Here is a 1,022,713-nt window from a genome sequence, read left to right as displayed (position 1 = left end):
CTGTCTCTCTTCTCTGTTATAAGGACACCACTCCAATGGGATTAGGACCCACCCTACTCTAGCTGGACCTCATGTTAGCCTAACTGATGCCATGTTCAAAGACCCTATTTCCAAAAAAGGAGTCAGTCCCTGGGTGGCGCAAACAGTTAAGCACTCAAGTACTAGCTGAAAGACTGGCAGTTCGAACCCACACACAGGTACCTGAGAAGAAATGCCTAGCGATCTACTTCAGATAGTTCACAGCCTTGAAAACCCGATGGAGCAATTCTACCCTGCACACCTGCGGTCACTATGAGTCGGAAATGACTGGAGGGCAACTAACATTTCCAAACAAGGTCTCACCTTTGCAGGTATTGGAGATTAGGATTTTAGCATCTTTTGTGGGGACACAATTCACCCCATAACAGTACTTGACCAGATAGATGTTCTCTGCTCTCCTGGGAGCTAGGCTCATGAAACCCACATTCCAAATCAACATATACGGTAGATGTTTGCCTGGGATCCGACTCCAGACCCTGTGCCCTCCTGGCCTGTCAAGAAGGCACGGTTTCCCGGGATCCCTCCACACTCCACCCCTAGCAGCATGAGGCTGGGGTGGGGTGCAGGGGCTGTGCTTCTCCAGAACTGGAAGTCCCTCTTTTTCTCCACACTGGACCCCTTCTATCATCCTTCCTCCATGAACCCATTATGGATTGAACTGTGTCCCCCAAAAAGTTAATGCAGAAATCATAAGCCCGTACCTGTGAATGTGACCCTGTTTGGAAATGGGGTTTTTCTTTTGTTATATTAATGAGGTCATACCGGAGTAGGGTAAGTCCTAAACCTAATCCCTTCTGAGTTATAAAAACAGCAGAACAGACACAGAGACACACATGGGGGAACACAGACACCATGTGATCATCCATCTGAAAGCAGCCAAGGTCCAACACCCATTCATGAAAAAAACTCTCAGAAAAATAGGAATAGAAGGGAAATTCCTCCACATAATAAAGGGTGTTTATGCAAAGCCAACAGCCAACATCATCCTAAATGGAGAGAGTCTGAAAGCATTCCCCTTGAGAACAGAAACCAGAGAAGGATGCCCTTTATCATCACTCTTATTCAACATTGTGCTGGAGGTCCTAGCCAGAGCAATTAGGCTACAGAAAGAAATAAAGGGAATCCCAGTTGGTAAGGAAGAAGTAAAAGTATCCCTGTTCACAGATGATATGATCTTATACACAGAAAAACCCAAAGAATCCACAGGAAGACTACTGGAACTAATAGAAGATTTCAGCAAAATTTCAGGGTACAAGATAAACATACAAAAATCAGTTGGACTCCTCTACACCAACAAAGAGAACTTCAAAGAGCAAATCACTAAATCAATACAACTTACAATAGTCCCCAAGATAAAATACTTCGGAATAAATCTAACCAGAGACGTAAAAGACCTATGCAAAGAATACTATAAGACGCTATTGAATGAAACCAAAGGAGACCTACATAAGCGGAAAAACGTACCTTGCTCATGGATAGGAAGACTCAACATTGTGAAAAGGTCTGTTCTACCCAAAGCGATCTATAGATACAATGCAATCCTGATCCAAATTCCAATGGCATTTTATAATGAGATGGAGAAACAAATCACCAGCTTCATATGGAAAGAGGGCCCAGATAAGTAAAGCATGACCAAAGAAGAACAAAATGGCAGGCCTCACACTACCTGATTTTAGAACCTATTATACTGCCATGGTAGTCAAAATAGCCTGGTAAAAATGGTACAACAACAGATACATAGATTAATGGAACAGAATTAAGAATCCAGACCTAAATCTATCCTTCTGTGAGCAGCTGATATTTGACACAGGCCCAAAGTCTGTTAAATTGGGAGAAGACAGTCTCTTTAACAAATGGCACTGGCATAACTGGATATCCATCTGAAAAAAAATGAAACAAGACCCATACCTCACACCATGCTCAAAAATGAACTCTAAATGGATCAAAGACCTATATATAAAATTTAAAACAATAAAGATCATGGAAGGAAAAAAAAGAGACAATGCTAGGAGCCCTAATACACGGCATAAACAGTGTACAAAACATTACTAACAATGCAGAACTAGCTTCTCATTAAACAGTTAGTACACATATTGTTTTATGACACTGGTTAACAGCCCTACAATACTCTCCCTTCTTTACCTTGGGTTCCCTGTTACCAGCTTTCCTGTCCCCTTCTGCCTTCTAGTCCTTGTCCCTGAGCTGGTGTGCCCCTTTAGTCTCATTTCGTTCTATGGGCCTGTTTAATCTTTGGCTGAAGGGTGAATCTTGGGAGTGACTTTATTATTGAGCTAAAAGGGTGTTCGGGAGCCACCCTCTCAGGGTTTCTTCGGTCCAAACGACTGCTTCTTGATCTATGTACACGTTCCTCATGAACACAATTAAGTGTTCTGGAATTCCCATTCTGTGCAATGTTACCCATAATTTGTTATGATCCACACAGTCCAATTCCTTTGCATAGTCAGTTAAACACAGGTAAACACTTTCTGGTATTCTCTTTCATCCAGGACCCATCTGACATCGGCAATGATGTCCCTTGTTTCATGTACTCTTCTGAATCCGGCTTGAATTTCTGATAGTTGTACTGCTGCAACAGCTTTTGAATGGTCTTCAGGAAATTTTTACTTATGTGTAATATTAATGATATCGTTTGATAATTTTCACATTTGGCTGGATCACCTTTTTTTGAAATAGGCATAAATATGGATCTCTTCCAGTCAGTTGGCCAGATAGCTGTCATCCAAATTTTTTGACATAGAAGAGTGAGCACTTCCGGCACTACATCCATTAGTTGGAACATCTCAATTGGTATTCCATCAGTTCCTGGAGGCTTGTTTTTCACCAACATCTTCAGTGCAGCTTTGACTTCTTCATTCGGTATCATCAGTTCTTGATCATATGCGACCTCCTGAAATGACTAAACGTTGACCAATTCTTTTTGGTACACTGACTCTATGTATTCCTTCCAACTTTTTCTGGTGCTTCCTGTGTCGGTCATTATTGCAACCCAAGGCTTGAATTTTTTCTTCTGTTCTTTTAGCTTGAGAAATGCCAAGCATGTTCTTCCTTTTTGGTTTTGTAAATCCAGGACTTTGCATATGTTATTATAATACTTTGTCTTCTCGAGCTGCCCTTTGAAATCTTCAGTTCAGGTCTTTTATTTCATCATTTCTTCCTTTAGCTTTGGCTACTCTACTTTCAAGAGCAACTTTCAGAGTCTCTTCTGACATCCATTTTGGTCTTTTCTTTCTTTTTAATGACCTCTTGCTTTCTTCATGTATGATGTCCTTGATGTCATTCCACAACTCATCTGGTCTTCAGTCATTAGTGTTCAATGTGTCAAATCTATTCTTGAGATGGTCTCTAAATTCAGGTGAGATATGCTCAAGGCTGTACTTTGTCTCTCATGAACTTGGTTTAATTTTCTTTAACTTCAACTTGAACTTGCATATGAGCAATTGATGGTCTGTTCAGTAGCTGGCCACTGGCCTTGTTCTGATAGACGATACTGAACTTTTCCATCATATCTTTCCACATATGTAGTCAGTGTAATTCCTGTATATTCTATCCGGAGAGGTCCAAGAATAGAGTCACCATTTATGTTGTTGAAAAAAGGTATTTGCAATGAAGTTGTTGGTCTTGCAAAATTCTACCACGCGATCTCCAGCATCATTTCTATCACCAAGGCCATATTTCCCAACTACCGATCCTTCTTCATTTCCAACTTTCAAATTTCAATCACCAGTAATTATCAATGCATCCTGATTGCATGCTTGACCAATTTCAGACTGCAGAAGTTTGTAAAAATCTTCAGTTTCTTCATCTTTGGCTTTTGGTGGTTGGGGCGCAAATTTGAATAGTAGTAGTATTAACTGGTCTTCCCTGTAGGCATATGGATGTTATCCTATCACTGACAGCACTGTAGTTCAGCATAGATCTTGAAATGTTCTTTTTGATTATGAATGCAACCTATTCCTCTTCAAGTTGTCATTCCTGGCATAGTAACCATACGATTGTCTGATTCAAAATGGCCAATACCACCAGTCCATTTCAGTTCACTAATGCCTAGGATATTGATGTTTATGCATTCCATTTTATTTTTGATGATTCCTAATTTTCCTAGATTCATACTTCATACATTCCAGGTTATTATTAATGGATGTTTGCAGCTGTTCTCATTTTCAGTTGTATCACATCAGCAAGTGAATGTCCCGAAAACTTGACTTCATCCACGTCATTAAGGTCAACTCTACTTTGAGGAGGCAGCTCTTCCCCAGTCGTCTTCTGAGTGCCTTCCAACCTGAGAGGCTCATCTTCTGGCACTATATCAGACAGTGTTCCACTGCTATTCATAAGGTTTTCACTGGCTAATTTTTTTCGGTAGGCCGCCAGGAGCTTCTTTCTAGTTTATCTTAGTCTGGTTTTGTGAGGCTTCCGGAAACATGGGAGGGGGCTCACGGATCCCTACCTGTGTGTGGAAACCCTTGCTAGGGCAGTCAGGCTGGTGCTGGGGTGAAGCTGGGGTCTCTGTGTAGCCATTTAGTCCACAGCTAATAACAGGGACCAGAAACTGTTTCCACCCACAAGGACAGTCTCACTGCTGATAAGGCACTGCGTGACCCTTCACCAGAGTTATGCCTGCAGTCATCCCACAGTCAGAGTCTGCATGGGGAGGGCACACAGCCAAGGTGACACCTCATTGTACAGCTGAGGAGACCATGGTGGCTGCTGACGGAGTGGGCATCCTGCCTGCCCCACCTGTTCACAGCGAGCAGTCACCTGGTGCCGGGGAGAGGACTGACCTGGTCAGGTACCAGCTGCCCCTGAATGGGACCTTGGGCTTGGTGAGGGTGGGCATGGTCTACGTTCTGCTCAGAGCTCCAGCAGCCTTGGCTCCAGGGGACAGAGAACTGAAACCAGCGCCTCCCCAGAGTTCCAGCCTTTGTGACCTTTAAGGATGGAGGGTATGAGCTCCCCCAGCCAAGGTGTCCACCAGGTGGTGACTGTGAATTAACTAGCTTTTGCAAAGGGCTTTGCAGGAGGCTGAAGAGGCCCCCAGCCTTATCACAGGGAAACAGGGGAGTCAGGACAGTCAAAGAGCAAACAAACCAGCCTCCCAGAGCTGGCCCTGCACGACCAAAAGCCTGCCTGGGGGGGGGGCCTGTCTGCCTGTAGAACTGGCTGAAGCAGGGCACAGCACACAGCAGAGCCCAGGCAGGGAAACCTGTTTCTTAGAATGTAGGAGGTAACAGGTGGGTTCTATGGGCTTTGGCTCATCACCATCTGGGGCCTTTCTCCTGGATCTCCTGTGTTTTTTAAGAGGGTCGCACATAGCCAGGTACCTCCTATAGGCAGTCTCGTCTGGGGGGCCCGTGTGACCATCTGTGGCTGTGCAACTCCAAAGCCTACGCTCAGCCTGGAATTTCCAGACCTGATTCAGGGAGTAGGGGAGCACCATCACGACACCAGGACAGGGTACTGTCTTTCTCTTATTGGTTGCGGTCCAGTCAGCTCCGACTCATGGCAACCCCACGTACAACAGAACAAAATACAGCCCCATCCTGCCATCTTCTCCATTGTTGGTGTGCTGGAGTCCATTTGTGCAGCCACTGTGCATTTTGAGTGCCTTCCAACCGAGGGGTTCATCTTCCAGAACCCTATCAGACAATATTTTCATCGGCCGATTTTAAGAAGCAGATCATCAGGCCTCTTTTCCTAGTCTGTCTTAGTCTGGAAACGCCACTGAAACTTGTCCACCAGGGGTGACCCTGCTTGTATTTGAAATACCAATGGCATAGCTTCCAGCATCAGGGCAACATGTAAGCCACCACAGCACAACACACTAACAGATGGGGAGTGGGCCCTTCTCTTAAGTCTTGACAAAGATGAAACTTCCCAAAGAGAGGGTGAGGTGAGCCGTAAGATCTCCACCGTCCCCTTACATGCTCATACTGGGTGGCACTTCTGTGGCTCCTGTACCCCCCGCCGTACCGAGCACTCTATACCCCTTTTCTCTACGTGTCTCCCCTTTAATCGATGAGGAAATGGAGGGACAGAGAGCTTAAGTCATTTGCCCGAGACCACACAGCTACTAGGTGACCAGCCAGGCTTGGAAACCAGATTACCCCGTTTTATAGGCAGCCCTCGACTCTCCGGAGCGGAAGTTGCGCGCCGGGGGACTTGGGGCCTGCGGGCAGAGTCAGGATCGAGGCCCATCCACTCCTCCAGGTCCAGCTCAAAAAACAAACGGCGGGCGAACCAACGCGCGGACACGTGCGATGAAGCGCAGAACAGGGTTCCAGCGTGCGTCTCCATTTGCTAGCAGAGCGACCGTGTCTGGGAAAGGGGAGCTAAACGCTGGCGCTGAGGGTCCCCCAATTCTGTCCTGGGTCCGGCGCCTTGTGGCCGGGTGTGGGCGGGGGCCTTTGCCTAGCAGCCAATGGCAAAGAAGGGGCGGGGGCCAGTGACCAATGGTGGCTAGGGGGCGGGGCCGGTGCAAGGCGGGAGAATGGCGGTGCGGGGGCGGAGCTACCGGCCAGAAAACGTATATCGGGGCGGGGCCTGAGGGGGTGGGCCAATGGTAGGTCGGGGGCGGGGTCTCCGGAGGGAGAACGAATGCCGGTCCGGGGGCGGGGCTCCCGGCTGCTAGCCAATGGTAGCGTGGGGGCGGGGCCGTGCGGGGGCGGGCGGGGGCGCGGGAGGGGGCGGTGGCAGCGGCGACGAACAAAGAGGCGGCGGGCGCGGGCGGCCGAGCGGAGCCGAGCGGAGCCGAGCCGGGCCGAGCCGGGCCGAGCCGGGCCGGGCCGGGCTCAGGAGCGGGTGGGCAATGAGGGCGGGCTGGCCGGGGTCCGCGGGCCCTTGAGCCCTGCGAGCGCCGCGTGCCAAGCAGCGAGCTGCCGGGTCGCCATGGCCGGGGTCAGCTACGCGGCGCCCTGGTGGGTGAGCCTCCTGCACAGGCTACCCCACTTCGACCTGCAGTGGGAGGCCACCAGCAGCCGGTTCCGGCCCGAGGACACCGACTACCAGCAGGTGAGGCGGGCCTGGGTCACGGCCCCCCAGAGTCATGGCCTCCTCTCCGACGGCCACGGCCCCCTGTTCCCTGAGAATCACAACATCCCTCGTCCCTCAGGGTCCCGGCCCCCCTACTCGTGTGTCCGGGCCTCTATCCTCCTCAAGGGCCACGGCCCCCTCCTTCCCGAGGGTCACGGTCTCCCTCTTCGAGAGTCGCGGTCCTCTCTTCCTGGAGGGTCGTAGCCCCCCTCCTCGAGAGTTACAGCTCCCCTCCTCCGGGAGGGTCAGGGCCCCCCCTCCCCCGGCGAGGGCCACGGCTCCCTCTTCTAGGTTATAGTTTCCCTCCTCTGAAGATCACCGTCCCCCTCCCCAGCGGTCACTGTCCCCCTCCCCAGAGACAGGCCCCCTCCCTGAGGATCACAGCCCCCTCCTCATGGGCCACAGCCCTCCTCCTTCTGGAGGATCTAAAGTCTCCCACCATGAGGGTTCACGGCCCCCTCTGGCTCCAGCCCTTTCCCCTGGTTCCCTGAGGCGCCCTCATCTGGGTTATGCGGACCCCCTTCCTGTCATGTCCTCTCTCCTCCTGCTAGCTGTCAGTTCCACCTGGTCCCTCTGCATCCTGGACGCCCCCTCTCCCAGGGACCCCCGGGGCTCTGAGACCAGAGCTGCTGTCTGAGAGCACCCCTGACCGGGGAATCCCACTGGCGGGTTGTTGGTGGGTGAGTGGCCTGGGCAGATGCCAGCCCTCTTGGCCAGTAATGACCCACTGCTCCGTGGTTAGGCTGTGGGATTGGCATATGGGGTCGTGGTGACACTGCTCAGAGACCAGGCTGCCAGTATCCTGGGAAAGGAGGCCTGGCCTGGGGCTCAGGGTAAGTCTCAGGCTGGTGGGGGGCTGAGTCCCCCAAAGGGGCTGGCTCTTCCAGACTCTGCCCACCCTCCCGCCCTGGCAGAGTGAGGTAGCTGTGGGGGGTGCTGGCAACCCTCCTCTCCAGTGACCAGGCTCTCCCCAGTGGCCTCCAGGGCCTGGCTGCATGCCAGGCCCAGCGCCACCTCCATTACTGGGCCACTCTCACTGGCGTCCAGAGCAGCTGTCTGACTGTTGTCCTTTCCTTCCTGTCTGGGGATCTGACTCCAGAAGCTCCATGGCCCGAAGTGCCCCACATTGAGTGGGATGTGTTGGTGCTGGGCTTGGGCACCCAGAATTCTGTGGACTCTGCTCTCCGTGGTCCAGAAGTGAAGTTTGGGGCGCCTGGCGGGGCGAGGGGCTCTGCAGAGGTGTTTACCTGCTGCTCAGGTCCCCATGCCCACTCACCTGTTTCTAAGCTGATAAGAAAGGGGCTGAGGGATTAGCCCAGGCATGCCTGTGGGACTTGGGAGCTGGGATAAGATAGAGGACTATAAAACAGACTCTCACATTCTAGAAGCTCGGTACTGGGGAGTGGTTAGCATGGGGCGTCGTGCCCCCAACTCTGTGTACCCCACGAACTTCAAAGTGGGCTGTCATTGTTCTAGGAGGTGTGTGTTGGGGGGTGATTTACCTTTGCAAAGTTCACTACCCTGAGCACTTGGACATTTAGTGAATCCCAAAGCCCTGGGGCGGCCTGAAGGAACCTGGGGTGCCTGTGGCCGCCCAGAGCTTTCCCGCCGTGTTTGCTGCCCTCCCTCCGGCTTTCTGGGGTGCACACTCTGCAGGCCTGGCTAGGATTCCAGGACATGTGGTGGGGGAATGATGGGAGGGGTCTTGACCAGGCCCTCAGCCTGCGCTCCAACTGGGCCCTTTGCCGACGAGAGCACCTCGGTGTCCGCTGTGCTGTGGGAGGCTCTGACTCACCCGTCTCTCCTGCATTAGCCGCTGAATAATTCACAGCGTGGAAACAAGCCTGTCTCCATCCCAGCCACCTCCGCTCAGAGGAGCAGCAGCGTGCGGCTGTGGGAAACCAAGCCCAGTGTGTAGCCTGGCCCTGCCCACCCCTCGCTGGGCACCCTTCTCTAGGCCTGCATCTCTGCACCCCTCTATCTGGGGCTGCGGCTGCCTTTGCAGGAGCATGGGGGCCAATACTCCTGCTGGGTGTGGGAGAGCCTGTGTGGGTGGGGGCAGGGTAGCGCAGGCTGTGGCAGAGCCCTTCCCTACACCCCACCCCCCCACTGTGGTATAGCTACCGTCCCCCCATACAGTGATAGGTTGAGGCATACCTGACTCCTCACCCTTGCGACCGATGGCACACTTCTTGGGCTGGGACTCCATCTGTGTACTTTCCCACCTGGCCGCAGGGGTCTGGCAGCTTTCCCCCGATGTGGGCTGGGCCCGGCCTCCCAGGCCATCCAGGGGAGAGGTGGGGCTGCGGTTGGGCTGGGGCACGGGATGATCGCCTTTGTCCTTGGCTGTCTCCTGCCCCCACAGCCACTGTTGGGAACCCTGGTAAGGCCTCCTGGAAGACCCCTCGGACCAACAGTCCTGTGACAGGACCCTGTGTGAGGCCACACTAGCCCTGGGAAATGGGGACGATGGTAGCCGTTGTACAGATTAGCAAACTGAGGCTCTGAGAGAGAAGGGCATTGGCTCGGATCCCATAGTGAGTAGACAGTAGAGCAGAATCCTGCTTCAGGCCTCTTGCCTCTGCCCCACTAAGAGCCTGGGCCGGGAAAAGGGGGTCTTCCCACAGGAGGTGGGGGGGGCATGTTGCAGGGGATGGGCTGCAGGTCTTAGGAGCTGGCAGGAGCTGCTCTGAGGGCACCCAGCCTCTGTGTAAAGGAGGCTGCACGTAGGAAGGACTCCCCTCTGATGGTATTGGGAGGTGCGAATTGGAGAGGTTTCCTGGAGTGTGGACCCCTGGGAGCCTAGCCTGGACTTTCCCTGCTCCTGCCAGGCCCCTGAGGCCCAGAGCAAGGTTATGGTGGCTGGACACCCCTTACCCCAGCTGCCCTGTCTGGCCCCCTGTTGGGGCCAGAGCTCCCCTAGCCCCCATGGGGCCCACACTGGGGGTCTCGGAGCCTTTGCCCAAGTGCAGAGGGGGTCCTCCATCCTACAGGTTTGAGATTTCTTTAGGGCTGAAGTTTTCAGGTCACCATATTCCCAAAGCCTCTGATCCATCCTGGAGAGAAAAGCACCCCGCACTGCATCCAGCTCTTGGGGGGCCTCGTGGCATTTGCTGAATGGACAGACTCTGGGGGGGATGCTGGTGTGGTGGGCGCTGTGAGACTGACGGTGTCTGTGGGATGGGGAGAGGGGCTTCTGGGCTCTGCCCTGCCCCCCTATGCCTACCTGCCACGGGGGCCACTGGTCTGGACTGCTCCCCTCCTAGACCTTCAGCAGCCCAACCTGGGGTCCAGGGCGGGGGCTGAGCCATCCCCAGCATTCCCTGAGCCCCCCACCTGCCCCTGCTGGGGCCTCCAGGGTTTCACTCACCAGGCACCGTAATGTGTAGGTAGGGTGTAAACATCTGCTTTCCAGAGGAGGAGTTGTGGGGCCTGTGGAAGGAGGATCATAGTGGTCACACAGCAGCTGAGCTGGGACCTGCCGTGGCCTCAGCTGTCCTGGTGTGAGTCCTGCTTTTCCAATCGGCCTGGCTTGGCTGTGGATGGGGTCCCTGAAAGTTGGGCAGCAGAGCCTTCCCTGGGCTGCAGGGTTGGTGCCTAGGTGGGGAGCGCCGGGCTGGGTCCCAGCTCTGCTACCTCTTACCTGTATGACCATGAGCATGTCCCCCACCTATATGAGCTTCACTTGGGGGTGTCCGCACCCAACACCCACCAACCCTTCATGACCTACAACAACCCCTCCCCACCTCCTCACACCCCTAGTATCCTGAGCAGAGGTCACGTTCACATTCTTTTGCTCTTGGTCTCTTGCTCGGTCTCTTACTCTTGTCCACTGGAGGAGAGGTTGGAGAGTAGATGGTTACGGCCTGATGTGGTTGGGTTGTGGTGGGTGCAGCTGAGGAGGTTGGAGGCCAGGGAGGCTTCTTGAAGGAGGTGATGTTACCTGGTGTCAAATACTCAGAGGGTTGGGACCTTGCCACCTCTTTTCTGGCTCTCCCAGGTACCAGCTGGCATGTGACCCCCCACAGAAGAGGACTGGCATGTGGGGCTCATTTCCCATAAGACCCGAATGATAAGAGAGAGGTAGCTGTGCAGAGACCTTGGGGAAGGGTGTTCTAGGCAGAGTGAGCAGCTTGTGCAAAGGCCCCGAGGCAGAGAGAAGCCTGAGCCCCAGGGAGGCAGCCTCAGGCCAGAATAAGGGAGGAGTCCCTCCATGCTGAACTGTGCATGAGAATGTTGTGCCTCAGGAGGTGAGCTTCCTGTGTGTAAACCAAAAACCAAACCCATTGCCCTCAAGTCAGTTCCAACTCATAGCAACCCTATAGGATAGAGTAGAACTGACTCATAGCGTTTCCAGGGAGTGGCTGGCGGATTGGAACTGCTGACATTTTTGGTTGGCAGCCAAGCTTTTAACCACTGTGCCACCAGGGCTTCTCCCTATGCGTAGGGATATGCATACCCAGCCTGGATGGCCACTTGGAAGGGACTTGAACTCTGGATCGTGTGGTCTCCTAGCAGAGCCTGGAGCCTGACTGATAATGCCACAGCATGTGCTGTGGCTCAGGCCAGGCACTGGGTGGGGACGGGGGGAGGGGAACCCTTTTGTCCTCCCCACTAAGGGAAAGGAAGTGAGCTTTTAACAACAGCATGCCTTGCCTGCCTTCCCATTTCCAGAAGTAATACCCAATCATGGGTATTTGGAAAATGGGTACTTGAGGGGTGGTGTCGCCAAAACTAGAATCATGCTGTGTGCCTTTTTGGTCACCTGATTTTTAGGTGTCATGTGTTTTGAGCCATGTCTTTTTTTAATTGTGGTAAAATATATATAACAGAACGTTTGGCATTTCAACCATTTTTACATGTACAACTCAGTCACATTAATTACGTTCACCATGTTGTACAACCATCACCGCTGGCTATTTCCAATTTTTCCCTTAGGAGAAACTCAGCACCCCTTAAGCAACAGCTCCCCAGCGCTGCCTCCCATCTGGTCTTGGTAACCCCGATCTACTTTTGTTTCTGCATTTGCCTGTTCTGGTATTTCCTATTCAGTGGGGTCATACAGTACATGTCCTTTTGTGTCTGGCTTATCTCACTCAGCAGGATGTTTGCAAGGTTCATCCGTGTTGTAACCTGTATTCATTTCTCTTCGTGGCTGAGTAATACTCCACTGCGTGGATTGACCGCATGTTGTTTATCCATTCATCTGTTGATGGACAAGTGGATCGTGTCCATTTTTTGGTGGTTGTGAATAATGCTGCAATGAACGTTGGGTGTACATGTATCTGTTTGCGTCCCTGCTTCAAGTCTTTTGGGTATATACCCAAAAGGGGAAATCCTGGATCACATGGTAAATTGTTGCTTTGAATTGTGGTAAAAAATATATAACATGTATATGTGTGTATGTATGTATATGTATTGTTCTTGTTAGCTATTGTCGAGTCAGCCCCTGACTCGTGGTGACCCTGTGCACAATGAGATTGGATCATTGCGGTCCATAGGGTTTTCATTGACTGATTTTTGAAAGTAGATTGCCAGGCCTTTCTTTCTAAATATGTAAATTTAAAATACGTATAACAAAACATTTGCCACACTTTTTGAGGAACTGCCAAACTGTTTTCTACAGCACCTGTGTCATTTTTCATTCTCACCAGCAATGCGCGAGGGTTCCAGTTTCTCCACGTCCTCACCAACACTTGTCATTTTCTAATAATAGCCATCCTACTGGGGTTGAAGTGGTTCTCACTGTGCTTTTGACTTGCACGCTCCTAGTGACTAATGACCTTGAGCATCTTTTCATGTGTTTGTCGGCCATTTGTATATCCTCTGTGGAGAAGTGTCTCTTCAGGGCTTTTGCCCTTTTTTTTTTTTTTTTCAGTTGGGTTGTTTGTAGTTTTGGGTCCTTGGTTCTTGATTCTTGCCCAGAGTTCCAAGGTACCAGTCAGGACTCTGAGGTTGCAAGTGACAGAAAGGCTATATTGCTTTGCCCAGGAGACATGTGGGGAAGGGGGGTCAGCTGTCTTGGACTTGGCCGAGGGCTCTTAGGTTCTGGGACTCGGGGTGGGGTGTGCTGTAGCTCTGACCCCCAGCCCACAGCCACTCTGCCAAAGAGGCTGAGACTCTTTGTTTCATTCATTTATTTGGTGACAATATGCCTTTACAAAACATACACTACTTCAACAATTTCCACATGTACAGCTCAGTGATGTTGGTGACATTCTTCAAGTTGTGGCAAACTGTTTCACCATCATTAACACAAACCCACTGCCCCCCTAAGCTTCTCATCTATCCTTTCAAGTTGCTGTTATAAATTTGACCACACATAGATAGTTCTTTCAAAGAGTATAATACTTAATGCAGATGTTCTTTTCTAATTAGATTGAACAATTATTTGGCTCCTTGATGACTTCAGGGGATAGTTTCAGTTCAAGGCTTAAAGATTTCCTCAGGGCAATAGTTTAGGGGTTCGTCTGGCCTACATGGCTCCAGAAAGTCTGGATTCCATGAGAATTTGAAATTCTGTTCTGCATTTTTCCCCTTTTAATCAGGATTTTTCAATAAAATTTTTGATCCAAATCTTCAACAATGGTAGCCGGACACCATCCAGTTCTTCTGGTCTCATGGCAAAGGAGGCAGTTGTTCATGGAGGCAATTCCATGTCCTCCACCAATTCCTGACCCTCCCTCCTCTGGTACTCCCAGTGAAGGGAGACGATACTGTTTGTTTCCGACGCGTTTTCTGGGGGCTCCACACAGTGGCCCTGGGAGGTGGGTTATCACCCTTGTTTTACAGAAGGAGGAACTGAGGCCAGTGGCCCAGCCAGCCTCCATGGGCTTGGAGGAAGTGGCCAGGGGCTCCGGGCTGGTTCAGCAAGGCTTGGAAGGAGCAGGCCTAGCATTCCTCCCCTCACCCCTGCACCCAGTTCCCCTGTCTTTCCGCCACAAGCCGTTCTGCAGGGGCCTTAGCTGCAGAAGAGGAACTGAATTTGTGCCCAGGGTTGGAGGGCTGGCATAGGAAGTGCCTCATCAGCCACCAAGGACCAAGCATGTGGGGGCAGGACCCGAGGGTAGACCTCACCTCAGCAGTGCTACATGCCCACCCCCAGGTTAGCCTCAGGAGCCCTCCCCTCAGCCGGTGGCCACACAGGGCTCCTCTCAATTCTGAGGAGAGATAGGGAGAGATCCCTGACAGCTCAGGTGGGACACACTGGGCTCAGTGTCACCCAGAGCAGGGAACCCTGCAGGCAGGGGATGGGTCCAGCTTCCCAGAGGATGTCTGGAGCTGGGGTCCCAAGGAGGGGTGTCTGCTGGATGAGATGGCAGACCCAGCAGAGCTGGATCTGTCTATGGACGGGGCCTGCCTGGGTCAAGGTCAGGCCGCCCTCCAGTGTTGGGGCAGGACCAGCTGTGCTGGGCCGGCTGACCAAGAGGCTGCCTTTGTTTCTTCTCTGGAGTGAAAGGGTGCTGAGTGAGTGCTGGGCGTGTTCTCAGGGACAGGGCCACATGGGGCCAGGCCAGGTGGGATGAGGCCACATGCAGGGGGCAGCCAGGAGAGGTCCTGCCATGGGACCCCCATGGGCCTCTGTGTCCACCGCCCCTGCTGCACAGGGCCTGGGCTCCTTGTGTACTGGGTGGGCTTGTGCACGTGTCTACGCGCACACCTGCTATCAGAAGTCATGCACACACCTGCACATGTGTGTGCCACCCTCAGGCCCAGGGCTGGTGACCCACAGGAGGGGGGTTTGCCAGGGGCAGTATGCCAGGAGGTGAGGGGCTCTGTTTGGCCCTGCAAATAGGACTGTGGCCTGGTGTGTTGGCCGAGAGGTGTCTAGGAGGCCGGGTTGCCTAAAGCCTTGTGACTACTTCCTTCAGTTGCTGAGATGGGTGCCAGTGCCATGCCCATCCTGCCCAGCCCTGCTTGCTCTGGCTTTACATCCTCTGGGTGGGATCCTAGCCCTCACGTAAGGGGGCACACCAGAGTTCTGGGGTCCAGTCCAGCTCTGACCCAGAACCTGGGACTGGTCCGTGCCCCCAGCTGCATCTCTGTTGGTGGGGCCGAGCCCTGGGGCCTGAGCTCCCGCTGGGCCCTCTAATGGCTCCTGGCTGGACCCCCAGGTTGGCGGGGGGGCGGAGGGGCGGGGTGGAGGCACTTGCACTAAGCTTCAGGAAGAGCAGAGAAATGTTCTGGTGTTCATGCTGGGCCGTGCCCTGGAGTGGGGACCAAAATAGACGGCATCTCTGCAGCACGGGCGGCCCCTGCTCCCCTGCGATGGAGGGAGGGCTGGAACCCTGAGTGTCTCCCCATGCCCCTGAGCACAGCCCCCTGGCCTGAGAGTTCAGAGCTTCTTCTGGAGGCTTGGCCTGAGTCCTGTGTGCAGGGCCCCTTTCTGGGTGATTCCTGGAGCGCTGAGGCATGCCACGTGGGTGAGGGAGGGGGGTGCATGGGTGGGTGTGCGGCCCAGGCGCGGGGGCCTCAGCTGGGCCACCCTCAAGCTCTTGCACAGCAACCATGAGCTCACGTAATGGAATCCCTGAAACCCAAGCCCGACTCGTGGAGAATGTGTTTTTCATTTCTGGCCGGCATTCCCCGGAAGGGGGGCAGGCCCAGCTCAGCCCTGTACCCCTCAGCCTGGCCCAGGACAAGAAGGGCGCTTTCCGGAGCCTTCCCTAGAGCTGTGGGCCTAAGCTTGGCTGCCATCTCCTCTGTGTTTGTGACCCTGGCCTTCCGTTCAGCCTCAGTTTCTCTGTCTGGGCTGAGGAGCTATTGGGGGTCAGGGACCATAGTGACCCCTCTCCAGGAGGGTCTGCTCTCATTCTCTTCCCTCCTTCCCTTGCGGGGCCTGGGGACAGACAACCAGAGCACTGGCCTGGAAATGGGGTGGGAACAGGGTGTGGTGGGTGCCTCCTCCCCCACAGGGCACCCCCAGATGAGAGACTGTGACAGCAACTCACAGGGGAGCCCCCAGACCATATGCTGAGCCAATCCGTGACATCCCCAAGCAAGACCCCACCCCAGCCCCCCTTTCCTCACCCCCAGGCCTGGGCTCCAGCCAGGGCTAGTGTGTGCGGAGCTGGAGCCCCCTGCAGGCCTGAGGGGGCACCCTCACCACCCCGCAAACTCCCTCTTCTCCATCATCCCTTCCCCTGGGGGAGGGGAGACCTGGAGAGGGAGAGGCCTTTGGGACTTCTAGGGCTGGGCCAGGCTGTCCCTAGAGGTGAGTGAAGGGCCACCCCTCTTCCCGACGACACCCCTCTTCTGCCTCCTGCTGGGCCCACCCAGAGGCCTCAGTCCCTTCCCAGTAGGGTCCTCAGGTAGCTCTGGCCTTTCTCATGCTCCTGAGGGAGCGGTCCCCCACCCCTGTCAGAAGCCTAGTCAGTACCTGCACCCCTCTGTGATAGCTCCGAGGACAGCTTTCCCCAGGGCAGCCACAGGTGGGCCAGCCTGGTGTGAGTGGGGGCGGCTACAGGGGACCAGCACACCAGGCAGTTTGCAGCCCTTCCATGAGGCATACACATATGCACACGTGGGGTGAGAGCATGTCACCTGAGTGACCTGTCCATGTTCCTGGCATGTGCTCTGTGTGTGCCGACTGTGTGCTGCCAGGGCCGCGAGGACTCCCAGCCAGGGCTGCCTGTGCAGGTAGTGCAAGGGTGTGTGCCTCGGTCATGCGTGGCTTCCCTCCCTGGCAGCCTGTGCTGAGTGTGGGTCTGTGTGTGCTGACAATGCCCCACCCAGGCCAGCTAGAGAAGGGGAGCAGGCGTGATGGGCAGCACCTGCCGGAAGGTACAGGCCCCCCACCCACACGCCCATCCATGTCTTCTCTAAGCTTGACTCTCCCATCTGCACAGTGGAGCCGAGCTCCCCTACCCCTGGGGAACATCCTGGAGGAGGCAGCCTGTGCTGAGTTTGGGGCAGACAGTGGGAACTCCTTGAAGGGGGAGGAGGTGTTCCAGACACAGGAGCCGCATTGCTGCACCCACCCCCAGTGCCGTCCCTACCTCGGCTGGGGTGGGAGGAGAGCTGAGGGCCGGAGCTTGGTCAGGCTGGGCCCCCCGACAGGCCCAACAGCCATAGCACTGGGCCGGGTCTCATTTGGGGCAGGGATGAGGCTTCAGAGCCCCAAGTTCCATGGCTCCTTGGAGGAGGGGATACCGGGTCCAGGCTCCTGGGGGAATCTGGCCCAGGGGAGGGCAGGGGCCCCTCAGTAGATACAGCCCGTGGCCTTGGGGGCTGCCAGGGCAGTGGGCAGAAGGGGAGTGCAGGCTGAGATGACAGGAGGGAGACCCCAGTGCCCTGCACTGTGGCCGAGCACCTTGCCTCGCCTGACCGGGTGCTTACATCAGCACGGCCACAGATGGAAAATTCCATTTGGTCAGCACCAGATGCCGATCACACAGTTCCCATACGTCTTCTCAGTGGGCCCAGGGAACAGTGGCTGGGCCACCATGGGAATGCTGGGTGCCCCAGGAAGGTGTTCTCTGGGAATGTGGCCCCAGGAGAGGGGGCAGAGATAATGTGGACCAGGCCTTGCTCTCCTGGACTCCTGGCCTCAGGGCCAGAGTGGAGCCTGGCCGTCTGGGGTGGAGGATGTGCTGCCCAGTTTGCCTGACACTCCACGGCCTGGACTGGCACACACAGACGTGTAGGCGCACTTTCTCACGCACTGAAGCTGGGGCCCCGGCGGAGGGCCCCTTACCCTCTGAGCCTTAGTGACCTCATCTGCAGAATGGGCAAAGGTGTCACCTTCAACCTGTGGGAGCTGAGGGAGGCTGGCCTGGAGCCTGCAGTGTGCCCTCTGGGCCTGCTCCTTCTGCTGAGGGACCTTGAGTCTCTGGGAGCTTACCCAGAGGACAGGGAGCTGCCGAAAGGAAAGCTGCCCAGCCTCTCAGAGCCGCGGTGGACAGGGAGGAGACATGTGTTCGTTGAGCACAGCAGTCCTGGGGCCATTTTGTAGACTTCTGGCAAGGCTCAGGGAGGCGGAGTCTTACCTCACTGAGTGACCCTGAGGAGGAGGTACAGAAGGACCCAGGAACACAGTTGAGAGGCGTACCTCTGTCCTCAGTACCTCTGTCCTCAGTCGGGGCGGCTTCCTGGATGGAGCGGGGCTGAGGCAGATGGGAAGGGAGGCAGCTGGAGAAGGACCTTGTGTGCAGGGTGACTGGGGGCACCTGAGCTTCCATCTGGGGCTCGAGTGACTTCAGTCCTTGGGTATCCTCTTGTCTGAGCGCTAAGACAGGTCCTCACCCTCAGGGTTGTCCTCCCCGGGGAGGTGGGGTCCTGGGGTAGATGGTGGCCATGTGTGAGGCCACTCCTGGTGGACTGGTCACCTTCCGTCTCCCAGCCTCTGGCTCGTGCCTACTGCTTGCTGCTGCGGATTCCCCAGCCAGAGGTGCCATTCCGGCTGCTTCCTCCTCTGTGTGTGTGAGTGTGTGAGCAGGACTATGCACACACACACCTCCCTCCCACCCCTGGCTGAGCCAGGACTGCTCCCCTGCCTTTCCAGAGCAGCAGCGCTGCTTCCTTCCCCACCCCCTGGACCTGGCAGCTCTCTCAGTTGCACATGTTAGCTCATTGGAGCTTCATGGTGACCCTACTAAGAAAACCATGTTTCTATCTCCACGTTCTACACGGGGAAACTGAGGCACTGAGAGGGACAGTCAGCAGGTCAAGGCTTTGTTCTAGAACCAGACCCAGCAGCATTGGGCCCTGGGGACTGTGACTCCTCGGTGGGCGGGCAGCTCCTGTCAGGTGAGGTGGCGGGGGCAGGGCGCATAGGGTTCCTGCAGCAGACGGCTCTCAGGCCCCCGGGGTGAGGCCAGTACTGCAAACAGGGTTGGGGGCCATGGTCTAGGCGTCCCACTGCCCTTCTCTGGTGGGCCCTCACTTTTCTGTGGGACCCTTCTGTGACAACCCTGGGGGTGGGAGGATGGTAACCCCACTTTACAGAGAAGAAAATTGCCCAGAGAGCAGCAGAACCTGGCCAACCCCAAAATACAGCAAGGTCTCCTCCCCGAAAGTGTCCCCAAACGCCCAGGTGCACAGAGAGGAATTTTGTCTTTCAATAACCAAGGTAGTATGTGTTCACGGTCAAAACAAAAGCAGACAGGCCCAACCAAAGCTACAGAAGAAGACCCAGTAAAAGTATAAGTGCCCCTCCACCCTCCTGCTTCCCAGGAACAGCCAGCCAAGGCTTGTCCTGAAGCCTTCCAGAAGCGCCCTGCCCAAAGGCTGTGCGTTGATGGGGCTGTGCGTCTTGGTGTGATCCGGCCCCGGTACTGCCTGGGTCAACACTGTTAGATCTGGTTTTCCTGCCTTGGATGGGCACAGCCTGTCCTCTCTGGGGGCTGACCCTAACCACCAGCTAATTGCAGACGTGCCCGGGCTCCCCGTCCCACCCCTTCCACTTCCCCTTTTGTTTCATGCCTCTCCTCCCAGCATGCTCCGTATTTTCCTACCATATCATGTTCATTGCGGCACCATCCAGGCCCCTCCACCAGTCTGCCAGCCTCCAGAAGGTGGTGAGGGTGGCCTGGGTCCCGGCTCCACCCTGGTGCGCACCACAATACCTGGCAAGTTCCAAAGGCAAGGCTAGCAAGCCCAGTTGTGCCCCGCTGCCAGCCGTGGACACCCCCTCTGTCTCTGTTGGCCACAAGCACCCCCAGTTTGCTGACAAAGAATAGGTCCCCCCCTTCCATCTGCCACCCTCACTCCTCTGACACTAGTGCTCCAGGGGCCCCAAGCACTAGGATCTTGTCTGGCTAGTGATGCTTTTCTCCCTCTGCCTTGGATTCCTCATCTGGCAGATAGGAGTGGGTGGTCCTGGTACCACCAAAGCATAGACTGGCCTGCAGTTCCTCACTGTGTCCTGATGACAGTCTGGGTACTGGGTGGGACATCCCAGGCTGGGCCCCCCTGTTCTTTGTGGTGGGTGTGGAGCCAGAGGCCAGGCCTGGTGCCTGTCTGGGTTCTGGGGCCCCCCATCCTCCATTTCCCCATCCCTAAGAGGACAGTGATCCCAACCAGCACTGTTTGCCATGGGGATGAAGCCAGCCCTGCTCCCCACCCCGATGAATGTTCCTTTGGGGTCAGCACCCCACAGGAGGTAAAATGGGGTGGGCAGGGAGAGTGCTGGAGACCGAGGGGCCCTCTGGGCCTGAAGTTGGAATGCCAGCCCAGAGCAGGGAGGGAGGGCTTCCCAGCACAGGCCACAAGAGGGGTGCCCCCAGGGGGAGAGGAGGAGAATGGTGAGCCAGGGCCTGCAGAATTGGGGTGGGGGGTGTGGTAGGAAGCCCCTAGAGGCTGTAAGTGAGGGGTGCAGGATCTGAATGAGGGGTTTAAGGCCCCTGGCGCTGTGTTGGGCCAGGCTGCCCTTCATGGGGAGGGGCTGCCGCGGGGTCGGGGTGGCATACTCCCAGGTGGACACCTGGGCCCTGGCACTCTAAGGAAATGGAGATGTCTGTGGGCTTTTAGAATTCATTTCCAGGCAGCACAGGCCTGCTGCCCTCACAGAGAGAAAGAAGTTCCACTGTCCTCACAGAGAGAGAGGGGTTCCCTGCCCCATAGGTAGGATCCACGCTGCCTCTGACCAGCAGGGCCCTCCATTCACCCCTGTATGGTTGGCACCTCAGGTTCCTGGCCGGCTGAGCCTGTGAAGACAGGCATGGGGAGTCCATGGACGTTGCTTTTTTGGTTGACGACCTACTCTGTGCAAGGAAACCCTCGTGGCGTAGTGGTTAAGAGCTATGACTGGTAACCAAAAAGTCAGCAGTTCCAATCCACCAGGTGCTCCTTGGAAACCATATGGGGCAGTTCTCTGTCCTACAGGGTCGTTAAGAGTCAGAATTGACTCGATGGCAACGGGTTTGGTTTTTTTGGGTACTCTGTGCAAAGCGGAGCCAGGCTGGTGGGGGCAGGGCAGCACCAGGATAGGAGGTTGAGTCAGGCCCAGGTTCAGCCTCAGCCCCTGAGTCCTGCCAGAAGACACCCTATGGGGTCTGGTCTGACACCTCCCCCACCTGGATGACCTTGGACAGGCCCTTCCTCTGCCTGGGCCTTGGGGTTCCCCTCTGGGACTTGGGCACCCTGGGCCCTTGGGGGAGCCTGGGGCCTCTCCCTCTACCTGAGGAGCAGGGGCGTTAAGGGCCCCAGGTTGGGTCCCTCCTGCTGGGTGCACAGGGGGGTGGTGAGGCTGGACTGCTGGTGGTGGGTAGCGCTTGGGGGCTGAGGCAGCGTTGGAGTGGAGCCTTGGCCGTGCCAAGGGTTCCTGACACATTGCCCTGCAGGGGAGCAGAAGCCCAGCCTCCGATCAGCACCTCAGCCCCCACCACACCCGGAGTATCTGCTATGTCTCCGGACACTGGAAGTTTGACCCCCTGCCCACGCTGGCTAGGGGTGCAGGCCCTGGTCGGCACTGATGGTCTGGGCAGGAGAAGACTCCTTGTAGGGCAGGGAGCGCCCTCCTCCTGCTGCCTGGCAACTGTCTCCTGGGAGACGGCCTGCTGGGCTCCTGGCTGCCGATGGAGGCTGAGCCCCTGTCCCACGGGGAGGGGGGAGGTTGGGCAAAGGGGGTGTAGCTGGGCCTTCTGCCTCCAGGCTCAGAGCCAGGGATGGCCACAACTGCTGGGGCTCAGATGTGGGAAGGGGGTGTTCAGGGCCAGCAGGGGCCTCGATGGCCTTTGTGGTTGATGTCCCCCTGATGGGGCGCTGTGGGCATGTGAGCAGGTCTGTAGAGTGTCAGTGGCTCTACCCCATACTTGCCAGCAGGAGGGTCCTGAGGTTCCGGGGTGGGGGGGTGGCCCCCATGAGGGTAAGTCCAGGAGACAGGAAAGGACGGTTTTGGGTCGCAGAGTACTGAATTGAGGGGCGGGTCTTCCCCCTCCTGCCCTCCTCTGAAGCTGTGGGATGGGGTGGAAGCTCCTTGCACAGCAATCTGTAGGGTGCACTGCTGGGGCAGCAGATGCTGGAGCTGTTTCTGGCACCCTCCGTCCTGGAGCTGGGCCCAGGGCTGAGCCTGCAGGGGGTGCCCTGTGCGGGACTCTGACCTCACAGGAGAACGGGGGCCCTAACTTCCTTCCTTTCTGTTTTCCCGTGTCCCCAGGGCTGGGGGGACGAGCCTGACAGAGTGATGTTGCGTGGGTGTGGGTGCACAGCCTTCATGGTGGAATCCCAGAGACAGCCCCGGGAAGACTGGTGGGGGCCAGCCTCCCATTCCTCCGGTGCAGTGGGATTCCACCACGAGAGCCCCCCAGTCCTGAACACAGCCCTTCAGAGAGCACCAGGCAGGAGGGGCCAAGAATGGGGTGTCTTGCTGGGGAGGGAACAGCCCCCCCACCGCCAGACATGCATGCACGCCTGGCCACACCCCTGCAGCAGCTGCCCACTTTCACGAATCACAGGTGGGGCCTAGAGGGATTCAGCCCACAGCAGGCTCCCCATTTCTCAGCAGTCCCTAAACTCTCGGCACTTCAGATTGGCTCCTGTTGCCTGGCTTGGTCTGGGCCTGAGCCTACCAAGAGGTGTGGTGAGGACACAGGGCTGCCCATTGGGCTGGAGGGGCGGGGCCTCTGGCTGCTAGCCCCTCCCAGGGCTCTGCTGCCTCAGGGACTTCCCTGGGAAGCCCAGCCCACCTCTGGGGCAGCATTGCCCCCTTTTTGCAAACAAGAAACTGAAGCTCTGGGGGATCAAGGGGCATCCTTGGCCCTGTGACCCGTCAGTAAGGAGACTGGGGTCTGAATGCCCCCCTCTGGGTGATGATGGCCAACGCTCTTGGGGGTGCTGGGGCTATTTCCCTGCCCCCTCCCCGTTCTGTGAGGGGGGCTAGAGAGGGTCCCCCGTGCCTTGATATCAGGGTCCTGGTGTCGTACCGGGCTGAAGCTGGTGAACCTGGTTGCCAGGTCTGGGGCCAAGTACCGAGTGACCTCAGGCGAGTCACTTAGGTGTTGGGGGCCTCGGTTCCTGCTCTGGAGATCTGGGGTGGGAGCGTTTGCCGGGCAGTGTGGGAACTTTCTGGGACTGCAGTGGACAGGTGCCCCTGGGGGGGTGGACGCCCCTCGGAGGCCGAGCCACTGCCCCAACCCTGCTCCTCGCCCCACAGGCACTGCTGCTGCTGGGGGCAGCCGCGCTGGCCTGCCTCGCCCTGAACCTCCTCTTCCTGCTCTTCTACTCCTTCTGGCTCTGCTGCCGGCAGCGTAAGAGCGACGAACACCTGGATGCCGACTGCTGCTGCACGGCTTGGTGCGTCATCATTGCCACGCTCGTGTGCAGGTGAGTACGCGTGCGTGGGGCCGGGGCGGAGCCTCTCCCACGTGACTCCTGCGACCCTGCCAACTTGACCCACCATCAGCGGGTATGCCCCGGACTTCGACACACACCTCCAGGTCCCCATCACCCACCTCCCCACCCAAGAAACCCTGAGGCCCCAAGATCATTGAGTCTGGCCGGCGGGAGCAGGCAGTCCCCAAGTCTGGGTCACATAGCGAGTCAAGCTGGGGCAGCTAACCCTGTTCCTCCTTTAGCTAGTCGGTGGTCCCTTGGCTGGCCTGGCCTCCCCAGGGCTTCTACAAGGTTTCCTACCTCCAGGGCGGCCTTCAGGGGCCCCCAGGCGGACTGGCTAGGTGCAGGGCATGCACTAACCCTGGCCCGCCTATCCCAGTGCCGGCATCGCTGTGGGGTTCTATGGCAATGGGGAGACCAGTGATGGCATCCACCGGGCCACCTACTCGCTGCGCCATGCCAACCGCACAGTGGCCGGGGTCCAGGACCGTGTGAGTGGGGGCACCCTTCCTGTTCCTGCGTCTCTGAGTATGCCCAGGCGAGGGGTGGGTGGGGTCTGCTGGGTGGGGGAAGGGGTGTGTCCAGGGACAAGTGAGGGGATGGGAACACCTGCTGGGGGCAGGGCACATGTGCAAGGACAGGTGAGGGGGTGGGGGCACCTTCTGGGGACAGGAGCCGTGTGCAGGGACAGGCAAGGGGGTGGGGGCCCCTGATGGGGGCAGGGACAGATGAGGGGGTGGGGGCACCTGCTGGGGGGCAGGGGGCATATATAGGGACAGGTGAGGGGATGGAGGGACCTTCTGGGGAGGGCAGGGAGTATGTGCTGGGGCTGGTGAGGGGTGTGGCACCTGCCCCACCTGTCCCCTCACATGCCTACACCCTCACAGGTGTGGGACACGGAAGCGGCCCTGAACCGCACGGCAGAGCCCAACCTGCAGAGCCTGGAGCGGCAGCTCTCAGGGCGGCCGGAGCCCCTGCGGGCAGTGCAGCGGCTGCAGGGGCTGCTCGGGACCCTGCTGGGCTACACGGCTGCCATCCCCTTCTGGAGAAACCCAGCCGTGTCACTGGAGGGGCTAGCCGAGCTCATAGACCTCTACGACTGGTACAGGTGGGGTGGCCACCCTGCCCCCTACCCTGCCCGCCTCACTGTGCCCCCCCACTGCACCCCAGGTTACAGTAGCTTTTGTAGACTAGCTGATCCCCAGCACCTAGTACCTCAGAGCTTATGGGTTGGGAGGGCCCAGGGGGGCAGGGAGGTCCCATATTCAGACGTGTTCCAAGAACAAGCCCCACCCCCACATCCTAGAACTATGTTCTGATGTCCCTCCAGGCCCCAGCCTGTTTGCTCTGGCCTTGGCCCTGCCCCAGGCCTGGCCCTGCCCCAGCACCACCCCCTCTCCTTGACCCCGCCCACATCACCTGGGCCCCACCTATGTTCCCTGGGCTTTTCCCACACCCATGGTGTCCCAGCAGGTGGCTGGGGTACCTGGGCCTGCTCCTGCTGAACGTCATCATCTGTCTTCTGGTGCTGGTGGGGCTCATTCGAAGCTCCAAGGGCACCCTGATCGGGTGAGTCTGTGGGAGGTGAGATGTTCCCTTGAGTCGTGCTCTAGCCACAGGGTCTGCAGCAGGACTTAGGCCAGACTCTGGCTTGTAGTCTGCCCCAGGTGGGGCTTCCTGTGGACAAAGCCATGCTCTGAGACCCACCCCGTCCAAGTCCTTGGCAGACAGCCATGTGGCCTGGGTCTCAGGCACACAGGCCCAGCCAGGCCTTGTTTCCCGTGTCTGCTCCCCTCAGGCTACCGAGGGCATGGGGACAGAGGGCGATGCAGGGCAGCCGGTGTAGACCACATCTAGCCCTGACTCTGCCACCTCACAGTGGGCGGCCTTGGGCAGGCAGCCCGTTACTTCAGACCCCCGTTTCCTCTCCTGGAAGTTGCAGAGAGTGGCAGCTCGCCTGCTGGGGGGCCACATGGCGTGGGCGTTGCACCTCACTGCAGATTTTAACCCTCACGCCCTGGCCGTATCTGGGCCAGGTGCTGGGAGAGAAGGGTGGACAGGAGCGTGCCCTTGCCCTTGTGGCGCTCCCAGACGGCAGACAGGACGAGTACAAAGAGTGTGCATGGGGCAGGGAGGCTGTGGTCTCCGGGGAGGGGCAATGAGGGCATTGTAGGCGGGTGCTCTGCAGGGTCCCTGTCTTGCCCGGAGAGCTGCTGTAGGAGGGCGAGGGGAGAGTGGAGACAGGAGGAAGGTGTAGTCACAAAGCCTGCGGGGGAGTGTGTGGGAAGGGCCCCCAGGGGCAGGGAGAGTATGTGGGAGGGGGCACAGGGGCAGCAGGAAGCCTGCATGCCAGAGAGGCAGCACCTGGTCAGGCAGGTACTGGGCGGAGGGGCCAAGTGGGACAGGGCCTGGTCTGCCTGAGGACTGCTCTGTGGAGCAGACTCGGGTCTGAGTGAACGCGGGTCAACCAGCTGCCTGCTGAGAAGGGACTTGGGCAGTGGGGTTGGGAACATTAGGGTCTGTGTGGCTCTGAGCTCGCTGAGCCCCAGCTCCAGCCCCAGTAGGGAGGGTCATTGCCCTGAGCCCTGCCAAGGCAAGGCACCACATATGCCCTGGGCCCTGTCCTGGAGCCCACAATGGTACATCCCTGGCCTGGGGTGCTGACTGCTCTCTCTGCCCCAAGGGTCTGCCTGCTGGGGGTGCTGGCCCTCATCATCAGCTGGGCCGCCTTGGGCTTAGAGCTGGCTGTGTCTGTGGTGAGTGGCAGAGGGCCAGCCATGTGCTAGGCACCGGGGAGGGGTGGAAGGAATCCTATCCTCTTCCCTCCCATTTTCCCTTGGGACACAGTGGTCTCAAGAGGGTTGGGGACACCCAGCAAGTCACCGCCCCTCAGATTATCACTCCGCCTTCCTGAGCTGATAGCAGTCCCCCTGGGGTGTTAGGTTCTCCCTGAGAGCTGAGGGACAGGAGGATGGCTTCCCCTGGAGGCCTCTCTGGGTCAACCCATCTTCCACACCTGGGCCCCCAGGGTTCCAGTGACTTCTGCGTGGACCCCGATACCTTCGTGACCAAGATGGTGGAGGAACATTCGGTGCTCAGCGGGGGTGAGTGTGGGCTGGCAGGACTGGGAAACAGGCGGAGGAAGGCCGAGGCATCTTGCCCTCAGGCAGCCCTGGGAAGTGCAGGCAGCCCCAGCCTGGAAAGCCAGCGAGTGAGCTTGTCAATCTGGGCTTGTAGAGAGTCCAGAAGGTGTAACACAGGCCCGGGGTAAGTGTGCAGGACTCCGGGCTCATTGTGGGGAGCAGAGACCCAAGTGGATGCTGAGCGGGGCTGTTGTGAGAAGGTCCTCACTTACATTCTTGCACCCCCTTCTGATTCTGTGCTGTGGTGCAGAGGTGGGTCTGCAGGTGGGCACTGGGTTCCCCCTGAGAAAGGAGGCCCCTGGAACTCCCAGGCTGGATGTCCTGTTAAAAGGAAGGGCCCTGCAGCTCACAGAGCAGTGGGCAGGTGATTGAGGTGTATGAGGTAGTCAGGGTCTCCAGATTCTCTAAGAGAAGCTGGGTGGTGAGACTGGTAAGTAAATGCCTCCCCTTTTAAAGGCTGGTATCCAAATTTTAAAAATGTTTTAACATGGGGGTGAGAGACAGCACACCTGTGCCCAGGGCTCCCAGGCAGAGGCCTCAGGGCTGTGACCTTGTCTCCTTGGGGCAACACTCAGGCTAAGTGTTGTGTTCTTCCCAAGGAACCTGGTGAGGAGGGGGTGGGTGCGTTGGCCGAGGAGGGTTCTGACCCCACCCCACCCCCTGCTGCCTGCTGTCCCAGAGCCAGAGAGTGCAGGCTTGGCCCCCAGGAGTGGGTCACAGGTACCTCAGAGACAGCTCGGTGGAAGTGGGGCTGGCCAGGCCTTCCGTTCCCTCATGCACTCAGGCAAATGTATGCACACACACATGTGTGCACACTCACACGCAGACCACCCCGCCGGCAGCCACGCGCTCAGTTCCCTCACCTCTCTCCGCAGACATCGCACAGTACTACCTGACCTGCTCACCCCGTGCTGCCAACCCCTTTCAGCAGGTGAGGTTCGGGGGCTGTTCCTGCCCTATCCCAGTGCTCGTCCCTTGCCCCAGAGAGGGCCAGGGTCCTGGGGAGGAGGGCACAGAGCCTGAAGCACCTTAACATGTGTAGGAGGCAGAGCTGGCGCTGCCTTCCCAGCCAGCCAGCCGCAGCCTACTGTGCCCGCGCTCACGCCTCAGCCCCCAGGAGCCATGGCAGGGGCAGCTGGGCAGAACTGTGTCGACGTCAGCTGCCCACTTAGGGTGGCCTGCTGATGGTCCCCACATCCCTGGGGTTCTTCATCCTTGGGTTGTTGCCCTTGGCCAATCTGTCCAGTAGGTTGCCGGGGGCAGGGGAGGGGAGTCCCTGAGGCCAGTTTTGTGGAATAACCGTTTGGACTGGTGTGTTGGTGGTAGAATCAAAAGTCACCAGGCAGGACCAGCTGGGGACACCATTTTGCCCACTGCCTGTCATTACTCCATCATTGCATCACTCTTGGGGTCCCAAAGAGTGTTATCTGCTTTAGAGATATCGTAGATTCAGGAGAGGGTGTGGCAGCCTGGTGCAGTGAGTGAGGGGTCCTGTAGGCTGGCTGCCAGGTGCCATAGGGCAGTGTTCCCAGGGCCACCTCTGCTCCTGGGATGGCCAGCCCATCCTGGCAGCCTCGTTGCCGATACCACCTGGACACCCTGTGGACTGGCTGGAGCCCCTGGGCTGCCATCCTTGCCTTCCTTTGTCTGCTGAGTCCCAAGGAGGGGATCAGGTGGCCCGCGCCCTGGCCCCACCTCATTACTGGCTCTGTGTGAGCAGAAGCTGTCAGGCAGCCACAAGGCACTGGTGGAGATGCAGGACACCGTGGCTGAGCTCTTGAAGACAGTCCCGCGGGAGTCCCCGGCCACCAAGGTGAGGCACTGTGGGTGGGGGCTGGCGGAGCCCCTCACAGGGTTCAGGGCCCCTCCTCTGCTCACAGAGGAATGCAGGTCACAGAGCAGAGCTGATTTAGCAGGACTGTTCCCTTTTTCTTCCAGCCCTTTCCGCCTACAGGCCTCTTTTCTCCTCCCCTTCCCCTCGCTTCCTTTTCCATGGAGACTTTTGGTAGGTTTTTAAAAAGAATTTCGTTTTTTATATTTTTTAAAGTAACGAAAAGCTGTGTATAAAAAAACAGGGTAAATGGCAACAGATCGAGGAACAAAATCCCCACCTGGCTCAGAGGTTCCCGCCGGCGCTGCGCCCCCTGGAGGCGTTCTGGGAAGGCGCAGGCATCCTTGCTTTTTCCCTGTGGGGCGGGGCCTGAGCACGCACTTCCCGAGATGTATTTCTTGTTTCTGGTACAGTGAGGGCATCCTGTTGGTTTTCTGCAATTAAGCCGGTGTCCTGAAATTCAGGAAAAGAGGGCTGGGTCTGATGGGGGCGAGAAGAGCTGATTTCAAGGAACCGCTGTCCACACTTAGGGGTTCCTTGTAGTCAATTTTCCACGCATAAGGTATAAACAGGCGTCTGTGTATGCGCACACACACAAACACACAGAGACACAGACACACAGCGACACAGACACACATGGACATACACAGAGACACAGGCACACACACGGACACACACGGAGACAAATGCACAATTAAGTGTGCAAACACACAAATAGACTGACAGAGACACCTATACACACAGACACAGGCATACACACAGACTCAAACATGTAGACACAGACATACACAGAGGTACAGAGGCACACAAACACACACGGACACACATAGGTAGACACACACAGAGGCACATACACACAGATGCATACACATGAACACATACAGACACACAAATCTACACACGGGTGTGTACACACAGACAAATACAGAAGAGAAACACGCAGACACAGTCACAGGCACACATAGACTCACAGAGATACCTATACACACACGTACAGACACAGACACGCAAACATACACTCACAGAGACACAGATACACACACACAGACTCAGACATCTGTATGCACATAGACACACAGACGCGCACGTGCAGGTGTGCACACGTACACACACACGTACACTTGTGCTGCAGCACTGGGCTCACTCACAGTCTTCATATGCAGTTTTTCTCGAAGGAGTCGTGAGGGTCTTCCCTCATCTTGAAATGCTCCCTAAAGTGTGATTTCTGAGAGAAAGCCTGGTCCCCATCACTGGACACGTGGGCTGTGAGCTGTTGCTCCCACAACCAGTGGAGGGTACCTGTCTTCCCAGGGCCCATGCAGAGGTCAGGGATCAGTCTTAATGGCAGGCTGCAGGGTGGAAGAGACCTGGGGGCTCCCAGGAGGGGTGTGGCTGCTTCAGGCCCCTCCCGGGTAGTGCTGACCTTGCGTGGTGCCTGCCACCAGGACCCCCTGCTACGCGTCCAGGAGGTGCTGAACGGCACGGAGGTGAACCTGCAGCACCTCACGGCCCTGGTGGACTGCCGCAGCCTACACCTGGTGAGCCAGCCCTCAGAGTGGACGCTATGCTAGGGGAGTGCTGGGGGCCAAGGGAGCAGCTGGGAGGGGGTGAGCCACTCGGAGGAAGGGGTCCACCACGGCTCATGTTCCTATCCCATCTCGCTGCCCCATCCCCATCGGCACAGGACTACGTGCAGGCCCTGACCGGCTTCTGCTACGACGGCGTCGAGGGTCTCATCTACCTGGCCCTCTTTTCCTTCGTCACGGCGCTCATGTTCAGCTCTATCGTCTGCAGCATCCCGCACACCTGGCAGCCCAAGAGGTGAGGCCCAGGCCACACAGATGTGCCCTCCTAGACACCCCACATCCAGGTGGAGACGAGGGGTAGGGGCACCCTCACCTGTTTATGCTCTAGGCCTCTGTGGCAGCTTGGAACCAGGCAGGCCAAGAGGAGCAACCCCATTTTGCAGATGAAGGACTGAGGCCAGAGGAGCTCCCGCCCAGGGAACACGAGGCCCAGAGCAGGCAGGGAGAGGGCCAGGGTCTCCGCCCCCAGGCTGGCCCTGTGCCCATGTCCCGAGGGCTGGGTCCCGGCCCTTCCATGGTTCTGACCAGCTGGACTCAGGATGTCTTTCTCATCCACCCCTCCCAGCCCGGCGTCCCCTCTCATCCACCCCTCCCAGCCTGGCATCACCTACCCCAGGGTGCAAGTGTGCAGAGCTGTAGGGACTCAGCCTCTGTGGCGGGTGGTCCATGGGGTTAAGGCCTTCAGCTGAGTGACCAGGAGCTACCTTGTCTACCTTGTCCACCTTGAAGTTGGGGGCCTGGCAGCCCCTGCTTCAATGTCCCCAGCAAGAACTAGATTGAGTGGTGTATAGAGATGCCAGGAGCTCTGAGTAGCTCAGAAAATTGGGCCACAGTAGTTGGGATCAACCCCCTCCTCATGGCTCTGACCTCCAGCGTCTCCTGTGGGGAGGTAGAAGGTTCTGGCGAGGCCCCTTCCCAGCGCATCCTGCAAGCCCAGCCACTTTCCCTCCCACGTGGGCTATGGCTGCTTCTTGGTGGCCTAACTGGGGTGACAAGTAGCCCAGCTCAGACTTCTTCCCTTTGTCTAGATTCCTACTCTGTTGTGATGGCGGCAGTGATGCTCCTGATGGTGGTGGTGGTGGTGGTGGTGGAGGTGGTGTTGATGGTGCAGAGAATGGTGATGGTAGAGGTGATGGTGATGGTGGTTGTGGTGGTGGAGGTGGAGGTGGTGATGGTGGTGGTGACACTGTTGATGGTGGTAACAGAGGTCGTAGTGGAGGTGAGGATGGTAGAAGTGATGGCGATGGTGGTGATGGTGGCAGTGGTGACGGTGTTGGTGATGGAGGTAGTAGTGATGGTGGTGATGGTTGTGATGAGGGTGCTCATGTTGGCAGTAGTGATGAGTGGCGGCGATGGTGGCAATAGTGATGGTGACGGCAATAAAGGTGGCAGCTATACGGTAGTCTTAAGAGCACAGCCCTGGAACCAGATGGCCTGCATTCAAATCCTGGCTCCACCCTCACTGTGTGATGTGGGCAAGTCGTTTAACCCCTCTGGGCCTCAGTTTCCCAAACTCTTAAATGGGGTTGTAAGAATAGACCCCTCCCAGGGTCGAGTGAGCACCAAGGAGCACCTCAGTGTAAGGACTCAGACCCGACGGTGGCTGGTAGTCCTGGCGGGATGGAGAAGTGGGGTTGATGAGCCATGCTTGGCCGAACTGTGCCCTCACCACCGGGCATCTGGGATCAGGTGGCCAGAGGTGAGCCTCGGGTGCTGAGGGGCCTGGCTGCCCTGGCCCCCCAATGGAGCCCTGAGCCAGAGCGAGGGCAGGAAGCCAGAGGGCATCAGAGCGAGGAACCCAGGCTGGTGGTTCCCCGGGTGCAGACAGGTGGACCTGCAGAGCCAGGACAGGGAGCTCAAGCCCTAGATGAGACACTGTGCAGGTCCTGCACTCAGGTGATCCCTGGGGCCTGAGACATCTGGGCCTCATCTCCCATTGCAGAGAAGGGAGCTGAAGCATGGAGAGACGAGGGGACCAGCCCACTCTCCCCCCATGATGCATGGCAGAGCTGGGTTGGGACTCAGATGTGCTTGCCCTTGAGCCAATGCCCAGGGCCCCTAGGGGCTGGCTGCCTCATGCCTGACCTGCCCAGGGGCTGAGCCCATGCCGGTTCCCTCCTGCAGAGGCCCTGACGAGGATGGGGAGGAGGAGGTGGCCCCGGGGCCACGGCAGGCTCCCGACAGCCTGTACCGTGTGCACATGCCCAGCCTGTACAGCTGCGGGAGCAGCTACGGCAGTGAGACCAGCATCCCAGCCACGGCCCACACCGTCAGCAACGCGCCGGTCACCGAGTACATGTGAGAGGTGCCGGGCGGGCAGCGGCACGCGGTGTGCTTGGGGCACCATGAGGGCCCAACAGACACCAGGGCCTTGCTTAGAGGTCCAGCTCCAGCCCTGGGCCAGCAGGAGAACAGGGGCTCAGAAATGGCAAGAGCGAGGCTGGTTGGGGGCACAGGGCGGGGGAGGGACAGTTGGAGGTGAAGGGGTGCCCCGGGGGCTGTGGGTGTGCCTGGGCAGCCCAGGGGAGCTGAGAGGCTGGTGGGGGCTGGGCTGGGGGCTGAAAGCCTGGCAGTGAATGCCTTCTGCTCCCAGGTGAGCCTCTTAGATAGGGGGTCTTGAGGGGGCACAAGATCAGACTGGGGCTCCATGTCTAGGGCACCAGGAAGCTGTGGCCAAGGGCCCCAGGGCCTGGGCACGTGGCATGTGGGGAGGTGGAGAGGCAGGAGGAGCTGGGCAGAAGTGGGCAGCTTTGAGCCTTTGTCACGGTCCCAGGATTCTTGGGGCACCGTGGACCCTGTTCATGAGCAGCACACAGAGCAGAGCAGTGGTGAAGAGGCACATTAAGGAAGCCCTGTGGTACACCCACCCCTGCTGACATCAGTATTGGGGATGGGGGTACCTGTCACAGTGCTGGGCCAAGCCGGGACCGTTGAGGCCAGCCAGGGTCACTCAGCCCTCCCTTTCTCCTACTCCTCAGGAGCCAGAATGCCAACTTCCAGAACCCTCGCTGTGAGAACACCCCCCTCATCGGACGCGAGTCCCCGCCGCCCTCAGTAAGTCTCAGGGCAGGGAGGGTGGGGTAAGGGTGCCCCAGCCTTGGAGTGGGGGCCACACCATGTCTCTTCCCACGTCGAGCGGCAGAGGCTTGGTGGCCCACGTGAGCCTCTGTCCCCAGGGCTCTTGGGGGGCCTGGGCTGGGCTCACCTGCTCTTCCCAGCTGCTCAGGGTTTGCAATGGGCCAGCTGCCCTGAAGTCAGGGGCCTGTGTCTCCTCAAGACTTGCTCTTATAGCTCAACTCGGGTGGTGCTACTGGCTGGGACAGGGTTCAGGGGTCTCTAGGACAGTCCCTGACATCTCTTTTGCCATGCCTCGTTACTGACCAGCGTGGCCCCCTTGAGTTCCTGAGGTGGCCGTGCTTTCCTCATCTTTCCTGGCTTGGTTCCTTCCATGATGCCTGCTCAGGGCCTGGCTCCCGGCTGCTCTGCCTGGGCCTGGCACCTGTCTGCCCTCTGAGAGGGAGACACAAGTGAAACACACACGGGGCACAGGGTGCTGGCTGGGGTGCCAAAGAAGAGGAGTTTGCCGAGAGGCTGGGGGCTGGTGGCCCCCCACCAGGCCAGAGGTCAAAGGCCATCCTGCTTCAGACCCACCAGGGCCACTGGCAGTCGCCTTGCTGTGGGTCCTTCTCACCCTGGTCACCACCCAGACCCCAAGGCCGGCCCCACCCTGCGTTCCGGCGTTGAGGCGCCCCCTCTCTCTCTCTCTCCCTACCTCCCCACCCTGGGCCCTCCTAGCGCTACCTGGCTGCCCTGGACTCTGGCAGCCACGCGGGCTGGCAATTTAAGCCCACGGACAGTGCCCGAACGCTGTGGTAACCGTGCCGCCCTCAGCGACAGGTACCGACGCCCCTGGGCCCGTCTGCCCTGCACAGCCTGCTGCTGGGCCTCGTGCTGCAGCGCCCTCCTCACCCTGGCTATGAGGGGCCGTACTGGCCTCGTACCCTGCCCAGGGGGGCCCAGTGGGCTATGCTCAGGCCCTCAGCGGTGTGGCTTGTGCACCCAGCCCACAAGGCCCCCAGGTTTGACCCTGGGCTTGGAGATTCCCAGACAGGCCAGAGCCCCCTCCCACAGACCCTGGCCCCACAGCCCAGCCTCTGGACTGTTTGCCACAAACTACAGGTGACCCCAGTGCCCCCAACAGTGTGTGCGCAATCCATGCTGTCACTCCCAGCAAGGAAGCCACCCACCCAGATCCCTGTGGATGCCTGTACGCCCACACCTGGGCTCGGGACGGAAAGAGCGCAGGTGCAGCTAGGGACCTGGGGTCTACCAGACAGTGGGCCTGGCCTCCCAGGCACAGCTTTTGCATGCCAACTCGTGCAGACAAGTGTGTGTGGACAGGTGAGTGCAAACAGATGCATGCAGACAGGTGTGTGGACAGGTGCATGCTGACCAATGCATGTGAACAGGTGTGTGCAGACAGATGCATTTGGACAGGTATATGGACAAGGTGTGCTGGCAAGTGTGTGTGGACAGATGCCTGCAGACAGGTGTATAGATTGGTGCGTGTGGACAGGTGTGTGGACCTGGACACAGGCTTCTCCCAGCTGTCCCCCACAGTGGGTGCCCAGACTGCGGCTGCATGGCCGCCTGCCTGTCCCTCCCCCTACATGGATGACCTGGTCTCCCTGCAGCCTGCCACAGTCCTGCCCCCTTTGCGGCTGCCCTCGGGCTGTTTGCAACCTTCTTCCCCTACAGGGTTCCTGGAGGGTTCTCAGTGACCAAGCATTCTCCCTCTGCATCTGGGGGCTGGGAAACTTGCTTGGGTCCCTGGGGGAGCTGCTGGGTTGAGAGCATGTCCCTGGGGCCCACTAGGGATAGGCAAGCTTCAAGCCTGAGTTCTGGGGTCCATCTGCAGGGCTCACATCAGCTGGTGACCTGGCCAGAGTCCTGGTCTTTGGCACCCTCCAGATGGGCATGTGAGGCCCTCAGCACATGTCTGTCCTGTGTGTTTCCCTCAAATGCACACACTCATGCTCGCATGCACCCGCAGCACACACGTGCACACACGCTTACAAATTCATGTGCTCACATGCGCACACCTGCTCATACTCGCATGCACTCATGTGCACACATTCAAACGCACCAGCTCACACCCACACCCAACCAGATACTCGCATGCACACACACATAAACGTGGATGCACTAGCACACTCAGTGCACACACACTCGTGTGCATGTGCAGTAGGTTTGATGAGGGTGGCCCAGGGACCGGCGCTCTAGGGGGCGGGTGGCAGGCGAGGGCTCTCCACCTCCTGAACTGCCCGGTGCCCCAGGGAGGAGCTGGCTCACCACCTGTGTGGGCAGGCAACATCACCATGGCCCAAGGGGCCTACTGGGGCTTTTGGGGGGCCTTCTTCCAGGATGGTGACAGGCAGACAGGTGGGGTGCTTCATGGCCCAGGGGAGGGGTCCCTCAGGTGGGCTCCACACTCTGTAGGGATGAGCCGTGGGCATGCCAGGGCCCGAGGGGGTGTCTGGCCCTTCCTGGACACCAGCCTGGCCCCTGCTTTGCGTGACTTCCGTCAGCTCCTCTCATGGGCTCCCCAGCCCAGGCCTGGGCCGCTGCACTGCAGGCTGCCTGGGTGTAGGGCCTTTGGGGCACATCAGAGCTCCAGCCCTTAGGGGTGGCTGGCTCCACCAGCGCTGGAGGGAGGGGACTCATCAGGAGAGGAAACAGGGCACTCTTCCTGCCCTGAGCCTGGCAGAGTTTGGTCCCCGAGGTTGCACTGCCCTCCCCAGGCCAGCCCTCTCAGGGTCCAGGCCCTGGGCCAGCTGCTCTCGAGCCAAAGCCTCCATCTGTACTGCTGTATCCTGCCTCCCAGGGGACCAGGGACCACAGCAAGGAGACCACCGGCAGCACCCAGCTGTGCCCATGGGCCCTGCTGACCCCGCTGACCCTGCCCCCTCTCTCCCTCAGTACACCTCCAGCATGAGAGCTAAATACCTCGCCACGAGCCAGCCGCGCCCCGACTCCAGCAGCAGTGGGCACTAGACCGCGCCGTCAGCACCGCCCCCACGTGCCAACCCCCCTGTGCCAGCGCCATGCAGCCGCTCACCCTGAGGGCCGCCGCCGGACCCCCGCACGCCTTGTCAGCCCGGAGCCCCCGCCTTCCTTCCTACAGGGTGCAGAAGCCAGGCTGCCTGCAAGACTCAGCTGTACCACTCAGCCCCACACCTGGCATGTGTGACTATGCCACTGCCATCCACCCTGTCACCTGGCCTGACCCACCCCCATGCCCTCAGCAATGGCTAGGAGCTGACTCTGTGCTGGGCTCCATCCTTGGCACGCCTGCCCTTGCACCTGCCTGCATGACCGCCACACTTGCTCCCCTATGCCTGCTGGATCCCCAGATCTGTCCTGCCTCCAACCACACACCCCCTCTTGCAGCTTCTCCTGGCCCCCTGGAAGTCTCTGTAATTCTTTTGTAATCACAGGCTCCTATGGGCCTTCCCTGCTCTAGGCTTCTGCTCACCACTGCAGGGGCGACAGGCTGGCCGGCGAGACCACACCCGCTTCTCCACCCTCCCACACAAAGGAGACTCCCCCAGAGGAAACTCCCCCACACTGTCCCCAGCTGGCAGGTGGCAGTGGACATAGTGGTCACAGACGCTGATCTCCCTGTGCCCGGCTGTCCTGGGCGTCCCTGTCTCTCTCACTCCGGTGCCTGTGTGGACCACAGCCTCCCTGCTGGCTGCCAGAGCCCTCTCCAGGGTGGCCCCGCTTCCCCCTCTCCTTCAGCAGCCCCCCATGAACCCAGCCTGACTATGCTCGGACCCTATCCCTGCCTGTGCTGCTGGGGCAGCAGCCCGGTTGTTTTTGGTGCCAAATCCCCCACGCCCCCCTCCAACTTTTGTGGCCTCGTGGGCTTGTTCTTTGCACTAACCACGTTTGTCATTTCTAGGCGGGCTGCTATCTAGCTACAGGAAGTGGCTGCCCCGCCCCCCATCCTTGGTTCCATTTCCATCCAGGACCAACAGATGCGGTGTGTCCAGGGTCTCTCCTCAGGATGGCACTGAGCTGGCTGTGAATGTCCCCTCAGCCTGGCCGCCCGCTCCTCCTGCTGTTGTTAGGTGCCATCGAGTCGGTTCCAACTCATAACCACCCTGTGTACAACAGAATGAAACACTGCCCGGTCCTACACCATTCTCAAAACCGTTGCCGTTTGAGCCCATTGTTGCAGCCACTGTGTCAATCCATCTCATTGAGGGTCGTCTTCTTTCACTGACCGTGTACTTTACCAAGCATGATGTTCTTCTCCAGGCACTGGTCCCTCCTGAAAACATGTCCTGAGTACGTGAGGCAAAGTCTCACCATCTTCCTTTCTAAGGAGCATTTTTCCAAGACATTTGCTCATTCTTCTGGCAGCCCATGGTATATTCAGTACTCTTTGCCGACACCATAATTCAAAGCCATCAGTTCTTCCGTCTTCCTTATTCATTGTCCAGCTTCACTTGCGTATGAGGCAATTGAGAATACCACGGCTTGGGTCAGGCACACCTTAGTCCTCAAGGTGACATCTTTGCTTTTTAACACTTTAAAGAGGTCATTTGCAGTACTAACCACTAACCTCACTCCCAGCACAGCAGGTGCCAGCTGGCCAGCCGCTAGGCCAGGGGACCAGTGTCCTGGCTGGAGCAGAGGCCGGCGGGAGCTAGGGCAGAGACCTACTTCCTCATGGGCATGCTGGGAGGGCAGAGACCCACAGGCAGGCCCAGGTCCTCGGGGACAGTGGTCCTTGGGCTGCAGGACTGAGCTGGGCCTCTGCTGGCCTCAGTCTTCCTACCTGTGAAGTGGGAACAAGCTTCCCGACGGTGCTTTTGGCTTTAGTGTACGATGTTTGCAGGGCTTCCTATGTCGGGATCAGCTCTGGCCCTGGTGGCCCAAAACAGGGTGGGGGGACCAGTGCAGGCTGTGGTCTGTACACCAAAACTGGGCAGCCAGGTGCAGGTCTGGGCCCGCAGGGAGGTGGCAGGCAGCCTCACAGTTTACAGACATGGGCCTTCTAACCAGAGCAGCGGGTGCTGCCTGTTCCAGAAATGACAAGTCCTGGGGCCCCCGGTGGTGGTGGGATCCCTGTCCCTCCCTCTGCAGCTGAGCCTCCTCTTTGCTGTGACCCCCTTGCCTTGTGCTGGTATCTGGGACCAAAAGAGGGAATGGGGGGCCACATCTGTGCCCCCTCCACAAGGCAGCTTCTGCCCCAGGTGGGAGGGGCGTGGGTGGGCTCGGGGGTGCCTGAAGTGGGCCTGGGCCAGAGCCCTGCATCCGAGCCCCCCAGGTGTGGCCACACCCACACTGGTGGACTTTCTTCTGGGCCCCACGGGGCATGGAAGCCAGGCCACCACCACCTCCTAGGCCATCCTCCAGGCTCCACCCCGACCCCATCAGAGAGCCAGCCATGGAGACCTTCACCCGGCCCTGGCTGCCCACCAGCCGCAGGTTGGGGAGGCATGCAGGCTGGGGAGTCGTGGACACCCGGCCCCCTGCCCAGAAGCACAAGCAGCTGCCTCGACCAGACTGTACATACAGCGTGGGAGTTGTGCCCACAGCTCAGGCCCTGGGCTGCTTGGACCCCGGCTGCCTGCCGCGTGCCTGCGCACCCGGTTTGTGACTCATTGACTTCTTTTTCTCACCAAGGTTGGAGAAGGAAAAAGGGGAAATCAGAGTGTTCAACCTGAACTTCAGACACAGAGGGGAGCAGGTCGTTCTTTTTATTGTTTCTGGTGCCCCTGTCCTAACCACCCTGCCCTGGTGACCTCTCCACACCTGGGGACATTGGGTGGGACACCACCTGCATCACCCCCACTTAGCTCCCTGCACCAAGGATGACCACATAGGGACCAGATAAGTGGAAGGTGGCCACAAGGTCCCCTCCACCCAGGCCAAGCTGGGGCACAGGTGCTGATGGGGCTCCCTCAGCAGCACCCCACCCCCATGGCCCAGTGTGGCCAGGTTTGTAGTGAAGAGGCCTGCTGGCCATTTTCCTTTCCACCCCCCCCACCCCATTTCACTATGCAACTCTGATCCCAGGCCCTGTCGTCCCTCTCCAGACCCTCCTGGCCCCTGGCCCTGCCTCAGGAGGGGGTGGAGGGGGGCAGACCCCGGCCCGGCTGGGGAGGGTGAGGGCTAGAGGCCCCTGTGTGAACGTTTCTGTGTTTAACCATAATGATTGTGTACGTACCACTTCATATTTGTTATGTATTATATATATATGATTTTATTAAACTTCTGAGCCTCCTAGTTGGTTCCCCTTCCTGACCCTGCATCTCACCCCCAGTTTCACCATCATGAGCGGTAAACTGAGGCTTGAACCATCTTTGCATCCACCCTTCTAGCCTCCGTCAGCCGTGGCTGTGTGTTTCTGTCGCTGTGTTACTGGGTTGTTTTTTTTTTAACTGGGTTTGGGGTTTGATTTTTATTTCTTTGGGGGCTTTATTTTTCTTGGCAAATACTAAAACTCATCGATGTAATTTCTGTGGTTTCTATTCAGCTTGGGTTTAATGTTTTAAAATAAACAAATTTTGAAAAACAGGCCTCTTTTCCCAAGTCGTTGTGGCCTCTGCCCGAGAAGGGAGGTGGAGAGGCTGTTGGAGGTTTGTGGGGAGTCTGCCATTCTGGGGTCTGGACGAGATGGCCATGTGCCTAATGGCCACTCGTGCTCTGTGGCCTGTCAGCACCTGGCCTGTCAGCACGCCCTGGGGTGGCAGGTATGGTGGGGGTGTCCTGGGAGGGGCTGGGCAGGCAGGAAAGACCAGCCACTGGGGGCCTTTCAGCAGTGAGTGGTGGTTGTCTGATACTTCACAAGCACCATTTTGCAGCCTGGAAGGTAGGTTGAGGCCCTGAGTGCCCTGGGACCCTGTGAACAGGCACCTTTGGCCCCCAGGCCTGGGATGAGGCACCTGGCCAGGGCAGTGGCTGGAGGTGAGCAGGGACAGGTCTGCGCAGTGGTGGGTCCCTGTGATGGATGTCTCAGCCCCCACAGAGACCCCCTCCACCAAAGCAGGGTTCAAGGTGCCCTTGTGGGGTAGCTCCCTTTGGCACTGGCCTCCTGGCAAGTTGCGCAGCATCCACCTCCCAGGTGGGGGTGCAGAGTGGGCGGGGCTGGGCATGAGCAGGTTACAGGTGAGCCAAGAGAGTATGTTGGAGCAAGAGAGGGCAAGGGCAGTGAAGGAATGTGCAGGAGAGGGACCCTGGATTCAACCATTGTGGGGGGAGGAGGCATCTGGATAAGAGGTCCCTGGGGGTGGGACTTGGGTCAGGTTACTGGGTTTTGGATTAGCTGGACAGCTGGGGAGGAGACAGGAGGGCATGGATAAAGCTGAGTTGGGAGGGCGGTGTTGGCACATGAGAGGTTGAGTATGACCGTGGGGTGGGGACCTCTGGCGGAGACAAGGACAGGGTGGGGGGCTCATCCAGGGACACTGAAGTCTCCAGGAATGAATGCAGGGCTGTGCAGGAGAGGGGGGAGCCAGGGACCAATGTCTCCACCAATGGAAGGGCTGTGGGTACCGCAACCCTTGGGGCGGTGGGTAATTCAAAGCTGCAAGGGGGTTAGGAGGGAAGGAGGGAAGAGAATGGCCTGGAGGGGGCCAAAAGCAACCAAACCCATACTGTCAAGTTCATTCTGACTCATACAGAACCTACAGGACAGAGTAGAATTGCCCCATAGGGTTCCCAAGGCTGTAATCTTTACAGGAGACTGTCACATCTTTCTCCCAAAGAGTAGCTGGTGGGTTCCAACCAATGACCTCTCAGCAGCCAAGTGCTTAACCGCTTTCCCACCAGGGCTCCTTCTGGAAGGGGCAGTGGGAACATTTCAGGGCAAGGGGTGTGTGAGATGCGTCAGCAGGGGCTCCGTGCTCCTGGAGGTAGTTGGTTTCTGCTGGAACCACTTCAGGACCCCCAGGAGGGCCGTGAGCTTGAATGCCAGGCCCCACCCCAGCTTCCAATGTGGCAGGTCTGGGGAGCCGGGAGTCTGCACTCCCAACAAGTTCCCAGGTGGCTGGCTGCTGCTGGCCTGGGGACCAATAAGGACACTGCTGCGTAGAGCAGGGAGGAGGGCAGCTACTCAGAGACGAGGTGGGCAATGGACTGTAGGGGGATGCTGTGGGATAGGCCCATGGGGGAGGGAAGTAGAGGGTGGTGGCGGAAGCTACCTACCTTGGCCTTGACTCTTGACATTACACATAATGTATGAACCCAGGAATCTCTGAGTGGAGCAAACCATTGACATGCTTGCCTGCTAATCCAAAGCCCAGGAGTTAAAGTCCATTTAGAGGTGCCTCAGAAGAAAGGCCTGGCAATATACTTCCAAAAATCAACCATTGAAAACCCCGTGGAGCACAGTTCCACTCTGACACACGTGAGGTCACCAGAAGTTGGGTCAACTTGAGTGCAACTGGTGTTGGTGATGGCATGAATCCAATATGAGTAACAGTTTTAAATTTATGGTGTGAACTTTTAAGGGCTGCACCCCTAGATCCCGGGTAGGGTCTTAGGAAAGTGGGATTGGGAGTTGGGAGAGACACCACGGGATGTCGCCACCAGGTGGCACCCAAGGACTGTTGCAGGTCGACCGCAAAGGGGCTTATGTCTGGCTACTGGGCAGGGGCTGTGGGGGCAGCCCCCAAACTGGGTGTGGTAACACCATCTGGGCAGGCTCCATGGGTCAAGACAGAGCAACCCCAGGTCCGCGTGTGCCCCTAAAAAAAAAAGGATGTGTCAAATGCTTCTGTGTCCAACCTGGCTCAGAAAGTGGGGTTGGGGAGTGGGCGCTGCCAGGAACATCTGACAAGGCTGGGGCCAGGGTTGGCAGGTGGACCTGGGGTGACCTAACACCCTACCTCCCCTCCATTCCCAGGCCCAGAGGGGCAGGACTGGCTTTTGGCACCGAGGAGCCTCGTGGAAAAGCCCCAGTCTGTGCTGGTGGTTGGGTAGGAGCTGGGAGGGTTGTAGACAACTGCATTCCAGCCTTCCAGGCATCCTGATGGGCCCCATGTACACCTCTGTCTAGTCTGTGTTGAGGCCAGAATGCCCTCCTCCCCCTACTGCATCTTTACAAAGCTTCCTGCTCCAGTGGGAGGGGGGCTCCTCTTCCAGGAAGTCTGCTGTGATTGCCCCCAGGTGGAGGGCCATTTCCTGAGCCTGATCTGGCTCAGGAAACCCTGGTGGCATAGTGGTTAAGTGCTATGGCTGCTAACTGAAAGGTCAGAAGTTCAAAACCACCACGTGCTCCTTGGAAAGCCTGTGGGGCAGTTCTACTCTGTCCTATAGGGTCGCTGTAGGGTCACTATGAGTCAGAATTGACTCAACGGCAATGGCTTTGGTTTTTTTTGTTTGATCTGGCTCGGGCCTCTACTCTGGCCTGCTTCCAGGGGTCAGGGCTGGGGCCGGGGGGAGGCACTGCCACCCTCTCTGAGCACCCGGCAGCCTCAGTAGTTGGAATTTTATCTTTGAGAGCCCCACAGACTACCGGCAGTTGGGGTGGGGGTGTTTGGCTGGGCCAGCCGAGGTCCTGGCCAACAGGCTATGCCCAGCTGGCTGGACACAGCTGTCCCAGAATGTACCTTGGGGAGACACGAGGCTTCCTTTCCATGCAGAGGACCCCTTCCTCACTCCTTTGGGCAGAGGTAGGGAGCAGTCAGGCTATGGGCTCCCATCAGGCCCTTCTTCCCCTTCTGGGGACCAAGAAACCTCAGCTTCCAGTTTGGAAGAGGTAAGGGCCAAGCTCTGGTCTGCACTTCCCGGGGAAACCCTGGCTCAGAGCACACACTTTATCCCCGTTGCTCAGGTGGAAAGGTTGAGGCTTCCAAGGGCAAGGCCTCTCCAAGCCCCTGCCTGCCTCCCCTCTGCTCTTCTGGCCTTTTCAGGGGACAGCCTGGCCAAGCCTCGCCGGTCTGCACAGCCACACACAGGAAGTGGCCTTACCCACCACCCCCAGGTCCCCATGCCCTCTGACTCAGCGCGGGCAGGAAGTCCCTCTGCCCCTGCCTGCACTCGGGGGCTGCTCCCCTGCAACTTCCCCTACCCAGTTTCAGCTTCTCATCATCAGATGGGCCTGACATCTTGGTGACAGAATGGTAGCTGCCCCCACCAGGACTGGCAGACAGCTGAGCCCAGGGAGGCCTCTGAGCTTTGTGGTGCCCTCAAACAGGCCAGGCCCTGGAAGTCCCAGCCCCCCGCGTGCTTCAGACATGAAGCCTGACCTAGGAGTTTGGTTCCACCTGTGAAGGGCACCTAGTTGTACCAACTGTGCTGTGAAGGGGCTGGGTGGGAAGGGAGGAGAGGACCCCCCCCCCGCCACTGCCCCCTGGTCAATGCCCACCCCTTGGGCAGCTGCTTGAGCCTTCAGAAAGCCATGCTCTGCTGTCTCAGCCCTGTGCGAGGCCACAGTGGAGTCAGGCCCTGCCAGGGCAGCCCCCAGCCAGGGCAATGAGGAAATGGCCACCCCTAGCCCTTCCACCTGGGGCCCTTATTTGAGGGAGTGGTGTGTGTCATCTGTGTCTGATGGGGCAGGCCTGGCATTGTCTCCAGCAGGCCAAAGGATGGGACACACAGACATCACACTGATTAGTGGAGGAGTCTGCTTTCTGATGTGCTGACAACAGCAAGCTTGATGCAGCATGTGGGGGGGCGGGGGCATAAGGCAAAAGACTTACTCCCCTAAAATGGGGGATCCCGTGACTGGGAGCTGAGGGTTGCAGGCAGCAAGAGTCCAGGGCAGGGCTACCGTTACTGGACATTTTGATCAAAGATTCTGTAAGAGAATCCTGATCAAAAGGGGAAAATGTGGCACAGAACTTCAAATTCTCATGGAATCCAGACTTTCTGGAGCCACTGAGGCTGGATGAACCCCCAAAACTATTGCCCTGTGATAACCTTTAAACCTTAAACCAAAACTATCCCCTGAAGTCATCTCTAAACCATTCAGTAGTTTAGCTTAATGAGAAAAAAATGTCTGTCTGGAGCATTGTATTCTTTTCAAGAATTTATTATACGTGATCATATTGACCACAACTTGAAAGGTTAGATGAGAAGCTTAGGGGACACTGAGTTTGTGTTAATTACCATAATTTGGAAAAGTATATGAAGAAAGGTGGCACAACCTGAAGAATGTAACCAGTGCCACTGACTTGTAGAACACGTAGAAATGGCTGAAGTGGTGGTTTTGCCGCATATATCTTCACCGGAAGAAAAAATAGAGCCAAGGCAGAAGCAGTTCAGTGCTGGGGGCCCCAGGGATGTCTGGCGCTCAGTTTGAGGAAGAGCTTTCTGACTGAGCAAATAGCTCAAGAGGAAGTGAGGGCCGCCCCATGCTGCCAGGAAGGGGGTGCAGGAGGGGACTCCCCAGCTGGAGGCCGCAGCGGCCCTGCCCCCATTCCTGCCAGCCCTTCAAGGCTTTATTTGTGGAAGAAAAGGCACCAGAGAGCTGATTCTTTAGAACACAAGAGCTGCTTGAACGCTGCCCAGCCTCTGGGGACCTGTCACCGGGGCTCCGAGGTGGGGGCAGGCTGGTTGCTGGGTAGGCACAGGCCTAGCTAGGGCAGCAGCCACCTGGGGCTCTGCCTGTTCTCCCATCCTCACAGGGAGGTCAGGACCATCACGTCCTTTACAGAGGAAGGGATGGAGCCCTGAGGTCAGGCCTTATGTCGGCAGCAAGCGGTAGACTGGGACCCCCTCACTGCTCTGCCAGACCGGCCCTAGCCTCAGGCATCACCACTGCGAGCCTCAGTTTCCCCGTCTGCATGGGCTCACGATGAGGATTAAACCAGACACTGAGGCACTAGGCCAGGAAGATGGGGGTCACGTTCCTTGAAGCAGGGGGGCATTCACTGGACCCGCCAGCAGCCGTCCCTGGGTCAAGATGGCACAGTGTGGCCCAGCAGAGACCTGCAGATCCCAGCAGCCCCCAAATGGCCCTAAAAGAAACGAAGTGCCCACCCACCACCAATCCCCAAGGCCACTGCCCAGGGGATGCCCAGGGCTGGCTATTCCCTCTCAGGCAAAATAGCAAGGGACTGTTTTGATCCCAGGAGCCCCTGGGTGGTACAAATGGTCAACATACTCGGCTCTAACCAAAAGGCTGGCAGTTAACGTCCACCCAGAGGTGCCGCAGAAGAAAAGTCATTGAAAACCCTGTGGGGCACTGTTCTACTGTGACACACATGGGGTTGCCGCGAATTGGGGTCGAGGTGATGACGTATTTTTTTTCTAATTTTGGTCTCAAGTTTTCTTTCAAAATAGCTAGCTTGGAAGATTTCTTCCCACCCTCCCCAGTGTGGGTGCAGACAAGGCGTGTTTCCCCCTCATCCTGTGGGCCCTCGGCCCCAAGCCCCCCTGGAGCTCACAGGACCTGCGGCTCAGGCCCCACCTCCAGCCAAGACCAGGACCCTCAGGTTGCCGCAAAGAGCACTTTTATTCAAACCAAAAGACGTCACCGTAGCAACAATACTTCAATTCCCTGAGAACCTTTCCCTTCTCATTGGAGTTCCTAGCTATGTCTTTGTAAAAAGAAAAAAGAGAAGACAAAGCCCCCTCCCCACAGGCCAGGTGAGCTGGAGGGGGGCGGACAGAACAGTGTCGGGGGGTGGGCAGGGAGGGACAGGAACATTCCAGATACTGGAACATATAAATACACGGAGGGTGAGACACATCCATTTCGGCTTTAGAAACGAAGAGCACGATCCAAGATTTGGCTTCTGCTTTTTCCGATCCACAGAAAATAGAAAATAACACATACCCTCCCCCATTCCACCCCCAAAACGAAATTACCCTACTTTTTACCCACCGCTTTGCAAAAACACAACACAGTAAAAAAATACTGTCACAATATTTACAGACACACCCACTGTGGGCGACATTCTCTCTACTTGGGAGAGGAGATAAACTGCTCCCCGGGGGAGACAAAGGAGACCCCCCAGCCAGGTGGCCGCTGGGGGCCTCTCAGGCCTGGAACTTGGGCACGGCTGCCTTTCTAAGCCACAGTGCCCAGGCCAGAGCTGGGTGGAAGGAGGGCTGGGCCACTCATCCCAAAACCAGCTTCCTCGGACTGAGCATGGCTGGGCTGTCATGGGGGCTCCCGGTGGGAGCCAGGATCCCCGGGCACAGGCACCTCCAGCCCATGGCCCAGCGTCCAGCCAGAAGAGAGAGGCACCTGCAGGATGGCCTCTGATCCCACACTGCAGAACGATGAGAAAATAAACAACTGTCAAACTGCCCTCCAAGTAATTTCTGACACACAGAACCTCCTTCTGGTAGGGGGCCTGGAGCCAGCAGATATGCAGAAGGCGGAAGGCAGACACATGGGCGTGCCTGCTGGTTCGTCCACAGAGCAGAACTGCCCAGCAGACTGCTACGCAGACGGGCACACAACACACACACATGTGCAAGCACAGCCCACAGGAGCCTCGAATGCCGAGGCCAGGGCAGTGCAACAGGAGTCCCCGAGCCCTTTGGATACCAGGGGTGCCCGGGGACAGGGTCTCAGCAGTGGCTGCTAGAAGACAGAGGTGTGGGGACACCAGGGTGTGTCCGGATACAGGTGGCAGTGAATAGAGCGGAACCTGTGAAGACACAGAGGGGCTGGTCTGTGTGGGGTGTGGGTGCTGAGAGCCCACCTCCAGACCCACAGCACCAGGCGGGGAGCGGGTCCTAGCCCACCCTGAGCTGGGATCCTGGGGGTGCCTCTATAGAGACACCTCAACTCCCCTTCCACCAGCCCGTCCCTTCCTGAGCCTGTTTCCACACCTGGACGGATCCGCCTCCACCGAGAAGGCCCCCTTCAGGTGGATGGCATTCCGCTTGTTTTCAAACATGCCGTAGCTCAGCGTCACCTGAAGGGAGGTGGCAGAGAAGACGGGAGACCTTGGTCACATCGCCAGCAGGTGCTGAGTCTGCCAACGTCCCCGGCTCTGCTCAAGGCTGGCCAGGAGGCCTTGAGGAGCCAACAGCCCTGCCCTGCCCTTCCTTCTGCCCTTCCCACGTCTCCAAGTTACCCGAGGCCACGCCCACCTGCTCGGCAGCACTTGTGAAGAAAGTCCAAAGTGTGGACTGCGGCTGGGCTGGGACAGGTGCCACAGCAGGTTAGAGAACATTTCACAGATGCAGGAAGGACCCCACTACACCCAGGAGTGCAAGACAGGAAGGGCAGACAAGCCAATGCCAACAGGGTCCGTGAGGTGGCGGGGTCCGGGTGATGGGACAGCGGCAGACACAGTGGGCCTCTCCTGCCCCCCTGCCCACCTTATCCCTCTCTCAAAACTGCCCCTTCCCAGGTCTCCCTATCCACATCCCCTTCTGGGCATGTCTGAGTCCTGGCTGCCCCGGAGACAGGCCCACCTGCTCGTGGAGCTCAGATGCAGGCACCTGCTGCAGGTTCTCCAGGTGGGAGTGGAAGAGGCCACTTCGGGTGAGGGGCACGCCCAGTAGAGCCTCCACGATGTAGCCAATGGTGCAGTCATCCGGCAGTCGGATGCGCTCGGCTGTGCTCAGGAAGTGGCCCCCACTGCCGAGGGAGGGGCGACAGGTGAGCAGAGGCAAGACTGCACGCAGACAGTTCTTGAGAGGTCACAGCAGACAGATGGACAGAGGCTCAAGCTCCTCCTGAGCCACAGCCAGGTGCCCTCCTCTCCCAAGGCTAGCTCCATCGCCTGGCGACTCTCCAGGAGTTGGGGGTTCCTGGGTGCGGGGCGGGGTCCTGCCCGCTGTGCCTGGGATGCTGATGCCCCTGGTGCCTGCTCAGGGCAGGGCCAGGGGAGCTGCTTTAAGCACAGCTACCTCTGAGTACCCAGAGGATAGGTGAGCAGGAGGCAAGCACATGTAGTGGGGGAACCTGCTGCGGGAAGAGAAACAGAGCCAGCCCCACTGGAGGACCCTGGGACCCAGGGGGCACTCACCTGGCCCAAGGGCTCATCTTCAGGGCCAGCCCTCGACTGATGCAGAAGCCGGCCCCCCCAGTGGCAAACCAGAAGTGGACAGGACGCTGGTGGATGGGGGGCACATGCTGTGAGATGCTGCTGCTGTCCCACCCGCTGGCCCTCCCTAGGCTTCAGGGACACCATCAGCCCCCACCCCGCCCCCACCCAACTCTGGGGAAGGTTGGAGGGCCATGTGGTTGCAGGCCTCCAGAGACACGCCAGGAGGGGCGTGAGCAGGTGGCACTCACCACCTCGCCCTCGCCGACCCGCTCCGTGGCCTGAATGGGCCGGTCCAGGCTGGGCTTGCCCAGGTAGACATCCTGTTTGTGGGGGTAGCTGGCCAGCAGCCGCAGCAGGGCCCGCACGTTCACATAGTTGTCATCGTCCACGTGGCAGAACCACCTGTGGGTGAGGCAGGGTGTCGGGGGCGGATGGGGGGGTGGAAGCTGTGTGCCAGGGCGGGCGTGTGTGCATGTCCACAAGCATGTGTGCGTGTGTAAGTACGTTACAGCACTGTGTGCGTGCGAGTGTGCACACGTGTGAGCTTGTCAGTGTGTGCATGTGTGTATGTGTGGGTGTGTGTGCATGTGTGCCTGTGCACACATGTACATGTGTGTTGCAGAGCTCCCTCAGACCCCGGCACTCACTTCCTCCCTGACTCAATGAAGTGGTCATACTCCACGGCCATCTTGCAGGACAGCGCCTGGCGGCTGTGGGCAGCCGAGCAGTTGGTGTTGATCACATTGCCTGTGGGCCAGGAGAGGCGTGAGTGGGTCTGAGGGGAGGTCAGAGGGGGGCAGTCTGGCGGGGTCACACAGCAGGGGCCTGCCCCACCCCCAGGCGCAAAGCCTGGGGACCCCTAGCCCAGCCCCCTCCGCGGGGGCCACCCCGCCCCTGTCCATTCAGACAGCTTTTTCCCAGCACCCGCCACCTGTTGCCGCCTCAGAAGCTCAAAGGGACCCGGGACTGAAAGGGCCTTATTTGCATAAGAATTGGGGGGGGGAGTGGCAGGGCGGGGTACTGAGCAAACCCCTTGAGTAAACTGCCCTCCTGTCCTTCCAGCCTTGTGACCTCGGCTGGCCAAGAAGGGGAGGGGTGGGGGCCCTGCCAGGAGTGGGGTCCCCATCCCTCGCCACCCCCTCACCCACACTCACCTGTGTGTCTGGCCAGCACCTCATCCTCCTCGTCAGTGAAGATGAAGGTCTAGAAGGAGAAACACAGCCTTGGGTGGCAGCCCTGGGTCTCCCCTCTTCCCCCATGGCTGTTGTGGGTGTCCACTAACCCTGACCCTTCCCTGGCCTGTTTCCCCCATGTGCACAGCACAGCTCAAGTCCACACTGTGGAAGCCAGGCTGGGGGCTGTGTCAACCCATGTCCACTCACCCTCAGGAGAGCAGAGCCTCGCCTGCCTTCCCAGCCCCGTCCCTGACAGCTGGGCCCAAGGTCGCCCAGGCAGCTGCGCAGGCACGAGCCAGGTGGGACGCCCTCTCCTCCCTGCCAGGTAACACGCTCCCTGCTGCTCTGTGCACCTGGTGGGGCACACACCCTTACTGACACAGTGCCCAGCCTGGAGGCGGCGGGAGGGGGTGGGTGGGGGACAGGCAGAGGAGGTCCGGCTTTGGGAAGCCAAGTCTCAATCACTTGGGGACAAAGGCCTGTGCTGGATGGCTGCCAAGCCCAGGGCAGACAAAAGGCCGGGAGGGAGGATGAATCACCAGGCATCGGCTGGGCTTTGTCCGGGGCTGCACGAGGGCGCCGGGCGGCCTTAACATGGCCGAGTTAAGCAGGAGTGGCCGCACTACCCATTACCATACAGCTGGCCTGGTTAACTGGTCCTGCGGGCAGGGCCTTGGCTGCCAGCTCTGCCCTGTCCCCTCTGGGTGGTGTGGCCAGCCAGCAGGTCTCCCTCTCCAAGCCCAAGTAGCCTCTGCTGCTCTATGGGGATGCCAGTGGTCAGCAGGGTAGGGGACCTCTTGTGCCCCCAGCCACCAGCCCACACCCTCCTGCTACACAGCAAAGAACCTGGCTCGAAGGCAGGCCCTGCCCAAGGCCATGTCCCGGCTCTACCTGCTTCAGCGCCTGGCCACCCCTGCCAGAATCTCTCCTCAGAAGAGACCAGGGGACAGTGAGGCGGGGCCAGGAGCTGCTGGCGCCCGCCTGGGCCCGTCAGTACAAGGGCAGGAATGTTGCTTCCCCTGCCCAGCCCGCCCAGCGCGTGCTGCCCGGCACACCCTGGCATGGTTGAGCACGGGGAGCCAGGTGGGGGTGCTCTGAGCAAGGATGACAGCCACGTGCAGCCCCCTATGCCCACCAGGCCTCAGTTTCCTCCTGGGGAGAATCCTCACCTGGCAGCTCCAGCTCCTTGCCTGCCTGACCCCAGATGGGGATACGTGGCCGGGGGAGGCCACAGCTGTGGATCCCAGGCCCAGAGCCCGGGACGGTGGCGGGCTTCCTCTGCACCTTCTCCACACACGCCTCCCCCCACCAGCCCGGCAGACATCCCAAGGCGGCCACACGCACAGACTCGCAGGCAGCCCCCTGCCTGCGCCCCGACATCAGCCCAGGAATGCCGTGGGAGGTGTGAGGCCGGCCCAAGCAAACACACCGTGGCCCCCGCGGGATGAAAAGGAAAATGCTTTCTTAATGAGATCAAGCAAGGCCTGTTCTCCCGCGCTTTGGTCATGCCCTAAAAACCCAGCCCAGGGCTATGGAGATTAAAGTCACCTTTGTTCCTCATGGGGGAGGCTACCAGGAGACAGGCACCCAGTAGGGTGGGGCTAAGGGGTGTGGAGTAGGGGGCTGGGTCTCCTGTCTCGCCACAATACAGCAACCAGGAGAGGGGACGGAGCTGCCCAGCCAGAGCCTCACTAGCTGCCCCTGAGCCTCAGTCTCTTCCTCTGTAAAATGGGTACAACCAGCACTCCCACGTGCCAAGAGCAAATTCTCCTCTTTTTTCTTTGCAACAGCCCTGTGAAGTAGCCCCACTGCTATCCAAGTTGTACAAGGGGGAAACCGTGGCCCAGAGAGGCACAGGCACCAAGCGTAGGCCAGCCCAGCCCCCTGCCTTCCAGGGACAAAGACCCCTAGGCCCTCCCCGCCACTTCCCCAACTGGCTGGGGGAGGAAGAGCAGGGGGCAGCAGGGCGCAGGCTGGCCAAGGCGGGCGGGTGGGGGGACACCCACAGGAAGCGGCATTGTTCCTGGAGCTGCAATTCAAAGAAACACAGGATGCCAAGCTCTCCCTCACCATTGTGGTGGCCGAGGTGGCAGCGGCTGCAGCCTGGCTGCTCCTGGGAGGGGGTGGGGAGCAGCATGTGGGCCAAAGGCCCAGCTCCTCAGCCTGGACCCTGAGGCTGGCCACAGTGTGGCCCTGCCAACCCCCTCTCCTTGCTCAACTGCTGGAAGCCCCTTGCACAGCCCCCCAGGCCCACAATGCCCTTTCTGGGCATTTTTGACTCTGTCGAGTTCAAATGGTGCCTCCTCCAGGAAGCCCTCCTTGGCCACCCCCCCCATGGGTTAGATGCCAACCCTTTGCGCACACAGTCTCTCTGGGTTTCCCCCTATCTCTTCTATCAGACTAGGTCTGAGTTACCCTGGGGTTCCCGAATGGAGAATCCTCTACTAGGACAGTTCAAATGAACCCTCCCCATGATACAACTCAAGAAGGGTTCTTGTTTGTAGTGTACCCACAACCAGAGCCTGAGGACAGGTTCAATGTCTCCTAGGTGGGGTAAGCTGTAGAGAAAGAAATACTGGGTCCTCATGGCCCAAATGGAGTGATGGCCCCCTATCCTGACCTTGAGCACCTGTGGGCTCACCCCTAATTCTCCGGGCTTTGCCAGTCCTCTTTGATAACACCCTACTGGAACACCCATTTCAGAGAGGAAGGGACTGAGGGTCAGAGGCCCAAGGTCTTTCCCAAGATCACCCAGCTTGGCTGGAATTGGTACCTGAGACCCCCAGACCATATCCCCTTTGCTGGAGAAAGTCCCAGAAGTCCAAGATGAGAGGTGCACAGAGCTGGTGGCAGTCCAGAGGGGACTGAACGCTGTCCAAGGTCACCCAGTAGGAAGGCAGAGCACTGGGGGGCCTAGCTCAGGGATGGTGCCCCACAAGACCTGTCAGTCATGGATGTGGGGGGGGGCCCCGCAGGCCCCTCATCGCCAGGCAACCTGAGTGGCCAGCACGCCAGCGGCGGTTCCCATGGAGCGCGGCACTGCACACAAGAGGCCGGCCGGAGAAAGGGGCTTTGTTACCTTGCCCAAGGGGCCGGCGTGAGAGCCGCCCAGCTCTCAGAATTCTAACGGCCTGGGCCGCCAAACAAAACCCGCGCCCACTACCCCGCCCGCCAGCCTGCGGAGCCCCTGGGAAAGGGACGCTGCGTTCCCAGGAGCCTGCCATGGGGTTCCCAGGCCCCCTCAGACCAGAAAGGACCCTGCTTCCCAACCCTACTCTGCCCCCAAGCAGGGCTGCAGCAAACCTCCAGGGTCTGAACAGGCAGAGGGGGGTGGGGGTCTTCCCTGAGCCCTCCACCCCCCTCAAAGAGTTCCCCACACTCACCCCCAAATGGCCAGTGAGTCTGCAGGGCCTCTAGGCCCAGAGTGCTGCCCACTGCTTCCCTCCCAGGGCCACATTGGCCCCGTCCCGCCCATCCCAGTCCAACAGCCGGCTGCAGCCTCAGGGCTGATTTTCAAAGTGGGGTGTGTCCTTGTGATGTGTATAGGAAGTCCTGCTCAGTTGGGGCTTCACAAACACAAGGCTCCAGGCCTCGGGGGCTCCTGCACTATGGGGAGAGGGTCTCTCACAGACCCTGAAGCCCAGTGCCTTTTTTTCAGATGGACCCCCAGAATATTCCTACAGTCCCCCAGTCCCAGATGCACTTCAGCTATGCCTTGCCCCCCCAGAGCAAAAACTGGGAGGGAGAGGGGGCTGGCACTGTGCCCAGTGGTGCTGTACCCAGGGTTCCTTGTCCCCGCCTTACCCCTAAGGAAGGGCTTGAGTCTGGAGTGGAGACTGTGACCCAGAGCTTCAAAGATGCCAATGCTGGGGCCCGTGGGGGATTTACATGGGGGAGATTTGGAGACGATGACACCCTATTAATTTGCTTCACTGTTTGGGGGTCATGAAGCATCACAGGAGAACTGATTCCAAGCACTGGCGGTTGGTGTAGGAAGCCTACCCCATCCAGGGCTCTGTAGCTTGTATGGGGGGCATGATCTCACCAGGCCCGCTAGGCTGGAGTGGCTTGGAGTCACTGCCCCCTACCCCCCTCCAAAAAAAAACTGTTTCCAAGGAGCGGCTGGTGGATTCGAACTGCCGACCTCTTGGTTAGCAGCTGTAGCTCTCAACCACTGCGCCATCAGGGCTCCCTGACCCCCCACCCCCCGCCGCGTATTCCCAATGGCCGGACAGGGATGCAGCCTGACTCCCACACGGCACTGCCAACAGCTGGAGAAGCAGTGCGCCCCATCCCGTCCCGCTCGCCCGCGGCGCTCACCATCTCCTTGTGGCGCGAGATCCAGGTCTCAAGCAGCAGGTCGAGGCGCGCGCGGTGGAACTTTTTGGTGGTCTTCACGGCGATGAAGACGTCGCGGGGCTCGAGCGGCTCGGCCGGTGGCCGCGGGGAGCCGTCGGAGGGGCGGGGGGCGCCCCCCGGCGGCTGGCCCGCGTCTCTGCGCGCGCGGGCCAGCCGGCTAAAGTATTCTGACAGGCTGCGCACCTCGCGGGCCGGGGCCTCTCCCAACCCGGTCACTGCGGTCGCACCCGCGGGGCCCGCCAGGCTGCGCAGCGCGCGGCGGCCGCGCTCGGCAGGCGGCGGCGGGGGCGGCGGGTCGGCCGTGAGCACCAGGAGGCAGGCGAGCAGCGCGCCCGCCAGTGCCAGCAGCAGACGCCGGCCGCAGCGCTTGAGCATGGTGGGGCCAGGCCCGCGACTCCTGCGCCCTGCGTCCGCCGGCCGCGAGCTCAGTCCCGCGCGCTATTCGGCTAGGCTCGGCCCGCGCGGTGCGTTCTTATGCCTCTGCGCCCTAGCTCCGCCCCTGGGCGGACCCCGCCCCAGACCCCGCCCCGCCGCGCGCTCACTGGCCCCAGCGCACTGGGGCGGGGACGGTGCCAGTTGCCCCCCGAACACCGCAGCGCCCACGTGGGGCCGCGGCGGGGGGCTGGGAACGGCCTGGCGGCGCCGCGCCCTCCTCCTGCGCACGTGTGCCCCCGCCCAGCGCCCGCCGCCGCCCCGCCGGCCTCCGGAGCGTGGGCCTCGGGCCGGCTGTCCTTTGCCGGGGAACCGCTAGCCGCTGCTCCCCGGCGGCCGGCACGCGGAGGGTGCGCTCTGGGGCGGTGGTGGAGGTGCGGGGACAGGGGCGTCGGGCCAGACGCCTCGGAGGGGACGTCCTTGCACCCTCGCTGCTGCGTCCCTTCGCTGTGCGTCGGGCTTCAGAGGATGGCGCGGCGCCCAAGGGAACTGGAAGCTCGGGCTAGGGCGGCCGTTGAAAACATGGAGGAGGCGTTTAGCCACCTGAGCCACAGGTGGGGAAACTGAGGTTCTAGCGAGAAAACACCTGTACTCAACTCCACCCCCGGCCCCGGTGCTAATGTCCTCCAGTCTCGGCCCTACATCGGGGGCTTGGGGAGTGGGGTGCCCGGAGTCCGCTCCCCTGCCCGCCCCTTGCCCCGGAATCCGCCAGCTGCCCCGTGGTGTGGAGAAACAGGCCACTCCTCCCCGCCGCCAAATGAAAGGCCACCTTCTGTCCCGTTTGGTCCCTCTGCGCTCGGGCCAGATGTGGCCCAGCTGTGCGCCAGCCCCGCCTCCCCGGCACACGGCGGCTCTCTCCCCTGGCCCTTCCCACGGGCCTTTCCAACCCCTCACACGAGCGGGGGCGGGAGGAATGAATGCCTGCAGCCGGGGTGGGGGTGGGAGCGAGGGGCCCGGAAGTGGCCGTTACACCAATTTCTCCCCCACCCGCCCCGCAGGAGCCCTGTCCGAGACCCCTGCCCACCGCGTCTTTCGGAAACAAGCGCAGCGGGGGAGGCTGTTTGCATGGCTGCGTCTCCTTCCCCTGCGGCGTGACTCCCGCAGCCCCTCATAAGGAAGTGTCCATTCTGCGACCACCAAACTCATTTGTCCTCCTGGGTGCTATTTCTCTGTCCATTGCATTTGTCAGTCTGCCCGAAGGTATTTCCAGTTACTTCTATACCTTTTTTGTCCATCTCGCATCACCAGAATGCCAATTCCAGGCCAGCTGCCACCTGATTTAATAACCACCTAGAACAGGGCCTGGCACACAGTAAGTGCCCAGTAAAGATTTATTGACTAAATGGCTTTTCCTGGCCTTACTGACCCTCCCAGTACAGCTTGATCCACTAAGAAGGCTGTGGCCCATTTGCTCTTAGGGCCCCCATGTGCCCCACTCCTAGCTCCAGGAGTGTGATGGGGTGGGAGAGGGGAGGGGGGTTCCCAAGCCTCTTCCTGACTCCCCCCCCCAGGTAATTAGCAGGCACCACCTAAGGCAGGCAGATGCCAGAGCAGATGGTGTTGGCTGTGCCCAAGTGACAAGTCTCCCATGGCGTCACCTCCTGCCATAAACCTCTCCCCCACTATGAGAGCCCAGGCCTGGGGCCTCCAGGCTGCTGGAGAGGCCTGGGGGGTGGGCAGGAGAGAGAATCTCATGGCTGGGTGGGCCCCAGTCCGTTTCAGGTCTGAAGGGTCACCAAGTCCTGTCTGTCCCATAGCTGAGCTGTTTCTCAACTGAACCTCTGCCACCCCTATCATCTCTCCCCTGGGTCACTTTGGCAGCCCCATCCTGGTCTCCTTGCCTTCAGGCTTAACTGCCCTGTTTATGCTCCCCTCAGCAATCAGATCATAACCCCACAACCTGACCCCCTTCACACCGGCTGCCCACTGCCTTTGAGTTCAGGCTCTGGTTTCATGTCCCCAGTGCTTAGTGACCTGGTCCCAGCCCTGTTTCTTCTGTTCCCTCCAGTCCCCCATCGTTTGCCTAACAACCCACCCATGACCAAGCCCCTAAACCTTTGCACAGTTCTATCTCAGTCTTCTGGGGCACCAGTAACAAAGTCCCACAAATGGGGGCGCTTATAAGAACAGAGCTTTATGTGTCAAGCCCTGGAGGCTGGAAGTCTGAAATCAAGGCGTCGGCGGTGTTGGTTTCCTTCTGAGGGCTCTGAGGGTGACGCTGTTCTATCCGTCTGTCTTAGCTTCTGGCAACGGCCTGGGATCACTCCAGTCTCTGCCTGTATCTTCACGTGGCCATCTTCTGTCTGTCTCTGTGTCTCTTCTCTTTTATAAGGACACCACTCAGATGGGATAAAATTTTTTTTTTTCTACTCCAGTGTGACCTCATGTCAATTGATCACATCCTCAAAGACCCTATGGACAAAGAGGGTGGTGTTCATGAAACAGGGGGTTAGGACTTCAGTCGATCTCTTGGGGGCACACAGTTTACCCCGTAAGACCCTGTAACTGGAGTGCCAGTCACTGTCATAGATGATGAGGGTTGTGCATTCTGCAAGTGGCTGAAGAAAGCGGGGAGCACCAGCTCTGCCTCCTGCTCTAGGGCTCACACTGGCTGCTGTCCTGGGCAGTGGGAGCATCGTGCCCATTGTACAGAAAATAAACTGAGGCTCAGAAAGGAAGGGCTGCTGCCAAGGAGGACTGGCTCAGCCTGGCAGGACCATTGCCTTAGAGCTAGACGGGGACTTCCTGTGCTTCTCTGCTGCCTGGCTTTGGTGGGAACAGTGGGACAAGGCCTGGCAGCGTTCTCATGGGGACCGCAGGCTTTGGCAGGCGTGAGTCCATTTCTTTGCTGTCAGGAGAATGGAATTTCGTGGTGACTACTTGAGGTCTGCAGACTGGAGGGAGTGGCGGGCTTGCCGCCTCCACCCCCTTCCCCACGCTAGGCTCCAGTCTAAGGCATCCCCCTCCCCCAGGCCCAAAAGCTCCCTCCAGGAACCCAATGGGCCAAACAGCCTGGGTAAGGAGGCAGCCCCAGGATGGGAAATGGGGAGCCAGGAGAGGGATGGACAGGAGCTGGCCAGGGTTGCCAAGGAAGCCCTTCAGGGCCCTAGGGTCCTCAGGAAGGGGGAGCCCATGGAGACAGCGTGGGGGCTGCAGGGCCCTTGGAGCCAGGCTGCCTTCAAACCCTAGAGGGGTTCTTCTCAGCTTTAGGACCTCAGACCTGTGATTTCACTTTTGTATTTGTTCACCCAGAACCTGAGGGTAGATAACATCGCTGCCAATTTTAAGGGGCACAGCCTGGCTTGGGGAAAGGGCAGGCTCAGCAGGGCCCCTCTCAGGTGGCCCAAACTCCGGAATGGCTTGAGAGAACTGTTCATTGAGGGTGGGTGGAGAGCTGGCTGAGGGACAGGGGACTGGCATGACCAAAGAGACCACAGTGGGCAGGGATGCCCTTAGGCCCCGACCCGCCTCCCCATTGGGCTCAAAGGCCATGTGGTATCCCCATATGCTTAGGCTCCCTTTCCTTGTAGAGGCTCAACTGGGGCCCCCTGCCGGTGAAATCCTGGGGGCATTGAGGTGGAGGCTTCTAGGCCGCCCCTTGCCCATTCTTCATGGTCTGTTTCTTGGGGTAGCAGGCTGCCTGGCCTCCTTCAAGGTCCTGGGAAGATCCGTGGAGACATAATGGGTGACCCATTAACTCAGCATAAGGTCATCCGAGGCGGCTGTTCCTGTGGACCTCCTGCTCACTGTCCTGGAATGAGCCTCCTGTGGCCCTAGCCGCAGAGAGGTAAACTGGGGGTTGAGGGCCTTACTTCCCCATGTGACAAATGGACAGAAAGTGCCTGCCCTCCAAGGAAGGACCTGGCCTGGGGCGGCCTCCTCAGTGTCAGGGTGCCTGTGGGCTGCCTGAGGGTCAAGGTCCTGGTTGGGGTGCTTAGGGAGGACCCAGCCTGGGGGCTTTGGGGTTTGGGGTGAGGAGTTGGTGTGGCAGCGAGAGGTGACAGGGTGGGGGGTTGGCTTGTATGCGCCACAAAGCTGGCCTCTCCCAGTAGAACGGAGGGGACCTGGGCAAAGCTGATTCCAATTACTGCAGTGGGTGGGTGCTGCACACCTGTGAGAGAATAGGCAGCCTCCAACTGCTACTACGGCCCCCACCTGACCCCAGCCCTGCCTGCATGCCTGCCCAGAAACTCCTCACCCCCTGGCCCACGCCCTGTGTGTCTCAGGATTTGACTCTATGGTATGATAGGGACCTGGCTGGTGCCTTACATCCCCAATCACCCCTCTGGCTGGCTTGGGGCTGGTGCTCTGCAGGCACAAAGCCCTATTACCATTCCCACTGGGGGCCTTGCCTTTCCACACCTGGGGCCCAGTCTGGATAGTGTGACTGAGCTGTTAGGGTCCAGCTTATTCCACTCAGGTGGTGCCGATCTGTACAAGAGTAAACTTCAAGATCAATCCTAGTGTTGTCTCCCCCAGAAAGTCTTCCTCAACTCCCTGTGAGACTCCTCCCATTCTGGAACAGACCACACAAGGTTATAACTGCCTGTCCACCTGTCTGCTTTCCCAACCTGGGCGTTCCCTTAGCCTGGGAACTCCATGAGGGCAGGGCCACATCTTTAAGGCCTGGTATGAAAGAGGTGTTCAATAAACACTGGTTGAGCAGATGATAAAGGGATGGATAGATAGATAGGGGATGGATGGATAGATAGTGGATGGATGGATGGGTGGAGGATGGATGAGTAGATGAAAGGATGGAAGGTGAATGGATGAATGGGTGGATGGATGGATGAATGGATGGTGAATGGATGGATGGTGGGTGGATTGATGGTGGATAAATGAATGGGTGGGCAGTGGGTGGATGGGTGGGTGGGTGGATGGATGGGGGATGGATGGATGAATAGATGGTGAATGGATGGATGGGTGGGTGGATGGAAGGATGGATGGATGGTGAATGGATGGATGGATAAGTGGGTGGGTGGGTGGGTGGATGGATGGTGGTTGGATGAATGGATGGTGGGTGAATGGATGGTGGATAAATGAATGGGTGGGCAGTGGGTGGATGGATGGGTGGGTGGATGGATGGATGGTTGGATGGATGGATGGGTAGATTGGTGGAGGGGTGAAGGGATGATGGATGGTGGATGGGTAAATTTAAGGATGTATAGTGGATGGGTAAATGAGAGGGTGGATGGATGGAAGAATGGATGGGTGTGTGGATGGATGGTGGATAAATAGAAGGAGGAATGATGGATGAAAGGATGGACAAAGTGACAGAGAGATGGCATGTGGATGGCTGCGAAGGTGCCTGGAGGGTAGACACACTGTGTGTGGACAGTGCCTGGCATATATTAGATGCTTGGTAGATATTTGCCAGGAGGATAGATGGAAGGATGGACAAATAGGGGTGGATATGCAGACATGAAGAGGGCTCAAAGGAACATTCCCTGCCTCCTTCCCCTCAATACCCACTCTTTGGAGAACATGTGTCTCTGGGTAAGAAGGCCTGGCAGGGCTGCCTGCTGAAATCTGAGCAGGCACCAGGGGACAGGATGTGAGGGTGGCACAGGGTGGCAGGGGCTGAAGCCTGTGGAAGTCCTCAGTGACCATATGCTGTGTACCAGCCCCCTTTGAGAGCGTTTCAAACACCACCTTACATTACAAACTATCTCACTCAACTGTGGTCTTACAGATGGGACATAGGGCCCAGAGAGGAGAAGGGGCACCCTGTCCCTGATGCGGCAGCCAGGGGTGGGGATCTCTTGGCCTGGGGACCAGGGTTTGTCCATACCACAAGGGCAGCAGGCCTGAACCCAGCAGCTGCATCTTTTTCTGGTGACACAGCCCTGGGGCTGGCTGGCTGTGGAGCTGGAGGGGGCTAATTGGATTTACAACCCCCAGCAGCAGACCCTCGGCCACCAGGACCCACTTAATGATGAAGCTGCAGCAGCCAGACACCCACCAGGGAGAAACCAGAGCCAGCCTGTCCTGGCGGCCTTTGTCTGGCCAAGAATGGCCGGCTTGTGCAGCGACCACGGTAAGCAGGGGATGGGGTGTGCCAGGCCCTGGGCACGACCCCCGCCCCAGTCATGACCCCATGCACAGAGCAGTGGAGGAGGTGCTCGGCTGATGGAGGCAGTTGGGGGTGAGGGGCAGAACCTTGGCTCAAAGGGAACCTTGCCTGCTGTGTGATCCTGGACTTATCTCTGTACCTCTCTGTCCTCCCCTTGAGGAGGTGGGGGTGGATATGACAAAAGCCTCCCTGCCTGCCTGTCCTTCTCTGCCCTGGAAGTAGGGGGTGGGGACAGTTACGTGGAAAATTGTACCCACAAAGAGATAAGCCACCCCATAGGTCCAGAGAGCTAGTGTTGGCCACAGGCCTCCACCCACCTGCACCTGCCCATCTACCTATCCATTCTCCTACCCATGCAGCCGCGGCCCTGAGCACCTTCTCCATGCCAGGCCCTGGTTGGCACCATGGGCATTTAGAAGGTGATTGACACAGGCCCTGGCCCCAAAGAGCTCACAGTCTGGCGAGGAAGAGTCAACAAGCACCCACATGTCCCCAGTGGAGGCCGAGGGTGGTAGGAGCTGGAGGTTGGGTCTAGGGCCTGGGTGAGGGAGAACCCATTGGGTCCCAGGGCCTGGGGTAGGGGCTTCAGGAAGGCTTCTAGGATAAGATAGGTGGCATGGGGCTTGAAGGATTTGGGTGGGTGGAGGTGAGTTGTAAGGGTACCCAGGCAGGTGGAGCAGTAGATGAAAGGCAGGTAGGTCTGGGAGCTTGTGCGGTAGGGCCAGGGTGGGAAATAAGGCTGGAAAGGGGAGCAACACCTTCCAAGTCAGGCCAAGGCACTGGGGAGCCACAGCAGGCCTGAGAGCAGGAGGGATGTGGCTGAAGGGAGGAGAAGTGATTCTGAGGGTGTGTCAATCCTGCACCTCCCTGTCTGTCTGTCCCTCCGGGCCTGTGTCCTTTCAGCCAGGAAGGCAGGAAGCTCGGACTTTGATCTCCCTCTTCCTTTCCTTGGGAGGTGCTGCCAATATTCAAGCTGACTCTGGGGGCAGAGCCAGGGGGCTCAGAGGCCAGGCCCTGGGGGAGGGCACAGGGCAGGATCTCCGGCTGTATCAGAGGGCCTGGGCCTCTGAGGCCCCTGACCTTGCCTCCCCACTTGCCTTGGTACAGACCCTGCTTGCAGGTTCTCAGCCGGGGGCAATAAGGCCCCAGGCACGTTTGCCAATGTCTGGGGACATATTTGGTTGTCATAACTGGGGAGGGGGTTGCTAATGACATCTACTGGGTAAAGGCCAGGGATGCTGCTCAACACCCTGCAGTGCCCAGGATGGCGCCACCACCAAATGTCAGTGGTGTCCAGGTGATGCCTCCAGCTAGATGACTGGTATGGTGTCTCCCAGCTAGGAACCTCGATGAGGCTCTGTGGGCTGGGGTGTCGGGGTGGGGGGGTCTTCTGCCACACCTGTTGTCCTTGCAAGGTGAGCATGAGCTCGGCCTTGGGGTCCAAGAGCTTCTCCCCCCTGCCCCTGCCCCCGGGCCTTCCTGTAGAAGGTTAAGCAAGGGCAGAGGATGCAGTGGGCAGGGCCGGCTGGGACAGTGCACTCTTCAGTGTCGGAAGGATTATTCGGAGCTTCCTGTGGTGGCAGGGTGGGGTGAGCTAGCAGGGGGCTGGGGCCTGCTGCCAGGGCTGGGCTCCAGGCCTTGGTGAGGGCAGGGATGGCAGAGCTATGCCTCCTACCCTCCCACCTCCTCAGCCTCCAGGTAGTTCCAGCTTCAAGACAGGGACAAGGAAGAGTACAGGGACAAGGACAGGGATGTGGAGGTGGAGGGAGGGGCCTTGTTGAAAGCTGTTTGCTCAGCTGAGCTTTAATCTCCAAAACAGGAAGGAGGGTATTGACAGAGGTCTGGTGTGCCAGGTTCAGCTCCCCGGGCCTCCTCCTGCCCCAAGGCTGGGGGATCCATATATACCCTGCTCTCAAGGGCTGCCACCTCTGCCCCAGCCCCTAGGCTGCACCCCTTCATGCCCCAACCAGGCTGCACAGAGAGGGTACCTCAGCCCCTCTGCCAACCACAAGGAGTGTTGGGGCCAGAGGGCCTGGGCAGGAAGGTGAAGGTGGGGGGCTCCGGAGTCATGGGCTTAGCAGGGTGTGGCTCTGGGCCTCATTTTTCGAATGAGGAAGCTGAGGCCCTGAGAGGGAAGTACGTGGGCCCAGCTCACAGGGGGTGGACGGGAGGAGGAGCTGCCTGTACCGCCACCTCAGTTCTAAGCAGGCTTGGGTGTGACTGTCTTCCCCCTCCCTGGCACACCAGGCTGCAGTGACAGTGACCGTTTGCCCAGGGAGTGTAGCTGACACCATCCATCTGCCCACTGCCAGAGGAAGCCGGGGGAATGGCCACCCCAAGCACCTCGGGATCGTCCTGGACCCTGCTCCCCCTGACAGCAATGTCAGGTCCAGCGATGGCCCAGTGGTACTGTATCTCCCCCCCTTGCTGTTGACTCTGACTTGGTGGGACCCAGATTTGAGGCCTGCCCACCATCTGGGTCACTGTGGGCAGCTGGGCCCCTCTCCAGGCCTCGGTTTCTCTGGCTGCCCAGGGTGAAAAGCAGGTCCCATCTCTATGCCTATACCATACACGTTGTCGCTGGGTGCTGTCGGTTGATATCGACCCCACGTGATGGTAGAATGGCCTCATACGGTTTTCTAGGCTGAAATCTTTACGGAAGCAGATTGCCAGGCCTTTCTTCTGAGGATGGGTTTGAACTGCAAACCGGGGCTCCTTATTCCACACCTAAGATGCATTGATTCCTTGTTGTGAATCAGAATGGGACAAGGAGCCTGTGGTGGATGCTGAGAGCTGCCCCTGAATCCTAGAAGTGGGGCTCTGGCCCTTCCCCCAGCTCTCATCGCCCCCACCCCCAGCCCCTGCCTCCTCTGCCTGCCCCCCACACCTTGGGCTTAGCAGATGGGAAGTCCTCCCATGGCCCTACCGTTGCTGTCCCCTGTGCCTGGAATACAGGGACCTTGTCTCCACCTCCCCACACTCAGCTACCTCCTCTGGAAAGTCTACCAGGCTTGCTGCCTCTCCTGTCTATACCTCATTTATCCCTGGGTCCCCCACGGCCCCCGGCACACAGGCCGGGCCCCCAGGAGATGCTCAGTAGTGAGGCACTGAATGGGGTAAAGAGTTTTCCCTACTTGCCCTCCACTAGAATCAACAGAAGGAACCTTTAAGGGCCTCTGGGCCCTAGCCCCATCTCACAGATGGGAAGACTGACGCCTAGGGGAGCCATGCAGTAATGTCATGTAGCTCCAGCCACCCCCTGTGTGTCTCCCACACCCTGGGGAACCCTGCAGCCCTGGGAGGCCAGGGCTTGGGGGTTCCCCCCAGCAGGTCCTAAAGGAGGACAGGGTGTTGGTTCACTGCAGGACTAAATGGGGGCCTTCGGACGTAGGTAGGTAGTAGTGCCCTGGGTCGAGGCTCCCAGCAGGAGATCCTGGCCAGAGAACAGCTGAGCTGGAGGTGTGGATGGCCGGCCTGCTCCAGGAGGGTAGGGATGAGGCAGCCGGGGAGACCCCCAGGCCCAACCACCCCCCAGCCTGCAGAATGGGCATTTCAGGGCTCTCTAGGTGAGGGAGGGGGTCTGAGACATGGGCTCCAGGCTTCGCTCTGCCCCCCGCTTACATGGAGTCTTAGGTAGCTCTGTTTCTCTGGGATCTCTCTGCCTTTCCTACGGCTCTGAGGCCACCCCACCTCTGCAGGGCTGGGTACCATTGTGGCAGCTCCCCTCCAGGCTCTGGAGCATCCTCAGAGGCCAACCGCCCTCCTGTCTCATCCCTGCCTGCTGTTGCTGTCACTCTATTCTGGCGACCCAGTTTTCCTCCCTGTCTGTGCTGGTGGGGCAGGGGTCCTGGAGGATAGTGTCTCACTTTGGGGCGGGGGCAGCAGGGGATCGGGTGTCCCGAGCGGGACCAGCAGGGCGTCTACTGGCTGGGGGCAGGGGCCACGGCTTTCAGGTCTTCAATAGCCTGAGATTAGGTTCCATCCCCTGGGGCGCCCGTTGTGCGGTCATTGTGGTGGCTGTGGGAAGCGCCGCCCCCTGGGCAAGACAGGGATGCACCTCCCTGCCTGCTGTCCACCGCAGCCCTGGCCTGGGGCTGGGCCCAGAGTCCTCGGCCCTCTCCAGGGTGGGAGGACCCCCTGGCATGCATACATGCATGTGCACACACAGCCGCTCAGAGACTATGGGAAGCATGAAGTCAGAGACCCTGAACCCTGCAGACCCCTTGTCACTGACCCAGCGAGGATACTGCTGCTTAGGGCTACTACTTAGGAGAAGGATCTCCCTCTTCACTTGGAGTCACTGGGTGACACAAATAGTTAACTCAAATGTTGGCAGTTTCAACCCACCCAGAGGCGCCTTGGCAGACAGGCCTGGCAATCTGCTTCCAAAAGATCACAGCCTTAAAACCCTACGGAGCACAGTCCTACTCTGTACAAGTGAGGACACCGTGAGTCGGAGTCGACTCCATGGCAACTAACAACAACTTCGTGGCTTGTGGAGCTGAGTGTGGCCTGGATTCCAAGCATGTGCCTTTGATCAGTGTACAACCTGCACAACTGTGCTGGGCAACCCCGCACTGCCCCCAGCCACTCCCCACCACCCTCAAGGTTTTCTTCAGTCTCTTCTGCTCACCTCATACCCCTGCTCAGACTGCACGGTTTGTCCTCAGCTTTTGGCCAGCAGCTGACCAAATTGTTTGCCAGCCCCCTGGTAGTGACAGGAAGCCGGGGAGGGCAGGCTGACGATCTCAGCTCCCCGCTACACGGCTTGTGTTACTTCCCATGAACCGAGTGTGTGAATTCAGAGGGTGGGAAGGGGGTGAAGCACCCTCTCGACTACCCATCTCTATCTTGGTCACCCTCCTCGCTCCGTCCTGAAGACCTGCTCAGCTTGGTACCACAGACGGGGAACCATGTATGTCATTGCCTAGACTGGGGCACTTTTTGTTATTGTAGTAAAATATACACGACGTGAAGTTTGCTGTACATTTCAGTGGCACTAAGATATGCCTGACCGAAGCCATGGTGTATTCAATTGCCGCCTGTGCATATGAAAGCTGGACAGTGAATAAGGAAGACTGAAGAAGAATTGATGTCTTAGAATTATGGTGTTGGTGAAGAATATTGAATATACCATGGGCTGCCAGAAGAAAGAATAAATCTGTCTTGGAAGAAGTACAGCCAGAATGCTCCTTAGAAGCGAGGATGGTGAGCCTTTGTCTCACATACTTCCAACATGTTATCAGGAGGGCCCGGTCTTTGGAGAAGGACATCATGCTTGGTAAAGTTGAGGGTCAGTGAAAAAGAGGAAGACCTTCAACGAGATGAACTGACACAGTCGCTGCAACAATGGCTCAAACATAGCAGCGATTGTGAGGATGGTGTAGGACAGGACAACATTTTGTTTGGAGCCCTGGTGGTACAGTGGTTAACACACTTGGCTGTTAACCAAAAAAGATTCGTGGTTTGAACCCACTTCTTGGGAGAAAGGTGTGGCAGTCTACTCTGTAAAGATCCTCAGCCTTGGAAGCCCTGTGGGGCAGTTGTACTCTGTCCCATAGGGTTGCTATAAGTTGAAATTGACTTGCCAGCAGTGGGTTTGTTTTTTTTTTATGAGTTGGAATTGACTCAACAGCAAAGGATTTGGTTTTCATTTTTGGGTCCCAGGCATATCAGGTGTATGACTACCTAAAGCCATAAAGCCTCTCAGGTAGAGATACATGCGGGGGGGGGGGTCACACGTGTTCCCCGTACACCTGTGTGTGCACGCTCATGGGTGTGCAAGTGTGGGCTGTGGTCACAGGGCAGCACTCACATGCACATGTATACGTGTGCCTGTGTACAGATGTGTGCGAAGACATATGTGCACACGCTGCAGCCCCTCCTGCAGCCCGGAGCCAGCTCCTTCCCTCCGGCACAGCTGGAGATTCGGGAAAGAGGAGGCGGGTCTGCTGGCCACATCCTCGGTCCCCAGAGAGGCGACCGTGGGCCAAGGTGGGGCTGAGTGTGGCCAGGCCCCCGCTGCACGTTTCCTGCCCGGCCCGTGGCCTTGGACCAGGCTTGGCCCACACCAGGAACGTACTGTCCACCCACGTGGGGCTCCTGGAAGCTGAGTCAGCTTCCCCCTGAGTTTGGGCTTGGCCTCTGCACCTCTTTCTCCAGGAAGTCTTCCCTGACCCTGCTGTCGCCCCAGCTGCCTCCTTCCTCAGAGCAAGCTGAGTCTGGAGCCTCCCCTGTAAGCTGTGTGGCCTGAGCAAGGCAGCTCGGCATCCCCCAGCCCCTGCCTGGGCCAACTCGCTGTTGCCGAGACCCCAGGCCTCAGTGGACGTGTTTCCCAAGACCTCATTGCTCTGAGCAGGGGTCGGGGTCCCAGAGGCAGGCAGGCTTTGCTCAGGGACACACAGCCAGTCAGCCAAATGGGGTTGGCCCCAAGGTACCTGTCTCCTAGCTCCGGGCACCTGGGTTCGTGGCCCACCCGACATCCTCCCTGGACCCCTGACTCCTGCATGCCTTCTGACTGGGCTGCCCGCTCTCCCTTGGCCTGGCTTTGGGAGCGGAGGAGCCTCCAGGATGGGGGTGTCCTCCGAGGGGCAGACCTGGTGGCCTCTCCAGGCACAGGGTGAGGCTGGGGGCCTCAGGAGGTATTGGAGGGAGGTGGATGTTGGCAGGGAGCCAGGAATGTCAGGCTGGGAGTCCTCAGGGCCACCTTGACCAGGTCCAGCCTGAGCAGCTCCCCAGTGGCTCCAACAACCAAACCCTCTCTTCACGCAGCTGGAAACACTATGAGAGGCCTGGTGTGCTGGACGCTGGAGACAGAGGTGAGCAGGACAAGCCCAGGGTTGGAGCTCGCCATGTCCCAGAGGCGGGGGGTGGCCAGGGGGTGCTGCAAGCCACATACCTAACTAGGAATGGGGGCTTCACGGGGCATGAGAGAAGGGGCAGAGGTGAGCTTCATGAGGGAACTCACTTCGGCTGGTGTTTTGGGATGAAAAAAACCAAACCAAAGCAACCCATTGCTATCATGTTGATTCTGACTTATAACGACCCTAAAAAAAATATAGGACAGAGTAAAACTGCCCCATAGTGTTTCCAAGACTGTAATCTTCACAGGAGCAGACTGCCACATCTTTCTCTCAGGGAGCAGCTGGTGGGTTTGAACCAATGACCTTTTGGTTAGCAGCAAAACGCTTTATTCTGTGCCACTAGGGCTTCTTTGGGGGTGAATAGTGTCCCCCAAAAAGACACGTTCGAGCCCTAACCCCAGGAGCTGTGAACAGCACCTTGTTTGGAGATTGGGTCTTTGCAGACATTATCAGTTAGGTTGACATGAGGCCATACTGGATGAGGGTGGGTCCCAATTCCATCTGATCCTATAAGAGATGAGATGCAGAGAGACAGAACCTTTATAGGTTTCAGGAGTCAGGACTTGGATGTCTCTTTTTGGGGGAACCACTATTTAACCCCGTAAAGATGACAGTCTAGGAAATCCCATGGGGGCAGTCCTACTCTGTCACATAGGGTTTCTATGAGTTGGAATCAACTCGAAGGCACCCCACGATGACAAATTCAACCCCCTACACCTCCAAATGCCAGGAACCTGGGCAGCTGGATCTTCCCAGACTGCTAAGCCTCTGCCCCTCCTCAGGGAACCCCAGGGTTGCGGGGGCGTATCTTGGCACGGTGAGTCAGGAGCAGCAGAGAGCCCAGTCAGATGCTGGAGTGGGAGTGGCGACTCTGAGCCAGGTCCGTCCGCTCCAGGTCTGTCCCCCAGGAATGAAACTTGTGGTCCCTGCCCCCACACAAGGCACATGGCAGACAGGCACCCTGCCCATGGGCTGCTGGCTGGTTTGGGGGCCCTGGCCACCTGCCCAGTGCAAGAGACAGAGGGGCCATCAAATCCCCAAGCCCCAGGGCATCTCTAGCAGGAGGTTCCTCTCTCGGCCTCAGGTCTAGGCATGAGTGCTGGGCAAGTCGGCCACCAGGCCCTGGGCCAGCGAGTCCAGGCTCCAGGCTCACCCTGTGATTGCCCTGCCAGCCGGAAGGTGCCTTCCACCCATAATCACCACTGCCAGGGGCAGACCCTTTGAACCTCCAAAGGACATTTTACAAGATGAGCAAACCCCACCCTGGAGTGGTCAGGATACTGCCCAATATCACCCAGCCAGGAAGTGGTGCGCCAGGATTTGAAGTCTGGTCTACTGGCCTCGGCTGCTCTGGTCTCAGCTTCCCCACCTGTGAAATAGGCCCATGATCCTGCAGGTCTGCCTTTTTGCAGGGAGGCAAGATGGCGTCCCTGATCGCAGAAACAGAGGCCAGGAGGTGCCTGGCCTAGTCACCCTACCCAGCAGATTCGGGTCAGGGCAGGCCGGGGCCCCAGCTGGCCCACCACCTGCTGACCTGTTTCCACTGGGTCCTTGGGGGAGGTGGTGGGAACGGGCTGCATCTCTGTCTCCCAGCCCCCCTCCCCCGCAGCCGCCTCCTGGGAGGCCTGGTCAGCGGGCTCAGGTGTCCTGCATAGCCGGTTCCGCTGCCTCTTCCCATCCTCGCCTTTGGGGAGCCAGAGGGAGGGTCATCCCTGGGGGCTGAGGGTAGCCTGAGCCCAGCCGGCGAGGATATCGGTGGGCGGTGGGCGGGGTGGCCGTCTGGCTTCGGGGTGGGCTGGGCTGGCTCTGATGCCATCTCTCGCATCCCCTGAGGTGGCTGGGCCCACCAGGTGTGTCCATAGGGAACTCTTTTGCAGCCCCTTCTCATGACCCTGCGCCCGCCCCTGCGGCATCCACACCTGCTAGCTGTCTCTGAAGGGAGGGGTGCAGGGCCCACCTGAGGTCAGTGGCTCAGGTGAGGCAAGGGGGCGCTGCGGCCTGGTGCTGGGCTGGCCTCCTCTGAAGAGCGTTGGAAAAACTCCCCCAGATGACGCACCTGTCCTCTTTAGCCACCCAGTTCTTCCTGGGGGATCAGACCATGATCCCATTTTACAGAAACAGAGGCTTAGGCTGGTAAAGGGGAGATGTGGGCAGGGCCCCACAACCAGCTGTTGAAGCTGGCACCTGGGGTCTCCCTGCCTGCCACATCCCATTGACTGCGCCAGACCTTCGGGGCCTCACCACGGGTGAGGGAGATTGCCTGTCACAGTCATTTTACAGATGAGGAAACTGAGGCTGACAGTAGTTAAATGATCTGCTCAAGCTCACTCTGCTGGTTTGTTTGCGAATGCTGCCTGACCCCAAGCTATCCCTAGGATCTCTTTCAAATTGGACCATTGTGATCCATAGGGTTTTCACTGGCTAGTGTTTGGAAGTAGATTGCCAGGCCTTTCTTCCTAGTCTGTCTTAGTCTGGAAGCTTTGCTGAAACCTGTTCAGCATCATAGCACCACGCAAGCCTCTACTTTCAGATGGGTGGTGCATTGGCTTCGAACCCAGGTCTCCATTGTGGAAGGTAAGGATTCTACTGTTGACCTACCACTGCCCCTGGAGCCACCCTGCTGGGGTTTAAATCTCTCTTGGCTCTGTTATGACTAGCTGGGTGACCTTGGTGAGTCACTCGACCTCTCTGTGCCTCAGGGCCTTCCTCTGTAAAATGGGTTTAAGGAGAAGGCCGGCTTCCAAGGGTGTCGTGAGCAGTAAATGAGCAGCTCGTGCAAGAAGAAGCCATTGCTGTCGTCATTGTCATCACTGTTGCCTGCCCTCCCTGCCTCACTGTGACTTCAAGGCTTGGGGACGTCACGTGGTTTGCCAACTGCCCTGGTGGTGCAGTGGTTAAGCACTTGGCTGCTAACTGAAAGGTCGGTGATTTGAACCCCCCAGTCGCTCAGTGGAGAAAGACGTGGCAGTCAGTCTGCTTCTGTACAGATTATAGCCTCAGAAACCCTATGGGGCAGTTCTACTCTGTCCTATAGGGTTGTTATGAGTCAGAATTCAACTCCGCAATAATGATTTGGGTTTTGGTTTTGAGTTCCTGCGCACGGGTGAGTTGCTCATGGCGTTGGGCCCCCAGCTCTGATGCTCCAGCAAGACGCCCCTAACCCTGGGCCAAGGCTCTTGGGGAAGCTTCTCATGAGTCTGCACAGTTACCCCCTGGGATTACTCTTATGTGCATGTGGCAAATCAGGAAACTGAGGCTGGAGAGGGCAAACCCTGGGGACAAGGCGCCCCATTTCAGTGGGTGTGGAGGAGCGGCTGGGTGGGCTGGGCCCAGGGCTGGGGAGGAGGAGGGAAGCAGAGCTAGTGGGTAGGGCCTCTGGAGACCGTTGCAGACACAAAGCTGGGCCTGTGCCTGTGGGTGGGCCTGCCCTGACGAGCCGGCCGGCAGGGCTCCATCCATGGTGCCCACACTGCAACGGCTCTGGGTACGTGTGTGTGGTGCGTGTGTGTGGTATATGTGTGTGCGCATGCATGGCGTGTGTGTGCAGGTGTGCACATGTGTTTGTGCATGTGGGTTGGTTGCATGTGCACTTGTGTTCGTGTGTGGTATGCGTGTGCATATGTGTTTGTGCGCACATATGTACACACATGTGTTCCTGCGCTCTTCGATGCCAGGCGAAAACATCTGCCCTTTCTAGCTCCTGACAGCAGCTCCCTTCCCCGGTGTGGGCCTGAGGAATTCTGGCCCTGGGGAGGGCCCTGGACCCCTAGATCTGGGCTGGCACACAGCAGGCGCATGTGTGGGCGCCCGAAAGGACTGCCAGTCAGGGCCTGCCCACCTGTGGTGGCTTCAGGCTCTGGTCCTGGTAGGTGGGGTCTGGCAGGGAAGGTCCTGGTTCTGAATCTCCTACTGGGAGGGTCTGAATTCCTTCACGGGGCCCAAAGAGGTGTCTCCACGGACAAAACATGGCTGGGGACCCAGGAACCACACCCCAGGGCTGGGGTGGGCCTTCCAGGCTTTGCTAGGTGGCTGGCTGTACCCCCTGCTCCCCGGGGCTTCCTGTCTCCCTGTTTCCCCCTCCCAGGTCTCCTCCCAGTGACACATTTCCTCTGTGACCCCCTGCGGCCCCCACCTCCTAGATCCCTCCTTGTAATCTCCCCCATGAGTCCCCCCCAACCCTTCCTCTGTGGCCCCCACCTCTGGGACCTCCCCCATGACTCCCATCCTATGACCCCTCTTTGACCCCCTCTGTGAGCCCCCTCTGTGTGCCCCTATGACCCCAACCTCTGTGCCCCCATGCCCTCCTCTGCACCCCCCACCTCCATGACCCCCACCTCCAGCCCCCTGCATAACTCTTCCCCTGGGGTGGCAGTCTGGCCTTCCAGCCTGGGTCGCACCCATCAGCCTAGGGATCTTTGAGAGGAGTGGGGAGGCCCAGGGCAAAGGCGCAGCCAGTGGCTGGTTTAAGCTGTCCAGGTCCATGGACTTGGTCTCACCTAAGCTCTTTGGGGAACAGACCCTGCCTGTTCTTCCCCTAGCCCCTGACAAGCCCTTCACACTGGGTACATGCTGGGTCTCCTCAGTGACCACAGCCCCATAAGTTGGAGCCCCACCCTCAGCCCCTGTACAGATGAGGAAACTCAGGCTGCAGGGGTACCTCCTCAGAGGCTTCCAAGGCCTCCTCGCCCTGCTGGCCTCTCTAAGCACCCCTCCCCACTCCATGCCTGCCCACCTTCCTGTGGGGCAATGTCCAGCCAACCCCTTTCCTTTAGGGGGCTCGGCCACCTCCCAGTGGCCCCACTGTTGGGCTGCCCCAGCGGGATCAGCCACAGGGCGAGAATCTGGGCAGCCGTCTCCCTTGTCAGACCCCCTCACCACCCCCCACCCCCCACCCTGGGAGCTGAGAGCCCTGCAGTGGAGGGAGGGCTGCCTCATACCTGAGTCCACTGAAGCTCAGAAAGGTGTCACGTTGTGTGAGGGCCATTCAGCTCAGAGCAGTGAGGCAGGCAGCTGTCCCTTGCCAGATGGTCTGGGAGAAAGACCTCAGGTGTCGGGTCAGAAGCCAGGCTTGACCTCCTCCCAGAAGGATCCAGCTAAGCCATTTCCTGTTAAGACTCAGTTTTTCACCCGTAAAATGAAGCCATTTCCTGTCCTTCCTGCCACATGAAGTTACTGGGAGACTCCACAGATAGTAGGAGGCTGTGAGCAGGTGTCAGAAGGTATGAGGCTATGGTGAGAAGGTGGGGAAAGAGACAGGTCTGAGAGAGATGCCTGGGCCCTTGCAAATGGCCACTCCCCCACAGCCCAGTCAGGGATCCCAGAGCTGGGAGGGAGTGGTCATCAAGCCCAAGGTCCACCCGAGCTAAGTACCCTGCAGCCTGCGCCCAGAACTGAGTGCACACCCAGGCAAGGAGGCACTTTCTCCCAGTCTGAACTCAGCCTGCCTGAACAAGTGATGAGCTCCCCATCACCACGTGTGTGAAAGTTTAGCCAGGAGGGGAGGAAAAGTGGGGAACTAACCTTAGAACAGGAGGCCAGATTGACGGACCTTTTAGATGGATCACATAAAAAAAAAAAAAAACCATTGCCCAGTTGATTCCGACTCTTAGCGACCCTACAGGACAAAACAGACCTGCCCTAAAAGGTTTCTAAGGAGCAGCTGGTGGTTTCGAACTGCTGACCTTTTGGTTAGCAATGGAGCTCTTAACCACTTCATCACCAGTGTTCCACTACTGGCCTGGAATTCCAGGATTTCTATTTGCTGGAGTTGGGGAGGTGATCTCTAGGCGAGATTTTGGCCCAGGAGGCAGATGGGACAGTTAAGACCTCCAGTGTGGAATCACACCAGTCCGGAGGGGACCTCACCAGCTCTTCGATTGCTGTGTAGCCTTGGGCTAGAACTCACCCCCTCTGAGCTGAGAGAGCCCTATTTACTCCCTACTAGCTCTGATGGCAAGTAGCCCTGGTGGCACAGCTGTTAAGCGCTCTGCTGCAAGCAGAAAAGTAAGCGGTTCGAACCTACCAGCCACTTTGCAGGAGAAAGATGGGGCAGTCTGCTTCCATAAAGGATTATAGCCTTGGAAATCCTATGGGGCAGTTCTACTCTGTCCTATGAGGTCACTGTAAGTTGGAATCTACTCAATGGCAATGGGTTTGATTTGGTTTTGATAGCCCTGGTTGTGCAATGGTTAAGCACTTGGCTGCAAACTGAGAGGTCAACCCACTCAGCCATTCCGAGGAAGAAAGACCTGGTGATCTGCCTCTGTAAAGATTACAGCCTAGAAAACCCTATGGGACAGTTCTACTCTCTCATATAGGGTCGCTGTGAGTCGGAACCAACTTGATGGCACCCAACAACAACAACATTCATGCAGAGGGCCCAGCTCTACCATGGGCCAGGCCTGGACTTAGTGCTGGGGTCTCCACCGAGGGTTGGCATTTCCCAGGGAAGACAAGCAGTAATCAATGAGCACAAAGGTGTGTTAGAAGGAACATCGGTCCAGGGAAAGTTTGGTGCAGTGGTTACAGCACTTGGCTGCTAACCAGAAGGTCGGCAGTTCGAACCCACCAGCAGCTCCATGGAAGAAAGATGTGGCAGTCTGCTTCAGTGAACATTTTCAACCTTGGAAACCCTATGGAGCAGTTCTACTCTGTGCTATAGGGTCACTGTAAGTTATATTCAATGGGGACAAGAAGAGTCTCTTCAATAAATGGTGCTGGGAAAATTGGATTTCCACAAGCAGAAAAATGAAACAGGACCCGTGCCTTATACCATACACAAAAACAAATTCCATATGGATTAAGGACCTAAAAGTGCAAACTAAAACCATAAAATCATTAGGAGAAAAAGCAGGGGCAATGATGTCAGCTCTAGTTTTTAACAATGGGTTCATATAATAACAAAACCGCAGGCAACAAAATACAAAATAAATCAATGGGACCTCATAAAAATTTTAAAAAATCCTTTTGTTCATCTAAAGACTTTACCGAAAAAGTGAAAAGACAAGTTATCGACTGGGAGAATATCTTCAGAAACTATATATCCAACAAGAATCTAATAACCAAAATATATATAAAGCTTTGACAACTTAAAAACAAAAAGACCCAATCATAAGATGGCCCAGGGACTTGAATAGACATTTCACCAAAGAGGACATTCAAATGGCCACCAAACACATAAAAAGATGCTCAGAGTCATTAGCCATCAAAGATGCAAATCAAAACCACAATGAGATAGCATTTTACTCCCACTAGGAAACCCTGGTGGTGTAGTGGTTAAGCACTATGGCTGCTAACCATAAAGGTCAGCAGTTCAAATCCATCAGGCACTCCTTGGAAACTCTATGGGGAAGTTCTACTCTGTCCTATAGTGTCGCTATGAGTCGGAATTGACTCGATGGCAATGAGTTTGGTTTTGGTTTTAGAGTGGCTAGGAGCCCTGGTGGTGCAGTGGTTAAGAGCTTGGTTGCTAACCAAAAGGTCCGCTAGCTGTTCCTTGGAAACCCTGTGGGGCAGTTCTACTCTGTCCTATAGGGTCAGTATGAATCAGAATCGACTCGACGGCAATGGGTTTTTGTTTTTTTTTAGGATGGCTAAGATATCAAAGACCACAGTCTTCAGTATGGATTGCACCTCGACATAAAGAAAACAAAAATCCTCACAACTGGACCAATGAGCAACATCATGATAAACGGAGAAAAGATCGATGTTGTCAAGGATTTCATTTTACTTGGATCCACAATCAACAGCCATGGAAGAAGCAGTCAAGAAATCAAAAGACTCATTGCATTGGGTAAATCTGCTGCAAAGGACCTCTTTAAAGTGTTGAAGAGCAAAAATGTCACCTTGAAGACTAAGGTGTGCCTGACCCAAGCCATGGTATTTTCAGTCGCATCATATGCATGTGAAAGCTGGACAATGAATAAGGAAGACCAAAGAAGAATTGATGCCTTTGAATTGTGGTGTTGGCAAAGAATGTTTAATATACCATGGACTACCAGAAGAACAAACAAATCTGTCTTGGAAGGAGTACAACCAGAATGCTCCTTAGAGGCAAGGATGGCAAGACTGCGTCTTACATACTTTGGACATGTTGTCTGGAGGGATCAGTCTCTGGAGAAGGATATCGTGCTTGGCAAAGTACAGGGTCAGCGGAAAAGAGGAAGACCCTTGACGAGGTGGGTTGACACAGTGGCTATAACAATGGGGTCAAGTATAACAACAATTGTAAGTATGGCGCAGGACCGGGCAGTGTTTCGTTCTGTTGTACATAGGGTCGCTATGAGTTGGAAGCGACTCGATGGCACCTAACAACAACAAGATATTTAAAAAAAAAAAAAAAAAAAACAGAAAACAACAAATGTTGGCGAGGATGTGGGAAAATTGGAACCCTGTTGGGAATGCAAAATGGTCCAGCCCTTGTGGAAAACAGTGTGGTGGTTCCCCAGAAAAGTAAAAATAGAACTACCATATGACCCAGCAATTCCAATATACCCAAAAAACTTGAAAGCAAGAACTCAGAGACTTGCACACCAGTGTTCCTTGTAGCACCATTCACAGTACCCAAAAGGTGGAAAGGACCTAAATGCCCGTCAACAGGTGAATGGATAAACAAAATGTGGTACATACATACAATGGAATACTACTCAGCCAGTAGGAGAAATGAAGTCTTGGCACACGCTACAGTATGGATGGAACTGGAAGACCTTATGCTGAGTGAAATCGGCCAACCACAAAAGGACAAATATTTGTATAATCTCACTTATATAAAAAGACAAGAAAAGGGAAATGTATAGAGAGTAAGGTTTATTAATGATTACCAGGGCGGGGTGGAGGGGGGATGGGGGGATTAACGGTGATGGAAATATTGCATTGATTAAGGGTAGGGTTGCATAGCTGATTATTGTAATTACTGTCAATAAGTTGTACACCTGTAAAAAGTTGAGTGATATATTTATAACAGCAACAACAAAAAGAGTAGCTGCTGAGGCTGCTAATGTACAGCCAAAAACCTCATGGGATCTGGTTTCTTGGTCTGGAGCTTTAGGGTTATGGTTTCATGGGACATCCCAGTTAACTGGCCTAAGAACATGTTTAGTGCTTCTGTTCAACCTCCTAGTGTAGTGCCTGGAGTCTTAAAAGCCTGCAGGCAGCCATCCAAGGTGCGACAATTGGTCTCTACTCACCTGGAACAACTGAGGAAGAAGGAGAGTCAGCAGCAGAAGGAGGATACGGAATATGGGGCTGATCGCCTCAGTGAACAGCTGCTTTTTTGCCATGAGACCAGGAGAACTGGATGGTGCCTGACTACCACTATTGAACATTTTGATCAAAGATTCCATCGAAGGATTCTGATCACAAGGGGGAAAATTCAGAACAGAATTTCAAATTTTCAAGGACTCTGGGCTTTCTGGAGCCATGGAGCGTGGATGAACCCCCTAAAACTATTGCCCTGAGATAATCTTTAAACCTGAAACCAAAAGTATCCCCTGAAAAAAAAAAAAATTTTTTTTTTTTTCAACTGAACAATAGTTTAGCTTATCTAGCAAAAAGGGTCAGCCTTGAGCATTATGCTCTTTTAAGAACTATCTATAGGGGATCGAACTGACAACAGCAGCTAGAAAAATCAGACAGGAACCTTAGGGGTCTGTGAATTTATGTTAATGGCGGAGGAACAACTCGGAGGGTGAGAATGGTTGCACAACTTGAAGAATATAATCAGTGTCGCTAAAAGAGATGTGTAGAAACTGTTGAATTGGTATATGTTTTGCCACGTATATTCTCAACAACAACAAAATAAAATTACGTATATATATATATATATATATATATATATATATGAAAATCCTGGGGAGCACAGTTCTACTCTAACACTTGTGGGGTTGCCGTGAGCCAGAGCCCACTCAACGGCAACTGGGTTATTTTTTTATGGGGAACAGGGAGGGGCGGGGCCTCACTGGAGACTGGAAGGAGGTGATGGAGTGAGCACTGGGGACCCCTGGGGAAGAGGGGACAGTCATGCGGCCCAGAGGTGGACCGGCGTGGAGGCCTCTCCTGAGGTGGGAGGAGCGCAGGAGGAGGATAGGAGATGAGGCCACAGGGGATGGTATGGACAGCAGTGGGGGCACCACTCCATCCACAAGCAGGGCTCCCTTCCCACCCGCTGGAGTCCCCAGAGGGGATGCACTAGGGGCGTAGGGACAATGCGAAGACAAAGGGCCTGGGCCAGGGGGCTGCGAGGGCTGGATTTATGGCCTCTCAGAAAAAAACTTTTAGTTTTTTTCTGACCCCAGCAGAGAAGCCGGTCTTGTTGGGCATGGCCAAGTCACCAGCGACCAGCCTAGGGGTGGGTCAGCTGAGATGAAAGGCCCAAGAAGGGATTAGTTGCGGCCCAGAAGGCTGCATAGGGCACCATGGCAACTGTGAGGAGGCTGTGGAGCTCTGAGCTCCGGAGAATGGGGCCTGTGTTAACACCCGCCCAGCCTCCTGATGGGGCTGGGGGCTTGTTAACCAGCTTACCAGGAGGGCTGGCTGGCCATTGACATGGAAATCTAGCCCCACTGTCCATCAGTCCTGAAAGGGGCTGTCAGACCCCAGAAAGGAGCAGAGAGAGGAGCGGGATGGGGCAGGTGGGGCCAGGGCAGGTGTTCGTGTCTGGGGTCCACATCCTCAGGCCGTGTTTCCAGGGTCCCAGCAGGGACAGCAGGCTCTAGAGGAGCTGGAAGTTGCCCGCTAGCCACCCACTCAGCAGGCATCTGTGGGATCCCTGGGTAAGGGATGCTTGGGGGTCCTGGGTAAAGGGTGCTTGGGGGCCCTGGGTAAGGGATGCAGGGGGCCCTGGGTAAGGGATGCTTGGGGGTCCTGGGTAAAGGATGCTTGGGGGCCCTGGGTAAGGGGTGCTTGGGGTCCCTGGGTAAGGGATGCTGGGGGCCCTGGGTAAGAGATCCTGGGGGCCCTGGGTAATGGGTGCTTGGAGGCCCTGGGTAAGGGATGCTTGGGGGCCCCGGGTAAGGGGTGCTTGGGGGCTGTGGGTAAAGGGTGCTTGGGGGCCGTGGGTAAGGGATGCCTGGGGACCCTGGGTAATGGGTGCTTGGGTATCCAGGAACTGATGGGCCCTTGGTTCTAGGGGCCAACTCTGGCTGGAGGTCATGTTTTCCAAGTGGCCAAGATGGCCTGAGTCAGGCTTCAGGGCCATAGTGCAGGCAGGGGCGGGCGTGGGGAGGGAGGAAGATGGGCCTAGCAGCAGTCTCAGCTTGGGGAGGATCAGCCTGGATGGGGGTGGGCAACTGTGGGCAGTGTGCTTTCCCAGATCTCCCTGACCCCACAGCCCTCATCCCAGCTCTGACCCCAGTCCTGACTTCAACCCAGAGATCCAGGCCCTCAGAGCCCCCAGTTTCCAAAGTGGCCTCGCTGCCTGTCTCCTCATCAGGGCCATCTCTGGCTGGCCTCTTACTCCCCGACGGCCCCCTCAGCCTGGCTCCTTCTATAGGGCCCTGGCCTCCAGGCTCTGCCCCTCTGTCTCGGACCACACTGCAGCCATCCCAGCCTGGCCTGACACCCCAGGGCCCTGCCCACCGACCCCAGCTACCGGGAAGCTCCCTGGGACCTCTGCCTTCCCCAAACCCCTCCCCTCACTCCACCGGCATTCCCCTACCCCGCCCACTCTGCTGCTGGGATATCCTGACCCTCCAGCTCCAGGCGTGTTAGAAGATGCATGCGTGTGCCCTGGAAGTGCCAGTTCCTTCCCAGGGCAGGGTAGGAGCAGCTTAGCCCTGTCTGCGACATCCCACTGTTCCCGGAATTGGGGAAATATGGCCAGGACAGGGTGGGGGAGGGAGGACATACCCCCACCCTAGGCAGGAGGCCCAGCCCTCAGGATGTGCAGAAATGCAGCCGAGGTGGTGAGGAGGCTGAGCAGGTGCCTAAGCCCCTCTTGACACAGGATTATGGCCATCTGCTGCCCTCCCTGAATGGTCCCCCCTTCCCCGGGCAGGAACAGGGAGCCAGACAGGGCGGCTTGCCCCCGGCAGGGCCTCAGTGTCCCCATCTGGAACCTGGGGCTGTGGGTAGCATAGAGACACTCAAGGTGAGGGGTGAGAAGGCCGAGGCATTTGGGCCTCCACGGGGACACTCTATCCCTATCCACCCTACCTCAGGCTGATGGCCCACGTCTCCAGCCCCACACCCTTATCCTTACAGCTGGCAGGGTCAGGCTTAGCCCCTCTGGGAGGCAGTGAGGGTCCTCAGGGAGAAAGGAGCCAAGAGAGCTTGGGGTATGGTCTGATGGAGGCAGGGCCTTCCATACAGAAACTGAGGCAACTTCCTGCCCCTGCTGTCCCAACCAGGCCTCGTCCTGCTCAGCCCTGGGAGCTGTCCTCGTTCACAAGCTCACGCAGACATGCACATAGACCCATGAAAGGGCAAGGGGCTCCCAGGCCGAGCCATAACCCCTGGCGCCAGGCAGTCCCGAGAGTAGGGAGCCATGTCTACACTGCACCCTCTCCTTTTCCAGGGGTGTCTACATTGCCCTCTTCAGTCTTTTCCAGGGGCAGTGTGACTTGCTGGGCCCTGGGCTCTCAGCTTACCCGGGTCACCTGTTTTACTGTCCCTTGGGCCTGCCCATGCCTGGGTATCAGCACGAGTCACAGAGGTTCCCCCCATCCCCCATGTGGTCAGGAGGGTGCTAGAGGCCTCGGTCTTCCTTCTGGGCATTGGATATCCTCAGGGCGAGGCCCCAGCTGCATACAGCTGGAGAGGTGGGGGGGTCAGGAACATGAGAAGGCTGTGCCCCCATGGCTGCTGAAGTGCCCGTGAGAGCCCTGGGCTGGCAGCTGGGCCTTCCTCCATCCCCAGCCCCCCAGGCGGCCATCTGTCTGTCTCTCCCAGGGAGGGGAGGGGCTGTCCACATTCCTCTGCACCCAGCCCCTTTCCACATCTGGCCCTTCCCAAGCCCCACCCTTCCCCATCAGACCTTGGGACCCCCCTCCCCACTCGCTGCCTGCTGCAAGGGGTGGCTTAGGCTGCAGCCCCTCCCTGGCTGTGACTGGAGCCAGAGGAGGGGGACCCAGATAAAGCAGTCCTCAGAGAGTCAGCTGCCCCTCCCCCCCACAGCCTCTCAGGGGGCCTGTGGTGGCCCTGGTGCCGCCTGGGGACCCACAGCGGAACCTCGCTGGCTTGGGACTGAGGTGCTCTGCCCACTGCTGCCCACAGCTCCTTGGCCTGGACCGCCACTGTGTGCTCCACTCACGTGGGAGTCAGGGAGGCCCCCAAGACTGGGAAGGCAGGGGCCTGGGAGGAGGCATAGCCGGGCAGTGAAAGCAGGGTGTCCGGACTGGAGGCTGGGCCAGTGAGCGCCGTATTCTTTTTGGCCCCCTGGGTGACTTGAAGGACCTTCTGCCTGCAGGAAAGGAGGATATCAAGTACCTGGGGTAGGTGATGGAGACCACAGACCAGAGAGAAGGGAGAGTGGGATCCCAGAGGGAAGCACAGACACCCCAGGCTGAGGGCCAAGCTGCAGGGCTTGTTCTCATGGTCCTCAGAGCTGCTCTGAGCACCTGGATTAGGGGTATGAAAGCCAGGCCATAGCAGTGTGCATAGGAATTCACCAGACAGAGAAGGCGGTGTCCAGTTGTGAGACTCAGAGTCATTTCTAAACTCCTGTGTGGGCCTGGCACCCTTGGGGATTTCTTTCACTGGGCCAACATTTATTGAGCACCCGCTGTGTGCTAGGCCCCATGCTGGGCATGGGGACAGGGCAGGGGGGACAGTCCCCACATCCTCACAGAGGGAGCCCCCCTGCTGCATGCTGGGAAGGGGAGCCTAGGGGAGCCCGATGGGAGAGTGAAAGGGGACCTGACCTAGCCTGGGCCAAGGTTCTTGAAGGGAAAGCTTGCTGGGCAAGGGGGACAGCATGTGCCAAGTCCCTGTGGCAGAGGCACTGGCCCTCGTGGAACCAAGAGGGAGGTGCCCAGCCTGGAAGGTCCCGAAGGGCCACATGCCCTGTGAGTAGGGAGTGGCATGATGCAGTTTGCCAGGGGGGTTCTTTCCCAGCTGCACCCCCGCCCCAGCCATGACAACCCAGAGCTGGGAGCTGATGTACAATGAGCTGCTTAGGGGCTGGCTATGGGCAGGGACCATACGTGGAGGGTCCTGAGGGCGTGGGGGTCACGTTTGTGCAGGGAACAGGCCTGGGCACACAGTGGGACCCTGAGCACACGGTCACATGCAAAGACACCTGTTTAGAGACACAGAGACAAGGCTAGGAAGAAAGACACAGGCAAGGCCGCTGCCTCCTGATGAGACTACACTAGTCTCCCCCACCTCCTCTCAACACACAACAGCCGCCAGGCGGGTCCCCTTTCTCTCCTTGCCTCTTTCTCTGGCCCTTCAGCAAAGCAGTTGCTCGAGACTAATTGAATTTTCCGCCTGGGAAGGGCCTGGGGAGTTAAGGGCGGGCCTGTGGCTGGGAAGAAGCTTGTTAACAGGTCTGGCCCACCCCTGTCCACCACCACCCCCAGCTCTGTACCCTCTCACCACTGCTCCTCCCCTCTTGTGCGGGGGTGGTGTGACTGTTGGAACAATGGATGGACAGACGCTATGCAGTAGCCCCTGCCCTAGCCACACCGAGTGGATGGGAGGGGGCCTGGCCAGTGCTCCAGGCCACCTGCCCCCAGGCTTGCTATGAACCCCACGGCAGCTTCGGAGCCCTTCTGGACCTTGATTTCCCCTTTCCTGGGTGGCACAAACAGTTAAGTGCTCAACTACTAGCTGAAAGGTTGACAGTTTGAACCCACCCAAGGGTGCCTAGGAAGAAAGGCCTGGCAATCTACTTTGAAAAATCAGCCATTGAAAACCCTAAGGAGCTCAGTTCTACTCTGACACACACAGGGTTGCCATAAGTTGGAATAGACTCAACAGCAACTAACAACAACAAAGGGAATTGGGAATGGGAGCAGGGATATCCCAGAATAAGTCAGAGTTGCTTAAGGGCAGATATGGGTCAGACTTAGAGACTGGGGAGCTCAACCCCACTGCACAGACGGGAAAACTGAGGGTAAGGCAGGCCCCCAGAGCCAGACCTGGACTCTGGAGGCTGGGGGCTGGTGGGCTGAGCTGGGCTGAGCTCTATGGAGGAGGGCCAGGCAAGGGTCCACATGACCCAGTGTTTACCTCCAAACCCCTGCCCACAGGCCAGCTGCCAAATATTTACAGTGGGCATCAAATATTTACAATGTGCGGCTGCCGAGGCACCCACGTGTGCCCAGGCGTGTGTGGGCCTGATCGGCGGGGGTGAGGCTGAGTGCAGAGCTGCGTGCAGGGAGGAGGGGACTGCCAGCTGCACCTCCACTCACCAGCCTCTCTCCTTTTCTGGACCCCCACTCCCTTCTAAGCCCCCACCCAGGGGACCCCCCAAATGCCCAGAGGGGGCTCGGCCCTGCCCCATTCGCTAGCCCGGGGGTCCCCAGCCTCACAGGCACCTTGGTGGGAGGGGGCCGCTTTAGCATCAGAGAGCAGGATGGGGTGACCACACTCCCCCTTCCCCCAGAGCTGTAGGGAGTGCTGGGGAAGGGGCCTCAGACACAGGATGTCCGTGCCCCGGGTGTCCAGAGGATGGTCTCTGAGTGGGCGCAGGGTCCAGGGAGGACTGGGGGCAGATTTGGGGCTTGTCAGACCACAGAGCAGGGCTCACGTAGCGAGGGGTCCCCCTAAAACTGCCACCTGATTCCCAAGTGCCCTGTTCGAGAGGTCTCAGGAGCCAGTGCCTCCCAAGGTGGACAGGAGTACACATTCTGAGCTCAGGCCAGGCAGCAGGAACAATATCAGAAGGTTCAGGTCCTGGACCGGCCAGGTGGACTGACATGACAGCCAATAGGTGGGGCCACATGTACGCTTCTTAGAGCTCCCCACCCCCACCCCAGCATGGACATGTGGGACGTTCACTGGGAGAGGAGGGAAGTGGAGACCATGTGGGCTGCCTTGAAGACTTGTGCTGTGCCCATACCAAAGAGGAGGCCACCAAGGCTCAGAGGGTCACTGTCTGACCCACGGTCACACAGCCAACAGGGGCTAAAGCCGGGGCCAAGCCCCGGCCATGCTCTGTGTGGGTCTACCACGCCGGTGCTGAGCAGAGTTCTATAAGGCTGGAGGGTCCCTGGGAGCAGGGCACCTCAGGGTCCTAGGCCCGGGGCCAGATGGGGAGGCCCAGGGATCCTGGCATGGCCTTGGCACCGAGCAGTGTTGGAGGCAGGCTGGGGCCTGGGCGGGTGAGCTGGGTGGTGTGGCTGTCCTGAGTCTGCCCGCCTGCCGCCTGACTCCTGGCCGTCCTGAGTGCTGCCCGCTGGCCCGCTCCCTTCCTGCCCCCACCCCTTCCTCGGGCCCTGATAAGGGCGGCACACCCCTTCCTGCCGGCCCCTGTGGGCACGCGCCAGGAGCTGGCGAGTGGCCTTTCTGGCCTGTACCACTAACTGTCATGTGGGGGGGTATGGGGGACTTAGGTGGACAGTGGGTGTGGCCCCCAAGGAGGTGTCCCTGCGGTGGTCCCTGAGTGAGTCTGGGGCTCAGGGAGGATGGAGGGTGGGGTAGAACCTGGGGCTTTCAGGGTACATGGCATGACTCACATAGTGAGGTCTAGATGGTGTGGGGCAACTTCGTTTCCTCATGCCTGAGGTTGAGATGGGGCATAGCAGGTGGAGTGGGGGACAGGCACTCCCCAAGACCTGGCCTGAGAGGAAAAGAGGGCGTGAGGCAGGAGAGGCCAAGAGATAGAGACAGAGAGATGGAGAGAGACAGTGAGACAGAGATGAAGATACGGACAGTGCTGAGACAGATAGGGACAGAGATAGTGAGAGACAATGAGGGACAGGGACATGAGAGACAGAGAAAAGGAAGAGTGGGTGAGCCCAGGCTTCTATCAGAGGCCTGGAGCCCCATTCCTCATCCCAGCGGGGAGATAACGAGGATGAGAAACTGATAAACACAGATCGTCTAGGCAGTTCCGGGTGAAACCAGGGGCACAATTACTCCTCTGGGGGGCATTTTTTCCTCATCGAATCATCCTGGTCGCAGTCCAGAGCCCTATCCCAGAATCCTCAGATGACAAAAACTCCCCCCAAAACCCACCCCTGTAGCCTGCAAAGGGTCCATAGAAGGGCCTTTCCCACAACCTCTCCCTAGAATATGGGGTTTAGGAGAGGGGAGCTCAAGAGGGAGATACAGAAATGAAGGAATGAATAGGGGCCAGTGAGGGAGATCACTCATCTACCCACCCGTCCATCCATCCACCCACCCACCCATCCATCCATCCACCCACCCACCCATCCATCCATCCACCCACCCACCCATCCATCCACTCATCCATCCACTTATCCATCCATCCATCCTCATCCACCCACCCAGGCACCCACCCACACATCTGTCATCCATTCTTCCACCCACTCATCCATCGATGCATTCATTCATCCATTCGTCAGCAGCAACAGGGGCTGTGGCTTCTCTGGTTCAGGGCATAGTCCCAGTGCCATCATGGGGCCAGCGCGTGGTGGCCACAGAGAGGACTCACTGGATAGATGGAAGGACGGTCAGAGAGATGGACGGGTGGAAAGATGGCTCTTAGAGCACTTTCTTAGATTTACATTCAGATGAACCCTGATGCTATAGGCTGAATTCAGACGCCCCAAACTTCCCAGATAACCACAAACCCTAGTGCCTGTCAGACCATGCGGCCAACAACATGAGCACCAGAGCTTGCTGAGATGGACATAGAAATGGGAACACCCAGAAAATAGTCTATGGTGGGCCTGGTCCAGACCCAAGGGGAACTCAGGTGGCCTTTGTTTGGGGGGTGGTCAGAGTTTGAGGCCAGAAGCACAGAGAGGGAGGCCTTCAGCGCCCACCTCTTCCCTACTCCTTGTTATGGTTTGAGTTTACCTCTTCACCTGGGGAAATGTGGGCCTGGTCGGGTGGAGGAAGTTGGGCCACCTGGTTAGACCCAGCTCCATCTGAGCAAACACTACAGGCCCTGTGGGCAAACACTACAGACCCCAAGCCTGACATGGCACAGGCTTGCTCATGTTCACATACGCACATGCATGCACTAAGACACACACGCCCACATCCCTGCCCGCACTCCCACAAAGACTCCGCTTGGCGGACAGAGGAGAGCTCTCCCCCTGTTATGTCGCTACCCTGCTAGGAGACCTTGGCCAAGAGTCTCTGACCCTGCCTGGGTCTAAATCTCCGCATTTGTGGGCTGAGGAGCTTGGGCCCTTCAAGAGCCCACGCTGGCTGATTGGGTGGGTGGGGAGCGGTGGGGTTGCTGGGCGGGGAGACCGAGGCAGGGCGGGAGCTGGGCCCCTCCTGGCACTAGCTTATGTTTCTGACCACTGGCTTCCTCCCCCGCGCCCTCTGGGGAGGGACCGTCATTAACTTCTTCCTGTTCAGATCAGTAGAGTCTGTTTCCAAAAACATATTTCGAAGGATTATTTTGCAAAGGAAATGTTTTTGAAAGAATCTTGTGTCCCGTTCCAGCCCAGGGAAGTGGAGGCCACAGTCGGAGTGGGGACAGGGGTGGGGGTGGCCCCTGACAGCCAGGAGAGGTAGCCTGCTGGACTCTGGGTCAGAGCCCTTCTTTGGGCAAAGAGGCTATGAATAAACTTGTGGGAGCTGGAGCTAGGGAGGGACCAGGAAAGGGGGAAGGCTTCAGGGGTGAAGGGGAATGGGAAGATGGAGTAGGTAAAGAAGGGGAGCAGAGTCCCCATTTCCTCATGGCCCACCCCTCCTTTGCTAAATCAGTGGTTCCCTCTCTGACTTACACCTGGGATCCCTCAGCAGCACTTCACCTGGGAGCGCAGCTCCTCCTAGAAACACTTGTGCCTGCTTCCCACCTGCTGCGCACCTTCACCTCTCAGGCTCTGTCTGTCCCCAAAAGTGCTCTTGGTCCCTGGGTCCTGCCCATATGGCCCTCCCCTCAGCAGGCTTACTTGTGCCCATGGGGTAGGGATCTCCCAGTGACATTGGTGTCCACCTGGGTCCAGCCACCTCACTCACCAGCTTCTGTACCCCAATGTCCACCTGACCCCTGGGCATTTCAAAACTTCTCTGTCTCCAAACACCCGCTCACCCCCTTCTTCTAGTGCTCCTTCTTCCTCAGGGCATCCCAGCCCAGAAACAAACAAAAAACCAAACCAGTTGCGGCCAGTTGATTTCAGCTCATGGTGACTTTTTGGGAACAGATCACCAGGTCTTTCTTCCAAGGCCCAATTGGGTGGATTTGAACCACCAACCTTTCAGTTAGTAGCCAAGCACTCAATCATTTGCACTACCCAGGGACTCCAGAGAAGGCCCACAGTCCACCACTTGAGCTATGCACACAAGTGGTTTTTCTTTGCTTTTATTTTCTGCCTTGGTAAACACACTGCAAAACTTACGTTGTCACAAAAACAAACAGGGCCTGGATGGAGGGGGCACAACTGTGTTGAATTTTTTAAAAGCTTTTGGTAGTTTTCAGAAGGAAACATCATTTTTCTCCGTGGGATGTGGGGTGGGGGCACACCTATACCTCAGACCCACCCCTGGCACTGATCAACGTGGGGTCCAGATCGGCCCATGGGGCCTGGACCCCACCCTCAAGTTCCTAGGTCAGCCGGGGTGCCCTCTGTCCACCCGGTCCCTGCTGGTACCCATCTGCAAGGCTGCACTGCCTACCTCCCTGCCTGCCTGCTGGGTGGCCTAGGGCAGGGCACACCATTTCTGGGCCTGCATCTCCCCGTCTAAATTATTGCCTCTCCATCGGGGCCTAGCAGCTCCCAGCACGTGGGAGCACTCAGGAAATACTTGCTGAAAGAACAGATGGATGGTGGGACCTGGGGAGCAGGTCTGAAAGCAAAGATCCTTTAATCTTGAAGACCTGGTACCCCACTTCCCGGAGTCCCAGGCTCCTCTGGGCTGGGCCTTGTGGGTGGGAAGGCTGGGTTCCCAGATGTCCTCTCTGGTCTGAGCCCTCCACCTTTCTAGATGCCAGCCCTCTATAGCCCCCCATGGCCCCACAGTCGCTCACAGCCCCCCCATGGTCCCCATAGCCCTCATGGCATTCCATGGACAACTTCAGCCCCCTCATGGCCCTTCATGGCCCCCCTAAGGCCCTCCACAGCCTTCCACAAAGCCCCCACAGCTCTCTGTGGCCCTCATGGCCCCCCATGGCTTCCACTGCTTCCCACTACTCTCCACAGCCTTCTGTGCCCCCCTACAGTTCCCCAGCCCCCCACCCCCCTCCCCCGCCCACAGCCTTCCACCGCTCTCTGGCCCCCATGGGCTGGGGAGGTTCCACAAGCTTGGCCCAGGATGGCCACAGCTCGTCATGCTGATCAGAGGCCCCCTAAATGACTAATGTCTGAAGACATTTCCCAAGCCCCTGGGGACCCGGGGCAGGGGAGGAGCATGCTGTCAAGCCGGCCAACCAGCCGGTCAGTGTGGCTAAGTGTGTGAGGAGCCTGACCAGGCCATGTTCCTGGCTGCCACTCATGTGCTGTGGCTCCTTGGCCAAGTGGCCAGCCTCTTTGAGCCTCAGTTTCCCCTCTGGGAAAACAGACGAGCCCTCAGACTCTCTGAGGGATCTAGCCTGGTCAGATGGGACCCTGGGGCTCTGGTCACAATGGGGGCCTCATTCTGGCACTGATCGGTCATCCACTTCTGTGCGGTCCTCCATACCACCAGACCCCAACTCAGGGTTGCTGTCTCTTTCCGCTCCTCTGGGCAGTGCCTGGCCTGGGGGACCCAGAGGGAGGCTCCCTTCTAAGGGGGCTGGGGGCGTTCAGCTGGTGTGTACGCTTGTTGGGTTCTGTCTCTCTCTCCCTATCTCTCTGTCTCCGTCTACCTCTCTATCTGTCTGTGTCTGTCTCTCTCTGTCTTTGGGTCTCATCCTTTCTTTCTCTCTCTCATTGTTTCTGCCCCTCACTATCTCTGTCTCTTCCAGTCTCTGTCCCCCTTCTATTTCCCTTTCTTTCTCTCTCTCCCCCTCTGTCTCTGTCTCTTGCTGTCTCTCTTTCCCCCTCTATCTGTCCCTGTTTCTCCCTCTATCTCTGTGTCTCTGTCTCTCACTGTCTTTCTCCATCTGTCTCTGTGTCTCTGTCTCTCGGTGTCTCTTTATGCCTCTGCCCCTTTCTCTGACTCTGTTTCTCCTTGTGCCTCTCCCTCCCTCTCTGTCTCCATCCATGTCTTGGTTTTTCTGGCCACCCCTGGCTCCCCTCTCATGTCCCCCTTTTCCATCCCCCCCGCCCAGGGCTCGTGGCTCTGGGCTCCGCCGCTGCTCCACCCCTCCACAGATGTCCTGGAAGAGGCGTGAGGCTATTTTGAGAGCTGGTGGCTCCCCTGGGTCTTTCCCAACAGACTTGGCGGGACCGCTTGAAGCCAGGCGGGTTGCTGCAGTGGCTGGGCGGGTGGCAGGGAGTGTGGTGAGGGGACCTAGCACTGACCTCCCAGTGTCCAGGACAGGGGGGCCGGGGCTGGGGGTCTGAAACCCCCTCTGGGACCAGCAGATGCAGCCCTTTCACGTGGGCTGACTGTGGGCTAGGGCTGAGGATTGGACTCCAGATCTGGGAGGAGAGGTGCAGGGAGGGGCAGGCTCCGGCCAGCTCAGGCCCCCAGTCCCAGAGTCTGGGCATACAGGTCTACACCTTTGGTAAGACCCTGGAGCCCCTCACCTGGCATGGCCACCCCCAGCCTCCCCTGAACCTAAGGTCCCTGCCCTTGCTGCCCACCCTCCTTCCTTCACTTGGGCCACATGGACCTCTGCTGTCCCTTCAACACCCCAGACTCCTTCCACCTTCTGGCTTTTGTAACCACAGTGCCCTCTGCCTGGGCTTCCTATCTCTGAGAGCATCCTCCCTGCTCTTATTGAGAGCTCTGGCCCTCCCCCGCCACCCCGCCTCCCCAGCATCATCCCCCTCCTGAACCATCCAATAGAAATAGCAGACAGGAAGTAGAATTTTCCAGTGGCCATAAAAAATTAAGGTAAAATTAATTTTTCAATACATCCAAAATGTTATCATTTACATGTAATCACTATAAAATTATTGCTGCCATTGCTAGTGCCTGTTGAGTCGGCCCTGACTCATGGTGACCTCACGTATAACAGAATGAAACGTCGCCCAGTCCTGCGCGTCTTCACCATCACTGGTATATTCGAGTCCATTGTTTTGGCTATGATGTCAGTCCATCTCACAGAGGGTTTCCTTTGTTTTCGCTGGCCCTCTGCTTTACCAAACCTGATGTTCTTTTCCAGTGATTGGTCTTTCCTGATGACATGTCCAAAGTGAGCTGAGGTCTCACCAACCTGGCTTCTAAGGAGCATTCTGGTTGTATTTCTTCTAAGACTGATTTGTTTGTTCTCCTAGCAGTATGTACACAATATAAAAATGATTCATGAGGTATTTTACATTATTTTTTATTTTTTTGGTACTGAGTCTTAGAAATCGGTGTGTATCTGGCACATGGCAGATCTCAATATGTTAATTCATTTGGGGTCCTTAACAGCTACGTGCGGTTTGTGGCTATGGGATTGGGCAGCACATACCATTGTCTTGTTTCATGTATTTATTTATTTTTATGTATTGATTTCTTTTTTAAAATACTTTATTTCTTAGGTTTACAGAAAAATTGTGCAGAAAGTATAAACTCGTTGCCCTCAAGTTGATTCCGACTCATAGTGACCCTATAGGACAGAGTAGAACTGCCCCATAGGATTTCCGAGGCTGTAACCTTTACAGGAGCAGATCAACACATCTTTCTCCCACAGAGCAGCTGGGGGTTCGAACCCATGGACCTTTTGGTTAGCAGCCAAGTGGTTAACCATTACACCACCAGGGCTCCTTGCTGAAAGTATAAAACCAAACACTGAAGCCTATTGCCATCGAGTAGATTCAGACTTACAGTGGCCCTATAGGACATAGTAGAACTGCCCCATAGAGTTTGCAAGGAGTGGTTGGTGGATTCCAACCACCGACCTTTTGGTTAGCAGCCAAACGTTTAACCACGCCACTACGAAGGCTCTGCAGAAAGTGTAGAGTTCCCATATGCTCCTTCCCCTCCACACACAGATTCGCCTGTTATTAATATCTGGCATTCAGGTGGTACGTTTATTACAACTGATGAGCCAATATTGATACACTGTTGCAACTAAAGACCACAGTTCTTATTAGGGCTCACTCTTAGTGTTGCCCAGTCCTGCGGGCTCTGACCAATGTGTTGTGTGTCCACCATTACCAACCAGTGACCGTTGTCAGCTCTGACGCATGGTGACGGCAGGTGTGCAGAAAAGAACTGTGCGCCACTGGGTCTTTGAGGCTGTGATCTTTCGGAAGTAGACTGCCAGGCCTTTCTTCTGAGGCACCTCTGGGTGGGTTTGACTCTTCAGTCTGTAGGTTAGCAGTCAAGCACTGAACTGTTCTCACCACCCAGGAATTTCTGTCCACCATTACAGTCCTGCTTTATTTTCTTTGTGCTGCTTCCCACTATCTAGAAAGTTTTATGGATTGGTTGAGCTGTTTATCATTTGCCTCTCCCACTGCAGTACCAGTCACGTGGGTGCAGGGCCATCACTGCACGCTAGCGCCTACACAGCCACAAGGCTCCTGCCCCTGGAATACTTGCTCGTGAGAGCTTGAACCCATGGATGGTCTGTTCCCTCCCCTCCCCCACGCCCTGGGGACATCAGACGGGCTCTCTGAGGGTCACTTTGGGAAGGTCTGTAGAGACTGGAAGGAGCCGTGGTTGCACAGTGTTTAAGTGCTCTGCTGCTAACCGAAAGGTCGGTGGTTCAAGCCCACCAGCCGCTCCTTGGAAACTCTACGGGACGGTTCTACTCTGTCCTGTAGGGTCACTATGAGTCGGAGCTGACTCGACAGCAACGGGTTTAGTTTCGTTTTGGTAGAGGCTGCGGCCTGGCCGGGCCTAGTTGACCTGTGTCCTCTGTGACCCTTCCTGACTCTGGACCTGGGACTGGGGGAGGGGCTTCTGGGTCCATCTTCATCTCCTCCTCAGCTTGTCTAATTGTATTGCCAGCTCTTCCTTCCGCCAGCCAGGCGCTGCGGCAGTGTCTGTTTATAAACCTGGCACAGTCTGTGTCCCAGAGAATGCTGGGGACTGGTGCCCATCTGGAGAAACCTTTATGGTTCCCCTCCAGGCCAGATGTCAGCTGGGCTGTCTCTCCCACGCTGCCCTGCCCAGCCCAGCTGGCTCCCCATTGGCTATGTGGTACCTATAGCCCAGTGGCCAGTGGCCTTCCTGACTGGTCTGGGGTGCTGGGGCCTCCTCAAGGATGGCTGCCACCTTGGGTTCATTCATTGCTGGTATTGGATCAAGACCCAATGGGTTCCTACAGCCTCCATCTGGTTCCAAACTCTGTGTGTTCTGAACCCCACCCCTAGCCCTCCATTCTCCCCCATTCAGGGTGATGAGGGAGTTCTCTGTCTTAGCCCCCCACAATTAATGAGGGTTTTTGGGGTCTCCCAGGCACCCCTTTTTGACCAGCTTTCTACAGACTCTTCAAGGTTTGTTCACAGCAGGACCCACTGGGGAAACACCCACACTGTCCAACAGTGATCTCAGTGATCTCAGTTTCTTGATCCATAAAATGGGAATGAACGCCCTCACACAGCAGGGAAGAGAGCAGAATGAACGCACTTTGAGGCCTCCAAAGGGGAGGGTGTTGTCAATGAATGCTGAGCCCAGGCCCATAGCTCTGGGGCCCAGGGAGGTGGGGGCCCCAGATCTCAGCCTCAGCTCCACAGAGCAGTAAAGAATGCAGCTCCACCAGTGAATGGCTGTGAACCTGGGCCAGTTGTATCTCCCCTTTGGCTTCTGCTGCTGCATCTATAAAATGTGATGGTAAGATAAAATGACGAGAAGAGTGCCCTCTCCCAGGGTAGTGGTGAGAACTTTGGGGGCTAAGGACCCAGCACGGCATAAGTTCTTGGCCAATGTGGGTTCTGCCCTCTCTCTGGGGGCCCTATCTGGGCCGGAGCCTCCACTCGCTGCCAAGGCTGGACAGGGGCCTGGCGGGGTGGGGAGCACCTGGCTCCCCACCAGGTGTGCAGTGTGGGTGTCTCGGCACCAGCGCTGCCCTGAGTCTATCATTGTGCCACTCTTTCGGGCCATGGTTCACCTTGTTTTCTGTCCCCAGCCTTGGTGGGGCACACGGTCAGGGCCCATAATCCCATCTGTCTCCCTCAGACGGGAAAACTGAGGCCCAGAGGGGCACTGACTCTCTCGGGCCCCTTAGTCTGTCAGAAGCAGATGGGCTTTGACTGACGAAGGGGGCAGAGGGAAAGGCATGGAGGGAGAAGGGCAGCCCCAGGGAGGAGGCTCACCAAGAGGGAGGGGTCCCTGCAGGGGGAGTCTGGCTGAGAGGGAGGCTAGGATGGAGGGTCCCCACAGGGGAGGTTCGCTGAGAGGGAGGTCAGGCTGGCGGGGAGGTCCCCCAAGGGGGAGGCTCACCAAAAGGGAGGCCAGGCTGGCGGGGAATGCTCTTTGGGCCACCTGCCTGACTGCCCATGTCCAGGGAGGGAAGGGCGGCATCAAAGCTGGCAGCCCCGCCTGGCTCTGTCTGCCCTTTATCAGCCCCCAAAGCGCCCCTAAGCGTGTGAACCCTCTGCGTGAGGGTGATAAGGAAGCACAAGGCGTGGACAATGGCAGAGCTCCCCCTGGGCAGCAGGGGGAACAATTGGTCACAGGGGTTAATTACAGAGGGAGGGTCCTGGCAGGCTAGGCTGGGAGAGGCCAGACCCTGACCAGGCAGCAGAGGTAGCGGCAGGCAGATGCTTCTCCATCCCCATCCTGGCCCCTCTTAGGTCCCAGACACTTCCCTTCTTCAGGGCCTTTGCATGTGCTGTTTCTTCAGCGGGGAACACCCTTCCCTTCACCTGGCTGGCCCCTCGTGTCCTTCCAGGTTTGGCTCAAATGGCACCTCTTCCAGGAAGCCTTCCTTGACTCCCAGAGCAGGCCCCCCCCAAAAAACCAAACCCAGAGGCCCAGTACCCTCAAATATGATTGTCCCTCCCCACATATTCCCTCCAGAGCTTTTATCATTAATGTCTGGAATGCTGGGTTTGGTCATTTCATGTGAGCACAAGGATTGTGTCCGTCTATGTCTGTTCCCCACTCGACCCTGGTTTCTACCACAGGGCCTGCGCACAGTAGGAGCTCAATCTACTGCACACACGAATCACTGAATGGACAGCTGACACAGGACAGTGTCCCATCTGCAGAGGAATGGCCTGGCACCAAGCACATAGTAGGTGCTCAGCTGATGAGCAGTCAAGATGAGCTGGCTCCCTGCATTTGCCTTGCATCGCCCTCCCCTGGCTCGGGGCGTCTGTCTGCCCTGACTCAGGGGATGGCAGGTCAGCACCCTTTCTTGAGCACCTACTCTCTGGGCAGGTGGGCTGGAGAGCTACCCCTACCAGGTGCAGAGCTGCCACCTTCTTGCCTGCGGAGTGAAACTCTCTGGGTCTCAGGCAGCTCCTGGCACACAGTAGGGCCTCACTTTATGGCTTGGGGTTGAGAAGTTGAGACTCAGGACAGGCAAGTTTTGATGGAACAGGCGGTGGTTAGGGGGAGCTGTCAGGGGATTCAGAAGGGACAGGCAAGGGAGCACCAGACAGTGGTACTCTGCTGTTCTTTCCCTGGAGCCCCCGGGGCCCCACAGCCTGGGGTCTGCTCTCCAGCCATGGGTAGCTCCAGCCTTTAATAGGATTCATGTCCAAGGTCCTACAAAGGGCCTCAAAGTGGTTGTGAAGGCCAGAGCTCTAGTGTCTCTTCGTGCTGGCTCCCAGCAAGCCCCTGTGCCTCCCCTGGCCCTCAATATCCCCGTCTGTGTAAGGGCAGCACAATGCTTTCAAATTCCCTTACCTTCTCCCAGGAGTCCCTGGGTGGCACAAACAGTTAAGCGCTTGGCTACTAGCTGAAAGGTTGGCAGTTCGAACTAACCCAGAGGTCCCTCAGAAGAAAAGCCTGGCCATTTGCTTCCAAAAGGTCACAGCCTTGAAAACCCTATTGAAAAGTTCTACTTTGCACACGTGGGGTTGCCATGAGTTGGCGTCAACAAACAGCACCTTCTTCATGCTGGGCTCCTTTGCCCTCTGACGCAGAGCATAGGCTCACGCTGAGGCCTGACCCGGGAGGTGAGTGGGCAGGGCCCCGAGAGGATAGCTGGCCTTGAGCCCTCTGTATTGGGATCAGCTGTTCACTCCTCCCAGTGGAAGCTGTCCAGTATCCCCTTGACAGCGGGGGCCAAGGACTTCCGCACTGACCTCACCATCTGGGGGAGTGGTTGCAGATGTGGGCTGGGGGCACAGGCCAGCCGGGCCTGAGACCCAGGCAACCCTGGGTACTTCGTGCTGGCTGGGGGTCAGGGGGTGCAAGAGGATGATGGGGTTGGAAGGAGCCTGCTCTAGGACCCCTGCGACAGGAGTCGAGTCCTGGCTCTGCCACCCACTCATTCTGAGGTTCCAGGGGTGCTCCCTCCAGGTATGCAGGTAAACTCAGAAGAGGCCTCAAGCCTGTTTTTGTCCCAGGTAGGGCCGGGGATGCCCAGGCTTCTGAGAGCTGTGGAGACCTAGGCTGGGGGACCACAGGCCAGGCTCATCCCCTGCCAGCCTTGAGGGGAAGTTGGGGCACAGAGAGGCCAGAGCATGCAGACCAGGGGCTCCTCAGGCTGCCTCACCCCTGGGCCGTGGGCCCCCGGGCCCCCAGCACAGGGGCTGCCATTCAGCCGGGAGTATGGGCAGCCTGCTCCCTCTGCCCGAGGCCTCTTCATTAGCGCTGACAAAGCAAGGAGGGGGACAGAGCACTAGGGGACACTGGTACAGGCTCCTGTATCCAGGGCTGCCGGTAGAGAAGCTCGAGTAGCAGAGTTTGGCTTTGCTAGGCCCAGTGTACAGCTGGCAGGACTGAGGCCCAGAGAGGCCACCAGCTCAAGGTCATTGGCCAAAGGAAGACTGTCCTAGCTCCCAATTAGTGTTCCCACCTAACACTAGGACCTGTGGCTGCCCCTCTGGTAGGGGCAGGTATGAGGCTAGCAGGATTCAGACATGGGTGGGGCAGCATGGGGTACCAGCTGTCCTGCCCATCACTGCCCAGCACTGCCCCCTGCAGGCTGAAGCTACAGTGGCCGTGGTGGGCAGGAGCATACAGCAGAGGGGCTGTGGCCCAGGGTGGGAACAGTCAGGGCCACTGGTGTCTCTTCTCACCCTTAGCAGCCTCCCTCACAGCCAAAACTGACCAGGCACACCCCCAGGCACCAGCCAGGGGATGGTGGGGAGAGACCAGGCCAGGCTCAGGCCAGCAGTGCCAGGGGCCTGGGTGAAGAATGGGGACACTTTGGGGGACAGGGTACGTGGGGATCTGGAATCGCGGCTGGAGCACCCCTCGGGAGCGTCAGGAGGGCCCGGGGGTCTGGATAAATGCCAATCCGCCCTGAGACACCCCCACACCCATGCTATAGAGCTGCACACTTGCACATACAGTGCCACACACACTCCACACACACACCAGGGCAACATGCCCACTGACACACTCTCATCTAAACGCAGCTACACAAAGCCACGCTCACCACACACTCACTGCACTCGCTGCACACTCAACTGCACACTCACCCACACCCATGTACATTCACCTGCACACTCACACACATTCACCCGCACACTCACGCACATTCACCCACACACGTACACTCACTGTACACTCATACCCACCACCCACACGCATACACTCTGCACACACACTCGCACACTCACCCACCTACATACATGCTCACTGCACACTTGCACACTCACACACGTACACTCACTGCACGTACATATACTCCCCCACACTCCCCTGCACTCACCCACACACATATACACTCGCTGCACACTCACCCACCCACATGTACACTCACCTGCACACTAACACACACATGCTCACCCACACAATACACTCACCTGCACACTCACACAGTACACTCATTGCACACACACACACTCATCCATATGTACACTCACTGCACTTGCTTACCACAGCTCTGCATATTCACTACCCACACTCACCACACATTCACAACACGCTCCCTGGCACATTCACCTGGACTTGCTCATCACAACTCACCACACACTCTGCTCCGTGCTCCTCACCTGCTCCTGTCTGGCCAGCTCCATGGAGGGTCCAGTCGGGAGGCTCCCCTCAGCTACCCTGAGAGCCTGGTGAGACTCTGCTCCTCTCCCCTGTTCAGTGCCCCAAGGGCCCCAGCCTGGCTGCCCCCTCCCCGTCATGTAGCCTGAGAGGGGCGAGGTGCAAGGCGGGTGGGGGGCACCGGGTGTGGGAAAGGCCCTCCCCCACCTCCTGCCCAAGCCTGGAATGCGCTGACCGCAGCGGCCCAGGCCTAATCCCAACTCTGTTCCCCGCAGGGCCAGCAGAGGGGCATGAGTGGGGCAGCAGAGAGGGTGGGGGTGGGAAGGTGGGGGTTTTGGGGAACACGCTGGTGACTCTGGATGGTCCTGTGGCACCAGGCAGTCAAAACAGACCCCCAGATGGCCAGGGAAGGGTTGGTGGCACACCTCCCCCTCCCACCCTCACTTGAGCTTGGGCCCCTGGGAGCTAAGCTCAGGGGCCTAAAGGAGGAACCTAGTCTGGGCAGTTCATATCCTGACTACGCTTTTCCTGCAAGCATCGGGGAGAAGCTGCCCCTCCAGCTGTCTGAAGAATCTAAGAGGTGAAGTCAGGGTGGGGGGACAGGGTGGGTGACCTGTCCCTGGTGCTTGAAAGGAGGACTAGCTGGCAGGGAGAGTCCAGGGGATGAAGAGAAGAATGGGAGGGAGGAGGGGAAGGGTACAGTGAACTTGTCAACCCACCCCAGCCTGGGGGTGGGGCTCATGTGGGGCAGCGCCCTCCCCAGCCCCCACTGCCTATATCCTCGGCTTGCTCCACCTTCCCGCAGTAGCTGGGAAGATGGCACTGCAGGTGGGTGAGATCCCAGGGCCCAGGGTTGGGCCACACATTTGGGCCTCCATGGGGAAGGGGCAGAGCCAGGTGGGGGTCCCCCATCACCTGTGCCCCTCCCCATGGCTCTGGGGGGGCTAGTTCCACCTTCTCATCAGACCCCAGGCTGAGAGGGTATAGGGAAGGGGCCCTGAGTCAGCCTGCTAGGCAGGTTCCGTGCCCCTCACCCCATTATGAACAGAAGTCCTTAGAGGGACAGGGTTCTGGTGGAGACCACACCCAGGGCTGGGGCCTTCTAGAAAGAGGGTGACCGTAGGGGAGGGAAGCCATGGAGCCCTGGGCCTCCCCTCCTTTCTTGCAGTTCGAAGCCTTCTATTCGGGGGGGCTGGCCCCTGGCTGGAGCCTGCTGGTCCAGGGACAGTCCAACTCCAGAGAGGACAGGTAAGGGGCACTGCCCAACCCCCAGGCTCCCTCTGGGACCTCTAGGGGTGACTGGGCATAGGGCTGTGGGGCAGGTCAGCTGTGTGCTGCTCTCATGGCCCACAATGCCCCTATCCAGGTTTGAGATCAACTTCTTGTCGGAGTCAGGGGACATTGCCTTCCACGTGAAGCCCCGCTTCTCCAGCGCCACCTTGGTGGCCAATGCTTTCCAGGACGGCAGCTGGGGCCCAGAGGAGGTGTCCAGTGTCTTCCCGTTGGTGCTGGGGGAGCCCTTTGAGGTGACTGGGTGAGGGAGTGCAGAGGGGTGGGTGAGACTTGTGGGCGGAGGGGAGGCCCATGAGGGGATGGGAATGTGGAAAACAGGGAAGGCCTGTGGGGGGCAATATTGTGCCGGGAGGCAGGGGGGACGGGGAGACCCAAGGAGGGTGGGCAGGGCCCATGGGGATAGAGTGGGTGAGGCCCATTGAAGGAGAGGCCCAGGATTGGGGTACACTATGGAAGTACAAGAACATCCTCCCAGGCTTTGCAGGGAGGATGGATGCCCTAGGTGGCTGGGGGTCCCTGTCTTTCTGGCTCCAACAGATGCCGTGGTCCAGCAGGAGCTGGTGGCGGGGAGCTTACTGTGGGTGTTTTCTCTGCTGAGTCTGGGTGGCAGCCCTCAGTCTCCCCATTCGAACAGTGGGAGCCCCTTGCCCTGGCAGCCAGCGACCCCCTCTTTGAAGAGAGGAGGGAGATCTCCCCACCTGAGGCTCAGAGTTCTCATGGTGGGGGCTTGCACGGGGTGCCGTGTCCTGGGGATCCCTGAAGCTGGGCCCCCTGGAGTCATACAGACACCGCCCCCCTGCCCCCAGCTGGAGGTCCACGCAGACGCGGCACACTTCCACATCCACGCCCAGGGGCTGGAGGTGCTACACTTTGAGCATCGCCACAGGCCCCTGGCAGCGGTCACCAGGGTGCAGGTGCTGAGTGATCGTCGCCTGGCCCAGGTTGAGCTCACCAAGAGGGGCCTGAGCTGGGAGTGAGGCTCCTATATCCCCTGGCCCGCCCTCCCTGCCCCACACTGCCATTACCTGGGACCCTCACCAGCCTGGGGGGGCGGGACTCACAGCTATGGGATGGTCCCCTGGCCTCTGCTCTCCCAGCCAGCCTCCCTAGCCAGGAGTGGGGTACACTGTCCACCCTCTGGCCCTGAGTCTGCACCCAGTGGTGGAGCGGGGCTCAGGCGGCTGCCTTGGGTGCTTGCAGGGACAGTGGCAACCGAGAGGAGCCGCAGACCCAGGAACTGAGCCTTGGCCACCCTGTGTCCAGGGCCTGGGAGCCCCCTGGGGGAGCAGGGATGGGGGAGGGGTTTGTGGCCCTGTGGCCCCCATTCTGACAGTCAACACTGTCAATAAAGTCTGAGCAGAAGCTTGGCTGCTGTGAGTAGGGTTGGGGTAGGGTGGGCACTGGGATGGGGTCCCTAAGAGTGACAGCATGGGGATAGTCTGACCCCAACCTTGTCTCCAGGACACTGGGGGTCTAGGGTGGGATGGGGATGGACACAGGGCAGTGGGGGAGGGGAGAGGCTGCCCCCTACCTCTGACTCCTACCCTCAGCAGGACTGACAGACCCTGTCACCCAGGGGACGGGTGTCAGCCAGGGTGGCTTAATGTGAGGGTTCCAGGGCCCTGGGCCAGCCCTCCCCCAGGGGCCCTGGGTTCAAAGCCCCTTGTGGGCCAGTCCTTGTGGAGGCACGCACTGCACCCCCGAGACAGTCGCCCTGGGGGCCCGCAGAGCTTCCTCCTCTCCCTGCTTCCCGTTGGGGCGGCAGGAAGGGTCTTCCTGTTTCCCTCGTCCCACCTGGAGTGAGACGTGCCTCTGTCCCCGCTGCCTCCTGTGGGGGGAGGGGTAGGAGCTGAGGAGGCCTCAGGCCACATATGGGGAGTGGGTGTGGCTGAGAAGAAGCTCCCAGCCTGGTTTGAGGTCCCAGAGCTGCCCCTCAGTGGCGGTGGGACCTTCGACACAGTCCTTTCCCTCTTTAAGCCTCAGTTTTCCCATCTATAAAATGGGTGAAATGCCCAGACCTCACCAAGTTCCCTGAGACTGAATGAGATTGTGGCTGTGAGGGGCTTAGCCCCCACACGATGACTGAAGGGGGAGGCGAGATGGCTTCAGGGGCACCCACAGTTTTTCTGCTAGTTTTAACAAATAATTAATTTTAATATTATCAACAATACATCATCTTTATCACTATATGTACTTATCTATAATCTGTATCATGTGTCATATCTAACTTATCTATCATCTACCTATCATCTATTATGTTGTTGTTAGGTGCCATTGGGTCAACTGTGGCTCATAGCGACCCCATGTGACAGAGCAGAACTGTCCCCACAGGGTTTCCTAGGCTGTAATCTTTATAGAAGCAGATCTCCAGGTCTTTCTCCTGCAGAACACAGGGTAGGCTCGAACCACCAACCGTTCAGTTAGTAGCCAAGCACTTAACCATTGTACCACCAGGGCACCTATCATCTATTTACCTTTCTCTGTATCTACCATCTATCTATAATCTATCTACCTATCATCTATGTATCTATATAACTATTTATGTCACTATTCATCTATACATCTTATCCAAGTATCTATGTACCTATCTGGAAAACTTAGTGGCGTAGTGGTTAAGAGTTTGGCTGCTAACCAAAAGGCTGGCAGTTTGAATCCACCAGGCGCTCCTTGGAAACACTATGGGGCAGTTCTACTCTGTCCTATAGGGTCGCTATGAGATGGAATCAACTCCACGGCAATGGGTTTATCTATTTATGTACCTATCTATATATCTGTATCTATTTTTTTTTTTTTATGTATCTATCTATCTTAAATTGGTGATGTCATCACTTAGGATGAGGTTCAATAGGTACCTCACTTTCACAAGTGAGTCATTTAAAGAAAACCATCAGGCCAGTGACAGCACCAACAGGAGAGCACGAGGGTGAAGGCCGTGGACTTGGGAACCAGCTGCTTGGCCTTGAGTCCCAGATCTGTCCCTTTCTCCACGTGGGGCCTTGGGCAGGTGGTTATAAAATGGGGACCATCGGCAATGCTCACAGGGTATCACGGGGCTCAATTGAGTCACCCCAGGCGGAGGGCTTATAGCAGTGGCCATGATGCTTATAGTACTGGCCATGATGCTACTCACTGGGGAGTCCCAGGCAGTGCACAGCTCTGCCCAAACACCTTGCCCTCAAAGTTTCATAGATGGGGAAACTGAGGCTGGGGTGGTGGTGGAAAGCTACCCAAGCACCATGATCATGTCAGCAGCAGGCTGGGGCACAGAAAGGCAGGCCCAGCGGCCCCCCGCTCTCCTGCAGAGCTCCAGGAGGGGTCTGGGCAGACAGAGGGGAGACGTGGGGCTCCACCCCCAGGTGAGACAATGCCACCCAGACTCCAGCAGTGCAGCCTTCCTTCCTGTCTCCCTCACTTCCCCGCCCGAGTCCTTGGCCCAGCTGGCGCAGGAGCCTTCCCGCCCCCTCCTGTGGGAGGCCTGGCCTTTTGTGTAACTGGGAGGGGCTGGGGGCTGGCCAGGCAGATGAGGACTCCGCCAGGTCCCAGCCCGGGGAATTACTGGGGCAGCAGGGAAGAGGTTAACCAGTCAACACACACAGTGGGACACCTGGCTTGATCCTGATGCATAGGGCAGCCCATGGTGTGAGCCCATGTGACCTGGGCTGGCTGCTCACCCTCTCTGGGCCTCAGTTTCCCTGCAGGCAAAATGCTCCCCTCCTGGTAAAGCTCCAGGATAGCATTGCGAGGGGGTGGAGTGGAAAAGCACGAGAAAATTACAGGCTTTCCTTCCTTGTCACAGAGAGGGTGGGGTGGTGGAGCCTGGAGACAGACAAACTGGGGCTTCAAGAAGGAATTTTCCTGGCCTTTTTTACCTTAGGGTGGGGCCCTCACTGTCTCCTCAGAGCCCTCATAAGGTGTGGAATGCAACACCTATTTTACAGGAGCAGAAGCAGAGGCTCAGAGAGGCTAAGTGACCAGCCCAGAGCCACTCAGCAAGTGAGGGACTCTGGCCCAAAACTCCAGGTCTGACAGACCACACACACTCTCACACACACATTCTCAAATGTACAGGCATTCTCACACGTGCATACACACACGCGCCACACACATGCACACATCACACACACGTACATCATACACGCACACACCCCACACGTATACACACATTCATAAACTCTCACACATTCCTGGGATGGTTAGGCCCGTGGCCTTCCTGATCCTACAGATTGACCAAGGGTGCCAGGCTCTCTGGATGGTCAGGGGGAGGGCTTGCGTCCCCACAGGGCCAGAAGGGAAATGTGACTAAATGAGGCAGATAGGTGTGGAGCAATATGGACTGGTCAGATCCGCGGCTAACAGGAAGGCACCTAGCCCATCCTGCTCAGCTCTTCCCGACTCTGAACAGGGAAATCTGGGCCCGAGGTGGGCACATCTTTTTGATTAAAAAAACATATAATATCAGACAAGTATTTGACTGCATATATAAAAAACATATGCAGTCAAATATTTGTCTGATACCCCTGTTTTTAAACACTGGCAACTACTTTGAGACACAAACAAGGTATCAATCTGCAGGTAGCTGTTGGGGGGGTGGGGAATACTTTGACACCTCTGCTTTAAAACCAACTCTTGCCCCATTTTGGCCTCTGCTCTTCCGTCCCTCCCCGCCAGAAGGAGGTTACTCCCTGCCCAGGGTGAAGGAATGCCTCTCTCCTAGTCCAGCCCCTTCCTGAGGCCTCTGGGGCCCTGTGAGGAACAGACTGACCAGCAGAGGGCACTCCAGACATGGGTTTTCCTCAACTCCAACTCCAGGTTGCAAAGACCCACCTGCAGGGCTGGCACAGGGCAGGGTCTGTATTCCGGGGCCCAGGGGCTTTGTTCCCACAAAACAACTGCGTGGGTCTGGGCCCAGAGGCTGAGGCAGGGGAACCAGGGAGGGGAGCCAAGGCTGAGCGTGTGTAAGTATTGCCAGGCCCTACTTGTCTTGCTGAAGGCAGTGATCGTTCAGTGGTAGAATTCTCACCTTCCACGAGGGTGACCCGAGGTTGATTCCGGCCAATGCACCTTACGTGCAGCCGCCACCCCTCTGTCAGTGGAGGCTTGCTTGTTGCTATGATGCTGAACACGTTTCAGCAGAGCTGCCAGGCTAAGGTGGCCTCAGAAGAAAGGCCTGGTGATCGACCTCCCAAAATCATTCAGTGAAAACCCCATGGATCACAACAGTCTCATCTGCAGCTGATCGTGGGGATGGCGAAGGACCAGGAAGCATTTCATTCCGTTGTGGATGGCCTCACCATGAATCAGGGCCGCCTCGAAGGCAGCTAACAACACCTGTCTTGGAATAAATGCCACATAGACTCAAGCAAAGTGCAGCCTCCCTGACCCTCAGTGTTTTCTTCTGTAAAACAAGGTGGTAAGGATACAGTCCACGTGCACCCCACCTCCTTCCCCACTGAGGCAGTGAGAGGTCAGGCTGGAGCTGCTCCCTGCCCCTCCGCCCCCGCCCCGAGAGTGTCTCCAGCCAGCCCAGCACAGCCGAGAGCATCCCACCACCTGCCACAGCCATAAATTGGTGTGCCTCAGGGCCACCTGTTTCCTGTTTCTGGCTTAGTAACGGCTGCCTGTAAGGCTGCCTTTAGTGCAGGGTCCGCGAGGTCGCTCCTGCAGCTCAGTGGCCTCGAGCCCAACAGGGTCTCAGCATGGCCCGGGTGGGGCTGGGAGCCCATCTAGGGAAGAGGATCCCAAAGGGGGTTGACAGGAAGGCCCCTTTGTGATTCCTCTGTGCTCCCACGAGGTTTGGAAGGTGGGTGTGTGTCTTAGTTATCTAGCGCTGCTATAACAGAAATACCACAAATGTGTGGCTTGAACAAACAGAAATTTATTTTCTCACAGTTTAGGAGGCTATAAATCCAAATTCAGGGCACTGGCTCTAGGGGAAGGCTTTCCTTCTCTGTCAGCTCTGGTTCCTTGGTTTCTTGGTAATCTTCATGTGGTGTGGCTTCTATCTTCCCCCATCTCTGCTTGCTCACTTGCTTGTTTAATCTCTTTTATATCTCAAAAGAGATTGACTCATGACACACCCTACACTAATACCATCTTATTAACATAACAAAGACAACCCATTCCCAAATGGGATTATAACCACATGCATAGAGGTTAGGATTTATAACACATTTTGGGAGAACACAAATCAATCCATAACACTCCACTCTTTGGCCCCCAAAACTTCATGTCCTTGTCACATTCACCCTATCACATCATTCCAAGAGTCTTAAATCCACTCCAAGTCCAAAATCTCATTTTCTGAATCATCTAAATCAAATATGGGTAAGACTTTAGGCATATTGCATCCTGGGCAAAACTTATTTTCATCTGTGAACCTATGAAATCTAGACTGCAAGTTTTCTGTTTCCAAAGTACAATGGTGGAACAGGTACAAGGTAGACATTTCCTTTACAAATGGAAGAAACTGAGGTAAAGCAGGCATAATGAGCAAGCCCAAAACCCAGCAGAACAATTTACATCAGTTCTCAAGGCTTGAAAATAATCCTCTGTTCCTTGGGACCATCTAGACAAAGGCCCAGCCCTCCAGTCTCTGGGTAGAAGCTCCTTATCTCTGGGCTTCAGCTCCACCTTCCAGGCCCACTGGAATGGCAACTCTGCTTCCTTGGCTTTGGGCAGCCCCATTCTCCTAATCCATCTGAGTGGTGACCCCACTCCTATGGCCCTCACAGGCCCCAATCTTCTGCCCCTTGGGCATGGCAGCCCTGCCCCCTGAGCTTTGGGCAGTGGTCCCATCCCCCTGGCACTCGAGAATGGCAGCCCCGCACTCCAGAACAGAGTTGGTGAAGGTCTGACTCTTTGAAACCTATGAGGCCATGGCCCCACACTTTGAGATCTTGGAGACCATGGCCCTATCCTTTGAAACCAAGAAGGCTCTGCCTCTTTTTTAGTTGTTGGAGGGGCTAGATGCAATAATTTACCCTTCGCTTTAGAAAGAATATCTCAACATGCCCCACATCACTAGATGTCTAGAAATTTCACTGAGGTGGAAGGTGCCTGAATTGTTTGCAGATTAATTTCTCAACCTCTAGCATTTTTTAGTATACAAATGTTTTACCAGTAAGTCCAGAGTCTTTGATTCTTCTTCCTTACTAGGTCCAGTCATTATAATGTCATCAATGTAATGGGTCGGTGTGATGTCTTGTGAAAGGAAAAGAGAATTAAGGTCCCTGTGGACTAAATTATGACACAGGACTAGAGAGTTGATATACCCCTGAGGTAGGATATTGAAGGTGTATTGCTGGCCTTGCCAGCTGAAGGCAAACTGCTTCTGGTGGTCCTTCAAAACAGGAATCTCAAAAAAAGGCACTATCCAGATCAACAGCTGCATACCAGGTACCAGGAGACGTCTTAATTTGCTCAAGCAATGAAACCACATCTGGAACAGCAGCTGCAATTAGAATCACCACCTGGTTAAGTTTACAATAACCCACCGTCATTCTCCAAGATGCATTTGTTTTTTACACAGGCCAAATAGGCAAGTTGAATGAGGATGTGATGGGAATCACCACCCCTACATCCTTCATGTCCTTGATGGTGGCAGTAATCTCTGCAATCCCTCCAGGAATGCAGTATTGCTTTTAGTTTACTATTTTCCTAGGCAGGGTCAGTTCTCGTGGCTTCCACTTGGCTTTTCCTACCATAATAGCCCTTACTCTAGTTGTCAGGGATCCACTGAGGAGGTTTTGTCAGTTGTTGAGTATATCTACTCCAGTTATGCATTCTGGAACTGGGGAGATCACTACAGGATGGGCTCGGGGACCCACTGGACCACTGTGAGATGAACCTGAGCTAAGACTCTATTGTAACCTGACCTCCATACAGCCCCACTCTGACTGGTGGGCCATAGTGATGTTTTAGGTCTCCTGGAATTAGTGTCAGTTCAGAGGCAGCCTCCAGTACTTCCTGAAAAGTCTGATTATTTCTTTTTACCAATGAACAGTCACCGTCATAAAAGGCTGTAGATCCCTTTAGGGAAGGCTGAGAGTAAGATTAACAGTATAAATTTTGGCAGTGTAGTGGGATCCTTCTTCAAGGGGAGTTGGCCTCCCTACATTCAAAGGGTTATGAGTCCGTAAACTGGCCCAAACCTGGGAATTGATTGAAGGGCTGTGACTCTCTATTCTGGTGATTCAAGTTAGACCGCTATTCACCTGGCCTAGAATTCATACATGAGTACAGGTCAAGTAAATACTTAGGAGATTTCCCATCTATTTCACTCCTAGGGACACCATGATTAAGTACTCAACACTGTAAGTCCATAAGAGTCAGACTACCCCGATAACTGCTTTGACTCTGCTATCCATTATGGTAACCACACCCACCTTGTCTTTGTTGATCGAGTGTCATCACTTGGCCCCTACCACCAAGGGGTCCAATCAGCCCCATTGTAGTTAGGTGTCTTAATTCAGTTAAGGTAGTTCTCACTGTCAAATCTGACCTACATAAAATAGCAATCACAGCAGTCTTCAAGGCTGCTGGGGCTCCCTTCACAAATTTGTTCCTCACCATTGCAGTAAATGGTGTATCCTCTGGGCACTCCATGTGTGGGTCTGTGGGTCTAACCTGATAAATCCAATCTGACATGCCAATTTCCCTAAGCCTTTGGATACTTTCTCCTACCGTATATCAAGGCAGGTCTGGTAACTCAACTTGATTAAGTGTAGGCCACCGCATAATTCATGCTTCAGCGAACCAACAAAATAAACTATTAGATCCTTTCCTAACCTCTTGAGCTGAAACATTAAATGAAAAACTTGTGTTTAGCGGGCCCATATCAATAAACTCAGGTGGATCCAATTTTACGTTCCTTGCACCATTATCCCACACCCTTAATAGCCATTCCCACACACATTCCCCAGGTGTCTGTTTGTACATATTAGAAAAGTCAAGCAATTCTTTGGGAGTGTAGCGTACCTCTTCCTGGATCACACTTTGTGCTTCACCTTTTGGGGCTTACTGGGACTTAAGTCTAGTTATAGGTCTAGATGCCAAAATGGGTGGTGGGGATGTGTTGTGAGAACATTCAGCAATGTCTTGTAAGACATGTACATGCCTCAGGCAAAGCCCTAGGAAATGACTCAGGTGCATTCCTAGGCAATGACTCAGATGCTGCCCCGCACGATGGATATCTCAGACAAAGGCTCTTCAAACACAGCTGGATTAATCTCATCAGATGGTGGGAGGGGCTAATGATTTTCTTGGGGAGAGTGGCCTAACAGACAAAGATGGAGTAATCTCTTCAGATGGGAGTGAGAGGGCTGGTTCTGTTGACAAGAGTGATTCAATGGAATTTAGGTGCTAGCATTCCCAGCTTCCTGATTACCTATCCATATATCCCTATCCCAAGTTTCTGTATCCCATTTCTTTCCAATCAATGCCCTCACTTTAACTTCAGACACCATTAGAGACTGGGAATTCAGTTGGCGTTGTAATTCAGCCACTCTTACTGTAAGACTCTAAGTTTGGTTTTTGGCAATACCAGCTCTGTTACTACAAGAAATAAGGCTTTCTTTCAGGGCACAAGTGGCAACTTTGAGGTTGTTTCTGTGGCACTTAAAGCTGTGACTCTAAAGCTCTGAGCTCATATCTTTCTTTAACCACTTTGTCTAATGAAAGTAGGATCAACCAACAAGCTTCCTTATACTTCTCATTCTGACAAAACTGTAGAAAAGTGAAATATGCGCCCTCTCAGAGCCTTGCCTTTCACCAATTCTTGATCTATTGGTGGTAATATTTTGCATATTTTTATTTTCACTTCACACCATGGATTAGCAGTGCCCTCTTTACTACTGGAAGCATAGACATCATTGCCTTTAAGACTGGTCAGACTTGAGAACCAATTTAGAAAACTCATACTTACAATTCTGTTTATCTAGAATCACTCTCAGTACCAAATGTCTTAAGCTGGGTTCTCTAGAGAAGGAAAAAATACACACACACACACACACACACGCACACACACACACATATATAAACCGTTTACACATATAAAGTCATTTTATTGAGATAAACCTCTCTATCAAGGAAATGGCTCACAGGGTTGTAGAGGCTGGCAGGTCCCAAGTCTGTGGGTCAGGCCTCAGGCAGGAGGCTTCTCCTGACTTACAGAGATGCAGGGGCTGAAGAATTCAAGATCAGCAGGTCAGATGGTAAGCTGCTGGTTCATGGGCAACAGAGGCTGACGAACCCCAAAATTGGCAGGTAATATGGCAGGCTGTTGGAGCTCACGTCCCAAGAACTAAAGACCAGATGATGACAAGCCGGATGCAGGATCCAGAGCAAGCAAAAGCCAGTGAGCTTTGCCAGAATGTCCGTATATATTGGATACAGGCCACAACCCATGGAGACTCCTCTTACAACTGATTGGCTGATCACATTAGATCACATCATGGAGTGATTACATTATATCACGAAATGGAGGATAATGACATCATTACATAACTGCTAAACCACTGTGAATCATGGCAAATTGACACACAACCTTAACCATCACATGTGACTTAACCTCAACAAAGAGGGTGGGGAAGAGAGGAGCTGTCCTTAGAAACTGGGAAACTATTTTGTCTAGATGCTGTAAGGTTAAGGAGAAAATCAACTGCATACAAACACTGTGCTCTAATTGGAAAATGTGTTTCTCACAGGGATATGATTTAGCAATTCTGAAAGTACAACTACTAGGACTGAAGGAAATACACTGTAGATAATGGAAGCCAGGTTTCTCATGATCAGAGTTGTTAGGTGCCATGGAGTAGTTTTCAACTCATAACGGCTCCTTTGTGACAGAGTAGAACTGCCCCACAGGGTTTTCTGGGCTGTGATCTTGACAGAAGCAGATCTCCTGGTCTTTCTCCCTCAGAGTCGCTGGGATGGTTTGAACCACCAACCTTTTGGTTAGCAGCCAACTGCTTAACCATTTCTGCCACCAGACCTCTTTCATGGCGAGATAAGAAGTAAAAAATCAGCACAGACTGGAGGAGACTGAAAAGACTGGTGCAGTGTGGGGCCCTTGGTTGGATTCTGAAACCCAGAGTCCAAGGACCTCAATGGAAAACTGAGGAAATAGGAATAAAGCCTGTAGCCTGCTTAATAGCAGGCTTAGCTTCTTGGTTTTGATGAATGTACCATGATATAAACATACTAAGTAGCATGTTTATATCAGGAGAAGCTGGTTGGAGGGGAAAGAGGTGCTCAGTACTACGATTGCAACTCTCCCATAATTGTAAAACTACTGCAAAAAAAAAAAATTAAATATGATCATCACAGAGAGGCAGAGGCCACCTACTTGGTCCAACTTGCAGGCACACATCTTGATGGTCGCTGTGGATGGTGCCCACAGGTGCCAGACAGGGGCACTTGTTCTATGGGTGAAATCCCCCATCCAAGCCTCAGTGCCTTCATCTGGAAACTGACAACATCCCATCTCTATAAGCCCAGGGTGCTGTGGGGAGGCCCAGGAGGCCATTTCACATGTGCAGACTGGGGAGTGGGGCAGGGTGTGAATAATAGTGAGGTGCAGTCGTTGGTGTCAATTATGGGACCAGGACGCTTACCCCAGGTCCCCCTTCCCGCCGGGGTCCCGACTGGGTCATTTCTGCAGGGTGGCTTCGGGAGGGAACTGAGAGGTCATGCTCCCCCCAGGCTCCAACTCTGGGTGGGAGCTGTCTTTTCAGCACCAAGAGGCTAGGCCGCCGCTGGAGCAAAGGGGCCCAGGTATGCTTACACCCTCCCAGTCCTTGGTGCCATGGAGACCCCGGGCACCAGTAAATGAGCAGGTACTGGGGTCTCAGTGGACAGGCAACCAGGACACTAGGGGGGAATGGGGACCGGTGGGACAGGGGGTGGAGGAGGTACCCACGCAGAAGAGGCACTCCCTCAGAGCCGCAGGAGGACCCACTGGGACAAGGGTGCAGGTGGAGAGCCCGAAGGCTCCACATTGGCCTGGTGTAGGGAGCTGAAGCTGGTGGTCAGGACGGTGAGGGTGCTGGGAGGGTGGTCCTCAAATAGGGGTACTTGGAGGCTCATGGGCTCTGTTGTTTCCTTGGATCACCCCTCTTGGGTGAGACTCAAAAGTCTCCCTTTTCTGTGCCCTCCTAGCCCCATCCTAGTGACTGCCAGGCAGTTGGGGGGGGTGGTAAGGAAAGAGATTCTGTGCCCCTCCCCCTTGCATCCTTCCTGCTGGATGGACCCCAGGTCCCCACAGGTAGCCTTGCTGCCCCTGGGAACCCAGCACACTGTACCCCTCCCTCAGCTGACTAGGTACAGGTTGGGGGTAGCCCCCAACTTGGCATCAAGTCCCCAGTCCTGGGTCTGCCCACCACCACTGGTTCTTCTCCATCTGTATTAGGGCTGCAGCTGAGGCTGGGGAGTGAGGGCTGGATGCCTCCTTATGCCCTGTGCACCTCTCTGGTGCCTGCTCACACAGGAGACCTAGTAGGTCCTAGGTGTGGCTTGTCCCAGGTAGTGAGTCCTGCATCCCCGCTTCTCCCAAACTCATATATCACTGAATAAATGATTTATAGAATCGGCTCTAGTGTGAGGTTACTTGGTCCACCTCTCACTTCATAGGATAGAATGCAGTTTCCTCTGAAGGGACCACCAGGCACCTTGCATCTTACATGGAAGGTGGAGGGCTTTGGGAGATCCTGCCTTTATTGCCCAGTCATCCTCCCTCCATACCCACCAGTTGGGGCAGAGCCCAGAGCCCCAGAGTAGCCTTCCAATCTCCTGCTGGATCACCCCACTGTCAGAGCCTGGAGGCCCCACACACCCACTACCCAGCTGCCTTCTGTGAACATAGTACTATCTGGTAAACATGCCTGGGCAAGCACACTAGAGAGGCCATGGGGAGAAGAAGCAAGGCCCAACTCCCTCAGCTGGGCCCACACATGAGCTGACCCACCAACTGACCACAAACACAGGAGTCAGCCCATCCAACACAGGCAAGAGCAGACGAACTGCCCAACTGAGCCCAGCCCAAACTGCCAGCCCAAGGAATTATAACCAAATACATGGTTGTCATTTTAAGCCATTACATTGTGGGGCTGTTTGTTACAAAGCAGCAGCTAGCTGATACCGGGTCCTTCCCAAAATGAGATAGCTGGTAAGTGGCTGAGCCAGACATTCTGGTTCCTGAGCCCACACTCTTAACCACTGTGGACACATCCCTATAGGTATATAGGCCCTTATCCAAATATATCCACAGAAGCACGCATCCCCCTACCCATATGTAAGTATGTCACACTGTGGTGGCTTGTGTGTTGCCGTGATGCTGGAAGTTACGTCACCAGTATTTCAAATACCAGCAGGGCCACCCATGGTGGACAGGTTTCAGCGGAGCTTCCAGACCAAGACAGACGAGGAAGAAAGGCTTGGTGATCTACTTTTGAAAATCAGCCAATGAAAACCTTGTGGGGACCTAGTTCTAACAATGGATTATCACATATGATAACAAAAGCACAAGCAGCAGAAGACAAAAGAGATGAATGGAACCTTATAAAAATTAAACATTTTTTGTTCATCAAAGGGCATCATCAAAAAAATGAAAAGACAACCTACAGGTTGGAAGAATATTTTCAGGAGCCATGTATCCTATAAGGGTCTAATACCCAAGAAATATTTTTAAAAACTCCTACAATTTAACAACAAGAAGACAAGCAGCCCCATCAAAAAATGGACAGAGGACTTGAACAGGTATTTCACCAAAGAGGCTATTCAAATGGCCAACGAACACACGAAAAGGTGCTCAACATCATTAGCCATTACAGAGATGCAAAACGTAACAGGTACAGTGTCATTTGATCCTCACAAAAGCTCTATGAGGTTTCCCCCAGAGTTCATTTTTATGGATGAGGGGTCTTGGGCACAGAGAGGTGAAGACACCTGCCAAGGTCACACAGCATGTCTGTGGTGGAACTGGGATGTGAATGTAGGCAACTCATTTCAGAACCTTCTAGATACTGTAGGTCCCTGGGTGTCACAAAAGGTTTACGCTCGACTACTAACCTAAAGGTTGGCAGTTCAAACTCACCCAGCGGCACCATGGAAGACAGGCTTGGAGATCTGCTTCTATAAAGATCAGCTAAGAAAGCCCCATGGAGCAGTTCTACTCTGCAGCACATGGGGTTGCCATGGGTTGGAATCAACTCGGTGACAAGATGTTTTTTTGTTTTTTGTTTTACTTTCTAGAAACTCAAGAGGCTATGGTTGGAAAATATATATATTCAGTGCTATTTTTATTGTATTTCTCCTTACTTTTTACTTTTTTAATGAGGTCTTAGGCTTGTAAGCATTGGTTTTACACATCTGACTTGGGGGGGGACTCTGACCCCCATGGCTGCGGAAGGGTTGGCTACTTTGGGCCCTTGTAGGGGTCCTATGCTCATGCCCAGTCCCTGCTAACCGGGGGAGGGACGCCATCCAGACAGGCAGGAGTTGGGAGTGGGCACAGCCAGGGCCGGATGTCCAGGCTGTGAGGGACCCGGCGTGCTCTGGCCAACTGCCTGGAACATCCTGGAACTCAGAGAGAGAAGGAGGCAGCCCCTCCTGGGAGCACCAGGACTGTGTCTTACAGAGGGGACAGCTCAGAGACTGGGGCATGGGAGGAGGGTGGGGGTCCTTGTGGCCCTGCCAGGAAGATGCTGCCAATAGGCACAGTGACCCCAGCCATGCTTGATTTCAGGACCCCAGAAACAGCTCCACCGTCCTCCTGTCACCCTCAAACTCTCTCCGAGAGCTCCCGTCCTTGGTGGTATGCATTGCCCTCCCCAACGGCCAGCCATTCAGGGCCCGTTAGCATGGGACTGGCTCCAGCCCGGGGACAAAGCCGTAACCAGGGCTGCGGGTCTGGTGACCGAGGCAGGCAGTTGGCTCTGCCATGGCTTGGGGGGGCCTTCGCCATGGTTACCGACTGCCCACTCTCAGAGTCAGGCATTGTTTGGCTGTCAGAGTGTGGCGAGTGCCCAGGAGCCCCAGCTGGCACAGTCGCCTTGGCCTGGATGCACAGCGGGTATTTTCCCACGCTCTAGCCTCCCAGCAGCCCTGAGAAGGTAGATGGGATCTGCCCTCGGTAGGTGGAAAACTGAGGCCTGGGGAAGAAGCACCTGAGGGAGTTAGGGTCAGCCTGGGCACAGGGTCTGTTTTAGTTACTGAATGCATTGAATTGTGTCTCCTAAAAATATGTGTTGTTAATCCTAAACCCTGTACCTGTGGTTATAACCCCAACCCCCATACCTGTGGCTATAATCCCATTTGGGAAAAGGATTTTCTATGTTATGTCGATGAGGCCACATCAGTATAGTACATGTTTTAAACCAATCGCTTTTGAGATACAAAAGGACAAGATTAGGCACAGAAGCTAGCAAGCCCGAATGGGGGAAAGATAGGTGCTGTGGGGAGATCACCAAGGAACACCGAGAACAACCCTAGAGAAGCTGAGACAAGGATTTTCCTCCAGAGCTGACAGAAAAAGCCTTCCCCTAGAGCCCTCGCCCTGAATTCAGACTTCTGCCCTCCTAACTGTGAGAAAATAAATTCCTGTTCGTTAAAGCTATGCACTGGTGCTATTTCTGTTACAGCAGCCCTAGGAGACAAAGTCAATTACCCAGTAGAGTAGAACTGCCCCACAGGGTTTCCAAAGAGTGCCTGCTAGATTTGAACTGCTAACCTTTTGGTTAGCAGCTGAACTCTTAACCACTACACCACCAGGGTTTCTAGGGTAGCTTCTGATAGCTGCCGGTATTCCTTCATATGGTGTCTGTCTCCCCACCTCCACCCCCGTGTCTCTGTCTATTCTGGTCTTTTTATCGCTCAGAAGTGATTAGGTTTAGGATCCACCTGAGCTGGTATGGCCTCATTAACATAATAAAAGAAAAACTCCTGTTTCCAAACAGGGTCCTGCTTAACAGATAAAGGGCTGAGGACTTCTGCATTTCTATTTGGGGGACACAATTCAGTCCATAACACAGCATGAGTCGGGGGTTGCAGGAACCAGACTGCAGGGAGGGATTTGACCCCACTTTTTGATGTTTGACCCATGACTAGCTCGTGTAACAAGTCTGTGCACAGGTCAGGGGGTCTGTGATAGACAGGATCAGCCTGCCCCTGGATGCACAGCACAGGGCACGGCATGCCTGGGGATGGACGTGGGGAGGTCTCTCCTGATTGCTGCAATGTTCCCCATGAAGTAAGAAGTAAGGTCATCAGCTGGGAATGAGAAGGTGTTGGGGGTTTCAGGGAATACCATGAATAAGGCACAGAGGTGCACTCTCAGCTCACTGGGTACTTTTGCATAAATTATTTTAAAAAAGCTCCCTCCAGATAAGGTTGCAATAGTTAGTGTTATGGATCGAATTATGTCCTCCCAAAATGTGTGTCAATTTGGCTAGGCCATGATTCCCAATATTGAGTTGTCCACCATTCTGTGATCTGATGTGATTTATTCTATGTGTTGTAAATCCTCTATGATGTTAACGAGGCAGGATTAGAGGTAGTTACGTTAACAAGGCAGGATTCAATTTACAGGATTAGGTTGCATTTTGAGTCAATCTCTTTTGAGATATGAAAGAGAGAATGGAGCAGAGAGGAGAGGGACCTCATTACCACCAAGCAAGAAGAGCCAGGAGCAGAGCGTGTCCTTTGGACCAGGGTCCCTGCACTGAGAAGCTCCTAGACAAGGGCAAGATTGATGAGAAGGACTTTCCCCCAGACCCAACAGAGAGAGAAAGCCTTCCCCTAGAGCTGGCGTCATTAATTCAGACTTCTAACCTCCTAAACTGTGAGAGAATAAATTTCTGCTTGTGAAGAAAGCCTTCCACTTGTGGTATTTCTGTTATAGCAGCACTAGATACCTAAGACAGGTAGGAAAATAAAAACAAAAACAGGATGCCCGACTATATTTAAAGTCTATATGGTGCTGTTGTTAGTTGCTGTCGAGTTGGTTCTGATTCATGGCAGCCCCATGTGTACAGAGTAGCACTGTGCTCCATAGGGTTTTCACTGGTTGGTTTTTGGGAGCAGATTGCCAGGCCTTTCTTCCTAGTTCATCTTAGTCTGAAATCTGTTCAGCATCATAGCAGCACGCAAGCCTCCACTGACATATGGGTGGTGGCTGCACTTGTGGTGCACTGGCTGGGAATCTAACTCAGGTCTCCCACATGGAAGGCGAGGATTCTACCACTGAGCTACCATGCCCCCTGGGTCTTTGTTGTTGTTAGTTGGCTTCAAGTCAATCCCTGCTCACGGTGACCCCATGCGTGCAGAGTAGGACTGTACTCCATAGCGTTTTCAAGGCTGTGACCTTTAGGAAGCAGACCACCTGAGGTAGGACTCAAAATAGGTAGGTTCGAATCACCAACTTTTTGACTAGTAGTCAAGTACTTAACTGTTTGCACCACCTAGGGACTCCATAATTACAGATGAATGTCGCTAATTTAAAAAATTTTAACTCAATTTTTTAGAGCAGTTTAGTTTTACACAAAATTGCACAGAAGGTACAGAGATTTTCTTTAACTCCTCCCCCTCTGCACACTGTTTCTCTTATTATCAGCATCTTACCACAAGACTAATTCTTTAGTACAAGTATGTCCCATGGAATATTTGGGACATACTTACACTAAAAATTATTTGTTGCTTATCTGAAATTCAAATTTAATGGAGTGATCTGTATTTTAACTGGCAACCCTACTACCAGGCAAAAGAGCTGAAAAAGCCTACTTCTCTGAGCAAACAAATGACAAACAGTTGTCCTTCCATCAGGTGGATGCAGCCCTTCATGGCAAAAGTTTGGCCAGTGGAGTATCAGCTAGATTTCAGCTCTCTGTTATCTAGAAGGAGCCCTGATGGTACAATGGTTAAGCACGGCTGCTGACCAAAAGTTTGGCAGTTCAAACCTATCCAGGGGCTCCATGGGAGAAAGACTTGGAGATCTGCTCCTGTGAAGATTAACCAAACCAAATCAAACCCACGGCCATCGAGTCAATTCCAACTCATCATGACCCTATAGGACTGAGTAGAGCTGCCCCCATAATTTCCAAAGCTGTAAATCTTTATGGAAGCAGACAGCCCCATCTTTCTTCCATGGAGCGGGCAGTGAGGTTACACCACTAACCTTTCAGTTAGCAAGCAGTGAGGTTACACCATCAACCTTTCAGTTAGCAACCAAGTGCTTAACTTTCAAGGGGGGAAGAAAATCAAGTTCAAAGTTGCTGCAATGTATAACCTAGAATGTTCAGTTTTCAACCAAAAATTATAAGACTTACAAAGAAATTAGAAAGTATGACCATACTCAGAAAAAAAAGAGCGGTCAATAGAAATAGTCTGTAAGTGTCCTCAGATGTTGGACTTAGCAGATAAATGTCAAAGCAGCTACTGGCAGTCCTGGGTTATGAATGACATTTGTTCTTAAGTCTGTCTTTAAGTCGAATTTGTAGATAAGTTGGAATAGTTACATACAGTTCTTATATTTAGCGTCAGTCAAATGTCTGTCTTAGTATACAGTATATATTTTACCTTTCTATGCATATAAAGGAGTCTTGGTTGTGCAGTGGTCAGGAGCTATGGCTGCTAACCAAAAGGTTGGCAGTTCGACTCTACTAGCTGCTCCTTGGAAACTCTATGCGGCAGTTCTACTTGGTCCTATAGGGTCACTATGAGTCACAATCGACTCGACGGCAATGGGCTTTTTTTTTTTTAATGCATATAAAACACTTAAGCGCTTCTAAACCGTGCAGTGTTTTCATGAGCACCACAAAGTAGTGTGTGCATTCGTTATTACAATTGTGTTTAACTCAAATTTTTAATATGATAGGCATTATAGCAGTCCACTTTTAAGTATTAATTGTCCGTAAGTCAGATGTTAATAACCCAGGGACTGCCAAGAACTAAAGAAAACTATATTTAAAGAATTAAAGGTTAAGTATGGCAATAGATCTGTTGCTGTCGAGTTGATTCCAACTCATAGTGACCCTATAAGACAGAGTAGAAGTGCCCCCATAAAATTTCCAAGGAGTGGCTGGTGGATTTGAACTACTGAACTTTCGTTTAGCCTATGAGTCGGGATTGACCCAACAGCAACGGGTTTGGTTTTGTTTGGTTATGACAGCAGATACTTTCAATACCCATTACCATCGAGTTGATTCTGACTCATAGCGACACTATAGGACAGAGTAGCACTGCCCCATAGAGTTTTCAAGGAGTGCCTGGTGGATTCGAATTGCCGACCCTTTGGTTAGCAGCTGTAGCCCTAAACCACTATGCTACCAGGGTATAGATACTCTCAATAAGGAGACAGAAATTAAAAGAAAAGAACCAAGTGAACATTCTGGAACTGAAAAGCACAATAACTGAAACGAAAAAGTCCACAACTTCCCAGTATAGTTATATCCTCATTTTGGTTAGATAAATATTCAGGGTTTATGTTAGTATCATATAAATGCTATTCACAGCTGAGCCACATAGTACACTAAGAATGTGTCCTGTTTGTTTTTGTTTTTTTCATTAGCTTAGTTGAACCTACTTTTTGCTAATCAATTTCAAATTATTTCCAAATTGTTCAACTCTCCTCTCAGACATTCAGACCCATCTGATTGCCTTTATTTTCACCTTCCTACAGAGTCACTCCAGAAGCCACCTGGTCTGTCCTAGTTGGGGCTGGGAGCTCTCCACTGCTGCTGCATCACTGTCAGCCTGAAACCTCCCTTCATCACCATCTGAGGGGTTCCCTTCATCTCTGTATTGGATCTCTTCTTTCCTGTATTCCAGCTTTCCTCCTTCTTGTTTACTTCCTTGTTTTGTTGGAGCACATCCTCCAGGAGATGTCTGAGAAACGGTGCATGTAAAGTATATCACTTGAAATTTTGCTTACTTTCAAATCACTTTTTTCTTCCCTAGTACTTGATTGAAATCCAAAGCCCTTCTCACTACTGATCCTTAGATTGTGGCTTTTTTTTTCTTTTGCAGAATCTTCTCTTTCTTCTCAGGGTTCTGAAATTTCACAGTGATGTCTATGGGTCTATTCTCATTCATTGTGCCAGGCATTGGGTGGGTTATTTACCTTCATGTCCCTCCATTTGGATAAATTTCCTTGAAATATTTCATTAATGTTGTATTATTTTCTGTTCCTCTGCTCTTCCCCCTCCCTTCCCCCTCAATTTCCCTTATAGGTTGACAGTCTGAAGCTTTTTTGGATATTAGAAAGGAAATACAGTGCTTAAACCATATATTGGTAACACCTACATTGGAGTTTTGGGTAGCATTTATAACCAGACGCATTGCTATTTCTGGATCAAAGTGTATAAATGTTCACCAAGCAGGATTTAAAATATTAGAGATTGCCTCTCAATAGTTCAAGAAATGCTTTGCTGCCAGATGAGTAAATAAATAAATGAATAAAATAAACCTGGTTTTCAGAGCTTTCTGGATTTAGGAATTGTGGTTAAGAAACCGTGGCCCTCTGTTCAGACTGAACCACCTGGACTAGTCCTTAAATGTTCTTAACTTTTCTATCCTATTTTTCACCACTTTTAGGGGCTCTTCTTTCTGGGATGGAGCCCTCGTGGCGCAATGGTTAAGGGCTCGGCTTCTAACCAAAAGGTAGTTCAAATCCACCAGCCGCTCTTTGGAAATCCTATGGGGCAGTTCTACTCTGTCCTATAGAGTTGTTATGAGTCAGAATCAACTCGATGGCAACAGGTTACTTTCGGGATATTTCCTTTTACTGAGTTTTAAATTGCTGGCATTCTATTTTTAATTTCTAAGACCTCTTTTTTTAGTCTCTGAATGTTCCTTTTTAATAGTCTTCTGCTTCTTGTTATACTTGTAATCTGGTCTTTCACCACTCTACAGACATTAAAGATAGGTTTGGGGAGTCTTATCTTTCTGGAAAAGCCTCCATTTCCTCCAACGGCTTTTTCTTGGCTCTTGGTTTTCATCTTTATCTTCCAGGCTGGAGGTTGTCCTCAAGGGTCTGGGAATTCTCTCTTGCTGCTCATACTTAAGACTGGGGGCTCAAAGGCTGCCAGAAGCACGAATGCGTGGCTGGGGGTGACAGGCAGTGCTGCTGGGGCCATCAAGTTGGTGGACCTGTGCTTTTGTCAATATCATCTTTAGGTCTTTTCTGTTGGGCTGGTCAGATTTCCCAGAGAAGACTTCTATTTCTTGAGTAGAGTGGAAGTCTAGTCCTTTCTGTTTTCTATATAGTACTCCTGTCCTCAGTGGGGCCTGGGGCCTCCAGTCTGGGCACCCAGTATTTTACCATCTCAGAATAAAAGGCTCTTTGATCATTTGCCAAGAGGGGGAGGGGAAGCTGCCTGGCTGCACAGCATGGTGTGGGGGTCTAGGCTCTGATTGTCTCTTAGTCTCAGTCCTACCGTTCTGTTTTCAGCCGCAGCCCCACTCCCACATGTATTCATTCTCTCAAACCCTCTGAGGATTTTGGAGTGTAAGTCAGGTGGTCCTGGCTTCCCCAGTGGGGTCTGTTGTTGTTAGTTGCCATCGGGTCAGCTTCCACTCATGGTGACCTCGTGTACAACGAAATGAAATGTTGCCAGGTCCTGCGCTATCTTCATATTCATTGGTATGTTTGAGTCCACTGGGGTCTGTTGTTGCTGGGTGCCATCAAGTTGTTCTTGACTCACAGTGACCCCAAGTGACACAGTAGAACTGCGCCATGGGGTTTTCTTGCCTGTAATCTTCATGGGAGCAGATCGTCAGATCTTTTCTCCAATGAAGCTGCTGGGTAGGTTCAAACTTCCAGCCTTTTGGTTAGCAGCTGAGTGCTTTACCGTTTGCTCCACCAGGGCTCTACTGGGGTCTGGGATCTAGTTTTCTAGGGACAACTGTGTCACTTACTGTTTGCCCTCTGGTTGCTGTCATACTCTCTCCCCTTCTTGTACTTGCTGATTTATGCCTTTAAACATACTTTATTACCAGCATCTTCGTGGGTTTCAGGTGAGTGTTTGATCCACTATCTTTACTCAGAAGTCAAAATTCTTTTTTTTTCATTTAACTTTGGTGAAGTCAGTTTTGGTTGTTTGTAACCTTGACAGATCCAGACAAAATTCACATGTCTGTTTAGATAGATAGGTGATAAATAGGTAGATAGATAGATGCTATCTAGTGAACTCTGACTCAAGGCGACCTTACATAATACAGAACAAAACATTGCCTGGTCCTGTGTCATCCTCACAACTGCCAGTATGTTAGAGTCCATTATTGTGGCTATCATGCCAATCCTCTCACTGAGAGTCTCCCTCGCCTTTGCTGGCCTTCTATGTAACCAAACACCACGTCCTCCTCCAGAGATTGATCTCTCCTGATGACGTGTCCAAAACAAGCGAGTTGGACAACGTTTTGTTGTTATCCATAAGGTTTTCAGTGGCTAATTTTTGGAAGGAGATTGTCAGGCCTTTTTTCCTAGTCCATCTTAGTCTGGAAGCTCCACTGAAACCTGTCCACCATGGTGACCCTGCTGGTATTTAAAGTACCAGTGGCATAGCTTTCATCAACACAGCAACACGCAAGCCATCACAGTTCAACAGACTGACAGACGGGAGGCAGAACAGGTGTTTACGAACACCTACCCCTTACTCCCCGTGGGGTGTTGGGAATGGAGGTGGGCCAGTGTCTGGCTTCAAGGAACTCATGGTCTCACTCACCACTCACGAGGGAGCTTTGATTTGGGCATAAATAGGAATGTCATGAAGGGAATACAGGGACAGTTCAGATGAAGTCTTAGTTATCTAGTGCTGCTATAACAGAAATACAGCAGATGGGGGCTTTAACAAACAGAAATCTATTTTCTCACAGTTTAGGAGGCTGGAAGTCGGAATTCAGAGTACTGGCTCTAGAAGGCTTTCTCTGTCTGTTGGCTCTGGAGCGGGGTCTTTGTCTCTTAAGCTTCTGCTTCCTGATTCCTTGGAGTTCTCTATGTGTCTTGGCATCTATCTTACCCCATCTCTGCTTCTCTTGCTTCCTTGTTTAATCTAAGACCAAAACAAAAAAACAAACCCCTTGCTGTGGAATTGGAGCTGCTCCACAGGGTTTCCAAGGAGCAGCTCATGGATTCGAACTGCTGGCCTTTTGGTTAGCAGCCAAGCTCTTAGCCGTTATGCCACCAGGGCTCCTAATCTAAGACACATTCTACATTAATCCTGTCTCATTAACATAACAAAGACAACCCATTCTCAAATGGGATCATAACCACAGGCATAGAGGTTAGAATTTACAACATTGGAGAATATGATTCAATCCATAACAGATGGTAAGCAGGGGCAGGTCACAGCAGGGAAGGGCTGGCCTCTGAGCTGCCCCTGGAAGGTGAGCTGAATTTGGGTGTAAGAGAAAGGCAGTGAAGGCACTACTGGCCAGGGGAATGGCATGGACAAAGGCATGTAGGTGGGGAGTTCGGAGTGCAGAGGGGGTGGCCAGTGGCTTGGTTTGCTGGGTGAGTACTATGTATAAATGGGATAATTAGAGGTGGGACCAGCAAGGGTGTGACCCTCATCTGGGCAGACCTTCGATGTCAGGCTGAGGAGCCCTGGTGGTGCCATAGTTAAGCTCTTGGCTGCTAACCTAAAGGTTGGGGATTTGAACCCACCTAGTGGGGTTTTTTGGGTAGCAGCCCCATGGGATAAAGACTTGGCAATCTGCTCCCGTAAAGATTACAGCCTCATTGTGAGTCAAAAATCAACTTGAAGATACACAACAACAACAACAAGTTTGTAGGCACTTCGGAGCCTCTGAAAGCCTGAGCATGGAAACGTGTTCTCATCAGAGCTGTGTTGGACCAGGAAGAAGGTTCTGGATGCCAGAGTACAGTGCATAGGGCAGAGAGGGAGGGAAACCAAGGCAGGAGCCCCCCGTGAGGACAGCCCATCACCCAGGGGTTAGGAACTTTCTCCATGTGGGTCTGGGTGGTGGTTACACGGTATACGCGTATGTAAAAACGTACCGAGCTATGCACTGAAGACTTTGCACTGTATTGTGGGGAGGTGATACTGCAATTCCAAGGTAAATAATAATAATAATTTTTCAGTGGCCCAGGTAAGAAATAATTGGAGACCCGGGGTGGTGCAAATGGTTAAGCACTTGACTACTAGAGAGCAGGTTGGTGGTTCGAATCCATCCGGTGGCCCGCTGATCTGCTTCTGAAAGGTCACATCCATTGAAAACCCTATGCAGCACAGCTCTACTCTGCACACATGGGCTAGCAATGGGTAAGAGTCAGCCTGACAATAACTAACAACAACAAGAGATAATGAGAATTTAATCTCAGGAGGGAAGGGGGTGAGCAACTACTCGATGTTTAAATGTAGCAGGAATTTAAAGGAGGGGAGGAGCTGTCTGCGGAGGGCTGCCTGGAAGACTGGGCCTTATGCTACGTAGGGCTTGGGGAGGTGGAAAGAGGTGAGGGCAGACGCTTTGTCCAGGGGCAGGAGAGGAACCACAGCTGGGAGGAAGGCAAAGCCAGCAGGGTAGGAGCTTTCTGTGCGTAAAATCTGCTCACAATGCTGAAGCCTCAGGAAAGCGAGGCACAGAACATTCCAGAAATAAGACTTTCCTTGAGTGGAACCAATGAATCCACACTGGCGGCTGTGCTTCTGAAACACAGCATGACTCTGCCCTGAGGAAGCTGGGAGAGGTCTTTGTTCCCTGACAAAAGGATTCTTCCCTTTCCAAAGGGGGCTTCCACTAGCAAGCTCTGCAGGCAGGAAATGGGATTTCAGGATCAGGGGCCCAGGCAGGGCTGGCAACTCGTAGGAAGAGGCGCCAGCATCCCTCCTATTCCTCGTGGGAATGGACACTGCTACCCTAAATGGACGATTGTATGCTGGAGGGCCAGCCCCACCTGATAACCCAGGGTGGGCTGAGACTGGGTCCTGCCTGACTCATGCACATAAATGCAAATGTTTTTATCCAGGGTCACCCCCAGAAGAGAGGAGGCCCCCAAGACAGCCTCAGGGCCATCATGGTCCGGGGAAGACATCCATGGGCTTCAGGGTTGGGAGAGGCCAAGCCACTCATCTCATGGACTCTCCCACAAGGAGGTGCAGAGGGGAAGTGACCCTCCTGGGGCATCAGTAAGTAAGCGACAGAGCTGGAATTCAAACCCAGGTCTGTGTGAGTGTGCCCAGCCCAGTCAGCTCTGCTGGGGACAGGATGTCCCTGCAGTAAAGGGTCTGGTGCCCCAGCCAGCATGCTCTGGGCTCTGTGGGGTGCAGAGCAGCATCTGCTAGGAAAATAGGGGTGCGAGGGTCCCCCGCCATGCCATGGGGCCCCTCAGCTTACCCTAGCTCAGCCGTCCAGGGCTCTGACAACCCACTTGCTGTACCCACTGGCAGCCTCTCCAGACTTAGGTCAGTGGCCCAGGCGCCTCACAGCCAACAGAGGCTCTGCCGCTCACAGGAGCCAAGACGGTGGCATCGAGAGTGGAGACCTGAAGGGACTCATGCCAGTATGTGTACCCAATGTTCACTGCAGCACTACTCACAGTGGCCCAAAGGTGGACACGACCCAAGTGTTCAGCAACAGATGAATAGATAAACAAAATGTGGTCTACCGACACAATGAAATATTACTCAGCCTTAGAGAGAAATGAATGACCCCACTTACGTGAAATATTCAGAATTGGCAAATGCATAGAGACCAAAAATAGACTAGCGGTCACCGGGAGCTGGGAGGGAGAAGGGGCATTATGGCTTACAGGGCACTGAGTTCCTGTTTGGGGGCATGAAAAAGTTTTGGAAGTAGATAGTGGTGGTGGTTGTAAACACGGTGAATGTGATTAACGTCACTGAATTGCACTCTTAAAATGGTAAAATTTTGTTCTATATATTCTATCACAAGAAAAAATCAGTAAATCCATTAGCCTAGTGTAATACGGCACAACGGTTAAGCATTTGCTGTAGATGAAAGGTTGGTAGTTCCAACCCGTCCAGCAGCTCCGCAGGAGAAAGACCTGGTGCTCTGCTCCTGTAAAGGTTGTTGTTGTTGTTGTAAGATGCTATGGAATCACTTCCGACTCACAGTGACCCTGTGTACAACAGAACAAAGCACTGCCCACTCCAGCACCATCCTCACTATCGTTGCTGTGTCTGTGCCCATTGTTGCAGACACTGTGTCAATCCATGTCATTGAGAGTCTTCCTCCTTTTCGCTGACTCTCTACTTTACCAAGCATGACATCCTTCACCAGGGACTAGTCCCTCCTGATAACGTGTCCAAAGTCTGCGAGATGAAGTCCCACCATCCTCACTTCTAAGGAGCATTCTAGCTGTATATCTTCCAACACAGATTTGTTTTTCTTCTGGCAGTCCATGGTATATTCAATATTCTTCACCAACAGCATAATTCAAAGGCATCAATTCTTCTTTGGTCTTCTTTATTTATTATCCAGCTATCATATGCATATGAGGCTATTGAAAATGCCATGGCTTGGCTGAGGAGCACCTTAGTCCTCAAAGTGACATCTTTGCTTTTTAACACATCAAAGAGGTTTTAGCAGCAGATTTGCCCAATGCAGTACATCATTTGATTTCTGACTGCTGCTTCCATGGACATTGATTGTGGATCCAAGTAAAATGGAATCCCTGACAACTTCAATCTTTTCTCCGTTTATCATGATGTTCCTTATTGATCCAGTTGTGAGGATTTTTGTTTTCCTTGTGTTGAGGTGTAATCCACACTGAGAGCCACAGTCTTTGATTTTCATCAATAAGTGCTTCAAGTCTTCTTTGCTTTCAGCAAGCAAGGTTCTGTCATTTGTATAATGCAGGTTGTTAATGAGTCTTCTTCCAATCCTGCTACCGTGTTCTTCTTCACGTAGTCCAGCTTCTCTGATTATTTGCTCAGCACACAGATTGAGTAAGTATGGTGAAAGGGTACAACCCTGAAGCACACACCTTCGTTGATTTTAAATCACACCGTATCCCCTTTCTGTTCAAATGACTGCCTCTTGGTCTATGTACAGGTTCCTCATGAACACAATTAAACATTCTGGAATTCCCATTCTTTGCAATGTTATCCATAATTTGTTATGATCCATACAGTTGAATGTCTCTGCGTAGTCAATAAAAATCGGCTGTAAAGATTACAGCCAAGAAAACCCTGTGAGCTCAAGGTCTTCTTCGGTGGCTTGGAGCAGAGGAAGAACAGTGTGTGGAACAACAACAACCCCAGGTAGATGACACAGCTGGACTTTGGGGACATGCATCTCACCATGTGGGGGCACCTGAGGGTGCAGGTCTGGGATTTGGATTCTGGCTGGGACGATGACCTCCTTGGCACCTGTGACAGGTCTCCATGCTCTGATACACATGAAGTGTGTAGTCTGTCCCACAGTCAACTGAGATTCCACTATCACGCCAGTGCTCACCCCACCTTTCAGGGGATACCTGCCTGGAGTACACCCTGCAAGGGCTTCTGAGGGAGCCTCCTGGAAACTGGAGTAGGGCAGTGTGGTGAGGACAGCAGGCCTCTGGAGGATCAGTATGCCCATATGGAAGGGGTTCTCACAGAGGGAACCAGATCCCCATTAGCCAAAAACCAAACCAAACCCATTGCCATCTAGTTGGTTCCGACTCATAGCGACCCTATAAGACACAGCAGAACTGCCCCATGGGGTTTCCAAGGCTGAAATCTTTACGGAAGTAGACTGCCACATACATCTTTCTCCCTCCGAGTGGCTGGTGGGTTCAAACCACCGACCTTTCAGTCAGCAGCGAGTGCTTAACCACTGTGCTACCAGGGCTCCTTTTCTCCATTAGACAGAAAACTGAGGCTCGGGGATTTTTTTTTTTAATTGATGCGGCTGAATTGGCAGGCCAGGCCTGAGTCTCCCTGTCCAAACTGCCTTAGCTCTCTGGTATTCTGGAGCCCTGGAAGTGACCTGGGGCTTGGCCACACCCTGCAGTCCCTGCTACATAGACCCAGCTTAGGCCTGGAGCTGGGCAGAAGGCAGAAGGCCATTTCCATCAGGCTGTTCTGTGTTTGTCTTGTAAGACCCTTCTCTGGCAGCCCTTTCTGGTGTGACAAATTTTTCGCTTTATTTGATCTAACTCCTTCTGCCCCAGCTGCTGTGTTCTGTCTTCTGTGTCTACCACACTTCCCCTCGCAGACAAATCAGGAGCTGTCCTGACCTGTCTGGCTGTGAGCACAGACCTACAGAGGGCCAATAAGTAGAACGTGATGGTGGAAAAAGAAAAAAAAAAAAAGATGAAAAGAAAAGAAAACCCTATAGGGCAGTTCTACTCTGTAACACGCAGGGTCGCTGAGTTGGAATCCACTCAACAGCACATAATAGTTACTCTGGAGGAGAACATGGAAATAAAACATTTATTTTCTTAACCTTCTATTTCCAAAAGGAAAAGGGCTGGAATGCTTGCCTGGGAGTGAACTGCAGGGTCTAAATGTGATCTCGGGCCCACCACTCTGAGAGTACCCAGACCTCCCTCCCCAGCTAGCTGTCTGAGCTTGTATACTTCCTTCACCAAGCCGGGTCCAGCTTCCCTGTGGTGCGCATGCTCGCACGCACACCTGGGGAAAGATGCCTCCTTAGAAAGTGAAACCTGAAGTGTCCCAGAGTTAGGCCGGTGCGTCCAAAGCCTCCAGGCCGTGTTGCTGAGCCGAGGCTGCCCCCTGGTGTTGGCCTCAGCGAGACGCTACAGAGGGGACCAAACCAGAGATGCTGAGAGCCTAGTCTTCACCAAAGAGGTGCTCTCCTCAGTGCTCCTGCTTTTCACGCCCTCTTTGTGCACACTGCAGGGTCCCAGCCATCAGTGGGAGAGGAAGTGCAGCCCCTATCTCCGTCCCTGGGAGGGTAAGAGCGGGGATGCTCCAGGGACCACTCCCAGGGCTGCTGGGCAGACTAGAATCAAAGGGGCCAGGACATGCTTGGTGGGCAGAGGGCCTGAGAAGCCCCCTGCCCAGGGCAGAAGCACTAGGTAGGGGCCTGGATTGTATAATTCTGGGCAGATGACAGCCTCTCTGAGCCTGTTTCCCCATCTGTGCTGTCTAATAGGGTGGCTGGGCCACACTGACTAGCCAGCACCAGAGATGTGGCCAGTCCCAAATGTGATGTGCTGTGTGTATAAAATACACATCAGACTCCAAAGACTTGTTGTTGTTGTTAGGTGCCATCCAGTCAGTTCCGACTCATAGCGACCCTATGCACAACAGAACAAAACACTGCCCGGACCTGTACCATCCTTACAATCATTGTTATGCTTGAGCTCATTGTTGCAGCCACTGTGTCAATCCACCTCATTGAGGGTCTTCCTCTTTTCCACTGACCCTGTACTCTGCCAAGCATGATGTCCTTCTCCAGGGACTGATCCCTCCTGACAACATGTCCAAAGTATGTAAGATGCAGTCTCGCTGTCCTTGCTTCCAAGGAGCATTCTGGTTGTACTTCTTCCAAAACAGATTTGTTCGTTCTTTTGGCAGTCCATGGTATATTCAATATTCTTTGCCAACAACACAATTCAAAGGTGTCGATTCTTCTTTGGTCTTCCTTATTCATTGTCCAGCCTTCACGTGCATATGATGCGATTGAAAATACCATGGCTTGGGTCAGGCGCATCTTAGTCTTCAAGGTGAGGTCCTTTGCAGCAGATTTACCCAATGCAATGAGTCTTTTGATTTCTTGACTGCTGCTTCCATGGCTGTTGATTGTGGATTCAAGTAAAACGAAATCCTTGACAACGTCAATCTTTTCTCCATTTATCATGATGTTGCTCATTGGTCCAGTTGTGAGGATTTTTCTTTTCTTTATGTTGAGGTGCAACCCATACAGAAGGCTATGGTCTTTGATCTTCATTAGTAAGTGCTTCAAGTCCTTTTCACTTTCAGCAAGCAAGGTTGTGTCATCTGCATAACGCAGGTTGTTAGTGAGTCTTCCTCCAATCCTGATGCCCCGTTCTTCTTCATATAGTCCAGCTTCTCGGATTATTTGCTCAGTATACAGATTAAATAGGTATGGTAAAAAGGATACAACCCTGACGTACACCTTTCCTGACTTTAAACCAATCAGCATCCCCTTGTTCTGTCTGAACAACTGCCTCTTGATCTATGTAAAGGTTCCTCATGAGTACAATTAAGTGTTCTGGAATTCCCATTCTTCGCAATGTTATCCATAATTTGTTATGATCCACACAGTCAAATGCCTTTGCGTAGTCAATAAAACACAGATAAACATCCTTCTGGTATTCTCTGCTTTCGGCCAGGATCCATCTGACATCAGCAATGATATCCTGGTTCCATGTCCCATTCTGAAACCGGCCTAAATTTCTGGCAGTTCCCTGTCGATATACTGCTGCAGCCATTTTTGAATGATCTTCAGCAAAATTTTGCTTGCGTGTGATATTAATGATATTGTTCTATAATTTCCACATTCGTTTGGATCACCTTTCTTGGGAATAGTCTGTCAGTTTGTCATACTGTGGGGGCTCGCGTGTTGCTGTGATGCTGGAAGTGATGCCACCGGTATTCAGATACCAGCAGGGTCACCCACGGAGGACAGGTTTCAGCTGAGCTTCCAGTCTAAGACACACTAGGAAGAAGGACCCGGCAGTCTACTTCTGAAAAGCATTAGCCAGTGAAAACCTTACGAATAGCAGCGGAACATTGCCTGATATAGTGCTGGAAGATGAGCCCCCCAGGTTGGAAGGCACTCAAAAGATGACTGGGGAAGAGCTGCCTCCTCAAAGTAGAGCCGACCTTAATGACGTGGATGGAGTAAAGCTTTCGGGACCTTCATTTGCTGATGTGGCATGATTCAAAATGAAAGAAACAGCTGCAAACATCCATTAATAATCGGAACCTGGAATATACGAAGTATGAATCTAGGAAAATTGGAAATCGTCAAAAATGAAATGGAATGCATAAACATCGATATCCGAGGCATTAGTGAGCTGAAATGGACTGGTATCGGCCATTCTGAATCGGACAGTCCTATAGTCTACTATGCTGGGAATGACAACTTGAAGAGGAATGGTGTCGCATTCATGGTCAAAAAGAACATTTCAAGATCTATCCTAAAGTACAACGCTGTCAGTGACAGGATAATATCCATACGCCTACAAGGAAGACCAGTTAATACGACTATTATTCAAATTTACGCACCAACCACTAGGGCCAAAGATGAACAGAAGATTTTTATCGGCTGCTGCAGTCTGAAATTGATCGAACATGCAATCAAGATGCATTGATAATTACTGGTGATTGGAATGCGAAAGTTGGAAACCAAGAAGAAGGATCCAAAGACTTGGTACCAAAAAAAAAAAAAAAAGAACGTAAAATATCATACTGATAATGTTTATATGAATTACATGTTTACATGATAATATTTTCGATGTTGTTGTGTGTCGTCAAGTGGATTCCAACTCCTAGCAACCCCATGTGACAGAGTAGAACCGCCCCATAGGGTTTTCTAGGCCGTATCTTTACGGGAGCAGATTGCCAGGTCTTTTTCCCATGGAGCCATTAGTGGGTTCAAATTGCCAACCCTTTGGTTAGCAGCCGAGCACTTAACCATTGTGCCACCAGAGCTTCTTGAGTTAAATAAAATATATTATTAAAATTAATTTCATCTTTTTACTTTTGAATGTGGTTACCAGAAATTCTGACATTAGCATGTGGCTCCAAGGGTTTCTGGGGAGATTCAGCTAGACAGTGTTGAGTGACCAGTAACCCTTGATAAATAGCCGTTTCTGTCATGACTAATACAAAGTTAGTCCAAGGAGAGATCTCTTTGAAACCTTGTGTTTCATCTGAAAAATATCATAGTATTTTGCATTCTATTCCATAACTTAGCTATGCTTCTGTGTCTTTTGTGAAGAAAAAAAAGGTTTTTTTTTTTTTTTTTTTTAAAACTTGGATCATAGTCACCATTTTAAGGAAGAGATACCACCTTTGACCCTTCTGGTCAGCGTGCCTCCGTGCACCCTGGGCCCAGTGGCAGGGGCTGTGCTAAGGAGAGGGGGAGGGGCTGAGGCCCCACAGCCACAAGCCTTTCCTGAGTGAGGCACCCAGTGTTGTTAGCTTTTACTGCTCAGTGTGAGGACCCACCCTGTGTCCAGGCTGGCCCTGGTGGCCTGGCTCAAGCCCTGCCCCCGACCCTATACCCATGTAACAAAACAAGAGAAAGAACTACTTATGGCTGCTTTCCTTCCTCAGGAGGATCAGGGTAGGGGGAGCCACACACCTCGTGGAATCCCCCTAGAGGAGGCCGAGAGCAACAGCAAGTAAGTGCTGGAGCTGGAATTCGAACTCAGGCCTAGGTGAGTTCTAAAACTTTCCAACCTCAGGGGAGCAGACAAGTCCACAGGTGGTTCTAACAGAAGGCGGAGGAGGCCAAGGTTAGGAGAAGAACTGAGGCCAAGTTTGGCAGGGATTCAGGGAAAAACAAGGTCATAACTGGAAGGGGGGGAGGCCAGCGAAATCATGGTGACTTCCTGGAGGAAGCAGTGCCAAGGGAATCTTGAAGGTGATGGTGGAAGCCTGGAATTGAGAGAAGGCCGGCAGGCCGAAAATCTGTAACGATACAGTTGAACTGAACGGCACCGTCTATCACTGGCTCCGATTCGCATTTATAGAATCCATCCAACAAGAGTAGAATAACCTTCTTCTCAAGCTCACATGGAACATTCACCACGATCAGCCACATTCTGGACCATAGGACACTCCTTAACACATTTAAAAGGTTAAACTAGAAATCAATAACTGAAAGACAGCTAGAAAACTTCCAGATATTTGGAGATAAGACAACACACTTCTAAACAACACATGGGTCAAAGAAGTCTCAAGAGAAATTTTTAAAAAATGTTGAACTAAATGAAAATGAAAACACAACTTATCAGAACTTGTGGGCTGCGGCAGGAGAAGGCTGGGCGGCTCCCGGACCCCTTCTTCCCGTGTCCCCAGTAACACTGGCAGGATTGAGAGGGGCTGTCCACAGCCCCAGCTGTTGCTGAAGCTCTCAGGAGCGGGGGCTGGCTGTGGGGGGCAGGGGGAGTATGGCGGCGCGGGTGGGCAGAGCTGTTCCAGGCGGAGGAGGCTCGCCCTACGGGCTCCCCTCCCGGGAGGAGTGAAATCAACTGATCCTGCTCCATCAGCAGAGCCCGTTCCCTCCGCCACCCACTAGGCCTTTAGGCAGAGCTGCCACCTTCACCGTGCAGGTGGAGAACTGAGGCTCAGGGGTCTCAGTGCGCAAGACCTGGCCGAGCCAGAGCTAAAGGAGAAGCATGGGTTCCTGGTCCAGGCTCACTCCCTAGACCTGCGGATCCAGACAAATGGAGCACAACAGACCTGGGGTCAGGATCCTGGGGGCTGCAGGCACACAGGCTGGACTTGAGTTCTTAGGGTCCAGTGGCCGGGATAGAGCCCTCCCCACGGCCCCAGTGCCCGTGTCCCTGATCGCTGGCTCATGCAAGAGGACAGGGGCTGCCAACACTTTAGAGAGAGGCTTGGCACACTGTTGCACGGGAGCCGGGCTTAGCGTGGATTCCTCTCCCTCCGAAGAAGCTAGCTACCGAGCATTGTGAGGGGAGAGGGGAGTGCCGGCCAGGATAGGGGGAGCCTGAGAGGATGTCCACCTTTCCCTGGGCTCAGAGAAGGTGTGTAAGGGGAGGAGGTGCATCTCAGCCAGCGACAAGGATGAGATGGGAGTTTCTCATGATTCCGAGCAGACAAGCCTCTGGCTCCGGGGACAGGGCAAGGGTGAGGGGCACCCAGCTCTGGATGGAGACCTGGGCCTGGGGCCTCCACAATCATCCAGGGCTGCAGGTATAGAGAGACCAGGTATGTGAGGGCAGGGCAGAGATGGGCTGTGGTACAAGAATGGACAGTAGCCAGAGACACTGGGCGTGTGCAGCTGTGTGTATGTACGCATGGGCTGGGTGTTGGGGGATCCCGGGAGATGGGACCCAGTGCCTGGTGTGGCCTCAGCAGCCTATAGGTGGCCCAGGACTGGGAGGCTCCAGGTGAATGCTTTGACCAGCTCGAAGCCTGGACCCGATGGGGCTGCCTGGAGGAACTCAGTAAGCACGTGGCTCTGGGCCCTCATCCGAGAACAACTTAGGATTCCATCTGGCCCGGCCAAGTATCCAGGCCAGGGCCAGGTGCCGACAGAGCAGAAGTGATTCCAGCACAGAGAGAGAGGCTGGACATCACCGAGTCAGGGCTTGCTCATCAACTGCTGGGTACTTGGGCCGTTTCTAGTTCTCCATGAGGATAGCAGGGTGTAGGAGTGCAGGCTAGGGTACCTGTCACCTCTCTGAGTTGATGCTACAGAAATATCTTTGTGCTGGGCCTTTCTCTTTGTTGTTACATTTTTGAGGGCTTCCTTGATTGTGTGGGATTCACTGTGTTAGAAACGACAACCATAAGGTGCTTGGAACACCCAGCAATAGTGGGCACTTGCCTCTCTGGGTCTCAATTTTCCCCATCTGGAAGATGGACCCATAATCCATCATGTTCCCTCTACTTAAAGCTCGCAGGCCTATAGTAAGTTAAAACAGGGAGGGACCTTGGACACGGGGTCATCCTCTTGACAGATAAGGAAGCGGAACTCAGAGCAGAGACCGTGCCTAGCCCCCTTAAAGCCACTAGGGTGGGGTGAGATGTTTGGGGTAGGAGTTGGCCCAGTGGTTCATTTACACATTTTGAGCCAGGCTCCTGGACTATGTTGCTGCCCAGGGTGGAACGGATCTCTCCAGGGGTATTGGGGTTAACTGTCAGCCCCTCCCTGTCTGGGGATGTTTTTCCTATGTGGCTGGATTTTTCCTCTCTCCTCCCCTCGACTCCAGGCCTCTCTGTCCATCTGGCAGACACTCCCTGAGTGGCCCACATCCCTCCTGCCCACCCTGGGGCATGTGGCTGGCTGTCAGCGATCTGCCCTTTGATCCAACTTCCCACTTTCCCACTGCCATCAGCCTCCAAGGTTCAGCCAGACAATGGACCGTGGCTGCTGTCCTGCCAGCCACTGCATAGCTCACAGGCAGCCCTTCTGCAGGTGGGACCCGAACCTATAGACCTGGGCCTGCCTGGGCCAACATATGTCCTGGGCTGAGACTGACCAGGGCCGGGGCCCTTGGTCAAAAGCCCCATGGCAAGCGATGCTCATAAAAACCAGCTGTCATCAAGTTGACACTGACTCATGGAGAACCCAGGTGTGTCAGAGTAGAGCTGCACCCCATAGGTTTTCAGGGGCTAATTTTCCCGGTCTTTCTTCCAAGGTGCCTCTGGTTAGAGCGTTAATGGTTTGTACCACCAAAGGACTCAGTGCCTTTAAAATGTTTGTGAAAAGCAGGGGTTTGCGACCAGCACACCTAGGCTCTTTGGTAATAGTGCGACCACAGCAGGTCATTCCAGTCATCTGGGCCTCAATTTCCCCACCTGGAAAGTGGAACCAAAGACCCATATGATTCCTACCCACGGCTTTACAAGAGCCTTCCATAAAGCCCCGGTGTGCCCATTAATCTGCTTTTCCCCAAATGAGTCCTACCTCCTTGTGAAAGTCCCATTGTCTGGTCCCAAGTCTCCTTTCTCCTTTGAGTGTGACGCAAAGGGGACCCAGACAGTCCAGGCAGGCAGGCTGAGGTCAGGATGAGATGGGGCCCAAATGAATGAGGGAACGATAGCCTCCTCACAGAGACACAAGGACCCTTGTGCTGAGTGCCCTGCAGGGGACAGCTGGAGGAGAAATGACACAGGGAACTGGTTTCTGAAGACACAAACACATTCACGCTGAGCCAGACACAAGACAGACATGCCATGCCCCCTTCGGTTGCTTCCACCAAGGGCTGACCACATACACTTTCCGAGGGGATGATGGCCCCACTCACCCCAGTCCACCGCCAGGACACCCTGCCCCTGTCCCCAGCCCCCTTCCCAAACACCGCAGAAGCAGCTCTGTGCTCTGGGACACATTTCTGGAACATTTCAGAGCCAAGGTGTTTTTCAACCAAACCTTTTGCAAATCCAGACCGTTTCTAAAGCCAGCCTCCTTTGAAACCCAGCGCTTTCCAAGTCCACTTTGTGAATGTGTGCCCCCAAGTTCTGAAGCCAAAACATTCTGGAAACCTACTGGAAGCAAGATGCTTTGGAAGAAAACCAGTTGAAAAGGCAAAACATTTTCATCCAGATAGTTGCTAAGCCCCACATTTTTGTGAACTGCTTTGAAATGAGAGCGGTTTCATCAAAGCCTGAGTTTCCACTAGAATTTTCCTGGGAAGAAACTCAGATGTTTGGAATCGGCTCGCATAAGAACTTGCTTGTTCTACTGTAAGGAAACACATCAAGCTGTAAATAGGGTTGTGTCTAGTGTTTGGGAAGGGACTGCGGTTTTTTGCTGTACACATTCTCCCCCAAACTCTTTATCCAGCCCAGGAACCTCCCCCCATGCCTTCCGCCCCAATATTGCTGTCCTTTAGCTTAAAGACTAGGTGTGGAAAAACCCATTCCAAAAACACACATCAAAATCTGTCTTCACTAGGCCCACAGCTTTTCTGAGCCTCATCACTTCTTCCTGGTTTCTGAGTGGACTATGCCAGCCTCAGAATGGCTGAGGGAAAGGAGAGGCTCTTGGGGTACAAAGTTCAAGAGCACGGTGACCCCAGGAAAGGGGGTGAGGCGAGGAGATCAGCACTTGAAAGTCATACCTCACCACCTTTAGATTTTCATTAAGTTCTCATCTTCTGCTTCTTCATTCCTCTATTGCTTTTGTTAGCTGCTGTCGAGTCAGCTCTGACTCATGGTGACCATACGTACAGATCGAAAGGCTGCCTAGTCCTGCCCTGTCTTCACGATTGTTGGTATGTTTCAGTCCCTTGTTGCCACCACGTGCCAATCTAGCTCATGGAGGGCTTCTCTCGTTTTTGTTGGCCCTCTAATTCACCAACCATGATGTCATTCCCCCAACAGGCCCGTGAAGCACCACCATGTGTTGGGTCTGGTGCTAACTCGGTTACCAATTCCCTCCCATTATCAGCTCCTGGTTCTGGGCAAAGGCAGAGATGCAGAGTGAAGGACAGAGAAGGACAAACAGACACACATGTGGGGTCACTGAGAGTCCCCAGCAGGAGAGCTCAGTGGTATCTGGTTTGGGTTCTTGCCCACGTTGGGTTTGGAATGACACTATTTTCCACCTTGCTTGAGTGTCTGTGGGAAAGACAGGAAGACCTGCTCCTCTCCCCCCAGGGCCTTGTTCCTGTTAAGAGCAGAATGACCTTCCATTTTGGTGTGACACTGCTAAGGTGCCCGTGTGCTCTCCAGCCTAGTGCCAGCTGGCACCCACCCAAGCTGTCTCCCACACTAGCATCCACTCAGGAGTGGCTTCTCCCCAGTGAGGGCCAAAGGTGCTATTTCCTGATGGAGTAGAGGTACAGTCTGTGGATAAGGGGCAAGAGATGAGGCCTCTGAGTGGACACTCCAGAAACCACCCTGGTCTGGGATTGGCGGTTGGTGTCTCACTCAGAGCATGCCCACCAAGAGCAAGGACAACAGGGTGGCCAACACAATCACAGACCCAGCTAACATAAGAGCAGGAGCAGCGGCTCTAATTAATTGTTATAATCACATGAGGGTTTAGGGAAGCAGGCTCAATTATTTTGGGGCACCTACTACTCCGGGCTATGCCCTTTCACATGGCATCCTACATGAATACTTTTGGCATTTAAAATAGCTGACCACCTCACCCTTACTAGGACGAGTATTATCAGAAAAACAGAAACTAACAGGTGTTGGCGAGGATGCTGAGAAACCGGAACCTCCGGGCACCGCCGGTGGGAATGTAAAATGGTGCCGCTGCTGTGGAAAACAGTGTGGCAGTTCCTCAAGAAGTTAAACACACGGTTACCATATATATGACCTAGCAACTCCACTCCTGGATATATGCCCAAAGACTTGAAAGCAGGCACTCAGACGAGAAACTTGGACACCAGGGTTCACTGCAACACTATTCACAATAGCCAAGAGGTGAAAACAGCCCAAGGATCCATCAACAGATGAACGGATAAACAAAATGTGGTCTATTCATAATACACAATATTACTCAGCCGTAAAGAGAAATGCAGTCCTGATACATGCTACAACATGGCTGGACCTGGAGAACATTATGCTGAGGGAAATAAGTCAGGCACGAAAAGACAAATACTGTATGACTCCCCTTATATAACCTATCCAGGATAGGCAAGTGCATAGACACCAAAGTTTCCTAGTGGTTACCAGGGGCTGGAGGGAGGGAATGGAAGTTACTGTTGAAGGGGTGCTGAGTTGCCGTTTGGGGCGATAAATGCATTTGGAAATGGATGGTTGTACAACGTGGGAAATGTGATTCATGTCACTGCGTTTACACTTAAAAAGGGTTAAAAGGACCAACTTTTTGTTACATATATTTTACCATAACAAAATTAAAATAAAAAAAGCATTGAAACGAATACCAGTTGAAACTATCTGCACCACACCTACCCAATTCATCCAAGAAAATATAGTCACAAGGTCACCGATTTTTTTTTTTTTTTCTTGTGAGAAATCCATTCTCCTAAACAGGACGGCCAGCCATCTAATGATAAAATAAACTACAAACCACTTTTTAAATTATTATTATTAATTTATTTACTTTTAAAGTATTTTAAAGGTTCTGACTCCATATTTGCTCAAAGATGAACTCTAGTTGCAGGGGTAGAAGGCCCGAAGCTGAGTGCCACTGCCCACCTCCTACCCTGGAAGTGGCCTCTTGGGTCTTGCAGAGCTGGGTGCATGCTGGGAAGTGGCAGCTGTCCCGCCCTTAGCATCTGGAAGGTCTAGATGCTGACCCAGGCATCACTCACTGAACAGGGCCCCTTGCATGTTCTTCCCTCCTGCTCGGTCCTCCTGGAGGGCCTGTGGGGATTCCGTGACCAACACAGGCTGCCCTGACTCACAAGGTCAGGGCACTCACCCAACACGAGGGCACCATGCTTTCAACTTTTGAAACGTTAGAAGCAGAACACTGCCCCAGAAACCAAAGAGGGACCGCCCGATTTTCTGGAAGGGCTTGGAGAGGGGAAAAAATCGTGCCTAACCTGTTTTACCCAAGGATTTCAAAGTCTGTTTAGACACCTTGACTTATTACCCCTTGTTATGGATTGTCCAAAAATTTGTGTTGTAAATCCTACTAATCCTGTGGTTATAGTCCCATTAGAGAACAGGGTTTTCTTTGCTATGCTGATGAGGCCACACATAACTCTAGATAACTAAGAGACCTCTTGTGAGGTAGCGATGTCACTTGATTACTGAAATGAAAGCACAAGAAACATTGTTGGTGCCCCCATCCCAAGACAAGCCCAGAAGGCGGTACAGAATCTCAACATGATTTCCAGACTTTTATTCAAATGGCTTGTTGTAGCACTTACCTGAACGGTGATGTTCTCCTTTTGAGTTTTGGGTGTACAAAAACTTTTCTATGAGTATGAAGATTTATTGCCATACAAAAAGAGAAGGTACTTAGAAACACAAACGGTTGTTTCACAAACCATCTTACGGATTCTTTTGCTCTGGCCACCAGTAGCTAACCATGCCAGGCCAGCGCCATCTTCTTGTCTTTCTGAGGAACCTCTCTTCTTGCCAAAGTTCAACACGGTTTTGACTCAAGCCTGAGCTTATTCTAATTGTCCCCAGTCCCTGAAGTATCAGGAAAGCTTTGGATTCCCAGGTTCTAAGTGTGAATTCAAGTCAAACACAACCCCAAAGATCCAAGCTATAATTTTGAAGTTGACCTCTCCAAATACACATACACACCTACCCACAGTTCTATCCTTTTGCCAGCTCTTCAAGGCTCAATAATAAAAATATGTAACGTGCAAAAGGAAAAACAACAGGCTGTGCCCATTCATCACCATCAAAGTCAACCAAGAGAGCCTTGCTGGACAAGTGTGACGGCACCATTACAGGGAACAAATGCTCTCCAGATGGCAAATGGGCAGCCAAGTTGAACCACTTATCAGCCAGAGGAGCCACACTCTTGCTAGAACATGGTAAGTGGCATGCACAGGAAGCACCCAGGGACAAATATACAGACAAGTCCCAGCCAGGCATCATTTCGCATTATCTGGCACTAATTAATCAATGTGGGAATAAACAATTCGCAAGGGAAAAAATCCCACATTCCCTAACCAGTCTCTCTGCTGGTTTGAACTGGTATCCCACTAGGGGGTCTCTGCCCCTATCACTAGGTCTTAGTAAAGTAAGAAAACATTTATACCATCTCATAATGCTAATTAATTGTTTACACCAACATTGACAATCCACCACCCGTCTGTCGGTTTATTGTACTGTGGTGGCTTGTGTGTTGCTGTGATGTTGGGAGCTATGCCACCAGTACTTCAAATATCAGCAGGGTCACCCACAGTGGACAGGTTTCAGCAGAGCTTCCAGACAAAGGCAGGCTAGGAAGAAGGGTCGGATGATCTACTTATGAAAATTAGCCAGCGAAAACCCTCCGAATCACAAAAGAAATCTCCTGACTTGCTTGCTTCGGACATGTCATCAGGAGGGATCAACTGCTGGAGAGGGACACTGTGTTTGGTGAAGCAGGGGGACAGCAAGGGTGAAAGAGACTCTTGGTGGGATGGATTAGTACAGTGGTCACAACAATGGACTCAAACATACCAGTGATCGTGAGCACAATGCAGGACCGGGCAACATTTTGTTCCATTGTATGTGGGGTTGTCGTGAGTTGGAGCCAACTCGCCGCAGCTATCCATCTGTCTGCCTATCTGCATTAGCAATAATCTATGTGCTCAGAAGTTTATAGTTTCTCTCTTCATAGTGCATCTTTTCTAACCCTAATTTACCAAGTAGCAACATATTCAATAGTGTGGGTCAGGAGCCTTTGTGTGAAATACCCAAAATCCAACGGAGATTAATTTAAGCCCGTGAGAAGTTGTTGTTGTTGTTAGTTGTCGTCAAATTGATTCTGACTCATGGTGACCCCATGGGTGCAGAGTAGAATTTCGCTCATAGGGTTTTCAAGGCTGTGACCTTTCAGAAGCAGATCACTAGGCCTGTCTTCTGAGGTGCTACTGGGTGGGTTTGAACGTCAACCTTTTGGCTAGTAGTTAAGCGCTCAACCATTTGCTTCACCCTATCAGCCTGGCCAAGCCTGTTCCAAAGATTTCTGCAAAGGGGACCGGGTCTCCCAGGCCCAGACTGGGTTATGCACCTAGCCCTGTATCAATCGTGGTGGCCAATGGGCCAAAGCTCAGGCCCAGGTCTACCCTTCCAACTGGGGGAAGGGATGGCCCTGATCAGATCCCTGGGCTAAGATGAAGGGAGAAGAGAGGGCTCTTTGACCAGAAGACAAATGTGTGCAGGCAAAAAACAACAGATGTCTACTTTACATAGTTATTCCAGCTTTCCCCTTTGGAAAAAACATTTAAACACTTTTAGACTAATTATGTTGTCCAAGTTTTGGATTAGGTTTGAAGTGTGGGGTGGGTAGAGAGGGTATGTTGTTTATAAAAAGTGAGCTAAAATTGTCCCTGGATAGCATACGTGGGAGCAGCCTGGCCTGGTGAGCAGATCCCCTTGGTAAGGACCCGCATCGGTATTGGTGTGGTATTTGGGAGAATGTTGTTCTTCAGGGCGGGGCACTGCTCAGAACAAACGGTACCCAGCTCTCAGCCAAGAGTGACCTGCCGCTCCTCTGAGCTGCCATTCCATCCCAGCGGGAATAGGATATAGGGAATAGTAGTATTCCTACCAGACAACTACGCTTTCCTCCAAAGGGATGTAAGGAGAAGGCTCTGGTGTCTTTAGGGTATCTCCTTCTTACAGGCTGAATTGTGTCCCCCCAAAATGTGTGTGCTGAATCCTAATCTCTGTACCAGTGGATGTAATCCCATTCGGAAATAGGGTTTTCCTTGTTATGTTAATGAGGCCAGTATCAGTGCACGGTGTGTCTTCAACCAATCACTGTTGAGTTATAAAAGGAGATTAGGCATAGAAGCAAGCACAGATGGGGGAAGACACATGATCACATGAAGATCCTCAAGGGAGGGAGGAACAGAAGCTGAAAAGAGACAAGGACCTTCCCCCAGAGCCACAGAGAGCAAGCATTCCCCTAGAGCTGGTGCCGCGTTGGGACTTCTAGCCTCCTAAGGTAAGAACAGAGCCCTGGTGGAGTGGTGGCTAAGCATTCAGCTACTAACCAAAAGACTGGCAGTTCAAATCCACCAGCTGCTCCGTGGAAGCCCTATGGAGCAGTTCTACTCTGCCCTACAAGGACTCTACGAGTCAGAATCGACTCGACAGCAAAGAGTTTTAAGTGCAAGAAAATAAATTTCTGTTTATTAAAGCCACCCTCTTGTGGTATTTCTGTTACAGCAGCACTAGGAGACTAAGACACCCCCAAAGTGGCCACAAGTACTGTCACAGTGAAACCCTTAAATGCCAAACATAACAAACAGGGCTGGCCCAAATGGTCCAGAGCCGGGTTCCCACCACAAAGGAGCAACTGAAGCAGCTGAGGTCACAGGACATGTCCCTGGGTAGCTCGGAAGGGCCCTGTGGGAAGGCTCAGTCTGCTTGGAAGGACAGCACTTCAGGAAGTCCATGTCATCCACTTTGTTCAGATCTACACAGGGACAATGTCCCTCGTCACCCATCGCCTCATGGGGACAAGGGCTTGGTGATCCAGTCAGGGCCAGTCACTGCCTCATGCCCCACTCCGGCCGCCCACCCTCAGTCACATGTGGGCTCCATATGGGAGACCGTGGCACAGTGGCGAGTATAAGGCTTCCATCCCAGGGAGGTTTTGCCAGAGAGGGATACCAAATAGAATTCTCACTCCAATTCTCAGTCCCTCTGGGAGAAGGAAAGAGGAAGTAAAGCACTGCTTGAAAGGGAAGCATCTACAGGAAGAGGAATGACAAATTATTATTCTCTCAAATAGGTAAAACAGTTTCCCCAAGAATAACGGAAGTTGCCATCACAACAGGTGTGTTAGAAAGTGCCGGAAATCAGCACATGTGCTCCAAGCCAGATGACCTTAGGGCAGGTCCCAGCCCCCTCAGGGCCTCGGTGATGCTGTCCTCCTAGCTCGGTGGCTGGGATGAGCCTGAAGGGCACTCTCACTCATTCACAGTTACTACCTAGCCCCACAAGCAGGCACTGTTCTGGACACGGGACAGACGGAAAGAGACTCCGCGAGTTGCAACGTGCCAGTTGAATGGAAGGCATTGCAATCTAGGTTTAGGAGTATAGTGACCTCTCTGTAATAAGCCCACAGGAGCCACCCTCACGCCATAGATGGCTTTAATGGGGATGCTTCATGGGGCCCTCTGCCTGGCCTCCCTGCCCCCAGGGCCTCTCTGTCCCTTCACCTATGCATCAACCAGGCCCATTTCCTAAACACCCTCATTCCTCTGTCCAAGACATCAGGGCTCCCTACTGCCTGTTGTTGTTGGGTGCTGTAGAGTCGATTCTCACTCATGGTGACCCTATACGACAGAGTAGAGCTGCCCCATTGGATTTTCTAGGCTGTAATCTTTATGGGAGCAGGTTGCCAGGTCTTTCTTTCACAGAGTGGCTGGTGGTTTCCAACTGCTAACCCATCGGTTAGCAGCCAAGCACTTAACTGTTGCACCATCAGGGCTTCTCACTACTGCCTACTACATGAAATCTCGGTTCCTGTGCTTCACAGGCAAGGCTCCAGATGGGCTCCAGCTTCAAGTACCTCTCCCTTCTCTAAGACCCACTGAGACCCCATCTCCAAACCCGTGGGTCATACTCAAGAGCACAGGCTCTGGAATCAGATGGAGATTCAAGCCCTGGCCCTACTTACCTTAATCCCTGCTACTTAGTTTCCTCCACCAGAGAAAATGGTGCTGATGATATTATGTGTCTGTGAAAATAATCATATATACAAAATGCACTCAGCAATAGATGTTACTTTTTATCTACTGCTCTCCAAACATACTTTGCTTTTTGCTGATGTTACCTACTCTTGCGTCAAATGTCAGAATTTTACCCAACCTCAGGCATAACTCAAACACCTCCTGCAAGAAGCCTGCCACCGTCTCTTAGATCCCTGGACACTTGTCCCAAAGGCACTCATCCCCACTGGCCTGAACCGAAGGTTTCTCACCTGGTCTGACAACATAAAGGAACCCTGGTGGCACAATGGTTAAGCGTCAGGTGCTAACCGAATGGCTGGCAGTTGGAACCCACCCAGTGGCTCCTCAGGAAAAAGGATCTGGTGATATGCTCCTATAAACATCACAGCCTAGGAAATCCTATAGGGCAATCCTTCTCTGTCATATGGGGTTGCTGAGTTGGAATTGACTCAACGACATCTAATGACAAGGTTCTTGAAGGCAGAGCCACCTGCTCACCTGTGAAGCCCCAGCGGCGAGCATCATGCCCAGCACCAGGGTCCACAAACACCCTTGGAGTGAGCACGTATCATAGCAAATGTCCAAAGTGATGATGGCTATTCAGAAAATTATTTTAACACTGGACTTTTCAAGAGGGCCACCTTCACCTCAGATTCATCTTGAACCTGGGAAAAAGCAGGACCACCGCCCACTGAGAAGACATGCGGTTACGGTGCTCTAATTGCACACAGCCAGCTCTCCAGAACTGAGCAAAACATCAATTACCAAATACTACAGATTCAAAAAGGAAAAGTCAGACATCATGTGCAGACACCAAGAAATAATCACAGATGTCTCAACAATTACAGGCTAAAAGCTAGAACTTCAGAGGAATATGAAGTCAGGTATTTAAAAAGTGCCTCTTTCGGGGGAAGTTATTGCTTAATGGGTTGGGGTTTCTGTCTGGGGTGACGAAAACGTTTTAGAAATAGATGGTGATGGTTGCACAACATTGTGAAAGAAATTAATGCCACTGGATTATACACTTTAAAAAGGCTAAAACGGCAAATTTTATTTTGCACTCAGCTACTAGCCGAAAGGTTGGTGGTTCAAATCCACCCAGTGGCTCCGCAGGAGATAGACCTGGCAATCTGCTCCTGTAAAGATTTCCGTCTAGAAAACCCTATGGGGCAGTTCTACTCTGTCACATGCGGTCACTATGAGTTGGAATTGACTCGACGGGACCAAACAATAAGAACTACAATAAATTTTTTTTTTTTTTTTTTTTGCAAAAAAGCCTTCTTTTGCACATTCCTGAAGTAGCACAGACACGTTTACCAAATCAGGGCCCACCAAACCTAATGACTCAGGATGCCTTCATTACTATTGCCTGGCTGCCACTAGAGCTGAGCACACCTGAGGAATGGCTGAGTCTCGAAAAATAGCTGTACCTGGGCCTACCCCTTGTTGCTATCCAAGAAAATCTAGCTATAAACTTCTATACCACAGCATTCCTGTTCACCTTAAATGCTAACATACACAACTATTCATGAACTGAACACAGGTAGTACCCAACTTACGACGGATTCGAGTTACAACGAACTGCGCTGATGACCTTTTTTTTTTACATCTTATTGTTAGTAATACGTACTACATACAACGTTGCGCTGCATAATCTGCTGATGTTATCATTCTCAGATGTTGAAAGACAAAGATTGGATTTATAAAGTTACTGATAATAAAAGGCAATAATAATGAAAACCAAAAAAAAGAGGTATTCGAATTACATCAGAACCGACCTACGAGGGTGTAGTCACCAGAACGAACCCTGCTGTAAGTCAGGGACTACCTGTATAGCTTATCTTCATAAACTATAAATGAGAGGGAAGAGCTGGAGTTAAAAACCTTGCTTCTAGATGTGACCTCAAAGTTCACTTTATCTTTGACTTGACATCAAATATAAAACCCTCAAGATTGAAGGGCTTCACCTTTTCAAATATATCACTTAATCAGAGAAAGATTTATCTTCTGCTTCTTGTTGCTGTTGGGTGCTGTTAAGTCGATTCTGACTCATGGCGACCCCACGTGACAGAGTAAACTGCCCCATTGGGTTTCCTAGGTTGTAATCTTTACGGGAGCAGATCAACAGGTCTTTCTCCCTTGGAGTCAATGGGAGGGTTTGAACTGCCAAACTTTCAGTTAGCAGTAGAGTGCTTAACTGTTGCACCACCAGGACTCCTTATCTGCTACTTTAAAAAAAAAAAAGGCAAGGCCTGATTTCAAACTTAAGTTCCTCCCCTCTACTGAAGAAACTATGAAACCTTCTTTTCTTTAATCAAGGTTCTGAGGTCTCTGCATCAGCCATTCGATTGCTCAGTCTCTTTAAAATGTGAATTTGTTGTTCAGCCAGAATAACCACAAGGGCACAAGGGAAGATCAGATGTAACGTTTTACTCCATCCCTGTTTTCCACATGTCATATTAAATATCTGAAATATATTAATCTTAAAAAACAGTATTAACACAGAACTCAATGGATGCCGGCAGTGGAGTAAACAATGAGTCCAGACTGCAAAATTGTAGGTTCTTAAAAAAACGGGAGTGGGTGTGGTGGAGCCCAGATTTTCCAGCTGGCTCGCTGACGAGAGCACTCTGGAATTTCGCAGTGCGTCAGATCGGGAAGGAAGAGAAGCTGTAAAAACTATACATGGTAATACTGATCCCATCATCAGAGAGATGCTCATAATACAGCAGACCCTTCATTTAAAGTAATAAAAAAACCAAACCAGTTGCCGTGGAGTGGGTTCTGACTCATAGTGACCCCCTGTGTGCAGAGTAGAACTGCTCCGTAGGGTTTTCAATGGCTGTGACCTTTTGGAAGCAGATCACCTGGCGTTTCTTCCTAGGTGCCTCTGGGGGGGTTCAAACCGACAACCTTTTGGTTAGTAGCCGAGTGCTTAACCGACTGCTCCACCAGCGACTCCTGATACAAGCAAATGTTTTTTGTGTTTAGGAGCGTTCCCTAATGCTTTCAGTCTTGAAGTAGGTTTTCTGGCTTGGGGTAGCCGAAGAGAACAAAATCTGCTTCGTAGAGTTTGTACAGCTGCTGCCTCCAGGCCAGGGGGATTCTGGCAAACCAGTCCTCCTCCCAGCTGCTGGCCGTCCTGTTCCGGTAGCTCGGGGGGAAGTGGAGGAGCTGGTCCACCTTGAGGAGCCGCAGCAGCTGCGCAGCATCCTCGTCCAGCGTCTCCAGCTTGCCCACAAAGTCGTAGTCGATCTGGCAGGGGTGGCAGAGGCGGTACACCTGCCGCCAGTGCTCATTGAAGGGCGCCAGCCGCTCGGTGTGCGGGTCCAGAAGGTACTGGATGAAGTTGCTGAAGGACACCTTCAGGCCGGCGCTGAAGGCCTCGCTGACGGAGGTGGGCAGGCTGGTGAGGTTGGAGTACATCTTCAGCATGGGGACGGCGAACTTCCGGTAGAACTCCTCGTTCTCCAGCTCGAACTTGCTGCGGAAGGCGGAGATCAGGCGGACAAAGGGGTCCCGCACGAAGAGGAACTTGGTGTACTTCTTCAGCTTGATCTTCATGAGGTGGCGCGAGAACTTCCCATAGCGGCGCCAAAACTTGTTGAACGTCAGGTGAGTGCTGGAGTTGTGGACGTGCTCGCGGGGGATGTCCAGGGGCTCCCGGTAGGGCACGCCCCGGTCCAGCAGGCTCTCGCTCAGGACGATCATCACGCGCTTCCAGTTGGTGCAGGCCACCTTGGGCACGTAACAGTAGATGATCCCGTGACGGTCATCCACAATGAGGTGGTTCAGCTCGTAGTTGGGGATGTCGTCAAATGAGCGCTCCTTGGTGGGGAAGACGAAGCTCGAGTTGGCGCAGAAGTCCCTGAGCACGCGCCTCCTCTCAGCCTGCAGCCTGTCTTGGTCCGGGTTCTGCTTGGTGTTGTGGGGGGACCAGTCGTAGCCCCTCACGTTCTCCTCCATGTTGCTCAGGGCGGGCTTGGGGGAGGCTAGCAGGGGGCGCTGCTCAGTCTTCCTCCTGGAAAGGTCATTCTGCTTCAGGCCTGAGCTGAGCAGCTTGTCCAGAAACTCATCAACATCCGATGTGAAGTCCTTCCCCTCCTCTGGCCCAGGTGTGGGGTGTGGATCCGGGAGGTGCGGCCTGGAAAGTGAGGTGTGCAGGTAGAAGTGGGCGGTGCCCACGTTGTCCCAGTACACAATGATCACGAGGATCATGAAGACCGAGCCCAGGGCAAGCCAGAGCCGGAAGAGCCGTGCTTTCGCCATCCTGTGAGGACGAGCGGGCTCGGCCTTCCACCTGGACCCCTCACTTCCGGCTTGTGTACAGGTGGGGCATGGTGCTCTGAGGAACCTGGAAGGGGCAACAAGAAACGAAATAAGACTTCAGCCTCAGATTCTTGGGCAAGGCGGGGCCTGGCCGGGGTCTTGGGCCCTTCCTCCTGCACCACAGGTCACCTTGCTGCCCTCCTCCCCGCCTCCATCCTTCATTGTGGGGTTTTGTCAGATGCCTGATCAGCAGCTGGCCACAGGGCATGACCACAGCCTTTGCATAAAGTGACTAGTGCCATGTGGAAGGGCCCAAGGTGACTGTGGCTGAAGAGGGGAGACCCTGAGACCATCCCAACGAGAGATGCACAGGGGCTCACAGAGGGAAAGAGGATGGTGCAGAGAGAGGAGTGGCATGACACACGGTCACACGAGAGGGACAGGGAAACAAAGGCAGTAACAAGGTTAAAGTTTAGCATAAGTAAAAGTTTAGAAAAACGCTACAGATGCCCCCCCAAAATACACCTTCCGCTGTGTTCATGTAAACCAGGTGAATGTAAAAGGGGGCCCACTGTGTGTGGCCCAGGGAAGGCAGGGGGACACCCTGAGACTCTACTCTTTAAAAACTACTGTACCCGGTACTTAACACATTTTCATTAAGTGACTCTAAAAGTTTGTTAGGCTGAAGTCTAGATGCATTTTCTATCCATGTCTGTAGCTTTTCTTCTTAATTCATTTTTTTTTAACTGAGAAATTAGTAAGTGCTTGCAGGAGAAAGGGCAGCACACAGAAGCGTGGCGTGGGCTTCCACATGAAAGGTGCTGAAATGATAACTAGGCAGAGGGCAGGGCATACAGGCTGGCAGGGAACGGGAGCCCAGGTGAGTAAGGAGTCAGTGGCTGCTTACAGCCGGACACGTGAGAACCCTTCCAGGCTCGGCAGAGTGCTTTGGGGATCCGAGAAGAGCAGCAGCCCCAGGACTGAGGATGGTGGTGCTGCCTGATCCTCAACCCTGAGGGGGAGGGCGGCAGATGGGGGAGGAAGAGCTCACTGAGGGCCAACCTCGTGGGTACAGGGGCGGCCAGCATGCCCGGCCAGCTCAGGAGCCGGGGCAGGTGATCCTTGTGGGTGGACAAATGTGGTCCATGATGGTGGGCTTACAGACACTGTCAACATTAAAAAAATCAGAGGACGCCATCCTTGGCCCAGTCCCACTGGACAAATATCCCGAGTGCAAATTCCGTGCCAGGTACTTTGCTAAGTGCTAGGTCTTTGACCAGCTATTTACATCAAGAATGCTAATTAGGTTGTCAAAGAACCCCTGGCTGGGAATGCCAGGTCAAAGATTAGGTGACAGTTCGGTACCTGTGATGTCTTACCCGGCACAGGAGGCGCACCACACCGCCACACATCTGCATAGTTCCCAGAAACAAGGGTGGCTGCTGCTGTGGCCCCGAATGTGCTAATCCCACCCCCTGGTCAGGTTCATCTCTTTCTTTTCTATATTTTTGACCTGAACCACATTACAACCCCTTTCAGGGGGTAGGGGGCAGAGGGTAAAAGACCAATGAACAGATCTATGTTCAATCCGTGTGACCCAATGGCTTGAGGTTTCTGGAAAAGTCCAGTGATCTGCACCCCCATATTTGGCATGCATCCCTTTTTGTAGTATAGGTATGAGTGTGCATGTCTGAATCCAGTTATTAGGACTAGGTGGGGTCCCCTGGGAAGATCCTGCCTCTCACCTAGCCTCCTCCTCAAGGTTGGCACCTGGATTACAATAGACCAAGGTTCTCTTTCCCACATCTCCCTCCGAGGGGAGCAGCTGCAGGGGCTGGTCGGACTCGGGAGAGGTTATGTCGGGGCTTCAAATATCTGAAGGGCTGACACACAGAACAGGAAGTAAGCTTATCTGTGCAGGTTCAGAAGACAAAACTCAGGAACCAAGGTTAGCCCCATGGAAGAATAAATATGCTCATGATTCTAAGTGGCTGAAACCCGGACTGGGCTGTTTTTAAGGCACATCAAGATCTCTGTCACTGAGGCATCCAAGTGGGGACAGACTGACCACCTCTTTGGAATGTTCTAGAACAGAGTCTCATGTTGAGGACTCTTGGATTTTTCCCAACACAGCCTCTTAGACTTTTGCCAGTACAACGTTTCTCTGAGTCTATATTTCTCATATGCACTCAATTCTATTCTTTCGAAAGTTATTGTACGTGTTAATCAATTTTCATTAAATCAACCTAAATGTTTGTTGGGCTGAAATCTAGATGTATCCACTATTCATGTCTGCACCTTTTCTTTATTCTTAATTCATTTTTTTTTTTTTTTAACTGAGAAAGTAGTAAGTACTCATAGAAAAAAGGTCAGGAAACGAAAGGCTGTGCGGGCTTTCACATGAAACGTGCTGAAATGATAACCTGACAAAGGAAAACGATGTTCCCTGGTTATTGCTGCCTTCACCTCGTGTGTCCTGAGCCCCAGAGACCTCAACACACCACCAGGGAAACGTGACCTCGATCAGGAAGTGCAGAGAGACCTGCAGCTTGCTGGCTCCTCGTTTGGAGCCTCAGGAGGCAGGCAGGCGCGCACCCATCTCTCCTATCCTGCCGCCCTCTGCCGGTCCCGCACCATTGCTATACACAGTTTCTCTTCTTTATTCAACTCCATGTTATAAAAGCAATAACGTCACTGTAAAAATGATGAAAAACTATAAGGATTAAAGGTGAATTTTTCTGCTTCCCTCTCACACACCGCGACTGGGATCTGAGTTCATTCCCTTTGAGTGAGTTCACGGGCAAGTGCAGGAAAAGAACAAGCGACACTGTAATGGTTTTTCATATGCTTTCACGGTTAATAATCGCAGAGTTTTGAAGCCTATTTAAAAAATTAGATCAGAAGTACCCCATGTTTTAAAGCTTCAAGACCATTCCTTTTCAGGCATATTCAGTGATGAGACAGCTTCTTGACATGACAATGAAACCACACTCCCGCCCCCCAACCAAAAACAATAAAGCCTCGAGTAGCAAAGGAGAGAAGTAACGTAAAATGTCAAATGATGGAAGAGGTGACCTTCCAACTTAAGATCAAGACTAGCACACAGGGTGAAGACTAAGGGCACAGAGTCGTACCCAGGGACACAGGCGTGAGGCACAGCGAAGGTCCTGCCGCCATCCATGTACTTAGTAAACTAAGAAAGAGAGAATGAATTGCTGGACCTGACAATCCAAATACTTTCACTTATTTTTCAGCCAAGAAGTATTATACGCACATTAACAGATGCCAGTGACTACGACATTTTATAAAAACTTCAGCTCTCTTTTTATTGATAACTTAAGAAGACATCAAGGAGACCTGGTCACACATGGTTAAGTGATCGACTGCCGTCTTAAGCTGGGTTCTCTAGAGGAGAAAAACCAGGGAAGCGTTACACATATTATACATATACAGAGAGAGATTTATTTCGAGGAAATGGCTCACAGGTTGCAGAGGCTGGCAAGTTCCAAGTCCGTGGGCCAGGCATTAGGCTTCAGGCTGGAGGCCTCTCCTGACTCATGTAGCTGCAGGGGCTAATGAACCCAAGATCTACAGGTCAGACAGCAGCTGCTGGCTAATGGCTGTACAGGCTGACGAATCCAAGATTGGCAGATAAGATGGCAGGCTGCTGGACCCAGTCCTAAGAACTGGGGGTCAGATGCTGACGAGCCAGATGTAGGATCCAGAGCAGAGCAAAAGCCAGCGAGCTTTGCCAGCAAGTTCAAATATATTGGATGCAGGCCACACCCCCAAGGAAACTCCCTTTCAACTGACTGGCCACTCACAGCAGATCCCATCATGGAGGTGACTGCATTATATCAGATCTCATCATGGAGGTGATCATATCATTATAAAAAAAATATGATTGCCAAATTACATCACAACTGCCAAACCACTGAGAATCATGGCCCAGCCAAGTTGACACACAACCTCAACAATCACAGCTGCTACCTGAAAGGTCTGCATTTTGAGCGCCCCCAGCGGCTCTGCAGGAGGAAGACCTGGCAATCTGCTCCTGTGAAGATCACAGCCAAGAAAACCCCATGGGACAGTTTTACTCTGTCACATGGGGTCACTATGAATCGGAAATGACTTGACAACAACCAGCACCAACAAGACCTCAGTTCAACTGTAAGGAAAAGACACGGCTGAAAGATTTTTAAGATAGTAATATATTATTAACCAGTTGCCATCGAGTCAACTCCGATTCACGGTGACCCCGTGTGTGTCAAACTAGAACTGTGCCCAGAAGGTTTCAGTGGCTGGTTTTTTGGAAGGAGATCACCAGGTCTTTCTTCAGAGGCACCTCTGTGTGGACTCAAACCTCCAACCTTTTGGTTAGCAGCCAAGCATGTTAACCACCTGCAGCACCCAACCAAACCAAAACCAAACCCAGTGCCGTCGAGTCGATTCCAACTCATGGCAACCCTATAGGACAGAGTGGAACTGCCCCACAGAGTTTCCAAGGAGCGCCTGGCGGATTTGAACTGCCGACCCTTTGGTTAGCAGCCGTAGCACTTAACCACTACACCACCAGGGTTTTCGCAGCAACCAAGATCTCCATTATTTTTAATGGCAGCTGCCATTTAATGAGCTCTTCCTACTCGTCACGCACTAAGATGAGAATTTCACACGCACACACACACATAAAACTTCATTTACTCTACAGGACAGTCTCACAGAAGGCTGCATAATTCCTTTTTACAGATGTGGAAATTGAGGCTGAGAGAAGTAAAACAAGCATCTGAACCCAAGTCTGATTCCCAAAGTTCAAGCCCTATCATGGTCCCTCTCAACTTTCTTACTGTTAAAAGTATTATTTTTTACAAACAGCTTTATCGATGTAAACCTGACATACGATAAACTGCACATATTTAAAATGTACTATCTGTTAAGCTCTGACACACGTATGTACCCGTGAGGCCGTCACCACAATCAAGACAGTGAACACATCCCTCACGCCACAAGTTCCCTCGTGCCCCTCTGCAACTCCTCCCCCCCACAACTCCTCCCCCCAGCTCTCCCTCTCTCCACGCCAAGTAATCACTGATCTCTCTCCTGTTACTACAGAAATTTACTTGCATTTTCTAGTTTTATATAAATGGAACAGTACAGTACGCAATTTTTTTGGCTGCCTTCTTTCACTCAGCATAATCACTTTGGGATTCATCCATGAGGTCCTACATATGAATAGTTCACTTTGTTTTAAATTGCTAAGTGGTATTCCACATTCACACATGCATGCAAACACATGCACACGCATGCATGTACACAAGCACACACATGCATGCAAACACACACATGTACACGCATGCACATGTGCATGCACACATACACAAACACGCACACACGGGTGCACACACACGCACATGCACGTACGCGCACATGCACACACGTGTGCACACACGCCCTTGTATTTTCCCAGCCCTCCCCAGGGATTTAAGTCAAAGGTAACTCTGGTCAAGGGAGGGGCCTGGAGAGCTCACGCCTCCTTAAACATTCAGACCCTGACTCTGTGTCTTTGTCACAAACAGACAAGAAAATGATAATGCCACATTTCCTTGCTTTTCTGACCCAAGAGATATGGAGGCCCGTGTCTCTGTGACCAGAATACCCACCAGGGCACTGGTTGCAGCTGAACAAGTTCCCATTTAGACTTAAGTCAGACTGAAACTTCAGACTTGCCTGCAGTAGATGGCCCTATTCTGCAGGCTGAGAGTGGTGGAACTGACTCATTTGACATTTCGTGGTTAACAGTCCTAAGGATGGCTCTCAAGTTCCAAGGCGATGTGTCTCCATCTAACAAAAAGATGTTTAATTAAAGTCATTCTAATTTTTTCCTCATTTGGGTTACTGGCACTAAAACGTTGTTGGCCCCATATTTACTAATTTTCAGATGACAGCCAGCCAGTCATGGCACCTTCCGTGGCTGTATCCTCATCAGCATGGCAAATCTGTATCACATACTTTTTTAAAAACAGCAAGCAATTTATTAATTTCCTGTCTGTCTGTCTGTCATACTGTGGTGGTTCGAGTGTTGCTGTGATGCTGGAAGCTATGTCATCAATATTTCAAACACCAGCAGGTCACCCAGGGTGGACAGGTTTCAGTGGAGTTTCCAGACTAAGACAGACTAGGAAGAAAGGCCTGGCGATCTACTTCTGAAAATGACCGAATGAAAACCCTATGGACCACAACAGAACACTGTCCAACACACTGTTGAAATATGAGCCCCGAGGTTGAAAGGCACTCAGAATACACAGTGGCCGCAACAACGGACTCGAGCATACCAATAATCATGAATATGGCATAAAAAAAACCCACCCATTGCTGTTGAGTCGATTCTAACTCATAGCGACCCTGCAGGACACAGATTTGCCCCATAGGGTTCCCAAGACTATAACCTGTATGGAGCAGACTGCCACATCTTTCTCCCTTGGACAGGCTGTGGGTTTAAACTGCCAACCTTTCGATTAGCAGCCAAGCACTTAACCACTGAGCCACCAGGGCTCCTCAAGATGGTGTTCTGTTACGTGGGGTTTCCGTGAGTCAGAGCCAACCCCGCAGCAACTAACAACACCTATTAATTTGTAATTCAGACGTATAACTCACGTCACGCGCTGGAATACTCAGGTCAGTGTGCACAGTGCAACCTTTCCCCATGGCGGCTACGTGGAAAGCCAGATTATCATCTGGTAATTCAGGGAGCACGGACTCCAAACGAGAGAAGTGACACCAAGACCAAAACTCAGCTCCTCCCAGAGGATGTGAGTCGTCTCCCCCTCTAAGGGGCTGCTGAGCACCTACAGCTTTACCACCAGTCTGACTGGCAGGAATAGTCAATGCTTATATAGGGAGCATTACTAAATACCTTCCAACCACGGCATTAAAATTCTCCATAACACTTACATCAAATTAAGCCCATGGCTGGATTCCTGCTCGCCCCAGACACTCGTAAGGATTAGGGAAGCCTGGGATACACAGGGGAGCGGTGAGATCCAGGGAGAGGGCTGGTACTGAACATGTGGACTTCCTGCTACAACAGCCAATGAAGGTTTAGACATTTATACTCTGAGAACCATCGGTGGTGTGTTAGTTGTACCCCAAATGTGTTAAGGACACCCGGTAATAGGCGTGTGTGTGTGTGTGTGTACGTGTGTGTAACATTGTGTGTGACTGCACATGAACACGTGAAAATGCAGTTTGGATGTCTGGAAGAATGTTCACCAAAACCGTATTGGTCAATGTCCCTGGGAGTCGACGTGTGGGTGATTCTGACTCACTTCTTCATGGTTCACTGTATTTGACTTTGTTTTCATTGAACATTTGTTGTTTTTACTATCAGAAAAAAAGCAATTTTCATTTTTAAAAAGATACACAATAATAAATTTTAAAAAGGCTACAGAACTGTCACAGAAGGCTAAACGAAGAGCCTGCAGTTGAAGTCACAACCACTTTCATGCTCACGCACTTCAGCAAAAGGTCAGGAGGCTCATTTTACCTGCAATTTACTTATTAAACAAACATTAAAAAAAAAAATTACAATAGGGAGTGCATAAAAATAGGAGAGGTCCTTTCCTTCAAGAGGTCTGCCTCTTGGGCTGGGAGGCTGGGTACAAGAGCCATGTCAGGGTCTGGAGTTCATTCAGGAAACCAGTCTGGCCCGGCTTTGTCGCAGACCCCCAGGCCTTTCAGATCAAGGTAAGAGCACCTCCACAGCACTCTGAGGCAGCGCGACCCAGAGTCTGAGCAGCCACCATTCATTTTCAGCATCAAGATACAAGGGCAATACTTTGCGCCAACACCCCTGTTGTCATTTCTAACCTCAAACAAGCCACATAAACAGCAGTTGTAAAACAAGACACCTGAGTATATTAAATAGCCTTGTGAAAGTGGTCCTTTGAAAGGAAAGAACTGTGACTGCATTAAAAAAATGTACAGATCATAAGTTCACGGTTTCTTTAGAACTGTGAAGAGAAAGCAAAAGGAAGAGAGAAAAAGGCTACCAGACAGCATTTAAAAAAACCAGCTGCGGTCTCACCCCTTTGGGAGCAAGGGAGAATGAAGAAAACCAAAGACACAAGGGAAAGATTAGTCCAAGGAACTAATGGACCACAACTACCACAGCCTCCACCAGACTGAGGCCAGCATAACTAGGTGGTGCCCAGCTACCATCACTGACTGCTCTGACAGGAATCACAATAGAGGATCCTGGACAGAGCTGGAGAATAACGTAGGACAAAATTCTAACTCAAAAAGAAAGATCACACTTGCTGGCCTGACAGACACTGGAGAAACCCTGAAAGTATGACCCCCGGGCACCCTTTCAGCTCAGTAATGAGGTCATCCCTGAAGTTCACCCTTCAGCCAAAGACTGGACAGGTCCATAAAACAAAACGAGACTAAAGGGACACACCAGCCCAGGGGCAAGGACTAGAAGGCAGTAGGGGACAGGAAAGCTAGTAATAGGGAACCCGAGGTTGAGAAGGGAGAGTGTGGACATGTTGTGGGATTGTCAACCAATGTCATAAAACAATATGTGTACTAAGTGTTTAGCGAGAAAATAGTTTGTTCTATGAACTTTTACGTAAAGTACAAAGAAAAAAAAAAAACCCCAGCTGCTGTCAAGTTGACTCCAAATCACGGTGACCCATGTGCATCAGAGTAGAACTGTGCTCCGTAGGGGTTTTCCGTGGCCGATTATCCAGAAGTAGGTTGCCAGGCCTTTCTTCCGAGGCACTTCTGTTCTGCTAACCTTTTGGTTAGCAGGTGAGTGTGTTAAAAATTTGTACCACCCAGAGGCTCCCAGGTAGCACTGCCAACAAAGAATTTTATTTTTTTAAAGGAAGTTTAAACATCTGGAGATTTCTGACCCAATTACCTGCTACTGCACTGCCTTCAGGCATTTCAAGCCTGAAGCCCTATTTAACGCTTTCCTGTCTGGTGTGGACTAGAGAAACATGCTAGGGGAGAGACAGATGTGAAAAGCCAGGGTGACACCAGAAGTCATGACCCCGATTGCTTCCAACCCACCAGTGAACAACACTTACCTCATCAAGTCATTTTTCATTCAAAAAAGATGGGCATTATTTCGAAACATACATCCCCCACTATTTCAAAGAACAGTCAACAAAAAGCCCTCTGTAGTGTGAGGAAGCGCTGCACGAACAGGCCCCACCTCAGCCTTCCACATCCTGCCAGTACATTTAAGGGCAAAGAGCGTAGCCTCCAGCTGCCGGAAGACTCTACACCATTGCTAAAAGCAGATCTTTACAGGGGCTCTGGCCTTGACACTCGACCACCAGGAACCTTTCTGGGGGCCACTTTTCTACAAGAGCGATACCAAAGGCCCTTGTAAGTGCTACTGATTGATGTAAGAATTTAAAACATACAAACAACAACAAAACACTTGTCTTCAAGTTGACCCCGACTCATGGTGTCCCCACGTGTGGCAGAGTAGAACTGTACTCCATAAGGTTTTCGATAGCTGGTTTTCTGGACGGAGACAGTCAGGCCTTTCTTCCTAGGTGTTCCTGGGTGGACTCAGATCTCCAACCTTTAGGTTAGCGGCAGAGCTTGTTCACTGTTTGCACCACCCAGGGACTCCATAAAAGAATGAAAACCAAAAACCAAACCAAACCAACTGCCGTCGAGTCGATTCCGACTCACAGCGACCCTATAGGACAGAGTAGAACTGCCCCACAGAATTTCCAAGGAGCGCCTGGGGGATTTGAACTGCCGACCTCTTGGTTAGCAGCCACAGCACTTAACCACTATGCCAGCAGGGTTTCCAAAAGAGAATGAAGTTAGGCTTAAAACGAAAACACAGTGGTTAGGAAGACAGCGGTGTTTCTTAGCACAGGGGCAGAGTTGTTAAACATTTTTTCACATGCAACACAACATGGCAGGATATGATGCCGAGGGCTGACTTGGCAGCTCTGGGGAACCCAGTGCCCCATGGTGCTCATTCACGTGCGGTCCACTGGTCCAAATGGACCCTCACGCTCATAGCAGGCACAAGGAGGGTTAGGACGGGCTGTCAGTGACAGACAGACAGCTGGGTGCTGAGTTCCTTTCATAGTCAGTCACGTGCGATCCTGACATGTCCACCAGTCACCCTGTTCTGAGCAGACGGCCACACTGCCAGGTCCACAAAAAGACCACATTGAGACCTTTATGAGGGTGTTTTGCACACTTTTATAGAAGGACTTATGCCTATCATACAAAAAGATCAATAATACTTGCTTTGCCATTTGGATTAGGGTATGTGTGTTTTTGGTTTTTTTTATAGCATATTTTAGATATAGGGAGCCTGGGTGGCACAAGTGGTTTGCAACTAGCTGTTAACCAGAAGGTTAGCAGTTTGAATCCACCCAAAGGCTCCACGGAAGAAAGGCCTGGCAAACTGCTTCTGTAGAAATTATAGCCAGAATCAGACGAATTAACACAGTGGCTGCAACAATGTGCTCAAGAAGAGCTACGATTATTAGGCTGGCTCAAGACCAAGTGTTTCATTCTCTTGTACACAGGGTTGCTATGAGTTGGAACTGACTTGACGGCACCTAACAACAACAGACTGACCCCGCCACTCCCCTGAAGCTTCAAGTTCAACCCTAAACATTTTAGCATAGATGTCCCCTGCCCAAATGCTGCTCTGCCCAGGGCCATGGGCAGTTCTCAGGGCAGAAGCCAGTGAAGGACTTGGTTCTGCTGGTGGGCTGGCGATGTGGGAGGGCTCTTTTGGTTATGACATCCTAGCCAGTGAGGTTGTAGCATATGATCTACCCCTACCTTGCCAAGTGGTCTTAACCAAGGCCCTTGCCCTCTGCGACCACAGTTTCCTCTTCTGCACAGTGAGGCTCAGGCTAGGCGGTGTTCAAGGGCCCTTCCACTCGCTGTAACTCAACTTCTGTTCAGTCCTGATGTCAGCCTAGGCTGGCAGAGTTTACTTTCTAGAGAGGAAGAAAAATAATGCAAATTGTTTGTGATTCAAAAAAAAAAAAAAAATTACAGCCAAGAAAACCCTGTGGGGCAGCTCTGCTCTGTAACTCGGGAGTTGCCGTAAGTTGGGGGTCAACGAGACAACAGCTAACAACATTACAGATATAAGTGATCCAACCAGTGAGAACTGAACACTAAGTGTTAGGAACGCAAACAAATGCACTTGCAACAGTGGAAAGAAGGCCAAGAGCAGACTATTTCCGCCAGTTCTCTGATATGGGCATCCCAGAGGTGGGGGCTGAGCTTCATTTTCTCCACACAGGTATCTAGCTGCTCCGGCAACATTTGGTGAAAAGGCTTTCACATATGGACTCATGCCGGCACCTCTGTTTTTTTCAGCTATTGGGAGATTCTGCAAGATCCATAAAGGTAGATATTTAAAGGGACTCTGTTTAAAGACTAATCAGATTGACCATCAAAATATGATATAAAATCTTAGATTATCAATGACTATTCAAATGTAAAATTTTAAGGGCTCTATACTGAAAATCACAATATAGAGAGAAATTGAAGATCTAAATAAATGAAGAGCTATGGTAAGTCTATGGATTGACAACCTCAATATTAAGATGTCCATTCTCCCAAAGCTGGTCTCTAGATACACTGTAATCACAATCAAAACCCCAGCAGACTTTTCACAGGAATTGATAATCTCTTTTTTAAATTTATTAAAAAATGCAAAGGATTATAAATGGCCAAAACTTGAAGAAGAACAGAATTAGAGAACTGAAACTAGTTGATTTCAAGACTAACTATAATACTACGCATCGATAAAGAACAGTGACGAATCTGTGAAACATTTCATAACATGGAGGAACCTGGAAGGCATTATGCTAAGTGAAATTAGTCAGATGCAAAAGGACAAATATTGTATAAGACCACTATTAAAAGATTTTGAGAAATAGTATAAACTGAGAAGAACACATTCTTTTGTGGTTACGAGAGGGGGGAGGGAGGGAGGGTGGGAGACGGTTATTTACTGATTAGTTAGTAGATAAGAACTACTTTAGGTGAAGAGAAGGACAATACTCAATACAGGGAAGGTCAGGTCAACTGGACAGGACCAAAAGCAAAGAAGTTTCCGGAATAAACTGAATGCTTCGAAGGTCAGTGGAGCAAGGGCAGGGGTTTGGGGACTATGGCTTAAAGGGACTTCTAAATCAATTGGCAAAATAAATTCTATCAGGAAAATATTCTGCATCCCACTTTGAAGTGTGGCGTCTGGGGTCTTAAATGCTAACAAGTGGCCATCTAAGATGCATCAATTGGTCTCGACCCACCTGGATCAAAGGAGAATGAAGAACACCAGGGTTGCACGATAATTGTGAGCCCTGGAGACAGAAGGGGCCACATGAACTAGAAACTTCCATCATCCTGAGACCAGAAGAACTAGATGGTACCCGGCCACAGCTGATGACTGCCCTGACAGGGAGCACCCAACAGAGAACTCCTGAGGGAGCAGGAGAACAGTGGGATGCAGACCCCAAATTCTCATAAAAAGACCAGACTTAATGGTCTGAGACAAGAAGAATCCCGGCGGTCATGGTCCCCAAACCTTCTGTTGGCCCAGGACAGGAACCATTCCCGAAGACAACTCATCAGACATGGAAGGGACTGGACACTGGGTTGGAGAGAGATGCTGATGAAGGGTGAGCTACTTGTATCAGGTGGATACTTGAGACTGTGTTGGCTTCTCCTGTCTGGAGGGGAGATGGGAGGGTAAAGGGGCTTAGAAACTGGCAAAATGGTCACGAAAGGAGAGACTGGAAGGAGGGAGTGGGCTGACTCATTAGGGGGAGAGTAAATGGGAGTATGTAGTAAGGTGTATATAAGCTTATCTGTGACAGACTGACTTGATTTGTAAACTTTCACTTAAAGCACAATAAAAATTATTTAAAAAAAAAGAAGACTAACTCTAAAGCTATAAAATAACTCAACAGTATGTAAAAATAGTCATATAAATCAGTGGTCAATTTATTTTCAACAGTGGTGCCAAATTAATTCAATAAAGAATAGTCTAAAATAACATTTATTAAGCGGTAATTAATTCAAATAAAATACAGTCTGTTTAACAAACGGTGCTGAAAACAACTGGGTATCTGTAAGGAAAAGAATGAACCTCAATCCCTTCCTCACACCGTACATGAAAATTAACTCACAATGGATCGCTGACCTAAACATAAAAGCTGAAGCTATAAAACTTCTAGAAGAAAATCATCCTGACTCTGGACAAAGCAAAGACTTATTTGGATACCAAAAGCACTAACCATAACAGAAAATTTTGCTAAGTTGGACTTCATCAAAATTAAAACCTTAGGCTCTTCAAATGATACCATTAGGAAAATTAAAAGGCACACCACAGACTAGGAGAAAATAGTCTCAAAACATACATCTGACAAAGGTATTGCATCCAGAATACATACAGAACTCTTAAAATTAACAAGAAAACAAACAACCCAACTGAAAAATGGGCAAAAGACTGGAACAGACACTTAAAAAGCAAGTTATATGAATAGTCAAAAAACACACAGAAAAGAGCTCATCAACATTAACCTTCAGGAAGGTGCAAAATGAAACCACAAGATGCCACTTCCTATCACCAGAATGGCTCCAAGGCTGACAAGTGCTGATGCGAATGTAGAACTGGAACTGGTGAGAATACAAAATGGTAAGCCACTATGAAAAGCTGACAGTTTAATAAAGTTAAACATACACTTAGGATGTGACCCACAATTCTACTTTTAAGCAACTGCACCAGAGAAATGAAAACACATCTGTCCACACAAGGATTTGTACAAGAATATTCACTGCATACACCAATGTTTCCAGCAGCACTGCTTACAATCGCCCAAATGTGGAAACAACTGAAATGCCCACCAACAGATGAAGAGATAACCAAAGCGTGGTATATACACATGATGGAATACTCCGTAGCCGTAAAGAGAAATGAAGTCCTGAGGCACGCCACAATGGGGATGAACCTTGAAAACATTATGCTGAGCAAAATAACTTAGTTGCAAAAGGACAAATACTGTATGATTTTACTTATATGAAATAAGCAAAGATGGTTACCAGGGGTGGGAGGTTGGGGGGAAGGGGGAGTTTTTGTTTGGGAGGCACTGAGGTTATATTAATGGTGGTGGAATATTCTGGAAGAGGGTAGTGATAATGTGGCACAACATGAAAAATACAATGTTACTGGATTATAAACGTGGAAGTTGTTGTGTTGGCAAATGCTTTGATCTGTATATTTTCACAATAAAAAAGAAAAGAACGTTCATTGCAGCTTTACTCAAAATAGCTAAAAACTGAAAACAACCCAAATGACCATCAATAAGCGAATGGATAAATAAACCGTGGTGTACTCGTTCAATGGAAAACTACTCAGCAATGAAAAAGAATAAGCTACTGACTGACAAAGCAATACATGCAATGACATGGAGGAATCTCAGACTTTATGCTGAATAAAAGAAGCCAGACACCAACAACAAAAATAAAATATTTTTTAAAAAGCTAGACACAAAAAAGTGCGTGCTATGGAATTCCATTTATATGAAGTTTCAAAGAGGCAAGAAAAGTGACAGAATTCATAGACTGCAGAAGGGCACAAGGAAACTTTTGGGGTGATTGAAATATTCTATTATATTGATTGTGGGGGTGGTGGCACCGGTGTACACATTTGTCAACATTCATCAAACCATACACTTACAATGCTTATACTTTATTGCATGTAAATAAGTTTGATTTAAAGTTAAAAAAAATGAAGTTTAGTGGCCTTACTAAGTCAACCTCCAGAAGCCAAAACTTTTCAACATGAATGTGATTTCTAATACTCACTGATTTCCATGATATGTGACAGGAATGCTGGCACAGAAGCTCTACATAAACATTTAGGAGTAGTGTGGGAGAGGGAGAAAACTGCACCCAGTCCAGTCTGCTGAGAGGCCAGGGACAAGTCACTTTAGTTCTGAGTTTCAATTCTGCAGCTATAAAACGGGAACCATCTTGGCCTCTCTGCCAACCAGGGCTACTGAAAAGTATGAAAACAAAATGCCAGCTAAATGTTTTGTAAAACAGTGAAGTGCCTTATTTGGCAGTTTTTTTTTTTTTTTTTTTAATAAAGTTAAGCATACATGTAGGATATGACCTGCAATTCCACTTCTAAGTAACTGCCCAAGAGAGATGAAAACATGTCCACACAAAGATCTGAACAAGAATGTTCATTACACAGTTACTCAAAGTAACTAAAGACTGAAAGCCCAAATGGCCTTCATCAGGCCCTCAAATACTTGTATTATACAAATACCTGTTGCCATTGAGTCGGTTCTGACTCATAGCAACCCCATGTGTTACAGAGTAGAGCTGTTCCATAGGGTTTTTCTTGGTTATCATTCTGAAAGCAGTCTGCCAGGCCTTTCCTCTGTAGAGCTGGTGGGTGGGTTTGAACTGCCAAGCTTTAAGTTAGCAGCTCATCACAAACCACTTGTGCCACCTAGGGACCTTATATAAATAGGATGTGTTATTACTACTACTGCTTTCTACCAACAGCCAGTTATCAGCCATCAAAAAAGGCTGTGTATTTTCAATTGGTTTTATAATAACCACTAAAGTAGCTAACATGTTTTCAAAAGTGCTGTTCTAAGGACTCTGCATATTTTATTTAATCCTCATAATAACTGTGATGAAACTGAGGCAAAGGAGTCAGGCAACGTGCCCAAGTTTACATGCCTGGAGATTGCTTAGGGCTGGTATCTGAACACAGCCAACTCTAACTACTGTGCTATACTGGCCTCTACAGGATATATTTTATGCAGACTTGGGGGTTTGTCCTAGACATTCAGATTTCTATCGCCTTTATTTTTGGGAGAATTAGCTTCTTCATGTCTCAATAACCGAGCTCTTGAGCATTAATTCAAGTGACATGACCTTCATTATAAGCTCCAAGAATGTTTCAAGTTTTATTTACTTATGCTACTGGCAAAATGACCAGAAACTACCTGCTTCTTTCTCAGCTCTACAAACACTCTATACAACAAACCTTTGCTGTAGTGCCCATCGCTGCAGTCAGCAAAAATGTGAAAAGTTTCTGTGGCCTGTGTCAGCATCAGTTCTCTGAGCTCCCAGGAGAAGAGCCCTGCAATTTACACAGTGGCACTAGACTGAAATCCCATTGCAAGACGGATTTTCAAGAAGTACTAGCAAGACTACAGCTTGCTTATAAGAGTACTTCTTTTGTATTCCGTCAACCCTGTGGACTAACTCAGATGCCATATCCAAATAAAAATAAGTAATATATGGTCGCATTGAAGAGAACGGAAGTGATTTTGGTCCCGGGAGACTTGAATGAAAACGTAGACCAAAACTGGCCTTTGAAGTCCCCATGAGTCACAATTAACTTGACAACAACTAACAACAAACTTCCCACAGAGCTGGCCTCAGATGACAGCTCTCGGCCCACACTGCCCTCTTTTTTCCTGGGTCTCCCAGTTCCGGGTCAGCTCCTCTACAAAGCGACAGACTCTTAGTCCACGTACAATGCACACCAACCCAATGTTCCCAAATCCAAGTCCAAGTTCTTAGAAGGCAGCTTCCTGTCTAATACGTCTTCTACATTCCTCACAATACTCTAATTTGTTGCATGATGCCTGACTCTGGAATCCAAAAGATAACTCACTCCACAGAGTGAAGTCAACTCAAAGAAATGACTTCAGAGGAAAAGTATAATAATACATGTCACCATGATTATTTTAAGAGCTTGCTTAGGAATGAATGAGAATAATGCCACGTTGTGAAAAATGGGATTTTGTAAGCAATTGTCACTGAACAATTTGTGAAACAATTGTTAAATGGGAACCTAATTTGCTGTGTAAACTTTTAACTTAACACAATAAAATATTTTTTGAAAAAAAGAACCTGCTTAGGGCTTTACCTTCCAAATACATCCAGACTCGCACCTCCTCTCAGCACCTCTACCTCCACCACCGCTGCCCGGCACCAAGCCTCCATCAGCTCTCACCTGTATAAAGCAAGAGCCTTCGCAAGGTTTTCAATGGCTCATTTTTCAGAAGTAGATTGCCAGGCCTTTCTTCTCAAGGTTTAGAATAGTGCCTGGCACATAGTAAGTACTCAATGATTGTTATGCTAACAAAACACAAGCAAACGAGACTGATCCTGATTTGATCATTTTCGAAGCCGAGTGACTGGTAATGAGGGACTTATAATATGGATATGGTTATAGATATGGTTGAGATTCCTTTGTAAAAAGTTAAAAGGAAAAGAAAAAATGGCTTAAGAAAGCACCAAAGCTCTGACTACAGTTGGAAGGCAGGATACAGAGAACAATGACAAGGATGAAGAGGAAATAAGAGCAAGAAAATTCTTCCCGATAACAAAAGGGCGCTTGGTGAACCAGCTGGCCCTGCACAAACCTGAGGCAAGACTAAAAAACTGAACCAAACTCGTTGCTGTGGAATTGATTCTGACTCAGAGAGTCCCTACAGGACAGAGTAGAACTGCCCCGTAGAGTTTTCAAGGAGCGCCTGGTGGATTTAAACTGCCCATCTTTTGGTCAGCAGCCAGACTCTTAACCACTGCACCACCAGGGCTCCACTACTCCACCAGCACTCTACTGAGTAGGAATCTACTTGACAGCAACGGGTTTGGTTTTGGTCTTCTAAATAACATCAGTTATTTTTGTTCCATTTCTGGCATCGTCTGTTGACTTCTGCTAAGGCAAGTGATAATACAGCTCTCTTTCCACCCCCTGTCCCTTTCCACACCCCTACCCTTCTCATCCCCATACCTTCTCCATATAGGGGTATCATAATTTCAATTAGAGCAACACTCAATGTTTATATAAATTACTATCATTGTTAAAGGCTACTCACAGCTGAGCCCTGTTGTACCCCATAATTATTTTTCTTTTCCTGCACAACGTTTTATTTTCCCTGGAACTAATAACAGCCTTGTGTTTTCATTTGCTTTGTGTTCCATGGACTTATCACTAATCCAGCCCCAACTCTGCCAACTGTCTAAATCTCCTCTCCAGATGTTCCCACGTATCAGACGGCCTGTCAATTTCATCTTCCTGGAAAGCTCTCTTCGAAGAGCCTTCTGAAAGTGTCTGCTCTCTCTGCCTGGTGGTCATCCTGGCCTCCCCTTTGTCATCGTCAGTGGATTCTTTTCTCTTCTCTCCTGAACAAGATCCTGTTTCCTCTCCCCATCGTCTTTCTCATTCTTAATTTACCCTGCATTTTGGGAGAGTGTGACTGTCAAGTCACTTCTTTCAATTACATACCTGTTGCCGTTGAGTCGATTCCAACTCATAGCAACCCTATAGAAAACAGAAGAACTACATTACAGGGTTTCCAAGGAGGGGCTGGTGGATTCGACTGCCAACCTTTTGGTTAGCAGCCGAGCTCTTTGGAAGCATGTCTGAAAACATCTTTATTCTACCCTCCTTTGCTTCATAGGAGTCCCTGGGTGGTATGCAGTTAATGCACTCGACTGCTAACTGAAAGGTTGGAAGTTCAAGTCCACCCAAAGGAGCCCTGGAAGAAAGGCCTGGTGATCTACTTCAGAAAAACCAGCCACTGAAAACTCTACGGGACATAGTTCTACCCTTACATACATGGGGTCACCATGAGTTGCGGTCTACCAGGCAACTGGTTGCTCCTAAGGCTGAAGGTGCTATTGGGGGAAGAGAGATTGGTTACTGATAATACTGACAACATTTTCCTTCAGAATTCTAAAAGCAGTGCTCCACTGTCTCTGAGCTTCCAGTGCTGCTGGGAAATCCAAGGCCATTCTGCCTCTTGATCTGCAACGACCTGCTTGTGATCTGCTCTCACTTTTCCTCTAGAAGCTAACACAATCTCCTTTATCCCAGAGTTCTGACATCTCTCAGCAGTATGCTCGCGGATCTCTCTCCTCCCGAATTCTCATTATCCAAATCCCGGGACCAACAGCATCAAATGCACTTTTAGGTAGATCCTTAGTTTCCCAAACTCAAGAGTCACCATTTGAAACTCAGAAACCGATTTCAGCATACCTCACTATCCAGACTTGCTACCCAGACTCCTAAAATCCAAAGTGGGAACTGAATAGAAGAGGAAAGTGAAAACCATAATCCAACCCAGCTGTCGTCACGTTGATTCCTACTCATGGCGACCACATATGTGTCACAGTAGAACTGTGCTCCACAGGGTTTTCAGTGGCTGATTTTCCGCAAGTATATCACCAGGCCTTTCTTCCGAGGTGACTCTGGGTGGATTCGAACCTCCAACCTCTCGGTTGGCAGTGACATGTGTTTACCGTTTGTGCCACCCAGGAACTGAGGAGCATGAAGAATACTACAGGGTCACCAGGAGGTCCGATCCTTTACTCTTCTTCTTTTTTCTCTCATTTTTCATCTCCTCGCTCTTTTGTTCCATTTCCTAAGAGATTTCCTCAACTTTATCCTTCACCCATCAACTAAACTTTTTATTCCTGCTATGGTACTTCTGGTATCTGAAGAGTTCTCTTTTTAATTTCTTGAACGTTCCCTTTTTTTTTTTTAGAGCATCCTGTTCTTGTTTCAAGTATGCAAAATTTTCTCTCATCTCCAATATGCATTAATGATTATTTTTTAAGTCTTCTTCCTATATAGTCTCTGCTGCCTCCAAGTGTGTGTTCTAATCTCTGTTTTTCGTACCAGAAGCTTTCTTCAGGTGTCCTTGGCTATGTGTTTATCTTTAAGGATGGCGATTCAAAAACCTCTGAGGCCAGCTGTGGTTTGGTTCAAACGCAGCTTTGAACACTGGGAGGAGGTTGTTAATAATGAGCTTCATTAGTGAATGACTGAGCGGAGCCTTTTTATTGCGGACCCTCTGATGTCATTATTTTTAGGTCTTTTCTCTTGAGCTACTCAGATTCCTCAAAGACTCTTCTCGTCTTTTGCTTGGAGGCAAAAGCCGCAGGACAAAAGGGACATTCACTTCATTCCTCTGTCCCACACTCGGTTGTGCCTGGTGTTTCCTATTCCTCTCTGAAATATTTCTTAAGTTCTCTAAAACGTTACAGAAACCACCTTGGTTAACTGCAGGAAGTATTAAGTTATTTTCAGTTATTATTAGGTATACCCATTGTCAAGTGACTAGAGAACCACCAGCCCGATGCCTCACCACAGACTTAAGTAGGTGTGATAACCAACAGCTACTTTCTAAAGAGAATGCGAAAGGAACAATTTAAAAATCAAAATTCATGACTTAAGCTTTTAAGAAATAATGAAGTAGCTGCATTTGTTTCAATATTATCAATAACCAGTCTCTTTGGTGCCAATGGCACCTTCTGCCTTATGACCTTTCTACAAGAGAATGACCCACTAGCCTCAGTAACTGCGCAGTAATAACAATGACCTCAATGTCCAGTGTCAGCCAAACAAGACACCCCCTCTTCCGTCATTTATCCCTTTAACACTAGTGCTCCCCTGGACGCCTCCGGGTGGACCTGAATACACACACTCCTCGACAAGATCGCACCTCATCCAGGATGGCCCACAAACACCTCACATTCAACAAGTCTAAAAGTCAAATTCGTTTTTTGCTCTTCCCCTCTCCAAACCTGTATCAGCATCATCCTCAGTCACCCAAGCCAGAAGTCTCAGTTACCTTCCTTTCCCACTTCCCGTGCTGCAGATTCTCCAACATCTTTCAACTCCATCCTCCTCTCCACTCTCGGCCACTGTTCAAGATCTATACCTCCTACAACTCAACCTGACTCAGTCTCCATTCCCTGTACCCTAAACCAATCTCCACATTCTCGCTAGTGTTACCTTCCTGAAACTCGGCTCTAATCCCATTCTACCCCAAAACCTTGATAATTCACCACCAATGGGATAAAATCTCAAGCTCCCAGACAGATTCGAGGCCCTTTACAACCAGAAAACCCCAGTCCCCAAACCCTATCCCACAATGAATATACAGACTCACTGTCCCTCAAATCATAAATTTCCCCATCTCTGTATCCCGTGCTGCCTCCACCTGGACTGTTCTCCTCAAACTCCAATTCATCCTTCAAGGCCCAATTCAGGTGTCACCGCCACTGAGGAAAACTTCTCAAACTTCTAGTCACAAGCTTAGCTGCTTATCTCTGCTTTCTTCTCACTCTGTAAACACCTAGATCATAACACCAAATCACAATGTTTTATAGTCAGGCTGACTATAAGCTCTCCAGCACAGGGCCCATGGTACTACCAGGCTCTAGCCCAGCTCGTTATCTTGCATATGACTATTGTTTTTGTTAGCTGCCCGGTGCACAACAGAACAAAATGCTGCCAGGTCCTGTGCCATCCCCATGCTTGGCTGCAAACTGGACCTTTGTGATCCATAGGGTTTTCATGCGCTGGCTTTTGGAAGTAGATTGCCAGGCCTTCCTTCCTAGTCCATCTTATTCTGGAAGCTTCGCTGAAACCTGTTCAGCATCACCCAAGCCTCTACTAAAACATTGGTGCATGAGGTGCAGTGGCCCAGGTCTCCCACATGGAAGGTGAGAATTCTACTACTCAACCATCACTGACCCCTGCATATGGCTGAGGCTGCATATGCTTACTTAATGAAGTAGGCACATACTGAGTAATAGTGATGTTACTGCTGCTATTATTTTTCCCAGGCCTTACTTAACATGCTAACCAAAATTCCTACAGACGAAATATTTACGTACCTCCAGGCACACACTCTTTAAGATCACAGTTGTGCTACCTCCATGGAACAATCTCCTAATATCCCCATTTTCTCTGTTTTACCCAGACACCAACACTGACTCAAATTCCCAACACCAGATGCACACTGAGAAAGGCTAAGCTGTCTCCTGGTTTAAGGGCAGGTAAGATGGTGCAAATGGTTAATGCTCTTGACTGCTAACCAAAAGGCTGGTGGTTCAAGTCCACCCAGAGGCACCCAGAAGAAAGGCCTGGCAATCTACTTTCAAACAATCAGCCACTGCAAACCCTATGGAGCACAGTTCTACTCTGACACACATGGAGTCGCCATGAGCTGGAACGGACTTGATGGCAACTGCTGTTTTTTTTTAAGCACCAGCTGAGCTGTTTCCCAGCCATCCACGCCTAGAACCATACTTTAGGGAACAGTGCCCCTAAAGACTTGCTGCGTCTGCTACTCTTGCAGTTCACATTCTCATTCAGCCCAGGTCTTCTGAGTCTCTATGTGGCTGAATTATAAAATAAATAATTTAATAATCACGAAAACACTCTAGCTTGTTGTGCTCTGTGCCAGACAGAATCTCAGCCTGCGCCAACAGTTTGCCAGTGATGTTTTGGTGGCAATGAGCCCAAGGAGAAGATATAAGTCCTACTGTTAGTGACTAATACATGGCTTCCTTTTGCTGAAGAGACAGAACCGCTGCTTCTGAAGCAAAAGGTCACTGAAGCGATACTCTTCCACAACCTGCATGCATTCCCGGAGTCTGCAGGCACAGGTCTGTGGTCAGCCAGAGGCAGAAGCCAAGTTAGGCAACGGGAAAATGGCCCGCGGAATCAAGTAATTGCAGGGCTGGGTGGAAGAAACAGTATCTAGCCTGGAGACTGGGTCCTGCTCCTGCAGGGCAGGAAAAATGGGTCCCCCAACAAGAAGATGCAGATGAAAGGGCTACTTCCAACACTGCAGCATCTTTGCCGCTACTTAACAAGATTGATTTTTCTTCCAGACTCTCAAGTCGCCAAAGAGCAAAACTGATGACCGTGCAGAAACCAGCTCCTGGTTTCGGCTGAGCTGACTGCTTGGTCCACATGCAGAGGGAAGATCCGGGTGATAAATCCCCACGGCTGGAGCCAGCAGCCTCAGGGAGCGCGTGGATAGTCACTTCTAAACGTTATGACCTCGGGTCGCCCCGCCACGCGGGCTCAGAGAGGGTGGACGCTCAGCCAAGGTCACACAGCCCAGGGTTGTGACTCGAACCCAGGACTCGAACCCGGGACTGTGACCGGCAGGAAGAGGCTCCGAGCCCGCCAGAGGAGAGGGCTCCCGAGGAGGGGTCTCCAGAGGAGGGGTCCCGAGGAGAGATCCCCGAAGGAGGAGTCCCAGAGAAGGGATCCCGGGAGGAGGAGTCTCCGAGGAGGGACTCCCAAGGTCTCCCCGGAGAAGGGGTCCCAAAGGAGGACTCTCGAGGAGGGGACTCCCGCAGAAGGGGTCCCGAGAAGAGGTCCCCGGAGGTGGGGTCCCGGTGGAGTCCTCGGAGGTGGGGTCCCCAGGAGAGATCCCCGGAGGAGGGGTACCCGAAGGATGGGTTCCAGGAAGAGGAGCTCCCGAGGAGGGGTCCTAGAAGAGGGCTGGCCTCGCGCCCCGGGGGGAGCGCCCACGCTGCGGATCCCGACCGAACCCCTCAGCCCCGCCGCCCGGGCCCCTCGCCCACGCCCGAGTCCGGCGCAGCTTGAGGCGAGGGTCGCCTCAGAGCCGAATAAGAGAGGTCCACGCCGCCGCTCCCACCCTCCTCGCTCCAGCGCCCCTCACCTCACACCACCGCCGCCACTCCAGCTCCCGCCGCCGCCACACCGGGACCAGCCGCTCCTCCGCGGCAGCCCTGCGAGGCCCCGCCCCCGGCGCGGCGAACACCGCCCCCCCTGCCCTTCTCGCGAGAAGTCGAGGCCGCGGCGGGGCCACTGAGCCGACGGCACCGCCTCCGACGCGCCTGCGCCGACCTCTCCGCCCCGTCCCACCCCCCCGTGCCATGTGGCGCCGTATTTACGATCAGGAAGCGGCCCCGCCCCCCGGGCGCTGGAAGCCCGTCCCCCTTCCCCGGCAGCCAATCGTGTTTTGAGGGCTGCGCCGTGACTCCACCCCCGGCGGGTCCCCGCGGGCCTGGTAGACTCAGTCGCCGGTAACACTGAGCTCCGAGGATCTAGTGAGCCTGCGTGGATGGAGCACTTGTCTACCGTCCCGTTTACCGGCATTGGCTGATGTCCTCTTCACGTGTGGGGCCCTCACTTTTGGGGTGAGAAGGCAGAGTGCCGCCTGGCTCTGGCTGGCTGTGTCACCTGGGCGAGTGACTTCAGCTCTGGGAGGCTGTCCTCAACCCCTTGAAATAGGACAGTGACACTCCCTTCCAACCTAGAGGGTTCATCTTCCAGCATTATATAGGACAGGGGTCTGTTGTGATTCATGAGGTTTTCAATGGCTAATTTTCGGAAGTAGATCGCCAGGCCTTTCTTCCCAGTCTTTCTCAGTCCGGAAGCTCCACTGAAACCTCCCCACCATGGGTGATCCTGCTGGTATTTAAAATACCGGTGACATAGTTTCCAGTATCACAGCAATGCACAAGCCGCCACAGGACAGCGGACTGACAGATGGGTAGCGGTTAAGCACATGTCGTTTTCCGAGGAGTCAGTCCCCAACTCATGGTGAACCCATTCAGAATGCGGTGGAACCATTGCGATCTATAGGGTTTTTTGTGTCTTTTTAATAATATTTTATTGTGTTTTCTGTGAAGGTTTACACAGCAGTTTAGGCTCCCATTCAACAATTTCTACAAAAATTGTTCAGTGACATTGGTTATTCTTCACAATGCGGGAACTTTCTCAATATTTCCTTTCTGGTTTTTCTGTTTCCATTAATCTAGTTTCCCTGCCCCCTTACATTCTCATCTTTGTTTGAAAGTAATTGTTGACCATTTGGTCTCATACAGGTGATTTTTTTTAAAGGAACACAGTACTCACGGGTGATAGTCATTATTTTGTGAGACAATTTTGTTATTTAGCTATAAAGTGACCTCGGGTTAGTTTTGGTTCAAGGTTTAAAGAGTATCTCAGGGCAGTAGTCATGGGGGACGTCCTCCAATCTCAACCAGTCCAGTAAGTCTTTTTTCTTTTTTTAGGAATTTGAGGTTCTGTTCCACATTTTTTTCCCATTCTATCAGGGTCCATCTTGTTTTTTTTATCAGGGTCCATCTACTGTGGCCCTGATTAAAATGGTCAATATTGGTAGCTGGGCACTATCTAGTTCTTCTGGTCCATCCATAGGGTTTTCACTGACTGATTTTTTGGGAGTAGATTGCCACGTCTTTCTTTCTAGTCTGTCTTGGTCCGGAAGCTCTGTTAAAACCTGTTCAGCATCATAGCAATAGGAAACTTCCATTATCTCCTCATTTACAGATAAGGAAACAAAGGATTTCAGAGAAGTTAACCAACTTGCCAAAGACGTACAGCTGTGTAAGTCACAGAGCCAGAACTGGAACCCAAATCATAGACTCCAGCATCAGTGCTCTCTAGGCTGCAGCACAGTGACCTCCTGTGCTCAGAGGGTACCTGCTACAAGGTATCTGGCACAAATGGCACTCTGTCTTTCTTTTTCTGGGCCCTGAGCCCCTTTGATCTGGTGGGCCCAGCTGGCTGCCCTTCCTAACAGCAACTTGGCTGGTGGAGACCCACCCTCAGGGACCCAGGAGGCTGTGTAGGCTGCAGCCTCCCCAGCTGACCACAGCTTGCTCGCACTCTCTTTCTAGGACTTCGTTTCAGTTACTGCAACATCTCCCACCAGCTACAACTATTTCTAGTTTCACAACCAGGGTAGCGACAGAAGAAAGATAGAACTAACGGTGGCTTAGGCAAGCTATCAGACAGCAAATATCAGCCACTGATGGAGGCAGCTGGGCGATTTGGATTACCTCTGAGTCCTGGGTCATGTGGCCCTGGCATTGTGAGCGTCGATAGGATAAGAAAAAGAAAAAAGAGGTATGAGTATTGAAAAGACAACCGACTTTATTCGCAGGTGATGGAAGTTTCAAAGAATGGACAGACGAACCCTCCTGATAAATAATGAACTCAGGCACCTTGCCCCACCTTGAGTCTCACTGCAGTACTGTGATTCAAATGCCCTGCAGGGCAATGTGGGGTAACAGAAGCGTGGCAGGACCCCAGCCCCAGAGTCAGAGCTGGTCAAACCCTGGGGTTGTTACCAAGCAGCTATGTGAGTTGGGGCCTCTTTGATCTTTGGATTCCTCATTTGTATAGCACTTCAAATGATAAGCCTTACCTCCTATGGAGGAGTCCCTGGGTGGTGCAAAAGGTTAAGCACGTAACCAAAAGGTTGGAGGTTTGAGTCCACCCAGAGGCTCAGTGGAAGAAAGACCTGGGGATCTACTTCCAAAAAAAGTAAACAGAGTTTAATATAAATAAAAAGACTAAAGAAGGGAGTCACAAAAGGAGAAGTCATATGTTTAGATTTTAAATAGTGAACAACAAAAATAGACAAGGAAACAAAAAATGCACACAGTCTATCACAACACCCATTCCAATGTAGAAACAGTAAGATTTTACTTTGGTTTCAATATGATGTATGTTAGGACTCTAAAATATTTAAGCCTAAAATATAACTCCTAACCACTAAAGGCAGTAAGGTAATTGTGTTTGGCTGCTAAATGACAGGTTGGAGGTTTGAGTCCACCCAGAGGCACCTTGGAAGAAAGGCCTGGTGATCTACTTCCAGAAATCAGCCATTGATAATCCTGTAGAGTGCAGTTCTGATCTGACACACGTGGGGTCACCGTGAGTCGGAATCGACTCCATGGCAACTGGTTGCCTCTTATGGGTGTTAGGATATGAAGAGAGGGTACATGCAAACTGCAGGCACCTGCGGGGTCCTTGAGGGAGACCATGGAGGGGGAGGGTTGGTGATTCTCCAGCCTCATCTTGGGCCCCCTCGGACTTGCGCCCTAGGGCAAATGTCCCCCTCTAGGCATTTCTAAGACATTTCTTCAGAGAAGACATACAAACGGCCAACAAGCTCATGGAAAGATGTTCAATGTAATTAGTCATGAGGGAAATGCAAATGGAAGCCACAATGAGGTACCACTTCACTCCCACTAGGATGGCCACTGTGAGAAAAATGGAAAACGACAAGCGTTGATGAGGATGTGGAGAAAGTGGAACCCTCATGCATCATTGAATATAAAATGGTGCAACCACTGTGGAAAATAATTTGGCAGTTCCTCAAAAAGTTAAAGACAGATTTACCACATGACTCAGCAGTTCTACTCCTGGGTATATAACCAAAAGAATTAAAAGTAGGGACTCAAACAGATACTTGTTCACCAATGTTCATTGCAGCACTATTCACAATAGCCCAAAGCTGGAAACAACCCAAGTGTCCATCAACAGACGACGGATAAACGCAATGTGGTCCCTCCATACAATGGAATATTACTCAGCCACGAAGAGGAATGAAGTCCTAATACATGCTACAGCATGGATGGACTTTGAAAATATTATGCCGAGTCAGTCACAAGTGTATAATCCCACTTATATGAAATATCTAGAACAGGCAACTGTATAGAGACCAAAGTTTATTAGCGGTTACCCAGGGAAGGTGGGAGGGAGAAAAGGGGAGTTATTGCTTAAGGAGTACTGTTTCTGTTAAAAGTGATGAAAACACTTGGAAACAGTGGTGATACTTGCACAAGGTGATGCATATAATTAACATCACTGAATTGTACATGTAAAAATAGCTGAAAGGCAAGTGTTTTGTTATCTGCAGTCTACCACAAAAAAAATTTTTTAAAGACAAGGACCCAGCAGGGACAAGGTGGCTTCGATAAAGACACTAGTACTGTCTTTTGTGGCAGCAGGTTTGACAAGAGAGTGAGGTCAGGCCCTGTGTCTGCTGTACTATTTGCACATCTATGGACTCCCCTCATGTGCCCGGGGCCAAAGACCTGAGGCTGCTCAGCTGAGGGACCACACCCCTGTCCCTCCAGAGCCCTCCTGCAGGCAGATTCCCCAGAGATCCACCGAGCTGGTCACCGTTTCCAGCCACGGTCCTGCCAGGGCTCAGCCCCGGTGGCTGCCCCTCCTCTAGGGACAAACTGCCCAACACAGGAAGGTGGCTCCCTGCCACAACGGAGTGGCTCTGGCCCCCACGGCCTCCCACCAAGGGGCCCCTGAGAGCGAGGCTGGGGGAGGGCACTGGTTTGAAAACTACAGCAAGTGCAAAAACTGCAGCCCAATGAGGTAATGCCCCACCTCTCCACGGGATGGCGGTCATAGTTTTTCTTTTTTCTGTCTTGATGAATGAAAAAAATGACTGAAACTTGTATAATCCTAATGCGATTAGATACTTGACTTTTGAGTTCCCAGTTTTCAGGGCTGGTTCTGGGTACTCTGACAATTCTGTCTTGTTTCCAACAGTCAGCCACACGTTCCCTTGCATACTTGGTATGTTAGGTGGGGTATTACAACATGGTGGGTGTGGTCACAAGAATGGCAGAACATTCTCCTACCCTCATGCTGGCTCCAGGGGCCTGTTGTACATGGGAAGGGGATCAGTGTCCCTCTGTAGGCTGACCAAGATTTGGGGGCCACCTGCCTGCAGCTGCTCAGACATTCCCAACAGCATCTGCAGCTAAGCCTGTGCTGGTCGGTGGTGGCTGGTGTCCCACACCATGGGGCACATTCACCGAAGAGCAGAAACCACGGTGTGGAAGGATCCCGGAAGAGCATCCGCAGTCAGGAATAACCAGAAAAGGGCCTTTGGGAAGGGTTCTGGACACGCCACTGACGGGTCTTTCTTCTGAAGGTAGGCTGTTGAGGCAGCACTGGATGGGCAGGCTGCCCTGGGTTCCCCTGCCAGGCCCCATGCTCAAGTCCAGTGTCTGTGCTCTTAGGACCTGCCTTCAGGCTTCTCCGCCTGCCGGCCACCATCTTTATTTCAGTCTCCGTGGCCTCTTGGCACTGCTCCCCTGGTGCTTACGGGGATTGCTGGGGGGCAGTGGGCTGTGTCGCCGGCCCCCGCTGTCTGTCGATCCTGGAAGAGGTGGGGAGACTTTAGTCTGTGGTCAAGACAAGGTCAGGTGGAGCCTGAGCCCCAGCATGAGTCCCCTGGCTGGGTCCCCAACAGCATGGGCTGCTTTGCCCCTGGTCTGAGCTGCCTGGAGACACAGGTTGGGACCCACATCCCTGGCTCCAGGCCTCCTTTTCCCTCTTCTTGCCCTGCCGTGTCCAGTGCCACTTCACCTCCCAGCCCAGGGCCATGCTTCTGACCTGACTTGGCTGCTGGCTGCCCCAGGGACCCTCCCTCAGTCCATTGTGGCTTGACGTACCCATAGCTCCTGCCAGGCATGATTAAGATGGAGAACACTTGATGGAAAGTTCTCATCCCTCCCGTATACAGACACATTGTGCGTTGCTGTTACTCAGCTTGCTCTGGTTGGGGGCTGCAGGCCCAAGGTCGTGACTAGTAAATACCCTGGAGACCCTAAGACACCTAAGGAACCTTAGGGAGAGGGGCATGATAATGAATAGTTCTTAACCCTTTCTGAAACAATAACATGGATTAAAGGTACAACAATAGTCACTCCCACTAGGATGGCTATTATCAGAAAAATGGAAAATAGCAAGTGTTGGCAAAGATGTGGAAAAATTAAAAGACTCATGCATTGCTGGTGGGAATGGAAAATGGTGCCGCCACTGTGAAAGCCAGTCTGGTGGTTCACTCAAAAAGTTAAATGTAGAATGACCAAGTAACCCAGCAATTCCACGCCTAGGTAAATAACCAAAAGGACTGAAAGCAAGGACTCAAACAGATAAATGTTTACCAATGTTCATGGCAGCATTATTCACAAGAGCCAAAAGGTGGAGACAACCCAGGCGTCCATCAATAGCCATAAAGAGAAATGAAATTCTGACACATGCTACAACACTGAAAACATTATGTTGAGTGAACTAAGCCAGACACAAAAGGATAAATACTGTATGATTTATATGAAATATCTAGAAGTGGCAAATGCATAGAGACAGAAAATAGATTAGAGGTTACCAGGGGCTGAGGGTGGGGGGATAGGGAGGTGTACGCGTTCTGCTGCCATTCCCTGACTTCTCCCCAAAAGGTGAGGGAGTGCTTAGTGAGAAATGGACGGTGAGGTTACATGTGTACTGCTGTCACCCCTGCCCCCTGACTTCTCTCCACGGAGGTCATCTCAAGCGCCCAGGAAGCCAGCGGAGGCGGGGCTGCAGGCCCGTGCGGAGAGAGGAGGAGGTAGGCACTGACCTCGAATGTCCCGGGGCAGGAGGGGCACCCTGCTTGGGCCTGCACTGCTCTGCCACTTGGTGCTGGGGAAGGTGAAGCTGACCTCAGGCACGTGGAGCATGTTCTCATCTGAAAAGTGACAACAAAGACAAGAGAATATTATCATTATCTTTTAGAGACCACCTAGTGAATCCTAAAATAAAGTCAAATAAGGAATCACAAATATGATGTACCAAGTACCTACTGCATGCTAGGCTCTTTAGTAAGTTCTCTCATTTATACTCCCCACAGCCCTGCGAGCGGAATATAGTTTATGTGAACTCTGTGCTCTATCCTTTCCAGAACATTCTGCCTCCTTTTGGTTCCTTTTTCCCTCCCAGCAACTATGACCTTCCTTTCCTTCTTTCTTGTTTTCCTTCTTGCCACCAGCTGGCCATCACATGGCAACAAAGAGGATTTTCTAGGTTTCCTGAGTAAAATTTAATTCAGGTGTCACCATCAAACAGAAGAGGAAGAAAGAGACAGTGGGTGGGGAGAGAACTGAATCTTTTCCCCAGGTGCAGTTGGGTGACCACTTCCTCAGGTATCTGCTCAACTGTTCCCCGCTGAGGGGCCTCCCTGCCCACCCATGCTAAAATAACATCGTTCCTACATGCTCTCCACTTAGCTCTCTTTCTCTCTTCCCAACATGTTTCCAACTACCTGATATATTTCATGTTTATTTGTCTGTTGTCTGCCTCTCTCAATTAAATATCTGCTCCAAGGGAAGAAGGACTGTTTTGTATACTGCTGCCTCCCTGGGGCCACAGAGTGCTTGGCACTTAGTAGGTGCTGAGGACATGTCTACTGAATGAATCAGTGAGTGAATGAGGAGTCAAGAAGGCTGGGCCCTCATCTCAGGGCTACAGGTGACCCTTCACCATCACTGGTGGGAATGTAAAATGGTGCAACTGCTGTAGAAGTGGTTCCTTGAAAAGTTAAACATGGAAACAAAAGAAAAGAATCACATGATCATGTCAATCGATACAGAAAAGGCATTTCATAAGGTCCAACACCCATTCCTGACCAAAAAAAAAAAAAGCTCTTAATAAAATAGGAATAGAAAGGAAATTCCTCAATATAATAAAGGGGATCTGTACAAAACCAAGGAGCCCTGGTGGTGCAGTGGTTAAGAGCTTGGATGCTAACCAAAAGGTCAGCAGTTTGAACCCACCAGCGGCTCCTTGGAAACCCTATGGAGCAATGGGTATTTTTATACAAAACCAAAAGCTAGCGTCACTCTCAATAGAGAGGCTAAAAACATTTCCCCTGAGAATGGGAACAAGACAAGGATGCCCTTTATCACCACTCCTATTTAACATTGTGCAGGAAGTCCTAGCTAGAGCAGTAAGGCAAGAAAAAGAAATAAAGGGCATCTAAATTGATAAGGAAGAAGTAAAACTATCCCTATTCGCAGATAATATGATACTATAGAGAACCCTAAAGACTCCACAAGAAAACTACTGGAACTAATAGATTCAGCAGAGTAGTAGGATACAAGATCAACATATAAAAATCATTTGATTTCTACACACCAACAAAGAGAACTACCAAAAGGAAATCAGGAATGCAATACCATTTATAATAGCTCCTAAAAAAATAAAATACTTAGGAATAAACCTAACTGGGGATGTGAAAAACCTTTACAAAGCAAACTACGAAACACAACTGCAAGAAACCAAAAGAAACCTAAATAAATTCAACATTGTGAAAATGTCAATTCTACCCAAAGCAATCTACAAATACGATGCCATCCTGATCCAAATACCAATAGCATTCTTTAACCAGATGGAAGAAGTAATCATTAACTTCATAGGGAAAGGAAAGAGGTCCCGGGGGAAGTAAAGCATTAATGAAGAACAAAGTAGGAAGCCTCACACTACCTGACCTCAGGACCTACTATACAGCTATGGTAGTCAAAACAGCCTGGTCCTGGTACAATGACAGACACATTAACCAATGGAACAGAATCGAGAACCCAGATCTAAAGCTATCCACCTATGGTCACCTGATTTTTGACAAAGGCCCGAAGTCTATTAAACGGGGAAAAGACACTCTCTTTAACAAACGGTGCTGGCAAAGCTAGATGTCCATCTGTAAAAAAAGAAAAAAGAAACAGGACCCATACCTCACACCATACACAAAAACTAAACATAGAACCAAAAACTGTAAAGATCATGAAAAAATAAAAAAACAGGATCAACACTAGGGGCCCGAATATATAGCATGAATAGGATACAAACCATAACTAACAGTACGCAAACACCAGAAGGTAAGCTAGATAACTGGGATTTTCTAAAAATTAAACACTTATGCTCATCAAAAGACTTCACCAAAAGAGTAAAAGGAGAACCTACAGAATGGGAAAAAAAAATTGCCTATGACATATTCGACAAAGGTCTAATCTCTAAAATCTATAGGAAAATCAAATACCTGTACAACAAAAAGACAAATAATCCTTTTTAAGAAATGGGCAAAGGATATGAACAGGCACTTCACCAAAGACGACATTCAGGCAGCTAACAGACACATGAGGAAACGCTCGTGGTCATTAGCCATTAGAGTAATGCAAATCAAAACCACAGTGAGAACTATCTCACCCCGACATAAGTGGCACAAATCAAAAAAGCAGAAAATAACGAATGTTGGAAAGGTTGTGGGGAGATTAGAACTCTTAAGCAGCGTTGGAGGGAGTATAAAATGGTACAACCATTTTGGAAAACAATATGGCATTTCCTTAAAAAGCTAGAAATAGAAATACCATCGTGACGCTATAGGACAGAGTAGAACTGCCCCATAGGCTTTCCAAGGTGCAGCTGGTGGATTCAAACTGCCGACCTTTTGATTACTAGCGAAGCTCTTTAGCCACTACATCACCAGGGCCTGAGAAATACCCTGTCCTCATAAAATCCTGTACACCAGTAAGGGAAGAAAGACAAACAAAAGTGAAAGACCGATGCTCTTCACCTTAGAAGTGGGCAAGTGCCATGGTCACCATCTGAAAGAGCATGGTCAAGGAGGACCTCACCAAGGGGTTGGTAGAGTCTGGGTCTGAAGGAGCCATGTATCACCAGATAGTCTTCTTGTAAGAGAAGTGGGATTTTCACATTTTCTATGTGCTCTGATTCTCTACGCTATTTAACAGTGAGGTGCTGGCCACTCAGACTCTGCAGATGAGCAGATTTGGTCTGTGAGGTGCCGGTTGATAGCCTCTGCTTTAGGGATGAAAATTCTAAGCTGCTATGGATGCTAGGTAGCTTGTAATCAGGGGGAAGGAGTTCTTTGTTCAAAGGAATTTGACCGCTGTGTAGATAGAACGTTTGAACGTCTTCACTCTCCTTTATTATTAGGGAAAACATCTCCCACTGGGCCCCAGGAGGGAACAGAGATCAAATGTGTAGGGGATGTGCACGTGGACTTGGGAGGCAGGCTGACCTGGGCCGCCAATGTACAGGTATATGTATGACCCTGGGCCAGTTCCTTTCACCCTCTGCTCCTTGTTTGCCCATTCTGTAAAATGGACACCTATTGGAGAGTACAGTGCAGTGAATTACTTAATATGGCCCTTTTAGCCATGCATGGTCTTGTAACTCTTATACAGTGATTGGGTGGGACTACGCAAATAAAGTGCTTGTGGCCCACCAAGCGGATTGGACAGCTCGCTAACAATGTGAATAAGGTGCGTGGAACTCTTGTGGGGGCGGGACCATGCAAATAAGGCATATGGAACCCTAACGAGGGGATTTGACAGTTTTGCCATCCTGCTACACTTAAAAGAGAGCTAATCCTAGAGCGGAGGGGAGAACTCACTACCGTCAAGAAAGAACAGCCAGGAGTGGTGTGCATACTTTGGACCTGGGGTCCCTGTGCTGAGAACCTCCTAGACCCAGGATGGGGAGAGAGAGAGAGACAGCTATAACACTGGAGACAGCTCAAGACAGCGAGAAGCATGACAGAGAAATGGTAGCAGCAGAACCAGGAGACTGGCATCAGACATTGCAGTGGGCTTCTCAGCCAATGGAGCAAGGTGGCTACCATGGACATGCCAACCCAAGGAGTCAGAGAGCTAAGTGCCTTCAGGCAGGAGGCTTGCTGGTAGAGTGGAGTGCCTTCAGGCACTTACTGGCAAAGCTAAAAGCTTTGTAAAACTTGCCTGCATAGGGCAAAGGTCAGGCCTAGGGCCTAGGCCTGTCCTGAGGGGGCCGAGAGGAGCCTGTCCTGTGGGGACGGAGAAGGGCCTGAGGGCCTGTCCTCAAGGAGTCGAGAGGGGCCTGTCCTTAGGGGGCCAAGAAGAGCCCTGCATGGCCAACAGGAGCTGAGAGAGGTGAAGAAGGGAGGAGACTAGGCCTACATGCTTCCTGGTCCTAATCCCAGATTGTAGCCTGATCACGAATTGTAACCTATTACTTCCCTAATAAACCCTATAATCCTGAGTATTGTCTGTGAGTTCTGTGTGGCCACTGCAGTGAATTATTGAACCTAGCAGAGAAGTAGAGAGTGCCATAGGAGGGACAGCTGGTGTCAGAATTGGTAAAAAGGGAGGAGAGAGGAGGTATGTCTAAGCTCCACCTCATAGCAATCAGCTTTGGGAAGTCAGATGAAGAAATCAAATGCTGCTGCCACATCGTTTTTATAGAGAAGGCTGCTGTGGATGTTAAGTGAGGAGACTCCTTCACTCCTTCCTGGAACCTGCTGGCCTGGGTGAATCCTGGCCTCCCTGCCCACCCACTCAGGGTACCTAGGGCGATGGCTCATGACTGCACACCCAAATGTGATACGCATCAGGGGATGGAGGCCGGACCAGCAAGGCCATCGGTCTAAGGCGTGAAGGAACAATCAGATTGGAACTGATCTGCCTCTCAGCCCAGGAAGCTGTCCCCGGGGAGCCCAGACCTCTGCAAACATTGTAAGTTCACGATCCTCTGGCTCCTGGGGAAGGTCTGGTTTCAGCACAGAACTATATAGCACCAGGCCAGAGAAAGGGGATACTGGTCTACCCCAGCTACCTGGAGGCCTTAATCTTACACCTGCCAAGTACAGGTGTTCTTTCTCCAAGCAGAGAAAGCCAGGCACAGCGAGAGGAACACCGCCCTAGGGGCTGGGGCTTCCAACCCGGCCATCCCCTTGACTCACAGTGTGGCCCTGGATATGTCGCTTCCATAATGTGGCCCAATTTACTCATGTGAACCCTAAAATGGTTGGACTACAGCTCTCGAAGGACCATCTGGTTCTAATATGCTTTGAATTTTAGACCACAGAAACCCACAGTTGTAGAGTTAAGAACCTCTACCCACCACAGGGAGGTCCCTGGGTGGCGCAAACAGTTAAGCACTCAATTGCACCAAAAAGTTGGCCATTGGAACCCACACCATGGCACCACAGAAGAAAGGCCTGGCGACCTACTTCCATAAAGTTTACAGCCAAGAACACCCCATGGAGCTCGGTTCTACTCTGTAACATGTGGGGTCACCATGAGTCAAAGTTGACTAGATGGCAACGGGTTTTCACCCTTTGGGATTTTACCACCCCTGAGATCCTCTGTAAACACTGTCGAGAGAAGGGGCCCAGCCTCTGCTCGGAGAACCCCCAAAGGACAGCTCAGCGCCTCCCTGTAGTAGGAGCATAGCCTAGTGCCAACAAAGAAGGGGGCCCCTAACCTTGCCAACTGAGAGGGTCGGTTATAATCTACTAATTTTAATTGGAAATAAGCTTATTTCTTTAAAACATGGACTGGGCATGAGATGATATTAAGGAATCACTCTTAATTTTTCTGGGTATTACATGTAAAACTGTGTGATCCGTTAGAGATCACTCTTGAAATATTTATGGGTAAAATGACAAGCACTGGGATTTTCTTTAACATCTCCAGGAAAGCAACTAACACAAACGGATGAAAAGGTGTAGGGATAGAGGAAACAGGTTTAGCAGAGCACCAATTATTGTTGGAGCTGGGAGATGGATCCATTGCAGGTTACTATACTGTTCTCTCTACTTCTGTACGTGCTTAAGATTTTCACAGTGAAGTGTTGGGGAGAGAAAACTTCATGTTAATCATATACACAGACACATTCTACCAGGCTTGTTTCTAGAGGAGATGTAAACATAACTCGCCCTCAGGGTCTGGGGCTGGGGTTGGGAAGTGGGGAATCACAGGAGGCTGTAACCTTCTGTTGTTAGTAGCACTGAGACGGCTCCAACTCATGGCGACCCTATGCACAACAAAACAAAACACTGCCTGGTCCTGTGTCATCCTCACGGTCATCTTTGGTGTGCTCAGGTAAGTACATTGTTGCAGCCACTGTGTATTTTGAGTGCTATTTTTTTTTTTTTTCCAACCTAGGAGGCTCTTCTTCCGGCACGTATTGGACAATGTTCTGTTGTGACCCATAGGGTTCCCACTGGCTAATTTTTGGAAGTAGATCACCAGTCTGCAACTGAAAGCTCCGCTGAAACCACTGTGGGTGACCCTGCTGGTATTTGAAATACCAGTGTCATAGCTCCCAGCATCGTAGCAACCTGTAAGCCACCACATTACGACACACTGACAGACAAGTGGTAGTTAACATTTTAGTTAAGCAGTAATAACAAATGCATCAATTTCAAACTTGTGGGGGCCACCCCATGCCAACCCACCATCCACATTCCTTCATGGGATCTCATGAGCTTCACACCCTCACCCCAGGTAGGTGCTAATGTGAACACCTCTTCCAAGTGAGAGACCTGGGACTTGGCCAGTTACATAACCTGCCTGCCTGCTAAGGAGGTAACCTGCCTGCCTGCTAAGGAGAGAGGTACTGAGCCGAACCCAGCAGCGCTTCAAAGCTCCCACTGTACTTTAAAGCTCCCATCCCTGTCACTCTGGACCGTCTGTGCCTTTCTTTTTCCTTTTTTAATGAGGATGTCATCAGGAAAAGAAATAATGATTCTAAAAACTTTTGAAAGCAGGAAAGCCCATAAAGGTAAAAAGCATTTTAAGTGCTTATTGTGGGCCTACTTTGTTCCAAGCAATTACAGTAGCCATGCTGAGAAAAAACAGATAAATCTGAATTTTGGAGTCAAGATCAAAGATTTTGGAAAAGTCTTTAAAACCATGTCTATGAAGTTAGTTTGTGCCAAGATGCCCACCAACCATCAAAGCAGAGCATGGGTATATATACTGCTTCTCCTGCCCTTGAAGTATTTATCAAGAACCCTAAAGATGTTTTTTTTTTTAAAGATGTACTAAGGAGCCCTGGTGGTACAACAGCTAAGCGCTCTGCCGCTATCCCGAAGGATCCGAGGGAGAAAGACCTAGCGATCTGCTCCCGTAAAGGCTACAGCCCAGGAAACCCTATGGCACAGTCCTACTCTGTTACACGGGGTTGCTCTGAGTTGGAGGTGACTCAACAGCACCCAACAACAACAACAAAGATGTGCTTGCCCTCTGACCCACTAAGAACGTACTCTCATAAAATAAGAAATGAAAAGAAATATGGAAGGGTGGTTAAGGGCTAATTATCCGCAGCCAGACCACATGGCTCCAGATCTCAATGCTGCTACCCCCAGCTGTGTTACCTTGGGTAAGTGCCTTAACCTCTCTGGGTCTCTGTTTACAAATGAATTGACACTCTTCAAGTGCGTAGCACAGTGCCCAGCACATAGTAAGTGCTCAATAAATGCTCATGACTATTATGTAATCAAGGAGCCCGGGTGGTACAGTGGTTAAGCACTCAGCTGCTAACTGAAAGGTTGGTAGTTCGAATCCATCGGTGTCTCTGCAAGAGAAAGGCCTGGCAATCTGCTTCTGTAAAGATTAAACCAAATCTGCTGGTGGGAATGTAAAATGGTACAACCACTCTGGGAAATGATTTGGCGCTTCCTTAAAAAGCTAGAAATAGAAGTACCATACAAGCCAGGAACCCCACTCTTTGGAATATAAAAAAAAAAAGAAAAAAAAAATTTTTTTTTGTTTTGAGAAATAAGAGCCATCACATGAATAGACATATGCACACCCATGTTCAGTGCAGCACTGTTCACAATAGCAAAAAGATGGAAACAACTGAGGTGTCCCTCAACAGAAGAATGGATAAACAAACTATGGTACATGCACACAAGGGAATACTACACAATGATAAAGAACAATGATGGATCCATGAAACAACTCACAACATGGATGAATCTGGAGGGCATTATGCTGAGTGAAATTAATCAGTCACAAAAAAGCAAATATTATATGAGACCACTATTATAAAAACTCAAGAAAAGGTTTAAACAGAAGAAAACATTCTTTGACGGTTACAAGGGTGTGGAGGGAGGGGGAGAGGGAAGGGAATTCATTAATGAGATAGTAGACAAGGATCATCTTTGGTGAAGGGAAGGACAACATATAATACAGGGGAAGTCAGCACAATGGGACCGAAGCCAAGCTAAGAAGTTTTCTGAACACATCCAACCACTTTGAGGGACAGAGTAGCTGGGATTGGGGCCTGGAGACCATAGTTTCGGGGGTCATCTAGATCAAGGCACAAGGGTAAGTGGTACAGACCGAAAAAAAAGCAGCAGATCGTATTTGCACAATTGTAATTATTATTTTAAACTGTACTGGGATGTTGGAGTCCCTGGGTGGCTCGAACCGTTTGTGCTTGACAACTAACTGAAAGGTTGGTGGTTCGAACCCACCCAGAGGCGCCTCATTAGAGAGGCCTGGAAATCTGCTTCTGAAAGGTCACAGCCTTGAAAACCCCATGGAGTGCAGCTCTACTCTGCACACAGGAGGGGGTCACCAGGAGCCAAAATCGACTTGAAGACAACTAGTTTTTTTTTTTTTTTGCTTTTTTTTATTGGGATGTCAGGCAGGCCAGAAGGAAAACTGCAAATAACTCTTTTTATGAAGCCTGTAGCCTTCCTTGGCTCATTCACTGCCCTAGGAAAACCTGAAACTCATTCACGCCCAGGGGCAGACAACTGATAACAGCCCAAACTACCACACGTTCCAAGGATTTATAAGCAGAACGAGGAGCAGAGTCTTAAGATACAGAAAAAAAAAAAAAAAAAAAAACCCTTGAGGTCAGCTTTTAGCTAACGACTGGCCCATAAAGTAAAGAATATCACTCGTGAGTACTGAGCTCCTTTAAAAAACCATCTATATGAGACCAAATGGTCAACAATGACTCTAAAGCAAAAATGAGAAGGTAAAGGGGCAGGGAAACTAGAGTACTGGAAAGGGTACAACATTGTGAAAAATACAACCAATATCGCTGAATAATCTGTGTAGAAATTATTAAATGAGAACCTAATTGGCTATGTAAGCTTTCCCCTTAAACACAATATTATTTTTTTTAATAATTTTTACTGAGCTTTAAGTGAACATTTACAAATCAAGTCAGTCTGTCACATATAAGCTTATATACACCTTACTCCATACTCCCACTTACTCTCCCTCTAATGAGTCAGCTCTTCCAGTCTCTCCTTTCGTGACAATTTTGCCAGTTTCTAACCCTCTCTACCCTCCTATCTCCCCTCCAGACAGGAGATGCCAACACAGTCTCAAGTGTCCACCTGATACAAGTAGCTCACTCTTCATCAGCATCTCTCTCCAACCCAACACAATATTATCTTTAAAAAAGGAAAGAAAGAAAGAAACCAATGTGCTATTTTCTTTTCTCAAATCCTGTACCTGCATGGAGACCGAGGCTGGATTTTATCTTGGAGGCCGCAGGAACAGCTGGGAAAAAGCTCTTTCCTGACTTGGACGGCTGAGGGAGCAGTGCAGGGGGCAGCTGGCTCTCGGCCAAATGCTCCATGGAGGAGGGCTGAAGCTTCTCTGTCACCTGCAGAGAAAAATCACACAGCAGGACAGGGCGTGAGGTGCAGGTGGTGAAGGGAAGATGTGTCAAGGTCATTTTTAAGCTAAGTCATGTATTGATTAAATGCCTACTATATGCCAGGTGGAAAACCTGGTGGCGTAATGGTTAAGTGCTACGGCTGCTAACCTAAAGGCTGGCAGTTCAAATCCACCAGGTGCCCCTTGGAAACTCTACGGGGCAGTTCTACCCTGTCTATAGGGTCCCTATGAGTCGGAATTGACTCGACAGCAATGGGTTTTTGGATATGCCAGGTACTGTTGTAGGCTCATGGGACCCCACAGTGGCAAAACAGGTAGAATCACTCTAACCTCCTCCAACCGTCCGTGAATGAATGGATGCTCTCCTGGCTGTTTGTCTCTCTTCCCACCTTCTTCCTTACACTACCCCCTACAGAGAGAGTTCTCATCAACACTCGCCCTCTGACCCCTGCTACTGTCCTACCTTCTGCTTGACCTAACAAGCCAGCAGACTAACTTTAGTCCTGACTCAGTGCACATCCCCTGTGTGTCAGCTGGGGCACAGGGAGCCAGGCAGCCAAGGCAGAAAGAAGGGCTGTCAGACCCCTGACTATTAGCCAGCTTGTCCAGGGAGGAGCCCCCCACTTACTCTCTCTCTGGTTTATTGAACGGAAGGTAGGGTGGAAAAGGTGACCCAGGGAGTGAAAACCACTCCTCCCCGGCACCAGTGGCACCACCCTCTAGGCAAATGATTTCACACCATTGTGATCAGCTTGGCATTCTGCTGCATGCTATCTGATCTTTGTTCAATCCTAGTTCATTGATACCTTCCCAGGGAACCCCACTTCCACATATGTAGAACCTTTAACGATCACAGGGATCCCCCAAAGAAGTAATTCAAAAGTAAAAATACTGTTCATGTAGGGATGCTCATAGATCATTACGTAGTAATGAAAAACTAAACACAGCCAAAATGGCCATTTAAAGGGGATCAGGAACCTGTTAATTCCATAATAAACCCCATAACCATGAAATAAATAAAGTGGATCAGGAAACCACCAAGTGGCAGCTATATGGAACTGTGTCTCGTGGTCCTTGCTCCCCGGATACTAACTGAGGGACTCTGTGTGCCCGGCCTGGGGATGGTGAGAAGGAAAAGCACACAATCCTAGTGTTTTGTACCTAATAACTCACCTCTCACACATTATTGACTGGTATTTTAGGGCCAAGTTCTGAGCCCTTTTTAAAGTTAAAATACAAAGATTATAGAGGCACATGAACATAACTTATGAAATAATGTTAAGAAAAAACTTGACAAAACTGTTATCTCCACTGAGACTATAATGGCATGAAATACGCATGCATATGGCTTAAGACTGTCCCTGGGTAGTGTAAACGGTGAACCTGCTCAGCTGCTAACCCCAAGTCTGAAAGGTTGGAGGCTGGAGTCCACTCTGAGGCTCCTCAGAAGAAGGGCCTGGTGATCTACTTCCAAAAAGTTTGCCATTAAAAACCCCGTGGAGCACAGTTCTGCTGTGATACACACGGGGTTGCCATGAAATAGAACTGACTCAATGGCAACTGGTTGGTGGCTTAAGATGGGAACCCACAAACCAAACCAAACCCACTGCCATCGAGTCGATTCCAACTCATAGAGACCCTATAGGGCAGAGTAGAACTGCCCCATAGAGTTTCCAAGGAGTGCCTGGCAGATTCAAACTGCTGACCTTTTGGTTAGCAGCTGTAGCTCTTAACCACTACGCCACCAGGGTTTCCTAAGATGGGAAAGGAGCTTGCAAAATGGTCCTTGTTAGGGTACAGGGCTATGTGGGGCACTGAGTTTTCTGTTTATATCTCTTTTATGTCTAGGGCTCCGCTGTGGCCCCCGTAAACCCAGTTGCCGTCAAGTTGACTTTGACTTATGGTGACCCCATATGTGTCAGAGTAGAACCATGCTCCGTAGGGTTTTTGATGGATGATTTTTTGGAAGTAGATTGCCAGGTCTTTCTTCTGAGGTGCCTCTGGGTGGATTTGAGCCTCCAACTTTTGGTTAGCTGCTGAGCACATGAACCATTAAAATGTGCTGATGCCTGACTGCCCCTGCCTACCACCCTCTCCCTCCACATATCCCACACACCCTCCCAGCCATTTGTTCCAACTAGGCCCCCGGGATGGCCACACACCAGTTGCATGCCCCAGGTGAGGGAGGGTGACCGCTTCTCCCAGGCCTTCCTCTCCACGGAGTGGTCCCTGCATGGGCCTGCATGGGGCTGCCGCCTGTCTTCTGCTGGGCTGGGGTTTGGGGTGATGCTGGGCTTCTGATCCCTGGAGTCCAGGGCTCTCTCCTCTGGGAGGTGGCGGGGGGAGCGGCTGCAGCTGCCCTCACGGTCCTGGGCCTTGGAGCGCCGGGTGGCTGCAATGAGGGCGATGCTCTTGGTGCTCACAGCCATCTCCTTCAGGGCCTGGGCACTCAGGGCCGGGCCCCCGGCCTCCGCCGCTGTCCGCGGAGTGCTCAGGTCCAGGCTGACCGGTGAGCGCAGCTTAGAGACCAGGTCCTTCACGCTCAAGGAGCTCGGCTTCTGTAGGAGATCAGTGGGATGGCCACACAGCACCGGCTGTTACTATCCTGGGGGTTGGGGTCCCCAAGGAACGGTCCTGAGACAGTGACTCAAGTCAAGCATTCACATGGGAGGGAGGGCTGATATGGTAGGAGCCAAGGACAGGGGCGAGAAGAGGTCAGTTCCCACACCTGGTGACCAGCGTTTAATCTCAGGGGAATGCTCTGGGAGGCCGGGGAGAACGCAGGCCTCAGAATCCTCCTGCCAATGAGATGCAGGGTCTGGGGCACTGATACACCTATTCCTGCAAGCACTGATTGAGGGTTCTCCCAAACCCAAACCAAAAAAAATCAAACCCAGTGCTGTTGAGTAGACTTCGACTCGTGGCACGCCCCCATGTGTGTCAGAGTGGAACTGTACTCCACAGGGTTTTCAATGGCTGACTTTTCAGAAGTAGATTGCCAGTCCTTTCTTCTAAGGAGCCTCTGAGTGGACTCAAACCTCTATCCTTTCTGTTAGCAGTCAAGTGCATTAACCATTTGCACCACCAGGGACACTGAGGTGCACGTGGAAAAAAAAAAAACAAAACAAACCCACTGCCGTCAAGTCGATTCCGACTCATAGCGACCCTATAGGACAGAGTAGAACTGCCCCATAGAGTTTCCAAGGAGCGCCTGGTGGATTTGAACTGCCAACCTCTTGGTTAGCAGCCATAGCACTTAACCACTACACCACCATGTGATCATCTCCAAATGACACATGAGCCACTCCGTAAAGCCACCATGCACTAGCTGTGTGAACCACACGTTTCTTGTGTCATTTTCTGAACCTGTCACTCGAGGGTAAGGATTGCCCCTGCCCCATAGCAGGGTTGGGGGTAAGGTCTGAAACACTAACTCTGTGTCAGGCTCAGTAAGTGGTCACTACTACTTTTATGGCTGCTTAAGGAGGGCCCTCCTTCCAGAAGCTTCCCTCCCACTTTCTCCTGATCCATTGCAGCTCTGATGGTGACACCAACTGATGACCCTGTTGGGGAAGGGAAGGCGGCCCCAAGTCCAGGTCCCAGGTTAGGGGCGCACACACCTACCTCGTGAACTGGAGGGGTCAGCAGGATGCGGAGGGACAATGGAGGGAGAAGAGAGTCCTGCTTCCGCAGCTTCTTAGAGGGCATGGCTTTTGACGATTTGTAACTATCACTGTGAGTGGAATGCAGAGGCATCAGCAGGTGAAGGCAGGTGCCAGGGGCCCTAATTCCATACTTACAGCAAGGGGCAAACCAAGACCTGAAGCTCTAGCCACAGCCCTGGGTCTCATGGGCTGTGGGTTCACCCAGCTAGGTTAGGGTAAGCGGCCTCTCACACTCTTCTGTGGTTTGAAGCCAATCTGGGCACGTCCACTCATTCTATCATTCCTTCAACAAATACATGTGGATTACCTGCCATGTGCAGACCCAGGCCTGGAGCTGGGTGTGCACTGGCTTACAGCAGACACACTCCTGCCCTCATCATACTACATGGCGAGATGGTGAGGCAGACATCATGTAAGCAACCAAACACACAGACAACTGCAACCCATGATGCCTGCAGTGAAGAAAGGGGATGGTGTGCAGCACCAGTCACAATTGCTAAAAGGAAAACAACCCAAGCATTCCTCTACAGACAAATGGACTAACACAGTGTGGTCTATCCAACACAGTGGACTATAACTCAGCTGTGACAGGAAATGAAGTCCTGATCTGTAGTACAACATGGATGCACCTTGAAGACATGATGTTGAGTGAAATAAGCCAGACACAAAAGGACAAATATTGTATGATCCCGTTTACATGAAATATCCAGGCAAATGCATAGAGATAAACATTTATTACTGGTTACCAGGGGCAGGGGTTGGCGGGGGGGCACTCAAGGCATCAGGGGACACCAAGCCTCTATTAAAGGTGATTGTTGAAATGGCTGGAAACCCTGGTGGTATAGTGGTTAAGTGCTACGGCTGCCAACCAAAAGGACAGCAGTTCAAATCCACCAGGTGCTCCTTGGAAACTCTATGGAGCAGTTCTACTCTGTCCTATAGGGTCGCTATGAGTCAGAATCGACTCGACAGCAATGGGTTTTATGGGTTGAAATGGCAAATGTTTTGTTACATACATACGTACTACAACAAAGCAATAAAAAGAGAAGAAAATGGGATAGTGATGAGCATGAAGGAGGCTTCCTTAGGCAGGGTACTCGGGACATTCCTCTTGAGACCCATGGCAAAGGCTGGAGGAAGAGCACTCCCAACGACGGGGAACCAGCATGTGCAAAGGCCCTGGGGCAGAAATTACTCGGCATACTCGAGTCGCACAAGATGAGAATGGGAGGAAGCCACGGGGGGATTGCCTTGTTTGGAAGACTTTGGCCACTGGAAGAGGAAGGGATCTCTGATAACCCTTCAGCTCTAACTTTCCAGGGTTTTACGATTTACTGTAAGAACGACACAGTGTTTCTAGAGCCTTCCATCAAATCAGGTCACCAGTAACCATGTAAGAACAAAGCATCAGACGTCAAACCCAGACTCTGCCGTGGCCCTGCCAAGTGGCCTTGGGTTCATCACCTCTGCTTTTTCATGTACAAATTGAGTGGTAATATAACCTGTCTCACGGATAGATCATGGGACTGTAGGTGTTGAAGAGCTGTGTCAACTGGGAGGTCCCCTGAAATGCCAATGGCACAGGCAGTACAGCATGGTGGCCAGCGTGGACGCTGAGACACACTTGATCAAGGGGAGATGGGCCACTTTGCTTTTACACAAACACACCAGGCACTTGAGTGCGCGCGCGTGCACACGTTATGGGAACGGCCCCTCGCTCTGCCTGGAGCCTGTGTTTTCAGTAGCCCTAAGGGTTACAGATTAGACCTGGGCATTACAGACAAATGCACTCCTAGGTCTTACCTGCACCCTGTTCTGAACATACCAGCTGCAAAAGGCATTTTGAGCAAAGCTAAAGAAATCTGGCTATTGAAAAAATAATAGATGATATTGAAGAGATATTAATTTTGTTGGAAATGATAATAATGACAATTGTGGTTATGGAGGAAAATACTCCGTTTTAGAACTCCACACTGAAGTGTTTAGGGGTGAAATGTCATGATGTTTGTGTTTTGTTGTTGTTAGGTGCTATCGAGTCAGTTCCGACTCATAGATGACCTTATGTACAACAGAATGAAACACTGCCCGGTCCTGTGCCATCCTCACAGTCGTTGTTATGCTTAAGTACATTGTTGAAGTCACTGTGTCAATCCATGTCATTGAGGGTCTTCCTCTTTTTCGTTGACCCTCTACTTTTCCAAGCATGATGTCCTCCTCAAGGGAGTGATTCCTCCTGATAACATGTCCAAAGTATGTAAGATGCAGTCTTGCCATTCTTGCTTCTAAGGAGCATTCTGGTTGTACTTCTTCCAAGACAGATTTGTTCATTCTTTTGGCAGTCCACGGTATATTCAATAGTCTTTTCCAACACCACAATTCTTCTTTGGTCTTCCTTATTCATCATCCAACTTTCGCATGCGTAGGAGGCGATTGAAAACACCTTGGCTTGAGTCAGGTGCTCCTTAGTCTTCAAGGTGATATCTTTGCTTTTCAACGCTTTAAAGAAGTCTTTTGCAGCAGATTTGCCCAATGCAATGTGTATTTTGATTTCCTGACTGCTGCTTCCATGGCTGTTGATTGTGGATCCAAGTAAAATTAAATCCTTGACAACTTCAATCTTTTCCCTGTTTATCATGATATGGCTTATTGGTCCAGTTGTAAGGATTTTTGTTTTCTTTATGTTGAGGTGCAACCCATACGGAATGCTGTGGTCTTTGATCTTCATTAGTAAGTGCTTCAAGTCCTTTTCACTTTCAGCAAGGAAGGTTGTGTCATCTGCATAACGCAGGTTGTTAATGAGTCTTCCTCCAATCCTAATGCCCTGTTCTTCTTCATATAGTCCAGTTTCTCGGATTATTTGCTCAGCATACAGATTAAATAGGTATGGTGAAAGGATACAACCCTGACGTACACCTTTCCTGACTTTAAACCAATCAGCATCCCCTTGTTCTGTCTGAACAACTGTCTCTTGATTTATGTACAGGTTCCTCATGAGCACAATTAAGTGTTCTGGAATTCCTATACTTCATAACGTTATCCATAATTTGTTACGATCCACAAAGCCAAACGGATTAGCATAAGCAATAAAAAATAGGTAAACATCTTTCTGGTATTCTCTGCTTTCAGCCAGGATCCATCTGACATCAGCAGTTGATATCCCTGGTTTCATGTCCTCTTCTGAATCCAGCTTGAATTTCTCGCAGTTTCGTTGATACACTGCTACAGCCGCTTTTGAATGATCTTCAGCAAAATTTTGCTTGCGTGTGATACTAATGATATTGTTCAATAATCTCCACATTCAGGGGGAACACTTTTCTTGGGAATAGGCATAAATATAGATCTCTTCCAGTCAGTTGGCCAGGTAGCTGTCTTCCATATTTCTTGGCATAGATGAGTGAGTACTTCCAGCACTGCATCCGTTTGTTGAAGCATCTCAGTTGGTATCCCGTCAGCTCCTGGAGCCTTGTTTTTCACCAATGCCTTCAGAGCAGCCTGGACTTTTTCCTTCAATAACATTGGTTCCTGCTCATAAGGTACCTTGTGAAATGGTTGAACATCGACCAATTCTTTTTGGTATAGTGACTCTGTATATTCTTTCCATCTTTTGATGCTTTCTGAGTCATTTAATATCTTCCCCATAGAATTCTTCAATATTACAACTCAAGGTTTGAATTTTTTCTTCACTTCTTTCAGCTTAAGAAATGCAGAGCATGTTCTTCCCTTTTGGTTTTCCATCTCGAGTCTTTGCACATGTCATTATAATAGTTACTTTGTCTTCTCGAGCCACCCTTTGAAATCTTCTCTTTTACTTCATTTCTTCCTTTCTCTTTAGCTACTCAACGTTTAAGAGCAACTTTGATAGTCTCTTCTGACATCTACTTTGGTCTTTTGCTTCTTTCCTATCTTTTTAATGACCTCTTGCTTTCTTCACGTATGATGTCCTTGATGTCATTCCACAACTCGTCTGGTCTTTGGTCATTAGTGTTCAACATATCAAATCTATTCTTGAGATGGTCTCTAAATTCAGGTGGGATATACTCAAGATTGTACTTCGGATCTCATCGACTTGTTCTAATTTTCTTCAGTTTCAACTTGAACTTGCATATGAGCAATTGATGGTCTGTTCCACAGTCGGCCCCTGGCCTTTTTCTGACTGATGATATTGAGTTTTCCGTCATCTCTTCCCACAGATGTAGTTGATTTGATTCCTGTGTATTTCACCTGGCGAGGTCCAAGTGTTTGGTCACTGTTTATGTTTGTGAAAAAAGGTATTTGCAATGAAGTCATTGGTCTTACAAAATTCTATCATGCGATCTCCAGCATAATTTCTATCACCAAGGCCATGTTTTCCACTACAGATCCTTCTTTGTTTCCAACTTTCGCATTCCAATCTCCAGTAATTATCAATGCAGAAGTTGGTAAAAATCTTCAATTTCTTTATCTTTGGTCTTAGTGGTTGGTGTGTAAATGTGAATAACAGTCACATTAGATGGTCTTTCTTGCAGGCTTATGGATATTATCCTGTCACTGACAGCGTTGTACTTCAGGATAGATCTTGAAATGTTCTTTTTGATGATGAATGCAACACCATTCCTCTTCAAGTTGTCCTTCCCAGCATAGTAGACCATATGATTGTCTGATTCAAAATGGCCAATACCAGTTCATTTCAGCTAATTAATGCCTAGGATATCAATGCCTATATGTTCCATTTCATTTTTGACGATTCATACTTCATACGTTCCACATTCCGATTATTAAATGGATGTTTGCAGCTGTTTCTTCTCATTTTGAATCATGCCACATCAGCAAATGAAGGTCCCAAAAGCTTGACCCCATCCACGTCATTAAGGTTGACTCTACTTTGAGGAGGCAGCTCTTCCCTATTTGTATTTTGAGTGCCTTCTAACCTGAGGGTCTCATCTTCCGGCACTATATCAAACAACGTTCCGCTGCTATTCATAAGGTTTTCACTGGCTAAATCTTTTCAGAAGTAGACTGCCCGGTCCTTCTTCTTATTCTTAGTCTGGAAGCTCAGCTGAAACCTGTCCACCGTGGGTGACCCTGGTGGTATTTGAATACCAGTAGCATAGCTTCCAGCATCACAGCAACATGTGAGCCCCCACAGTCCAACAAACTGACAGACACGTGGGGGGTTTGTGTTTTACTTTACTTTAAATATGTAAGCAAAAAATCTCTGACATAAACTGGTGAAATGTTAATGATCAAATCTAGGTGATGACTATATGGGTGTGTTCAATTTACTAGTCTAATTTTTGGTTCAAAAATACCAAAGTAAAAAGAAGAAAAAGGACAGGAGGAAGCATTGAAGGTGGAGTAAGTGGCTAATGCTAAACTAAAAATTTTTTTTAAAGTATATGTAAAATGTAAATGGTATTTCTGGCATCAAACTTCCCAACCACTGAGTAGTGTCTGGCATCTTAAAAGCTTCCAAGTGGCCATCTAAGATACTCTACTGGTCTCACCCCATCCGGAGCAAGAGGGAATGAAGAAAACCAAAGACACAAGGGAAAGATTAGTTCAAAGGACTAATGGACCACAACTACCAAAGCCTCCACCAGACTGAGTCCAGCACAACTAGGTGCTGCCCAGCTACCACCACTGAGTGCTCTGATAGGGATCACAATAGAGGGTCCCAGACAGAGCTGGAGAAAAATGTAGAACAAAATTCTAATTTACAATAAAAAAAAAAAGGCCAGACTTACTGGTCTGACAGAGACTGGAGAAACCCCTAGAGTCTGGCCCCCAGGCACCCTTATAGCTCAGTAATGAAGTCGCTCTTGAGGTTCACACTTCAGCCAAAGATTAGACAGGCCCATAAAACAAAATGAGGCTAAATGGGCACACGAGCCTAGGGGCAAGGATGAGAAGGCAGGAGGGGACAGGGAAGCTGGTAACGGGGAACCCAAGGTCAAGAAGGGGAGGGTGTTGACATGTTGTAGGGCTGGCAACCAATGTCACAAAACAGTATGTATATTAATTGTTTAATGAGAAACTAATTTGGTCTGTAAACCTTCATCTAAAATACAATTAAAAAAAAAAAACACAAAAAACTTACCAACCACATAACTGCTCCACATATTGAACATCTGATAGGACGTATTTCCACCACTCATCCGTCAGTTTGTCATACTGTGGTGGCTTGCACGTTGCGACAATGCTGGAAGCTATGCTGCAGTATTTCAAATACCAGCAGGGTCACCCATGGTGGACAGGTCTCAGCGGAGCTTCCAGACTGAGACAGACTAGGAATAAAGGCCTGGCAATCTACTTCTGAAAAATAGCCAATGCAAACCCTATGGATCACAACAGACCATTATCTGATACATTGCTGGGAGATAAGCCCCCAAGGACGGTAGGCACTCAAAACACACAGTGGCCATAATAGTGGACTTAAGCCAACAATAGCGAGGAAGATGTAGGACCAGGCAACAATTTGTTCTGTTGCATATGGAGTTGCTGTGAGTCAGAGCTGACTTGACAGCAACTAACAACAACAAGGACATATTGAAGATTCTTAAAACAATCCTGCAAGAACGGGGTTTTTAGACCCATTTCACAGATGAGGAAATGGAGGAGGCTCTGAGATGTGCCCAGGGTCACATGGTGGCTGTGGCCTGGAACTTGCATCTGCTGGCCTCTAGTTCCTTATCCCAGTCCCTGCTGACTCCAGGAAAACTGTACCGAGAAAGAGAAAGGAGACTTGGAGATGCCTGAGGTAAGGAGCGGAGGAAAGCTTGTTACCTGTCTGTCTCTAACAGCATTGGCGGCAGCTCAAACTGGGCGCCCCACGGGAGGTCCTTCCTGTCGTCCAGCTGGTCTCGGCTGGAATCCTCTGGCGGGGGAGATACATTCAGCACAGAGCCATCCTGGGAGCAGACAGCGGAGCTGCGTGAGGCTAGCAAGGACACATGCAGGCTGTGTCATCAAACAGGGCATCCCCAAGGAGGCACGGGAAGGCTCCTGTCCTTCCCGCCACCCCGCCAGGAACACCAAAGGAAACCACTGCAGCAGGGAGGCCTGCACGTGAGCTCATTAACTCACTTCCCTCAGAGACAGAAAGGCTGTGCTGCGAACTGTAATCCCAATAGACCATTAAAGTGTAACCTCGGCCCTTGCACGAGGAGACACCTGTTTGCCCAGGAAGTCCTGGTCAGAGTGCCCTCAAAAGCCTGCAGGTTGGTCACAACAAGACCAGAGCCACTGGACCCTTAGGCATTCCTTCAAACCAATCATCTTTAAATGCTCGTTGAAAAAGTTGTGCTCTTAGAACTTCAAAAAGGAAATCAGGAAAACACTACGATTTATAATAGCCCCTAATAAGATAAAATATTTGGGAATAAATCTAACCAGGGACGTAAAAGACCGATACAAAGAAAACTATAAAACACTGCTGCAGGAAACCAAAATAGACTTACGTAAATAGAAAAACATACCATACTCATGGAGAGGAATACTCTACATTGTGAAAATATCAATTCTACCCACAGTGATCTACAGATATAATGCAATCCCAATCCAAATACCAACAGCATTCTTTAACATAGAGACGGAAAAACTAATCACCAATTTTATATGGAAAGGAAAGAGGCCCCAGATAAGCAAAGCATTATTGAAGAAAAAGAGCAAAGTAGGAGGCCTCACACTACCTAATCTCAGAACCTACTATACAGCCGTGGTAGTTAAAACATCCTGGCACTGGTACAATAACAGACACATTGACCAATAGAACAGAATTGAGAACCCAGATGTAAATCCATCCACCTATGGACAGCTGATCTTTGACAAAGGACCAACGTCCACTAAATGAGGAAAAGACAGTCCCCCTAACAAATGGTGCTGACAAAACTGGATGCCCATCTGTAAAAAAATGAAACAAGACCCATACCTCACACCATACACAAAAACTAACTCAAAATGGATCAAAGACCTAAATATAAAACCTAAAACAATAAAGAACATGTAAGAAAAAATGGGGACAATGCTAGGGGCCCTAACACATGGCATAAATACCATACAAACCATAACTAACAGTGCACAAACACCAGAAGATAATTGAGATAACTGGGAGCTCCTAAAAATTAAAGACTTGTGCTCATCAAAGACTTCACCACAAGAGTAAAAAGAGAATCTACAGTCTGGGAAAAAAAATTTGGCTATGACATATCCAACAAAGGTCTCATCTTGAAAATCTATAGGAAAATCCAACACCTCTACAACAAAAAGACAAATAATTCAAGTAAAAAATGGGCAATACCATCTCACCCCAACAAGGCTGACATTAATCCAAAAAACACAAATAAGAAACATTGGAGAAGTTGTGGAGAGACTGAAACACTTACACACTGCTGGTGGTACAACCACTTCGGAAATCGATTCGGCGCTTCCTTAAAAAGCTAGAAATATAACTAACATACTATCCAGCAATTCCACTCCTTGGAATATATCCTAGAGAAATAAGAGCCTTCACATGAACAGATATATGCACACCTATGTTCATTGCAGCACTGTTTTCAATGGCAAAAAGTTGGAAGCGACCAAGGTGCCCATCAATGGATGAATGGATAAATAAATTACAGTATATTCACATAATGCAATACTATGCAATGATTAAGAACAATGATGAATCTGTGAAACCTAACATGGAGGAATCTGAAGGCATTATGCTGAGTGAAATTAATTAGTCAGCTGCCAAAGAACAAATATTGTATAAGACCACTATCATAAACACTCAAGAAAAAGTTTAAACACAGAAGAAAATATTCCCTGATGGTTACGAGGATGGGGAGGGAGAGAGAGGGACATTCACTAATTAGACGGTAGACAAGAACTATTTTAGGTGAAGGGAAAGACACCAGACAATACAGAAGGGGTCAGAGCAACTGGACTTAAAAAAAAAGCAAAGACATTTCCTGAATACAGCCAAATGCTTCAAAGTCCAGGGTAGCAGGGACGGGGGTCTGGGGACCATGGTTTCAGGGGACACCTAGGTCAATTGGCATAACAAAATGTATTAAGAAAACATTTTGCATTCCACTTTGGTGAGTGGCATCTGGGGTCTTAAACACTAGAAAGTGGCCATCTAAGATGCATCAATTGGTCTCAACCCACATGGAGCAACGGAGAATGATGAACACCAAAGACATAAGGTAAAGATGAGCCCAAGAGACAAAAGGGCCACATAAACCAGAGATTATATTAGCCTGAGACTGAAAGAACTAGATGTGCCTGGCTACCGCCAATGACTGCCCTGCTCCCTGATGGAGCAGGAGAATGGTGGGATGCAGACCTCAAATTCTCTTAAAAAGACCAGACTTAATGGTCTGACTGAGACTAGAGGGACCCCAGAGGTCATGGTCCCCAGACCTGTTAGCCCAAAACTGGAACCATTTCCAAAGCCAACTCTTCAGACAGGGATTGGACTGGACTATGGGATAGAAAATGATCCCGGGGAAGAATGAGCTTCTTGGATTAAATAGACACATGAGACTATGTGGGCATCTCCTGTCTGGAGGGGAGATGAGAGGGCAGAGTGGGTCAGAAGCTGGCCGGACGGACATGAAAAGAGAGAGTGGAGGGAAGGAGTGTGCTGTCTCATTAGGGGGAGAGCAATTAGGAGTATATAGCAAGGTGTTTATAAATTTTTGTATGAGAGAGTCCGACTTGATTTGTAAACTTTCACTTAAAGCACAATAAAAATTAAAAAAAAAAAAAAAAAAAGCTGCGCTCTTTAGAGGGCCAGAGGATGGAGAGGATGGTGCCAACCCCCAACGGCCCCAGCAGGTCCCCTCTGCCCCAAACTGCACATCCCACCCTGCAAGCCTCAGACCTCCTCACACTGAGGTTCCACTAAAGCTTATCTCTTAGGGCCTTGCTGCCAACTCCAGTGGCTAATCCAAGTGTGACCTCCAGCCCCCCGGTTATCCCTGAGAGGGGTTCTGGTGATTACAGTGTTCTCCGCCTCCTCACAATGTTGGTCAGATTCTCCTGCCCCTCAAACTGCGCCCCATGGGAAACTGCCCGGCTGGCCTGATCATGACCCAGCTTAGCTGGAGGTCAAGTACACGGAGCCGTGAACCTTCTTTTGAGCACTGACAAAGTGTCAGACATTTGATCCTCACAACACCCCTATGAGGTTGGAATTATTTCCAGCCCAATCTTAAAAAGAAAAACTCCTTGCCTTCCAGTCAACTCTAACTCCTGGGGAGCCCATGTGTACCAGAGCAGGACTGTGCTCCACAGGGTTTTCAAGGGCTGATTCTTAGGAAGTAGATCACCAGGCCTTTCTTCTGAGGTGCCTCTGGGTGGACTCAAACCCCCAACCTTTCAGTCGTGGCTGAGAGCATTCATCATTTGTACCACCCAGGGGTTCCATCCCAATCTTACAGGGAGGAAATGGAGACTTGGGAAACAGAGGTGAGGGATGGATTCCTCAGAAGCAACGGCATCTGAGACAAGAATGAAGCAATTTATTTGGGGCTTGGTCCTAGGAAACACTGTAGGAGGGTGGGGATGTGAGACAGGGAAGGGTAGGAAGCCAATGAAGGGTACATTAGTGAATAGGTTACCACTGTGTGCAACGAGGGCTTAAACCCACAGGGGAATCCTGGGCGACAATGTGGGGCACACACCTCAACACCTCACAGCCCAGAGATGAGGGGGGTGAGGGCTGACCTACCCAGCTCTGTCAGTCATGGGTTGAGGGCTTCCAGGGAGGGTTAACTCTCCAGCATTTCTGTCCTGTCCCAGGAGGACCAAGTGGGGTCTGGCAGCTGGAAGCCACGTACGGTGTTCACAGAAATGGTGAGTGCAGAGGGAACAGGTGGGGATGTTGTTGTTGTTAGTTCCTATGACATCGATTCTGACTCATGATGATGCCCAGCGTGACAGAGTAGAACTGCTCTGTACGGTTTTTTTGGCTGTAATCTTTATAGAAGCACACTGCCAGGTCTTTTCTTCCGTGGTACCATTGGGCGGGCTCAAACCTCCAACCTTGAGGTTAGTAGCTGCTACTAACCTAAAGCAGGGATCTCTGGGGATATAGCAGTTACCATAATGCCCTAAGGAGCCCTGGTGGCACAGTAGTTAAATGCTTGGCTGCTAACCGAAAGGTCAGTGGTTCAAACCTACCAGACACTCCATGGGAGAAAGATATGGCAGTCTACTTCCATAAAGATTACAGCCTTGGAAACCCTATGGGGCAGTTCTACTCTGTCCTATAGGGTTCCTATGAGTCAGAATCGATTCCACGACAATGGGACAGTGACACAGCTGATAAGGGGATGCACAGAAGGGAGTTCAGTGCTTCAGGAAGAAGGCTGGCCGGCAGGGGACAGAGGCCCGGAGGAGAGAGAGAAAGCTGGGCACCACCATCTCGGGGCACAGGGTTGTAGGTGTGGCAAGCACTGGTAGTTTCCCACAGTGAGCCCTTAGGTTTCTGAAGTAGTACATTGAGGCCTGCAGGGAGCAAGTTTATGTGAGCCTACTAGAGGGGTTATGTTTGGGGAGGGGAATCAGGGTAAGCTGGGTTTGTTAAGTCTGAGACACATAGTTTCTAAGCAAGGCCAAAAAAACTCATTGTTTACAATGAAAAAGTATGTTTGAATTCAATTTAATTAGAAGCCAATCATGAAAAAATTTGGGCCTCTGGGCACCAAGAAATCTTGGCACACCTATTGGATTGACGAAATCTGAAAACAATGGAAAGAGAGAAGGTAGTGGGGACACAGGCATATTGCGATCAATAGTTGTATAAAGAGGAGCCCTAGTGGTGCAATGGTTAAGCGCTCAGCTGCTAACCAAAAGGCGGGCAGTTCGAACCCACCAGCGGCTCTGTGGGAGATCTGCTCCCATGAAGTTCACAGCCTAGGATACCCTATGGGGCATTTCTACTCTGTCACGTGGGGTCGCTATTAGTCGGAATCCACTTGACAGAACCCAACAACAACAATAACAGGTGTATAAAGTGGTACTGCCCCTATGGAGAGACATTTGGCAACACTGATGAGAATTCTAAAGACACACAGCCCTTGACCCAGAACTTCCACCCGTGGACATTTATGCTAAAGGTACATGAGCATGTAGGCGAGATGACACCTACTGTTATGGTTTGTGTACCCCAAAATTACGTGTTGCAATCCTAACCCATGTTCCTGTAACTGTGACCCTGTTTGGCAATAGAGGTTTTCTTTCACATATTTATAAGGACATATGAAGTATGGTGGGTTCTAAACCTAATCCCATCTATGAGTTATAAGAAGACCAGAATAGACAGAGACACACATGAGGGAAGAAGCCATGCGAGGAACCAACTACAAGCCAAGGAATGACCAGGAACACTGCGGCTACTGACAAGGAAGGACCCTCCCCTAGAGCTGATGGACTGATTTGGACTTCCAGCCTCCAGAACTATGGTATTTCTGTTACAGCAGCCACAGGACGCTGAGACATGGTATGTTCCCAAGTTCCCTCTTTCCATCCCCCATAGCCCAGTACACATTGTAGCCACTGCAGGCCAGGGCCCAGAGAAGGACTGAGTGGCGCTGAGGCCAGGGTGGTGAGAGCTAGGGTTGGCGGTGGGACTCACGCGGAGGGCGCTGGCCATCAGCGAGTGTAGCAGCAGCAGGCGGTTGAGCGTGCCCTCGTCCAGCTCTTGTGAGTATAGGCGGTACTGCTTGTCCAGGGGGTCTGGCACTGGGAGTCCGCCATCTTTGGGAGTGGGAAAAGCAGAGGTTAGAAGGGGCTGGGTGGGATGCACCACCCCCACAAAAGCAAAATCAGGCAAAACGTCCATCACTGGACACTTGTTAAAAAGACAGTAGAAAATCCCAAAGAGTCCAAAAGAAAACTTCTAGAGCTAGTAGAGGAATTTAGCAAAGTTGTAGGGTACATGGTCCACAAACAAAAAATAGTTGGGCTTCTATACACCAGCAATGAGAAATCTGAAAGGAAAATGGGAAGCAATTTCATTTACAACAGTATCTAAGAGAATAAAATCCCCAGGAATAAATCTAAGCACAATGAAAACTATAAAACACTGCTGAAAGAGATTAAGGAAAACTTAAATAAATGGAAAGATAGTCCATGTTCATGGATTGTAAGACTTAATATTGTTAAGATGTCAATACTACCCAAAGCAATCTATAGATTCAATGTACTCCCGATCAAAATTCCAACAGCCTTCTTTACAGAAATAAAAAAAAAACAATTCTTAACTTTGTATGGAATGGCAAGAGGCCCTGAATAGCTAAAACACTGAAAGAGAAGAATAAAGTAGGAGGACTCACACTTCCTGATTTTAAAACATACTAAATGGAGCCCTACTGGCAAGCGGTTAAGAGCTACGACTGCTAACTAAAAGGCTGGCGGTTCAAACCTAACCAGTGACTGCACAGGAGAAAGGCCTGGAGATCTGTTTCTGTAAAGACTGCAGCCTAGAAAACCCTACGAGGCAGTTCTGTTCTGTCACATGGGGTTATTATGGGTCAGAATCGACTGGATGGCACCCAACAACATTTTACTAAATTAAAAAAATATATATCTTAAGAAAAAGACCCCAGTGCCTGGGTGACATGTGGTGACTCACCCTGGATGAGCTGCCGCTGGTCCTGGATAATCTGCTCGCAGAGCAGCCGGTGCTGGTGGTAGCGTTGGATGACGAAGTCCTTCTGACACAGCAGGTTCTTCCGGTACAGGTTGTTGGCCTGCAGCTCCGTGTTCTCCACCTCTAGCTCGTGAGCACGGCACAGGAGCCTCAGCACCTCCCGCTGGTCCTCGTTGATGGCCTGCCTGGGCAGCAGCTTCTCCATCTCCGAGGCCTTCTTCTTGGCGTTCACCAGGCGCTGCTCCAGCCCCGCCTGACAAAGAGACCATGAGTTAGGGCAGACGTTTCCCCCAAGGAGATATGCCAACGGGCCACAAGCACGTGAAAAGATGCCACCAGGGAAATGCAAGTCCAAACCACAATAAGATGCCACTTCACCCCCACTGGGGTGGCTGTTATCATAAAGCAGGAAATAGTAAGTGTTGGTGAAGACGTGGAGAAACTGGAACCCTCATCCAATTCTGGTGGGATTGTAAGCTAGTACAGCCACTGTGGAAAACAGTTTGGTGGTTGCTCAAAAAGTTAGACATTGGATTACCATACAACCCAGCAATTCTGCTCCTGTGTATGTACCGAAAAGACCTGAAAGCAGGGACTCAAACAGATACCTGCACACCAATGTTCACTTCAGCATTATTCACAATTGCCAAAATGTAGAAATAGCCCAGGTGGCCATCAACAAATGAACGGGTAAACAAAATGTGGTCCGGTAACCAACTAGTTGCCATCAGAGTCGATTCTGACTCATGTCGCTCCCATGTGTGCAGACTAGAACTATACTCTGTAGGGTTTTCAAGGCTGTGATTTTTTGGAGCCTTTCTTCTGAGGCATCTCTGGGTGAACTCAAACCTCCAACCTCTTGGTTAGCAGCAAAGCATGTTAACCCCATGCATCACCCAGGGGCTCTGCAGGAATGGGGTGGGTAACAATTTCCAGTGCAGCCAAGGAGGACAGTCCCAGCCCTCTTCTTCATCTGGAATTGATAGGGTGGCACTCTGGGAGGAGATGGGTTCAGCTGACCTAACAGGACCCTACTGTCCTCCAAGATGCCGCTCCAATGTGGCCTTCTTGCTCAAGTCTGCCCCGACTCCCAGGCTGGATAGAAGCTTCCTCCTCTAGCTCCCTCGCATTGTGTTTCCTGTGCCACCATTATGGAATTGTAGTGGGATGTGTGTGTCTTTCCCCATTAGAGCGGAAGTCAAAGAGTGTCTTGTCATCGTTATGTCCCTGGGGCCTGGCCTTGAGCTTAACACTTGAAACATGTGTTTGCTTTCATTAACTAATGAATTAACTAATGGACTTGTCATCTGTATACTACATTGCATAGCAGCATCAAAATCTGGCTCTTGAAGGTCACGCTTTCTTGCATATGCACATGACTGGTCTGTGCAAAACATGTTTTCTCATTGTTAAAGGTTATAGGGCTTTTGAGGTGAAAACACGTCATCTGAATTGCTGAGGGCAGACACAATCACGTCCAAGAGGCTCTTGTTTGGCTACAGAGCTTTAGGTGAAATTAATGCCACCTGCTTATAACACCATGACATCATCAGACATGTTCTCCACCTCCTGAAAATATACCTGCAGACACTTAGCTAATGGGCTGAAATAGCACCCAGTTCCACTGCAGTTTCTTCCCTCTCCTTCTCCATCAAGGGCCAGCCCTGTCATTTCTCTGAAGTGAAACTATTAAGTAACTAGAGATTAGAGAAATATCTACTATGTAAATAGCCAGCTCTTCTTAGAAAGCAAAAATAAACATCCTCCACAGAAGAGACTTGAGTGCGGGCTTCCTTCTGGCTGTGCCCCTTGGGTAACTGCCAAGGCACTGTTGGAAGCTGAGGCCTGGCCATTCCGGAGGTTAGTGGCCAGCTGTCCATCACATAAGGTGAGGGAGGCATGGGGTCTCGGTGGACACCACAGTGCCACTCACGTCCATCTCCATGACCACTGGCTTCTCTGCCCCCATGGCCTTCTGCCCTGTACAATGCCTCTGCAGCCGTGGGTCCAGTCATGACTCTGATACCAGGCCGGTCCTGCTCTGGGGATGTGGGACAACTCACGTGATTGCTCTAAGCCTCAGTCATCTCATCTATAAAATGGCCATGATCAGTCTTACCCTGTGGGGCTGTTGCAGGAGTGGAAGAGGTCAGGGTCACAAAGGGTCAGGGACCAACAAGTGACGTGGCATCTTATCATAACTGAGGTTACCTTCAACGGGTGTCTGTCTCGTTGCCCCTACCTTGAGGACAGCTGTTTTCCGCTGCTCAGCTAGAAGCATGTTGATCTCTTCTCTGGCTAGGGCCACCTCGTGTGGCTCCGCAGACTCGCCCTCGTCACCCTCCGTGTCGGCCTCCGGTGGCTCCTCGTCCCCGTGGGGCCGTTCCCTGTGCATATGGTGGGTCTTCTCCCGCTCCCAGCTGCGGCCACAAGAGAGTGGTCAGAGGCCAGTGCGTCCAAAGCTGGATAAGCTGCACCTCGGGCCCCGCCAGCCCAGCTGGCCCTCCCTCAGGCATGGGCATGGAAGCGGGCAGCGCTGGGTCTACAGTTAGATCTCTTGAACATTAAAGAGAAGGTATGAACACCAATTGGAATGAAACACCAACGGCAGACATCTGTGGCAGGATCACTGAGTGGTTACGGGCAGGCGTCTGCAGCCAGCTTCAAAGCCCAGAACCGCCCCTTGCCGCCTGGGTGACGTTGGCTCTCCACCTACAGAAGCTGACCCCCTTGGAGCCTCAGTTTCCCCAGCTGTAAGCCTATGATCCCAGCAGTATGTGCACCGGGAGGTGTATGAGGATGGACTGTGACGCATGATCAAACCTCCGAACACGCCTGTTAGGGGCTACATGGTATCTAAACGCTAGTGAGGATCACGCAGAAGCCGCGCATGACCCAGGACTAGAAGGAAACAAGGACAAAGACAGCGTGCAGCTGAAAATGAATGCGATTGTGACAAACCCAAAGACAGCATTTGTTTTTATTTAGAACTCTTCAGATATCTTTGATATCATACTTCTTGTGTAATTAAAAAAGAGAGAGAGAGAGGAAGAAGGAGGAGGAGGAGAAACATGGGGAGAAGTGGGGGAGGGGGGGGAAAGGAGACTGGGGCTCCAATCCCTGCACTAAGTTTTAAGTTACTCGTAAGTGGAGTAAACCTATGTTCCAGCTTGCCCAAACAGTCCCAGGCGACATCGATCGTCCCAGCATGACTGTTAACAGCTCCCCTCTTCCGTCTCCAATGTGTCCCTGTTTGGGTGAGAAATGACATGCTCCCTCTACAAGGAAGCACGCACTGTAGGTGTGAATAGGAAGCATCATGGATTGAACTGTGTCCCCCAAAATATGTGTTGGAATCCTAACCCCCACCTGTGGATGTGATCCCATTTGGGAGTATGGTTTTCTCTGTTATGTTAATAAGGCCACATCAGTGTAGGGTGTGTCTTAAACCTAATCACTTTTGAGATACAAAAGGAGCAAATTAGGCACAGAATCATGCAAGCACAAATGGGGGGAAACAGATGTCACATGGACGTCACCAAGGGACCGAAAGAAGCCGACAAGAATGCTTAAGAAGCTGAGACAAGGATTTTTCCCAACTGAACAGAGAGCCTTCCTCTAAAGCCAGCACCCTGAGTTCGGACTTCTAGCTTCCTGAACTGTGAGAAAATAAATTTCTTTCCTACGTGGGTTGAGAGAGTGTCCTGGCTAAAGTCCCTTGGGGACCTACAGGCAGTAGGGGGTAGCTGGACAGCAGCAGTGAAAGGAGCTCCCACCAGTGGCCCCTGCTGGCCTCCCTTCCCCACCAGGATGGACAGCTCTGGGGCCCTGGTGGTGCCCCGTGGGCAGGCACACTCACTCCGCAATGGTCAGCAGGTGGCGGGAAGTGTCAATGTGCAGCTCGATGTTGGTATTCTCAAGCTCCACCAGGCTGTGCCGCATCTCCATCTGCTCTTTGAAGGCTCCGATGAGCTGGGCCCGGATCTTGTTCATCTGCAAGCGGCGCTCCTCCTCAGTGTCATTCGGGGGGATCGTGACTGTGGGCGGGAAGAGAGCCAACTGCACTAGGAGCAGTGCCGTCCAACTCAGCGCCGATCTTTGTACTGCCCACCAAGTGGGGTCTGGCCCATGGGAGACGGAGAGATGGGTGAATGGAAGGATGGAAGGAAGGATGGGTGGAAGGGTGGGTAGGTGGAAGGGTGGGTGGGAGGGAGGGAGGGTGCGTGGGTGGGTGGGTGGGTGGATAGGTGGATGGGTGGATGGGCAGATGGATGGATGGATGAACAGGTAAGCAGATGGCTAAATGGGTGGATGGATAAATGGATGAGTGGATGGATGGATGAACGAATGGATGGATGCCTGGATGGGTAGATGGGTGGTTGATGGATGGAACATAGTTCTACTCTGACATACAAGGGGTTGTCATGGGTTGGAAACAACTCTACAGCAACTAGTTTTATTTTTTAATATATTTTAAAATATATATTAATAATGTAACATAATATATACGTATAGTGTTATAAAATAATACATAATAATATACATAACATATATTTCACTTGGGTTTCTTCTAGGTGTTTTTAAGGGTACATTTTTAACTTACTGATTGATTTTATCATTTTGTGGTGAAACTATGACATGCTCTACAATCCAAAAAAGAGGCCTAAGTGAAACTGCTTTTGGGGGAACAAAAACCAAAAACAGTAGGCATGCAAGAATTTTTAAAAAAAGGTAGAAAGGAGAAAAGTGGAGGAAACAGTTCAATCCCTGTATTTTTCAGGTGAGGACACTAAAGGCCATGGGGTCAGGGGCTGCCTGGGGTCACACAGGGAGACAGTGCCCAAGTTGGAACTGAACCCAGATGTCATAACCAGGTAATTGTCTGGTGCAGATGTGCAGAGTGGGTCGCACAACAGGCCCTTGGGTGAGGAGAGGCAATGGGTCTGGGGATGGGCCACCTACACAAGGTCCTGGGTAAGGATGGCAGATGGCTGGGACAGGGGAGGTACAGGTGTAGTGAGGCAGTACCTTGCGCATCCCGGGTGTTGGGCTCACTCCTCTTCTCTTTCTCCTGCTTCTCAATTTTTGACTTGAGGTGCTCGATCTCCCTGCGCAGGTCTGAGATGACATCTGTGTACTGGGCGATGTGGTAGGAGACATTTAGCAGGTTGCGTTTGACCTGTGGGGCAGGTCATGGGGCCAAGGTCAGATCTAGTTGGTGCTGCCCATGAATAAAGCATTTTTTAAAAGCAACACATCATACAAGTAGCATGTGAACATGTTTAGTCATAAACAAAGACACATCAAGGGTTAACAGACCTCTTGATCATCTGATCTCCTCCCCCATCCCAGTTCCCCTCACACACAGGTAACCACGGCTATCATTTATATCTTTCAGGATCTTTCTCTGTGCAATTTTGTACATACAGTCAATTCTCATTATTTACATTTGTTTTGGCGAATTTATTTGTAACCCTCGAATCAATACTTGTGGAGCTTTTGTGGGCACTTGCAGACATGCACAGAGCGGTCGAAAATTAGTTGCCTGATGGTGCATGTTCCCAGCTGAGATCGAAAAACAAGGCAATATTCTGCCTTCTTATTTCAGCTCTCATACTGAAAACAAGTGTTCTTTTCTCAGTCTATTTAGTGCCACGGCTTTGCACTTTTTATTGGTAATTTCACTGTTTAAAATGACCCACGGGTAAGTACTAAAGTGTTGGCTAGACTGCCGAAGCACGAGAAGGCCATGAGGCACGTGAGATGAGCCTCCTTTAGGCATGAATTACAGTACTGCTGGCCTTGAGTTCAATGTTAATGAGTCAATAATATATATTAAATAATGTTTTTAAATAGAAATACACCTAAAACAATGTCATATATTGACCAGTTGACAAAAATGTTGTGACCAGAAGCTTGCAGGAGCTTAACCCTGTATTTCCCCTGGAGCAATGGTTCAGTATTCACTAATTCAGTGTTCTTGGTTACTTTATAGACATGTTGCTGTGATTAGCTGCCATTCAGTCAGCCCCCCAACTCATGGAAATCCCATGTAAAATGGGATTGGACTGTTGTGATCCATAGAGTTTTCACTGGCTCATTTTTTGGAAGTCAATTGCCAGGCCATTCTTCCTAGTCCATCTCTAGTCTGGAAGCTTGGCTGAAAATTTTCAGCATCTCAGCAACACATAAGTCTCTCCAGACAGAGGGGAGGTGGCTGCACGTGAGGTACATTGCCCAGAAATCGAACCTGGGTCTCCTAAATGGGAAGCGAGAATTCTGCCTCTGAACCACCAATGCCTCTTATAGAACATAAAGACCACAAGTAACGAGAATCGACTGTAGATATATAGCTAGAGAGATCTACGGCCGTTTTGTGGGTCTGGCTTTGGGTTTTTTATGTAAATGGTAGCAGAATATAGCTAGCATTCCTCAACTTGCTTTTCTCATCCCACAATGTGGGTTGGAGGCCATCTGCTGCACAAATGAGTCTACCTCATTCTCTTTAACAGCTATGGGATGTTCTAAATGAAAATGCAGGGCAGTTTGCTTACCCCATTTGCTTAACCTGATGGCGCAATGGTTAGGCACTCAGCTGCTAACCAAAAGGCTTGTGGTTCAAACCCACCAGTGGCTCTGTGGGAGAAAGGACCTGGCAATCTGCTTCTGTAAAGATTAATGCCTAGAAAACCCTATGGGGCACTTCTACTCTGTCGCATGGGGTCATTATGAGTCAAAATCAGCTCGATGGCACTCAACAACAACCCCCTTGGGCATTTCAGGGCTTTCTAGACACACCACCTGCTTGAACACAGGGGTGTACTCCTTTGGGGGAAGATTTGGGGGAGGGGGAGTGAGATTGCTGGGCCCCAGGGCACAGGCACCTTAAGTTCTACCAGATGCTGCTCAATTGCTCTCCAAGTTGGCACATCATGTGTGCTCCTTCAAACCAGAATGAACCAGTTCAAAGCCCTGGCTAAATCACGTTGAGTAGTCCCTGGGTGTTGTAGATGGTTAACCCACTTGGCTGCTAACCAAAAGGTTGGTGGTTTCAGTCCACCCAGAGGCACCTTGGAAGAAAGACCTGGTGATTCACTTCCAAAAATCCACCATTGAAAATCCTGTGGAGCACAGTTCTACCCTGATGCACAGAAGCGACTCGGCGCCAGCTGGTTTTTTAAATCACGTAAGAATTTACGACGACGCCTGACACATAGAACGCTATGTCCGTGTCCTAAACCCCAGAACCAGTGAAGGTGACTTCATTTGAACAAAGGGTCTTTGCAGACATAATTAAGGATCTCGAGGTGAGATCATCCTGGATTAGGGTGGGCCCTCAATTCAATGACAGAAGTCCTTATAAGAGAAAGAAAGAGGGAAAGGCCACATGAAGGGGGAGGCTGAGATTGGAGCAACGCAGCTACAAGCCAAGGAATGCTTGAAGAGACAAGGAGGCATCCTGCCCCTAGAGCCTTCAGAGGGAGCATGGCCCTGCTGACACCTTACTTTCAGACTTCTGGCCTCCAGAACTGTAAGGGAATCCACTGTTGGTTTAAGCCCCCCAGTTTGTGGTCCTTTGTCATGGCAGCTGCAGGACACTCACAAAGCTTTCAGCAGTAGAAAGAGCTGTGGGTATAAGGGTTTGCTGTTCTTCTCACCCTCCCCATTTCAGAGATGATGAGACTGGGGCACAGAGGGGTTGAGAAACTTGCCTGAGGTCGCCCAGCCAGGAAGTGGCAGAGCTGGGTGCATAGCCAGGAGTCCAGCTGCAGCCCCTGCCCCAATACAGCTGCCATGAGGGGCTTACCCTTGTCTTGATGTTCTTTGCTCTGTAGGCGTAGATCAGTGTGGTCCGCGATTCCTCGAAGTGAGTGCTGGCAGGGCTGATGTGTGCAATCATCACCGTCCGGCTGTTCCCTCCCAGGGCATCCTGCTCAGTGGAGGTAACATGTTGAGGTGATGGGAGCTGTGAGCCTCTCCCTGCTCAGTGGAACCAGCCCTCCCCACTGGTTACCTGGCCTGTCTGAACCAGCCCAACCAAACCCTGAAAAGGGCAGCGGATGTCAGGGACCAAGCAGTCAGTCCTCGGAAAGCGACCCTTGAAATGAAGTGGTCCCATCCCAGCATGCTTCCATTCTGATACAAGCAGGATTACGCCGAGAGGCTGAACTTAAGTCATTCACTTATTGGTTTGTTTATGTGTTTATGTATACCCCACCTTGCTACGGAATAAAGGGGACAGCGTTCATTTTGGTGTGGTCAATGATGGCATAGGCAGCCTTGGAAAGATAGTGAGCTCTCTGTCATCGGGGGTGTGCAAGCAGATTGAACCAGAGTCAGAAGAATGGGGAAAGGGAGCCAGGCAGTGACTAGGGATGGCTTCTATGGTATTCTGCTTTCAGGACTTCTCAGAAAGCCCCTTAGACCCTGGTGTGGCCTCCCTCCTGAAGGCAGAGGCAGCTGTTGTGGCCACCCCCTCCTACCCTTCCTGGGCCCCCAGAAGTACCTTCAGCAGGCGCGTGAGCTTGCTGTCCCGAAAATTCACATACTGTGCCCGGCTGCCGCCCTTCTCGCTGAGCGCATTGATGCAGTTGCCCAGCGCCAGCAGGGAGCGGTTGATATGTGCGCCCTCCTTCATCCTTTTGCCACGATTCTGAGTCTGAGCAGGGAGAGGCCAGTGTGAGCTGGCACCATCTATCTGGTGCTTCCTGACCCACCATCCCCCTCAGTCCAATTTCACAGAGAAGGAGACCGAGGCACAGACAGGTCTCAGTTATCTGAGTCCTTAGAGGCATGGGCTTTGGATGTGCTGACCATGCTAACTGTTAAGGACCGAATTGTGTCTCCCAAACATATTGTTGTAAATCCTAATCCTAACCTCTGTGTCTGTGATTATAATCCCATTTAGGAATGGGTTGTTTTAGTTATGTTAATGAGGCAGGATTAGTGTAGGGTGTGTCTTGTATCAATCTCTTTTGAGATATAAAAAAGATTAAGCAAGAGAAAGTAGCGATGTGGGAAGAGAGATGCCAAGCCACGTGAATATCGCCCAAGAACAGAAATTCAAAACAGACCAGGACCTTCCCCCAGAGCCAACAGGGAGAAAGTCTTCTCCTAGAGCCCTGGATTTGGACGTCTAGCCTCCTAAAATGTTTGCTAAGGCCCACCATTTGTGGTATCTGTTATAGCAGCATTAGATAACTAAGAATTTGGTACCAAAGAGTGGGGTATTGCTATAACAAAGACCTAAAATATAAACGTGGTTTTGGCTAGAAGAGTTTTAAGTTACCTAATAGTAAAGGTCTAGATTGCCTTGAAGGGGCTATTGGTAGAATTATGGACATCGAAGGCAATTCTGGTGAGGCTTTAAAAGAAAATGATAAACACGTGATTTGACAGTGGAGGAAGGCTGATACTTTTTATGCAGTGGCAAAGAATTTGTCTGAATTATGTTCAAATGTTTGGCGGAAGGTAGAACTTGTAAGCGATGAACTTGGATATCTGGCTGAGGAGATTTCTAAGCAAGATCTTAAGGGCCACGTGGTTTTTCCTTGCCGCTTATGGTAAAATACGAGAGGAAAGAGATGGGCTTAAAACTGAACTGTACAAAATGAGAACAAAATGTAAAGATTTGGGAAATTCTATCGTACAAATTAAGGACACGTGTCCCAGAATTTTCATGAAGGACATGGCTATACAATCTTTTGTTAAAAGAGATTAAGCTGTGACTGATGGATCTAACCAAGAACCATAGCAGAAAACCCATCAGTTTAGATTGAAGGGGCCAGAGAAAGAATGAAAGAACATAGTCTGCCTCTTGGAATTCTACAGGCAGGAAACAGACCAAAGGTGCTACATCTGTTGGCCTCCAAGAAAAGAAAAGGACTAGCCCTGGAGCAGCTTGGAGATCAGCAGCACTGTTGCAAGGAGCATGGAAAGCAGAGCTGCCTTGATCTTAAAGGGTGGGGACACAGCCTCTGGAGTCTCAAAGGTACAGCCATGGCCTCCTAGGTTTCCCAGTCAGATCTTCACCAAATCAGTTCTGGAGCTCTGGAGCTGCCATTCACTTTGGCCAAGAGGATGAGGCCACTGCCCAAAACTGAGGGGGCAGGACTGCCTTGCCCAAGGGGAAGAAAAATGGGACCTTCAGGGACTGAGGGGTGGTCACCGCTCAGATGGATTAGGAGAATGGGGCCAACCAAAACTGAGTGAGCAGTTGCCATCCCAGTGGGCTTGGAAGGTAGGTCATCCACCTAGAATCCAGAAAATGTGGCCAACACCCAGAGTCTGGAGGGCAGGGCTATTTATTGCCCAGATGGTCTCAGAGAACAGAGGATTACTTTCAAGACTTGAGAGCTAACGTAAATTGTTCTGCTGGGTTTTGGATTTACTTGGTGCCTGTTATCCCTTCTTTCCCTCCAATTTTCCCCATTTGTAATGGAAATGTCTACCTAGTGGCTGTTCTGCAACTGTACTTTGGAAACAGATAATTTGTAGTCTAGATTTTACAGGTTCACAGATGAAGAGGAATTTTGCCCCAGGATGGAATATGCCTAAAGTCTCAGCCATATTGGATTTAGATGATTCAGAAGATGAGATTTTGGACTTGGACTGGATTGAAGACCTTGGGGATGATGATGGAGTGAATGTGTTTTGCATGTGGCAAAGGCGTGAATTTCTGGGGGCCAAAGGGTGGAATGTTATGGATTGAATTGTGTCCCCCTAAAACATGTGTTGTAAACCCTAACCTCTATGCCAGTGGTTATAATCCCATTTGAAAATGGGTTTTCTTTGTTGTGTTAATGAGGCAGGATTACTGTAGGGTGTCTTGAGTCAATCTTTTGCAAGACATAAAAGGAGCAAATATAGGAGAAGATAGATGTCACATCACACAAAGATCACCAAGGAGCCAAGAAATAGGAGCTAGACAGACAAGGACTTTCCCCCAGAGCCGAGAGAGAGAGAAAGCCTTCCCTTAGAGCTGGTGCCCTGAATTTGGACTTCTGGCCTCTTAAACTGTGAGAAAATAAATTTGTTTGTTAAGCTACCCATTTGGGGTATTTCGGTTATAGTAGCACTTGATAACTAAGACACTAATGAAATTCTGGAAGCAATATGGGTGTGACAGGGAACTGGTGAAATAAACACAGAGCATTATATTCCGCAGTGGAGTACTATGCAGCCAGAAAAGGGGAGATACAGAGATGCTTACTGACGTTGAAAAGATCTCGTTGTTGTTGTTGGGTGCCGTCAAGTTGATTCCAACTCAGAGAGATCCAGTGTGACAGAACAGAACTCTCCCTAGGGTTTCCTAGGCTGTAATCTTTATAGGAGAAGATTGCCAGGTCTTTATGCCACAGAGCTGCCAGGTGGGTTCGAACCGCTGATCTTTCAGTTAGCAGCCAAGTGCTTAACTGGTGTGCCACTAGTCATCACTAGGACTTGTATTTTCTACTTCTTACTTATCTGTATTTTCCAAATCGTCTACACATTCTATTACTAAATTATCTATACTTTTTTTGAGATCAGAAAAAAAAGCACTAACATTTTCTTTTAAAGGGCATGGACATGGATTTGAGAAGGGACAAGTCTCCCAATATAAACCTCAGTTTCCGCATCTGTCAAAGAGATGATAATCCCACTTTGCAGAGCTACAATGAGGATTGCAGGGGGTAAAGCTCAGAGCTAGGCCCACGTAAGCGAGCAGTACATGTGAGCTATGATTTTTACTAATTAAGGACACGTGTCCCAGAATTTTCATGAAGGACATGGCTATACAATCTTTTGTTAAAGAGATTAAGCCTGTGACTGATGGATCAAACCAAGAACCATAGCAGAAAATCCATCAGTTTAGATTGAAGGGGCCAGAGAAAGAATGAAAGAACACAGCATCAGTGAGAACCCAAACCTCTAAGCACATAGCTCTCTGGGCCCTGAGTATCTGCTCACATGTCTGTCTGCCCCTGGAGGCTGTAAGTTACGAGGGCGGGCCTGGGGCTCACTCATTTTTGTGTCTCTAGTGTCCAGAATAAAGAACCCTGGTGGTGCAATGATTAAGTGCTCAGCTGCTAATTGAAAGGTTGGTTTGAACCCACCCAGCGGCTCCATGGGAGATAAGACCTGGCAACCTGCTCCTGTAAAGATTACAGCCAAGTAAACCCTATGGTCACATGGGGTTGCTATGAGTTGGAACTGACTGAACGGCACATGACAACAACAAGGACAAGTGCCCAGAATGGGCTCCGCCACACAGGAAGCCCCCCATCCCCGCATAAACCCTGGCTAAGTAGGGAGCTTCCTCAGCCAATGCTTGTGGAGAAATCATTCATTCAACATACAGCCAGTGCCTCTGCTGGGCCAAGCACTGTTCTGGGTGCTGAAGACATGTTCTAGGCAAGGACATCCAGAGTCCTGATCATGGTCTAGAGGGACAGTGGTAGCAAAGTGAGGCACTATCACAAAGGATAGCTTAGTTAGTGTTTGGTTCCCCCAACCTGAATCTTTAGCAAACAGCCAAGGGCTACAGACATCATGGGAAGCACCCAACATGGGAGACAGGGGCAAACAAACTTGCTAGGAGCCAGCCTGATAAAGCTGCACACTGTGTGATTCCAAGTCTGTGACACCCTGGAAAAGGCAAAACTATGCAAAGAGTGAAAAGGTCAGTGGTTGCCAAGGGCTTGGGGGATGAGGGAAGGAATGAACAGGAAAAGCACAGGGCATTTTTAGGGCAGTAAAGCCATTCTGTAGGATATTGTAATGGTAGATACATGACATGAATTTGTCAAAATCCATAGGACTGTACAACACAGATTGTGAACCCTCGTGTAAACTATGAACTTTAGTTAATAATAAAGTGTCAGTATCGGTTTATCCATTACAACAAGCGTACCACACAAATGTCTAAGATGTTAATAATACGAGAAACTGTGTAGGGGGAGGGGAGTATATGGGAACCCTCTGTGCTTTTGGCTCAATTTTTCTGTAAGCCTAAAACTGCTCTAAAAAATAAAGCAAAACAAAAAACCAACTGCCATCAAGTCAATTTCAACTCGTGGCAACCCCATGTGTTACAGAGCAGAACTGCTCCATAGGTTTTTTTAGCTGTGATCTTTACAAAAGGAGATCACCAGGTCTTTCTTCCATGGTGTTGCTGGGTGGGTTTGAACCGCCGACCTTTAGGTTAGTAGTTGAGCATAAACCATTTGCACCATCCAGGGCCTGCTCTAAAAAATTGTCTACTAAAGAAAGAGGGGTGGGGCACGTCAGAGAAAGACACCTGGGACGCCCGCTCTGAGCCAGCCAGGTCCACCATGAAAAGCCGCCCGATGTGCACAGCCTCCATCAGCTCTGTGCCACGGCTCCACTGGCGCACGGTGACCTGCAGCACAGCGTGGGAGCGAGACGAGGTCTGGTTGGTGGCCGTGGGCTCCTGGGTGCGCTGCCGATTGCCTTTGGTGAGCAGCTGCATGATCTGAGGACAGAGGCAGAGGTGGGCGGGTGGTCAGAGCACCAGGTGGCTGCACGCACCCCCCAGGAATAGAGGGCAGGGGACAGAGGGTGGGGTCCATTCTTCAGCAGGCCCCACAGCTGGGCTGCTCACAGCAGAACTGAGTCCGTTTCTGGATTACGGCATTCAGTGATTAACCATTCACTGAGTCGTCATCTAGCAGGAAGCAGCTTCCTGATACTCAGACTGCCCCTTGCCCTACTCAGACACACCAGACATCACCAATGGATCCCTCAATCCATTCTGCAGTGCCCAGAGCAGCCCTGGAGCCTTTGCCATGCAGAGCACTGGGGCCATCCTATCAATTCCCTGGACTTGGAGGGAGACTGCATCTGGACGCAGAGGGAAAGGGTATGTGATCTATTAGTGATGTCTGCCATGAGCCCAGGCTAGCAGTTCAGATATGGGTGCAGATAGCAGCTCTTCACAAGATAAGTCCAGCTGCTTAGAAACAGCTCTGGAGTTGTGTGTCGATTTCTGCTCTGTGGACTGGAACAAGAAGGATGTTGAAATGCTGGTGTCTGTGGCTGCTGGGGCTAAGCCATGTTTCCCTCCATGGCCCCATGATCCTCACCTCCTGGGCGTTAGAGGTGGAGACCTCTGTGATGCCTGCAATCTGGATGCTTCCGCGAGAATCTTCCCTTAGGTCCAGAAAACCCAAGGACGGGTTCAGAAGGTCCCGGATCCCTTCGTTATAAATCTGGGGTGGAACAGAAGAGCCGAGGACAGAGCAGCTTGGTGTAAAAAATAAGTACAGGGACTTACATCTCACTGGGTCTTTGAGGCTCCAAGGACATCTCAGATCCCCTGAAAGCGGAGCCTTGCCACAATGCCAGCTGGCCTTTGGGGTTAACACATAGTGCTGAGGATTTTACATGCACGGTTTCGTTTAGTCTAGTATGATCATGCCCATTTTGTAGATAAGCAAACAGAGACAGGTGGCAGGCTCACCTCAAGGTAGGACATGGACACGCTGTAGTCCATGTTGTTGCTGGTCTCCTCAATGGCCTGGAAGAGGTCCGTGAGGGTCTGCAGGTAGATGCCAGGCTCTGCGTCCATGCCCAGCATGGTATAGGTCTTCCCAGTGCCTGTGGGGCGATCAGGGAGGCCCCAGGGCGGGGTGATGCCCGAGGTGGGCTCAGACACCATGACTAGAAATGCTTGCCATTGGGAAACAAGTATTCCTCAAAAAATTAAACATGGAATTAACATATGACCCAGGAATCCCATCCCTGGGTATATATCTAAGACGCTTGAAGGCAGGAACTCAACAGATACTTACACACCACTATTCACAATAGCCAAAAGCTGGACACAACCCAAGTGTCCATCAACAGATGAATGGATAAACAAAATGTGGTCCATCCATGCAATGTATGTATACAGCCATAAAAAAGAATGAAGTTCTGATACACGCTACAAGGATGAACCTTAAAGACATGATGCTGACTGAAATAAACCAGACACAAAAGGACAAACACCGTATGATCCCACTTATATGAAAAATCTAGAACAAAGGGATGCACAGGGACAAAAGTGTATTGGAGATTACCAGAAGCTGGGGAGAGGGGGAATGGGAAGTTATTGCCGAAGGTGCAGTGAGTTTGTATGGGGTGATGAGTAACATCCGGAAATAGATAGTGGTGATGGTTGGACAACGTGGTGAATGTGATTAATGTCACTGAATGTACACTTAGCTAAAATGGCAAATTTTGTTATATATATTTTACCATAATTTCTTTCTTAAAGTAAGGCAAAGGTGGAGAACCAGGGGACATTTATACAGCAGTGAAACTATTCCGCATGACACTATAATGGACACATGACACTATGTATTTGTCAAAACTCATAGGACAAGAAGTGAACCCTCACAGGAACTACAGACTTGAGTTAATAATACTGGACAAATATTGGTTCAGCAATCCTAACAACTGTTCCACAGGAATGCAAAATGTTAACAACAGGAGAAACCATGTCCAGGGGACAGAGGGGGAATATGGGAACTCTTTGTCCAGCCTGTGCAATTCCTCTGTAAACCTAAAACTGCTCTAAAATATAAAGTCTATTAAGAAAAAATAAACAGGTACACTCAGGTAGCAGCTGTTCACACCTGCCATCTCTGTTGCCTAAACAGGCCCTGGATGCTCTGTTCACACCTCCCACCTTTATTATGCAAACAGTCTCCAGCTGCTCTGATGCTGTTGTTTCCATTTTGGCAACAAGGAAACTGCACAGTCCGATGACTACTCTGGGGGTGAAAACCCGGGCTTAGGGGGAAAAACTGGAAGAAAATGTGAAAATACAGACAGTATGACAGTAGGGCAGCTACGAGAGATTTTTGTTCTTTCTCCAAATTTCCTTTAAGACATGTTTGTGTTGTCTTTACAACAATTAACATATTAAATTTTAGGGGCACCCCTTTATGAGGGAGGCCTCACTTCTCCCCCTACCTGTCTGCCCTGTGGAGGCAAGGATCACATTGCTCTTTTCCTTGGTCAGAGCCTGGCTCATTGTAGGTGCTCGCTAATGCTAGCTGAGTGAATGAATGAATGAATGAAACAGATAAACAATGGACTTTGGACCAGTCACTTCTCAGGGCCTCAGTTTCCCCAACTGTATGATGATGGGGTTATGCTGGACCTGCTCAGCTCTGAAGCTCTGAGATGTTACTTTTCATGGACGGGAGAGCTGGCTGAGCTCAACTGTAACTGCAGAGAAGGAATTCCTGGATTCCCACGGCAACCAAGTACAGACTAGGATGGATCCCTGGTTCCTGCTCACCAGCTGTATGACCTTGGGAAGTCACTTTACCTCTCCCAGGTTCATTTTCTCATCTGTGAAAAGGAATCGTGCTATCTCCCCCTCAGGGCTGCTGAAAGGATGACAGGAGACAGTAGAGATGAGACCCACATGGACCAGCATGGCACCAGCAAACAGCAGGTGTGTGCATTAGAACAAGTCTGCTGCCACCCACCCACCGTCTGAGGTGGCCCATTTACTCCTGGGGATACTGCCCTTGGTGTACCTGAGGGGCCATAGGCAAACACTGTTGCGTTGTATCCAGAAATGACACCTTCCACCAAGTGCTGGGTGGTGGCACAATATACATCTTCCTGCAGACAGACAGACAGAGGGACAGACAGTCAGGTGCACAGCCCAACCTAAGTCAGGAGCGGGCTGGTGGGAGAGGACAAGGGTGTGGCATCTGCGAATGGCCTTTTCTCCCTAGACAGTGGCAGGGGACACAGGCAGTAGAGGGATGTCTAGAAACGGCTTGGACATTGGCTACTCTTGGGCTGCCATGTTGTGAGGAAGCGCAAGCCACACAGAGAGGCCCAGTCCTGTAGCTGTGTGGCCTTAGGCAGGCTGCCTCAGCCATGCTGAGCCTCGCTGTGTGCATCTGCGGAAAGGGAAGGGCAGTGCCGACCTCAAGGGGTGGTTGTGAGGGAGGATTGAGTAAGAATGTATGTGACAGCTCCCGCCACAAGGTCTGAGACACATTAGGTACTACACAGATGTGAGTCCTTTCCAGGGCTTCTTCAAGAATGAGAGGGATCAAGAAGGATGCAAAGGACCGGGAGGTAACAACAGGGTAGGGGGACGGAGCTAGGACTGGGGGCGGGGGGAGGGGTGAAAGTTTCAGGCCAGCAGAATTTGCTATAAGGCAGCAATATACAGTGATGAGAGTGTGTGAGAGTGAGCTCCCTGTCCAGAGAAGCAGGCAAGCCAAGAAAGGCTTAATCAACACGTTCAGGGCTGGGGAACGAGAATTCTCACTTCTACTGCATCTATGGGCCCTAGTGGTCACCTCATTTAACTATTCCAATATCCCTGGCTGGTTGTACAGCTCAGAGCGGGTAGAGGCAGCATTGGAGCCCAGGTGTGACCTTGGGCAAGCTGCTACTCTCCTTAAGTCTCAGTTTCCTCACCTATGAAATGGGAACCATATCATCACATATTTTATAGGGTTGCTGTGAGAATAATAAGACAATGCATGCTAAGTGCTTGAGCACAGCCCCTGGTATGTAGTAGCTGCTCAGTAAATACTCATGATCTTCTGGTTTCTATGCCATTAAGACGTGGCTACAATGGGGAAAAAAGAAGCCTTTGGAACTGCTATGGCTGAGCAAATCTATTCTGCTTTTTGACTATTGCTCAGCCCTGAATCCAGGAGAAACATCCTAGTGCCAACAGGGACCACAGTGTTCTAAGCAGGCCCGTTCAGCACATGCAGCCTCTGTCCTGAAATGCCATTCGGGTGAAATCGGCTGCCACAGTCCACTGGGTAGACATGAGGGAACTAGGGGGGCAGTGAAGGAAAAGGTGGAGTAGATGAAAGATGACTGCAGTCTTTTTGCTATTCTTCCCACTGGGATGTTGAGTTAAATCCGCTCCATTTGAACCTAGGCCAGCCTGAGTGACTTGCCTGACCAGTAAAGCACAGCAGAAGTGGAGCCAGGCCAGGTCTGGGCTGAGGCTGAAGAGTCTGGCACCATCCACCTTGCTCTCTTGGAGCTCTGAGCCGCCGTATGAGAAGGCTGACTTCCCTGAGGCTGCCATGTTGTGAGGAAGCCCAAGCCACCTGGAGAGGCCACAGGTAGGCCCGGCCCCAGCAGAACTCCAAGGCAAGGCCAGAATGAACTGGGAGCCAAGTGCATAGGCCAGTGCAGACTTCAGCTGACATTTGACTGCAATTGCCTGAGAAGCTGCCCAGCTGATCCTCATTAAGTGGTGTGGGCAATAAGAAAACATTGTTGTTCTAATTCACTAAGCTTTAGGGTGATTTGTTCTGCAGAAATAGGTAACTAGAAGAGGACTGCACACAACTGGGAGCCTGTGGCTTCTGGGGGTTGAAGGTTTGTTGGACAGTGCAAGGGGAGTCCCTGGCTCTTCACTTCACAGTGGGAGAGAACATCATTTGGGTACAGGGGTTGGCGTGAGCGTGGAGCCCTGCGTCCTTCACTGGGCTTTGCCCTGGGACTAAACATCCCCATATGCCATTGCTCTGGACTTCCCACTTCAGGAGGTGGAGCTTCAAACCCCACTCCACCCAACACCACTGTAAAGTGGAACAGCAAGACCTTATCTCCAGGATGACATTCTGGATAGTGTTTGCCCTTAGTCAAGGGTGTGATGACATGCGGGACTAGAAAGAACAGGAACAACACCGGGCCCAAATGCAGCCCTGGCCCTCACTGCACGACCTCTCCAAGCCTCAGGCTCTGCATCTGTGAAATGGGGTAGATAAGGTCTCCACCTCTCTTCCCTCCTCTCTCTCATGCAGGCTCATTCCCGTGTCAGGCCTCAGCTTAATTCCCCCAGGGAAGGCCTTCCCTCATCACCTGTGCCTTGCAATTCCCTGCAACAGCACCTATGATAATGTGCACTTCTGAGTTTGTTTCTCTGCTTGCCCCCTATCTGCCTCCCTTGCTCGAGAGTAAGCCCCTTGCTGGCAGGGACTGTGTTCCTCCCACATGATGGTCATGGCACCAGTTCGTTGAATGAATGCAGGAATTAAGGACAGCATGTGTAAAGCCCTAGCCAGCCCAGCTCCTGGTGGCCACTGCATCCACAGAAGATGCCTCCTGCTGCTACCCATTTGGATGATCTGAGGCTCAAGTTTGGGTCTTCTGCCCCACAACAACTTTGCGAGACATGAATACAAGATGGCCACCAGATCTCCCCAAAGGAGGTTGTAGGATTCGGTGAGGACACCCATGGCTGGCCTGGCTCAACAGAGGAACAGTAGGGTCAGGGAGGGGTGGGGAGTGGTACCTGGGATGCATGCTGGTCGAAAACCGTATCGAATATGAAGGTCTTCTCCCGGGACCGGTGGGTGCGCAATGTGTCCTCGGGGTCCTCACTGGGGTCCATGAGCACCACCATCTTGAGGTAAAGAGGAATAGGGATCAGCATAGGGGAAAGGCCTCACCCCTGCCCACTTCAACACCCCTACAAGGACCCCCCACCCCCCACACCTGGTACCTCCTTCAACAACCCCCAGAAACCGGAGCCTCTGTGCTCAAACTAGAGGGGAACTTGGTGGGATCCGTACCTACCCTCTCACTTCCTTTTGGGGCACCCCCAAGGGCACGACTGAAAGCACCCATGCCTTGCTCTATTCTGTATTCTGACACCACACACACTCCCCACACCCTCTCTCCAATAACTGCCACCAGCATCCCTGTTAATGACCAAGCACACTTGGGTGGTGTGGGCGCCTAAGCAACCACACAGCAGCGTCAGCAGCCCGGCCCCGCACCTTCCAGCTACAAGGCCTTTGACAAACTAGCAGAATGGGGATGGGAAGGGGCTTTGTAAATTGTAAAGTACTGAGCTGACAACTGTGCCGTATGCTCTCCTCATGTGATCAGACCTCGCCCCGTGCTCAGCGGGTCGAGCCAGCAAAGAGAGAAGGGGGAGCAGGGTGTCCACGTACACCTAGAAAACAAAAGGACCTGCCCCTGCTCAAAAAGTTAAACACAGAACTATCACATGACCCTGCAATCCCACTCCTATGTACAGTGAGACCTGTGAGAGCCGGAATTTGATGGGACCGCCTTGTTTTTCTGATCTTACAAGTTTTCCACATCGGACAGGGGCAGTCTTACCACTTTTCTATTGCTCTCTATTAGTGGAAAATATTTGAGTTTTCCTTCTCTGACAGGTTTCCGCCTTACTCAGGTTCCAGCTTTTGCAGGTTTTACTGTATATCCCCCAGTGAAGTGAGAGCAGGTACTCAAATAGATATGTGTACACCAATGTTCACACTGGCAATACTGAGAACAGCCAGAAGGCACAAACTAAGTGTCCAGCAACAGATGACGGACAAACACAACGTGGTCCATCCACACAATGGAATATTACTCAGCCATAAAGTGAAACGAAGTTCTTGACGTGAGTGAACCTTGAAAACACGATGCTGAGTGAAATAAGCCAGACACAAAAGAGCAAATACTATATGATTCCATGTAAACGAAATATCTACGGTAAGCAACCAGGGACTGAGGGAAGTGGGAGGAAGGGGAGCAATTGCTTAGGAGCACTGAGATTCTGTTAATAGAAGTGGAATAATCGGGAAAAACGCCGTGGTGTTGGTTGCACAACGATGAACGTGATCAGTGTCGCTGAATTGTTCATGTAGAAAATGCTGAACCGGCAAATGTTTTTATTTACTTTTACCACAATAAAAACAAAGGGCCCACCCCACTCTCCAGCCTGCTGTTTCTCCAAGCACCTCGGTAGCCCCCAGGGTGTCTCCTAGCTCTTGTAAAGATGTAATTATGAAGGAAAGTGTATTAGGGTCTCTGGGGATGGGGGAGTTCAAAGGAGCCCGTCCCAGGGGCAGTGGGAGGGGAGGAGCAGGGCAATTAGAGACCAGGCAGGCCGTGGCTGTTTACTCTGGTGAGGGTTGGTGGGGGAGTCAGGGCTCACCCTGCCCCTCCAGGCCTGCTGGGGTGCAGGGGGATCACAGGGTTTTAGGAGGGGCACCACTGAGGGGGTTAAGAACCCTGCTAGCCAGTCACTCCTGCAGACCCCTTCCATGGCTCACAGCTTTGTAAACAGGGTCCCAGGAGATGAGGTTGCCCTTGGGCCTGGGGGAGTTAGGGGCAGGGCTAGGACCAGGCCCCCGGGCCAGGCCTGGCTTCTGGCCAGCACTTTTTCCATGACATAAGCAAACACTTCTTTCCTTCATGCTTGCCCTCTCCTTCCCAAGATGGAGAGGATCAAAGGATGGGATGGTATTGGGCAGCTCCCTCCCACACAGTCCACACAGGGCGTGTGCTTGCAGGGTACCCAGGCTGCAAGAATGAAAACAATTTGGGTGGGTCTCCGGCCAGGGGCTTCCGGCCTAGCACTGGGGGAGTCCGCCTGGCAGTTAAGAGATCAGGCTCCAGAGCCCCTCAACCTGGCTTTCTTGCTCACCACTCCAGAGGCTTTGGACAAGCTCCCTCAACTCTCTGAGCCCCACTGTTCTCACGTGTAAAACAGGGGTGGTTGTAGAAGCCACCCACTAAGGTAGCTGGGAGGGGGTAATGAGATACAGAACTGAGTGCTTGGTGTCCACAAAATATCAGCTGATTTGATCTTTGACTAGAAAACATTTTCTAATGAAGAAAGTTATTGAAAAAAAAAATTAAGTAAAATCAGCAAAAGTTGACTAAGTCTGTAAATTAGATAATATTTTATCAAGTTCCTGGTTTTTAACTTTGGGGTGTAAACATATCCATAATGAAACATTACACCAGTTCAACAATTTCTATGTGTACAATTCAGTGACATTGGTTACGTTCTTCAAGTTGTACCACCTTTCTCAACAACCGTTTCCAAACTATTTCACCATCATTAACACAAACTCACAGCCCTCTAAGCTTCTCATCTATCCTTTCAAGTTGCTATTGTCAATTTGATCCCATATAGATAGTTCTTTAAAAGAGTACACTGTTTAAGGCGAGTTCAGGATTTTGATCATTGTATCGAGGTCATATGAGAGGATGTCCTTCTTTTTAAGAAGGACACAGGAAGATGTTGAGGTAAGTGGGCATCGTGGCCACACTGTTTCAACTGGTTCAGAAAGAGTAGTATGTGTATATGGGGAGACAGAGGATAAAGCAAATGCGGGGAATGTCAACAGTTGAAGAATCCGGGTGGAGGGGATACGGGAGCTTCCTGTACTATTCTTAGAACTTTTTGATGAGTCTGAACTGACTTCAAAATAACAAGTGAAAAAACGGGAGCTGTGCCTGCTGTTTGGATCACAGCGAGGCAACCTTGGGGGCCAGGCCCTGGGGGGGGCTCTAGAATGGTTCTGAGTCAGCCCCTGTGCACGTGTCCAGAAGGGAATACCAGATGCGGATGCAGACACTGCCAGGGGAAGGGAAGGAGCAGCAGTTAGAGAGGGTAGGAGGGGCGCCTGTACCCATTCGCACCCTGAGTCCTCACTTGGTTTTGAAGCACTCCTCTGCTAGAAACACTTCCCCTTCCCGGTGCTGCGACATTTGGTTTCAGGTCACTAGAACAATGTTCTGTTCTTGGATATCTAGTTTCCTGCCCTTGTTCATGGTTCAGTTCCCTCCAACCCAAGCCCTTCCCCCATGAAATCCAGAAGTGGCCTATTTCCCAAAGTCACAAGGTCCCCAAGCCAGGGAAAGTAGGGGAAACGCTCACTCTGAAGAAAAAGGCAGCCTGAACTTAAGGAACTACTAGGCAGCCTCTGCCACCAGCCTGTTGCTGTTCCAGGAGCTTCTCGAGCTGCTGGATGCCTGAAGACCAAAGTCCAAGTGGATCCCAAATGACCAGACCCCAGAACGAATGTCCACAGAGCTGCCTATGATGGGACCCAATGGTGATGACTGTTTTTGGGTGTGAGAGGTCACCTCCTAGCTGTGTGGCCAGGCAAATACCAGGAGACAAGACAAAAGAGGGACATTCTGATCCCCCACGTGGGGGCAGCTAAAGCCTCCTGTTATCAGATACTGTAAGAAGGCACCAGGTAGACCAAGAAGCTCCGGGGGAGGTCAGTCAGCCTGCAACGGGCAAAGTGCCGAGACTTTGGAGATGACTGATACTATTTTGAGATACCATCAATCCCACAAAGATATTATTATTTGCCTTGTAAGTCATGTTAAAAGGGTACTCCCTTCTTCTTGTAGCTCCAGTGATTTTTTTTTTTTTTATCAGTAACACATGCATATAGAGGTGACTAGGGGTTCAGTGGTAGAATTCTCACCTTCCACAAGGAAGACGAGACCCAGATTCGATTCTCGGTCGATGCTATCTCATCCGCAGCTACCACCCATAGCTTGTGTGTTGCTGTGATGCTGAACGGCTTTCAGCAGAATTTCCAAACTAAGACAGACCAGGAAGAAAGGCGATCTACTTTCAAAAGATCAGCCAGTGAAAACCCTATGGATTGTAACAGTCAGATCCCTTTGTGCGTGGGGTCGCCAGGAGTCAGAGGCCAACCCAGTGGCAGCCAACAACACACGCACATAGTGTAAACAGCCAAGACATCTGCAAAGCTTGCTAGGAAACAGCAGTCCCTGTCCCTCCCCCTGCCTTCCCTTCCTTCAACTCATTTAGCAGATTCTTTGGGTTTCATCGCCATGCCCCTAAAGAGCATGCACACGCTGTGTGCTGCATTTTCACTTGCCAGGTTTCTGCTCTCATCCCTGGCCGCCCAGGGTGGGCACAGCATGAGCTGAGTTAGGCCAACACTCTGCGTTTCCGTATTAAGCTTAGCTAAACTCAGAGGAAGAGGGAGAGTCGGGAATAGGAGTGGGAAATGGAATGCATGTCCAATCGCCTCCATGAACAACTGCCTCGTTTGCCATGAGACTTCCTAAAGCCAAGGGGGCTGGATGAATCCCTGAAACCACTGCCCAGAGATAATCTTTAAGACTGAAACCAAAAATATCTCCTGATGTCTTCTTAAAACCAAACAACGGGTTAGCATAACTAATAAAGAATGCCTGCCTTGAGCACTGAGTTCTTTTAAGAACTATCTGGGATCAAATTGACAACAGCAATTCAAAAGGTTAGACAGGAAGCTTAGGGGGCAAGGAGTTTATGTTATTGAAGGAGGAACAACTGGGAAAAGGAGGGTGAGAACGGTTGTACAAATGGAAAAGTGGAATTGATGCCTCCTGGATTCTTTGCCTGTAAATGTACTTATTCTTGGGAGACATGTTTCTTTTCTCAAGAAAGCTACCTCTCTAACGACAAATGGAAAACCCGATTCACTTGACATTTTGTGCTACTCAAACCTTGGCATTTATTTTAGCAAGTGAGAACATTAGAGACAAAACTCTCTCAACTGTACCGACAGCTCAGCTTCTCAACCTGTTTCTAAAATGCAGGAATCCTTGGCAATGTGTGGCATGCTGGGCTCCCTACCTGCTGGGCAGCAGGGCCACCTAGGCCCTTTTCAAAACTGCAGCTTTCTAGAGCCGGCCTACTTACGTCGCTCACCCTCCTCCAAACCCTCTCCTGCTTCAGGGCTGTGCACCAGCTCTTCCTTCAGCCTAGATCCCCGCCTGACTTCCTCCGTTTCCTTCATCTTATCAGAGGCCTTCCTGGACGCCCCCTTCTCTGCCTGCTTGTCACTTACATCGCTTAACTCCCTCTATCTGCCCACTGTCCCCCTATCCCATAGAGAGTGAGCTCAGTAGGTGCAGGCCTGGTCTGTCACACTCACTGCTTGGCCTGAGAGTTTGGATCAGTGTCCGGCACCTGAAAGCACTCAGCACTAATATTTGCTGAATGCATGAACAAATGAATGAATGGATAGAGTAATACAGGTACACACGTAGCAGGGCATGTCTCTGATACACAGAAAGTAATCTGTCAGGCCTGGGAATAATCCGGCAGTGTCAGAGGTGCTAGGATGGGATGCGCTCCCACTCCCTTGTGCCTCCCCCAGCCTTACCTGGTCCCCCACTTTGTGAGTGATGGTCGTGGCTCCTTCTTCCAGCTCTGCATCATTGAGAGGGCGGATTCGAAGGGCTACCTATGGGTGAGACAGCAAACAGTTACGTTCCAAAGGGCTCCACCAAGGAGCAACACCCAGCCAAGCTCTCCCTCCTCCTCCTGAGAGCTTCTCACTCTTGGTGAAGCAGGGAAGGGCACTGAGCTGGGCTTACTGTAATTCTCTGAGGACAACTCCAGGATTACGATTACCCTCATTGGACAGATGGGGTGACTGAGGCATGGAGAGGAGTAGTAACTTGCCAAGGCCATACAGCTGCCCTCTTACGGCTGTGGGACCCAACACCAGAAGTGCCGAGCGGAGCCCCAGCCCTCCCACAGGAAGTGAGCATCCACTCATGCCCCAGGTGTGGACTTCAGGGCTCAGCTCCCTATGCCTTATCTGCCTCTCCAGTTCTAAGTGGACCCTCTGGCCAGTGGCCTTGGGGTCGGATTGGCCCCAGGCTTCGAGTCCACCTTGACCACTCAGGAGCTGTAGGACCCGAGCAGGGCGGTATAGGCACTACCCCTCTCCTCCATCCTCTGTAGAAACAGGAGCTGATTCTCCTAGGGCCAGTCATTACTAGGAGGGTCTATCTCAAACCAGCCTGCTGGAGAGGTCAGGCAAGTCCCTGGCTTCACTTCCCCCAGCTGTCAAATGGGCTGAGGTTCTGAGTTCACCAATAGATGGGCCTGGCTGCCCCCTACCCCCAAATTCCTCAGTACTGAAAAGGTCTGGGTCAGATTGGGTAGGGGCTCCCCCAAAAAAGAAAAAGAGCAATTAAGCTGTGGAGTCGATTCCTACTCACGGTGACCCCGTGTGTGTCAGAGAACTGGGCTTCACAGGGTTTTAATGGCTGGTTTTTCGAAAGTAGATCACCAAGTCTTTCTTCCAAGGCCCTTCTGGGTAGACTTAACCCTCTTTTGGTTTGCGGCCAAACATGTTGTTTGCACCACCCAGGGATTTGACCAGTGGCAGGCGCAGTGGAGTTCCAAGGGTGAGGTGGTGGGAGTAGGAGAAGCAGGTCTTTGGCAAGGTCCCAATGAGGGGAAGTGGGGAGCATGGGGTCCCCTGGGTTAGGAGCAAAGGCCAGGCTATGTGGGACTGGGGGAGTGAGGAGCAGGGAGGCCACCTGCTGGTGGAGGGTACTCACCATGAGCTGCTGGTCCTTGGGCTCAGCTGCAGCGATCTCCCGCATGGCTGGGCTGCCCTGGGCTGGGGAAGGCCTGTGGCTGGTGTATGGATGCATCCTACTCTCCAGGCAGAGCTGGGCAACAGGGAGTGGCTATATCACACCCCGCCCAGGTGACATCAGCCCTCTCCTAGAGCCGGATTAGCCCACTCTACAGTGTATAAAGTGCTCGCAGCCTTGCTCTTCTCTCGGCCTACAGCGAGCACTGTGGACTGCGCTAGGCAGCCCCTCTGGTGGTGCACGCACACGGGGGACCCAGCACCGGGCATCGTTCCAGCCTTCGGTCGACTAGCTCATCTAGTCCCTCAGCAACCCGCCAGGTTTCCACGGTGCTCACCTGATCTCAGGTGAGCCTGCCTAAGGGGGAGGAGCGTGTCTATTCTCCTCTCCCACTGAGCCCAGGAGGGGGCCAAGCGGCAGCCATGCAAGAGAAGGCCCAAGTGTGGCACTGCCCACTGCCCTGAGCGGAGACTGCAATCCCCAAGGACAGCCGTCACCAACTAGGCTTAATGAAGTCAAGTCAGCATATCTAAATGCAGCTTCCAACACGTTAGGATGGACTTGAACCCCTTCCCTTCACATTGCAGTTTGTTCAGCAGCAGGGCCTGACTCGGATTAACAACCAGGGGAATTTGTAGTCCAAGTGCTGCTCTCAGCTTTTCCACTAGTCAGTCTCAAGGGAAAGCCTGGTACTGCGCCGTATAAACCAAAGCAGGCCACATCTCTGAAACCGTGATTCTAACCCAAGAGCAGGTCACATAGCACCTTCCCAGTCAAGGGTGTGAACCGCTCCTGCACTGACACACAGACTGGACCCAGGCAGTTTGCATCCGGGAAATCCAACTTAAAAGGACTCCAATCACATAGCTGAGATGAGGTAGAGGCCCGTCCTTCTTACCATGGAAGCTGAGCCTTGGCTAAGTGACTCTCAGGGGCACCAACAGCCGTCAGACCAGCTGTGATGGGTTTTGTGTTTCTAACCCTACATAATGGTAGTTTGGGAGTTCCTGGGTGGCACCAATGGTTGGTTGAGCGATCGACTAGTAGGGAAAAAGTTAGCGGTTCAAATTCACCCAAAAGCACCTCAGAAGACAGGCCTGGCAATCTGCTTCTAAAAGGTTAAGGAACAGTTCTACTCTGCACACGTGGGGTTGCCGTAAGTTAGCATCAACTCGACAGCACACAACATGGTGGTTTCCTTAAGGGCTGGGGCTGATTACGTTCATCTTTTCTCCCTTGGCGTCCAGGTCAATGTGGGTTCCAGGAAATCCTCGCCAGGTGAGTGAGGTGAGGAGGGTAGGAAAAGCATGCTTCCGACATCCACACCCCTTTCCCTTTAACAGATTCTAGGGCTTAGGCCCCTGACCTTCAAGGAACTTGCTGGAGAACCCAGGTTTACGAGCTGTAACTTAAGGGGACAAATACTCTTGCCTCCTAGAGACACAGGAGTAGCAGCCTGCACCACATGCTGGAGCCTCGTGCCCACCCGTCACCCCAAGCCCAGAGAACACCGCCATCTCACCAGTACTCTGTGTCCCTACTCAGGAGGTGGCAGAGACTCTCTCACAGAACTGCCCCACAGAGTTTTCAAGGAGCACCCGGTGGATCTGAACTGCTGACCTTCTGGTGTACAGCCATAGCACTTAACCACTACACTACCAAGGTTTCCCTACAAGAGGCCGGCCCCGAGAAATCCACTGCTGCAGCAGGGGGGAGTTCAGTAAAGCAAGTACAAATGTTTCAGAAAGTCTTTTATTTACAAATTATGTAAAACAATTACAGCCAGTAAGTTTAAAACAATGAGATGTTAGTTTTGAAAGCTGTGCTAAAAATCTGTTTAAAGGCCAGAACTACATGCCGCCACGAAACAACAGACCGTTGTTGGCGCACCAGAAGTTTAAAGATTAAGAGCACGAGGAAACCAGGATGCCCAAGAAAACGTGCACAGGAGGGGGCAGAGGAGGGACTCCTCAGCAGGCCTGTAACAATCATTTTCATAGGAATCACAGACGGCAAGATTTAAGGCTTGCGAGAAAGGAGAAGCACCAAGTGCCTTTCGCACACCTGGGGGACCCAGATCAACACGTGGTCTCCAACGGGGTCACATGGAACCCACAGACTAGTGACTCTCCCCCACTAGGCGACTCGGCCTCCTGGGCAGGCATCTTGCCTGTCTTCCGGCCTACAGAGCACAGCGCATTCTCCAACCTCAAAGCGCTGCTCAGGTCCGCCAATGCTGCTCAGCTGTGAAGTCAGAGTTTGCCCAGTAAGTGCTTCACTGCTTTATGAACTAAACTTCAGATTCCAGGAGAGAGAGGAAGAGGCGGAAGAGGCCACAGTGTCAGAAGGCACAGAGGGCTGGCGAGACACTGCCAATAAAAATCTGAATGACGTTACGTGGATCTGTTCACTCCCTTTACAGTGGGGGAAAAAGTATTCAAAGGGGACCACACATGTGCGGCTAAAATGCAACTCTCAATTAAAATTTTCAAACTTGTGTAACTTGAAAGAAAAACCTAAAACTTCTCATCAGATGAAATGACGAGCGTTTTTCACACAAGACACAGTAAGAAACGGTGGATTGTTTCTCGGGTTGATCAGCGCTCAAGTGCCGAGGGGAGCTGGCAGGTGAGATCCCGAACCAAGCGTGAGTGTGCGAGGGGCTGCGCAGGCCGCTACGATGGGGGGGACGGGGGGACAGAGGCATGGATTCAAGGCGAGGAGAGAGAGAGTGTTTTCACACAGGTTTGCTTTATTCCGCGTTCAGCCTGCTGTGAGAACCCGCACAATCTGAAGGGCGGGGGGTACAACGCACTGTAGTGCCTCCTGAGCACTCTAGGGCAAGGCCGGTGCACGGCGCTCCTGAGGGGTTTTCTCAGGACACCCCAGGCACCAGCCCGGGCACCAGGGATGACAGTGAGAGAGTCTGTGAACAGACACATCGTTCGCAGTGGTGACAAGCCTTGGAGTGCCACCAGCAGCGGTAGTGAAAAGCTACCTGCTGCAGCACTGCAGAAAGTCTAGGTAGCAAATACTGGTGGTACTGAATTTAAAAAAGAAAGCCGAAACAAGAAAATTTTTAAAGCGGTGCCTTGAAACCTCCCCCACTGTGGACACCAGGGGCTGAAGGCACAGAAGTGTGTCCAGATGGAAGAATCCAAGTGCGTTCTCAGTCAGACAGTGAGAGAAAGCACAGGTGAACTTCAGGAGTTGTGTAGGCTCTCTGCAAGAGGGTGAACTCGATTCCAGCACGAGTGGTGACGCTGCAACAAAGAACAGCTGTTTACTCTGCGTTCGTAACTCGACAGTGACAGGCAGGAGAGCGCGAGAGCTCCATCCTGTGAGGCACAGACACTCAACCACGGGCAATACCATCTGAGGATTCGCTTCAGCCTAACGCCAGAGCCATCGCCATGCCCCATCCGGTGACAAAAGGCAGCCTGTGGGGATCACAACCCCCTGAAGTCGCTGTGAGCCCCCCTGCAACCAGGCAGTGCCCCAACAGCCCCCATGTTACCTAGGGATGCAAAACCACCATCCCCACACACATGTTAGCTTTTCCAGGGGAACAGTCTCTAGGTCCTTTCTCCAGTACTGAGGACCCCGAATCCCAAGTTTCTGAGTTCTTGACCACAACTGACCAGATGCAGGTGGCTCTTAAAACAGACCAATGACTTACCAATGCTGTAGCCAGAGCTGGTCAGGCCCCTTTCCTTTCTGGAGAACATCATCACCCTCCCGAGGACTTCACTCCACCTGCCTGGCGTCTACCCTGGCGTGTCTCACTCCCAACCAAATGCTGTGTGGAACGACAGCCATGGCTTCAACATGGAGCCCGAGCCCAGAAGCTTTTGCATGAGGAGCTCTGCCAACGCTCCTGAATCTACACTGCATGTTCCCCTGAGCACATACCTCTGGGTTTTCATCATTACCTTAGACAAGATATTCTCTAGTGGAGGGGAACGGCAGAAGAGGAAAGTAAAAACGACCAACGGGACAGGAACCACTCCTGAGCAACAGAAGAGTGGTCTTACCACAGTGCTTTCAGATCACTCCTGGTTTCCAAGAGGAATAATTTCTTCAGTGACAAAAAACTCAATGGTCTCCTCCTCCCAGTCGTCAACATTGCTGTCTAATTCATCAGTGTCCACGCCTACAGAGAAAGACAGAGGTTGAGATGGGGCCGGAGAGGCTTAGTGACAACTGTGCTGATGCTGTTGTTGTTGCTGTGCCACCAAGTTGATCCTGACTCATAGCGACCCGATGTGACAGAGCAGAATTGCCCGATAGGGTTTCCTCGGCTACAATCTTTATGGGAGCAGATCACTAGGTCTTTCTCCCGTGGAGCTGCTGGGTGGATCTGAGCCACTAACCTTTCAGTTAGTAGCTGAGCACTTAACCACTGCACCACTAGGACTCTCTGTGCTGGTGCTGTGCGAAGTTAATTTTGACCTTCTAGAACACACATGAACACACACACACAGACAAACACATTCTATGGAAGCTGCCAAGAGTCTGATAAGGAAACAGCCAGATTCTGTGATACAGAATATGAACTTGAACATGTAGGTGATGGGAAACTTCTCAATTCTTTGATGATTCAAGAACCTCTAGACAACACCTGATGTTTACTAAAATCTTGGGAAATTTTAATACAGACGGAAAAGGAGAAAAACATCTCAACTTAAGTAGGCTATAAAAAATATATCTTCTGGCACTAAAGTCGTTCCTACTAGTTGCCACTCAGTCTATTCTGACTCACTGCGGCCCTGTGTGCAGAGCAGAACTGCGTTCCACAGGGTTTTCAGGGCTGTGACCTTTTGGAAGCAGGTCACCAGGCCTCTCTTCCGAGGTGCCTCTGGTTAGGTTCAAACCACCAACCTTTCGACTAAGTAGTCCAATGCTTAACTGTGTGCACCACCCAAGGACTCCACTACTGAAGTTACCTCCTCGCAATTCCAGACGTTCGTTTTTCTGCTCCATGTAGAGTTCTTGGGCCATCTTCCGGTATTTCCGGAAATCTTCCATCATGGTTCGCCTTCTCTCCACCAACTCCTACAAAGTGAGGGGAAATGTCACGAAACTAATACCGAATTACCAGCATCGTGTTTTTGCCTAATGAAAGTGAAAATATCTTGCCACAAGTGGCCTCCACCTACTCTGATGACGTAACAACTCTATTCAATAAAAAGACAATCTTAAGATGGTGGGATAAGAGGTTTGTTCTCATTTTTTCTTCCTTTAACACTGCGCCTCTCTGGTTCTAAGCACCCACCACCCCGTCAGGCTGCAGCGCATCAGCTCTGAGTCCCCTCTAGGGCACAGAACTCCTTAGCTGCTGGTCTGCCTCCAGCACACAGTAGAGCCGTGTGGCTCCGTGTCGGCTGCAGAACAAGCCCCCCTGCTTCCCCCGAGCGGACACACAGGCTCCTCCCTCGCATAGCCTCACACTGTCCTCCTCAGCATGGGACACGGCTGTGGTGGCCTCCAGCCCTCCCTCGGCTCTGGGAACAAGGCTTACCTTTGAGGCTTTGGATTGGCTCAAACGATCCTTCTGCTCAAAGATCTTGGAGTATTTCTTCAAATCCTTTTTAATTTGCTGAAACAAAGACAAGTCACTCAGGATTTAAACACTGAAAGCGAGAGCCACAGACACAATCTTCAAAGCTGCCGACATGAAATGATGGCCTCAGTGATTAAGAGAACTTGGCCCTGGAGCACTCAATACTGCATCTTTTCTGTGAGTCTGCATTTCATCCAGACAGACTTTTCCTGGGATTTACACACTCTTCTCAGCTTGTAATACCATCAGCTTATTTCACCAATTATGTAAATCCCACAGCTGTGTTTCTTCTCATTCCAACAGGATTTTAGCAGCAAAGCTTCCTGGGATGGTACTGATACAACCTTAAATAGCCTAGAAACGTACATTTACTACCCTAAAACTATTTCTTTCCCATTTAGTTCTTACTGCTCTGGCATCTCTTCATAGCGTCCACTGTAAGTTCCTCTCCTAAGTCCTCACTCATCATCACCATAACAATAACAATTTGTTTCTTCTTCTCAGTGCCACTGCTAGCTGACCTTGATCTGATCCTGGCTGAGGAGCGTGGGAGGCCGGGGTCGCCACAGCAACTGGCAGAAGCGATCTTTGCTGTTCTTCTGCAGAAGACGTCCCTGGAAGGTCCACAGCCAGTAAGCATTGTCCACCTAAGAGAGCAGTGACAAAACCGAGCTATTACACTCCAGCGAGCTCCAGGAAGACAGACTGCCTGGAATCTCTACTGTCAGGGGAACAAACAAAACGAAATACTTCATTCAGCAGATGTCTGAGTGCCAATAACCTGTCAATCTAGGCAGTGCCAGTTCAAACCCCTGCTGAAAATTTGCATTTCTAACACGTTCCCAGGCAAAGCGGTTAGGGACCAATTCTAAGAACCACTGCTCTGTGACAAGGACCTCGTGTAGAATTAACTATGTCACTACACATGTGGTTCAGCTGACACTTTTTTTCCCCAGCAAGACTTTCTCAATGAAGGAAGCATCTTAATTGACTTATTACAGACCAGCACTTTCAAGTGGTGAGTGCCTGACATGGAGACAGAAGGACTGAGGTATGGGATGGAAGCGTGTTTCCATTTAAAAGAGAGTAGTCAACACTTCAAAAGGGCTTAAAAAAAAAAGAGAAAACAAAAACCAGAGGATGAGAAGAGGGAGGTGGAACACATGAGAAGAGGGAGGTCTTTGGCAGCCTCTCCCTGCGAGGATGAGGAGCTGCCACCCTAGGCCAGGTACGGAAGCCCCCCTGCCTAACCCCTGCCTGCCTCTCATTGCTGACTGAAGGCACCGGTCTCCTACCTTGTGGCTCCACCAGGACACAGATGTAATGACATAGCGCCCCGTAGGGTCCCATTCGACATCAGAGGCCATGTAGTGCTCCGCTATGTTCATCACCGTGCAGTCAGACGTATCGACAAATGCTAAGGCACCATTCATACTGTGGAGGCAAACATGCTTATTTTACATGCATTGTTTCGCTTGGTGTTGGGCATTTAAGAGACGGACTGGTGAACCAGCCTCCATTGACTGGCCGTGTGGCCTTGGGCATCACCCCTCCCCTCGCCCCAGCTGCCTTTTTAACATGGAAATAGCAGCAGTGACAATCTCCTAGGGGCGCTGTGGAGATTTACTGAATGAAGATATGGAATGTGCACGCGATGAATACTATACATTCCGTTATCATCATTTTTACAGGAAATGTTATCTCACAGATACTGTAAGTGTCCACAATAAAGTAGGAGAAATATGCAGCTGAAAGACAGTGCTTTAACTCAGAGGCAGAATATGAGAAGTTTCTTCCGAGTCTCTTGGAATGTTAACTATGCAGGGAAGCAAAGGAAACAATAAATGCTTACATCCTCATTGTTGCACCAATCACACAGGTAAAGACAGTCTCACAGGTGTCAGATTAAATCTTTCTCCTGGCAGAAGTCATGGGCTTTCACACCAGGGGAAGTGGACTGCCAGGAAGGACACTTGTTTAAACCACAAAGGAATGACAGCGTGGAGACATGTCTTCCAGATCACACAATGAAAAGTATTTGGTTGGAAGAAATCACTTTAATTGCCCGGGCTTGGCCTCAATCTTGGGAGTTTGAGAGGCACACTACAGTGTGATCACATCCCATCTACTGACACTAGGATAATCCTGTCAACACAGGCAGACAGAACACCATGTCATGCGCAGAACGCAAAGGATGAGAAGCAGGGCCTGCTGCTGCTTGTCCAGTGGCAGCAGCAGGCAGAGAAAGCTATTTACAATGAGCAGGTCAAACGTCAAACAGCAGAAACCCACCTCCTCAGACCAGCCAACACAACAAACTGTCCTTGGGGACTCCAGAAGATAGTATTTGCCTGCTGTTTATCAAACATTTCTGAAAGGAAAAAAGCACCCATTAGAAGTCTTATATGAACGGCCCCACACTTTGGCAGCAGCGCATGTTACCCCTAGGGGCAGGTCTTTATGACCACGGACTGTCAGCCAGAACCCTATACATACCAGAACTACGTGCTGTCTATGAAGGAAGTCATAAAAACTCCACAATTCATATACATCTTAAGTTACAAAAAATAAAGTAAGGGGGAAGACAAGGGATATTTTGAAGTCTTAATACCGTTTAAAACACTTTATTTCACAAGATAAGTGGACCAAGAATTTCACTCACAATAAATATGCATGACCACAGGGACTCTAACTAAACCAGAGAGAAAAGGGTCCATAGCTTCATCAGACTCAGATTATGTAGCCCAACAAAGATTAAGACTCATTCTTCCAGTGGCTCACGTTTCCTGTGTTCGCACACAGAAAACCTACTACATTTGCCATCTTTCCAGATACTCTGACCCCTCACTTCCTGAAGGGGCCGGGCCGAGGAAGGGGGTGGAAGTGCAGGCAAGGATTGAACCCCAGCACATTCGTTTGCCATGTCAGATACAAGTGAACCATCTGGGCTGTCTTCTGTCTCAGCCTGCACTAGACTCAGACAAGGGTCAGGGCACAGCGCCCCGGGGGAGAGGAGGTGAGCTGTGACGAGGATCTTCACAGTAGAGCAAATGCAAACAGAGAAATCCACCAATCTCCCTCCACAGATATCGAGGGCTGCAGTTATCCTCATGCTGATTCTGAACCGTCGAGAAAAGGCCACATTATACAAAACACGCAGAAGGTAGGGGTACTTGCTGTTTTATTGCAGCAAGGTATGGTACAAGTCTTCTGACAGTTTGTAACTGCCTATATTTCCACCAACAACAATCGACAATACAATCAGTTCCATGATAGCCAATAAACAGACAGTTCTACCACAAAAACTGCTGGCTTCAGAGAAAGACTAAACGCTCTACATATGGAAAAGCTTTCTGAAGATATACCAGTTCCTTTCAAGTTCTCAGATTAAGTCCGTCATTCTGCAGGGCAAATCTTTAACAAAAACCTCTTATACAAAGCCCCAAGCCCAGCCTGCCACACCCACTGTATACAGGTGGTAAGAAGGTGGGCGGCCAGTATCCTAGGTCTCCCCAACTCCTGCAAGAGGCACCGTGGAGCTGTGGCAGCCCACTGAGCCTGAGCTCAGCATCCTGGCCTCTAAGAGAAGGATGTGTGGGGTCCTAAATGCCTGGCAGTGACCACACAAGTAAGGGAAATGCATACACACAGCAGCCATCTTTAGTTCAATGCCCCAATATGTACCGAAAGCCTCCACCTGCTCAGCACCGGGCTGACAGGACGGACACAGGATGAGAGAGTAAGAAGCAGGATGCCCTGAAAGAGCAGGCTGGGCATGGGGCCAAAAGCAAGCAGTTACAACATACAGCGTGGCACTGCCGGTACTGCCATGGGAAAGGTACAGGTGGGGCCAGGGCCTCTGGATGGCCTTACAACACGGCTGTGGGGTAGAACAGGCAACCACCCAGGGGAAGCAGAGTGAGGCTGGGGCTTCTGCTCCTATTCCCTACTGGAACCAGGGCGCCCGCACGCAGGACACACCTGTATGCAACAGCTCTGCAGTGTGCCTGGGGGCAGAGAAGACGAGGCTGACTATATCTAAGGGGATGACCCCCACACCTAGAGATAGCAGCTATATCCAAAAGAGGACACAAGACCATACTGTGAACAAAAGTGCAGAAGCCTGAAAGCACTCTTGTTAAAAGGCCCTGGCAGAGCCCACAGAGCAGCGAGAGCTCCCTGTGGCTGTGGCGTGCCCCACTCCATGCCCACCATGGTCCTGCACCTGTATGCTCAGACCTACATGGCCTTACTTCTGTGTGAATACAGGCTTCAACAGCTCTCCCCAGGCAAGTCAGACGCTCCCTGTGGAGCGGTGACTAAGACACATGGCCCTGCTGATTTGTTAGAAGAAAGGAGGCCCACCTGCTCTCAGGACAGGGCAGACTACTTACTGATGAGCTCGATCTTCCCGTTGCTCTTTACGTGGTAGAAAGAAACTGATATCCGGGGCGCCTCCCCATGGAGCACAGCAAACTTACTTCCATTTGGCTCCCAGGCAAAAGCTATGATGGGTTCTATAATCAACAACCACGTGAAAAAAATGGTTAGTGCCAACCTGAGTCACTGAAGAAAACATTCCTGATCACAGTTAAAATTCTCACCATGCGTCCAGAGAAATACACCCCAAATTCTTAAAATTCGTTGAAAGGACCACACAGCAAGCAATGGCAGGAAAAGGCACACATTGCCACATGGCGTGAAAGCAGCTTATTTGTGTGTGATGGATTCACCCGAAATTCTATCTTCCACAAACCCAGAACCCTTCCCATCTCCCACCAGTCACGCACACAGTGGGTCTATAGAGCCGAGCCCAATCTCATGGGTCACTTACAGACATGACCTTTCTCACGCTAAACGTCAGACTTACAACAGAACTCTATGACCTTATAAAGGTCTAAAAATGTCTTTCTACCCTGAGAGTGTGGCCAGGTTTTAAACCCTATTTCTCAACTCTGTACCTTCTCCTTCCCTCTCTCTCCTTGGCAAAAGAAACAAACGAAAACCACAGGCTAAATTTCCAATTTAGAGGGAAAGACACAGTACCAGTTCCCTTGATTCAAAACCAATGGCCTCAAGCACATGAAATGGGATTAGCTTTGGAAAATAAAATTTTTCCTTCCATTAAAGAGAAACAATAGATACTCCAAACAGCAAATAACCCTCACCATGAACAACCAAAAACAGACATACATCCTCAGTGGGGGAAAACCCTCCATTAAGCTCAGAACTTTTGTTCTGTATGCAAGATGAAAGCGCTTTGGCTGCCTGTGTATAAAAATCTATTCTTGGTCCATTCTCTGCTCGGAGTGTGAAAGACCTCTGGGGTGCTTGCTCCTAATTATATAAAAAAGCATGGGCCATCTTCACTCAGCAAAGGGAAAGTCAGAGATAGAAGCTGGAAAGGACAAAAGAAAAACCTAAACTTACAAAAACATCACAGCAGAAAGTAAAGAAAGGGTTCACAGTCTTGACCATTTTGTTCATGCAACAAATCTACACTGTTGAAAAGCCGTGTGTGAAAGAGCACAGTCGGCAGACCCAACCATAAAATGACCAAAATGAAACTTGCCTTTCATTTCTACCACATCGACAGGTACTTGTTTTTCCCTCATTCGGAAAATTTCAAAATTTGTGACAACACCCTGTAAAAAAAAAAAGAAAGAAAGAAGGGGTGACGTTCTACAAATTGAAGGCATGAGAAAAAGACTTCATCAAAGGACAACTTGAAAATTTAATGGAAGATTAAGTTTATACACCTGGTACACATTCAAGGCATATGAATAAGTGAAGTGATTAAAATTACACCCCTCATGATGAAACAAGCACTCTCAAATTGGCTGACTGAGGTATAAACTGGTATAACCTCCATGGAGAGCAATCTGGCCATCTATATACTGTTTGACACAAATTCTAATTCAAGGAAAACTGCCCTAAAGTTATACTGAAACACAAACAGGAACATGGACACTCATTTAAGCTTATCTGCAAAAGTTCTGAAGTGTCTAAATGTCCACCAATAGGGATTGATTGGACAAATTTCAATACAGTGTAATGTCCTACACCCAGGAAAAAAGAACAGGAAATTCTTTACATATATGAAACGATCTTCAAGATACACTCTTGTGTCAAAAAAGCAAGGTACAACAATATTCCTAATACATAAAAACTGGAAATCCCAGTGTCCATCAAATGGATACACAAAATGTGGTATATCCATACAACAGACTATTCTTTAGCCATAAAAAGGAAGAGAGTTCTGCCACGGGCTATGACATGTTGAGTGAAAGAAGCCAGACACAATGGGACAGATACTGTACACTCTAATACAGAATCTCTAGAACAGACAAATGCATAGAGAGGAAGGGTAGATCAGTGCTCGCAGGAGTTAGCAGACTGTGAGAAATGCGAAGTCACTGCAAAAGGTATAGTTTCCTTTGGGCGTGATGAAAACATTCTGGAATTAGATGGCTGTGATGGGTACACAACTCTGTGAAGCTACTAAAAGCCACTAAACTGTACATTTTAAAAGGGTTTAAAAAAAAATGGGGGGAGATACTCCCACTAGAAAGAAAGTCAGGCAATTTTTTTTTATAAGGTGAATATTAAATGATGCAAACAACAAAAAAAGCAGAGTACCGAAATGTACATAGCGTATGCTCCTCTCTTGTGTTTAAAAAGGAAATTACAAAGAAGAGAATATATTCACTTCAACTGTCAACTGGGAACGCAGCTGGGTGCCTGGAGAAGACAGCACCGGACTCCTCCGAGGACGCCACACTACGGGAATGTACTACTAGTCTGACGGTTTTCTTAAAAAACAAGTTACTCTTCTCAGGGAAATGTGACAAGAGCTCTAGCTAGGACACGCCAGCTATTTTGGTGTCAGATGTGTCTGAAAATTAACACACAAATTAGAATGAAAAAAATCCATTAACATCCTCTAAAAATGGTAGCTAGTTCAGAGCTGGGTATAAGGAATAACCCATCCCCACTGGCATGCACTCACCTGGGTACCCTTTGGAGTCCTATCTACTTTAACACACAAGTAATCTCCATTTTTTTGCCAATGTAGCTTGCAATCCACGACATTGAACAGATTCCTAACTCTGATCTCTTGTCTGGTGGGAAGCTGCATCAGGGTTACCCTGGCTGGAATATCCTTGTCTTCAGGCACCCAAAAAGCTATGATGTTACCACCAGGAGACCAAGAAAAGTCTCTGCAGAACAAAGAAAATAAAACGTTATGTAAGACTGCCTGATTGTAAAAACAAAAAGCAGAAGAGAACAAAAGAACTAATTTACAGTATAAACGCATAAAAGTTGGTACACTGGCCAGTAAGTAATGACAAAGACGACAGCAGCTAGCGCTTAGCTGAGCGCTTACTATGTGTCGGCACTATCCTAGCACCTGATGTGCAGAGGTGTATGTAATCCTCCTGACACCTCTGAAGTTTTCTGACGCTCATCTTGCTGGTGAGGGAACAGAGGGAGGTGTCACTTATCCCACCCACTGTTACACAGCAGATTAGTAAGAATTCAAACCCAGGCCCCATAACTGCACACTCTTGACTTCACATACTGCTGCTACCAAGACAAAATAAAATTTTAGGCTAATGGATCCAACTAGATGTTTTTTGCAGATTACTGAAGATGCCAAAGGGGAAAAACTCCAAATACAAAAGTGTAAGAGAATGACGGAAAAATTAGGGGATTCCCCTCTAGTACACAAATTCCTCTGTAGGACTGCTGTAGTAATGAGCAATTCGCATATGTGAAAATATTTCTGCAAGGCTAGAGTCTCTTTGTTTTGCATGTATTGAAAACCAATTTCTTGGTTTTCTTTTTTGTTACAAGCCAAGTTTCTTCCTTACTGTGTAAAAATAAAAGGACTAAGAACTGTGAATGCTACTGGATTGCCGGTACTTCCCTGCAAAGAGATGGACTAGTTTTAAGATAAATAAAAATGTGCCTAATCTTCTGACAGTGACACGAGCCATCTAACTCATCTCCTCACAGATCCCTGAGGTAACCTGCGGCCCACTCAGTCATGGAGTCTCTCCCTCTCTCTTCCTGAGAAGGCAGACCCCCCAGAGTCTCTAGTTCACAGATGGGAACCTGAAATGAAGCCAACCCAAAACGCATCCACCTCAAAGACTTGCTCATGGACTTGGGAAAAGGAGAGGTTGAAAGTGAGAGCCTTGGGAGGTGAAGGGGCTTACTAACCAGCACCCCGGTCCTGTGCCCCCTGTGCTTGGAACCACAGAATGTAAGCCTGTTCCCAACAGGCTCTACAAGAGCATCCACTTACTTTATCCCAGAGATTTTCAAACTCTTCTTGTCCAACAGACCCATAGACTGTCCAAAAGAACAAGGATTACAGTTGAGTCAAACCATGCCAATGTCTCAATACCCCATACAATTTTTCAAAAAAGGACACCGGGATTCTGGCGTGGGTCTGCCCAGAGAGCAAGATTGGACAGAGGGTGACAGGTGGACAATAAACAAGGCAGCGAAGTCCACACTTCTGACACCTGTTTCATCAACTCCTGCCCTCAGTGCCCTGCGGCAGGCCAAAGCTGGGGCTGGCATGATTAAAGAGCAGAATTCTGGACATGAGAAATAAAAAAGGCACAGGAAATATGCCTTTAGTATGTAGTTATCAAAGCTCCTCCCTCTTTTTACTGTACTGCGGATTAAGGGAAAGTACTACAAAATTACAAGCAACTGACAGGACAGTTCCTTTCTCAGATAATTAAAATCACTTACAGGTGTTTCATAGATGCTGAGGGTGTCGAGCGTCATTCTGGCAAAGAATTTGCCATCATGGCTCCACCTGAAAAGAAAAAAGGAGATGCCAGGCTGTTCCCAAGACAAAAAGAGAAGGCTGCAGAAAGATCATCTATAGGTACTACTGGTCTACTTACTTAAAAATAGGCCAGTGGGCTGAGCTTTCACAGTGAAAACCCCTCTTCTTGTGCCCGGTCAGGATGTCCCAGATGATGATGGCCTGCGGGTCTTCCTGAGTGTCCATCAGGGGGCTGAACGTCACCAAGTACCTGAGGGAGAAAGGGATGCGCTCTGTGTAACACTCTATACTGCTGCCCCATCTCTCCGAGGATCAGATGCCGTGGACATGGCAAGGATGTGCCCCATCTTACAGTCGAGGAACCCAGCTTGAGCAACTTGATAATGGTTACAGTGACTGGGAGCACTGCCAACACTACCAGACAAGCACTGGGCATGTGGACCTTGGCACTTCTCCCAAAACACCACTCTTCCTTGGCAACAGTCTCCTATCAGCACAGTCCCACCACAAGGTTGCACTGCAAGTGCAGAGCTGGACAACCTCTCACAGCACAGAGCACTGCAAGAGTCACCCTAAAATGTTTGTCTGCTAAAATCAAGACAAGAAGTAACTAAACAGACTCTGAACACAAGTCTGCTGGCATTCTCTAGAGGAAGGACAATGTAGAATTTTCAGACATTAGCCTCACCAGTGTCTAACTAAGATGAATGAGGTAAATAGAACAGCTTGGTTCAAAACCAAGTATGTATAAGACAGGAACTCTTGTGCCTGGGGCTTCTCCCAGGAGTCACCCAAATGCCCGCTGTTCTACAGCTATAGCACCTGTTCACTTAGTTGATTCAAAGTGAAAAAATCCCAAACTAGACTGCCCGTAATGACAATGGGAGTGTGGAAAGGCAGAAATAGACATAACGAAAAGAAAGCAGAAGCAACTCCAAACTATCTTCCAACAGTGCCTTCAATAAATCTTTTCCTAGTAACGCTCTTCTGATGTCCTGATTAGCTAGATTAAAAATTATGATGCAAGTCACCTCCCCCCATATTTGAGCTGTCAAGGGCTTCATCATACTTGGATCCACAATCAACACCCATGGAAGCAGCAGTCAAGAAATCAAACGACATAATGCATTCCACGAATCTACTGCAAAAGACCTCTTAAAAATCTTAAAGAGCGAGGGTGTCACTTTGAGGACTGAAGTGCACCTGACTCACGCCACAGTATTTTACATCGCCTCATGGGCACGCAAAAACTGGAAAACAAATTAGGAAGACCAAAGAAAAATTGATGCCTTTGAATTCTGGTGCTGGTGAAGAAAACTGAATATACCATGGACTGCCAAAAGAACCAAATCTGTCTTGGAAGAAGTACAGCCAGAACACTCCTTAGAAGCAAGGACAGCAGGGCTCTGTTTCACATACTTTTGACATATTATCAGGAGGAATCAGGCCCTGGAGAAGGACATCACGCTTGGTAATGTTGAGTACCAGCAAAAAAGAGGAAGACCCTCAACGAGAAAGACTGACACAGTGCCTGCAGCAATGGGCTCAAGCAGAAGGATCCTGAGGATGGTGCAGGGCCGGGCTGCGTTTCATTCTATTGTACACAGGGTTGCTTTGAGTCGGAACGGACTTGACGGCACCTAACAACCGTGACCTATTCTATGCACAGGCAGTCCCTGGGCTATAAATGTCCAATGTACAATCAGTAGTTAAGAATCAACCCCCCATGAGCCTACTACATAAAAAATTTGAGGTACGTACAGTGGTTCGTAATAACAAACAGGGGCTACTGCAGCATGCGTCGATATGTTATTATTCTTACTGCATTATTATGTTAAAGATATTCTAGTGCATCCGGAAGTGTTCACTGGTTTTTATGCATAGAAAGGTACACTATATACTAAGACTTTTAACTGACGTTAGATGTTACCTGTACCTAGAACCATACCTAACTGCTCGAGTACCTACAAATTCAACTTAAAGACAGTCTTAGGAACAGAACTCATGAGTAATCTGAGGACTGCCCGTATCTGGAAAGTACAGTTCAACACAGATTTTCCACACAGCAGTCTACATGACCCATGTACTCATTCATTCCAACATTTCAAGTGCTGACACTTTATAAAGCCCCAGGATGCAATAATGAGTAAAAGGTGGTCCAGGTCTGTTCTTGAGTGGGGAGACAGATGTGTCAACATATCGATGACACCCTGATGTGTCAGTGCGGTGACATACACAGTGTGCTATGAGAACACAAGAGCAACAACTAATTGCCTAAAGGAGCCCAAAAAGGCTTCACAGGAATGAATGACTACAGAAAGCTTCATAAACCTGTATGCTAGCTAAGGGATCAGGCTAAGAGTCTCTATCCGATCCAATTTTAATAGACTAATGCTACAGTGAGAATTATCTACTACTTTCTGCCAAACATATGCAAAGCAGCTGGGAATTAAGAGGTATCCTAAGAATATACTGCATTAAAACTACTTCATCAAAATTAAGAAAGATTCAAGAAATATATCTAATTGAAGGTTTACAGGAAATACAAGGATTAAAGGAACAAGTTAAATGACACCTCGAGGAAGTAATCAGACAAACTGGGGAGGTAAGACAGATTACAGAACACCGGGTCCTATCTTTTTAGCATGTTAGTATGAGCGTCAAGGAAGTATGCAGGGTCTGAGGAAAGAGGCTTAAGAGACCTACCAACCAGATGCAACACGCACACCTTGTCTGAATTCAGGTCTGAACAGACGAGCTGTAAAAGCTACTTAGGGGACAAATGGGGATTTTGAATATTTCCTGAGATTTCAGATGGTGTTAAGGAATTACTGTAACTACTGTAGGAGTGATAATGTAATTGTGACCATGTAAGGAAACATTCTTACTTTGTGCAGATGCCTACTTTCGTATGCACATCTGTAATTTACTTCAAAATATTCGGTAAATAGGTTTTGAAACAAACACAGTAAACTAAGAAATCATTAAATGTAGATAATTAGTATGAAGATGTTCATTACAGTAATCTTGTTAGTTTTCTGCTTTTTGAAAAATTTTATACTAAAAAGCTGGAAGGAAAAATAGGCACAGAACTCACTGAGTATCAGGAGTATCACGACACACAGCTCTCAATGAGCCCATAACGAAAGGACAGAACCATGAAATAAAATCCTGATGTATTACGGACAACAAGAAGACTTGGAAAAAGTTGAAGGGAGATTGAGCTAAAAACACAGGGAGGCTTCAGAGACAGGCCCTGAGTAGGGGGCCTCAAGAATCGGTAGATAGGGCGGTCCAAATGGTGAAGAGTGTGGGCAAAGGTGGCAAGGGAATGATGCAAGACCTTGGATCAATGCGTCCTTCGTTCCTTCTAGCTTGCTTCATGCTCAATCTCCTCCCATAAACCTCACGCGTGAGTACCTCAAAGGTGAGAAAAAAACCATTCATAGGAACAATTATCTCCAAAATACACCATCTTAGACTAGGTCCTGAACTGAAGAGGGAGAGATGCCATAAATAACGTCACTCAATCAGCTACCAAAACTGGAGTATGCTAGTTCGCTACATAAAAGTATGACAACAACGTTAAACTTCCTGCCATTGATAATGGCATTGTGGTTATGCTTAGAGGATTTCCTTTCTTAGGAAATACCCAAGCGGTGAGGACAAAAATTATGTACACATATTCGGAGGCAAGATAAAGCAACAGCAACGCCATGTTGACAACTGGAGTATCTCAGTCAACAGTATAAGGGTGTACTCTTCTTGCAGTTTATGTTAAGTTAAAATCATTGCAAAATACAAAGTTTTTAAAAAAATTATCTGTGGAAGTTGGCATTTTTCTAACAGCCTACCTTTCACAAGGTGAGAAATCAATCAGCTGAACCCCTTGATGACTGAATCTCTGGATCTGTTTGAATTTCTCTCCACCCCAGAGTGCAATGCCTCTTTGATGAAAGGTAGCCAGGTAGGTGCCCTTAGGAGACCAGCGAACATACGTCTCCGTCCATCTCTGTGGAAAGAGTGAGTGCCAGCATGAACACAACAACGAAAAGCCATACACAAAGACTCCTCTGCCTACAACGAGCTTATCCCTCATCGTCTTTTTACCATAAATTTTACCATTCAGTGTTTTTATTGTGCAATGCCAGTTTTTAAGGTTTTATTGTTGTAAGAAAATAAAGAATACAATGTTTGCCAATTCAACATTTTTCACGTGTACGATTCAGTGAAACCAATTACATCAATCACGTTGTGCAGCCATCACCAGTTACTATCCCTCATACTCTTAACTGAAAAACACGAACCTGTTTGCTTCTCAAGACTTACTTAAAGCTGAAAGAGGGGTACAAGCCGTTCTCAGGACATAATTGTGGTGTAGCAGTTAAGAGTGCAGCTGCTAACCAAAAGGTCAGCAGTTCCAATCTACCAAGTGCTCCTTGGAAACCATATGGGGCAGTTCTATTCTGTCCTATATGGTCATTATGAGTTGGAATCAACTTGCTGGCTATGGGTTTGGATTTTTTTTTTTTTTTGCTCTTCTCTGAGTTCCTGATGGAAAAGAAGCTCCACTTATTAAGAAAATACAGAAAGAGTGCGAATATGGCAGCAAATACATACTGCTCTTTCTTCGATCGAGACAGGATCCTTCACGTCATTCCAGAATATGGAAGTACGATCTCCACTCTCAAAAATCACACTATACTGATCTCTGCATTCTGCCTCTTCAAGCCAGTAACGCAGATTTCCCTAGAAAGAGAACCAAAGGTAAGGACTGTAAGATTTCGTTAACTTTGATAAAAGAAAACTTACTCATAGCTACTGCTCTTAGAAGACAAATTCAGTCAGCATCTTTGACTCCCAAGGAATGCTTAGCTCAGGCTAACATAGCAAATGTTTCTTGTAACTAGTTATACATTTTATACTACCTACCAGGTCCTTGAAAGGTTGTTTCTCTGGAATATCCCATTCGTCACTGATTGTCATGTACCTGGAAAAGGACAAGAAAACATTTACCAACATACAGTAACAGAACAATAACTGCTCAAGTGGTGGTTCTCAACCAGGCAGTACGACACTCCTTATTCCTCTTCCTGGAGGTGATGGAAAGCTCACGTTTTTGACTGATGTAACGGGTAGAGGGGGTGCTACTGGCCAGGAGTATGGGGGCCAGCGTTGTGCATCAGCCCTGCAGTGACCCGAGCCACAAAGGAATGAACTACCCAAAGGCCCATAGCAACGCACTGAGCTACATTAAACCATCATGAACATGCGGGTATCTGGATCCTCACGGACGAAGCCTGAACTCACTTGTCAAAATCAGTGAAGAGGTTGACCCTGAAAGTGTGCTGTTTGTCAAGCTTGTAGCCATCAGCATTCTTCACAGCGTCCAAGGCATGGGCAGGAGACGCATACTCCAGGAAAATGTACCTGAGGGAAGGGGGCAGTTTACAAACATGCAGACTTCGAAGTTAAGCAGGTTATGCTCTACACACAAAGCCTGTCCAGACAGGAACCCTCATATCAGTTTTAAATAAAGAACCTCTGACTCGCCCTATCACCATGTTTCCTGAAGCAAATTGAGTACAAATTGCTAGAAAAAGAGTTCCCTAAACAAGAATAAAAATCCTAACCAGAAGGTCAAGTCCCTAACTACATAGTCACAAATGACGGAAAGTTAATCAAAATTTTCATTATCCTGACTGTGGTAATGGTTTCACGGACGTGTAAGTTACGTCGCAAAGGGTGCCTTTACTTAGGCTGTATCTTGTGTCAGTAACCGCTCTGATGGCAGAAAATTTAAATATGAACCTCTGATTTCTCAACAATTTAGCAGACAACTTACAATACGGTAATTCAAGGACCATACTGCAATTTTCAGCTTGAACGTGCATATGAGCAATTCATGGGTCTGTTCCACAGTCGGTCCCTGGCCTTGTTCTGACTGATGATATTGAGCTTTTCCATCTCTTTCCACAGACGTAGCCAACTTGATTTCTGTGTGCTCCATCTGGCGAGGTCCATGTGTATAGTAGCCGTTTATGTTGGTGAAAGAAGGTATTTGCAATGACGAAGTCATTCGTCTTGCAAAATTCTATCATCCAATCTCCGGCATTGCTTCTATCACCAAGGCCGTATTTTGCAACTACTGATCCTTCTTGTTTCCAACTTTTGCATTCCAATCACTAGTAATTATCAACGCATCTTGCCTGCATGTTTGATCAATTTCAGACTACAGCAGCTAATAAAAATCTTCTATTTCTTCACCTTTGGCCCTAGTGGTTGGTGCGTAAATTTGAATAATAGTCATATTAACTGGTCTTCCTTGTAGATGTACGGATATTATCCTATCACTGACAGCGCTGTACTTCAGGATAGATCTTGAAACGTTCTTTTTGATGATGAATGCAACACCATTCCTCATCAAGTTGTCATTCCCAGCAGAGCAGACTACATGATTGTCCAATTCAAAGTGGCCAATACCAGTCCATTTCAGCTCACTAATGCACTGGATATCCATGTTTATGCATTCCATTTCATTTTTGACGATTTCCAATTTTCCTAGGTTCATACTTTGTACATTCCAGGTTCCGATTACTAATGGATGTTTGCAGCTGTTTCTTCTCATTTTGAGTCGCGCCACATCAGCAAATGAAGGTCCCGGAAGCTTTACTACACCCACGTCATTAAGATCGACTCTACTTTGAGGAGACAGCTCTTCCCCAGTCATCTTTTGAGTGCCTTCCAACCTAGGGGGGCTCATCTTCCAGCACTATATCAGACGATGTTCCGTTCCGCTGTTATTCATAAGGTTTTCACTGGCTAATGCTTTTCAGAAGTAGACTGCTGGGTCCTTCTTCCTAGTCTGGAAGCTCAGCTGAAACCTGTCCTCCATGGGCGACCCTGCTGGTATCTGAATACCGGTGGCATAGTTTCCAGCATCACAGCAACATGCAAGCTCCCACAGTACGACAAACTGACAGACACTGTGGAACAGACCATCAATTGCTCATATGCAAGTTCAAGCTGAAAGTGAAGAAAATCAGAGCAAGACCACGAGAGCCGCAATACGACCTTGAGTATATCCCACCTGAATTTAGAGACCATCTGAAGAATAGATTTGATGCATTGAACACTAGCGACTGAAGACCAGATGAGTTGTGGAATGACATCAAGGACATCATACATGAAGAGAGCGAGAGGTCACTGAAAAGACAGGAAAGAAAGAAAAGACCAAGATGGATGTCAGAGGAGACTCTGAAACTTGCTCTCGAACGTCAAGCAGCTAAAGCAAAAATAAGAATTGATGAAGTAAAAGAACCGAACAGAAGATTTCAAAGGGCATCTCGAGAAGACAAAGTATTATAATGACATGTGCAAAGAGCTGGAGATGGAAAACAAAAAGGAAGAACACACGCTCAGCGTTTCTGGAGCTGAAAGAACTGAAGAAAAAGTTCAAGCCTCGAGTTGCAATAGTGAAGGATTCCATGGGGAAAATATTAAACGACGCAGGAAACGTCAAAGAAAGGTGAAAGGAATAGAGTCATTATATATAAAAAAAAAATTAGTCAATGTTCAACCACTTCAAGAGGTGGCATATGATCAGGAACCGATGGTACTGAAGGAAGAAGCCCAAGCTGCTCTGAAGGCATCGGTGAAAAACAAGGCTCCAGGAATTGATGGAATATCAATTGAGATGTTTCAACAAACAGATGCAGCGCTGGAGGTGCTCACTTGTCTATGCCAAGAAATATGGAAGACAGCTTCCTGGCCAACTGACTGGAAGAGATCCATATATATATGCCTATTCCCAAGAAAGGTGATCCAACTGAAAGTGGAAATTACAAAACAATATCATTAATATCACATGCAAGCAAAATTTTGCTGAAGATCATTCAAAAACAGCTGCAGCAGTATATCAACAGGGAATTGCCAGAAATTCAGACCGGTTTCAGAACGGGACGTGGAACCAGGGATATCATTGCTGATGTCAGATGGATCCTGACTGAAAGCAGAGAATACAGAAGGATGTTTACCTGTGTTTTATTGACTATGCAAAGGCATTTGACTGTGTGGATCATAACAAATTATGGATAACATTGCGAAGAATGGGAATCCCAGAACATTTAATTGTGCTCATGAGGAACCTTTACATAGATCAAGAGGCAGTTGTTCAGACAGAAAAAGGGGATGCTGATTGGTTTAAAGTCAGGAAAGGTGTACGTCAGGGTTGTATCCTTTCACCATACCTATTTAATCTGTATGCTGAGCAAATAATCCGAGAAGCTGGACTATATGAAGAAGAACGGGGCATCAGGACTGGAGGAAGACTTACTAACAACCTGCTTTATGCAGATGACACAACCTTGCTTGCTGAAAGTGAAGAGGACTTGAAGCACTTACTAATGAAGATCAAAGACCACAGCCTTCAGTATGGATTGCACCTCAAAATAAAGAAAACAAAAATCCTCACAACTGGACCAATGAGCAACATCACGATAAATAGAGAAAAGACTGAAGTTGTCAAGGATTTCATTTTACTTGGATCCACAATCAACAGCCACGGAAGAAGCAGTCAAGAAATCAAAAGACGCATTGCATCGGGTAAATCTGCTGCAAAGGACCTCTTCAAAGTGTTGAAAAGCAAAGATGTCACCTTGAAGACTAAGGTGCACCTGACCCAAGCCATGGTATTTTCAATCGCATCATATTCATGTGAAAGCTAGAAAATGAATAAGGAAGACTGAAGAAGAATTGACCCCTCTGAATTGTGGTGTTGGCAAAGAATATTGAATATGCCACGGACTGCCAAAAGAACGAACAAATCTGTCTTGGAAGAAGTACAACCAGAATGCTCCTTGGAAGCAAGGATGGTGAGGCTGCGTCCTGCATACTTTGGACATGTTGTCAGGAGGGATCAGTCCCTGGAGAAGGACATCATGCTTGGCAGAGTACAGGGTCAGCGGAAAAGAGGAAGACCCTCAACGAGGTGGATTGACACAGTGGCTGCAACAATGAGCTCAAGCATAACAACGATTGTGGGGATGGCTCAGGACCGGGCAGTGTTTCATTAACTGTGGTGCATGGGGTTGCTATGAGCCAGAGCCAACTTGATGGCACCTAACAACTGCAATTTTCTTCTCCCTCTATCTCAGGACCTTGGGACTAAGTCACTGCTCCTTGAAGTTTCCAGCTAAGTGTGGCTGGAACAAATGAACAAGGCACAACTGCCATACTAAGGCACGTACAGTGAGCTTTCTGCTAACGTACGTGATAATCTCATGATGTGACAGATACATAGTGCAGTCTCATGACACGTCAGATACACACGTGTGATGGTCTCATATGTCAGATACACGTCTCGTAATCTCACGGTGTGTCAGATACACAGGTGTGCTAATCTCAAGTGTCAGATACACACGTGCGGTGGTCTCATGATGTGTCATATACACACCAAGAACCTCACTATGTGTCAGCTACCCAAGAGAAGCATAGGTGGCCCTTAACTGGTTGAGGAGCACTACTCACCCCTTTGTCTTTCCATCCTCTTCTGGGTAAAAATCATTTGTGATTTTCCCAAACTTGGAAAAGATCTTGTGGACGACGTTTTTTAGTTTCTCAAGACGGTCCGGGCCCACCTGAGGAACGTTGTCCACTACGATCACCGAATCGATTCCATCTGCCTCCTGTGGCCGATCTTTGAGAATATCTCCCAGTAGTTCTGTACAATGAAGGGACTGTCAAATAATTTTCTTAACCAAGACAAAAATGATTAACTTAGCATATTAAACAAATTTCCAAGAAACAAAAAATAAAAAACCAATCTAAATGTTTTCTCTGTGAACAAAGCTTCCTTCAAGACTTTACAGACATAGAAGAATTCAGAAGTTATGAACTCTTCACACTCCCCCTCTCCTGGCAAGTTATAAATACTATCATGACATGGCAACTGATTCCTGGCGATAATGGAAGATTTGGAAAGAACAACAACAGAACAGGCTTTTATTAATGCAAAATACAAACAGAGAGGAAAATCTTAAGACTATCCTATACTAGGTCTCTTAAAGATCACTAGGGTTCAAAAGGCTTCTAGCAACCTTTAGGCAAAAATCACACATGTCAACATTTTAAGAGTCCAAAAACCTACTTTTTGCAAGGTTTTGGTAAATAAGTATTTAACTCCTAAATACATTCATAAGGCATTTGTTTTAGTGAATGCAAATTACTAGAAATTACCCAGGAGAAAGGAAATCTCTTTAGTGAATTGAGACAAAAATAATTTGAGGGAAGAGAACGGTGTCAAAGACATACTCCATTCTCCCATCCTTCGCCCAGATTATTTTCATATTTTTCTAGGCAGGTGAACTAGATGGAATAAAAAAAAAAGAGGGTGAGAATACCACCTACGGTGATCTACCTCTAGTGTAAACAGCCCGTCATCAGGCACTTTCTTCCACAAACGATTAGTTATCCAGAATTCTTTATCGAATAGCACCTGTAAGATACACTAAAAACTGCCTTGTGTGAAGACAACATCAGGGCAAAGTCAAGTAATGAAAACAACTGCTGCTCTGAATGACACCAGGGCAACAACAGGTATTTAAACTAGGAAACTAGAGGATCTACGAGCTGCTGAGAGCAGGCTCGCCATAGTTTAATCACCAGTATTTCCTTCCTTAGTTGCACATGAAATAATGGTGCATCCTACAAATGGTGGTGCCTGAAATTTAACACATAGATTTATGGACGGTAAATCTGTAAATGCTTAGAACAGTGCCTGGGACACAGTAGGCAATATGCTAATTAGTATTTCCTTTACTACACTGAAAATATGTTCATGTTCGTGTCACCTGCTTTTAAAATTAAGATCACAGAACCCAAAACTTTATTCAAGAAGTATCCAAACTTCTTAAAATTATTTCATTTCCATAAGATGGTCGATTTGAATAAGAAAAAGACTAATGGACCACAACTACCACCACCTCCACCAGAATGAGTTCAGCAGAACTAGATGGTGCCTGGCTACCGCCAATGACTGCTCTGACAAGGATCACAATACAGGGTCCTAAACAAAGCTGGAGAAAAATGTAGAACAAAATTCTAACTCACATAAAATACCCAGACTTACTGGCCTGACAGAGACTGCAGAAGCCCCAAGTATGGTTCCCGGACACCCTTTTAGCTCAGTAATGAAGTCACTCCTGAGGGTCACCCTTCAGCGAAAGATTAGACAGACCCATAAAACAAAACGAGACTAAAGGGGCACGTTAGCCCTGGGGCAAGGATGAGAAGACAGGAGGGGAAAGGAAAGCTGGTAATAGGGAACCCAAGGTCAAGAACGGACAGTGTCAACATGTCGTGGGGTTGGTAAACAATGTCATAAAACAATATATGCACTTTTAATGAAAAGCTAGTTTGTTCTGTAAACCCTTACCTAGTAAGTACAAAAAAAAAAAAAAAGGTGTAAAAGTGGGAAATGAAACAGAAATGAGAGAACAAATCCCAAGAGACCAGGGAAGAGACTCTTCTGCTTTTTCCAGGTGGTGCCTGCCTTGCCCTGCTATCTGGGTAGTGCCAACAGAAATGCTCATGTGAGGCTAGTCTTGGGCTTTGACCCCCTTTCAACTGGTAAAGCTCCTGCACCAACAGAAACACCTGAGGGGCTGGTAGAGACAGGCACAGGAAGTTGAGCAGCAAATGAAATAAAGCAAATCCTATCTTTTTAATACAAATTCTGTACAATCAGTAAGCTTGCCTATAAAGCCAAAAACTCCATTGCCGGCTAGTTGATTCCGATTCATAGTGACCCTACAGGGCAGAGTAGAACTGACCCACAGGATTTCCAAGGCTGTAATCTTTACGCAAGCAGATAGCTACATCTTCCGCCCGCGGATCAGCTGGTGGGTTTGAACCAAGGACCTTTTGGTTAGCAGCTGAGCACTTAACCACTGTGCCACCAGGGCTCCTTAGAGCTGTACAATTACAAGGCACTGGGTTAGTAGGCAGAACAGAAAGACACCCTCTAAAGCGGCCATCAAAGTACACTCATTGGATGGGACCGTATCAGTAACTGCAGCTAAATGAGGGTGTGAGGCAGTGTTTAAACAACGGCTGAAGAATGATGGCTTGTTGCATGTGCATCTATTTGTTCCGGAACCCAATTATTACTCTAACTTTTTATTATACTCTTGAGAATTTCAACATGCTGAATGATAGATGTCAGAGAATATTCTTCCCCGCATTCCATCCTCAAGTTACTTAGAGAAAGTCTCTCTGCTTTCGCATGTGTTTGAAATTTTCCAAAATTAAAAAGGTCTTTTAAAATGAAAAAAAAAAAAAAAACAAAACTTTAATTTCAGGAGGCAAGCCTTGTTATAAACAATTTCTAATTAATCCCAACACCTTTGTGAGCAACACTGAAAATACTACATTAAGAAAAAAAAAAAAACTGCCACCTAGATTTCAAGGCTAAAATTGAGACCAAGCAAAAAAAAAAAAAAAGGGACAGAGGGAGATGAGAGCCACAGCAATGCCAGACTACCTCACCACAGAAGTCCTAGTCAATCCTTGGGTTACTTTTAAAGCCACTCACCATCTAATTAAATGGCCTTCGAAGCCTGACTGGGATTTACAAGGCTTAGAATAAAAAGTTCAGCTTTTATACAAACTGTGGACTCCTTTCCACAATCAAGAACCTGACCATACATAGTAAGGGGATAAATGAAGTAACTAGACAATGAAGAAACAGACTTCCTTGACCATTACCAGCACAAGCATCTGGTTACTCTCAGTTCACGGATTCCCAATCTGGCTCCCAGAAAAACATAAAAAGCAATTCTCAAAACTGAACAGCAAATATAAAACCAAACCAAACCCATTGGTGTCTAGTCAATTCCAGCTCATAGCAATCCTACAGGACACAGTAGAACTTCCCCACTGGGTTTCTAAAGAGTGGCTGGTGGAATTGAACTGCCGACCTTTCGGTTAGCTGCCTGAGCTTTTTTAAACCACTGCGCTGCCAGGGCTCCAGCAAACCTAAAGGAAAATAATATTTAGTGAGCTAAAAAAGAAGACATTTAGAGCTAAAACCTTGATCACACATTTGTTTAGCCAAACACCAAAAGCAGTTGAGCAATTAAACTGGAAGGAAGACTACAGCTTAAGATGCAATTGTGGAAGAGTGCTCATCTGTATCAAAGAACATCAAAGCAAGACAAGGGCAACCAGCTAGTCTGGGGGGCGTACGCTCCTCTCCTCTACACAGCTCTTTACAACTCGGTCCACTGGCAAAAGAACCAGCACACTGTCCTACTCTGACATTTTGCACCCTTCTCTGACCCCCTAAGGAACAGTTCTTATAAAACACCGGACAGACCTGACTACTAACCACGACCAAGTACACGTAAAGAACCTGACAGCTCACTTGGTTTTAGTTCCAGAGGAACAGGAGCCTTGCTGTGTCAGCCTGGGAAGCACTGCCCACGTCAGATTCACACCAGATCCTAAATACCAGCCAGAGAGGCACCTAGCCTGGCTGGCCTGCTCACGTTAGCATCCTCTGCCTCATACACTCCAATTCTAGAAATCTGTGAATTAGCTGGGCTCAGCTAACACTTTTAAAAAAGTTTCAACTGCGGAATAAGGTGGTGCTTTAAACATTATGTGCTCATCTGCTAACTGAAATGTTGGCGGTTCGAGTCCACCCAGCGGTACCTCAGAAGAAAAGCGTGGTGATCCACTTCCCCAAAATCAGCCACTGGAAACCCCATGGAGCACAGTTCTACACTGACACACAGGGGGGCACCATGAGTCGGTGTTGACTCCACACCAACTGGAACTAAAATGGTACTACCTAGATTTTAAATCAGAAAAACCGGTGTGGTAAAAAGAACACTGGTCTGTGCAGAAGAGTCTGAAGGACGTCCCATCAACACTGCCCACTGTGAATTCTCAGCAATCTACTCCACCTCAGGACACGTAACCTTTGGGTAAGGGGTTCGGACTTGATAAGCAGCTCCCATGCCTTCACTAGTTTGTCATGTCTTTCCTGCTTTTTGACGTAGAATGTCTTTTACCTTGTGAAAAAAAGCATAACAAAATAAATGGTGACAGTAGCCCTTTAAGAAAACACTTAAATGAAGAGTTGACAACTCTATGCCAGCGTCCTAAATTTTCCTCTTCCTTTCACTTGTTAGGAATCTATGTAATTCTGACTCAATCTATGTGATTGCCGGCACAATACCACACAAAAAAATCTACGTATGTTAATGTGCTAACATCTAGTTTTCTTGGTGTATGTATCAGTGGCTACTTCTACAGCCACTACTTTACCATAAACTAGTCAACACGTAGAGGGATCCATTGGTGAGCTTGGAGAGTTAAAACGGCAAAAAAAAAAAAAAAAGAGCAAACCAAAAACTAATGTAATCAGCTATCAACAACTCTCAGGCAGCAGAAATAAAGCCTGTAAACCTGATCAAGGTGGAAAGCAAGCTATAGCTGCTTGTTGTTGGGAGCCACTGAGCCCATTTCAACTCACAGCGACTCCATGTGACAGCAGAATTGCCCCATAGGGTTTTCTAGGCTGTAATTTTTTTTTTTAATTTTTATTGTGCTTTCAGTGAAATTTTACAAATCAAGTCAGTCTCTCATACAAAAATTGATATATACCTCGATACATACTCCTAGTCGTTCTCCCAATGAGACAACACACTCCTTCTCTTGACTATCTCCATATCCATTCAGCCAGCTTCTGTTCCCCTCTGCCTTCTCATCTCCCCTCCTGACAGGAGCTGCCCACACAGTCTCATGTGTCTACCTGATCCAAGAAGCTCACTCCTCACCAGTATCATTTTCTATCCCATAGTCCAGTCCGATCCGTAACTGAAGAGTTAGCTTTGGGAATGGTTCCTGTCTTGGGCCAACAGAAGGTCTGGTGAGCATGACCTCTGGGGTCCTTCTAGTCTCAGTCAAACCATTAAGTCTGGTCTTTTTACAAGAATTTGGGTTCTGCATCCCACTGCTCTGCTGCTCCTTCAGGGGTTCTCTGTTGTGTTCCCCGTCAGGGCAAGTCATTCGCTGTAGTGGGCACCATCTAGTTCTTCTAGTCTCAGGCTCATGTAGTCTCTGGTTTATGTGGCCCTTTCTGTCTCTTGGGGTCATAATTACCTTGTGTCTTTGGTGTCCTTCATTCTCTTTTGCTCCAGGTGGGTTGAGACCAATTGATGCATCTTAGATGGCCGCCTGCTAGCGTTTAAGACCCCAGATGCCACTCTCCAAAGTGGGGTGCAGAATGTTTTCTTAGTAGACTTTATGATGCCAATTGACCTAGATGTCCCCTGAAACCATGGTCCCCAAACCCCCGCCCCACTACGCTGGCCTTCGAAGCATTCAGTTTATTCAGGAAACTTCTTTGCTTTTGGTTTAGTCCAGGTGTGCTGACCTCTCCCGTATTGTGTGCTGTCTTTCCCTACACCTAAAATAGTTCCTGTCTCCTATCTAATTGGTGAATACCCCTCTCCCTCCCTCCTTCACCTGTAATCTTTGAGGTAGCAGATCACCAAGCCTTTTTCCTGCAGAGCAGCTGCTTTGGTTCAAATTTGAGAAATAACCTCCCAACACAAGAATGGTGGCTTGCCTGACACATTTAGGAAAAAAAGTAACCACAACGGGAATTTGGCAAGGTCTGCCTTGCACTACCCTGCGCAGGAAATCTCCAGTCAGAAAACCAGTGGAACAGGGACACACCAATCCAGCTCTGCCACAACCTGCACTTCCCAGTCCTGCGGGGAAATGTCCGCAGCCACCTCTACAAGTCAAAACCTGTGTCAGCCCTAGGACACCTGAACCAGCAACCCTGAGGTCTTGCCCTTGGACCATGGGAAGTCAGTCCAGGAGACCAATCCAGGAGAGTCCTACTTGGCTCTGCCCGCAATGGCTACACATCAGTGTGCACTGATATAGCCTCCTGTGGAGGTACAGTCTGACAGCCGCCCACCACCGCGATCCTGGATTTTTGGCTGTAATGCAAATAATAGGTTCCCTTCTTTAGGGACCCCTGTATCATTCTGACATATTCTTAACCCCAAAGAAAGCGATAGTAGGCTCTCTTAGAAAAATTCCACTACGCACTGGTGGCAACAGTTGGGAGACAGTGCCATCTCCCTCGCATTTCTACAGAGCCTGGAACTTGGGCACAGGCACATCACATGTCACCGAAACTTGTCATCTAAAGTCAATCTCCAACACTAGCGCCCTGACCCTTCTCGGTTAAAAACCCTCCTTTCTCTACGTCGGCCACAGGTCAGGGAAGGACAGCGGGCCGGGGACGCACCTTCCTCGCTCACGTCGTCCACGAAGTCCTCGGGGTCGCTGAAGGAGGGTTCGTCCGCGTCACCGTTCTCCAACGCGCGTGGCTCTGCCTCCGCCGAGTCCCCCTTGTCCTCACCCGCCTCTTTCGACGACTCCTGTGGCCGACTCTCGGCGGCCTCGGCTCGGGACTCCTCCCGAACCAGGGGCTGGGGCTCCTCCCCGGACGGCGGCAAGGGGGACTGGGACGAACCCGCCGGATAGCTGGGGACCGCGCCCGCTGACTCCGTCTCCTTCTCCGCGGCCGCCGGCTCTGCCTTCACTTTAAGCTCGGGCTCGGCCGCCACCACCGCCTCCTTCTTGGCCTCGCTCACCGAGTCCGCCGCCCCCGGAGCCCCTGGCCCCGCGGGCCGCGGCGGCTCCTCCTCCGGCGGCGGCTCGGCGGCGGGCTGCTGCGCCCCCGGCTCGGTCTGCTCCTCGGCCGCTCCGGGCGCCGCCACGTTCTCCGCGTCCTGCATGGGCCCAGGCGCAGCCTCCCTCACCTCAGGGTCCGCAGCCGCCGCGCTTCCGACTCTCCCAGGCCGCACCGCGCGTTCGCCGGCGCCTACTCTCTAACCATGTGCGATCGACCCGGGCAGGTCCGCACCACCGCGCCCACTGCGGGGGGGCGTCCACGCCTTGACCCCGCCTGACGTGCTGGGAACCACCCAAGCTCGGAAGTGTGCCTATCAACTGTCTGAATAACATTTTTACATCAAGTAACTATTCAATTCCAATCCACTAAGTTTTCTTCCTCATTAGGTAAACTCATTAGGAGCTATAACCACCCCCGTTTGTGGTAGCGGATTGGTTTCACCCAATATGGCAGCCAGCCCTTCCTGCTCCCATCAAGCGCTGCGGTGAAGGACGGAACTACTTGTGGCGCCGAAGGGAGGTCTCAGAAATGATCTTTCTATGCGGAATTGTGTGTAAATATAGTTTGACTCAAAAATTAATACTAGAGAAAGCCATAAGTTCAACCAACGATTTGGTGTGATAGCCTAGCTTTTAACCGGACAAACCATTTAGCTTATATTACGAAACTCCCCTTTACATACTGGTTTTTAGTTTCGCCTACTGACTGGGCAAAAGAGCCGACGATTCCAAAATGAAATAAAATATGGTGTTAACAAGAAGCAGCCAAAACTACCAGAAAGAATATTTCCCGGCCCAATACAAAAATTTGAGAGTTGCTTTACTCGCTTACGCCCAACTGCACTTGTAGCGGCCGTAACACTGCTCTTTACCCATTCTGGCTTTCACGATGGTTCGGTCCGCAAGAAACTATCGCTCTCCGACCCGGGAGCGGGTCACGTGGTTCAGGGGGGTGTGGCCAGAGAAGTCAAGAGACACGTGAGGCGGGAGGAAGACGCAGAAGGTCTGAGCAACGACGTGGAGACAGGAGGGACGGAGTTTGCGACAAGGGTGGCTCAGGTATTTTCTTTATCCACAGACTCGAGGCCAACCACTGATGTTTTCATCATACAAGAGTTGTGCAGTTGCGTAATACTGGGTTCGATTCCTCCTCCTGTCAACTGTAACCTTGGGAGAATCTCTGAGCCTCTGTGCCTCAGTTTCCTCACCTGCAAAGTGAGGGGTGAGTGGCTCTTGGAACCTTTTCGAGCTGTACTCCTGCAGAAGGTGAATGAGTTTCACTAAATACCAAAAGAATCTTCTAAATTTCTAGTTTCGTTTGCAGTTTTCTTAAATCATTGCCAACCGTTTTCTTCTAGAAAGTGCTAAAAGGTGATAAACCAGTGAACAAGGAGGTTGTAGTTTATAGTTTGGCACCTAGGTGTTTCTCAGACAGGAAAGACTTCTATGGTATGCTTCTATTGCAGAACTAGAAAAAAAGTCAGTTTTCATTAAGTTGATTCTGACTCCTGGCAACCCCATGTGGGTCATAGTAGAACTGGGCTCCATAAGGTTTGCAGTGATTGATATTTTGGAAGTAGATCGTCAGGCCTTTCTTCCGAGGCACCTCTGGGTGGACTTGAACCTCAAACCTTTCCTTTAGCAGCAGAGCGTGTTGATAAGTTTGCACCACCCAGGGACTCCTTATAGCAGAGTAGCAACTCATGACTCTTCCAGTGAGTGAATCTGTCATTTTCTTTTCTGCAGGGAAAGTTATGAACACTGTCATGATGCAATAAAAAGTATTTACTATCTCTTAGTATTCTAGAGGAGAGTCCTGGTGGTCTGGTGGTTAAGAGCTAGGCTGCTAACCAAAAGTTCAGGAGTTTGAACCCACCAACTGCTCCTTGGAAACCCAATGAGCAGGTCTTCTCTGTCCTACAGAGTCACTATGAATCAGAATCGACTCAATGGCAACAGGTAGGATTTGGGTAGTGTTCTAGAGGAGCCCTGGTGGCATAGTAGTTTAGCGCCACAGCTGCTAACCAAAAGGTCGGCAGTTTCAATCCACCAGCCACTCCTTGGAAACCCCATGGAGGCAGTTCTTCTCTGTCCTGTAGGGTCAGTATGAGTTAGAGTCGACTCATTGCCAATGGGAGAATTCTGGAAAGGAGCCCTGGCGGTGCAGTGTTTAAGTGCTTGGCTGCTAACTGAAAGGTTGGCGGTTTGAACCCACCAGCCGTCCAAGGAAGAAAGATGTGCCAGTCCACTTTCATCAAGATTATAGCCTTGCGTCTGGGGTCTTAAACACTAGCAAGTGGCCACCTAAGATGCGTGCATCAATTGGTCTCAACCCACCTGGATCAAAGGAGAATGAAGAACACCAAGGGCACAAGGTGATTACTAGCCCAAGAGACAGAAAGGGCCACGTAAACCATTGGCTACATCAGCCAGAGACCAGAAGAGCTAAATGGTGCCTGGCTACAACCGATGACTCCCCTGACAGGGAACACAACAGAGAACCCAAGGGAGCAGGAGAGCGGTGGGATGCAGACCCCAAATTCTCATAAAAAGACTAGACTTAATGGTCTGACTGAGACTAGAAGGACCCCGATGGTCATGGCCCCCAGACCTTCTGTTGGCCCAAGATAGGAACCATTCCCAAAGCCAACTCTTCAGACAGGGATTGGACTGGAGGGTTGGAGAGGGATGCTGGTAAGGAGTGAGCTTCTTGGATCAGGTGGACACTTGAGACTATTTTGGCATCTCCTCCCTGGAGGGGAGGTGAGAGGGTAGAGGGGGTTAGAAGCTGGCGAAACGGACACGAAAATAGGGAGTAGAGGGAGCAAGTGGGTTGTCTCATTAGGGGGAGAGCAATTGGGAGTATGTAGCAAGGTGTATATGGGTTTTTGTGTGAGAGACTGACTTGATTTGTAAACTTTCACTTAAAGTGCAAAAAAAAAATAAATAGCCTTGGGAGCCCTATGAGGCAGTTCTACTCTGTCCTATAGGGTTGCTATGAACTGGAATCGACTCGACGATGGCAGGTTTAGTGCACTAGAGAGAGCATCAAGACCATCAGCAGTTGCACCACCCTCAAAAGTGAAAAGCACTGCAATTGCTATTCAAATTATGTAAGCGCCTGCTCTGTGTTGGTTATGCAGTGGTGGGTAAAGTGTGCTGTGTTAGAAGTACAGCTCTGTAATGGGAGCAACATTCATTAATTAAAGCATCACAGAAGTGCAAAAATATACCTGTGATTTAAAAAAAATAATTGTCAAGGTGACTCCAACTCAGGGTGACGCTATGTGTGTCAGACTGATCTTTCAAAGTAGATCACCACACCTTTATTCAGAGGGGCCTTCAGGTGGCTGGACTCCAACCGCCAACCTTCTGGTTAGCAGCTGAGCTTGTTAACCGTTTGCACCCTTCAGGGACTCCACATCTGTGATAAATTCATGAAATTTTTGACACTCCTCCCTTCAAAAGGTAAAGCCTAATTCTGCTTTTAATGTGGATAGACAGTCACCAGCTTCTAATGAACAGAATGTGGCAAAAGTGATGCTAAGTGACTTCCAAGTCTAGGTCATAAAAACGACAAGCTTCTAGCTGGCTGGCTGGCTGGCTCTCGGATCACTGGCAATGAAGGAAGCCGGCCAGCATGTTCTGAGGGCACTCAAACAGTCTGTGGAGAAGCCCACATGTGGAGGAACTGAGGCAGCCAACCAACAGTCAACACCAAATTGCCAGGTGTGTGAAAGAGCTACCTTGGAAACAGATCCTGCAGTCCTGGTTAAGCCATTAGATGACTGCAACCTCATGAGAAATCTTGGGCCGGAAATACCCACCTAGGCCACCTGCAAATTTCTCACTTGCAGAAACCACAAGATTATAAATGTTTTTTATTTTAAACCCTAAATTTTGGGGTAATTTGTTGTACAGCAATGGGCAACTAATAAAGTGGATTTATATATGATAACTTGTGTAGTTCCTAAAACATACTGTTAAGTTTCATAAAGATTAGGTTGCATATTGATACATACAGCAGAATACCAATTAAGAAAAATGCACAAAGTTATGTTATAGATATTACATGGGTAATATAGATAAAAATGTAAAATATGTAGAAAAAGACCTGGAAGGATGCACACGAAACTGAAAGCAGTAATTGATGAAAGTAAGTGAAATTGGTGGTGTTTTTCACAGAAAAAGTTAATTATAGGATCTAGGTGGGGTGTTTGTGTGTTGACTATAAAATTAAACTTTTCTGTGTGGTTGAAAATTTTTATAATAAAATGTTGGTGGGGGGAGGATTCCAGTCAGTGTCAGAAGACCCCCCACTGAGGCAATTTGTGCCTTAAAAAGTATTTTTATACTGCAATTGATTGAAATATAAAATGTTGGAGTCTGTGAGTTCATAATGCTGGGGGGAAAAAACTCTTGTTCATCATGGTTGGATATTGTTGGAACATCTCATTCCAAAAGTAAATAAAAATGCAAGCAAAAAAATTTATCTTGCCTTTCTTATCTTGCCCTTACGTTTCAGGGTAACCAATAGTTGGTGAGGGAAAGTTTTTGTTCTATAAAAGAATTCTAACCAATTATTGTGGAAGGAGCAATAAGGTTGGAAAACCAGCATTTCGTAGTGCTAATGAAGTAAAGGATCTGAGCAATGGTCCTGAACGACTTTTGCATCTGTTATGTGTCAGACTGATGGGGAACGTAATAACGGGTGGTTCAGGATGACACCACCTGAATTTAAGGCTATAAATTTCCCTGTAAGTACAACTTTACTTGCATCCCCAAAACTATGATGTACAGTGTTGTAGGTTCAAAATATTTTCTGATACCCATTATGAGTTCTTCCCAGGCCAGTGGATTATTTGGCAGTATGTTCTTTACTTTCCAAATGTTTGGGGATTTTCTAGATATGTTTCCAAAATTGGTTTTGAGTTTAATTCTGTTGTGGCCAGAGAGCATACTTTTTATGATTTCAATCCTTTTTTGTTTTATGGCCCATGTTATGGATTGAATTATGCCCCCTAAAGGTACGTGATATAAATCCTAGCCCCGATTTTTTATGCCCTTAAATAAGGAGCCTTGGTGGCAGAGTGGTTAAAGCTCTCAGCTGCTAACTGAAACGTCAGTGGTTTGAACCCACCGGCTGGTACATGAGAGAAAGATGTCGCAGTTTGCTTTTGTAAAGATTACAGCCTTGGAAACCCTATGGGGCAGTTCTACTCTGTCCTACAGGGTCTCTCAAAATTGACTTGATGGTGATGGGTATACCCTTAGATGTAATCCCATTTAGCAGTAGGGTTTTCTTTGTTATGTTAGTGAGGCCATATCAGTGTAGAGTGTTGCTTAAGCCAATCACTTCTGAGATATAAAAGGAGTAGATTAGGCACCGAAGGAAAGAAGCACAAATGGGGAAAGATTGATACCATGTAGAGATCACCAAGGAACCAAGAAAAAAAGCTGAAAGAGATGAGGGTTTTCCCCCAGAGTGGACAGAGAAAGCCTTCCCCTAGAGCCAGTGCCTTGAATTCAGACTTCTAGCTTCCTGAACTGTGAGAATATAAATTTCTGTTTTTTAAACCTGCTAACTTGTATTTCTGTAACAGCAGCGTTAAGAAACTAAGACAGCACATGTGTATATTCAAGGTCAATATACAAAAAAATCAATCTATTTCTGCATACTAGCAGAAAAGCAATTGAGAAGTGAAAATTGTAAAACTTACAATAACATCACAAAAAATAAAATCTGGTTTCAACTCTGACATGTAAAGAGCTTGGAAGTTGTCACGACAAGAAAAAAGCTGAACAAACTGAAAATTAATGACTTTTCTTAAATCCTTCAGAAAATTGAAGTCATAGGACAAACCAAAACCCAAATCCATTGCCACTGAGTCAGTTCCAACTCATAGCGACTGTATAGGATACAGTAGAACTGCCCCATAGGATTTCCAAGGCTGTAATCTTTACAGAAGCGGACTGGCACATCTTTCTCCCACAGAGCAGCTGGTGGGCTCAAACTGACAGCCTTTTGGTTAGCAGCCTAACTCTTAACCACTGTACCACCGGGGCTCCTTCCTAGGGCAAACTACCACCACAAAATCTGGAGAGACAGAAATACAGAGAATCACAGCCATTATCAGCTTATCTGAAGCAGAAGTTACTGGAGCCAAAAACTGGTAGTAGCACTTAAATGGTAATTTTGATGAATAGCTAGAGGGAGAAAAAGATAAAAAATAAATATAACAAATAGTGAACATCTACAAGTACAGAATACTGGGGAAGCCAGCACAAGCCAGTACGAGGCAAGGTCCTGGAAGCTCCATAGACACATTCAAACTCCCTGAGGGACAGAACTGCTGGGCTGAGGGCTGTAGGGACCATTGTCTTGGGGAACATCTAGCTTAATTGGCATAACAGTTTATAAAGAAAATGTTCTACGTTCTACTTTGGTGAGTAGCACCTGGGGTCTTAAAAGTCTCTGAGCAGCCATCTAAATATCCCACTGGTCTCACCCCTTCGGGAGCAAGGGAGAATGAAGAAAACTAAAGATACAAGGGAAAGATTAGTCCAAAGGACTAATAGACCACATCTAACACGGCTTCCACCAGACTGAGTCCAGTACAACTAGATGATGCCCGGCTACCACCACTGACTGCTCTGACAGGGATCACAATAGAGGCTCCTGGACAGAGCTGGAGAAAAATGTAGAACAAAATTCTAATTCACAAAAAAAGATGAGGCTTACTGGTCTGACAGACTGGAGAAACCCCAAGAGTATGGCCACCAGACACCCTTTTAGTTCAGTAATGAAGCCACTCCTGCGGTTCACCCTTTAGCCAAAGATTAGATAGGCCCATAAAACAAAATGAGACCAAAGGGACACACTAGCCCAGGGGCAAGGACTAGAAGTCAGGAGGGAACAGGAAAGCTGGTAATAGGGAACTCAAGGTTGAGAAGGGAGAGTGTGGACATGTTGTGGGGTTGTTAACTAGCGTCAAAACAGTATGTGCACTAATTGTTTAATGAGAAACTAGTTTGCTCTGTAAACCTTCATCTAAAGTACGATAAAAATAAATAAAATATGGGGAAAAAAAGGAATTTAGGGCTTAAAAAAAAGCTACAAACGTGGAGTAGATATTAATCCAACTATACCAATAATCCTTTCTAATGTGAATGGTCTAAATACACCAATTAAAAGACAGAGACTATCAGAATGGATAAAAAGACCCAACTATATGACGGCACTGGGTATATGTTATCTACAAGAAACCACTTTAAAGACCCATGCTGTGGTTAAGTACTCGGCTGCTAACCATAAGGTCGGTGATTCCAACCAGCCAAGGGCTTCATAGGAGAAAAGACCTGGAAGCTACTCCTGTAAAGAATACAGCCTAGGAAACTGTATGGAGCAGTTCTTCTCTGTCATATAGGGTCTCTGTGGGTTGTAATCAACTCATCAGCCCACAACAGCAGATTAAAAGTAAAGGGATGGAGGGAGAAAGGTATACCATGCTAACACTAATCAAAAAAAAAGCTGTAAGTAGCTATGTTAATTTCAAACAAAGTAGACTTCACAGCAAGAAAACCTATCATGTATAAAAGAGGGGCATTACATGATAATAATGGGGTCAGTTCTCCAAGAAGACAATCATTAACGTGCATGCATCTAAAACAGAGTGACAAAATACGTGAGGTAAAAACCTACAGAACTGCAAGGAGAAGTAGACAAATCCACTAGGATGGTTAGAGACCTCAATACACTTCTACCGGTAGTGAACAGATCCAGCAAGCAGAAACTCAGGATATAGTTGGACTGAATGATACCATTAATCAACTGGATCTAACACATCCAACAACAACAAAATACATATTCTCCTCCAGCTCAGATGGAGCGTTCACCAAGATAGGCCACACGCTCAGCCATAAAACACCCCTTAATAAATTTAAAAGTGTAGGAACCAAGCAGAGTACGCTCTCAAGCCGCCATGAAGGAATCAATAACAGAAAGATAACTAGAAAATTCCAAAATATTTGGAGATTAAACATTTCTAAATAACACATGGGTCAAAGAAGAAGTCTCAAGAGAAATTAAAACTGTATTTTGAGCTAAATGAAAATAGAGATAAGTCACAGTCTTTAAATTGATGCACTTTCAATCAAAATCTTAGCAGGCTGTTTTTTGAATATCAACAAAACTGATTCTAAAGTTTATATGGAGAGGCGAAAGACCCAGAATAGCCAACATAATACTGAAGAAGAAGAAGAAAGTAGGAATACTGATAGTACTTGACTTCGAGACTTGTTACAAAGATAGAGTAATCCAGACAGCATTGTCTTAGCGAAAGAACAGACAAAATAGGTCAGTGGGAACAGAATAGCCAAAATTAAAAAAAAAAAGTCAATTCTGATTCATAGCGACCCTATAGGACAGAGTAGAACTGCCCCGTAGGGTTTCCAAGAATGTTATCTTTATAGAAGCAGGCCGCCACATTTTTCTCTCGTGGAGCTGGTAGATTTGAACTGCTGATCTTTTGGTTAGCAGCCGAAGTCTTAACCACTTTGCCACCAGGGCTCCAGCCCAATATAGACCCACACAAGTGGAGTAAATTGATCTTGGACCAAGGAGGAAAGGCAATTCAATGGAGAATGGATTCCAGTGAATGCTGTTGCAACAATTGGATATCCATATGCAAAAAAAAAAAAAAGAATCTAGCCATAGACCTTACAGTTTTCACAAAAATTAACCCAAAATGGATCATAGGTCTAAATGTTAAACATAAAACCATAAAACTTCTGGAAGATGACATAGGAGAAAATCTAGGTGACCTTGGGTTTGGTGATGAGTTTTTAGGCACAGTACCAAAAGCAGGATCCATGAAAAAGAAATTGATAAGCTGAACTTTATTAAAATTAATAACGTGTACTTTGCAAAAGACAATGTTAAGGATGAAAAGAAAAGCCACAGACTGGGAGAAAATATTTGCAAAACACCTAACTGATAAAGGACTTGTATCCAAAATATACAACCAAAACCAAACCCGTTGCCATCTAGTGGATTCTGACTCATAGCGACCCTACAGGACAGAGTAGAACTGCCGCATGGGGTTTTCAAGGAGCTCCTGGTGGATATGAACTGCTGACCCTTTGGTTAGCAGCCATAGCACTTAACCACTATGCCACCAGGGTTTCCAAAATATACAAAGTACTCTTAAAACTCAACCATTAAGAAAACAAACAACCCAATTAAAAAGCAGGCAAAAGACCTGAACAGACACCTCACCAAAGAAGATACACAGGTAGCAAATAAGCCTGTGTCATCAGAGAAATGCAAGTTAATACAACGAGATAACACTGCACATCTATTGTTGTTGTGTGCCATCGAGTCTATTCCAACTTGTAGAGGCCCTATACAACAGAGTAGGACTGCCCCACTGAATTGCCTAGGCTGTAATCTTTGTGGGAGCAGATCACTGCATCTTTTCTCCTGTGGAGCGGCTGATCCAATTTCAACAGCTGACCTTTCGCTTAGCAGCCAAGCCACAACTTCTTACGCAACTATTAGAATGGCTAAAATCCAAACAAACTGACAATAACAAATTCAAGGGTGCAGAAATTCTCATTCGTGGCCACTTTGGAAGACAACTTGGCAGTTTCTTAGAAAGCTAAACGTAATCTTACTATACCATCCAGCAATCACGTTCCTAGATATTTACCCAACCGAGTGGAAAACTTATGTCCATATGGGTGTGTATCCCAGCTTTGTTCACAATTGCCAAATAACTGAAAGCAATAAACCTGTCCTTCAGTAGGCAAATGGGTAAACAAACTGTGGTTGTTTGTTATTCAGCAATAAAAAGAAATGAGCCATCAAGCCATGAAAAGATACGGAGGAATCTTAAATGCGTTGCTAAGTGTTTTTTCCACTTCACGTATCAAGATCATTCCACATCAGAACATACAGAACTGCTGAATTCTTTTTGACCACGGTGTGGATTGTCAATAACTCAGAGACATGTTGGTGTTCTTTACATACAAATGAAATGCACTCGTTTGAGGGAGACAGTCAATAGGCTCTTGTCAATAAAGGTAAAAACAATATTTATTTGAGAGAAGGGAGAGAAAAAACTGCAACCCTGGAGTAGGAATCTCAGCTTACATATTTTGGATAAACTGCAGCCCTGGTGGTGCAGTAGTTAAGAGCTTGGCTGCTAACCCAAAGGTCGGCATTTCCAGCCCACCAGCCGCTCTGGTAGAAGAAAGACGTGGCAGTGTGCTTCCATAAGGATTACCGCCTTGGAAACCCTACGGGGCAGTTCTGCTCTGTCCTATTTGGACTCTGGGTTGAGATTAGGAAGTAGATCTCCAGGCCGTTCTTCCTAGTCCATCTGGCCCTAGGCCGTTCTTCCTAGTCCATCTGGCCCTAGCAGCTCTGCTGAAACCCATTCAGCATCATAGCAGAACGCAAGGTTCCACTGACAGGTGGTGGCTAAACTTGAGGTGTATTGGCTGGGAATTGAACCCGGGTCTCCCACGTGGAAGGTGAGAATTCTACAATTGAACCACCGCTGCCCTCTGATGAAGCCTAGTTCTTTGATTTGACCCATCACCAAGATGGGATGCTGCAGCTAACTTACAGAGTCCGTCAGGATCCAAACTGCTGCCGAGTTCCCAGGGAATTTAAATGAGTCCTGGCAGCAGAGAGCATGGGAATAAGGTCCTTTTCTCCCTGGCTCTTACTCAGGCTGAGAATTAGCATGGCCTGTTGCTGTGCTCCCAGAAGTAATATTTTAATTTTCATCAAAACTCTTCTTTTAAAAGAATTCATTTTAAGGCTGAATTTATAGTACCCATGAAATCATGAGTTTGATGGACTAGTTGTTACATGAACATAAATATGTAACTATTAAAATAACATGCTCTGCCTCACAGCACCTTTGGGAAGCCTGACCGGTGGTGAGTGAGGCCTCCTGAGTCTCAGAGACTCCGTCCTTTACTAGCTAGATGTTGTGAGTCAGCTCTGACTCATAGTGACCCTACCTACCCACCTGGTGCTGTTGATGCCGACTCATAGCCCCTATAGGACAGAGTAGGACTGTCCCATAAGGTTTCCAAGGCTGTAATCTTTACGGAAGCAGACTGCCACATGTTTCTCCCTTGGAGCAGCTGGTGGGTTCAAACTGCCAACCTTTTGGTGAGCACCCTATGTACAACAGGACCAAACACTGTCGGGTCCTGCACCATCCTCACAATAGTATATTTGAGCCCATTGTTGCAGATACTGTCAGCCCATCTCCTTGAGGGTCTTTTTCTTTTTTGATGACCTTCCAGTTTACCAAGCATGATGCCCTTCTCCAGGGATTTGTCCTGATAACAAGTCTCACTATCCTTGCTTTTAAAGAGCATTCTGGCTGGATAACCTTGGGCAAGTTACTTAACATCTCTAAGCCTGCTTCTCAACCTTATCTCAAAAAATGGAAATAATAATAGTACTTACCTGATAGGGTTGTGGGATGTTTCAATAAGATAATGTGGGTAAGTTTTGCCTTTATTTTCCTGCAGGCTTATGGTTAAAGGACTGACCAAGTTCTGAAAGATGGAATGGCACATGGTTTTCAAATGGAGGCTCAAAGCTGGCAAGTGCGCAGTTACTGAGCCTGAGGAGCGGTGGTGGAGACCCAGGATGGCCTTTGGGGATCCTGGGGTGGTAGGATCTCTAGTGGTTGCTGCCCTGGAGCCTCAGCAAAGTCTCCAGAACCACAATGGGCTGGAGGGGACTGACGTATGATATAAGGAGAGGCCCTTTCTCCTTACCTCACCTCCACATCCTGGAGCAGCCTGGGTAGGTTTGTCAGCACCTTGGCCCAACCTCAGTGACCTAAAGGACCTTCTCTAAACTTTGTAGATCACGAAAGTCTCCAAATGACTCCCTTCCTTAAAAAAATACGTGAAATTGAATTTCTTCTCAGCCAAATGAGTGGAGCCTTATCAGATTTATTGTGATTTAGAAAAATAAAGAAAAAAGACTTTTACCATCTAACTCAGGCTGGTTACACGTTTAAAGAAGGCACCCTGGTGGTGATACAGTCAAGGGCTTGGCTGCTAACCGAATGGTTAGTGGTTCAAACCTACTAGGTGGCTCCATGCGAGAAAGACCTGGTGATCTTCCATAAAGATTATAGCCTAGGAAGCCCTACGGGACAGCTCTGCTCTGTCACATGGGGTCACCATGAGTCAAAAATGAACTCGACGGCACCTAACAGCAACAACAGACAGTTAAAGTACATCACCTGGCACATAGAAAGTGCACAATAAATGTTAGCTCTTATTAGCTGTGACGTCCCGAGGTGGCACCAAAGGTTTCCACTCCCCTGTTAACCTAAAGGTTGGCACTTAGGACCCACCCGGTGGTGCCATGGAAGGAAGGCTTTGTGATCTACTACCGTAAAGATTACAGCCAAGAAAACCCTACAGAGCAGTTCTGCCCTGTAACACATGAGGTCTCCATGAGGTGAAATCAACGCAAAGGCAGCTAACAACAACAACAACAGTATTGGCTCCTGTTACCTGTTTTTGGATATAAGTAGCCATCTCAGCCTGAACTTAGACACGGTTGTGGGGCTTGTGAGAGCCACATCTTCCCACCATGGCCCTCAAAGACAGACCCCAGAGTCCTTCCCACAAGTCTTTTCCACAAAGGGCTTTCTAAAGGAGGAATGAAAAGTGCAAAGGCCCTGAGGCAGTGGGAGGAGAAATTTGGCAAGTGTGAGGAAGGAAAACAGGTCTCACTGTTGGAAAGCAGTGAGGGGAGAGCAGTAGAGCTGATGTCAGAGATGAGCAGGGACCAGAATAGGTGGGGCCTTGTAGATGAACCAGGGAGGAATCCCATTTTTCTGCAGTGTTTGAATTTTTTACAGTAAGCTTGAATTCTGTTTAAAATTAGCAAAAGCAAGTTAAAATATGGAAAATGAAATACAGTCAAAAGCAAAGCTTCCTCACACCGCTAAAGTTACTATGTGTTATCTAACTTCTGTCATGAGGCCTTAGAACTTTCTAGAAAATTCTGATGGATGAGCCATGAGGTCTGCCATGCCCACGTCATCTGGAGCGGCTCCTCCTATATCTGCTTTCTAAAGCAAGCCTTTCCCTAAGATTTATTTAAAGACATGAATCTGTGGCCAAATGTAGTTTGAAAATTACTGTCTGTCATTCTGAGGTTGCCTTACCCATTGCCTTTGATTTGATTCCTACTCATAGCAACCCCATAGGACAGAATAGAACTGCCTCATAGGCTTTCCTAGGCTGTGATCTTTATGGGAGCAGATCACCAGGTCTTTTCTCCCGTGGAGCTGCTGGTGGGTTAGAACCACCGACCTTTCAGTTAGCAGCCCAGCTCTTAACCACTGTGCCACCAGGGCTCCTGCTGAGATTGCCTTACCTCTGATCAAAGCAAGGCCCTAGTCCACCCCCGGCACTGAAAGCCCTCCTGTATTCTGCAGTCCTGGCAGACCTGGGGTGATTGCACAGTGTTGGGGCATCTGTGTTATGATCAGTTCTTGTGTCCTTCTCCCTAACTGCTCTTAGGAGTTTTTGCCACAAGGGAAGCAGTAAGGTACAGGAATGAGGAGTACAGCCTTTGGAGTTAGACCTTCTGAAGTCAAAGCTTGGTTTTCTCACTCACTAGCTATGGGACTAGACTCCTTGGATGGTGCGAATGGCAAACGCACTCACTGCTAACCGAAAGGTTGGAGGTTCGAGTCTACCCAGAGGTGGCTTGGAAGAAAGGCCTAGCAATCTGCTTCCAAAAATTCAGCCACTGAAAGCCTTATAGAGCACAGTTCTACTCTAACACACAAGGGGGCTCCATGAGTCGAAGTCAACTCAGTGACAACTGGATTAGTCGGCTGTAGGCTAGGGGCTGCTAGCGGGTCGAGCAAGGGGGCTAGGTAGGGACAGGGGACAGTCTTCCAGAGATAGGTACAACTGAGAGCTACTGGCGGCCACCTTAGCTGGGCCATGGATGAAGGGGATCTGGAGGGTCTGGGAGGGCCAGTATCGGCTTCTGTTTTTTCATCTCCTTCTTCGTCTGTACAGTGGAGGTCATTATGCTAACTACCTCATAAGGTCGTTGTGAGATATTCTATACAACTTGTTTGACACGTGTCATTTCCATAATAAGGAGCCCCGATGGTGCGACTGTTAAGTGCTCGACTGCTAACCAACAACTTAGTGGTTTGAACCTAACCAGCTGCTCTGTGGGAGAAGGACCTGGCAAGGTGCTTCCATAAAGATTACAGCCTAGGAAACCCTATGGGGAAGTTCTACTCTGTCACATGGGGTCGCTATGAGTTGGAATTAGAATTGACTTGATGGCACCTAACCACAAGTTTTAGTGATGTTAGCTCTGTGCTTTGTGTAGATACAATTTTCTTTCTTTTTTTTTTTTACTTAAGATTGTGTCACCAATGTTTTTCCCTATCACACAACAGCATCATGTAGTATTCATAGTTGTAATTAAAAAAAAAATCTTTGACTAAATGCCATGTGGTATCCTGGATTAGACCCTGCAACAGAAACAGAGCATTAGTGAAAAACAGATGAAACCCAAATAAAGCCTGGTGTTTAGGTGATGGTAATGTACCAATTTTTTTTTTTTTTTTTTAATGTACCAATGTTAGGAAGCCCTGGTGGTGTACTGGTTAAGTGCTACGGCTGCTAACCAAAGGGTCAGCAGTTCGAATCCACCAGGTGCTCCTTGGGATCTCTATGGGGCAGTTCTACTCTGTCCTATAGGGTCGCTAGGAGTTGGAATCGACTTGACAGCACTGGGTTGTTTTTTTTTTTTTTTTTTGGTTTAATGTACCAATGTTAATTTCTTAGCCCTGGTAAGTGTATCATAGTTACGTAAGATGTTAAGATCAGAGGGAGCTGGGTGAAGAGTATACCAGAATGCTCTGTACTACCTTTGCAAGTATTTTTAAAATCTGAAATTTTAAAAATTACTGGAAGCCATTATTTCTGATTTTGAACTTCACAGGGCCTTGGTCTTCTCATGGGTAAAGAGTGCAGGCTAAGCCAGTTGCTGTCAAGTTGACTCAGACGCATGGAGATCCCCCCCATGTATGTCAGAGTTGTTCTGGGCTTCATGGGGGCTTTTAATGGGTGATTTTTCAAAAGTAGATTACCAGGCCTTTCTTCTGAGGCACTCCAGGTGGACTCGAACCTCCAACCTTTTGGTCGGCAGCCAAGTGTGTTAACTGTTTACATCACCTAAGGGCTCCAAAGTGTGCAGGCTAAATTAGGTGATTTCTAGTGTAATCCCTTTCCCTTTGAATCATCTGGGTGGGAATGGTGGGGAGAATTAAAGTAGAGCGCAAAGAAGAAAGAACTCACCTATAGATGGCGCTCTTGGCCCAATTTTTTTCAGTTCATGAAGTAGGGTTGCTTGTGTTTTTTGTTTTTTCTTTTCTTTTTAAATTCCTAACATGTAGGAAGCTCAGGAAGCAAATTTCTTCTTGGATGACTTTCCCAGTAATTTCTTCAGGATTTTTTACATGAAAGGGCTGTCTCCAAGCCTGCAGCAACGGGTAAAGGAGTAAAGAAGAGAGATATGCTCAAAGGGTCAAATACGGCCCCAAGTCATCCCCAATTTTCCCTTCTCTTTTAACCCAACTGCCTTCTTAGTTTGTTCTCTCACATTCTGCTTTAAGCCAAAGACTAGCTTGCTTTTTTCTCCTCTGATGTTCACCTTCTTCAAATGCAGTGGGAGCATCAGACCACCCTTATTCGAATCCCAATTGCACCCCTTAAACATCCAGGGGACCTTGGGCAAGTTATTTATGTTCTCTGTGTCTCAGTTTCCTTAGCTGTAAAATGGGGCGATACTCTGAAGCTAGATTGTAGACTCCCGAAGGGCAGGGACCATTTCTGCTTTAGTCCTAGCTGTGTCCCTGTGGTAACTAGAACTTAGTTACCAGGTACTGTTATAAGTGTGAAGGAGCCCTGGTGATGCAGTGGTTAAGTGCTCGGCTGCTAAGCGAAGAGTCAGTGGCTCAAACCTACCAGCCGCTCCAAGGGAGAAAGATGTGACAGTCTGCTTCTGTAAAGATTTAAGCCTTAGAAAGAAACCCTATGGGACAGTTCTACTCTGTCCTTTAGGGTTGCTATGAATTGGAATTAACTCGGTGAAAGTGGGCTTTTTTGGTTTGGAAGGCTATTATGTCTCCAGTGGTGGTCATTGAGAACCAAGCAATTAGGCTTCAGAGACCATGCTCTTAACGATACACCAGTTAAGAGCCCTGGTGGCCCAACAGTTAAGTGCTCAGCTGCTAACCAAAAGGTGGGTGGTTCGAACCCATCAACTCCATGATCTGCTCCTATAAAGGTTACAGCCAAGAAAACCCTATGGATCGGTTCTACTCTGTTACTATGAGTTGAAATCAATGAGAGGGCTCCCAATAACAACAATGCACTCTCCTGCCTCTGTTTCAGAGACTTGTGTCTTCAGTGGCCCCTTGTGAAGAGGAGTGATAAAAATTGGAAAGTGGAGTCTGGAATGACATATCCCTTCTACAGAAGGGAAGAATTTGAGGATGAGTTGAAGACAAATATATTTCTATGGAGCTATGCCAAACACTGGCAAAGCTTACTGGGTTGGCCAATAGTATCAATAATTATCAAGATTGCTAAGATTCACTGAGCACCTACTGTGAGACAGGCCCTGCTGTAAATACTTCATAAACATGATCTGATTTATTATTTTTAGCGTCTTTCAGCATAAGAAAAGCCTAGAGTAGTGACACAATAGTTAAAACAATGGACTCAAACATACCCGTGACCCTGACAATGGCACAGGACCAGGCTCTGTTTTGTTCTGTTGCGTGTAGGGTTGCCATGAGTTGGAGCTGACTCAGCAGCACCTAAGACAATAATAGCAACACCAGTTCACCTACAGCCAGATTTTGAAATGTCAAGATTTTTTTCAGATTTACTTTCTAAGAAGAAGAAGAAGAAAAAAAAGATGTGAACTCCCTTTCATCTCTCCTCTAAATTCCATTTTCTCCCTGTCTTTAGGCTGGGTTCTCTAGAGAAGCAGAATCAGTGAAGTGTGTGTGTGTGTGTATGTATATATACAAAAAAAAACCAAACCCAGTGCCGTCGAGTCGATTCCGACTCATAGCGACCCTATAGGACAGAGTAGAACGGCCGCATAGTTTCCAAGGAGCGCCTGGCGGATATATGTAAAGGAAACCCTGGTGGCATAGTGGTTAAGTGCTATGGCTGCTAACCAAAGGGTCAGCAGTTTGAATCTGCCAGGCGCTCCTTGGATACTTTATGGGGCAGTTCTACTCTGTCCTATAGGGTTGCTATGAGTTGGAATCAACTCAATGGCACTGGGCTTGGTTTTTGGTTTTCATGTGTATACAAATCACAAGATCGGCAAGTAAACTGCTAGCTCAAGTCCGAAGAACAGAGGTCAGCTGATGACAAGCTGGTTGCAGGATCCAGTGACAAGCCTTACTGGAATATCCATGTGTATACTGGAGGCAGGCCACACCCCCAAGGAAACTCCCTTTCGGCTGATTGGCGGCTCATAGCAGATATCATCATGGAGTTGGTTACATCTCTGCATAACTGCCAAACTACATCGTAACTGCCAAACCATTGAGAATCACGGCCCAGCCAAGTTGACAGACAACCTTAACCATCACACTCTCTTCTTAGAGGAAGCTACTGTTTACCTATAAATAATGTATACATTGTTTGCTATGTTCTTTATTGAAATTTATACTGGTATAATTGCAGATTCACATGCAGCTGTAAGAAATAATATGTTTTGCCCAGTTTCCCCCAAAGATGCAAAACTATAGTATAATATCATGACTCAGGATACTAACGTTGACATAGTTCACCAGTCTTGTTCAGGTCTCCCCAGTTGTACTCATTTGTGTATGAGTTATATCTTTGTTGTAGTTGTTGGGTGCCATCAAGTCCATTTTCAACTCTTAGCGACCCCATGTGACAGAGCAGAACGGCCCCATAGGATTTCCTAGGCTGTAATCTCTATGCTAGCAGGAAGCCAGGTCTCTCTCCTGTGGAGCTGCTAGGTGGGTTTGAACAGCTAAACTTTTGGTTAGCAGCTGAGCATTTTACCCGTGCACAACCAGGGCTTTTTGTTGTGTCATTACATGTGCATAAATAGTATACTACACATATCCTTCTGCAGCCTCTTTTTTTCACCGAAAATTATGTTTTTAAGTTCATTCCATTTTGGGGCATGCTTTCTGGTTCATACATTGGATGAATATAGCACAGTTTATTATCTGTTCTGTACTGATAGAAAAGGAGGTCGTTTTACATTTTCAGTATTATAAATAGCACTACACCAAAGAGTCTGGTACTGGTCTCTGTGCACTGCCCTTCACAGCATACGGCTAGAAGTGGAATTTCTGGGTCATAGATATCTGCATCTCCCAGTTCATTAGACATTAACAAATTGTCCTTCAAAGTGTCTGTGCCCGTTTGCACACCCTTCTTCCTGCCGTGTGGGGAAGTTCCTGTCACTCCTCGTCTCCTGTGCATGGAAGGCTATCTCGTTGTTGTTTGCATTTGCATATCCCTGATGTAAGTAGATTTCTGATTCAAGCAGAAAATGCAATTATTGGAAGCACCTGTAATCTTCAGGCGGGTAGAAAACCAGGCTCAGAGCTGTGCAGCTGGGAATGTGCCAATCATGCTGCAGAGCTGGGTGGTGAAGGCAACACTGTTCCACTGCTGAGTACCAGATGTCACAGCTCACGGCCACAGCCCTGACCCCACCAACAGCAGGCCCTGAATGCTGATGTAAGCTCACAGCCCCTGTGTCCCGTGGACCTGGGGTGTAGCTGCCCCAGCTGCTGAGAATTATCACTGTAATGGTGGCCGTTCTGTGTCCCAACTCCAGCTTCCAACTTAAAGCCAGGGTGGGTGCATCTGGGAAATAGTAGGAAGAGGAGTCCTTGGGTGACACAAACAGTTAAGCACTCGACTACTTGCAGAATAGTTGGCAGTTCAAACCCACCCAGAGGCACCTCAGAAAACGTGCGTGGTGATCTGCTCCGGAAAGATCACAGTCTTGAAAACCCTATGGAACAATTCTATTCTGACCATGTGGAGTCACCACGAGTTGGAATCAACTCAACAGCGACTGAGAACAACAACATGGTGGAAAGAGGGGCAGTGGTGGCGGAGTGGTAGAATTCTCGCCTTCCGTTGTAGAAAACCTGCATTTGATTTCCAGCCAATGCACCCCACGCACAGTCGCCACCCATGTGTCGGTGGAGGCTTTGGTGTTGCCATGATGCTAAACAGGTTTCAGCAGAGCTTCCAGACTAAGACGGACTTGGAAGAAAGGCCTGGTGATCTACTTGTGAAAATCAGCCAGTGAAAACTCTGTGGAGCCCAACAGTCTGACCCACAACTGATCACAGCGATGATGCAGGACTGGGCAGCATTTTATTCTGTTGTTCATGGGGTCACCATGAGCTGGGGTTCAACTCTATGACAGCGAACAACAACAACATAGGGGGAAGAGACTCTTCCCTGTAAGGAGGGCAGTTCCTTAAACACAGAAAGATTCAGACGCTGAATGGCCAAAAAATGATGACAAATGTCTACTATACCTATACCAAACCCTAGTCTAGAAGAAGGGCAAAGGTATTGATTGATTTTAGACTTTGGAAATAAAGTATGCATGTAGTAATTCCTACAGCAACCTATAAAAGACTAGAAAGGGTGTTTTTAGAGTAGCTACTTTTTTTTTTTTTTTTTTTACCAGAAGAATAGAATAGAAACGGGGGAAGTAGAATAAAAACAACCAGTAATATCAGCTGCTGTGGAATTGATTGTGACTCATGGTGGCCCCATGTATCACAGAGGAATTGTGCTCTGTGGGGGTTTCAGTGGTGGTTTCTTTGGAATGAGATTGCCAGGCCTTTCTTTCAAGGTGCCTCCGGATGGACTCAAACCTCCAACCTTTTGGTTAGCAGCAAAGTGTGTTAACTGTGTGCACCACCCAGGGGCCTTGTAATAAAAATTAATCAATCCAAAAGAAGGCAAGAAAGAAGAGAAAAAGAAACCATTTCCCACTCTGTTGTCGTGGAAATATTTTCCTCTAAAAACTTTATAGTTTAGCTTTAAAAAAAAAATTTTTTTTATTGTGATTTGAGTGAAAGTTTACAGCTCACTTTAGTTTCTCGTACAAAAATTTATACACACATTGTTATGTGACCCTACTTGCTCTCTCTATAATGTGACAGCACACTCTTCCTTTCCACCCCGGATTTCCCTTGTCCATTCAACCAGCTCCTATCCCTTCCTGCCTTCTCATCTCACCTCCAGACAGGAGCTGCCTATTTAATCTTGTGTATCTACTTGAACAAAAAAAAAAAAAAGAAAGAAAGATTTTTTTTTTTTTATCTACTTTAACTAAGAAACACACTCTTCATGAGCATCATTTTATGTCTTATAGCCCAGTATAATCTTTGTCTGAAGAGTTGGCTTTGGGAATGGTTTTAGTTCTAGGTTAACAGAGAGTCTGGGAGCCATGTCTTCTGGGTTTCCTCTAGTCTCAGTCAGACCATCGAGTCTAGTCTTTTTTACTAGAATTTGTGTTCCGTACCCCTACTTTTCTCCTGCGCTGTCAGGAACTCTCTGTTGTGTTCCTGTCAGGGTGGTCATTGGTGGTAGCTGGGCACCATCTAGTTGTTGTGGTCTCAGGCTAATGGAGTCTGTGTTTTATGTGGTCCTTTCTGTCTCTTGGCTAATATTTTCCTTGTGTCTTTGGTGTTCTTCATTCTCTCTTGCTCCAGGTGGGTTGGAACCGATTGATGCATCTTAGATGGCTGCTTGCAAGCTTTTTTGTGCTTTAAGTGAAAGTTTACAGTTCAAGCTACTTTTTCATATTAAAATTTATACACACATTGTTATGTGACCATAGCTATTCTCCCCATAATGTGACAGCACACTCCTTTCCACCCCAGATTTCCCGTGTCCATTCAACCAGCCCCTTTCCCTTTTTGGCTTCTTATCTCTCCTCTGGACAGGAGCTGCCCATTTAGTCTCATGTATCTACTTGAGCTAAGAAGCACTCTTTTCACGAGTATCATTTTATGTTTTATAGTCTAATCTAATCTTTGTCTGAAAAGTTGGTTTCCGGAATGGTTTCAGTTCTGGGCTAACAGAGAGTGCCTCCATTCTCAGTCAGACCTTTAAGTCTGGTCTTTTTACTAGAATCTGAGTTCTGCACTCAACTTTTCTTCTGCTTTGTCAAAGACTATCGTGTTCCCTGTCAAGGCGGTCATTGGTGGTAGCTGGGCACCATCTAGTTCTTCTGATTTCAGGGTGATGCAGTCCCTGGTTTATGGGACCCTTTCTGTCTCTTGGGCTAATATTTTCATTGTGTTTTCGGTGTTCTTCATTCTCCTTTGCTCCAGATGGGTTGGGACCAATTGGTGTATCTTAGATGGCTGCTCGCTAGCTTTTAAGACCCTAAATGCCACTCGCCAAAATGGGATGTAGAACATTTTCTTAATAACCTTTGTTATGACAATTGACCTAGATGTCCCCTGAAACCATGGCCCCCAGACCTGCACCCCTGCTACTCTGTCCCTTGAAGTGTTTTGGTTGTATTCAGGACGCTTCTTAGCTTTTGGTTTAGTCCAGTTGTGCTGACTTCTCCTATATTGTGTGTTGTCCTTCCCTTCACCTAAGATAATTCTTGGCTTCTATTTTAAAAAAAAAGAAATCTAGTTAGTGAATACCCCTCTCCCTCCTTCCCCACCCTCGTAACCATCAAAGAGTGTTTTCTTCTGTGTTTAAACCTTTTTATGAGTTCTTATAAGAGTGGTCTCATATACTATTTGTCCTTTTGGACTAATTTCACTGTTGTTTAGGTTTTTACATAATTAGATATTTAATACAACTGAATTTTTTATTTTTGATGTGCAATATCGTTCTAATTTTTATTTTTCATTAGGATAGCCAATTGTATGAGTACTGTTATGGATTGAATTTTGTCCCCAAAATGATGTGTTGTAAATCCTGACCTCTATGCCTGTGGTTTTAATCCCATTTGGGGATGAGTTGTCTTTGTTATGTTAATGAGGCAGGATTATTGTAGGGTATATCTTGAGTCAATCTCTTTTGAGATATAAAAGAGATTAAACAATGGAGCAGAGGAGAGATGGGGAAAGAGAGATGTCAAGCCACATGAAGATCACCCAGGAGCAGAAGCTCAAAAGAGACAAGGACTTCCGTCTAGAGCTAAGAGACAGAAAGCCTTCCTCTTGAGCTGGCACCCTGAATTTGGACTTCTAGCTTCCTAGACTGTGAGAAAATAAATTTCTGTTTGTTAAAGCCACCTGCTTGTGGTATTTCTGTTATAGCAGCCCTAGATAACTGAGACAGAAATTTGGTACCAAGAGTGGGGTGCTGCTCTAATGGATACCCAAAATGTAGACGTGGTTTTGAAATTGGGTAATGGGTAGAGGCTTGAAGAGTTTTAAGGTACGTAACAGTAAAAGCCTAGATTGCTTTGAAGAGACTGTTGGTGGAATTATGGACATCAAAGGCAATTCTGGTGAGGGCTCAGAAGGAAATGAGGAGAACCACAAAGACAGTCTCTATTGTCTTAGAGAATATATGGCACCAGCAACAGAATGTTGCTAGAAATGTGGGCATTAAATATGCTTCTTGCGAGGCTTTAAAAGAAAATGACTAACAAGTGATTGGACAATGGAGGAAGGGTGATGCTTTTTAATGTAGTGGCAAAGAACTTGTCTGAATTATGTTCAAATATTTGATGGAAGGCAGAACTTGTAAGTGATGAACTTTGATATTTGGCTGAGGAGATTTCTAAGCAAGATCTCAAAGGGGCCATGTGGTTTCTCCTTGCCACTTACTGTAAAATGCAGGAGGAAAGAGATGGACTTAAAAATGAACTGTGCAAAATGAAAACAAAACTTAGAGATTTGGAAAATTCTGTTGCACAAACTAAGGACACACGTCCTAGAATTTTCACTAAGGACATGGCTACACAATCTTTGTTAAAGAGATCAACCTGTGACTGATAGACCTAACCAACTACCACAGTAGAAAATCTATTAGCTTAGCCTGAAGGGGAAGGGGACGGGACAAAAGGAAAGAAAGCTGTCTCTCTGCCTCTTGGAATTCTATAGGCAAGAGACAAACCAAAGGAGTTATACCTGTTGTCATCCAAGAGAAGAAAAGGACCATGCCTGGAGCAATTCAGAGATCAATAGAACTGTTAGAAGGAGCATGGGAAGCAGGGCTGCCTCAGTTTCAAAGGATGGGGCCACAGCCTAGGTTTCAAAGAGACAGATCTTCACCAACTCAGTTTCAGAGTGTGGGGCTGCCATTTATGAGTGTGAGGGGGATGAAGCCACCGCCCAAAGTGGAGGGGCAGGGCTGCCATGCTCAAGGGGCAGAGGATTGAGGCCTGCCTGGGCTGAGGGGGTGGGGTTGCCACTCAGATGTACTAGGAGAATGGGGCCTCCCAAAACCAAGGGAGCAGTGTTGCTGTCGGGGCACAGCCCCAGCAAGGAAAGACCCTCACTATGCGTCCTGGCAGATAATCTGAAGAACTGACACATAGCCCTTTCCAGATTCATGCGTTCAGGGAAACTTACTGACATGGGCAAGCAGCTGCTCTCCAGTGGCGGCTGGCTGGAGTATTTTTTGCAACCACCTAGCAAGGGACGCAAGCTTATATACCATTCCAGTTAGGACCAAGGCTTGTTATTTTTCTCTCACATCCTTGGGTAGTCCGTGTTCCCAGCGACTTCAGTCCAGACCCACATGTTTTCATTCTTGTTGCTAAGGCATTCCTCGGCCTTGGATGCTGGCCCAGTCATGCCACCCCTGGCCTTGTACCTTAGCCTGAGTCCATCCCGAATTCATCCCCAGCATGCTTCAGGGAAGAGTAAAGCTGATTCCATTAGGGAGGGGATGCATATAGCTGAATAGCTTTACCCTACAGTTGCCATCCCAGTGGGTCTGGAAGGTGGAGCTGAAGCCCAGGGCTCCGGGGCCTCCATCCAGAATCCAGAGAGCATGGCAAACGCCCCGAGTCTGGAGGTCTGGGCCCTTGCCCAGATGGTCCCAAAGAACAGAGGATTATTTTCAAGCCTTGAGAGCTAATGTAAATTGTTCTGCTCGGTTTTGGACTTGTTTGGTGCCTGCTATCCCTTCTTTCCCTCCAGTTTTCCCCATTTGTAGTGGAAATGTCTACCTAGTGCCTGTTCCACCACTGTACTCTGGAAACAGATAATCTGTAATCTCGATACCACAGGTTCACAGATGAAGAGGAATTTTGCCCCAGGATGGAATATGTCTCAAGTCTCACCTATATTGGATTTAGATGATTCAGAAGATGAGATTTTAGACTTGGAGTTGACTTAAGACTTTCAGAATGATGTGATGGGGTGAATGTGTTTTACATGTGGCAGGGACATGGATTTTGGAGAGCCAAAAGATAGAATGTTATGGATTGAATGATGTCCCCCCAAAAATATGTGTTGTAAGTGTAACCTCTGTGCCTGTGGTTTTAATCCCATTTGGGAATGGGTTACTTTTGTTATGTTAATGAGGCAGGATTAGTGTAGGATGTATTTTGAGTCAATCTCTTTTGAGGTATAAAAGAGATTAAACAAGTGAGCAGAGGAGAGACACCAAGCCACGTGAAGATCACCCAGCAGCAGAAGCTTAGAACAGACAAGGCCTGTCCTCCAGAGCCACAGAGACAGAAAAGCTTCCCCTGTAGCCGGCACCCTGAATGCAGACTTCTAGTCTCCTGAGCCGTGAGAAAATAAATTTCTGTTTGTTAAAGCTACCCACTTGTGGTATTTCTGTTATAGTAACACAAGATAAATAAAACAAGTACCATTGATTGCATAGTGTTTCCCAACTAAATTGAAATGTCATTTGTGTTATATACCAAGTGCTCAAAATATGGTCTGTTTCTGGACTGTCTATTCTGTGTTGCTTCTTTTTTCTAGAAAAGCTATTTGTTCTTATGTATTTATTTTAAATATTATAGCTTCATAATTCTTTATATCTGGTGGAGAAAATTCCCCCTTACCTTTCTTTTTCAAAATTGCTTTGGCTAGTCTTGGTTCTTTCCTTTTCCATATGAATTTAGAATTAGCTTGCCAAATTCCATGGAAAATCTTATTGAGATTTTGGTTGAAACTGCGTTAATGTTATACATGAATTTGGGGGACAATGGACATTTTAAATATGTTGCATCTTTTCATCTATGAACAAGTTCTAAGTCGTCATTTTTCTTAGGTCTTCTTTTATGTCTTTCAACGAAGTTTTCTCCATAAAGATATATATCTTATTTTGGATTCATTCCTAGGTATTCGAAAGTAATTATGAATGAGATTTTTATTAAATGATACTGCTGGTGTACATGAACACTATTGTTTTTTTTTTTTTTTTGAATCTAAGGTTTATTCTGAGCAGTTGTTCTGTATGCATATAGGGAGGCCATTTTGATTCCAGAAAAAGCAAATGGCTTGAAGAAGCTGGGTACAATGAGGCTTATAAAGAGAAAAGGAGAACACCCTGCTAACTCAAAACTGAAGCCACTCCAGAAGCCCACTTTTCAGACAAAGATTAGACAGACCTATAAAACAGACAATAACACGTGTGGGGAATGTGCGTCTTATTTAAGCAAGTCTATGAGACCAAATGATCAACACCTGTACATAAGCAAAGATGAGAAGGCAGGAAGGGACAGGAGAACTGGACGAATGGACTTGGGGAACCAGGGTGGAAAACGGGAGCATGCTGTCACATAGTGGGGATCGCAACCAAAATCACCAAGCGATATGAGTAGAAATTTTTGCATGAGAAACTAACTTGAGCTATAAAGTTCACCTAAAGCACAATAAAATTTCAAAGGAAAAGAAAAAGAGAGAAAGGGAGGGAGAAATATAGACGATCAACCATATTAATGTAATGTAATTGATTGAACCCTGCCTTTCCCCCTTGAATACTTGATTTTTGTATGTTGCTCTCGAATCTAGAAATTCTGCTGAATTTTTTTTTATTAGTTCTAGCAGTTAGTCTGTATTTTGCTGGACCAGTCATATCATCAGAAAACCAAAACCAAACCCAGTGCTATTGAGTCAATTCCAACTCATAATAACCCTATAGGACAGGTAGAACTGCCGCATGGAGTTTCCAAGGAGCGCCTGGCGGATTCAAACTGCCAACCCTTTGGTTAGCAGCCGTAGCTCTTAACCACTACACCACCAGGGTTTCCTATCATCAGAGCTGAGCAATAGTTGTATTATTCCTTCTTAGTCTTTAGGCTTCTATTTTTTATGTTTGTCTTCTTGCATTGGCTAGATCCTTCAATACAGAGTTTAATAATACTAGTCATAGCAGGCATACCAAAGATCATGAAGATGGCTCAGGACCAGGTAATGTTTCGTTCTGTTGGACATAAGGTCTCCACGAGTTGGCGCCGACTCTGTGGCAACTAATAAGAATAGCACAGCAGGCATCCTTTCCTTGTTTCCGACTTTAAAGGAAGTAATTTTAAAGTTGAAGCATTAAACACAATTTTTGTTCTAGGTTGTTTGTTTTTACAAGATATCCTTTATTAGGTTAAGGAACCAAAATACTAACCCACTGCTGCCAAGTCAGTTCCGACCCTATAGGACCGAGTAGAACTGCCCAGAGGGTTTCCTAGGCGGCAATCCTTACTGAAGCAGACTGCAGACTGCCGCATCTTTCTCCTGCGGAACAGCTGGTGGGTTCAAACCGCTGATCTCTTGGTTAGCAGCTGAGTGCTTAGCCGTTGCACCACCAAGCCTCCTTTAGGTTAAGGAAGCTCGCTTGTATTCCCAGTTGGCTAAGGGAGGTTTAGTTTGTTGTTTCATTTCATCCATAAGGGAGTTTGCTTTGTTGTTCTTTTTCTGACATCTAGAGGTAACCCCTTGGCTTGTTAATTTTTTGTCTTTCATGCTTTCTAATATGTGCATTCGAGAGTATACATTTCCCTCTAAGTATTGCTTTGTCTGCTTCCCTTGAGTTCTGAAAACACTTTTGTTGTCAATTCCAAATAATTTGTCATTTCAGGATGAATTGTCCTAAATTCCCAGATATATAGATTTTTGACTATCATTTTACTACTGACATTTCATTGCGGCGTGATTTACATCAGAAAATGCACATTTCTATTGCCCCACAATATTCCCTTATGCCTTTTCCCGTAGGCAACCACCGTTCTGATGTCTTTCACCATAAATTAATTTTTCTTTTTCTGGAACTTCATGTAACTGTGCCTATTCTAGAATTTTATATAAGTGGAAGTATATACTTAGGACTGGCTTCTTTTGCTCAACATGGTGTTTCTGAGATTCTTCCTTGTCGTTACGTGTATCAATAGTTTGATCTTTTTTATTGCTGAATAGTAAGTATTCCATTGTATGAATATCTGACGTTTGTGTCTCCATTTTGCCCTTACCGACATCTGGGTTGTTTCCAGTCTGTGGTTATTGGGAATGAAGTTGCTATGCACATACTTGTACAAGTGTTTTTGTGCAAATATGTTTTCATTTCTCTTAAAACCAAACCAAACTCATTGCTGTTGAGTCTATTCTGACCCATAGCCACCCTATAGGACAGAGTAGAACTGCCCCATACAGTTTCTAAGGAGCCCCTGGTGGATTCGAACTGCTGACCTTTTGGTTAGCAGCCGTACTTCTTAACCACTGTGCCAGCACGGTCATTTCTCTTGAGTATCAAATATGTAGGAATGGAATTGCTGGTTCATAAGGTAGGTGCATGTTCACCTTTATTTTAAAAAAAAAAAAAATTTTCTGTGGAGTCGATTGCATCTCAGTCTCTACGAGAGCAGATTGCCACACGTTTCTCCTGGGAAGTGGCTGATGGTTTCAAACTGCCGACCTTTCAGTTAGCAGCCAAATGCTTTAACTACTGTACCACCAGGGCTCCTTTGCCTTCATCAGGCACTGTCGAATATTTTCCGAGGTGATTTTATCATTTCACCTCATTACCAACAACGTGTGAGAGTTGTTCCCGTTGCCCCACATCCTTCCTTCATTTGGTTTCATTCGTCTTTTTAACTTTATGTAGCGGTATCTCACTGAGGTTTACATTTACATTTCCCTAATGACTATTTGGAAACCCTGGTGGCTAGTAGTGGTTAAGTGCTACAGCTGCTAACCAAAATATCAGCAGTTGGAATCCACCAGGCACTCCTTGGAAACTCTATGGGGCAGTTCTACTCTGTCATATAGGGCCACTATGGGTCGGAATCGACTTGATGGCAATGGATTTTTAATTTTTAGTGGTGTTGAATATATTTTTTCATGTGCTTATTGGTGATTCGCGTATCTCTCTGAAGTTTCTGTTCAAGTGTTTTGACCATTTTTACTGGGTTGTTTGTCTTAATCTTGAGTTTGAGAGTTCTTTTCTGAATATGAGTCATTTCTCAGATATAAGTATACTGCGTATTTTCTCATAGTCTGTGGCCTGTGTTTTCATTTTCTTATTGGGGTCTTTGGGAATGCAGAAGATTTAAAATTTCTATGAAGTTCAATTTATTAAAATTTTTTTTATGACTAGCGCTTTTTGTGTCCTCTCTAGGATAGCTCTGCCTATCCCAAGGTTGCAAAGGTTTTCTCCTAAAATCTTTACGGTTTTAACTTTTATGTTTAGATCTATGATTAGTTTTGAGTTAATTTTTGTGTAGGGTACGATGTAAGAGTTGAAGTTCTTTTCTTTTTCAAATGGGCATTCGGTTCTGTAAAAATGGCATGGCGGAGGTGTCTGATCTCCTGGTCTGACTTCACAAACGGGGAGGAGAATCATTATTAGCGTAAACAGTTCAAGCCTGATTGCTGTGAGGCGGAGGTCAGACATACCTCTACCCTCCAACCTTTTTACCAATTCTGACACCAATGGTCCCTCCCATGGTATTCTCTACTCCTCTGCTGGGCTCAATAATTCATAGCAGTGGCCACACAGAGCTCAGACAATACAGTTATGGGGTTTATTAGGGAGTAATAGGTTTTTTTTTTTTTTTTTTTTTTTAATAGGTTACGATTCAGGATCCGGAACAAATCAAGATATAGGTCTTTGGTCAGGACAGCCTCTTCTCAGCCATGCCTGCAGGCAGGCCTCCATCTGGCCTCTTGGCCCCTCAGCCTGGCCTTGGCCTTGCTCTGGCAAGTGTTACAAAGCTCTTGGAGTTCACCAGTAAGTGCTCAGAAGATTCCGTATGCCTTATTTGCATTGGCAGCAACCTGTCCGGTTCCCTTGGTGGGCCACAAGCACCTTGTTTGCACAGTCCCACCCAATCATTACGTGGGAGTCACAGAACAACGACTATGGCTAAAAATAGAGGGGCCATATTAAGTAACTCACTGCACTGCAAGTTTCAACACCATTTGTTAAAAAGATTATCTTTTCCCCCAATGAATTTCTTTGGCACCTTTATTGAAATTCAATTGAACGTATACCTGTTGCCGTTGAGTCAATTCTGACTCATAGTGACCCTGTAGGATAGAGTAGAACTGTCCCATGGGGTTTCCAAGGAACAGCTGGTGGATTTGAAATGCTGACTTTTTTGGTTAGCAACCAGGCTCTTATCCGGGCCCTTAACCAGGGCTCCGGTTATCCAGGCCCTTAACCAGGGCTCCAGAATTTAGCATATAGTATGGGTTTATTTCTGAGCTCTCTATTCTATTCTATTGCTCTATTTGTTCTTCCTTTTGGTAGTACCATGTTATCTTGATTACCGTAGCTTTACAGCAAGTCTTGAAATCATATAGTGAGAGAGCTGCAACTTTGTTCTTTTTCAAGATTGTTTTGGTTATCCTAGGTACTTTGCTTTTCCGTATCAATTTCTGTGAAAAGCATGTTGGAATTATGATCGGAACCGCATTGAGTCTATAGATCAATTTGGAGAGAGTTAACATCCTAACAATATATCAATATGACATGGTATGCCTGTCCTTTTACTTAGGTCTTTAATTTCTCTCAGCAATGTTTTGTAATTTTCATTCTAGAAGTTTTGCCCATCAGGTTTGCTATGAGTTGGAATCAACTCAGTGGTAATGGGTTTGGTTTGGTTTGGTTAAAATTATCTCTAAATACTTCCTTTTTTTTTTTTTTTGCTATTGTAAATGGTATTTTTTTATTGTGCTTTAATTTTTTTAATTGAAAGTTTACAATTCAAGTCGGTTTCTTGTACAAAAACTTATACACACATTGTTATGTGACCCTAGTTGCTCTCCCTACAATGTAACAGCACACTCCTGCTCTCTACCTTGTATTTCTTGTGTCCATTCAACCAGCTCCTGTCCCCCTCTGCCTTCTCATCTCACCTCTGGACGGAAGCTACCCACGTAGTCTCTTGTGTCTACTTGAGCTAAGAAGCACAGTCCTCACCAGTATCATTTTATGTCTTATAGTCGAGTCTAATCTTTAAAGAGTTGGCTTTGGGAATGGTTTTAGTTTTGGGCTACCAGAGAGTCCCAGGGGGCCATGACCTCTGGGGTCCCTCCTGTCTTAGCTGTTCTGAGGAGCTCCATTCCTCTCAGGTGTTATTTATTTTGTAGTCCTGTCTATTGTTTGGCTGAAAGGTGGTCTCTGGAAATGGCTTCAGTTCCATGTTAGAAGAGTGTTTTAGGGCCATAGCCTTGGGCGTTCCTCCAGTCTCTATCAGACCAGCAAGTCTGGTCTTTTTATGGGTTTGACTTTTGTTCTACATTTTTCTCCCCCGCTCTGTATGAGACCCTGTATTGTGATCCCAGTCAGAGTGGTCGGTAGTGGTAGCTGAGCACCATCTAGTTCTTCTGGTCTTGGGATCGTGTAGCCTGTGGTTCATGTGGGCCATTAGTCCTGTAGACTAATTGCTCCCTTCAGTCTTTGGTTTTCTCCATTTTCCTTTGTTCCACGGAAGCCTATTTTGCTTTTTCTCCTTCTTTTCCTTTAATCAAGGAGCCCTGGTGGCACAGTGGTTAAAGTGATCGACTGCTAACTGAAAGGACGGCGGTTCAAAACCACCAGGTGCTCCTCAGGAGAAAGATGTGACAGTCTGCTTTTGTAGGGATTTACAGCCTTGGAAGCCCCATGAGGTTGCTATGAGTCAGAATCAACTCAACGGCTGTGACTCACAGATATTAATTACCACAATATTGTAGTAAAACACCAGAAAATTTGACAATATCAGCAGCTATAAAAACACCAGCAGCCAGGAAAACAACAGCCCGAGCTTGTAGAGGGTATAGACAAAACCACGTGATTCGAAGTCATTGTAATTGGGTAGTAACGACAGCTCTGACTGGAGGGCATTACAAAGTTCAAAAAGTAAATTAGCATAGAGTTTTAGCCTTGTATATTGATACATGTAAGCTGGGCTTATGAAAAATGCTTTTGTTGTTATAACTAATCGCAGTGATACTTTTATAAAAAATAATAAATTTTATAAAAAATAATAATTTTTTTTCTTGTTTATTTCTTGTGCTTTAAGTGAAAGTTTACAAATCAAGTCAGTCTCTCATACAAGAACTTAATACACCGCTTGCTCTGTACTCCCAGCTGCTCTCCTCCTAATGCGACAGCACGCTCCTCCTCTCCACTCTGTATTCCCTGTGTCCATTCAACCAGCTCCTGTCCCCTCTTCCTTCTCATCTTGCCTCCAGACGGGAGCTGCCCACATAGTCGCATGTGTCTACTTAAGCTAAGAAGCTCCCTCCTCACCAGTATCATTTTACGTCTTATAGTCGAGTCTAATCTTTGTCTAAGAGTTGGCTTCAGGAATGGTTTTAGTTTTGGGCTGACAGAGAGCCTGGGGACCATGACCTTTGTGGTTCCTCCAGTCTCAGTCAGACCGTTAAGCCTGGTCTTTTTACTAGAATTTGAGGTCTGCATCCCACTTTTCTCCTGCTCCATTAGGGATTCTCTGTTGTGTTCCCTGTCAGGGCAGTCATTGGTGGTAGCTGGGCACCATCTAGTTCTTCTGGTCTTAGGCTGATGGGGTCTCTGGTTTATGTGGCCCTTTCTTTGTCTTGGGCTCATATTTTCCTTGTGTATTTGGTGTTCTTCATTCTCCTTTCCTCCAGGTGGTTTGAGACCAATTGATGCATCTTAGATGGCCGCTTGCTAGCTTTTAAGACCTCAGATGCCACTCACCAAAGTGGAATGCAGTACTTTTTCTTAATATACTTTGTTATGCCAATTGACCTAGATGTCCCCTGAAACCATGGTCCCCAGACCCCTGCCCTGCCACTCTGTCCCTCAAAGTGGTTGCACAAAAATTTTATAGACAGTCATTTTTTTTATTATTTCAATATAGTACTTTTTTTTTTAATAATTTTTATTGAGCTTTAAAGTGAACTTTCACAAATCAAGTCAGTCTGTCATGTATAAGCTTATATACACCTTACTCCATACTCCCACTTACTCTCCCCCTAATGAGTCAGCCCTTCCGATCTCTCCTTTCGTAACAATTTTGCCAGTTTCTAACCCTCTCTACCCTCCCATCTCCCCTCCAGACAGGAGATGCCAACACAGTCTCAAGTGTCCACCTGATACAAGTAGCTCACTCTTCATCAAAATCTCTCTCCAACCCATTGTCCAGTCCCTTCCATGTCTGATGAGTTGTCTTCGGGAATGGTTCCTGTCCTGGGCCAACAGAAGGTTTGGGGACCATGACCACCGGGATTCCTCTAGTCTCAGTCAGACCATTAAGTCTGGTCTTTTTATGAGAATTTGGAGTCTGCATCCCACTGATCTCCTGCTCCCTCAGGGGCTCTCTGTTGTGCTCCCTGTCAGGGCAGTCATCAGTTGTGGCCGGACACCATCTAGTTCTTCTGGTCTCAGGATGATGTAAGTCTCTGATTCATGTGGCCCTTTCTGTCTCTTGGGCTCATAGTTGTCGTGTAGCCTTGGTGTTCTTCATTCTCCTTTGATCCAGGTGGGTTGAGACCAATTGATGCATCTTAGATGGTCGCTTGTTAGCATTTAAGACCCCAGATGCCACATTTCAAAGTAGGATGCAGAATGTTTTCATAATAGTATTATTTTGCCAATTGACTTAGAAGTCCCCTTAAGCCATAGTCCCCAAACCCCCCGCCCTTGCTTTGCTGACCTTTGAAGCATTCAGTTTATCCCGGAAACTTCTTTGCTTTTAGTCCAGTCCATTTGAGCTGACCTTCTGTGTATTGAGTATTGTCCTTCCCTTCACATAAAGTAGTTCTTATCTACTAACTAATCAGTAAAAAACCCTCTCCCACCCTCCATCCCTCCCCACCTCGTAACCACAAAAGTATGTGTTCTTCTCAGTTTATACTATTTCTCAAGATCTTATAATAGTGGTCTTATACAATATTTGTCCTTTTGCCTCTGACTAATTTCACTCAGCATAATGCCTTCCAGGTTCCTCCATGTTATGAAATGTTTCACAGATTCGTCACTGTTCTTTATCGATGAGTAGTATTCCATTGTGTGAATATACCACAATTTATTTAACCATTCATCTGTTGATGGACACCTTGGTTGCTTCCAGCTTTTTGCTATTGTAAACAGTGCTGCAATAAACATGGGTGTGCATATATCTGTTTGTGTGAAGGCTCTTATTTCTCTAGGGTATATTCCGAGGAGTGGGATTTATGGTTTGTATGGTAGTTCTATTTCTAACTGTTTAAGATAACGCCAGATGGATTTCCAAAGTGGTTGTACCATTTTACATTCCCACCAGCAGTGTATAAGAGTTCCAATCTCTCCACAGCCTCTCCAACATTTATTATTTTGTGTTTTTTGGATTAATGCCAGCCTTGTTGGAGTGAGATGGAATCTCATTGTAGTTTTAATTTGCATTTCTCTAATGGCTAATGATCAAGAGCATTTTCTCATGTATCTGTTAGCTGCCTGAATATCTTCTTTAGTGAAGTGTGTGTTCATATCCTTTGCCCACTTCTTGATTGGCTTGTTTGTCTTTTTGTGGTTGAGTTTTAACAGAATCATATAGATTTTAGAGATCAGGCGCTGGTCTGAGATGTCATAGCTGAAAATTCTTTCCCAGTCTGTAGGTGGTCTTTTTACTCTTTTGGTGAAGTCTTTAGATGAGCATAGGTGTTTGATTTTTAGGAGCTCCCAGTTATCTGGTTTCTCTTTGTCATTTTTGGTAATGTTTTGTATTCTGTTTATGCCTTGTATTAGGGCTCCTCAGGTTGTCCCTATTTTTTCTTCCATGGTCTTTATCGTTTTAGTCTTTATGTTTAGGTCTTTGATCGACTTGGAGTTAGTTTTTGTGCATGGTGTGAGGTATGGGTCCTGTTTCATTTTTTTGCAAATGGATATCCAGTTATGCCAGCACCATTTGTTAAAAAGACTATCTTTTCCCCAATTAACTGACACTGGTCCTTTGTCAAATATCAGCTGCTCATATGTGGATGGATTTATATCTGGGTTCTCAATTCTGTTCCACTGGTCTATGTGTCTGTTGTTGTACCAGTACCAGGCTGTTTTGACTACTGTGGCTGTATAATCGGTTCTGAAATCAGGTAAAGTGAGGACTCCCACTTTCTTTTTCTTTTTCAGTAATGCTTTGCTTATCCGAGGCTTCTTTCCCTTCCATATGAAGTTGGTGATTTGTTTCTCTACCACCTTAAAAAATGACATTGGAATTTGGATTGGAAGTGCATTGTATGTATAGATGGCTTTTGGTAGAATAGACATTTTTACTATGTTAAGTCTTCCTATCCATGAGCAAGGTATGTTTTTCCACTTAAGTATGTCCTTTTGAATTTCTTGTAGTAGAGCTTTGTAGTTTTCTTTGTATAGGTCTTTTACATCCTTGGTAAGATTTATTCCTAAGTATTTTATCTTCTTGGGGGATACTGTGAATGGTATTGATTTGGTTATTTCCTCTTCGGTGTTCTTTTGTTGATGTAGAGGAATCCAAGTGATTTTTGTATGTTTATCTTATAACCTGAGACTCTGCCAAACTCTTCTATTAGTTTCAGTAGTTTTCTGGAGGATTCGTTGGGGTTTTCTGTATATAAGATCTAGACAGTCATTTTGATGTCACCTCCTGACAGTGTCACCCCATGTCACTGGGCTTGCATAGTTTCTGAAAGGGAAAGATAGCTCATAGTGTCACAGGAGGATTTGATTCCAGCAACTTCACTGTATTAGCTGAGATGATACTAGTTCAGTACAACAATAGCACAGTGCCTGGCACATATTAAGTGTTTAATAAATGTTTGGGGATATTAATATTATTAATGAAATTATTATAATTGTCTCAGATTTTAGAAACCCCCACTCAATATGATTTATAGAGCTACAGGCAGCTTTTGTACCAATCTTCCTGAAACAAGAGGTTGTGGGTAGACCAGAAGCTCCTGATTGAGAACGTCAAGAAGAAATTCCTAGTTTTGTTGCACAGGGGTTATGAGCATGATCTCTGGTGCCAGACAGTCTGGGTTTTAATCCCAACTGTTGACTACCTGTGCCATCATAGTGAGTGTAATTTTTCTGTCTTAGTTTTCCTTGTCTGCAGAATGGAGATGAGTCATACTACTACTTCATAGATTTATTGTGAGGACTAGGTGAGTTTCTATGTGGAAAGCTCTTAAAAGAGTACTAGTAGGTACATAGTAGGCATTCGGTAAATGTAGTGTGATTAGTATGTAAAGCTGTTCACCAAATATTCCTGGCTTTCTGTCTTCCAGGGACATGGTAGGATTTGCATTTCCTGTCGTCTTGTGCCTGGGTGGGACCATGTCATGAGCTCTGGCCAACGAGTTCTGAGCAGGTGTGTTGTATGTCCCTTCTGGCCAGAGCATTTCGTTGGCTATGTGGTATAAACTGTAAATTTTCAAGTTATGCCTAGACATCTTTGAGCCTCACAGAGCCCCAAAGTCCTAACTATGAGTTCTCCTGTTCTCACCAGATATGCCCCCCACCCAGTGGGAAAGGGACCCCATCTGACTGATTCTCCTAACAGCTGGACCAGCTGCACCCATCCATTCCTCAATGTAATGGACTTTAGTTCCCTGCCAGTTCACAGGATTATTCAGACAAGCCAATCACAACCTCCCATGGGAAGCAGAGGGCACTCTGCCCTCTTGATACTACAAAGCCTGCCTCCCAAGTATAACCCCTTTGTAGCCCTGCCTGATGTGCGGTGTCTTCCTCCTCCTGGCTGTGAGTACATGTGACTAATAAACTGCTGCCGATCTCATCTGCCCAGTGTTGGGTGTCATGTGTTCGGTCATCCGGTACTATTTAGAGTAGGGGAATCCCTCCCTTTGCCAACGGGGTGGCAAGGAGGTGGTCAGAGCACCATTCACAACCCTCCAGCCTGTGTTCCCTTTGTCACAATGGCAGAAATTCAAGATGGTGTCTGCTCTATTATCCTGGGTCCCTGAGTGACTACTATGAGCAGAACCCCTTTGATTTTTCATCAGGGACATGTAATCTGGGTGAGAAATAAACTTCTGTGATTTCAAGCTTCTGAAATTTGAGATTGTTACTGCAGCATGAAATAGCCTGTCCTGACTAATGTTGTTGTTGTTGTGTGCCATTGAGTTGATCCCAACTCAGAAACCCTACAGGACAGAGTAGAACTACCCTATAGGATTTCCTAGGCTGTAATCTTTATGGGAGCAGATTGCTGGGTCTTTCTCCTGCAGAGCTGCTGGGTGGGTTCAAATCACTGACCTTTTGGTCAGCGGCTGAGTGCTTAAATATTTTGTCACCAGGGCCCCTTATCCTGACTAGTACATAAAAAAAAAAAAATTATTTCTAGGATATGCTCCTGAAAGCATTTAAATAACTCTTTTTGAAAGCTACTTAGCAGAATTTGGAAATCCTTCCATTTTAGTAGAACAACTGATAACAGCCCTTTTCTGCATGTCCACCTGTGATGTTAAGTCCTGACTTCAGTGTTCTGCATTTCAAGTTCTGTCAGTTTGCCTATTTGGTTCCTATTTTCCCTAAATTGAAAGCAATAAATGACTCGGAAAAAAAAAAGATTAACACTCATAATATTATTGGATTCTTGCCACACTAGTCAAAATGTTTTAAAAATTAGAAATTCCGTTTTCTATTTACTGTTCCTTGAATGAAACAGGAATAGTATAGGAATTAGGCTATTGTAGGCTGGGTTCTCTAGAGAAGCAAAACCAGTAAAGTGTATAGATATATATAGAGAGAGGTTTACATCAAGGAAATGGCTCACACAGTTGTAGAGTCTGGAATGTCCTAAGTCTGTGGATCAGGATAGAGGCTTCCACAGGGGCTGGGCAACCCAAGACCCACAGATCAGAGAGCAGGGCTCCTGCTCTCCGGCTGGTGAAGATCAACGAATCCCAAGGTCTGCAGATAAGCTGGTAACTCAAGTCCCACTGGCTGGAGGTCAGATGAACAGGAGGCAGCCGCAGGATCCAGAGAGAGCAAAAAAGCCAGAATGTCTGCTCATATTTGGATGCAGGCCACACCTCCAGTGAAAATCCCTTTCAACTGATTGGCTACTCACAACAAATTCAATCATGGGGGTGATCATATATAAACACTGAGAACCATGGCCCAGCCAAGTTGACACACAATCTTAACCATCACATAGGCTACACTGAAGTCCCTGGGTAGTGCAAATGGTTAAGCACTTGGCTGTTAACTGAAAGGTTGGTGGTTTGTGTCCACCCAGAGGTGCCTCAGAAAAAGCCTGGTGATTTAATTCTGAAAAATGAGCTATGGAGAACCCTATGGAGCACAGTTCTACTATGACACATGTGGGTTGCCATGAGTCTGAATTGACTTGATGGCAACTGGTTTGGTTTATTGTTTTAGGCTTCTTTGGTAATGATCTAAGGAAATTATGTTGCTGTTGTTATATGCCATTGAGTCGAATCTCACTCATGGTGACCCTATAGGACCGAGTACAATTGTCCCATGGGGTTTCCTAGGCTGTAAGCTTTACAGGAGCAGATCACCAGGTCTCGTCTTCTGTGGAGTGGCTAGTGGGTTTTAACTGCTTACCTTTCGGTTAGCAGCCAAGCACTTAACCATTGTGCCACCAGGGTTCCTTAAAGGAATTATAGGCAACGACATATTTCAGTTCACATTTCTGATGACCTTTGTAACCATTAGAGATATCTGATAATGGAGCCCACAACTGGTAAAGGCTGAATTCTCCTCCTGGAAGCACTGAGAATTAGTCAGAGCCAATTACTCTTTCATCTTTCCTCCCATGACACTCGTCCCCTGACCCCCAACACTTGCTTCACTCTGTGTGGGGTGAGAATTCTGCTGTGTTCTACTTCTCTGTTCCACTCCATCTGGGGCTTTTGGATGGCCAGGACCTTGTCTGGCCATTCCTGTATCGCCTCCCTCACCCACCCGCATCAGCCACGAACAATTTGGTTGCTATGAGTCAGAACTGACACTGTGGCAGTGGTTTTTTTTTTTTTTTGGTAAACGCTCAGGAAATATTTACAGAAGTCAAACTTTTCAACTAGAGCAGTGGTTTTCAACCTGGGCTGCACATTAGAATCACTTGGGGAGCTTTTTAAAAAAACCCCACAAATGGGCCCTCCCCTAGACCAGTTAAATTAGGATCTGGAGGGTAGGGTGGGAATGGGAAGAGGTGAGCTCCAGGCATATGGTATATTTCATTTGTTTATTGAACATTTTATTGTGCTTTAAGTGAAAGTTTACAGAGCAAATTAGTTTCCCATTCAATAATTTACACACAAACTATTTCATGACATTGGTTGTAGTCCCTGCAATGTGTCAGCACTCTCCCCTTTTCCACCCGAGTCCCCTGTTTCCATTCATCTGGTTTTCCTGTCCCTGTCTTCGCATCTTTGCTTTTGGGCAGGTGTTGCCCGTTTGGTCTCGTAGACGTGATTGAACTAAGTAGCATGTTTTCCACATGGGTTATTGTTTGTTTTATAGGCCTGTCTAATAATTGGCTGAAAAGTGGGCTTTGGGAGTGGCTTCAGTTCTGAGTTAGCAGGTGTCCAGGGGCCATAGTCTCAGAGGTTCCTCCAGTCTCTGTCAGACCAGTAAGTCTGGTCTTTTTTTGTGAATTTGAATTTTGCTTTACATTTTTCTATCCAGGACCCTCTATGGAGATCCTTGTTGGAGTGGTCAGTGGTGGTAGCTGGGCACCGTCTAGTTCTCCTGGGCTGGGATACAGTGTATTTTAAAGCTCCCTAGATGATTAGCCAACATTGAGAACCACTTAGCAAGAGGCTGTGTGACCATGTCATGGGTGTTAAAATAATAAATTAAGATATTATTGAATAATGTCTAATTTTGCACTTTATAATTCTTTATATTTTTCAAAGTGCTGTGAGCTTTTAAAATTTTAATAAAGAACCTATAACTCAGTGGAGGATAGAGATATGTACCAAATAATAACAGGAAGTTAACAGAATGTGTGTGTGTGTGTGTTCAGGGAAAGTGCTGAGTTTGTCCTTTGATTGCAACAGCAGCTGAAAGGAAGCCCAGGGTGGCGGAAGGAAGCCTCATGGGGTTGGGGGAGATTTGTCACAGGATCCTGCTGTGTCCCTGGTGACTGGGGGAAGCTGTTTTCACTCCACCTGTGGAAAGGGGAGCATTCAGGGGCTGCCCCTGCTGACATGGAGGTCCTGGTGTGCTGGGAGAACAATGTTGCAAGTGTGGTGGTCTGTAAAGGAGACAGGTTCCAGAAGCCCTAGGAAGAGGAGCTGGCTATGTGAGGGAGACTGGGGGGCAGGGATCTTGGTCACTGTGGTCGTCTCTCGGTGCACTGGTAGGTGTCAGTGTTAGGATATCCAGATCCTTAATCTAGAAGCAGGGCCTTCCTGATGGTGCCCTGCCAGTCTCTCCAGCTTCCTCTCCTGCCACTCCCTAACCCCCTTCAGCTCTGGCCATACCACCATGCCATCTTGCATGCCAGCTGTTTGATGTCTCAGAGCCTTTGAGCCCTCTGGAACGCCCTCCCTCCTTCTCCTCCTCCTTCAAGCATCCAGTTCAGGCATGACCCCGCCTAAGGGTCCCTTCCTCTATCTCCAGCTGGCTGAGTGGCCCTCTCCTGGGGCTTCCCCACAACCTTGCTTCCCCATTTCCGACTGGTCAGGATACGGATTCCACTCTGGCTACGGTCCTCCTCCATATCAGGGGAGGCACCTAACGCATCTTCTGTCCTCAGCACCCAGTGCAGGCTTGCCTGACCAATAGGCGGCACCCATAGACTAGAATGATAGTGCATGAATGAGTGCATGGGTGGATGAATGAGTCAGTGAACGCAGGACAGAAGGAGCAGGTGGGTGGGTGGTAAGCGAGGGAATGCGTAAATGAGTGGGTGGATGAGTGAACGAATGAATGGGTGGATAAGACAGTGAATGAATGGATGGGTGTAGTAGCAAATGAGTGGGTGGGTGAATGAATAAATGAGTGGGTGGTACATGAATGAATGAGTGGTGAATGAATGAATGGATGGGTGGGTGGGAAAATGAGCGAATGAGTGGGTGGGTGAATGAGTGAATGATAAATGAATGGGTGGTGAATGAACTAATGAATGAGTGGGTGGGTGAGTGAACGAATGAATGAACGCGTGGGTGAGTGAGGGGTGAATGCGCTCGCGATCGCGAGACGGCGTGAGTGGGTGGGCGGTGAGCGGATGCATGTATGAGGGGTGTGAAGGTAAATGAGGAAGTGAGTAGGCGAATGAGGGCGTGAGAGAGGGTGTGAATGAATGAGTGCGAACTGAGTGAGCGGGAGGTAGAGGAAGGGGTGGTAGGTCAGCGGGAGCTAGCGGTGTCCCCCTTCCAGTGCGGCCGCGTGGCTGGGGCGTGGCCGGGGCTGGCCGGGCGCGGCCACGCGATCGGGCTGGCGGGGGCGTGGCCTTGCGGTGGGGCGGGGCTGGTGGGGCGTGGCCTCGCGGTAGGGCCGGCTGGGGCCGCTGGGGGCGCGGCCTTGAGGATGAGGCGTGGCCTTGCATTGGGGCCCAGGCTGGCGTGGCTTCGCCTCGCGGCGTGGCTGGGGACAGAGGGTTGTTGCCTCGAGTCCGGGGCGTGGCCTCAATTCTGGGGCGTGGCCTCGCCGTCGGGCCGGGGCTGGCGGGCGTGGCCAGGGCTGGCGGGCGTGGCCAGGGCTGGCAGGGGCTTGTCCGCGCGGCGGGCTGGCCAGCGGCGGGGAGGAAGTCACGTGGGCGCGCGGGCTCACATGACTGGCCGCACGATGGACCCGCTGCCTCCCGCGGCAGTCACGGCGGCAGCTGAGTTGGAGGCTGGCGAGGAGGAGGCGGGTCCCCTTGCTGCAGGTATAGCTCGGGAGGCGGGCGGGCAGGCGGTGCCTTGCGCGGGGAGACCTCCAGGGCCGGGGCCTAGGCTCCGGGGCGCTTCCTGCCTTCGGGGCGGGGAGCGCCCCACACGACTCCCGCCCAGCCCTCGTCGTACGACCGCGCTCGACCCACAAGACCCCTGCCCGGCCCCTCTCCCCCGGGAGACCACCTAACCATCTCAGCGCTGGCGTTCCCTCGGTGATCAGCGGGGAGCTTGGGTTCGGGTCCCGGGTCCCTCGCCGGGGACTGATTGCTAACCTGAGCCACCTGCTCAGGTTCAGTACTTCTAATTCTCTCTCTACTCGGGCGTCTCGCTGGGATTTCTCCAGCGCCTGGCTCAGGATGTCCTCAGGGACAGGCAGCTCTCTCCTCACTCTCCCTCCCAGACTTCCTGGGGGGCCCGCCCTAACTTCAGAGGCGGCCTCTAACCCGGGGAACCTTCTTCGGGGCTGATCCCCGTTCTTGCACTTCGCGACTTGTCTGGACTACCTCCCGTTTTCATATCTTTGGTTCCCTTCTTGAGACTTTGGCCTTGAACCAGTAACTTGACCTCTCAGGATCTCTGTTTTCGCATCTGGTAACCGAAAATATTGATGCATAGGTTGTATTGTTTCTTAAATGGCTCTGGGTTGATGTGTAAATGTATATTAAAAAGAATGCACTAACATTGTTTTTTTTAGAATGACCCTAATTCTAAAGGCTCGGTCCGTTGTCCTTATTGCTGGGGAATAGATACAGGTGACTTTTGGTGTGACTTAATTATTTTTCACGGGGGCGGGGGGGCTCGTTGGGGGACTCTACCTGGGAGAGTCTGGCAAATTGTCACTGAGGAGGATAAGTGCACAGTTTATTCAATAGAGAGATGGGGTGAAACTGGTGGGGTGAGGTCAGGGCTTTGTACTTGATTGGCTTAATTGATAGACCCTGTGTGTACTTGGGAAACCCTGGTGGACTAGTGGTTAAGTGCTATGGCTGTTAACCAAAAGGTCGGCAGTTTAGACCCACCAGGCACTCCTTGGAAACTATGGGGCAGTTCTACTCTGTCCTGTAGGGTTGCTATGAGTCGGAATTGACTTGATGGCAGTAGGTTTGGTTTTTGGGTTTTGGTGGGCCAGTTGGCCACACCCTGTGCCTGGGCCTCAGACTGGACCCCTTCCGCTGGCCAGACGTCTTGAGAATGGGAGGCTGTGATTGCTCCTTCTTCCTGAACTGTGAAACAGTTCAGAGTTGCTGGCTATGGCCCTTTGCAGGTATAGGGACGGCATTCAAATGTCTCCTGTAGGACTAGCCCAGTGGCTGCCTTTATGCTGCAAGCCCTGTCCTCAGCGCGCTGCCTCTGTGTGACGCTACCTCCCTTCCGTCACCTGGAATTCCCACAGGGGCCATGGTGGTTTTATTAGTGGTGCTAATGATACCTACTGACGCGTGGCACTTGACGATTGAGCACTGTACAATTTACAGTCTTCTACATAGGGTCGCTATAATCGGTATCGACTCGATGGCAACAGGTTTGGTTTGGTTTTTTTTGGTTATAGGTGGTGAGTCTCAAAGTGTGGTTCATAGGCTCTTGAGTTTAGCCTGTCATTTAACACCATTTAAAACTTTGTGACCATCCTGCCAGAGAATTAAAGTGGTATAACAGACCTTTTTTACACTTACATTGAGAAAACTAAAACCCAGAGGTTAGTGATTTGTCCGAAGTGGAGGCATGCCCCTGTTACCCAGAGAAAGGAGGATGACCTTGGCATGCGTCTAGACCTCTTTCTGAGAGTAAGCATAAATATGGAGTCCCTAGGTAGTGCAAACGATTAAACACTCAGCTAGTAACTGAAAAGATGGAGGTTTGAACCCACCCAGAGGCACCATGGAAGAAAGGTCTGGCGATCTGCTTCTGAAAGATCACAGCCATTGAAAACCTTATGGAGTGCAGTTCTACAGTGAAACACATGAGGTTGCGGTGGGTTGGAATTGACAGAAAGGCAACTTTTTTAATTTTTATTTTTAAAGCCTTACTGGCTGCTGTTGAGTCGATTCCGACTCACAGCGACCCTGTAGAACAGAGTAGAACTGCCCCATAGGGTTTCTTAGGCTGTAATCTTTATGGGCCTTGCCCTAGTGGTGCAATGGTTAAGTGCTTGGCTGCTAACCAAAAGGTTGGTGGTTTGAACCACCAGCTGCCCCACGGGACAAAGATGTGGCAGTCTGCTCCCGTAAAGATTTACAGCCTTGGAATCCCTATGGGGCAGTTCCACTTTGTCCTGTAGGGTCACTGTGAGTCGGAATCAACCTGAGGACAGTGGGTTTTGGTGAATCCTTATAGAAGCAGACTGCCTCATTTTCTCCCTTCGAGTGGCTGGTGAGTTTGAACCGTCAGCTCTGTGCCACCAGGACTCCTCCTTACTTCAACAACAGTGTATTAAAATAATCCTTTCCCCATAACCCTATCAACATAAATACCGTTATTTAACTCCCTTCAGACTTAAAAAATTAACAAAGTATTTCATGTTTGTTTTAACGTGTATTTCCTTAATTATCAGTGAGGTTTAGTTTCTTTTGTTATTTTCTCTTCACATGGCCTCTCGCATAGAGTTGTTTGTTCATATCTTCTGTCTGTGTTCTTATGGAGTTTTTTTTTTTTTTTTTAATTGCTTTCTGGAAGTTCTTTCTGTATTTTGGATACTGCCCCTTTGTGGATTGCATATTGAAATGATAGCTGTCAGGCTACCTGGCTGATGGGAATAGTGTGTTCCTGACTGCAGGAGAAGAGTATTTCGGTGCCAGTTTGGAGGTTATAAGGTTCAGTGATTGTGACTTAGATTAAGAATGGGAAGAAAAAAAAAAGAATAAAAAAAATGATGATCTAATCGGAAGGGTAGGTAATGTAATTGATTCTTTGGGATTATATAATACGTGGATGAAAATATATACAAATTACCACTGTGGATCATGCCTCTCGAGGAGCCCTGGTGGCACGGTGGTTAAAGCGGTTGGTCACTAACTGAAAGGTCAGCAGTTTGAACCCACGGGAGAAACATGTGGCAGCCTGCTTCCCTAAAGATTTACAGCCTTGAAAACCCTGTGGGATAGTTCTCTCCTATCCTGTATGGTTGCTATGAGTTAGAATGGACTCAGCAGCAGTGAGTGTTGGGGTTATACTTCTCAAAGGAGCCCTGGTGATGCAGTGGTTAAGTGCTTGGCTGCTAACTGGAAGGTCAGCGGTTCGAATCTGGCAGCTGCTTCTTGAGCGTAAGGTTGGCGTCTGCTTCTGTGAAGATTATAGCCTAGGAAACCTTATGGGTCAGTTTTACTCTGGCCTATAGGGTCAGTATGAGTCGGAATCTACTCGATGGCAGTGGGCTTGATTTTGTTTTTATCATACCTCTCATGGTGACCCTCCGTGTTACAAAATAGAACTGTGCTCCATAGGGTTTTCCTGACTGTAATCTTTACAGAAAGAGTCCCTGGGTGGTACAAACTGTTAAGCACTCAACTACTAGCTGAAAAGTTGGTGGTTCTAACAACGCAGAGGTGCCTTGGAAGAAAGGCCTGGCGATTGGCTTCCAAAAGATCACAGCCTGGAAAACCCTTAGGAGCACAGCTCTACTCTGACACACATGGGGTTGCCATGAGTCGGAACTGATGGCAACTGACGATAATAACAATCATCTTTGTGGAAGCAAATCACCAGGCTTTCTTCTGAGGCACTGCTGGATGGGTTCAAACCACCAACCTTTAGGTTAATAGTGGTGCGTATGAGTTGGAATCAATTTAGTGGCAGTGGGTTTGGTTTGATGTTGTCATACCTCTGTTTCATAGAATCCTATGGGCTTAAACAGTCTTTGAAACGAGAGAGAATCACACTGTGTTTCTGTCAGAGTGGCTCATGGCATTCTATACATTCCATTCAGCTAGGAATCTCTGAGCCATCTGTATGCTCAGAGCCTCCCGTGGCTCCCTGCTGTCTGTAGGGTCAGGCCTGCGGGCCCCTGCTCATCACCCACCTTCTCTCCTTGCCTGGGCTTTTGTCACGTGCCCTCTGCTCTAACCATCACCCCTGCCTCCTGGTTCCTTGCCCATGCTGTTTCCTTTCTTCTCTGTGTGTACGTTTGTCAGAATTCGCTGGGCTGTCATTTAAGGCATATGCATTTTACTGTGATTAAATTATACATCAAGATACTGCTAGCATTAAGGGGTAAAAAAAATCTTCCTGCCCATCCCTGTCCCCCTCATTACACACATTTGGATTATAAACTCCTGATGGGCAGGAGTAATTATTTTTTCTTTATACTCCAGTATCTAGAATAATACCTGCTATGCAGAAGGGGCCCCATTGTTTGGGTGGAATTAAATTTTTCTCGTAAGTTTATTTTTTTTAAGATAGTATCACATTATAGTTTGGTAATGGTGGTAGCTATGTGAATAAATTTTGAGTTATTGGTCTTTAAACTTTCTCTGTCTGTCTCTCACATATGGACACACACACTGACACTATTTGCAAGGTAAAATGAGTCCATTTGAAGAAAGAGGAACTAACCTAATTACTCTTACACAGAACACATTTTGCCAGAATTTGTGGTCAGCACGAAAGTGATGTGTTCTCTGTGGGGAATTCTGTTTTGGTGTTATTTTTTCCTTCCTAAGAAAACTGGAGCACAAAAGAGACGTTTTGCCTAACTTCATGGTTGGGGGCGGTGGGTAGGAGTTGGATGGTGGTTTTCTCGCAGGTTAAAAGAGCTTGGCCTGCATTACCTGCTGTGCCTATCAGAGGAGAGAAACAAGTCACTAGCAGCCCCAGGGCATGCAGGTGGGAGCATTTTGTTCCAAGGGTGGGTGGAGAGCACTACTCTTGACCAAGTTGCAGAGAGAAGGAACTTTACCCTCTGGAGAGCTGCAGTATTTTCACGCTGTGTTTTTATTATGTTGTTGTTAGGTGCTGTCTTGTGGATTTTCAACTGATAGCAACCTCATATGACAGTAGACTTGCCCTACAGTGTTCCCTAGGCTGTAATCTTTATGGGAGCAGATCTCCAGGCCTTTCTTGCACGGAGCTGCTGGTGAGTTTGAACCACCAACCTTTTGGTTAGCAGCCAAGTGCTCAACCATTGTGCCACCAGGGTACTTTGTTTTTATTAGAGAATTACTTAAAAAAAAAAAAAATTATAACTAGACCTCAGGGATAGAAGGTCTTGGAGAAAAGTGTTTTAGTGCAAAATGTCAGTATTAAAATATGTAGGTCCTCTTTTGGTGGATCAGGAGGGGCTGAGACGTGCATTCCGCTAAGTGGAGCCCCAGGAGAATCTGACACCAAACTTTGTGCTGTTTTCTTTTGACTGGGTTGTAGGAGAGTACGCTTTGTTGTTGTCGTTGCGGGTTGCCGTTGAGTCGATCCTGACTCATGGTGACCCCATGTGTGCAGAGTAGAAGTGCTCCATAGAGTTTTCGAGGCTGTGACCTTTCAGAAGGAGGTTGCCAGGTATTCCTGGGTGCGTTTGAACTGCCAGCCTTTTGACTAGTAGTTGATTGCTTAAGCCTTTGCGTCAGCCAGGGACCCCACATTTTGTTGTTTGTGTTCTATGTAGCAGGTAGTAAGCGTTTTGGTGGGGTTCTGTTGGAGTTTAAAAAAAAGCTAAGCACATTCAAAATGAAATTACATGGAGTTTGATTAATTCCAAAACCAAAAACCCCATTGCTGTTGAATTGATTCTGACTCATAGCAACCCTGGGGAGACTCAATTTGGATGGGAGAACTTGGGCGTGGTAATATATCTCTCTCAAATGGTACAATTACATTATTTTCCAAAAATCTCCCATCACCTGATTTGTGCTGTTAAAATGTTATCTGCTAGAGATCTCATGATGAATTGTAGTCAGAACCAGCAAAATTTTTAGTGTTGTGTATGAATTGGTGCTTTTAGAAAAATGTATTTATTATACAAATGATAAAACCAGAAGCACATTTTATAAAAAGTGAAATCACCCCTAATTCCATCACTTTAACACAACTGCATTGTAGTGCATTTCCTTTTTCCTGTACGTAGGCTTGTTTACCCAGTTAGCATTGTAGTCTATGTGCACGTTTATGGTCTGTTCTTTCACTTAACATTTTTCTACGTTGCTAAACAGTTTTGAGATTTTCTTATTTAATGCCTGTATCATAATGCCTCGAGAAGCGCAGTGTTTGTGCTTCTGGAGCGCTAATGTTATGCGTTTTGAGTTAGAGGTACTCTTGCTGTATGTTTTCCCAGAAACTGATCCTTTAAATTGAGTCAGTATTAAAAATTGCTTTAGTGCTTGTGCTTGGTACAAAAGATAAAGGTCTCTTCCTGCTAAACTTGTTCCCCACCCAGCAGCAACCACTGTTAACCAGTTTCGTACGCTGGATCAGGGTTCCATAAACTGAATTACTACGCCTTTAGAGCTAGAGAGCAGTCGATGACCTTAGAGATGTCCTGTTCAGTAATCTCTTTTTACAAACTTAAGAAGTGAGTTCCTTCACTCCACCAGGAGGATTGTCTTAAGTTACCCAGTCCTGCTGTAACAGCAATACCCTAAGTGGGTTGCTTTAAAAAACTTAAAATTTATTTCCTCACCATTCTGGAGGCAAAAAGTCCAAATCAGAGTCTCTGCCATGCCAATTCCTTCCTTGTCAGTTGCTCCAGGTATACCTTGGTTCCTTGACTTGCAAGCAATCCTTACGTGGCAACTGTCTTCCCCCATGTGTGTGTTTCTGTGTCTATTCTAATTTTTTTTTCTTTTAATAACTAAGAAGTGATTAGATTTAGAACCCACCCTACTTGGGTAAGACCTAATTAACACAACAAAGAAACTGTTTCCAAACAAGATCATATTTACAGGTATTGGGTCCAGGATTTTAATACATATTTTTTGGGGCACAATTTAGTCCGTCACAAGGATGTTGAATGAAGTCAGACAGAGAAAATATATACTATGTGACTCCAATTTACATAAACTTCCAAAACATGCAGAAGTAGACCATATTGTTTAGGGATGCTCACACAGGTGATAAACTAAAATGAAAAGGAAAATGGCATAAAAATTAGACGAGTGGTCCCCCTCTGGTAGGAGAAAGGGTTCTGATTTATAAGGGAAGCAGTACAAAAAGGGGGATTTCTGGAGTGCCGGCAGTCTTAATTCCTGACCTGGATGGTGATTACACATGTGTGTCACGTATCGCTTGGTTAAATTGCACATTGAACGTTGGGGATTTCTAGGCTTTCTATGTGTGAGTTACATATTTCACAATAAAAAATGTTGCTGGTTGCCATCGAGTTGGTTCCAACTCATAGCAATCCCATGTGTTACAGAGTTAAACTGCTTCATGGAGTTTTCTTGGCTGTAATCTTGACGAATAGAAGCCCTGGTGATGCAATGGTTAAGTGCTTGGCTGCTAACCGAAAGGTTGGTGGTTCACATCCACCTAGTGGCTCCACGGGAGAAAGATGGGGTTATCTGCTTCTGTAAAGGTTGCAACCTAGAAAACCCTACAGGGCAGTTCTACTCTGTCCTGTAGGGTCACTATGAGTCAGAATTGACTGGATGGCAGTGGGTTTTGGTTTGTATACCTGTGGTTATAATCTCATTTGGGAATGAGTTGCCTTTGTTTCATGAACAAGGCAGTGTTAGTGTAGGGTGTGTCTTGAGTCAATCTCTTGAGATATAAAAGGGGAAGGTTAAGCAAGGAGGAGAACAAGCAGAGATGGAAGATAGATGCCAGGCCACATAAAGATAGCTAAGGAACCAGGGAACAGGGGCCTTTCCCCAGAGCTGACAGAGAGAGAGAGCCTTCTCCTAGAGCCAGTGCTCTGAATACAGACTTCTAGCCTCCTAAACTGTGAGAAAAGAAATTTCCGTTCGTTAAAGCCACTCACTTGTATTTCTGCCACAGTAGCACTAGATAACTAAGATACAACTCTTGTGGGATTCCAGTCTAGGCTGGGGTGGTTCATTCTTCAAAAAACTGGCTTCTTACTGGTGGTGTTTTGTACCAAAGAGAGATTGAAAGTTGCATTTTCAGCTCTTTTGAGCCCAAGTGAGGTCTGTCTGTGCAGTTCTTTATCCTTGGAGAACACGTGAACGGCTAATCTTCCTTCTTGGGGAGATAGTCCAGGAGGGAGTCTTGCATGGACGTTTCTGCAAAAGTTTAAAGTTTAACTGTGTCATATCCAAGTGTGCATGTTGCATCCTCAGATGAGAGGAAGGAACCCTGTGGCTCAACGGTTAAGTGCTCAGCTGCCAACCGAAAGGTTAGCAGTTCGAACCCACCTGGCAGCTCTGTGCTGGTGATCTGCTCCTGTAGAGATGACAGCCTAGAAACCCCCATAGGGCACTTTTACCCTGTCACATGGGGTTGCCATGAGTCGACATTGACTCAACAGCACCTAACAACAGCACAACGACCACCCTCCTTGGTGGGATGTATTGATGTTAGCTTGTTCTCTGCAGAGTAGTAATAGTATGGGTTGTACTGAAAATGAGTCTTCCAGAGCACTTACTGTATACCGGATGCTCTGTTCACTGCCTTACGAGTAAAATAATTTAATCTTCACAGCGGTCCTCTGTGCTCCCCACTTTACAGGGGGAGGGAGCTGAAGCACACAGAGGCTCGGGAATGGCCCAGGGCCGGACAGCCTGTAGGTGCTGGAGCGGGGATTCTAACCCAGCCTGCTGGCTCCAGTCACTAAGGGGCTGGAGGAACTGGCTTCAGTTGGCTTAGGCTAGCGTTCTATATTCAGCACCTTCTGCACCTCTTTTGTTGTTGTTGTTGTTAGCTGTTGTTGAGTTGGCCCACCATGCCCGGCATCCCGTGCACGACTGGATTGGACTGTTGTGATCCATAAGGCTTTCGTTGGCTGATTTTCAGAAGTTGTCTCCGTCCGGAAGCTCCACTGGAACCTGTTCAGCGTCGCAGCAACATGCAAGCTTCCGCTGACAGGTGGGTGGTGGCTGTGCCTGAAGCGCATTGGCTGGGAATTGATCCTGGGCCTCCTGCGTGGAAGGCGAGAATTCTACCACTGAGCCACCACTTTCCCCGACCTCCCTTTAGGATCTGCTTGTGATCCTCTTAACCGGCTGTTCCTAGACACAGAATTCTTCTGCTTTCGATGGTCTTTCTTGAAGTAAGATTGCTGCGTATGACTTACTATAAATACTGCCGAAGACCGTCGCAAGGGAGCTTCCTTCTCATTTCAGAAAGGGAATTTATTTAAAAATCATTCAATAGGACATCATTTAAGAGCGTGCAAATTCAGAATGTATGTTGTATAAGTCAAGGACATTTTTGTGGGGCAATGGCGACTTGCAGTGTCCGAGTTTGGGTTTAGCTCTACAACGCGTCTACTGAAAATACTTAGTTCAATTGGGGGGCCTGGTTGGAGGATGGAGTTTGTTGCCAGTTGAATTTTATATCTCCATGGGTTGTCAGCTCTTATAAAACAAATTGCTTCCAAAATACTGTGAAGCCCAGGCTGAGTTCCCCTCCAGTAATTAAGATATTCTGGCCAAATCAAACCAAACCCATTGCTATCAAGATGATTCTGACTCATAGCGGCCCTATAGGACAGAGTGTTACTGCCCCATAGGATTTCCAGGAGTGACTAATGGATTCAAACTACTGACCCTTTTGGCTAGCAGCTGTAGCTCTTAACCACTGCACCACCAGGGCTCCCAGATACTCAGATAGCAAATATTTATTTATCTGTGGCAGGAGTCACAATTTAACAGAATCACTTTCTAGTTAAAGGAGGCCTGGTGGTGCAGTGGTTAAGCGCTCAGCTGCTAACTGAAAGGTTGGCAGTTCAAACCCACCCAGCTGCTCTGCAGGTTTTGTAAAGATTGTTGTTGTTAGGTCTCGTTGAGTTGGTTCTGACTCATAGCGACGCCATGCACAACAGAGTGAAACACTGCCTGGTCCTGCGCCATCCTCACAATTTTTGCTATGTTTGAGCCCATTGTTGCAGCCACTGTGTCAGTCTATCTCCCTGAGGGTCTTCTTCTTTTTTGCTGACCCTCTACTTTACCAAGCATGAGGTTCTTCTCCAGGGACTGGTCCCTCCTGATAACATGTCCAAAGTAAGCGATATGAAGTCTCACTATCCTCGCTTTAAGGAGCATTCTGGCTGTAGTTCTTCCAAGACAGATTTGTTTATTCTTCTGGTCCCAAAACCCATTGTTGTTAATTCAATTCTGACTCATAGTGACCCTATAGGAACTACCCCATAAAGTTTCCAAGGATTCGAACTGCCGGCCTTTTGGTTAGCAGCCATAGCACTTGACCACTATGCCACCACCAGGATTTCCGTTCTTCTGGCAAAAGCAAAAGCAAGCAGTCCATGGTATATTCAGTGTTCTTCACCAGCACCGTAATTAAGAGGCATTAATTCTTTGGTCTTCATTATTCATTGTCTAGCTTTCACATGCATAAGAGGTGATTGAAAATTCCATGTACATAGTCTTCAAGGTAACGTCTTTACCTTTTAACACTTTAAAGAGGTCTCTTGCAGCACGTTTGCCCAGTGCAATGTATCGTTTGATTTCTTGACTGCTGCTTCCATGGGTGTTGATTGTGGATCCAAGTAGAATGAAATCCTTGAGAACTTCAGCCTTTTCTCTGTTTTTCATAATGTTGCTTTTTGCTCCAGTTGTGAGGATTTTTGTTTTTCTCTGTGTTGAGGTATAATCCGTACTGAAAGCTGTAGTCTTTGATCTTCATCAGTAAGTGCTTCAAGTTCTTTTTGCTTTCAGCAAGCAAGGCTGTGTCATCTGTATAACATGGGTCGTTAATGTCTTCGTCCCATCCTCATGCTGCGTTCTTCTTCATAACTCTAGCTTCTCAGATTATTTGCTCAGTATACAGATTGAATATGCATGGTGAAAGGATACAACCCTGATGCACACCTTTCCTGACTTTAAACAATGAAGTATCCCCTTGTTCTGTTCGAATGGCTGCCTCTTGATCTGTGTATCGGTTCCTCATGAGCACAGTTAAAAAAAAAACCCAGTGCCGTCGAGTCGATTCCAACTCATAGCGACTCTACATGAGCACAGTTAAGTGTTCTGTAATTCCCATTCTTTGTAGTGTTATCCATAATTTGTTGTGATCCACACAGTCAAATGTCTTTGCATAGTCAATAAAACACAGGTAAACATCTCTCTGGTATTCTCTGCTTTTAGCCAAGATCCACCTGACATTAGCAGTGATATCCCTTGTTTTACACCCTTTTCTGAATCTGGTTTGAATTTCTGGCAGTTCTTATCTATGTACTGCTGTAACTGTTTTTGAATTACCTTCAGCATAATTTTACTTGCATGTAATTAATTAATCAATATTGTTTGATAATTTCCATATTCTGTTGGATCACTTTTGTTTGGAATGGGCACAAATATGGATCTCATCCAGCTGGTTGGCCAGGCAGCTGTCCTCCAGATTTCTTGGCATAGATGAGTGAGCGCTTCAAGTGTTATATCTGTTTGTGGAAACATCTCAGTTGGCATTCTGTCAATACCTAAAGCCTTGTTTTTTGCCAGTGCCTTGGACTTTTTCCTTCAGTACCATCAGTTCTTGATCATATGCTGCCTCCTGAAATGGTTGAACGTCGACCACATCTTTTTGGTACAGTGACTGTGTGTATTCCTTCCATCTTCTTTTGATGCGTCCTGTGTCGTTCAAGTTTTTGCTCATAGAATTCTTCAGTATTGCAACTTGAGGCTTGAATTTTTTTCTTCAGTTCTTTCAGCTTGAGAAATGCTGAGTGTGTTTTTCCCTTTTGGTTTTCTAACTCCAGGTCTTTTTTTTCCCTGCAGCCTAGGAAATCCTATCGGGCAGTTCTACTCTGTCACATGGGGTCACCATGAGTCTGAATCAACTGGGGCACCTAACAACAACATGGGTTAAGATAAAATGAGCCCTGGTGGTGCAGTGGTTAAACGCTTAGCTGCTAAATGAAAGGTTGGCGGTTCGAATTCACCCAGCGGCTCTGTGGGAAAAAGGCCTGGCACTCTGCTTCTGTAAAAGTTACAGTCTAGGAAACTCTCTGGGGACAGTTCTTCTCTGTCCTACAGGGTTTTTGTGAGTCGTAATCAACTCGCCAGCAATACTTTTTTTTTTTTTGATATCCTCGTTAAACCATCTTGGAGTATGTGGCTCTGCAGAGACTAAATTCCTGCACATTCAGCTGAGGGGAAAAACTGACTAAATATTTTCCTTCCTGTGACATTTTTCACTGTTCCTAATTTGCTCTAGTGGGTTTCCTGGACATTTCTTTTTCTGGTTGATTAATTGCACTCCTGTTTGTTTAGCCCTCAGGCAGCTGCAAGGCAGGGGCCTTGTCTTAGTTGTTGTGATTCCTGCCACAGATAAATAAATGTTTGCTTAAATGGATTTAATTGAATCCCATTTGGCTTGTAATGCAGGGTTGCTTCTTGACATTTTATTGAGAGGAACCATTTTGGCGGCTAACGTGTATTCTCCCTTTAGCCTTTATTATGACTGAGACAGACTTAGCCCTGTCAGATGTTTTGGAAGATTTTTAACTTTCCTGTCAGATCCTAGAAAACTTGAGTCACATTCAGACTGAACCAACTCTTCCAACTCTTCAAGAGGAGGGTTGGAAAAAAAGAAAAAAACAGATAGAATTTAAATAGAGACGACTATTGTATTTGGAACTTGGAACTCCTACTTTGTAAGGGATTCCAAGATTCCCAAATTTGCTAAAATAGTATTCCTTTTCAATTCTGGAAAGAGTCATTGGGCCTCCCCAAATACAAACATTTCGAAATGGAGAGACATGAGTTTGTTTTTTTTTTTTTTTGAGGAATAAGCGGAACCTGAATGGGGCCTTTCAGAAGCGAGTCTGCAGATTCTGGAGAAGTGGTGATTCTCTGATCACCTCCTTGCTGCTCTTCTCACTGGGATTTGAGTCAGAGGAAGTCAGCTGAGAAGGGACTGCGTTTAGCACTCGGCTTCAGTTTGGTGACGTCTTAAACAAACCAGTGATTTTTTTTTTTTCCCTTTGTGGTCTCTTGCATCTTCTTTGGAAAGGAGTAGCCATTTGAAAAGGTTCTGTTGGTGTGTGCGTGTGGGAAGGGGCAGTGGGTGTGATCATGGGCTCACAGAGGCCTCAGGGACACTCCTGGATCTGTTCGTGATTATCAGTGTAACTTGCAAGTTGCCTGGTTCTGATTGGAGCAGAGTGCCATCGTGCTGGATAAGAGCCCAGCACTTTGGAAGAGTTTATTCTGGGCAGCAGTGCACGTGGTCGGCTGTCTGAACTGAAAATGAACATCTGGTGCACCAAATAAATAAATAAAATAAACCAGCTGCTATCAAGTTGACTCCGACCCATGGTGGCCTCACGTGTGTCAGAGTGGAACTGTGCTCCACGGGGTTTTCATTGGCTGATTTTAGAAGTAGATCACCAGGCCTTTCTTCCTAGTCTGTCTTGGTCTGGACACTCCCCTGAAACCTGTTCAGCATCATAGCAACATGCAAGTCTCTACTGACAGACAGATGGTGGCTGTGGCTGGGTGCATTGGCCAGTAATTGCACCTGGGTTTCCCACGTGGAAGGTGAGAATTCTACCACGGAACCACCAATGCCCCATTAATAGTTATAAAGACAGTTGACATTGAGTCAGCTCCGACTCCTGGGGACCTGAAGTGTGTCAGAGTAGGACTGTGCTCCATAGAGCTTTCAGTGGCTCGTTTTTTGGAAGTAGATCACGAGGTCATTCTTCCATGACATCTCTGGGTGGACTTGAATTTCCAACCTTTTGGTTAGTCATTGAGTGCTTAACCATTTGCATCACCCAGGGACTCCTGTCCGATGTGCAGGTCCATGGAAAAGTAAAGCTGTGCACCAGGCACTATGCTAGATGCTTCTACATATCTTATTTTCAAATCCTTGCAGCCAAATGATAAAGTAGGTGCTGATATTTTAGTGATGAGAAAACTGAGTACTGTACAGACTCCATCAGCAAATGAATGGATAGACACAGTGTGGTCCATCCATGCAACAGAATATTATCCACCTAGAAAGAGGAATGAAGTTCTGATCCATGCTGCAACATGGATGAACCTTGAAAACATGATGCTGAGTGAAATAGGTCAGACACAGAAGGACAAATAGTGTATGATCCCACTTGCAGGAAATATCTAGAATAGGCAAATGCATAGAGACAGAAAGTAGATTAGTGGTTACCACAGGGCCGGGGGAGGGGGAAGGAGCCCTGGTGGCACAGTGGTTAAGGTCTCGGCTGCTAACCGAAAGGTCAGTGATTCGAACCCACCGCCTGCTCCGAGGGAGAAAGATGTGGCAGTCTGCATCCCTAAAGATTAAAACCTTGGAAACCCTATAGGGCAGTTCTACTCTGTCCTGTAGGATTACTGTGAGTCAGAATAGAATCTATGGCAGTGGGTTTGGTTTGGTTTTAGGGGAGGGAGAAATGGAGAGTTATTGCTTAAGGCATGCTGAGTTTCTGTTTGGGGGGATTAAAAAGTTTTGGGAATGCACTTTGAAGGGTGGTGTCTGGGGTTTTAAACGCTTAGCAAGCAGCCATCTAAGATGCATCAATTGGTCTCAATCCACCTGAATCAAAGGAGAATGAAGAACACCAAGGACACAAGGTAATTACGAGGCCAAGAGACAGAAAGGACCACATGAACCAGAGACTACATCATCCTGAGAGCAGAAGAACTAGATGGTGCCTGGCTACAACTGATGACTGCCCTGACAGGGAACACAACAGAGAACCCCTGAGGGAGCAGGAGAGCAGTGGGATGCAGACCCCAAATTCTCATAAAAAGACCAGACTTAATGGTCTGACTGAGACTAGAAGGACCCTGATGGTCATGCCCCCCAGACCTTCTGTTGGCCCAGGACAGGAACCATTCCCAAAGCCAACTCTTCAGACATGGATTGGACTGGACAGTGGGTTGGAGAGGGATGCTGGTGAGGAGTGAGCTTCTTGGATCAGGTGGACACTTGACACTATGTTGGCATCTCCTGTCTGGAGGGAAGATGAGAGGGTGAAGGGGGTTAGAAGCTGGCGAAATGGACACGAAAAGAGAGAGTGGAGGGAGAGAACGGGCTGTCTCATTAGGGGGAGAGTAATTGGGCGTATGTAGCAAGGTGTATATAAGTTTTTGTGTGAGAGACTGACTTGATTTGTAAACTTTCACTTAAAGCACAATAAAAATTATAAAAAAAAATTTTGGAAATGAATAGTGGTTATGGTTGCACTACATGGTGAATGTAGTTAATGCCACTGAATTGTACACTACAAATGCTTAAAATGGCAATTTTTTAAATTATGTTTTACGGCACAAAAAAACAAAATGTCTGATCTCTAAAATCTATGTGATACTGCAAAAACTCAACTACAAAAAGACAAATAACCCAATTAAAAAATGGGCAAAGGATATGAACAGGCGCTTCACTAAAGACATTCAAGTAGCTAACAGGTACATGAGGAAGTGCTCACGATCATTAGCCATTAGAGAAATGCAAATGAAAACTACAATGAGATTTCATCTCACTCCAACAAGGCTGGCATTAATCCAAAAAACACAAAACAATAAATGTTGGAGAGGCTATGGAGAGATTGAAACACTTATACACTGCTGGTGGGAATGTAAAATGGTACAACCACTTTGGAAATTGATTTGGCACTTCCTTAAAAAAACTAGAAATAGAACTACCGTACGATCCAGCAATCCCACTCCTTGGAATACATCCTAGAGAAATAAGAGCCTTTACACAAACAGATATATGCATAGCCATGTTCACTGCAGCACTGTTTATAATAGCAAAAAGATGGAAGCAACCAAGGTCCCCATCAATGGATGAATGGATAAATAAATTATGGTATGTTCACACCATGGGATAGTACACATCGATCAAGAAAAATGATGAATCAGTGAGACATTTCATAACAGGGAGGAATTTGGAAGGCATTATGCTGAGTGAAATTAGTTGCAAAAGGACAAATATTGTATGAGACCACTATTGTAAGAACTAGAGAAATAGTTTAAACAGAGAAGAAAATATTCTTTAATGGTTACAAGAGTGGGGAGGGAGGGAGGAAGGGAGAGGGGTTTTCATTAGATAGTAGGTAAGAACTCCTTTAGGTGAAGGGAAAGACAACACACAATACAGGTGAGGTCAGCACAGCTGGACTAAACCAAAAGCAGTTTTCTGAAAAAACTGAATGCTTCGAAGGCCAGTGTAGCAGGGGCGGGGGCTTGGGTTCCATGGTTTCAGGGAACATCTAAGCCAATTGGCATAATAAAATCTATTAAGAAAACATTCTGCATCCCACTTTGGAGAGTGGCATCTGGGGTCTTAAATGCTAGCAAGCAGTCATTTAAGATACATCAATTGGTCTCAACCCACCTGGAGCAAAGAAGAATGAAGAACACCAAAGACACAAGGTAATTATGAGCCCAGGAGACAGAAAGGGCCACATAAACCAGAGACTACATTAGCCTGAGACAGAAGAACTAGATGATGCCTGGCTACAACCGATGACTGCCTGGATAGGGAAAACAACAGAGAACCCCTGAGGGATCAGTGGAATGCAGACCCCAAATTCTCATAAAAAGACCAGACTTAATGGTCAGACTGAGACTAGAAGGTCCCTGGAGGTCATGGTCCCCAGACCTTCTGTTAGCCCAAGACAGGAACCATTCCCAAAGCCAACTCTTCAGACAGGGTTTGGACTGGATAGAAAATGATACTGGTGAGGAGTGAGCTTCTTGGACCAAGTAGACACATGAGACTATGTGGGCAGCTCCTGTCTGGAGGGGAGATGAGAGGGCAGAGGAGGACAGAAACTGGCCGAATAGATGCGAAAAGAGAGAGCGGAGGGAGAGCAACTAGGAGTATATATAGCAAGGTGTATATAAATTTTTGTGTGAGAGACTGATTTGATTTGTAAACTTTCACTTAAAGCACAATAAAAATTAGCAAACAAAAAGAGAAACATCTGAGTGCGGAGAGGCACAGACAATTGAGAATTTGTGTGGAGACCATGTGACCCCTGGCCTGGCACAGGGTGACTGCCACTGTCACCTCTTCAGTGTCTGTGGATGTTGAGTACAGCAGTGTGGGTACGGGAGGGAGCATGGGCCTCGGTGTCATTGAATGACCTAGGTGCATGTCTGGCTCTGTCCTTGTGGCGACAACTCATTGCTGGGGAATTAGTGCATCCTGTGAGATTCCCATTAAGAGCTCTGCTGCTTATCAAAAGGTTGGCAGTTCGAATACACCAGCAGATACCTGGAACCCTTATGGGGCAGTTGTCCTTTGTCCTGTGGGGTTGCTATGAGTTGGAATCGACTCGATGGCAATGGGTTCGGTTTTTGGTTTTGATGAGACTCCCTTGGGAGAGGACCCAGGAGGCCTGCGCCTGGTTTCCTCTGGACTTCGCCCCATGTGCCTTTTCCTTTGCTGGCTTTGCTTGGTGTTCTATTGCTGTGATATACCATAGCTGTGATTAGGACTACAAGCTGAGTTCTGTGAGTCCTCTGAGTGAATCGTCAAACCTGGGGGTGGTCTCGGTGACCCCGACACAAAAGTGGTATCTCATTTTGGTTTTAATTTGCGTTTCTGATAGCTAATGATTTTGGCCATTTGTACATCTTCTTTGGAGAAATGTTTATTCAAATCCTGTGTCCATTTTAACAGTTGGGTTATTTATTATTATTATTATTATTGATTGTCAGAGTTCTTTATTTCTTCTAGATTCAAGTCCCTTCTCAGATAAAAGATTTGCAAATATTTTCTTGCAGTCCATGGGTTGTCTTTTCACTTTCTTGATGGAGTTCTTTGAAGCGCAGAAGTTTCTAATTTCCATGAAGCCCAATTTTTCTGTTTTTGTTGTAGCTGTTGCTTGTGCTCTCGGTGGCACAGCTGAGAAGACTTTGCCCAAACCTAGGTCATGGTGATTTATTCCTATATTCTCTTCTCGGAGTTTTATGGTTTTACCTGTCTGTGTAGGTTTTTGATATATTTTGAGTTAATCTTTGTATATGGCGTGAGGAAGGGTCAACTTCATTCTTTGAATGTGGAGATACAGTTGTCCCATCATAAGACATTTACTTGTTTTAGTTTCCTAGAGCTGCTATAAAAGAAATACCACAAGTGGGTGGCTTTACCGAACAGAAGTGCATTTTCTCATGGTGTAGGAGGCTAGAAGTTCGAGTACAGGGTGCCGGCTCTAGGGGAAGACCCTCTCTCTCTCTGTTGGCTCTGGGGGAAAATCCTTGTCTCAGCTTCTCTAGCTGGCCATCCTTGGAGCTCCCGAGCTTGTAGACTGGTCGGCCTCCATTGTCTTCAGGTACTGTTGGTCTGCCCCTGTGTCTGTCTCCCTCTGTGCCTAATCTGTGCCTTTTGTGTCTCTTAAAGTGATCCGCTTAAAACACACCCTACATTGACCTGGCTGCAGTAACATAACAAAGAAAACCCTATGCCCAAATGGGATCACATCCTCTGGTATGTTGTTATTGTTGTTACATGCTGCCTTGAACTCAGACTCCTAGTGACCCCACATGACGGAGTAGAACTGCCTTGTAGGGTTTCCTTGGCTATAATCTTTATGGGAGCAGATTGCCAGGTCTTTCTCGCGTAGAACTGCTGGGTGGGTTTGAACTGTCAGCCTTTCTGTTGGTTAGCAGCTGCGTTTTTACCAGTGTGCCACCACAGCTCTTTATCTACAGGTATAAAAAACCAAAACCAAAACCCGTGCCATCGAGTCGATTCTGACTCATAGTGACCCTATATGATGGAGTAGAACTGCCCCGTAGAGTTTCCAAGGAGCACCTGGCAGATTTGAACTGCCGACCCTTTGGTTAGCAGCCGTAGCACTTAACCACTACGCCACCAGGGTTTCCCTCTACAGGTATAGGGGTTAGGATTTATAACACATATTTTTTGGGGACACAAAAACAACAGTTTTTTTAGTTTCACGTGCCACCCCTGTGCTAGACTGTAATGGGGAATCATAGCTCCTGAAAGGAGTATGTATTCTAGTTTGGGAGAAACCCATGACTGAGAGGTTGGGGGAAAGCTCAATAAAGGAGAGACAAGCCAATCATGGGCGTGTGAAGGCAGAATCAGTAGGCCCAGGATACACTTTGCTGTTGAAGTGGTGTTTGCACAGAGCTCTGATGGGTGGAGAGAATTCAGTTCAGAAATTCTCAGCTCATAAGCAGCAGAGGGCTCAGAGGGACCATCAGAGATGATTTACACCTTGATTCAAGGTAAAAACACTTAAGCCGTTGCCGGAAGATGAAAAATATGCTTTTTCTTCAAGTCCCCCGTCCATATGGCATTATAGCGTTTATCATTAGATTTTCTTCTTGTATTCTCTGTGGGAGATAGTGGATCTAGCTGAAAACTGGCAGAGAGGCTGTGGTGGAAGAGGGAAGGTATGGCCTAACGGGAAGATGTGGCTGCTCAGGGTACACCACACAGTCTCCACCAGCAGCCACCCTCTTTGTGTTAGTAGCTTCTGCTTCTTGTTGTAACTCAGTGACGCATGGCTCCTGTCCCTGGTGAGACCAAGTGAAGTGTGTTGGTGCCAGGAGGGCATACCACCTGATCTCATGCCTAGGAAATCATGTTAACTTGTGCAGCTTTCTTGCTCGTGTGAATGAGATTCCTTTCCTTCATTTGCCAGATGTCTGTTGTGCATCTACTGCGTGCTGGGTACTGTTGTTGGTAATTACTAATTGTGCATACCACCAGCAGCTTTGTGGGAGAAAAGACCTGGCAATTTGTTTCCATAAAAGATTACAGCCTAGGAAACCTATGGGGCAGTTCTACTCTGTCCTGTAGTGTCAGGGTTGCTGTGAGTTGGAATTGACTGGACAACATCCAACACAATAACAACAATTGTGAATAAGCCAGCTAGGTGTCACAAATGGTTGTGATTGACTACTAACTGAAAAGTTGGTGGTTTGAACCAACCCTGAGGCACTTGGGAAGAAAGGCCTGGCAGTCTGCTTCTGAAAGTTCATAGCCTTGAAAACCCTATGGAATAGTTCTGCTCTGCACATGGGGTCACCATGAGTCAGAACAGATTCCACGGCAACTAATAACAACAGTTGTGAATAAAGTAAACACAAATCCCTGTGCTCATGGGATTTTTGTTCTTGTAGTGGGCGATGAGCAATATGCAGTGGACACGTTAAGTCAATGATGTGTGTTAGCATGCTGAGGGGAGGATCTAGAGTGGGGGGGAGGTGACGTTGCAAGTGGCCGTGGTCACCGAGAAAAACACTGTTGAATTTGAGTGATGCCTGAGCCCAGATTTGAAGGAGATGAGGGAGTTGGTCTTGCAGATATCTGGAGAAAGAGTGTTCCAGGCTCAACTATTGCAACACCTTTAAGGTTGGAAGGTGCCTGTTGTGTTTAAGGAATAGTAAGGAAGCCAGTGGAAACCCTGGTGGTGTAGTAGTTAAGTGCTATGGCTGCTAACCAAGAGGTTGGCAATTCGAAACCGCCAGGCGCTCCTTGGAAACTCTATGGGGCCGTTCTACTCTGTCCTGTGGGGTCACTATGAATTGGAATCGACTCGATGGCAGTGGGTTTTTGGTAAGGAAGCCAGTGTGGCTCAAGCAAAAGATAGACTATGTGCTGATCAAAAATAAAGATAAATAATTTTGGGGGGATGGTGGTGGATTTGAGAAGACCTTGCATTAAGATCTACTCTCTCCTTGTGATCAAAATTCTGATCCTCAGTTGTTTTCGTTGTTGAGTGTTGAGTCAATTCCGACTCCTAGCAACCCCGTGTGACAGAGTAGGGTTTTCTAGGCTATCATCTTTACGGAAGCAGATCTCCAGGTCTTTCTCCCACAGCTGCTGGTGGGTTCCAACTGCCGACCTTTCAGTTAACAGCAGAGCACTTAACCATTGTGCCTCCAGGGCTCCTTGATCCTCAGTTAGGAAGTTATAATTTTAGTTTTTTCTTTTTTAATGCCACTAGGATACATTCACTGGATTACCGAGGTAGCTCACAGTAACTCTCTGAGAGTTTCTGAAGGAGACTTATTTATTGCTTTCTGTGAGAATACAGTTCATTTGGATACATAAAAGGTACTGAGGGAAGTGACCATTAGCAGGAAAAAAATGTGGAATTTCTCTAGGAATTGATGCCAAGAAAAGGATAAAAAAGTTCAGCAAAAATCTTGTTTATGAGAATATTCTTTAAAAAAAAAATTTAATTTGGTTGTTGAGAATATACGCATCAGAACATGCAGCAGTCCAACAGTTACTGCATGTACAATTCAGTGACATTGATTACATTGTTCAAGTTGTGCAGCCATTCTCACCCTCCTGTTCGGAGCTGTTCCTCCCCCATTAACATAAGCTCGCTGTCCCCTAAGCTTTCTGTCTAACCTTTCGAGTTGCTGTTTTCAGTTTGATCCCATAGAGATAGTTCTTTAAAAGAGCACAGTGCTCTGAGAGTATTCTTCATGTTATTTATAATAACAGGAAACCGTTAATAGGAGAATGGCTAAGTGATTTTTATTCCCATACCGTCAAATATTATACAGTCATTGCAGCTCTTAATAACGATTTGGGATTATGGAACAATGGTTATACTAGTAAAAGAAAAATCAAGATAAACACATGAATTAACTGATTGCAGCTGTGATAAGAGAGACCTAGACCTACCAGAATGGTGGCAAAAAGCAAAGCAAAACAAAACAGCAAACAATAAATGGACAGAAAATACCACATGTTGGCTGGTGTGTGAGGCAGCTTGAGCTCCTGTACACTTACTGCTGGGAGTATAAACTGGTTCAGTCACTTTGGAAAACTGGAAATATTTACTAGAGGTCAACATACGATTCAGCAATCTTACTCCTGGGTACGTGTTCAACAGAAATGCATACATATGTCTACCAAAAGACATGCGCTAGAATATTCATGTTATTGTTGTTGCAGGCCATGGAATCGACTTACAGCGACCCTATATGACAGAGTAGAACTGCCCCATAGGGTTTCCTGGACTTCCCAATACTTTATTTTTGTTGTTGTTAGGTGCCGTTGAGTCGGTTCTGACTCATAGCGACCCTATGCACGACATTATAAATAGTAGTTTTCCTGATTCCCTTTTTTATTATTGGTGTATAGGAATCCAACTGATTTTTGTATGTTTATCTTGTATCCTGCTACTCTGCTGAATCTATTAGTGCCAGTAGTTTTCTCAGGGAGTCTTTTGGATTTTCTAAGGATAGTGTCATATCATCTGCAAATAGGGACAGTTTAACTTCTTCATTACCAATTTGAGTGCCCTTTATTTCTGTTTCTTGCCTTATTCCTCTAGCTAGGACTTCCAACATAATGGTAAATAGGAGTGGTGATAAAGGTTCTGTTCCCAAAGGGAATGTTTTCAGCCTCTCTTCATTGAGAACAATATCGGCCATTGGTTTTGCATAGATGCCCTTTATTATGTTAAGAAATTTCCCTGCTATACCTATTTTATTGAGAGTTTTTATCAGGCATGGGTGTTGGACTTTGATTGAGATGATCATGTGATTCTTTTCTTTCCTTTTATTTATGTGGTGGGTTATGTTGATTGATTTTCTAACGTTGAACTACCCTTGCATACCTGGTATGAATCCTGCTTGGTCATGATGTATTATTTTTTTGATATGATGCTGAATTCTGTTGGTTAGAATTTTGTTGAGAATTTTTACATCTATATTCATGAGAGAGACGGGTCTGTAATTTTCTTTTTTGCAGCGTCTTTGCCTGTTTGGTATCAGGGTTGTGCTGGCTTCATAGAATGAATTTGGAAGTATCGCTTCCTTTTCTATGTTCTGAAATAGTTTGAGTAGTACTAGTGTAAGCTCTTCTTTGAATGTTTGGTAGAATTCTCCAGTGAAGCCATCTAGGCCAGGCCTTTTTTTGGTTGGACTGTAATCTTTATGGAAGCAGATCACCAGTTCTTTCTCCATCAGAGCCGTTGGGTGGGATCGAACTACCAACCTTTTGAGTTAAGTTGAGCGCTTAACTGTTGCACCAGCAGGACTCCTGGAATATTCATAGCAGCATTATATGATTGTAAAACACCGGAAACTACCCAAATGGCCAGCGACAGTGGAATGAATGAATGAATTGTGGTACATTCACACAGTGGGGTACTATCCAGCACTGAGAATCAAAAATCTACCACCACGTGCAGTGCCATGGATGAAGCTCACAAACATAGTGTCAAGGGAAAGAAGCAGAAACGAGAGAGAACACAGTGTCTCATTCCACTTGCTGCTGCTGTTGTTAGGCCGTCGAGTCAATTCCGACTCCTGGGACCCTATGTGACAGAATAGAACTGCCCCCTAAGGTTTCTTAAGCTGTAATCTTTATGGGAGCAGGTCTCCAGACCTTTGTCCCTTGGAGCCACTTACATAATATAAAAACATGCAAAAATAATCTGGGGTGTGACGGATAGGAACCCGGAGAGGGTGTTAGGGTGCTAGTTAAGTTCTTTCTCTTGATACCTGGTGATCTTTCCACTGATGCGTTCTGTTTGAAAATTATTGATCTGAGCAGTTATGGTGTATACACTGTTCTATACCTTTGTTCTATTTCAATAAAAAGTTAAAGCCATTGGGGAAAATAAGTTGTATCATTACAATATAATACAATATAATTATAATTTATTGTATGTAACTAAATATAATATTTACATGTACTTTATGGATATTTATATAGAAAAAGTGCAAAACATGCTTGGAAATGAAATCCATCAATTCTAGAATAATGGTTATTTTTTAATAGGAAGAGGAGAGGATGGTGTATAACATTTTATTTCTTTAATTTTTTATTTTCAGCAAACAGTATGGCAAAATGTTTTACTTCAGTGAAATCCTGGTGAATATGTAAATTCTGATATTTTTTATGCATTTGTGTATGTTTGAAGTATTTCCCAATTAAAACACATGTAAAGGACTCCGTTTAATTAAACTCCTTGGTTAAAAAAAAAAAAGGAACAATAAAAAGTTTACTGATGACTGATTCCTTTTTTTTTTATGCTACCTGCAGAAAGAAACAGGAAGCCTGCTGGCACAGTGGTTAAAGTGCTTAGCTGCTAACAGAAAGGTCAGTGGTTTGAACCCACCAGCCACTCCTCGGGGAAAAGATATGGCCGTCTGCTTCTGTAAAGATGGCAGCCTTGGAAACCCTATGGGGCATTTCTGCTCTGTCCCATAGGGTCAGTGAAAGTCGGATTAGGTTCGACAGGGAAGAGTTATAGATGGAAACATCTCCACTTTCAGAAGCTGGAGGTGTGTGCAGGGGAGCTCCCTGGCCACAGAGCTGCTGAATTCTCCTTTCTGATGCCGTGATTAGGATGAGGAACCTCCTGCTTCCATTTCCTGAGAACAGTTTGTTAGTTTCCGAATAACACTGTAGCTTAGAGAAGTTTTCAATCAAAGGTAGCAACTGCTTCATGAGATCGAAGAGGAATATTCTTTTTTTTTTTTTTGTGGTGAAAACACACACAAAACAACATATACCATTTCAGCAATTTCTACATGTATAATTCAGTGACATTGGTTGCATCCTTCAAGCTGTGCCACCTTTCTCGAGAACCTTTTCCAAATTATTTCACCATCATTAATACAAAGTCACTGCCCCGCTCAGCTTCTCATCTGCCCTTTTGAGTTGCTGTTGTCAGTTTGATCACGTGGAGGTAACTCTTTAAGAGTAATGCTCAAGGCAGACTTCCTTTTCTAATTAGGCTAAACTTTCAAAGATGGCTTCAGGGGATAGTTTCAGTTCAAGGCTTACAGATTTCCTCAGGGTAATAGTTTCAGGTGGTCAATGGCTCCGGAAAGTCTGGATTCCATGAGACTTGGAAAGCGCAGGAATATTCTTGCTGAAAATTCAGAGCATAAATTGGCTCCCTTTGTTTTATTTGGGTGGAAAGTTGTTGTCTGGAGTATCATTTTTCCTGACGGGTCCTTTCCCATCTGATTATAAAAGCCAGGCAGTAGCATTTATGAGCACGTGATTTTTTATTACATTTGGGGGCCTGGGTCTAGGCAAGGTCCTGTATTCTTTCCTTCTAGCCCAGTGGACTCCGTGGGTGGTACAAACGGTTAACTTGCTCAGCTGCTAACCAAAACATTGGCAGTATGAATCCACCCAGAAATGCCTCAGAAGAAAGGGCTGGTGATCTACTTCTGAAAAATTAACCATTGAAAGCCCTGTGGAGCATAGTCCGACTCGGACACACATGGGGTAGCCATGAGTCAGCGGCCACTGGTTTTTATGACAGCGGTTTTCAGACTGCATCAGCCTCACCTGGGAACTTGTCAGACATGCGGATTCTCAGACCTAACCCCAGAGCTGCTGACTGGGAAACTCTGGGTAGGGCCTAGCAAGCTGTGCTTTAACAAGCCCCCCAGGTGGGTCTGATGCAAGGTCAGAGTGAAGAACCACAGCCCTGTGACAGCTTGCTGTCTCTCACTGGGCTTTGTCATCCCCACATTCTGGCGACTTAGCTGCTGCTTGTGGTCCTGGGGCCCTGAACTCGGGCTTACTCAGAAGACGCGATCATGTCCCACTAAATGGAGATGATATGCACCTTACTCACTGGCTCTTGTGAAGACTAAACCACCCAAAAAACCTGTTGCTGTCGAGCCGGTTCCAGCTCATGGCCGCCCCATGTGACAGAGTAGAACTGCACTCCATGGGGTTTTCTTGGCTGTAATCCTTACAGAGGCAGGTCTTCAGACCTTTCTGTGCGGTGCCAGAGGGTGAGTTTGAACAGCAAACCTTTAGGGTGGTAAAAAAAAAAAAAAAGTAGACAAGTGCAAACCCGCAGTGCCACCCAGGGACCTTTTTGCCAAGGCTAAATGACGTGTAATGGCTCTCAAAGCATGTTTAAACTGTGAAAGGCACCCTCCAAATATGAGGAGAACCCCAGGGAGTTCTCAGCTGAGAGGAGTCGGAGACTCTGAGTGCCCGCGTAGCTTTTCCATGCGGGGCCAGCTGGGGTGGGCCTGGCCTCCAGGCTGCACCAGACGCTTGGCCTGTCTGCTAAGTGGGGACTGTAGCTGGGTCGACTGAGAGCCTGTGACTGCTGTTGCTGTATGGACTGTGCAGAGGGCCCCCTGGCCTTTGATTCCTGCCCAGGTCAGCATCTGCAAGAGATTTACTTAGACACAGCAAGGGCATCTAGTGCGGCGTGGGGTAGTGGGCAAATCCTGTTTGCTTCCCAAAGCTTTGGTCCCTGGTGAATGTGGGCCCCAGGATGTGAGCTGCCTACAGAACACATGGAGCTAGGTCTCTGTGGACTTGCATCTCAATGGCAGGACTGCTGTCTAAAGGTTCCATTGGGAGGGATTTTGTCTTTTTGCGTGTGTTTGTATATGACTGACTTCAACCCATTGTCCCGATTCCGACACATAGTGACCCTATAGGACAGAGTAAAACTGCCCTACTGGGTTTCCAAGGCTGCAGTCTTTATGGAAGCAGACTACTTCTTTCTCTCGTGGAGCAGCTGGTGGGTTCAAACTGCCAACCTCTCGGTTAGCAGCCAAGCACCTAACCACGGTAGCACCAGGGCTCCTTTGTTCAGGAAGCTAACAGGATCTTAACTATTGTTAGCCGGCTGCTTCCCTTTCTGTGTTGCCGAGAAGGTAAAGCCATGTGCCTAGAGTCACACGTGACTTCATGGCTGACTTAGGGGGAAATGACTTAGCCCCCCCTTCACTGTGCCCAGTTTCTGTACCATCTGCCCAGTCCCTTCTCACAGTCACCCCCGGATGCCAGGGGTACCTCTGCCTTCAGAATAGAGAGAGAGGAAGAGGAGCAGAGAGGGAGCGCTGATAAACCTCACTTGAAAGATACTGATTTGTGGGCCAGCCTGGGGAGACACTGGCCACCTAAAACACTTTTTATGGGGAATACAGCCTTTCAGTATGGAGTCTGGCTGGCCTGTGTCCAATCTGCTTTGTCTCTGTGGGGCCTGGGTTGGTATATACAGTGCATTTTCTAGGTACTGTGTCCTATGTTGTTGGGTGCCTTGAAGTTGATTCCGACTCATAGTGTAATGGATTGAATTGTGTTCCCCAAAAATATGTATCAGTTTGGCTGGGCCTTGATTCCTAGTATTGTGTGGTTGTCCTCCATTTTGTGATTGTAATTTTATGTTAAAAAGGGTTAGGGTGGGATTGTTACACCACCCTGGCTCAGGTCACCTCCCTGATCCAAGGTAAAGGGAGTTTCCCTGGGGTGTGGCCTGCACCACCTTTTATTTCTCAAGAGATGAAAGGAAAGCAGGCAGAGAGGGGGGACCTCATACCACCAAGAAAGCAGCACTGGGAGCAGAGTGTGTCCTTTGTACCCGGGGTCCCGGTGCCTGAGAAGCTTCTCAACCAGGGGAAGATTGAGGACAAGGACCTTCCTCTAGAGCCAACAGAGAGAGAGAGCCTTCCCTGGGAGCTGATGCCCTGAATTTGGACTTGTAACCTACTAACCCACTGCCGTCGAGTCGATTCCGACTCATAGTGACCCTATAGGACAGAGTAGAACTGCCCCATAGAGTTTCCTACTAGACTGTGAGAAAATAAATTTCTCTTTGTTAAAGCCATCCACTGGTGGTATTTCTGTTACGGTGGCACTAGATAACTACGGACACATAGCGACTCAATGTGTCAGAGTAGGACTGCCCCGTAGGGTTTTCTAGGCTGTAATCTTTACTACTGGAGCAGATTGCTGCATAGGTTTGAACTGCCAAGCTTTGAGTTAGCAGCTTAGCATTTAATTGTTGAGCCACCCATGGGTCTGCTTAAATTGGTCTAAGAGGGTGTCTGTTTGATTAGAGTGCTAAAGACCTGTCAGTGAATGTAACATTTACTCCCACAGAAAACCAAAGTCATCTTTGTACGTCTGCTCTTTCCACAATGTGATCGTCGCATGACAGGGTAGCCCGTCTGAAAGAATCTTTTTTTTTCTTTATTAAATTGTGTGTGTGTGAAAATGTGGCTGCCCTGATTTAGTAAGTTGATGTTTGGAACTGTGTGCTTTCTTAGGATCGAAACTTCTACAAAGGGATTATTCTTAAGGTGTTTGAGACCGCTGAAGAGTTAAAGTAGTGTCTTTGATTTAAAATGTGTTTTTTGAGTTTGGTCTTTTAAGTTCTCATGTGATTAAAGTTCAGATTCCTCACTAGCGTGTGATCATTTGGTAATCATTACCGAGTCTGCTTTCTTTCTCGAAAGATAATCTGTCTTATTTTTATAATCAGGAAAATTAGAAAACTTAATACATGCTTATTAGAGAAAAATTTATCTTATTTTAAAATTTCGATAGAGACCTCCTGGTTCTCCCCAGCTGCTTTTCCCCCAGTACCTTTTATTTTTCCTCTATTTCCTCATGACTGTCTTCTTTTATGTGAAATAGATCATTTCTCATGTACCATTTTAATTCCTTGTTTCTGTTTTATCTATCTCTATCTAACTATATGGAAACCCTGGTGGCGTAGTGATTAAGTGCTATGGCTGCTAACCAAAGAGTCGGCAGTTCGAATCCGCCAGGCGCTCCTTGGAAACCCCATGGGGCAGTTCTACTCTGTCCTATAGGGTCGCTATGAGTCGGAATCGACTCGATGGCGCTGGGTTTTTTTGGTATATAGTTACTTTTGCCAGTGCTCGCCCTTTCTTTCTACTTAAAAAAAAAATTTATTGTGATTGTTGAGAATATACACAGCAAAACGTACACCATTTCAGCTGTTTCTACATTTTCAGTTCAGTGACAGATTACATTCTTTGAGTTGTACAGCTGTTCTGTTGCTGCTGTTACTTTGATCCCAGGTAGATAGTTCTTTAAGAGCATAATGCTCAAGACAGACAGTTTTGACCAGGTTAGCTAAACAATTGTTTGGTATTAAGAACACTTCAAGAGATATTTTTCGTTTAAGTTGTAAAGGTGACCTCAGGGCAGTAGTTCCAGGGATTCATTCAGCCCCCGTGGCTCCAGAAAGTCTGGATTCCATGAGAATTTGACATTCTGTTCTGCATTTTTCCCCTTCTGTTCAGGATTCTTCTATAGAATCTTCGATCAAATTGAGTAGTGGTAGTCAGGCAACATCCGGTTCTTCTGGTCTCACGGCAAAGGAGGCAGTTGTTCGTGGGGGCATTTTAGCCACACAACTCATATCCTCCTCCTATTCCTGACTCTCTTTCTTCCTCTGTTGCTCCAAGTGACTGGAGACCAAGTGTTTTGCCTTGGGCGGCCACTTGAAAGTTTTTAAAACTGCAGGCACTATGCAACAAACTAAGAGATAGAACAGAAGCACTAAACTAATGTTATTAGGCCCATTAAGCCAGTGTGCTTTATTTCTTCATGTAGGTTTATGTTTCTTTCTGATGTCCTTTCATTTCCACCTGAAGGGTTCCCTAAGTACTTTTCGTAGGGCAGGTCTGTTAGCTAATTCAGTTTTTTGGTTTTCTGGGAATGTCTTAATTTCTCCTTCATTTTGAAAGAGAGTTTCGTTGGGTATAGGAATCTTGATTGTCTTTCAGCACTTTGAGTATGTCATCCCACTGCCTTTTGGCCTCCATGGTTTCTGATGAAAAGTCAACTGTTAATCTTATTGTGTCCCTCATGTGAAGAGTTGCTTCTCTCGCTGCCTTCAAGATTCTCTGTCTTTCGACAGTTCAGTTTGATTATGACGTGTCTAGGTATGAATCTCTGAGTTGATCCTACTTGGATTTTGTTGAGTTCTTGAATGTTTTTCATCAAGTTTGGCCATTATTTTTTCAAATACTCTTCTTTGCCTTTCTCGCTCTCCTTTCCTTTTGGGACTTCTATTATGAGTATGGAAACCCTGGTGGTGTAGTGGTTAAGTGCTACAGCTGCTAACCAAAAGGTTGGCAGTTCGAATCCACCAGGTGCTCCTTGGAAACTCTATCAGGAAGTTCTGCTCTGTCCTATAGGGTCACTATGAGTCTGAATTGACTTGACGGCACTGGGTTATTATGAGTATGCTGGTATGCTTGATAGTATCCCAAGGTCTCTGAGGCCCTGTTCATTTTCCTTCATTTTTATTTTTGGTCCTCAGACTGGATAATTTCAATGAACCTATCTTTAAGATTGCTGATTCTTTTTTCTGCCAGCTCAAATCTACTGTTGAGCCCCTCTAGTGAAATTTTTAATTTTAGTTACTGAAATTGTCAACTCTAGAATTCTTATTTGGTTCTCATAAAATAATTTCTATTTGTTTATTGATATTGATGAGACTTTGTTCTCATACTTTCCTTTAGTTCTTTAGACATGATCTCCTTTAGTTCTTGGAATATATTTAAAATAGTTGATTTAAATTCTTTGTCTAGTAAGAATAACATCTGGTCTTCCTCAAGGACAGTTTATAGTGAATTTTTTTTTTTTATCCAGTATATGGACCATACTTTCATGTTTCTTTGCATCTTTTCTATTTTTTTTGTTGTTGGTAATTGGACATTTTAGATAATATAATATGGCAACTTGGGAAATCAGACCTTCCTCCCCAGTCTCAGGGTTTGTTTTTCTTTTTGTTTGTTTACTGACTTAAAAAAAAAAAAATTTCCCCATTACCAGCTTTCCTGTCCCCCCTGGCCTTCTCATTCTTGCCTTGGGGCTGGTGTGCCCCTTTAGTTTTGTTTTGTTTTATAGGCCTGTCAAATCTTTGGCTGATGGGGGAACTTCAAGAGTGACTTAATGACTGTTCTGAACTAACTCCATAAAGTCTATATTTTTTGTCATATATGGCCGTTGAAATCTCTGCTTGGTTAGCTTAATGGTCAGCTAATGACAAGACAAATACTTGTTTAAATGCCTGGAGCCTGTAAGTCTCTCAGTTGTTGAATGAGGAGCTCTCTCTGAATGTTGGTGCATGCCTTTATTGTTCAGCCAGACAGTTTATAACTTTGCCTTTGCTGTCATTTCCTGCTAGTGCAAAACCTCAAGGTCCAGCCTGAGGTGAGAGCTTAGTGTCTTCTCAGGCCATTCTTGAGGTTGTGCACCGTCCTAGGTATGCACATAGCTTTACACATGCATGTGACATTCTAGATACCCAGAAATATGTTAGAGCTTTTTAAAGCGCTACGTGAAAGTCTCATTCCCCAGATTTTCCTTTTAAGCTTTTTAGTTAGCCTTTTGTTTGCCTCAACTATTTATCACTACCTCAGGAGGCTGCAGTTTTAAACAGTTGTTGCTGATTGTTTTTGACAAATAACTTGCCAAGGAAAAGGCTGTTTGCACTGAGCAAACTCTGGTTAATGTCAAATAAAGACAAGTCTTGTGAGTGGAGGTATTTTATTCTTTTAGAGGATATTTTAAATGAAATTGTTTTCTTAATTTCCTTTTCAGACTGCTCGTGGCAGAAACCCAGCTGATTTTGTGTGTTTATCCTGACCCTTGCCACTCTGCTGAATTCATTTATTAGCTCTGTTTACTTTCTTGTAGATTCTTTTTTTTTTTTTCTTTCGTATATAGGATCACGTCATCTGTGAATAGATAATTTTATTTCTTTGTTCCCAGATGGATACTTTTTTTCTTTTTTTTGACTCATTGCTCTAACTAGAACTTTCAGTACAATAGTGAACAGCAGTAGTGAAAGCAGGCATCCTTGTCTTGTTCCTGATCTTAGGGAAAAGCACCTAGTTGTTCTCCATTGAGTGTGATGTTAGCTGAGGGTTTTTTTTTTTTTAAGTTTCCTTTATCATGCTGAGGAATTTCCCTTATATTCCTAGTTTATAGAGTGTTTTTATCAAATGCCTCGTCCATATTGGTTGAGATGATCATGTAGTTCTTTTCCTTTGTATTATTAATGTGATGTATTACATTGATTTTTTAATGTTGAACCACCCTCGTATTCCTGGGGTAAATCCCACTTGGTCATGGTGTACAACCCTTTTACTATCTTGTTGGATTCAGCTGGGTAGTATTTCGTTGAGATTTTTGCATCTATATTCATAAATGGTATTGGTCTATAGGGTTCTTTTCTTGTGGTGTCTTCGTCTTGCTTTGATATCAGGGTAATGATGGTCTCAGAATCAATTAAGAAGTGTTGCTTCCTCTTTTATTTTTAAGGAAAAGTTTAAGAAGCGTTGGCATTAATTCATCATTAAATGTTTGGTGAATTCCCCAGCGAAGCCATATGGTCCAGGAATTTTTTGTTGTTGTTGAGGGGTTTTTGATTACTGATTCAAATCACTTGTTATGTTGAGATTTTTTATTTCTTCTTGAGTCAGTTTAGGTAGCTCATGTTTCTAGGAATTTGTCCATTTCATCAAAGTTATCTAATTTGTTGACATACAATCACTCATGGTATTTTCTTATGATCCTTTTTATTTTCTGTTGGATCGGTTGTAATTTCCCCACTTTTGTTTCTAATTTTACGTATTTGCATCTTCTCTCTCCTTTTGCAAGTCTAGCCAAAGATTTGTTTATTTTACACTCACTGCTCACTTATCAGTCTGGCCAGGCTCCAAAGACCGGGTCGTTATGTGAAAATGGAGGATGACCATATTACATGACAAAATGGAGGATGACTGCATCATTACATAACTGCCATATTTAATCATTATATAACCACCAAATTACATCATTACAAAACTGTCAAATTACCTCATTGTGTAACTGCTGGCCCTGGTGGCGCAGTGGTTAAGAGCTTGACTGCTAACCAAAAGACTGGAAGTTTGAATCCACCAGCTGTTCCTTGAAAACCCTATGGGACAGTTCTACTCTGTCCTGTAGGGTTGCAGTGAGTTGGAATCTACTCGATGGCAATGGATTTTTTTTTTCTTTATATAACTGTCAAACCACTGAGAATCATGGCCCAGCCAAGCTGACACATAACCATCACAGCCAGTGTTACTCTCACCTCACACCTCAGTGTTCGTTAACTGCCAGGCATACGTCATTAACGTGCAAAATAGTCGGGTAGTAGGTTTTTTACTATTGTCGTAAATGCAAAATTTTGGATAATGAGACAGTTGATAAGTGAGGAGTAGGTGTATTGATCTTTTCAAAGAACCAACTTGTAGTTTTGTTGATTGTCCCTATTTTTTTCTTTTTCTGTTTCATTTATTTTCACTCTGATCTTTGTTATTTCCTTCATTCTAGTAGTCTTGAACTTAGAGTGCTCTTCCTTTTCTGGTTCCTCAAGTTGTAAAATTAGGTTATTGATTTTGAGATCTTCTTTTTAAATGTAGGCATATGCATTTACCTCTGACCACTGCCTTTGCTGCATCCCATACGTTTTCGCATGTTGTATTTTCTTTTTCATTCAATTCTAATTATTTTCTGATTTTCTTTGATCTCTTCCTTAACCCATTGATTGTTTAATAGTATGTCATTTAATTTCCATATACTTTAACATTTATTGAGACTTAGTTTATGACCTAGCATCTGGCCTATCCTGGAGAATGATAATGTGTGTACTAGAGAGGAATGTGTATTGTGCTGTTGTTGGGTGGAGTATTCTGTATATGTCATCATGAACTCCCTCAGTTTTTGTTTATTTGCAAATATCTTAAATCCATCCTCATCCTTAAAAACAGTTTTGCCAGCTATAGAATTCCTGGTTGACAGTTCTTTTAGCACTTTAAATATGTCATCCCACTGCCTTCTGGCCTCCAAGGTTTCTAAGGAGAAAGTGGCACTTAAATCTTAGAGGATCCCATGTATGTGACAATGAAAAAATATTGTATTTTTGGTGAAAGTATACACAGCAAAACATGTTCGCAATTCAACAATTTATACATATAATATTCAGTGACATTGGTTACATTTTTTACATCGTGTCAATGTTCTCATTATTTCCATTCTTTCTCATCCATGTTTTAGAGTAACTGTTGTCCATTTGGAAACCCTGGTGGTGTAGTGGTTAAGAGCTACAGCTGCTAACCAAGAGGTTGGCAGTTTGAATCCACCAGGCGCTTCTTGGAAGCTCTATGGGGCAGTTCTACCCTGTCCTATAGGGTCACTATGAGTTGGAATCGACTCCACAGCTATGGGTTTGGTTTGGTTTGGTTTGGGTTGTTCATTTGGCCTCTGTATGCGACAGTTTACTTCTGTCTTGCTGCTTTCAGGATTCTCTCTTGATCTTTGGTTTCCGAGAGTTTGAGCTTATTGTGTTTATGTTGTGGATCTCTTTGTGTTTATCCTACTTGGAGTTCCTTGAGCTTCTTGGATTTGTAGATTTATGTCCTTCATCAAATTTGGAAAGTTTTCTGCCATTATTTCTTCAAATACACTTTCTGAGATTTTCATGATATTTATAGTAATTTCCTTGACGGTGTCTCACAATTCCATTAGGCTTTGCTCACTTTTCTTTATTCTCTTTTTTCCTTGTTTTTCCGACTCAGTAATTTTGATTGCCTTATCTTCTAGTTGCTGATTCTTTTCTCTGCTGGCACAAATCTGCTATTGATTACCTCCATTGAAGTTTTCATTTCAGTTATTATATTTTTCAGCTCCAGTGATTTTGTTTGCTTCTTTTCTATAGTGTCTATCTTTTAGTGAATATTCATGTTTTGTTTTCCTGATTTCCTTTCTTTGTCCATCATTTTCTCTAGTTCTTTGAGTATGTTTAATGTTGTTTTAAAGTCTTCTAGTCTGCTCATTATCTGGGCTTCCAAAGAGATGATTTCTTTCCTTTGTCTTGTTCTTTTGAATGGGCCATCATTTCCAGTTTCTTTATATGCCTTGTGTGATTTGCTTTTGAAACTGGGACATTGGAATATTACAGTGTCTTAGCTCTGAGCATACGTATAGCTTCCTCAACTCCCTATACGTAGTGTTTTTTTAGGAAAGTGTTACTTTCTGCAAGAATCTCTCCCTCTGGGTTCTCCTTCAGCTGTTAGGAGTTAACTGTCTGCTTTAGTTGCACCATTTAGTCCCGGAAGATTAAGGGCAGTCATAGTCTTCAGTCATTGCTGACCACTACCTCCCCTGCCCTGTGTGGCCAATTGAAGCTTCAGTCCTTTAGACAGACCCCAGACAGATCAGAACACACACACTGAACAGCCTGCCTTCAGTGTCTGCCATGCTCACTCCAGAGCCAGAGATCGCGGTCCTGCTCTGAGAATGCAGATTGTGGTCCACCACCACTGTAGCAGCAGCTATCGAGCTGGGAGAGGGAGGTGCAGAGACAGTATCATTTAAAAGTTGCCTTTTTATTGTTTCAACATGTGGTTAGTTGTTGTAACCCTCAGCTTGCTTTCCAGTGTTTTTACAGAGTTGTGTTTGCAGATTTCTAGTTGCTTTCCTTGGTCATCATGGGGGAGGTGGGCTGTCTGGGCCATAGACCTGCTTACACTGCTATTTCCTGGAAGTCAAAACTTTAATTGGGTTCTTATCTTTTTTGCTCTTTAATTGAGTTGTAGAAGTTCTTTGTATATTCTAGGTACAGGTCCCTCATCAGATACGTGAGTTGCAAGTATTTTCCCTGTGAAAGCTAGTTTCCCCCCCAGTATCTTTTTAGTGTTATTACTTTCTGTTTTTCTATGTGTTCTGTACTCTAGTTAAATACTCTTCCCCAGAGATGCTATGTTTTTCCCTCCTGAAAACAGAATGGAGATTCAGAAAACATTCAGCAAACACTCCTTAAGCCCTTACGATGTGGCAGGCACTTCTAGCAGCTGGAGTGCATTAGTGAACTGAAGAGCCTAATCCCTGCGCTCTTGGATTAGTGCATAAATCTTCACTTCCTTTCTCTGATTCTGAGAGTAGTATTAAATTTAGGGCATGATTCACATTCTCCCTAGAGTTTAGATGTTAACACATGTTAACCTTTCTGGATTGTGCCTGGCTGTGGTGGGTACTGAGTAGCTGTGTGCTGAATGGATAAATTACTGAGCTCAGCAGCCCTGTCTTATTCGTCACTGGATTCTCTGGAGTAGGCACTTAATAAGTGTTGTTGGTTTACTGACTGAAGATAGTTGTAATCCCCAAAGAGTCTGTGTTAACACAGTTCTGAGGCTGTTGGAGTATTTTCACATGGAGAGGAGCTGGGCTTCTGGGGTGACTAGGGAGAACAGAGTAGTGGTCTCCACACATTTGACTTTAAAAAATATTGGGGACTTGTCACATATGCACATAGACATGCAGTCACACACACACAAATAGTCATATATGTATACATATATGCACTCATACACAAATACACATGTATGCACATATACATACACAAACACACTCACATATACATATACACACGTACTCATGTACACACGCTGTCATATACACACATATATACATACTCATGTACACACGCTGTCATATACACACATATATACATACTCATGTACACACATACACTCACGTACACATACATACTCGCACATACACACTCATGTGCACACATGCTCACACAGCTCATACTCATGTGCACACAGCTCATACTCATGTGCACACACATATACTCACACACATACTTACATATACACATGCATGCACTCATATGCACACCACAAGCCCGTTGCCATCTGACTCGTAGAGGGCCAGCAAAAAAGAAGAAGGCACTCAACAAGATGAATTGACACAGTGGCTACAAGAATGGGCTCAAGCATAACAACGATTGTGAAGTTGGCGCAGAACTGGGCAGTGCTTCGTTCTGTTGTACATAGAGGTGCTATGCGCACACGTGTACTCACACATACTTCTGTAGACACACACACATTCACACATACATACACTCATACTTACAAACTTGCACATGCACATGATCAAGTACACACTTATGCACATACATACACAGTTATACCGAAAAAACCAAACCCAGTGCTGTCGAGTCGATTCTGACTCATAGTGACCCTGTAGGACAGAGTAGAACTGCCCCATAGAGTTTCCAAGGAGCGCCTGGCAGATTTGAACTGCCCACCCTTTCGTTAGCAGCCATAGCACTTAACCACTATGCCACCAGGGTTTCCACACACTTATAGGCACAGTCATATATACACTTATGCACACAACCACACACATATGTACATACACACTTATATATACACATACACACTTACGTGCATACGTACACACAGATAGACACAGACACATGCATACACGTGCATCTAATACATATTTTTTATGTGCCTGTGGTAGTATGTTATGTACGGTATACTAATGCCAGGAGACTATAAATTAAGGAAGAGATAAAAGACATAAACAGAATTTCTATTATTTTCTCCCTGAAATCCCCTGGACTGTTTTGACATGAGGCTCCACACTCCTAACTTGGAGAGCACTCCTTTAGGGCACATAGTATTTAATTTTTATGTGGCATTTTTGTGCAGCCTTTGGAGGTTCCCAAGTAAACTAAGGCCTTAGTTGCTTTCTTTAGCTCTGAGGTTAGTGAAGGATAGCTACATTTTAAACCCCAAAATGCTGAGTAATTTCACAGATGAAAATAATCTAGTTGTTCATATATGTTTCAGAGTGTAAATCAGAATCTTAGCCCAATGCATGAAAAATTACATTAAGAAGTAAATCATAAAAAGTAATACAGCCATATTGTAGACAATTTGGAAAATAGACAAAAGAAATCTCTACTTCATTGTACTTATTTGTAGCAAAGTTAATTGGAATATGACTTTTTTCCCCTTTGGGATATCTTGTCTTCATTTTTTTTTTTTTTAAACTGCAAACATTTCCTTTTCTTCTTTAGTAATCTCCTTGTACTAAAAACCAAACTGACATTTTAGCATGATTTTCTATTTTTTATTGTGATGAAAATATACACCAAAACATTGGTTGAGTCAACAATTTGATTTCCTTGTTTTTTGCAAGCTCTCTGGCATGAAATCCTTCTGAACTGTCTTTTGCTGATTTGTGAATGGGTACATAAAACATGTGGGTGATTCTTATTCATAAAGGAAGCTGCTGTTGGAGGGTTTAATTCTTTCCATGATTCGGAATCCCAGGTGTGAACAGGCATGTAGGTTTTTAAAAACTGAGAACGATTGTTATGGCAGTTAAAAGTTATATGTTGGTTGTAGGAACAGTGGGGCAATAGAGACAGTCGTATAGTCCTTCCTTTGCCTTTGGGAACCGTGGCGGCACAGTGGTTAAGTGCTAGGGCTGCTAACCAAAAGGTTGGTTGGCAGTTTGAATCTACCAGGTGCTCCTTGAAAACTCTGTGGGGCAGTTGTACTCTGTCCTATAGGGTTGCTATGAGTTGGATCAACTAGACAGCAACGCGTTTGGTTTTTCGGTCTTCCTTTCCCTTTAGCCCCTTCTCTCGACTGTAGAGAAGACACATTTTTGCATGTAATTTGCAAATGTTCACTTTTGTCCCTTCCCCAAACTGAAGATGAGATTTCCCTTGGTCGCGGAAATGTGGGTGTGTTTGCTGATGCCCGAGCGGGGGCCTAGCAGGGCAGCGATTCCTGTGGGCAGGAGTGGACGAGTGTGTGGAATGTGGCACGCGGGGGACGGACTGCCCACTTGGTGGGTCCGTGTGCTGAGCTCGCTTATCCTAACGGACAGCTGGTTCTGTCGGGCGTGTGCTCGCCTTCTCCCCTGCAGACATACCCACGCCCCCAGGGACCGAGCCGACGGACCCCGAGCCCACTCGGATGCAGATGCTACAAGGGAACTCGCTGCTGCTGTCGTACAGCCTGCAGGAGCTGCTGGCCCGTGACACCGTGCAGGTGGAGGTCATCCCCGAGAAGAAGGGTCTCTTCCTGAAACATGTGGAGTATGAGGTTTCCAGCCAGGTAACAGGCAGTGTGTGTGTATACGGGGAAGGGGTCGGGGGGCGAGGATCAAAGAGACAAGTCCCAGGGCAGAGGAGAGAGTCTGCGTGCTTGGCTGAAAGTGAGATCCAAAACTTGAAGGCAGAGAGTCGAGCTGTCCAACAGACTTTTCCCTAATGTGCTGTTACTGTGTCTTATTCTAGCTCAGCCTTGTCCCTGACTAGTCCAGCCTGCCTTCCCCATAACCATGGCTCTGGTTTTGGGACTCGTGTACAGCCTGTCTGCAGATCACAGACCCCACACACAAGGTGGCCTAGCAGGAGTTTTGCAGTATTGGAAATCCCTAGGATTAGCACGTGGACTCCAAATAGTTAATTACATTTTGGAGGCAGAATTGGCAGACGACCAACTACTCCCCTTTAATACTGCTGCCTCCCATGTCGTGGGAGTCCCTGGGTGGTGCACACAGTTAATGCACTTGGCTGCCAAACAAAAGGTTGGGGGTTCAAGTCCACCGAGAGGCACCTTGGAAGAAAGATCTGGTGATCTGCTTGCAAAGAATCAGCCACTGAAAACCCTACAGAACACAGTTCTCTTCTGACACACACGGGGCCACTGTGAGTTGGAGTTGACTCAAGGGCATCTGGTTCGACTAGAATGCGAATCTTGTGGCATCTGTGCCTTTTTCAGTGATAGGCCTCAAGGTGGAACCTGTAGGCAGTTTTATTTGAGTGAGATATCTGCTTGGTTTTAGTGCTGGCTCTGGCCTTAGACAGGTGGGTTTATTTCAGCAGTACCGATGCTGTGTTAGCATTATTTGAAAGTATACGTTGAGGACCTACCCTGAAATAAACAATACATTATTCTTATGTGCTGCCTTTTAAGGCTGCCCACCTTGTTGTTCTTGCTAGCTGCCATTGAGTCAATTTCGACTCATGGGGACCCCAGTGTGTTACAGAGTAGAACTGCTCCATAGGGTTTTCTTGGCCGTGATCTTTACAGAAGCAGATTGCCAGGCCACTCTTCCGTGGGACTGCTGGGTGGGTTCAAACCAAGTGCAAAATGTTTTGTGCCACCCAGGGACCTTCAGGTGCCCACCTTAAAAAAAAAAAAGCAGGTGAAAACTCCTGTAAGAGTCTTGTCTTTTTCAAAAGATCCACGATGTCAGATAGTTAAACATGAAAATAAGAGCAATACAAAGTTTAAAAGATGTATTACCAAACACTGAGGAGTTACAGGTGTTCTCCTTTTGGTGCGAGAATAGGCATTTGGTGATATTACTTAGTGGGGGAAGAGGAGGCGAGGGGAAGTAATGAGCCACAGTGGTTTCTGACGTCAGCCCCCTTCTCCCGGCAGCGCTTCCAGTCATCTGTGTACAGACGGTACAACGACTTCGTGGTCTTCCATGAGATGCTGTTACACAAGTTCCCGTATCGCATGGTGCCAGCCCTTCCCCCGAAGAGGATGCTGGGAGGTAAGGCCATTTGCTGCAGGCCCTGGCATTTGGGATGAACACCCTGCAGGGTGCTGAGATCTCGACTCAGTGGTAGATCCCATTGTAGACCAGGTGCCATCCTGGCTCACCGCCAGCCCTCCGCCTTTCTCCTGGACACAGTGAAGACAGGTGGGGTCTGCAGTGCTCTACCGCCCCGGTCCCTCCCGGGGTCAGCTGTGACCTAGAGCCCAGATCTGGTACGGGAAGGGAACTATCACCTGGCACCCTCCGTCCACCTTGACACCTGCTGTGTGAGGACATTCCCACTGTACAAGTGTGAGGAAAGTCACCCCACTTATGAGAGCTCCTGGGGGAGTCGCTGGGTGTCCTTTCTGTCCCCATGGCTGGCAGTTTGCCTGCTTTACAAAGTGATGCCACCTTAGTGTACTGCATGCAGGGAAGAGAACACAAATGTGAGGTGGGAAATCTAATCTGCTCTTCATCGCCTCACTGGAGAGGGCCTCGGGCTAGGTGAGAGGCTCAGAGATAAGCTGAGTCCCTTTTAGAATATTCTGTCTCTCTCAGTTTTCAAGCACACAGACTCCCATTGACTCTCTCTCCCACGACCTTTTTCTCAAATTCTGGATAAAACTGCATGCTTTGGTGAGTGCCCAAAGCTGACAAATGGATTGGCCGCCATTTTCCCAGCAATCCCAAAGTAACTGTGCCCTGGAATGGGGAGATAGCTTGAGATTTGAAATCATTTTCAGCATTCCAAATGCTCTTCAGATTGTATGTGAATCCTTTTGCCTCTTCTGTCACTGGTTCCTGATAAGTTCAAAATCTAGGGAATCTTAGAGTTTTCTCCTCGTACCAGGTGAGCACTGTGGGATACCGTTCATATCCCATGGAAGGGCAGACAATCCTAAGGGCAGCAGACCTCTGAACATGTGTGGGGGCAGATGAACGGTCACTTGGCTCAGGCACCAGAGTGTATTGAGGGTGGTCAGCATCTAGCACCTGGAGACAGTGCATGCATGCAAACACTTAATCGTGCTATTAGGAGCCCTGGTGGCACAACAGTTGAGCTCTCAGCTGCTAACCAAGAGGTTGTTGGTTTGAACCTACCCAGTGACTCCATGGGGAAAAAAGACCAGGTGATCTGCTCCTGTAAAGATTACAGCCTAGGGACCCCTATGGGGCAGTTCTAGTCTATCACATTGGGTCGCTAGGAGTTGGAATCAACTCGATGCACCTGACAACGGTCGAGCGGTTTAGCAGTTCTGAAAGTGCAGCCTGCCTTAGACAGGTGCCTGGAGGTCTTGAAGGAGGGGAGGGGGCCTCATCCAACTGTATTTTTCAGTGACTTATGAGTAGTATTTCATTAGGGGCCACTGAGCTTCTGTGAAGGGTGATGGAAAAATGTGGAAATGGATATGGTGATGCTTGAACGACTCGATAAACTTAATCAGTGTCACAGAATTGTACAAGTGAAGGATGTCAAAATGGCAAATGTTTTGTTGCATATGTATTTTCCGCAATAGAGATATTAAAAAAAAAAAGTGTTTGAAATATATATCCTTAATGAATCAACATATACTTTTTTTTTCCCTTGAAGTGAAATATTTAACCTGAATGTTGTTGTTGAGTGCTGTCAAGTCGGTTTCGACTCATAGCAACCCCATGTGACTGAGAAGAACTGCACCATAGGGTTTCCTAGGGATAATCTCTATAGGAGCAGATCACCAGGTCTTTCTCCCGTGGAGCGCTGGGTGACTTTTGGACTAACAGCTTTTTGGTTGGCAGCTGAGCATTTAACCACTGCCCCATCCGGGCACTCCTAATGTTGTTTTTGCTGTTAGGTGCCAAGCAGTTGATTTTGACTCGTGGAAACCCCATGTGACAGACTAGAACCTGTCCCATAGGGTTTTCTAGGCTGTAAGCTGTAGGGGAGCAGATTGCCAGGTCTTTCTTCTGCGGAGCCGCTGGGTGGGTTTGAACCACCAACTTTTTGGTTAGTAGCTAAGTGCTTAACCGTTGAGCCACCAGGGCTCCTTTAACCTGAATAAAAGCAACTCGTAGTTGGATCCATTACGAAGTGACTTACAGGTGATGTGAACGGGAAGACTGAGTTAATGTATGAGTGTAGGAGAACCCACTTGCTCATAGGGAGAAGGGCCGGAAAGGGGCCACAGAACATAGCTTTAAAATAGCATCAAAGCTGGGAATCAAACTCGGTCCCAAGACTGTTGGTTAAAACCAGTAGGAGCCGTGTTTTCCCAGGGAGTTCCTGGCCAGCCAGGTTTGTGGGGGCAAGATGTGGAATGGGGGCTCTGTAGCCTTCTCCTCTGCCCTCTCTTTGGATGGTCTGTCTTCTGGCAGTATCCCAACCCGAGTCCTTCCCTAGCTTGTGTGTGACGCTGTGAGCTCTGTCCCTGAAATGCTTCCCCGGCACCATCTCAGGGTGGAAGATGTCAGACCCCAAGCAGGGGCCTCTCTCCTGGCCTGTGTGTGGTGACCTGTTTTCTTAGTTACCTAGTGCTGCTATCACAGAAATACAAGTGGATGGCTTTAACAAACAGACATTTATTTTCTCACTGTTCAGGAGGCTAGAAGTCCAAAATCAGGGCACTGGCTCTAGGGGAAGTCTCTCTGTCAGCTCTGGGGGAAATTCATTAACTCTTCAGCTTTTGTTCCTTGGCTCCTTGGTGATCTTCTTGTGGCAGGGTGTTTATCTTCCCCCATCTCTGCTGGTTTGCTTGGTTGCTTGCTCAATCTGCTCTTTTATAGCTCAAAGGAGATTGATTTAAGACACACCCTACACTAATACTGCTCTAGTAACTCCCAGATGGGATTACAACCACAGGCCAGGATCCACAACACACATTTTTGGGGAACACAATTCAATCTGTAACATCCAGGCTCTTCCCTCAGCCGACAGAGAGTTCATTGAGGCCAGGAGGAGGGCGTTGAAGCGCTTCATCAACCTAGTGGCCCGGCATCCCCCCTTCTCTGAGGATGTGGTCCTGAAGCTGTTCCTGTCCTTCAGTGGTCCCGTGAGTATGACAAAAACCTGCGTCTCCTTCTGTGTGTGTGGTGGAGTCCGAGGTCCTTCCGGCTCTGATTTTCATTCTTAAATTTCCTTTCTACCTTCCTGCCTCGTTTCCCTTGTTTTGCTGCCCTGAAGGAATTTATTTTATATGTGACTGACGTACATAAGATCTATTTCCTTTCCAAATAGCAGGGGGCATATGATTTTTGAGACGTGACCTGGGGTTTGACTGTGCAGGGTTTTGCATATCCCTGTGGACATGGGTTGACAGTACAGTCACAGTGGGGATTTAGAGCTAGCATACACAGCACTGCATAGGTTGGGAGGGCCCTTTGTGGTGCAAATGGTTTGCGCTGAACTACTAACTGAAAGGTTGGCAGCTGAAACCCACCCAGTGGCACCGTGGGAGAAAGACCTGGTGACCTGCTCCCATAAAGCCAAGAAAACCCTATGGAGCAGTTCTGCTCTGTAACACATGGGGTTGCCATGGGTCAGAATTGACTTGACTGAAACTGGTTTGCTTTTTGTGTGGCTTAGAAGGTTTATGGAGGTTCTGGGCTCCAGATGCAAGTAAGTGTACTAAAAAAAAAAAAGGACATCGACAAACCGCCATAGAGATTAGTGTTCTGGAGAGTAATATCTTCATGTACGTTAAATTCAGTTAGAGCTCAACATGGCGACTTCCTTCTTCAATCTGCTGTCCCGTCACCTTAATGAGAGTCAGGCTGTTCTCCTGAGAAACTGAGGCTGAGCTCTTGTTCCTGGGTGAGGAGGGGGAGTCAGATGTTCATCTGTCAGAATCTGCCGGGCTCTATGTAGGGCCTGGGAGAGGGGGAGCTGGGGTTCTCTCCCTGTGAGTAGACCCTGGGCCCACTCACCGTAGGCTCTCAGGGGTTTGTAACCCCATCATGGGGGAGGGGGTGGAGGGACGGGGGTCCAGCAGCCAGTGCTTTGCCTGTGGAGTTGAGGTCCTGAGTTCTCCTCAGATATGGTGGGGACCCTTCCTGAGAGGCCACTTTGGGAACCTGGGATGGGACCCATGGCTTGCCGCCAACACCGCAGCACAAGCCACGCAGCATCAGCACCAGTCTTGCTTCCTGTTTTCTCCGTTTCCTGAGCGGCAGCAAGGCCTTTGACCTCTTTAAGATTAGCTGTCAATCTGTGACAGCCTGGGGGCAGGTTGGGGGGACATCTGTCCTTCAGGTCCCCTCCTGGACCCAGGTTGGATGTTCAGCAAATGCCTCTTACAGCCTCCCACCAAGGTCTTCCCTGGAGCAGAAGCCGGGGTCTTCTGAGCCCTGGGGGTGGACAGGCCCCTGCAGAACGGAGATCTTTATCGCCAGAAGAGGAATGTGGTTGGGCCTGTGAGTTGTGAGCCAGGAACAGATGGCAAGGAGCTAGGAGGGACGCACGCACGCAGGTGTGGCCCCCTTTGAGATACCATTATCTCTCTTGCTGAAGCAAGAGAATTTGGACTCTCTGAGGCATTTCTGAGATTCTAAAATTACTTCAGGCACAAACAGGTGCATGTTAGGTCATTTGCTTGTATTTCCAGGTGGCTCCTAAGGGACCTCATTTAGGCTGGGCTTTGCCAAGGCACCCCTTTTGAGGGCTCTGGTGCCAGCTTCTCCCAGAGCGCCTGCCCATTCTCTGCCCACCTGAGCTCCCAGTGTCGGGGACCCTTAGGCCCAGGATCTGCTCACAGGGTGAGAAAACCCCAGTTTCCCTCCCATGCCACACGTAGAGCCTGGCAGATTCTGATGGACAGGTGGACATCTGTGTGGAGCAGACAACTTGTCCCTGGTTTGCAGTGGGAGTCGCTGTGTTTCTGGGGAGCTGTCAGCTCCAGGGTTGAAGGTTTTGTAATGGTGACTATCATTTAAGTCAGGCTTTCTGCCCCAAGACCACTCTGAAATTTAAGGTCAATGATAAGAAATCGAAACAGAAACAGTTAAGAGATGATGGGATACATGTGTGAAAGCATGGCGTTCTCCTGATGGCATCCTGCTTGTTACGGACTGATTGGCTCACGTCTGCGTCTTGCTGATGGTGGAGCGTGAGGTGGTGGTGTCTCTCCCCTTGCAGGATGTGCAGAACAAGTTAAAGGAGTCAGCCCAGTGTGTCGGCGATGAGTTCCTGCACAGCAGACTGGCCACTCGAGCCAAGGTGTGTCTCTGAGGTTTGCGGTCACTTCTGCTCTTAGCCACAGCAACAGTAATTATACTAGTTTATATTTCTTGATCATTTATGTTACTTATTTTTTGTCGTTGTTGAGAATATACATGGGAGAACATGCACCAATTCAACGATTCCTACGTGTATAATTCATTGACATTGGTGACAGTCTTCGAGTTGTGCAACCATTCTCACCCTTTTCCAAATTGTTTCTCCCCCATTAACATAAACTTAGTGCCCCCCTGGGGTTCCTAGTTTTTCCAGTTGCTGTTGTCAATGTGATTCTGTGCAGATAATTTTTTCAAAGAGCACAATGCTGAAGGCATTCTTTACTAAATAAGCTAAATTATTTTTTGGTATAAAGCAGACTTCAGGGGATATTTTTGGTTTAAGGTTTAAAGTTATAGTTCATAATATTTATCTTGCCTACGCGGTATGCCAGGAATATGCTAAGACCCATTGCATATTTTTCTCATTTAACCCTCACGGCTGTTCTGAAATGTAGGTGATGTTAGGCCCATTTTATGCATGAGGAAGCGGGCTCAGAGAGGCTATCCCAAGTTTGTCCAGATCCCAAGCTTCTGAGTAGCGGGGCCAGGTGTGAGCTGGGCTTGGAGGACCGTAGCCCACCGTGCTCTTCCTGCCAGGGTGGGCTGCCTCCTGTGCTGCAGAACGGACGTGAGCTGGCATCACCGGCTTTTCAGACTTCAGGGGATTGATTTTTACGTCTATTTTTTAAATTATTTCATTTGGCCTGTCTTTTTTCAAAAAAGGATTAAGGTAGTTACTTAATAGTTTTGTTGTTTTTCTTTCCTTAAATTGCTTATCCACCCAGAAATAAAGAATTCTTTACCTCCGTTTTATTCCCTAACGCTTCCTATTCTGTAAAAAAAAAAAAAAAAAAAAATTTTTTTTTTTTAAAGCATCGACAATTAGAGTAAGTTAGTATTAAAGCTTATAAGAACGTCCCTAGGTGGCTCAAACGGTTTACACTCAACTGTTAACCCAAAGGTTGGCGGTTCAAACCCACCCAGTGGCATCACAGAAGGAAAGGACTGGTGATCGGCTTCTGTAGAGATTACAGCCAAGAAAACCCTATGGAGCAGTTCTACTCTGTTAAGTGGGGTCGCTGTGACTTGGAATCGACTCAGTGGCAACCAGTAACAACAAAGCTTGAAAAACATTTTTGGGAATAAGTGAGGAATACAGGAGGCCCCTCTCACATGGAGTGTCTTTGAGGAATTTACATTCATCATTTTGAGCTTGAAGAGTATTACCATTATTTGAGCTTTTTCTGACAGGCTCTACAGTTTGATGAGAGTCCCTGGGTGGTACAAACAATTACATGCTCTGCTGCTAACCTAAAGGTTGGAGGTTTGAGTCCACCCAGCGGTGCCTCGGAAGAAAGGCCTGGTGATCTCCTTCCAAAAAATTAGCCACTGAAAACCCCATGGAGCATACTCTGACACACATGGGGTTACTAGTACTGGCACCAGTTTGATCAAATTTTATGGAACACTATAGCCTTATTTTCGTGGAATCACTTAGTTTAGCATTTATGATGTATAAGTGATGGCAGACAAGAGGAGAAGCTCAGGGCAGACACTGGAGAGCAGGGAAGGGGGCTCACAGGGTGGTCTGAACACGCTCCAGCTCTGCCGTTCAGGCAGGGAGAGGTGGTCGCCGTTGGGGGGACTCACTGCTGTTTTCTGAGAGGCATTTCCAGTCTAGCAGCATTCAGTGTTATCTTTCCTTCTTATCCCGCCAGGACTTCCTCCCAGCCGACATCCAGGTCCAGTTTGCAGCAAGCCGGGAACTGATTCGAAACATCTACAACAGCTTCTATAAGCTCCGGGACCGGGCTGAGCGGATTGCTTCCAGGGCCATCGACAATGCTGCTGACCTCCTCATTTTTGGGAAGGAGTTAAGGCAGGTGGCCCTGCAGGTTCAGTGGGGCTTGGTTGATGGAGTGACATGGTAGCCTCAACAGGGGGCTCTGTCATATACAAAGATCACGGAGATGGCCCAGGACCAGGCGACATTTCATTCTGTCATACATAGGGTCACCAGGAGTCAGCACTGACTCACTGGCAGCAGACAACAACAACAACAACAGCAGGGGTTAGTTAGCTGGGGAAAGAATCTTTTCAGCTTTGGTTGTGGACTTGGAGCACAAAGTACATTTTACCGCTGTTGTCCGGTGCTGTCTTGTCAGTTTTCGACTCAGTGACCCCATGTGACAGAGTAGAACTGCCCTTCAGGGTTTTCTAGGCTGTAACCTTTACAGGAATAGGCTGCCTAGTCTTTTTCCTGTGGCTTCACTGGGTGGGTTCAAACTGCCAACCTTTTGGTTAGCAGCTGAGCATTTACCAGGGCTCCTTGCATTTTACTGTAAATGATATTATTCTGACCTATATCACTCCAAAAGGGGAAGAAAACGGGTCAGGCAAATTAATGATCACATGTAAAATAAAAAAAGTGGAGATTTTGGGGGTAATGAGGTGGAAAATGTTTAGGATTTGTTCGCCAGCCAGTTTCTTACACGGCATTTCTCTCTTTGTCAGGATTAGACTCTAAAAAGAGAAAGGGCATTGAGAAGGATGGTCTGTTAATGCTTGCTTTCCCTGAAGGGGAGGCAGGGCTCCCAGCCCAGGACTCTGCGTTTTTCAGCTGCCTCAAGAATTGCACTTCTCATGCTCAGCTGTGTACTCACATGTCCTGGGGTCTTTCTGAAACGAGGAGTTGACTCCGTAGGTTCGGGGCAGGGCCTGGGACCCTGCATTTCTCATAGACTCCCAGGTTTTCCCACAGACCATCCCTCAGGTGAAGGTCCCTGGGTAGCGCAGATGTTTGCACTTGATTACCGAGCCTAAGATTGGTGGTTTGAACCTACCCTGGCGCGCCACGGGAGAAAGGCCTGACAATCTGCTTCTGTAAAGATTGTTGTTTGTGGTGTGCTGTCAAGTTGATTCCGACTCTAGCAACCTCATGTGACACAGTAGAACTGCCCCATAGGGTTTCCAAGACTGTAATCTTTACGGGAGCAGTCCACGAGGTCTTTTTTCCACGGAGCTGCTGGGTGGGTTCTAACCGCCGACCTTTCATTGTGCTACCAGGGCTCCTGCCTGAAAAGATTACAGCCGTGAACGCCCTATGGAGCTTACTTCTACTCTAGCACCTGGGGTCACCATGGGTTGGAATTGACTCCACGGCAGTGGGTGCTCTTTCAGAAACGGGGGCTAGAAGGGAAGACGTGGAGGTGGCCTTAGGGTGGCGTGGTGTTTAGAGTGGACTGTTGGTGGCAGGGCTATGTTATGAGCTTCAAGGCCTTTTTTTGTTTTCCCTAGTGCTCTAGGGTCTGACACAACCCCACTCCCCTCCTGGGCCTCTCTGAGCAGCAGCACATGGGGGTCCCTGAAGCAGGCGCTGAAAGGCCTGTCTGTGGAATTTGCACTGCTGGCTGACAAGGCCGCACAACAGGTGAGTGAGCCCGCTTTTGGTGTAGCTGCCCGAGGAATGTTCTCTACCTGGGTGTTTGCAAGGGTACCCTCCTTCCATCCACCTCAGCGAGCAGCTGTTTCCCGGGTCGGGACAGCACATCCCCACCTGTTCCAGGTGACATCCTGAGAGGTGATTGCCAATGACAAAAACAAACTTCTTTCTGGCCTCCCGAGAGTGGAGTCTGCTGAGCTTAGGGGTTACAACTTGTCCTTGAAAACATGATCTCGGGATTTTCAGGCTCCTCCTGGGTTTTCCGCTCGCTGTCCTCCTCAGCTGTATTTGGCCGTGTGATCACTGACTCAGAGATAACGGGGTTCCCAGAGCCTGAGCGCCCCTTCCGTCCTTCACCCCAGATACCCAATTAACCTCAGGAAGTGCTGCTGCTGCTGTAGAGTGGGTGCTATTTTTAGGAACCGGCAGAGAATCTTGTCATCATTTGGGATTAATTTGAGGATACAGTGTTTATCACCACACTTAAAGGGTCAGCCAGGTGCTCCTATGTCCGGAAACTATTACATAACTGCCAGGGTGAGAGCTTGCTGCCTGATTCTTGGGGAAATGGCCTTTAAACTACAAGCAGGTAATTAAAAACATTAAAATTAGATTGCTTTTTAAGAGCTTGATGTCTGCCTGAAGCTCTGCGCCCCTCAGTGAATTGGTGTGGCCAGCTCACTGGGACCACAGGGACGCTGGCCAACCCTCCTTTTAGTGAAATGATGTGGCCAGTGTGTTGGGGGCCACAGGGATGCTGGCTGACCCACCCTTTTGTGAACTGATGCGGTCAGTTTGTAGGGGGCCACACGTCCCGACCACAGGGATGCTGGCCGATCCACCTGCCGGGGACTTGGGGCCTTTTCACACTGGAGATTGGGGCTCAGGTGCCCATGACGTTTTTTAGTGCTGAAAAGGGAATTTGATCATTTTCTGGCTTGGCAAGTCCTGGGTTTCCTTCCTCTTCTGCTCCTGTGGTGCATGTCTTCACTTTAGTATCCGGATTTAGGGAGTGTTGGTGTGACTCCTAACTGGCATTGGGTCCTCTCCATCCCCAGGACTGTGAGAGCCACATCTCCAAGGCAGGGAGGGAGGATGGAGGGTGCAGTGATGGGGCCTGAGAAGACTGGAAAGGTAGGTGCTTGGGGTGCTGTGACCTCCCTCAGGTGACTGGTCTCTGGCGATGCAGGTGAAACCTGGGGCTCTGTGGCTGGCCTGGGTGCTCCTGCAGCTTCCACGTAGAGTTACACAGTGTGACACCACTACAGCAACACGACCCTCTTGGCGTTAGAGGGAGTCAAGGACTATGTCCTGTACATCTTAAAGCTCTGATGAGTTTGACCCAGAAAAGCTTGCGGTAAATTTCCATTTCATGAAAGACCTGGGCAGACAGTTTGGACCAAGTGGAGATTATCACAGCCATAGAGAATGAATTCGGGCTTGAAATTTCTGATATGGATGTGAAAAAGTTAATGTGTCCATGAGAAATCATAGGTTACGTTGCAGAGAAGAAGGACATATATGAATAAAATATCTGGTCACCTCTCTTCTCTGAGAGAAGACTTCAGTTGACTCTGACGAATGTCTGGAAGTGAGAAGGCAGCCTGTATTGTTGCTGACTTTGACAGAGCAATTCTGCTGGGCTTGTATTTACGTCTTCCAAGTGTTTTGCCCTTTGAAAATAAATCTATAAAACTAAACAAATAAATAAGGGGACCAACTAGGTCATTTGTAAACATTTTAAAGAACTCATTGAAACCTTAGAGGGCTCTTGTCTCTGAAACGTAAAATAAGGCAGTTCAGGTTGCAGGGACCCTTGCCCCACTCAGTACCCTCTTCCCAGGTAGCGCCCCAGCAGGGGCCCAAGAAGCCCCCCGGCTCCTGCAGAGGAGAAAGTAAAAGTCTCCAGAAGAGATGATTTCAAAAATCTCTTCTGATTTAGATCTGGATTCTGTGTTTTCTGCTTGAAGAGGGAGAGAGGCCCCGGGCATCTGATGTGGTTGCAGTTTGTAGTTTGAGGTTCCTCCCAGTGCCGCGGCTCCGTTTCCTGAGTATTCCTCGCTGGACTTGGGAGTGTTCGAGCTGTAGGAAATCGGAGGGGAAGACGAGTGAGACTAGGAGTTGGGGCTGTTTTCCTCACGGCACCTTGATGATTGCCTTAGTTGAAGGCAGACACGTTGATGGCTTAGGGTCCTATGTGGCATCGAACCAGAAACTGGACTTGGTAGAAAAATCGCGTGAGAAAGAAGGAGCCCAAGGCTCTTCTTCTGTTAGGCCAAGGAGGGAGCCTCTCTTCTGCCCAGTAAGGTGGGGACATGGGTATCTGTGGCCCCCTGGTATCTTCCTTTCTGAGTTTTTAAAACCTGTCACACAGCTGTCGTTTTTCTGTGACTTCCTGGTGACACAGGTGGGTTGGCTGTGGCTGTAGTCTGGTGTGGCTGGGGGAGCCTCTGAGCCAGTTGGCCTGAGGCCTGGAGTCCAAGGGGCTTCGCAGGGCCATCTGAGAGTCTGGGCTCGTGTTGCCGTGAAACTTCCCAGTCTCTGCCTCCTCCTACCAGGGCTGCCACAGGCACTTACTTGGGCTGTCACTGCCACCCACCTTGGCCTTCCTGGCACCCACCTGGGTCATCACCAGCTTCTGTTTGGGCTGTCACTGGTGCTTACCTGGGTCATTACGACCACTTACCTGGGCCTCATCAGCACCCAGCTGGGCTGTCACTAGCACCCCCTGGGCCTCACTGGCACCCATCTGGGTTGTCACTGGATCTATCTGAGGTGTCACCGGCACCTACCTGGGTTGTCACTGGCACCCACCTGGGCTGTCACCGGCACCCACCTGCCGTGCAGTTCTGTGATGAACTTTCACGTTGGAACAGTCAGCACACTGGGTGAGAGGGGGCACAGCGTCCCTGAGGAGGTGCGTTGTGCTTGGGGCAGAGGTGCCCCACGGGTGTCTGGTGCCCACGGGGGACGTGGTGAGGCCAGAGGTGGTGACCACAGTGTAATGTGAGGATGTTCTGAGGAAACTGGTGTTGGTCCTGACTGTGACCACGAAAGGTGTGGTCAGCCTCCCGGGTCGGCATTTGTCTGTTCCCGGGAGCAGTGCATGGTGGAAGGGGTGGATCATGGCCCCGATCGCTGTCCTTGATGGGGTGTGGGGAGATTTGCACCTTCTACTCTTCTTCCATCACTCACTGTCTCCAGTGGAGCTGGTCTCTGGGTCAGTGGACACTTCCAGCAGTGACCTGATGTTCATAACTCGGGAGCGGTTCAAGCCTCGGTGCTGGTCCAGTGTGGATGGCATGGGTTGGTGCATCCCCCTCCTGCTGCTGCTCCAGGTGCACACCTGTGGGACAGGGTGGACCCTAGGCGGTGTCTGCCTGGCCAGGCTGCCTTGTGGGAGGTTGTTCCAAGCCTTGGTGCTGGTGTGGATGGCATGGGTTGGTGCGTCTCCCTCCTGCTGCTGCTCCAGGTGCACACCTGTGGGACAGGGTGGACCCCAGGCGGTGTCTGCCTGGCCAGGCTGCCTCGTGGGAGGTTGTTCCAAGGATGCCATGGGGGTTCCAATGGCAGTGCTTGTTTTTCTGCTATTCCAGGGGTCCCCCTTCCCCCGGGCTACCCCATGGGCATAGCCTCCTCTGACTCAGACGCCCATGGTAGGCTCATTGTGTGTCCATCAGTCCATCTTCATCCCTCTGTTGCCTGCACTGGTTCCCTGTCCTGCACCCAGTCTGCAGGGGGCCATAGGTAGTCCTTCCGTCTCCTTGTATCAGCATGAGCACTAATGTTTCCGTTCACTTCTTCAACTTGCATCTTTCATTTTGCTTGTTCCTCTGTGGCTGCAGGCTGTGTCCCCTTGTCCCCCTCCCTGCTGCTTTTCCTTTGACTGAAGTCACTTCAGTAACACGTCCCCGTTAGTTCCAGCGAGCTCCCTTCCATCTGTCACCTCTTTAATTAACACAGCTCCCAGCTCCAAATGGAAACTCCAGTTACATGTGGCACTGGGTACAGCTGCTGGGGGGTCTGAGGCCCCACAGATTCCTTGATGTGGGAGGGGCACAATGTGGTCTTAGAAAGCAGACACGGTGTTGAGCAACTGAAGCTGGAGTGGACAGCTGTCCTTGCTGAGACCAAGGCATGAGATGGCTGGGTTTTAGGCTGCTTTGCCTGCCTGTGGGGTCGCTATGAGTCAGAATCGACTCGACGGCACTGGGTTCTGGGTTTTTTTGCCTGCCTGGAGGAAACCCTGGTGGCGTAGTGGTTAAGAGCTACAGCTGCTAACCAAAATGTCAGCAGTTCAAATCCACCAGATGCTCCTTGGAAATCCTATGGGGCAGTTCTACCCTGTCTGATAGGGTCACTACGAGTTGGAATTGTGGCGACGGCGATGGGTTTGGTTTAGTTTTTGCCTGCCTGGAGGCGCTGTCTTGCCGGGCAGGTTCTTCTGCAGGGCTGGCTGGTGGTGGGAGGCTGTTAATGAGCCCTTGTTTGCAGGGTAAACAGGAGGAGAGCGATGTGGTGGAGAAGCTGAACCTCTTCCTGGATCTGCTCCAGTCCTATAAGGTGGGTCTGGCTGCTTCGTGTCTTGGGGCTGACCTTTGGGGAATGATCTCATATCTTTCAGGGGTGACTCCCGGGGGACAGAGAAGGAGGGAAGCCAGTGCTGCGAGGGAGACGGCTTGGGATGGGCTGTAGTCTCTCTGGTGTGGGGTCCCTGGGTGGGCCCTGAGAGTAGGGGTATGGCCCAGGTCAGGGTTGCTGATACCGTTGCTCCCTCCAAGCGTATGATGGATGGGGCAGGGAATAGTGGGGATGCCTCCTCCAGCGGGTGGGGTCCCAAGACACCATGCCTCAGCTCAGTGCAGGGAACCTCCTGAGGAGACAGATGGTGGGATGCTCAAGGAGGACTGGCCAGGCATCACGGGGCCTTCCAGAAGGTTCCTCGGTTGAGGGGGGTGACAGCAAGGGGGCATCCGAGGTCCCACCTCTGTGATTCTGTGGCTAGTATTGTCCACAGGATTTCTGGTTGGGGTCCCTGGAGGGTGTCCAGGTGGGTGCCCAGGTGAATTCCAGTGCATCTCCCTTGGAGCGGAATAGTCTTCCTTCTCCTGGCGGGACCCCAAATACCAAAACACCAAGCCAGCCGCTGTCAAGTCGATTCCAACTCCCGGTGACCCTGTGTGTGTCAGAGTAGAACTGCACTGCTCAGGCTTTTCAGCGGCTGCCTTTTCAGAAGTAGATCACCAGGCCTTTCTTCTGAGGCGCCTCTGGGTGGACGTGAACCTGCAGCCTTTCGGTTAGCAGCTGATCCCATTAGCCATTTGCATTATCCCGGGGCCCCAGAAGGACACTAGCTTTCTGGAAATTGGATAATGTCCAAGGTCTGAGGTCCAGAAACATCCTAGTCCTCCTAGTTATACTTTTTTTGTTTTATAAATGGAAAACTACTGTGTCCGTTGCTTATTTTTTTTCCCTTCTAAACTGAGCTTGTTTTCCGTGGTTTTTGGTTTGCCCCAGTGCGGATTTGTACCGTAAGGCACTGTGCGAATGAGCGTGTTAGATTAGGCCGATGTGCGTCTCGTTGGGCTGACGCGGGGCCTGAACACCCACGCTGCTCGCCGTTCAGGAGCGTTTTCCTGAGCATGAAGCGAGCAGGGGTGCGCACGTTGGTTTCTAAAGAAGAAAAGCTCTGAAAAGCCTTCTCATGCTGCTGGGGCGTTAATAGCATTTATTTTTAAGCCGTTTTCTGCGGGTGCGCATGTCACCCGCTCGATGCTGTTTCCCGCCTCCTCCTGCCTCTCTCCTTTCAGGGGGTTTTCCTGCCGAGGTGGGGGCAGGAGTCTAAAGGAGGCTCAGCGGGAGGAGGGCGGCTGTGGGCCGGGGCTGGCGGCTGAGCGCGCTCCTCCCCCAGGACCTGTGCGAGCGGCACGAGAAGGGCGTGCTGCACAAGCACCAGCGGGCGCTGCACAAGTACAGCCTCATGAAGCGGCAGATGGTGAGCGCCGCGCACAGCCGGGAGCCTGAGGCCGTGGAGCAGCTGGAGTCACGCATAGTGGAGGTGCTTCTGGGGGGCGGAGGGGGCGGCGGCCGGGGTCAGCCTGGGGCAGGGGGCCTACGCGGTTGGCTTCTGGAATACAGATTGCCGGGCAGCCAGTGACAAGGCTGGGCCTGAGAGCACATGTGGGTGTAAGTGGAGACAGAGATGCCCAAGTGACGCGTTTCCTGGCTCGTTTTAGTCCATTTCTCTGGTTCTCTCCCTGCTCAGGGCCTTCAGAGTGCTCGGCGCCTTCAAAATGCCCAGTTTTTAAGGGTTGGCGTGAGAGAAGGGGCTTGAGGCTGGGCCCTGGTGCTGGTCCTGCCCTTTGCCTGCTGGGCCAGGTACAGGGAGTTTCTTTTCTTTGCAGCAAGAAAACGCCATCCAGACAATGGAGCTGCGTAACCACTTCTCCCTGTACTGCCTGCACCAGGAGACGCAGTTGGTGCACGCCTACCTGCCACTCACCTCCCACATCCTCGGGGCCTTCGTGAACTCGCAGATCCAGGGCCACAAGGAGGCGAGTCTCCCTCTACTCCCACCCTCCTGGCCAGGGCCTTTCTCGCCCTTCCTCCCAGTTGAGCAGCCCTTGCTGCTGGCCCCGAAAGGTAGTTTAGAAAGCTAACAGAGTTGGAGTGAGCGTGGGACCTCACAGCGTGGCTCTCGCTCTGCCCTCAGGTCTCACGCGTAGCCAGCATTCTAGCTGTGAGGTTGTCCCTGTGATTCTTAGGGGGTGGGGGGCAGAGGGGGCTACAAAGAAACCATTTCTGATCTTCTGGAGGAGTTCAAGGAGCCAGAGGTAAAACATGGAATTTCTGGACCCCCAAGGTTGTGAGGAAGAGAGAGTGGGATGGGCTTTGACTTAGGGAATCCCACAGACCAGCTGTTTTCCTGAAAGCCCCTGGCCGGCTTCGTTCATTCAGATAAGAAGAAGCACTGTGAGTGGCCCTGAGACATTTTGAGCCACGATAATCCTGCCTGGCAGGCGTCCGGAGCCACATGGCTATCACGCCTTCTCTGGCTTTTGCTCTCTCTTCTCAAATGGCAACACTTGTGTCCCTGGCCAGATGTCTCAGAATGCATACCGCTGGCCTGGGCTGAAGAAATACTTGGGAAGTGACCCTTGCCTGGTTGCCCCGGACACCTCTGTGTTCTGAGATGCTGTCTTGGGTTCCCTGGTTTTTCACTTACTACAGAGGCCTCTTGGCCACGCAGGAAGCATAGCCATGTCCTAAGAGGAGACACGTCTGCTGGGGGCCAACTCCAGCCCCCTGAGACAGCTCAGACTGTGTCAGTCCCGTCTCTGCCTGCACCTTTGGGGCCATCAGGGCTGCTTCATGGTTTGGTCGAGGCCTTTGACCTCTGGGGCTCAGCCTTCCTCTCTGTGGAATGGCTGTTTGTCTGACCCTGCCACTGTCCATGGTTGGCGCAGGAATGCTCTGGGTAATGGATGAATGTGATGCCCACTTTCTGCTAGTTCTGTGGTTGGTGCCAGGAGCAGGAATGAATGACACCAAGCCTGCCAACAAGGACTGCCCAGACTAGTGGGAAACCCAGAGAGGGCAGGCGGCCAGTGAAAGAGAGGATTCCAACCTCTTTCAGTAGGAGGGCTGTAAGGTGCACGGGCGGGGGATGATGGGGGTGGGCATGGGCCAGTCTGGAGAATGGGCAAGCACTGCTGCCTGGAGGGCCAGGAGAGCCTTCTGTCAGCAGTGTGTGGCATGAACGCAGTTCCCATAGCTCACACAGAGCACAGGCCGCTGTGGAGGCTGGGCCACGGGGTAGATGTGAAGATCAACAAACCCATGGGGGGATAATCACAGCTGACCAGGTTGGTGGCCAGAGTGGACCTGGGTCAGGGTGGCTAGCACCCCCAGGGGTGTTAGCAGACGATGGGGGAACCAGGATGCAGAGCCTGTCTTTGGGGCTAGGATGCAGGGTCTGGACTTTAGCAGATGAGTGTGCATGTGTGTTTTGGGACATGAGGACCACAGGACCAGGTGAGAAACAGAGATGGCCTGGGTCTCAAAGCTCCCATACTCTGTTGAGGTTATGGTGCCCCTCCTACCTCAATAACTTCTTCACAGCACCCCTCAGCCTAAAGTAATGTCTAACCGTTTTGTTTGTTGAGTCGTCAGCTCTAGATAACAGTGGTAGTTGGTGTCAGGTCTGACAGATGTCACCGAGTTTCCCTGGAAAGTGTAAGGTGCCCCACAGTCCCTGTGAGCTCACCACGGTGCTGGAGTGCCTGCAGGCAGAGTTTGGGAACGGCAGGCCTGAGCCAAGGCAGCGGCAGTGAGCAGGAGGGGAAGTGACAGAGACAAGTGTTAGGAGGCAAGACTGCATAGGTGGTGAGCAGTCATGGGTGGAGAAATCTCAGGTGAAGGGTTTGGATACCTGCCAGTGACAGAGAACACATGATGTGTGATGATGGGCATGTGGTCACCTCTTTCATTCTAGAAGGCCTGTTGTCAAGCCCTCATGGTCCTCGTCTCATCACTTGGGTTCCGGTGACTTTGGGTTACCAGCCCGTTCCTGGGCCACCCTCAGCTTCCCTGTTGTCACGTGGACCCCAGTTCCACAGACATTGGCTTAGTGCCCCCACCACACAGCTTCCAGCATCCTCACGCCTATGGCCTGTGTGGTGCCGGCGGCCAGTTCACTCCTGTTGCTGCTCGTCTGGCGGATGTCGCCCTGGTGTTTGCGCTCCCGCACCATCTGGAAGGCGGGTACGCCAGGCTCACAGATAGCGGTGGGAATGGTCCAGTGGTGACGTCTCCTGACATCCATGCAGAGCTGGTCTGTGCCCTGGTGCTGGGTGTGGTAGCTGAGGATGCACTCCTGTCCCCTCTTGTTCCCATTGTGCTGTAGTGGGCTCATCTGTGAGGGGTCTGCCCTTAGTTAGGACAGGCGTGGGAGGACATATCAGCCCTTCTTCTGGAAGCTTGTGTCCTGGCTCATCTTCCTATGCTCCAGAGATAGTAAGTAGCCTGGGAAGGTGACACAGCCCAGTGGTGGCCGGGGTCCACCTGAGTGCCCTGCCCCTGAGCCCAGTGTGGCCTTGCACACAGAGCAGTGCGTGCTGACCCGTGTGGTTGCTCGCCTGTCTCACTGTGCCTCTCTCTCCTCCTCAGATGAGCAAGGTGTGGAACGACTTGAAGCCCAAGCTGCACTGCCTCTTTGCAGGACCAAGTGGCACCCTGACGCTGCCCCGATCCACCCAGGAGGACTGCCTGCTCCCTCGCTAGTGCCCACGGACTCCCCAGGCCCCACTAAAATGTGTTTCCAAACGGCGTGTCCCTGTTTAATTCCCAACACCTGGTGCCCTCGGTGTCTGGTCACCTGTGGACAGGTGGGGCGGCGTCTTGGCTGTGAGGACCCGCCTCCTGAGGCCTCTGGGCACAGCTGCAGAGCCTGGTCGGCCTCCTCCAACAGTCCCTGGAGGCCGTGCTCCCCACATCGTCCTTCAGCTCACTGCTTCAATGCTGAGAAGTGCCGGTGTTCCTGGAGTGGGGTTTCTGTCCTAACATCCCGGGCAGGGTGGAGGATAGTTTTCGCTGTGCACATGGCACCTGGGAGAGCTGAGGGGGTGCCTTGGATGCAGTGGGCTCATAGTTGGAGACGCCTCTGGGGTCCAATCTGCTGAGCAGGTGGGAGGAGGGCTGAGGTCCCATAGAGGATGGGGCGTACGCTGTGGCCAGGCCTGCACCTGGGGAAGGAGATGGCAGTGCTGACCCGGAACTCGTCAGTGAGCTGGTAGTTGATCAGACTGACTGGCACACCTGGCAGGCAGTGGTGCACTCGTCCTTGTGTGTGGGGGCATTGTGTTGAGAGTGTGCATGAGTGCAGGTGTGCACGAGTCTTCATGTGGAGGGTGCCTGTGAGTGCGTGAGTGTGCATGCATGTGTGCATAAGTGTGTACATTCATGTGTGAGTGTGCATGTGTGTCAGCAAGATGGAGAAAGTGAAGACACTCTTGCTGACTACCCTCAGGCCCTGGTGTGTCCAAGTCCCCACACGCACGTGTGCACGCACACACTCTGACCCCAATATATGCAGGATGAAGGGAGCCCAGCCTGTTTGTCTGTCCACCTGCCGGAGGCCGTCTGTGCCTTGTGCACCCCTCTCTACCCCTCTGGCAGCCGGCACTGGTGTCAGCTCCATCAGCACCAAGGCAGGTAGAGCTGAGGATGGGGTGCAGAGGGAGGTCCCTTTTGTGCCAGCCAGGCCTTCTTGCCTTATGTTGCTGTGCCCCACCTCTCTTTTAAACTGAGTTCCTGGTGCCCCTTCTTTGGGACAAGGAGGACAGTCCTCCCTGTCCCCTCCCCCCAACTTGCTTATGGAGGGGACTGGCTGTCCTCCAGGGCTACTGTCTCCTTGGACATAGAGCGGTTCTCCAGTGGCTCAGGCTGACTCTCCACCTCGGCAGTGTGTGTCACTGCTGTGTCTTCCTGCAAACGAGCAGAGCCTCTCTCCCCAGCTGGACAGCCTGGGCTCCTCGCTGGGCCCCACTGAGTAGTCCACGGCTCTTGTTGGCCAAGGAGAGCCTCCAGAGGGTTCTTGTTGGGCCACTGGACTCTCACAGGAGGCTCTCCAGTGACAACAGGATGTCCCAGCAGCTGCAGGGCCCTGCAGTTAGACGGGGGTTTCTGCTAACAGCACCTGTGGCTGTGAGTCCCGGAGTGCCCAGAGGGGTCCTTGAGGGTGTGCTCTTGTGTACTCCGCTCAGTCAGATGGCTGTGTAGGGCCCTCGGGCAGCGAGCTGGAGGCCTTGAGCATGGAAGACCCCCTTGCCTGGGAGGACAGAGTTCCCTGCCTGGACCTGACTGGTGTCCTCACCACGGGGTCCGAGCCCCCTTGAGGTGGCATCCGGCTGGGAAGTACCAGTTGGTCCCACTACACTGCGGGGCACGGAAACCACAGAGCACAGCACCTGCCGGGCAGGGGCTGTCAGCCTGTTCTGTCTGCTCGAAGCACTCTGAAGCCCCTGGTCCGTGGAGCTGCCACCATCCCTGCCTGAGGCCTTACCTTGTGCTTTGCTGGGTCCTTCGGTTCTATGTATGAAGCACTTTATCAGACCGCAGGAGTCAGTTACCACCCCAAGGAACTGGCGTTGTTTACTGTGGTCTACATTCCGAGATGTCTGCCAATAAACCTGTATGGACCGTTGTCATGTGTATCTGTGAAAGCCTGGTGAGCTTGTACGTGGCTTCGGTGACTGGGTAGCCTGCCCCTTTCTGGGGGTTGGCAACAGAATGGCCCCATTTCCTTGGGCTCTGGGGAGGACTGCTGGCTGGTGTGGCAGTAGACCTGGGTTTGACCCAGACCTTAACCACCCCTCCTCAGTTTCCTCAACTGTACAAAGAGGAAGTGTCACAAAAGGTGGAGGTGGGTAAGACAGGAACAAACGTGCCTTCTAGCTGCCCCCATGATGCCAGCTGGAACCCAGTGGTGCATGCACATGCCACACCTGGGACCTGGCTTACCTGCACCACCTGTCCACAACAGGCACATCTGTCCACAGCAGGCACCAGAGGCAGCTGGAAAGGTCTCCCGTCCTGCTCCTGCCCTGGGTAGTGCGGTCACAGCCCAGCACAGGCTACTCAGAGCACGGGCCTGCAGCTTCCTGGAGACAGGACTGGGCCGGCTCTGGTGCTGCCGAGTGAAGAACGCTTAATTCAAAAATCAAGATATTTATTTTCCTTTTCATCTGATTGTGTGCCAAACAAGGAAGAGGAGCCGGCCCAGCCCCCTGATCCCGTTGACTCCAACTCTCCAGACTAGGCAGCGAGCACCCCCCTAGAGCTGGTCTACCTCGCGCAGTGTGTGTGCCACGATGGTGTCCTGGCCCTGGAACCGGAAGTGTCCGAGGAACTTCTTCTTCTGGAGCAGGAGCGGGAACCAGTAGCTGTCGTCAGGCCACATGTCGTTGAAGGGGATCTGATCTAGCTGGAACCATTGTGGGCGCATTTCTGCAGAGAGATGTGAACCAGCCCTGTGTAAGAAGCATGACACGCCTTCCTGCCCAGTCCTCATGCCCGTGCTCCTCACTGTACAGAACAAGGTGGGTTCCCAGGCTGTTTGGATGGGGCGGCTGGCCCCATGGACCAGGCTCAGGTGAGCCCCACCAGGTGTGGGTTGCCAGCCCCCCCTCCCCCGGAGTTCTCTCCCCTGAGACGGGAGGGGGACACTTACCGTCGCTCTCTGTGGGTGTCCCCTGGACGTGGTCGGTGCAGAAGATGTGGACGTCCATCGGCTCGGGGCTGCCCACGAACTCGAAGGTGATCTGCCCCACCTTGTGTAGCGTGCCTGCAGTCAGGCCGCTCTCCTCCTGCAGCTCCCTAGGGGGTGGGACGGGTGGAAGGAAGCTGTCAGTTACAGCAAGGTGCCCAGCCTATGGCCACACAAAACCCTGGAAAGGCACTGGGGGACCACAGGGTGGAGGGTTTGTACCTGTGGTTCCAGGGGGCCACTCATTGATAATGGAATTCTCTGGGGAGCTTGTTAAAGCTTCTGATTTTGACTCTAAGGTTCTGGGAGGGGCTGGGAATCGCCCACCAGGAGATTGGAGGGTGTGGGTTCACAGCACACTCTTTACTTATGCATGACAGGCCAGGCTTGGCTAAGGGAAGCTGCTGGTCTGGGGTCTCCTGGGTTAGTGACGAGCTGGGACTGGGACTACCGCCTAGTCCCGCGATATTTGTGGAGTTCCCTGTTCCCAGGCCCTGTCTGAAAGCCTGTGTGTCTCATAAGGGCAGCCTCATACTTTCTCAGAGAGCAGTGTCAGCCACAGGTTTCTTTTTTTGAAGTTGTATCTTATTCTGGTTTTGTTGTTGCTGATAATACACTTGGCAGAAATACACCAATTCAACAACTTCTACATGTACAATTCAGTAACATTAATTACATTCTTCAAGTTGGGCAACTATCCTCATCCTCCTTTTCTGAACTGTTCCTCCCCCATTAACATAAACTCACTGCCCCCTAAGCTTCCTAGCCAACCTTTCCAGCTGCCCTTGTGAATTTGATCCCATATAGTTCTTTAAAAGAGCACAATGGTCCAGGCAGGCGTTCTTTACTAATGAAGCTAAACTGCTGTATAAGAAGTCAGTCACAGGTCTAGCGTCTTTCCAGGAGTTGTTTTAATTTTTGCTCCATGTCACGCACGTGTTGATCACACAAGTCGTGTGCTTTGGGCCTGCCTTGCTGCGGCCCCCCTTCTAGCCCTTTCTTCCGACACTTTCGCCACCAGATAAACCAGTTGTGCTTGGGGGTGGGGTGGTCAGAGGCTTTGTTGGGCCACCTGAGGAAACACTACTTGGCAGCCAAGCGCTTTTTAAACTATATGGGCTCCTGGTGGCGCAGTGGTTAAGCATTTGGCTGCTAACCAAAATGTCAGCAGTTCAAATCCACCAGCCGCTCCTTGGAAACTCTGGGGCAATTAAGCCAATCTAGGAAGACAAAATAAAAATTTTTAAATTTTTTTAGGAAGACAACACCCATGAGCTTATCACCCAGTCAGAAACCCTGTTAACATTTCAGTGTTTCTCCCTCTGGTCTTTCTCCTCTGATTGACTCCTTAAAAACTTCAAACACATTATACGGACTTTATAGCCATATCTTCCACTCAGGAGTTTCTGGGTGGCACAGATGGTTAAGTGCTTGGCTACTAACTGAAAGGTTGGTGGTACACATCGACCCATCAGCACCTCAGAAGAAAGGCCTGGCAGTCTACTCCTGAAAAATCAGCCACTGAAAACCCCATGGAACACAGGTCTGCTGTGATGCACATGGGCTTGTCGTCAACTTGGCAGCAACTTAAAAAAAAAAAATTTCCATTTAACAATAGATGGGTGCTGATACTCTACACCTCAAGGAACTGGGTTCCTTACTGATGGGTATCACATATTAACAAAATGTAAACTTGGTTATCATGGAAAACCCTGTGATGAGCATCTTTGTAGATAAACTTTGTACTGCAGACTTCCTCCCTCTGAATAAATCGCTTATCGTGCTCATTTCGGTTCTTGTCCAATCACTTGGCAAACACTTACTGGAAGACCTACTATGTGCCCGGTACTCTGTGGGGACTGTGAGGTCAAAAAGCCGCTGCGGCTATGAAACCAGAGTCTGTTTCTTCCTTTAGAGGGGTTTCTCACTTCCCCATTGCCCTGTGTTTATTTTTATTTCTGCTAAAATATTCTGATTGTCTGACCATTTATAGTTGTATGTAAAAAGAATTGTTTTAGCTTTGATCTCCAAGTTATGCTAGAGACACACAATGCAGGATTACTTTCCGTGTCTCTAATAAGGAGTCAGGGAAGCCACTTTGCTCATTAAAAAAAAAAATCATTAGGTGTAATGGTCTTATTTAAAGTGATGCTTAAACCCTGCCTTGACCTTGATCTGGGGAGGAAATGCTTCCACCTGTTGGTGATTCAAGGAGCCCTGTGGCACAACGGCTTAACACTCTGCCGCTAACTGAAAGGTTGGCGGTTTGAACCCACCAACGGCTCCGTGGGAAAAAGACGTGGGGATGTGCTCCCGTAAAGATTACAGCCTAGGAAACCCTATGGGCAATTTGATTCTGTCACACGGGGTTGCCATTATCAGAATCAACTTGACAGCACCTAACAACAACATTGCCAATTTGGAATGTATATATCCAAGTGATATTTGGGAAGCTGGAATTTACTGAGATGGTTAATTAAAATTAGATTCATGTAAAAAATTGGTGTGTGTATTTTTATTTGGAGGATGTAAATGGCTCCCCAATTAGATGCAACAGATGCTCTTGATGGGGGCCCTCAATGCCTCTCTGGCAGTGGCTGGTTGATCTCGTTTTTTAAAAAGCCACACACTGATGGAACTTTTGGACTAATTTTAAATCTTCCCCAAGTACATGGCAGTGTATGAAATATCATTTCCTCGGTGGCAGGCTGAAGCTCCATTTCAGGCAGGGCTAATTAGACAGACGGCGGTGACAGTGTTGCAGTTGCGCTAAGCGTCTGATTGTCATCGCTAGATGCTCAGTTCCACAGCCGGCAGACGGGCCCCAGGATGAGTCATAAATTCAACAGAGACACAGAGCAGCCAAGTGCTACTGGGGCTGGGGGAGGCGGGGAGGCCCGGCAGGTCTGCTCCCAGGCCTCCTGGGTGGCCGCCAGGTTCCTCCTCTGTGGAACACAGGAGGCTGTGCTGAAATGAGTTCCTTTGTGTGGTCTTTTGCTGTTTTTTTTTTTTTGAAAAACAGCTTCGGAGGTTTTCCCCCTAAGCCCTGAGGAGTTACCTTTGCCCTAGTTTTCTACCCTAGAGGATTTTTTACTTTTTGTCCAGGTTGATTGACACTTCCTGGGTAAGCACCAACAAGTTGATTTTGATACTTTTTTGTTTAGCCCTGGGCTGCAGTCTGCCCTGTGACTGATCTATTTTATGGACATTGCAGGGATTGGCAGGTTTACTATGCAAATTGAGTGACTTGTGGTCCACTGTGGGGATTGGTCAGCCTGTGGTCCTGCTGGGAGGGCCATGCCTTGAAATTTACAAGGAGTTGCTAAAACAGTAAAACCTGCAAAAACCAGAACCTGCTAAGGTGAAAACCTGTCAGAGAAGGAAAACTCAAATATTTTCCACTGATAGCAACAGAAAAGTGGTGAAGACTACAACCTGTCAAAGGTGGAAGAGCTGTGAGACCTGGAGAAACAAGGCGGTCCTATTGAGTTCCAAGTCTTGCAGGTTTCAGTATATAAGCAGCCAGCCCCATAGTGGTTTTTAGAGGCCAGAAGAGAGAATGGAGATGAAGCAAAAAACCTCCTAAAAGAACTTTTAACACAGGTCAAGGGCTTTTAAACTGAAGATGGCAACAGGCCTGGAAGGAGCCTTGGGGCACAGTTGGAGGTGATGGCGGAAAGCTGCTTCAAGGAAAGCAGTGAAAAGAGCTGAGAAAGCTGCTGCACTGGCTGTGAGCTGGGCCAGTTAGTGGAGAGGCTGACAGCAGTGAGGCTGAAGACACAGAGGCCCTGCACAGCTGAGAGCGTCCTGTCCTGAGGCGCCGAGAGGCCTGTGCGGCTGAGAGGGGGTGTGCATGGCGAAGAGAAGGGGCTGCCTGCTTGCACAGCCCAGAGAAGCTGAGACAACTGGCCTACACTAAGAAGGGAGGGATGTGTTCTCCGCTTTGGGAGATCCTTCCAGATCTTGCCTATGTGCTTCCTGCTCCTGAGTTGCAGCCTGTTACTTCCTAATAAACTACATAACTCAGTATGACCTGTAAGTTCTGTGTGGTTATTGCAAAGAATTACAGTGCTGGGGGGGAGGGGAGTGAAACTGCTGGTGTCAGAAACAGTGAAGAAGGTGGAGAGTGGAGGTATGGCTCACCTTCGAGACACACCACAGACCCTACTTGGCCTCATGACCCCCAGATCCCCAGGAGGAGGCAGAGGAGGAGTGGGTACCCCTCGTTCAGGCCCCCACCCCACCCTGTGACTGAGCCAGGAGGGGGTGTTCACCTGGCTCGTGACTCCTGATGCCAAGTGATCCCCAGGGCCCAAATGAAGCCGGCCCAGCCCTGCCCACTGGGATGTATTCCTGTGGCCCTTTCTTGGACATCAGAGGCCATACTGGCCTGGCAGGGGGCCCCGCAGCATCTCAGGTGTGCCGAGGTGGCTCTGGCTGCCCTCCCCAAGGACCACCAGAGCCCTGGGCCTCCAGTCTCACTCTGTCCTCACCAATGGATCCTGTCCCTCCTGTGTCAGAAATCCAGGGAGCCTAGAAGTTGGCAGCAGGCTCTCATGCCTACAATGGAGGGCACAGCAGTCATCAGTGGGTCCCTGCCCTCAGCTGCATCCTACATACCAACACTGGGCTGGGCACCAGTGACACTGGGTGAAAGAGAAGGGGAGTCCCTGGGAGAAGGGGAAGCAATGCAGAGGAGGGTAGACCATAGGGAGGAGAGGGGCTCTGGAGAGAAGGGGAGCCTGGAAGAGAAGGCTTCTCAATGTTAGCCCAGGCCTGTCTGGGAGTCTGCATGGTGCCTTGGGTGTACACAGCTGCCTCGGCCAGGCTGCTGGAGTGTCTGGCACTTGGCGCGTGGCTTCTGACCCCGAAGTGTGAGGTCTGTCCTGCTGTATGCAGGCCCCACAGAATGGTGAGGACAGTGCCCGTTGGCCCACTGCCCAGAGTGTGAAAACCAAGACAGAACAGACTGTCTCCGGGGCTCCACTGCCAAACAGGAACTCCAGGCCACCCGAGACGAGAAGCCCTTGAGCTCTGGTCTGCAATGCAGGCCTTTTAGCTGCCCAACCCTAGCTGCGTTCATGAAGTGCTGAAGAGTGCCCTGCAGGACGCCTCCAAAGTGCAAAGCATGATTAGCCTCTAAAAGGATAACTAAAACCTTTGTAATAAAGCTGTGAGGAAATGATCTAATTAAGCAAAAAGGTCTGAACAACAAGAAAAATCATCTGTTTTTTGTCCGTTCTATGATTTGCGATGAGATCAGGGACAAAGGAATGAGGCTGCAGGCGACGTGGCTGCTGGACAGTGAGCACCCTGGGGGCTGAGCGTCTCATCTATCTCAGAATTCCCAGTGCCCAGCACAGGTGTGGTACAGCTCTGCTAAATTTATTCATCCACTCATCCATCCATTTATCCACCTACCTATCCATCCATCCACCTACTCATCCATTTATCCACTTACCTACTCATCCATCCATCCACTCGCCCACCCATTCATTCATCTATCCACCCACCTACCCACCCATCAATGCATCTATTCACCAATCCATCCCTCCCTCTATCCATCCATACCTCCACTCTCCCATCAGTACACTCACTCACTCACCCATTCATCCATCTATCCACCCACCTGTTAATACTTAGGGCCCACCCTGTACCAGGCATTGGCTAAACATTGGACAAGAAAACACACATGGTTCTACATCATATATTCATGACAAAGGTGACACCGGAGTGCAGTGGGGAAAACAGTTTTTTCGTCATTGAATATTTATATGGAATCTTGATCCTTACCTCACATCATACACAAAACTCAATTCCAGATGGACTGTAGATCGAAATGTGAAAAGTAAAATAATCTGCTCTTAAGAAGAAAACTTAGGAGAATATCTCCATAAGCTTGGGATAGGCAAAGATTTCTTTAAAAAGATGTAAAAAATGCTAGCCATATAATAAAGAATGATAAATAGGATTACAGTAAAATGATAAACTTGTTTATGAAATATTAAGAGTAAAATGGCAAGCTACAGTGTAGAAGAAATTTGCAATACATGTATCTGACAGCTTGCATCTAAAAGGTATAAAAAACTACAAGTCAGTAAGAAAAAGCGCACACACACACACACACACAAACAAAAAAACACAGGCAAAAGACTTACGCAGCCACAGTACAGAAAGGACATCCGAATGGCCCCTAGCCATTGAGAAGTTGCTCAACTTCCTTAGTCATCAGGGAAACAAACACACATGTGAGGTATCACCACACATCTACCAGCATGGCGAAAAAAAAAATACCAAGTGCTACTGAGGATTCAAGGAGCTCTGGTGGCACAGTGTTTAAGTGCTTGGCTGCTAACTAAAAGGTTGGCAGTTCAAACCCACCAGCCACTCAGTGAGAGAAAGATGTAGCACTCTCCTTCCAGAAAGATTTACAGCTTTGGAAGCCTATAGGGCAGTCTCCTCTGTCCTACAGAGTTGCTGTGAGTTGGAATCGACTCCAGAGCAGCAGGTTTTTACAGATCGAGGGTTCACAGGAACCAGAATTCACACACCCTTGTGGGAGCTTAAATGAGTATGGCTACTAGAGAAGATGCTGGCCAGTATCCAAAGCAGAATGCCTACATTTCTCATCTTAGGTAAGTGGGCACACTAGAGAACACTCATGGGCACCAAGAGTCACGAGTAAGACTGTTCACAGCAGTCCTGCTTGAAGTAGCCGCACACTGGAAACTACACAAAGGCCCACCAAGAAAAGAGAGAAAGTGTTCACATAGCAGGGAGAATGAACAAACCACGGCTACAAGCTGCAATATGAATCTCGCAGTGTTGTAATGAAGCTGGCAGAAGAGAGCATCGCACGTGCCCCACGCATATGCTGTTTCAGGCCAAAGCCTGTGCACGGTGAGGGAGGGCAGGGTTGGTGCCGGATTCCTACTTGGTGACCCACGTGCTGGTTACAGAGGGGCACCCCTTCTCCAAGGTTCACGGATAAGGAGGGGCTCACTTTTCCACATGTGTTTTACTGTAGTAAACACTTGACTTAAAAAACACCTCTGTCCTGGCCTCGAGGAGTGCTCCTGAGGGAGGACAGAAGAGAGGGGTCATCAAATCATTTAGAAAAGGTGTGATTTAGAAATATTGGAATCATTATTCCATCCTTGGGCATTGAGAGGGCTCACAGGGACACATCAACTGGGCCCTGAGGTATAAAGACAATAGATAGGATCATCTTGGAAAATATCTTTTAGGGATGCTTTCACAGAAGCCAGAACACAAAAGACTTTCCACTCTTACCTTCAATTAGCATTTAATGAATGGAAAATTTGTTGGGCCAGCGAGGACCCTCCTGACTGTTGTTACTGCAACCTGTACCATTGATAGTTAAGAAGGCAGCTCAAAATGTAGGATCACAGTTTCTAGCCTATCTGTGAAAGGGTGAAGCTTTCAATGGTTTTGCCATCTTGTAGTGTTTATACTGATGACTCTGCAATGTTCTTGGACTTGGGCAGACATGGCTGTGGCGGCCTGCCTGTCTGTTTCCCCACTCTTGTTATTCTGTAACATTCCTTGGACTTGGGCAGACATGGCTGTGGCAACGTCCTTGTCCGTTTTCCCATTTGTGCTTATTTTGTGTATTTCCTTGGACTCGGGCAGACATGGCTCTGGCAGCATGCTTGCCCGCTTCCCACTTTTGCCTTTTTGAACATTTGCTGAATAAAACTTTTTTGCTTTTTAAACTTGGTGATGTTTTTTTTACCCTACAACAGGTGAGAGCCCAAAGAAGGAAACTAACAGGACATTTATCGAGAATAACGGGGGTGGGGGGCTTGGCACCTACTCAGATGCCAAGGCCGAGGAGGAGCTGGCAGACGAAGAGGCAGGAAGTGTTGTGGGAAGAGAGAGCTGTGTGTTTGTGGGTCTGGAGGTAGGAGACAGCTCAGTGTGGCTGAGGACAGAAAGAAATTTCTCCATGCGGCTGAAGTGTGGAGGGAGGGGGCAGGGACGGGAAGGTGCTAGGGAGGGACGAGGCCAGACCATGCAGGGGCTTGATGGGTTCATCAAACACAATTAAAGTGTCTTAAAGCTATTAAGACAGATAGCTCAGTGAAAAACATGAACACTTGAGCTTTAGTGTGTGTGTGACAGACTTGAAGAAGACTCAAGCTTTAGCGTGTGAGAGAGAGAGAGAGGGAGGGAGGGAGGGAGGGAGGCGGGGAGGGAGGGAGGCAGGGAGTCGGGGAGGGGGGGGAGGGAGGGAAGTTGGGAGAAATCAGAGACAAACAGAGAGGGAGAGGAATCAGACTCTGGAAAGGTCACTGCAGCCCGGGGACTGGATGCAGAGGGCAGGATGGCAGTAAGGGGACATTACGAGGCTGCGGCGCTGGCCCAGGTGTGGCATGGAGGGAAGAGACCACAGGGACTCAGGTCCTATTTGGGGTAGAAATTACAAGCTTCCTGCCCTGCACCTGTCTTTCCTCCCCCACCTCACACTGAGGGAAATCCACCCTAACACGTGATCCTTCCTATGCCTCACTCCAGAGAGGAGTCTGGTGTAGAGGGCAGGAGAGAAGGTTCCTTAGAGCCTCAGGCAGCTCCTAAAAAAATAAACCAGCTACCTGGGCATTTGAGTCAGCCAGGCTCTGAATGGGTGTGTCCCTGCTGCTCTATTTCTCCTTTCTTCTCTGAGGGCAGGGAGGTGCTGAAATGGCCCCCTCAAGGATCCTCTGGGCCATCCCCACTCCCGGTCTTGCCCTTCAGGCCCTTACTGACCTTCCGCCCAGCCTACCTGCCCCCACTCACCCTCAGCAATACCCAACTCCTGGGCACAAACCCCAGTTTCACCTTGTGGCACTAGTGAACCTACTTTCCTGCCTTCCACCTTTCCACCAGGCCCCCTTCCAACCAGGTCAGGGCCTTGGGGAGTTCCGCCTGGTGCAGGTGAGCTCCCCCCTCTCCCCGATGCCCCCAGACCACTGGCACAGACTCCTTTATGCACACCACTCCCTGGGCCTGTAGCCAGGTGAGATAGAGCCCAATGGCAAGGCTGTGACCGGCCTTGTGCCCAGTGCCTGACGTGACAACACTCTGCAGATGGGTGCTAGATAACCAGCGACCAAGTGGACAGTCTCTGTAAAGCAGATGGACATTCCAGTGGTTGGCATCTCCATAAAACAGACGTCGCAATGGCTGGCAGAGCTGACCCGGGGGCCGACCTGTTCCTATAGATTTTCCTCTGTCTCTTCTGCACACTCCCCATGTCTGGACATGGATTCCCACCGACTTGGACTTTTCCCAGCTGCACCCCCCAGCACAGGGCCAGTCATACCGACTGTCAACTTGTGAGATGAACGACCAAATATGTCAGCCTGGCAGCTCTGCTGGGCCCAGGACTCAGGGGGTAAGGCTCACGCCCAAACTTCATGCAGGGTTTTCCAAACTCAGGGCTGGGACCCAGCAGCGCATCCTGCCAGCGACCTGGAGGAGACTGGCGGGCAGATAAAAATGTTTAGGGTGGTAGGAGGGGGTGTGGGGAGATACTGCTTAAAGGACACTGAGTTTCTGTGAAGGACAATGAAAAAGTTTGAAATGGATAGTGGGGAGGCTGTACAACGTGCGGAATGTAATTCATGCCACTGAATCGTACGCGCAAAAACATGGAAATGGCAAATGTATTGCTATATATATATATTCCACCATTAGAAAAGCGTTTTACTTAAAAAAAAATCTTAATTTCAAAATCAGTATTTCCTACTTTATATTAAAATAGGAAATATTACTGTTTTATGTAGTAAGGGTATTTGTCATGGATTAAGTTTCGTCTCCAACAAGACGTGTTGGAAGCCTAACCCCTGTACCTGTGGATGCGATCCTGTTTGGAAACAGGGGTTTCTTTGTTACGTTAATTAGATCATATGTGAGGATAACTTCTAAGTTATAAGAGAACAGATTAGACAGAGACACACATGGGGGAAGACAGACGCCACGTGAAAATCATCTTCAAGTAAAGGAACCAAGGAACGCAGAAACGTCCAGAGCCACCGACATGGCTGAAACCCTGATTTGGACTTTTTGACTCCACAGCTATGAGAAAATAAATTTCTGTTCTTTAAAACTCTCATGTGTGGTATTTGTGTGACATAATTTATCTTATGTAACTTAGTTTTTAGTTATATATTTATATCTGAATGTGCACTTGATCATAAATCTTCCTGTGGATCGAGATATAAATGTTTTGACAACTAGTGGGCTCCAACCTCTCCAGAAACTTCATTAGTACCTGTCTGGGGACTTGTTCTTCTCTCCAGGGAAAGCTGTCTTAAGGCTGCCTTAATTTTTTCCAGAATGAAAATAACATTAATGGCAGCTAGTATTTGTGTAGTGCTCTGCAATGTTTATATACATGATCTTATTTTATCCCAAGAAACCTGTGAGGGGCAAGAGCGGCGCAGAGGCTACAGTCAGAGGTCAGCGTGATTCTGGGCTTCTCTGCTGTCCCGTGGGAAACTGGTCGTGTTGATGAATAACTACTGAGACTGTGTGCACCAAAGGATTAAGCAGAAATGACCATCATCAGCTCCACTGAGTGAATGAAGAAATGGAGGGGTTGATCAGCCCCTTGGCGAGCAGCTAAGACACCACGCAGCGGCGGCTAACACATGCTCAGCACTTGTCATGTGACACACACTGTTCTAAATCCTTTATGTGTATTTTCTCATTTAATCTTCATAAGCATCCTAAGACTCAGGTACTATTACTATAACCATTTTTGTTACTTTACAGGATATGATTTAATTCAATAAAGCCATCATTTTGAGAACTATGTCACAAATTTATGCACCAACCACTATGGCTGAAGATGAAGAAATTGAAGATTTTTACCAATTTCTGCAGTCTGAAATTGATTAAACATGCAATCAAGATACCTTGATAATTACCGACAATTGGAATGTGAAAGTTAGAAACGAAGGATTGGCAGTTGGAAAATATGGCCTTCGTGATAGAAACAACGCTAGAGATGGCGTAACAGAATTTTGCAAGACCAAATGATTTCTTCCTTGCAAATACCTTCTTTCAACAACGTAAACAGTGACTATACATGTGGACCTCGCCAGATGGAAAACCCGGGAATCAAATGGCCTACATCTGTGGAAAGACATGATGGAAAAGCTCAATATCACAGTTAGAACAAGGGCAGGGGCCAACCATGAAACAATCAATTGCTCATATGCAAGTTCAAAGTGAAGAAAATTAGAACAAGTCCACAAGAGCCAAAGTATGACCTTGGGTATATCCCACCAGAATTTAGAGACCATCTCAAGAATGGATTTGACACAGTGAACACTAATGATCAAAGACCAGACGAGATGTAGAATGACATTAAGGATACCATACATAAAGAAAGCAAGAGGTCATTAAAAAGACAGGGGGAAAAAAAAAAGACCAAATGGATGTCTGAACAGACTCTGAAAGTTGCTTTTAAATGAAGAGTAGCCAGAAGAAAAGGAAGAAATGATGAAGGAAAAGAGCTGAACAGAAGATTTCAAAGGGTGGCTGAAGAAGACAAAATAAAGTATTACTATGAAATGTGCAACCACCTGGAGATAGAAAATCAAAAGGGAAGAACACAGCATTTCTCAAGTTGAAAGAACTGAAGAAAAAATTCAAGCCTCAAGTTGCAATACTGAGGGATTCTACAGGTAAAATATTAAACGAAACGGGAAGCATCAAAAGATGGTAGGAACACAGAGTCACTATACCAAAAAGAATTGGCTGAGGTTCAACCATTTCGGGAGGCAGCATATGATCAGGAACCGATGGTACTGAAGGAAGAGGTCCAAGCTGCACTGAAGGCGCTGGTGAAAAACAAGGCTCCAGGAACTGATGGAATACCAACTGAAATGTTTTAACAAAGGGATGCAGCGCTGGAAGTGCTCATTCATCTATGCCAAGAAATATGGAAGACAGCTGCCTGGCCAACCAACTGGAAAAGATCCATATTTGTATCCATTCCAAAGAAAGGCAATTCAACAGAACGCAGAAATTATTGAACAATATCATTAATATCACAGGCAAGCAAAATTTTGCTGAAGATCATTCAAAAGTGTTTGCAGCAAACACTGACAGGGAACAGCCAGAAATTCAAGCCAGATTCAGGAGAGGGTGTGGAACAGGGGATATCATTGTTGATGTAAGACAGATCCTGGCTGAAAGCAGCGAATACCAGAAAGCTGTTTACCTGTGTTTTATTGACCATGCAAAAACATGGTGTGGATTACAATAAATTACAGATAACACTGCAAAGAATGGGAATCCCCCAACACTTAATTGTGCTAATGAGGAACCCGTACTCAGACCAAGAGGCAGTTGTTTGAACAGAACAAGGGGATACTGTGTGGTTTGAAGTCAAGAAAGGCATGCATCAGGGTTGTATCATTTTATTGTACTTATTCAATTTGTATGCTGAGCAAATAATCTGAGAAGCTAGATTAAATGAAGAAGAACGTAGCATCAGGATTGAAGGAAGACTCATTGACAACCTGCGGTACGCAGATGAAGAGGACTTGAGGCACTTACTGGTGAAGATCAAAGATCACAGCCTTCAGTATGGATTATACCTCAACATAAAGAAAACAAAAATCTGTGTAGCAAGGTGTATATGGGTTTTTGAGTGACAGACTAACTTGATTTGTAAATTTTCACTTAAAGCACAATAAAAATTATAAAAAAAAAATCCTCACAACTGGACCAATAAGCTATATCATGATAGATGGAGAAAATATTGAAGTTGTCAAGGACTTTATTTTACTTGGATTCACAATCAATGCCTACGGAAGCATCAGTCAAGAAATCTGTTGCAGAAGACCTCTTTAAAGTGTTAAAAGGCAAAGATGTCACTTTAAAAACTAAGGTGCGCCTGACCCAAGCCATGGTGTTTTCAATTGCCTAGTATGCATGCAAAAGCTGGAGGAATAAGGAAGACCAAAGAATTGATCCTTTGGATTATTGTGTTGGAGAAGAACACTGAATATACCGTGGACTACCGCAAGAACGAACAAATCTGTCTTGAAAGAAGTACAGCCAGAATGCTCATTAGAAGCAAGGATGGCATGATTTCTTCTCACACACTTTGGATATGTTATCAGGAGGGACCAGTCCCTCGAGTACATCATGCTTGGTAAAGTAGGTCATCGAAAAAGAGGAAGACCCCTAATGAGATGGACCGACACAGTGGCTGCAACAATGGGCTCAAGCATAACAATGATTGCGAGGATGGTGCAGGATCGGGAGTGTTTCGTTCTGTTGTACACACGGCTACTATGAATCAGGACCGACTGACGGCACCTAACAACAACCTAGTAATGCCTTGTGCCACTTACTAGTCTAGGGAAAGGGGAAGATCCATAGTATTATTCCCATTTTGCAGATGAGAAAACTGAGAAAGACTTAAGGGTGACAAGACATGCTCTGGGTCACAGAGCTCTATGTGGTGAAATCAGAGGTCTGGCTCTACAGCTTCAATTCTTACCCTGTGCGGAAACTGGGTCTTTGGTCTGACCTACCTACCGCTTACCTCTTGGCCCCCTCCTCAACGGTCTCTCCTTCTTCCACCTTGCCCCCGAAGCCATTCCACCGGCCGGCCCCAAAGCCTCGTTTCTTCATGCCCAGCAGGACTCGCTGGGGCTGCAGTACCAGCACCAGTGTATACAGCCTGGTGGCGCCCATGGTCCCCTTCAGTCTATGAGAAGGGCAAGATGGCTGTGTCAAGCCTTGATTGGGCGTGGATGGTGTGTGGATGGAAGAGGGTGGGCAGGCAGGAGGGAAATGCACTCTAGAAGACAAGAGGGAAGGCTGGTGGTAATTCCTAGCCTCTCCATGTTCCATGTGGTAGATGGCATGAGGAGTAAGTGGAGGTAGGAACAGGCCTATTGTTATTGGGTGCCATTGAGTCAATTCTGACTCATAGTGACCCCATGTGACAGGGCAAAACTGCCCCATAGGGTTTTCTTGGCGTAATCTTTATGGAAGCAGATTGCCAGGCCTTTCTTCTGCTGGGTAGGTTCAAACTGCCAAGCTTTCAGTTTGCAGCCCAGTGCTTAACAGCTGTGCCACCAGAGCTCCTTAGAAACAGGGCTAGCCCTCAGACGCCACAGCATAAGTGCCCAACCTCCAGCAGTCAGGGCCAGCTCCATCTTCCCTTTCCCATTCCTTACTCTCTTAGGTACAGTAGACACATGACCTTTCCTGAGAGGACTGTTCCTGCTCCTGAGTCCACCCCTGGAACCCAAAGCTGCATGCAGGAGGGCGGACCAGCCCGCATGCCTGCCTGGCACCAAAATAAGCCTACAGTGAATGCAACTGTTCTCCTGTCAGGTTGTGACCTTGGCCTTCTCACTACCCCAGGCTTCTTTGGGGTACTCAGATCTGGCTGTCTGCAGCAGCGGGCTCCAAATCCTGGAAAAAGCATGGCTTAGAACGGGGCATGTGTACTCTGCAAGACTGGGCCTCCCTCCTATGAAGGAGTTACCTTGCTCGGAACCACTGCTGCTCTGGGACCTGGTACCCAAGAGGGCACTGAAATCCCAAGGGCCCCCCACTGCATACTCCAGAAGAAGATGCTAAGGGTGATGACTGCCTGGGTCGCTGCTGGAGGCAAGACGCTGGAGAAATGCTGGAGGACCAGGACGAGTTTCCCATTGGTCCCTCCCTCTCCAAGCCTTCTTGGCCTGGGGTCTATGGAACTCAAGGCTCCTACTCTGTGATCACACCCAGATGGAACTCATTGGAAGCTATGGTTTCTGATAAAAGCACGGCGTAGTGTAGGTTTGACCCTCTGCTGAGAATCTGCAGCTCTAACACATTCCCAGGTGATGCTAATGCTGCTGAATAGGGACCAGTTCTGAGAATCACTAGTAGAGTATGGGTCTCAAAATTACCTATACCTAAGAATCACCTGGGGATTGTGTTAAACTGTGGGTCCAGGTTCAATGTATCTGGGGTGGAAGGGTGAATTCTCACCAGGGCTTGAACACGAACAAACCAGTTGGGAGCCCTGATGCAAATTCTCAGCAGAGTTGAACCTAAACAAACCGGGTGGAAGCTCTGGATAAAAGGGATCTTCATCTGGTTTCTGGTGGAGGTGGAAGGTCAGGGAGTCTCCCTGGTCTCAAGCTGTGCCTGTCATCAGGCCTGTGTCCTCTGTCCTGACACTGACCTGCTCATGCCCCAAACCCTGACTTCCTGAGCAAACTTTGATGAAGATGATTCTACTAACATCAACTAGCATTTATTACCTGCTGACTACATACACTGGCAGAATGGTTAAATGCACAGCTGCTAATCGAAAGCTTGGTGGTTCGAACCCACCCAGCGGCTCCGTGGAAGAAAATACCTGGAGATCTGCTCCCATAAAGGTTACAAACGAGGAAACTCTATGGCTCCATTTTACTCTGTAACATAAGGCCACTATGAGTTGGAATCGACCCCATGGCACCCACCAACAATGTATCAGGCAGACTCCCTGGGTGGTGCAAACAGTGAATGAACTTGGCTACTAACTTCAAGTCCAACGTAAGTATCCATGTAAGAAAGGCCTGGCGATCTACTCCAAAATATCAGCCATTGAAAACTGTGGAGCACAGTTCTACTCTGGCACACGTGGGGTCGCCATAAATAGGAGTCGACTCCATGGCAACTGGTTGGTTGGCTGGCATATACAAGCCAGCGTGCTAACTCTTTTACAAAAACTATCCCGTTATATGGACCCAACAAGTCTATGAATTAAGACCTGACTTCTCCAGCCTCAGAGGAGGAAACTTAAGCTCAAAGAGGCTAAGTAACTCACCGAAGATCAAAGCGCGGCGCCAGTAATCCCACGCGGGTTACGGCTTCTAGAATTAGGAGAGTCCCCTAATGTCAGGGGCAGGGTCAGCCCCACAGTCAGCCCTGTGGCCCCCGCCTGGAGTCACCTGAGAACTGTGGTCCCTTTCGAGGGAAGGATGAGACCACAGTCGTGCAACCGGGTTCGGTCTGCCCTACTACGCATAGAGTAGGTGCTCCATAACCCCCGCCCGCCTACCTTCCCCACCACCAGCTTTTGGCGGGCGTATAAAGGCGGTTCGCGCGCAGGAAGTGACGCAAAAATGTGACCGGGAACTTCCGACGGCTCAGGCGCAGCAGAGGGAGCCCAGTCGAGCACCTTGGCTGACTGGGTGGTAGAGGTATCCGATCGCTTCTGGGCTCAATCCGCATTTATGGAGCGCCTGCTGCACGCTTGTGCCCGCGTGCAGGGAGGAGGCAGCGGGTGAGAGTCGTCCGCCGCTTTCCACCCTCGGAACTTTGGTATCCCCGTCCTAGAAAGAGGGGGTACTCCCACTAATTATCTCCTAGGGTTGTCGTGAGAATTGCTGTTGTTGTTAGTTGCTGTGGCGTCCACTCTGACTCATGGCGAGCGTATGTGTGCAGAGAAGAGCTGCCCCCGTATATTTTCTTGCCTGTAATCTTTTATGGAGGCGAGTTGCCAGGCGTATCTTCCGCGGTGCCACTGGGTGGGGTCAAACTATCAATCTTTAGTAGTCCAGCGCAAACCCTTTGTGTCACCCAGTGATTTCGTATTGAAGGTTAAAGGGAAATAATACACGGTGGTGAACAACAGTGCTTGGGACACAGTAAGTGCACAATTAATGTTAGAGCAAAACATCTAGTCCTCAGTCCCCGGGAACTCATCGTCTAGGGCAAGAACTTTAAATCACAAAGCATGTGACTACTGTGTCACAGTTGTGTTAAGGGGAAGGGAGAGCGGTTGGGGACGGCATCACTGAGCAGGTAACTAAACAGAGGACTAATGAGATTGTGCAGTGGGAACAGGGAGAGCCTGTGAAGGACCCATGCCTGAGGGTCCGGGACTTCTGAGAAACAAGGCTTCTGTGGGGAGAGTTGGGGGTGGGGAGCAGAATGGGACTGCAGAGGCCAGCAGCCTCAAATGGAAGATTAGTGGGTTTGTGAGAAAAGCCTTGATTTTATCTACCTGTGAATTCCACTGTCCACCTCTTCTCCAGTGTTGGAATTTGTTCTGGTGCCCCGGGATCAGTCTATGCCCTCTTCCCTCAGGCCCAGTAAACCTGAAGACAGGTGTGTCTACGTGCTTTGGTGTTGAAGGAGTGCGGGGCCTTGGAACCATTTGCACATGGCTAATAAGCACTTGGCTGCTAACTGAAAGGGAGGTAGTCTGAACCCACCCAGTGGCTCAGTGGGAGAAAGGCTTGGCGATTTGTTCCCATAGATTACAGCCCAGGAAATCCTATGGGGCAGTTCTACTCTGTTAAATGGGGGCGCTATCAGTCAAAAATTGACTCCACAGCCGCCAACAACAACAGTGGGGGTAGTACTGATTAGTTAGTAGATAAGAACTATTTTAGGTGAAGGGAAGGACAATACTCAATACACGGAAGGTCAGCTCAAATGGACTGGACCAAAAGCAAAGAAGTTTCCGGGATAAACTGAATGCTTCAAAGGTCAGCGGAGCAAGAGTTGGGGTTTGGGGACTATGGCTTAAGGGGACTTCTAAGTCAATTGGCAAAATAATACTATTATGAAAACATTCTGCATCCCACTTTGAAATGTGGCGTCTGGGGTCTTAAATGCTAACAAGCGGCCATCTAAGATGCATCAATGGGTCTCAACCCACCTGGATCAAAGGAGGATGAACAAGAACACCTAGGTCACAGGACAACTATGAGCCCAAGAGACAGAAAGGGCCACGTGAACCAGAGTCTTACATCATCCTGAGACCAGAAGAACTAGATGGTGCCCGACCACAACTGATGACTGCCCTGACAGGGAGCATAACAGAGAACCCCTGAGGGAGCAGGAGATCAGTGGGATGCAGACCCCAAATTCTCATAAAAAGACCAGACTTAATGGCCTGACTGAGACTAGAGGAATCCTGGCGGTCATGGTCCCCAAACCTTCTGTTGGCCCAGGACAGGAACCATTCCCGAAGACAACTCATCGGATATGGAAGGGACTGGACAATGGGTTGGAGAGAGATGCTAATGAAGAGTGAGCTACTTGTATCAGGTGGACACTTGAGACTGTGTTGGCATCTCCTGTCTGGAGAGGAGATAGGAGGGTAGAGAGGGTTAGAAACTGGCAAAAATTGTCACAAAAGGATAGACTGGAAGGGCTGACTCATTAGGGGGAGAATAAGTGGGAGTATGGAATAAGGTGTATATAAGCTTATATGTGACAGACTTGATTTGTAAACATTCACTTAAAGCTCAATAAAAATTATTAAAAACAAAAAAAACAGTGGGAGTAGCGATAGCTTTCTGTCATCAGATGGACCTAGAACTTACTTTGTAGAGTTGGTCTGAGTGTTAAGTGAGGAGAGATGTGTCTAGCTCCTGGCACAGTGCCTGGCCATTATGGGCAGTCAATAACTGTTAAAGGCCTAACTTTTCCAAAGCCACTTGGAAATTGTCCTTCAGCTATTCACACAGGTTGAGTTCAATTTTATTAAAGAACTTGACAGGCCTGGCCCTGTGCTAGATGCTGAAGACATGTAACCAAGTAACTAAAAGCCAGGGCTGGTTTTCTCGGACTCTCAGAGCCCACTGAAAATTTATGCCAGCTGAGAAAAGACTGTTGGCCGCTTTAATTTTATCAGTAACGTTAATTGTTGTTGTTAGTTGCCGTGAGGTAGATTCCGACTCATGGCAACCGTTTGTGTGTCAGAGTAGAACTGCTCCATACCATTTTTGAGGCTGTGACATTTTGGAAGTAGATTGCCAGGCCTGTCTACTGAGGCACCTCTGGGTGGGTTTGAACTGCCAACCTTTTGGCTGGTAGTTGAATGCTTAACTGTGCCACTTAGCTGCCTGAGTTAACTAGTATTGGGAAAATTTTGGTTGCTATAAACAAGGTGACTTATTTAATCTCTTCAAAATTAAAACACTTCTAGGGAAAAAAAATTATTCTTGACCAGAATGTAGGATGCCTGCTTTTTGGCTGTAGCTTTGTCAAGCCCTGCCCCTCTTGGGTGTCAGGACCCCATCTCTACAAATGAGTGGGTTGAACAAATTGGGCCCCTCTGAGCTGGTGACCTGCTGATCTATGGAATGCCAACCTGCGTGGTTCTTTGTTTTCTCAACAGGTACTTGAAGCTGGTGTGCACATCCCTTCAGGGTCAGAGGTTCCACACTGCTGTGAGCCGCCCCAAGGGCCGGACAGGCGCCGAGCACCTTTGGCTGATGCGGCACTTGAAGGACCCGTTTGTGAAGGCGGCAAAGGTGGAGAGTTACCGGTGTCGGAGCGCCTTCAAGCTCCTGGAGGTAGATGAGAGGCACCGGATACTGCGGCCTGGCCTCCGGGTGCTGGACTGTGGGGCGGCGCCTGGGGCCTGGAGTCAGGTGGCTGTGCAGAGCGTCAATGCCGCAGGCACAGGTGGGCCTCTGAGGGCTGGGAGGCTGAGCAGGTGCCAGCAAGCCGCCCTCCCCCCTTCCTCACAGTGGGGCCAGTGAGCCACTTTCTGATAGCACATGCTTTGGAACTGGTAGCCTAGTAATGATAATGATAAAAACAGGGCACAAATGACAAGGTACAAAGGTGCAATGAAAACGAGCATCAACTCAAATCATGCCACCCAGATGTCATTGTTGCTGTCAAGTAGATTCCGTGGCCACCCTCTGTGTGCAGAGTAGAACTGTTCCGTAGGGTTTTCAAGGCTGTGACCTGGAAAGGAAGGTGACCAGACCTGTCTCCTGCATTGATTCAGGGTGGGTTCGAACCACCTACCTTTTAGCTGGTGGTCAAGCACTTAATTGTTTGCACCACCCAGGGACTCCACGCCTGGATATAACAACATTTTCATTTTTGTTTGCATCTTCCCAGAATTTGTTTTTACGTAAAAAAAGCCCAGTTGCCATCGAGTTGATTCAGACTCATGGCGACCCCATGTGTGTTAGAGTAGACCTGTGCTCCATATGGTTTTCAATGGCTCATTTTTCAAGAGTAGAATTGTGCTCCATACGGTTTTCAATGGCTGATTTTTCAAAAGTAGATCGCCAGGCTTTCCTTCTGAGGTGCTTCTGGGTGGACTAGAACCTCCAGCTTTTTGGTTAGCAGCTGAACATGTTAACCATTTTGTTACCCAGGGACTCCTTTGTATATATATCTACATATATATATATATAGAGCGGAAACCATCGTGGCGTAGTGGTTAAGTGCTATGGCTGCTAACCAAAGGGTCGGCAGTTCGAATCTGCCAGGTGCTCCTTGGAAACTCTATGGGGCAGTTCTACTCTGTCCTGTAGGGTTGCTATGAGTCGGAATTGACTTGATGGCACTGGGTTTGGTTTTTTGGTTTATATATACAGGCTTTATTATATCTTAAAAAATGATATTGTACTTGTTATTTGGAGCCTGGTCTTTTCACTTCACAACAAGTCATCTTTACATGGCAGGACAACTAAGTCAACCCCGGGGGTTTCTACCTCCTGTTCCTGAAATCCCCACAGAGGTCTCAAGGGGCTGCCTACCTCGAGGATCTCAGGGGGTTCATGACTAGGCTCTGGGTTCTCTACTGTGGTCATCCTGAGGGGTCAGCCTTTATCTGCTTTATGTTTTAGGGTTTTGACTGAGATGTTCTATGTAAAAAGGTTCCTCTGATTAAAAAACAGATAAAGCAACCATCCGTATCAGTTAGAAAATGGTGTCCTCACTGTAAACAGCTGCATAGTGTTCCACGTAGTGGTTGTGCTGTAGGCTTTCTGACCAGTGCCCTCGTTTGGGGCACCCAGACTGCTTTGCGGTGCATTGCTAGCATACATGCTTCTGCTCCTTAACATTCATATTTGCTGCTATAGAGTTTGAGGGCACCTGCAGGCCCTGGTGTTTAAACCGTGTGTAGCGGTTCACAAAGGTCTCTCCCACACACCTGGAACACCCTATGGGGTAGTTCTACTTTGCACACATGGGGTCACCATGAATCGGAATCTACTCGACAGCAACTAACAACAACACACATTAGAGCAGGACCTATGTGCCCATTTCCTAATGAGAAAGTTGAGGTTCAGAGTTCAGTGACTTGTGCGAGTACAAAGCTGGGGATGCTGGACCCTGGCTCATGCACCAGCCTCACAGATGACAGGTGTGTGGTGAACTCACTGACTCTGCTGCTGCCCTTGGGTGCCCATGCCTGTGGCTGGGAAGCCTCCCAGGGCTTTAGAACAGCCCCTGCCCCCTTTTTTGAGCTCAGTAAAAATTTGGCGAATAAATGAATGACTTTGTGTCAGAAACTTTAGTTCCTTTTCCCACCACTGAGCCTATCCGCAGACCTAACAACCAAAGTCAGTAGTTCCTGTTCCCATAGTTGTTCTTCAGAAGCAGGAAAATGGCCCTGTTTAAGATATAGGGAGAAGTGGCAGTAGCAAAGTATGTGGGTAATCTGACTTTGGTTTCTTTTCCTCCCAGGAGTTGCAAAAATGCAACCAAAGCCATTTGCCTTTAGTGGCAACTTCTAGGTTGCAGTAGATGGGATGTTAAGGGAAAGAAAGTTCCAGTGAGGAAAACGACATGGTAGGTGTCCCACTTTCTAGAGATGAAGCATAAGGGTGTTTACCTTTGAGAAATGAGGTACTCTTCAAAATACCTGGACTTCCAATCTTTAGATAGCACAGCTCTCTTATGGAGCAGAATGAACTAACAAACTGTGACTGTACCCTTAAAAAATGAGTTATCCACAGAGCCAGTGGCCCTGATCAGTGCCGGGTGTGACACAGAGATGGTGCAGGGTGGGGATTTGTGGAGGCTGAGGAGAGCTGTTGAGGAGGGCGGGGAGTCCCATGAAACAAGAGGATCTTTTTTATAACTGGCATTACTGAAATATGGGCTGGATGTTGATTTTTGTACCTTATTTTGTACCTGTCCATTTTCCTATCTGTTTGTTTCTAATAGTTTATACAGTGAAAGAAATTGGATTAAGTTGCAGAATGGATTTACTGATTTAGTGCAGAGATACTTTCTATTGCAGTGATTGGCTTTCTCTAGGAGCCCTGGTGGTGCAGTGGTTAAGTGCTTGACAGCTATTCGAAAGGTTGGTAGTTTGAACCCACCAGCTGCTCTGAGGGAGAAAGATGTGTCGGTCTGTTTCCATAAAGATTGCAGCCTTGGAAACCCTTTGGGGGCAGTTCTATTCTGTCCTATAGGGTCACTATGAGTTGGAATGGACTAGATGGCAATGGATTTTATGGGTATCACTTTCTATTTTAGTTTACCAAAAAGCTAAAAATCAGTGATAAGAAGCCTTTCACAGAGAGGCCTCGAGTTCTGAGATGATGGAAGAGTTGGAGTCAGAAGGCCTGGGTGGAGCCCTGGGCTGGCCTGTCACTCTGTGACTCTGGGAAGAATGCTTGTCCTCTCTGGGCCTCAGTTTCTCAGATGTGACACCCCGGCTGTTTCTTCACAGGGTATGTAGAAAATAGGAAAAGGCCTTCTGTCAGCAGGTGTGCACATTAGCGCCTTTCATTGGTCCTGTTGTATCTATGTGACCGTTTTACTGTATGTATTCTGGAAAGATTCAGGGTGTAAACAGTGCATTCACCGTTTCTTCCTTAGATCCCAGCTCTCCTGTCGGCTTTGTGCTTGGGGTAGACCTTCTTCACATATTCCCCCTGGAAGGAGCCACTTTTTTGTGCCCTGCTGATGTGACTGACCCGAGAACCTTCCAGAGAATCCGAGAACTGCTTCCTGGACACAGGGCAGATGTGATTCTGAGTGACATGGCCCCCAATGCCACAGGGATCCGGGACCTCGATCACAACAGGCTCATCAGCCTCTGCTGGTCCCTTCTGGACTTAGCACAACACATCTTGCACCCAGGGGGGACATTCCTGTGTAAAATCTGGACTGGAAGTCAAACTCATCGACTGCAGAAGAGACTGACACAAGAATTCCAGAGCATGAGGACCATAAAACCCAATGCCAGCAGGAAAGAGTCTTCAGAGGTGTACCTCTTGGCCACGCAGTACCGGAGAGGGAAAGGGTCTGTGGAGGAGTGAGAGTCCTGCCGGTCAGTTCCCTCATGGTGACTCTGACTCACAGTAACCCCACATATATCAGAGTAGAACTGTGCTCCATAGGATTTTCAGTGGCTGTTTTTTGGGAAGTAAATTGTCAGGCCTTTCCTCCGAGATACCTCTGGGTGGACTTGAACCTCCAGCCTTTCAGTTAGCAGCTGAGCATGTTCCCTGTTTGCACCACCCAGGCACTCCCTCATGGTGGTTAGGTTCTTTTAAACTGCCAGCGTAGCAAATTGCTGCTGGGAGAGTGAAGCAGTTGTCTGGGAGGTACAGCAGGATAAATGGAAAGCTTTTTTAACCAAAAAGAGATGGCAAAACTATATTCAATGGCCACAGTATATGACTAAAAACAGCGTCTTGGGTCATAATTTGTGAAGAGAAAATTATGAGCAAAAGATAGGTGAAGAGAGAAGAATGATAAGAGAGCGACTGAGGGAAAGATAAAAAAGAACAATTTACTGAGGCAGAGATACACACACCTCTATGTAGCTTCCCTGCCTTAAGGACTGAACAGCCTACAGGGAAGCAGGTTTCCACCCTTGCTCTAAAGATAACAATGCACAGGTTGTTATCTTGGCTACACAGTGTAATGTAGAAAAGTCTGAAATTTCAACCTGGGGATGAATTTCCGTCTCTCTGGTGGATAATCTGAAAATGCATCCATTCTTCAAGCAGAACGAGTTCCCAGAGCAATTAGGGAAGACATTTGGTATGTATTTATGCATGGGGTGGGTATGCCTTGGCTTCTGCTGGAAATCTATATTGGTGTAATCCTGCAGGCGCCAAAGACCATAAAGGTAATTGCCAAAGCAAGCAGTGATGTGGTGTGTTCATTTATTTTATTTTACTCTTCCAGGAACTTGATGCATATCTATAAGAGAATATACATGGATTATTTTAAGGGATTTCCATGCTTTAGTTTTTTAAAAACTGGTTTCTTAAAAGCCATTTCCTGGAGGTGTGCTCATCCCTCAAGTAGAAGTCATTGACTGTATTGAAGATTAAAACCCAGGGACCAGCAAGGAGAAGAATAGATACCCAGGAGTCCCCATCAGGGCCCTGGGGCCTGGTCCAGCTCTCCGAAGGAAGCGGCGGGCCAAGTTTTTAAAATTTGATTGCAATCAGTTAAGTCCAGAGGACCCAGTGTCCTACCTCCAGCACACCCTTCCCCCAACCTCTTTCTTTCTGGAGGCACACAAACTTGGAAGGCTTTTGTCTTCTGGAAAATCGATGCAGCCCATTGTGAACAGCACTTCAGAGAAAAGTCTGGGACAGGGCAGTGGAGGAAAAAAAAGAAAAAGGAGGAGAGGCTGAAAATTTACGAACAAGCCAGACAAACTGTCCTCCGGGAAGGGCTCTATGTTAATAAATACACAAAGTTGCTGTAATTCAGGGAGCGATGGGATAATGCTATGAGCCAGTACAGAATCGAGGGTCAGCGCCGGCGCTGAACAGGGGGTTGGCTGTTGGGGTTTGTCTTTTTCACCCCCTTATTACATGCTGCACTCTGGGAGAAGAGGAGGATTAGACAAGGTCCCTGCGCTCCAGGAGCCTACAGGGCACTGGGAAGATGGATAGCCTAGTAAGCATATCTAGTTTGTATTTCCCAGGCGGTCCAGAGAAAAGGAAAAGACCTATTAACTCAAATACTGATTCAAGTATCGTAGTAACAAAATATTTGCTAGAATCAACAGGGCAAAAAAGTTTGGCCCTAGGAGGCCACCGGTGGCGCTGCTACTCCACACATTACAGTACTAGGCGCTGTGCCTCCGCTGAAGCCCACCGTGCGGTGGGTGGGTGGGTGGCTGGGAGGCACTCCGATATTCCAGTGTCCCTTCTTCAGCTCTGAGCCCTCTCCGGGAGGGGTCTCGGAGCGGCGGGCGGCACCCGGTGCAGCCGCAGGAGGTCAGAAGCCGCCGAGCGCGGAGCCCCTGGCCGCCCGGGGCGCGTCCCGTCGCGTCTCGCGAGAACCGGCCGCACCTCTCGCGAGACGCGGGCCCGGCCGGAGGAGGGAGATCCGAGCGGCGGCGGCGGCGGCGGCGTGAGGCGGCTCAGGTGAGGGCTAAGCGTGGGGCGCGGTGCTGAGCCGGGCCGCCCCTCTCGGTCCCTGCCGCGCGATCGCCGCCCGGACCCCGCTCCCTGTGACCCCGGGTGCTCCTACTGCGGCCGCCTGTGGAGGTCCGAGCCGGCCCTCGTCCTCCCTTGCCCTGGGCCAGGACCCCCCTCTTTGAGGACTCGGTGCTCCCGGCCCTGCCCTCGTCTGTGGAGGTCCGACCTCGGTCCTGCCCCGCGGAGTCCAGCCAGGCCCTGCCCCTCCTCGCCCCGGGGTGCGGCTCCGCCCCCCTCTAGATCCCTCTCTCCCGCGGGGTCGGGCTTTTCCCTTTCCTTCTCCTCACCTTCCTTCCATCTAGCAGGGTCTCTGCCGTCCCCCGTCACCCCACGTTCTCTCGCCACTGACCCCTAGCATCCCCTGGCCGCTCCTCGTCCTTGTTTCGGCTTCAGACTTTGTGGTCAGTTCCTCACGGCCCCTGCTTGGCTGCTGGACCTAAGAGAGCCGCTGGGACTGAGCAGCTGGTCAGCAGAGCCAAGCGGGGGACCGTGAGGGCCAGAGGGAGGGCTTCCTGGCCGGTGTTGGGGATGCCAGTCCTTAGGAAGCTCGGGGCCTCAGGGATAGTCCAGTACAGAGGGATGCTCTTCCCTGAGGGCCGCTCTCAGGCGGTGACTGCACCTTCACCTCCAGTTCTCCATCTGAGGAAAGCATGGCAGTTGCATTGCTTCCGTTGTCAGAGATGGGTCACATCACTCCTAGCTGGTAGAAAAGTACCAATTCCGGTTGCTGTCAAGTCGACTCCAACTCATGGTGACCCCACGTGTGTCAGAGTAGAACTGTGCTCTGTAGGGTTTTCAGTGGCTGATTTTTTGGAAGCAGATCACCAGGCATTTCTTCTGACATGCCTCTGGGTGCACTTGAATCTCTGATCTTTACATTAGCAGCCTAGGGTGTTAACCATTCGCACCACCCAGGGACTGCAGCTAGTAGGGACTTGTGTCTCATATGTAGTATGCATTTGGAGAAAGCAGAAAAAGCCCGTGGCCAACTTGTTAGTTGCCGTGGAGTCCATTCAGTCTCGCTGATCCCACCTGTGCAGAGAACTGCTCTGTAGGGTTTTCTAGGCTATAACCTTTTGAAAGCAGATCGGCAGACCTGTCTTCTGAGGCACCTCTGGGTGGGTTCAAACCACCAACTTTTCAGCTAGTGGAGTGCTTAACCCTTTGCACCACACAGGGACTCCTGCCGACTTAGACTAGTGTAATGGGTGGTGACTTGCTATGTGAAGTAGTGTTGTGGGATGGTGAGGGTCCATGTAATTTCTGTAGGCTTCGATAGCTGTCCGTTTTGATGAGGGCAGTTGAGAGTGTGCTCTTGACTTCCAGCTCAAGGGTTCTGCTGGGAACAGTTCAGGCTCAGGGGTTAGGAGGCTGGAAGGTTCCAGTTTCTTGGACAAGGAGGATAGCGTTTTCTAGGTAGTTGATATAGCTGTTCTTTTCATTCTAGTGTATTCCATATGTCAGTTCTTTTAAGAGATGGCATTCCAAGAAGAGGAATATTAGCTGAGTTTTTCATCATGGCATGAAAAAGCATGGCTCTGGCCTAATCTTGTCAAATGGAAGGATTTGGGCTTCTCAGAGGTGCCCTGCTGCCTTCCGCCCTTTAGGCCTTTGTCTGTGAGGCCCACAGCGGTGGGAGTGCTCATTCAGTTTTCTCCAGCCATTTTGACTTCACAGTGTGACAGACAGGTGGGAGAGAGCAGCTACCTTTCACAGGGGTGGACTCAACGGCCTGAGAAGACAAGGACTCCACTTGTACAAGGCCCAGCTTCCTGTTAAATGGGGAATTCAGAGTTGGACCTAAGATTCTTCACTTTCTTTCTTTTTTGGGAGTTGAGGGCAGGAGGTGTTTTTCAATCTAACGCTTAAGGGGAATAAGAGAGGGAGCAGGCTGTTCTCCTAAGGGGGACACGGTGTTGGTTGTAGGCATTCCTCACCTTCTGCCAGGTGTGAGGCCGTGAGCACAGATTGCTGTTGTTTCTCCGCCCCACCACATACTGGCTCGTGGACACACATGGCCTTTGGAGCCAGACACATCTGGGCTCCAATCTCAGTTTATAACTTTTTGAAGCCTCGGTGTCATTATTTCCAGAATGTGTGTAAAAAGACCAAATTCATCAGCCTATGGTAAAGATCACGATGTCCTAAGTAAAATCAAGTTGTCTGTGATCTTCTTAACAGCTTTACAAAGTTGGTTTCATTATCTTAAGTTTATAGATGAGGAAACTGAGGCTCAAGAAGTCTGGGTGCTAAGTAAATGTCTGATACTTTCCTTTTTGGTACCCACGAAAATAGCACTAAGATTCGCTAATGTCGTTTTTAATATATAATGACAATTAGGGTTGCTGTGGTTGGTCACCATCGCTATGAGTTGGAATCGACTTGATGGCAACGGGTTTGGTTTTTTGTTTGTTTTGTAGTTGCTGTCATCTGTGTCGCCATTGTTCTTGTTCTGCTAGGAGGGGGTCTAGCACTCTAGCAGTCAGTTGGCTCAGTGGCTGAGGTTTGATGCTGTGTTGCCTTTTTGCATAGTCTTTTCATGTCTTCATTTCTTTTCTGGTAATGTTGGTCTCTCGACTCCCAGTTAACTTCCTAAGAACTTGGTTGTGGACAACGGAGCATTTTAAGGGCCTTAAGAGAGTTTTGGAGTCCCTGGGTAGTGCAGATAGAGGAAGGCTTCAAGTCCAGTGGTGCCTTGGAAGAAAGGCCTGGTGGTCTACATCCAAAAAACCAGGCATCGAAAACCCTATGGAACTCAGTTCTACTCTGACACACATGGGGTGGCTGTAAGTTGGAGTCAACTTTGGGTAACTAGTTTTTTTTTGTTTTTTGTTTTAAAGAGAACTTTAGGAGCCCTGGGAGTACAGTGGTTAAGAGCTTGGCTGCTAACCAAAAGGTCAGCACTTTTTATCCACCAACCACTGCATGGAAACCCTATGGGGCAGTTCTACTCTGTCCTATAGGGTTGCTATGAGTCAGAATCAACTTGATGGCAATGGCTTTGGTTTTGTTTTTTTTCGGGAAAGGAGGACTACCCAAAGGCACCCTCTAACTGTGGCAGATGACAGAGCTGATGGCTTCTGGAAGAACTTCCAGTAACCTCTCTTTTGTCTCCCTCCAGAAGGAAGGTAGCAATGGAAGACCTGGGGGAAAACACCACTGTTCTGTCCTCCCTGAGATCGTTGAACAACTTCATTTCTCAGCGAGTGGAGGGTGGGCCTGGACTGGATGTCTGCACCTCTGTGCCAGGCTCTCTGCAGATGCAGTACCAGCAGAGCATGCAGGTAAGGGGCCTGGGTGGCCTGGGCTTGGGGAGGGCTGCTCACGTCCCCGAGTGTTCAGGCAGGTCATTGTCTTCTTGAAACCGTGAGGCCCTCTGGCTGTCTTCTAGATCCCAACCTGGTTTTGGGGAGATAGCTAGATTTCCAACATGGGTGTTCCCAGTTTGAGGAGATGGCTGGATTTCCAACGTGGATGGTCCTGGTTTTGGGGAGATGGCCAGATCGCCAACCTGGGCATTCCTGGTTTGGTGATATGGCGGGGCCTCCAGAGTGGGCATTCCTAGTTTTAGGGAGATAGCCAGGTCTCCAGTGTGGGCATCCCTAGTTTTGGGGAGAAGGCCAGATTCTAGGATCTGGCCCTGAATGGGAGGAGGCTCTCTGTCCCCAGCTCAATCCTGCACACACACGAACTCACACCCAGTAGCCGTAGGACTAGAAAGCCACCTTATTTATGAAACTGAAGGAAAAAAACCACACTGCCTGGGAGCATGGCTGCTGAGGCCTCTAGCCAGCATGCTGACCCTCAGGAGGGCTGTGCTGTGACCCCAGGTCATTTGGTCAGCCTGGCAGGGGCACTAAGGCCATGAGCTGAGGTAGTGGGCATTTCATGGTCTCAGACCCTGGGGGAGCCGTTTGCTGGTCTTTCCGGTACTCTGCTATAGGGGACTTTTACAGTTTACCTCTGATTATATTCTGACTTCTCTTTATTCCACATTCTTGGGAATGTTAACTGCAGACATGGTTCAAAGGCATCCAAGGCCCCGAAGGACTTCAGGCCCCAGGGCTGTCGGGTCAGGGATAGCTGGGCCCAGACAGGAGGCAGATGTGGTGTCCTCAGTCCCAGCTGGACATGTCACTTCTGCCTACCTGCTGCCCTAAGCGCCACTGGCTCCTCTGCTGTTCCCTTCCCGTTTCCCTGCAGGCGCTGCTGGGGCCACCCTGCTGACATGGCCTGAGTCAGACTGGCTGGTAGCTTCCTGTTGCCCTCGGAGCCCCGATGAAGTCCATGGCAGCATTTTATAAAACAAATGGGGGTGTGTTTCACATTTAGAGTCCTGGGTGGCACATATGGTTAAGTACTTGACTACTGACCGAAAGGTTGGTGGTTCAAACCCATCCAGAGGCACCTCAAAAGAAGGGCCTGGCACTCTGCTTCTGCAAGGCCACAGCCATGGAAACCCTGTGGAGCAGTTCTACTCTGACACATGGGGTCGCCATGAGTCAGGGTTGACTCGATAACAACTGGTGTTGTGTTTTTTTTTGTTCGTTTGTTTTCAGTCACTGGTTAAGTTGATTGAATTGCTACATGTTTGTTAGTGTAAAGCTGCTTACTGTCCTTTCTTAGCAAGGGCTGCTCTTTATCCTGAGATTAGGCTTTTTCGATATATTTTTTTAATTTTAGGGTTAAAATGTTTTTCATAAACGACAGTGATAATAGATGGTAGTTGTTTTTGACCCTTGTTTACTGGCAAAATAGGAAGTTAGCAACGCTTGTCTAAAAAGGTGTTACAGTTCTATTGATGCAAATGCTTGGGGACTTTTGGTCCGTGTCAGGACTGGAGTATTGTAGAACCTGGACTGGACCTTGGAGGGCCCAGTCCTCAATCAGTTTGTGGCCCTGTTACGTGCTTGCGTCTCGGGATGCTTATTGCAGGGCACGCTGGTTTGTAGTCACGGCAGCCTGGAGGACTTGCGCAGGCCCGTTCTTGCCCTGCCCTGTCCCCAGACTGTAGCCACAGTTCTTCCTCTTGTCTGCTTACGCCTCCTGAGATGGCAGGTGAGAGGGGCTGAGGACTCCACGGGCCTGCCAGTCTGGAGGCAGGGCTTGGTCTGTCTTGCCAACCAGAGCCCTTTTTTTTGTTTTCTTTTTTTTAGGGCCCCTGTTTTAGCTTGAAGTTGTGTATAGTCTCATTTGTCACACATCGTTGTTATTTAAATGTAAGCATAATGCTTGAATTATGTTCTTTCCGATGAAATCAGTGTTCTGGGAAGATGTGCCCATGTATCATGTGCATTTGTGGTCCTGGTCCCTCTCCTGTGGCATCCATGGGAGGTGTAGTACCCTCCTCCTTGGAGCAGTGTGGATATAGATGCGGCTGTAACAGGCCTGCTTATCACAGCCAGGCTAGAAAGGCTGGTGGGGTCAATGAAGGACAGAATTAGGACTCCCTAAATATCAACAGGTGAGGATTGAAATAAGAGAAGATGTGATAGGGTTAAAGAAGGCATGGACTGGACCCGCAAAGAGCACAAGTGAGGGGAACGGCGAAGATGCCTTTCCTCTCACCTGGATTGCTCGTCTTTGGCCACTGTGGACATTTTGGGCTGGATGATTTTAGCTTGTACGACTTGCCTGTGCACCGTGGGAGGTTGAGCAGCATCCCTGGCTTCTACCCCTGGTGTGCCGGTAGCACCCTCTCCCCAGTCATGACAATCAAAAATGTCTCCAGACACTGCCAAATGTGCCCTAGAGGGACAGTAGACAGTATTGGCCCTGTTGAGAACCACTACTGTAGCCCAGGGCTTAAACTTCAATGTGAGTATGGAGCCCTGGTGGTGCAGTGGTTAAGTGTTCAGCTGCTAACCAAAAGGTTGGCAGTTTGAATCCACCAGCCGCTTCTTAGGAATGCTATGGGGCAGTTCTGCTGTGTCCTACAGGGTGGCTGTAAGTTGGAATCGACTCGACGGCAACAGGTTAGGTTTTTTCTTTGTATGAACTACCTGGGAATGTTTAGAAGGAAGATTCCGATTGAGTAGGTCTGGGTGTGGCTCAAGAGTCCGCGTTTCTAAGTGCCTGGACTGTGCCATGCTGCTGGACCAGCACAGCTCCAGCTGTTGAAGACGCAGCCCTTTACACCCAGGGATGCCCTGTTTACCCACACCTCTGCAGGAGGCAGAATTCTGAGCCGGTCCCCAGGTTCTAGGCCCGTGGTGCGCACACCTCCTGCAGCTTACCATGCTAATGGGGTGCTGCTGTGGGGGAATTTTGCAGGTACTAAGATCTCAAATCAATGGACCTTAAGGTCAGGAGGTGATCTGGGTGGGCCTGGCCTGACCCCATGGGCCCTCCAGTCTGGGTCTACAGGTTGGGCAGAGAGGTCTGAGAAATTCAAGGCAGGCAAGGGATTTGGCTTGAGTGAGGTTCTCAGTTGCTGGCTTTGGAGAGGGAGTGGAGACTTGGCAATGAGTGTAGGAGGGCTCTAGGACCAGCAGTGGCCCCGGCTGGCAGTCAGCAGGGTCACAGGATCTCAGTCTCGTAGCCATGGGAACTGGATTCTGCTACAACCCGGTGGTCTCGGAGGGGGACATGGAGTTCCAGTGGGCTGCAGCCCAGCCGAGACCTTGGTTTCAGCCTGCGAGGCCCTGTGGGTGGGCTTCTCACCTCAGAACTGTCAGCCAGCCTCGGGTGGTGTTCACGCTACTCCATGTGTGTAGTGTGTTACCTGGCATCAGAAAATAAATGTGCCCTCTCTCCCCAAACAGGCGTACACACACTCATCTTGAAACACGTCCTCCTCTGCCCATCCTTGTTAATGTCTCCTCTTTCCCGACTGGGGCCCTAGACATTTCTTTCCTGCACCTGAGGCACACTGCTGGCCTGCTGGGGAGGGTGCTCAGTGGTGTGGGTTGAGTTGAGCTGAGGCCATGGCTGATGCAGCTGGTGAAGTTCTCTCTCTTGTTTTCCTGGACCCACCCAGCTGGAGGAGCGAGCCGAGCAGATCCGCTCCCAGTCTCACCTCATCCAGGTGGAGCGGGAGAAGATGCAGATGGAGCTGAGCCACAAGCGGGCCCGTGTGGAGCTGGAGCGCGCGGCCACCACCAGTGCCCGGAACTACGAGGTGGGTGCAGGTGGTCCCCCTGGGCGGGGAGAGGTGGGAGCCTCGCCAGCTTGAAGCCTCGGTGTGTCAAGTCTGGGGCACTGGGCATTCTGTCTGAGGCTAGCAGTGAGGGGGGCAGGAACCAGAGTGCAGACCTGGCAGAGATCGTGGGCAGCAGGACCCGGGCTGTGTCCTGCTCAGCTGGTCAGAGGGCCTCGGAGGAGAGAGCCCTATCTCAGCAGTGGCTTTCTTTGCTCTGGGCTTGCCCAGGGCCAGCAGGGGATACGCGGCCTCCCTGTCACTTGGAGAGGGATGAGGTTTTCCCTAGCATGTGGTTGCCCTATTTCCCTGGCTTTGCTCAGCAGCACTTTGCTAGGGTTTCCGCTAAGTGCAGATTAGCTGTGGACGTGGTGCTGAGGTTCAAGCACTGGATGGCAGCCTCTGCCCTTCCTCCCTGCTTCTCCCTGAGGGTGGGTGTCTGGCCTGCTTTGGCCTCACCGTGGCTTATCTGCATTTTCTCTCTTAGCCTCTTAGGGCTGCTGTCACAGAAATACACAAGGGGTGGCTTTAAAAAGCAGAATTTATTTTTTCACAGTCTAGGAGGCTGGGAGCCTGAATTCAGGGTGTGGCTCCAGGGGAAGGCCCTTCCTTGTCTATTTCAGCTTCTAGTAGCTTCCAGCAATCCTTGGCATTCCTGGGCTCGTAGATGCCTGTCTGCTGCCTGCCTTCCTCTTCCCCCGTGTGTGTCTCTGAGCACCTCCTGGTGCCCAAGTGGTATAGGAGCTGAGTGATGGGTCATCATAGCAGGGGTCTGCAGGCCTTTTCATGGGGAAACTCGAGGGCTCTAGGCAACGGAGCTGAGTCCCGGGTCCCCTGGTGAGCCTGAGCCCCCCCTCAAAGGGACCTCTCTGTACCTCCCCAGAGACACAGCTGAGTGGGGCCCAGGCGTCATTCGGACCCAGCTTTCAAATTGTTCCCTGGAGTCCTGGGCATCGATAATGGTTTTTTAGGGGCTGCCATTTGGCAGTGGGTGGATAGGACAAGCGGTGGGGAACCAGCTCCTCTTACCTGGAATCCATCAGCTGTTGAGTCTCTGGGGGTCGAGGGCTGAGGGCTGAGGGCGTGCCCGAGCTACCCGTCTGCACTGGGAGCTGGATTGCGAGGAGAACCACCAACCAGGGCACTGTGCTAGCAAAGCACCTTGTCACGGCATCCCCGAGGGTCCCTTGTTTTGTGTCTCTGAGGATCGCGGCATCCCTGAGGGTCCCAGTGTCCCTGAGGCTCCCCTCTGCAGGACTTCCTGCTGCTCTGAGGCTGCACGTCCCTCTGACCGGGTCAGCCTCTGTGTCTGTGCTTTTATTGAGCCCTGCGTGGTTTGGGGTTGCAGGGCTATGAGTAGGTGGCATAAGTCCTTCTGAGTGAGGCCAGCTCTAGGAGTGACGAGAGGCTCTTGAAGAGGCTTCTCCAGGCCAACACACAGGCCGCCTGTCACAGGACTGACCGCGCTTGACCCTGGGACTCTATCTCCTGCTTTGTAGTTCCTGTGTTCCCAGGCGAGGGGTTTTTGGAGTCAGAGGTCTGTGCATGAGACCTAGTTCTGCCCCTTCTGCACCGGCCGAGCAGTCCTGCACAGCCAGATGGCTTTGAGTCCCCATGAGGTGTGTAACTTGGGGGAGGCCTGGGCCCTGGCATGGACAGCAGGAAGTTCCTGTCTGTGCCCCACCCTGCCTGGGCATCTGCTCATCGGGGCACTGACACGGGTTAGTGATGGCAGGCCCAATGAGGGCATCTGCTGGGGCTGCAGAAGCGCAGATGCTCTTTCCAGGGTCGACCCTGGGTTTTCAGCTTTCTGTGCTGGTCCCCTCCCTGCAAGAGACCACCCTGCAAGCAGATGTGCAATGCTTCTTGGGGTTGTCCGTGCCGAGTACCCGCCCAGAGCCCCCAGGCCTCTCAGTACGAGGGGCGGGCCCCTGCAGTAAGGGTACTGGCATGGACACAGGAGTACTGCTTCCCCCGCACCCTGAAGTACCCCAACTTCTGTCCTGGGTCTGCACTGGTTTGGCTAGTGGATCTGAGGCTGCCCTCTCCAGCCATGGTCCTTGCCCTGGGAAGGCTGGTGGCAGCCCCCTGCTCTGATGGGAGTGAGGATCCACCTTGGGGCACCTCTCACACTATGTCTTGTCCTCCTGACAGCGCGAGGTTGACCGCAACCAGGAGCTACTGACACGTATCCGGCAACTGCAAGAGCACGAGGCTGAGGCAGCGGAGAAGATGAAGGAGCAGCTGGAGCGCAACCGGGCATGCCGGCAGAACTTGGATGCTGCCAACAAGAAACTGCGGGAGAAGGAGGACAGCCTGGCCGAGGCCAGCGAGGTGAGGCTACCACCTTTCTGGGCGGCCGCTTCCCAGGCCTGAGCCATTGTCAGAGAAGATCGTTCACACCAAATTCCACCACTCTAGGTAGCCCTGTGACGTTTTCACTTCCTCAAGGTGCTTCCCACGTGCACACCAACACTGAGGCATCGTCGTCGTCGTAGTAACAATACTAACTGCCCGTTCTGTGGTTTTCAGTTAATAAGCTGAGCACTTTTTTGGTCTTTGTAATTCTGATTTTTAGCGGTTGGCTAATCCATCGTTATTTTCAAATAGTTTTTCATGTGCACACACATACCTGTTTGATCTCTCTCTCTCTCAGGTATCTTCACCTTTTTGCTTTTGCTGAATTATTTGAACAAATCCCTGGGTTTTGGGTTGTGGGGTCACTAGTTATAGCTACCTCTGTGGCGTTTGCTGTCAGTGGTTGTATTGTGCCGCTAGCCTCTGTGGAGTATTCTAGTTTCACGTTAGCGTTGCCTGCAGTGGACAGTGGTGTTTTTATAACACTTGTCTTTTCAGGAGATGTAAGTAGGTGCCTCTAGATTTGCATTGCTTTTGTTTTAGCAAAGTCTGTTAGCGCCTGCTGACATCAGAGTACCTTAGAAACAGCGCATACGCTAGCGGTAGTTCTCACCGTCTCTACCTACCGAAGGCTGTATGGATTCTAGAAGAAGAGCCCTATGCTGACGCTGGTGGAGCCTGGACTGTTCTGATCTTTCCTGTCCCGTTTCTGTGGTGTTCAGGATCGCAGGTGCTGGAGGGAGAAGCTGTCGGGAGGGCGTGGGGATGGCAGATCATTGGTATTCCGTCTCTGCTGGCTTCTCTCTGCTTGAGGGATCTCGGGAAGCAGCTCCAGGTTACTTTTGCCTCAGCAGCGCTGGAGAGCGTGTTAAGGTTGCTCCTACATCTGTCTTCTGAAGTGATGCTGGCAGGAGAGGAGTGGGGTGGGCTTCCAGAGGACTCCCACACGTGCCCCTTCTGAGTCTGACCGTGCTGCCTGTCCCCGGCCCTGTGGCCTTGGCTGTGGTGGGGGCAGATGTGGGTGACTTGCCCCGTGGTGGGGCCTTGTAGCTCAGTGGAGGCTGCTAAGTCTGCACTTAGTTCAGTGAAAAGCAGAGGAGAGTGAAACACTGGACACATGCGGTGAATGCTACCCAGCAAGGGGAAGGCCACAGCCAGGTGGGACGGAGCCCTGGATGTGGCTGCTTTTACCTTTCAGGTCTCAGTGTAAACGTCCCTTCCTGGGCGCTGGGTCTGAAGTTGTAGCCCCCCCCAACCGCGTTCTTTTTACCCACCACTCCACTCCCCACAGGCGCCCTCATTCACAGCATGCTCCCCTTTGACACGCTCTTGTCTGTGATCTGCTCATTGGTGATTGTTGGATGCCCCTACGTGTCCTTGTACTCAACAGAGCGCCGGTGCCCAGGGTGTGTCTGTTGAGCACAGTAAGACGGCTTGAAAGACAGATTCTCTTGTTAGATACAGTTTTAATGCCTCTGGTTTTTTCTGATTCCCTGTTGTAATGAGCAGACCATGCGTGTTCCCAGGTGGACAGCGGAGCCCCCCAGCATCACCCCCAGAAGACCTGGGGGACAGTAGGGAGGTATTTCGGTGGACTGTTGGTGGGTAAGCTTCTTGTGGGCAGGTGAACAAGTGCCATGGGCTCTTGTCTCCCCAGACTGGGATCACCGAGTGTCCCTTCCTGTGGCAACTTGGTCCCAGTCTGTCTCTTGCCCTCAGCTTGCTGACGATCCCTGGGGGTTGGCGTCAGGCTCCTTGAGGCTGACAAGGGAACGTTTGCATTTATTCCTCTCCATGGCGTCTGTCTGGGGACTGGCTTTTCACACCGGTCCAGCCAGCATGCACTCTTCCTGGGTGAGGGTTCTCAGGAGGAGCTGGTGAGGGTGGGTCAGAACCAGGGAAGGTGGTTCTGACATGCCGGTGGTGGTCCCGGGCCCTTGCTGTCTGGGGGATTCCTTGTCTCCAGGACAGCTTCCTGGTTCTTTGTGTCCTTTCTTGACCTCCCCGCCCGCTTCTGTGTAATGCCATGTTCTGGTAGTTTGCAGCCTAGCTGCTGGCCTAGGGCTCTTCAGTTCCCAGGGTGGCTTTCAGCTCCTCCCCTCTGGGTGGCTTTCAGAGTTTAATCCTGAGGACAGCCTCAGGCCCCACTTCCCAGTTCTAGAGCGTTCCCTGCTGCCATCTATAGTAACATTTTTAGCAAATAGCTGGGAGGGTGCCATGGTGGGGGGTGAGAAGGAGTTGTAGGCTGAGAGAGGGTGCAGGTATGAGACAGAACAGGCTCTGTGAAGGCTCTAGGCTCCTGGCTGTGTGTTCAGCCTTCCTGGCTGGTGGTCCCTTTGCCCCTGCAGCTCCTCCTCGGCAGGATGGCCTTTGCCAGGGCCTGGCTGTGCCCGAGACTCTCCCTAGCAGCTCTGGGAGCAGGAGGCTCTGGGCGAGGTGTTCTTCTGAGTGTGGGCTGAAGGAGGGGCCTGCAGGGCGGTCTGTCTTGTTGGCCTTATTCTGGGGATGGGAGGGGACAGGTGACAGGCGCAGTCTCTGCCTCCTGCTCTGAGTCCGGGAGAGCCTCCCTCCACTCAGATGTGCGAGGCCATGTAGGCTTGGCCTCTGAGCAGCTGACGAGGCACTCGCGTGCTGTGTCCCATCTTACTTTAGACCATTAGCACGTTGAAGGGCAGGATCTCAGAGCTGCAGTGGAGCACGATGAACCAGGAGATGCAGGTGAAGGGCCTGGAGTCTGAGAAGCAGGAGCTGAAGGAGCAGCTGGATGCACAGCACAGGTGAGTGTGGGGCCGGAGGACAAGCAAACCCTGGGCGGTGGGCCGCCATCTGGTGAGGGCTTCCATAGTGAGGGTTAGACTTGAGCTGGACCCCTGGAGGATGAGGGGGACCCTGGGTGGGCAGGCAGGCTGTGGTGGGAAAGGACCCTCCAGGCAGAGGGGGCACAGGAGTATGGGAGCGGGTGTGTCCGGGAGTTGTGGGCACGCTGGGAAGGGGCCTCCCAGGGGTGCTCTCTGATTTCTGTCCTGACAGGGTGAGTAGGCATGGGTGACGTTAGCGGATGTGGTCTTAGTGTTGTGGCCGCCCAGTGGAGTTAGGGAGGCTGGTTGGGCAGAGGGAGGCCCTGTATGTGTCTCCCACTGAGCAAGCACTGGGTCATGTGTACCCATGGGGATGAAGAAAGTGGTGTGGTTAGGCAGCTGGACAGGAATTTGCGGGTGATCCAGGCTGCCCCCCAGATGAGGAGACTGAGGTCACGGGGCTGGTGGGAGAGAGCACAGGGTCCTGGGGTGCTTCTATGGTGGGAAAGAGTGCATGTGTGTATGCGAGTGATTGTGAGTATACGTGTGTGTGTGTATGCATGTGAGGGTATGTGAGCCTATGTGTGTGTGTTTCTGTGCATATGTGCATGTTTGAATCTCTGTGTCTCTATATGTATACGTATGTCTTTCAGTATGTATGCGTTTGTATGTCTTGGTACGTGTACATGTGTGCGTGGCTGTGATTGTGAGTGTATGTGTGGGTACCTGTGTGTTTGTATGTCTGTGTATGTATTTCTGTGTGGGTCTTGTACGTATGTGACTGTGTGAGCGTGTACGTGTATATCTATGTGTGTATTTGTGTGTATATCCGTATCTGCGTGTCTGTAGCTGCGTGTGTATCTGTGTTTATGTCTGTGTGTGTGCATGTGTGTATGTGCATGTGTGTGAGCATACATATGTGTGTCTGTGTGTGTATCTATGTATGTGTATACATACACGTGTGCATGTACACGCTGGAAGGCCTCAAGGTGAGGGAACTTGTTGGCTTCACCTCACACCTGCTTCAGCACACAATGTTCTATTCTTTTGACAGAAAATGGCAGGAGGCGAATCAGAAGATCCAGGATCTGCAGGCCAGCCAGGAAGTGAGAGTGGATCATGAGCAGAAGATCAAGGTGAGGGCTCACTTCCATCCTGGGCGTGTCCTGTGCACATGCCCGCAGGGTCTCATCCTCCTGCACGGCGTGTGTCTGAGCTGGACGCGTGTCCTGTGCACATCCCCGTAGGGTCTCAGCCTCCTGCGCTACGTGTGTCTAAGCTGGGCGCATGTGCTGTGCACATCCCAGCAGAGTCTTGGCCTCTTGCACTGCCTGTGTCTGAGCTGGGCATGTGTCCTTTGCACATCCCTGAGAGTCTCAGCCTCCTGCACTGTGTGCGTCGGAGATGGGCATGTGTCCTGTGCACATCCCAGCAGGGTCTTGGCCTGCTGCTCTATGTGTGTTTGAGCTGGGTGCATGTCCTGTGCACATCCAAGCAGGGTCTTGGCCTGCTGCTCTATGTGTGTTTGAGCTGGGTGCATGTCCTGTGCACATCCCAGCAGGGTCTTGGCCTCCTGCACTGTGTGTTTGAGTTGGGCGTGTGCCCTGTGCACATCCCTTAGTCTCGGCCTCCTGCACTGCCTGTGTCTGAGCTGGGTGTGCACTGCACAGTGTCATCTGTGGGTGCTTGGCTGCCCGTGATAACTGTAGCCGCTTAACTGGACTCAGTGGTTTCCTCTGTGTGCTGGGCCCTGTGCCGGGGGTAGGGGTGCCATGGGGAAGGAGAGAGACCTGGGTCTGCTCCTGGAGCACAAGCTCTCATGGGGAAGACAAGCAGCTAACAAACATGTAGATAGAGAAGTACAAAGAGTGTGTGAAGACGGCAGGGCAGGCTCAGAGAGGGTGCATGCCAGCCCAGCATCACTGCCAGTGTGATGGAACCACCTCCAGACTGGTCAGTGCGTCTCCAGAGTCCAGGTTCTATCACTGCAGGGGTGCTGCTGGACGGCGACATGGGGTCCTGTTGACTTTAGAATGCGCTCCACGCACATCTGTTCCGTCTTGTCCCCCTATCTCCACCCTGTGCCATGGGCCTCAGGGCCACAGACCTCCCCTGCCCTGTCTGTGTACTTGCTGTTCTGTTTGGCTGGAGTGCTCACGGCACTGTCCCCTCCCCATCACTGAGCCTCCTACCCTCCTCCTGTGGCCCTGGTGCCCTGCTGTGCATCTGTGTGCCTGGATGGTCTCATGTCTCTTCTCTGAGACAGAGCCCCCACCCTCCTGCGGCCCTCCTGCCCTACTGTGTGTCTATGTGCCTGGATGGTCTCGTGGCCCTTCCCTACGACCAAGCCTTGACTGACAGAGCCACATCTGTCTCCTGCCTCCTCTGTCCCGACATGGCCCAGTGCCTGCCTACAAGGCCTCTGGAGATGCTTGGCGAGTGCCTGCCTGGCTTGGTCTTGGCCTTACCCCTAGCAACCTGTTTCCTCCGCCTGGTCAGTGACTTGTTGCTGATGGGTGCCAGCTATCTCCCATTAGGCACCAGAGGACAAGATATTATCCAGAAAACTCTCCTTGCTGCTGGGACAGACGTGGTGGTCACACATGTACACTAGAACAGCCCAGGCACAGGGTTAGAATGAAGCGTGGGCTGTTCACTGACGCATGGGTTCAGGGATCTGTGTGAGTGGCCGACAGAAGCCAGGCCCTGCCCTGGACGCCCTCCCTGAGGCAGGGCAGCCACATACACAGCTCTCAGCGAGGCACGGGAGGGCTCTGCTGGCTGTGTGTGCGAGCGTGCGCACAGGAGCTAGCCTGTTACAGTCAGGAAGGGCTTCCTAGAGGGGGGCTGTGGTGGGGGGCATGCACAGAGAAGCACGTGGAGGGTTCAGGATGAGTTGGGTCAGTCAGAGAAACGTTCTGGTGATGGGATCCTCCTCTCCTCTCTGGCTGTGACCAGGACTTGGAGCAGAAGCTATGCCTTCAGGAGCAGGATGCTGCTGTGGTGAAGAACATGAAGTCAGAGCTGGTGCGGCTCCCCAAAGTGGAGCGGGAGCTGAGGCAGCTGCGGGAGGAGAATGTTCGCCTGCGGTGAGGAGCCTGGGGGGCTGTCTGGGGAGGGTTTAGGGGTATGTGGGTGTGGAAGCTCTGGGCCGTGGGGTGTCCCCAGGGGTCAGGGAGGCTCTGGGGTGCAGGGGCCTCTGAGGGGTGGGGCATATCTGGGGTGCAGGGGCCTGTGAGGGGTAGGGGCTCTCCAGGGGGCAGGGCCTCTGAGCAGGGGCAGAGATCTCTAGGGCACAGGGGCCTCCAAGAGGCAGGGGGTCTCTCGGGAGAAAGGAGTCCCAGGGCCAAGGGCCCTGCCATGTCAGCACCTCCTGGCCTTGGGGAGTGGCGTCCTAGGCTGACAGCCTGAAATGCAGCCCTGTGGGCAGGGACCTGTCCTTGGGTCCAGGGAGCCCATCCTTCTTGGAGTCTGAGCTGCAGCCCTGTGGGTAGGGGGCCTGTCCGCCTCGGCCCAGGTGCTGGCTGTGCCCACTGCCTGCACCAATGGGCCCCAGGGTACATGGCTGTCTGAGTGACCTTGTTTTGTCCCCCACCTGCCAGGGAGGTGAGAGAGACCCACGGGCTGCTCCAGGAGGAGGTGGAAGGGCTGCAGAGGCGGCTGGGGCGGCAGGAGAAGCTGCAGGAGGAGCTGGTCGGCCTGGAGCTGGAGAAGGAGGTGAGGCCCTGGCAGGGAGCTGTCCTGCAGGGTGCCCCCTGCTTGGCCGTGCTCATGCTCTGGACGGTCCTGGGACGTTCCGATTGTATGGTCCAGCTGTTCACTTAATGTGTGGAAGCCAGTGTGGGGTGTGACAGGCAAAATAACACCCCAGAGACGCCCACTTCCCTGTTCCCAGAGCCTGTGAACATGTTGGGTTATGTGGCAAAGGGAATGAAGGTCACTGGTCCACTGATGATCCTGGATTATCAGATGGGCCCTCATCACAGGGCCGTTCCTGTTAGAGACGGAGCCAGGAGAGGGGTCAGGGTGAGACAACGGGAGCAACATTCACCTTGTCGTTCCTGGCTCTGAAGTGGAGGAAGGGCCACGAGCCAGGAATGTGGGCAGCTTCTAGCAGATAGTAAGGGCAAGGAAACGGGTTCTCCCCTAGATCCTCTGTGAAGGAATCAGCCCTGCCGGCAGCACCTGGATTTTAGCCCAGGGAGACCCATTTTGAGTTTCTGACCTCTAGAGCTGTAAGATAAGAAGCCATCGAGTTTGTGGTAATCTGTTAATGGCAGCGTAGGCAGGTGGTATAGGTGGGAGTTAGGGAATGGTGTGTTACTCCCTGAGAAGCAGCACCACCCACAGAAGCGAGTGGGAACCTGTGCTGGGCTGCTTCTCGCCATGTCTGCCACCTACAGTGGCCTTTGGTGGGAAAAGGATGTCAGCCCTGGGACTGTCTCCCAGGTCAGCTTGCTGGATGGGTAGGAAGACCGAGGCTCTGGAGGCCAGCGCTCTTGCCGAGCACACAGCCAGTGTGTGTTTCATCGTGGACCAGAACTAAGGCCTCGGCTGCTGGTGCCGGGGTCTTTTGTCCTACCGTGTGCCCTCCCATGGCGTAAACCATGTCTCTATCACCCAAAAGCTCTTGCAGACTCATGGGATGTAAAAACTCATCTGGCATCTGTAGTGTTTGTCAGCCTCCCCACCCACTGGGACCGCTCCCTGTGTGAGTGCCCTTGGATGGTGTGTATGATGCGTTGCGCTTCCCAGAGCTCTGGGAAGATCGAGGTATTGTGGGTCCTTTGCTTCTGTGCTCTGAGGGGCCTGGGCACCAAGGGAGCTCCCTGAGGCTGGCCTGAGGCCACTGTGGGACCCAGGGCAGAGTTCCTAGTTCCATTGTGGTTTATGTAGAAACAGCCTGAAAATACACCCTGGAGCCAAGCAGTGTTTCCTCTGGACATAGTTCTATTTGAACCTCTGCTCTCCAAACGAAACCAGAAACAAGCAAACTTTCGCTAAGGCCATCGCCATATGCTGGCTGACCACTCCCTTTCATCCAGCTATGTTGGGCCCATAAGGATGAGAGACCCCAGTCTGCCCTCAGAGGGGTCACAGTCCAGGAGAAGTAACACTGCCTTCCACCCTCTGCCCTTTTTCACTCGGCCAAGCTCTTCTCTAGCCTCCATTTCATTTGAGCCTCACGGTCACCATGTGAGTGGCCAGGGCAGGGGTTCTGGCCCAGGCTCTAGAAGTTGGAAGCACAAGCCAGGAAGCCTGGTAGACTGGCCTGGGGCCTGGCCACTGCTCTGACCTGCCACTCTCTTCTCTTTTCTGTGCTGGGCCCACAGTGGCCTTCCGTCTGGACCAATCTGTCATATTCCCTCCATCCTCAGTGGCAGGGCTGTGTCATGGTTAGTGTGGGGGTCTCGAGTGATGCTGCCTCGTTTCAGGCCTGGACGGTGCTTGCTGGCTGCGTGACCTTGGGCACGTGACTGGCCCTCTGTCTGTCTGGGCATCTGTACACAGAGGATGGTTACACGTCTGTGCATCGGGCGTGTGGGTTGAGTGGATTTGTAGACAGTGCCACCAGCTGTACATGCAAACATCCCAGTCATCAGCCCTGCGTGGGTCAGCTGCAGGCGAGTGCTCATGTCTGAGGGTGCGGGGTGGGGGGGGTGAAGGGAGGCCACACAGAGGCACTCACCCCTGCCCACAGATGGTTGTAGGCTAGAAGGGGAGTGAGACTCAACAGCATTTTGGGCTGTGGGTCAGTGGAGAGAGCAGGCATGTGAAATAGGAGCAGCCACCTGGGTGCTGTGTGCAGTGGAGGTGTCAGCTCCAGCTCCCCTTCTTCAGGGCTGATTTCCTCCTGCTCATGGGGCTCCTGGTCCTTGTCTACTGTGACCTTAGGGGGAAAGATGAGGAGTAGAATTTGGTTCTGGGACCGAGTCCCTTTGTCTCAGGTACCATCCCTATTCACCATGAGGAGCTCCTGGGAGGGAGAAGGAGCGGCAAGGCCTGTGGTCCGTGCCTGGCATCTGCACTCTGGGCACGGATTGGCAGGACCATCCCTGAGGCTCTTCGCTCCCCGCCCCACATTCCTTTAGCTTTCTGGGGTTCGTACTCTAATTCAAGGACCAGAAGTTGCATGGTAAGTTCAGCATCAGGAAATAACTTGACTGCTTTGAAGTAGACTCAGGGCATTTATGTATTTTTCCTCAAAGGGGAGGGCGGACTTGACTGACAGATCAGAGGCTTTAAAATTTCCTGTCCTATTTTAAAACATGCTGGCACAGTGATGCCAGGGAGACTTAGTGTCATCATTATCGTCACCTCTAGGTAAGAATAATTTGGTCTAGGCGATTGGTATGTGTATTAGTCAGGGTTTTACAGAGAAACAGCTGACAGCATATAGACACACACACACATTGACACTGATTGATTTTAAGGAGTTGGCTCACACATTGTGGGGCTGGCAAGTTCAAAATCTGTAGGCCAGCAAGCTGGAAACTCCAACAGGACATCTATGTTACAGTCTTGAGGCAGATTTTCTTCTTTTTTAGAAATCTCAGTTCTTGCTCTTAAGGCCTCCAACTGATTGGATGAGGCCCACCCATGAGGCAGTCTCCTTTGCTTAAAGTCACTTAATTGGATGGACCACATCTATAAAATACTGTCACGCCAATACTAGACTAGTGTTTGATGAGATACCTGGGCTCTGTAGCCTAGCCGAGTGGATGCGTCAAATTCACTACCACAGCGTACATGCAGTTGGGAGGTGGAGAGGGCGGATGATGGTGTGAGGTGGACAGGAAGGATGGGAGGGTCATAGAGCCCTTGGTAGGAGGTGACGGGGATGTGGCTTTACCTGCTCGGCCCTCTTTGTCTTTGCAGAGGCTGCTGGGGAAGCTGCAGAGCTGGGAGAGGCTGGACCAGACCACAGGCTTGCACATCAGGTAGGCGGAGGGCTGAGCTCCCATTGTCCCGCTCTCTATGAGTGGAACATCGGCCTTCACCTCTGGCAGACGTGGCCCTCCTCCCTGAGTTCGCGCCAGTGAAGTTCCTCTGTGGGCTGTTGGTGGGGAAGCTCTTGCTGCCTGCCGTTCAGGTTTAATGAGGTGCTTTCATGGAGAGGGGGTAATGGAACTAAGTGGCTCTCCCCGCTGAAGCCTTAATAGCGTCTTCATTTAGACTCAGAATACCTGCAGCCTCACAGAGCCAGGTACTCGATTACCCTGCATTGCTGGGCTTTGTTAGCGGATACTTTTCTGGATATACTGGGGAGGCAGCTGCTTTTTGGGGAAGTCATTCCTTTTAGGTGATTGTAATGAGCAGAGATGAACTGAGCTTAAAAAAAAAAAGAAAAGGCAGATTATTTCTGAATCAGGCCCCTGTAGCTGCCTCCTCAGCTAGTCAGGCTAACTGCTGGCAAGTGTGGAAGGCGAGCATGGAGTGGCAGGTAGATCAGAGCTGCAGGCAAGGAGGCCGAACACTGGGGATTTTGTCGCCTTATCTGTAGCCAGGTGCCAGGTGGGCATCATTCCAGATCCCCGTAGCCAGTCCCATCTGTCCCACTGCTCGTCTCCCTCCAGTGGTGCTGTGGTTGCTGCCCTCCTGGCCACCGTGGCCTGGCCGCTTGTCTGCCTTGTGGCCCTGGGTCCTGGGTTGGCCGAGGAGCCATCAGTCTGTATTAGTCGTTGGTGCCTGGGGCACGTGGCCTGCGGCGCTTAAAGACTCTCTTGTTTCCCATTGCTCGTGGGATCTGAGACCTGCAGACTCTTGCTGTCTTCCCTGCTGCTTTTTGAAGCTGGGCCAGGATGGGCCCTGTCTCACAGAGCCGCCCTGCTATTAACACTGCCTCGCCGCTGGCTCTGGAGCTGGCTCCCGCCACCTGCCACCTGCCACCCGCCACCTGGCGGCACTGGCTTCAGTCCTCGGTCACGTGGAACTGCCTCTTCATTTCCTGTGCCTTGGTGAGTCACAGAGGTGTGACATGCGAGGCTGCCGGCCCCTCTGGATCTCACTTGCGAGAGCCAGACTCCTGCTGGCCTCCCAGCGGGGCCTCACGCATGCACCTCCTCCTGTCTTCTGAGCTCATTAACTCACCGGAATACATCCCGCCTGGCCCCAGGGATGCCACAGTCCCATCAGAAAGCTCCGTGACTTCTTTCTAGTAAAGGCCATTAGAGCCCGCTCGTGCCCAGTTGGTACTGAGGCTCAGCCAGGCAAGCCCAGCTAGCTGCCCCACTGGCTGCATCTGCCAAAGGGGTGCAAAGGCCCAGTGGCCAGAGGTAAAGAGAGTGCAGCAGTTCCTCGGGCCCTGGTGGCTCCACTTCCAACCTTGAAGGCTCTGCCACAAGCATGGCTGGCTTCAGGAAGCTGGTGTTGCAGTCTAATGTTGCCAGCTGGGCTGAACATTGCCTCTGGCAAAGTCTTGGGTGGCCATGTGCTTTGTCTGCTGTGTGTTCGTCAGTCCTTACCTTAGTGGCCTAGCATGGGATTGGTGGGGGGGACTGATCCGGGGGTCTAACAGGGGGGACTGTCTGTACTCCCTCCCAACTTACGACTGGGCAGGAGAGAAGGGGCATTTGTGCATGGCGCCCTGGAGGTCGTCACTGAGGAGGCTGGGGGCTGTGACAGAGCCCCAGTCTGGTTCCATTTCCTGCCCTACTCCCAGCAAATGTCTCGTCTCTGAAAAGGGGAGTGTTCAGCTTTCCTCACACGCTGTTAGGAAGGTGAACATGACCTTGCACCCCAGAGGTGCTCTGTGTTGGCAGAGCAGTGCTGTTACTGACTATCCTGAGCAGCCATGGACTGGTTTCTAGAAAGACCCAGAGGGCCATCTTCACCCCTGGGCTGGGACCTCTTCATCCTCTTAGGTTTCCTTGTTTGGGGCTCCTGGGAAGGGCAGTTTCTCCTTCATGTGTTCTCTCTGCTGGGCATGGGCCTCTCAGGGACTCCTGTGGGTGTCTTTCGTCAGGGACTCTTAGCTCCTCTGCTCAGATTTTCTGGACCCCATGGTCCTCCTGGGGCCATTGCCCATCTTTCTCCAGTGGTGGTGCAGTTGCCACCTGTTGAAGGGCAGGCCTCACCTTCAGGTCACTTTTGTGCACGACTCAGGGTTGTGTTCATCAGAACAGTCCACGGACACGCGGGCCTGTGGCACTAAATATGGCCAGACCTCCACTCACCTGGCGAGCTTGGGAAAATGCAGATTCCTGGGCTGTACCCCAGGTCTGTCAAGTCAGCATTTCTAAGGTATGGACTCAACTATTGGGGTGGCCTTGAGTACTAGGATGAGGATTTGGCCTGCTTTTTTCTTTTGTTTGCTAGGTTTGGGGCAGTCATTTGAGATTTCTGAGCAGGGACGGTGACTTGGTGAAGCTCTTGCTTCATGGCACTGAGTATGGTGGTGGATGGGGAGAAGGGCTGCAGGAAGCTGTGAAGACTTGGCCCATCACTCTGGCCTGGGGTTTCTGCAGGTGGGGTATGAGCAGACCGGACACACAGGAGAAATGGGCACACTCAGTGGGGCACAGCTGACAAAGAAGAGTGTTTGCAGGTGATGCCATGTGAGAGCGGCTGTCTGGACCACTGGGGGTGGGTCTGCTCAGGATGGGCCTAGGGTAGACTCCTATGGCTACCATGGAGGTGCTTAGCGCTAGTGAGGCGGCAATGGGAGTTGTCTCAGACCTTATTAAACTGAGTGGTCCCACATCCCATCTTGTGGGTTCTTGGATATCCTGTTCCTTTCCTATGCCTCAGTTTCCTAGAGCTATATCTTTTCATCACTGGGGCGGTGGATCTCAGGGAATCTGATGAAAGTCATAGACTTTTGCCCCTTGAAAACTCACATTTGCATGTGCGTGTGCATACGTTCATGTGGGGACCACTCCCCTCTGACTGACCTCTGACCTCAGAAACCAGCATGAATTGTGAGAGTGAGTTTTGGCATGCGCCAAGTGGTTTTGAGCTCAAGTGCTTTTAGGCCCAGGTGGTGCTGTAATTTTGGGGCTGAGGCCTCTGATTTGGGGCTTGCCTTTTTTTTTTGGCCCAGGCTGGGCCTCTGTCCCACAGTCTTCTGTCTGAGGGCGGCCACCACTAGGTGGCACACATCCACTGGTGATTCTGGCCTCTAGGTCTCCTGGAGCTGCCTCTGGGGCTTTGTGGACACTCCCTCAGCAATTCCTGCCCCCTCGCCAAGGCACATCCTCACTGAAAGTAGCCTTCCGTTGAGCAGGGAGTGAGGGCTTTTCATTGATAGTGCCCACCTGCTTCTGGGCAGCCCATTGCCATTTTGACTATTCCATGTCTGCCCTATTCTTTACCAGTCTCTCCAGTGGTCCTTCAACCCTCAGGTCTGTGAGTGCTGGTGTTCAGACCTAATAGGACCTGTCTGGGCTCTCTGTAGGGGCTGTGGTTTCTCTCAGATCCTCAGGGGGGCCTGTGGCCAAGCCATGGTAAAGAGCTGTGACTGGTCTGACTCCTGCAGAGGCTGTCCAGGCTTCTTCACACAGCATGACGGGGTCAGCCCTCTCTGACTTGGGGTTTCCTATATCGGAGAAGCCCAGAGACAGGAGAGCTGGACGGGGCAGCTGGTGTGACCCTGAAGGAGCCTGTTTGAGGAGAGGCCGAGCTGCCTGGTAAGAGAGAGTGGGGGCTGGCATAGTGAGGTGGTGCCCATGCCCCCCCCCCCAGCACCATGATGTCGTGGAGGATGGAACCCTGCTCATTGCTGAACTGTGGGGATTGCTGCCCCTGAACCTCCCTAAGTCCTCTCCAGAAGCAGAGATTGTCAGGGCCTCCTGGAGACCAGGGAGAATTCCCCACACTCATACCAGACCCTGCAAGGGACCGTGTCCCTGGAAGTACCTTCTGTAACGTTTCATTGCCTTTGCAAGACCAGCTGGTCTGCTGGTACCTAGTCCCTTTCCAGCCTCATTCCCTCAAGGGCCCCTGTGCTCTGGGCAGTGGGTGGTGGGCAGGGTGCCCGTGAGTCCTACTGGGGAGCACAGGGGTGCTGTCGGGTGGCACACTTAGGTTTTGGGCCCCTGCTCTGGCCTTTGGAACCAGGCCCTGGACTCTTGTGCTGCTTTGTTTGCGGCACCTGGTCAGATCCAACCATCAAGACCTGATGCACACCTGGCCCTGCACCAGCTAGCAGAGGGTCCCTCCCTGCCCCCGCCCCAGGTAGAGCTTGGGTGGAAGGACAGGCACCCACAGTGAAGAGTGAGGGTCTGCCCCACCTTATGCCATATGTGGACTGCCATGTGGACAGTGAAGACATGGGAGAGGGGCCTAGCTGGGGTGGGCACTGCTGTCACACCAGGGTGTCAGAAGTGCCAGGTGGGTTGTGGACATGTCCCTGCTCTCTTGGACTAGGTTGTCAACCTTCAGTATTATCTATGGCTTGCCTGGCACACAGGTGAGACCATGGGGGTGGCAGGGATGCACTGTCTGGGGAGACGCTGCCTAAGCACAGACATGGGGGGGCCTGTATGCTGAGAGAGGGTAGGGGGTGCTTGGTGTGTGGATACCCTCGTCCTCCAGGGCTCTGAAGTGGACTGAGGATTGAGCCCCAGGAGGCAGTTTGTGAAGGTGCGTGTTGGACTGTGACGTGATGAAATCTATCTTTTAGGAACTTGGCCTGTCTGGAGGGATGATTTAAAGGTTCTGGAAGTAGAGGCCAGGAGCTACCCCCTGAGGCATCATGTCAATCCAGGTAGGAATGCCCAGGGGCACTGAGAAGAGGAATGGCTGAGAGAGGCCGATGGGAAAAGTGGAGCTAACGGAGCTCAACCCAGGAATGCAAGGATGGCTCATCTTTTGAAGCCAATTAAGATATTTCACCATCATAAGAGAATAAAGAAGAAAAAAACCCCATGTGATCTTCTCTGTAGATACAGAAAAGGGTTCGATAAAATTCAACATCCATTCATGATTAAAACTCACTGCAGACTAGGAATAGAGGTGGAATTCCTCAACCCGATAAAGGGCATCTACAAAAACCCTTCAGCGAACGCAAGGCTTAGGGTAAAAGACTGCTGCATTCCCTTTAAGGCTGGTGGAAAAGGCCAGACTGTCTGTTCCCGCCGCATGCGTTCAGCACTGTACTGAAGGTCCCAGCCAGTGCGGTAAGGTAAGAAAAAGAAATGAAAGAGATTCAGATAGGAAAGGAAGAAATACAACAGTCTCTGTTGTAGATGACGTAATTATCTACGTAGAAAATTCCAAGGGATCTATCAAAAGCTACTAGAACTAATAAGCGAGTTTAATAGAGTCAGGGCGATATATAAAAATAACTTGAATTGCTGTATACCATCAATGAATAACTGGAAATAGATACCATTTACAGTATCATAAAAAAAGAAATGAAATACCTAGGGGTAAATTTAACAAAATATGTACAAGATCTGCAAACTTTAATATGTTGCTGAGAGAAATTTAAGATGACCTAAATAATTGGAGAGATATACTGTACTTGTGGATCAGAAGATTCAGTATTAAGATATCATTTTGCTCAAACTGATCCAAGTATTCAGTGCAATCCCAGAGTCCAGCAGCCTTTTGTTGTAGAAACTGACAAACTGCCTCTAGCGTTTCTGTAGAAATGCAAAAGACCTGGAATAATAGCAATTTTGATAAAGAACCAAGTTGGAAGGCTTATACTGGCTGGTTTCAAGACACCCTATAAACTGCATTCATTATCAAGTGTGGTGTTGGCGTAAGGCTAGGTATCTAAATCAGTGAACAGGACAGATAGTCCAAAAAATACAGGGCCAGTTGATTTTCATCAAAGGTGTCAAGGTAATTCAGTGGGCAAACGTAGTCTTTAACAAATGGCATTGAAACACCTAGATGGCTCTGGAAAAACGTGAACCTCAGCACTCACCTTGCACCACACACAGAATTTAAATGGATCCTAGGCCGAGGGATGATAGCTAAAACTTCTGGAAGCTTGGGTTTGGCCATGATTTCTTATGATGCAAAAGCATGACCATAAAAGTAAAAGAAAATCCACAAATTAGACTTCATCGAAATTAAAAAACTTTGGCTCTTCGAAAAGCACGGTGAAGAAAATGGCAAGGAAAGCTGTAGATGAGGAGAAAATATCTGCAATATTTCTATCTGACTTAAGACTTGTATCCAGGATGTAGAAAATGTCTTACCAAGTCAGTGAGAAGAAGACAACCAAATTAAAATCATGGGCCGGAGGCTGAACACTTACAAAGGAAGGCATATGAAGGACGATGAACAAGGACATGAAAAGATGCTCAACGTCATTAATCACCAGAGAAATTCAAATTATGACCACCGTGAGATGCCACTACATACCTAATAAATGTTAGGTGCCATTGAGTTGATTCTGACTCAGAGTGACCCTATATGACAGACTAGAGCTGCCTCAGAGGGTTTCCAAGGCTATAATCTTTACGGAAGCAGATTGCCAGGTCTTTTCTCCCGCAGAACTGCTGGTGGGTTCAAACCGGCAGCCAGCCTTTGGGTTAGCAGCCAACCCCTTCATGACTGCCTCACCAGGGCTTCTTGAATATACCACAGACTGCCAGAGGAACTAACAAATCTATTCGTCTTGGGGAAAATATAGCCAGAATGCTCCTTAGAAGTAAGCATAGTGAGTCTTGGTCTCGCTTACTTGGGACACATCAGGAAAGATCAATCCCTGGAGAAGGATATCATGCTCGGATAGTAGATGGTCAGTGAAAAAGAGGAGGACGCTCAGTGAGATGGATCGGCACAGTGACTGCAATAGTGGGCTCAAACGTACCTACTATTGTGAGGATGGTGCAGGACGGGCAATATTTCATTCTTTTATACATAAGGCTGCTATGAATCAAAGCTGACTCAACGGCAGCTAACAACCTAATAAATGACCATACAGAGTGTTGGCAAATACGAGGAACTACTGGAACACTTATAAGTTGTTGGTGGGAGTGGAAAATGGTACAGCTACTCTGGGAGCAGTTTGGCAGTTTCTAATACTCTTACTGTACGACCCAGCCAATTCCACTCCTAGATGTTTACCCAAGATAAAGGAAAACAAATGACCGCAGCTTTGTTCATTACAGCCCCAAAATGGAAACAACTGAAGTGTTTATCAGAAGGTGGATGGAGAATATGGTATATCCATACACTGGAATTCTGTTCAGGTGTAAAGAGGAAGACGCAACTATTACATGCAAAAACACGAGTGAATCTCTTTTGCTAAGCAAAAGAAGGCAAACTCAAAAGATTGCATACTCTGATTCCATCTAATGGAAAGGTTAGAAAAGGCAAAACTAACCTGTAGTGACAAACGGCAGATCCGTGGTTGCTCAAGGCTAGGGTTGGGATGTGATGAACTGAGGGGGAAGGGTGCAAGGAAACCTTAGGGGTGCTGGTAATGTTCTATAGCTCTGTCAAGGTGGTGGATACACAGGTACATGCTTGTTTCAGAGTTCCCCAAACTATGTCCTTAAAACGGTACATCATAGTATATGAAAATTGTATCTTAATGATGTTGGTGTATAAAAAACAAACAGTCACATCTTGTGATTAGATGTCCCTGGGTGGTGCAAATGGTTTATGCCCAGCTGCTCACCTGAAGGTTGGTAGTGCGAACCTACCAGTGGCACTGCGGAAGAAAGGCCTGGTGATCACCTTCCATAAAAATTATTGTTGTTGTTGTTAGGTGGCTTGGAGTTTGTTCTGACTTATAGTGACACCAGGCACAACAGAAAGAAACACTGCCTGGGTCCTGCACCATCCTCACAATCATTGCTGTCTTTGAGCCCATTGTTGCAGCCCCCTGTGTCAGTCTGTCTTGTTGAGAGTCTTCCTCTTTTTCTCTGACCCTTTACTTTACCAAGCATGATGTCCTTCTCCAGGGACTGGTCCCTCCTGATGTTCTTAGGTGCTATTCAGTTGGTTCCAGCTCACAGAGACCCAGTGTACAACAGAATGAAATACTGCCTGGTCCTGCGCCACCCTCAGAATCTTTAAGTTTGAGCCCATTGTTGCAGCCACTGTGTCAGTCCAGCTTGTTAAGGGTCTTCCTCTTTTTCAGTGACCCTTTACATTACTAGGCATGATGTCCTTCTCCAGGGACTGGTCCCTCCTGATAACAGGTAAACATCTTTCTGGTATTCTCTGCTTTCAGCCAAGATCCCTCTGATACCAGTAATGATGTCTGTCATTCCACATCCTCTTCTGAATCCAGTTGTAATTTCTGGCAGTTCTCTGTTGATGTACTGCAAATGTTTCTGAATTATCTTCAGCGTAATGTTACTTCATGTGGTATTAATGATATCGTATGATGATTGCTGCATTCCGTTAGATTATCTTTCTTTGGACTGAGCATGAATATGGATCTCCTCCAGTTGTTTGGCCAGGTAGCTGTCTTCCAAATTTCTCAGCATAGACAAGTGAGTGCTTGCAGCATTGCATCTGTTTGTTGAAATGTTTCATCAATTTCTGGAGCCTTGTTTTCTATCAGAAACCCTGGTGGCATAGTGGTTAAGTGCTACGGCTGCTAACCAAAGGATCGGCAGTTTGAATCTGCGAGGCGCTTCTTGGAAACTACGGAGCAGTTCTGTGTCCTATAGGGTCGCCATGAGTCGGAATCGACTAGACAACACTGGATTTGTTTTTTTTTTTTTAATAACTTTTATTAAGCTTCAAGTGAACGTTTACAAATCCAATCAGTCTGTCACATATAAGTTTACATACATCTCACTCCCTACTCCCACTTGCTCTCCCCCTCTTGAGTCAGCCCTTTCAGTCTCTCCTTTCTTGACAATTTTGCCGGCTTCCCTCTCTCTCTATCCTCCCATCCCCTCTCCAGACAAGAGTTGCCAACACAATCTCAAGTGTCCACCTGATATAATTAGCTCACTCTTCATCAGCGTCTCTCTCCCACCCGCTGACCAGTCCCTTTCATTTCTGATGAGTTGTCTTCGGGGATGGTTCCTGTCCTGTGTCAACTGAAGGTCTGGGGAGCATGGCCGCCGGGATTCTTCCAGTCTCAGTCAGACCATTAAGTTTGGTCTTTTTATGAGAATTTGGGGTCTGCATCCCACTGATCTCCTGCTCCCTCAGGGGTCCTCTGCTGTGCTCCCTGTCAGGGCAGTCATCGATTGTGGCCGGGCACCAACTAGTTCTTCTGGTCTCAGGATGATGTAGGTCTCTGGTTCATGTGGCCCTTTCTGTCTCTTGGGCTCTTAGTTGTCGTGTGGCCTTGGTGTTCTTCATTTTCCTTTGCTCCAGGTGGGTTGAGACTAATTGCTGCATCTTAGATGGCCGCTTGTTAGCATTTAAGACCCCAGACGCCACATTTCAAAGTGGGATGCAGAATGATTTCATAATAGAATTATTTTGCCAGTTGACTTAGAAGTCCCCGCAAACCATGTTCCCCAGACCCCCGCACTTGCTCCGCTGACCTTTGAAGCTTTCATTTTATCCCGGAAACTTCTTTGCTTTTGGTCCAGTCCAATTGAGCTGACCTTCCATGTATTGAGTGTTGTCCTTCCCTTCACCTAAAGCAGTTCTTATCTACTGATTAATCAATAAAAAACCCTCTCCCACCCTCCCTCCCTCCCCGCCTTGTAACCACAAAAGTATGTGTTCTTCTCAGGTTTACTATTTCTCAAGATCTTATAATAGTGGTCTTATACAATATTTGTCCTTTTGCCTCTGACTAATTTCGCTCAGCATAATGCCTTCCAGGTTCCTCCATGTTATGAAATGTTTCACAGATTCGTCACTGTTCTTTATTGATGCGTAGTATTCCATTGTGTGAATATACCACAATTTATTTACCCATTCATCCGTTGATGGACACCTTGGTTGCTTCCAACTTTTTGCTATTGTAAACAGAGCTGCAATAAACATGGGTGTGCATGTATCTGTTTGTATGAAGGCTCTTGTATCTCTAGGGTATATTCCGAGGAGTGGGATTTCTGGGTTGTATGGTAGTTCTATTTCTAACTGTTTAAGATAAAGCCAGATAGATTTCCAAAGTGGTTGTACCATTTTACATTCCCACCAGCAGTGTATGAGAGTTCCAATCTCTCCGCAGCCTCTCCAACATTTATTATTTTTTGTTTTTTGGGTTAATGCCAGCCTTGCTGGTGTGAGATGGAATCTCATCGTAGTTTTAATTTGCATTTCTCTAATGGCTAATGATCGAGAGCATTTTCTCATGTATCTGTTGGCTGCCTGAATATCTTCTTTAGTGAAGTGTGTGTTCATATCCTTTGCCCACTTCTTGATTGGGTTGTTTGTCTTTTTGTGGTTGAGTTTTGACAGAATCATGTAGATTTTAGAGATCAGGCGCTGGTCGGAGATGTCATAGCTGAAAATTCTTTCCCAGTCTGTAGGTGGTCTTTTTACTCTTTTGGAGAAGTCTTTAGATGAGCATAGGTGTTTGATTTTTAGGAGCTCCCAGTTATCGGGTTTCTCTTCATCATTTTTGGTAATGTTTTGTATTCTGTTTATACCTTGTATTAGGGCTCCTCAGGTTGTCCCAATTTTTTCTTCCATGATCTTTATCGTTTTAGTCTTTATGTTTAGGTCTTTGATCCACTTGGAGTTAGTTTTTGTGCATGGTGTGAGGTATGGGTCCTGTTTCATTTTTTTGCAAATGGATATCCAGTTATGCCAGCACCATTTGTTAAAAAGGCTATCTTTTCCCCAGTTAATTGACACTGGTCCTTTGTGAAATATCAGCTGCTCATACGTGGATGGATCTATGTCTGGATTCTCAATTCTGTTCCATTGGTCTATGTGTCTGTTGTTGTACCAATACCAGGCTGTTTTGACTACTGTGGCTGTATAATAGGTTCTGAAGTCAGATAAGGTGAGGCCTCCCACTTTCTTCTTCTTTTTCAGTAGTGCTTGGCTTATCCGGGGCTTCTTTCCCTTCCATATGAAATTGGTGATTTGTTTCTCTATCCCCTTAAAATATGACATTGGAATTTGGATCAGAAGTGAGTTAAATGTATAGATGGCTTTTGGTAGAATAGACATTTTTACTATGTTAAGTCTTCCTATCCATGAGCAGGGTATGTTTTTCCACTTAAGTATGTCCTTTTGAATTTCTTGTAGTAGAGCTTTGTAGTTTTCTTTGTATAGGTCTTTTACATCCTTGGTAGGATTTATTCCTAAGTATCTTATCTTCTTGGGGGCTACTGTGAATGGTATTGATTTGGTGATTTCCTCTTCGATGTTCTTTTTGTTGATGTAGAGGAATCCAAGTGATTTTTGTATGTTTATTTTATAACCTGAGACTCGGCCAAACTCTTCTATTAGTTTCAGTAGTTTTCTGGAGGATTCCTTAGGGTTTTCTGTGTATATAATCATGTCATCTGCAAATAGTGATAACTTTACTTCTTCCTTGCCAATCCGGATACCTTTTATTTCTTTGTCTAGCCTAATTGCCCTGGCTAAGACTTCCAACACGATGTTGAATAAGAGCGGTGATAAAGGGCGTCCTTGTCTGGTTCCCGTTCTCAAGGGAAATGCTTTCAGGTTCTCTCCATTTAGAGTGATATTGGCTGTTGGCTTTGCGTAGATGCCCTTTATTATGTTGAGGAATTTTCCTTCAATTCCTATTTTGTTAAGAGTTTTTATCATGAATGGGTGTTGGACTTTGTCAAATACCTTTTCTGCATCAATTGATAAGATCATGTGGTTTTTGTCTTTTGTTTTATTTATGTGATGGATTACATTAATGGTTTTTCTGATATTAAACCAGCCTTGCATACCTGGTATAAATCCCACTTGATCAGGGTGAATTATTTTTTTGATGTGTTGTTGGATTCTATTGGCTAGAATTTTGTTGAGGATTTTTGCATCAATGTTCATGAGGGATATAGGTCTATAATTTTCTTTTTTTGTAATGTCTTTACCTGGTTTTGGTATCAGGGAGATGGTGGCTTCATAGAATGAGTTGGGTAGTATTCCGTCATTTTCTGTGCTTTGGAATACCTTTAGTAGTAGTGGTGTTAACTCTTCTCTGAAAGTTTGGTAGAACTCTGCAGGGCTTTTTTTTGTTGGGAGTTTTTTGATTACCGTTTCAATCTCTTTTTTTGTTATGGGTCTATTTAGTTGTTCTACTTCTGAATGTGTTAGTTTAGGTAGGTAGTGTTTTTCCAGGAATTCATCCATTTCTTCTAGGTTTTCAAATTTGTTAGAGTACAATTTTTCATAATAATCTGAAATGATTCTTTTAATTTCATTTGGTTCTGTTGTGATGTGGTCCTTCTCATTTCTTATTCGGGTTATTTGTTTCCTTTCCTGTATTTCTTTAGTCAGTCTAGCCAATGGTTTATCAATTTTGTTAATTTTTTCAAAGAACCAGCTTTTGGCTTTGTTAATTCTTTCAATTGTTTTTCTGTTCTTTAATTCATTTAGTTCAGCTCTAATTTTTATTATTTGTTTTCTTCTGGTGCCTGATGGATTCTTTTGTTGCTCACTTTCTATTTGTTCAAGTTGTAGGGACAGTTCTCTGCTTTTGGCTCTTTCTTCTTTTTGTATGTGTGCATTTATTGATATAAATTGGCCTCTGAGCACTGCTTTTGCTGTGTCCCAGAGGTTTTGATAGGAAGTATTTTCATTCTCGTTGCTTTCTAAGAATTTCCTTATTCCCTCCTTGATGTCTTCTATAACCCAGTCTTTTTTCAGGAGGGTATTGTTCATTTTCCAAGTATTTGATTTCTTTTCCCTAGTTTTTCTGTTATTGATCTCTAGTTTTATTGCCTTGTGGTCTGAGAAGATGCTTTGTAATATTTCGATGTTTTGGACTCTGCAAAGGTTTGTTTTATGACCTAATATGTGGTCTATTCTAGAGAATGTTCCATGTGCGCTAGAAAAAAAAGTATATTTTGCAGCAGTTGGGTGGAGAGTTCTGTATAAGTTAATGAGGTCAAGTTGGTTGATTGCTGTAATTAGATCTTCCGTGTCTCTGTTGAGCTTCTTACTGGATGTCCTGTCCTTCTCCGAAAGTGGTGTGTTGAAGTCTCCTACTATAATTGTGGAGGTATAGGATTTGTTTTTTTTTTTAGTTTTGTTTTTCACCAATACCTTTAGTGCAGCTTGAACTTCTTCCTTCAGAATCATCGGTTCCTGATCATTTGCTGCCTCCTGAAGTTGTTGCATGTTGACCATTTATTTTTGGTGCAGTGGCTGTGTGTATTCCTTCCATCTTCTTTTGATGCTTTGTACATCATTCAGTTTTTTGCTGATAGAATTCTTCAGTATTGCAACTTGAGGCTTGAATTTTTTCTTCAGTTCTTTCAGCTTTAGAAATGCCAAGTGTGTTCTTCCCTTTTTGTTTTCTAACTCTTGATCTTTGCACATTTCGTTATACTTATTTTGTCTCCATGAGTTGCCCTTTGAAATCTTCAGTTCCTTTACTTCATCATTTCTTCCTTTTGCTTTAGCTACTCTACATTCCATAGCAAGTTTCAGAGTCTCTTCTGATAACCATTTTGCTCTTTTCTTTCTTTCTTGTCTTTTTAATGACCTCTTTGCTTTCTTCAGGTATGATGTCCTTCCACAACTCTAGTCTTTGGTCGTTAGCATTCAGTGCATGAAATCTGTTCTTGAGATGGTCTCTAAATTCAAGTGGGATATACTCAAGGCTGTACTTTGGCTCTCGTGGACTTGTTTTAGTTTTCTTCAGCTTCAACTTGAATTGCCTATGAGCAATTGATGGTCTGTTCTGCAGTCAGCCCCCTGGCCTTGTTCTGATTGATGATAATTGAGCTTCTCCATTGTCTCTTTCCACAGAAGTAGTCCATTTGATTCCCGTGTATTCCATCTGGCGTGGCCCACTGGTAAAGCTGCTGTTTATATTGTTGAAAAAAGGTATTTGCAATGAATACGTCATTGGTCTTGCAAAATTCTATCATGCTATCTCCATCGTCGTTTCTATCACCAAGAACACATTTTCCAATCACCGATCCTTCTTGGTTCAAACTTTTGCATTCTGATCACTAGTAATTACCAATGCATCTTGTTTGCATGTTTGGTCAATTTCAGACTGTAGAAGTTGGTGAAAATCTTCAATTTCCTCATTTTTGTCATTAGGGGTTGGTACGTAAATTTGAAAAATATCTGTACTAACTTGTCTTGTTTGTAGGTGTGTGGCTATTATCCTATCACAGACCTTGTTGTACTTCAGATCTTGAAATGTTCTTTTTGACGATGAATACGATGCCATTCCTCTTTAATTTGTCATTTCTAGCATAGTAAACTGTATTATTGCCTGGATCAAAATGGTCAATACCAGTCCATTTCAGCTCAGTAATGCCTAGGACTTCCAATATTCCTTGATTTATACTTTATACATGCCATGTTCTGATTACTAATGGATGTTTCCCACTGTTTCTTCTCATTTTAAGTTGTGCCACATCAGCAAATGAAGGTCCCAAAGGCTGTACTCCATCCATGTCATTGAGGTCAACTCTACTTTGAGGACGGAGCTCCTCCACAGTTCAACTTGGAGCACCTTCCAGCCTGAGGGTCTCATCTTTTGACACCGTATCAATGTTCTGCTGCTAACCAGAAGGTTCTCCTTGGCCAGTTTTTTCAGAGGTAGATTGCCAGGTCCTTCTAAGCTAAAAAGATTACAGCCTAGAAAACACTATGGAGCAGTTGTACTCTGTAACGCATAGGGTCCCCGTAAGTAAGAATCAACTTGATGGCAGTAGGTTTGGTTTGGTGTTTTTTTTGTGATTACGTGATTAGATGTGAGAGGAATAAAAGGCCTTGGAGGTAATTTGGACTGAAATGGAGAGTGTATGGGTAGTGCTTTTGAAAGCCTCATTCTGGCAAGGAACCCTGCTGTGAGTTGGCCAGGCCGGTGGGCAGCCGGATCCTCCTGGATGTACCTTTGAAGTCCCACCCCAAGTTCTATCTTGCCTGGAGCTCTGGCCCGTGGGAATGCCTGTGCCGTGGGGCCTGGCACTGTGCGAGGCCACATGTGGCTGCGGAATCTCAGGTAATTTCATATCCTTAGTTAAGACAAAAAGAGTCCTGGTGGCACAATGGGTAAACACTTGGCTGGAGCCCTGGTAGCACAATGGGTAAACACTTGGCTGTCAACCAAAAGGTTGGCAGTTTGAACCCATCCTACGGCTGTGGTGAGAGAAAGACCTGGTGATCTTCTGTAAAGATTACAGCCTAGGAAGCCCTATGGGGCAGTTCTACTGTGTCACATGGGAACGCTAGGAGTAGAAATGGACTTGATGGCACCTAAAAACAACTAAGACAAAACAAACCCAAAAGTGTTAAGCATGGTAAGCTCAGTCCCTATAGTAGAGATTAAAATGAAAAGTGACAGTCATCTTCATTTCTCCCAGTGCACGCCACCCAGGGTGGCCTGAACACTGTGTTCCAGTCCTACCTGGGGGGGCCGTCCACAGAAAGTGGAACTGAGGCGTGCCCTGAGATGTGTCGCAGGGTGAGACTGTGCTTACTGCCTGATTTCGAGACAACAGCTGAGACATCTCTTGTGCTTCTTGCTAGAAATTTGGTGTGTACACGCAACTTCTTTATGTATCCCCCACCTTTTCTTTTAAGTGGAGCCCATTTCTCTAATATTCTGCACTCTGCTTTCATTTAGTTTCCGACGGTGGTCTTGCATCAGCACCTGCAGCTCCGTGGAAGCATGCGGAAGAGCTAGATGTTGCTCTGCGGGTGCAGAGAGCTCTGATTGACGGAAGCAGGTCCTGCTGGTGGATGTGTGGGTTGCTTCCGGTTTTTGGCAAATAAGCAGCACTGTGCTGGTTGGCTGAGTTCTTCGCGGTAGAATTTGTAGTTCAGGAGAGATGTGCATTTCAAATTGATGGCTCTTGCCAAATTGCCCTCCAAAAAGTGGTTCTGATTTACTGCATTCGCACATCAGTGTCTGTGTGCCATCAGTTCATTTGGGCAATTTACCTTCGAAGGTTTCAGCAGAGTCAGATCTAAGTTATGGGCCCAAAGACCGGGCCTGTCTGCGTGGGGGAAGCAGGACTCGAGGTGATCCAGCCTTTCTGAGGTTTTACCGAGGGACCTTATTAAATAGAAATGGAGTGAGTGACTCATATGACTCATAGGACTCGTGACAGAGTAGAACTGCCCCATAGGGCTTTCTAGGCTATAATCTTTACAGGAGCAGATTGCCAGGTCTTTTCCTCCAAGAGGCGCTTAACAGCTGACCTTTCGGTTAGCAGCAGCGCGCTTAACTTTTGTGCCCTCAGGGCTCCTTCCTGTTTTGTCAAGGAGAGGATTTGCTCATGGCAAGGATACCTCTGCCGCCTAGCCCTGTCTCTGGTCCCTCTTGGGCCTGTACCTGGCCTCTTGTTGAGGTCACCAGTGATGGACAGTGGTGGTGTGGGGGATTGGGCAGGCGGGCCTGCTGGCTCTCAGCCTGGCAGCTGTGCTCACCCAAAACTGCTGACCTGTCTCCAGAGTCCGAGCCTGAAACCCACAAGTGCTGACCTGGACAGTTTCCCAAACCCATCCGCAGGCTGGCCGGGTGACAGCTCTCGGGGACTGGGGAACCTGATGTGCGAGGCCAATTAGGAGGACAGCACGAGCAGCATCGCTTCCTACTGAGAAAGGACCTAATGACTGGCCAGACACTTTTATGGCCCTAGTGATCGTGGCTGTGATTGTAATTACCTGGGGCCCAGGGGATCGATATCAGAGCGCTGTCTGTGCTGGGAGGGGTGGCCAGTGCCCAGCGTCTTGTCGGCTTTAACTTGGCTGCTTGGCTTTCTTGGAGGCACAGGAGGAGGTGGAAAGTGCTTTTCCTCCAGTATCTGCGATCCTGGCCCTTCTGGTCTTATGTGCTCACACCTGCACGATGCTTTTTGGCTCATTCACTCATTCGTTTTATACGTGCTTGTGGAGCCCATAGCCTGGGGTAGAAGAGGGCGTTCAACACCATCTGAATCTGTCTTCAGGCTAGTAGCACCTGCGATGACGTGTTGTTCTCTAGATCCTGGAGTCACGGAGCAGAGAGCCAGCTGGTTTCTTAGCGCACTGGCAGCTTTAGGGGCATTGCCTTTTATCCTGTATTCAGCATCCACACCTTCTTCTGGCTGGGTCCTTGGGAGGCACTGGTGTCTTTACTACTCACTCTTTCAGTCTTCAGGTTTGTGGATTTGGAGCAGGACTTGTCTTTGGAGCCGCTGTGTAAGGCACATCCAGAAAACCAAACCCATTGCCATCAAGTTGACTCTGACTCATATCAACCCTATAGGACAGAGTAGACCTGCCCCTTAGGGTTTGCAGGGAGTGGCTGGTGGATTCGAACTGCCAACCTTTTGGTTAGCAACCTGAGCTCTTAACCACTGCGCCACCAGGGCTCTGCCTGGCACATAGTAGGCAAATAGTAAATGTCTGATGGACGAGAGCACAAGTGTGGTGGCTGGCAGCCTTTTTTTTGTGCTTTTGTTGTCTTACAGCTAGTGTGATTTATGGGCTGGCACCTCTCCTGCCTGCCTGGCTGCTGTGATGGGCCCCCTGCGTGGCTCAAGCTGCTGTACCCTGTGGGGATCAGAAAACAAGTGTAGCACAGAGCTGCCTGACAACTGTCACTGTTAGACACGGCCCTGCCTGGGGCCCAGGAAGCAGCCGTCGTTGCCTCCCTCTGAGCTTTCGAGAGTGGATTTTCAGAAGCATGGACAGGCTTGCCTGCTGGCAGATGTGGGCCTGTGTGGTGACGTGTGGCGGGCACAGCCTCCTTGACACTCCCCACCCCACCCCAGGCCCTGCTGTGGTGTCACGAGGGACAGGAGAGCGTGGGGCTTGTCAGACCGGGCAGGGTGTCCCCTTGTTCTGCTGCGGAACCTGTGAGGGGGTAGAGGTGGCTGCACTGTCCTGGGTGGGCTTGTCGGGCCAGGCTGGGCATCCCCCGGACCACCCTCTGTACTTAGGGCAGACTGTGTGGGAACTGGGTGAGCACTGCCTTCCTGAAGAAGCGATCACGCTGTCCCTGGCCCTGTGCTGCCTGGTGTGCCCTCCAAGGCGGAGCAGATGGTTGAGGTGCTCTGAGACTCCTGTTCTTGACTGGGCTTTTGCAGCACTTTTTTGGGGCTTGGCTTCAAGCTTTGTAGATATGGTTCTTCTCCCTTTGCACCTCCTTTTAAATTGATTAAAAACGTCTACAGCCAGCGAGTAAAAGGATTTAGACAAATTAGGCTGACAGATCCCAGGGAATTATTTAGTGAGCGGGGGGCATCCCCAGTGTCTGGGCTGACCCTGACTCAGCAGGTGTTCACGGAGGCCCTGCCAGGTCATGAGGACACGGAGACGTGGGATTCAGGGAGGAGCAGGTCTCACGTCCTGCTGTGGGCCCCTCATCCCGCCAAGGGGGAGTGTGTCCAGAGAGATGGCCCAAGGGTTCTGAAAACCAAGAGAGAGAAGGGGCCAGGGTCAAAGGGATTGTGTGCGTAGACTGGCTGGGGGGTGAGGCCTGAGGAAGTCATGCTCACAGTGCAGGGGTGGTTATCATATTTGATGCCGGTGCCGAGTGATAACTGTGATCGCAGGGGAGTTTGGCAGCTGGCATCTTACTTCAGTGCTGTGGGCAGTTCCCCGGGCAAGGCATGAAAGCAGGAGGCCCCTCTGGAGCAGCCTGCTGAGTGCCCTTCCTGCCTTGGAGATTTCTCCAACAACCATGATGGCCTTCCGAGGAACCATGTCCCAGGCAGGCTCCAGGGGATGGTGTAGAGGTTTTTTGAGGGTGTTCATCCCTTGCATGCAGCTTTGAGGCCCCGTGGAGGGCTTGTGCAGGGCTGGCCAGACTCCCATGAACCGCCCAGGGGTTGTGAGCCATGATGGCCCTGCGCAGGGCTGGCCTTCCTCACGGCTGGGACGCTGGTGCCAGAAGCTAGTGGCTTGCCTGTGTCTTGCTACTTGGCTGGTTCTCCGCACAAAACTGATCCATCTCAGTCCTTTATCTACATACCTACTCTTCACTTATTGACTCTTTATTTGATATTTCACGTTTACAACAATAGTAAAAAATCTACTGTCCAGCTATTTTGCGCATTCATGACAAATGTCTGGCGGTAATGAATGTCGAGGTGCGAGGTGGGAGTAATGCTGGCTAGGATGGTTAAGGTTATGTGTTAACTTCGCTGGGCTGTGATTCTTAGTGGTTTGGCAGTCGTGTGATGATGTGATTTGGTAGTTATATAATGATGTAATCATTCTCCATTTTCTAATCTGATGTGGTCATCCATTTTTGCATAATGCTGATTTTCCCATAGCGATCTGGTCTTTGGAACCTAACCATGTTGATAAATGAGTGGGTGTATATAATGGTTAAAATAGTTAACCAAAACCCAAAACTTAGCAGATGTGTCTAGAAGATGTTGAGGTTGCATTAAGACCTTTCCTGATTTTCAGACTTTGAGAATATCCCTTCTGGAATCAGTCAGCTCTAGCTTTCCGGGTGGCATCCTCTCCTGTGGTCATGTGGCTGTGCCTCCTCTATGGGCTGTCATTGCATAGCCAGGGGTAGTGCCTGGTGGGATGGGTGGGGTGGCCCTGAGTGGACTCACCCCCTCCCCTCTTCGAGAATTTGGGTGTGGCAGGCCTTCCGCCATCCTTGCTCTGGTGAGCGCCCACTGGGCCTCCCTGTGGCCTGTGCACCTCCTGGTGGCTGAGCTGCCTTCCTTGAGCCCCAAGAGGCCCTGTGTTCGTGCCAAGCCACATGGCCTGTGTCATTGACTCGTGTGGGCATGTGCCCCACCAGAGGAGCAGGTGGCCTCGAAAAGAGGTGACTCTGGGCCTGGTGGCAAGAGTTATGTATGAGGAGGGCCTCTGTGCACTGCTGTTGGCTTGTGGTCTGGGTGAGGCAGCCTAATGTCCACATCCTGGCAGCCTGCCCTCGGTGAACACTTGCCTCGCATGGAGACCATGGACTCAAGGTCTTGGTTGCTCTCCTGGCCCAGATGAAAGAACTTTACATGCTCTGTGCTCTGGCGATACTGGCGTGTCTGGCTGTTTGGATGGCTAGTCCTTGTTGATCTCAGCCTTGGTGCCGAGAGCTGGCTAACGCTTAGGAGTGATTTGCTTGCCTGGAGGGCGATGGCTATTGGCCCTCAGTCGGGGAGAGCTTGGCTGGCCTGCTGGAGCAAAGGAGGACTCCGGAAGAAGAGACCCAAGTGTCTGCCAGGAAGGTCCCTCTTCATGAGATTTGTTGGCTCCTGTGGGTTCTGCTTTGGCCCAGACCCACGGGAACCCTGGGTTGAGAGGGATGAGCTCACACGGCAGAAATCGGCAGGTGTTGCGGCAGGTTCCTTCCTTGTCCATTTCCCCCCTTCACTTGTATTGTCAGTGATGCCGCACAACACCCAGGACACACAGATGCCTGGTCAGTACGTCTCCCTCCTCACTTCCCTCTGTGGGGAAGCTGCCCAGGGGACACCTAGTTCCCCTCTGTTGTTTTTACCCGTTCTCATGAGAAAGGATTTCAGATGGCTTCATAACAGTCCAGAGGTGGCCTACGTGCATGCGTGCATGCAGACGTACACTCATCTGTGTGCTCGCATGTGGATGTATACACATCTAATTGTGCGCATGCAAATGTACACGTATCTACGTGTGTGTGTGGATGTACAAGCATCTACATGCGTGCGGATGTACGCACATCTATGTGCAGGCAGACGTACACACATTTATGTGTGCGGACATACACATATGGACGTGCACACGGACGTTCAAGCATCTACATGTGCGTAGACGTCCAGGCATCTACATGTGCTTGGACATAGGTAGGGAGTGAGTGGGGAGGGAAAGTCAGGTGGGGATGTTTGAGGTGAAGCCATGTTCAAGGTGAGCACCGATTGAGCCCAAGGTCTGCATCTGCTGCTCTAGGCGGCTGCTGCTGGTCTTGGGCTTTCTCAGCAGTTCGTGGAAGAGGGAAGCCCAGTTCTTCACGTCCTGGAAGATGAGAGCACACCAACTGCTTGGCAGCGTTGTTGTTGTTGGCACTGAGACCTGAGGAAAGTGCCTGCCTGGGTTCTCATGAGGAGGCCATTCTCTGGAACGCGGTGTGATCTGAGAGGGTCTAGAGGGGCCTAGCTGGAAGTACCCACCCATGAAAGGATGACATGACAGTTCACCTTAAGGGAATGATACGGATTACAGGGGTGGGAGGGAGGGGAAACGGAGAGTCATTATTTACGGAGCACTGAGTTTCTGTTGATGGTGATGGGAGATTGGCATTGATGAGGGTGATGGTTGCACAGCCAGTTAATGTAATGTAATTGATGCCACTAAGCTGTACTCCTCTAAAAAGTTGAAATGGCAAATGTGTGATATATGTTTCTACAACAACAATGAAAGAGCAGCTGCTGAGGCTGATTATGAACAACTAAACACCTCATGGGATTTTATTCCTTGGTTTGAAGGTTAAGAATCATGGTTTCATGGGACATCCCAATTAATTGGCCTAATAGAGTTTTTAGTGCTTCTGTCCTACCTGCTTGTTTGTTACATAGTGCCTGAGGTCTTAAAGGCTTGCAGGTGGCCGCATAAGACACAGCAATTGGTCTCTATTCACCTGGAGCAACAGAGGAAGAAGGAGACCCAGGAGTAGGAGGAGGAAATGGAATTCATGGTCAATTGCCTCCACGAACAACTGCCTCTTTGTCATGAGACCAGAATAACTGGATGGTGCTCGGCTACTATTTCTGAACATTTTGGCCAAAGATTCCATAGAAGAATCCTCATCAAAAGGGGGAACATGAGGAACAGAATTTCAAATTTTCATGGACTCCAGACTTTCTGGAGACGTGAAGGCTCAATGAATGAACCCCTGAAACTATTGCCTTGAGATAATCTTTAAACCTTAAACCAAAATTGTCCCCTGAAATCTTCTTAAAACCAATCAGCAGTTCAGCTTAATTAATAGTGTCTGCCTTGAGCATTGTGCTCTTTTTAAGAATTATCTATATGGGATCAAAATGACAATGGCAACTCAAAAGCTTAGGTAGAAAGCTTAGGGGGCAGTGAGTTTATTTTAATGATAGAGGAATAATTCAGAAAAGAGGGTGAAAACAGTTGCACAACTTGAAGATTATAGTCGTCGTCACTGAGTTGTACATGTAGAAATTGTTGAATTGGTGTATGTTTTGCTGTGTGTATTTTCAACAACAACAAAAAATAAATCATTAAAAAAAAAAAAAAACTATAAAGGCTTAGAGTATCTAAAGAGTGAACTGCCTGGCCATCAGACAGTCTGCTGAATACAGTGCTTCAGTCGACATGTGAATAAGTAAACACAGGAAGGAAGGATGGAAGAAAGAAAGCTGTTAAGAAAATTAAAAATTATTTTAGAACAGGCAAAACTAAGGCCAAAAAAAAAAAATTTTTTTTCAGAATAGTGTGGTTGCTTGGGGGTAGGCTGGGAGGCCCAGGGTGGGGCAAATGGTTGGTTACGTGCTCAACTACTTAACCAGAAGGTTGCAGTTTGAACCCACCCAGACATACCTCGGAAGAAAGGCCTGGTGATTTAATTCTGAAAGGTCACAGTCTTGAATACTCTATGGAGCAGTTCTACTCTGCAGACATGGGGTGGCCACGAGTCAGAATCAACTCCACAGGAGCTGGCTCAGTTTTCTGGTTTGGGGGTTGGTTGGGGGATGACACGGGCAGGGACAGGAGAAAACTCTCCCAGGAGGTAGAAATGTTCTATATCTGGATAGGAGCATCAGTTACACAGGCATCCATTGGTCAGTGTTTTATGGCTAAGATTGTAGGTAAAATTTACCAAAAAAAAAAAAAAGTAAAAAATAACAAGCAGGGGATGGGTAGTGGGTAGAAAAAGGTACGGGTAAAACAAGAATGGCAAAGTCCTGATAATTTTGAACCTGTGTAGGCTCAGGAGGTTCATGATACCATAATGTTTACTTGGTACATGTTTGAAAGTTTCTCTAAAATGATGTTAATAAAATTAAAGATAACGGCCAACAGCTTCTCCGTCCCATCATGTCTCTGTCTGAGGGTGCCGGGAAACCTGGTCCACACTTGGCTCTCTTACCTGTTGGTCCGCCCCGTGGGCTCCTCATGCAGAGCCTGACCGTTCCCTGGGTCTCTGGATCTCAGCTCAGGTGGCCCATAATAGGGCTACCACATGTCCTGTTGCACCAATGACCGGCCTTTACTTGGAGAGGCAGGTGTTCGAGGAATAGCGGCCCCTTCGGCAGCCTCAGCCCCACAGAGCCCTGGGATGACACCTGGGGTGCCTGGGAGGTATGCGAAGGAGCTTCTGGGCCTACCACTGAAGGTCTTTCAGGCCCTTGGATTGTTTCCACTTTTTGGTTGCTCTGACTGATGCTGCAGTGAACATTGGTGTACGTGTATCTGTTTGAGTTAAATATTTCACTTTTAATAAGTAATATATTTTGATGGTACAAATTCCAGGAAAAAAAATGTATAGTAAAAAGTTTCCCACTCCCTCAGGCCTGCCGGTTTCCCTCATCGTAGTGACCAATTTAAGTTGTCGTGTAACTTCACAGTTGTTGTTGTCAGTTGCCTTCAAGTCGATTCTGACTCATAGTGACCCCATGTGTGCAGATTAGAACGTGCTCCATAGGGCTTTCAAGGCTACGACCTTTTAGAAGCAGATTGCCAGGCCTTTCTTCCGAGGTGCATCTGGGTGTGTTCCAGCCACCAGCCTTTAGGCTAGTAGTCGAGCACTTAACCATTTGGTAGGCTTTTGTCCATTCCTTTGGGTGGGAACTGGCTATTTGTATTTCCCTGGGGGGAGTTCAAAGGAACTGGAGCCCACGGAACCTGCAGGTAGCTCAGGGATGGAGGGGGTCTGTGCCTTCAGTATGTCTGAGACTGCAGCTGCTATGGGACCTGGGGAGCCCGGTGGTGACCCAACCTGGCACTGGATCATGGGCTGCTCTGCTCCAGCCTCTGTCACATCTCAGGAGCCCAGTGTTTGTGCAGGAGGGGACTTTCAGGGCTTCCTGGGCCCTCTCACCAGGTGGGCAAATGTTCAATAAGTAGGCAGAGGAAGGTGCTTTCTGGCTTGTTTAGGTAGTCAGAAGTTTATAAATATTTTCAGAGTGCACTGGGGGGCGTTCCAGCTCCCCTCTGCCTGTGATGGGACCAGTCTGTAACATGGGCTGGGCGTGTGGCCGCCTTGGCCCAGCTGTGTGGCCATGGTCTGCCTGGAGTGCAGGTGCCTCCTCCCTTGTGAAGACTGAGAGGGCCCAGCTACCCAAGTGCAGGCATGTGTCGTGAGGGCTCAGTTCTATTGGCACATATTTTAAAGCCCCCAGTCTTTGGGCGTGGGAGAGTTTTAAACCTAAACGAGTGTGGAAGTTGGGGAAGCTTTTTCAGTTAAGTGGATATTTTCACAGGTGATCAGTAGGGGATGCAGACTGGGGTTATTAAAACTACCCTTCTTAGTAACCGGAGGGCTCTTGAAGCAGTAACTTAAAAAATAGCTCTCAGAAAAAGCCGAGCCGATTTTTATCATCTGGTCAGTGGTAGGTGTGGTGAGATGGCCTAGAGAGGAAATGACAGGGGTTTAGGGGTTGAGTCTGGGAGCATCTTGCATTAGGGGGCAGCTTCGGGCCACAGCAAACGTCACCTGTGGAGGTGGCCGGGCCCAGTGTGGGGCCTGCTACCTTTTGATTTTGGTTCTCTCCCTGTAACAATGGGGGTGGCATCTCCACCACACATTCTGTGCACAAGGGATTTGGCAAAGTGATTGACACTTGACAGGTGTTAGTACTGTTGCCTGGTGGGGAGGGGTTCCGGGAGCCAGGACACCTGGGTTTTAACACTTGGCCCTACTTCTGGCAGCCCCAGCATCTCCTCTCAGGCACAACTGCTTTCTCTGTGTGCATGTGTTCATCTGGATCCAACCCCTGCCCGTTCTGCACTTACCTTCAGTTTTCAGGAGAGGTCAGGGTGGGCTGGGGAGTGAGGAGCTGTGTCTGGAGGGGTACAACCTGAAACTCCTGGCCAGCTGTGGGGGTGAGTCTGTGATGTGTATGGAAATCTAGACTTTGGCAGTTAGGAGGGGTGGTGACAAGACTTTTGTGTCTTTAGCAGGTGCCTGGAATCAGTTAGTTTCTTGTGGTCATTTGAAAGCGCCGACCTCAGCTCTCACACACAGCTCTTGGGGCTCCTGAGGGGCAGTGTGTGTGTGTTTGCCCATGTACCTACAGGGCCCAATGAGAGCCCAGTGAGCATCCTCTACAGAGGCAGCCAGTACCACTGCCACTTACCTCGTGTGGCCCTATGAGAGGGAGGGTAGACCCGGTCCCTGTGACGGCACTGTTTTTCTGGGACCTTGGGGTCCTGCTCCCAACTGGAGGTTGGAGCCTCCTCCCTCCAGACTTTGCCACCACACACTTGGGGGCCTTTTGGGCCCTGCTCTCAGCCCACCTGGGGCTGAGCAGACCCAGCTGAAGCCTGGGGGATGCTAGGTTGAGCCGAGGGTGGCTGAGGGGCTACAGTTAGTGGAGGCTGGCTTCCTACTGGGCCCATATTTCATGTGTCTGGAATGAGCAGGGTGGTGATTAAAACATCCCTTTTTTCTAGAAACTCCACCGAGCACCACTATACACCCTTTAAAAACACAAAGACAAAATCACTCCTCTTCAGAATATTTCCTCAGGGGTCTGGGGAGTTGAGCAAGCCCTCTGAATGGCCAGGATGGTTAGAAAGGATTCTTTTTGTGATTGTTTCCATTTAGAACTTCTAGAAATGGAAAGTAGTGGAGGTTAGAGTGAGCTGCTAGTCTCTGAAGGGGCGTGGGAACTAAGACTTACCAAGTGTTCACAACCTTGTGTGGCAGGTGGCCAGGTGAACTCATCAACTGCATGCCTTAAGACCCAGCCCCGAAAGCTGGGAAGAGGTGAGGGGTTGAGGCGCAGGGGGCCTTCCTTGTGAGTATGTTTGACAGCAGGCTGGCCTTCTTCCCCTGCACTGTGCTGCCTCAGGCCGCCTTTCCTTTCTTCTTTGGCTCACTTAAGCACATCCTGAGCACTGAGGACCAGCCAGGCCAGGTGTTGGGGGCTGGGATGCAGCTGTCAGTTGGGGTCTTACTTTTGAGTAATCTCAAGTGTGTGGAGCAAATGTTTGTCAGTAACAACAGGGTGCATTAAGTGCCTTGATGGGGGCTTATACAGGTAGGCCAAACAGGCTCCAGGAAGAAGTACTGCTCCACCTGAGACTTGAAGAGTGGGAGGATGTCCAGGCCGAGGCACCGAAGCCAGAGAGACAGGGCACATGCAGGAAATGTGACGTGGTTCCAAGTGGTTCTTGAGAAACTGCATGTTGGGGTGGGGGTGGGGGTAGGAGGAAGCTGGAGAAGTCGGCAGAGATCAATCAGTCCTGAAAGTGTTTTGGGTCATGCTAAGGAATTTGGACTCTATCCTGCAGGTTCAGGGAACCACAGAGGGTTTTAAGTGGGAATAACATGCCCTGTGTGTGTGATGGGAAGGTCTTTCTCTCCATGGGCCTCTTTTTCCCTTGTAGTTCACTGACAGAGGGCCTGCTCTGTGGCTCGTCCTGCCTGGTACGATCTCCTGGGGTTGCCTGACTCACTGCAGATTCTGAAAACCCTGTAGCATGGGGTTGGGAGGTGGTAGACCTTGTTTCCAGATGAGGACCTCATCAGGCTAAGAGACGCCCTTCTCATGAGAAAAGGATCCGTAATGTTAGTTGAATTGTGGTGATATTTAAAGAGTTGAGGTAGGTTGTTCTCCTTGCCAGCAAGGAGCCCTGGCTCTAAGGCCTGGCCCCAGACCTGTGAAGACATCTCTTTCAAGGCCGGTTCTTTTCCGTCTGTCCTTCTGTTTCCTCTTCAGGTACCTGCCTCTTCCCTTCTAACCACAGCTGCCTGTTGATAGAACAGTGTTGTGATTTGGGGAAAAGTCATTCATATTCATCCTTTCAAAATTTGAGGACTTGCTGTTTTCCAGGTCTTGGACTGGCTGTACCCACACCGTGGTAGGACTGAGAAAACAAACAAAAAAACCCAAACCCATTGCCATTGAGTTGATTTCGACTCATAGTGACCCTATAGGACAGAGTAGAACTGCTCCGTAGGGTTTTCAAGGAGCAGCTGGTAGATTCAAACTGTTGAACTTTTGGTTAGCAGCCATAGCTCTTTAACCACGGTGCCACCAGGGCTCCCGGTGGGAGGACAGATGATCTTTAACAGTGAAAATAGAATGGGATGCCTCTCAGGCTGGGTGAGTTGGAAGATAATCATGGAGCATTTTGAAGGAGTATCTAACCAGTGCAGTCCTTGGGAAGAGCTAATAAATTAAAAAAAAAAAAAAAAATTAGCTAACAATTTATTAGCTCAGGTAATAATTGAGCTGAGGGATGGGTTGGAAAACAGGCATTTGTATAGGAATAATTCAGCTTGCTCCTGCCTATGAAAGAAAGGGAGTTGAATTCTAATTGTACAGAATACGAGTGATAATGGAGTCCTGAAGTGGTTGTCTTGGCTTCTATCTCCCTTTACCCTTGGACACTGGTTCTCAGTAAGCAACTCTTTTGCCTCCACTCCGAGTTGTCTGGAAGTACCCTTCCCATGATAAACTTTCCCTCAGGCCTTCTGTTTTTCCCTTGTAATAGTCCGAGTGCTCCTTATAACAGCTTCAGTGTGGGTTATTATAAGGACCCAGTTGTGCTGTTGCATGGCAGGTGGTGGGGGCAGCTGGCATGTTAGGTCTGGAAGGTAGACGAGGGGAGGATGTAAAGATGAATGCCTGCCTACATCTCTCCTCTGCCCTGTACATTTCTCCCATACGCTATAATGCTACTGGAGTGTCTTCCACCTTCTTGGCCTTGAATGACATTCTAAATGTTCCATCCGTCGCCTCAGCCTCAATGGGTCCTGGTATCAGGACAGGTTATGTTTCAATTAGTGTGAAGATTGATGATCAAGTAACCTATGAACATTTTTTGAAAATTGAAGATGTGGTTAATTTAGGGTATAAAGATACATGAAAGAGTACAGGCCTTTGGCAGAAAATGGAATGTGTGTATCTTTGCTTGATTCAGATGATGTTGATGGGAGAGAACGCCAGACGTCTTCTATAGTCTGGAAGTTGGTGGCTTGCTAGAAGCACCAGAGTGGGTGTGTTTAAGGACAGCCCCTGTTCTGCAGAGGGTCTGGACTTTGCTGACAGGGTTGTACCACTCGAGGTGGCTGTGGCTGTAGAGCTGCTCTGTGGCTTGCAAAATCGTTCATTCTTGGTGTCTCTTTCTACAGCTCTGTGGACTGAACTGTGCTGATGTTACCTCCAGTAACAGAGGAGGAACTGGAGGTGCTGAGCGGGGTTCCCTGGCCAAGGTTATGCAGTGAGTTCATGGCGCCCTAGGGCATGGCTGGCTCTGCCCTCAGTACCCTCTATCCATCTGGCTGGCCACATGGTGCCATGCAGCTGGATCTTGCCTCTTTGTGAACTGATCAGCCTAATGCTGGCACGTACAGGCTTCTCATGGGGAGCTGCCCATCCATTTAGCCTGTGCAGAACTCAGCACATAGGCGGGCATGGAGCCCATCAGCTGGTAGCATCTCTTTTAGGCCTGATGGCTCCCAGCTGACCTTTGGCAGGAAGGGCCTACCAGCCGGCTGGCAGGCTGACCTGCCTGCCTTTGCTTGGAGCTCCACACCTCCTGGCAGGTTCTGGGATCTGCTCTTCAGTGGGAGGAGGCTCTTGGCAAGGTAGTGTAAGAGCAGTAATTACTTGGGAGAGGAAGCATTTAACTTCTGAGGCGGCAACACAATACTATCTTGTTCGCAGAGGCGGCTGAGTTAGAAGATTAGCAATTAATTTTTTATTACGTGCAAACTACTCTTCAGTTTCATGGAACCAAACAGTCCTCCCACCGCCAAGGAGGGGCAGGCTCTACTTCATTTCATTTTCCAGAGCACTGCTGTTTGTCTGCTCTTGAACTGATAGGAGTTGTTTATGAGTCTGTGTGGAAGACATTAGACACCCAGTTCTCGGTTTCTATTTTTTCTTTCTGGTGTCTACTTTCTCTGTTTTGCTAGAGTTTACTGCAGTTAGGTCTCAGGAGTATTTTGCCTTTCATCAGGATTGTAATTACAAAAGGCAGGCATCACCCATCTTTTAGAATAGACAAGCTATATAGCATTGTTGGTTTTAGAGTAGGCTGCTTTAAATCAAAACTCAATTTTTATTGACTTTACAGTAAGATTAGACTTGCTTTTCTACTAAACTGAGTTGAGAAGATAGTCACTTATAACTGTCACTGGCATTCCTTTAGTACAGGCGTTTTTATTGTTTTCTAGAGCTTAGCTGCAGTGCCATAGATCTCTCACTAGGGGTCACTACTCAGTTAACTTGATTTTTGGGATACAAAGACTTTGGATAATAGCAAGTGTGCTTTCTCTTTTTTCATCCATTTGGTAGGTTAGCTTCCCTTTTTGAGTTTTAGTAATTAAATAGTGGGTACCTGTAAGGAGGTGGGATGGATTTAGAGTAAGGGTGAACAAACATTTTCTACCAAGGGCTAGATAGGAAATAGTTCAGGCTTCGAGTGCCATAAGGACTCTGTTGCAACTACTCAACTTTGCCTTTGTAGCACAAAATGGGATGACCAACCCATCTGCCTGAGACTGAGGAGTTTCCTGGGATGTGGGACATTTCATGCCAAAACTGGGAATGTGGGGGCAAACCAGGACCCTTGGTCATCCCGGTGCAAAAGACAATAGTAGGAGAATGGCTGTGCTCCAGGAAAACTTTATCTACAAAACAGGGGCGATTGGACTTGGCCTGAAGGCCATAGTTAGCCAACCCCTAATTTAGGGCGGGGAGTCCTTGGGTGGTGCAGAGGGTTGGCATGACCGACTGCTAGCTGAGTCTACCCAGAGGAACCTGGGAAGAAAGCCCTGACGATCTGCTTCCAAAAGAACACAGCTTTCATAGGTGTCTACTCTGACATCCACGGGGTCGTTATGACTGAGTCAACTCAGCGGCAGCTGGCTTGATTGGATTGATTTAGGGTATGGAAAAAAAAAAAAAAACTCTACCCCATTGCCATTGAGTCGATTCCGACTCATAGCAACTTTACAGGGCATAGTAGAACTGCTCCATAGGGTTTGCAAGGCCGAAATCTTTACAGAAGCATACTGCCACATCTTTCTCCTGCGGAGTAGCTGGTGGGTTTGAACCGCCCACCTTTTGGTTAGCAATCAAATGTTTAACCACTGTGCTACCAGGGCTCATTGATTTAGGTTTATAGGGCTGTCCATTTGGTTTAAGAAAAAGCTTGGAGCCTTGCTCTCACTCTTCCCTACAACTTCTCTTTTTATTTAGCTTTCTGCCATCACAGGATCGTGGGTGATTTCTCTTTCCTCTTTCCTGCTTTAGTAGAAACTGATAGCAGGATGTGATCTTGCTAGAGGACAGTCTTTGGCAGTGGACGCAGCACGGGGTTGGGAACACCTAAGAGTTCAGCACTTGTTCTGGCTGCTATCTTGACATTTTTCAGTGAGGGCTTCCTGAGGGGCCTGGAGTTATCTGGAGGAGGATATAAACGATCCCTTAGTTAAAAATTCTGAAGGATGCAGCCCTTACACATTTGCTCCCAGGGCTAAGAAATGCTTATTTCTCTCTTGCCTTCTTTCTGGTAGCTGAGGGTTCCTAGGAATGGGGCTGTTATCAGATCTGTTTCATTTAACAGATATTTATTGAGAGGTCATGACGCATCAGATGCTGAGCTGGAGGTACAACAGAGAACAAAGTAAGCATGATTCTTGCCTTTGAAGAGCCCGTAGTCTAGTGGGGACACTGATCCCAAACAAAGCATTACGGTGCAGGTGCTGAGGGGGTACAGGGGCTCGGGAGGCTGGGCAGGAAGAGCGCACCTCATCTCAGGGCCAGGAGAGTCCTTTGCGGGAGAGTGTTTCTCGACAAGATGGTGGACTATCCCAGCTGGTCTTGACTTGCTCTTGTCTTATCCCGTTCTTGCTTGGGTGGGTGAGGAAACTGGGTGTGGACCCACCGGTGGAGTGGTTTGCTTGAGCCCAGCTGCTGGTGGAAGAACCGAGAGGCCAAGCCTGTGGAGTTCTGGTCTCCACACACCTGTCTGCCATCATCCTAAGCTGTAGTCCTGGTTCCCTCATTGTTGCTAGGGCTCTCTAGGAGAGGGTAGAGCCTTGTCTCTTCTCACCCTCTCTCTTCACAGGTGACCTGAGCCTCTCTGGTTCTGAGAGTTGGGGTTAGAATTTCTGATCTTTCCGCTACTGTGAAAAGGCTACCATTCCCATCTCCGTGAGCGGCGAGCTTTGTACCTGTTTGTACAGCAAGGAGCTGCTTTTGTTTCCGTCAAAAACATGAACTGCTGTTTGGAGCGTTTCCATTTACTGACAACCCTTGCCAAATTAATTTTATTTAATTATCTCCAAGGGCTAAGCTTGAATACATTTTGTGTTAAATTCACAGTTTTCCCCTTTTCTAAATGAAATGGACTTAATATCCTTGTTAAAATCTGATTAAAACTAAAATTGAGTTTTTTGAAGTCTGATTATCCCACGAAATGGAATTTTTAAACCTAATTATGGGTGGATTTGCATGTACTTTTCAGCACCATTGAAAAGAAAGTTAAAATAAATTTATTAATGACATCCTTTCCTGGCGTTTCCTTGGGGCATGACGTTGGTTCAGGAGCACGTGGCAGCTGGGGAGAGAAGCCGGCCTGTGCTCACTCTCCCTTGGAAAGGTTTTTTTTTAAAAAAAAAACTTCATTCCTTGGAGAATCAGTTTCTAGTCTGAGCTGAGTTTCATTGCCATTCTCTTCTTTGCTAGTCTACCAATCCAGGTAATGGCTGGCTCTTCTGCGGGTGCACGTATATTCTTAACTATTTCCCTACGTTGAAAGCTCTTGTCTTTCAGAAGGAGGGTGGGGAAGAGGACACATGATTGCAGCCTCTTTTCCTATTATAAATAGGGATTTATAATTAATAAGCTTCCTCCGCCCTCATTCCGGATTGCCTCTGTACTATTAAAAAAGTAAAAAATAGACTCACCCCTCATAACCACCTGGAAATAAACACAGGGGTTTTCAGAGGTCCCTCCTTGCTCCAGGAAATACTGCTGTTGCAGGAAAGTCTCTTTCCTGTGTTGCAGTTGGGTTCGTGCTGCCTGTTCGGATTTTCTCATGGTGGGTGTAGAGCCCTGGTGGCGAGACGGTTAAGTGCTCGGCTGCTAACTGAAAGGTTGGTGGTTTGAACCCATCAGCTATTCTATCCCATGGGGTCGCTGTGAATTGGAATCGACTTGGCGGCATCTGACGACAATTTATCCTCAGTTTGCCCATCTGTGTGTGAATTGTGAAACCTCCCCATAGTTTCTTCCTCCTGGTTTATGTTCCAGGAACATTACAGATCACCTCTCCACTGCCCCTGAAGGCTCATCATGGGCCTTGTGCCAGAGTGGACCCAGGGTCAAGCAGTAATGTTACCACAGTCATGGTAAAAGGCAGGAGGAGGTAGTGGCGGCTGAGGGGACCTCACTACTCAGGCCCCATCTGAAGGGGCTGGCGCTGCTGAGTTCCTGCTGATGATTGCTCTGTGAGGATATATGACCAGCGTTGTGAGGTACTCTAGATCTTCAGGAGAAACTGAAGATATGAATTTTTATATGAAATTTCCTCATTTTAGAAACACTGCCTGGATCATCCATTTGCGGCTTGGCTGGATAGCTTGGGGACACCTGCGCTGTCCCCTACTGCCCTCCCACAGTCCCCACAGCCTAGTCTCACTCCTCTTTCTGTGCTTCACCTGTGTCCCCAAACTACCATCCGTGCCACTTTCTCTTTGGAGGATGCTTTTCTGTCTTACCTCTTTGTGTTTAAATTATACCAGGAGGTGCTGTTCTCATCATTTTGTGATTGAGAAGGAGGCCTGAGCCAGACCTGCAGGCAGGGTTCAGCTCACTTCTTTCCCACATTGGCCTTCATTGCTTGTGAGAGAGCTGTCTTCCATGTGTTCTGTGAAGGGTCCTGCGGGGCCACAGGGCTGGCTGGGGTCAGAGGTCCTCTGTGGGGGTGCCATGGAGCCTGATAAGCACTGTGATGGTCCATTTGGCATCTGTGTCCCACTTTACCTCTCAGGCCCCCCCCCCGCCACTGGCCACCCTGTAAGGAGGAGCTGAGACCGATGGGCTCACTGGTAGATATGTTCTGGCTCTGCGGAAGGTGCTGCCTCTGCGGAGCTTTGAGGCCTCACCTGTAGGGTGAAGCTAGTAGCATCTGCTTTCCTGGGTTCTGGGGGAGTTACCTATTGCTGTGTAACAAGTTACCCCCAAACATAGGGGCTTAAATGGCAACACTTATTTAAAGTCTCATAGTTTCTGTGGGTCATGGCTTGGTTGGTCCTCTGGCCCTGGGTCTCGCCTGAGAAAGACCTGCCTCCTAGCTCTCTCACACGGTGTTGGCAGGATTCTGCTCCTAGTAAGCTGTTGGACTGAGGCCTCAGTCCCACATGAGCTGTTGACTGGAGGCCTCCCTGGTTCCTTTTCACAAGGGCCCCTCCATAGAGCAACTCACAACATGGCAGCTGGCTTCATCAGAGTGCGTGTGTGGGAGGGTACGAGGGCGCCAGCAAAAGATGGAGTCACAGTCTTTGTAGCCTGAATTCCAGGAGGCAGGACTGTTGGGCAGCACATTAGATGCTGCCGTCCACAGGATATTCACTCAGTGGGCAAAATTAGAAACAAAAAGGGTTATTCACTGGGATAAAAAGAAGTTTTAGTTATAATGGCTCAGAAAAATTAAGCGGTTTATGAAAACTAATTTTACAAATCTTTTAATCTAAAATTCCGAATTACAGTGTTTAATGAGCCAACTCTGAAGTTGGGGAAATGAATCTTAGTGTGGCTTGGGATTCAGTTTTTGTGCTGTATTCCCCAAAGAAAGTCACGTTGTATGAGACAGCATATACAAAGTACCTACCACAAAGTAGACACTTAAGATGTAAGTATTCCTTCCTTCCCTGGCCCCTACTCCCACCCACGCTTTCCATCTTGCCTCCTTGAAATAATTGCTGCCGACAGCATGGTAGGGAGCCCTGGTGGTGCAACGGTTGAGTAGTCCACTGCTAACTCCAAAGGCTGGCTGTTCGAACCTTCCCAGCGACTCTGTGGGAGCAAGACCTGGTGATCTGTTCCCGTAAAGATGACAGCCTAGGAAACCCCATGGGGCAGTTCTCCTCTGTCACATGGGGTCACTAGGAGTCAGAGTAGACTCATTGATGAATGCTCCATGTACCCTTGAAAAGAATGTTTGTTCCATTGTTGTTTGATAGAGTGTTCCCTAAGTGTCAGTTAGGTCAGGTCGGTTGATAGCAACAATAGCAGCAACATGGCACGTCTCCTTCTAGGTAGGCCTGTACAGACAAAAATGCCTATATAGTAAGTCCCTGGGTTGCACAGTGTCCGACTTCTGGACAAGCAATACTTGCCCTTTAACGTTACGTAAATTTGTCCTCACTTTGAAAGGATCGAGCCTACCCCTACCTGCAACCAGGTCTTCATCACAGCCACCTTCACCGGCTGCACATGCAGCTTTTAAATCACTGAAAAGGCTTTGAGCCTTTTCTTGCACTAACGTGAGGCTAAATAAGAATCTTGTGCACCTGTTCCGACTTAGCTACAAACTCGACTTGAAGACACACTTAAGAATGGATCTCCTTTGTAATCCTGGGAACTGCCTGTAAAGGCATTATTACACAGGTATTGTGTTTTTCTTTTTTAATCAGGTTTATTGAGGTATGGTTTACATGTAGAAAAATTAACACTGAAAACATGTCCACTTCTATGAGGTTTGACAAGCGTAACTGTCATGTAACTACCCCCAAAGTCAAGGTGCAGGGCACCTGTGCAGCCATCCCCTCCCTCGGCTGCTGTCCTCTGGCACAGCTGAGCTGCTTCTGAGCACTACAGTTTCTTTCGGCTCCTCTGGAATTCCCTGTAAGGGGAATCATACAGCATGTGGTCTTTTTTGGGCTGGGCCATTCTCTTAGCATTGTATTTCCTCAAAAGCACTCATCCATGTTGTTGCATTTCTCCGTTGTTTGTTCCTTTTCGTATGGAATGGATACACCATAATTTGTTTGCCCAGTGTTTGGTTATTACAAATAAAGCTTCTGTGAACGTTTGCGTATAAGCCTTTGTACACATGTTTTCATGTCTCTTGGGTAAATACTTAGGAGTAGGATTGCTGGATGATATGGCAAGTATATTTTAACTTTATAAGGAACGGCTGGACTCTTTTCCAAAGTGGCTGTATGTACCATTTTGTCTCCTGACCACCCAAGTATGGGAACTCCTGTTTCTCCACATCTGGGCAAGATTTGGTCTTACGTCCTTTTAATTTTAGCCATTCTACATTTTTTGCAATGGGTTTACTGGGTATACCTCATTGTGGTCTGAATTTCCATTTCCCTAGTGACCGACTGATGGATAGTAAACATCTTCTCATATATGTACATGAGGGATATTGCTTTGTAGTTTTCTTTCCTTGTAGTATCTTTGTCTGCTTTTGGTATCAAGGTAATTTGGGTCTCATTGAGCCTCTTTTGGTTTTCATGTTATCCCCAAATGAGTTGGGAAATGTCCCCTTGTCTGTTTTCTTAAAGGTTTTTAATTCTTCCTTAAATGTTTGGTAGAATTCACCAGTGAAGCCACCTGGACCCACTGGGTTTTCTTTTAGGAAGATTTTTTACTATAAAATCAATTTCTTTAATAGACGTAGGGTTATTCTGATTATCGGTGTCTTTCTGAATGAGCTGTGGTAGTTCATACCTTTCAGGGAATTTGGCCATTTTATTTATATTATCAAATTTGTTGGCATAATATTTTTCATAACATTCTTTTGTTGTCCATGTATATCATAGGATCCATTGTGATGGCTCCTCTTTTATTCCTAATACTAGTAATTTGTGTCTCTTTTTTCTCAGACTGGCTAGAAGTTATCCATTTTATTGATCTCAAAGAACCAACTTTTGATTTTGTTATTTTTCTTATTGTCAGTCCATTTTCTATTTCATTGGTTTCTAAAAAAAAAAAAAAAGAGCAGTTGCTTGAGTTGATTCCAGCTCATGGTGACTCCAAGTGTTTCAGAGTAGAACCATCTCTTTGATTTCTATGTTGATATTCATTATTTCCTTTCATCTGCTTACTTAATTTTCTTTTTTCTCTGGGCTTTAAGGTAGAATCTTAGTTTCTTGATTTGAGATGTTTCTTCCTTTCAAGTATAAGCATGTAAGGCCTTAAGTTTGCTGCAGATTTTTATATGCTATGTCTTAAATTTCGTTCAGGTAAAAATATTTTCTAATTTCTGTTTTTTTTTTTTTTAACTTGGGTTATTTAGAAATGTGTTGTTTAATTTCAACATACTGGAGAATTTTGCCAATTTCTTTCTTTTTTTTTGTTACTTGTTTCTAGTTTAAGTTCATTGTTGTCAGAGAACATTCTTTGTATGATTCCAGTCCTCTTAAATTTAATGAGACTTGTTTGTTGCTCAGAACATGGTCTACTTTGATGAATGCTCCGTGTAACCTTGAAAAGAATGTTTATTCCTTTGTTGTTTGATAGTATGTTCCCTAAGTGTCAGTTAGGTCAGGTTGGTTGATAGTGTTGTTCCCACCATCTATATGCCTATTGATTTCTCTGCTTCTTCTATGAATTATTGAAACAGGGGTTTTGAAGTTTCCAACTTTAACTGTGGATCTATATATTTCTCCTTTCAATTCTGTTTAGTTCTTGCTTCATATACTTTGAAGCTCTGTTACTGGGTGCATGCACATTAAGGATTGTTATGTTTTTGTGATGTCTTGACCCTTTAATCATTATGAAACGTACCTCTGTATTTCTAGTGATATCGCTGAAGTCGATTGTGTTTGATATTAACGTAGACGCTCAGGCTTCCTTAGTGTTTGCCAAGTATGTCTTTTTCCATTGTTTTACCTTTAGCCTATCTGTCTTTTTATCGGAAACCCTGGTGACGTAGTGGTTAAGTTCTATGGCTGCTAACCAAAGGATTGGCAGTTTGAATCCGCCAGACGCTCCTTGGAAACTCTATGGGGCAGTTCTACTCTCTCCTATAGGGTCGCTATGAGTTGGAATCAGCTCGACTGCACTGGGTTTGGTTTGTCTGGGTTGGTCTCTTTATATTTAAATTTTTTTGTAGACAGCATGTAATTGGGTTTTGCTTTTCTAGCCAGCCTGAGAATTTGTGCCTTTTATTGGATTGTTCAGACAATTTACTTTTTTTCCCCTAGATTTTATTTTGTTGTTGTTGAGAATATACACAGCAAAACATACACCAATACAGTTTCTGCATGTACAACTTAGTGATACAAATTATATTTTTTGAGTTGTACAAGCATTCTCAGTCTCCTTTCCTAAGTTGTTCTTCTCTTTTTAACATACACTCACTGCCGCCTAAGGTTCCTGTCTAATCTATTCAGTTGCTCTTGTCAGTATGATCCCATATAGATTGTTCTTAAAAGGGCATTATTCTCAAGGCAGGCCATTTTTTACTAGTTAAGCTAAACTGTTTGGTTTTAAGATGACTTCAGGGAATATTTTTGATTTAAGGTTTAAAGATTATCTCAGGGCAATAGTTTCACAGGTTCATTCACCCTCCATGGCTTCAGAAAGTCTGGAGTCCATGAGAATTGGAAATTCTTTTCTGTATTCTCTCCCTTTTGAACAGGATTCTTCTATGGAATCTTTGATCAAAATGTTCAGTAATGATAGTCGGTCACCATCCAGTTCTAGTCTCATGGCAAAGGAGGCAGTTGTTCGTAGAGGCAGTTATCCACACATTCCATATCTTCCTCCTATTCCTGAGTCTCCTTTTTCCGCTGTTGTTCTGGGTAAGTAGCGACCAATGGTTGTGTCTTGGATGGCTGCTTGCAAGCTTTGAAGACCCCAGGGACTACGAAATGAAAGAGAAGGTAGAACAGAAGCGCTAAACACAGCATTAGGCAAATTAACCAGGATGTCCCATTAAACCAGGATCCTAAACCTCCAAACCAAGGAACCAAATCCCGTGATGCATTTGGTTGTACATAAGCAGCCTCAGTAGTTACTTTTTCTTTTTTGTCATTCTTGTAAACATACCTATCACACAGCTTTTCCCAGTTCAACTTGTTACAGTCATACAAGTTATTGAGACCAATTACAACAATCAGCTGTGAAACCTCACCCTTAACCAATGCGATATTTCCATCACCTTTAACCGTTCTATTCCCCCTCCCTCTTGCCCCTGGTGTCCACTAATAAACTTGGATCTCTGTATATTTGCCTTTTCTTGTCTTTTTATATGAGTGAGGTCGTACAATATTTGTTCTTTTATGATTGGCTTATTTTGTTTATCATACTGTCTTTAAGCTCCGTCCATACTATCACCTGTATCAACACTTTGTTTCTCTTACTGGCTGAGTAGTTTTCCACTGTATATATGTACCACATTTTGTTTATCCATTCATATGTTGATGGGCATTTAGGTTGTTTCTACATTTTGGCCACTGTGAATAGTACTGCAGTGAACATTGGTGTACAAGTCTCTTCTTGAGTCTCTGCTTTCAAGTCTTTTGGGCATATACCTAGAAGTGGAATCGTTGGGTCATGTGGTAGTTCTACTTTTAGTTTTTTGAGGAACTGCCACACAGTTTTCCACAACGGATGCACCATTTTGCATTCCCACCAGCCATGGATAAGGGTTCCAACTTCCCCACATCCTCACCATTTATTATTGTCTTTTTTTTTTTTTAATCTTAACCATCCTGTTGTTAGGTGCTTTCGAGTCAGTTCCGACTCATAGTGACCCTGTGTACAACAGAATGAAACACTGCCTACTTCTGGCCCATCCTCACAATTGTTATGCTTGAGCTCATTTTTACAGCCACTGTGTCAATTCATCTTGTCAAGGGTGTTCCTCTTTTTTGCTCACCCTTTTTTTCTACCTTACCGATTTGGTGTCCTTTGCTAGGGTCTGGTCCTTCCTAGTAACATGTCCAAAGTATGTGAGATGAAGTCTGTCCATTCTTGCTTCTAAGGAGCACTCTAGTTGTACTTCTTCCAAGACCGACTTATTTGTTCTTCTGGCAATCCATGGTATATTCAGTATTCATCACCAATACGACAATTCAAAGGCATCAATTCTTTGGTCTTATTAATTGTCCATGTTTTGAATGTATATGAGGCAATTGAAGATATCCTGGCTTGGGTCAGGCACAGCTTAGTCTTTTAAAGTGATATCTTCACTTTTTAAGACTTTAAAGAGGTCTTTTGCAACAGAGTTGCCCAATGTAGTACATTGTTTCATTTCTTGACTGCTGCTTCCCTGAGCATTCATGGTATATTCAATTAAAATGAAATCCTTAACAACTTCAGTATTTTCTCCATTTATCATAGCGTGGCTTATTGATCTAGTTGTGAGAATTTTTGTTTTCTTTGAGGTGTAATCCAAATGGAAGGCTGTAGTCTTTGATCTTTATCAGTAAGTACTTCAAGTCGTTTCACTTTCTGCAAACAAGGTTGTGTCATCTACATGTCTCCGGTTAGTGAGTCTTCCTCTAATCTCAATGCCATGTTTTTCTTCATGTAGTCTAACTCTCAGATTATTTGCTTAGCGTACAGATTGAATAAGTATGGTGAAAAGATACAACCCTGACACACACCTTTCCTGATTTTAAACCATGAAGTATCCCCTTGTTCTGTTCAAATGACTGCCTCTTGATCTATGTACAGGTTCCTTATGAGTGCCATTAAGTGTTCTGGAATTCCCATTCTTTGCAATATATCCATAATTTGTTATGATTCACACAAAGGCCTTTGCATAGTCAGTAAAACACAGGTAAACATCATTCTGGTATTCTCTGCTTTCAAACAAGACCCACCCGACATCAGCTGTGATATCCCTTGTTCCACGTCCTCTTCTGAATCTGGCTTGAATTCCTGGCAGTTCCCTGTTGATGTACTGCTGCGATGTTTTTGAATCATCTTCCTCAAAATTTTACTTGTATGTGGTATTAATGATATTGTTCGATAGTTTCTGCATTCTGTTGGATCACCTTTCTTTGGAATGGACACAAACATGAATCTCTTCCAGTCAGTTGGCCAGGTAGCTGTCTTCCAGATTTCTTGGCATAGACGAGTGAGCACTTCCGTGCTGCATCTGTGTGTTGAAACATCTCAGTTGTTATTCCGTCAATTCCTGGAGCCTTGTTTTTTGCCAGCGCCTTCGGTGCAGCTTGGCCTTTCTCCTTCAGCACCATTGGTTCTTGATTGTATGTTACCTGCTGAAGTGGTTGAATATTGACCAGTTCTCTTTGGTGCAGTGACTGCGTGTATTCCTTCCATCTTCTTTTGATGCTCCCTGCATCATTCAGTATTTTGCCCATGGAATCCTTCAAAATATGCAGCTCGAGCCTTGAATTTTTCCTTCTGTTCTTTCAGCTTGAGACATGCGGAGCATATTCTTCCCTTTTAGTTTCCTATCTCCAGTTGTTTGCACAGTTTATTATAATGTTTTACTTTGTCTTCTTGAGCTCCCCTTTGAAATCTGTTCAGCTCTTTTACTGCATCATTTTTTTTCCATTTGCTTTAGCTACTGTACATTCAAGAGCAAGTTTCAGAGTCTCTTCTGATATCCATTTTGGTCTTTTTTTTTTTCCTCTCTTTTTAATGACCTTTTGCTTTTTTTCATGCATGATGCCTTTGATGTCATCCCGCAACTCATCTAGTCTTTGGTCATTAGCATTCAGCGCATCAAATCTGTCCTTGAAATGGTCTCTCAATTCATGTGGGGTATACTCAAAGTCGTACTTTAGCTCCTGTGGACTTGTTTTAATTTTCTTCAGTTTCAGCTTGAACTTGTATATGAGCAATTGATAGTTTGTTCTTCAGTCAGACCCTGGCCTTGTTCTGACTGATGATATTGAGCTTTTCCATCGTCACTTTCCACAGATGTAGTAGATTTGATTCCTGTGTTTTCTATCCAGTGAAGTCCACGTGTGTAGTTGCCGTTTATATTGTTGAAAAAAGGTATTTGCAATGAATATGTTGTTGGTCTTGCAAAATTCTATCAGGCACTCTCCTGTGTCTTTTCTATCGCGAAGGCCTTATTTTCCAGCTACCTTCATTGTTTCCAAGTTTTGCATTCTAGTTGCCAGTAATTATCATTCCATCTTGATTGCATGTTTGATCAATTTCAAACTGTGGAAGTTGGTAAAAATCCTCAATTTCCTTATTTTTGGCATTAGTGGTTGGTGCATAAATTTGAATAATAAGCACATTAACTGGTCTTCCTTGTAGGCACATAGATATTATCACTGACAGCATTGTACTTCAGGATGTCTTTTTTTTTTTAATTTTAATTGTCTTTATGTGAAAGTTTACGAATCAAGTCAGTCTCCCATACGAAAACTTATATGCACCTTGCTACATACCCCCAATTGCTCTCCCCCTAATGAGACAGCCTGCTCCCTCCCTCCACTCTCTATTTTCATGTCTATTTTGCCAGGATGTATCTTGAAATGTTCTTTTTGACAATGACTGTGACACCATTCCTCGTCAGTTTGTCATTCCCAGCATAGTAGACCATATGATTGTTTGATTTAAAAAGGCCAGTATCAGTCCATGTCAGCTCAGTAATGTCTAGGGTATTGATCTTTATGTGTTCCATTTCATTTTTGACAATGTCCAATTTTCCTGGATTCATGCTTCGTACATTCCACATGCCAATTATTGGTGGATGTTTGTAGCTGTTTTGTCTCATTTTGAGTTGTTCCACATCAGCAAACGAAGGTCCCAAAAGCTTTACTCCACCCTTGTCATTAAGGTCGACTCTACTTTGAGGATGGAGCTCTTCCCCTGTCGTATTTTGAGTGCTTTCCAGCCTGAGGGCCTCATCTTCTGGCGCTATGTCAGACCATAGACAGTGTTCTGCTGCTATTTATAAGGTTTCCACTGGCCAGTTTTTTCAGCAGTAGAGCACCAGGTCCTTCTTCCTAGTCGGCCCTAATCTAGAAGCTCAGTAGAAACCTGCACACCATGGGTGACCCTGCTGGTATTGAAATACCAGTGGCATAGCTTCTAGCATCACAGCAACATGCAAGCTACCACAGTGTGACAAACTATTAGACGGGCCTAGTGGGAGTGAATGATCTCATTGTGATTTCGATTTTCATCTATCTGATGGCTAATGATGCTGAGCATGTTTTCATGTATTTGGTGGCCATTTGAATGTGTTCTTTGGTGAAGTATCTATTCAAGTCTTTTGCCCATTGTTACTGTTACTATCATTTTTTTTTTTGTTGTTAAGTTGTTGAAGTTTGGTATGTATTTTGGTTATTAGGTTCTTGTGTTTTAGAATACTTGTTTCTCCTCCCATCTTTTGTGCTGTTGTTGTCATACACCTTATTTCTGCGTATGTTCTAGTCCCCGCAATACATTGTTATTCCTTTTGCTCCAAACAGAGAATGATCTTTTAAGAAAAACAAGAATTGAGAAAAAAATGTTTTTTTGATTACTTCACACATGTGCCATTCCTAGTGCTCTTCATTCCTTTGTGTATACCCACATTTCCATCTGGTATCACTTTCTTTTTGCCTTTAGAACTCCCTTCGATATTTCTTGGAGTAAAAGTCTCATGGAAATAATTCTTATGTTTTTGTTTATCTGAAAAAGTTTTGATTTCACCTTCATATTTGAAGGATATTTTTGGCTGGGTTTTGTAATTTTGGGTTGGTGGTTTTTGACTTCCAGCACTGTAAAGGTGCCCTCTCATTGTCTTCTGGTTTTCATAGTTTCTGATGAGAAATCTTCTGTTACTCTTACATTTCTTCCTTTATATGTAATGTGCCTTTTTCTCTGGCTGAATTGAGGATGTTCTGTTTTTGCTGGTATTCAGTGATTTGATAGTTATATGACTTGGTGTGGGTTTTTTTTTTTTTTTTTTTCCATTTTTCTTCTAATTTGAGTTCACTGAGCTTCTTAGATTTGTGGGTTTATAGTTTTCATGAAATTTGGTAAAATTTAGCCATTATTCCTTATTTTTTTCCCCATCTCTCCTCCCTCTTCTTGTCTCCTGAGATACTAACTACATATAATTTTATGTACACATGTGTCAGAGTGCCTCATATTATCCCCCAGGTTACAGAAGCCATCTTTTCAGTCTTTTCTCACTCCACGTTTCTTGTCTGATAGTACGTATCTCTGTGTCTAAACATTCTGTGATCTCTCTTCTGCAGTGTCTCATCTGCTGTTAATTATGTCCCAGGTAGTTTTCATTAAAGATGTTGTGTTTTTTATTACTAATAGTTCCATTTTGATCTTTTGTGTATCTTTAGTTTCTCTCTTTATTTTGTTGATATTTTCCCTTTTATCTTTGAGTTTACTTACAATAGCTGTTTTTAAAAATCGAGATAAAATTGACCTACAACAACCTGTATGTATTTAAAGTGTTGAGTTTAGTAAGTTTTAACATATGGATACACCTGTGAAACCATCATCACGATCAAGATAGTGAGCATACCAGTCACCTGAAGAGTTTCCTCATGCTTCAGACTTCTGAACAGCAACTTTGGAATGTAGGAGGCAATGGAGCAGTGCCTTCAAGAGTGAAGGAAACTAATTTTCAAACAAGAATTCTATACCCAGTCAAACTAACAATCAAATGAGAGAGCCAAATAAAGATACTTTCAGATTTGCAAAATCCTAAAAAATTTATCTCCCTCATATCCTTTCTCAGAAAGCTAGAGGATGCACTTTTTTTTTTTAATTGTGCTTCAGGTGAAGGTTTATAGAGCAAATTAGTTTCTCATCAAACAAGTAATACATATATCGTTTTGAGACATTGGTTACCAGCCCTGCGATATGTCAACACTCTCCCCTCCTCGACCTTGCGTTCCCCATTTCCGTTTGTCCAGCTTACCTGTTCCCTCCTCCCTTCTTGTCATTGCCCCTGGGCTGGTGTGCCCATTTAGTCTCATATACATGGTTAAGCCACGTGTATTACTGTTTGTTTTATAGGCCTGTGTAATCTTTGGCTGAAGGATGAACCTCAGGAGTGACTTCAGTACTGAGTTAAAAGTGTGTCCGGGGGCCATACTCTTAGGGTTTCTTCAGTCTCTTTCAGCACAGTATGTCTGGTCTTTTTTTTGTGAATTTTAATTTTGTTCTACATTTCCTTCCAGCTCTGTCCAGGACCCTCTATTGTGATCCCTACCAGAGCAGTTGGTGGTGGTAGCCGGGTACCATCTAGTTGTGCTGGTCTCTGTCTGGTGAAGGTGTGGTAGTTGTGGTCCATTAGTCCTTTGGACTAATCTTTCCCTTGTGTCTTTGGTTTTCTTCATTCTTCCTTGCCCCAGAGAGGGTGGGACCAGTGGAGTATTTTAGATGGCCACTTACATAAGTTTTAAAGACCCCAGACACTATTCACCAAAGTAGAATGTAAAACATTTTCTTTATAAACTATGTTATGCCAGTTGAGCTAGATGTTCCCCAAGTAAAGGATGCATTTTATTAAAAAAAACAAAAGACAGATAGTAGTAGTTCATGAAATAGGACACTCTGCACCAGGAACCAGGGTCTTCACTGAGGACATATGGTCAGGGAAGGTTGAAAGCACCTGCTGTCTGTGCCCCTGAGTGCTATAACAGTGTGTGGCTGATGCCCACCTTCCCCTTATAAGGAGAAGAGGACAGAGTTCTTCTGACCACTGGGGCCTTCAAGGCCTGAGACACATCTTCATGGTCTCTTCCATCTCTTATTACCCTGACTGGTGTTTGGGGACTGTTTGTGGGAGAATGTGGGAAGAGATGCACCTGGAGCGGGAAAGGTAAGAGAAGCCTTCACGGTAGGGAAATAGGACCCTACTTTACCAGGTACTAGTTCGCATGGCGTAGTTCGCATGATTGTAACATCACCTGTCTTTCCTACTCAAGAACTGTTGTGAGGCCCACATGTGATCAGCGGTGCTTTGTGAATTGTGAGTACTGTCCTGTTAGATGTGAGTCTTGATGTTGGAATTTGGGGATCAGTGGTTTCGTTTCAGGCCCTAAAGTTTTCCTTGACCTTGCACCCTGCAAGTGTCTGGGGTGAGGAGAATGGTGGGCTACCTCCTGTTAAACCAAACCAGTCTCCTTTCTTCTCTTTTCCTGTATCTTGGAGTCCGACTTGCATTTGCAGGAGGAGGGCATTTGCAGAAAGAATTCTCATTTTGCTTTTAAAAAGCGTGGGTTATGGTTCAGAGCTCAGCTGCTAACCAAAACATCAGCAGTTCAAATCCACCAGCCACTCTTTGGAACCCCAATGGGGCAGTTCTACTCTGTTCTGTAGGGTTGCTATGAGTTGGAATTGACTTGATGGCAACAGGTTTAGTTTTGATTTGGTGCAGGGACCTGTGTGCCAGAAGTGTTGTTATTGTATCTGCCCTTCATAGCAGACCTTGTCTCCACAGGTAATTAGCTCGTTAGCGCATGCTACAGAACCGTTGTTCAGATTTGGCGCATTTATTACATCTTCCGTGGGCCTGGTCCTGTGCTGCCTGATCTCACCCTCCCTCCCAGCAGCCTGTTGGGAAGTGATGCACCCTTACTAGAGGCTCAGATGGGGACACAGCAGCTGAGCCTGAATTTGAGCAGGGACAACATCATCTTCCAACTCCATCTCTGGTACTATTTCTTTCTTTTTTTTTTTCAATGGCAAAGAGATGATGAAAATGTTTCTCTTCTGTAAATCACGAGGCACTTTTCCGGGTCATAAAGTTATAGTGGCTGTGCAGGGTGTGTGTGCGTGCACACCTGTGTGTGTGTGCATGTGTCTGCGTGAGTACACGCTCGTGTGCGTGCATGTCCAGACTTTGGCTCTGACACCACAGAATGGCTTTCTAGCTTGCTGGTTAGGAGGCTGTGTTTGCGTCCTAGTTCTACCTCGTTTAGCTGTGTGACCTGTGACTGTAGGCAGATTGCTTGGCTGTATTGGTCACCGGTGCTGTTATCTGTAAAGTAAGGATGATAGCAGTATGGTCTCATTGGCGTTCAGCATGGTGCTTAGGACTTCTTAGTAGCTGCTACTGCTGCTGTGACTGCTCTTCATTTGAAAATGGGGGTTCTCAGACTTTTCTCCCGGATTCTCTTTTCTATTCCATTCTTTGGTGGGAGCCGCCAGAAATGTAGAAGCAAGGACAATTGGGTCCTTTTGAGGCAGTATTAAGCTCTGCCTGGCTTGCCAAGTTACCTGTATTCTAACTGAGCTGCTCAGAATGTTGAAAGGAGGGATCTATTGTTTGATCCCTGCAATAACCAGGCCCACCCCAGTGCTTCTGCCTGTCAGGAGCCGGGAGCCGCTGTGTTTCCCCTGTCCCTGTCTCTGGCAGCGGTACCCTGTCTCCCTGCTGACTCCCTGCTTCCTTCCCCTCCCAGCCTGTGGCTTCATCCCTCACATTTCTCAGGTCACTGTATCCTCACCCTGAGCTCGTTGCCGTGACATCACCTATAAATGTGCTTACTTGGCAGTGGCCTTTTCACAAGCCATGCCTCCACTTCTACCCCTTTCAGGCCATTCTTCTCTGCAGCAGTCAGAGGGGTCTCTAATCTGAAGCTATGAACATGTAACTCTTGCTGCAGCTGCCTGTTGGTCCCTGAGGCTCTTGAAGTAAAGTCCTCCTTTTTTAAGGTAGCCTGCCAGATGCCCTCAGCCATGGCCTTCTTCCCTCCGGCTGGGTCTTCATCACCTCCTCTTGTGCTCTATACGCAGATACACTGAACCTTTTTTCCTTTGTGCTCCTGTCCCTTCCATGACTCTTGCACGTGTTCTCCCCCTCTCACTGCCTCCCCGGCATCAGTTATCTGTTGCTACATTGCTAGCCACTCCAGAACTTAGTGACTTCATACAGTGGTTTATTTTCACGATTTTGTGGGTTGGCTGGGGCTCATCTGGCAGTTGTGGTAGGGGCTGGAATGTCCAAGATGGCATCACTCACACGTGGCATCTTGATACTCCCTTGCCTCACGGTCTTTCCATGTGGCCTAATGAGCTCCTTTATATCATGCTGGGTCCCATGAGGATGCCCTGATGTGAAGTGCTGGTCATAATGGTGGCATTAGCCTTGGCCAAAGCCAGGTTCAGTGTGGGAGGGGCTTCCTGAGGGCATGAATCCCCAAGTTACCACTGCAGCTGTCTGCCACCTTCTCTTCCTCTCTTGTTGATAGTTGCCATTGAGTCAACTCTAACGCATGGTGACCCCTGCGTATAACAAAATGAAATGCTACCTGGTCCTGCACCATCTTCATGATCATTGGTGCGCTCGAGTGCATTCTTGTGGTCACTGTTATTTTGAATACCTTCCAGCACTGTACTGGCCAATGTTCCGTTGTGACCTGTAGGGTTTTCATTGGCTGATTTGCAGAAATAGATCACCAGGCTTCCCTTTCTCTTCCTAGTCTGTCTGTGTTAGTCTGGAAGCGCGACAGAAACCTGTCCACCATGGGTGACCCTGTTAACACAGCTTCCAGCATCATAGCAACATGCAAGCCACCGTAGTATGATACACTGACAGATGGGTGTTAGCTTTTAAAATTTCAAATGTAAATCCTTTGACTCAGTAATAGCAGCTCTAGGAATTTAACCTGCAGAAGACACTTACTTGTCATTTAGATTTTATCGGAGCCTCTCTTCTTTCATGAAGCCCTCCATGACCCCCTCCACCTTATGGTGTTAGGCACTTCTGTGAGTGCCCCATGGCCCTTTGTGCCTCCCCCATCACAGCGCTTTTACCACTTGCTCCTTGTCTGTCTTCTCGGCTGTTCTGCAGACTCGATGCAGGTGGGGCCACCATGGTCTTGGTCATTGCTGTACCACAGAGCCTGTGTCATTGTGCAAGGACCACAGGCATATAAGGCAGCCTCTTTGCTCACGTGGGCATCACTTTAAGCTTTTTCCTCTTTGCCTTGTTGGACTGGAGATTTTCTTTTTTTCATATAAATAACAATTTATGTACCTGAGTATTTTTTTTTCTTAGGAGAGTTGAGCAAAGGTGGCTGTAGGACTTTTTTCTTAATCTTATTTGACGAGTACTTTTTTTTTGAATAGCAGCAAAATACAGATAAATAAAAAGGAGAAAACTAATCTCATGTAATCTGGCCACTGAGAGGTCACTGCTTGTAAGAAATTCCTGCTTTCTAGATTTTTCAATGTCTCCATTCATGTATTTTTTAAAAATGGTATCGTATTATACATATGGATTTATAATCTGCTTTTTTACTGCCTGTATCTTGATTCTGTTTTCTTTAATATACTTACATAGCATCCTTCTTAATGGCCACACAATTGTCCATTGTACAGGTATTCAGTAATTTAACCATTCCCCTATTGCTGGGTATATAGATTGTTTCTAGCTTGCCCTGTAGTAAACAATACTAGGATAAATATTGATTCTGACTCATAATGACCCTATGGGACAGAGTAGAACTGCCCTACACGGTTTCCAAGGAGTGCCTGGTGGATTCGAACTGCTGACCTTTTGGTTAGCAGCTGTAATTCTTAACCACTACACCACCCTGGTTTCCAAGGATAAACATTTGGTAGTGGTGCTGTTATTTGCTGTCAAGTTGACTCTGACTCGTGGTGACTCCACATGCAGCAGAACGAAATATTGCTGGTCCTGTGTTATCCGAGTCACCAGCTGTTGTGCCAATCCTTCTCACCAAGGGTATCCTTCGCCCTCGCTGGCCCTCCACTTCACCAGACACGATGTCCCTATCCAGTGATTGATCCCTCATGATGACGTGTCCAAAACAAGCGAGGGAGGTGGAGCCAAGATGGCAGAATAGACAGATGCTTCTGGCGAGCCCTCTTTACAACAAAGACCCCCCAAAAAACAAGCAAAACGAGTATATTTGTGACAAGCTGGGAGCCCTGAGCATCAAAGCCAAGCTTAGACAACGAACTGAGGGGCAGGGAAAGTAAGAGGCTGTTCAGAAGTGGAGAGGAGTTACCGGACCTGAATCGCGGAGAGCCCTCAGGCACCATTCCCGGAGTGGCGGCGGCAGCGGTGGGCTGGTACTAGCTCCCAGCAAAAGTTAAGTACTTGCATACATTTTACCGCGCCCCCCGCCCCTGCAAGCCGGCCTCAGTGGCTGAATCCCTGGGCCTGAGATAGACCCTGATGAGCACCTAGAGCCATCCTCCCGGCCTTGGGAAAGGAAAAAATTTGCAACTGGGGGGAAAGGATAATTTGCTAGCTCCATTAACCAGGGGAGCTCAGGACAGAAGCAGCTCCTGTCCAGGCATAAACTATCTGTGGACCTTGAGCACCTTTCCCTTCTGCATGGACCTGTGCGGGCCTATTTTGGGAGAATAGGTCCTTGTTGGCAGACTCCATCCATTTCAGCTGTGCGGTGGAGAGGTGGGTATTTGACATTTGACACTGGTTTGTCTATTAAACAAGGTCCTCACGTACCCACATCAGGGACCTAAGGACTGGTAGCTCCACTCAGGTCAACCAGCCACCCACGACAGGGGTTCAAAGATAACTGGTACCTCCTAGTCCTTACAGCCAAAAACTTTGGGTGCCCATGGTCCCTCTGCAGAATCCACCCACCAGCACGCTCTAGGCAACAGAGATGTGTTTTCTTCAGAGACACTTGGGGGTCAGTTCTCAGCCCCCTGCCTTGTTCAGAGTGTGACCCCCCAGCTGCAATCAGATACCGGTATATACGCCAATCACCCCTGCCGCTCTAAGACTGTAGGACAGAGCCTGTACCACACACCTGGAAACCTGAGCTGAATTCATACCAGAAAACTGAATGGACTCCTAGACTGATATACATGATAACAGTTCTAGCCAGCTGGGGACAGGACACCAGAGCTCCAAAGGTGAAAATAATCAAGCTAGTTCATTCAAGCAACCCACAGGGATATAACAAAACAAAACAAAGCAAGCAGCTGCGACACAGTAAGCAAGCATAAACTAATACAATAACTTATAGATGGCTTGGAGACAACAGTCAATATCAAGTCACATAAAGAAATAGGCCATGATCACCTCAACAGGCTTTTAAAACAAAGAACCCAGAGATCTTCTAGATGAAAGTGCATTCCTGGAATTACCAACTGCAGAATATAAAAGTTTAATATACAGAACCCTTCAAGACGTCAAGAAGGAAATGAGGCAGTACACAGAACAAGCCAAGGAACACACAGATAAAGCAATTGAAGAAATTAGAAAGGTTATTCAGGAACATAATGAAAAGTTTAATAAGCTGGAAAAATCCATAGACAGACAGCAATCAGAAATTCAGAAGATTAACAGTAAAATTACAGGATTAGACAACACAATAGAAAGTCAGAGGAGCAGAATTGAGCAAGTAGAAGCTAGAATTTCTGAACTCGAAGATAAATCACTTGGCACTAATATATTTGAAGAAAAATCAGGTAAAAGAATTAAAAAAAATGAAGAAAACTTAAGAATCACGTGGGACTCTATGAAGAGAAATAACCTGTGAGTGATTAGAGTACCAGAACAGGGAGGGATAACGGAAAATACAGAGAAAATTGTTGAAGATTTGTTGGCAGAAAACTTCCCTGATGTTGTGAAAGATGAGAAGATATCTATCCAAGGTGCATATTGAACTCCACATAAGATAGATGTTAACAGAAAGTCACCAAGACATATTATAATCAAACTTGCTAAAACCAAAAATAAAGAGAGAATTATAAGAGCAGCGAGGGATAAACGAAAAGTCACCTACAAAGGAGAGCCAGTAAGAATAAGCTCGGACTACTCGGCAGAAACGATGCAGGCAAGAAGGCAATGAGATGACATATTTAAAAAATTGAAGGAAAAAATTGCCTGCCAAGAATCATATGTCCATCAAAACTGTCTCTTAAATATGAAGGTGAAATTAAGACATTTCCAGATAAACACAAGTTTAGGAAATTCATAAAAACCAAACCAAAACTACAAGAAATACTAAAAGGAGTTCTTTGGTTGGAAAATCAATAATATCAGGTATCCACCCAAGACTAGAACACTGGGCAGAGCAACCAGAAGTCAACCCAGACAGGGAAATCCCAAAGACACAAAGCAAGATTAAAAAAAAAAAAAAAGCCCAAAACAGGGTAACAGCGATGTTACTATATAAAAGAAGACAACATTAAAATAATAAAGAGGGACTAGGAAATGTAATCATACACCTTCCATATGGAGAGGAAGATACGGCGATACAAAGAAATGAAAGTTAGTTTTAAATTTAGAAAAATAGGGGTAAATAGTAAATAATAAGGTACCCACAAGGGAGACAAACTATCCTACTCATCAAAATAAAATACAAGGGAAAAATAGACTCAGCAGAAACAAAATTAACAACAAGAAATATGAGGAAAGGACACTATATAAAGGAAATCTACTCAGCACATAAAATCAAGTGGGAAAAAGAAACTGTCAACACAGAAAAAAAGACATCAAAATGATAGCACTAAATTCATACCTATCCATAATTACCCTGAATCTAAATGGACTAAAGGCACCAGTAAAGAGACGAAGAGTGGCAGAATGGATTAAAAACAAGATCCATCTATATGCTGCCTACAGGAGAAACACCTTAGACTTAGAGACACAAACAAACTAAAGCTCAAAGGATGGAAAAAAATATATCAAGCAAACAACAATCAAAAAAGAGCAGGAGTGGCAATATTAATTTCTGACAAAATAGACTTTAAAGTTAAATCCATCATAAAGGATAAGGAAGGACACTATATAATGATTAAAAGGACAATACACCAAGAAGACATAACCATATTAAATATTCATGCACTCAGTGACAGGGCTGCAAGACACATAAACTCTGTCAGCATTGAAAAGTGAGATAGACAGCTCCACAATAATAGTAGGAGACTTCAACACACCACTTTCGGTGAAGGACAGGACATCCAGAGAGAAGCTCAATAAAGACAAGGAAGATCTAAATGCCACAATCAACCAACTTGACCTCGTAGGCATATACAGAACACTCCACCCAACAGCAGCCAAGTATACTCTCTTTTCTAGTGCACATGGAACATTCTCTAGAATAGACCCCACATTAGGTCATAAAGCAAGCCTGAGCAGGATCCAAAAGCAAGTGAGTAAGGCAACATTCTGTTGTGATCAGTAGGGTTTTCATTGGCTGGCTTTTGGAAGTAGATCACCAGGGCTTCTTCCTAATCTGTCTTCGCGTGGAAGCTCCGCTGAAGCCTGTCCCCCACGGGTAACCGTGCTGATGTTTGAAATACCAGCGGCATTGCTTCCAGCGTCGAAGCAACACACAAGCCACCAGAGTATGACCCATTGACAGATTGGAGGGGGGTGTGGAAACATTTGGTGCACATCTCTTTTTTAAACACATCCTTAAGGTAAATCAGTAGATCAGACCATGTCTTTTGTCCTGCTTAAGCCCTCCAGTAGCTTGTTGTCACATGTAAAATGAAACCCAGTCCTTCCCATGGCCTCCATGGCCTGTGTATCCTGGCTCTGCATACACATCCCTCTTCCACCTGCCATCTCCCTTGGGCCTGTGGTCCTTGAGTCTCCTAAACTCACCTTGGATGTTCCTGCCAGGGCCTTTGTCACTGTACTTCTGCCCGGGACCTCATTGCACATCTTCATATAATCAGAGAGTCAGATTCCTAAGAGAGTTTGGCTTTCGGAAACAGAATCATACATCAGGATGGGGCCCCAGTTCCTGGTCCCTTCTCCTCATTGACAGATGCTTAGAAAAGTCAAGTAACCTGCCCAGGACCACACAGCAGCCCAAGACTCACTGGGGACCATAGACTAGGTCTCCAACCATACGATTATTGCTTCCCCAAAGTTCTGAGGCCTTCCCCCCAGCCCCCTGACTGCTCAGCAGGTTCAGAGACAGCTTTGCACTAATGATGGCTCCCTTCACAGAATTTTTGTTTCTGTTCAAGTCATTTGTTTGTACCTTGTCTTTGATTGTTTCCCTAGAAGCCAGGTTCCTTGATTTTGAATTCACTGTTCTGTTCTCTGCACTCGACTGCCGCTCCATGGAAAGGCATCCACGTAGGCAGGGCAGGTGCCTCAGGGAGAGAGGAGGAGAGTGCCAAACTTATTAGAGGAGGATTTTTCTAATTTGTGAAAGAAGTCTCGGTGGACAGTGAGTTGCCTCGGTGCGTTTCGGTTTGTTTTCCCTAAGAATGGCAGAGAATTCTCAAGTAGGAGGCTTAAAAGTCACGAGGACAGCACTGCTGTCGCTACAAACTGGGACATTGTAAAAGTGGCAAGTGGGCACCTCCACCTTTGTCACTAACTGCGTGGCAAGGGTCAGCATGAATTCCCAGCTGGAAGTAGACCCAGGCTTCACTCTCCCACATCTCCACTCCTTGTTGCCAGCCACTGCCGGGTCACTTCCTCTCTCTTATCCTAATCACCCAGAATTAGATCAGACCTCATCCCCGATTATCCTGACACAGGTGAAAACATCCCTGGCTACTTCAGGCCAGGTCATCTGGAAGCAGCTGTAGGCTCTGTTGTCTGCACAGCTCCCTGTACCTCAGACCAGCTAGCTGGTCTCCCTCTCTCCCCTTCCCTCACTTCTCTCTCCCTGGTCTCTTGGGATTGGGTTATACACTAAAAGGACTCTGTCCTTTTTCACTGACCACCTGTGCAGCCTATTTCTATTACCCATCCACCCAGAGCTGGGTCTCCACAAATCTGCTGCTAGCCCCTGCTGACTCATTGCCCCTGTGGGTTTGTTAATTTTCTACAGTGCTTCACAAAATTCAGAGATTGCCACCTATACTGATAAGGAGCCCTGGCGGCACAGTGGTTACAGAACTTGGCTGCTAACTGAAAGGTTGGTAATTTGAACTCAACAGTTGATCCGTGGGAGAAAAATGTGGCAGTATGCTTCCATAAAGATTGCAGCCTTGGAAACCGTGTGGGGCAGTTCTACTCTGTCCTGCAGGGTTGATATGAGTTGGAATCGATTCCATGACAGATTTTCTTTTTTTTTGTGGTTAACCTATTATCTTAGTTATCCAGTGCTTCTATAACAGAAATACCACAAGTGGGTGGCCTAAACAAACAAATTTACTTTCTCACAGTTTAGGAGGCTAGAAGTCCGAATTCAGAGTACTGGCTTGAGGTAAAGGCTTTTTCTCTGTGTCAGCTCTAGAGAAAGGTCCTTGTTTCTTTAGCTTCTGCTTTTTGGTTCCTTGGAGATCTCCATGTGTCTTGGTATCTATCTTCTCCTGTCTCTGCTCTGCTGGCTTGTTTAATCTCTTTTATATCTCAGAAGAGATTGACTCAAAATATACCCTACAGTAATCATGCCTCATTAACATAACAAAGACAACCCATTGCTAATTGGGATTATAACCATAGAGGTTAGGATTAACAGTACATATTTTGGGATTTTTTTTTGGGGGGGGGAGACATAATTCAATCCATAATACCTGTACTTACAGTCACCCATTTATTATAACTAGAAAGAATACAAGCATGGAGATGCACCAGACAAGGTCTGGGAGAGGTCTCTGCACGGGGCTCCATCATCCCCAGATCCAATAGTCCCTAAATAGAGAACTCCAAGTACTTGGGTCCCCTAGTCACTGGGACCCCAGTGAACAGGCATGATTTGGGCCGTAATGCATAATTATGATAATGCAATCAATGAATATACATCAGGGACCCCTTCCAGACTTTAGTTCCTAGGTGTGGCACCTGTGTAGCCCCTATTTGCCTGGCTATTTTGGCAAACAAACCATCTTGATTGCTTGAGTTGTTTTCAGAAATCAGAGTCAAAGGGTCAAACCTTTTCTTGGTCCTACACAAGTCCTGGCCCAGAAGAACCATCAGAACTGGCATCTGCACCTCTCACACTGTAGTAGATGCGGGGGTGAGACAGCATTTGACTTTCCAGATCAAGCCTGTGTTCAACTGAGCACCTCTTACCTAAAGCCTCACACACCCGTGTTTGCACACTTACTTTGCCTTGCATTTTATCTTACTGGGATGCAATTTGTCCACATAAGATGAAAAAAACCAGTTGCTGTGGAGTCGGTTCCAACTGATGGCGACTGCATGTGTGTTAGGGTAGCACTGTGTTCCGTAGGGTTTTAGTGGCTGGTCTTTTGGAAGCAGATCACCTTTCTTCTGAGGCATCTCTGAGTGAACTTGAACCTCCAGCCTTTTGGCTAGCAGCCAAGCACCATCGCCATTTTGCACTACCCAAGGACTCTGTAACTTGTCTGCAGTGGGATTTTTTTTTTATGCTCTGGCCTTGTGGGGGCTGCCAGTGGTACTCCCTGTCGGTGTCGCTGGGGCCTGGCGGGTGACTCTGGTGGAGGTCTCTGAACTCTCTGCCCAACACAGCTCCTGCCAGACAACGAGGGTCTGCCAGACCTGGGCCCTCCTGTGTTACCATTTTGGTCTCAGTTCCGGTCTGGGCACACCTCTCCTTAGAGGCTCAGGCCTGCATCTGGCCACACCCCCGGGACCCTGGCTTGTGTGTGCTGGCTGCACCCCATGCCCTCATTTACCACCCTTCCTGCACTCCTTGTAGAAGTTATGTTTGGGGCTGCCACCCAGCCTTCCCTTTGAATGTTTAAAGCGATCAGCTTTTCCAAGGCGTGAGTGAGCAGGGAGAGAGAATTATGGCCTTTGCTTGACAGGTTCTGAGAGCTTTTTTTAGCTCACACAGTTCAAAGAGTGCATCTCGTTAGAGGAATATTCCGGCACCCCTGGGGTGGCCGCACTGGTTTAATTGGAACCCAGGCTGCTTTGAAGTCCCTTTAATCCTCTCTGAGCTGGGAGAGAGAATGCAAAGGAAGCAACTGTAAATCTGAAATGACTTCATTTTATTTACATGTGTCTTGAGACTGGCATCATTCAGTCACTGAGCAGTTAAGCCAAGCTGCTTGCTTGTGGACAGCGGAGAGGGATCTGGACAGTGATCAGGCGGGAAGTCCCTGGCAGAAGAGCCTGTGGAGCAACTATGTGGGTGAAGGCTGCCCCAGGACTGGAGTGCCTGGATAGGCTGGGTGTGGGTGCACAGGGTGTGGACAGGATGGGGCGGGGTATGGATGGACAGGGTGTTTGGGGGGGACAGAGTATAGATAGGGTGGGATGGGGTGTAGACAGAGGGTATGGATGGGTTGCTAGAAGGGGGAGACAGGATGTAAAGGGACAGAGTATGTGGGGGGGACAGGGTATAAATGGGAGGCAGGCAGGATGTGGGCAGGGTGGAGTATAGGTGGGGTAGAGAGTGGGTGGGGTGGCATATAGGTGGGGCAGGGTGTGGGTGCACAGGGTGTGGGTAGGGTGGAGTATAGGTGGGGCAAGGTGTGGGTGGGGTGGGCGGGGTGGAATATGGGTGGGGCAGGGTGTGGGTGGGGCAGGGTGTGGGCAGGTGGAGTGTAGGTGGGGCAGGGTGTGGGTGTGGTAGTGTATAGGTGGGGTAGTGTGTGTGTGGAGTGGGGTGTGGGTGGGGCAGGCACCTCTGGTCAGCTGACCATGCAGGTGCTGTGCTCCTTGGTGCCACCTGTTCTTGTGGGCATTCTTTATATTTTTTATTGTGTTTTCAGTGAAGGTTCATACAGCAGTTTAGGTTTCCATTCAACAATTTCTACATAAGTTGTTCAGTGACACTGGTTACATTCTTCACAGTGCATGAACATTCTCAATATTTCTGTTCTGGTTTCCCAGCTCCTTTACATTCTCATCTTGCTTTAAAGTAATTGTTGGTCGTTTGGTCTTATATAAGTGATTTTTTAAAAGGAGCACAGTACTCATGGGAAATAAACATTATTTTGTGAGCCAATTTGTTATTTAGCTAAAAGGTGATCTTGGAGGATAGTTTCAGTTCAAGGTTTGAAGAATATCTCAGGGCAATAGTCTCAAGGACTCCTCTAGTCTCAACCGATCAAGTAAGTCTATTTTTTTTAGAAATTTGAGGTTTTGTTCCACATTTTTCTCCCATTCTATCAGGATCCATTAATTGTGACCCTGATCAGAATGGTTGTTATTGGTAGCTGGGCACCATTTAGTTCTTCTGGTCTCAGGGTGGATGGGGGCATTGTTTGTGTAGACTATTAGCCCTATAGACAAGTTTCTTCTTTGAGTCTTTGGTTTCTTTCTTTCTCTTTTGCTCCAGATGAATTGAGACCAACAGGTGTGTCTTAGATGGCCGCTTACAAGTTTCTAAGACCTCAGATGCTACTTACCAAACTAGGATATAGAAATAAACTTTATGAACTGTTACTATGCCAATTGACCAAGATGTCCCCTGAGACTATGGTCCTAATCCTTCAAACCTAGAAAACCAATCCTTTGAGGTGTTTGGAGTCATGAAGTCACTCCTTACATGACTTCAGCAAAACTCAATGCTGTTCATTTAAAGAATGTCCACAAGCCTGAAAATATGTTTAGCACATTAGCCAACAAAGAAATGCAAATCAAAACTGCAATGACATACCATTTCACTCACACTAGGGTGGTGAAGGGGAAAAAAAAAACCCAGGAAATAACTAGTGTTGGAGGGGATGTAGAGAAATTGGAACCCTCATCCATTGCTGATAGAAATGCAAAATGGTACAGCCATTGTAGAAAACACTATGGTGTGTCCTCAAAAATCTAGAGATAAAGCTGCCATATGACCCAGCAATTCCACTCCTAGGTATATAGCCTAGGGATCTAATAGAAGTGACAGGAACAGACACATGCACACCTATGTTCATTGCAATACTGTTCGCAATAGCACAAACATGGAAACAACCTAAGTGCCCATCAATGAATGAATGGATAAGTAAAATGTGGTACATATACACGGTGGAATACTACTCAGCAATAAAGAAAAATGAGTTCCTAAAACATCTTGGGGCACAGATGAACCTGGAAGACATTATGTTGAGCAGAATAAGCCTAAATTAGTCACAAAAAACCAAATATTGTATGTTCTCACTTTTATGAAATGACACGAACAAGTAGATATACAGCAGCTGACGTTCATTAGTGGTTACCAGGTATGGTGAGGGGAAAGGGGGACTCATTCTCTAGACAGTAGACACTTGTTATTTTTGGTGATGGGAAAGGTAACACTGAATGAGAGTGAAGTATACACAGCTTGACGAAAGTAAATGATGTCACTAAAAAAATTCACTAGAAGAAAGGACCTTTTGATAATTGCCATGGCATATATAAGTGCTACGGCTGCTAACCAAGAGGTTGGCAGTTCAAATCCACCAGGTGCTCCTTGGAAATTCTATCGGGCAGTTCTACTCTGTCATATAGGGTTGCTATGAGTCGGAATCGACTCGACGGCAATGGGTTTTGGTGGGATGGCATATATAATTTTGAAACAACAGCAACAATGAGCAAAAAATATATGTGCAGGTATAAATATATGTATGTATACATATAGCCTAATGCTGTTGAGTCGATTCCGACTCAGCGATCCCATAAGACAGGGTAGAACTGGCCCATAGGGTTTCCAAGGAGCGGCTGGTGGATTCGAACTGCCAGCCTTTTGGTTAGCAGCTGTAGCTCTTAACCATTGGCAGATTTTGGTGTCAGGGGAGGAGGAAGATAGGGCATTTGGATTTGAGCCTGCTGTGTCTGAGATGCCTCTTAGACAGCTACGAGGAGATGGTTCGCAGACAGACAAAGCTGGAGTCACAAATGTGTTGAGTGTGTACTGAAAGCTGTGCAGTTATTGCAACCACATGTCATGTCTTTAAGCACCATCATGGGTGAGAATGTGGGTAGAGAAGAGACAAGGTAGGAAGTCTGAGGCTGAGACATGGGATGCCCCGGTAATTTGAGGTCAGCTGGGGACTCAAGGGGAATCAGTCAGGATTTTGAGAAGGAACAACCATGGGGTCCCAGGAGATAAACGGAGAGGGCTTGGGGGAGGTGCCCCACTCAGGTCAGGTAAGCGGAGGACCAGGAGCAGGTGAGTGGACTGGGCAGCGTGGAGGTCAGGGTAACCCTGACCGGTGGTGTTGGTGGAGAGGTTGGGAGCCACATTCTGGCTGGAGAGGGTTTGGAGATGAATGGTGGAACGGATGTGGAGACGACTTTTTCTGAGCATTTCTGGTAAAGGTGATGAGAGAAATGAGGCAGGAGCTCAACGGGGCGGGGGTGGGGGGAGCGGAGGGTCAAGAGTGGTTGTTACAGACTGAATTGTGTCTACCCAAATATGTGCTGCAGTCCTAACCCCTATACCTGTGGTTGTGATCCCTATTGGAAATAGGGCTTTCTTTGTCATGCTAATGAAGCAATCTAGAGTGAGTCTTAAACCAATCACTTTTGAGATATAAAAAGAACAAATTAGGCACAGAAGCAAACAAATACTGAAGAAAGGGAAGGAAGATAACATGCCATGTGAGATCACCTAGGAATCAAGGAATGCTGGGCCTACAGGAACAAGACAGAGATCTTCCTCCAAAGCCCACAGAGAACGAACCTTCCCGTAAGAGCTGGTGCTCTAAATTCAGACTCCCAGCCTCCTGAACTGTGAGAAAATAAATTTTCTGTTCTCTAAAACCACCCATTTGTGGTATTTCTGTTACAGCAGCTCTAGGAGACTAAGACAGTGATAGAGGACTAGGTGTGGAGTGGGTGCAGCCCTGCCAGCCAACCTCTTGGAGACTGCCACGTGGAGAACAGGGAACTAGAAAGAACTGATCTATTTCTTGGGTGAAAGTAAAGTCCACTGACAGGCATTAACTTGATTGTGGAAGGCAGAGACTTTGAGAAGCATTATGCCCTGTGTGCCTCTCATGTCTTCCATTGGGCAGTCGGTGTGCCTGGTAGGGAGATGGATCTCTTTTCTCCGAGGATGACTGTTGATGTGGCTGAGGGTGGCACCGTGGTGAGCGCTGCTTGCCACTGTGGTGCCTGAACTTGTGGAAGGGGGTGGATAGAGGAAAGTCAGGGCAGCTTGTGCCTCAGGTTGCCATTCCTCGCTGCCTCCTTTCTGTGGTAAAGAGCAACTTGCTTCCTGTCCGTCCAGGGAACGGGCAACTCTGTAGGAGGTGTGGGGATGGCATTGTCTGCTTGCTGGCCAAGGTGTCATGGAATGACCCTGGGCTCAAATGCTGGATGGACCACGTGACCATTGTTATATTCCCGGAAGCTTGCCTCCTGCGGTCCCGGGACCCCGTCACTTGTCACTAGCTTTCCTTTTCTCCAGCTTAGGTGGGCTGGGTGTTACAAGTGCAGCTCCGAGGTGGCAGTGTGTCCCACCTGGCCCGGGTCCAGGCTGCTGAGCCACGTGGAATTCATCACTCTTCTGTAAGACAACGTAGCCTCCTCCACTTCTTCCACCTCCTCCTGCATCCTGGTAATGTGCGCTCCCACCCCCGCTCCAGAGAGCTGTATACACATTGTCACGAAAACCTGGTCTAACACGGCATCCGGGTGTGCACACAGCTCTGCAGCCCTGAAGGCCTCTTGTCCTTGAGATTTTTAGCACCAAGTGTTTTCTACTGCATGTTCTCTGTTCTTGTTCCTGCAACCTCTTTTCGGAAGCAAGCCTTGCAGAAAGGGCCCCTCTCCCAGGCTGCATCCTCCCTGCAGTTGGGCTCTTGGTGGCTGAGGCCCTGTCCTCAGCAGTTCTGGGCTGTGGCCATAGGCACCGGTGGCTTCTATTCTCAGAAAATCAGTACCTCGGATGAGTGCTGGCAGGTCCCATGTACTAATTAGTTCTGTGCTTGTTGCCATTCCATTCGTTTAAAAATTGGCATCCTGGGATCTCACGTCCCTCAGTCGCATTGACACTGGCCCTTGGGGCTTCAGTGGGCGCCATGGCATCTGCTATTAGGAGCCCCAGAATAGCTGCTCCTGGTCTGGGGCTGCTTTTACTGCAGAAAAAAGCCAATGGCCCTGCTCCCCACAAACCCTCCGCTGCTCTGCACGCAGCTGAGCTTGAGTCAAAATTCAGCTGCAGATCGAACAAAAAAGCCTTTTTTCCCTCTAAAATCCGTCAGTTCAAGTTGAAAGGCTTCGCAGCTGAAGCCGGAGTTGTGAGCAGCAGCAGCACAGCCTGGGCTGTGGTTGGAATTGTCATTTCTGTCATCTCCAGCCGGGGGACCAGCCCTCGGAGACCTCCCCCTCTTTAGTTGGTGAAGTGGAAGTTTTGGAATGGATTGATCTCCCTGTGTGTGTAGTCAGCGTTATTTTTAGGGTGGGATGATACTTGGCGTGCTCCTCCTGGTTACAGGCATCCCGCTAATCCCCAAGCACCTTGTTAAACATCCTGAGTAGCTTCAGTGCCCCGCAGGACAGGAGCTTCGAAGAACCAATACTCCCCCTGCCAGCTGGAGTTCAGGCCTTCAGGCCTCTGGTCTGATCTGAGATGTGGCGAAGGCCGACAGTTGTTTAGTAATCCGCCTCGACTGAGCAGCTCTGGACGATTTGTGGACACCCTGCCCTGCCCTGCCGCTTGGAGCCCATGACAGTGGATGGGGGGCACAGCTCGGGCTCTCTTGTCCGCAGGATTAGGTTTGGATTCCAGGCTTTTTTCTTTTTCTCTATCATTTGTTTTATTTATTTATTTATTGGTTGTTGAGAATATACACAGCAAAAATATATACTGTCATGGATTGAATTTTGTCCCCCCAAAAATATGTGTCAGCTTGGTTAGGCCATGATTATCAGTATTGTGTGGTTGTCCATCGTTTTGTGATTGTAATTTTATGCTAAAGAGGATTAGGGTGGGATTGTAACACCACCCTGACTCAGGTCACCTCCCTCATCCAATGTAAAGGGAGTTTCCCTGGGGTGGGGCCTGCATCACCTTTTATCTCTCGCGATAAAAGGAAAGGAAAGCAAGCAGAGAGTTGAGGACCTCATACCACCAAGAAAGCAGCACCAGGAGCAGAGCGCGTCCTTTGGGCCCAGGGTCCCTATGCCTGAGAAGCTCCTCGACCAGGGGAAGACTGAAGACAAGGACCTTGCTCCAGAGCCGACAGAGAAAGAAAGCCTTCCCCTGGAGCCAACACCCTGAATTTGAACTTGTAACCTACTAGACTGTGAGAAAAGAAATACCGTCCACTGTGGTATTTCTGTTATGGCAGCACTAAATGACTAAGGCATATACCAACCAATTCAGGTTTCTACACGTACAATTCAGTGACATTGATGACATTCTACAAGTTGTGCAATCATCCTCATCCTCCTTTTCTGAATTATTCCTCCACCATTAACATAACTTCACTGTTCCTTAAGTTCCCTATCTAATCTTTTGAGTTGCTGTTCTCAATTTGATCCCCTATAGATAGATCTTAAAAGAGCACAGTGTTCAAGGCAGACATTCTTTACTAGTAAAGCTGAACTATTGTTTGGTTTTAAGATGACTTCAGGGAATATTTTTGGTTTAAAGCTTAAAGATGATCTCAGGCAAGAGTTTCAGGGGTTCATTCAGCCTCCATGGCTCTAGAAAGTCTGGATTCCGTGAGAATTTGAACTTCTGCTTTGTATTTTCCTCCTTTTGAGCAGGATTCTTCTATAGAATCTTTGATCAAAATGTTCAGTAGTGATAGCCAGGCACCATTCAGCTCTTCTGGTCTCATGGCAAAGGAGGCAGTTGTTCATGGAGGCGATTAGCCACACATTTCATATCCTTCTCCTATTCCTGACTCTCCTTCTTCCTTTGTTGTTCCAGGCTAGTAGACACTAATTGTTGTACCTTGGATGGCTGCCTGAAAGCTTTAATGACCCCAGGCATTCATCCCCTCCTCTTCTTCTCCCTTTGAATGCCGCCCCCCCCACCCCTTCCCAGGCTCCCAGAGATGGTCCTGCCCTTGAGGTCCACCAGTGGCACCACATCTCTGCCCCAGCTTCCCTGCTGCTCCTGGTGGGGTTCCCACAAGCATTTTCCACATATCTAGCATGCTGTGAGAAGGAGCCCTGGTGGTACAACAGTTAAGTGCTTGGCTGCTAACCAAAAGATTGGCAGTTTGAACCCACTCATAGGCTCTGTGGGAGAAAAATTTGGTAACCTGCTCCCGCAAAGATGACAGCCTAGAAAACCCTATTGGGGAAGTTCTACCTTGTCATATAGGGTACCATGAGTTGGAATCGAGTCGACAGCACCCAGTAACAACGACAGCACGCTGTATGTTTTTCTTTACCTTTTCTTTTTGCTCAATACACGTAACACGTGAATTCTTGTTATGAGCTAGTCACATGATGCACGTGAAGCCGGAGATCCTTTGATCCCTGTCATCAGTGCTGCCCCATCCTGGGCGCACCATTCAGGTCAACTTGAGGTGACTCGTCCTAGATTTCTTACTACAAGTTAGGCACAGGTACGTTTTACAGACCTAGGAGTATGAGGTTGCATGTGTAGTTTCTGGTGTGTTAGTGGAGTCTCACTGTTTGCCTTTGAGGTGGTGCCTGTGAGGGAGGGGCCTTCCAGAGCCTGGGCCCGGGGGTTGTCCCTGCAGCCAGGGTGACCTCTGAATAAAAAAATGGCCCTTGTGGTGGTTTACTGATTTCACTACTAAAGTGGGGCTGGATTATCTCCCTCAAGGATTGTTCTGAACGTCTGAACGCGCTGTCTTTTTCTGCTCCCCTGAGGTCAGCGGGTCTTTGAGGTGTCAGGACAGCACTGTGTTGTGCCTGGCCTCAGGGCTTTGGGACATGCTCTTGGGAGTTCTTCTGCAGGCGAGTCGGCTGGTCATCTGGACAGCGACTGCAGGTGCCCTCCTCCCCCTCCCCGCTTCTGCTCTGAGTGGAGGATGAGCTGTCCAGGCGCAGGTCCTAGCAGCTCGTCGTCTGGCTTACTCTGCTGCATTTTTAGGAGAGGTTGAAACTTGCAGCCAAAGTCAAAGCTCCAGACTTTTCAGTGCATGAAGTCATTAGAGGGAAAGATTAACCACTTCCCTTTCTCCCTTTCAGGGAGTCCCTGGGTGGCACAAACAGTTTATGTGCCCGACTGCTAACCGAAAGGTTGGTGGTTCGAACCCACCCAGAGTTCCTCAGAAGAAAGGACTGGTGATCTGCTTCTGAAAGGTCATAGCCTCGAAAACCTGTGGCGCACAGCTCTACTCTGCACACAAGGGGCCACCATGAGTGAAAGCTGACTCGATAGCAGATGGTTTAGATTTTGGGATTCTGGTCCCTTCAGCAGCGCCTGGGGGCTGAGTGAAAGCAGGAGTGGGGCTGGGAGCAGTCGCATGTTCGTTTAAATCTCCTAGAGTCTGGGGTGAGGGACATGCCTGCCCCATAGCTTGAAGCTCTTCTTCTGATGCAGGTAGCCTCGTCTGAAGGGTGGGTTGGGGCTGGAGCTGTGGCTGCGGCCCAGGACTCGATATGAGTCAGTCGCTGTAGTCCGTGGGACCGGGTCAGCTTGACCCTAGTGCCCACCCCACCTTGGCCCCACACCCTTGAGGGGACAAATAGAGCTGACACACACTGTGATCCTGCTTCCCAGATGGTGGGTATGGTGTGGAGGGTCACCTGCTCTCTGGGGTGGGAGCAGGGGTCCAGTCTTCTGCTCCGTTTGTTCGAATCCAAGCTCGAGCCCTGGTGCTCAGGAGTGTGGGGATAGGTGAGAGCCAGGGCTGGACCGACCAGGGCCCACACACTGCTGGACACTCTGCCATGAGGCTCCTGCTTGAGACCATGGCACGTGTCTGTGAGTGCCCCCTCCTCGGGAGGACTTATTGCAAACCCCAGAGAAACTGCTGGTGCCTACTCTGCCCCACACTGGGGCTCAGCTGCCATTCGTGAGCTGGGTGGACTCGGACCAGCCATTTCACTTCTTTGGGCCTTAGTTTCCTTGTTTATGGAATGGAAACAATAAAAAACAACACTGCTCTGAGCATGAACTCAGACAGGTAACCTGGAGTCGTTTTGAACATTTGAAACGTAGTTTGCTCAGTGCTGTAAATTCTGTGGCAGGCTGGGGCTTGGGTACAGGTCTGGCTGAGGCCGGGGCTGTGGCCTTTTTGCTGTAGCATCTGTCCTGCCCTTCCCATGTGGTCCCAATAGTGAGCTCCCTTGGGGCCCACACCCTCATTTACCATGAACCCCAGCTCTCCATTTAAGTGCAGAACTAGGCCTACCTCCAGGGACTGGCTGGGCCTGACTGTGCCTTCTCTCTCCTCCAGGACCCCAGAGGACCTCTCCAGGTTTATTGTGGAATTGCAGCAGAGAGAGCTTACCCTGAAGGAGAAGAACAGCTCCATCACCAGCAGGTAGGCCTGGCAGCCCCAGCGAGACACTCTGGGAGGTGTGTGTGCTTTGAGACTTTGGATGGGAGTGGGAGCCCAGCTGGCTGTGCTGCACCAGCCGCCAGCCTTGTCTGGGAGCAAGTGTGAGCCAGGCAGGAGGTCAGGAGTGACTGTACTCTGCTGCCATGTGGCAGGGAACACACCTGAGGCCGCATCTTGCTGGGAGTCTCAGTGCATGTGGAGCTGCTCTCTGGGTTCCTGGGAGCTGGTTCCTGATGCCCGGTGTCTGTTTGAGAAAGGAAGAGCAGGGCTACTTCCATTTCTCCAGCTGACGTGTGGCCTCTGGCGACCTCCTCATGTGTGACAATCAGGACCCTGGTTGTGGCAGTGTGTGAATGTGTGTGAGTATGCCTGTGTGTGAGTGTATCTCCGTGTGTGTGTATCTGTATGTGTCTCTGTGTATCTGTGTGTGAGTGTATCAGTGTGTCTGTGTGTGTCTCCGTATGTGAGTATGTGTGCATGTAAGTGTGAGTGTGTGTGTATGTATGTTAGTATGTCTGTGTGTGTGCGTGTTATACTTGTGCACTCAAGGAAGGTTTGTAGGGGATATTAGAACCGCCAGGATTCCTTTGGCTGCAAATAGAAGATCTTACCCCGACAGATGTTAGCCATGAGGAGGTCCCTTTCCCTGCCTGCCAGGGAAACTGCATCTAGGTCCTGGCCCTCTCTGCCCCGTCTCCACTATTCTCAACATGTCTTTGGGCTGATACTCAGGTGAGGTCTCTCGGGGGGTCGGGTGGCTGCTCCAGGCTCTGGGCGTCACATCCAGGGGCAGAGAGAGACGTCTGTTTCTTGGACACTTTCTAGGACCTCCATGCCAGCAGGCCCCACCTTGTGCCTCAGTGGCCCAAGCTGGGTCTGCAGGAATGTGTGGAGCCATCTTCCAGCCACTGATTGTCAAGCAGCAGCCCTGTCCTCCTGAGGAGATGGCCTTTTAATAATTTACTAGTAGCAGAAGAAAGGTTTTCATATTTTGGGGCGGGGTTGATGTCGCTTTGAAAATTGGCTTCTAGAAGCATCCGGTTATGTTGAACATAATCACATCAGTTTAGTTTAAAAACCTCGTGGTGACGATTGCCTTTTGCTTTCAAAGCCCCTGTCAGATGAAATGGGCATTACGGGTGATTTGAAGTTAAAGCTCTCACGTTTTGCCAGGCGATCCTTTTCATTTGACTTTGAATTTGAAACAGAATGAACAATTAAGGGAGAGGAACTTTGTCCGTGTTTTTCTTCTGCCAAGCAGCTGGGTTCTTTCTGGAACTGCCTGCTCTGGCTAGTGGCTGGGTGTGCAGTGCCCATCAGGTCGTGGGTGTGACTGAGCCACCCCACCTCCTGGGAAGGGCTGCCTTGGGGGGTCGACTTCAACAACTGGGTCCTGCCTGCACTAGAAGTGGAGGAAACAGAGTTGTTCCGTGTCCTTGGGAGGCTGAGGGCATGAGAACTTAACGGGACTAACGTTTGGTGACTCTTTGTCCAGCCTGTAGGGGTACCTGTGTCCTGGTCTGTACAGCTGGACTTGCTTTTGTGGGTGCTGAGTGCTCTGAAGGTCCTCGAGTGTGTGGAGGGCTGTTCGGGGGGACACGACAGCTACATGCAGGGCGGGGGAGGCAGGGACAGACCCCAGGAGGCTAGGGCTGCTGTCAGTGGACTTAGAGGAAGACTGAATGAGCGCTAGACTGGAGGGCTTGGGCTGTGCTGGGAAGGACCTTCAGCTGCGGTGGCCCGGGCAGAGGTGTGAGTAGACGGTGGTCTCCCACACAAAGGAGTGCTGCGTCATCAAACAGATGGAGTCCCAGGCCCAGAGCTTGTCAGTGACCTGAGGCCTCAGCATGGGCAGTGGTCCCTCAGCGAGGGGCAGGGGCTGACATCCCCACCCTCTGTCCCTTCCATCTCCTCAGGGAGTTCTTGTGAGGAGTGACCTTGGTTGTTGTCCCAGATGTGATGAAGTTGGGGCAGTCAGGTAGAAGGATGAAAACCAAAGCCCATTGCTGTCGAGTCTGTTCCGACTCATAGCGACCCTATAGGACAGAGTAGAACTGCCCCATGGAGTTTCCAAGGAGTGCCTGGTGGATTTGAACTACCGACCTTTTGGTTAGCAGCCATAGCACTTAACCACTATGCCACCAGGGTTTCCAGAGGGGTGAGGACCTCACCTATTAGTGTGCTTGGGGCTGGTGGTTTGTAGGGGCCTGATGTGTCCCATCCTTCTGCTCCCAGCCCAGGGAGCATAAACCAGGAGAGTCTGACTACTGAGAAGGGCACAGAGAGGAGGTGGGTGGTGCTGGTGGAACACTCCAGCGTGGCCTGGTGTGCTGTCGGGAGTTGGAGTAGCGTGCTGGGCTGCTGTCCTCTCAGTGGCAGGACCACTCACTGCCGCCACCCCTGCTGCTGCTGCTGCTGCTGTTGAGTAGATTCCAACTTATGGTGACCTCATGTAGCAATAAAATTGCTCTGTAGGGTTTCCTAGGGTGTAGTCTTTCTGGGAGCTGATCTCCAGGTCTTTCTCCCGTGAAGCCACCAGGTGGGTTTGAATCACTAAACTTTCTGTAAGTAGTTGAGCACTTAACCATTGTGCCACCAGGGCTCTGCTAATCAGGGTATTCTTGGGTCGGGGGGTCGGAAAGCCTTGTAAGGGTGAAACAGCGGATTTCATGTCCACACATCTTGTCAAGGCAGTTTTGTCAGAAGTTCAGATGAAGTGGGAAGGAGGCGACTTGGCCCAGGTCAGAGTCAGATATAAGGCCAGCACCCGTGCAGGCAGTGGTGCAGATCTTGAAGGGTTTTCACAAGGCCTTTCTCATTAAGAAAAAAAAGAATTAAAACAAGCACCGTTTTCTCATCTCATTAAAAGGAAACGCGATCTTAGAAGAACGAGAGCGGTAAACTCACCACCAGAATCACATTAGGTCAGCCACGGGCTGTAGCATCCTCCAGACTTTTCATCATGTCTCTGTAAACCAAGGGGCCCATACTTCATATCACTCGTCACAAGAACTCCCTGAGGAGAGGGAGGGGACAGAGGGTGGGGGCATTACCCCCCACCCAGCACTGAGGGACCACTGCCCACGGGCAGGCCTTGCATCACAGACAAGCTCTGAGTCCTTGTTGACATAGCACTCCCATGGGGAGGAGACCACTGTCCACTCACACCTCTGCCTGGGCCACTGCAGCTGGTGGTCCTTCCCAGCACAGCCCCAGCCCTCCCGTCTAGCGCTGATTCAGTCTCCCTCTATGTCTGCCGACAGCAGCCCTGGCCTCCAGGGGTCTGTCCCTGCCTCCCCGACCCTGCACGTAGCTGTCATGTCCCTCCCCCCAGAGTACTACTCCCAGGATGCAGCCCTCCACATGCACAAGGACCTTCAGAGCACTCAGCACCCACAAAACCAAGTCCAGCTGTGCAGACCAGGCCACAGATACCCCCACAGGCTGGAGAAAGAGTCACCAAACATTAGTCCTGTTAACCTCATATGTCCTTATCTAATGTTTGAACCTAATAATTTATCGTGTACATCCGTCTCTGCTAGTAAATGTTTGTTCATGTCATTTTAGTAGCTTCGTAACACACCATTGTGTGGCTACCCTAAACTGTTAGCCCAGTGCCTGGGTATTTGCGTCTTTTTTCTAATACTTTGCTATTATTAACAACGCAGTAATAAACTTTTTGTAGCAAGACCTCTGAACTCTGTTTCCTTAGGATGAGCTCCTGAATTGCTGGGTCAAAGGTATGCATATTTTCAGGAATTTGGCCTTTAAAAGACCCAATGGTCCTCCACAAATGTATATCAACCAATTTATTAAAATGCTTCAAGGAGCAGAGAGACAGTGCCAGTCTTCAGGCATAGATTAAAAAAAAGTCAAAACCAGTTGCCATTGAGTTGACTCCGACTCGTGGCGACCCCATGTGTGTCAGAGTAGTTTCCAATGGTGGGTTTTTCAGAAGTAGATTACCAGGCCTTTCTTCCAAGGTGCCTCTGGGTGGATTTGAACCTCTAAGTTTTTGATTAGTAGCCTAGTGCGTTAACCATACGTACTACTGCCCAGGGACTCCTCACGCGTACACAGCTGGATATTATATAATTTTTGTTTGTTAATTTGATATGTAAAAGGTAGTACTTTCTGTAGTCTCTTTCTTGATGAATTCACCACTATTCATCCAATGCCTTAGGAAGCTATGAACTGCCAGCAGAACGAACAGTTCAGTCTTAGCAGAAATACAACTGGAAGTCTTCTTAGAAGCGGGGATGGCGAGATTTTGTCTTGCTTACTTTGGACACGTCATCAGGAAAGACCAGTCGCTAGAAAAGAGCGTCATATTTGGCAAAGTAGAGGGTCAGCGAAAATGAGGGAAACCCTCGAAGAGATGGATTGACAATGCGGCTGCCTAGTAGACTCAAATGTACCAATGATTATGAAGCTGGTACAGGACCGGGCAACGTTGTCTTCTGTCGTACATAAGGTCACTGTGAGTTAGAGTTGACGTGAAGGCACTGAACGACAACAGGAAGCTGTCACAGACCCCACGACTCCTTTTTGAAATCTCACATGCAGTGAGTCAGTAGGTCCCGTGGACTTTGTTTCCCCCGTATCCCTCCCATGTGCCTGTCTCCTTCTCTGTTTCTTACTGTTGCTGCCTTACTTTAGCTTTTCATCAGCCTTTCTCCAAAATTACCACGACTGCATTCCAGCTTACTTCAGGAACACTTGGAAGCCCTTCTCCCCCTGGTTTCTGAGTGAAAGCTGGCGGCTGGGCGAGATTCTCACCCAGGCTTCCTATGAACCACATAGAGGGAAACAGAGCCCCCTGCACTGAACTGCGCCATGTCTCAGGGCTTTCACCTGTCCAAAGTCACCAAGGATCGCAGACCTGGATGCTCCCGGGGTCATGGCCAGCTCAGAGTGCCTGCTGATCCTCCTGGTGCTCTGGAGGGGTCAGACCCACCCTGCACGCTGCTGCTCCGTCCATAGGTGCCGGGCCCCAGGCACTGTTTGGTGGGTATCTTAGGCTGGGTTCTCTAGAGAAGGAAAACCAGTAAAGTGTATAAATATATACAGAGATTTATGTCAAAGAACCAGCACATACGATTGTAGAGGCTGAACGTCCCAAGTCCCTGGTTCAGGATAGAGCTTCTCTGGATTCATGTAGCCACAAGAGTTGGTGAACCCAAGATCGGCAGGTCAGAAGGCAGGGCACTTGCTCACAGGCTGTGCATATCAATGAATCCTAAGATTGTCAGGCAAGACTGCAAGGCTTCACCTGATTCATGTAGCTGCAGGGGCTGGCGAACCCAAGATTGGCAGGTTGGAGGGCTCTGCTCACAGGCTGTGAAGATCAGCGAATCCCAAGATCAGCAGATAAGTTGATAGCTCAAGTCCCAAGAACCAGGTCAGACAAACAGGAGGCAGCTGCAGGATCCAGAGCAAGCAAAAAGCCAGAACATTAGCTTGTATTTGGATGCAGGCCACACCCCCCAAGGAGAATCCCTCTCAGCTGATTGGCCACTCACAGCAGATCCCATCATGAGAGTGACCACATACAAACACTGAGAATCATGGCCCAGCCAAGCTGACACACAAGCTTAACCATCACAGAGGGGTCGGTTCTTGTTTAGAGAAGGGCATGCCCACATCGTTCCTCAGGGCAGCTGTCCTCGTGGTAGGTGCTTTCCTGGCACCCCTGGCCTGTAGCTCCTCTGTTGCCTCCAAGGGTAAGTGAGGCTCTGCATAATAAGTCATAATTCTTAACGTGGCTGCCTTCCTGCTGCCTGTGCAAAGTGTTTAGGCCATCCTCCGAACCATCTTGGAATGTAATCAGGGCTCACCTCCTCTGTCATGCTGTGTCTGCATGAGTTATGGCACTTGTGAACATCCAGAGACCAACAAGGCCAGTGACAGGCACGGAAGATTCATGATGACCAGGGACCTGCTTTCTGTGCATCTGAACACGTTTCACGCTGGGCCTGGAACACCACAGGTGGGGGCCTGAGAAGCTGCCCTGGCTCTGAAGCCAGCTGCCTGCATTTGAGTCTCCCTCCACCCTGCGTAGCTCATTGTCCTTGGACAGTTTATTAGCCTTTCTCTGCCTGTCACAGTGGTGATGCTGTGACTCTCAGGGTGTTGTGAGAGTTAAATGAATCTTCTTTGTAGAGCATGCGGGCTGGTGCCTGGCGCACAGTGAGCAAGCTGTGGACTGCTTCTTAGAATTATCATCGTTGGCACCATCTTCATTGTTTTCTGAGGTGGCAAGGAAGTGTGCCTTCTGGGAGAGTCAAGGGCTAGGCAGTGGTGAGTTTTCCCCAGGCTCCAAAGGGGCAGAGAAGGTTCTTGTGCTTAAGGCCGTACTCTCAGTTGGTGGTGTGGTCCTTGGCACATGGTTGTTGTTAGCTACTGTGGGCTCGGCCTGACTCAGGGCAACCTCATGCACAGTGGAACAAAATGCGGCCTGGTCCTGCACCATGCCCACAATCAGTTGTGGATTGGACCGTTGTGATCCATAGGGCCTTCACTGGCTGATTTTTGGAAGTAGATTGCCAGGCTTTTCTTCCTAGTCCATCTTAGTCCAGAAGCTCCACTGAAACCTGCTCAGCATCCTGGCAACACTCAAGCCTCCACTGACAGACAAGTGGTAGCTGCTTATGATGTGCACTGGCCAGGAATTGAACCCAGGTCTCCAGCATGGAAGGTGAGAATTCTGTCATGGAACTACCACTGCCATCCCAGGAGAGTCTTTGTGGGGGGGGCCTATACTGTGGTGTTCACCTCCAGTCCGAGCCTGTTCTGCCTCGGTTCTCACCACGATGACTCCTATGCTGTCGGGGGGAGACCCTGCGGCCTCCACGGACACCCTTGACTTCCCTGGAGCAGGAGAGCAGAGCCATCCATGATGCCGCTTCCCACAGAATTCTCGGGTCTGGTTGTTTCCCAGCCCACCTTGTGGCATGCTGTCAGCTTCCTATCTGAGGTTTGAGTCGCCAGAGCGTGTGGTGACCATGCTCTTCCTTCCTGGACCTGGACGCAGCCCACCAGTCTCCACCTCAGGGTAGGCCGGGACTTTCCCGGAGTAGACTGAGGCCTACCCTGTCCCCTCAGCTCTGGTGTCCGTTACCTAAATGGGAGCTGGCAGGCAGTATCTGATGGCTGCATCATGCGTTTCTCAGCAGTGCGTCCTCCATGGTGCAGGCTTCCTGGAGCCATCTCGAACCGTTAGCCTTGAGCCCTGCCTCTGGCTGTGGTGGCGCCAGACGGGGAGGGGACTTCTTCTAGCCGAGCCCCCTCCATGCCTGCTGGCAGTGTCTCTGCTCATCGATCCCCTGGAGGCTTAGTTTGGGGGTCCTGCTTAGGGCTAAGGATGGAGCACCCCAAGAGCGTGTTTGTCCTCTTTCTGGGATGCAGGGATGAAATGGTGCCGGGGCCTGTCAGGTCCTCAGGTGTGTGGTGTGCTCCCATACGTCCCAGGCACTGGCGCAGAAGCTCCGGAAAGCCCCACTGGCTTGCACCTCAGCTTGTCCACCTGTGAGTGGGCACAGTGATATTTCTGTACCACTGACTGTGTCCTGGCTTCTTGCAAAATGCGCAAACTCTGACATACCTGGCCCCTACTTGCTGCTTCTGTGCGGATGCGAGGAGCCTGGCCTCGGCTGTGACCAGTGCCCTCTGTGGGATCCTGTGATGGTGGTGGGTGGGCTCTGTGTCCATGCTGCCCAGTGCAGCGACCACTGGCTTGTGTGGCTCCTGAGCACTTGCAGTGTGGCCAGCCTGACTGAGGAGCTGGGTTTCTAATTTAATTTAATGTTTGATTATCAACCTGAGGTCATTGGCTTCCATATCACACAGACCAGTGTCCACAGTTCAGCTCTGCAGTGGGCTGTCTTGAGCACATTCTTGACCACCTCCCTCCCTGCCACCCCATCTTTCCAGCTGGATTTGTCCCCCAACTCCCCCATGGGTGGGCATGCTGTGACCGCTTTCTCCTGGAGGGTGAGCGTTGGGGTCACCGTTTTCCCTCTCGCACCTGCCCCCCAGCCTGCTGTGTCCTCTGAGACTACGTATCAGATGGTGCTGTACCTGCCTGAACCCTCCTCATGGCGTCCGTTTTCCTTAGGGGCTCCAGGTTCCTTGTGCTCCTGCCCCATGGACTCTCTAGGCCCTTTGTCTCTGGCTTTGTGGGGCCATGCCAGCCTCCCCCGGGTATGAATGCCCGTGCCCAGCCAGCCTCCGCGCGGGTCTCCCAGAACCTCCTCCACGAGGCCCCGTGCCTCCTTCAGCCCCTGGCAGCCCTCGCTGACCCCTCTGTATTAGATTTCCACTAGAATGTGTATCATGTAATCAAGTTATCTTCATCGTGTGTGCATTGGTTTAACTTGTCTCCATTAGTGTGGGACGTAGTCCTGGCAGCAGCGTGGTTCATGGTGCGTAGTGGACATTCGGTAAATATTGAATGAACGAGTGCATGAATAGGTGACTGAGTGAGATGCCAGAGGTAAATGAGAGTACCCTCTTTCTGGTCACACAGGCTGTAAACCTGGGGCCTTCCTCGATGTTCCTGGTCACACCCCATACCCAGACATTCAGAAAGTGGTCCTGGCTCAGCCTTCAGAATGCATCCAGGGTCTGACCACTGCTTACCACCCCTGCCACCATCACCTTCATCCTCGCCTGGACCGTCAGACTGCCCTCTGGCTGGTCTCCCTGCACCCGCCTTCGTCGCCTCACCGCCTGCCTTGTGCTCAGTGTGAGATTGCACAGCAGTGAGATAGCCTCTTAGAACTCACATCAGACTCTGGGCTTTCCACCTCTCCCCAAGAAAGGCTGTGGTGCTAAGGATGCCCACAGGGCCTGCCGCTCCAGACCCCCACCCCACCCTGTACCTCTCACCTCACACCTGCCACTCTTCTGCTCACCTGCACGGCGAGAGGCCTCTTTTCTGTTCCAGAACATTCTGTATGACGCGTCCCCTCTCTTTCCTCAAGCCTCTGCTCAGATGCTACTTTATTAGAGAGGCCTTTCTTCCCCGCCTACAAAAACAGTCATCTCCTGTCTGGTATACCTTTCCTCCTAAGCTGCGTACATGCCCTTCACAGCTATTATCACCACCTGACACATTGGCTTGTTTATTTAATCTGTTTATTATGTTTCTCCCAATTAAAATGTGAACTCCATGGGGCACAGGCTTGAAGTAGGTGCCGTAGATATTTGCTGATGAATGAGTGACTTCCCACCCCCAGGTTCTCTGCCTGCTCTGGAGTGCAGGCCAGTGCGATGACTCTCAGGCTTCTGGTTCCCTCCGTCCAGCTGCTTGGTTGTGGGGCAGGCTGGGAGCCCTTAAATGGCACCATTGTGCGTGGATGTTCCAGGGTACTCATCTCTTCATCTTTCCTCCCTTCCTTTGAGGGTTTGCTTTCCTGATTGGCTGGGGCGGTGCAGTCGAGGTGGATGGTTGGCCCCTCTGTTGGCCTGGCCACTGCTTGTTCTAGCTCCATCTGTCCTTAGCCGTGCATCACCTACTGGGTTTCAGGCTGCAGCAGGTTCGTGGTTTGAAACCATCCGTGCAGTGTCCCACCAGAGAGTAGAGAGTAGACTTCTGTGTTTGCTTTACACCTAGGTGATGAGCTGTCTATTTCCCCTCAGACAACACCTGGGAGGCTGCCTTTGTTCCAGGTGCGTGACCACGCTACGATGGAGCAGCTCAGGGCCCTGCCCCAGTTTATACACAGCCTCCGTCTGAGCGTGATGGCGTGCGCAGAGCATCTTAGCTCATACACTAAATCTCCACGGGGAGTCTGCGGTGGGCTGGGACCATGCGGTGTAGGAGGCCAAGATGCGGTGACCGTCCTCAGGGAGGAATTCCGATAGATACGTGTGTGTATACTGACACAGACACGCAGGTAAACACATGCCTGGACATGCACACATGTACACATATACACACGTGCATCCACATACACATAGAAGTGGTGAGTGTCCCAGGAAGGAATTCAGATAGATGTGTGTGTGTGTGTAGACAGACAGACAGACACACATTCACACGTATATACACACGTCATACACACACATATGTGCACACACATACCGTATATGTATATGTACATATATAGACACGTATACACACTTGCATATATACGTACACACGTGCACACAAACACACACATACATAGCACACACATGCATAACATACATACACGCGTACATACACCTCATACTACATACACAAATCATATACACACACGTATACCGAGACGTTTGCTCAGTGGAGGGAGGATGTTCATTTTCTGGCTACAAAGTAAAAAAGTGGCTTCTGAGCTAGACCTTACAGTACATGGCCAAGATTTTGCAAAAACACACAGCAAAAAATGGCCTAAGTGATGCCCCGAGGTCTCCCCTCTGGACAACAGGCCTAGCACACCGCCCTCTGGGAGGGCAGTGAGGGCCACCCAGGCTCACTGCACCTGCATCCAGGGCCCCCACAGGTCAACAGGGTCAGCAGTGAGCCCGCTTGTCCCCTTCCTCACGGGGAGGAGTGAAGGGGCTGAGACAGGGCCCACAGGGTACTACCCGAGGCCACACTTGGGCCAAGCCTTTCTGGACGAGCTTTACCCGAGGGGTCAGGTGCTCAAGGGATCACGCTAGCCTAGTGGTTGGAGCTGTCGCTTACCCCTGCTGCCCAGACACGGTGCTGGTGTCGTCGCTGCACCCAGTGCCAGAACTCCAGCCCTCATTTGGTTTCACTTGTGCTGTGTGCTGCCTCTTCCTGTCCAGGACTCGTGGCAGGAGAGATCCCACAGCCCCTCTGCTGGCCACCAGGCAGCGTGGGGCGTGGCCCAGAAGGTGCTGGTTCCTGCTGCAGTGCCCAGATTGGACATGAGATGGTGCCTCAGCCTTTGGAGCCGTCTCCTTGCTCCATCCTTCCAGAACCACCTCCTGTGGCCTCCTCAGTCGGAGTACTGTTGCCAGGCCCATAAATTCCATGGCCAATTAGAGAGAGAGAGGGAAAGATGGGGAGACAGAGAATGAGAGAGGGCGAGAGGGAAACAGAAAATGAGAGAATGAGAGAGAGGAAAAATGAAGGAGAGAGAAAGGGAAAGAGAAGGAGGGGAGGGTAGGAAAACACAGGGGAGGTCCTTGAGGTGAGTGGAGATCTTTCAGGGGTGCTCTCCTGGAAGTTTTTGTTTTCCTACTTTCCTGAACAGCCGTTCTCAGTCCACTGTTGTTTCCTGCCCTGTGTTAAGGGACCCCAGGGACAGGGGCATTGACCCCGCTGGGTGAGGCTGGGCCCTGGACAGCAATGTGCCTCCCTGCCTTTGCCCGAAACTGCCAGAGCTGGTTTTCTTCCTCGGATGCAACAGTCTGACTTCTTTCCCTGACACAGGCCCCACCCTCACGAGAGTGGGTCCAGTCCTGGACAGAGGAGACCGGCTGGTCCCTGTCATCTGCACATACTGCTGGTGCCCTGCTGTGCCAGCCAAGCCTAGGAGCCAGTATTGGTGTTGCGATGGAGGTATAGGCACTTAGCATGCACCCTAGGGTGGGGCCTGGCCAAGGTATATGGGGTCAGTCATTTAGACTGAGGCCCTGACCCTGACTGTGCTCTGAGCATTTGGTATACTCTGTGAGTGTACCTCCCTCACAGGTGTGTTTAAGGATGGAATTGGAAGTGTATGTGGAAGTCCACTGCTGTGTTTGGTTGTTATTGGGGGCTGTCAAGTAGTTCTGACTCCTAGCGACCCCATGTGACGGGGTAGAACTGCTCCGTGGGGTTTTCTAGGCTGTAATCTTTACAGGAACAGATTGCCAGACCTTTCTTCCATGGTACTGCTGAGTGGGTTCAAACCACCAACCTTTAGGTTATCAGTTGAGTGCAAACGGTTTGCACCACCCAGGGACCTTACATTCAGTACCTGGGTATTTTTAATTTCCCAAAAGGTAACATTTGAGTGTGGTTTCTGTCCGTTGGGAAGTTTCTCGGTTGTGAATCTGCTGCATAACCTTTGAGTAGCCCCTCAGCCGAGCCACCCAGCTTCCTGAGTGTAAAGAACTGCCTTCTGATCTTTAGGTGTGTATTCCGCGTTGGTGGGTCTGGGGGCCCTGACACTGTCACTGCTGCTCCAGGATGTCACGCTCTGAGCAGCAAGATTGTCACTGCCCCAGAGGTCTCTGTCTGTGGTCTGTTGCATGGAGGTGGCGTGGTCACTCTGTCCTCTGTCAGTACTATGTATGAGGTCCCTGACGTGCTGTAACCACCTGGGACAGTGGCAGAAAGATTGGAGCAGATGGGGGCTTTCCAGGGGGAGTCCGTTAGCCTTGTGCCCTCAGGGCCCCTCTGGTGGCCACACCCCAAAGTGCTCTCTCTGAGCAGGTATAAGTGAGGCCCTGCAGCCCTGCCAGCCGCCAGCAGGGCTCTCAGCTCCCCTAGTCCTGAGGGCCCTGAGCCTCCCTGTGGGCATGTGGGAGGGAGCCCAGCCTGGCCCAGCCTGGGCTCAGAGGCGAGTCCTTCCCCTCTGATGTGTGTCTCTGAGGTGGCCTGCTAGGCCCCTCAAGGTGATGGCATCCCTCCTGGCACTTTCCCATTCTCACGCTATCCCTCCTGTCTTAGCTGAGCTTAGGAGGACCTGGAATCTCGCCTGGCTGCCCTTCACAGCACTCTTCCCGGCAGGGTGATGGCACAGCCATGGCACTGATGCTTGTGTAGGCTGGGGCTGCATGGGCCAAGAAGCTGGGCAGGAAGACTAGGAATGGCTGGAGCCTGGGCCCTGCACAGACACGGGATGCGGCTGCAGTCAGGGTGCTGCATGCGGGACGCTGCTCCAGGCCCTCGTCCCAAACAGGCCCATGCCAGCCATGGTTGAGATGGGAGATGCGGCCGGGCCTCGCCTGCCACTCCCACCGCCTGTGCTGCCTCTCCCTCGAGATGAGCCGCATTAATATTTCACACCCAGCCAGTTTTCTCACACGTTTTGCATTTCCATGTTTAAGATGGTATTTACATATTCATGGGCTTTTTAATAAGTTTTCATTGTTAGGGGAAGTAGAATAGCATGAAATGTGAGACTCCCCCTTCTATTCAAGCTCTGGAAACATCCTTCATCCCCAAACGAAATGAGTTTCTGAGCAGTCGGTTCTACTGTTGTTGCTGTGGCAGGATTGTTCCAGAAGTCAGTGGGTTCCAGTGGCTGAGGACCCTCCCCTGGGCCACCCTGGGTTCGGCGCGTCAGCTGGCTGGGGCTGCGGTGGGCAGTCTGCCGGCCAGACCTGGCGCTCCTCTGTGGGTTGGGGCTGCTGTTGCCCCCTTGCCCTTCTTCAGGAGGAGAAATAGAAGGTAGACGAGACTCCTCACTGTGGAAGTGGCTGCGCTTCACCAAAGTCCAGCTGCAGCTTCTGGTGTCGGGGTGGGTCTAAGCTGCTCCCAGGTGTACTGCGCCTTCCTCCCTCTTCCTCCTCCTCCTCCCCTCAGGTCCTCGATGTCTCTGCGTGTGCACCACTGCGCTGGCTGGGCCTGGCACTGTGCCAAGACCCCCACCCCTGTCAGATGGGGCATGTCCTGGCTGCTGTCCCTGGGTTTGGCTCTGCTGCTGTCGTCTCACAGTCTTGGGCTCTGGTCTGTTGCCAGGGGGTTTCCTCATCCTGGCGTAGGTACTTCAGGGACCAATGGTGGGGCCAGGCTAGAGATGTCCCAGTGCCACAGCTATGGCTGAGGGGAGTCAGATCCTTCTGGCTAAGGGCAAAGTGCTCTTTAATGGGGGTCGCTGTTATCAAGGAGTGGGCTCTGCGGTCCTGCTGACCCGGCTGCTACTGACTGAGGGACTGATTTGCTTCTATGGCTGACCTTAATTTCCTCAACTGTAACAAATGTTTAATCTCATCCATGTAGGGTTTCTTTGAACCTTGTATGTAACCAACCAGCTGCTGTTGAGTCAACTCTGACTGATGGCAACCCCATGTGTATCAGGGTAGAATTGTGTTCCACAGGGTTTTCATGGCTTATTTTTCAGAAGTAGATCACCAGGCCTTTCTTCCAAGGCATCCCTGGGGAAACTTGAACCTCCAACCTATCAGTTAGCAGCACAGTACTTTAGCCATTTGCACCACCCAGGGATTCTACCTTGTATGTAAACCAAAAAAATCCAAACCTACTGCTTTTGAATGGATTTCAACTCATAGTGACTCCATGTGACAGAGTAGAACTGCCCTATACGATTTTCTTGGCTGTCATCTTTACAGAAGCAGATTGCCAGGCCTTTCTTCCATGGCACCTCGGGTTGGGTTTGAAATACCAACCTTTTGGTTAGCAGTCAAGCACTTAACCATTGTGCCACCAGGCCTCCTTTACCTTGTATGTGTAGTAGGTGCTAAATAAATGTCATTTCAATCTCTGACTTGGTTGCTGGGAACCAGATTGCTTTCAGCAAAAGGAGGTGGGACCATGTGTTTCAGGGGCTTTAGTACTGGCGGTGGCCTGGGCAGGTCCTCGTTTGTATTCTTGCCCCTGACTGGAGTTGTCTTAACCAGCCGGAAATATGTTCACACTCCGAACTGCCACCTCTTCATGTGTTTTTCCCTCAATTTTGTCAGTAAAATCTTTTTTTTTTCCTCAGAGCTCTTCAGGGTCAAGTAATTCTCTCCCTGGCCACTTGGCACAGTGGCTGCCCACTTCATTAGGCATAAAGGGCTCCAGAATTTGGCTGTGCCTGTGGGGAACAGTTGTGCCTCATGTCGGCTGAAGCACCGGCAGCCAAGCAGGGCTGGAGAGGCCAGTTGAGGCCGAGATAGAAGTGGGCTGAATTATTAGATGTTCGTGTGAGAGAGAGGAGGCCTCACTCCGGGCCACTGTGTCCCCATTCCCTTTTTCTTCCATTTCGGAACCTGTGTTCAGCTTTCCTACATTCTCTCTCCCTCCACAATGGTGGCTTTCAAACCTAAAATTGAAATGGAGCTGTAGTGACCCCCCTCAGTCATGCTTGAATGCCTCAGGCAGCCATGTGTCTCAGGGGCCACAGTGCAGGGCAGGCAACAGCCCTGCGTCCTGTTAGCTGTGTGACCTTGGTCATGCGGCTTAGTGCCTCTGTCCCTGGGGTCCCGTTGGGTGGTGCCTTCTGCAGGGGGTCACCCTTGCCATCATCATTGTCGATACACGGAAATGAGGGGTGTCCCCCATGCTGCCCACATTGTGCTGACCATCCGGTGAATGCGGAGGCCCCTTGATGGGAGGCAGGGGTCTGAGGTCAGTGTGGAGAGCCCTACCCTAAGGGGGCTTATAATGTAGTGTTATGAATTGTCTAAGTTCCTGAGGTGTGAGAACCAGGATCAGCACAATGCTGGTTCCTGTGAGGCAGAGGTCAGGTATATCTCCACCTTCCCACTTCTCCAGTATTTCTGACACCAGCCACTCCCCCTACAGCACGCTCTACTTCTCAGTTGGGTTCAATAATTCATTGTAACGGCCATATAGAACTCAGGCCGCACTTATAGTTATGTGGTTTGTTAGGGAAGTAACAGGCTACAACTCAGGGTCAGGATCAACTTGGAAGTAACAGGAACAACTTGGGATCAGGGTCAGGAAGCACACAGGTGAGATCTGGAAGGTTCCCCAAAGTGGAGAGCACATCCCTCCCTTCTTTAGTGCAGGACAGCTTCTGACCATGGTAGCTCTCTCAGCTGTTCTCTGCCATCGGGCCTCTCCACCACTAAGTGGCCCAGCTTGCAACCAGTATAGCAGCTTTGGGACCACACTGCTTCCACCTGGCTTTGCTTCTCTGCCAGCCTAGATCTTAGCTGGCAGCTTTCTCAGTTTTAGCCTTTTTTACCAGGCCTGGGAGGGGTTTCCATGTCCCAAAGGACATGCTCCCTTCCGCAAGGCAAGAGGCCACATAAAGGAACTCATTGCCCCAGAGAGCTGTACTGGAGGTCATGCCTACTTCAGGCCACTGTCCAGCCTGTCTGCAGTGGCATGGGGGGCTGTGCCTCTAGAGGGTGGCCTGGAGACCTGGGTGTCACCACATACCAGCCCTTCCTCCACCTGGGGACGAGATGGTGTTGACCAGCTGTCACTGTGGCCCCAGTGCTGGGTAGGGCAAGAGATGACCTGAGCAGGTTGCAAAAGGAAATGAGAGGGAGGTACATAGAGTTGTGTGAGATCCTTGCATCTCGTTTGAGGTTCAGAAGAGTAATGTGTGCCTGCTACTCTGTGATGCTTCTGCTAGGGAATAGGGAATGCCTTACTGTCATGGATTGAATTGTGCCCCCCCCAAAATATCTTTTGACTTGGCTAGTTCATGATTGCCTTGTATGACTGTCTACCATTTTATCATGTTGTGATCTCCCTGTGTGTGGTAAATCCTATCACTATGATGTAGTGAGATGGATTAGTGGCAGTTGTATTGATGAGATCTACAAGATGAGATAGTGTCTTAAGCCAATCTCTTTTGAGATATAAAAGAAGCGAGCAGAGGGACACAGGGATCTCATACCACCAAGACAGCAGCACTAGGAGGAGAGCATGTCCTTTGGATCTGAGGTTCCTGCGCTGAGATGCTCCCAGACCAAGAGAAGAGTGACACATCACAACAACCTTCCTCCAGAGCTGACAGAGAGATAAAGCCTTCCCCTGGAGCCAGCACCCTGAACTCGAACTTCTAGCCCACTGGACTGTGATAGAATAAACTTCTCTGTGTTAAAGCCATCCACTTGTGGTATTACTGTTACAGCAGCACTAGATGCCTAAGACATCCACACAGCACCCCAAAGAGAGAAACGCTACCTGGAGAGAAGAGGGTACTGGCTCTGCCACCCTGTGGAAATGGACAGAAGCTTCTCTGCTGGCCCCCAAAAGGTGGTATTGGAATCTAGATTTCCTTAAACAGTGGGAAAAACGCAAAGAATTGTGTAATATCTGAATGTTGATTATTGTTTTAAGAAAAGATTGAAGGGGGCAGGGAAGGGAGCCCTTTACTTGGTGCCTTGAAATGTCTGTTTCTTTATTTGTTTTAAAGGAGTTAGCAGGAGGGCAGCCCAGCTTAGAGCACACCCACCTCTGTGGCAGGTGCCTGAGCAGATGGTCAGAGCGCTTCAGATGGCTGCCTGACAAGACTGGGAGTCGATCCTATGGTGGGGCCCTGACATAGTCCCATGTGTGTGGGGTCCTGGATGTGCTGGGGCCCTGGACATGTTGGGGTCCTAGATGTACTAGGGTGCTGGATGCAGAGCCCTGGGCACCGTGGAACCCCAGATGTGTTGGGGTTCTAGACATGGTAGGTTCCCGAATGCATTGAAACCCTGGATGTGTTGGTGCCGTGGGCACGGGGCCCTAGATGTATTGGGTCCCTGGATGTGTTGGGGCCCTTGGCGTGGTGGGGTGTCCTGGGCTCATTGGAGTTCTAGACATAGTGAGGTCCTGGATGCATCGGGGCTGGGATGAGTTGGGGCCCTGGGTAGGGGGGGTCTTGGTTTCCAAGCCCAGTCTCAGACTCAGCACTTTGGAGTCTGGAGCCTCCATCTGTGGAAGCTCAAATAGGTGTCACTTTGACACTACCTCCAAGCTCCCAGTCACTTTGTGGGAACTTTACCAGCCCTGAGTCCCAGAATACCCTGCTCAGCCGTGATGCCCAGCCAGCAGCAGCTTGTTCTGGAGAACAAGCCCAAGAAAACATACATATCGATCCTCCGTGGACAAGGGCAGGGAGCTGCTTTCCAGCCCGAGGTGCAATCAGGTACACTTTTCTGCATGGCCGGCAAAGCATGAAATGAGCCGCCCTCCCCCTCAGCCACTCAGAGCCTGTCAGAGGGGACACAGTTTCGGGTAGCTGCAGGTGCCTCTTTCTCTGAGGTCAGGCTGGGCCTGGCCATGGGGTCTGCTCAGTGTACTTGGCCAGGTCCGGCACCCTTGGGGTGCTGGTGTGGCTGTGTCAGATAGGTGGGGCACACTGGTCTGAGAGCGGGCATTTTATCACCCATTTAAGGGGCTTGTGCTGTGTCCAGTACTTCCGAGGGGTCCTCTAGGCCCTCCTCACAGCTGTACGAAGTGGAGCAGGGTCAGAGTGGCAATGGTGCCCAGAATGTGACATGTATTACCCCCCTGGCCTCGTGCTTGCCTGCCTGTCAGTGTACCTCCCTCTAACTGTAGTTACCTAAGGTCACGTGCCCCCCCCAGAGTCTAGATGTGACTTGGGGTGTCTGTCCCCATAACCTGGCCTCTCTGCTTGCGCTGCCTTTCTGGGCAGTGCTCTTCAAGGCTGGCTTGCCTAAGCTTGCTTCTTCGGGTCATGAGACCCCCATTCCTGACTGTTATTTTTTTCAGTACTGTATCAGAGGACCGTGGTTTGGCCGAGTCTGCAGGAGGTGTGGCACTGACTTGGCTGTGGCGGGCAGTGCTGATTAGGCCTGACCCATCCTGAGGGCCTATCTCTCCCTCACTGGACTTTGCTTCCAAGAGTTTGAAAGAAACGGGAAGTATGATCCCTGCCCATCCTGTGAATCACTTGTTGTCTATTGCTGTCAAGTCGAACCCTGACTCACTGGACTCCACATGTGCAGAGTAGAACTGCAGTCCGTGGGGTTTTCAAGCCTGTGACCTTTTAGAAGCAGATCACCAGGCGTTTCTTCTGAGGTGCCTCTGGGTGGACTTGAGCTTCCAGCCTTTTGGTGAGCAGCTGTGCGAGTTCACCATTTCTACCACCTAGGGACTCCAATTGGGAGGAAACCAAAATAACCAAACCCATTGCCGTCAAGTCGATTCCTACTCATGACAGCCCCATGTGACAGAGCAGCCCTGTGCTCCCTGGGGTTTTCAAGGCCGTGACCTTCCCAAAGCAGATTGCCAGGCTTGTTTGCCGAGGGGTTTACCAACCTTTAGTAGTTGAGTGCTAACCATTTGTGCCTCCCACCCAGTGACCCCGTAAATCAGTCAGAACGGGAGAGGGCTGAAATGTGTGGCCCCAGTCCTGGCTGCGCTTCCTAAATGCTGGGACCTCACTGGTGCACAGGCCTTGGGGGAGTTGTATGGGGACACCCTGAGGGTGCAGGTCTTTGGACCTCACCTGCAGAGGCTCAGATCCAGGGCTTTCTGCTGAGTCCATTCTACCTCTCTCAGTACACAGTCACTCACGTTCATCCTGAGTGCAGACAGAACTGTCCTTCCTCGTGAGTCTGCACCTTTCCTGGCAGTGTGGAGAAATGAAAGCGCTCTGTCCTGAGTGCCTGCTGGCCCCACTAGTGTGGGTAATCACTTCTCCCTGTTAAAGCCATCTTCCTGGCCCCTGACATCTGAGCTCCTTCCCCGTGTGATTTGAGGTGTGTGTGGCCCTCAGGCCTGTGTAGGGATAAGGGGGTTTGGGTGCGAGCGGCCCCATCTTGTGACCAGAGTGTCAGCAGCCTGGTGTTTGGTAGAGCGGCACTGTTGGGACAGCCACGATCCATGGTGAGGGCGACTGTCACGTTTTGTTGGGCTTCCCAGCCCCTGCTTCCCTGTCAGCTCCAACAGCCAGTGAAAGAGAGGTGCTGGGGGTGGGAAGCCGGAGGGCTTTCTGGAGATGAGCATGGTATCTGAGAGGGGACATCCCTGAGCCATTGGGCTGTGGGGTCCTCCACATCACACCTGAGGCCCCACCCCAGGCAGTCCTGCGTACTCAGACCCCGGTTTTGTGAGCACAGTTGTGGGGGGGATAGTGAGGAGAACTGGAGCCCCAGGGCCTTCAGTGGTGTGCCTGATGTCCCCTGGGACTGGGCTCAGCAGGGAAGGAGAAAAACGGCACTTTGAATTTTAAGTTGATTTGAATTCCTTTCAATTTAACAATCCTGAGCTGCTCCTTATCTGCACCTGGTAGAGAGCCCGGTTGTTTGGGCTCCACTTGTTGCTCTGCTAATTTTATTGTCTTTCCGTATTTTTTGCCATAAATGTAACAGGTTTTATTATGTTTAAGTCATTTTTAATATGGCCTTCCATAAAAAGCTAGAGAAACAACGGGCAGTATTCTTTCTTTGCCAGGCCAGGACACTGGCCCCTTCCATTGGGAAGCGTTTGGGCCCGGAGTGCCCTAGGAGGGTTTGGAATGCCACTCCCTGGTTTGTGTACTTGGTCTACCCCTGGGGATGTGTAGGGGCTGCTCCCTTTTCTGAAGCTTATTGTTCAGTGGGAAAGAGGAGACCCACCTCTACATTTTGGGACATCCCAGAGAGAAGCTGCATCTGTGTGGGGCTTGCAGTCTGGGCTCACGCCCCCTGCCTGGTGTGGAGAGAGCGGAGGGGCTATGGACAGGGCTGTGGGGACCTGGGCAGGGGAGGGTTTGGGGAGTTGGGCCTGATGATAGGGCTTCAAGGGAGGCTTTGTCGTGGTTTGGGTGAGGGGAGGACATTTGACGATGTGGTGTCCAATGGGACAGTTGCCGAGGGAAGGCCCCGGGGATCTCATGGTGGAGAGACCCTTTCCCGGAACTCCCCAGTTCTGCTCTGCCGCTCTCCAAAGAAGCCTCCGGGACTTCATGGGACTCTGAGGGAGGAGAGATGCTCTGAGGTGGCTGTGGTCCTGCTCTGTCAGGCATACGATGCTCGCCCATCCCCAGGGAAGCATCTTCCCCACCCGTAGCAGGGCTCTGGGGATCCCTCTGTGCCCGCCTGCCTGCCCCTCTGACTGGGCGCAGTGAGCACTGTCCTCTCCTTGTGTGCAGACAGGGCTGTCAGCTGGAGCCAGTCCTCCGACGCGCCCCCCACCGCAGGCCTGAGACTTGTCTCTTCTTTGTGCTCAGAAACATTTGTTTTCCAGCCTGCAAAGGGAGAAGGAGCCACAGCCCAGCTCTGTGTCTGTCTTGCTTGTCTTCCCTGGTGAAGGGGATGCCTCATGTGCTCAGACGGCCCTGCAGGGACAGAGCGGCCACGGTCTTATCTCCTCATGTGAGGGGAGCGCTTGGGGTCTCGGGCCCCAAGTTTTCACGAACAATTTGACTTTGAAGAGCAGATGTTTCCCTCAGATATGTTGCTCTTGGGAAGTGATGGGTTCACCATGCACGTGGGAGGGACATCGCCGAAGGGATGGTCACCACAGAGAGCCCCTCAAGCTGCTTTTGGCTCCCCGTGCTAACGCCCCGGGGACCAACCTTTCTTCTTCCACACCTGTTAGGCGCAGTCGGACATTGTGACAGGTGGATATCCCCTCAGGTATCTCATTTTGCTCTCTCTCCTCCTCACCCTGCCACCCAGCCGCTTGTCTCTGCCTGATCCATCAGTGCTGTCTGGCGGCATGGCCTCATTGGCCCACTTGGTGGTGAAGTGAGTGTCCGGATCCTGCCAGGCTGTCGTGGAGCCATGGTGGCTCCTGTCTCTGCTCTTTTCAGCTGTCGAGCGCTGTCCCCTGGCTCTGGGCCTGGGAGGGAGATCAGAGCACTGCCCGCTTACAGATCCGATTTCCCCCACGGCAGGGGCTTGTCAACGGTCTCCACCATGGGGCGGGGGGGGGCGGGGGCGGGCGGGGGCGGGCGGGGGTGGACATGCCGCCTCTGCTCTGGCCACTTGATCAGTGCCGTGGCCGTCTGCTCTCTCCTGTGGTCCAGACCCCTCAGATAAGTGCCGCCCTTCAGAGGTGTGGCTGGGAGAGCACATGTCTGCCCCTGGGAGGGAGGTGACTGCAGTGGGTCTGAGTGCAGGAACAAGGCTGGGCCATCCTTCTGTCCTGACAAGGGAGTGCCCTGTGCAGCTACATGGGCTCAAGGCAGGACTGGACCCTCTGCAGGCTGTCTAGGTCCATCTGCTGTAGGTACAGTGCCGAAACCAGTATGGCAGACAGGACAGGTCTCAGGCTTGTGGCCCAGGAGTGACATCTGTGCAGAAACAGGGGTGCTATGGGCCACGCCCACCCACATCCAGAGCTGTGTGGTGGTATGATTGCAGGCAGGCCACATCCTTCCCTGCTCAAGCTTACTGTGCTCTGTGGTGTCTGCTTGGCCCCTCACATGGCGTCTCCATGCAGGGCCTCTCGACGAAGTGACCCCCACGACAGGATTTGCAAGCAAGAAGCAGCCATTTCAAGTTATCCTTGTCATTTTCTGGAAACAGTCTTCGTAGCTTTGCTGTTTATGACTCTGTTCCTGATGTGGTCACTGACTTCATGGCCAGCTCGGTTTGATGTGCAGGCTTCTGGCTCTGGGTGCGGGCGGAACAGCTCAGGGTGTGGAAGTGAGTCTGGGATCCGAGGACTCCATGGGAGATGTGTGGATAGAGCAATTATTTGGCATCATGAAGCCCAAATGGGTCTGGAGCAAGGGGTCCTGGGTTTAGCAGCTTCTGAGCTCTGCACAGAGGACGAGCGGGCAGCTGCGGTCAGACCCTGTGCTGGAGTTCAGTTAGAACTAGTGTGAGCAACAAGGCTTTCTGCCTACTGAGACCCCTGTGCCTTGGGGTCCTGGATCTGTGGCGGGCAGTTGTTGCAGTACAATGCAAGGCTGCATGGCTGGATGCTCCCCAGTTCAGATGGTCCTGGCAGGTCTGCTCCTCTCTGTCCTTGGCTATGTGGCCTTTGATGCTGTTGGGAATGGGCCTTGCACCCTGCGGATGTGCCCATCCCCCAGGGGCCTTTTCTCTCACCCCCGGGTCTGTGAGGCCCACAGTGACCAGCCTCTTCTCTAGGCATCCCCAGCTTGGAGTGGCCTTTGTGGGCATGGTGGAGACAGGCGATGTCCCTGGGGGTCTTGAGCCTCTATGAATGGGTACAAGAGTGCCTTCCCCCATTCTCTGCCCTCCTTCCCATATTCCTCTCTTGGAGAACGGGGCAGCCACCCTCTCCCCACCTGAACCAGGCCCTCAGGGTCACTGCCGTTCTCTCTGTCCCCCAGCTTTGAGGTTCTGGCCCCTGGGCGTGCCTTGTCCAAGGCCACTTCTCTCAGCCTCTCTGCATTCTCCCTGGACACAGCCAGTGGGGCCCTTCTGAAAGGCATATCTGATTTTGTCATCCCTGCTTCCAGCCCTGTTGTTTCTCTATTGCTCTCAGGATGAAACCCCAAACCTTCAACAAGTGTCCAGACTACCTCATGCAAGGTACCCAGCCTTACCTCTTGCAGGCCTGCCTTCCCAGCCCAGGCTGGGCCCTGCACATTTGAGGTCTGAGCATAGACATCCTGCTCCCCACGTTCCATGCCCTCTGCTCTGTCTCCCAGGCTCCTGTGGCCTCTCTGTTGACCCCTCTTACAGCTCTGCCTGCCATCCACGTGTGTAGTCACCCCCCGACACTGCAGATACTTAGACGGTGGAGGGTTTGTGTTCCCACTTTGAACAAAGGGCTTGGGCCCCTCCTATCAGCACTGAAGAGGATTAGCAGGAACATATGACCTAGGCCTGTGGCACCACTCTAGGACACAAGGCACCACTGTCCACACAAGAGGGTCAGTGGGATGCCCCTTGGGGCGGAGGGCTCAGCTGTCCTCTCCAGACTCACACCATCTCCCCTTGGGGAGGCCCTTGGCTTGCCTTTCCACCTCGGAGACCATCACTCAGGTGGACAGCTTTATTATTACAGGTCCTTAGTATTAATTCACCATTCTTTGAAAAAAAAAAGAAAGGCCCTATTAAATGCACAGTAACACCATCTATCAGCTGGTTTGCCCAGCAGTGTGAAGCTAGGGCTATTTATTTTGAGGCCTGGGGTTTCTAATGAAGCCAGAGCCCAAGTGGGTAGTTTGGGAGCTTGCCAAGGCAGTGATCTGACATGGGGCCGACAATGGGCTTAGACAGCCTGAGCGGTGGTTCTTCACTTCTCTGTGGGAGCTGCTGATTCAATCTGCTTGTCCATCCTCAGACATCCTCCTGGGCCTCCTTTCAGCGTGTTTTCCAAGCAGAGTTGTATGGTGAATGTTGAACAGAAAACCTCAAAGAGCCCACACACGTGGTGTTTTTTGTCTCGTAGTGAAGATCTGCGCACATTTACTGGGGACCAGAAGCCCCGCTGTCAAGCCAGCAACTGCCCAGGGCTCAGCTGGTGGTAGACTGGGAGAGGGGTTTCTGCCCCGGGAGCTTGAGGCTGATAACTGGGCACCTGCATCTACTAATATGTGTCTCTGCTCACCTTTGAGTGTGTTGTGAGTGCCTTTGCCTACTCATGTGACAGTGACATTTGAAGCTGCCCATTTGGTGGCCTTTTTGAGGTCTAGTCTTTTTTTTTATTTCAATAATTTATTTTATCATGGCCGTTGAGAATATATATAGCAGAACATACACCAACTCAACAATTTCTACATCTACCATTCAGTAACACCGATTACATTTTTGAAGTTGTGCAGCTATTCTCACCTTCCTTTTCTGAATTGTTCCTCCCTCATTAACATAAACTCAGACTGTCCCCTAAGCTTCCAGTGTAACCTTTCGAGTTGCTCTTGTTGAGCTCATCCCATACAGATCTTTAAAAGAGCACAATGCTCAGGGCATTAATTGATATCATAGCTGATACCAGATGGATCTTGGCTGAAAGCAGAGAGTACCAAAAAGATGTTTACCTGTGTTTTATTGACTATACAAAGGCATTCAACTGTGTGGATCATAACAAATTATGGATAACATTGTGAAGAATGGGAATTCCAGAACACTTAATTGTGCTCATTTGGAACCTGTTCACAGACCAAGAGACAGGTGTTCGAACAAAACAGGGGAATACTGCATGGTTTAAAATCAGTAAAGGTGTGCGTCAGGGTTGTGTCCTTTCACCATACTTATTCAGTCTGTATCTTGAGCAAATAACCCAAGAAGCTGGACTGTATGAAGAAGAATGTGGCATCAGGATTCGAGGAAGACTCATTAACAACCTGCAATATGCAGATGACACAACCTTGCTTGCTGAAAGCGAAGAGGACTTGAGCACTTGAAGCACTTACTGATGAAGATGAAAAACTACAGCCTTCAATATGGATTACACGTCAACGTAAAGAAAACAAAAATCCTCACAACTGGACCAATAAGCCGCATCGTGTTAAATGGAGAAAATATTGAAGTTGTCAAGGATTTCATTTTACTTGTATCTGCGGTCAACACCTGTAGAAGTAGTAGTCAAGAAATCAAACTACATATTGCATTGGGCAAATCTGCTTCAAAAGACCTCTTTAAAGCATTATAAAGTGAAGATATCATTTTGAGTACTAAGACGTGCCTGACCCAAGCTATCGTATTTTCTGTCGCCTCATATGCATGTGAAAGCTGGACAATGAATAAGGCAGACTGAAGAAGAATTAATGCCTTTGAATTGCAGCGTTGAGGAAGAATATTGAATATACCGTGGACTTCCAGAAGAATGAACATATCTGTCCTGGAAGGAGTACAGCCAGAATGCTCCTTAGAAGCAAGGATGGTGAGACTTCATCTCATGTACTTTGGACATACTATCAGGAGGGACCAGCCCCTGGATAAAGATATCATGCTTGGTAAAAGAGGAAGCAAAAAAGAGGAAGACACTCAATGCGATGAATTGACACAGTGGCTGCAGCAATGGGGCTTGAACATAGCAACAATTGTGAGGATGGTGCAGGACCGGGCAGTGTTTTGTTCTGTTGTGCATAGGGTTGCTCAATGGCACCTAACAACAATAACATTGTTTGGTTTAAAGAAGACTTCAGAGGATATTTTTGGTTTAAAGTTCAAGGTTTAAAGATTTCCTCAGGGCAATAGTTTTAGGGATTCATCCAGCCTCTGTGGCTCCAGCATGTCTGAATCCCATGAGATTTTGAAATCCAACTCTGCATTTTCTCCCTTTGGTTTAGGATTCTTCTGTGGAATCTTTGATCAAAGGTTTCAGTCTTTTTACTGTTGGACCCATGAATGGGGGGCCTTTTCTAGGAGGGTTTCAGTCTATTGTGGCCCTTGAAGCCCTCCCGTACATCCACTGTTGGCTTTCGGCTCCCTCTCAGGTCCTTATCTCAGTGGTCCTAACAGTAGCTCTGGGTGGTGGGAGCAAGGGTGTTGTCCCCTCCTGGGGCAAGGAGTCTGGGTGCAGTGACCTCCTTGAGGCCACACAGCCAGTGAGTCAGGCCACATCCAGCGCTTTCTGCCCAAGTGGAGCTCCTTTCTGGGAGAAGCAGCCCAGGATGTCATTCCTCTACGCAAGTCTTCCCACTACCATCGCTGTCATCCATGGGCCGTGAATGTCAGGAGGCCCAGGTGGCCTGTGCACTCATTGGCAAAGTGCTCAGGAGCCGAGTGCGGCTCGCTGTGGAACAGGTGCTTTGAGCTGACCTCCCAGGTGGGCTGTATTCCCAAGGCTGTAAAGCTGGACAAATGCCAGGAGCCACTCTTGACATTGTCTCCTTATTTTAACCTAAGAGCTGCCTATAAGAGACCCCAGGAAACCCTTAGAAGCAAAGGGTGGCACCCAGCCCAGGCCTAACAGCTTTTAGAGGGCTCACGTCGCTCAGCCTGTGGATGGGGCTTCACCGTCGCGGGGCGGGAGGGTGGCAGATCCTCGTCCTGTCCTATATGGGAGTCTCAGTTAAGGTGCCGCACTTCAGCGGGATTGTGGCTGGATCAACTTAGCCTAGCAGGCCTCGGCTCACCTGGAAGGCCGGAGACTCACGTATGTTCAGAGGGCATTCTAAAGGCCATGTCAGAGACACTATCCTAATAATACCGGTGGCAGCTCATTGAACAGACAGATGTGAGGGAGTCATTGCCTGCCTCTCCGAAGTGTCACCCACCAGGTGGACACCTGGTGCCGGGGAGCATGGGAGGACTTGTCAGGGTTGGGCTGGGCTCACTGAGAGCTGGGGAGGTTTCCCTCTTGTCTTCCGCCTAGGCCTGTGTTCCATCGTGTGGGTAACTGGGGCAAGTCCTGAGCTTGTTTCTGCTGTGGTAGCTCTGTGGTCACATCTGCCCATTGGCTGTCTTACCCTCCCTCCTTCCCACTCCTCAAATCGGCTGTCTTGTGCATGGAGGGCATGGCGGTGGTTCTGAGGGTGGCTTTCCTGCCTCATCATTTCCTTCTCATCTCCAGTGGCCTCCAGCCCACGCTCCTGTCCCCCTGAGCCTGGTTGGCATCCCTTCCATCCCCGTCCTGCCCTGCTGTCTTCCTGGGCCCTGCTGCCCACCCACTTGTCTGAAGAGCAGGGTGGGGAAGCCTGGTGCTCTGCGCCTGTCCCTGGCAGGGCTCCTCCTGCTCGCAGGCCCAGTCACCCCCCCAGGGTGTCATCTGGGTGTCCTGTGAAGCTGTCCCATGAAATTTGGGCCTTATTGGCCCTGCCTTCTAGGTTGTTGTTGACCAGATGGGCCAGCACGTGTGAGGCGCCAGTACCCAGTGGGTGCCTGGCCCACAGCAGGCTCCATCTGCAGAGAGGAGCCTGGCCCGTGGCATGCTCCCTGCAGAGGGCCTGAGACTGGCTCCTCCTCCACCTCCTCACCATGCTCTCTCCCTGGTGGGGCGGGCGGAGGGGGCACTGTAGTAGCTGGGGTGGGAGTGGGCTCCCCCTGTTAGTGGACATTCCCTCTGCTCGGGTAGGGGTCTGGGTAAGCTGCAGGGCCGTGGGTGGGTCAGGGGTCACGGCCGTGGCCTACAGTGAGGACTGGCCTGTCTGCACAGGAGCCCCCAGTTCCAGAAGCTGGGGGGTGTTGGGTGTGGAGACATGGGCGCCAGCAGTGGGGATGAACCTTAGCACTTGTCTTGGCACAGCTAGAGTCAGGGATATGCATGGCCCTGTCCCCACCCTGGGCACTTACTCTGTGCCAGTGCCTACACCCTTAGAGCCCCGGCTCTCAGTGTGGAGCTGTCAGGTCCTCAGAGGCTTTGGCTCGCTTCTGCCTGCTGGCCCTCATGCAGGACCTCCCACACTCCTTTCAGAGTCCTCTCACGGTCACCTGCCTCACTTGCTTTCAGCGCTGTCACGCAGGTGTTGGTCCCCCTCCTCTTCCCTGGGCTTTGTGATTTGCGAGTTGTGCTTCATTGAGTAAGGGTTGTTGTGCACCCAGGCAGCCCCACGGCCCAGAGCTCTGGGCCTCCTCGATCAGAGGGGAGGAGACATACTGCTGGGCCTGCTCCACCTTCAAGTCATGCCCATGGCTCTGCTCCAGGAGAGCCTGGGGTTCCCAGCCCTGTTGCCCTGTGGAAGGCGCGTGAGGGACTGTGGCTGGCTGAGGGGCTGTGGTGCAGGCACCTTCTGCCTCCCGGCTGCTCCACACCTTAACTGAAGACAAGTTGGAAGAGGCTTCTAGGAAGCAAGATGAGCAGGTACAAAGAACAGGAAAGTGGCTGGTGGCCAGGCATTGGAGGGCACAAGTATAGCCCCAGAGGCCTGTGCTTGTCCCAGGACCCTGGCCCAGCTGGTGGAGGACTCGCCCAGGGTATGAGGGACCTGTGTTCGGGCTGCTCACAGTCTTTGCTTGGCCCCTGGGGGACGTTGCCTGTGTATTTAGGCCTGGAGTCCCTCCTTCAGATCTCTATTCTCAGACCTGGGGGCCAGGCTGCCCCGTACCCTCAGCCTTCTAACTTCTCCACCTCTGGGTCAGGCTGTAGCATTTGCCACTGTGTCCCAGGTTTCTTGAAGCAACTCAAAGCTCCTCCAGAGAGGCAAAGGTGCTGACTAATTGGCGGCCTTATTTATTTATTTCCAGGCTTGAATGGTAAACAGCTTTGATTCGGAGCTCTGCAGGAGCAGATTGGAGGCATTTGCCTGATTGATTCCTCACCTGCAGGGACGCACGACTGGAGCGAGTCTATCGATCGGGCTCCTCCTGCCAGGCCCACTCTGAAATAGGCTTAATTGCCTTGAGACCAGCTTCCCAGCGCCAGGTCCCCATAAGTCTTTGCTTGGCATTGTCGCTCAACTACGGCTGCTGCCCCTCCCCCTGGAGTTGAAGGCTCTTGCCTACTGGTGTCCTTGAAGGGAAAGAGGCTTTCCGCCTGGCTCCTGTGTCACGCCAGGACCACCAGGGTCCAAATGGAACTCTCCTGGTTGAGGGACAGAAGCCCAATTCGAGTCACCATAAGCAAGAGAGAGAGCTATCATTTCCACAAGGGGCAGGACTGGGGATCACACCCCACCCTCCATCTGCTCCCCCTGCCCAGCTCCCCTGCCGCCAGGCATCTCCTGCAGTGGCCAGCTGGCCTTGGGCAGCCCAGAAGCTCTCTTCCTCTCTCCAGGGTTTGTACATTGGGTTTGAGGAGTCCCCAGGCGTACTGAGCTCTAGCACTGCCCTTGACCTGTTTCAGTGGACAGTGTAGGCATCGAGGTGGCCCATGCTTGGCTCATGTACCCACCTTTGGATGGGGGAATTAGATCCTATGGTGGACAGTCCCCCAGACTCTGGGGCTGGTGAGTGGGCAGTGCCCCAGCAGAGCACTGCCGATACACGGGCAGGGAGTGCCCACCACACAGACCTTGTGGCAGCTTCTGCTTGCACCCCTCACTTCCATGGCCTGGGGGTCCTGAGTGAGTTTGATTCTCCTTGTCTGTGAGGATGGGATGTCGATGTCCCCCCCCCCCCGCCACCTGATTAGCTGACTGTTTCCCTCAATTGCTCTCCTGGTGCCACTCACTGATGCCTGGGTGCCCACCTCATCCTTCAAGAACTGGACTGAATACTTAATGGTCTGACTGAGACTAGAGGGACCACAGAAGACATGGCCCCTGGACTCTCTGTTAGCCCAGAACTGAAACCATTCCCGAAACCAACTGTTCAGACAAAGATTAGACTGGACTATATAAGACATGAAATGATGCTCGTGAAGAGAGTGCTTCTTAGCTCAAGTAGATACGTGGGACTAAAGGGGCAGCTCCTGTCCAGAGGTGAGATGACAAGGCAAAAAGGGATAAGAGCTGGTTGAGTGGACACGGGAAATCGAAGGTGGAAAGGAGGAGTGTGCTGTCACATTATAGGGAGAGCAATTAGGGTCACAGAACAATGTGTGTACAAATTTATGTATGAGAAACTAACTTGAACTGTAAACTTTCCCTGAAAGCACAATAAAAGAAAAAAAAAAAAGAAAATCTGGACTGAACCAGGACTTGGCAGTGGTTTCCTGCCACCCAGACTTCTGGCTGTGTATTCCAGTGCCACCCAACTGTAGTAGCTGGAGCCACTTCCCAGGCCTGTGGTCCCAGGACCCGGTGCTTAAAGCTTTTCAGATCAAACAGCTAGAAAATAGGATTTAAAATTAAAAAAAAAAAAAAAAAAATTATTGTATTTAAATAAATTTTTGTTTTTGAAAGAATGCACAGCAAAACATACACCAATTCAACTGTTTGTACATATACAATTCAGAGACATCGATTGCATTCTTCGAGTTATGTGACCATTCTGAGTCGTTCCTCTCCCACTAACATGAACTCAGTGCCCCCTAAGCTTACTATCTAATCTTTCATGTTGCCGTTGTCACTCTGATCCCATGTAGATAGTTCTTAGAAGAGCATAGTGTTCAAGGCAGATATTCTTCACTCTTCACTAGGTAAGCTAAACTGTTGTTTGCTTTTAAAAAGACTTTTTTAGGGGATAGTTTTGGTTTAAGGTTTAAAGATCAACCCAGGGCAAGAGTTTTGGGGGCTCATCTAGCCTCCATTGCTCTAGAAAATCTGGATTCCAGGAGAATTTGACATTCTGTTCTACATTTCCCCCTTTTGATCAGGACTCTTCTATAGAATCTTCAATCAAATACTCAGTAATGGCCGCTAGGCACCATCCAGTTCTTCTGGTCTCATGGCAAAGGAGGCAGTTTTCATGGAGGCAATTAGCCACACATTCCATATCCTCCACCTATTCCTGACTCTCCTGCTTCCAGGATTTAGAATATTTGGAGGTATAAAGTCCAGTGAGGTAATGCAACAAGGAAGGGACTACAGACAAATCCAGAGAGAGGCATGAGGAAGACTGACCTTGAGGGACAGCTCTGAGTGTTTACTTGTGTGCCTGGCGTATCACCCCATCTAGGCATTGGGTACTCACGGGGTCACCACCCTGTCCAGGCACAGAGCATCCCCGGCCCCAGCAGGTCCCTTTGGCTCCACCCATCTCTCATGTGCAGAGGTAACCACAGCACTGGTTTCTGTTGGGGTCACATTTTTGTGTTTGACGCTGTGTTTGGGGCCAGGGCTGGAAGAGGCATGAGTACCCTTTTACCAACTCTCTTGTGATGCTGGTGGAGAACTGAAGCCCAGCGAGGTTACGGAGTCTTTAAGAAGTCACACAGGAGATCCACGACCCTCTGAGGTTTCCCAGCTTCCATTCTGCCAGAGCCAGGGCTACTCAAGGCCAAGAAATGTGTGTTCCTCGTCCATTTCTCACTTATTAAAAAATAAAAAAGTGGGGATTCCACCTAGTCCACTGTGTTCTCTGAAGTATGACATAGGGCGGGTCTGCGCTGCCTCTGTCTGCCAGCTCTCACTCACTGGGGCCACCGTCCTGAGCCACCACCTGTGTCTACACCTCCTCATCTCTCAGTGCCTCTCCCTTCAGTTCCCCAGCCGTCCATCTGCCTCTTCCTTCCTGCCTCTCTGTCTGCATGCACCTACCCGCACGTCTGTGCCATTTGCCAAATGCCAGGCATTGTGCTGAACCTGGGAAACAGGGAGGTGGACTAGCAGCCGGGACCCCAACTTTATGGAGCTCACAGTCCCATGAGGGGGATGAGATAGGGAGTAGCCATGGTTTAAAAATCTCATCATGTGATGCTTCCCCCCCGGGGCTGTGCACTCCCTGCTGTCCACAGGATGCCCCGGCCTCTTGTGGAGTCCACAGGGTGTTCCTGGACCCTGGTGTGGAGGCTGGCATTGGTCGCCGTGTGGCTCTGGGTGCATGTTGCCCCTTGGGCGGCAGCTCTAGGACTCCCCAATCCTCAGCGTCATCCCAGCCTCTCCTTGTGGGGCACAGAGAGGCAGGAAGATAAATGGGTCGCTAACGCACTAACGAGCTTCCTGTGGGGAGCTGTGATTTGGTGCCAGCACTGTCATGGAGGCCCATGCAGGGGCCCATGCGTAGTGGCTCTGCCCAGAGGACGTGGTGGGTGGTGGGTCCACGCCTCCCCTGAGCCTACTGGGCCTTCATCGTTGCCAGCACATTCAGAAGCATGGCGCCCAGTGGGGAGGGGAACAGCCAGGTTCAGGAGCAGGTGTGCTTTCCACATGTCAGTCCATCAGGGTGTTTATCCCCCAAGCTGTACCCAGCACTGCTCTTAACATGGGACCAGAGGGAGCTAGTCAATTAGTGGGATACATTTATCACTGTGGCACCGGCACCGAGCTAGAAGGAACCTAGAGCTGTCAGGGCAATGTCAGCCTCCTGCTGCTGCACTATGCTCAGGACAGGAGGTGCTTTCTGCTCACTCAGCTCTGTAGGGTGAACCGCCCCGTGGGTGACTGTCCAAACATGCCCATGATGGGAAGTGCTCTTTGCTCTCTCAGCTCTGTGGGGTGAGGTGCCTTGTGGGTGACTCCCACATGTACCTGCGATAGGAGGTGTTCTCTGCCCGCTCACCTCTGGGGTGAACTGCCCCATGGGTGACTCCCCAACTGTGCCTGTGATGGAGGTATTCTGCTTCTTCCCTGAGCCTCCCATCAGTGGTTTCCACATCTGGCGCATAGTTGGTGGCCGCTGTCTCGGCTCTGCCTTGTGTTGGGGAGTGGAGTTGGGCTCTGTTGGAGTGGCAGGCTGTACTCTTGTGTGACCCCTGACGTTTCAAGGTGCATGCAGCTCAGACACAGATTCCCCCGAGTCTCCAGCCTTTTGCCCTGCAGACTGAGCTGAGGGCTGGGACTCCTCTGGCCTCTGTGTGTGGGCCTGAGCTTGGTGTGTTGTCCCCAAAAAGCCAGAGCTGAAGAGAGGCTGAGAGAATGCTAGACTGGGCTGGCCAGTGCCCAGTGGTGCTGAGGCCCAGAGTGGGGGCACCAGGCTGAGGCCCAGGGTGGGGGTCACAGGGCCCTTCTATGGCATTTTTGGAGCTTTGCCCAATTTAAGTGGGTGAGCCCTGTGCAGCTCCTCCACCTGCGTGCAGATGGGGGAGGAAGCCCTGACACCTGCACCCCGCGCCATGGCAGGGACTTTGGTCAAAAACAATAGGGTCAGAGACTGGAGTAGGGGCTCCATGGAGCTACACAGGGGTGTGCCGTTTCTGGCTCTAATGGCGGGGAGGGGGCACTTCTCGGGCCCGCTTTGATTTTCAAGTCAGGGGAGAGTGGGGAGGGAAAGGAGGGGGTTTGGTTGGAGAAATGTCAGTGAAATGTCTGTGAAAACAGCACTGAGCCAGGAGTCAGGTGGAATACTTGCTGCACAGCCCTGAACTTGTGTGGCTTTGACCTGACAGTGTCTTGGCCATCGGTGCAGGAGTTCCTAAAGCACACCCTTATGGCGACAAGGTTCCTGATGGTTGGCTACTAGAAGGATATGCAGGTGGCTGGACCACAGGGAGACAGGGTCTTGAGGAAGGGAGTTCCAGCACGGAGCCCTGGGAGGGGGCAGAGGAGAGAGATTGAGTGTGCAGTGGGGGTTCCTCTTTGTGCTAAAAATATGGTGCAAGCCATTGGGCCGCTGCGCACCAGAGGACATGCTTGCAGGAGCTTCACTTAACTTGCCCGCTTGGCATTGATTGTGGAGGGGAGTGCTCAACCGACAGTGCTGTATCTGGAAGAAGAGGGACGGCAGGAATGACTCTGTGTACCTTTTAGCACTATCCAGCACCGACCTGTCAAAGGAAGGGGGTGGTGGGGCAGGGCTTGGAGGAACCGTCTCCCGTCTCTGTGCTCCTATCCCAGCTCAGGCAGCTTGGGCTTGGGGTACCCATTACCACGGCAGTTTCAACAGTGCTGGCTGGGGAGGAAATAAAACCATAACGTATTGAGAAATGTGCTTCAGTCCCTAACCCTTGATTCAATCCAGCGCTGTCCTGCCCACATGCCTGAGCTTGGTGTGTTGTCCCCAAAAAGCCAGAGCTGAAGAGAGGCTGAGAGAATGCTAGACTGGGCTGGCCAGTGCCCAGGGGTGCTGAGGCCCAGAGTGGGGGCACCAGGCTGAGGACCAGGGTGGGGGTCACAGGGCCCTTCTGTGGCATTTTGCAGCTTTGCCCAATTTAAGTGGGTGAGCTCTGTGCACCTACTCCTGAACAGAGCATTAGTGCTTACCCAGAGGGTGCAGCTTTGGATTTCTTATGCTTGTAAAATGAATCCTTATGAGAGCTTGGCCCCACCTGTTGGTAGAGAACAGGGCTCAGCAGAGCTTTTCTGCAAAGGGCCACACAGTAAATACTTCAGTCTCCGCGGGGGGCACAGTCTCTGTCATACCTACTCACAGTTCCTCAAGGTCACTCGGTGCCTGCAACTGCAGGTCAGATATGCCTCACAGCCATAGGCCAAATCATATCAGTGCCCATTTTCATGAAGTCCATGAAGTTCATGAAGCCCATCTAGACTTCGCTGCGTGAAGGCAACACTCTAGTATTGGTAACGGTGGCAAATAGTAAGACATGCTTTCAGTTCTCAAAGCCACAACTTTCCAGAAAGACACCCTCAGATCTGCACATATTGCACTTTTTTTTATTAAAAAAAATTTTTTTTTATTGTGCTTTAGGTGAAAGTTTACAGAGCAGGTTAGTTTCCCATTTGATAGTTTGTTTATAAAGTGGTCCATGACATTGGATGCATTCCCTGCGACCTCTTTTCATTTCCGCCTTGGGTTTCTCATTTACTTTCTTCTGGATTTTCTACCCCTTCCTGCCTCCTTGGGCAGATGTTGTCCTTTTGATCTTGTATAATTGATAGCTCTAAGGAACGCATTCCTCTCTGGTGTTATTTTGTGGGCCTGTCCGTTGCTTGGCTGAAAGGTGATCTCCGGGAATGGCTTCAGTTCCAGGTCAGAAGGGTGTCTTAGGGCCATAAAAAAATAGCCATAGTCTCGGGGAATTTCTCCAGTCTCTTGTCAGACCAGTAAGCCTGGTCTTTTTTGTGAATTTGCTTTTTTGTTCCATGTTTTTCTCCTTCTCTGTTTTGGACCCTCTCTTGTGATCCTAGTCAGAGTGATCTGTAGTCCTTTGGACTTAGTTGCTCCCTTGAGTCTTTGGTTTTCTTCATTCTCCTTTGCTCTGGATGGGAAGAAACCAATAGTTACGTCTTCTATGGCCACTTGCACGCCTTTAAGACCCCCAATGCTACTCACCAAAGTAGGATGTAGAACATTGTCTTTATGAACTATGTTGTGCCAGTTGACGTAGAGGTCCCTCAAGTCCATGGTCCTTCTCCTTCAAGCCTTGGAACTTCGTCCCGTGAGGTGTTTAGTTATGTCTAAGAAGTTTTTATGATTGTGCCCCTTGTGTGCTCTATTGTCTATATTAATATACATGCAGCACGTACAATTACGTACGTAGAAATATCCACAGCCAAACCTATATGTGCAGGTGAGTGTGCTCCCTTACACCCTCCTACATCTTGTTAGCATACCTATCTACCTACGTAGGGTTGCTATGAGTTGGAGGGTCCCTAAGAGGTGGAATCAACTCTATGGCAGTGGATTTGGTTTTGGTGTATCTACCTATATATCCATTCGTAAATTGTTGTTTGTTAATACTGTCATTGCAGGATTATCTATGTCACAGTAATTTCCGTAATTGTCCTTTATTCTTGCATTCCTCTCAGTCTCTACCTTTGCCTTGGTCATGTTGTGCTGACCTGCCCCATATCGTGTATTGCCTTTCCTTTCACCAGTATTAAACATGTGTTTTCTATCTAGTTGGTAATTTTCCCTACCTCCCTCCCATCCCTGGTAGCCGTCAAAGAATTTTTTTCCCGTGTGTAAAACTTTCATGTTTTTTTATAAATAAAAATATTATATGACACCAAATAATAACATTATATGGTGTCATATAATATTTGTACTTTTGTCATTGCCTTATTTCACTAGGCATAATGTCTTCCAAATTCGTCTGTGTTGTGAGATGTTTCGGGGATTCTTCATTATTCTAATCGTTGCGTAGTATTCCATTGTGTGTATGTACCACAGTTTGTTTATCCATTCATCCAGTAATGGGCACTTAGGTTCTTTCCATCATTTTGCTATTGTGAATAATGCTGCGATAAACATGGATTTGCATATGTCTGTTTGTGTCATGGCTTTTATTTCTTTAGGGTATGTACCTGTGAGTGGGATTGCTGGATCACATGGTATTTCTGCTTTCTGGTTTTTCAAGGAAGCACCATATGGTTTTCCATAGTGGTTGTACCATTTTACATTCCCACCAGCAGTGTATAAAAGTTCCAAACTCCCCACAACCTCGCCCACATTTCTTTTTTTTTTTTTTTAAGTGTCGTTTTTGTCAGGGTGAGCTGATATCTCATTGTAGTTTTGATTTGCATCTCTCTAATGGCTAATGAAACCTGCCATCAGGGGGGCGAGTGGTCTCAGGTGCTGCATTCAAGTCGCAATCTTCTCTGGAGGCGTGGGTTCGAATCCCACTCCTGACAAGACAACCTTTTGGAAATCCTGGTGGCATAGTGGTTAAGAGCTAAGGCTGCTAACCAAAAGGTTGGCAGGTCAAGTCCACCAGGCGCTCCTTGGAAACCGTGTGAAGCAGTTCTACTCTGTCCTATAGGGTAGCTATGAGTCAGAATCGACTCGATGGCAATGGGTTTGGTTTTTTTTTTTTTGGTAATGGCTAATGATCACGAGTATTTCTTCATGTGTTTGTTAGATGCCTGAATGTCTTCTTTGGTGAAGTGTCTGTTCATATCCTTCGCCCATTTTTTAATTGGGTTGTTTGTCTTTTTGTTGTTGGGGTGTTGAAGTTTTCTAAAAATTTTAGAGATTAGACCCTTGTTGGCTATGTTGTAGCCAAAAAATATTCCCAGTCTGTAGGTTTTCTTTTTATTCTTTTGGAGAAGTCTTTTGATGAACAGTTTAAGTTTTAGGAGGCTCCATTTATCTGGGGCCCTGGTGGCACAGTGATGAAGTGCTATGGCTGCTAACCAAAAGGTCAGCAGTTCAAATCTACCAGCTGCTCCTTGGAAACCCCATGGGGCAGTTTTACTCTGTCGTGTAGGGTTGCTATCAGTTGAAATCGACTGGATGACAACAGGTTTGCTTTTTATTCCATTTGTCTATGTCATCTTCAGCTGTTTGTACATTTTTAATTACGTTTGGTACTCTATGCCATATATTAGGGCCTCTAGCATGTCCCTGTTTTTTCTTCCATAAGCTTTATAGTTTAGGATTTACATTTAGATCTTTGATCCATTTTCAGTTAATTTTAGTGTATAGTGTGAGATATGGGTCCTGTTTCATTTTTCTACAGATAGACATCCAGTTTTGCCAACATCATTTGTTAAAGAGACTATCTTTTCCCCGTTTAATGGACTTTGGCCCTTTGTTGAAGATCAGCTGTCCGTAGGGGGATGGGGTTTATGTCTGTGTTCTCAATTCTATTCCATTGGTCTGTGTGCCTGTCATTATACAAGTACCAGGCTATTTTGACTACCATGGCTGTATAGTGGGTTCTGAGATCAGGTGGTATGAGGCTTCCTACTTGGTTCTTCTTCTTCAATAATGTTTTATTTATATGGGGCCTCTTTCCTTTGTATGTAAAGCTGGTAATTAGTTTTTCCATCTCGTTAAAGAATGCTGTTGGAATTTGAATTGGGATTGCATTGTATCTATAGATCGCTTTGGGTGGCACTGACATTTTCATGATGTTAAGCCTTTCTATCTATGAGCATGGTATGTTTTTCCATTTACGTAGGTCGTATTTGGTTTCTTGCAGTATCATTTTGTAGTTTTCTTTGTATACGTCTTTTATGTCCCTGGTTAGAGTTAGTTATTCCTAAGTATTTTATCTTTTGGGGGCTATTATAAGTGGTGTTGTTTTCCTGATTTCATTTTCGAAGTTCTCTTTGTTGGTGTAGAGGAATCCAACTGATTTTTATATGTTGGTCTTGTATCCTGCTACTTTGCTGAATCTTTCTATTAGTTCCAGTAGCTTTCCTGTAGAATCTTTGGGATTTTCTGTGTATAAGAACATATGTGTGAATAGGGATAGTTTTACTTCTTCCTTAACAATTTGATTGCCATTTATTTCCTTTTCTTGCCTTATTGCTCTGGCGAGGACTGCCAGCTCAATGTTAAATAAGGGTGGTCATAAAGGGCATCCTTGCCTGATTCCTATTTTCAAGGGGAATGCTTTCAGTCTCTCTCCGTTGAGAGTAATCCATCAGAAATGGATGTTTGACTTTATCAAATGCCTTTTCCATGTCAGTTGAGACGGTCATGTGATTCTTTTATTTATATGGTAGACTATGTTGATGGATTTTGTAATGTTGAGCCATCTTTGCATGGTTGGTACTAATCTCACTTGGTCATGATGTATTATTCTTTTGATACGCTGCTGGATTCTCTTGGCTAGAATTTTGTTGAGAATCTTTGTGTCTGTATTCATGGGGGATGTGTTGGTCTGTAATCTTTTTTTGTGGTGTCTTTGCCTGGCTTTGTTATCAGGGTTATGCTGGCTTCATAGAATGAATTCAAGAGTTTTCCTTCCTTTTCTGTGCTCTGAAATCATTTGAGTCATGTTAGTGTGAGCTCTTCTCTGAATGTTTAGTAGAATTTTCCAGCAAAGCCATCTGGGCTAGGGTATTTTTTTGTTGTTGTTGGAAGTTTTTTAATTACCTTTTCACTCTCTTCTTTTGTTATGGGTCTATTCAGTTTTTCTACCTTAGTTGTGTTATTGTGGGTAGTAGTATGTTTCTAGAAATATGTCCGTTTCCTCGGGTTTTCAAATTTGTGGAAGTACAGTTTTTCATAGTATTTCGTTATGATCCTTTTTTGTTTCCATTGGTTGTATTGTAATGTCACCCATCTCAGTTTTTATTGGGGATATTTGCTTCTTTTCTTGCTTTTCTTCTGTCAGTTTGCCAATTGACAAAACAGAGGTGAGTGCACTGAACTTTTGCAGGGAGGGGAGTACTCCTGTCTGGCTCTGGATGTAGGTACAGAGTCACTTCTGCTTGGCTGCACCAGGGGATGGAGGCTTCGGCTGGGAATGCTGCTTGCTTTGTCTCAATATGACTGCACCGTGCATGTCTGGCTGGCAGGACGCTGAAGATCCGTAACTCTCTGTATCCGCTGTTTTTGTATAGTCTCTCTTTCCACTTGGTACTCAGTTTGATTCTTCGCCCTTGCCTTTGATACTCAGGGTTCCAAAGTTGTCATCTATATCCAATTCACCTGTTTTCTCAGGTCTTTATTATAAGGGACACATTATGAGGCATCTGGCTATGCCACCATCTTGGACTGCCTCCTACATATTGCACTCTTGATGAGAAAGATATCCACTGATTTTAGACCTGGGACAGGCAGTTTACAGCCTTCATAGAGCTGAAGGGCTGGAGCTGTGCCCTGGTGTGGACAGGTCATTAAGCAGCATGCAGAATAGCTTCACTGCCCTAAAAATGTCCTAGGCTCCACCTACGCATCTCACCCTCCTTCCCCTCGAGCCCTGGCAACCATTGATCTTTTCATTGCCTCTATGGTGTTGCCTTTTCCAGAATATTACACAGTTGGAATCATACGATATGTAGCATTTTCAGACTGGCTTCTTAACAGTATTTGTTTAAGATTCCTCCATGCTTTGCCGTATAAACAAAGAAAATATTGAAGTTGTCAAGGATTTCCTTTTACTTGGATTCACAATCAACGTCCATGGAAACAGCAGTCAAGAAATCAAATGATGTGTTGCATTGGACAAATCTGCTGCAAAAAACTTCTTTAAAGTATGAATAAGCAAAGGTGTCAGTTTGAGGACTAAGGTGCACCTGACCCAAACCATGGTATTTTCAGTTGCCTTCTGTGCGTGCAAAAGCTGGACTATGAATAAGGAAGGCCAAAGAAAAATTGATGCATTCAAATTATGGTGTTAAAAAGAATATTAAATATAACGTGGACTGCCAAAAGAATGAACAAATCTGTCTTGGAAAAAGTACAGCCAGAATGATCCTTAGAAGTGAGGATAGTGAGACTTTGTCTCACATACTTTGGACATGTTATCAGGAGGGACTAGTCCCTGGAGAAGGGCATCATGCTTGGTAAAGTAGAGGGTCAGCAAAAAGGAGGAAGGCCCTCAGTGAGATGAATTGACACAATGGCTGCAACAATGGGCTCAAACATAACAATGATTGTGAGGATGGCGCAGGACTGGGCAGTGTTTTGTGTTGTTGTACATAGGGTTGCTATGAGTTGGAACCTACTCGATGGCACCTGACAACAACACAACATGCCTTTGCCTAGCCTGATAGCTCATTTCTTTTTTATCACTGAGTAATATTGCATTGAATGGATGGACCATAGTTTATTCATTCATCTATTGAAAGACATCTTGGTTGCTTTCAAGTTTTGGCAGTTATCAAAACAGCTGCTATAAACATTCCTTTGCAGGTTTTTGTGTAGACGTATGTTTTCAACTCATTTAGGTAAATATCTATGAGCCTGATTGCTGGATTGTATGGTAAGACTACATTTTGCTTTGTAAGAAACTGCTGGACTGTCTTCCAAAGTGGCTGTACCATTTTGCATTCCCACCAGCAACGAATGAGAGTTCCTGTTGCTCCAAATCCTCATCAGCACTTGATGTTGTCAGCGTTTTGGATTTTAGTTTTTCCAGTAGGTGTGTGGAGCCCTGGTGGTATAGTAGTTAAGAGCCTGGCTAATTAACCAAAAGGTAGCCAGCTTGAATCCACCAGCTACTCCTTGGGAACCCTATGGGGCAGTTCTACTCTGTCCTGTAGGGTTGCTATGAGTCGGAATCGACTTGACGGCCAACAGGTTTGTTCTTTTTTTTTTGTAATAGATGGGTAGTGGCATGTCATTGTTTTAATTTGTAATTTCCTGATGACATATAGTAATGGGCGTCTTTTCATATGTTTATTTGCCATCTGTGTATCTTCTTTGGTGAGGTGTCTGTTCAGACCTTTAGCCCATTTTTTTTTTTTTTTTTTAATCTTTATTGTGCTTTGAGTGAAAGTTTACAAATCAGGTCGGTCTCTCATACAAAAATTTACATACGCCTTGCTGTACACTCCTAACAGCTCTCCCTCTAATGAGATAGTACAGTACTTCCCTCCACTCTCTCTCCTCATGTCCATTTGGGTAGCTTCTGGCCCCCTCTGCCCTCTCATCTCCCCTCTAGACAGGAGATGCCAACATAGTCTCATGTGTCCATTTGATCCAAGAAGCTTGTTCTTCACCAGTATCATTTTCTATCCCCTATTCCAGTCCAATATCTGTCTGAAGAGTTGGCTTTGGGAATGGTTCCTGTCCTGGGCTAACAGAAGCTCTGGGGTCCGTGGCTTCCGGGGTTCCTCCAGTCCCAGTCTGACCATTAAGTCTGGTCTTTTTACAAGAATTTGGGGTCTGCATCCCACTGCTCTCCTGCTCCCTCAGGGGTTCTCTGTTGAGTTCCCTGTTAGGGCAGTCATCGGTTGTGGCCGGGCACCATCTAGCTCTTCTGGTCTCAGGCTGATGTAGTCTCTGGTTTATGTGGCCTTTTCCGTCTCTTAGGCTCCTAAGTACCTTGTGTCCTTGGTGTTCTTCATTCTTCCTTGCTCCAGGTGGGTTGAGACCAATTGATGCATCTTAGATGATTTAGCCCATTTCTTAATTGTTTTCTTATTGTTGAGCTTTAGGAGTTCTTTGTATATTTTGGATACAAGTCCTTTATTGAATATGTTTTGCAGATGTTTTCTCACAGTCTGTGGTTTGTTTTTTGTTCTTTTAAAGAATAGAGCAAAAGTTTTTACTTTCAATGGCATCCAGCTTAACAATTTTTTTTTTCATGGAATGTGCCTATGGCCCTTAACTGGAATATGGGCTGATGTTTTATTATTAGATTGAGGTTTTGTATTTTTAGCAAGAATACCATGTATGTAATGTCAGGTCCCTTGCGGTGATGGGATACATGATGTCAATATGTTCTATTGATGGTGATGCTAACCTTGACCACTGTTTAAAGGTGGTGTCTTCTGGGTTTTTCCACTGTAAATTCGTTATTTTTTCTTTATAATTAATAAGTATCTCTTAATAAATAGATACTTTGAGACTCTGCAAATACTCAGTTTCTTCTCAAACTTTCATGTACAAATTTTGAGCTCTCATTGTGGATCTTGCCTGGTCCAGTTATTACTGTTCCAGTGGTGATTTGTATTTTTTCCATTGCTTCTAAAAACCCGGAAAAGAAAATTAATTGAAATTTTCTGATTAGGGAGAGTTGTTTTTTTCTCCCCATTCTTCTTTATCTACTCCATTATTTATAACCATATGGACTATGTGCGTTTATTTTATTCTGTGGGTGATAATGCAATGCTGTATTTATTTGGCTTGCTCAAACTGTGTCAGCTTTGGCCACTGGGGACTCTCTGGAGTTGGCTCTTGTGCCCTTTTGGTTTGCCCCATCTTTTTTTGAGCATTCCCTTACTTCCACAAAGTGCTGTGAACTCCTCTTGTATTTTCCTTGCTCCATTCTTGGAATAAACTACTTCTTCAAGGAGCCTGGGCTCCTTTCACTGGAGGTTGATATTTAAACACCAAGATCTGGGAGCTGGGTGGGCTCATTGCTGCTGGGGTGTCACCACTTCTAGACCCTCTCAGTGGACAGAGCTTGGAAGCATATGTTTGTGTACTAACCCGTGCATACACACGCATCTGTATTTATTTCTGTGTATATCTATCTGTACACTTGTTAAAATCCATGAGTTCATATTGATACTTATTTCTGATCCAACACCACTGGAATCATTTTAATCATCTACTTTTCCTTATTTGTAATCTTTTTCTTTGATATTGAGAAACCTGGATTATTACATACAATATTTTCTTATCTGTTCTATTCTAGTATCTACGTACAGAGTTTCTGACCCACTACTCTGTGAGAAACAAATGTACTGGCTGGAGCGCAGGATCTGTGTAGAGGTCTTTTTGTCTTTAGTCTTGCAGGATTCATTCACAACACTGTTTCCACGTGACTTAGGCTTGAATCTTCTCCCCCTCCCCGACCTTCAGTGTTGTCATGTGATTTATTTATCATGCAGCTAGATTCATCAGTTACAGTTTGTAGTTCATTTTGGGTTTCCCCCCATTCTAGCTGATTAAAAAAAAAATGCATACAATAATGTTCCCTCTTTGTGGTACACAGTACTATGTTTTAACAAATGCATTGAGATATATGTCCACCACCATGGTCACCATCCAGAGCAGTTCCTCCATCCCTTAACCCCTTCATGGTTAGCCCTCCTCCCCACCTGGCAACCATTGGAGTGTTTTCTGTCCCATGGTTTTTCTTTCTTCAGAATGTCACATGAATGGAATCGCACAAAATGTTGTCTTTCGCGTCTAGCTTCTTTCAGTCAGCCAGACGCATTCAAGATTCATCATCTTTGTTGTGTGAATCAAGCTCACTGCTTTGTATTGCTGAGTGGTTTGTTTCATTACTCACCAGGTGAAGGACATCTGGGTTGTTTCCGGTTTTTGGTGGAAATGAATAAAGCTGCTATAAACGTTGGACTGCAGGTTTTGCATGACAAAATGTTCGTTATTCTTGGGTAGATACCTGGTGGTGGGATTGCTGGGTGACATGCTTGATGTCCGTTAACTTTATAAGACTTTATAAGTCTTTATAAGTGTATGTGTATAAAACTTCATGTGTATTTAGCTTTATAAGAGACTGACAAACTGTGATCCATAGGGGACGTCCCACATAGCATTGCTACCAGCCGAGAGTGAGAGTTCCAGTTAGTCCACATCCTCACCAGCCCTTGGTCTTGTCAGTGGTGTTGATTTTGGCTATTCTAATAGATGTGTTAAGCAGCCCTGGGGGCGCAACAGTTAAGCGCTGGGCTGCTAACCAAAAGGTTGATGGTTCAGTCCCAGCCAGCAGCTCAGTGGAAGAAAGACTTGGTTATCTGCTTCTGTAAAGATTACAGCCTAGGAAACCCTTGGGGAGTCAACTCAATGACACCTAACAACAACAGGTATATGGGATGATGTTGGGTTTTAAGGGCACCTTCCTCTTTTGCCGCCCTGTGCCTCCCTCCCCGTCCTGTTGGCACACACTTCTTTCTTCAGCTTGCTGGGTTTCTCTGGTGACCATGGAGTTGTAGCCATCCTGGCTACATTAAGTAGAGCCTGATCCACCACGTGACTTCCTGTGGCTCATGGTCAAATTTCAGCCTATCGGGGTTTGTTTCCTACATCTTTTAATACAGTCAGAAAGGCCCCAGCTCACTTGTCTTCCTCACCCCTTTTTCTCATTCATTTTGCTTCTCTTATGACTTTAAGATCCTTTGGCGGTGCAAATGGTTTGCCCTTCGCTGCTAACCATAAGGTTGGCAGTTCGAACTCACCGAGCAGCACTGTGGAAGAAAGCCCTGGTGATCTGCTTCTGAAAAATCAGCCTTGAAAACCCTATGGAGCACAGTTCTACTCTGACACACGTGCGGTCACTGTGGGTTGGAGTAGACTCAATGGCAACTGTTTTTTCTTGCTCCTTGAAGAGTGCAAAAACTCATTACTCAACAGGAGTGCTCTGAAGATTTGTGGTTACCTGTTAGGGGTTGGTGTCTGAGACGTCTGGGGGTCGGGCTGCCACATAGCAGAAGGATCAGAGAAGTGAGTGTGACAGCTTTCCCTGCTGATGGGTGTGCTGCTCAGGGGCACATCCCTTCCTTACCTGAACCCCCAACCCATCTGTCACCTGACGACAGTCATGTCCACTTTGCAGTGTTGTCGGTAGAGCACACAGTTGGCGCTCAATGTTTATACTTCCTCCCTGTTCCTCTCTTGTGTTTTAACCGTCCTCTCCCCCAAGGGCTTAGCCTTCATACTTCCGATGGCCTTCATTCCAAGATTCTCCTCTGCCTTTATATTTTACTGTTCCCTGATTAGTTGTTCTTTCCTGTATACAGGACACAAGTGAACAGGGAGAGAGAAAAGAAACTCAAGGACTTAATGAGCTTTGTTTGGATAAAAAAAAAAAGGTTTGCTTGTTCCATGATTTCCTGGCTCTGCTGGGAAATTGTACACGCATGCGGCACCATCATCTAGAGGGCAGACCTGTTTCCTTGTGGAATGCAGAGTCCTTTTCTTGTGGGGATGGGTCCTGGATGTCTTCGTCGTGGCCAGCTGGTGTGGCGGCAGGTGGCAAGTCTCGATACAGAAGCAGTACTCACCGATCAGTAGAACAGGGAAGCCCATTGGTGGAGTCCTAAAACATCTTAATAGTGTGCAGCGATGGGCCCTTGAGCGAGATGAGTTTAATTTGGGACCGGAATTATCAACAGCATTCAGGATGGGAGGGTGCTGTCTGTGAGTCAGCGCAAGTCATCACTGTGCTGTGACTCCCTAGGTGGCAAGTGCTCTCTAGGCCGTATTCATAGAAGTAGAGCACCCACAGAGAGGAGGTCATAGTGTGCTGGCTGTGATTCATGAAGCCATGCTGACCTTCACTGGGGTGTGCCTCTCAGGAGGGATGCCAGGACGTTGGGTAAGCTCCCAGGTTGATGGTGGACATGGGTGCAGCCTCATGGGCGTCCTTAACGTACCCCCCCTGTGCTATGACACTGGGCAAAATGGCAAAGTTGGCGTGGCCGTTAATGCACAGCCTGGCAGTGCACTTATCTGGGGTGGGGTGGTGTCAGGCTTCTGTGTGAAGGTCACTGAGCAAAGGCCTTAGGGAGGTCAGCTTTGTCACAGGAGATCCTGTTTCCTCCTTCCCTGGATGGGCACCTCTGGGACTGGGGTGGTTGTGGCTGTCACTGCCCTGGCCTCCCAGGCTGCTTGGATTCATGGCCATGACGAGCTGTGATTGTTCATGGCCCTAACCTCAGAGCTGTGCAATGGAGGGTTATCACTGCCACCGGTGGGCCTTTTTAATGTGTTCAAAAAGTCCCCAAATGGATCCAAGGGACTAATTAATGTATCCTGTAAGATATGAATCTTAATTCCTAAATTACATATTTAGCAGTTGGTCCAAAATAGCACTTGTAATGGCAACATTCAATTAGTGAGTTTAAAAAATGTATATTATTGCAACGGTTTCCATGAGCTTTATTTAGAGGTTTCTAAATATAGCACCATAAAAACATAGAAGTGTTTAACACTGTTTAGACCCACGCAGTCACAGCGAGCCCTGTGCTAAACTTATGTGTCATCTGGGAGGCTGGTGGCAGGAAGCCCTCTGGTTTACTCCTGACAAGCAGGGCGAGGAGACACACAGGGGTAGCATTCAGCAGCACACTGAAGACCTAGAGCCCCCTGCCCTAGGCTCTGAATCCTGCTGCTCACGGGGTCTCCGTGGCCCCCATTCTGAGTGTCCCTGCTGAGGTCGACTGACATGAGGCTCAAGGTGGGACGTTTATGTTCCCACTGTTGCTTTGTTGGCAGTGAATTGACTCCGACTCACAGTGACCACACGTATGCAGAGTAGAACTCTCCGTAGAGTTTTCAAGGCTGTGACCTTTTGGAAGCAGATCGCCGAGCCTGTCTTCCAAGGCACCTCTGGGCGGGTTCAACTATCAACCATTCGGTTCGTTGTTAGTTGCCATCAAGTAGATTCTAACTCATGGCAACCCCTTGATTGCAGAGCAGAACTGCTCCGTGGGGTTTTCAAGGCTGTGACGTTTTGGAAGCAGACCACCAGGGATTTCTTCTAAGGTGCCTTTGGGTGGACTTGAGCCACCAACCTTTTGGTTAGCTGCCAGGCATGTTAACTGTTTGTACCACCGGGGACTTCGTTCCTGCCGTAGTGAGGCTGAATTCATAGTTCATCAATTCTACAAGCTCTTGAAGTCTTTTCTTCTGTGCTCGGTCCTGCCTGTGGGCCAGGTGGGGTGGAAATTACCCACACCCGGGGGGAGGGACCAGGCCTGGGGAAGCCTCGTGTCTGCCTGCCCTTGGGGGTGTCTGCATTTCTGGAGCAGAGCTGGGGACCCCTCCCAGGGAGTTCAGTTTGGGGGAGACTGAGGAGAGGTAGGAGTCAGGGGCCGGGGTGAGGCTCTGCAAGGGAGTCTAAGAGTGCGCAAAGGGGGCAGAGTGCAGAGGCACAGCTGCATTGGGTGGTGTCAGGTCCCCGGGGTCCGGGGTGAGGAGGCCGTCCAGGGAGCCGAAGCACAGCGACCTACTGGCCTGAGGCCTGCCCTCTGGGGGCCCACCTGTTGCTTGTGCTTGCAGCGTGGGCCACCTACCGCCTGGTGGCGCTGAGTCTTCCCAGGAGCACACAAGAGCCAGCACGGTGGGGAGGGGGAGGGAGGCCACTTACTGCTGTCCTCTGGCAGCTGTTCCTGCCCATCTTTACCTGGGAAGGAAATCTAGAGACTGAGCATTTATCCCGCTGCTGGGGCCTTTGTTGTTTCCAGTCTGAAAAGGATGAAAGTTTCCACCAACTCCAACAAGAGAAAAGCCAGAAACCCCCCCACCCTGCCACCCCTGGCCTCCTCTGAAAGCTGGCCTTCCTGGTAATCAAGTGTTTACAGAGGAGGGCTTTGTTCAGCCCTTTCTGGGCTCTGTATGCTTAAACAAAGAGCTTCTGAGACCTAAACACAGATGTGCATTGGAAAATGAAAAATCAAATTAAGCGGAACCAGCCTTTGAAAGTTAATGCCCGATAGCAAGTAAAACAAAGAGGGAAAAGCACTGTGTGGTACGTTTCACTTAAATCACTCTTTATTCTAAATAAAGTTTTAAACGAAGAAAGTGCCGCTTGAAAGCCGCTCATCTTCCCCCGTTTCCTCCAATGGAACATCTGTGCTCATTCTGACGAGGATGAATGACATGAATTAAGCCAAAGCCGTTCAAGTGCTCCTTTTACCATAATTGCACCTTGTTCAGCTCAGAGACACAATGCAGGGATGAAATGCCAATTAAGCCGCCATGGTAATGAGCGAAATCTGAACGGGAGTGGAGGACTCGGATCCCACCGGGGCGGCTTGATGGAGCCCCCCTCAAGTTTGCTCCATTTTAGTAGAAATACCATCACACATAATGAAAATCTCCAGCGCTGGCTTTTATGTTAAAATGATCCTTTTTGGGGATTTTGGTCAGCAAGTTTTAAAATAGGTATTTTTTGAGCACCTGGTTGTGGGCCTTGTCCTTCTGAGCAAAGTCTCCTGAAGAGGTGATGGGTACTCCCCGCTGATGGAGGTCTGATGGATGCTCCCTACTGGCTGAGGTCTGAGGGATGCCCCCATTGGCTGAGTCTGACAGGTGCCTCAGTCTGTCCCCAGCGATGCTACTGTTTATTCTGGGGTAGTTATCAAGCAGCCAGTATTCTCAGCAAACCTTGTTTTCAGCCCTTGTTTCTCCCCAACTCCCCTGCACCTCCCCCCCAGCCCCCTTCCCGGCCAGGTGACTTCCATGCCCGTCTGGGTTTGAGACCCATGGAAGGGAAGAGCGCTGTTGTAGTCCTGGCAGTATCACCACATTTGGAAAAACCGCTCAACATCTCTGTGCCTCAGTTTCCTAATCTGTCAGATGTCAAACAGCACCTTCTCTGGTGGTTTTGAATAGGAATAAAATGATACCCAGAATTTTGGTTTACTTTTTCAAGTTGCAATCTGGGGGCTCGTGAAAGCCTTTTCTTTAGTCAGGTCCTACATAAACTTTGTTTAAATTCATATTCAGCTTCTGTTTTGTGAAAGAGATGAAAGAGAATGAAAGATAAGCCACAGACTGGGAGAAAATATTTGCAAAACATATCTGATACAAGGCTTGTATCTGAGGTATACAAAGAACTCTTAAAATTCAACAATAAGAAAACAAACAACCCAATTACAAAACGGGCAGAAGATCTGAAAAAAAAATCCTCACCAAAGCAAAGAAACAGATGGCAAATAAGATGCTCAACATCATATGCCATCAGGGAATTGCAACTCAAAACAAGTATGAGATCCACTACGCACTGTTAGAACGGCCAAACTCCAAAACCCCGACAATTCCAAGTGCTGACAAGGACACGGAACAAGAGGAACTCTCATCCCTTGCTAGTGGGAATGCAGAATGGTGCAGCCATTGTGGAAGGCAGCCTGGCAGTTTCTCACAAGGCTAAACTCATACCAGTTCATTGTTTTTTCAGCCATTTAAAAAATGTTTGTCGAGTGCCTTCCTCTAGGCAGGTCCTATTCCATATACTATGGACCTGCCAGGGAGCAAGGTGAACAAGTCTTCTGCTCTTGGAACTTACACTCTAATGAGAGGGAATATCTGAGTCTCCTAGTGCTACCTTAGCAGAGAAGCCACAGACGGTGGCTTTAAAGAACCAAAATTTATTTTCTCACTGTTCTGCAGGCCAGATGTCCACATCAGGATCTCAGCTGTGTGGATTCCTTCCTTGTGGGTATTCAGCCCGTTGCTGGGCTCCTTGGCTTGCAGACAGTTGTCTCATAGGGTGTAGTGTCTGTTCTCTGTCCCTGGCCCCATGTTTGTATCTAATCTGCTCTTTTTATCACTCAGAAGTGATTAGGTTTAGAGCTCACCCTACATTGGTATGCCTTCATTAACATAATGAAGAAAATCCTGTTTCCAAACGGGATCTCATCCATAGGAATAAGGGCTAGGATTCCAACACATATTTTGGAGGGTGCACGATTCGATCCATAGCAGAGAGTAAAGAAGGAAAGAAAAAGTGATTTTACATTGTGGGCAGTGCTGTGAAAGAAAAGATTTGGGTCTTGTGAGAGGGTGGTAGGGAGGGGAAGAATATCTAACATGTGGCTAGAGAGAGGCCCCTGGGAGGAACAATGCTGAGGCACAGGCTTGGGGACAGATCCAGGGTAAGAGACCCACCATACCCTGGCCTTCCGAAGACTCAGCCGAGAAAACCTTACAGAGAGGAGCTCTACTCTGACACACGTGGGATTGCCACGAGTGGGAGTCAACTCAGCAGCAACTGGTTTTTTAAAGAGGGTTGGAGCTAAAGGGCCAGGGGGAAGAGGTTTGGTGGAAAGAGCTGTCCCTGTACTGTGTCGGCCCCTTCCTGGCCCCCCCAGGCCCTCTGGCAGTAGAGAGGTGACCTGGCAGAGCCAGATCACCACCAGCTGCCTTTCTGAGTTGGTTCAGATCTAAAGCTCTTGGAAAACCAATCACAGGAATCACTCCTTTCCTCCTGACGTCGATGCCTGGGGAAGGTGGGACCCTGGGTAGATAGGCCTTTAGCTGTGGCGGCATCTGCTGTGGGCTCGGGTCACAGGTTATGGCTACCCAGATCACAGAGGTCCTCATCATCTGTCTTGGTGTTGAGGAGTGAGTGGCACCTTCCCTGGACCCCAGGAAGGTTCCCAAGGATGCCCCGCCTGGGGTGGGGTTTTCATTCATGTAAAGTACCCAGGACTGGTGGGGAGCAGTGATCTTGCCCTCGAATTGTGACTCAGAGGAGCAGACTCCTGAGGCCAAGCCTGCCCAGCCACAAGCCCGAAGAGGGAGCTGGGTGATTTATGGACTCGTGCGAATCAGGCCCACCTGCACTGATGTAATTAAAGCAGGATTTGCAAGTGACAGCTGTCCTGGAAAAGGCATCAAGGGTGTCAAAATGAAGCATGTAAGCAGCTCTATTTGCAGGTTAAGGATTTAACGAGGAGTAAATTCATTTAAAGCAAAGAGCTGGCTTCAGGGGTACTTTCCATAGGACATATGTGGTTGCAGCGCTTCTTGCGACTGACATTTCATCTTTTCTCATTTGAGCTCCCAGTTCCATCCTGGCAGTGCCATATCCGGAGAGCCTGTTCCTGCTTTTCCCTCATGCTCCCTAAGGAGAAGAGGCCTAGACTTACTGTACTAGGCTGGCTTTGCAATTGAGAAAGTAGAAGAGAGCACCACCTTTGGAGGGCAAATCTGGAAATTGTATCTCGAATGAAGAATGTGTATCTTTGATGGTGGTGATGGTGATGATGGTAGTGATAATGGTGGTGACGGTGATGGTGGTGAAATGGTGATGGTGGTGTTGATGGCGATGGGGATGATGATGGTGGTGGTGATGGTGGTGGTGCTGATGATGGGGATGATGGTGGTGATGGGTGTGATGATGGTGGTGGTGATGGTCACGTAAGGATGATGATGATGGTGATAGTGGAGGTGGTGATGATGGCGGTGGTGATGATGGTGATGGGCGTGGCTACAGTGGTGGTGGTGGGTGCAGCAACAGGTCTGAGTATTTATTGAGAACCTACTTTGTGCTAACTCTGAGCCAGGGTGTTCTCTCACCTCAACCTTGTTTGGTGGATAGACTCTTACCTCCACATTATAGAAGAGGAATCAGAGGCTCTGGGAGGTGGAATGATTTGCCTGCTCCCACACCTGGCAGATTCAAGAGGTCTTTCTGGCTCTGGGGCCTATGTCCTTTGCAGTGTTCCACCTAGCTGGCTCTCACCTCCCTTCCTTTATCTATCTAGGAGGTGTTTACAGAGCATGCACCAGGCACTGTCCTGGCTTGGAGGCTACAGTGGCATTGACAACGGCCCTGACTTGTTTGCATAAAGCGTATAGCCTGGTGGATGAGCAGAACAGAAGCCATGGACTCTGGCAAGTTGGGAGAACTAAAGCGTTTTTCCTCTTCCTGTCTTCTGTGGCTGGTATTATCTTGCTGATGCGCTGCCTCCAGGTGAGGCTTTCTGAGGAGCAGAGCCTGTCCATCTCGTGCCGGATGCAGTGGACAGGAAGTTCCCCTGGTGCAGCTCCTCAGTGAAACAGGTGGCATTCAAGTTGGTGTATTTAAAATTCCCATCATTAGAAGGATAATTTTTCTAGTCTTCTCCAATTACAGAAGAGCGAGTTTCAGAGGGTAGGAAGAAGGGAGTTGGAAGCAAATTGGCAGCACCCCCCCTTCTTCTTGCTGATGGGGAAAGTGGTTAATTAGGTGATTTTTCTCTTCCTCTGACACGTGCAAATGAGACTCTGTTGATAACCGAGCTATTACATAAATGATAAAATTTTAGCATAGTGTCAACCTGTCAGGCGTGTCCAGGGGACGAAGGTGCGCTCCAGGCAGCAGCACTGTGGTCTCCTCCCCCTCAGAGCCCAGACAGGTGTGAGGCTGGAGCTGGCTCCGTCCAGAAATTACTATGGCTTTGCTGTGGGCAGCGAGCCATTGATTTCCCACCCTCCCAAGCCCTTAAGGACCAGATTAATTATTCAAAAATGATAATAAAAACAGAACGAGTTGCCAAGGAGAAATTATGATATACAGCCAGGACCTGAGGCGCAGGCAAACTTGGTTTTTCAGTTTCTGACTTTCTCACCTGCTGCTTGCAATGCTGTTTCTAAGGACTTTGGCTCGCAGCTATAGTTCATCACCATGGACAGCAACCACACCTTGGTACTGGGACCTTGGGCGTGTTACTCCAGGCCAGTGCACCTCAAGCACAGCCACCCCCAAGTGCCTGTTAGTGGAGACTTGCATGTTGTTATGATGAGTGAACAGGTTTCAGCGGAGCTTTCAGACTAAGATGACTAGGAAGAAAGGCTTGGCAATCTTCTTCCAAAACTCAGCCAGTGGAAAAAACCCTATAGATCACAATGGTCCAGTTTGCAACTGATCGTGGGGATAGTGCAGGACCAGGCAGTGTTTTGTTCCATCATACATGGGGTTGCCATGAGTTGGGGGGCCGACTCGATGGCAGGTCACAACAGCAACAAGTACCATCATGTACCATAGCCTTGAAAACCTAAGGAGCAGTTTTACTCTGCACACATAGGGTCACCATAAGTCAAGGCTGACCTGATGGCAGCTAACAACAACAAGTGCACTGGGGTCCTCATATCTGAGCCTTGAGGGCAAGACCATCAAGCAGGGGCTGGATAGGGTGTAAACCTGCAGGCAGGGCAGGTTGCTGATGGTGGTAGCCCCTGCATGCATTGGGCCGGGTACATCAGGTCTGGCTCCAACCCAGAGAGCAAGGTACATCCGCACCTCCAGTAGCCCTTGGTGTCGTAACTCCATCTGACACACATAAGCCCTTCAGGAAATCATGTTTCCTTCTCACACGCACCAGCTGTGGCATTCTTTTTGATCTCTTGTTCCTGTCCAAAGCTGGAATCCAAACGGTTGCCGCTTTGTCTCACAGGGCTCCAAGAGTAAACAAGAGTGCCAAGACAGTCAGGTAGCTTTGTCAACTCTGTGCAGAAAAAGCCTGTGCTCTTGAACCTGTCACTCCCTTCTTGTTTTCCCTGCCAGCCTTGACCCAAACCCATGGTAGGTTGTTTGCTCCAGCCCTCTGCCACTAAGACCTCAGCCAACCCCCTCACTCTATCAGCAGCTAATTATGGAGCACCTATGTCCCCAAGAGAGGGACGTGGCCACTCAGTGATAGAATTCTTGCCTTCCATACAGGAGACCTGGGTTTGATTTCTGGCCAATGCACCTCACATACAGTCACCACCCATCTGTCAGTAGAGGCTTGCATGTTGCTGTGATGCAGAACAGGTTTCAGCAGAGCTTCGGACTAAGACAGACTAGGAAGAAAGGTCTGGTGGTCTGCTTTTGGAAATCAGCCAGTGAAAACCCTGTGGATCATAACAGTCTGATCTGTAGCCGATCATGGGGATGGCACAGGACCAGGTAGCATTTTGTTCCATTGTGTATGGGGTTGCCATGAGTTAGGGCCAACTTGACGGTAGTGAGCAACATGTTCCGAAGCCTGCTTTAGGCATCGTATGGCTAAAGGTGAAGTGTAATAAGTGACCCCTCCTGCAGGAGCTCCAGCCAGCTGGGGAAAAAATGAGTGACAAGTTTAAGGAGTCACAGTTTGCCCAGGATACCTCAGGCACAGGGGCGCCACTGACCATTCCTAGCTGTATCTGTTGAACAGCATGGTTGGCTCCTTGGAGGTGATTCCCAGCATTGCTGCTGGCTCTGTTGGGGTGGTTATGCGTGCCAGGGGCTGTTCGCTGTGGAATCAGTAACTCATGCATGGGCACTGTGATCAGGAGGGCAAGGCTGAGTGGCTCCTGTATTGGGGGAGGGGGTACCTCTTCTCAACTGCGTCTGATGGGTTTTTGAAGAAAAGAGAGTGGATATACAGTTCAGGTTTCTGGTTTGGTATCTCCCAGCCTGACGTGCTCGCTTCTGCTCCCTCTCTTGCCTGGCCTTGGGTGGCAGCTTGTCGGCGCAGGGCAGATTGGTGGCTGCCTCCTTTGCAAATCTAAAATGAGATTTCACTTTTTTAAAATAAAAAGTAAAAAAAAAAAAGGCTTAAACATTTGCAGCTGGGAGATAGCATAGATTAGAAATGTTACTTATCTCTGTAGCACAAAAGAAGGCAAAAGAGAGAGGAATAAATTGCTGCCGAATACTGATGAAGCAGAGGCGGCCTGAGCCACCAGCAGAGGGAAGATTGCTCTTGTTTCCGAGCCGCGTGAGGGCTGGGACAGAATCCTGAGTGTTGGTTGGGTGCAGAGGAGCGTGGTACCAAGGGTGGGGCGGCGGGGGCGGACATCAGGGTGGAGTGAGAACAGGGCCTTGGCTGCTGTACTTGGAACTTCCCAAATTCCACTTCACTTGCTTCTAACAGGAGCCCTGGTAGCTGATAAGAGCTTGGCTGCTAACCAAAAGGTTAGCAATGGTTTTTTTTTTTTACTTGTAAGAGTGCCATTGTCAATGCTCACTTACGCGGCAGAGTTGAATTAACTTTTGTCTTTGAATAGCTCTCGGGGTATTACTCTCCTACCGAGAACTTTACCGGCTCCTTATTTCCTTACAGATGAGACTTTGGCAGACGCTCTCCCTTGCTAGCCCACTCACCACCAAAGCCATGGGTAGGAGGCCCTCCTCTGCCACCCCGGGCTGCCCACCATGCCCACTGATCTGTTACCTTTCTGCAGTCTCACCTTCTCAGTGTGTCCAGCTCCAGCAGAGCCTTCATGTCCATGCAGTGTCTCCTCTCTTCCACTGCTGGGCTCGAGGAGGGTCTGGTGTCTGGGCTGTCCTCCTGTGGCTCGTTGTTGAGCCTTTCTGAGGGTGCCCACGTTGACTGGTTTGCCTGAACGTCCTCTTGGCTTGTGACTATGAGGTCTTTCCCGTACTCACCACCGTTAGCTGAATCCAGGTTGAAGCTGCAGGTGGCTTCTGCCCTCCCACCCTCTGGACGGACGCTGTCCTGGAAAGTCTTCCATGTGTGTGACCTTGTGGAGTTGTTTTTGCCCTGCCACTCATCTCCCTGTCACCTGCACATTCCCAAAAAAACCCAAGGGGGGAGGTAGAACAAAGGGAGCATTGTCGGAATACCAAGAGGGCACCTGAAAAACTAAACTGCAAAGCCTTTGAAAAGCTGTGAAGGGGCAGACGTGGGCAATGGACAGGGCGAAACCCAAGCCCAGCTCAGTGTCACCGAGGGTTGTGTAGGAGCCTGAAGTAGTCAGGCACCAGGGAACTGACTCCGCAGTGCAAACATGCAGGAGGTTCTGAACTTTCACCCCGTTTTGCACGAAGGTACGCCCTTTCATTCTGGGAACTCTTGTGTGGGCTACCCAGGATAGCACTTCAGGATCCTGGTCTGGAATATTCCTTGCCCACGGCTGACCTGGAGGCCTGCTTGGCTTCCATTGGCGACGGCTATGGTGTTGTGCCCACTCAGCTGGTGGTGCACTTCTGCTCCCGTTTGTGGTCCCCAAGACAGCGTGACAGCTGAGACCCTGACTGATCTTCGTGCGATCCAATTAAACTGTTCCAAGGCCTTCGAGAGTACTCATTGCTGGCCACATCTCTGTCATCCTTCTAGATCCTTGCCATTGGAGTGCTCCTCCTCCCCTCTACACAGCCACCGCCCTGGGGGGCAACCACCTGCTTTCGTCTTTCTCAGCCTCTAACTCATGCTCTGAGCTGCTGGTGAGCGTGCACTGCTCGCTCAGATCGTTATGGTCTTGCGGTTCCCGGCGCTTGCCTGGGAGCTGTGCTGCTTGCCCTTCCTTGCCTGTTCCTCTCGGCGGTGACGGCCTCCCCGGTCCAGGATGGGAGAGCCGCCTCCATGGCTGACCATACCACTCCGCCCAAGCGTGTGTGTGCATGCCCACCTCTGCCTCCCAGGCAAGTCACTGGAGTCTATGAAAGATGATCCTCCTCCCCTATCAGGTGCCACTGCCATCTCCGTTGGCCTCCTCGCCTTCATACAGCACCATTTCACCACCCAGTAGCTGAGTCATCCTTGAGCTCCAGTCATTCCAGGTGCAGCCACTCTGTGCTTGTGATAGCAAGACAGTGGGGACCAGCTCTGGACCAGTTCTGTCAGCCCTGTGTCTCCTGTTATGTGACATTAAAGGAAGGGGTTATGTGCAAGAGGGAACGATGTGTGCTTTTCCTTTGTTAAAGAGACCTTTCCAAAGACGTTTATTTTACAGTACTTTTTGCTATTTATTTATTTATAATTAATTAATTAATTTATAATTAATTAATTTATTATTTATCCACATCTATCTATCTATCTATTTATTTATTTATATTTATTTATGCATGCTAACCAAAGGGCTGGCAGTTCAAATCCGCTAGGTGCTTCTTGGAAACTCTATGGGGCAGTTCTACTCTGTCCTGTGGGGTCGCTGTGAGTGGGTTTTTTGGGGTTTTGCTATTTATTGATCTTTTTTTTTTTTTGGTTAGAGGCAGTAACTTCTTTCCGCCTAAGTTTTTATTCAAGCGTAGCCTATATACGAAAATTGCACAAAGTATTAGTGAACACCACAGAGCTACCAGCCCCCAGGATCCTTTATCATGCCCCCTTTCTAGAAACTACTACCCTGGCTTCCAGCCTCAGAGATTAGCTTTGCCTGTTAGTTTTGTTTTATTAATTTACTTTCTTTTGTTGTTGTTGAGAATGTACACAGCAGAACACACATCAGTTCAACACTTTCTACACGTACAATTCAGTGACATCTATTACAGTCTTCCAGTTGTGCATCCATTCTCACCCTCCTCTTCTGAGTCGTTCCTACCCCATTAATGTAAACTCACAGCCCCTTAAGCTTCCTACCGGATCTTTCAAGTTGCTGCTGTTGATTTGATCCCATATAGTTCTTAAAAGAGCACAATGCTCAAGGCATACATTCTTTACTAATTAAAAAACGTACATTCTTTACTAATTAGGCTAAGCTATTTATTTTTTATCATTATATGAGGAGAGTTGTATGATTTCACTTGTAAAAAGTGGTATAGCGTGTGACTGGGCTCACTTTGTTTCTGCGATTCACCCACATAGTATGTAGTTACAGTTGACTTGTTGTCATTGCTGTATAACATACCATTTGGTGAATATACCGTAAGATTTTTAAACCATTTGACTGATGGACATTTGGGTAGTTTTCAGTTTGGAACTGTTTATAAATAGTGCTGAACATTCTTGTCCATGTCTTTTGGTGAATATATGTTGCATTTATGCTAAAGACCTAGGAGTGGAGTTGCTGGGCCATCGGCTATTCATTTGTTAAGCAGTTTTCCAAGCTGGTTGTACCAGTTTATATTCCTTGCGGCAGTGCAGAAGGGCTCTGGTTACTGTACACCTTCACTAACATTTGATATTTTCTGACTTGTTGTTTTAGCCATTATGATGAGCATGGGATAGTATCTCATTTGATTTTATTTTCTATTTTCAGGTGACTAATGCAGTTGAGCACGTTTTTATATGCTTATTGACCATTTAGCCATTTTCTTTTGTGATGTGCCTGTTCAGGTGTTTTGTCCATTTTTCTATTGGGTTGTTTGTTATTTTTCTTTTTATTTGTAGGAGTTCTTTATATATTCTGGATATATGTGTTGCAAATATCATCTTCCTGTCTGTGGCTAATCTTTTTACACCCTCATGGGCTGATGAACAGAAGTTCTTCATTTTAATGAAGTCTGAGTTATCAATTTTTACCGTTTAGGTTGACTCTTTTTGTGTTCTGTTTAAGAAATCTTTGGTTACATAGATCATAAAAATGTTCTCCTTTGTTTTCTTCAAAAAGCTTTATTGTCTTACCTTTTACATTTAGATCTATAGTCCATATGAAATTTATGATATAGCATGAGGTAGAGTTCAAGAAATGGTATGGTGTGAGGTAGAGCTCAAGAATAATATTTTTCGGATGGATAGTCAGTTGATCTAGGCCATTGTCTTAGTTATTTAGTGCTGCTGTAACAGAAATACCACAAGTGGATGGCTTAACAAATGCAAGTTTATTCTCTCACAGTCGGGGAGGCTAGAAGTCCGAATTCAGGGTGCCAGCTCCAGGGGAAGGCTTTCTCTCTCCGTTGGCTCTGGGGAAAGGTCCTTGTCATCAATCTTCCTCTGGTCTAGGAGCTTCTCAGCTCAGAGATCCCACATCCAAAGAACATGCCCCCCTCTTGTTTCTTTGTTCTTGGTGGCATGAAGTTCCCCTGTCTCTGCTCTCTTTTCTCTTTTATATCTCAAAAGAGATTGACTGAAGATACAACCTAATCTTGCAGATTGAGTTCTGCCTCAATTACATAACTACCTCTAATCCTGCCTCATCATAGAGGTAGGATTTATTACACACAGAAAAATCACATCAGATGACAAAATGGTAGACAGTCACACAATACTGGGAATCACGGCCTAGCCAAGTTGACATACATTTTTGGAGGACACAATTCAATCCATAATAGCCATTTACTGAAAAGATCACTTTTCTTCACTGAACTGACTATACCTGTGTAGTCTCTTTCTCTGCTCTGTTTCCTTAGTTGATTAGTTGATGCTTCAATTTCTAGTTCCTTCTGATGACCATAGACTGAGAAAAAAAGAGGTCAAAGACTGGGCCCTGGAGCCCCCAGCATCTAGAAGTTGAGGCATGAGGCAGGACAAGCAAAATAGTCTGAGATGGAGCGTGTGAAAAGGAAGAAAGAAGCCAGGATTGTGAGGTGTCCTGGGAGGCAAGGAATAAGGCAACTGCAAAGAGCAGGGAGTGACTGACTGCATGGAAACTCAGGGGGCCTGGTAGATGAGGATTTAGAATCGATCACTGAGTTTGGCAATGTGGTGTTAGCCTATTGGTGCCTGGCCATAAAGCCTCTGCTCCTGGTCTGGGTGAGAGTCCGATTAGAGTGGACCTGAGAGAGACAGTGCAGCATGTTTGTCTGTTTGCTGGAAAGGGAATCAGAGAACTGGGGGGACTCTAGAGGGGAGATGTGGAGTCCAGAGAGATTTCACTTTAGGAGGGAAGATATTACAGTACGTTTGTATGCTGATGGGGATGACCCAGAAGAGAGGGGGTACTGCATGGTCCCTGGGTGGCACAAATGGTTTGTGCTTGACTACTATCCTGACATTGGCGGTTCAAACCCACCCATGGTGCCTTGGAAGAAAGGCCTGGTGAACTGCTTCTTTGAAGATTACAGCCAAGGAACCCAATGGAACAGTTCTACTCTGTAACACATAGGGCCAGCATGGGTTGGAATCAACTTGACAGCAACGGATTTGGTTTTGGTTTGATTTTGTCCTTCATTAATGAGAGGAGATGGCTTCAAGTGGGCACCTCAGCTGGGAGGGTAGACAGGTACCCCCCAGCACCCGGGGGAGGGAGAGAATCTAGGCCCAGGCATGGCAGGTTCGTAGTGTGGGGTCGGCACTCACAGGAGGACGCCTTTGTGTCTCTTTTCTCGGTGAAACACAAAGCACCTTACCAGCAGAGAGGGAGGTTGGTGAGGAGACAACAGCATGAAGTAGCTGTCCAGGAGAGTCAGGGTGGGGTGGTCCGGGGGCCTTGTGGGGTTGCCAGGCAGCACCGAGGCCCCTCAGGTGTACTGTCATGATGTGAAGAGAAACTAGTCAGCATGGTGGATGTCCTGAGGAGCTCTGGGCAGAGCAGCTTCGTCAACTGACCATGGTGGCTTGAGGGAGGAACAGGAAATCAGGACGAATGCTGGGAGTCATTATTGTGACCGACACTGGGATTCTGAACTGGCTGAGGAGGGCAATGAGGGTGGAGGGTGGGAGGCAGTGGGGAGGCCGTGGGCTCCAGGGGCTGAAGAACTAGGTGTTGGCCAGAAGGGTAGGGAGTGATAGTTTCAGATTGGGGTCATAGTCAGGGTGCAGTTAATGGGACGACAAAGCCAGAGCCCATTGGGTGAGAGCTTCTGAGGAGGGTGGTGGGCAGGGGCATAAGAGAGGGGAGGACAGGGAGCTGGAGGTGAGCTATGAGGTGGATTGTCTGTGACTGTTGAGATCATCGAGGTAGATTTATGAGGTCGGCGTGCTGGAGGGAATGGCAGGGAACCAGATGCTCAAGTTTTCCAGGTATCAGGGCAAATCTTCCGAGTTCTCAGAATGAATCTAGAATTGAACTACTTCTTTCTACTTCTGTCACTATCATCCTGGAATAAGCCACTATTGGCACTATTCTTTATTATTTTCCTAGCCTTCTAGTTGGTGTCTCTGCTTATACCCTCGCGTGCTGCCCCTCCCACTCTGCAGTCTACACAGCAGTCAGAGCAATTCTTTACTAAATGATTTATGTCGTGCAGCCCTCTGCTGAGACCCTCAGGTTGTTTCCGGTGGTCACAAGGTCCCACGTGGCTTCCACCTTCCACCTCATCAGATGCTTCTCGTCTCATTGCCTACCAGTCATCCCCTTGCTCATTTCACCCCAGCCCCTCTGGCCTCCTTGCTGTTCTTACACACCTAGTCATGTGCCTACCTCAGGGCCTTTGCACTTGCCATTCTTCTTTCTGGAGCACTGTTCCTTCAGATAGCTTGGCAGCATACCCCCCAACTTTTCTTTATGTCTTTTCACAATATTGCCTTCTCAGTAACCCTTCCTTGGTCACTCTATGTAGAATTATAACCCTGTCTTCCAGATCATTCTGCATCCCTGATCTCAAGTGGCACTTACCCTTATTTAACATATTGTAGACTTTGATAATGCATCTTGTTTGTTATCTGACTCTCCCACTTGAATGGAAATACCATGAAGTGGGGTCTTTTTGCTTACAGCTGTCTCCTTAGCGCTGTGAGCATTGTCTGACATGTAGTGGGCATCCGGCTGGTATCTGTTGAGTGTGGGAGTAAACGTGTGGTTTGGTTCCAGATGGGAGCATCATAAATTCAGCATCTAGTTAGGGCACTGTGGAACTCTCCACCCAGCACGGACGCAGAATGTGTGAGCAAAACACAAACACAGCTTTGCTTGTGGACAGGAACTACAGACTCCAGCATACTTGCTCCAGTCCCAGCATTGCCGTTCATAGATTTGTGCTTTCTTTGAGCCCCACAGGTTCCAGAGAGTATCTTCTCACCTGAAGTGGCATTTACAGTTTGTGGTGTTGCCCATGGCTCCGTTTGTGCTGCTCATCTTTTTGGATTGCTCTAACATCCCTGAGAGTGGTTTCTGAATGTCCTCCCTGGTGACTTGACATTTTCATCCAGTGCCTTTCTATCTGATGGAGACTCTGCTGAGGTGTTCCCCTCCTCATCCCTGCTGTGACTTTGACCTTCATGGCTCTTGAGCTTGTCTTAGCAGCTCCGTTCTGTTTTCCTGCATTGCCGACAGACAGCACTTACTTGCTGCTCTGTGCACAGTGGGGCTAGTGCCACCTGTTATTTACGAGGGTGAGTGAAGTGAGTAAAGCTGAGGCGTTGTTCTTGGGGAGTTCATTTTCTCGTTACAGGTGTGCTGTGTCTGCTTTCTTCACTTGCCGGTGGTTTTGTTACCACACCTGTGAGGAAGGCGGAAGGGATGGGACAGGGATGTCAGCATTTTATATGAATGACTTTGTTTTTTGTCTGATTACAAAAGGAATACAGTTGCAAATACAACATTTGACAATGTAGGAGAAAAAAATAGAAAAGATGAAAAAAACGTTTCCACTTCTACCCAGTGAAACCCATTATAAATATGTTGGCTTAGATTCTTCCTAACATTTCTACCAGGTACCCTGTTTGGTGGGCCTTCTCATTTTGTTGAATCTTTTATGACCCTTCTCCACATTAAGTATTCTTTTAAAATATAATATTTTAAAAACATGCTACTCTAATGTGTAAATACATTATTTAGCTAAACTCTAATTCTTAGGTGTTTAAATTTTTTTTCACTATTATAAATAATGCTCCATTGATATACAAGTCCCCAAATTATTGCTTGCATCAGTGATTTTTGCATTAGGATAAATTCTTGGAAGTGGAGTTATTGTTCAAAAGTACGCTTTCATGTACATCATCTTGTTTAATACTTATTAAAGCCCTTTGATCTCTAGGGAGATGTGAGATGTGAGAAAATCCGTATGACCTTGGGTTTGGTGTTGAGTTTTTAGATACAACACCAAAAGCTTGAGTCATGAAGGAAAAAATTGTTCAATTTGTCTTCATTAAAATTAAGAGCTTTTGCTCTGTAATGATACTGTTAAGAGAATGAAAAATCAGGCTACATTCTTGGAGAAAATACTTGCAAATCATTTATCTGATAAGGGATTTGTATCCAGAATATATAAAGAACTCTTAAAATGCAGCAATGAGGAAATAAAAACACTAGTTAAAAAAGGGGAAAAAGATCTAAACAGATACCTCACCAGAGAAGATATGTGGGTGGCAAGTAAATACATGAAAGGATGTTTGCTCGGTGTCATTTGTTATTAGGTAAATGCAGATTACAACCCTAATAATATACATGTTAGAATGGCTAAAATCTAAAAAAAGAAAGAAAAAAAAAAGACAACAAAAAATGCTGACAAGGTTGTGGAGCAACAGGAACTCTAATTCTTTGCTGGTAGGAAGGCAAAATGGTGCAGCCAATCTGGAAGATGGTCTGGCAGCTTTTATAAAGTTAAACATAGATTTAACATATTAGCTATTGATTCTTATAACAGCATGGATGAACCTTGAATGCATTTTGCTAAGTGAAAGAAGCCAGACCCAAAAGGCTAACATACGTTTTCATTCATATGACATTCTGGAAAATATAAAACTATAGGGAAGGAAATAGATTGGTGGTTATCAGGAGCTGAGAGGGGGAAAAGAATGGTTGAACATTTTAGATAAAAGAAATTTTTTGTACAGTAGTTACAGGGATAAATGACTTCAATGCATTTGTCAAAACTCATAGAATCATAGAGTGTGAACTTTAATGTATGGAAGCAGAAAAACATCAACCAGGATGTCAGGACATCCTAGGATGGAAAGCAGACTGTGGCACATGAATCTAACTGCATTACAGATGCTGGAATGGGTGGGGGAAAAGGAGAGCTGACCTAAGGAACTTTGGAAAATAGTATCTTGACTGAAAACTGTGAGGATAAGACTAAAGGAATGGTATTATAGTTGGTAATGTTGTTTCTCACGAGGACATGGGTTAACCATTCTGAAACTGCTTACCATGTAGACTGGGGTTGAACAAATAAGTGAATGGATGGTGGATGGTGGGAACCAGATTTCTGATTGTCAGAGAGGAGAGTTACAGGTAAGCAAGGTCAGACTGAACCCTCTGGTACTGGATTAGAGTCAGAGATATCAATTTGAACTCATGTTTGGCTCAAAACAAATAGATACGGAAAGGATTATAGGTAGGTGTGTATACATGGGCTAGTATGCACACATAAGTTACCTAAGTATTTGCTGAGAGGGACTAGAAGCAATGAACATACCCAATAGCCATGAGCACACTCAGCAACCAGATGTTGGTTTCTAAATACCATTCTCCAAGGAAAGAAACTAGGTAAAATACAAGATGGTTCCCTAAAGTGATGCAATATGCAAAAAACTAAAGGATGGGGGCATGTCAAAGGGGCATAGGAGCCAACCTGAAAGAGCTCCCACTGCACAAAGATGGAACAATTTGAGCAATAAAATAAATAACGTAATACTGACTTATAAGCCAAAATATAAAATAGATACATGTGAATCCATACTGATAGAAGTAAATGATTGAATAAGTAACTAAATGGGGGTAAAGAACAAATGTTCCTTACAGAAGAATTACAAATAACATATTATTCTCTACTCCAGGAAGTTGAGCTTAATCCTCTACCTTCCTCCCGCGAAGGTGGGCTGGGTTTAGTGACTTTCAAAGAATAGAGGACAGAAAAGGAAGAATATCATATTACAGTGAAGACACTTGGCGAACACCACCAAGGACTGAAAGTTGATGTCACCAGTGATGTTGGGTAACCGCGTAATAAAGATTGACGCCACTGGTGATGTCAGGTAACCAAGTTGTGTTAGTTGTCTAGTGCTGCTATAACAGAAATACCACAAGTGGATGGCTTTAACAAACAAATTTATTTACTCACAGTTTAGGAGACTGGAAGTCGGAATTCAGGGTGCTGGCTCTAGGGAAAGGCTTTTTCTCTGTCACCTCTGGAGGAAGGTCCTTGTTTCTTCTGAGGTTCCGCTCCTAGGCGATATTGATGTGGCGTGGTATTTCTCTTCCCACATCTCTGCTAGTTCACTGGCTTGTTTAATCTTGAGTCAAAAGAGATTGACTCAAGATATACCCTGCACTAATCCTGTCAAATTAACATAACAAGGACAACCCATTCCCAAATGTGATTATAACACAGGCATGTTGTTGTTAGGTGCCATTGAGTCAGTTCTGACCCACAGTGACCCTATGTACAACAGAACAAGACAGTCCTGCACCGTCCTTACAGTCATTGTTATGCTTGAGCCCATTTTGCAGCCACTGTGTAGTTCTACTATGTCCTCTAGGGTCGCTATGAGTTGGAATCGACTTGACGGCATTGGGTTTTTTGGGTGTAAATCCATGTTGTTGAGGGTCTTCGTCTTTCTTGCTGACCCTCTACTTTACTAAGCATAATGTCTTTTTCCAGAGGCTGACCCCTCCTGACAACATGTCCAAAGTACGTGAGATGTAGTCTTGCCATTCTTGTTTCTAAGGATCATTCTGGTTATACTTCCTCCAAGACAGATTTGTTAGTTCTTTTAGCAGCCCATGCTATATTCAGTATTCTTTGCCAACACCACAATTCAAAGGTGTCAGTTTTTTGGTCTTCCTTATTCATTATCCAGCTTTTGCATGCATATGAGACGATTGAAAACAGCATGGCTTGGGTCAGGTGCCTCATCTCCCTCAGCTCAGGCCCTCCACCTGTCCCCCCGGGCTCAGGTGTAGCTGGGTCCATTCTCTCCTCCATCCCCTCCAATTTAGGTCCCCTATACAAAGGACTGATCCCTCCTTCATTGAGTTAATCATTGCAGAAGCTTAGTGTACAGTTTCTATATATTTGAAGAAGAGCAGCTGGTTTTAAATGGCTTTGTTGTTAGTTGCCATTGAGTAGTTAAGATGAAACGGTATGCCATCCTTGAATAGGAAAAAGATCCACAATCAGACTGTTTCCCACCACCCTTTCCTTCCCAGCTGCTCCCAAAGGTGGGGCCCAACTGATAGATAATAGAGATCATCTGGGTTCTCTTCACCTGCCCCTTTGGAATGGTCAGAGTCCCTGGGTGGTGCGAACAGTTAACACGGTTGGCTGTTAACTGAAAGACTGGAGGTTCAAGTTCACCCAGAGACCCCTCAAAAGAAAGGCCTGGTGATCTACTTCCGAAAAATCAGCCATTGAAAACTTTGTGGAGCATAGTTCTTCTCTGCTACACGTGGGGTCGCTGCGAGTTGGAGTCGCCTCAGTGGCCACTGGTTACTGGTTGGAATGGTCATCACCAAGCTAGACCAGAGTTCTTTGGGCAAGGTAGCTTTATGTGATTCTGAAAGAAAGCAAAACCTGGAAAAGTTTTGATTTTATGGCAGCTACACATATGCCTAGACTTGAACTTACGTTTTGAAATAGATGTTATGTCATTATTTTTTGACAAGGTGTTCTTGAAATGTGTTACTTTAGAAGGTGTGCTCTTCAGAGCTTAATCAAAAGAAGATTTCATATGGATTGGGTGAGCCGTGTGATCTGGGCTGGGAGTAGGTATGAACGGATTCGATTGCTTTTCCTGGCTCTGGTCAAACTGTGTCTGTGACCAGGCTGTCTGTCCCTGTGTCTGCTGCACCACCCTTCTCTCTATCTAGGTGTGATGTTCCCAGTGCCCTCTTCCTCCCTCTAGTTTCACAGGGAAGCCAGCACGATGAGGACCAGATATCTGGGATGAGTGCTCTCTCTGGCCAAAAGCCCCTTCCTTACCTGCAAGGTTTGAAGTAGGGCTGTGTGGACTCAATGCCAAGGCTTGTCAGTGGGAGGGAGGGCGAGACGGTGGAAACCAGCTTCATGTAGTTCATCTCCTGCTCCTGCCTGTAATGACAGCCCACCACTAGCCAGCCATTGCCCAAGTGCTGGCAGTGCCTTCTGTTGACAAGTCCCTGCACCTGGTTCTGGCACCTTTCGTAGTCGTACTGTAAATCCTTGTGAATCTTATGCTTTATGCCTTTGTGTATTTTATTTCATTAACAGTGAATGGTTTATGCTTTGGAGCAGTCAAGGAGGGTCACAGTAGAGGTTTAACGTGGTTATATTTCAGAGAAGGTGAACTCTATCACTTTATTTTCTTTATCAACTTGACATGTCCTTTGGAATGTGATAGAAAAGTATCTTTCCTCCCGTCTGTCCACCCATTCACCCATCCATCCATCTATCCAACCAGCCTTCCTTCCTTCCATCATTTATCCATCCATCCATCGATCCATCCTTTGACCTATCCATCCATCCATCGACCCACTCACCCATCCATCCATCGACCCATGCAGCCATCTATCCGTCATCCTTTCGTTGACTCATCCATCCATCGACTCTTATAGATCCATTCGTTGATCCATTCATTGATCCATCGATCCATCGATCCGCCCACCCGCCCGCCCTCCCTACCTCCCTACCTCCCTCCCTCCTTCCTTCCCTCCCTTCTTCCCTCCTTCCCTCCCTTCCTTCCTTCCCTCTCTCTCCCCTCCCCCTCCCTCTGTTCCCTCCCTCCCTTCCCCCCTCTACCTTCCTTCATCTATCCATCCATCCATTAGCCCCCATCATTCATCCATCCATCCATTGTCTCATCTGTCCATCCGCCCGTCCATCCATCTATCCATCCATCCATCTATCCATTCAGCACTCTTGCTGAGTGCTGAGAATGATTCAGTACTTCATATTGCATCATTCTTTACCTCACAAACCTAGCACGGGAAATGGGCAGATGGACATATTGCTGAAATTCCGTAATTGTCTTAGAAAGTGCCTGGGGTATGGAGGACTTGTTATCTTGGATGCTGAGGGACGGTCCCTCTGAGGAGGTTATATTTGAACTGAGGCCCAGGAGATGACAAGAAAACAGCAGTGCAGAGGCCTGTGGGAGCGAGGGCGGTGGGTCACAGGGGACCTGGGGTGGGAGTCAGCTTCGCATATTTGAGGGACAGAAAGTGGGAGAAGTGTCTGGAATACAGTGAACCGGGGAGCGGAGCGACGTGAGAGAGAAAGCCAGGAACCAGGTCGGGTCGGGGCATGGTGCGAGGTCGGATGGTGTTCCAGCAGTAATAGGTGCCGTCGCAGGTTTTAAGCAGGGGCAGGATAAGACATGATGTGTGTTCCAAGGTCCTTTGCTGCTGCAGAGTGCTCCCTCTCTCCACTCCCCTACCCCCAGTTTGTGGTTAGTTTTGTCCTTTCTTGCCCCTCTGGACTGTAGAGACTGGGGGAAGACTGTTTCCACCTGTGACCTGGCAGTAGTTTTGACAATGCTCAGCGGGTATTTGTTGAACACCTCTATATCCTAAGCAGCCGAGGCTGACAAGCCAGATTCAGTTAGAAGCTCTCCTGCTCCTGCCTCCTGCCTCCTGCCTCCTGCCCCCCAGCCCCTTGTCTGGAGCACGGATGGGCAGGGGGTGTGTGAGAACACATTCATTCCCTCTGGCCTGGAGTCTTGTGCCTGCTCAGGCTCATAGCCTTGGCTCACCCAGGGAGCACCCCTCTGTGAGCTGGGACAGCCACCTCCTTCCAATTCACCCAGTAAATGGAGGGGCTACAACTCAAACCCAGGCGGTCTGGCTCTGAGCCCATCATTTCAACCAAATACAACAAACCCCTCTACCTCCCGAAGCCTGAGACATGGAGTTAAGGGAAAAAACAGCAAAACTACAGGAAAGAAGAGTGTGGCAAGAGGAAAATGATTTGTTATACTTCTGAGTTCTGCTATGTGACGTAAAAATCAGCACAGCTGCCTGTTTCTCTCACCACACACCCACCGGTCTGCTGTTCCCCAGCCCTGTGACTAGGGCTCTAGTCTGAGTTTGAGAAGAGTAGGAAGGAGATGGGAGATCATGAGCTTTGAAATCTGCTTTCAAAGTTCAGTGAATGTCGTCCCTTTAAAATTCCATGCACAGCAGCTACCAGGTGTGGTCAGCCCCGAAGTTTCTAGAAAAATTCCCTCTGCTGCTGTTGTACTTAGCTCCCCTTCCCCCTGCTCCTGGCTGTGTACAGAGTTTTAAAGGAAAGAACTTCCACGGAACTGAAGTCAAATTTCAAGCGTGGCCACGTGGCTCCCAGCTCCTACCTGCTCTGCTCAGACTCACCCTGGTTTTGTTTTCTCTTCCGCAAAGCCTCATCCTCTAACTCGGCGTTTAGCTCTCAGAACTCCTGCCTGGCTTTCCTCCGCTGTGTGCACTGTCCCTGAGCTAACTTTCACTCTCCGTCTGAGCAGATAAGAGCAATTAAGAAAAGTCTGATCCATCACCAAGCGCGACATCTGCAGGGCGACTCACAGGCTGCGCGATCGGCGGTATGGATTTGTGCCTCGCTGTCCCCCGTTTGTCTTTGTCATGGTCCCCTCACTGATGGAGCGATTCGTCTGCAGTCACTAATGAAAGGGACTCTGTCAAGCGCTTCCCTTTAATTACTGTGTTACAAAGACTTCGCTAGTCTAGTCGCATGGCTGTGTCAGCGCCTCCCCCTGAGTCCTTACCACGTGCAGCGGTCTCCTCCTTCCCTTCCGTTTGGATCTTATGCATTGGAGCGGGGATCTGAACCTCCTTCCCGTTAGGTAGCCTGTCCTTACGCAGCTCTGCTGGGAAGGACTCATCTTTATGCTTTGACTTGCTAACATCCTGGTTACGGGCCTGCTGGAGGAGGCGTTGGGCTTGTCGTGGACACCCTCAAGGGCGGGGGTGTGATGACCCCCAAGAGCACTGGCTGAGGCTTCTCCCACAAACACCAGAAGGCCACCAACTACCACTGCTTATGATAATGCCCATTCCTTACCTTCTGGGCAAACACTATGCCAGTTGACTTTTTGGTTTTTTTGCTAGGCTGTTAGGTGAAAAATGGTTTCTTAGTATAGTTCTAAAAAAAATTTTTTTTAATAATACCTTGTCGTTGTTGTGTGCCATCAAGTCGATTTCAAGTCATAGTGACCTCATGTGACAGATTAGAACCGCCCCATAGGGTTTTCTTGACTGTAGTTTTTATAGGCACGGATCACCAGGTCTTTTCTCCCACAGAGCCGCTAGGAGGGTTTGAACTGCCGACCTTTCAGTTAGCAACCGCGCACTTAACCATTTGTGCCACCAGGACTTCTTAAAGGCACCTTATTGAGGCATAATTTATATACCGTAAACTTTACTGCACAACTTGGTGTAACACTGCTTATATCAAGTGATAGTACCTTACCAATACCTCAGAAATAATATTCCCTTCCTAGTCAATACCCACACCACCCAGAGGTAACCCCCAACTGGAACTTCTTTTATCAAAGATAACATTTTGCCTGTTTTTGAACTTAATACAAATGGAATCATACCCCTCATCCCCCCAAAAAGAGGAACAAAGTACTGATTTAAAAAAAAAAAAAAAAAAAAAAGAAGACACAAAAAAACCAAACCTGTTGCTGTTGAGTCCATTCTGGGGTTGGGTTTTTCTGGGGGAATTCAAACCACCAACCCTTCAGTTAGTAGCTGAACATTTAACTGTTTGCATTACCCACAGCAACATAAATGAATCTTAAAAATGTTGACCCACCCTGAGGGAGCAGGAGAACAGTGGGATGCAGACCTCAAATTCTCATAAAAAGACCAGACTTAATGGTCTGACTGAGACTAGAAGGACCCCACAGATCATGGTCTCCAGACCTTCTGTTAGCTCAAGACTGGAACCATTCCCGAAGCCAACTCTTCAGGAAGGGATTGGAGTGGACTATAAGACAAAATGATACTGGTGAGGAGTGAGCTTCTTGGCTCAAGTAGACACGTGAAACTATGCGGGCAGCTTCTGTCTGGAGGAGTAATGAGAAGGCAGATGGGGATAGGAGCTGGCTGAATGGACATGGGGAATACAGGGTGGAGAGGAGAAGTGTGCTGTCTCATTAGGGGGAGAGCAACTAGGAGTATATAGCAAGGTGTATATAAATTTTTATATGAGAGACTGACTTGATTTGTAAACTTTCACTTACAGCACACAAAAAAAAAAGAAAAAGAAGGCAGACCCAGAAGGTCCATCAGTGTTGTGGTATGAGCAGTTAGTTCTTTCGTTGCTGAGTACTGTTCTGTGATATGAGTATGCCACAGTGTGTTTATCTATTCTCCTATGCAGAGGTTTCAGAGTTGTTTCCACTTTTTGGCCAGTGTGAATAGAGCTGGTATGAACATTTTTATACAAGTCTACTTGTGGACATATGTGCTGATGTCTCCTGGGCACATATCTCAGAATGGAATTGCTGTATGTTTAAGTTTCTATTTAACTTTATTAGAAACCACCGGTTTTCCAAAGTGGTTGTATCATTTTATACTCTCCAGCAGTGTGTGAGAATTCCAGTTATTTCACACCCTCGCCAACATTTGGCACTGTCAGTCTTTTTAGCCTTTTGCGTAGGCGCATAGTGGTATCTCCTTATGGTTTTAGGGTACGTTTTCCTAATGACTAATGACACTGAACGCCTTTTCCTGTGCTTACTGACCGTGCAGATATAGCTTCTATCATGACGTGCTCTGAGTGTATTAATTATGGTTTTTCAGTCTGTCTTCTGTTCATAATCTTTGTCTATTTCTCTTTTTTTTTAAATCATTTTTTAGAGGAGCTTTTAATAGCCTAAGGAAATTAGCTCTTTGTCTGAAAACATGTTCCCCAGTTTGACATTTCCCTTCCATTTGGTTATTGAGTTTTCTTCCAGGCATCAGTTTTTAATTTTTAGAGCTGAATCCATCAGCCTTTTCTTTCAGTGCTTTGGTTTTGTTTCTGGTTTTTGCATGAATTTGGAAAAGATTTTCTCTTTCCTAGGTCATTAAAATTCCTCCTGTTTTCTTCCTTTATGGTTTTATGTTCTCCGACTAGAATCTTTGACCCACTGAGCACGTCTTTGAATATAAGCTATTAGGTAGGGATTTCACTTTATTTTATTCCAGATTCTTCCCAACATTGTTTTATGGGTAATCCATCTTTTCGCATCTGATTAGAAGTGTCAGTGTACTGATTCTTAGATGAATATGGGTCTACATTGTTGTTGTTGTTATGTGTTGATTCTGACTCAAAGGGATCCCATGTGACAGAATAGAACTGCCACATAGGGTTTTTTTGGCTGAAATCTTTATGGAAGCAGATTGCTAGGTCTTTTTCCAGTGGTGCTGCTGGGTGGATTCGAACTGCTAATCTCTTAGTTAGCAGCCGAGCTCTTAACCATTGAGCCACCAAGCCTCCTTGGGTCTACATTGTTTTTGTTGTTGTGTGCCATTGAGCCCATTCTGACTCATAGGCACCCACAGGACAGAGTAGGACTGCCCCATAGGGTTTCCTAGGTGGTAATCTTTATGAGAACAGATCAGGTTTACCTTAGGACTTGTTTACTTTTCTGTCCTTTTGTCTTACCTACTCATGTGGCAATACCATATTGCTTTATTTGTTGTAACTAGATAATATGTTTTAGATATCCAGGGGACTAGGTCCCTCTCTTTACACTTTTAAAAATATTTCCTGGCATCTTTCTTGTTTATTTTTACATGTGAGGTTCAGGTTCAATTTGTGTAGTTCCAAATAAATGGGATTTTGATTGGTATTGCATTAAATATATAGACTAATTGAGGAGGGAATTGGTATCTCATGATGCTGACTCTTGATTATTTTCACTCAGAATATGCTTTTTTGTTGGTTTGTTTTCTTTTGTGTTCCTGAGAATTTAAAAGGCATCCTCCTATAGATTGTGTGTTGCTGTCAGGTGCCATTGAGTCTGTTCCAACTGTTTTAGTTATCTAGTGTTGCTAGAACAGAAATAACACAAGTGGATGGCTTTAACAAAGAGAAATTTATTCTTTCACAGACTAGTAGGCTAGAAGTCTGAATTCTGGGTGCCAGCTCCAGGGAAGGACTTTCTCTGTCAGCTCTGGGGGAAGGTCCTTGTCATCAGTCTTCCCCTGGTTCAGGAGCTTCTCAGGTGCAGGGACCCCGGGTCCAAAGGATGTGCTCTGCTTCTGGCACTGCTTTTTTGGTGATATGAGGTCCCCATGTCTCTCTGCTTTCTTCTCTCTTTCATATCTCAAAAAAGATTGGCTTAAAACACAATCTAATCTTATAGATTGAGTCCTGCTTCATTAACGTGAGTGTCACTAATCCCATCTCATTAACATCACAGAGAGGATTTACAACACATAGGAAAATCACATCAGATGGTGCGGTGGCCAATCACCCAGTACTGGGAATCATGGCCTAACCAAATTGATACACATATTTTTGGGGGAACACAATTCAATCCATGACAGATTGTCACCACATTTGTCATGGATTGAATTGTATCCCCCACAAATATCTGTCAACTTGGCTAGGGCATGATTCTCAGTATTCTATGACTGTCTACCATTTTGTCATCTGATATGATCTCCCTGTGTGTGGTAAATCCTATCACTATGATGTAGTGAGATGGATTAGTGGCAGTTGTATTGATGAGATCTACAAGATGAGATAGTGTCTTAAGCCAATCTCTTTTGAGATATAAAAGAAAGAAGTGAGCAGGGAGACACGGAGACATCATACCACCAAGAAAGAAGCACTGGGAGCAGAGTGTGTCCTTTCAACCCGAGGTTCCTGCATGGAGAAGCTCCTAGTCCAGGGAAAGATTGATGAGAAGGACCTTCTCCCAGAGCTGTCAGAGAGAGAAAGCCTTCCCGTGGAGCTGGTACCCTGAATTCAGACTTATAGCCTACTGGACTATGAGAGTAAACTTCTCTTTGTTAAAGCCATCTACTTGTGGTATTTCTTTTATAGCAGCACTACATGACCAAGACAACATTCCACTCTTTGCTCCCCCCCACCAAATTCATGTCCTTGCCACATGTAAAACACATTCACTCCAGCATACTCACTGCCATCAAGTCGATTCAGACTCATAGCGACCCTATAGGACAGAGTAGAACAGCCCCATAGAGCTTCCAAGGAGTGCCTGGTGGATTTGAACCGCCGGCCTTTTGGTTAGCAGCTGTAGCACTTAACCACTACGCTACCAGGGGTTCCCACTCCAACATATTATAGCAAAAGTCTTAAATCAACTCCAAGTCCAAAATCCAAAAATTCTTCCTCATCTGTGAAACCTAGAATACAAGTTATCTGCTTCCAAAGTACAGTGGTGGAACAGGTAGAAGCTAGACATTTCCATTACAAATGGGAGAAAATGGAGGGAAAGAAGGGATAACAGGCACCAAGCGAGTCGGCAGAACATACTACGTTAGCCCTCAAGGCTTTGAAAATACTCCTCTGTTCTCTGAGACCACTGACACAATAGCCATGTCTTCCAGACTCTAGGTATTGGCACAGTCTCTGGATTCTGAGTGGAGGCCCCTCAGCCTTCGGCTTCAGCTCTGCCTTCCAGGCCCATTGGAATAGCAACTCTGCTGCCTTGGCTTTAGGCGCACCATTCTAGTCCATCTGAGTGGTGACTCCATCCTGTGTACAACAGAACGAAACACTGCCCAGTCCTGCACCATCCTTACAATCATTGCTGTATTTGAGCCCTTTATTGCAACCCACTGTGTCAGTCCATCTCATTGAGGGTCGTCTTCTTTTTTGCTTACCTTCTACTTTACCAAGCATGATGTCCTTCTCCAGAAACAGATCCCTCCAATAACATGTCCATAATACGTGAGTTGAAGTCTTGCCATCTGCCCTTCTAAGGAGCATTCTGGCTGTACTCCTTCCAAGACAGGTTTGTTCATTCTTCTGGCAGTCCCAAGATGTATTCAGTATTCTTTGTCAATGCCATAATTCAAAAGTATCAATTCTTCTTAGGTCTTCCTTATTCATTGTCCAGCTTTCGCATGCATATCAGGTGATTGAAAAGTACACCTCAATGTAAAGAATACAAAAATCCTCACAACTGGACCAATGAGCAATACCTTGATAAACAGAGAAGGTATTGAAGTTGTCAAGGATTTCATTTTGCTTGGATCCATAATCAACACCTGTGGAAGTATCAGTCAAGAAATCAAGCAACGTATCGCATGGGGCAAATCTGCCGCAAAAGACCTCTTTAAAGTGTTAAAAAGCAAAGGTGTCGCTTGAGAACTAAGGTGCACCTGACCCCAGCCATGATATTTTCAATAGATTGTGTGCCTTTCATTTTATATGTACTTTTCTCTTTTTTGCTGCTTTTATTGGAGTCTTTTCTTCTATTATATCTTCTAACATCTCACATTTAGTATAGCACTGTAATAGTTACACTTAAGCCATCAAACAGGAAAAGAACACCCTGTTTAAAATCATGGTTGTGGGCATGAGCTCTATAGTCAGACCGACCTGATTTCAAGTCTGAGTTCTGATACTTAGTGAGTCAACCTTTTTAGCCTTTCTAAGCCTCACTTTCCTTCTTTTTAAAATGGGGAAGTAGTAGTTCCTACCTCATAGGGCTGCTGTGAGGATTATATGAACTAATGCACGTAAAGTACTTAGCGTGGTGCCTGGTACATAGCGCCAGGGAGATGTCAGCTGCTGTGATGATGATGATGATAATGACCATCATTACCATTACCATCATCATCATCGGCATTGAGCCACTGAATACCCTACAGAGCACAGTTCTACTCTGACACACATGGGGTCTCTTTGAATCAGAGTTGACTAGATGGTAACTGCTTTGGTTTTTTTTTGGTTATGGGGGCTTACAGTGTATTTTTGTGTTTGACGATGTGTTTGCCACATGCATTTGCTCCCAGATGTGAGTGGTGTCCTCACCCTGTGTCTTGGCTCATGCCGTGTCAGTGCTTCTCAAGTGGTTGGATGGAAAGCCCGTTGTCCCAGCTTCTGGGTGCCTCTTCTGAAACGCACTCATGCAGTCCCAGTGGGCAGAGGGCAGGCCTTGGATCCAGTACCTTCTGTTCTCCATTCTGTCGTCTTCCCAGTGCCGAGGAGCCCTTGTACTCCCAGACATCCACAGAGCCTGGGTAGCTGGGTTGTGAGGGCTTCCCAGCTGTGTTAGCCAGCTTCGACCTGGTCTTCTGCTGGAGCTGGCAGGGCACGGAGTGCACACTGCCGTGTCCCTGGTATGTCTGATGGCTCAGGTGCCCCTTCCTATTTGTCTTGCCATTCACTCATTCATCCCTTCATTCATCCATTCAGAACACTTCTTCTGACCTCCTCCTTGGCCCCACTGGACCTCTGCCCTCTGCAGCACGTAGCACATGGTCTCATGCAGAGACCAAGGAGAGAGGCACATCCCTGTGCATGCCATGATGGAGGAGGTTCTGGTGCTTTGGGAATGCTTTGGGGCTGTCCCTAACCCCAGTGAGGGCATGATGGCTGGAGAGTCATTCTGGGGGTGCAGCGCCCAGAGGGACCTGATGGAAGGGTGAGCAAGGAAGGGCAGGCAAGGCCCAAGCAGATGCAGGAGGAGGAGAAGGGCTTCTGAGTGGAGAGGGCTTGAGACAGGTCAGGGTGGAAGGGGTGGTCCAGCAGAGGGGTGCCACTGCAGGAGGGAGACGTTGCCTGAAGCTGAACCCCACCCGGCTGGGCTGTGGGGAAGCACCCCTGGTGGCTGTGGCCCTCCCAGCTAACTGTTCACTGAGAAGGCCCAGCTCTGGCATCCCTGCCCCAGCAGCAGCCAGAGCTGCAAGGGGAGGGGCAGCTGTTCCAGCTCACAGGGACCTGAGCATTCTTCTTGCTCTGCCTTGGAGCATGAATCACCTCTGGGATCCTCTTTCTGTAAAACGCTTTCTAAGCACTTATCATTATTACCATTTAAATGTCACTTTCTTTTTTACTACTCTCCCTGGAATCTGGCTCAGCTAGAGCCCGGTTCGTTGCCTGTGTGGGTGGCATTGTATGTACAGCTCTAGGATGCTAATCTTACCGACAGATGGCTTCTCTGACTCCACTTCCTAGGAAGGATTTGTGTAAGGGAAGCACTTTTCTTTGTCACCAGCCTGTCCCCTCCTCCTCCTCGGGAGGGCTGCATGCCTTAGAAGTTGCTGAGAGGTGGGAATTGTTCCGTAGGGCTGTGGTGATGTCTCCACAGGGGAAAGGGTGACCTGGGGAAATCAGCCATAGCCTCTAACATGGCGCCTCCTCCTCAGCATGGTTAGACCCACAGGGCTGACCCTCTTAGGGAGGTACCCAGTATCCTCCCAGGGACACCAGAAGCCCCGCCCATCATGGTCTCATGGCCTCTACCCCTGTACCTATGAGTGTGTCTCTGAGGGCTTACACCCTTGTACCCATGAATGTGTCTCTGGGGACCTGTACCCCTGTACCCATGAATGTGTCTCTGAGGACCTGCACCCCTGTACCTGAGGATGGTTCCTCTGGGGGCCTGCACCCCTGTACCCGTGAATGTGTCTCGGGGGGGCACATACGCACATCTCACCCCTACGTATGCTTGCACTTCCGTGATCTTTTGTTTTCTGCCTCCCGCTTAAGTGGCTTTCCCTTCTATGTCAGATGTTTCCAGTAAATCAAAGCCTCCCCTTGGCATCAGCATGGTGTTTCCAGTGATGAGCCAATATGCAGATTAGGAATCAGTCCTGAATTTATCTCGAACGTGATCCTTGTTTCTGCCATGTCTACAGGTTTGGACTTGGGTTCACCTAATTTGAATATAGGGCTGCACTGGATACTTTATGTACCTTCTCTCTCTTAACTTACGTAAGAAGCTCATGAGATTGGGATTGCTCCCCTCGTTGTGTAGGTGAGATGATTTAGGCGTGGAGACATCTATAGAACACCCCTTTGAATGACAGCAGAATTCACGTTCTTCTCCAGTGCACAGGGATCATTCTCCAGGATAGACCATATGTCAGACCACAAAACAAGTCTCAATAAATTTAAAAAGATTGAAATCATACAGAGTATGTTCTCCTACCACGGTGAAGTGAAATTAGAAACCAACAGCAGAAGGAAACTTGGAAACTTCACAAATATGCGGAAATTAGACAACACACTCCTGAGTATCCAATCGGGCAAAGAAGAAATCCCAAGGGAAATTACAAAATACTTTGAGTTGAACAAAAATGAAAGCACAGCATACCAAAATTTATGGGATATAGTGAAGGTAGTGTTCTGGGAGAAATTTATAACTGTAAATGCCTACATGAAAAAAGATCTCAAATCAATGACTTAACCTTCCACCTTCAGAAGCTAGAAAAGAGAGCAAACTAAACAAAAAGCAAGCAAATGGAAGAAAATAATAAAGATTATAGTGGAGTTAAAGAAAATAGAGAATAGAAAAATAGAGCAAAACAACTAAACAAAAAAGTTGGTTCCTTTAAAGGAGCTGCAAAATGGACAGATCTTTAGCTGAGCTGACCAAAAAAATAAAATAAAATAGAAGGCTCAAATCACTAAAATCAGGAATGAAAGTGGGAATATTATTACTCACCTTATGGAAATAAAAAGGATTGTAAGAAAATACTATGAATAATTATATGACAACAAATTAGGTGACCTAGATGAAATGGACCAATTTCTAGAAACACATGAACTACCAAAACTGACTCAAAGGAAGTAGAAAATCTGAGTAGACGATAACAACTAAAGGGATTGAATCAGCCATTAAAATACTTCCAGCAAAGAAAAGCCCAGGATCAGATGGTTTCACTAGTAAATTCTACCAAACATTTAAAGAAGTAGCACTGATCCTTCTCCAACTCCTAAAACAAACAAAACAAAAACACAAAACATAAGAGGAAGGATCGCTTCCTAACTTGTTCTGTGAGGCCAACATTACCTTGATCCCAAAGTCAGGCAAAGGCAAAATATGAAAATAAAAGTACAGACCAGTGTCCCTTATGAATCCAAAACCAAACCCGTTGAGTTGATTCCAACTCACAGCGACCCTATATGACAAAATAGAACTTCCCCATAGGGATTCCAAGGCTGTGATGTTTACGGAAGCAGACTGCGGTATCTTTCTCCCTCGGAGCGACTGGGGGGTTCAAACTGCCAACCTCTGGGTTCGTAGCTGAGCACTTTAACCACTGTGGAACCAGGGCTCCTTATGAATTGTTGTTTTTAGGTGGCGTCTAGTCAGTTCCGACTCATAGCAACCCTATGTACAACCAGAACGAAACGCTGCTGGGTCCTGTGCCATCCTCACAGCTGTTGCTATGCTTGAGCACATTGTTGCAGCCACTGTGTCAATCCACCTCGTTGAGGGTCTTCAGTTTTTTTGTTTAACCTTTACTTTTCCAAGCATGATGTCCTTCTCCAGGGACTGGTCCCTCCTGATAACATGTCCAAAGCACTTGAGACAAAGTCTCGCCATTCCTGCTTCTAAGGAGCATTCTGGCTGTACTTCTTCCAAGACAAATTTGTTTGTTCTTCTAGTATTCCATGGTATAAAAAATGTTCTTCTAGTATTCCATGGTATAGTCAGCATTTATAGCCAATACCATAATTAAAAGGCACCAATTCTTCAGTGTTCCTCATTCATTGTCCAGCTTTTGCATGCATATGATTGATTGAAAATACCATGGTTTGGGTCAGGTGTACCTTGGTCCTTAAAATGACATCTTTGCTTTTTTAACACCTGAAAGAGGTCTTTTGCAGCAGATATGCCCGATGCAATACGTAGTTTGATTTTTTGACTGCTACTTCCGTGGGCATTGGTTGTGGATCCAAGTAAAATGAAATCCTTGACAACTCCAATATTTTCTCCATTTATCATGATGTGGCTTATTGGTCCAGTTGTGAGGATTTTTGTTTTATGTTGAGGTGTAATCCGTACTGAAGGATGTAGTCTTTGATCTTCATCAGTAAGTGCTTCAAGTCATCTTTGTTTTCAGCAAGCAAGGTTGTGTCACCTGTATATCGCAGGTTGTTAATGAGTCTTCCTTCAGTCTTGATGCCATGTTCTTCTTCATATAGTCCAGCTTCTCGGATTATTTGCTCGGCATACAGATTGAAGAAGTATGGTGAAAAGATACAACCCTGACACATACCTTTCCTGGTTTTTAACCACACGGTATCCCCTTGTTCTTTTTAAACAACTACCGTGGTCTGTGTCCAGGTTCCCCATGAGCACAATTAAGTGTTCGGGAATTCCCATTCTTTGCAGTGTTATCCATGATTTGTTATGATCCACACAGTTGAATGCCTTTGCATAATCAATAAGACACAGACAAACATCTTTCTGATATCTCTGCTTTTATTCTAGATCCATCTCACATCAGCAATGATGTCCCTCGCTCCACGTCCTCTTCTGAATGCAGCTTTGAATTTCTGGCAGTTCCCTGTTGATGTACTGTTGCAACGGTTTTTGAATTATCTTCAGCAAAACTTTACTTACCTGTGATACCAATGATATTGTGTGATAATTTCCATATTCTGGTGGATCACCTTTCTTTAGAATGGGAAAAAATATAAATGTCTTCCAGTCGGTTGGCCAGGTAGCAGTCTTCCAAATTTCTTGGCAAAGATGAGTGAGCGCTTCCAGTGTTGTATCCGTTTGTTGAAACATCTCAGTTGGCATTCTGTCATTCCCTGGAGCCGTGTTTTTTGTCAAAGCCTTCAGTGCAGCTTAGACTTCTTCCTTCAGTACCATTGGTTCTTAATCATTGCTATTTCCTAGGATGATTGAACACTGGCCAGTTCTTTTTGGTACGGTGGCTGTGTGTATTCCTTCTATCTTCTTTTGATGCTTCTTGTGTTGTTCAATGTTTTGCCCATAGAATCCTTCAGAATTGCAGCTCAAGGCTTGAATTTTTTTTCTTCAGTTCTTTCAGCTTGAGAAATGCCGAGCGTGTTTTTCGCTTTTCATTTTCTATCTCCAGATTTTTTCACATTTCATTATAATACTTTGTCTTCTCAAGCTGCCCTTTGAAATCTTCTGTTCGGCTCTTTTACGTCATCATTTCTTCCATTTGCTTTAGCTACTCTGCATTCAAGAGCAAGTTTCAGAGTCTCTTATGACATCCATTTTGGTCTTACTTTCCCATGTTTTTGATGATCTTTGCTTTCTTCATGTATGATGTCCTTAATGTCATCCTGCAACTTGTCTGGTTTTTGGTCATTAGTATTCAATGCATCAGATCTATTCTTGAGATGGTCGCTAAATTCAAGTGGGATATACTCGAGGCTGTACTGTGGCTCTTGTGAATGTGTTTTAATTTTCTTCAGCTTCAACTTGAACTTGCATATGAAGAATTTATAGTCCGTTCCACAGTCAGCCCCTGGCTTTGTTCTCACTGACATTGGGCTTCTCCATCATCGCTTTCCACATGAATACAGCCTTAAAATCTTCAGTAAATACTAGCAACTGAACCAGCAGCATATAGGAAGGATAACATACCATGATCAAGTGGGGTTTATCTCAGGAATACAAAAGTGGTTCAACGTATAAAAAGCAATCGATGTGATACACCTAATGGAATGAAGAAAAAACTCACGATTATATCGTAGATGCAGAAAAACCATTTGACAAAACCCAATACCCTTTCACGATAAAGATACTCAGCGAGCTAGGAATGGAAGAAAATTACCTGAACTTGATAGAGAGTGTCTATGAAAAACTTACAACATCATACTTAGTGTTGAAAAACTGACACCTTTCCCTGTGACATCAAGAATAATACAAGGGTGTCCATTTTTGTTGCTCCTATTTAACATTATACCTCAAGTTCTAGCCAGGGCAATGAGGCAAGAAAATAAGTAAATAAAAGACCGTCTAGATTGGAAAGGAGGAAGTAAAACTCCCTTATTCACAGATGACATGATGTCTTATATAGAATCTGCAGAAAAATATTAAAGCTTATAAACAACTTCATTAAAGTTGCAGGCTACAAGTTCAACACACACACATCGGTTGTATTTCTGTATGCTTCCAGTGAACAATCCAAAAATGAAATTAAGAAAGCAAACCCATTTACAAGGAGATGAAAAAGAATAAAATCACCAGGAATAAATTTAGCTAATCAGGCACATGATTTGTACATTGAAAACTACAAAATGTTGCTGAAAGAAATTAAAAAGAGCTAAGTACATGGACAGACATCCCATGCTCATAGATTGGACAGCTTAATGTTGTTAAGGAAACCCTGGTGGCATAGTGGTTAAGTGCTAACCAAAGAGTCAGCAGTTCGAATCGGCCAGGCGCTTCTTGGAAACTATGGGGCAGTTCTGCTCTGTCCTGTAGGGTCGCTATGAGTCAGAATCAACTCGATGGCACTGGGTAACTGGGTAACGTTGTTAAAAGGACAGTACTTCCCAAATTGATCTACATATTCAATGCAATCCCTTTTAAAATTCCAGCTGCCTTTTTTTTTTTTTGCAAAAGTGGACAAGCAGATCCTAAAATTAATATGGAAATGCAAGGGACCCCATATAGCTAAAACAATCTTAAAGAGAACAAAGTTGGAGGACTCACACTTCCCAATTTAAAATTTACTACTAAGCTACAGTAATAAAACCAGTGTGGTACTGGCGTAAGTGTAGACTTACTGATAAAAGGAATAGAGTTGACAATAAATCAGATAAACGCTTACGCATCTATGGTCAATTGAGCTTTTGGCAAGGGTGCCAGTGAGGGAAAGAGTGTAGCCTCTTCAACAAATGGTGCTGGAACAGCTGGATGGATGTCCACATGCGAGAGTGTGAACTTGTACCCCTGCCTTACAACATACACAAAAATTATCTCAAAGTGGACCAAAAACCTAAATGTAAGAGCAAAAACTATAAAATTGTTAGAATACACACAGGTGTGAAATTTTCTGACCTTGGTGATGACAAAACTGGATGTCCACCTGTGAAATTGTGAAACAGGACCCATACCTCACACCATACACAAAAACTGACTCAGAATGGGTCAAAGACCTAAATATAAAACCTAAAATGTTAAAGATCATGTAAGAAAAATTACGGACAACACTAGAAGCCCTAAGACATGGCATGAATTCAATACAGACCATAACTAACAATGCACAAATATCAGAAGATAAACTAGACAACTGGGAGCTCCGGAAAATTAAACACTTAGGCTCATCAAAAGACTTCATCAAAAGAGTAAATAGGGAAACTACAGACTGGGAAATGATTTTTAGCTATGACATATCCGACAAAGGTCTAATCTCTAAAATCTATAGAATACTTCAGCACCTCAGTAACAAAAAGACAAATAATCCAGTTAAAAAATGGGCAAAGGATATAAGCAGACACTTCACAAAGAAGACATTCAGGTGGGTAACAGACACATGAGGAAATGCTTGTGATCATTAGCCTTTAGAGAAATGCATATCAAAACTACATTGAGAACCATCTCACCCTGACATTACCGGCATAGATCAAAAACACAGAAGAGAACAAATTTTGGGGAGATTGTGGGGAGATTGGCACTCTTATGCACTTTTGGTGGGAATGTAAAATGGTGCAACCACTATGGAAAATGATATGGTGCCTCCTTAAAAACCTAGAAATATATAGAAATACCATATGATCCAGCAAACCTACTTCTAGGAATATATCCTAGAAAAATTAACCATCACACGAATAGACGTCTGCACACTCATGTTCATTGAAGCATTATTCACAATAGCAAAAAGGTGGAAATAACCTAAGTGCCCACCAGATAAATGGATAAAGAAATTATGGTACATAAACACAGTGGAATACTATACAATGATAAAGAACAGTGGTGAATCTGCAAAACATCTCACAACATGGATGAATCTGGAGGACATTATGCTGAGTGAAATAAATCAATGGCAAAAGAACAAATATTGTATTAGATCAGTATTGTAAAGAAACAAGAAAAGGTTTATACACAGAAAAAAAAATTTTGATGGTTACGAGGGAGGGGAGGGGTGGAGAGGGGCAATCACTAACTAGATAGTAGACAAGTGTTAACTTTGGCGAAAGGAAAGACAAGACGCAGTATAGGGAAAGTCAGCACAATTTGACCAGGGCATAACCATCAAGATTCCTAGACATGTCCAGTCACCTTGAGGGACCAAGTTACTGGGACTGAGGGTTGGGGGCCATGGTCTCGGGGGACATCTAGGTCAATTGGCATAACAGAAAGAAAATGTTCTACACCCTACTTTGGTGAGTAGTATCTGGGGTCTTAAAAGCTTGCAAGCAGCCAACTAAAATACATCTATTGGTCCCATTATGTTCAGAGCAAAGAAGAATGAAGAAAACCAAAGATGCAAGGAAATTATCAGTCCAAAGAATTAATGGACCACGCGAACCACAGCCTCCATCAGCCTGAGTCCAGGAGAAATAGAGGGTGTCCAGCTACCACCACCAACTGCTCTGACAGGGATCACAGTAGAGGGTCCACGACAGAGCAGGAGAAAAATGTAAAACAAAATTCAAATTTACACACATATGCAAAAGACCAGACTTACTGTTCTGACAGAGTCTGGGGGGATCCCCGAAACTATGGGCCCCCAACACTCTGCTAAATTAGAACTGAAGACACCCCTGAAGTTCACCTTTCAGCCAAGATAAAAAAAAAAAAAGAGATTAGACAGGGTTATAAAACAAACTATAACACACATGAGGAATGTGCTTCTTAGTCAATGAAATATACGAGACCTAATGGGCAACTCTTGCCCAAAAGCAAAGATGAGAAGGCAGGAAGGGATGGGAAAGCTGGATAGATGGTCATGGGGAACCGGGGTGTAAAGGGAAGGGGAGGGAGTGCTGACACATTGTGGGGATTGTAACCAATGTCACAAAACAATTTGTGAATGAAGTTTTTGATTCAGAAACTAATTTGCACTATAACCTTTCACCTAAAACACAATTTAAAAAAATGTGTGACTTGGATTAGGTAACAGTTTCCTAAATATGACACCAAAGTCAGAAGCAATAAAAGAGAAAATAGATGAAACAAACTTCTTCGAAATAAAAAACTTTGTGTATCAAAGAACACTATCAAGGGTGTGAAAAGACAACCCACAGAATGGGAGGAGCCTACGTGTGGCCCCGTTCTGCCCTTCCTGCCGGTCCTGCAGGTGAGCCTGGCCTGGAAGCCCACCCCCCCTGTATAAGCCCAGGGATGGGTATGCTCAATCTCAGTGCCAGTTCTGCCTTGAATCATCCTAGATGGGTCGTTTGCCTCAAAGGGGTCCCTTCGGAGAATAAGGTCTTTTAGTTACTTGTTCTTAGCGCTCAGATGTTGGGGGGTCATGTCTGAGATGAACCCAGAAAATTTATACACTGGAACGGGGCCTCATTCTGTGTGTTATGGCACCTTCTGCTCTGCCAGCCGCCATTGTAGGTTATGGCTTGAGTCTCATGTCTAATGGCTGGGTGAGGCCAGACCCGGGAGCACTGTTACGGAACGTGGTTCTCCGGCCATCCTTCAAGCCTCTGCTGGGAAGCATCCTTCTTGGAACGTACACTGTTTTGCCTCCTTCCTTGCTGTGGATGTTGAGGGTGGTTCTCGAGCAGCCTGGTGATGGCCACTTGGAAGCTCAGAGATGCTGCCATGACCTGGTGCTGTCGGGATCAAGCACTGTGATGGGAACATAGAGGTCAGTCTCCTGCTGGGCGAACTCTGGTCTCAGAGGAAATGAGTGACCCCGAGAAGGAGAAAGACACACTCTGTTGCCTCCGGGGACTGGCTCAGTGTAAGCAAAGCCATGACGTTGGGCAGACAGACGGCTCAGCCAAATGGGAGGTTCTCGTGACGAGTGAGGAAGATGGTCATTGCTTGTCCTGGAACCCATCTGTCTTTCCTCTGCGGAGCTCCTTGGGGGCAGGAATTATGTCCCCTTTCTCACTGTTGTGTCCTTTTGCCCAGGTCAGTGTCAGGCACCTGGGAGGCCCTTGGCCTGGGATCTGATAGATTGAGATGAAAGCAGGGTGTCCACAGCTCTGTAGGAGAGCTGCCAGTGATGAATAGGGGGATCTGGACTCAGAAGGTCCCTGGGTGGCACAGACACTTGGCCACTAACCAAAAGATTGATGGTTCAAATCTACCCAGTGGTGCTGTGAAAGAAAGGCCTGGCAAACTACTTCCTTAAGATTACAGCCAAGAAAACCTTAGACATCTCAGTTCTGCTGTATAACACATGGGGTCACCAAGAGTTGGAATTTACTCACTGGCAACAGGTTTTTTTTTTTTTTTGGTTTGGACTCAGGTGAGCATTAGTGGCCAGCTATGTGGCCCTCCACACACTGTCTGCTCTCCCCTGAGCCTCCTTGTCTATAGATGGGGCTGATTGCATCAAACACGGGATGGTGGGGAGTGTTAGTGGGGCTCCGTATGGTCAGTACATGGCGACTTTGTGGTCAGTACATGGTGGCTGTGGGCAGTACGTGGTAGCTGTGATGGGCAGTATGTGGTAACTGGGCAGTACATGGTGACTTTGTGGTCAGTACATGGTGGCTGTGGGCAGTACATGGTGGCTGTGGACAGTGTGTGGTAACATGGTGGGCAGTATGTGGTGAATTTTAGGGCAGTACGTGGTAGGTGTGATGAACAGTATGTGGTAACTGGGCAGTATGTGGTGACTTTCAGGGTAGTACGTGGTGGCTGTGGGCAGTACATGGTGGCTGTGGGCAGTATGTGGTGGCTGTGGGCAATACATGGTAGCTGTGGGCAGTATGTGGTGGCTGTGGGCAGTACGTGGTGGCTGTGGGCAGTACGTGGTGGCTGTGGGCAGTATGTGGTAACTGTGGGCAGTACATGGTAGCTGTGATGGTCAGTACCTGGTATGGGCAGTATGTGGCGGTGGATGCCGGTGGTCTCTTCTGTCCAAAAAGTGGCCTGTGTCTCCCTGGCCCTGGACAGCAGCCCTTGCTGGGTGTGCGTGAGCACACTCCTGTGGTCCTCCTCCCCAGGTCTCCTTGCCGGCCCCCTTGGACAGTCCAGGGTTGGCGCAGCACCTCCGTGTTACCTGGGGCCCGGCAACAGGAAGGGAAGGCAGCATGGAGGTGTGCGGTGGACTCAAGCATCTCTTTCCGGGAAAGTCATTAAACGGGAGGAGAATTGTGCATTGAGTGCCGGGGCCGTAGCATAGAAGCCTTGACAATGGCCCAGGAAATCAGCTTTCTCCGGCATTCCACTCACCGGGTTGTGTTTCCTGTCTCCTAATCTGCACAAAGCAGCTGGGCTAGCCGGTATCGTGCAGCGGCAGCCTCAGGCTTTCCGCCTGAGCTGGCTCACATGCCCCCACTGTCTGGGGGGGCTGTGATGGGGTGCACCAGGGATACAGCACCACAGTGTCTCCCACTCAGAGGGGCCGTGAGGAGGCGTCTGGGCCCAGGATTGCTATGTGGACACAGCCTTCTCCTCTCCCTTGCCGAGTCAGAGTTCCCCAGCCTCCTTCGTTTCAGACTTGGGGCTGTACAGCCTGGGACCTCCACCTCTGCTCCAGAGCCCCGCTCGCAGACAGGCTGCTTCTCTGTACCCCTAAAGAGCATAAAGCTCATCACCCCAGCAGGCCTTTGTTCTGCGCTGACTTTTGAGACCTGTGAATTCTTTGGACCAAAGCCTCCTGATGCAGGTTGAGCACTCTTGCCTCTCCATCACAGCCTCCCAGCCCCAATCCCCAACCAGTCGTCACGGTATCTGTTTGGATGTGCATACGAGATACCATTTTATCTGTTCACAATGAGGAGTGTCATCACTGTGTGGTGTCAGAATTCCTGACCTGCTTGTTCCCTGGAAGTTAGAGCCATGTGGAAAATGAGGTCTCAGCCAGAGGAGAGCCTGATCCCAGCCCCAGAGCTGGAGTAAGTTGACTTGGATTCCTACTCGCCCACCCCTGCCCCCACCATCCTCCTGGCTACAGGATCCTTTGGCTTCTGGTTCGTACCAGTGCGATAGTGACCAGCAGGCCCAACGCATGGTTGGGTTCCTCTCACCAAACAAACAAAAAAAACCCCAACTTATCCGTTAAGTCAGTTCTAGCTCACAGCGACCCCAAATGTGTCAGAGCAGAACTGTGCTCCATAAGGTTTTCAATGGCTGATCTTTTGGAAGTAGTTCATCAGGCCTTTCTTCCGTGGTGCCTCCGGAAGGGTTTGAACTGCCACCTTTTAGATTAATAGCTAAGCATATTAACCATTTATACCACCCAGGGACCAGCCCCCAGGTGACTCTGGACACATTATTGTTCTGATTGGGTTTGCCCTCTGTGGACGTCTTCTGTGTTTTTCCACTGCTGCACAGGTAACCTCTGATCTTGGCCTGCCTTTAGCATCCCTCTTTTTAACTCCCCCATCCCTTTGGCTGTACACCAGACACTTACCACCATGCAGGGCCAACTCTGTCTGGCGCCCCGTCTGCATCTGCCTGGGCCCGCTCCTTTAAAGCCTGCATGGCCCCTCTTCCACAGCTGGGCCTGTCACTTGGTGAGCAGTGGAGTTCCCTGGGCAGAGGTGTGCGTTCTCCCTTGTTAGTATCTGGGGTCCCCAGCAGCCAGCGCACGAGAAGGCCTAGCAACCCCTGGACAGTAGCTGGGTGGAGGCACCATCACAAGTACCCACCATGGGCCAGGGCCAAGGGAACTTCTGCACAGATGTTCCTCCCACGGAATCTTGGGGGGTGAGGGCTGTGTTCCGTGATTCACAGCCACACAGCCAGTGAGTGGGGTCTGGCTCGAGCCTGGCCTGCCACTCCCCATGCCCCAGCTTGCTGCTGGACAGTGCTGTCCCTTTATTTAGCCTGGGCCACCCTTCCTTATGCTGGCCCCACGCCAGGCCAGCTACCACCTAATCCATGTTGGGACCATTTCCCACCGGAGCCTATGCCCTCTCCTGAGGTGGTGCCTTTCCAAGAGCCCCGGCTACTCCCCCCAGCCCAGGCACCCCCACAGCCTTGATGAGCACTATCTTGCCTGTTAAAGGTTGTTGCTGTCTGAGTCCATCCTTAAAGTTCAGGAGAAAATAAACTGCTCAGAGCTGGCATTTTTCAAGTCAGGTGTCAGCTCTCCAAACCCACGCCCGGTGGGAGCAGAGAGGTGAATGAGGCGCCGTGTTGACACAGGGCGGTGAGCAGTTGTTCCCTCTGCCTTTAGCTCTCCCTGCAACATGAGAGGCCTAGGAACTAATAACTGAAAAAAACTCATCTTCTCCTTTCAGTTTGTTTCACCAGCCTGAGAGCTACTCTAGAGAGGTTTCTCTGTGAGCTGGGTGATGGCGTTTAGCGAGGGTGTCAGCCGTGGTTGAACAAGAGGTCATTGCACAGACACTGGCCCCTGCTCCCCAGGGACCCATGTAGCACATGCTGGCTGATGGGGCAGCCCGTCCTGGGGGACAGCAGAGCCCCCAGGGATCATGCCACGCTGCGGTTGACTTCCTGCATGCTGGACAAGGTGGCGGAATTGATGGGAGGGTACATGGGAGAGTGGGCTCAATGAGCCAGTTGTGCCTTGGCAGTGGAGGGCCACAAAGACCTGGTATGGACCTGGTGGTGCGTGTCTGTTGACTATGGGTGCCGGCATCTCAGCTCCAGGCTGCTAACTGGGTGGTTGGTGATGCGAGGAGAGAGGTGCTGTCTCCTCTTTAGCCGCTCCTTCGTTTTCACTTGGCATCTCAGAAGACACTGCACCCGACTCCTCATTCTTTGCAGCCTCTTCTCCATCGGTCCTGGCTCACCTGGGTGCCAGGTCAGCTCTGTGTTGCTGTGGCCTTGTCCACCTCCTGGGGCTCCTGCAGCCAACACCCTGCAGAGACCGAGCCGCTGTCACCAGGATCATCACCCTCCCATCTGTTTCACATACACACGTGCACACTCACATGCACTCCCACTCACACATGCCCACACACATGTACCTCACACACACACTTGCATAGTCGCATGCACACTCACATGCGCTCATACTCACGTTCACACATATGCACTTGCCCACGTGCTCTCAGTCAAGCTCACAGCTCACATGCACTCACACTTGCACACACGTGCACTTGCACACACAGTCACAGACACATGAATTTGCATGTTTGCACACATGCATACTCACATGTTCACGCAGTCACACATTCACACACACTTGTGCACACACACTCCTACACATTCACACACATGCCCCTGCATATGCACTTGCAGTTGTTCACACTCATGCACACACCTTTGCACACTCATATACTCACACACTCGCAGTCACATACACTCACACACATTTGCACACACTGCATTCACACACACTTGCACACATTTGTACACTACGCATTCATGTGATGCACACTCACACACACTTGCACACTCCCACAGTGCACCCACATGCACTCATGCACACAAGCACGCTCAGTCACTCACACATGTTCATATACACTCGCACACACATCCGCACAGTTGCACACATGAACATATACTCACATACTCGCACACAGATGCCCTCAGGCTCACACATGCTCACGCACTCATATACCCTCTCACACTTGTGTGCTCTTGCACACGCATTCACACACTCAGTCACAGCCTCTCACACCCTGACAGTCACTCCATTGGTCAGATGGCCACCTCTCTTGTCCCCAGACACCACTGGCCTCTGCACCTGGCTCCTGCTTATCTCACAAATCACCGCAAATCCCAAGTGCCCCACCCCATGTTATTCACTAGCCAGTTAACTCAGTGTGCGTCCAGCAGGCACTGGGGTCAGGCCCTCAGCGGTGAGGTGAGCATAAAAAGCAGGGGACTTCAGGGCTGCGCCGCACACTCAGGCATCTGCCAGAAGTCACGAAGGAGGCGGAACAGGTTCCACCATGTCCTTCACGCACCCTTTGGGGCTCTCAGCAAGGCCTGCCCGACTGCTGGGCCCCTGGGCTGGGTCGAGACCTGCAGCTTTGCCTTTTCTGCTGGCTCCTTCTGTAGCCAGAGCCGGGCTGCTGCTTGGTTCCTTGGGGGCTCCTGGGTTCCCCACCTGGCAGGCCTGGATGACCTGTGACCCCCAGAGAGCTGCCAGGTGAGGTGCTCCCCCTAGTTTGGGGTGGGGCCATCCTCTTGTGCGGTCTCTGGTCACCTGCATGATCCCCGAGGCAGCAGTGGCTTTCTTTCCAGCTCCAGGACTCCTGTCTGCCATTTGGGGGGCTCTCCCAGCAGGGTACCAAGCACAGGGACCACCCCAGTGCACCCGCTGTTCCCCTTCTCATCCTCCATGGGGCACCCATTCTCTGCTTCCTTAGGTGTCCACCAAGAGGGGTTCTCTGCTCTTTGTCCCCAGTCTCTTTCTTTTGCAGTTCCCTGTGTTTACTGCCCTTCTTTGTCACCTCGATTTAGCTGAGTGTCAAAGTCTCTTTCATGATTCCTGGTGTAAGATTGTCTCCTGCTTCTGGAAACTCCCACCTTGTCCCACTGGCCCCTAACTACCGTGTCCCCCAAGCCTGTTGTAAATTCTTGGTGCCAGACGCATCTTCCCAGAAGCCCCTCAGAACTTCCCTTTGCCTGGTGACCCCTGGCTCTGACCTGCCAGCGAGTTCCCCAGCACAGGCTGCACCCTCATAGCACCAGGCTCCTGCAGGCTCAGAACTAAGGCTGGTGCCTGGCCCCCTGCTGCCCATGTGAGCCTGAGGCCAGAGCAGAGCCAGGTGCATCCGAGCCACAGGCACAGGGAGGCCAACAGCTCCGTGCTGGTGACATGGAGTGAGTGCATGGAGCTGCTGGGGCTGTGGTGCCTGAGCGAGTGTGATCCCAGCAGCCACACAGACCCCAGAGGATGCCACGCCACCTACCCTGATGTGGGGACCCTGAGGAGGTGCCCTCAGCCCCCAGGGCACTGCCTGTGAAAGGCTACATGGTCTCTGTCACATGAATGCAGCCATAGATAACACCTCATGGGTGTGACTGTGTGCTAATAAAACTTTATTGACAAAAGCTGGTGGGGGCATTGCATGCAGACTGGATTACCTTAAGAGAGTGCTTTAATTGGAGGCCTGGGGCTGACAGTCTGGCTCTTTAGCTTGCTGCTGGCTGTGTGACTTATCAAAGTGAACAGTGGACACAGACCCCACCCCAGGGTGAAGTCAGATGGGATGTTGCCGTGATACTCAGCTTAATTCTCTGCCATCGCCCATCATAGAATCATCTGGTTCACCGTCCCCTATCTGCCATTCCCTGTGGGCAGGCCTCTGGGGGTCAGAGCCGAAGCATCGAGGTAGCTTATGCAGATGGGAGGACCTGGCTCATCTGACCTTGCTGCCCCGGGCGTCCCAGTCCAGGATACGCCCAGCGGGCCTCGTGGGGGCTCCTGCCCCCTGAGTCTGGAGGCAGCCCCCCAGTGTGATGCCAGGGTGTTAACCGAGCAGTCAAATTTTTTCATTGTGGCAGCCTGAATGGAAACTGCAGAGGGTAATTCTCCTTCTCTCCCTTCAAGGTTAGATGAGTGTTTACCGTGTGGCCTCTGTTTGTCTGGGAATGCAAATTGAATTTGGAGATTCACATTGATGAGTTGCTGGAATGGAGGGCTCATTAGGGACCGAGGCAGGGACACGGCCAGCGTTCCAGCTGCCTCCGAGTGGCAGTTATTTCATTTTTATTTTTTTCAGAGAAATGTGTAATGTCACTTGGAGGCGGTTAAGATTGGAATTAGATGATGTAAAGACAAGGGTGTGCATGCTAAGCCCAGGCACCCTGGGGCACTGAGGGTGCTGTTCTGCATCGGAGCGGCCCACAGGGGGCAGGCCTGGAAGGCCTTGCCAGAGAGAGTGGCTCCCTGCCCCGTCCTTGTGGTCTCTTCCCTCTCCCCACAAATTCCCCAGCCTTCCATTTGGTGGGTGGAGCTGGAGGTAAGGTCCCTATGAAGGAGGGCTCCTGGCAGGCAGTTGAGATCTGGGCTCCAGTCAGCTCAAGTCAGGAGTCTTCCGTTCAGTTGACGAGCAGAATATTCAGCCTCTGAAGTTTCCCCATTGAGATGTAGCTGCAGCCTCCACCTGGGAGCCTTTGTGAATTTGGGGTCTACGTAAGAGAGGGTGCCTCTGCTCACAACGTGGCCTGGCTTGGGCCTCAGGGATCACAACCAGACAGAATCCTTGGACTCTTCCTGACAGCACAGGGCTTTTTATGCCAGCGACAGGGACAGGGAACAGATCCCCTGTTTGCCTGGGCCTGATGTGGCTCCTATGCCTTCTGCCCTGTGGGGAGCCCGGCCCTTATACAGGAGACAGCGGGGGAGTTGAGCACACTGCCCTGGTTCAGCTTCAGTTTCCTGGGGCAAAGTGGCCTCCTGTGCATGCCCTGGTCCCTTGAGACCTGGATTTACTCACCTGTAAAGTGGAGCAGACTAAGTGCTAGTGGGCATTGAGCCATGTTCCTTAGACCCCCGAGAGCAAAGGGCTTTTGGGACTTTGCAAATGTTTCAGTAAAAATTGTATTATTACAGTCCTATTCTTTATTTTTTACACAAATGTAATTACTGAAACACAGTACGAACATATGGTTGGATTTACTGTATCAACCTTTTGGAAGCTACAAGTGGGGTAACTCACACATCTGGTTAATAATTTGGGGCAGTCTTCAGAACTCGACTTCTAGTTGACTTATGCGCACGTGTGAACATCCTGTCCGGGTGCTACTGTGTAGGAAAGTTGTGCTAAGCTCCGAGTTGGTCTTATTTTGAATTGGGGCCTGTTCGTGACTGTGCAGAGCTTTCTAGATAGATAGCTAGATAGCTGCCATTGAGTCGACTCGGACTCATGGTGACCTTATGTGCAACAGAACAAAACATTGCCTGGTCCTGTATTATCTCCACAGTCACCAGAATGTTCGAGCTCATTGTTGTGGTCACTGTGCCAATCCGTCTCACCGAGGGGCTTCTCACCCTTGCTGGCCCTCTGTGTCATCAGACACAATGCTTTCCTCCAGTAATTGGTCCCTGCTGCTGACGTGTTGTGATCCATGAGGTTCCCATTGGCTGATTTTTGGAAGTTAATCACCAGACCTTTCTTCCCAGCCTGTCTTTGTCTGAAAGCTCCACTGAAACCTGTCCGCCATGGGTGACGCTGCTGGTATTTGAAATATTAGTGACATAGCTTCCAGTATCATAACGACACGTAAGCCACCACAGTCTGACAAACTGACAGATGGGTGGTGGGTGTTTGTACCCTCTGTATTTACACGCCAAGTAAGACTCAGGGATGCTGGGTTGAGTTGAAGCCCTGAGACAATACCAGACCCTAAGCAAGTGCTCAGGAAAGGATGACCACCCTCCTCAGGTAATGGTATCGCCTGTCTGGGTCCTCCTCTGAGCTGATTGCTGGTGTGCTGTGTCAGAACCTGGCCTTTCTGGAGGTGAGCAAGGCCTCGGGGCCTTTTGCCCGTAGGCCTCCATCCTTCTGGGGGCATCTGTTTCTATCTGTCTGCACAGATGCCCTTTCTTTGGTTGGGTGCACGGCGTGGGGGCTGGGCGCTGGGAGGAGACAGACAGAGCACCTGGGCCTGCGTGGGGCAGCTAGGGAGGCAGGACTCTGCTCTGTCCTAAAGAAGGTCATTAAAATGTCTATTGCTGCCTCAGAACTGATTGTATCCTTTCATTGTTCCTTGGAAGTGGATATTCTTGTGGGCTAGGAGTTTTCTGATGAAGATTGCATTCAAGTTGACTGTGATGGCCCTGCACAGCACAAAGATGGGTTCTGAAAAGCTCAGCCTCGTTTCCCTCAGCAGATGCTAGCTCAAAGAGGCCCTGATCGATAAACACACCCGGCTCTCACTCTAAGAACTAAGAACTTTATTTTGAACTCCCAAAGGTTTGCGGAAATGCCAGTGACCTCGGAGTTCAACTCCAGCATGGGACTCGAGGTTTAATTTTTTATGAGTTTCTCTTCTTTACAAGAAAGGCTGAGGTTGAATGGAGAGAACATCCCTGACAGAGAAGAGCCAGGAGTATGGGTGCTGGTGGGGTGGATGGAGTGCTGGGATTCGGCTCCCCAAACACTTAGGAGCTGTGGCACGATGGCTTGAGGAGTCCGCAGGACAAGCTGTCCTTTCTGACTGAGGCTGGGCCCCCCCACCATCTGCATATGAGGATGGGGATGCACCATTCATTGGCAGGTGGTTTGAAAACCCAGTTTGGAGGCTGGATTCCTGGAATCATCAGAAGATTAGACCCCTGTGTAAGCTGACTGACCATTTGGGAAGTTTGTCCCCCTCTTCCTGCTGACTTTTAGACACTGCCCTTGGTGGTCTCTTCTCTCCAGCGTCACCAGGACGCTCCACTCTACGTTACCAGTTCTTTGTGTGTACCTACGTGCTGGTACTGTATTTCCCAATTTTAAAACAAAAAGTAAATGCCTCCTTTGACTCCATTTTCCCTCTAGCTGTCAGCCGTTTGCCTGCTTTCCTCTGTGTCTGGACAGGGTTGTGTGTACTCTGGTCCATCCCTCTCTCCTCTTGTTTTTCTGAGCTGACCCTTCTCTTGCTCTTCATCGTCCCGCGGCATCCTCATCCTCTCGCTTCTCTCTCTCCTGCCCTTCCCACCCTGGCATAGCTCCAGCCGCCATCTTCCCTGCTCTTCCGAGAGGAGCTCCAGCTGCGTCTGCTGGCCTACAGCTTGCTGTTGCCTGTTCCCAAGGTGCTGGCACCCCAAGATGTCCACACCACCCACTCTCCTTCAGTGTTCTCTGGGGTCCCCTAACAGAGGCACCCCTGGCTGTCCTATGTCCACTCTCCCCTCCCCACCATCTACATCGGGCCAGCCATTTTCCTTACTCCCCTCACGTTGTCAGCGAGTGTGTGACTGTGTACTTGCTCCTCGTCCATCTGCACCCATCACTGGGTGCTAAGCCCTTGTCTCTGTTCCAAGCTCCCTCTTGCCTGCTTGGCTTGTGGTACTGGGACCAGGTCTCTAAACTGTCGTGACCTCAGTCCCTTCTCTGTGCTCCACAGCCCAAGGGCCATCGTTGCGTCCAGAGCTGCCACCAACTCAGCACCTGACGTTTCTCTTCTTTCCCTTTCAGCCACCTAGCCTTGTCTCTGGTTAGTAGTGCTTTCTATCAGATTCTCTGCTCAGAGTAGGTGTGCTGAGCTTCCTGAGGGAGACACCCCCCCTCTAGTGAGGCCCTGTGTGGTCAGGCTCCTCCCCGTGAGTTTGACCCCTGCTGTCTCTTTAGTGCCTGGCAAAGTTTGCAGATGCTGAATGAATGAATGAACGAATATGTGAGTGCAAAGCTGAGTTGCTCATGGCTCTGAGCAAGGCTCTTTAGAGAGCGGTCAGTAGCATCATGCCCTATTGAATGCTGAAGTGTTTTTACCTCTGCTTCTGTGTTCAATTCTCAGTCACTTAGTGCCGCTGTAACAAATACCACAAGTGGGTGGCTTCAACAAACAGAAGTTTGTTTTCTCATAGTTTAGGAGGCTGGATGTCTAAATTCAGGGCACCATCTCCAGGGGAAGGCTTTCTCTGTTGGCTCTGGGGGAAAAGCCTTGTCTCAGCTTCTCTAGGGTCCTTCTCCGTGTTCCTTGGGAGTCTCCACATGGCACCTATCTTTCCCCATCTGTGCTGGCTGGCTTCTCTCTGTCTTTCTTATTTATTTTTTCTGTGTCTTTTTATATCTCAAACGCAGTTAGGCTTAGGACATGTCCTATGCTGATACGCCCTTATTAACATAACAAAGAAGGACCTATTCTCCAATAGGATTACATCCACATTTTGGGGGGACACAATTCAGTTCATAACAGTGTCACTGTGTGCTCATTAAATGTCCGGCCTTGGGTCAGGCCTTGGGAGCAGGGAGCTGACCCAGGGCCCTGACTCTGTTCTGAGCCTCCAGCCCCCCAGCAGTCCTGAGGGCCTGGGACGGCACTCGTCCGTGGCTGTCTGCCCAGTGCCGTCCCATATGGTCAGGGGCCTCCTGTCGGAGCACGTGGCCTCCTTGCCTTCCGCATCTCGCTGAGTTCTTCTCCTGGGAGACCGAAATTTCCCTTACAGCCTGGCAGGTGGCTGCTTCAGCCTGGGCTGGCCCAAGGCCTTAGGGCTCTGCCTTGCCTGCGCGTGTGCTGCTAATGCGGTGCTCTTGCGCCCTCCTGCAGTGGGTCTGGTTCTAAGGCACCTCAGAGCAGGCATGGAGGCTCAGGTGTGGCCCCTCAGTGCCAGCGCTCTCGCTTCACTGGAGCTGCCAGGTGTGGCTGGGTGCTAAGGACTCCCCCGTCTTAGTGAGTTGGTACTACTCAGATGAAAGCCGGCTCCCTCAGGGCCCGGTCCGGCTCTGCAGCACCAAGCCCCAACCCCCCAGCACCAGGAGTCTCTCTCGGCTCTTGGGACAGCCGTGCACTCCTTTGCGCATGCCTTGTGGAGAGGTCTCCAGCCACAAGTTTGACCCCATCTGGATGCGAGGGCTTTGTGTTCCCCAAACTGCAGGCTTGGGACATGCCCCCAACAGTCTGACACCCTGGTCAATGTCCGCGTAGTGCCCCACCACCTGAGGGATGACACTGGCCCCATCTGTGCCTGTGCTCGAAGGACTAATTAGGACTAACTAGCATAGAACAAGGGTCAGGTACTCTTGTAATTAGGTGTGAAGTGGGCTGAGGCCGAGGCCTGGGGCACGAAAGGGAGGGGTGACATTTAAAATGCAGAGTTGGCAGAGACATCAGGCAGCTTTCAGGGCAAAGAGACTTCCCTGAGACCTGCTCCAGTGCCCCTCGCCTCCAGTCAGCCCGAGCGGGGCAGCGGGGTTCCCTGGGCTGCAGGCAGTCCTCCAGGCCTCGCCTCTGCCGGCTCGGATTGTGGGCTGAGGTACCGCCAAGCCCCGCCGCACACCTGCGGACGTGAGTCAGATGGGAAGCCGTGGTGATTGGGCTCATTCAGAGCCCAGCTCCAGCCGCCTCCCACGACAATCTTCCCCATTGTGTGTGGTGTGTGGGCCGCCCCCTCCTCCATGCTCTGGGATCACCCTGGGTGTAGATTTGAAATCCAGAAACTCCTGAAAGGCGCTAAGTAGCTATTCAGAGTGAGGATGTGATGGGGCGCACGTGTGGCAGTGCTATTTCTGGTTCCAAGAGTGGTGAAGTGGGGTCCCGCACCCCAAAGGGCCTTGCTATGGGGGATGGGAGCCCAGGTGGGAAGGGGGTGCACCAGCCTCACAGTTCTGCCCTCTGCTCTGCATGCAGCAGTGCTATTTCAGGTTCCAGGGGTGGGTGACAGCGGGGTCCTGTGCCCAGAGGGGCTGTGCTTTGGGGGCTGTGTTGCGGGAGGAGGGGGTGCACTGGCCTCACGTCTTTGCCCTCTGTCCCTGCAGTGCCCGCGGGCTGGAGAAGGCACGACAGCAGCTTCAGGACGAGGTCCGCCAGGTGGGCAGCCAGTTGCTGGAGGAGCGCAAGCGGCGTGAGACAAGCGAGGCCCTGGCTCGGAGGCTGCAGAAGCGTGTGCTGCTGCTGACCAAGGTACGGGGCCCTGAGGGCAGACCCTTTCCCAGCCGCCCTGTGTCCACTCCTGCTGACCAAGGTACCAGGGCCCCACAGGTGGCCCCCTCCTGCTCTCCCTGGGCACCCCACGCTTGTCAAGGCCTCCCCCAAACCAGGATGCCTTTTAGCTCCAGTGTCCATTTCCTTGCTTACTTCATCTGTCCGTCAGTGTGACTCGGAGCTGTCCTTGAGTCCCAGTTTCTGGCCAGCTTGCCGTCTCTCTGGCCACAGGGCAAGATTGTGTGTTTCTCCAGGCCCCGTGTTTTCATCCTGGGTGGTCTTGAGGGCTTTCAGAAGCCACATGCAGTTCTCCACACCCTGGTGCCCCACTTGGAGATCCAAGCGCCCTTGTGCGGGGTCTGCTCCAGCACCCTGTGTCCACTGCAGGCATTTATAGGGCCTCGGGATCATGTGCGTGGGCCTGGAGGGCACAGTGGCGACGGCATGGGGTCAGCACTTTGTCCCTGCTGTGTTCCTGCATCCTCACACACGAGAGTCTGTGCACTGTGACCAGGGGCAAGAGTCCATCCCTTCCTTAGTGCTTGGCAGTTGCAGGTTAAGCCAAGGGGGCTGGGATGAAGATCGCCACTGCTTCCAGATGCGCCAGGCAATGTGTCCTTGTCCCCAGCTCCAGCCGAGCCACCTCTGCCGTCAGACACTCTTTAATTGCTTTGCCTGAGGAGTTCTGATGCCTGCCTCGATAGGCAGAGCCCGCTGCAGTGTGAAAGTGGTTTTTTGTAAGAGTCTTATTGAAAGCATTGCCTTGGATGCCGGAACTTCAGAAGACGAGGGAGGAAAAGGCCTGAGTCTGTCCTTAGATGCTTTCCAGGTGGCGATGTCCAGCTGAAACAACCTGCCCTTGAGCTGGAGTGAGCTGAGGGCTGTTCGCTGCCCCCAGACCTTGGGGGACTGTGGAACCCAGGAAATAGCAGGAGCCGTGTGTAGCTAATGCTGGTCTGTTACTGATCGCTTCTGATGAAAACCGGTGCTGCCGGGGCCTCCTGGTTGCAGAGCTCCTAGGATGCAAGCATATTTCCGTTACTAAAAGCCAGTGGTTTGTGGCCTCTCCAGCAAGTTCCTGACAGCCCCAGCTGTCCCTTACAAGAAGATCTCACCTTGGTCTTGGCCACCACTTAAAGCCCCAGATCTGGGGGCTTCCAGGGATGTCAGCTCACCTGGCTTCTTGGCTGACTTCTCTACACAGAGTCCCGGATGCTGACTCAGGAGCCCCGGCTTTATAGGTGGACCCCTAAGAGGAGAAATTCCAGAAATATCTAGAACTGGTTTTCTTAGCTACCTCTTGTCAAAGATGGCCCAGCCCTTTGGTGTGGCCATCAGCTGCTTATCTAGTAGATTACCCAGCACCCAGCTCCAGTTTTCGGGTAGGACTCTTTCCCATTGTCCCCAGATACTTACCGGGTGCTAGCTGGCGTCTCATCCCCACTCGGGCTGCTGATACACACAAACATTCAGCCCTGGGAGAATCTACAGCCTCGTGGGGGACCCGGGCCACCACAACAAGCCACCTTGCACCTGCACATCGAGGCAGGGACAGGTGGTGTTGAAGCCCACCTGAGGGTGCAGTCACAGTTTTGAGAGGATGTATGGAGAAACTTGCCTTCTGGGGACCAGCATAGGAGCAAAAAGACCATTTGTAAGATGCTGCCCATTCTAGCTCCCAAACATTCTGAAACAGGAGAGGCATAGATGAAATGACTTCAGCCAGTGAGGGCTCCTGTGGGCAGTAGTCAGGTGTGAATACATGTCCCTGTCCCTGTCCTCGAGGAGAGTCCAGCAGTGGGGCTGAGGAGGCACTGGAGCCTAGGCGTGAGTGTACCCTCCATGCCCAGGCACCGGAGGGGAGTGAGACCAAGTGTGGTTGGTAGTAGGTGTCTCGAACTGATGTTCTTGGAGATGAGAGGGAGGAGATGCTGTGGTCACCTGCAGTGGGAAGCACTGTGCCCCAGGTGAGGGGTGGTCTTTGACTTTCTGGGCCTTGCTTTACCCACCTGCAAACCAGACAGCTCAGGCTGGACGGCCTCTGGGGTCCCTGCAAGGGCTGACGCTCTGAATGTGTCTGCAGCTGTCACGCTCAGGTAGCTCTGGGCGTTAGCCTTCCTGGTTCTCACTTGGATGGTGCTCACAGGCACAGCAGTGAGCCCATAGACAGCATGCTCTGCTCCTGCACTCCATTCCCACGCTACGTCCTTCAAGCACTGCCCAAGGGAAGCACTGGGACCCACAAACAGGGAAGCAGCCCCAATGACCAAGGTGAGGCATACCCACCTGCTGTGAGGACTCAAGATGCTGCAGGGGCTGACTGGATGTGGCGAGTGGGGACCCCTCAGCATTCCAGGGGAAGAGCAGATCCGTCAGGGAGCCCAGAGTGAGGCAACAAGGGCAGGTGTGGCAGCATCCCAGGTGGGGCCTGTGGGCTGGCCGGGCAGCCATGTGCTCGCAGGTGTTGCTAATTCATGCAGGACGGTGGGCCCCTGGCCTGTCGGATGCTGCGTGGTAGTCCAGTGTGGGCGGAGCCCCCTCTGCTCCTGGCAAGAGCCGTGGTGGCACCGGCTGGTGAGGGTGTCTCGTGGTTTTAAGCAGTGACCTTTTTAAAAATAAACTTTATTTTTGAGAACAGTTTTAGGTTTATGGAAACATTGTAAAGATAATGCAGAGAGTTCCCATATGCCCTGCTCCAGGTTTCCTATTATTAGCATATTACACTCGTGTGGCACATCTGTTACACAATTAACGAGCCAGTGTTGATCTGTTGTTATTATCTAAAGTCCACGCTGTCTTCCGATTTCCTTAGCTTATGCCTAAGGCCATTTTTCTGCCCAGGACCCATCCAGGATCCTATATCACATTTTGTTGTCATGTTTCCTCGGGCTCTTCTGGGCTGGGACAGTTTCTCAGACTGTCTTTGGTTTTTATGATTCTAACAGTTTTGAAGAGTGTTGGTCAAGTGTTTTGTAGGCTGCCTGTCTATTGGGACTCATCTAATGTTTTTTTTTCTGAATAGACTGGGGTTATGGTTTTGGGGAGGAAGACCAGAAATGAAGTGCTGTTCTCATCACATATCAAGGGTACAAACTGTCAACGTGACCTCTCACTGTTGATGTTGTCCTTGACCATCTGACTGGGGTAGAGTTTGTTAGGTTTCTCCATGTAACCTTTCCATACTGTCCTCTTTGGAAGGCAGTCACTGCGTTCAGCCCACACTGAAGGAGTGGGAGTTATGCTCCACCTCCTGGAAGGCAGAGTGTCTACATGAATTATTTGGCATTCTTTTGCACAAGAGATTTGCCTCTTCTCCCCCATTTATGTATCTATTCAATTATTTATAGCAGATAGACTCATGGATATTATTTTATACTTTGCGTTTTAATTCAGTACTGCTTCATTTTGTTGCTCGACTTGTTCCAGCTTTGACTGCTGAAAGTTCCTTCAGCCATCTCCTGTGCCCTTTGACAGGAAGTCACGTGCAACCCTTGTGGGGTTTTGTTTTGTTTTGGTTAGTTTTTTGAGCACCTCCTTACTTCTAGTGAGATGCTCCAGGCGCATCTTGTATATTTTCAGCCCAGTCCTAGAATCAGCCATTCCTCCAAGGAGCTCTGGTTTCTTTTATTGGAAAAGAGCATTAGAAACCGAGCTCTGGATGCTGGGTGTGCTCATTGCTGATGGGGTGCCATTGCTTCTAGGCCCTCCCAGTGGACAGAGCAAAGAAATATTTGTGTGTATATATACATATCTATTTGGAAACCCTGGTGGCGTAGTGGTTAAGCGCTAAGGCTGCTAACCAAAGGGTCGGCAGCTCAAATCCACCAGGTGCTCCTTGGAAACTCTGTGGGGCGGTTCTACTCTGTCCTATAGGGTTGCTATGAGTCGGACTTGACTCGATGGCACTGGGTAATACATATCTATAAATATTTTTATTTGTAATTGTATCAATACTAACCAAAACGTGAGTTCACATTGATGTCTCTAACCTGGATCCATTGCCACGTGAATTATTCTAGCCTCATCCCTTGCTTATCTGTAAACTCCCACTCCAATAGCAAAAAATCTGCCTTCCACCATCTGCCATCCATTTACTGAATTGTTCAGTTCCAGAACGCATGTATAATAGCATCAGAATTGTTAATCCTGGACGGTGGCTTTAAAAAAACAAACAAACTTTATTTTGAATTAATTATAGATTCGCAGGAGGTTGCAAAGATAGTACAAAGGAGTCCCTTATGCCCTTCACCCAGTTTCCCCAGTGGTCACTTCTTCCATCATAGTACAATAGCAAAAGTAGGACTTTGACAATAGTCCAAGATGTATGTTCAGTTCTGTGTCGCTGTATAACTTGTGTAGATTCGTGTAACCACTACTACCTCAGAGTCACACCAACTCCGCTGTTCCCCACTATCCCTAACCTCTGGCAACCACCAATCTGTTCATTTCTATAAATACGTCATTTCGAGAATGTTATATAAATGGAATCATACAGTCTGTGACCTTTTGAGGTTGACTTTCTTCACTCAGCATAATACCCTTGGGATCCATTCAAGCTGTTCTGTGCATCAGTAGTTCATTGCTTTTTCTGGCAGAGTAGTATTCTGCAGTATGGATGTACCGCTGTTTGCCCAACCCTTTGCCAATTGAAGGATACTTTGGTTTATTCCAGTTTTTGGCTTTTACAAATACAGCTGCTCTGAATGGTTGTGTACCTGCAGTTTTTATCACTCAGGAGTGTGAATGTGGGTGGTGGTGGTGGGCAGTGACTTTTCAAGCTCATGTACCGGAGTCCTCCATCGGCGCCCCAAGAGTTTGGAAGAAGGCTCCTGGGAAAGCCAGGTGTGGTCTTTTCTTCCTGTCTCCCTGGGCCTTTGTCTCCAGGGTATGTTCTTCCTTGTTGATACTGGTTAGGTGAGTTGGAGGGTGTTCCTCTCAAGCCAGAATGTATCACCTGGGTGGGGAGTGGAAGGCTGGAGTCCCACGAGAGAGCGTGATTATTCCTTAGTGTTTGGGTGTATCAGTTTTCTGTTGTCGCACTCATGAATTACCACATACTTTGCCACTTACAAAAGCACAGATTTGTCATCTCATGGTCTTGTAGCTCAGGAGTCAGGGCGGGTCAGGGTTTCACAAGACCAAAATCACAGTGCCAGCCCAGCTAACACTAGGCTCTTACCTGGAGGCTCTGGGGGAGAATTGCTTCCAGATGCATTAAAAAGAAAAGCTAAACCTGTTGCTGTCTAGTTAATTCAGACTCATAGTGACCCTGTGTGACAGAGTAAAAGTGCCACATAGGGTTTTTTTTGGCTGTGATCTTTATAGCAGCAGAGAACCAGGCCTTTTTTCCGTGGTGCCACTGAATGGGTTCAAACTGCCAACTTTTAGGTTAGTTGCTGTTGCTGTTGGGTGCTGTTGTGTTGATTCTGATTCATGTCAACTCCATGTGCTACAGAGTAGAATTGCCCCATAGGATTTCCTAGGCTGTAATCTTTATGAGAGCAGGTTACCAGACCTTTCTCCACCAGAGCCTCTGGGTGGGTTTGAACCACCAATCCTTTGGTTAGCAGCTGAGTTCTTATCCATTGCACCACCAGGGCTCCTTTTCAGGTTAGTGGTTGAATTCAAACCATTTGCACCACCCAGGGACCTTCCAAGCGCTTTTGGGTGCTGAGTTCAGTTCCTGTGGCTGTTAAGACTAAAACCTAGCGAAAACCTATAAGGTCCCCATTTTCTTTCTGGCTGTGAGCTGGGGTCATCCTTGCTCCCAGAGGTCACCCACATTCCTTCTTACGTTACAAGGGCACTCCAGTGTCGGCAGGTCGAGATCTCTCAGGCTCCTCTCCACTTCTTTCTGCTGCATCTCTCTGGCTCTAGCAGGAGAAACCTCTTTGCCTTAAGGGCACATGTGATTGGATGGGGCCTACCAAGTAATCCAAGGATTCTAAGGTCCTTAATTACACTTTATAGGGTAACGTATTTATGGGATCCAGGGATTAGGGTGCAGTCGTTTTGAGTGGACATATCTGGCCTGCCACACCAGAGGCAGTGATTGGTGAGAGAGGGCATTGAGGCCACACTTTGAAAACTCAGACACCCACATGTGCCAGGCAGGCAACATAAAGGGGGCTGCATCTGTGGTGCACAGGCAACTGTTGACCATGTGCAACACGTGAGAGGCAGCCTCAGTGATGGTTGTCCTATAGAATCTTCTGATGTTTATATGAAGTTTCCCGTTTACAAATCACTGTGTGAGTCAGGCCAAGCACCCGTGGGGGCCTCATGTGGCTTGTAGCCCATCTGTTGATGATCCCGTTCTGTTTTTCCAGAATTATGTTGGCTGCAATGGGTTTTCAAGGAGCCCTGGTGGCAAAGTGGTTAAACGCTGGGCTGCTAACCAAAAGGTTGGTGGTTGGATCCCACCTAACAGCTCTCTGGGATAAAGGTGTAGTGGTCTGCTCCCATAAAGATTACAGCCTAGAAAACCGTATGGGGCAGTTCTCCTCTGTCGTATAGGGTTGCTATGTGTTGGAATTGACTCAACGGCCACACAATGACAACAACAGTGGGTGTCCAGACCCATCCACCTCAGTGCTAAAAAAGTCCCGTCACAATGATTTCTCATGGTAGATATGGGGTGATTCTCATCACCTGGGGGCCTGGGCTCTCTGTTGCCCCAATGAGCAACTCAGGCACCTGCTGACGTTTGTGGCCCAGCTGCTTTCGGCCGCTTTCTGGTGGATTCTCTGTCCTTGAGCTTCAGCACCCTAGTCCCCAGGCCGGAATGTTCCACTCTCCCTCCCCTGGCCCAGCAGGTCAGGTCCAGGACGTTGGTGTTCTCTGGCTAAATCAGGCCTTGTCTCTGCCGCCTCGTGGGCGTTGCTCTCAGCTGGAGAAAGTGGTCTTGATCGCAGGCACTGGCTGGTGATTCTACCAGTCCCTCAAAGGCATGTCTGTGATGGATCAATACCCATCGCCCCTCAGCCGGGCTGCTGGATCTGTCCTGCGAATGCCTGATGCAGTCGTTCATCTCACCTGCTCCGCAGAGCCAGCGTGGGCATTGACACGCAATGGTTTCGTGCCCAAGTGGCCATCAACACTGCCGCTGCCTACCTTCTGAATAACCTGCCTGGGCTTCTGAGCAGACCTCACACCAGCCGAGAAACTGCTCCTTCTCAGGGGACCCCCAGAAGGGTGGCTGGTGGGCTCAAGGCTGGTGGGAGGGACAGGCCCCTCCTCTGTCCCTGGGCAGGAGTCCTGTGGGCCGGGCCCAACTCTGCCTTCATTCCAAGGGCTCTATTTGCGTGCTTGACATTTAAATATACAGTGCTTGCAATGTGCAATTTTATTTTGAGACCTTTATTAAGCAGCTTCAGTCTAAGGGTTTAATTGTTACTGATAGCTAAGAGTATAATTACCTTGGTAAAATATCATGACTATTTTAAGCAATTGAAAATTGGCTTCTAGAACTGGGTGAACACAAACCATTTTCCTATTTGAAGTGAGCTATTTCCAGGGCGCCCCTAACAGCCCTCAGTATAGTTGCAGAATCTCGTTATTTATAGAGCCTGAGCAGTGAGAGCTAACTTTTGGCAAGAAATTGTTGTTTTGGTTTTCTTTTTTTTTTTTTATTTGAAAGACTTCCCCTCCCTCTCTTTTCTACAGACTCCTCCTCCCCCACCAAAAAAAAAAAAAAAAAAAAAATCCAGGGTGGAATGGCCATTAGAAGGAGGAGGACACAGTCATATGGTGAGCAGCATTGCCCCTGGGCATCTAGGCCAGTGTCCTACATGTGGCCAGTGCACAGCAAATGGGTTTGTGGTCGTGGTGACTTTCTGCCTGTGTTAAGTCCCAGAAATGGGGAAATCCAGAGTGGTATGTATTCCAATGTCCAAGGAGACCTGGATTCCAGGTTCTGGGTTAGTGTCCTGGGCCTATACAAGCTAGACGTGTTGTTGTTGAGTGCCGTTGCGTCAATTCCAACTCGTAGTGACCCCGTCCGACAGATTAGAACTACCCCGTAGGGTTTTCTAGGCTGTAGTCTTTACAGGAGCAGATCACCAGGTCTTTTCTCCTGTGGAGCCTCTGGGTGGGTTCGAACCTTCTGGCTAGCGGCTGAGCGCTTAACCATTGTGCCACCAGGGCTCCTTTGAGGCAACACGTCGTTACCTTTTTGTTGAGGACTGACTGCAGGCGGTCCCCTGTTGAGGGGATTGGAGTGGGCTTCTTCTCCCAGTCTTTGCCCCCAGCAGCCCTTCCTGAGTATAGAGAGAACGAGTGAGCATAGAGAGAATGAATGGGTGTGGAGAGTATAAAAGCAGCATCAGAGGAGATGGTCTAGATTTGAGTTCTGTTGCCCCTCACGCTCCAGGGTCCTTGGCAGATGGTGGCGTCTCTCTACCTTGGCTCTTCTCATGTGTAGGTTGGGGACACAGGAGTTAGTGTGACTAGCTCTTTTTTAAGATGGCCATGAGGATTCAATGACCTCATAATACCTGTGCTTGGTACACGGTAAGGGACTCAAGACAGTGTTTTCGTTTTTATTATTGTCATTATTGGGTACTGTCGAGTCGGTTCTGACTCCTAGCAACCCCATGTGACAGAGTAGAACTGCCCACAGATTTCCTAGGCTGTAATCTTTATGGGAGCACATGCCACCAGCACTCCTTAGCTAGGTGTGTTACCACGAGCAAATTAATCTATGGTACCTTCTCTGGAAATTGGGGATACTGATAAGATGAGTCCATCTCATGCATCTTTCTGGCTTGTTCTGAGAATTAGTTATGTGCACACTCGTAAGATACCCTTTGTAAACTAGAAGGCTCTTCAGAAATACTAGCGGTCACTGTTAGTTCCTGAGACCATTGCTGTGGGATGAGCACAGATGACCAACACTGCCGGGCTTCAGCTGGCCGGGAGCAGAGGGGCTTACAGAGGACAAGGTGGCTTGCAATCCTGTTGTTGCTCCCACGCTTGGAGATGACTGGTAGATGCAGGGAGACTGGGAACTTTATCTGCAGCGCACAGTCCAGATGGATATAAATCTGGAAAGAGCTGACACTGGTCAGCAGGCATGGCTGCAGAGCAGGGGTACACTGGTCAGCAAGCGTGGCTGGTGGCCTCTTCCACGGAAGAAATAATCATACCGCAAAGGCACACTTTGGGGAAACTGAGGCACGTGCAAGAGGGGTCTCAGAAGAGTTCCGAGCGCTTCCCGTCTCCAGTCCAGAAGAGGGAGTCCAGGGAGAAAGCTGCAGTCCACTTGGCTTCGCCGAGGTCCAGACGAAGTTCTAGGAGCCACATCTGGGGCCCTCCGAGCTGTGGAGGTGCTGAGTCTCTAGGCTCTTCTGCCATCGCGGAGCCTTCTTCGGGGACACTGTGGCAGGGGTGGTGGGGGCACATTCTTCATGTGCAAGCTCTTTTTTGACTCTGCCAGGACCTGCTTCCTTCTTGGGGGTCCCTTTAGATCCAAGACGTTGCCTGAAGTCTCCCATCCCTGTTCTGGCCCGGGCTCTGGGTGAGTTGTGGTGTTTTTGCTATTGATTTTGAACAAATATAGCCCTTTATGTTCCTCATTGTCACTTGGCATCGTTACTTAGATGACCTCTCAGGATGGAGTTCCACAGCACAGCTGCTTCCTGTAGGGTAGGCTGTTCAGCTAGTGGTCCAGCATCCCTGGTCTCAGCATCTGAGTCGAGTTAGTGACAGGGTGGCCTGGGCGGCTGGGGCTCCCAGGGCCCAGAACAGGGTGGGTTGTCCTGCTCCCGGCAGTGTCTGGTGCCCTCCTGCAGCAGCAGGTGGTCCAGGTCTTGCTTTCTGTGCCTGAGACATGGGGAGAATAGAGGGTCCCATCTCTGAGATCCCTCCAGGGCTGTGGTTCCTGGATTTCTGTGGAGAAGTATGTATAAGGAAGTCATGGTGAGGCGTAGGGAGCTGGTCCCTGCTCCCGGATGAGCAGGAGTGGCTTTCCATACCCTAGAATTGCTGTCCTGCACAGAAGGAGCTTTCTGAGAAGAACTTAGGTGGCTCCTAACAACTTTGTGCCCTGTCAAAGGCCAAGGTGGGATGCCAGTCCAGGTGGGGGCCCTGCTGAAGCCACAGTCACTCTGCACTTCCAGCTGGCTACTGGCACGGCACGCACTGGGTGGTGGGCCCATCACTGGGTTTTGCTCAGCAAGTTACTTGGGACAGGTTATTTTTCTCGCTCCTTGGTGAGGATTCAGTGGAGGCAATCTGTGCGGGGTTGAGGTCCATGCAGTGTGTGGGTGACGGGAAGTGCAGTCTATTACCCTGGGTGTTATAGTTGGCACTTTGCACTTGGAGCACACCCTAATGAGGCCCAGCTAGCTTCCCTGTGCTCCTGCAGCCCGACGTGGGCGCAGCTCCAAGTACCGGCTTGCATTGAAAAGCCCTGATTTACCCAAACAGTGTCTCCTTAAACCCTGGAGTCATGCACAGCCTGGGGCGGTGGGGATGGGATGAGATGGAGGGGTTCCTAAGCCTCACAACTTATCTCCTGTGCCTGAGGAAGATGGTGGTGACGCAACCCACGCTTCCTTTCCTTCCTGACTCACCTCCTGGTGAGAAACATTATATGTGCAAAGAGAGAATAGAACATACACAGAAAGCTTAAAGGATAAAACAAACTCCCGTATGCCCACCCCCTGACAGAAGCGATAGAAAATTATTTGTACTTAGAAGTTTCTTGATCTTGGCCTCTTGCTGCCTCCCCTGCTGAAGTAACTGCTGCCCTAAGTTCTGGGTAACTCATCCTTTGTTTCGCTTTTAAGTTTTCTCACATACAAGTATGTCTTTAAACATTTGTTCGGTTTTCCCCACTTTTACACTTTGTATAAATAGAATCATACTTCTGTGCATCCTTTTTTTTTTTTTTAAGGTGGCAGTTTTGAGATTCATCCATGTGATTACAGTTCCTTCATCTTTGCTGATTTGTGTGGTATTACAGTGAATGAGAAACTGCAGTTTATTTATCCACTCTTCTCCAAACGGGTATTGGGTTTTTCCAGTTTTCCCATCTCAAACAGTGCTGTGGAACATTCTCGAACACACCTCCATGTGCTTGGCCAGGTTCTGCATGAGCTCCACCACATCTTTGTTTTGAAGTTTGGCGTACATCATAAAAGGAGCCCAGGTGGCACAATGGTTCAGTGCTCTGCTGCTAACCAAAAGTTGGTGTTTCGAACCCACCCAGGGGCTCCACAGGAGAAAGACCTGGCTATCTGCTCCTGTGAAGATTACAGCCTAGGAGACTCTATGGGAACAGTTCTACTCTATCACATGGGGTTGCCATGAGACAGAATCGACTCAACAGCACATACCACCACCACCACCACCACATCAGAAAAGTGGCCAATGTGTAAGTATATAGCCAGGGACTTGCTACAGACTGAGCGTGTGTACACCCACTCCCTAGGTCAAAGCAAGTCACTCACAGCACCTCGGAGACCCTCCTGGTCTTTCCTAGTCACCAGCCCCAGCTCCCAAGGCAGCCGCTTCCCTGGCTTTCACTTCCACCCATTTTTGAGCTTCATGTACATAGAATCACGCAGTATGTTCTTCTGTGTCTGGCCTCTTTCACTCAACATGATGTGTGTGAGGTTCACCGATGTTGTGCATGGCTGAAATTTGTTCTCTAATTTTTCATCAGTGCTCTGTGAAGTGTTCCATTCGATGCATATATTACTTTTTTTCTAGACATTTAAATTTGGGTTGTTCCTAGGTTGTGGATATTTTGAATAACGCTGCTGTGAACATATATGTATACATACGTACACACACACACACACACACACACATATGTACGTATATGGAATACACAGAATGCCTGTACCAAAAAGAATTGGTTGACGTTCAGCCATTTCAGGAGGGAGCATATGATCAAGAACTGATGGTACTGAAGACATTGATGAAAAACAAGGCTCCAGAAACTGACGGAATATCAACTGAGATGTTTCAACAAACGGATGCAGCACTAGAAGTGCTCACTCATCTATGTGAACAAATTTGGAAGACTCCTACCTGGCCAACATACCAGAGATCCATATTTATGCCTATTCCAAAGAAAAGTGATCCAACAGAATGTGGAAATTATTGAACAATATTATTAATATCACGCAGAAGTAAAATTTTGCTGAAGATCATTCAAAAGCGGTTGCAGCAGTACATCGACAGGAAACTGCCAGAAATTCAAGCCAGATTCAGAAGAGGACATGGAATGAGGGCTATCATTGTTGATGTCCGATGGATTCTGGCTCAGAGCAGAGAATGTCAGAAAGATGTTTACCTGTGTTTTACTGACTCTGCAAAGGCATTCGACTGTGTGGATCGTAACAAATTATGGATAACATTGTGAAGAATGGGAATTCCAGAATACATAATTGTGCTTATGAAGAACCTGTACATAGACCAAGAGGCAGTTGTTCGAACAGAACAAGGGAGTACTGAATTGTTTAAAGTCAGGAAAGGTGTGCATCAGGGTTGTATTCTTTCACCATACTTATTCAGTCTGTATGCTGAGCAAATAATCCGAAAAGCCAGACTATATGAAGAAGAATGGGGCATTAGGATTGGAGAAAGGCTCATTAACAACCTACCATATACAGACGACACAGCCTTGCTTGCTGAAAGTGAAGAGGACTTGAAGCACTTACTGATAAAGATCAAAGACTACAGACTTGAGTATGGATTACACCTCAACATAAAGAAAACAAAAATCCCCACGACTGAACCAATAAGCAGCGTCATGGCAAATGGAGAAAATATTGAAGCTGGCGAAGATTTCATTTTACTTGGATTCATAATCAACGCCTATGGAAGCAGCACTCAAGAAATCAAGTGACACATTGCATTGGGCACATCTGCTACAAAAGACCCCTTAAAAGTGTTAAAAAGCAAAGATGTCACTTTAAGGACTAAGATGCACCTGACCCAAGCCATGGTATTTATTCGCCTCATGCAGGTGAAAGCTGGACAGTCAATATGAAAGACTAAAAAAGAATTGATGCCTTTGAATTATGGTGTTGGTGAAGAATATTGAGTGTCCCCTGGGCTGCCAGAAGAACGAACAAATCTGTCTTGGAAGAAGTACAGCCAGAATGCTCCTTAGAAGTAAGGATGGTGAGACTTCATCTCACATACTTTGGACATGTTATCAGGAGGGACCAGTCCCTGGAAAAGGACATCATGCTTGGTAAAGTGGAGGGTCGTCGAAGGAGAGAAAGACCCTCGATAAGATAGATTGACACAGTGACTATCAATAATGGGCTGAAGCATAACAACAATTGTGAAAATGGTGGACCGGACAGTGTTTCGTTCTGTTGTACAAAGGGTCACTATGAGTCAGAACTGACTCAACAGCACGTAACAACAACAACATACACACATGTACACGCACACCCACATACCCTTACGTTGATCATTTTGTTCTGTTTTTACCAGTACCCCCGTCTTCATTTACTGCAGCTTTATGATAACATTTTGATATCTGGCAGTAAAATCCTCCCAAATTTGTTGTTTTTCTCCCTTGGCTGTTCCTGGCCCTTTGCATTTCCTCATACATTTCAGAAATCAGCTTGTCGGTTTCCACAAAAAGCTCTATTGGAATGTGATTAGGATTGCTATGAATTTATGGATCAGCTTAGATAGAAATGATATCTTAATAATGTTTTATCTCCTATACCTTGTCAAAGAAAAAAACCACACCAGACAATGTGAAAAACAGGCAAGAGTGGCTTTATTCAGCAAATGCCATTGCAGTAGGGGAGAGACCAGAGCTGAGTCTGAGCCAAGCTCTGTTGAAGAAAGAGACGGCAGGGTCTTTAAGGGCTTGGGTGGTGGCGGAAAGCCCTGAGAGATGTCGGGGACGTGATAGATGGGCCGGGTGAGTGAATTGCTGAGTTTGCAATTAGGGATGTTTGGCTTGGAATGTTTTTCTTTAGTTTCAGTTATCACCTTCTCCTCTTTTTCTTCCTTTTTTTATTAGGTCACTTGGATCTCCTCCTAAGTGCTGGTGAGAGGGGGCTTAGGAGCCCAGGGTCAGAAAGAAGCCTGTCTGAGGTTTCGGTCTTGTAATTGAGGGGAAGATAAGGCCCTCTTGGTCATCGTGAACATTCTATGTGACTCCATTTACTTGGGTCTTCTTTAGTTCCACTCAGCCATGTTTTGTAGTTTTTAGGGTCAAAGTCTTGCATATCATTAGATTTTTTTCATAAGTTTTTTTTTTTTTTTTAATGTTATTTTAATGGTGTCACTTAGGAATTTTTTCTTCTGTTTATTAAGGCAGGAGAAAGACCTGGCAATCTGCTACTGTCAAGATTACAGTTTAGAAAACCTTATGGGGCAATTTTATTCTAACTCAGGGGGTCACTCGGAGTCGGAAATAGACTGGGTGGCACCTATCAACAATTTGCATGTTGCTGGTGTATGGAAATCCAGTTTCCTATATTGACCCCATTCTTAACAACCTTGGCTAGGTTCACTTATCCTAATGATAAGTGTCCTACATGCACAGTCATGCCAGCTGTGAGTAATGAGTTACTTCTTCTTTTTCAGTCCCTGCGCCTTTTCCTTCTTTGTATCCTTATGTCAAATACAAGGTTAGAAGTGGGTATCCTTGTCTCATTTCGATCTCATGGAAGCATTCAGGAATTCCTTGCTGAGTGTGGCGTGCTCCTCATGTTTTCCGTAGATACTCTCCATTGGATTAATGAAATGCTCTTCCTTGTGTTGGTTCCTAAGAGTTTTTATCCTGAATGTCTACCCCATACATTTTGATGTGAGATATTTTTGTTATCGGTCAGTTCAAAATATTTTCTGATATTCTCTCTGGATTTAGAAAGGCTGACTTTCAGGCAAGATTTAGCTTGCTCAGAGCACATAATATAGGCAGGTAGGAAACCAGAAAGGAATTAGAAGGAAAGACAGCAAACTGGTTCACTCACTTGCTCATTCCTGCTGTCTTTTCACAAATCTTTACCAGGCATGTGCTGTGAGCCAGGCACCGTCTGAGGTTCTGTTGAAAATGACAGTAAATGAATAAACAGACACTCTGAACTCATGGAGGTCTCTTTCTCATCAGGGAGATAGCAAACAGGTTGTTGTTGTTTTTGGGTTCTGCTGAGTTGATTCCGACTCATAGCAACCCCATGTGACAGAGTAGAACAGCCCCAGAGAGTTCCTAGGCCGTAATAATTACAGGAGCAGATCGCCAGGCCTTTTTCCCGTGGAACAGCAGGATGGGTTTGAATGGCCAACCTTTTGGTTAGCGGCTGAGTGCTTAACCATTGTACCACTAGGGCTCCATTTTGTTATGAATAGGTGTTGGATTTTATCAAATGCTCTTTCTGCATTGATCTGTATGATCCTGTCATATCAGATCTTTAGTGGTCCGAGGGGGCGAGGTCATGGCTGAGCCTGGTGTCAATGGGATGGGTGGGTCTGGGGTGCCCTTTGAAGGTAGAGCCCTGCGACTTCTGATGGATGAGCTGGCAGGAAGGGGCAGGGTTCAGAAGGCAAGGAGGCCTTAGGAGAGTTTGGCCTGAGTGCCTGGAAGGTGTACTTGCCATCCTCACCCCGTGTTGGGGTCATAAACCTCTCGGACTTCTGTTTTCATGCCACCTCTGAGCATGGCTGGGCATAGCCTCCCTTGTGCCATCTGGCATCCAGTGTGACCCTCTGCCCTGAGGTGACACCCCTGTTAGTGAGACGGTGGTACAGCAGCGTGATGCCTCTGAGCCGGTGTTGCTGGAGCTCCTCTGGGGTCTCCCCAGGGGTGGCTATGCAATGTGGCCCATGGATCCACTCTCCTCGGCCCCCTTCTGTGGCATGAGCTCTGTGGTGCCCCTCACCCACCTGAGTCCAACTGTCTGAGGACTCTGACATCCCACCCTCGTCCCCCAGTGGACAGCACATTACATCCCTTCTTGCAGAAGAACCGGCACATGTGGTCAGCTGTGTTTGATCAGCACCTCCACCCTCTCCCCACATCCTTTCTCCGAGTCTGAGTCTCTCCTAATCTTATTACAGGATTTCTCTTGCGTGCCTGCTCTCTGAATGCCCGGAATTCTTGGTCTTAGGTAGCACGGTAGAAAATACTTAATAATATCCACTGCCTGCTCTGTCTTCTGGAAAATAGCCAGCCTTTCATGCATTCTGGGTGCTTCTACACCTCTGCAGCTCCCCTTGACAGCCATGGCGGCAGGTTGAACCAGCCCCATGATCCCGCTTTCAGCTCAGCCGGTGGGGCACAGAGAGGCTAGTGGTGGGGAGGGGTTGGTCCCAGTTTTTGTCTTTATTTCCCATTGTGCTATGTGCCCCACCCCACCCAAGACCACCTGCTCATTTATCATGCACACAGTGTCTGCCTCCCAGCGTGGCAGGAGAGTGTTTCCTCCTGACCATCTGTTTACATCCGAGAACCTTCCTGCACGGCCCTCCCCAGCACCTGCCGTGCAGCCCAGGACCTCTTCTTCCCCAGCCTCCACGGCTTCCATTCGGCTGTGTTCATTTGTGTTCAAGGCCCATTTACTGGCCTTCTTATACGTTATTTATTGAGCGCTGGCTGTGTGCCACACAGTCTTTTCTGCATCACCCACTTGCTGTCCTTCTCTTCTGTCCACACCTTCTTGCGGAGCATAGTGCTCAGCGCAGGTACAGATGGAACAGCTAGCTTCCAGCCTGGTCATCAGACCTGGCTTTGGATACCCGCTCAGGGGCTCAGGAGCAGTCTCTGAACTCACAATTGTTCTCTTCTCTGCGTTGTTGGTTCTCCTCTGAGTTTGCACCTTCAAGCCCCCTATCAGGGGTCCCGAGCAGCAGCCCACGCAGCTGCCAAGGCCCAGAGCCACTTGTAGCCACCGTCTCAGCCCAGGTGCAGGCGTGGGTGCAGTAGTGTCTTCGTGCTTTCACATGCACCACCCACGGGTTTAGACTCTGATTCTATCTCCCCCTCCACTTTTGCCTGACACTGGTGAGGAGCAGGAGCACCGGGGGGGACAATGAGGCATCCCTAGCCCGTGACTCTAATTCCAGGTTTATTCTGCTGAGACAGCCAGCCCTCTTCCTTTCCCAGTGAAACGCAGACTCTCTCAGCTTTAACATTTAATTTTCAGGTGTTAATACAGCACCCTTTTGGGTTACCGTTCCAAGATGACATTTCTATTATATTCATTTAAGAAAAAAAAACTTTCGCTGTTTTGTTATGGGAAGATGCCATTTGCAAAGTTATAAGAAAGTCTGCCCTGTCGAGAATATTATTGCATTACGCCACTGAGGGGGCAGCGGGCCTGAGCCAGGGCGGGGAAAAATCCCAGAGAGAAAAGCAATTTTGGGAAATATAATGAAATCAAAGCAAAATGCCTTTTATCCCTCTCCAAGTTGGAGATGTTTATTAAGATAGGGCTCGTGGGCGTCTGGAAGAGGTGCAGCTGTGTAAAGGGACCGGGGGAGGCAGAGGGAGACAGAGAAGCCATGACCCTCTTGTTTGCCGCTCCTGATGCAGAACCCTCCCCCCGGGGTTCTCTAGCGCCTGTGAGACCCACCCTCCTTGCACGGCTCCCCTCTCTGCCCCTCTCTGCGTTCAGTCTGGGGCGAGTTTCTGCTGAATCCAGACAATCCCAACATTTATGCTTTGCTGCCTTGTGTTTGAAGAAGCCCTGGTGAAGCAGTAGCTAAGCGCTCAGCTGCTAACAAAAGGTCAGCAATTCAAACCCACCAGCTGCTCCACGGGAGAAGGATGTGGCAGTCTGCTTCTGTAAAGATTTACAGCCTTGGAAACCCTATGGGGCAGCTCTACTCTGTCACATGGGGTCCCTATGAGTTGGAATCACTTTGATGGCAATGGGAGCTTGTATTCGAGGAGCCCTAGTGGTGCAATGATTAAGCACTCAGCTGCGAACTAAGAGGTTGGTGGTTCTAACCCACCCAACATCTCTGAGGGAGAAAGACCGGACCGTCTGTTCCTGTAAAGATTATAGCCTTTTATTCCTATGGGGTAGTTCTACTCTGTCACACGACATCACCATGAGTCAGAATCAACCTGACGGCACCTAACAATAACAGCTTGTTTTCACTCAGAGAAGACCCAGGCCTGGCCCCCACTCCCTCCACTTGTGGGTGCTTTGGGCCCCGGGAGCCGCAGAGGTGTTCTGTGTGGGGCTGCGTGGAGAGTGTGCAGCGTTCTGACCCTGTGGGATCGGGAGGTTGGGGTGGGAGGAGGTGCCTCTCCCCGGGGCTCCAGCCCTAGTTGAGGTGCTTAAGCCCCAGCCGTGCCGGCTGCTGTGGACATGCTTGCCGTGCCCAGACCTCACCACCCAGCCCTTCCTCAAACTTCTCGAAGTATTTCTGCTGTTGGAGACCCCATAATGTCCCCTGGGCGGCCTTGCTGAGATGACAGCACCCCATTGGCCTCAGTGTTGGGGGCAGTACGTGAGTCAGATGCCCTCTGAGGCTCCACTTAACTCGGACCAGGTTCCTTTGCTGAGAATAATGTCTCGTTGCCCATGTGTGATAGGCCTCAATGTGGGCAGCTCTCAAATGACTGACTGGCTCGGCCGTGTGTCGCTTACAGGAGCTAACCAGCCCAGGCCAGTTATTCAGGACACAGGCTTGCTGGTGCCATTGCAATCCCCTCCCCTCCCTCTCCACCCTCTGGCCCTCTTCCTGTCTTCCTGTCAGTGAGGACAAGCTCTTTCTGCTTTGTTCACCAGCAGTTAGCACAGTCCCCTGCATGTAGCAGGTACCAGGTAAATATGTGCTGAACGTTAGACCCCCGCCCCTAACAGAGGAGGAGACTGAGGCCCAGAGAGCGTGATTTGTCCAGAGTCACAGAGCAAGTCGGGCGGCATTCCTGCCCTGTCCCTCACCCCAGTCCTGGGGCCAGGAGGTGTGAGGTCCTGGCGTCTGGCATCGCCTCAAGCCACTCCCCCTCTTTCCTACCTTTCCTCCTGGTGCTCCCGTGTGCAGACAGACGGAAGGACAGACGGTCAGAGGGATGGAAGGACAGGTAAATGGCTCCTGAAGTAAGCAGCCTGGTGCCGCCTCTCTGGCCCCATCGCAGTGGGGTTTGGGAACATCTGAAGGCGCTTGCAGCAAGGTGACAGATCCAGGTGTTTGTTTGATGCTGTGACTCAAAATTAGCAGCTTGGAAATGGTGCTAATTGTCTCCTCTTCCAACAATGTTGTCTTCTTTTCCAACAATGGAAGGTGAAAGAATCATGGCCCAAAGGCAGCAGTGCTCAGGAAGGGGAGCGGGCTGTGTGCAGCTGTGTGGGGATGAGGGTGGGGGCACTGTGCAGCACCAGCCACTGATGCTGCTCCCCCACTCCAGGGCCTCTGCCCTCCGGCACTGCCCCCCTTACAACAAGGCCTCTGCCCTCTGATGCTGCTCCCACACCCCAGGGTCTCTGCCCTCTGGCACTGCCTCCCTTACCCCAGGGTCTCTGCTGCCTGCCCCTCCCACTTCAAGGTCTCTGGAGTGGGGACTTTGGGTGACTTTGGGCAGGTCTCAGCTCTGGAGTCTGTTACCCCCTTCATGCACCCTTTGAGGCTGCCCCTGTCCTCTCCGTGTGTCCAGGAGCCCTCTGGTCTTCTGAGCCCCTACGCTGTCCCGTACGCTGTTCCTCCCGCACAGAGGGGACCCCTATCGGCCTGCAGGCCCCACTTTCTGGACTTCCTTCAGCTCTCTGCTGGTCGGAGTCCCCCTGACTGTCCTCACCTGAGGGACTCCCCTGCCCCGCCCCACCTGTCTCTTCCTCGGGCACATGTCCAGTGGCATAAGCACCTCGGGGTCATTAGTTGTTTCCACGTTTTCTCGGGCTCTTTGGACCGTGTACCACTCTGAGAAATTTGGGATATACATACCAATGTGCACATTTGTTTTAAAATTATGTACCTGACCTGTGACCAGCAACTGAACATGAAACAAGTAAATATTAGTATGTAATTTCTTATTTGAGAAAATATATGTATATATTTATATGTATATATCTAGAATCCCTGAATACTGCAAATGCCGAATGCACTTGGCTGCTACCAGGAAGGCTGAAGGTTAGAGTCCACCCAGAGGCAGTTCGGAAGAAAGACCTGGCAATTAAACTTCCGAACCATCAGCCACTGAAAACCCTGTGGAGCACAGTTCTACTCTGACACGCAGGGGCGCTATGAGTCAGGGTCGATTTGACAGCAGCTGGTGGTAACCTATCTAAATGGGCTTTCCAGTATTTTTCTGACTCCCCAGTGAGTGGCCTTGCCCCCCAGGACACGCTCTTGCTTGGAGACTGGGGTCACCTGTCCAGGTGCAGTGGGGATACCTGCCTTTTTCAGCAGGCCGATTAGGGCTTGCCGCTGGCTTCTCTACTCTCAGGTGCTGCCTGTGGGTGGTAAGGAGGATGGTGGGGCCTCAGGCAGCCTCTGGGGGGCTGCAGCAGGTAGTTCTTGCCCCTGAGTGTAGTCCCTGCCCTCTTATCCTCTGGTCCTTGCTTTTACTCCTCCTTCCTGAGGTGAGCCCATCTGGGATGGATCTTTCTGGAGTATGAGTCAGACCCTTGGTCCCTGCTCTGAAAGTGCTGATGGCTCGCAAGTGTGTTCATCCACCCTTGGCCCCAGTTCTTTTTTTTTTTTTTTTTTTTTTGGCCCCAGTTCTTAGGTGCCCATGTGCCAAAGTGTGAAATGTCATTTCCCAGACTGTCTCTGGGGGAACACCACTAGTCCTCTGGGATCCCGCAGCGATGTTGGTCAGTGAGAACCCTGTGCCATAGCTGCCCCCGCTCCCCCAGGCACAGTGCTGTCTGCATTCTGCAGGTTCTGGGAGGTCCTGGGGGTCCCACAGGGCTGGGACTAGGGGGACATGTGGGGTGAGTCCTGCCAGTGCAGGGGCAATCCTGTCTTTAGTTGAAACTTTCATATTTTATTCATCATCATTTTTTTTTTTGCCTTAATTTTCAGTATTTAATATATTGCATTAAAATATCACTTGTCTTGATTCCTGGGATGTTTGACACCTCCTTAGATTTTGGACCTTGTTCTGGCCCCAGTTAGCCCCTCAGTGACTTCCACAGCCGAGAGTGCCTTCACAGGGAAAGAGGTTGTAGATTCTCTAGGTCTGTATGCTCATCCTGGCCGCTCTGCCCAGGACACACGTCCCGGGTCTCCCCCATGCCCAAACAGCCTCGGGCAGGCTTGGGGCTTCATGTCCTGAGGGTTTGGGGGTCCTGGGAGCTGGGAGACTGGGCCTGCATGCGAACGTTTGTCCCCAATGCACCCTGGGCTTTCTTCAGCCAGGACTGTCCTCTTTTGAGCTTCCAAATCCCCTGTCATCTTTGGTAGAGAAGCCTGTTCTCTCTTTAACTCCATTTCGAAGAAATCCAAACCTTTGAGTAACCTTGATCCTGAAAGGAAAGGAAGCTGGCTGCAGGTGAAAATTGATGGCTGCTCAAAGGCAGGGCTCCCTGCCAGCAGCTGGTGCTAAAAATAGCTCTGTGCCTTGTTGTTGTTTGAGTTGTCTCCAGGCCACTCCTGGTGATTATTTCAGAAGGTGGGAGAGGCCACGGCCTCCTCTGGCCGCTGCGGCTCGGACTTGGCTGCCCTTGGCCTGGGGCAGCCTGGCCTGGCCTGGCCGCACAATGCTGTATCAGCGTTTCGGTGTCATTGAGCAGCTCTCCTCCTGCGGCCTCTGCCCCCAGTGACCTGTCCTCTGTGTCACTGCACACCAGGAATCCTGGGAAGGTCCTGATGCCTGTGGTCCAGAGAAGATGTGCCAATCTTGCGATCAGGAGGCTGTGCACTCTGGCCCAACTCCTTGAGTCAGTCTGTCTCTCTGCCCCTCCTTGGGGAGCAGGACTGAGTGGGCTGTTCTCTAGGCCCAGCATGTCATTGCTGTGGTCACTGTGGTTCAATTGGGGTGGCCTGTGTTCCTGGGGGGGACATTGATGCCCAGTGAGGTCAGGCTGCATGCTGGGGGAACCTAGCCACAGTGGGGGCAAGTGTGCCCAGGCCTCTGTTGTGCCTCAGCAGTTTTCATTCTCCTCTCCCAGGTGTGGACAGGCGTCCAAGGGGCAGGGCAGCAGGGAGTCCCTACCTGAGCAGCTCAGAAGGCCAGACCCTCAGCAGCCCTGTAGCTGTGCCCTGATACGGGAGCTGCACCCGGCCTCTGTCTGAGCGTGGCCTGGTTTTCCCAGTAGCATGGACAGTACCTCTTCTCTTCCAGCCTCCAGGCTCGATTGCAGGGCCCTCTTTCCCCAGGAGGGGGCGCCCGCGGCAGGCCAGATGGTTCCAGGTCCCTCTCCCTCCTTGGAAATTTTTTTTCCCTTTTTTTTAAGTTACTTCTTGAGTGACTCAGGAGGCCTCCGGATGGTGAGCTGCTTCCATGGGCTTGGAACCTTCCAGCAGAGTTGTCCACAGAGCCTCACAGAAATTGCAGGATGGGGTGTGCGCTCCTGCTGAGGAGAGCGGTCCCAGCCCCAGGCTGGGGGCATGGGAAAGGACACTCGTGGAGCCAGCTCTGCTTGGCTTTCTGTGCTGGGGAACGAGCCGGGGGCCAGGTGTCAGAGCCTGCGGTGGGCCCTGAGCTCACCTTCCTAGCTGTGCCCATGGCAGGTCCCTTTCTTCCCAGGACCTCTGTTTCCACCCAACTTACACACAGAACTAAGCCAAAGAGTCTGTGAGTGAACACTCCAGAAGTGTTTTCTAATTTGTAAAGTGATATCCAACTACATGTGCTAGTCCATCACCAACTCACTCAACACTTCAGCCAGTTCTGTTGTAATGAGACAGGTCTTCTGAAAATCAACCCAAAACTTCAACAGTGACGCAGTGAAAATAAGATGTTGTTAGTTGCAGTTGAGTCAATTCTGACTCATGGCGACCCCATGTGTGCAGAGTAGGATGAGCTCCAGAGGGTTTTGAAGGCTGTGACCTTTTGGAAGCAGATTGCCAGGCCTTTCTTCTGAGGCACCTCTGGTGGGTTCGAACCCCCAGCCTTTCAGCTAGTAGTCAAGCACTGAGCTGTTTGTGCTACCCAAGGACTCTAATATACCGGTTCTTAACTGGGCACGGCTTTGCCCCCCAGGGGATATCTGGCGCTGCCTTGCCTGGAGACATTTTTGGTTGTCACCACTGGAAGGGTGCTATAGTATCTTGAAAGCAGAGGCTGGGGAAGCTGCCAAACACCTCACAGGATGGCCCACCACAAAGAATCGTCGGCCTCAGATGCTCGCAGTGCTGAGAGTGAAGAACTCTGATCTCGTGCTTCTTGCAGTAAAATTGCACATAAGGGGATGTGACCTTTGTGTTGTGCAGAGATGGTTTCCTCATGCATCAATAGCATCAGAACACATTCATGTTTTAAAAACAAGAGTTACTACAGAACTGACTGACTTACTGACTTACTGATTTATTTACTATCAAGCTAGGCCTTGCACAACGTGATTGATATTTATTCTCTTTAATAAAATTTGTTTTCTAATAAATGTGTGTCAAACACCTGGCACCGTCCCCGGAACAAGGAGGTACTGGATAAATAGCAGTCATTACTCACATGCATCAAATTAACTTATGATTTTCATTAGCCTTTTATAATAATCCCATTTGAAAATCCTATGAGCTCAATCTACAGAAGCCCATTTTATGGGAAAGGAATCCACAGCTCAGTGAGGTGGAGGAACTGGCCCAGATGAATAGCTAGGAAATGAGATCACCAGATCCCAACTGAGGTGGACTTGACTCCAAACTGGGGCTCCTTCCTCCGCACTAAGCCACTGTCTACTTGTGTTCTCTGCTCTGCTTGTGTACTAGAAAGGGGCATTGTGTGTGCATACCTGTGTGTGAGTGTGCATGCGTGTGAACTTGTGCATGCATGTCTGTGCGTGCATGTGTGTGTATATGTGCAAGCATGCATGTGTATGGGCCTGCACGTGTGTACATGCATGTACACCTATATGTGCACACACGTTCTGGAAAGCCTGTTGTTTTATGCAGTTGGGCTACTTTTCCCAGGAGACGCTCGTGGAACATTAAGCCTGGTAGACGAGGAGCGGCCCTGGCCATTGTATTTGTTACTAAACAGCAATAAATCGGGATCTGTATTTACAGACCTGGAGTGAGCTCAGATCGGGAGGTATTAAATATCATCCATCATCAAATGGAAAACACTTACACGTGGGAGTGCAGTTTGGAATTAATAATCTTTTGGTTAACTTTGCCCATAAAGATTCCAACTGCCCCCAATAAAACCTCAAGGAGGAGGAGGAGAGGAAGTTCTCCCAGACTGGAGCCATCACCAACACCTTCTCTAGAGTGGGGTCTGTTGGCTTTGCTCCCACTCAGGTTTACGGCATGGCTTCGAAGCAGCTGCTGTAAATCCTGAGCTTAATTATGTGGCTAGGTGCCAGAGGAGGAGGCTTCTGTGGGTCCCTTTCTAGAATTCCTACTGCCCCCCCCCCACCCCCCACCCGCCAGGTCCTTTCCAGTGCTGTACAGTGTCTGGAGAGCTGGGACGAGCTGATAAATGACTTGTGCATGAGGAATCTGAAGAGAGGAGGCAGCAGAGTGGGCAGAAGGCTGTTTTCCCTGAAGGTTGATGCCCAGTGACCAGGGCCTGCAAGTCACAGTCTGGAGGTCTGGCTTCCTGCAGGTCCCTGGAGAATAGTATGGCCCTCATGACGATCAGTGTCTCCTCACCACTTCAGCAGTTTCTACATGTACAATTCATTGACATTGGTTACATTCTTCAAGCTGTGCCGCCTTTCTCAACAACCTTTTCCAAACTATTTCACCATCATTAACACAAACTCTCTGCCCCTCCAGGCTTTTCCTCTATCCTTTCAAGTTGCTGTTGTCAATTTGATCACATATAGTTCTGTAAAAGAGTATAATGCTTAAGGCAGACATTCTTTTCTAATTAGGCTAAATTATTATTTGGTTCAAAGATGACTTTAGGGGACATTTTCAGTTCAAGGTTTAAAGATTTCCTTAGTGTAATAGATTTGGGGGGTTATCCAGCCTGAATGGCTCCTGAAGGTCTAGATTCCATGAGAATTTTAAAATCTGTTCTGCAGTTTCCCCCTTTTGATCAGTATTCTTCTATGGAATTCTTGATTGTAATGTTCAGTATTGGCAGCAGGGCACCATACAGTTGTTCTGGTCTCATGGCAAAGGAGGCATTTGTTCATGGACGTGATTGGACACGTATTCCATTTTCTCCACCACAAAATCGAGAGGTCTTGATTGGCCCACTGTGCACCTGCGGAATGGGTGCACACGCCTGGGGTGCTATGAGGATAGCGTGGGTGAGTGCAGCAGTGCAGGGTACACTGTCGACACTAGGCTGGCTGGCACTGCGGGGAGTAGCTGTGTCCACAAGGAAGTGCTCCTTTGTCTCGGCTCGCAGTGAGGGAACGTTCACTTCCCATCTCCCTTGTGCTTTACAGACCTTGTGAGGGGGTGACGGTGGGATCTAGAAGGAGGTCCCATTCTTTCTGGCTGGGGCTCAGTGGAGGACCCCTTATGCAGCAGTCCACAGTGCCTGCTTCCCCCCTACCTGAGCGGTCCCTTTTGATGACACCAGAACATGGCACCCGCAGGTGTGTGAGGAGGGCTGGGTGTCACCCTGAGGGGCCTGCTTCCTTGCGGTGGGATGTCCCTGTGAGGCCCCACGCCGTGCAGGGTACACTGCCCCTGTGCAGGACTCTACTTCGAGAACAGTCTGAGGGGACCCTGCAGCACCCTACTTCACCCTTCCAAAGTTCTCTTAGGCTTTTTAGACAAGGACGTTTTGGGGAGGTATTAGGTTTTAGTGTGTTTAAAGCTGTCCTCTCCCCACAACCCTCAAACATCTGGCCTGGAGGTGGGGGGATCTGGAGAGGGGCCGATGCCATGAGCTTAGGCTGGGGGCCTGAGGAGGAGGAGGAAATATGCTATTTTGGGGGCCCAGAGATCTGACTTTGTGGAGCTGGTCCAGCAGTTTTATGCTTATTGAAAGACGAGCTTCCTGTCCCAAGTACCCTCCCTGTGAGACCAAACAAGTCATATACAGTAAGACCCCTGGTGGCCTGTGGTGTCGGTACCTTGTAGAGTGTGGCCCTTGGAGAGAAGGGCAAGGGAGGCAGCCAGCGAGGGCTGTGGTCTCAGTGTCTTGCATCCAAGTCTCGGAGCGCTTTGAAACCCTGGTTCTAGGACCGGGGCCTGGAGGTTTGCATGGGAGCCTTCCCGAGCCTCCCAGGAACAGCCAGCCTGGGATGCTGGGCCCTCAGACCTGCTGCCACCTCTCTGGCAGCCCTTGGCTGCATGGGATAGAGAGTCCTGTGTGGATAAAGAGGCTGCTGTGGGCACAGGGCAACACCTGCTTCCCCAGTGCTGGTGTCTGGCTTCCCTTGGGGCCCTGGAGAATGGTCTCCTCACGTCCCTAGAGACAGAACACAAGGCTCCAGGGCCAGGCCTATGGCTAGAGGACTTCCTGGCGTATCTCCCACCACACCTCTGCCCTGAGCAGCTCCTTAGGAGAGAGATTGGCCCCCATCCAGCCCCCTCCCTGCCCCCTAGGGAATCGGCCACATCTGCACTTGGCTCTGGGCCACAGATCCCAGTATGTGGCCGTGTCTTTCCAGGGTGTCCTTGGGGCTTGTGATGAGCTGCTACGAAGGGCTTTATCCACAGCTTTGTGAAAATTTCTAAATAAATTAGATCCCCAGGTTAGCCTTCACCGATGATTTTTATTAACCTCCAGTTAGAGAAATATTGCTAGTTATGGGAGCATGATTTATTCCTGCAGGAGCCAGCCTTGCTTAGCTGGCCGCAGCCCCAAGGAGAGCGGCACCACGTAAACGTAACATGCTGGGCCATTAGAAAACGAGACAGACACAGAGGAGGGGCTGTGGCAGCAGGAGGGCTCAAGCACCTGTCTATCCCAGTGACCCTTCCCCTTCTACATGAGGTGACAGGTGGGTACACGGGTGCGGGGCCCCACAGAGGGCCACCTGCAGCCTGGCTCCCTTGGCCTGATGGTGGGCAGATAGCGGCTGTCCTGAGAGGCCTGCCCCTCGCAGCACCAGTTAACTGAGATGAGATCCTGGACTGGGTGCCGTGTGGCTAGAGGATGTAGGGCAGGAGGCTGGCTGCACACCCTGTGCCTCCATGTGGCCATAGGCTTCTGGTGGCTGAGGTCCTTTGCCAGATCTCATCACCCTGGGCCCACAGTGTAGTAGTGGGCTTGCAGTCAGAGAGGCCTCGATTCAGGCTCTGACACTCCACCTGCTGCAAGCTTGACTTTGGGCAGTGACCCTCTCCCCTCTCGCAGCAGCTACCCCCCCACCCCGCCCATGCAGCACAGAGAGGCAGACACTCCTGTGGTTGGTAAAGGTGAACTTCCCAACATTGGGTCTTCTTTTGTGCTTCCGCTAGGGCTGAGCTTTTGTTAAGGAATATCAGAAACTAAAAAACAGCAAAGAATTACAGAATTTAGGCAGAGGTTATATCTTCATACCGTGTCTGCAGCATGCCCCGTCCGTGCGGGTGCAGCCCGAGCTGATGCCCATTTCTCCCCCGTGCCTCCTCATCCAGACCCAGGTGTGGTCACATCTAGGATAGAGTGTAGGGGGCATGCAGCGGCCCTCCTGCCCTTGGTGGCTGCCACTCCATCATTCCATCAACATAGAAGACTTCCATCCAGGTGGCCCAGTGCCTTTCTCATCTGCCTGCATCCAGTGAAGGTCCCTGGGTGGTGCAAGCAGTGAACTCGCTAGCCTGCTAACCGAAAGGTTGGGGGTTTGAGTACACCCAGAGGTGCCTCAGGAGAAAGGCCTGGCAATCTACTTCCAAGAAACCAACCATTAAAAACCCTAAGGGGCACAGTCCTACCCTGACACACACGGGGTCGCCATCAGTTGGGGTTCACTCGATGGCAACTGGTTTGTTTTGTTTTTTGCATTCAGTGAAGTTCAGCAGGTGTCTCTGTGGGGTGCAAATGGTTAAAGGTTCTGCTGCTGGTCAAAAAGCTGGTGGTTTGAACCACCCGGAGGTACCTCAGAAGACAGGCCTGGTGATCTGCTTCCGAAAGGTCACAGCCTTGATAACCCTATAGAGGAGTTCTACTCTGCACACACGGGGTCGCCATGAGTTGGAATTGACTCAGTGACAACTAACAACAACAGTAAAGTTGAACAGGAAAAGGGGGCAGCCCCTGAGTTCCACCCCCTCATCTCTGGGGAAACTGAGGCCCAGAGCCGAGGACGGAGCTGGCCACACCCTTGCTGGCTAGGGGATGCTCTGGGACTCAGACCTCTGGGCTCAGTGCCCAGTGCCACCCTCACCACGAAACACCATTCCCACACCTTCTGAAACCTTCTGAGCTATGATCCGACATATGCTCCACACCACCCTGGGCTCTAGCGCTTGCCTCTTAAAGCACCATTTCCAGTACTGGTGGGCGTTTCTTTCCATGTGCATCAAGTGCCCACCGTAGCCTCTCAGCCCCAACGAGGCCAGCCCTGACCCTTGCAGGGGCCCTGTGAGTCCCTTCCAGAGCCCATGCAGCTCTGCCTGGCCCACCAGCTGTCTGCTCTGTGAGCCCCGTGCAGTGCCTCTGGGTTCCTCCTCACGGGGCTGTTGGCAGAATTCTCTGAGCTACCCAGGCAAATCCTTAGAATGTGCTAGAGCAACAGCAGCTGTTTTATAAGCATTTGGTCTGGTTGTGATTGTTCTAAACCTAACCCCACTTCCTGCAGCTCTGCACCCTTCTCCCTCCCATACTGCCCCTAGCATCCCTTCCCCTCCTGAGCTCTCAGCCAGGTCCCCTTGCCTGTCTGTCCCCAGTGATCTTCTAGATGGGTGCCTGCCTCACTTCTCTGTCCTGCATGCTCTCAGATTTACACGCTGAGAGCCCAGTGGTACTGAAGTCCTCTCAGCTTGGGGCTTGCACTCATTCCATGCCGGCTACAGATGTAGCTGGGGGCCCTTCTGGGTACAGACGGCCGAGGCCAGGTCCTTCTTGGCCTGCCCGATCACCAGTTCTGTGTTAGGCAGAGCTGGCTGGGTCAAGTACTCCTCACCTCAGAGCTCCCTGGGTGGGGGCTGGCAGGGGCTGGGGTGGTCAGACCCCTTACCTTTGAGGGAGACCCAGAAGGTCGCTGGGCCCAGCTGAGGACTAGGTGTGGTGATGCATTGGTGATCAGTAAGTGGGAACCCAGCCAGGAGCACCCCAAATTCCAGATGACATCCTGCACAGAGTTTTGTGGGTGCAGTGCCCCACACTGGCCCTTTCTAGTCACTCTCTGGTGCCGGCCAGGACCCAACAGGCCAGGGAAGGGGGGGCAGCTGTCAGAACAGATTGCTGCCTGGATTTCCAGAGGATTAAAGTTAATTAAAGAGCGCTTTCTTGCTTTCATTTCCTTGTATCTGCCAGCTATTTACATGCTAATGCAGCCCTGCCATGGAGAAGGAGGAAGGTGTCAGCTCCAGGCATATCGCCAAACCCTAAAACGGGTAGGGGGAGCAGGAGCCCGATTTATGTATTTAGATTGTGTCCCTATGGATAGTGAAGGGTACGGGTAAAATACATTTGGAAGTCAGCCTCTTTTCCTTCATATTTCCTGAAGTGTCTGCATGGCTGACGTGTGTTCTCAGCCCGCACCTTACACTGTATAATTGGGTGCATCGCGCACGGTGAGATCTCCGCATAAGCAGTTTTGTAAATAAGAGAATGCAGAGTGGGACAGATTCTCCCAGTCCCAGCTATCTTTCCCAGAAGCCTGTCTCCTTGCTGAAGGTAACTTTCAGCTCCCTGGCATCAGCTGGGTACTGTATTGCCTGGCACTTGGTACACTGTTCAGAGGAAGAAGGGGCCTTGGTTTGCACCTTGGTGTGCTGGTGTGGAAATGGAGAATGTCGTGGGACTCGTTCAGTAGAGAAACAGTGAGTGAACGCGGAGGCTATCATGAGGTAGACTTCAGCTGCAGTGATCTGGGGGCCTGGTCTCTGGGTGCTAGTTGTCTGAGTGTCCTAGGGCCGCCATAACAAAATACCACAAGTGGGTAGTCTTTAAGAATAGGCATCTATACTCAAACAGTTCTGAAGGCAAAAAGCCCAAATCAGGGCCTCATTCGTGTTGATTCCTTCTCTGGGCCTGTCTCCTATTTCTGGTGTCTGCCGGTGATCCTCGGAGTTCCTCTGCTTGTAGAAGATAATCACGTGTCATCTGTCTTCTACTGACTTTGTGTGTGTGTACGTGTGTCTACATCTAGTCTGATCTTTTTATAACTCAGAAGTGATAAGGTTTAGGATCTACTCTGCACTGGTATGACCTCAACTGATTGGTAGATTGCATCACATTAGATTTTATTATGCAAGGTGATTACATTGTGTTACATTATGGAAGATGATTACATTGTATTACATTATGGAAGGTGATAGCATTATATTACGTTGTAAGATTATATTATTAGAAGGTGATCTGCTCTACACAAGGCTAACTGATCTAATCACATGTAACTGCTTCATGACAGCTGCTAGACTAGTGTTTGGCCAAACCACTGAGAACTACAGCCCTGCAAGGTAGACACATAAAATTAACCATGGCGGCCATCTTCCCCAATCCTCTCTTGGTGTGGAATCTCCTACCACAGCCTTGGCAAGCTGGTGTATCGTGAGATCAGATGTGGGTTGTGGGACAGGTCAGCATATGTGAGGGCTATCCCAGGATTCAAGAGGCATCCTGAGAACTCCACCTCTTTCTCCCCTCACCCACCTTCCCCTGGTGTCTGGCCGTACCCGGCTTCACCTTCCTTGGTACCACTTTATTCCTTGCCAGTTTGCAAGCAAAGTGGATCTCACTGGATTTCCCCCCTGTGTTTATTTGGCAGTTATATTTCTTCTGTTGCTGATCTGCTTGTTTTGCCTAGTTCTATATTAAGGTGGTAGTGATTTTTTGATGAAGATCAAAGACCGCAGTCTTTAGTATGGATTACAGCTCAACATAAAGAAAACAAAAATCCTCACAACTGGGCCAATAAGCAACATCATGCTAAACAGAGAGAAGACTGAGTTTGTCAAGGATTTTGTTTTACTTGGATCCACAATCAACACTAATGGAAGCAGCAGTCCAGAAATCAGAAGACACATTGCATTGGACAAGTCTGTTGCGAAAGACCTCTTTGAAATGTTGAAAAGCAAAGATGTCACCTTGAGGACTAAAGTGTGCCTGACCCAAGCCATGGTGTTTTCATTTGCCTCCTATGCGTGTGAAAGCTGGACAGTGAATAAGGAAGAAGGATTGATGCCTTTGAATTGTGTTGGTGAGGAATATTGAATATCCCATGGACTGCCAGAAGAATGGACAAATCTGCCTTGGAGGAAGTACAACCAGAATGCTTCTTAGAAGCAAGGATGGCGAGACTGTGTCTCACATACTTTGGACATGTTATCAGGAGGAATCAGTCCCTGAAAAAGGACATCATACCTGGTAAAGTAGAGGGTCAGTGGAAAGGAGGAAGGCCCTCAAGGAGATAGACTGAACATAGTGGCTGCAACAGTGGGCTCAAGCATAACAATGATTGTGAGGATGGTGCAGGACTGGGCAGTGTTTCGTTCTGTTGTACACAGGGTCCCTATGAGTCAGAAGTGACTCAACGGCACCTAACAACAACAACAACAACAACAGTGATTTTATTTGATTTGTAAAAGGTTTTTATATGTTTGTGGCATATGTCTCCAAGTTTATCTTTTACTGTTTCTTTTTTTTTTTTGAGGTTTTTGGGTGCGTAGAGGTGCTTTATCTTGTGCAGTACATGTGTTGTTCCCTTTATGATTCCTTTCATTGCTTTCATGCTTAAAGCTTTCACCACCTTGAGATCCATTGCATAGTCGTCCATTTTTCTTTCCACTCTGGTGTAGTGCAGTGATCCAGGCACTGGCTGTGGAGTCAGGTGGCTGAGTGTGAGCCCCAGCTCTGCCACTTACTCACGCTGGGCACTGGGTATGTTACTCAGCCATCCTGACTCCCAGTTTTCTTCTTCATAAAGCAAGACAATAATAGTACCTACCGCTGGGGTTGTTGCAAGTATTAAAGGAGTTAATGTATGTGAAGTACTCGAATACCGCTGCCACATAGTGGTTTTTCTATCATTGTTTTCTCTTCTTGGCATTTTTGTGCACCAAGCTCTTCCAGCTCAGCTGGGTCTCCTCTGATGTAGGTTTGCAGTGACGACTGGACCTTTTCCACAGTTGACCGGTACCTCTAGCCCTGTGGGAATGTCTTTCTGTCTTCCAATGATCAGTGGTGGCACACTTGTGACACGCCAGGGTGGTGTTTGTGCCACTTGGTCTGCTGCCCTGTTTCTGGTTCTAGGGCTTTTTGCTATCATCCAACATCCGACATAGCCAACAAAGTTTTCTCTGAGCCCGTGCACTTGGTCTCACGTTAATTTTCAGGAAAGCACAGAGTCTTGACGATCAGTCTGGATTTGGCCTCTGGGTGCCATCATGAGTCTTGTGGAGTGGTAGGTGGAAGAGAATTCTCATCACACCCCATAAATATTGCAACTGCGTGTTACAGTAACAATAATAGCAATGGTAACTGTAAATGTTTATAAGCACTCACGTGCCAGAGACAGAGAAATTTCCACATTCATTTCAAACTCATCTCAGACAGCGCCCTTTTAGGGAGAAGGGAATGAAGTTTACTGGGACTGAGTAATCGGCCTGAGAGGCTGGAGCAGGACGCAAAACAGGGTCTGATTGCCCCCTGCAGCAAGGACTGGCTGTGTGAAGGTACTGGAAAAGGAGAAAAACTAAAAATGAAGATTAAGGGTATTGCAAGGAACCCTGGTGGCACAGTGGCTGAGTGCTCGGCTGCTAACTGAAGGATCAGAGGTTCAAATTTACCCGGTGGCTCTGTGGTAAAAAAAAGACCTGGTGGTCTGCTTCTGGAAAGATTACAACCTAAAAGCCCTACGGGACAGTTCTACTCTGCCCCCTGGGGTTGCTATGTGTCAAAAATCAACTTGATGGCTCCTAATAACAACAACAAGGGTATCCCAGGTTTGGCAGATCAAGGATTTGCAAAGTTGGTACCTTAGGGACTGTACTTCATCTTCAGAAAAGATTTGTGTATCCTGTTCAGTATTGTGCATTTGTTGGGTTTTGAGTTAATAACAGTTTGTGATGTGCCGCTCTGCCTGCCCTCAGACTGGCTGACAGAAGCCCTGTGCGTGGGTTTGTGATGCTGCTTCCTCTGTTCAGCTGCTTTGTGGCTGGTGCTGGCTTTATGTGTCGCCGTTTCCCCTGGGTGGGTGCAGGGTTGGCACCAGTGCAGGCTGAAGAAGTTTGCTGAAGGACAAGTGATGTTGGGCAACTGGGCATGTGAGCTCTTTGGACCCATCTTTCTCTCCCATCCAGTCAGGGTCACATCACAGATGTGCCCTGTGACCCCCAAAAGGCTCCTATTCCTGTGGTTCCTGCCTGGAGCCCTCCCCGCCTTTCCCGGCAGCCTTTGACTCCCTGCCCCTTCCCCCCTCAACCCATTCTGATGACCTTCCTCTGAGAAACCCCCACCCTGTCTCATAACCTGTTCCTTTCTCCCTCACCAGTTCTTGCTCTCTTGGAAAGCAAGGTGTTATCTCCCTGTGACCTCTACTGCAGAGTGACCCAGTGCCTGGCTCAGGGTAGGGGTCAGGACACAAGAAAGTCATCAAAGTGGCATCACTCTCACCTTCTCAGTTGGCGGTGTGACGTGGCACTGGGCTTTCTCAGCCTCATTACAAAGCTCTGTTCCCCGTTCTGAATTCTCCATCCCAGCAAAACATTCCATGTTGAGGAAGAATCTTTTAAATCAGTAAGAGCACTTTGGGTCATGTCTGTATCCCCTGAGGCTCAGAGTTTGGGTCACTTTAGTGAATGTTCCAGGGCTTTGGGGGTCACTCTTGCCACGTGACCTTTGTGCTGTAGGCAGTCAGTAGGTATTCAAGCCAAAAGATCAAATTGCTGGGGCTCTGATCTCCTAAGCACGTTCCATCTGGGCGTCCTCCACACCTTTCAGTGTAGAGCCCAGCCCAGGTGCTACATCATCCACAAAACCAAACCCAGACCCATTGCTGTCGGGTTGGTTTTGACTCACAGTGACCCTATAGAAGAGAGTAGAACTGCCCCGCGGGGTTTCCAAGGCTGTAAATCTTTATGGAAGCAGACTGTCACATCTTTCTACCATGGAGCGACTGGTGGGTTCAAACCATCAACCTTTCGGTTAGTAACTGAGTGCTCATGTGCACCTGGGTTCAAATCTTTGCTCTGTCATCAGCATATGATGATCTCAGGTGAGCCTGGTTCCTTACATGCAAGATGGGGATAATCTTCGTACTTGCCCATGTAGTTGTTCTCAAGATTGAATAACTGTTTGACTCACGCATTCATTCTTTTTCCAGTTGAACAGATATTTTTGAGCACCTGTCATGTTCACGTACTGTTCAAGGGGCTGGGTGTACAGTAGTAAATGAAACTTGAGGCGGTACATCATAATCTCTTAGCACCATACCTCACTTACATTAAGTGTACAGTAGATGTTGCTGGGGGCAGTCGAGGCGATTCCGACTTGTGGCGACATTGTGTGACAGAGTAGAACTGCCACATAGGGTTTTCTAGGTCTTTCTCCTGTGAAGCTGTTGGGTGGGGTGGAACCACCACCCTTTCAGTTAGCAGTTGATTGCTTAACCATTGTGCCACCAGGACTCCTCCATAGATATCAACTACCTTCATTCTTACCTTTCAGTAAAGAAAGCTATTCAGATGTTGTAAGTATTCTACCATTTTTGAGCTCAGTAGATTGTTCTGTTAACGTTAGGTGTCGTCAGGTTGGTTCTGATTCACAGCGACCCTATGTACAACAGAATGAAACACTACCTGGTCCTGCGCCACCCTCGCAGTCTTTGCTATGCTTGAACCCATTGTTACAGCCGTTGTGTCAATCCCACTGTCTATCTAATTTTTTTTGCAAAGGGCTTATATGGCTTACACACAGGGTGTGTGGAGTGGGGTATGGGCCCCAGGTCTGACCTCACTGGGCACTCTGCCCTGACACCATACAGCTGTTCTCTGCTCTGCGTCCACCTCAAACCTGGCACGCTGGGTGAGAGAACCACGCTACCCAGAATGGGCCCTCCGTGTTTGTGGGGGTCACACCTCCTGCCCTGGCGAGATACTTGAGGGGGGCCAGTGGCCAGTAGTCCTGGCCTATTGTCAAGGTGGCCACGGTGCTGTCCCCACCAAGGACATCCCCCCAGGACACCCACGCTGTCAGGCACCAAGTGTGAGGAGCTGGTGTTGGGAAGCTTGATGCTGCTCGGGTGGATGCTGAGACGTCTTACACAGCTAAGAAAAATGAAATAGAATTGTAACAGAGCTACTTGCAATCCAAGTCAGATTGCTCAGGGAGATCTCAATGGATTCCCACTCCTTCCTACAATAGGTGCTAGAATTGCAAGAACATGGCTCACTGGTGAGCAATACAGAGTAGCCTCCCTCTCCTCCTCTAGTTACATGTGGGCGAAAGGGGGTGACAGGGCCGCTGTAGTGACTCAGACAGCTGGGCCTTGGGTGGGGGTGGGTGGGGAGGTGAGCAAGCTCTTTGCACCTGGTTGCCCGGTATGGGTGAGGGGCAAGTGACTGAGGAAGGCAAGAAGAGAACCATACCCTGTCCTCATGAGGGGCCACCACGTAGTATCACACTGCTTAAGGGACAGGGCTATGTGGATGCAGGTAAGTGAGAAAGTACAGAATATGCCTTTAAAGTCTGTGGGTCAGTTTTCTTTTCTTATGGGGCATCTCTGAATCTGGCAGCCCAGGGGTAATATGAGGAACTCATGCAGGTAACTCATGGGTAACTCATTCATGGATAGCTCAGATGGTAATTCATGGGTAACTCAGATGAGTAACTCAAGTATGGGTAGCTCAAATGGATAGCTCAGATAGGGCGATTCATATATATGGCTATACAGGTAACTCAGATAGGTAGCTCGCAGGTAACTCAGATATGGGCAACTCATACAGTTAACTCAGATGTGGGTAACTCAGGTGTGAGTAACTCAGATATGGGTAACTTATATGGGTAGCTCAGATATGGATAACTCATGGCTAGCTTAGGTTAGGGTAGCTCAGGCATGGACAGCTCAGATATGGAGAGCTCAGGGTAACTTCAGTCCCCAGCTCTCTTTTACTGGTTAAAGACAATTGTCCTGTAAGGAGGCTGATGGAAATGAAGGGAGTAAAAATAAAGAACAGGAAGAAGGTGTGTTGGGACACAGAGGGAGTGATGCGGTGAGAAGTCAGCCACGATGACAGAATGTGGATGTGGCGACCAGGGAGCAAGCTGCCGGGAGCAGAGACACTGTGTGACCCTCCACCCGGGCTGGTAGCCTGCTTGTTCCCTACGACCTGCAGGTGGCCATCTTCCAATCATGACAGCTGACACTTATTATAACAAACTCATGTGTAGGAGAGGTTAAACATGGCTCATTGCTCTCAATGTATTCTGGCCAGGGCAGTGTCTGGTCTGTTCTGGAAGCATTTCCATCAATCTCAGAGCAGTAGTATCCGCCACCTTGAAGAGGTCAGGCTGCCTTTCTCTGAAGCTGTGGCTTATCCAGAACAAACTGCGCGTGAAGACTGGACTAGATAAATATTTCTAATAGGATCTAATTAGTAGAAGCATGTGGTAAGTTCATTCTAAATTAGCCTTACCTATTTATGAAAGAAGCGAAGCAAGAAGCAGGTCTGGTAGCGCTTTGTTAGTGGTTTGTTCAACTTACTCCACGGATATTAGTAGAATTGCGTACCGCTAAAATCACCCTCTAATTCAGTCGTCATCCATTGAGCTGGCCTTTTTTCTCAATTAACTGGAGTTAATGAGTTTTGAATGCCCAGGAAACTTGTGTCACAAGAGACTTTGTTGGCAGTTTCGGGCTGAGGCCGCATCCCAGGGCCCTTTCCCCACTGCTTCCACATGTACCTTTGCTGAGTGTGGGGGGTGGAGGCTGTGTCTGGTGAGTCAGGGTTTCTGTGCTGTGTCCAGAGGCTTTGGGCCCTGTGTCGTCACCAGGAACACCTAGACACATGACTAGGACTCCCGGGCGAAGCCGCCAGGGAACAGTATGGACCAGTTGCCTGAGTTCTGGCTCCTTCTGGTGTGTCCCCAGGAGAATTCCAGGGCACCACACCTGCTGTTCAGAAGATCCCAGGCCCAAAGTCCTGGATTTTCTCAGGAGGAAGAACTAGGGACTTCAGCAAGAGATTCCAGCCTGTTTCAGATCTGGGAAGACCACTGATCTTTGGGGATGATCTCATCTCTTGGATTTTTATTTGTTCCTGTTCCATCTTTGCTTTTTTTCTACTTTCTCATTCCATTGTGGAGTCCCTGTGCAAACAGTGAAGGTGCTCAGCTGCTGACCGAAAGGTTGGAGGCTCGCGTCCACTCAGAAGTATCTCAGAAGAAAGGCCTGGCGATCTGCTTCTCAAAAAGCAACCACTAAAAACCCTATGGAGCACAGTTCTGTGACACACGTGGAGTCGCTGCGAGTCAGAGTTGACATGCTGGCAACTGGAAGAACAGAAAACATTTCATTGTAACTGCAAGTCCCAAATAAACCTTCTCGAATCACACTCTGCACATGTGCTCCCTTGCTGAGAAACACCCGGGGCTCCCCATTTTCCAAGTTACATAGTGTGGTATTCAGAACCCTCTGTGACTGGGTCCCAGCTGTCACCCCCAACCTGCTACCTCTCCTTCACCGAAGAGCTGATTCTGGTGACTCTACGTGCTGACAATAAATATTACGTGTAATCTGCCCTCTGGCTTCTGCGGCTGCTGGCTGGCATGATCCAACACCCTCCAGCCTCTCTCATTTGAGTCCTGCCTGGCCTTTCAGGCTGCTGGGCCCAGTGTGGGATCAGGGCTAGAATCTTAAGCCAGTCGTCAGTCTGGATGCTTTTTTCCAATAAGCGGTTTGAAAATGTGACTGTAGCCATAGCTATGCTCTGAAACTCCCAAATACCTTTGATAACTAATATTTTCTTTTTTAACTGTTGGAATACTATATACATACAGAAGAGTACATTATCATAAGGGTATAGCTCAGTGATTATAATAGACAGCCAATCTGTTTCATCTCCCCTAAGACCAAGAAACAGAACGTACCAGCCAGACCCCAACAACTTCCTTCGTGAATCCTCCCCTAAGCACTACCCTCTTCCACCTCTCCGAAAGTTACCGCCTTTCTGTTTTAGTTTTACCTGTTTTGAACTTTATATAAATGGAATTATGCGGTATGTAATCTTTTGTGTTTGTTGACTTTTACTCCAAATTATGTTGCTGTGTGTAGTTACCACTTCATTTCTATTTATGACTCGCCCACATCTGACTTTTTATTCTTTTACTGATGACACTTGAAATTTCCTTGGTTTTTTTTGGGGGGGGCGGTGATTGAGAATAATGCTGCCATGAGCATTCTTTACTTGTTTTTTGGTGAACTTATATATGAATTTTTGTCTGTGCATAGCTAGGTGTGTAACTTTTCGATCATTGTCGGCGTTGCTGTTCGCTGTCGCCGAGTTGGTTCTGCCTCACAGCGACCCCGTGCACAACAGGACAAATGCCGCCCGGTCCTGTGCCGTCCCCATGATCAGTTGCAGACTGGACTGTTGTGATCCATAGGGTTTTAGACGGCAGTGCGAACCCACCAGCCGCTCTGCAGGAGAAAGACGTGGCAGTCTGCATCTGATTTTTTCAGAAGTAGATCACCAGGCCTTTCTTCCTAGTCTGTCTTGGTCTGGGAGCTCTGCTGAAACCTGTTCAGCATTATAGCAACACACAAGACTCTACTGAGAAACAGGCAGTGGCTGGGTATGAGGTGCCTTGGCCGGGAATTGAACTCAGGTCTCCCAAATGGCGAGAATTGCACCACTGAACCACCACTGTCCCCATTTCCCAATCATGGCGTAGGGAATGTGTTCACCTTTACAGTTAATGTGAGACAGTTTTCTGATGAGGCTGTAAGGATTCCCCACCTACCGGCAGCTAGGGAGCGTTCTCATTGCCCAGAGACTTGCTTACACTTGGAATTGTTTGTCTTTCTACTTTTAGTGCTTTGAGACTGGGTGGTAGTATCCCATTGTGTTTCAGTTTACATTTCCTCGGCACTAATGAGGTCAAACACCTCTTCATGTTGATTTGCCATTTGGAGATCCACTTTGGTGAAACTCCTTTCCAATCCATTGCCCCTTTTTCTATTGTCTTCCCTTCTGATCCGAAGGGGTTCTTCATATATTCCGGATACTAGTCTTTTGCCGGGTGTTTGTATTGCAACTGTTTTCTCCCACCCCAAAGCTGTTTTTTACTCCCTTTAGCTTAAACCACTGCTGCTGAGTCAATTCCAACTCGTAGCTGTCCTATAGGATAGAGTAGAGCTGTCCCATAGGGTTTCCATGGCTGTAAATACTTCACGGATGCAGACTGCCACATCTTTCTCCTGCAGAGCGGCTGGTGGGTTCGCACTGCCAACCTTTCGATTAGCAGCTGAGCGCTTTAACCACTGCATCACCGGGGCTCCCTCTCTTTAGCGTACTTTTCTTAATTTTGAGAACTAATCTAATTTATGAGTTTCTAGAATTTCTTCACGGTTGTTACTTTTTTTGTCGTTTAAAAAACATCACAAACACCAAGGACATTGATTTGAGTTCAGCGGTGTCTCCTTTATTGTTTTGCTTTTCACATTTAAACCTACAGTAGGAAGCGTTATTGTACTGTGTTGGGCATCATTGCTTTCCCTACAGGGCAGCACTTGCCTCACCAGCATCTGTTGAAGAGACTGTCCTTCACACTGCCCTGCTGTGCTGCCGTGGGATGTTTCTGGACTCTGTTGTTTCGTTGGCCTCTTATCTTTCCTCTTTCTCTCTCCAGTTTGCCAAATCCACCCTGTCTTAATGACTATAACTTGTATAAGTTACAGGTAGCTGCTAGAGTGTAGCTGATAGCATGCTTTCTCCCGCTTGTCATCGGTCAAAATCGCCTTGGCTATTCCTGGCCCTTTGCAGTTCTGTTAGGGCTCAGCCTGTCAGTTTCCACCAGTAAGCCTCCTGGGATTCTTAAAAAATAATTTAGTTTATTTGTTGTTGTTGAAAATGTACATAGCAGAACATACGCAAACTCAACCATTTCTACATGTACGATTCAGTGACATTGATTACATTCTTCAAGTTGTGCACCCATTCTGGCCCTCCTTTTCTGAATTATTCCTCCATCATTAACAAAAACTCACTGCCTCCTAAATTTCCTTTCGAATTCTTCGAGTTGCTATTGTCAGTTCGATCCCATATAGTTTTTAAAAAGAGCACAATGCTCAAGGCAGACATTCTTTACAAATTAAGCTAACTCACTATTTGGTTTTAAGAAGACTTTGTGGAGTATTTTTGGTTTAAGATTTAAAGCTTTCCTCAGGGCAATAGTTTCGGTTGTTCATCCAGCCTTAGTGGCTCCAAAAGTTCTGAATTCCGTTAGAATTTGAATTTCTGTTCTAAAATTTTCCCCCTTTTGATCAACATTCATCTATAGAATCTTTGATCAAAACATTCAGCAAATGGTAGCTGGGCCTTACTGAGATTTTTATTGGGAGTGTATTGATCCATTTAGGGAGAAGCGAAATCTTTACAGTACTAAATATTCCAATCAATGAATGTGCTAAGTGCGTCTGTGTTTTTAGGCTCCTGTCTTTTCTCTCAATATTTTATAAAGTTTTCTGGATAGACATCTCGAAGGTATTTAATTGGGGAGGGGGAGGTGATGTTATAAACGGCATCTTTTCCAAAGTTTTATTTTCCAGCTATTTTTGCTGGTATGTAGAAATATAATTGAACTTTGGTTATTGATTTTGATCCACCCAGTGATAATAAATGTACCCACTCTAATAGTTTATTTTTAGGTTCTGTTGGATTTCCTATGTTCACAATTGTATCATCTATTAATAGTTTTTTTTCTAATATGTTTGCCTTTTATGTGTTTTCTTGCCTTTTTCTGCGGTTTAGAATTTCCAATCCCATTTTGGACAGAGGTGTCGATAGCAGGTATTTTTGTTTTCGTCTCAATCTCGGTAGGAAAACTTTCAACATTTCGCCTTTAAATATGATGCTAATTATAGTAAGGTAATAATATATATTTTTAATATTTATCAGATCAGAAAAGTTCTGTCCTATTTTTTGGTTTTTAATGGTTTTAATCACAAATAGATGTTGAATTTTAATCAGATGCTTTTTCTTCAAATATTGAGATGATCATGTGATTTTTCTTCCTTGTTCTGTTAATGTGAATTTAATTTGTTTTCAAATGTTAAATCAAACTTACATTTCAAGATGAACAAACTTGGCTTATGGTGTATTTTTGGTATGTAATGCTTTATTTGGTTTGTTAATAAGTTGCTTAGGGATTTTGCATCTGTATGTATGAAAGAGCTTGGCCATTAATTTTAATTTCTCTATCATGGCCTTGTCAGGTTTGGAGGTTGTGGTTTTGCTGGCCTTTTAAACAAGTTAGGAAGCTCTCGTTTTCTCTTCTTTGAAATAGTTGGTATAAGATTAGTAGTATTTCTCCTTTAAATGTTTGGTAGAATTCACCAGTGAAGGCATCTAGACCTTGGGTTTTCTTGTTGGGACGATTTCAAATTCAGGGACTGTTAAGATTTTCTTTTTTTTCATGGTTTACGTACGATAACTTTGTTGTTATTGTTTTTGTACGTTTGTTCTTTTAAAGACTGTCCATTTTATCTAAACTGTTAAATGTATTTGTATAACATTGTTCATGTTGTCGTTAGGTGCCGTCGAGTTGGTTCTGACTCATAGTGACCTATGAACAGCGAAACGAAACATCGCCTTGTCCTGTGCCATCCTCACAATCGTTGCTACGCTTGAGCCCATTGTTGCAGCCACTGTGTCAGCCCATCTCATGGAGGGTCTTCTTTTTTGCTGACCCTCTACTTTACGAAGCATGATGTCCTTCTCCAGGGACTGGTTCCCCCTGTTAACATGTCCAAAGTACGTGAGATGAAGTCTCTCCATCCTCCTACTAAGGAGCATGCTGGCTGTTCTTCTTCCAAGACAGGTTTGTTCATTCTTCTGGCAGTCCATGGTATATTCAGTATTCTTTGCCAACACCATAATTCAAAGGCATTAATTCTTCTTTGGTCTTTCTTATTCATTGTACAGCTTTCAGATGCATATGAGGCAATTGAATACTATGGCTTGGGTCAGGTGCGCCTTAGTCCTCAAGGTGACATTTTTGCCAGTTAACACTTTTAAAGAGGTCTTCTGTAGTAGATTTGCCCAATGCAATATGTCGTTTGATTTCTTGACTGCTGCTTCCACAGGCATTAACTATGGATCCAAGTAAAATGAAATCCTTGACAATTTCAGTCTTTTCTCCATTTATCATGATGTTGCTTACTGGCCTAGTCATGAGGACTTTGTTTTCCTTATGTTGGGGTGTAATCCATACTGAAGGTTGTAGTCTTTGATCTTCATCAGTAAGTGCTTCAAGTCCTCTTTGCTTTCCTGATGTTAAATTATGAAGTATCTCCTTGTTCTTTTTGAAAGACTGTTTCTTGGTCTATGTACAGGTTCCACATGAACACAATTAAGCGTTCTGAAATTCCCGTTCTTTGCAATGTTATCCATAATTTGTTATGATCCACACAGTCAAATGCCTTTGCATAGTTAATAAAATGCAGGTGAATATCTTTCTGATATTCTCTGCTTTCAGCCAAGATCCATCTGTCAGCAGCAGTGATACCCCTTATTCCACATCCTCTTCTGAATCCGGCTCAAATTTCTGGCAGTTCCCTGTGGATGTACTGTTGCAACTGGTATTTTTATTATCTTTATGATCATTAATTGTTTCTCATTGATCACTCGTGGTATTTATCCTGTTTTTCTTGATCTGTCTCATCAAGGGTTTATCAATTTTATTAGTCATTTGAGTGAAGCAACATTTTGCTTTATTAATTCTGTACTGTATGTTTTCTTTTCCAATAATTACTCTTTTTATACTTATTACCTCCTCCTTTCTTTGGGTTTACTTTGCTGTTCTTGTCTTAACTCCTTGAGTTGTAGGTAGGGAAAAAATTATTATTATTATTTTTTGTAAGTAGGTAGGTAGATGATAGATGGATGATAATTGGTTTTATCCTTCTACTCTAATGCATATTTAGGGCTATAAATTTAGATGCATTCTATAAATTTAGATATGTGTGCCTTCATTATTATTCAGTTCAAAGTACTTATTAATTCCCATTGTTATTTTTATTTTGAGCCATGGGCTTTTCAGAAATAAATTTCTTGATTTTCAAACATTTGATGGCTTTCTTTCTACCTCATTATTGATTTCTAGCTTTATTTCATTGAAATTTACTGAAAATTGCTTTATGACCCTGTGTAAAGTCAGTTTTTGTAAATGGCTCATACACGGTTTGAAATAATGTGTATCCTGCAGCTGTTGGAGGTAGTGTGCTCTATACACCAATATCCAACCAGCCAACCAACTCAGCTGACATCGAATCAACTCTGACACATGGCAACCCCGTGAGTGTCAGAGTAGAGCTGTGCTTCGTAGGGTTTTCAGTGGCTAACTTTTCAGAAGTAGATGGCCAGGCTTTCTTCTGCGGCACCTCTGGAGGGACTTGAACCTCCGGCTTTTGGGTTAGCACTCAAATGTGTTAACTGCACCACCCAGGGACTCCATATATCTAGATATGAATTATTAATCATATTGTTCAAATTTTGCATATCCTTACTGATGTTTATCTTTTTCTCTCAGTTCCTGAGAGAATTGTATGGGAATCTTCCCAATTGTGTATTTGTCTATTTCTCTTTTTTGTTTTGTCAATTATTGAAGCATATTTTTGGATGCTGTTTTATTAGGCATATATAAATTGAAAATTACTATCTTCACAGTGAGTTTAGCCTTTTATTATTATGAAATGTTCTTTTTCTATGGATTCTTTTGATGTTTAAATCTCCTTTGTGTGATATTAGTATAGCTATACCAGCTCTTTTGTACTTTTTACTTGTTCATCTCTCATTTTTAACCTTCCTTCATTACTTTATTATAGATGTGTCTTTTGTGTAAAGACAGAGTTAGGTTTTGTACATTTTTTCAGTCTAACAATTTTTGTTTTTTTAGCAGAAATGTTTAATTTACTTGCATTTATTTTAATTAATAATATATTTGCATTTAAAATCAAACATCTTACTATTTGCTGTTTGTATTCTTTTTACTTTCCTTTTATACCTTGGCTGTAAAATAAAGGCATTTTTTTCTTTTTTTCCATTTTCCCCCTTCTTCATATCTTGGTATTTATGTATTTTTTCCTGTAATTTTTAGCAGCTATTGTGATGATTATAACATACACATTTGCCTTGTGGGAGTTGTTAGTTGCTGTTGAGTTGATTCGCGCTCAGGCTGACTTTGTACACAACAGAACAAGACATTGCCTCGTCCTGTGCCACCTTCATGATCTTTGATATGTTTGAGTTTGTTGTTGCGGCTGTTGTGTCATTCTATCTTCTGGAGCATTTCCCTTGTTTTCTCTGATTTTATGATGTCCTTTTCTAGCAGTTAGTCTTTCCAGATTGTGTGTCCAAAGTAATCAAGACAGCGTCTCACTGTCCTCACTTCTAAGGAGCATTCTGACTGTACTTCTTCCGGGACAGATTTGTTCTTCTGGCAGTCCACGGTATAGTCGATATTCTTTGCTAACACTACAATTCAAATGGATCAGTTCTTCGATCTTCCTTGTTCATTGTCCAGCTTTCACATGCATATGAGGCGATAGAAGATACCATGGCTTGGGTCAGGTACACCTGAGCCCTCAAAGTGACATCTTTACTTTTTAACACTTTAAAAAGAGGTCTTTTGCAGAAAATTTGCCCAATACAATAAGTCTTTTAATTTCTCTACTGCTGTTTTCATGGGCATTGATTTTGATCCAAATCGAATGAAATCCTTGGCAACTTCAATTTCTTTGTCATTTATCATGATGTTGCTTATTGGACTAGTGGTGAGGATTTTTGTTTTCTTCACATTCATACTGAAGGCTGTAGGCTTAGACCTTCATCAGTAACTTTATTTTTGGCAAGCAAGGTTGTGTCATCTGCATATCACAAGTTGTTACTGAGTCTTCCTACAACCTTGATGCTGCATTCTTCTTCATATAGTCTAGTTTATCAGATTATTTGCCCAGCATACAGGTTGAACAAGTAAGGCAAAAGGATACCACCCTGCCTCACACCTTTTGTGATTTAAACCATGCAGTATCCCCTTGTTCTGTTCAAAAGACTGCCTCTTGATCCCAGTTAGAGGTTTCAAATGAGCACAATTAAATGTTCTAGAATTCCCATGCTTCGCAGTGTTATCCATAATTTGTTATAATCCACACAGTCAAATGTCTTCACATAGTCAATAAAACACAGGTAAACATCAATCTGGTATTCTCTGCTTCCCACCAAGATCCTTCTGACATCAGCAATGCCTGTAGATATACAGTAAAGGTTTGTATATTTATCTTGCATCCTGTGACATTGCCAAACTCGTGTTAGTTATAGTAGCTCGTTTTATAGATTCCACCAGAATTCTATATAGTCACTCCTGATGTCTGAGAATAAATACAGTTTTACTTATTTCATTGCCATAAAAAACAAAAAACCATTGCCATCTGTGATGGTTAAGGTTGTGCATCAGCTTATCTGGGCAGTGATTCTCAGTGGTTTGGCAGTTATGATGTAGTTTGGCAGTTATGTAATGATGTAATCATCCTCACCTGATGAAGTTAACCCAGCTGTAACTGAAGAGCCTGTGTCTGAAATATCGCCTGGGGCAGCATCTGTGTCATCACTTGGAGAGATGTTTGAGTCATTCCCAGGGGCATCACCTGAGGCAGATGCCTTACAAGACATTGCTGAATGTTCTCAAAATACATCCCCCCCACCACCAGTTTTTGCTTCCAGATCTATAGCTAGACTTAAGTCCCAGCAAGCCCCAAAAGGTGAATTACAAAGTGTGACCCAGTAGGAGGTATGATACTCTCCAAAAGAACTGCTTGACTTTTCTAATATGTACAGACAGAAACCTGGGGAATTTGTGTGTAAATGGCTCTAAACGGTGTGAGATAATCGTGCAAGGAACATGAAGTTGGATCAGTCTGAGTTTATTGATATGGGCTTACTAAGCACAGATTCTTCATTGAATGTTCCAGCTTAAGAGATTATGAAAGGATCTAATAGTTTATTTGGCTGTTTCACTGAAGCATGGATTACATAGTGACCTACACTAAATCAAGTTGAAGTACCAGATCTGTCTTGGTGCACTGTAGAAGAAGGTATCCAAAGGCTTAGGGAAATTGGCATGTTAGAGTAAATTTGTCAAGTTAGAACCACAGATCCACACACGGAGTGTCCAGAGGACAATATTTGACAACAATGATAAGGCACAAATTTGTGGAGGAAGCCCCAGCATCCTTGAAGACCGCTGTGATTGCTATTTTATGTAAGAAAAATTTGACAGTGGGAGCTGCCCTAACTGAATTAAGACACCTAACTACAATGGGGCTGATTGGACCATGTAGTGTTAGGGGCTAAGTGGCGGCACTCAATCTTGAAAGAAAAGGTGGGCGTGGTTACTGTAATGGACAGCGGAGTCAGAGCAGTACTCAGGATAGTCTGACTTGTATGGACTTATGGCAACTTAATCATGGTGCCCCAGGAGTGAAATGGATGGAAAATCTACTAAATATTTATTTGGTCTATGCAAGTAGAAGAATTCTAGGTCAAGTGAATGTTAGTCTAACTCAAATTGCCAAGAAAAATTCAGGCACCTTCCACCTCAGTGGAATTTCTAGGGTCCAGTGGTGTGGGGCATGTCAAGTTGTTCCTTCTAAAGAGAAGGATAAGCTATTGCATCTGGCCCTTTTCACAACTGAAAAGGAGGCACAATGCCTGGTGGTCCTCTTTGGATTTTGGAGGTAACATATCCCTCATTTGGGTTTGCTACTCTGACCTATTTGTCAAGAGACTCGAAAAGCTGCTCGTTTTGAGTAGGGCCCAGAACAACAGAAGGCTCTGCAACAGTTAAGGCTGCTCTGAGCCACTCTGCCACTTGGGCCATATTATCCAGCTGATCCAATGGTGCTTGTACTGTCAGGGGCAGATAGAGATGCTGTTTAGAGTCTTTGGCAGGCCACTATTGGTGAATCACAGCACAGAACCCTAGGATTTTGGAGCAAAGCCCAGCAATCCTCTGCAGATAACTACTCTTCTTTTGAGAAACAGTTTTGGCTTGTAATTGGGCCTTAGTAGAGACTGAACTCTTAATCATGGGACACCAAGTCATCATGTGGTCTGAGCTGCCCGCTATCAGCTGGGTGTTGTCTGACCCACAAAACCATAAAGTTGGACATCACAATAGCACTCCATCATTAAATGTGGTATATATGAAATCGGGCCAGAGCAGGACCTGAAGACGCAAGTAAGTTGCATGAGGAAGTGGCCCAAATGCCTGTTTGTGATCTCCATTCATGTCACAATATCTGCCTTCTCCCAGTCTGTGCCCATGACCTCATAGAGAGTACCTTATGACCATTTGACTGAGGAAGAGAAAACTTGTGCCTGTTTTACAGGTGGTTCTGCGTGATATGCAGTCACCATTCGAAAGTGGACAGCGGCAGCACTGCAGCCCCTTTCTGAGATCTCCCTGAAGGACAGTGGTGAAGGAAGATCTTCCCAATGGGCAGAACTTCAAGCAGCGCACCTAGTTGTTCACTTTGCACGGGAGGAGAAATGGCCAGATGTACAACTGTATACTAATTCATGGGTTGTGGCCAATGGTTTGGCTGGATGATCAGGGACTTGGAATGAATATGATTGGAAAATTGGTGACATGAGGTATGGGGAAGAGGTATGTGGATAGACCTGTCTGAACAGACCAAAGAAGTGAAGATATTTGTGTCTCATGTGAATACTCACCAAAAGGTGACCTTGGCAGAGGAGGATTTTAACAATCAAATGGATAGGATGACGTGTTCTGTGGAAAGGAGTCATCATCTTTCCCCAGTCACTCCTGTCATTGACCAATGGGCTCATGAACAAAGTGGCCATGGTGGCAGGGATGGAGGTTATGCATGGGTTCAGCAACATGGACTTCCACTCACTAAGGCTGACTCGGCTACAACTACTCTTGAACGTCCAGGCTGCCAGCAGCAGAGACCAACGTTGAGTCCCCAGTATGCCACCATTCCTCGAGGTGATCAGCGAGCAGCCTGGTGGCAGGTCAATTACATTGGACCGCTTCCATTATGGAAATGGCAGCATTTTGTTCTTACTAGAATAGACACTTATTCTGGATACATATTTGCCTTCCCTACATGTGATGCTTCTGCCAAAACTACCATCTGTGAGCTTACGGAATGCCTTATCCACATCATGGTGTCCCACACATTATTGCCTCAGATCAAGGAACACAATCAACAGTAAGTAAAGTGCGGCAGTGGGCCCCTGCTCATGGAATTCACTGGTCTTACTATGATGTTCCTCGTCATCCTGAAGCAGCTGGCTTGATAGAATGATTGGCCTTCTAAAGACACATTTACGGTGCCATCTAAGTGGCAATAACCTACAGAGTTGGGGCAGTGTTCTCCAGGAGACTGTATATGCTCTAAACCAATGTCCATTACATAGTGCTCTTTCTCCCATTGTCAGGATTCATGGATCCAGGAATCAAGGGGTAGAAATGGGAGGGGCACCACTCACTATTACCCTAATAATCCACTGGAAAAATTTTTGCTCCCTGTCTTCACAAACCTATGATCTGCAAGTCTAGAGGTCTTTGTTCTAAAGGGAAGTATGCTCCCACCAGGAGATACAACACTGATTCCATTGAACTGGAAGTTAAGAATGCCCCCCGGCCACTTTGGGCTCCTCATGCCTCTAGTTAAACAGGCAAAGAAGGGAGTTAATATATTGGCTGTTGTGACTGATCCTGATTACCAAGGGGAAATCAGATTGATATTACGTTATGGAGGTAAAGAAGATTATGTCTGGAATACAGGAGATCCTTTAGGATGTCTCTTAGTACTACTGTGCCCTGTGATTTAAAGTCAGTGGAAAACTACAGCAACCCAGTTCTGACATAACTGCTAATGGCCCAGACCCTTCAGGAATGAAGGTTTGGGTCACCCCACCAGGCAAAGAACCACGACTTGCTGAGGTGCTTGCTGAGGTTAAAGGGAATAAAGAATGAGTGGTGGAAGAAGGTAGCTCTAAATACCAATTATGACCACGTGGCCAGTTGTGGAAATGTGGACTATAATTGTCATATTTCTTATATGTGTACAGCAAGTATTTTTGTTTTCTTCACTTATAAAATATTAGATATAAATAGGGCTAGTGTGTTTTCGGTTGCACTCATGTTAGTTGTATCATATTATGGGCAAGTATGGCTTTATAATTACCTTTATTTCAGGATTATGTATGGTATAAGGAGATTTCTATAGGTGCAAAGTTGACAAGGGTCAGACTGTGAGGGTTAAGGTTGTGTGTCAACTTGCCTTGGCCATGATTCTCAGTGGTTTGGTGGTTGATCTAGTTTGGCAGTTATGTAATGATGCACTGACCTCTATGATGAGATCTGATATAATGTCATTACCTCAATGATGAGACCTGCAATGAGCAGCCAATCAGTTGAAAGGGAGTTTCCTTGAGGGTGTGACCTGCATCCAATATATATGGATTTTCTGACAAAGCTCTGGCTTTTGCTTGCTCTGGATTCTGCATCCAGCTCATCGTCATCTGACCTCTGGTCCTTGGGACTTGAGCCAGCAGCCTGCCATCTGATCTGACAATCTTGGGTTCATCAGTCCTTGCAGCTGCGTGAGTTAGGAGAAGCCTCCAGCCTGATGCCTGACCCACAGACTTGAGACTTCCCAGCCTTTACACCCATGTGAGCCATTTCCTTGGTATCAATCTTTGTGTATGTGTGTATGTATACATGCTTCACTAGTTTTGCTTCTCTGGAGAACCAAGCCCAAGGTACCATTGACTCCATTCTGACTCATAGTGACCCCGTGTTTTACACAGCAGAACTGAGCCCCGTAGGGTTTTCTTGGGTGTAATCTTTATGTAAGAAGATCTCCACACTTTTCTCCTGCAGTGCTGCTTGGTAGTTTCGAACCGCCAGCCTTTCATTTAGCAGCCGAGCACTTAATCATGTGTGCCAACAGGTACTTTCATTCTGATCTAGATGCCTTTTATTTCTTTGTCTTGTGTGATTGAAGTGGCTAGATCCTCCGGTGTAAGTGATGAAAGTGGACATCCCTGGCTGTTCCCCATCTTTACTCTTAAAGATCTTTCACCATTATGTATGATGTTAACTGTTGTTTATTCATAGATGTCCTTCATCAGGTTCTTCTGTTTCTGGTTTGTTTGGAACTTTTGTCAGGAGTTGTTGAATTTTGTCACATGCTGTTTCTGAATCCATTTATATGGCCACATGGTATTCTTCTTTGGTTTGTTAAGCCAGCCCTGCATTCCTTTGATGAACCCTACTTGACTATGATGTAGTATCCTTTTAATATATTGTTGGATTAGATTTGCTAAAGTTTTTGGTTATGATTTTTGCATATACGGTCATGGTGGATATTGATTGGTCTGTAGTTTCTATTTCCGGTCATGTCCTCTCTATGAGTATCTTTGTAATGCTAGCCACATAGAAAGAGTTAGGAAGTGTTCGCTCTTCTTCAATTTTTTAGAAGAGTGTGTGCAGTTTTGGCATTATTTCTTCCTTAAATATTTGGTAGAATTAACTACTGAAACCATATAGGTCTGAAGTTTTCATTTTGGGAAACTTGAAACTATATTTTCAATATCTTTAATATATATTGGGCTGTTCAGGATATCTCTTTCTTCTTGAGCTGGCATTGTTTATTATTGTCTTTCATTCAGTGAGTTTACCCATTTCATCTCAGCTGTTGAGTTTACTAGCCTGAAGTTGTTCATAATATTCTCTTATCCTTTTCATATCCGTAGGGTCTCTAGTGATGTCTCCTTCTCATTCTTAACATTGGTAATTGTGTCTTCTCTCTTCTGTTTTCATGGTCATTCAAGCTAAAGGCTTATCTATTTTACTGATCTTCTCAAAGAATCTGATTTTGACTCATTGATTTCCATTTTTCTGTTTTCTATTTTGTTGATTTCTGCTTTGACCATTATTTCTTTTTTGTATGCTTTGAGTTCATTTTGCTCTTCTTTTCCTAGTTTCTTAAGGTGGAAGTTAAGCTCATTGATTTAAGAATTTTCTTCTTTTCTGAGTACTTCTTCAGCAGTGTGCTACAAATTCTGATATGTTGCATTTTAATTGTATTCAGTTTTAAATACTTTCTAATTCACATGTTGATTTCTTCTTTGATTCATGGATTATTTAAAAGTATGTTATTTTGTTTTAGAACACTGGGATTTTCAATGGATCTTTCTGGTACTGATTTGCAATTTTACTCCATTACCGGAGAACAAGGAGCCCTGGTGGTGCAGTGGCTACGCACGCAGCTGTTAACCAAAAGGTTGATGGTTAGGACCCACCAGCCACTCTGTGGGAGAAAGATGTGGCAGTCTGCTTTCTTAAAGATTCCCATCTTAAAGATTACAGCCTTGGAAATCCCATGGGCCAGTTCCACCCTGTCCTGTATAGTCCCTGTGAATCGCAATTGACTTGATGGCGATAGGTTGTTTTTTTTTTTTTTGTACCCAGAGAATGTATTTTATATAAGCTGAACCCTTCTGAATTAACTGAGGCTTGTTTTAAGGCTCAGAAGATGGTCTATCTTGGTAAATATCAATCAGGTCAGATCCAATTACTTGTGTATTAGGAAACTTGAAATTACCCCTCAGATCACTGAATTACTTTTTGTTCTCTGTGGATTTAATTTTGGATAGTTTCTATTGCCATGTCTTCAAGTTCACTAATCTTTTGTTCTTCAATGTCTAAGCGGCCATTAATCCCATTCAGTGTACCTTTCATCTCGTACATCGTAATTTTCATTTTTAGAAATTCTTCTTGGGTTTCTTTTATATCTTTTATGGCTTCAACTTAGCTATTTTAACATATGGGGTGCAGTTATAATAACTTTTGGTGCCCATCTCTGTAAATTCTAACGTCTCTGTCAGTTTTTTCAGTTGGTTTCAATTGATTGATTATTCTTATTATTTTATTGGCTGTGTTTCCTACCTCTTTGTATCCCGGATAATTTTTGACTGGATGGATGGTAGACATTGTGAATTTTGCCCTGTGGGGTGTTGGAAATTTTTGTGTTCCTATAATTATTCTTGATGTCTGCTTTGGGATATAGTTACTTTTAGTCAGTTTGATCTTTCCTGGTCTCACCTCTCTGATTGGTTAGGCGTGTCTGCAGCGGTGCTAACGGTAGGGCTGATTATTCTCCATTACCAAAGTAAAAGTTGCCCTGCGTGGTGCACACAGTTAAGTACCCGACTACTAGCCAAACAGTTGGCAGTTTGAACCTACCCAGAGGTGCCTCGGAAGGCTGGCCTGATGATCTGCTTCCAAAAGGTCACAGCTTTGAAAACCCTCTGGAGCAAGTTCTGTTCTGCACACTCGGGGTTGCTATGAGTCGGAATCGACTTGATGGCAGTGGGCTTGGGTTTTTTGTTTTACCTTTTGAACAATTTCATTGCCTGTGATGCGTTGAGCAAATATGCTGCAAGAGACCTCTTTTAAGTGTTGCAGAAGCAAAGATGTTACCTTGAAGACTAAGGTGTGCCTGACCCAACCATGGTGTTTTCACTCACCTCATATGCATTTTTTTTCATATGCGTGTCAAAGCTGGACAATGAATAAAGAAGATTGAAGAAGAATTGATGCCTTTGAATTATGGTGTTGGCAAAGAATATTGAATATACCATGAACTGCCAAAAGACTGAACAAATCTGTCTTGGAAGAAGTACAACCAGAATGCTCCTTAGAAGCAAGGATGGCGAGACTTTGTTTCACATATTTTGGACGCGTTATCAAGAGGGATCAGTCCCTGGAGAAGGACATCATGCTTGGTAAAGTAGAGGGTCAGTGAAAAAGAGGAAGATCCTCGATGAGATGGATTGACACAGTGGCTGCAACAATGGGCTCAAGCATAACAATGACTGTGAGGATAGTGCAGGACTGGGCTATGTTTTGTTCTGTTTTATGCCGGGTCACTCCGAGTTGGAACCAACTCAATGGCACTTGACAACAACATGATGCTGTGGAGCCCCTGGGTGGTACAAACTGAAATGCACTTGGCTGCTAATCAAAAGATTGGAGGTTCATGTCCACCCAGAGTCACCTTGGAAGAAAGGCTTGCCTTTCTCCTCCTGAAAAACCAGCCATTGAAAACCCCAAGGAGCAGTTTTACTCTGCACACCCGGGGGTCGCTATGAGTTGGAATTGACTTTATAGCAACTAACAACAGCAACAACAGTGAAGTAAGACCTTCCTGTGCCCAGTGCCCATGAATTAAATGTTTTCCCATTCTGACTGGTGGGGATAGTTCCCAGCCACGTGTGAGTGCCACACACTGTTCTGTTTTCCCTCGTTCTTTGGGTGGTTCCTTCCCCAGCCTGGGTAGGTTCCTCACTAGTCCTGTGCACCAACTAGTCCTATGGTTGACCCTCAAGGGGCCTCTTCAGGTCTCTGGTGCCTCTCTGTTCCAACCTCTCTTCTCCGGTATGTGCTCTGAGATCCTACTGGGATAGTCACAGGTGATGTTTCAGCTGAGATCTAGGACGCAGAGCCAGAAGTTCTCTCAGTGAAGCAGACGGAGTGGCTACATCCTTGCTGTGGGCCAGGCCTGTGTCCCTGGCATTTGAGTGGAGAGGGAGCAGGCTGGGGGCAGAGGGTGGACAGACTTAGGTGAGAGAGAAAAAGCATCCAAACGCTGGCCCACAGCTGTGCCAGCTCTATAGGCTCCTGTGTCCATGTTTGTCTTTCTGTTTGGAGTTTCCTCCATCCTGGTAGCTGGTGGTCAAAGTACATATCAGGGAACATACAAAGGTGATGTCCTTGCCCAGTGCACGGATTGGATGGTTGGTGTCCCTGGGCATCTGCCTGTGTATGACCTTGTCCATGACCTTGAGCCAGATGCTTGTAGATGGGGCCTGGAGTCTACAGGACCAGACTGGGTTTCAGGAGGTGGCAGTGCGAGCCTTGAAGATTTCCTTGCAACAAGTTCATGAACAGAGCCGTTCTTGTGGTGGGTCTGCAGGGGTTCGTGGGGAGGACCACTCAGGCCACAGGGCCTGGTGGGTATACCTTGGGGCCTGGTGGGCTATTCACAGGGGCCTGGTGGGCTGTCCACAGGACCTGGGAGACTATCTGCGAGGGCCTGGTGGGCTTTCTGAGAGGGCCTGGAATGTGCCTGTGGGGCCTGGGGGATGAACCATGGGGCCTGGTAGGCTCTCCGTGGGTCCTGGTTGGCTCTTCCACCATGGTAGTATCCTTCTTTGGGCCGACTATCCCTGCTTGAGGCTCTGTAGACCCAGGGTCCCCTGTAGGCCAGCAATAGGGTCTACAGACAGACGGGTGAGGGGCGGGGGAGGTTTGCCCACAAAGAAAGAGCCAGCAAGCTCAAAGGTGTAGAGCAGAGAGTTTGCAGTTGCAAATGTCTGCTTCAGTCCATCTGTTAGCTTTTCTTTTGGTGACTCCATGTGATGAGGGAGGTAATTGGGAAAGGGCTTTGCAGCTATTCATGACCAGAAATTCCATTTTCTTAAGAAAGGAATCATAGTGTGATTAGAAGCTGAGTGGAGGTGACCATGGCTGGTGAGGCAGATTGTGGGGGTGGGTGGGGGGGGGGACACGGTGAGGATGTACCTGGTGCTAGGCAGCCGCCCACTGGGCAGCCAGGCAGCACGTCCTGAGACAGTGAGCGCTGGGCTAGAGTGGGTGGCTGGAGCATGAGTCCGGCTGGTGGCGGGCTGGAGTTGGGAGCCATGACCATGGGGTTGAAGGAGGGGTGCACCTCCATTCTGGAGGAGCCGGGCAGTTGCAGGAGCGCACAAAAGTGTGGGAACAGAGGACAACCTGCCAGGATGTCCCATCCACCCCAAGGCCTACAGCTTCCCAGGCCACCCCAGTGCTAGTCCGACTCCAGAAGGATGTGGCCCCCCGCTCCAGGCCCCTATCCTTGGGCCCTTGGTCTCTCCTCCATCAGCATCATGGGCGGGGCACGGTGCAGGCCATCCACAGGGTCCTGAGTAGGGATGCTCTGTGTGGGGAGTAGCTGCTTTTCAGGCAGGCTCTGCCATGTCTCTCCTGCCTCCTGCCTGCCTTCTCCCCACCATCTCTCCCTAGTGGAGCGCTGGTCATAGTAGAAGAAGAAATAATAATGGTAACCTTAAAGACGGTCATCGGAACGGTGAGGACGATAACTGACGGAAACTATTAAACACCTAGTGGAGCCGGCTCTGCACCTGAAGGCCTCCTGTGTGGCTCTGTGTTGAATTTCATGATGACCCAGGAGGCTCTGTTGCTGTCTCTGTCTTGCAGGTGAGGATTCAGGGGCCTAGCAAGCCTCGTTGTGTATCCCCAAAGCCACACCACTGGGTAGAGTGAAGCCAGGGTGTGGAGCTGGCCGGACATGTCCCAGCCTTCTGTGACAGCTTATGTGTGTGTGTGTGTATGTGTGTGTTGAGGGGTGAAGGACAACAGTTGAGAGGCTGCAGGGTTGGTGCAGAGCCCAGCCTGAGGCCTCCGCCTCGACTGCCCTCACCCATATCTGCTTGTGGGGGGAGCCCTGCCTCCCCAGCCATGGGCGGTGCTCTCACTGGGGGCCGTGAGCCTCTTGGGACTACGGTCCTCCTGCCACAGGCCCTGTGACCTTGATTCAGTGTCTCTGTCTCTCCTCTCTGCCTCTTTTCTCCTCTGCCCCTTCCCATCTAGGCCCAAGTCTGGGAGCTCTGGGCAGTCCCTAAGACGGACACCACAGCCACCAGGCAGTATTCCCTAGGTGCCCTCAGGAGAGCAGGCTCCTCCCACAGGGCTGGTGGCCCCACTCCTCGGGGCATCTCTGCAGGTGTGTGGGTAGCCCCCCTGCTGTTCGGCTGCTCAGTGTGGGGTGCCTGCCTGCCTGCATCCCCGGGGACCCATCAGCATATCTGGGGCTTCTATGTGAGAGCGCAGTGTTAATTCACATGCCCACTGTCCTTTCCACTGGTCTCCTGCCAGGCATCCTGGCTGCTCACTCCCCCTGCCACTGGGATGCCCTTCCCACTGTCATGAGCTGCCTGAGCTGCCCCAGGCCCAGCCTCCTGGTCTTCTCTGTGTGGAGCCCCTGGGGGCTCCTGCACACATGGGGGTCTCTGTCCACAGCATCTCTCCTGTCTGACAACGCCTCGTCCAGTACCAGGAGCCTGCAGGCTGGTTCTTGGACCTCCTCCCCCATGAGGCCTGTGTTTTACCTCTACCGACCCATGCCCTCTGCCCCAGTGCCAGCGTGTTTTGGGTGGCCCTAGCTGTTCGTTGGCCTTCTTGGCTTGTAGATGGGGCCTCACATGCTGTCCTCCCATGTGTGTGTGACCTGTTTACCTGTCTGTCCTTCTCTTTTGTGAGGCCACTCAGAAGGGATTAGGATTAGGACCCACTCTACTCCAGTGTGACTTTGTTAACTGATAACACCTGCAAAGAAAAACTGTATTTCCAAACAAGTTCACATTCACTGGTGCAGGGGTTAGGGCTTCAGCATATCTTTTGGGGGGACACATCTTAACCCTTAACAATTTCCTTAAGGCTTTTGTGAAGTAGGGCTGACAAGTTGTTGTTGTTGTTAGGTGCCGTCAGGTTGGTTCTGACACATAGTGACCCTGTGCACAAAGGAACAAAGCACTACCCGGTCCTGCACCATCCTCACAATCGTTGCTGTGTTTGAGCCCGTTGTTGCGGCCACCGTGTCAATCCATCTGATTAAGGGCCTTCCTCCTTTTTCGCTGACCCTCTACTTTACCAAGCATGATGTCTTTCTCCAGAAACCGGTCCCCCCGATAATACAGTTGTCCACCTTATCTACGGGGTATACCTTCCAAGACCCCCTGTGGATGCCTGAACCCTATATATACTATGTTTTGTACAGTAAGAGTTTAACAACAATAACTAATAATAAAACAGAACAATTATAACAATATACTGTAATAAAAGTTATGTGAATGTGGTCCCCAGGCAGGACAGAGTGGGCTGTCACAAGATTTTATCATGCTACTCATTTAACATTTCTAGACTGCGGTTGACCTCGGGTAACTAAAACCATGGAAAGTGAAACCGAGAAAAGGAGGGGTGCTGTATGTCCAAAGTACGTGAGGAGAAGTCTCGCCGCCCTTGCTTCTTAGGAGCATTCTGGTTGTACTTCTTCCAAGACAGATTTGTTCATTCTCCTGGTGGTCCATGTATATTCAGTATTCTTCGCCAACGCCATGATTTAAATGCATCAGTTCTTCTTGGATCTTCCTTATTTATTGTCTAGCTTTAGAGGACCAGTAGTACCTCTAAATCTGGGGTTTGGAATCGATGCTCAGAAGCTTGCCCTTTTTCATGTGGCTCGTATGTTCCTGGTGCTGGTCCTCACCCATGGTGTCTCGGAGGTCCCAGCGCCCATCTTACAGGGTGGAATGCTGAGGCTGGGCTCTGGTGGGGCCAGGAGCAGGACTCGGTAGTTGACATAGGGCCAGAAGCCACGCTTTGGCCCTTTCCGCCACATCTCTGGGTGAGCAGCCGGTCTGCAGGCCTGGTCACTGCAGATGCTGATCCAGGCTCCCCTTTCACTGTTGGCTTCGTTTGACCCCAAGTGCTTGGTTCCCCAGGCCCTGAACAGCTGTCTTCATAAGTGGTGCCCTCTATTAACGTCCTCGTGGAGCTGCTGTTAATCACGGGAGGAGCGCATCCTGCAGCTCACAAACAGGGCTGCCCAGGGGAGCACATGGTAGAAAACATCGGTGTGTTCTGTTCCTCTCTGAGCGACAGAGTCCTTGGGCTGCGACCAGCGCAGCCCTGCGCCTGTTTGCTCAGAAATCAATCGCCAGTGTTTGCTTGAGTGAAAACAGAGTGGACCTTCCTCAAGCAAATTTGTCATTAAAAAGTCATTATCACATCAGACCAGCACCATTCCTGCACTGTACGGCTAATGACAAAACAATTTCTCTAGAAGAGACAAAGAGCCAACTTTTCCATGTGGTAGTTCTCCGTTTCCAGCCGTTGCCCGAGGACATGTGATAGGGGAGAACCTGGTGCAGGGCGTCGTGCAGAGATTTACTGATCAATAAAGGAGCCGATTACAGCTCGTTTGTGTGGGAACGCCCCTGCCCCAGAGCAGTGCCGACGCTCTGGCAGTGATAACTCTGATAATCCTGGTAACCATCTCAGGACGATAAAAGTCAATGAGAAGATATAGGATTTCAATAAAATTATGACACTCGATAAACCTGCCTGCAAAAACAAATTTTCCACAGATATGTGGCCAGTTCCAGTTGGATTTGTAACTTTAATTTCTCACTTATTGGATTTTTTTGTCATCAACTAATTGTGCCATCCATGGTGAGGTGACAACTGTGTGTCCGAGGCCGTGAGGGAGGGCAGGAGGGCGTGAAGCTTGCACAGAGGGATCGGGGCTCCAGTGTTCCACGCCCCTCACCAGAATGCAGGGACATTCCTCCGCCCCTCTCAGGGGCCTGGGAAGGGGTGGCGTCACTGGGTGGTGCAAACAGTGAATGTGCTCTGCTACTAACCAAAAGGTTGGAGGTTCGAGTCTACTCAGAGGCACCTCAGAAGAAAGTCCCGGTAATCTGCTTCTGGAACCTCAGCCACTGAAAACCCTGCAGAGCCCAGTTCTGCTCTGACACACAGAGCGTCGCCATGAGTCGGAGTCCAGTCAACGGCAGCTGGTTTCAGGCAGGGGCTGGCGGGCAGCCTCGGTGCCTTGGAGTGGCTGGGGAGTGGGCTGGATCTTCCTGAGGGCTGGGCTGGTGGTGGTGGTGGCTGGCGGGCGGCCTCAGTGCCTTGGAGTGGCTGGGGAGTGGGCTTGACCTTCCTGAGGGCGGGGCCGGTGGTGGTGGTGGCTGGCGGGCGGCCTCAGTGCCTTGGAGTGGCTGGGGAGTGGGCTTGACCTTCCTGAGGGCGGGGGTGGTGGTGGTGGCTGGCGGGCGGCCTCTGTGCGTTGGAGTGGCTGGGGAGTGGGCTTGACCTTCCTGAGGGGGGGGCGGGTGGTGGTGGTAGCTGGCGGGCCGCCTGGGTGCCTTGGAGTGGCTGGGGAGTGGGCTTGACCTTCCTGAGGGCGGGGCTGGTGGTGGTGGTGGTAGGGAGCAGCTGGGGCCAGGAGTACGCTGGCTGGGCCTCCGCTCACAGAGCAAGGGTTCCTGGTGGTCACTCAGATGCCCCTGGGTGGGCACCCTGGTGTCTTATCCCCGGGCGGTGTAACAAAGCAGGTCCATGTCAGGTTAGGAGTCTGCCCTTCCTGCTGGTGCTGACATGGGCTGACCTAGAGCCACTGGAAGTGCTGCCCTCAGAGGGACAGGCTGGGGACGCAGGAGGCTGGACCAGCCCTCTCCCAGAACGTGTCTGCCCACAAGGATGCACCTTGGACAAGGAGAGATTTGTTCCTCTGTCATGTTATGAGCATCGGTAGTTCCCAGGCCCACACACCGAGCACTTTGTCTGTGGTGACTTTTGTCTCCACAGCTGCCCTGTGAGACACATGCTGGGGCTTCCCACTGCCCAGGCATGCCAGGCCCATCAGGCTGTTCAGAGCCAATCTCAGGTCCCGTAGCATCTAAGGCCCTTCCCCCACACCCTCTGTTGCTCTGGAGCTGGGCTTCACCAGCAGTTGGCCCTAGCACTGGTCCATGTTGGGCAGGGTCCTGAGTTCTTGAGGACCCTGGGGTCCCTCCACTGATGGCTGCCCCCAAAACCACAAGCCCAGCCCCCTGTGCCTGTCCCCGTCAAGTGCCCGAGCCTCTCCCCAGCCCCGTGGTACCACCCTGGCTATCTGCTGGCCCTGACCACTCCCTCTGCCCACAGGAGCGAGACGGCATGCGGGCCATCCTGGGTTCCTATGACAGTGAGCTGACCCCAGCGGAGTACTCACCGCAGCTGACACGCCGCATCCGCGAGGCTGAAGACATGGTGCAGAAGGTACACGCCCACAGCTCCGAGATCGAGGTGAGTGAGGACCTGCGGGGGACAGACAGCCCTGTTCCCCAGGCAGACTTTCAGCAAAGCTGAGCAGGGCTAGGCACCGCTGCCTCACCCTGGCAGGTGCGCTTGTTGTCGTGTGTGTGTGTGTGTGTGTGTGTGTGTGCATGCATGCTGGTTCTGCCAACTCTGCAATCACACTCACTGAGGGGTGGCTGGGTGGCGCAGCAAGGAGCAGCCCCCACTGGGTAAAAGTCTTACATGCTCTGAGGCCTCTGCTGTACCCAGCCTAGGGGCTGGAGGGCTGGCTCTAATGCCAGAACCGCCCACCTGGCTGTGTGAACTGACTGTGTCCCCCACCACCCTCCGTCACTGAGCTTCCATATCCTTGTCTGGGCCACAGGCTGCAAGCACTTGCCGCTTGGCCAGCTCAGAGGAAGAAAGGGCTCTTTCCTCCACCGCCCTGTGGCCCCTTTGCATTGTTTGTGGGCATACCCTGCCTCATGGGCAGGCAGAGCCTTCCTGGCTTGTTGCTGCCAGCAATCATGTGCAGCCACCACAGCCTACCACGTCACACCCAGCCCTCTGCTACACACTTAATCTGATCCTCATCGAGGCCCAAGAAGTGAGCGCCATCGTTATCCTCATTCTGCCAACGAGAACACTGCGCACAGAGGGGCCCAGGCCACTGAGCCAGCAGGTGACAATGCTGGGTCTGCAGTGAGCGCTTCACCCATGCCCCTCAGGGCTCTGAGTAACTACCGACTCGGTGCTGGCACAGCATGGCCCCTGGACCCTGAGGAGCCATTGTGCCAGGCCCCGACTGCTGAGGTGCCAGGTGTGGAGATGGCACAGTTTAGGACAGAGCAGCCTCTGCACTGAGGGCCTCAGTCGGGCAGGGGAGGCACATCAGCAAGTGTCATCGGTCAGGTGATTCCGCCTCCAACAGGTCTGAGCATGCTGCCCACTTGTCACCAACCAGCGTCCCTGAGCACCGGCCCGGTCCTGGGGTGGGAGTGCGTGGCAGCACAGCCGATGACTCGCCCCTCAGGGGCTGCTGTGTGGTCAAGGGAGCCATGTGTTAAAATGGACATTGTATGTTATGTAATTAAGAAACAGTCATACTAAAATGGACCGTGTACATTGTGTGGTATGAGAAACAGTTGTACTGGAAGACAAGTTGTCCTGGGGAGGAGCTGTACTTACTGGCCCTCCTGGGGGGTGGGCATGTTCAGGTCAAGGCTGCACCTGAAGCAGTGGTTACCAGACCACCTGTGGGTGGGGGAGAGGAAGTGGCTCCCTGGGACTGCATCTGGAGCAGTGGTTGGCAGATCGCTCGTGGGTGGAAGGGGGGAGCTCTGGGCACTGTGGGATGGTGTGTGGTAAGGGCCAAGACGGGGAAGACACAGGGGCTGACAGTGCCAGCCACACTGAAGAGTTTCAGGTGGCACTCTTGGGTACTTGGGTAGGAGACACTCCCATCCTGGGCCACAGCCCCTACTTCCCCATTTTTTAAGAACAAACCTGGAGAGACACCCATCAGGCCGTAGTCCCTTGGTATCACTCTAGCCTCGAAGTGCTGGGCTGCTGGCTGGGCTGTCTGCCTTGATGCCTACCTTGCCTTGCCTGCCTTCCCTCTGTCTCCATAGGAAAGGAGCCAGCAGCTGGCCTGGGTGCATAGGCCTGCTGAGGGCTGCTGCTGACCCTGTCCCGTGCAGACTCCCTTCCCGGTTAAAGGTGAACTCTGCCACATCCGTGAGATTATTACAGATAGAGGTGCGCTAATTGCTGTTTCACTACTGCCCATTTGGCACCATATGAAATATTAATGAAGAGAGATGTGTAGGGCAGGCTCCCTCCGACACCTGCCATCGTCCTCGGTATTTTTTATGCTGAGAGATGGCTCCTGTCTGGGTGCACCATATGCACTCCAGTCAGCTAATTGCAGGCCAACAGTTTTGGCACGTCACATGCCATATGTTCTGGGTGTTTGCATGCCAGGATGATCAGCATTGTCACCATGGCAGCCTCGGCAGTGCTGCACATCTGTCCCTGGACGGGACTCTCAGCCAGGGGCTGCCGTTCACCTGCCAGTGGGTTTAGTGCCAGGGGCCCCCACAGGCCCATTGTGTCACCTTGTTCCCAGTACTCCTTCGGGGACCACTTGGCCTAGTTTGCCTGGCTGTCCCAGCTTTCCTGATGGCCCTGTGTCCTCAGCCCCAGCCAAGGCAGGGATGTATGGAAGGATGTATGAATGCATGGATGGATGGAAGGGTAGATGGACAGTGAATGGAGATGGATGAATGGATGGATGATGGATGGATGGATGGTGGGTGGATAGATAGATGGACAGATGGGTGGGTAGATGAGTAGATGGACAGATGGGTAAATGAGTGGAAGGGTGGATGGGTGGATGGACAGATGGGTGGGGTGGATGGGTGGATGGATGAATGGAAGAGTGGGGCAATAGATGTGTAAGCGAATGGATGGATGGGCAGGTGGATGGGTGGGTGGGTGGGTGACTGAGTAGGTAGACTGGGGCGTGAATGGTTCTAAACACACTTGAGTCAGTTGGTCGATGGATGAGTAGGGGATGCATGGGTAGATGGCTTTTCTCCTTGTAACTCAGGCCACAATGACCAGTGTCTATGTTAGGATTAAGAGCCAACCCCAGGCCCCTGAAGTCCTGGGTCCCAGAGTCTGGAGGCTAGCCCAAGGCCCGGGCTTGGGTACTGTGTACACTGGCTCTGCTCCCGACCCCATGGCTGGAGCAGAGAGAGGCCCAGCATCCTGGCATGCCCCTCACCCCCCAAAGCCTCTGCAGCCTTGCCTCAGGCAGTGGCCTTGAGCCCTCTCCTGGGTCTGACCATCCTGGCTGCCTCCTTCTGCCCACAGCCAGGCCCTGCATGCAGTCTCTGCAGGGATCAGGGTCTTGCCTCAGTCAAGGGGGGCCCTGGAGAGTTCTGTTCCATCAAGGATGGATTGCACCTTTAACTGGCAGGATCCGCCTCCCCTTGACTCCTGCTGCTGTCTCTGAGTTGGGAGCCAGGGAGACCTGTTCCTGTGCTCTGCCACTTCACTTCAGGTGTCTGAAATGAGTGGTCTCCTCCACCTTCGGGAAGCAGCAGTAACAGTTTGATCCTGTTTGCTCTGTGGTGTTTGGCTAGGCATCCTGGCTGACCTGGGCCCTCCACGCTGGGTGGGGTTTTGCCCCTGGAGCCTGAGTTCAGAGACCCTGAAAGATTCAGGCATGGAGGACGGTGTGAGCATCCTGCTGCCCACTAGGTGGCAGCATATAGGGCTGCTGGTCCTACTGAGAACAGGGCAAAGCTGAGCCTTGGGGTGGGGCCAGGGAGGGGCCATCAGGTCAATTGAGGGGTGGAGGAATGGGGTTGGGGTGGAGGGGTGGAGAAGGGCACAGCATTGGTGTACCAGCTGGCTCTGAGGGAGCTCTGGAGAGGTGATTCCAGGGGTATGTGCGTGGTTGGGGGAGGCAGAGCTGAGCTTCTTTGCCTCACTCTGTATCTTTTCCAGAGTCCCTGGGTGATGCAAATGGTTAAACGCTTAACCACTAACAAAAAGGTTGGAGATTTGAACCCACCCAGAGGCCCCTGGAAAGAAAGCCTGGTGATCTACTTCTGAAAAATCAGCTATTGAAGACCCTGGTTCTATTCAGCACACGTGAAGTTGCCATGAGTCAGAGTCGGCTAAGTGGCAACAGGTTTGGGCCTTGGTGCGCTCTCCTGCTCACTTCCAGACACTCTTCTCATTTCCTCCCCAGCCCTCTCTTGGAACCTGTTTTGGGGAGAAGTGTGTCCTTCTCGGCAGCCACCACCACCTCCATCAGCCCACTCCCTCAGTAACCTAGGGGCAGGAGAGAACCAGGGGGGCACTTCTAGCCAGGGTGCTCAGCTCAGGGGGTGCCAAGGACCTGGGCTTATACTGGAAATGTGAAGTCCCCTTGCAAGTCCACAAAGGTGGTTTGATGCTAGAGACTTCTTCAGAAGTCAGTGAAGTCAGGAGAGGGGAGAAGATAAGCAGTGCTGTGCTGTCAGTTCATGGTGACAGCCATGAGGTATGGCTCTGGGTTTGCTCTGTTCAAGTTCAGGGCACTGCCCTTGTCCAGGTCAGGGAGCCACCCAGTGATTCCAGGAGGGAGATGGGCAGAGAGGAGAAGCCTTGCTTAAAAAATGGAGCCCCAAAGCCCAGAGAGCTGGCATGACCCACCCTCAGTCCCAGCAGTTTAATAGGAGAACTGAGTTCTGCACACACTTGAGTGTGTTGGTTGATGGATGCATGGTGGAGGATGGAAAGAGTGGTAGACTGGTGCATGAATGGTTGTGCACATGCTTGAGTGAGTTGGTTGATGGATAAATGTGAGGGTACATGGATAGATGAATGGATGCATGGATGGATGGACAATTGGATGGGTATACTGGTGTGAGTACATGGATGAGTGAGTAGGTGGGTCGATGAGTAAGTGGATTTTTTCATTCAGTAAGTATTTTCTGAGCACCTACTCTGTGTCAGGCTCTGCTCTCAGTACCAGGGACACAGCAGTGAATACCACCATTAAAGTTTCCCCCCTCATGGAGTTGACATCCAGTGGAGAACATGTTGTTAGATGCTGTCTAATCGATTCCAACCCCATGTGACAGAGCAGAACTGGCCCATAGGGTTTCCTAGGCTGTAATCTTTATGGGAGAGCCCTGGTGGCACAGTGGTTAAGAGCTCGGCAGCTGACCAAAAGGTCAGCAGTTCAAATCCACCAGCCACTCCTTGGAAACCCTATGTGGCAGTTCTGCTCTTTCCTATAGGGTCCTTTTGAATTGGAGTAGACTCAGTGGCAAGGGGTTTGGGTTTTTTTGGTTTAATCTTTATGCGAGCAGATCACCAGGTCTTTTCTCCTGCAGAATCGCTGGGTGGGTTTGAATTGCTGACCTTTCATTTAGCAGCCAAGCACATAACTATTGTACCACCAGGGCTCCTGGAGTATATTAGGAGGTGACGAGTACTCAGACACATCAGTTAGGGCAGGTGAGGGCAGTGCTGGGTGGTTGTGGTTTCAAAGGGGCAGCAAATGGTGGGTGATGAGGAACAATGCTGGGACCTAAGGAGGAGCGTGCTCTGGCGGCTCTGAACTATTCCAGAACGATAATGGGGGAAAGGAAGTCCTGGGAGGCATTGTGGGGGAGCCATGTGGTCAGAAGAGTGCTTGCCTCAGTTAAGGCCACTGGCAGCACACTCTGGGGGATGGATGAAGTGTGCTGGGGCCAAGCTGGGGAGAGGTGTTGGCTGTACTGTGGCTGCTAGTCTCCTTTGAGGGCTCCAGGCTCAGTGCCATGGTCCACCCACCATGTGGCCGGGGGGCAGCTCCTCCTGCATGAGCCCTCTAACGAGACCCTGGCAATAGCCCAGGCAGCCAGGACTGCAGGGAGAGCTGTGCACCCTGCCCAGGGCCTGTGGTGGCCAGGTGGGGCCACATAGTGGACATGACAGGGGTGAGGGGCTCTAGGGGGGCTTGAGGTACTCTCGGAGCATCAGGACTCAGCTGCTTCACCCACTGTATGCCACTGTGACAGCCATCGCGTCTAGTCGCAGTGTCCGTTGTGGCTGGCACATTTCCTGTTTCACATCTGGGTGTGGCCACCCAGGCCTGCCCCTCCACACTGTGCTTACCCAGCTGCTGCTGTTGGGGTGCCGAGGGTCTCCCAGCGTTGGGGAGGTGCAGGATCAGAGGCACCCCCAGTGCTGACCTCACGCTCTGGGTCACACAAACTCCCTAGCAGGGCTGCCCTGAGGTTTTGCTGGGACAGGGCTTCTGTGTTCCTGTTTTATTAAACAGTAATATTTTATATATCAGAAACTGAAAACCACCCACAGTTGGAGAGTTTTAAAGCTACTTCAGCTGCCCATTAGACATTTATTAGCTTAGCATCCTATATTGACACACAATAAAAGTTATGTAACTCTACAGAGCTCGTTTGGTAAGGGCTCCTCAGGGCCCCCGAAAGTGTGGAGTCACTCCTGGCTGGGGTACAGTCTGCGTGCGGGTGCAGGCTGCGTGGGGGCACATGGGAGCCAGAACCCAACACTCCCGCCTTGTCTTGTTTAGCTCTTACAGAGCCAAAGGGACGCTGGGTGCACGGGAGAAGGTCCCCATGACTCCTGGATGGTAGTGAGGGGTGTGTCTCTCCTCCCAGTGTGTTGGGACCTAGAAGGAAGGGTTCAGGGGGGTTTGAGAAGGGAATAATAGAGTCAGCCTAGCTGGAATTGGGGTGTGCCTAACGCTGGGATTGGGGTGTAACTAACACTGGAATTGGGGTGTGCCTAATGGGCAGGGGCATTTGCTGTGGTTCTTCCTCTCTGCCTCCACCCATTTCTTTTCCTCTTTCCTTTCCAGGCTTCATCCTTCCCTTCTATAGTATCCCTCTGTCCTGTCTTCACATCTGTCTGTTCCTGTCTTTTCCTCTCTTTTTTCTGTTCTCTATGGTTGGCCCCCTCTCTCTTCCTTGACCTCGCTCCATTCCCTCCCTAACCGCAGTCTCCTGTCTTTTCTAACTCAGGGGCTGCAAACATATTCTACAAAGGGCTAGATAGTAAATACATGAAGCTTTGCCGGCTCCGAGGTCTCTGTCCCCGACACTTAACTCTGTACTTGTAGCTGGAATGCAGCCATAGACAATTTGTGTGCCAATAAAACTTTATTTACAAAAACAAGTGGTCAGGCTACTCGGCCCCCAGGCTGTGGTTTGCTGCCCCTTGCCCACCCTCTCTCCTCCTGAGCCCTAACTGCTGATGTGATATCCTTCCTGATTGCCCTTGGGAAGGGGCTGCACTGGACACTTGCTGGGTCGCCCACATCTTGGCTTGTGTCTGGAGCCTTCCATACTGGTGTGGCCTTTGTTCACTTTATGGAGTAGCAAGGGCTCTGGCTTGGGGTGGACATCACAGGTGGGGACGATGTCGCTGTACCTTGGTGGATGCTGTGCACATGGGGAATTTGGGAGTGATGGTTCCGGGCCTCCATGGGCCCAGCGGGCCAGGGAGTTTGGGGGTGCCATTTCTATGTCTTGGGGATAGGTAGGCACAAGGAGTTTGAGGATGCCATTTCTGTGCCTTGTGGGCCCAGCTGGCGTGGGGATTTGAGAAGCCCACTCCCTTCCCCAGAGCCAGTGCATTTCGCTCGTTTAGTGTAATCAGTCAATTCTGATGTGAAACATGTTTTGTTCCAGCAGAAACATTGCAAACTGCAAGTGTCGAGGCCAGGGGAGTCCCAATCGCCCTCCCTGGTGAAGTCTATGCAACTTTGCTTGAATTTATTTATTCCGTGTAATAACGTGGCTCTAGAGGCTGGCCCACGGCACCTGAGCTATAAATATGCAGCCCATGGCCACGTTGGTGCAACGTGCCGACCTGAGCTGTTTTCTCAATTTAGTCAATTAAAACCGATTATGGGGCTGCAGGCCACACGGAACTATGTGGAAAATCCCAATTTAAGATGGCAGTGAGTCTGAAATAATTTCTCCTCCCACCTTAGGGACACTGAATGTCTTTATGTTCAGTTTCCCTCTCCTCTGCCCCTACCCCTGCATGGCCTCGGATGGTGCTCTGGACGTGGCCCTAGGGCCAGCCATCAGCTGTGAACGCTCGGCCGACCTCCAGGCCCCGGCACTGCCTTATTTTCTTATTTACGAAGGCATTTTTTATTTATTTACCACTTTCCTCAGATGAAGCACTTGAGAGGTGGCGTGATGGAAAGCCCAGAGAAAACCCATGAGGAACACTGGAACCTCGGAAAGATAAGCAGTGAACTACCAGGGAGTGGGGCATGGGGCTGTAGGGAGAAGGCCATACTCCAGCGCCCCAGGTGTTAGGGACTATCCATTGGAGCAGGATCTGGACCTGTGACCGAACAGACCATGGGGGCAGATCACAGGATTCTCTGCAGAGAGGGGTGTAGCAGCTCACCCAGACCCAGGAGAGCAGCTGCAGACATGAAGGGCCCTGAGGGCCTGACACTCGTTTTGCCTGGATCGAGAGGACTGAGACAAGGGGCTTTCCATAGGAATAACAGCAGCTGCTATCACAGGGCTGTTACAGGTGTCAAATTCTCTACACAGGATGCTTTGTTTAATTCTTTCAATAGCCTACGGGGTGGGGAATGTGTACCCATTGTACAGCTGGGTAAACTGTGCTTCAGGAGGCAAGGGAATTCAGCTTGTGGAGACAGGGCATGTGTTCAGTGCCGCACAGCTGGTACAAGAGCCCTGGGGTCTGAGTGCTGGTGGTCTGGCTTCTGTTACTGTCTGTGTCGGCATTTCTCAAACTCAGGCATGCTCAGGACCCCTGGAGAACCTGGGGATGTGTATTTCCAGCCAGCCCAGTCCCCACCCACACTCTGAGAACCATATCCCACATAGTCCTGGATGAGTGTGTATGGATGGGGGATCAGCCCAGGAGGGGCCCTATCTCCGCCTTTCCTGATGCCCCTGCCCTACTGTGGCCTCCCCGGCCTAAGGCGGATCCTTGCTGCATTGAGTGGCATTACTGGGGGTGGATTCCACTGTCCTGACCTCTGCAGGCGGTTTCAAGCTCGGAGTAGGGGGCTGGATGTGTGCCGGGATGCAGAAGGTGCCCCACAGTGAGGCGATGCCTGTGTTGTCACCTGGCTGCTGTCACGAAAGAAGGCTTTTTCTGGGCCAACTGGCCAGTCTCCTATACTTTCTTGTCCACACTTTGTCACGACCAAGGTGACAACCAGACCAGAAGCAGGAGGCCGGTTCACCCCACTTCTGCTCATGTGACTCGTGGGCTCTGTCCCATCTATGCAGTGTGTGAGGACTGGTCCTGACCACGCCTCGGGCTTCTGCAGAGCTCCCTGTGCCTTGTCCCCAGTACCCCTGCCGGTTCCCCACCCTGTCCTGAAGCTGCATGCTTTGCAGGGGTGCTATGTCACCAGGCAGCAGCTTCTCACCTCAGGATAAAAATAGCCGCCTATGGTCTTGGCGCAGTATCACAGGGCACACGGGTGTGAGGATGGGGCCAGTCCAGCACATCACGGCCACCTGAGGCTGGGCAGCGATTTTCTACAGCTGCAGGACAAACGTCCCCAAGCAGGGACATGATGGGATGTGGCCCACCCAGCAGTGCTACAGCTGCTTGGTGCCAGGGGCTCTGGGCATAGGCCTGGATCTGCCTGGACCCACCTGGCTATATCAAGGAGTGGGCTTTGGAGCCAGGTAGGTCTAGGGGTAATCCTGGCTCTGTGTGTGGCTTTGGGCTGGTGATCTCATACCTGGGTCACAAAGCACTCCTCATAAGAGGACCAGCAACATGAGCTCTCAGGCTGGTGAAATTTAAGAGCAGAGAAGCAGTTACGGAGCACAGGTGCAGGGAGCACGGGTATAGTGTGGTGCTCAGACAGCAGCCCCATGGCAGTGTTGACGGGCGAGAGAGCAGTGCAGAGTATCCAGGCCTGATGCAGATCTACGAAAGCCCTCCCCCGACCATGCAACCTGGCGTGGTGCTGACCATGCTGCAGATAACGCCGAGGTCCATTGCCCACTTCAGGGCTGCCCTAGACTGAGATGAGGCTCTGAGCCTGCTCTGAGAAAGGCCTGAGAGGGGTGGATCTGCCGCCTGCGCCTGAGCTCCAGCCAGGGAGAGTGGGGCGAGCTTCCTGCCAGTGGCTCTGTGTGCCTGTTTGGGTAGAGCCAGGCTGGGCACTAGGAGGCAGGGACAGCCTGGGGACATGTGTGCGTTTGTGCAGGTGGTGGCTCTGCGCATCCTAGTCCCCCTACCCCCTGAGCCCTGTCTTCCTGGAGAATACCTCCCCTTGCTCTAAGACGACCCCAAAGGCATGGTATCCACACAGCCCTGTGAACTCATCCAGAAAAGTCGGCCTTGACCACCCCCCTGTGGTCCCAGGCCTCTTGGCCCTGCTGCTGTGCTCTCAGACACTCCCGGGCAGTCCCCTCCTCTCTGGGCTGCATGCTCAAGGCCCTGCTGTGCTGCCCTTGAGGCCTCCGTGCAGGGACAGAGTCTGCTTGCATGGCCAAGCACCAAACGATGTGTATGGAATGAACAAGGGCCTGCGGGCTGGGCCTCCAGACCAGAGACACAGAAGCCCCCCTCACGATGTCCCAGCTGTCCTCTCAGGCCACAGAACCACAGATGCAGAGGCCCCCTGTGCAGTGTCCCACTTGGATCTCAGAATCACAAACACAGAGTCCCCCTACTCAATGTCCTGCCTAGTCCTCTGGGGTCTCAGAACTGCTCACATAGAGGCCCCCCATGCAATACCTCCTCCCCCTGTCCTCTTGGGTCTCAGAACCACAGACATGGAGGTCCCCCATGCAGTGTCCAACCTGATCTTTAGTCTCAGAACCACAGACACAGAGGCCCTTCTTCTGATGTCCCAGCCCATTTCCTGTCAGGGAAGCTGAGAAGTGTTACCTGATCATGTTCAATGACAGTGCGTCTTTCCCTGTTAAAAACGTCTTCCTTTTACTGAGGCAGAATTGCTCTCTCCTCTCTAATTTGCCCTCCAGAGATCTGGAGTCTACATTTTTAGATGTAACTCTGTTATCAGCGTCTGACATCCATACACAGGAACACACAGATGACAGGCACACAGCTCGGCGAGGGTCCCAGAGCAAGCTGTCTGTGCCCCACCCCCATGGAGAAGGAAGGAGCACCTCAGCCCCTGCACTCCTTCATCACGGGGTAAACATGACTCCTCTTGCATGTCCAGTCCTTCGATGTTTCAGGGTAGCTACTGTGCTCTCCAGAAGTCGTCTGTACTCCTAAGTCAGCTCCTTGGTGAATGCCTCCCCTGTTCTGGCAGCTCTTGGGGACCACTTAGCTGTCAGTGTCCTCCTCACTGAACTGAGGGGAACCTGGTACTGCCCCTCTGTGAACCCCAGAATCCCAGTACAGTGCCTAGCGACTCAGCCTTGCCCATGATAAGCCAGGCCCCTGATGCTCTTGCTGGAATGTAGGTGGCTTCGTAGCCCCTTCCCAGGCCTGCGTTAGTCCTAGACTGGCTTGAAGGCAGGTCGCCCATAGGCAAATGCTGCAAACGCTGCTGCCAAGGCTGTGTTTGCCTCCCCCGAGCTGAGCCTCTGCTGGCTATCCTGGTTGTCATGTTCTCAGTCCCACTGGGCGCCATCCTGTCCGTGATGCTTCCGAGCCCTGGGTTGTGTGCAGCCCAAGTGGCTGCTTTCTCCACCTTTCTCACATTGTTGAGTGGTGGTGCTGAGCAGAGTGGGGCTGGGGTCAGGAATACCTGAGATCAACATCTATCTACCCGGTCATCAAAAATCTACCAGCCAGTTGTAAATAAACCCATCTTTGGTTTTTTTTTGGAACTGAATTGCTATATCACACCATCACAGAGGCCTTGTTTAAAGTTCCAGAACTCTGCAGTGTTGTACCGGCCATGTGGCCTGGGATGCAGCCACCACAGGGCTGGACCACCAGGGCCTGGCTCGTTGTCCCTGGGGCCCTGGACTGGCCCCTGTGGCCACTGCAGTCTCTGGGCTTGCTCTTCTGGCTGTTTCCCCAACCTCGAGTTCGGATGGAGGGGGACGATGGTGCAGTGCTTGCCTGGGTCCCAAGCAGAGACACCTTCAGCTCTGCCATGCACAGCCACCGTGGGCCAGTCCCTTCACTCCCTGGAGCACATCCGTGAACTGCCCAGACACTATCCACCTCTCGGGGTTGCCATTGGGTCAGTTAGGCTGGGAGAATGTGTGCATTGCCTGGGGCCTTGCCGCGGCTCAGCTGATGTGGGAAAGATGAGGAGGAAGGGGTAGTATGTCAGGCTGTGGTGTCCACACACTTCTTCATGCACATCCACACAAAAACCTGCACATGGATGTTCATAGCAGCTGTATTCACAATGGCTAAAAACTGGAAACAACCTGGACATCTTTAAGTGGGTGAATGGATAAATACACTGTGGTCCATCCGTACAATGCAGTATTATTCAGCAATCAAAAGAAATGGGCTACCAAGCCACGAAAAGACATGAAGGAGCCTTAAATGCACGCTCCGAAGTGAGAGAAACCAGTCCGAAAAGGTTATAGACTGTATGATTTCAACTACATGACATTGTGAAAAGGGCAAAACTATGGAGACAGTGAAAAGATCATTGGTTTCCAGGGGTTTAGGGGAATAGGGAAGGGGCGAATATGTGGAGCCCAGGGCACTTTTAGGGCAGTGAAGCTATTTTGTAGAGTATTATAGTGGTGGACAAGGGCCATGACACAATTGTCAAATCCATAGGGCTGCACAGCACAGGGTAAATGTTAATGTAATTATGGACTTGAGCTAGTAATAATGTGTCAACATTGTACATTCATTGTAATGTATCACACCAGTGCCAGATGCTGGTAAGGGAAACTGCAGGGGTGGGTGGGGCTAGGGTGTGGGTATATGGCTATGTACTGTCTGCTGGATTATTTTGTAAATCTGGAACTATCTGCGACTTGTTTTTAAAGAGTGTGTCGTTCATACTGGCACTGACTCATTCATGCCACCCAGTAGCTGAGCAGGTGGTCATGACAGGTGAGCAGGTGGTGACAGTGTCTGTCTGGCTCCATCCTCTCTTGGGTAGGTGGTACTCTGGGATCCAGATTTGTGCATGCACCTTTGGGACCGGGGCCTGCTGGGATTGGGGGGGCGGGGACAGCTGGGCAGGCCATCCCTGGGCCCATTGAGGGTCCTTGTGAGAGTAGGAATTATTTCATTAACGTTGATGCTGTTACTACGGCCGTTGAAAGCCCCATGGAGCACAGTGCTTCCTACTCGGACACACATGGGGTCACCAGAGTCAGAGTTAATGGCAGCTGGTAATGGTGGTTGTTTGTCACCATCACCAACAAACTGAGGCAATCTCATTTGTGTTGCTATTTAATAGCACATTTACATCTGTCCTTTTAATTGTCCCATGGATCCATGTTACCATGTTTCACAGATGTGGACACCAAGGGGCAGGGGCACCAAGAGTGTGTATGTGTGGGAGCCAGGTGTGGACTCAACCAGCACATGGAGCGGCAATGTTGTCCTCCTCCAACGCTGCGTGCAGGCACCGAAGTGCACGAGGGGGCCCCTGAGGCCCTGTCACCTGATAAGGCGCCTAGGCATCGAAGGCCCATGTCACATCCTGCAGACCCCTCAGGTGGACGTGGGAAGTTCATCCACGCAGTCACCAGCACTGATGCACCAAGTGTTTCTCCAGGCTGTGTTCTGTTCTCTGGGGCACAGGGTAAATGTTAATGTAACTGTGGACTTGAGTTAGTAATAACGTAGTGATGTTGGTTCATACATCATAACAAATGTAGCACACTGATGGAAACGATGTGCACTCTGCTGTCCAGGCGCTTGAGTCTCAGCAGGTGGGCCTGGTGGACAGTTAACAGATAAGAGACAGATGGGAGGGCGTGTGTTTAGGGTCAGGGTGCAGTGGAGACGAGAGCAAGGTGGTGGTGGTGGGGAGAGTGTGATTCAAACAGGATGGTCAGCCAGGCCCCTCTGAGGGGTAATGTCTGAGTGGAGTCCCAGGTGGTTCAGAGCACATCACGGAAGGTTTGGGAGAAGGAGGGAACAGCACGCACACAGGCCCCAGGGAGGGAGGGAGCTCGAGGACCAGCCAAAAACTCACTGTGACTGTGTCACAGATGAGAGACCAGGACACAGAGTGCAACAGGGGCTGGGCTTGGTGGCCCTTGGAGACCGTGTAGGAACCTGGGGCCTGATATACAGAGAAGCCACTCTGGTGCTTTTTTTCACGTCCTCAAGTGCACATAATTCGGTTAATTTAAGCATAATCCTTGATTCCTAATATCCCTGGCTTTGGTCCATATATGGAGGTTTGTGGGGAAGTGTGGGGTCTCTTCTCTTACTCAGTATGACTTGGCCCAAGGGCATCATAAAACCTATGAGGACCCCCTAGTGACTGGCGGCTTGGAGTCATGGGTGGATATGTGACAATTAGGGCCCAGGGCGAGTCAGCGTCTGCTTAGGGTACCCGTATGCCTACTCTGGCGCTTGTCCCATGCCCTCTAGCCTCCCCCAGCCCAAGCCTTGCCCTCCTGCTGTGCCTCTTTGAGATGAAGCACTCTCTGGACTGGAAACACGTGGCAGGGCCATGGTTGCCAGGACTCATCCCTAGTGGGGTGCCGAGCACAATGGCCCAGGGTCAGCGAGGATGCTGTCCTTGGGCCTTGCTCGGCCATCATCAGCAGGGATGTCCTGAGCTCCTTCTGCTTCTCAAGCCCCAGGGGTTGGCAGGTGCCTGTGGGTGGGGTTGGTGGGAGGCGGGAATTGCTCTCTGCCTGCGTGCTAGAGTCTTGTTTGGTGGTGGTGCTGGTGGAGCCCAGGGCCTCTTCCTCAATAGTGACTTCTTCCAGAACACCAGCCTGTCAAGAGGAGGTAGACAACTGACCAGGGACACTGGAAATTCTGTCCTGTATGTCTCTACCTGTGTCTCTGCCATATGTATTGTATCCACGTATCTATCCATCCATCCCTCCCTCCCTCCCTCCTTCCATCTCTCCTTTCCCTCCCTCCCTGGTGACAGTAGTTAAGAGCTCACCTGCTAACCAAAAGGTCAGCAGTTTGAATCCATAAGCGGCTCCTTGGAAACCCTATGGGACATTTCTGCTGTGTCCTGTAGGTCACTATGAGTTGGAATTGACTTGACAGCAACAGGTATCCATCCATCCATCCGTCCGCCTGCCCGCCCACCTTCCCACCCACCCACCCACCCTCCATCCAATCTACCTACCTACCTACCTGACTCGAGGGTCGCTATGAGTCTGACTCAACTAGATAACAATAGGTACCTGTCTGTCTGTCTGCCTATCTATTCGTCCGTCCATCCAGTCACCCACCCTGCCTTTCTCCACCCCCATCATCCCACAGTCTCTTTCCAGCGGCAGGTTGGACTTTGCATTCTGTTGTTTTCCCCAGCTCCCCATTCAGTACCCTTCTCCAAATGTGGGGGTGCTTGCACCTTACATGGGGGCCACCTATGTATGTGGTGCACATTCCCCCCAGCCGCTCCCATCGCGCAGTGGGTGTGAGAGCAGCAGGGGGTGACAGAAGGGCTGTTCCTCCCCAGCAGCCCTTGACCCACTCTCTCCGTCTTGCAGGCTCAGCTGTCGCAGGCCCTAGAAGAGCTGGGAGACCAGAAGCAGAGAGCGGACACGGTGAGTTCTTGGCCAGAGGCCCTTGTGCTATCTGTGTGGACAAAGGGGGTTGTGGTTTAAGGCCTTTAATTTGAACCCCGGCAGAGATTCTGCCCCCTTGTGGCATGTCAACAGGGGTGAGTGTGCAGCTGTCACATCACAGGGCCTGGCGCTGTGGTCAGAAAGAGGAGCCCAGCTCCACCCATGGTAATCGAGGTCCCTGTGGTCAGAAGTGGGGACCCGGCTCCACACGTGGGGAACAGGGTCCCCGATTTCCACCAGTGGGAGATGGGGCTCAGGCTCCATCTGTGGGAAATGGGGGCCCGGCTCCATCTGTGGGAAACAGAGGCCTGGCCCACCCGAGGGAAATGAGACCCTGTCCACCTGAGACATGTGGTTGGAACCTGAAGTAAGAGCGGTGGTGGTTTCTGCCTAGCACTTGGGGGCCCCTATGGGCCCAGAAAAGGCAGTTAATTGGGCCTCCCCAGGGTGGGGTTTTGCTAGGCGAGAATCATGGAGGGAGAGCGGTGATGTGTGACTGTGCTAAATGAGGGAAGAAGCAAGCTGTGCGGGCGGCAGCGCTGCCCTGTGTGTGCGCACTTTGTACGTTGTGTGTGAACCACACTGATCTTCAGTCTGTCACGATACGGGGACTTTTCTGGCGAGCCTTCACCACTGGCGGTTCAGGATGGCCGCTGGCATGGGGTCGGCTGCAGGTGGATGGAGGGGCCAGGGCCAGAGGCCAGGCCGGCCTGGCATTCAGGATGGCCCTGGCGTGGGGTCGGCTGCAGGTGGGTAGAGGGGGCCAGGGCCAGAGGCCAGGCAGGGCTGCCAGTCTGTCTGCCTCAGTGAGCCAGCGGATGAGGTGAGGCAGGGCTCTATAAACTGAGGTTCTGTGCCCCAGCCTCTGTTTGAATGGGATGGGGGGGTTCAACCTCCTGGGGGGAGGCACATCAGCGGGGGCGAGCAGACCACTCCAGGGGTCTGTCCTCTCCAAGGTGACCCTCTGCACCCTCCCCCACGGCCTGCTCCTCTGCTGCAGACAGACGACACTGGTGCTGGTTTTCTCCAGGCCTGGTTTGGATCTGGCTGTAGCTGTCTCCTCAGACGGCTGTAATCTCTGCCTCTTATTGTCCAATCTACAGCTTATTTCGTGTTGTTCATTTTACTTCTCTCTTCTTTTTCCCATTTAACGGGAAAACAAGAAGTGGCAGGGCTGGGTGCTGGGGCAGGAGCCTTGCACACAAGGCAGTGGGAGCCACTCCACCCTCCAGTGGCGGCCTCTGTGGTAGGAGGTCCTCTGCTGGTCCTCCAGGAGCTGTGCCCTAGCTCAGATGGAAGCCGGGCAGGGAGTGCAGGGGTCGGGGGCTCTATGTTCAAGCCCTGACGCGGTTCCAGGGACCTTGCAACCCTGATCAAACCTCAGACTCCTCACTTGAAAAAGATGAAAGAGAATCAGCACACTGTGGGGAGGGGGGGTGTGGGAACACGTACAGTGCGGGTGGGAGGGACGCAGTGTGACTCCAGGGGACATGGCATGACGGGGTGACACATCGTGACTCCAGGGGACACAGCAGAGGGGACAGGGTGTGACTCCAGGGAACATACACGGCAGCAGAGGGAGGGAGAAGCAGTGTGACTCCAGGGGACACACATGGTGGGGGGGGCACGATGTGATCTAGGGGACATGCATGGTGTGGGTGGGGGGGCGCAGTGTGACTTTAAGGGAGGGCATGGGGACCCAGTACATCTGCGGCCATGGCCAGGGGCCGGGATCACAGGTGTCCCCCCAGGACACAATGCACACACTGACCAGTACACTGCACCTGGGGCCATAGTCACAGAAGTCCATTGTGTTGCTGATGTCGGGCCAGGCAGGGCCTTGGGCTTGACTTTTCATGAGGTGATGGAAGGCTACAAAGGGGAGGCAGCTGGAGGTGGGCCTCAGTCCCCCGATGAGGTGGAGCAGAGCCCACACTCATTGGTTCTGTCTCAGGATCACACACGAAAGGCAGTGACTTCCCTTGCTGCTGAGGCCCCTAACCCAGACCCCTCTCCATTCTGCACTGGGGGCACTCTCGGCAGAGGAGGGGCTTGAGGCCCCCTCAGTGCTCTGCCGTAGCATGGGCACAAACCTGGGCCCAGCCCCCACCACCCTGCCCACCCACATCCACCTGGAGGCTGAGCATGGGGGCTCTGCACCCTGAAAAGCTGAGGCTTGAGGCAGCTTTGACCCTCTGGGCTCTCTTTAGAGGAGGCCACAGCCAAGGGGCCTCCACCTCCATCCCTCACCCCTCTGCCATCAATGTGGGGCCATCGCTGTGGTCCCCATATTTTCTTTCCCAGCCCACAGCCCCCAATTTAGGATTTTTGGACTAAGTCTATCACTATTGAGGAAAAGACAGAGGAAAAAAAGAGAAAAATGTAAACATCTTTGTCTAATTGCAGATGAAAGACAAAGGCAGTCTGACTTTCTGTTATTAATTAGCAAAAAGCCGTGCTAATTAGTTAGCACGAGCATAGTTCATGCTTCTCTTTGAATGCAATTGATATCACAGGGAGGGACATCTCGGGCTGGGTGATCGGTGTCTACCCCCACTAATTGGATATGGCCAGCACGGCTGCAGAAACAAGCATCTTGATTATAACTGTAAAAGACCCGCTAACATTTTATGTACTTCAGGGAGAGAGAGCTGGAGATTTATTTTCTGATTTGAGAGAAATTATACCCCTCACAACTCTGTGTAATTAAACAGTCGTCTTCCTCCATTCCCATCTTCTGTAATGGTTCTTTTTCCTGCTTCTTCTGCTCCTTCCAGCCCAGGGAGCCCCATGTGGGTCTGCTTGCAAGAGCTGGGAAGAGCCCATTGTTGTTGTCATTGGGTGCCGTCAAGTCAATTCTGACTTATAGCCGGCCCATGTGACATAGTAGAAATGCCCCATGCCTTTGAATTTTGGTGTTGGCGAAGAATATTGAATACACCATGGACTGCCAGAAGAATGAACAAACTGTCTTGGAAGAAGTACAGCCAGAATGCTCCTTAAAGTGAGGATACCCAGACTTTGTCTCATTTACTTTGGCCATGTTATCAGGGGGTACCAGTTCCTAGAGAAGGACATCATGCTTGTCAAAGTAGAGGGTCAAAACAAAAGAGGAAGATCCTCAACGAGATGGATTGGCACAGTGGCTGCAACAGTGGGCTCAAGCATAGCAACAACTGTGAGGATGGTGTAAAGACCGGGCAGTGTTTTGTGCTGTTGTCCTGTCCATAGGGTCACTATGAGTCAGACTCGACGGCATCTAACAACAGTAACAGTCTTTATGGGAACAGATTGCCAGGTCTTTCTCCCTCAGAGCTACTGGGTGGGTTGGAACCACCAACCTTTTGGTTAGCAGCTGAGTGCTTAACTGTTGCACCACTAGAGCTCCTTGGAAAGAGCCAGGGGGAGGTCTGGGCAAGGCCGCAGGTAGCCACTCACCCATGGGCCCTTCTATCTCTGTCTCCTCACTGCCCTGATTTTTAGGGCCTGCCCCGCACTGGTTGCTGACAGATGGGCTCTTGCACCCTGGGAGTGACCCCACCGGGCAGGCCTGATCATCCTAGTGGGAGAGGGGTGGAGTGTCAAGCAGTCGCCCTGGGTATCCCCAGAGGAGGGACGTGCGTGGGCACTGTCCTCACCCTGAGTGGGCTTTACAGGGTCAGACAAGCCCACGTGCAAGCTGTCTGTAAACCCTGCTAAGGGCTGCGCGGTCGAGGGTGGGCATCGCTGACATGTGTGCCATCATGGCGGCGAAGATGGAAGACATGAAGTCAGACAGAAGCACAGCTAGGATACAAATTCAGGGCATGGGCTCCAGGGAAATGCTCTCTATCAGCTCTGGGGGAGGGCCCTTGTCTCAGCTTCTGTGGCCCTGGTGCTCCTGAGTTCCTTGCAGTTGCTCATATGTGCTTCTGTCGTCCCCTGTTAGTGCTCCTCGGGTCTGTGTCTAATCTGCTCTTTTATAACTCACAGTGGGTCTGTGTCTAATCTGCTCTTTTATAACTCACAGTGATTAGGCTTAGAACAGACTCTACACCAGTACGGCCTCATTAACATAACAAAGAAAACCCTATTCCCGAATGGGGTCACATCCACAAGTATGGGGTCAGAATTCCCACACATCTTTTGCGGGGACACAATTCAGTCCATGACGACTGTTAACCACCGTGCCCTTCTAGAAGCCTGGTGTTTAGGCAACACTGAAGTGCCCCTGTTACCTCTTACAATCATCCATCCCCTTATTCTCATGGGAGCCTTGAACGGTGTTGTCATTGTCTCAACTTCACAGACGAGGATACTAGACTGCAGTGAAATGAGCAGTCCAGAGCTAGGCCATCAGTAGAAAAGGACAGCTGGACCAGCCTCGCCAGGGCAGCTGACCCACAACCCAGCCTGGCCTCAGACCCCCGTCTTCCCAGCAGTGGACGGCCTTGGTTCCCCTGCCCATTACAGCCACCCACTGCTCTCTGCAAACCTTGGCTTCCCAGATGGCAAGGCCTAGGGGGCAGCTCTCTGAGCTGTGGGATGTTGGTAGAATGGCTCAGTGAGGCATATTTTGTACATTTCCAGAGCCTTACAGCATGCCCGATGTCTGAGATGGCTTGACCTTTTTATGATTTTCTATTTCAGAATTTTCTTTTCCACAAGTTGGAATCAACTTGGCAGCAACTGTTTTTTTTTCCTTTCACAATTTTCTTAGATATTGTCAGGTTTTCTGTTCCATTTCCAGATAAGCGTTAGAACAGCTTGTCAAGTTTCATACAGAAATCCTATTGGGATTGTCGTGCATTTACAGGCAAATACAGGAAGCGTGAAATCACTCACTGTGGGTTCTTCCCTTCAGAGTCACAGGCTGTGTCTCATGTTCTCGGCTCTTCCTTCTTTAATGGCCTGCCCTAAAGTCTGACCATTTCCTTCTAGGAGGTCATGCACATGTCGTGTTGGGTTTACTCCTGGGTGTCTTATTTCTGTTATTGCACGTTGCTTTTTTACTGAGCTGCTGTCTCCACATTTACCAGGTGACATGTGGGACCCTTTTTGGGGTTGGGAAGGCGATAAGGAGAAGGTAGACACGTGAGACTTGGAAAAGTGAAAACCCCAGTGGATCCCCACCCAAAAAAAAAAAAAAAACTCACATGAAATAAAAGTCTATAATAGCTACTAAAAAAGAATTTATCTTTATGGAAATCATTCCATATAGGGAAAAAATATAGACAGCAAACCTTCTTACCCTCATTCCAGTTCTTCCAAGTACGAAATGTTTGTGTATCACTTAAAAATTCTGAAATCTGCAGTGGTCCTTGCTGGTAGCTATGTCTCAGCTTCTGGTGTCTCATTGTTCAGGCATTAGGTGCTTTTGCCACTTGTTGTATTGTTAGGAGCCCTGGTGGTGAAATGATGAAGCACTCGGCTGCTAACCAAAAGGTCGGCAGTTTTAGCTCCCCCAGCGGCTGTGTAAGAGAAAGACCTGGCGATCTGCCCCCTAAAAGGTTACAGCCTGGAAACTCCTGTGGAGCAGTTCTACTCTGTCACATGGGATCACCATAGTTGGAATAGATTCAACAACCACACAACAACAACAATATTGTTAAGACTTAAAATCTTGTGGCCAGCGCTGTTAGGCCTCACTCCCCTGAGTGTTCACCAGGTACCCGATTGCTTGTTGTCCTTGGTCAGATGCTGACCCGGAGGTGGTCCTGCCTGTGCTTGTCCTCCAGGGTCTCGGGGCCTTCCTGGCTCTCTGAAACCAGTGTCCACTCTGCCATTTTCTTTCTCTGAACAGATGCCCTGTCGGGGCCCGTGTCCATTGGGGGGCAATTCTGACCTTGGCAAATTTTACTCCCTCCTCCACCACCTCCTCTCTTTGGCAACTTGATGGTAGAAGCTGAACTTTTCCTGAGTTGTCTGTGACCAGGAAGCACGAGAACCTGCCTTATCTGTGATCCAGGGCTCCAAGGACCTCTACCCCACAGTGCTGAGACACAAGAGTTCTTCACAGTAACACTCAGCCAGCTGATGCTGAGTCGACTCCAACTCGTGGCAACCCCACATGTGTCAGAGTAGAACTGGGCTCCATAAGGTTTTCAGTGGCTGACTTTTTGGAAGTAGACCACCAGGCCTTTCTTCAGAGGTGCTGTTGGGTAGACCTGAACCTCCAACTTTTTGGTTGGCAGCCAAGCACATTAACACCCAGGGCCTCCACAGTGACGTTGTTGTTGTGTGCCAGTAAGTCGATTCCGACTCGTAGCAATCCCATGTGATGAAGTAGAACCTGCCCCATAAAAAAAAAAAAATTTTTTTATAGAGCCTCCTAATCTTTACTTGGATCCATAATCAATGCCCAGCAGTCACAACATCAAAGGATGTATCGCATTGGGCAAATCTGCTACAAAAGACCTCTTTGAAGTGTTAAAAAACAAAGATGTCACTTTGAGAGCTAAGGTGCTCCTGACCCAAGCCATGGTGTTTTCAATTTACTCATATGCATGGGAAAGCTAGACAGTGAATAAGGGAGACAGAAGAAGAATCGAAGCCTTTGAATTGTGGTATTGGCAAAGAATATTGAATATACTATGGACTGGCAGAAGAATGAAAAAATCTGTCTTGGAGGAAGTACAGCCAGAATGCTCCTTGAAAGCGTGCATGGCAAGACTTCATTTCACACACTTTGGACATGTTGTCCGGAGAGACCAGTTCCTGCTTGGTAAAGTAGAGGGTCATCGAAAGAGAGGAAGACCCTCAACGAGATGGATTGACACAGTGGCTGCAACAACGGACTCAAACATAGCAACGATTGTGAGGATGGTGCAGGACTCGGCAGTGTTTCATTCAGTTGTGCATAGGATTGTTAGGTGCCCAACTTCACGGCACCTAACAACAACAACAATCTTTATGGGTGTAGATCACCAGGTCTTTTCTCCTGCAGAGCCACTGGTGGGTTGAAACCGTTGACCTTTTGGTTAGCAGCTGAACATGTTAATGGTGTGCACCACCCGGAGACTCCACAGTAACATTAGGGAACCACAGTTGGACTCAACAGGTCCGTGCAGGATTGGGCTGATTTGGGCTGGTATGGAAAGATCTTTCAAATTAATCAGGGATTCCTCAGCCAGTACCCAGGGTGGGCGTCAGGAGCCCAGAAAGCCCTGACCCTGTGTTCAGATGTCTGGTGTATACATGCATTTTTCTGGAGAGGGCTGGCTGCTTTCATGGAGTTCTCAAAGGGTTCCTCAAACCCCTGCCCTCCAAGAACATTGCCAACTGCTCTTCTAGGGGAGGCAGCCCAAGTGACCCCGTTGAAATCCCTGACCCTATTGGAAGCAAACGTGCATAGACCCCACATACCAGGCCCCAGACACATGACTCCTTTCGAGTTGAAGTAGGGAGACGGGCTTGAGTGACAGAGCCTGTGATGAGGTCAGTGGGGCCTCCTTGGCCCCCGCCCTGGACCCATACTGTTGATCCACCTGGACTACCTTCAGCTTTGTTCTATTTTCTCAGAATGTGAGCTAGCCAAGAGACTCAGTTTCTTCCACAGGCCTGCCTCTTGGGGCTCGCTGTCCTCTGTTGCCTTAGAGCTCAAGCAATTTGCTCCCACGCACCTGTCACCTGCCATTTGGCTGACCTGGACAACCTCTCTTGATCCTAGCAGCGATGGTGCCATTCCCCCAGAGACCTGTTTCTTCCAGCTCTTCAGCTGCCTGCTCCCTGGAGTCGCAACCAGGGGATTTGTTTGGAGGCTCTTTCTGGACAAATGTGTCATTTAGGAACCTCTCCAGGGTGGAAATTCCGGCAAGGACTCACTCTGAGCTGGTGTAATGTTGGGTTCCTCCGTGAATGCCTGGGCGCCCAGGTGGCTGCCCTCAACTCCATTTCCATTCAGGGTAGGAGTCCATTTAGGACCTCTCCCACCCTCACTGTGTTGCAGACACCTCCTCGGGGCGTGGGGCCTGAGCCAAGCAAAGAGGTGGCCAACCAGGAGCTCAGGTTCTGACCCACCACCATCTCTTCTCTGGGAGGCCTGAGATGTCTGCAGATTGGGCTCCAAGGTGGTGGTCACAGCACCATGAGAGTTAAGGGGGCACGGTGAAGCATCGTCCTCCCTGTAGTGCTTGGCAGAGGCCCCATTCGTTAGGATTGCTGGGGGAGGGGCCGGTTATCCAACTCTTCTGCTTGTTATTACTTTGTCAAATTAGGGGATGCCCCTGGGATCAAACCGTACATCCTCTCAAATTAAACCCCAGTTCCTGGTCTCTATTTAAAGGTTATGCTGTACCAGCAAGTGAGCACAAGCACCATTAGCATTAAAGCTTCATGAAGCCTGGGAGCTGTGTGGGGGCTCTGGCGGTGGGCCTCCTCACCAAGAGGGGCAGGCCTTGTTGGCAGAGGGACCTGGCAGTTCTGAGCCTTGCTCTTGGGCAGCTCTCCAAGGAAGCCACGTCCTCCAGGCTGCACTCCAGGGTGGGTTTCTGTTTCATCCATGAGCTTCTCAGTGGGCTGGCTGTGTCACTATGATTCAGGGCCACCACCCCCTGGGTCTCTGGACTCCTTGCTCCCCTCCCAGGAAGACAGCCTATGACCCCCAGCTAAGATGGAGAAGTCATTTCTATCTTGGCCAGGTTTATAGTTCTTTTGAGATTGATTGACCTCTAGCCAGCTGAATCAGGAAACGAGAGAGAAGACACAAATCACCAGTATTAGAGAGAGGTGACAGTAACACCTGTTATTTTTCTCTTTTTGATCATTGCCATTCTAGTGGGCGTGCAGTGGTGTCTCGTTTTGGTTTTGATTTGCATTTTCCTAATGACTAATGATGTTGAGCATCTTTTCATGTTCTTGTTGGGTATTTGTATATCCTCTGTGGAGAAATGTCTGTTCAAGTAGTTTGCCCATCTTGTAATTAGGTGTTTTTTTGTTGTCAAATTGAAAGACTTCTTTATATATTCTAGATACTAGATCCTTATCAGATGGACAATCTGCAATTATTTTCTCCCATTCTGAGGGTTGTCTTTTCACTCTCTTGATAGTGTCCTTTGAAACACAAAAGTTTATAATTTTGATGAAATCAAATTTATCTGTGTTTTCTGTTGTTGCTTTTGGTGTTGTGTCTAAGAGTCCATCACCTAATCCAAGGTCATGAAGATTTATGCCTGTGTTTCTTCTAAGAGTTTTATGTTTTAGCTCTTACATTTAGGTCTTTGAACCATTTTGAGTTAAATTTTGTATATGGCGTGAGGTAAGGTTCCAACTTCATTCCTTTGCATATGACTATCCAATTGTCCCAGCATCATTTGCTGAAGAGACTATTCATTCCCCCATCGAATGGTCGTGGCTCCCTTATGGAAAACCAATTGATGGGTTCATTTCTGGACTTCTGATTCTATCTGATGGGTCTATATATCTATCCTTATGCCAATACCACACTGTCTTGATTACCGTAACTTGGTAATAAGTTTTGAAGTTGAGAATTATGAGTCCTCCAACTTTGCTCTTCTTTTTCAGGATTGTTCTGGCTAATTGGGGTCCCTTGAAATCCCATGGGAATTTTAGAATCAGCTTTTCCAGTTCTGCAACAAAACCTATTAGAATTTTTGTTTGGGTTGCTCAGTTCCACATCAATCATTTAGGCTAGTATTGCCATCTTAACAATATTGTCTTCCAATCCATGAACATGGGATGTCTGTCCATTTATTTAGGTCTTCTTGAATTTCTTTCAGCCATGTTTTATAGTTTTCAGTATACAAATCTTTTGCCTCCTTGGCTAACTTCATTCCTAAGCATTTTTTTCTTTCTTATGCCGTTGGAAATGGAATTGTTTTCCAGGGGTGCACAGTCAGTCTGCAGGATCAGCAGCCACTTTCTCCATGACAGGAACACAGGGTGATGTGGCCACACTCATCTGGGATGTGCCTGGTGTGGGGGATATGCTGTGCAGAGTTAGGCAGCTGGGTGGCAAGGCCGCCGAGAGCGTGCACGCAGTAAGAAGGCCTGTCCAGAACACGGTACCCAGGGCCGTAGAAACACCAGGACTTCTCTTCTCAGCGGTGTCATGGGGCACCTTGTTGCTTTGGAGTCATCCGTGGCACATGGACTTGGAGGAATCAATGAACAGAAGCAAAGCCTACCTCCCAGTTTTGGTGCTGTGGGTTCCAAGTGGCTTCAGCTGTCTGTGGCAGGGAAAAGAGCAGTTGGCTCCTCATCCCTGAGGCTTGTGACTACACCGGGGGCCCTGGTGACCTGTCTATGCCCAGGCCCTGTGGTGTGACTGGGCTGCCTGGGCAGATTCTCCCCAAGGGTTGGGACGAGAGCCTCGTCTGTGGCCTGCATGTAAATCGGGCATAGGTTTTCCCCTCCTTCAGGGGAAGCCCTCAGTAGGACCGACAGTGCTTTGTTGTATCATATCTCAGCTTATTGAGGGAATTCTCAGTTCTCTGTGAACATTTCATTACTTCTGAAGGCTGCTGGTATTCTAAGAAGTGGCTTTGAGGCATGGTGCTGCCTCGGGTGGTAGTCACCATGGAGGCCCCTTTCTCGTCTCTGCCCCCTCCCACCCACACTAAGGTGGCCCTTCCCCTGCCTCCCTTCTCTGCTCGTTTGCAGGGGAGGTGATGAGGAGCAGGAGTCTGACTGTGAAGACTCAGCCATAGGGCGGTGGTTTAGCCTGGGTCAGTGGTGAGCAGGCTTGGTCCACAGGCCAAACCTGGCCCATTGCTGCCATCGTTGTGAATAAAGTTTTATCAGCACACCCCCGTGCACATTTGTTAGCATGCAGCTGTAGCTGTGTTCGCACTGCAACAGTGGGGACCGTGTGCCCTGAAAAGTCTAAAGGACTTGCTGTCTAGCCCTCTGTGGAAAGGCCTTCTGACCCCAGTCTCAGTGGTTTTTGAAGCCTGCCCTGTCTTCACTCCTGGGCTTGATCACACCTGGAGAAGCCTGGACTCTGAACATCTGGAACCAGGCCCAGGGCCCTGCTGCCCCTCGACTGTGTCCCCATAGCCTGTGTTCTTTCCTCTGTCTGTTGCCATCAGAGCCAGGCTGGACCATACCTTCAGGGTGGGGACACTCCTTCTCCTTCCTACACAGCTACAGAGGGACTAGGGGCAGGAGTCAGCCCTGCAAGGTGACACCGCAGCTGGGCATCCAGCCTTGGCCAGCCCCAGCCCCTGCAGATAAGGGGCATAAAGAGACAGCAGAAAGGGCAGGGACAAGGAGCCCTGGAAGTCTGTTCCAGTTCCAGCCCAGACTTTGGGAGGCGATCTGCCCTTTCCTGGCCTCTCTTCTCCCTCCAATCCCGTGCAGTAAGAAGGGCAGTGGAGACATGGCAGCTGACCTGCGGGGAGCCCCAGACTGATCTGCTGGGAGGCTCTAGAGCACCCCCACACCCAGTGTGTGATACAGCCAAGCAGTGACCATGGGCCGGCAAGGCCAGCAGCACCCGCATTGGAAGGGAAGGTGCTGGAGCAGCCAGCCTCTTCTCCCAGGCTGTAGTTCATTCAGAGCAGACACTGCTGGTAATTATGCCTCTTAATTTAGGAGAGTGAGCCAGAGAAAGGAATATAAATTTGTGTATTAACTTCAGAGGCTGGAAATGGGCAGAGTGAACCCTCTCTCTAGGAGATTAAATTTGGAAATGAAACAGAGAGGTGTCCATGCTAAATTTGTAGAACGGCTCTGTCCTCAGCAGGGCGGAGAGCCCTGTCACCAAGTGTGCCTACTCCAGGGGCTTTGTGGGTGCTGGGTGTGACTTCCCACACACTCACATCACGGGTGTGTGTGCACTCGTGTGTGACCCAGCCTCTGGGGTTGAGATGGTCCCCGAGAAAACCACTGTGCTCTGAGTCCCTTTTGCTGGGAAGTGCATTTGTCCTCAGGTGGGTTATAGAACGGGGCTTGTGTGGTTTTAAGCCGTTTAGTGAGACCTCTTCAAAAATGCGATCCAATTAGTCCTTGTGTTCTTTTTTCTATACCAGCTGTAAATACAGATTTTTCTCAGTGAAATATGAAATAGGTAGTTCTTGGTTGCAATATTAATGCATTTCCAAATTTCTCTTCACTTCTTCTGGTGCCAACTAATAGCAAGGTGGATTAGTTTACGCTGGCAAAAAGGGAGCTGGTAACAAACACCTCTGCTCCTGGCTCAGACCCAGGACCTTGGCCAGCTTGCGGGGAGTGGGATGGGGGCCCAGAGGACACAGTCCATGGAAGGGAAGATGAGGCCCGCAGAGCGGACGAGACAGCCTCAGCCACATTAAGTTAGAGGCACCACCAGGTCTGTATTAGATGTGGGGTGTTTGGGAAGATGAGGGGGTGAGAGTATGTGTTTAGGGGTGAGAGTGAGGACATGAGAGGCAGGTGCTTGTATACATGTGTTGGTAAGAGTGTGTATTGAGCACCTACTGTATACCATGCACTGGGCTGAACGTTCTAATACAGGTGTTCTAATACGATGCTTTGACCTAGAGTGTAGATGGTGGTGTCCCCATTCCACAAATGGGGAAACTGAGGCAGCCCAGGCTTGGGCTCCCAGCACCCCTTCACCAGCACCTCCACACTCAGTATCTTCATGGAATGCTCCCTGCCGCCAGCTTGCCATGGCCAAGTTCTCAGCGCGAGAGGGAGGAGAAGGAGGTGGGGGGCTGATGCACGTGGGTGGCAGGGGACAGGGTGGGTGGGCTTTTGTGTGTGCGTTTGAAGCTGTTCACGGAGTTACCCGTGGCAGCTTCCTCATCTGTCATCCTCCAGCAGCCAAGATCTGTCTAAGCCTGACTGGGTTTACCTCCTTTGAGAATCGATGTGTTTGAGCCATTCCTCAAATTGAGTGACTAGCAGGTAAACACAATTCTGGGTCTTGTGTTTTCTCTCTGGAGTTCTGTTCCCGGCCTCACCACCAGCCCTGTGCTGGGGTCTCCCTGCCCTGTGCTCCCTGGCCCTGCCCAGTATATCCCCCCAGGGCTTACCTAGCCCTCCCCCCTCTGCCCTGTGCCAGGATCTCCCTCCTTCATGGCCCCTGGCCCTGCCCAGAATACCCCTCCAGGGGAGTCAGCTGTGCACCCATCCTCATCATCATCACCCACACACTCCTGTGCCCCTGCCCAACTGTGGAGAGTACCCACCATATGCCGAGTGGGAGTCAGGGACTAAACTGAATAAGGTGCAGCCTTGGCCTTCAAGCAGTCCCAGGCCGGTGGGAAAGAGATGTCCTGTGCATGAACGATGACATCACAGGGTGCGCTGTCATGTACACACACCGTGCGTATGCAGGAATCGGGTAGGCACGGTGCCACAAAGACCTGGGGGGGTTCACACAGCAAGCACGGGGGAGGGGTGTTGGGGAGGTCTGGTGAGGGAGGGGGCACGTGGGGGCATAGGGGAACTCTGATGGGGGAGATGGAATCTGACGACCTGGTAGGTGAAGGGACATGTGGGGGTCACTGGGGAGGTCTGATGGGGGAGGTGGCGTGTGGGGGGCATTGGGGAGGCCTGCTGGGGGTGGTGGCACATGAAGGGCTGATAGGAGAGGTAGCACATGAGGGTGTCAGGGGGGCCTGGTGGGGAAGGGGACACATGGGGGGTGTCGAGGAGGTCTGATGGGGGAGGTGGCATGTGGGGGTATAGGGGAGGTCTGATGGAGGTGGCACACAGGGGGAGTTCGGGAAGTCTGATGTGGGAGGGGGCATGTGGGGATGTTGGGGAGATCTGATGAGGAAAGTGGCAAGTGGGGGGTGTAGGGAAGGTTTGATGGGGCAGGCAGCATGTGGAGGGCATTGGGGAAGCTTGATGAGGGAGGTGGCACCTGGAGGTCTTATGGGGTGGTGGCACATGGCGGGGGGCATTAGGGAGATTTGATGGGGGAGGTGGAACCTAGAGGTCTGATGGAGAAGGTGGCATGTGGGGATATTGGGGAAGTCTGATGGAGGAGGTGTCACATGGGGGCTTTGGGGAAGTCTGATGAAGGAGGGGGCACATGGGGGGCATTGGGGAGGCCTAATGGGAGAGGTGGCATGTGGGGGCATTGGGGAGGCTTGATGGGGGAGGTGGCACGTGGGGGCGTTGGAGAGGCCTGATGGGGAAAGTGGCACGTGGGGGAGTTGGGGAGGCCTGATGGGGGAGGTGGCACGTGGGGGCATTTGGGAGGCCTGATGGGCAAGGTGGCCTTGGAGTTTGACCTGCCAGATGGATGGGAATTGGGGTACAAGTGGAAAGAGGATCTATAAACATTTACAGTGTTCCTGCTTTTTTCCAGCCACTGTCCTGGGCTGGGGACTGGAGGGTACACGAGAGGGAATGAGCCCCCAAGAAGAAGGGTCAGGGAGCTCACAGGCCAGAGGCCACTGAGAAGTCAAGGGCAGAGGGAGGAGTGGGCCCAGGAGAATGAAGCTGCCATGTGTATTAGTTATGATGCCAAGGTTACAAGTCAGAATAAAAGAGCCTGATTTGTGCTTTGAACATTATGGCCTAAGTCAGCGTTTCTCCCTTCTTCCCTGGAAACCATCCAAAAATGACAAGAGGCATGAAAACCAAAACAGCAAACAAATTCTGGAATCTTAGATGCATACCTAAAACCCAGACCCCACTTGGGAGGAAGCTGGCCCCAGCATGGAGGTCGGGGCTGGGGAAGGGAGGTACACACAGGAAGACACTGAGACGGGGTGCCACAGAAGCTAGAAACCTCTCCTCACCACGGGGCACTGGGATCCCCGTGTTTGCATCAGTGGGAGCCTGGGGTGTGGCAGCAGCGGCAGCAGTGGGTCCCTGGCTCTCTCTAGTTAGACATCAGAAGAGGCAGAGGTGAGTATGAATCCTGCACAGAAGTCATGTCTGCAGGCAGCAGCCTATCTCCAACAGCAGATGGTTATGCTCTTACGGGAAAGCTCACCGCATCCTGCCTGTTGCTAGAGGGAAGCAGTAAAGGGTGATTGAACTTCTACCCAGAGCCATCTAGATTTAAAATGAAACAGAACTTCCAGCCCTGAGAGGGCCAGTTCTTTCCTCAGTGTGAAGATCGTCCTCACAAGGCTGGTGTGGATAAAACTCCTCCTCAGCAATGAGTCCAGAGAGGCTACATCAGGAGATTGTAGAAGAACAAAAGCAGAGAAGTGAGAAGGACAAATGGCAGGGACCATTTCACAGGAAAAATTGATGGTGAGCAGATGGAAATCATATCCGAACCTTTGGCCAGGAAATAAGAGGTGGCGAGACCCCAGGGGAGCTGAGCCATGGCCATCAGCCCCCAGGGCAGGAAAGGAAGGTAGACAGGGACACAGGCAGAGGGGAGGCCTGGGTACGCCTGTCGAAGGACCAGCTGCCAGCATTTCATCTACGGATTGGTGGACTAAGACTCTGGTGGAAATTAGGGAGACAAAACAATGGAAATGCTATGTCCTGGTGTTGTAGGATTTGTATATTTAATAAAAAGTGGGAAGAGAGAAGGCATAAGAATGTTGGTTTTTTCATCATTAATAGCTAGAGAATAAAATATACCATTTAAAGATAACACCAAGTAGTAAAAGTATATATAACTGTATAAAGGTAGGTGATAAGAAAGATAATATATTTAACTAGTCAACATTGGAAATAGAATAGATACTGTCTGAAGAAATAACTTGTCCTACTCTGGTGGCTTGTGTTACTGTGACACTGGAAACTATGCCACTGGTATTTCAAATACCAACAGGGTCACCCATGGAGGACAGGTTTTAGTGGAGCTTCCAGACTAAAATAGACTAGGAAGAAAGGCCTGGTGATGTGCTTCTGAAAATGAGGAAATGAAAACCTTGTGGATCACAACAGAATATTTTCTGACTTACGCACATCGTCATGAGGGATCAGTCTGTGGAGGAAGACATCATGTTTGGTGAAGTAGAGGGTGGCGAGGGTAAGGGAGACCCTCAGTGAGATGGACTGGCACAATAGCCACAACAATGGACTTGAACATGCTGGCAACCTTGAGGATGATGCAGGACCAGGTAGCGTTTGTTCTGTTGTCCAAAAGGTCGCCATGAGCCGGAGTTGACACGATGGCAGCTAACAACAACAAAGAATAGAAAAGCATAGGTTTTACATAAAGCTAAGAGTTATAAAAGTAACCACTAGACCAAAACATACAAACCTTTCTAAATATACAAGAGAACTACCTGCAAAAAAAAGCAAACAAAACAAAAAGGCCACATAATGAGATAGTTTCAAGCAATAAAGCAGAAAGCAAAATATAGTAGAACAGGAATAAATCCCAACATGTAGCAAAATATAAATAAGCTAAATTCTCCTGTTAAAAGGAAAAGACTTTCTGACTGAGTTACAAAGCAAAACCAAAGAAGTTGGAAAACGTAGGATGCAAAGGCACAGCCGAGGCGATTGTGAACTTAAGAAGCAGAGGCTGTAATCTCGATTGCAGCTGAGTTGAGTTCAAGCCAAAAAGCATGACAGACGACAAAGAAAGGTACTTTTCAATACTAAAGGTGCTGTTTAGAATGCGTGAATATGATGATGAATACGTGTATACGAAATGGCAGTTCATCAACATTCAGCAACGCCACAGTGAGGAAGAGATGCCAGGGAAATTGTCAAGCAAGGCAGTCGTAGCATAGTTTATTTCACTTACTCTCCATGGCATGTCAAGTCGACAAAGAATACATTATAGAAAAAATAGAAGTTCTCTTTTATATGTATTCATCCCTTAACCCAGAAACTAGACCACACCCTCTTTTTTAAAAGGGCTCATAGAATAGAAAATGTTCACAAAAATTAATTACATACTGGGTAATAAGAAAAATCGTTATAAATTCAAATAGGTAGAACCAGTGCAGACAACGTTCTCTGATTACGATGTGATGAAATTTGAAATTAAGAACAAAACCAGAAGGGGCGGGGGACAACTCCTAACTCTTAAAAATTTAAACAATCAACCAACCAATCAAAAAAAAAAAAAAAAAAAACTTGAATAATCCTGACTCAAAAAAGAAATGCAGTTTAAAAATGTAGAAAATAATTGTAATGGAGACACATCTATAGGAAACATCTACAAGAGTGCCCAGAAGAAAATTCGTGGGTTTAAATATTTATATTACTGAACAAGAAAGAATGAATAATATGGGTTAAACACCCAGCTCAAGAAGACAGAAAAGGAAAAGAAAATAAAAGTGAGCAAAGTGGAAGGTAGGAATTTGTAAAGATCCAGGCAGAAGTTAATAAGAAAGTGAAAAATGGTAGAAAAAATAATTAAACCTGAATGCCTGTTCTCTGAAATAAAACGAGTAAAACATAGGAATTATTCACAATTCTAGTAAAAAAAAAAGAAAAAAATAGAAAGCAGAAGTACCCCAAATAAGAAGTAAGGGTGATTATGTTGGGGTTTTTGATAGGGAGGGGCACTGTCTTAGGCTGGGTTCTCTAGAGAAGCAAAACCGGTAAAGTGTGTAAATATATATAGTTGTTGTTCTTAGGTGCCATTGAGTCGATTCTAACCCTGTGTACAACAGAACGGAACACTGCCCGGTCCTACGCCATTCTCACAATTGTTATGCTTGAGCCCATTGTTGCAGCCTCTGTGTCAGTCCATCTCGTTGATGGCCTTCCTCTTTTTCACTGACCCGCTTTACCAAGCATGATGTCCTTTTCCAGGGACTGATCCCTCCTAATAACATTTCCAAGCTATGTGACATATAGCATTCTGGTTGTACTTTTTCCAAGACAGATTTGTTCATTCTTTGGGCAGTCCATGGTATATTCAATATTTTTCGCCAACACCACTATTCAGAGGCATCAGTTCTTCTTTAGTCTTCCTTACTCATCGTCCAGCTTTTTCAAGCATATGAGACAATTGAAAACAGCATGGCTTGGGTCAGGCTCACCTTAGTCTTCAAGGTGGCATCTTTGCCTTTCAACACTTTAAGAGGTCTTTTGCAGCAACAGAAATCATTTGATTTCTTGATTTCTGCTTCCATGGTTGTTGATTACAGATCCAGGTAAAATGAAATCCTTGACAACTTCAATCTTTTCTCCGTTTATCATGATGTTGCTTTTTGGTCCAGTTGTGAGGATTTTTGTTTTCTTTATGTTGAGGTGTAATCCATACCAAAGGCTGTGATCTTTGATCTTTATCAGTAAGTGCTTCGAGTTCACTTCACTTTCAGCAAGCAAGATTGTGTCATCTGCATAACACAGGTTGTTACTGAGTTTTCCTCCAATCCTAATGCCCCGTTCTTCTTCATATAGTGCAGCTTCTGAGAGTATTTGCTCAGCATACAGATTGAATAGGTGTTGTGAAAGGATACAACCCTGACATGCACCTTTCCTGACCTTAAACCATGCAGTATCTCCTTGTTCTGTTGAAACGACTGCCTCTTGATATATGTACAGATTCCTCAGGAGCATGACTAAGCGTTCTGCAATTCCCATTCTTTGAAATGTTATCTGTAATTTCTTACGATCCACGTAGTTGAAGCCTTTGCATAGTCAATAAAACATGGTAAAACATCTTTCTGGTATTCTCTGCTTTCAGCCAGGATCCATCTGACATCAGCAATAAATAGAGAGAGAGAGACATTGATATCAAGGAAATGGCTCATGCGGTTGTAGAGGCTGGAACATTCCAAGCCTGTGGATCAGGATAGAGGTTTCTCCTGATTTCACATAGCTGCAGGAGCTGGCAAACCCAAAATCGGCAGGTCAGAGAGCAGAGCTTTTGCTCAGAGACTATGAAGATTGATGAATCCCAAGATTGGCAGGCAAGACTGCAGGTAAGCTGCTAGCTCAGGTCCCAAGAACTGAAGGTCAGACGAACAGAAGCCAGCTGCAGGATCCAGAGCGAGCAAAAGCCCACGAGTCTTGCCAGAAAGTCCACTTACATGTTTGATGCAGGCCACACATCCAAGGAAACTCCTTTCAACTGACTGGCTACTCACAGCAGATCCCTCATGGAGGTGATCACATTGTATCAAATCTCATCATGGAAGTGATCCCAACATCATGCGACTGCCAAGCTACATTATAACTGCCAAAACTACTGAGAATCATGGCCAAGCCAAGGTGACACATAACCTTAACAATCACAGTTATGAAGAGTTTCGGGGGGAGAGGCTGAAGCTTCTCCGTCTTAATCTGAGTAATGGTTGCCCAGGTATGTTGTTGTTGTTGTTGTTGGGTGCCGTTGAGTCAGTTTTGACTCATAGCGACCCTGTAGGGCAGAGTAGAGCTGCCCCATAGGGTTTCCTAGGCTGTAACCTTTAGGGGAGCGAATCGACAGTTCTTTTTCCTGTGGAGCCACTGATGGGTTTGAGTTGCCAACCTTTCGGTTAGCAGCCAAGCGCTTAGCCAAAATGTCATGAAGCTATGCACTTAAGATGACTGTGTGTTATCTCTACGTCAATAATAAAATCAATAGAAACAAAAATTAAAAATTAAATACATTTAAAAGGAATTATGTGACTACGTATCTCAACTCTTTTCAAATGAAACCCTCAATCAAATGGATAATTTTGTAGGAAATTATAATCTATTAATTACTACTTAAGAAGAGAGAGAAATTTTGAGCAGACGGAGTAGTACAGAATAAGTAACGTTGGCACAAAACCACCCATCCTGCCCTCCACCCACAAAAAGGATCAGACAAGGCGTCATGAAAAGGAGCCTATTTCACAGGGAAATTCTACCAGATCTTCAAAATGCAGACACTTTCAACACTGTATAAATGATTCTAGAGCATGGGAAAAGGAGGAAAGGTTCTAGAATGTTCCTCGAAAATGGGCATTACCAGATCTACAAAGATCACACACCTGTGTGTATACATGCCCACATGCACACACATACACCAACTACAGTCATCCTTGTGAACTTCAAGGCTAAGTTGTTAGGAAATGGAATCCCCCAGCACATCAGAACACACCCCTGCAGGTAGGGCTCGTTCTGGGCAGGGATGTCAATGGGAGTTTAGGGTATTATTTATATAATACCTTCTCCATATAGATGATTTTAAAAAAAAGCTTTTGACACAATTCAACTTTCAGTCTTGATTTAAAACCCTTCATAAAAATGAATCTATGGATAATTTCTTAAAATGATTGAATATACCCGTTTCAACCCCAAACTGATGTGCTATATGTAAACAAGAAAATTCTAGCTGCAGTTCCAGGGAAGCCACACAGGGATGCCAGTATTACCATCCTAATATTATTCTGGCGATACAGGTCATCAAAATTGGGCATGGGGGAGAAACCCAAGGTATAAATAGTGAGGAGGTGGAGGAAAATAATAGTTCTTTTCAGATGCTATGCCTGTATACCCAGACAATCGCCTGGAAACTACTGCCATCAATCAGAATTTAGTATTAATTTAACCACCAGTTAGAGATAGAACAGCTGAAAACATCCCATATACAGCAGCAACAACAACGGAAAAGACAAAAAGCTAAAATACCCAAGAATAAATACCTATAGGAAACGTGCAAGGACTGTGTGAAGAACTCACATGCTCTTGGGGGTCATGAAAGAAAGCTCCAACAGACGGAAAGACATACTGAGTTCTTGAGTAGGAGAGTCAGTGTCCTAAAGAGGGTCATTCTCCCAAAGGCTGTCTATAAATTTGACACAGTCCCCATTTTTGAAAAAAAAAGCACGTTTTCGATGGTTGGGGGTGGAATGGGGGTGCAGGGACAATGAAAGCTAAAATTCCGTGGAGTAATAAGCAAGTTCCCAGGAATTTTGACAACTAAGAGTGTTGGGACGTGGGGTGGAGACAGTCCCAGCAGATCTTGAAACACTAACGCCAGTGGATGGACTCTGAAATTGGCACAAGATTTGTCCATATGCTCTTTATATTCGGTCTCTGACTCACGTATCTTCAGGCTAAGTATCTTTCATGACCAAACATCTCAGAGAACCTGGAAGGGACACGATATACCTGGGTCCTGATCAAGAGGGGCGGAGATCTCCCAGGGACCCTTCTGTCTTGCAGCTCTGCTGGTCTCCGCACCCTCCCAGCTGCCAGGGTGCTGCATGGCTGAGACAACGTGCCTCTCAGTTCTAAGTGTGTGGCTCCATTCACAACATCAGCCCAGGTTTAGCTCTCAGCCATTCTGCTTCCTCCAGGCAAGTCTTCTTGACCTGGGGGGTTCAAGCTCCTGGTCAAGCCAGTGGACTCTGTGGTGACCACAAGGCTTGTTTATTTTTAGAGCCCCATCCCCTTATACTTCCAGTTCCCCCTTAGAATCTGGTAGGGTTTACTGAGATAGTTTTTAATGACGAATGACTTCTGTTGGAACAGAATTATTCAAGCATGTTTGCACTAAAGACTCCCTTTCCATTTGACAACCATCCCTGTGGCCATCACTCACGGCCCTGGGGGGTGCGTCCAGATGTTGAATGGTACTTGAGTGCACGCTCCCTGTGCTATTCCTGCTGCAATGAGGTGGCTTCTTCACAGGGAACCCTGTGAGTGGACAGGTGGCCTCCAGCACAGCACGCTGACCATCAGCAAACAGCCAGGGGCGCCGGGCACTGCCCAGCACGTGAGGAGGCCATGGAACATCACCAGAATGTGAAGTCAAGGTGATGGATTGAACACTGCATGTGTACACACACGCGCTCTACAGGCCAGTCACCCTTGCAAACTTCTAGGCTAACTTGCTAGGAAATGGAATCCCCAGCACATCAGAACACACCTTAGCCAGTAGGGCTTGTTCCAGGACTAGGGTGTCCATGCGAGTTTAGAATATTATTTATATAATATCTTTTCCGTATATGATTTATAAAAGGCATTTGACAAAATCCAGCCCTATCTGCAAGGATCAGGAGAAGAGCCCTGGGCCGATGCAGTTGGGTCTGCATCCACACCTCCAGCTCCAGCCCTGGGAGCAGTAGGGAGGGAACTTGGCCGGCAGGTTTGGGTCTGCACCCTACACCCCCTAACCTGCCCCCTTGCACTCCTCTGATCTCTACTTCAACAGATAGTTACCGAGGGCCTGCTGTGGTCCAGGCCCAGGCAGATGACAGACAGACAGACAGACGTATCTGCACTCCCAGGGATTGCAGCCCTGTGCTAGAGAGAGACCAGGCTGGATTGGTGGGCACAGAGACAGAGCTGTAACCACAAACAGGGCGAGGCATATGACGATGAGTACTCACTGGGTGCTGTGAGCACTCATATCAGGTTCACAGGCTCTCAGGGGATGTAGGGTCTCGGGGGTAGTGGAGTGTCAGGGGGACATGAGGTCTCGGGGGATGTGGCATTCTGCTGGGACAGAGGAAGAGGAGGGCAGGGCCTTCCAGGCACAGGGACCTGGAGTGCAGGGCTGAGTGGGCAGGGCAGATCGGGCATGAGTGAGGACCATGGCAGAACATGGCTGCAGCCCAGAATACCAGGAGGGGCTCTGTAACTGGCCGCGGGGTGGCCAGGCTGATGGGTGGCAAACTGCGCAGGTTGGGGGGCTGGTGGTGGACTGAAGACATGACCTCAGAAGGACATTGGGGACCTGTGGGGATGCAGAGCAGGCCTTCCTATGGAGTGGGCCCATGGGTGTGGCTGGAGCCCTGCTCTGCACTAGGGTTCCCCTGCATGACCTCTTGGGCCTTGTTTTCAGAAGTGGGATCCCCAGGGCTCCCCTGCATGACCTTGTGGGCCTCATTTCAAAAGTGAGGTCCCCAGGGCTCCCCTATGTGACCTTATGAGCCTTCTTTCAGAAGTGGGGTCCCTGGGGCTCCCTGTATGACCTCATGGGCCTTGTTTTCAGAAGTGAGGCCTGAGGCTCTAAAGACGTCCATTTTTGAAGTGGGTGAGCTGGTGTGGCTTCGAGCCGTCTCTCCCTGAAGCTCACCCTCCAGCCTACCTCCCCGCATAGCCTCCACTCTCCTCTCCTTTACTGACATTCCTTGGGGGCGCCCAAGTAGGACTGTGGTTGAGGGGCTGGGGTAACCGAGGGCTGGACTGGAAGAGTGGCCAGAACTCCGTTTGAGCCTGCCACCCAACAGAGGTATAATTGCCCCCCTCCCAGGAGGGGGCCGTGTGAGGGCCTTAGACCACAGGACCTCTTTAGAGTGTCTGTTCTCAGGCTGGAGGGGCCCTTTCCAGCCATCAGGAGCCAGTGGGGGCACTGCTTTGTGTCAGCTGGCCTCTGTCCCAGCCTGTGTCTATGCCTGCGGCCTTGTGGCAGCAAGCACCCCCCCCCCCCCGCCGGCCCACATCTGAGCTGACCCTTGTCCCTGTGTCTTCTTGCAGCTGGAGATGGAGCTGAAGCTCTTGAAGTCCCAGGCAGACCCTGCTGACCAGAGCTTCTTGTTCTCCAGGGAGGAAGTAGACACGCTCAGGTATGGCCTCTCAGCCCTGCCTGTCTCTGCACTTCACTCCTTAACCCCTAGGGTCTGTTCAAGCCTCTCTGTCCTGCCTGCTGGGAAGGTTCTTTCTGTTTAAGTAGAATTCCCTCCACTTGGGCTGCTCTGTCCTGTAGAGTCGCTGTGAGTCAGAATCGACTCCACAGCAGTGAGTTTGGGTTCTTTTTTTGTTTGTTTGGGCTGCTCTCTGCAGAAAAGTTTGTCTCCACTGGTCTGGAGTTTCTCAACGTCATTTCCCAGTCCAACAGTGACAGTCTGGTGGGCTCCTTGCCACTCAGAGCAGAGCAGATATCAGCATCACTAGCCTCTGCTGGGAACTGCAGAAGAGACAGCAGGGACCAGCCCCCCCACCTCCCGTGCCATCCGTGGAGGCCGGGAGGAGCTGTGGGTAGGGGTACAGTGGCCAGGTGCAGACCCACCTCCCTCTCAGAAGAGGGTCACACACAAAGCACAACCAGACTGGTTGCATTTCTGTTCGTCATCTACACACCCTCAATCCTCATTTCAGGCGAGCATTTCTTGGTTTTCTCAGGGTGTGTTCACAGTATCTCCTGCCCCTTCCCCATCCCCCCCCCCCAGCACATCAGCCTTCCCCCAAACCCTGACTTTCCGGAGCACCCCAGGCTGGTGATAAAGACAGTTATTGCCATACACAGAGGACGTGGCTTTTGAGCAGGGTGTTGGGGTTGGAATGGACTCTATGGCAATGTGTTTGGATTTTTGTTTTGTTTGTTTTTTATTTTTTGGTAATCATCAATGGCTCCCTGGGTATTGCAAACAATTAATGTGCTCACTGCTAACCAAAAGGTTGGAGGTTTGAGTCCAACCAGAGGCACCTCAGAAGAAAGGCCCAGAAATCTACTTCTGAAAAATGAGCCATTGAAAACCCTGTGGAGCCCAGTTCTACTCTGACACACATGGGGTCAATATGAGTTGGGTTTGACTCGATGGAAGCTGGTTGGGGTTTGTATGTGTGTGTGTGTGTGTGATCACTGGGTCTCGTTGGGCACAGAGGAAGTGTGTCCCATGCAGCTGGGAGCCCCTGCTACATGACAAGGGCGACTCAGCATTCCAGCTTCACTGTGTCCTTCTGAAAGCTGGGGCAGAGTCATCAGGGGACAGATGCCACCCATCTGTCTCCCGTGGTTCAGGGCCACCAGAGGCACAGAGGGCCCTGGAAAGGGTGAGGCAGGGGCTGTTTGCATGAGGGCCAGTGGTGGAGCGCCGTGACATCAGGGAATGAGGCTGGTGACTATGACCAGCTGCTTAAGGGCCTGGGTGCTGCCTGGAACCATGGGACCTTGGTCCTGTGGGCACAGGGGGCTGCAGCTGCTCAGAGGCAGTTGGGATAGAGGTGGGCACTTCCTCCCTCCTCCCTGAAGCTTGTGTGGCCAAGCCCTTCATCCTCCAGGTGTATCTGCCCAGACCCAGGCTGTGGAGCTGGGCTCACACACAGCTCTCCCACTGTGCCCAGCAGAGCTGCTGCTTGGCTTCCTCTCCCAGGGAGGGATTCTTTCTGCCGGGCCTGACTCCCGGTGACCCCATGTGACAGAGTAGAACTGCTGCATTGTTTCCTAGTCTGTAATCTTTAAGGAAGCAGATATTGCCAGACTTTTTTTTCTGCAGTGCTGCAGGTGGATTTGAACCTCCAGCCTTTAAGTTAGTAACCGAGTCAAGCTGTTCTGCCACCCGGGGACTTCCTCTGTGTCTACAGCCTTTAATTCTGCTGCTAACAGAGCATGCCCTCGGGCTGGTGTCGACCGAACACTGTCTAGGTTCAATTTGTTTTTAGTTTTGTTTGGATTTATATTTTAAAATTTTTTAAAGGCTTTCGTGTTGGTGTTGTTTACATCAGAGCTTCTTGTCCCTGCCACCCTGTTTTGGAAAGCAGCTGTGGAGAGTGCCTTTGTGTCTAATTAATAGAAGTTGGGCCAACGTCTGCTTACGATGCGTCGCTGGGAACAGCAGTGGCTGCCTCAGCCTTGCCCTCCCACCAGCAGTGTAGGAGAGGCACGCAGGGAGGCTGGGCCTGCTGCAGAGACTGGCCGGCCTCCCGGCATCGGGCGCCTGCCCCACTTGGATGTGGAATGACAGCTCTGCCAGGTAGGACTTGGTTCCCGTAGAATGGGAACCTCCCAGGCTCACAGGAACAGGCACCTGAGGACATCCAGTCACACTCAGATTGGCCTCCTCCCCCTTCTCCCGCTCTCTAAAGAAGCTTTCTAGAAGGAGACCCTGTGAACACTCGGGGCCCAGGCACACCTTTGATCTCCCTGCCAGCCGACAGTCACAGGGCCCTTGAGAGAGGGAGGAAGACACAGACGGACAGAGAGGGAATTTAGGAAGTCTCCCTTCCTTTTTTTTTTTTCTTTTTAATCTCTTTAAATTTTCCTCCTCCTTTTTTTTTCTCTGAGTGTGAAGTGATGTTCTTGCAAATCTGTTACAAAATTCACTGTGGAGCGTGTTCTGACATGGTTGTTCAGAGGAAGACAGAGTGGATGCTGATGATCGGTCATTCATCACACTCACCCTGAAACAGCCTCCTCCTTCAGGCCTCCCCTCATCTGGGGGCTGGACAGGCCAGGCAGGAGAGGGGCCGGGTGCAGAGGGGGAGGGGCCAGGTGGGGCACAGGGCAGGCCCTGACCCATACGCCTTACCTGGGTACCCACTCTTCCTAGAGGATAGGGGCAGGGGTAGGCTGGGCCTTTATGATACATGTATAAATGTTGTTGATGGGTTCTGTTGAGTTGATTCCGACTCATAGCGACCCTGAATGATAGAGTGGAACTGCCCCGTAGGGTTTTTTTACGCTGTCATCTTTATGGGGGCAAATCACCAAGCCTTTGTCCCATGGAGCCGCTGGATGGGTTCAAACCACCAACCTCTCAGTTAGAAGCCAAGCACTTAGCCATCATCATATACATGTATATATGTAAACATGTTGTCGCCTGCCACCAAGCCAGCTCCAACGCATGGTGGCCCCGTGCACAACAGAACGAAACACTGCCTGGTCCTGCCCCATCCTCACAATTGCTGGTATATTTGAGTCCATTGTTGCGGCCACTGTGTATTTTGAGTCCCTTCCAACCTAGGGGGCTTATCTTCTGGCACTATATTGCGCAATGTTCAGTTGTGATGCATGGAGTTTTCATTGGCTAATTTTCAGAAGTAGATTGCCAGACCTTTATTCCTAATATATATATATGTGTATCTATTATACGTTTATCTTATATGAATTATGTATATAAATATATGTTTGTTAATGTATATATATACATAAAAGTATGTTTGTTTCTACACATACACAAATGTATATATATGTGTGTGTATATATATATGTATGTATATATATGAGGAAACCTTGGTGGCATAGTGGTTCAGAGCTGTGGGTACTTACCAAAAGTTCAACAGTTCAGATCCATCAGGCGCTCCTTGGAAAAACTCTATGCAGCAGTTCTACTCTGTCCTATAGGGTCACTATGAGTTGGAATCAACTCGACGGCAATGGGTTTGGGTTTTCGGGGTTTTTTTTTTTTTTTTGGTATATGTATGGAAACCCTGGTGGGGTAGTGGTTAAGAGCTACAGCTGCTAACCAAAAGGTCAGCAGTTCAAATCTACCAGGCGCTCCTTGAAAACCCTGTGGGGCAGTTCCATTCTGTCTTATAGGGTCACTATGAGTCAGAATCAACTTGACAGCAACAAGTTTGGTTTCTTTTTGTATGTATATATATCTGTAAAAGGAGCCCTGGTGATGCATGGAGCCTTGGTGACGCAGTGGTTAAGCGCTTGGCTGCTAACCAAAAGGTTGGAGATTCTAACCCATCCAGCGGCTCCACAGGAGAAAGACTTGACGATCTGCTCCCTTAAAGATTAAAGCCTAGAAAACCCTATGGGGCAGTTCTACTCCATCACATGGGGTCGCTGTGAGTTGACATCAGCTGTACAGCAACAACATGTATATATAGATAGATGTATATATACATATAAAACCAGCTGCCGTTGAGTCAATTTCGACTATAGTGACTCTATAGGACAGAGTAGAACTGCCCCATAGGGTTTCCAAGGAGCGCCTGGTGGATTCGAGCTGCCAACCTTTTGGTTAGCAGTCTAGGTCTTAACTGCTATGCCACCACCAAGGTTTCCATATATACATATATGTTGTATATATACATATATCTACATATATGCATCCAAGAAGCACTCATGGCACAGAGCTGAAAGCACTTGGCTGCTAACTGAAAGGTTGCCAGTTTGAACCTACCAGCTTCTCCATAGGAGAAACATGTGGCAGTCTGCTTCGGTAAAGATTTACAACCTTGGAAACCCTGTGGGGCAGTTCTACTCTGACCTATAGGGTAGCTATGAGTCGGAATTGACTCAACGGCAATGAGTTTGGCTTTTTGGTTTATATATATATATATATATAACGTCATTTTTTTAACAAAGAAAAATAGGGGAAACTTTAGTCAAGATTTAAGTGACAGCAGCTAAAGGACCCTTTCAGCTGGAACAAATCTGGATCTTTCTTTTCTGCTGTCAAATAGCAGCCCTAACCCAGTGCAGATTCTAAATGTTGTCTGTGGGTTTAGCGACGGGGTAGTTTCAGTAATTCCCAAGAAGTGTGTGTCTGTGCCAACTCCGATTAGTCACACTGGCTGGAGTCTCGTTCCCTCCCTCCCAGTGCTCACCCAGCTGCGGTCTGGGCCTCCTTGCACTACACAGGAGCATCACCCTCCTTGCCTGGAGTGGAGGGTGCCTTGTTGCGGAGTCGGGGACACCATGCCCCAGGGGACTGGAGTGGCCATCTGCAGACCCCCATGTGCAGAGGATCCAGCTCTGGGCTTGGCTGTAATGATCATCTCATCACACCCCGGCTTTGTGTCTAGAAGTCACCGCCCCCACCCAGCTTTCAGAGCACACATGTACCTGAGACCTGAAGATAGCCCGAGGGGGTGGGCATGCTGCTCACCACCCCTTCCAGGCCGACTCGTGGCTCTCAGGCCATGGAAAGCAAGGGCCAGCATCAGCCTGCTCTGTCCAGTACAAACCCACTTCTTTAGCACTGCAGAGGCAGGGAGTGCAGAGCCCAGCTGCTGGGTCCACAGACAGGCGGCAGCCTCCAGGAGGACACAGCCCTAAACGCTGCGTGGCCAGGTTCTAGGGTTTTGTGGAGGTGCTGAGCCCTGGCTGTCCAGCCAGCACGAGACACCTCGGTTTGACGGAGAGGCCAGGACCAAGCACAGGGGCCTCTGCTGCCATCACACATCTGCCACCTCTAGCTCAGTCCGGAGGCTGAAGAAGTAGATGACGGCTGCTCCCTCTAGTAGTGACCATAATAATTGCAGTAAAAGCTGTCGTTGTTGTTGTTGAGTGCCATAGAGTCAATTCCAACTTACAGTGACCCTGTAGGACAGAATAGAAATGCCCCGTAGAGTTTCCTAGGCTGTAATCTTTATGGAAGAAGCCCTGGTGGCTTAGTGGTTAAGCCCTCAGCTGCTAACTGAGAGGTCAGTGGTTCAAACCCACCGGCTGCTCTAGCCTCTTTGCAGGAGAAAGATGTGGCAGTCTGCTTACATAAAGATTACAGCCTAGGAAACCTTATGGGGCAGTTCTACTCTGTCATATAGGGCCAATATGAGTCAGAATTGAGTCGACAGCAATGCGTTTGGTTTGGTTTAATCTTTACGCAAGCAGATTGCCAGGTCTTTCTCCTATGGAACAAGTGGTAGATTTGAATTTTTAACTTTTCAGTTAGCAGCCGGGTGCTTAACCATTGCACCACCAGGGCTCCATGTTGTTTTTGTTAGCTGCTGTCTCGTTGGCTCCCTACTCGTGGTGACCCCATACACAACAAAATGAAATGCTGCGTGGTCCTGCATTATCCCCACGATGGGCTACAGATCAGACTATTGTGATCCATAGGGTTTTCGTCAGCTGGTTTCTCAAAAGCGGGTTGCCAAGCCTTTCTCCCAAGTCCACCTTAGTCTGGAAGCTCCGCTGAGGCCTGTTCAGCGTCATAGCAACACGAAAGCCTCCACTGACAGACAAGTGGTGGCTACGTGTGAGGAGAACTGGCCCGAAATCAAATGTGGGCCTCCCACGTGGCAGACAAGTGGCACCATTTTTTTTTATCACTTCCTGTGGGCCAGCGCTTTCTCTGAGTTTCTCATTGAATTCTAATTGCAGCCCCAGGAGGGTTTTTGAAATAATTCGTATTTATCTTACGGAGGAATAATGTGCGCGCAAAGAAATGCATCCATTGTGAATGTACAGTTTAGGGGCAGGAGGAACCCAGGGAACCCAGAGGTAGGGGTAGCTCCTCAGGGCACAGGTAACTTGAAGTTGCATTATCTGTAGAGCATTTTACAATAGGAATCAAACTGAGGAAAAGTCCACCTGCTTTTTATCATCACCATACGCCTGCAGTCCTGAAGAATGCCGGTAATGAAATATACCTCCCACTACCTTCCCCCCACCAGGTGCTACAGGTGAGTTCTGACCCTCATGTGTACACACACACACACCCACACCCACACCCACACACGCACACACACACACACACGTCATCACCACAATAAGGGATAGAGTATATCCTACAGGATTTTTTATTTTTTTACTTTCTAAATTACTATATAGCAAAATTGACTTTTTTTCTTATGATGTACAGTTCTACGAATTTTATGTTTTTTTCCCATAAAAGTTTTTTTTATTTTTCATGATTGTTGTTGAGGATATACACAGCAGAAAAAACACCAACAATTTCTGCATATACAATTCAGTGACATTGATTACATTCTTCGAGTTGTGTGACCATTCTCACCGTCCTTTTCTGAGTTGTTCCTCCATGAACTCACTGCCCACTATGATTCATGTCTAATCTTCCGAGTTGCCGTTGTCAGTTTGATCCTGTACAGATAGATCTTTAAAATGCATAATACTCAAGGTTTGGTTTTAAGAAGACCTCGGGATATTTTTGTTTAAGTTTTAAAGATTTAGGGCAAAAGTTTTGGGGTTTCATCCAGCCTCAATGTCTCCAGAAGTTTTATGAGTTTTAATCACCCCATAATCAGGATATAAAATCATTCCATCACCTTTAGAACTCGCATACGCTCTCCCTTTAAACTTATCCCACCCACGTGCTCATACCCCTGGCAAACTGACCTGTTCAGGTATAGTTTTGTCTTTTCGAGAACTCCTATAAATGGAATCATAAGATGTATAATCTTTTAAGACTGGCTTCTTTCAATCAGCACAATGTCTTTGAGGTTCATCCAAGTTGTTACACGTATGAAAGTATTATTATTCTTTTATTGCTTAGTAATACTCTATTATGTGGATATCACAGAGGTTTTTTTTGTTATTGTTGTTTTGTGCTTGTAGTTCATTCCCCTGTTGAAGGACATTTGTGTTGTGTACAGTTTTAGGCAATTATGAATAGAGCAGCTATAAACATTTGTGTACAGGTTTTTGTGAACATGAGTTTTTATTTCTCCAGGGTAGCTACCCAGGAGAGGAATTTTTAGGTATACATGAAGCATATGTTTGTTGTTGTTGTTGTTGGGTGCCATTGAGGTGGTTCCAACTCCTGGCAATATTGTCTGTAACAGAACAAAACGCTGCCAGATCCTGTGCCATCCTTAGAACCGTTGCTGTGTTTGAGACCATTATTGCAGCTACTGTGTCAATCTACCTCCTTGAGGGTCTTCCTGTTTTTCACTTACCTGCTGCTTTACTCATACTTTAAAGTGTATGTGTAGTTTTGAAAAATGGGTTGGCAGTTTCTTAAAGAGAAATGCGTGAGAGTTCATGTTACACCACATATTTGTCAGCAGTAGGTATTGTCCATTTTTTCTTTTTAGTCCTTCTAGTGGCCATGTCTTCTCAAGCCGCCTTTTGAAATCTTCTGTTCAGCTCTTTTACTTCATCATTTCTTCTTTTCACTTAAGCTACTCCACATTCAAGAACAAGTTTCAGGGTCTTTTCTGACATCCATTTTGGTCTTGTCTTTCTTGTCATTTTAATGACCCCTTGCTTTCTTCATGTATGATATCCTTAATATCATTCCACAACTCATCTGGTCTTTGGTCATTAGTGTTCAACAGACTTCAGAAGGCAGCTTGAGAAGACTAAGTAAAATATCACAATGAAATGTGAAAAAACCTGGAGTTAGACAACCCAAAGGGAAGAATATGTTCGGCATTTCTCAAGCCGAAAGAACTGAAGAAAAAATTCAAGACTTGAGCTGCAATATTGAAAGATTTATGGGGAAAATATTAAATGACACAGGAAGCATCAAAAGAGGATGGAAGGAATACACAGTCTCACTGTACCAAAGAGAACTGGTCAACATTCAACCATTTCAGGAGGCAGCATATGATCAAGAACTGATGGTCCTGAAGAAAGAGGTCCAAGCTGCCCTGAAGGCATTGGGGGAAAAGAAGGCTCCAGGAATTGACAGAATACCGATTCAGATGTTTCAAGAAACGGATGCAGCACCGGAAGGGCTCACTCATCTATGTCAACAAATTTGGAAGACAGCTACCTGGCCAACTGACTAGAATAGATCCATTCCAAAGAAAGGTGATCCAACAGAATGCAGAAATCATCGAACAATATCATTAATATCACACAGTAGTAAAATTTTGCAGAAGATCATTCAAAAGTGTTTGCAGCAGTACATGGAAAGGGAACTGCCAGAAATTCAAGCTGGATTCAGAAGAGGACATGGAAACAAGGAATATCATTGCTGATGTCTGGTGAATCTTGGCTGAAAGCAGAGAATACCAGAAAGATGTTTACCTGTGTTTTATTGGCTATGCAAATACATTAGACTGTGTGGATCATAAGAAATTATGGATAACATTGCAAAGAATGGGAATTCCAGAACACTTAATTGTGCTCATGAGAAACCTATACATAGAACAAGAGGCAGTCATCCAAACAGAACAAGGGGATGCTGCGTGATTTAAAGTCAGGAAATGTGGGTCAAGTTGTATCCTTTCACCATACCTATTCAATCTGTATGCTGAGCAAATAATCCAAGAAGCTGGACTATATGAAGAAGAATGGGGCATCAGCTTTAGAGGAAGACTCATTAACAACCTGCAGTGTGCAGGTGACACAACCTTGCTTGCTGAAAGTAAAGAGGATTTAAAGTACTTATTGATAAAGATCAAACACCACAGCCTTTGGTATGGATTACACCTCAACATAAAGAAAACAAAAATCCTCTCAACTGGTCCAATAAGCAACATCATGATAAATGAAGAAAATATTGACGTTGTCGAGGATTTTACTTGGATCCACAATCAATGCCTATGAAAGACGCATTGCATTGCTGCAAAAGACCTCTTCGAAGTGTTAAAAAACAAAGATGTCATTTCAAGGACTAAGGTGCGCCTGACCCATTCCATGGTGTTTTCAACTGCCTCATATGCATGTGAAAGCTGGACAATGAATAAGGAAGACAGAAGAAGAATTGATGCCTTTGAATTAGGGTGTTAGCGAAGAGTATTGAATATACCATGGACTGCCAGAAGGAAACCCTGGTGGCGTAGTGGTTAAGTGCTACGGCTGCTAACCAAAGGGTCCGCAGTTCGAATCCACCAGGCGCTCCTTGGAAACTCTATGGGGCAGTTCTACTCTGTCCTATAGGGTCACTATGAGTCGGAATCGACTTGATGGCACTGGGTGGTTCTGGGGCCAGAAGAATGGACAAATTTGTCTTGGAAGAATTACAGCCAGAATGTTCCTTAGAAGCAAGGATGGCAAGACTTTGTCTCACATACTTTGAACGTGTTATCAGGAAGGAAGAGTCCCTGGAGAAGGACATCCTGCTTGGTAAAGTAGAGGATCAGTGCAAAAGAGGAAGACCCTCAACAAAATGGATTGACTCAGTGGCTGCAAGAATAAGCTAAAGCATAACAATGATTGTGAGGATGGTGCAGGACCAGGCAGTGTTTGTACATAGGGTCGGCATGAGTTGGAAACGACTGCACGGCACCAAACAACAAGTGGGCATGTAGTGTCTCTCATGTTGGTTTTTGTGTGCATTTCTCTAATGGCTACGACATAATGGCTAAGCACTCAGCTGCTAACAGAAAGATTGATGAGGTTCAAACTCCTCCAGCAGCTCTGTGGGAGAAAATACCTGGTGATCTGCTCCTATAAAGATTACGCCCTTAGAAACCCTCTGGTGCATTTCTGCTCTGCCCTATAGCGTGGCTGTGAGTCAGAATCGACTCCACAGTACACAACTATGACAACAATGGCTACTGAGGTCAAACAACTTTTCATGTGCTTATTTGAAGTGCCTGTCCAATTTTTTTGCTCGTTTTTTTAAATTCAGTTTACTTAATGTTGAGTTTTGCAAGTTCTTTTATATTTTGGATATAAATCCCTTGTCAAATATGTGTCTTAGGCTGAGTTCTCCAGAGAAGCAAAACTAGTAAAGTATATACGTATATATATAGAGACAGATTTATATCAAGAAAATGGCTCACGTGGTTGTAGAGGCTAGAACATCCCAAGTCCATGGGTCAGAATATAGGCTTCTTCTGATTCACATAGCTGTAGGGCCTGGTGAACCCAAGATCAACAGGTCAGAGAGCAGGGCACTTACTCACAGGCTGTGAAGATCAGAGAATCCCAAGATCGGCAGGCAAGACCACAGGTAAGCTGCTAGCTCAAGTCCCAAGAACAGGAGGTCAGACAAACAGGAGCCAGCTGCCCCCACTAGCCTTGCCAGAATGTCCACTTATATTCGATGCAGGCCGCAAGCCCAAGGAAACTCCTTTCAACTGATGGGCTTCTCACAGCAGATCCCATCATGGAGGTGATCACGTTATAACAAATCTCACCATGGAAATGATCACATCACATGACAAACCACTGAGAATCGTGGCCCAGCCAAGATGACACACAACTTGAACCATCACATGTGATTTGCAAATATTTTCTCTTATTCTGTAGCTTGTTTTTTTGTTTGTTTTAATTCTCTTAACATTGTTTTTTCTAGAGCAAACATTTTTAATTTTGATGATACTATCTTAGTTATCTAGTGCTGCTATAACAGAAATACCACAGGTGCTTGGCTTTAACCAGCAGAAATTTACTCTCTCACAGTTTAGGAAGCTAGAAGTCCAAATTCAGGGTGCCAGCTCCAGGGGAAGGCTTTCTCTGTTGGCTCTGAGGGAAATTTCTCATCATAAATCTTCCCCTGGTTTAGGAGCTTCTCAGTGCAGTGACCCTGGGTCCAAAGGACACGCCCCACTCCTAGCTCTTCTTGCTTGGTGGTAATGAGGCCCCTCTCCTCTCTGTTAGCTTCTCTCTTTTATATCTCAAAAGAGATTGACTCAAGATACAACCTAATCCTGTAGAGTGTGTCCTGCCTCATTAACATAACTGCCTCTAATCCTGCCTCATTAACATCGTAGAGGTTAGGGTTTACAACACATAGGTAATTACGTCAGATCTCAAACTGGAGGACAGCTACACAATACTGGGAATCATGGCCTAGCCAAGTTGACACACATTTTGGGGGGACACAGTTCAATCTATAACAAAGTCTGATTTATTAATCTTCTCTCTCATGGAACTTGTTTTTGGTTTCAAATCTAAGAACTCTTCAGCTAGCCCAAGGCAGCAAAGACTTTCTCCTGTTCTTTATTCTAAAACTTTTATAGTTCTACAGTGAAGCATGTGATCCATGTTCGGTTAATCTTTGTGCAAGATATGAGGTCGAGGTCGAGGTTTACTTTTTGCCTACGGGTGTCCAATTGCTCCAACACCATTTATTGAAAAGGCTCCCTTTCCTCCACTGAATTGCTTTTGCACCTCTGCCAAAAGTCAGTTGGGCATGTTTGTTGCTTCTATTTCTGGACTGTCTGTCTTGTTCTTTTGCTCGATGTGTTTATACCTTTGCCACTGCCTTGGTTACTGTAACCTTATAGTTAATCTTAAAATCTGGTTCTATGATTCCTCCAATTTTTTTACTGTTGCAGAATGGTTTCAGCGATTCTCATTCGTTTGTGTTTCCATATACATTTTAGAATTAGTTCGTCTGTATCTACAGATATTCCTGCTGAGATTTGGATTGGTATTGGGTTAAATCTATGTAGTTCTATTTGGGGAGAATTAACATTCTCCTGATTGTGAGTCTTACAATCCATGATCACCATATGTATCTCCTACTTCTCTAATTACTTAGGTCTTTGATTTCTTTCATCAGCATACAGATTCTGTACATGTTTTGTTAGATTTATACCTAAGTTTTTCCTTTTTTTTTTTTTTTTTTGGTGCCCTGGACATTTTGAATATCACATTACGTGAGGCTGTATGTGTTGTGTGAACCCTACAAAGACTGTCAGCATCCTTGTGGCAGCTGTCCATCAACCCAGTTAGGTCCAGGCCTCAGGCCCCAGCATTATGTGAGGAGGTGACAATGTCTGTTTGGGTTTCTAGGCCTTGACCATGATTCTCTCCCCTCTCCAGTGGGCACTGCCCAGCAGCCAGTCTGGGGCCTTGGGAGAAACTGTTAGTGGATCCATTTCTTGGTGTTGGGCACACTGACTCGGGGAAGACCCTCATACCTGCAGCTCTGGGGTGAGCCTGGGAGAGCGGAGCAACTGTACGGAATCTCTCTACCATCTCCCTGGCACATTCAGAATCCCCAGGCCACCCCTTATGGGCCTTGCGGTGGCTCTGTGGCCTCTACCATGTGCGTCCACGACTGGGCCTGCGTCCAGCCCAACCAGAGGAGGAAGAATGCAGCAGGAGTCTGCTCCATCGGGTGGGGAGGAATCCTCTCCTTCAGGGCTTAGGCCCCTGCGTATCCTGCTGCTGCTGTACCCTCTCTCAGTGAGCTCACAGTTTTCCCCAGAAGAAAGGAAAGCTGCTTTCACAGCACAGAAACCAGCATTACTGATGTGAGTTTGCTCTCTGACAGCCCGGATGGGGTACAGCCACTTTGTTAATGTATCTGCAGCTACACAGACATACGTGTTTGAATTTAGCCCTTGAGAGCAGCGTGCTCACTGGTCTTCAGAGTCCACAGTGCCCTCCTTGTAAAGAGACCTGGTAGGACTTCCCCTCAGCCTCACACTCAGATGCAACACCCCCCGCCCCCCGCAGAAGGCGGCTTCTTCAAGGTGACCTTGGAGGCTGGGCCCACAACCTGCTCACTGAGACACGTGGGGAAGTGATCTCTCATCTGAGCCTTTCCCTCGAAGGAACACAATGGTTAAGAGCAATAAGACCTAGGTAGACCACGTACCAGCTGGGGGCTCTTGGGTGTCACTGGACTTCTGTGAGCCTCAGTTTCCTCTTCTTTAAAATGGGATAGTAGTAGTACTTCCTGGTTGGACTGGACTGAGGACTGAATGAGTTGTTCATATACACTTAGCACTTCCTAGGTGCCTGAGATTCTTCCCAGGTAAATGTCCACTGCTACCTGTCATGTAGGATAGGTCTCACACTGCATATAGCTAACTTCCTGTCTCCCATCCTTAAAGGAGCTGGGTAGTGCTGGGCACCCCACTACCCCTCTGTCAGTTTGTGGCACTGTGGAGGCTTGCGTGTTGCTGTGATGCTGGAAGCTATGCCACCGTTATTTCAAACACCAGCAGGGTTACCCATGGTGGACAGGTTTCAGTGGAGTGCCAGACTAAGACTAGGAAGAAAGGCCTGGCAATCTACTTCTGAAAATTAACAGTGAAAGCCCTATGGATCATAACAGAACATTATCCAATATAGAGCTAGAAGATGAGTCCCTTAGATTGGAAGGCACTCAAAATGCAGTGGCCACAACAATGGACTGGAGCATGTCAACAATTGTGAAGATGACATAGGACTAGGCAATGTTTTATTCTGTTGTACATAAGGTAGCTAGAATCAGAGCTGAATGGATGGCAGCTAATAACAACAGTATTGGGAATTGGTCAGATGTCTTGGTGGCCAGGAGCTCCCATCCCAGGAGGCAGCTCGTTCCCCTGCTGTTGCTGAGTCTGGTGCACGTGTAAATGCTGCAGCACACCTGTGCAAGGCAGATTGCGATGTCTGTCCGAGTCTCAGATACACACACCCTCTGACCAAGAACTCCACCTCCAGAAGTAACTCCTGCAGGTGTCCTAGTGCCTGTATGAACAACCAGCTTATTGCAGCGTGGTTTTTTCTTATAGCTTTATGGAGGTTTAATCGACACACAATAAACTGTACATATTTTAAGTCAATAGCTTGATGAGTTCTGCCATATGTATACACTCAGGAAGGTCTTTGCTCAGTAGTGAGCAAAATCAGCTGTAGACTGAGCACTGCCCTAAGGCAGACAGGCAAATCAGAAAAGCAAGACCTGAAAGGATCAAACTCTTTCCAATAGCAAAGCTCAAGAAGATTTAGAGAAATTCAGAAATATCCAGCACCCAACAAGCTCAGGCTCACAATGTCTGCCATCCACTCAAAGATTACCGGGCACTGAAGCGTATGGTCTGATGAGTTTTGATATTTGTATACACTTGCGGAAACATTGCCACCATCAGGACCGTGACCTGTCCACTACCCCCTACCATTTCCTCTTGCTTGAATGTAAACTCTCTTCCTCTTCTTCCCTCCCACCCCCAAGCACCCACCTATCTGCTTCTAGTCATTGTAGATTCTTTGGATTTTCTTGAGTTTTATATAAATGGAGTCACACTCGAAGGAGTATGTGCTCTTTTTGTCTGACTTCTTTCAGTGTCATTATTTGGAGCCATCAGTGTGCACACATCGATGCTTTGTTCTTTTTTATTGCTGAGTAGTATTCCACTGTGTGGCTATACTACAAACTGTTCATGCATTCGCTTGTGGGTGGACATTTGGCTTTTTTCCAGCCTGGGGGTGTTAAAAAGAAAGCTGTTGTATTTTACAAATATAGTTATTATATAGAAATATACTTTCCTTTCTCTTGGACATATATCTCTATTTTTAAACATTCTTTTTGTCTCTGATTTGTTTCTGATCATTTCTGTTGCTTTCTCTTAAAGCTCACTGATTTTTCTTTTGCAGTCAGTGTCCAACCAATCATTAATCCCAACCGGCGTGTTCTTCATCTCAGACACTGTAGCTTCCACTGCTAGAAGTTTGATGTGGTCTTTTTAAATGTGTTCCATGTCTGTACTTAACTTTCGAGCACATGGAGTATGTGGTAATAGCTGTCATAATGTCCTTGTTTGCTGACTTCAGTATCTGTGCTGTTTTTGGTAGGTTTCAACCGAATGATTATTCTCATTATGGATCATGTTTTCCTGCTCCTTTTGGTGCCTGGTAATCCTTGAGTGGATGACAGACATTGTAAACTTGAGCTTGTTGGGTGCTGGATGCTTTTATATTCTTGTGACTCTTCTGAGCTTTGTTCAGAGATGCAGTTAAGTTTCTTGGAAAGAGTTTGGTCCTTTCAGGTCTTTTCTGATTTGCCCTGCCGTCCTGGACCAGTGCTCAGACTATGGCCGATCATGCCGGCATTGAGCCAAGCAAGACCTTCCCAAGTCTCTACCCAATGCCCTGTGAATGACGTTTTCCCATCCGACTGGTGGGAACCGGCATGGTTTCTGTTCCTGTGTGAGTGCCAGGTGTTGTTGTTGGGTACCTTCCAGTCTGTTCTAACTCATAATGACCCCACGAGACAGTAGAACTGCCCTACAGGGTTTTCTAGGCTGTAATCTTTGTGGAAACAGATCACCAGGTGTTTCTCCCATGGAGCTACTGAGTGGGTTTGAGCCTCCAACTTTTTGTTTAGCAACCCAGTACTTAAGTGTTGCATCACCAGGGATCCTTTCCTTCGCTTTAGGCCTTGACGACTTTTATTACTTTTAAACCCTGAGAGTATGTTACTTATTCAAAAATTTAAACTTAAAAATGATGATAGCAATAGAAAGTTCCTTATGGTAAGCTAAAGCCTGCCCCATTCCTATCCCAGCCACAGTCTTGGTTTTACACTCTGGACCCACAGGGGACAAGGGGACTCCCCATGGGCCACACTTCAAGCCTGCTTTTTTTCCTCTTGGTTTTCTCCTCTCTAGCTCATCAGTGCCTTTCATACCCAACACTGGAAATCTTTTCCTGTCTTCTCATGGATTCTGTAGACTTTCCTCAGGTCATTTTCTTGTTTCTCAGTGTCCTTTTAAAGTATACTGTCACTCATTCCAGGATGGACAGATGGGCATGGGACACACTTAGATTCCTGCACGTCCCACCTCCTGTTGGTTTTCGCTTGTGCTTCCTGTCTGATTGTAGTCAACTGCGAAAGTCTTTTCCATTAGAATACATGCCGTTGGTGGGCTCTCCCATCTTGAACTTGCTTCATTTTTGCAATTTTTTCTTCATTGTCATTCCTTGGCTCTTGGAGTTTCATGTATTTATATTGGGGCACAAAACTGCATTGCGAGGTCTAACAACACTTCACTTTTCCATCACCAGAGCATAAGACTTTTCCAGCATAGGCTGCGGCTGATACCTTGTGCTTGGCCTTCTGTCTTCTTTATCTAGTGCTGCTATAACAGAAATACCACAAGTGAGTGGCTTTAACAAACAACAGAAATTTATTTTCTCACAGTTTTAGGAGGCTAGAAGTCCAAATTCAGGATGCCATTTCTAGGGGAAGGCGTTCTTTCTCTGTCCATTCAGGGGGGAATGGCCTTGTCTCTTTTCAGCTTCTATTCCTTGGCTCCTTGGTGATCTTCATATGGCATGGCATCTGTCTTTCCCCATCTGCTTGCTCACTTGCTTACTTGCTTGTTTAATCTCTTTTATATCATAAAAGAGGTTGACGTAAGATATACCCTACACTATCTCATTAATATAGCAAAGAAAACTCATTCCCAAATGGGATTATAACCACAGATGTAGGGGTTAGGATTGACAACACATATTTTGGGGGGATGCAATTCAAGCCATAACACCTTCTCCCTCTGCAGATTAAAGATCGAGGAGCTGGAGGGAGAGCGGAGACGTCTGGAGGAAGAAAAGAAGATGCTCGAGATGCAGCTGGAGAAGCTCACCCTGCAGGTAGGCATTGGCAGGGTGCCTGTAGAGGGTGTCTTCATCAGCCGTTCCCTGGCCTCTTGGCTCCTTCCCAGTGTGTGTCCATGGTTCCTGCACCCATGGAACATCCTACATCCTGGCTGTTAAGACTAAAAGGAAACCCCTTGCACACACAAGGTGGAGCACAAAATGTCCAGACCAAAGGGAAACCCCTTGCACACACCTGGTGGAGCACAGAATGTCCTGGAGTCCAGTAGAGGCAGGTGCAACGCCCCTGGACAGTCCCCTCAGGGAAGCATGTCCCTGACCCTGAACTGGCACCACTGTGAATCGGCTGCCTGTCCCCTGCCCCCTCGGGGAGTGCATCCCTGACCCATGGCTTGGCTGCCCCGCCCCACCCCGTCATCTCTCAAGTGATGCCCCTTCTCACACCCTGCTGCTGACAGAGAGACTGGGGTCTCTATGAGTCTTTGCATCACTGGGAGCTGGACACACATGAGTGGAGCTGCCACAGAGACGTCTTCTCTGTTTGATTTTGGGTTTCTCTCCAAGCCTGTCCCCATTGATGCCACCTGTCTACAGCTGTGACATCAGGCCACTGTTTACATTGTTCTAGTCTTACTTCCTTTTCACTTCCATCCTCGTCCTTGGGTCTGAATGGTTCTCTAGCAGGAAACCCCCAGGCTGAAACTACCCAGATTTTAGACAGGCCATTGATTTTATCTTGACACCTATTAGAGGCAAATCAAGTCTCTTTTTTATTACCTGTTCCTGGAGCCAGGAGAAGTGACAACTTTGATAAAGCACAGTGCGGCAGGCTGAGTCTCTGGCTCTCGGATCTGTCAGCTCACTCTGCTATAATTGGGCTGCTGTCCCCAGATGGGGAGCAGAGCGGGCCGTCGGCAGGTGAACTGCAGGCCGCCATGATGGGCCATGTCACAGTGGGAGTGCTAATGTCTCTCTGGGTGTTTGTCAAGCTCCTCCGTAGCTTCTCACACCTGGGGTGCAGAGTGTCCCTGCCAAAAGGGCTCACCCCATTTTCTGGACGTTGAGGCCAGTTAGAGTACTGGTTACATCTGGTGTTTCAAGAAGCAGGTGCAACGGGTGGTGAGGGCTGAGTTCTGTGTCTGGCCCTCGGGCCACACCTCGCCCACGTTGGCCCCTACTGCCACCTGTCACTTTAAGGGGTGCATTCTCTGGGTGTCTCATACTGGGGCTCCTGGGGGGTAGGCAGGGCCAGGTCCCTCTGTGCTGGGGTGAGGGGGCATGAGGGATGGGCTGGATGATGCTAACCATTGACCCATGGCGTGTCTTCCTCACAGAGCTCTGCTTCCCAGCACCTGGGGGTGGGGCCCTTTCTTGTCCAGTGCACCTCCTGGGGTGCTTGGGGCTGGGGGTCTGGGTGCTGGCCAAGCGGACGGTCTGGTTGCAGCATCAGCGTTGGGGGCGTAGCCAGGTCCACCCCCATCCCACACCAAGGCTGCATCCTGCAGACATGCAGTAGAGCCACCAGCGTGAGAGGGAGATCCCACAGTCTGAAGTGGGAGTGATGGTGGTCCAGAGTCAGACGTGTGGACACCAGGGTGGGGCGGAGGAGGGAGCCAGTCAGCCACAGCCTGAGGGGCCAGCACACCGGCTTCTGGGTCTGACGGACCCAGACCTGAGCTGCTCAGTACCTGGCCCCACGGTCCCGGGTTGTCTTGGATGGTCCTGGCAGTTGAGCCTCAGCACTTCCTTATAGAGTCAGGGTGACCATGCCATGTGGCAGGTTGTTGGGGGGCCAAATGCCAGGACTTTTGCCCCACACCTGATGCTCAGAGATACTCAAGAAGACGTACTGGTCCTGTCCGTCCATTTCCTCCCTCCCTTCTCCAGGGTGGGACACAGGACAGGGATGACATCAACCAATTGCCCGGCCACAGCTCATTTCCCCTTCCCTTTCCTCCTCCCGGTGAGCCCCCTTCCTGCATGGAAGCCTCAGGCCTCCAGCCCAGACAAGGGGCTGGTGGAGGCAGCTGCTCCGGGCAGGAGGAGGCTGGGCCCCTGAGAGCACCGTCTGAGCTGTGTTCACGGTGGCAGGGGCTGGTGAAGTGCCCCTCAAGCCAGCCCCCTCCCACTCCCACCCTCCTCTCTCTTCCTTTGGAGAGGAGAGTCTTCCAGTTAGGCCGCTTCAAGGAAGATTGATTAAAATCAGCTGCAGTTGGACTTAATTGGGAACATATGCTTGGAGAGGGAGCTCGACTAGAACTTTGTGTAATTAGTTCACAGCTGGTTGGCGAGGAAACACAGCTCCAGTTACAGCCCGGTGCCGGGCGGGGCTCGCTGGGCGCTGGTCTCGGGGGCACAGGCCAGGGGTGAGGAGGGGAGGGGGCGGCACGCTGGAGTGGCTGCACTAGGCTGGCTGCCCCTCTGGGTCTCCCCACGGACCAACGCTGTAAAATGGGGGTACCATCTAACCTCCTCTAACTTCACAAAGGAGAAGGGGAATCAAGATCAACAGCCGAAGGCTGATTCCCATGAGACAGAGGTCAGGCAAGCCTCCTTTCTCCACCATCTTTGCCAGTTCTGACACCTACCATCCCTCGCACAGCGCTCTCTGCTTCTCTGCTGGGTTTGATTATTCATTGAAGCGGCCACAGAGAACTCACAGGCCACACTCACAGTTATGGGATTTATTAGGGAAGTAACAGTTACCAACTCAAGCTCAAGAACACTCAGGATACAGTTCCTCCATCAGGACAGCCTCTCCCCAGCTGCGCTGGAGGGCACGCCTTTTTCTGGCCCTAGGCCTCTGCCCAAAGGCACTCAGGTTTCTCTCTTCGTGGGCCAGGAAGCCCACCTCACCATCTCCAGCCTCTGGGTCTCACCTGCTGGTCCCTCCTTCCTTGGTGGTGGTGGGCTCCTCTTCTCCACTCTGGAATTGGCTCTTTTTTAAGGCAAAACTAACCAATCCCCTTGGTGAGCCACAATTACTGTATCACACAGTCCCGCCCAGTCACCTGGGTGGGAGTTACAAGACCATAGCTAGAGAGGCCACACACAAAAGTAATTAATCTCACCGGGGACAAATGCATACTCATGTAGTAACCTGAGTGTGTTTATTTTTTATTAATTTTTTAAAAAAATTTTTTGGTGGTAAAAAACATATATATATAACCTTTTGCTATTTTAACCACTTTTACGTGCACAATTCAGTGGCATTAATCACATTCTCCACACTGTACAACCATCACCACTATCCATTTCTAAAGATTATTCACCCCAAACAGAAACCCCACACCCCTCCCTTTTCTTCTCCCCTGCCCCCTAGCCCCTAGTAACCACTAATAACTTTGGTCTATATGCATTTGTCTATTGTAGATAAAGTCATGTAAGTGGGATCGTTCAGTATTTGTCATTTTGTGTCTGGCTTGTTTCACTCGACATCACCTTTTCAAGGTCCATCCATATCAGGACTTCATTCCTCTCTATGGCTGAGTAATACTCCATTGCGTGAATAGACCACATTGTGTTTAACCATTCACTAGCTGATGGCGACTTGGGTTGTTTCCATCTTCTGGCTATTTTGAAAACTCTTGCTATCAACATTGTCGATCTGCTTCTGTAAAGATTACAGCCAAGAAAATTCTATGCGCACAGCTCTACTCTGACACACATAGGGTTGCCACGAGTTGGAGTCAACTTGATGTCAGTGGGTTTGATTTTCTCGTTTTGTCCCCCAATCCAGAAATCTACCCCTCTGCACCCTTACCCAGTCTTTCCCATTGTCCTGGTGCCTCTCTTCCAGGAAGCTCTGGGCCGTGACCTGGTGGGTTGGGGGTCTGCTGGGACCCTGCCCCTGTCTTGGCCATGGCCCTTTTTCTTCCCAGCTGCTTCCCAGCCCATCTTCAAAGCACAGTCTCCCTAGCCTGGGGTCTGCAGACCCAAGGCCATGTGACCTGTTGTCCTTTCTTTGCTCAAACCCTGTGAGGACCCGCCTCCCAGCAGATGGCTATGTGGTGCGGAGAGTGGCTAAGATTCCTGATGGGGAGTGGACCAGCTGTGTGGCCCTGGCTTCCGTTCCTGCCTGTGATGGGGAGCTGACTGCACTGGCCCCCAGGGTTACCTGAGAGTGAGGGGGCACTGTAGCCAGGGCCTGGTGCTGCTACTGCTGCTGCCGTTCATCTCATTAACAATACTAGGATCTGTCACTGCCAACTTTGTGTATAGGGGCATGGTGTTTCACAATTCTGTTTCTGAACGGCCGAATTGTGGATCGTGAAGGCCACTGTGGCAGGTGATGTTCTGAGGCGTATGGTCTAGAGGGGCAGATACCAGAAAGGCCAGGGTGAGGTACTAGGTGGACTAAGGTATGGGGAGGTTCTGTCCTGAGGCAGTTGCTAAGCTGTGTGTCCAAAGCAGAGACAAGCCAGGTTTCTCGTTCTGAGGGCTTCACTGTGTCTGTGCCACCCACCAGGCGGTGGTGGTGGAACCAGCATCTAACCCAGTTTCATACTTTGGTTCAGAAGGTTTGCAGGCGTCCAGGTGCACCCCCTCATTGCTGCGCTCGGTGTGAACCACAGCTGCTCTGTGACATGTCCACCTGTGCGTCCATTTTAGCTTTCCAATACGCCTTAAACTGCAAACGCGTGTCACGTCCCCCGGTACTCAGTGTAACATCATTAACTAGGTTCATCTCGGCATTTGAAGCCTGGCTTCCCTGCCCCTCGCTGTTGCCTAATCACGGTGGGGGCCAGGGGCTGGTGGGACCTCCCTCCCCTTATGCATTGGAGCGGTTTTTCAGAAGGTTCCCTTCTGCCTTTCTCCCCACTGTAAGCTGTCAGGTGGGCCCTCACTGCAATGCCCTCCTCAGGTACCAGGCACCACCCCTCTTGGCTAGGTAGGGGTGGCGGCGCCAGTGGTGGTACCGCCCTGGATCCCCCGAGGTGGGGCTCAGGAAGGAGACGCAGACATGCAGCCTGGTGACATTTCAAACAAGTGTGTCTTTTTTGGAAATGGAGTGGGTAGAAAATTGCCAGGTTCCCTGTGAGTGGAAGGCATGCAGTGCCCATGGAGACTGTCCCCATGCTGTCCCTACGTCACCAGGTGGGCAGCCTGTCTAATCTTAGATGCTCGGTGAGGGTGGCAGGCAGGAGCCCCTCACCTGCCCTCCTCCCATTTCCCAAGCGATTCCCCACTCTCTTCAAGCACCCGGCCATCTCCCACAATGACAGTGACAGTGTGCACAGGGACCATGAAGAGCCCTAGCCCTGCTAGGCCATTTCACACACAGCCCTGGAGCAACCCAGAGCGTCGGGCCCTCACCCGTCAGTGAGGATAGTCCTCTTCCCCCAACCTCCTCATGTCTTCTGTACCCCCGACCTCAGTCTTGCCCACCTGGGAGCTGTACATCTGCAGCGGGGACTAGCCATGTCTCCTCCAGAACCCCTCCTGCCTCTCTGGTTCTGTCCTTGACCCCCCACCATTGACCAGCACAGCCGGGGCATGTCTCTCTCCCGACTTGACCAGGCTCCCGGAGGGCGGCGTTGGGCAGATCTCAGCAGCTCCGGTTGGCGTCAGACCTTGTACTTTATGGGGTGCACTGGGTATTGGCAAGAGACTGGGCATGGAGGGGTCTAGAAGCTTGCTCAGGGTGGGGACAGCTGGCTCCCGTAGGTGTGGATACCTCACGGCCCCGTGACTTCTATAGCTCTGAGGTCTGCTTGCCGTAAAAGCCATAAGCAACGAAAGAAAAAAGAGGTAAATTGAACTTCATGAAAGTTAAAAAAATTTTTGTTCAGCAAAGAACTTCAACAATAAAGTGAAGAGACGACCTACAGACTGAGAGAAAATCTGGGGGAACAATATATCAGATAAGAGTTTAATATCCAGAATATATTTTAAAAAAATTCCTATAACTTAACAACAAAAAAACAAACTACCCAATCAAAAAATGGGCAAAGGATTTGAATCACCATTTCAGCGAAGAAGGTATGCAAATGGCCAATAAGCACATGGAAAGATGTTCGGCATCATTAGCCATCTGTTGTTAGTTGCCATCAAGGCAGCTCTGACTCCTGGCGACCTTACGGACAACAGAACGGAACATTGCCTGTCCTGCGCCATCTTCACGGTGGCTGGTATGTTTGAGTCCATTGTTGTGGCCATCGTGTCAGTCCATATCACGGAGGGTCTCCTTCATTTTCACGGACCCTCTACTTTACCAGCCATGTTGCCCTCGTCTAGTGATTGGTCTTGCCTGATGACGTGTCCAAAGTAAGCAAGTTAAAGTCTAGGAGAATATCTTGTGACCCAGGGGCTGGGAATAGGGGAAAGGGAGAGTCATTGTCAAAGAAGCATTGAGTTCCTGTTTATGGTGATGTAAAACTTGGCAATGGATGCTGGTGAAGGTTGCACGTGATTAATGTAATTGGTGTCACTGAATTGTTAAAAACAAACAAAAAAACCATGGTACTCATCAGCACAGTTGGACACCTGAGGCCATAGGAATAACTCGGTGACTGTAGCAGTTGTGTGTGTCAGGCTCTGGGGTCAGCATTCTGCCTGCCACCCGCTTAGCTGCAGCGTCTTTAATTGGAGGCTCCTGTGCCAGAGGCCCTATGCTGCCCAGACCTGCTCTGTGCTGGGCACTTCCCATCACCCTCCCAGAAGCATCCTCCCAAGAGTGCAGGTGAAGGTGGGGAAAGTCAGGGAAGCTGGGGACCTGCCACACGGCCAGGAGAGACGTAGCCAGGATCCCAACTCCTGCCTGGCCCTAGAGAACTGGGCCTGCTGCAGCCTATCTTGCCTCGGGATCCCCAGCCCCACCCCTGCCTCGAGCCCCAGCTCTACACTGAGCACCAAGAACACCTGTGACAGGGACCAGGGAGTCAGCTGCCACCCCACCTCCCACCACCGCCAAGGCCAGATCAGAGCTATAGGAAAGGAAACTCTTGGCCTCCTCCAGCTGGAGCACTTACCCCCAGCCACCATCTGGTCCTACTCATCTCAGGGACCCCATGCAGGCTCCCTTTCTCCTCCGATGCCCCCAGATCTCTACATGAGCCCTGCCCATATTGTGCCCAGGCCCAGGCCCTGTCCTGCCCCAACCAAGTCTGCCTGTGCCCTGACCTGTGAGCTCTGTGAGGCATGGCTGAGGCAGTGCCCAGCAAGTGGGCAAGTGAGAGGCTAAGTGGGCTCTGCAGGAAGCCAGGTTCTAGAGCTCCGATTTCCTCATCTGAACGGTGAGGATGCTACAGCCTGATCCTAGGGAGGCTGTGAGGAGAAAATCACGTGTGTAATGCACTCACTTATTACCGTTCCTCTTATATGGCAGCTTGTGCGGACTTGGTGGTGGTTATTTTTTCGATACATATTCTTACTTTTCCTGTTTTTAACTCAAAAGGTAGTATATTTTCAAACTGTTCTGCACCTGGCTTTTTTCACTTAGTGCCTCTCAGAGATCTTCCCCTCTCAGGACACAGTGCCCTCTCCCGTGTTTGTACAGCTGTGTCATGTTTCACTGGGGATTTGCCATAATTTATTTAACCAGGTGCCTGGCAATGGAAATGCAGACAGTTCTACTCATTCTCTGATTATGAACAATGCTGTGGCGAATGTCCTTCCATATACAGCACCTCCAGTGTGTGCAAGTCAATTTGCAGGATACATTTCCAGAGGAGAGTTAATGGGATCAAAGGATATACGTGCCAAATAGTTCTTTGCAGGTGCTGTACCTGTTCACAACATCAATGGTGCGTGAGATTGTTGCGCCAGCGGTGTATGAGCTTGTCTGTTCCCACAGCCTTGTCAACAGAGTGTTGTTAGACTTTTAGATTCTTGATAGTCCAGTAGGTGAAAATTTATATCTCAGTGTAGTTTTAACTTTCATCCCTTTTGTATGAGAATGAGTTTCTTTTTAGACATTTTTATGTGTTTGCATCCTCAGTCTATCTTTTGAATAGTTTGTTGGCCTTTTTCTTATTGATTTCTAGGAGCTCTTTGTGTATGAAGGACTTTAGCTCTTTTTGTTGTAAGTCACAAGTGTATTTTCCCAATTTGTCATTTGGGTTTGCTGGAGGTGTTTTTTTACCATGCAGTTTTTGATTTTTAATTTTCTTATAACTGAACTTTTCCACCTTTTCTTTTATGGCTTGTAGGTTTTTTGTCAAGTTCTGGCCTTTCTCAAATCAATATTATAAAAGAATTCTATGGTTTCTTGTTTTCTTATGACTTCATTTTTTACACTTAAGCCTGATGAATTTTTTTTTTTTTTTTTTTCTGTATAAAGTGTTGTTGTTATTGGGTGCCGTTGAGTCGATGCCAACTCATAGCAACTCTATATGACAGAGTAGAACAGCCCCAGGGTTTTCTAGGCTGTAATCCTTACTGGAGCAGATGGCCAGGTCTTTTCTTCCACAGTGCAGCTAGGTGGGTTTGAACTGTCAACCTTTCAGTTAGCAGCCGAGTGCTTAACCACTGCACCACCAGGGCTCCTTCTGAAGTCATTAACTAATTACCCTGTTGCTGTTGAGTTTATTTGGATTCATAGTGACCCTATATGACAGAGTAGAACTGCCCCCTAGGGTTTTCTAGGCCATAGTCTTTACAGGAGCAGATCTCCAGGTCTTTTCTCCCACGGAGCCACTGGTGGGTTTGAACCACCAGCCTTTTGGTTGGCAGCTGAGTACTTAGCCATCGCGCCACCAGTCTGAGGCATGAATTCAACCTGTTTTTAAAGATGGCTTCCTGTGGCACTATAACCACTTACTGAAAAGCCCTTCTTTTCCCTTCTGGTTTGAGATGCTGCCTGTTAACTGCCATGTTCTCATGTGTGTTTAGTTCTGTTTTGGTTCTTTGTCTCCTTCCATAGTCCATCCATCAGCTCAGGGGCTGTTCCAGGTGGTTCTGATGACTGACACTTGAGTGTTTCAGTGTCTGACACACCTTGTCCCACCACCTTCCGTGGCTCTCCTTGATCAGGGTTTTCCTAGTGGCTCTTGTTTACTTTTTCTATAAACTTTAGAATCAGCTTACCTAGCCCCCTTGCCCTGGTGAAGGTCGAGTTTTTACTAGGATTACAGACACTAAGAAGATTAACTTATGAAGATGCAACATCTTGAGGGTGTCTACTTTTCTCATATAAGGACACTGGCCTGCCTTCCCACTTGTTCGGGTCCTGTCCTGCATCCCATAGGAATATTCTAGAGATAGTGTTTTCATCTCGCACATTTCTTGTTGGATTTACTTCTAGGTGCTGTATCTTGTTTGTTTTCGTTGTAAATGGGATCTTTTCTTCAATTACATCTCCTTGCTGAGTGTTGTTTACACATGAAGACTGAATTCTGCATATTAAATCTGTAACCTGCTTTATGGAAGCTATATACTTTATTTTTTCAAGGCAGCCAGCAGGAGTGTGTCCTCCGCAGGTGGTGCAGATGCCTGCACCCCAGGACCTCCATGCCTCATGTTCAGCCACAGGGACTAGGGGCTAGGGCCTGGGCATCGGGGCTGGGGAGTGGGCATCAGGGGGCTGGGGGCTGAGGGTGGGAATCACAGGGGTGGGGGATGAACATCAGGGAACAAGGATCAGGGAGGCTGGGGATGGGCATCATGGGGGGTAGGGGGTATCGGGGTCGGGGGGTAGAGCGGACAGGCATCAGGGGACTGGGGATGGGTGGACATCACGGGAGCAGGGGCTGGGGGTTAGGCAGGGGGTGGGCACCAGATTGATGGGGAAGGGGAGGAACGGGCATCAGAAACCTGGGGGGGGGTCAGGTGTCAGATGGGGACACGTATGGGGGAGATGGGGGGATGGGCATCAGAGGTCCAGTGTGGCCTCAGCAGAGAAGAAGCCCACCATCCCCTCCCTGCCTTGCTACCCTAGCCTGCACAAGGCAGCGAGCAGGGCTTGAAGAGGCCCATCCAGCCTTCCTGAATGTTCTATGTAAGAGGAGATACTTAATGAAAGGGGGAAGGAGCCCCGCCTGGCTCGCAGGCTGCTCATGTTTATTAACGCGAGGGCTAAAAAAAGCCCGCTCGCGATGTGCACTTGTGCGCTGGAACTTCCACAAGCGCTGATTTCATTTGATTTTTTTATGAGGAGAATGATGCACCCTGAATATTAAGACCCTCTCCTCCCGGGTGTCACTTCCTGGGAGCTCAGTCCCAGGGACCTTTGGGCACGCCAGCCCGGGGAACCCTGACCCACCTGTCTCCTTCCCTGTGGAGGCAGGCCTGGGGCTGCGTCCTCAACCAGCCTGAGCTTACCTGGCAGCATCACCCCACAGCCCTGCTGCCTGGGATGCGAAGAGGCCTCTCAGCTCTCAGACCCACAGGTTGGCTGGGAATGGGGGCCATTTGCCTAGGAGGTCATTGTAGAGTCCTTATCTTTGTGACACAGGCCGAGGCCAGTGGTCCTGAGGAATTCACAACAGCAGCAGGTGGCGCCATAGGTGGAAGGGCTAAGCCCAGCGCAGGTCGGGCAGCCCGACCACCAGGCCCTGTATCAGCTGCTGGTGTGGGGATGGTGCACATCTGCTCAGCAGGACCTCGTAGAAGTACACTGTAGCTCTGGTGACGGCCCGGGAGGCCAGCCCCACCCTGTGGTCTCCCCGTCCTGCCCCAGGATAGAGGCTCCTCATGGCCTTGGAGCACCCTATCAGACCATCTTGTCCTCTCCCACCATGTGGATAGGCCAGGGGGGCAGTCGGGGTGGGAGGTGGAAATCAGGTGGCAGTGAAGGTCGACATTCTCAGTTTCCTCTGTGTTTACATGGTGAAGAGAGTGCACTGGCCAGGGACATATGGCAGGTCCCAGTTCTGCAGTGGCCAACTGATGGCCATGAGCATGGTGTCTGCCCCACAGGCCCTTAGGGGAATACTGTCCCAGGAGAAGGCTCAGCCCCACTAGTGGCCCATGGCGAGTATCTTGTACTGAGTGATCGTCTCCGCTGCCACTCTGTATGACAGGCTCGCCTCGGAGGCCTTGGGGCCTTGGCCAGCTCAGATGCTCCTTTGGTTTCTGAGCCAGTTTGAGGGAAAATGGATCAGACCCAGCTTTTTGTATAATGAGTAAGGAAGAGGAGACATCAGTGACCTGTGGATTCTCATGGGCCTTGAGGGAAGAAGGAACAAGAGGAATATGTGAGAAGGTCCTTGGATCGTGAGGGTGCCTGGAACTCTTGGTGGGAGCAGCACTGAGGTGCCCCTGGGGCTCCCTCTCCCTCCCACCAGCAGCTTCTCTTTTCCCCTTGGCCTTGTGCTGTGCTCCTGGTGGAGGGGAGTTTTGCCCTCCCCATTTCTTCCCTGTTCCTCCTACCCTCCCTCCTCCCTGCTCCTCCTCTCCCTCCCACTTTTCCTCCTGCCCCCCACCCCCACCCTTGCTCTCAGAGATGACTCTGGAGAGGCTGAAGTCCCCAGATAGCTGTGGAGGTTGAGGTGGCTGCAGGGCCTTCTGAGATGGCGCTCTCTGGGGTCATCTGACAGATGAGAGGTTTGGGTAGGAAAAGCTCCGATTTTCTTTAAGAGTCACTATGAGCAGTGATATCATACCTGCAGAGCTGCCCGTAGTTTAAGCTGGTTTCATGTCCATTTTCCCAGGGACTTGGTAAGGTAAACAGTTGTTACCAATTTCCATCAAGTCAGCTCCAGCTCATGATGACCCCATGTACAACAGAACAAAACGTTGCCAAGTCCTGCACCATCTTCACAATTGTTGACGTGATCGTGTCGATTGTTGAGGCCACCGTGCGTTTTGAGTGCCTCCCGACCTGGGGGGCTCATCTTCTAGCACTATATCAGACAGTGTTCTGTCATGATCCATACGGTTTTCACTGGGTGATTTTTGGAAGTAGATCACCAGGCCTTTCTTCATAGTCTGTCTTAGTCTGGAAGCTCAGCTGAAACCTGTCCTCCATGGGTGATCCTGCTGGTATTTGAAATACCAGTGGCATAGCTTCTAGCATCTCAACAATATGCAAGCCACCACAGGATGATAAAACTGTCGGATGGGTAGTGGTTTTCCTGTTTTATAGATGAGCAAATTGAGGCTCAGCTAGATAGTGACTTGGTCAAGCTTCAGAACAGATAACCTGGAGCTACGTGTTTTGAGCAACAGAGTGTTGGCTGCCAAGAGCACACTGGGCCACGTCCTAGGAGACCCAGCTCCTGGAGCCCCAAGGAACAGGCCAAGCAGATGATGTGGTGAGCAGGCCAGGCCTCTGCTGTAAGGGCCACAGGAGCTCTGTCCGTGACCCTGTGACCCCCCGAGGATGACAGCACTTTTTCCTTCCTCCCATATCCTGTAAGTGTGTCTGGCCCAAACTGCTCTGTGTTGTGTGAGGGAAGAGAAGTGATTACAATCCTCCAGCACTGTGACACTACACTGAGCGGCATGTCCCTCCCTGTAGAGGGACAGTCCCTCAGCACTGTGACCCTGGGCTCTGGGCTGCATGTCCTTCCCACAGAGGGACAGTCCCCCAGCACTGTGACACTGGGCTCTGGGCTACGTGTCCCTTCGTGCAGAGGGAAGGTCTCCCCAGGAGGCAGTGGAGATGATGGTTGGCAATCTTGGTGACAATGCCGTAGAGGTTATTGCCTCTGTCCCCAGTGGGCCATCCAGGGCTGTCACTTAGCCTAGTATTCTGTGGTCCTGCCCAGAGGCCATCTGTAGTCTCGATTTCAGAGAGGGCCTTGCTGCCCGCTGATGAGTGGAAAACCATGTGAGCCACCCCACTGTGGCTGCCAGCGGCCATTGGCATCCTCCTCACTGCCCAGCTCACACTCTTCCTCTGGAAACTTCACACACAGCAACCAGAGCTGCAGACCAGGGTCAGATGATGGGATGAAAGCCAGAGGTGGGAGACTGAGGTCCAAAGTGACCTCCCTTAGTGCTGCTCCATTGCTGGGTGCACAGGGGCCTGGCTGGTGAGCGACCTTCACCCATGGCCCCTGGTGTGCATCCTCAGAGGTGGCTGGCTCCACGGCCGTGGGATACACCCACCCCTCCTACCTGTGTCCCGGTGTCCAACACCATCTGGGCACACAATTATGCAGTGAACACCTGCCAGGTGTACACCTCCTTCCGCTCCCATTCCTGGACTTCCGTCTGGGCAGGAGACCAGGTGCCCTTCAGAGAGGTGGGAGAGGAGCCTCCCTAGGGCACTGTGGGGGCAGATAAGACAGCACCGTACTGGTAGGTTCTGTAAGACGGGCACTTGATGCAGTGTCGCGGTGAAAAAGAGGAGCATCACGGACAGGCAAGGCTGCCAAGTGATGCAGGATGGGGGCAGGCAGATGGGGCAGGGCGGGGCACTTCCAAGTGGTGAGGAGAGAGGAAGTGGGGTGAGGGGTACAGAGATGTCAGATGGCGCAGGAATAGTCCCCTTCTTCTATGTGTCTGTTAAAGCTTGGCAGAAAAGAGTCACAGGGCCTGGCAGGGTGGCTGTGTCTAGCTCCTCATGTCCTGACCATGCCCTCCTATTCACAGAGCTTTGTTTGGGGACTGGCAGGGACAGCTGAGTGACCTCTTCTTCATGAGCTGGGTCTCTACGCCATCCCTGCAGACATCCCGCCTGACTCATGCGCTGGGCCTACTGTGGGACTGAGGCCGCCATCCGTGGGGAGGGGCTCGCTCCCCACCACCTCTAGGTCCCTTCCTTACTGGGCCCCTCAAGGTATAAGGTGTGGGGGCTCAGCAAGCCATCAGTGGGTTCAAGGCCATAGCCTGTGGCAGCAGAGCCCCGACCCCACCCAACCATATACAGAGGTTCGTCCCTCGAGGCTGGTGCAGGCTGGGGAGGGGGTCCAGAGAGGGTCCAGAGTGCCCCCCCTCATGTCTGGCTGTCAGAGACCCTAGTCCTGCCCCTACCGTTCACCTTAGGGGCCCTCCAGAAGCTTCCATGCCACCCCCTTCCCTGCTCCAGGCTGCCTTCAGTGAGGAGAGGTATTGATTTAGTTTTGAGGCTGGGTGATCTATAAATATGCATGAGGATTGGTGGTTATTTAACTGTGCTTTTTAATTCTCCTCGCATTGCTGCCTCTGCCCAGTGGGGTCTCTTAGTATGCGCCTCAGGCATAGAGTGCTGGCGCTTGCCCACCCCACCCCTCATGTTGCCAGGACCTTTCAGGGTGGCTGGGCCGCTGGGGCAGCAGGGCAAGGCCTCCAGAGGCCAGTCCTCTACGGGCCCTGGAGCAGTCCTGTTGTTGGCCTGATCAGGCAGGAGACGCACTCATTGGTAGGATGCAGAGTGCGTGGGGTTGGGGGTTGCTGATCCTGGCCCTTAAAGGTCAGGTTCACCACCTTCACTCATTTCCCCAGGCAGGAAACTGAGGCCCAGAAAAATAGGGACTTGCTCAAGGGCGCCAGCACACTAATAGCCCAACCAAACTCAGCCCTGGGAGCTGCCAGGCCCCGTTGGAGTCCTGTGAGGCTAACGGGGTGCGGGATCTGAGCTGACGTGCTCTAAGTGCCACTCCCACACACTCTCAAGGGACTTGGGTGTCAGTACAGTCTTGACCCTCTGCACAGAGCCAGTCCTGCACTCGGGCTCCCGTGGACCATGCTCTGCCAGGCTGGGGAGGCAATGGGGCTAACACACCACTGGAATGTGGCAAAGCCCCTCTGTTCCCGGCGCCTGAGGCACAGCCCTTGCCTTTGTCCCATCTGCTGTGTGGTCTCAGAGGGTTGCTAACCCTCTCTGGGCCTCAGCATCGCTGTGTGTCTCAGAAGAGCTTGTCGGTGACCTTCCCTGGGCCCCATGCCCCCAGGCCAGCCCTTCTGCCAGGATCCCCCTCTCCTTGACTCTGTGGCAACCATCTTGCCCCCGCCTTGGAGCCCTGTGCCCCCATCTCTCCTTCTCCTCTGTGAGCCCTCCACGTTCTACACACCCATCTTGGTGACCCCTCCTGCCCTCTGCTCTGTGTCTCCCAATTCCTCCCCATGGGCCCTCCAGAGCCAGGCTGGTACTGTCAGCAGGGTGAGTGCCAAGTGGGTACATGGGAAAGCTGGACAGAAGGACAGCCACACCTGCCCACCCAGCCGGCTGTCTCCAGGGCCTCTCGCAGCATGTCTCCCCTCCCCTAGCACACTGCCCGGAGCTGCCTGAGGCCACCTCAGTCCTAACAGACCTGCCAGCTATCCCACCCGCCCAGCAGGCGAGATGTTTCTGTTTAGTCAGTAATTGCACCGTCGCATCAAAGGACGACTCAGAACTTTCCCTTTTGAGATTCTCATCAGTGTCTCCACAGTTTTCTCAGCTGTGAATCAAACAAGGCAACACATTTCTAGCAGAAGATTATAGCCATTTCCCTCATCTCTTCCTCAAAGCTGTCATCTCAAAGCGGCTTTCCACAGAGTCGTCCGTCCATGCCCATCTGCTCAGCTGCCTGTGGCCCCAGCTTCCCCCAGGGGCTCCTTCATGTGGGCAGGGACCCCTACCCACCCTCTGGGCCCCTCGTCAAAGGTGTGTGTCTGGTGGGGAGGCCATGCTCAGGTGCACCTTTTCTTCTGTCACCTATGAGGAGGAAGTGAGGCAGAGCAGGCAGAGCCTCGGGAGTAACCTTGCCAGTCTGGGTTCAAATCCACTCTGTGACTATGGCTGTGCATTTCCTTCCTGCCCCCGGCTGCCTGACCTGTGGGATCTGTGCAGGGGCCTGTGTGGGGTGGAAGGACATCATCAGGAAAGCACCATCAGTACCTGGGGGCTCACTCACTTCTGGTCTGGTCTGGGCCTGGTATGCAGGGAGTCAGGGAGGGGGCTGGCCCCTGAGCAATAGTTGTGGGTGAGACAGATGCCCCAGGAAGCAGCATCATCACCTTGGATTTGACCTCTTTCCCACCCACTAGAGAGGGGCTCCATCTCCACCCCCTCTCTGGTCTGCCCACATTGCTGGGAGGCCCATCTCTGCCCAGGTGACATTTGAGCCTCAGCTGTTTGGGCACAGGGCAGAAGGTCAGGGCATCTGCCCCGACCCTGCTGGACCAAAGCAAGAAGGATAGAGGGAGAAGGCCCCACAGTCCTCTTCACAGTGAGGTACCACTGGGTGGGGGGTGGGCACCTCGGTTCTCCTACTCAGCTCAACTGCTCACGCTACGCTGCATGAGTCTAAAACCCAGGGTAGCCAGTGGGGCCAGAACCCCACTCCCATCATGAAAATGCAAGGGCCTAGGGTGGCTGGAGGGGTCAGACCCGCACTTCCGTCACAGAGGTGACAATGCGAGGGCCCAGGGCAGTGAGGAGGCTGGGCTGTGTTGCAGAGCTTCAGGGGGAGGGGGCAGGACTGCTCATCCCCACCCTTGACTCTGAGTCCACAGTGAGGGCACTCATAGTCGGGGGTCCCAAGTGGCTTGACACAGGCATCACCAAATCTCCACGCCATCCTCTGCACTTTCAGGGATGACAGGCCATCTGTCCACTTGGGTAAGGGTAAGTCTGGGTAAGGGAATTTCCCCAACTGGGCCAGCCCCAAGCAATCAGCGTGGGGTACCACATACCTGTGGAGTGCAGCCTGTGGCCAGTTGATTTGGGAATCTGCTTCTCTCCACACCTCCTCCAAATTGAAGAGTGAGCCTGAGGCAGGTCTGCCAGCACCACCTCACATAAGCTCAGGTCTGAGGGATCAGCCCCCAGGCTGATGCCCCACTTCCAGGAGGAGGAGCCTGGCCCGATCCAGCACATCATGGAAGTGCTCACAGGGCAGAGACAGTACCCAAGGACACCCCGGGATGCTACCCCAAGCTCCCAACCTGAATCCAAGTCCTCCCTCCTCACACATGCAGCCATAACCGTAGAAAGTTCCTTATGTCTTCATACGTGGCACCCCACTCAGGAGTCAACAGGAGGGCCAGCCACAGAGACAGAGCTCCTGGGTAGATCCTCATGTAGACCTCCACTTTGCCCCAGGCTTGGCCACTGACTGCCTGTGGCCAGCAAGACATCAGCAGGCACAGTGCCCTGGGCTTGCCCTCTTGCAGCACTGCCTGGAGATTACACCTCCCGGAGGATGCCAGGCACAGGGAGGACCTGATGCCTTCAGCCCCTGCAGCCTCACCAGCTTAGTGCAGATGCATGAAGGGGCCAGGTGAGACCTGCAGAAGAATCACAGACAACCAGGGGATTGAGAAATAAATGGTGGTGCTGGAAGCCACTGCATTATATGTGGTTTGTTTGAGGCACAGAGAACAGATACAGTCCCTGAAGGAGGCCACAAGAGAAACAACATGAGGAACTAAGTGTAATGCCACCAACCTTTAGATATTTAGGTCCCAGGGGGAAAGTCCACCCAACCAGATGGCTGGAAGGATCCTTGGGTAGCAACTCTGGCCAACACCTTAGGATGCTCTCGAAGGTGAAGGAAGGGATGCTCATGCTCTGACCTGGGTGACAGTGACTGTGAATACCTGCTGATGGCAGTGATGGGAAATGAGAATATCCATGTGGTACTGGAATTAAGGGCAGAAGCATCCACTGGGCTGACCATCCAGGTCCCTCTGGCTGCTCCAGGGTATAGGGGTCACATCTTAACACCTCTGAAAGCCATCAAGGCACACCTACAAAAAAGTGGGGGCTATGGATGGATGAATGGATGGGTGAATGAGTGGGTGAAAGAAAGAAAGGATGAGTGGGTGAATGGATGTGTGGATGAATGGAAGGAAGGATGGGTGAGTGGGTGGATGATGAATAGATGGGTGGGTGGGTGGGTGGCTGGATGAATGGATGGATTAATGGTAGATAGATGCATTAATGAATGGATGAATGGGTGGGTGGATAATGGATGAGTGGATGAATGGATGGATGGATAGATGGGTAGGTGGATGATGGATGGATTAATGGATAGATTAATGAATAGATGGATTAATAGATACATTGATGGACAGATGGGTGGGTGAATGATAGATGTATAGATGGATGGATGGATTGATAGGTGGATGGAGGGATAGATAAATGATGGATGGATGGATGGGAAGGAGGATGGGGGGAAGGATAGATGGGTGGATAGGTGAATGATGGATGGGTGAATGAATGGTTGGTTGAATGGATGGATGAGTTAATGGATGGATGGGGGAGTTAATGGATGGGTGGATAGGTGGAAGGATGGATGGATGGGTTAATGGGTGGGTAGGAGGGTAAGTGGCAAGGAGGGAGAGAGGGGATAAATGAACCCAAGGAACTCAAGCCCTTGGCCTGGAGTTGCAGTGAGCTGGTGAGTTGGGGCAGAGATAGAGCCAGGATTCTCAGTTTCACCTGGTGCCCTCACCCTTACCCCTAGGTGGTCTCTAGAGGGCTCTGCCTTTTGGAGCATCAGGTGGAGAAAGTCCATTTACTTGATAGAGTTTGCATCTGTGCAGAACTGCCCAGTTTACAGAGTACTCTAGGGTGTTCATCCTCTCCCATCCTTCAGCTGTTCTGGAAAGTGAGTTGTCTTCATTTCCAGGTGAGGGAACTGAGGTCTGGAGGACTTGCCATGACTGCTCCAGTCCATAGTCATGAGTGCAGGCCAGCGGCACGTACCTGCCCACACTCCTGCATGTAGGCTGGGCTCCTGGAAACCTGTGCCTGACCTGCGTTGGCCTTGCTCAGCGGGCCATCGGGGGAGGCTCAGGACACGGTGAGGGCTGGTGCTAACAAGGACAAGGCCAGAGGCTTGGTCCCGTGTGAACATATTGGCTCTGCACAGAACACACTCTGCTCACTGCCAGGCCGGTGTCCCCAGCCTACTGCCTGCAGCCCCGATTGGGGGGTGACCCAGCAGCCCCGTGGACGAGAGCCAGCCCTGGTGAGAGAGAGCTGCTACAGCTTTGTCTTCTGCCAGGAGGGCAGCTTGAATGCTGTGACCAGGCCTGTGTTGCTCACCAGCATATAGAACAGCCCCTAACACGGCCCAGGCCGCAGGCCTCCAGGTCTTACTCACTCGTTTCCGCCTGTAGATTCCACGGCAGGTCATCTCTTCCCAGTTCTGCTGACGTTTGAGAATCTCCCAGCTTTGTGTCCACTCCTTCTGGTGAAGTTGGGTTAAGCCCCGCCACTTCTCCATTGGATTCGTACATTCTCTCACACACTGAAGGGCTTTCGGCACCTGAAGTTGCTGTCGAGAGGGAGAACCACCCCCAGATGCAGGGCTCATCATGAGAAGTCTGCGTCGGGAGAAGTCGGTGCCCTTCCTGCCCCCATGATGGGTGGATGGCGTGTAGTTTTCAAGGCAGTGTCCCACACAGGGAGTTCAACATCACTGGGGCTGCTGTATGGCAGACAGTAGGCCTTTACGCCTTCCCAGTCTTCACCACAGCCCACCCAAGGGGTTGGTGCTGCCTCCCCTGTGTATGAGGAGGGGAAACTGAGGCCAGCAGGGCAGGGCACTCGGCCAAGTTACACTGGGGTGGGCCTCCTGATTGCCGTGTGCGTTTCTCTGCTCCCTTCCTGCTCGGTAGCCTTCCTCCCAAAACATCAGTGCCAAGTCTCAGGGGAGGAAGATGAAGCCAGGGGCCTGAGCAAACCCAGCTCCAACATCAACCACAGCCTGACCTGAGGAAAGGAGGTGTCCTGGCACTTTCTGGCTTAGAAAGGGGAGGGACTGGGCCATCATTCTGGCCCCTCCTTGCCCGGGTCAGCAGACTACAGCTCCCAGGTCATATTGGCCACAGTCTGCTCTGTACAACCCATGAGCTACAAGTTGCTTCTACATTTGTGTGTGTGTGGTAAAAATATATATAACACAAACTCGCAAAGTCAACGTTTTTTACACGTGCAATTCGTGACGTTGATTACATTCACCATAATGTGCAACCCTCAGGTTTTTACATTTTTAAATGGTTGGAGGAAAACCATCCAAAGAAGAAGAACTTCTTGTGGCACATGAAAAGGATATGAAATGCAGATTTCCGATTTATAAATAACATTTCTTCAGCTTGAGGCCACACTCCTTCATTTGCGTGTTGTCTGTGGCTGCTCCCATGCCAAAGCGCCAAAGCAGCAGGGCTGAGGAGTTGTGGCCCACGGAGCCTGAAATATTTACTCTCTGGCCTTTTACAGAAGGTATTTGCCGATCCCTTCCTCGGCCTTGCTGCATCTGGTAGCTCCGAGACTCTGGAGCGGGAGGGAAGATGGGTGTGAGCCCAGCACCCACTCAGTCCACCTTCTGGGATGAGGTGGAGGGTTAGGGGGGTCTACAGGAGAGACCTCCTGTGGGCAGACCTTGGAGTGAAGTCATGTTCTACCCCCACATAACTGGGAGGCAGGGACAGGCCATTGAGACACAGGTCTCAGCCACCCACCTGTGAGGCGAGATTAATCATTAATCCCAGGAGGACTTTGGGAGGATGCTGGGAAACCACCAAGATAGCAGAGCTGTAGAACCTCAGGGACTTTGGACCGACCTCAAGGGCTCAGATCTGGAATTTGGGGGTGGCCGATGAAGCCCCAGCCACGTGAAGGGAAAGACCCTGTGAAATGTGTGCCTGTGTGTGTGTTGGGGAAGCTGCATGCCTTTGAAAGCACTTTCCCAGGTTAGGTTAGATTAAGGTGAACGTCTGGAGGCCCCAAGGGAACCCTTGGGAAAGCTGCGACTGCTCCCCCCATGAGGTTTCACTTCCTGCTCCCTGAGCACCTGCGGCCACCCTGAGTGTATGTCCTTGTCCCCAAGCAGGAGCAGATTCATGACAGGCATGTGTTGGTCAGGTTGTGCTTCCTTCCACATATCTGGAAGGTTATCCATGTCCACACACAGCATTCACAACCACTGTGTGAGGAGGGCATGACTTGAGGAAATGCCTGTCCCTAGTCTGCCACTGTGACTCTTGGTGGCATATAATCAAAACCCAATGCAAATGAGCTTTCCAAAAGGGGAGGGGGCAGGGTTAATTGTAATTGGGACTTTGAGGACAAAACTCTCCTTGGGCATAAAAGGATCCAAGGACTTGTTTGTGCAATTTTTAAATTTTCTTTATTGAATAATGCTATACCTACAGAAGGAGCCCTGGTGGCGCAACAGTTAAGCGCTCGGCTACTAATTGAAAGGTTGGTGGTTAAACCCTCCCAACAACTCTGTAGGAGAAAGACCTGGCAATCTGTTTCCATAAAGATTACAGACAAGAAAACCCTAAGGGGCAGTTCTACTCTGTCACATGGGGTCGCTATGAGTCAGAATTGACTCAAAGGCACCCAGCAAAGCCAACAATACGTACAGAAAGTGCACGGATCAGTTACAGGTTTTTACTAACTGAGCACTCACATGTTACAAGCATCCAAATCAACAAACTGAACATCACAAACACCTCAGGGTCCCCTGACCTTCCCTCTAACCCCTGCCCTGCTCCCCCAAAGGCAGGCTGTCTTTGAACTCTTCAGAGCACAGATTACTTTTGCCTGCGTTGGTTCTGTGTGTAAATGCAGCCATACAACAGGCACTCCTGTGTTTCCCTTTGTGTTTGTGGTGTTGTTTATAGAGTGCCCATCCTCCCTGAGACATGATCTTCTGTTGTATGGTGGTACCCCATGTTTTCCACAGGCATTGCATAGTTTCCATTGTGGGGCTGGAATGGAGAATGAGGCTGTGAGCATTTTGGTCCAAGTCTCTCAGTGATGGATGTGCTTGTTTCTGAATTGCTGGGTCACAGGGGATCACACATTCACCTTCACTAGATATTGCTAAATGCTTCTTCAAAGTGGTTGTACCAATTTACATTCTCACCAGTTGCTCTGAACTCTCACCGATAATTGGTATTTTCCCTCTGTTCAGGTTTAAGCATTCTGGTAGGGACCTAGAGTCTCATTGTGGTTTTGATTTTCATTTCTCTTGTAGTAGTGTCAAGAAAACAGTCTGTATGAGATTAAAACAGCAAGGTTTATTAAGGGCTAAGAGAATGATTCAAACTGGGAACTATATGGTCCACTGAAATGAAAACTCAGAGTCCAGGGCCTAATAATCACAAATATTTTCGTAAGGATTTAGACAAGGAACGAGGCTGCGATATTTGCACTGGTTTTCAGGAAATCAGGGAAGGTAGAGGCAGGCTTTCTAAAGGTGGGGGCTAGTTAATGACTGGGAGATAATATATAGGTGGGCTTCAGTGATTGACAACTTAGATTGCAGCACTACATGCAGGTAGGGGCTACCCGGGGAATCACAAGACGTGCTGGTCTGGGAACATGCTATTAAAACTGCCTTCTCAGGCATGTCTTTTCCTAGGGTTTCATTGTAAAGGAGATTTTTTGATAATGCTGTGTTAAGAACCTCTGGGAACAGGCCATGATATCTTGCTTCTGCTTGACCACAGAGAAAAATATTTCCTTTAGGGTATAGTTTTTTAAGGATGACTAAAGATAAAGAAAAGCATAGGAGTGAAAAAGTGCTGTTTTAAAATGAGGTTTGTTCTCAGGCCTGGAGTGGTCCCCTGCTTATTCTAAATGCCTCATATACTTTTGGGGGCTCTCTCTCTCATTCCCTACTTTTGATCAAAGATTTCTAGGGAAATCTTTTTTTTATTACACTTTAAAGAATACATTCTTCTGCACAGACTTGGTGGGTGTCTCAATCGCTGCTTACCTATTATAAGCCTTTAAGACTCCAGGCACTACTATTCTTGGTAACCTGGCGCTATCCGAGGTCTTCACCGTGCCATGGCTTTGGCAGTCTTCTTCAGCGATGTTCTTGGGAGAGAGAAAACAAGACCACATTAGGAGGAACTGGCCCAAAGAATGAGCTCAAAGTCATCTGAAAAGTAGTTTTTCAATGTACATTATTATTCTTATAGGTAAAAGGTTGGTTTTCTGGGTCAAAACATTGGAGGTGACTTTCATACAGCATTTGAGAGTTCCAATAACAATTATAATGGCAATGTCGTTGTTGTAAGATGTCATTGAGTTGGTTCCAACTTATAGTGACCCTATATACAACAGAACAAAACATTGCCCAGTCCTTGTTATGCTTGAGCTCATTGTTGCAGCCACTTTGCTAGTCCATCTCATTGAGGGTCTTCTTTTTGGCTGACTCTCTACCAAGTATGATGTCCTTTTACAGGGACTGGTCCCTCGTGATAACATTGCTAAAGTATTCAAGGTGAAGTTTTGCCATCTCGCTTGTAAGGAGCATCCTGCCTGTACTTCTTGCAAGACAGATTTGTTTGTTCTTCTGGCAGCCCATGGTATTTTTAATATTCTTTGCCAGTACCATAATTCAAAGACATCAATTCTTCTTTGGTCTTCCTTATTCACTGTTCAGTTTTTGCATATATATGAGGTGATTGAAAACACCATGGCTTGGGTCAGGCGCACCTTAGTCCTCAAAGTGACATCTTTGATTTTTAATACTTTAAAGAGGTCTTTTGCAGCAGATTTGCCCAGTGCAATATGTCATTTGATTTCTTGACTGCTGTTTCCATGGATGTTGATTGTGGATCCAAGTAAAATGAAATCCTTGACAACTTCAATCTTTTTTCTGTATAGTCCAGCTTCTTGGATTATTTGCTTAGCATAAAGATTGAATAAATATGATGAAAGGTTACAGACTGACGCACACCTTTCCTGATCATAAAACAGGAAGTATCCCCTTTCTCTGTTTGAAAGACTAACCCTTGGTCTATGTACAGGTTCCTCATGAGCACAATTACTTCCCATTCTTTGCAGTGTAATCCATAATTTGTTATGATCCACACAGTTGAATCCCTTTGCATAGTCAATAAAACACAGCTAAACATTTTTATGGTATTCTCTGCTTTCAGCCAAGATCCATCTGACATCAGCAATGATATCATACAATCCATGTCCTCTTCTGAATCCAGCTTAAATTTCTGGCAGTTCCCTGTTGATGTACTGCTGCTTCCATTTTTTAATTATCTTCGGAAAAATTTTACTTGTGTGTGATAGTGATGATATTGTTTGATAATTTCTGCATTCTGTTGGATCACCTTTCTTTGGAATGGGCACAAATATGGATCTCTTCTAATCAGCTGGCCAGGTAGCTGTCTTCCAAATTTCTTGGCATGGAGGAGTGAGTGCTTCTGGCATTGCATCCATTTGTTGAAAAATCTCAGTTGGTATTCTGTCAATTTCTGGGGCCTTCTTTTTCGCCAGTGCCTTCAGCGCAGCTTGGACTTCTGTCGGTACTGTCGGTTCTTGCTCATATGCTACCTCCTGAAATAGTAAAATGTCAGCCAATTCTGTTGTACAGTGACCCTGTATATCTCTTCCATCTTCTTTTGATGCTTCCTGTGTCGTTCAGTATTTTGCACATAAAATCCTTCAGTATTGCAACTCGAAGTTTGAATTTATTGTTAGTTCTTTCAGCTTAAGAAATGCCAAGAGTGTTCTTCCCTTTTGGTTTTCTAACTCCAGGTTTTTGCACATTTCATTATAATACCTTACTTTGTCTTCTCGAGCCACCCTTTGAAATCTTGTATTCAACTCTTTTACTTCATCCTTTCTTCCATTTGCTTTAGCTACTCTACATTCAAGAGCAAGTTTCAGAGTCTTTTCTGGCATCCGTTTTGGTCTTTTCTTTCTTTCCTGTCTTTATAATGATCTTTTGCTTTCTTCGTGTATGACGTCCTTGATGTCATCCCACAACTTGTGTTCGGTCATTAGTGTTCAATTCATCAAATCTGTTCTTGAGATGGCCTCTAAATTCAGGTGAGATATACTCAAGGTCATATTTTGGCTCTCGTGGACTTTTAAAAATTTTCTTCATTCTGCTTGAACTTTTAGATGAGAAATTGGTGGTCTGTTCTGCAGTTGGCCCCTGGCCTCGTTCTGACTGATGATATTGAGCTTGTCCATTGTCTCATTCCACAGATGTAGTCAATTTGATTCCTGTGTATTCCATCTGATGAGGTCCACGTGTCTCATCACCATCTATCTTGTTGAAAAAAGGTATTTGCAATGAAGAAGCCGTTGGTCTTGCAGAATTCTGTTATACGATCTCTGGCATTGTTTCCATCACCAAGGCCATATTTTCTAGCTACTTGTCTTTCTTTGTTTCCAACTTTCACATTCCAATCACCAGTAATTATCAATGCATCTTTATTGCACTTTTGATCAATTTCAGACTGTAGAAATTGCTAAAAATCTTCAATTTCTTCATCTTTGGCATTAGTGGTTCGTGTGTAAATTTGAATAATAGTCATATTAACTGGTCTTCCTTGTAAGCATATGGATGTTATCCTATCACTGACAGTATTGTACTTCAGGATAAATTTGAAATGTTCTTGATGATGAATGTGACACCATTCCTCTTCAATTTGTCATTCCTGGCATGGTAGACCATATGATTGTCTGATTCAATAGCCATTACGAGTTAATACCTAGAATATCAATCTTTATGTGTTCCATTTCATTTCACTTCCAAGTTTCCTAGGTTCATACTTCATACATTCTACCTTATGATTATTAATGGATATTTACAGCTGTTTCTTCTCATTTTGAGTCATGCCACATTAGCATATGTAGGTTCCAAAAGCTTTACTCCATCCACGTCATTAAAGTCAACTCTACTTTGAGATAGCAGCTCTTCCACAGTCTTCCAACCTGAGGGGCTCATCTTCAGCACTGTTTCAGACAGTCTTGCGCTGCTGTTCATAAGGTTTTCTCTGGCCAGTCTTTTTTGGAAGTAGACCAAATGTTTGGAAACTTAATAATCTTGATTTATTCTTAATATATCCTGATAGTATGGTAAAAAAAAAAAAATGGTATAGTCAAGATATATTAAGAATATATCAAGATTATTATGTTCCCAAACATTTGAGTGGTAATAAAAACTTTATGGGTAAGCAATTCTCTAGTTAAAAGCATTGGTTTTGATGATGCTAGATTTAAAAGAAACAAGGTTACAACCAAGTTAGCAAATGAAATAATAAAATTATGACACAATATCTGTTCTTGTTGTTTAGTGTCAGGCAAATATTTAACTCAAAGAAAATGACCATTTTCCTGATTCGACAACATGTTTCATATAATTCATAGCAGTAAAACTTTTTTGCATTTTTCTTTTTTACAAAACAGAAATAAATACTTTGTGGCTTCCTACAAAGTTTTTAAGTTGCCAGGAGTTTGTCACAGATTATTGAAAATCAATACTTAAGTTATTTAAAGCAAAGATTTTAAAGGTAAAAACCTTAGTTTTTCAAAACCGTGCAGCTTTGTTTTTGACTCAGGAATTTATTTTATCACCCTGCTCTCTTCAAGGCAGATTCCATAAAGAATAAAATTAACCTTTCAACCTAGTAATTAAGGAAAATTTTGTTATCCTAACAGTAAGAAACCAATTGTGTCTTTCACATGCTCTTTGACATTAAAGAGCTTAAAAATTCTTATGAATTAACCCATCAAATCTTCAGCTGCAATAAACAAGAACCTCTATAATATCAAACAAAAATCTTTAATAAACTCTGCAAATTTCTTGCCTTTGTTATGTATTTCTGGTAATATAATCCTTTCAGTGGCAAACACATTTACTATTAGACCCAAATACACATACCTGTATCTTTTGTTTGTGGTATAAGTTTAGCCTTCCTTCCTTAGTATCTTTAACTTTCTATTTAATTTTCTTTTGACCTTTCTACAGCTTTCTATGTCCATCTAAATTATTTTCCTGTGCTCTTTCTTATCTTGAAACAACTACTCTGTCATTTTAGGACAAAATTGCTCATTTTTTTCTTTAACAAAACATTCTATATATTCAGTTCAACTTATATACTTAAAAAAATCTTGGAAACTGCTTTAAGCTGACATAAAACATAAAAACTTTACCAGAGCTAATTTTCTTTCATTAATTTCTGGGAATATTAGGACTATAATTTATGTAAATGCTTATTTGTCATTAAAATAATCAAAGTAAGTTTTTTTAAGAAATGTTATAATCTAATAATACCATCTGGAGGTAGGAGATTATCATACTTTCATAATCTTGTCTTCTGCATGCTTTATAGGATCCTTTAGAGAAGCAATTTATCCTTTTTCTGTGCTTTTTTCAAATATATTAGTTTATATCAATGTTTTTCAAAGTAGTTATTAAAAGCCTAGGCATACTAGGCAGTTATTTTAAGATTTAAAAGACTGTATAATGAGGAGGAAAAAAAACTTAACAACTGCTAGCCAGGCTTTCTGAGACAGGACAAAAAACATAAGCACAGATGAGACAAAAAAAAATTTTTTTACATAAATTTAATATTCTCTGAGGCCAGCCCAAAGACCAGGCTTATACAATAACATACAAGACAACAGATGGGACATTCTTTTTAAAACTAATTCATTTGCCAGCTAGAGACCTAATCTCTTAAATATATTAGCCCCTCTAGTTAGAAAGTACTTAAAAGTGCCTACTAATTTAACAATCAACACTCATTTTTCAGTTTGTCGTACTGTGGTAGCTTGTGTGTTGCTATGATTCTGGAAGCTATGCCAATGATATTTTAAATACCAGTAGCATCACCCATGGTGGACAGGTTTGAGCAGAGCTTCCAGACTAAGACTAGGAAGAAGGACCTGGCAGTCTACTTCTGAAAATATTGGCCAATGAAAATCTTACAAATAACAGCTAAACAGAAGATTTCAAAGGGCACATCAAGAAGAAAAAGTGAACTATTATAATGAAATAAGCAAAGACCTGGAGTTAGAAAACCAAAAGGGAAGAACCCATTTTGGCATTTCTCAAGCTAATAGAGCTGAAGAAAAAATTCAAACCTCGAGTTGCAATACTGGAGGATTCTATGGACAAAATATTGAACAACACAGGAAGTATCAAAAAAAGGTGGAAAGAATACATAGAGTCACTGTACCAAACAGAATTGGCTGATGTTTAAACATTTCAGGAGGTAACATATGATCAAGAACTGATGGTATTGAAAGAAGAATCCAAGCTGCACTGAAGGCATTGGCAAAAAACAAGGCTCACTCATCTATGCCAAGAATATTGGACTGCTACCTGGCCAACCTACTAGAAGAGATCCATATTTGTACCCATTCCAAAGAAAAGTGATCCAACAGAATGCAGAAATTATTGAATAATGTCATTAATATCACACACAGGTAAAATTTTTCTGAAGATAATTAAAAAACGATTGCAGCAGTACATCAGCAGGAAACTGCCAGAAATTCAAGCTGGATTCAGAAGAGGATGTGACGTGGAACGAGGGATATCATTGCTGATGTCAGATCTTGGCTGAAATCAGATAATATAAGAAAGATGTTTACCTGTGTTTTGTTGACTATGCAAAGGCATTCAACTGCATGGATCATAACAAATGAAGGATAACATTGCAAAGACTGGGAATTCCAGAATACTTAATTGTGCTCATGAGGTACCTGTGCATAGATCAAGAGATAGTCTTTCAGACAGTAAGGGGTACTACGAGGCTTAGAATCAGGAAAAGTGTGCATCAGGCTTGTGTCCTTTCACCATACTTACTCAATCTTTATGCTGAGCAAATAATCCGAGAAGCCAGACTATACAAAGAAGAACATGGCATCAGAATTGGAGGAAGGCTCATTAACAACCTGCAGTATGCCAATGACATAACCTTGCTTGCTGAAAGTGAAGAGGACTTGAAGCACTTATTGACGAAGATCAAAGACTACAGCCTTCAGTATGGATTACACTTCAACATAAAATAAAAATCCTCACAACTGGAGAAAAGATTGAAGTTATCAAGGATTTCATTTTGCTTGCATTTACAGTCAGCATTCATGGAAGCAGCAGTCAAGAAATCAAATGGCATATTACATTGGGCAAATCTGCTGCCAAAGACTTCTTTAAAGTATTAAAAATCAAAGGTGTCACTTTGAGGACTAAGGTGCACCTGACCCAAGCCATGGCATTCTTAATTACCTCATATGTATGTGAAAGCTGGACAGTGAATAAGGAAGACCAAAGAAGAATTGATACCTTTGAATTATGATGTTAGCAAAAAATATTGAATATACCATGGGCTGCCAGAAGAACAAACAAATCTGTCTTGCAAGAAGTACAGCCAGGATGCTGGATTGACACAGTGTCTGCTACAGTGGCCTCAAACATAGCAACGATTGTGAGGATGGTGCAGGACCGGACAGTGTTTTGTTCTGTTGTACATGGGGTTGCTATGAGTCAGAACCAACTCGATGGTACCTAAGAACAACAATTTAACAAACTGTTGTTAGACAGTTCAAACAAAAATCTAAATACTCAAAAATAGGTATTTAAGTAAGATGGTTTTAATTCAGAGGTCCCTAGATTTTCATTAGCTGCACAGAGAACTCAGTTTAAGTCAAATGCTAAATTCCCTGTAATGAATGCAGCCAGTGATTAGTTGGCACTCCCCATGTTCACTAAGATAGCAACTGCATTTGTGAAAAACAGTTAACCTTTGCTCTGGAATCTTTTACAAAAGGAGGAGAAGGCACCTGAAAAACCTTAATGGGCATTTAGAAAACAGTTCATAGGGCTGAACCAAGCTGCGTTTCAAAGTGGAAATACTTCAGGAACCCGTCAAACATGTTTGATACCAAAGGGAAAGTAGAGAGACAAAAGGCAGTTAGTAAACCTTGGACGACTACAAATGCAAAAGAAAGTGGAGGACCTTGGTCCCAGAAGTCTTACCCTGAGATGACCCCAAGAGCTGGGAAAGTGGATTGAGCACAGAAAGGGCTCATGTGGGGACTGTTTCATGTTTCCCTCCTGGGGTCATCGCAGACAAGTTACCTTTGGATCCCACATACGCTGACACCAGAAATGTAGTAGCATCAAGAACTAATCTGTATGAGATAAAAGCAAGCAAGGTTTATTAAGGGCTCAAAGAATGATTGGAACTGGAAACTATGTGGTCTACCAAAATGAAACCATGGAGTCCAAGGCATGATAGCCACACAAATATTCTTACAGGGTTTAGACAAAAAATGGGGCTACAATACTCAGATTAGTTTTCAGGAAATCAGGGAAGTTCAAGGCGGGCTTTCTTGAGGTGGAGGGAATAACATACATATCAGTGAGCTTCAGTGATTGGCGACTTAGATTGCAGCAGTACATGCAGGTGGGGGTACACGGGGAATCACAGGACAATGATAGGACGTGCTGGTCTGGGGACATGCTGTTAAAACTGCTTCCTCAAGCATATCTTTTCCTGGGTTCCATCGTAAAGGAGATTTTTTGATAATGCTGTGGTCAAGACCTTCTAAGAGCAGGCTGTGACATCCTGCTTTACTTGACAAGAGAGAAGAATATTTCCTTTAGGATATAAATTTATAAGGATGACTAAAGTTTAAGCATGGGAAAGAAAAACTGCTGTTTTAAAATGAGGTTTATGTTCAGGCCTGGGCCAGGGTTCCCTACTTATTCCAAATGCCTCATACTTTTGGGATCTGTCACTCTGATGATCAGCAAATTTGAGCCCCTTCTCATGTGTTCATTGGCTCTTTGGATATCTTCTTTTATGAAGTGTCTGTTCAAGTTTTTGCCCATTTTTAAATTGAATTGTCTGACTTTTTCTTATGAGCTCTTTATATGTTCTGGATATGAATACTTTGTCAGATATCTGAATTTCAGACATCTTCTCCCACACTGTTAGTTGCCTTTTCACTTTTTGATGAATAGAAATTCTTGACTTTTATACAATCCAGTTAATTTATTTATTTTTTCTTTTATAGTAAGCATGTTTTGAATCTTGTGTAAGAAATCTTTGTCCACTCCATAATTGTGAAGATATTCTCTTTTCTTTTAAAATGTTATTGTCTTACCTTTTATATTTATATTTGCATTCTCTTTGGAGTTAGTTTTTGTGTATGGTGTGAGGTCAAGATCAAGAACATATGGGTTTGCAGTTGATCTTCCACCATTTATTGAGAAAAACATCCTCTCCACTGCACTGCTGTGTCTCCTTTGTCATAAATCAGGTGACTATAGATGTGTGTTTCTGAACTCTGTGTTCCCTTGGTCAGTTTGTCTGTCCTTGCTCCAGCCTGTACTCTTAATGACCACAGATGTATCATATGTCATGATATCTGGTAGGGTAAGTCTTCCAGCTTGGTTCTTCTCCTTCAGGATTGCCATGGCTAGTCTTAGCCTGTGGGGTTTTGTTTGTTTGTTTGTTTAATAATTTATTTTTGTTGTTTTTGTTGAAAATATACACAGCAAAACACACACCAATTCAGCAATTTCTACACGTACAAGTCAGTGACACTGATTACATTCTTCAAGTCATGCAACCATTCTTACCCTCCTTTTCTGAATTATTTCTCCAACGTTAACGTACGGCCACTGCCCCCTTAGCTTCCTAAGTAAGCTTTTGAGTTGTTATTATCAATCTGATCCCATATAGCTAGCTCTTTAAAAGAGTACAATGGTTAAGGTAGACATTCTTTACTAATTAAGCTAAACTTCTTTCGTGTGAATTTTAGGCCCTTCAACACCCATTTATTAAACACTCATCATTACGCCAGACCTCCTTCACTCTCAGTCTCTAGTTTGACCTTGTCTTTCTCCATGGCAGGTGGGCTTCGTCCAGGCTGGGAAGGGAAGAAATGGGAACATAGACACCAGCAGCTTCAGAGCGTCATCATCTCAGCCAGCAGCCTCAATAGAAAAAGAAGGCTTCCCTTCCCCAGCGTCTGAATATAAAACCTCAGGGAAGAGCTGTGATTGGCCCAGCTTGGGTCCTAAATCCACCCGTTAAGCAGATCCCTGTGGTCAGGCAGAAGGGGAGTCAGTGCTGGGCTAGGCCAAGTCCTGTGTCCGTTCATGTGACCCTGTGTGACAGAGTAGAATTGCTCCGTTGGGTTTCCTAGGCTGCGATCTTGACAGGAGCAGATCACCAGGTCTTTCTCCTGTGGAGCCACTGGGTGCTTAACTCCTGTACCACCAGGGCTCCTCCAAGGAACCCTAGTTCCTTTTCTTGGAGAATGGTGTTTAGAAACCGAGATGTGCTGCTAGAATTTCTCGTTGTTGTTGGGGTATTGTTGCTTCTAGGCCCCGTCAGCTAAAAGATTAGTTGTATGTAGATTAGCCCGTGTATGTGCACATATCCCTAAATATTTCCGTGTGTAACAATCTTTATCTGTATTGAACTAAGTAACTTCACACTGATGTCTCCAACTCTGACCATTACCACATGGGCCCTTCTATCTCCTCCCTTTATCTGTACCCTTTCACACTGACTTTGAGTACCAGCCCAGAGGAGCCTAAGGACACTTGATGAGTAAGTGTGACATGGGATCCAGATGGATCCTGGGCCAGAAAAGGGGCCTTAGGTAAAAACTAAAGAAACCTGAAGAAAGCATGGACCCTGGATAATAATAACAGATCAATATTGGCTCATTATTGTAACAGATGTGCCAAACCCATTGCTGTTGAGTTGATTCCGACTCATAGCGACCCTATAGGACAGAGTAGAACTGCCCCATAGAGTTTCCAAGGAGCGCCTAGTGGATTCAAACTGTTGACCTTTTGGTTAGCAGCTGTAGCACTTAACCACTAGGCCACCAGGGTGTCCGTGTAAAATGCTAACAGAGGGAAACTGGGTGCAGGGTATATGGGAACCCTCTGCACTGCCTTCACAATATTTCTGTAAACCTAAAGCCATTCTAAAAATGAAGGTCATTGTTATTTTTAAAGTCCACAGGCCTCTCTGAAAACCTTTCAGACCGAGGGTCGATGTGGCATCCCAGGGACCATAGCCCATAGCAGCAGGGTCCAGAACCTGAGAATATTGCCAGCAGAGTGTTTAAAAGTGTAGTGCATTTTAAAGAGGCTTCCACCACAGTTTGGTTTTACAGCTGGTATTTAAGAAGACAAAGAGAAGGGGCCTCGTGGGTATTGAGTTCATCAGTGGTGCAGGCCAGGTGTTCGTGGGGCCTTTCCTTCTTTTTTTTAATGCTCTTTTTGTTGAAAGTATACATAGCAAAACAGGTTCCCATTCAACAATTTCTACACCTAACGTTCAATGCTATTGGTTACATTCTTCGGTTTATATTATCGTTCTCATTATTTCTAGTTGTTCTGTTTCCGTGAACTTAGTCTCACTACCCCCCAGCCTTCTCATCCATGCTTTAGAGTAAGTAACTGTGGTCTGTTTGGTCTGTATGGGTAATTTTTTAAAGGAGTGCAGTACTGCAGCGTGACATCCTTTACTTTTTGAAGTATCTCAGGGCAATAGTCTTGGGAAGCCCTCTAGTCTCAATGGGTCCAGTAAGTCTGGCTTCTTTAGTGGGATCTCCTCTTTGTCTCCCCTCCCCCGTTTATTCCTCACAACAGCTCTGCCAGGTAAGTGGCAGCAGCTTTGCCCACAATTGATGAGGAGCCCAGAGCCCCCAGGGTTGAGTCACACCTGTCAGGAGGTGACCCTAAGGCCCACACCCACCACCAGAACCTGGTGCTGAACCTGTCCCCACTGCCAGCAGATCCTGCACAAGCAGGGCTGGATGGATACCAGGCTTGGAAGCCCCTGTGTGCTCTCTCCTGTGTGGGTTTGTTCCTCAGCCTTGGTGACCCCATGCCTGTCTCTCTGCAGGGTGACTATGACCAGAGCCGGACCAAGGTGCTGCACCTGCGCATGAACCCGGCCAGTGCGGCCCGGCAGCGGCTCCGTGAGAACCAGGTGCAGCTGCAGGAGGAGTGTGAGCGGCTGCGCGAGCTGGTGCACACCTTGGAGCGGGGCGGCGCTGTCCCCGCTGACCTCGAAGGCACTGCAGGTCTGCCGTCTGCCAAGGAGGTGGCAGGTAGGCACTCTCCCCAGGGTCCTGGCAACCAGTGGGCAGGTCACCCCCGATGACTGCTGCCCATCCATCTGTCCGTCCTCAGTGACACCTGCATGGCTGTGACAGTGGAAGGAGACCCCTGTTCCCCTACAGGGTGGCCAAGCCTGTGACAGGGGCCTATGACAGCATCTCTTGGTCCCTACAGCCAGGGGACTCATGGCATTTCCTCTGGGGTGTGCAGACCGGTCTTGTCAGCAGGAAAGAACTCGGCTGCAGCCGAGCAGTGAGCCGCTGAGATCTTGGCTGACCCTGAAACAAATTAACGCCATTTATCAGTTTCTATGCGCCCCATTAATCCTGAGCAAACCCAATACGCCATGCGAACAGGCACCATCTCTCACTGATCAGAGAGCATTTCCCGGAGCCTGGGGCGCTCTCACATCTCGGGAGGCGCTGGGAAGCCCTTACTTCTTTGCACTCCGGGTCTGTCAATCAAGTTTCAGCTTTGGGAGTGGGCGATTGTCACCTAATGTAGTGACAGCTGGGGTTGGTTTCCAGTCCACAGCCTGGGCAGTGTCACAGTTGTGAGTGCTACCTGGGGAGTGTCTGCACTGCAGTGGCAGAGGGAGGGACCCCGGGGAGATGCAGGGCTGGGGGGCCCCTCAGGCCTGTCTACTGGTAGAGGCCACGTTGGCAGATGGGGGGAAAAGACGAACGCAACCCCAACTCTGTGTTTGCTGGTGACCTCTGGCCTCGCCCTTGGGGACACGTGCAGGGCCGTCTGGACTTGGGACTGTTGGCTGCTCTTTTCTTGACATTTGCATCTTGCGTCTGTATTGCTTCTCATTCTCCAAACCATTTCTCACTTCCTTCCAGGTCCTTGTCACTACATCCCATGAGGAAGGCAGGGATGTTGCCCCTGCAGGTGTCCGATTTGGGGCAGGGGGCCAGTGACCCTCTTGTAATGATTCCCCTGATCATATTGGGAATGCTACTCTCTGCCCTGTCCCGGTGGTAAAGACTGGGGTCAAGCCAGGTCCCTTCCCTTTGCACACACGTGTGCCTATGTGCATCTGCGTGAGTGTGTGCATGCGTGTGTGCCTTTGTGCGTGAGGACGTGCATGTGCATAAACTCTCCTGCACACACACACACACCCACACACTGTTTCCAAATCTCAAACCCAGCGTGTCCCATCTTGATGTGTTCAGAGTTCATGTTTTTTTTAACCTATGTCTAGCACCTTACTGTGGCCCTTAGGATCCTGCCCACCTTGTGTAGATCAGAGCGTGAAGGCGCAGTAAGAAATGTGACTAAACAGTGCCTGGAGCAGAGCTCTCTTCACCCCCAGACCCCATCCTGCTTTTGAGGTGGAGCACGGAACACCCCTGGCTCGACCATGAAGGCCCCTCAGAGCTGGAAACCTAGCCTCTGGCCTCAGAGGACTTGCTCTGCTCTCTCCCCAACCCAGTGGCCCTCATACTTCTGCATTCTGTCCACCTTGCCCTTTTAAGCTCTCATTAGAGGCCCCTGGCCGATAGAGAGAGCCCCAGAGTCCAGCCCATTAAAGCAGGGAGACCTCCAGGGCAGCTCTTCCTGGGGCGGCAAATGGATTTCCTCTCAGTGCCAGGCTGATGGATGGCACTGGCGGCCAAACTGCCAGGCTGGGGATTCTCAGGCCAAGTCCAGGCTCAGTAGCAAAGGTCACCCTGCTCAGCAGTGTGGATGGTGGCATCAGGGGGGCTGGGGGCAGGCAGCCATGCACTCTCCTCCCGCTGGAGCCCATGCTTCAGGTGCAGTTGGGACCCAAAGCTCTAAGTAAAGGGCAAGGGTGCTGTCAAAGGGCCACACTCCAGGTGATGGCAGTGCTGGGCCCTTCCAGAGCCCGCCACCAGCATCTGGAATCCCACCTGTTCATCACCCTGAGCTGGAAGGCCAGATTTCCTGTTTCCCACCAGTCCTCCTTCTAGCCGCGGCATCCTCTCCCACCTCAGGCTGTCTGTGTGGACCTTTTTAGGTGACTCTTTACTCTGTAACGGGCTCACAGAAGGGGCCCCTTGCTATCCTCAGATATGAGAGGCCAGCCCCCTACTCTTTTGCCTGTTTCCTCGTTTATCCAGGAAGGCTTGTCGAGCGTTTATCCAGGAAGGCTTGCTTGGCCCTGGGCTGGAGGGGGTGAGCAAGGCCCAGGGAAGCCCTGAGCCTGGAGAGGGGACAGCCCATGTGGCAGTGCTAGGAGGGATCAGCCAGAGGAACTTGGAGAAGGTGCTTCTGCAGCACTCGGGGGGGCAGCACCAAGGAGCTTCCCAAGGGAAGGAGCTGGCCTTGAACCTCAGGAGTGCGTCTCATCTGACTTCAGTGGTGTCACACTCCACTGGACCAGTGGCAGGAGAGGCTCCAAGGGGCACAGGTCGGATTAAAAAAAAAAGAGGTGGAAAAAGCAAGGCTGACCAGATCTAGCTTTAGGGAACTAATATACCATGGACTGCCAGAAGAACGAACAAATCTGTCTTGGAAGAAGTACAACCAGAATGCTCCTTAGAAGCAAGGATGGCGAGACTGCGTCTTACATACTTTGAACATGTTGTCAGGAGGGATCAGGCTCTGGAGAAGGATATCATACTTGGCAAAGTACAGGGTCAGCGGAAAAGAGGAAGACCCTCAATGAGATGGATTGACACAGTGGCTGCAACAATGAGCTCAAGCGTAACAACGATTGTAAGGATGGCGCAGAACTGGGCAGTGTTTTCGTTCTGTTGTGCATAGGGTTGCTATGATTCGGAACTGACTCGACGACACCTAACAACAACAACAACACAGACAGAGCTTGGTGCCAAGTTTCTCTCAACAGACCTCGAAGCATCAAGTGTCACCTGGGTAGAGGCCCGCCCAGAGCGGTGCAGGGCATGTGTTTATACAGCTAGTGCTTATATGCAAGGATACGTGCAGGAGACCCAGGAAAAAAACGGGTCTGATCTATGATGGATGGGGTTGTTTTTGTACTAGTTAATGGGTTCCAACTGATGTTACCATGAGTCAGGTGTTTGGTGTATTTTTTCCTGGCCCAGGTCACTGCTCAGTCAGGTACTCTGGTTCTTTCTGAGAGTTCACCGCAGGCAGGATCCAACTCGTATTGTTCATGGCCCTCACAACTTGGAAACCAGGGTGGCCAGGCATGGGCAGAGAAGCAGTGAGAGCAGCTTTATCCATTGACAGTGGCCATGCATGAAGGTGAGAAGGGCAGGCAAGGACCATGGGCACCCAGAAGCAAGGGCTATGTGAGCTCATACGTCTGCTTGCCCCCTTTCCTGAGACCCCTCTAAAATCACAGCCCAGGGGATCTTTAAAGACTTAAACCTACAAAGAAAGGGAGAATACACAGCAAACATTTTGATATCTGGAAAGTGGACGGATGAGTGACTAAATGACTTAGCAGATTCCAGAAAGCTGGATTCTGAGCTGGCAGTGGGTGGGCCAGGAGCCAATCTGATCTGTGTGTGGAACTCCTTGCAGGCCTGGGAACCAGAGGCAGCACTGAGGGAGGGGGACTGTGGGCTGAAATAGAAGGGTTAGGTGGCTAGTCCAGAGTTTAACTGAGGAACAGCCAGTTTCTAGATTTTCCACCCAGCTCTCTGCAGTGGACTATTGCCTCCCCCATCCCCAACAAAAAGAAAAATTAGAAACAACAGGGATTACTTCTTATGGAGCAGTGATTCTCAAAGTGGGGCCCCCAGACTGGCAGCAGCAGTACCCTGGAATGTGCTGGAAATGCAAATTCTTGGGCTTCGGCTCAGACCTTCTGTAGTCCGTGCTAACAAGCCCTGTAGTGGTTCTGATGCCGACTTAGGCTTGTGAGCCACTGCTCTGAACAGAGTGTGTCAGAGCACCGCAAGCAAGACACAGTTTAGGGCAGAGAGCTGAATGGGAACCCAGAGTCCCTGAACTCCCCCCTGTCCTGCCCAAGCCTCTTCCGTGATCATGCTCAGACACTGTGGTCAAGGGTACACGCTCTGGGCAGGAAGTCAGAAGGCTCTTCACTGGAGGTTCTGAGCAGCCTAAGAAGACAGACCTAAAGGCACCGACATTGGGGGGTCCCCAGCTGAGCAGCTGTACCAGATCATACCATGGTGAAACCTCCTGGGGATGAGCTTTCTTCTCCTGCTCAGAGATCCCCGTGTGCCTTCTAAAGCCCCACTCCTAATTATGAGGAACCCTAATTTATCAGGGTTCTCAGGCATCTGAAAAAAGGGCCTCTGGCATGAAAGACGAAGACCAAAGTAAACAAGTAGAAAATGTAACTTGGAGGGAACAGGCCATCAGAGAGAAGAAATCTCCCTTAAAATTTTATCATGAATATTCTCAGAGGTAGAAGAAAAGATATTTCAACAAGACAAGAACGGGACACTTAAATTTTAAAAAAAGAAAACCTTCAGAGAGCAAAAATGAGCCCTTGGAAATTAAAAATATTGAGAGTTAAATGAAAAACTAAATAGAATTTATAAGATCAAATTTATAAGATCAAATTGATTTATAAGAAAAATCTGATTAATAAGATGCAATTGAGAAAGTTTAAGAATAAAACAAAAAGACAATGAGATGAAAAACAGGAGAGAAAAGGTAAGAAAATTAGAGATCAGCCCAGGAGGCCCAATATCTGGATGAAAGGAGCTCCAGAAGGGGAAAACAGAGGAAACTTAAATGAAATCATTCCAGGAACGTTTCAGAGAATGAAGTAATGGCCTTCTGTATTGTGCTAAATACTCAGTGGGTCCTTCATTGGATGAAAACAAACTGACCGTCCGATATATATCATCGTGAAACTGCAGAACACTGGGAACAAAGAGAAGATCCTGTAAACTTCTAGAGAGAAAAAAAATAGGTCTGTCCTCAAAGGATCAGCAATCAGAATGGCTTAATACTTCTCTACAGCAACACTGGAAGCTAGAAAGCCATGGAGCATTTTCCAAAGGAAAGTTATTTGTGACTTAGAATTCTGTGCCTACTTAAACTCTCAGTAAAGACTGAAGGAAGAATTAAGCACATTTTCATATATTCATCATCTTAATAAATTTACTTCCATCTGCTCTTTCTCAGCTAGTGGAGGATGTGCTCCAGCAAAACAAGGGAGTGAACCATGAAAGAAGACATGAAATATGGAAAACAGGAGCTTTACCCTAGGAGAGGAGTGAAAGGAGACCCCAGGACAGCAAGCCTTGAGAGCAACTGGTGTAGGTTAGAGCTGATCAGAAGGTTCTGGGACTTCTTCAGAAAGGTGAAATTGGCAGAACCTTTAAGGGTCAGAATGTCTTGAAAGGAGATCTGGACCAGAGCCTTCCACACCTCTGCGCCCAGATGGGCTGATGGAGACATGGATGTCCTAGTCCCTGGCCTGCTGCTTCTGGCTGCACAAATCCTCCTCCTTTATCACAGTGTCCCAAACATACTTCTTACCTTTTTATGTTTGCCACCCACAGGCTCCAACTTAGACAAGTAGCAATGAGGATGTGGCTGAGTTAGTAATGATCAAATAGAAAACTAACCAAATAGAAAAATAAGACAATTATTAGCTACAGGGAAAATGAAAAGCTATGCAAAAAATGACAAGTACTGATAGTTTGCTACATGGGCCATTGCTACAAGTCTGAATAGCATTTACATGGTCTTAATAATCATATAAGCAGCCTAGTAACTCAATGGTTAAGCGCTCAGCTGCTAACCAAAAAGTTGGCAGTTCAAAGCCACTCAGCGGCTCCACGAGAGAAGAGACCTGGTGACCTGCTCCTGTAAAGATTACAGCCAAGAAAACCCTATGAGACCATTGTACTCTGTCACATGGGGTCACCATGAGTTGAAATCGACTCACCAGCATCTAACAACAACAATAGAACTGAAAGGTGCAGTGCTGATTCAGTGGTAGAATTCTCTCTTTCCATGCCGAAGACTCAGGGTCAATATCTAGCCAATGCACCTCACGTGCAGCCACCACCTGTCTGTCAGTGGAGGCTTGCATGTGGCTAGGATGCTGAACAGGTTTCAGTGAGCTTCTAAACTAAGACTTGGAAGAAAGGCCTGGTGATCTACTTCTCAAAATCAGCCAGTGGAAACTCTATGAATCGCAGCAGTCCGATCCACAACTGATCATAAAGATGGTGCAGGACTGGGCTGCATTTCGTTTGGATGTACAAGGGGTCACCATGAGTTGGGGCCAACTGGATAGCAGCAAACAACAAAGACATTACTGAATGCTCATGTGAGCAGAGTGATGCGAATAATGTAAGGGTGGCGATAGAAAGGAGACGCGTGTAGTGGGCTGGGGGAAGAAGAACTAAATCCTCCTCTTCCCTGGAGAAGCAGCAGTACAGACAGGCCCTTTAGAGAAGGGGCGTTAACACCAAAATGATTGGCTTAAAGAGGTGAAAGTGACTGCCTGGGGAGAAGGCATGGCCGTCAGAGGTGCGGGAGCCTACCGCGTTCTTGGACGCTTTAAAATATGTGCATATGAATTTCTCATTACAACAATGACTAAAGATAAAAGGGCTACCTGAGTCGTGTAAACAGTTAACATGCTTGGCTGCAGCTGAAAGGTTGGGGGTTTGAGTCCACCCAGAGGCCATCTACTTCTTAAAAATTAGCCATGTAAAACCCTATGGAGCATAGTTGTACCCTGACACACATGGGGTCACCATGATTCAGGCTGACTCCATGGCAACTGGACTGACTGGTAAAGATTTAAAAATAAGTAAATAATTAAATAACAGCTGAAGTCCAGCTTGCTAAAGGGTGGCGGGACCCAGTTCTGCTGAGGAGCCGGTACCTCAGCCTGGGGCACTGGGGAGCCAGTGAGTCTCCTGCGGGGGTGGGGGCGGGGGAGGCAGTGGGAGGACTGCGGAGGTGAGGACAGGCAGGCCCACAGCCATGGAGTAGAGTGGGGCACATGGTGAGTGTTGCTCTCTGAGAAGGAGTGGTAGGAGGGAAAGGAGGAGTAAGGAGCCCTGGTGCCTTCCCTGGGGCAGGGAGGTGGTAAGGTGTTTGCACCAGGTCACTCGTCTGGATATTGAGGTGAGGGTTCCCAGGGAGAAGCTGGCTGGGCTAGTCCCGTGAGGATTTGGCTGCAGGAGGTGCAGGTGCAGCGCTGAGATCGCTGTGGGGCCTGCAGCCTGGAGCTCCTTCTAGCCTCCTGCCATGTGTTTGCACAGCTTATACAAAATACCCCTGACTGTCACTTGTATCTGTCAGCTGGGCCTTCCTTCTACTTTGCAAGTGAAGTCATGGAGGCTCAGAGAGGCCAAGGAGCTTCCCCAGAGTCACCCACCCAGGCCCTCCATCCAACTGCAGCCCAGGGTCCCCGGTGGCCATGCCACCAGGCTACCTCATCCTCCATGCAGGGTGCCCGTGACCCCCTAGAGGGAGCTCGCCAGATGCCAGGCCAGGTGCTATGGCTCTTGGACACCGGTAGACGGAATGTAGTGATTTAGTCCTGGGCTGTGGAGGCACCTGTATTTCCTTCTGCCCTGAACACCAGGAACTTCCAGCATAGCCATGACTCAGCAACCACCCTCGCCGGAGCCTCTCACATCTGTTCAGGGCGCTAGGCTATAGCCCCAGGCACAGGCTCACCTCCCTAGTCGTAGTCCTCATTGTAGTCTTAGTTGCAGGACCCTGGGCTTGTGTCACTCCCAGCCAGAGGCGCTGGGGTCCCAAAGACTCATCAGGGAGGGGGACTGGGGGCCTTCTGGTGCCACTCACCCACGAGCTCCACCCCACAGGCACCACCTCATTTTGGCACCATGCACCCTGGTACCACCTCTCCATCCTGGCACTGCCTCTTTCTGCTTTGGTGCCCCCCCCATCCTGGTACCCCCTTCCATCTCAGCACTGCCCCCCGCCCCCCACATGTCAAGATATGGCCTCAGTATTTCAGGGCAGTATTTCAGAGCTGCCCCTGGCAGCTAGTTCATTTGCAGCAGGGGGTTGGGAGAGGGGGCCATCCATTCTCCCATACCTTCGAGTTGAAGGTTAAGTAGGAAGCTCATCCTTGAGTGAGTTTCCTGGTTTCTTTGATGAAGGCCTCACTCAGGGATTCCATACCAAGGGCCCAGGGCTCCAGAAAACTCAGTCTCCCCACAAGGATCCTGACTCCTTGAGGGCCCCCTACCAAGCCAGCTGGGCCAGGGAAATTATTAATTATAGTTTTATTAGGAAATACAGTAATATTAAAATCATCTGATCTTGTCAGAGTGACAGGCTGAAAGCGATCAGGTTTGTCACTGCCCGGCGGCTGACTGTGCAGGTGCCGGGGGAAGAGGGCAGAGGGAGCTGGCCCCAATTGGGGCATCTCTGCAGCCTGGGCCTCTGTGTCCGGAGGAAGGATCCCGTACTTCGGAGAGGCCAGTGCCCAGATAAGAGGCCAGGGCCTGAGGGCCAATCAGAACCTCCCTGCCTGCTGCTAGGTACTGAGGCAGGCACAGGGGTGGCTTCTCCTGGTTTCACTTGCAATGTACATTTCTCCATTTATTCATGTGCTGCCTCCCCAGACCAGGGACTCAGCCCTCACAGGCCACCAGGCCAAGCATGGGCAGGGGGCGGGGGTTGCCGAAGTACCTGGGCGACAAGCCTGCTGGGCACCCAGAGCCATGGACACAGATAAGGCGGCGGGTCTGAATGAGTGCTGTGGCGTTTCAACCCCTGCCTCCTTCATGCATTGGGCCAAGTCAGCCTTGCCACCTCCCCGCCACCGCCTCTGCTCATCTGTAAAATGGGGTGTGATGAGATAGGTGAGAAGGTGGGCAGGCAGGGGGTGCCCCGCTCAGCTGTTCACCTCCCAGTGCTGACCCCCTTCACTGAGGAGATAGGCTGTTGCCCTGTGCTCCGTGCTTGCTCCTGCATCCCCACATAAGGGCCTTGGGGGACCCTGATGAGATCCAGGGCAGCCCCCAGGGCAGAGCCGCTCCACACTCGCCAGGCAACCAGAAAACGCTGCCCAGGCCCACACCCTTGTTCCTAAACCAGGAGGCACCTGCCTCCCATGCTGTCCTCCACCCCCAGAAGGCAGGTGGCCAGGGTCTCAGAGGCTCCCGCAGCCCAGGGAGGCACCTGGGAAGAGGTGCCACATCTGGGAATCTGTGCATTGTCACCACCCCAGGCATTCCAGGCTTGGTGTTCGGCCAGTGTGGCCCCCCAGGGTGCTGCAAACTCCCGGGCCAAGAAGTGGGGTCCATCTGCCCCTTAAGTGCACTGAGCGCCCTGGCAGCCTTTGGTGGCAGCAGCGGCTGTGGACACCTAGCCACACGCAGTGGAGGCTCCTCCATTCATCAGCAGGACAGAGGAGAAAGGCAGCACCCAGGCCGGCAACTCCAGGCAAGCTAGCACCCTGGCAGGGAGAGCCCCCGTCTCTGCACCAACTTCAGCAGTGCCAGTCCCTGCAGTCCAGGCAGGGTGTCTTGGGGAGCTATGGGCCCTAGACATCCGTGCTCTGGCAGGACACACCACCCCAGCCAGGGTGGCCAAGCAGTGGAAGGGTATCTTGGTCATCTAGTGCTGCTATAACAGAAATACCACAAATGGATGGCTTTAACAAAGAGAAGTTTATTCTCTCACAGTCTAGTAGGCTAGACATGTGAATTCAGGGTGCTGGCTCCAGGGAAGGCTTTCTCTCTCTTTTGGCTCTAGAGGAAGGTCCTTGTGATGCATGTCTTCCCTTGGTCTGGGGGCGTCTCAGTGCAGGAACCTCAGATCCAAAGGACGAGCTCTGCTCCTGGAACTGCTTTCTTGGTGGTATGAGGTCTCCATGTTTCTCTGCTCACTTCTCTCTTTTATATCTCAAAAGAGATTGGCTTAAGACACTATCTAATCTTGTAGACCTCAATATAATTGCCGCTAATCCATCTTATTACATCATAGTGATAGGATTTACAACACATAGGGAAATCACATCGGAAGATAAAATGGTAGACAATCATATAAGGGAATCATGACCTAGCTAAGTTGACAGATATTTTGTGGGGACACAATTCAATCCATAACAAGGGGCTTTAGAGAAGCGGACTTTTCTGTCCCCCCCTTGGTGGGCCAGGCTCCATGTCACTTCCTGAGAGGAAGAGGAGGGTAAGACCCAGGAGGGTGGCAGCCACAGGAGGTTTGAAGGCTTGGGGACCAGATTCTCACCCACGGGGAGCTGGATTGGTATGGGGGGGAGGGGCAAAGGAAGGGAAACAGCCAACATTGGAACCCAAGCCATAGCAGAGGGTCTGACCACTCCTGGATAAGTATGAACTGCAGAAAACTGGAGGCAGAAACATTTAAGTCGCAGTTTCTGTCTGGACATAAGTTCTCATGGCCGTACAGTGAATACAGAAGTGGGGCTGCTGGTTCACGTGGTAAGCGCATAACTATATAAGAAGCTGTTCCCTGAGCGGCAGTATGCTTCTGCACCCCGCCTGCAGGGTTCAAGTTCCGGCAACTCTGCACCGTGCCAGCACTTGGGGTTGCCTTTTGTTTTAGCCATTCTCACACGTGTAGTCACTTGTCCTGGTTTTAACGTGCATTTCCTGAACACGAATTGCCTTTTTATGGGCGAGTTTGCTGTTCACATATCCTTCTGAGTGAAGTGTCTGTTCAAGATTCTTGCCCATTTTTTACTTGGATTGTTTTCTTTCTTAGTAGTGAATTTTGAGAGCTCTTTGTACATCTAGATACAGGTTGTCAAATGTGTAAATGACGAATATTTTCTCCCAGTCTGTGCCTGGGATTTTCATTTTCTAGCAGTGTCTTTCACAGAGCAATTTTTTTTTTTTTTTATTGTACTTTAGGTGAAGGTTTACAGAACAAACTAGCTTCTCATTAAACAGTTAGTACACCTATTGTTTCAGGACATTGGTTAACAACGCCATGACATGTCAACATTCTCCCTTCTCAACCTTGGGTTCCCCATTACCAGCTTTCCTATCTTCTCTGGCCTTCTAGTCCTTGCCTCTGGGCTGGTGTGCCCCTTTAGTCTCATTTTGTTTTATGGGCCTGTCTAATCTTTGGCTGAAGGGTGAACCTCAGGAGTGACTTCAGTACTGAGCTAAAAGGGTATTCGAGGGCCATACTCTTGGAGTTTCTCAAGTCTCAAGGCCAGTAAGTATGGTCTTTTTTTGTGAGTTAGAATTTTGTTCTGTTTTCTCTCCAGCTCTGTCCGGGACCCTCTTTTGTGATCCCTGTCAGAGCAGTCAGTGGTGGTAGCTGGCACTATGTAGCTGTACTGGACTCAGTCTGGCGGAAACCATGGTAGTTGTAGTCCATTAGTCATTTGAGCTAATCTTTCCCTGTGTCTTTAGTTTTCTTCATTCTTCCTTGCTCCTGAAGGGGTGAGACTAGTGGAGTATCTTAGATGGCCACTCACAGGCTTTTAAGACCCCAGACACTACTCACCAAAGTAGAATGTAGAACATATCCTCTATAAACTATATTATGCCAATTGAATTAGATGTTCCCTGAGACCATGGTCCCCACAGCCCTCATCCTAGTAAATCAGTCCCTCGGAAAGTTTGGATGAGTCTATGGAGCTTCCATGATCTTGTCTTGTACATGTTGTGCTGGCCTCCCCAGTGTTGTGTACTGTCTTACCCTTCACCAAAGTTACCACATATCTATTGTCTATTAAGTGTTTTTCAATCCTCATCCCTCCCGTCCCTCATAACCATCAAAAGTTGTTTCTTTTTATGTGTAAACCTTTTCATGGGTTCTTATAGTAGTGATCTTATACAATATTTGAGCTTTTGTAATTGACTTATTTCACTCACCATAATGCCCTCCAGATTCATCCATGTTGTGAGATGCTTCACAGATTCATCATTGTTCTTTATTGTTATGTAGTACTCATTGTGTGTATGTACCATTCATCTGTTGATGGGCATCTAGGTTGTTTCTATCTTCTTGCTATTGTGAATAATGCTGCAGTGAACAGGGATATGCACATGTCTATTCATGTGATGGATCTTATTTCTCTAGGGTATATTCCTAGGAGTGGAATTGCTGGATCATATGGTATTTCTGGAAACCCTGGTGGCATAGTGGTTAAGTGCTATGGCTGCTAACCAATGGGTCGGCAGTTCGAATTCGCCAGGCACTCCTTGGAAACTCTATGGGGCAGTTCTACTCTGTCCTATAGGGTTGCTGTGAGTCGGAACCGACTCGACGGCACTGGGTTTGGATTGGGTTTTTTATGGTATTTCTATTTCTAGCTTTCTAAGGAAGCACCATATCATTTTCCAAAATGACTGTATCATTTTGCATTCCCACCAGCAGTGCATAAGAGTTCCAATCTTCCCACAGCCTCTCCAACAATTTGTTTTTTTCTGTTTTTCTTATTCTAGCCAGTAATGTTGGGGTGAGATGCAATCTCATTGTGGTTTCGATTTGCATTTCTCTGATGGTGAGTGATGGCAAGCACTTCCTCCTGTGTCTGTTAGCTGCTTGAATGTCTTCTTTGGCAAAATGTCTCTTCATTTCCTTTGCCCATTTTTTAACTGGATTATTTGTCTTTTTGTTGTAGAGGTGTTGGATTTTCCTGTAGGTTTTAGAGATTAGACCTTTGTTGGATTTGTAATAGCTAAAATTTTCTTCCCAGTCTGTGGGTTCTCTTCATACTCTTTTAGTGAAGTCTTTTGATGAGCAGTGAAGTGTTTAATTTTTAGAAAAAAAAAAAAAGAAGATCCCGGTTATCTAGCTTATTTTCTAGAGTTTGTGTGTTGTTATGGTTTGTACCCTGTTAATGCCATGTACTAGGGCCTTTAGCATTGATCCTGTTTTTTCTTCTATGATCTTTATAGTTTTTGCTTTTATATTTAGGTCTTTGATCCATTTTGAATTCGTTTTTGTGTATGGTGTGAGGTATCAGTCCTGTTTCATTTTTTTGCAGACGGACATCCAGTTTTGCCAGCACCATTTGTTAAAACACTGAGAGAGCAAACATTTTTAATGTTGATGAAATTATCAGTTTTTCTTTTCTAAGTCATGCTTTTGACATCAGATCTAAGAATTCTGCCTAATCACAGGTCAAAAAGATTGGTTTATTATGTTTTCTCCTAAAAGTGTTTTTAGTTTTACATTTTACATTTAAATTTATGACCTATTTTGAGTTGATTTTTGTGTGTAGTATGAGATTTACATTGAGGTACTTCTTTGTTTTGTTTTATTTTTATTTATTATGCATATGGACATCCAAGTATTCCATCACTATTTGCTGAAAAGACTATCCTTGTTGTTCTTAGTTTCCGTTGAGTCAGCTCCCCACCCATGGTGACCCCATGCACAACAGAACAAAATGCCCTCCAGTCCTGTGCCATCCCCATGATTACAGACTGGACCTTTGTGATCCAAGAAATTCCATTGGCTGATTTTCAGATGTAGGTTGCCAGACCTTTCTTCCTAGTCTGTCCTAACATCACACAAGTCTCCACTGATAGACAATTGGTGAATTGGTTGCTGCTCTTGAGGTGTATTGGCTGGAAATTGAACCCAGGTCTTCCACATGAAAGGTGAGAGTTTTACCACTGAACCGCCACTGCCTCCAGACTATCCTTACTCCATTAAATTATATTGGCACCTGTCATGGATTGAACTGTGTCCCCCAAAAATATGTGTCAACTTGGTTAGGCCATGATTCCCATTATTGTGTGGTTGTCCTCCATTTTGTGATTTTCCTGTGTTACAATCTCTGCCTCTGGTTAAAGAGGGTTAGGGTGAGATGTAACACCTTTGCTCAGGTTACACCCCTGGTCCAATGTAAAGGGAGTTTCCCTGGGGTGTGGCCCGTACCACCTTTTATCTTACAAGAGAGAAAAGAAAAGGGAAGCAAGCGGAGAGTTGGGGACCTCCTACCACTAAGAAAGCATTGCCGGGAAGCAGAATGTGTCCTTTGGACTCAAGGTTCCTGTGCAGAGAAGCTCCTAGTCTGAGGGAAGGCTGAGGAGAAGGCCAACAGAGAAAGAAAGCCTTGCCTTGAAGCTGATGCCCTGAATTTGGACTTCTAGCCTACTTTACTGCGAGGAGATAAATTTATCTTTGTTCAAGCTATTCACTTGTGGTATTTCTGTTATAGCAACGCTAGATAACTAAGACAGCACCTTTGTCAAAAATCATTTGGCCGAATTTATGTGGGTCTATTTCTGGACTCTCCATTTTGGTCCACTGATCTAAGCATCCACCCCTTCGCTAATACCACTCTGTCGTGATGACTGTAGCTTTACAGTAAGCCTCAAAATTGATAGCATAATTTCTCTTCGTTATGCTTCATATTCAGAATTGTTTGTGCTCCTCTATTCCCATTGCCTTTGCTTATAAGTTTGAGAATCAGCTTGTCTATATCTAAAAAAAAGTCCTAGAGATTTTGATTGGAGTTCCATTAAACCTGTAGATCAGTTAGGGGAGAATTCGTGTCTTTACTATTAGTCTTCTAATCCATAACCATGGTATGTGTCTCCATTCATTTAGATCTTCTTTCGTTTTTATCACAAGCATGTTGTGGCTTTCAGCACACATGTACCCAATACATGTTTTATTAGAAATAATACTAAAATATTGCATTGGGTTTTTGTTGACACTATTGTGTTTTTCTTTTGCTTATTGTGGTTTCCATTATTCATTGCTAGCATATAAAAATACGACTGATTTTTGTGTTGGACTTGCATTCTGTGACCTTGCTAAACTTACTAATAATTCTAGGAGGGATTTTGCAATTTTTGTTTTGTTTGTTGTTCTTGTTTCTTTGTTCTTTGCAATCGTACTATCTGTCAATAGGGACTGCTTTATTTCTCCCCTTACATCTGTATGGCTTTCATTTTATTTTGTTGCCTTATTTCCCTGGCTAGGACTTCCAGTATAATGTTGAATGGGAGTGGTGAGTGTGGACGTGCTTGCCTTGTTCCTGATCTTAGGAGAAATCATCCTGCCTTTTGCTATTAAGGAGGATATTAGCTATAGGACTGTTGTGGAAGCCCTTTTTTCTTGTGGAGGAAGTTCCTTTCCCTTCCTAGTTGGCTGAGAGTGTTTATCATGAATGGATGCTGAATTATGTCAAATGCTTTTTCTGCATCACTTGATGTGATCTTGTGGTTTTCTTCTTTAGAATGTCAGTACAGGGATTATGTGTTGAATTTTCCAATATTGAACCAGCCTGGCGTTCCTGAGATAAACCCACCATGCTCATGATGCTTTTTCTTTTTGTTTTCAAAGCCTTTGCTGTGCTATCTGGACCTGTCTAACGTGCTATGCAAGGGTCAGATGGGAGTTGGGCAGTGGCCTAGCCCACAGTTCAGTTCTCATAGCATGTGGCACATGTTTTAGGGACTCATATATCACTTTATGGGATCACTCTCTATGATTCTGTCTCTGTGGTCTCTCCAGCATTTTCTGGCGACCTGAGAGCCCCCTACACAGACTTGGCCAGAAGTCTAGGACTTCTTGATTCCTGCTCTGCTGCACACCTCCCACCACTGCAACCACAATGAGGCTAGCGCCAGCGGTAGTGCAAAGAGAAAATACAACAGGGATTCACCCCACACTCAAGATCACAGAGCCTGTGGCCAGAGAAGGGTCCCTCACAGGGTTTAGACATCTGCCCACTCCAGCTGCACCTCTGCAGAATTGCCCAATGCTGGGAGGTAAGAAAGCAGCTCTGCTGGTGCAATGGCTAAAGAACTCAGCTGCTAACTGGAAGGTTGGTGGTTCAAACCCACCCAGTGGCTCCAAGGAAGAGAAAGACCTGGCGATCTCCGGTAAATATTACAGCCTAGGAAACCCTACGGGACAGTTCTGCTTTGTCACGTGTGGTTGCTATGAGTCGAAATCGACTCAGTGGCACACAACAACAGGAGGTAAGAGAATGAAAAAACAAGGTTAAAAAAAAACAGGATTTCTTCCACTTTCCTTACAGACCAGAAAGCGAGAGCTTCTCTCAATACTCTCTTTATTTGCACCCAGTGCTGATGTTCTGCTTTAAGCTGCTTTTGAGTACAGACTGGGCAATGCCAGAGTGGAAGAAAAAAAAAACGGGAAACTCAAAACACAAACTACCAAATCTCACCCAACATGAAATAGATGATCTGCATAGTCATATAGCTATTAAAGAAATGAATCCATAGCTAAAAAGCTTCCAAAAAAGAAATCTTCAGGCCCAGATGATTTCACTGGAGAATTCTACCAAACACTTAAGAAGAATTAACACCAATTCCACACAGTCTCTTCAAGAAAATAGAGGAGAAGGGAATACTTCCAAACTCATTTTATGAAGCAAGTATCACCCCAATTTCAAAACCTATAATAGGACAAAAGGTAAAAAATAAAACTACAGACCAATATCTCTCATAAACATAGACACAAAAACCCTCATGAAAATGAACCCAGCAGTGTATAAAAAGAATTACAGAACATGACCAACTGGGGTTTATTTCAGGAATGCAAGGCTGGTTTAATATTCAAATATCAATGGATGCGATCCACCATATCAGCAGGCTAAAAAAGAAAAATCATATGATCAAATCATGTAAATCAGGTAAAAGCATGTGACAAAATTCAGAACCCATTCATGATAAAAATTCTCAGCCAACTAGGGATAGAAGGGAACTTCCTCAACTTGACAAAGCGCAGTTACAAAAGTCTTACCCCTAATATCATACCTAATGATGAAAGACTGGATACTTTCCCTTAAGAACAGAAATAAGGCAAAGATGTTTGCTTTCACTACCCTTACGAAACATAGTGCTGGAAGTCCTAGCCAGTGCCATAAGGCAAGAAAAGGAAATAACAGGCATACAGACTGGAAAGGAAGAAATAAAACTTTCCCTCTTTGCAGATGACATAATTGTATATGTAAAAAGTCCCAAAGAACCAAAACAAAAAACCTAAGTGAGTTCAGCAGTGTCACAGAACACAAGATCAAAACACAAAAATCAATTGTACTTCTATAAACTAGCAACGCACATGTGGAAACTGAAAATAAAAACACCATTTCTGTTTGCCCAAAAAAAAGGTGAAATGCCTATTTGTAAATCTAACACAATATGTACAGGATCTATATACAGAAAACTACAAAACACTGATGCAAGAAAACAAAGGAGACCCAGATAACTGGAGAGACATACCATGTTCATGGATTGTAAGATTTAACGTAGTAAAGCTGTCAGTTCAGCTAAAGGTGATCCATAGGTTTAGTGCAGTTCCTATCCAAAAAACAGGAAGCTCATGGCAGTTTGGTGATACAGTGAATTCTAGTTCCCTTCCTTGTCTTCCACTTTTCAGGGCCACAGTGGGCTGCTCCATGCATTCTGTCTAGAGTTCGTAGCTGCCTCCAGGGTCAAATTTGCTTTCTCCATCTTTCCCACATCCACAACCCCTGAATTTCTATAGCAGCATTATTCATAGTCACCAAAAGCTGTTAGCAACCCAAATGTCCCTTAACTGAATGGATAAGCCAACTGTGGCTCATCTGTACAATGGAGTACTACTCAGCAGGAAAAAAACGATGGATGCACACAACAGCGTGGGAGAATGTCAGAGGCACTGTGCTGCGGAAAAGAAACCAGCCTCAAATGGCTACATGTTATTTGGTTCCCTTTAGATGATATTCTGGAAAGGTCAAAACTGTAAATCAGAGAACAGATCAGCAGTTGCCAGGGGCTGGGGTGGGGAGTGTGACAAAGTGTGTGTCAAAGGGAGGGGAGCACTGGGGGGCTTTTCCAGGTGATGGAACTGTTCTGAGTCCTGATTGTGGTTGTCACAGAAGTCTGTACAGGTATTCAACCTATGGAGTTATACACCCAAAAAATGTTCATTTTACTGCTTACAGTTTTTTTGTTTTAAATAAAAATGGTATCTCATTTTAATGAGCATTGCTTTGATTATTAATTCAGAGGAATATTTTTATTTCCTCTTTTCAGAATTGTCTTGTCATGGCCATGGCCTCTTTATCTATTGTTTAATTTGGTTTGTGTAAAAGTTTAACTTTTAGTTCTTATTTGTAATTTTTTGTGTAGAAAGTTTTAACTTTTTTGAAGTCTGTTAATTCTATTACTTTTAAGCTTAGAAAGTTCTGTAGCGATTTGATAAATAATTCTCTTTTCTTCTGGGTTTTTTTTTTTTTTTTTTTTGCTTATTTTTTACATTTAAAGATTTAATCTACTTGGAACTTATTTTGGTGTGTGATATGAGGTCAAGATCTGAATTGATCTTTTCCCAGATCACTAAACAATTGTCCTAGTACCATTTATCAGATAATCTTTTTTCCATAGATTATGATTTATCTTCCTCTTTATTAAATTCTTATACCTAATAGAATCTATTGAGGTTTTTTCCCCTTTTATTTCATTTATCTGTACCATACTTTCAGTAATTATAGCCTTAAAATATACTTTAATATGTGACATAGAGCAAGACATTACTCTTTTTTATTATTATCATTTAAGGATTTTCTTACCTGGTTATTATTCTAAATGAATTTTAGAATTACTTTAAGTTCAGGAAAAATCCATTGAGGTTTTGTGTTTTTATTGAAATTACATTAGAGTATAAATTAGTACGGTGGGAGAATTTTCAGCTTTGCAATGTTTGTGTTATGGTGGGAGGGGACAGCCTGTGCCTGCAGGGACAGAGGGACTTCCCAGGCACAGCGCAATGTGACCAGAGCCCCTTGCCCAGGCCCACATGGAAGGGGCACTTACCCTGGCGTAAGCAAGCTCTTGATCAAGCCCCTTTGCCAGTGCTTGGCTTGGGGGCTGCTGTTTGGTCGGGGAGGAATGAGCCCATCTGGGCTGCCTTCTGTTGCTGGATGGAATCGGGAAACACTGGTCCAGGCTCCCTTTTGCCTTTGGGTACTACTACCACCTCACCTTCCTCTTCTCACCCTTCCAAGTTCTCCTTTGAGCGCCTCTCGCATTATTTCCAGGGTTTATAGCTGTATTTAGAGTTTCTGGGTGGCACAAGCAGTTAAGGACTCATCTTTTACCGGGAAAGTTGGAAAGGTTTGAACCTACCCAGAGGCATCTCGTAAGACAGGCCTGGCTGTCGCCTTCCAAAAGGTCACAGCCCTGAAAACTCTATGGAACAATTCTACTCTGCGCACATGGGGCCACCACGATTCAGAATCAACTCAATGGCAACTAGCGAGAAAAGCTCTATTTATTGGGGAGGAACAGGGAAATCATCTACACCATCTTGTTGGGCCTGGAAGCCCCTTTCCTCCCATCATCTATTTTGTGCAAGTGGACTCAGTTGTTCTGCTGTATAGCCAGGCTTGGATCCCAGGTCTGCACCGTCCTGAGGTCATAAGTGTGGGTCTCTGTCTTCCTCCTAACTGTGGCTTCTGCTTGAAATGCATCTGCTGTCTGCACACGCAGGATGTTCTTCTTCCATGCTTCCTTGTCATAGTAGCTAGGCAGCACGTCAATGGACATCTCATAGATCAGCCACCCTTTGGTGGCAGGAGAGCTTAGGAGAGCCTGCTTCCCCCCCAGGGAGGGGGGACAAATGAGGAAAGAGAAATACAGGAAAAGCTGGAGTCAGAGGCTTCGGGGCACCTCTGGGAGCTGTTGTCTCCCTGTACTGCTGTGGGAGCTGTTGTCTCCCTGTACTGCTGTGGCCTCACCGTCAGTTGGCCCCTGTGAGACTGCTGTATCACTAGTGCCCAGCACAGTGCATGGATGAATGGGCACGGATGGGTGGATGGATGGATAAATGGGTGGATGGATGGACAGATGGACGGATGGACAGATGGGTGGATGGGTGGGTGGATAAATGGATGGGTGGATAAATGGAAGGATGGGTGGATAGGCCGAAGAAGCTGCTGGTCAGAGCTGTCCAGAGCCGCAGGAGAGAAGGTGCCGATGTTGAGTCTGCACCGTCTCTTGAGTCTGAACTTGCCAAAAGCCAGGGGTGACACGTGAGGCTTAGACAAGCAAGCCCCTGTCCAAGCCATCTGTGTACTTGCCTTGGCCCTGCAAGGTCAGCATCCCACTGTGTGCGGGAGAGGAGCCCAACAGGGAAAAGGAGAACAGGCCACAGGAACTTAGCTCGGGAGGAGGAGCCAGGGCAGACTGGCTTCAGGACCCCCCAGACCAAGAGCAGTGATTGTGGCAGGCTGATCCCAGGAGCCCAAGAACCTTGGCTGCATACACTCTGGGCAGCCCATCATGGTGCTGCATTCTCAGGGTGGCCAGACCTGGGAAGCCAAGTTGAGGAGAGCCCACGTATGGGGTGCAGCTGTCCCCGCAGCTCCCCCACAGTGGGCATGAGGAGCATGACTGGCGCCGTAATTACTGTGTGTCGCAGACTGCCTCTCTACGCTGTTTGTTTGTTCTGAGTGTCAGGTAATAAAGGGCAACACCATCAATTAGGTGTTTAATTGGAGCTGTAAGAACTTGTGTAATTTAGTCGTTGGGTTTGTAGATGGTGCAGGGGCAGAGGAGATGGAGTGGAGGGAGATGGCACTGTCCTTCTTGGTGTCTCCTTGAGGCGGGGGTGGGGTGGGCAGCTAAACTGGAAGCCTCTGGCCGATTTGAGGCAAAGAGGCGCTTTCAACATGGGTCCTTGTCAGTTACCTGTGCAGAGAGGGGAAGTAAACCGAAGAAATTGCACAGGAAAAGCACTGGCATTAGGGTGCCGAGGCCCAGGTCTAAGGCCCAGCTTGGCCCCTGTGTGGCCAGGATATCTGGGATGGCCCCTCCCCATCTGTCCTTATCCAGGTCATGGGCCCAGTGGCTCTGTGCTGCTGCCCTGGCAGCCCCTGAGACCTGGTTGGAAGCCCGTTGTCTGACTGACCTGGGGCAGCCATAACGAAGTACCACAAACTTAGGGGCTTATGAGGACAAAAATTCATTGTCTCACAGTTCTGGAACCTGAGAGTCGGAGATCAGGATATCAGTGGTGTTGATTCCTTTTGAGGATTGAGGGAGAATCTGTTCCATACCTCTCTCCCAGCTTCTGGAGACAGCTGGCAATCTTTGGCGTTTCTTGGCTCGTGGGTGCATCTTCACATGCCATCTTCCCACTGTCTCTGTGTCTCTTCTCCTCTTTTATAAGGACACCACGATTGTGGGATTAGAACCCACCCTACTGTAGTGTGACCTCATGTTAACCTAACTGATAAAGTCTTCAATGACTCTACTTCTTTATCGGGGACACCATCCAACCCATGACACGGTGGTGACTCACGCAGCCAGCATCTCCCCAGCCAGCATTTCTGAGCACCGCCTGCGTGCTAGGCCCATGGTACTGCGGTGAACAGACATGATGGAGGTTTACTGGTCAGTCACTGGAGACAGGTGGGTAGGAAGGCACATGGGTGCTTGGCTGAAACAACTGATGTTTTTAACTTGGTGGCTCATTGTGTTTAAATATGAACCCAGCCCAGGATGCCCACACGGGCACAATGGAGGGTGAGAGCCACCGCCAGGCCTCACTCTTGTGCAGGGTGCGTGATGGCCCTTGTCTGGGCAAAGCAGGAGGGAGACAGCACAGGGAAATGAGCGTGGTTTTCATTGAAGAGACGATGCAGTAAAAATAGAGAAAAGCTCCCTAACCTTCCTAATCCTAGGGCCCTGGCTATACCTACTATTTCCTCTTGGTTCTTGTCCGGTTTGGGGAGCTTTTTCAGCTTTAAACTGAACAGCACTCACGATCATTTGTCAAACCTAGTGTTGAGCACTTTGGACGCGTCATCTGATTGGAGCCCCAATCCTATAAGCAGGTTCTAGTCTTCTGCCATTCAGGTGGGCAGGAGCTGATGGTCAGAGAGGGCAGATAACAGACCCAGCTGAGGAGAGTCAGGCTGGGGTCCAGGGCTGCCCAACTGATGTCTCCTCACACGCTCACACCCACACTCACGCACATGCACACGCTCACACACGCTCACGCACATGCACACGCTCACACACGCTCACATACATGCATACACCCTGGCCCCACTGACATTTTCTGAGAGTGGGCAGGTGCCGCCTGCCGGGCTGCTGTGAACTGAGGACAGGAGGACTCATAGCCCCCCAGGACTCAGAGAGCCTTCTCCAGGAAGGGTTGTGTGGCCGGGTGGTATCCTGGTTGAATCCCCCTCCTCCCCTCCTGAATGCTCCCCCTCCCATTGCATAGCTTCACTCCTAAGTTGGGGAGTCCTCCTCACTTTGAACTGAAGTCAGCCTCCCAACACCTTCCCCGACTGGTGTGGGCCTGTCCCCAGCTCTGGGCACAAACCTGCTCCCTCCTCTGTATGTGTTCCTCTGTGATCTGGAGTTGGGCCCCTCATATTCTCCTTCCCGGGCCCAGGCCACGCTGGAGGCACCAGCAAAACCGCCCACAGTGCGGGTCTGATGTTCCCCTGCCAGATATAATCTGCTTCCGCCTGGCTGCCTGGGTAAAACCCTCCGCCTGGAGCTGGTACCTTTGTTCAGGGCTGAGTCATTCTGAGAGCAGGGCTCGACAGCTGGCTGATGGGTGCAGGGAGAGCGTGTGTATGTGTGTATTCATGTGTGTGTATACACAAGTGCACACTCACAAACATAGACATGCTTATATTACATACACGTCAGGTGTGTATGCAGGCTAGACACAAGAACATACATTTGTCCGACAGACAGAAATATGATTGAGAGCACACATGCACATATCACATACATGTGCACACATGTGAAGCAGGCATGCTGATACATCCACACATACACAAATCTGTGTGTGGGTGCATGGAAGACACATACACGTGTGCACAGGCATGCAGGCGTGCACACATTTACCAAGAGAGTCTTCCCATCAGACAAGCATGGGCTCACATACGTCACCCATCTTCTCTCTGAACTCTCCCAACTCTTGTGGCCTCTTTGACCCTTTTGGGCCACGAGCTCTGGCTCTAGCCAAGGAACCTCTTGACCTTCCAGAAGGTCAAGAACTACCAGGACTCTGGGAAGCTGCATCTTGGGATTGTCCTGAGCTCTCATTCTGAGACGAGCCTTTCCTCAGTGAGCCCTGGGCAACCATGTTTGCTCTTGTAGGAGCCCCTGCCAACTGTCCCATCTCAGCATGACAGGGCCTTTGTCTAGTGCTCAGAGGCACTCATCACCCTGTACCTCTCACGGGTGGGACTGGGGTCATCAGGGAGGAAGCCACTCTGAGCCTGGAGGAGGGTGAAGCTCTGCGGACTCACCACTTGCGCCATCACGCCTGTGGCTGCTTCTTGCAGCTCAAGTGCTGGTCAGGGGATTGGTCAGAGGTGGAGCCCCCAGAAGGCCAGCAAGGTTGTAGAGCTTCTTAACATAGGTCATGGCAGCCCACTGCACAGCCCACCTAGTTCAGGAATGGGAGTAGGTCAGACAGTGCCACTCACCACATTCCTAAACGCCTCCTTCCTCTGAACGTCTTGTGAGTAGCAGGACCCCTGGGCTTTACACAACCCCCAAACCCAAAAAGGGCTCTCTGCGTTGGGTTATAGAGGAGGTGCATGGCCAGGTGGGAACCAGTGTGCTGGTGTGCAGCCAGGCAGGCTCCTCCACAGGCCCTGGCTCCTCCACCCACCTCCCAACTTCTCAAACCTCAGGCTCCTCACCTGTCAGCAGAGAGAGGTGTCCTGACTTCACGGGGGATCATGCGGGCTGATGAGGTCTTGTAACTCAGTGTCTCCTTGACCCTCCACTTGGATGTCTCCTCGGCATCTCAAAACCACCATGGCCAAAACCAAGCTCGCAGTCTTTACTAGTGTTAGGTGTGCAATTCAGTGCTTTTTAGTAAATTTGCGGAGTGTACACCCACCACCACAACCTAGTTTTAGAATATTTCCACCACCTCAAAAGAGCCCACAAGCCCATTTGCCATCAGTCTCGGTTCCCACAGCAGCCCGCGGCAACCAGTGATTGGCATTCCATCTCTATGGAGGATCCGCCTTTTCTGGACATTTCATATAAGTGGAACCAGGCAACATATGGTCTTTGGTGAGTGGCTTCCCCCACTCAGCATAATGTTCCCAAGGCTCATCCATGTTGTCGCGTGTATCAGGACATCATTCCTTTTCACGGTGGAATAATACCACATTGTGTGGATAGACCCTCTTCTGTTTATCATCTGCCGATGGACACTTGGGTTGTGTCCACCTTTTTGCTGGTGTGAATAGTCTGCTATGAACATTTGCGTACAAGTCTTTACGTGGACTTAACGCTTTGATATCTCTTGGGCTGGAGTGGAATTGCTGGGTCATACGGTAAATCTATGAGTCGGAATCGACTCGACGGCAGTGGGTTTGGGTTTTTTTTTATGGTGAGTTTAGGAGCCTTGGTGGTGCAACAGTAGACGGTTGGCTACTAACCGAAAAGCCAGTGGTTTGAACCCACCAACCACTGTGTGGGAGAAAAGACCTGGCAATCTGCTGTCATAAAGATTGCTGCCTAGGAAACATTATGGGGCAGTTCTACTCTGTCCTATAGGGTCGCTATGAGTTGGAATCAACTCAACGGCACACAACAGTAACAACAGTGGTAAATTGATGTTTCCTGCGGTGGCTGCACCATTTGACATTCCCGATCCAATGATTCCTGCTCTCCAGGTCCTTACCAACGTTTTTCATTACCTCCTTTTTGATTATAGTCATTCTAGCGAGTGCGAAACAGTATCTTATATGGCTGCACCTCCCTGATGACTAATGAAGTTGAGCACATTTTCATGTGCTTACTAGCCATTCATATAGATCTTCTTTGGTGAAATGTCTGTTTAGATCTTTTGCTCATTTTTTAGTTGCGTTGTTTGTCTTCTTTTAATCATTTTCTTAATACTGCCTTTTGATTAGCAAGAGTTTTTAATTGTGATGAAGTCTAATTTATCAGTTTTCTTCCCTCTGGTTAGCAGTTGTGCCGTCCTAAGACATTTTTGCTTACCTAAACATTATGATCTTCTGTTTTCTTCTAGAAGCTTTTACATTTGGGTCTCTGATCCAGATCAGATTAATTTTTGTGTATGGTGTGAAGAAGGAGGTGAGGTTCGCTTGTTTCCATACAGATGCCCAGTTGCTCCAGAACCATTCGTTGAAAAGGCTTTTGTTTCCCCTGCTGAATTTTGCACCTCTTTTGAAAATCAATGATGGTTGTATTTTCAGTCTGGATTCTCTATTCTGTTTCACTGATCTATTTGCTGATCTCTACCCCAGTACCGTGGAGTCCCTGGCTGGTGCAAATGGTTCATGCGTTCAGCTGCTAACCAAAAGGTTGGAGGTTAGAGTCTACCTGGAGGCACCTCAGAAGAAAGGCCTGGTGATCTTCTTCTGAAAAGTCAGCCATTGGAAGCCCTATGGAGCACAGTTCTAACCTGACACATGGGGTCACCATGGGTCAGAGTCAACTCAGAAGCAGCTGATTTTTTTATACCAGTACCATACGGTCTTGATAATACTTTCTTTACTTTAAGACTTGAAGTCACACAATAGGAATCCTCCAACTTTGCTTTTCTTTTTAAATACTGTTTTGATTCTTCTAGGTCCTTAGCATTTCCTTGTAAATCTTGAATCAGCTTGCTAGTTCTTGAACAGTCTGGCACTCACCCACAACATGACCCTTGTACTTGCTGTCTCCTCAGCTGCCTGCACTCCCTCCCTAGGTAGCCACATGGCTCAGTTCTCCCTTCCTTGATGCAGGCCCAGGTATAACCTTCACTATAAGATCTTCCCCCACTGGCCTGTTAAAACTGCAGCCCTTCCCCTCCGCCCCCCCAACTTCCTTACTCTTCTCCATAGCACTTACCACCTTCTCAAATGTTGCATGTTTTACTTACTTGGTTTTTGTTTTCCCAAGTTGGAATGTAGCCTCTTTTAGGGCAGGGGTCTTGAGCTATTAGTCCACACTGCGTCCCCAGAGCCTGGATAATACTAGGAGCACAGAACACTCTCAGTAAACCCTCGTCAAGTAACTAAATGAGCAAGTGAATAGTGTTTCTAGAGTCCCTGGTACTGGGGCTGTTCACAGTAAGATCTCATAATTATGACTCATTCACTGGCAGAAAGCTCAGTTCCAGAAGCCCAAAGGCCTGGCTTTCACCCCAGCCCTTTGTCTTGGACAAGCCACCTGTATTTGTTTCATGTTGTTTGCTGCTGTCAAGTCTGCCCCTGACTCATGGCAACCACACGTACAACAGGGTCAGAACGTTGCGATCCATAGAGTTTTCATGGGCTGATTTTTGGAAGTAGATCACCAGGCCATTCTTCCTAGTCTGTCTTCATCTGGAAGCTTTGCTGAAACCTGTTCAGCATCATAGCTACACGCAAGACGGGTAAGGGGAGGTGCTCTGAACAGAGGACAGAGTGTGGTACCAGTGGCCTGCATGTTGGTGCCATTTTCTTCCTGAATAGCATTTGAAGCCCTGGTCCTGTACCATTTGGTGGTGGAGCCATGGTCTGAGCGTGTCCATGGACTGGGTTTGTCCGTGCTGTGCGTGTGTCTGCAGTCTGGATGTATCTACCATTTGTGTGTATACATGAATAATTTCTTTTATAAGGATCAGCACAAAGCTGGCTCCTGTGAAGCAGAGGTTAAAGATGTCCCCAAATGTCCAACTTTTCCAAATTGCTGTACCAAGTCTCATCATCTCTACCGTCAGCTCCTCCCCCTTCCCTCAGTACTCTACCTCCCATCTTTGGGTTCCGTAATTTGCTACAATGTCTCATAGAAATCCCAAACCATATCAAGGAAATGGCTCATGCAATTGTAGAGGCTGGCAAGTCCAAAATCTGTGTGTGGGTCAGGCATAGGCTTCCCCCAACCCACGTGACTGCAGGGGCTGACCCCAAACCAGCAGGTCAGACCATAGGCTGTTGGCTCACAAGGCTGCGGAAGCTGACAAATCAGGTGAAGTGACAGGCTGCTGGCCCCCAGGGCTGTGGAAGCCAGCAAATCCCAGAATCGGCAAGCCAAACAACAGGCCACTGGCTCAAGTCCCAAGAACCGGAGGTCAGATGATCACGAACTGGACGCAGATCCAAAGTGAGAGAGAAAGCCCTGCCAGGGGTACCCACATATATATCTTGAATTCAGGGTGCATCACAGGGAAGGGCATTTAACTTGAGTAAGGGTAGGACTTGAAGCATGCCCTCTTGCAAGGCTGTGACACAAGGTACACCCCACACCAGTCGTGTCTCATCAACATGTAGAGGTTAGGATTTACAGTACATAAAATGGAGGATAATTACATCAGATCACAAAATGGAGGATAATCATGCAATACTGGGAATCATGGCCTAGCCACGGTGACGCATAACCCCAACTGTCACAAGTTCCATGTACCTTATTTGCATAGTCCACTCACACACATTGTGTGTGAGTCATAGGGACCATGGCTAGAAGAGCCACATTAAGTAATTAATTGCACCGCAGTGTGTCTGTAGTCTGGCCGTGTCCGAGATCTGTGTATGCCTGTGGTCTGTGCATGTCTGCTGCCTGCCTAGGCATGTTTCACTCCCTGTTCCATGGTGCTAAGCCCATAGACCTATGTCCAGTCCTGGGATTCCACATTACCTCACCCTGGGGACAATGGTGTCACCACCCCAAGCAGTCGTAAACTGTGCCACAGGCCTACATGCATTATAATCAAGAAGGTGGCTCCTGAGTGGAAGCATGTCCTCCACCTCCCTGCCCCCAAGCTGCAGTGCCCATGATGTTCACAGAGGCTAACGCCCAGGTGCACCTCCCAGGACCCGCAGACCCAGATGTGAGGAGGTGGGGAGAGGGGCTGTGGCTGCTTGTCCTTGGAGGTGATGGGTTTATCACCGCGAGGGGGAGTCTCTCTCTGCCAGTTCCCTTAGCTGGGAGATATCTGGCATAGTCCTTCCCTCAAATGGAGGAAACCAGCTTTTCGTGGATGGGGTGCCCCTCACCTCTGAGGCCCAGCCTCCAGGAGCCATCCTCCGGGCCCAGTACACTGTCATCTGTCTCACTCCACCCGGGCACCCCTGGGAGTCCACACACTTCCAGGGCCTGTGCCCGCCTGTGCCTTCTTCTCTGTCCTCTGAAAAGTTAACTTGCCGACCCTACCCACCCTGCAGTCCATGACCTCCCGCCTTCCGGAGCCTTCCCTCATTGGCCTGCTCTGCTGCTATGGAAGCAGTCATTGCATCTCACCCGGCCCGGCCACATAGATTAGCAGGTTTTAATAGACTGCTGTGGCTCAGAGAGCAGAGATGGGAGATTTAAAACTCTCATCTTGCCAAAAGCAGACAGAGTTCCTGGAAGATGACTCTGTCAATAAAAGATGAGCTCTGAAAGACTTCCCTCTTCTCCAGAAGTGGCCCCCAGGGATGGGGCTCTGGAGGCCCACCCTGGGAAGCAGCACTGCCTAGGAAATGCCAGCCTGGCCGGGTGCTGGCCTGAGTCAGGCAGGCAGTGGAGCCTAGGGGCTGCCTCCACCCTGGGTGGAGACTTCCTCAGCCCAGAGCCCACCCCCGACGGCCCCCTGTGGCATGTTTGCTGAAGGAAGCTGCTAGAATACAGGCTGAGCTGCAGGTCAGAGCCTTCGTTTCTCTGGGCTTACAGCTGGGGACTTGTGATACAGATGCTGTGCCTCTCTGCTACAGAAGGGGTGCTGGCCCTGGGGGGTGAGTGTGCGCGCAGTGTGTGAATGAGCGTGTTGTGGGGGTGAGTGTGTGTATGTGTGTGTGAGTATGCACGTCTGTATGTGTGGTATGTGTGTGTTGTCTGTGAGTGTGCATGTAGTATGTATGTGTGTGAGTGTGTATATGGTGTGTGGAGGTACGTGTATGTGCGTGTGGTGTATGTGTAGGGTGTATGTGTGTGGTGTGTGTGAGTGCTCATGTAGTGTGTGGGAGTATGTATGAGCGTATGGTGTATGTATGGTTTATGTTGGGTCTGTGTGTATGGTGTCTGTGTGTTAGGTGTGGTGTGTGCGGATATGGGGGGATATATGCATGTGTATGAGTGTGGGGTGGTATATGTACGTGTGTGGTGTGTTTGGGGGGTGGTGCACATGTGTACAGGTTATGCGTATAGGGGTGCGGTATGCATGTGTACACGTGTTTGGTAGGCATATCTGTCCCCACCAACAGCAGGGTGACTGATACACCAAGACCAGGCCTTGCAGGCCATGCCTTCCAGGAACTGGCATCAGAGGTGGGCTCTGAGGGGCTGAGGAAAGAGAAGCCTGTGTTGAGCTGGGAGCTGAAGGCGCTATCAGCAGTGAGGCCTCAGCTCCACAGCTGAGGATACTGGCACGGGGTCAAGATTCGGGCCCCGAAGGGACCTCAGGCCATTGGCTTCTAAGTTCCCTGGCCCTCAGTTTCCCCATCCAGAGGATGAAGATAAATACAATAACACTTTACCGGGGGGGGGGGGGGTCGCAGAAATTTACACCGAGTCCCTCCCTTCATTGAGAAAGCGTGTGTCCAAGGGGTGCCACGCACACATGCCTGTCACGCGCACACCCACCACACAAAAACCCCACCACATACACCCCTACAACACCTGTGCTCACCACATGTGCACCCACCATACAACCCCCACACACTTGCACCCTGCCACACATGTGCCCGCCACACATGAGGTCACAACATGAAAGCCCGCCACGTGGGCAGCCGTCAGCTATTAAGGCCAGGCCCTGCTCTCATGGAGGGTGTGCTTGAGGTGGAAGGAGGGTAGTAACAAGTAGACAAATAGTATGATAAAGTGTCTGTGGAGACAACAGAACACAGGTGTCCCGGGGAGCCCCTTTGGGTGGTCAGGTCTGGGGGTCCCTTTTGAGCTAAGGCCAGAGTGATCCGAGGATGGTGCCGCTCCAGCCCCAGAGTCGGCGGCTCCAGCAGGGGCCCTGCAGGTGACCGGGGTGGGGAGGGTACAAACTCTGCCCTGATCAAACTGCCCGCTGTCAGTGTGGCCTCAGGTGGCCTGTCAACCTCACTGTGACTAGCCCAGAGCAGCATCCTGCCCAGAGCCTGGCATGGGTGCCCAGCTTCCACAAAACAAGTCCCCTGTCCCTGTGGCACAGGCCTGTCCTGACCAGCTGAGCACCCTGCGACTTGTGGTCTGCAGACAGGAGAAGGCTGCGTCCCCTCTCTCAGCCCAGGCACGGCTGGCACAGTCTTGCAGGGGAAGGAGCAGCCTTTGGGGTTTTAGACTGCTCTGCTCTCAGTGGTGCGGGGCGTCTCCGTTAGGATATGACACCCATTGGGCCCGCCTGTCACCCGGGATGCTCCCACCCCACAATCTGGTGGGCTGTAATTGCTGGTGTCTCTTCCCATCATTTTTGTGGAAGGTGACAAGCTGCTCAAGGAGTGAGATGTTAATAACACAGAGGAGCCCCAGTTTGAAAGCAGTCGCAGCCCCCGAGGCAGCGTCTGCCAGGCCATGGGGTGGCGAGCACGTGGGGAGACAGAGTGTTCATCTACATGTAATTCCAGGGCCGGCTCCATGCCGTGGAGAGTGTGCAATCTCCAGCCCAGCGGGGGGCGCAGCTCACAATAGGGACCTTGTCTCAGCCCCCGCCCACTGCAGAGGCCACGTAGGGGCGCTGCCACCCGGTGCTAGGGCAGCAGAAGGTGCAGGCTGATGGACGCAGAATGCCACTGCCGCCTGATCCTGGAGCCAGCACCAGGGACACGGCCGCTGCCCACCCTTTCCTGGAAAGGCCCCCCGACCTGAGCGCCATGCGGGAGGGCGGCTCCGAGAGGGGACCTGGAACCCAGCCCAGCTGGCGGCATGAATGCACCGCATCAGCCTGGCCACGTCTCCACCACACTGCCAACCACTCTGTTCATCTGCTCAAACTTGGAACTGGATGGTGGCCCTCCATGAGGCGCCAGCAGACGTTCTTTGCCAAGCCAGGGCTCATCCCTGCCTCCCTGCCCGAGAGTCTCAGGGAGGCCCATGCTGACAGAGGGTCCAGCCCAGGGTACTCTTCCCCTCTGTCTCTCTGTCTGTGTCTCCCCTTCTCTCTCCTTTCTTCCTTCTCTTTCTCCACGTAGCCAGCCAGGACTAAGATACAAACTTCACAGCCACTGTACCGCCCAGCTTGCACAGTTGCTAATAAAATGGCATAAATATTTGATGCTTAATTATTAAATATTTAAAAATGTAAAACTGAAATAGTTTAGAAGTGAGCAAGGCATGAATAATTCAAGCCCCGGCAGCTCGGCTCGGCTTTTGGCCCAAGCATAGCAAACATTCCCTGTGTCTACCCGGGAGGCCAAGCATGTCCTGGGTGGGGCTTGTCCAGGCCTGGCAAGGCTCTTCGGCTGGACGCAGGCCCCCGAGGTGCCAGCACCCTCAGATCGGAGTGTGTCTCCTCAGCCCGCATGTTGGTGGTGGGCGGCTCTCAACCCCTTTCACCAAAGGTTCATGTCAGACCCGGTCTTGGAGGACCTCTGGATCAGCCCTAGGACCTCCCTTTTCTGCCAGGTGGCTGCCCACCATGCCACCACCTGCAGGGCTAGGGCATGGTTGCCCCAACCTGCCAAGCCAATCTGTGTATATTTTCACTCTGCTCTCCATTGCTGCATGGACCAACTCCGAAGAAGTTTGCTTTCTTTCTCCTGGGGAATACACTTCAGGTACATGAAAGCAGATTTTGGTTTCCTCCCTCTGCAAATGGTTCCCAGATCAACTACCTCCAGGTTCTTATACCGGACCCTTACGTGGCCAAGTGTTCAGTTGCTTCACAGCCCAGAACTCTAGCTTGAATCCCCATTTGAGCGACCATGTTCCCAAATATGTCTCTCCTCAGCTCCAGACCTGCTATGCCAGTTGGACTAGATGGTTCTTCTTGGCTGTATTGTTGTCGTTGATGGATGCCGTCAAGTCGATTCCAACTCGTATGACCACATGTGGCAGAGTAGAACGTTGCCATAGGGTTTTCTAGGCTGTAATCTTTGTGGGAGCAGATCGCCAGGTCTTTTCTCCTGTGGAGCAGCTGGTAGGTTTGAACCATCAACTTTTCAGTTAGTAGCCAAGCACCTAACCCTTATACCACCAGGGCTCCTTTTAGCTGTATTACAGGGTCCAAAACCCACCTCATGACCTGTACCCCCAAACCTGCTGCTTCTTCAGAGACACTGTCATAACAGATGGCCGCACTATCCCCTGGGAGTCACACCAGAACCCTGGGAGTCATTCTGGACCATTCTTTTTACCAACCTGAATGTCCAGTTGTCCCTCTCAAGTGTGACTCAGGTAGCCCACACCTCTCGCCTTTTTACTCCCACCTCATTCCACTGCCACCACCCATTGTCAGAGTCCTGCACCAGCTCCCAGTCTGGCCTCACTACCTCCTCTCTTTGCTATGGATACAGGGCAGAGCCAAGGTCCAAGCCCACGCAGTTTGAACTCCAGAACTCATGCGAGGGCTACATCGCGCTAAAAGTAGTTTTAGATAAAGATAAGGAGCCTCGGGAGCACAACGGTTAAGCACTTGGCTGCTAACCGAAAGGTTGGTTGTTCAAACCCACCCAGCACCTCCACAGGAGAAAGACCTGGTGATCTGCTCCCATAAAGATTACAGCCAAGAAAACCCTATGGGGAAGTTCTACTTTGTCACATAAGGTTGCTATGAGTTGAAAATCAACTTAGACAGCACCTAACAACTACAGGTAAAGATAATGGATTAAGTGACACAAAAAACTCCATCAAAACTGTAGGAAAGTCGCAAAGACATGGATACAACAGCGGCACAGTTTGGAAGGTAGAAAACAGTGAATAAGTGGAGACTGACTCCACACACCTGAGAAATCCAAAGAGGAAAGCCAAAGAGCAGTGTGACTTGTCCTTTAAAGTCCCAGAGGCTCAGGAATTGGTATCAGGCACCTGGTGAAGTGGGGTAAGGAGCAGGTCAAAAATGGGAGAACTGACATGGTAGAAGCGATGTCAGAAGCAGATCTCTATGCTTTATTCACCCCCCCACACACACCCAGCAGGCGCCTGGCACTGGGAAAGCACAGGGTCCCCAGAGCGCATGTGTCTTGGACAGTGAGACCTCCAGCCTTCCCTGCACTCAACCTCTAGGCACGTGCCCACCATACAGAAGACTCGAGAGTTTTCTCTGACCAGTCAGACCAGTCTAAGAAGAAAGATCTAGAGATACTGACATTGTCAGCCTCCCAACACAGGCCAGCAAGGTCACCCCACAACAGAGTTCACAGTTGATAGTCCCCACCTGTGTGCTTGGAGCTGCCCCTCAGCCTTTAGTGCCCTGCTCTCCAGCTCAAACCAGATGGGCTGAGAACATTCAGTAATGGACAGATGGACAGACCTCTGAGGTAATCCTCCAGTAGGAAAGACAGAGATAAAGACAATCAGAAAACAGCCACTTGGGGGACCGGCCTACATAAGAGAAGATGAGAGAAAATACGAATGAAGATAGGCCCACAGCAAGGGACACTTTTGGGAAATTTCAGAAGACTGAGAACAAGGAGAATGTTCTGAACACTTCCAAAAAGTGAAAACAGGTTACCCACAAAAGGTTAACACTCAAAATGGTTTGGACTTCTCACCAGCAGGATCAAAAGCTGGAGACAATAGAACAATGCCTTCAAAATTGGAGGAAAAACCTTTCCAACCAAGAATTCTATACCTAGCTAAACTATCAATCAAATGTGAAAACAGACTAAACATATTTTCAGACATTGTTGTCACTACGTGCTGCCAAGTTGATTCTGACCCGTAGTAACCCCATGTGACAAAGTATAACCGCCCCACAGGGTTTTCTTGACTGTAATCTTTATGAGAGCAGACCACCAGGTATTTTTCTCCCACAGAGAGGCTGGAAGGGCCCAAACTAACAACCTTTCAGTTAGCAGCTGAGCACTTAACCATTATACCACCAGGGCTGCTGCTTTTCATATATGCAAGATTTGAAAAAAAATTTTCCTCTTGCATATCATTTCTCTGGAAGTTTCTGGAGCATGTACCAGAGGAAGAGATGGGGTCTAGGACTCAGGAGGTCCAGTGCAGGACAGGAGAGAGGTAAATGAGGTGTCCAGGATAGAAGGGGACGAGGAAACCAACAGCTTCTTGGGGAAACCCCAGGCGAAGTAGGCACCCTGCTCAGGGTGGGGCAGAGCAACTGGAGACGGGCTGGGTGGGGGCATCCTCACCCCAGAACACCATCTTTCCCACCCAGCTTTGCCCAGAAGGGCCAGGCCCAGGTTCTTAATCTGCTCTTGGCTTGTCGTGACCATGTGCTCATGAAGCTCCTGCTCTTCTCCCGAAGCCACCGTGCCTGAATGGCTGAGAACGTTCATCTTACCCGTGACAGGGCTGTGCTGCTGTGACCTGCTCCTGAGAGCTGGAGATGGGCTGTATTTTATTCAGTGAGGCAGGTGATACTATGATGAGAAAATGGAGGTTTTGAGAGGTGAAGTTACTTATCCAAAAACACACAGCCAGGACCTGGGGGAGCCAAGACTCAACCCTTCTTTCTGGTCCAAGTCAGAGTCCAAATGCCCCTCCCTGCCTCTCTTGCTGTGGCCCTGGCTGCGTTGGACTGTGCCTGCCCCCTGCTGAGCTGGCTACCCCTTGGGCCTGGGTGATACCAGGACAGGGCCTGTCTGTGCACCTGTGTTCTGGGACTGGAACTTAGCAGGCACCAGGGAGCTAAGGCTGTGGCTAGCCTCCGGGGCCTTGGCACAGGGCCTGAGGTCCACAGAGACCTGTGGTGGGGAAGGAGGGGAAGAAAGGTCAGATGGGATAGACACAGAACTGGCACCTGGATCCTAAAACCAGGAGGGAAGCTGGCCACGGTGGAGAGGGCTGCAGGCTTTAGGCCCAACCCACGAACCCCTCCACCCTGACCCTCTGGCTCCGCCAGCCCCACAGTGCCTGCGGGCTCACACTGCTCCCTGAAAACCACTTGCCTATGTTTCAGTTTTCAAGGACAAGATTAATGATACTTCCCGAAGCAGCTGAGAAGGTCACGAGGGTGAGGCATCCTAAGAATGTCCAGGAAATCCCACGCCAGTGTGCTTGTTACTGTGCTGTCAGAGGGCTTTTCTCTTTTGCGCTTAGGTTAGGACTCGGAGTGTGCACTTGTGTGTGTGTATCTGCACTGCACTTGTATGTATGCATTGTGCGTGTGCATGTGTATGGATGCACATGTGTACATGTATGCGTACACGTGTGCATGTACACTGTATATGTGTATGGGTGTGTGTGCATGTTTGTATGCTGCATATGTGTGTGTACATATGTGTGGGTGTTCATTTGTGTGTATGTGTGCATGCATGTGTGTGTGCCTTTGTGTGCATGCATGTGTACATACTTGTGAGTGCATGCCCGTGTGTATGTATGCATGTGTATGTGTGTCCATATGAGTGAGTACACGTGTTTGTGCACATGCACCTGGGCCACGTGGCCCATGGTAGGTAGAGTAGAAAGTGCACTCCTCCTCCTCCCTGTGGGACTCAGTTTCCCCAGCCAAAGGTGAACAAGCTGTGTGGGTGCAGAGCCTAGCTCTCAGCTGACAAGACTCTCTGGGCCTGGACCTGGAACAGAGCCGGGAGAATGGGAAGGTGCTTCTGAAGGGAAAACGCATCACCAGCTACAGGGATCCTGGACAGGTGCCCACTGCAGTCTTTGAGCCTTTCCTATGCCGCTGTCCCCTCCGCCATTCACTGTCCAGTGACTCCCACAGGACCAGTCAGTTCCCAAGGCCCCACAGGTGATCTGCCTCCAGGGCCCTACCTGCATTTCCCTCTGAGTGTCACCGAAGACCAGGAGTGTCCCAAGCTGAGAGGCAGAGATGACTGACTCAGCCCCGGGCCTAGAGGGCCTTTCCTTTAATGGTGAAGTATTGGCCTGTTTTGGTGCTCTTTAAGCTTAAAAATCCCTGTATTGGTTAGGTATATTTTACTCACTTTTCAGAAAGAAAAATGGTTCTTTTCAGAGTTCCCGAAGGACATTTTGAAACCTGCTTCCAATTCCTAAACAGTTGCTGCCAGAGCCAGGGACTGCCAGCCTCTGGAATGTTCCATGGTGCAGGAGTTCTGGTTTTTAGTCAGGCACGCAGCCCCTTACCTCTCTGCATGTTGCCAAGACATGGCCTGGTGCCTTGACCCTCCACTCTTGGTTTCCCTTATTGCAACGTGATTGTAGGGAGATGGTGATGGGGCCACTCTCAGGAGAAGTGACCTCTCCTGGTGACCTTCACTGGAACATACTGTCCAGATCCTGTCTCGTTTTTCCTCCTTGGGCTGAGAAAGCTCCCCAGGCTGGCCTTTCCTCCAGAGGGTGCAGATGATCTCACTAATGTTTAGATTTTTTTTTCTCATAAGTATAGATGGAGATAGATTGCTGCGATTGAGTCATCTTCGACTCCTGGTGACCTTATGTACAACAGAATGAAACGTTGCCCAGTCCTGCGTCATCTTCGTGGTCACCAGTATGTTCGCATCCATTCTTGTGACTATTGTGCCAATCCATCTCACTGAGGGTCTCCCTTACTGGCCCTCTGCTTCACCAAACATGATGCCCTCCTCTAGCAGTTGATCCTCTTGATGATGTGTCCATACCAAGCAAATCAGACAGCGTTCAGTCATGATCCATAGGATTTTATTGGCTGATTTTCAGAAGTGGATCACCAGGCCTTTCTTCCTAGTCTCTCTTGGTCTGGAAGCTCCACTGAAACCTGCCCACTATGGATAACCTTGTTGGTTTTGAAATACCAGGGGCATAGCTTCCAGCATCATAACAGCATGCAAGCCACCACAGGGCCACAAACTGACAGAGGTGTAGTAGAGAAGAGTACGGTAAATAGTGACAAAAAAAGATACAACCCAGACCCCATTGTGCTTACAGTCTGCTGAAGGAAATAAACATCAAGCAGAAAAATTTCTGTATTACTTTATCAGTGTTATGGTAAATACTAGGAAGAAAACTCTAGTGTGCAATGAGAACGTATTCCAGGAGACCAGACCCATTGCAGAGAAGCGATTTTAGAGCTGGGATTTTGGCAAGGAATGGGAAAAGATTCCAATCATGTGCAAAGGCCTGGGGTGGTGAAGCCATATGGTGCCCTCAAGAAGGAATAAAGCAGTGCCCAGTAAGCCTGGAGAGGGGCAGGCTGGGCCACCCTATGAAGGCCTAGTGGCCACAGGGAGGGCTTTCCTTCAGGCCATGTCCTGCTTTGGGTGCTTTGAGACCTATTGAATGGCTTGGACCCCTACACAAGACTGGAGCTGAAGCCAGGACAGAGGGTGGCATATGAGCTCAGCAAATGGGGCCAACAAGCACCAAGCCAGCCTGAGCAGAGGCAGTCCCAGTGGGGTGACCTAGCATGGTGACCCCAGCAGAGCAGCCTTGAACATCACAGAGCTGCAGAGCGTTGGGGTCATACAACTCTGGTTTGAACCCTGCTCTCCACTTTCTGGTCATGGATCTGGAATGGGTAGCCTGAACTCCCCGCCTCCAGCTGCCTTCATGGGACAAGGGGGCTGACTTTCTCTCAGGATGTCAAGCCTCCCACTCGGCTGGGGCAGCAGGCCAGGGTTGGGCAGGTGGCCCCGAGGTGCTGACCCAATGGTGAGGATCTTCTTGGAGCTCAGACGGTCCAACCAGCCTCCTCATGGGGCACCATTGCTGGGAGAGGCTCCAGGCTGTGGAGAGGTGTGAGGCAGGCACGGCTGGTGAGGTGCCCCGGGTCTGTCGCTTCCTTCCAGAACTCAACCCTCAGTACCAGGCCCCCAGAATCAGGCTACAACTGGGCCCAAACAGGTCAGTGTCCCCCCACCTCACAGGACCCCTAGCCCAGGTGGCCATGGATCCTCCACAGTTTGGTTTGGGTGTCCATGAGGGCCCATGGGGCAGCCCTCCTCCTAAGAGCCATTTTACATCATTGTTAAAAAACATTCATGTCTCATTTTAGTCTGACTGTGACCATTAGCCCCCAGCATAATGAAGGGCTCTAGAAAGTGCTGGCTTTTTGCTCTTCCTCCTCCATGCGAGGCCCCAGTCCCAGAGTCCCCATTTCAGAGAGCTGATCAGCAGCCACCCAGGAGTAGGGTCGAGGGACAGGTGCTGTGTCCGTTCCTGGTGGGCTCTGGTGCCAAGCCAATGTAGGCCACCTTGTTGGAAAGATTCGAGAGCAGAGACCCCTTCCACCCACCTCAATCCCCTTGCCTTTTTACCTGAGAGCCGTAAGAAGGAAAGTGGCCATGGTACTTGTATGAAATGGAGTTTCCTGGCTGTGGACTACCTACTGCTCACCGCCGTCACTCTCCACTTTGTGCCCCTCCCTCGGTGCATTGCAGCTGCCCACCTCACCCTCACCCCACTAAGTACAAACCGCATTCCGCGTCCAGGCTGCGAGCTGTCTCTCTGGAGGCAAAAGCTGAAAACTCACCTTCATCCCAACATCTCCACTCTCAGGGGTAACGCAGCTCTCCTCGCCGGTAGCCTCTACGTAACAAGTGCAGTTTATTTTTATTCTCTGTCCTTCCACAGAACCTTCACGGCTGCTCCCGTGATTCCAGGAGGAGCTAGGTGTTGGGTGGCATGTCTGTGGCTCTGGTGGCTCATCTCGGGCCATTACAGGTCATCCACCCAATCAGTGGGGAGACAGCAGTCCCTCGGAAGCCCCAGCGAGGCAGGATCACGTATCCTGAGAGTCTCCCAGCCAAGGCAGCCACCCGCCCGCCAGGCCTATACCACTGAGCCTGCAGCTGCTGGCCCCCCTCTCCTCTGCCCTCCTTTTCCTCGCAGCCCCGCTTGTCCATGCACCTCCACCTTCCCTCCATGGATCTGCTGTGTGCCTCTCCAGTGCCGCTGTGGATCTGGGAGGGACTTCAGTGGGGCTGAGGGAGGAGGCATAGGTGCAGACAGGGGGGCAGCTCTGTTGGGGTAGATGGGGGGTGCTGCAAGGAGGGGAGTCCCAGGTGGCAGAGCTGGGCTCAGAGGGCCTCATGTGGAAGACAGGCCACTGGGGAGGAGGGGACGGACAGAGAGCCTGAGTATGGCCACTAGGGAGCCAGCCTGCTGTGCTAGGAGGGGCCTCTGCCCAGCAGCATGACCCAGGATATGCCTCGCACGCAGCAGGCTAACGCCGAGGCTGGGGGAGCCTGGGAGCTCTCTGAAGTCTTAAGCAGCCCTGACGGTCACTCGGGCCACGCTGCTGTCTACTCACACACCATCGTCACCAGTGGGTGAGGCCCAAGGAGCCCACCAGGCCCAACCAGGCAGCTGTACCCACTTGGCAGAGATGGGGCCCTGGCATTTCCTGGTCCCTAGCCTCACCCCACCCCCCACCTTTTGGGACTACCTTCTCAGGGGGCTGGGCGGTACCCAGATGTTTCTGTGCTCCACCCAGCTCCAGTGGCACCGGGCTGCCTGATGGGGTGGGTCCACCACAGTCCTGGGGTCTCAGATTGGGCGGGTGCAGGGTCACCACAGACCTCAGGAGTCTCTGGGCCTCGAGGGTACCCTCCCCAGAGTGCCGCACATCCAGGGTCTCCCCAGCTGGCTTGGGAACGCAGGCGGCACAAGTGCAACAGGCAGGAAGGCAGTGACATTTCCAAGGCGAAAGCCATCTTTTATTTATTTGGTCCAAACCACGGTGTGAATTATTCACCCTGTTTACATAAGCATGGAACTACAAGAATGATGGGGAGCCAAGCAAGGGTTTTGTGGTGCCCAAGTCACAGCCAGAGTCCAGGCCTCAAGCCCAGGCTCAGTAAGTGAGCCTTTCCCAAGGGCGGCCGCCTCCTCACCTTGGCAGACCACATGGACTGCAGGAGGTATTTTCTGGTCTCTGAGCCCCATGTCCTGCTGTCCGAGGGGTGGTGAGACGTGCACAGGGCACTCCCCAAGATGGAGTATACAAAGTACCCTGTGTCCCCTGAGGGCCCTTCCCCAGCTGGTAGAGACAGCAGGCACGTGCCCAGGAGGCATGTGCCCAGCAGGCATGTGTCCGGGTAGGTGTGTACTCGCAGGCGTGTGCCCATCAGGTGTTCTCCTGGGCGGGTGCGCGTCCAGGGAGGCATAAGCCCAGCAAGCAGCACACCCCACTCTAGAGAACACTTGCCCCTCTCCCCCTGCCCCGGGCCTCATTGACAGCAGCCCAGCAGGCATATGCCCAGCAAGCAGCACACCCCACTCTAGAGAAGACAACACTCACCCCTCTCCCCCTGCCCCGGGCCTCATTGAGAGCAGCGGAGGTGTGTTGTGAGAAGGCGTCAGGGGCCACTCTGTGCAGACTGGGAGCCGGTGCATCAGCCTGGCCCATCCACTCCTGGAGCCCATAAGGCACAAACGGCAGCAGCACCTGGATACAGGGGTGGCGGGGGGGTAGTCTGTCCTGCTGCAGGGCCAGGCCACATTGATTGCCAGAGTTTCCTTCTTCCCCTCAGACATCCGACATCCATGGCCAGCAGTGCCGTCTCCGTCTCTGACAGGGTGAACACGTGCTCAGTGACTCTCCCCTCTGCGAGTGGGCGTCCTGCCAGCGGCTCCATCTCTGGGTGGGCTGGCCAAGGGAGGCTGAGAAGCATATTGGGGTCAGAGCTGCCAATTAACCTTTTGATTCCATGGCCCAATTACTAGATGAATCAGGACCTATGCCCATGTGGAGAGGCTCTGGGAGAGCTATGTCCACGAGGGCATCAGGGCTGGTGATACACAGTGGACGGGCAGAGGAGCACAGGTGGCTGTGGGGCCTCACTCGCAGCTGGGTTTTATACACAGGCCCTGTCTTCTTGCTGATACCAGGGAACCTCACCCAGAATGAGGGCCCTGCGCTGGGCGTCCCTCATAACTGGGGTCATATTAACAAGGTCCAGGAGGGTCTCCCAGCACCTAAGGGTGGCAGGGAGGCTGTGGGGCTGCTACTGAGTCAGCCTCCATCTGACACTTGTCCTGTTCTCAACGGGGCTGACCCTTGAGCCTCAATTTCTCCGTTTGTACAATGGGGAGAGTCCTGGTACATACTTCATAGGGTTGTGACAGCCACTGCCCTCTACAGTGTATGTGTGTAAGGTGATGTCACTCACACAGCTAACATTCATTCAGCATTCACGTTATTACACAGGACAATAGCACTCACAGTCACAGCCCTCTACAGTTTATGTACGCTGGTGTGTCTCACACAGCTAACATTCATTCGGCATCACGTTTTTAGACAGGAAGACAGCACTCATGGTCACAGCCCTCTACAGTTTATATGTGTAAGGTAATGTCACTCAGGTGGCTAACATTCACTCAGCACGTTATCAGACAGGACGACAGCACTCACGGCCACGGACCTCTACAGTTTACATGTGTAAGATGATGTCGCTCACGTGGCTAACATTCAGCGTGTTATCAGGACGACAGCACTCACGGTCACAGACCTCTACAGTTTATACGTGTAAGGTGATGTCGCTCACGTGGCCAACATTCACTTAGCACGTTATGAGACAGGACGACAGCACTCACAGCCCCCTGCCATTTACGATGTGCTCTCAGCTGTACGGCCTTAGGTCTCTGGTGGCATTGCATGGCAGGTTCCGATCTCACATGTGAAGGCCAGGGGACTTGGGGCTTGTGCAGAGTCACAGGGTCAGGAATAGGCAGCTGAGGTATGAGCCTGGCTTCCCTCGGGGCTCCTGGGGCCCTGATGCCCGGCCTCTTTTCTCTCTAGAAGAGAAGGCAGCTCCCCCATCCCTGGCCCCTTCCTCCAAGGGCCCCTTCTTCACCTGCAGGCAGACTTCTCTCTGGCAGGCAGAACCCCCAGAGTGATGTGATTTGAAACCCCCAAATAGCCCCTGGCCAGGGGCTTCCTTCCTACCTGGCATTTCAGTACTCCCTGTGTACAGGGTCATGGTGGCCCCTGGGTAGCAGTAGGGTCCCACCAGCAGGGAGATGATTGTCAATGTCACACACTGGGGTGCAGCAGACCCCAATTGCAGTCCAGGGTCCAGCTCCCAGTTCCCACCTCCTCCACGAGACACCTTTGCTCCTGGACTCTGCCGTCAGGCTGGGGTACACCACACTCGCTTCTGTTGTCACCGGCACCGCTGGCTTCTCAGGTGTTCAGGAACGGTGTGAGTGTGGTCACTCTGCCAGCCGGAAGCAAGTCCTCAGGAAAGAGAAGGTCAGGTGTGGAGCCAGGGCCAGAGCTGCAGGTGCCACTCAGCACCTGCTGTCAGTGTCAAGGGCACATACAGTGACCTCATGATTGTCCCCACTAAGGGCTGGACAGCGTCCTGGCTGCTTTTCCATCATGTGGAGCTCACACACTGAGTTGCTGGTGTGGACAGCAGCCCCTCATTCTCTTCTGGGGCAAGGGGACAAAAGCCCTTGCTGTCCCGCCCTGTCCCTCAAGTTGGTGGCCCCTCCGTGCCCCCTCTCCCCTCTGGTCTGTAACGGCCCCTTCACCTCTAGCCTGTCACTGAGTCTCCACCTCTCCCCCCAGAGCTGAAGAAGCAGGTGGAAAGTGCCGAGCTGAAAAACCAGCGGCTGAAGGAGGTCTTCCAAACCAAGATCCAGGAGTTCCGGAAAGTCTGCTACACACTCACGGGCTACCAGATTGACATCACCACTGAGAACCAGTACCGTCTGACGTCCATGTACGCCGAGCACAAGGCCGACTGCCTGCTCTTCAAGGTGAGTCCCACAGCTGAGTGCCCTGGCTGACAAGAAATGACCAGACTGGGCCGGAGGAAGTCTGGCCATCTCCCACGTCGCATCTGAGCTCCCCCTGGCCCCAGGCCACCTGCAGCTTTGCCTGCATCTGCTCAGGATAGCACTGGCCTCAAGGGCTGGGGGTGCCCACTTGGGCTAGAACCTCCTCTGGCCTTCTTCCTCCATGCATCCACCCTCCACGTAGAGCTGCCCTGTGGGGTTAAGGACACAGATGTGAGTGTCAGCCCACTGGAGGGCCACGGCATGCTACAGGTCAGTGTCGGACCTGGCTGGGGCTGAGTTGCCCATGGTGTTGCCAGAGCACGTAGATCAGTGGACGGCAGATAGAGGCCCACGTGGGGCTGAGCTAAATAGAAGGCAGAGACAGCGGGTTGTACTCAGTGCTTGTCTGTGGACGTACGTGACATAGATGTTGTCAAGGCAGGGGAGGGCAGTGCTTGGCCACATGAGGGCGGGCACTGGTCATCACGGCAGAGAATGCTGAAAAGGGTGCAGTGACGCATGGCAGGCCTGCGTCAGCTGCTCCAGACAGATGGGGGTTGGGCAGGAGTCTCTATGGGCTCACACTCACAGTGTGCTGGCTCTCAGGTCTTTGTGGGACAGTGGCAGATGAGCAGGCGTGTGTGGGGAGGCCAAGTGGGGGGGGTGCCGCCCAGCAGCTGGCCCACAGGTGCCACCAGGGTGACCAAGAGGCCAAAGTAAGGTGGTACCACCTGGCCCTCGAATGGCCTGCTGGACGTTTGTCCTTGTTGATTCACGGAGAATCCTCACATGGTGCATGGTTGCGTCAGAAGGGGTGGGACAGGGCTCGAGCTGTAGGAGACAGAGGGCAGCCACCTCTTGGGATGGTGGAGGTGTGGAAGGGGCCAGCTTTGTTCTTGTTCACAATAATGCCGCACCATGTGGCCTGTGTGTCTGAGCAGAGTTCAATGTGAGAAATGCACCACGTCTCTTACTTAGGCATGTAACTGACCGTAAACCCACCTCCCACCTTCCTTCCCAGCAGAGATGCTGAGTGAGCCGGGGCTCTCGGGGCCACACGGAATGACCATTGCAAGTGTGGACTGGGTGGCACAGCTGCCAGGGTCATCCTGTGACCTTGTGGTGCTCACTGGCATGGGAGGACACAGAGGAGCCTATTCCCCCTTCCCCCAATGGTCCCCCAGGCAGGTGTGCCACTCACCCCATTCTCATGGGCAGCCCCCACAGTGGAGCAGCTCGTGCTCATACCAGTGCCCCTTTGGCCTGTCTGGGCATCCCCTTTGTCCCGCCCTCCTTCCCAGCTGCCTCAGACATACTGGTGACACAGGGCTGCTGGTAGGCTGGTCCCTCAGAGTGTTTCAGACTCCTGGCATCACGTTCTTCTACCCTGGAACCCGTAGGTAATCAAGCAAGCAGATAAACACTCAAACACTCACAGAAGCCTCACAGTGAATAAACGACCAGAGAGACATGAACCTCTTTGCTTTTGAATAATTCAGGGTCACTGGTTGGTGTTTAGTTTTACATCCCAGAAATTCCATGGGGTTTTCCAGAAAGATGAAGTCAACAGTCAAACATGTGCAGTTCTTGTGAACAGTCACCGTTTAACTTCTCACTTGTCATATCAGCATTTATGAACCCAGAGGCCCCACGTTCCCTGGACGCCTGCTTATTGATTAGTGTGATGATTGAACTTACAAAAGTCCTCCAGTGAGACTTCGGGGAACACCCCAAGTATTTCATATTTATGGAGCATTGAGAATACAGAAAATCCGAAAGAAGAAAACAGTCCCCTCATGATCTTGCCTCCCAAAGATACCACTGTTATCATTTGACATATTTCCTTTCAGGGCTTCATATGTATACCCCTAAAAAAACCAAATCCGTTGCTGTCAAGTCAATTCCAACTCATAGTGACCCTATAGAACAGAGTAGAACTGCCCCATAAGGTTTCCAATGTATGGGCAGGTATAAAACCAAGCCCATTGCCTTGAGTTGACTCCGACTCATAGCAACCCCATGTGTGACAGAGTAGAACTGCCCCATTAGGGTTTGCTTGTCTGGCCTTTCTTTCATGGAGCCACTGTGTGGGTTCGAACAGCCAGCCTTTCAGTTAGCAGCTGAGGATAAACCATTTGCGCCTCCCAGGGACCTTATGGGCATATATAGACATGTTAGTTTATATTTACAGAATTGGGGTTGTACTACATTTGAAAGTGCACTACCCCCAAGTGTCCCATGACTTTGCATCTCCATCTGTAGGACACATGTCTGTCACAGCATGTTTGAGGATGGGGACTAGTGGTGTCACCTGTGGATGGCCGTTTCCGCCTGAGGGTCTCAGGTTTACAGGGCACAGGTCCTTCCCCACCACACACAGGAGCTCCAAGGCTCCCTGCCTTGCCTGGTGAGTGCAGCCTTCCCACCCCCGGCCCCACCTGCCCCCTTTTTCCTTGTCCTGCCCCTTGGATGCCCCCCGTGGCATGTCTGGTGGCGCCACAGCCCAGGCTCCCAGCTGGCACCACGACCCCATGCAGCACCATAGCCTGGCCCACTAGGTGGCACCCCGGCCCGGCCCCCAGTGGCACAACAGCCCAGCTGCCGTGGGGCTGCGGGCCCAGCTCTGTGTGGCAACCACTGAGTCAGGCCTGGCCAAATCACACCAAACACAGGCCCCTGGCAACCTCAGCTTATTTTATTTTTCCAAAAATGATTTTCAAGCAGGAAGGGGGCCGCAGGCAGAGTTAGAAATAGCTGTAGCCTGTTTCCAGTCGAGCAGTTTCTGCAGATGTGCACTGGGATAATTGTGGGTTTGCGCTCAGCCCTGCGCGGCTTTGCTCACGGAGTAAGTGGGCTCCCCGGCCCAGCCTCTTGTTGCCAGCGTGGGCAGAGGATACTGCTGCCCCGGATGGCCATTCTCGGGGAAAGGCAAGAACCTCAGCCCCAGCTCCTTCCCTTCCTCCCTCCCACGAGGGGAGCAGACCCCACATCTCCAGAGTGTTCTTGGAAAGGTTGTGCCCTGTGGCCTGGAGTCAGGCCATGGGCCGTGCAGGTGTACTGTGTTTTCAGAAGCTCCACGTGTGGCCAGAACGTACCCATAGCCCTGCTTACTCCTACCTTGTTGTTCTCTCACTGTGGCTCACAAGGACATCCCCCTCTCCATCCCCTCTTTCCCTTCTCTCCTCTCTCCTCCTCTTCCCTCCCCCTCCCTCTTTAAGGCCCAGGGAAGGAGAGCTTCCTGTTAGAAGAATGAGAAGTGGGATAACTAGGCCAGGGTCACGCAGCAAATATATGTTATTGTGGTGGTTGTCGTTAGTTGCCGTCGAGTCGATCCTGACTCATGGCGACCATGTGTATGCAGAGTAGAACTGCTCCATGGGGTTTTCAAGGCTGTGACCTTTCAGAAGCAGATCACCAGGACTTTCTCCCAAGGCACCTCTGAGTGGGTTCAAACTGCCAACCTTTCAGTTAGTAGTCAAGCACTTAACTGTTTGCGCCATCGAGGGAATCCCAAAAGTACAGTTTGGAACCAAACTTGTAGACTTTGGGGCCTAGTGAAAGCAGTGACCCTGCCGAGTTCCTCAATCCCTTCCCTGGGACTATCCTTGTGACCTGCTATTGTCCCGGGACTAGCAGGTGCAGACCAGGGGCTGCAACAAGACAACAGCAGAGACTGTGGAGACAGCCTCTCGGGGTCGTGAGTGCAGCTACTGCCATGCGACCTGCCAAGCCTAGTCTGCAGATCCATGAAATGGGAGCATGGTGTCTGCTTGGGGGCTGCTACGCAGATGGGGAGAGACCCCCCGACGTACATGTCTGTTTGCACATAAACTTATAAGTGTGTAGACACGTGCAGTTGTTGCTGTGTGGACAGGGAAACATTCCCCCCATGTACATGTCTGTTTGCGTATAAACCTGTGAATGCGTGGATGTGTGCAGTGCAGCCAAGCCTGCACACTGAGTCCTCAGTCAACACTAAATGTTGTGAGCATGGTGCTGCAGGTAGTGTGTCTTCCCAGAGCCCCCCAGAATCCAGACCCCACTGAGCACCAGGGGTCTAGCTAAAGCAGGGTCTTGGGCCAGACTACCTGGCCTCGGTCCTGGCTTTGCCACTGGTGGCTGTGACACCGGGTGGTGACACTTTAGCCCCTACCCAAGCTCATTCTGTGGATGACATGAGCTTACCCATGGGAGGGTCTGGCTCATGGGGGAAGCTCCCAGCAGCAGGACCCTGTGTCTTTCCTCGCCGCAGCCCTGCTCATGGAGTGGGGACAGTGGGTGGTGGGGGCACGGGCAGTTCTTTGAACTGACATTGCCAGAGTTGCCTCCCCCTCCCTGGGCTCACCCAGCAGAGCTTTCTAGAGGCTTTCATCAGGCTCCCAGCCTGATCCCAAGCTAAGAGCTATTGCTGGGAAATGTCAGGAACCCTCCTGCTGGCACTGTCTCATGCGTTTTACAGAGAAGGGGCGGCACCTGTGCTCCGGACAGCAGCTAGAGGGCCACGCTGGCAGAGGACAGGAGCCAGGCAGCCTCAGAACAGGAGAGGCAGCCGGCAGAGAGGCAGGTGAGGAGGTGGCTGCCTTCTCCTACACACCTCCAGCCAGAAACTGCCAACTCTGGGCATTCTTATATATCCAGTGGCACTTGGGGCTGGCGTGACATTCTACTGTGATGGTGTGATTGAAGTGTGGCTCTGGGGATGTCTAGTGGGGCAGCTCAAGGCTTCTTCAGTTGCTGGGGGCTGGAGAGTACAGGAAATGACCATGGCAGGTGGCTCGAGGCTTCTCCCTCTGCTTGGTGGGTAGGTGGGCTGGTATACACCCCTGCTCTCCCATTGTAGCAGCTGTGGAAGAGGAAGGCTGTGTCCCTGGGCTCCCCTCCTCTGGCCCCTCTCCCAGAAGACTGGCCAGCAGGGTCAGGGAAACCCTGGGTGTGATCTCAGCCTCACAATTGGCCACCTGCCCTCGAACAGGACACTTCACCCTCAGATCCTGTATCTCCTGGAAGGTGGCTGGGAGGGCCAAGGGGTTGAATGCAGGTGTCTGCCATGTCCCAGAGCTCTGCAGTGTGGGGCGTCTGTGGCCTTACTCCACATGGTGCTGTGCCTTACCAGCCCATGTCCAGGAAGCACCCAGCCTGACCCTGCACACAAGACCTTGAAATCTGACCAAACTGGGGCCCTTCTGCCTTCCTTGCCCACCATCCTTCCAGCGTGGGCCCGTTATTCATTTCAGATTCTTGTGGGCACTTGAGCCATGAGAGGCCATCAGAGCCACCATTAGTCTCACCTCTTCATCATACGGATGAGGGGGCCAGAGAGGGGCAGCAGCTTCACCCTGAGGGCTACTTGGAATCTGTGTTTGAGTCATCTGAGTAAGAGAGGCAGAGGTTTGTACAGCTTGTTTTTAAGAAGTCCTGACCACAGAGCTCCCCAACTTCTTGGGGCAAGCCCACCGCTGGGTCTCAGAGTCTTTGTCCACAGTGAGGACTGGACTGTGTGAGCCTTCTGCATGTAACACCCTCACCAGCCCTCTTCCACTGGGAAGAACAGCAATCTCTGTGCAGCTGGTGCCAGGGAGCTGTCCCTCTCCCTGGTGCTGAAGTTGAGGTTTGACCTTTGGGGCCATGGGGAGCTGTCCTGATCCTTGGTGCTGAAGTTGAAGGTTTGATCTTCGGGCCCGCCGCTTTGGGAGCTGGGCTGGCCCCCAGAAGGCAGGGCTCCAGGGTGATTTGGCCAGCATGTTCCATGACACCAGTCCCCACACATCCAGAAAGTGCTGCCATTTCTGAGAAAGTGCTAATAGCTGGAGTCATTGTGGTGTGAGGTCTGGCATTCCTTGAGACCTCTAACTCTCCATATAGATGTCTGCATGGGGCAAGCAGTCAGCAGTTCCTCCTCTCAGCTCTGAGCAAGACCAAGAGCCCAGACTGCACGAGCAGGAAGGGGACTCAGAGGTGGGGGCACAGCCTCCGTACATGAAAGGCCCCAGGGGTGAGAAGGGCAGTCCAAAATCACTTGGCAAGCAGAGGCAGAGCCCTGGCCCCCTCACTCCATCAGCTGAACTGTGTTGACCTCAGAGATGTCCTTAGGCTCTAGGCCTGGCTGAGGAGGAATAAGGAGCAGCAGGAGGGGAAGTGGTGAAGTGAGATGGAGAACAGGCATCCTCACCACCTCCTCCCCAACAGTAATCAGGTCCATTCAGGCTGCCAGGAGCAGGCGACTTGAAAAGCATCCCAATCTCCTGCTGCAATGATGAGTCCAGATCGGCACTTTAATGTGAATGTATCTCTTCTGGGTCCCCTGAGTTTCTGATGATGGCGCGCTAAGCACGTGCTGACTTCAAACTCGCTCACTTCCTCAGTAGAAGAGGCCAGGTTGAGCAGGCATTGAGATGGGAATGATGCCAGCATCTGTGTGGTTCTGCCGCATGTGTTATGGTCCTTTTCCTCTCTCTCTCCACCCAGGCACACCTACTTCCTGGGGCTGGGTGTCAGGAGAAGGCCCCCCGGGGGGAGCTGCCACCTCCAGTGTTTGCCCCTCTGTGGAGGGGGCTAGCTTGTGTGAGGGGACCTGGAGGTGGATTTGGAGCTAGTAGTGAGGAGCCAAGGACACAGTCCTCAGCTCAGGAAAGAGCCAGCTGACCTGGGGGATAGTGACTGCCAAGTTCCCTGTCACTGGAGGTATTCAAGGAGAGGCAAGGGTTCTTAATCGCTTGGCAGTGATTAGGAGTGAAACAAGCGTAGGGCCACAGGACAACTTCTTCCCAAGGAAAATGAGTCCTCTCCTTCCAGGGATCACTGGCCCCTGATAGTGAGGCACACAGTGCAGTAGAAAGATCTAGGCTCAGAACCAACAGCTCATGCAAAGACCCTGTGATACAGAAAGCTTGGGACAGCCTCAGGACAGAACGAGAGCAGGCTGGAGAGCCAGGCAGGGGCAGGACACGCACGGCTCACAGGCTGCAGCGGAGAGTCTGGTGTTTATCCTGAGAACAGTTATTGTTGTTAGGTGCCGTCGAGTAAATTCCAATTCATAGTGACCCCATGTGACAGAGTACAACCTCCCCATAGAGTTTCCTAGGCTGTAATCTTTACGGGAGCAGATCACCAGCTTTATCCCGTGGAGCTGCTGGGTGGAATCAATCCGACAACCTTTTGGTTAGCAACCAAGCGCTTAACTGTTGTGCCACCAGGGCCCTTCAGAGAGGAAGCCACTAAAAAGATTTTAAGAAAGGAAGTCAAGTGATGAAGTTAACACTTGGAAGTATTCTCTGGGGCTGTGGTGGGAGTAGACAAGCACCCAGCCTCGGGTAAGGCATGTAGGAGGTTCTCACAGAAAGGCAGCCACCGCCGCCCCCCACCTTGGCTGCCTGCTTTTTGCCCTGAGGCTGCAGCTACAAACCTTCCAGGCCTTCCTGAGCACGTGAAGGAGCGTGCGCATGGCGAGATGTCCATGGAGCACAGGTCAGGGCAGGCAGGTAGGGACAGGGAAACCGGAAGTTCAGGAAGGGCTGAAACACTGCCCAAACAGCTTGCCAGTTGCTGCCAAGTAGATTCAGGCTTTTGGCAACCCCATGTGTGTCAGAGCAAAACTCTGTTCCACGTAATATTCTATGGCTGGTTTTTCAGAAATAGATCGCTAGGGAGGAGCCATGGTGGGCGCTGTAGTTAAGCACTCAGCTGCTGACTAGAAGGTCAATGGTTCAAACCCACCAGTGGCTACATGGGAGAAACACTATAGGGGCAGTTGTACCCTGTCCTATAGGGCCTCTGAGTCGGAATCAACTTAGCGACAGATTTCGTTTTGGGTTTTAGGTCACCAGGTCTTTCTTCAAAGACTCCTCTGGCTGGACTGGAACCTCCAACCTCTGGGTTAGCGACCGAGCGTGTTAACCATTTGTACCACGTAGGGACTCAAAAAAAAAAAAAAAAGTTACTGATATTCATAGCTTCCTAATTATAAAAGTAATTGTACAGACTGTATCAAAGCCTAATAAAGTATATAGAATAAAACTGAAATCGCTTACAGCCCTATCTCTGGAGGTAATATTAACACCATTAACATTTTACGGTGCTTATTCCTCTCAGTCTTCTCTGTGTGAGTTCCAGGCTTGCATATTTCCCAGTAAAACAGGGGCCATAATAGATAGTTGTGCTTCCTGCTTTGTTCACTTGACACTTTATCATGAGCGTTTTACACCCAATTAAATAATCTTTCTCATAGTGATGATGTTTTATGGTTACATAATGTGCTATTCTGTGGCTGTACCATAATTTACTTAATCTGTTTCCTGGTTGTGGGATGTTTAGCTAGTGCCTTGTTTAGTTTATTTGCTGTTATAAAATAGCACCATAGTGATCATCCGTTTACACAAACTTTTCTCTGCACCTCCGATTATTTCTTTAGACTAGATTCCCAGTAAATGGATTAGTAGTTCAAGGTTGTTTTAAAGCCATTTAAACCACGTAAGAGGGGGCAGTGTGGTGGTTCAGTGGTAGAATTCTTGCCATCCATGGGAGAGACCTGGGTTCGATTCCCAGTCAACGCACCCCATGTACTGCCACCACCCATCTGTCAGTGGAGGCTTGCATGTTGCGCAATGCTGAACAGGTTTCAGCGGAGCTTCCAAGCTAAGACTAGGAAGAGAGGCCTGGCGACCTATGCCCAAAAAGCAGCCAATGAAAACCCTTTGGATCACAATGGTTTCATCCACAACCAAACATGGGGATGGCACAAAACTGGGCAGTATTTCGTTCTGTTGTGCATGGGGTTGCCATGAGTCAGGGGCCAATTCAATGCCAGCTAACAACGACAACAAACCATCTGAGACTCCAGGACATGAGACTTGGCTCCCCCAGTAGGAAATACTGACCCCTTAGGGTTGCAGGGAACTTACGGTTGACTCAGTAAGTTTACAGTTCATCATCTTAGCTGAACCCCATGGTGATCCAGCGAGCCAGCACTTGCTCTCTCCACTTTGCAGATCAGCAGTCTGGGACCCAGGATGGGTGGAGTTTGCCAAGGTTCATGGTTAGAAGTAGCCAAAGTTTCAGGGAAGAGCCAGCTGCTGCCTAGGAGCTGGAGGCTCCTCTCAGCTTTGCCCCCATCCTGAGCCTGCCCTCTGGTGCCTGCGTCTCCTCCTTCCTCTGAACTCCATGGCCCACCAGCTGAGAGCAGGCTTGGCTCTTGTCCTGGGAGGTAGCTGCGGCAGAGAGGGCCACAGGGGGCAGGAGATGGTCTGGGCTTGCCCACAGCTCAGCCTCGCCTGGTCTACTTGTAAGCGGGTCCCCCCTCACTTCCACGTCTGCAGGGAAGCAGGGGCCAGGCCTGGAAGTGTCTGCAGCCCTTCCTCCATGAGTCTAGCCCATGACCAAGGGCCCCTGCACCTCCCAGCTCTCAGGAAGCACCAGGCCTTTCTGCCTGACATGTGCCATTTTGCACCATGTACTTTCTCTTGTTTATTATGCTGCTGCTCAGATGTCTGGCACAGACTTCATGGCCCATGAGCAGACTTCTGGGGCTTTCTGTAGGGCCTGGGAGACAGGTCCAAGAGCTACATAGCCAGCCAGATGGAGAGTCAGCTGCGGCCAGAGAAGGCGCGCACTAAAGGAAACTTGGTTTGTGTCGTAGTCTCTTAGTGCTGCTTTAACAGAAATACCACAAGTGGGTGGCTTTACTGGATAGAAACTTATTTTCTCACAGTTAGGAGGCTAGAAGTCCAAATTTAGGGTGCCATCTCTAGGGGAAGGCATTCTCTCTCTGTCTCAGTTTGACTTCCGACTATCTTTGGAGGTCCTAGGCATGTAGACTGGCCAGCATCCATCATCTTCACACAGTGTTGGTCTCCTGCTGTGTCTGTCTTCTTCTGTGCCTAATCTGCTCCTTTCATGTCTTTGAAGTAATTGGCTTAAGACACAGTCCACACTAGCAAAGAAAACCCTATTCCCAAGTGGAATTACATCCACGTGTATATGACAGAGTAGAACTGCCCATAGGGTTTCCTAAGCTGCAGTCTTTACAGTAGCAGATTGCCAGGCCTTTCTCCCTCGAAGCCTCTAGATGGGTTTGAACTGCCAACCTTTCGGATAGCAGCTATAGATTTAGCAGGTATGGGGGTAGGATTTACAACACATGTTTTGGGGGGATATAATTCAATCCATAAGAGTTTGTAATGAGCAAGGAAAGGGCAGGGAGACTGGGGGAGGAGGAAATGGAGGGTGTCCAGGGTAGGGCCCACTGGTGTTGCCGCAGGACACGGCAGCTGTGTTTCTCCCCAGGCCCCGGGCCGTCATTACAGCATAGGCTCCAGTGGAGTGCCCTATGGCCCCTGTGCCCCCATGAAGGAAGTTTACCTCTCCGAGTGGGCGACCTGGGCTCTGGCTCACTAGACAGTGCTGGGGGCCAGGAGGGAAATGGGGGTGCACAGACTCCCAAACCCACGGCATCGCCACAGGTAGGATCAGGACCTGGATGGTAACGAGTCCCAGGTGACTCCCATCAGTCAGCTCAGGTCCAAGCACTGGCGACCAGCACCACCATTGGGCTACAGAGGGCCTGGCTCGCTCCAACCCATCTCCTCCATGCGGCTCCTCTGTAAGTGGAGGTACTGGCAACCGTCATTAACACAAGCAGGAGGGTGAAATTGGTGGACAGTCTTCTGTCTGCAGGCGCTGCAGTCATCCCTGTGTCCACAGTAGCCCTGCCCTGTGGTGTGGGTGTGGGAATGAGAACCACCTCACTGTGCATTCGGATGACATGCTCATCTGGCACCTGTCAGCTTTGGACAAGTGTGGGCTCCATTTCCTTGGTGGAGAACTTGGTCTAGAAATTGGCATTTGTCCCCCTCCCCCTCTGCACCAGATACCAGCGAGAAGGTGGCTGCCCATGGGGATTGTAAATGGCGTGGGCATCCAGGGGGCAGGCGTGTGGGGAGAACTGAGGGGCAAGAGAGGCTAAAGCAGGCAGTAGGGCCAGCTGATGAGATGTGGATAGGAGATCCCAAGCCTGGCACCCACCTGCAAGTGCCAGGGAGCCATAGAGAGCCTTAAGTCAACCAGTAGGATGAATGTTATGTATTGAATTATGTCCCTCAAAAACGTGTGTCAACCTGGCTCGGCCATGATTCCCAGTATTGTGTGGTTGTACACCATTTTGTGATCTAATGTCATTATTCGATGTGTTGTAAATCCTCGAGGGCATGGGGGTTTTATGATGTTAATGAGACAGGATTAGAGGCAATTATGTTAAAGAGGCAGGACTCAATCTACAGGATCAGGTTGTATCTTCAATCAATCTCTTCTGATATTTAAAAGAGAGAATTGAGCAGAGAGGACAGGACCTCATGCCACCAAGAAAGAAGTGCCAAGAAGAGAGCACATCCTTTGGACTCAGGATCCCTGCACTAAGAAGCTTCTAAACCAGGACAAGAACCTTCCCCCAGAACCAAGAGAAAGAAGCAGCATTCCCTGGGAGCTGGCACCCTGAATTCAAACTTCTAGCCTCCTAGACTGTGAAATAATGAATTTCTGTTTGTTTAAAGCCATCCACTTGTGGTGTTTCTGTTATAGCAGCACTAGATAACTAAGATATGTCAGCTTCACTTTTAAAAAGTTGATACATAATAAAATGCACCCACTTTGAAAAGAATTTCAAATTCTTTCTGGAACCATGGAGGCTGGATGAATCCCTGAAACTGTTACCCTGAGATAATCTATAAATCTTAAACCAAAAATATTCCCTGAAGTCTTCTTAAAACCAAACAGTAGTTTAGCTTAACTAGTAAAGAATGGCTGCCCTTGATGGAGCAGGAGAACAATGGGATACAGATCTTAAATTCTCTAAAAAGACCAGGCTTAATGGCCTGACTGAGACTGGAGGAACCTCCAAAGCCATGACCCCCAGACTCTCCGTTAACCCAGAACAAAAACCATTCCCAAAGCCTACTCTTCAGACAAAGATTAGACTAGACTATAAAACACAAAATAATACTCATGAAGAGTGTACTTCTGAGTTCAAGCAGATACACGAGACCAAGGGGGCAGCTCCTGTCTGGAGGCAGGATAAGAAGGCAGAAAGGGACAAGAGCTGGTTGGATGGACATGGGAAACCTGGAGTGGAAAGGGGGAGTTTGCTCTCACATCACAGGGATTGCAACTACTGTCACGTAACAATATGTGTATAAATTTTTATATGAGAATTTAACTGGAGCTGTAAACTTTCACCTAAACCACAATAAAAAAGGAAAAAAGGAGGAAGAGAATGGTTGCACAACTTGAAGAATGTAACCTATGTCACTGAATCGTACATGTAGAAATTGCTGAATTGGTATATGTTTAGCTGTGTAGATTTTCAACAACAAAAAAAAGCACACCCACTTTCAGTGAACAGTTCGACAAGGGCAACGCTTTAGGCCCCTTTGCTATCAATTTCCCCACACCCCTGCTCTCAGTCACGGTGTGTGTGTTGTATGTTAGTTGCCATCTAGTTGGTAGACCTGCCTTTCCTAGGATTTCACATAAATAGAATGACTCTTTTGTGTCTGACTTATTTTGCTCAGCCTCTTTTTGAAGTTTGTCCTTGTTGTTGGTGTGTCTCAGTAGTCTGTCCCTTTTTATTGCTGAGTAGTACACTGTTGGAGCCCTGGTGGCACAGTGGTTAAGCGTTTGACGGGTAACCAAAAGGTCAGCAATGTGAATCCACCAGCCCCTCCTTGGAAACCCTACAGATCAGTCCTACTCCGTCCTATAGGGTCACTATGAGTCAAAATCGACTCAATGGCAATGGGTTTAGTGTGTCATTGTACAGATGTGCTACAGTTTGTTTAATTTATCTGCTGATGGACATTTGGGTTGTTTACAGTTTTTGGACTATTCAGAATAAAGCACCTCTCCAAGTTTTTCGGTGGACACATATTTTCATTTCTCTTGGAGTGGAATTGTTGGGTCACGTGGTAAGTGGATAAGGAGACCTGATGGCACAAGAGTTAAACACTTGGCTGCTAACCTAAAGGTTGGCAGTTTGAACCTACCTAGCGGTTCCATGAGAGAACGACCTGGTGATCTGCTCCTGTAAAGGTTACAGCCTAGAAAATCCTGTGGGGCAGTTCTACTCTGTCACATGGGGTCACTGTGAGTTGGAATCAACTTGAGGGCACCTGACAACATGGTAAATGGATATTTAACTTTTTAAGAAACTGTCAAAATGTTTTCCTAAGTGGTTCACCATTTTACATTTCCCCCACAACATGTGAGAGTGCTACTTGATCCACACCCTCACTAGCACTTGGTATTGTCGGTCTTTTTAATTTTAACCATTCTAATGGGTGTGTAGCGGTATCTCAGTGTAGTTTTAATCAGCATTTCCCTGATGGCTGTTGATGTTAAGCTTCACATGTTTTCATCCCATTCGTATTTGTTCTTTTGTGAAGCATCAGTTCAAGTCTTACTTTGTTTTATTTATTGACAGTTTTAAGAGTTCTTTGTGTATTTCAGATAAAAGCCCTCTTTCATGAATTGCAAATGTTACAAAGGTGGCTTGCCTTTTTTGCAATGTCTTTTAGAGAGCAGAATTTTTTTAATTAAGTCTAGTTTACCAATCTTCTTTTTTTTTTTTTTTTTGATTCTTTTTATGTGTCCAAAGAATTCTTTGCCTGCCCCAAGGTGTCAAAGAATTTTTTTCTTTTTTTCCTAGAAGCTTAATAGCTTTAGCTTTTATGTTTCGGTCCATGATCTATTTTGAGTTAATATTTGTATATGGTATGAGAGAAGCAAATGTATATCCAGTTGTTCCAGCAACACTTGTTTAAAAGAATTTCCTTTCCTGACTGCATTACTTTGGCATCTTAACTGAAAATCAGTTCACCATACATATGTGGTTTTAGATCGGAACTCTACAGGCATACCTCAGACGTATTTCGGGTTCAGTTCCAGGCCACCACAATAAAGCAAATATCACAATAAAGCGAGTCACATGAATTGTTTGGTTTCTCAGTGCATGTAAAAGTTATGTTTACACTATGCCATAGTCTATTAAGTGTGCAATAGCATCGTGTCTAAAAAAACAATGTACATACCTTAATCAAAAAATATTGCTAAAAAATGCTAACCATCATCTGAGTCTTCAATGAGCCATAAACTTTTTGCTGGTGGAGGGTCTCGCCTCGATGTTGATGGCTGCTGACTGATCAGGGTGGTGGTTGCTGAAGGCTGGAGTGGCTGTGGCAGTTTCTTAAAATAAGACAAGGAAGTTTGCCACATCAATTGACTCTCCTTTCATGAAAGATTTCTCTGTAGTGTGAGATACTGTTTGATAGCATTTTACCCACAGTAGAACTTTCTTTCCAAATTGAAGTCAATCCTCTTGAACCCTGCCGCTGCCTTATCAACTAACTGTATGTACTGTTCTAAATCCTTTGTTGTCATTTCAACAAAGTTCACAGCATCTTCACCAGGAACAGATTCCATCTCAAGAAACCACTTTCTTTGCTCATTCCAAAGAAGCAACTTCTCACCCATTAAAGTTTTATCATGAGATTGCAGTAATTCAGTTACATCTTCAGGCTCCACTTCTAGTTATAGTACTTTTGCTATTTCCACCACATCTGCAGTTATTTCCTCCACCGACGTCTTGAACCCCTCAAAGTCATCCATGAGGGTTGGAGTCGACTTCTTCTAAACTCCTGTTAATGTTGGTGTTCTGACCTCCTCCCATGCATCACGAATGTTCTTGATGTATAGAATGGTGAATCCTGTCCAGAAAGTTGAATTTATTTTGCCCAGATCCACCAGAGCAATCATTATCTATGGCAGCTACAGCCTTACGAAATGTATTTCTTAAATAATAAGACTTGAAATTACTCCTTGATTCCAGAGTTGCAGAATGGATGTTATGTTAGCAGGCATGAAAACTACATTAATCTCCTTGTACATCTCCATCAGAGCTCTAGGGAGACCAGGTACATTGTCAGTGAGTAGTAATATTTTGAAAGGAATCTTTTTTTTCTGAACAGTAGGTCTCAACAATGGGCTTAAAATATTCAGTAAACCATGTTGTAAACAGATGTGCTGACATCCAGGCTTTTTTTTCCCCATTTATACAGCACAGGCAGAGTAGATTTAGCATAATTCTTAAGGGCCCTAGAATTTTCAGAATGGTACATGAGCACCGGCTTCAACTTAAAGTCACCAGCTGAGCCCCTAGCAAGAGAGCCAGCCTGTCCTTCGAAGCTTTGAAGCCAGGCGTTGACTTCTCCTCTCTAGCTGTGAAAGTCACAGATGGCATCTTCTTCCAGCATAAGGCTGTTAAGTCTACACTGAAAACCTGGTGTTGAGTGTAGCCGCCGTCATCAGTGATCTTAGCTGGACCTTCTAGATAACTTGCTGCAGCTCCTACATCAGCACTTGCGGCTTCACCTCGCACTTTTAAGTTACGGAGATGGCTTCTTTCCTTAAACCTTAAGAGAATGTGGCTGGTTTAATTATCTATCCAGACAACTAAAACTTTCTCAGTATCAGCAATAAGCCTGTTTCGCTTTCTTATCGTTCATGTGTCCATTGGAGTAGCACTTTTAATTTCCTTCAAGAACTTTTCCTTTGCTTTTGCAGCTTGGCCAACTGGCGCAAGAGGCCTAGCTTTCAGCCTGTCTCGGCTTTCAACATGCCTTCCTCACTAAGCTTAATCATTTCTACCTTTTGATATATAGTGATAGACGTGTGATTCTTTCTTTCACTTCAACACTTAGAGGCCATTATAGGGTTATTAATTGGCCTAATTTCAATATTGTTATGTCTCAGGGGATAGGGAGATCCGAGGAGAGGGACAGAGACGGAGGAACAGCTGGTTGGTTGAGCAGTCAAAACACACGCGACATTTATCAATTAAGTTCGCTGTCTTACAGGGGCACAGTTCATGGCATCCCAAGGCAATTACAACAGTAACATCAAAAATCACTGGTCACAGATCACCATAACAGATATAACAATAATGAAAAGTCTGAAATATTGTGAGAATTACCAAAATATTACACAGAGACATAAAATGAGCACATGTTGGAAAAATGGCATTGATAGTCTTACTGAGCACAGGGTTGCCACAAACCTTCAATTTGTAAAAAGTGCAATATCTGCGAAATACAATAAAGTGATGTATGCCTGTATTCTGTTTGATTAATCTTTCTATCCTATGCCACCATCTTGAGTACTGCAACTTTATAGTAAGTCTTGAAGTCAGGTAGTATAAGTCCTCCAATTCCTTGTTCTTTTTCAAAATTGCTTTGGCTATTCTAGGTCCAATCAGTTTGCTGGAGTTTTTTGTTAGAATTGCATTTAATCTATAGAGCAATTGGGGGGAAATGGACAACTTAACAATATTGAGTTTTCTAATCCATAGATGCGGTATATTTCTTCATTTATTTAGGTCTTCAGTGTCTCTCAGCAGTATTTTATACTTTTCAGTATACAGGTCTTGCAATATTTTGTTAGATTTACCCCTCTTTCATGTGTTTTTATGAGTTTTGTAAATGGGTTTTAAATTTTTATTTTCCAATTTTTTATTCCTAATATATAGAAATAATTTATTTTTATGTATTGACCTTGTGTCCTATGCCCTTGCTAAATCTACTCACTGTCATTGTTAGGTGCCGTTGAGTCAATATTCAACTCATAGCAACCCCATGTGACAGACTAGGACTGCCCATAGGATTTCCCTGGCTCTGATCTTTACGGGAACAGATCGAAAGGCCTTTTTCTTGCAGAGTCACTGGGTGGGTTCGAACCGCCAGCCTTTTGATTAGCAGTTGAGTGCTTAACAGTTGCTCCACCAGGGCTCCTTATTCACTTCTTAGTTCTAGTTTTTTTGGATTCTTTGGGATTTTCTATGTAACCCGTGATGCCATCTGTAAAAATTTGTCTTTTTATTTCTTCCTCTCCAATGTCTTGTTCTTCATCTTCGTTTCCAGCGCTAGTTAGGACTTCTAGTACGATGTTGAATAGGAGCATTGAGAGAGGACATTTTCGCTTTGCTCCTGACAGCAGTCTTTCAACATTGGGACTGATGTTAGCTGTGGGTTTTTTGTAGATGCTGCTGTTTATCAAGTTGAGGAAGTTCCCTTCTATTCCGAGATTTCTGAGCTTGAATTTCGTCAGATACTTTTTCTACATCTACTGATACGATCACATAGACTTTCTCTCTTATTCAGTTAATACAGTTAGTTACACTGATTTTCAAAAGTTAAACCAATCTTGCATTTCCAAGATAAACCCCACTTGATCATGGTGTATTATTCTTTTTATATGTTACTGGATTTGATTTATCAATATTTGTTAATAATTTTTGCATTCATGTTCTTGAGGGATATTTCTGCCAGTTTTGTTTTTCTTGTAATATCTTCATTTGGCTTTGATATCAGGATATTGCTTACCTAAAAATCAATTGGGAAGTGTTCCCTTCCCTATTTTTTGGAAGAGTTTGTGTCAGATAGGTGTTATTTCTATCTTAAGTATTTGATAGCAATTACTCTTGAGGCCATCTGAACCTGACATTTTCCTTGTGGGAAGTTTTTTAAATTATAAATTTAATTTCTTTAATAGATATAGGACTACTCAGATATTCTCTTTCTTCTTGAGTCATTTTTGGTAGTGTGTCTTTCAGGGTTTTTGTTCATTTCATCTACATTGTCAAATTTATTGGCATAAAGTTGTTAATAATATTCTATTTTTATCCTTTTATTATCTGTAGAGTCTGTAATGCCATCTCTTCTTCCATTCCTGATATTGGCAATGGATGTTGTTGCTCCTTTTTTCTTGATCAGTCTAAGTTTTATTAATTTTATGAATCTTTTGAAAGAACGTGTTTTGAGTTCATTGATTTTTTTTTTCTGTTTGTTCATTTTCTATCTCCTATTTGTTTTTTTCTTCTGTTTACTTTGTATTCAATATCTTTTCTAGCATCTTAAGATGAAGCCTTAGATCACTGATTTGAGATCTTTCTCCTTTTGCTATATATAATGCTATAAATTTTCTTCTAAGCAGGGCCTTAGAGGTGTGCCACTGATTTTTTTTTCCCCCATCTTTATTCAGTTTAAAATATTTTCTAATTTCCCTTGTGATTTCTTCTCTAACCTGTGTTGAACAATTAGGTCAAGTTGTTTGATAGTGTTATTCAGGTTTTCAGTATCCTTACAGACTTTCTGTCTGCTTGTTCTATCAATTACTGAGAGGCAAATATTGAAATCTTTGTACTGTTGGATTTATCTCTTTTTCCTCTCAGTTCTAGCAGTTTTTGTTTCCTGTATTTTGAAGCCCTGATTTAGGTGTTTATGCGCTTAGGATTATTACGTCTTCTTGGTGAATTGTCCATTCTTGTTTTGAAGTCTAGTTTGAGTAATATCAATGTAGTCATTCCAGGTAATTACTGTTTGCATTGTGCATCTTTGTCCAACTTTTCACTTTTAATTTACCTGTATTTTTATATTTTAAAAGTTTTTTTTTTTTTTTTGTCGATAGCATATAGTTGGTTGTTGCTTTTTTATCCAGTCTGATAATCTCTGCCATTTTTTATTGAATGCAGTTTTTTTATATGATTGGGTTTAAATCTGCCATCTTGTAATTTGCTTTCTTTTTGTCATGTATGTTCTTTGCTCCTTTTATCCTTCTTTCCTGCCTTCTCGTGGACTATTTTTTATTATTCAATCTCTAACTTTGGCTTATTAACTATACCGCTTTTGTTTTGTTTTAGTTATTGCTCTAGGGAAGGGGCCAGCAAACTTTTTCTCTAAATAATCACATGGTAAATAGTTTAGGCTTTGGGCACCACAGCTCTGCTGTTGTAGCATGGAAGCAGCCATGGGCAATACATAAGTGGATGTTTGGCTGTGTCCCAGTAAAACTTTATTTACAAAAACCAGTGATGGGCCAGAATTGGCCCAAGGATGGTAGTTTGCCCACCCTGCTCTAGGGTTTACAATATGCATGATTAACTTCTCACAGTCTACCTTAATAATATTTCCAGTAGCGAGTTGTTGTCGAGTCACCTTCAACTCATGGTGACCCCATGTGTATCAGAGTAGAACTGTGCTCCATAGGGTTTTCAATGGCTGATTTTTCTTAAGTAGATAGCCAGGACTTTCAGGGTGCCTCTGGGTGGACTCGAACCGGCAACCTTTTGGTTACGTTCCCAGCACTACTTGACATATAATATGAAAACCTAACAAAAGTATTTCATTTTCCCTCACTTGTTTTTTGTATATTTTTGTCATACATTTTACTTTCATTTTGTTGTCATTTTTATGTTAGAGTCTTAACTTTTGAATAAAATAAAATGATCAAAAAATGCCTTTTAAATTTACTCACATTTTTGTGTTTTGTATTTGTGACATTCTTCCTTTGTGTTGATCCATATTTCCATCTAGCATCATTTTTCTTTTGCTGGAAGAACTTCCGTAACATTTCTTGTATTGCAGGTTGGATACCAACAGATTTTCTCAGCTTTTCTTTGCCTGAAAATGTCTTTATTTCATTTTCGTTTTTAAAGGATATTTTCACTGGATATAGAATTCTATGTTGGCAGTCTTTTTTTTTTTTCCTTTCAGCATTTTAAAGATGTTGTTTCACTGTCTTCTGACTTGCATGGGCTCTGACAAGAAGTCTACTACATCCTTATTTTTCTTTTCTGTACATGTCTTTTTTTTCCTCTGTGGTTCATTGAGCTTCTTGGGTTTTGGGGTTTATAGTTAACCAAATGTAGAAATTTGGGGCTATTATCTCTTCAAATATTTTTCTGTTTCCCTACCTCATTGTTCTGGACCTCCAATTATACATATTTTAGACCGCTTGGTATTATCTATTGGTTATTGAGGTGCTGTTCTTCTCCCCAACCCCCCAATCTTTTTATCTGTGCTTTAGTTTGGATAGCTTCTGTTGCTACGTCTTTACACTGACCTCTTCTTCTGGATTGTCCCATTGGCTGTTAATCCCATCCAGTGGATTTTTCATTTCAGATATTGTGCTTTTCATGTCTAGATGTCCATTTGGTTTTTTAAAATATCTTCATTTCTTCCCCTCAATTTTAGTTATCTGTTGCTATGTAAGAGATTACTCCAGAACTTAACATCTTAAAACAACAGACATTTGTTACAGCCAAGAAAACCCCATGGAGCTGTTCAACACTGTAACACATGGGATACAAATATGAGATAACAAATATAAGATGATAGGTCATATGCTTTTCAGGAATTTGGGAGCAGTTTAGATCAGTGGTTCTTGCTCAGGGTCTCTCATAAGGGTGTAGTGAAGCTATTGGCCAGGGTTATAATCTTCTCAAGGCTTGACAGGAGGTAGAGGACCTACTTTCTAACTCTCACGTGGCTCTTGGCAGGAGGCTTCGGTTGCTCACCATATGGTCCCCTCCAGAGTTTGCCTACTTTTTCAGGACATGGCAGCTGGCTTCCCCAAGGGTAAGTGTTGAGAGAGAGGGGTGGGGAAAAGGAGAGGAAAGGAGAAGGGGTGCTCCCAAGACAGAGGCTGCAGTGTCTTTTATGACCTAATCTCGGAAGTGAACCACACCATATCTACCATTTTCTCTTGGTCACACAGACTATCCCTGGTTCAATGTGGAAGGAGACTACACAAAGGTCTGATCCCAGGAAATGGGGATCATTAAGGACCATCTTGGAGGCTGGCAACCATACTCATTGTGTTCATGTTTTCTTTTAAATCCTTGAGCACATTTATAATTGGCTGTTTTAAAAGTCCATGTCTGCTAATTCTGTCATTTCTGGGCCTGTTTCTATTGGCTGATTTTTCTCCTGGTTATAGGTCACATTTTCCTTCTTTGCATGCTTAGTAATTTTCTATTATATGATAGACATTGTGGGTATTATGTTGTTGAGTTCTGAATTTTGCTGGCTCCCTTTAAAGAGTGCTAGACTTTTTCTGGCAGGCAACTAAGTTATTTATGGATCAGCTTGATCTTATCATGGCTTGTTTTTAACCTTTGTCAGAGCTTCTCTGGATTTGCTTTTATTCTGGGGTTAGTTTAACTCTACTACTAAGGCATGACCCTCTTGGGTCTCTAGTAAATGCCCCAAGTGTATAACAAAAGCTCTGCACTCCTGCTGGTCAGTATTCAAATGTCTCCCTGCCCCGTGTGAACTTTGAGGATTAGTTCTGCCTATAAAGCCCAGTGGTTCTTTGTTCAGCCCTGTGGAGCGTCACTCTATGCATGCAGACCTTATTATCCAGCAGCAGTCTCAAGGGGACCTTTGCCAGATCACTGGAGTTCTTTCTCTGTCCAGCTCAGCCCTTCAAAGCCTAGCCACCTCTGCCTCTTTGAACTCGGACCCGTTTGCCCAACTCCTTGGGACTATGAGCTTTGCGTGAGGGCCACCCCCCTGCAGCCTGCAAAGGGCCAGCAGAAAAATCTGGAGCAGTTGTAGGATTCACCCTGTTTGTTTCCCATTTCTGAGGGACCACAGTCTTGTCCGATGTCTATAAATAGTTATTTTATGTATTTCATCTATTTTTCTAGTTGTTTTCAGTGGGAGGGTAAGCCTAGTCTCAGGCTTACACTTGGGGACGTGCACTTGGTGAAGCAGGGGCTGGATGCTTGCCCAGGGGCTTAGGGCAGGGGTCCCTAAGCTGTGAATGTGGGTGGGCTCCAGTGGCTCCAGGAATGGCTGGAATTTCATAGGAAATGCGTGCGCTTCTGTGTGGTTTCTTGGGTAGAAGGGTCATAGCTCTTGCCACATATCACATGTTTCTACGGCACCAACAAGGGTTAAGGTCCAGCAATCTGTAAAGTGGAGAGCTGTGCTGTGGCTCTGGGGGGAGCAAGGTCTGGAAGAGTACCCTGTGGAAATGGAGCTTCACCCAGCATGGTGAATTTGTAAATTCTACCAGTGCTGTTGAGCTTCTCCAGTGTGTATGTGCACCCGTGTGTGCAGCCCTGGGTTACAGGGCCAGGTACAGAGGTACAGAGGCGCCTTGGCCAGGGCTCTGGGCTTAAGAACCTCACCGTCAAGGGGTAGAAGCAGACATCTCCCCAGCAGCACCCCAGTGCCTTACCAGCAAAGGCAGAGGTCCCAAAAGCCGGGTGTGTAGAGGAAGCAAGAGGAATTGTTTGGAGGATTTTTGTTTTGTTGCTAATGATTGTTGTGCCCTTGGGAACTCAGTGAACATTGCTCCATAGTCTTGTCCTCCACCTTATTTGTTATTGTTAGCTGCAGAGTAAAAGTGCTCCATAGGGTTTTCAAGGCCTTTCAGAAGCAGATTGCCATGCCTGTCTTCCAAGGCACCTCTGGGTGAGTTCAAACCACAAATCCTTCTGTTAGTAGTCCAGTGATAACTGTTTGTGTCACTCAGGGACTCCTCCAGCTTATTTATAGCCTTTGTTATGCCACTCCCTTCTGGGGTCTTAGCCCACCCACCTAGAAAATGATGGGTGAGTGCTACTGATTTATATATTCTCTGTGCTCCTGGGTTAGTCCAGTGAGACTGTCAGTCTGTCAACTCAGGGTTGGCTGTCAGTTCACACCCCCCAGGCCAGGCACATAATGGGAACTGGACAGATGAGTGGATTGACTGACTAATGCCTGACGGTCTTCGAGGAGGTGTGGTTTTGTATCTGCCTTTCTGTTGCACCCAGACCTGTAAGACTCCCTGTCATCATGTGTGACTCCTTTCTCCCTTCCTAGTCGTTGTTGTTGTTGTTGTAGTCGTTAGCTGCGGTCAAGTTAGTTAGTCCCCAGCTTATGGCAACTCTACCCACAGTAGTCTGATCCACAACCCATCATGGGGATGGTTCAGGACCACTGTGATCCACAGGATTTTCATGGGCTGATTTTTAGAAGAGGATTGCCAGGCCTTTCTTCCTAGTCCGTCTTAGTCTGAAAGTTCCACTGAAATCTGTTCAGCGTCGTAACAACATGCAATCCTTCGCTGATAGATGGGTGGTGGCTGCACATGAGGTGCCTTGGCTGGCAATTGAACCCTGGTCTCCCTCATGGGAGGCAACAATTCTACCACTGAAGCAGCACTGCCCTCTCCTTTTGGCCTGTAGGATTCTAATTGAGAAACAACAGTTACCGAGTCCCTGCTGTGTGCCCCCTCACTCCTCCTCACCTGTTCTGTCTGAAGCACTCACTGTGGACACAGTGGACAATCTGTATGGTATCGTTGTTGGGCGCCGTTGAATTGCTGCTGACTCATAGCAACCCCATGTGACAGAGTAGAACTGCCTTACAGGGTTTCCTAGGCTATAATCTTTACAGGAGCAGATCGCCAGGTCTTTCTCCTACAGCCACCAAGTGGGTTCCAACCACCAACTTTTCTGTTAGCAGCCGAGCACTTAACCATTGTGCCACCAGGGCTTCTTGGATAGTCTGTGTAACTCATGGTTAATGCCCATGTACAAGACTGTTATTCTCATTTTACAGACTCCGGAAGGTCTGGGGACTGGGCCAAGGTTAGGTAGCTACTAGATGCTGGGGGTGAAGTTTAAGTGCAAGGCCAAGGTATGTCCCACCTCTAGCCGTGCCCCCACCAGGCCAGAGCTGATCAGATGCCATGGCCAGCACGGTCCTGGGTGCTCGTGTGGGAAAGCCAGGTGTGTGTCTATATGAACAGGTATGGATCTTTTTCCTGAAATGCGCCAGCCAGTTAAATCAGCTGTCTGTCTCCAGCCTGCACCCTCCAGGGTTAGTGTCCCTGCATGGGTCCCCATCAGCCAAGCTGACTGTCCATTTGGATGTCTCACGCCATTCTCTCCCGTCCTGAGATGTCCATATGCCAAGCTTTGTCACCTAGTCCCCTGGGGCCTCAGCCAGGGGCCACCTAGTCCTGCCAACCTCCGTCTGTCAAGGAGGTTGCTGCTGAGAAACACATGTATTAGTCCGCTCCTCTGCTGCTTCAGGTTTCCCCCACCAGCCTATGCCAACCAGACTTCCTTAGCAGGCTGTCCTGGAAGGGACCTCAAAGACCTTTTGAAAAAGCAAAACGAACTCCGTCCACTGGGTTTCACATAACTTCTCCTTTTAAAACGCTCACTGATGGGCCCTCTCCCAACCAGAGAGACACGGTTTCTTCTACTGGAGTCCGCTGACTCCTTCTTCCTCCTGCCACCATGTACATACTTAGGGCCTTCTCCAAGCAGTCAGGGATTTGCTTATGAGGTGTGGTGGGTGCTGAGCAGTGTTCCCTTGGGAAGCAAAGTCCCCCGGGTCTCCGAGAGAAACCCCAAGGGGCTGATCTGTTCCCTGGTGGGGTGGGGATGGGGTGGGGGTGGGGGGCAGCCTCGGCCCCCTCCCCAAGTGATTCAGCTCCCTGCGGAGGTGGGAAAGCATCTGATGAACCCCATTTGCTATCTTGCTGGAGCAGGGCCAGCAGCAGGGTGGGCGACCCTGGGCAGCACCTGCCATCACCAAGATGGACTGTGCCGGCCCTCCTGGCCCCGTCAGCGCGTACGAACTGTGGTAGTGCTAATCGATGATTGTAACTCATTACAAACCCTCTCTAATTAAATTACCCATCAGCAGCCATGAGATTAACGGCATAACCTAGGCTAGCGTGATCACAGCTAGTCTTGGCACGTTTCTCGTTTTTTGTTGTTTTTTTTCATCATCTCCGCGATGGTGAGGGATGGAGGGAAGAGGGATTTGAAGCAGTGAGGAAAGAGCCATGGGCTGACTGCATGCTCTCGGCCTGCACGGATCCAGGTGCCCAGCCCTCGGCCAGGGATTTCCCAAGAGATGAGGAACCGAACCATGGCTCATGTCCTGGAGAACCTGAGTGCTGAATTGGCAGAAGGGCTGACAGCCCGTGCCACGGGAGTAATGTGGGTGCTGCAGAGAGGCTGTGAAAGGCAATGGGTGCTGTCTCAGGCCACTGGGAGAAGAGACAGTGGCCAGCCGTCTCAGACAGGGCCAGCATCTGCACCAGGATGGGGCCTTGGGGAGTGTCCCAGCATGGCTGTGGCAAAGTGCTTTCAACCAGGGGGCTTAGAAGAACAGAAATTTACTGCCTTTCAGCTCTGGAGACTGGGAGCCTGAATTCAGGGTGTCAGCAGTCTGCACTCCTCTGAAGGCTCTAGGGGGAGACCCTTCCTTGTCTTTCTTAGCTTCTTAGCCCCAGTGTTCCTGGCCTTGTAGCTGCTCTTCCCTCTGTGTGTCTCTGTGTCTCTTCTCCTATTTTATTAGGACACCACCCATATGGGGTCAGGGCCCACCCTATTCCAGTGTGACCTCATGTTAACTGAAGATATCTTCAAAAACCTTGTTCCCAAACAAGTTCACATTCACAGGTACTAGGGGTTAGGACTTCAGTATGTCTTTAGGGGACACCGTCCCATCCCCAACAGGCTCTGTGAAGCCCTGGTTCTCGGTGATAACGCCCTAAGGTTTCTGTTGGACACCTTGTACCCACAAACCAGCTTGACATACTTTTCCTAGTGTGGTCCTCACAGCAACCTTGTGAGGTAGATGGTCAAGCTGTCACCATCAATCCTTGTTTCAGAGGTGCTTCCGTCCTGGGGCCTTGCTGCTCGGCACAGGGTCCGAGGACCAGCAGCCTGGACACTCCTTGGAGCTTGTCAGGGAGCTGACTGTTAGCCCCACCCCAAACATACAGAGTTGGAGTCCACACCAACATACCCCAGGTGAGTGGGCTGCACACAGCAGCTCATGCTAGGTAGGAGCCCTTGGGTGGTGCAAAAGTTAAGTGCTCAGCTACTAACCGAAAGATTGGCAGTTCAGACCCATCCAGAGGCATGTCAGAAGAAAGTCCTGACTGTTTCCAAAAGATGAGTCACTGAAAGCCCTTTGGAGCACAGTTCTACTCTGAAACACATGGGGGTGCTGTGAGTTAGCGTCAACTCAGTGGCAGCTGGTAACTCGCACTGTGGCATAGTGCAGCAGAGTTCTAGTACCTGGCAGGGCGTGTTGGGAAGAGACGCTGCCTCCTCCGTGGCAGAAGCATTGGGGGCTGAGGGTTCTGGCCCCAGGCATCTGGCCCAGGCCACTGTGGGCTTGAGGGATCACTGCTGGGCTGGCCAGGAAGCCCCCTCTGATCTGCTGGGTGGGACATCTGGGGCAAGGGGTGGTGCTGCATAGCCACGTTGCCCACCTGTGGCACCATGCCCCAAATGGGTGGGCAGGATGCCAGGTTGCTCCCAGATCCCAGACATCGTGAGGACTCTGCGGAGCAAGCCCAGTATGCATCTCCAAATTCCTGTGTAAAGTGCTGGTTAGGCTGCGTGCTCTGCCAGGAGAGCAGTCAGCACTTCTGTGGATATGTCTGGAAGCCCTACTCTGGAGCAGACCCCTCAGACGGGGCTTCCCTCCCTGAGGCCCTCTGGCCTCAGACTCGCCACCCTCCTGTAGCAAACAAGTGGGAACAGAGCAGAGCACGTCCTGGCCACTAGCCTGTATTCCCCAAACATGACACCTCCCCAGGGCCCGCCCCCAAGGAGAGGTACTGGGCCAGCTGTGGGGCCCAGTGCAGGACAACACCAATGGTGTTACAGGGCCAGGAGTTGGAGGGTAAGTCTTGGGGGATGTGAGGAATGATTCACCAAACCCACGAGTTCTGTTTCATTCAAGCTAAGAGGTGGGTTTTGGTCCCAGCTCTGTCACTGGGTGGTCTTGGGCCCATCCTGGCCCACCCATCACTTCCACCTTTTCCACATGGCACAAAGCCAGTGTCTGCTGCCCCTCAAGGGGTCTGGTGGGTCGGTACACGCTGGGTCTGGTTGCCCCGGGGGTCCCTGTGAGGCTCTGCTCCAGGCTCCGAGCACAGCAGGGCTGCCACCCACAGGGACCGAGACAGCCGCCTCCTCCCACCAGAGACAGTTGCCTGGAGCAGCTTGTGCCCCAACGGGATGGGCACACAGGACTCCGTGGGGCCCAGTGTCGCTCCTCATTACCAAAGGCTATGTTTTAATTATGTGGTCCTTATCTGGACAGAGATGCTCTTGAATGCATTGTCATCTGTTTTTCCTATGTTATTCAGACAAGCTGTTGGTTGGTGTTCAGAGCTGGTGACTGGCCCTGCCACACTCCAGCCTCCTGGCCTTGAGTGGGGGAGGCCTCTTACTGCAGCCACCCTTCACCTCCCCTTGCTGAGGAGCAGACCCCAGACCTCATTTCCAAGGATGAAACAACAGCCTTGCCCACCCCTCCACTGCCTACCTGGGGGAGAACTTCACTGTGGCTGTCTGGGGTGACAAGCAGGGCCCCTTGGGGAGGCATGTGGGCACTGTGGGGGTCAGGGGATGGAGAGGTAAGAGCTCGATTAGGGGCCCAGGTGGGCCACAAGGCTCCTCTATGCCCTTCTCCTTCCTCCATCTGAAATGTGCCCACATCCATCCTCAGCAGCAGTGGACTCTGTGCCCAACAGGCCCTGTGAAGTCCTGGCTCTCGGTGATAATGCCTGGGGTTGGTGAGGTGGGGTCCAAAAGAGCCTGTGGCCTGGTCACAGCCACATGTCCAGTCTGGCGGATACACAAAGTTCAGCATGGACACAGGTGGCTTCACCCAGGAGATTGACTCAAAGGGCCCTAGTGACCAGCTCAGTCCCTGGGCACAGGCCAGTCCCTTTGTATCGCCAGGGACACTATTCACAAGGTCAGGCCCTGCAGTGCCTAGGGGCCTCGCCCAGCCCCTGGACCAGGATGGTCAGGTAGCTACCTGTCACAGGGGGTGAGCCACAGGCCCCTGAGGGCTTCATGGACCTTCAGAAACTGTTATCCAGACTCATGTAGCCCCCAAGTGCCCAGTCACAGGACCACCAGCCTGCACCCAGGTCATCCGTGGCACCAGTGTTTGAGCAGCGCAGCGAGGGCCTGATGTGTGGTCAGCGAGACAGGAAGGGCGGGTGGGGAGCCTCATCATGCAGCAGACGTGTCTACTGTCCCCAGTTGACTTGAGAGGAAGAGAGCAATTGCTTCATATTTCACACGGCCCCGTGGACCCGCAAGCTCTGCGCTCTGAGGCTGCCAGCCCTGATTAACTGTGCAAACTTAATTAGTTCACATTAAAGTTTGTGGAAGGGTGTCCTCTGGGGAGCTCCGGGAACTGCCTGTGGGTACCAAGAGGCTGGCTCCGACGCCGAGGTGAGGATATTGATATTGAACATCCCGTCCACAGGTCCCAAGGCCTCCTGTGCTGTGAAGACACATCTTCCTGTCTGGCTCCTCCTTGGCGTGCCTCAGTGTAAATAATATTAAAGCCATTTTTTCAAGGCAGCCACAGAGGCATGGGGTGGAGGGGTGCATGAAGCGTCCCTAGTGCCACAAACTGAGCATAGGGAGTTGGGTGGCAGGTACAACCTGGGGCAATTTCTCCCGTCTCCACAGACTGGTCCCCAAAAGAGTGTCACTGGCGATCTGCTGGTGCGCTCAGGTACGAGGGCTGGAGACGGGTCTGCAGAGCCTGCAACCAGTACCCCATCAGCAGCCCCATGAAGGGACCCCCATCTATATACGAGGGGGAGGAGGTAGGTCTAAAGAGCCTTTGATTGGACTTACTCAGTAGCTTCCTGAGTCAGCACATACCTAAGGCCAATTTGGAGATGGGCAGCCTTCAAAATCACTTCCCAGAGGAAGGAGGGGGCAGGGGAAGGATGCACCAGGACAGGAACCATTCCCGAAGCCAACTCTTCAGACATGGATTGGACTGGACAATGGGTTGGAGAGGGATGCTGGTGAGGAGTGAGCTTCTTGGTTCAGGTGGGCACTTGAGACTGTGTTGGCATCTCCTGCCTGGAGGGGAGATGAGAGAGTAGAGGGGGTTAGAAGCTGGCGAAAAGGACACAAAGAGAGAGGGTAGAGGGAGTGAGCAGGCTGTCTCATTGCGGGGGAGTAATTGGGAGTATGTAGCAAGGTGTATATAAGTTTTTGTGTGAGAGACTGACTTGATTTGTAAACTTTCACTTAAAGCACAAAGTTATTTAAAAAAAAAACTTTACACAAACAGGAAGTGGATTTGGCCTGTGAGCCATAGTTCCACTGGCCCATCTTCTAGGAGATGAAAGATGGTTTGCCAAAAGTGACCGCAGTGAGGAACCCCCAATGCCTCATTAAGGAGTCAGTTCCTGTATGTGGGGGTTTATTGGTATAATTCACAGTGACTGTTTTTAGCACATTCACAAGGTTGTATAGTCACACTACTATCTAATTCCAAAACATTTTCATCACCCCAAAAAGAAACCCCATACCCATAAGTTATCATTCCATGTTTCCAGTTAACCACTTTTCCTCTAGCTGCTGGCAACCTCTAATCTACTTTCTGTCTCTATACACTTGCCTATCCTAGATGTTTCATATAAAACCAAACCAAACCCATTGCCGTCGAGTTGATTCCGCTTCATAGCAACACTATAGGACAGAGTAGAACTGCCCCATAGAGTTTCCAAGGAGCGCCTGGTAGATTCAAACTGCCAGCCTTTTGGTTAGCGGCCATTCCTCCTCCCCCTCGTATATAGATGGGGGTCCCTTCATGGCATACTGGTTGCAGGCTCAGCCAGATATTTCATGTAAGTGGAATGGAATAATATTTATCTTCTTGTGTTTGACTTCTTTCACTCAGTTTGACGTTTTCAAGGTTTGTCCATGTCAAAGCATGGATCAGAACTGCATTTCTCTTTATGGCTGAGTAATATTCTGTTGTATGGGTAGACCACATCTGGTTTGTCCGTTCTTCTGTTGATAGACACTTGGGTTGTTTCCACTGTTTGGCTATCATGAATAATCCTGCAACAAACATCCACATACAAAGTTCCTGTGTGGACATATGTTTTCATTTCTCTTGGGTAGATACCTGGGAGCAGAATTGCTGGGCCTTACGTTTTGAGCTGTCGGTGCAGCTCACAGATGCTGGTTTGGTCTGGGGGCCCTGCTGGCTGGTGCCTGGAAGCCCCAGTTTTGCATCAATGACAATATGAGTACCCTGGGATGGCCATTATAAAATGGTGGCTTATAAGAACAGAAATGTATTGCGTCATGGTTTTGGAGGCTGGGAGTCTGAGATCAGGGTGTCAGCCATGTTGATTCCTTCTGAGGCTTTAGGGAGAATCTGTTTCAGGCCTCTCTCCTAGCTTCTGGTAGCTCCGGGCATCCCTTGGCTTGTAGCTGCAGCCTCACATGGTGTCGTGTCCCTGTGTCTGTTCCCCTCTTTTATAAGGACACCACTCAGATGGGATGGGACCTACCCTACTCCAGTGTGACCTCATGTTAACCTAACTGATGACATCTTCAAAGACCCTATTTCCAAACAAGGTCATGTTCTCAAGTATGAGGGTCAGGACTTAGCATACCTTTTTGGGAGACACAGTTCCACCCAGAACAGTGGCTGACAGCCAGACATGGGGCCCTGCCTGGGCCTGTGCTGTGCTGATGCCCGTCCTTCTCTGAGTCCTGTTCCCAGCAGCACCTCTCTTTCTCCAGGACAGGTGGTCTCTCACTGGAAAAGCTCCACTTGGGGCTGGGAGATGTGGGTAGGTGTCCCATAGGGCACCAATGGGACCCTCAGGAGTGTGGCATCCCCAGTGAGTATCCATCTGTCTCAGTAAATGTTGCTAGGTGCCCACCTTTCACTGGCCCTGGGCCTCGCTGTGCAGCCGTAGCCTGACTGTGACAGTCCTGAGGGGGCACAGGAGCCCCGAAGAGGGTTCTGCTAGTGAGTCAGAGCAGCACTACCAGGGGATGGGGAGCAGATCTCAGCCGGGCCCTTGGGGCTGAGGATGAGGTCACCAAACGGACAAGCAGACAGGGTGAGAGGATGATGCTAGAAGGGACCACGGGAGGTGGTCAGCGAGGAACCAGGCTCCAATGTGAGCAGTGCTGGTAGGAAGATGAGGAGGATGGAGCTCGGCGGGGCAGGGCTGGATGGGAGTCAGTCCCCAAAGGAAGCTTACACATTGCTCTTTGAGCAGGCAGGCCTGCTGGGCAGGGGTGGACTTGGCATTTCAGGGGCAGGACTTGCTCTCTCTTCAGAGAGATGGGCCCAAATGAAAACATAGGCGACTCAGGCTCTGCCATGGGCAGTGTGCAGGTGGGGGTGCACTCAAAGAGGGGCACTGGGGAAGTGGAAGATGGTGGGGAGGAGGGCTCAGGTTGGTCTCTGGGGGGGTGTGGTGGAGACCATCAGTGGGCAAGAGACCCCTTCCCCTAAGCAGGCTGACAGAAATAGGAGGGCTCTGGGCCATCAATAAGACACACCTCTAGACATGACCTCCGAGCCTGTCTCCCCACACACACTTCCCCCTGCTCCGTCCAGGGACCTCTGTGCTGCCCGTGGCTTCACTCAGACCCAGCTGTCCAGACAGACCAGGGTCTGATTCCTAAAATGTGGCCACCCAGGGGTCAGCCACACTTCAGGGGCTGCTTTCACAGAATTGGAAAGGTCTCCCCAAGTTCTGCCCACTCTGTGAGGCCACAGTGGCTATTTCTCAGGTTGGAAGGGCTACCTGGTCCCTGCAGGTGCATCAGAACCCTGACTGGCTGTCACACTTCTAATGACAGCAGCGTGGGGAGACAAATGAGCCCTCACTTCATACAGCCTGGAGAGGAAATGCCAGCCATCACCGGTATCAGTGTAGGGACTGCTGCCCCCCTCATCAGCTCCCCACTCCAGACAGTGCCCGCTATCCAAGGCCCCCGCCATGCCTCCTTTTTCCCAGGTTAGTTCTGGTACTCGCTGGCTCTCCCCACGCAGTGCCCTCCCTGTCGTCATCACACCCAGGGGTGTGCTCGGTAGCTGGGCACACTGCATCTGAGCACACGCCCCCTCACCAGGTCATCTGCTGAAGCTCCTGTGGTGGGCTCCACTACTCCATTTTACAGCTGAGGAGACTGAGACATAGAGGTGGTGGCCTGTCTCTACAGAACTGAATGGTTGGATGCATGGATGCCTAGATGCATGGATGGATGGAAGGATGGGTGGATGGAAGGGTGCTGGAGAGGGGAGAATTGGTTCCGGTCGTTCCCTGAACCAGACCTCTGTGTCTTCGCGTTTGTCCCACAAGGGCCCAGTAGGTCCAGAAGCAGATGACTCGAGCCATGGCTGTATCTGCTCCCTGCCGCCAAGCCTGCTTTCTGAGAGGGAAGCGGACAGGCTTGGTGCCCCTACCCCAGCCCCTTAACCTACAGACATAAGCAGTTGTCCCAGCCCTTCTGCAGCTGCCAGGCTTGTCTTGTTCTCTCCTCAAGGCTCTGAGGAGGGGAGAGCCCGTTCTAGTAGAGGAAACTGAGTCCAGAGAGTCAAGGGGTCACCAGCCAGCACCTCCTGAGGCTGGCCCTACGCTGCCTCCAAATGTGGGGCTCCCATGCCCTGTTTGTCTGCCACCCCTACCGGTGTCACAACCGCACTGGGTTCCAGGAGGGCCACAGACACCTGTCTCCCTGTCCTCGGCCCACCCCGGGTACAGGAGTTTCACTGAGCACCATCCTTGTCTGCCTGCTCTTTGCCGCCACAGGCTGTGCAGACAGGAGTCTCTTTGGGGAACCTGTGCTGGACCGCGTTGCCATGACAGAGCCTGTTCCGCTGCCTGCGACTGTCACTCAGCCGCTGCCCCAGCACTGCCTCTGGGCTGGCTCCGGCTGGCAGCGGGCAGCCCGCTCCTCCAGCCCTCACTGTGGTGGTGCCTCAGGGATGAGCCAGCCAGTGCCCCTCACCAGGGGGCTCATTAGGCAGCAGAAGGGGTTCTGTGCCAGAAAGTTAAAGTGGAGGAGGGCAGGAGGGCTGGGCCAGGTGGGCGAGGATGCTAGGGCTGGGCGCCGTGGGATGGAGGCAGCAAATGACACCTCTTCTGGGTGACCAAGTTTCACCAGGCTCTGTCCTCCACGGGCACATCGGCATGGCGCCCACCCTCTAACAAAGCATAACTGAGCTACGGCACCCACAGGGCCCTCTGCCTGCAGCCCCACACTCTCCCCATCACCTGGCAGCTCACCTACCCCCAGGCCTTTCTCCAAGAAACCCTCCTCCCTGCCCTGGCCCTCAGCTTCTGGAGAGGGTTACCAGGAGATGTCAGGTCCCCACAGCCCCGGAGTCTGTGATCACTGCTGTTTGCCAGCTTAGAATGGGGATCCAATCAGAACCCCCCAAGAAGGGCACCAACTCTCAGGGCCTGTCAGCCCCTCCTGCCCTCCTTTCTTCTTCCATCAAAGCCTCTCCTTGGAGATGAAAGACCCTGGGATAGCTGAGGCCTCTCTTTCCCCTCTGGGAAATGCCACAGGGAAACCCCAGCTGCCCCCGGCATCTGAGGAGGAGGGGGGCTGGAGCTTGTCGGGGTTTCCAGCCTGTTTCCTCAACTGTGAGGTGTGACTAGAAGACTCACCATAGGGCGCTGGCACTGACTGGGAACCCTGGGCCCGCATAGGCACCGTGGACACATGCAGTGGGGGCAGCAGTGTCCCTGAAATCACCCCCCAACCCCCGTGTGATGAAATTCAGAGCAGAGCCAGGAAGACCTTGAAAGAAAGTCCTGGTGATCTGCTTCTGAAAAATCAGCTACTGAAAACCCCATGGAGCGTAGTTCTACGCTGACACACATGGGGCCGCCATGAGCCGGAGACGGCGCGATGGTAACTGTGTATGCAGGCGTATACACACACATCACACAGACACAGAGTCTGCGTGTGTGTGAGTGCGTGTGCACTCTGCTCCACAGCAAACACCAACGGTAGCCCACTCTCCTTTCCTTGATTTTTCACTCAATAGTGTCCCTCTTGTCCCCCGCCATCTGCACACACTACACTGCCTCATTCTTGCTCATGGCTGTGTAGCGCCCCCATCCTGGGAAGTACCATTAACTGGTTTACTCTAATGCCCTCCACTGGATGTTTAGGGGATCCTAGTCCTGGGTGCTGTAGGTGGTTTTAGGGAGGGAGGTGACAAAGCTCGTACTTGTCAGACTGCTGTGTGGACGTCTTCACTGCGTGTGCACTGCCTTCCTCCATGAGCCACAAAACCCTTCACGCATGGGCAGGGAGTGAGGGCAGGGACGGGGCTTGCCGAGTTCCCTGACAGTCCCCTACCTTCCCTTGGGGAACCCTGCCTTCCCCAGGACTCCTCCTCCAGTTCACAGAGAGATGTCAATGTGGAGGGGAGTTCCCCAGCTGCACCTGTTACCTGCTGGGCCACCCACCCCTTAGCAGATATCTGAGAGGGGATTGGAGTCGATATTCTTGGGAGCTGCCTGGGCCAAGCCCCTGAGACAGAGCCTCTTGGTTTTGCAGATGCTTGGCTAGGGGAAAGGGAAAACGTTGGGTGAAAGTGGCAGGAGGGCAGAGGCTCCCTGTAGGGTCTTGTGTCTGAAGGAAGAGTTCTGCCTGAGCGTGGGGGCAGGCTAGGGGATCCAGCCAAGTCCCCCCCTCCACATTCACGCCAGAGTGGGCAGGGACCCAGGGCCCATTGTGTGGACTCCTGACTCAGGGCTCCTCCACGTGGCCATCCCTGTGCAGTCCCGGGCGAGGAGCATCAAGTCCTCAAGCCTCAGGGTCGGAGGGGCCCAGTGCCTCGCGCACCGACCCCACACATGCCCTGGGCCACCCGCATCCTGATCCAAAGGCCTCAGATGCTCTGATGGGCAGCGTGTGCCCCACAGGGTGGCCTGCCCCACCCATAGTTAGCTCTGACTTTTAAAAATCCTTCTTTAAGCTCCAACTGAAAGTGTCTCCCTGGAGCGCTGTCCTTACCAGCCCGTAGGGGCTTTACTGAGTAAGATGTGATCAACAGGAAAGCACAGGCTACAGGCAGATGGAATGTAAATGCCTAGTTAACTCTGCAGGCTCTGTGAGCCAGTCCCAAGGGACCGTCATCCTCGAGGGCATCTACATGCCAGGTGCTACCACTACCACCATCATCAAGACTCCAGTCAATGGTAGCTACCCACCCAGTGCTTCCACAGGCAACAGCCCCATGGGCAGCATACAGCCTGGTAGTGGCCTCTCATATTACTCCCTACCCAATGGAGAAATCTACTTCCTGCAAGTGGGATCATCCCATACTTGTTCTTTGGTATCTGGCGTCTTTACTCAGCATGATGTTTTCAGGGTTCATCCATGTCCTAACATGTATCAGGACTTCATTTCTCTTCATAGCTAGGTGATATTCCGTCGTATGGATGGCCCACGTTGTGTTTATCCATTATCTGTTGATGGACACCTGGGTTGTTTCCCCCTTTTGGCGATTGTGAATAATACTGCAATGAAGATTGATGATACATGAATCTGTTTGGGTCCCTGCTTTCATTTTTGGGGGTACATACCTAGGAGTGGAATTGCCAGGTCATACAGTAGTTCGATGTTTAACACTTTGAAGAATTGCCACGCTGTTTTCCACTGGATATTTTACATTTTACATTCCCACCAGCAATGCACGAGGTCAACACTTGCTGTTTTCCAGTTTTCTGATAATAGCAATCCTACTGGGGGTGAAGTGGTATCTCACTGTGTGGTTTTGATTTGCAGTTTCCTAAAGACTAATGACATTGAGCATTCTCATGTGCTTTTTGGCCACTCATATATGTCTGGTTAAATGTCTATCCAAGTCCTTTGGATAGACATTTTTTATTGGATTGTTTGTCTTTATGTTTAAGAGTTCTGGATGTTAAACCCTTACCTGGTATATGATTTCCAGATATCTCCATTCTGTAGGTTATCTTTTCACTTTCTTAATAATATTCTTTGATACACAAAAGGTTTTAATTTTTCTCAAGTCCAATTAATCCATTTTTCTTTTGTTGCTCATGCTTTTGGTGTCATATCTAAGAGTCCACTGTCAAAAACAAGGTCCTGCAGCTTTACCCCTGTGTTTTCTTCTAAGTGTTTTACAGTTTAGCTCTTACATTCAGGTCACTGATCCATTTTGGTGATCCATTTTTAGTTAGTTTTTTTATATGGCATGAGGTAGAGGTTCACCTTCCTCCTTTTGCATACGGAGATAGGGAGAGCACTTTTCAAGTGCTCTTGTTTTTTCCTTGTGGTAAGCCAGCAGGCTGTAGTTTTATGGTAGTTTTTTTGAAGGGGGAAACTGAGGCTCAGAGCACCCTGAGGTCCATAGTAAAGCTAACACCCCAAGTCCATAGCAGCTGAAAGTAGAGTTGGTGCCAAGTCCCACCCTAGTGCTCAGACAGCTCTCCCAGAACCCCCAGCAGGACACATGCCCCTCCTTGCTCCCTTTGCTCTTTGCTTCCCCCTCAGATCCCCTGCCCATCCACCTGCCCATGCCCTGGGCGTGTGTCTGAGGGCCTGGTGGGGCATATTCAGGTAGCACCCAGTGTACACGTGCAGGCCCTGTGGGCAGTTGTGTCTCAGGCAGGGCAAAGTGCCTTCCTGTTCCCCCAAGGGGAAGAGGCAGCAACAGTGGGATTGAAAACTTCCCTTCACTGCTCTGGTGCACAGCAGGCACTGCTCCGCTTCACCCTTCAGCTATCTTTGATGCGAGTGCTGTGTCCTTGCTGTATACGCGAGGGGACTTAGCCTCTGAGAGAAGTCCCTGCCCAACACTGCCCCTTCAGAGAGCATGGCGTCCTTGCCCGAGGGCCCAGCTGCCTGCCCACCCTGCATTCCAGTACTACCTCCAGCACTATGGCCTTACCTCACAGGGCTGACCCCTGGGCTGGCTGGCCACATCCACACACTAAGAACCCCCCACCAGAACCTCACCTCATCTCCCTACAGACCACAAGAACCTCGCAGCTCAAGTTTGTGCCAGAGCCTCCCCAACAGGAAGTGGCTGACCTGAGAGAAACCTGGGTCCCATGTCGCCCTGGAAGCCAGTGCTTTATCTGCTCCGAGTAGCGGGGAGGGTGTCAAAGGCCAGCCAGAGGGTGCCACCGTGGGCACATGGGGCTGTGTGGGCAAGCCTGGAGTGTGGAGGGAGGGGGCCAAACTTGTATACCCCTGACAGCCCTTGCAGCCAGCTCCCCAACTGCTGAGAGCATGAGACCCCACCGCAAACATTACTAACAGTGGAATGAAGCCATGGTGCCCCATCGTTTGCGCTGCCTGGCGGTGGCTCCAGAGACTGCGTGCGTGCTCCCAGGTACCCACAGCCAATGACAGGAACCCCGGTAATGATTTCCTAGCGCTCAGCCTGACCCTGTGCAGAGGAAATCACATCAAAATTAAATTAAATTTCAAATGTTAAACCAACCAATTAAAAAAAGTAATCACATAGAAACGTGCATTTTTCAAAACACTGCTGTTTACTCTGCCATCATTAGCATGTACTGGGAAAGAAGTTTGGACCCTACAGGCTGCTGGCTCCAGAGTGGCTGTGAGCCGAAGCCAGCCCAGTCACACACCAGGGCATCGGGGGCTGGACACTGGCCCCGGGACAGGGCCCTGTGGTTGATGCCAGGGCTGGTCTGCAGGTCTGTGAGGGAGGGCCAAAGCTGGTTGGTCACACACCTCAGGTAGTAGGGGTGGGACACTGGCCTGGGGCAGGGACCCTATAGTTGAGGCTGACCAGCATGTCTGTTAGGTGAGGGCCTAGGCATGGCCGGAGGCTTCATCAGACCCCGGCCTGCAGGCCCTGGGCACCCCTGCATTCTGGGCTGGTCGATGGGGATAGGGCTGGCCAGGTGGCCTGAGAGCCAGCGAAAGGGTTCTGTTCTGCCCTGTCTTAGAGACCCAGCCACGTGTACCAGAGGAGCCCTGGTCTGACAGCCTGTATTAGGTGTGCCAGAGCCACATCCACTGGCTGTCTCCAGAGCTGTCACAAGGACCCTACCCATCACTGAGGGAGGGGCTGTCCTTTTGGCATCCATACGTGGAGAGGAGCAACATGCAAGAGTGTGTCCAGAGAGGCTTGCTTAGCTGAGTAGCCTGGAGAGCTGCTGGGCTCTGAGCCTCAGTTTGCCTCATCTGATAAATGGACCCGCTTAGGGCTATTGTGATTTGTGGAAAGTGTCAGCACAGTCCCTGCACACAGACCATAACTAAAATGCAATGGCAGCCACAGTCCTTGTTGAAGGGGAGGCACCCTCGGAGAGCCCTTCCCAGGCCCATGGGCCACAGAGTCCAGGTGTTTGGAGTGAGATTTGACTCCTTTCTGTGGCCCCTACACAGCCTAGGGGTCTGGCAAGCCCAGCCCATCCCCCACCCTCTACCCTGTCCCCTGTCTTCCTTAGCCCTCACTGTCACCCCCTCCTCTGCGGGTCAGCTCGCGCCAACCTCAGCGACATGGTACTCAGGACAAGTGCACTGGGTGGTGTGTGTCCGGGAAAGGATGAACAGGGGCACCTGGGGATGGCCGAGGGCAGGACACCTGTTATGTGGCGGTGCGGGAAGCAAGGGAGACAGGAGCTCACTGTTCACCAGCTATTCTGCGGATGGCGCCGCAGGCCTTCTGTGCACAAGCTCTGGGGCACAGTGCCACCCTGGGGTCACGGACATGCATTCTAGTGTGGGGGCACGACAAAGGCACACACAAGCCTGTAGGTAGTGCCAGGAAGCTCACAAGTGCGGCAGAGGGGCTCCTGTTCAGCAGGAGATTGCAGGCACCTGGAAGCCCCATCCCGCCTGGGATGGAACACTCTAGACTGCAACCACCAAAAATGGCATGGCAAGGAGACCGCCCTCCTCCTCGGCTTACCTCCAGGAGGAGCCACCCACCTACCTGAAGGCACATACCCCACAAGGAGAGAGAGGTATGCCCCCCCCACCAGGTGTGCACAGAGAAGGCCTCACAGTGGGGAGAAAGGACACTTCCCCTCTAGGGTGCTTGGGCTCGGTCTGCCCCTTCCTGCCACTCTGTGCCCTGGTAGGTACCCCAGACCTTCTGTGGGCCAAGAGTGGGCACGTGGTGTTGTTTATCAGGGTGTCCGATTGGCGGTTTCTGTCCGAACAGACAACCAGTGTCTTGGGGAGCAGGAGTGGCCTGCAGTGGGATCTTCACGCTACGCTCCCCATCGCCAGGAAAGGCAGAGAAAAGGGGGCTGCAGTGCTGGGGCCACACCCAGGTACCCCAGCTTGGGGCCCAGACATGCTTCCTACCAGGCCCCATGGCCAGTGAGAGGACCCTGAGATTCACGACCACCCTGCCACCCTCAGCTGTGTGCCTCGGGGACTCTGGTCAGTACCGGAACACTCAAGGCCTTGTTACCATCCCTGCCCAATGGGCACGAGAACAGCCTGTGGACCCATTAGTGGGTGTCACCAGCAGGCACCCAAGCTTGTCAAAGACTCTCAAAGCTTATCTCTCCTGACCCTGGATGTTTGTGGGGGAGGCTCTCAGGCCCAGGCCTGGGCAGGCACTCAGAGACACCTCCCAGCTTTTCTTTATTAATGAATCTTATCTCAGCTCGCACAGTGCCCTGCTTGATGCAGACGCTGGGTGACAAACAGAGCGTGCAGCCAGGATGGTGAGTTATCGTTGGATAATTAACAGAGGAGCACCAGCAGCACTGGGGCATGTGGCCGCTCCTTGCATGCATGGGGTGCTGCCCAGGAGGGGCTGCCCCCCAGCTCTGAGACCCTCCCCTTGACTCCTCCAGCCATTCAGCCTTGGGGGGCCGGGGCAGGAGGGCCACTAGAGATAGAGCCCCGGCCCTCAACCCACCAGCCTTTGTACAATAGGCCCTTGCCCCCAACAGCATGCGTCTGTGGGCACTGGCTGGGTCCCCTCAGCCCCAGTGGCAGAACCAATGGCTGTGCCACACCTGGCTGCACTGCAGGTACGTCCACTGACACCTGAGGCAGCAAGCAGGCAGCTCAGAGAAATCGAGTGACGTGCTGGGGGAGGGGGGTCACACAGTGAGACCTCCGGGCCTGCCCCATCACTAAGGTTGACCCATCTCTCTTCTCATCCTGGGAGCTTATATGGAGGGCAGGGCTCAGTGCTGGGAGTGGGTCTGGCCACAGACAGGATGCTCCCTCAGGGGTAGGCTGACTTCCAGCCTGCCCAGTGTCTGCAGCCAGCACAGAGGACCTGGAGTGGCCCGGTGATACTGCACATCTCTGCCTAGTTCTGGCCATCGTGTCTGAGAGGACCCAGGCCTGGGGACCATGGGGTGAAAGGAGCTGGGACATGGAGAGACTCCATGTGAAGGGGCAGCTTCCTCTGTAGGCCATGAGCATTGGGGATACCCACAATGGTGTCCAGGGGCCAGGTCTCACCCAGCCCAGAATGCACAGCGCAGGAGGGGGGCACAGTGCTTACACGGTCACCCCTGGTCAGAGAAAGGCAGAGCTCTGGATACTGTGATGTCAGAAGTCCCTCCTGCCTCAGGGCCCCATGCGCATGGGCCCCCGTCTGTCCCCCTAAGCCCTGTGCTTCCAAAGATGCCCTGCCTGCCCCACCCCAGGACTAGCCCATGCCTTCTCTCCTGTGTGTGATGCTCCCACTGCGCTCCATGACATTAGGAGCTGGGCGCCTTATCCTCCGGGGCCTGACTCAGTGGCCTGGCACACAGTACTGCTTCAGGCATGTTTGTGAGTGAACGTTTCGGGGTATGAGTGTGTGCAGGAGTCTGTGTGTGTACAAGTGTATGAGTGCATGGGTGTGTGTGAATGTGCGAGTACGTGGTGTGTGCAGGAGTGTATGTGTGTGTACGTGCATGGGTGTATGAATGGGTGTGTGGGTACAGGAGTGTGTGGGGGCGCCTTAGTCATCTAGTGCTGCTATAACACAAATACCACAGGTGGATGGCTTTAATAAATAGAAGTTTATGCTCTCACAGTCTAGTAGGCTAGAAGTCCAAATTCAGGGCATCAGCTCCAGGGGAATGCTCTCTCTGTCAGCTCTGCAGGAAGGTCCTTGTCATCAGTCTTACCCTGGACTAGGAGCTTCTCCACACAGGAATCCTGCTGGGTCCAAAGGACACGCTCTGTTCCTGGAGCTGCTTTCTTGGTGGTTATGAGGTCCCCATGCCTGTCTGCTTGCTTCTCTCCTTTATATCTCAAAAGAGATTGGCTTAAGACACTATTTCATCTTGTGGATCTCATCAGTATAACTGCCACTAATCCATCTCATTACATCATGGTGATAGGATTTACAACACGTAGGGAAATCACATCAGGTGACAAAATGGTAGACAGTCATACAATACCAGGAATCATGACCTAGCCAAGGTGACAGATATTTTGGGGGACACAACTCAGTCCATGATGGGGAGGTGTGAGTGTGTGGGTATGGGTATGTGAGTGTGTGAATGCGTGGTGTGGGCATGGGTGTGGTGAGAGGGCCTCCGCCAGCCCCCGAAGATATCCCCACCCAGGCTCAGCATGTGCACGTCTCAGAGCCCCAGGTCCACTCCCCTCCATGTGTGTCTTACTTGGAGCCCTCAATGGCAGCCTGTGGTGTTGGGAGGAGCACCCAGCTCGGGTGAGGGAGCCGGGGACCAGGAGCTGAGCCCCTGGCAGGCTTGCACAGACGTAAGGTGATTTAGTGGTGTGATTGCTTCCTAATGCAATGCCTCACAAGGCTTTTTATTAGGTTTTCCCCCTTTTCCTTCCAAATGCTCTTTGGAAATAAACACCTGGGGCTGTTATGCTTTGTACCACTCAGTTTAATTAACTTTTAAATCACGTAATGTCACCCAAACCTCTCAAATGCCGGTCTCTCTGGGCTGGGAGGCCGGCCGTGCTGCTCCCTGTCTCTGCCCAGGGGTCTGAGTGTGGTGGAGACCCCAAAAGTCTGAGAGTTTGCCCCCCACCCAGGGCAAGCTCAGAAAGGTGGGACCCTCCTGGGGGCTGCCCCAGAGTACTTGGTGAGCCTGGGAGCTTAGAGCAATGGTGGCAGGGAGATGAGGCCTTCCTGATCCGGTGGATGTTGTGGTTTCCCATGCACCATGGGTGTCCCCCACAACATCAGTGTTTGTGGTTTCAGAGAGCCCCCTATAAGCCTGGCTATATCCGGCCCCAAGCACGTGCCATGGACTGCAGCTCTTTTCAGTGTGGTAGCTCTCAGCCTCCTCCCCTGCTCACCGAGAGGGGACTCTCACTCAGCACCCAGCGTGTGCCAGACACTTGGCAGCACACGGTGAGACCAGTTGATGGAGCAGGTGAGCGGGCAGAGAGGTGGGCGAGGGGCAGAGTCGGGGGACACAGCCTGTCCAGCTCACTCACCACATGTCTAGCTTATTGTTGCCAGTTAGTTGCTGTTGAGTAGGCTCTGACTCACCGCAACCTTCCATATAACAGAATGAAACATTGCCCAGTCCTGTGCCATCCTCACAGTTGTTGGTAGGTTTGAGCTCATTGTTGTAGCTTTTATGTCAGTCCATCTTATGGACGGTTTCTGTTCTTTTCACTAACCCTCTACCAAACAGGACATCCTTTTCTAGTGATTCGTCTTTCCTGATGACGACTCCCAAGTAAGCGAGCCAAAGTCTCACTATCCTCACTTCTAAGAAGCATTCTGTATTACTTCTAAGGCTGATTCGTTTGTTCTTCTGGCAGTCCGTGGTTTATTCGGTATTCTTTCCCAGCACCACAGTTTGAATACATCAGTTGTTCTTCTGTCTTCCTTTTTCACCATGGCCAAAGAAACTTCCTAAAACACAGGTCTGGTACCTCGCCCTCCTCTCCACCTTCTGTGCAGCTTCCTCAGGATGCCGGGACCCCACCTGCCTCTCGGGACCAGCCTCTCCCTCACGCCTACGGCAGAATTCCCCCTGCCCTGAGCACAACACACACTTCTCCCTTCAAGCTTTGACCCATCCTCTTTCCCACTAGAAACACCATCTATTCGGTACCCAGCTCAAATGTCACTTCTGGGAAGCGCATCCCAACTCTTTCAGATTTATCATCTCTCCTTCCTGTTCCTATTCACCTGGAGGCATCCAGGCTTTGTGAAATAAGTGGACTCTGCATTTTGTTCTTGGTGGGAAAAAACCAGGTACCATCAAGTTGACTCTGACTCGTGAGACCCCATGTGTGTCAGAATAGAACTATATAAGGTTTTCAATGGCTGATTTTTTTAGAGGTGAATCACCAAGCCTTTCTTCTGGGGTGTCTTTGGGTAGACTCAGGCCTCCAACCTTTTAGTTAGCAGCTGAAGGTGTACCATTTGCACCACCCAGGAACTCCAAGTAAACAACAGGTGCTCAGTAAGTGTCTGCTCCTAGGAAGAGGAGCCCTCTTCCCCAGGAGCTCGCCTGACATAAAGAAACAACACTGCAGGATAAAAGATAACACAGTACGGGGGTAAGCTCCATAGCCTGTCTCCCCACCTGCCTTCGTGTATAGCTTGACCAACTGTTTCTTCTTGAGACTGGGTTGTTTATACACCCACTTCTTGTATGAAAACTGGCATAGAAACCGAAAAAGCAAACAAATGAATATTTCACATGGCTGTTATGAGGAAAACTTAGCCTCTCCCTTGGCTGCTTCCTTGAAGATGAGGACCCCATGGCAAACTTCAGATTTCCTGGATGTTAAATCGTCCACCTGTATTTGTACTGCAGAGCCCATGACACCGTGAGAGTAACTTTTGTCAAAGCTGTACCAATCCCCTGCCCCTACCCCGGCCTTGTTAGCCCTCTGGAAGCAAGGTGGCCCCAGCACTTTCACACAGTTGGCTGTGTCCTGAAAGAACGTCGGGGCTTACCACAAGGAAAAGGACAAACATGTGGTCTTCAAACACCTCTGAAAAAGTAGAACAATTTCCCCTTCCCAGGAGAGATAGGAATGCTTGGCTTTTAAGAAATCATTTCCAACACTAAATCACAGGCGATACCTGCCGGATGTGAGGAGGTGTTTGTATTCCATTCTGGGGCCGAGGAGCCAATCAACTGCAGAACGCGTTGTGAAATTTCTCTTTGAGACGAGCATGGTCATTGAAAGTGCAGCACCATCAGCAGGACAGGAAATCTCCTCTTGCTGAATGAGGGGTGGGCACCCCATAAGGTAATTCAAGCCCCATGAAAGGACCTGAAAGCGGAGAGCAGCCTCACATAGCGGTGGAGGTGCTGATGGGACGGAAAGTGTGCTTCACACATCTTGCACACGCAAATTGCATCAGACGCACAAAGCTTCCCAAAGAATGGGACACTTCCTGCCTTTGGTCTCCATTGTGGGTGGTGGGTGTGGGGGCAGGAGGCTCCAAGTGGGGAGGGCCTGTGTGGGCTGACTGAGCGATGCTGTGTGCTTGCAGCATCCCCCCTTTTCCAGGGGCTGTGGAGCTGGGTGAACCGGCCCTTCCAGGCAATCTCATCTGGGGTACCTCTTGCTCCCATGGTGACTCCTGATATCAAGAGGATCGCTTCCTGGTCCTAGGGCACCTTGGTCCCAGATTGCTCCTTGGCCCTGAGTATCCCCTGAGATCTACAGAACTCTGGCTCAGGGCGATGCCTTGGTGATGAAGGACTACTGTTTTACAGACTCATGCAGTGTGGGCACACCCTGGGTTGTGGCAGCCTCCCGAGCTAGGACTGGCTGCCTCCCACCGAGGTGCTGGGGGGCAGACAACCCCCATACCTCTGCGCCTGTCGTGCTCCCCTCCAAGATGCTACTTTGGGGGGAAAACATCCCCCACAACCCTGCCTGCAGGTGCAAGAACAGACTCCAGGCCTCAGACACCTGCCTGGCTGGGTGAGAGCAGCCCCAGCCCCAGACCCCTGCCCAGCTGGCCTGAATTCTGGCGCCGGGTAGAGTCTTCATCATCACAGTACCTCCCACCTCAGCTGGGTGTGTGTGCTCTGTCCGTGTGCAGAAAATCAAACTCCCCTGTCCTTTGGGATGGCAGACAGCTCTCCTCTTGCCCGTAGTGGCTGCAGAAATGGGGCACCGAGATGGGGGGCAGGGGGCCTAGGCCTTCTGAAGGTCAGCTAAAGTCAGCACACTGGCATGGTCCTGGGCTGCTCAGGTGGTTGGCTGGGGGCTCCTCCATCCCAAACGTGTCCCCTCGGCGTCCTCTTCAGGAAGACCAGTCCATGCAGCCCACTGGGCCTCCATCTTTGCTGTGACTCCCATAGGAGCCGTGCTCTCTGGCAATGAGATGTCTTAATTGCATCCTAAAATAGAATAGCAGTAAAGAACATTAAACTGTGACTAACCAATTGTATTTAAGGAAGACCTCAAAGTTAGAGATGGATAGGCTCGTAGTTCCTGCCCACACACGGGGGCCCATGGAGAGACTCAAGTGAGGAGGAAACTCCAGGAAGACAGAGGGATGGAAACCCTGGTGAGAGGAAGGGAGACACTGCCCCCTGGACCCTCCCCAGAGACCGTTGGTCGGCCTTGGTTTGGCTGCACAGGATGGCTCCCAAGTCCCTGGGTGGACCGAGCTGGCCTGGAAACCACAAGGGAAGGGCTGCCCTGCTCCGTCATCTGTCGGAGCAGCTTTACAGGCCCATCACTTCCTTCTGAGCCCAGAAAGAGAAGAGACGACAGGGCTCAGAAGGTAAACCATATATTGAGGGGGGACACTGGCAACTTGCCAGTATCCAGACCTGCGTGGCAAAGGACTTTGAACTATTATTGGAGACTGGCGTGGTGTTGATGGCTTTACGTTGGTGTTATGGCTAAGGTGTTGATGGCTTTATCTGTAGCTATCGAGTCAATTCTGACTCATAGCCACCTTATAGGATAGAGTAGAACTGCCCCATAGGGTTTCCAAGGAGCAGCTGGTAGATTCGAACTGCCGACCTTTTGGTTAGCAGGCGCTTTAGAGTGTTGTTATGGCCAAGAATAACCCAGCCCTGCTCCCAGCACCCTTTAAGAAGTGCCTCCCTCAGGGGCTGCAGGTAGACACAAGGACTGTGACATTTCCCTGCTCAGGTGTGGGCTCCTATACAGGCGCTGCTCAGGCATGTTGGGGCCCACTTAGCTCAGGGCTCAAAGAGTCTCTTCTCTCTGGGTATCCCAGCCCTCCCCCAGCCAACTCCTGACTCCAGGTAGTGAGACCCCTGGACCTTGGTGGACCTCCACAAGGAGGGAGCCCAAGTCAGCCCTGCCCTGCTCTCCCAGAAACACAGCCGGAACTCCACTGTCCTGACTCACACCTGGTCTGTGCAGGGGAGCAGGGGAGAATGGGGAGGGAGAGACCAAGTTCTCAGCTGCGGGCAGTCAGTGCTTAGTAAGCCTTTGAACAGATGACTAGGCAAAGAGTTGCTGTGAAGTTGACCCCAACACATGGCACCCCGTGTGAGTCAGAGTAGAACTGTGCTCCATAGAGTTTTCATTGGCTGTACTCTGTCCTGTAGGGTTATTATGAGTTGGAATCGACTTGATGGCAAAGGGTTTGGTTTTTTGGTTTGGTAAACTTATGGAAATAGATTGCCAGGCCTTTCTTCCAAGGCACCTCTGGGTGGACTCGAACCTCCAACCTTTCAGTTAGCAGCTGAGGGCATTCACTGTTTGCACCATCCGGAGACCCAAGACAACTGCATACATGTGTCATGTGAGGAGGGGGGCCCCAAAGAGGCCAGGCAGGTCTGTCATATGCTAGGGACACAGGCTCTGTCTGCACAGCCTCAAAAGACAGGAACAAGAGTGAAGTTATGCACAGAGAGATGAAGCTCAGCCAGTTGGAAGGGGTTTGGCACAAGAGAGTAAGCCCCATAGACTCTAGCTATGGAGCCTGTTGTTTATTTAGATCCTGAAAGAAAACAGAGCCTGGCTGCAGGGCCGAGGGCTGGACTCCTGGAACACTGAACCCCTTGGGCAGCCTGGGCCAGTGCCCTGAGCCCCTGACCAACCAGTGGATCAGGAGTTCAGCCAGCAGGCGGCCTGAGATGTGGGATCTACTGCCTCCTCTCACTTAATTACCAGCATGGTGGCTGCAGAGTTGAAATGCAGCCTTAAAAGCCTTTGTGAGTAATTAGTGTCAGAAACACAAGATCTACAAAGCCATAAACTCACAGCGTGGTGATATTACCAAGTACTAATTAAAAAAGAAGAAAAGAAACTCCTTTTTATGATCAGATTCCCAGCCCTTTCAAAGATGAAAAATGAGGCGGTTTGCAGATGCCACTGACACCAAAGGAGTGAGTGGGGTGGTCTGCAAAGATGGGACAGGAGGGGGTGCAAACAGGTGGGGACAGTGGGGGTCAGAGGCATGGGGACACAATCTCACCTGGCTCCCCAGGGCTGGGTGGGCCAACTTGCGTTTTCCGGCTCCAAAAGTGTGAACTCACACAGAAACAGACAGATGTGTCAGGAATAATGGGCAGAGTTCTTCCCACTTCACAGGTGGGAACACTGAGGCCCAGAGTCCATAGCTGGGGCATCATGCAGCCGGTGCCCCTGTCAGCCTGGCCTAACCCTATAACCAGAGCTCTTCCCTGAAAACAAGGTTTCTTAGTCTCCTAGTGCTGCTGTAACAGAAATACCACAAGTGGGGGACTTTAACAAACAGAAATTTATTTTCTCACAGTTTAGGAGGCTAGAAGCCCAAATTCAGGGCACCAGCTCCAGGGGAAGGCTCTCTCTCTGTCGCCTGTGGGGAAAGATCTTGTCCCTTTTACCTTTTGTTCTTCAGTTCCTTGGTGATCTTTCTGTGGTATGGGATCCATCTTTACCCCGTCTCTGCTTGCTTGGTTTTGTGCCTGATCTGCTTTCGCATCTCCGAAGTGATTGGTTGAAAACACACCCTGCGTCAAGAGTGAGCTTCTTGGATCGAGTAGACACATGAGACTATGTTGGCATCTCCTGTCTGGAGGGGAGATGAGAGGGCAGAAGGGGTCAGAAGCTGGCCAAATGGACACGAAAATAGAGAGTGGAGGGAAGGAGTGTGCTGTCTCATTAGGGGGAGAGCAATAAGGTATATGTAAATTTTTGTGTGAGAGACTGACTCGATTTGTAAACATTCACTTAAAGCACAATAAAATTTTTTTAAAAAAACACACCCTACATTGACATGGCCTCATTAACATAACAAAGAAACCCTGTTCCCAAATAGGATTACATCCACAAGCCTGTTGTTGGGTGCTGTGGAGCCGATTCCGACTCAGAGCGACCCCATGTGACAGAGTAGAACTGCCCCATAGGGGTTCCCAGGCTGTAATCTTTACAGAAGCAGGTCACCAGGTCCTTCTCCCATGGAGCCACCAGATGGGTTTGGATCACAAGTGTAGGTGTCAAGAATTACAACACATAGTTTTGGGAGACACAGTCAATCCACCCTACAGGGTAGTATCCCATTCTTGCTGGCTGTGGGGAGACTGCACAGCCGCTCGCAGGGCTCCTAGTGGCTTCTGAATTCAGTCTGATTACCTGTGAGAAACCAGAGCCGCATTCCGTGAACGTGGCTTCATTAGCCAAGAAGGTCCTGAACTTGAGGCCTCCTGGCCTTCTCACCACTCTGAGTCCTGTCCTGTGGAAGATTGCATGTGTGAGGACAGCATGAGCTAACCCCCCACAGCCCTTACCTGAGCCTCGCCAGCCAGCCCAGGCCAAGCAGACAGGAATCAGGCCCGCCATCAAAGCAGAGGGCCAAGAAGCCTCCAGAGGGGAGGGGAGTGGAGTATGTGTCCTGAGTGGCGGAGCCACACTGCTTTCGTGAGGAGAGGTGGTGTGGGCAGGAGGGCAGAGATGGTGCGGGGTTGCGCTGGGGAGTCAGACAGGAGGCTTCTAGATGCATCTACAGTCGGAGTGAGACAAACCTAACCGGGCCATGGATGACAACCTCCAGCCTGTCTTCTTTCAAATCCTGTAGCAGCATCAGCCCACTAAGGCCCTTCTGCAAGGGCACCAGCACAGCCACTCCAGAGAGCAGTGGGATGGGAAACTGAGGCCAGAGCTCGTCCTCATCTCCCCTCATGTCAGAGGACAAGAAAGCGAGTTTTCTGGCACTCTGGTGCTCACTGGGCCTCAGCAGATGCACCTTTCAGCAGCAGAATGTACCAGGTCCATGAGGATCCCATGCGGCCGCCTGGGAGTGCAACCAGCCTGGAGAGACACGCACCAGCATCGGCCTGGGAAGCGTCCACTCCACTAGCCAGAGCTGATGGGGCAAGAGACTGCAGGGCTGGTCCAGAGATGCTAATATTGGTGTTCTGGATCATTCCACATGCTGTTGTGAGCACTTGCTAGCCAAAGTGATGCCTCCCCTCCTCCAGCACATGTGGGGCTGACTTCACGCCTTCCAGCTGCAGGCTAGCTAAGGTCAGGGCTGGTCTCGTCATCACTATACCCCACATCTAATGTAGGGCCTGAGCAGTAGGTGTCTGGTTAGTGGTGGAAGGAGGGAGGCAGCCTGAGGTCAAGCAGGGATAAAAACACCTCCCTCACAGGCCGCCGTAGGATGAAGTAAGACCATGTGTTAAAAACCCTTGTTGTTAGTTGTCATCGAGTTGGCTCCAGCTCACAGCAACCCTATATACAACAGAAAACGTTGCCTGATCTTACGTCATCTTCACAATCCTTGACATGCTCGGGTCCATTGTTGTGGCCACTGTGCATTTTGAGTGCCTTCTCACCTAGGGGGCTCATCTCCCAGCACTGTATTGGAAAATGTTTTGTTGTGATCTCTAGGGTTTTCATTGGCTGATTTTTACAAGTAGATTGCCAGCCCTTTAGTCCTAGTCTGTCTTAGCCTGCAAGCTCCGCTGAAACCTGTCCACCATGGGTGACCCTGCTGGTATTTGAAATATCCGTGGCATAGCTTCCAGCATCACAGCAACACACAAGCCACCACAGTGTGGCAAACTGACAAACGAGTATTTAAAACCCTTAGCAGCATGTGACCCCTCAGCTGCTGTGATTATTGTGTTCCTTTGATGCTGATGATGACATAAACAGATGCTCTTACACCCTGTTGTGTAGGCTGCTTAGCGGTGTTTTCCCAATGCACGGGGGCACGAGGGGGACAAGGAAGCCCTCCATGGAGGAGGTGGCATTGGAGCGGGGCTTGTAGGAATGTGCATGTAGGAATGACTAGGAAGCGGGAGGGTGGATCGCCAGTGTTGGGGGGACTGGGGCAGGTAAGCAGACAGTGGGTGGAAAGTGGTTCCCTGGAGGAAGGGCTGGGATGTGGCTGGGTGAGACAGGCCTCAAACACCAGGCTAGGAGCTGGGTGGCTGACCTGCGGGTGAAACGCATGTGCCTGTGGGGAGTGGGGCAGAGGAGGGAGAGGAAGATCTGGGACGGGGCTCACGAGGTCTGTGTGACTCGTGGGTTTGTTCCTCCTACCTTTACTGAGGGTCTGCTTGAACCAGGCCCTGCCCCAGGTGCAGACACAGCAGCAATCAAGGGAAACAGGCCCCACCCTACCTGGACTTACCTTTCAGCGCTGATCTGAGAGCCTGCAGTCCAGTGCCCAATTGGCCATGGAGTGGGGAAGGGTCTGGAGCCCCCAATTTCCCCAAGTGCTGCGTTAGTGGCTGTCATGGATTGAAATGTGTCCCCCAAAAATATCTGTCAACCGTCTAGGTCATGATTCCCACTGTTGTATGATTGTCTACCATTTTGTCATCTGATTGTGTGTTGTAAATACTATCACTGTGATGTAATGAGATGGATTAGCGACAGCTATATTGATGAGATCTATAAGATTAGATAGTGTCTTAAGCAAATCTCTTTTGAGATATCAAAGGGAGAATCTGAGCAGAGAGAGACAAGGACCTCATTCCATCAAGAAGGCAACACCGAGTCCTGGTCTGTTTTCGTCTTCATTCCATTTAAGCTACTTACTCGTTTTCCTTTTGATTTCTTCTCTGACTCATGGGTTATTTAAAAAAAAATAAAACTCACTGTGGTCAAGTCAATTCCAACTCATAGCAATCTCGTAGGACAGAGTAAAACTGCCCCCATAGAGTTTCCAAGGAGCACCTCGTGGATTCAAACTGCCGACCTTTTGGTTAGCAGCCATGGCACTTAACCACTACGACACCAGGGTTTCCATGGGTTATTTAGAAGTATGTTAAGTTTCCAAGTATTTTGGAATTTTCCAGATACCTTTCCATTATTAATTTCTAATTGAATTCCTTTGTGGACAGAGAACATACTTGGTGTGATGTGGATGGATCCTTTTAAATGTAGTGAAATTTGTTTTAAGGTTCAGAATATTGTCTAGCCTGATGCTCTGTTTGTGCTTGAGAAGAATGTAATGTGTATTCTGCTTGAGCGTTCTGTAAATGTCAATTAACCCAAAGAGGTGAAGTTTTTTTATAGCGTTGTCAAATCTTCTGAATCCTTGATGATTTTGTCTTCCTGTTGTGTCAATTATTGAGAGAGAGCCATTGAAATCTCCAGCTGTAATTATGGGCTTGTCTATTAGTCCTTGTATTTCTATCAGTTTTTGCTTCATGTATTTTGTCCTCTTTATAAATTGATCTCTTAGTCCTCATGAAATGACCTTTATCCCTGGTAATATTCTTCTCTAGGAAATCTACTTTGATAGTAACAGCCACTTCAGGTTTGGGCTTCTGTTAGTATGGTATAGCTTTTTCCGTTCTTTTACTTTTTATCTACTTGTGTCTTCATATATAAAATGTGCTTCTTATAGGCAGCATATAGTCTTGCATTTGTATCCAATCTGACAATCTCTGCCTTTCTACTGGGGTGTTTAGACCATTTACATTTAAATTGATTACTGCTCTGATTAGGTTTAAGCTTTTATCTTGCCATTGGTTTTCTATCTGTCCCATCTGTTCTTTGTTCCTTTTTTGTACTTTTTCTGCCTTCTTCTGGATTAACTGAATATTTTTACAAATTAATTTTATCTCCTTTGTTGGCTTATTAACTGTAACTCTTGATCTTGTTATTTTACAGGTTGCTTTAAAATCTATACTCTTTAACTTATCACAGTCAACCTTCGAGTAATATAATGCCACCTAATGTATAGTATAAGATCCTTATAGTTACATACTTCCAGTTCTTTCCTTCCTGCCTTAGTCTTCTTCTTACTGTAAATTTTATTTATATACATATTATCAACTTTACAATACACTGCTGTTATTTTTGTTTACATCTTCACTTATTGTTTCCAGAGATTTAAATAATAACTTTTTAAATCTTATGTACCTACACATGCAGTTACCACTTCCAGTGCTCTTCATTCCTTTTGTGTAGGTTCATACTTCCCTCTGGTATCATTTGCCTTCTGTCTGAAGGACCCCCTTTAACATTTCTCATAGTACAGTCAGCTGGTGAATTCTTTCAGCTCTGGCATGTCTGAAGAAGCCTTTATTTCACTTTTTTTTTTTTTTTCTGGAATTAAGTACTTTGTAGTTGTTCCATTGTCTTCTTGCTTGTATTTTTCCAATAAGAAATCTGCTGTCATCCTTATCTTTGTTCCTTTAGGTAATACTCCTTTTTTTTTTTCCCCCTAGCTACTTTTAAGATTTGAACAATTTGATTATGATGTACTTTAATGTCATTTTCTTCTTTTGAGTGTGTACATACCTGGAGTTCATTGAACTTCATGGATCTAACAGGTTTATATTTCAGCACATTTTAAAAGTTTTTGATCACTACGTTTTCAAGTATTTTTTCTGTCTTTTTGTGATGAATAAATAATGGATTCCTGCAAAACTTAGTGGCTTACAGTTTTTGTAGATTAGGAATCTGAGTGTAGAGTAGCTGGGTCCTCTGCATCAGGGTCTGTCACAGTCAAGGTGTCACCAGGACTGCAGTCATCACAAGTCTTTACTGGGGAAGGGCCTGCTTTTAAGCTCACTCACATGTTGCTCATAGGTTGTTCCTCAGCCACTCAGTTCCTCTGTGGCTGTTGGCCAGAGGCCACCTTCACAGCCTTGCCATGTGAGCAACTCACAACTTTGCAGCTTGCTCTGTTTGAGCTAGAAGAATCAGAAAGTGAGAGTAAAAGAAATCACAGTCTATTGTAACGTAATCACAACAGGGACCACCCATCATTTTTTGTCATATTCTTTTCATTAAAAGTGAGCACTAGGTCCAGCCCACATTCAAGAAGAGGGGCGTGCACAGGCTGTGAATACTAGGGGACAGGGATCCTTGGGAGATGTTTGAGAAACTGCCTATCACACCCCCTGTCTCTGGCCTTTCCTTCAGGGACTCCAATTACATGTATAGCAGGCCACTTGAAGTAGTCCCTCAGCTCTCTGATTCACTTTTTTTTTGCTCTGCATGTTTCATTTTGGGTGGTTTCTATTGATATGCCTTAAAGTTCACTAATCTTTTTTTCTCATAATGTCTAATCAGCCATTAATCCCATCCAGTGTACTTTTCATCTCGTACATTGTAGTCCTCATCTCTCAAAGGTCAGTTTAGCTCTTCTCTTTTTTTTTTTTTTGGGGGGGGGGATAGTACCTTTTATATCTCTACTTAACTTTTTGAACCTATGGGATAAAGTTATAAGAACGAATTTAATATTGTCTGCTAATTCTAACATTAGTGTCAGTTCTTAGCTGGTTTTAATTGATTGATTTTCTCTTTATTATGGATCATATTTTCCTGATTCTTTGCATGCCTAGTAATTTTTGATTGATGCCAGATATTGTGGATTTTAATTTGTTGGGTGCTGGATGTTTTTGCATTCCTATAAATCTTGAGCTTTGTTGAGGGATGTAGTTAAGGTTTTTATAGACATCTTGGCTAGAAGCCTGCCAAGCACCTTGACATAGGTTACATCACCCAAAGGTCCCCAGGTGGTGTGAACAGTTTGCATTCGACTGCTAACCAAAAATCCTCACAACTGGACCAGTGAGCAACATCATGATAAACGGAGAAAAGATTGAAGTTGTCAAGGATTTCATTTTACTTGGATCCACAATCAACAGCCGTGGAGGCAGCAGTCAAGAAATCAAAAGACGCGTTGCATTGGGCAAATCTGCTGCAAAGGACCTCTTCAAAGTGTTGAAGAGCAAAGATGTCGCCCTGAAGACTAAGGTGCGCCTGACCCAAGCCATGGTATTTTCAATCACATCACATGCATGTGAAAGCTGGACAATGAATAAGGAAGACTGAAGAAGAGTTGACGCCTTTGAATTGTGGTGTTGGCAAAGAATATTGAATATACCATGGACTGCCAAAAGAACGAACAAATCTGTCTTAGAGGAAGTGCGGCCAGAATGCTCCTTAGAGGCAAGGATGGCGAAACTGCGTCATACATACTTTGGACATGTTGTCAGGAGAGATCAGTCCCTGGAGAAGGACATCATGCTTGGCAGAGTACAGGGTCAGCGGAAAAGAGGAAGACCCTCAACGAGGTGGTTTGACACAGTGGCTGCAACAACGAGCTCAAGCATAACAACGATTGTAAGAATGGCACAGGAGCAGGCAGTGTTTCATTCTGTTGTGCATAGGGTCGCTATGAGTCGGAACTGACTCGACGGCACCTAACAACAGCAACACTAACCATAAGGTTGGTGGCTCAAACTCACCCAGCAGCACTGTGGAAGAAAGGCCTGGCAGTCTGCTTCCATTAAGATTATAGCCAAGAAAACTCTATGGGGCAGTTCTACTTTGCAACACATGGAGTCACCATGAGTCAGAATCAACTTCATCACAATGGGGTTTTTTTAATCTCGCTGAGTCTACCAACAACTCTCTGAGGTAGGAAAATGGGTGTTTTAGTCTCCATCTTAAATTGAGGAAGCTGTAGCTCAGAAATGTCAAGTGATGTGCCCACAGTCACACAGCAAATTAGAGAGACGATGGGGTTTGAACCTAGGTTTTCTGACTCTCAGTCATCGCACTTCCCCTGCACCATCCACAGCAAAGTCAAATAATTCCATTGCCCTGAATGCTAGCAAACGCTTCTGGAAGGCATTCTGAGAGGGTATGTCTTCTTGACAGGGAGTTGAAAAGGCTAAGGCTTATGGAGTTTTCTCTTCTTCTCCTCTCTGTTGAGCTTAGAGCTGGAAGGAGTAACCATGTCTAACCCATTTTACAGATGAAATAACTGAGGCTCTCACAGAGGAGCAAGTTGCCCAGGCTCCCCCAGAAAGTTGGTCCCAGGATCCCAAGGAGAAGCTGGCTCTCCAGGGTCTCCTCTGTGGTCCTTTTACTCTACGCCTCTCTGCCCCCTCTTCCTAGGCACCCTCCATATTCTAGCTCCTTCCTGTCCCTCTTCCATCCTCCCTGCCTCACTCCCTCCATCCAGCTCACCCCCTTAAGCCTTCCCTGTACTCCTATGCACCCACCCCACAGGCCATTCCCTCTCCTGAAAGCCCCCCCATCTCATCCCTGCCCTCTGTGCCAAGGTCTCACCCCTTTCTTCCTGTCTCCTGTCACCTTCTTCATCAAGCCTTCAGTCCCAATGGCCCCCTCCTTGTCTCTGGTCCTCCCTACCCCCCTTCCCAGGGCCTGGAAGGAGACCTAGGCCAGGAATTGAGATGCTGGTCTAGCCCTGCCTGATCTCAGTGGCTGAGGCTGGGCCTCCAGGTCCCCATCTGCAAGGGGTGCAACTCCTCCCTGGACGTGTCCACTCAGTCTCAACCGGACACCATCGTGAGTTCTGTCCTCATCTCTCACCCACCCTCCTGCTCCCCCATCACTCCTCCCTCCAAGGCCACAGGAACAGCTGCTTGTGCGTCTAAAATGGAGCGCCTGCATGAAAGATGGAGCACTGTATAAATAGAATAATAATAATTGTGGGTTTGGAGTCTATCTGTGGCTACTGGGGGTGCCTGGCCTGGCCCTCCCCACTCGTCACTCTTGAGGGAAAAGGTCACCCCTAGCCAGGGACGATAAGCTCCTATAATGCTGGTGTAACTAGAGCACGCAGTATTGAGATGCTTTTTCTCGGCACAATTAAGCGGGGATAATTGAGTGAGCTATTTTCCCCTACGCTGGACATGCTTTTTTGCCAGCATCCATTCTCTGGAATTTCATGCCGGGACATTCGTTCTCAGCATTCTATCCAAGTTGCCCTGACCCAGTTGTTGCCATGTTCCTTCTTGGCTCACTCGTCTGTGGAGCACACGTTGGCCAAGGCCTCTTTGGGTCAGGCCAGCATTGACCACCAGGACTCAGGAAAGAGTGACCTCACACTGAGGGATACACAGTGGGATGGGGAGGGGGCTGCCGGAGCTGACAGTTATAAACTCAGGAGCGCACCAGCAAGTAGAGGGACCCAGAAAGCTCGACTCAGGCCTGGAGGGATGAGGAAGACTGCCGAGGAGAGGGGATGCCCAGCTTTGGACACGGCAGGAGGAGCTGAGCAGGCTAGGCAGGGGAGCCTGGGCGGCAGGGTGGGGTTGAGATGGGATTCTAAATGCAAGGGGAGGCAGATGTGGAACCAGGGAAAGGTGGTTCACCTGTCTCCCCTCCTCTGAGCCAAGAGGACCTGGCAGTGGCTTTGGGACACCATGTGGCCTCTGCTGCCCACACTTACCACCCCAGAGCCCCCAGGTCGCACAGCACTTGGGAACACCTCTGCAGAGCTCAGATCCAGATGTGAGAGGGGAGCATTGGGGCTGTGGAGCTAGAAGGTGTCCTCAGGACATCTGGATCAGCTGGTGGCATAGAGCGTAGTGGTGCAGGCAGCTCATGCAGGCACATCACAGCCTTGGCCACCGGCTCGCCTGAGCCAGCGGTGACCCCTCACAGGGTCAGGGTTATCGCCAGGTGGGTCATGATGCCAGAAAACAGCCAAGCTAAGGCCAGGGCTGGCCCCCAGCCCAGGGCAGCCCCACAGGAGCCACCAGGTGGAGGTGATGTGGATGGAGCCTGGTTCAGCGAACTGGAAGCCCACTTGGGGCTCTGACTCACGCCAGGGGCATGAGACCATGTGTCTCCCTGCCTTGTGGCATCTTGGTCATGCTGACTGTGCAGTCACACCAGCTGTGTCCCCTCCAGCCCTCGGTGACCATCTGCAGCTCCTACCTGCCATGTCCTGGATGCAAGTGCAGTGAGGCATGTGGATGGTGTCACCGACACCCCGAGGGCACTTGCCTAGGGCAGACGTGCTCAGAGCTGCATTCACTCCGCCCCCAGCTAGGACCTCACTTCACCAGCTGGCCTGGCTGACTCAGGGACTGGCAGCCAGCTCTGTACACCACTGGCTGCCACCGCACAGGGATCCCCTAAGGCTCAGAACACCTGGGAGGCAGACAGGAGGGTGCCGCTGGCCCAGCATCCCCACAGGTGTATCCGCAGGTGGGTAGCCAGTAGGTTCCAGGGGTCCTGAGAGGACACAACTCCTGGAGCCAGGTATGGCCCTGCCCAGGTATGGTCCTGCCCAGGTGTGGTCCCACCCAGGTGCAGCTCACACTACAGTGCTTCACTCACTGGCCTGACAGGTAGCAGCAGGGCCCTATGACAGGACACCTCCAAGTCTCAGCCCTGGGTACCAAGGTGCACTCACCACACCCAGAGCCCCCCATGTTGAGTCCTTCCACCCCCCGGGCCCCAGCCAGCTGGTGGAGACCGACGTTGGCACATGTCCATGGCAGGGAAGGTTCACATGCTCCTGTCCTCAAAGTTTGTCACCTCCTTCAGATGGAATTTAGACATCATTGTTCTGATTACAAATGTAACACACAGTCAGGGTAGAGTCTGGAGAAGACGGAAGGCAGTGATGATGACTTTTCACCTTAGCACTCTGAGCCAGCCACTGTCACCCTCTCCATGGATTCTCTGAGGGCCTTTTTCCCTCTGTATGTAAGGGGGTGTGTGTGTGCGTGTATTGTGCACACGTGTGCATGCATTGTGCATGTGGGCACATGCACTGTGTGTGTGTGCATTCACTGTGTGTGTATGCACGCCTGTGTGCATGTATGCCTACGTGTGTGTGCATGTGTGTACACAACATGTAGTAACCGTGTAGGGCTTTTTTCCCAGCACGAAATTTCAAGGCTCACACCCTACTTGGATGAGCTATAAACACATGAAAGGGCTCAGAAGGTGTCAAATTCCCAGCCCGAGAACCCGTATCTTCCTTTGAAGATGGAAACGCTCTGATTTTCTTAGAGCCTAATCAGGGCAGACAATCTCCTTTCTCTCAGCTTTGAGACTGAGTGTCTACACACAGCCCAGGTTCTGACAGGTACAAGTGGGTGGCCCCCAGCAGAGGGGCAGATGGCCACCACAGCCATGACCTTTGGGAGAAGAAACCTGCCTTTGCTCCCACCATGACTGGGGAGGCATGTCAGGGGTGGGATCTGGTAGAAGACCTGTCCCCTCAGTGGGCACAGGCTGAGGCAGCTTCCTTCACAGGAGAAGCTGGCTGGTGGGCAGGGGCCTCAGAATGGGGACCTGGGGTGGGGCTCTCAGGCTGGGGAGCCATCCCTTTTAGTCCGGGCTGAAGTTGGCTCAGAGATTTCCTCAACACTAATTATCACTTGGAGCACAATTCTGGTCTGACATGCATGGGTTTGCCATGAGTCAGAGTCAGCTTGATGGCAACTGGGTGATTATTACCAGGGAGTCCCTGGAGGTGCAAATGGTTGACACACTCGGCTGCTAACCAAAGGTTGATGGTTCGAGTCCACCCAGAGGCCTGACGATCTACTTCTGAAAAATCAGCCACTGAAAACCCTGTGGAGCAGAGTTCTACTGTGACACACATGGGGTCGCTATGCGTCAGAGTTGACTCAACAGCAGCTGGTTGGTGTTGATGATTACCGTTACTCGGCATGCCCGCTGAGCCAGGTGCCTTTACATACCCACCTTAGGTCTCCTCAACCACCCTGGACTACAGACAAGACTCAAAGAAGTTTGTCAGTGCGCCCAGGGCCACACAGCCTCTAGGTGGCCAAGCTGGGATGGGGAGCTCTGGCTGAGGAACTCTAGAGCCCCAGCCTTGGGATAGCTGTCCAGCCGAGGGCGGAGCAACTGGAGGGGATGGGCCGGCAGAGGCTGAGTCTGAGGGCAGCTGCAGGCAGGAGCCAAGTGGGCAGTGAGTACCTAGCACATAGTAGGGCTCAGGTCATGCTGCTGAGCAAGTGACTGACCACACTGTCCCCACAGAGCCACTGCCACCAGCTCCAAGGGTCTTCTTGAGCTGGAAAGGAACTTCTATCCCTAGAGTGGGCTTCCCCGAGGTCTGCCTCCTTTCCAGGCACTCAGAGGAGAGGTCTGTGGATGCCAAGTGGGGTAGGGTGGCAGGGTGGGACTGGGGTTTGGAGGAAGCAAGCTCCTGGAGCCATGTCCCCATTGGCTGCATGTTGCCCACAGATCGGATATGAAATTTTCAAACAGCCACCGACATTACTCAGGAGAGCAAGGGAGAGGCCAGCCAGAAGCCCTCTTGTGTCTGAGGATACAGGGAGGGCCAGGTGTGGGGGACCCAAGGGTCTACCCCGATTCTGTGGCTAGAGCTTTGCATGCTACTGCCTCAGCACCTCCCACGACCTACCCAGGATCCCCCAACCCACTGCCCACTTCTGTCCTCGGACCCAGAAGAGCCGAGTCCAGAGCCCTGCCCCAGGGAGCCAATGTGCGATGGGGGAGAGCAGAAGGACCTGAATAATCACCACCCAAAGCTGCAAAGATGGCAGCCATGCCAAGAACTGGGATGGGACTGGGGTCCGTGCTGTAAATTCTTGTGGGCCTACTATTCTCAAGTTGTTCTGGGCTCTGGGGAAACAGGCTCCAGGAACGGAAGGCTGTGGAGTAGGGGTGTCAAAGCTAAGTGCAGGTGGAGGAAGTAAGGGAGGAGCCTAGGGGGGCAGAACAGCCAGACCATGGAAGAGGAGGAGGAGGTCGGTCTGGGAGGGGAAGCTTTTACCCCAGTGAGATGAGACCCACTAGAGGGTTTAAGGCAAGAAGCTCACAATCTGCCATCCATCAGATAATAGACACAGGCAAGGGGGGAGGTACCATTCATGGGATTCAAACCACAGGCAAGCAGGTAGGTACTGTCCATCAGACATAGACCACGGGCAAGGGCGGAGGCAGGGACCAGGGCAGGGTCCTGCGCTGGCCCAGGGCTTTCCACTTTGACTCTACTGACACAGGGCCTGGATCATTCTCTGCAGTGGGGGCATCCTGTGCACTGTAGGGTGTTGAAAAGCATCCCCGGCCTCCACTCACTGGATCCCAGTAGCACCGCCCCCCCCGCCCCCGCCACCAGCTGCGACAACAGAAAATGTCTCCAGATACTGGCCAATGTTCTGAGGTCCAAACCACCCCTCTTCTCTTGTATTGTCTCTGCAGCACTCGCACTGGGAGGACAGTGGCCTCGTTCGGGGCTGCGACCATGGGTTTTAAGCCATGCTCAGGTCGGGGTGAACTGTGACAGAGAGGGCAGAGCCTTGGAGGGGCAAGTGCTACACCATGGGGCGTAGTAGAAGTGGTGTAAGAGAAAGAAGGGGCCAAGGGTGGCTGAGTGTCCAGGCCTGTGAATGCCAGCAGCAGAGGCCTTTTACCTGGGAGGGAGGGGACGGGGACCCTCCAGGAGGTGATGGAGGGTGAGCCAAGAGGGACGAAGGGCAGTTTCCTATGCAGTGGGGGGAAGGGAGCTCCAGAGCAAAGGAGACGGCAGAGCCTAGGGAACTTGGTGCCAAGAATCAAAAACAATAGTGATAGTTCAACAAGATTCAGTACTTACTAGGCAAGGCCTCTCAGGCAGGGAGGGATGGGGGAGCCCTCTGTGGATGGCCCACCACCCTGGCCACAGTCCCCCGGGTAGTGGCAGGTTGGCCAGCCAGAGCCAGCTTCCGACGCTATGAGCTGGCAGAGCAGGAAGACATGTTTGGAAAACGAAGCTAACTTTGTGGATGGTCCCTGTTCAGGCCTCCATGGCTCAGACCTGCTCCCCTTAGCTGGGGGTGTGATGGGGGGCAGGACCTTGGCTCTGCTTCTCCCCACCTGTGCCAAAGCCCTGTTTCTGCCTGGGAACATTCGCCCGTGCCCAGGTGGGACCTACACTCTCCAGGGGCGATTTTGCTCAGCTATGCAGTCAGGACAGCAGAGGGCCCAGGAGCATGAGGCCACCAGGGAGATGTTCTACCCATGGTAACTCTGGTGAAATCAAGAGGTTTCACTCCACATGGCTGCAAAGCCTCCTTCAAGCCGTCATGGGGAAACGCATCTGGGAAGGGGGCTCTTGATCAGGCCTGACCCAGTAGCCCACAGGCCTCTGCTCCAGGCTTTTGCTCATTCAACAGTAGGTGTGTGCTGGGTGCTGCTTCCTCTGGTGAATGCCTACATATCTTTCCAAACTCAGGTTAATATTACCTCTCCACCATTGCCCCCTTCCCTCCATCCATCCACTTGTGCTAGACTCCTCCCTCCTTTGGACCCCTGCTGTTCCTTGAACAGGATTCAATGGGTGGATGGATAAAGGTGGATGGGATTGGGTGAATGGATGGACGGACGGACAGATGGATGGATAGATGGATAGGAGAGGGAAAGATAGATGGAGAAAGGTTGAACAGAAAGTAGAAAAACAGTTGGAAAGACAAAGGGAGAGTTGATGAAAAAGGGGAGACAAATACAGAAGGGAGGCTGGACTCCCTTCCTCTCCGCATATCCCACCTTGTGTCCTACCTTCAGTCAAACTTGTCTTAATGTAATCGCCCAAGCACAGCGTGACATTTCCTACCTCTAGAGCTATTAAAATCCCATGCATCCTTCACAGTCCACTTTTTAAAATTAAATTATTTTCTAAATATAATACCATGTACATGGTAAAAATATATATATATCTATATCACACTCTACAAAAGGGTAATCAGTTTCTTATGAATCCTTCCAGGGAGTCACGACCCATTGTTTTAAACATTTTATTACAGAGCATTTCAAATGCAAAAGGCAGAGAAAATAGTATAATGAACCCCCCTCCACCAGCTTTCATCATTATCTGCATCTGGGCAATCTTGATTCATCTCTCCCTCTCCCGCCTCCCCCACTCTGGGTTATTTTTAAATAATTCAGATTTTCGGAGGCCCAGTGTCCTCTCATGTTGGAATTTTGTCGTTTGTCTCACCTGGTCCAAGGTCTTCTGGTCCAAGGTTCAATTCAGGACCCCATATTGCATCTAGTTGTGTCTCCTTCCAGTTGCCATTGATTCAACCCCAACTCATGGTGATCCCATGTGTGTCAGAGTAGAACTGAACTCCGTAGGGTTTTCAATGGCTGTGACCTTTCGATAGATCTCCAGGGCTTTCTTCCAAAGTGCCTCTGGGTGGATTCGAACCACCAACCTTTCAGCTAGTAGCCGTGCACTTAACCGTTTGTGCCACCAAGGGACTCTTGGTGTCTCCTTAGTCTCCTTCAGTCTGTGACCTTCCTTTTGTCTGTCTTTACGTTTCATCACCTTGACACTGGAGAGTACTGGTCAGTTATTTTATACAGTGTCCCTCAGTTTGGGTGTGGCTGGTGTTTTCTCATGATTAGTGTAAGGTTCTGCATTTCTGGGAGGAAAACCACAGAGGTGATGCTGTGTCCTTCTCCAGGCACCATACCAGGGTATGTGATGTCAATATGCCTTATTACTGAAGATGTTGACCTGGATCACTTGGTTAAGATGGTTTCTTCCAGGTTTCTCCACTGTAAAGTTGCTATTTTTCCCTTTATAATTAGTAAGCATTATGCAGCCAGACATGTTGAGAACGTGCAGATAACATGCTTCTCATCATACTTTTGTTCACTCATTTTAGCACTCATTGGTGGATCGTGCCTGCAAACTGTTGTGTTGGCCTAATGGTGATTTCGGCTTCCATTACTTCTACGTGTATTAATTAGAATTCTACTGTAAGAAAGAGCTGCCTCTTCTCCCCAGTTTAGTATTGACCCAGTCATTTAAGTGAAGCACAGTTCTACTGTGCACACACGGGATCACCATGAGTCAGGATGACCTCTACAGCAACCAGCTTGAGTTTTTTGGTTTTTATTTGTGTAAACTCATGAGTGTGTGTTTTATTCTAGGGGTTATAATCCACTACTCTATTGCTGCCCAAATGACTTTGGCCATTGGGAGTTCCTTCAAGTTGACTCTCATGTCCTTCTTTAATATTTTTTATTTTGAAATAAATATAGATTCACAGGAAGTGGCAAAGAAATTACAGAGAAGTCCTGTGTACCCTTCACCCGGTTTCCCCCATAGATAATACCTTGCAAAATATACTACAACAATATCAAAACCAGGAAATCAACAGTGGTACAGACTGTAGCGATTATCCAGAGTTCACCAATTATATAGGCATTCTGTGTGTGTGTGTGTATTCTCTGTGTGTGTGTGTGTGTGTGTGTGTGTGTGTGTAGCTCTGTGATTTTATTATATGTGTGGATTTATGTAACCACCATCACAGTCAACATACAAAACTGCACCATCACCACAAGGCTCCTTCATGGTGCTCCTTTATAGCCACATACACGTCTTCCCCTCCCCCCATCCCTAACTCCTGGTAACCACTAATCTGTTCTTCATCTCTATAATTTTGTTATTCATGAACGTTTATAAATGGAACCATACAGTAGGTATCCTTTTGAGTTTGGCTTTTTTCACCCAACATAATTTCAGTGAAGTTCATCCAAGTTGTTGCATATGTCAATAATGTGTTCTTTTTTATCGCTGAGTAGTGTTCCATGTTATGGCGGTACCAATTTGTTTCATCAGTCACCCATTGACATGGTTTCTAGTTTGGAACTGTTATGAATGAAGCCTCAAATGAACATTCTCGTACAAGTTTCTTTGTAAAAGTAAATTATTGTTCTCCAGGATAAATGCCCAAGAGTGCAATTGCTGGGTCATATGGTATGTTCATTTTCAGTTTTAAAAGAAACCGCCAAACCATTTTCCAGAATGGCTGCTTCATTTTACATTTCTACCAGCAGTGTCTGAGTGACCCAGTTTCTCTGCATCCTCGCCAGCACTGGATGTTGTCACCATTTTTTATTTTAGCCATTCTCGTAGATGTATAGTTATATCTCATTGTAATTTCAATTTGCATTTCCCTGATGGCAAATGATGGGAACATCTTTTTATGGGCTTGTTTATTATCGCCTATCCTCTATGTTGAAATGACCATATGTGTCTTTTGCCTATTTTCTTATCGGATTGTTTGTTTTTATAGTGTTGAGTTTTGAGGACTCTTTATGTATTCTAGATGCTAGTTCTCTGTCCAATATGTGATTTGCAAACATTTTCTCCCAGTGTGTAATTTGTCTTTTGATACTCTTAATAGGATCATTTTCAGAGCAAGAGTTTTTAGTTTTGATGAGGTCCAGTTTATCAATTCTTTTTTTCCTTTGTGGATCATGCTTTTGGTGTCAAGTCTAAGAACACTTTGCCTAGTTCTAGGCCCCAGAGATTTTCTTCTGTGTCTTTTTCTATTTCAAGCTTTATAGTTTCATGTTTTACATTTAAGTCTATGATCCATTTTGAGTTAAATTTTGTATAATGTATGAGGTTTGGGTCAGAATTCCTTTTCTTATTTATTTTTTTAAGCTGACTATCCAATTGCTGTAGTGTGTTTGTGGAAAAGGCTATCCTTCCTCCATTGAATTATTTTGCACTTTTGTCAAAAACTAATTGGGCGCGTCTGTGTGTGTCTCGGAAACCCTGGTGGCGTAGTGGTTAAGTGCTATGGCTGCTAACCAAAGGGTTGGCAGTGGTTAAGTGCTACGGCTGCTAACCAAAGGGTTGGCAGTTCAAATCCACCAGGCCCTCCTTGAAAACTCTGTGGGGCAGCTCTACTCTGTCCTATAGGGTCGCTATGAGTCAGAATCAACTCGACGGTGCTGGGTTTGGTTTTTGGTTTGTGTGTATCTCTTTCTAGGTTCTCTGTTCTGTTCCATTGTTTATCCCTCGGCCAGTACCACATGATCCATACTTCATGGTAGCTATATGTAGTACTCTACTTAGTGATGTAGTAACATCACTCCACCGGTACCACACTGTGTACTTCATAGTAGCTACGTAGTACCTCTCCTGTACTGTATGGTAACCCTTAATGTTGGGAAGAGTGACTCCCCCTACTTTCTTCTTTTTCAAAATGATTTTGGCTATTGTAGGACCATTCCTTTTCCATATAAATTTTAGAATAAGTTTGTTGGGTATGTCTACAAAAAAATCTTGCTGAGATCTTGATAAGAATTGTGTTAAACCTACAGATCAGTTTGGGGAAAATTGACATCATTACTCTGTTGGATCTTCTGATCTAAAATATTCTTTTTATTTCTTTCACCAACATTTTGTAATTTTCAGCATGCAGATCCTGCACAAGTTTTGTTAGGTTTGTACTTAATAATTTAATTTTTTTTTTGGAGCAATTGTAAATGATATTGTCTTTTGTTTTGCTTTCGCTTGCTGTTACTTTGTAGAAATATGATTGGTTTTTTGTGTGTTTTTTTGCATGTTTATCTTATTTCCTGCAGCCTTACTGAACTCACTTATTAGTTCTAGGTTTGTTGTTGTTTTTGTTTTGTTTTTTGTAGATTCCTTGGGGTTTTCTACATAGACAATTGTGTCATCTGCAGATACTGTTGTGATGTGCTATTGAGTCAATTACAACTCATAGCGACCCTGTCAGACGGAGTAGAACTGCCCCATAGGGTTTCCTAGGCTGTAATCTTTATATAGAAGCAGAGCACCACGTCTTTCTCCCACGGAGCCATTGGGTGGGTTCCAACTGCCAATTTCAGTTAACAGCCAGCTGAGCACTTAACCATTGAGCCACCAGGGCTCCTTCATCTGCAAATAGAAACAATTTATTTCTTTCTTTTCAATTTGTATGCCTTTGATTTCTTTTTCTTGCCTTAATGCCCTGGCTAGGACTCCCCACACTGTGTTGAATAAGAGTTATGAGGGCAAACATTTTCAAATTATTTCTGATCTCAGAAGGAGAGTCTTTTACCATAAAGAATGATGGTACCTGAAGTTATTTATAGATGCTTTTTATCAAGTTGAGGGAGTTTCCCTGTATTCCCAGTTTGCTGAGTTTTTTTTTTTTTGTTTTGTTTTGTTTTTAATCATGAGTAGATGTTGAATTTTGTCAATACTTTTTCTGTATTTATTGATAGAATCATGTGATCTTTCTTCTTTAGGCTCTGGATATGGTCGATTACTCATTGATTGATTTTTTAATATTTAACCAGCCTTGCATATCCAGAAGAAATTCCACTTGCTTGTAACGTATTATTCTTTTAATGTATCTCTGGATTCAACTAGTTGATATTTGTTGAGGTTTTTTTTTTTTTTAGTCTAAGTTCATGAGAGAGATTGATCATAATTTTTTTCATGCTATCTTTGTCTGCTTTTGGTACCAGGATAATACTGTGTGGGGAAGTGTTCCCTCTATTTTCTGGAAGAGATTGTGTAAATTTGGTGTTAATTCTTGTCTAAATGTTTGATAAAATTCTCCAGTGAATCTATCTGGGACTGGAGATTTCTTTTTGAGGGGCTTTTTAAGTAAAAATTCAATCTCTTTAATGGTTATAGGACTATTCAGGTTATCTGTTTCATCTTGGCTAAGTTTTGATAGTTTGTGATTTTCAAAGAATTGATCTAGTTCTTCTAAATTGTCAAATTTACAAGCATAAAGGTTTTGGTGGTATTTTTTTATTATCATTTTATCATTTTAATAGCTGCAGAATCTGTTGTAATATTCCCAGTTTCATTTCTGATATTAGTGTTTTCTGTTTTCTCTCTTTTTATCTGTTAGTTTTTTTTTAGAGGTTTATTGATTATTTTGATATTTTTCAGAGGACTAGCTTTTTGTTTCAATAATCTAATCTATGGTTGTCCTGTTTTCAATTTGTTTGCTCTCGTTCTTATTATTATTTCCTTCCTTCTGCCTGCTTCGGATTTATCTTGTTCTTTTTTTAGCTTCTTGAAGTAGGAACTTAGGTGATTGGTTTGAGACCTTTCCTCTTTTTCAGTAAACATTTCCCGTTGCTGTCGAGTCGATCCCAATTCACAGTGACCCTATAGGATGGAGTGGAACTGCCTCATAGGGTTTAGAAGGCTGTAATCTTTTAATCTTTACCGAAGCAGACTGCCACATCTTTCTCCCACAGAGCAGCTGGTGAGTTCAAACTGCCAACCTTTCAGTTAGCAGATAAGTTCATAAGGAGCCCTGTTACCTCTAGCCATGCTCCATGGGAGAAAACATCTGGTGATCTGCTCCTGTAAAGATTCGACAACAGTGGGTTAATGTAAGCATTTAGTGCTATAAATTTCCCTCTCAGCAATGCTTTGGGTGCCTTCCACAATTTGTGATATATTTTATTATGATTTTTCATTCAGTTTCTATGTATCTTTCCCCCCTTTGAGAATTCCTTCTCTTCAACCCATGGCTTGTTTAGAAGTATGTTGTTGAGTTCTGATTTCTGTGACCTTTTGACACGACCTTGTCATTTTTGGAGCACAGCCTCACTTTATAGCTCCAGAAGATACTGCAGCCTCATCTTGTAGTCCCTGCTTCAGCCCTCGAATCAGCCACTTCTTCAAGATGTGATGTTGTTATTGAGTGCTGTTGAGTCAATTCCAGCTCACAGTGACCCCATGTGACAGAGTAGAACTGTCCCATAGGGTTTTCTAGGCTGTAATCTTTATGAGAGCAGACTGCTACATCTTTCTCCTGTGGAGCGCTGGTGGGTTGAAATACAGACCTTTTGGTTAGCAGGTGCACACTTAACTGTTGCGCCACGAGTGACTTTTTAAAAAAACATAAACACTGTCTTAATGCTGCTATGGTAGAAATAACACAAGAAATAAATTTATTTTCTCACAGTTGAGGAGGCTAGAAGTCCAAATTCAGGGTGCCAGCTCTAGGGGAAGGCTGTCTGTCTGTCAGCTTTGGAGGAAGTCCTTGCCTCAGCTTTTCTAGCAGGCCATCTTTGTAGGTCCTTGTCTACCTTCATTATCTTCAGATAGTGTTGATCATCCCCCATGTCTGCTTTCTTCTGTACCTAATCTGCCCCTTTTGTATCTCGAAAGTGATTGGCTTAAGACACACCCCATGCTCATATGGCCTCATTAACATAACAGAACTGTTCCCAATTGGGGTCACATCCACAGGCATGAGGTTAGGATTTACAACACTTTTTTTTTTAATTGAACTTTAGATGAAGGTTTACAGAACAAACCAGTTTCTCATCGAACAGTACGCACATTGTTGTATGACATTGGTTGACAACCCTATGACATGTCAACACTCTCCCTTCTCAACACTAGGATTTCCATTACCAGCTTTCCTGTTCCCTCCCTGGTGTGCCCCTTTAGTCTTGCCTTGTTCCATGGGCCTGTTCAATCTCTGGCTGAAGGGTAGACCTCAGGAGTAACCCTGTTACTGAGCTGAAAGGGTATCCAGGGGCCATACTCTCAGGATTTCTCCAGTCTCTGTCAGGCCAGCAAGCCTGGTCTTTCTTTTTGAGTTAGAAATTTGTTCTACATTTTTTTCTCCAGTTCTGCCTGGGACCATCTGTTGTGATCCCTATCAGAGCAGTCAGTGGTGGTAGTTGGGCATGATCTAGTTGTACTGGACCCAGTCTGGTGGAGGCTGTGGTAGTTGTGGTCCGTTAGTCCCTTGGACCAACAACACATATTTTGAGGACACAGTTCAATCCATAACAACCACAGTGCCACCATTACATATAAACAATATTAAAATAACTCCCCACTATCCTGGTAGTGCAGTGGTTAAGTGCTCGGCTGCTAACCAAAAGGTCAGCCATTTGAACCTACCAGCTGCTCTGCAGGAGAAAGATGTGGCAGTCTGTTTCTGTAAAGATTACATCCTTGGAAACCCTATGGAGCAGTTCTACTCTGTCCTATAGGGTTGCTATGAGTTGGAATCAACTCAGGTGGTGGGTTTTTGGTTTATCTTAAAATAGTGTTCACATTTCCTGGATGCCTTACGATTTGATTGTATTATTTAAATTCTGCTCATTGGAATCAGGACTTGAGGTCCCTCACTTTGTGGCAGCTTTAATCTTGACCCCTCCTCCGTCACGTGGCTTCCTGGTGTTTTCTTCAGTGCCCTCAGCAGGAAGGGTCCTGCTCTCACGGGAGCCCTGCACACCTTGCACCTGCCCGTGAGCCACACCCCACCTGGAAATAGGAGTTACCCAGGAGGGAGTGACTGGGTGCCTTCTTAAGCCCAGGTTGCTCCCCTGTCAGGAAGCAGCAGGAGTACCTGTCCTGGGTGCTGTCCTCGGGCTAGGGCCCCGCAAGGCTGGGCAGGGATGAGGCCAACATTCACAAAATCCCATTGGTACCCCACATGCATGAGCATGTTACAGGATGCACGTAAACCTCATGTTAGAGTGACCACAGCAGCAGTGCTGGGACCCTGACGTCGGAGGTTCCGCTGCCGGTGATGCCCACCCCCCCTCCCCGCCCCCGCACCTCCCCTTGACTCAGCTAGTCTCCTCTGCTGCCACCTGGACCACCGGCTTCCAGGCCTGGGCTAAAGGCCTTGGAGCCAGGCCGGCACTCTCCATCCCAAGTAGAAGGAGGCCCAGCCAGGTCGGAGGCGCAGAGCCTGGTATCTGCCCGCAGATGGGCAGCACAGTGTCTTCATGAGGGCACCCGTCACCTCCACACACAGAGGGGAACTTCAACCAGGGATACAGACTGCATCAGCCCATAAATACTCCCAACCAACCAACACATCTTCCTGGGCAATTTGCTTTTTAAAAAATTGTGCTCTAATTTTAAGTGAACAGCCCCTAATTATAGTGATTTACAAGGTACCTGGGGACCGGGTGATATTTGAGCATGGCGGAGTACGGCGACAAGATTGATCGCTCAGCGTAATTCACTCGACACGTTCTGATAACACTGGGCTGCAGCGGGCTCTGAGAGGGAAATGGACCCCTTCTAATCAGCGGGAACCATGTCCAAGCAGGAGCTCCGGGCCAAGGAGCCTGGACACCAGGGAGGTGGAGTCAAGCAGGGCCAGGGCCTAGGCTGAGGGAAGCTGGGAGCCTCGGGACGGCTGTTGGGGTCCTGCCCCCTGCCCACCTAGGACTGCCTGCAGGGCAGGTTCGGCTCATAATCTGATGCTGGCATTTTGCAAACACTTGGATTTGCTTTGTTTTGGGTGTTTGAGATCAGAAAGAATCCCGATCACTCTTGCTTCCTGCCCCCTACATCCTGCTCCCTGTAAGCACTCTGGTCACCACCGTGGCCCACTTGTGGAGCAGCGTGTCCACTTCAACCTTGGCTGGCAGAGCTGACCTTTATCTCACCCGTTGTCCGAGAACTATGCAAGATTGGCCCAGAGAAGGTCCTGAATGATGTTGGGAGGGTGGATGATGGGCCTAGAGGTGGCCTTGATGTTGGTCTTCACTAAGGTTTGCCTGTGACCCTAGTGTGCAGTGACAGCTACCAGGTCTGTTCCAAATAAAGAATGGTCAAGACCCCGCAGCCTGCAGGGTCTTGGGGCAGGGCTCAGAGAATGGCTGTTTTTCTGTCAGAGAGAGGTGGGGCCAAGGACTACCCACATGGGTGGGCAGGGGAGACTGGTAGAGCGTGATGTTGTTGAAGAGGCACCCCCAGGTTAGGAGGGCAGAAGACAAGGCCTGCGGGCTTTTCGACCCTGATCTACAGAGGCCAGCTCGGGGGCCCCCAGCCACCCTGGACAGAGCCAGCACCCGAGGATGCCACTGACAGCCTGGCCAGACTCAAACAAGGTGGGGCCCATGGGGCTTGTCATTCCGTTTCTGCCGCCCTCCCCCTATGCCCCCGCCACCAGTGCCTACCCCCGAAGTTCCCGTTTCTTCCCCTGACAGCTGCCGGAGAATCAGCCCCTTCTGACATTTAGGGGGGAAAAAACATTCAGAATCAAGAGCAGGAGGCAGAAATGAAAGGATTTTCTTGGTAAAAGGTCAGAGTGGTTTCTCTTATTTTTGTTTAAAAATGGTTTGTGTTGAACTATGACAAGGCTAAGTGTATTATCGGGCAGCAGGCCAGGGAGGGCCGCCCAGGAGAGGGCGGGGAGCAGAGTGAGGGGGGACGGGGGTGGGGAATACACAGAACAAACGAGGCAGGGACAGACACAGGACAGGTTGGGCACAGGGGACAGTGCTTAAAGGTCATCAAGGGGCCACTGAGGCAGCACCTGCGGGTCTGGGTCTCAGGGAGGGAGGGATTGCGGCCCCATGCTGAGCTGGGTCCTGCTGAGATCAGCCTGCCCTTTCCTGGGAGTCTCAAAGAGAGCACACCCCGTACAGGCATGTCCGGCTCCATAGGGAGGGAGCATGCTCAGCTGCCCAGGGTCCCCCAGGTTATCAGCCTGTGAAGTCAGGCTGCAGAAACGGGGGCTCCAGGTATGAGGTGTGGTTGAGAGGACAGGTCAGCCGTGCACAGGCGCAGAGGCTCTTAGGGGCACCCTGGGGGCCACTGGGAATAGGGAGCTTCCAGAGAAACAAACCGCATTATGGAGGTATAGTCCACATACCACACAAGTCACCCTTTAAAGTGTACAGGTCGGTGGTTTTCAGTGTATAGAGTTGTGCAGCATCACCACAGTCAATTTTAGAACATTTTCATCACCCCCAAAAAGGAAACCCTGTGCCCTTTAGCTGTCACTTCCCTGAACCCCCTATCCCCAAGCCCCGGTAACCACTGGCCTACTCTGTCTCTGTGCATTTGGGATCATACAATATTTGTCCGTTTGTGTCCAGCTTCTTGCACTCAACATGGTGTTGTCAAGGTTTATCCATGCCATAGCTTGTATCAGAACTTCATTTCTCTTCATGGCTGAATAACATTCCAGTGTATGGATGGACCACGTTGTGTCGATCCATCATCTGTTGATGGACACTTGGGCTCCGTTCACTTTTTGGCTATTGTGAATAGTGTTGCGATGAATATTGGTGTACAAGTGTCGGCCTGTATTCCTGCTCTCATTTCTTCTGGGCACATACCCAGAAGTGGAATTGCTGGGTCATTCATGTGGTGACTCTGTTTAGCTTTTTGAGGAAGGGCCACCCTGTTTTCCATAGTGTCATTTTGTATTCCCTCAGCAGTGCATGAGGGTTCCAGTTTCCCCGTATCGTTGCCAATACTTGCTGTTTTCTGTCTTTTGATCCTAGCCATCCCTGTGTGAGTACAGTGGTTTCCCATTGAGGTTTTCATCTGCATTTCCCTGATGTCTAATGATGTTGAGCATCTTCTTGTGTGCTTATATTTGTACAGCTTCCTACGAGAACTGTCTGTTCAGATCCTTGCCCATTTTTAATTGGGTTGTTTGTCTTTTTATTGTTGAGTTGTCAGAGTTCTTCATGTATTCTGGATACCAGTCCCTCACCAGACACATGTTTGGGAAGGGAGCTTGTTGGGAAGGAAGATTCAGGGGCGGGGGCAAGTGTGTCCACCTCCTCCCAGCACCTGGATGGCCGTCAGCTAGTTCTGCCCCTCCCAGACCCCAGGTGGTTGGTCCTCTGACCAGAGGACAGATTTGAGGCTGTGTGCTGGTAAGAGCTGTCTGGATATGGGGTGTCTGCCTTGGGAAACAGGAACCCCACCCCCAGTCCTTAGGACTGTCAAGGGTCACTGGGCGTGTCTCCTGGGGCACATCCCCTTCCAGCCTTGTGGCTCTACAAATACAGTGGCCCAGCAGCTGTGGCCCAGAGAGGGGATGGCCTGCCCTGCCCCCTGTGCTGACGGGGCTACACTGGATTGGATATGCATTGAGTGGAATTGTTACCTTCTGCTGGCATGGGCTGGCTCTCCATGGCTGCCTCCCTATCCAGTCCCTCCCCCTTCAGCTGCCTCGCTGAGCAAGGCTTATCTGAGAGGCTCTGACATTGAGGCCAACAAGGGTCAGGGCGAGGTCAGCTCTAGGACCACACAGCTGGTCCTGACTCATTGCCCTTCACTGTATGACATAAGAGAGACAACTCATCACTCTGTGCCTCAGTCCTCCCATCTGTAAAATGGGGCAATGATGGAACCTACCTCATGGTGTTGTTAGGAAGATCAAATGAGGTAATTCCTATAAAGCGCTTAGAGCAGTGCCAGCAGTCAGTGCCCTAAGCCACCAATACCACCATCACCATCATCACCACCACCGCCGTCACCACCGTCATCGCTACCATCACCACCACCACTACCATCATCACCATCATTAGCATCACCAATACCATCACTGTTACCACCATTACCATCACCGCCGTCACCACCATCATCACTACCATCATTAGCATCACTGATACCATCACCGCCACCATCATCACCATCACCACCATTGCCACCATCATCACTACGTTCACCACCATTGCCACCACCACCACCATTGCCACTGTGGAAGTGTGAGGGTGGGAGGGGGTTGAGGTCAGCCTGGAGGAGGCAAGGAGCTGGAGTTTGGACCCCAGGCTTCAGACTCCAAGTCCCATGCTCTAGAATTCCAGACAAGCAGGTGAAGTTATTGCCGTCAAGAAACAGCACTGCCTGGTGGGAAATATCTAGATGTGGTCAGACAGGGCTAGGTGGGGCTGCATGAGGGTACCCCACCCTGGCTGACTGGGGCTCCAGAGGCTCCTGGCTCTGTACTGCCCAAGCCCCTCCTGTAGGCCAGCCCTCGTGGTCCTGCGCCTCTGGCTCCCCGTTGCTCACGGGCTGGTGTAGGCAGGGGCAGAGAGACCCGCCCAGGCCACTGCCGTGCTCACCCCCTTCCTTCTGTGTCTCCCACCTCACCTGCAGGCCACAGGACCCTCGGGGGCCAAGATGCAGCTGCTGGAGACAGAGTTCTCCCGCACAGTCGGCGAGCTCATCGAGCTGCACCTGCTGCGCCAGGACAGCATCCCAGCCTTCCTCAGCTCCCTCACCCTCGACCTCTTCAGCCGCCAGACCGTGGCCTAGCAGCAGCCATGGGCTCCCACAGGACTGCTCAGCCCCCAGCTTTGCGAGGGGGCTTGGCAGCCAGAGGTGCCTGTCTGGCCTGTCCCTGCGCTCCAGCCCCACTCAGCCAGCCCACCTCCCACCCCGCCCACTAGCTCCTGGGACCCAGGCCCCTGGCCCCTCAGCCCCAGGTCTTCTCCCTCTGCGTAGGTGGATGGCAGTAACCTGACTGATGGTCAGAACTTTGTCACTGTCCAGGAGGCCAGCACTTGTGCATGCCAGCCACACAGCCACACTCACAGGCATACACACTCACGCACCCATGCTCGCATGCGCACATGAATGCACACACACTCACATACCCACACTCACATGCACATGCTCACGTGCACACTCGCACTCACGCGGACATGCACATTCGCACACATCACACTCGTGCATACACTACGCAGGTGCACACACACACCTGTGCTCCTAGAGGCGCACCTCTGCCTGCAGGGGCAGAGCTACTCAGGAATGTCCTGGCCCAGCCCCCACCCCTCTCTTCCAGATCACAGAGCTCCCGAGCTCCCTGGTCTGCCAGGGAGGCCTCACTGCCTGACTTGGGCGCCCAGGTCTTCCACCCCCTACATCCTGGAGGTTGGGGCTCCCGGCTGCTCTGGGGGTCAGGCCCTGGGCAGACTGAGGGACTGCCCACTGCCCTGTCCTCTCCCCAGGTGCCCTCATCCCACCTGCCCCAACCCCCACGCTTCACAGAGCCAGTTGTCTAGGAAGCCAGGGGGGACCTTGCTTCTTAGGAAATAAAATTTTCTCCTGCTCTCAGCCTGGCTCTTCGTGGTTTATCTGAGACCCAAGCACGGGTTGCCCACTGCTCATGCCCACACCACCGGGGACAGGCCAGCACTCGGGGGAACGGGGGCAGACGCCACCCCCACTGAGTGGGCAGCTCGATGAGGAGGGATGGTCACGCCACCTGTTGCCACCATGGCCTTCCTGCCAGAAGTCCTGTCTCCAGCCAGTGGGTGTGGTCGCGTGTGGTCGAGAGGCTGTGACTCTGGCCCAGCTCCGCCCCCCACTGGTGTGTGGCCTCAGGCAGTCACTCCCTCACTGTAAGACCAGCAGACTCACCTGCCACCAGGGCTGAGAGCCAGGTCTGCCCTGTGGCCAGGTGGCCCCTGGACTCTCACAGCCCCACCAGCCTCTGATGGGAAGGCAGTTCCTTGACCCTCAGCCTCCTACCCTGTCCTTCTGCTGCTGCCCAGGGACGCTGGCAGTCAGAGCTGCTGGCAGAGCCTTACATGGAGAGGGGTGGGAGGGGAGGAGTGATAGGGGTGCCCCCAGAATCCCACCAGAAGACCACAACCACAGTGACCTCCAGGCTGCCATCCCTTATAAGCAGAGCTGGCCCCTCAGTGGGGCTCTGGGGGTCTGCCTTCTGCATGCCACCTGAGAGCGAGGGTGAGGCCTGGGTGGAGGTCCTTGCAGGGCCAGCATCAGGGGGACAGGAATGGGCTGCCTTCTTGGGCAGGTGGCCCATGCTGAGAGGTGCAGCAGGGAAGCCCGGGGCACTGTGGCAGGGCCGAGGGAGATGGACCAGGCCTTGGGGTCCTGAGGGACCCACGGCTGTCGGGAGTGGCGCTCCAGGCCCTCAGGGCAGCGGCGAGGGGACAGGTCGCCCGTTGTGGAAACGGAAGCGTCACCTCATTCTTATGCACAGCCCAGCATACAGCCGCCTGCCCAGTCGTGGGGAAAGAGTCCAGGAGTCAGCACCCCTGCGCCAGGCACGCGCTCCCCTCCCAGAGCACGTGATTAACGCCCACAGAAGGGAGGTGGATTCAGCCTTGAAGACCTGCCAGGGCAAGGAAGGGGAGGGTCAGCAGGCCCCCAGGCCCTGACTCCTGGCCTTTGAGCCATCTGGGAAACTGAGCAGTGAGGTGGTGAGTGGCTGGGTGGTGGCAGAGGGCACAGGAGGCTCCATGGGGGTCCAAGACTTTCCTTCCCTGAGAGGTGGGAGGGAAGAGCAGAAAGTGCTGTCCCACCCTGACACCTCTGGGCCGGATGGGGAGCAAAGGTCCCCAGAGAGCATCACCCCACTCCCGCGATTTGATTAACCTCCATTAGGTTTGCCGTCCTCTGCACGCCGACTGCCAGGGGGAATTGGAATAGAATCGCGTGGGGGCCACATGCAGCGTGGAGGGGCTCTCCCCTCCCCATCAGCCAGGCCACAGAAGGTTCCGGTCCTGGTAGGCCAGGGGACCCCACTTACACCAGCTCCTTGGCTATCAAATGCTAAATGGTCCTTCAGCCACTAATGACTAAATTTAGGGATTAGTGCCGCAGTTATGAGCTGTTTTTTTTTTTTTTTTATGAGCTGTAATTGCCGGGTTGTGACTGGATTTGGTGTTAGACGACTTCCTCAGCCACCTCGGGGCTGCCCCCACTCCTGCCCCGACTCCCTGCCACCCAGGGCCAACCCCATCCCCCACTGGCCTGGCATCGGAGCTGCAAGCCCCTAAAATGAGCAATTATTTACTTTGTAGGTTCAGTTTGTGTTCTAGAAATATCCACTGGATAAATGGGTAAATCGCTGGGGTTTTCTCTAGCTCCTCAGTTCTCTGAATGGATTCTTAAACAGCATGGTCAATGTTCTAGGCAGACAGAAATGCAGATTCCCAGGCCCTCCCCAGACCTGCTGGACCAGAATCTGCATTTTAAGAGGCTCCTCAGGCCTCAGGAAGTCTGATTGAAACTCTCCAATTTACATAGCTCTTCCCCATCTAGGAGCCTCCCCTACCCTATCGTGACCCCGAGAGTTGGTCTGACCTGTGCCCTTTTCAGAGGAGGAACCCCCATTCAGCTGTGAGTCTGTGTCAGGGCTGGGGTACACCGTGGTGTTATAGAGTGAACTGCGTCTCCCGCAAAATGCAGATGCCCTAACCCCATACCTGTGGATGACCCTGTTTGGAAATAGGATCTTTTTTGTTATGTTAATGAGGTCACACCAGACTGGGTCCTAAACCTAATCTGTTCCTAGTGGGGTCTTAGGAAAAGAGCAGAACAGACAGGCACACATGGGGGAGACAGACGCCACGTGAGGACCCACCTACAAATCAGGGATCACTGGCAGACACCAGAAATCGGGACAGAGGCCACAAAAGGAATCCACTTGACTGAGAGACCCTGATTCGGACTCCCAGCCTCCGGAACTGTGAGCCGATGAATTTCTGTGGTGTTTTTTGTTATGGCTGTCCCAGGAGACTAAGACATCAGGTGTCCTGTCTGCAGATCCGATGGCCCTTCACAAATCCTGATTCTGAGTCAAACATGGTCTATTTCCCTCCTGGGTAAATGTGGCCAGGTTGCTGGGCCCAGTGCAGGCCTGGACTCTATCATGGGGCAGCCTTGGCCCAGATGGCTCAGGTCCAGGGGCCTGAATCCAGGGCCATGCACGTAAGACCGTGTGTGCACATGTGTGCATGCACGCATATGCAATGAGGGGGAGGGCCTTATCAAGGGACACACAGCTAGAGCAGCCAGAGCCAGACCGACGTCCAGGGCTTCCTCACCATGTGGCCCAGCCTGCCTGTCTCACTGGTTTTTTTGTTTTTTTTTAATGGTAAAATATATATAACACAAAATTTGCCATATTAAGTGCACAATTCAGTGGCATTAATTACATTCATAAGGCGTGCTGGTGGCATAACAGTTAAGCGCTCAGCTGCTAACCAAAAGGCTGGTGGTTCGAACCTACCCAGTGGCTCCACTGGACAAAGACCTGGTGATCTGCTTCTATAAAAATTACAAGTCTGGGAAACCCCATCGGGCATTTTGCTCTGGCTCATGGGGTTGCTGTGGGTCATAACTGACCCCACAGCACACAATAACAACAATTACATTCATGGTGTTTACAACCATCACCACTATCCATTTCCAACACTTTTTGATCACCCCCATCAGAAACTCAGTACTAGTCCTGGTGCATTTGAATTGCCAACCTTTTGGTTAGTAGCCTTAGCTCTTAACCACTATGCCACCAGGGTTTCCTCAATACTAGCAGTCCCCCCCAGTAGTCCCCTCTTATCCACGGGAGATACGTTCCCCAAGACCCCCGCGGATACCTGAAACCACAGATAGTACCAAACACTATATGTACATATCTATGATAAAGTATAATTTATCACTTAGGCACAGTAAGAGATTAACAATAATAACTAATAATAAAATAGACCAATTATAACAATACACTGTAATAAAAGTTATGTGAATTTGTTCCCCGGGCGGCATGGAGCTGGATGGTGAGAGATTTTATCACAGTACTCATTTAACATTTTTGACCTCAGGTAACTGAAACCACGGAAAGCAAAACCACAGATAAGAGGGACTAGTGTACCTCTTAAGATACAGCTCCCCATTCCTTCCTCTCCCTACTTCTGTCTCTATGCATTTGCTAATTCTGGATATTTCATAGAAGTGGGATCATGCAATATTTGTCCTTTTGTGGCTTCTTTCAGCATAAGGAGCCTTGGTGGTATAGCGGTTAAGCGCTCAGCTGTTAACTCTGAAAGGTTGGTGGTTCAAACCCAACAGCTGCTCCAAGGGAGAAAGATGTGGCAGTCTGCCTCCATAAAGATTTACAGCCTTGGAAACTGTCTTGGTCATCTAGTGCTGCTATAACAGAAGTACCACAAGTGGATGGCTTTAACAAAGAGAATTTTATTCTCTCATAGTCCAGTAAACTACAAGTCCGAATTCAGGGTGTCAGCTCCAGGGGAAGGCTTTCTCTCTCTGGCAGCTCTGGAGGAAGGCCCTTGTCATCGGTCTTCTCTTGGCCTGGGAGCATCTCAGCGCAGGGACCTCAGGTCCGAAGGGCGCCTCTGCTCCGGGCGCTGCTTTCTTGATGGTATGAGGTCCCCGTGTCTCTCTGCTCACTTCTCTCTTTCATACCTCAAAAGAGATTGGCTTAAGACACTACCTAATCTTGTAGATCTCATCAGTATAACTGCCGCTAATCCATCTTGTTACATCGTAGTGATAGGATTTACAACACATAGGGAAATCACATAAAATGGTGGACAATCACACAATGCTGGGACTCAGGGTCCAGCTAAGTTGACAGATGTTTTGGGGGGACACAATTCAATCCATGAATTGGGAATGGGGCAGTTCTACTCTGTCCTCTAGGGTCGCTATGAGAATCGACTCAACAGCAACAGGTCTGGTTTTTTTGTTTTGTTTGTTTTCAAGGTTCATCTGTGTTGTAGCATGTATCACAACTTCATCTCCCTTTATGGCCGAGGAATATTCCATTGTATGGATAGACCACGTGTTGTTTATCCACTCATCTGCCCATGAACAACTGGGTTGTGTCCACCTTCTGCCTATCGTGAATAGTGCTACAGTGAACGCTGGTGTACACGTATCTGATTAAGTCTCTCAAGCTTTTCGCGTGTACACCCAGGAGTGGAATTGCTGGGTCATATGGTAATGTCTCATTGTTTTTTAACTTTTCTTTATCTTTTAACTGCACCATTTCAACGTATTTTCAAGGTAAACAAAAATCTAACACTACGGGAGAAATATAGAGTCAAGGGCCGAAGCTCCACTTGGCTGCATCCCGGCCTCTTCAGATCTCCTGGATGGCTTTGCACACCTCACATACAGACATACGAAAATGCGTTGTTTTGTTTCATTTGTGTGCGTGTGTGTTTTAAAATAACTGTTTTGTTCTGTAGCTCAGTTTTTCTCACTTAACAATATGTCTTGGAAATCTTCCATGAGAGCAGACACTGCTCAATTTCATCAAGCGTTTTGTTGTCGCTGTTGTTATTTCTAAAACACTTGAGACATTTTATTGAAAATGATAACATACAGAAACATCAGACTCTCATTTTAAAGTAAAATGGACGGCATCTTTCAGAGCGTCCCTGGTACCTCGAACCATTCTTGTCACTGTTTAAAACAACAACAACAAATAAAAAACTAACTTCTAGATTCAAATCCTCACTTATAGACTTGTTTCTTGTGGCTCTGGCTTCCACCCTTGTTTTTGTTTTAAGTTTTTCCACTGTACCTTTCAAGATCCCCCGGGGGTGCAAACAGTTCATGCGTTTGGCTGCTAACTGAAAGGTTGGAGGTTCGAGTTTACCCAGAGGTGCCTCGGAAGAAAAGCCTGGTGATCTACTTCTGAAAAATCAGCCATCGAAAACCCTATGAAGCACAGCTTACACACAGGGAGTCACCATGAGTCGGGATCAACTTGACGGCAAACTGGTAACACCTTTTCAAGAACCAGCAGCCGGCATCTTTTTGGTTGGTCATGATTTCTAAGGTTTGGACTCCTTGGTGTTCTGTGCACACACCAACCCCACTCCCACCTCGGGCCTTTGCTGCTCCACAAGTTGGAATGCTCTTTGTCAACTTTTTCAGGTACCTGCCGGGCTTGTCCGCACAGGATGGGGGTCTCAGGGTGTTGCGGATTGAATTATGTCATCCAAAAATATGTGTCTACTTGGCTAGGCCATGATTCCGAGTATTGTGTGGTTGTCCTCCATTTTGTGATCTGACGAAATGATCCTCCATTTTGTGATGTCTTATAAATCCTAGCCTCTATGCCTGTGGTTATGGTCCCATTTGGGAATGAGTTGTCCATTGTGTTAACAAGGCAGGATTAGGGTGGGATGTATCTTGAGTCACTGCCTTACTGGAGGGTGTGACTCAAGTCATCACCCTTACCCCAGTTACCACCTTTACCCCAGTCACCACCCTTATCACCTTTATTCAAGCCACGCCCTTACTTGAGTCACATCTTTTATCTACAAGAGATAAAAGGAGAGAGAAGAGACAAGAGCAGAGCTCATCCCTTAGACCCGGTGTCCTTGCGCTGAGAACCTCCTAAAACCAGGAGACACAGAGAGAGCGCTGTAATGACAGACACAGGATAAGATGGCTAGAAGCAGCAGCAGAGAAATAGTGGCAGCAGAACCCAGAGACTGGTGTGAGATGGCACAGAAGTCCACCCACAAAGCGATACAGACCTGAATGACTTCGGGCAGGAGGCTTCCTGGCAGAGTGGGGTGCCTCTGGGCACTTATTGGCAGAGCTAAAGAGCTTTGTAACACTTGTGCAAGCAGGGCAGAGGCTAGGCCAAGAGGCTGAGGGGCCGAGGGCCAGAGAGTAGCCTACCTGCAGACACCACTGAGAAGAGGCTGTCCTGATCAACACGGACTTTCCTCCAGAGCCGACAGAGAAAGGAAGCCTTCCGCTAGAGCTAGCACTCTGAATTCGGACTTCTAGCCTCCTAAACTGAGAGAATAAATTTGTTTGCTAAAGCCATCCACTTGTGGTATTTCTATTATAGCAGCACTAGGTAACTAAGACACAGGGGGCTCTGCCTTCACCGCACACACCACCCATCCCCTCTCATTCCTGCGCCTGCTTCATTCTTCCTTATGGCCCTTGTCCCCACCTGACATTTTATTTATGCACATGTTTTTACAAGGTACATATATTATAATCTATATATTATTTATAAGATGCACACTAGATATGTATTTTTGCATCAGTCTAGTGTCTTCTCTCCCATGGGGCAGAACTGTCTAACAGAAGTCTGCATTTTAGATGAAAACTGGAAATTTTCTAGTAGAACATGACAAAAAAGAAAGAAGAAACAGGTGAGATTAATTTTAATAAATATCTGTCATTTCAGTGAGTATGTCCAAAATCTTATCACATCCACGTGTAAGCAATATAAGAAATTAATGAGATATTTACTATCTTGTTTGGGTTCTGAGTCTTTGAAATCAGAGTCACAGAGGATCCCCATGTCAAGGGCTCCCACGTGGCTGGGGCCACATACTTGGCAGCAGCTCCAGAAGGTTAGCCCTACAAGGGGAGGGACATCCTGCTTAGAGCTGTACCCGGCACCCACACAGTGCCTGCCTCGTAATGGTGCCCTGAGAGTCACCAGGTGAATATATTCTGCGTTTTAATGGGTACCAGGTTGTCTCCTGATCTTACTAATAACAAGACAAACAGTGGGGAGAAGCGACTGTCCTGCTGGTCTCCAGGGAGTTCGTCTTCTCTTGGACAGAGGCCGGCTCACCTGCCCAGACAGCTTCAGTCTCGACAGCCAGAAAATGGGTTGACAACAGGACCTGCCAAAACAGTTGAAAAGAGCTGCTTGCAGCCTGAAATGGTTTGGGGCGCCCTCACCCAGGGCACTTCCAGCCCCCCACCCCTCCCGGCGCAGGTCGCTGCCACCTTCCCCCTGGCTCAGGGCCTAGCAGCGAACACAAACACTCGGGGACTCAGTTTGTGGCCTCTTTAATGTGACACTATAATTAGCTTAATTACCAACAGCCTTCATGCCTTTTTTTTTTAAAACTTAAAATGGAAATTAAATTTTGCACCAGGTTTACAGGCTGTTAACGGAATTCACTAATCAAACCCCAACACCAAGTCCTTGAAAATGAGAATTAAAAAAGGTCTGCATTTGCATATTCATGTTTTTAATAGGGTTCAGAAGGTATATTTGCAACTGATGAAAAGGATTAATTAAATCCAATTTGCACTGGTAGAGCATCTTAACCCCTTCGGAGCTGGCCAGAAAGTGAGATGGGCCCTGAGGCCCAGGGTGGCTAAATACAGTCCAGGGCAGGTAGTGGGAAGCCACATCCTTAAGGAACAATCCTCCTACGCCCGGGACGCTCCGCCTGATCTCCGCGTCTAATCTCGGTGACAGGGCTGCATCCTGAGCCAGCGCCTCCGCCCACAACCTTCTCCTTCAGCCCCTTGCTGGGTTCACGCTCACAGCCACCCTGTGACAGGAGGGTAGTCTTTGGGGTTTTTTACTTAAACACTTATAAGGGGTTATAAGAGGTTTCCTTATAACATTCATACTCAGTCATTGGAAAATGTAGAAAAGTATCAAGAAGAAAATGGAAGTCACCTCTTATCCCACCACCCAGAAGTGGTCACTGTTAGTCTTTGCATGCCTTTTCTTCCAGGCCTTTTCCATATGTGCGCTTGTATGTGTGTGCACTTGTATACATATGCATCTACGTGCATGTGTGTTTGCGTGGGTGTGCACGAGTGCATGTGCACGTGTGTGTATGTATGTGTGTACGCACCAGGGCTCCCTAACATATACACATATATATATATGAACCACTGCCGTGGACTCGATTCTGACTCATAGCACCCTATAGGTTGGAATAGAACTGCCTCACGGTTTCCAAGGCTGTAAATCTTTTACCGAAGCAGGCTGCCACTTATTTCTCACGTGGAACAGCTGCTGGGCTCGAACCGCTGACCTTTCAGTTAGCAGCCAAGTGCTTTAACCCCTGCACCACCAGGACTGTATATACATATATGGAGCCCTGGGTGGCGTAGTGGTTAAGAGCTAGGTTGCTAACCAAAAGTTTAGCAGTTCAAATCCACCAGCTGCTCCTTGGAAACCTTATGGGGCAGTTCTACTCTGTCCTGTATGGTCGCTATGAGTCAGAATCTATTCAACGGCAATGTGTATATATACACATATAGAAATACATATAATCTATGTATATATACATTTATATCTATTACATATACATATATTTATATACACATAGATAAATATATGTGATATATATATTTGTAAATATACACAAATATATACTATATTGTTGTTGTTGGGTACTGTTAAGTCAATTCTGGCTCAATGAGTAGAACTACCCCATAGGGTTTCCTAGGCTGTAATCTGTACAGAAGCAGATTACTGGGTCTTTTGTCCTATGGAGTAGCTGGTGGGTTCGAACAACTAACCTTTTAGTGAGCAGCCAAGCACTTACCCATTGTACCACCAGGACTCCTTATACTATGTATACATATGTTTATATATACATAAATAAATATATACTATTTATGAGAACATAAATTTCAAGTCGGGATAACACTGCATACTATTTCTTGTCATTTCTGCTGTCCCTAAACATTACAAGGCAAGTGTCCTTCCGTGTGGTCACATCTCTTCAGAAGTGTGGTATTAGCCAGGGCAGAGGTCCCAGTGTCTGCTGCATTTATCGACCCTCTTGTGTTGTCCCCCCCCCCCTTTTTTTTTACTCTTTTTTGCAGTCACAACACTCAACTGCTAACCAAAAGGTCAACAGTTCAAACCCACCAGCCAGCCACTCTGTGGGAGAAAGACCTGGTGATCTGCTCCTGTAAAGACTACAGCCTAGGAAACCCTATGGGGCAGTTCTACTCTGTCCTATAGGGTCGACAGGAGTCAGAATCAACTCGATGGCAACGAGTTTGTTATTTATTTATTTTTGTAATTTTTTTTATTGTGTTTTAGGTGAAAGTTTACAGCACAAATTAGTTTTTCATTCAAAAAATTTATACGCGAATTGTTTTGTGACATTAGTTGTAATCCCCACAACTTGTCGGCACCCTCCCCCTTTCCGTTTCCACCCTGGGTTCTCAATGTCCATTCATCCAGTTTTCCTGTCCCTTCCTGCCTTCTCATCTTTGCTTTTGGGCAAGTATTGCCCTTTTGGTCTTGTATACTTGATTGAACTAAGAATGATATCCCTCATGTGTGTTGTTATTTGTTTTGTAACCTTTTCTGATCTTTGGCTGAAAGGTAGACTTCGGGAGCAGCTTAAGTTCTGAGTTCTCTGAGTTAGCAGGGTGATTGGGGGCCATAACCTCAGGGGTGGTTCCTCCAGTCACTGTCAGACCATGGTCTTTTTTGTGAATTTGAATTTTGTTCTACATTTTCCTCCTGCTCTGCCGGGGGACTTTCTGTTGTGATCCCTGTCAGAGCAGTCTGTGTGGTAGCCAGATACCATCTAGTTCTTCTGGGCTCAGACTGGTGGAGGCTGTGGTTCACGTGGTCCATTCGTCCTTTGGACTAATATTTTCCTTGTGTCTTTGGTTTTCTCCATTCTACTTTGCTCAGAATGTGCTGGAACCCAAGGATGTATCTTAGATGGCTGCTCACAAGCGTTTAAGACCCCAGACACTCCCCAAAGTACGATGTAGAACATTTTCTTTATGAGCTATGTCATGACAATTGATCTAGATGTCCCTGAGACCATGGTCTCCAGCCCTCAGCCCCGGCAACTCAGTCCCTCAAGGTATTTGGACGTGTCTAGAGAACTTCCATGACTTTGCCCAGGTAAGTTGTGCTCACTTCCCCTATATCACGTGTTTTCTTTCCCTTCATCAAAGTTAACACTTGCCAACTATCTTGTTAAGTAATTTCCCCTGCCCGTTCCTCCCCCCGCTCATAACCATCAAAGAATGTTTATTTCAGTGTATAAATCTTTTCTTGACTTTTTATAACAGTGGTCTCATACAGTATTTGTCCTTTTGTGATTGACTTATTTCACTCAGCATAATGCCCTCCAATTCATCTATGCTGTGAGATATCTCGAGGATTCATCATTAATCTTTATCGTTGCATAGTATTCCATTGTGTGTATGTGCCATAATTTGTTTATCCATTCATCTGTTGATGGGCACCTAGGTTGTTTCCATCTTTTGCTATTGTGAATAACACTGTTGCAATGAACATGGGCGCGCATATGTCTATTCACGTGGCAGCTCTTATTTCTCTAGGATATATTCTTAAGAGTAGGAATGCTGGAGCTTATGGTATTTCTATTTTTAGCTTTTTAAGGAGGCACCATATCGTTTTCCATAGTGGTTGTACCATTTTACATCCCCAGCAACAATGCATAAGAGTCCCAGTCTCCCCACATCCTCTCCAACATTTGTTCTTTTCTTTTTGATTAGTGCCAGTAATGTTGGGGTGAGATGGTATCTGGTAGTTTTGATTTACATTTCTCTAATGGCTAATGATCACGAGCATTTCCTCATGTGTCTGTTAGTTGCCTGAACATCTTCTTTGGTGAAGTGTCTATTCATATCCTTTGCCCACTTTTTTTTAATTGAGTTTATTTTTCTTTTTGTTGTTGAGGTGTTGAAATATTTTATAGATTTTAGAGATTACACCCTTGTTGGATATGTAATAGCCAAATATTTTTTACCAGTGTGTAGGTTCTCTTTTTACTTTTTTGGTGAAGTCTTTTGATGAGCGTAAGTGTCTAATTTTTATGAGTTCCCAGTTATCTAGTTCCTCTTCTGGTGTTTGTACATTGTTGGTTATGGTTTGTATTCTCTTCGTGATGTCATTAGGGCCCCTAGTGTTGTCCCTGTTTTTTCTTCCATGATCTTTATTGTTTTAGGTTTTATATTTAGGTCTTTGATCCACTTTGAGTTAGTTTTTGTGTATGGTGTGAGGTATGGGTCCTATTTCATTTTTTTACAGATGGACATCCAGTTTGCCAGCAGATTTTTTTTTTTTTTTAACAGCGCTGCCTTGAAAGCCTTGCCCACACCTCTACACGCACACTCCGTGGGAAGACACTGGTCCACGCTAAGAATATCTGGAGGCTTTTGGTCTGCATAAGGAGCCCTGGTGACACAGTGGTTAAAGTGCTCAGCTGCTAACCAAAAGGTCATAGGTTCTAACCCACCAGCTTCTCCAAGAGAGAAAAATGTGGCAGTCTACTTCTGTAAAGATTTACAGCCTTGGAAACCCTATGAGGCAGTTCTGCTCTGTCCTATAGTGTTGCTATGAGTTGGAAACAACTAGACAGCAGTGGGTTTGGTTTTGGCTTTGGTCCATGTGGCCACATTACTCTTTAGAAGGTTTTACCAGCTCACACTCTGAGGGTCATGGCCGTGTGAGAAATGAGATCCAGGGCTGTTAGGAAAGCAACATGACAATGGGGGTACAGGAATTGTAAACAGCAAGATGCCAGATATTACAGCTGAATGAATACGTGAATTAGGCATTCTGTATGCTTTTATATTGGGGCAAATGCAATGGGCTTAGTGATGCCAGAATTAAGGTGGAAGAATTTGGCTTGCACCTAACGTGGCCCAAGCGCAGCAGCAGTAGTTGGCTCCCCCAGTTCTCATGCCCCACTCACTCTCACCTGACTCTGGTCCCTGTGATCATTCACAGTTACCTGGAACCTGGACTTCTCAGAGGGCAGCTGGCCACATCTCTTAGAAAGGACATCTTGATGTCCCCAGAAAGCAAGGAGGCCTCAGGGGTATATGAGAGGATGGAGAAGCCAGCTTAAAAGAGCTTCTGATGCCCAGATTGTGGCTACTTTAGCACCAAAATAAATAGATAAGTAAATAAATAAAATTGCTGGGACAACTTAAGTCTGTGACAAGCCACAAATCCATGTTGTTGTTGTTAGGTACCATCGAGTCGGCTGAGTCATAGCGACTCTACAGTAGAACGAACCACTGCCCACTCCTGCAACATTCTCACAATTGTTGTTATGCTTAAGCCCACTTCTACAGCGACTGTGTTAGTCCATCTCGTTGAGGGGCTTCCTCTTTTTTGCTGACCCTCTACTTTACCGAGCATGATGTCCGTCTCTAGGGTCCAGTCCCTCCTGACAACGTGCGCAAATTATGTGAGACGCAGTCTCGCCATCCTTGCTTCTAAGGAGCATTCTGGTTGTACTTCCAAGACAGATTTGTTCATTCTTTTGGCAGTCCATGGTATATTCGATTCCGACTCATAGTGACCCTAAAGGACAGAGAAGGACTGCCCCATAGGGTTTCCAAGGAGCACCTGGTAGTTTCAAACGGCCAACCTTTCGGTTAGCGGCTGTAGCTCTTAACCACTACGCCACCAGGATTTCTCACAAATCCATAATGATACTAAAAAGGAAAAGGTTAACATAAAGTTATATAAAAGCACAGTTTCAATACAAAGAAGGGTGAATATAATGTTGTCATTGCTAGTTGCTGTTGGGTCAGCTCCGACTGAGGGCGACCTTATGGACGACAGAACAGAGTGTTGCCTGGTCCTGCACCTCTTCACCATCAGCTGGTAGGTGTGAGCCCATTATTGAGGCTATTATGTCAACCCATTTCATTGAGGGCTTCCTTCATTTTCGCTGACCCTCTACTTTACCAAACACAATGTCCTTTTCTAGCAATTGGTCTTTCCTGATAACACGTTCAAAGTAAGCATGCTGAAGTCTCGCCATCCTCACTTCTAAGGGCATTCTGGTTGTATTTCTTCTAAGACTGATTTGTTTGTTCCTCTGGAAATCCATGATATACTCCTTATTCTTCACCAATACCACAACACTCAGCTATTAGTTCGGGTCCATTTCCAAAGCAGGACGTATGCTGTGCAAACTGGAAGTTTGAACCCTGTAGGAGGAAAGACCTGGCAATCTGTTCCTGTAAAGATTTCAGCCTAGGAAACTCTACAGGGCAGTTCAACTCTGTTCTATAGGGTTGCTATAGGGTTTCTATGAGTTGGAATTTACTCGACAGCATACGACAACAAGAAGAGTGAACTTCGAGTGAGCCACATAAGGTCAGGAAAAGTTAGGAGTCCCCTTGGGAGGTGCAAACCTTATGCACTCAACTACTAACTAAAAGGCTGGCAGTTCAAACTTATCCAGAGGATCCATGGAAGACAGACCTAGGGATCGGCTTCCAAAAGGTCACAGCCCAGAAAACCCTATGGAGCACAGTTCTACTCTGCCATACATGGAGTCACCATGAGTTGAATTGATTCAATGGCAACTGTTTTATGTTTGTTTGGAGGGAGCAAGCTAGCCAAAAGGCTGGTGGTTTAAACCCACCAGCAGCTCCACATGACAAAGACCTGGCAATCTGCTCCTGTAAAGATTACAGCCTAGAAAACTCTATGGGGCAGTTCTACTCTTCACATGGGGTCACGATCGACTCAATGGCACCCAACAACAATGAGAACAGGATGGCTCCAGCCAAAGAGCAATCGTACCTAAAGACCCAGGGAGAAAGGGGTTCTGTAGGTGGGCAGCCCTGGGTCTACCCATGATAACCAAGGGGAGAGAGCCAAGGCAACAGGGAAGCAAAGTTCCCAAGTTGAACACCAACCTACAGACCCATCTTGGGGAGACCTGCTTCACAATGACCCTGTTAATTATGATGTTAATCAGGTCTATAGGATTGAAGGCACACAGCAACAAATCATTTCCAATGGTGCCAACAGCCCAGGTGGATGGAGTGATTATTAGCCAATGGATTATGTGATGTGGGTGAAGCCAAAACCCCAGCAATGCTGCAGGCCCCAAAACACTGCCACCCCCAGGACAGAGTGGGGCTTTAAGAACCCCCTTGAGGCAGCAAGTGACTGTGGCTGTAACAAAGGCTCCCGTGGCTGGCAGGGACTTGGGTAGAACACTCCTGTGGTGTCTCAGCTGAGGACCCAGACCCTGTAGCTGGGGGATCTGAGGAGTGTCCTCTTTTGTTTCTGGAAGATTGTCATCACAGAAAGGAAATAAGAATAAAGTAGCAATAATGAAGAAGCAGGTGTAGACCGATGGTCTTGATGTGTTTGTAACTGGCTTCGGCGTATGCACAGTCAGGTTTCTCTTTCTTTTTTTGTGGAGGTATGATTTATATAAGGAGTTCTGGTGGTGCAAGGGCTACATACTTGGCCGCTAACCAAAAGGTTAGTGGTTTGAACCCACACAGCTGCTCCATGGGAGGAAGACCTGGCAATCTGCTCCCATAAAGATTACAGCCTAGAAACCCTATGGGGCAGTTCTTCTCTGTCACATGGGTTGCTGTAAGTTGGAATTGACTTAATGGCACCTAACAACAACCCAATTTACATACAGTACAATTCACCCTTTTAAGTGTACAGTTCAACACATCTTCACAAAACATACAATTGTGTAACCGCCACCACTAGAAAAACTAGTCCCCAAAATTTCCCCGTCCCCCCAGTATTAAGTTTTTAAGTGCTTGTGAAAACTTGTGTGTGTTTTGTTGTTGTTGTTGACTCATGGCGACCCCATGTACAATGGAACAAAATATTGCCTACTCCTGTGCCATCCCCATCGTCAGTTATGGATTGGACTGTTGTGATCCACAGGGTTTTCATTCACTGGCTTTTGGAAGTAGCTCACCAAGCCTTTCTTCCTGGTCTGTCTTAGTCTGGAAGCTCGGCTGAAACCTGCTCACCATCACAGCAACACACAAGCCTTACCGACAGACGGGCGGTGGCTGCACGTGAGATGCATTGTCCAGGAATCAAACCCGGGTCTCCTGCAGGGAAGGTGAGAATTCTATCAGTGAACCACTACTGGCCCTGTGTGGGTTTTACCAAGCTTTAAAGGCATTTGAAGCAATGTAAGCAAATCTATTAGCCTTGTGATTTTAATTAAATGTTTCAAAGGATTTGATTAAATAAAGTTTGTAATCAATATCGAAATATCTGGGAAATTTTTAAGTGGTTCAATTTTTTTGTTTGGATTCCTGACTTGGGCAAGCGTGTTTAAATATTTAGGGAAATATGCTTAATAGATTTATAAGATTAGTGAATTGATCATTAAACAAAGCACAAATGGCAGTGAGAGTTCCTCTCCAGGCGTAAGAGCCCCTCAGAGATTAAAGATCCTGCAACAAGAGACAACGGGTGGTTTGCCCGACATGACACATTCTGGGAGCCTGTTTCTTCCACACCACATGGCCTCCCATGGCTGTAATTTCGACAGTCAGTGAGAAGCTTCTTTCTTTGCTACTCTCCCTCTGTTCTCTGCTGTTGTGAACACCAGCTTCATGCCTGGCCCCAGGTACCAGAGAGGGGACCAGAAATGTCACAAAAGCAAGACCACTTTGATTGGCCGTCTTCCAAGGACACCCACCGGTCCGTGGCCATTGGATCATCTCTTGGTTAGACCTCAGCAAGGGGCTTCGGGGGTTCAGTTCTAGTTTAGTGATTAATGATCCAGGACAATGTTTAAGTCACTGGGGAATTGGTAATTTTAAGGTGCCATCTTCATTCAAGGAAAACACAATGAGAGGGACACTGGATGGGTGAGGCAAAGGTCTGAGGATGAGGCAAGAACAGAACAAAGCCACCCATCGGAGGCAGCACGTGGCAAAACAGAGGCTGTGGAAAGTTGGACCAGGAATTGGGGACAAACCTGGGAAATGCTCTCAGAATGCAAAAAGGTTTACACTCGGCTGCTAACTGAAAGGTTGGCAGTTTAAACCCACCGAGCAGTGCCACGGGGAAAAGGCCTGGTGATCCGTACAGATTGCAGCCAAGAAAACCCTGTGGAACTCAGTTCATCTCTGTAATATGTGGGGGTCGCCATGAGATGGGTTTGATTTCATGGCAAGAGGTTTAGGTTTTGTTGGTTTTTTTATACGTAATCCTATGCAAATTTCCCACACTCAATATTATGTCTCTAAGATTGACCCATATTGACCCATATAGCTGGGTGCATTATAGTTTGTTCATTTTCCCTGTTGTATGTGATCGCATGGTATGACTATATCGATTCACTCATCAATGGGCTGTTTGCAGTTTTTTGCTGCTACAACAATGTGCTGTGAAGATTCTGTACCTGCCTCCTCTGACTCTGGTACGAAAGCTTATTGAGGATTTAACGAGAAGAATTGCAGGGTCACCACATGCAAAGGTCCAGCTTTACAAGATACCAGTAACCCAGTTGCCATGGAGTCAATTCTGACTCATGGCAGCAACCCCAGGTGTGTCAGAATAGAACTGGGCTCCACAGAGTGTTCAGTGGCTGACTTCACAGAAGTGGACCACCAGACCTTCCTTCCAAAGGACTCCTGGGTGGACGCCAACCTTTTGGCTAGCAGCAAGGGCGTTAACTGTTTGCACCACCCAGGGACTCCCTTTTACAAGATCCAAACAACAACAACAAAAAAGAACAGTTGTCATGGAGTCAGCTTCCAACTCTGACCCCTTGTGTGTCAGAGTAGAGCTGTGCACCATAGAGTCTTCAGTGGCTGATTTCTTGGAATTAGATGGTCCCGTCTTTCTTCTGAGGCACTTTTCCAAAGTGCCCAGACCAATGTACATTTCCTCTACCAGTGGTTCACATCATCACCAACACTTTGCGTTATCAGGCTTTCCGAGTTTGCCAACTCATTGAGTACAAAATGGCGACTCACTGGGGTCTTGACATGCATCTCCTTGGCAACTCTGGAGGTAGAACATCTTTTCATATATTTACTTGTCATTCGGGTTTCCTCATGTGTGAAAGACTTGTTCATATCATCCATTTTTCTGTGGGTTGTGGAGTTTTTTTCTCATTGACTTTTTGGGAGTTCTTTATTTATTCTGATACTAATCCTTTGCTGGCTTATGTGTGGCAAATATTGTCTCCTACTTTGTGACTTGCCTTCTCACCCTTTTTCTGTTATTTTTTTGTTAGGCTGAACAAAAATTCTCAGTGTTGATGCAGTTAAATTTATCAATCTTATTTTTTTTTAATAGTTGACACTTTGTGTGTCTTGTTTAAGCAAGCCTTCCCTAAAAAATGAGGTCATAAAGATAACCTCTTACATTGTCTTCCACAAGTGATTTTTATTTATGATGTGAGAGAGAAATTCAATTTCATTTTTTCCACATGAATAGCTAATTGTCTCGGCAGCATTTATTAAATGGTCTACTCTTTCCCGAGTGGTCTACCACTGCCTACAATGTCATAAATCAGGTTTCCACGTACCAGCAGGTCTGTTTCTGAGCTTTTACTCATCTTCCTTGGCCATTATGTCTATCCCAGGATCTAGGCCAAACTGTCTTAATTACTAAAGTACACACGCATTAAGGATAGTGGTTACCCTTGGGTGGTAGGCAGAGACTGGAGGGGCACATGAGGAGCTTCTAGGTTCTTGCAACATTGTTTTTTTAAAGAGAATGCTTCTACTGTCTCATTATTATAGATTGTTGTTGTTGTTGTTGTTGTTAGGTGCCGTCGAGTCAGTTCCAACTCATAGCGACCCTATGCACAACAGAACAAAACACTGCACGGTCCTCAGCCATCCTTACAATCGTTGTTATACTTGAGCTCATTGTTGCAGCCACTGTGTCAATCCACCTCGCTGAGGATCTTCCTCTTTTCCGCTGACACTGTACTCTGCCAAGCATGATGTCCTTCTCCAGGAATTGATCCCTCCTGACAACATGTCCAAAGTATGTAAGACGCAGTCTCGCCATCCTTGCTTCTAAGGAGCATACTGGTTGTATTTCTTCTAGGTTCGTTCTTTTGGCGGTCCATGGTATATTCACTATTCTTCGCCAACACCACAATTCAAAGGTGTCAGTTCTTCTTCGGTCTTCCTTATTCATAGTCCAGCTTTCACATGCACATGAGGCAATTGAAAATACCATGGCTTGGGTCAGGTACACCTTAGTCTTCAAGGTGACATCTTTGCTCTTTAACACTTTAAAGAGGTCCTTTGTAGCAGATTTGCCCAGTGCAAAGCGTCTTTTGATTTCTTGACTGCTCCTTTCATGGCTGTTGATTGTGGATCCAAGTAAAATGAAATCCCTGACAACTTCAATCTTTTCTCCATTTATCACAATGTTGCTCATTGGTCCAGTTGTGAGGATTTTTGTTTTCTTTATGTTGAGGTGTAATCCATACTGAATGCTGTGGTCTTTGATCTTAGATTATAGATAGATTATAGATGGGCCTTCCCTTCACTGTAAGAAAGTTCCAATCTATTTCTATTTTCCTAAGAGCTTTTATAATGTAAATTTTTATTAAAGTATAACAAATACAAATTGTTGTTAGGTGTTGTCTTAGTCATGTAGTGCTGCTATAACAAAAATACCACAAGTGGATGACTTTAAGAAAGAGAAATTTATTCTCTAACAGTCTAGTAAGCTAGAAGTCAAAACTCAGGGTGTCAGCTCTGGGGGAAAGCTTTTTCTCTTTTGGCCCTGGGGAAAGGTCCTTGTCATCAATCTCCCCTGGTCAAGGAGCTTCTCAGCGCAGGGACCCCAGGTCCAAAGGACTCACTTTCCTCCTGACTCTTGTTTCTTGGTGGTATGAGGGCCCCATGTCTCTCTGTTCCCTTCTCTCTTTTATATCTCAAAAGAGATTGGCTTAAAACACAATCTCATCTTGTAGAGTGAGTCCTGCCTCATTAACATAACTGCCATTAATCACATCATAGAGACAGGGTTTACAACACACAGGAAAATCACACCAGATGACAAAATGGTGGGCACTTCACACAACACTGGGAACCATGGCCCAGCTAAGCCGACAGATATTTGGGGAGGGGACACAATTCAATCCATGACAGGTGTCATTGAGTCAATTTTAGACTCAGAGCAACCCCATGTGACAGAGTAGAACTGCCCTATAGGATTTTCTAGGCTGTAACCTTTACCAGAGCAGATGGCCAAGTCTTTCTCCCCAGGAGCTACTGGGTGGGTTCAAACCTCCAGCCTTTCAGGTGACAGGCAAGTGCTTAACTCCTGCGCCACCAGAGCTCCTTACAAATATGAATAAAAGTATATAAATCATAAAGGTACAGCTCAATGAATTTTCCAGAACCCGGAACAAGAAGCCTTGACCAAGCCACAGAAACCATCTGTAAACCCACTGAAGGGTGACCCCCCCCGCCCCAGTGAAAGTTTTGCCCCTTTTGAACTTTATGTAAATGAAATCATAGAGCAGTATTCTTTCGTGTCTGCCTTCTTCAGCTCGTTTGTGACCTTCCGCCATGTTGTTGCGAGTAGTTCCAGTTCCTCCGTTGTCATCTCTGCAGAGGAACCCGTTGTATAACCAGGTCATGGTTTATTCATTCTATTGTGGGTGGACACTTGGGCTGTACTGTTAGTTGCTCTCCAGTCGACTCTGACACATGGCGACCCTGTGTGTGCAGAGCAAACCTGCTCCATAGGGTTCTCAAGGCTGTGCCCTTTCAGAGGGGGATCACCAGGCCTTTCTTCTGAGGCACCTCTGGGTGGGTTTGAACTGCCAAACATTTGGCTAATAGTTGAGCACTTAATTATGTGTGCCACCCAGGGACTCCGGACCTTTGGGTAGTTTCCAGGTTTGGACTTTAAGAATAGTAATGCTATGAATATTCTTGTCTTTTGGTGAATGTGTGTGTGCATTTCTGAGGTGTATATAACTAGGAGTGGAACGACTGGGTCAGAGGGTATGCATATGTCCAGTTTTAGAAGATACTGGCCGTTCCCTAATGTGGTTGAATTAACATCACCCCCGTGAACAGTATTTGAGAGTTCCAGTCACTCCATAACCTCAATAACACTTGGTATTTTTTATCCTTTCCATTTTACTCTGATGAGTGTGTGTTATTGTTTCTAGCTGCCATTGGGTTGGCTCGAACTCATGGCGAGTTCATGTACGACAGAACAAACATTGCCCACTCCTGCGCCGTCTTCATGATTGCTGATGTGCTTGAGGTCATTGTTGTGACCACTGTGTGTTTTGAGTGGCTTCCAATCCAGTGGGCTCACCTTCTAGGACTATATTAGGCAATGTCCTGTTGTGATCCATAAGGTTTTCATTGGCTGATTTTCGGAAGCGGATCACCAGGTCTTTCTTCCTAGTCCATCTGAACCTGGAAGCTCTGCTGAAACCGGTCCACCATAGGTGATCCAGCTGGTATTTGAAATACTGGTGACATAGTTTCTAGCATCACAGAAACACGTAAGCCACCACAGTCTAACAAACTGACAGGGGATGGTTTTATATATTGTTATTGTTAGTTGCCATCAAGTCAGCTCTAACTCATGGCAACCTTATTTATAACAGAACAAAATGTTGCCTGGTCCTGTGCCATCTCTATGATCACTGGTATGTTTGAGTCCATTGTTTTGTATATTAGGATTAGTATAGTGTCCAGTGAATTTTGCTAAATTCATTATTAATTCTAACAGTTCGTAGATTCTTTTGGATTTATGATGCCTACAACCATGTTATCTGCAAATAAAGGCAATCTACTTCCTAAAACTCAATCTGGTCACCTTTTTTTTTTCTTTTCCTTGCTTTGCTGCAATGGCTGGGATCTTCTAACAATGTTATGTAGGTGTGGTGACTGGGTATTCTAATTTTGTCTACAAACAAACAGGGAAATTGTTCAATATTTCACCATTGACGTGGTGTTATCTGTAAGCTATTTTGTAGATACTCTTGGTCAAATTAAGAAAGCTCTCTTCTAGTCATAATTTTGAGACCACTTTTATCATGAACATTTGTGGCACTTTAGCAATGGCTTTTTTTGCACTTATGGAGAAGGTATGATGGTTAAGGTTGTGTGTCAGCTTGGCTGAGCCACGCTTCTCAGTGATTTGGCAGTTATGAAGTAGTTTGGCAGTCATGTAATAATGTAATTTGGCAGTTATGGAATGATGTAATCAACTCCATGATGAGATCTGCTATGAGCAGCCAGTCAGTTGAAAGGAAGTTTTAAACTTGGGGATATGGCCTGCCTCCAGTATACAAATGGATGTTCCACCAAGGCTATCACTCTGGATTGTGCACCCAGCTCATCATCATCTGACCTCCCGTTCTTGGGATTTGAGCTAGCAGCTTACCTGCCAATCTTGGGATTTGTCAGCCTCTACAGCCTGTGAGCCAGCAGGCTGCCATCTGGCCTGCTGATCTTGAGTTTGTCAGCCCCTGCAGCTACGTGAGTAACGAGAATCCTCCAGCCTGCAACCTGACCCACGAACTTAAGACTTGCCAGCCTCTACAACCATGTGAGCTATTTCCTTGAGATAAATCCCCTTCTCTCTCTCTCTATATATACATATTTGCTACACTAATTTTGCTTCTCTAGAGAACCCAGCATAAGACAGATGATTTTTCTATTTTGCTCTGTTGATATGGTAAATTACATTGATTTTTTAAATGTTGGATCAATCTTTCCTTCCTGGAATAAACTCCACTCGTTAATGACGTATTATCCTATTTAGACATCGTTGGGTTCCATATGATGGTTGTTTTTGTTTTTTAAGAATTTTTGGGTCTATGTTAATGAGGGATACTGGTCTGAAGTTTTATTTTCTTGTTTTGTCTAGCTTTGGTATCAGGCAATACTGGCCTCAGAAAATGAGTGTGAAATGTTCCCTCCTCTTCTGTTTCTGAAGGAGTTTGTGTAGAATTGCTATCATTTCTTCCTTAAATGTCTGGTAGAATTTGCCCGTGAAACCATCTAGGCCTGGAATTTTACTTTCTAGAATTTTTTAACTATGAACTTACTCTCTTTCATAGATATAGGACTATCCTTCTTTCTTTTTTTTTTTTTTTTTTTTTTGAGTGAGTTTTGACAGTTTGTGTCCTTCAAGGAATCTGTCCATTTCATCAAAGTTGAGAACTTAGGAGTACAAAGGTGCTAGTAATATTCCCTTAGAAGGCTGTCAGGATTTTAATGATGTCCCCCCTTTCATTCATGATCTGAGTCATTTTTTTCTTTCTTCTTCTTCTTTTTTTATTTCTTGAGCAACCTGGCTAAAGGTTTATCAATTTTATTGATCATTTCAAAGATCCAAGTTTTGGTTTCATTAATTTTCTTTATTGTTTTTCTCTTTTCAGTTTTACTAGTTTCTCTCTCTCTCTCTCTCTCTGTGTTCCTTCCTCCTGCTTGCTCTAGATTTTTTTTTTTTAAGGTTCAGTTTGACCCAATCAGAAGACAGAAACCACAGAGTAATCTAAGCAGGGGAAGTTTAATATAAAGCGTAATGAAGCTGGGAACCCCTGAAACAATTGCCCTGAGATAATATTTAAAACTTAAACAAAAAATATCCCCTGAAGTCATCTTGCAACCGAGCAATAGTTTAGCTTAACTAGTAAACGAGATCTGCTTTAAGCATTATGCCATTTTGAGAACTATCTATATGGGGTCAAATTGACAACAGCAACTCAAAAGATTAGATAGGAACCTAAGTTTATGTTAATGAAGGAGGAACAACTCAGAAAAGGAGGGTGAGAATCGTTGCCACTAAATTGTACAGGAAGAAACTGTTGAATTGATGTATGTTTTGCTGTGTATACTCTCAATAACAGCAACCACAAACTAAATAAAATTTAGGGGAAAAAAAGATGTATATAAATCTAAAAAAAAGAATTCTTAAGCTGGGTAGGATTGGAGAGTATATACAAGATGGAACGAGAATACTACAGGGTGGGTTCCCTAGGGCTGAGGAGAGCAAGCGTACCCTCAGAAGGGGAGTTCAGATCTCCCTGAAGAAGGTATGGCTGCAGCCCACAGGAGAGTGAGGACATTAGAGGGGGCCTAAGCCCATGCTGGCCCACAATCACCGGGAAGGCAGGAATGACCCTCAGAGATGCAGGCAGGTGGAGGTTAGTGGCACAGAGGGAGTTGAACACACAGAGGTCAAGAACAGCTGGTGTCTTCATGGGGAGGGGGGGACCCGCAGGAAGTAGAAGTGAGCCATGGATGATGCGGGTGTGCAGATGGAGCCGGAGGTCCCAGGCAGGCTCTGCTGGAGCCAAGGGCTGGACAGATGTCCTTTGTAGCAACCTCGTACCCTTTGCTGTGTGGCTTGGACCAGAAAGGGTGATAGGGTGGTAGGTCACCAGGGGGCCAGCCCCATGGGGCCCCCCGACATGTATGTGTGTAAGGCTGAGAAAAGAACATGGTGAGCAGTGACCTGGGCTGGGACAGCTCTGGGAGGCTGCATGGGATGAAATTCAAGCAGCTAAATTAATAGAGTATAGAGATAGATGATAAATAGATGGATAGATAGACAGACAGAGAGATAGGAGCCCTGGTGGCACAATGGTTAACCACTTGGCTGCTAACCAAATGTTGGTGGTTCAAACCTACCCAGCAGCTCTACAGGAGAAAAACCTGGCACTCTTCAGGGCAGTTCTACTCTGTCACGTGGGGTTGCTATGAGTTGGAATCGATTCAATGGCACACAACAACATATAGACATATCCAGATATATTAAGGAGGCAAAAAATAGAGAAAAGCTGAACACTGTAGTTAATAAGATTTACTTAAAAGATAAATATATGTCCAAATCACATTTCATTCAAATGGAAAATACCCCTTTTTAGTACCTGTGTAACATTTAGGTCCCTGGTGATGCAGTTTGTGCTTGATAACCTAAATGTTGGAGGTTCGAACCTACCCAGCAGTACCATGGAAGAAAAGGCCTGGCAATCTGCTTTCGTTAAGATCACAGCCAAGAAAACCCTATGGAGCAGTTCTATTCTGTAACACTAGGTGTCACTCTGAGTCAGAATCAACTCAACAGCAAACTAACAACAACGTGTTACATTTACAGCAATTGACAATATATTGAGACAAAAAGAAAAAAAACTCAATATTTAAATAGACCATATTCTCAAAACTGCAGTGCAGCGTAACTTGAAATTAATAAGAATTTTATAATTAAATTAGACTTCAAGAATAGTCTCCTAAATAGTTCTTGAGTCAAAGAGGAAATGAAAAACTGGGCTTGAACTCTATAACGATGAATGTTATGTATTTAAACTTATGAGATTCAGCTAAGTCTATAAAAAGGAAAAAAGTATAAGATTAAATACATTTTCTTTATTTAGCAAGAAATAATAAAAGCCAGGATATTAGAACAACATTAAAACATACGTAAGGGAAGCAGGAGGGAGGAATTAATGAAAGAAAAACAGAATTTACATTAAAAAAAACAGATTATTAGTGAAACGTATAAGCTCTGAAGCTGGTTCTTTGAAAAAGCAACATAAACAGGTTGAATAATGAATAATGAAGCCATCCAGCTGATTCTGATGTTTGCTAAAGTTGGCACGTCACTGGCACAGAGCCTTGTAAGACAGGTACATTAGCTTAATTGAAAATCACTGATGTAGTGAGCCCGCAGCTCCTGAGAGGAGCGTGGCTTACCCGTGGGAAGTTTCAGGGCGGTAAGAGGTGAGGCCCCTGCCTGGCAGCATCAGCATCACCTGGGAATCTGTTAGAAATGCGAATTCTCAGGCCACACCCCAGATCTTCAGAACCAGAAACTTGGAGGTGGGGCCCAGGGATTTTTTTTTTTTTTTAATTAAAAATTTTTTTCAATTACAATGAAAATATACATAGCAAAACATTCACCAGTCCAACAATGTCTACATGTACAATTCTGTAACATTGATTACTTTCCTTGGAAACCCTGGTGATGTAGTGGTTAAGAGTTCAGCTGCTAACCTAAAGGTCAGCAGTTCAAATCCATCAGGCGTTCCTTGGAAACCCTGTGGGGCAGTTCTACTCTGTTCTATAGGGTCGCTATGAGTTGGAATCAATTTGATGGCAATGGGTTTGGCTTGATTACATTCTTCAATTTGTGGGCCTCTCTTAGTTATCTAGTGCTGCTACAACAGAAATACCATAAGAGGGTGGCTTTAATGAACAGAAATGTATTTTCTCACAGTTTAGGAGGCCAGAAGTCTGAATTTGGGCTCTAGGGGAAGGCTTTCTCTGTCACCTCTGGAGGAGGTCTTTGTCTTTTTATATCTCAAAGGTGATTAGCTTAAAACACATCCTACACTGATAGGCCTTTTCACATAACAAAGAAAACCCATTGCCAAATGGGGTTATAACCACAGTCCAGGGGTTAGGACTTACGACACATATTTCGGGGGGACACAATTCAATCTATAACAGCCAGTTCTTGCTATCCTTTTCCAAATTATTCCACCACCATTAACATAAGCTCAATGCCCCTAAGCAAATACGCCCCTTTCCCCCCAGCCCCCACCCCTGGGAACCACTATTAATTTTTGGTTTCTAAATCATACAGTTTGTTTTTTTTTTATATATATATTGGCTTGAAATCATACAGTATTTGTCCTTTTGTAATTTCACTCAAGGCGTCCCTGGGTGGTACAAATGGTTAAGTGTTAGGCTACTAGCTCAAACGTTGGCAGTTCAAACCCACTCAGAGGTGCCTCAGAGGACTAGCCTGGCAATCTTTTTCCAAAAGGTCACAGCCTTGAAAGCGCTGTGGCATGTAGTTCTACTCAGACACACGTGGGGTCGCCATGAGTTGAAGCCGACTCAGCAGCAACCAACGACAACAATAACAATTTCACTCAGCGTCATGTTTGCAAGGTTCACGCTTTCGGCCTTCATTTCTCTTTTTGACTGAGTAATATTCCACTGTGTGTGTACATATTGTTTATCTGTTCACCTGGTGACAGACATTGCCGTTGTTTCTACCTTCCAGCGACTGTGCTGCGATGAATACTGGTATACATATAGGCTCAGGGATTTTTTTTAACAAGCCCTCTAGGTTATTCCTATGTGAGCTAAAATTTGAGAAACGCTGAAATAGAGATTGTTGTTGTTGTTAGGTGATGTGGAGTCCATTCTGACTCATAACAACCCCAGGTAACAGAGTAGAACTGCCCCACAGGGATTCCTAGGCTGCGATCTTCATGGGGGCAGGATGCCAGGTCTCTCTCCTGAGGAGCCCTGGGTGGGTTCCAACTGTCAACCTTTTGGTTAGCAGCCAAGTGCTTAGCCATTGCACCACTAGGGCTCCTGACTCTGAGATTACCCCCCAGCAAAGCATGGAAATTAAGCCTTCAGAACGAACCTGCAGGTAAGTAGATTCCGGGGAGTCTGCAAATGATACAGGAGTTTGAGTCAAAGCAATGGGGAGGTATTGAAACTGGCACAGACCTGGGGACAAGCATGGCTGTGGCATAGACAGCTCATCTGTGCTCAGGAGGGTTGGACATCAAACCTGGGAACAAAGGTGGGGGTGGACCAGAGACCCCCAGCCTGAAGCCAGGACTCCCACTTCAGGAAAGAGTGAACTAGACAAGATTCTGCCCCTCAGCCAGTAAGGAAATAGTCTCAGCCTTAGTACTGGGAGTCCTGGTGGCACAATGGTTAAGCCCTCAGCTCCTAATCAAACAGTTGGCTCAAAACCACCCAGCAGCTCTGCAGGAGAGAAGACTTGGTGATAGGCTTGCATAAAGATTACAGCCTAGGAAACCCTATGGGGCAGTTCTACTCAGTCACATGGGGCCGCTATGAGTCGGAATGGACTCAACAGCACACAACAACTACTACTACTTGAAAAAGGTGTTTTGTTTTTTGCTGTGTTGTTGTTTTTGTTATTTTAGTCCCCCGGGGATTTGTGGCACTGGCCTGCCCTGATGTGGTTGTGGGACCTGAACTCACATTCTTTGCAAAATCTAAGAAATGGTAAGGTAAGAATTGCCATTTGAAGTATACCTGAATCTGTCCCAGGTACCTGCCAAAAGCAAAGACAAATTTTCTCCAGAAGAACACACCTCAGCCCAGGCCTCAGAGAATTCCCATGGTCCAGAAACTCCATGTGCGTCAGTAGAACCGAGCTCCATCAGGTTTTCAGTGGTGATTTTTCAGAAGTGGATCACCAGGCCTTTCTTCCAAGGTGCCTCTGGGTGGACTTGAACCGCTAGCCTTTTAGTTAGCAGCCAAGGGCATGACCCCATCTGTGCCATCCAGGGTGTCTGTATAATGGTAAAGTTTCGATGTAACAGGGTATATAACAATTCAGAACTTGTATGTACCTATTAATATAACCGCATTTTATGAAGAAAAATTATAGAACTACAAGAAGAAATTGACAAATCCACCAGCTCCTGGGAGCCCGGAACACGCCTCTCGCAGTACAGTAATTGACAGAACAAGCAGGAAAAAAATCAGTAAGGATTTAGAAGATTCGAACGACAAAAGCAACAAACCTGAGCTACAGGCTATTTATAGAACTCAGCACCCAGTAACTGGAGAATTTGCTTTCTTTTTAAGTGTACGGGGAACATCACAAAATTGACTCCGTGTTAAGCCATAGATCAAATCTCAACAGACTTTGAAGGCTCGGTGTCCTTGACACAACTTTCTCTGACTACGACACCACTAGACTAGAAATCGGTAACAATTACAGAAACCCTAAAAATCAAAAATCTTAATATGTCTGGAAATTTTAAAGCATCCTTCTAATTACTCGGGGGTACCAAAGTCTCATGATGGAAAATTTAAAATACTTAAAACTAAACCATAATGAACACACCACAAAATGACAATGAATGTCATTCTCTGCGGCGCTTAGAGGGTGATTTACAATCTTAAGAGTATATATTAGAAGCAAAAGAAAAACTAAAAATTAAGGAGTTAAGTAACTTGAAAAGTTAGGAAAAGGACAAAAAAGTAAATCCAAAGGAAATGGAGGAAAAATAATGAGGAGAAAAATCAATGAAATAGAAAATAAAGACACCATGGGAAGGATGACAAAGATAAAGTTAGTTCTTTGAAAAGACTAATACAGTTGACAGAGCCCTAGCAAGACTGATTAGTGAATAAAAAAGATAAAAACACAAATAAAAATATGTTGTGTGTTCCAGGTCAATTCTGACTCCTAACGACATCATGTGACAGAGCAGAACTGCCCCATAGGGTTTCCTAGGCTGTAATCTTCCCAGGAGCAGGTTACCAGATCGTTTCTTCTGCAGAGCCAAAGGGCGGGTTCAAACCGCTGACTTTTTGATTAGTAGCCAAGTGCTTAACCATTGCACTGCCAGGGCTCCTTTTAATAAAAATATAAGGAATGAAAAGGGGGTATTACCACAGATGACAGCAGAAATTAAAAAGTTAATAAGGGAATATTACGAACACCTTTTTTGCCAATAAACTTGAAAACATAGATCAAAAGAACAAATAGCCAGGAAAATACAAATTCTCCAAACAGATTCAAAAGGGACAACTTGAATGGTACTATAATAACAACAAAAATTTAATCATTATTTTAGGAATCTCCCCACAGTATAAAAACTAGGCTCAGACTGTTTCATGGGCAAGTTCTAGGAGACATTTCAATCTTATTCAAAGTCTTCTAGAGAAGAGAACAGAACAGGGCACTTCCCAGAAAGTCTTTAAGACACAATTGGATTAGAAATCAGTAACAGTGGCCAAGTGCAGTAAAACCAAAAAAAAAAAAAAAACCCAGTGCTGTCGAGTCAGTAAGAGAAAGGAAAATTAATGGTAATCTCTCCAGTAGATATAGATGCAAAATCCTAAACAACATTTTAGCGAAAGATCTAGCAGTGTTAATATATATATATATATAATACATTCTAATTAAAAAAAAAAAGAAAACAGACCTACTGGACTGTTTGAGGCTTGGGGACTTCATGAGACTACTGCCCTGAGATACTCTTCAAACCTTGAACTGAAACTAACCCACTGAGGTCACCTTGTAGCTAAATAATAAAGTGGCTCACAAAATAGTGAATATCACCAGTAAGTACTGTGCTTCTTTAAAAAATCACCTATATGAGACCAAACAGTCAACAATTACTTTAAAATAAAGATGAGAATGTAAGCGGGCAGGGAAACTAGATTAATGGAAACCAAACAACCAGAACGAAAATAATGAGAATGCTCACCCATTGTGAAGAATGTAACCAATGTCACTGAACAACTTGTGTAGAAATCGTTGAATGGAAACCAAAACCAAACCTTCACTGAAAAGACAATAAAATATTATTTAAAAAAATACGTATATATATATTGTATATATATATACGCACACCCATAAAATACATTATGACCAAGATGAGTTTATCCTAGAATGGAAAGCATGCTTTAACATTGTTGTTGTGTGCTGTCGAATCAGTTTGGACTCATAGCGACCCCATATGACAGAGTAGAACTACCCCACAGGGTTTCATAGGCTGTCATCTTCTTTTGGAAGCAGGTCATCAGGTCTTTCTCCTGCGGTGCATCTAGGTGGATTCAAACCACCGACCTTTCTGTTAGCAGCCAAGCCCTTAATCGTTGTGCCACCAAGGCTCCTTGCTTTAACATTAGAAAATGTATTTATGTATTTCTCACAGTAACAGAATAAAGGAGAAAAACCTCTGGTCATCTCAACAGATGAAGGAAAAGAATAAATACATAATAATGATAAAAAGTAACAACCATCCCTAATTCAAAAAAAAATGCCTAGCAAAGTGAAACATAAGAAAGATTGCTTAACCCTACACCTTAGCAAAGGAGCCTAGGTGGCACAACGGTTAAATGCTCGGCTGCTAAATGAAAGGTCGGTGGTTAGAACTCACCAGGCGGCCCCACAGGAGAAAGACCTGGCGATATGCTCCTGTGAAGATTACAGCCTCGAAACCCTATGGGGCAGTGCTACTCTGTCATGCAGGGTTGTTCTGAGTCGGAATCAAGTCGAAGGCACCTAACAACAACAAACCTCAGCAATGTTATATGGTGGTGAATCTTTGGAGGCACACAGAATTTTCACAGAACTTGACAAAATGGTTCTGGGATTTGCATGAAAAAAAATAGGGTCGAGAATAGCCAAGACGTTGCTGAAGAATTGGGTGGGGGCACTTAGCCTCCCAGTGAATAAGACATCATAAGAATCAATAGTACCTAACGTAATGTGGTATTGGTGTGGGGTTAGGTATTAGTCAAGATCAAAAGAACAGGCTCGAGAGTGAGCTGTCTACATAGAAACTTATAAGTGGTGAAGGTGGTACTATAAATTGTTGTTGTTGTCAGGTGCCGTTGAGTCAGTTCCGACTCATAGCGACCCTACGCACAACAGAATGAAACACTGCCCAGTCCTGAGCCATCCTTACAATCGTTGCTATCCTTGAGCTCATTGTTGCAGCCACTGTGTCAGTCCACCTCGTTGAGGGTCTTCCTCTTTTCCGCTGACCCTGTACTTTGCCAAGCATGATGTCCTTCTCCAGGGACTGATCCCTCCTGACAACATGTCCAAAGTATGTAAGACGCAGTCTCGCCATCCTTGCTTCTAAGGAGCATTCTGGTTGTACTTCTAAGATAGATTTGTTCGTTCTTTTGGCAGCCCGTGGTATATTCTTTGCCAACACCACAATTCAAAGGCGTCAGGTCTTCTTCGGTCTTCCTCATTCATTGTCCAACTATAAATTAGTGAGGGGAAATGAAATATTCAATAAACGGTGCTGGGAAAACTGGCTATCCCTAACAGAAGGGGGGAAGGGGATGCGGTACTTATCTGTCATGGATTGAATTATGTCCCCCCAAAAATGTGTGTATTAACTTGATTAAGCCATGAGTCCCAGTATTCTGTGCTTGTCCTTCACTTTGTGATTGTAATTTTATGTTAACTAGGATTTAAAAAAATAAATAAATAACACCCTTACCAGGTCACATCCCTGATCCAATGTAAAGGGAATTTCCCTGGGGTGTGGCCTGCACCACCTTTTATCTCTCAAGAGATAAAAAGGAAAGGGAAGCAAACAGAGAGTTGGGGACCTCATGCCACCAAGAAAGCAGCACCGGGAGCAGAGCGCATCCTTTGGACCTGAGGTTCCTGCGCTGAGATGCTCCCAGACCAAGAGAAGATTGATGGCAAAGACCTTCCTCCAGAGCCAACAGAGAGAGAAAGGCTTCTGCTGGAGCTGGCGCCTTGAATTCCGACTTCTAGCCTGCTGGACTGTGAGAAAATAAATTTCTCTTTGTTAAAGCCATCACTTGTGGTATTTCTGCTATAGCAGCACTAGATGACTAAGACGCTACCTTACACCGTTAACAAAAATCAAGACACAAAAGTACAACAACCCAAAGCGGAAAGCACGCACCACAAAGAGATAATATATTTGACTATAATAACAAAAAAAACTCCTGCTCATCAGACAACAATACAAAGAAAGTAAAAACAAAGGTAACACACTTGAAGAAGAGATTTTCAACACATGTAACCGACAAAGGATTAGTATCCAGAATGAAGACTTTCTCCGATTCAAAAGAAAAGACGGCAACTCAGTGGAAAAATGGGCAAAAGACATGAATAGATGTTCTAGAAAACACAAACGGCTAGTAAAGGCCCATCTCAAATGTAAGGAAAACCTCAATGGGGTGCCATTTTGTACACACTACATTGACAAAGAATGAACAAATCTGTCTTGGAAGAAGTACAGCTAGAACGCTACTTAGAAGTGAGGATGGCAAGACTTTGTCTCACATACTTCAGACATGTTATCAGGAGGGATCAGTCCCTGGAGAAGGACATCACGCTTGGTAGAGGTTCAGTGAAAGAGGAAGACCCTCAATGAGGTGGATTGACGCAGTGGCTGCAACAATGGGCTCAAGCATAGCAATGATTGTGAGGATGGTGCAGGACCGGGCAGTGTTTGGTTCTGTTGTACACAGGGTCGCTATGAGTCAGAACCAACTTGACAGTGCCGAACAACAACAACAACAACACTGACAACAATTATAGTCCGATACAGGGGCAGAGTATCCATAGGCGGAGTAAGCACGGTGCTTATCTTGCTTACCAGATCATCTGAAGTGAAGAGCTTCACATTTTTTCACCACATTGAAGATCCTCCTTCTGGGTATGGCTAGCATCTGTCTCCTCTCAACCCCACAACACTGTCCTACAGAATCAAAGCCTATTTTCAAATTTATAATCCCTGACAGGTGCAGATGGCCCAGTAAGCAAGGTACGCACAGGGTGTATTTGTGTTTGTTTACTAATCTATAGTGAACAATTTCACTACAAATGACCCGGTAAGCAAGATAAGCACTGTGTTTACCTTGCCTCTGGTCTGACAATACCAAGTGTTGGCAAGGGTGTGGATCAGCAGAAATTCTTCTGTACCAATTGAAGTATAAATTGGTATGGCTGCTCTGCAAATTAATTTTGAATCATCTAGCTAAGATGGTTGTTCTTGTTTGAAGTAACAGAAACAGTTACTGTTGTTGTTATTACTCGCCTTTGAGTTGACTTACAACAGAACAAAATGGTGCCCCGTCCTGCGCCATCTTCATGATTGGTGGTATGTTTGAGCCCGTTGTTGTGGCTATCATGTCATTGTCTCATTGAGGGTTTCCCTCACCTTCAGTGGCCTCCACTTTACCAAACACAATGTCCTTCTTCAGCGGTCAGTCCCTCCTGATGACGCATCCAAAGTAAGCATGTTGAAGTCTCGATGTTTTGTGATCCATAGGGCTTTCATTGGCTAATTTTCTAAAGTAGATCTCCAGGCCTTTCTTCCTAGTCTGTGTTAGTCTGGGAGCTCCACTGCAACCTATCCACCGTGGGTGGCACTGCTGGTATTTGAAATACAAATGGCATAGCTTCCAGCATCAGAGCAACGTGCAAGCCACCATAACGTAACACACTGATAGACAGGTGGCATAAACCAAAAATAAAAAGAGAGAGAGACTAATTGTCTCAGTCATTGGGAAGTCCAGGTGGATCCAGGTACCCAAACACATCATCAAGGCGATGCCTCTCATCCCATCTCTGCCCCATTGCTTCTGTATGGCTTTGTTTGCTGACCAGCTCTCTTCACGAAGTAGTGCGATGGCATTGTAGCAATGAGCCCACTCCCTCGCTGCTCATGGCTCTAGGAGCAAACAGAGTCCTCTCTTGCCAGAACATCTCAGGGAAGCTGGGCTGGGTCCTCTGAGGACATCTGCTGGTCCCCAGACCAATCTCTATGGCTGGGAGCAGCAGTGAGGGTTTGTTGTTGTCTTGTGCTGTGAGGCAAGTAGAACTGTCCCATGGGGTTTTCTAGGCTGTAAATTTAGTTTTTTTTTTTTAATCTTTACAGGAGCAGATCACCAGGCCTTTCTTCTGAGGCACCCCTGGGTGGGTTCAAACCACCAACCTTTTATTTAGCAGCCGAGCACTTCGCTGTTACGCCACCAGGGCTCCTTAGCAATGAGGGAGGGTGGGTATTACCTGTGGAGAAGCTGAAATCAATAATAAAGCTGACTTAAACTTGGTCTGCTTTTTCTTATCGCCATGACTTGGCAGTTCTGAACAACTTCACTGATAAATATTCCTCTCTGCAAAGAGTCTTTGGTTGAACTAAATCCTCAACGACTGTTGTCATTACCACCAAGCTTTAATAATATAGACGTAAGCTTCAAATTAGCACGTTTTCATGCCTTATCCTTAAACGAACATCATTTGCTACCTGAAGTTCATTCAGGGGACTCCCAGCATTACGCTCAGCCTATGCAAACACAACCGCGCACATTTATCTTGAGAGCAAATTTATAAAAGTTGGGAATCCTTTGAGCTCACAGTTCATGTCTTCCCCCATGGTACTGTATATTCCTCTGTTTAAACAGGAGACTCAAAATAAACAAGCAGCGCAGTTTCCTACTGCCGATGCAGCGAATTACCATAAACTCAAACCAAAAACCAAGCCAGTTACCTCCGAGTGGACTCCAACTCATGGCGGCCCCACGAGTGTCAGAGTAGAACTGCGCTTTGTAGGGTTTTCAGTGGCTGATTTTTCAGAAGTAGGTGCCAGGCCTTTCTTCCAAGGCACCCGTGGGTAGACTCCAACCTCCAACCTTTTGGTTAGCAGCAGAATGCATCAACCATTTGCACTACTACAAGCTTAGTAGCTTAAAATAACACAAATTCGTTATCTTACAGTCCTAAAGGTAAGAAGTCCAAACTGGGTCTCACTGGGCTAAAATCAAGGTGTCAGCAGGACTGGTTCCTTCTGGAGACTCTAGGGAAGAATCTGTTTCCTTGCTTTTTCCAGCTTCTAGAAGCCACCTGCATTCCTTGGCTAATGGCCCTTTTTCCATCTTCAAAACCTGCAACAGTGGGTCGAGTCCTCTGGTCACATCTCTCTGACCCTCCTTCTGCTATCACGTCTCCCTCTCTGACTTCAGCCAAGAAAAGTTCTTAGTTTTTAAGGATTCAAGTGATCAGATTGGACCTACATGAACAATCCAGAAGACCTCCCACCTCCCAGCAGCAAAGTGCCTTTTGCTGTGTGAGGTGACATCCCCAGGTCCCAGGGAGTAGGCTGTGGACATCTCCAGGGGAACCATTATTCTGACTACCACACACAGTGATTTACGTGAAGGCTAAGAGACAGGACTTGAGTTACATCCATTCTTGGTTCTGGGTGACCACTTGAAGATTTTATTTGTTTAAAATTTAAAACAGAGACCAAAAAAGAGAAAAAAAAGTTGCCATCAAGTTGATGCTGACTCACGGCGACCCCCATGTGTTACATAGCAAAGCTGCTCCATAGGATTTTTGTGGCTGTAATATTTATGGACACCGGCTGCCAGTCCTTTCTTCTGCAGCACAACTGGGTAGAATTTGAGCCACCAATCTTTCAATTAGTAGTCTAGTGCAAACTGTTTGCACCACCCAGGGGCCTTCTTTGTGTGTGTGTGTGTGTGTGTGTGTGTGTGTGTATGCCACTTAGGAACCCAGGGACTGTCACCAAAACAGTGACATGGAGTATGAATTGTAAAGTGTAAATTTTGGTTTGGCACAGAGAAGCTTAGTAACTTCCTCAAGGTCAAGCAGCTGGTCTGTGATGAAGCCCATTTTCCCTCCTAAATCACTAGGGCCCGGAAGTGGATTTCTCTGATTGGCTAGAATTCATTCTCATGCTTCACCCCCTAGGTGGGGGACCAGGTTAAATGGTGGGGGTGGTACCAATGAGAATCCCTCTCTCCAGGGGGAAAAGGGAAAAAATAAGTTCTCTTCCCAGAAGAAGGAAACCCTGGTGACATAGTGGTTAAGAGCTAAGGCTGCAAGCCAAAAGGTCAGCAGTTCGAATCCACCAGCTGCTCCTTGGAAACCCGATGGGGCAGTTCTACTCTGTCCTATAGGGTCGCTGTGAGTTGGAATCAACTCAATGGCAATGGATTTGGTTTTGGGGTACCGGCAGAAAGGGGATGGGAAATGGTGGCTGGGCAGATAAGCATGAGCACACATACACACATAAGGGAAAAAAAGAAATGTCTTCCCCTTGTGTACATCAGGGCGTATAAAAAAAGACTGGAATAAAAGGGGAGAGTTAAGATATTGCGGTATGGCAGGACCTAATGTTGTCAAGATGTAATTTTCCTCCAAGTTAGTCTATAAATTTAAAGCAATTCCCTACAAAAGCCCAGCAAGACTTCTGGAACGTGTTATCATGGTTCTAATGTTCATCTGGAAGGATATACGTGTGAGAACAGCCAAGAAAAATTTGAAAATATAAAAGAATAATGAAGGGGGCTTACCCTATCAGACAGTAAAACGCATCACTAACTAAACTAACGAAAACAGCAGGAATCCAAGGAGCAGGCAGCTAGCTCGTTGGAGGAGGACTCGGGATACGGAGACAGACGGAGCAGAGAGGAGCATTTAACATGTGAAGGGGTGGCATTCCAAGCCGGGGGATGCAGGATGGATTGTTCAATAACCGTGTTGAACAGCTGGTTAACCATTTGGAAGAAAATTCAAAAGATTCTTACTTCGTCTGCCTCCCCAAAATAAATTCCGGCTGCATTAAATATTTAAGATAAAAAGAGATAACAAAAACTAAAAGAAAGTGTCTTCTCTTTCATACTGAGGCTGGGCTAGGTTTCTCAGCAGACCAGAGATTGAATCTACGAAGGAAGAAAGATGGAGCTATTTTGCTAACTAAATGCATTTGGGACTTCTTTCCGTCAAAATAAACAGAAACGTGGTCGTGTAAATTGGTGCAAGCTCTCTGGTGGGTGGAGGGATGCTGTAGGTGCCCCGCCCAGCTCCCTGGGATCCCTTTGACCCGTCTGCTGGGCTGTCCCACAGCTGCCACAAGTGCTGATGCCAGGGCTCACATCTGCCACCTTCTTTGGAGGCTTGCCCACAGACAATTGGAGCCGCCTCACTCAGGCGGGCCTGGGAGTTACACTTCCCAATCCCTGTGGTGCCTCATGGCCAATACCCGACTGACCCCAGGCTTGGCTTGAAATCCCTGCTCCCCTAAATGCAAGTCAAAACCACCAAGAGATACCACTCCCCCTGCCCCCCCACACCTGCGTGACTGGTATCAGAAAAACAGAAAACAACACGTGTTCATGAGGGTGTGTAGAAACTGGAACCCTCGTCCATTGCTGAAAAAGTGCCCTGGGTAAGCTTTCCTCCAAGGGAGGAGTGGCTCTGGCTTGGGCAGTGTCTGGTGTTTGAGGAGTACAGGGGAGATGGCAATGACGAGAACCATGGAAGGAAAATGGCCAGAGGGTCAACTATGCTGAAGATCAAGTGCAGGAGTGAAGCAAAGGGATAGAGGGACTCAGAGAAGGCTGAACCAGCATTCAATACTGTCAAGATGTGATTTCCCCCCAAGTTAGCCTATACATTTAAAACAATCCCATACAAAAGCCCAGCGAGACTTCTGGAACGTGATATCATGATCCTAACGTTTATCTGAAAGAATACGTCCATGAGAGCGGCCAAGAGAAATTTGTGACAAGTTGCCTACATGAAGCTCAGAGCCGTGATAAGGAAGGAGTGCAGCCCTGAGGTTGGGGTGGGGGCATCTGGGTAGATGAGAACTTTGAACCTCAGATGCCCTTGAGCCCTCTAGGCTGATTAAAGTGGCCACACCTCCTTGTTGAGAATAGTGGTCTCCTTGCTTGAAGGCTACTCCAATGAAGCAGACACCTTGCAGGACAGGATGAGATCCTTGCAGGATCTGCCCCCACTTCCCTCCTGACCACCGACCATCAACCATTGCCAGGGTCAAGTTGCAGCATAGCTTCTCCAGGAAGTGCTGGGCCAACCAGAGTAAGAGCAGGACCTACAATGAGAGTCTGCAGGATCTGCCTTGCATATACTTGCAGGAACCAGGAGAGTATGCCTGAGAGAGGGTCCTGGGGATGCTGGACTGGGGGCATGGGATATAGAACTAGTTAAGGGCCCCTCTCTTGTGGCTCAGGGTTTAATGTCCAGGCAATGACCTCAGGGGCTGGCCTCAATATCAGCGATGGCTCTTAAAAAAAGAAATAGAAAAATTAAAAATAGAAAAAATAATAATCCAATGAAATAAATGCCAGAGTGGACATGGCAAAGTGTGAAAGAAGGGATTCAAAGTCTTATAGAGGAAAGGGGTACTGAGTTTCTGTGAAAGCCCAGTGCCATCGAGTCGATTGCGACTCATAGCGACCCATAGCGACCCTATAGGACAGAGTAGAGCTGCCTCATAGAGTTTCCAAGGAGTGTCTGGTGGATATCGAACTGCCAACCCTTTGGTTAGCAGCCGTAGCACTTACCCTCCACACCACCAGGGAAACCCTGTTTCTGTGAAGGGTGATGTAAACATTTGGAAATGATTAGTGGTGATGTCGCACGACATGGCAGACATCATTAACGTCATTGTGTTGTACAGGTGAAAATGATTGAAATGGCAAAAGTTTTGTTATACATATTTCGTCACAATTAAAAATTTTTTTAAAGTCTTATAGAAGTGGATGTGCTAGAGAGAGCCTAATATGTAAGACCCGGAAGCCCACTAGCTGACTGTGTTTCTTGGAAAAACTGGAGAGCTTTCCATTGGCCGAGGCAGCAGGGAATGCTATGGTGGGTAGGAGACCACGCTGGTGGAGAAGCGCAGTCCTGGCTGTCCTCTGTAGCTCAGGGCTGTTGATAAGAGATGCTGTTATAGAACTGGGCTCCTGAGTATAATTGGGATGATAGGATGGTAGGACAGCAGAGGCCAAGTGGCGGCACTTAACCATCAAAGACAAAACCCAGTGCCCGTTGCTGTTGAGTCAATTCTGACTCATAGCAACCCTATAGGACAGAGTACAACTGCCCCATAGGGTTTCCAAGTCTGTAATGTTTACGGAAGTAGACTATCGTATCTTCCACAGAGTGGTGGTGGATCTGAACTGCCAACCCTTTGGTTAGCAGCCAAGCACTTAACCACTGTGCCACCAGGGCTCCTTCATCAAAGGCAAGGTGGGTATAATTACTCTAACGGGCAGCAGAGTCAGAATGGCAGTCAGGGGGCCTAACCCACAGGTATCTATGACCAACACAGCTTGCTATTCCTAAGGGCATGATAGTTGGGCAACCAACAAGTGTTATTACCTCATGTAGATAATCGAAATCAATCAAAAATGGATGAGCAGAAGGCTGGTGCCAGCTGCCTGATGGGCAGTAATGACTGCTCGCTCAGTGTCCAGACCTCACCCTATTCCCAGACCCAGAATCCATCAAGCGTGAGATACAACAAAACAAACAAAAAAAACCAAACCTGTTGCTGTCAAGTCAATTCCAACTTATAGTGACCCAGCAGGACAGAGTAGAACTGCCCCATGAGGTTTCCAAGGCTATAGTCTTTATGGGAGCAGACCGGCACATCTTTCTCCCATGGAGCGGTTGGCAGGTTCGAACTGCTGGCCTTTCAGTTAGCAGCTAAATGCTTAACCACTGTGCCACCAGGGCCCCTTAAGTGTGAGATAGGATCCTGCAATACCTTAAGTTACACAATCATTGTTCCCCCTGCCCTTCCCCGAGGTACCTATGGCCATTTACTCGGGTAAAGTGGAGTATATAGATCTTTCAAGACCTTTAGGATACAGAGTCCAAGCTGACTTTGATTCCCAGTAACCAAAAGGTCACCATGGCTTCCCCTTTAGAGCTGGGGCAGATGGGGTCAGGAAAAAGGGAGTCTTCATACTTTCACATCCAGTTCGGATGTAAATAAGCAAATCCAGCTTGAGAAGCCATTTGGAACCAAAGGCTCAGGCCCCTCAGGGATGGTCTGGGTTATCCCAGACAAGCCACCTGGACCATCGAAGTGCTGGGTGAGGCCTGGGGGATGCTGGAACGGACAGCAGAGAGGCGAAATGATGAGTATCAGCTGTGGGCTTGGGGCCTGCTGTACCAGTGGGATCTAAAATTCATCCCCCGAACCCACCTCTTGTAAGTGTTGGCAGCCAGCGTAACCCACTAAATCCAGGAGAAGGTGCGGTGAGGGCGAATCAGCCTGATACAAGAAGCAAATGCTCTTGAGTGGTGCAAGGGGTAATCTAGCAGATGCTGTTGGGCTCCTGCCCAGATGCCGTGGGACTTTCTTACACATCTGTGTGCCCAGACTCCAGCTGCTGCTTGGTTCACACCGACAGCCTTCTCTGGAGGACCGCCCTTGGGAGATCTGGGCCACCTTTAAGTGAGGTGCTTGGAAACCATCCCTCTCGTCCCTAAGGCAGTTCACAGCAAAGGCAGATGGATACAGGGCATACAAAATTCTCACCCTTGCTTCAAAGAGGGACAAACTCTTCAGATGCCTTTTTCAACCAAAATTCTAGGAAAGAATTAAGTCCTACAGACAATGATTTGAGCAACTATTTTCTTGAATCTCCCAAAGATGATTCACCATTCTAGAAACATCCCTGGGAGAGAAGATAACTCATCACACACTGTGGATACCTTTTTTATTTTACTTTGTTTTTGGTGAAAATATACACAGCAAAGCCTGCTCTCATTCTACAATTTCTAAACATAATGATCAGTGACGTTGGTTATATTCTTCATATTCTCGTTAATTCTATTCTAGTTGTTTCCCTTCCATTTACTTAATCTTCCTGCCCCCAACCTTCTCATCTATGCTTTAAAAGAGCTGTTGACCCTTTAGTCTTATATAGATATATATATATATTTTTAAGTAACATAATAAGGGTGACAATCTTTACTCTTTAGGCTATTGCTACTTAGTTTAAAGGTGACTTTGGGGGATAGTTTCAAGTCAAGATCTGAAGAGCAACTCAGGGTCAAAGTCTCCTGCAGCCTCAACAGGTCCAGTAAGTCTGGACTCCTTAAGACCTTGAAGTTCTGTTCCACATTCTCCTCTTGTTTTATCAAGGTTTCTCTATGACATCCCAGATTAAAATATTCAGCAGTAATAGCTGGGCACCATCTAATTCTTCTGGTCTCAAGGTGGAGGAGGCAGCGGTTCATGTGTAGACAAATTAGTCCTGTAGACCAGTTCCTTCCCAGATTCTTGGGTTTCATTGTTTCTCTTTTCCAGAGGAATAAAGGCCAATAGTTGTATCTTAGATAGCTGCTCATGAGCCTTTTAAGGCCCCAGACACTACTCACCATACTGGGAGGTAGAACACAAAGTTTAGAACTATATTGTGCCCATTGACTCAGGGCTAAATGACCTCCCAGGGCCCCAGTTGAAAAGGGCTGCTCTAAGCTGCAGGTGGTTCTCCAGAACTCCCTGCTGCATCAGGCTAAAGCTGGACCCCCCCTGAACCCTCATCCTTGCTTAACTTCCCCGTCTCCCCTCTCCTATTCCTCTCTCTCCTGAGGGCATCGCTTCAGGAATCTCTTGCACAAAAACCCCAGCCTTCTAGAGACCTGAGTCTGAAATGGGGAGAAATTTGGCCGTATCATCAATATTTAAAATCCATGTGTATTTTGGTCCCATAACCCCACTTCCAGAAATTTACCCTAAGTGCTCCTATGCATAAAGATCTGGGTACAATATTTTTTTTTCAAAATTATAAAAAAATAAAAACTGGACAACTTAAAACCCTTCCAATAGGGAACTTGCGAAATAAATTATGGGGCATCCATGTGATGGAAATATGACCAGCTATTTAGAAGAAAATAGCTTCAGATATATGTTCATGGAAAAATATGAATAGTATATTTAACTATGTAAAACTCAAGGGGCAGAACAGCAAAGCATGAACTGTTATGCTCTGAGAATTGTTGTTGTGTGCCATCGAGTTGATTCCAACTCATAGCGACCCCATGTGACAGAGTAGAACAGCCCCATAGGGTTTTCTAGGCTGTAATCTTTATAGGAGCAGATGGCCAGGTCTACCTCCCAAGGAGCTGGTAGATGGGTTTGAACTGCCAACCTCTTGGTTAGCAGCCAAGTGCTCAACTGCTGCACCACAAGGGCTCCTTACTCTGAGAGTAAACTGTGAAATAGGGGATGGTGAGGTGGTGTGGGGGACTTTATACGTCACCTGCTTTAATACTGAGTGTTTTCAATGAGCAGGTATAAATTTTATAATTAAAAAAAAAACATTCTGGTTAAACGTGACAAATTGCACACATTTGTTTACCTTCATTTTCTCTCAAAACCACTAAAAGAGCTATAAAGGGATTTTTTGAAGACATAAACCTATTAGGGTAAACATAATATGAGAGAAAATAAGAACAACAAAACTTTGGAAGCTAGAAGGCAGATGGGAGATGGGTAAACTGCTTTAGCAAGATGGAGAACATCGAAATCTAAGCCAACAGAGAAAAGTGCCCATAACAAGCCAGATCTCACTGCAGACTCCCCCAAACCCTGTAGAATTGGAGCCACCAGATACCTCTGGAAGTGGTGCCTGGGCAAAGCAAAAAGTCAGAAGGATACCTTGGTTATATAAGAAGCAAAGCTGGCTCCCTTGTTTGGAAATATAATTCCAGGAGAGGAAGAGCCACAAAGACTGGATGTAGGGACCCCAGGCACAGCTGAGGGTGACAGCACTATATTAAAAACAGAATGATTAAGAGAAAAGTTCTCACGATAAGCAGTAAGGTCCCTGGTCCCCTTCTCCCACTTGGCTCCCAGGCATGGCTTCTCAGAAGATTAGAAAAATCATTTTTTGGAGAAACTGGCCCAAGATAAAAGATTTATATACTGACAGTTGGTGTTTCCCAACAGAATGCCCCCTACCCCGATCATCCTACATGGCTCCCAAACTGGCACGCTCTCCTAGGCACAAAAGATTCCAGTGGGTGAGGGCACCATTCTTAAATATGAATGGAGATCCCAGGCCCATCGAATCTCTAAGGAATGTAGCAAATGGCAAAAACTAACACAAACAAGGAAAAAAGGACTGATTTAAAATTATAACTGAGTGTCAGAGAGTTAAGAAACGTACTTTTTTCCAGTGCTGCAAGTCAGGCTCTTGTGGGCAGCCTGGAGTACCTGGGTGGTGCAAACGGTTAAGCGCTCAGCTGCTGACCCAAAGGTTGGAGATTCAGGTCCACCCAGAGGAACCTCAGAAGAAAGGTCTAGTGATCTACTTCTGAAAAATCAGCCATTAAAAACCCTGTGAGCACAGTCCTACCCTGACACAGGTGGAGGCACCGTGAGTTGGGGTCAACTCCATGGCAACTGGTCATGGGCAGTCTGATGGTTTACAATCAGAGTCTGCTCAGAATGTGTTGTAATTTTTTTTTTTTTTTTTATTGGCTGGTTCCTATACTATCCCAGTCATTAAGAGTTCTGAATATCACTGCTCTTTATATCCATAAAGCAAGTTAAAAAAAACCAAGCTGTCATCAACTGGATTCCAACTCGATTACCAGGCCTTCCTTCCAAGGTATCTCTGGGTGGGTTTGAACTGTCAACCTTTTGGCTAGTAGTCGAGCACTTAATCAGTCGTATCACCCAGGAACTTCATATAAAACAAGTACAAAAATGAGACCAAAGGGCCGCACCAGCCCTGGGCCGAGAACTAGTAGGCAGGAGGGGACAGGAAAGCTGGTAATAGGGAACCCAGGGTTGAGAAGAGAGAGTGTGGACACGTCGTGGGGTTGTTAACTGATGTCATAAACTAATATGTGCACTAACTGTTTAATGAGAAACTAGTTTGTTCTGTAAACATTCATCTAAAGTACAAAAAGAAAAGTACAGGATACTAAAAAAAGTAAAGACACTTTCAAAGAATTAAAAAACAGTTTTTGAAAATTAAAAATATAATAACAAAACTAAAACATTTAACAGTAGGTTAAAAAAAAATTTTTTTTTTTTTAAAAGATGAAGCTTCAAAAATCACGCAGACTTCCAGTTCTACAGAAGATGAAGTAGACTCATTTCTCCTTAGTCCTCCCTCTTACAACTAAAATCCTTGGATATAATACAACAAACAACATAGGAAGAATCTAAAAAGTGGAAAGAAGAAGGCTGACTGGCCAAGGGCCTTGGGACTTGAGGAACAACACAGTGGTGAGTTCTCTGGGTTTTATTTTTCCTTCCATGTCTCCCATATGAGGTGCTGGAGAAGCCCACAACCCCAGTACGCCAATGTGCAGAGACAAGCCTTCCCCTCAAAAAGGGCCAGGTGAGGGGTGGTCTAAAAAAAAACCCAACAAAAAAAGGGTTTTTTTTTTTTTAGACCACCTCTCACACAAAACACTTTTGAAAATACCTGCCCTACTTCAGCCAAATACCAAGGAAAAAATTGCCCCCACCACGTGTCGGCTGAACTTCCATCCACCTCCACTCAGGGCAACAAGATGGCGTGAGTCAGCACTCTGCTGTTAGCCCTGAGTTCTATTATTCCCAGCAAAACTATCCTTCCGGGAGGAAGAGGAAATGAAGACATTCTGAGACAAAAGGGAACTAAGGGAACTTATCGCCAGCAGACTTACCGTTACAGAATCACTAAAGGAGGTTCTCCAAAGAGAAAGAAAATGATAACAGAAGGAGGCTTGCAACTTCAGGAAGGAAAAAAGTGCAATACAATGGGTAAAACTAGAGGTATATATGATAGACTATCCTTTTCCCCAAGGAGTCCTGGCAGCACAATAGTTAAACACTCAGCTGCTAAATGAAAGGTTGCTGGTTCCAACACACCAGCATCTCCTTGGGAGAAAAGGCCTGGTGATCTGCTCCTATAAAGATTACAGCCTAGGAAATCCTATGGGGCCATCCTACTCTGTTCTATACGGTGGCTATGAGTCGGAATCGACTCAATGGCAATGGGTTAAATGGGTTATCCTTCTCCCCATGAGTTTTTAAAATTATGTTTGATGATTGAAGCAAAACTTATAATCATTGTCCGATGTAGTCATCGATATTGCATGTAGAGGAAACACTTAAGACAATTTTATTTTTTAAAAAGGGGAAGGTGAGGACCTGAACGGAAGTAAGATTTCTATACTTGAAGTGAAAAATGTTGATACCAGTCAAGTGTGTTGTTATGTATGTATATTGTAATATTTAGAGCTTAAAAACTACTCATTAAAAATCTATCGAAGAGATATACTCAACACCATAGATCAATCAAAATGGAATTATCAAAAAGAAAGTTCCAGTAACCCAAAGGAAGGCAAGAAAAGGGAACCAAAGGGCACAAAAAATAAAATAAAATAATAAACTTAAGACCTAACATTATCAGTAATGACTTTAAACGTTGTTGTACTTTTGTGCCGTCCGGTTGATTCTAATTTACAGTGACCCTACAGGATAGAGTAGAACTGCCCCTAGGGTTTCCTAGGCTGTGAGGAGATTGCCAGGTCTTTTCTCCCAAGGAGTGGCTGATGGGTTCAAATCTCCGACCTTTCAGTTAGCAGCTGAGCACTTAACCATTGAGCCACCAGGGCTCCTTTGTAGATTTAAAACAAACAAACCAAACATTGCCTGGCTACACTTGTCTACGGGAAGCTCAAGTCAAATATAACCACACAGGTAGATTGAAAGTAAAAGAACAGTGAAAGATATACCATGTAAACATTAATTTAAAAAAATTTTTAAAAGCAAGTGTGGATATATTAATATCAGGTAAAATAGATTTCAGAGCAAAATAAGAAAAAAAATTACCGGGTACAAGAGGGACATTATCGGTAATTTCTTTTTAATACAAAAAAGTAAAACTATTCCTATTGGGTTGCTTCTGCCTCATAGCGACCCCATGTAAATAATAAAAGTAAAAACCTTTTAAAAGAAAACGTAGCAGAAAAATTTCTGAAGAGTACTTAGACTTGACACCAAAACCACAATCTACTCAATAAAAAAAACTGAAATTCACTCAAATTAAAAACTTTTGCATTGCAAAAGACACTCTTAAGAGGCTGGAAAAACAAGCTATGGGCTGGGAGAAAATGTGTGCAAATCACATATCTGGCAAAGGTCTTCTATTTGGGAAATACAAAAGAATTCTCAAAATGCAACAGTAAAAACAAACAAAACAAAATATAGAAAATGAGCATGAGATATGCAGAGACATTTCATCAAAGAAGGGATAGGGAGGGCAAATGAGCACGTGAAAAGATGTTCGACATCATTAGCCACTAGGGAAATGCAAATTAAAATTCCAATGAGCTATCACTACACACTATTAGGATGTCTAAAGTAAAAAATAGTGAAAACACCCAACGCTCTCAGGGTGTGGAGAAATGGTATCTCACATACAGTTGCCTTGCTGGTGAGAATGTAAAATAGTACAGCCACTCTGGAAAACGGTTTAGCAGTTTCTTAAAAAACTAAATTGACCATGTTTTGTGTGCCTTCAAGTCGATTCCAACTCAGATCGACCCCATGTGACAGAGTAGAACTGCCCCATTGGGTTTCCTAGGCTGTAATCTTTACAGGAGCAAATCGCCAGAGCTTTTCTCCCAGGGAGCCACTGGGTGGGTTCAAACCACCAACCTTTCGGTTAGCAGCCAATCACTTAAACATTTCGCCACTGGGCATTGATGCCAGAGAAATGAAAACTTATGTTCAGACAAAAATTTGTACACGATTTTTTTCATAGCAACATTGTTCGTAACAGCCCAAAAGCTCAAGCAACTCATATATGCTTCAATGGGTGAATGGTTCAACACACAGTGGTATATCTATACAATGGAATATTACTCAGCAATAAAAAAGAACAAGTTATTGATGCTTGCAACAACTTGGATGATGTCAAAGGCCTCATGCTTAGTGAAAAAGGTAGTATATGATTCCATTTATATTCTGGAAATGATAGAAATAGAGAATAGATTAATGGCTGACAGGGATCAGGACAGGGATAGATATGGCGGGTGGGTGTAGGTATAAAGTGGGTGGTATGAGTTTCTTTGTGGTGATGGAAGACTTGTGTATCTTGATTGTGGCGGTGGCTACACAAACCTACACATGGAATAAATTTGCAAAGAGCTATAGATACACACGTGTGCGCACACACACAAATGAGTGCTTGTCAAAGCTGGTGAAAACTGCAGATCGGTAGTCTCGTTAACAGCACTGTGCCAATATACATACCAATCTTCTGTTTCAATGTTGTGTTACAGTTATATAAAATGTTGCCATCATAGGAAGCTGGGTGGCTCTATGCACTATGTTTGCAGCTTCCTAGAGCTCTATAATTATTTCAAATAAAAAAAAAAATTAAGACTTCCAGAAAGTAGAATAAAAAGTCAACAGAATGGAGCGAGAAAAGATGTTGAGAAGATTGAAGCCACCAACAAGAAGTAACTCCAGCTCCAGACTTATGCCCAATACTTGCCTTGGTGCTTACGTGTTGTCTTAGTCATCTCGTGCTGCTATAACAGAAATACCACAAATGGGTGGCTTTAACAAAGAGAATTTTATTTTGCCACAGTCTATTTTTTTTTTTAGTAGGCTAGAAGTCCAAATTCAGGGTGTCAGCTCCAGGGGGAAGGCTTTCTCTTTCTGTTGGCTCTGGAGGAAGGTCCTTGCCTTCAGTCCTCCCTTGGTCTGGGAGCATCTCAGGGCAGGAACCTCAAGTCCAAAGGACACTCTCTGCTCCTGGAGCTGCTTTCTTGGTGGTATGAGGTCTCCAATCTCTGCTAGCTTCCCTTTCCTTTTATCTCTTGAGAGATAAAAGGTGGTGCAGCTTACACCCCAGGGAAACTCCCTTTACATTGGATCAGGGATGTGACCTGGTAAGGGTGTTACAATCCCATCCTAATCCTCTTTAACATAAAATTACAAACACAAAATGGAGGATAACCACAGAATACTGGGAATCATGGCCTAACCAAGTTAATACACATATTTTGGGGGGACATAATTCAATCCATGACACGTATTCTGTCCTCTTTCCGGTCAATGTGCATAAACTGTCCTTGGTACATCCCACCCCTTCTTGCTTTCTCCAACGCTGTTCCAGCAATTCTGTCTCCCATGCACCATCAATGTGTTCCCTTGCTACTGGATCCTACAAACCTGCTGTCATTTCTCCCATCTTTATACACCATAGGTGGAGCAAACGGTTTGCTCTCAGCTACTAACCTAAAGGTTGCTGGTTCAAACCTACCCAGTGGCACTGCGGAAGAAAGGCCTGGTGACCTGCTTCTGTAAAGACCACAGCCAAGAAAACCTTATGGAGCAGCTCTACTCTATAACACATGGGGTCACCCTGAGTCAGAATTGACTCGGTGGCATTGGGTTTGGTTTTTGGTGTTATGCCCCACACTCTTACACACCACCAAAGGGAAGATAGGATCCAGAGTAAGGTACGGTGTCAGTTACCAAAAAATAAAGAGACATTTCTTTGCACATCTGGTTGTGTGTATAAATTTCAAGCCCGCTGCATTTATAGCGAGAAAGGGCTAGAAGGGCAGATACAAAAATGTTAAATGTGGTTATTCTGTGGGTAGCGATACTGAGTGATTTCTCTTTTCTTGTTTAACTGTTTTCTGAAGTCTATGTAATAAAAGGATTACTTTTGAAAGCAGAAAAAAATCAATAAAAGTTATTATTCTATAAAATACTGTCAATGGCTCCCTACTGCCCATGGCTGACAACTAATTCCTTTACACTTGTAAGGCAGGCCCCCAGAGCCTGGCTCAAGCCAACCTTGCTGCTCTCTGCAGCCTCCGCCCCACCACCGCCCCAGCTTCTGACGTCCACTGTTTCTATCTTCTCCCTCTGGCCAGGGGAGGAAGAGGGGACTGCAGGCTCTTCACCCTTTTCCTCCTGTTCCCACCGCGTGGGAGTCCCTTCCTCTCTCCCACCTCCCGGTATCTCCGGAACCAGCTCCTGCTTATCCTTTAAGGTCTTGAGTAACCACCTCCCCCACCCCAAGGGTCCCCACCCCCTCCCTTGCTCCCCTAGTGCCACGTCACTGCTCACTGGATTCTTAGCTTCGCGGCTGCCTCTTCCAAATGCCTTCGGGCTGGACCTCACCTGCTTACCTGTCCAGCCCTTCTCTGCACCCTTCTTGCCCCAGCTCTCTGCTCTGAAAGCTGATTCTATGGATTTCAGCCCAGGGTCTCCGCTTTCCTGTCTTCTGCCAGTGGGGAGTCCAACAGGAGCTGGAAGGAGGGAGGGAGGAGAATGGGGTCAGGCAGCTACCTCCAGGCCCCCTCCAGGACGTAGCCTCAGGCTGGCTATGCCCCTCACAGGGAGGGGGCCCCATTTTTGCTCACAGTGACCCTCCTTCCCACCTCTGGTAACCGCCTCATCCCCTCACCCAGTGGACCAAAGTGTGCTCCCAGCTTGGCTGCCACTGTCTCTTGTGGGCCCCTTTGTATGCAAACCCTCCTGGAATTATCTTACTTTGGGGTTGAGACTGATAACACCCTCCAGGAATGGGGGGCGGGCGGGGAGGCAGGTTTCATTAGTGTCTCTCTCTGGCACTGTGATGTATTGAATTGTTTCCCCTCAAAATATGTGTTGAAATCCTAGTCCCTACAACTGTGGATGTAAGGAGCCCTGCTGGCGCAGTGGTTAAGCACTTGGCTGCTAACCCATCTAGCAGCTCCGAGGGAGAAACACCCTGTGATCTGCCTCTGTAACAATTACAGCCTGGAAAACCCTATGGGGCAATTCTACCCTTTCACATGAGGTCGCTGTGAGTCACCATTGACCTGATGGCACCTAACAACAATATACCTATGGCTGCAAGCCCATTTGGGAATAGGGTTTTTCTTTATGTTAATGAGGCCATAGCAGTGGAGGGTGTGTCCTAAACTAGTTCTGAGCTAAAAGATCAAATCAGGCGCAGAGAAGCAAGGAAGCACCAACAGGGGAAAGAGAGGCCACATGAAGATGGCGAAGGAACCAAGGAACAGAAACTGAAGAGACAAGGACCTTCTCTCAGAGCCAGCAGAACGAGAATGCCTTCCTCTAGGGCTGGTGCCCTGAATTCAGAAGTCTAGACTCCTAAACTGTGAGAAAATAAATTTCTGTTCATCAAAGCCACACACTTGTAGTATTTCTGTTGTAGCAGCACTAGATAACTGAAACAGGTACGCGGTAGGCGCTCTGAAAATGTATGTTGAATGAATGAAATTTCTCTGTCCCTACTCTGTAGTTTGCCCTGGTGGGGCCGGAGGGACACATGGGTGCAGCCATGCACTTGGCATTTGTGTGTGGATGGCCCCGGCTCCTCGGGCCTCCTGTGTCTACGCCCTTTGCCATATGCCCATGTAGGTGGTTGGCCTGCCCCCCTTGACTTTGAGTTCAGCTGTGTGACTTGCTTTGGCCAATGCAACGTTAGCAGATATGACCAGAGGGCTGGCTCTCACAGTCATTACCCTGAGTGTGTCTGAGCTGGCTTGCTGGGGGATGAAAGTCAGGTAGAGCGAAGCCAGCCTCCCATCACCCCCAGCCAACTCCTGACAGGTAGGTGAGCTGGCCACGATCCGCAGATCTGCCTAGCCACCATCCAGACATGTGAGCAATAAGCATGGACTGTGGCTGTTTGTTACACAGCACTGCTTGACAGTGGATGACTGATACAACCACTATCACTCCTGCACGCCTCCACCCTGCCAGCAACCATGTGCTGTGGAGGAAAGGGGTGGGAGTCAGCAACCTATGGGACAAACGAGGAAGCCGACTCAGAGAGGGTGAGTGACTTGCCTGTGGTCACGCTGTTATAAGTGGCAGAGCCCCTGCTTTTGGCTTCCAGACCCTGCTGTCTTTCAGGGCTGCCCCCTGGGTAGTGGGGCAGGATTCCAGCTGTAGGGCTGGGCTCGAGCTCATGGCTGCCTTCATCCTTCACTCAGAGCTTGGTGCTGAGCCATGGGACAGCCGCCTCGCTCGCCTCTGTAGCCTCCACCCCTGCTTTCTCACCATGTTATTGATGATATGTGCCATTCAGTCGATTTCGACTCATAGCGACCCCATGTGACAGGTAGAAGAACTGCCCTATAGGGTTCCCCAGACTGTAAATCTTCACATGAGCATATCACCAGGTCTTTCTCCCCAGTATGTTCGAACTACTGACTTTTCAGCTTCCCCTTATCCAGACCAAATGTCACCTCTTTCAGGAAGCCCTCCAGACTCTTCCCAGCCAGAAGTGCCCATCCTACCTTGGAGCTCTCATGCTTCATGCCGCCCTGAGCTGGGTCACCTTCCTCCACATCTTGTGCCCAGCCCATGAGCTCCCTGAGGGCAGGGGCTGGGTGAGACTCCTTTCTGTGTCCCTTGCGACCCTTGGCTCAGAGCCCTGCACACAGTAGGTGCTTAATGCATTCACGTCTTCTCGTATGCATCTTATCTTGCCAACTCCACGTCCTTCAAGCACGGGCACCGTGACAAATGGGCCTATGTCCCCAGGACTGCCCAGTGTTCCGTACAGAGCAGACACTCTATAAGTGCTCCCTAGAGCTGCCTCTGCCCCAAGCTTGGGTACTCCTGGGAGGGTCTGAGTTTCTGGGCTGGGCATCTGACCCTGCCCCTGTCTCCCTACCCCTCCCCAGGTTTCCTCTCAGTCTAGGGAAGGAGCCTAAAGCTGGAAACAGCTACTGAGAAAAGGGATGAGCTCCCTATCAGAGAGGGCATGTAAGCAAAGGCTGCTAATCCCACCCTCACTCACCCCTTCCTCCCTCCTTGGCCCACCTGCTGAGCCGGCTGGAGTCCTTTCTTAATGGTCCATCAGATCCTGAAAGCCCGCTTCCAGGACTCTGCTGCTGCTCTAGAGCCTCTAGGGATCCCCATTGCCTCTGGGGTCCAGTTCTAGCCCCCAGCTCAGTGTCCCACTTGGTCTTTGTCCAAAGTCCTGATTGTGAATGGGTTTGCTCTAGATGGAGCGAGGAGGGTCAGGGGCTCACCAACCAGGGCCCTTAGAAAGGGGAGAGAAGCACCGCTCCCACCCCCCCACCTCCCCCACCCCCCCACCTCCCCCACCCCCCCACCTCCCCTACCCCCCCATCCCCCTACCCCCGTTGCCAGCCAGGTTGAGAATGTGTCTGCTTTGGCCTTGGAAGACTTGGTACCTGGTACCCCCAGCATCAGGCACCCCAATCCCAGGCCATCAGTGTGAGGGAGGGGCCCAGGGAGAGACACGCTCCCTCCAGGAGAGCCCTGGCCTCCCCTACCCAAGCCTGGGGGTGGGGGTGGTCCCTGGAGTGGTTCCTGAGCTCGCACCATGATGGTGGGAGGGGTCGAGGGCCCAGAAAAGAGATCTGCTTCCTCCAGGCACTGCTCTGGCTCCTGAGGCTGGGACCAGAGGAATCTGTGGTCTTAGAAGACCGGAGAGAAGCGTTCTCTGGGCTGGATGTCAGGGTCCAAATCCTCCTTGGAGACTGTAAATAATCTAATGCTGCATGTACAGGCGCTCAAACCAATTACTCGAAATTCGGGGCAGCAGCACAGCAGGTAGCCTGAGGCAGGGGGATGGACAAGATGGCTTGAGGAGGGGTCTTCAGGGAACAGCAGTGGGCTGAGGGCTGGGTCAGGGCTCTGGCATCCCTAGGGGCCTGTGGTGTGGCGGGGGGTCTTAGGGATTCTTTCCCTGCAGGAGGGAGTCCCACTCAGACACACCCCAAAGATCCCATGCCCACTTAACACCCGAGACTCCGTTTCTGCTTCAGCCTACCCTGGCCTCATTTCTCTCCACACAGGCTCTTGCTCTCAAAGCCAACCCTGTGTTGGCTGCTCACCTCTCCCTTGGGCTCTTGAGGGCCCTCCTCCCTTGTGACCACTCCTGTTCTCTCTGGAAGAAAGCACCGTGGTGGCCCCTGCAAACCCCAGCCCCGCCCCAAGGCTAACATCAATAAAACCACCTGTAAAAGAAACCCAGGCTCTTTCCCTAAAGCCCACAGTAAAAACACAGGACAAAGTGTTTGGATTTTTTCCTTTGCAGATTTTTTTTAGTAGACATAGTCTCTTTTTGTTTGTTTTGTTTTACAGCAAACATTGCAAATATAGAAATATTTTTTTCTGTACAATAGAACGACTACAGTGTACAATGTAGACTGGGCTGGCAGACAGAATTCCCAGCCAGTGCCCCTCCCGGCCACCCCTGGAGCCGGCCGCTGAGACAGCCTCGACTCCCTCCAGTCTCACAGGGCTCCAGGACACATCTCGCATCTGCTCTGCCCCTCTTTGGTGGCTTCTGGAGGCGGCGACAAAGAGACAGACTGGACAGAGAATCCACGGAACACCACGGACTGGGAGCTCATGCCGGGGCGGGGGAGACCATGCCCCCCCATGAATGATGTTCTATGTCTGTTTAAAAGAACTTTACTTTTATTATTATTTTTTTAAAAAAGGAAGAAAATAAAGAGAGGAAAAGAAAAAAAGGCAAAAAAGAATCAAAAAAAGGAAAAATAATGAAAAAATCCCCACCCCCACCCCCCATTCCCAAGCCACAGTTTTCTGAAGTCCCTTTTGTGTGTGTGTGTGTGTGTGTGTGTGTGTGTGCGTGCATGCGTGCACAGTGTATATGTGGACACCCCACTCACACCAGTGAGAGGATCTCAGAGCAGATGACAAGCACACCACTGCGAATATCAATGTTATAGCTGCTGTCAACCACCTCCCTCCCTGCTGTCTCTGGAGGGGCCAGGGCTTTAACAATACTTGTTATGTGTTGTGCGCGTGTGCGTGTGTGTGTGCATGCATGTGTGTGTGTGTGTGTGTGTGTGTGTGTGTTAGGTTTTGTGGTGAGTCTCTGGGTTACAAATAGCTGCTGTGGATCTTGTATCCTTTTTGGTCCAATGGGCATCACGAGTTTTGGAGGGGGTGGGGAGCAGGTGGAGAGGGGCCGGGCACAGGGCCTGGCTGCACGGGCTCAGGACTTGTGCTGGGCTGACACGCCCTTCCAGTAGTCCAGAATGTCGTGCAGATCCTCATCTTTGGCGAACTGGACCTTCTTGCGCAGGGCATGGCCGGCCGCCATGAACTCCTCGTCATCCTTGTGCCTCCGGCGGCTCAGTCTAAAGCGCTCCCAGATGCTCTGCGAGGTCTTGCAGGTGTACTCGGGGCTAGAGGAGTAGCTCAGGCTGTGGTACTGCGGGGACAGCTGGGAGTAGGCAAGCTCACGGGTACGCGCACGGGTCAGCGGCTCTAGGATGGACACTTTGCGCCCACCCAAGCCCTCCTGGGGTGGCGGTGGTGGTGGCGCAGGTGGCTCGGCAGGGTGAGAGCCAGGGTACGAGTGCCGGTGCTCACCATACTGCCGGAGCTTCTCAGCCTCGGCGCGCAGGATGGTGGCAGCAGGGGTCACAGTGAGGATGGTGTCGGCCGTGGGCGACGTCTTCTCAATGTACTTGGCCTCGGCCGTGGCCTCAGCGTGGAAGGTGCGTGGACTGCGCACGGAGCCACCAGACGAAGTGCTGGCGCGTGAAGGCCCAGGGGCGGCCTCCACGCTGTGGTGCCGCTGCAGCCCATGTCCTAATGAGTCCTTGTACACAGGCGACAGGAAGCTGTGCTTGCCGGCCAGCGGCTCAGACAGCAGCACCAACTGCGGTTCGGCCGTAGACACGGCCCCAGACTTGACCGCCTGGAAGGAGGTGGACTCGGACTTGAGCGCGTCGATGCAGTTGTTGATGATCTGGTTGACCTTGTCCACCTCCTTGGCGATGGTGGAGATCTCGGTCACCGAGCCCTGGCTGTCAGGGCCAGGCCGACCCAGCTCACAGTCGCGCCGCTCAGCCTGCTCTGCTGTGCGCACCTCAATGTAATTTCCCTTGGTGGCCTTGGGAGTCTCGCCACTCTCCACCAGCTTGTACTGCTCTACCTCGCTGGCCGCGGCTGCAGCAGGCAAGTAGGGGATGTGGGTCATGGCCTCGGGGCCCAGCAGCGGACCCTGGGGCAGGGGCGGCAGGCCGGGCACCTCCATCTCGGGGCCGTACCTGAGCTCAATGACGGTCTTCTTCAGGCTGCCGGCCGCCGCTGCTGCCTTCTTGTGCTTCTCCTCCTGGCGTCGCCGCTTCCGCAGGCAGTAGTAGACGGCGCCCAGCACCAGCACCATGCCAAAGAGGCAGCCCAGGGTGGTCATGATGTAGTGGGTGGCCGTGGAGGGGCTGGGCAAGGGGCCAGGTGGGCTGGGCGGCTTGGGCAGGCAGATGGTGAGGCAAGTGTGGTTGTGGCGCAGACCCGAGCTGGTGGACACCACACAGTAGGTGTAGTTGGTGAGCGTGTAGAGGTTGGTCAGGCGGATCTCCTCCTGGGCCTTGGTCAGCCGGGAGATGGTGGACGGTTTGCTATTGTTGAACTGCTCTAGGGTATACATGCGGGTGAAAGGGCTGGGCAGCTGCACCAGGATAGTAGCTGAGTTCTGGGTCAGCTGTTTGACCTTGATGAGAGGCCGAGCCTCCGCCTGGGTGGCCAGCGTGGGCAGGGCCACCAGCGGCGTGGTGCCATCCCCGGAGAAGCACTCTTCCTCGGAGCAAGCCACATCGCTGGGCTCTGGGGGTGGTGGCGGCGGCGGCGAGCGTCCAGGCTGCAAGCGTCCAGGCCCCAGGTGAGGGCCGCTGGCCTCGGCCACATAGGAGCCATCGGTGCACACGGACTGCAGCTTGCCCAGGATGCTGCGGTGGCCGTGGCGGCCCTGGCCCAGGAGGAAGTAGCCAGAGTAGAGCGGCGGGGACTCGCACTGCACGCGGTCATAGGTGTGTGTGGCATTGGTGAAGGCGGCTAGCCAGCGCAGGAAGCCTAGAAGCTCACAGGAGCAATAGAAGGGGTTGCTATAGAGCTCGCACACGGAGAGCTTGGCCAGGCCGGCGAAGGTGGTGCTGTGCAGCCGCTGGATGCGGTTCATGGACAGGTCGATGTTGACAATGTTGGGGCACTCCCAGAAGGCGCTGGGGGTGACCACCTCGATGAGGTTGGCCTGCAGGTACAGGTACTCCAGCTTGCTCAGGCCACGCAGAACGCCCTCGGTGAGATTGCGCAGCCGATTGTAGCCCAGCTGCAGCACCTGCAGGTTGAACTGGCCTGAGAAGGCACCATCCTCAATGTAGCCGATCTCGTTCTTGGTGAGGTTGAGGTACGTGAGGTTGCCGAAGCGGCTGAGTGAGGCATACTGCACACTGCGGATGCGGTTCTCATTCAGCCGCAGGTCCACGATGGTGTTGTTGATCTGCTGTGGGATAGCCTCGTACGGTGGCTGATTCTGGCTGCAGATGGCCAGCCACACGAAGCCCTTGTCGCCTTCGATCAGCCAGCAGTCCCCTCGAGCCAGCCCGCCCGCGTGCAGCAGGGCGCACGCCGCCACGCAAACCCACAGCGCGCCCCCGGCCATGGGGACGCCTCAGGGGGGAGCCCACTCACCCGCCCGGAGAGATGGGGTGGGACTGGTGGCAGCCCCCACAGGACCGAGGGACACGCTCAGGGGTGTCCTGTCCCAGAGTGCATGGCGGCAGAGGAAGTGAGTGCACCTCCCTTACACCAGGTGGCTTCTCTCCTCCCACCTGCACCCTGTAGGCAGGGTGGGCCTCCCCATCGGCCTGGGTGTCCTGGCAGCTCCACTTGGCTCCTACTTAGATGTTACTTCTGCAAGACAAGAGAGAGAGATGGTCACAGAGCTTGCAGGGCCTTCCTGTGGCCTGAGCAGTTACATGTGGCCCTTGTGTTTGTCCCAGCTTGGCCTCTTCTGCCTTTTCTGTAAGCCAGAGACGTGTGTGGGGAGGAATGGGGAGAGAGCCACACTGTGCAGGGCTTGGTACGGGGAGCACCCGGGCCAGGTGGAGGATGGGGAGACAGCCACACCGTGCAGGGCCTGGCATAGGGGATGCCTGACCCGGATTTGCTCTATTTTCATATTTCAGGGCTGGGAGAAAGCAAAGGGTAAGGAGCCCTGCCCAGGTCCGAGCCCCATCTCAAAGCCACCTTCAGTCTCTCGGCCTCAATTTCCCCATCTGCAAAGTGGGTCTCATTTCACTTTTAAGACAACCCTGCTCAAATAAGGAAACTGAGGCTCGGAGGCTGGGCCCACAGGGACACGTTCCGTGAGGGGCAGAGCGGCTACCTCCAGCCAGTGATACCCACATAACAGACAGAAAACCCTGTTGCGCCCTCTGCAGCTGGAAGAGTTGGGAATTTCTGCTCCTTGCAGGGCTGGCCGCTGCACAGGCAGCAGCCTGCAGGGGGCGCTCTGAGCACCCGCCACCATCCTGGAATCCTCCCAGATTGCTGGGTTCCCTCCTCCAGGCCCTCTCAGGCACTGTCTGGGGGCTCAGGATGGCCAGGCTCTTGGCCCCTAGCATGTTATGCCCTCTCTGGTCCTTAGTTTCCCCAAATAAGCCAGTTGATGGTCTGGAGGTTTCCAATTGTGGCACCTGAGCTTGGAGGCTGACACTGCCTCTCATTGGTGGAGCCTGGGAGCTGGGATTGGAAGGAAAAACCCATGATCTCCATGACTTCTTCCAGCATCCTCCCAGCCTCAAATAAAGACAGCTCCAAGGACCCCAGGAGGACCCCATCCTTTCACTCCTGCCTGCTCCCGGCCTCCATGCCATCCCCTTCTCTCCCCACCAGACCGTGAGCTTGTCCAGGGCAAGACAGGCCCTCCCATCTCTGTGGCCCAGGCACGAGGACTGCGGGACAGGGGCCTGGGCGCACGTCTGGGTGGACGTTGCCTGGCAGGAGGACCCTGGTCTTCAGGGCTTGCATCTATCTCCTTATTTCTCGCGCAGGACAGAGGCCGGGTGTATGCGTGCTTGTTAATACTTGGATTTACAGCCAGCCTCTGTAACCATGCTGTGGCCTGGCAGGCAGCCAGCCAAGTGTATTTCACCGATATTGACGTTTGCAACTAGTCTGCACTGAAGCAGTTTAAATTAGGAGAAAAAAAATAAAATGATGTGGAATGGATTTTTTTTTTTTTTTTGGAAACTTCATAAAGAGCAGTTTTGATCTGACGCCTGGGGAAGAGTCTATTTCTGATTTAAAGAAAGGGGAGCAATTCGATTGGGGGGTGGGTCATGGCAGAGGAAGGCAACCCAGGCCTGGCCCAGACTTGCTGTGTGACACCCAGCAATGCGCTGGACCTCTCTGGGCCGATCAGAAATGGCTCTGGGGGCAGGATGGGGTCTGCTTGGTTCTCCATCTCCAACAAGGGAGCCTGCTAGGGGTCTTTGCACATCCTAGCTTGTGATGTAAAATCTATAGTCACATTGGGGAGCTCATGGGGTCTGGGCAGTACTTGCTTTGAGCTTCTCAACATCACCATCATCACCATCACCTTATCACACCACCACCATCATCCCCATCATCATCATCACCACCATCATCATCTCCATCATCGCATCACCATATCACACCACCACCATCCCCATCATCATCACCGTATCACACCACCATCATCCCCATAATCATCATCACCATCACCATATCACACCACTACCATCATCCCCATCATCATCACCATCACCACCATCATCACCATCACCACCAGCATCACCATCACCATATCACACCACCATCATCCCCATCATCATCATCACCATCACCACCATCATCCCCATCATCACCATCACCATATCACACCACCACCATCACCACAATCCCCACCATCACTACCACCATCATCCCCATCATCACCATCATCACCACCACCATCACCATAATCCCCACCATCATGCCCATTATCATCCCCATCACCACCACCATCATCATCCCCACCATCATCCCCATCCCCATCCCCACCACCACTATCATCACCATTACCTCACATCACCAGCACCACCACCATCACCATCACACAGCGGCAAGCGGGGCATCTGAGGTGGCGGCTGCCTCCCCCCTGTCTCCCCTAAGCAAGCTGCTTTGAAGAACCACCCCCCCCATCCAGCCACGATGCCCACACGACCTGTGCCGGTGCTGTGACTTATGTCCTTCTGGGACACTGAGAGGACCAAGAGCCCTTGGCCAGGCAGCTGCCTGGACACGCAGGCCTGTCTAACTCAGCACCTCAGGCCGAGGGGCGCAGGGGCCGGGGTAGGGAGCGCTAAGAGCGGGGGGCTGGCCAGAGGGCGGCCCTGTCCCTGGGCCTTGGAGGGTGTGCGGGGAGCAGCTGCCCCCCAGGAAGCGTGGCACCTCAGCATGCTGATCGTAATCACCTGTAATCTCTTGCTCACAATAACCCGGAGTCAAGCTAAGGTGGGATTACAGGCCTAACGCGCCCTCATCCCAGGTGCTGGTGGGAGCGGTGGGAGCCTCCAGGCCACCCCATCTCCCGGCTGCATTCACAGGCTCTGGGCATCTGCTGGGCTAACCAAGTGTGTGCACACTCATCCATGTGCACGAGGGCGGGGCCGCGTGTGAGGGAAATGTGGGGCAGAGGAGCTGGGAGCGCTCTACTGGGGTGTGGCCCAGGTCTGGGTAGCCAGGGCTGGGAGGGGCTGGGGGGCGCAAAGCTGTGTGGCAGACACCCGGAGTCTTACTTAGTCATATGGTCAGCCAGCACACACTAGTTGGGACTTAGTGACATGGAATCCCTGGGTGGCGCAGATGGTGACCACGCTTGGCTGCTCACCAAAAGATTGGAGCTTCAACTCTACCCAGAGGCACCTCAGAAGAAAGGCCTGGAGACCTATTCTAAACAATCAGCCATGGAGCCTGGGGTGAGCAGCGCCCAGGACTTACAGGGGCAGGAAGGGAGCTTCCCTAAGTAGCCCTGACCCCCACCCTGCCAGACCTCCCCAGGTGGGCCCCCTCCTGGCAGATCTTGCAGGTGGAGGTAGCTGCTAGGAGTATGGGCATAAACCTGGCTGCTTTGGGGACAGGCTGGGAAAGTTTCAAACAGACCACTCTCCTAGATTCAGGCTCGGTTACTCATTTATCCACTCACTCTCTCATTCACTGACTCATTCATTCACTCATTCATCCAGTCACTCATTTATTCACTCACTCTCTCATTCACTGTCTCATTCATTCATCCACTCATTCATTCTTTCATCCAGTCACTCATTTATTCACTCACTCTCTCATTCACTGTCTCATTCATTCATCCACTCATTCTTTCATCCAGTCACTCATTTATTCACTCACTCTCTCATTCACTGTCTCATTCATTCATCCACTCAGTCATTCATTCATTCACCCATTCATCCAATCACTCATTTAGTCACTCACTCCATCCACACACTCATCCACTCACTCACTCATCTTATCATCCACTCTCTCACTCATTTGCTCACTCACCTACTCACTCATTCATTCATTCATCCATTTACTCATTCACTCATTCATTTACCCCCTCACTCATCCATCTACTCCCTCCCTCGCTAACCCCCATCCATTCCCTCAGTTGTTCACATCCTTACACACACTTGTCCCTTCACACTCACCCACTCAATACCTCTTCCCTGAGTGCCTGCAGTGGTCTACGTGCCGGGCTGTTGAGGACAGCGAGGGTGGGCGCGGGACCCTGCAGGGGCATCCCGCCTGCGTCAGACCAGTTCCTGCCCTGCTCCTACCCTCCCCCTGCCTGCCACTCCGAGGCTCAGGCCTTGTCACAGGTGGTCACAGACCCTGGGGGGGGGGGGCACAGCACATCCTTCCAGGCCGTGTGGCCTGGCCAGCCCACGGCACCCCTCTATAAAGCCTGCTCCCCGCAGTGGGAAAGGCACCCACCATTCCCTCAAAGCCCTGGACCTGCTCTCTGCAGTGGCCTGGTCTTGTACTCCACAGACAAAGAAGAGGCTTGTAGTACCTCCATCCCCACCCTCTGCCATCCCTCTGATCTTAGAGACCCTCAAAGCTCCACTTCAGCCAGCCTCCCCAACCCTGCACACCCCCTTCTAGGTCATTCCGGCCAGCACACACACATCTGAAAGCAAAGCTGCCTGACGGAACTTTCTGTCACGGTTGGGTGTGTTCCACGTCTGTGCTTTATGTCCAACACGGCAGCCGCTAGACACATCCCTGCTGTGGCTACAACCAGCTGCCATGAAGCTGACGCTGACTCACGGCGACCCCATGCGGGTCAGGGTAGAACTGTGCTCCACAGGGTTTTCAGGGGCTGGTTTTTCTGTAGTAGATCACTGGGACTTTCTTCCAAGGCACTTCTGGATGGGGTCGAACCTCCAACCTTCCAGTAAGCAGCTGAGCACTTGCAGGTGTGGCTGTAGAGCCCCAGCAGTATGTCTCACGCCTGTTGTACTGGGCAGCATGGTTATCTGATGTCCCATACATAACAAAAACCCCACTCAACTTGAGTTCCCCCCAACACCTGCCCCATCTCATCATCCCCCCTCCTCCCTTGATTGTCTTTTCTCAGCCCCTCTGCTCCAGCTCCTGCTCCCTGCCCACCAAGCCTGCTCCCTTCAAAGTCACCCATGACCTCTGTCTTGCCAAACACAAAGGTCACATTCCTATTTTTATTTCACTCAGTCTCCCAGCAGCTTGGCAGGTGATGCCCACTTCTCCCAGGAGCCCTCTCTGCTCTAAGGCCCCTGAGCTGCCACGCTTTCCCAGGCCTCCCCTTCCCTGGCCAGGCTCCATCCCCTCCACTCTCAGCCTGACCTCTGAGTGTACCCCCCTCCCCCACCCACAGCTATCCTTGTCTCCTGCTCTGGATGCCTAACTCTGTATGGCCAACCTTGACTGCTCCCTGGGCTCCAGACCGCACAGACCCAATGGCCACCAAGTGCAGTCTGAAAAGCATCTCAGTGCCCCTCCTTCCCAAAGAGGACCCTCCATGCCACACTCACCATGTATTCCTTCCCAGCTCAGCCAACGGTGCCCCCAGTCACCAAGCTCCTCAAAACAAAAATCCCTGCACCATCTTTGACGCCTTCCCCACCCCCAACACTCAGTCCGGCAGCAATATGGTGGACCCAACCTCTCACACATATCCTGAATCCATTTCCATGTGGTCATGCTGGTGACGCCACCCTTGTGGCACGTGGCCTGCCCAGGCCTGTGGGTGGGGCAGACTCTCACTGGCCTCCATTCCAGGTCAACTTGGCCTCCAGAGGACAGGGCCTAGGGGTGGAGCTAGGAGGGGCTGCCAGCACTCCTAGGTCACGGGGTGTGTGGATTTGGGGACATGTGTGGAGCCTCCACATCTCCAGAAAGATTCTGGAGGAGTCAGGTTCTACAGACCAGATTCCATCCGAAATAAGCCAGAGCTGTGCTGCCCAGAGGACGGATACCTGGGTTGGAGCCATCTCTAGTCACCAGAGAAAGGAACACTCAGGGACCCCAACTGCTGACTCTGGGTGAAGAGAGCTAGCTGTCCAATAAGTCATGTAAGATAGTGAGTCCCCCACCATTAGGAGAGTGCAAGCAGAACCCAGGCACCTGAGGGCAGGGTGGGGATGGCATAAGCTTCAATGTCCCTGGGGCAATGAGCTGCAACTTAGAGGAATCTTCTGGCAGAGGGCCTTGTTGTGAATTTGGCTTTCCTAAAGAAGTATTAAGGGTCCCTGGTGGCATGACTGTTAAGCACTCGGCTGCTAACCAAAAGGTTGGTGGTTTGAACCCACCCAGCGGTTCTGAGAGAAAAAGACCTGGTGATCTGCTCCCATAAAGATTAAACCAAAAACCAAACCCAGTGCCGTCTCATAGAGACCCTACAGGACAGAGTAGAACTGCCCCATAGAGTTTCCAAGGAGCACCTAGTGGATGCGAACTGCTGACCCTTTGGTTAGCAGCTGTAGCATTTAACCACTACGCCACCAGCGTTTCCCCCATAAAGATTACAGCCTTAAAAACCCTATGGGGCAGTTCTACTCTGTCACGCGGGGTCGCTGAGTCAGAATCAGCTCGACGGCACCTAAAAACAACAATAAAGAAGCATTCCCAGCCGGATGAGTGGTGGGCAAGTCTTTTAGCTCCTCAGCTAGGTGGAGCCCCCAACAGACGTCAGAAACACTCAAACACTGACCTGCGTGGTGTTTCCCATCCAGAGTCAAAGGCCATCTAGTCAACCGCCTGCCTTGCTTATAAGATTGGACAATGGAAGAGCCCAGTGTGTTCATGCCCTAATCCACGCCCTCCTCTTTCCACAGCAGGCAGATGCTCCAAGCTCTGGACATTCAGAAACAGTGAGGCCCCTCCCTGCGTCATTATGAAAGAGGGAGGCTCCGCAGGGATTATAGGCAATCAGGCAAGGCTCCCAGGAGAGGTGTTGTAGGATGGGCCCTAGCAGATGAGTAGGAGTTTGTAAGGCAGAGAAGAGGGGTCATGGCATCCCAGGCAGAGAGGACGCGTGTGCAGAGATGGGGAGGCAGGAAATCAACATGCATTCAGAGAAGGGCCCAAACCACAAGGAGTCCAGCATGTCCAGGGTCCAGCTGGTGACAAGTCATACTGTACTGGGAGATGGGACTGGGGAGTTGCCTGGGCCTGGTGGGAGGGCTCTGAGCACCAAGGAAGAGCCTGGACCTTGATTCAAATCCCTGCCCCTTCCTGCTCCCGACTGGGGTAGAAGGAGCAAGGGCAGCATTGCATCATGGGGACACTCAGCCTGTGTTGGGGACAGTCTCTCCTCCCTCTTAATTCTGGACTAGTCAGGAGAACCCCCACGTGTCTCAGTTTGTCGTACTGTGGGGGCTTATGTGTTGCTGTGATGCTGGAAGCTATGCCACTGGTATTCAGATAACAGTAGGGTCACCCATGGAGGACAGGTTTCAGCTGAGCTTCCAGACTAAGACAGACTAGGAAGAAGGACCCGGCAGTCTACTTCTGAAAAGCATTAGCCAGTGAAAACCTTATGAATAGGAGCGGAACACTGTCTGATATACTGCTGGAAAATGAGCTCCCCAGGTTGGAAGGCACTCAAAAGATGACTGGGGAAGAGCTGCCTCCTCAAAATAGAGTCAAACTTAATGACGTGGATGAAGTCAAGCTTTCGGGACCTTCATTTGCTGATGTGGCATGACTCAAAATGAGAAGAAACAGCCGCAGACATCCATTAATAATCGGAACCTGGAATGTACGAAGTATGAATCTAGGAAAATTGGAAATCGTCAAAAATGATGTGGAACGCATAAACATTGATATCCTAGGCATTAGTGAGCTGAAATGGACTGGTATTGGCCATTTTGAATCAGACAATCATATAGCCTCTAATCTGGGAATGACAACTCAAAGAGGAATGGTGTTGCATTCATCATCAAAAAGAACATTTCAAGATCTATCCTGGAGTACAACGCTGTCAGTGATAGGATAATATCCATATGCCCACAAGGAAGACCAGTTAATATGACTATTATTCAAGTTTACGCACCAACCACTAGGGCCAAAGATGAAGAAACAGATTTTTATCAGCTGCTGCAGTCTGAAATTGATTGAACATGCAATCAAGATGCATTGATAATTACTGGTGATTGGAATGCGAAAGTTGGAAACCAAGAAGAAGGATCAGTCGTTGGAAAATATGGCCTTGGTGACAGAAACAATGCTGGAGATCGAATGATAGAATTTTGCAAGACTAACGACTTCTTCATTACAAATACCTTCTTTCACCAAAATAAACAGTGACTATACACATGGACCTCGCCAGATGGAACACACGGAAATCAAATTGACTACCTCTGTGGAAAGAGACGATAGAAAAGCTCAATATCATCAGTCAGAACAAGGCCAGGGGCCGACTGTGGAACAGATCATCAGTAGCTCATATGCAAGTTCAAGCTGAAACTGAAGAAAATCAGAGCAAGTCCACGAGAGCCAAAATATGACCTTGAGTATATCCCACCTGAATTTAGAGACCATCTCAAGAATAGATTTGATGTATTGAACACTAGTGACCGAAGACCAGACGAGTTGTGGAATGACATCAAGGACATCATCCATGAAGAAATCAAGAGGTCACTGAAAAGACAGGAAAGAAAAAAGACCAAGATGGATGTCAGAGGAGACTCTGAAACTTGCTCTTGAGCGTCAAGCAGCTAAAGCAAAAGGAAGAATTGATGAAGTAAAGGAACTGAATAGAAGATTTCAAAGGGCCTCTCGAGAAGACAAAACAAAATATTATCATGACATATGCAAACAGCTGGAGATAGAAAACCAAAAGGGAAGAACACGCTTGGCGTTTCTCAAGCTGAAAGAACTGAAGAAAATATTCAAGCCTCGAGTTGCAATAGTGAAGGATTCCATGGGGAAAATATTAAACAATGCAGGAAGCTTCAAAAGAAGATGGAAGGAATACACAGAGTCATTATACCAAAAAGAATTAGTCGATGTTCAACCATTTCAAGAGATGACATATGATCAGGAACCGATGGTACTGAAGGAAGAAGTCCAAGCTGCTCTGAAGGCATTGGCGAAAAACAAGGCTCCAGGAATTGATGGAATGTCAATTGAGATGTTTCAACAAACAGATGCAGCGCTGGAGGTGCTCACTTGTCTATGCCAAGAAATATGGAAGACAGCTTCCTGGCCAACTGACTGGAAGAGATCCATATTTATGCCTATTCCCAAGAAAGGTGATCCAAGTGAATGTGGAAATTATAGAACAATATCATTAATATCATACGCAAGCAAAATTTTGCTGAAGATCATTCAAAAGCGGCTGTAGCAGTATATCAACAGGGAACTGCCAGAAATTCAGGCCGGTTTCAGAAGAGGACGTGGAACCAGGGATATCATTGCTGATGTCGGATGGATCCTGGCTGAAAGCAGAGAATACCAGAAGGGTGTTTACCTGTGTTTTATTGACTATGCAAAGGCAATCGACTGTGTGGATCATAACAAACTATGGATAACACTGCGAAGAATGGGAATTCCAGAACACTTAACTGTGCTCATGAGGAACCTTTACATAGATCAAGAGGCAGTCGTTCGGACAGAACGAGGGGATACTGATTGGTTTAAAGTCAGGAAAGGTGTGCGTCAGGGTTATATTCTTTCACCATACCTATTTAATCTGTATGCTGAACAAATAATCTGAGAAGCTGGACTGTATGAAGAAGAATGGGACATCAGGATTGGAGGAAGACTCATTAACAACCTGCGTTATGCAGATAACACAATCTTGCTTGCTGAAAGTGAAGAGGACTTGAAGCACTTACTAATGAAGATCAAAGACCACAGCCTTCAGTATGGATTACACCTCAACATAAAGAAAACAAAAATCCTCACAACTGGACCAATGAGCAACATCATGATAAATGGAGAAAAGATTGAAGTTGTCAAGGATTTCATTTTACTCGGATCCACAATCAACAGGCATGGAAACAGCAGTCAAGAAATCAAAAGGCGCATTGCATTGGGCAAATCTGCTGCAAAGGACCTCTTCAAAGTGTTGAAGACCAAAGATGTCACCCTGAAGACTAAGGTGTGCCTGACCCAAGCCATGGTATTTTCAATCATATCACATGCATGTGAAAGCTGGACAATGAATAGGGAAGACCAAAGAAGAGTTGACGCCTTTGAATTGTGATGTTGGCAAAGAATATTGGATATACCATGGACTGCCAAAAGAACGAACAAATCTGTCTTGGAAGAAGTGCATCCAGAATACTCCTTAGAGGCAAGGATGGCGAGACTGCGTCTTATATACTTTGGACATGTTGTCAGGAGGGATCAGTCCCTGGAGAAGGACATCATGCTTGGCAGAGTACAGGGTCAGTGGAAAAGAGGAAGACCCTCAACAAGGTGGATTGACACAGTGGCTGCAACAACGAGCTCAAGCGTAACAACGATTGTAAGGATGGAGCAGGACCGGGCAGTGTTTCCTTCTGTTGTGCATAGGGTGGCTATGAGTCAGAACCGACTCGATGGCACCTAACAACAACAACAGTCAGGAGAAGGGCATCAGTTGGAGAGACCAAGAATCCCAGCCTCAGCCGAGGAGCCACAGCCAAGCCCTGGGTGTTCCCCAATTCCCTTTCCGGGCCATAGTTTCCCCGCCTGTAAAATCAAACAGTTGAACCTCATGGCCTCCAAGGGCTCTTTTGATTGGGAGATGTTCAGGGCCTTGTGTTTTCTATGGCCAGAGCCCTCCCGGATGTCTCTTGGACACACACACACAGAGTCACACACGTTGTTGTTAGGTGCCATCAAGTCAGTTCTGGCTCATAGCAACCCTATGTACAACAGAACGAAACACTACTTGGTCCTGCACCATCCTCACAATCGTTATGCTTGAGCCCATTGTTGCAGCCACTATGTCAGTCCACCTCGTTGAGGGTCTTCCTCTTTTTTGCTGACCCTTTACTTTACCGAGCATGATGTCCTTCTCCAGGGACTGATCCCTCCTGATAACATGTCCAAAGTATGTAACACGCAGTCTCACCATCCTTGCTTCTAAGGAGCATTCTGGCTGTAATGATACACATGTATATACTCTCACAATCACACACACATTAACCCTCACAATCACATACACACTCGTATACCACATATGCTCACACACTCACACATACACACACATATACTCATATATACTAACACACTCACATACACAAACTCACACACACACACCTACTGCAGAGAGCACCTCCGTCTCAGAGGACAATGGGAACCGGTGCGTGAGGCTGGCAGAGAGTTGGTTCTGTCACATCGACCCTGCAGCCAGTGTCGCGGTTAATGAAATAAAAAAATATGGTGGTTCCAGGCTTTTAAACTTCTTATGACTAGATTTGCATAACCACCACTGCCGTGCTGGGACAGGCGCGGATCTGTCTGAAAATATTGTTTGTCTCTTCAACCATCTGCCCCTACAGAAGGCCAGGGTGGCCTGCAGGCCGAGGCCAGGGATGGACTGAAAATTCTGCTGATGGAGTGGACACTCCACCTCCAGAGGGAAGCTCAGGCCAGGGGCCAAGCGCGTGGGGAGTCGGGGAGACGGGTGGAAAGTTATAGATCAATAACTTTTTACCATTCCAATGTTTTGCCGATAGATCATGTTTACTGCTAATGTTTGCCTCCCTTTGCAGCTTGGCTCTAGCCAGACCCTGCCTTCACTGGCTCTGCCGCAGAGCCCACAGGACCCATGATGAGTATGTCAGGGGGCAGGGGCTTCGGACCCCAGGGCAGTGACCTGGACCAACCAAGAACAAGGGGGGCAGCCTGCCTGCCTGCTGGCACGGAGGCAACAAGGAAAGATCTTAGACTTCAGACTCCCAGGCTGAAATATGCACGCTGGCTGTGCCATGCCCTGACTGTGTGACCTTGGGTGAGTCACTTAAACTCTCTGAGCCTCGATTTTCTCATCTGGAGAGAATCGTAGTATCTCCCTCACAGCACCACGGTGAGGATTATTTAAGATCTCCAGCATGCTGCCGGGCACAAGGGGTGCTGCACAAACCTTGGTTTCCTTCTCCTCTGCTACACCCTAAGGCTTGGGGAGCGGGGAGGGGACTGGCAGTGCAGGCAAGGGAAGCAGGCTGCTGGACGAGCGTGGTGGTCCACGTAACTGCTCGGCCCTGGGCCTCGTGGCCACTCCCCCAGGGGCCCAGGGCTCCCTCAGCACCCACATATAATCTTCCCTCCCTCCCCACTCCCCGCTCCCTCCTGTTTATCCCAGGGCTGGCTGGCCTTTCAGGGTAGGGAGGTCCAGGAGTGCTGACTCAGCAGGCTGGCTCCTCAGACTTGGCTGCAGGGTCGCATCTGCCAAGCCCCACCCTCAGCTGGCCCTGGCCTTTCCTCCAGAAGGCGGCGCCAGGAGGGGAGAAGCAGAGGGGACCGCTGCCTGCACCGCACCCTCAGCCGGCGAGGATCCCGGGGCGCAGGGGACGGAAAGACTGCCCTGAGCCCCAGGCACCTATCAGAGGCATCTATCAGAGGACAGGGTGACGGTGTGAGTGGGGACACTTCACAGGGTACAAAACAGAGGTGACTTCCTACTCCTCCATGTGTACTGAGTGCCTGCTGTATACTGAACACCTCTCCCAGCATGCAGCAGGGTCGGTATCAGTGTGATGCCAACCAGACAAACGGGAAACTTTCTACTCCTTCACAACCCCACGAGTGCTGAGTGCTTACTGTATATCAAGGGCAACATATACTGAGTACTACTGTATACAAGCCCTTGTCCCAGCGTGCTGCAGGGCCAGGATCAGTGTGACCTCAATCGGACAGACAGGAAACCTTCTATGTCTCCACTGTCCCACGTGTGCTGAGCGCCTGTTGTATACTGAGCCTTTCTCCCAGTGTGCAGCAAAGCCAGCATCAATGTGAGCCCAATTAGGCAGATGGGAAAACTGAGGCTCAGAGAGTCAACACCTCTCCAGAGTGAGGTCAGCGGAGTACCGCATCAAACCCACCAGAATCTGTTGAAAATGCAGATTCTGCCCCACCAGAGGGCACCAGGCCTGGAGCAGGAGCCCAGGGTTGCGTGAGGTTGTCCCCTCCACCCCCATCCCCACGCCCCCCGCTCCCCATGATCCAGGCCCTGGCAGGTGGAGGGGTGCCCGGCCCTGCAGAGCCAGCTCCCTGCCCGCTTCCTGAGCAGGGCTGGAGTGCTGCCCCTAAGACTGAGCCTGCTCGCTCTGTGGCCCCTCGCCCCGCCCCGGACCCTACAGCTCCTGGCTGCTCTGGAGTTAATTAGGGGCGCAAACATTTAATGGTCTGCTATCCTTCCACTGGGCATCCATTTAAATTAAAAAACATAATATACAGCATCGGTGGAGGGAGAAATCACTTTGCAATGGTTCCCTGCTCAGGCGCTGGCAGGGATCTGGAATGAGGGTGGCTGGTTGGCCTTGGGACACAAAAGGCCAGGTGGGGCCCTCTCTGGGGATGCGGATGCAGCCCCTGCCCAGGGAGAAGCATGTCGTTTAAGCCAGACAAGGAAGAGGGCAACATGTTCAAATCATGCTACCCCTTTTCCCCATCATACCCTCATAACCCTGGCAGCCAGGAAGTTCTATCTTTAGTCTGACTGGTATCTCTCTAGTCGCTTTGAGGAATGGCTGGTTTGAGACCGAAGGCAGAAATTTGCTGGTTCTACTCTTTTTGGTGGAACCCACCTCTCCCTTTGAGAGCACCTAAACTCTGGGAAGTCTCTGATTACCCTGAGCCCGTGGAGTCTCTCCTCTGTAACCCCAAAGCTGCCTATACTGGACCCTCGATGGCTTTGTGCTCAGAAGGTCTGATCCTTTGTCTGTCTCCAACTAGAGGTTAGATTCCAGACTGAAAGCTCTTTAGAGCAAGGCTGGTCCTTGTCTTTCCCCTCCAGGCACCAAATAGGAAATAAATGTCAAATGCAGGAATGAAAATATTAAATCTATAATTACCTATCAAAACAGGGTAACCCTGTTTCATGGTTTTCCTGGGACGGCCCCATTTATACTCATCCCAGAGGAATTACTAATAAGCCACCAGTTGCTGTCAAGCCAGCTCTGACTCAGGGCAACACCACATGTATGCATAGAATTGTGCTCCACGGGTTTTCAATGACTTGTTTTTACGGAAGTAGATTGCCAAGCCTTTCTCCTGAGGCGCCTCTGGATGGGCACCAACCTCCAATCTTAACTGTGCCACACAAGAACTCCAATTTTCAAGCAATTCCCTTTCTTCTCTCAAGAAGCCCTGGTGGCTCAGTGGTTAAGACCTTGTCTGCTAACCAAAAGGTGAGCAGTTCCAGTGTACCAGTCGCTCCCTGGAAACCCTACGAGGCAGGTCTACTCTGTCCTATAGAGTCCCTATGAGTCTGAAGTGATTGGACGGCAACAGGTTTGGTTTTTGGTTTTTTCACTCTCAAAGCAGCCCAATTTGGGGAATAAATTGTATGCTCACCCTATACATAAGGTGTCTGTTTGGGCACCATTTCTTCTGTGCTGTTCGTAACTCCTCCCCTCTCTTCTTTCACCAGCACAGCACCGTTGGTATTATTGTACCTCTACAACAAGTCTTTCCTGGGAAAAGTACAGCCAGAATACTCCTTAGAAGCAAGGATGGAGAGACTTTGCCTCACATACTTTAGACATATCAGGAAGGACCAGTCCTTGGAGAAGGACATCATGCTTAGTAAAGTAGAGGGTCAGCGAAAGAGAGGAAGACTCTCAATGAGGTGGACTGACACAGTGGTTGCAACAATGGGCTCAAACATAGCAACGATTGGGGGGATGGCACAGGACCAGGCAGTGTTTCATTCTGTTGTACACAGGGTCATTATGAGTTGGAACCGACTTGAAGGCAAGTAACAACAATAACAAGCCCCCACATCCATTAGATCTATTAGGAAAGACATCCTGAGTCATTCCTCTTTCTCCAGATTTCTTGGCTTCTGCTTGAATATTCTTCCAGATGAACTTTTAGAACCATTTTATCTAGTTCTTCAAAATACCCCACCATGGTGCTGATGGAATTACATTAAGCCTACAAATTAATTTCAGAAGACTTTTCTGGAAGAAGGTTCCAGAAGAACGTTGGTATAATATCCCAACGTGGCAGGTCTCACTATTCTTGTTTTCTTTCATATCTCTCAGGAAAACTTTGTGGAGTTCTTCATAATGATCCTAAATTTTCCTTGTAAATTTAATTTTGTTGCCATTGTGAGTGAAACCATTTATTTCATTGTGTTTTCCAACTAGTTACTGCAGGTACAGAAGGAAATTATTGATCTCTACACAGTTGTTTTATATCCAGTTCAGCACCTTCATTGAGTTTGCAGATTGAATTATTTCTCAGTTGGTTCTTTTGGGTTCTTAGAGTCTGGAATCTTATTGTATGCAAATAATTACAATTCTTTCCTAGTGAGGCCCTGTTTAATGTCTTATCACTGCGTCCACAATTTCTGGATATTGGTAAAGGACACTTGTTTTTTTAAAGTTTTTTAATGGGAACCACTAAAAAATTCACCATTTAGAATGATACTGGCTACTGGCTTGAGACATAAATCCTTCACTGTGATAAGAAAATAACTTTCTGGCACAAAAATTGGCCTCTGTTTGCCTGGAGCAACAGAGGAATAGGTGGGGGAAATGAATTGTGTGGCTAACTGCCTCCATGAGCAACTGCCTCTTTTGCCATGAGACCAGAAGAACTGGATGGTGCCCGGCTACCAGTACCAAACATTTGATCAAAGATTCCACAGAAGAATCCTGATCAAAAGAAGAAAAATGCACAATAGAATTTCAAGTTCTCACAGACTCCAGACTTTCTGGAGCCATGGAGGCTGGATGAACCCTTGAAACTACTGCCCTGAGATAATCTTTAAACCTTAAACCAAAAATAGCCCCTAAAGTCTTCTTAAAACGAAACAACAGTTCAGCTTCACTATAAAAAAATGTCTGCTTTGAGCATTTTGCTCTTTTAAGATCTGTCTCTATGGGATCAAATTAACAAGAGCAATTCAAAAGATCAGATAGGAAACTTAGGGGGTAGTGAGTTTATTAAATGGGGGAAGAACAACTCAGAAAAGGAGGGTGACACTTTGGTGAGTGGTGTCTAGGGTCTTAAAAGCTAGCAAGCAGCCATCTAAGATCTATCAATTGGTCTCAAACCACCTGGAGCAAAGGAGAATGAAGAACACCAAAGACACAAGGAAAATATGAGCCCAGGAGACAGAAAGGGCCACATAAACCAGAGACTCCATCAGCCTGAGACCAGAAGAACTAAGTAGTGCCTAGCTACCACCAATGACCACTCTGACAGGGAACACAACAGAGAGTCCTGATGGAGGAGGAGAAAAGTGGGGTGCAGAACTCAAATTCTAGTAAAAAGCTGAGACTTAATGGTCTGACTGGGACTGGAGGGACCCCAGAAGAGACACGGCCCCTGTACTCTCTGTTAGCCCCAAAATAAACCCATTCCCCAAGTCAACTCTTCAGGAAAAGATTAGACTGGACTATAAGACATTAAATGATTCTGGTGAAGGATGTGTTTCTTACCTCAGGTAGACACATGAGACTATGTGGGCAGCTCCTGTCCAGAGGCGAGATGAGAAGGCAGAGAGAGACAGATGAGAAGGCTGAATGGACACAGGAAACGTGGGGTAGAAAGGAGGAGTGCACTGTCACATTATAGGAAGAGCAAATAGGGTTACATAACAACGTGTGTATAAATTTTTATACAAGAAACTAACGTGAACTGTAAACTTTCACTTAAAGCACAACAAAAAAAAAAAAGAAAATTAGGGTGAGAATGGTTGCACAAGTCAATATCAACGTCACTGAATTTTGCATGTAGAAACGTGGAGTATATTTTTGCTGTGTGTATTCTTAACAAAATAAACAAAATTTTTAAGAAAGAATCTTTCCAGTCTTATTTTCAGTAGTTACTTTAAAATCTGACACTGGCACTGGATTTTATCAAATACCCTTTGTAGTTTATTAGCATGGTGTTCTGGCTGACCTGCTGATATTCTGCATTATATTAATACATTTCTCTAACATTTAAGCCATCCTTGTATTCTTTGGACAAATCCTACATAATCGTGGCAGATTATCCCTCTAATATTCTCTGGAATTGGATTTGCCTGTGTCTTATGGAGGATTTTTGAGCCAAAATTCACAGGCAAGCTGGGTGTGGGGTTTCGTTTCCTGTCTGCCTTTGCCACTTTGAGGTTTGGGGTCGTTTTAACTTCCATCCTCGAGGTGCTGGCTACAGCTGCCCCAGGGGTGTTTGGAAGTGGACTCTTGTGTTCTTAGGCTCGGGCCCTTGGCCCCTGCACTACGAAAAGGAGACCTGTGCAGGCAAATGCCACGAACCACTCTGCAAAGCGAACCATCTATTGATTCAGCAAAACGTTGCCCGAATTCGTCTTCTGGGCCATTCAGATTCTTATGATTCAGAGTTGGCGCTAAGTGGGATAAACAGCTGCATGTTCTCCTTTGGGAATGAAGACAACAGCCTGGAAGGCGTCTTATTTGGTGAATTCCACATTGGCCTCTGGAAAATGGGGTGACATGGGGGTGGGGAACTGGAGGGCCTGGCCCCAGAGTAGGGCTGCCAAAGGCCTTGGAGGGAGATCCCAGCTCCACGCTGGTTAAGTCAGGACTGTGAGACCACTCCCTTAGACCAACCCCCCAGGCCTTGAAATCTGACCAGTAGCATTGGTTGAAGTGATGCCATGTCCATTCTGAGCATAGCCCTTGGCTAGCCTGACAGCTTCCACTTCCTATCTCTTGGAAGCGGCCCCCAGTTGAGAACTTCAACTTCCCTAATGCCACCTGCTGTGAGAAGGTAAAGCCACATGGGAAAGCCTAGAGATAAGACACCATCTTGAAAGGGAGCCCAAGGAGCCATGCAGCACCTGGCTGGTGAGTGACAAAGCCACAGCTGACACCATGTGGAGCCAAGATGAACCATCCAGCTGAGCCCTTCCTGAACTCCTGGCCCACAAAACCATGAGCCAAATCATGGTTGTTTTAAGTCCCTGGGTTTTGGGGTACTTTGCAATGCAGCAATAAATATCTGAAACAATAATAATAAAAAAAAAAGTCCTGTGGCCATCAAGTTGATACTGACTCATAGCAACCCTACAGGACAGAGTAGAACTGGCCCATGGGGTTTCCAAGAAGTGGATGGTGGATTTGAACTGCCGATCTTTGCGCCACCTGAAACAATACTCATTATCAAATAAGAAAGGGCAGTGTGGGCTGAGACCTATGCCCTCTCTGAGCTTCACTTTCGCCATCTATCAAATGGATTCGAGCTCCTTGCCCCACAAATCCATGGGGAGACCTTCTGAGTGCTACCAACCATGAGGCTGGGAGTTCAAAGGGAGGAGACATCTGTGTGTTTTAGGGGGTGGGGGAAGGCTGGTCCCCATCAGCTTCACAGGGCAGTGACCTAGAAGGAGCTGGGCTCTGAGCTGAGTTTGACTTGTGGCCCTGCCACCTACCAGGGAATTTAGTAGAACTTTCTTAATTTCTTTGAGCTTTAGTTTACTTTTCTGACAAATGAGACCATTCATACTCACTAACAGGGCTGTCTTAAGAGCTGACCACGAAGATTCTGCTGAACGTGCTGGGCTCACAGAAGGAATTCTTATTTCCCACTCCCCTCTCTCCCTTTACAAGGAGCCAGGACTTCATAGGGCGTGAACAGATCCTTCAACTCATGTTCATTTGCCTGCAAATCACTTAGCTCTTCTTGGCCTCCGTTTCTCTCCTCTGAAAAATGAGAGTACCGTACTCTTATGCAGGTAACGTGCGCCATCTACGTTTCTTTGCCAACCTCACCCTCCTCCCACGAGGAACTTTCATAAGCTGTAAAAGAAAAAAAAATATGCATAGTGCCCTTACGAAAATACTTTGTGGGGGATGGGCACAGTTGGCAACTAAACACAGGTGGCAGATGTTATCTGCGTAAAAATGGGTAATAATGTTACTCCATGGGGTCCCTGGGTGGTGCAAACGGTTAAGCGCTGAGCTGCTAAAAGGGTAGCAGTTTGAACCCACTCAGAAGTGCCTTGAAAGAAAGGCCTGGGGTGATCTGATTGCAAAAGGTCACAGCCGTTAAAACTCTATGGAGCACAGTTCTACCCTGATACACCTGGAGTTGCTATGAGTCAGAATTGACTCAGTGCCAAATGGTTGTTTTCTTTCTTTTTTTTTTGGTTAATGTTGCCTTGTAGGTTTGTCGAGGGGGTTACATAAGAAAATACACGCTATCATGATTTGCACAGTGCTCTTAAGTGCTCAATAAGGACTGCGGCTGTAATCACTGCTGTCAGGACGTGGGTGGGCAGAGAGAATGGGGCTAGTTTGAGCTGGGTCTCCCAGGTGGGACCAGACAAGACCTGTTGGGGTACCTGAGAGGCAGGGTAGCATCTTTCCTGGGAAGGACACAGGCCGGACCTGGCCATGGGGGCTGGGAGTGCCCATCTGGCAGCTGCCTTTCTGCTGGCCCTGCCAGCTCTCTAAACCTCCTCATCTCTGAGTCCATAAAAAATCAATCTAATAGCACAGCAAACATTAATTATAGCTGAAAAGCCACAGAATAGGATTGATCTGGGAGAAGCAGCTCCTCCTCGTTAGTCACCAAGACACTTGGGAGGGGGTAAGGAAACTGGCCCGGTTCCCTTAATAAGCAGTAGGTGTGGTGGCCAGGAGGTGCACAGGCTGGAGCGGTCGGCAGGGACCTCTTGTTAGCCCTCCAAGGGTTGGGAAGGAGGAAGGCAGGAGCTGCTGGGCTGGAGCAAACAGGCAGGGGGCCAGGACATCTGAGGTCTGGGTCTAGCCCTGCAGCTCACTAGTTATGTACCTGGAATAAGAAACGTGCAAAAGCACCCTCAACCATGAGACCAGAAGAGCTGGATGTGCCCGGCTACCATTACTAAATATTCTGATCAAAGATTATATAGAAGAATCCTGATCAAAAGGGGGCAAATGTAGAACAGAATGTCAAATTCTCATGGAATCCAGACTTTCTGCATCCACTGAGGCTGGACAAACCCCTGAAACTTCTACCCTGAGAGAATCTTTAAACCTTAAACCAAAAATATCCCCTGAAATCTCCTTAAAACCAAACAATGGTTTAGCTTAACCAGTAAAGAATGTCTGCTTTGAGCACTGTGCTCTTTTAAGATCTAGCTATCTGGGATCAAATCGACAACAGCAACTCAGAAGAGTAGACAGAAAACTTAGGGGGCAGTGAGTTTATGTTAATGGGGGAGAAACAACTCAGAAAAGGGGGGTGAGAATGGTACACAACTTGAATGTAATCAATGTCACTAAAAGTACATGTAGAAAGTATTAAATTGGTGTTATGTTCTGCTGTGTATATTCTCAACAACGAAAATAAATTATAAAAGAAAAAAAGAAATGTGTAAAAGGGTGGTGTTTGCTCCTGCACAGACCCACTAGTCCAGGGTGGGCATGACTCAGCTTGGACCCTTGACCTTTGGCCCCACTCAAACCTCCCCCCCGCAAATGGGGTGGGGAGAGAAGACCCATCCATGGGTGTCCATATGTCCAAGGGCTGAGAGTAAATGCTAGCGGGTAAAGCTAGTACCTCTAGTTCCTGGAGCCAGCGTGCTGAATGAGGAGATGAACAGAAGCCCCATCAGGTGCTGGGGAGACAGCCTGGGACAACCCTCCTCCAGGCAGCCCAGCCTATCCCTGGGAGAGGCCCTTGGCCCCTGCTGAAGGTCCCAAGGCTGTTAGGACTCCTTCCTAGCACTTCCATGGAAAGGAACAAAGTGAGGATTAAGCTTCAGTTATTTGGTCCCTGGAAACATCTGCACCTAAGGAGATACCCCCACCAGAATAAAAGCCCCTGAGAAGCTGGAGCCCCAGTGCTCAGAGCCCTGGCCGGTGCCTGTCTCCATCAGTTCCAGCTCCCCCAGAGAAGACTGCTCAGAGGGTGGGGAGACACCAGCTGACAGCCTTGGAGACTTACACCGCTCATCCCAGCCCTGACACATTTGGCCACAATCCACTTCCCATATGGATGGGCTCATCCATTCTCTCCCTCACTCATTCACTCGCTCAGGATCTACTGAGCATCTACCATGTGCCCAGCAGTGGGTCAGCACCAGTGTGGGGCGGAGGCAGAGAGTAAGACAAATAGGACAAGATTCCTGTCTAGACGGACCACCCCGTCTCAGAGGAGAATGTGGACCACAGAACTGGGCTCGATTCTGTCACTCGCTGCTGCGTGCCTCAGGCAAGGGTTCGCCCCTGAGCTGCCATGTCCTCGTCTGTAAAAGGTCACAAAGTAAAACGACACAGGAAAAGAACCGACCGCAGCCCCCAGCACAGAGTGGGCCCCCCCAATCACCACCACGTGTCATTCTGAGAGGAAGGCGAGACACGTTGTGAGAAGTGTGCAGGAGACACCAAGGACACACGGCGTGATCCCACATCTATGACACATCTAGAACAAGCAAGGGCATGGAGACAGAAAGCGGATTCCAGGACACCAGGGGCTGGGGGCTGGGACTGGGGAGTCACTGCTGAAGGGACGGAGAGTTTGGAAGGATGAAAACAATGGATAGTAGCGACGGTTGTACAACATAGTGAGTGTGACGGACGTCACCGAGCTGTACACTTGAAAACAGTTAAAATGGCAATTTTTTGTTATATATATTTTGCCACAATAAAATTAAAGAAGGAAAGGAGGGAGGTAGGGAGGGAGGTGGACAGATGGATGGAAGGATGGACAAGTAGATAGATAGATGATGGATAGATGGAGGGATGGGCAGGTGGATGGATGGATGGATGAGAAGATGGATAGATGATGGATGGATGGATGGATGGATGGATGGATGGATGGATGGATGGATGGATGGGTGGGTGGGTGGGTGGGTGGGTGCGTGGGTGGGTGGGTGGGTGGGTGGATGGATGGATGGATGAGTGGATGGACAGATGGACGGGTGGATGGATGGGTGGATGGATGGAAGAATGTACATGTGGCTGGGTGAGTGTGTGCATGGATGGAAGAGAGGGAGGGACGGAGGGAGGGAGGGACGGAGGGAGGGAGGGACAGAGGGAGGGAGGGAGGGAAGGAGTAAAGTAAAGCCAGCTGTGTGCACACAGCCACTCTTTGAGTCAGAAGACCTTGTTCATTGGGGGGAAGGGTCCTAGGGAAGGAGACATCCAGGTGGCCTTGAAGGCACATTCCTGCTCATCTGGCAGCTCAGCCATCTGGCCAGGTGTGGATCCTACCTGAAGCCTATCCCCTCTTCTGGTGTGAGGCCTCGGGTCCTACAGATGCTGCCTTGTTCCCCTGGCCACTTCTCCCATCTACCAACTGGCTCATTTCCAGGAGGGAGAAGGGAAGAGGGGCCTCCAGAGGGCCCCCCGGACAGGTTCTGGGCTGGAAGGGACAGCTAGATGGCCAGATGTGGGAGGCCATCTCCCCTCCCAGCAGTTCCACCCTGAGACCTGGGGGTCCTGGAGACTATGGGCATGTAGCCCAGGTGAGGAAGGACAGCAGCCTGCCTTGGGGAGGGGACTGGAGCCATGCTTGGCTGTGCCATGTCTCCAGCATATGGCTCGTCTGAGGAAGACGAGCCAGCGTGGCCCATATGTCGGTGTTATAAATAGATCTTCTCGTTTAGGCTGCAAAGGGCCAAGGTGAGTGAAACATGAATGGGGGGCAGTGGGGATGGGAGCTGGCACCTTCTGGCATAGGTGACAGACACCACCCCAGACACAGCTAGCCCCCTTGTTCCCCATCCCGGGGCATGGGCCAGACAGAGCTTCAGAGGGCAGGGTGGCCACAGGCCTGGGTGGTCAGGCCTGTGATGGGGGCGAAGGTCTGGGGGCCCAGTGTTTTCCAACCTGAGATCAGGTGGAACTTTTAGAGAGAACAGTGTGTGTGTGTGTGTGTGTGTGTGGATGTGTGAGCTTGTACATATGGGCATGTATATGCATGTGAGCGGGGGCAGATTACCCAGTATGCAAGGTACGCACGGGTTTACCTGTGTTTACTCACTCATCTGTAGTGCACAATTTCGAATGCATTTGATGCAGTGAAAAACAGGTGAAATTGTGCACTACAGAAGAGTAAGTACGCACAAGCAAACTCGTGCATACCTTGCTTATTGGGTGATCCATCCCTGCACGCGAATACACGTGTGTGTGTACGTGCGTGTACGTATGTGCATGCAAGTGCGTATATATGTGCATGTGTGTGAACGAGTGTGTGTGTGTCCCCAATGTTGGACCGTTCAGTTGCATATTCACCTCTTGCCCCTCCCAGACACACACTCACACTCATTCACACATTCTTGCACACGCTCACACACTCATTCATACACGCATTCACACACACTCTCATTCTTTCACACACATTCTCACACTCACACACATACACAAGTGTCTAACTGTTGCATGCACGTGTGCACGTGTGTGTGTGAGAGGGTCTCCAGCCCTGGACTGGTCAGTGTTATACCCACCACCTGCCCCTCTCACTGCTTACTCAACACACACAACACTCACAGACACACACATACTCACTCTCACACACAAGTGTCTAATCATGGTTGCACAGCAGGCAAGTGTCCCCAGCAGCGCACTGGGGAATGGTCTATACCCGGTGTAACTAACAACGCAGGAAATAGCCAGGGTGTGCGCCGCCGCTGGCTCTCCTGACCCCACCTCTCCTCACTGACTTAGTAAATGAAACTCTTCACACCGAGAAGGGGAGGAAGGCTTGAGTCTGGGTTCACACCAACTCCTCCTGCTGCACTGCCTGTCCGCCCTCTCCCTGATCCGTCTGTCTGCCTATCTCGTAGACCACAAACTTCTGTTACCGGCTCTGCCCACGACACTGGGGCCACGAACTGCCTCCTCCCCGGCTCAGCCAGGGGCGCTGGAGGGCAAGGCCAGGCTGACTCCTGCTCTGTCTGCTCTCTGTCTCTCCTCCAGCCGGACCCAGGCCCGGGTGAGGGTGGGTTTCTGTGAAGGTATTTTGCGGCTGAGGTTCACATTTACAGTTAACCGACTCTAAGTAAAGGAGATCACCCTCCATAATGTGGATGGGACACCCTCAATCAGATGGGAGCAAAAGGGAGAAGGATTCTGCCTCAAGACTAGCACAGAAATCCTACCCGAGTTTCCAGTCTGCTACTTGACCTACAGATTTTGAACTTGCCAGCCCCACAATCTCGTCAGCCATTTTCTTAAAATACCAGTTGTTGTCAAGTCGACAACTAACAACTCCAACTCATGGTGACCCCGTGAGCATCAGAGGAGAACTGTGACCCACAGGGTTTTCAATTGCTGATTTTTTGGAAGATCTCCAGACCATTCTTCCGAGGTGCCTCTGGGTAGCCATGAACCTCCAGTTAGCTGCTGAGCATGTTACCCATCTGTACCACACAGAGACACACACACACACGTAAATATAGACAGATGCCTTCTGCTGGTTCTCTGGTTAAAACAAGACTTAAAATAACCCTGCAAAGCAGGCACTATTACCATCCCATTTTACAGATAAGGCACAGAGATGTTAACTTGCCTGAGTTTCCACACCTACTAAGTGGCAGGGCCAGGATTCAAACACAGGCAGCTGGCCCCAGAACCGCTGGATAGCCATCCGTCATGCTGCTACAGACTGATATCACTCAAAGGTGGGTGAGTGACCCCATGGGGAGGGGACACAAGGCTAGATCATCTGGGGAAAGGTGGGGGAAGGTGTCTCAGCCACATGTGGCAGAGCGGCAGGCCCCAGGGGTTCCCAGGGTGGACACGGCATGTGTCTTGCTCTCATCCAACCGCAGGAAGAAGTCTCAGACCCTTGGTGGTCCCTGGGTGGCACAAATGGTTTGTGCTTGGCTGCTAACCTAAAGGTTGGTGGTTCAAACCCACCCAGCAGCATCATGAAAGAAAAGGCCAGGTGATCTGTTTCCGTAAAGATTACAGCCTAGAAAAAAGCCCTATGGAGCAGTTCTACTCTGTCGCATGGGGTCACCATGATTCGGAATCAACTCAACAGCACAAGACAAGAACAACAACAACATGTAACTGTTTGAAGTCCCTGGGCGGTGCAAATGGTTAACGAGCTCTGCTGCTAATTGAAAGATTAGAAGTTTGAGTCTACCTAGAGTGCCTCAGAAGAAAGGCCTGGCAGTCTACTTCGGAAAAATCAGCCACTGAAAACCCTCTGGGGCACAGTTCTACTCTGACATGCACAGGGTCACCATAAGTTGGCATCACAATGACAACAGGTTTACGGGTGCACAGTGGAGCTCTATACAGCAGTGAAAAAGAATGAACCCCAAATTCTTCACACAACACAGAAGCACCTCACGAACACACTGCTAGGCCAAAAAGCAAGCTGCACAAAACCCAATCGATCTTCATTGTCCACGGATTCCGTATTCACAAATTCACCTATTCGCTAAAAACACCCGTGGTGCTTCCCGCCGTCATTTGCAGGCATGGCAGAAACTTCCCAGTGGCGGTTAAACAAGGCCAACTCAGTATCCACTGATTCAGTATTTGTGGGGATTTTCCAGAACATAATTGCTGACAATAATGAGAACCACCTGTACCTGAACATCATAAAAAAAAAAAAAAATTTTTTTTTTTACCCCACATCAAAACCAAACCAAAACCAAACCCACTGCTGCCGAGTCGATTCTGACTCATAGAGACCCTGTAGGACAGACCAGAACTGCTCGATAGAGTTTCCAAGAAGTGCCTGGCGGATTCAAACTACCGACCTCTTGGTTAGCAGCTGTAGCACTTAATCACAATGCCACCAGGGTTTCCTGCCTCACATCAGAAGCTTAAAAACCCACCAAACAGCATCATGTATTAGTTGACATTGACTTGATGGCAACAGGTTTTTTTTAATTTTTTTCTTTTTTTAGGAATGTCTACAAATACAGCAAAAGTGTGAAAAATGCGGGAGAATAACAACCACAGATTTAGGGAACTGGGTCCCTCAAGAGGGAGGGGGATAGGACGTCAGGGGGGTACGTAGGGAGCCTCCCATGGATGGGATTTTATTTTAAGCTGAGGGTGCTGTGAAGACTCAGGTATTCATTGTATTATTTTTTACACCTTTGCCTGTATTAAATCTTTCATATTTAATGAAATATTTATTAGGGATTTCTTAAATATTTGAGATGTCTTAAATATTTCATGATACATTTTAGAGTGTTTTGAAAAGGAATGGGCTGTGATGTAAGACTGAGCCTCCTGTCGCCGGAGGTGTGCAAAGGGAGGCTGGATGTTAGGAAGGGCACTCAGTGCTGGAGGAGGTGGGCTGAAGTGGAGGATAACATCGGTCTCATTCCTGGACCCAACTCTGGGGCCCTGATTCAGCAGGTCTAGGGTAAAACCCAGGCATCTATATTTTTAAGAAGTACCAAGTAGGCTGGCTGGCCTTTGGGGCATCGTCCTGGTCTACACAAGTTTTCTCTGGGCCCTGAGAAATTTGCTACCCCAAAACTTGAACTCCTAAAGCTGCAGGCAAAGGGCCTTTGACACTGAGTGGTGCAAAGTTTCCCATTGCACAGGTGGAAATGTCAAGGAGCAAAGAGGTGAAGGGGCTTTCTCAGCATCACTGGGAGCCTGGGGCAGCTGCGGGACTTGAACCCAGGCCTTCTCATTCTCAGTCCAGTGTGTCCCTGTATCACGGGCAGAAATCAGGCTTCCCAAATTCCAAGACGACAGAGACATGGTAGCAACTGATGGTGTTGGGGCAGTCCTACCTTGGAACCCCGTCTCAGACCCCGAATGTCTCTGGCCAGGTCCAGGTTCCTACTAGGTACAGAGCAACTGAACCTATCGGCTCAGAAGGCGCATAGCTTGGTGCCCTGTGAATGGTTCCCATGAGAGGCTAAGTCCTCACTTCCCGAGGCTGACCGCTTTGACGCTCCAACCTTTTTTCATCCACTCAACAAAGAGTTCAGTGGTCGAATTCCCACCCTCCACGTGGGAGAGCTGGGTTGGATTCCGGCCAGTGCACTTCATGTGCAGCCACCACCCGTCTGTCAGTGGAAACTTGTCTGTTGCTAAGACGCTGAACAGGTTTCAGAGGAGCTTCCAGACTAAGATGGACTAGGAAGAAAGGCCTGGCAATCTACTGCCAAAAACCAGCCAGTGAAAAACCTATGGCTCACAATGGTCCAATCCACAACTACTCATGGGGTTGGCATGGGACCAGGCAGCGTTTCATTCCACTGTGCGTGGGGTCGCCATGAGTTGGGTTGCTAACAACAACGCCCTAGGTGTCAAGTTTGGGCTGGCCCTGTCCACGCTGTGCTTAGTCCAGCTCACCTAAGCAGTCACGCCAAAAGAACCTCGCATGTCACTGAATTGTGCACGTACAACTAGCTGAAATGGCGAATGATTTGTTAGGTATAATTCACCACAATAAAAATTCTTAAAGAAAGAGAACCCCCCCAACTTTGGCCCCACCCTCTGGGAGCCTGCACTCATGAACTTCAGCCCAGAGAGGGGAAGCAATTTTCTCCAGGTCTCACATCAAGATGTGGCAAGACCAAGAATCAGGATTGGTCTCCTAACTCCTACGCAGGGTGGGCTCATCTGTACCCCCCGATGACCCTGGCTGGAACCCCCAGGGCCGGGGAGGCAGGGGGAGGGTGAGCGAGCCATCAGCCCTGGAGGCAGCTCCCTTCTGCCCACCCTTCGCCTCCCCCCTGCCCAATGGGGCGGAATGGCTGAGAGCCTGGGCTCCGCAGACAGACGTCAGCCTGGGGCAAATTGCTCAATCTCTCTATGCTTCTCCTTCCTCTTCTGAATGCCCGCAGCTGCCTCCCAGGCTGTGAAGGGGATTCATTACAAGTAACACCAGCTAGCTCCTACAGAATGTTTCATTTTACAAGTGCTGGCACGGATGTATTAAATGTTACCATGTGCGTAGCCACACAACGAAGGAGATAATCTTACTCTCATTCTCGTTTGATAGATGAGGAAACTGAGGCACAGGGAGACCAAATGACATGCCTGTAAGAGACGCAGCTGGGCCAGAGACACAGGCCAATGGCTGTGGACTTCCTTCTGACCACTAGGCTACCGAGTCACCAGAGCAATGAGATCTGAGTTAACTCTTAGTATGTAAAAAAAAAAAAAATCTGGAAATCCTGGTGGCATAGTGGTTAAAAGCTACAGCTGCTAACCAAAATGTTACCAGTTCGAATCCACCAGGTGCTCCTTGGAAACCTTATGGGGCAGTTCTACTCTGTCCTATAGGGTTGCCATGAGTCTGAATCAACTAGATAGCAGTGGGTTTGTTTTTTTTCTTTTTTTAGGTAATTGCGTTATCTGATAAAAGTTATCAGGATAGCCTACTCTATGGAAAGGAGCCCTGGTGGCGCATTGGTTAAGAGCTCGGCTGCTTACTGAAAGCTCAGCAGTTCGAATCCACCAGCCACTCCTTGGAAAGCCTATAAGGCAGTTCTACTCTGTCCTCTAGGATCACTACGAGTCGGAACCAACTCAACTGCACATAAGAACAACTCTATGGAAAAGGCCTAAGTACTAAGGGGGAGGAGGAAGGGGATGGAGAGGAGGAGACCCAGCCACAGGATAGCGAGGGGTGGTCTCTAAGGCCCCCAAAGCACTGGAGCAGGAAGGGGTCTCTGAAGGTCTCAGGCAGTACCCTAGCCAACCAAGGCTCCTAGTATACAAGACCAGGACAAAGGGCCATCTCGTCCACCACCTGCTCAGTCAGGTAACCAGTAAACCAAGCGACAGTTGTGCCAGTTCCAATTCATGGTGACCCCAGGTGTGTCAGAGCAGAACTGTACTCCGTATGGTTTTCAACAGCTGATTTTCTTGAAGTAGATCACCAAGCCTTTCTTCTGAAGATCCTCTGAGTAGACGGGAACCACCAACCTCTGGATTAACAGCTGAGAACATTAACCATACGCACTACCCAGAGACCCCTGCCCAGTTAGGAAGGGTTGGGTTAGTGAAGATGGCTTCCCTTTCATTCATGCCAAAAATACACACAAACACTCGCTCTAGGGGCACACAGCCTTGGGGTATTCTCTGCTGTGCCTCGTGGGGGCTGGCATGGTGCCCACTCCTGGAGCTTGTGAGGCTCTGGGGGTGCATGTGGCCTGCTGCCCCTTTCCCAAGACTGGCCAGGCCCTCCTGCAGGCACAGGTCACAGGACATGAAGTGAGCTGGGAGGCCTCTGGGGAAACCAAACATGGGCAGAGGGAACCTGTGGCCCAGGCTGGGGGCTCAGCCCCCTCGGGCTGGCCCCACTCTCCTTTTTCCTAAAGGAGTGATGGCAGAGGCCCGAGTCTGGGGGCAGGGATCGCTGTCTCCCCTCTTGTGGAGAGACCTGGTGGGAAGTGGGGCTTAAAAGGGGAGAGCTGCCATGGACAGCTCCAGACAGCCACGGGCTCACCAGGGAATCCAGCCAGGGTGCTGACAGCTTAGTCTCATTTCTGGGCTGAGAAACAAGAGGAGCCCAGGGCACTTCAAGGGGGCCCAGGATACACCGTATGGCGGGCCAGAGCTAGGGCTTGCTGAGGCGAGGGGGCAGGAGCCTCCTGCCTCCCCAGCGATCTGTTCTTTGCCTGCTCACAGTGCTTAGAATTCCGCCATCAGAGAGGACTCCTCCAGGCCTGATGTGTCTGTTATTTTCAAGAATATTCTACACATCTGCCAACACAACTGGAACGGGCACCTTCATCGGAGACCCGAGTCAGCGGCCCCATCTGAGCACGGCTCCTCCTCCTGTTGGCTGGTTGGGTGACTCTGAGCACGTCATTTACCCTCTCTGAACTCCTGGTTTCTCACCCGCAGAATGGGGATCAAAACTCCTGCCCTGCCTACCCGTTTCAAGCAAACAGATGGCAACTGAGTCCCGACCACGCGCCAGACACTGTGCAGACTGATGGGGCCCTGCCCTCTTGGGGCTTCCGGTCTGGTGGGGAAGACAGAATTTCAACAATGACGAGTGTGATATGGATTGTGAAAGGGAAACGGAAGTGCTGGTGGGGAGTTATGGATTGAATTGTGCCCCCCCCCAAAATATATGTTGAATTCTAGCCCTTCACCTGTGGATGCGATCCTGTTTGGAAATAGGGTTTTTCTTTTATGTTAATGAGATCATACCAGTGTAGGGTGGATTCTAAACCTAATCACTTCTGAGTGACAAACAGACTAGAATAAACACAGAGACACACACAGGGGAAGTCAGCTATGTGAGGATCATCTATTAGTCAAGGAATGCTTGGGGCTACTGACAAAGAAGGCTGAGATGCTGATTTGGACTTTTTAATACCAGAACTGTGAGAAAATAAATCTCTGTCCTTTAGAGCCACCCACATGTGGTATTTGTGTGACAGCAGCACTGGGAACTAGGTGACATGGAGGGAAGGTTAGCAAGGGGATTTAATGAGGTCTACTGGGCCCGTTATGAGTCAGAACTGACTCAATGGCAACTGGTTTGGGTTTTTTTTTAGTGGGCCTAGGAGGTCCCTGGGTGATGCAAATGGTTTGCACTAGGCTACTAACCAAGAGATTGGAGGTTTGAATCTACCCAGCAGTGCCACGGAAGAAAGGCCAGGTAATCTATTTCCATAAGAGCATAGCCATGGACTACATTTCTACTCTGACACACAAGGGGTCTCCATGAGTCAGAGCTGATTCCCCAGCAATGGGCTCTTGAGTCCAGGAGGGTCTCTCCAAAGAGGCGACGTTTCTTCTAAGACTTAGGGAGAGAGTTCACCCATGCAAAGTTGGCTGGTGACAAGGGACAGACGGGGACAGGGTGTGTTAGATGCTACGGAAGGCCAAGAGAGCTGAGACCTGAAGGGTGAAGGAGGCTGAATGAGAGGAGCCTGGCAGGAGTCGGGCTTGCTGAGAGCTTTGATCTTATCCCAACGACCCTGCTGAGGAGTCAGGATCTTATTTCAAGGGTAACAGGGTGCCCTGGCAGTAGAGTGGTTAAGTGCTTGGCTGCTAACTGAAAGGTCAGTGGTTCGAACCCACCAGCCACTCCACGGGAGAAAGATGCGGCAGTCTGCTTTTGTAAGGATTTACAACCTTGGAAACCCTATGGGACAGTTTTACTTTTTTTTTTTATATAGGAAACCCTGGTGGCGTAGTGGTTAAGTGCTACAGCTGCTAACCAAAGGGTCAGCAGTTCGAATCTGCCAGGCGCTCCTTGGAAACTCTATGGGGCAGTTCTACTCTGTCCTATAGGGTCACTATGAGTCAGAATCAATTCGACAGCACTGGGTTTCACTGGGTTATAGGGTCACTATGAGTCAGAATTGCCCAGACAGCAGTGGGTTTTAGGGAGCCACTGAAGGTTTAGGCAGAGAGGAGGTACAATCACCTGGCTCTTCACGGAGAACAGACTGTTGAGCGTTAAGAGTGGATGGGCAGAGAATGGTGAGGAAGGTGCCATGATCTTTTCAGGGAGACATGATGGTGGCCTGTGCAAAATGGTCAAGGGAACTGGAGACAAAAAGCACTGAGGTACCCAACGGAAATGCATACAAACGTGCACAGAAAGAGTGGAATATTTGTAGCAGCACTACCTCTAAGGGCCCAAACTGGACATTACCCAACGCCCATCAGCAGGAGAGTGGATAGCCCACTGCGGTGTGTTCACCCAACGGAATAAGGTAATACAGCAATCCAAATGAACAAGCCATCACGGCACACAACATGAATCCACATCACAAGCACAATGTTGGGCAAGCCATGTACATAAAGTTCAAAAAGGACAAAAAAGATATTGTCAGAAGTCAGGGCAGTGGTTATTCTTGGGGGCAGTGACTGGAAGGGGACATGAGGGGGCTTCTGGGGGCTGGTGACATTTTGTTTCCTGATCTGGCTGTTGGCAACATGGGTGTGTTCGGTTTGTGAAAGTTTAAAAGGAGCCCTGATGGCACAACGGTTAAGCACTTGGCTGCTAACTGGAAGGTCAGAGGTTTGAACCCACCCAGTAGCTCCACAAGAGAAAAGACCTGGCGATCTGCTCCCATAAAGATTATAGCCTAGATGCAACCCATGACTGCTCTGACAGGGGACACAACAGAGAACCCCTGAGGGAGCAGGAGAGCAATGGGACGCAGACCCCAAATTCTCATATAAAGACCAGACTTACTGGTCTGACTGAGACTAGAAGGACCCCGGTGTCTTGGTTCCCAGACCTTCTGTTAGCCCAAGACTGGAACCATTCCCAAAGCCAACTTTTCAGACAGGCACTGGACTGGACTATAAGATAGGAAATGATACTTGGCTCAAGTAGGCACATGAGACTATGTGGGCAGCTCTTGTCTGGAGGGGAGATAAGAAGGCGGAGGGGACAGGAGCTGGCTGAATGGAAATGGTGAATACAGGGTGCAGAGGAGTGTGCTGTCCAATTAGGGAGAGACCAATTAGAGTACATAGCAAGGTGTGTATAAATTTTTGTGTGAGAGACTGACTTGATGTGTAAACTTTCATGTAAAGTACAATAAAAATTAAAAAAAAAAAGATTATAGCCTAGGAAACCCCATGGAGCAGTTCTACTCTGTCCTACAGGGTCGCTATGAGTCAGAATCAACTCAACAGCACCCATCAACATTGAGTTAAAGACACTCAAATATGTGCTTTTCTGTATGTGCATTATATGCCAATAAAAAATTCCAAAACGAGAGACAGGAGGTGTTTTTTAGGAGGTCAGTGTAAGTTGGTGGTTTACTGGATGCTGGGAAGAGCAAAGAGTACAAATTGATCAAGCAAGGGATGGTGCTGGCCTCAAGTCGGGTCAGACTGCTGGAGAGCGGCAGGGTTGGAGAGAGCTAGTGTGGGGTAGGTGGAGAACTGCAGCAGTTGTAGCCCCAGGACAACGGGGAGATGCCCAAGGCTGGGCAGAGAGGACTGGGCAGAGGTGGAGACCGCATGGCTGCCTGCATGATGCCGTGGCTGTAACACTGGGCAAGTGTAAGGGCGTCTGGGAAAGGTGCTGGGTATCAAGAAGAAAGGAGAGACGGAGGGTTTAGGAGAACCAACACTTGAGGGGGAGCTGAGAAGGCAGAGCCTAGGGAGGCCTGAAAAAGTCTCCAGAGGTAGGAGGATGCTGGATGCCCAGAGGCTGTTTCCAGACAGAAGGGCCGGTCCAGGATGTGTACGTGGGTGCACTTTGGAATGACAGGAGCTGTAATCATTGTGATCCTGACTTTAGAGATGAGCTGGGATCAAGTCCTGGGTGCCTAACCCCAAGGCTCCCAAGCGAGCACCAAGGTCCTCATTCCTAATGCCCTTCCCGAACATCTCAGCGTGTGACACACCAGAGCAGTGGAGGCTCAGTGGTAGAAAGTTCACTTCCCACACTGGAGACTCCCGGTCAGTGACCCTCATGCATAGCCACCATCCGTCTGTCAGTGGAGGCGTGCTGCTAAGGTGCTGAACAGGTTTCAGAGGAGCCTCCAGACTAAGACTAGGAAGAAAGGCCTGGCAACGTACTTCCGAAAATCAGCCAATGGATCACAAGGGCTCGAGCTATAACCGATCATGGGGATGGCGTGGGACGAGGAGCGTTTCGCTCTGTTGTGCATGGGGTCACCGTGAGTCAGGGCTGACTTGATGGTAGCTAATAGCAACAACAGTAACACTCTTCCGGTGTCTGAAACAAGACGAAAAGTTCAACATGTAGGGTGCCAGCTCCACTATGTTCAGAACCAGCTGTAACAGACGTGGCCCTGGGCCGCGAAGGGCACAGAATACAGTGAAGAGGGATGGGGTAATGGGCTGATGACTGGGGAACAAGTGAACACATGCAGAGACCAGGTGCCCACACTGTGGGCTGGCCACGAGGGACAGCGTGGGGGTGGCAGGGGCTCAGGGAAGGGAGTCGTCTCTGAGACAGGCAGCTTCAGGAACGGGTGTCCAGACTGGACCCTGGAGGGAGGCGTGGGGGCCACCTCAGCCAGATCTGGACAGTTGGTGGGAAAGGGTAGCCCCTCAGGTGTGGAGGGGAGCGAGAGGGCATTGTTCAGCTCCTCCTGCCCTCCCACCCCCCATCCTGCACCAAGCCCTGGTCGCCTCTGATGTCCTGTGTACACGGTGCTCTGGAGAAGTTACGTTCACGTCCTCTCTCACCTAGAAGCCCCTCTCGGTGCCCATTCAAGTCCTGACCCCTTCCCTCCTGGAAGCTGCTCTGAGCTCCTGTCCCCTCCTCTGAGTTCTGCACATACACACACTTCCTGACTCAGGGGGTCTCCCAGAGGCAGGGCTGGGACCTGAGCTCCGTTGGATCCTCTTCTGGCAGTGGCACACAGTAGAACTACCAGAGCACATGGTGGGATCACAGGGGCACAGAGTAGGACCACCAGGGCACACAGTGGGACCAGAGGGGTACATAGCAGGACTCCAGGGCACACAGCAAGACTGCAAGGGTGCATAGTGGGACCATAGAGGCACGAAAGCCCACTGGGGCACACAGTGGGACCACAAGAGCACAGTAGGACTGCAGCTCATGCTTGGGGACTGGGCACATCAGCCCTGCCTCCACCCCACCCCCCACCCCTAGGTGCCCTGGGGTGCTAGCTGAGCAACCCTGTAATTTTGAGCCAAGCTGCAAGCAGCCAGCTGGGGATGTTTGAGTGTCCACAGCAGGGTTAGCCAGGAGCAGCCTGGCCAGGGATGGTCAGACAGCCCCCCACAGGCCACCCCAAGCAGCTAGCTGCCCAGTGAAGAGAATGTGATCAGATCCTGGGGTTTGGCTGTGTGACTTTGGGCAAGCTACTTGACCTCTCTCCACCTCCATTTCCTGGGCTGCAAATACCATCAGCGGCGCCCATTAGACAGATGTGTTAGGTGAGCCCATGAGTGGACAGGGCAGAGTGCAGCCTTCGCTTAGTATGTGTTCAGCAAACACATCGGTGCTGCTCCCCTCCGGTCTCTGTTCACCCTCCCTCTGTGTTTTATCTTCTGGCAGAGACTTCTCTCTCTGAGCTCTGGCTGTGTCTCCCCACATCAAATCACTGAGAGGAAAACAACAGCCCTGTCTGCTGATTCCCCTCCTAGCTCCCATGCCGGCTCTCCATCCTGTTCTCTGCGACTCCCTGCAGCTCTCGTCACCCCCGCGGCTGCCAGCGAGCCCAGCCTTGGCACTAGCCTTCCCGCCCAGGGCCCCCGCTCCCTGCACACTCCCTGACCCACACTGGTGGTGGGATTCTCTGCTCGCTGGGTGGGGCTGGGGGAGCGATGCTGCAGGCTCGGCTGTGAGTCACTGGGGCCGAGTACACGGAGGGAACACGGATGCACAGGGATGCTCATGCCTGGACACATGTGTGCAGGATGTGGACATCTGTGCACACGTGTGCAAGGATGTATGTGCAGGATGTCCTTATGGACAATGCATGAACAGTGCATGCATGTGTGTGCAGGATGTGGCCATGGATGTACGTGGGCAGTGCACACATGTTCAGGTATGTGTGTGCAGGATGTAACATGAACAATGCATCAAGAACGCACATGTGTGCAGGTACATGTGTGCAGGTACATGTGTGCAGGATGTGCATGTGAACTATGCATCAACAGTGCACACGTGTGCAGGTACATGTGTGCAGGATATGCACATGGGCGGTGCATGAACAGTGCACATGGATGCAGGCATGTATGTGTAGAATACAAACATGGGTGGTGCATGAAGAGTGCACATGTGTACAGTATGTGTGTGCAGGATATGGACATGGGTGGCGCACGGACAGTGCACATGTGTGCAGGTACACATACACAGACACGTGTGTACACACAGACACACACCCTCGGCCAATATCAGGAAACAGGAAGGCAGGTGAGGGCTCTCCCTGGAAGGGGATGTGAGGGACAGGAAGACTCAGTGGACTGAGAGGGCTCCGGCATCCACTAGTCCCGTTGGCTCACCAGATGCTGACCCAGGAGAGGGCGCTCTGGGCCTGGGAAGGTGAGCCCCGGGACCTGGGCTTCCCCAGCAGGTGCCTCTGTGACCCGGACCACCTGTCAGGGAGGCCAAGGCTGGCCCACTGGGATGGGCGGGAGGGGAGAGGGAGAGAGGAGGACATGCTGCAGGCACATCCTGTGTGCCGGGGGCTTCTCGCTCATTTAATCAGAGACTCTTATTTCACAGATGACTGACACAGAGCCCCAGGGAGAAGGTTGACTAGTCCCTGACTGCACAGATCAGTAGCAAAACCTGGGGCCTGGGTGTGGTCCCCTGCACCAGAGGTCAGAGGCAGGAGGGAAGGTCATGAGGGAGGAGGGGGGAGGTAGCTCTGTCTGGATGTTCCGGGTGGACAGCCCTGCACAAGCCAGACTGGGACCTGAGGATGAGACACTCCTGCAGGGTCCTGGAAGCCTGGGTTTGCAGGGAGGGAAAATGGGGACAGAGGCAGGGGCTGGGCCCACTGTGGCAGCAGGAGTCAGGTGTGGGGTAGAGTAAGGAGGGAAGGAAGACCCTGGCTGGGGGAGGAAGGCCCTTCCAGGGGGTGCCCTGAGGCAGGCCCTGATTCATTCCACAAATGCCAGCACAAGGGCAGGGGTCTCCTGCCTGGCACGTATTAGGCAACTAATAAGCTTTTGGTTAAAAAATTTTAAAAAATCATTGCCCATAGTGAGCAAGAGAATGGGTTCAGGTGCCTGCTAGTGTTTTTGTGATAACAAGGAACAAACTTCACTGGCATACCCCTTTTCCCTTTGCCCCTGCCTCCTTTTTCCTGCCTTAGATGCAGATATGATGTCTGGAGCTGCAGCAGCCATATTGAGACCATGAGGACAAATGCTAAGGATGGCTGAGCAGGAAGCTATGAGGAGCCTGGATCATTGACAACTTCCTTGAGCTGTGCACCAGCCCCGCTGCCACCCTCTTTATATGAGAAAAATAAACCCTCGGTTCTGGTGGCTCAATGGTTAAGCACTTGGCTGCTAACTGAAAGGTTAGTGATTTGAACACACCCTGTGGCTCTGCAGGAGAGAGACCTGGCAATCTGCTTCCATAAAGATTACAGCCTAGAAAACTCTATGGGGCAGTTCTACTCTGTTGCATGGGGTGACTTTGAGTTGAAATTGACTTGACAGCACCAAACGACAATAACAATACGGGGTAAACCAGTCTGTGGTCAGGCTGCTGCTTCATGTAGCCAAACACAATCCCTAACTGACACAGCACAAAATAACACTGAATCAGTTTATTCAAAAGATACTCTCTTTTCAATTCTTCTCAATACTTGTGGTGACATCAGAGAGAAAGTCTCCGATAGGGGTGGGTAAGTCCTAACACCTCAGCACATAGGCTGTTCTCATTTTTTAATAAAGCGTTGACGGGCCCTGGGCTCCGAGCCTCCTTCGGGCTCCAGCATCCAACTAGAATTTAATAACGTTGTTTTGTTTCCACTGAATTTATTTTTATGATTATGAATTCTATTTATGGCAAGGGAGGCTGGTTCTCCATTTGTAGTAGTGCTATAAAGCTTTCCTTTTAAACAAATGTATTTAAGTTTTTAAAAAGTGAATTGATTTAGAGAGAAAAATGGCAAGGAGACAGTCACACGGGGTGTGGCAAACTTGAGGAGAAGGGACATGCTGGGTGATTCTAGCTGGGGAGATCTGGGGCAGGACAGCCCAGCCCTGCCACTTCTGCAGCACATGGGGGCTGCATCTCTGCCTTCTGGGTGGTCTGTCCAGCCTGAAGGCAGGGGGATGGATGGGTTGACCTCTGAGGCTGGGGATCCTCTAGAAAGTGACAGCCCAATGGAGTGGTGGTAAGCTTGAAGGCAGGGGCCCGCAGGTCCCAGCAGGCTTTGAAGGTGTCCTGGAAACCAAGTCACTAACTCAAAGCCCCAGGTTCCTTCCAGTCCACCCGCCCGTGTGAGGCCCAACTTCAAAAGCGGAGCTCCAGGAGCCAGCGTGACCTTTTGCTAATTAGCTTGGGCTGTTTGCTCTGTAGCTGCCAGCTGATCTCTGGACAGCAGCTTGACACACTCCAGCCACAGGGCCTGTCACCGTCCAGCAGATAAATAGCGCTGCTACTTGGAGAGGCGGGGGAGGGGAACAGAGCCTGATGGTGTCCTGGGGGAGGGGCAGGTAGACAGGGAGGGTGGGCTGTGAGCTGATTTGCAGGGACACCTTGGGCAGGTGTCATGACAGCTCACTGAGGCTTAGCAGCTCCTCCACCGTGGGGGGCATCAGCCCATTTCTCAGAAGGGAAACTGAGGCCCAGGGAGGGGCAGGGTCTTACGGTGTGGGGGGGCCAGGCTCCAGCTCTTCCCACTCCTACCCTGCCCACCAGACCAGGGCCAGTTGCTTTTGTGACTCTGCCCTGGTGCTGAACACATCGCCAGGGGCCAGGGGCTGGGCTGTGTCAGTCAGGTCACCTGGAGTCATCAGAATACGGAAGGTTCTGTCCTGGAGTCTTAGTCACTGCTTAACCAGGAGCAACTTCCAGACGCAAGGCTTTTGTACCAGGAAATGAAGGCGGAGGCAGCAATCAGGGAAGTTCAGAAACTTCAACTCACAGAGTAACAACCTGTTGTATCTGGAAGGGAAACAATGTGTCCCAACCCCCAAGCTCCTGAGAAAGACTCAGCTACAATGTATTTGCCCCTCTGCCAGATCTAACAGGAGCCACGGGGACATCTGGGTTGCCACCTGCTTCCCTAGGTAGGAAGCATCCCCTCCATTCCTTCAACAAACATTTATTCAGTGTCTACCACCTGCCAGGAAGGAACGAGCTGCCTGGAGTTGAGTGAGAGAGAAGACAAGAGATGTGTGAGCTTCGTGAGGGGCCCCAGGGCCAAGGCACAGGGAGAACCACCAGGTTGCGGAGATGCTGGGAAGCCTGAGCCCGTGGTCGGCTTGGAAGAGGGAAATCTCTGGAAGGAAGGAGAGAGCCAAATTTCCCTGGCATCGTCTTTGAGCTCTGCCAGGCACTCAAGTCATCCTTGTTGTTGTTAGTATGACTCCCAGCGACCCCGTGTGTGCAGAGTACAACTGTGCTCCATAGGATTTTCAAGGCTGTGATCTTTCAGAAGACTGCCAGGCCTTTCTCATGAGGCACCTCTGGGTGGGTTCAAACCACCAACCTTTCAGCTAGTAGTTGAGTGCTTAGCCATTCGTGCCACCCAGGGATTCTACTTAGGAGGGTGGCAACACCGACCACTGTTCACTGACCTCCTAATTTGTGCAAATGATTCACATGTCTCCCTAAAGCTCGCCATATGGGAGAGGCCTGATTACCTCCATTTTATAGATGGAAAACAGGAGGTTGGAGGTGATAAAGGGCCAGCCCAGCTTTTCACATCCAAGAATCAGCAGACTCACCCCAGGCTCACTGTCTCCCCTGCACTTCCATGCTCTAGGCCACCAGACCCAGTGCGGACCACAGAGGCTGCCCAGGGAAAACTTAAGACGGAACTCAAGCAGGACAGGAGACAGCCCAGCCCTAATTGCTCACGTTGTGCCCTCTGGGGGCCCTGGTTCACATATTCCCCAGGGGAATCTTTTCCCAAATACAAAAGGGGCATTAAGTATGGCAGGGCTTAAGGAGGAAAGCCAGCCCCACTGGTGTGCTGCTGGGATGCTGGCAGCTGTGCCACCAGTACTTCAGACACCAACAGGGTCACCCGTGCTGGACAGGTTCAGTGAAGCTTCCAGCCTAAGACCAAGTAGGAAGAAATGCCTGGCAATCTACTTCTGAAAACCAGCCAATGAAAACCTTATGGGTCACAGGAGAACACTGTCCGACTCACTTGCTTTGGACTAATCATCAGGAGGGATCAATTGCTCGAGCAGGACATCGTGTTTGGGGAAGCAGAGGGCCAGCGAGGGCGCAGGAAACCCTCGGTGAGATGGATTGGCACAACTGCCACAACAATGGACTTGAACATACCAGCGATTGTGAAGATGACGCAGGATCAGGCAACATTTTGTTCTGTTGTACATAAGGTCGCCATGAGTCAGAGTCAACTCAGCGGTAGATAGTAACAACAGCAGGGAGGGGAGGGAATCCTGAATGGGAGGGGGGATAAGACCACAGACAGGGCAGAGGCAGGGCTGGCATCTGGGTCCCTGCGACCCTGGCTTGGGTGGGGCAGCTCAACGTGCTATGGGAGCACCACGTTGGGGGCCGGAGCACCTGAGTTCTAGTCCCAGCTTTGAGAAAATTTTTCTGGGTGACTTGGGGAGCCCCTTCCTTCTATACAATGAGAAAGTTGGATTCAGGATCCTTCTGAGTCTCCGGGTGGTGAAAACAGTGATGTGCTTGGCTGCTAACCAAAAGGGTAGATGTTTGAGTCCACCCAGAAGTGCCTTGGAAGAAGGCCCTGGCAATCTACTTCCCAAAAATCAGCCACTGAAAACCCTATGGGTCCCTGATGGAGCAGAAGAAAAGTGGGGTGCAGATCTCAAATTCTCCAAAAAAGACCAGACTTAATGGTCTGACTAAGACTGGAGGGACCCCAGAGGACATGGCACCCAGACTCTCTATTAGCCCAAAACTAAAACCATTCTCAAAGCCAACTCCTCAGACAAAGATTAGACTGGACTATAAAACATAGAATGATACTGGTAAGAAGTGTGCTCCTTAGCTCGAGTACACATATGGGCAGCTCCCATCTGGAGACAAGACGAGAAGGCAGAAGGGGACAGGAACTGGTTGAATGGACACGGGAAATACAGGGTGGGGAGAGGAGTGTGCTGTCACATTACAAGGAGAGCATCTAGGGTCACATAGCAATGGGTGTATAAATTTTGTATGAGAAACTGACTTGAATTATAAACTTTCACTTAAAGCACAATTAAAAAAAAAAAAAAAGAAAGAAAATGCTATGGAGCACATTTCTGTTCTGACACACATGGGGTCGCCAGAAGTTGGAGTTGACGCAAAGGCAACTGGCTTTTTAATGTGCCTTTCAGCCCTAATATTCTAGAACCTCAAGGCTACAGCGTGGGTGAGGGCAACACACAGTGGCAAGTCAAGGGTCGGGAGTTGGGGGAGCAGCTCCCCCATCCCCAGGTGGGAAAGAGTATCTTATTATTGCAGTTGTTAAGATTCACCAGCATGTAGCAAAAATGAAAAGCAAGCCAACTTCAAGGCAGTTTTATGACTGTTTTAAACTCTCTCCAGACAATGCTCCCCTTTCTGCCTGCACCGGGGCGAACACTAGCACCTCCCTGCCCCGGGCACACCACTGCCTCCCAGCCTTTGCTGGGAGGAAAGAGAAAGAGGCGGTGAAATTCACAGTGGATTGGGAGTAAGAGACGGGGCCTGACTAAACACTGTGCAACACCCCCCAGAGCCTCAGTTTCCCCACCTGTAACATGAGACAGCTCAGACCATGATCCCTGAGAACATCCCAGATAGGAGACAGTTCAAGGTGTTGGTGGGGCATGGAACACCACACTGCCCAGCCCTGGTGAGGCTTTTAAATCACTGCTATAGTGGTACAGGGCAAGGGAACAGGATAGACCCCAGAACATGAGGTCCTTTGGAGACTTTCCAATTTGTCATCTTGAGAAGCCTCCCTAAAGCTGAGGAGAAGCCTGGGGAAACACCTGGTAGGCAGTCATCTATCCACTAACTGAAAAGGTATGCCTTTGGGAGTTCTAGAAGGAGTCTCTGTTCCCCCATGTGATGAAGGAGAGAGCTTCAAAATTCCCAAGCACCTACCTCTCACAGTCCCTCCAAACCAGCAGAGCATAAGCATCACAACCATCTCAAACAAACTTAATATACAGAATTCTTTAATGCGTGAATACAGCAAATAAGCCATCTGTTGAGAAAACTCAAAGCCTAAAAGCCAAAGACTTTTGAATGTACCGTGTCATTTTTCAACAGCATCTCCTGCTGGTCAAGTAGGGTATTACAACCCAGCTCCATTAGACAAGGAAACTCCCAGATAACAGGTCTTGCATAGGAGCTCACTTCGAAAAATGCAGAGTCAGAGTCCTAGAACTGGGAGTACTTATGGCCTGGAGAAATCCCAGGGACAGCTGACAAAAGAGGATGTATCTGCATATTTTTGAAATGTGCTCTAGAAGAAGAACTTCTCCAGCTACCATCCAGCTGGCACATAATACTCCCACCAGGCTCAGGACAGTTGGATCATGCAACATCTGACATGACATCGGGATGGTAGCCTCAAACCCCCTTATTCACCTAAGTTTTCAATTCAGAATGTTGGTAACTGTCTTCCACATGAGATCTGTTTCCAAATACATAATGTAAGTCAATACTAACATGCCATGTTATACATGCAGTGGTTTTGCACTCAAATACACTGTACCATATCAATTCTCATAAAGTGGTAGAAGATGCAATCTCCCTCTTCAGCCCTTAGAGTTGCCCCTGATTTGTCAGGTAAGGATAAGGAGGAAGTCCTAGGCACTGCCACCACCTACTCAGACCATCCTGAGGTCCCCAAACACCCCAAAACTCCTCTGTCACCTCATGGGACCCTGAGCACAGCCTCCACCTTAGATCATTCCAAGGTCCTCAGACACCCCCAAAGCTCCTCCTGTCACCTCCTGAGGCAGCTCTTTCAGTCGTTGCTCACTCTGCCATCTGAAGGGCAAAGCTTCTAAGCAGTAGCCCATCCCTAAGGGATGTTTGTTTCTGCAGGATATGTGGATCTGGCCCCATCTCCTTCCTGGCGTGTGCTGTGAACTGCTCCGCCCCTTGGTCTGAGTGTCGCATGAGCAAGAACAGCCCTTACCTTGGAGTCAGGGCCTGCCCGTGACCTGGCACATCTGTGAAGGACATCTTCTACTCATCTCAGGACACAGAAGAACAGTGTGGGCCCAGACCAATCACAGGACAACAGTCACCAGGTAAACTTCAACTGTATAGAGACAGGGGGAAAACAGCAGGTAAGAAGGGAGGCAAGCAAAGCATCTTGTAGCCATCTCAGGTATTAGCAGATCTGATCTGCAGAGCCACAGGGACAAGAGGACACGGGTCAATGGGGACACTAGCCCATGGGGACACTGATACGCAGGGACACTGGTCCATGGGAACACGTGTGTACATTTCAATGCATGTAAATTCTACCGCAATAAGCAAACAGAGAGGCTAGGGGGCCTTCTGACACACACAGTGGACTGATACATGGAGGCTGTTATGGGGTGAATTGTGTCCTGCAAAAAGAAGTTGAAATCCTAACGCCTGTACCTGTGAATGTGACCTCATTTGGAAAGAAGGTCTTTGAAGACATTATCAGTTAGGTTAACAGGAGGTCAGGGCGAAGTAGGGTGGGTCCTGACTCTATCTGACTATTGTCCTTATAAAAGAGAGACACAGAGGGAAAAAGGCCACGTGACAACAAAGCTATGCTGCAGCTGCAAGCCAAGGAATGCCTGGGGATACCAGACACTGAGCAACAAGGAAGGGTCTGTCCCTGGAGCCTTCAGAGAGAACATGGCCCTGCTGACACTCTGATTTCCGACTTCTAGCCTCCGGAGCTGCGAGACAATAAATTTCTGTTCTTATCAACTCCCCACGCTGTGGTCCTTTGTTACGGTCGCCCTAGAACACTAACACACAGGTGTACACCAATGAGGGCAAACGAGGCGGGAGGAAGAGAGCAACCCCACTGCAGAGTGTGGAAGGGGCCAGACCTGTGGTCGCTGGTGCCAAACCCAGCTTTCTCCACTCTGCAGTGACTGGGTGTTGGGGTGGTATGGGGGCTGAGAGCTGCCTGAGCAAGGGAAGGGGCTCCAGGACTCCAGCCCTGTGGGCTCTAAAGACAGGCAGGTCAGTGGGAGCATGGCACTCAGCTCCCATCTAAGCCCCCTGACCTCCCTGGGATGGAGGCAGATGAGGCATCGGAGGCACAAATGGCCAAGCAAGGAGCCCGGATGAACCGGCCAGAACTGCTCCCTCCCAACAGGGTTCTCTCCCACTCCTCCCCCACCCAGGGGACCTCCAGCTGGGGGAGTGGAGTTTATCAGATTCCTAGGCAACCGACTAAGTCAGGAAATGGGCTGTAGGTCTGTGGCATGGCTCTATGGCAGATGCAATGAGGGTGTGACCTTAGGCAAGTCACTTAAGGACTCCAAGCCTCCTCACCTGCCCACAAGGTTACATCATTCATTCATTCACACTAATTCATTCATTCATACCTATCCATCCATTCACACACCTTCATTCACACCCATCCATTCGCTCACGCACGTTCATTCATACTCCTTCATTCATTCATACTCAATTCATTTGCACTCCATTCACTTCATTTGTTCACTCATTAATTCATTCACTCATCCTCCACACACTCGCCCACTTATTCATTCATTCACACCCCTTTGTTCACTTACACTCATTCACTCACTTATGCATTCATTCACTTCATTCATTCACTCATTTTTCATTCATATGCATTCACTCGTACACCTTCATTCACTCTCACTCACATACCTTCACTCACTCATATTCATTCATTCACTTGCTCATTCATTTACCCTCCTCCATTCATTCACACTCACGCATTCATTCACACTCATGCATTCATTCACACTCATGCATTCATTCACTTATTGGGGATCCAGTATGTGTGTGAAGAATTTTCCACGTAGCACCTCATTTCACCCTCACTGCTAACTCTGTGGGAGGAGGTTCTGCATCCCCATTTGGCAGATCAGGAAACTGAGGTTCTTCCCAGTCACACAGCTGAGAGGTCGTGCAGGCCATAGTTAGACAAAGCTGGGTCCTAGGCCACCACCTTTCGCGGCAGTCTTTTTTTAACTTTTATTGAGCTTCAAGTGAACGTTTACAAATCAAGTCAGACTGTCACATGTAAGTTTATATACTCCTTACTCCATACTCCCACTTGCTCTCCCCTAATGAGTCAGCCCTTCCAGTCTCTCCTTTCGTGACAATTTTGCCAGCTTCCAACTCTCTCTGTCCTCCTATCCCCCCTCCAGACAGGAGATGCCAACACAATCTCAAGTGTCCATCTGATACAAATAGCTCACTCTTCATCAGCATCTCTCTCCTACCCCCTGTCCAGTCCCTTCCATGTCTGATGAGTTGTCTTCGGGAATGGTTCCTGTCCTGGGCCAACAGAAGGTTTGGGGACCATGACCGCCGGGATTCCTCTAGTCTCAGTCAGACCATTAAGTATGGTCTTTTTGTGAGAATTTGGGGTCTGCATCCCACTGATCTCCTGCTCCCTCAGGGGTTCTCTGTTGTTTTGCGGCAGTCTTGATCGGAGGCATGTACCCTACCAACGCCAGGGCAACACGGGAAGGATCCGAAGGGGAGGTGCCCAGAGGGGTGCATCTTCAGACAGACAGATGGGACTCTGGTGGCAGGGGGCCTGTGGGAGCAAAGGACTTGGCAAGGGTGGTGGGCCTCAGCCTCACCTGTGCCTAGAGGGCCTGGCAGGGTCCCCGTCTGTGCTTCGGTGCCTGCCCCAGGCTCCCCCATGCTCCCAAGGCTGGCACTGGGAACTGAAAGGCATAAAGGAGCCTGTCGATGTAAGGAAGTGTGTGTGTGTGTGTGTGTGTGTGTGTGTGTGCGCAAATAGACGAGTGAGTGGCATGTAATTACCTAAAATTGTGGGTTAGAAGCGGATGTAAATAACCAAAAAATATGTGGGGAAGTGGGGGGAATGCTCATCAATTAGAGCTAATTACTTAACAGCTAATTGAAATAATAATGGACCGTATTTTAATATGCTAATGAGGCTGAACCTGTCTTGGAAAAGGTAATTGGAATAAAAATAGAAAGAATCTGGGTAGTGGTGGGCTGGAGGAGGCTTCCAGGCAGAGGCTGCAGCCCAGAGACCAGGACATAATGTCCCTTCCCACCTTTGGGCCTGGGCCCACGTGGGTCCCCTGCCTTACGCACCCTCATACCCTAAGCTGTGCTCCGTTCCTTGGTCCTGCTCGAGTCCCCTTCTCTGGGTCAGGCCTGATGCCCCTAGCCACAGCCTCCAGCATCTGGAACCGGGCCTGCTGCCTCTGACGTTGATCCAGCAGGCACCAAGCTGGGGAGGAAGGCTGCCCCTGCTTCCAAAGTCAGACTCTGGTACTGAGGATATTTGCCTGCCAGCCTCCACACCCAGTGAAGCCCCAGGGGAGAGCAGGAATGCACTCTTACTGAGTGCCTACGATATACCCAGCACAGCCTTGCAGCAAGACCCACATTACAGATGAGGAAGCATAGCTCAGGGAGCCAAGGTGCTGCCGACTGAGCCTGCGTCACACAGCTGCAGCAGGTAGTGTCAGGATGCGGGTTTTAGGTCAGTGCTAGAACTTCCCAGCAAAGCTAGCCAGGATAGATCAGTGAGCTCACATCCCTTCCCCGTACCCACAAGGCCATGCAGCAAGCTCACGGACCAGGGGCCCCAAGCGGCCTTCGGTCTGGAGTGGGTTCTGTGTGACTTCCTCACCCCATGGACTGGGCGCCGTGCTCGAGACGGGCACCCGCCTGGGGGCTCATTCTCCATCAGGATCACTCATGGACCCACAGATTTCATACACCACACGCACACTCACACATGTACTTGCACATTCACAAACACATACATGCACACACGTGCACATTCATACGCATATGTGCACACACACGTGCGCTCACGCACATACATGCACACATACCCACAGGTACACACACATACACGTGCACACTCAATGCACACACTCAGGTACACTCACACATACACATATCCACCCACGTGTGCACACACTCACATGTGCACACAAATCCTCACTCACATATGTGTACACATACACCCACACTCACTGCTCTCCGTATGGGCTCACTGATTCTCCCTCAGGCATGGGGATCAACACAGCCCCTCTGCTTCAACATGATAGATATATACATACATTTTTTAATTGTAGTAAAACACACATAACAAAATTCACCATTCTGAGTGTACAGTTCAGTGGTGTGAAGTACATTCACATATTATGTAACCATCGCCTCTATCTAGCTCCAGAACTTTCCATCACCCCAAATGGAAACCCTGTGCCCACTAGCAGCCACTCCCCCACCCCCCTTTCCCACCCCCCGGCAACCACTAATCTACTTTCTGTCGGTGGATTTGCTTACTCTCAATATGTCATGAAGATAGAGGGCATACATAGACTCACTGTATCAAAAAGAACTGGTTCATGTTCAACCATTTCAGGAGGTAGCATATGATCAAGAACCAATGGAACTGAAGGAAGAAGTCCAAACTGCACTGAAAAAAAAGGTACTGGCAAAAAACAAGGGTCCAGGAACTGAGAGGATACCAATTGAGATGTTTCAACAAATGGATGCAATGCTGGAAGCGCTCACTCGGCTATGCCAAGAAATTTGGAAGACAGCTACCTGGCCAACTGACTGGAAGAGATCCATACTTGCGCCCGTTCCAAAGAAAGGTGCTCCAACAGCGTGCCAAAGTTATCGAACAGCACCATTAATATCACATGCAAGTAAAATTATGCTAAAGATAATTCAAAAATGGTTGCAGCAGTACATCGACAGGGAACCGCCAGAAATTCAAGCCAGATTCAGAAGTGGACATGGAATGAGGAATATCACTGCTGATGTCAGAAGGATCTTGGCTGAAAGCAGAGAATACCAGAAAGATACTTACCTGTGTTTTACTGACTAGGCAAAGGCATTCAGCTGTGCGGATCATAACAAATTATGGATGACACCACAAAGAATGGGAATTCCAGAACACTTCACTGTGTCCATGCAGAACCTGTACATAGAGCGGGAAGCAGTCGTTCAAACTGAACAAGGAGATACTGTGTGGTTTAAAATCAGGAAATGTGTGTCGGGGTTGTACCTTTTCACCATACTTATTCAATCTGTATGTTGAGCAAATAATCTGAGGAGCTGGACTATATGAAGAAGAATGTGGCATCAGAATTGGAGGAAGACTCACTGACAACTTGCAATATGCAGATGACACAACCTTGCTTGCTGAAAGTGAAGAGGACTTGAAGCACCTACTGATGAAGATCAAAGACTACAACCTTCAGCTATAGCCTTCAGTATGGATTATACCTCAATGTATATAAAATGAAAATCCTCACAACTGGACCAATAAGCAATACCACGATAAACGGAGAAAAGACTGAAGTTATCAGGGATTTCATTTTACTTGGGTCCACAATCAACGCCCATGGAAGCAGGAGTCAAGAAATCAAATGACGTATTGCATTGGACACATCTGCTGCAAAAGACCTCCTTAAAGTGTTAGAGAGCAAAGATGTCACCTTGAGGAGTAAGGTGCACCTGACCCCAAAAAGCAAGCCATGTTACTTTCAATTGCCACATACGCATGCAAAAGCCGGAGAATGTCTAAGGAAGATCAAAGAAGAACTGATGCATTTTAATATGGTGTTGGTGACGAATATTGAATATACCACGGACTGCCGGAAGAACAAACAAATCTGTCTCAGAAGAAGTACAGCCAGAATGATCCTTAGAAGTGAGAACAGTGAGACTTTGTCTCCCATACTTTGGACATGTTATCAGAAGGGACCAGTCCCTGGAGAAAGACACCATGCTTGGTAAAGAAGAGGGTCAGTAAAAAAGAGGAGGACCCTCAGTGAGATGGACTGACACAGTGGCTACAACAATGGGCTCAACAATTGTGAGGATGGTGCGGGACGAGGCAATGTTTCGTTCTGTTGTACACAGGGTCACTATGAGTTGGAACCAATTCGAAAGCACCTAACAACAACAAATATTTCGTATAAAAGGAGTCAGACAATATTTCTCATTTTGTGACTGGCTTCTTTCACTCAGTGTGATGTACTCCAGGTTCATTCATGTCATAGCAGGTATCAGGACTTCGCTTCTCTTGTATGGACGGGCCACATTGTGTTTATTCATCATCTGTTGACGGAGTTGTGTCCGCCTTTTGACGACTGTAGACAGTATGGCAATAAACGGTGGTACACAAGTTTTTGTGTGGATGTGTTTTCATTTCCCTTGGGTGCACACCTAGGAGGGGCCTTGCTAGATCCCATGGCAACTCTGTTTAACCAACCCCGGTTTAACCAGGTGCATCTGCAGGCATGGAGCCTGAACATAACACGGGCTTCGAGGTCACACGTGTGGCTCCCAACCAGCTCCAACGTAAGTGCCCAAGTAATACCTGTTCTCTCCCCAGATGGCCCAAACCAGAGCTAAGGCTGGAGCCGCTGCAGGGCCACTCCCTGGCATGAGCCACCCCACCCTCAGGGCACAGCTGGCTGATCAGATCTGCTCACATTAACAGATGGGAACTAGCCAGGCCGGCAGGAGCCTCTCCCGGACCGTGCTCTCTATGAGAACAACGCTGATCAGACAAGCTTGAAGACAGCACTCGTATTGCTACTAAAAATCCATGGGCCTGACCAGCCCGCATAGATCATGGATTTGTGGGCCTGCTCAGAGGTGGATTTCCAACTGAAGTTCGTAATCGGAAACACAAAGCCACACTGTGAAGGCCAGCAGCAGGCTTGGTCGAGTGTTTCTAGGAGGCTCCTCATGGCTGCCGAGGGAGGGTTAGGTAGGAGCAGGCTGAAGTCCGTTCGTGGGAGGGCAGGGAACTGAGCTTGGAAAGAGGGGAGCATTCTGGTCCTGTGAGCTTGGGGTAGGGATGGGAGGGTGTCAGTGAGGAGCCAAAGTTGGACAGAGTGGCATCTGAGCACACCTCACACTGGTGTGAGCTTTGACAAGGCCCAGAAATACTGTGCCTCAGTTTCCCCTCTACAATGGGGATGATGGCAGCCACTCCTACTTGTGTATGGGGCAGCAAGCTAGCAATGCTCTTCTCTGGAGCCACAGGCCTGGGAGTCTCACAGACCACCTGGGCTGGAAGGGTTGAACCTAAGGACCCCCTCCCTGGGGGGGAAATGTGTGCACACAGTTTTATCTACAATATTTGAGGGTTCGCCAAGCCCCCGGAGACCATCCAGGGCCTTAAAACCCCCACTTTACGGATGGGATTGCACCCACACAGGCATTCTGCAGATGGGAAACAAGGCTCAAACCCATCAACAGACTTGCCACCGAGCCAGACAGTGCTGGGGCCAGACAGACATCATCACATCGATCCCTTAGCAGCCCTGGGAAGCCTGTTAGCTGCTGTCCAGTTGACCCCAACACGTGGCAACCCAGAGGTGTAACTAGGGTGTGGCAGGTATACTAGACATGGTGCCTGCAGCAAGCGCTGAAATTGTACCCGGGTCCAATGCTCTGACACCTCTCCTTTAGATAACTTTACCCTAATATCAGCTCAAAAATACAAGCCAAGCTTGTTAATCCTTTAATTAACACATTACCATGAATGAAGAAGGATGTTGGGCCGTACTGCGTTAACAGAAGCTGCTCAGTGGCGCCACGCACCCAGGGCCAGTACAATACCCCAGACAGTCACACAATGGAATGAAGCACTGCCCGGTCCTGCACCATCCTCATGGTTGGCTGTGGTTCAGAGCACGGTGATCCACAGGGCACTCCGTGGCTGGTTTTTGGAAGTAGATCACAGGCCTTTCTTTCTGTCTAGGAGGCTGCTGTTGTTGTTAGGTGCCGTCGAGTCAGTTCCAACTCAGAGGGACCCCATTATAACAGAATAAAACACTGCCCGGTCCTGTGCCATCCACACAACCATTGCTCAGTGTTTGTGCCACTTGTTGCAGCCACTGTGTCAATCCATCTCATCGAGGATCTTCCTCTTTTTCACTGACCCTCTACTTTCATCGAGCACCTAGGAAGCTGGTGGATTCCATTATACAGATGGGGAAACTGAGGCTCCAAGAGCTAGAGGGTGGCCCAGATCTCACAGCAGGGGTGGTGGTGGGACTCGAGATGTGCACAGTCAGAAAGGGGTACCCAGCACGGCCCCCACGCTCTGTGCTCCTCCTGTGGCCGCCACGTGGCAATACCTCTCTGCTAGCGTCCAGGAGGTGGGGCGAGTGCACCCTAAACCCTCCTCCTGCTTCCAGGAACAGGGAAAACTCATCGACTTGCAAATGTCCGGGTGAGAGGGGTGAGAAAAATGAAAGCACCCAAACTTGACATTTGCGTTTCAGGCACTTATATCAGCAAAACAAATAACAGTAATTATACCATTTGCATATTTTCTGCAATGATTGTTTAGCGAGGTGGGGAGGAGGGGCGCCTGCCGATGCCAGCAGCCTGTCTCCCCATGCCGCACAGCTGTGCCCATGGATGCCCGGGCAGAGGGTACATGGTGGTGGCGGGGAGCGGAAGACGCCCGCCCTGGCTCTGGGCGAACCTCCTCCCCACTGCGACCTGGGTCTGCCCAGCCTGCAGGTGGTCTATCTGTGACATGGGGCAAGGCTCACTGCCCTAGAACTTGCGTGGGGGCCCCTCGATCCTTCAAGGTCTCACCTTCACCCACACCACCTCCTTCTGTCCCTCCAACAGGTCCATGAGCATATTCCTCCACTTCTGGCCTTTGCACGTGCCGGGCTCCTGCCTGGAATACCATCTCCCACGCTGACCCACGGCCACTCCTTTCCATCATCTAAGCCCCAGCTCAGTGTCCCTCCTGGTTCCCCTGATGGACTGGCTGCGTAGGGCTGTCCCCTCCCCACCTGGTATCTCAGCCAGGCCCTGCCAAGCTGGCCCTGATCCTCGGGCCCCCTGGACAGTTGCTGGTCCCCACCTACTGGGCATGCCCAGCCCATGCCACACCCAGCAAATGAGGACACCCCAACTCCAGTCACTTGCACTCTGTGAGGTGGCATTTGCCGAGCCCACGTGTGTGCTGGATGCCTGGGAGGGCTAGGGGGCTCTGGCCTGGGGGTCCGGTGCCTTGTACTGACCTTGCAGACCTGACAGGATGAAGGCTTCTTGAACTCAGAGGAGTCTACAAGGTGACCACCAGTGAGGAGGCACCACTGGCAGGCAGGGCTAGGGGCCATCAGCGAATCTGTCCCAGACCGTTCAGGTCCAGGCTCGGGACCTCAAGCCGACCCCTCCCAGGTGCCGGTGTGGGTGAGGCCCTCCTGGGGCTTCCAGGAGTCAAGGCAGACTTGAGGGACCCATACAGGGTTCTACCTCCCCTCTGTCACTGGTGACCTAGGCAGGTCTCCATCCCTCTCTGACCTCGTCTTCCTCCTCTGCACACAGTAGGGGCGCCACACACAGGGGTGCTTGACAGATGCCAACAGAACCCCCCCATCCTCGAGAGGCTCCAGGGGAGCCCTCTTGCCCAGGCTCCTCTGACAAGAGAGGCAGCGATGGGGTGCCCCAGGAGGGGCTGATAATGGCCCCTGTCTCACGCCCCCAGGCCTGGCCGTGTCTTGTGCCAGAATACACTTGAGTGTGCAGGATACACGTGAAAGACCAGTCCTAGGCCTCCGGAGTATAGTGTCCCAGGGCAGAAGACAGTTGCCTCATCCCAAATCCTTCCCCCACCCCAGGCCGTGACTGGTCTGACTCTGCCAAGGATTCCACCCCTACTGTGCCTGATCTGGGTTGGGGCAAGGTAGGGAGGAGGCCATTAGCAGCCCCCAGAAGTTAATCAGGTAGCTATTAGGAAGCCAGGCACCTCCAAAGCCCTGCAGGGTGGGACCTGGGCCAAGCGGGTTGGATGGTGGGATTGGGCCAGCTGGGTTCTACCAGCTCAGGCAGGTCGGGGAGGGACTACCAGGGGGAGAGGAGACATGGTAGGGGCAGGCACAACTGCTGGGGGGAGGCAAAAGAGGGTGAGCCACAACCACTGCTCAGCACACAACTCGTGCAGTGTGTGTGTGTGGTTGTTTTTCTCTGCATGTTCTGGTTGTGTGTTCTGCTTAATCACTGCACCGCCAGGGCTCCTTCCCAATGTCATTAGTATCTCCATTTTACAGATGAGGAAACTGAACCTCAAACACATTAAGAGACCTGCCCAAGGTTATTATTCCATAGGGTTTCCTAGGAGTGGCTGGTGGATTCGAACTGCTGACCTTTTGGTTAGCAGCCGTACACTTAACCACTGAGCCACCAGGACTCCAAGGTTACACAGGATAGTCCCAAGCTGGGTTATTGCCAAGAGGTCTTCGCTTTGGACTTAAACTCAGGCAGAGGCAGAGAGCAGGACCATCCCTGTGGTAATTAGGGCTCTGCATTCCCAGTGCTGCTATGCACTTGCCACCACCTCCCTCACTTCCTTTAATCTCCTCCCGCTCAGCAACGCGCACAGGCTAGGGGAGCTGGAGCAGTAGACTTGGAAGTGCAAATGAGGCCCTTCCCCTGGTAAACTCCAAGCAGCAATTAACTCTTCACTTCACACCCCACAGCCCCACCAATTCCAGATGGAGTAAACAGTTAAATATGAAATATTAAGCCATAAAAAAAAGCTCGATGAAAACAGAACTCAATACTTATCAGTCCTCAGGAGAGAGACAGGCTTTCCAAGCTCAGAAGGAATAGAATAAATTGTAAGAGAAAAGAGAGGCAGATTTGACCACATAAAAATAAGAAAATGGAACATCAAAAAAAAAAAAAACTAAAAGACATACAGCACAGAGGGAAAATATTTGGCAAATGTGATAGAGGAATGGTAACTATCTTGGTTATGTAAAGAACTCACTCAAATTGATTAGGGAAATACCAGCGGTGCATAAAATAAATGGGTAAAAGAACAAACCCAAAAGAGAAAATACAGGTGGTTAACAAATTATATGGGATAATGTTCGACTGCTTGCATAATCAGGGAAATGCAAATTTTAAAAAATTCAATGAGACATCATTTGGGATCATCAAATAAGCAATGATCTAAAAAAAAAAAAAAAAAACCCTGTGCAGGTAAGGTTATGGAGAATGCAGCACAATTCTGTTGGAAAGTCATCTGGCAATCAGATCAAAATAGTTTAAAAGGTGCATAACTTACAGCAGACAAAACACTTAATAGTGAAATGAAAACTTTTCCTTTAAGATCAAGAACAAAACAAAAATGCCCACGACAACCACTTCTAGTCTACTAGTGGTATTAGTGGTCATAGCCAATGCAATAAGGCAAGAAAAGGAATAAAAAGTATAAGGTTCAGAAAGGAAGAAACAAAACTCTTGTTATTCACGGATGATAGTTACGTACATAAAAAAAAAAATCCAGAAATTTATATAAATTATGATAATAAAAGCTTAATTGGAGCACTGGATATAAAATCAATATACAAATGTAGATGTCTATACGTCTGCAATAAAAAGAAAACGAAAATTTACAAAAAGCCAAAGTTCTCCAAACTGATCTATAGATTCAATATAATTCCTATCAAAATCCCAGCAGCCTTTTTTTTCTTTTTTGTGGAATGTGAAAAGCTGATCCTAAAATTTATACAGAAGAGCAAAGGGTCAAGTACGGCCCTAAACAAGGTTGAGTAGAGGTCTTACTCTACTAGATAATTATGATTTATTATAAAGCTACGGTGATCGGGATAGTGTATTACTGAGATAAACGAACACACAGAACAAAACCAAAAACCCAGAAAACGACCTATGAATTTATTAGACCTTCATGTGACATAGGAGGCACCAATGGGGAATGCAGAAACTTTTCAATAAAGTGGATATCTATATGGGAAAAAAATAAAATTAAATTAAGCCCCTACCTCACGCCACATAGAAAATCAATTCCAGGTTGCTTACAGACCTAAAAGGAAAAAGAAAAACTATGTGTTTTAGAAGATAATATAGAAAAATGTATTGATGACCCAGGGGCAGGACAGGATTTCTCTCCACACATACAGGAGTATCTTGGTAAGTTTTACTACATAAAAATGAAGAATTTCAGCTTTTCAAAATATACTAAAAGAATGAAACACAAGATGTTAGATGACAGCTGCAGTATCTATAACGGACAAACACTATCACATTCAGAATATATAAACGACTCTTAGAAACTAATAAAGAAAATACAGACACCTCAGTAATAAAATGGGCAGAAGTCTCAAGAAGGCATTTCACAAATGAGAACATCCAAATGGCCAAAATACATAAAAGAGCCTCGACTTCCTTACTCATCAGGGAAATTCAAAGGAAAATCTTGACAAGATAATCAGTATACACCCACCAGATGGGAGAAACTCTAAAGTCTAATAATACCTTGTACTAGCAAAGATATGGGGCACCAGGAATGCCCGTGCACTGCTCTGAAGGCATAAAGTTTGACCACCATGTTGGGGAAGAGTCCACAATGAAGACGCATTATCCCAAGACCAGCAATGCCGCTCTCCTAAAGAAAAATCCTAGCAAGATTCTCACCCATGTGCAGCAGCAGACACCTCAGCCCAAGGGGAAACAACCCATGATCCATTCCTACAATGGAATATTCTACAGCAATGAAAATGAACCACTACCATCACACACACACATACACACACACAAATAGAGAATCTCCCCCAAATAATGCTGACTGGAAGAACCAAGTCAAAAAGAACACGTATGCAATGTTATATTTATATAAAGCTAAAAAAACAGGCAAACTCAGAATATATTGTTTGGGAATACTGGTTGCTATATTCAGGAATGAAAAGAGAGGGTTGTGATTGGGGAGAACACACAGATGGCTTTTCGGGGTTGGCGATATGCTACTTCTTAACCTTGGTGGTGGTCACACAGATGTTCACGCAGTAATTATTCTTTGCCTTGTTCATGTATGTTTTTTGTATCTGCTATATACATCTCACAATTCAAAAACCCATAGAAATGTGGGCAGAACATGCATGCCCTGGACCCAACAGTCCTACTCCTGAGAACCTATCATAAGGAAATAATCCCAAAGACAGAAAAAACACATGGCCAAAGCTTTCCACTGCCACTTAATATAGAAAAAATTGGAAAAAACCTAAACACGCAAAAACAGGAGAGTGGCTAAATAAATTACAGTGCGTCCTTCTTATTGAATACTGCATCACCTTTTTAATAATGTTAATGAATATTTTTCAACTTGGGAATTGCTCAAGGTTAGCAAAAAAAAAAAAATAATAAGATACAAAAGTGAACCATCATACCCAACAACGAGTTCACTCCCAACAGAGATGTGAACATATACCCACAAAACACATGTCCAAGGATGTCCTTAGCAACACTACTCACTGTAGCCCAATCTGGAAACAGTGTAAACGTCCATCAACAGGAGATGGATAAATAGACTGAGGTATGTCCACACACCGGAATAATAATAATACAGCAATGAAGATGGGTGGATCACTGTTACATCCAACAACGAGCCAAAAGGCCTCATAAACAAAATGCTCAGCACAAGAAGGCAGACGAAATAGAGTATACAAGATATGATTCTATTTATAGAAATTACAAAAGCAGGTGAACTAACCAATACTGTTAGAAGCCAGGATAGTGGTTACCCTTGGGGGTTCAGACCTGGAGAGAGCACGAGGTGGTTTCTCGGGGCTGGTTTTGTTCTGTTTCTTGACCCAGGTGCTGGTTACACCTTGTGAAAAATTCATAAAGCTGTGCGCTTAGGATTTGTGAACATTTCTGTATGTGAGTTATATTACAGTTTTTTTGAAGTTTGACAGGTGATACCAACTTTGCAGCAAACTCCGATCCTCAACGAGGAAAAAGATCAGAAGGAAATTCTCCAGCGTGCTGACAGGGTGATTGATGTACGATGGTGCTGATTTCCTCCCCCTACATCATTTTCCTAATTTTCTTTGGTGATTATGTATTGCTCTTGGGTCGCTATGAGTCGGAATCGACTGGACAGCACTGGGTTTTGGGGCTTGAAATTAAAGAAGAAAAGCTATATGTAAATTTAAATGCCAGACCCAAAAAGGTAAAAAAAAAAAAAAGGTGCTGGTGCTAATTAGTATCTCATGCCCTCTCCAGGGTTGCACGATATTTTCAACGTTGTGGGAAAACTCGATGGCAGTGCTAATGATGGTTTGGACTCCTCACCCCACCTTGTCACCGTGTGGCCCCAACAGCCATCCCTCACCCCACAGGAAGCCGACGTGCTAATTTGCTTAGCAAAGTCAGAGAGAGCTCCGTGGCGCAACACAGGGATAGAAAATTGCCGTGAAAGGGAGGCAGGAATATTCCGAAGGCATTAACCTGATGAATTGTATCTAAGAGCTGTAAATTTGATAAGTGCTTATTAGAAATATGAAAATGAGGCTTGAAATTTGCTTGTTTGCCTGAAATGAAGGCTGAGGTTCCCTCGGACTAATTGGCTAAAAATTTGGTGAGATGCTCAAAGGCACGACATAAAAAATACAGCTAGACAGATGCAAAACAGTCAGAAGAGACTGCAACAATTGTACTGGGGACATTTGAAAATACTGCCTAGAAATATGAAGGAAAGTCAGACCTACGCCTCCTTCCATTCACCCAGCTAACTCCTGTTGCTCTCTCCAACGTAGTCTGGGCCGTCTCTTCCAAGCCCTGACCCCAGCCCCAGCCCCAGTGTCCAACCAGCTTAGGGAAGAAGGCTCTCTCCTCTCTTCCCACCAATCCTAAGATGATCTCTACTCTAGCACTGATGAGGATGACGATGATGGGTATGATGATGGTGGTGGCGATAGGGATGATGGTGATGGTGATGACAATGACGATGTAAGATAGTTTTTTACGGGAAACCTACTACATTCCAGACCTGGTTTCTTATTTATCTCCACTCTGATCCTAGGAAGTAGAGCTTGTCTTCAGGCCCACTCAACAGATGCAAAAACTGAGGCACAGAGCAGTTAAGTAACTTGTCCTCAATTGACATTTATCACCCTGCTCAGTAACCCCCACTTACCAGACTGCTCACCACTGGGCTGTCACGTCCAGCCAAGAGGGGACTTGGACCTGTGTTCCCCTTGTGTCCTTGTTCTCAGCTCAAAGAGTCCCTGGGTGGTACTAATGGTTAACATGATCAATTGCTAACTGAAGGGTTGAAGTTTGGGTCCACTCAGAGGCACCTCAGAAGAAAGGTCAAGCAATCTACTTCCAAAAAATCAGTCACTGAAAACCCTATGGAGCCCAGTTCTACTCTGACACACATGGGGTCACCACTAGTTGGAACTGACTCAACAGCAGCTGGTGCTGACCCCAACTCAGCAAACGTCTGTTGAAGTGAATTGGGTCAACTGATGACAGATGCCTCAACGTGTTCAAGAACAGGAAACAATGATAAAAGTATATATATATATATGTATCTATGTGTTTTATAAAAGACATCCCCGAAACGATGGGGCAGGAGGCAGGAAGTGGAGACCACCGTTCAGAAGGGCCTGAACTCATATATGAAATATTGCAAATTCGACCAATACTGACTCTTGCAAATGTGCCACCAGGCAAGTTGTCCTTCTCCCGTGATAAATGAGTTTCATCAATTCCAAGGCCCCCAGGCCTGTTGTGAAGCTGGGACAGGAGGAAGCCCACATTCTAAAACAATCCCCAGGCCTGCCCCAGCCCTGTGGCTCCATCAAGAGCTCAGAGCACCTGGGTCAACCCATGCATGCACCGTCCCACTTCACAGAGGTGACAACGAAGGCCCAACGAGGTTAAGAGACAGATAAGGGTGCCCCAGCCTGGGCTCCTGGCAGCCTTGTAGCCTATAATGCCCGTACTGAGTAACGTGAAATGAACTCCCTTTTACGCTGAGTGGCAGAGTGCTTACTTTTTTGGGGAGTGGGGCAGAAGGGCCGGATTTGTCCATCCAAGAAGAGGCCCCTCATCCATGTGACTGTGTGTCATGGGCTTTTGCTTTCGGGAACGGCTGGAGTCAGAGAGACAAGACTGGAGTTCCCCACCACACATCTGACAGCGAGAGTTCTCAGGGTTTTTTCTAAGATTCGTCTTAAGCTAGTTCAAATGAGACCAGACACTGAAGGGGGATTTGGCAGTCCTGATCCCGGCAGGGTCATTGCTGGCGGCCCTATGAGTCCCGTGTGGCCTGGGGGTGTGGTGTGTGCCCAGTGGCCATCAAAGCCAGCCTAAGTTTGACAGAGTAGTTGTGCTGACCCCGCATGGTTGGCCAGGACGTCCTAGTGTAAGTGAGGACAGGTCCTCCCTCAAGAAAGGTCTTTGAACCTGGGCAGTGAGTGCCCTGGTGCAGGAGGAGCTCCCTCCTTCCAGGAAAGGCTTTATGTCCGAGCAGCAGCGAGCAGCGAGGGTACAGCTGGGGTCTGTTTCTCCATGCCGCAGTCCACACCTGTCAGTGGGCTGATAGGCCAGAGCCTGATCTTCCAGAAGGCCTGAGAGAAGCCAGGAGTTCCCCCCTTGGGCCTTCCGCCCCTCCTCTCTCCAGCCATCCTAATTGGCCCTTGTGATGTCACTGCTGTTACCATGGGAACCCTGCCAACTGAGCCGGTGACTTCACAGGCGGATTAGGGAGGAGCCAGCTGGCTGCCTGGGTCTTGCAGCAAAGGTCTCCAATAATTAGCCAGAAGCAAAGGGAAACAGGCTACCCAGCAGGGCGCAACGCATCTCCTCTCAGTCCCTGATAGGCAAGGCATCCCAGGGACTGGAGGCTGGGGGTCGGGGCTCCAGACAGAGGCACGGAGGGTGGAGTGCAGGAGAGCACAGCCTGTCTCAAGCCTGGTCTGCCCTGGGCGCCTGGGGACTGTAGCTAAAGCTGCCTCCAGCCTCAGTCTCCCTTTCCAGAAAATGGGATCCAGACCATGAATTGGGGGCACCTGGCTGAGTCTAGAACCCCTGTGGGTTGTTCTGGTCCAGGAGCCTCTTGCTCGACAAAGTCCCAGGGCCATGCAGGAAGGTGCTTGTCCCTGTAAGAATCACAGCCAGAGGAGTACTGTGAGACTTGAACCACTGAACCTTCTCACAGCAGTAGCCTCAAGGGCCTTGGTGGAGAGAAAGAAGAAGGTCTGCTTTCTCCTGAAGCCTCTGCCCGGATCAACTGGCCCAGTGCCTCTGGGGAGCCCCCTCACGGGGCCCCACCTGCCAGCACACCTACCGGTCTCCCAGACACCTGCTCTGCCCCACCGGCCCACTGCTGGGGTTACCATGGAGACAAGCAGTGTGAGAGCAGGTTCCTACATCTGCCTGTGGACACGCATCTGGTGGTACTGAGCACTCACATGCCCGTGTGCACACACATCCACATTCAGCCCACACATGCATGTTTGCACACACATCTGCGACACACATGCAGCTGTGTGTCCTGGGTTGGGATGTGGGTCCCCCCATGGGTGTACATGCATACTGCACATGCACACGTGAGCGCACACATTCACAGTCAGCCCACACACATGCATGTTTGCACACACTTCTGTGATACACCCGCAGCTGTGTGTCCTGGGTTGGGATGTGAGTCTCCACCGTGGATGTGTATGCATGCTGACCATGCACACACGTGTGTGAGCGCACATGTCTGTGGGCACACAGCCAACTGTGCCCCGTGGTGATCTGGGCACACATCTGTCTGGGCTCCCCAAAACCAGCACCCTCTGAGCCAGTCCAGACAGGTCAGTCTGTCCCCCATTTCCTTTCCTTGCCAGCACCCGCTTCTTCCTAGCCCAGGTCTGCTGGACCGAGAACGAAGCCGCAGAGGGCTGCCCTTAGGCCCCCACCCTAATGGGAAGGTTCAGAGGAGGGAGCTGCCAGGTCTACTCAGGAGCCAGGCCCCTGGTCACCAAGTGTCTGCCATGGGGAGTCACTTCCTTCCCCAAGGAGAGGCAGGATGGGCGCACCCTATTGGGTGCTGAAGCCTCGCATGCACCCATTTTACAGACAGCAAAACAGGTTCAGCGAGCTCCAGTGGCATGTCAGCCAGCAAGTGTCAGAGCAGGCAGCGCCCTGGCAAGCCTGGCACAGGAAACCCCAGCTCTCCATGGCAGCCAGGGAGGGGCGGGTGCTCACCTGACCCCCACCAGTTTTCCTCTCCTTTCTCTCCTTTAACTCCCCAATTCTGCAAGGTAGGGATGAAGAAGCACCCCCAGTTTTTGGCTAAGGAAACAATACTGTTGCCATGGAGTCAATTCCAAATCATAGGGACCCTTTAGAGCCCTGGCAACCCAGTGGTTAAGTGCTTGGCTGCTAACCGAAACGTCAGTAGTTCAAACCCACCATCTGCTCCTCAGGAGAAAGACATGGTGACCTGCTTCCATAACGATCTGCAGCCTTGGAAGCCCTATGGGCCAGTTCTCCTCCATCCTAAAGGGTCACTATAAGTTGGGTGATGAAGGATACAAGATTCGAGAAAGCAGGTGACTTGCCCAAGGTCTCAGAGCCCTGAGGTGGTGAGGGGGCCTGAGGAGGGTAGCTCTGGGGACCATGACTCCAAAAGCTCTCTCCCCAGGCCTCCCCTCCACCCTGGGCCAGCTGGAGGCAGCTGCAGGCCTGGAACAGGGTCGCTGGCCTGAGCACTTCCTGTTTATGGCTCTGCATCTAATACATACAATGAGAAACAGAAGACGCTAATGTAATGCAATTTTCCATGTTTAGAGCATTATGGTGGTGGCCGCCTCGATGATTAGCTCTGATTTTTCTTGGCTGTCTCTCCCCCAGCTCTCTCAAACGCACCCCGACCCAAGCTTCCCCTCCAGTTTCCAGCCTACTGCCTGTCCCACTCCATATACCACAGGGCCTCCCAGGAGAGGACCATGCCTGGACTCCAGTGCAGCCCCACTTGACTCTGCAGCCACTAGCTGGGCTCGCTGGAACCCCCTAGAACCAGGCCGGGGCACGGCAGGCTGGACTGAGCTGTGTGAGCCTCAGCAGCCTCAGGCTGGGGTGTCCCCGCAGCGTAACAGGGAGGCGAAGGCTGGGACCCTTCGTGAGGAAGGCTGGTGCACCTCAAGACACCACAATGCCCCCCTACATGCCAGCTGGTTCACAGCCAGCTTTTACTTCCATTCTGTCCTTCAATTGCCACGCACACCCACATTATAGGTGGCAAAACTGAGGTCCAGAGTTGAGCAGTAACTCATCCAAGGTCACGGGGCCAGGAAATAGCAGACAGTGAGCCTGCCTGACTCCAAACGCAGCCTTCCTTCCGTCCCAGTGGGCCGCACTTGGAAGATGCGGTGCCCACGACGTGACGACCGCACGCTGCCCCCCAGGGCCCCCGCGCCACCCCAGCCAGACGCCCAGCCTGAGCTGGCAGTGCTGGGTGGCAGGCAGACGTGGCTGGCCAGGAATGCAGAATCGGCCTTTAAATACCTCAGCGGTTTCACGCCACTGCGGCCTCTCCCCTTCCCCCAGCTGCCCGAGGCACCCGCGGCCCGCGCGAAGGCCTAATGAGCTGTGAAGGTCCATTTTTCAAAGTTAAACATTTCCTGGGCTCCCCGGCCCAGCCTCTAGACACAGCCTGGGAGCACACAGGTACATGTCAGTGCAGAGCCCAGACAGCCCCTCCAGAGACTGTCCTCTATGCTGACACCCATAACACCCACATCTCACACCCACTGGGCCAAGGAGAAACCCATCAGAGTAGCCAGCCCATGGGTTGCTGGGTCTGGGGCGGAGAAGGCCGGGGCAGCCAGAGCCGTCCCAGGGAGCTGGGAGTCCCAGCCTGCTGTTGCCTCCACACATCCAGTCTATCCCTCCCCCATTTTACAGGTGGAGAAACTGAGAGAGGCGGCTATAAACCTCTGAATGTCAGGGACCACTGGGTTGTATCCAACTCTGTAGCCCTCAGGGTCTGGCGCACAGTAGGTACTCGGTGAAAGCTTCCTGCCAGGAGTTCTCACCCAAGGCTGCACAGCAGTTAGGGCAGCGAGGGGTGGAGACCCCAAATGCAGTGCTCTCTTCATTGCATCAGCCTGGGAGGGTTCAAACTGACCACTGTTTTAGATATTGCCTCTCTGGGAACCATATAAGGTGTTGGAAGAAAGTCTGAATTTGGAGTCAGACAGCTGGGTTTGACTCCCAGCTCTGTTACTTCCTGGCCCTAGGCCTTGGGCAAGTCGCTCCTCAACTCTGGGCTGCAGTCTCTCTATCTGTAATTTCGTGACATTTATCTTTTGAGCTAGGGGGCTCCTACCCTCCCATTTCCTCCAAACCCTGCTCAGAAAAAAAACCTTTATCAGCCAGTCACATTTTAGTATAAACTGAAATTCCCAGGTTTCCTCTAAAGAAGCAGTGTGATGCAGTGAAGGGCATAGGTTTTTGATTTAGAAGGATCCAGTTCAGTCCTGACTCCAACACTGGCTAGCTGGTGATCTTAGGCAGGTCATGTCACCCCTTAGAGCTGACGTTTTCTCACCTAGAAGATGGAGATATTTATAAACTCTATCTCAGAAGGCTGGATTCAAGATTAAATGAAATAATGTATGTATGTAAAGGGGTTGGTGCAGTACATAGCACAGAGCAAGCATTCAATAAAATATTATAGCTTTTTCTATTATCCTAATTCTGCTGGGAAATAAGGTCTACAAGAGCAGATACATAACTAAATCTGGATCTTGGGGCATCCAGGGTACTTCTGAGAAAGGTTTTCTTGTTGCCTTTCTCCACACTCAGCAAACCTAGCTGTTCGGTCTTATCTGCTCCCATTTAGGAGAAGGAGCCTGCGAAGAGTGAGTCTCTTTCCTCCTACTGGCAACATTCTTTTAGCCCAGTAGGCTTGTGGCCCTCTCTGTAATACACCTTTCTGCCCCTCTCAGACTAATATAGTAAGCAGATGTTATCAAAGAACATGGGAGGGGCTGGAGCAGAAGCAAGATGTAAAGAAATACCAACAGCAGGACAGGGTAGGAGAGACCCAGAACCAAAGGCCAGGGAACTCCTGAGACCAAGAAACCTAGATGCAGTTACAGACCTCCAGTCTGAGAAAGTCTTACAGAATCTAACTCCCACCCCAGGTACTTCATTTTGTAGATGAGAAAACTGAGGCACAAGAAGGAGAATGTGGCTTGTACAACATTATATAGTGATATGGCTGTACCTACCCATCCATCCATCCATCAACCCATCATCTATATCCGTCATCATCCATCCATCCATCCACCCATCCATCCATCCATCCATCACCCATCCATCCTTCCACCCATTCATCATCCATCCATCCATGCATCATCCATCCATCCTTCCACCCATCCATCATCCATCTGTCATCCATCATCCATCCATCAATCCATCCATCCACCCACCCATCATCCATCCATCAATCCATCCATCCATCCTTCCATCCATCACCCATCATCCATCCATCCACAGCCATCCATTCATCCATCAATTCATCCATGCATCTTCTATATCATCATTTATCCATCCATCGTCATACATACATCCATCACCCATACATCAGCTATATCATCCATCCATCCATCCCTCTTCTATCCATCCATAGCCACCCAACCATCAATTCACCCATCATCTATATCAATCCATCACCCATGCACCCATCCATCATTCATCCTTCACCCTTCCATCATTCATACATCCATTCATCCACTCACCCATCATCCCTCCATTTTATCCATCCATTCATTCATATATCCATTTATCCACTCATCCAACACCCATCCATTTTATCCATTCACCCATCCATCATATCCATTCACCCATCCATCATTCATATATCCATTCATCCACTCAACCATTCTTCATCCATTTTAACTATCCATCCACCTATCTACATACCTATACCTCAGCCATTTACTCAACCATTCATATATGAAGCCTATATCAGGCACACAATGTGCCATGGCTAGAGCCCAGATCCCCAACTCCTGACCCAGTGCCCTTTCCAGGATGCCAGGTATACAAACAGCTCACGGAGCACTCATTCCATCACTAGCATTGGCTCTGATCCTCATCTGCTCCAGGAGAAGCCCCTCTTTCCACCCTGGGTCTCTTGGAGACAACCGAGAACTAAGAGTCTGAAGGGGCCCCCATCAGTCCTGCCTTGAGACTACTTGAACCTGGTCAAGACGTTCTATCTGTGCAGTACTCTCATCTGTAATGGGCACATGAGACAGAGGTAAGAGTTGCACAACATGGTGAAAATAATTAATGTAATTGAATTCTATGCTTAAAAATGGTTAAAATGACAAACTCTGTTATATATATTTTACCATAATAAAATTTTTTTAAAACTACAGATAGAGGATACACTTTGCCCTTGCCACCAATTCCACAGCTTCTCAAGGTCTGTGGTGGACCAGACCCAGCCCCCAGCTAAGGTGGGACTAGGCCTGCCCAGCTGAGCACTCCTGAGATCCCAGAGGAGCAGAATCGATCTACAATTAAATCAAATGTACAAGTATGTTGAAAGTAAAAGTATGGAAAAAGATACACATGCAAACAGTAACCATAAAGGTCTGGAGTGGATAAAACAGACTTTAAGACAAAAAATATTACCAAAGACAAAAAGGGACATTTCGTAATGATAAACAGATCAACTCATTAGGAGGACACAGTGATTACAAATGTATACGCACTTAATAATAGAGCCCCCACATACATGAAGTAAATATTGACAAAATTGAAAGAAGAAATAGACAATTCAACAATAACTGCTGGAAATTTCAATACTCCACTCTCAAATATTGTTAGAACAACTAGACAGAAAATCAAGAAGGATACAGGGGACCTTAACAACAGTATCACTAACCTGACGTCATTAATGTATAGAATGGAATGTATAGAACATCCCACCCAATAGAATACATATTTTCAAATGTACATAGTGTATTTTCCAGTATATACCATATTCTAGACTATAAGACAAGACTCAACAAATTTAAAAAGAATGAAATCATACAAATTATATTCCCCAGACACAATGGAATTAAATTAGAAATCAACAAAAGGAAGAAATCTCCAAACATTTGGAAATTAAACAACACAGCTCTAAATAACTCACGAGTCAAAGAGGAAATCACAAGAGAAAGTTAGAAAACATCTTTAATTAAATGAAAACAAAAGCAGAACTTATCAAAATTTATGAGATCCAGCTAAAGCAGGGCTCAGAGGAATATTTATAGCTTTAAATATCTATATCAGAAAAGAAGAAAAATCTGAAATCAGTTACCTAAGCTTACACCTTAAGAAACTAGGAAAAACTTCGGTGAGTGGGGTCTGGGGTCTTAAAAGCTAGCACACGGCCATCTAAGATGCATCAATTGGTTCCAACCCACCTGGAGCAAAGGAGAATGAAGAACACCAAACACACAAGGAAAATATGAGCCAAGAGACAAAAGGGGTCACATAGACTGGAGGCTCCACAGCCTGAAACCAGAAGAACTAGATGGTGCCTGGCTACCACCAATGACCACCCTGACAGGGAACACAACAGAGTCCTTGACGGAGCAGGAGAAAACTGGGGTGCAGAACTCAAATTCTAGAAAAAAGACCAGACTTAATGGTCTGACTGAGACTGGAGGAATCCCAGAAGCCATGGCCTCCGGACTCTCTGTTAACCGGAAACTAAAACCATTCCCGAAGCCAACTCTTCAGACAAAGGACAGAGTGGACTATAAGACATAAAATGATACTCGTGAAGAGTGTGCTTCCTAGTTCAAGTAAATACACGAGACTAAACAGGCAGCTCCTGTCTGGGGACGAGATGAGAAGGTAGAAAGGGATAGAAGCTGGTTGAATGGACATGGGAAATTCGGGGTGGAGAGGAGAAAATGTGCAGTCACATTTTAGGGATAGCGACTAGAGTCACGTAACAATGTGTGTATAAATTTTTGTATGAGAAACTAACTTGAGCTGTAAATTTCACCTAAAGCACAATAAAAAAGAAACCAAAGGAAAAAAAGAGCAAACTAAACCAAAGCAAGCAGAATAATGGCAATAATAAATAACAGAGCTTAGACTGAGGAAATAAAAAAAAATTAGAGAAAATCAATAAAACCAAAATTTGTTTATTTGAAAAACCAACAAAAATTGACAAATTTTAGCTAGACTGACAAAAAAGGAGAGAAGATACAAATTACCAAAGCCAAAAAAACAAACCATTGTCATGGAGTCAATTTCAACTCATAGCGACCCTATAGGGTTTCCAAGGCTATAAATCTTTACAGAAGCAGACCCCCACATCTTTGTCTTGAGGAGCAGCTGGAAAGTTTGAATCTCCAACCTTTTGGTTAACAGCCAAGCGCTTTAACCACTGCACCACCAGGGATCCATAAATTTCAAAAATCAATTACCAAATAGGGGACATCACTACTAACCCTACAGAAATTAAAGAGATTATAAGGGAACATCATGGACAATTTCATGCCAACAAATTAGACAACTTAGATGAAGTGGATAAATTCCTAGAAAGCCACAAATTACCAAAGCTGATCCACGAAGAAACAGAACATCTGAATAGACTTAATGGCAAGGAAAAAAATTAAGCGTTTAATTGAAAATCTTCCCATAAGAAAAGCTGAGATTCAGATGGCTTCGGTGGTAAATTCTGTCAAGCATTTCAGGAAATAACATCAAACTTTCACAAATCATTTCAGAAAAAAAGAGAAGAAAAACTTCCCCACTCATTTTAGGAGACCAGTATTTTCCCTGCTCCCAAAACCAAAGAAATCACAAGAAAAGAAAAGAACAGACTAATACTCCTCGTGATGCAGAAATGCTCAACAAAATAATAACAAACCAAATCCAGCGACATATAAAGAATTATACAGGCAAGATTGATCCTGGGGATGGAAGACTGGTTTAGTGTCTGAAAAAATCAATGTAATACACTGTACTAATTGAATAAAGGACCAAAAAACACAGGATATCAATGTTGTTGATGTTGGGTGCTGTCCAGCCGATTCCAACTTATAAGGACCCTGTACGACAGAGACAGAGAACTGGTCCATAGGGTTTCCTCGACTAGAATCTTTACAGGAGCAGGTTGCCAGGTTTTTCTCCTGTGGAGCTGCTGGGTGGGTTCGAACTGCCAATCTTTCAGTTAGCAGTTGCGTGTTTAACTGTTGCACCACCAGGGCTTCTCATGATCTCGAAAGACACAGAAAAAGCATCTGACATTTTTTCATGACTAAAAAAAAAACTCTCTGCAAACTAAGAATAGAAGGGAAATTCCTCAATATGATAAAGGATGTCTACATAAAACACCATCTTTAACAGTGAAAGACCAAATGTTTTCCTCTCAGATCTGAACAAGGCACCTCTGCCACTGAACATAGTACTGAAGGTTCTAGAAAGGGCAATAAATCAAGAAAAAGAAATAAAAGACATACAGTTGGAAAAGGAAGAAGGAAAACTATTCTAATTTGTAGATGACATGATCCTGTACATAGAAAATCCTAAAGAATGCATTAAAAAAAAAAGGTCTACTAGAACTAATAAATAAATTTAGCAAGGTCACAGGATAAAAGATCAATTATCAAAGCTCAATTTTATTTCTTTATACTAGCAACAAGTAATCTGAACATGAAATTAAGAAAACAATTCCATTTATAATAGCATTAAAAAACTGGGAATAAATTTAACAAAAGAAATTTAATTAGCCAGACTTGTATACTGAAAAATGACAAAAAATAGTTTAGCAAAATTTTTGAAGTTCTAAATAAATAGAGAGACATCCCACATTCATAAATTGGAAGACTTAATACTGTCAGGATGGGAATTTTTCCCAAGTTGATCTATAAATCAAACACAGTCCCTATCAAAATCCCAGCAGGTATTATTGTAGCAATTGACAATCTGACCCTAAAATTTACATGGAAATGCAAAGAACCTTGTTGCTACTACTGGGTGCCACTGAGTTTATTTCTGACTCATAGAGACCCTACAGGACAGAGCAGAACTGCCCCATAGGGTTTCCTATGCTGAAATCTTTACAGGAGCAGATCACCATGCTTTTTCTCAGCTAGTGGGTTCAAACCGACTACCTTTCGGTTAGAAGTCAAGCGCTTTAGCCATTGTGCCACCAGGGCTCCTGCAAAGAACCTAGAGTAGCTTAAAGTGTTTGAAAAGAAAAACAAATTTGGAGGACATACATTTGCTAATTTCAAAACTTGCCACAAATTTAAACTTATCAAGACAATGTGGTACCAACATAAAGACATACAGCCCAATGGAGTAGAACTAAGAGTCCAGAAATAAACTTATATTTATGGTCAACTGATTTGCAAAAAAGATCCCAAGAAAACTTAGAGCAGAAAGAACAGTCCTTTCAACAAATAATGCTAGGACAACCAGATATACGTATGCAAAAGAACTTAGGCTCTAACGCCTTACACACAAATACTAACTCAAAATGGACTGTATTTTAAATGTGACAGCTAAAACTATTAAATATCTAGAAGGAAGTGTAAGAGAAAATCTTCATGACCTTGGGCAGGCAGAAAATTCTTAACTACAACACCAAAACATGATCCATTAAAAAAAAAAAAATTTTTTGACAAATTGGACTTGATTCTAAGTAAAAACTTTTGTGCTTCAAAAAAAAAAACACCATTAAAGGCTGAAAAGACAAGCTACAGACTAGGCTAAAATATCCGCGAATAGCATTTCTGGTAAAGGACTTGTATCCAGAATACGTAAGAAATTCTCACAATCATTCTGAACAATTTTGAAACTCAATAGTAAGACAAATAAGCCAATTAGAAATTGGCAAAAGATCTGAATAGACATTTCATCAAAGAAGAAATATGAATGCCTAATGAACACACGAAAACTGTTCAACTTCGTTTGTTATTAGGAAAACGCAAATTAAAACCACAAAGAGATGCCACTTCTCGCCCACTTGAATATCTACAATAAAAAAGACCAACGATCTGAAGTGTTTGGAGAGTATGGAGAAACTGGAACCCTCAGACATGGCTAGAAAAAAAAAAAAAATGGCTAGAGGCAACGTAAAATGACACAGCCACTTGGGAAGACCATTTGGCAGCTGGTTTAAAATTTAAATATAAACTTCCCATACAACCCAGCAATTCCACTCCTAGGAATCTATCCAAGAGAACGGAAAGTCTATGTCCACACAAAGACTTCCACGTGAATTCCACAGCAGCTTTAGTCACAACAGACCCAAACTGGTCTGTGGACAAATAAAACAGGGCATAGTGACACAAAGGAATACTACTCAGCAATAAAAATAACCAGGCTACCGACACATGCTACAAGATGAATGATCCTCAAAGCCACTACGCTACGTAAAAGAAGCCAGAAGCGAAAGACCACACGTGTGATTCCATTTATATGGGGTGTCCAGAAGAGGTAAATCCATAAAAAGAGAAAGCAGATCGGTGGTGCCTTGGGTAGAAGGGTGGACTAACAGCAAATGGGCAGGAGAGAACTTTCTGGAATGATGGAAATGTCCTAAAATTGGCTTGTAGCAATGGCTGCACAACCCTATTCATTTATAAAAAACCACTGAAAGGCAGACTTACAATGGGTGAATTTTATGACGTGTAATTAAGCCTCAACAAAGCTAATCCTCCATAAAAGGACAATGACGCTACTGCATTCCAGACAAGCAGACCTGAATTTTAATCCTACATCCCCCCAAAATTCAGGTCCACCCAGAACCTGTCCTCCATTTCAGGACTGCTTCTCTTCACAGCGGCCCCCGATGACCAGACGCTGGTCTCAGTGTTGAGAACTGCCCTCTGAGTAACTTTCCAAGCCCTCCAAGGCCATCGGCCTCTTGGCCACCCTCGTCACACTCCGTTTTTTACTCAAAACAGGGGGATCCAACTCTTAGGGTCAACAGACTCAGTATCCTATGACCTTGAGGCAACTCAGCCAGAATCTACCTCAGAGTTTTATCCTCTTAAAGATCTAGCTGGGACTCACCTTCAACTAAGGGGCTGTTCCAGCTCCACCCAGACCAACAGAACAGTCCAGAATGAGCCTGAGATGCCCAGGGTGACCGCGGGCCTGGGGGCGACTCAAGGCAACACTAGGGTAAGAGTAACATCTGCTCTGCTTTTGTTTCCAGGGCAGTGAGCCCAGGTCAGAAAAGATTCACTGAATGAGTGAGTGGGTAAGAAGCAGAGAGAGAGGGTGAGAGAGTCAGTGAGTGAATGAATGAGAGTGAGCGAATAAGTACATGAATGAGTGAGTGAGAGTGGGTGAGTAAATGATGTGAATGAGTAAGTGAGACAGAGTGGGTGAGTAAACAAGTGAACGAATAAGTGAGAGTGAGTCAGCGAATGAATGAGTGAATGAACGAGACTGGATAAACACACATTCTGGTTTTTAATAAACGAAGCCTGTGCTGTGACCTCACGGTCACGCTTTATGAATGATGGACACACGTGCACTTGAGGGTCACCTTTTCTGCCCCTCCCCTCTCTTGCCCTCTGGGCAGCGGTCTGGGTGCAGGGCCACAGTGGCGGACAGAACAGACGAGACCTCGGGGGGGACCCCTTGAACCCACTGAGCTGCGGAGGACCCCTGTGTTGTACTGTTTTGCAGAGGTGCCTATAGGGGAACCATGGGAAGAACAGCTGAGCAGGGACAGAGTTGTGAGTTTGGGGGACAGCCCAGAGGCAGCAAGTGAGCAGGGAGAGTGTGCACCCAGGCAACTCAGTGACAGGAGGCCACAGCACCTACTCTGCTCCAAAGCCCCCCAAATTCTAACCCACATGGGGCTCCATGGAGAGTGCAGTTACCAGCTCCCACTCACAGATGAGAAGGCGGGGCTCAGAAAGCACCTTCATCCGCCATCCTCCCACGGAGGGTATGAGAGGGCAGCCTGACGCTGTTTCCTCACCACCTCTGCCCTGATGATTCCTCAAGGAAGCCCCCCAGTGAGTTCTCCCAACCCAGCTGACTGCAGGCTGGGCCCAAGGACCCCAGGCACAGAGGCCCCCCACCCAGCCTATCAGTCCAGGCGCCTACTCCCTCCTCCATCCACAGAGGCAGGCTGCCAGAGCTGGGCACCATGCCAGGTGAGGGCCAGAGCCACCTGCGGGAGAGCAGGGTGGTGGACAGGAGCATGGCCAGGCCCCCACCCACCAGCTGGGGGAGCCCGGCAAGCTGCCGAGCCTGGCTGGCGTCTGTAAACGGCCCTGTGAGATGGTGGGTAAAAGGGCTTTGTGGCAAGCAGGTGGCCACCCCCACAGGGACAGAATTATTCATGCCCAGCAGGGGACTTGGGGTCTCAGAGCCAGAGGAGGGATGGTAGATAGAAGGGATTATTGGAGTTCACAGGGCCCCCAAGAACCTCAACTACCCGCTCCACTGGGGGCCAGCTGGGCGGGGGGGGGGGCCTGCACTCAGGCAACATGGACCTATTGGCCGGTGTCTCAGCCCCTGGAAGTCGGCTCACCTGTGCTCACTCCACGGCCCACCAACCCTCACTCCTGACTCCTGAGGCCACTGGTCCACCGTTACCAGCTTCCTGCCTGCTCACTTACACCAAGGCTGACCCACACCAGGGCCCACCATGAGCTCACCCTGGCATCATGAAGGGGGGGAGCAGGTGGGGGACTTCTCAGAGAGTGACCCTCGAAAGGACGTTACAAGAGGGTGTGGGGGCACGTGGAAGGCAGTCTGGGCTGGACTCGGAGGCTGCATGGGGGATGGGGGGCTAGTGTGGATGCCAGCCAAGTGGGTGCAGGAGAGGCAGTTTGGGGTTGGAGAGGAGTACCTTAAATTTCAGTCTTTATCCTCAGGGGAGGTGTCTGAAGGGGACAGGCATAGATTACATTAGGGTTTGGGGGTAGTTGTCTAGCAGTGTTCCTGAGTGGTGCAAATGGTGAAGACACTGAGCTGCTAACTGAAAGGTTGGAAGTTCAAGTCCACCCAGAGGCCCCTCAGAAGAAAAGCCTGGCAATCTACTTCTTGAAAAATCCGCCACTGAAAATTCTGTGGCACACAGGCCTACTCTCATACACACGGAGCGGCCATGAGTCGGAGTTAACGCGACAGCAACTGGTAGATAAGGAGAGAGAAACCCCAAGAAACCAAACCAGTTGCTGCACGTGTGTCAGGGTAGAACTGTGTTCCACAGGGTTTTCAATGGCTGATTTTTCAGAAGCAGATCACTAGGGCTTCCCTCTGAGGCTCCTCTGGGTGGATTCAAACCACTAACCTTTCAGGTCTTAGCCAAGCACTTAACCGTCTGCACCAGCCAGGGACTCCAATCCCACCCACTGCTGTCCAGTTGATTCCGACTCCTAACGACCCTACAGGACACAGTAGAACTGACCCATAGTTTCCAAGGAGCGCCTGGTGGATTCGAACTGTCGGCCTTTTGGTTAGCAGCCGTAGCACTTAACCACTACACCACCAGCGTTTCCAATAGGGACCAAAAAAAAACACAAAAAAACAAAACCGCTGCTTTCAAGTTGACTCTGACTCATAGCGACCCTATAGGACAGAGCAGAACTGCCCCACAGGGTTTCCAAGGCTATAATCCTTATGGAAGCACATTGCCACATCTTTCTCATCTTTCTCCTGTGGAGAGACTAGTGGGTTCAAATCGCCGACATTCAGGTTAGCAGCAGAGCTCTTAACCCCTGTGCCACAAGAGCTCCTGATAGGGACACAGGGAAGGTAAAAGAGAAGGGAGAGAGGAGGGAGGGAGGAAGAGAAGGAAGGCAGTTAGAAAGGAGAGGAGGAGGAGGGAGGCTACAAGGAAGGGAGGGGAAGGGGGGGAAGAGGAGGGGGCGGTGTCTTTATGATGCAGGCCTCCTCCCAGAAACATGAGCTTCAGTCCGCCTGGGGGCCCGTCTTGGTCAAACCTGACCCCTCAGCCCAGTGAGGCCACAGTGGGGGTCAACAAGGTTTTCTCTAATTCATCAATCCATTCAAAGCACACCAGCCCTTCCTCTGGGTACACACACTGTGCGGAGCTCTTTCCAAGAGTTAACTCACCGAGCCCCCACACTGATCCATGAAGCAGGAAACTGAGGCTGCCCCCTGAGACCTGCCTCCACCGCCCATGCAGAGCTAGACCCTGCCTGGCAGGGAGGAGCAGGGCAGGGAGGAGCAGGGAAGGGAGAAGCCACCGCAACTGTCCACGGAAAATGGACAGCTCTGGGGCCAGGGCAGGTAGGGTTGAATTCCGGATATCGAGGTCGAGGGGCTGACAGAAAGTACTGATGGAAAGGTGGGGCAAAGAGAGGAGTGCAGAAGGAAGCAGGGGGTGCTGTTACCTGGGGCAGTGGGCAGTTTTGTACACACAGAGACTTGCGCACCCCCATAATCAAGGCCCAGATCAATAAGAGATATCTGGGTTCTTGGACTAAATCATAAACCACCTCCAGGCCTGGACCACCGCGCTATACACTCAGGCCTGAGGCCACTGGAGAGGATGAGCTCTGGGTCCGAGCCCCAGCCCTGCTTTGACTGCCTGGTCACTCTGGGCAGTGCCTCCCCCATCTGGGGGGTGACTGGGTGGCCGGGGGCTGAGGGAGTGTCAGGGTAAGGCCAATGTGGCACTTGTGAGCTGTGCGCCTTGACAGAGTTACTTCTCCTCCCTGTGTCTCAGTCTCCTCATCTGTAAGATGGGCACACAGCTCCTCCCTGCCCTGCTGTGTGAGGATTCACGGAGGTGCTATGGTTTACCTGAGGCCAGCCACACAAGGCAGGGTGTGGATTACCCGAGCCAGCGGTGTGCCAGGTTCTGTGGGTCTAAGCGTCTGGTGGTTGGGGAGGGTGGGTAAGGAGAGGGCCAAGGTTCCTTCTCTTGGCCTTGGGGTTGTGCTTCAGGAGGCACGCGGCCACCCGGCCACCTTCCCCATGAAGCCAAGGGAACCAGGGAGCTAGGGCAGGGTGTCCAGGGGTCTATCCCACTTAACTCGGCTCTGCTGGGCAGGTCTCTGCCCCTTGCCAGCCTCAGTCTCCCCATTTGGAAGAATGGAGCTAGAGAAGCTCAAAGCTCTGGTTTGAAAGCCCTGCCCAACACCCTGCTGCCTACCCAAGTATCTGTGTCTCCCCTCTGCTGTCCCTAAGAAACAAGTGTTTCTTCTTGAAGGTAGAATTTCTAGACATTTTGCCCGGAGAGGAAGCTGAAAGACGGAAATGGTTCTGCCCTTAAAAGACCTGACTTTTCATCCTAGGTACCAGGTTGAACGGCGTCCTCCCAAAATTACGTCCACCCAGGCCTGTGGGTGGACAGCCTTGTGAAAACAGAGGCAGAGACTGAAATGATGCTGTCACAAGCCAAGGAGCACAAAGGATCGCCGGGAGCCACAAAAAGCTGGAAGGGGCAAGGAAGGACCTTCCCCTAGTGCCTTCAGAGCAGGCATGGCCCTACTGACACCTTAATCTCACGCTCCCAGCCTCCGGAGCCAGGAGAAATTGCATTTGTATTGTTTTAAGCCCCCAGGTCTGTGGTCCTGTACAGCAGCTGCAGGACACTCTGACATCCCAGCGCCTCCTGGCCATGTGACATTGGCCAAGTCACTGGGTCTCTGCCCAATGACACAGTCACTGAGGCTCTGGGGATCATTGCAGCCTACAATGTTCCAAGGAGGTTAATGCAAGAGAATGTACGGGGCTTGCAAGGGACACTCCCAGCCCTCTCTGATTGGCCATTGCTGTCCTCTGGCTCCGGTCCTGGCAACCTGGAACCCCTGAAGCCTCACCACTGGGCTGTGTGCTGCCCCCCGCCCCCAGCAGCCTGGCCCCAGGACCTGTGATTCCCTCTGCCTGCCATGCTCTCCTCACCTTGTCCGCCTGAGAGACACCTGCCTGCCTGGCTCAAAATGGAGAAGGCTCCTCTCCTCGCTCCTCTGAGCCCTCCCTGGCTGGCAGCCCTGAATTGGTGGCCCCCTCTTTATGCCCCACTTCCCAGCACTTGGATTCCCAGGGACCCTAGCAGGGTACAACGTGGCCCCTTGACCCTTGGCCCCAGGCCCTGCACAGCACCTGACATGGCAAAGATGAACGGGTCATGGAATGCATTCCCCACCCTGCCAGAAGGAAGCTTCCTCTAAACCCCTGCTGTCTGGTACCATCGGGGCCTGGATGGGAGTCTGAGAGAAGGGTGTACCACCGCACACGCTGCCACAGGAGCCGTCAGGCACAGCCCTCCTCCCAACCTCACCAGAAACACCTTCATGGATGCCCTGTGCATCTGTGAGCGTGCATAGTTGGGTGTGTGCTCAGAGATGCACACCTAGATGGATGTGCCCACTGGAGCCCTTGTGCCAAGTGCACAAGTAAGCATGTTAGAACTCTAAGCAGAGCATGGACCACACACATGTGCTGGCTGATCACATGGCCATGTGTGAGGTGCACGTACACAAAAACATGCTAGAGCATGTGCTAGTGTATGCAGACATGTCTAGGCAGTGGACCCATGGGGGTATCCGTGTGCAATGCTGTGCACATCTCCGTTCAAGGGAGTACCATGCACATGCCTGGGACTGTACTTTAAAGACCAGTGTGTAACTCTGCGTGCACATGTGTGACGTGCTGTGGATGCAGATGTGTGTATGCAGAGGTAGGAACATGTACTATGTATTCACACGTGTATATGCGTGTGTGTACATGTGCAAACGTGTTGTGGATGCACGTGTGCATTAGAGTGTGTATGCATGTACTAATCTGTATTGTGGATACGTGTTTTAGAAGGTGTGCACTTGCACGAACGTGTAACGCGCATGTCAATGTGTATATGAGTGTGTGTGCACGTGTACTGTAGGTGCAGGTATGTGTACTGGAGTATGCACACCAAGTATGAACATGTACTATGCACACACGTGTATCTTAGTGTGCACACATGTATGTGCATGTGTGTGCACACGTACGAATGTGTACTATCCACGCACAGGTGCATATGACAGTATGTACATCCATGTATACTGTAGGCGTAGCGAAGCATATCAGACTGTGTACACACATACAAACGTTCTATACATGCACGTGTGTATGAGCGTGTGCTCACATATGAACGGGTACTATGCATGCACATGTGTATACGAGTGTGTGCTCACTTCTGAATACACTTGTGTATACGAGTGGATGTCACAGTAGCAATGCATACGTCCCCAGGTGTGCACACCAAAGTGGGCTATGCGTAAGCAAGTGACCATATTATACTGCACATTTGTCTGTGCACTTGAGCTTGTCGGTGTGTTGTGTGTATGTGCGTGACACCTGAGGATACGTTTCTTTGGGTTTGCAGGGTAGCCACCCCAGGCCGAGCGTCTTCTGTTCCAGCCGCCTCCCGTTTGATCCCTGACTTGTCTGAATTAGAGCCATGTGGGATTTCTGGTAAGTTGTTTTTCTGAAAGATTGTCTCTGGCGAATCACATTCCTCAGATCTAACATGGTCTTGCTCTGTGGGGACACCATAATGAGAGAACGAAAATAAACCCGGATGCCTGTCAGACGGCAAACGTCTTGGAAGCCGGATTCTCATCCCTGCCTGGATTCTCTCCCACCTCCTCCCTCCTGTCCTCCAGGGACAGAGCTGTCCAACTCCTAGGCCCGGCCAAGGACAGGGCCGCACTGGGAGCCCCCGAAGCGCCACACACACCCACCCTCTTATCAACTAGCCTCCTCTGCTACATTCGCCAAACTTTCCAAACCGATGAACAGACGAGAAATCCACTGCACAGAGCCTAAGCCCTCAGACCGAGAGATTTCAGGTTAGAACACATCCATCACCAAGCCACAGAAATTCATGAGACCACACCCACCACCTGCTCTGAGGTCTGAGAGGTGGAAGGGGGCAGTGACCCCAGGAGGGCGTGCACACGCACGCACTGTGCAAAAGCACACACGTATGCACTTGTACATGTGTGTGTACGTGTGCACACACAGGCACTGGTAGACACGTACACCCACTCACAAACTGAGGTCTGAGAAGTACATCTCAGGAGGAAGGGCGCACGCTGGATCCCCGAGAACAGGGGCTCTGAGCTCCATGTTCGCTGGCAACCCAAAGGATTCAGTGCCCAGTCAAACCCCTGGCTCCGCCTTTTGGTGCACACTAATTCGTTTTAGGAGTGTCTCCCCAAGAAACGCACCTTGGGAATGCTGCTGGGTGCCGACGGGAATAGGACCGGCTTGACATACGGCCTCCCTACAGCGATGCCTCCCTCAGTTTGTCATGGATATAAACGGGAGCATGGCTTCTCCTCCTCAGAGTCTTTTCCTCCATAGCAACGCACCTCTAACGTTTAAAGAAATGTCATTGCAGACGTGCCGTGCCACCAGTCTCTCATCTGCCCAGTATGGGCTGCCCCCAAATGAGCCACCTGTCCCCACTCGGTCCCCAGCCATCCTTTCTTCACCTACAGCCAGAAGGAGCTTCTAAGCGTGTAAATCAACCCTGTCTTTCAGCTGCTTTGTTGTTAGTTGCTACTGAGTCGATTTCAACTCATGGCAACCCCATGCGTGCAGAGTAGAACTGCTCCACAGGGATTTCAAATCTGTGGCCTTCCAGAGGTAGATGGCCAGGCCTTTCTTCCGAGGTGCCCTTGGGTGGGTTTGAACGATGACCCTTTTGGTTAGTAATCAAGTGCTTAGCTGTTTGTGCTACCCAGATACTCCTATCGTCTGCTTAGAAATCCCCAGACACTTCCCAAGGCCATGAGAATATGATCCAAGCTCTGCCCACCACCCCGGGCCCCGCCAGCCGCCCCCTCTGCCTCTTAGGCACACTGGCATTGCCATTCCTCAAGCTGCCAAGCATGTTGCACCCCAAGGCACTTGCTATTCTCCAGCATTCTCTCCCTGTGTCTCTGCATGGGAGGGCCAAGAGGGACACAAGGCTGAGCCCATGCTGTCCCAAAGAAGCCAGAGCTCCAGGGCTGAGTAAGGGCCCCATGGTCCAAAATAAAAATGAAATTAATAAATGAATAAAAATTCAAAAGGGGGTTCTGTAGGTGTCAGCAGCAGAACGTGCACTGACAAGTTAGATTCACCAATCCTCACAGAGGGAGGCCAAGACCCAGTGGGTGGAGGGGGATGCCCAAGGTCCACAGCCCATCAAGGGCTCCACAACCTGGGCCTCCAGCCTCCAACCCAGGGTCTCCTGAGACCCACCATGGTACCGCACCCCAACTTTTCTCCAAGCCCCAAGCTCATGAGAGATGGCTGCTGTTGTAAGCCCATTTGACAGATGAGAGCAACAAGGCACCGAGGGTGACGTGGCCTATCCCAGGTCACGTGCCAGCTGGAAGTAGAGTAGAAACTGGCAGCACCCCTGACCAGCAGCCTAGTCTTCCAGAGATTTTCACAGGGCTGTCAGAAAGCTCTGGAGACCCTCTGTGGGGATGGCGGAGGGCCCGGGTTCCCCCACAGTCAAGAGGCAAGGGCGTGGGCACCCATTCCTAGAACCACAGCAGACTGGGAAGGAGGGTCCCTGAGGACCAGAGTTCCCAGGGGGGACAGAGCAGCAGCCCTGAGGCCACTGTAAATGACCTTCAGGCATGGGGTGAGCACTCAACTCAGCCTTGTCATGGTGGGCTGATCTGCAAACCCACTGCCCAGCTGTCCAGGCTTGGCCCAGCCATCCCCTTGTCCTCGCTCCCCTAGCCCTGAGCTCCCCTCAGGCTCAGCTGTGACCCCACAGACCAAGGGTGCAGAGGGCTGGAGACCCGTGCCGCCCAGCACAAGGCCCAATTCTGAGTCCAGGCTCCGGACACAGTGAGGGTCCCCCGGTACCCTGGGCTTCCAGGAAGGCTGTGGAGGGACCAGGTAGTGGGGTGGGTCTCGGGCAGGAGAAAAGAGCTGGCTGCTGGGTCACATGGGCACCAGCAGGGTGTCCGGGAAGAAGGCATTCCCCTGGTGCTGGCCGAGGCTGGTACCCAGGTTTGATAGTTCAGGCTGACCAGCCGTAGCCCAGCGTGGTGCTATTTCCTCACTGAGCACGTGCCACAAAGCTCGGGAAGGAGACAGGGTTATAAGAGTGCCTACTGTGTGCCGGCTCCAGGTACTGAGAACCCGAGGAGGGGGTCTCAGTCCCTCCCAGACTGGCCAGAACTGCCCTCATCTCCATGTGTGGAGGTGGAGCTGGCCACCTGTATTTGCATCTCTCTGATTATCAAACTACAAACAGTTAATGACTAAGAGATGCCGGGGCTTGATCCTGTTCAAAATAAAAAGAGGTTCTGTCAGTAAACACATGGTAGTGTCCCAGCTGTCTGTCATTCCAATCACACAAGGGGACTCCGGATGAACTGAGCTCTTTCCAAAGGGGGCACACCGTGGCAGGGCTGGGAGCACCCTCACACACTCCTGGGCTCCTGTTACACCATCCAGGTCTCCAGGGCTGGGGAAGACAATACAGCAGGTGCCCCCTAAATGCTTACTCTCTGGCTGGCCATTGTATGGAAGCGGCCATTGCAAGAGAAGTGTGAGCTCGGGCAGGGGTGCACTGTGGCCCCCAGAGGCAAGGCCAGTGCACAGCACGCTGACCCACACCACTGTACTGGAGAGCAGTGGGCACGGCCTCCATTTCCCCATCTGTAAGGCAAAGTGGTATCTGGAAATGAGGGGGCTCTCTCAGGGTTGAGGTGGGTGTTGGGGATAGAGTGTTGGAGGGGGCTGAGCCTGCATTCCTCTGCCCCCTCTGACCTGGGCCTGGTGCATGTTCCTAGCTGGTCCTTGGTATTTGTTGAATGGAGGCTCCATTAATTGAGTACAATGGACCCACACCAATGCCCGAGAGATGGCTGGAAGCTTCTCCATCTGGCTGCCCCTCCTTGTCCCCATGGATGCCTGGAGTATGATTTCTCCCATAACCCTCCTCATTTCGGGGTGCTGAGGCATCAGACGGGTGAGCAGTCAGACAGGGAGACCCCGAATCCCTTCCTCAAGCTGGATGCCGGGGCTGCAGAGCCCAGCCCAGACCCGCCAGAGGGGGCGCCTAGAGCAAAAACTACAGTAAAGGGGGTGTCCACCAGGTGGGGGTCTGTGCCCCTCCCTGCCCAGCTGACTCCATTCATGGCTCTCCAAAGGCACCTAGCCCTCTGCTCCTATAGACCCCTGCAGATACCTGCTCCTCCATCTGGTTATCTAAGTGCTGTTTGCCCCTAAAGCCAGCCAGATGCCATCTCTGGGAGGAGGCCCCATACTCAGGGCAGAGCAGCCCCTAAGAAGGAGGGTGGGGCCCCGCCCACAAGAGAGAGGAACCCCTGAGGGCCAAACGACCATAAAGCCATAAATGTTGAAGATCTAAGGCTTATTGTCTGGGCAGGAAGAGAGGCAACAGGGCTGAGTCATGGCCAGGGTCTCCCCCCTCGGAAGAGGCTGGAACCGGATGAGAGGGCTGGGTGCAGGCCCGGCCCAATGCCAAGACTCCAGCCAGCCTCCGTGACTCAGTTTCCCCACTGCACAGTGTGCCACATTCTACATCCCACCTAAGAAAGCCCATTAGGCCCACCGCCACCCACCCTTGCCTGTGGCCATGTTCTCGCTTGTGTACACCAGCCAGCCCAGTAGAGGAGGCCTGGCCCTGGTGACCAGAAGGTCAGAGTCCTGCTGTGGCTCTGTGCCATGTGCCCTAAGGCAATGCCGGATCCCCCTGGAGAATGGAGGTCTCCAGGGAAGGACCATTTGATCAGTATGTTTGTGTGTCTATTGCCTGTCCCTACCACTGGGACCCAGCTCCAGGACGGCCAGGGCGGCGCCTTGATCTCCTTCCCAGGCACCCGCCGTGTTTGCTGAATATACCTTCAGGTCTCTTCCAGTTCAGATGACCAGAAGTCTCTGTTCCTGCCCCGAATGCACTTGGTCCCAGGGGGCCTCTCCCCCTTTCCCCTCCCCAAGAGGCCAGAAGAGAGGTGGTCAGAGCCCAGTCTCAATCTGACAAACACAGAGCAGGGACAGGGTGCAGGTCTGGCAGCTGGAGGGAGGGTGGACAGAACAGGCAAGACCAGGGAGAGACGCTGGGCACCCACAGCTGCCACCCCATTCCCTGCTCATCTCTAGGACTGCCGGCTGCACAGCCCTCAGGGGACACGGGTATCCCCACAGACACAGCTGCTCCAGCCCAGCTCAAATAATCACCTGACCTGGCCCAACACACCCGGGGACAGCAGCCAGATGCCGGACCCCCTCCACCCCGACTCCTGTCATCCCGACTGTGTGACCTTGGACAGTGCCCTGCATCGTTCTGGGCCTCAGTTTGCCCATCTGCTCAGTGGGGCCCCAATCCCTCTGCAGCAGACTCCACCATCAACCCCCGCCCTCAACACAGCCCCCCCCCCCAAAGCCAGTCACCACCTCAGCATCCATGGGAAGAACTCCAGAATCTACAATAGAAAACAAACAGGGAAGGACGACGTGGGGGGCAGGGGGAGACACTGGGGATGACAAATGTACCCGATGTCCACGGCAACTCCACCATCCGCTCCAGGTTCACACCCAGAAATTTATGGGCCTGTCACCCAGCCCTGGAGATGTGTCTCCTGCCTGTCAGCCCTCGGCATTTGTCATCTGCCACCCTCCCTTCACATATATTTATACACACCCACCCAGGCATCTTCAGGGTCTGTCTGCTTGTTTCCTGCGGAGATATATGAGCACCCCAAGTCCATGCATCTCTGCTCGTAAATTCCTCCCGATGGTATGGATTCTGAGTCCAGCCACTCGGAAACAGGGTCCTCTATGGATGGGGACCAGGGTAGGGGCGGTGGGGCAGAGGGCTGAGAAGGAAGGTTTCCCGAGTGTTTAGAATATTTTATTGAAACCTAGAGATGACGTATGCGTGTATGTGGGTTAGAGATAGCAAATGAGACAGACAGAATTGGAGACAGATGTGGGATACAGGCAGATGTTGGGATTTCACTGTGTCCATCCAAGTCACAGTCGCAATTTCAGTCCACAAATTTTTCTCTCTTAGAGTTTTTTAGAGTAGATAAAGTGGAGCACAAGGAGACAATTAGGACCCAAAGATTCAAACCCCAGGGTCCAAGAGAGGAGGCCGCTGGCCTGTGTTCTGGCCCTAGGCTCACTGGAGGGTGAGGGGGCTCAGACACCTGTTTCATGGGGGGCTGGAGGTCTGGGAACAGCAGCCTCTCCCCACTCCAGGTGTGAGGAAACCGCTTGAAACAAGCTTTGAAAAATCATTTAGCTTTTTATAGGGGGTCCTGGGGTAGGGGGTCTATGGGAAGGGACTTTGTCCTCCCCACCACCCCCAGCCCCAGGAGGAGCGCCCACTGCCTCTCTGCCATCCTGTCCCCTGCCCTGCCCAGCTCTGCCAGGCCACAGGAGTGTAATAGCTCTGGTTAAGGTGCTGATCCCAACTGTCCTTCAAGTCACGAACAGCCTGCTCGAGGCTGCTGTCTCATCCTGGGTTACATGCACACAACAGACAGGCGCCTCAGCACAGGGGGTCCTGGGGGGGGCCTGGCCCCAATGCCTGCCAGTCCCAGCCTTCCTGACCTGGAGACCCTGGGGTCTTCTGTGCACCAAGAGTGCTCAGACCTTCCCTGTATGCCCAGGGAATGACGGGCCCAGGTGCAGGGGTCCTGGCCTCACTTCCGACTCTTTGAGCCCAGAGCAGGAAAGCAGTGGTCCCCTCAAGCTCCCAGTGCCACCTGGAGTGTGTTCCTGGGTCTCTGGGTGTGCTCCCTCCTCTTGGACTGAATGAAAGCCACAAGAAACCAGAGCAGAGGCTGAGCCTAAAAGGTAACAGTCTTGGGGGGGCGGGGGGCTTTGAAACATTGCCACCTGCCCCCCTCAGGTCTGTTCCTCTCTGGGATGAGTGGACAGAGGCTGGGAGCCTCTTGGAAGTGGGGAGGTGGGCCCTTTTTATTGTTCCCTACCTCTGCGCCCTTCAGAGCACCTGTCCCCAAGGCTCCCAGGATCTAAGACTCCAGAAGGAGACCTCAGTCCAATCCAGGAGGTGAATGGCAGACAAAGTTCCACCCAAGCCAGAGTCCCCAAGGGCTCCAAATGGATGGGAAAAAGGGATGCTGCTCACACCTGAGGCTTTGCTAGGAGGTGCAAACCAAGCGTGGGTTCCCCAGTGTGGGGAGATGCCTGTGGGGGGGGGCCCTCTGGATGGTAAGCTCTCACTGTGGACAGTATTCCCCCAGGAAGGCACTGCCAAGGACACATTACCCTTATCTATCCATTTTATTTTTGATCCATTTTACAGATGTGGACACTGAGGCTCTGAGCTGTCATCTGCCCAAGGTCACACAGCTGATGCCTGGAAAAGCCTGATTTGAGCTCAGAGCTGCCAGGTCAGGTTTGGGAGTGGGGGGGCAGGGGAGGGGGACATACCTGCTGGCAGAGCCCTGGGGTTCCACCCCAAGCAGCAGGCAGGTGACCCAAGAATTTTAAAAGGTGGACTGGGGGCGCCTGTCTTTAAAAGCCAGCTGGGCCAAAGAGATTCTACAGCCCCGCAAAGCAGATGATGACAAGGACGGGTCCGAGGTGGGGTGGGGGTGGAAAAGATGCACCAAGTTCTGAGCAGAGCCTCCCACCCCGTGCCAGGGGGTTGACTCCCAGGTCTGTCCAATGGGAGGTGCAGAGGCGATCAACGACAGGGGTGAGGGCAGGCGAGCAGGGATGCTGTTTGGGCGTCACGGACGGGCAAGGGCTACGAGGTTCGATGGCAGGGAGGGGCGGCTCTGGGCAGCAGGACTGGGGTGGGGGCAGCGAAAGGGGCGATGAGGGGAAAGCGGTGCTGGGGAAAGGGTAGGGTCCAAGGCAGGGAGCCGCTGAGCGGATGCGGCGATGACCCAGGGGCGGCGGTGGGACCCTGGCTGGGCCCGAGGCTCCATCAGGCTGAACCGAGGACCTGCTCTGACGCTCCCACTGCCGCCAAGTTCCTCCAACTTTGCCCGCTGCGCTTGCCTCAGGCGCCCGGCTCGGGGCGCACGGGGGCCGGGGGGTGCACCGGGGCCGAGGGCGCACGGGAAACGGGCGCATGAGGGACAAGGGGCGCACGGGGTGCGCGGGAGCACCGGGAAGCCGCCGGAGCCCGCGCCCTGCGGGCTCCGCGCCTGCCCGCTGGACTTGGCTCTGGGCTCCACGCTTACCTGCCGGCCCCGCGGCTGTTCCGGGCTGCGCCGCCGCTGCTGTCCTTCAGGCTCTAACTTCGCTCGGGATTGAAATTCCGCCCCAGCGTCGCCCATCGATCTGCGCGCCGCCCCGCCCCTCGCACCGCGGGGGGGGATCGTCCGCCCTCCCCCCCTTCTTCCTTCCTTTTCCCTTCCCTCCCTCCCCCTTCCCGCGCGCGAGCGCTCCCCCCACCCCCTCTGCCTCCGGGCCCGAGTCCGGCGGTACCGCTCGGCCTGCGCTCCTCTCTCCTCCCGCCCTAGTCCCTCGCCTTCACCAGCTCTCCTCGCCGCCTACCGGGGCTCGCGGGGCTCCGGCCGCCGAGCTGGGGGAAGAGGGGGAGGACGGGGGCGGGGGAGGTACTCGAAAGCGCTGGAGGGTTCCTCGCTGTCCCTTCCCCCGCCCTTCCCACCCGCTCTATGGGGTTGCAGGGGAGTGGGGGCGCGGCTTTCCGGGTAGGGGGCGCGCAACAGCTGTTGCCTGGATGAACTGTCCACGATTCCCACCATGGGGTGGGCGTGTGGGGGGGTACTTTAAGCACAGCCAAGACGTACTGAGGACCCCGGACCGCTGGTAGGTCCAACCCAGCTCCGGAAAGCAGGGCTCCAGGGGCGGAGGAAGCAGGGGTGCAGATGGGGCGGCCCCCTCTCCCCAAACCGGCCCCCCTTCCTGCCCTCAATAACCCCCGCTTCTGGGGCGACTTTGGCGGGGCTCTCACGCACGCTTCCCACTTAGTTTGACCCTCACGACCGCGTGTGCGCAAGGCCCACTGTCTTGTGTTACAGGCGGGTAAACCGAGTGCAAGAAGGCCCAGAGGCTCGCCAACGTCACACAGCCCGCGCAAGGCAGAGCCCGCGCCGTCCCAGGGCTGCCTAGACCCCGCGGCCCGCGCCCTTACGACTCAGCGATGCAGGCCGGGCAATGCCCCCGGGAGCCGGGATTTGCGGCCCTCGCAGCCAGCCCCGCCCCCACCCGCGCCCCCTCCCCGCTTCCTGTCCCCTCCCGCCCCTGATTCCCGGCCTCAGTACCCCCGGCACGCTCTCCGCTCCCAGCCAGCAGCTGGGCAATTCAACGAGCATACAAAAGAGTTGACTCAATTCAAAAGCAGCAAATCAAGATAAATCCTATAGTGTGTGGGGACCGGAGAGAGAATATGAATGGACGCCCACAGTACAGGCGCGTCCTACACGGACCGGCCCGGACTGGACCTCTTGGGCACAGAAGGGATGGCCCAGCTGGACGGGGGGAGTGGGCTGGAACTGCCCCCACCCCAGGCCTGGGGGCACTGGCCAGAACTGGGGGCTTCTGGCCTCCTTCTCCCTGGTGCATCCCCAGTGAGGGAGGTGCAAAGCTGCGATGGGGCGCCAGGACATGGGCGGGTGTCCCGTGACTAGATACAGCTACTGGAGGATGGCAGTGGGAACACCTCACAAACCACGGTCGGGGAGAGGTGTGGAGAAGGGCAGCTAGCGGTTAAGGGCTTTAGAACTCCTTCCTGTCTCCTCCGGTTGCCCCAGTCACTGCCACAGGCCAGGGGCAGCCTTGCTAAGCCACCAAGTGGATGCTGCAGCCTCCTAGTGCCTGGGCGTGGGGCCAAGGGGGCATCTTTCTCCTCCCTCTGTGTCTAAGGCCAGGCCTCCCCAGCTGCGCGGTGGCTTCAACCAGGAGAAGCAGGCACTCCCTCCAGCCACTCCGGTCACTCTTAGAGGTCTGAGAGGGCACCATTCAGCCTCTCGCCTGGCCAGCACGGCTGCAGGGTATGGATGGGAATGAATGGGACCGATGGAGAACGGAGGCCTAGATACCCCCTTCCCCCACAGCCAGCCCTGCTTTCCCCTGCAAAGTTCCTGAGAGGGCTCACGGCTCCCCTTTCCTCCGAGGCCACCACTGCTCTGCCAGGAGGAGCTGGGAGGTAGCTGAGACCTCCTAAGTGAGAGGGTCTGTGCTAGCCACTTGCTCAGCCTTACATCACGTCCTTCACCACTTCTGGGCGCAGACGCTGCTATGAGCCCATTTCTGCAGGGTAGAAGCTGAGGCCAGGTCTCCAGCACCCTTGGCGAGCAGCTGCCCCACTAGGGCCAGTGTGGCCAGTCCTTGTTTGCTCAGGGTCAGGGCTCTGCTGAGGGTCTCAGAATTCAACTGGAGGGGCGGGGTAGAGGGAGACGCGGGAGGGTCCCCTCAAGCCCTCCCGAGGCTGAGCCCGCGCCAGCCCAGGCGAGGGGGTGGATGGAGGCCGGGCAGACGGCCGGGGGTCAGGGTCCTCTGGTTGCGCCCCTCACCCCAAGCGGAGGTTGCGCCGTCCGGCAGCTACCACGTCCCCGGAGTCCCGGCTGGGTCGCCCCTCCCCCGTGGTCGCGCCGATTGGCGGCCTGCGTGTAAGTCATTAATTCTGTTACGGAGACGCGGCGCCGCCGCCGCCGCGAGGACATCTGTCAGAGACCCAGAGCCGCGCTCCACGCCCCCACCCCTCCCCCAGGCCTAGAGCTGGGGAGGATGACACCTCACTCCCCAAAACGCTGGGATTGCTGGAGCAGGACCCATCACTGGAGGGCATTGGGGTCCCAGAGTCAACGGGAAGGGGCGGGGCCAGCTGCCGGCCCTGGGGACCAAGGTCCCCAAGCCACTGAGGTGCTGGCCTCTGCAGGCTGGGAGCATCTCTCATTGTCCAAATCCTCAAACCCAGGAGTCAAACTCTGACCAGAGTATTGGGGTGAAGAGTAATCCTCTTGGGCCTCTGAGAGCAAAGGCGACTCTGGAAGGAGGGACACCAGGATATTGCCCCCTCCCTGTCCATGAAGCTGCACCTGCACCCCAAAACCCTGTCAGGCGCTTCACGGGTCACCTCTGCTCTCCACAGCCCCCTAGGCTGTCTCCAGAAGCCACTGCCCCTTCACAGGGGCGGTTCAATGTGGCTGTGTGGGTTGGGAGGAAGGGAAGTTGGCTGCAGAAATTCCCGCTCATCCCGGCAGTCTGCCCCAAGGACCCCACGCCCATCTTGTGGAAGGGGACTCGGTGGAGCACGGTACTCGCACGCTCGCGTCCCCCGGCCCCTGACGGGGTGACCACAACCCACACTGTGCAGTTTGGGAAGAGAAAAAGTTCGGGGGCGACACCCCGAGATCGGAGAGAGTGTGAGGAGGGCAGGGGGCAGGGAGGAAAGAGCGACAGGGTGGGGACCCAAAGAGCTCGGAGGGGACCAGCGTTGAGCCTAAGGTCCCGCCCCACCCTGCCGCCAAGGCCAACCGCTTAGGCATCCCGGGCCGAAAGAGGTCGGCTCACGGCGTCTCTTATTAACAGCGAGCGGGTCCTTCCCGCGAGCTCGGCGGCGGCTGGCACAGCCCCGGCCCAGGAGGCCGTGCTGGGGGCAACAATCTGAAACACCTCCTCAGACGAAGCCCCCGGCGGGGGGTGGGGGCGTGCTGTGAGGAGGAGGGTCCCCCACACCTTCCTGTCTCGCCTCGACTAAGAGACCGGGTTGGGGGAGGGTGGCAGTATCCCGGCGCCGCGGTGACACCGTGCCCTCGAAGGCAAGCCCTAGCTGGCCCCCGGCCGGGCCCGCCTTTCACCCTCTGCGCGCTTCTGAAAGTTTCGGGGTCCCCGCGGCGCCTCCTAGCCCGAGGGGTTGGGAGCCCTGTTCTCCGTCCGCGGCGTCCGGGAGGGAAGTTTGTCCGGCCCGGCTTGGCGGCCGCTAACTTCGGGTGCGCACGCCTCAGACCCGGGTGGGGGGCGCCCGGGAGCCACGAACCCAGCGCGCCGCAGCCGGAGCCCGGGTGGTGGGAGGGATCCGGTCCGGCGCGGCCCCCCGAGGCAGAGGCATGGGGACAGGCGCAGCGGGGCGGCGACGCCGTTGGGAACCCCGCATTTGTGCGCCCCCACTCCTGGCCCGGAGCATCTTCCCCGCCTACCCCAGGGGAGGCCACGGCGGCCCCGCGGCTGCAGCAGGGAGGGACCCCAGGCCTTTGGCCCCCGTCGGCCCCGTCCCGGAAGCCCCTTCCTACCTGGGCAGGCGCTCGGGCCCTGGGCTGGAGGCACGGTCACCGGCGAGCGGAGCGCGCGCTGCCATCCCCAAGCGCGGCAGCAGCGGCGGCGGCTTCCCTTGCTTCCTCCTCCTCTTCCTCCGGCGGGAGCGCCGGCTCCAGACAGCTCTCCTCCCCCCGCCCGCCCTCCGGGCCGGCGGGCTGGGCTCGGCCTGCGCCGGGAACCGGGCGGAGCGGAGCCGCCGGAGCCGGGCTGCGGTGCTCACTGCGTCAAGCGCGGGGTCCGCGCGCTCCGAGCGGCGGCCGGCCGGGCAGGCGGGGCAGCGGCCGCGCCGGGGACGCTGTGGGGCCGGGCGGCTCGGGCACCGGCTCAGGCTCGGGCGCGGTGGCGGCGGCCGCGGCCGCGCGGAGCTTGTGGCACATTCTTTCTGAGCGTGATCGAAGGTTTAATGTGGGAGCCGGAGCCGGGTGGGGGAGGGGCGGGGACGGAGGGGGGAGCGGCTGGAGGAGCTGTGACCGGGCGCTCCCTGCACGTCGGTGGGCCGGGGGTGCACAGGGGCAGAAAAGGAGGGGAGCTGGAGCGGTCGTGGGGGCGGTGTGGGAAGCCGGGAGGCAGCTGCGCCCCCTCCTTGCGGCCCGCCCCGCCCCGCACCCCCCGCCCCCTCGGCCGCTCCAAAGCTTCCTTTCGAAGCAGAAGCCCACGGAGGTCTGGGGGTCGGGACCTTGGATGGTGAAAGCGATGGGAGCTGGGGCCTTAGGGCGGGGATGTGCACGCGCGAGCGGACACGGCCGTGCGCACACACACCCAGGGAACCGCGTGAAAGTTGACCCCAAGTCAGTCCGTGGGTGGGCGCGCGCCCGCGAGGGCAAAGGCGCACCTCGCTGGGATGTGCGTTTCTGGGGGCTGGGCACAGGTGGGGAGGGGGGCAAGGGTGGTCGCGCCCTCTGAAGCTAAGCGTCCCCAAGGACTCTCCCTCCCCGCGCCCCCCTCCGCCCCGGCCCCCGCGTTGGCCGGCGAGGGTGGGCGTGCGCTGAGGTACTGGGGCTCTTCCCGGAAGGCGCGCTTCAGCGGATTTCCCCTCCCACCGACCCCCTACCCTTTCTCCTCCCGAGTCCCAGGGACTCAGGAATAGCTTCCTCTGGCAAACTGAGGTTCCCTTCGCAGCCCCTGCTGGCCCCGATCCCACCGCAAGCGGAAGCGGCGGCTCCCAGGGCGGCTCCCCCACCGCCCCTGGCCCAGCCTTGCGGCTTTCGCGTTTGGTAAAAATTCCAAATCAGGCTCAAGAGCGCCCTCGCCCGGCTGTGGCCTGCGCGCTGATTCCCGACCCACGGCGGCCAGAGTTGGGGAGCCCGGGACCCCGGGGGCGTGATCCTCCGGACACGGTTCCTTGCGTTGCGGCCGGGACCAGCGGCCCCGCGCCACCCCGGCTAAGACAAAGAAGTCTGCTGGGCCGGGCTGCGCGCCACACGGGGGTGCGCCCGGCCCAAGGGTAGGGACTGCTGGATCTGGGGGCTTTGTACCCTGGAGTGCCCCTTGCGGAGGAGGTTCCCGAGACAGCAGTGGGAGTGGCGCGCGGAGCTCCGAGCCGCCGTCCAAGGATTGGTCCAGCCAGGGGTGGGCGCAGGGAGTTCCCGTCCGGGGTCCGGCTCGGCAGGTTCTCCGCAGCCCGTAAACTCGGTCCAGCTTGCGGCGCCGCGGCTGGCCGCCAGCCCTCCTCACTCCTCACCCCTGCCCCGCGCCACCGCGGATTCGTGATTCCTGCGGGAGAGGGGCGAACCGAGACCCCAGTTGGGAGCGGGGTGAAGGAGGTGCCACTCCCCCGAGGCTCCTGGGCCCGGAGGTGACCGCCAAGGACAGAGTCACCGCCTCCGGGCTGTCCGGGCCTTGAGTCAATGGCAGGGCGCTCAGACCTGCAGCCCCGGGGACGGGAGCTACAAGCCCAAGGGTCCGTCTCGCCCAGGCCTCTCAGGGAAGGGAACTGGCTTTTTGTGGCCTGCAGTCACCTAGTCCCTCGGGCAGGGAGTCAGGACAGCCCCTCTTCGCATCTCCCCCCACCCTATGGGGCCTTGGGCGTCCCTGACCTGAGTCCCCAGGAGCCAGATGGCTTCAGGGAGGGGAACTCTCCAGCCAGACATCCTGCCTGCCAGCATTTCACCCCCTAGCTCCCTCTCTGGTTGAGTGGGATTGTTGAAATATGTCCTAGTTTTCTCTGAGAGGGCAGGGGCCTGCTTACGCCTGCCTGGAGCCCTGGCTGCTGCCCCCCAAAAGGCCCCACACCCCTCAGGCTGGGAATGGGAGACCCCAGGGCAGACCCAGAGCGGGAGAAGGGAGGGGAGACAGGCTTTCTCTGGGCTAAATAAAGCTAGTTTCCTCCCTCCGTCTGTCTCTTGTGAGGCAAGAGCCCTGTCTCTCTCTCCTCTCAAACACTCTCTCCTGAAAACCCCCACGCAGATACATGTACCCAAACGCAGCCTCTGTTGTAGATACATTACAGCCCACACATTGTGTACACATGTGTCTACACACACAGCCTTGTGGGCACACACACCCAATCTCACACACCCATTCTCCATCCCCCCACCCAAGAACTTACCTAAGTCATCCGAATAGCATGTCCCCCACCCACCCACAGAAGCCCAGCCCTGACCGCAATCGTGGCTGGTTGTAGTGGCATCCTGCTACCTATACCCCAAAATCAAATACATCCCCAGACCCACACGTGACCCTCACACACACTTGTGGGCACCCCCATTGTGGAACTATAAAAGTCACACTCCCACATGGTGTTTACCGTGTGCTTGCTGTTTGACCTGCAGTCATTCATTTCATCCTCAGAGCGCCCCTAGAAGGGAGCACTGTGCGCTGTGGACACCTCCATTTCACAGATGGAAAAAGTGAGGCCTGGAGAGATTGAATAACTTGAACAGGGTCATAACCAACTGGCAAATGGCTAAACCAGGGTTTAGGTCGAGACAGTCGAACTGCAAAGCCACTGGACTTAGTATTTTTTTACACCTAAATCTGCACACAGATACATACACGTGCATGTGTGGCACACATACTCACGCTATACAGACATACACCCCTTTGCAAAGGTGTCTGCGTGGTGGTATCCTATATACAGTGACAACAGCCTATCCATTCTGAGATGAGTTGGCCAGACCAGAAGCTCGAGCACACCCCCTTCTACCTGGGTGTCACTGGGCGTGCTCCACCCTTTCTGACATGCACCAGCCCCTGGTTTGGAGTCAGATCTGCTAACCAGAGCCCCCACTAGGGAGGGAGACCAGGACTCTGACAGCAGGGAACTGGGCCAATGAGAGTCTCATTTTATTAAGACAAACTAGCCGCCCATTCCACTGCCACTCCAAGTGCCCTTTGGGGAGAGGCCAGCCCGTCAGTGAGGGCCCATGGGGTTCATCTGAGGCCTCCCCTAAGCAGGCTAGCCACACCTGTGGGTGTGCCCCTGGCCCAAGACACTACACCCGTTTGGCACACAGCTTTTAAGGCTACCAAAGTCCCCATCCAGGAAATGTTGCGTGAACATTGTTACTTACTGAATTTTGTCCCACAAAAAGATATGTTGAAGTCCTGACCCCAGTAACTGTGAATGTGAACTTGTTTGAAAATAGGTCTTTGAAGATGTGATCAGTTAAGTTAACATGAAGTCATCCTGGAACAGGATGGTCCTAGTCCTATACCAGAAAAAAGTCTCCAGCTCCTGGGGCCCCGTGCGTGTCAGAGTAGTACTGCACTGCACGGGGCTCTCGATGGCTGGTTTTCCAGAAGTATATCACCAGGCCTTTCTTTCAAGTCACCTCTGGGTGAACTCAAACCTCCAACCTTTCAGTTAGCAGCTGACCATTAACCATTTGCACCTCTCAGTGACACCTAATCCTATATGACTAGTGTCCTTATAAAAGAGAAGTGACAAGGAGACAGAAGAAGGACACCACGTGACACTGCACTTGCAAGCCAAGGCATGCCTGGAGCCACCAGAAGCTGGTAGAAAGGCATGGAACGGGTTCTGCCTCAGAGCCTCAGAAGGAACCAACACAGCCGACACTGATCTCAGACCCCATCCTCCAGAACTGGGAGAATGTTCCTATAGGCCACCCAATTCATGGTACTTTGTTACAGGAACCCTAGGAAACTCACAAAAACACCGCTCTGTGCCAGATTCTAAGAGAGGCCCCGAAGATCCAGAAAGGAATAGAGAGGAGTCCTTGTCCCCAAGAAGCCTCCATTATGTCAGCCCCCTGGGACTACGGGGCTACCTTCCCTGGTGGGTTGGGGATCCCGGCTCTGTGCCACTCCTCCAAGGCCCTGAGATTCCTCGGCAAGTACTTGCCATGTTGGATTAGCAAAATCTATTAATGTGTTGGGCTCATCCACCAGACTGTGAGCTCCGGAAGCCAGGGTAATCTGATTCATCTCTGAGCCCCCAATGGCCTACACTGGACTGGCACAGAGGGAGTGACCATGAACATGTCCAGAATAAATGAGGACTCACCCCATGGCTTTGCTGTGTCTGCACCCCAGTGTGTGGCTTCTGAGCCCTCTCTCTTCTAAGGGTGGCCTCACCCAGGCAAAACAACCGCCTGAGTGTGGGCATGGAAAGGGAGGGGACCAGACACAAGTGGCCAGGGATAATATGGAGATGAAGCCCCCAACACTCATCCTAAGGAAATGGTGCCCAGAGAAAAATGGTGACCATCTCTTCCTGTGCTCAGAACATCACAGTAACAACAACAAAGACCCGTAAAACCTAAAGGCCATAGAAGAAACAATATTTTCAGTTTCCTTATATATAAAGAGCTTTTACAAATCAATAAGGAAAATACCCAATGGAAACAAAAATGGGCAGGGGTTATGAACAGAAAAGGAGATAAAACAGACTCTTAAACATATGAAAGAGTACCCAGCCTCACTCTTAACAACAGAAATGCAAATTAAAACTACTCTGAGTTATCATTTTTCACTCAGCAGATTTGGCAAAGATTGAAAAGTTGAATGATACACCCTGTTGCAAGAGCTGGGGGAAGAAGGCATTCTCGAGACCTCTGAGACAGTGTCACAACTCCAAATATATTCACCTTTTGGCTCTGCATTTACTTCCAGGTATTTGTCCTCCAGAAGATACTCACAAATGTGAAGAATGATATATTACCATGTACAAGGTTATTCACTGCAGCGTTCTTTGTATTAGGAAAAGAATAGACACAACCTGAACGCTTGCTGACAATGAGGTACTTAAGTGCATTATGGTACACCATACATATAAGCGTGCAGCCATATAGACATGGACTGATCTGAGTCAGTCTTCAAGATATGCTCCTTAAGGGAAAAAAGCAAGGGGCAGAACAGTGTTTTTAGTACTTTTTTTTTTTTTTTACATTTGTGTACATAAAGGGGATAGCAAAATAACTTATTTGCTTATGTGTGCATAGACTTATCTCTGGGAAGAGACCCAAGAAACTAAAAACAATGGTTACCTCCTGAAACGGAAACTGAGGGGACTGAGAAGCTGAGAAAGAGGGGTAGGAAAGGACTTACTTTTAAAAATATATTTTATGTACTATTTATTTACAGAGAGTAAAATTCCTATTTCTTATGTGTACGTTTCTATGAATTTTGACAAATGTGTACATCTGTGTAACCACTACCCCAATCAAGATATTGAACATTTGCATCACCCCAGAAAACACGATTTACTTTTCACTGTGAACCTACTTATGGCTTTTGAATTATGTAAAATGTGCATACATTTCCATTTGTAATGAATTTACATTCAAAAAATTAAAAATTGTTTCTTATCTGTCGTCTCATCTGGTCCCTACAGTAACCCAGTAAGGCAAATTTTTTCTGCCCCATTTTACAGGTGACAAGACTGAGAGTTATGTGAGAGAATGATTTGACTAATGAGACCCCATAGAGCAGATCAGGACTTGAATACAAGGCTTTTTTTTTTTTTTTAACAGCTTAATTGAGGTATAATTCACATACCATACAATTTAGCCATTTAAAGTGTACAATTCTGTGGTTTCTAGTATAGTCACGGAGTTGTGCGGTCATCACCACAATCTAATTTTAGAAAATGTTCGTCACCCCAGAAAGAAACCCCGTACCCATTAGCAGTCATTCATTCCTTCACCCCCATCCCAGCCCCTGGCAACAGCCAATCTGCTTTCTATCTCTATGGATTTGCCTTTTCTTGACATTTTTGTATGAAAATAATCATACAATAGGTTGTTCTTTGGGTCTGACTTATTTCACTCAGCATGTTTTCAAAGTTCACCCTGTTGTAGCACGTATCAGAACTTCATTTGTCCTTACAGCTGAATAATATTCTGTTGTATGAATATACCATATTTTAAGTATCCATTCCTCCGTTGATAGGCATTTGGATCATTTTTACTTTTTAGATATTGTGAAGAATCTTGCTATGAACATTGATGTACAAGTTTTTGTGTGAACATGATTTCATTTCTCTTGGGTACATACGCACGAGTGGAATTACTGGGTCATATGGTAGTTCTACATTCAACTTTTTGAATAACTGCCAGGCTGTTTTCCACATTGGCTGCACGATTTTACATTCCCACTGGTAATACACAAGGGTTCCGATTTCATCATATTCTTGCCAACATTAGTTATTGTCTCTTAGATTAACAGCCATTCTTAGCGGGTGTGAAGTGGTATCTCATTGTGGTTTTGATTTGCATTTCTCTAATGGTTAATGACATTGGGCATTTTCATGCACTTCTATTTATACATCTATTTTGGAAAAATGTCTGTTCAGATCCTCTGCCCGTTTTTTAATTGGGTTGTTCATCTTTTTATTATTGAGTTGTGAGAATTCTTTATATATTCTATACACAAGTCCTTAATCAGATAAACGATTTACAAATATTTTCTCCTATTCTGTGAATTGTCTTTTCATTTTCTCATTAGCATCACCATTTGCCACACAAAAGTTTTTCATTTTGGTGAAGTCCAATTTTTTCTTTTGTTGCTTGTGCTTTTGGTGTCATGTCTAAGATGCCTTTACCTAACACAAACATTTACTCCTATGTTTTTTTTTCCTAAGAGTTTTATCATTTTAGTTCTTACGTTTGGGTCTATGATCCATTTTGAGTCAATTTCTGTGTATGGTGTGAGGTAGGGGTCCAAATTCATTCATTTGCATGTGGATATCCAGTTGTCCCAGCACCATTTGTTGAAGAGATTATTCTTTCCCCATTAAATAATCTTGGCACCCTTGCCAAAAATCAGCTGACCATAAATGTATGGGTTTTATTTCTGTACTCTTAATTCTATTCCATCGGTCTATATGACTATGCTTATTTGTTTTTTATGCTAGTACCACACTGTCTTGATTAATCTTGCTTTGTAGTAAGTTTTGAAATAAAGAAGTGTGAGTTCTCCACCTTTGTTTTTCTTTTTCAAGGTTGTTTCGGCTCTTGGAGTCCCTTGCACTTCAGCTCAATGCAAACTTGTCCCTCAACACTCCCTGCCTCCCGCTGAGTGGCTGAGGCACGTATGGCAGCCCTGATACCCCAACGGATAAGCCATACTATCAACAACCAAAACAAACAAACAAAAAACCCATCGTGGTAAATCGATTCCAACTCATAACAGACCCTATAGAACCTGGTAGAACTGCCCCATAGGGCTTGCAAGGCACTAATCTTTGTGGAAGTAGGCTGCCACATCTTTCTCCTGTGGAGCTGCTGGTAGGTTCAAACCATTGACCTTTTGGTTAACAGCTGAGCGCTTAACTACTGCACCACTAGGGATCCTCACTGTCACCAAAGTACTCATTTATTAAGCACCTACTGGGTCCCAGCCCTCTCTAAGTACATGAGCTAATTAATTTATGATCCATGAGTGGGGGCTATTGCCATTCTCACTCTACAGGGAGGACACCGAGGCTCCTGGCAGTAGAGAGACTCATCTGAGGTCACACAGGAAGTGACCTGCAGACCCATGTTCCAACCAGGCAGCTTGGCTACAGAGTTCACACTCTTTTTCATCATTATTTTTCACATTTCATTTTGAGCATTGTCAAGAATACAGAAAAATTGAAACAATTTTATAGCAAATATCTTTATGTTATTGGTAGCTGCTGTCGAGTTGGTCCCCAACTCATGGCGACCCCAAGCACAACAGGGTGAAATGCTGCCTGGTCCTCCACCACCCCATGATCGGTTGTGGATTGAACTGTTGTGATTCATAGGGTTTTCATTAGCTGGTTTTCAGAAGTAGATCATTAGGCCTTTCTTCCTAGTCTGTCTTAGTCTGAAAGTTCTGCTGAAACGTGTTCAGCAACATGGCAACATGCAAGCCTTCACTGATGGGTGGTGGCTGCATACGAGGCACATTGGCCGGGAATCGAGCCCAGGTGTCCTACATGAAAGGTGAGATTTCCACCACTGAACTACCGCTGTCCTCAAACACCCATGTACTCACCACCTAAGTTCTACACTCTTGCTATACTTACTTTATCACATATCTACCCATTCCCCTATCCATCCATAAATCAATTATTTCCCAAGTAAGCTGTGGACATCAGTATACTTCACCCCTAAACAGGCATTGACTGGAGTTCTGTATTTGTTACGAATGTGTCTTTCTTCTTTGGAGTAAAATTTACATACAACAAAATGTATCAATCTCCAGGGTCCCATTTAATGCTCGGACTACCATGCACCCCTCTGCACCCCAAGCCCCTCTCAAGATACAGAGCATTCATCACCCCAAAGAGTTCCCTCACACCACACCTCCACCTCCAGGTCACCACTGTTCTGACTTTTTCCGTATTGGTTAGCTTCGAATGTTCTAGAATGTCAAGGAATCCTAGAGGAGGTGCTCTTTTGTATCTGGCTGCTTCCACTCACATAATGTTTTTGAGCTTCATGCTGGTTGTTGTGTGTAGATCAATGTGTTCCTTGTTATTGCTGAGTCGTACTCCAATGTTTGTGATGAAAGTAGTTAGCAGCACTCGGCTGCTAACCAAAAGGTCAGCGGTTCGAATCCATCAGCTGCTCTGTGGGAGAAAGATGTGGCAGTCTGCTTCTACTCTGTTGTATAGCGTCACTATGAGTCAAAACCGACTTAACAGCAGCGGGTTGGTTTTGGTTGGTTGGTGATGCAACAGTTAAGCACTGTGCTGCTAACTGAAGATTAGTGGTTCAAACCCACCCAGGGGCTCTGTGGGAGAAAGACCTGGCAAAATGCCCCCTTAAAGATTACATACAGCCTAGAAAATCCTATGGGGCAGTTCTACTCTGCCACATGAGTCACTTTGAGTCTAAATCAACTCAACAACAATGGGTTTGGTTTTTCAGTTAGGAGCAAAGGGCAAGGAGATCTGGTAGTGTAAAGATTAAGCACTCGGCTGCTATCCAAAAGGTTGGCAGTTCAAACCCTCCGGCCGCTCCATGGGAGAAAGAAGTGGCAGTCTGCTTCTGTAGAGATTACAGCCTTCTACTCTGTCTTATAGGGTCGCTAGTTGTTGTTGTTTTTTTTTCCTCTCTGTCCCCAAGAGGATGTGACATCTCCTCACTCACCCCCATGTTTCCAACTCTGGGGGCTGCTCTTCTGGAAGGGACCCAGAGAATCAGGCCCCATTCACCCCTCCCCCATCCCTTCTGGGTGGTTCTGATGAATGCCGGGCTTAATTAGAGAACAACAAAATGACATTGCGTAGACAGGCTTTCAAGGGGAGCTGCCCAGAGGTGTGTTGTTTCTTAAAAACTGGCCCAGCTGCCGAGATGTGTACTTGGTGGGAAATGAAGGTGTCTGGGAGTGGCATGGGGATGGTTGCGGGGGGGTATTCAGCCTCAGGGCCCCGTGGGGATCCTGGGGTGGTCTCAGAGACTCATAAATGGAGGTGGCTGTCCAGGGCCACATAGGGTTGTGGCCTGGAGCTTGTGCACACCTGCCCTCTGTGAATTTCTCTCCGTGAATCCTAGGGGCTGGACCTGGAACTGACCATCTTCATCATCTCTGTACACAGTAGGCATTTCCTGAAAGGCGTATGGTCTCTGTGCTGGGGCTGCCCTGCTCTGGCCAGGATCCGCCCCAGGCCCCAGCTTCTCCCAGAACTGAGCATGGCACCATTGTTCCTGAAGGTGACACTACAGCTGAACGCTGGGATCCACGTGTCCACTGGCCACAGAAGCCGGGCTGGGCAGGCAGGGAGGTCTGGGTGGGAGCTGGGACCTCTCACCTACAGGGTGGTGTCCGAGCACCCCTGTGCAAAGCTCATCCAGCACTTACCATGCGCACTTTACACACCTTAGCTCATTCCTTGCCCTTCTCTATGGAGCGGAGATTACGGTGAAACCTGTGGCAGCTGGAACTCGGTGGGACTGCCTTGTGTTTCCCAGTCTCTCAAATTTTCTTCTGCCTTTGGCAGGGTGCAGTCTTACCACTTTTCTATCAGTCTCTATTAGTGGAAAATATTTTAGTTTTCCTTTTCTGATAGGTTTCCACCTTGCACAGGTTCCAGCTGTGTATCCCCATTTGCCAGATAAGAAAACTGAGGCCAGGGGAGATCTCGAGTAATGTGCCAAAGGCCATTGAGCCAGTAAGTGGCAGGGCTGAGATTCGAACCTAAGTAGGCAGCCTCCTAAGGCCAATGCTGCTAGCATTTTGCCCAACCCTCATGTTCACCCTGTGAGGGTCCCTCCCAGAATGCCCTCCTCCCCCATCTCTTCCTTACCATCCCTTTTCGCACCTGCATGCCTGATGCTGGCGCAGCACTTCACAGTTTACATAGAAATTACCCTGACTGGGGTCAGCCAGTGCTCATGCAGTAATTTGGGGTCCAAGGCTCAGAGAAAAGGAGCCAACACAAAGTCAGAGTCACTAGGGTGAACACGGCAACTCCCCAACCCTATGTGGATGGCTCTGAGACCCCAGCATGGTCTGGAGAAGGAGCCCAAGAGGGAGGCATGAGGTCTCCTGCATGAGCTCTCTCTGGAGAGTTCCACCGCAGCCTGGGCTGGCCCACGATGCAGTCATAGCGGGGCAGGGACCCAGCTTTCTGCCAGGCTGTCAGGCGGGCAGCAGATAACACGCCTGCGTGCTGTGCCAGAGCCAGATATAAAAAGCCTCCCTGGCTCCTTTATTGACTAGGAGTCTGGCGTTTCATGTCCCATTATTTCCCGGGCTAACAGGCCACACAGCAAAGCCAGAGGACACAGTATCCTGGTTGGCAGGGAGGCGTGGTGGCCACCCCGGGGCGAGTGCTCAGGGCTGCCCAGTCCCAGCCCCCAGGGCCCCGAGCAGCCTGGGGGCCTCTTGGCACTGCCCTACCATCAGCACCTCCCAATGCAGGACCTGTCACCCAGTGCGTTTACTGGTCCTCTCTTATTGGGGAACCAGATTCTGCCGAGTTGACCATGACTCATGGCAATCCCATGTGTATCAAAGTAGAACTGTGCTCCATAGGGCTTTCATGGCTGATTTTTTGGAAGTACATCACCAGGCCTTTCTTCCAAGGTGCCTCTGAGTAGACTCGAACCTTTAACCTTTCACTTAGCAGTACCCAGGAAGTCCCTGGAAACAGGTGTTTTATAATCATACAGCGTTAGGCCTGATGACAGGTTTTGTGGACGATGGGAGACAACACGATACCCTTGGAGAGATCAAAGGCAGACTTGGTCACTTACAGCTCCAAATAAGAGAGGCTGCCAGGCAGGGTCACACAGGGTCCTAGCCCTTGGGACAGGTCAAAAGAAGCTGGAGTTGTAGGAGGCAGCTTATGTATGACAAATGGGGTGGGATTAGCTCGGTTTCTTGACTTCCTGGGGATTGGGGATTGGGGATTTTGAATAATCCAGGCTCTGGGGTATAAGGGCTGTCCCTAGGTGTGGGGCACCTGGCCCTAGGGTGATGAGGGTAGGTGCATAGCGGTCCAGACTGTGAAAGCTGATAGAAGGTGGTTGGAGATGGGGCTGTGGGGTGGAGGAGAGATGGTGAGGCCAAGGGGAAGGGCATCAGGAGGGACTTCCGGTGCGGTCTCCGGGGGTTCAACCTCCTGCTGCCTGCCTCTACCCCAGACTGGGGTGACCCTCTTAGTGGCGGTCCCTACATCACCCCACCCCTTTGCCTAATCTCCTTGGGCAGGTGGCAACGGGAAGCTGGTATCTTCTGCCCTTGGCTGGGACCTCAGGGACTCCAACGAGCCAAAAATGTCTGTGGTCTCAAAGGAAGCTGGGAGGAAAGACGTGCTCAGCTAAATGAAGGGCCATTTTTCCCTTCCAGAATAGCCTGGTCGCTGCTGCACGGCTGACGAGCCTCAGCACGCGCCAATGACAGCCCGTGGAGCCAGTAATTAATAAAAATGGGTAATGATGGACCATCTGTCCCAGCTGCATGCCGAGGTGCGGCCACACTGAGCCCTCATTAGGCATTCCATGGCTGTATCCCTACAGATGTTGACAGTAGCTGAGCCAGTTCCCTGGAAGGACAAAGTTGAGCAAATTTGGGCAAACAGCACAGAGCGGGCTGATCCCAGCCCCAAAGTTCACACAGGGTCAGCCAAACTGAAGACCTCAGCCCAAGGAGACCTCCGTCTGTCCTCTGCCCGGGAGGGTCACAGAGCACTACCCTGGGTAACACAGGCTGGGCCCCTCCTGGCTCTGACACTTGTTCCCTGTCACCTTGGCCAAGTGCTGAGCAGTGAGGTAGGAGCCGAGCTCCTGGGGAGAGAGTTAGGGAGAACATGTTTGATGTGGAATTACCTTGTTGTTGTTTATTGCCATCAAGTCCATTCCGACTCATGTGTAGAGTAGAACTGTCCTCCACGGGGTTTTCAAGACTGTGATCTTTCGGAAGCCTGTCTTCCAAGGTGCTTTTAGCTAGTAATTGAGCACTTAACTATTTGCACCACCCAGGGACTCCTAGAATTACCTTATGACCCAGCCTTTCCACCTCTGGGTATAGCCAAAAGGTGAGCACAACCCAAGTGTCCATCAACAGATGAATGGATAAGCACAATGTGGTCCATTCACACAATGGAATATTACTCAGCCATGAAAAGAAATGAAGCTCTGATCCATGCTATGACATGAAAGAATCTTGAAAACATGATGCTGAACAAAATAAGTCCGACACAGAAAGGACAAGTATTGTATGAGATATATAGAATAGGAAAATACGTAGAGGCAAACGTATATTCCTACTCATGCTTGAAGGCCCTGTGAAACTCAGATGAGCAAAGAGGAACAGTAGGCAAACCGGAATTCAGCATGGGGTGCCCGAGAGAGAGGGAGGAGCAGGAGTGGCCTGCAGTGAGCAAGGACTGCTCTGGAACAATTTGGGGAACTGGGGTGGCATAGTGGTTAAGTGCTACAGCTGCTAACCAAGAGGTCGGCAGTTCGAATCTGCCAGGCGCTCCTTGGAAACTCTATCGGGCAGTTCTACTCTGTCCTATAGGGTCGCTATGAGTCGGAATCGACTCGACGGCAGTGGGTTTGCTTTTGGGGCAGGGCAGGGCAGGGCAGGCAGCCTGGAGGACCCAGCTGGGTACGCCTCCCTGGAGTCTTGATGCCTTGGGCTCCATGGCTATGTTGCTGTTCCCAGAGCTGGGTCCCTCTGGACAAAAGAAGAAATGCCTTCAGCAACCTGATGAGCTCAGGGCCAGGATCCCAAGGGTGGCCTGACCTTGGATACACTGGGGACAGTGTCTTAGTCTCTTAGCGCTGCTACAACAGAAATACCACCTGTGGGTGGCTTTAATGAACAGAAATTTCTTTTCTCACAGTTCAGGAGGCTGGAAGTCCCAATTCAGGGTGCCTTATCTAAGGGAAGGCTCTCTTTTCACTTTGGTGGAAGGTCCTTGTATCTTTTCAGCTTCTACTTGGCTCCTTGACAATCATATGGCATGCATCTTCCCCTCCAACTCTGCTTGCTTGCTTAATCTGCTCTTTTGTATCTCAAAAGAGGTTGACTTAAGATACACCCTACACTAATACTGCCTCATTAATATAACAAAGAAAACCCTTTCCCAAATGGGATTGTAACCACAGGTATAGGGGCTAGGATTTACAACACATATTTTTGGGAGACACAATTCAATCCATAACAGAAGGCATTTACAGATGGGGACACTGAGGCACAGAGCCTAACAACCTGCCCTGCCATTCTGGCTCCAGAGCCATGACCCCAAGCCTGAAGCCCCTACTGGCCCTGACCCCAGAGGTGAAGGTCTCCCCGCCCCCACCTCCCCCCAGCTTCCCAGGTGTGAATATCCCCTCAGCCCATGCGTGTCCCCTGCCTCGCCCTCTCCTCGAAGTTCACCTGGCCCACATCAGTCTCACCTGTCCCAGGAGGGACAACTGACACCAGGCCTCTCTGGTTACCTTCTCAGGTAATCTGAAGTTTGGCCTGGGTAACCCGGGAATCCAAGCTTACTGCTTTGTCCCCACACAATGGGGGGCATGGGAAGTGGAACCAGAGAGGGGGCCTTTGTTCCTGAGCAGGTCAATCCAGCTGAACACTTTTGGGGCCAGAGGGCCCGTGAGGTCAGTTGGCTCAGCACCCATGGGCACAGAGGAAAACTGAGGCCCAGGCAGGCGCTAGTCCTGACTTGAGATCATACAGGGAGTGGGGTCAGCTGACATGGGGATGCGAACCTGAGCCCAGGCCAGGGGTCTTCTCCACCCTGGGATGGAGGGGCTCCCTCTGGTGGCTGGGGAACCCCTGTCAATGGACACAGTGCCTCCTGCACACAGGGGTCAAACTAGGGACATGGTAGGAGGAGGTTTAACACGCTGATAGAGGTGCCCAATGGCAAGGGGAAGGGAGGAGGCGCCTCGTGGTGTGTATGAATATTCATGGTAGTGTTATGCATATTCATAATAATAGCTCCTACCTCTAATACAGGAGAAGCTGGGCTGGGAGTGGACTGGTCACTCACTCCTCTTGTAAAACCCAAGGCTGGAGCCCATCCACCTGCAGACCAGAGGGCCCCCTTTCCCAGAGGGCCTAAGGAGCAAGGGCCAGTGAGGCAGCCAGTGGCCACGTGGTTTCTCTCCCCCGCCCTGGACAGGCCCCAGAGCCCAGGTAGTCTGGACACCAGGCACTGCAGGCCCAGGGGAGAGAAGACGGGCCTGGTTTCTCCTGGGTGGTTGGCAGGCAGCCAGGGAGGAGCTGGGAGGCTGCAGCTGCTCAGACAGAGGGTCCCCTGTGGGCTGAGGAGACAAGAGCCCAGCCCCCAGGCCTCCCTCTCACAGAGAAGGACACCGAGGATGGCTCAGAGAGGGCTGGTGACGTGCCCAAGGTCACACAGCAAAATCACAGGAAGCCCAGGCCTCCATTCTATGAGTGTTTGTGTGCATGCAAGTGTGAGTGAGTGTGAACGTGTGTGCATGTGTGTGTTTGCATGTGTGAGTGGGAGTGCATGAACACGTGTGTATGTGTGACTGTGAGTATGGTGACGTGTGAATATATGCATGTATGTGAGTGTGTGTGTGCATGCATGTGTGTCTGTGTGTGAGTGTGCACGTATGTGTGTGTATGTCAGTATGAGTGGTGTGTGAATGTGTGTGCATTTATGTATGACTGTGTGAGTGTGAGTGTGTATAGGTATGTGAGCTTGTGTGAGTGTGAGTGTGCGTGAGTGTATGTGTGAGGGGTCCTGGCACGCAGGCAGGCTTATCTCTGAGCTGTCCCCTGCCCTAGGACAGGTGCACAGCTTTTCCTGGCGTGGAGAAGGTGTGTCAGTGAGTTTGTGTGAATTAGTATCCATCAAATGAATGAACTTCCCATAACTTTGAGAGGTGAGCACTGCTGCTGTCTCTATTTAAAGCTGGGGAAACTGAGTCTCTGAGCAATGAGGGAAGCTGCTCAAGTCTTGGTAGACGAGGTAGGGCCAGCCTCAGTTTTCTTCGGTAGTATCTACAGGTGAGACTGAAAACTGTGTTTGAGTTTGAGAACCGCTGTGCTTGGTGCCCCTGGGGCAGTGTGGGAGGCTCACTGAGTCAGGACTTCGGGTCAAGTTCCAGCTTTTCTGTGACTTCAGCCTCGTTTGTACACTAGGGCCAAGGGGTGTGCAGGTGAGGCTCACCTGGGAGAGGACGTGAAAAAGCCTGGAGACCAAGGGCTGTCGAAAGTGGACAGCGGCAGGGCACGCAAGGGGTGGGGGGCACAGGAGGGCCCTGAGACCGGAGAGGGGCCAGGGGTTCCAGTGCAAATCCATGAGGAAAGTCCCCCCGGCCCCATTCTAGGTGGCTGACAGCGCAGGTGGGAACCAGCATTTGTAAGAAACCCGATGAGGAGGCTGACATTTAGTGGGGAAGAAAAATAATTATAAATGATGGTTTTTATTAAAAAATATTGCTGTGAAAATGTGTGCTCATTCCAGAAGCCCAAAAAAGGCCCAAAACGTAATAAGGGAGAAGCGAGGAGATGGGGGACGGAAAAAAAAAATCCTGAAAATAGTCAGACAGAAGCCCCCATATCAGCTGGGGGCCAGAGTGGTGGGGGCTCTCCGGCGGGAGAAAGGGAACAAGGGAAGAGAAGGAAAGCGTTGTGGCAAGTGATAAACATTATTCTGCAACCAAAATAGCAAAGGCGGCAGGCTTGGGGAGGGACAGATCATCCATCATGGCGGAGGCGTGATGGATCGCTTCTGCCTTGGCCAGGGACGCCATGCCAGCCCACTGGCCCCGACCCGAGCCTGGGTGCCGGTGGGCAGGGGGTGTGCTGGGCCACTCACAGTGAGGCAGGGGGTCTGCCTTTGGGGATCCTTGCCCGAGGCAGGGGCTGCCCAGTTGTATGGAGGGACTGTGACCACAACGTCCTTGGGGAGCACTCATTTCAGCCTCTTGGAATAGGGAAGGGAAACTGAGGCCCAAAGAGGGGAGGGCCCATGCCCAAAGCCGCACGGCAATTCAGCATCAGAAGTGGAGCAGGGACTCATGTCTCCCCAGGACAAGGGTAGTGGCTAAGGAGCAGCACTTAAGACTCCCAACTTGGGACCCTCAAAATGGAGGCGGGGGCGGTTCTACTTCTCCAGTTCCCTCCTTGCCCAAGCAGCTCCCTGGTTCCCCAGGATGGGGCAGGTAGCCCAGTCTGGGTCCGGCTCCAGAAGCTGCCTCTCACAAACTGTGTGACCTTGGGAAAGTCCCTGACTGAGCATCCTGGGGCAGCCGTAACAAATTCCATAAACTGGGGACCCTGGTGGTGCAAGAGTTAAGCACTTGGCTGCTAACTGAAAGACTGTAGGTTTGAACCCACTCAGGGAGAAAGACCTGGCAATCTGATCCCATAAAGATTACAGCCTAGGAAACCCTGTGGACAGCAGCTGTACTCTGTCACACGGGGTCATCATGAATTGGAATTAACTCCACAGCATCTAACAACGACAACATGGAAACAGAAATTCATTCTGTCACACACAGCTCTGGAGGCTGGGAGCCTGAGATCAGGGTGTCGGCCATGTTGATTCCCTCTGAGGCTCTGAGGGAGAATCTGTTCCACGCCTCTCTCCCAGCTTACAGTGCCGGCCCATGATCCTTGGTGTTCCTTACCTTGTAGATGTATCACTGTCTCCGTCTTCACATGGCCATCTTCCCTCTGTCTGTCCCTGTGTCTCTTCTCCCCTCTTACAGAATACCACTCAGATGGGGTCAGGACCTACCCTACTCCAGTGTGACCTCATGTTAAACGATAACATCTTCAAAGACACTATTTCCAAACAAAGCCATGTTCACAGGTACTAGGGTTAGGACTTTGACATGTCTTTGGGGGGACACTATTCACCCCATAACATGCCCCTCACCTTGTAATTCCTACCTGGAAGTTAGAAGCGTAGCAGGTGAAAACTACTGACAGAGGGGGCACTCCAACATACTCTGGCTGACAGTGGGGCTCAGGCCCTGGTCAAGCAATAGGGGTCTACTGGGGTACCCTCACCTGTCAAGGCAGATACTAACCCCTGATCTCTGTAAAGACAGAAGAGAAGAACCAAAGCAGTCCTTGTTCAGCTCCAAGATCAAGGGTCTCCGTCCTAACTTTGGCCAAGAAATGAAAATTTGAGACTTCCAAAGTCTGGCTGAGGTTGAGAAGATGCCAGAACGACTGAGGTGACCAGAGCAAGCCAGGCCTATCCCACTCTGGGCCATGGGAAGTCAGAGATAGTGGTTGGCGCATTAGGCCCCTTGCACTGAGGTGGGGCTGGACCCTCTCCTACCTAACAGTGGGCGATGGTACAACAGCCAGCAGCACCAGGAGGGTTGTGTTTGGCAACCCAGCCAGACTTGGCCTGGCATCAGCCACCAGCACCCCCAGCCAGCTCCATGCAGCCAGCCCAGGAGAGAGGGACAGAGACAGAGGAAGACAGGAAGGTGGGGACAGACAGAAAGAAAGAAGGGAGAAGGAGGAAGGGAGGACATACAGAGATGATGAGAGACAGACAGGGAAAGAGACAGAGACTCCCAGGACCCCTGCCTACCTGGAGACCCCATCTCCCCAAGACCCATATGGCCCTGGGACTCCTGGCTTCTTAGGATGACCCCATGCCTTGGACCCCCTCTCCCTTGGACCCTCACCTCCCTGAGATCCCCACCTCGTGGGATCTGTACCCCCCTGGAACTCCCAGCTCCCTGGGAACATACCATCCCAAGACCCTCACTTCCCTGGGACTCCTGCCCCTGCCTCCCTGAAACTATCTACTTCCCTGGGACACCCACTTCCTCAGAACTCCCACTCAGCCTCCCTGTGGTGCAGAAGACTTGGATTCCTGAGATCTCACCTCCCCAGAACTCCCACCTTTCCAAAACCCCCACCACCCCAGGACCCTCACTTCCCCAGAACCTGATCCCCCCAGGACCTCTACCTCCCCACCTCCCTGAGACTCCTGCCTCCCTGGGACCCCCCACCTCCCTGGGGCCCCCACCTCCCCAGGGTCCCACTTCCCCAGGACTCCCATCTCCCTGGGACAACCCACCTCCCCAGGACCCCCACTTTCCTGGGACTACCCACCTCCCTGGGACTCTCACCTCCCTGGGACCACCCACCTCCCCGGGACCCCCACCTCGTTGGGACCCCTACCTCCCTGGGACCCCCATCTCCCCAGGACCACCTACCTCCCCAGGACCCCCACCTCCACAGAACCATCCCCCTCCCTGGTACCTCTGCCTCCCCAGGATCCCTGCCTCCCTGAGACCCCTACTTTCTTAGGACTCCGGCATCCATGAGCAGCCCAGGATAAAAGACTGTGGCTCAGCCTTCAAAAGCCATGGAGGTTGTAAGTGTCACCTTGGGGACCGAGGGGCCAGGACTTGGGGGTGGACCGCCTGAGGTGAGAGGAGGAGGGGAGTCAAGGCCCCCCCAGGCTTGGGATCTGATATCCTCTGGGCGAGACCAAGAAATGTGGGTTAGGTGGGCTGGGTGTGGTCTGGGAAGGGGTTACAGAGGGAGAGAGTAGAGAGAGAGCGACACAGGTGGTCATCGGTGCCAGGAAGGGCCTGCATGAGCCCCCTGAGAGGGGTAAGGGCACAGAGGGGGCAGACTGAGCTGGTTTAGGGCCAGACTGTGGAGGGGCCACCAAGGAGGCTGAGGAGGAAGGGAGAGCAGGGGTGGGAGGAACAGGAGCCAGAAGGCAAACAGAGGCGCAAAGAGGAGGACCGAAGGGTCCACTGAGCCGCATGGAGTGGGAATGACCACTGGGGCAGCCACATGGAGGCCCTGTGGCCTTAGAGGCCTGAAGGCTGGTGGGGGTAGAGAGAGGCCCCAGGAAGGTTGGGGGGAGGGGTCCGTTCATCCTGACCAAAGGCTTCGATGGGACTTGGGGCTGGGGATGGGAGAGAAGGATGAGGTAGAGCCCCTAGGAGCTCTGCGGTGCTGGACTGGAAGGTGGGGGGTGGCCCGAGGATAGAGGGCACTGGGAGAGGAGGTGTTCCCTAGGAGGATGTTGGGTTCTTGGATGGGGGGTATCAAGGTAGTTGTTTATACAGGTGAGTTTTTGCTCTGAAATTAATCAGAGGCTTCTCTGGGCTTGGAACACAGGGGTGGGGGGAGTAGAGAGGATTGGGGTGGCCTGGGGATGATGTTCAAATCAGGAGAGGCCAAGGGGGCAGCTGGCCTGGCCTCAGAGACGGAGAACTGAGCCCAGCTGTCCGATGCTGGAGAATCCCAGCTGGTGGCAGCGTTCCAAGGCCGGGACACACTGGGAGACAGCCAGCCTCTCCTCCGGGTGCTGGCTCGGTGCCCTCGTGGAGCAATTTCTCATCATTTCATGCAAATGATTTCCTCCAGGCGAAGGACCCAATCCAGAATCCTTGCCTCCCCCAGACCCGGCCGCCCCTCGCCCCCGTGCCAGACCCAATCCAGGCCTCCATCCATCTCCCGGGATAAACTCAGACAAGGCCATGATGAGGATGGAGAGAGGGGCTGGGAGTCAAGGGAAGAACACGGCAGTCCCAGAAAGGCTCCATCCATCTTGATCAGAGGCCAGGGTGCAGGTCCATGTGGCTCCCACCCTCCACACTGGCCAGCCTCTGGACCGGACCAGGGGGGCTCCAGACCCAGGCCCCCAGCCCTCCCAGCTGCTGGCCCCCTCAGCCTTGACTCCAAGGCCCTCGTATCTTCTAACATTTCCCAAGGGTCAATTAAGATGTCTGCAGTTGATTAGAATCTGACACTGATGAGACCCAGAGGTAATTAGCAAAAGGGAAAAAAATTTTTTTGATTAGTCCTCAGCATAATTCTTTCCAATTATTCAAAGTTCACGCCTGCAGGGGGTGGAATATCTCCAGGAATATTTATTTATATCTCCGTTTTTTCATCAACTTTGTGAGTCTAGTTAATCATCAGGCCCTGGACTTGTTAACTCCAGGAGCTTGGCGGGTGCTCCGTCGCTGTGATTGCTGGGGTGTTCAGCGAGGACAGCAGGGGCCCCCCTTTCATCCCCCAGAGGAAAGCCTGGGATCCCCACCAACATTCCTACTCTTGGGGAGCTTGTGAGGGTTGCAGCTAACCCTCGTGTTGGTCCCACTCATTCTCACCCGTCATTTCATTACCCTGAGGCAGGGTTGCATCCCTTTTTATAGAAAGGAGAGACAGCCGACCATGTACGTGTAGGGAGTTGCCCAAGGTCACATTGGGGGTGACTCCCTTGCAGCTACCCTGGGACTGACCCTTTGAGTGGAGGTTGGGGTGGAGGCAGGGCCTTGGCCGCTAGGGGCAGCCACATCACCCACCAGATTCACCTGCTAGATCCCAGGTGCCCAAGAGTGGGAGCCAACTTCCCTTCCCACCACGGCCCACGTGCTCATGCCATCCCACTGCTGGGCCTCTGCCCAGCGTGCCCCCACCTCCCTTCACGAGGAAGGAAGCCCCTCCTCGTGGCATAAGGCCAGGCCAGGACCTGCTCCTCCAGAAAGGGAAGCCTTCATGGGTTGCAAGGACAGGAAAAGTTGTGCTGGGCTGTAGGTCAAAAGTTATGTTTGACCTCCCAGCCAAGCAACAGACAAGCACGTAAGCTAAACAGCCGAGAGGAACGCACTCCTTAAAATAGTCAATTATACAAGATCCGAAGGGCATTATCTGCCCAAAAGCAAAGGTGAGAAGGCAGGAAAGGGTAGAACAGCCGCATGAAAGAAAATGTGGAACCGAGGGCAGAAATGTGGAAAGTGCTGACACGTGGTAGGGAATGAAACCAAGGTCATGAAACACTTTACGTACAAACTATCGAATGGGATGCAAATTTGCTCTGTAAACTTTCGCCTAATGCGAGCACACACACACACACACAAAAAAATGTGTAGCAAAAGACAAAACCCAAAACCCACTGCTGGGTGAGTCAATTCCTATTCACAGTGACCCTATAAGACAGAGTAGAACTGCCCCATACGGTTTCCAAAGCTGTAAATCTTTAGGGAAACAGACTGTCACACTTTGCTCCCGCATAGTGGCCAGTGGATTCAAACCGCAGATCTTTCAGTTAGCAGCCGAGCACTTTAAGCACTGTGCCACTAGGGCTTCTTAATAAAAAGACAAGCAAACCAATTAAAAATGGGCAAAGGACTTGAATAGACATTTCTCCAAAGACAGTAAATACATGGCCGGCAAGCACGTGGAGACACTCTCAATGTCATTAGTTGTTGTTGTTGGGTGCTGTCAAGTCAATTCTGACTCCTAGAGACCCCATGTGACAGAGTAGAACTGCCCCATAGAGTTTCCTAGACTGTAACCTTGCTGGGTCTTTTCTCCCACGGGGGCCACTGGGTGGGTTTGAACCGCCTGACTTTTCAGTTAGCAGCCAAGCGCTAACCAGGGCTCCTCAGAATTACCATATGACCCAGCAATTCCATTCCAAGGTATGTACTCAAAAGACTTGAAAGCAGGGACTCAGATAGATACATGTGCACCAATGTTCACAGTGGCACTATTCACAATAGCCAGAAGGTGGAAACAACCCAAAAGCCCATCAACAGATGAATGGATAAACAAAATGTGGTCCATCCATACAATGGACTATCACTCAGCCATAAAGAGAAATGAAGTTCTGATACCTGCTACGACATGGATGAACCTTGAAAACATTTTGTTGAGGGAAAGTCAGACACAAAAGGGCAAATATTGTATGATCCTGCTTATATGAAATATTTAGAGCAGGCAAATACCTAGAGACAGAAAGTAGATTAGCACTTACCTGGGGTTGCGGAGAGGGAGAATGGGGAGATACAACTTCAGGGGTGCTGAGTTTGTTTTGGAATGATGACAAAGTTTTAGAAATGGATAGTGGTGACGGTTGTACAACATGGTGAATGTAATTAAGGTCACTGAACTGTACACGTAAAAAAGGTTACACTGGCAAATTTTCTTATGTATATAGGGTCGCTAAGAGTCTGAATTGACTCGACAGCAATAGGTTTGGTTTTTAATAGGTTTTATATTTTACCACAGTAATAGGCAAATATATAGAGACAGAAAGTGCATTAGTGGTTATCAGGGGTTAGGGGAAGGAGGGACTAGGGAGCCATTGCTCAAAAAAAAAAAAAAAATGGAGGTAATTGTGAGCCCAAGAGACAGAAAGGGCCACATAAACCAGAGACCACATCAGCCTGAGACCAGAAGAACTAGATGGTGCCTGGCTACAGCCAATGACTGCTCTGACAGGGAACACAACAAAGAACCCCTGAAGGAGCAGGAGAGCAGTGGGATGCAGACCTCAAATTCTCATAAAAAAACCAGGCTTAATGGTCTGACTGAGGCTAGAAGGACCCTGGAGGTCATGGTCCCCAGACCTTCTGTTAGCCCGAGACAGGAAACATTCCCAAAGACAACTCTTCAGACAGGGATCGGACTGAACTATGGGGTAGAAAATGATACTGGTGAGGAGTGAGCTTCTTGGATCAGGTAGACACATGAGACTGTGTGGGCAGCTCCTGTCCGGAGGGGAGATGAGAGGGCAGAGGGGGCCAGGAGCTGGCTGAATGGACCTGAAAACAGACAGTGGAGGGAAGGAGCGTGCTGTCTCTTTAGAGCAAGAGCAAGTAGGAGTATATAGCGAGGTGTATATAAATTTTTGTATGAGAGACTGACTTGGTTTATAAACTTTCACTCAAAGCACAATAAAAATTTTTAAAAATGGAGAAAAAAAGAAAAGCAAATGAGGAAATTAAAAAAAAAATTTACATGTTTAATGCTCTGAACCTCAGTTTCTTCCTCTGTAAAAGTTGGGGTGTTGGCAGAATCTTGATGTTTTGGGAAAGCTCCTGTGCAGAGATGGGGGACACCCTGGGGACTCCAGCTCACAGTGACACTCAATGACTCAGTACACTTGGCTCTTGGTCCATGTTCTCCCAGGTCCCTGGCATTGTCCAGCCTGGGCCCCCCATTGAGTGCACAGCCATGAATGCTTACTGAGGGAAGGAATGAGTGAGAGAGGGAGGGAGGAAGGGAGCTGGTCAATGAAAGAGGAGACGGAACATTAAAGAAAGAGTTGTCGGTCGTCAGAAAAGTTCCGGGAACTCTGGGTCGAGCCCAGTGAAATATGGACTTTGCTGCAGCCTCGGATCAGGCGAAGTGGAGCCTTCCCTGGGACCTCGGACTGTTTCCTTCCTTGGTTCCCAGGACCCTTGGACCCATTCTCAACTCTCCCAGCCAACAAGGGCAGAGCCTGCGCCAGGTCCTTACGTACCGTGAACCACAGGATGGGGAGAGCTAACACAGAGATTCTCAGTTGATCAGCCCTCAAAGCCAGGAGTGTTTAGGGTGCCTTTTGGGGAGATGTCGGCTTGGTGAGCCTGGGGCCTTTTCTGGAACCAGAGCTGAGTTTCTGGGTTCCAGGGACATGCAGATGGTATTTCTAAAAATTGCACAACAATATTTCCCATCCCATATACTCCTCCAAAAGAGCTCTGGTGGCCAGTGGTTAAGTACTCAGCTGCTAACTGAAAGGTTGGCAGTTCGAAACCATCCAGCGGCTCTGTTGGAGAAAGACATGGCGACCTGCTCCTACAAAGATTACAGGCTAGGAAACCCTATGGGGCCGTTCTACTCTGTCCTATAGGGTCGCTATGACTCAGAATCCCAACAACAATGTTCCTCTCGAACCATGCCAATCCCGAGCAAGAGGAGGAGCCTGGGCCTCTGCTGCTGACCTGTGAACCTGCGATGGCCTTCACCAGTATAGGTGAAGCTATGTAACTACCTCTTTGGGGATGGTTGTCCTGGGAACCCAGATGACCTATTTGGAGGGATCCCAGATCCCACAGAGAGGACGGTGTAGAGGGAAGCCGAGTCCCCAGCCAGCACCAACTCACAGCCAAACGAGTGCACCACCTTGAATGAGCTACCCCTCCCCCACTATGCCACATGCAGCAGAGACCAGAAGTCCATGCTGAGCACCATCCAAACTGCATACTTGTGGGCAAAAGCTATATTTGTTATTAAGTCTTCAGTTTTGGGAGATTTGTTACACAGCAATTGTTGCTGTTGTTAGTTGCCACCACGGGGTTCCGACTTAGGTGATCTCATGTGTTACCAGAATAGAACTGCTCCATAGGGTTTTCTTGGTTATAATCTTAACAGAAGCAGATCACCCATGGCACCACTGGGTGAGTTCAAACTGCTAACCTTTAGGTTAGTAGCAATAGACCAGTGAACAATGGGGAAAGCTCTTTGAGCCCAAAGCTGTGCACTACAACTCCGCTCCCCAGCTCAGCCTGCCTCCCGCCCCCAGTGCAGGCCTGAGCTGTTATGGGACAAGGCAGGCTCAGGACTCAGCTCTGTCACCTTGATAAGCTGCAAAAAGGAGGCTGTGCCTTCCCATCCTCGCCCAAGAGCCAAGGGCTGAGTTTTCAAGGTGATGCCCACAGCTCTGCCTTCCTCCCTCCCTTCTGCCACTGTCAGGGCTGCCTGGAAGATATGAGTTGCAGCATCAGACAGCCCCCTTTTCCAACTAATTGAGCCCAGCCCAGCAAGGGCTCTCTGGCAGGTGCTCCTACTTGAGTTTTAATTGTGAGCTTATTAGCTGGAGGGGAGGTGAGGTCCAGGGAGGGGCACTGACTCCAGGTTCTGCCCAATTAATGCTGCCCAAAGACAGCTAAAGGGAAAATTTTGAGACAAATACCCCTTTCCCCTGAGATGGAAGTTCAATAGCAGATCTCATCTCCACCAAAATGAAGAAGAAAAGGGAACTTGGCACTTACAGGCTGGGGGTACTAGGAGGTGGGAGTAAGAGGCCTTGTCTGCTGGATCTAGCTTGGCTTCTGACCTGCTAGCTGATCCCAATCAATACCCTGCTCCTCTCTCACCCTCAGTTTCCCCATCTGTAGACTGAAGAAGTTGGGTGAGAAGAAAACGAAACAGGAAATAAAGTAATAATAGCACCCATTACTCAGCACTTCCTATGGGCCAGGTACTTGACGTCTATCAACTAAATTAATCCTCCCAAATGGAATGAGTGGCTAATTGCCTCCATGAACAACTACCTCCTTTGCCATGAGACCAGAAGAACTGGATGGTGCCATTATAGAACATTTCGAACAAAGATTCTATAGAAGAATCCTGATCAAAAGGGGGGAAATGTGAAACAGAACTTCAAATTCGTTCAGAATCTAGACTTTATGAAGCCATTGAGGCTGGGTGAACCTCCAAAGTATTGCTCTGAAATAATCTTTAAACCTTAAACCAAAAATATCCCCTGAAGTCTTCTTTTAAAACAAATAATAATTCAGCTTAATTAGTAAAAAAATGTCTGCCTTGAGCATTGTGATTTTTTACAGAACTATTTGTATGGAATCAAACTGACAACAACTCGAGAGGTCAGATAGGAAACTTAGAGAGCAATAACTTTATGTTCATGGAGGATGTCATGGATTGAATTGTGTCCCCCCAAAAATATGTGTTGTAAATCCTAGCCTCCATGCATGTGGTTAGAATTCCATTTGGGAATGGATTGCCTCTGTTATGTTAATGAGGCAGGATTAGTCTAGGATATGTCTTGAGTCAATCACTTACAAGATATAAAAGGAGCAGGTTAGGCAAGCAGAGATAGAGGAAGATAGCCGCCAAGCCAAATGAAGATCTCCAAGGAATCAGTAAACAGAAACTGAAAAGAGACAAAGACCTTCCCCCAGAGCCAATAGAAAGAGAAAGGCTTCCCCTAGAGGCAGTGCCCTGGATTGGGACTTCTAGCCTTCTAAACTGTGAGAAAATAAATTTCTGTTTGTTAAAGCCCCTCATCTGTGGAATTTCTATCGTAACTGCTCTAGGTAACTAAGACAGGGAGGAACGATTCAGAAAAGAAGGGCGAGAATGGTTGCACACTTAAAGAATGTAATCAATTTCAACGAATTGTACATGTAGTAATTGTTGGACTGGGTGTAGTTCTCCTGTGTATATCGTCCACAACAACAAAATAAATTATTTAAAAAAAATAACCCCCCCCGAGTGGGGGGTACTTGCTAGTGTCACACCCACTTACACAGATGAAGCTGCTGTGAACATTTGTATACAAGCCTTTGGGTATACATATGCCTTCATCTCTCCTGGGTAAATAGGAGTGGAATGGCTGGGTCTTATGGGGGGATGTTTAACTCTTTAGGTAACTGCCAAACTTTCCCAAAGCGGTTGTACCATTTTACATTCCCAGCAGCGGAGTACAAGAGTTCAGTTGCTCCACATCTTTGCCAACAGTCTTTCTTCATTTTACCCACTCTAATGGGATTGTCCACTACCCATCTGTCAGCGTGTCATCCTGTGGTGGTTTGTGAGTTGCTATGATGCTAGAAATTATACAACTGGCATTCACATACCAGCAGGTTTGCCCATGGTGGACAGGCTTCAGCAGATTGCAGACCAAGATGGACTAGAAAGAAAGGCCTGCCAATCTACTTCTGAAAATTGTTGTTGTTGTTAGGTGCCGTCAAGTCAGTTCCTACTCATAGCAACCGTATGTACAAAGGAATGAAACACTGCGCCATCCTCACAATCATTGTTATGCTTGCGCCCATTGCTGCAACCACGGTGTCAATCCGTCTTGTTGAAGGTCTTCCTCTTTTTCGATGACCTCTACTTTACCAAGCATGATGTCCTTCTCCAGGAACCGATCATTCCTGACAACATGTCCAAAGTATGTGAGATGTAGTCTCGCCATCCTTGCTTCTAAGGAGCATTTCTGGCTGTACTTCTTCCAAGACAGATTTGGTTGGTTCTTTTAGCAGTCCACAGTATATTCAATATTCTTTGCCAACATCACAATGCAAAGGTGTCGATTCTTCTTCAGCCTTCCTTATTTGTCGTTCACCTTTCGCATGCATATGAGGTGATTGAAAACGCCATAACTTAGGTCAGGCGCACCCTAGTCTTCAAAGTGACATCTTTGCTTTTCAACACTTTAAAGAGGTCTTTTGCAGAGATATGCCCAATGAAATGTGTCTTTTGATTCTGACTGCTGCTTCCACGGCTGTTGATTGTGGATCCAAGTAAAATGAAATCCTTGACAACTTCAATCTTTCATCCATTTATCATGATGCTGCTTATCGGTCCATGTGTCTGACAGTTTAATGTACCGTGGGGCTTCTATGTTGCTGTGATGCTGGAAGCTATGCCACTGGTATTCAAATACCAGCAGGGTAACCTGTGGTGGACTGGTTTCAGCTGAGTTTCCAGGCTAAGACTGTCTAAGAAGAACGACCCAGTGGTCTACTGTTGAAAAGAATTAGCCAGTGAAAACCTTCTGAAAATTAGCTGATGAAAATATTATGGATCGGAACGGAACACTGTCTGATTCAGTTGCTTTGGACACATGGTCAGAAGGAATCAATTGCTAGGGGAAGACATCATGTTTGGTGAAGCAGAGGGTCAGTGAGGGCAAGAGAGACTGTCTTAGTCATCTAGTGCTGCTATAACAGAAATACCACAAGTGGATGGCTTTAATAACAGAAATTTATTCTCTCACAGTCCAGTAGGCTAGAAGGCCAAATTCAGGGCATCAGCTCTAGGGGAAGGCTTTCTCTGTCAACTCTAGAGGAAGGTCTTTGTCATCAATCTTCCCCTGGACTAGGAGTTTCTCTGTGCAGGAACCCCGGGTCCAAAGGATGTGCTCTGCTCCCAGTGCTGCTTTCTTGGTGGTACGAGGTCCCCCTGTCTCTCTTCTGGCTTCTGTTTTTTATATCTCAAAAGAGAATGGCTCAAGACACAATCCAATCTTATAGATTGAGTCCTGCCTCATTAACATAACTGCTGCCTATCCCACCTCATTAACATCATAGAGGTAGGATTTATAACACATAGGAAAATCACATCAATCACAAAATGTGGGACAACCACACAATACTGGGAACCATGGCCTGGCCAAATTGATACACATATTTTGGGGGGACACAATTCAACCCATGACAGAGACCCTTGGTAAGATGAATTGGCACAATAGCCCCAACAATGGACTGAAACATCCCAGCGAGGATGACACAGGACCAGGCAATGTTTTGTTCTGCTGTACATAAGGTTACCATGAGTCAGAGTTGAGTCACCTGTCTATCTACCTGTGTGTCTATTTATCTATCTATGTATCTAGTGGGTGTGTAATGGTATCTCATCGTGGTTTTAATTTTCAGTTCCCTAATGCTAATGATGTTGAGCATTTTTTGTGGGCTTATTTCCCACATCTTCTTTAGTGAAGTGTCTCTTTAAATCTTTTGCCCGTCTTTCAAATTGGGTTGTTAGTCTAGTTATTACTGAATTAGAACAGATATTTATCTATTCCAAATACAAGTCTTTTGTTAGAGACACGTATTGTGTATATTTCCTTCCAATTAGTGGGTTAGTCTTTCATAGGAGAAAATCTTTCAGTCTCATAGAGTATGGCAAAAGTGATGCTATGTTACTTCTCAGGTTAGATCATAAATGTGCCATGTGTTTCCACCTTGGTTTCTTGGGATGTGCATTCTCGGAACCCAGCTGCCATGTTGTGAGGAAACCCAAGCAGCCCATGCCAAGGCCTGTGTAAAGAGGAACCCAGCATCCTGCCCACAGGTCTGGCTGACTCCTAGCTGGCAGCCAGCACCAATTTGCCAGCCATGTGTGTAGCCATCTTAAGAGTGAGTTCTCTCTGTGTGAGCTGTACTCTTATTAAGGGACCAGGAGGGGTGTATCCCCAGAGGGGGCTGTAGTGACCTTCACAGGGAAGGGCTATCTCAAGTGGGGGAAAGTCCCAAAACCTCATAGAAGGGAGACTGTCAGAGTGGGGGAAGGGGTTAAAGAGTTTTGAAATGCAGAGGAACACGTATAAACTCCCCAGTAAACCAGCCCTGAGTACAGAAAGACCCGTCTCTTCTGCTCTAGTGGCTGCTCTTGGCCCCCAGCCTGCATATTGAGGCCACTCCAGCCCTCCAACCTTTCTTGGCCTCCGTGGGGTCTACACTCACTCCACCCTAATTCCCCTTCCTCACTTCTCCCTTCTCATCAGGCTGAGGGAATGGGGCTGGAGCCGGTGTCTTCGGGAGGCCTGTTGTTGTCCCCTTCAGACATGTGTGAGCCTTGGTAATGCTCTCATCTGTCTTCTGCCAGCTGGGCCCACTGCCAGGGGGCCAGGAGTCAGTGCCCTGCTCTCTGAGGCCAGGTCCATTCAGGTCTCTCTGGGGCTCCTTGTCCTGACCACCACGCCTGCAGGTCCAATGGGACTTTGAGCTGCCACTCCAGGCTTGGAGGGGTATAGGCTCCCCTCTACTGGGGCTCCTTATTGCTGTCTTGCTGCACCGATACCCCCAAACTTGCCTGGGTTTCCCATTGTGCTCCCCACGTCCTCACCCAGGGTGGGACAGGATGAGGACCAACCCAGACCCTCACAGGTACACTTTAGATGCCCCTCCCTACCCGCCCAGCCAAGTGGTCACCCCCTTCCTGGCAGGTGGACTCCTCGCCCCACGGTTCCTGCCAACAAAGTCAATGTTCTCGCTCAAAACCCTTTACTTTCCCCAAAGCCCTGCACAGGCTGAAGAATTCCTCAGTGCTGTCAGAATATTGCCTCTGCTGCGAGTTTTTAAAAATTCCTCCGGAGAGTCCATCGATTTCCTTGTTCTCCACCGTGTCCACGTCCCCTAGGCTGCTGAGGCCTGATCAGGGGACAGACACTTCCGAGCTGCAAGGGCACAGTAGACAAGACAGAACCTCAGTGATTAGTCCTAAACTTCGCCTCATAGCTGGCTCAAGACAAGCCCAGAATCCCAGTGGTGGGAAGAGGGGCCAGGAGGAAGGGGTGCAGTCTCCCCCTGCCCACACATTCCTGCCTTCCTTCCACCCTGTAGGGCTGCCCTCTAGGGTCCAACTGACACCTCCCAGCTGTGCCCTTGGCACAGCTGACCTTGCAGAGGGAAGCAGAGGAAACATGGGCAGAGTTCGACCAAGGTCAAGGATGATGTCAGCTCGAAGCCCAAGTCCACCATTCGGGCTGAAGTCTTCCCCAGGCCGCTGCCTTACCCCCAGGGTCTCCACTGCCGGTCTCACCTCACCCTCAGTGTCTGCTGTCCCAGGGGCTGGCAGAGGATTCTGAGGTCAGCAGAGGGCATTCACTGGTTGGGTGGGTTCCCTGTTCATTGTACCTGCAGCCATGGGACCATCTCTAGGATATCCCCTGCACTTGTCTCTGTGATGGGGACCTCAGTTCCTGGGGTCTTGACTCAAATAAAGGCAAGGGAAGGGGTGGCATAGAGAAGGCCTGTCCCAGGTCAATGGACATGAGACGGAATCCTGGAAGGTGTGAGCAAAACTTGAACAGATGGAGCCCCGTATGACCTGACTGCCTGTCTCTCTTCTGTTTTCCCTTAAAGAAACTAGAAATAAGATTTTAATATAAAAGGTCCCAATTTTAAATGTTGGCAACTGGTTCTTTTCTTTTTTAAGGTTGTATTTTTTTATTTTGTTGTTGATGAAAATATGTACAGTAAAACATATGCCATTTCAACCATTTCAATTTGTATAATTCAGTGACATTGATTACAGTCTTTGAGTTGTGCAGCCATTCTCACCCTTCTCTTCTGAGTTGTTTCTCCTGCACTAACATAAGCTGGGCTTTTTCTTTTTAACATAAGCTCACTGTCCCCTAATGTTCCTATCTAATCTTTTGAGTAGCTGTTGTCACTTTGATCCCATATGGATAGTTCTTTGACCCCCAGAAGTTCTTAGAAGAGTGTAATGCTCAAGACAAACACTCTTTACTAGTTAAGCTAAACCATTGTTTGATTTTTAAGAAGACTTCAGGGAATAGTTTGGTTTAAGATTTAAAGATTATCTCAGGCAACAGTTTCAGGGCTTTATCTAGCCTCCATGACTCTACTGAACATTTTGGTCAAAGATTTAGAAGAATCCTGATCAAAAGTGGGGAAATGCAAAACAGAATTTAAAATTCTCATGGACTCCAGACTTCCTGTAAAAGCAATGCTGCCCTGAGCCTATGACCAGCTGGCTGAGTCCCTGCCACCTGCCCCACTCAGCCCTCACATTTCACCCTCCCTCCCCAGATGCTGCTACAAATCCCCTCAAGGTCAGAAGGAGCCACCTAATGCCTAGGGGCTCAGCCAGCCTGAGAGGGCAGCCAGGCCCCCCTCTAGCACCTAATCCTGCAGACAGGAGAGTGGGTGTCCAGGTGCCAGACATGGGGGCTGCTATTCCCTCCTCCCCACCCAAGCTTAACCTGGCAAGCCCCTGAAACTTGGCCAACCTGCTTTCCCCAACCTCTCCACCTCCCTCCCTTCCCCCTCCCTTCTCCCCAGCCTTCCTAAAGCTCTTAGGGTTGAGATCCAATTACAGACCCAAAGGAGGAGCACGGGGTGGAGCCCAGCGGAGACACCTCCTCTTACCCTGGCCCTGCAGCCTGAGCGGCATCAAGGGTGAGGGGGCACTCACCTAGTGATAAGGAGGCCTGGTCTCCCTTGGTGACTAACCCTGAGCTCTGGGGGCAATATCGGGGCCCAGGAGAAGCAAGAAGATCCGGGCACAGAGCTGCAGTGTGCCAGGAAGGTTCAGGGTTTTCAGTAACTCAGCTGACATTCTATCTGGGCCCCTGTTTCTCCAAGGTGACAGAAAGTGGGCTCCACCCATCTGGGTCTTCCCTTTTCCTGCAAGGCTGGGTCACAGCTCTTAAATGTGTATCTGGGCACCTAGTCCAAAATACTGCTTGCTGTCCTTGGTGTAGACCCCAAAGGCTCCCAAAGGTGTCTCTCATCCTGGCATTCACTTGGCCTCCAGGTCCAGGGCTCTCTCTGCTTCTCCTGAGCCACTCAAAGGCAGGGGGACCACACGCCTGTCTCCCACCCTGCCAGCAGGAGGGGTCCTTCGGTGCTGCCCAGGTCACCGTGGCCTGGACCTACACACCCCACAACACCATACGTCACCCATCATATTCCATACCCTCCATCCCACCCCACACGGCACCCAGCATGCACCACCCACAACCTGGCCATCATACACCACACACTGTACCGGCCCCCAGCTGTCCCCTCTCTGAATTCTTTCTACCTCCTGCAGGCTCGGTACAGGAGGTCCAGGGCCCCTCCGCCTGGAATCTACAAAGCCCCTTGCTCCAGGCCCCCTACACCCACACTCCCTGCCCCTCACATTTCACCCTCCTGGGTAAAACCTGGAAAGATGTTTACCTGTGTTTTATTGAGTATGCAAAGGCAGTCAACTGTGTGGATCATAACAAATTATGGGTAACATTGTGAAAAATGGGAATTCCAGAACACTTTATTGTGCTCATGAGGAACCTGTACACAGATCAAGAGGCAGTTGTTCCAACAGTAAAAGGAAATACTTCGTGGTCTAAAGTAGGAATAGGTGTGAGTCAGGGTTGTATATTTTCATCATACCTATTCAATCTGTATACAGAGCAAATAATCCAAGAACCTGGCTATATCAAGAAGAATGAGGGATCAGCTTTGGAGGAAGACTCATTAACAACCTGCGTTATGCAGATGACATGACCTTGCTTGCTGAAAGTGAAGAGGACTTGAAGCACTTACTGAAGAAGATCAAAGACCGCAGCCTTCAGTGTGGATTGCACCTCGACATAAAGAAATCAAAAATCCTCACAACTGGGCCAATAAGCAACATCATGATAAAGGGAGAAAAGATTGAAGTTGTCAAGGATTCCATTTCACTTGGATCCACAATCAACACCCATGGAAGCAGCAGTCAAGAAATCAAAGACACATTGCATTGGGGAAATCTGCTGTAAAAGACCTCTTTAAAGTGTTGAAAAGCAAAGATGTCACCTTGAAGACTAAGGTGCACTTGATCCAAGCCACGGTATTTTCAATCGCATTATATACATGCAAACTTGGACAATGAATAAGAAAGACTGAAGAAGAATTAATGCCTTTGAATTGTGGTGTTGGTGAAGAATATTGACTATATCGTGGACTACCAAAAAGACAAACAATTCTGTCTTGGAGGAAGTACAACCAGAATGCTCCTTGGAAGCAATGATGTAGAGACTGTGTCTTACATACTTTGGACATGTTGTCAGGAGGGATCAGTCCCTGGAGAACGATACCATGCTTGGTAAAGTAGAAGGTCAGAAAGGAGGAACACCTTCAACAAGATGGATTAACACAATGGCTGCAACAAGGGGCTCAAGCCTAACAATGATTGTGAGCACAGCACAGGGCCGGGCAGTAGTTTTGTTCTGTGGTACATAGGGTCTCTGTGAGTCGGAACCATCTCGATGGCACCTAACAACAGCAACAACAACAGGTAGAACCTGAGGAGCCATGGTGGTGCAATGGTTAAGTGCTCGGCTGCTAACCAAAAGGTCACTAGTTCAAACCCACCAGCCACTCTGAGGAAGAAAAGACTTGATGATCTGCTTCCATAAGGATTACAGCCTTGGAAACCCTACGGGGCAGTTCTATTCTATCCCATGGGGTCACTATGAGTTGGAATTGACTCCGATGGCAAAGGATAGGGGAAACCTGCGTGTTGATTGGGATAAGGCACAGGAACTTTCTGGGGTGATGGAAGTGCTCTCTGTCTTGATATAGGTGTGGGTTACATAAGTGTGTACATGTGCCTTAGCTGATCGAACCATACAGTTAAAATGGCCGTCTTCCCTCTGATGTGTCTCTGTCTCTTCTCCTCTTTTATAAGATCTCCCTTCATCCTGGATTAAGGCTCACCCTACTCTGGAATGACCTCATGTTACCCAATAACATCTTCAAAGGTTCTATTTCCAAACAAGGTCATGTTCACTGGTATGGAGTAAGGGCTTTAACTTATCTTTTTGGGGTTCACAATTCAAACCATAACACCATCTCTTCTAAAACTCTTTTCTTTTTAATTTATTTTAGTTACTGTTTGGTATTCCTCCCCCCCACCAACACACACACCCTGGGATTTTCCACCCGCCACCTCTTCCCACCATTTCAGTCTCCTGCATGTTGTATGACCTCCTTTCTCTCTCAAGACCCTCCTCACATATCTCTGCTTCTACATTTTTCTGGGTCCCTTCCCCCTGGGCTTCCGGAAACTCAAAGCATCACCATTTTTCATGAGGAGGAGTTTATCTGACCAAGATCCTAAAACACATCCACACAGGGAGGCAAACTTCGGATACATCAGAGATGGCAATGCTAATCAGAGAAAGAAGACAGATTACACAATATGTGGTGCTGGGGAAACTGGCTAAGTATACGGAAAATACTGAATCAAACCCCTACCTCATACTGTCACAAAATTCCATCCCAGATAGATGAAAAATCTAAATGTGTAAAGCAAACTTTTTTACTGTCTTTGGGTAAGGAAGTTGTTCTTGAACATAAAAAGCACAAATCATAAAGGGAAAGACTGATAAAGTCAGCTACAGCAAAATTAAAACTTTTAGTATGACAAAGCATACTATAAACGAACTGATAATACAAGCCACAGAGAGGAGATATTAGCAACATATATCACTAACAAAGGATTAATATCCAAGGTATATGATGGTCTCCTGCAAATCAAAAAAAAAAAGATGAACAACCCAAAAAGAAAACAGTAATGGATGTAAACAGGCAAGTCAGTTGCCAAGAGAACGCCTGGAAGCCAATATAAAAAGCTCAACTGAAGCAATAATCATGGAAATGCAAATTAAAGCTACAATGAAATACAGTTTCCCACCCACCAGATGGGCAAACATTAGAGTCTGACACAATGAAGTGTTGATGAGAACGTGGAGCAACAGGAACGCTTATACTCTGTGGGTGGGAGTGCAAATTGGTGCCATCACTTTGGAAAACTGTTTGGCAGTTTCTGCTGCACTTGAACTTATACCTCCTCTGCAACTCAGAAATTCCACTCCTAGCTATACACCTAAAGAAATCCTTGCAAAGATATCTTGGAAAAAAGTGTACAAGACAACCCATTGCGACATTGTTTGTGATAGTGAAAATCCAGAAACAGCATAAATGCACATTTCAAGGGAAATGAGCAAATAACTTATGGCATGTATATTAGAATACTAAACCACAGTTAACATGAACAAACCATATCTCTACCTATCAACATGGATAAGTCTTGGAAGCTTAATACTGATTGAAAAAAACAAGTTGCTGAGTGTCACGTACAGTGTACAATACAATATCACTTATATAAAGTTTAAAAATACTAATTCTGTTAGATGTTTTGGCTACAAGCATGCTTTGTGAGTATATCAAAACATGTGTGACTCAGCCATAAGAAGAAATGAAGTCCTGACACATGCCACAACATGGATGAACCTTGAAAGTATCATGATGAGTAAAATAAGTCAGTCACAAAAGGACAAATACTGTATGATCTCACTTATATAAAATAAGTAAATATATAAAAACCAAAAATTAATAGTAGTTAGCATGGTGGGCAGGAGGCGGAAAAGGGGAATTTTCGCTTAGGGGGCAGTGAGTTTATGTTCCTGATGGTGGAATACTTTTGAGAAAGGCAGTGAGAATTGTTGCGAAACTTGAAGAATGTAACCAATGCCACTGAATTATACATGTAGAAATTGTTGAATTGGTGTATTTCTGCTGTGTATGTTCTCACCACAACTTACAAAAAAAAAAGTGTGGGACTGATATACATCAAAACAAAATGTGAAGCAAATACATTAAAATATTATTTCCTCAACTTGAGAGATGGGAACACAGAAGTTAATGTCATTTTCTATACTACTCAGTAAACCCATTGCCGTCAAGTCAATTCCGACTCATAGGGACCCTATAGGACAGAGTAGAACTGCCCGACAGAGTTTCCAAGGAACGCCTGGTGGATTCGAACTGCTGACCTTTTGGTTAGCAGAGGTAGCTCTTAACCACTATGCCACCAGGGTTTCCACACTACTTAGTAGGCTTGAAAATTTTCCTGATTGTTCTAAGAGTGGTATGACCCTTCCCTCCTGAGTCAGCTCCAGGCCCCCTTGCCTGTCAAAGTCACTTCAGTGTCTCTGTCAAAAGCAAGCCTCAACAAGCGGCCTTCTAAGATGCATCAATTGGTCTCAACCCACCTGGAGCAAAGGAGAATGAAGAACACCAAGGTCGCACGATAACTAAGAGCCCAAGAGACAGAAAAGGCCACATGAACCAGAGACTTACATCATCCTGAGACCAGAAGAACTAGTTGGTGCCCGGCCACAATTGATGACTGCCCTGACAGGGAGCACAACAGAGAACCCCTGAGGGAGCAGGAGATCAGTGGGATGCAGACCCCAAATTCTCACAAAAAGACCATACTTAATGGTCTGACTGAGACTAGAAGAATCCCGGCGGTCATGGTCCCCAAACCTTCTGTTGGCCCAGGACAGGAACCATTCCCGAAGACAACTCATCAGACATGAAAGGGACTGGAGAGTGGGTAGGAGAGAGATGCTGATGAAGAGTGAGCTAATTATATCAGATGGACACTTGAGACTGTGTTGGCATCTCCTGTCTGGAGGGGGGATGGGAGGATAGAGAGAGTTGGAAGCTGGCAAAATTGTCACGAAAGGAGAGACTGGAAGGGCTGACTCATTAAGGGGAGAGCAAGTGGGAGTAGGGAGTAAAGTGTATATAAACTTATATGTGACAGTCTGACTTGATTTGTAAACGTTCACTTGAAGCTCAATAAAAGTTAAAAAAAAAAAACCTAGCCTCCTTCCCTGGCCTCCCTGATGCAGTGCTGGTGCCTGGGAAAGTAGGCTCGTCTACCTCCCCTCCCCATCAGGCTCTCCAGGTGGAAGGCAACAGTAAAGAAATGAATTTTCCCACTAGTATGAGTTATATCCCACCGCTCACCACCAATGAACTCAAACATGCCAACGATCGCGAAATGGTGCAGGACCAGGCAATGTTTCATTCTGTTATTTATAAAGTCACCAAGAGTCAGCGCTAACTAGACACCAACAGCAACAATACCCACCACCTCGTTAGAACACAGGAGTGTCTACTTGAGACTTGGCTTTAAATCACACTGGTGTCTGTCTTCTACACTTGTATATTGGCACTCTGTTGGGGACACCTATGGTGCAGGACCAGTACCTGCTACTTTATCGAGACCCTCTTGGCAGGAGCTAAATGATCATGTGACTTCAGGGTTTGATTTAGGTCAACCTCTAGGGTCTCTTCCAGCCTTGAGGAGTTGTGATCCAAGGTCCCTTTCCCTCTGTGGGCCTCAGATCTCCCCGCTAAAAAATGAAGGGGTAGACCAGATGGCTCCTTGGGTCCAAGTCTAATGAACGGTGACATTAGGACCTGTCTCCAGCAGACTTTCAATCAGTCTAGCCTATCACCCCACAGGAGGAAGGAGACGGATGCCGAGGACCATACTGACCAGTTAGGACAGTGAGGCCCCTGGCATAACTGTGCCACAGATCTACCCTTGCAGCTCCAATTTAATCCAGTCCCTGACCTGGCAACACCCCTAGCACAGCTGTCAACATACAGCCACTGTCCCCACCCCAGCCCCCCTTCTCCGGTGTGGACAAGTTGCAAAACTGCTCGAGTGGATCTAAGACGCATCTAATTGGATTCCTGACGATTTGGAAAATAATGATACGCTGAACTCATCGTTAATTGGCGTAGTGCCACTGGAGATGCCAGCTTCAGCGGGAGCCTCAGTCTGGCTCTGACATCAAGCCATCATTAGCGCTTCTCAGGCAGCAATGGTGATGGAAGGGCAGCCCTTGCCCCCACCTCCTGGAGCCATCGTCCCCGTCTCTGCCAGTCACCTGGGCCCACAGTAGCTCTTTCCAGATGGCTCCTGGGGGACCCCAGGCCTGTCCCCACCCTTTCCCCCCATTCCGAGAGGCTGGTGAAATTCTTGGGTGCTATGGAGTCCCTGGAAACCCTGGTGGCATAGTGGTTAAGTGCTACAGCTGCTAACCAAAAGGTCCACAGTTCAAATCCACCAGGCAGTCCTTGGAAACTCTATGGAGCGGTTCTAATCTGTCCTAGAGGTTCACTATGATTCAGAATTGACTCAATGGCAGTGGATTTGGGTTTAAAGAGGCCCTCCTTCATTACTGACACTTGTCTCCTTGGCTTAGCCTCGGCCTTGCTGAAGGGGTCTCATTAACTGTGAAGGTGAAGCCAACCACAGTACTGTAATCTGCCTTCACTTGAGATGCCACGGCTCCCCTGACAGAAATTCTTCTCGATGCTCAGCTCCTGACATGTTTGGAGCTTCACTTTCCTCGTATTCGAAATGGGGATAAAATTGCTGGTTCAGCATTTTATCTGAACTGATAGGAGATGCTCATTGGCACAGTCAGGCTGGAGGGAAGACAAAGGCTGTGCCTGAGGGCTTTGCTCCCCACTGCCTGCCACAATCTGGGGGTGTCCAGTCAGGCCACACCAAGCTCTGGAGGACCAACCCTGGCAGCTTGAGCTCAGTGACAGGCTGGCTTATGAGGTCCAGCAGAGGGATCTATGAAGAACCAGAGCTGTACCTGTGTGTTGTGATCAGGCCCTCCAGCAAGGGTCTACAAGGCATGCTGGGAGCCAGGGAAGGCAAACTTAGCAACATCCAGCAGACTCTGGCTTGGGTGTCCAGTCACCAGAGGCTGCCAGGTGACGGCTTTAAGCTCAGCTGGTTTTGCTAGGCCTGAGGCCAATTCCCTCCTGTCCACTCTCTTCTCCTGGGGGCCCATTTTGTCACCTGCCTCTGCCACCAGTCCATTCCCAGAATGCCCTGAGACAGGGGCTTGGACCGGTACAGGGGTCCTTAGCCCAGCATGGATTCTGCTGGGGCACATGACAACTGGTCGACCACTTCCTCCTTAAAGCTCTCGCTTCCCTTGGCTTCTACAACATCTGTCCTGTCCCTGCTTCTCTTCCTACCTCTTTGGTTTCCCTTTCTCTATCTCCTTGGCAGGCTCATCCCCATTGACCTGACCAGCAAATGTTGGAGCTCCTCAAGACACACTCCTAGGCTCTCTTCCTCATGCTCACTCTCCTCTCCTTAGTAGAGCTCATCCATGACTTTAGCTCCACTAATCCCCACATAACAGATAATCCCTCAGTTTACCTCTGCCCCAGACCTCTCTTTGAACACCAGCCTCAGATTCTTGTAGGCACCTTAAACTCAACATGCATGAGACTGAACTTACCATCTTTCCCTGAAAACCTTCTCCTCCTACTGTTTCCCCACCTCAGTGAATGACACCACCATTGAACCAGTTCATCAAAGTGGAACCCTAGAAATCATTTCTTGATCCCACCCTCTGCCTATGTCTTGTGAACCACCAAATCTTGCCAATTTGACTTTCAAAATATCTCTGGAAACCATTCATTTTGCATGCTCTCCCCACTGTCTCCAACCAAAAAAAAAAAAAAAAACAACTCTGTTGCTGTCCAGTCCATTCCAGCTCAGAGTGGCCCTATAGGACAGAGTAGAATTCCCCCATAGAGTTTCCAAGGAGTGCCTAGTGGATTCAAACTGCCAGCCTTTTAGCCAAGCTTTTAACCTCTGTACCACCAGGGCTCTAATGTCCCCATGCTGGTCCCAGTTTCATCTCCTGCCTTGACCACAGTGTGCTGGCAGTCCAGCACACATCCCTTGAGGCCCCAGCCTTCTCCAATGTCATGTGGTCTGACCAGGACTGTCAATGATAGAGTTCAATCCCTCCCTAGCAAATGACCCAGCATGACCAACTAGAGAACTCATTCTCCTGGCCACAGGAATTGGTTCAGGGATGGCCCATGACTCAATCTTTTCCAGGACTTCTCTTCCAGAGATCATATCTCTTACCTTTGGGGTCATGATGCTAGGAGTTGCAAGACTGGAACTTCTGATGGCCATCTTTCCCAGCTACTGGGAGAAAAACTACCCTCAGGAAAAGAGAGACTCAAAAAGGGAAAAGGGTGATTCAACTCAAGCCTGTAAGGTGCTTTGAGCTCCCTGCATGGAATTAGAGGGCTTATTAAGATGATTAATATTTAATTTCTCATCAGCAATTACCTCCCAACCCTTGTCTGTGTTGCCATGCTCAACACACTCCTTCAGTTCTTTGTCTTTTGTTGGATTGCTCTGACTTTGCCCTAAATAAATCGCATGTTATTCTTCTAATTTACCCAGACAAAGTTAGGTAGCTTTTATATCATGTAAGTTATTAGCCAGTCCATCCAATTAATGTGATCTGTCATCGATGAATTGGCCATCCAGTCCTCCAGGTTGGGAAACAACATGCTTAATAGAGGCAGCTCCCACCCAGGGTCCCGAGGGAGCCGGACCAACCCCCAGCCTTGAGAGCTGAAGTATCACCATTCATGATGATAGTCCATTTGTTAGACCTCTCCCAGGGGGGCAAGCAACAGAGCGGGGGGGTGATGGTGTGTGTGATACGCTGCTGGGGGTCTGAGATATGTGAGATGAGGAGGTCAAGAAAGGGGCAATGTCCAAAGAGGAATTGTAACCAGAGTGCCTGGTCGTGTGAGGCAGCAAGAAGGAGGAGAGGAAAGAGGAAGAGACAGGGAAGCAGAGAAAGGGGGAGGAAGGAAGAGAGGGAAGAAGAAGCAGAGAGGAAGGAATAAGAGTATGGACCAGAGAGGAGGCGGGAAAGACATCGATTTGGGGATTGTCTTAGTTTGCTAGTACTGCTGTAACAGAAATACCACAAGGAGGTGGCTTTAAGAAACAGAAACTTATTTTCTCACAGTTTAGGAGGACTAGAAGTCCAAATTCAGGGTGCCAGCTCTAGGGGAAGGCCCTCTCTGTCAGCTGGGGGGAAAATCCTTGTCTCAGCTTCTCTTCCTTGGAGATCTCCAAGTGGCATCAACCTTTCCCCCATGTTGCTTGCTTCTCTGTTCCTAATCTGCTCCTTCTATATCTCAAAAGTGGTTGGCTTGACACATACCCTACACCGATGGCCTTATTAACATAACAAAGAAAACCTTATACCCAGATGAGATCACATCCACACATATAGGGATTAGGATTTACAACACATGTTTTTGAGGGACACAGTTCAATCCCTAGCAGGAAACAAGAAGAGGAAGAAGACAAGCAGGACATCTGAAAGGAGGGGGCCAGTGGGCGGGAAGTAGGAAGCTCAGAGCC

At 49.3% G+C, this 1,022,713-nt stretch overlaps 11 protein-coding genes and 1 long non-coding RNA gene across 29 annotated transcripts; 6 read left to right on the top strand and 6 right to left on the bottom strand.

Annotated features, from left to right (window-relative positions):
- Positions 1 to 6,874: 6,874 nt before the first annotated feature.
- TTYH3 (tweety family member 3) lies at positions 6,875 to 39,512 on the top strand. Of its 3 annotated transcripts, none has more exons than XM_064295966.1 (14): positions 6,876 to 7,068; positions 23,183 to 23,352; positions 23,741 to 23,852; positions 24,249 to 24,469; positions 24,832 to 24,930; positions 26,045 to 26,117; positions 26,390 to 26,465; positions 27,380 to 27,435; positions 28,225 to 28,317; positions 29,781 to 29,873; positions 30,020 to 30,156; positions 32,046 to 32,219; positions 32,900 to 32,975; positions 35,901 to 39,512. In XM_064295966.1, exons 1-14 carry the CDS (start codon positions 6,946 to 6,948, stop codon positions 35,973 to 35,975), a joined length of 1,578 nt encoding a protein of 525 aa, XP_064152036.1. In that variant the 5' UTR covers positions 6,876 to 6,945; the 3' UTR covers positions 35,976 to 39,512. The 3 variants fall into 3 exon arrangements, with proteins under 3 accessions (XP_064152037.1, XP_064152036.1, XP_003416641.2); XM_003416593.4 differs by having other exon boundaries at positions 6,877 to 7,068; positions 24,835 to 24,930; XM_064295967.1 differs by lacking the exon at positions 32,046 to 32,219 and having other exon boundaries at positions 6,875 to 7,068.
- LFNG (LFNG O-fucosylpeptide 3-beta-N-acetylglucosaminyltransferase) lies at positions 39,357 to 53,820 on the bottom strand. The gene is made up of 8 exons (XM_010596262.3): positions 53,392 to 53,820; positions 49,051 to 49,099; positions 48,544 to 48,643; positions 48,145 to 48,298; positions 47,876 to 47,961; positions 47,319 to 47,484; positions 46,728 to 46,813; positions 39,357 to 46,543 (listed from the first exon to the last, which is right to left on the bottom strand). Exons 1-8 carry the CDS (start codon positions 53,803 to 53,805, stop codon positions 46,477 to 46,479), a joined length of 1,122 nt encoding a protein of 373 aa, XP_010594564.2. The 5' UTR covers positions 53,806 to 53,820; the 3' UTR covers positions 39,357 to 46,476.
- A 6,577-nt stretch (positions 53,821 to 60,397) lies between these two features.
- Positions 60,398 to 75,158, top strand: LOC135233011 (uncharacterized). Of its 2 annotated transcripts, XR_010323695.1 has the most exons (3): positions 60,398 to 66,554; positions 66,707 to 66,753; positions 74,386 to 75,158. It is a non-coding gene; the product is annotated as an uncharacterized LOC135233011 (long non-coding RNA). The 2 variants fall into 2 exon arrangements; XR_010323694.1 differs by having other exon boundaries at positions 60,398 to 66,753.
- Positions 75,159 to 97,156: 21,998 nt separating this feature from the next.
- On the top strand, positions 97,157 to 98,228 carry GRIFIN (galectin-related inter-fiber protein). The gene is made up of 2 exons (XM_064294818.1): positions 97,157 to 97,484; positions 98,058 to 98,228. The coding sequence occupies exons 1-2, from the start codon at positions 97,311 to 97,313 to the stop codon at positions 98,226 to 98,228; spliced, it is 345 nt and encodes a 114-aa protein (XP_064150888.1). The 5' UTR covers positions 97,157 to 97,310.
- A 45,365-nt stretch (positions 98,229 to 143,593) lies between these two features.
- On the bottom strand, positions 143,594 to 169,075 carry CHST12 (carbohydrate sulfotransferase 12). Of its 3 annotated transcripts, none has more exons than XM_010596261.3 (3): positions 168,991 to 169,075; positions 156,278 to 156,438; positions 143,594 to 145,532 (listed from the first exon to the last, which is right to left on the bottom strand). In XM_010596261.3, exon 3 carries the CDS (start codon positions 145,445 to 145,447, stop codon positions 144,188 to 144,190), a length of 1,260 nt encoding a protein of 419 aa, XP_010594563.1. In that variant the 5' UTR covers positions 145,448 to 145,532; positions 156,278 to 156,438; positions 168,991 to 169,075; the 3' UTR covers positions 143,594 to 144,187. The 3 variants fall into 3 exon arrangements, 2 of the variants coding, with proteins under 2 accessions (XP_010594563.1, XP_003416545.1); XR_002787366.2 differs by lacking the exon at positions 143,594 to 145,532 and adding an exon at positions 145,553 to 151,285; XM_003416497.4 differs by lacking the exon at positions 156,278 to 156,438 and having other exon boundaries at positions 168,991 to 169,067.
- Positions 169,076 to 169,600: 525 nt separating this feature from the next.
- On the bottom strand, positions 169,601 to 229,080 carry LOC100655383 (kinesin-like protein KIF19). Its single transcript, XM_023555835.2, has 22 exons — positions 229,009 to 229,080; positions 228,773 to 228,886; positions 227,581 to 227,661; positions 221,928 to 222,038; positions 219,178 to 219,265; positions 217,104 to 217,240; positions 216,727 to 216,852; positions 215,922 to 216,116; positions 211,149 to 211,301; positions 210,450 to 210,572; positions 207,671 to 207,821; positions 206,502 to 206,679; positions 204,885 to 205,062; positions 202,625 to 202,895; positions 201,626 to 201,747; positions 195,784 to 195,908; positions 195,098 to 195,211; positions 188,981 to 189,089; positions 187,519 to 187,914; positions 185,189 to 185,342; positions 175,516 to 175,623; positions 169,601 to 174,273 (listed from the first exon to the last, which is right to left on the bottom strand). The coding sequence occupies exons 1-22, from the start codon at positions 229,078 to 229,080 to the stop codon at positions 174,173 to 174,175; spliced, it is 3,207 nt and encodes a 1,068-aa protein (XP_023411603.1). The 3' UTR covers positions 169,601 to 174,172.
- Positions 229,081 to 230,547: 1,467 nt separating this feature from the next.
- EIF3B (eukaryotic translation initiation factor 3 subunit B) lies at positions 230,548 to 260,024 on the bottom strand. Of its 2 annotated transcripts, XM_003416496.4 has the most exons (19): positions 259,517 to 260,024; positions 252,712 to 252,904; positions 248,494 to 248,613; positions 248,116 to 248,173; positions 247,804 to 247,932; positions 247,038 to 247,195; positions 243,302 to 243,433; positions 243,144 to 243,210; positions 242,686 to 242,732; positions 241,384 to 241,594; positions 239,947 to 240,019; positions 238,769 to 238,891; positions 236,667 to 236,745; positions 235,670 to 235,808; positions 234,896 to 235,021; positions 234,333 to 234,410; positions 233,758 to 233,866; positions 232,846 to 232,964; positions 230,548 to 232,074 (listed from the first exon to the last, which is right to left on the bottom strand). In XM_003416496.4, the coding sequence occupies exons 1-18, from the start codon at positions 260,007 to 260,009 to the stop codon at positions 232,861 to 232,863; spliced, it is 2,439 nt and encodes an 812-aa protein (XP_003416544.2). In that variant the 5' UTR covers positions 260,010 to 260,024; the 3' UTR covers positions 230,548 to 232,074; positions 232,846 to 232,860. The 2 variants fall into 2 exon arrangements, with proteins under 2 accessions (XP_003416544.2, XP_064152035.1); XM_064295965.1 differs by lacking the exon at positions 248,494 to 248,613.
- A 41,116-nt stretch (positions 260,025 to 301,140) lies between these two features.
- SNX8 (sorting nexin 8) lies at positions 301,141 to 364,907 on the top strand. Of its 4 annotated transcripts, XM_064295962.1 has the most exons (12): positions 301,214 to 301,258; positions 325,347 to 325,403; positions 339,819 to 340,009; positions 341,345 to 341,462; positions 344,358 to 344,479; positions 346,561 to 346,641; positions 348,419 to 348,579; positions 349,998 to 350,130; positions 354,637 to 354,705; positions 356,054 to 356,200; positions 356,547 to 356,696; positions 359,311 to 364,907. In XM_064295962.1, the coding sequence occupies exons 3-12, from the start codon at positions 339,869 to 339,871 to the stop codon at positions 359,422 to 359,424; spliced, it is 1,236 nt and encodes a 411-aa protein (XP_064152032.1). In that variant the 5' UTR covers positions 301,214 to 301,258; positions 325,347 to 325,403; positions 339,819 to 339,868; the 3' UTR covers positions 359,425 to 364,907. The 4 variants fall into 4 exon arrangements, with proteins under 4 accessions (XP_064152030.1, XP_064152032.1, XP_064152033.1 ...); XM_064295960.1 differs by lacking the exon at positions 325,347 to 325,403 and having other exon boundaries at positions 301,141 to 301,258; XM_064295963.1 differs by lacking the exons at positions 301,214 to 301,258; positions 325,347 to 325,403 and adding an exon at positions 301,324 to 301,477.
- NUDT1 (nudix hydrolase 1) lies at positions 361,976 to 378,542 on the bottom strand. Of its 2 annotated transcripts, none has more exons than XM_010596259.3 (4): positions 378,249 to 378,542; positions 375,978 to 376,235; positions 362,372 to 362,517; positions 361,976 to 362,148 (listed from the first exon to the last, which is right to left on the bottom strand). In XM_010596259.3, exons 2-4 carry the CDS (start codon positions 376,127 to 376,129, stop codon positions 361,976 to 361,978), a joined length of 471 nt encoding a protein of 156 aa, XP_010594561.1. In that variant the 5' UTR covers positions 376,130 to 376,235; positions 378,249 to 378,542. The 2 variants fall into 2 exon arrangements, with proteins under 2 accessions (XP_010594561.1, XP_064152034.1); XM_064295964.1 differs by having other exon boundaries at positions 375,978 to 376,142; positions 378,249 to 378,541.
- A 43-nt stretch (positions 378,543 to 378,585) lies between these two features.
- On the top strand, positions 378,586 to 385,533 carry MRM2 (mitochondrial rRNA methyltransferase 2). The gene is made up of 3 exons (XM_003416587.3): positions 378,586 to 378,707; positions 381,558 to 381,847; positions 385,019 to 385,533. The coding sequence occupies exons 1-3, from the start codon at positions 378,658 to 378,660 to the stop codon at positions 385,459 to 385,461; spliced, it is 783 nt and encodes a 260-aa protein (XP_003416635.1). The 5' UTR covers positions 378,586 to 378,657; the 3' UTR covers positions 385,462 to 385,533.
- A 1,947-nt stretch (positions 385,534 to 387,480) lies between these two features.
- Positions 387,481 to 879,864, top strand: MAD1L1 (mitotic arrest deficient 1 like 1). 8 transcript variants are annotated; one of them, XM_064295955.1, is made up of 19 exons: positions 387,481 to 387,537; positions 390,713 to 390,875; positions 394,571 to 394,711; positions 396,884 to 397,063; positions 399,740 to 399,864; positions 400,940 to 401,021; positions 402,844 to 402,974; positions 403,488 to 403,602; positions 406,765 to 406,826; positions 472,020 to 472,106; positions 569,506 to 569,650; positions 629,796 to 629,936; positions 645,071 to 645,127; positions 668,357 to 668,445; positions 685,418 to 685,508; positions 718,929 to 719,136; positions 761,480 to 761,670; positions 851,243 to 851,365; positions 879,635 to 879,864. In XM_064295955.1, exons 2-19 carry the CDS (start codon positions 390,726 to 390,728, stop codon positions 879,683 to 879,685), a joined length of 2,169 nt encoding a protein of 722 aa, XP_064152025.1. In that variant the 5' UTR covers positions 387,481 to 387,537; positions 390,713 to 390,725; the 3' UTR covers positions 879,686 to 879,864. The 8 variants fall into 8 exon arrangements, with proteins under 8 accessions (XP_064152025.1, XP_064152026.1, XP_064152023.1 ...); XM_064295956.1 differs by lacking the exon at positions 851,243 to 851,365 and having other exon boundaries at positions 879,635 to 879,858; XM_064295953.1 differs by lacking the exon at positions 879,635 to 879,864 and having other exon boundaries at positions 851,243 to 851,507.
- A 9,425-nt stretch (positions 879,865 to 889,289) lies between these two features.
- Positions 889,290 to 892,025, bottom strand: ELFN1 (extracellular leucine rich repeat and fibronectin type III domain containing 1). Its single transcript, XM_010596256.3, has one exon. The coding sequence runs from the start codon at positions 892,023 to 892,025 to the stop codon at positions 889,572 to 889,574; it is 2,454 nt and encodes an 817-aa protein (XP_010594558.2). The 3' UTR covers positions 889,290 to 889,571.
- Positions 892,026 to 1,022,713: the final 130,688 nt, after the last annotated feature.

Source organism: Loxodonta africana, chromosome 12 (genome assembly GCF_030014295.1).
Source record: "Loxodonta africana isolate mLoxAfr1 chromosome 12, mLoxAfr1.hap2, whole genome shotgun sequence".
NCBI lineage: Eukaryota > Metazoa > Chordata > Mammalia > Proboscidea > Elephantidae > Loxodonta > Loxodonta africana.
Note: the sequence above shows the minus strand (reverse complement) of the source record. Positions and strands in the feature narration are given on the sequence as shown.

Bases quoted from the DNA above. Each gene is read 5' to 3' on its own strand.
- MRM2 (XM_003416587.3), top strand. From the start codon at position 378,658: ATGGAGCGCCTGCTGCACGCTTGTGCCCGCGTGCAGGGAGGAGGCAGC. The intron at 378,708-381,557 runs GTGAGAGTCGTC...TTTTCTCAACAG, and splicing joins GTGCAGGGAGGAGGCAGCGG to GTACTTGAAGCTGGTGTGCA. The intron at 381,848-385,018 runs GTGGGCCTCTGA...TTTCTTCCTTAG, and splicing joins CGTCAATGCCGCAGGCACAG to ATCCCAGCTCTCCTGTCGGC.
- TTYH3 (XM_064295966.1), top strand. From the start codon at position 6,946: ATGGCCGGGGTCAGCTACGCGGCGCCCTGGTGGGTGAGCCTCCTGCAC. The intron at 7,069-23,182 runs GTGAGGCGGGCC...CTCGCCCCACAG, and splicing joins AGGACACCGACTACCAGCAG to GCACTGCTGCTGCTGGGGGC. The intron at 24,470-24,831 runs GTGGGGTGGCCA...ATGGTGTCCCAG, and splicing joins GACCTCTACGACTGGTACAG to CAGGTGGCTGGGGTACCTGG.
- LFNG (XM_010596262.3), bottom strand. From the start codon at position 53,805: ATGCTCAAGCGCTGCGGCCGGCGTCTGCTGCTGGCACTGGCGGGCGCG. The intron at 49,100-53,391 runs GTGAGCGCCGCG...TTCTCCTTCTAG, and splicing joins TCTCGCGCCACAAGGAGATG to ACCTTCATCTTCACTGACGA. The intron at 47,962-48,144 runs GTGAGTGCCACC...CCCATCCACCAG, and splicing joins GGGTCGGCGAGGGCGAGGTG to CGTCCTGTCCACTTCTGGTT.
- MAD1L1 (XM_064295954.1), top strand. From the start codon at position 390,726: ATGGAAGACCTGGGGGAAAACACCACTGTTCTGTCCTCCCTGAGATCG. The intron at 394,712-396,883 runs GTGGGTGCAGGT...TCCTCCTGACAG, and splicing joins CCAGTGCCCGGAACTACGAG to CGCGAGGTTGACCGCAACCA. The intron at 685,509-718,928 runs GTAGGCATTGGC...GTCTCTCTGCAG, and splicing joins TGGAGAAGCTCACCCTGCAG to GGTGACTATGACCAGAGCCG.
- SNX8 (XM_064295960.1), top strand. From the start codon at position 301,162: ATGACTGGCCGCACGATGGACCCGCTGCCTCCCGCGGCAGTCACGGCG. The intron at 346,642-348,418 runs GTGTGTCTCTGA...TTATCCCGCCAG, and splicing joins GACTGGCCACTCGAGCCAAG to GACTTCCTCCCAGCCGACAT. The intron at 356,697-359,310 runs GCGAGTCTCCCT...TCTCCTCCTCAG, and splicing joins AGATCCAGGGCCACAAGGAG to ATGAGCAAGGTGTGGAACGA.
- NUDT1 (XM_010596259.3), bottom strand. From the start codon at position 376,129: ATGGGCGCCACCAGGCTGTATACACTGGTGCTGGTACTGCAGCCCCAG. The intron at 362,518-375,977 runs GTAAGCGGTAGG...CCCACCCCCTAG, and splicing joins GTTGAGGAGGGGGCCAAGAG to GGAGCTGCAGGAGGAGAGCG. The intron at 362,149-362,371 runs GTAAGTGTCCCC...ATCTCTCTGCAG, and splicing joins GACACCCACAGAGAGCGACG to AAATGCGCCCACAATGGTTC.
- GRIFIN (XM_064294818.1), top strand. From the start codon at position 97,311: ATGCCCCTATCCAGGTTTGAGATCAACTTCTTGTCGGAGTCAGGGGAC. The intron at 97,485-98,057 runs GTGACTGGGTGA...CCCTGCCCCCAG, and splicing joins TGCTGGGGGAGCCCTTTGAG to CTGGAGGTCCACGCAGACGC.
- CHST12 (XM_010596261.3), bottom strand. From the start codon at position 145,447: ATGGCGAAAGCACGGCTCTTCCGGCTCTGGCTTGCCCTGGGCTCGGTC.
- EIF3B (XM_003416496.4), bottom strand. From the start codon at position 260,009: ATGCAGGACGCGGAGAACGTGGCGGCGCCCGGAGCGGCCGAGGAGCAG. The intron at 252,905-259,516 runs GTGCGTCCCCGG...TTCATTGTACAG, and splicing joins GGACGACGTGAGCGAGGAAG to AACTACTGGGAGATATTCTC. The intron at 243,211-243,301 runs GTAAGTAGACCA...TTTTCTTTTCAG, and splicing joins GCCCACTGGCCTATTTTTAA to GTGGAGCCATGATGGCAAAT.
- ELFN1 (XM_010596256.3), bottom strand. From the start codon at position 892,025: ATGGCCGGGGGCGCGCTGTGGGTTTGCGTGGCGGCGTGCGCCCTGCTG.
- LOC100655383 (XM_023555835.2), bottom strand. From the start codon at position 229,080: ATGCCCGGTGCTGGGTCCCCCGTGTGCGTGCACCACCAGAGGGGCTGC. The intron at 202,896-204,884 runs GTAGGGGCAACG...TCTCTTTGTCAG, and splicing joins GGAAAACAGCTGTCCTCAAG to GCGGGGCTGGAGCAGCGCCT. The intron at 187,915-188,980 runs GTAGGTGTGTGC...GATCTCCTACAG, and splicing joins TGACCCCTCCAGTTCACGAG to AAGCCGAGCTCCTTGAGCGT.